Source organism: Schistocerca nitens, chromosome 11 (genome assembly GCF_023898315.1).
Source record: "Schistocerca nitens isolate TAMUIC-IGC-003100 chromosome 11, iqSchNite1.1, whole genome shotgun sequence".
Lineage (NCBI taxonomy): Eukaryota > Metazoa > Arthropoda > Insecta > Orthoptera > Acrididae > Schistocerca > Schistocerca nitens.
The window spans coordinates 146686448-147839880 of NC_064624.1; the positions used below are offsets into that span (position 1 = coordinate 146686448).

The 1153433-nt window shown below is 43.1% G+C and overlaps 5 protein-coding genes across 25 annotated transcripts; 2 read left to right on the forward strand and 3 right to left on the reverse strand.

Moving 5' to 3' along the window:
* Positions 1-8578: 8578 nt before the first annotated feature.
* LOC126213420 (protein LZIC-like) lies at positions 8579-89433 on the reverse strand. 2 transcript variants are annotated; one of them, XM_049941160.1, is made up of 6 exons: positions 89331-89433; positions 88591-88708; positions 72208-72343; positions 46216-46350; positions 43143-43293; positions 8579-8901 (listed from the first exon to the last, which is right to left on the reverse strand). In XM_049941160.1, the coding sequence occupies exons 1-6, from the start codon at positions 89335-89337 to the stop codon at positions 8837-8839; spliced, it is 612 nt and encodes a 203-aa protein (XP_049797117.1). In that variant the 5' UTR covers positions 89338-89433; the 3' UTR covers positions 8579-8836. The 2 variants fall into 2 exon arrangements, with proteins under 2 accessions (XP_049797117.1, XP_049797118.1); XM_049941161.1 differs by lacking the exon at positions 89331-89433 and adding an exon at positions 88800-88966.
* A 166-nt stretch (positions 89434-89599) lies between these two features.
* LOC126213414 (eukaryotic translation initiation factor 4 gamma 1-like) lies at positions 89600-875683 on the forward strand. 19 transcript variants are annotated; one of them, XM_049941144.1, is made up of 41 exons: positions 89605-89750; positions 89881-90093; positions 548207-548239; positions 550495-550827; positions 563695-563750; positions 569257-569364; positions 577692-577793; positions 585491-585638; positions 587946-588061; positions 589198-589473; positions 592448-592576; positions 600858-601031; positions 612443-612598; positions 625823-626125; positions 630400-630678; positions 639915-640043; positions 649061-649266; positions 652445-652704; positions 733724-733946; positions 739190-739334; positions 749534-749750; positions 751199-751344; positions 751883-751975; positions 758071-758235; positions 759202-759339; positions 766602-766811; positions 770654-770730; positions 771583-771736; positions 775354-775627; positions 777306-777388; positions 779415-779584; positions 781121-781197; positions 786211-786485; positions 786675-786847; positions 790149-790228; positions 791983-792089; positions 792325-792420; positions 856930-857067; positions 859075-859153; positions 861400-861543; positions 875242-875683. In XM_049941144.1, exons 2-41 carry the CDS (start codon positions 89958-89960, stop codon positions 875436-875438), a joined length of 6405 nt encoding a protein of 2134 aa, XP_049797101.1. In that variant the 5' UTR covers positions 89605-89750; positions 89881-89957; the 3' UTR covers positions 875439-875683. The 19 variants fall into 19 exon arrangements, with proteins under 19 accessions (XP_049797115.1, XP_049797114.1, XP_049797101.1 ...); XM_049941142.1 differs by lacking the exons at positions 856930-857067; positions 859075-859153 and adding exons at positions 793359-793496; positions 795503-795581 and having other exon boundaries at positions 89608-89750; XM_049941143.1 differs by lacking the exon at positions 856930-857067 and adding an exon at positions 793359-793496 and having other exon boundaries at positions 89608-89750.
* LOC126213419 (eukaryotic translation initiation factor 4 gamma 1-like) lies at positions 843543-954158 on the forward strand. Its single transcript, XM_049941159.1, has 13 exons — positions 843543-843662; positions 845316-845398; positions 925345-925514; positions 927051-927127; positions 932227-932501; positions 932691-932863; positions 936284-936363; positions 937604-937710; positions 937946-938041; positions 938963-939100; positions 942677-942755; positions 944998-945141; positions 953758-954158. Exons 1-13 carry the CDS (start codon positions 843572-843574, stop codon positions 953952-953954), a joined length of 1710 nt encoding a protein of 569 aa, XP_049797116.1. The 5' UTR covers positions 843543-843571; the 3' UTR covers positions 953955-954158.
* A 33164-nt stretch (positions 954159-987322) lies between these two features.
* LOC126213409 (ankyrin repeat and protein kinase domain-containing protein 1-like) lies at positions 987323-1014852 on the reverse strand. The gene is made up of 3 exons (XM_049941138.1): positions 1013835-1014852; positions 1012715-1012843; positions 987323-987816 (listed from the first exon to the last, which is right to left on the reverse strand). The coding sequence occupies exons 1-3, from the start codon at positions 1014398-1014400 to the stop codon at positions 987336-987338; spliced, it is 1176 nt and encodes a 391-aa protein (XP_049797095.1). The 5' UTR covers positions 1014401-1014852; the 3' UTR covers positions 987323-987335.
* A 90528-nt stretch (positions 1014853-1105380) lies between these two features.
* LOC126213143 (uncharacterized) lies at positions 1105381-1146619 on the reverse strand. Of its 2 annotated transcripts, none has more exons than XM_049940761.1 (6): positions 1146512-1146619; positions 1135970-1136138; positions 1135803-1135850; positions 1130274-1130865; positions 1126282-1126422; positions 1105381-1105937 (listed from the first exon to the last, which is right to left on the reverse strand). In XM_049940761.1, the coding sequence occupies exons 2-6, from the start codon at positions 1136055-1136057 to the stop codon at positions 1105439-1105441; spliced, it is 1368 nt and encodes a 455-aa protein (XP_049796718.1). In that variant the 5' UTR covers positions 1136058-1136138; positions 1146512-1146619; the 3' UTR covers positions 1105381-1105438. The 2 variants fall into 2 exon arrangements, with proteins under 2 accessions (XP_049796718.1, XP_049796719.1); XM_049940762.1 differs by lacking the exon at positions 1105381-1105937 and adding an exon at positions 1113683-1114441.
* Positions 1146620-1153433: the final 6814 nt, after the last annotated feature.

Sequence of the window (1153433 nt, forward strand, 5' to 3'; positions counted from 1 at the left end):
TATTTGATGCAATGGAATTAGTAAACTCAAAATTTAAATCCATCCGACAGCTATGCATAAATCTTGGCACAGTATCAATTAACAAGGTAACCCTAAGTTTTACGATATTGTATTCCCACACCTTTTGCGAGTGCAAAAAGACATCAAGCAGAAGAAAGTGCAGGCATCCAAGGACTATGCCAAACACTGAAGATCACAGAGCCCTTACAAACAGTCGAGGACACTCAGCACTCAGACAGGGTTTTTAATGACAAAAATCACTGGCCGCAAAATGATCATAATGCTGACTACAATAAGATTGCAAATACACTTCTCGAGTTTGCAGCCATATCATATTGTGTAAGTCCCACAATATTTCATCAGTGCAACTACTCGACATCTCCAGATGGTGGTAGCTGCTGTTGTGACTGCTGCAAGAGGCGAATGATGGTAATTGCACGGTGGCAATACATGTGCGTCAGACGGTGCTCGCAGTTGGAGGAAAGCAGTGCTCCTAGTGCCCCAGCTGGGAGCTACAGGAAGGCCTTCCGCACGTGTGCTGTGGGCAATGAATATGCCGCCGGATACTCCTGTGGTTAACAGCTGAATTAAATTTCAGCGGTGCATTGTGTCGAGCTATGAATCAGAAGTTCTCGTTTCCCCTATTTTGATTTAATTGCAGGCAGTGCTGGATTCCAAGTGGCACTCAATTGAAAACCTGCACCCTTGCCGATAAGATTGTCTGCCGTACGGATATGTATGCCGCCTCAACAACACAGTCCGAGAAAGATGAGGCTAGAGATAAAATTTCCATCTTTCCATAGAAAATGTGATGCCCCGTGTCCAGGGAATGCTCCGCTACTGCTGATTTATCAGGTTGCCCCAGGCGTGAATGATGACTGTGTTTGACACAACGTTTTTGCACGGTTCGGTGTGTGTGCCCAGTATAAAACTTTCCACGCTGGCATGGGATCTTGTACATGCCACGTTTCCTAAGGCCCAAGTGATCTTTGACCGAGCACAATAAATTCCACACTTTTGTTGGTGGCCAAAAAACATGCTTGAGGATTCTTCCTATTCTCGAAGACATGCTGCCAAAATAGAGCAAGAATACCATCACAATGTGTGCCTCCACATCTTCATTTACATCCCTCCTTTGAATTCGCTTAAAACAAAATGTGTGGCATATGTGTCTGTTGGAATAACTGTTCTGTTGGAATATCATTCTTAGGTGTTGTAGCTCACCAGGCAGACTGCCAGCATCTGAGACCACATGTGCTCTACGCACCAAAGAGTGTAAGACGCCACTGTGTTGTAAAGGATGATGACAAATTGTGGCCTGCAAATATAACTCCACATGAGTTGGTTTGTGATTGATACTATGTCCAAATGTACCACTGGATTTTCTTCTGAAGACATCATAGGACACCTGAAGAAATTTAACCTACAACAATTGGATCTTTTGGTTAGCTTTGATGTTGTATCTTTATTTATGAAACTACCCTGCAGGACTCGATAGAGCTTATCAGCAGCCAGTTTGAGAAAGACATTGTGGCATTGTTTAAACACGTGTTCACCTCAGTTTATTTCTTCTTCAATGACCAGTATGTCGAACAAGTGAACACGGTCTCCATGGGAAGTCATCTGTCTCCCGTGGTGGACAACTATTTTAAGGCAGCATTTGAGTAAAAAGTACTGCAGTCAGAAAGTCGCAAACCTTCCTACTTCTGGCTGTATGTTCATGATACATTTGTGGTGTGTCCCCACAGAACAGAGACCCTGCCTGTGTTTCTCCAGCACCTAAACTCTCCAACTGAATCTACAGTTCGCAGTGGAAATTGGAAAAGATGGCATTTTACCATACCTAGATGTCGTGGTCAGAAGAAAAGCCAATGGTACCCTGGGACATAGTATCTATTGCAAACTCACACAGAGCTATGTTTGCAGGCCACAATTTGTCATCATCCTGTACAATGCAGTTGTGCCTTACACTCTTCGGTGCATAGAGCATGTGGTCTCAGATGCTGACAAACTACCTGGTGAGCAACAACACCTAAGAACAGTATTCCTACAGAACACCTATTCCGATAAACAGATATGCCGTGCATTCCATCCCCAGAAAATTCAAAGCAGGGGTGTAAATGAACATGCTGAGGAATCCATTGCAACTGCGTTCTTGCCTTACTTTGGCAGTACATCTTCAAGAATAGAAAGAATCATCAAAAGGCATGATTTCAAGCGTGTTTTTTGGCCAACAGCATAATGAATTTATTGTAGCCTTAGGAAACGTGGTGCGTATAACATCCTATGCCAATGTGGAAAATCTTATGTCGGGCAGACATGCCAAACAGTGCAATAGTGCTGCGTCAAATGCAGTCATTATAAATGACGGGGGTAGCCCGATAAAACAGTGGTAGCGAAGCGCTGCCTGCACACGGGGCATTGCATGTTCTACAAAAAGACTGAAGTTTTATCCCCAGTGTCATCTTTCTGTAACTGTGTTGTTAAGGAGGCTATACATATCTGTACTGCAGACAGTCTTATCAACAGCGATGCAGGTTTTCAATTAAGGGGCTCCGGAAAGGCTCAAAATCATGAAAAGTTCAATTTTTACTTTTTTGCGTTTTCTGAATCTGCAGACTATTACCTTTTAATAGATATATAATTTATTCAATTCCGAAGACTACAACTATTTTTAAATTTTTTTTTTTGAAATGTGTTCTACATGGGCGTGACCCACTGTGGCGCTGTTAAACTGCTGTCAAATGGTGTTATTAACGTCCGTGTTCATCAGGTACATTTTAGTGATGTGAGATAAAGTATGTGTTGTGGCTAACCTGTGATGGTTCAATATATATCGATGGTGTGATTGTCGATTGTTTCATGTTTATTTACTCTGTCGTTATCTCGAAAATATTCGTAATTAATTCTGTTTCTTGAGTCTCTGTTTTGTTGAAGTATAATAATGAGTAAAAGTAAAGTTATTAGAAATCCTCTGAAGGCTTTTAAGAAAAGGAGAAATGTTGGAAAGCCAAAGGTATGTGTTATTACTGTAAACAATAAAGACGATAACCAAGTGAGTGAACCTAACCTCTCAAGTACACCTGCCCATAGCAGTCAAAGTGGGAAAGAAAATACTTCACAGAAGAAGCTTGGTTCAATGACTGAAAACTATGAATGTTTTATGGGCGAATCGGATGTGAATGAAATATTTGATATGTCGGTTCTCAAAGGAATTTTTTCAAACTGTGTAAGATGTATTCATTGTAGTGAAGTTGGTCTGGAACTCTCCATAATAAAGCACGTAGGACTTGCTAGTGAAATACAACTGAAATGTGATAAGTGTTCATACATGACCACCTTTTGGAACAGTGTTGCAGTAACTGCAACTGAAGAAAATGGTAGCAAAATCTACGAACACAACATTAGATTTGTTTATTCCTTGCGTTCAGTTGGTAAGGGTGCTACTGCAGGTGCAATTTTCTGTGGCATCATGAATCTTCCAAATCCCCCAACCAAGTTTACGACCTATAATAAATTAATAGGGTCTAAATTAGAAGATGTCTGTATAGAATCTGTGAAGGCAGTAATGGAAAATAATGGTAACAGAGATTTGACTGCAGCGTTCGATGGTACCTGGCATAAACGGGGACACACATCTCTTCATGGTGTAATATCTGCCACCAGTATGTATACAGGGAAAGTTTTAGATGTAGCAGTAATATCAAAGTATTGTAGATGTCCACAAAAATATAAAGGTACACATGAAAATAATTGCAAAGCTAACTATAGTGGCAGTAGTGGAGGAATGGAAGTGGCTGGTGTTGCCAGTATATTCCAGCGTTCTGAGGCGTGTGATAAAGTGCGATATGTTAATTACCTTGGTGACGGTGATTCTAAAAGTTTCAAACATGTTCAAGGACTGAAGCCCTATGGTGATGATGTTGTAGTGCAGAAATTTGAGTGTATTGGACACGTACAGAAGCGAATGGGAACAAGACTTCGGCGACTGAAAGCTTCGTACAAAAAACAAAAACTCAGTGATGGTAAAGGGTTGGATGGGAAGGGAAGGTTAACTGACAGTGTAATTGACAAAATACAGAACTATTATGGAATGGCTATTAGGCAAAATACACAAAGTGTCGACGAAATGAAGAAGGCTGTTTGGGCTCTTTTTTTTTCATACTTCTTCAACCGATGAAAATCCCCAACATAGCTTGTGTCCCAAAGAAGAAGACAGTTGGTGTAAATATAACAAAGGATTGCTAACTGGTGAAGTGTACACTCATAAGCATAGTCTGCCTCATGCAATAATGGAGGTGATAAAACCTATTTTCAGAGACTTAGCAGCACCTGAACTGTTGAAAAAGTGTATTCACGGAAAAACTCAAAACCCCAATGAAAGTGTAAATAGTGTTATATGGTCGAGAATCCCCAAGACTGTATTTGTTGGAATAGAAGCACTTCACTTTGTTGTGTATGATGCTGTTGCGACTTTCAATGATGGCAACATTGTAAGGTGCAAGGTATTTAGAAATATGGGAATGAAGATAGGTTCTAACATGGTACGAGCGATGCTTGCTTTAGACAAGGAACGCCTTCGGGCTGCAGACAGGGCTGTAAAGAGTCTAGAAATACAAGCAAGAGTAAACAGGAGGAGGAACAAGAGGAAGCTGGAGGAGGAGTTTGCAGAGGATGAAGATAATCCATCCTATGGACCTGGAATGCACTAAAAAGTTAATCCAATCTTTGTCGCTCGATTCCCAAAACTTTTATTTTCTCATACTAATTACATGTTTTCTAAGGATCTTCCAAACATATTTGTTTCAAACTTTCAGTAAATGTTACACAGTACCTTCTGCATAATTTAACACAGCCTTTTTCCAAAAAACTGTGTATTTTTGAATATATAAATAAAAAATTGCAAAAAAATGTGAATTTTCATTACAATTGAAAACAAATCATCTTTAATAACTGAACTAAAATTTTGTAAAATCCCTGTGTTAAGTTGTAGCCCATATTCCAATAAATAATGTGTAAAAAGTTCAACTTCCTACCTCAAATACTTTGTGAGGAAAGATGTAATTTATAAGCGTTATTTTAACATTGCAAGTATAGGGCGTTCCGGAGCCCCTTAAGTGCCGCCTGGAATCCAGGACTGGCCGCCATTAAATCAAAACAGGGAAAACAAGAACTTCCCATTCATGACATGACACAGTGCATTGCTGAGATTTAATTCAGGTTTTAACCACAGGAGCATCTGGCAGCACGATCACTGCGCACAGCGCACGTGCAGAGGCATTCCTGCGGTTCCCAGCAGGGGCACTAGGAGCGCCACTTTCCTCCGACTGCGAGCAACTTCCTGCGAATGCATACTGCCTGCTCCTGGCTCGATAAGTTTTGATGTCGTCGTGCAGTTATCGTGAGTGGTGTCTTGTAGCAGTAACAGCAGCAACTACCACCACCTGAAGATGTAGAGCAGCTGTATCAATGAAATATTGTGGGATTTACACAATACGATCTGGCAGCATAACCGAGAAATTTATCTGCAACAGATCCGTAGGGAAAGCTTGAAAAGTCACGTACGGTAAGGTTTCTTGCTATGGAATTATTGAGGATTGCTCACCTACAGACAATGACAGTACTGATGACAGATTAGCTGACGAAGCTGGCACCCAACCTGAAAAAAACAAGGGCAACAACTCATCTGGACAAAACAATGGCTTATTTGGAATGCAAGGAGAAAACACTTTCAGCTGAACTAATGCAGGTGAAACACCTGTGTTATCACTTCTTCTAAAACAATAACAGCTGCAGAATAATTTATTCTGTTGCCATAAAATGTTATAGCTAATTCATCAATCCTCTGCTGATTGTTAAGAACAAGGAACACAAGGCGCAGGTCGTCCGGATAATTTCGGATGTGGTCCCAGTTGGCATAAAAAAACTCCAACGCGGACATTAGCTGTAAAGAATAATTTTTATTCAGAATGTAACAGTGCCTTTCCTCTTACAAAATGTCATATACACACTATTTCTTACAACATAGGTTAGGTATTTTACTTCACTTTGAGTATTATCAGTCTTCTCAGGTTCATCACCAGCTATTTGCAGTCCAATAAAAAATGGATTATTACCTTGAAACAAACGATTCTTAACTTTACATTGCGTTTCTAGATCTGTCCAGGATTTAACTTTAGATATATCTGCACTTGTTTCAGGTTTAGAATATGTTACAAACTTAAATCTATTTGTCCTAGTATATTTACGCCATGGAACACCTGCCGAACGCTCGAGATTAAGATCAAATGCACCAATTTTATTAGTACAAGCAATACGAACTTTCTCCAGTGCGCCTTGATCTTCAAATATCTTCTTGTTAGCTCTTTCATCTAACGTTAGGCGCTCAATCCTAACATTAATTCTATACACGTATGTTACTACCTTATTAATAATTGCAGAAGCATATTTATTAGAAAAAAACTTAAATTCATCGGTAATATCATAATGCTGAAGCCTTGCAAAGTTCTTGGCTGTTTCGTCATGCTTCTCAATGGCGGCCATTTTACCATACTCAAATCTTACGCCATCTGTTTGTGTAAGCTCGGTACGCCATCTACACATACGACCAAATATGGGCCTAGTCACATTCGTCCGTCGGCATATCCAACGCCTCGGGCGTGCAGCGTGAAACTTCTGGTACATCCTCATCCGACAATATACAATTTCCTGCGGGGTTTCCACGTCCGACGTGTCCGACGCATCCACATCCTCCTTCAATGAACGACAATGAACAATGTGACAATCAGCATGTACAACATCCAAACGTGAAATCAATGCCTTGTCACCAATACTAAACTCATTGGATACAAATATTACCAAGCCACGATGTTTAATAACCATACCAGGTTTATTCTTAACATTAACAGTAACAGGTCGTCTTTCAATAATACGCTTCAATATAGACGCATATTGTCTCCACCTAGACCATTCAAATTCTTCAAAAACAATAACATTACGTACACTTGAATCATAGCCACCAAATCCGAATTCGGAACAAAAAGGCAAATACACATGCTGCTTTCTAGACAGAATCTTTTCAATCAACGTAGACTTGCCGATATTTGTATCACCAAATAAGTACAGTTGCTTCTTATGAACCTCCGTGGACCGAAAGGCCTTGTTATACCACCGTACCACGCGACCCGCCCAGCCATTATAATTCAGATGACACTCGCTCGACTTGATGACCAACCGATTAGCCTGAAATGAATCGAAATACTTTTCAATAAACCGAATACAAGACCAGTTGTTAACTAAAAAAGGATCGGTATAATCGATCCTACTAGTTCAATCAGCCCACCTACGCAATTGAACATTAAAAGACAAACTTGAATCATTACAATTCGATATTTGAAGAGAGTCATACTTCCTTATATAAATTAATGCCGACTTGCGGCTCCTGCAATGCTGAACATCAAAAACCCCATTAATACTGCCGAACATAAACTCAATACCGGATCTAACTTCATTTAAACACATTTTATATTTGAGCTTTATATAACAATGTAGGTGCGTCAAATTACCTTGAGCAAAAGGTTCCTCAGATACACAATACTCCAGAATAGACCAAACAGATAAAATAGTGTCAACAAAGTGCTGTTTTCCACATACAGAAGTAGCATCGACTGTAATAAGAAACGACTTGCTCCTCTTTTTATACCCACGGCGGCGAGACGGCGATGCAGCAACGTCTGGAACATGTCCAAGCCGGTCAGGCACGTCCTGGCCTGCAGGCGACCTTGAGGATGTTGCGCAAGACCTAAAACGCGGAATCTTGCCACTAGTAATACTAGGTGGCAAGGATTCACTTTCTAATGGGGCTCCCACAGGGTTTTCACTCGCAGCGGATGACCCTGCAGTTCCGAATAGGTACGCTGGCATGCGCGACAGCAACATTTCCCATCCATCGTCAAATTGAGATTGTGAAGACTCTTCGCTAGTCCCATGCTGTGCTGCAGAATTAGCTGTGTTATGTTGGTCACTTTCGGTTTGCTGGTTATTATTGGTAAGGCTTTCATAGTCTCCTCTTCTGAGAAGAAGCAACATAAGCGACACACAAATCTGGTAAAAAAGAAATTAAATTACGGTATCAGTGTATAAAAATATCATTTTTCTTTCAGTACCAGTTCAACATCTCTGTGGAAAGAAATTTGTCTCTCTATATCAAAATAAATATAATTTATGTTTACCATCTTCCAAAACAGTACTGCATTGATAATTGATGTTTACGGTGTTTAACCCACATCATTCTAACTTTTATCTTAACTTCCAGATTATCCAGTTTTTTGACACTCTGGATGACGTATATTGCCATCTAGTTTGGATAAAAGAGGTTATGATGTAATGACAACAACAGCAAAAATAATGAAAACAAAAATAAGGGAGACTAATGGTTAACACACAGGCTGCTTGTGATGTGCAAAAGATCTGGGTTGGAGTCACGGTCTGGCCAAATCTTCAATTCTCCCAACACACTTATTGTGCTGAGTGATAAGCTTTATTTGGCAGGATTTGGGGTAGCAATGAATGCGACAGCTCGGTGGTTTCCATTACTTTATTGCAGACACCTGGTGTGGGACTGCTATCTTGGTCCCTCTCAACATCTTGTGTGCTGACAGAACATTTTTGTACAAATAAAAAGAATCCGCCCAGTTCCCGGTTTTGCAGCTGCCTCCCAATGTTTAGGAACAGGACGGCACAGTGGGGCACAGCATTCGACGTATCTGGCGGCGGCAGTCACTGAACACGTCTCCCTCTGTGACGCCATCCCAGAAACGGTTTCCGGGTCGCAACATCAGGACCTGGCGACGGCCCGCACTTCGGAGCCCACCATGTCCAGGGCACGCTGTCGACTCGAATCTGTAATACGCACACCACAATTGTCACATATTATCACATCGTTACATTAAATTTGACACACATCTGTAGCATATGTAGATACAGAAAAAGTATTTTATAATGTCAATTGGAAGTCTGAAGTTCCTAGGGATAAACTACAGGGAGCAGAAGGGTACCTACAAGTGGTACAGGAACCAGAAATTGGTTACAAAAGTCAAGGAGAATGAAAGGGAAGCAGTATTTGAGGAAGATATGATTGTAGCCTATCCCCAGCAATATTCAATCAAGAGCAATAACCCAACTGTGAAGGAAACCAAAAAGAAATTCTGAAAGAGAATTAAAGTTCAAAAAGAAGAAATAAAAACATAGATGTCCGCCAATGATTCTGTCAGTGGTAGCAAAAGGGCTCGGAAGAGAAGTTGCGTGCAATGGGTAGCGTCTTAAGGTGATGTTTGAGGAAGAACATCAACAAGTGTAAAGCAAAGGTACTGCAATATAGTCAAATTAAATTGGGCAGTTTCGAAGGCATTCAGATACGGAATTAGACCCTAAAAGTAGAATAGTTTTGCTGTTTGAGCACCCAAAGGCTAAAATAAAGTAGATATCAAATGCAAACTGCCTACAGGAATTTGTCAACATCTCACAGTATTTTTCTTTAATGCAGCACTGTATGAAAGTGAAACATGGTCGATAATCAGTTCAGCCGAGATGAGAATAGAGGCATTTAAAATTAGATGCTACAGAAGAGCACTAAAGATTAGTCACCGAAAAGCAGAAGCGTCGATTTGTTGACAGGTTCACAAAAAGGAGACAGAAAACACGCTAGTTTTTGCAGTAATCCTTTTTCGAGCTGAAGCACACATGCATGTCTGCAATGCACTGGATGTCCACACGACACCACGTAGGGCACACGCACCCATAAGTGTATGTATGGGGGTGGGGGCATTGAAATTTAGGGACACCAAGGATTGACTACAGTAAGCATGTTCAAACGTATTTAGCCTGCAGTAGTTATTTGGAGATGAAGAGTCTTGCACAGGACAGACTAACATGGAGAGCTGCAACGAACCAGTCTTCAGACTGGAAACGGGAATGTACAGAGTAGCAATAGTTACCATTCCTAGTTTGTTAAAAATGCTTTAGCGACACACACTAGAGTTCATCCTACAAGTAATTAGTATTACCTCGGCTTGACGAGTTAATCTGAAAACACAAAATTTTATGCAACTGTGGATTGCAATTGAAGTATGACAGGGTCCAGCTCCCCCTCTCCAGTACATGTCGCCTACACGTGACAACAAACATTTGTTTGAGCATTTCAGTAATCCTTTCCAACTGAATTTATTAGCAAGTTTTAAGAAATTCACACTTCCACCTATTCCTGTCTGTGTGATCTCGTATATGGAACATATCTTGTATGGAAAAAACCTCTTGTAGTTCTCAACTCTATGTGGAGAGCTTTTCAAAGCACACTGGCAAAAAATCATCAACTAAAGCCCATGAAAATTTCATTAACACCACTTTCTAAAAGTACATCCGACACTGCTATTATAGCACTAACTGTAAAACAAACAGCTTAATGAATAACTTTTTCCTTTGTAAACCCTCTGTTTACTATTACAGAGATATGACTCGAACCATTTGGAAGAACTTCTTGCGACATCATTATATTCTAATTTACTTAAGAAGATGTGACATTTGCACATCTTTGGCGTATCACAGAATCTAGTGGGGTATGCTGTTATTTACTGGCATGAGTCATATTCCACATATACAGCAGAGAGGGGCCTCTGGTATGCACAAAAATGCAAGAACGTACATTTTACTTAAATTTAAGGAATCAAGTTAAGGTCATGAAAGACTAATTTAGTACAGTGTTTGCCAAATTTATCAAGTTTAAGTGTTTCTGTGCAGGTGCTCTTCACTCGTGCAGAATGCCCACACCAACAAGTTGTTTAATTCTGTTCTACACTTCCTCACTTTACTGACAGGACATGCAAGTTGATAAATAATTTTATTTTTCACGATCATAATAATTTCTAATTGTTGTATTGTATATTAGCTGCAACGTATATATGCTTATTGTAATGAATGAAATGCGACATATGTAGAACGCTTAGTGAGATGAAAGGCAGGGACTGATGCTCCTAATCTTCCCAGGCTAAATAAATAAATACATGTGTAACCATTTATTTTATTCCCTTCTGCGCTAATATTAACTCCTTGAAGACTTTGCAGAGGTTTCGTGTCATATTATTATTATGTTCACGCTTTCCACTACTTTTTGAGTAAAAAGAAATTTAGATTAAGACAAAATTAATGGGGTACACACATTGTGAAACAACTGTCCAAAATAATTACGGACACATCTTAAGGGCATGTGTCTGCATAATTTTTCAGAACAAAAGCCACGTAATATTCTTGTAACATACTTTTTTAATTTGAAAATATTATATCCAAGTTTAGTCTCCACAGGCTTTCTTAGTGAACTTCTTGCGCAAAATTTTCTAGTGTTACCAGTCGAGTCATGACATCACGTAACTGCGAAATTTTTATGAGTTCCCACTCACCGTTGTCAGGCAAACTGTTGGGTTCACACCCAGCCAGTTCTGATTGATATAGCCACTGGACTGCAGACTCCTCCCACATACTGAATTGCGGAGCCCCCACAATGTGTGGAATGGGGGGGGGGGGGGGGCGGTCGAGATGTCGAATCCTGGTGCTGCCCGTTTATGCCTGTTTATTCCACCAGCTGCCTCAGCTGCTTTCACATCAGAGTATTCCGGACATATTTTTACTAATGTTACGCCGCATGTTGAACTAACTTGGAAACCACTGATCCAGTTGACAACATTGCGCTGAACTCATTTCCTCTGCCTCTTTGACGATTTAATCTCAGAACCTGCCAGCATGTTGCAGGACGTTTAGTTGTTCAAAAACAACTCTTGTTGACGATGTGCTCTACACTGCAGATTTACCAGTTTGGCTAAAGCGAACACGCTTCACATGCTCCGAACAGTACAGTGAAATGCATCACTGCGTGTGGCCACCGTGTTGCACGCCACCCACTCTATCGGTGCTGCACATGCACTCTCCAGCCGAGTGAGATGAAGAATGAAAAGGACAGAAAAGAAGCAACCGAGTGCCCGGCACTCCTTCTGCACTCGGGACCGGCCGCAGCAGAGACTGCCAGGGTAACGAACAAACACAACATAAAACCATTTTGCTGCTCAACTGGCACAATCGAGAACGTACTCGGGTCAACTGTAGGCCGACCGGGGTTACGACCGGCTGGTGACTAGAATTAGTTCCTAGAGTGACACACAGGACACCAGCCAGATGCAGCACAACATCTCGCAACACAGTTCGGGACGTGTTAAGAACGGTTTACCTCTGGCAAACTGGCAAGTTTGCAGTGGCGGAACACAGCATTGAGTAAGGACACTCGTTTGTTTTTGAACAAAGGTGCTGTGAGAAGCCAATTAATTCTGGGGCTCAGTCACCAAAGAGGCAGTGGAAATACGAGTACCTCACGATCTCGACATCCGGACAGTTGTTTCTCATCGAGTTGCACACGGCCATTGGCATCGGCGAAAACGTGTCACGAACACGCTGATGTGAAAGACACAGAGGCAGCTGGCAGAACAGACGGCACAAGTCGAGACCCGGATCCCCTTCTGCACCACCGCGGAGCCCTCCCACCACCGGCTGCAACATCTCTCCCGCAGGCACACGACTGGCCAACCCGTCAGGGGGCTCGGCACAGGAGTCTGCAGTCCGATGGCTGCGAGGGAACAGACTGGGCACGAACCTTACACCTTGTAGATGTCGAGCAGGAAACTTTCCTTATTTTTAAATCGTGTAGTGAGCCGAAATTTATGAAAACTGAGTGAAAGCAATGCACTAAATAGTAGCTGATTGAGATACCAACCAGGGACACAAAACAGGATGGAAAATGTAAGTACAGAAATGTACATAACCTCTGCCCTTGAAACAGCTCTCCACAAATACGCAATAATTTTCTTTGTGGCTAGTTTGCAGATGATGTGCTGTAAAAAAAAAAAAAAAAAAAGAGTGGGGTGGTGTGTGTGTGTGTGTGTGTGTGTGTGTGAGAGAGAGAGAGAGAGAGAGAGAGAGAGAGAGAGAGGTGGGTGTGAAAACAAGCACTAGGCCTACAGTAGTTAAATTATTACAAATGTGATATTGTACTTCACAGAAATAAAAATTTAACCCACAAACGACGACACATTGGTGTCGAAACATGTCTTGGGAAATAAAAAAATAAACTAAATGTGTTTGCAAAAGGCTGATTTCAAAAAGCAACCCAGTTTTTAAATTTTAAACACAGAAGAACGAAAAGAGGAGCTTCAAAGCTTAGTAAAATGAGTATCGTGTACCTTATTAACAATTATTTCTGAAAAATTATCCAAATATCTACATTCAGGTACTGAAAGTTCTGACAGCTACACAGCAAGCAACAGTGTTTGTTACAAAATGCATGACAATACTGTGCTACAAATTGGAGTGAGTATTTATACACGTAAAAATATACTATTTGAAAAATATCATATCATTACAATTGAGTAAATACCCCAGCTACTAACAGCAGTGAACAGCAGATGTGCAGTAAAGCTGAGAAGGTAGCAGCAGGTTTCCTTCCAATGTACTCAATTAAACAGCAGAAGCGTGAACAGCAATAAGCAATAGAATGATAGTTTGCTGTTAGTACACTACACACATTAAGTTTCCACATTCCCATGTCTTTTGTCAATGTATACCTTAAGTCAGTTTCCCCTCCTGATAGGGTCTACAGGATCCATTGAATGAATGAATGAATGAATGAATGGATGGAGGGATGGATGGATGAATGAATGTATGTACAATACTGAAATACAAAGACAGCAGAAAAGCTCATATCTTAACAAGGAGTGCAATAGTTGGAGATACAGAGACTGTACGTAACAGTAGACAGAGCATGAAACTGGAAGCAGTAACAGGTGACTTTACAGGTTGAGCCCTTTCGATTTTCTCCCAGACAACAATTTCCTATAGCAGTTGGAGAATTAAAAAAAAACATTTTGAAGATTAGAAGATTTCTGAGCACCATTAAGCAGAAAACATTTGACCCTACTAACATGTCAGTGGTAGCTAATTGTGTAGCAAAAATGTTTTGTTATTGTGAAGTCAATGTTTCAAATTCTAACTTCTAGCAACTATTTTTCTTCATTTAATTCTGTATTTATTATTACATGAACATGTTAATTAAGAAATACTGAATCATATTTATTTAGTAAAAATCTTTTTCAATTTAAATTATCGTTCATATGACAAGAAATTTGGTACGCACATGCAAAATGCCTTATTGTGAAATAAGAAATTATATACATCAATAACACTATTCATTCTCTAGAAATAAAAAGTATGTCATTTTCTAATTGAAATTTTGCATTATTGTGTCAAATTTTCATTTATTGTGAATATACGCGTTTTCATGTACTTAGTAATTAAAAATAATGTTTTTTATATCAAAAAATTATGACCCAATGCTTATTAATTAAAATTTCCATTGATAACAAATTCAGAATTAAAGAGCATAAAATTAGGTGCTACTGTTGAGAACTGAATCAGTTACTTCCCAATTTCAAGTCTTGCAAGCTACATAATCAGCTGCTGGTGAAAATATCAATAACATCCAAAAGTTTTGTACCTAGAGGTAGTTGGACATTTTCTAATCTTGAAAGGCAAGTTTCCCTGGTGTTTGTCAGGAGTAAATCTTACTGCTTTAGTAAAGTGATGCCTGGGCACCAAGCTTCAAATCTTGTAAGCAATGAGAAAATCAAACAGTGCCAGTCTGTGAGGTTGCTTAGTAAGATGCCGTAACCGTATAAAGAAGCAGGAAGTTGGTGGTAAAGATGGTTTTACTTTAAAAGTTTGTAACTCTTCAAATGTAACAGTGACCTCATAAAAACTAAACACGTGCATTTCACCTTTTACAGTCCAATTTTTCTACTCACTGCATTCTCCCACCTCTCATTTAGAGCACAATAATGGAAACGTGTAGGACATCATCCATCATCAGAGCCGGGGCAGAAAACTGTAATGTCGGACATATTCGGAAAGTGAATTTGAAAGCCTTAATGAATAGAAGACGACTCTCCAGAATGGCGTGAGGCAATAATTATATCCATATTTAAAAAAGGATATGGACCCATTACAGAAAACTGCAGATGTAAGAACTTGACTATTGTCCAAATGTGTGTGAAATCTTATGGGACCTAACTGCTAAGGTCATCGGTCCCTATTTGCACACTACTTAACCTAAATTATCCTAAGGACAAACACGCACACCCACGCCCGAGGGAGGACTCGAACCTCCGCCGGGACCAGCCGCACAGCCCACAACTGCAGCGCCTTAGACCGCTCGGCTAATACTTGACTATTGCATATATGTTATACCCAGGGATCATACGAACAAGAGTTTGACCAATAGCACCTTAGAAGAGAACCAAATAAGGGATTCGTCAAATATACCAATGTATCTGATAGGATGAAAGAAGTATCAAACAGAAAATACTTGAAAGTAAGGGATTTCATAATACCAAGTTCTTAAAACCCTGGACTAATACTTCTCCATTGCCTTAGGCAATACCTAATAAGACCGTCCTGTGGAATCCTCTGCAGTTCTGCGTAACTCCTGGAGCCTACAACCAACTTAAGTCGCTTACTGTATTCATCCCTTGGCCTTTTCCCCACAATTTTCACCGCTCCCCCTCCCCTCAGGTCAGTTATCCCCCCCCCCCCCCTTGCCCCCCAGACACCCTTCCATCAATTTCAAACCGCACGATTCCTCGGTGCTCCAGATTACCACAGTTAAACCGTGCCGAGCTTGGCAAGCACTCTGTTGCGTGACCGCTCGGATCTACTGAGCGCTGTTGGCAAGCCGGGTGCACTGGGCCCTCATGAGGCTTTTTTTTTCTTTTTTTTTTTTTGTGGGGTTTAAGGGCGCTCAACTACTGAGGTCATTAGTGCCCAGTCACTGTTGTTAGAGCACATGGAATCTAGTAAAACTCAAGGGGATGGGGGGACACCAGAAAGACCTGACAAAGATGCAGATAAAATAAGTAAAAAGGTTAGATGTCTTTGGACAAGCCAGTCAAAGTTATAAAACGCAGAATACGAGCAGCTGCTCGAGCGTCATCAGCTAAAATATCTGGTAAAGTAGATGGCAGGGACAGGACAACACGAAATTGACTAAAACGGGGACACGACAATAAAACATGGCGCACTGTTAATGCCTGACCACAAGGGCACTGCGGGGCTGGGTCACAGGAGAGCAGGTAGCGGTGGCTAAACCGGCAATGCCCAATCCGCAACCTGGTCAGAAGGACCTCCTCTCGCCGAGATGGTCGGGAGGAGGTTGTCCAAGCAGTTGGGGATGACCAAGCATCCCACCACAACGACACAAGCCTCTTACAAACATCCCCACGAACGTCAGATGACGGGACACAATGGGAGGCTGGCCGAGGCAGGAGGACTGCAGCCTTGGCTGCAGCATCCGCAGCCTCATTCCCAGGCACTCCTACATGTCCGGGAACCCACAGAAAGCTGACTGGAGAACCATTATCAGCGACAGAATGGAGGGACTGCTGTATCCGTTCAATCAAGGGATGGACCGGATAGGGAGCTCCAAGGCTCTGAAGAGCACTGAGTGAGTCAGAGCAGAGTACATACGACGAATGGTGGTGGCGGCGGGCATACTGAACGGCCTGATGGAGAGCAAAAAGCTCGGCCGTAAAGCTCGAACATTGGTCGAGGAGCCGGTATTTAAAGGTGGCGGCCCCGACGACAAAGGCACAGCCGACACCATCGTCAGTTTTGGAGCCATCGGTGTAAATAAAGGTGTGACCGGCAAGTCGAGCACGAAGTTCGACAAACCGTGAGCAATACACTGCAGCCGGAGTACCCTCCTTCGGGAGTGAGCTGAGGTCGAGATAAATATGAACCAGAGCCTGGAGCCAAGGTGGTGTCGGACTCTCACCCTCTCTGAAGGTGGTAGGGAGGGTAAAATCCAATTGTCGAAGCAGGCAACGGAAGCGGACTCCGGGGGGCAGCAGGGCAGACACATACAACCCGTACTGACGGTCGAGAGAATTGGCGAAGAAGGACTGGTAAGAGGGGTGGTCGGGCAGAGACAACAGCCGGCAGGCATACCGACACAGCAGTACGTCACGCCGGTAGGTCAATGGTAATTCGGCAGCTTCAGCATAAAGACTCTCGACGGGACTAGTGTAGAAGGCTCCGGTCACAAGACGTAACCCCCGATGGTGGATGGAGTTGAGACGGCGTAAGAGGGATGGCCGAGCGGACGAGTAGACGAAGCTCCCATAATCCAGCTTCGATCGGACTACGGACCGATACAAGCGAAGCAGGACAGTGCGATCCGCTCCCCAAGATGAACCGCTAAGAACTCTGAGGACATTAAGGAAACGTGTACAACGGGCCGCCAAATAAGAGACCTGCGGAGACCAACACAGTTTCCTGTCCAACGTGAGCCCTAGGAACTTAGTTGTTCCCACGAATGGGAGAACAACGGGAACAAGATGTAAGGATGGCAGAAGGAACGCTTTATATCGCCAAAAGTTGATACAAACCGTCTTCTCTTCGGAGAACCGGAAGCCATTTGCCACGCTCCATGAGTATAGGCTGTCTAGACAACGCTGAAGGCAGCGCTCCAGGCGGCATGTTCTCTGGGCACTGCAGTAGATCGCGAAGTCATCGACAAAGAGAGAGCCTGAGACATTAGGTGGAATGCAATCCACAATTGGATTGATTGCTATGGCAAAAAGGGCTACGCTCAAGACGGGGCCCTGAGGCACTCCGTTCTCCTGGAGGAAGACGTCGGACAATACGGAACCCACACGTACCCTAAACTTTCGATCCGTTAAAAAGGAATCAATAAAAAGGGGCAGGCAACCACATAGGCCCCACCTGTGCATAGTGCGGAGGATACCTCCTCTCCAACAGGTATCATAAGCCTTCTCCAAATCGAAGAACACGGCTACCGTTTGGCGCCTTCGCAAAAAGTTGTTCATGATGAATGTCGACAAGGTCACAAGGTGGTCAACAGCGGAGCGGCGGCGACGAAAGCCGCATTGGACATTAGTAAGCAGCCGTCGAGATTCAAGAATCCAGACTAACCGAGCATTAACCATGCGCTCCATCACCTTACAGACACAGCTTGTAAGAGAAATGGGGCGGTAACTAGAAGGAAGGTGTCTATCCTTCCCGGGTTTGGGTATAGGAACAACGACGGCGTCACGCCAACGCAAGGGGACCTGACCTTCGGTCCAGACGCGATTGTAGGTACGAAGAAGGAAGCTTTTGCCCGCCGGAGAAAGGTGTGCCAGCATCTGAACGTGAATGGCATCTGGCCCCGGAGCAGAGGACCGGGACAGTGCAAGAGCACGTTCGAGTTCCCGCATAGTAAAGGGGGCATTGTAAGTTTCCAGATTCAGCGAGTGGAAGGAAGGTCGCCGAGCCTCTTCTGCCTCTTTCCTGGGAAGGAAGGCAGGGTGGTAATGGGCGGAGCTTGAAACCTCCGCGAAAAACCGGCCAAAGGCGTTGGAGACAGCCACAGGATCAACGAGGACCGCATTACCTGAGGTCAGGCCAGGTACCGAGGAGTGGGCCTTAATGCCCGACAGCCGGCGCAGGCCACCCCATACGACAGAAGAGGGAGTAAAACTGTTAAAGGAGCTGGTGAAAGAGGCCCAACAAGCTTTTTTGCTGTCTCTGATGACTCTACGGCATTGCGCTCGGAGTCGTTTGTATTCAATACAATTCGCCAACGTAGGATGGCGGCGAAAGGTGCGTAAAGCACGTCGTCGAGCACGGATAGCATCCCTACAAGCCTCGTTCCACCAGGGGCTCATGAGGCTGACTGAGAAGCAGCGGCTTCAGTCACAAAAACAGACAACAGCCAGGAGAGGAGTTTGCCGACCACTTGCCCTCCACATCCACACCCAGTGACACCTTCCGGCTGAGGATGACACGGCAGTCTGCCGGCAGCATTGGGCCTTCCAGAGACCTGTTCGGACAGTGTTAAAGTTACACTTAATCCCATCTTTTAATCAAGCTGTACTATAAATTTTTTTCGTCCTCAGTTTGATTCTGTACCTCCTAACTAACTGCTCGATCTTCTCAACCTAATCTCCTGTAGTACCAAATTTTCAAAGCTCCTCTCCTGTTCTCGGCAGAAATGTTTATCGTACATTTTTTTCACTTCTGTACGAGGCCACACTCCAGACAAATAACTTCACAACAGGCCTGTTAACATTTGAATCCAAATTTGACATTAACAAAATCTCTATTTAAAAAAGGTTCTCTTGCTCCAGCCAGTCTGCATTTTATACCCTCTCTACTTTGACCATAGCCAGTTAGTTTGTTGCCCAAACAGCACTACACATATATTACTTTTAGTGTGTCAGTTTCCTCAGCATACTGAATTTCATTCAACTTGATTCTATTACATTTGTTTCACTTCTGTTGATGTTCACCTTACAACCTCAAGACACTGTCCACACAAAGCCCTTTTCCATCTTTGAAGAATTACAATGTCATCACTAAATCTCTAGGTTTTTATTCCTTCTCTTTCAACTTTAATTCTTCTTCCAAACCTCTCCTTGGTTTCCTCTACTGCTTCTTCAATATACAAAATCAAAAAGATCAGGGATAAGTTACATCTATGTCTAGCTCTCTTCATTGCTACTATTTCCCTTTCATGTCTTTTGATTCATAACTGAACTGCTCTACATAACGTCTCACACCCCACATTTTTTTCACTATGAACAAAACTTTACATAATGTGCTGGGCCTACAGTAACTTTCTACTAGTTACAACCTTATTTGACAAGTAAAGCCATTAGTGTATGTGCAAGTATCATCGTGGCTTTGAAGTAGATGCATACAAATCTGCATTCACCTCTGGAGAAGTCTACTGTATAATTCTACACCTACATCTACTTGATTGCTCTGCTATTCACAATAAAGTGCCCGGCAGAGTGTTCAATGAACCACCTTCAAACTGTCTCTCTACTGTTCCACTCTCGAAAGGTGCGCAGGAAAAACGCGCACTTAAATTTTTCTGTGCGAGCCCTGATTTCTCTTATTTTATTAGGGTGATCATTTCTCCCTATGTAGGTGGGTGCCAACAGAATGTTTTTGCGATCAGAGGAGAAAACTGGTGATTCAAATTTCATGAGAAGATTCCGTCGCAACAAAAAACACTTTTGTTTTAATGATTGTCACTTCAATTCATGTATCATGTCTGTGACACTATCTCACCTATTTTGCGATAATACAAAACGAGCTGCCCTTCTTTTTCGATGTCACCTGTCAGTCCCACCTACTGCGGACCCCACATCCCACAACAATACTCCAGAATAGGGCGGACAAGCAGTCTTTAGTAGTCCTGCTGCACCTTTTGTGTTCTGCCAATAAATCGCAGTCGTTGGTTTGCTCTATTCACAACATTACCTATGTGATCGTTCCAATTTAGGTTATTTGTAACTGTAATCCGTAAGTATTTAGTCGAATTTACAGCCTTAAGATTTGTGTGACTTACGGCATAATTGAAATTTAGTGGATTTCTTTTAGTACTCGTGTGAATAACTTAACACTTTTCTCTATTCAGGGTCAATTGCCACTTTTTGCACCATACAGTTATCTTATCTAAATCGTTTTGCAATTCGTTCTGGTCATCTGATGACTTTACAAGATTATAAATGACAGCATCATCTGCAAACAATCTAGGATGGCCACTCAAATTGTCTCCTATATCGTTAATATAGCTCAGGAACAATAGAGGGCCTGTAACACTTTCTTGTGGAGCACCGAATATTACTTCTGTTTCACTCAATGAATTTTACTCTATTACTACGAACTGTGACCTTTCTGACAGGAAATCACGAATCCAGTCACACAACTGAGGAGATAGTCCATAGGCACGCAGTTTGGTTGGAAGACGGTTGTGAGGAATAGTGTCAAAAGCCTTCTGGAAATCTAAAAATATGAAAACAATTTGACATCCCCCGTTGACAGCACTCATTACTTCACAAGTATAAAGAGCTAGTTATGTTAAGCAAGAATGATATTTTCTGAATCCATGCTAACTATGTGTCAATAAATCGTTTTCTTCGAGGTACTACATAATATTCAAATACAGTATATGTTCTAAAGCCCTACTGCAAATGACGTTAGTGATATAGGCCTGTAATTCAGCAGATTACTCCTACTTCCCTTTTTGGGTATTGGTGTGACCTGAGCAATTTTCCAGTCTTTAGGTACAGTCTTTCTGTGACCAAGGGGTTGTATATAATTGCTAAATATGGAGCTATTTTATCAGCATACTCTGAGAGGAACCTGACTGGTATACAATCTGGACCGGAGGCCTTGCCTTTATTAAGTGATTTAAGCTGCTTTGTTACACCGAGGATATCTACTTCTATGTTTCTCATCTTGGCAGTTGTTCTTGATTGGAATTCAGGAATATTTACTTAGTCTTCTTAGGTGAAGGAGTTTCAGAAAACAGTGTTTAATTACTCTGCTTTAGTAGCACTGTCATCAGTGACTTCACCGTTGTTATTGCGCAGTGAAGGTTTTGATAGCGTCTTGCCACAGGTGTACTTTATGTATGATCAGGATCTCTCTGGGCTTTCTGCCAGATTTCGAGACAGAGTTTCATTATGGAAATTATTAAAAGCACCTCACACTGAAGTACGCACTACATTTCGAGCTTCTGTAAAGCTTTGCCAGTCTTCGGAATTTTGCGTTCTTGTAAATTTGACATGCTTTTGCAACAGCGATCTGACCCGTTTGATGTACCATGGGGGGATCAGTACTATCACTTATTAATTTACGTGGTATATATCTCTCAACTGCTGTCAATACTATCTCTTTGAAATCATTCCACAACTTGTCTATGCTTACATGATCAGATCGGAAGGAGTGAAGACTGTCTCTTAAAATAGCATTAAGAGCATTTTTATCAGCTTTTTTTAAACAGATATACTTTGCATTTGTTTTTTATGGTTGTAGGTGTTACGGCATTCAGTGTCGCAGCAACTGCCTTGTGGTCACTAATCCCTATATTTGTCACAATACTCACTATTTGTCCAGGATTATTTTTCACTAAGAAGTAAAGTATGCTTTCGCAACCATTTACACTTTGAGTGGGCTCGTGAACTAATTGTTCAAAATAATTTTCTGAGAAAGCATTCAGTACAATTTTGGATGACGTTTTACACCTCCCGCCGGCTTTATACGTATAATTGTTTTAGCTTATGGAGGGTAGATTGAAGTTGTCACGAACTGTAACTGTATGAGTGGGGTACCTATTTGAAATGAGACTCAAGTTTTCTTTGAAATGTTCAACAACTATATCTTCAGAGTCGGGAAGGGGGGTGGGGGGTAAAATGATCCAATTAATAGTTCAATCCGATTGTCGAGTATAACCTCTACTCGTACTATTTCACAGGAACTTATCTACTTCAATTTCACTACTAGGTAAACTACTTCTGACAGCAGTAAATACTCCACCGCCAATTGTATTTAATCTACCGTTTCTGAACACTGTTACATCATCTGAAAAAATTTCAGCTGAACTTATTTCTGCCTTTAGCCAGCTTTCTGTAGCTATAATTATTTGAGCTTCAGTGCTTTCTATTAGGGCTTGGAGCTCTGGTCCTTTCCCATCACAGCTATGACAATTTACAACTACAGTACCAATCGTTTCTACAACTAACTTACTGTGTTTTACACGCCCCCTTTTAGACGGACGCCCTTTCTGTGGTTCCTTGAGACCCTCTAACCTAAAAAATCGCCCAGTCCCTTCCACACAGCCCACGGTACCCACATAGCCGCTTCACTCTTTTTTTATCATTTCAGCTATCAATCGGCTACAATTACACAACTGCATTCACTTCTCGAGTTAGTTTTCCTTCTTTCTCTCTTCGTTCTCTGATTCAATTGGAGGAGCTGGATGATGTTTCAAATTGCATGAGGCTCTTCACATATGACCCTTTTGTACTGCTACCTTTGCTGACAATAACTGAGCATCTTTCCTCTGAGGAAGCAGTGTCTTGCTGTAAAACAACAATGCCCCAGCGCTAGTGGTCATCCACCATCTTGGTGTGTGAAGTTGAATCAGCACTGACCTCCTGCGCATGTAACTGTGTCGTGGATAGATAGAACCTAATAATCTGGTAGAATATCAACAGTGTACAAAAAGACAGATTGCTACTTACCATAAAAGCAATGTTGTGTTTGAAAATCAGTTATTCTCGTGGAGATATATGTTTACTCTCTCTCTCTCTCTCTCTCTCTCTCTCTCTCTCTCTCTCTGCATCATCAGTCTTCTGACTGGTTTGATGAGGCCCACCATGAATCTCTCTCCTGTGCCAACCTCTTCATCTCAGAGAAGCACTTGAAACCTACGTCCTCAATTATTTGCTGGATGTATTCAGATCTCTGCCTTCCTCTACAGTTTTTACCCTATACAGTTATCACTAGTACCACGCAAGTCATTCTGCAGTGTCTTAGACGTCCTACTATCCTGTCCCCCCCTCCTTCTCAGTGTTTCCCATATATTCTTCTCTCGCCGATTCTGCGAAGAACCTCCTCTTTCCTTATATTTCCAGTCCACCTAATTTCCAATATTCTTCTGTAGCACCACAGCTCAGATGTTTTGAATCTCCTCTGTTCCAGATTTCCCACAGTCCCTGCTTCACTAACATACAACACTGTGCTCCATACGTACATTCTCAGAAATTTCTTTATCAAATTAAGGCGTATGTTTGATTCTAGTAGACTTCCTTGGCCAGGTATGCCCGTTTTGCCAGTGCTACTCTGCTTCTGATGTCCTCCTTGCTCCACCTGTCATGGGTTATTTAGCTGCCTAGGTAGCAGGATTCCTTAACTTCGGGTATTTCGTGATCACCAATACTCCTGTTAAGTTTCTCGCTGTTCTCATTTCTGCTACTTCTCATTACTTTCATCTTTCTTCAATTTACTTTCAATCCATATTCTGTAGTCATTAGACTGTTCATTCTAGTCAGTACATCCTGTAGTTGTTCTTCACTCTCTAAGGATAGCAATGTCATCAGTGAATCTTATCACTGATATCCTTTCACCTTGAATTTTAATTCCGCTACTGAGCCTTTCTTTCATTTCTGTCATTGTTTCTTCAATGTGAAAGACTACATCCCAGTCTTGCACTCTTTTTAATCTGAGCACATCGTTCTTGGTCTACCAATCTTATTGTTACCCCTCGGATCTTGTGCACACTGTATATTACCTATCTTTCCCTATAGCTTAACTCTCTTTTTTTTATTATTATTATTTTTTGTGCTTCCATTATCAACTGCAACATTAGAACTGGCTCCCTGGCGCCTTTACTTTTCCTAAAGCCAAACTAATCATCAGCTAACACACACTGATAGTAGAACACAAACGAAAAGGCTTCTGTTTCAGTGATTACCTGTTTAATTAATGAGGAAACACAATGTAGGAATGGTTACTTCAGTGTGAATGTGAAACAAGCATAACTGTTAACACGGGACTGAATGGGCTTAGATATTGTTAGGGAGGTGTGCTACATGCTAAAAGGGATAACAAAACAAAGTAATTTGACTTGCACTGTTATTATCTCTAAGTGACTTTTCCAATTTTTAATTGAATCACTTTAACATTTTAAATGTAAAAGAGTCACGAATTTGTACTAGGCACGGTCAGGTTTATTTCGTAACCCGTCCCGTATTCTATTTATTAATTGCTGCCTAAACTGTAAAATGCCCCGCCCCCACAGCTTACCATAAAAATTCCTTTGTATGGAGCCCACCCCTCCTTTCACAATGACTCAACTTTTCAGATTCTGCCAGTCCCCGGTCCTCAAAAACCTGGCATTATTGGTCCGAGCCGCTGGATTTGGCGGTCATGTGTGCGTGAGGTGTGTTTGCTTGTGTGAAATAATGTGTGTGTGTACGTCTCTCTGTCTTTTTCTGATGAAGACTGTGTCTGAAAGCTAGTGTGTAAGTGTCTTAATTGTGCCTGTCTGCAACTTTTAACATCTCACCCTTACAGTAAGTAGCTATCTATCTGTTCCTACTGGTTTTTATTTAACAATGAATTTTATAACCAATCTGAGGGTATCACTATGGGGGAGTCCTTCATCCCCCATGGTTGCCTATCTTTTTACAGAAGATTTTGAGGAGTGAGCACTCGATTCAGCTGCTTTAAAACTAACAGTACTCTGGCAGTGCGCTGATGATACTTTCACAGTTTAGCCTCTTGGTTTGGACAGTCTCAGAGTTCCTGCAACATCTGAACCCCATTCATCATACAGTCCCCAGTGAAGGAACAATAGGGAGCAGATGCAGAAATCCTTCATCGCTGTACTCAGGACTTAGTGGACTTGCCATTGCCTTCCTCTTATCTGGTTATGAAGTTATCAAGTGTGTACCAGAGTTGTGTGGATGACCGATGAATGCTTGTTCAGTATAGTGTTGGGTTTGCATTTTTGTGGGTAAATGGAAACGAGGTGGTGAGCCTACTCCTTTCGAATAACACCGATGGGGCCACAGAGCTCAGTGTCATCATCTGATGGACTGATTTCATCGAGTGTGAGGCAAAACAAGCACTGTATCACTGTAGGAGGTACAGAGGCGAGCGCGGGTATGGGGATTTCCCCCCATTCACTACTACCAGCAACATGTCATCATAACGCGCCTGTGCTCCACAAACAAAGGATTGCACCATAATTTAAGAATGAAATTAAAAAATAAAATAACTTTTCCAAACTTTGTCAGTGTATGCTCCAGTATATTAATGTTAACATTGAAAAGGCTCAGAAACATCAAATGAATGTTACCAAAATTATACATTCCTAAGAAAAAAAAAGTGGTGCTGAATAATAAAACTAGAAAATTGCTCAGAATATGTAAATGTATGTCACAATTAAAAGTTACAAGTCTCAACTTGATCAGACCAATATTTTGGTTAAAACTGGCCTTTTTTATGAAAAACTGAAACAGTTAAATATTAAGACACAGAAAGACGAAAATTATTATGTAGCCTCAGTTTCATGTAAAAACATTAAATATGGAACACCAATAAGCTACCTCTATTAGTTTTCAAGTTATTTACTAAAAATGTAATTTAGAATGAGAACGTCCTTTTTCATAGTAGACAATGTATCATTTGTATTTGCAAACAGAAAGTTCTAATTACAGCATTCAATCACAAACAAATAATACAGCTGTACCAAGTTTCAAGACTGTATTGTAAGTAACATTGGTTACCTCAAATCTTTAAGAGGCAGGTCAGTGGTCATGTTCTGCTGTCAGCTCCATTCTAAAAATTCTAGCTGGCAATGCTTAAAGCAGTCGAGAACTTTTTCAGTAACTAAAGAAAACTTAAATCCATCTATATACAAATTAAGAAGATTGTAAATTGTTAGACAACTGAGCTATTAATTAATACGTGTCCGAGAAATGAAACTATCTCGAAACCTGTCAGAAAATCCAAAGAGATTTTGGTCTTATGTAAAGTATGCTAGCGGCAAGATACAGTCAACAACTTCTCTTCGTGATAGCAATGGAAATGCTATTGATGATAGTGTTGTGAAAGCAGAGTTACTAAACACAGCCTTTTGAAACTCCTTCACCAAAGAAGATGAACCATGAACACGTGCCATCATAAGTAACTTACAAGTAGATATCCTCGGAGCAGCGAAGTGAATTAAGTCACCTAATAAAAGCAAGTCTTCTGGTCCAGGCCCTATACCCATTAGATTCCTTTCAGAATATGCTGATGCAATAGCACCGTACTTAACAATCGTATACAACTGCTTGCTCAACGTTAGATCCGTACTCAAAGACTGGGAAGCTGCAGAGGCCACATTAACATTCAAGAAAAGTAGTAGGAGTAATCCACTAAATTACAGGCCCATGTCATTAACTTTGATATGCAGCTGGATTTTGGAACATATACTGTGTTCGAACATTATGAATTACCACGAGGAGAACGGTCTGTTGACACACAGTCAACACGTATTTAGAAAACATCATTCTTGTGAAACACAACGAGCTCTTTACACACACACACACACACACACACACACACACACACACACACACGCGGAGTGTTGAGTGCTATTGACAAGGGATTTCAAATTGATTCTGTATTTCTAGTGCCTGAAAAGGCTTTAGACACTGTACCAAACGAGTGGCTTGTAGTGAAATTGCGTGCTTATGGAGTATCGTCTCAGTTATGTGGATTTGTGATTTCCTGTCAGAGGGGTCACAGTTCATAGTAAATGATGGAAAGTCATCAAGCAAAACAGAAGTGATTCTTGGCATTCTCTAAGATAGTGTTATAGGCCCTATGCTGTTCCTTGTATACATGAACAGTTTAAGAGACAATCTGAGCAGCCATCTCAGGTTGTTTGCATATGATGCTGTCGTTTATCATCTAGTAAACTCATACAAGCAAATTGCAAAAGATTTAGAAAAGATATCTGAATGGTGTGAAAATTGGCAATTGACCCTAAATAATGAAAAGTGTAAGGTCATCCAACGAGTGCTAAAAGGAATCTGCTAAATTTTGGTTACATGATTAATCAGTTTTATCTAAAGACTGCAAATTTAACTAAATACTAGGAATTTCAATTACGAGCAATTTAAATTGGAAAGAACACACAGAAAATGTTGTGGGGAAGGCAAACCAAATACTCCATTTTATTGGCAGAACATTTAGAAAATGTAACAGATCTACTTAAGAGACTGCCTACAGTAAACCTGCCCACCTCTTTTGGAGTACTGCTGTGCGGTCTGCAGGGTATATACGTGGACAAGGGGAAAAAATTCCCGGATTTTTCCCGGATTTCCCGGTTAAAAATACAGTTTCTCCCGGATGAAAAAACACTTTTTCCGTGTTAAGTGAAATATTTTCCCTGTGAAACTTATCAGTCCTTTGAATGGTTATGATTTTATACACGGGCATTGAATTTCCCGGCACTTTAGAAAACAAAACTCAGGGAATAAACCACGTTTCGGAAATATTTTTGATGTGCAACAAAATGTTCACTGCGTATTTTCGTATTACGAAAGTATACATTGGCATTCCACCAAACACCGCATGTTACTTTCCGAATCACTGAAATCGAGATTGAGATGCGCTTCTGTAAGCCAATTATAGCTCATGTCACGTGATCTCGCCAGCCGATGACAGCGGATATTCAGAGCATAGGACACGTGACGTAGTCAGCCAACAACAACATCACTGTTACGTAGCACGAACACACAAACAGGGAAAGTTAATGGTTTAAATTAGTATATATAGTGTTGCTACAAGAAAAAAAAGTGTTCACATATAATATTGGTCTCTAAGGTTAAAAAACTGCAAGAGAAGCTAAGCTTTTGCCTATAATGTTTATCTTTTTTGCGCGTGTTACACTTTAAGATATATCACACAAATGTGCCAGTAAAATTTTTAATAGTGACATAAATGTCTGATCTTCAGGGTTTGAAATTCTTCTAAATGGCTCGTCATCAAAAAGTTGATTTTTAAGTGAGAGTCAAACGCTCTGTGATTTAAGAAATTCATGGTACATAGTTCAACTTACGTAAAAGGATATTTACTTTGAAAGTAACGCCTTTCAAACCACCATTCAAAATATTTTACCGCGACTTGATAGAAATAGGTTCGTTTCAGCAGTTGCCTGAGAGTGCAGATAACAGGCGACACTGCGCTTGTGCAGCTACCATGACGTAGGAAGCCCGTATGTACGTACGTGTAAAACATTGAAAACTCATACATTATGTCATAAAAGAAACAAGACATCAGAGGATACTCCAAGAGCATCGGAATTTCGTGAACCGTACTTAAATGTGAACATTTTAAGTGCATACTTAAAGTGCATATTCCTATGTCCAGATTCCCAGTGAAGTAGACCTCGACTTGATATATCAAGTTTTTCAGTGTGGTTTTCGGGATTTAAATTTTCTTGGAGCACCAGTACTGTATTACATCGTATTTGGTTCTTTATTATGGCATAATGCTATGCGTGCTAGAAGATGAAAACGTGCACTTGAAATGCAGCGAACATTTTAAACTAGCCAGTACTGCGGAATTCAATACTTCGTTTCAAATACATTGACTGCCGCTGCGGAAAAGGTTAATAAAAGTCAAATTTCTTTAGCAAACAGACAAAAATAACTTCACTGTCAGGAAAGTTGGAAATAAAATAAAATCTGAAACTAATAACATATTTTAGCTTTCCATAATTATGTGAATGTATTTTAATTCACTTGATAGCTCCCAGCCACAGATATCCGTTTTGTTTTCATTTGACGTGAGAGTAAACATAGGAGAAACAGCAAAATCACTAAATGTAAACACCGGTCACGTGGAGACTACCCACTAACTCAGACTGCTCTGCGCATCAGCCTCTGATCTACGATATTTGCTAACCAGATCAATACTTAAAAAAAAACGAATTTTCAAAAATATGTTCATCTTGTAGCGCACATCTTTCTGAAAAGTCTGAAACACAAAACATATGCGTTCGAGGAAATGTAAGACATGTTGTTTGGTCGTAAGTGAGCCAAAGTGCAGTGCCATGTCTCTTCAGACAGCATTCTTCTATCGCACATCAATGTATTTCGCTCTGTGGAATTGAAACATGTATATTTTGTAATGGATGCCATCAAACTATATTCAGGACAGTGGAAATTGAAATGTCCTGTGGTCCCTCTCCCGCTCCCAGTCAGCCAGTTTGACAGCCTGCCCTCTAAAAAAATCTCGCAATTAATAGGGAATGGGATTATTTGTAATCGGGAGAACAAGAACTCTTCAGAAAATTTGCACTCTTTATTGTCTATCAGCTAACAACTTGCTGTTTTGTGTGGCATAAAATTAAATATAGGATACATAAAACCAATAAAGACAAGGGCCAAACAATGAAGTACACATTTCTTCAATTAGCTCCTAGCATTTTTTTCTATCTAATCTTGCTACAGCTTTACATGGCGTGCTTTCCTTTCTGCAAAAGAATCTATTACCTCATCAAAGTTCATCAAAAGTTTTGCTACATGCAAAATCGAAATGTAGTTATCTAATACCGAAAAAACTGTTAATACAAATAATACCCAAGACTGGTGTGGTTTCTCGATCTGATAACGTCTATTTTGTCACTATCTGCTAGATACGACAGAATATAATTCACAAAGTATAAATATCAAATGCCTAAGAGGCCTAATACAAACAAAAAGCTTTATGTTAGGAAATAGTTTCACATTTCATTCATACGCACCAGTTTCTCAAGCATGAGATCGAAAAGTAGTATTACGAAATTTTTATATAAATTTGGAATTGTCTTATTCTTCCATAATTTGTGTGACGTCCCCGTTTCTTCTCCTTCCTCATTCTAACAAACAATCTTGTCATCACCAATTCTGTAACTATTCCTGCCATTGTCAAAATCTGTTCGACGATTAACTTTACTAACCCGGCCAGAATCACAGGTTTAGTTGTTGTTGTTGTGGTCTTCAGTCCTGAGACTGGTTTGATGCAGCTCTCCATGCTACTCTATCCTGTGCAAGCTTCTTCATCTCCCAGTACCTACTGCAACCTACATCCTTCTGAATCTGTTTAGTGTATTAATCTCTTTGTCTCCCTCTACGATTTTTACCCTCCACGCTGCCCTCCAATACTAAATTGGTGATCCCTTGATGCCTCAGAACATGTCCTACCAACCGATCCCTTCTTCTGGTCAAGTTGTGCCACAAACTCCTCTTCTCCCCAATCCTATTCAGTACCTCCTCATTAGTTATGTGATCTACCCATCTAATCTTCAGCATTCTTCTGTAGCACCACATTTCGAAAGCTTCTATTATCTTCTTGTCCAAACTATTAATCGTCCATGTTTCACTTCCATACACGGCCACACTCCATACAAATACTTACAGAAATGACTTCCTGATACTTAAATCTATACTCGATGTTAACAAATTTCTCTTCTTCAGAAACGCTTTCCTTGCCATTGCCAGTCTACATTTTATATCCTCTCTACTTCGACCATCATCAGTTATTTTGCTCCCCAAATAGCAAAACTCCTTTACTACTTTAAGTGTCTCATTTCCTAATCTAATACCCTCAACATCACCCGACTTAATTCGACTACATTCCATTATCCTCGTTTTGCTTTTGTTGATGTTCATCTTATATCCTCCCTTCAAGACACCATCCATTCCATACCAGGTTTAGCTATCCCGCGATTATTCTCCGGTTAGTCATTGTTACATGTTCGTACAACATGTTTTCCGCGTTACTTCCAGAATAGAACTTACCGTATTTACTCGAATCTAAACCGCACTCGAATCTACGCCGCACCTGAAAAATGAGGGGAAAAAAATTTCCCAAATCTAAGCCGCACCTGAAATTTGAGACACGAAATTGAAGGGGAGAGAAAAGTTTTAGGCCGCACCTCCAAATCGAAAACAAAGTTGGTCCATTGTAATATGAGACACAAGTTAGGTCGAATGAATGACGATACAGCTACAGTAGTTTGGTTCGAGTCGTATGCTTAGCAGTAAAGCTTTACCAGGTAGCCATTGCTATGCATCAGGCGCTCCGACCATATTTATACGGGTACCCTTCCTTTTTCACATGCTTCATCCTATTTGAATCGATTGCTAATTTTGCTTTGATCTGATACGTGCCGTTTTCTTTGCTATAGGTGTTTATGTCACTAAGCTGAAAATGCATTACTGTACTGTGTCATGCATTGTTTGTCGCATGCTGATAGTGCGTGTTTACCGCTCGCGGCATGGCTTTCTTTTGTGCGCACTATTGCCGCTTACAATTAAAAAAGAAAGAGAGGGGAATCGTCCCATTAGCGAAACAATGGCAAGAGACTGCTATTTGTTGTTACTTACACTGCTGCTTTCTTTGATAATGATCAACAACAACCACATAATAGACTGCGTATGATAGAACATGTTCTGAACGAGAGTTAGGCAAAAATTTTTATCCGTTTGAAAATCTTTGTGGCCGCTTCTTTAGTACATCAAGTTCTGCACAGAAATTAGAGTCAGATTTAAAAGTCAAGTCAGTTGCCGTGCTTCATTTCTGACTGTATCATTATTAGGCACATGAATAATACAAATATAAACATAACATGATATGTATATTCTTCCGTGTTTGCTGTTGTCTCACTCTAGTTTCGTAGTTTATTAGGCAGACAGGATTTAAATGAGATAGCAGCAAACACGAAAGAATACATGGCAAAATGTTTATATTTGTATTATTCTTATGGCGAAGAGAATACTGCATGTGATCCAAATTTCATCAGGTTCCTATTAGCAACCATCTCTTCTCACAGGTAGGAAAAAATTCGGAACGTAGAGTAGACCATATTGACAAACATCCCGAACAGTCTTGCCAGTCGGATTTTCGTAGTACATTGAAATTCTGCTACATTCAAAGATGAACAATACGGAACTTAAATTTACTTCATTGGATCATGTATGAAAATGCAGTCGTCTAAACTCGGTGTGGAGAAAAAAAGCTCGTCTTCCACCTTTTTTAAAAAAAAAATTTATTTACTGACGCAGAGGTTTTGGCGTCAGTATTTATCATTGTGCCTACAAAGCATGCCTGTGTAGCGCTACATATATTCGAGGGCAGAAGTTAGTTTTTCAGAACTTTCGCTTGCGTTGCACTCGATTCTAAGCCGCAGGGGGTTTTTTGGATTACAAAAACCGGAAAAAAAGTGCGGCTTAGATTCGAGTAAATACGGTAGACGGCTGCTGGCCGGGGCCTGTACAAATGGTCCTCACTAGTGTAGTGATCTCGCCAAAAATTTTCTGTCAAAATTTCATTTTCTTGGATACGCCGAGAAGATAATACGTGATCTTTCTCACCTGTTACTCCTGTTAGTCGTTTATTTTCATTCTGGTAGTCTGATTCTATGGATTTCGCTAGTAATTATAACAACGCTGATCATTCGCAAACCCAATCAACCACATAATCAGACAACGATTGGCATTCATCCGTTCAGCTTTACTCCGCACAGCTCGTATAGCCCCGTCTCCTTTTGTCTGCGGAAAGTTGATTTCTAGTTGCAACGAGGATTCTCCTGACAGAGACACCACGTACACTATGTATACATTCAAAAGTCAACTTATGATTCATTCAGAAATCAACTTAAAATGTGTTCAAAAATGTTCAACATGGATGCGTTTCAAAATCATATGAATAATCGATAGACCAACGTGCGCTGGATGCTAAGCGCTTTGTGAATCAAGCTTTTTTTTTCTTCAAGAATATGAATTTGGCGCCCCCTTTTCCCGGTAGCATCTAGCTGCTTGCACAGCCAACAACTACATTCCTGTAGCTAGAAGTGGGAGAATCTACTGCTCAAACACGACTCAACTGCGCATGTGCAACAGTCCTCTCGTAACTGCTAAAACGAATCTAACGTAAACAGTTGTGACTTCACGCTCATCGGAGGTAATTTGTTGTTATGAAGCATTGCATAGTCTTCCTAAAGCCTTTGACAGATTTTGCTGTTGGCAGACGCTTGCATGAGCACTGTGTGTCGTCGTTGTATATGGTGCATTTCCTTTGCAATTTAAGTAATTTTCGTTTTTTTCTCTCTCTTATATTTTATTGTTGAAGTGTTATTCTGCAGTAGCGGGATACAGTAATATCCACTGTTAAAGTATCGGTTTTTACCAGTCAAAATTACAAAAATTTAATAGAAAACTAAAACAATGAAGAATTCCCGGAATTCTAAAAAATGCCCGGGTTTTTCCCAGTTTTCTTTCGGATTAAAAAATTCACGGGTTTTTCCTGGGTCTCCCGGTTGTCCTGGGTCGTATACACCCTGGGTCTGGGATCATTACCAGATAAGATTAACAGAGAACATCAAGAAAGATCAAAGAAGAGCAGCATGTTTTGTATGATCGCAAAATAGGGGGGGGGAGGGGGGGGAGGGGGGGGGGAGTGTGTCACGGACATGATATAGTATTTCGGATGCACAGCATTAAGGCAAAGTCATTTTTCGCTGCAGCACAATATTCTCACAAAATTTCAATCAACAACTTTCGCCTCTGGATGCAAAAATATTTTGTTGATTCTGACCTTCATCGGGAGATAAGATAATCATAATAAAACAAAGGAAATCAAAGCTCACAGGGAAAGACATAGGTGTTTGCTTTTTCCGCATGCTGTTGGAGTGTGGAATAATAGAAAATTATTGTGAAAGTGGTTTTATGAACCTTCTGCCAGGCACTAAGAGTGATTTGCAGAGTACCCATGTACATGAGAAAGGATCCATTTACATACACGAGTGCTAAAAGGAATCTGTTAAATTTTGGTTACATGATTAATCAGTTTAATCCAAAGACCACAAATTCAACTAAATACCTGGGAATTACAATTACGAACAATTTAAATTGGAAAGAACACAGAGAAAATGTTGTGGGGAAGGCAAACCAAAGACCTGTGCGTAGGTTAGATGTGCCCCAATATGAAAACGTCTAGAGGGGTAGTAAAAGGAGGCACTTCACTCCGAGACATCAAACTGTCCACATCACCCGAATGCCAGCGTCACGTATTGTGCCTCGGATGACATCAGAGCTGGACAGACTTTAATGTGTTTTTGGTAAACGTACGGAGTGAACTCTTGAGGACTGTGCAGTTCGTGTAACACTTAGGGGAAACTGTTTGTGCACCACCCATACTGCTGACCAACTCGTATGGCAAGTGGGGAGATTATTTTCCACTTTTAAGGCAAGAAATTAACTTTTGGTGATTACAGGGGTGATGGGCCATTTTACTTGGAACTTCTCGTAGAGGTCACCTCTGAACTGTTAATGGTGCTGTCACTGATAGGGATATTAGTTACAATACTAATACTTACATTTGGTGCATATGACCTTTCACTGAGTATATGAATTGGTTAAAACTCAAAACTTTTATGTACAGTAGTCATCATTGCTGATCCCGCTGAGTAAATAGTGAAGACGAACATCTTTTTGGAGCGAGCACAAAGAGTATTGTAGACTTGCTGACTGGGAATTACGGTCGGTATGTCCTCCATAGTTCTCTGGCTAACCACAAAAACAGTTTCCGTGCTCTTGTAGATGACGGAGGTAGGTGGAAAGCACACACAGACAATTTAAGAGTCTTTTCGTAATGACATAACTAACTAATGATCATTTGATTATTCCTTACTGCCCCACAAGTGCCATATACCTCTATTTCATGAAACACTGACAGGTTTCGAATTTAACCCTAGATGTTGGTGCAAGGACTGGTGATCAGGAACTTTATTCCACCATCTCTTCTTCCCTTGCCAGCCAAAGACTGGCAGTGAAAATGATCCACCACTACCACAATTCGAACCAGCTCATCTCTGATGTGAGTGACACTGCACGAGCGTGCAGTAGTGACCACGGTTATGGGGTGGGTAAACTCTGTACGTCAAAACATAAAATTTCATACAAACATCAAGAAAAAGATTGTTTGGCATTTGTCGAAGTCTTAGTCCGACGTAAGAGTGACGGTACACTTGGGAATCTGGTATTTCGAAAGCCCACTCCCTCAGACATTCCTTTACAGGTAAATAGTTGTCACCACCTGGCTGAAACAGTGGGTCTCTTGACGACTGAGTCACCGAGCCTGTACCGTCTCAGATGTCGACAACCTGGAATCTTCAAACTGTTTTCCTGCAAAATTGTAAAATGGATATTTGTCAGACCAGATACAAAGAGCGCTACAGACATATAAATAGCAGAACGAGGAAGAGGCCTTCGAGATGACACACACTGTAAATGTTTATGCACAAACAGGCAGCGCACTTTGAAAACTTGAGGTTACAGTGATCTTTCATCCTCCATCAAAAATCTTGGCACTTCTGCAATCAGTAAAAGATGACTTAAGAGTTGCGTCAGGCAAGCATTTATAAAATTCTGTGCGTGTATGGTAAATCTTATATAGGTCTAACAATATGCACTGTTGAGGAGGGCACCTTTGAACACCAGCGCCAAACTGGCCTCCTCCGAGACAGCAAATCTGCTATCCCAGGCCACTAGTTTTGCTGGTCATTCGATGAATGGGGGTTTGTAGTCAAGACAGACTTGAAGGCCACACCCATCACAGTAGTAAAAGTTTATACAAAAACTAGCTCTACAGATGATGAAGAGATTGAAGAAACGTACGATGAGATAAAAGAAATTATTCAACAGCAGGAAAAGGAAGAGAAAGAAAAAATACGTAAACATGGACTCGGGGAAAGGAATGAAAGAGAAAGCCACCGGGTAGAATTTTACACAGAGCATAATTTAATCGTAGCCAACACTTTGTTTAAGAATGGTGAAAGACAGTTGTATATGTGGAAGAAACCTCTGGAGGTTCCGAAAGGTTTCAGAGTGATTATATAATGGTAGGACAGATATTTAGGAACCAGGTTTTAAATCGTGAAACATTTCCAGGGGCAGATGCGAACAATGTCCACAGTTTATTGGTTACGAACTGTAGGTTAAAACTGAAGAAATTACAAAAAGATATATAATTAAGGAGATGGGACCTAAATAAACTGAAAGAACGAGAGGTTGTTGAGAGTTTCAGAGGAGAAGTATTTGTCAACACTTGACTAGAACAGCAGAAAGGAATACAGTAGAAGATGAATGGGCAGTTTTAAGAGATGAAATAGTGAAAGCAACAGAGGATCAAATAGGTAAAAATACAAGAGGTAGTAGATATTCTTGCATACCACAGAAGATGTCAAATTTAATTGATTAAAGGAGAACATGTAAAACTGGAGCAAATGAAGCAGGCAAAAGGGAACACAAACATCTAACAAATGAGACTGGTAGGAAGTACAAAATCGCCAAGCAGGAATGGCTAGAGGACAAATGTAAGGATCTAGAAGCACATTTTACTAGCAGAAAAATGCATACTGCCTACAGGAAAATTAAAGAGATTTTTGTAGAAAAGAGGAGCTATATGAGTATCACGAGCTCAGACAAAAAACCAGTACTACACAAAGAAGGGAACGTTGTAAAGTGGAAGGAATATATAAAGGGTCTATGCAAGGGAGATGAACTTGAAGGCAATTTTGTAGCAAGGGAAGATGATGTAGATGAAGTGGGAAATGATATACTGCGAAAAGAATTTGACAGAACACTGAAAGACTCGAGTTGAAACAAGGCCTCGGGAACAGACTACGTTCCGTCAGACCTACTGACAGCCTTGGGAGAGAGAGCCACGATGAAGCTGATCCATCTGGTGTGCAAGATAGACGTGAAAAGCAAAATATCATCAGAATTCAAGAAGAATGTGATAATTCCAGTTCCAAAGAAAGCAGGTGCTCGCAGATGTGAATATTACCAAACTGTCAGTTTAACAAGTTGTGGTTGCAAAGTACAAACATGAATTCTCCACAGAAAAATGGAAAAAATTAGTAGAATCCAATCTCAGGGAAGATCAGTTTAGATTCCAGAGAAAAACTGGTGCACATGAGGCCATACTGGCCCTATGACTTATCTTAGACGACAGGTTATGGGAAGCAAACCAATGTTTATAGCATTTGTATACTTACAGTTGGTGTGTAGAATATATGAGTCTGGCGATATACCATCTGACTTTCGGAAAAGCATCATCCACACAATTCCGAAGACGGCAAGAGCTGACAAGTGCGAGAATTATCGCACAATCAGCTTAACAGCTCATGCATCGAAGCTGCTTACAAGAATAATATACAGAAGAATGGAAAAGAAAATTGAGAATGCGCTAGGTGACGATCAGTTTGGCTTTAGGAAAAGTAAAGGGGCGAGAGAGGCAATTCTGATGTGACGGCTAATAATGGAAGCAAGGCTAAAGAAAAATCAGGGCACTTTCATAGGATTTGTCGACCTGGAAAAAGCGTTCGACAATATAAAATGGTGCAAGCTGTTCGAGATTCTGAAAAAAGTGGGGGTAAGCTATAGGGAGAGACGGGTCATATACAATATGTACAACAACCAAGAGGGAATAATAAGAGTGGACGATCAAGGACGAAGTGCTCGTATTAAGAATGGTGTAAGACAAGGCTGTAGCCTTTCGCCCCTACTCTAATCTGTACATCGAGGAAGCAATGATGGAAATAAAAGAAAGGTTCAGGAGTGGAATTAAAATACCAGATGAAAGGATATAAATGATACGATTCGCTGATGCCATTGCTATCCTGAGTGAAAGTGAAGAAGAATTAAATGATCTGCTGAATGGAATGAACAGTCTAATGAGTACACAGTATGGTTTGAGAGTAAATCGGAGAAAGACAAAGGTAATGGGAAGTAGTAGAAATGAGAACAGCGAGAAACTTAACATCAGGATTGATGGTCACGAAGTCAATGAAGTTAAGGAATTCTGCTACCTAGGCAGTAAAATAACCAATGACGGACGGAGCAAGGAGGACATCAAAAGCAGACTCGCTATGGCAAAAAAGACATTTCTGGCCAAGAGAAGTCTACTAATATCAAATACCGGCCTTAATTTGAGGAAGAAATTTCTGAGGATGTACATTTGGAGTACAGCATTGTATGGTAGTGAAACATGGACTGTGGGAAAACCGGAACAGAAGAAAATCGAAGCATTTGAGATGTGGTGCTATAGACGAATGTTGAAAATTAGGTGGACTGATAAGGTAAGGAATGAGGAGGTTCTACGCAGAATCGGGGAGGAAAGGAATATGTGGAAAACACTGATAAGGAGAAGGGACAGGATGATAGGACATCTGCTAAGACAGGAGGGAATGACTTCCATGGTACTAGAGGGAGCTGTAGAGGGCAAAAACTGTAGAGGAAGACAGAGATTGGAATACGTGAAGCAAATAATTGAGGACGTAGGTTGCAAGTGCTACTCTGAGATGAAGAGGTTAGCACAGGAAAGGAATTCGTGGCGGGCCGCATCAAACCAGTCAGTAGACTGATTGGGGGAAAAAAAAAAAAAAAAAAAAAAAAAAAAAAAAAAAAACTTACAGAAAGCTTTCTGACAATGATGACTAGAATACTCTCATTGAAATTGTCAAGGTGGCAGGGGTAAAACACAGGGAGCAAAAGGCTGTTTACAGCATGTACAGAAATCAGACGACAGTTATAAGAGTCGAGGGCATGAAAGAGAAGCAGTGATTGAGGAGGGAGTGAGGCAGAGTTGCTGCCTAACCCCAATGTTATTCAAGCAATGTTGAGCAAGCAATAACAGAACCAAAGAAGAATTTGAAGTACAAATTAAAGTTCACAGAGAAGAAACAAAAGCTTTGAGGTTCGCAGGGACAGCAAAGTACTTGGAAGAGCAGTTGAGCAGAATGCACAGTGTCTTGAAAGGTGGATATAAAATGAACATAAAAAAGCAAAACAAGGATAATTAAATGTAGCCTAATTAAATCAGGTGACACTGAGGCAGTTAGACTGGAAACAAAACATTTACATTAGTAGATGAGTTTTGCAATTTGAGTAGTAAAATAACTGATGCTGGCCGAAGTAGAGAGAAATGTAGACTGACAATGGGAACCGAAGTGTTAGAAGAAGATGAAATTTTTAACATCAAATATAGACTTAAGTGTTGGCAAGTGTTTTTTGAAAGTATTTGTCTTGAGTGTAGCCATGTACGGAAGTGAAACATGGAGAGTAAACAGTTTAGACAAGAAGAGATTAGAAGCTTTTGAAATGTGGTGCTACAGAATAATGCTGAAGATTAAATGGGTGGATCATGTAACTAATGAAGAGGTACTGAACAGAATTAGGGAGAACAGAAACTTGTGGCACTACCTAACTAGAAGACAGGCTCAGTTGATGAGAGACAGTCTGGCACATCAAGGGATCACCAATTTAGTGATGAAGGGGACTGTCAAGGGTAAAAATCATACAAGGACACCAAGAGATGAACACAGTACACACATTCAGAAGGATGTGGACTGCAATAGTTATTCAGAGATGAGGAGGCTTGCACAGGATAGGGTAGCATGAAGAGTTGCATCAATCTAGTCTTCTGGGTGAAGACAACAACAACGATTAAATATAATGCGACAAAAACTGGCCTCTATATCGACCTTCTGAAACTCCATTATCGATGAGTCAGTGGTAATATTATTGTCTGAGGCTTTGTCACTTACTAGTTACTATAGCTATTTCCAGTTGTATACTGCATGAAGATGATCAGTCGGACATCATTCGGGTGAGCTTTCAATACGGAGAATGCTGACAGCAGCACACAGACTTGTAGCAGTAGCGCACATGCTCAAGCAATGCACATGCAGGAACGACTGGGCACACCATGCATGCGCTATCAGAGTTAAATAGGAAAGCTCAGTGCACTGTCACCAGTATACACCTAAGAATGGCCAGAAGACTCTGTACCAAAATACAGTGGCAGCAAATTTGCTCAAAATTTTTTATACGGCTCAGTGGATCAAACAGAATTCAGTGTCCCTCATAGGCTGCTGGTTTATACTATAACGGCTGAATCAGGTTGACAAGGGGATAGAACAGCTTTAGCACCTTAACGACTTTTTCTTTTTTTTCCAAATTATGCTAAAAAAATAACTCTTTTATCCAAGCTAAACATCCTGTAATGAGTGATATTACATACAGACACAAGGACGGATTTTAAACCTGAAAATAATTAATTACAAAATTTTGAAAACCACCAATAATAAAATCCCAAATACACTCGTGAATTGTACTTTGAGTGAAATATACTGAAACTTGAATTCATTTTTTAGTTTCTGTGTAGCTATGAAGTCTAGCCATGTATTTCACAATGGATTCCTGGGAACATAAATCCTGGAGGAGCTAGCTGGAGCCTAGTCAATGTATTTCTCTCTTACCACTGGTGAGCACTTGTTGCTCAACTAACAAATTGTCATCACGTCTCTAATGAAGTAACATATCATCATCATCATCTTTACTTTCTAAGCTGCTAAATTCAATGTCAAACTCAGGATCACTACAGTAATCCTTTTCTGAAAGCATTGCCTAAACAACACTATAGGACAGGGTCTGAACGCACACATTTTGTCTAATATTCAAAGCTGCACACAGTAAAGATAATATCAAGTTGCAACCATTTCAACCAAAAATGTCAGTCGAGCTACAAATTTAGTACCACATGCTCTATAATGGCCAAACACTTAAATATCTGTGCTGAATTGGATGTAAGTGGAGTTATATTTTTTTGAAGGTCTCTTCTTAAGTTGCACAAGATTACTCGGGATGTTCAGTTTCTATCAAAATAATAAAAATATAAAAAATCAAAAATTACTTACAAGATGTCAAAAATCAAAACTAAACAGAGTATGATTTTTACAGATTGAAAATCTGAACTTGGACTTTTCCCAGGCAAAGTCTATCAAAAGTACAAGGTTTTAATTAATATTAATTAAAACACGTTTTGGAGGAAACAAATTACTGTATTGATGTAATTCTACATTTTACATTAATGCTTTTCAAGAAAATGTTCTCGTATCAGGCTTAAGCAAGATTAGTTCATAGAACCCCCAAGCAGCTATACAAAGCCTATTACGTCACTAGGAAAAGAGCTGGTTCTGACTTCCAATAGACAAGGAGTGAGAAAAAAGTAATGGGAATTTTTTAATTTTGTGGGTTTTATACATCTGGTCTTCAATTTTTTTACCTTGGTACACATGTTCCTGATGTGCGTGTGCATTGTCAGCTGTTTTGAATATTTAGTTTATTGTTGACAGTTGAAGAGGTTACTTGTGTTTCGGAGTGGTTTGCGAATTTTTACTATAAAAAAAAAAAAAAGAGGTAAATCCACTACAATTAATATAAGAATTTACAAGTAGTATAAACATTTCACAGAGGGTTGAGAAGACATTGACCACCATCAACACCCTTGAACATCAACTACAGATGACAGTGCGGAAGAAATAAAGAAAGCTGTTCTTGAAAATCACCAAGCCACCATCACGGAAGTTGCTCAAGACATTGGCGTACCCTTCAGATCATGCCAAGCAATTTTGTTGGATGTTTTGGGCACAAAAAGTGTAGCAGCAAAGTTTTTACCAAAACTGCGCAATATCAAACAAAAATGACATCTTGCAGACTTGACTCAAGAATTGCTGAATGAAGTTGGCAACACTCCAGACTTCTAAAGAAGGTCATAACAGGTGACGAACATAGATATATGGGTAGGAAGTCGTAACTGAGGCACAACTGGCCCAATGAAAAGTACTCGAAGAGCCAAACCGAAACAAAAATTTGAAAAGTTTCATCACATGTCAAGGTTCTTCTCACTGTTTTCTTCAATGACAATGGGATAATGCATTACGAGTTCCTGCCTTATGGCCATACAGTCAGTAAGGAATACTAATTTGAAGTTGTGTGTCATTTGCATGAAGCAATCCGAAGAAATGACCAGAATTGTGATAAATCCGCTCATGGAAATTGCATCACAATAATTCTCCCATTCATATCTCTATGCTCGTTCACGAGTTTTTGGCACAAAAATAAAAGTGTTACATTGCCTCAGCCATCATATTTTCCGGGCATGGCCCCCTGCGACTTCTTTCTATTTTTGAGGCTGAAAAGTTCTGTGAGAGGAGATCATTTTGACATCATTGACGAGATAAAAAACAGAAGTGCTTCCAAAACAGGAAAAAGCACTGGCACAAGTGTATTATATCTTAGGCGGATTACTTTCAAGGGGGACAAAGTTGATGTTGATAAATAAATGAAGGTGCTTTATAAAAACAAAATTCCCTTTACTTTTATATCACACCTCGTATGTTAGTAATGCTGGAATAATTTCTAAAAGACATACCATGTATGAAAAACTGAATCACATGAAGAAAGCTAATACAGGAAACACAAATAATACATTCAATAAGGGAGGAGACAGGTTATTTCTATGAGTTTTATCTATTACCTGAAAGTGTTTGTTGTGTTACAACAGGATCAACTTTTACTGCACAAAAATTTAGATTAAGACGAACGAAGGGCCTAGCTCCAGAAGCAATTGACTAGGAATAGACTGAGCGGTTGCAGTTGATCCTCGGTTTACAAAAAGGACCAGATAATTCATTATACCGTAAATGTCCCCCTCCCCCCGCCCCACTGTTCTTTGGGGCACTACTTCACTTCCACTGTACAAACACACACAGATGTCGGGGAAACCGAATGCCGAAGGCAGGCCCAGCTTACCGCTGCCATCGGAGCCGTCCTGCGGCAGCAGGTCGAACTGGTGGCGGGCGGCCGGGGGCGGCGGTCCCTGCGCTCCCGCCTCTGCCAAGAACTGCAGCTCCTGTGCCGACAGCCGCTCCCCCAGCTGCCGCAGTGCCGACAGGATCTCGCGCTGCAACAACGCCGAACGTGCGAGATATAATGACACTAATATATTCCCTATAAAACTTTGTATACGAGAAACAAAGTTATGATATACAGCACTTAATGTGATATTCCGTATTAAGTTTTTCTCTGATATTCTTTTCATCACCCACACTCTAAAATTGTTAATGAAATACCTAATGCGTGGATTTTCGTGATTAGCAACCTAAAGCAATGACGAGGATGTGCTCACTTATAAAATCAAATTGCTGTTGCCAAACTAAGCTTGAAGCAGCAAGCATTATGCTTCTACAATCTAACAGTTGTAAGCTTCTAACAAAGTAAAGTGCAGCCTTGCTGATTCAAAAAGAAACTTATTCTTCTTTTTGCAACAGGCACAAATAACTACTTAAAGAACTGTCCGCAGCATTCATAAGTTATCTGAACTCCGTAATGTATGAAATGACTTAGAGCAGGGCCAGTCATGCTGCGCCAAACTTCAAACGTGCAGTATGTGTGTGCCGCACGCGTGCAGAGGCCCAGCCTGTCGCTCTACTTTGCTCGGTCCTCCTCAGAAGATCTGAAACAGTGCCACATTTAATTTACTACTGCAGTGCGGCATTTTTTGTTTGGCACAATTCTCCGAGTTCGGCAGAATCGTGGTGTCATCACTGTTTATCTTTCACTACTTGTTAGTAGCATAAAGACGTTCGCAGGTCCAGTGGCTGTTTGGACAAAAAGAGGCAGTCTAGCGATCTATTGTCACAATCCTTTAAAACTGATGGGAATGGTGGAAGAGAGGGATGAGAACTCTCAATTCCCATAAGCATCGGGTACTGCTTATTTGCTGTGTAATGACATTACAGTATCATGCAGAAGAAATTTAGATGACGATGAAACAGGTAAAAATTATAATGATCAACAGATGGGATTCATTGTTCTTTGTGCTAAATCTGCAACATTGGAACACAAGAAAAAATTGGAGGTGTGAATAGTAAAATTTCTGAAGTTGCACCCATTATTCCACTTTCAGTTGCAGCTGTTCTCAGTGGAAATAAACAAAGAGCAAGGAGGCTTCATATGTTACTACAAAGTACATCGGTTAAATCGAGCAGCATACTTGAAGTGATTTTTTGATTTAAAATTTCCTCTTGTTGAATTTGAATATCCAGAACGGATTGGAGATTTCACATTTTAAGCGGACTTGACTGTACACTGCCCACAGTGAGACACTGCAAGGTAACTTCTTTCCAATTTGATGGGGCTGTATTAAAAAAGAAAACTGCATTGTAGAAGGGCCACATTCTGACAAAGACAGTCCAGTTTTTGAAGCTCACTGGCATGAAAGAAACTGCGTGGTTTAGGGAATTCATTGCGACTTCGCAAGAACTACAAGGATAGTTTTACAAAGGTTCTGAAGGACACTGTCAATCTTACATCTGTTTTTGAGACCATTTGTCGTTTCAGTTGAAAGTGCCCCTGTGCATGTGCAGACGTAACTGATTAACCTGCAAGGTAATTCCACCATGCGTAACTTGTGCCAGCAACTTCTGTTAATCAGTACAATGAAAAACCAGTGCAAGTTGCAAATATTTTATTTTTCATACGACGACCAGTTTCTGGCCGAGACCCATTTTTTGAAATCTTCAGTAATGCCATTTTCGACTTTGTTATGTCGATTTGAAAATGGGTCTCGGTCCAACTTGGACTGGTTTTTTGTTCTATTGAATTCGAGTTTTAATGACAAATACAGTTTTCATTATTTCAATAATCAAAGGGCCTTGGTGTAAAATGATAGATATGACGACCTCTATATAAGAGTTTGGTACTTTTTTCAAGAAAATACGAAGGTTGGAACTTTAACAGTGGCAACTGTATATTTACAGCTCGTACAAAATAGATATGTGTTTCAAAGTTTTACTGACCTTCAAAGTAGTCACCAACATTGTGTATAACATGTTGCCAGCTATGTGGAAGTCGTAGGATACTCAGCTTGACAGTTCGAGCGACGCAGTCTGTTGCCCCACGAATTTGTAGCAGTTCTGAAGCGAATGCCGTGAAGTGTTTCCTTCAGTTTATAAATGGAGTTGAACTCAAGAGGACTTAAGTTAGTGGAGTGCGGTAGGTGGTATAGCACTTAGCAGCACCATCAGTCAAACAAATCAGTAACAGCTTGCACTGTACGTGCTTGAGCATTGTCCTGCAAAGTGATGGTAAGGTCCTGCAGAAAGTGTCATCACTTCTTTCTCTATGCTGTTCATCCTGCAGAAAACGTCTATACTTCTGTCTCTAAGCGGGTCGTAGGTTTTGTTCCAAAAATGAACAGCAGAGAGACAGAAGTGAAGACACTTTCCGCAGGAGCTGACCATCATTTTGCAGGACAGTGCTCAAACACGTACTGTGCAAGCTGTTACTGATCTGTTTGACTGATGGGGCTGCAAAGTTCTATACGACCTGCTGCACTCCCCTGACTCAAGCCCTCATGAGTTCAACTCTATTTCTAAACGGAAGGAAACACTTCACAGCATTCGCTTCAGAACTGCTACAAATTCATTACGCAATAGGCGGTGCCACTCAATTTGTCAACACAACTGGCAGTGCTAAGAGTATCCTACGGCTTCCGTAGCGCTGGCAACAGGTTATACACAAAGCTGGTGACTACTTTGAAGGTCAGTAAAGCTTTGAAACACGTACTTATTTTGTATGAGCTGTAAATAAATAGTTGCCACTGTTAAAGTTCCAACCCTCGTAGAGCAGATTGCTGAACCTGCATATTTATGAGAAAAATACTTCAAACCTGCTTACAAAAGAATAGTTCCAGATGCTGATAAATGCTGAAAAAGTTAATTTCAAGAGAAGTAGAGCAAGAAACTAAAAAGGGAGAGCCACAAAACAGTCACACACCAGAGAATCTGACATCTGTAGAGTCCAGTACACCCTCCCCACTCACCTTCTCACCGGTGGCCTCAGGCACACGCGACTCAATCTCTCGGAGTCGCTGCCGCAGCTGTGCGGGCTCGCGCCGTGCGAACATCCGGATTACCTCGGGGGTGCGGAAAGCCGAGCTGATGGCCGCCTGGGTCGCCTGCGGCAAAAGTTCTGAAAATTAGTGCTGCTATGGCACTTCAGTCAAATAGAAACATGTGAACATCAGCTATAAATAATAAACAAAATAAAATAAAAAATAAACAAAATAAAATAAAAAATAAACATAAAATAAAAAATAAACATAAAATAAAAAATAAAATTAAATTAAAATAAATAAATAAAAAGGTAAAATATGTTAACATTCCAGAAATGCCTGTCACCCAGCCTCGTACTGAGGAAAGTAACCTGCAACGGATGGAGAAAAGAGAGACTACAGTTGAAAGTCCTGTCAATAGTGAGCAGAATAAGCTCGGACACAGGAAGGATGGGGAAAGAAATTTGCCACGTCCTGTAGAAGTGGACCATCCCAGCATTGTTTCAAATTCTTTACTGAAACCACAGGAACATAAACCTGGATGGTCAGATGGCAACCAGTGGTCTGAAACTGTCCCGAATGCAAGTGCACGGTCAGTGACCGGTCCACCGTGCTCAGTGTAAAGGCCGATGTAACTCGGAAAATGAGAAAACTCTGAGGCAGCATTGACCCTGCGACTTACCTTAGAAGACAGGTTGAAGAAAGGCAAACCTACATTTACAGCATTTGTGGATTTAAAGAAATCTTTTGACAAAGTGGACTAGAATACATTCTTCGAAACTTTGAAAGTAACAGGGATAAAATAAAGGGAGCGAGAGGTTATTTAGAACTTTTACACAAACCATATTGTCGTTAACATAGTCAAAGGACATGAAAGGGAAGCTGTAGTTGAGAAGGAAGTGAGAGAGGGCTGTAGCCTACTCCAATGTTATTTAATCTGTACACTGATCGAGCTGTGCAGGCAAGCCGAGGAGAATTTTGGAATAGAAATTAATTTTCAGAGAGAGGAAATAAAAACTTTGTCATTTTCTGACAATACTGTTATTCTGTCGGAGATGGTTAACAACTCTGAAGAGTTAGTTGAAGGGAATAGAAAGTGTCTTGCAAGAAGATAATAAAGTGCACATCAATAAAAGTAATAAAAGGTTAATGGATTGCATAAGGTGCAATCAAAAGGAAATGTGGCTGAAAGTGGTAAAATGAAAGCTGCTGAAAGGCTTGCCATTCCATTGCCGGCTGAAGAAGGTGCGGTCCATGTTAGTGCATTGAGGTCCCAAAGTCACTGCTAGAGGAACACAGGCACACGCCCACATGACAACACAGCAAGCGTGCTGGGGCTGTCCACTGCACTATGTTGTGTTGAAAATGGTGAAATGGAGCCCTTGAGAGAAGAGAAAATGGCTGTAATGTGTTTCCTGACAGTGGAAGGAAAGCTGAGAATGGAAATTCAGTGAATAATGGCGTAAGTATACACTGGATGTCCACTGCAAGGGTCAAGGTGTGGCACAAGGGATTCCAGGAAGGACTGAGGGGCAGCAAAAACTGTCTGTATGTCTACAGCAGCGAGTGATGGAAAGGTTTTCCTCATCACCTTGCCACATTCATGGCATCACAGCTTAACGCATACCTGTGCAGAGCAGACAGAGTCACACAACAACCTAAAGTGAAATTAACCCTTAACTACTATGGTCATTCACAGGAACGCAATTACTATGGAGGGGTCTCACAGACCGCATTTTTCTATTTTATATATCAAACCAGAAATTTGCTGAATATATATATAGTTTCTTGACTTCCAGTCATTCATTACACTTCTTAGAGGTGGCTTTTGTAGAAATTTGAGTTTTTTTAAACACTGCGGTATTTTAAACACTTCGACAATTAAAACAAAGCGAAATCTGGAGTATATTTTTATTTTATGAGTTACGAAAATAACAGCAAATAGTTAGCTCTCTACTCACACATAGATTTTCATCAGAGGCATTATATTACAAATTGGCAATATAACTAGGTGGAAAAATCTGACATGACTTACGATAAATTGTGTGCGAAGTCAGCTTCCAGTTTACAACTCACTTTGCAATGTAGAGCGAATATTTCAGTCCATAAGTCTATAAATGGAGAAACTATGCCACCATTTTACTTCTAAAATTACAAGCAAAAACTAAATACTTGCTCTCATGTGCCACTGAATCACACTTTAGTCAATTTCCACCTGCAAACACTTCACAAAGACCTTCCTCGAACACTCCAAACAAATTGGAACACCACGCTGTTGACATGGATACCTAGTGCACGTTTTTCGATTTTCGAATTCTTCTTTCGGTGTCTGAGGCTCATCTTGCAAGTGAAGACATCTGTCTCACATAACACACGTTGCACAGAAGGCCCAGCTTTCCCCGCCATGGAGAAAGAGTAGCATGCAATAAAAACGCGGCACGCAAACACCATGGTATGTCTGTGAGGCCTCTCAAGGCTAATAATTACGAAACAAAGAGCAGCAACAATGCAAGAATGCTGGCACGCGTAGCTTGACAGCCAATAGGAAGGTACATGGAAGAGTCCATTTGGCTTTGCAGGGGTGTGAGAAATATCTCGACACATAAATTAGTAGCGGTCTGAGAGACGGTCGACAGTAGTTAAGGGTTAACAATATTATGAAAAGGAAATTTGCTTCTCATCACGTAGTGGAGATGCTGAGTAACAGATAGGCACAGAGGCCAAGGCCACAGCTTCCAGAGGCTGCAGTCGTGCATGCGTGCGTGTGTGTGTGTGTGTGTGTGTGTGTGTGTGTGAGAGAGAGAGAGAGAGAGAGAGAGAGAGAGAGAAATATCTGTTTTCGACAAAGGCCTTGTTGGCTGAAAGCTTATATTGTAAGTCTTTTTGTTCTGCCTATCTGTGCCTCAGCATCTCCCTATATGATGAGGCAACTTTCCTTTTCATAATATTGTTAAATTCCACTGTTTAAAGTCAAATTAAATGTTTAAATAATGATACAGGACTTTGCCAGATCATGTAAATACATTTTGCTGTACCCTGTATCGAATCTCAACACGATCTGCTACTTACTTTCCTCAAAAATCCACTTTTTACAAAATTACAAAAGTGAATAATATTAATTACAAAAAGTTATACTTCTGGCTTTATGGTCAGTTTATAATAAAAACATTCTGTAGAGGTTCTCGTAGAGTTGCCTCTTACTTTTTTTTTAGTTATTAAGTAAAAACTGATTTTTGGACCAAAAAGTTTAAAAACATGTTACACATTAATGAATCTTTATAATTAAGATACAATGTTAGAAAGACAGCACTATATTTAATACATGTAATAATGGAGTTTTACCCATTTTTAAGAGGTAAATTGATCGAGGTACAGGAGTTAGAAAATAGGCAGTTTGATGGTGACGGTCTACCCTCAGTTCCATCTGAAGAATTCTGAAAGGAGTTTATGAGTTATAGAACTGAGACTTTTATATAACATATAGACAGAGGTGTGTGTGTTTGAGGTTTACGGGCGCTAAACAGCGGGGTCATCAGCGCCCAAACGCATAAAAACAGGAACACATGCAGTGAAGGGACTAAGACGGACAGCGAACAAGGAGTACGGCTAAAAGAGACAGACCTGACGCAGGTTTACATCCTCACATACAGAGGCAAAACAAGAGGAGAAGGAACACACGAAAAAGGAAGGGAAACAAGGAAAAGAGAACAGAAACCGAAGGGAAAGAAGGAGGTGATCGTGACTGGCTGACCTCTGACCTAAAACCTGGGTGAGCCAGTCACCCAGTAGTACATTAAAACCCTCTCCCTAAAATCCGAGGCAACAAATTGGACAGGACACAAAACCGTAAGACCTTAAATACAGTAGTCGCGTCATCTTGTAAAATAGAGGGCAAATCCGGTGGCAAAGAAACCACCGCCCTCTGGTCAGAGAATAAAAGACAGTCAAGTAAAATGTGGCGGACAGTAATCTGGACGCCACAAGCACTGCAGATTGGGGGGTCCTCCCGCCGGAGTAAAAAATCATGCGTGAAGGGACTGTGCCCGACGCGGAGGCGAGTGAGGAGAACCTCATCCCACCTGCATGACTGGTAGGACGTACGCCAGGGCCGCGTGGTGGCCTTGATCAGACGCAGCTTATTTTCACCGACTGCCAGCCACTCCTCTTCCCACTGACGCAGAACGCGAAAACGCAGGAGGGAGGTAACAGCATGGAGGGGGACGGCACATGCAACAACGTGAGGGAGGGAACACGCATCTTTGGCAGCCACATCCGCCAGTTCGTTGCCCCTAATACCCACGTGCCCCGGCACCCAGCAGAAGGAAACCTCCTTCCCCTGCCGTTGCAGGTGGAGTAGGGCATCATGGATGTTCTGGACGACCGTATCCGCTGGGTACAAGTGTTGCATGGTCTGAAGGGCACTCAGGGAGTCAGAACAGATGAGGAACTTACGACTGGGAACACATCTCATCTGCTCCAATGCCCGCAAGATCGCAAACAATTCGGCATCAAAAATGGTAAACGCCGCAGGAAGCCGTAACTTGACGACTCGATCAGGGAAAACAACAGCACAACCAACAGAGTCCCCCTGTTTAGAGCCATCCGTAAATACTGGTACATGGTCGGGATGCTGGTTTAAAATATCATAAAATAAGGAGGTAAAAACAAACGCAGGAGTGCAGCTCCTCCGGTAGTCCGACAAGTCTAAAAGGACGCTGGGCCTCTGGAGCAACCAGGGAGGCAGGCGAGTAAAACCTTGTCGTTGGGGGGCCACACGCTCCACACCAAGGGACTCAAGCAAAAGCTTGGCACGAATCCCAAATGGTCTCGTTGCCCTGGGACGACAGGAAAAGAGACGTTCCATAGGCGGGCGGGCAACGGTAGGGTACGCAGGGGAGTTAGGACAGGCAAGGAATTGACACACCCGTCGCACCATGAGGAGTTTCCTACGGATGGCGAGCGGCGGTTGCCCTGCCTCAGCACACAGGCTGGGGATGGGACTAGTACGGAAGGCACCAGTGGCCAGCCTGATACCCTCATGGTGTACTGCGTCAAGGATCTTCAGATACGAAAGCCTTGCGGACCCATACACGGTGCAACCATAGTCAAGACGCGATCGGACGAAAGCCCTATAAAACTGCAGCAGAAGCGCCCGATCTGCTCCCCAGGACCGATGGCTCAGGCACTTCAAAATATTCAGTGCCTTCAGGGCCCGCACCTTGAGGTCTTTAAGGTGAGGCAACCACGACAACTTGGAATCAAAAGTGAGGCCCAGGAACCGCACAGTGTCGTTAAAAGGAAGAATGGTGTCCCTAAGACGCAATTCAGGGGAGGTAAAAAGACGTCGAGAATGATTAAAATGAACACACACACACATTTGTCTGCAGAAAAGGTAAAACCCGTCTTCGCAGTCCATGCCTCTAATCGCTGTATCGTAAGCTGCAACTGTCGACTAGCAGTGACAAGACTGGAGGAAGAACAGAAAACAGCAAAATCGTCCACAAACAAGGAGCATTGGGCAGGACTCCGGATAGTGGACGTGATACTGTTAATGGCGACGGCAAAGAGGGTGACACTTAAAACGCTTCCCTGAGGAACACCATTCTCCTGCACATACAAATCAGAGAGCACATTACCAACCTTATATCGAAAGAGGCGGTGGGAAAGAAAGGACCGAATGAAGATCGGGAGACGGCCACGAAAACCCCACTCATGGAGTTGATTGAGGATATGGCGGCGCCAAGTAGTGTCATACGCCTTGTGAATGTCAAAGAAGACACCGAGACAATGCTGGTTACGTAGGAAGGCCTGCTGGATGGCCGCCTCAAGCAGGGTCAAGTTGTCGATAGTTGAACGACATCTCCGAAAGCCACACTGCGAGGGGCTAAGGAGCTGCCTGGTCTCAAGCAGCCAAACCAGGCGACGGTTGACCATGCGTTCTAACGTCTTCCCGACACAGCTCGTCAAAGCAATACTCCGATAACTACTGGGATGCGTTCGGTCCTTCCCCGGTTTGAGGAGGGGAATCAAAATCGCCTCCCGCCACGAGTCAGGGTACGTGCCGGATAACCATATCATATTAAAACAATTCAGGAGAACTTCCTTGGCAGGCAGTAACAAGTGCTGCAGCATGCTGTACCGGATTTGATCATGACCAGGCGCAGTATCATGAGCCACAGACAGCACCGAATCCAGTTCCCACATTGTGAAGCGGCAGTTGTAGGGCTCAGAATTTGGAGACCGGAAGTCCAAGTGAGCCCTCTCGATGGCAGTGCGGTAGCGGCAGAAATCTGGATCACAGTTAATAGTGGCGGTAGATGCCGCAAAATGCATGGCCAGTGTCTGGGCAATGTCTCTCGGCGCCGTGAGAAGACTTCCCTGATGCAGCAATGCCGTGACAGGTAGTTGGCTGCGTTTCCCGGAAATCCTCCTGATGGCTTCCCATACTTTTGTAGAACTAGTGGAGCGGGAGATGGAGTTCAGGAACGATTGCCATGACCGTCGTTTGCTCTCTTTAATCACTCGCCGCGCCTTGGCCCTTGCCACCCGAAAGGCCGCAAGATTGTCAGCGGAGGGACGGCACTTGAAGCGGCGCAGAGCTGCACGGCGGGCTCAGATGGCTGAGCGGCACTCAGTGGTCCACCAAGGGACAGGACGCCTCTGGGGATGACCGGATGACCGTGGGATTGACAATTCAGCAGCATGGGAGATCACGGCTGTAACATGGTCTACCCATTCGTGGACGCTGGCACGGTGTTCCAAAACAGCCAGTTGGCTGAAAAGTGTCCAGTCAGCTCTGCAGAGGTGCCACCTGGGCGGCACTGGTAATACCACAGCCTCATCCAGGAGGCGAATCCAAAGGGGGAAGTGGTCACTAGAATGGAGGTCTGCAGCAACCTCCCACAGAGCAGAATCGGCGAGTGCTGGAGAGCAAAAGGAAAGGTCAATAGCTGATGACGACCCAGAAGCAGTACAGAAATGAGTGGGAGCACCAGAGTTCAGGATGCACAGTCCTTCAGACATCATGAGGTTTTCCAGAAGGCGACCCCTGGGGCAAGTAGTCGAAGAGCCCCATAAGACATTATGAGCATTGAAGTCCCCCAGAAGAAGAAATGGGCGGGGGAGTTGGCTAATAAGGTCTGTGAGAGCCTCAGAGTCTATCGCAACCTGAGGTGGTAAATAAAGGGAACAGACTGTGAGCCTCCGACCCACAAGAAGGTCAACTGCAACTGCTTGCAAGTCTGTAACGAGAGGGAGCTCAGATGAGGGGTGCATGTCACGGACAAAAACCGCAACACCACCTTTCGCCCTTTGCCCCGTCAGATCATCTTTCCGATATACGGTATAGCCCCGTAAAGAAGGAGCATCAGTGGCCCGAAAATGTGTCTCTTGGAGACATAAGCACAAAGGGCACTCTCGTACAAGGAGTTGTAATTCGGCCACATGCGTGCTGAACCCATTCAGGTTCCACTGTAATATGGGAGCCAGTGATCAGGGTGGCTGAACTTTCACCCTGCCTCTGTGTTTTGGAGGAGAGCCCGTACTGGCCAGAGATTTATTCCTGGGGCGAGAAGATCGCCCCCGGTCGACATCAATGTCCATCAGCTCCGATGACGACCCACGGGAGATGTCAGACAGTACGATGGCCTTGTCATCGGACCGACCCTGACCGGTCTCCTCAGGTGGCAAAACCTTCACCTTCGGCGTCTTTGTCTTGGGGGGCTTAGAATGCAGAGCCTTGTCAGTAGGTGGAGCTGTACTCGCCTGGGCAGAAGGCGCCATATGGGAAGAGGCAGGAAGTACCCCAATGTCAGCAACCACGGCCTTGTCCGACGTTGCGGGGAGAGCCGCAGGTTGCAAAACAACCGCAGCAGCACAAGTGCACTGGCAAACGCAGGTATTAGTGCTAACACTAGCAACCTCCGTTTGCGTAGCAACAGTGGCCATTTGTACCGGTTTTTTCAGAGCGGAAGCGAAAGATGTCGTAAACACAGGAGGGTGCATGGCCTTAAAGAGCTTCTTGGCCTCCCCATAGGGGATGCGCTTAGATGTTTTGATCTCCTGGATCTTACGTTCGTCGAGGTAGATGGGGCAGACCCGGCTCCAGACAGGGTGACCCCCAGAGCAATTCACGCACTTCACAGGCGATGAACAATCGGCTCCTTCATGGGCAGGCTGACCACATTTACCACAAGTGGCTATCCCATTGCACCCCAACGTAGTATGCCCAAAGCGCTGACATTTAAAACAGCGCATTGGGTTGGGGAAATATGGCCGTACTGGCAAACGTAAGAAACCCGCTTTAACATGCTCCGGGAGTCTCGGGCAATTGAATGTGAGAATAAACGAGTCGGATTGGACTAGGTCACCATCGACTCGTTTCATAATATGCTGCACATCGACAATACCTTCTTCAGCCCACTCAGATTTCAACTCGTCCTTGGGGACATCCACCAGGTCCCTACATGTCACAACACCCTTACTATAGTTCAAAGTGGAGTGGAGCTCAGTCTCGATAGCGTACTCTCCGAGACAGGTTGCTTTCCTAAGAGAAGTGACTGGACGGGAACTAGAAGTTTCAACTAACAAAGTCCCATTGCGCAGACGCTTCACAGATTTCAGTGTTCCTGCAATTCCCTCAAGACCCTTGTGGATGTAAAAGGGTGAAACTCTCTCAAAGCTACCTTCCTTCCGTTTGACAATCAAAAACACATTCTGGATATCAGCATGTGCTCTGTTACGACAGTCTGATAAATCTCTAGTAACACCAGGCGCTGGAGGACTCGCAGCACGAAGTCGCTTTTTCGATTGGGTGTGTTTTCCTACCAGTGGCCCACCCAAGCCACTGGTAGGGGGAAATGTAGAGGTCGAAGGGTCCATTGCGGTCCCACGAGCAGCTAGGGAACTAAAGGTCCGCTCAGACAGAGCCCCGCGTGCCTGAGTAAGCCGTATACAACTGGGGTGTGGCAGGTGCCCCAGAGGTTGCCCACTTGCGACTGTTCCACCTCAACAGCCATGCATCTCATAGGCGCGGAGCACACTGGAAGATTGAGGGGTTTTTATAGAGGTTGGCCGTCCTCGCAATCCAGGCGGTCAAGCCAAGATTACCATTCCCCGCAGCACACAACATTCCACCGCCGCGCCATACGGTGGTCGCTGAAGCATGTCCGGGGGTACGGTGACAGGAGACTGGCGGCGCTGACCAGTCCCCAGCTCAGGACCCCGGGGTCGCCAAGCCCGTACCCAGCAAATGAATGCTGAGCCCCTGGGGGCATATAGACAGAATAGAACAATTTTACTCAGAGAAAAAGTAGGAGTGTTCTGTCTTCAACTATCAACGATATAAATAATTTTGTAGTAAAAGTGGGTGCTATTGAGCAATGTTGCTGATGCTAAAAGTGTTTTGCCCCAGTTGTTCCTTTTCTTCTGCACCAAGAGCATTTTGGGGGTAACATGTCATCAGCCGCACATAGAGCGTTTTGCTACTCTTCGGAACGTGCCAGAATTCTAACGGCATCTGTCTGCACCGAGCCTTAGATGGCATTAAAGAGAATGACTGACTTTGGTGCTTTTCGATCGATTTAATTATCGTGCAATTAATGTGCAACTGTAAAAAACTGAAATCGTAGGGATAATTTACTAGAAAGCTCATGTTTCGTTTTTGATGTTTTGTGTGCTGCCCACAGTATTATAGAAAACCGTGTGGCAAGTCACATAGATCATTCTCCACATTTAATATCAGCAACTAACTGTATTCGGTTAGCAGACAGAGCAATAGTTAGTCATACTTTGAACGTTGACTAGAATTGGTCTCCAAACTGTACTGTGTGCTGAATACGACAGGAAAATTTTAACGAACGGCAATAATTATTTCTTATGTGTAGGAACTATTACCAGGATATACCAATTTGTTAAATGACAGTAGACTTATTTATCATCACAGTACCCGACTCCCCTGATTCACACATAAAGTGTCATAAAATTTTCTTTCAGTTTCGGTGAGCTAAGTTGTGGACTTGTCGAGTAAAGACTACAGACAGCATGCTCTTCATCGCTTTCTGGATCTCCATATAAACAATTTTTAGGTTTTGTAAAAGGCAGTAGTACTTCAACCCCATATATCTTCTAACTTTCACTCAAAATAACTAAAAAGCAAACAGTCTTTTTTTATCCATCGCCCCAGAGCAGGGATGTTGTTGGCCAACGATGCACAAACTCGACACTGCACTTCCAGTGCTATTGTCCAGTACGTGGATGCTAACATTCTGTACTTCCGCCTCGACTGACATCTCTGCCCAAACTCTTTGCCTTTACAAATGTCTGCTTGTGTCTGTGTATGTGCGGATGGATATGTGTGTGTGTGCGCGAGTGTATAATACCTGTCCTTTTTTCCCCCTAAGGTAAGTCTTTCCGCTCCCGGGATTGGAATGACTCCTTAAAACCCACATCCTTTCGTCTTTCCCTCTCCTTCCCTCTTTCCAGATGAAGAAACCATTGGTTGTGAAAGCTGGAATTTTGTGTGTATGTTTGTGCATCTATCAACATGCCAGCACTTTTGTTTGGTAAGTCACATCATCTTTGTTTTTAGATATATTTTTCCCACATGGAATGAATATATATACCGGTCCCAGTCTATTTAATGCTCATTGACGTAAGTTCGGACTCAGTTCTCTACGTGTATTGCTACAGCTCTGTGCATACGTAGTTGGTTCCTGCTGAATGTTACTTGAATACCGTGTTCAAGTTGTTAATGCTTCTGTGGAATAAAGTTGTTTTCAGTCTACTGCTCATTTTGTACTTATACCTCGCTACAATATGAGTGGTGACAAGTGTGGTTCTCCGTGCAAATTTCTATTCTGGTTGGTCCTCTGTTCTCGTCAGTTGGTTGACAAACTCACATGCTTCGATCACTGACTTCTGTTTTGTCTAGTCGGCTTGCTCCTCAGTCTGTCGCCTGCTGTTCCACCCTCCGTGGCCCCTGTGGTTTATCTGCCTCCAATTTCTACATACAATGAGTCTATTCAGGAATGGGTAACACACCAGAAACATTTGGGACATTCGCCAAGAATGTATCGAGTCCTAAGTCAACTCTGCCATTTGCATGATCCGTCTCCTTTAATATTTAACCAAATCTATGAACGTCTTTCAAAATACTACTGTAAGCACACTCATGTCACTGCATCCCAGGTTGAGTTTTACCACTGTAGGAAGCAACCACATCAATCCTATTGAGCACGGGGCAGCTGGACTCCAGGGGTTAAGTCGCTGTCATCATTTTGTGTCGATGTTCATAAAGAGCCGTATGCTGATCAGATGGTGAGAGATGCTACCATTTGATCATTTTTTTCAGCTCCGGGTTGTGAGGTGCACGAGTGTGCCCTCCAGCGTGAAAATCCATCCCTCTGAGGTTTTATCCATTGCACAGCCATTCCAGGTGTCGCGAGCTGCGGGTAACCAAATTGGGTCATGGTGTGAGGTATCGGCAATCCAAACCTCTCCCCTGCACCGAGCTTCAGATAGTTCACAAGGGGAAATCATGGTCGCAATAGTTCACAAACGATTGCAGTGTCAAGGCGGCCAGCTTTGGTCCCACTAGCAGCTGCTCCAACAAAGTAAACAGGCCAGTAAACGGCAACGTACGTGCTCCACGCTCCCTTCCTATCCTTGTTGTTGTGGTCTTCAGTCCTGAGACTCGTTTGATGCAGCTCTCCATGCTACTCTATCCTGTGCAAGCATCTTCATCTCCCAGTACCTACTGCAACCTACATCCTTCTGAATCTGCTTAGTGGATTCATCTCTTGGTCTCCCTCTACGATTTTTACCCTCCACGCTGCCCTCCAATACTAAATTGGTGATCCCTTGATGCCTCAGAACATGTCCTACCAACCGATCCCTTCTTCTTGTCAAGTTGTGCCACAAACTTCTCTCCAATTCTATTCAATACCTCCTCATTAGTTATGTGATCTACCCACCTTATCTTCAGCATTCTTCTGTAGCACCCCATTTCGAAAGCTTCTATTCTCTTCTTGTCTAAACTATTAATCGTCCACGTTTCACTCCCATAAATGACTACACTCCATACAAATACTTTCAGAAACGACTTCCTGACACTTAAATCTATACTCGATGTTAACAAATTTCTCTTCTTCAGAAACGCTTTCCTTGCCATTGCCAGTCTACATTTTATATCCTCTCTACTTCGACCATCATCAGTTATTTTGCTCCCCAAATAGCAAAACTCCTTTACTACTTTAAGTGTCTCATTTCCTAATCTAATGCCCTCAACATCACCCAACTTAATTTGACTGCATTCCATTATCCTTGTTTTGCTTTTGTTGATGTTCATCTTATATCCTCCTTTCAAGACACTATCCATTCCGTTCAACTGCTCTTCCAAGTCCTTTGCTGTCTCTGACACAATTACAATGTCATCGGCGAACCTCAAACTTTTTATTTCTTCTCCATGGACTTTAATACCTACTCCGAATTTTTCTTTTGTTTCCTTCACTGCTTGCTCAATATACAGATTGAATAACATCGGGGACAGGCTACAACCCTGTCTTACTCCCTTCCCAACCACTGCTTCCCTTTCATGCCCCTCGACTCTTGTAACTGCCATCTGGTTTCTGTACAAATTGTAAATAGCCTTTCGCTCCCTGTATTTTACCCCTGCCACCTTCAGAATTTGAAAGAGAGTATTCCAGTCAACATTGTCAAAAGCTTTCTCTAAGTCTACAAATGCTAGAAACGTAGGTTTGCCTTTCCTTAATCTAGCTTCTAAGATAAGTCGTAGGGTCAGTACTGCCTCACGTGTTCCAATATTTCTACGGAATCCAAACTGATCCTCCCCGAGGTCGGCTTCTACTAGTTTTTCCATTCGTCTGTAAAGAATTCACGTTAGTATTTTGCAGCCGTGACTTATTAGACTGATAAGTTCACATCTGCCAACACCTGCTTTCTTTGGGATTGGAATTATTATATTCTTCCTGAAGTCTGAGGGTATTTCGCCTGTCTCATACATCTTGCTCACCATATGGTAGAGTTTTGTCATGGCTGGCTCTCCCAAGGCTGTCAGTAGTTCTAATGGAATGTTGTCTACTCCCGGGTCCTTGTTTCGACTCAGGTCTTTCAGTGCTCTGTCAAACTCTTCACGCAGTATCATATGTCCCATTTCATCTTCATCTACATCCTCTTTGATTTCCATAATGTTGTCCTCAAGTACATCGCCCTTGTACAGACCCTCTATATACTCCTTCCATCTTTCTGCTTTCCCTTCTTTGCTTAGAATTGTGTTTCCATCTGAGCTCTTGATATCCATACAAGTGGTTCTCTGTTCTCCAAAGGTCTCTTTAATTTTCCTGTAGGCAGTATCTATCTTACCCCTAGTGAGATAAGCCTCTACATCCTTACATTTGTCCTCTATCCATCCCTGATTAGCCATTTTGCACTTCCTGTCGATCTCATTTTTGAGACGTTGGTATTCCTTTTTGCCTGCTTCATTTACTGCATTTATACATTTTCTCCTTTCATCAATTAAATTCAATATTTCTTCTGTTATCCAAGGATTTCTATTAGCCCTTGTCTTTTTACTGACTTGATCCTCTGCTGCCTTCACTATTTCATTCCTCAAAGCTACCCATTCTTCTTCTACTGTATTTCTTTCCCCCATTCCTGCCATTTGTTCCCTTACACTCACCCTGAAACTCTGTACAACCTCTGGTTTAGTCAGTTTATCCAGGTCCCATCTCCTTTAATTCCCACCTTTTTGCAGTTTCTTCAGTTTTAATCTACAGTTCATAACCAACAGATTGTGGTCAGAGTCCACATCTGCCCCTGGAAATGTCTTACAATTGAAAACCTGGTTCCTAAATTTCTGTCTTACCATTATATAATCTATCTGAAATCTGTGAGTATCTCCAGGCTTCTTCCATGTATACAACCTTCTCCTGTCCTTATGTTTCATTAATCGAGAGCACCCAGACTGCCCAAAATGCTGGACTACCAGTCATAATTTCAACCAAAAAGGTCACACTGCTTCTGTTTGTAATGCAAAAATTCAGCACAACAATCCTGATGCAGATATGAATGTAAACATTCTATCCCGTATTTCTGTTATACCAAACGCTTTTCACTCATGTTACGCTTTTTCATCAAGTTGTACACATGAAAGTGGATGCGGTAGCTGTGGTAACTTCGTTAAACTTAGAAACTTATACAGACTTGGGCTCTCCTCTGTTTCTGCCTGTGTCACGAAAATTAGTAAATTACAACAAACAGAGTATTCCTATTATCAGCCAATTCTCTGCCCCAGGGACCCGTAAGTCAGTGCTCTGGTCTTTTACATTTCTTGTTGTGGATAACGCACATACGGAGAATCTTTTTGGATTAGATGTTTTCAAGTTGTCTGGTTTTACCATTTCTGGCGAAGTGAATTTAGTGTCTCAACAAGTGCCATATACACAGTTATATGCATTATGTTCCGAGTTTTCCTCTCTGTTCTGTCCCGGATTGGAGTGTGCCAATAACTTTAAAGCGCACATTACCATTAAACCTGCTGCTTGGCCTCATTATTATTATTATTATTATTATTATTATTATTATTATTATTATTATTTCTTTTTTTTGGGAGGGGGGGGGGGCGGAGGCGGCCCAAGACAGATCCTGTGGCTCTCAGGGAGCAAGTCAAATATGAATTCGACTGCCTCACATAATCTGACATTGTTCGGCTTATTACATCAAGTGAATGGTCTAACCTCTTAGTTACTCTTTTTTTCTGTCCTCCAAGTGGCCAAGTTGAAATATAATTTAGAGAAATGGCCCGGCTCAGACAATGATGTTATATGCCCGGTTGTCTCCTGTTCACAATACACAACGCACCGAGCAGCTTCCCAGCCGTCCTCGTCTCCTCGACAGATGCCTTCGTACGCGCGAGACTGTATACACGTGGATTTCGCTGGCTCCTTTCTTGATGTTTATTGGCTGCCAGTTGTCAATGCATATTCTCATTTTCCACGTGTTGTTTGTTGTCTTTCCACATCCGCAATTGCCACCATTGCAGCCTTGTCCAAAATATTTTCATTCAAAGGCCTGCCCACGACGTTAGTGTCTGACAATGGTGCACAATTTTCAATTGTACTGGTAGGTACGACAGCTTGGCTGTGGAAGTGGAAGGGTAGCCCACAACAGACAGACAACAGTATTCACAATTACAAGCACGCAAGCTTTAACGATCTTCCAGCAATAAAGGCTCTTAACAAATCTCAATTAAGTAAGGCCATAAACTTGGTTACAAACATATGTTAACCTTCAACCAGTGAATAACCCCAATAAAGAATTACCAATCAATAAAACATAGATAAAGGACTGCTTTACAAGAATGCTTGAATTAAGTAAAATTATGCAAGCTAAGTTGCGAATTTTATGTTAAGCTTCAACAGGTGAATAACCCCAATAAAGAATTCTCATTTAAATAGAACATAGATTGGAAAATCTCTTACCAAAATGCTTGAATTGTGTAAAAATCATTAACAGCTGAGTTACAACTTTTCTCACAAACTACTTAGGAATTTACAGTAAAGAAACAAGTTTGATCTGTTGAATCAGAAGGTAACTGCCAAGTCCAAGCGACCGAAGCCACTCAGAGCGGACGACCGCCCCAACGCTGGTCATCAGCCGCCATCGTCACGGCCCAGTGGCCACCGTGCCAAAACAGACTAACGTTTCGGTAAGCGACCGACAGCAACACAGGAGTAACAGTGACAAAGTCTGCATACGCCTTACGAAACACGGCACACCCTGAAGCGGGAGCAGGCACAGCTGACTAGCGGCCGTACAACCGCGAGCAAACACATCTCACGCCGCCCGTACTAACGCGGGAAATGATAGCGAGCGACAAGACGCCACGCGGAAAGCAGCAACTGTGCCTACCCCTCGACCACAGAATGTGTCCTGTCTCCTTGTCCATGGTAATACAATTTATAGCACACAAGAAACGATTTAATAATGGCATTAGTTCAACGCAAGATCAGTTAACAGTTAGGTCCAGTAAAGATTTACCAACGAATTTACCTTCAAACCAACTTCCAGACCACAGGCGGAAATTAGTAAACTTGGCATAAGTTTTCACCAGACCGATAAACAAGAAATCAAATTAAACAGTTGCCAAAAATACAGTCACGATACGCAAGCCCTTCAACACCTTGCTATCTTACTCACAGTTATCATTAACGGCGAAACATACACAAATGAATGACAAGAACTTCACCATTGAAAGCAAAAAACAACACACCACAAAGGTTAAATTAATTAATTTGCAGACGAGCCAGTCACTGAAAGCTCAGTGTCACAAGATTAGGACTAACCTCACTCGGCAGCAATACATTTGTGTGCGTGATAACTAGGTTGCCCAAACAGGACTCCAAAACCCAAAACAGCAGGTCACACGTTAGCTGTCTTGTTCTCAGATACAAGGCACCACCAGGCTAAGACAATTGCGATGAAAACAAAAAACTCTGAAATTACAGCTGCCTGCAGCAAAACAAATGAGTCAGGGAGCACGAACGTAAAGCACAAGCCACTGTTCCAGCCGGAGCGTAACCTTTTCAATGCACATACGGACAGAACAACACACGTGGGCATAAAGGGAGCAGCAGATGCGTACCAAGCAAACTATACGACCCACGCCACGTCCACAAACCGGAGCACTGCTCCCGGAGCTGGTGTCTGCTCACTGGACTGCCGCAACTCTCTGTCCCCCGGAAAGCGATGCTGACTGCCGCCTCGCTCAACGCTCCCTTCTCGGCCGTGCACAACAACTCAATGCCGCAATGTCCGTTCTCCCCTGCTGTCCGCCCCAGACTCCCGTACTCGCACTCACTCCCTCGTTAGGACCCGCTCCAACTGGAGGCGCTCGCGATCGCACATAGTGCCAACCTCAACCAGAGGAGTAATCAATAGCGTCTTGCGCCCGAGAGCCATGCCACGGCTCATCAATATCCGTCACATCCTTGCCCCAACATTTCATCCACAATCTACTGGTGGAGCAGAATGCAACTCTTTGTCCAATGTTGCCTTAGGTCTGTTTCTCTCCTTGTACCATTTCATGTCATTCAGCAAGAAGAGTAGTGGAGCTACTCCAGGGGCGCCAGCCGAGGACACTGATACACCTCCTGTGTCCCCCACCTGGATATCAACCCGTGCAGCAACTGCCCCTCTTCCGGCTAGGTGTGGCTGTCGGACATGCGGTTTTGGACATCGCCCTAAATGGAGTCCAGCTGCCAATGCCAGAGGGCAGAAGTGGCATACCTGCAACATCCACACAGGGGATTCCGTTATCAGCGATTCTGTCACCTGTTGCCGAGCAACCACTGATAACAGTATCATCAGCATCACAAGCCCTGTCACTAGAGCCAATGCCTGAGGTCGATACGGAAACAGCCACTGTATGGTTTGACATGGAAAGGTGGGTGCAGAAGGTGTCCACATTCGAAGCACTTCAGACCGTACACTCCTGTTGCAGCAAACCACTTTAGCTGGGGCTCAGTGGGCAAGGAGGACAGCATGGATGTCTCAAGAATCCCTGGTCTCCCTAAGAGAGGAGGAATAAAGTTAGGCATGCACACTTCCAAAAGGCCATGCATGTGGCAGTGTTATGCCATCCACAGAGAGTGGGGGGGGGGCGCACGTTTGTACGTGAGAGAGAGAGAGAGAGAGAGAGAGAGAGAGAGAGAGATCACACTCGGAGCAAGCCACGGGGGACCAGTCTATTTAAGGCTAACCAATTTACACTCAGCCTCAGTTCTCAATACGTATCACTACAGCTCCTTGTGTATGTAATTGGTTCCCTCTGGATGTTACTTAAATACTGTATCTAATTGTTAATGCTCCCGTGAAATAAAGTTGTGTTCAGTCTACTAGTCATTTTGTACTTATACCTGATTACAGCAGAGACATTAAAGTAGCAGATGCGTTTTGCTATTTGGGCTGCAAAGTAACTGACGAATACCGAAGAGGAGAGTATACAAAATACATACTGGTAATTGCAAGGAAAGTATTTTTGAAAAAGAGGAATTTGTTAACGTTTAATACAAATTCGGGTGTTAAGAAGTATTTTCTGATGGTATTTGTCTGGAATGTACCATCGTACTGCAGTTAAATGTGAACAATAAGGAATTAAAACAAGAAGAGAACAAAAGCTTTTGAAATGTGGTGCTATAGAAGAATGCTCGAGATTCTGTGGGAATACTGAACAACAAATTACGAGACACTGAATCAAATTGGAGAAAAAAATTTATGGAGCATCCTGACCTAAAGAAGCGATGGCTTGATAGGATACATTCTGAGACACCAAGGAACTGTAAATTTAGTACTGGAGGGAAGAGTGTGTGGCAAAAATTGCAGACAGCAACCAAGGGATGAATACAATAAGCAGGTTCACACAGATGTCGGTTGCAGTACTTATGTTAACATGCAGAGGCACCCACAGTACAGGCTAGTAAGGAGAGCTGCATCAAATTGACCTTTGGACTGGAAAAGGCAACAACAACAAAAACATAGGGGTAACCATAGGCAGACAACATTAAATTAATGTTCATGGACAACTGCTGCCCCTCACCAATAATTTAACAGTCTGTAAGCAAAGCTTTGCCAGCACCCCATGCTGTTGTAAAACTCAAACTGCTGCCACAAATGAACATAAAATGTATATAGAAATGGAACCTTTTGGAAATATGATATAGAACAATACCATAATATCAACTTCCGAAACCTGTATTCAGAAGATACACCAATAGATGACGATGATGGCTAACACAATGGTGACTATGACGATAATATAATTTGTTAGGCCCTATATATATTTTCCAAGATCCATAGTGTCAAGAGTATGCAGAAAATACCAAATTTCAGGTATTGCCTCTCCCACAGGCAACACAGTTGCCAACGGGCCTCACTAAAAGACCGAGAGCAGCAGCGTTTGTCGTGAGTTGTTACTGCTAACAAGACAAGTAGCAATGTGTGAAACAACTGCAGAAATCACTGTGGGATGTACTACGAACGTATCCGTTAATGGGTTGTGGCAGCAGACAATGGACACGAGTACCTCTGCGAACAGTACATCGCCTGCAGTGCCTCTCCTGGGCTCGTCACCATATCAGTTGGACCCTACATCAATAGAAAACCACGGTCTAGTCAGACGAGTCCCAACTTCAGTTGGTAAGACCCAGCTCATCATCAAGACACTGTGCAAGCTCGTGATGGCCCCATAATGGTGTGGGATGTGTTTACATGGAATGAACTGGGTCCCCTAGTCCAACTGAACTGATTACAAAAATGGTTCAAATGGCTCTAAGGACTATGGGACAACATCTGAGGTCATCAGTCCCCTAGACTTAGAACTAATTAAACCTAACTAACGTAAGGACATCACACACATCCATGCCCGAGGCAGGATTCGACCTTGTGGCTGTGGCAGCCACATGGTTCCGGACTGAAACGCCTAGAACTGCTCGACCACAGCGGTCGGCAAAAAGAGTACACTAGTCTGCATTGTATAATATGTGATAATACTTCAACTTTTTACGCTGATTCCAAATCTGTCTTCAGTTTTTTCCTATCACGTACAGTTTCACCACAATTTGACTTCAAATACATATTACTGCGCCGGTAAATTATGCATATTCTTGGAGGGAAATTTCTCAATATGGCCCTGTATACCTTTAGGTTGGCGCACCTGTTGATACCTGTTGTTGTTGTTGTTGTTGTTGTTGTTGTTGTGTGACCCTGAAAGTGTTGCTTGTCTCACAGGCTTGGATTGCCAGTGCTATATTGTGATTATTCTGTATATTTAAGGCAGTATTAATAAAACACTTCACCTAATGTTGATAGTTACCACTATGTCAACATGCAAGTGTGTAAAGAACCTAAATAGTTTTGGTTACATTTTGGGAATTATACAGTGGCTAACCCCCATAAACCACGGACCTTGGCGTTGGTGGGAAGGCTCGTGTGCTCAGCGATACAGGTAGTCGTACTGTAGGTGCAACCAGAATGGAGGGGTATCTGTTGAGAGGCAGACAAACATGTGGTTCCTGAAGATGGGCAGTAGCCTTTTCAGCAGTTGAAGGTGCAACAGTCTGCATGATTGATTGATCTGGCCTTGTAACACTAACCAAAATGGCCTTGCTGTGCTGGTACTGCGAACGGCTGAAAGCAACGGGAAACTACAGGCATAATTTTTCCCGAGGGCATGCAGCTTTACTGTATGGTTAAATGATGGTGGCGTCCTCTTGGGTAAAGTATTCTCCCATTCGGATCTCCGGACGGGGACTACTCAGGACATTGTTATCAGGAGAAAGAAAACTGGCGTTCTATTGATCAGAGTGTGGAATGTCAGATCCCTTAATCGAACAGTTACATTAGAAAATTTAAAAAGAGAAATGGATAGGTTAAAGTTAGATATAGTGGGAATTAGTGAAGTTTGGTGGCAGGAGGAACAAGACTTCTGGTCAGGTGAATACAGTGTTATAAATACAAAATCAAATTGGGGTTTCCTAATGAATAAAAAAGTAGGAATGCACATAAAATACTACAAACAGCATAGTGAATGCATTATTGTGGCCAAAATAGATACGAAGCTCATGCTTACCACAGTAGTACAAGTTTATATGCCAACTAGCTCCGCATATGACGAAGAGATTGATGAAATGTATAATGAGATAAAAGAAATTATTCAGATAGTGAAAGGAGATGAAAATTTAATACTTTTGGGTGATTGGAATTTGATAGTAGGAAAAGGAAGAGAAGGAAACTTAGTAGGTGAATATGGAATGGGGGTAAGGAATGAAAGAGGAAGCCGCCTGGTAGAATTTTGCACAGAGCATAACTTAATCATACCATACAATTGGTTCAAGAATCATGAAAGAAGGTTGTATACATGGAAGAGGCCTGTAGGTACTGGAAGGTTTCAGATAGATTATATAATGGTAAGACAGAGATTTAGGAACCAGGTTATAAATTGTAAGACATTTCCAGGGGCAGATGTGGACTCTGACCACAATCTATTCGTTATGAACTGTAGATTAAAACTGAAGAAACTGCAAAAAGGTGGGAATTTAAGGAGATGGGACCTGGATAAACTGACTAAACCACAGGTTGTACAGAGTTTCAGGGAGAGCATAAGGGAACAATTGACAGGAATGGGGGAAAGAAATACAGTAGAAGAAGAATGGGTAGCTTTGGGAGATGAAATAGTGAAGGCAGCAGAGGATCAAGTAGGTAAAAAGATGAGGGCTAGTAGAAATACTTGGTTAACATAAGATACATTGAATTTAATTGATAAAAGGAGAAAATATAAAAACGCAGTAAATGAAACAGGCAAAAAGGAACACAAACGTCTCAAAAATGAGATCGACAAGAAGTGCAAATTGGCTAAGCAGGGATGGCTAGAGGGCAAATGTACGGATGTAGGGGCATATATCACTGGAGGTAAGATAGATATTGCCTACAGGAAAATTAAAGAGACCTTTGGAGAAAAGAGAACCACTTGTATGAATATCAAGAGCTCAGATGGAACACCAAAGGGCGATGTACTTGAGGACAATATTATGGAAATGGAAGAGGATGTAGATGAAGATGAAATGGGACATATGATACTGCGTGAAGAGTCTGACAGAGCACTGAGTCGAAACTAGGCCCCGGGAGTAGACAACATTCCACTAGAACTACTGATAGCCTTGGGAGAGCGAGCCATGACAAAACTCTACCATATGGTGAGCAAGATGTATGAGACAGGTGAAATACCCTCAGACTTCAGGAAGAATATAATAATTCCAACCCCAAAGAGAGCAGGTGTTGACAGATGTAAAAATGACCAAATTTACCAGTTTAATAAGTCACAGCTGCAAAATACTAACACGAATTCTTTACAGACGAATGGGAAAACTGATAGAAGCCTACCTCGGAGAAGATCATTTTGGAGTCTGTAGAAGTGTTGGAACACATGAGGCAATACTGACCCTGCAACTTATCTTAGAAGATAGATTAAGGAAAGGCAAACCTACTTTTCTAGCATTTGTAGACTTAGAGAAAGCTTTTGAAAATGTTGACTGGAAAACTCTCTTTCAAATTCTGAAGGTGGCAGGGGTAAAATACAGGCAGCAAAAGGCTATTTACAATTTGTACAGAAACCAAATGGCAGTTATAAGAGTCGAAGGACATGAAAGGGAAGTAGTGGTTGGGAAGGGAGTGAGACAGTGTTGTAGCCTATCCTCGATGTTATTCAATCTGTATATTGAGCAAGCAGTAAAGGAAACAAAAGAAAAATTCAGAGTAGGAATTAAAATCCATGGAGAATAAATAAAAACTTTGAGGTTCGCCTATGACACTGTAATTCTGTCAGAGACAGCAAAGGACCTGGAAGAGCAGCTGAACGGAATGGACAGTGTCTTGAAAGGAAGATATAACATGAACATCAACAAAAGCAAATGGAATGCAGTTGAATTAAGTCGGGTGATGCTGAGGGAATTAGATTAGGAAATGAGACACTTAAATTAGTAAAGGAGTTTTGCTATTTGGGGAGCAAAATAACTGATGATGGTCGAAGTAGAGAGGATATAAACTGTAGATTGGCAATGACAAGGAAAGCGTTTCTGAAGATGAAAAATTTGTTAACATTGATTTTAGATTTAAGTGTCAGTAAGTCTTTTCTGAAAGTATTCGTATGGAATGTAGCCATGTATGGAAGTGAAACATGGAAGATACATAGTGTAGACAAGAAGAGAATAGAAGCTTTTGAAATGTTGTGCTGCAGAAGAATGCTGAAGATAAGATGGGTCGATCACATAACTAATGAGGAGGGAGAAGAGAAGTTTGTGGCACAATTTGACTAGAAGAAGGGATCGGTTGGTAGGACATGTTCTGAGGCATCAAAGGATCACCAATTTAGTATTGGAGGGCAGCGTGGAGGGTAAAAATTGTAGAGGGAGACCAAGAGATGAATCCACTAAGCAGATTCAGAAGGATGTAGGCTGCAGTAGGTACTGGGAGATGAAGAAGCTTGCACAGGATAGAGTAGAATGGAGAGCTGCATCAAACCAGTCTCTGGACTGAAGACCACAACAACAACAACAACAACAACAACAACAGCAGTGTTAAGTATAAAAGGGGCCACACCAACATACCACACACCAGTGGCAGCCACTCTACAACATATACTGTACTCATGTGTCTAACTGCGGTCCACATGGCAGTCTACTGACATGTCTTGCCAGGCATCCACAATGTCTGGCAGGCAGGGCATTTACATGGTAAGTTATGTCCGAGGTTCACAAATTGACATTGTACACCCTTTATGCCTTCAGTTTAGTTTCTTAATCCCAGGCTACGTGTCTAGTCATTTGCAGTTGGCATATAAACCATTAGGCTGACAATTATTTGATGTTACATTTGTGGTTTTTTCGGTTAGGCCCTGTTTACCTAGTGTGGTACTGGTTGACTTGAACTTTTTCCATGTCTCACCCACAAGGCATCTCCCGTGCTACTTGATAAATTTGCTGGATTTTTTTTATGACTGGTACGACTTTCTTGTACGCAATCAAGGTATGACCTGAAATTCATATCTCTATGGACCCTTTTAACGTTAAGCCTAATTACATTCATGAAGAATCCCTCATAATTTTTTTTTTTTCAGTGCCTGAAACCCGGGTTGTGTGTATAATTTTATCAAAAGCAAGAATTCGTCAAATGCAACTGGTGCAGATTTATTTAACAAGAAAAAAAAATAGCAACAGCTGTGGATGTTGTGGAAAGAATATAAATAGTTTTCTGTCTACAATGGCTCAAATAGTGAAAGTTTAGTTACAATAACCTTGTACTAAATGATTAAGATTTTTTTACTGCAGTGTTAGTAGAAGAAATAGCTAGAAAATGTACAGGAAGGGAGGGAGCGAAATAAGCTAAAAGCTAAATGATGAAATAAAATGGTTATTTCAAAATAAAATAAAATGGAACACACACGAAAATTACTTCCCCAAGGAACATGTTTAAATGTTCAATTGGCTCGAAGGTGTCTTATTTTAAATGTATTTGAAATACTTAATGGTGGGGCTGTTAGAGTCTATGTAACAGAACACTGCAAGAAAAGAACTCCAAGTTCACAGGCATAAAACCATTGTGGGAGACTAGATTTCAAGTGAGTGAATAAACAAGATTATAAACTTTGGTGTTCAAATCCGACCAGCCAAGGTTATTTGGCAGCGTACATTTTCTGGATAGTTATTTTGCTGCTGGCTTTTGTATTACTTCTGAAGGGATGTATAATTGGGATGTTACCCTTCTCCAGTGTAACTTCCCCTAGCCCCAAAGCTAAAACCACTACAGGTGTGTACAGCAACATGCTACACAACCCTCACACAGATCGCAACACACTATAAAGGTACCATATTGAAAAAGGTGCCAAGTGTTTTCAAGTTCCCTGTGCAACTGGAGCGAGAGAGAAAACAATTTTATGTGCACCCGTACGAGCCGAAATTTCTCTCGTCTTGTTTTTACGATCCTTAAACAAAATGTACATTGGCAGCAATAGAAGTCAGCTGCAGTTTTCTACATGTTTTCAATTGTGTTTCACAAAGCCAACATCTCCCCCTCCCTCCCATATAGATTCCCATTGGAGTTGAAAGGAACATTTCCGTAACACTTTAATGTTGATCAAACCTACAGGTATCACATCTGAATTGCTTTGATATCTTCCTTTAATCTGACTTAGAGATGATACCAAACACGAGCAGTACTCGAGAATGGGTTGCAGTGCGGTCTCCTTCGTAGATTGAGTTATATGCTCCAAAAATTCTGCTAATAAGCTGAAGTCTACCATTCACATTCCCTACTATCATCCTTTATGCTTCTTCCGTTTCATATCACTTTCCAATGTTACACCCAGATACTTTATCAACCTGAATGTGTCAAGCTGCTCGCCACCAGTACTGTATTCGAACATGACAGGATTGTTTTTCCTACTCATCTAAATTAACTTAACTTTTCTACATTTACAGCACGCTGCCATTCTTTACACAAAGTAGAAATTTCTGAGTCATCCAGTATCCTCCTACAGTCACTCAATGGGAAACAAAAGGAATCTCATGGGAAACATGTTATATAGAGTACTGTGATTATTACAAGTCTGATAAATGATGATGGAAAGTATGTAGTTAAAGCGATAGGAAAGAAAATATGTTAATGAAAAACTTAGGGATAAAGTAATGTAACGAGAAGTTATGAACAAAATGCATAGGAAGGGTAGTGACTGAAGTGCCTAAGATAATAACCAATGTGCATGGTGAAAAATGGCACTCATCTCAAAAGATGTTTCAGATTCAGTAAACTTCACAGTAAATATTCCAGAGTGATGATAGCAAGAATGAAACTAGTGTTGTAAGGACAGTGAAAGTGTGAGTATGAGCTGAATTATTGTAAGATTGAAACGGGCTAACAAACTGTGACTTTAATGGAACGTACTTTTTACCTATAATCAAGGATGTTATATTACCTATTAATTGTTGATGTGAATGTTGGTAACTGCAGCAAGCTCCTGATTATACAGGTACGAATTATCTGTGCGCAGTTTGACAATTTTTGAAAAAATAAAAAGTGAGACCTCACGTACTCTCATATAATCAGAACGACTATTTCACATTTCAAATACAAATTTATGGTTAGGAGGATGTAGATTACTGAAACATCTGCAAGTGGCGAAATCGGACGCCGATAAATCGGAACTTGTGCTGTTAAGTAATGCCGATATAGTGAACAAAGTGTGTTTGGCAGATGAAGAAATCAAAGATGAAGTGATTGAGGAACCCATTTTCCTGTTCACCTAAGCACTGAAATGCGATAATCTTATTAGTGACTGTGGGACAAAACATGTTCTCTTAGTCCGGCATTTGGACTATCCAGATACGAGGTAAGGCTTTGCCAGCACTCACTCACCAGCTGCATGGAGGCAAGTGCGTCCACGAGAGTCATGTCTCCAGAAATCATCTTGGAGAGGGATGCATTGAACTCTCGCAGCTGCTCCATCGTCTCCTCCTTCGTCTCCTCGTACTCGGCGGCATCCAGCTCGTCCCTGAAGCAACAACACAGCTTCTATACCACACTGCATCTTGGTCAGAAAATTTAACATTTTTTTCTAGCCAATTGTAGTAAGCGGAGGACACAGCCAGCAACACACAGCACAATGGGGTTGACCTGTTGTAGATACATTAAATATGGTGTGTGTGTGGGGGGGGGGAGGGGGGGGGGGGATTATTCCATAGGTTCACAACAATGTAGAGCATGCCATAAAACAAATGTACTTAATATTAGAAAGGAAAACAAATGGTTCAAATGGCTCTGACCACTATGGGACTTAACATCTGAGGTCATCAGTCCCCTAGACCTTAGAACTACTTAAACCTAACTAACCTAAGGACATCACACACATCCATGCCCGAGGCAGGATTCGAACCTGTGACCGTAATGGTCGCGCGGTCCCAGACTGAAGCGCCTAGAACCACTTGGCCACACCGACCGGCAAAGGAAAACACTTCTCAATGTTTGGCAAAATTATATTTATTTGGTCACGAAGCAGCTTTTGGCTTCTCAGCCAATCTTCAGGTGACAACTGAATGCTGAAACAAAGATAAACACGATGTGCAACTTACAAAGATATTATCTGCACAAAAGACACAAAAATAACAAAGTATTTATGTAGAAAAATATTACAATTATTACACTAACTAAACTGTAGAATGTGAAGTTTTACATTCTGACAAGAAAAGCAGAAAGATGACCCTACTGCAAATAAGAGAAATCAAAAAACATGACACAGAATGCCAGCCTGGTATTAAATGATGAGACTCATTTTCCCCATTATTAAATTAAGTTTTCATTACAAATGCCAGATTCAAACAATACATTCATTTTATTTTCCATCATTTGTTGTATGTATCTCCACATAAAAACTTTGTTTACTCCTCTTTCAGTCAATATAATTATTGTAATATTTTCCTATGTAAACACTTTGTCATTTTTGTATCTCGTGTACAAATAATATCTGTGTAAGTCGCACATCACGTTTATCTCTGTTTGCAACATTCAATTATCACAAGAATATGGCCTGAGAAGCTGAAAGCCAGTTCGTGGCAAAATATATATAATTTTGCAGAACATAACGAAGTGTTTTCTTTCTAATATTAATACTGTGTTCTCCCAAGTACCACTGGAAAATTCAGTTAATGTTAAGAAGTAATTAAAACAGAATTTGTTTCTTTAATTACAGTCTATGATCACAAAAACTGCCATCAGATTATCAATTTAGGTCCACGGTGACCATCTTTAGATTGGTTTAAAACTTACTCTAAGGTAATACAGCTTCATCAAGAGAGATAAACAAAATCAGCAAGGCACCATTGAACAGAACTAGTAACTAAGCCACAGTGTCCTTTTGCTGGGAAGAATTATGACCCTGCTGCCACTGTATCCTAGTTCAACTTGTCTTATTAGTACTGTTCAAGAATGCCTAACTAAAATAAGTTACACATCTTACACCATGCTAAGACCAGTGCACAACAAGTGTGGCTTATTGTGAGAAAAAAGTATATGTTTCGAGTTTTGCTACGATACAGATATTACGTGCATCACGAGCTGCGAGCGGAATGGCACGGCAACTTGAGATGTAGTACGAAGTCAAAATGTGAGGGACAGAATGATGCTTGTGGGCAAAATATTTTAATTTCTCACAGATTCACCATGAGATTCTGGCAATATACGGGCCAAATGCAATGCCGCACCCAGCAGCAGTGAAATGGTGCCGGCAATTTCACCGAGGCCTCACAGAAGTGTGGGAAGGTAGGCCATTGACACTGACCACAAACCGACGTCTGGGCAATGGAGGAACTGCTCTGCAGGAGTTGCAGATTTTCCAGTGATGAGGGCATTCTCACGGTGGTTCTCGGAAAGCTCCATGACCAAGGAGCTGAACAACTGGTAGAAAATTCTGAGCACTGTTTACAGAAACTTGCGTCTTGAAGTCCCCTTCTATTTCTTGACAATGTCACTTTGAATTTTTATATTAACCGAACAGATAAAAAAAAAATCTACTCACCAAGCAGTAACAGGCCAACACACACACAAAAAATGATGGAGAACACACTCGTGTGTGTGTGTGTGTGTGTGTGTGTGTGTGTGTGTGTGTGTGTGTGTGTTTGACAAAGGTCTTGTTGGCTAAAAGCTAACTTTCTGGCAGCCTTTTTGTTGTGCCTTTCCTTGGTACTTGAGTCCACCCCATTAATGAGAGTCCTCAGGGATGTGGAACAACGGGAGTTACACATTAACAAACAGAAGCAACTGCTGCAGGATACTCCTGTAAGCTGTACCAGCAACCAACTATGACTAGTGTTAACCTCACACTTGTGAGCACCTGCCAAATGTGTACAGAATGTATAGATTCTTCAGTTCTAATGCACCAAATTGTACAACATTGCAATAACATAATTGTTAAATTGAAAGTGCTCCTAAATTATGTTCTTAAGGGAGACTCAGTGTTGTGCATCAGTGTGCATTAGCTGCATTGCTACAATTACAGATTTGGAAATGGTAAACCACGTCTGTAAGTGAAGCTATAAATGTGAATATGGACCTACCACAAGAATAAGTTTGTGGTTGGTGCTTGAAGTGATTTGAGTTCTCAGTGGTTGGTTTTTAAATATGTCCTCAAGTTATATTATGTATGGTTCTCCCATGTGTGTTGTAAACATTCTATTCCTGTTTGATACAGACCACATTAGTGTCTGTTTGTGGCTCCACATGGGGACTGGTGGAATAATTTGTATTATATCTGTTATAGAGGCTATCTGAATGTTACCTGATAGCACTAAGAAATAGAAACTGGCCAATAACAAACAAATCTGAAAATTGTACAGCCCATCAAAGATAATGGTTTCGTTTGTTTATTATCGATATACAGGCATAAATAAAGTACGGCACAACAGATTAATAATAAAAGGTGAAAGAAGAACAATTGAAGATCCCGTGTAGACTGGTAAAATAGTCCATTAAATGTCGCACTAAATTTTATTTTTTTAAAAAAATCATGTAATCCAAATAATGATTTCAAAGTCATATAGAATGTAAATCCCACACCTCTGAGTCCAGCAACTATGACAGAAGCAGGAAACAATGTAAGTACACTAAAAAATTAAAATATCTTTTAATTCTGATGGATAATGATATTAAGGCATAATCTGAATCACTTCAGGAAGAGGCTTACCTTCATAGTCTCGGATGTTACTGAATTCAGCATACGTTCAAGAGTAAGTAATAAACACTCCCCCCCCCCTCCAAAAAAAAATTCCTGCCCCGAGGTACAGGCCCCCAACGATGGCACCGCGAACACCATTTTGAAGATGCGAATTTCGGAATATTTTTTAAACTGCTGTATCTCTGGAACAGTTCTAGATATTTTGTTTTGTTATTTGAAAGATAATTGCTCTATGTCACAAAAAAATCCTCCATTTTGACTTATCTGTCCAAATTCGTTTACTATAGCATTCTAAAAAATTTTTATATAATTTAAGGAAAAATTTTTTTTCCAAAAAATGCCAACCCATTAAATTTTGATTTTTTTTTCTTTCTGTTGATTAGCACCATACAGTTATACATTCCCTAAAAGGAGAGCTTCCACTTCTAGATTGAAAAGGTTTTATAAACAATTGAAATTTTTGCCATACATAAAACCTATTTTATTACCACATTATCACATAACAGGCTCATAAAAATCGAAACCTAACCTTATTTCACATAATTTTAGTTTTGAAAGATGAATAAGAGACTCATTTTTCAAGCATTTTAAATGGTTCCAAAATCTACGTGAAAGGTACAAAGGCATAAAAAGAATTTTCAGAATGCTATAGAAAAAGAACTTTGACAGATAAGTCCAAATGGAGGATTTATTTGTAATCATAAAGAAATTATCTTTCAAATAAGGAAAAACCAAACAAAATCTCAGGATCTATTCCACAGACACAGCTTTTTAAAAAATTTTCCAAAATTCGCACCTTCAAAATGGTATGCGCAATGTCATCTTTGAAGGGCTATACCTCAGAGCAGAAATTTTTTTGAAGGGGTGGGTTGTTGTTGTGGTCTTCAGTCCTGAGACTGGTTTGATGCAGCTCTCCATGCTACTCTATCCTGTGCAAGCTTCTTCATCTCCCAGTACCTACTGCAACCTACATCCTTCTGAATCTGCTTAGTGTATTCATCTCTTCGTCTCCCTCTACGATTTTTACCCTCCACGCTGCCCTCCAATACTAAATTGGTGATCCCTTGATGCCTCAGAACATGTCCTACCAACCGATCCCTTCTTCTGGTTAAGTTGTGCCACAAACTTCTCTTCTCCCCAATCCTATTCAATACTTCCTCATTAGTTATGTGATCTACCCATCTAATCTTCAGCATTCTTCTGTAGCACCACATTTCGAAAGCTTCTATTCTCTTCTTGTCCAAACTATTTATCGTCCATGTTTCACTTCCATACATGGCTACACTCCATACAAATACTTTCAGAAATGACTTCCTGACACTTAAATCTATACTCGATGTTAACAAATTTCTCTTCTTCAGAAACGCTTTCCTTGCCATTGCCAGTCTACATTTTATATCCTCTCTACTTCGACCATCATCAGTTATTTTGCTCCCCAAATAGCAAAACTCCTTTACTACTTTAAGTGTCTCATTTCCTAATCCAATTCCCTCAGCATCACCCGACTTAATTAGACTACATTCCATTATCCTTGTTGTGCTTTTGTTGATGTTCATCTTATATCCTCCTTTCAAGACACTGTCCATTCTGTTCAACTGCTCTTCCAAGTCCTTTGCTGTCTCTGACAGAATTAAATTGTCATCGGCGAACCTCAAAGTTTTTATTTCTTCTCCATGAATTTTAATACCTACTCCGAATTTTTCTTTTGATTCCTTTACTGCTTGCTCAATATACAGATTGAACAACATCGGGGAGAGGCTACAACCCTGTCTTACTCCCTTCCCAACCACTGCTTCCCTTTCATGCCCCTCGACTCTTATAACTGCCATCTGGTTTCTGTACAAATTGTAAATAGCCTTTTGCTGCCTGTATTTTACCCCTGCCACCTTCAGAATTTGAAAGAGAGTATTCCAGTCAACATTGTCAAAAGCTTTCTCTAAGTCTACAAATGCTAGAAACGTAGGTTTGCCTTTCCTTAATCTTTCTTCTAAGATAAGTCGTAAGGTCAGTATTGCCTCAAGTGTTCCAGTGTTTCTACGAAATCCAAACTGATCTTCCCCGAGGTTGGCTTCTACTAGTTTTTCCATTCGTCTGTAAAGAATTCGTGTTAGTATTTTGCAGCTGTGACTTATTAAACTGATAGTTCGGTAATTTTCACATCTGTCAACACCTGCTTTCTTTGGGATTGGAATTATTATATTCTTCTTGAAGTCTGAGGGTATTTCGCCTGTTTCATACATCTGGGGTGAGGGGAAAAAAAACGAACAAAAAAAAAAACAACATGTTCCTTACTTAGTCCTTCATTTTAACATATGCTAAATTCAATAACATCTGGGACTATGAAGGTAAGATTTTTGTTTCCTCGCCTGCCTGGATTGATATGGACTATGCCTTAAACAAAACTGACATTGGCTTTGACCCCGTGAATAATTATGTTGTGCTTGTGATGCAAACAGGATACAAGTAGAACAGTACAATAGTCGTTTTGCATATTTATTACTATTAATATGATGTAGACTATGGTGACATACTGATTTCTAGTGTAACCCAAGATCTATGTTATCTTTAAAGGTGACCGGTAGATTGTGAAGTCCACGAATATAGTGTCACGAAAACAACTATAATACTTGTTATAGTATGTATGTTATAGATACTGAATTTTGGCGAGCCATTTATGTGTGCCATTTTGATTATGTTATTGGTCAAAGCTAATGGTCGGTATCAAAGGCTTCAACTAATCTGCCTCGCTTAACTGACATAATCAGGCAGCAAAAAAATAAATGAAGAAATAAACTGCATTATGTCTCACTGTTTCTAAAACTCATTACTAGTAGTGCAGTTATTGTTACACTCATTTTTATTCTATGTACTGATATTTGTATTCCATGACTTGACTCATTCCACACCCAAGCCACTTGCTCATACATATCTATGGAAAACATTTTCCATAAATAAATAATCTACGTATCACTTAGAATAGGAATATTCCCCGCAAACATAAAACAACCAACAGTAGAACCACTTCACAACCAGGATGATATACATGATATAGAAAACAACATAGGCCCTACCAGTCATCATCATCTCGATCTTCTAAAAGAACTGAAAGAGGTGTTCACAAAAGATTAGCAAACTTTCCGATTAAAAATAAAATACTAGTTAAGGTTTAAAATGGTTTCAGGAAACAAATATACTGAGACAGCCCCCTAAACGACCAAGATTTTTCTGAAACTTGCAATATGATAATGACAGTTTTCCGATTAAGAATTTATACAAACAGTAAATACCTTCTATCGGGTGATAGATGGTAGAAATATGTCACGAGAATAACAATTACTTTTCAGGATACAGAGAAACTAATTATGAAGTATCTTACTGCTTGACTTTAGCCCTCGGTTGTTCTTCACTCTTGAGAATGGTTTACCATACTACTTGTCAGCACCAGGACCAGTGTTGATCACAAATGATCCCAACATTTTTATTAAAAGATAACGAAGCTGATTAACAGTAGAAGGTCCCGGCGACAATAGAACAGGTAGAAGGATGGCTCTCGTGACAACTGCATGGTGTAAATGAGAAGAAAAAGGTAGAAATAAGCTTTTTACACACACACACACACACACACACACACACACACACACACACACACACACACACACACACACACACACACAACCTTTTTTCTGTAGGTCATCAGGCAAATTTTCTGAAGTATTTCAGTAGATATTTGCAGTTTCTGTTACGAATTGTGTAACTGGAGTCAGCCCAAACAAATCCTACTCATCACATCTTTCATGTGACACCCAGTGTCAATGTAAAGCATTGGTTTGTTTCCCATTACAAGCAAAATCATTTTTGGAATGGAATTTTATGTGCCCCATTCGACAGAGCAGTCCAAAATTAGTCTAGCGCATTATTCGGTTTATCGACACGTATGTACATGGACAGTAAAACACGGAGGATAACCACTTCAACGCTTTTGCACAACGGTAGCAGCCAGCATGGGGCAGGACAGTGCTGTCGTTACTGGACTACTGGTTATTCTCCGTGTTTCGCTGTCCCTGTTAACTCTTTCACGTACAACTAATTTGACCAAAAAACAGCTCTAGAAGTACACGACCTACTTTTATTGTCAAAAATTCATACAAGCAACATATTTATAATAGAATGAACATAATTATTACCACTGTACACAAAAATTCAATTTTTATAATCATTGTTGGTCACAAGGGGGGGGTTACTTTTTGTACCACCGTGCACGAAGATGCGCGATAGTCTTGGAAGCACATCTTCGTTTTCCCTAAGCATAGAGGAACCATTCACACACTACACACCCAGTCGGTGCGAATTTGTTGTTTCTTGGAACTACGTGCTGCACATCTCCTCCTCGTAGATCTTTCTGGCTGACGAGATGAACTTTCGAGATGCACAGATTTCGGAACATTGGGTTTCTTCTTGTCGAACTGGAGACGGCTGCTCAGACTTCGCTTTTTACCTCTCGGAGCTACCGAGGCAGGTGCCACTAGATCCCTTGCGATTTCTCTTCTTAAGTCCTTCAGAGTCATCTTAGGCAACTTCATTTCTTTATGGAGGATGAAATGATTCAAAATGGTGGCATCAATAAGGTACCAAAATATTCTGTGCCACCACTTTCTGCTCTTTCTGTCAGTTTCATATACACCCTTGAACTCGTCAAATTTATCTACACAATTCGTGTTGGCATTGTAATCTGAGAGAGCAATGAGGCAGGAAACTTTTATTTCATTTCCATCTTTTTCCTTTCTTGTAACCTCTGTTGTTCGAGTTTGATCATGGAAATTTGAAAGCAGATGGACGGATCTCTTATCTTTCCACTTCATCACATTAAGGCTTGTATTGCTAGTAGCCCAATTATAGTCACCCCTTTTCATTTCCTTGTCACTTTTAAGCATAGGTAAAGATTTTCTATTTGGATTCACTGTACCACAAGCACGTATTTTGTTTTCTTTCAAATCTTGAGGGAGATCTCGGCTACTGAAATCATTATCAAAGTAAACTCTGTGATCCTTACCTTTAATATTTTCAGTGAGGTCTTTCACAACTCTTTCTCCCAATTTCTTTTCCACAGCATTATCTTTCTTTCCTGTGTAAATATACAATTTCCATGCATAGCCAGATTTGTCTGCTAGTACCCACACCTTGTAGCCTCTCTTGATAGGCTTCTTTGACAAGTACTGTTTTATAGAAGATCTTCCTTTAAATTTAATCATAGATTTGTCCACTGCCATACAGTCATTTGGATTAAGTGCTTTCTGAAAGTTTTGTGAAATTCTTTCTAGGAAAGGATGCAACTTATAAAGTTTATCATAGTTGGTGTCCCCTCGTTGAGGCATTTTACTATTGTCATTCAAATGTAAGTTGGTGAGAAACCATTCAAAACGCCTCCTTGACATCAGTTGACTCACATAACTATCATGTAGATCAGCACCTGAACTCCAGTAATCTCTGTAACTAGGAAGTGCTTTTATGCCCGTCAAGATATTTATCCCTGAGAAAGTTTTTAATTCTTCCATGGATGCTGGCACATAAGGTTTACCAGTAGTCAGAGACGACTGATGCGCATGTAAGTTCTTCTGAAACAAAAATAAATCCATAGTATCATCTGAAAGCAGGACTCCAAATAACTGATATGGTGATGGTGTGCCTAAGTCCACAATAAAAACACTGGGACCACACTGGGAAGTAAATGCAGGGGCATCAGCAGGGTGTTCAGTTTTGCTCCACGTATGTTCAGTCTTCGACTGATGGTCAACAATCTCAGATGGAGTCTGATGCACTGTGACGGTTTGACTTAGCTCAGTCTCTGGTGACCTAATCACTGAAACAGTAGCTGGGCACTCATCCTCAGAATCACTTGACGTATCAGAATCAAACAGAATATTTTTGGATGTAGTTGGTTCCAGGCAATAAGAATTGTCATTGGTGTCATCACTGTCCCCACTATCAAATGATATGTCAGATGGAATATCCTCTTCAAGGGCTTTCAAAATTTCAGACTCAGTCAGCTTTCTCTGACCCCTCATTATTACTGAAAAGTAAAGAGTAGACTGACTGTTTTCGTACAGTGGTACATATTTTGAACCGATGAATAATTAGCTACATTTTAATAATTTCTCATATAAATAGTCTGAACAACACAAAAAACTACAATAAACAAATGTACTTACATATTCCAATAGAAATTTTGTTGGAAACTTCCGTTATCAGGTAACAAATAACAATGTTGCACAAACAATGTCTCCACAGTGTACTTGAACGCACCTGACGTATATGAAGTACTGGTGCTGCTACAAGAACCCAGTAACAACTGCCATCTGGTGCATACGTCTAAGAACTACCAAGAACATGCCCTGCTAGTAGTTCAAGTAATTTACCACGAGAATGTGCTGTTCTACGCATCCAAATTGGTGGTACAAATAATGTACCACCGTACAACCTCGGTGCAACGTAAGGTGGTACACAAATTGTACCACCAGACTTGAAAGTGTTAATACATACTGATAAAGAAATAACCCACCAGGCTAATTTGGGACCGCTCTATCGAACAGGCACATAAAATTTCACTTTAAAAATAATTCTGTTTGTACCAGAGGCACTAAGGCTTTCCATTGACACTGGGTTTTGCATGAAAGACTTGATGAGCATAATCTGTTTGGGCTGACTCCAGCTACATGTTGCAAAAAAAAGGAATTGCAAATATCTGCTGAAGCACCAGAGAGAATGTGCCTGACACCCTGTATTAAGGACGAATCACCTAAAATTTGCCCCCCAAATGCTGCAGAAGTGGAAAGTGCTATTGATGTGTGGTTTTCACGGAATGAAATGGAAGGCAGGGGCTTGTACTGTTAGCCTATAAACAGATCGTAATAATACATTTTTGTGCAACCATACACTTTTTAAAATGGAACAATGTTTATTGACATTAACAAACTAGAGTAAATTAGAATGTCCGTGATGTCTGTTGCAGGAGTCTAGTGCAAGTCATTTACAAGATATTGTATTTTTAAAAGTTCCCACACGTGTGCAATACCTGTGGTGGCCCACACTAATGGACAACCCAAGTGCAAACACTAGTTATGTGCATTCTGACCAGTAACAAGACAACTATATGTGGTGCAGTAGGCCCCCATCCACAAAGGTTTTGTTTTGGACTGCACTGGCTGTGTTCAAAGATATGCGTGACCAAAGGTGGCATTACACCAATAGGCTTCTTATAGGAAGTCAGTGAAAAAGCTGAGAATGGAGTGTCGAAATGGCTAAGACTTTCCGGAGAGGTCCTGAATGTTCTATTATTCTTCTGTGGTGGGGATACATTCGGGTATGCAGCGTGTGCCAGAAGGAATCGTCAGTAGTCAGGGATATGGCAAGAACGACCATTTGAAGTGAAAAGTCTTGTTAACGTGGGCTACAAAATGCATACCATAAGAGCTACAGGCACTTATTCAGTAGAACAGAGGCATTTCACAATAGCAAAAATGAACTTGTGCTAATAGTTCTTAAGGTATGCATTTTAGAGCATGCGTTTACTAAGACTGTTTTGCCTCAAACGGCTGTTCCTCTCATATCGGCAAATACTGACCATTCCTCCTGGAACACACTGTAGGTTACTTGTAATCAATACAGTCAGCAAATTTTGGAAAGATACTTTTGTCGGGTAAATGGAAGAATCCGATTCCACCAGTCTGTTTTGACCAGTGACGTAATGGTGTTGAGGTGCAGGACATCACTACTGCGTGGTATTTTTGAGTTGGTCGTGTTTCTAGGTGTCATACTTTTGCACTTGATGGTGTCCTCTGGTGGTGGAAGTCGACGTGCTCTGTTTAACATGTGGTTTTGGCTGTCGCTGTCATAATGTGGTTTACTGTTTAGGTAGTTGGTATGGTAACATGGGTTGTGGAAATGTTTTCAGTGAGATACTAAGGATTTTTTGTTTGTGTGTTCAGTATTTTTGTTCGGTCCGATTAGTTTAGTATATGTTTTGCTGAAAGAAGTCTAATTATTTTATTGCATTTTAGCTAGGTATGGACATGACCGTGAAGTTCAAGTGGGTGCTTTAGGAGATTTTTTTTTGCTTTTGGCATGTGCATACATATATGCGTGCATGCCTGGGCGCGCACGGTGGCCAACCCAAGTGGCATTGCCAGAGGCTTTTCTTTGCAAGTAATTTTTGTTTTGGTTTTATTCTACAGTAATTGCGATGTTTTGTATATACATGGTAGGTCAGTTGTGATTCAATTCATGTAGTGAATATGGGGTATTTGGTTTTTTGAGTTGGCGAGGTCTTGATTCCACTTTTCGGAGATGTAGGTATTGCTTTTTGGTATCGACAGTTGCGGTTGAGCTATGCACATCAAGGGAAATGTTCGATTCTTGTTGTGGCGGAATGTTGCAATTTAATTTTTTTATATTGTATGTTTTAAGATAGTGCAATGTGTGTTTATTGTTGTATATTTAGCTTGTACCTGTCCAAAACTCCCAATTTTCTGCAGTTATCCCATTAGTTTCATTTTATTGACAGAGTGAGATGTTGTAACTTCCCCCCCCCCCCCCCCCATAAGTATGTAGTGACATCATTGTCGCAATACTCTACACTCTGGCACTAGGCATTTCCGCCATACTGGAGATGGCGTGGGTCAAAGCGGTAGGGTGGAATCGAACGCTGCTGTAATGCCCGTTTATCTTAAAGGCTACGTACCATTTTTCATTTTTCTCACACCTGAACTATGGCAAGACCGAAGTGTTGGTATACTTCACAGATGGTGGGTTCAAAATGGCTCTGAGCACTATGGGACTTAATATCTGAGGTCATCAGTCCCCTAGAACTTAGAACTACTTAAACCTAACTAACTTAAGGACCTCACACACATCCATGCCCAAGGCAGGATTCGAACCTGCGACTGCAGCAGTCTCGCGGTTCCGGACTCAAGCGCCTTAAACCGCTCGACCACCGCGACTGGCCAGATGGTGGGACAGAGGCTATCACACTATATAATGTTCATTTTTTCAATGGTTGTGAGTGACCCAAAATGTTCTCGAGGGAACTAATGAAAATGAAGACCTGAGTGAATTGGGTCTCTTTCTTCTAGTATAAAATAATCTTCAGTCCACTGCCTGCAGAAATGAATAATATCAAAACATTATTAAGTACATTTAAGGAAGACTTGAGAAAGTTACTCTAACTACAATAATAGCCTAGTTTTTATACTACTGAGGGACACGTAAGTTACTCATTGACAATTGGGAAATACGGAAGCGTCCCATCCCGCCCGTCTGCTTTGACCCATGATGTCACAAATACGGCAGAAACAAAAACAAACACACTCACACACAAACTTTCCACAAGAAGCCTAATGACACTAACGGGACAAGCGCGGGAAATGGGGTGTTTTGGGTGGGGGGCAAACTAAATATAAACAAATTTAGATGCCTTGCGTAGCTACAACGTGTACGTGAAGACAGCCATGCATGAATACCCACCCACCTCCCCAGGGGTCGTAACCCCTGCAACCCATAGAGGATAAAGATGCTTCAGTAGCTGATTAGTGTTTTTTGTTTTTTTTTAAAAAAAAAAATCTCACGGGATAGAACGAACAGATCAGAAAGATAAATATAATAAACTAAAACAGAAATAGGAGGAAACAGATAATTAAAATAAGTAATAAGTGTTTTTAAATTTTAAAAAAAATCTCACGAGGTAGAACGAACAGATCAGAAAAGTAAATAAAATAAGATAAAACAGAACTGGAGACAGCCACACTCAAACCAAACTCCGCGCCGTCATGACGTCACACACGACAGCACCCTTATGTCACGGGTCAAAGCCGACGCGTGGGATCGGACGCTTCTGTCGACCCGACAATTGCACAGGCCTGCCAATTTGTTCAAGTCATGTATTTTACCATGTATAAAAAGGAATCATTTAATGAATTGGGGTCCCACTGCAACAATATGACACATGAAACTGTTCAATACTATAATGTAAGAGCACTAACAGATATCCCAAGAACTTTAAAGACAGCAGACTGAGTAATGAAATTAAAGTGTCCATACATATTGGAATGAAAAGTTTAGTGGAAAATTCTTTGGTCCAACCATCGAAAGCCATCTGAAACAGGAGATGCATATTGCCTCTTTAACATGTAAGCTACCTAAGCATATATTGTAGGCTATTTTAAATCAATTTTGAAGAGATCTTTTTTCTCAAAGATTACATACAATGTTTTACTTTCCTCTCATCTGAACAATGGCAGCTAAATTTGGGGAAAAGGCAACCACAGCAAATCTCAATAAGCTGCCTACTGCAAGAAAGTGCTAAAAAAAAATCATTTGTGGTGCCAAATGTAAGGAACCATGCTGTGGCCTGTTTCCAAAAACAGATGTGTTGAGCATAATAAATATGTATATTCTAAATGCTGTCTTTGTACTAGTTGTTCAAAGACTGTACGTTAACAGTCAGAATACCAGAAATAAAGAAAAATTTTACATTAGCAGTCACAAAACAGTACTCAATGAATTATTAAAAATAACGCATTACAAGAATACCATAGTTAAATGCTGAATAGGAAGTGTTTTGAGAAAATATGTAAATGTGTAACCTCAAAATATATTCAGAAGAACCTTTTTCTGTGTTTGTTCATATGCAACCAATCATTCAATGTTCAATAAAATATTATTATTATTATTATTTGATCATATTTATACATAATTAATGGTTGATTCTGATCAAACTTTTCTTTTTATTTTGTTCTACTACCCAGATATTGCCAATATCTTCAACAATCACTTTCTGACAGAAGCGGATCAAATTGGATGTAAAGGGTCTATGGATGAAGCCATGAACCTTCTACAAAAAGCAGAGCACAGAAAAATTAGCCTGATGTATGTACCCCACATCATAGTAGCTAAGATTGAGAAGGTGATATGCCAAATAAAAAAACAAAAATTCCACTGGTGTGGACAATATATCTATCAAAGTACTGAAACATTGCCACAAATATATTCTTAAAGTTCTGTGTCACATATTTAATGAATCTCTGAATCACAGTACTGTCCCTAATAGACTAAAATTTGCAGTTGTTAAGCCACTCTTCAAAAAGGGTGATAAACCAGAGGTTTCTAACTACCGCCCAATTTCATTGTTAACAAGTCTTTCAAAAATCCTTGAGAAACTAATGTACAATAGAATCATGGCTCACCTTAATAAATATAACATCCTTAACAAAAATCAGTTTGGATTTCAAAAGGGTGTTTCAACTGAACAAGCCATATTCGCATTTGTCAACAAACTCCTTGAATCAATAAACAAGAGAATGTGACAAATTGGAATCTTTTGTGATCTGTCAAAAGCATTTGATTGTGTAGATCACAAGATTCTACTAAGATGGGCGGAGCATTACGACTTAAAAGATAAAGTAGGGAAGTGGCTTGAGTTGTATCTAGATGACAGAAATCAGAAGGTAGTATTAAACAATTGTGCAAAGGCGCCTGCCAGCTCTCATTGGGGTACATTTAACTGTGGAGTGCCACAGGGCTTGGTCCCTTACTTTTCTTAATCTTTGTAAATGACCTCCCATGGTGTGTGACCCAAGAAGCACACTTCACCCAATTTGCAGATGACACAACCATTATGATTGACAAGGTACCCAAATGCAGTCTAGGGAACACTATGATCATTATATTCCAAGAAGTTCTAGATTGGTTCACTGCAAATGGTCTGTCCCTCAATGTTAATAAGACTCATTTCATTCAGTTTCAAACAGTAAACAAAAAATTGGAAAATGTTGAAATAAAATGTGGAGACAAAGAAATAGTGAAAGTTGTATCTTCCAAATTTCTGGGTTTAGCCTACATATTAATAACAAACTAAACTGGTCTGTCCACTTGACTGACCTATGTAAAAGACAATTCAGCAGCATTTGCCATTCGTTCAATTGCATCTGTTTGTGGCATGGAAACAATCAAAACTACACATGTTGGTTATTTCCATTCACTTATAACATATGGCATCATATTATGGGGAAATCAACCACAAGCAAATACAATCTTTGTTGTACAGAAGAGAGTTATCAGGATTATGAGTAGAGTGCATCCTAGTTCTTCTTGCAGAAATTTATTCCAACAGCTGGGGATCCTCACCATGCCTCGTCAACACATCTTGTCACTAATGTGCTTCGTGAACAAAACTTATGCAATTTACAAAATGAATAGTGCGTACCATGATCACAATACAAGAAGAAAACATGATCTTCACAATGATTTAATAATCTCAGCATGTTACAGAAAGGAGTTCATTATCCAAATATAAAAGTGTTCAATAAACTTCCTGTCCATATCAAATCAGTCTGTGGGGACCTCCCTAAATTCAAAACAGAGCTAAAACTTTATCTTTTGGATAATCCTTTCTATTCTTTACAGGAATTCTTTGATAATTTGTAATACTTCTCGAATTAGTGTTTAATTTCATGCATTTCTAATAGAACTGATTATGTAGATTAGCGTACCACTTGTTGGCGGAACATGTTTTTAGATGAATTACTTTAAATTTGTTTATGTAATCTTCTATGTCATTACTGTCAAATTTTCTGTGTTGTTATCTGAATTTTTGTGTGTAATTATTTGACATGTGGATTCCTTTATCATATATCTGCTTACATATGTTAAATTGGTTGCCTCATGATCATCTACATGTGGCTGTTACTGTAACAACCTGACACGTTCTACATCCTAGCGATACATTCGCCTCAAGGATCCACGGAACTCGAAAATAAATAAATATGTATCCTGACGTTTCTGTCATCAGCGCGCTTTCATGGTTTTTTCCATTAAACAACAAGAAAAAGAGCAATTTTTCCTTCCAAAAACAAATATTATGATTGTTAATTGTACACAATTATGCTAATGGCTGCGAAATCCCAAGTGTAATCTTGACAACTGTGTGGCCTTAACCAAGTACGATATTTACAGTAGATATTAGTAAAATTATTTTTATCTATGAGTCCCAATTGGCAGTAAACTATATTTTGGGACAGGCCTACCTGCATTCCTCTAGATCAGCAAGCTGCTGCACCAGTCTTTCTAACTGTGCTTCCAAGTTTTGTTTCAACTTCTCAGTTTCCACCTGGCCTCTGGAAGTCATTTTACAACTGTGTAGTTCTGCAACAAATCCGATTACGGTCAAATCGATTGCATATGCGGAACAACAACCGTGTGTAGTACACCACAATTATTTTGCAAATCACTTTACCAAACTTAATGTCTTTCAGTGACTGCTTTGACGGTTCCTACGCCTAACGTCAGATTTTCTGCTCTACATCTCACTTTAATCTCCAGTTCTTAGCAATATCATCTATATACTTTGTTTACTTCTCAGACCAAAGACCTTCGTACTCTTACATACTTGCTTAAGTTGAAATGCATCCAGTTGCTGACGAGAAAAAATGAAACACAAAACAATGAGTGCAATTTCCTAAAACTGGAGTGTTTTTAGTATCATTACGTCAAATTACAAACAAGCTATATGATATATATGCAGTAGCGTACGTTACATAATTACTTTCTGCAAAAGTCTCATTGGATATTTTGTTTTGTTTTTATTTTTTAATTTTATCTCCGCTCTTTCCTTCAGTTGAACAAATAACAGACAATGTTTGCAAACACTACAGGTACAGAATACATCTTTGGATATCTTTGTGCGAAACCAACAGGTAGCGCCGTTGTCAGCTTATTTGAAATAAGAGAAAAAAGCCATCAGAGAAAAGAATTTGTAAAAATTTACCATACATCTTCAGACTTTAAACTGAAGAAGAGACCTGCGAATCTGACCAATCCTTGTTCTACATTAACTACAGAATTTCGGTTTTCGCTCTGCGCGATACCTTCACGCTCCAACCGGTAGATGGCATCCACATGTGTTTGACAACATGTGTTTACGCTTGTATTTTTTCCACGCGGTATACCGCGTGTTTTTCTTCCGCTAGTAAATAGTGCCGTGGGAGGCAAACCACTGTGCTGTACCATTACAAAGATCCCGTGTTATCGTCTCACTTCTGATAAAACAGTCAAAAAAGTTGAAAATCAAGGATATTTCCATACCGCTTCACAGGTGCGAATCCTCTCACCCCTTGCATCTACGAGCGAGGGTTCACGAATGACTCACGGAAACTCACGAAGAGATCTCCAACAAGATTGTGTTAAGGTACCAAGGATTCGTTAAAAATTAAATAAATAAGCAATTGTTTGTGTTTATAGTGCCTCGTCATTGTAATTAAATGATTTTATTCGCTCGGAACACCAGTGTCACTTCGATACATTGCTCAATTTTCCAGGAGTTAATTCGAAATATCACTTGCGAAACGAAAGGTCCTTGTATGAGGACTTCAAACGTGCGACAATATATGCTGCCATGAGCATTCCTAAAGGCAAAAATCACCAAGGGATACCGAATCATCAAGGATTTAGCCAGCAACGCTTCGCTCACCCGACGTTTCCATTCCAACAGGCCAGCGCCGCCTCAAAAATAGTCGATTGTCGCCTGAACGGTAAGTGCCAAGTTTGAGTGATGTGGCTTTACAATCCGCAGCCAGCGAATTCAACTTTCACACTCGGTAAGATGCAAAGTACTTGCTGTTTTGCGTTGATTATTCATTCGGGTGAAGGGAAACGAGCACATCACTCCATTGCTGTGACTAAATCTTCGCTTCATTTGTTTGCAATCCGCATTACTTCAGAGCACTGTTAAGATTTGAGGTTAACACCTCACACCTGATGAAATACGTTGTTTTTAATTGGAAAAAACAATGATACATTGAAATTGAGCAAGGAATCAACGCTTCTCAGCCACGTGAAATGATGTAATCGGTGTTGGTTTTATGTGTCGTATTCGGCGACAAATGGAAAAGTGGGTGTGCCCTTGTAATTCGTGAAGTAGAATTTCCAAACAGATTTTCTGCCGGCAATGTAATTATATCAGTGCACAACAATAGATGTTGTCATGACAGCCAATTGATATGCATGTAATGTTAGATATTGCGTACTTGACTAAAATACCAATTGGCTGGTTAAACGCAAAACAGTAGGCTACAGTATATGCCCATTACAGTTTTAATATTGTGCATTTTGCTTGTGATTTTGAAATTGTCTGCTGAAGAGATTTACGGTGTTCTTCTTAAAGTTATCTAAATTCTGTATTTTTGAAACTAGATGTGGAAAAACATTGTTCTCGACAATGAACAGCGCTAGAAGATTGTTGTTTATGAGGTGTTCATAAATTGTAAAATGATATGCCTTTCTTGTGATACGTAGACAGTTAATGGAATTGGGGTTTATTCGTGCTTCTCGACTCGTTTTATATGTTTTCGGCAAGATGTTACATATTTGGAAATAATAATGCAGCAATTACTCATTCGTAAAGGCATCCCCCAATAATCTGCGTGGAATCAAAGCTACATCTAAAGGTGACTATTATTTATAATGTAAAAAATAAATCAGTGGTTTTCTTTCATTGAAAAAGCCTGAAAAATTCTTGTCGTTATGCCACAATTCAAGATGAGAGTCAGTTCTGTAAATGTTTATGGTAGATGATGATTCGCTATGTATTGTTAAGTCATTCATCACAGTAAATATTACAGTCAGCTGTTATGGAAATGCGCCCGTTGAGAGTTTTTAAATACTTTCAGTGTATTTTAATTTAAAGAAGTTGGACCTACATTTTATAATTTGTTTGTACTTTTGTTGAATTGTCAGTTTGTGAAACAGAAAATTAGACATTCCTCCAATGAACACAGACCAATATGTCGATCGCAGAGGTTTCTTTGACATTTGATTGCGATGGCAAGTCTTTTTTTTTTCCCCCAATTCTGCCGTTTTTCAATTGTGATTGTTTCATTTTCGGTAACTGACAGAATCGGAAGCCAAACTTTTCAGTTAAGGCGGAATAAACTGTTTTGTATACGGTAGCCAGAATTTTTTTGCTTGAATTTATTTTGCGCCACAATAAAATACACTTGGTGGAGTTAATATAGTTCATTTGTCCCAGAAGCACTAGATTAATTTCATGGTTGTCTCATTAGAACTTTCACATCCATATGCTACCAATTTTCCTGTGCTTGACAGTTCTTTCTCTTCCCCATTTGAAACTAAATGTATAATTCCGATATTAAATGGACTTGATATTTTATCTGCAGCTTTGGTACAGACAAAAGGAAGTTATATTAATTTTGTATCATCAGATATTTATATTGTTGTTCCCAGAACGACATCAACATGTGTGAACCTAGAATATTATTATGGTGATTGGAACTAAATGGGTGTGTTTGAGTTTTTTGTGTTCTCATGGATTGCATGTTTCATTACTTTTAGCACAACCTTCTGTTATGATAAATTGTATTGCGTGTGTCTTCTGTTGCCAAGGCAGTTTCAGAATGGTGCAAATTTAAAGAAAAACGTAGAACTTTAATTTATTATTTAAATCTGCAAAGTTGGTAATGGTTTCACACTTTCTACACACAAGCACATTGTCAGTGAAATTTTGTGTGGTAGGCTGTCCGACCCATTGACTGAATCTTTCTTTTCCATCCATCCCCTTTTGTGTACATGCTAAATACTGGCATTACAGACAGCATTTGGCATATGGGACACTATATGAAGGGAGATCGGGTCTTCACAAGTAATATACGTCATTGGGCAAGTAATGCATGCTTGTGCTGTCACATGCTATTACCCAAGGGGCACTAAGTGACATTCCTTTTGCTGGAGTTCAGCGTCACCAAAAAAAAAGAGGAAGAAGAAAAGAGAGAGAGAGAGAGAGCCTAACAGTTCCACTCAGGCTGTATATTTCAGTAAAATGCTTTACACGCCTCTGTTGACCAATTTCAGCATAATGGCCATTTTCAGATATAGATGACCAACACAACAGTTGATGTATGTGAGGATGTGAACAAGGGGGAATATGTACACAGAGACAACCAGCATGATGATGCAGTCATGAGTATACTAAAAGATAAATAAAATGCCAAAACAAGAAAAACATAATACTTAATGTACATGAGATCACACACACGCACACGATGTCATGTCCTAAGAGTCATGAGATGCATTTCCTCAGGTATAACGAATAAATAGTGCTCAGCACATCTTTCATATGATGCCCATTGTCAACGGAAAGCATTTGTTTTTTTTTTCCCCCATTAAAACCAAAATTATTTTTAAAACAGAATTTTATGTCCCCATTCGTTAGAGTGGTCCCATGTTATACGATATTTGTATTATCAGTATTTATTAACAGGGACACTGACTCGAAGAATAACCAGTACTCCAGCAGCGACACTACTGCCTTGTCCCCAGTGATACCTTCAAGCAGGCAGCGCTATTGAGTGTCTGCTGGATTGGTGTTTATTCTTCATGTTTAACTGTCCCTGTTACTATATATCAACCTGACAATTCTTAGGTTTGTGTGTGTGTGTGTGTGTGTGTGTGTGTGTGTGTACTCGCGTGCGCAATGTGCTTTTATTAGTTTTTAATTCTCATATGTATGCCATCGTATTACCAGGTACATTTGAAAATGTCAATTTGGAATTAGCCAGTAGTGGTGAATAAAACATGCTATTGATATAAAATATTGCCTTTGTGGAACCAAGACTTTTTAACCAAATGGTACTGTTGGCAAAAAAGCCACACTCAGTACAAAGCAGGACATGTATTGTTACCAAATACTGTGTAGATTCAGTAGTCTACAGAGATTGTGTGCAAGCAGTATATGAAATCTGCATAGTTATTTATATAAGAGTTACGTGTTTCTAAACATATTGACAGTAAATCCAGCAAGGAATATACATTATATAAGGATAGACCACTGCTTGTCAAATATCAGAAATGTTGAGCTGAGCTGTGTGTAGGCATATAGGAATAACGATAAATTGTGTTGCTTTTGATTCAAGGCCCCCTGCCGCCCCCCCCCCCCATCACCCTCTCCTTCACCCTCACAATTCCCTCCCCATTACCAAAAGTCAAGTTGTGCCACAAATTTTGTTTCTTCCCAATTCTAATCAGTTTGTTATATGATCTACCCATATAATCTTCTCCATTCTTCTGTAGCTCCACATTACAAAAGCTTCTGTTCCCTTTTTGCCCTCACTGCTTATTGTCCACATTTACCTTCTATACAAGGCTACATATCGGACAAATACTGTCAGAAAAAGAGTTTCATGCACTTAAGTTTATATTTAATGTTAACAAATTCCTCCTTCCCAGAAATGATATTATGCTGTTGCCAGTCTGCATTTTACATTCCCTCCACTTTGCCCGTCGTCAGTTATTTTGTTACCCGTATGGCAAATCTCATTTTTAATGTCTCATTCCATAGAATAATAGCCTGAGCATCATCTGGTTTAATTAGGATACATTCCATTTCCCTGATTTTACTTTTGTCGATGGTAGTCTTATAACCCCATTTTATGATATTATCCATTCATTCTGTTTTCCACTGCTCTTCAAAGCCTTTGTGATCTCTGGCAGAATTACAATGTCACCAGTAATTCTCAAAATTTTTGTATGTTGACCTGAACTGTTAATTCCCTTTCAAAATTCTGTTTTTACTGCTCAGTGTACAAGTAGAATAACATTGAGGATAGGCTACAAACCTGTCTCACTCCATTCCCAACTCCCACCCCCATTGTTTATTGTGCGACTCCTATAACTTCATTGTAGCTTATTTACAAATTGTAGATAATTTTTTGCACCCTATATTTGATTGCTGCTACCTTCACAATTTTACATAGCATATTCCAGTCTGTGTTGTCATATGCTTTCTCCAAATCTACAAATGCTATAACCTGGGTTTCCTTTCTTTAACGTATCTTCTAAGATAAGTCACAAGTTTTGTATTACTTCTCACATTTGTACATTTCTCTGGAACCCAAATTGAACAGCTTTGCATAGTTCTAATTTGTATATTAAGCGTACCTTGTGAGAGTCTTCGGCTGACAAGCAATGTCCGGGTATTGATTGGAATGAGTATTTTGTATACTGCCTCTTTCGTGGGTGCGCTACACTTCCTGAGGATTCTTTAACTGAAACGCAGTCTCACATCTGCTGTGGCTTCGATTGGTTTCATGTGGCCGTTGCATGTTTAATTTCTCTGTAGGCTTACTCCTGATATTTGCATGTGTTAATCTGTCCATTAATTGGTTCATAGCTGTGTAATTGAACAATGGCAAATCTTTACCCCTTTTTATGAAATATGTTATATTTAATTTTATGTTGAAGGTCTGCTGTGAATCCCTGCATGTAACCAATAGTATTGTAGTTGTACTCTTGTTGTTTTAGGAAACAAAAAACAGGTGATGCAGTATTCTTAACACCAGACTTGTATTTACACTTACATAGACTACAGGCCATTAAAGTTGCTACACCACGAAGATGACGGGCTACAGACGCGAAATTTAACCGACAGGAAGATGATGCTGTGATACGCAAATGGTTAACTTTTCAGAGCATTCACACAACGTGCTGCATGAGGAAAGTTTCCAACCGATTTCTCATACACGAACAGCAGTTGACCAGCGTTGCCTGGTGAAACGTTGTTGTAATGCCTCGTGTAAGGAGGACAAATGCGTGCCATCACATTTCCGACTTCGATAAAGGTCGGATTGTAGCCTATCGCAATTGCAGTTTATCGTATCGTGACATTGCTGCTTGCGTTGGTCGAGATCCGATGACTGTTAGCAGAATATGGAATCGGTGGGTTCAGGAGGGTAATACGGAATGCTGTGCTGGATCCCAACGCCCTCGTATCACTAGCAGTCGAGATGACAGGCTGTAACGGATCGTGCAGCCACGTCTCGATCCCTGAGTCAACAGATGGGGACGTTTGCAAGACAACAACCATCTGCACGAACAGTTGGACGACGTTTGCAGCAGCAGGGACTATCAGCTCGGAGACCGTGGCTGCGGTTACCCGTGACGCTGTATCACAGACAGGAGCGCCTGCGATGGTGTGCTCGACGACGAACCTGGGTGCACGATTGGCAAAACGTCATTTTTTTTTTTTTTTTTTTTTTCGGATGAATCCAGGTTTTGTTTACAGCATTATTATGGTTGCATCAGTGTTTGGCGACATTGCGGTGAACGCACATTGGAAGCGTGTATTCGTCATCGGCATACTGGCGTATTTCCCGGCGTGACGGTATGGGATGCCATCGGTTACACGTCTCGGTCACCTCATGTTCGCATTGACGGCACTTTGAACAGTGGACGTTACATTTCAGATGTGCAACGAGCCGTGGCTATACCCTCCATTCGATCCCTGCAGTTCAGCAGGATAATGCACGACCGCATGTTGCAGGTCCTGTACGGGCCTTTCTGGATACAGAAAATGTTCGACTGCTGCCCTGGCCAGCACATTCTCCAGATCTCTCACCAAGAAAACGTCTGGTCAATGGTGGCCGAGCAACTGGCTCGTCTGAATACGTCAGTCACTACTCTTGATGAACTGCGGTATCGTGTTGAAGCTGCATGGGCAGCTGTACCTGTACACGCCATCCAAGTTCTGTTTGACTCAATGCCCAGTCATATCAAGGTCGTTATTACGGCCAGAGGTGGTTGTTCTGGGTACTGATATCTCAGGATCCATGCACGCAAATTGCGTGTAAATGTAATCACATGTCAGTTGTGGCATAATATATTTGTTCAATGAATACCTGTTTATCATCTGCATTTCTTCTTGGTATAGCAATTTTAATGGCTAGTAGTGTATATACTCTGTAGCTCACCGGACAGAATGTGGAGGAGGGCATATAGCACCAGTTTTGTCAGTTCTCTTTCCTATCCTGTCCGCATATTGATCGAGGGAAAATGATTATATATATATATAGGCCTCTGTATATACCGTAATCTCTTATTCTCATGATTGGTAGGCAAGGCATATCTCGGTGTAGCATAATAGTTAGTCTTCTTCATGTACAGCTTCTCTAAATTTGTACAACAGAGTTTCGCAAGAATAATGACTTCTTTCTTCCAAGAATTTCTGTTACAGTTTCATAGGGGCGATACAGACCTGTTACGATCCCAGCAGCACATCTCTGAATTTTCTCTGTCTCCGCTGTCTTGCATATTTGATACGGCCTCGAAACACTGGAATAGCACTCTAAAATTGGTCACACTAGTGTATTGTAAGTGGTTTCTGTAGTGGTTGCATGACATTTTCCTAAAACACAATGAGCAGATCCAAGTCTTCCATTCGCCTTCCCTAATACCGATTTTATGTGATGGTTTCATTCTGTATTGCTTCTTAGTCTTCTTTCAGTTAAATTGTGATTGCAGCAGCAGCAGCGGCATAGTGTGCTGATGTTTACAACAACCATTGAATGCTGGGCATTATGTGATGGTGTTAATCTCTTCATATTAATGCAAACGTTCTTTTGTGAAATGTTCACTTCACAAAGATAATTAATTTACTGAGTGGATGAGGGTACATACAAGAACCTGTCAGCTATAAAGCAGGAATAGCATTAATTATTTACTTCTTGATCAACACAACCATTGCCGACATCAGCACATTACACCTCCACTGCCGTAAGTAAAATTTTATCCTTCTTTCTTCTTTTTTCTTGCCTTAACCCATGTTATTGTGGTGTTGGAATGTTATTCTGGACTTAGCTTCGTCAGTGGTGGAAGGTTTCCAGTTGTCCATCCTGTCCCCGCACCCTTCCCCCTCGTGGCCCGCACCCCCACCCGGGATGGAATTTGTGCACACCGTGGGAAAGTGTGAAAACTTTTTTGAAATTTTTGCAAATTGTGTAACTGAGGTGGGCCATAGCTACCAGCCTGGTACTCACTAGTCGGATGTGGGGAAACCGCCTCAAAGCCACATTCTGACTCGCCGACACATCGGCCCCCGTCGTTAATCTGCCGGAGGATTTGAGCTGTGGCCTTCCTGAACTCTGGAAGCGGCATCCTTATAGGTAACAGCTATCTGTGTGGGTCCTCTTGGTGCTGCTTCTTAATATTACTACTAATTACTGTACGTGACATGCTAAGGCTGTTCACTATTAATGTCATCATCGCATTATGTTGGGTTCTTTCTCTTTGTTTTAGGTATGCATTACATTTATTCCCATTCAACAGCACTGCTGTTCATCACACTGAGACTGGGTGGCAAATATTTTTTACAAAACTTAGGATTTTCAGAAAATTTAACAAAATCTCAGGGAATTCTGTGGTTTCAACCATTGTAATTTAATTTTACTGAACTTTGTACATCAAAAATTTTAAAATATTTAATATTCCAAAGTGTGTTGATTATGTGAGTACTATTCCGTATAAGTTATCGATGTTTAAAAACTCTAGTTACACTACTGTCTATTGTCTACTATGTTTCAGCTTTGTGGAAGGAAAGTTTTTCCTGTAATGTGAGATCCCTCACCCTAAGTCTGTACACATTCAGGAGCTTTATGACATCATCAACCTGGAATTTGATTCTCTCTCTCTCTCTCTCTCTCTGTCTCTCTCTGTCTCTTTGCCCCCGAAGATTGAGTATCCACTCGTCAGTGGAAATTTTCGCCGAGCCTGTCCGCAATTTCTTAAGATCTGCCATCTATGACACTTTCCTGTAGACAACACTATTAGCAGTAAAAACTTTTACAGTGCTGCTGATGCTCACTGCAAAATGATTTATGTATTTTGAATGCTTTGGATATAGTATTACACTTCCCTCAACAACATCTTATTTTAGTTACATTCATTTAGAATAATGTAGTGGGTTCTGTTAGTTATTACTTTATCAAATGATGTTGAACTATGTTGTTTCCAAGGTATTGTGTATGAATAAAATTAGTTGTGTTTCTGAATCTGTGGTCATTCTTTGAGTGAAGCTTGTGTTCCCCCAGGCATGCTACAATGTTTAACTATTTTATTGCTGTGGACGAGTAACTCCAGGTGCTGAGGACGTGTTTAAACGTGGCCCCTGGGTTTACCTTTTAAAGCGCATACCGTTCTGCTGACCTTGTAATTGCTGCGGACAAGTTACTTCCATATCTCGACGAATAAAAATGTTACGAGTATTTATCGTACAACATACCTCCTTGTTTATGTACTATCATTTGGAAAAAAAACACGTTTCCTTATCTTGAAGTATGCCAAAAGCTTATTTCCCCAAGTCTTTCTGTTGTGCCTATCTGCAACTCGGCATCTCTGCTATATGGTAACAACTGTCCGTCTCATAATATTGTCATTCTTCCGTGCTGGATTTTCCATTGTTTAAGTATGGTAATTGTTACGATCTCAGTTCCCGATGCATAGGAACGACAGTGAGCACATAGTGTGCAATTGTCCGCCAGATATAAAAACAAATAACTCGAGAGCAAAATGAGATATCATTCTCTTCTCAATTTTAAAGAAAATTTCGATATGTAATCTACACTTGATATTCAACAATGTGTGTGAGCTAAAATCAACCATACGTAGTTCACACAGTGCACTTTTACCTCCACGGACGCCTTAAAATTTTGTGCTGTGCTTTATTTGATTCGATGCTGCGCAGTAACTATGATGAATAAGGAAAAGAAATTCAGTCTCCTATTGAGCAAAGATATCAGACTATAAGATATGCAAAACCAAATTTTTTTACTGAGTGGTTTCCTTAAAATTTGATGAAGCATACCATAGTGCCTAGAATGGCATCTGCCAGTGCAGGTGGCAGCATTAGGCAAGCAGTACAGCAATGACTAAGCCGATCTTAGCACAGAATGCAGCAAGCACATCTGTAGCAGCTAAAGGGGTAAACTGACAATATGCCCTAGCATTCTCCAACATACAGATGTTAATCATACTGGCCTGTAATTTTGCGCATCCTTTCTTTTATCCTTTTTGTAAATGGGAATGACTGTTGCTGTCTGCAGTTACACAGTACTATTTGCTGTGCAAGGGTACTTAGGGGAAGCAGGTTTTAAATGTCTATTCAGCTGCAGGGATATAGAATTGTAAATGCTTCTTGTTTTTTCAGAGCTTTACAGTAATAATTTCCTTACTCCTAACCAAAACAAAGTATATGTGGTTCACATGATCCTCAGAACACTGTGGTACCTCTCATATTTAAGCTGTAAGATTGTGTTGTACTGATAGATGTCCAGCCTCCAATGCCCTGAGCTCTAATATCCCTTAATAATACAAGTACAACTACGTGTATTGTCAACTTCTCGCGGCGTAATCAATAGTCCATTAAATTTCGGGCATGCATCTGCACAAATAAAATTTTCTCCCCTAATATTTCGGCTGTGTATTGTCCAGTCATCCTCAGAGTGAGTCAGAAGACTCACTCTGAGGATGGCCGGATGATACACGGCCGAAATATCAGTGGAGGAAGTTTTATTTGCACAGCTGCATGCCCAAAATTTAATGGACTGTGAGTACAACTGATTTGACTGAGACAAACTGGCCATAATAAGAGACCTAACATGAAAATCCCATATCGTAGCAGCAGAACCGGTACAAAAAGCCCTACTGGGGCCAAAGTTTGCTGTCTGAATGCATTTGTGTCCAACTTTCTACAGAAACCAAAGTTCTGCTGCTCCAGGTGTAAAACGATTCCAAAGAGTAGACAGTTCTCCCTACTACAAAGTGTCAAACATTATGCACTGTATTGTAACAAATTGAAAATAAGTCCACCACACATCTCCCTGAAAAAAGTCTATTTATTCAGCACCATTGTTAACTTAAAATATTATCCTTTAGCGTGGCCTTGTGCAAGTAACAGTGTTACCAGTCAGGAAAGAATGCAATACAGTAGCTGGTGTTTGCAACTACTCTTTTAGCTCAGCATTAGTACCTGTAGACTCCACACTGTCTGCCCCATTCCTTACCTCGCCACCATCGCTCACGCGCCCTCTGTCCGAGTACTCTGTCCAGTGACGTTGTAATAATGCACGGTCGTTCATAAATTCCTGTGCAACAGAGTTTCAAGAACAATAACAGTAAGATTTTATCCCACTTGCAGCACTTTTTCCATCAGTCAGCAAACATATTCAGTGTATCATTTCAGTACCACTTCTTATGCTAACACTTTGCCAAGTAATAAAAAAGCGCATGTACAGCAAATATAGCTGGACCATTAGAACATTTATGTACACTCGTTCACAGATACTGTTTCATATTAAGCACTATGCTGCTGTGCTGATTTCACCTAACACTATTAGATGTCTGTATACTGGAAAAGTTGAGCCTGTTTAATACACACATTACAAGTCAAGTGGCATTGACATCACTTAGTCCAAATATTCACCTACCTTGCAGAAAGAAATTGTCAATAAGATATACTCTTAATTTGTTTCGTAATATCTGGGTATTTTCAATTTCCTGCCCGGTGTCTACTGAGAACCCGTAATAGCGTTTTGTACCGGAGTACAAAAGTTCATTCTAAAGCCTGAAAAGGGGCACTTAGTGTTGTATTCACTAATGTGCTCAAAAATAAATAGATGGCTGCAAGAGAACCCTCTTACCGTGGAAAAGCGGCTACTGTCAGCGAGGCGGCTCGCTTGCACGAAGTGACTATACAGTCTCACCACAGTGCCGTGTAGGATTTGGCAACAGCTACAACAAAAATGTTTGAAAAACAGGGTAGCAACATTTTATTACTAGAAACATAGCTTTACTCGAATTTAGCACGAGGTTAGTATGCGATTTTAGTTCTGTAGTGACCGGGTCACTCGAGGTCACTACGGGTCAGGGACACAAGCGGTGGCGTGGGAGAAGTCGAGTGCTACACTCGGTGATATAAGGAGTGATATTCTACTGTCGAGATGAATACGCAAAGTAGCTGCTGCCTAGTGTCGTACTGGGTGCAGGCATCCAGAGAGTGGCAGGAAGAACTGTTAAAGCGTTTCGTCGATTAGTCGTGGTGCTGGTGCTGCAGGTCACCGAATGACAGCCGGCACGTGGGCTGCCGTGGGGGTATTCACCATTACTGGACATTCTGCAGCAGAGGGTGGCTCTACACCTCGTGGATTGCCTGTCGTCTGCTTCATCTACATCTACATTCATACTCCGCAAGCCACCCAACGGTGTGTGGCGGAGGGCACTTTACGTGCCACTGTCATTACCTCCCTTTCCTGTTCCAGTCGCGTATGGTTCGCGGGAAGAACGACTGTCTGAAAGCCTCCGTGCGCGCTCTAATCTCTCTAATTTTACATTCGTGATCTCCTCGGGAGGTATAAGTAGGGGGAAGCAATATACTCGATACCTCATCCAGAAACGCTTAAAGTGAATATAGCTGACTGTGCAGTCCGGGACAGTGGTGGTTGTGAAGGGCAAGTCCTGCTCTCCCATCAGGGGAGGAGGAGGAGATTAGTGTTTAACGTCCCGTCGACAACGAGGTCATTAGAGACGGAGCGCAAGCTCGGGCGAGGGAAGGATGGGGAAGGAAATCGGCCGTGCCCTTTCAAAGGAACCATGCCGGCATTTGCCTGTAGCGATTTAGGGAAATCACGGAAAACCTAAATCAGGATGGCCGGAGACGGGATTGAACCGTCGTCCTTCCGAATGCGAGTCCAGTGTGCTACCCATCAGGGGGTGACCGAGATTGCAGCAGGTGCTTACGGGACGGCTGCTGGGATGCACCGCGCCTACAGGTTGTGGGGATGACAGCTTGCAGACGACACTAGGTAGGTAGGTAGGCGGAGGGCTGACAGTGCACCAGTCTCCTCCCCATCTGCGATCTCCGAGTAGGTTGCAGCGGCAGATCAAAGCTGTGGCTCGCATCGTAATTGCCGCATCTCGGCACTGAACTCGGGAAGCGGGTAGACCGCCGTCGATCAGTTCGTCACGGTTTCACTGAAACTCTGTAAACAGTACTTTTCGATGATGTCGGTGATACGGACCAAATGGCGGCATAACTGAGTGTGGCTGTGAGCTCCGAAAAGTCGGTTATTTAAGTGGCTGAGCTCGTTCCTCACGACGTGGCGGCTGTAGGACGGGGGTGTTCGACCGGTCGATCGCCACGGCTTTACGAATCGATCTTTTGATACCTTTGTCCAAAATATGTTTAAATGAGGTGTGTTTTGCAAAATACCAGTTTGTCGATAATGAGTGTTTTGGACGGTATCTGTTCGCAGTAAATCTGACAACGGTGTCTCCGCTTCCTTCGTTTCTATCTCGATTTCACTGCCTTTAATGCTTTCCTCCTGCACAGTGAGGGTACTGCTCGCAAGGTGTAACTTGGTGCGTAGCGGTGGCACGGGAGAGCATTTAGTTCTTTCCTGCGGTGCGGGAGAGAACGAGCTCCGCCTCCGGTAGGCAACAACAACCTGCGTTTTTGAGTTTCTGAGAAACGGCGATGTGCTCGACTGAGGTAATTATCACTTAAATACTTTGTGTTATCGAAATCGAGGTTGCCGTGTCAAATAGCCGCCTCATCTTTCAGACTATGTGAGGTAGGTTCTGACAAACTATTCACCAGATTGTAATAAACTTTCAATTATGTGCAAAGCCAAGCATCTTACCAGACTTTTTTCAGCGGCTTTGATGCTGTGTGTTTTAATTTTTTTCACAGTTACAATATCATGAAAATTTAGTCTTAGGGCTACAACTTTTGGTGCAGAGAAAATTACCTTTTATGTATTTTGTGTAATTAGAATGGTTAATTTTGGCTACAGTGTTGTTTTGTGTTGAAACATTTGTGAATTTTTAAGTCAGTAGATCTCTAAATAGACTAAATTGCACGTAGTAGATCTCAAGCCTAAAAAGGTCGGGCTCCCTCGCTCTAGGGGTAAGAGCGAATTTGCAACGGTTTATTGAGCTCGTCCGTGCTCCTTTCCTTAATTCTCGATCGTCGAGCTCATGTCTGCCTGCTACGTCGGACTGTTGCGGGAAGGCTCCAGTGCTCGGAAGTTACGCATTATTTCGTACTGCCTCACTCAGAGGTTGTAAGGCAACACTCGACTAGTGCCTCACACTGTGCTGACATACTGATCGATACACCTCTCCATCTCTGAGCACGCCGAGTAGCAAATTTAAACATTTAAGTGTGGACTCTGTTCAGTCTGGGGCGTAGCAGTCCAGTGTTCACTTGCACTTATCAGCCTTTAACTCTGGCTTGGTTCTGACACCAGTGAATGATAACTTCAATCAGCTGTAGACTGTCCATTGTGGCTCTTCTTGGCAGCCTCTGTAGATGTGGTCCTGATGCTGTCATTAGGTGCTGCTGATGCTGTGCAATCCTACTGATACTGACTTTTGAGGGCAGCCTCATGTCTGCTTACATCTGTGTGTGGTGAATAATATTAACACATTACATAAAATTTACTGTAGCAACACCTGGTTATAAATGAAATGTCGTGTGACGACGGCCTCCCGTCGGGTAGACCGTTCGCCTGGTGGAAGTCTTTCGATTTGACGCCACTTCGGCGACCTGCGCGTCGATGGGGATGAAATGATGATGATTAGGACAACACAACAGCCAGTCCCTGAGGGGAGAAAATCTCCGACCCAGCCGGGAATCGAACCCGGGCCCTTTGGATTGACAGTCTGTCGCGCTGACCACTCAACTACCGGGGGCGGACACATGGTTATATAGTAAATGTAACAGCAAGAGTGTGAAGCATATTTTATATGATTTATTCAAAGGTTACAATTATTGGAGCTAGTAAAATACCAGGTACAGACAAGTTATAGGATACGTGTATAACATAAAATAAAATATTTTTAGCATATATTAGAAATGTAGAGGTGGAATATGTGTCATAAATTTCTAAGATGAGCTGAAATCTGTATATAGGGCGGAGAAAAATTGTGTCACGAAATTGTAACCCTGGATAGCTGATGCCAGCCGGAACAAAAATTACCATTAGATCGACAATACACAATTTTTAAACTACGGAAACGTGGCGTCATGAGCTCCGATTGGAAGCGACAGCTGTAGCGCTGCCCGTCAACTGACAAACGGCAACGGGACAACCCCACAGCCGATCGGAGCACGTGGCACTGAGTTTCTGTGGTTTAAAAATGGTGCGTTGTCAATCTACACAACATTAGTAATTTTGGTTCCTACCTGCATCATCAGCTATCCGGGGTTAAAATTTCGTGACACAATTTTTCTCCATACTGTATTTGAACATAGTTATTAAAATTAATACATGTAAAAAATAAACATGTGCTCTCTTATGTGTAGTAAGAGGGTGTAACATGCTATGTAAGATTAAAGTTAAAAGCGTAAAATCGATTTGAAATGTAGCCTACTTGTTGAAGGCCGTGATGTTACATGACGAATGGTACATCACACCACAGCTACAAGATAATATATATTGTAAGATATTATATTGATAGTAAAGACAATTTAAAATGACCAGAATGAGTTTTTGCTTTGCAGTGGGGTGTGTGCTGATATGGGAATTCCTGGCAGGTTAAATCTGTTTACTAGACTGGGACCTTTGCCTTTCACGGGAAAGTGCTTTTCCAGCTAAAGATAAGAGATCTGGTGATGGAGGAAGTATGCCTGTGACAACAGGTAGTTCAGTTGGTAGAGGACTGCCCTTAGAAGGAAAAGATCCCGGGTTTGAGTCCCAGTCCGGCACACAGTTGTTATCTGCTAGGAAGTTTCAATTAAAAATAAGCTTGAAAGTATGAGGTGTGAATGTAAGATGCCTTGAATAAAAAACTAGGAAAGTAAATAATGGTATAAAGATGGAATTAGGAGTTAGCATTGTATATAGGAGTAGGCGAAGCATTCCAGACGACATCAGCAGTGAGATAAGCTCAGGCTGGCAATCGGCAGCAGTAGAAGTAGACCAATATCGAGTGAGCTGGAACGGGGGTAATGACTTTTGTGTGTCGAAACGGTTTTGACGTTGTTGTTGTTGTTGTTGTTGTTGTGGTCTTCAGTCCTGAGACTGGTTTGATGCAGCTCTCCATGCTACTCTATCCTGTGCAAGCTTCTTCATCTCCCAGTACCTACTGCAACCTACATCCTTCTGAATCTGCTTAGTGTATTGATCTCTTGGTCTCCCTCTACGATTTTTACCCTCCACGCTGCCCTCCAATGCTAAATTTGTGATCCCTTGATGCCTCAAAACATGTCCTACCAACCGATCCCTTCTTCTAGTCAAGTTGTGCCTCAAACTTCTCTTCTCCCCAATCCTATTCAATACCTCCTCATTAGTTACGTGATCTACCCACCTTATCTTCAGCATTCTTCTGTAGCACCACATTTCGAAAGCTTCTATTCTCTTCTTGTCCAAACTGGTTATCGTCCATGTTTCACTTCCATACATGGGTACACTCCATACAAATACTTTCAGAAACGACTTCCTGACACTTAAATCTATACTCGAAGTTAACAAATTTCTCTTCTTCAGAAACGCTTTCCTTGCCATTGCCAGTCTACATTTTATATCCTCTCTACTTCGACCATCATCAGTTATTTTTCTCCCCAAATAGCAAAACTCCTTTACTACTTTAAGTGTCTCATTTCCTAATCTAATCCCCTCAGCATCACCCGACTTAATTCGACTACATTCCATTATCCTCACTTTGCTTTTGTTGATGTTCATCATATATCCTCCTTTCAAGACACTGTCCATTCCGTTCAACTGCTCTTCCAAGTCCTTTGCTGTCTCTGACAGAATTACAATGTCATCGGCGAACCTCAAAGTTTTTACTTCTTCTCCATGAATTTTAATACCTACTCCGAATTTTTCTTTTGTTTCCTTTACTGCTACAATCCTGTCTCACTCCTTTCCCAACCACTGCTTCCCTTTCATGCCCCTCGACTCTTATAACTGCCATCTGGTTTCTGTACAAATTGTAAATAGCCTTTCGCTCCTTGTATTTTACCCCTGCCACCTTCAGAATTTGAAAGAGAGTATTCCAGTTAACGTTGTCAAAAGCTTTCTCTAAGTCTACAAATGCTAGAAACGTAGGTTTGCCTTTTCTTAATCTTTCTTGTAAGATAAGTCGTAAGGTTAGTATTGCCTCACGTGTTCCAATATTTCTACGGAATCCAAACTGATCTTCCCCGAGGTCCGCTTCTACCAGTTTTTCCATTCGTCTGTAAAGAATTCGCGTTAGTATTTTCGAAACGGTTTTGACGTACGGTATCTCAACTGCCGCTACGACAGTACCGCGTGTCGAAATGGTCTGCAGCACAGTGTCGTACACGGTGGGTGCGTGTCTGAGTGACTGCAGTGTATTACTGTGGCACTGAGTTACCGCTGTGTGGTCCACAGTACTGCAGCTCTCCTGCAGTGTGCAGCTGTCTACGTAGACAGTTCGGCATCACGTGTCGTGGACTGACAGAGTGGTACAAACAGTGCTGTGGTAGCTTCTGTTGTCCAGAAACCACAAAAGGCCCAGAACCACGGTGATCTCCCGTGACACCTCTTCATCTCGGAGCAGTGCGTGCACCCAGTGTTCTCAATTATTTCTCGGTTGTATTCCAAACTCTGTCAACCCCTACAGTTTTACCATCTACAGCTCCCTGTAGTACGGTGGAAGTTATTCCGTGTCGTACCATCCTGCCCTTTCTCTTCTCAGAGTTTTCATTTCCGTCCCCAGTTGTGTGGACTACCTCCACAGTTTCTTACCAGTTGATAATTTTCAACATCCTTCTCTAACGGCACATCTGAAATGCTTCAATTCACTCCTTTTTCAGTTTTACAGGCAGTCCACGATGTGCTTCCACACAATGCCGTGCTCCAAATGTATGTCCACAGAACTTTCTTCCTCGAATTAAAACCCAATTTTGATACTAGTAGACTCTTTTTGGCCAGAAATGCCCTATTTACTGGTGTCAGTCTGCCACTTACATCCTCCTCGCTCTGCCTGTCGCGTTATTTTGCTCCCAAATTAACAGAATTCCTGTACTTCGTCCAGTGTCTGGTTCCCAGTTTCGATGTTAAGTTTATTGCTAGTTTAATTTCTGCTACTTGTCATTAATTTTGTCTTCCTTTGGTTCACTCCCAGTCTGTATGATGTGCTCCTTGGACTATTACTTCCATTCGCCAGCTCTTGTAATTCTTCTTTGTGTTCACCAGTGATACCAGCGTAACAAATGAACCTTCACACTAGTATCCTTTTGCCTCAAATATTAATCCCACTCCCAAGCCATTTTTTTTATTTCTGACACTGCTTATTCAACATACAGACTAAACACAAGAGGCAACGGACTGCATCCCTGACTTGCACCCTTTTTAATCTGAACTCTTCTTGGTCTTCCGTTCTTATTGTTTCTTATCCCTTAACTACTATCGACTGTCTCTCAGACCGCTACTAATTTTTGTGTCGAGATATTTCTCACACCCCTGAAAAGCCAAATGGACTCTTCCATGTACCTTCATATTGGCTGTCAAGCTACACGTGCCAGCATTCTTGCATTGTTGCTGCTCTTTGTTTCGTAATTATTAGCCTTGAGAGGTCTCACAGACGTACCATGGTGTTTGCGTGCCGCGTTTTTATTGCATGCTACTGTTTCTCCATGGCGGGGAAAGGTGGGCCTTCTGTGCAACATGTGTTGTGTGAGACAGATGTCTTCACTTGCAAGATGAGCCTCAGACACCGAAAGAAGAATTCGAAAATCGAAAAACGTGCACCTTTTGGCCTCTTCGTCTGAAGAGGAAAACTAGTTATCCATGTCAACAGCGTGGTGTTCCGAGTTTTTTGGAGTGTTCCAGGAAGGTCTGTGTGAAATGTTTGCAGGTAGAAATTGACTAAAGTATGATTCAGTGGCACATGAGAACAAGTATTTAGTTTTTACTTGTAATTTTAGAAGTAAAATGGTGGCAAAGTTTCTCCATTCATAGACTTATGGACTGAAATATTCGCTGTACATTGCAAAGTGAGTCGAAAACTGAAAGCTGACTTCGCACACAATTTATCGTAAGTCATGTCGGATTTTTCCATCTAGTTATATTGCAAATTTGTAATATAATCCCTGTGATGAAAATCTATGTGTGAGTAGAGAGCTAACTATTTGCTGTTATTTTCGTAACTCATAAAAATATGCTCCAGATTTCGCTTTGTTTTAATTGTCGAAGTGTTTAAAATACCGCAGTGTTTACAAAAAATCAAATTTCTACAAAAGCCACCTCTAAAAAGTGTAATGAATGACTGGACGTCAAGAAACTATTATATATTCAGCAAAATTCTGGTTTGATACATAAAATAGAAAAATGAGGTGTGTGAGACCCCTCCATAGTAATTGCGTTCCTGTGAATGACCATAGTAGTTAAGGGTTATACATGTTGTATATTAACCGTTTCTCCCACTGCTTATACCTGTGTTTCTGAGAATTTTGTTCGTCTTGTGCCATTTTGTCTTGTTGAACACTTTTTGTAGGTCATTAAATCCTAAAAACACATCTTGATTTTTCTTACGCCTTGCTTCCATTATCAAGTGCAACACTGTGTCTGTCTGTTGCCTTTAAATTTCCTAAAGCCAAACTGAGCACCATCTGACAGATCCCCAATGTTCTTTTTCATTTTTCTGTATATTATTCTCGGAGGCAAATGAGTTGTTACACCACCTGTGAAATTTAGTGTGTTTGTTTGCCCTTGCAATTCTTCACGATTGTGTGGACAATATTCTTCTGGAAGTCGGATGGCATGTCTCGTGTAAGTAGATTGTGCACTAATAAACATGTGGTATGGTTTTTCCCAATATAGAAATTTCAGAGATACAGTATCTTAACACTTACTAGTTTTTAGTGTAGCAGTCAAATCTGAAGACAGACATGGCAGATCTGAAAACTGAGAAGCTGCTACAGCACAATCTGAATGAGGAAGTTACTGAAGATTTCCCATATTTGCTTGATATCAGACATAGAGCTCTTTTTTCTTCCACTTATGTCTAACTGAGGACTGTTTGATTTTATGTAACACTGCTTATCCTCCCAATATCTCTTGGTCCACCTATAACGTTTCTTCTTTGACCAATTTAAGTGCAGTATTTTCTTTTTGAACCTGTTATAAGTTACAACCAGTTGTAATGATTGTTTTGTAACTTCATTGATTTCCTTCGTTTTATTGTTCATCCAGTTTTTCCCCCCTATGTTAGATTTCCTTTGACTTGCTGTTCGTCCAGGTCCTATTTTTGTATGTTTGTCTTAGGAATTCCTCAAAATTTTTCTTTGTTGTTTTCCATTGTTTTCGATTTGAGACCTCTCAATGTCTACCATAGTTTCAGACATACTGTAATAATTTAACCTTTTGTAGGAGATATCTTTTATTATATAGGTTCCAAACAAATTTGTATGCACCCCACAATTTTGTCATTCTTTACTCTCTGCCTTTAGCATCCCAGCTCATAACTACACTCCTGGAAATTGAAATAAGAACATCGTGAATTCAGTGTCCCAGGAAGGGGAAACTTTATTGACACATTCCTGGGGTCAGATAGATCACATGATCACACTGACAGAACCACAGGCACATAGACACAGGCAACAGAGCATGCACAATGTCGGCACTAGTACAGTGTATATCCACCTTTCGCAGCAATGCAGGCTGCTATTCTCCCATGGAGACGATCGTACAGATGCTGGATGTAGTCCTGTGGAACGGCTTGCCATGCCATTTCCACATGGCGCCTCAGTTGGACCAGCGTTCGTGCTGGACGTGCAGACCGCGTGAGACGACGCTTCATCCAGTCCCAAACATGCTCAATGGGGGACAGATCCGGAGATCTTGCTGGCCAGGGTAGTTGACTTACACCTTCTATAGCACGTTGGGTGGCACGGGATACATGCGGACGTGCATTGTCCTGTTGGAACAGCAAGTTCCCTTGCCGGTCTAGGAATGGTAGAACGATGGGTTCGATGACGGTTTGGATGTACCGTGCACTATTCAGTGTCCCCTCGACGATCACCAGTGGTGTACGGCCAGTGTAGGAGATCGCTCCCCACACCATGATGCCGGGTGTTGGCCCTGTGTGCCTCGGTCGTATGCAGTCCTGATTGTGGCGCTCACCTGCACGGCGCCAAACACGCATACGACCATCATTGGCACCAAGGCAGAAGCGACTCTCATCACTGAAGACGACACGTCTCCATTCGTCCCTCCATTCACGCCTGTCGCGACACCACTGGAGGCGGGCTGCACGATGTTGGGGCGTGAGCGGAAGACGGCCTAACGGTGTGCGGGACCGTAGCCCAGCTTCATGGAGACGGTTGCGAATGGTCCTCGCCGATACCTCAGGAGCAACAGTGTCCCTAATTTGCTGGGAAGTGGCGGTGCAGTCCCCTACGGCACTGCGTAGGATCCTACGGTCGTGGCGTGCATCCGTGCGTCGCTGCGGTCCGGTCCCAGGTCGACGGGCACGTGCACCTTCCGCCGACCACTGGCGACAACATCGATGTACTGTGGAGACCTCACGCCCCACGTGTTGAGCAATTCGGCGGTACGTCCACCCAGCCTCCCGCATGCCCACTATACGCCCTCGCTCAAAGTCCGTCAACTGCACATACGGTTCACGTCGACGCTGTCGCGGCATGCTACCAGTGTTAAAGACTGCGATGGAGCTCCGTATGCCACGGCAAACTGGCTGACACTGACGGCGGCGGTGCACAAATGCTGCGCAGCTAGCGCCATTCGACGGCCAACACCGCGGGTCCTGGTGTGTCCGCTGTGCCGTGCGTGTGATCATTGCTTGTACAGCCCTCTCGCAGTGTCCGGAGCAAGTATGGTGGGTCTGACACACCGGTGTCAATGTGATCTTTTTTCCATTTCCAGGAGTGTATTATATTATAATCTACAAAAATTTAATTTGTTGCAAACACCGTATCAACTAGGTGCACTGTTCACCAACTGGTTGAAGGCTCTCCACATCTCTTTAAATTTTCCTCATCCTAAAAACATACTCTGTATGTACAGTAGCTCATCATTTTCGTGTTTAATTGCCTTTCTAAGTAGATGTGGCATGTGAATGCCTAGCTGTCAAACGCATTATCTTTCCTGCAATGTCTCGTTACGTGCACACTGCATGGTAAAAACAGTTATGGGACAATGAAAACCAATATATATATAGAAATATATTGGATTCTAAACTGCTGGAAAAATGTTTACATGGATAAACACAGAATCTAAATTAAAGCTTCAGTATTTATATTTGGGAACACTTACCCAAAACTTTTTGTTGTGATGTCAGCTTAAATATTTGTGTATTGGTTACTACAATATGTTTTAATAGTGGAGTGACAAGCAGAATAAAAAATCATGAGCAGATGAGGTGGCAAAACTGGGGACAACATGAATATTAGGCTGCTCCGAGTGGACAAGCAGTGTGTCACTGAAGCTAAAAAGCTGCTGAAAGGAACCTAGAATAAGAAATAAAAGTAAAGAAAACGAAAGAAACTGAAAAGCATACTCAGGATCAACAAGTTTATGGAACTGGAATGTTTTGACATGTTATCACGTTATGATTGAGAAGAAAATGACATGCAAATCTTTAGTTTGTTTCCCATAAGCAGCATTTTTGCACACATAGTTATCATTATCTCATCCAATAATAAAGCTACAAAAACGAAATTTTGTATGAATAAATAATATAGTGCTAACGTACAGTGTGATCCAGATGATTCCACAATGTAATAAATATTTTTGAACTGGAGCACGTCATATGTTCTTAAACTATTAGGAGAAAAAAATTGACTTATAAAAAAACTTTTTTTTAAAAAAAAGTACGCAAAACAGCAAATTATAAGTAGTCCTGGTTTGCTGCGTAACCAAGTTAATGATTACAAGAATAAAATTTGTTTTTATCTTTTATTTTTAACGGGTTAGAAGTGTGCTGCTTCAGCAAATTATCGTCACAATTTGCCGGTTAGTTGCCCTTACATTTAAAATACAATATAAGAATTTTAAAATGTATTAGACATGTCCGCAAAGAAGGTACCGTTTTGTTTTACCGCCACGTGTCCCTCTGGTTCATTTCTGGTCCACTGTTTTTCGACTGACGCCATTACAGCCGGACTACATTTGTTAGTGATCGTTCAGAATGGAATACAGTCTCTAAGCTCGCCGACTTCTAAGTAACCTGTAGTACGTTTTTTGAACGCAAGGAATATTAAACCAGTATAAATTCATCGTCAACTTGTATAAATTTAGGGTGAAACTGTTATGATCCTTACGAAATGGTGAGAAAGTGTTTGAGACAATTCAGACGAATCTATGTTCATGACGAAATACAGAGTGAGAAGCCTTCTGTTGTCAGTGATGGTGCGGTTGGAAAATGAATGAGAAAAGCCACGAAAACAGGCGGGCAAATTGTGTTCCCATAGGGTTCGAAAAATGCTTACGGATGTCCATAAAACGAAGCGACTTGGCAGTACTTTGACATTTCTTAACCCCATACAGTGACGAATTAGATGACTTCTTAAACAGAATTGCGACCAGTGATGGGCCTTGGATATGTCGCGTCTCCCCAGAATCAGAATATTCGATAGAATAAAAGCACTCACGATCACATAAAAGCAAAAATTCAGAACAACGTTGTCACCACAAAATATCGTTGAGTTCCTTCGCAGAGGTGAAACCGTCGATGCGATAAGCTACAGCCGGCCGAAGTGGCCGTGCGGTTAAAGGCGCTGCAGTCTGGAACCGCAGGACCGCTACGGTCGCAGGTTCGAATCCTGCCTCGGGCATGGATGTTTGTGATGTCCTTAGGTTAGTTAGGTTTAACTAGTTCTAAGTTCTAGGGGACTAATGACCTCAGCAGTTGAGTCCCATAGTGCTCAGAGCCATTTGAACCATTTGATAAGCTACAGTAAAACATTGAGAAACCTTCCGTGCACAATTCAAAACAAAAGGCGTGGAATGTTCAGTCGAGGCATTGTGTTGCGTCATGACAACGAACGCCCCATTGTACTGGTGCCATTCAAAACCTCATTCAACTATTCGGTTGAGTGCAGTTCGTCCACCAACCGTGAAGCTCTGATCTCGCAACTTCTGACCACTGCTTGCTCTTGAATTTGAAGCGTGATTCTGGAGAAAGGTGCTTTGACAGCGAAGATGACACAAAAAAAAACTCTCTCTTCACTGACGAGATCTTGATACGAAAAGGGGATAGAAAAGTTGGTTTCCCGCTATGAACAGTGGTGACACCTTTGTGGAAAAATAGTTAAAGAAGTGCTCTTTCTTGTAAACAATAAATTATGGTTTGAAAGAAATGTTTTTATAAGTTTTTTTCCAAAATTGTACTTAGCTTCTGGAGATGGCTCATATTATGTTTAACACATCAGTTTAAAATTAGATGTCTTCTTTATTTCAGTCCCACGTTTTCCGACAAAAGTGAAATAAAACTTCCTGGCAGATTAAAACTGTGTGCCCGACCGAGACTCGAACTCGGTACCTTTGCCTTTCGCGGGCAAGTGCTCTACCAACTGAGCTACCGAAGCACGACTCACGCCCGGTCTCACGGCTTTACTTCTGCCAGTATCTCGTCTCCTACCTTCCAAACTTTGCAGAAGCTCTCCTGCGAAACTTGCAGAACTAGCACTCCTGAAAGAAAGGATATTGCGGAGACATGGCTTAGCCACAGCCTGGGGGATGTTTCCAGAATGAGATTTTCACTCTGCAGCGGAGTGTGCGCTGATATGAAACTTCCTGGCAGATTAAAACTGTGTGCCCGACCGAGACTCGAACTCGGTACCTTTGCCTTTCGCGGGCAAGTGCTCTACCAACTGAGCTACCGAAGCACGACTCACGCCCGGTCTCACAGCTTTACTTCTGCCAGTATCTCGTCTCCTACCTTCCAAACTTTGCAGAAGCTCTCCCAGGAGTGAGTCGTGCTTCGGTAGCTCAGTTGGTAGAGCACTTGCCCGCGAAAGGCAAAGGTACCGAGTTCGAGTCTCGGTCGGGCACACAGTTTTAATCTGCCAGGAAGTTTCATATCAGCGCACACTCCGCTGCAGAGTGAAAATCTCAGTCTGGAAAAGTGAAATAATTTGTAAATTATAGACTAACAAAATTTGTTAAATTAAAAAAGTTCTAGCTTTTCATTTTTTCCACTCATTTTGATAGGTAGTACATTTTTTGATGGTGCACTATGTGATCAAAAGTATCCGAACACCTAGCTGAAAATGACTTAAAAGTTCGTGGCGCCCACCATCGGGAACGCTGGAATTCAGTATGGTGTTGGCCCACCCTTAGCCTTGATGACAGCTTCCACTGTCGCAGGCATACGTTCAATCAGGTGCTGGAAGGTTTCCTGGGGAATGGCAGCCTATTCTTCACGGAATGCTGCACTGAGGAGGGGTTGGATGTTGGTCGGTGAGGCCTGGCACGAAGTCGGCGTTCCAAAACCTCCCAAAGGTGTTCTATAGAATTCAGGTCAGGACTCTATGCAGGCCAGTCCATTACAGGGATGTTATTGTCGTGTAGCCACTCCGCCACAGGCCGTGCATTATGAACAGGGTCTCGATAGTGTTGAAGGATGCAGTCATCATCCCCGAATTGCTCTAAAACAGTGGGAAGCAAGAAAGTGCTTAAAACATAAAAAAAATGTTCAAATGTGTGTAAAGTCTTTTGGGACTTAACTGCTAAGGTCATCAGTCCCTAAGCTTACACACTACTTAAATTATCCTAAGGAGAAACACACACACGCATGCCCGAGGGAGGACTCGAACCTCCGCCGGGACCAGCCGCACAGCCCATGACTGCAGCACCTCAGCCCGCTCGGCTAATCCCGCGCGGCATTAAAACATCAGTGTAGGCATGTGCTGTGATAGTGCAACGCAAAACAACAAAGGGCGCAAGCCCCCTCCATGAAAAACACGACCACACCATAACACCGCCGCCTCCGAATTTTACTGTTGGCAATAGACACGCCGGGAGAAGACTTTCGCCGGCCGGTGTGGCGGAGCGGTTCTAGACGCTTCAGTCTGGAACCGCGCGACCGCTACGGTCGGAGGTTATAACGATATGTTTACGTAATGTGTATACATAAACATACAGTTATAAATGTCCCCGTTCGTAGTCGCTAATTATAACAATATGCTGCTTTTGTGCTGTAACATAGAGCTATAATCAGCGGTGGAAACATATGCGAACGCCCACCGTGTGCGGCTGTTTCTTGTTGGATCGTCTGATCAGTCGGAAGTTGCATTGCAGAGGAGAGTAAATGCCTATTCAAAATATAATTATTTTGGATAGCTCAACATGAATTTCCTAAGGGACCGTAGTTTATCATGCATTTACCAGTAGAATATGGCGCGGAGAAAATATTTCGCCACATGCAACTTCCGTCCGAACTCGACGAAAGAATTCGTGACTGTGAACACTCTATTAGGCAGAAACATAAAGAAAATTAAATAATTTCATGAAGAAGTGAGACATAGATTCTATAGTAAATGAATAGTCCATACACCAGTTCCATTTAACTCTGAATTTATAATTCATGGCAATTAATAGACGAACTTACACTGCAATGAAGAATTTAACATGAATGCCGTTTTGACTGGCACTTCTCGTAATGAAAACAATTCCTTTGACGTTTTCACATACACGTCGCACAATAAATCTACTGCTAGGCACTTTTAGTATTACACATTTACTTTACACTAAAGTGCGCGTCATATATCTTGGCGGCCGAGTTTAGGTTCGTTCTGCGCATCTGACGTCACAAAACACAGTCAGCCAATGAACAGAGAACGACGTTGCCAGATCTCGACAGCAGTGCAGACCACGGACGAGTGTCTTCAGTTGTAGAAACGTTCAGTCATAAATAAAGTAATAGAACAAAAGCAATGTCTTGATAGCAGATTTTCTTTTACAGAAAGTTTGGAAAAAGCATTCTTTATTCCAATTGCTTCATATTCTATTAATTAATTAAACCAAACAAGCAATAACACTCCTAATTCAGGCGATAGCAAGGAAAGGTGTTTGTTTCAATCTCACGAACTGCTTTTTCGCAATAAAGAACAGCGGTAATTGTTTATTTCCTATTCTACTTCGACGAAGCGTGAGTAATTCATAGTCATACCAACAGTGTTTATAAGTAGTTGCGTGAGGTGTTAGACTCCTTATGGAGTTACAAAGTCCGAGGAGCTGAGGTAGCGTAACGGTTACGGTGTTGGGCTGCTAAGGAAAAGGTTGTGAGTTCAAACCTTGTGTGGTGCTTAATATTTTCTTTATTTAAAAACAATATTGGAGTGCCTTACTTCACGAATTTTATTCGTTTGGATGAAATTTCTAGTGCTTTGCCTCTTCATTAACTTTTTCGCTGCTGCAGACACGTGCTCCCCGCATTCCGCGCTGTGCGCGATTTTGTCATCACTGCACTTCTCGCCTGTGCAGACACATGGTGTTCCCACTGCTTTGACACATTTATCATTCGATTTCACAAAAACTATTTGGCCAAAAAATTTGATTTTTACACGTCTTCTTGCCTGATACCTTCCCCCCATAAATGACTTTATTTTGTTTTGATGTGCAGCATTAAATGTAGTAAACCATTGCACGAAATTTTGAAGAGTTTGCAGAGGTCCATAGCGTATACTTTCCGTATGGTCGATTTTAGTTGCCACAATGTTGAGAATGAAATGTGGACAAGATACCTAAATTTCATACAATATTTACTGTATAACATTATCTCATTTAATTTAAGTACCACATAGGTGTCGTATGTAATATTGAGAAATATTCCGTCTTTCGCGACTGTAATAAAAGTTTTATATACACACGGCGCGTTTGGCTTTATTTTAAAGGACTTCCATCGGTGAAAGGTATGGCACATACACAATGGTATTCATGTTCTATTTCTTGTTTTTGTTCCATAGTCGCAGTTTTACCAATGGTATTGAAATATATCCCTCTTCTGCAACTGTAATAAGCGACTTATTTAGACCAGACGCGTTTCTCTCTTTTGAAGCATCATAAGAGGGCTATATTTTGTGTCCTCCATTGCCAAGTCACCTTTCGTAGTTTTGTGCTGCGGTAGCACAATATTCAACGTTTGTGTTGGCTCATCAGTGTTTTAGCAAATAAATTATATTTGACATAGCTCTGAGCACTTCACTGACAGACGGTATATTCAAGTCCTAATGTTTTTGTAAGTCCACAGTTTTGTTTAATGTATTTTGTCTACTTCCTTTTGATTGATTGAAGTGCTTTAAAATAAAGCCAAACGTGCCCCAGTGTAAGTAAAACTTTTGTTACAGTCGCGAAAGGTGGAACATTTCTCAATATTACATACGACACTTATGTGGTACTTAAATTAAATTAAATATATAGGTATCTTGTCCACATTTCATTCTCAACATTGTGGCAACTAAAATCGACCATACGGAAAGTATACTCTATGGACTTTTACCTCTGCAAACTCTTCAAAATTTCGTGCAGAGGTTTACTATATTTAATGCTGCATAATAACTGCGTTGAACATCGAAACAAAATTAAGTCATTTATGGGGGGAAGGTATCAGTCAAGAAGATAGGTAAAAATCTAATTTTTGAGCCAAATAGTTTTTGTGGAATCGAATGATAAAGAGTGTCAAAGCAGTCGGAACACAATGTGTCTGCACAGGCGAGCAGTGCAGTGACAAAATCGCCCACAGCGCGGAATGCAGGGAGCACGTCTTTGTAGCAGCGAAAGGGTTAATGCGGCCGTGGTGGCTTTATTTCATGAACTGCGCGCTCCCCCCTACACGTAAGCTTGCGAACTATGCTATACTATGGCGATGCTTCTATTGGCGCGTGCGTCGTGTGCAACTGGCAACGCAGCAATCTCCAGGGTCTGGGCGGGCATGCGCGAGCCGCCAAGATAAAAGAATTGAACTATAGAACAATATTATTTTTAACAATAATAATACGGCGGCAAGACTTGCGCGTCCGACACAAGTTACAGGAGACAAGAGAAGAATGAGTAACTGTTCATCGAGAATATCTCGTACCTCAAAAAAAAAAAAAATGTGTAAAAGTGTTCTTCTTCTGTCCGTTTTTCGCGCCGCGGTTTTCAAAGTCAATAACTCACTGCATCTCTGACGGCGCTTCGACAATAAACAAGTTACGTCACAGGTCGTCCACCTTTTACATTCTCGCAACATTATTTGCTAACTGTAGCTGTTGCCGAGCGACTGCTCGCTTAATTAATGATTTAAAATGATAAGGCAATCACATAATGTTACAAGGTTCGAGTCCTGCCTCGGGCATGGATGTGTGTGGTGTCCTTAGGTTAGTTAGGTTTAAGTAGTTCTAAGTTCTAGGGGACTGATGACCTCAGTTGTTAAGTCCCATAGTGCTCAGAGCCATTTAAATGACGTTCACCGGACATTTCGCCATACCCACACCCTGCCATCGGATCGCCACATTGTGTACTGTGATTGGTCACTCCACACAACGTTTTCCCATTGTTCAATCATGCAATGTTTATGCTTCTTACACCAAGCGAGGCGGCGTTTGACATTTACCGGCGTGATGTGTGGCTTATGAGTAGGAGCTCGATCCTGAAATCCAAGCTTTCTCACCTCCCTCCTAACTGTCATAGTACTTTCAGTGGATGTGCAGCTTGGAATTCCTGTGTGATGGTCTGGATAAATGTCTGGCTATTACACATTACGACCCTCTTCAACTGTCGACGGCATCTGTCAGTCAACAGATGAGGTCGGCCTGCACGCTTTTGTGCTGTACGTGTCCCTTCACTTTTTCACTTCAGTATCACATCGGAAACAGTGGACCTAGGGATGTTTATAGGAGTGTGGAAATCTCGGGCACAGACGTATGACACAAGTGACACCCAATCACCTGACCACGTTCGAAGTCCGCGAGTTCCGCGGAGCGCCCCATTCTGCTCTCTCACGATGTCTAATGACTACTGAGGTCGCTGATATGAAGTTCCTGGCAGCGCAATGCACCTAATATGAAAAACGTATGTTTTTGAGGGTGTCCGGATACTGTTGATCACATAGTGTACCTGTCGAAGGTTTGTACGTGTGTGAAGTTACATTGGCACCCAACCACGTCTTCTAGGAGCTTCACCTTTTGGCAGGCAGAGCAACATACTCAGCAGTGCATGGTCTTCAGCAAGTGCCGCGGCACGACTCTCGAACAGTGGAACGCACAGATGACGTCACGTATTGGGCGGCCTTTATTTGGGGCTTTTCCTTTCTTTTTTTCTCCTTCTTTTCCCTTTAACGTTAGCTCGAGGCAAGGCCGCCGAGCGCAGCGCAGATGGGCGACCTTTGCACGTGGCTGCCCCCGGGTACAGGTGAGTGACGTCACGGCTTTGACGTCACCCAATGTGCCGTTGCGCCCCGCCCAGCTGCCCCTCCTCTGGCGCTGGATCAGCATCTGTGCCCCCGAAACCACCGAGGTGAATGGCAGGGGGTTCCTGCCATTGTAATAGCTATTAGGGTTCGTCTTGTGCGTGCTGTAGTTAATCTACTCCTCACGATCCGTATGGGAGCGATACGTAGGGGGTTGTAGTGTATTCCTAGAGCCATCATTTAAAGCCGGTTCGTGAAGCTTCGTTATCAGACTTTCTCGGGGTACTTTCCGGCTACCTTATAAGTTGAGACCGGGTTATATGCATCATAAAAGACTTAAAATATATATGAAAAATGCTTAAAATGCATGCGAAGTGTCGAAATATGCAAGATCAAGTAATAAAAAAAACATGGTAGTTACTGCGAGCATTATATCTCAAAGTCGAACCTGTGCATATCAGTTAGGAGGAAGAGCGCCGGCCACGCGGAAAATCGGTACATTTAGAGCGCTGATATAATTTTCTGAATACCTTCTGGTAGAGGTTAGGAAGGTGGCCTTTCTGGGATTATTTTCTAAAAAATTTTCAAAATCGGAATGCATACCGTGTGTCAAGAATTGTTCCTTATTTGCTGCTGTTGTCGGTAACAAGCAGATGTAATGCTAGTGAGTCGCAGCGAAACAATCTATATGTACAGGACCAACTTTGAGATATATCGCATGCAGAGGGCACGCATAATAACTCCGTAATATTTTATTTTAAAAGCAACATACCGTCAAGAATTTTTTGAACAGCATTAACTTTTGATTAATACTGTTGGACCAAACCATCATTTACAATTTATTTTTCTACTGTTGTAAACACAAACGACCAAGTACTATTCCAAATGTTCGGTAGTAAGTTCGTGTCTTCGATCACTCAAAACGTTTTTGTAAGCAGAAAAGGACCGTTCTACATCAACTGAGGTAACTGAGCAGTATTTGAATTTGGGTGCCAGGCTGTATTTGAATTTGGGTGCTATGTTGCCACTTATTGTTTCTCGTAAAAGTTCACCCGTTCCATTAACAATTACAATTTAGCGCAAGGGTTCAAAGCCTGGGTTATTGTTTAAAATGTTTTCAAACTTTTCTGTAAGTTCTCTTGGGAATACCTGTGGGAATGAGCACTAGAACAATTTTATTTATTAACTGAATAGATTCATTAAACGCCAAAACTCTTTCAGTTTTACACGCCCGGGTTCAATTCCCGGCGGGGTCAGGGATTTTCTCTGCCTCGTGATGACCGGGTGTTGTGTGATGTCCTTAGGTTAGTTAGGTTTAAGTAGTTCTAAGTTCTAGCGGACTGATGACCATAGATGTTAAGTCCCATAGTGCTCAGAGCCATTTGAACCATTTTTTCTTTGAGTTTTAAGCTGTTTAATACTTGCAAGTATATGGGAAAAATGTGCGTTAATCACAGCGACGTCATTTTAACTCCGGAATCATTAAAAGCTTCCTTGTGCTGCCAAACTGCCAAAGCCTCTGCGCTATCGAAGTCGTTTACTACCCCTCTAATGGCCTCGCAATTTTACATTGTAAGACAACACAGCTTCAACCCACGTACCCCAACGAGCTACCACTGGTTCGGGAGGTAAAGGCACCTTTGGGAGTTTTTCTTTGTGGGTCTTGATGCGAGCAGGAGCCTTTGGAAACACTTTATTTGTGGATGAAATCAGTTTGTTTACATTCACAAACGTGGAACGTACTTCTTCAGCAAAAATGGCTTTGAGCACTATGGGACTTAACTTCTGAGGTCATCAGTCCCCTAGAACTACGTAAACCTAACTAACCTAAAGACATCACACACATCCATGCCCGAAGCAGGATTCGAACCTGCGACCGTAGCGGTCGCGCGGTTCCAGACTGTAGCGCCTAGAACCGCTCGTCCACTACGGCCGGCTACTTCTTCAGCAAGGCGATGTACTCCGTGAGCACAGCACATCACATGAATGAAATTGGAATAAAATACTCGCAGGTCTTTTCCTGTTTTTATCACATAGGGAACAGCATCTGAAGTAAACACAAACACCCTTTCATCTGCAGAAGATTCTGGAAATGTTTTTCTAATACCCTCATTCACAAATCTGGCGATCGTAGAATGATTTACTTTTTGAAGTTCTTTGCAAGCCGCTAAATAAGAAGAAGAAGGCTCTTCTTTTAAAGCACCAACAATTAAATTTGCAGTGTAACGGCCACATGTGTGTGTAGTCTCGTCAACTGAAATCCAGATAACACTGTGCTTCAGTTCATTGTGTATTGATTCCAGATCATTTATGTAAATTGTCGGTATGTAATTTTTACGCAATTTCGATTCATCTGGTGTATTTTGATTTAAGCAATATTTGCGCAGGAAGCCTTTGAGGATAGGGTTTGTAAGTTCGTGAAGAGGAATGTTGCTTGCAATGAACGCTCCACATAGATCCACGTTAAATCGAATTTTTGGTTACCTTTGGACAAATCACTGCTACTGCAACTTGCTGTTATCAGAAGTTGTCGTGGTCCTTTCTTCTGCGTTCCTGCGATATGGAGACTTGTCTTGACATGCTGGTCTATTTGAATCTTTTTTGCGCCAAACGTTTTTCTCGCAAACTCGACAATATAAAACAATCCCATCACATGTATATGTTTCAGGATGGTCAGCTATCCACGAAACGACATTCTTTTTTCGGGCGGCATGATGCACAACACGTTACACTCTACACGTTGTAAACACATCCAACTGTTTACAAGTAAACAGAAAGCTAAACTGAAACAATGGACGTGCAATTAAAAGCTAGCGTAGTTTAACTGTTGCCAACGCGTACGGTATGACAGCGGAGGGGATTAACCGGGGGCGCGGGCGCAGCAGCATTGGCTTTGTCTTCCTCTCCCTGTTTCTCTTCTCTACGAGGGGCGTTTGAAAAGTCCGTGCAAAGTCCGACAGATGGCGCCACCGTCGTGTATCGAGGTCATGTTTAGTTAGTAGCATCTTTGGAAAGAACGCACACCAAGTTTCAGCCATATTGGTCTATTTCTTTGTGTTTGGCATTCCTGTGAATCAAGGAAGTCTAGCGATTGTCAAAAAATGGACGAAAAAGAATTTCGTGTGGTGATTAAACATTACTTTAGGAAAGACAAAACGCCTCAGGAGACGAAAGAGAACCTTGATAAACATTACGCTGACTGCACCTTCAATTAGAACAGTTTATAAGTGGTTTCAAAATTTTCGGTGTGGCCGTATAGGCACAAGCGATGCTGAACGTTCGTGACGCCCTGTGGAGGTTACGACTCCAGAAATCATTGGTACAACCCATGATATGATGATAGATGACAGAACAGTTAAGTTGCGTGTTTGCTAGTGCTGTGGGCATCTGGAATTAACGGCTACGTAATATTTTGCATTAACATTTGGACTTGAAAAAGCTATCCGCAAGATGGGTTGCGCGATTGCTTACGATTTTCCCGAAAACGGAATCGTGTGAAACGTTGCAAGGATGGTTTGCAGCTGTTCAGGAAGAATCCGCGCCGGCCGTAGTGGCCGAGCGGTTCTAGGCGCTTCAGTCTGGAAGCGCGCGAACGCTACGGTCGCAGGTTCGACTCCTGCCTCGGGCATGGATGTGTGTGATGTCCTTAGGTTACTTAGGTTTATGTAGTTCTAAGTTCTAGGCGACTAATGACCTCAGATGTTAAGTCCTATAGTGCTCAGAGCCATTTGAACCATTTTTTGTTTGTTTGAAGAATCCACACGACTTTAAGCGTCGTTTCGTCATTGTAGATGAAACATAGATACATCACTATACTCCTGAGACCAAACAACAATCTAAACAATGGGTTACCAAGGGAGAATCTGCACCAAAAAGGCGATTGCTTCGGCCGAAAAGATTATGGCGACTGTCTTTTGGGATTCGCAAGGGATAATCCTCATCGACTATCTGGAAAAGGGTAAAACTATTACAGATGCATATTATTCATCGTTATTGGACCGTTTGAAAGCCAAGCTGCAAGAAAAACGCCGGCGATTGGACCTCTAAAATTCCTTTTCCATCACGACAGTGCACCAGCATACACCTCAGCAGTTGTGGTCGCAAAATTAATAAAATTAGGATTCCAACTCGTTTCACATACCCCCCTTTTCTCCATAGTTGGCTCCCTCGGACTATTATTTGTTCCCCAATTTGAAGAAATGGCAGACGGGACAAAGATTTTATTCAAACGAGGAGGTGATTCGAGCAACTTACAGCTATTTTGCGGACAATTCTTATTACTCGGAAGGGATCAACAAATTAGAACAGCGTTGGACGAGGTGTATAACTCTAAAAGGATACTATATCGAAAAATAAGAAAGGTTTACCCCGAACACGTAAGTAGTTTTTATTTTTGAACGGACTTTTCAAACGCCCCTCGTAATGATTTCGCTAGGCAGCGGCCTCTCGGTTAGCGATTGCACGCAGTTGTAGGTTGCGGTCAATCTGTGAGACATCAAAACTAGATCGAGCTAGAGACCGCCCATCTAAATTTTTAAAATACTGTAAACATAGAGCGAAAATACGAGGTGTGGCTAGAAAAAAACCGGACTAGTACTGGTGAAACAATAAAACGAATGCAATAAGGCTGAAAGTCGCGTGGCCTGTCACGTGACTCTCGCTCCGCCTACTGCTCGAGTTTCATCTGCCTCCTGCACTCAGTCTGCCCGTGGCGTCTGTTTTAAGTAGTTGACGTTTTGTCTGTGCGTCGGAAAATGTTGAGTGTACAGAAAGAACAGCGTGTTAACATCAAATTTTGTTTCAAACTAGGAAAATCTGCAAGTGAAACGTTTGTAATGTTACAACAAGTGTACGGCGATGATTGTTTATCGCGAACACAAGTGTTTGAGTGGTTTAAACGATTTAAAGATGGCCGCGAAGACACCAGTGATGACACTCGCACTGGCAGACCATTGTCAGCAAAAACTGATGCAAACATTGAAAAAATCGGTAAACTTGTTCGACAAGATCGCCGTTTAACAATCAGAGCAGTGTCTGAGTTAACAGGAGTTGACAAGGAAAGTGTTAGGCAGATTCTTCATGAAAGTTTCAGCATGAACAAAGTGTGTTCAAAAATGGTTCCAAAGTGTCTCACAATTGAACAGAAGGAACGCCGAAGAATGATTTGTTCTGACATCCTGGAAAACATTGAAAGTCATCCCACCTTCTTACAAAATGTTATTACTTGCGATGAATCGTGGTTTTTTACTTAAGATCCCGAAACTAAACGCCAATCGATGCATTGGAAAACTCCTGGTTCTCCACGACAAAAAAAAGCACGAATGTCAAAATCGAAATTCAAGGCAATGATGATTGTTCGACAAGATCGCCGTTTAACAATCAGAGCAGTGTCTGAGTTAACAGGAGTTGACAAGGAAAGTGTTAGGCAGATTCTTCATGAAAGTTTCAGCATGAACAAAGTGTGTTCAAAAATGGTTCCAAAGTGTCTCACAATTGAACAGAAGGAACGCCGAAGAATGATTTGTTCTGACATCCTGGAAAACATTGAAAGTCATCCCACCTTCTTACAAAATGTTATTACTTGCGATGAATCGTGGTTTTTTACTTACGATCCCGAAACTAAACGCCAATCGATGCATTGGAAAACTCCTGGTTCTCCACGACAAAAAAAAGCACGAATGTCAAAATCGAAATTCAAGGCAATGATGATTGTTTTTTTTTTGACATCAAAGGGATTGTGCACATTGATTGGGTACCAGAGGGACAAACAGTGAATCAGCATTACTACATTAGCGTCCTGGCTACCCTACGTGAGCGAGTACGGAGAAAACGGAACGATTTGTGGAGAAAAAAGTCACGGATCCTTCACCAAGACAATGCCCCAGCTCACAGTGCGTTGTCAGTAAAGACGTTTTTGGCAAAACACAACATTCCCATCTTAGATCATCCACCCTACTCACCTGATTTGGCCCCCTGTGACTTTTTTCTTTTCCCTAAAGTCAAGTCAGCTTTGAAAGGGACTAGATTTGAGACTGTTGAAGCAGTAAAAGAAAAAGCGACGGAAGTAATGTATGGACTTACCGAAAATGATCTGCAGCATTGCTATGAACAGTGGAAAATTCGTATGGAGCGGTGTAGAGACCGAGGAGGAGAGTACATTCAAGGAGATAACATGAATTTGTAAATAATTGTAAATAAATGTTTTTTTCCAGCATCAGTCCGGTTTTTTTCTCGCCGCACCTCGTATGCATCGTCATTAGTTTTTAGTTAAAATATGCAATAACCGGTGAAAAGGAGCCAAATATCCAAATGCATGTAATCCGGTGTCTACTTAAAAGTCTACCAGTCCAGTTTCTTCAGTATCTCTGTAACACTCTCCCACTGGTCAAACGAGCCCTCGGCCATTCATGATGCCCTTCTCTGTGTACTTTGAATATCCACTGTTCTGTTTGGTACGAGTCCGACACACTTCAGAAATATTGTAGGATACTTTCGCACGCGTGATTCGTTGTAGAATGATTCCATTACCCCAGTATTCTATCAATAGACCGAAATCTACCACCTGCTTCACCCACAACAGAGCCTAGTTTATCATTGCATTTCACGCCCCTTAGCTTAGGACTGTATAAATAACGTTTAAATTGTGTACGGTCAGTGCTCCGATCCTTGGGAATGCCATCCATGATGAAACTACACTCCTGGAAATTGAAATAAGAACACCGTGAATTCATTGCCCCAGGAAGGGGAAACTTTATTGACACATTCCTGGGGTCAGATACATCACATGATCACACTGACAGAACCACAGGCACATAGACACAGGCAACAGAGCATGCACAATGTCGGCACTAGTACAGTGTATATCCACCTTTCGCAGCAATGCAGGCTGCTATTCTCCCATGGAGACGATCGTAGAGATGCTGGATGTAGTCCTGTGGAACGGCTTGCCATGCCATTTCCACCTGGCGCCTCAGTTGGACCAGCGTTCGTGCTGGACGTGCAGACCGCGTGAGACGACGCTTCATCCAGTCCCAAACATGCTCAATGGGGGACAGATCCGGAGATCTTGCTGGCCAGGGTAGTTGACTTACACCTTCTAGAGCACGTTGGGTGGCACGGGATACATGCGGACGTGCATTGTCCTGTTGGAACAGCAAGTTCCCTTGCCGGTCTAGGAATGGTAGAACAATGGGTTCGATGACTGTTTGGATGTACCGTGCACTATTCAGTGTCCCCTCGACGATCACCAGTGGTGTACGGCCAGTGTAGGAGATCGCTCCCCACACCATGATGCCGGGTGTTGGCCCTGTGTGCCTCGGTCGTATGCAGTTCTGATTGTGGCGCTCACTTGCACGGCGCCAAACACGCATACGACCATCATTGGCACCAAGGCAGAAGCGACTCTCATCGCTGAAGACGACACATCTCCATTCGTCCCTCCATTCACACCTGTCGCGACACCACTGGAGGCGGGCTGCACGATGTTGGGGCGTGAGCGGAAGACGGCCTAACGGTGTGCGGGACCGTAGCCCAGCTTCATGGAGACGGTTGCGAATGGTCCTCGCCGATACCCCAGGAGCAACAGTGTCCCTAATTTGCTGGGAAGTGGCGGTGCGGTCCCCTATGGCACTGCGTAGGATCCTACGGTCTTGGCGTGCATCCGTGCGTCGCTGCGGTCCGGTCCCAGGTCGACGGGCACGTGCACCTTCCGCCGACCACTGGCGACAACATCGATGTACTGTGGAGACCTCACGCCCCATGTGTTGAGCAATTCGGCGGTACGTCCACCCGGCCTCCCGCATGCCCACTATACGCCCTCGCTCAAAGTCCGTCAACTGCACATACGGTTCACGTCCACGCTGTCGCGGCATGCTACCAGTGTTAAAGACTGCGATGGAGCTCCGTATGCCACGGCAAACTGGCTGACACTGACGGCGGCGGTGCACAAATGCTGCGCAGCTAGCGCCATTCGACGGCCAACACCGCGGTTCCTGGTGTGTCCGCTGTGCCGTGCGTATGATCATTGCTTGTACAGCCCCCTTGCAGTGTCCGGAGCAAGTATGGTATTTCCAGGAGTGTATTTCACCTGGTGCACAAGATAACTGTCAGGCTTCTGACAGGATTTGATAGTTCCAGTTGCAAATGAGGGTTGTGCTGACATGTGAATATTGCCGAACCACCAGTTGCACTAGTCATGGTTGTAAAATAATCAGACGAATTATTTGCGGAAGAAAGGGAAAACCGGTAGAAGCCGACGTCGGGGAACACCAATTTTGGCTCTGCAGAAAATTAAGTACATGTGAAGCCATACGCACTGCACGTGTTACCTTAGATGGTAGGTCAATTCGAAGGACATTAAAGTTAATCAGTGGTTCAGAAGGAAGTGAGACAGGGTTACATCCTCTCCCAGAAGTTACTGAATCTCTGCAGTGAACAAGCAGTGAAGGAAACAAAGCAGAAATTTGCAGAGAGAGGGAATTATGAATCTGCGAGAAGAAATAAAAACTGAGTTTTGCCGAAAACATTGTAATTATGTCTGATACAGCAAAGGACTTGCAATAGCAGTTGAACAGAATGGACAGTGTCTTAAAAGGATTATATAAGATGAACAAACAAAAGCGAAACGAGGGTAATGGAATGTAGTCGGATTACATCAGGTGATTCTGAGGGAATGGAAGTAGGAAAGGAAACTCTTAAGGTAGCGAAGTATGTTATTTGGGTTGCGAAATAACTGTTGATGGATGAATTAGATGGGATATAAAATCCAGTCGCGGGAAAAACAGGATTTGGTTAACATCTAATATGAATGTGCTAGGTAATGTTTTCTAGAGGTAATTTGGAGTGTAACCATGCACGGAAATAAAACGTGGCCGATAAACAGTTCAGTCAAGAGGAGACTGGATGCGTTCAAAATATGGTGCTATAGAAGAATGCTGAAAACTAAATTGGTAGCTCTAATAACTATTGAGGTGGTACTGAATCGAATATCTAATTCACTACAAGAGTGTTCTCTGTAACCAACACCTTCTATTCTGCTATCTACATCTACGTGATTGCTCTGCTATTCACAACAAAGTGCCTGGCAGAGGGTTCAATGAACCACCTTCAAGCTGTCCCTCTACCGTTCACCGAGCGAGTTGGCGCAGTGGTTAGACACTGGACTCGCATTCGGGAGGACGACGGTTCAATCCCGCGTCCGGCTAGCCTGATTTAGGTTTTCCGTGATTTCCCTAAATCGCTCCAGGCAAATGCCGGGATGGTTCCCTTCAAAGGGCACGTCCGACTTCCTTCCCCGTCGTTCTCTAACCCGATGGGACCGATGACCTCGCTGTCTGGTCTCCTTCCCCAGAACAACCAATTAACCAACAATCTCTACCGTTCCACTCTCCAATGGCACGCGGGAAAAGCGAGCACTTAAATTTTTCATGTGCGAGCCCTGATTTCTCTTATTTTATCGTGATGATCATTTCTCCCTGTGTAGGTGGGTGCCAACGTAATCGGAGGAGAAAACTGGTGATTGAAATTTCATGAGAAGATCCCGTCGCAACGAAAAACGCCTTAGTTTTAATGATTGCATCTCCAATTCACGCATCATGTCTGTGGCACTATCTCCCCTATTTCGCCATAATACAAAACGAGCTGCCCTTCTTGGAACTTTTTCGATGTCATCCGTCAGTCCCATCTGATGCGGATCCCAACCGCGCAGCAATACTCCAGAATAGGGCGGGCTAGCGTGGTGTAAGCAGTCTCTTTAGTAGACCTTCTAAGTGTTCTGCCATTGAATCTCAGTCTTTGGGTTAGTTGAATTTACAGCCTTCAGATTTGTGTGACTTATCGCGTAATCGATGCTTCTTATATTGACGTCGTTCCGGCACCTGTACTGGATTAAGCCAAAGTCGTAAAACATTATAAACATTTTTGTGTAAAATCCGGGAATTATGGGTAGAAGTGGAAATGTCATTTCTTATAAAAGCATAATAAAAATGTCGCACGTATTGTTGAGGAATCGTCGGAAAACGTTTCCTGCCAGACTGATTTTTCGTCATCTACTACTGCTCTAGCAGCGGTGAACTAAATGACTCGTACAGCAACAAATAGAGGAACTCGTAGAAGTGCAGTAATTCTGTCGGTTTATGAAAGGAAGGCCTTTGAATACTGTGTACCAAACTGTTTAGTTACCGCTTCACCCGGCCGAGTGTAAAAACGGTAAGCACGACATTAATATCGGCAACTCCGGAGAAATCAGGCCAGCCTTACTACTGCACGAGTAACACTAATACGACAGGGCTGTTCGTGTGTTAAAATCAGCGCTTGATTTCGGCTGTAAATGAGGCGGATTGCAAGTGTCTGCTACACTCCGGTCTGCGCGTTATGACAGGAACTGCGGTGTTCGCTCTCTGTCACGTGACTCAGATGTCGGTTTCAAACCTCAGCACGGCAGAAGTGGAGGCGTGCGCGGTCTACCTGTATGCACCGCCTGCCTCTAAAAGAGCAGAGTGACACACGTAACTCCGCCCGGCCGTTGTGCTTCTCCAGCCTCGGAATGACGCTTTTGTCTTTTAACTCGCCTCTTATCACCAACGGCACGTGGCGTGCGAATGGCGGCCCCAAAAGCCACACAAGGACGTTTGCGGCAGTCCCTTGGCCAGCTTCTGCGGTAGGATCTTGTACTCTACAATCAGAACGAAACTAATGGTTCAAATGGCTCTGAGCACTATGCGACTTAACTTCTGAGGTCATCAGTCGCCTTGAACTTAGAACTAATTAAACCTAACTAACCTAAGGACATCACACACATCCATGCCCGAGGAAGGATTCGAACTTGCGACCGTAGCGGTCGCCCGGTTCCAGACTGTAGCGCCTAGAACCGCACGGCCACTCCGGCCGGCCAGAACGAAACTAAAGCAAAGGTAACTGAGTGCAGTGGAATTGAAGTAGTCGATGCTGGAACTTTCTTATATACTCGGTGTTTCGAAACTATTAGTTCAAATTAATATGGTAGGTACGGAACATAGAAACAAATGTTTCGACAAGGAACGTTGTTGTTGTTGTGGTCTTCAGTCCGGAGACTGGTTTGATGCAGTTCTCCATGCTACCCTATCCTGTGCAAGCTTCTTCATCTCCCAGTACCTACTGCAACCTACGTCCTTCTGAATCTGCTTAGTGTATTCACCTCTTGGTCTCCCTCTACGATTTTTACCCTCCACGCTGCCCTCCAATGCTAAATTTATGATCCCTTTATGCCTCAGAACATGTCCTACCAACCGATCCCTTCTTTTTGTCAAGCTGTGCCACATACTCCTCCCCAATTCTATTCAATACTTCATTATTAGTTATGTGAACTACCCATCTAATCTTCAGCATTCTTCTGTAGCACCACATTTCGAAAGCTTCTATTATCTTCTTGTCCAAAGTATTTATCGTCCACGTTTCGCCTGCATACACGACCACACTCCATACAAATACTTACAGAAACGACTTCCTGACACTTAAATCTACACTCGATGTTAACAAATTTCTCTTCTGCAGAAATGCTTTCCTTGCCATTGCCAGTCTACATTTTATATCCTCTCCACTTCGACCATCATCAGTTACTTTGCTCCCCAAATAGCAAATCTCCTTTACTACTTTAACTGCCTCATTTCCTAATCTGATTCCCTCAGCATCGCCCAGCTTAATTCGACTACATCCCATTATCCTCGTTTTGCCTTTGTTGATGTTCATCTTATATCCTCCTTTCAAGACACTGTCCATTCCGTTCAACTGCTCTTCCAAGTCCTTTGCTGTCTCTGACAGAATTACAATGCCATCGGGGAACCCCAACGTTTTTATTTCTTCTCCATGGATTTTAATACCTACTTCGAATTTTTCTTTTGTTTCCTTTACTGCTTCCTCAATATACAGATTGAATAACATCGGGGAGAGTCTACAACCCTGTCGCACTCCCTTCCCAACCACTGCTTCCTTTTCATGTTCCTCGACTCTTATAACTGCCATCTGGTTTCTGTTCAAATTGTAAATAGCCTTTCGCTCCCTGTATTATACCCCTGCCACCTTTACAATTTGAAAGGAGTATTCCAGTCAACATTGTCAAAAGCTTTCTCTGTCTACAAATGCTAGAAACGTAGGTTTGCCTTTCCTTAATCTTTCTTCTAAGATAAGTGGTAAGGTCAGTATTGCCTCACGTGTTCCAATATTTCTACGGAATCCAAGGAACATACGTTCTCTGAAATCACCATGTAATGTTAAGGAACACTTCGGTAGTGCTGCTGACGTAAGGCCAGTATTACACTGTCATATTTCTTCGTCAAAGCTGCTGCAGATAATCTGGCCCCCACAATCTGCTCTCTTTGCAACTCCGCCAGGTCTTTCATCGCATGTCGATCTCGGCCTCCGAATGCAAATAAGAAGTGTGCAATACTCGTGAACAACCTGCACTGATGGCTAGTCCGTACTGAACAAGCAGAGGCCAGCGCGACACGTGCCTTACACGCGTTGTTGACCGTCGAAGACAACCAGCACATTATTACCACTGTTCACATTGTTTTGCCTATCCCCTGCACGTAAACCGCTCCAATTTCACTGTTCTCACGAGGCGGTTGCGAATGCCCCTCCCTCCGCCACACACCGTCAGGTGGCTTGCGGTGTATGGATGTAGATGTAGATGTGTCTGAATATGTGTCTAATTCCTTCCCTCTTTGGGTAGTGGTGTGACTTGAGCAATTTTCCAGTCTTCAGGTACGGAACTTTGTGTGAGCGGGCGGTTGTATATAATTGCTAAATATGGAGCTGTTGCATCTGCATACTCTGAAAGGAGCCTGACTGGCATACTATCTGGACCGGAAGCCTTGCCTTTATTGATTTAAGCTGCTTTGCTACACCGAGGACATATACTTCTATGCAGCGTGCGATTTGTGATTTTACCTGTGGGGGGGGGATGTCTTAGGCGGTTAGTATAATTATATATATTACTAGCTTGGACCGTGACGTCGCCCATGGTTAAACAGTTGTTTATAAATAGATGTTAATGCCGAAACTCACTATTCACGTGTATACACTATCAGAAAAGCCATCCCTTGTTATATCTTTAAAAGTACATTATAGGTAAAGCTGATTTACAAAATCAGCTACATACAGGTATACGATGGTAATTCAAAAAGTAGAGGCACATTTGTGAAAAGCAGTACTTATTCTGATGATAGAAAACTGAAACAAGCGTTATTTTTCTACGTAACCCCCCTTTTCCCGATGTTTTGCGAGTTTTTTTTTTTTTATTTCATCAGAAAATACGTTTTTCGGTTGCATCTGTAACCAATTTTGCACTGCAGCAATGAAGTCTTCATCACTTTCAAATCTTCTTCCCTGTAGTGCTTCCGTTAAGGGTCCAAACGTGTGAAAATCACTTGGAACCAGGTCTGTACTGTATGGTGGATGTTCCAGCACCTCGAATCTCAACTCCTTTATTGCGTCCGTTTGGCAGAATGTGGGTGAGGATGACACCTCTTCACAGTTTTCCACGACGTTTGGATCTGATTGCAGGTTTTAGTTTCGTACGCAACACATCACATCCGCCATACAATACAGACCTGGCTCTAAAGCCTCGTTTACGCCGGGGCGACGCCTTGCAACATTGTGGCATGCTACGGAAATGTGGCGTGCGTCGTCTTGTAGCATGCTACAACAGGCAACATCTGGTGGCGTTTGTTGCATGCGGCAGGTTAATTTATTCCAAAGCAACAGAATTTGTGCCACACGTGTCTCGGTCTTGCAGTATAAAGGATGATAAAGTATCGCAGCGGCGGCCTACTTGGTACTTGCACATGCAGCTAACAACGGAAATGAAAACCAAAGTAAATGAAAACGATGGTGGAAGAGAAGAGTATTTAAAGAAGGTCCACGAAATAGGATCCTAGGAACTAGAAGCAGACGATGGTGCGTTATTTAGTAATGTGTGCTTTCGTCCCAGGCGCGTTAGTCCGCGCCATACCGTTGCCTAAAGGTGGCCTAAGGGTGAATGTTCGCACAGGCGCCGGGCCGGTCACAACCCTGTGTCAGGGCCCGGGGTGGGAACTTCAGCCCCCAGCTCACCCAACTCTGCGGTACGACTGCTGCGGTATGACTGCCACACTACTTCCCTCGCAAGTAAACGGATGACACACCTTAGGCGAAAGCAACAATGGCAACATGACAATGATGATTTAATTCTACGAGGGCCGTTCAGAAAGTAACCTCCGGTTGATTTAAAAAATTACACCAAGTTAAATAAAAATATTTTAATATATACATCTTACAACTACATCTTTGCACTATTTTTCTACATAGTCTCCATAGCGATTGAGGCACTTATCGTATCTCTTCACAAGCTTTGAAATTCCTTCTGCATAAAAATCACCCGCTTGTGCCTGGAGCCAGCCTGTGACCGCATCTTTGAGCTCTTCGTCGTCATCAAACCGCTGTGACCCGAGCCATTTCTTCAAATGCATGAAGAGGTGATAATCACTTGGCGCCAGGTCTGGGCTGTAAGGTGGATGGTTGATAACGTCCCACTTGAAGGACTCGAGAAGGGCCGTTGTTCTGCGAGCAGAGTGAGGACGGGCGTTATCGTGCAAAAAAACGATACCGGAAGTCAGCATACCACGGCGTTTGTTCTGTATAGCCCGTCGTAACTTTTTTATTGTTTCACAGTACACGTCTTGATTAATGGTCGTACCACGTTCCATGAATTCAACCGACAACACCCCTTTGGCATCCCAAAACACCGTTGCCATCAGTTTTCTGGCAGAAAAATCTTGCGAGCCTTTTCTCGGTTTGGTAGGCGAATTTGAATGTGCCCACATCTTTGATTGTTCTTTTGTCTCAGGGTTCACGCACTTAATCCAGGTTTCGTCACCGGTCACGATTCTGTTTAACAATGGTTCTCCTTCGTCCTCATAACGTGACAGAAAGTCTAATGCAGAAGCCATTCTTTGAGTTTTGTGGTGGTCGGTAAGAATTTTGGGCACCCATCGTGCACAGAACTTACGGTAACCCAATCTTGCTGTCACTATCTCGTACAAGAGAGTCTTAGAAATCTGTGGAAAACCAGCAGACAACTCCGACATTGAGAAACGTCGATTTTCACGAACTTTTGCATCAACTGTCTGAACGAGTTCGTCAGTCACCAATGATGGTCTACCACTCCTCTCTTCATCACGAACGTTTTCTCGTCCACTTTTAAATAAACGTACCCATTCACGGACAACTCTTTCACTCGTAACTCTCGGTCCGTACACGGCACAAAGCTCACCATGAATAGCTGCTGCAGAATATCCTTTGGCTGTAAAAAACCTTATGACAGCACGCACTTCACATTTGACGGGGTTTTCTATTGCAGCACACATTTCAAACTGCCACAAAAACTAAACTAGCGCAGGTACGACGTTCACTCGACCACGGCTTGATGCCGACTGACCTGTTGAGTGCGTGAACGCACAGATGGCGTCGCTACTCCCCCCACAACCCGCACTGTGACCAATCGGACGTTACTTTCTGAACCGCCCTCGTAAATGTTTTGAAATGCTTAACTACTACATAACACTTTTTCAAAATTAATAAGCAAACATATTAATAGTAAGACTGTATTAAAAACTTTCAGTGTTCGGCTCCACAAATTTAAATTATATGTAAAGTTTTACTCCAGTGCGTGGGAAATAAACATCCCAGGTTGGGATGCATAAACTAAAACCAGAGGACGGGATGGTCTGATGCAGAGGGGGGGACATCCCCCCCTGCAAATCGCACACTGCTTCTATGTTTCTCATCTTGGCAGTTGTTCTTGATTGGAATTCAGGAATATCTACTTCGTCTTCTTTGGTGAAGTAGTTTCCGAAAACCATGTATTTATTTAAGTAATTCATTTATTATCTCTTTGATAACTTTCAAAACAGGTGCCAGTTCCTAACCCCTTCTTTAATAAATGTCAGACTCAATTTATTCTTATCAACATGCCACTCGCCTAAGCTTACAGGAGACAATTACTATTTCGTAAATTGTTCTTGTTAATTACGAAACTAGAAATGCTATCAATTCTTTGAGACAAAGATCGTCTATGTTCAAACCTATTCCCCAGAACAGATAATGATTACTTATCTTGCAGGTGATGTGCGTGTCACCACATCTGATCACCTACTTCTCGCTGAGAATATTACTTCGGCATTCTTCTTCTTCTTCTTCTTCTGCTGCTGCTGCTGCCTGGCGTAGCTACACGGTGGCTCCTCAAAGCGGCCACTACTGCTCGCTCTCTCTCTCTCTCTCTCTCTCTCTCTCTATATATATATATATATATATATATATATATATGGTGTTACACGGCCAGACTTTCAGGAAACATTCCTCACACACAAAGAAAGAAAATATGTTACCTGGACATGTGTCCGGAAACGCTTACTTTCCATGTTAGAGCTCATTTTATTACTTCTCTTCAAATCACATTAATCGTGGAATGGAAGCACACAGCAACGGAACGTACCAGCGTGACTTCAAACACTTTGTTGCAGGAAATGTTCAAAATGTCCTCCGTTAGCGAGGATACGTGCATCCACCCTCCGTCGCATGGAATCCCTGATGCGCTGATGCAGCCCTGGAGAATGGCGTATTGTAACACAGCCGTCCACAATACGAGCACGAAGAGCCTCTACATTTGGTACCGGGGTTGCGTAGACAAGAGCTATGCCCCCATAAATGAAAGAGGGTTGAGGTCAGGAGAGCGTGGAGGCCATGGAATTGGTCCGCCTCTACCAATTCATCGGTCACCGAATCTGTTGTTGAGAAGCGTACGAACACTTCGACTGAAATGTGCAGGAGCTCCATCGTGCATGAACCACATGTTGTGTCGTACTTGTAAAGGCACATGTTCTAGCAGCACAGGTAGAGTATCCCGTATGAAATCATGATAACGTGCTCCATTGAGCGTAGGTGGAAGAACGTGGGGCCCAATCGAGACATCACCAACAATGCCTGCCCAAACGTTCACAGAAAATCTGTGTTGATGACGTGATTGCACAATTGCGTGCGTATTCTCGTCAGCCCACACATGTTGATTGTGAAAATTTACAATTTGATCACGTTGGAATGAAGCCTCATCCGTAAAGAGAACATTTGCACTGAAATGAGGATTGAAACATTGTTGGAAGAACCATTCGCAGAAGTGTACCCGTGGAGGCCAATCAGCTGCTGATAGTGCCTGCAGACGCTGTACACGGTACGGAAACGACTGGTTCTCCCGTAGCACTCTCCATACAGTGACGTGGTCAACGTTACCTTGTACAGCAGCAACTTCTCTGACGCAGACATTAGGGTTATCGTCAACTGCACGAAGAATTGCCTCGTCCATTGCAGGTGTCCCCGTGGTTCTAGGTCTTCCCCAGTCGCGAGTCATAGGCTGGAATGTTCCGTGCTCCCTAAGACGCCGATCAATTGCTTCGAACGTCTTTTTGTCGGGACACCTTCGTTCTGGAAATCTGTCTCGATACAAACGTACCGCGCCACGGCTATTGCCCCGTGCTAATCCGTACATCAAATGGGCATCCGCCAACACCGCATTTGTAAACATTGCACTGACTGCAAAACCACGTTCGTGATGAACACTAACCTGTTGATGTTACGTACTGATGTGCTCGATGCTAATACTGTAGAGCGATGAGTCGCATATCAACACAAGCACAGAAGTCAACATTACATTCCTTCAATTGGGCCAACAGCGGTGAATCGAGGAAGGACAGTACATGCTGACGAAACTAAAATGAGCTCTAACATGGAAATTAAGCGTTTCCGGACGCATGTCCACTTAACACACACACACACACACACACACACACACATATATATATATATATATATATATATATATATATATATATATATATTCTCAGAATCTCTTGGTTATACGAGGCGGGTTTTTTAAAGTAAGTACCGTTTTGAAATTAAAAAAGACGTGCTAAGATATCTAAATAATTTTATTTCTCTATGAAAGCCTGTACCTTAATCTACTTTCTACATAATTTCCGTCAATATTGAGGCACTTGTCATAACGTAGTACCAGTTTTTGAGTACCCTCCTCGTACAAGTCTGCCGCCTGACTTGTTAACCACTGCATCACCACTGTTTTGACTTCGTCATCGTCTTGAAGACGCTGACCGCCCAGGTGTTTCTTCAAGTGCAGGAACAGATGGTAGTCACTGGACGCAAGATCGGGGCTGTACGGAGGATGATCTTTGGTCTGATTGGCCACATGCGGATGGGCATTGTCTTGCAGCAAAACGATGCCCTTGCTCAACTTCCGTGGTCTGTTGCTTTGATTCTGGTGTGACGTAGGCCACCCACGTTTCATCGCCCGTAACAATTTGACTTAAGAAATCATCACCGTCGTTGTGGTACCGCCCAAGAAAAGTCAACGCACTGTCTAAACGTTTGGTTTTGTGCACATCCGTCAACATTTTCGGTACCCAACGTCCGCAGAATTTTCGGTAATTCAAGTGCTCGGTCACTATGTCATACAAAACACTATGAGAAACATTAGTAGTCATCCCGCAAGGAAGAAATCGTAAAGCGTCTGTTTTCTCTCGCCTTATTGTGCACTTCCTGCACCAAACTTTCATTAACGACCGAAGGACGTCCACTCCGTTGTTAATCGTGCACATTTGTGCGGCCATCTTTAAATCCTCTCACCCACTTTCTTACCATTCCATCACTCATGTTTTCTCCGTAAACTGCACAGATCTCACGATGAATATCGATCGCTTTTAGGCCTTTAGCACTGAGAAATCTTATAACAGCCCGTACTTCACAGTCGGCGGGACTCACGATTATCGGAGGCATCTTAAACACTCAGTACACAACGTAAACAATGAAGACTCAGACTGTAATGGCGTCAGTGCGTAGATTAAGGTACAGGCTTTCAAGTAAAAATAAAATTATTGAGATATCTTAGTACGTCTTTTTTTAATTTCAAAACGGTACTTACTTAAAAAGCACCCCTGGCATACCGTCCTAAGTCGAGGCTGAGTTTCTATAATAGCCGTTCGGGATATTTCCATCAGTCGGCTCCTTCGATTTCTGTTATGGGGTTCCACTCGATGTTACCACTTTACGTATACTGGAAAGCTTCCTTTAGCGTCACGGCTTGTGCCTCTTGCCGCATTCTCCTTTCATTTGATCTGACGAGTATTGCTTATTAAATTTTTTTCTCGGGACTGGACAGGACATTTCGAACCTTACACCGGGAAATTATAGTGCGTTTAAAATTAATTGCTAGTTTTGGCGTTTGGCGGACCGGAGGGGGCGTGACGCCGTTGCCCAGGTAACACCAGTGGCGGCGAGCCGGCTGTCCCTACCACGCCGCCATTGGTTCTGCTGGTAAAGCGCCGCTGTTGCCACACTATGAGTAAACAGTGCCACGTGGTGTCATGCATTAGGGCCATCGGTGCTCGTCAGCTCACGTTAAAAGTCGTATTTTCTGGCATTAAAGTGTTCTGCAGTCGTCAGGTATTCTGAACAAGTGTTTTGTGTTGGCGTTGCATTAATAACAACAGTGCACTACATCTGGATATGTGATTTGCAATATAAGTGCTATCCAAGAGCACGTTCACCGGCTGGGAAGATACCGCTCTGCTGCAAAACATTCCTCAGAATTCGACTGTAGTAAAGGACGAATCGCTATACCACCGTGTAGTGATGTATAGCGCTCCAACAATGCGATGGAGAAAAGCGAATATTTTGCTATGGGTATAAAGAAATGTTCCACGAGATAAAATTTCGCCTAGCATGTACATGGCGTTCTACTGTACACTTCAAAACTTCACACTACCAGGTCAACGAACAGACTAACGGTAAAAGACATAGTTTAACCAGGCTTCCTCCGTATCATGCTCATTTTAATTCGACGGAGAATATATGGGCCTAGGTGAAAAGTAATGTGGCAAAAAACAGCAGCAATTTTACGCTGGAATGCTGACAAAAGAAGCAGCTGCAAATTTTACACGATAGGACTGGGTTTGAGTTGGAAGTCGTACCAAGAACGTAGCTGAGGAGAGACTGATTCATGAAGGACTGTACGAGTTTTGAGGAGTACGTAGCTTCTGTTGTTGCCACGTTTATATCTGCTTCTTTTGTCGAAACACAGCAGAGTTTAAAAGAAATTCATCTCACTATTCAGTCAGAATCCTGAATGCACTATTAAACTGGCAACTGTGTGGGAGTCAGGTCAATAACTTATGAACTGGCACATTGTCAGTATAGAAAAAGATTAACTTCTTATATTGTTACAAAACCCACAGCAGTTCTCATTTCACCAGCTATAGATTGCTCTCAATAATGACATTACTTCATTCAAAAGATCTATAGTCGCTTGATTAACGCAGTAGATATGGAAGTTTCGCATATTAATCATAAGGCAAAACACTCTCGTCTTTGCGCGCTATCAGTCGCCTACATCTTGTTTCGATATCTCATACCATTTACACCATTTATGAGATACGAGAGGAATTTATACACTACTGGCCATTAAAATTGCTACACCACGAAGATGACGTGTTACAGACGCGAAATTTAACAGACAGGAAGAAGATGCTGTGATATGCAAATGATTAGCTTTTCAGAGCATTCACACCAGGTTGCGCCGGTGGCGACACCTACAACGTGCTGACATGAGGAAAGTTTCCAACCGATTTCTCATACACAAACAGCAGCATCACGTTTCCGACTTTGATAAAGGTCGGATTGTAGCCTATCGCGATTGCGGTTTATCTCATCGCGACATTGCTGCTCGCGTTGGTCGAGATCCAATGACTGTTAGCAGAATACGGAATCGGTGGGTTCAGGAGGGTAATACGGAACGCCGTGCTGCATCCCAACGGCCTCGTATCACTAGCAGTCGAGATGACAGGCATCTTATCCGCACGGCTGTAACGGATCGTGCAGCCACGTCTCGATCCCTGAGTCAACAGATGGGGACGTTTGCAAGACAACAACCATCTGCACGAACAGTTCGACGACGTTTGAAGCAGCACGGACTATCAGCTCGGAGACCGTGGCTGCGGTTACCCTTGACGCTGCATCCACAGACAGGAGCGCCTGCGATGGTGTACTCAACGACGAACCTGGGTGCACGAATGGTAAAACATTTTTTCGGATGAATCCAAGTTCTGTTTATAGCATTACGATGGTTGCATCCGTGTTTGGCGACATCGCGGTGATCGCACATTGGAAGCATGTATTCGTCATCGCCACACTGGCGTATCACCCGGCGTGACGGTGTGGGGTGTCATTGGTTACACGTCTCGGTCACCTCTTGTTCGCATTGACGGCACTTTGAACAGCGGACGTTACATTTCGGATGTCTTACGACCAGTGGCTCTACCCTTCATTCGATCCCTGCGAAACCCTACATTTGAGCAGGATAATGCACGACCGCATGTTGCAGGTCCTGTACGGGCCTTTCTGGATACAGAAAATGTTCGACTGCTGCCCTGGCCAGCACATTCTCCAGACCTCTCACCCACTGAAAACGTCTGGTCAATGGTGGCCGAGCAACTGGCTCGTCACAATACGCCAGTCACTACTCTTGGTGAACTGTGGTATCGTGATGGAGCTGCATGGGCAGCTGTACCTGTACACGCCATCCAAGCTCTGTTTGACTCAATGTCCAGGCGTATTGAGGCCGTTATTACGGCGAGAGGTGGTTGTTCTGGGTACTGATTTCTCAGGATCTATGCATCGAAATTGCGTGAAAATGTAATCACGTGGCAGCTGCAGTATAATATATTTGTCCAATGAATACCCGTTTATCATCTGCATCTCTTCTTGCTGTAACAGTTTTAATGGCCAGTAGTGCATATATAATTTTTTTCCCACTGATCACGAGTTCGTGACGAAGCGCCTTAAATACATCCTATTTTCTCTGAGATTGGAAACCGACATTGATCTCGCTCCTAGTGTAACGAATAATTCAACATTTTATTTTCATTTAAACGCAGCAGCATGTAACATAACACGTACCAAACAGAAATTCATAGCGACGCCTATATTTCACTGGAAACTAAGAACTTCTAGCGGTAATTACCTACTAACGAAATATCACGGTAACCGTTGGCGTTAAGGGAATGACTGGATTTTCACCATGCAGCTGACTATTATTAAACTTTAAGATGTGCGAGAATGAAAATTTATTACCGATTGAGGAAGATCGTAGTACGTAGTCAAATGAGCCTGCCATTGTAGTGTGGTCACCTGGTGACGCGCCTACCACACGCTGGCAACTACGCTTCCCTTCACTCGCTCCGCACTGAATTGTCAAAAGCCACAAGGAATTTTAAACGCCCTATACAGGGTGACAAGTTAAAAAAATAGCTCTGAGCACTATGGGACTCAACATCTATGGTCATCAGTCCCCTAGAACTTAGAACTACTTAAACCTAACTAACCTAAGGACATCACACAACACCCAGCCATCACGAGGCAGAGAAAATACCTGACCCCGCCGGGAATCGAAAGGGTGAAAAGTATTTAAATCGACAAACTCTGGGAGTTTGTAGGTTACATCAAAACAAATATTTTTCCCTAATTTTTTTTTTCTCCTATAAGGATTATTTAAACCTGTGGAGGCCGTATTACGCTCTTCAGTTGTTAGAGGACTTATTACGCTCTTCAGTTGTAGGCAACTGCTGTCCACTAGTGTAGTAGTGCCTTGTCTCAGTTTACTCACACCTGGAGTGAGTACACTTATATACGTACTACGTAGCGCACCACAACGGACCAGCTGCACAGCGGGTTCATCAACAACAGTATCCTAATCGCCGCGTCCCGCATCGTACGACCTTTGCTGCTGTGTACCAACGTCTGCGTGAGATTACCTGCACCGGGACGCCGTCGTACGGTAAGAACGCTGAAATTTGAGGAAGCTGTCTTGCAGCATGTGGAGCAATTGCACGTAACATGGGGACGAATGAGAAGAATGTAAGAACAGTCCTTCGAGAGCAGTTGTTACGTCCATTTCACTTACAGCGTGTCCACAACCTGGAACCAGTTGATTATCCACCCAGAGCACAGTTTCGCAGTGGTACGTGGAACAGTGTGAAATGCATCCTACATTTCCATCCTCTGTGTTGTTTACCAATGAAGCTACGTTCGGGCGTGATGGAGTCTTCAACACGCACAATTCGTATTTTTGGAGTGAGGGTAACACACATGCCACAGTTACTAGCGCTCATCAAGTGCGGTTCTTCGTTAATGTGTGACATGGTGTTGTTGGGGACTGTTTAATTGGACCGTATCTGCTACCTAGGCCATTAAATGGCAGGCACTATTACAGTTTTCTCGCCAGAGCGTTGCCAGAATTGCTGGAAGACGTCCCGCTCCCTACAAGACAACACATGTGGTTCCAACGTGACGGGGCTCCGGCACATTTCAGTCGTCGTGTGCGTCGATTGCTGGACCGACGGTTCCCAGAAACGTGGATTGGCAGAGGTGGTCCTGTACCATGGCCTGGTCGATCCCCAGATATGTACCTTCTGGACTTTCTTGTGTGGGGAGAGATGCGCAACCTTCTTTACGCAACTCCTGTTGCATCAGAAGAGGATCTGGTTGCCCGGATAGTAACAGCAGCAGGAACAATTCAGGATACTCCTGGGGTTTTTGCCCGTGTCAGACAGAACATGATCCGACGGTGTAACATTTGTTTACGTGTCAATGGAGGCGTTTTTGAAAATCTACTGTAATTGAAATTGTGTTAATGTGTTGTCTCTTGGTCATAAAAAAATGGAAAAGTGTTTGTTGGTTTAATTAATTTGCCGCCAGAGAAATCTTCCTCTACCGGTTGAAATACTCTTCATAGGAAAAAATGATATTAGGGGAAAAGACTTGTTTTGATGTCCCCTACAGCCTCCCAGAGTTTGTCGGTTTAAATACTTTTTACCCTGTAAAGTGTTTATGCAATCACAGATACTACATTAAAGTTCATACAAACAATTTACTGCCTCGTATAAAGCACAAAAAAAGGCCTTGTATGTTTAACTATCTTTGTGACACAATAGAAGAGGAGAACTTCTTGGGAAGGACACCTTCAGTACCACAAGATTTTGCCGTAAACGGTCTTGCTGTGCTTCCAAGAAACTGCAGCAAAACAATCATTCGTTTACGACCTCACTTTCCGCGTTGTGGCAGTTTCCTTGTCAACTCCTGTTAACTCAGACACTGCTCTGATTGTTAAACGGCGATCTTGCCGAACAAGTTTACCGATTTTTTCAACGTTTGCATCAGTTTTTGCTGACAATGGTCTGCCAGTGCGAGTGTCATCACTGGTGTCTTCGCGGCCATCTTTAAATCGTTTAAACCACTCAAACACTTGTGTTCGCGATAAACAATCATCGCCGTACACTTGTTGTAACATTACAAACGTTTCACTTGCAGATTTTCCTAGTTTGAAACAAAATTTGATGTTAACACGCCGTTCTTTCTGTACACTCAACATTTTCCGACGCACAGACAAAACGTCAACTACTTAAAACAGACGCCACGGGCAGACTGAGTGCAGGAGGCAGATGAAACTCGAGCAGTAGGCGGAGCGAGAGTCACGTGACAGGCCACGCGACTTTCAGCCTTATTGCATTCGTTTTATTGTTTCACCAGTACTAGTCCGGTTTTTTTCTAGCCACACCTCGTAGTCGGCGCACGAGCGATGGGACGCAGAATCTCCGAGCTAGCGATGAAGTGGGAAAATTGGAAATTTCTGGTAAGTTCCTATAGGACCAAACTATTGAGGCTTACACAACTTAGTCTAACTTAAACTAACTTACGCGAAGGACAACACACGCACATCCTTGGCCGAGGGAGGACTCGAACCTCAGACGGGAGGAGCCGCTCGAACCGTGGCAAGCGACTTCGGACCGCGCGGCAAAATTGCCGATGAAGTGGGGAGGGGGTTTTCCCGTTCGACCATTTCACTAGTGTAACGAGAATATCAGGAATCCGGTAAATCATCAAATCATGGATGCGACCGGAGAAAGCTCCTGAGAGAACGGGACCGACGACGACTGAAGAGAATCGGTCAACGTGACAGAAGTGCAACCCTTCTGCTAAATGCGGGAGAATTGAGTGCTGGGCCATCGCCAAGTGTCAGCGTGCGAACCATTTGACGAAACATAATCGATACGGGCTTCCTGAGCTGAAGGCCCACTCGTCTACCCTTGCTGACTGCACGACAGAAAGCTTTACGCCTCGCCTGGGCCCGTCGACAGCGGCATCGGACTGTTGATTACTGGAAACATACTCCCTGGTGGAACGAGTCTCGTTTCAATTTGTATCGAGCGGATGGACGTGTACGGGTATGGAGACAACCTCATGAATCCATGGACGCTGCACGTCAGCAGGGGACTGTTCAGGCTGGTGGAGGCTCTGTAATGGTGTGGCGCGTGTGCGGTTGGAGTGATATGGGACCCCGGATACGTCTAGATACGACTCTGACAGGTGACACGTACGTAAGCGTCCTCTCTGATCACGCCCAGTGTGCATACCGACGGGCAATTCCAGCAGGACAATGCGACAACCCAGACGTCCAGAATTACTCCAGAGTGGCTGCAGGAACACTTCCGCTGGCCACCAAACTCACCAGACGTCAACGTTATTGACCATACAACATTGTTGAGGCTTTCGTGGCCACTTGTTGACAAACTGCCTATTGGCTTCTGTCTCGGGTTCTTCGGCCGACGTTCATCTAATGATTTTTCTGACGTTTCGCCAGCACGAGTGGCTGGCATTGTCAAAGCTCCACCCTCCATTGCCGGTGGTGAACTGGAGCCGAGCTCGCGGCCGCAGACTAGATGTACCTGGCGCGCCAACGTCCGAGGGCTTCTCCGCGGTCATTTCCGGTGCGGTTCTCCTCTTGCTACTTGCGACGGTCGTTCGCTGCAGTACGGGAAGCCAGGATCCGTTTACCTTAAGGCTTTCCTCTTTCTTGTTCAAACTGTTGGCGTGTTTTTGTATCTCTACAGCTTCTCTGAACAATCGCGTGTGATAGTGCTTCTCTACAGCCAGAACTTCCGTGTCGGCGAATTTTATTACGTGGTCGGTCTCATTCAGTGCGTGCTCTGCCACGGCTGATTTCTCCACCTGCCCCAACCTGCAATGTCGCTCATGCTCCTTGATCCTGGTGTTAATGGATCGTCCAGTCATTCCGACATAAACTTTTCCGCATGTGCATGGTATGCGGTATATTCCCGACATTGCAAGTGGGTCTCTTTTCTCCTTCGCCGGTCTAAGACACTCTTTGATCTTCCTTGTCGGTTTGAAAATCGTCTTTACGCCATTTTTGCGCAATATACGGCCGATTCTGTCCGTCACTCTGGGAATGTATGGCAAGAAAGGCCGAGTGTTTGGCTCTGTTACACTTCTAATGTAATTTGTGGAGTACCCATTGCTCCTCAGAACAGTTTCCAGGTGTTGCATTTCTCGTTTGAGGTGTTGCGGCTCACATATTCGTCCTGCTCTCGTTACGAGCGTACTAATCATGCCTCTTTTTCTGGCTCGGGTGGTGGTTTGACAGTTTGTGCAGGTATCGGTCCGTGTGAGTCGGTTTTCGATACACACTGTGTCCCAGGTTTTCGCCGTCCCTTGTGACCAGAACATCTAGAAATGGCAGGGCACGCACTGAATGAGACCGACCACGTAATAAAATTCGCCGACACGGAAGTTCTGGCTGTAGAGAAGTACTATCACCACGTCGTGTTGCGGCACTTCTGCGTGCTCGCTGCGTGATATTAGACAGATGTACCACTTTCTGTGGCTCTTCAGTGTAGAGTGCAGTCAGGCAGTAGCAAGAGAAGCGTTTCCAGAAATTAGAAATTTGTTAGCTTCGAATAGAAACTTAGCTTAATTGGAAGCTAGCTGAAGTGTGTTATGGTTTTACAGCGAAGTGAGGTGCACTAGCAATGTTTAGTGTATGCGGGCGCCTTCTGGCAGCGTGCTGCCATTGTCAGATGCACATCTGGCACAACTACTTGGTGCGAGTACATATGCCACAAGCAAGTTGTTGAGTGTGAAGTAAGGTTGGTTAGCCAAGTGGAAGACTGTTGTAAATTTGTAACTGAAGTTTTGAAAGCTGGTGTCGTCAGCTTTCTCCTTTGTATCACGCTAAAAACAACAAAATATCTAGCATACGGAGAGGGGAATAAACGTGCGTTGTAATAGCGCCAGTGTAGCAACTTTACTCACGTCAATTTTCGTAATAGAACTGTTTGGTGTGCGCAACGTACGAGTATAAAGCTGACAGCTGTCTGTAGAGAGCGCTCTAATCACAGATCACGAAAAACAGTGCATTATTGGAAGCTAGGGTAGGTTGGTTTGGTTCAGAAGCGAACTGCAAGCACTTACCAGAACTATTTGCACCGCAGTCGCGGATTAAGATTTACAGTGTCGTGCTTAAAAACTAAAGAAAGCGCCACCGTTGTGATAGTATTATTCGTAAGGAAAAATCGTAACGAAGAATAAAACTTCAAGAAAAAAGTTGTGTGTCTTAAGAAATGGATACATGGCGGTGCATACTTAAGTCATCAAGAAACAGGGTTGAATGAATGTCGTACTATGAGTGACCGAGCGGTTCTAGGCGCTTCGATCTGGAACCGCGCCACCGCTACGGTCGCAGGCTGGAATCCAGCCTCGGGCATGGATCTGTGTGATGTCCTTAGGTTGGTTAGGTTTAGGCAGTTCTAAGTTCTAGGAGACTCATGACCTCAGATGTTAAGTCCCGTTTTGCTCAGAGCCATTTGAGCCATTTTTTGCCGGCCGGAGTGGCCGAGCGGTTCTAGGCGCTACGTCTGGAACCACGCGACCGCTACGGTCGCAGGTTCGAATCCTGCCTCGGGCATGGATGTGTGTGATGTCCTAAGGGTAGTTAGGTTTAAGTTCTTTCTAGGGGACTGATGACCTTAGACGTTAAGTCCCATAGTGCTCAGAGCCATTTGAACCATTTTTTTTTTTTTTCGGCCTGTACGCTTTTGTGCTGTACTCTCTTACGATGTCTAATGACTACTGAGGTCGCTGATATTGCGTACTTGGCAGTAGGTAGCACGACAGTGCACCTGATATGAAAAACGTATTTTTAGCAGGTGTCCGGATACTTTTGATGACGTAGTGTATGGATAGCAATAGAGGCAGCATGGATCAAAATTTCTGCAGAGGGCCTCCAACGACTTGTTGACTCCGTGTCACGTCCAGTTGCTGCGCTGTTCAAATGGCTCTGAGCGCTATGGGACTTAACATCTGAGGTCGTCAGTCCCCTAGAACTTAGAACTACTTAAACCTAACTAACCTAAGGACATCACACACATCCATGCCCGAGGCAGGATTCGAACCTGCGACCGTAACGGTCGCGCGGTTCCGGACTGTAACGCCTAGAACCGCTCGGCCACACCGGCCGGCAGCTGCACTGTGCCGAGTAAAACCAGGTGCGACACGACGGTAGGAGGCATCCCATGACTTTTGTCACCCCAGTGCACAAAGAGGGTTCTTTTTTCTGTTAAAAAATCGGCAAAATGAATACCCGGGCAATACTGGGTTTGTCAGTTGGTTGGAAACAAATGCGGAAGTCGCGCGAGCCCCGTGACTGTGTTGGCGGTCGGGTGAGTGAGTGGATGGATGGCAGCAGCGTGTGTGTGTGTGTGTGTGTGTGTGTGTGTGTGTGTGTGTGTGGTGCCCGGAAGTACGGAGCGTTCAACCCTGGCGCGCCGCGGGAGCGCAGGCGCAGGAAGTCCACCAGGTGCTAGAAAGGGGGGGGGGGGGGGGCAGCAGTGACGTAGCCAGCGCGCGGCCTTGGCGGGGCAGCGGCCAGCGGGCTGACCACAAACTGGCACACCTGCGCCCATCTCTGCCGCGACGCACAGTACTAGAGTGCTACGTACGAGGTAGTGCTGCAAGTCGACCCCGCTAAAGGCGTCGGCACACGGACAGTGCATGCAAACTTCCTCCGAATAAAAGCTACAGACTTGGAATTGTTATTGAACTGTGCTGGACATCACATTTCCGAAGAGACTAACTATTTTAGAACAGCAGTACCTGCAGCAAGAAGTAATATTCTCTCCCAGTATTTATTTGTTTCTCTTCGTCGTTCGCGGGAAAAAAAGATATCCATAAAGATATCATTTTCTTTTCCACATCGGTTACATTATTTTCTAATAGCCGAATTATTTCCCTCAAACCGTTGTCTTTTCAGTTTCGTTTCACAACTGTAGCTCGTAGGGACGTGCCCGTCCATGATAAACCTACCACCTTTAATGCTCTCTTCATATACCACCCCATACTCTAGTATTTTTAAACACAATAAACACACATCCTTTGCGAGAACAGGCAAACAGGACAGATAGAAGTCGCAGCCAGTCTGTCTTATTGCCTGGTTTCGCTCTTTAATTCAACAGTCTACTACTGTCAATAAAACCTTTTTTTACAAGTCGCGTCATTTCGAAGAAAACAGCGGAGCTTTCGACAGCCGTCTCCGCCATCGTCATCCGAAGTTGAAGTGACTGACTGCCAGGGCTGGCGAGCCCCGACAGTCTGTAGTTTCAGTCTCTCTCCCCCCCCCCCCCCCCCCTGCACCTCCAGCAGTCAGTCATTTCAAGTCCGCAGACGATGGCGGATACAGCCGTCGAAAGCTCGGGTGTTTTCTTCGAAATGACGCGGCTTGTAAACATAGAAGATTTTAGCTGCGATAATGGTGAAAGCTGAAGAAATGAATTAAAATTTGTGCCTCCGCCGCGTCTTGAACCCGGGTCTCCTTGCTTATAGGAATGACAGACATTCGTACAAGGACTATTCAAGTCCAGTGCCCTCCCCAAACTTAAACGGATATCTTCAGCTTTTTTTCCCCCTAAAGGCTCTCCGGCACTGGAATAAGCACCCACAGTGTTGGACGTATTGGGGAACTCCCGTACCTCAGCTCATGTAATTTTTTTGTTTTATTTTATTGAAGCATGCCACCACGAAAGACTTCGTGGATATACGCCAACTACTGTACTCTAAACTAGACTTTCTGAAGATGTTCGTGTTAAATTAAAATGTGGAACCGATAAAAAAAAAAAGGTGCAAGTGCAACTTGTGGCTGTCCTAAAAACTAGACACCCGTTCTGGAGAGACAACAAATCGGTACTGAACCAACGAACATTCGATCGGGCGTCCACACTAGGAGAGGGGTCCCAACGCCCTGCCAACCGACACTGCTTTGATGTCATCGCCACGGCACACCTAGCCTCAACGAAGGCCAACCGCTTGCTCGGCTACGATTTGTAGCCCGTACACACTAAAGCCGTCGGCACACGGACCGTGCATCCGAACGTTCAGCGTTGAGCCATGCTGACTTTCTGACGTCATTGCGTGGAACAGCACGTTCCTGAGTCTTTCCGAACGTGCAGAGCAATATCGGGCATGTCAGATATTCTGAGCGTGCGTCTGAACGTTGACCAATGAGATGGCACAACGCCACCTACGTCACATGCACGTCGTCTTCCTTCGGTACAGAGTTGTGAGGCGCCATATTGGCATTCGTTTCAAGCCTATACTCATATATGCCGTTTCTGACCACCAGCAAATTCAAATCCGTTGTTAACTGTGTGATTCGTTCCAATAAAATAATGAGAAACTCATATTCGTGGGAAAAGAATTATTGTAACTTGCGTATTATGAGAGTAGGCTATTTGTAGGCAGCGACACACTGAAGATTCACCCAAAAAGCATTGTGCTTGGTACAATTTGTTGTAATTAAATTTCAGTTGGCAACATATCTACCATTAAAGTTTTCAGAAACTGTAATATAATATGATTAGACCCAAATGACGTTGCGTTGGTTTAGCGTAATAGCCGACACGGTAGCTCAGCGTGTTCACTCAAAGGGTTAGCTGCCCTCTGTAATAAGAAACCTGAGTTAATGGATCAAAGACGAACTGAAACGGGTGTCTTGCGACGTCCGCCCTGCGCAGATACAACGAACAAAACGGTGATTCTCCTCTTAGTACTTCCAATTTTTTTCCCTAACATTCTCGTTTTTATTAGGTTCTGATACTTTATTATAGTTCAATATATATAGTAGAATAGTTGGTGTCATGTAAATATAACTTCACCTTTTTTTGAGGGGTGACTTTGTTCCATTGGCTTAATCTACAGGACAGCTTGCGCTACTTGTATAAAGATATTTTGTGCCTTTTTCTTTTACGCTTCGTAATTGACATGTTATTCTGCTACTGGGTAGGAACAGTGGTCAAGTGAGACTGACCTTGGGGTTTTACTAAAATGTGGGAATGATGAAATAATGTTTATCTTGTGTGGAGAAGTAACCCAAATTTGTACCGCACTGTTTGTAATGGAACTTTTATAAGCCTGTGTCCTCATTGATTGGACATTGTACTTTCCTTTTCGTGGACGATGGAGGAAACGTGCGTTTTAATACAGCTAACGTGGGAATTTCACGCTCGCCCGTTGAGTAAACAGTGTGATTTACGAACTAGAAACATCCCGCAACTGCCGCTGGAGTGCGTTGCGATCGCGTACACCACGTTGGGGCCCACGTACCGTATGCACGAGTCGTATCGTTCCCGAGCGTTCAGTAGCACGTTGAACTTGGCACGCTCAGCGTTAACGTTCGACAGCACGGCGCGTGTACCGACGGCTTAACGTTAAGCGTGCCAAGTTCGACGTGCTGCTGAACGCTCAGGCACGATGCGACTCGTGCACACGGTACGTGGGACCACAACGTGGTATACGGGATCGCAACGCACTCCAGCGGCAGTTTGAGGGATGTTTCTAGGTCGTAAATCACACTGTTTACTCAACGGGCGAGCGTGAAATTTCCACGTTAGCTCTATTAAAACGCACATTTTCCTCCATCGTCCACGAAAAGGAACGTACCATGTGACAGGATTATAACAATTCCATTACAAACAGTGCGTTACAAATTTGGAATACTTCTCCGCATAAGATAAACATTATTTCATCGTTCCCACATTTTAGTAAAACCCCAAGGTCACTCTTACTTGATCACTGTTCCTACCCGGTAGCAGAATCTTTGCAACATGTGAACTACGAAGCGTACAAGAAGAAAGAGTAAAATATCTGTATACAAGTAGCGCAAGCTGTCCTGCAGATTAAGCCAATCGAACCAAGTCACCCCTGAAAAAAAAAGGTGAACTTATATTTACACAACATCAGATGTTATAGTATATACTTATATTAAATTAATAATAAGTTATCAGAACCCAATAAAAACGCGAATGTTAGGAAAAAAAGGATTTGGAAGTGACAAGACGCGAACCACCGCCCCAATAAACATTTCATCACTGGACAGTGACACTACTCACCACGCTAAACCAACAACACTCGCCTTGTATCTAATCATTTTATGTTACGCCGTGCTCATAACCTTAATCGTAGATATATTACTAACTGAAATTTAATTATAACAAATCGTACCAAGAACAATGCGTTTTGGGTGGATCGTCAGTGTGTCGCTGCCTACAAATAGCCTACTCTCATAATACGCAAGTTACAATAATTCTTTTCCCACGAATATGATGTTTCTCACTATTTTATTGGAACGAGTCACACAGTTAACAATGAGTTTTGCAGTGATTCTCAATTTGCTGGTGCTCGGAACGGTATATATACGTATAGGCTTGAAATGAATGCCAATATGGCGCCTCACAACTCTGTACTGAAGGGTGACGGAGTGCTTGTGACGTAGGTCGCGTTGTGACATCTCATTGGTCAACGCTCAGACGCACGCTCAGAATATCTGACACGCCATATAATGAATGCTCTGGGCGTTCGGAAAGACTCCCGAACGTGCAATTCCACGCTGTGGCGTGAGAAACTCGGCACGCTCAACGTTCGAATGCAACGGTCCGTGTGCCGACGGCTTTAAGGTCATTTTGGCTTCCGGGGAAATGTGGGAACACCTCAGAGAATACTGACCGTACGTTTTAAAGTATACGCAGACTGAAGACACACAACCCTTGGCTTACAGGTTGATTTCAAAAAATGGTTGAAATGGCTCTGATCACTATGGGACTTAACATCAGAGGTCATCAGTCCCCTAGAACTTAGACTACTTAAACCTAACTAACCTAAGGACATCACACACACCCATGCCCGAGGCAGGATTCGAACCTGCGACCGTAGCGGTCGCGAGGTTCCAGTCTGAAGCGCCTAGAACCGCTCGGCCACACTGGCCGACAGGTTGATTTCCTTGTGCATTTCTGTGACGCACAACCAAGGGGCAGACAAACCTGTAACCATTCGGGCTTTCTTGTCTGTATATGTTCAATATCCCCTGTGAGTCCTATTTGGCGCGGGTCCCAAACACTTGAGCAGTATTCTAGAACCGGTTGCACGAGTGCTTATTAAGGAATCTCCTTTGCAGACTGATTACACTTCCCCACTATTTTACCAATAAACCCAAGTCTACCACCTACTTTACTCGTAAGCCTATGTAATCATTCCATTTCGTATGTCTACAAAGTTGTACACCCATGTATTTGTATGAGTTGGCCGATTTCAACAGTTACTCAATGATATTATAGTCGAACGATACTACGTGAAGTGAACAGTTTTACATTTCTCAACATTTAAAGCAAGTTATCAATCTTTGCACCACTTTCAAATCTTGTCAAGATCTGACTGAATACAGGATGTTTATAAATGAATATTGGGGATGTTAACGCTCTATAATATTTATTACATTAAACTTACAATTGTAAATGATATGTCAAATGAAAGAGCAACTCAAACAGTTTTTCCAAGAAGCTTATAAATGTTGAATGTGAGGACCACTTGTCACACGGCACACATAAAATATATAGCCGAGTTCTTCCCAAACGTAGATACGTGTGTCTTCAGTGATTGAAGCAACAGCTGCTTCAAGCCGGTTTCTTAATTCAGGGAGGTCTGCTGGTAGCGGATGCACGTACACACGATCCTTGATGAAGCCCCAAAGGAAAAAATCACATGCCGTTAGGTCGGGTGAACGTGGAGACAGTGCAAAGCAAGCCCTGTCATTGGGCCCCTTGCGGCCTATCCAGCGCTCGGCTATACACTTGATGTGTGCCGTGTGACAAATGGTGCTGACATTGAACATTTATAAGGTTGTTGGTAAAACTGTTTTGAGTTGCTCTTTCATTTGACATGTCATTTATAACTGTAAGTTTAATGTAATAAATATTATAAAATATTAAACCCCGATATTCGTTTATAAACACCCTGTATTTATGCAGCTTCTTTAAGACACTTCATCATGGATAAATGCGTCATCTGCTAAAAGTCTTAGGTGGCTGGTAATGTTGTCTGCAAGGCCACTTACATACTACAAGAACAGCAACGCACTCAACACAGCTCCCTGGGGCGCACCCGAATTCACTTCTGCATCTGACGATAACTCTCCATCCGAGATAACGTGCTGTATCCTCCCTAACAAAAAGCTAATCCACACAAATTTCGCTTGATACCCCTTACAATGGTACGACAGACAAGCATAGCCGTGGTTCGTAATGAAACGCTTTACAGATAGGAGAAACAGTGCATCTTCCTGATGCATGACTTTCAGTCTGCCTGCGAGAAAAGTGAGAGCTTGGTTTCCCATGGCGGTACTTTTGCAACACATGCATGAAGGAGGCGATTTTGTTCAAGGTATCTCATTATGTTTGTGTTGAAAATATCTTGAGGTTCTACAACAAATGGATGTATTTATTTTAGCGACATATTTCGAAGTGATACGTCATGAGGCTATAGCGGCATTAGAGAAACAATTGGGACTGCTACGGTCGCAGGTTCGAATTCTGCCTCGGGCATGGGTGTGTGTGATGTCCTTAGGTTAGTTAGGTTTAAGTAGTTCTAAGTTCTAGGGGACTTATGACCTAAGATCTTGAGTCCCATAGTGCTCAGAGCCAGAGCCAGAGAAACAATTAGCATAAGCGTATGTAGATATTAACGTTTGTTTACATCACTTCTGCCATCCTATGGAGAGAGTGGAGGACATGCCTCTTAGTAGGTTGCCGTTCTGTCTCCCCACAGCATGAGCACACCAGTGATGTCAAGAATCTTTAATGTCTGTGTACACTTAAGTTAAACGTTTTTGTTATGCCACTATAGCCTGATGATATCACTTTTAAAGATGTCGCTGCCTTTACTAGTTAGCATTTACTAGTTAACAACTTTTCTGACTGGTAGTGGTATTTGAAAAACCTTTTCGTATGTATGTTGCTGTGTTGAGGGGTGGGGGGGGGGGGAGTTTGAACATAGTTTAGTAATATATAACTTAATAAATCATGTAATTTTTTTTTCTTTATTGGATTTCAATTTCTCCACACCACAGGGGGGGGGGGGGGTGGCAGCAGCGTAATATGCTGCTCTACAGCCTACAGAAAAGTTAAAAAACACAATGAGAATAGAAACAAACAAGAAAAACAGGTGATAAAACGGTGAGATTGTGAAAAACTGTAAAATGGCGGAAAATTGAAGAATTTGAAATATAAAAACACTGTGGTGACGATGCGGATGAAGACATACGAGAAGTAGACAGGTATAATTAAAAAACACGGCGAGAGTCTAGTTTCTGTTCGCACGAGATAAAAAACACAACTAGTGACAGTATGGCGACTGTTCGCAACACTGACAGTGGATGCACAACACTGAACACTCACTTTATAACAGCACTATACAGGTGACAGGGCGGCAGATGGGGGTGGGGCGGATCTGTGAGGGGGGAAGAGGGGGGAGGAGAGGAAAAGAAAAAAGGGGGAGCCGATTGAGTGAGAGGATATAGAAAAGGGGAGATGGGGGGAAGAAGGAGTGGGAAAGGCAGTGGAGGGGAGAGCAGAAAGGACTCGGTGCGGGGGGGGGGAGGGAGGCAGAGAGAGGGTAGGTGAGGAAAAAACGAGATGGAAGGGAGTCTGGGGAAAGGACAGAGGGGGAGGTGAGGATCAGAGTTGATAGGAGGGATAAATGGAGGGAGAGAGGGCATCACCTGGGAGGGGGAGTCGGCGGAAGCCACGTTGGGAAAGGAGATGGAGGGTAGGGGGGACACATCGGTGAAGGCGTGGCAGAGGGTGGGGGTTGGAGGGGAGAGGAGCAACCAGGGGGTGAGGGGGATCAAGGCCGCGGGAGGTGTAGAGTGTGCGGATATGTTCGAGGAAAAGGAGCAGGTGGGGGAAAGGAATCAGGTCGTATCATGTAAATGGTCAGAATTTTGCCATATATTCCGACGAGAGTATACAAGGAGTGAGCACAAAGTCTTTCCCTGACTACGAAACGTTTTCTGTAACGAACTGTGTCAGATCTAGCTATGCTGTTTGTTGCAAGAGGTCTCTTAACTCTTGACGTTTTTATGGATACGGTTCGACATGTGGGCTTTGCACTTCGGTTACAGGAATTTCAAACATGGGTTGTATTTCAGCAAGATGGCGCACTGCCACACTGAGGGTCATTTGTTCGCCTGTTCTTGGATGAAGCCCTTCCGGACAGACGGGTGGTTATTCACCGCCTTGAAGACAGGTGGAAGTGTGCATATAAACCATTTCCAAGAAATCGGACAGCTGTAGCGTAGTTCGTTCCTTAGAAATACGTTTCTGTAATCAGGGAAAGACTTTGTACTCACTCTGTGCTACAGTTGAAAATCGAACTCTTCGTGCGACGTACGGAGAGGCGAGAGTGGCGATGCACGACACATGCAGACAGCTAAGCATTGTCGAGCTTCTGACGTCATAGCGTGGAACTGCACGTTGGGGAGTCTTTCCGAACGTGGAGACCAGAATCTAGCGTGTCAGATATTCTGAAAGTGCGTTTAAACGTTGACCAATGAGATTGCAGAACGCCACCTACGTCGTAAGCAAGCCCATGAGTACAGAGTCGCAAGGCGCCATATTGGCTTTAAGCCCATATGTTTATATGCCCTTTCTGAGCACCAACCATCTATTTAATAAAATGACGAAAACGGCACATTCGTTGTAAAAGAATTCTTGTAACTGGCGTATGAAAGTATGCCATTTGAAGGCAATGGCACATTGAGAATATATCAAAAACGCATTGTTATTGGTACAATTTGTTATTATTGAATTGTAGTTAGTAATATAGTAACGATTAAAAAATTTTTAACGAACGCAAGGATGGCTGACATAGTGTTTAGTGTATCTGGGATTGTAAAACAGCTAACATCCTTACACGCCAGGAAGGCATCTGGCCCAGACGGTATCCCTGTAATATTTTATGTTGACTATGCTGCAAATATAGCACCATTCTTATCCATCATCTATCAGAGGTCATTGGAACAATGGAAAGTTCCACGAGACTGGAAGAAGGCCCAGGTCATAGCAATCTACAAAAAGAGTAGAAAATCGGATGCACATAATTACCTGCCAGCTTCACTGGCTTCGATTTGTTGTAGAATCATGGAATATGTTTTGAGTTCAGGCATAATGACCTTTCTAGACTCTGAGAAGCTCACCTGCAGAAACCAGCACGGTTTTAGGAAACAGCGGTCATGCGAGACACAGCTGGCCCTCTTTGTGCATGACATACAATAGGCTCTAGATACCGCCTCCCAGGTTGATGCCATGTTCCTCGACTTTCGAAAGACGTTCGACTCAGTTCCGCACTGTCGCTTGCTCCAAAAAGTGATCGCTTACGGCCCATCCGATGACATATGCGGTTGGATAGATAGTTCTGTAACAGACAGAGAGCAGTATGTCGTCCTGAATGGGGAGTCTTCAAGAGAAACAAGTGTATCATGAGGTGTGCCCCAGGGCAGCGTAACAGGTCCACTGCTTTTTACAATTTACATAAACGATCTGGTTGGTGGTATTGACAGCGGCATTAGATTGTTTGCCGATGATGCTGTAGTCTACAGGAAAGTAGTATCACACGAAAGTTGTGAACAAATCAATATTTTCAGAAAATACATGCGTGGTGTAATGACTGGTAGTTATCTCTCAATATTAGCAAGTGTAACCTGCTGCGTATAACAAGGCGAAAATCCCCTTTAATGTACGAGTACAAAATAAATGGCCAATCTTTGGAAGCGGTAACATCCGTCTAGTATCTGGGTGTGACTAATCGAAATAATCTCAAATGGAATGATCAGACTACACAAGTAACGGGTAAGGCGAACTCTAGATTGCAGTTTATTCGTAGAATCCCGAAGCGATGCAGTCCTTCAACAAAGGAAATTCCTTACAATACATTAGTTCGTCCAGTCTTGGAGTATTGTTCGTCTGTATGGGACCCGTACCAGTTGGGTCTTACTCAACAGACTGAGGAGGTCCAAAGAAGAGCGGCAAGATTCGTGACTGGTACATTTAGCCATCGCGAGAGTGTTGCAAATTTCATAGAAAGTTTGAAGTGGGATACACTTTCAGATAGACGACGCGCTAAACGAAAGGGGCTGCTCACTAAATTCCAAAATCCGATCTTCACCGAGGATGGAGAGCATATATTATTACCACCAACTTTCAAATCGCGCAATGATCAGCATTCAAAGATAAGGGAAATTAGAGCTCGTACTGAGGCGTTCAGACAGTCGTTTTTCCCTCGCGCGATCCGCTAGTGGATCAGTGGTGGTTGAGGATATGACTGGCGCGAAAAGTGCCGTTCGCCACACACCGCTTGTTGGCTAGCGGAGTATATAGGGTGAGTCACCTAACGTTACCGCTGGATATATTTCGTAAACCACATCAAATACTGACGAACCGATTCCACAGACCGAACGTGAGGAGAGGGGCTAGTGTAACTGCTTAATACAAACCATACAAAAATGCACGGAAGTGTGTTTTTTAACACAAACCTACGTTTTTTTAAATGGAACCACGTTAGTTTTGTTAGCACATCTGAACATATAAACAAATACGTAATCAGTGCCGTTTGTTGCATTGTAAAATGTTACCTCTTTTGGGACAGAAAAGGTGTGATTTTTGTGGATTTCCTGGAAAGAGGCACTACAATAAACTCTCAAAGGTATTGCCAAACTCTGCACAACCTCAGAAGAGCAATACAAAACAAGCGCAGGGGAAAGTTGGGCTCAAATACGAGGGCAGTTCAATAAGTAATGCAACACATTTTTTTTCTCGGCCAATTTTGGTTGAAAAAACCGGAAATTTCTTGTGGAATATTTTCAAACATTCCCGCTTCGTCTCGTATAGTTTTATTGATTTCCGACAGGTGGCAGCGCTGTACGGAGCTGTTAAAATGGCGTCTGTAACGGATGTGCGTTGCAAACAACGGGCAGTGATCGAATTTCTTTTGGCGGAAAACCAGGGCATCTCAGATATTCATAGGCGCTTGCAGAATGTCTACGGTGATTTGGCGGTGGACAAAAGCACGGTGAGTCGTTGGGCAAAGCGTGTGTCATCATCGCCGCAAGGTCAAGCGGGACTGTCTGATCTCCCGCGTGCGGGCCGGCCGTGCACAGCTGTGACTCCTGCAATGGCGGAGCGTGCGAACACACTCGTTCGAGATGATCGACGGATCACCGTCAAACAACTCAGTGCTCAACTTGACATCTCTGTTGGTAGTGCTGTCACAATTGTTCACCAGTTGGGATATTCAAAGGTTTGTTCCCGCTGGGTCCCTCGTTGTCTAACTGAACACCATAAAGAGCAAAGGAGAACCATCTGTGCGGAATTGCTTGCTCGTCATGTGGCTGAGGGTGACAATTTCTTGTCAGAGATTGTTACAGGCGATGAAACATGGGTTCATCACTTCGAACCTGAAACAAAACGGCAATCAGTGGAGTGGCGCCACACCCACTCCCCTACCAAGAAAAAGTTTAAAGCCTTACCCTCAGCCGGTAAAGTCACGGTTACAGTCTTCTGGGACGCTGAAGGGGTTATTCTGTTCGATGTCCTTCCCCATGGTCAAACGATCAACTCTGAAGTGTATTGTGCTACTCTTCAGAAATTGAAGAAACGACTTCAGCGTGTTCGTAGGCACAAAAATCTGAACGAACTCCTTCTTCATGACAACGCAAGACTTCACACAAGTCTTCGCATCCGAGAGGAGCTCACAAAACTTCAGTGGACTGTTCTTCCTCATGCACCCTACAGCCCCGATCTCGCACCGTCGGATTTCCATATGTTTGGCCCAATGAAGGACGCAATCCGTGGGACGCACTACGCGGATGATGAAGAAGTTACTGATGCAGTACGACGTTGGCTCCGACATCGACCAGTGGAATGGTACCGCGCAGGCATACAGGCCCTCATTTCAAGGTGGCGTAAGGCCGTAGCATTGAATGGAGATTACGTTGAAAAATAGTGTTGTGTAGCTAAAAGATTGGGGAATAACCTGGTGTATTTCAATGATGAATAAAACAACCCCTGTTTCAGAAAAAAAATGTGTTGCATTACTTATTGAACTGCCCTCGTATCTTGCCGATTCACGACAACGCCCGGGCCCACACGGCAAATGCCACTCGTGAAGTTCTCGAATCTTTTAAGTGGGAGTTGTTTCCTCATCCGCGGCACAGTCCCGACCTGGCACCGAGCGACTTCCACTTATTCCCAGCAGTGAAGAAGTGGTTGGCTATGCAGCGTTTTGATGACGACGCACAGCTTCAAGAAGAGGAAACCACGTGGTTGAAGGCGCAGACGGCCGAATTTTACGACGAAGGAATTTCCGAGCTCGTCCATCGCTACGATAAGTGCCTTGATTTAAATGGCAACTATGTAGAAAAGTAGTATTGAAGTGAGGCTTTCATCTGTACATAATAAAAAAAAATTCCATATACTTTATTTATTTTTAATTCCTAAACGTAATGTACTTTGTGGATAGCCCTCGTATTACGGCTGAGTGTGTGCCGTGTTGTGGGGGCGCCGGCAGTGCGGAGTGCGGGCCACGTGGTGTGCACGTGGTTCGGCGGCGGTCGTCGACCCTGCGGCGGGCGCCGGCGGTATCGACCCGGCGGCGACGCCGACGCCGACGCCACAGCCAGCGGCCCCGGGTCGGGTCGCGTCGCGACGTCGCAGTGTTCAGGAAGAGCGGGGGGGGGGGGGGGGTGCAGCGCGGGAAGGACTGACGAGCTGATGAGGGGTGCTTTAAAAACTCGACGATGCAACGACCAGCTGAGAAAGAAAAGGGGGGAGGGAGGACGAGAAAAGGGGAGGGGGTGGATAAACACCACTGAGCGACTGGGCCCTCTGGCTGCCTGTTGCCTGCTGGGCAGTGCGAGGAGCGGTCTGTGGTGGGCGGGCGTGCAGTCAGCTTCACCATTGCCATGAGTCGTTGCTGCCACCAGATCAGTCCTGATGATGCGGCTGCTTCTAGTGTGGACACGAGGCCAATACGACAAGTTGGATAAGAGAGAGGGAGGGAGGGAGAAGCATGAGATACACGTATGTGTGACAATACCCTCCCTCAAGTCCCGGGTTCGAATCCGGGCGGGGTCAGGGATTTTCACCTGCCTCGATATGACTGGGTGTTTGTGTTGTCTCATCATTTCATCATCGTCCTGGACAGTGGTGAAATTGGGCTGAGCAAAGGTTAGGAAATTGTAAGGAGCGCTGATAACCGCGCAGTTGAGCGCCTCACAAACCAAACATCATCATCGTCATCATCTTCCCTGAAAAATGTTGCTCTTCTTCATGCCTCCTCTGTGTTACCACGGACGACGTGTCACTGAACTCATTTGTAATAAGATTGCAGTACACGCGATGTGCTTAATTGCTTCCACTGCCTTGAGTGAATGCACAATGGTTCAGATGGCTCTGAGCGCTACATCTGAGGTTATCAGTCCCCTAGAACTTAGAACTACTTAAACCTAACCAACCTAAGGACATCATACACATCAATTCCCGAGGCAGGATTCGAACCTGAGACCGTAGCAGCAACACTGTTCCGGAATGAAGCGCCTAGAACCGCTCGGCCACAGCGGCCGGCGGAATGCATTATGTTCACCGAACTGCAGTCTTCAGGATGAGATTTTCGCTCTGCAGCGGAGTGTGCGCTGATATCAATCTTTCTGGCAGATTAAAACTGTGTGCAGGACCGAGACTCGAACTCGGGACCTTTGCCTCTCGCGGGCAAGTGCTTGGGTAGCTCAGTTGGTAGAGCACTTGCCCACGAAAGGCAAAGGTCCCGAGTTCGAGTTTCGGTCCGGCACACAGTTTTAATCTGTCAGGAAGTTTCAGACTGCAGTCTTCTGTAGTGGTTTTCCTCTGCGCAGAGAACAGCATGTAGGTCGTGAGTCCGTAATCTTGAGTCTATAAGAAACTCTTAGCGAGGAACTTTTGTTTTAGAAATAATTAAATTTCCGATCTGTTTGTTTATACGGGAACCACTCTCTTTTTATTGGCAGAACACGATAAAATGCGCAATTACATTAGAGTCAGAAATACACTCCTGGAAATGGAAAAAAGAACACATTGACATCGGTGTGTCAGACCCACCATACTTGCTCCGGACACTGCGAGAGGGCTGTACAAGCAATGATCACACGCACGGCACAGCGGACACACCAGGAACCGCGGTGTTGGCCGTCGAATGGCGCTAGCTGCGCAGCATTTGTGCACCGTCGCCGTCAGTGTCAGCCAGTTTGCCGTGGCATACGGAGCTCCATCGCAGTCTTTAACACTGGTAGCATGCCGCGACAGCGTGGACGTGAACCGTATGTGCAGTTGACGGACTTTGAGCGAGGGCGTATAGTGGGCATGCGGGAGGCCGGGTGGACGTACCGCCGAATTGCTCAACACGTGGGGCGTGAGGTCTCCACAGTACATCGATGTTGTCGCCAGTGGTCGGCGGAAGGTGCACGTGCCCGTCGACCTGGGACCGGACCGCAGCGACGCACGGATGCACGCCAAGACCGTAGGATCCTACGCAGTGCCGTAGGGGACCGCACCGCCACTTCCCAGCAAATTAGGGACACTGTTGCTCCTGGGGTATCGGCGAGGACCATTCGCAACCGTCTCCATGAAGCTGGGCTACGGTCCCGCACACCGTTAGGCCGTCTACCGCTCACGCCCCAACATCGTGCAGCCCGCCTCCAGTGGTGTCGCGACAGGCGTGAATGGAGGGACGAATGGAGACGTGTCGTCTTCAGCGATGAGAGTCGCTTCTGCCTCGTTGCCAATGATGGTCGTATGCGTGTTTGGCGCCGTTCAGGTGAGCGCCACAATCAGGACTGCATACGACCGAGGCACACAGGGCCAACACCCGGCATCATGGTGTGGGGAGCGATCTCCTACACTGGCCGTACACCACTGGTGATCGTCGAGGGGACACTGAATAGTGCACGGTACATCCAAACCGTCATCGAACCCATCGTTCTACCATTCCTAGACCGGCAAGGGAACTTGCTGTTCCAACAGGACAATGCACGTCCGCATGTATCCCGTCCCATCCAACGTGCTATAGAAGGTGTAAGTCAACTACCCTGGCCAGCAAGATCTCCGGATCTGTCCCCCATTGAGCATGTTTGGGACTGGATGAAGCGTCGTCTCACGCGGTCTGCACGTCCAGCACGAACGCTGGTCCAACTGAGGCGCCAGGTGGAAATGGCATGGCAAGCCGTTCCACAGGACTACATCCAGCATCTCTACGATCGTCTCCATGGGAGAATAGCAGCCTGCATTGCTGCGAAAGGTGGATATACACTGTACTAGTGCCGACATTGTGCATGCTCTGTTGCCTGTGTCTATGTGCCTGTGGTTCTGTCAGTGTGATCATGTGATGTATCTGACCCCAGGAATGTGTCAATAAAGTTTCCCCTTCCTGGGACAATGAATTCACGGTGTTCTTATTTCAATTTCCAGGAGTGTACTTTACATTCTTTAACAAAACAATTAACTGCGTATTTTTGTAATTAAAACACACTCCTTCCCGTAGAGGTATATGATGAATTTCTTCAGTTTCTCCTGGCGTATTTCTAGCTCGAGGAGTCCACGGGTGTACTAACGGTCCATAGTGTCCAACGGGTGCAATATTTCGGCAGACATGTCGCCATCGTCAGGTGAGCTGACGAACTGAGCGGCATGTCTGATCACCGAAATATTGCGCCCGTTGGACACCGTGGACCGGCAGTACACCCGTGGACTCTTCGAGCTACAATCACACTGTTCTCAACTAGACATTGCAAGTGAAATCTTAAGTGATACTGCGGCAGACAACATGCCTGTACTCCGAGGCTTCCCAACCAGCTCTCACATTTACACACTTGACATTGCTTTTACTCATACCGCGGCGGACGTCCGTTCTGCGAGACTGCCCAGCTAGCTCTGCTCTCGCACCCGGACCACTTAGCCCGCCATCCAAGTTAGGCGCGATCTGAACATCACAGTGCTTCGTCTGCCGCTCCGTATTGCAGTTGTTTATTATTCTGCTGGTTATTAATACTCGTGAAATAATGGAATGACAGCACGCTTTTGAGAGATGCTTTAAATATGAAATGCAAATAAATACGCTGTTTACTTTGATATAAATAATAGAAGATTGTCATTTTGGCGCGCAGCTTCCGAATGCAGCAGCCAATCCTGGAGAAGGACCACAATTTAGGCGGTCTTCCTCACGATGCCCGTACCTAACAAACCATCTGTCATCGGTACCTCACACCACATTACGTCTTACCAGTGCTAACTTCTCAACTGCTCCAAAAAGAGCTTTTTGTACCTGAATATGATGGTTGCAAAGCCAGAAATATCACTCCATGTGGACCCCGTTCCAGACCTCACCACACCAGAGAAAATCTGAGGTAACGGGAATCGAATCTGGCTCGTTCCGCAGCAAAGCCAGCGCCGCTAACCATTGCCCTAAGGAGGCGGTCTACAAAGAGAAAGACGACGTAAATTTTCCATTATTAGATAGTCGTTTACTTATAAAATACTATGTATAAGTTGGTACAGTTCAGGCAGATTACTGGCTCTCAGATGGTTCAAATGGCTCTGACCACTATGGGACTTAAAATCTGAGGTCATCATTCCCCTAGACCTAGAACTACTTAAACCTAACTAACCTAAGGACATGACCTACATCCATGCCCGAGGCACGATTCGATCCTGCGACCGTAGCAGCAGCGCGGTTCCGGACTGAAGCGCCTAGAACCGCTCTGCGACAAAGGCCGGCTACTGGCTCTCCTTGAGTGTCTAGTTGAGAACTTGTTCTCATGAGAAGTTGACATAATTCAGACAAATCTGATAAAGCTGGCGGCAATTTAATGCAACACTTCGCTGTGTATCTGCAACGTTTTTGGCCCCCGATAATTTTGTGTGGAAGTTGGCGCGGAAAGGGGGGGGGGGGGGCATACGTCTGTTGTGCATCAGCTACCTACACACTAACAATCTTTTTCTCGTTGTAGCGAAAATCACTGGCCACGCAGTGCTTAATGAACAATATTACTGCCTATCAATAAACACGCCCATCTCCCTACACAAACACACCTTCAACTTTATACGTAGATACTATCGGCAAAATGCGTAGCGAAGGCAGTAGTGAACAAGTAATAAATTAAAACTCCGTGCTCGATGCTGAAGTTTTACTGCATGAACATCGAAATTGTGGTAACCGATAAACACTTTTTCCTCTCTTAATTTTCTCGAGGGGGGGGGGGGGTTTCTAAGGGAGAAATGTTTAGAAAAGTTTTCATATTATGTGTAAAAGTTTGTTGGAAGTCGTTTAGTGCTCTCGTTCTCAATCAATAAAGTGTAGGTTTTTGTTGTTGTTGGATCTTGTTCTCTATTAAAAATGGATTTGCACTGTTTGTACTACCTACATCTATATCATACTCCGCAAGCTCAAATGGTTCAGATGGCTCTGAGCACTATGGGACTTAACATCTGTGGTCATCAGTCCCCTAGAACTTAGAACTACTTAAACGTAACTAACCTAAGGACATCACACACATCCATGCCAGAGGCAGGATTCGAACCTGCGACCGTAGCGGTCGCGCGGCTCCAGACTGTAGCGCCTAGAACCGTTCGGTCACAGCGGCCGGTAATCCGCAAGCCACCTAATGGTGTGTGGCGGATGGTACATTCTGTACCACTATCTGATCCCTCCAACCCTGTTCCACTCGCGAATACTGCGTGGGAACAATGATTGTCACTAAGCCTCTGTTTTGGATCTAATTTCTCGCATTTTCTCCTCGTGATCAATACGCGAGATGTATGTGGGGGGAGTAACAAGTTGTCCGACTGCTCCTGAAAAGTGCTGTCCCGAAATTTCAATAGTAACTCTCTCCGTGATGCACAGCGTCTCTCTTGTAACGTCTGCCAGTGGAGTTTGTTTAGCATATCCGTAAAGCTTTCTCGCCATCTGAACGATCCCGTGACGAAACGCGCCGCTCCTCGTTGGATCTTCTCTGTCTCCTCTATCGGTCCTACTGGACAGGGATCCCAGATAGATGAACAATACTCAAGAATCGGGCGAACAAGCGCCTTATAAGCCGGTTCTTTCGTGTGGACAAGTTTCATTTCCTTAAGATTCTGAGTCTTGTGTCTGCTTTTCCCGCTAGCTGTTTTATATGGTAATTCCACTTAAGGTCGCTGTGAATAGTTACTCCTAGATATTTTACGGCAGACGCTGTCTCTAGTTGTTTATCAGTAGTGTAGCTGTACAGTAGTAGATTTCAAATTCTCGCATCTTCTGGCGTTGCTACTTTGGTATAGACAACTGCATAATCTGCGAATAGCCTTAAAGAGCATCTGACGCTTTCTACTCTCTCTCTCTCTCTCTCTCTCTCTCTCTCTCTCTCTCTCTCTCTCTATATATATATATATATATATATATATATATATATATATATATATATATATATATATAGCAACTGTTGTATCACACTTCCCTGTGGTACTCCGGATATTATTGTGTCCAGCATATGTAAATAGTTGTGCTATTGTGTACTGTGTTTGTATAATATAATATAACAACAAAATGTCAGCAATATTTATTGCACATAGCTTGCTGGTTTTAAATATTTTATCGATGACAAACCTTTTACAATGTCTTATTTTGACGCACTGCACATGTACTGCGTAGGGTCCAGCGTAAAATCAACATGTTTTACGACGAAAGATTTTTAAGGCCTGAAGATGACAGCATAGTCTCTTGAAACCGGTTGTCTTAAATAAGAAAATATTTTTTTGCGATTTTGGCTGCTGAGTGGTTTTTACCAATTAAAAAGATTGGCCGTAAAGTAATGAGAAAATTCACTCGCAGTACAACGACGTGGAAGTGGGGACTGGGAAGGAAAATTGGGGAGAGGGAGAAGGAGGGGGGAGTGGATAAACACCACTCAGCAACGGGACTATTGACTTTTTGCCCATAAGGCAGTAGCTGGCCGCTGTGGCCGAGCGGTTCTAGGCGCTTCAGTCAGGAACCGCGCGACCGCTACGGTCGCAGGTTCGAATCCTGCATCGGGCATGTTCTAGGGGACCGCTGACCTCAGCATAGCGCTTAGAGCCATTTGAACTTGCAAGGCAGTACAAGGGGCGTACAGTGAGCATGTCGGCAATACGTGCAGCCGTTGTTGCCAGCGGGTGAATCCTGATGTTGCCGCTGCTTGTTTATGCAAGCTGCTGCTCGTGTGGACTTGAGAGGCTCGGTGGACCCCGTTCCAGCCCTCGCCACACGACAGGAAATCCCAAGTAACGGGAATCGAACCTGGGTCCTCCCTCAGCAAAGCCAGCGCCGCTAACCATTCTTCGCCTACGGAGGCTGTTTGGAAAGAGAAAGATGACGTAAATTTCCCGTTATTAGAGAACTATTTCCTGATAAAATACTATGTCCGAAGTTGGCACACTTCGGGCAAATTATTGGCTCTGCTTGAGTGTCTAGTTGAGAAGTTGTCGTCATAATTCAAGTACAACTCATAAAGCTGTCTTGCGACTCTTTGCTGTATCTGCAACGTCTTTGACGTATGATAATTTGAATGTGTGGGAATAAGTGTGGGGGGGGGGGGGGAATACGGGTGTTTGCGTCTTTTTAAGTACACACTGACAGTGTTTTCCTGGTAGCAGAAAAAGCCACTGGCTACGAAGCGCATAGTTAAAAGAATTAGTGAGCACCAGTAAACACGCCCCCTACACACAAACACACACACACACACAGAATCGTAGGCAAATCATGTACTGCATTAAAACTCCATGGTCGATACTAAAGTTTAAGTGCATGAACATCGAAAATGTGGTAAGCGATAAACTTGTTTTCCTTTCATAATTTTCGTGGAGGGACGGGGGGGGGGGGGGAGGAGGGTTGTAAAGGAGAAAAGTTTAGAAAAGGTTTGAAATTACGTAAAAATTTGTTGAACGTCGTTTAGTCCTCTCGTTCTCAACTACTGGATCAGTATTGTGTAGGTGATATCCACGCGTTGAGTCACGCTGCCTGGAAACATATACAGACTTCCTAAGATTAGTGCTTGTATTATTGTGTTAAAGCTTTATCATAAGATTATATATCTTAATAATTAGATTATGGCAGCCCTTTATAACCTAAGTTTTTATTTCTTGGCTTTGACATTTCGAAATTTTTCTGTAGTATTCAAGCTGTCACGAAATAGATTTAGTATACAGAGAAACCAGATCATACCTTTTTTTTTCGAAACAGGGTCTTGTGAGCCCTGTCATGTCACGATACAGACAGTAACAAACATTACTCATAAAAGCAGATTTTTCTTTCATTGGCATAGAAAAATTATTTACAATGAGAACATTCAGGATGAGGCCTTGATTCTATATTATAAATAGCACAGTTTTCACATCTACCACGATTTGCAACAAAATTTGGCCAATGAGTTCCGAGATTTTGGGTTCGAATTTCATTTGAAGGTGAAAAACCTTTCTTCTTTCTTTTATTCAAAACTGTTTTACCTTCGGTCAGAAGTTCCTGAGTTACCATATGGTTGAACTGATGGAAAGATATTCGTCCATGAATTCACAAGTGTTAAAAGTATTGTCTCCTAAATTTGCGAAAGAAATTGCTTTTCACAATCTCGCCATTTCTTTCATTTCCAGCGGAGGGAGAGTCTGTATTGTCTGCGACTGGGAGCTCGCTTTTTATTATTTCCCTCTTGTTGCGCTTGTACATTGCTGCTTTCTTGTTCGTCCTCTGTCAGGTCATTTTCAAAATCACTACTATCTTCAAAAGGTATTTCTTCAGCTGTTTGAGAACAAGTGGAAATATTGTCTAGTTGACTGGTGGATGGTGTGGCATTATTTTTTGTTTTTTTGCACTTTCACATTGCTGAGTTCAAATTTTTCTAAAACTTGTTCTGTATCAGAATCACTGCTTTCGTCATCAGGCGTATCGATCCAGATGGAAAATACTCCAGGAGTACAGTATCTCTTCAACTTTCTCGGCATAGCCTGTCATGCAAAAACACACATTTATAGGCCTGACGGGACTTACAAGTAGCAAATTATCTTTAGAAATTTATTCTAAGGATTTATAACATATTCCGCTTCTAGTCTATTATTAGCATAAATTGCCAGCCGGAGTGGTTCAAAACGGTTCAAATGGCTATGAGCACTATGGGACTTAACTGCTGAGCTCGAGAGTCCCCCAGAACTTAGAACTCTTTAAACATAACTAACCTAAACATTACACACATCCATGCCCGAGGCAGGATTCGAACCTGCGACCGTAGCGGTCGCCCGGCTCCAGACTGCTGCGCCTAGACCCGCACGGCCACTTCGGCCGGCCGGCCGGAGTGGCCGAGCGGTTCTAGCCGCTACAGTCTGGAACCGCGCCACCGCTACGGTCGCAGGTTCGAATCCTGCCTCGGGCATGGATGTGTGTGATGTCCTTAGGTTAGTTAGGTTTAAGTAGTTCTAAGTTCTAGGGCACTGATGACCTCAAAAGTTAAGTCCCATAGTGATCAGAGCCATTTGAACCTTAGCGGCGGAAGCAGTGGCTGTTTAGAACAAAAGCAAACTGGTGCTTTTCATTTATCAGTGGTTTTGAAGTGTTTCTTCTGTGAGGAGTGGGAATTTCATCGACCGTCGTTTCGTTTCGGGCTCACCTGTCACAATCCGGGACAAGAAAGCCTCCCGCTCAGCTTCGAAACGTTGTAATAAATCAAGACAAATGTTTTTTCTGTGCGATTAGTGATCCACCATTAGACACCGCGGGACCCATCTTGCGCACACTTTTTAATGTCAGAGTGCGGACTATTGCATCCACACTTCCTTTGCTGATTGTTAGACGCAGCGCCAACTGCCGAGTCGTAATGCGTCTGTCCTCGCGACTGGCATCAGCTGGCTGCAACGTGTCAGGTGTGACAGCCGTGGATGGTCTTCCCGACCGCCACAAATCGTGGAGCTCCGCCTAGCCGCTATGTGATGACCTCACCCTCCGTGGTCAGCGACTAACTGTACTTCTGTTGACAGCAGATGCTCCATAGACTCCGCACAACATTTTGTGAACATTCCTCACAGTTTCTTTCACTGCAGTGAGAAGTTCAGTGACGGCACGTTGCTTGTAACGTACGTCACCTACAGACGCCATTTTGAAAAAGTGTCTGCAGCTACACTGTCAGAAGTGAGGGAAACTTGGCGCGCTCACTCAGGACACTACAGATAATACTCTACTGGCCGTTAAAATTGCTACACCAAGAAGAAATGCAGATGATAAACGGGTATTCATTGGACAAATATATCATACTACAACTGACATGTGATTACACTTTCACGCAGTTTGGGTGCTTTGATCCTGACAAATCAGTACCCAGAACAACCACCTCTGGCAGTAATAACGGCCCTGATACGCCTGGGCATTGAGTCAAACAGAACTTGGATGGCGTGTACAGGTACAGCTACCCATGCAGCTTCAACACGATACCACAGTTCATCAAGAGTAGTGACTGGCGTATTGTGACAATCCAGTTGCTCGGTCACAATTGACCAGACGTTTTCAATTGGTGAGAGATCTGGAGAATGTGCTGGCCAGGGCAGCAGTCGAACATTTTCTGTATCCAGAAAGGCCCGTACAGGACGTGCAACATGCGGTCGTGCATTATCCTGCTGAAATGCAGGGATCGAATGGAGGATATAGCCACGGGTCGTTGCACATCTGAAAAGTAACGTCCACTGTTCAAAGTGCCGTCAGTGCGAACGAGACGTGTCACCAATCGCACGCCATACCACTACGCCAGGTGATAGGCCAGTGGGGCGATGACGAATACACACTTCCAATCTGCGTTCACCGCGATGTCGCCAAACACGGATGCGACCATCGTGATGCTGTAAACAGAACCTGGATTCATCCGAAAAAACGACGTTTTGCCATACGTGCACCCAGGTTCGTCCTCGAGTACACCATCCCAAGCGCTCCTGTCTGTGATGTAGCGTCAAGGGTAACCGCAGCCACGGTCTCCGAGCTGATAGTCCGTGCTGCTGCAAATGTCGTCGAACTGTTCGTGCAGATGGTTGTTGCCTTGCAAACGTCCCCATCTGTTGACTCAGGGATCGTGACTTGGCTGCACGATCCGTTACAGCCATGCGGATAAGATGTCTGTCATCTCGGCTGCTAGCGATACGAGGCCGTTGGGATCCAACACGGCGTTCCTTATTACCCTCCTGAACCCACCGATTCCATATTCTGCTAACAGTCGTCGGATCTCGACCAACGCGAGCAGCAATGTCGCGATACGATAAACCGCAATCGCGATAGGCTACAATCCGACCTTTATCAAAGAGGGAAACGTGATGGTACGCATTTCTCCTCCTTACACGAGGCATCACAACAAGGTTTCACCAGCCAATGCCGGTCAACTGCTGTTTGTGTATGAGAAATCGGTTGGAAACTTTCGTCATCACGTTGTAGGTGTCGTCACCGGCGGCAACCTTGTGTGAATGCTATGAAAAGCTAATCATTTGCATATCACAACACCTTCTTCCTGTCGTCTGTAGCACGTCATTTTGGTGGTGTAGCACTTTTAATGGCCAGTAGTGTAGATGTAGAGTAGCGAGCGCAAACCGCCGCCAAGCAGCGCCCAGGTGCGTGGGCGCGTGGCACGCGCGAGGCACGTGCGTACCAAGGGGCGACACGCGAGCCCGCGCTTCCGGCCGCCACACGCGTGTGCGTGCGGAGCCGCGCTGCCGCGTTACGCAACGCCGCTGGCCTGCTGTCCGTGCCCGGAGCGTGCACTCCGGTGCAGCTGCAGCAAGCGGCAGAGTCCTGTAGCCGACAAAGACGTACGGAATGTACTCCGTGTGTTATCAGCAGTATCCGGACATTCCTATGTAACGCGGAACTGACTACTAGGCGCCACGAGAGGAAGACTCCCGATACAACTCGAGATGGGGAGTGTTCTGCCGTCAGTAACGCAAAAAATGGTTCAGATGGCTCTGACAAGGGCACCTCCCCGTAGCACCCCCCTCAGATTTAGTTATAAGTTGGCACAGTGGATAGGCCTTGAAAAACTGAACACAGATCAATCGAGAAAACAGGAAGAAGTTGTGTGGAACTATGAAAAAAATAAGCAAAATATACAAACTGAGTAGTGCATGGGCAAGGTAGGCAACATCAAGGATAATGCGAGCCCAGGAGCACCGTAGTCCGGTGGTTAGCGTGAGCAGCTGTGGAAGGAGAGGTCCTTGGTTCAAGTCTTCCCTCGAGTGAAAAAGTTTACTTTCTTTATTTTCGCAAAGTTATGATCTGTCCGTTCGTTCATTGACGTCTCTCTTCACTGTCATAAGTTTAGTGTCTGTGTTTTGAGACCGCACCGCAAAACCGTGCGATTAGTAGACGAAAGGACGTGCCTCTCCAATGGGAACCGAAAACATTTAATCGCAAGGTCATAGGTCAACCGATTCCTCCACAGGAAAACACGTCTGATATATTCCATGCGACACAGGTGACAGCATGTGCGTCACATGACAGGAATATGTTGTCGACCCACCTAACTAGCACACTTGGCGAATGGGTAAAAAGGTTATTCTACCTTGCCCGATTTAGGTTTTCTTGTGGATGTGATAATCACTCCCAAAAAAGTGATGAAGACATAAGAGTTTGTAACATAAACTAAAAATAAATAAACTTTTAATTCGAGGGAAGACTTGAACCAAGGACCTCACGTTGCGGAGCTGCTCACGCTAACCACGGGACCACGGCGCTCCTGAGCTCAGACTATCCTTGATGTTGCCTATCATGCCCATGGACTACTCAGTTTGTATATTTCGCATATTTTTTTCATAGTTCCACACAACTTCTTCCTGTTTTCTCGATTGATCTGTGTTCAGTTTTTCAAGGCCTATCCACTGTGCCAACTTATAACTAAATCTGAGGGGGGTGCGGTGGGGAGGTTCCCTTGTGAGCACTATGGGGCTTCTGAGGTCATCAGTCCCCTGCAACTTAGAACTACTTAAACCTAACTAACCTAAGGACATCACACACATCCGTGCCCGAGGCACGATTCGAACCTGCGACCGTAGCGGTCTCGCGGTTCCGGACTGAAGCGCCTAGAACCGCTCGGCCACACTCGCCGGCAGCAGTAACGCAGAATGGATAGGCCAGCAGCTCAGTGACTCCACACACGGCGTAGTTACTGGATGTCAACGGAGCAACAAATCGTTCAGGGACATTTCAGACCGCTGCCTGGTGGCCCTACCGCACCGCCATGCCGCGGCAGGTCTGCTGGCAGAGACGCCAGGCAGAAGCGTGGGACGCAGTGGTATCTGCGTCAGCGGCCACCGAGGTGTTCTGCCGACGTCTCTCGCCAGCCCGGTGCCGCTGCCGGGTGCCTTATGCAAAATGTGGAGGCTCTTTTCTCGAACGTTCTCCCAGTCTGGCCCACGTAATGATATGTAAAATCATTGCGCTGCGTGTTGCGTCCGCAACTCGCGGGGATCGTGGGGTCCCGGGTTCGATTCCCGGTCGGTTGGGGCATTTTCTCCGTCCGGGCACTGGGTATTTGTGTTGTCCTCATCATCATTCTAGACGCGGCGAGACTGAAAATGGAAAGATTGGCAACTTGTGCAGGCGCTGGTGACCACGCCTTTGAGCGCGCCACGAACCAACACATCATCATCGCAGTGTCTTACTTCATCCTGTATTAGCGTATTTCTCTTACTAACTTTCGGTCAAGCGCCGTCATCTACTCCCAATGTGCTGAAACCCACCTTCAGGACGCCGGCAGACCTGCCGAGTGCTGCTTGCCGCTCATGCGTACCTACACTGAAGCAGCAGAGAAACTGCTATAGACATGCGTATTCAAATACAGAGATATCTAAGCAGGCAGAATATGGCACTGCGTTGTGGCCGAGAGGTTCTAGGCGCTTCAGTCTGCAACCGAGCGCCCGCTACGGTCGGAGGTTCGAATATTGACTCGATCATGGATGTGTGTGATGTACTTAGATTAGTTAGGTTTAAGTAGTTCTACGTTCTAGGGGACTGATGACCTCAGAAGGTAAGGTTCATAGTGCTCAGAGCCATTTGAACTTTTTTTTTTTTTTTTGCGGTCGGCAACGCCTATATAAGACAACAAGTGTCTGGTGCAGATGCTAGATCGATTACTGCTGCTCCAAAGGCAGGTTATCAAGATTTAAGTGAGCTTGAACGTGGTGTTACAGTCGGCGCACGTGCAATTGGACACAGCATTTCCGAGGTAGCGGTGATTTTCCCGTACGACCATTTCACAAGTTTACCGTGAATATCAGGAATCCGGTAAAACATCAAATTTCCGACACCGCTGCGGCCGGAAAAAGATCGTGCAAACGGGACCAACGACGTCTGAAAAGTATCGTTCAACGTGACAGAAGTGCAACCCTTCTGCAGATTGTTGCAAATTTCGACGCTAGGCCATCAACAAGTGCCAGCGTGCGAACCATTCAACGAAACTTCATTGATATGGGTTTTCGGAGCCGAAAGCCCACTCGTGTACCCCTCATGATTGCATTACACAAAGCTTTATGTCTCGCCTGGGCCCGTCAGCGCTTACACTGGACTGTTGTTGACTGGTAACATATTGCCTGGTCGGACGAGTTTCGTTTGTATCGAGCAGATGGATGTGTACGGGTGTGGAGACGACCTCATGAATCCGTGGACCCTGCATGTGAGCTGGGGACTGTTCAAGCTGGTGGAGGCTATGTAATGTTGTGGGGCGTGTGCAGTTGGAGTGATATAAGATCCTTGATACATCTAGATACGACTCATACATGTGACACGTACCTAAGCATCCATTCATGTCCATTGCGCATTCCGACGGGGAATTCCAGCACGACAATGCGACACCCCACACGTCCAGAATTGCTACCGTGCCTCCAGGAACACTCTTCTGAGTTTAAGGCTTCTGTTGGCCAGTAAACCCCCAGACGTGAACATTGTTGAGCATATCTGGCATGCGGATACCTTGCAACGTGCTCGCCAGAAGAGATTTTCACCTCCTCATACTCTTACGGATTTATGGACAGTCTTCCAGGATTGGGACCGATGACCGTCGCAGTCTGGTCCCTTTAATCCCCCAAACCAACCAACCAACCAACTTCCAGGATTCATGGCGCCAGTTCCCTTCAGCATGACTTCAGACACTAGTCGATTCCTTGCCACGTCGTGTTGCTACGTTTCTACGTGCTCGCGAGGGGTATTACGCGACATTAGGCAGGTGTAGTAGTTTCTTTGCCTCTTGAGTGTATATGGTTGCTGCATGTTCGGGAAATTATCGAAAACGTAACGAAAGCATTTACGTCAAATAAAAAGCGCCGACAAAATAAACACCCGTAAATTAACAGCAACTATGATCCCAATACACACAGACTACTACGGACATACAGCAATGTATACAGGGTGTATCATAATTAATAGCGTAAACGCAGACAGTTGAAAGTACACGATACTAGAATCAGAGAAGTCTCAGTAAACGTAGAGTCGAAAATGCGTACCTGAACACAGCTACAAGCAATTTTTCATCTTCGATACCGAGCGAGGTGGTGCAGTGGTTAGCACACTGGACACGCGTTCGGGAGGACGACGGTTCAATCGCGCGTCCGGCCATCCTGATTTAGGTTTTCCTTGATTTCCGTAAATCGCTTGTGGCAAATGCTGGGATGGTTCCTTTCAAAGGGCACGGCCGACTTCCTTCACCATCCTTCCCTAATCCGATGAGACCGATGACCTCCTGCCCCAAATCAACCCCAAATCTCATCTTCGATACTGTGAAACAAGTCTCTTCTACTGCAGGCTCTTTGATTTCCACATTTTAAGAAGTAGTAGCATGGACCAAAACAAAAAAGAAGTCCAGTAAACATGGAATCTAAAATGCATACATTACGAGCTGTGATCACGTGCTCATCTTCACTACTTGGAAACACAACTGTTCTAACGAACATTTGCTTTTAAGGTATTCATTTTAGAGCAAATGTTTACGGGACATTTTTCTTGTTTTGGCGCATACTACTATTTCCCAAAACGTGGAAATCAAAGAACTTTCAGTAGAAGAGATTTGTTTCACAGTATCGAAGATGAAAAATTGCTCGTAGCTCTTAACGTATGCATTTTTGTCTCTATGTTTACTGAGACTTTTTTACTTTTAGTATCGTTTACTTTAAACTGTTTGCGTTTACGCCATTAATTATGATACACCCTGTATATCATCTGTGAGAGTGCTAATACTTCGTAAACACATGAGATCGTAGCTGCAGAACAGTCACAATACTAACAAATCAATTACCGCTTTATTTCAGTAAATATAGACAGATAGTTAAAATACAGTTGCAGTGGTGGTATGTACGTGACTCCGTCTACGCAATATACTGTACACGTAAGCGGTAAACCATGCTCAATGTTCTACTACAACATAAAAATGTACGAGGGTCAGTCCAAAAGAAATTTCTGTAAAAATACAGTTTTCATTCTGTATGTGTCAAAGTTTTACAGTGTGCAGATACATCCTTCCCGTTTGTTTTCAAACTCAGTTCAACCTGTTCCCGTGAGTGGCGCCGTCACAGCATGTCTTCAAGATGGCTGCTACACTTGACGTTCGTCAGAAGCAACGTGCTGTCATAGAATTCCTGTGCTGTGGAAACGAGACAGTGGGAAACATCCACAAGAGGCTGAAAAGGTGTACGGAGATGCTGCTGTCGATCGCAGTACAGTTAGTCGGTGGGCGAGCAGGTTACGTGATGAAAGTGGGCACGGCAATATTGAGGATTGTCCTCGCAGCGGCAGGCCTCGTACTGCACACACTCCAGACAATGTGCACAGAGGTAACGAGTTGGTGACTGCTGACAGCCGCATCACAGTGAACGAATTGTCACGCTACGTTGGGATAGGGGAATGAAGTGTTTGCAGAATACTGAAAGTATTGGCGTTAAAAAAGGTTTGTGCCAGATGGGTTCCCAGGATGTTGACAGTGGCTCACAAACAAACAAGAAAAACGGTATGCAGCGAACTTTTGGAACAGTACGAGAATGGTGAAGATGAATTTTTTGGAAGAATTGTGACAGGTGATGAAACATGGCTCCCTCATTTTTCACCAAAGAGGGAACCAATGGAGGGGCATAATGCAAATTCATCCAAGAAAAAAAAGTTCAAAACCACACCTTCTGCTGGAAAAGCTATGGCTACGGTGTTTTTCGATTCCGAAGGACTCTTGCTTGTGGACATCGTGCCAAGTGGAACCACCATAAATTGTGATCACATGTGACGACACTGAAGAAGCTTCAAGCTCGACTGAGTCGTGTTCGACCACATCGGCAAAAGCATGATGTTTTGCTGTTGCACGACGATGCACGGCCACATGTCAGGTAAAACAACCATGGAAGCGATCAAAAAACTCGCACGGACATCACTGAATCACCCACCTTACAGTCCTGACCTGGCTCCATGTGACTATCGTCTCGTTGGGAAACTGAAAGACTCTCTTCGTGGAACAAGGTTCGAAGATGATGATTGCCTTGTGCAACCGAGCGAGGTGGCGCAGTGGGTAGCACACTGGACTCGCATTCGGGAGGACGACGGTTCAGTCCCGCGCCCGGCCGTCCTGATTTAGGTTTTCCGTGATTTCCCTAAATCGCTTCCGGAAAATGCCGGGATGGTTCCTTAGAAAGGGCACGGCCTATTTCCTTCCCCATCCTTCCCTAATCTGAGCTTGCGCTCCGTCTCTAATGACCTCGTCGTCGACGGGACGTTAAACAGTAGTCTCCTTGTCGAGGTCTACGAGCTCCGCGATTGCTTCAGCCCATTTGATCAGGTGCAGCTAGCCAGGAAACTTATCTTCGACTTCGCACCACCTTGCAAGTTATGTAATATGTTTGCATATGTTTATACACTAGTATAGGTGATTTAAACTGTATTTGCAGTACCGAGAGATTAGTACCTTTTCCTGTTCCTGTTATACCCACGCGCCGACTCCCAGGCGGGATACAAAATCTCCGCCCAGTTTCTGCGGGCCACACGATGTCGTGGGTTTAATGCGACACAAACTGTAGGTCTCCGTGCGTAGACGCCACATTCTCGAAGGCGATGTCGGACTGTTTGTGTTGATATCGCGCCTCCTGTTGCTGCCTGGAGGGTGCGTTGCAGCTGAGAGCACCATTCAGCCTCCTGTCTCAACGGGCTGGGAGACAACGGTCATCTCTCGCTGAGGCTACCCTTGGAATACCTTAGCCTTGCCTTCTTTTAACTGTTCCTGTTGTCTGAAATCGCATCCAGGTCCTGCGAATTACACTTTGGGACTCTCCAATAGCTGCAGCCACCTCCCTCTGTCCAATAAAAACAACTCCAATCGCCGTTGTGTAGGTTTATTTCTAGGCAACCAGTTTCGACGTTACACTACGTCATCTTCAGGCCTAAACTCCTCCAATACAGTAACCTTCCTTTTACAAATATAGCAGTGCCTTTAAGGGGAGCCGGAGGTGGTCAAATCCAAAAAATTACGATTTTTTTTCTACCAAAAATTAATTGGAACATTCCTCTTTAATTTAAACTTTGAATTATTGTTCTACTCGCCCTAGAAGTGGAGTTATTACCATTTTCCCCCACGCCTGCAGAGGAAATGGGCGGCCGCTGAATGCATCTAACACCCTCTCGTGACTTCCTGGCGAACTGCTGGGGATTTTCTCGGCCTGTTACGCATACAGCGCCTTATGTTACGCATACAGCGGGTGTGCAAGGGTTGGTACATTGTTTTCTGTGACAAATATTACCCGTATTTCCTTATAGCTTACTCCTATTTTCCTCAGAATTTCGAACATCTTGCTCTATTTAATATTGTCGTACACTTTTGTTCTCGTTACGATGCCACGTTTTAGTAACCGTGTATATAAGAAGAGGAAGAACGCAGGGAAAAGAAAATTAACACTAATACCAAGTTGCGATACTACAATGAATAAGAGCGCGGGACATCGTCTCTTTGCTGTTTACCGTTTCGAATTAGTTCAGTGTTGCGCCTGTTGTTGGTAGTGTTATACTTCTTGTGTAAAGCGGGTAATATGCAGTATGTACAAGAATCAGGAGGGAACAATAAAACCAATTTTTCATGACTTAGCACAGCCAGAATTGTTACACAAATGTCTACACGGAAAGACGCAGAATCCTAATCAGAGCGTAAACAATTTGATTTGGAAAGTGATTCCTAAAAGGGTGTTTGTAAGCATAAAAACACTGCACTTTGGCATTTATGATGCAATAGCAACCTACAACCAAGGGAACAGTGTGAAGTTCTGAAGGCATTAGGATTTACAGCTGGGGTGAACACTGTACGAGCACTAAGAAATATTGACAGAGAAAGGATAAGAGGAGCAGAAAGAAGAGAAAGGAATATGAAGTATGATGAAACAACAGGCCAGAAAAGAAGACAGAAGAGGAAGCTTTTGGAGGATGAAGAAGAAGACCCTGATAATCCATCCTATAGTGCAGGAATGTATTGAGAAACTTTGATAGCAATTTCCCGTAAACTAGAATTTTTCTAATATAAGGAACATTTTCTCAAAATCCACTCAAGTTAGAGAGATGAAATTTTTATACAGCACTCCTAGTGGCCAAACTTACATTGTAACACAGCCATTTGGCAATATGTTCAGTAGTTTCATTTCAGTTTAATTATAAAGCAATTATTTGTAAAAAATTTGGGTCATTAATAAAAAAAATAATTGGAAGGAAACTAGAAAAGATACTCCAAAATCCCTCTGTCATAACTGCAATACTAAACCACTCTATATGTAAAAAAAAATTCAAATTTTTCTATTTGGTATTTTATTCAGAAATGTTCCTCAAACTTAGTGATTTTAACATGGGCAGCATAGGCACCTCCGGCTCCCCTTAACTGGTCTCCCCCTGTGTCTGCCCCGCCTCCAACCGTCCTATGGCTCCCCATGCCATAGCTTCGGGAAAGTCGACGATGTTGCTACATTGCACTAGCCGTTCACTACGCTATCTGAATCCAACTGCTTGGCCGGCCAGGATGGCCGAGCGGTTCTAGCCGCTACAGTCTGGAACCGCGCTACTGCTACGGTTCGCAGGTTCGAATCCTGCCTCGGGCATGGATGTTTGTGATGTCCTTAGGTTAGCTAGGTTTAAGTAGTTCTAAGTTCTAGGGGACTGATGACCTCAGAGGTTAAGTCCCATACTGCTCAGAGCCATTTGAACCATTTTGAACCCAACTGCTTGTGTAATTCGTTTGATGAAGACAAATCGACACCAATCCCCTCTGCAGCAACTTTCTGTTATTACCGCTATGTCGGTGACCATAATGTTGTTGTCGCCACTCCGTAGAACCGTCAGGAAGACTCCTAACCAATTTAGCTCATTCTGCCGATGACAATACTTCAGATCTGATGTTTCTGGTTTAAGTTTTGTATTTCAAATGTTGCAAAGATTCTGCTGCTGAATAGGAACAGTTCAAATGGTTCAAATGGCTCTGAGCACTATGGGACTTAACATCTGAGGTCATCAGTCCCCTAGAACTTAGAACTACTTAAACCTAACCTAAGGAGAACACACACATCCATGCCCGAGGCAGGATTCGAACCTGCGACCGTAGCGGTCTCGCGGTTCCAGACTGTAACGCCTAGAACCGCTCGGCCACTCTGCCGGCAATAGGAACAGTGATCGAGTAGTAATTTGTATCGCACTATTTGCAATGGAACTTCTATAAGCTGATGTCTTTGTTGACTGCACATGGTCTTTGGTTCAAATGGCTCTGAGCACTATGGGACTTAACATCTGAGGTCATCAGTCCCCTAGAACGTAGAACTACTTAAACCTAACTAACCTAAGGATATCACACACAACCATGCCCGACGCAGGATTCGAACCTGCGACCGTAGCGGTCTCGCGGCTCCAGACTGTAGCGCCTAGAACCGCACGGCCACTCCGGCCGGCACACACATGGTCTTTGTTGGCTGGAGATGGTACTGTGGTTTTTGCCTTATAACATGTCCATGGATTCTGAAGTTTTTATTTATGTATAGTACGGGAAAAACAAGTTGACTAGCACATGGACAAGCGAGGAAATGTGCGTTTTAAAAGAGCTAACGTAGCAATTTGACGCCGGTCCCTTTCGTTAACAGTGTGATTTACGAGCCAGATACAGCCGACGACCGGCGCTGGAGCGCGCATGCCACGTTGGGCCTCACGTACCGTGTGTACAGGTCGCATCGTCCAGCAGCAAGTAAAACTCGTCACGCTCAACTTTGATGTTCAAAAGCACGGTCCGCATGTCGACGGCTTCACTCGCACCTACCCTATGTTGTTCCGCTGAATTGCTAACCACTTGCGTCTCCGAGCCGTTTTCACGTCTCTTGCATTGCGTTCTCAATGTGTTGCGTTTTAAATGGCCGCCGGTGCGTATTTCTGAACTGTAATGGTTTAACAGCAGTGCTTCGTTGTACGACCGTACCTAATGCTACCTCTGAAGATTTCTCTCCGTTAAGAACGACATGCTGTGACAAAACTCAACGAAATAATAGCTTTTAATTACTTTTTGCTGCGCAATAGCTTAATCTCTTGCTGTTGTAGGCACTAGGTCCGTATCTGACCTTACAAGGGAAACTTCCTGTCGCACCAGTGGCAAGTTGTCCCATTGGATAGCCCGTCAAAACCTGAAGCCAGATCGACCACGAAAACAGGAAGAAGGTGTACTAAACTGTGGAACAAAGAAGAAAAACAGAAACAGTGAACGGTCCAGATTTGATATACGCAATATTGAGGAACGTCAGCCACCGTTGTTCGGTGCCCGTGTGGTCAAGGGGGAGGTCCGGGTTCAGTTCTGATTCGGTCCAACTTTTTTTTTTTTTTTTTTACGGGCTTTCTGTCTGGTCATTCCCTGTATTCAATTCTTGTGTGTGCGTGTCGTGGCGTAATGTCAGTTTGGAACAGCGAATTGTAACGAAGGGACCTCCTGATGTACGTACCTCCTATTTTTTCTACAATGATACAACATTTTATGCCTCTTGCGTTCCGTTTTGGAAGTTTTGACTCTTGAATTCCTTCGTAGTAACATAGTTCACACCCGTTTATTTGTCCTTTTCATTTCCAGGCAACATCTCGCCTGCTGTCACCAATCATCACAATTACTTGCGACGGTAATACGAGGGCCGTTCAGAAAGTAACCTCCGGTTCATTTAAAAAAAATACACCAAGTTAAATAAAAATATTTTAATATATACATCTTACAACTACATCTTTGCACTATTTTTCTACATAGTCTCCATAGCGATTGAGGCACTTATCGTATCTCTTCACAAGCTTTGAAATTCCTTCTGCATAAAAATCACCCGCTTGTGCCTGGAGCCAGCCTGTGACCGCATCTTTGAGCTCTTCGTCGTCATCAAACCGCTGTGACCCGAGCCATTTCTTCAAATGCATGAAGAGGTGATAATCACTTGGCGCCAGGTCTGGGCTGTAAGGTGGACGGTTGATAACGTCCCACTTGAAGGACTCGAGAAGGGCCGTTGTTCTGCGAGCAGAGTGAGGACGGGCGTTATCGTGCAAAAAAACGATACCGGAAGTCAGCATACCACGGCGTTTGTTCTGTATAGCCCGTCGTAACTTTTTTATTGTTTCACAGTACACGTCTTGATTAATGGTCGTACCACGTTCCATGAATTCAACCGACAACACCCCTTTGGCATCCCAAAACACCGTTGCCATCAGTTTTCTGACAGAAAAATCTTGCGAGGCTTTTCTTGGTTTGGTAGGCGAATTTGAATGTGCCCACATCTTTGATTGTTCTTTTGTCTCAGGGTTCACGTACTTAATCCAGGTTTCGTCACCGGTCACGATTCTGTTTAACAATGGTTCTCCTTCGTCCTCATAACGTGACAGAAAGTCTAATGCAGAGGCCATTCTTTGAGTTTTGTGGTGGTCGGTAAGAATTTTGGGCACCCATCGTGCTGTCACTATCTCGTACAAGAGAGTCTTAGAAATCTGTGGAAAACCAGTAGACAACTCCGACATTGAGAAACGTCGATTTTCACGAACTTTTGCATCAACTGTCTGAACGAGTTCGTCAGTCACCAATGATGGTCTACCACTCCTCTCTTCATCACGAACGTTTTCTCGTCCACTTTTAAATAAACGTACCCATTCACGGACAACTCCTTCACTCATAACTCTCGGTCCGTACACGGCCAAAAGCTCACGATGAATAGCTGCTGCAGAATATCCTTTGGCTGTAAAAAACCTTATGACAGCACGCACTTCACATTTGGCGGGGTTTTCTATTGCAGCACACATTTCAAACTGCCACAAAAACTAAACTAGCACAGGTACGACGTTCACTCGACCACGGCTTGATGCCGACTGACCTGTTGAGTGCGTGAACGCACAGATGGCGTCGCTACTCCCCCCACAACCCGCACTGTGACCAATCGGAGGTTACTTTCTGAACCGCCCTCGTATATTCATTATGTAGTCTGTGATGAATAGTGAGAGCACTCGAGATGCCACATAGACCTTCGACAGAAATGAAAACAACAAATCAACTATAAAATTACCAAATATGCAGCAACCAGTCGCAAAATCATGTTTTATTCATTCACTTTTGCAAATCGATTTCAACCGATTAACAGCCATCATCGGTGCGTTCAACCAATTTGTGCCCTGAGTAGTAACACTGTCTTAAGCATGTTTGACCTCTGCTTAAGACAGTATTACTAAGCAGGGCACATATTGGTTGAACGCACCGATGATGGCTGTTAATCGGTTGAAATCGATTTGCAAAAGTGAATGAATAAAACATGTTTTTGCGACTGGTTGCTGCATATTTGGTAATTATATAGTTTACGGCCGCTGCACGACTTGGAAACCACATGAAGCCCATCATTCATAACAAGTAACCTGGTGTGAACTATGTTATAACGGAGGAATTCAAGAGTAAAAACTTCTAAAACTGAAAGGAAAAGGCATAAAATGTTGTATCTGTGTAGAACAAATAGGAGATACGTACATTGTTACACGTCGCTGTTGCAAACTGACATTACGCCACGACACACACACACACACACACACACACACACACACACACACACACACAAATTTGAATACAGGGGACACGTCAATGACAAGACGGAAACTTCGTAATTAATTGGACTGAGTGAGAACTGAACTCGGACCTTCCCGTTCGCAGTCCAACACCATGACCGCATAGTCACGACTCGACCGTCGTTAACGTTGCTCCATAATTAAATTTAGACCGTTCACTGTTTCCATTTTTCTTCTTTTTTCCACAGTTCAGTACACCTTCTTCCTGTTATCTTGTCGGATGTTTGTTCAATTTTTGACAGGCTATCCAGTGGGCCAACTTACCACTAAATCTGGGGGGGGGGGGGGGGGAGGCACCATCTTTAGTATTACCCCGGTTCGGAAAAATCCGAGGCTGATGTGCAGAGCAGTCTGAGTTATAGTGGGGAAGTGTGTAGTCTCCACGTGACCCGTGTTTACATTTAGTGAATTTGCCGTTCCCTCTTCGTTTACTGCTCTCACGTCAAATGAAAACAAAATGAATTTCTGTGGCCGGGAGCTTATCAAGTGAATGAAAATACATTCACATATTTACGGAAGGCTAAACTTTCGAAATGTGGTGCTACAGAAGAATGCTGAAGATTATATGGCTAGATCACATAACTAATGAGGAGGTATTGAATAGAATTGGGGAGAAGGGGAGCTTGTGGCACAACTTGACTAGAAGAAGGGATCGGTTGGTAGGACATGTTTTGAGGCATCGAGGGATCACAAATTTAGCATTGGAGGGCAGAGTTGAGGGTAAAAATCGTAGAGGGAGACGAAGAGATGAATACACTAAGCAGATTCAGAAGGATGTAGGTTGCAGTAGGTACTGGGTGATGAAGAAGCTTGCACAGGATAGAGTAGCATGGAGAGCTGCATCAAACCAGTCTCAGGACTGAAGACCACAACAAGAACAACAAACTGAAAATTCTCAAAACAACTTTTTATTCAGTTAATCACTCAATGTAACGTATTTATGTATTAAAGTTTGCAAAAAATGATTAGATAAAGTTTTGGCCAGTAATGGGTTAAAATAGTTTTCTTTTTCTCATTGTCGACGAGACGTGAAAACCTCTCTCTCCGTCGTCTTCCGTCCTTTCTTTAATGATTCATACCGTGGGGAATAATTGTCTGCTGCCTGTTCTTCCTAGCGTGATAACGAGACACCCTTCGATGTGGAGGAGGTGTGGGCTCTGAAATTAACGAGACCGCTCCAACTCAGACCTTTCGGCTCACGCGAGAGAATGGCGCGGCCGCATCCGTCGTCGTAGTTTCGTGCTGCGCTGTCCTGCGCGTTGGAAGGCTTCGCTTCCGCTCGCGCCATTCATTCGCACAAACGCCACTGTTACGCTCCGTGCCTATCGGCAAATGTGGCGAACCTGATACAGGTGTTTGCCGCACGTGACCTTCTGCTCTGGGCGAACACTTGGCGGCTGCCTATGAGTTGCCGTGACCCACTTAGCATGTGTGTGTGTGTGTGTGAGAGAGAGAGAGAGGTGGGGATTGTAAATGGCGGAACAGAAAGGCTGTTGGATCAATCCTCCTCATCATTTCTTTCCTCTGTACTGCAAACTTTCGGTTATGTAACCATACACGAATTGAATATTTCATTTTAAGTAAATGTGTTGCAAGTTTGTAACTTGAAGCTGCCTACGCGTACATTTCCGTTCAACCTAGAAAACTCCATACGAACCAAAATATGGACGCCTTACACTGATCAGACGAAACATAATGACCAACTGCTGAGGAGGTACTAATGCGTAAGTAGGGTACAGAGTCTCAAAATATCTTTCACAATGCTCTTAGCAATATCTATGCATTTTCAATAACTTTGCCTCCACCACAAAAAATTTAAAAAATGCAAATTTCGTTATTTGTTTTTGACGCTTACTTACGACGAAGTTGTTAAACAGATATTGATGTGAAACTTCCTGGCAGATTAAAACTGTGTGCCCGACCGAGACTCGAACTCGGGACCTTTGCCTTTCGCGGGCAAGTGCTCTACCAACTGAGCTACCGAAGCACGACTCACGCCTGGTACTCACAGCTTTACTTCTGCCAGTATCTCATCTCCTACCCCCAGGCTGTGGCTAAGCCATGTCTCCGCTATATCCTTTCTTTCAGGAGTGCTAGTTCTGCAAGGTTCGCAGGAGAGCTTCTGTAAAGTTTGGAAGGTAGGAGACGAGATACTGGCAGAAGTAAAGCTGTGAGTACCGGGCGTGAGTCGTGCTTGGGTAGCTCAGTTGGTAGAGCACTTGCCCGCGAAAGACAAAGGTCCCGAGTTCGAGTCTCGGTCGGGCACACAGTTTTAATCTGCCAGGAAGTTTCATATCAGCGCACACTCCGCTGCAGAGCGAAAATCTCATTCTAGATATTGATGTGTAAGTAGCGTTCTTAAGCTGAAAATATGGAATGTGACCTTATAAAATGACTTTTATCTTAATAATACGAATATTTATATATGTGTTTGGAGAGAGAGAAATTGATTTTTGATGGAGATTTTTACTGTAAGTCGTAACTGGTGCCTGAATTTTGGTTGCTGCCTCCTTGAATGATCAGCTTCTGCACCAGTTAGTTGGTGACGTATTACAATTTGGCGGAAGCTATTCTTCTGTATGGCTTAAAATACGACTCTGCTAGTTACTTGGCCGTATTCCGGATAGGTTTGACCTCCAGTTTTCGTAGCTTTTCATACCTAAGGGACCACTGTTGTAAGTAAATAAGATCAAAAAGCAATCTGCTTTTCGTGAGAAAAGGAGATTGCTTGTCACACAAACTTCCTTCAAACTACACGTCCTGCTACGTCAAAATTGGTCAGTGGAGTTCAAAACCATACTACTTTATAAGAACATAATCCAATTACTGTAATTAAGAAATTATGAGAGGTTGTTACTTACTGAATGAAAACTATAGAGAAATGAAGTTCACTTCCTTTTCCGAAAGCAATATATTTCTATTCTTCACTTCCAGGAAATTTGTATACATAAATGTTTGGCAACTCTTACATATACTTTACGCGGTTTTATCACTAAAATATCAATTTTCGTTAAATGTAACAATACGTTCTGAGAGACGGCTTAGCAACACGTCCTCTTTCCACAAGATACAGATTAACAGTCCTCCTTTTTTTTTTGTTTTAATAAATCGATTTTTTTTTTTTTTTTTTTTTTTTTTTTTTTTTTTTTTTTTTTAGTCCATACTCAAAGAGTCTCTAATACGATTGTTGCTGGGGTTGCTGTTCAGCTGCGCTTCACTTCACTTCAAGTACTTATTGAATCACATTTTACATTTACGGTATTTACATACATACTTCTCAGAATAAAATCAGACACAAATTAGTTTATAAAAAGGGGCAGCGAGGCTCACATAACATTACAACCTACATTGTGAAAAGTGACATCACTGCTAAAACTTAAATTTTTGGATTAACTGAAAAAATTTAAAACGTTAATGGAATCTCATAGAAGAATTCATTAAAAATGTTAAAGATTTTTCCAAAGTTTTAAAATACAAAATAACTGACTAAATTGTATTTTGCAAACGTGGCTATAAAGTACCCCCCGCCGCTTCAATTGCGAGGCTTAATAGCGCCTTGTCCGCACTCGGAAAGCAGTACGCCAGGGATTGTGCGTGACGTGCACTCGACAAGTTTCCAGCTCTCGTCACTTGTGCCGTCTACACCAGCGTGTGATACTTTTTAATCCTCTCTCTTTTTTCTGGCGAGCTTTCCACACGTTTTCCGCGCCACGCACCTACAGGTAGATGTAGTGGAAAAAAAGTGACGAGCAGAAAAAGGAAAAGGCGTAAAAACAAAAAAAAAAAAACGTAGCCGGCCGGGCTGACCTTGCTACGCGCTGACGTCGGGCGTGACGGAGCGGAAATCTGTCTGCCGTGCGTCGTGTCGCAGCCACGCGCGCCCGCGCCTGCCTGCCTGCCTGCCTGCCTGCGCTCCCTCCATGCGATCCTGCCTCCAGCGTCTGTCAGTTACCAGGGGCGCTCGCCAGGTCTAAACGTGACTGTCACCACAAAACCTTAAAAGTGAACAGGCTCGGATTTTATGTGCTGTCATACACACTACTGGCCATTAAAATAGCTACACCAAGAACAAATGCAGATGATAAATGGGTATTCATTCGACAAATATATTATACTAGAATTGACATGTGATTACATTTTCACGCAATTTGGGTGCACAGATCTTGAGAAATCAGTACCCAGAACCTCTGGCCGTAATAACGGCCTTGATACGCCTGGGCATTGAGTCAAACAGAGCTTGGATGGCGTGTACAGGTACAGCTACCCATGCAGCTTCAACACGATACCACAGTTCATCAAGAGTAGTGACTGGCGTATTGTGACGAGCCAGTTGCTCGGCCACCATTGACCAGACGTTTTCAATTGGTGAGAGATCTGGAGAATGTGCTGGCCAGGGCAGCAGTCGAACATTTTCTGTATCCAAAAAGGCCCGTACAGGACCTGCAACATGCGGTCGTGCGTTATTCTGCTGAAATGTAGGGTTTCGCAGGGCTCGAATGAAGGGTAGAGCCAGGGGTCGTAACACATCTGAAATGTAACGTCCACTGTTCAAAGTTCAGTCAATGCGAACAAGAGGTGACCGAGACGTGTAACCGATGGCACCCCATACCATCACGCCGGGTGATACGCAAGTATTGCGATGACGAATACACGCTTCCAGTGTGTGTTCACCGCGATGTCGCCAAACACGGATGCGACCGTCGTGATGCTGTAAACAGAACTTGGATTCATCCGAAAAAATGACGTTTTGCCATTCGTGCACCCAGGTTCGTCGTCGAGTACACCATCCCAAGCGCTCCTGTCTGTGATGCTGCGTCAAGGGTAACCGCAGCCACGGTCTCCGAGCTGATAGACCGTGCTGCTGCAAACGTCGTCGAACTGTTCGCGCAGATGGTTATTGTGTTGCAAACGTCCCCATCTGTTGACTGAGGGATAGAGACGTGGCTGCACGATCCCTTACAGCCATGCGGATAAGATGGCTGTCATCTCGACTGCTAGTGATACGAGGCCGTTGGGATCCAACACGGCGTTCCGTATTACCCTCCTGAACCCACCTATTCCATATTCTGGTAAGTCATTGGATCTCGACCAACGCGAGCAGCAATGTCGCGATACGATAAACCGCAATCGCGATTGGCTACAATCCGACGTTTATCAAAGTCGGAAACGTGATGGTACGCATTTCTCCTCCTTACACGAGGCATCACAACAACGATTCACTAGGCAACGCCGGTTAACTGCTGTTTGTGTATGAGAAATCGGTCGGAAACTTTCATCATGTCAGCACGTTGTAGGTGTCGCCACCGGCGCCAACCTTGTGTGAATGCTCTGAAAAGCTAATCATTTGCATATCACAGCATCTTCTTCCTGTCGGTTAAATTTCGCGTCTCTTGCACGGCATTTTCGTAGTGTAGCAATTTTAATGGCCAGTAGTGTAGATAAGAAAGTATTCCGTCTTTTGCAACTGTGTATTTCATTTGTGTCTACTATACATGTTTCCTCTGTTCGCCCTATGCATCTTCAGTGGTGTATAATGTGAAGAAAATTATCTATTTATACATTTTTTATAGGGAATTTATTGTGCTTCTTCGCAGCTTATTTACATTATCTGGCTATTCAAAAATATTTTGTTGTGTTTTTTTCCCACTTGCATTCAGTTGTGTGCACTTTTTGCACTACTCGCCATTAAAATTGCGACACCACAAAGATGAAGTGCTACATACGCGAAATTTAACCGACAGGAAGAAGATGCTGTGATATGCAAATGATTAGCTTTTCAGAGCATTCACACAAGGTTGGCGCCGGTGGCGACACCTACAACGTGTTGACATGAGGAAAGTTTCCAACCGATATCTCATACACAAACAGCAGTTGACCGGCGTTGTCTGGTGAAACGTTGTTGTGATGCCTCGTCTAAGGAGGAGAAATGCGTACCATCACGTTTCCGACTTTGATAAAGGTCGGATTGTAGTCTATCTATACAACAGTATCGCGATACTGCTGCTCGCGTTCGTCGAGATCCAATGACTGTTAGCAGAATATGGAATAGGTGGGTTCAGGAGGGTAATAAGGAACGCCGTGTTGGATCCCAACGGCCTCGTATCACTAGCAGTCGAGATGACAGGCATCTTATCCTTACGGCTGTAACGGATCGTGCAGCCACGTCTCGATCCATGAGTCAGCAGATGGGGACGTTTGCAAGACAATAACCATCTGCGCGAACAGTTCGACGACGTTTGCAGCAGCACGGTCTATCAGCTTGGAGACCGTGGCTGCGGTTACCCTTGACGCAGCATCACAGACAGGAGCGCTTGGGATGGTGTACTCGACGACGAACCTGGGTGCACGAATGGCAAAACGTCATTTTTTCGGATGAATCCAGGTTCTGTTTACAGCATCACGATGCTCGCATCCGTATTTGGCCACATCGCGGTGAATTGGAAGTGTGTATTCGTCATCGCCATACTGTCGTATCACCCGGCGTGATGGTATGGGGTGCCATCGGTTACACGTCTCGGTCACCTCTTGCTCGCATTGATGGCACTTTGAACAGTGAACGTTACATTTCAGATGTGTTACGACCCATGGCTCTACCCTTCATTCGATCGCTGCGAAACCGTACATTTCAGCAGGATAATGCACGACCGCATGTTGCAGGTCCTGTAAGGGCCTTTCTGGATACACAAAATGTTCGACTGCTGCCCTGGCCAGCACATTCTCCAGATCTCTCACCAACTAAAAACGTCTGCTCAATGGTGGCCGAGCAACTGGCTCGTCACAATACGTCAGTCTCTACTCTTGATTAACTGTGGTATGGTGTTGAAGCTGCATGGGCAGCTGTACCTGTACCATCCGAGCTCTGTTTCACTCAATGCCCAGGCGTATCAAGGCCGTTATTACGGCCAGAGGTGGTTGTTCTGGGTACTGATTTCTCAGGATCTATGCATCGAAATTGCGTGAAAATGTAATCACATGTCAATTCTAGTATAATATATTTGTCCAATGAACACCCGTTTATCATCTGCATTTCTTCTTGGTGTAGCAATTTTATTTGCCAGTAGTGTATTTATCCCTGACTTCTTCTGTATGCAACGGGAAGAAGCTGAAACTTACGCTGCAGATAATGAGGAAATGCAGATGCTATTGACATGCTGTTTTCTTAGACTGGATTGGTAGTCAGGGTCTCGTATTGTTAGCCAATGAACTTTGTAATACAGGATGTACATAAACTCCGGCACAAGAACCAAATATTGTACAGATATCATACATCCGTCATTTTGAAGAGAAGCTCTGATTTTTTTTTTTTTTCATGTATACGGCCACAGCGTAGTTTGGTAGTTTGCCGATAGCGCTAGTCATGGCGCTAGTCATGGCGAGTTCAGGTGCCGGACGAGCTTCCTGTGTGTTGTGTGTTGGAATTCGACAGAAACAATTGTGCTACAGCTATTCAACGAATATTTAGAACCGAGTACAGTAAGAAGCCACCAACAAGGAAGGCCATTTACCACTGACAACAAATTCGTTACGACGAGTTGCTTCTGCCCACCAAAGAGGACGTCCCAGCGTGTGTGAAGTGAATGTGGAGCGCGTACTGTGGAAAGTCCTGCGACAGAAGCTCTCTATGAAACCATTCAAATTGGAGATAGTGCAGAAGCTTAATGACGACTGCAAGGACAAGCGTTTTCAGTTTTCTTCGCAGTTACAACAGTTGAATGAGGATGTGGATGGGATTGTTGATCGCTTAATTTTTAGCGACACTAATCGGAAAGTGAACAGGCATAATTGTCGAATCAAGGGTGTGCAAAGCATCCACACGAATGCAGTGAATTTGAGCGTGATTCGCCAAAGGTAAATGTCTTTTATGCCTTGTCACGTCGTAAACTGTACGGGTCATTCTTCTTTGCCGAGAGCACTGTCACTGGATACTGCTACTGGACATGTTGCAGGAATGGCTGACGCGTCAAATGCAGTCGGACTCTCCGTTTATCTTTCCGCAGGATGGGGCTCCACCTCGTGTTCATCGTCAAGTTCGTGGGTAGCTCAACACGGACATGTCGCATCGATGGATCGGCTCTGCTACAGAGGGGGCAACTGTTTCATGAGGTCACCAGATCTCACTCCGTGTCTTTTTTTCTGAGGGCGGACATTAAAGATCTGGTGTATGTACCGCCTCTACCACGTGATGCAGCAGAGCTCCGGGAGAGAATGCGGGAAGCGACTGCCACAGTCGACGATGCCATGCTGGGACGTGTATGGCAAGAATTAAAAAAAAAAAAAATCGTTCAAATGGCTCTGAGCACAATGGGACTCAACATCTGAGGTCATCAGTCCCCTAGAACTTAGAACTGCTTAAACCTAACTAACCTAAGGACATCACACACATCCATGCCCGAGGCAGGATTCGAACCTGCGACCGTAGCAGTAGCGCGATTCTGGACTGAAGCGCCTAGAACCGCTCGGTCATACCGGCTGGCTGGCAAGAATTTGATTACCGTATTGACGTCTCTCGGGTCACTCATGGTTCACATATCGCATGTTTGTAAAAAAAAATAAAATATTTCAGAGTTTCTCTTCAAAATGCAATATGGATGACATTTGTACAATGTTTAGTTCTTGTGCAGTAAATAATTCAAAGTGTTCCCCGACTTTATGTACACCCTGTAATACTTAGAAAGTGTATTAGTTATGCAAAGACACACTTTTTTAAATTGGATATCCCTACTGACGTTAACAGGCTAAAGGAGGCGCAATTAAAATGTCTGGCGCGAATCGTTTACGAGATATCGTATTTTGGAAAGTTCCCACACCGACACTTGTGCAGTACCTGTCGTAGCACACACTAAAGTACAACCCCAGTGCGAACACTACTTACGTGGATTCTGACCAGTAACGACACAATTGACCACCACGGGTTGTGTCCAAAATGACCAGCGGTAGCGTCAATACACGCTTCCAGTCTTGGTACGGAACGAAAGCTGCACACGTGTTACCATTTCAACGGAGGTGAGCGACCATGCTGTAGTAGTACGTCGTTGTATATCATGGGTTGTAGGGGGGATGTCCTCCTAGACAGAAAAAACCCACACGCTTCAAATCTGGGGAACGGGCCGGCGGGGTACAGGTTCTCTGTTGGTAGCACACGTTGCCCCTAGTCTGCAACCTGTGCTCGTACATCCGTTGTGTATATTCCCTTACAGGTGAGACATTTGACGTGGAAGGCGCTGGCCCGGTCTCATCGGATAAATACGATACTTTCTAATAACTTCCGGGAATTCAGCCAGGTAACGCTTTCAGCGACCGCCGATATTTCGGCGGGAGAACACCCCGCCATTTTCAAGGCGAACTGCAACGGACAGGCGGCGTACATGCTAATTTAAAACCTCGGTTCTCGGACTGATGCAAGGAAGATAACACAGACGCTGAACACTAGTGCCACCAGAGATGACCAAAGTCAGAGCTATCGATAGTGAGACTACGAATTCGCAGGTGAGTTGGCATTGGTTCTGTCCCTTTGTTTCTTGACAAGGGAGAGGGCTGGATTCCAAACAGTGTTTGAACAAGAACCTCCGTCTCTGTTAACGAGGTTGCTCGCTAATTTAATCTCAACTGCCTCCTTATTAACACTGTGCCAATAGCTGGACGTGCATGCCAATATCTCGGTGTTATTATATAACATGGAGTGACCAGTATGCAAGCAATGTTCGGCAGTAGCAGATCTACTTGGCTGCTGTAATCGTGTGTGCCGTTTATGCTCAGTACATCTGTCCTCTACGGTCCTTAAAGCTTACCAATATATGCCATGCCGCAACTGCAAGGAATCCGATGTACACCCGCCTTACGCAGACCAAGATCATCCTTAACAGAACTCAAAAGCGCTCTGATTTTAGATGGAGGTCGGAAAACGCATTTCACATCGTATTTCCGTAAAATACGACCGATTTTGAAACTTCCTGGCAGATTAAAACTGTGTGCCGGACCGAGACTCGAACTCGGGACCATTGCCTTTGGCGGGCAACTGACCTACCCAAGCACGACTCACACCCCGTCCTCACAGCCTTACTTCTGCCAGTACCTCGTCTCCTACCTTCAAAATTTTACAGAAGCTCTCCTGCGAACCCTGCAGAACTAGGACTCCTGAGAGAAAGGATACTGCGGAGACATGGCTTAGCCACAGCCTGGGGGATGTTTCCAGAATGAGATTTTCACTCTGCAGCGGAGTGTGCGCTGATATGAAACTTCCTGGCAGATTAAAACTGTGTGCCGGACCGAGACTCGAACTCGGGACCTTTGCCTTTGGCGGGCAAGTGCTCTGCCAGGAAGTTTCATATCAGCGCACACTCCGCTGTAGAGTGAAAATCTCATTCTGGACGTCCGCTCTTGTTGGAAGTGTTTCCTACCAAGGCAAAAAGCAGTAGACTTAGGTGTCGACTCAGAATTATAATCAATCACCCGATGTACAGTTCGTCGATAGCGCAACGCACGTTCAATCTGTCTATCACTATAACCATTTTGACGAAATATACCTTCAAGATGGGATAGCTCAGCTGGCAAAGTCTCAACGTCGGAAACGGCATGTGCCCTGTGTACCAGGGTACGAAGTATTGGCGGTCGCTTAAAGTGTTACCTGGCATAATTCCCGGAAGTTATTGGAAAGTTGTATACACCAGGAGGAACTCAGGTCTCACAAATACGATACTGCAGTGTCTGTGATATTCCAAATAACGTCGCAGTGTGATAGACACATGGCTGACTACATTTGGGAGTTTGCGCCTGGTCTTGAGTTGTGCTCGGACAGCCAAATGGTAAGCAGACCGCAGGCGATGAGCAGGAAATTCGGGTTCGAGCCCCCGTCCGGCACAAAGTCATTCCATTATACAGCTGGTGGTTCTGCCACGTTCGCAACTGCGAATACATTTAACGTGTTTCATGGTGGCTGTAGTCGCCGCAGTGCCTTTTCGTCGGACTTTGGTTCGTAATTCGGAATAACACAGGGACTGCAATATCGTGTTGGGTATTTCTATTCAGTTAGTTCTCCATTTACCGGTTACTCGGTTAAAAACCTCGCAATGATTTGAATTAACAAACGCTCTGAAATCGTATCTTTTAAATAAATTTTCTTCTTCTTCTTCTCGGATAGGCCAACTAAGGCACGTGCTTCATCGTTGTCCTTTTCCTTTTCTGTAATTTTTTTTCACCTGTTCCCTAGGTCGTTCTTTTTCCCTGTCTTCTGACCACTTCAGAACAGGTTTTTTTTCCAGTCTCCTATCTTGGAATCGCTCCACATTCTCTATACTTTTCCCTCTCAACACTTCTGTCAGTTTTTTTTTTTCTTCAGCTTTCGAATTATTTTCTTGTAAATCCTTTTTGACTTCGTGGATCCACCGTGTAGTTAACTTCTTGTCTCACAAATATTTCATGGTATTTTCTGCTTTATCTGCTGTCTTGCATTCGAGGTCAGTTCTAAAAAATACCAATCTTTCTCTCATTTATTTATTAATTTTTTTACGTCGAGCCATTGGCCTTCAAGTCTTGTAAGCATGGAGCAAATGGAAGAGGCCACGCTCTGAAGGTCACCCTGTGAGTTGATAGGCCGAATCGTGTCCATCTGGTGACTTTTTCCACGGGTGCCAATTTTGACATCTCTGCTGCAATCTTCTTCAAGATTCTACTTATGTCCCTGTAAGGCTTTCGCTGTCGAAAAACAGTACCGCGTCGGTTTTCTTTATGATCTCGAAGTACTGGGTAATATTCTCGGGCTGCCATTGGTGCGCTGTGGCCACTGAATAAATACTGGAAGCAGACGCCGAAGGATAGGGAAAATGTTTACGAGAAGTATCTTCGATGCCGAGCAGATTCCAAGATCACCGCGCGCCGTGGCTCCTTGCTTCCTTCTTTGATGGCGAGGTCGGGACAGAGATGGGAAAAACCGACCGGTTCAAGCCGACATTGGTTCTGAATAACCGACATTTTTCGGTGTTTGTTTGGTTTCGGTAATGACGGGTGTTTTTTTATCTTTTGCTAATGTTGTTGTTGTCTTCAGTCCAGAGACTGGTTTGATGCAGCTCTCCATGCTACTCTATCCTGTGCAAGCTTCTTCATCTTCCAGTACCTACCGCAACCTACATTCTTCTGAATCTGCTTTGTGTATTCGTCTCTTGGTCTCCCTCTACGATTTTTACCCTCCACGCTGCCCTCCAATACTAAATTGGTGATCCCTTGATGTCTCACAATATGCCCTACCAACCGATCCTTTCTTCTTGTCAAGTTGTACCACAAGCTACTCTTCTCTCCAATTCTATTTAATACGTGCACATTAGTTATGTGATCTACCCATCTAATCTTCAGCATTCTTCTGTAGCATCACATTTCGAAAGCTTCTGTTCTCTTCTTGTCTAAACTATTTATCGTCCATGTTTCGCTTCCGCACATGGCTACACTCCACACACATACTTTCAGAAACGACTTCCTGACACTTAAAACTATACTCGATGTTAACAAATTTCTCTTATTCAGAAATGCTTTCCTTGCCATTGCCAGTCTACATTTTATATCCTCTCTACTTCGACCATCATCAGTTATTTTGCTCCCCAAATACCAAAACTCATCTACTACTTTAAGTGTCTCATTTCCTAATCTAATCCCCTCAGCATCACCCGATTTAATTTGACTACATTCCACTATCCTCGTTTTGCTTTTGTTGATGTTCATCTTATATCCTCCTTTCAAGACACTGTCCATTCCGTTCAACTGCTCTTCCAAGTCCTTTGCTGTCTCTGACAGAATTACAATGTCATCGGCGAACCTCAAAGTTTTTACTACTTCTCCATGAATTTTAATACCTACTCCAAATTTTTCTTTTATTTCCTTCACTGCTTGCTCAATATACAGATTGAATAACATCGGGGAGAGGCTACAACACTGTCTCACTCCCTCCCCACCCACTGCTTCCCTTTCATGTCCCTCGACTCTTATAACTGCCTCTGGTTTCTGTGCAAATTGAAAATAACCTTTCGCTCCCTGTATTCTACCCTTGCCACCTTCAGAATTTGAAAGAGAGTATTCGAGTCAACATTGTCAAAAGCTTTCTGTAAGTCTACAAATGCTAGAAACTTAGGTTTGCCTTTCCTTAATCTATTTTCCAAGATAAGTCGTAGGGTCAGTATTGCCTCACGTGTTCCAACATTTCTGCGGAATCCAAACTGATCTTCCCCGAGGTCGGCTTCTACCACTTTTTCCATTCGTGTGTAAAGAAATCGCGTTAGTATTTTGATTTTGCTAATAACCTGGTAGAAAAACCGAACTGTGAATTAGTCACAGGAACAGTGCTAAAGCCGGCCTAAGTGGCCGTGCGGTTAAAGGCGCTGCAGTCTGGAACCGCAAGACCGCTACGGTCGCAGGTTCGAATCCTGCCTCGAGCATGGATGTTTGTGATGTCCTCAGATTAGTTAGGTTTAACTAGTTCTAAGTTCTAGGGGACTAATGACCTCAGCAGTTGAGTCCCATAGTGCTCAGAGCCATTTGAACCATTTGAACAGTGCTAAAATTTTTGATTTTTTAAATAATTCTTTTTCAACGTGTGAGTTTTTTTCATTCGTTAAATTTCAATTGGTTTGAAATATGGCGTTATTTTAGGAAGTATGAATAGCGATAGATGCAATTTTAATAACGATACCGACAGAAACGAAGAACAATCGCATTGCATAAGAATTGATACAGCTTCGTTGAGATAATAATGTATCTGTTACCATATGTCGAGGCCTCATATTAGATGGCACACGGGAGCATTCAGTGTGCAAGATCTGCTGCGTTCTATTCTGTATGGTAATTTGTCGCTGTCGAACATGAGTTGTATTACAGAACAGCACAATCCATAGACTAGAGGTATTTTACTAAGTGGTGCGGTATCAGTGAAGTAGAAGGCTACGTTTCTTTTAAAAAAACCGCGAGAGCCACAGTGAGCTTGCGACAAATGGGAAGAAAACGTAAAACCTAATCATTCATTCTCAGCTTACAACAAAAAACATAAAATGGCTGACCTGCTGCCTGTGCCTACATAATATGCCTTTATGTTGTTGTACCCCTTGAAAACCCTTTAGCACTGACTATTCTGAATACACAAATAGATCACAACAAGATTTTTGAACAGGGTTTCAAAAAATTAAAGTCAGCAGGAGAATACTGGTGATTTTTTTGTAGTATTGAAACCCTTATCACTTTTCGAGAAAAACTACGAACAGTGGACAGGGTTATTTTTCTTTGATTTGCCTGTTTAACTTAATATCTTGATTCCGTGTTTCCTGAAACTGAGGGACTCATAATTTTTCAATTTTTCTTCGACTTCTTCGCTTATCGTAGGATATAATAGGGATAAAAACGGATAATCGGTTATTTCAGAGTCTGGTTGTTTTGAGTGGTTTTAGCCGTCATGTTAAACTGACGTTGAAAGAAAAAAAGAAATCTAACCAAAAACTGGTTGTTTCAGCGATAACTGCTACACCTAGTGTGCACGCGATGGCGTCCGTTCAGGTGTATTTTACCAAGAATAACCACGGGCAGTAACCCCTGTAGAATTACGCAACTTGACGTTATCGAGGAGGTGATCAAAACTTCATAACTGCATCTGGTGCACAGCGCATTCGGGCGAGATTCGTGTCGGTGGGTGAGAATTGCGTGAGCCGACCTCCGTGGTTTCCAGGTAGAGCGCCACGGCCGTGGATGTGTTAGTAGAGAGTTATATACCGCCGAGTCACATTACTCGGACCGATGGTTAAAATATGTGATCAAAAGTATCCGAACACCTGGCTAAAAATGACTTACAAGTTCGTGGCGCCCTCCATCGATAATGCCGAATTTCAGTATGGTGTTGGCCCGCCCTTAGCCTCGATGACAGCTTTCACTGTCGCAGGCATACGTTCAATCAGGTGCTGGAAGGTTTCCTGGGGAATGGCAGCCTATTCTTCACGGAATGCTGCACTGAGGAGGGGTTCGATGTTGGTCGGTGAGGCCTGGCACGAAGTCGACATTACAAAACATCCCAAAGGTGTTCTATAGGAGTCAGCTCTGGACTCTTTGCAGGCCAGTCCATTACAGGAATGTTATTGTCGTGTAACCACTCCGCCACAGGTTGTGCATTATGAACAGGCGCTCGGTCGTGTTGAAAGATGCAATCGCCATCCCCGAATTGCTCTTCAACCGTGGGAAGTAAGAAGGTGCTTAAAACGTCAACGTAGGCCTGACCTGTGATAGTGCCACACAAAACAACAAGGGGTGCAAGCCTCCTTCATGATAAACACGACCACACCGTAACACCACCGCCTCCGAATTTTACTGTCGGCACTACACACGCTGGCAGATGACGTTCACCAGGCATTCGCCATACCCACACCCTGCCATCGGATCCCTACATTGTGTACCGTGATTCGTCATTCCACGCAAGGTTTATCCACTGTTCTGTCGTGCAATGTTTACGCTCCTTACGCCAAGCGAGGCGTCGTTTGGCATTTACCGCCTTGATGTGTGGCTTATGAGCAGCCGCTCGACGATGAAATCCAAGTTTTATCACCTCCCTAACTGTCATAGTACTTGCAGTGGATCCTGATGCAGTTTGGAATTCCCGTATGATTCCCGTATGACCACCACTCTTTATGACGTCTGTGCATGACCAGTGTATAGAGACGCACACCACGTGATCAGAAGTATCTGGACACCCTCAGAAACACACGTTCTTCATATTAGGTCCATTGTGCTGCCACCTACTGCCAGTACTCCATATCAGCGACCTCAGCAGTCATTAGACATCGTGAGAGAGCAGAATGGGGCGCTCCGCGGAACTTACAGACGTCGAACGAGGTGAGGTGATTGGGTGTCACGTGTCGTACGCCTGTACGCGAGATTCCCACACTCCTAAACATCCATAACTCCACTGTTTCCGACGTGGTAGTGAAGTGGAAACGTGAAGGGACACGTACACCACAAAAGCGTACAGGCCTCGTCTGTTTGCCGCCCGCGGTGGCCGAGCGGTTCTAGGCGCTTCAGTCCGTAACCGCCCGACTGCTACGGTCGCAGGTTCGAATACTGCCTGGGGCATGGATGTGTGTGATGTCCTTATGTTAGTTAGGTTTAAATAGTTCTAAGTTCTATGGGACTGATGACCTCAGATGAGCCATTACAACCACTTGAATCTAGTCTGTTGACTGACAGATACCGCCGAAAGTTGAAGAGGGTCGTAATGTATATTAGGGAGACGTCTATCCAGACCATCACACAGGAATTCCAAACTGCATCAGGATCCACTGGAAGTACTATGATAGTTGGGCAGGAGGTGAGAAAACTGGGATTTCACTGTCGACCGGCTGCTCATAAGCCAACATCACGCCGGTACATGCCAAACGACGCCTCGCTTGGTGCAAGGAGCGTAAACATTCGTCGATTGAACAGTGGAAAAACGATGTGTGGAGTGACGAATCACGGTGCACAATACAATGTGGCGATCCGATGGCAGGGTGTGGGTATGGCGAATGCCCGGTGAACGTCATCTGCCAGCGTGTGTAGTGCCATTAGTAAAATTCGGTGTAGTCGTGTTTTTCATGGCGGGGGCTTGCACCCCTTGTTGTTTTGCGTGTAACTATCACAGCACATCCCCGAAATTGATGTTTTAAGCACCTTCTTGCTTCCCACTGTTGAAGAGAAATTCAGGGATGACGATTGCATCTTTCAACACGATCGAGCACCTGTTCATAATGCACGGGCTTCGGCGGCGTCGTTACACGACCGGTATCGACACCTGTCCTCAGTGCTGCACATCGTGAAGAAGTGGCTGCCATTCCCCAACAAACCTTCCAGAACCTGATCGAACGTATGCCTGTCATCAGGGCTAAGGGTGGGCCACACCATATTGAATTCTAGCATTACCGATGGAGGGCGCCACGAACTTGTAAGTCATTTTGAGCCAGGTGTCCGGATACTTTTGATGACGTAGTGTACGAGCACATTCCTTCGGAGGCTTACGAAGGACTTCCCAAATATATTCAACGCAGAATCTTGACTGTAAAGCATTCCAAAAGTCTAGCGCGCTATTAAGAGGTTGTAATGTTCCACCTTATCAGTGTAATAACCTTCATTGACGATGCAGTCGGACCAAGTCGATCCTGTTGCGATGGTAGTTCCGCAGTGCGGCGTCTTATGGGGGCAAGCCGTGCCGATCGTCTGTGGTTTACTTGGGAGGTTAGAAGTGCCCTCGACTGGCATCTGGTTCGGTGGTGGTGAAACGCAAAGCGAGAAATACGAGGGCAGTTCAATAAGTAATGCAACACATTTTTTTTCTCGGCCAATTTTGGTTGAAAAAACCGGAAATTTCTTGTGGAATATTTTCAAACATTCCCGCTTCGTCTCGTATAGTTTCATTGACTTCCGACAGGTGGCAGCGCTGTACGGAGCTGCTAAAATGGCGTCTGTAACGGATGTGCGTTGCAAACAACGGACAGTGATCGAGTTTCTTTTGGCGGAAAACCAGAGCTTCTCAGATATTCATAGGCGCTTGCAGAATGTCTACGGTGATCTGGCGGTGGACAAAAGCACGGTGAGTCGTTGGGCAAAGCGTGTGTCGTCATCGCCGCAAGGTCAAGCGAGACTGTCTGATCTCCCGCGCGCGGGCCGGCCGTGCACAGCTGTGACTCCTGCAATGGCGGAGCGTGTGAACACACTCGTTCGAGATGATCGACGGATCACCGTCAAACAACTCAGTGCTCAACTTGACATCTCTGTTGGTAGTGCTGTCACAATTGTTCACCAGTTGGGATATTCAAAGGTTTGTTCCCGCTGGGTCCCTCGTTGTCTAACCGAACACCATAAAGAGCAAAGGAGAACCATCTGTGCGGAATTGCTTGCTCGTCATGTGGCTGAGGGTGACAATTTCTTGTCAGAGGCCGGCCGAAGTGGCCGTGCGGTTAAAGGCGCTGCAGTCTGGAACCGCAAGACCGCTACGGTCGCAGGTTCGAATCCTGCCTCGGGCATGGATGTTTGTGATGTCCTTAGGTTAGTTAGGTTTAACTAGTTCTAAGTTCTAGGGGACTAATGACCTCAGCAGTTGAGTCCCATAGTGCTCAGAGCCATTTGAGCCATTTTTTCTTGTCAGAGATTGTTACAGGCGATGAAACATGGGTTCATCACTTCGAACCTGAAACAAAACGGCAATCAATGGAGTGGCGCCACACCCACTCCCCTACCAAGAAAAAGTTTAAAGCCATACCCTCAGCCGGTAAAGTCACGGTTACAGTCTTCTGGGACGCTGAAGGGGTTATTCTGTTCGATGTCCTTCCCCATGGTCAAACGATCAACTCTGAAGTGTATTGTGCTACTCTTCAGAAATTGAAGAAACGACTTCAGCGTGTTCGTAGGCACAAAAATCTGAACGAACTTCTCCTTCTTCATGACAAGTCTTCGCACCCGAGAGGAGCTCACAAAACTTCAGTGGACTGTTCTTCCTCATGCACCATACAGCCCCGATGTCGCACCGTCGGATTTCCATATGTTTGGCCCAATGAAGGACGCAATCCGTGGGAGGCCCTACGCGGATGATGAAGAAGTTATTGATGCAGTACGACGTTGGCTCCGATATCGACCAGTGGAATGGTACCGTGCAGGCATACAGGCCCTCATTTCAAGGTGGCGTAAGTCCGTAGCATTGAATGGAGATTACGTTGAAAAATAGTGTTTGTGTAGCTAAAAGATTGGGGAATAACCTGGTGTATTTCAATGCTGAATAAAACAACCCCTGTTTCAGAAAAAAAATGTGTTGCATTACTTATTGAACTGCCCTCGTACACTGAACGTCATGCGGTACCTCGTGATATCGTGTCGGATCTCCATTTGCCCGGAATAGTGCACGAAATCGACGTGGCATGGACTCAACAAGTCGCTGCAAGTCCCCTGCAGTAATGTTGAGCCATGCTGCCTCTACAGCTGCCCATAGTTGCGCAAGTGCGTCTGATGCAGGATTTTGTGCACGTACTGACCTCTCGACTATGGGCGATGGGATTCGCGTCGAGTGGTGTGCGTGACGACAGCATTCACTCGAATTACCCAGAATGTTCTTCAAACCATCCGCGAACGATTGTGGCTTGGTGAATTGTTCGGGAGCGTGAAGTCCGTGAATGGCTGCAGATGGCCGGAGGTATACGGTCAATGATCCGTTCAGTTGGACCAGAGGAACCGAGTCCGTTCCATGTAAACACAGTCCACGCCGTTTTGGAGCCACCACCAGCCTTCACAGTGCCTTGTTGACAACTTGGGCCACGGCTTTGTGCGGTCGGCAGCACACTTGAACCCTACCACCAGCTCGTACCAACTGAAATCGGGATTCATCTGACTGGGCTACGGTTTTCCAAGTCGTGTAGGGTCCAACAGATATGTTCACCGGCCCAGGGGAGGCGATGTCGTGCTGTTAGCATAGGCACTCGCGTCGGTCGTCTGGCCGGCCGGTGTGGCCGAGCGGTTCTAGGCGCTACAGTGTGGAACCGGGTGACCGCTACGGTCGCAAGTTCCAATGCAGCCTCGGGCATGGATGTCCGTGATGTGCTTAGGTTACTTAAGTTTAAGGGGCTCCGGAACGCCCCATACTTGCAATGTTAAAATAACGCTTATAAATTACATCTTTCCTCACAAAGTATTTGAGGTAGGAAGTTGAACTTTTTACAGATTATTTATTGGAATATGGGCTACAAGTTAATACAGGGATTTTACAAAATTTTAGTTCAGTTATTAAAGATGATTTTTTTCAATTGTATTGAAAATTCACAACATTTTTTTGCAATTTTTTATTTATATATTCTAAAATACACAGTTTTTTGGAAAAAGGCTGTGTTAAATTGTGCAGAGGGTACTGTGTAACATTTGCTGAAAGTTTGAAACAAATATGTTTGGAAGATCCTTAGAAAACATGTAATTAGTATGAGAAAATAAAAGTTTTGGGAATCGAGCGACAAAGATTAGATTAAGTTTTTAGTGCATTCCAGGTCCATAGGATGGATTATCTTCATCCTCTGCAAACTGCTCCTCCAGCTTCCTCTTGTTCCTCCTCCTGTTTACTCTTGCTTGTATTTCTAGACTCTTTACAGCCCTGTCTGCAGCCCGAAGGCGTTCCTTGTCTAAAGCAAGCATCGCTCGTACCATGTTAGAACCTATCTTCATTCCCATATTTCTAAATACCTTGCACGTTACAATGTTGCCATCATTGAGGATTTCTAATAACTTTACTTTTACTCATTATTATACTTCAACAAAACAGAGACTCAAGAAACAGAATTAATTACGAATATTTTCGAGATAACCACAGAGTAAATAAACATGAAACAATCGACAATCACACCAGCTATATATACTGAACCATCACAGGTTAGCCACAACACATACTTTATCTCACATCACTAATAAAATGTACCTGATGAACACGGACGTTAATAATAACACCATTTGACAGCAGTTTAACAGCGCCACAGTGGGTCAGGCCCATGTAGAACACATTTCAAAAAAAATTTAAAAATAGTTGTAGTCTTCGGAATTGAATAAATTATATATCTATTAAAAGGTAATAGTCTGCAGATTCAGAAAACGCAAAATAGTAAAAATTGAACTTTTCATGATTTTGAGTTCTTCCGGAGCCCCTTAAGTAGTTCTAAGTTCTAGGGGACTGATGACCTCAGATGTTAAGTCGCACAGTGCTCAGAGCCATTTTTTTTAAGTCGTCAACTGCCGTAGCGCATTAACGCCAGATTTCGCCGCACTGTGCTGACGGACACGTTGGTCGCACGCCCCACATTCACTTCTGCGGTTATTCCACGCAGTGCTGCTTGTCTGTTAGCACTGACAACTCCACGCAAACGCCGCTGCTCTCGGTCGTTAAGGGAAGTCGTCGGCCGCTGCGTTGTCTGCGGTGAAGAGGTGATGCCTAAAATGTGCTATTATCGCCACACTCTGACACTGTGGATCTCGCAATATTGAATTCCATAACGATTTCAGGAATGAAATGTGCGACGCGTGTAGCTCCGTGTACCTCTGTGCATTCAAAAGTCTGTTAATTCCCGACCTGCGGCCACACGTCCGAAATCTCTCCACGGCTTCACCTGAGTACGAGTGACAGCTACACGTCAAAATTCATTCCATTAGGAACAGACACGCAGATTAATTACCAAGAAATACAAGCAAGTCAAACGTCTGGCTGTGAAACAGACCACGCCTAAAACACGAGGATACCATGGTTCGAGTTGGCAAATTCGGTTCTAGAAGAGCTGCAAACGCAGTTATCTGAATTCTTTATTCAGTATTCACTTATCTGACGTCACAGCAGTGCATGACATTCACAAATTGTGCTCACGAATGGCAAACAGTTGGTGCAAATTTAATAATTATTGATTTGTGGAACACGAAATACGTACTTCAGAGACGAATATGAACCCCCGCATCTAAAAAAAAAAAGGCAATGTTTATGTGTAGCTCCGGAGACAATGCTTTTCACACATTACATTATCTCTCTTCCTTATCACATAGTTAACTCTATAAAAAAGAAACTTGAGCTGTTGCGGTGACATTTTCGTATGGTCGAAATATCTTCTCAGGTCTTCGAGAACACAATTTCTCTGAATCGTCGCTGTGCAACAGAGCTAAAGTGTTTTTTTTGTTTTCCAAAAAATGTTCAAATGTGTGTGCAATCTTATGGGACTTAACTGCTAAGGTCCGTACGCTTACACACTACTTAACCTAAATTATCCTAAGGACAAACACACACACCCATGCCCGAGGAAGGACTCGAACGTCCGCCGGGACCAGCCGCACAGTCCATGACTGCAGCGCCTTAGACCGCTCGGCTAATACCGCGCGGCTTTTTTTTTTTCTCCAAATCGCGTCTCTCACTTCATTTATTATGCGGCTATTTGATGCAGACAAGCATGATCTCCGCCGCTACTCGTGCAGCTCCCGAAACGGTCGTTTCAGGCACGACACCGACAGTAAAAGAACGCCGAACCTGAAGCGTACAGTGCTTCACTGTGTCTACCGTCACACATGAAACCAATTTCACGATACCGGTTTCTCTAACGAGTTCTGCAAACTAGCGCTGTTATGTAAACTAGCTTTTCCGCTTTGAAATGAAATGAATGTGTAAAATATGAAGTGTTTCCTATCATTAACGTGCGTTGTTGAAGCGGCAGAAATATGAGTCCCGTCGTCCACATTATTTTGACCATGCTAAAGCATGGCGCAAACTCACAGGAGTGTTAGTGATAATGTAGTGATTGAGAGTGAAGAGGGTGAAGATGTCCGAAATTGCAGATTATTTTCAATGAGAAGAGAAGGAAAGGGGGCGGCGACAGGACCTGCAACAAGCGGTCGTGCATTATCCTGCTGAAATGTAGGGTTTCGCAGGGATCGAATGAAGGGTAGAGCCACGGTTCGTAACACATCTGAAATGTAACGTCGACTGTTCAAAGTGCCGTCAATGCGAACAAGAGGTGACCGATACGTGTAACCGATGGCACCCCGTACCACCACGCTAGGTGATACCGCCAGTATGGCGATGACGAATACACGGTTCCAATGTGCGTTCACCGCGATGTCGCCAAACACGGATGCGACCATCGTGGTGCTGTAAACATAAAGTAGATTCATCCGAAAACATGACGTTTTGCCATTCGTGCACCCAGGTTCGCCGTCGAGTACACCATCGCAGACGCTTCTGTCTGTGATGCAGCGTCAAGGGTAACCGCAGCCACGGTCTCCGAGCTGATAGTCCGTGCTGCTGCAAACGTAGTCGAACTGTTCGTGCAGATGGTTGTTGTCTTGGAAACGTCCCCATCTGTTGACTCAGGGATCGAGACGTGGCTGCACGATCCGTTACAGCCGTGCGGATAAGATGCCTGTCATCTCGACTGCTAGTGATACGAGGCCGTTGGGATCCAGCACGGCGTTCCGTATTACCCTCCTGAACCCACCGATTCCATATTCTGCTAACAGTCATTGGATGTCGACCAACGCGAGCAGCAATGTCGCGATACGATAAACCGCAATCGCGATAGGCTACAATCCGACATTTATCAAAGTCGGAAACGTGATGGTACGCATTTCTCCTCCTTACACGAGGCATCACAACAACGATTCACTAGGCAGCACCGGTCAACTGCTGTTTGTGTATGAGAAATCGGTTGGAAACTTTCCTGATGTGAGCACGTTGTAGGTGTCGCCACCGGCACCAACCTTGTTTGAATGCTCTGAAAAGCTAATCATTTGCATATCACAGCATCTTCTTCCTGTCGGTTAAATTTCGCGTCTGTAGCACGTCATCTTCGTAGTGTATCAATTTTAAAGGCCAGTAGCGTATATCTGCAATCATTTGAACATCAGACAGATTGAATCAGCGCAAGTTGAAGCGAGAGACAAATGGGTAGAGGATGCAGTGTATTAGCAGGGGTGCCGAACGATTGCATATGCAGTTAGTTTGTTTCTTGCTCTATAGGCTGTAAAACACAGAAAAACACGCGTGCGATTGCAATAGATTTTGTTCGAGACTAATCATTTTTGTTCAACAATTTCTGTAAGGTGTAGCTTGGTTCAAATGGCTCTGAGCACTATGGAACTCAACTGCTGTGGTCATAAGTCCCTTAGAACTTAGAACTACTTAAACCTAACTAACCTAAGGACATCACATACATCCATGCCCGAGGCAGGATTCGAACGTGCGACCGTGGCGTAAGGTGTAGCTGGTTAGAGGAAATATTTATGACTTAACATTTGAAAAATACGTCTGCTGTCAGTGAGACATTTTATTTCCGTTGCTAGATTGACACAAGAGTTTCATAGCTGCATATTTCAGATTTTTATGTTAGATTCATTAGAGAGTTTTATAGATCATTAATGTTGTACTCGGAAGTGTCTTTCGTACACTGAAACTCAGAGGAAATGCCGATAGTAAGTATCATAAATGAATGTATGCACTGTGACGTGGTAGATATAGCCAGCTGCTGAGACACCAGCAAGATTCTTTATGTGTGAACCCCAGATATAATTTTAATTACTCTATTTTGTGTTGGAATACTTTTTGGTTGAGCGTGGAGTTCCCCAAGAACACTATCTCACGAGACACAAGTAAATGAAAATATGTTAACGTACTGACTTCCGTACCCCCAAACTTCGCGGTTAATCTTATGACTAAGTAGCCAAATTCGGACGTTTTAGCAGATCTGCTACATAGTTTGTATGTGATCATCAACATGCGTAGCAAAGAGCTTGGAATTCTGTATTTTGTTTTCTTGTTGCCTTACTAGGTCAATATGAGGTGCAGCTTTTGTATAAAACTGGAAAGGCTTTTTTCCCCAAGATGGGCCAGTTTTGCATACCACTTCTCATAAATGTTTAGTTTTTTGCCTGTCGCTGCTGCTTTGCTCCATATCACAACAGTGCTGTTGTCACCGGCAAACAAGGCTAACTTTAGCTCCAGATTGAAAAGAAACGGAGGAGGAGCAGTTCTCCAGAAGTGAGGCAGCCAAGCGGGCCCTGTCTTCCAGGAAGCGCGCTGACGTCGGCCGCGCCCCGCCTGCCTGGAACACCTGGAGGCGGGCGACGGCTTTCCTCTTGCAGGGATCTGCTTTGTTCTGATTTATTCGCTAAGGTAGTCTGCTGTAAACAACCCACTGCAGTTCAAAAGAAACACGTATACGGTCAGCACGTAACTGTATTTGCGTCTTAATGTGTACTGTAAATGTAAAATTACCGTTCCGCAGCATTGCAGTTAAGGGGCTCCGGAACGCCCTATACTTGCAATGTTAAAATAACGCTTATAAATTACATCTTTCCTCACAAAGTATTTGAGGTAGGAAGTTGAACTTTTTACAGATTATTTATTGGAATATGGGCTACAACTTAACACAGGGATTTTACAAAATTTTAGTTCAGTTATTAAAGATGATTTTTTTCAATTGTAATGAAAATTCACAACATTTTTTTGCAATTTTTTATTTATATATTCAAAAATATACAGTTTTTTGGAAAAAGGCTGTGTTAAATTATGCAGAAGGTACTGTGTAACATTTACTGAAAGTTTGAAACAAATATGTTTGGAAGAACCGTAGAAAACATGTAATTAGTATGAGAAAATAAAAGTTTTGGGAATCGAGCGACAAAGATTGGATTAACTTTTTAGTGCATTCCAGGTCCATGGATTATCTTCATCCTCTGCAAACTCCTCCTCCAGCTTCCTCTTGTTCCTCCTCCTGTTTACTCTTGCTTGTATTTCTAGACTCTTTACAGCCCTGTCTGCAGCCCGAAGGCGTTCCTTGTCTAAAGCAAGCATCGCTCGTACCATGTTAGAACCTATCTTCATTCCCATATTTCTAAATACCTTTGGCTTTCCAACATTTCTCCTTTTCTTAAAAGCCTTCAGAGGATTTCTAATAACTTTACTTTTACTCATTATTATACTTCAACAAAACAGAGACTCAAGAAACAGAATTAATTACGAATATTTTCGAGATAACGACAGAGTAAATAAACATGAAACAATCGACAATCACACCAGCGATATATATTGAACCATCACAGGTTAGCCACAACACATACCTGTACTTTATCTCACATCACTAAAATGTACCTGATGAACACGGACGTTAATAATAACACCATTTGACAGCAGTTTAACAGCGCCACAGTGGGTCACGCCCATGTAGAACACATTTCAAAAAAAAGTTAAAAATAGTTGTAGTCTTCGGAATTGAATAAATTATATATCTATTAAAAGGTAATAGTCTGCAGATTCAGAAAACGCAAAAAAGGAGAAATTGAACTTTTCATGATTTTGAGCCTTTCCGGAGCCCCTTAATCGTACGAATTATCGTTGGAGCATGAAAGTAAGATGTCAGTTCGACACTACTGTGCGTGGGGTTGAAAGGTTGTACATCGTTCAGTTTGTTTGTGTCGTGTGTTTCATACCCTGAGCCGTGTCGGGTGGTTTAAGTTGTACTGTACTGGTGCAGAAACTCTACTGTGTCGTCCAGCTCTGAAAGGATTTGCACATTTGTATACAGGGTGATCAGAAACAGTCTCAAAGGCTTGTAAGTATGTTGCAGGATAGGTTGTCCTGAAAAATAATTCTTAAGGAAAAATTTGGAATTGAAGCAAGTGAATCGAGGCGTTGCGCGCGCAAATTGAAGCGGCCCGCGGGAGACGAGATCGCCGGGGTATCCTTCGTTTGATCTAAAACGAAACAACGGAGCGATACAAAAATTGGACTTGGGACGGTGATAAGGCTGGAGCCCCAGCCGACAGCTGAGCAGTCTCGAACGCTATGGGAACAACGGACGCTAATATTGTATCTGGTGAGCCGCGTGCACCGGCCTGATGCCTAACTTCAACGTTAATTATCCTCGAGACGGCGCGACGTATGGAGTTTGTTTCTTAACAGTTGTTTCTCAGCACAAGCTATCCTGCAACAGCCTTACCGGCCTTTCACACTGTTCTGACCACCTCGTATATGTACGTGGAAACTGTTTCTGCCTGGTATGGATTGTACAAGTGCTTGCTGCGTTCCCAGAGGTATGTGGCGCTAGGAGTATACTTATAGGTCGCGCGGTTCCTGGGAACTACGGGGCGGTGGTCCGTGGTCGCACGGTTGGCGCTCAGTTGCATCCCAGGTACACTATGTGATCAAAAGTACCCGGACAACTGGCTGAAAATGACTTGAAAGTTCGTGTCGCCCTTCATCGGTAATGTTGGAATTCAGTGTGGTGTTGGCCCACCCTTAGCCTTGATGACAGCTTCCACTCTCGCAGGCATACGTTCAGTCTGGTGCTGGAAGGTTTCTTGGGGAATGGCAGCCCATACTTCACGGGATGCTGCACTGATGTATCGATGTCGGTCGGTGAGGCCCGGCACGAAGTCGGCGTTCCTAAACATCCAAAGGTGTTCTGTAGGATTTGGGTCTGGACTGTGTGCAGGCCAGTCCATTACAGGGATGTTATTGTCGTGTAGCCACTCCACCACAGGCCGTCCATTAAGAACAGGTGCTCGATGATTTTGAAAGATGCAATCGCCATCCCCGAATTACTCTTCAACAGTGGCATGCAAGAAGGTGCTTAAAGCATCATTGTAGACCTGTGCTGTGATAGCGCCACTCAAAACAACAAGTTGCAAGCCCATGAGAAACACCATAACACCACTGACTCCGAATTTTACTGGTGGCACTACACACGCTGGCAGATGGCGTTCCGCAGGCATTCGCCATACCCACACCCTGCCAAGAAAAAAAAAAAAAAATTCAAATGGCCGTGAGCACTATGGGACTTAACTTCTGAGGTCATCAGTCCCCTAGAACTTACTACTTAAACCTAACTAACCTAAGGACGTCACGCACATCCATGCCCGAGGCAGGATTCGAACCTGCGACCGTAGCGTTCACGCGGTTCCAGACTGTAGCGCGTAGCACCGCTCGACCACTCCGGCCGGCACACCTTGCCATCGGATCGGCACATTGTGTACCGTGATTCGTCTTTCCACAACCCGTTTTCACACTTTTCAGTCGTGCAGTGGTTCAAATGGTTCTGAGCACAATGGGACTTAACATCTGTGGTCATGAGTCCCCTAGAACTTAGAACTACTTAAACCTAACTAACCTAAGGACATCACACACATCCATGCCCGAGGCAGGATTCGAACCTGCGACCGTAGCAGTCGTGCGGTTCTGGACTGTAGCGCCTAGAACCGCTAGACCACCGCGGCCGGCAGTCGTGCAGTGTTTACGCTCCTTACACCAAACGAGGCGTCGTTTGGCATTTACCGGCGTAATGTGTGGCTTATGAGCAGGCGCTCGACCATGAAATCCAAGTTTACTCACCTCCCGCCTGTCACAGTACTTGCAGTGGATCCTGATGCAGTTTGGAGTTCCTGTGTGATGGTCTGGATGGACGTCTGCCTATTACACAGTACGATCCTCTTCAACTGTCGGTTCAGATGGTTCAAATGGCTCTGAGCACTATGGGACTTAACAGCTATGGTCATCAGTCCCCTACAACTTAGAACTACTTAAACCTAACTAACCTAAGGACAGCACACAACACCCAGCCATCACGAGGCAGACAAAATCCCCGACCCCGCCGGGAATCGAACCCGGGAACCCGGGCGTGGGAAGCGAGAACGCTACCGCACGACCACGAGATGCGGGCTACTGTCGGTGGTCTCTGTCAGTCAGCAGACGAGATCGGCCTGTACCCTTTTGTGCTGTACGTGTCCCTTCACGTTTCCACTTCACTATCACATCGGAAACAGTGGACCTAGGGATGTTTATAGGAGTGTGGAAATCTCGGGTACAGACGTATGACACAAGTGACACCCAATCACCTGAGCACGTTAGAAGTTCGTATGTTCCGCGGAACGCCCCATTCTGCTCTCTCACGATGTCTGATGACTACTGAGGTCGCTGATATGAAGTACCTGGCAGCGTAATGCACCTAATATGAAAAACGTATTTTTTCGGGGGTGTGCAGATACTTTTGATCACATAGTGTATGTATTTCCATACAAACTTGATCATTACGCTTTTGTTATAACTCCTGAAAAGAAAATATAAATATAGGGAAGATGTGGGCTGTGTTACAAACGTGCGTCGAAAGGACCTCCTTGTATTAATTAGATCCGTGTCTCTCTTATTAAAGTAAAATGCAGCATATTTGTAGATTGCTTACGTAACGCGGCAGAACATTTTACTAAGCACTGTTTTCATAAAACAGTTTCTTTGTAGTATACGTGACAGCTCTTTATTATGCTTTATTGTTTGCTGAAACTTGATAGCAACCGTTACCAACATTCGTATGCGCAGGACTGTGTAAGCAGGTTTTACTCTTTCCGCGAATCTATTTCGCAGTGTTATAAAGCAGAAGCAACGTTGTGCACATAACAGACAAGACGTTCGTACCTCATTTTACAGTATGCATTTTCATGCACAATGCGTTGTAAAAGATTCCGATCTTCGGCACAGTACTCAACCGCTTTGTGTGTCTTCAAACCGTGCCTATTAAGTTGTAAAATACGAGTTAGCACATTTCTACACACTTTCTTATGTGCAAGGCTGTCAGCACGTGGGTTATCTTTATGTGGGTCCATTTTACAGGGTTACGCAGACGGAACATTGCGCGTGTTAGAGAAGATGTCTGAAAACTGAGAAGTTTATATAACGTCCACAGCTCTGCAATACAGTCGCGGCGTCATCCATACGAGTACTGTGCCAAGGACCGTTGAAGTGCGCAGCATGGACGACTTTCCATGGCATCTCACGTCAGGGTTTCGTCGCGTTCCATTACCGTATGAAGCGCGGGGAGAATAAGCTACTACATAAATTTGGTGCTTACTTCCTAAAGATAACAAATCATACTGTGCAGATTTTTTAGCAGAGCACAAAAATTCTCTGTAGCCATAATGGTTCTCATATGCAAACCACAGTTGATGTACAGTTTGTCTGGGCCTCACCGATAAGTCTTCTATAAAAATTTGAGGTGTACCTCATTATTATTATTGCGGAATTAGTGGCAATTTAATTTTTGGATTCAGTACTTTTTCTCATAAAAATTATTTTAAGAGTGTACAAATTGTACTTGAGGAAATAATAACTCGCATTACTGATAGCCGGCCGGTGTGGCCGAGCGGTTCTAGGCGCTACAGTCAGGAACCGCGGTGCCGCTACGGTCGCGGGTTCGAATCCTGCCTCGGGCATGGATGTGTGTGATGTCCTGAGGTTAGTCAGGTTTAAGTAGTTCTAAGTTCTAGGGGACTGATGACCTCAGATGTTTAAGTCCCATAGTGCTCAGAGCCATTTGAACCATTACAGATACGGGATGTTCAAATGGCTCTGAGCACTATGGGACTTAACTGCTGAGGTCATCAGTCCCCTAGAACTTAGAACTACAGTACTTAAACCTAACTAACCTAAGGACACCACATACATCCATGCCCGAGGCAGGATTCGAACCTGCGACCGTAGTAGTCGCGCGGTTCCACACTGCAGCGTCGAGAACCGCTCGGCCAAACCGGCCGGCCGGGGTGTTCAAAAAGTCTCTCGGCAGTGCCGTATGCGTATTGGCCGCGCGTGTCGTATGACGCAGTGAATATACCGAAATACAGTGAAATACAAGTTATTAATTTATTGAATTTTCACTTTTACTTACAAATGTTCACATTAAATGTTGAAGGTGTCCCACCTGTAGTTGAATACACAATTCAATTCGTCTAATCACGTTTCCAAATGGTGAGGTGTAACATTTCTTCTCTAACCGAAGCAGTGAAAGTGGATATTGCAGTTTTCAATTCATCGATGCACGCTTCTTATAGACAGTCGCTTTCGCTGCACCCCAGAAGAAAAAGTCAGGTGGTGTTAGGTCAGGCGATCGTGGAGGCCAAAGTTCCTGTGAAATTATGCGATCACCAGAAACATCAGCAAGCAGTGACATTGAAACGCGAGCTGTATGCGCGGTTGCACCATCTTGTTGAAAATAACCGTTCAGTATTTGACACGTTCTCGTATGAATAGGTACAGAATGTCACTGCAGTATCGTTGTGCGTTTATTTCGTTGAAAAATATGGGACCCACAATCCGACGTCTAGAAATTGCAATCCAAACTCCTGCTTTCACAGAATGTTCAAAAATGGTTCAAATGGCTCTGAGCACTATGGGACTCAACATCTATGGTCATCAGTGCCCTAGAACATAGAACTACTTGAACCTAACTAACCTATGGACATCACACACATCCATGCCCGAGGCAGGATTCGAACCTGCGACCGTAACGGTTGGGCGGTTCTAGACTGTAGCCCCTAGGACCGCTCGGCCACAATATACAATGTGTATATATATATATATATATATATATATATATATATATATATATATATATATATAGTGTGTCTTGTGAACAAACACTGTAAGTGATGATCTGGGCGCCTGTGATATTTTGTATAATGGATGAGGCACAATACGTGTAAGTGGTCAATCAAAAATACCATTTGTAATACTAGCGTTAAAAAACTCACGAAGATTCATTTTGTTCCATTTTGCGATTGCGGTCTAATAACTTAAAAAGACGCAAGATGGGCAGAAAATCACACATGCAAACATCACCAAACATATTCATGTAAACAATTGCTGTTGGAAATGAGAATAAATTCTTGAAACGCGTTGTGGTACGCATCAAAAATTAAGGAACTGATACAGTTTTCATTATTTCAATGATCGAAGGGCGTTTGTGTAAAATGATGGATATGACGACCTCTATATAAGAGTTCGGTACTTTTTGCAAGAAAATACGATGGTGGAAACTTTAATAGTGGGCCGGCCGAAGTGGCCGTGCGGTTAAAGGCGCTGCAGTCTGGAACCGCAAGACCGCTACGGTCGCAGGTTCGAACCCTGCCTCGGGCATGGATGTTTGTGATGTCCTTAGGTTAGTTAGGTTTAACTAGTTCCAAGTTCTAGGGGACTAATGACCTCAGCAGTTGAGTCCCATAGTGCTCAGAGCCATTTGAACCATTTGAACTTTAATAGTGGCAACTGCATATTTACAGCTGGTACAAAATAGATACCTGTTCCAAAGTTTTACTGACCTTCAAAGTAGTCACCAGCATTGTGTATAACTCGATGTGGAAGTCTTAGCAGTGCCGGTTGTGTTGACAGTTCGAGCGGCGTGGCCTATTGCCCGACGAATTTGTACCAATTCTGAAGCGAATGGCGTGAAGTGTTTGCTTCAGTTTAGAAATCGAGTTGCTCACGAAGGCTTAAGTCCGGGGAGTGCAGTAGGTGGTATTGCACTTAGCAGCCCATCAGTCAAACAAATCAGTAACAGCATGCACTGTACGTGCTTGAGCATTGTGCTGCAAAATGAGGGTCATGTTCTGCACAAAGTGTCATCACTTCTGTTCAAATGGTTCAAATGGCTCTGAGAACTATGGGACTTAACTGCTGAGGTCATCAGTCCCCTAGAACTTAGAACTACTTAAACCTAACTAAGGACATGACACACACAGCCATGCCCGAGGCAGGATTCGAACCTGCGACAATAGCGGTCGCACGCTTCCAGACTATAGCGCCTAGAACCGCTCGGCCACTCCGGCCGGCCATCACTTCTGTCTCTAAGCTGGTTCCAAAAATGAACAGCATAGAGACAGAAGTGATGACACTTTCTCCAGGACCTGACCCTCATTTTGCAGGACAATGCTCAAGCACGCACAGTGCAAGCTGTTACTGATTTGTTTGACTGATGGGGCTGCTAAGTGCTATACCACCTACTGCACTCCCCTCACTTACGCCCTCGTGAGTTCAACTCAATTTCTAAACTTAAGGACACACTTTACGGCATTCGCTTCAGAACTGCTACAATTTCGGCTGCCAATAGACCGCGCCGCTCGAACTGTCAACACAACCGGCACTGCTAAGAGTCTTTTACGACTTCCACATAGCTGGCAACGCGCTATGCACAATGCTGGTGACTACCCTGAAGGTCAGTAAAGGTTTGAAACACGTGTCTATTCTGTATGAGCTGTAAATAAGTCGTTGCCACTATTAAAGTTCCAACCCTCGTATTTACTTGTTAGAAGCAGCAGGCTGTTAGTTAAGGGCTGCCACGTCTAAGTCATTTTTTGGATGTGGAACCTTTGGGAAACCAGCTCCACAAATGTCTCAGTATGAGCCGTGGTTAGTCTCATCTTGTGTTAGCGCTTCTTACTTGAGCGATACCTAGGAGCACCGGCACCCTACGTTACAAAAGCGTTGCGATGCGCCGCTTGCAGGTCGCCTTTCTAACGGGTTCGAGGGGCAGCAAAAAGACACTTTTGAGTATTTCTCGTAAGTATTGCCCGATTTTAAAGATTCCAAAGTGCTGTCATAATCTGCTCATATAGAGGAGTAATGTTATGTCCAAGATTTGATACACTAAGACAAGTACCACAGTTCGAAAATCTCTTTGTGTATCCTGTGGCGGCGTAACTCAAGGAGCATAAATTACCCACACTGTATTTATCCAGTATTCGCGAATGACAGCACTTGTATGGTATGTTGACCGCGGACCTAGAAACGACGGAGAGGCTCCGTCCCCGCCGCAGCCGCAGTGGTCCACAACCCCACGACGACTACCGCAGTCCACTTCACCCCTCCGCCGCCCCACACCGAACCCAGGGCTATTGTGCGGTTCGGCCCCCGGTGGACCCCCCCAGGGAACGTCTCACACCAGACAACTGTAAGCAATATGAATCCAGCAAATATAGCTCGCGACTTCAAAAACAAGGTCAATGAATATTTTCCGAACTGTAAGGAATCGGAAAGTTCCTTAAGGGATCGAACGATTGTCGAGCAAGGTAGAAGAATCTTTTTACCCATTCGCCAAGTTACAAGTTAGGTGGGTCGACAACATATTCCTGTCATGTGACGCTCATGCCGTCACCAGTGTCGTATAGAATATTTCAGACGTGTTTTTCTGTGGAGAAATCGGTTGACCTATGAGCTTGCGATCAAATGTTTTCGGTTCCCATTGGAGAGGCACGTCCTTTTGTCTACTAATCGCACGGTTTTGCGGTGCGGTCGCACTAAACTTATTACAGTGAACAGAGACGTCAATGAACGAACGGACATATCTTAACTTTGCGAAAATAAAGAAAGTAAAATTTTCACTCGCGGGAAGGCTTGAACCAAGGACCTCTCGTTCCGTAATTGCTCGCGCTAACCACGTGACCACGGCGCTCATGAGTTCATTTATCCTTAATGTGCCTATCTTCTGCATGGACTACGCAGTTTGTATATTTTGCCCTTTTTTCATAGTTCTACACAACTTCTTCCTGTTTTCTCGATTGATCTGTGTTCAGTTTTTCAAGGCCTGTCCACTGTGCCAACTTACAACTAAATCTGAGGGGGGTGCGGTGGGGAGGTTCCCTTGTTAGTAGTGACTTGCAACAAACTTTACACATAATTTAAAACATTAACGAGACTTTTTGTAAGTGACATGCCTCCCAAAAAAATCACAAAAGGATAAAACGTTTATCGCTTACTACGTTCTCCCTCTTGATGCAGTAGAACTGCAGCATCATGCTCGAAGTTTTGATGTATTTTTACTACTGCATTCGCAACACGTTTTTCCAGCAGCATCTACATATACCACTAAATGTATCAGCAAAATCATATCATTGTACAACACTAAAGTGGAAGCAACGAGACAAAGAGGTGGCGAGAGAATTGGGATGATGGACGCCATTAGAAGACGGCGAACGTACAAACACGTCAAGAATGCTCAGATGTCCAGAAAAGGACACGACGGGCAGTATCGATGTGAAACCTGTTATACGAGAGATAACACTAAAGAAAAAGGCAGACACTATTAATGAATTTGTAAGTTTACAGTGCGTTTCATTTGTAACAGAATTGTTGTTAGTATTTCTAAATAGTTTAGCGCCTTGCACAGTTAATCGTTGTGAACCGACTTCGTACGATTGTAAAATTAGAGAGATTCGAGCGCGCACGGAGGCTTTCAGACAGTCGTTCTTCCCGCGAACCATACGCGACTGGAACAGAAAAGGGAGGTAATGACAGTGGCACGTAAAGTGCCCTCCGCCACACACCGTTGGGTGGCTTGCGGAGTATAAATGTAGATGTAGATGTACCGTAGCAGATTTTATAAGTGGGAGAGTTCGATTCTTTAAAGCATGGTGGCAGGGGCTTTTTGGTACTTCTAGATTTTCCACTTAATACCGGTTCTTGGTACTGAATAAGTAGGCTTTCACGGCATAATTGGCGTCTATCTTGGAGCCTCTACCAGTTCAGGTTTTTCTGGATACCCGTTGCGCTCTCTCGTCAGTCAAAAGAAAAAAAAAATCTGTCACCATTTCTGCTGCCTTTCTTTCTGCATTTCACTTTCCCTCGTTACTCCTATGGAGCGCGAATCCCACACACATCCGCATTACCAGGCGTCTTCAACAGGTATCTAGAATTTTTTTATTTATTCGTCTTTTGTTTGCCTTCATTCGATATTAAAAACTAATGCCATTGCTTTTCCCATTTCCCGAAATATTTGTGGAACTCTTATCTGGAATAGTCATTAGCTCTTTCACCTACGTGTTTTTACTCATATCTTGAGGTCCGATTCGCAAACATTTTGAACTCAACTGATTTATCATTTCCCCCTTTTTGTCGTACACTTTGACCAGTGTCAATCTTTACTGCTAGTACATGGTATATCGAAAAGAATCATCCGATTTGGTAAGTTCATATTTCAGAAACTAATAAATGTATACAATGAATTTTGTTTTTTGGCGAAAGGAAATTAAAAAGTTTTTTTCCGTATCTTTTCATAAGTGTTCAATATGTCCCGCTTTATTCAAATTGTTCCCACACTGCAGGGAACATGTTTTTAGTTACAGTTTCCACAGCTGCTGTTATGCGGTGTCTGAGTTCATTCATTGTTGTTGGCAACGGAGCGATTTATAAACCTCCACAATTAATAGTCACATACAGTCAGGTCCGGTGACTTTGGAGGCCAGTAAAGTAAAAAAAAATGGTTCAAATGGCTCTGAGCAGTATGGGACTTAACTTCCGTGGTCATCAGTCCTCCAGAACTTACAACTACTTAGACCTAACTAACCTAAGGACATCACACACGTCCATGCCCGAGGCAGGATTCGAACCTGCGCCTTTAACCGCACGGCCACAACGGCAGGCCAGTAAAGTAAAGCTGAATCATTTGGTCCAGTGCGACCGATCCATCATTCAGTAATCCTTTGATTTAAAAATTCCCGCATTTCCAGATGCCTGTGTGACACGTAAAACTCGAGAGTATACACTTTCCAACAGTATGTAGTTCACGCACATATCTCTAATAACATAATAGCTATGAGTTGTTTTTTAAATCAGATGATTCTTTTTGATACACCCTGTATATTGTGTCACTTAGGCCTTAAACCTACCCTTCTCATCTTAAAACGATGTTTACTTCAAGGTTTTTTTCTGTGATATTTGAGAAGAGGAAAAAAATACGGGGTGCTATTTCTGACGGTAACGGAAGCTAGGGCATCATTACAGCATTCTTTTTGGTGAAAAATTCACGAACAGTTAACGAAGTGTGGACGGGGGCGTTGTCGCGATGCAATACGCACGACCTGTTTCACCACAAATCCGGGCGTTCCTACCGGATTGCTTCACGAAGACGCCGTGGACCTATAACTGTCTCTCAAACTCGTGCAGCGCTATACCGCTAAAATGGAAGAAAAAAAAAGCATTGAGCATAACCTTCGCATTTGAGCGCACTTGTCGAGCTTACTACAGTGTTACGGCCGCTCCACACGGGAGACACAGGGAAGCTCTTCTCCGCATCGCAGCCTACACACGGCTCGCCTGCAGACAACGCCCCCTTCGTCGCCGCTTTGATCTGCCGCAGCTGCGGCGTCCTCGAGTTTCGGTCCTTTGTGGAGTCTGCCGACTAGGATCCTAGTCTTTCCACTTCTACGAGGGCTATCCACGAAGTACATTACGTTTTGGAATTAAAAATAAATAAAGTATTGGAATTTTTTTTATTATATACAGATGAAAGCGTCACTTCAATACTACTTTTCTACATAGTTGCCATTTAAATCAAGGCACTTATCGTAGCGATGGACGAGCTCGGAAATTCCTTTGTCGTAAAATTCGGCCGCCTGCGCCTTCAACCACGTGGTTACCTCTTCTCGAAGCTGTGCGCCGTCATCAAAACGCTGCATAGCCAACCACTTCTTCACTGCTGGGAATAAGTGGAAGTCGCTCGGTGCCAGGTCGGGACTGTACGGCGTATGAGGAAACAACTCCCACTTAAAAGAATTCGAGAACTTCACGAGTGGCATTTGCCGTGTGGGCCCGGGCGTTGTCGTGAATCGGCAAGATCTTTGAGCCCAACTTTCCCCTGCGCTTGTTTTGTATTGCTCTTCTGAGTTTGTGCAGAGTTTGGCAATACCTTTGAGAGTTTATTGTAGTGCCTCTTTCCAGGAAATCCACAAAAATCACACCTTTTCTGTCCCACAAGACAGTCGCCGTCACCTTCCTTGCCGACATTGTCTGCATGCATTTCTTGGGTTTTTGTGGGGAATTTGTGTGCCCCCACTGCATTGACTGCAATTTTGTCTCGCAGTTCACGTGCTTAACCCATGTTTCGTCACCAGTAACGATGCGATCGAGTAATGAGTCGCCATCTTTCTCGTAAGCGTCCAAAAACGTTAACGCTGCAGCCATTCGCTGATTTTTGTGAATCTCTGTCAAGATTTTTGGTATCCATCTTGCACAAAACTTGTGGTAACCGAGCTTTTCGGAAATGATTTCGTGCAACAAACTTCGTAAAATTTGTGGAAAACTCATAGAGAGTTCCGTTATTGTGAAATTACGGTTTTCACGGACCGCGCCATCGGCTTTTTCGAAAAGTTCGGCAGTCACTATGCTGGGTCTTCCACTTCGCTCTTCGTCGTGAACGTCAGTTGGGCCATTTTTAAATTTTATGACCCATTGACGCACTCCACCTTCGGTGATTATGTTGTCCCCATACACTTCACAAAGCTGCCGATAGATTTCTATCGGTGTACAGTTTTTTGCAGTCAGAAACCTTATTACAGCACGCACTTCACACTTTGTGGCATTTTCAATTAACGCTGACATTTCAAACTGTCACAGTAACCCAACGGAGTACAGCACGAACCTCTCACTAGCACGGCAGGATGCCGACTGAGCGGCAGAATGCCATGACACCAAGATGGCCGCGCTAGCCAAGCCCCTAACGGACACAAACGAACACGTAATGTACAAATGGAAGCCACACTTAAATACTACTTTTCGACATAGTTGCCTTTTAAATTAAGGCACTTATCGTAGCGGTGGACGAGCTCGGAATTACTGAACGACGAAATCAAGAAGACGCCATTCATCGAAGGAAGAACGGTCGTGTCATCTAGTGACTGTGGGACACTGCACGTGGTCAGTCGAAAAATACATCATCTGTAATTTCACGCCAGTGGTGTGTTGGAACAAAATGCGGGAGGCATCCCTGCACACGGCTGCCGCAAGTTTCATTGTTGTATGTCTGTTATTGTTCAGTGCTGTATTGAGTAGAGTGCCGCACTGTTTGCGAATTTCGAGATGGCAGAGTTGGAGGAGGAACGCGTCTGTATTAAATTTTGGTGAAACTCGGAAAAACCTTTTCAGAGACACACCAAATGATGCAGGAGGCCAACGCTGACGAATACTTAAGGGGCTCCGGAAAGGCTCAAAATCATGAAAAGTTCAATTTTTCCTTTTTTGCGTTTTCTGAATCTGCAGACTATTACCTTTTAATAGATATATAATTTATTCAATTCCGAAGACTACAACTATTTTTAATTTTTTTTTTGAAATGTGTTCTACATGGGCGTGACCCACTGAGGCGCTGTTAAACTGCTGTCAAATGGTGTTATTATTAACGTTTGTGTTCATCAGGTACATTTTAGTGATGTGAGATAAAGTATAAAACCTATTTTCAGAGACTTAGCAGAACCTGAACTGCTGAAAAAGTGTATTCACGGAAAAACTCAAACCCCAATGAAAGTGTAAATAGTGTTATATGGTCGAGAATCCCCAAGACTGTATTTGTTGGAATAGAAACACTTCACTTTGGTGTGTATGATGCTGTTGCGACTTTCAATGATGGCAACATTGTAAGCTGCAAGGTATTTAGAAATATGGGAATGAAGATAGGTTCTAACATGGTACGAGCTATGCTTGCTTTAGACAAGGAACGCCTTCGGGCTGCAGACAGGGCTGTAAAGAGTCTAGAAATACAAACAAGAGTAAACAGGAGGAGGAACAAGAGGAAGCTGGAGGAGGAGTTTGCAGAGGATGAAGATAATCCATCCTATGGACCTGGAATGCACTGAAAAGTTAATCCAATCTTTGTCGCTCGATTCCCAAAACTTTTATTTTCTCATACTAATTACATGTTTTTTAAGGATCTTCCAAACATATTTCTTTCAAACTTTCAGTAAATGTTACACAGTACCTTCTGCATAATTTAACACAGCGTTTTTCCAAAAAACTCTATATTTTTGAATATATAAATAAAAAATTGCAAAAAAATGTTGTGAATTTTCATTACAATTGAAAAAAAATCATCTTTAATAACTGAACTAAAATTTTGTAAAATCCCTGTGTTAAGTTGTAGCACATATTCCAATAAATAATCTGTAAAAAGTTCAACTTCCTAACTCAAATACTTTGTGAGGAAAGATGTAATTTATAAGCGTTATTTTAAGATTGCAAGTATAGGGCGTTCCGGAGCCCCGTAAGCCTACTCGGTGTTGAGAATGGTTCACACGGTTTAAAAATGTCCGGACGGAAGTTAAAAGATGACCGTCGATCAGGACGCCTTTCGACGTGTACCGACAACGCTCGTGTCAGGAACGTCAACAAGTTGTGCGTGCCAATCGAAGAGTGACTGTTCGAGAGATTGCAGAAGAATGTAACATTTCGGTTCGATGATGCCGTGAAATCCTGACACAGCATCTTGGACAAAGACCTTGTAAAAATAAGTAGACTCACTGATGGCGCTGCAGTCGCGGGATAATTTGAACCTTCGGCTGGACGCCATTATAGTGTAGTCTGATGTGTTGTGTAGTATTGTTGTTTATGAAGACCCAGATTCAACGTTGTATATTTGTTGGGGCGTACATGCAGTATTTGTTACTCGTAATTCTACTGTCTGTACGTTCCAATCAAAAGAAGTACAATGGTGAAGAGTTGTGCAGCGATTAATTGTACAAATAAATTCGAGAAAGGAACGAATATTACATTTCACAGGTATGTGGATATTTTAAGTTGTTTTGTATGTCAGTGCACTTGCTTAATAAATGTTTTTGTAACACGGTATTAGCACAATGTCTGTACATCTATTTGCAGGTTTCCTTTCTCAAAACTACAGCTGTTACAAAAATGGTTACACGCTGTCAGGAGGCAAGATTTCCGACCGACAGAATACCATTTTATATGTTCTGATCATTTTGAAGAAAGTTGGCTGATCGGTAGTGTTTTCATGGTCTAGATTAGGTTGAAACTTGATAATTTGGTCGTGAGTTGCCAAAGCACTATGCCATATAAAACGCGCTTCTCGTCATAAAATCTAAAGCAAGGTAGAGTCAGAAAATACTGTTAATATAGTGGGCAAATCTTCGAGTATTTTGATGCATTTTGCGTACATCTATCGTAAATGAACTACGAAAAATGCTAGGGGTCCAGGACATAACTTTTAGCTACGGCAGATTCCATGTAGTACGTAAGATAAATTCATAAACAGTGACTAGCTGCTGTTTGTTCGTAAATTAAAAAGTATATTGTAGTGAAGTATTTAAATGAGGCATTATGTTTGTGACCTAACTCAAGGGAAGGCATTTTATAACCAAAAGCGATGTATAAACATCCGAACTCGGCGCGTCAGTTTACCACTCTAATGGCCGCACTCGTGCGGTTGTGGGGGCCTGATCTTGGAATGCATCGCGTTGCCGCCAAGTTCGTCCCACTACCCACAAATCAAGCCCAGAAAGACATTGGCTCGCAATCTGTGAGGAGCTTTTGGATCGTTCAGGTGAGGACGAGATGTTCCTTAACAGAATCACAACTGGTGATGAGGCGTGGGTGTAGGGGTTATGATGTTGAGACCTAGGTTCAGTCTTAACAGTGTCCGCCTGCTTAGCTGCGTGCTAACGTGCTTGCCTCCCGTGCAAGAGGGCCCGTGTTCGATTCCCGTCCTGGTTGGAATTTTCTCCGCCCGTGTTGTCCTCATCATCATTACATGCTCATCACCGGGACACGAGTCGCCCAGTGTGGCGTCGACTGAAACAAGACTGGCACTTGGCGGCTGAACTTCGCAGCTTGGGTCCTCCCGGCCGACAATGTCATACGTTCATTTCATATTTCCACAGTCTTAACAGTGGGTCGGGAAAGTTCATCAGCCGACGTCCGATGTCAAAGCCGTGCTGATAGTTTTCTTTGACTTTGAAGGATTAGTTCGTCACCAATTGGTGCTACTGGGACCAACTGTTTACCGACGATACGATCGGTTAAGTTGCGACGGCTGCGAGAAGGAAACGACCTGAAATGTGACAATTCATGGCTCTTGCATCACGGTAACGCACCCACACATTCATCCCTGCAGTGCGTGACCATTCCACGAAAGACGAAAGCGTTGTGCTGCCTTATCCTCCGTATTCTCCAGACCTGGTCCCTGCAAACTTTTATTTGTTTGCAAAGTTGAAAATCCCGCTAAAAGTTCGAAGATTCATAACGATAGACGAGATAAAAGAAAATTCAAAGACGACACTTCGCGCGCGATCCAGCAAGAGGCGTACCAAGACTGCTTCTGGAACAACTGGAAACGGCGTTATAAGCGGTGTATGAGTTGTGGAGGAGTGTATTTCTAACTACACCAGGCACAATAAGTAAAAGGTAGGGGTAAAAAATTTTGTGAACAAAGTTCCGTTAATTTTTTGAACAAATGGTTCAAATGGCTCTGAGCACTATGGGACTTAACATCTCAGGTCATGAGTCCCCTACCGCGGAGGACGACGGTTCAGTTCCGCGTCCGGCCATCCTGATTTAGGTTTTCCGTGATTTCCCTAAATCGCTCCAGGCAAATGCCGGCATGGTTCCTTTGAAAGGGCACGGCCGACTTCCTTCCCCGTCTTTCCCTAATCCGATGAGACCGATGACCTCACTGTTTGGTCTCTTCCCCCCAAACAACCCAACCCATGTCTCCCCTAGAACTTAGAACTACTTAAACCTAACTAACCTAACGACATCACACACATCCGTGCCCGAGGCAGGATTCGAACCTGCGACCGTAGCAGTCACAGCTGACGTCCGCATTCTGACAACGTTTTCTCAATATAGTTGCTGGCCATGTGTGATTCGTACCAAAGCAAATTGACTATAGAGCAAATAGAAGAGGGCCACGCTGATCTGTGTTCAAGGGTTCATTGCTTCACCGTAAGTTAATTGCCAGTTAAATTAAATGTCATCAAATTAGGCTGTTTTATGAAGTCTTTGAATACTCACAAAATCGTTGGCGATCAACGTACCGGTATGTCATCTTTCTTACTGCCCTAACATGGAGACAATTTTTTTTTCTTCAAAGAGTTTTCAGATGTGGTCTCTGTAGGGCTAGAAGACATATTGAATGTATCTTTGGCATTCTTCCTAGACTGCAGATTTTTTGGTCAGCTTCTAATTTTTTTTTTTTTTTTTTTTTTGGTCAGCTTCTGATGTATCTGGAATTTTCTGAAGGTATTACAAAACATAAAACAAAAAACTTGCTGTGTGTTGCACAGTTTTGTTCGTGAGCAAGACATACACAGATTTGAAGACCTTTTGAGTAGTTGAGTGTTATATGAGATGTCAACAGATCCAACGCAAGTGAGTGACTCTCACCGTCTGCCGTCATCTGTAAAGAACGTTTGCCTCCAACGTCCGGTGAAAACTTTAATTTTCTGCGGTTTACCCGAATATTCTTCACTGGCCATGTTGCATATCGATGGATGTTTTACCAGCTTCACAAATGAAATCTTCTCTATTGACTTCCATCTCTAGTCAACACTATGACCTCACGACCGTGCCACCAAATAACAAGAGTAGCGACCCCAATACGTCACCACAAAAGCGCGGTAGCGCTGCACGTCCATTTAAACCAGGGTTGTCCAACCCTCGGGCAACATGCGGCCCGAAGCAAGTATACCGTGTGTAAACTTTTAGATGGCAGACCTCTGCCTAGTCCTGAATCGGTAGAAGTCGGTAAACGTCGGGAGGCTTCGGTAGGCACGCAGTTTCGACTGCTGCCAACATTACTTAGCTGACTGTGTTGTACAAGGTAGCCATTGTCGTCTGCTTCGTTATTGTTTTGCGCTGTACTGTTCTGCGTGTTTTTATTGTGCAGTTGTGCAAAACATTATCAAAATGAGTGAAGAGGCAGTTGCTGGCCTATCTCGGGAGTCGCCAACAATCCCTACCGGTAGGCCTACGGTTAGAAGGAAACCAGTATTACGTAGCGACGCTCGCAAAAATTATATTGAGTGTGATTGAATGCTACTGTTGAAACATTGTCCATTACTCTTTTCGGGCGTTCGGAGAACAACTCACCAAAGTTTCATTGCAATCGGATGAATGGTTTGTGAGCGCATAGTATATATATATATATATATATATATATATATATATATATATATATATATATATATATATATATATATATATATATATATATATAAGAGAGAGAGAGAGAGAGAGATTTTAATGTACATGACGATTTCAGTTTCGTTTACGAACAACATTTAAAGCGATGCAACTGGTATGCGTGCTTTGTCCCCCCCCCTCGCCAGCCAGTGCTTGCTTCCTCCTCTCCCCGCACTCCCCTCACAACTCTACCGTCTTACAGTTAACAACGCACTGTAAATGCGTCCCAAGAAGCATGTCACACGGTCGGTGAAAAATAAAAAAATGAAATTCCGTTTATACATTGTAATGATAAATTGATTATTTTCAATCTGGAATTCCCACCAGACGATGCTATTCTCTCATTAGACCATCTCGGTTTTTTTTTTTTTTTACTTTCTTAGCGGTTATTGTTGGTGTCAAGTAGATTATGTGCGGCCTGAAAACATTCTTCTCCTACATGTGGCGTACGTAAGCTAAAAGGATGGAAACTCCTGTTTTAAAGCAATGCTTTGTCAGTTGAAGCGCTTCTGAGTAGCTCCGCGTGAAGGCGGCGTTAGCGATATAGGTGTCTAATTGGACGATAGAGCCTTAGTTTCTGCTTAATGTCTGTATACGAATGATATCACACGGTGCATTAATTATGCATCGTTGTTCACTCCATCTTAGCGATTCCTGAGCAGCCTCCATTCGCAGATGGTTTCGCTTGAAAGTCAACAATTTTTGAACCAGTTTTGCTGTCACACGTTTCATACCGTAAACATGCGAAAAAACTTCAGGGCATGCGTCAGTTGTTATACCAGCATCGTCATCGACTTTTCTGATTGTGATCCGACGAACTTCACAATCATTTCCTACAGTTTTTTCCACGACTTTTTGTCGTGCTGGAGTTCCTAAGGTGCTCATCTTCAACGTCTTCGTGGCCTTGGAGACGCTTATAGCGCTCGTAAACACTTGCGTCAAGCGTAGCAGACTAACCGAAAGCCGTATTTTTAACATTTCTAAACCTTTGTTGCGTCTTTTTCTTATAGCAAACATTAATCCAAATTCTCTGATGCATTATTACAAAAAATAGATAATAGCCGGTACTGCGAAAACATGTGGGACATTTTTGACAGCCGAGAGCTAACAAACACTGTACAGAAGCTTTTCAGACATGTTCACCAACACAGCGACGAAGAAATTGCGCGACTCGTACTAAAACAACACGTGAAATTACAAACTACCGTTGTAAAATGAGACGTACTAGTGATTTGTGCTGTCTCCGCTGTAGGTTCCATTTTCCATGTATCTCCCAACAAAGCGAAATTTGCGTCTTGCCTGGGGCGCGTTAGACCCTTTAAGTCAAATCATTTCGTTCCGTACGAGTTGATACAGTTGTGTAAGGCAAGCATACCTACCACCATTCGTGCTGCCCATAATTGTATACGTTAAAATTACGTTCTTAGACATCGTTTACTTTTTGTCAGCTTAATATTACTTCCATTGAGGTCGGGCCGCTGCTGCAACTTCCGCCAGTATGATTGTTGCCGATGCTGTTCAAGAATATCCGACTGTTTTCGTATTCTGTCTTCCTCCCGTGGTTTGGAAGACAGCTCGTTTTTTAGAAGGCGGTGTCCGATTTGTTTAAACAGAAAATCATTTCGCCGATTACGTTTACAATTGCGAAAGAACCCAAATGGGAAAAAAAAGCGCAGTAGTAGGTTTATTTCCGAGTGTTACGTGCCTCACGTGGACGCTATTGTGGTGAGCAGACAGGTTTGCTGGACGGGAGGCGCAGGTACGCTAGAAGGCGGTGAGTCCCCGGGACCGCGGCTTAGCGCCGAGCGGCGCTTAATTCCGCTTCCCCCCGTGCTCGTAGCCGCGCGCTATTGGACGCCTCCGCTCCCCTCCCGGCGCCGCTGGCTCGGCCCGGCTGCTAGCTCGCGTGCTGCTTACGTGTGCCGTGTGGACGATCTTATAACCTAGCAACGCGGCTGCCACGTTAACAAACCAGACGGGTTCCGCGAGCCGCTTTCTGCCGTCGCGAAATCACTGTCCGACGAGGCGGAAACACGTATTGTGCGCACCACAGTGTAACGAACCGAAGAAAGATAAGTGTCCGAAGAAAGTGGCACAGGAAGATTGAAAATAGTAAAAAAAAACATCCGAGAGTTAAAAAAAAAAGTGTGTGAGTGTGTGTTTCGCAACCCCGGGGAACGTGTTGGAGTACCCCGGGATAAGTGAAGTTTTTGATGTTCTTCAGCGGTGACTTTTACGACGGCGCCGAAGGTAAAAGAAGTGCCACCGTATTTTGTGTACTTTTAAGTATTTTGGTTTTGTAGTCTGATTATTATTATTTCTGCAGGTGACACTGTGTGTGTGTGTGTATGTGTGTGTGTGTGTGTGTGTGTGTGTGTGTGTGTGTTTTGTAATGATCGTGTTCTGGAAACAGATATTTGCTCCGCCTAACAAGTATGATAAGTAACTGCTGCCCAGTTTTGTGCGTGCGTTCTTCTGCTGTTGATGTTCTAGTGAATTCGGTGTGTTCTGTAAAAAAATTATCTGCATCCAGTGCGTCTAAGTGTTTCAACCGAGTCAGCAAAATCAGCGCATTATTTTTCGTAAGTTGTCCTGATACCTCTGCGATAGATATTGTCAAGTTCTAAACAAAATTTTTTTTCGTCTCTCTTCCCTCTCGTCCCCACGGTCAAATCTTATTCGCGATATGCAATGGCAAGTTTCGTTAATGACGAAGTGATGTATGTATTGGATTTTTGCTATGTTTCAGAGAATTTGGCGCTAACATTGATACGTGAATCTACTGTAGAATAACAACTGTGTCGTATAGCCGTATTGAACGACTTCTTTTTCTCCTTTGCATTTCATGTGTCCCGTGTATAACAGTCGAGAGAGTATAGTTACGCACTTGTTTAATACACGAACAGCTTCGTCCTTAAGTTCGTTTCTATCAGGAAGAGCAATGCTCGAGAATATCCCTGTTAAAATTCGTTTCGAGATCAACGTTCGCAGTTTTCTTTGAGAGCACAAAGGGAGCTGTCAGTGAAGTATATCTTGCGGTGTTGCTCTATTTCAAAGAAAACCGCCGCAGGATTGTTTGATAAGCGAATCTCGTGTAACAGCTGTTTCGTCTGGCCACGTTTAGCGACATTTGTGCTTAGCCGCTTTTTGCGTATTCAGTTCGAATAGCAGGCAAGGTAATGTTACAGCTGACTAGTTTGATGCGTGAACGGTGTGTAACAGCTGTGCGTTGTAGCCGTGTCGGGCGACCATTTTTATTTCTCTCAGGAATAGCCGTGCGCCGCCGCTAGCGCCGTGGCGACAGTCAGGTGTCTCAATAGAGGCGAGAAGTGTGCCAACTGGCGCTGCTTTCGGCGGCTTCGGTTTATTTTACTTTTTTTTTGCGGTCTAGGTCGCGTGCTGCGACACGCTTTTTGTTCGGCTTTTCGGCTCGGACGCCCCCACATCGTGTCCTGCGGAACGTACCATATGTCGGCGCATGTCGTCCTAGGTCACGGACGTTTAAAGGCTGCCGGCAGAGCCTCGTCCTTGTGTGGATCTGCTACGCAGCCGCCCCCCTCCCCATTGCGCTGTGCATCAGATAATTGTCGTCTCATCTTTTTCCCTCCCCGCACTCGGGCTGAAAATTGCAGTCGTGGGCGGAAATTGTGTTACGTAGGCTCCTGTGGATGACGTAACACCTCGCGAAAGTTGTGCAGTCGCGGCGCAAATTCCACGCAGGCAAAAAGGTCAAAGTCTTGTGTTAACATTACGTTTTGAGTCTGCTACCTCCATATTTACTGTGCATACCACCATGAAGTGCGTGCCAGAGGGTACTTAGCGTGTCGATTTTCTTCCCATTCCACTGCGTGTGGAGCGGGAAAAAAAAAAAAAAAACGAATTCTTAAATGGCACTGCCCGTGATTTTGTCCTCACGGTCTCTAGAGCAGGTTGAAGAACACGTCAAGATTCCTATCTTAATTAAGGTTACTGAAATGTACATCGGTAATCATCGTGTTCAAGCTGGAAGCTCCTATTGACGTTTCTTCCATATTTGCGAATTAATTTTGAGTTTTTAAACTCCACGTTCTGCAAAGCATAATCTCTTTTTTTGTGTTAACTCAAACATGTTTTGACACCTATGTGTTATCTTTCGCGAGTCTTCATTTATTTCTGAAATCACATAAATTTTGAAAGTTCATAGTTTCACCGCATGTCATTTTCTTTCGCCTTATTGTGGATTGTTGGTGTTTTATCTTTTTCTGTTGTAATTATATACAGTATTCTCCACTTCTTATAGGCGCGACATAAAAACGAGGCATCTGTAGATATCTACTTTCACTATTAATGTAGTTACAGAAATAAATTCCCAGACCCACAAGAACTGATAATTGTGTCTCGGAACATGTTGAGTAAACAGAAGTACATTCGGTTTTTACAGTAAGGGGAATTTAAGAAACCAAATTTCGTCCATAGGCCGTCGCGGGATAATTTGCAGGTATCTTCAAGAGTCTGTTCAAGTTTTTCACATTTTCGTGACGCTCGTCTTTCGATGCGTTCATATTTAGATTTATATATATTAAAGATTATTTTTGTTTTTACACGAGTGTCGCCCTGGAATTGCACCTAGTTGTCCTGTTTACACCAATATGTCCGATTTTCGGCTTTCTCCAACACGTCTCATTTAGACATTTCACTTTCACTTTTTTTTAACGCGTATTTATCGTTTATAGTGCTGCCTACTGTCTCTGTATCGTATCGCAAAAGCAAATGGCTGCTTAAGGTTAAACCTTGCGCCCTAAGAAGTTGTTTCTTACGTAACAGTAACACTTTAATGTATCAACTATAATGTAGTAACAACCGTAATTACAAACAATTCCTTAAAGAATCGAACTCCTGTAGAATGATACAATTTTGCACGTACGTTCAGTGTTATATGTGAATACTGTCAGCGAAATATGTTGCGAGTAGAGTTAGCAGCGAAGAAGTAGTAAATTAAAACGACATACCTGAAAATAATAAGCGATAAACAGGGTTCCTCTCACGATTATGTTGTTGGTGTCAGTGAGTAATAATTTCGAAGAGGTTTGAAACCATCTGTAAAGTTGGTGGGAGGTCGCTGAGCGCCGTCTTTCTCAAATACTGGATGAATATACATCGAGTAATTTGCGCGCTGTGAGTTAAATCTGCCTCTATGCATGTACACAGCTTCTAACTGTACTTACTGTATTGTGTCAAACTACCAACTTCAGTTTACAGCTCTTCATGAGTGGATTACGACAGCATTTAAAATTTTTGAATTCAATCAATAATAACTCCCGCGCAGCGAAAAAGAAATGTAGCTAGTCTGATGTCGATCAGTTACGATCAATGATGTACGTATTTTTTCCCACTTCTTTTGTACCCGGCTCCGTTGATGTATCAGGATTTCTCCGCTGTTATCTTAGGAGGCGATGAACTACAGGTTTTTGTAAATCATGATTTGGTACAATAGCTGTATTGCACTTTATTAAAGCTACTAGTGTTTGTGGAACAAGTAACACTGGTTTCTATCAGATCGCCGAAGTTAAGCGCTCTCGGCTTGTATGGGTGACCGCCCCGTCTGCCGAGCGTTGTTGGCGGAGGTACACTCGGCCCTTGTGAGGCAGTTGTTGCTGAGGATGACACGGCGGCCGGTCGGTGCCGTTGAACCTTCCGAGGCCTGTTCGGAGGGAGAGAATTTATTACAGCACGTGTGTCTGTTAATGAGTTTGACCATTCTACTATGTACAAATCGTGTACTTGTATTCTATCAGTCTGATTCATTATTGTGTGACGACGTAGATACAAGTGATCAGGACTGCATGCAAGCCCTGTAATTAACATCGTCCTTTTCTTAGATTTTTCAAACCGACCACATCAAGTTAAGCCAGAAATTTCGTTTCTCCGCAGTTCCATTTCACCACCACGCCATTAGCTGCGCAACATAACCAACTGCTCTTCGGCATTCTTTTATATCACCAAATTTCAGATGCTTCTATTCCCTTATTGTCTGAACTGTTTCATCATCCACGTTTCGCACCCGTACAACGCTACACTCCGTGCAAATAACTTCAGGCCAGGCTTGCAAACACATTTAAATTCAATGTTACATTTCTAATCTTCGGAAATGCTTTTCTGCTGTGGCCACTCTGCACTTGCTGCCCAAATAGCGGAATTCATCTATTTATTTTAGTGTCTCATTTCCTAATGTAATTCCCTCAGTCTCGCCTGATATATTGCGACCACATTCAACTTCCCTTGCTTTACTTTTCTTTGTGTTCATGTTATAACATCAATTTACGCCATCAGCCAAACTCGAAGTTGCTTTTTCTTCCCTCTTAACTTTAATTTAATTTCCAAATTTCTCAAAAATTGTTCAAATGGCTCTGAGCACAATGGGACTCAACATCTGAGGTCATCAGTCCCCTAGAACATAGAACTTCTTAAACCTAACTAACCTAAGGACATTACACACATCCATGCCCGAGGCAGGATTCGAACCTGCGACCGTAGCAGTCATGTGGTTCCGGACTGAAGTGCCTAGAACCGCACGGCCACCGTGGCCGGCCCAAATTTCTCCCTGGTTTCCTTGACTGCTTGTTCAAAGTACAGACTACCATCGGGGATCGGCTACAAGCCTGTCTCACTTCCTTGTCAGGTACTCCTTGTCTTTCACGTTTGTCAATTCTTAGAACTGGAGCCTCTTTTCTGTATGAGCAGTAGATAACCTTACGCTGCCTGTGTTTTATCCCTGCTGCCTTCAGGATTGTAGAGAGTAGCCTGATCAACTCTGTCAAAAGCTAATGCGTCTGAAATACGGCCCATAGTAGCTCGCAGAGAGCTGTGTAATCACCTTTCACACGCTTCACAGAGCAATGATGTAGATGAATGTCGGTTTGTACGTATTGTTTGATGGTGATATGTCGTGGTATGGACGCACAAAAGACGTTATATTTAAGTTGTTTTAGAGGAACAGTGGTGGTTCAAATGGCTCTGAGCACTATGGGACTTAACATCTGTGGTCATCAGCCCCCTAGAACTTAGAACTACTTAAACTTAACTAACCTAAGGACATCACACACATCCATGGCCGAGGCAGGATTCGAACCTGCGACCGTAGCAGCAGCGCCGTTCCAGAATGAAGCGCGTAGAACCGTCCGTCACAGCGACCGGCCGGGATGAATCTAGTTTCGAATTGTATCGAGCAAAGGGACGTGTATGGCTATGTAGACAACCTGATGAATCCATGGGCTGTACATGTCAGCAGGGGACTGTTCTAGCTAGAGGAGACTCGGTGAAGATGTGGGGTGTGTGCAGTTGGAGCGATATGGGACCCCTAACACGTCTAAATACGACTCTGACAGATGACACGTGCGTAATGATCCTGTCTGATCACCTGCATCCATTCATGTCCATTGTACATTCCGACGGGCAATTCCAGCAAGGCAACGCGACACCCCAAACGTCCAGAATTGCTACAGAGTGGCGCCAGGAACGCTCTTCTGGTTTTAAAGACCTCCGCTGGCCTAAGAACTCCCCAGAGAAACATTATTGAACACATTTGGGATGCCTTGCTACGTGCTGTTCAGAAGAGATCTCGACCCTCTCGTACTCGCACGGGAATTACGGACAGCCCTGCAGGATTCACGGTGAATTCCCTCCAGCCCTACTCCAGAAATTAGTTGAGTCCATGGCCGTTCTGCGTGCTCTCCAGGGCTCTGTACGATATTATGTGGGTGTACGAGTTTGGCTCTTCAGTGTGATATTACAGGAAACTGAGGGCTACGTGGCAGGAAAAGTTCTGCACCTGTGGCGTCGCGCACGTGTATCGAGCAGCCGTTCGCTTCGATGACGGCGTACCTGGAGACCACGATCGATATGGCGTAACGAGAAATGTTATTCATCCGAGCAGGCGGCACGCTATCCAGTGATCCACAGTGCAGTGTCGAGGGCAAAGAGAAGCAGAAAAGAGTAATAAAACTGTATGGTCCAACTCAGGATTGGCTGTAGCTATGAGACAGTGTCAGCGGTGTAATTTGGAGAGGCCCTTCGGATAGCCCTGACCTGATTGTCGAGATATGACGACGTCTTCACATCGCCCGCGTGGCATGTGCGGCCACCGAAGATGGGAGGTTAGTTTTTAAGTCACTTTACCTTCATGGCGGCTTCGACTCTGCCGAGGTACACTTGCAGTGAGGTGTCTGGATGGCAGTGGAGGATTGGCTACCACTTCTTCGTCGAGATAAGCAACCAGAGAAGACGTCGGGGTCTGGAACGAAGCCCATGCTCTTACACCGAAAGTGTTCCGTTCGATTCTGACCAGTCTACTTAAGTCAGTGGTTCCCAACCTGGGGGTAATTATCCCTGAGGGGTAGGACGGAATTTTCTGAAGGGTAAAAATTAAACGATTCGGTTCTGTTTCAGTCAGCAAACTAAATTATTTTGAAAAGCTCATTACTGTTATCACAGTTTTGTAACACTCTGAAACTGATTATATATCAATAATTACTTTTTCTCAACTAGTAGCATTAATGCCGTGCACTTTAAAGGTTCCTCACATAGTCCACCCAATATGCACATGTATTGTGCTTTATCCAGTACATCACAGTGAGACATATACATAACAAATGCTAAATATCTCAAGAAAATGCCTTCTCCAAGTTGCAGATAATACCTGGAGTAGTGCCGGCCGATGTGGACGAGAGGTTCTAGGCCGCTACGGTCGCAGGTTCGAATCCTGCCTCGGGCATGTGTGTGTGTGACGTCCTTAGGTTAGTTAGGTTTACGTAGTTCGAAGTTCCAGGGGACTGATGACCTCAGATGTTAAGTCCCATAGTGATCAGAGCCATTTGAACCATTTTTTTGAGGGAACCTGGAAATTAGTGGTAAGATCCTGTGGGAGCGAGCTAGTCAGGTCACCGGTCCCTAAGCTTACACACTACTTAATCTAAATTACTCTGAGAACAACACACGCACCCATGCCCGAGGGAGGACTCGAACCTCCGAAAGGAGAGGGGGGATGGGGGAGCCGCGCGAATCGTGACAATGCGCCTAAGACCGTGCTGTTACCCCGCGCGGCGTGGGGGAGGGAGGAGGGGTACTAGGTAATGTCTGATTGCACTCGAGGGTAATGGTCTAAGAAAGGTTGGGAACCATCGATGTAAGGAATAGTGTTGTGTACAAGTCGTTGCCTCGTAGATGCTGCTTTTTCACAGGGTGCGTTGCCATGGCGATACAATCAACCTTCTATCGTATGCAATAAACGTCGAAATTTGTCGATATTCGTCCGCAAGTAGCTTCGTAACATGGAGTGGTTAATCCCGCATTCCGCAGGGGTATGCGGCTACTTTTCTTCATGAGATGGGTATTTGACTATTACAGGTACAGAGCATTGACTATTACAGGTACAGAGCAAAAGGGGTCAATCTCGACTACGAAACGAGTAAATATTAATGAACGTAGGTTTCGAAAGCTGTAGTTTCCCCGATACGGCGTATTGTGACAGAGTAGATGAATACCTTCTATCTGATACCTTCCACCATCTCCAGGCTTCTTCCATGAATACAACCTTCTTTCATGATTCTTGAACCAAATGTTAGCTATGATTATGCTCTGTGCATAATTCTATCAGGCGGCTTCCTCCAAAGGACGTGCAAGATGAGCTGAACGGAATGGACAGTGTCTTGAAAGGAGGATATAAGATGAACATCAACAGAAGCAAAACTACGATAGTAGAATGTAGTCGAATTAAATCGGGTGATGCTGCGGGAATTAGATTAGGAAATGAGAAGCTTAAAGTAGTAAAGGAGTTTTGCTATGTGGGGAGCAAAATAACTGATGATGGTCGAAGTAGAGAGGATATAAAATGTAGACTGGCAATGGCAAGGAAAGCGTTTCTGAAGAACAGAAATTTGTTAACATCCAGTATTGATTTAAGTGTCAGGAAGTCATTTCTGAAAGTATTCGTATGGAGTGTAGCCATGCATGGAAGTGAAACATGGACGATAACCAGTTTGGACAAGAAGAGAATAGAAGCTTTCGAAATGTGGTGCTACAGAAGAATGCTGAAGATAAGGTGGGTAGATCACGTAACTAATGAGGAGGTATTGAATAGGATTGGGGAGAAGTTTGTGGCACAACTTGACTAGAAGAAGGGATCGGTTGGTAGGACATGTTTTGAGGCATCAAGGGATCACAAATTTAGCATTGGAGGGCAGCGTGGAGGGTAAAAATCGTATTGGGAGACCAAGAGATGAATACTCTAAACAGATTCAGAAGGATGTAGATTGCAGTAGGTACTGGGAGATGAAGAAGCTTGCACAGGATAGAGTAGCATGGAGAGCTGCATCAAACCAGTCTCAGGATTGAAGACCACAACAACAACAATATACGCACGTGTGCACTTTGCAATTGGGCGTACCCCCGTACGGGGAAACCATTGGTTCTTGTTGCTCTGTCATATACTCGCCCATTTCATTTGTACGTATAATAGTGAAACGCCTTTTGGAATTGGAGGCAGACCAACCAATTGATGCAGGATTAATAAACTTGCCAGGAACCATGATGTGGATTCCCATCTGGGGATTGCCCTGGTCATTCCGAACCGGACGCCAAGTGCATAATATTGATCGGTACTTACTCTGGGACACCACATTCCTCCTCTGATTGGATTCTGAACATCTTTCGGTGCTGACAGTGGAGCGCAGAGTCGTTTTGGGTGGGGGAACGAGGAAACGTGACCCCACGTGGGAGGGATTGCGGTGGAGCCCGAGTAGTGGAGTAGGCGAGGTCAACGGCATGCTGCGGTGCGCGTATTTCGGGGTCGACCTTAGCCGTGTCGACCAATTGCGCGCATCGACCCGTCCTTACGTCACAGCTCGCACGCTTATCGCCACGCGTCTCTAGGCATACTACGTCACACGGCGAGCTGCCTGCCAGCACTGGTACGTGCTCAGTCTCACTCCCGCGTACGGAGTACTGCGGCGAGAAGGTAACAAAACTAACTTACTGCTTGTAAGGAAGTCGACGCTGCCCAAACCACCTCACGGCGTGTGGCCGAGGGTACTCCGTCTGCTACTGTTAATTCCTCCCGCCCCTCTTTCCTTTCTCAATTCAGAATGGCTCTGAGCACTATTTGACTTAACATCTGAGGTCATCAGTCCCGTAGACTTAGAACTACTTAAACCTAACTAACCTAAGGACATCCATGCCCGAGGCAGGTTTCGAACCTGCGCGGTCGCGCAGTTCCGGACTGAAGCGCCTAGTACCGCTCGGTCAGCCCGGCCGGCTAACCCTACCAATGTTGCCATCATTAAAAGCAATAACAGCATCACTGAACCCCCACTTTAGTATCTTCATTCCAACAAAAACATTTTTTGGTAAGCGAGTCCATTTGAGATTATTGAACGACTCATTGGGATTTTGAGTCTGACCATGGAGACACTTCTTCAGTAATTCAGGATTTGCCAGGTCTCTGTAAATAGGTTTTATCATATTCCTGCTGTGATGGAATGGTTACGGCTGTACGAACTATTTGAATACTGGGCATTGCAGTAATTGCTCCATGAATCAGGTCCAGGAGGGCAAAGGTCGCGTACTGGTTTTTCGTCAGTTGACAGTCTGTGGAAGAAAGCAGCCCATACTGCCTGCTTCATTATCAACAAATCCACAGCATTATTTCTAATGGCCATCTAATAATACTGCCGTAGTTCATCAGTCATATTGTCTGTCCGCCTGTCTCTTATGGTTTTACCATCAGAAAGTTTCTTGTCTTCCAAACTTTGTTTCAACTTCCTCAACCTGGTGCGCATCCTCTTCTGCACATGACCTTTATAACACTGCAATCCACAGCCTTCTGTGTAAAAATTACCGAGTTTATTAGATCTTGAAGTAACGCACTGGTGTAGATTACATTTAAAAAAAAACGAAATAAAATACTTCCCATGTGAGTTTTTTGGAAAATTGCAAATTTTATAATGGGATAAAAATCCTAACATTTGAAAAAAAATTTTTTTTCGTTCTAACTCCCCTTACATCTTCCGTACGATCTCTGATTTCGCTTATTTTATTATGATGATCACTTGTCCATATGAAGACGCGCCATCAAAATGATACGTCGCACTGTTAGGGGAAAGTCGGTGACTGAAATTACAAGAGAATTTCCTGGCGCAGCGGAAAACACATTTATTTTAGTGACTGCGACCCCAATTCGTATGTCGTATCCGTGGCACTCTCTCCCCTAAAACGGGATAGCACAAAACCAGCTGCCCTTCTTTGAACTTTCCCAATGTCCTCCGTGAATCGTTGTGATCCGGATTCTATACGGGAATACTCCAGAAGAGGACAGCCAAGTGTCGTGTAGGCGGTCTTTTTAGCGCATTTCTTGTATTTTCTCAGTGTTCTGCGAATAAATCAGTCTTTGGTTTGGTTCACTCAGAACATTATCTATGTGATCCTTCCAACTCAGGTTATTCATAATTGTAATGCGTAAGTATTTAGTTGAGTTGATAGCCTTTAGGTATGAGTGTTTTATCGTGTAACCGAAATTCAGCGGTTATGTTTAAGTACTGCTGTCGACGACTTTACACTTTTCATTAATTACAGCCAATTGCAACTTTTTGCACAATGAATATATGTTGTCTAAATCATTTTGCAATTCGTTTTGATCATCTGATGGCTTTACAAGACGTCTGCAAACGAGGGCTGCTCAGATATTCTCTTAAATCGTTCATGTAGATCAGGAACAACATAGGACCTATAACACTTGCATCGGGAACGACAAATACTACTTCCGTTGTACTCGGTAACTTTCCATCAATTATTACCAGGTGTGACATCTCTGATACGAAATCACGGGTCGGAAGTCGCACAACCGAGGCGATAGTCCATACGGACGCAATTGAATTACAAGTCCGTTGTAGGAACCGTGTCTGAAGCCTTTTCGAAATTTGAAAATGTGGATATCTATTTGATGTGTTTTATCGATACTACTCAGTCTCTCGTAAGAATAAAGAGCTAGCTGTGTTTCATAAGAAAGGTGTTTTCCAAATCCGTGTTCGGTGTTTGTGAATAAATGGATTTCTTCGAATAGATTCGTAGTGTTCGAACATAATGTTGGCGCAAGTGTAGTTTGTGACTGGATTGAGGGCTTTTTGGTAGGGGAGGATACAGGATGTGAAATTGCATGGGTAGTCATCGTCAGATGTAGACCAATTGAATTTGACCACTGCAAGTTAACTAACGCCAGAGTCTACTTGAATTCCGAATACTGGAAAATGGGTTAGGACCCTTACTGTTCACATTTTATATTAATAACCTTGCAGACAATATTAATAATAAAATCAGGCATTTTGCAGATGATGCAGTTATGTATAATGAAGTACTGTCTGAAAGAAGCTGCATAAATATTCAGTCACATCTTGATGATAAATATTCAGTCATATCTTGATAAGATTTGAATGTGGTGCAGAGACAGGAAATTTGCTTTCGATGTTCACGAATGTAAAACTGTGCACTTCACTAAACGAAAAAAGTAGTGTCCTACGACTATAATGTCAATGAGTAATTGCTGGAATCGTCCTACTCATACAAATACTTTGGTGTAGGGATATGAAGTGGATTGATCACATATGCTCAGTCGTGGATGAAGCAGGTGGTAGACTTTGCTTTATTGGTAGAATACAGGGGAACTGCAAGTAGTCTACACAGGAGACTGGTTCTAGTATATCGTTGAAGTGTGTGGGACCGATGCCAGATAGGACTAACAGCGGGATATTGAACGTATACAAAGAAGGGCAGCACGAATGGTTACAGATTAGTTTAATCCGTGGGAGTGTGACAGAGATACTGAAGGAACGGAGCTGAAAGACTCATCAAGATAGACGTAAAGTATCCCGAGAAACTCTGTTAACAAAGTTTCAGGAACCACCTTTAAATGATTACTCCAGGAATATTCCAGGGTTGGAACTTTAATAGTGGCAACTATTTATTTACAGCTCGTACAAAATAGATACGTGTTTCAAAGTTTTACTGACCTTCATAGTAGTCACAAGCATTGTGTATAACCCGTTGCCAGCCATGTGGAAGTCGTAGGACACTCTTAGCAGTGCCGGTTGTGTTGACAGTTCGAGCGGCGCGGTCTATTGCCCGACGAATTTGTAGCAGTTCAGAAGCGAATGCCGTGAAGTGTTTCCTTCAGTTTAGATATCAACTGACGAGGGCTTAAGTGAGGGGAATGCAGTAGGTGGTATAGCGCTTAGCAGTCCCATCAGTCAAACAAATCAGTAACAGCTTGCACTGTACGTGCTTGAGCATTGTCCTGCAAAATGAGGGTCAGGTCCTGGAGAAAGTGTCATCACTTCTGTCTCTATGCTGTTCATTTTTGGAACCAGCTTAGAGACAGAAGTGATGGCCGGCCGGAGTGGCCGAGCGGTTCTAGGCGCTACAGTCTGGAAGCGTGCGACCGCTATTGTCGCAGGTTCGAATCCTGCCTCGGGCATGGCTGTGTGTGTCATGTCCTTAGCTTAGTTAGGTTTAAGTATTTCTAAGTTCTAGGGGACTGATGACCTCAGCAGTTACGTCCCATAGTTCTCAGAGCCATTTGAACAGAAGTGATGACACTTTGTGCAGAACATGACCATAATTTTGCAGGACAATGCTCAAGCACGTACAGTGCATGCTGTTACTGATTTGTTTGACTGATGGGCTGCTAAGTGCAATACCACCTACTGCACTCCCCGGACTTAAGCCCTCGTGAGTTCAACTCGATTTCTAAACTGAAGCAAACACTTCACGCCATTCGCTTCAGAACTGCTACAAATTCGTCGGGCAATAGACCGCGCTGCTCGAACTGTCAACACAAGCGGCACTGCTAAGACTTCCACATCGAGTTATACACAATGCTGGTGACTACTTGGAAGGTCAGTATAACTTTGGAACACGTATCTGTTTTGTACCAGCTGTAAATAAATAGTTGGCAATATTATAAAGTGTAAATCCTCGTACTAAAAAACCCTACGTATCGCCCACATAGTGATCGCAACGATAAGATGAGAATAATTGCTGCACGTGCACAGGCATTTGAACGATCATTCCTCCCGTGCTGGAAACACTAATAACTGGTAGAATTGGACGAACCCTCTGCCGTGCACCTCACGGAGATTTGCGGACTATGGATGTCGATGTATGTTGCCACACTCCTACTGAAGGTGGGCGGCAGTGTTGCAGTACGTGTACGCGCGCGCATCTGTAACAACGGGAAGCGAGAAGCGCCGTCGGAACAGAGTGGCGCACGAACGAACGTTTCCTTTGATGTGCCGACGCTGAGCGGTGTGGTTTGACTTGCACACTGGCCGCGCCTCGCTGCGCCCAACTTCTTCCTCTCGATATCTGGCGGCGTCGGTGTGGACGCCGCAGCAAGAAGTACATCCCTAGCTGTTTCACTCGATACTCAGTCCTCAAAAGTGGTGACTAAGCTTTCGGGAGACAGTTCGCGTTCGTTGGTCTTCGTGACTCCGACAGTTCAATTTTGTAAACAACCTCGTGGAACTCCCCAGTGTGTACATCTACATCATACTCCGCAAGCCGCCTGATGGTGTGTGGCGGAGGCTCCTTTCAGTACCACTATCTGATCCCTCCAACCCTGTTCCACTCGCGAATAGTGCGTGGGAAGAATGACTGTCAGTCAGCCACTGTGTTGGCTCTAATTTCTCGAATTTGCTCCTCGTGATCAATACGCGAGCTGTATTTACGGGGAAGTAATACGTTGTCCGACTCCTCGTGAAAAGTGCTGTCCCGAAATTTCAATAGTAACTCTCTCTGTGATGCACGACGCCTCTCTTGTAATGTCTGCCCGTGGAGTTTGCTTAGAATCTCCGTAACACTGTCTCGCTATCTGAACGATTCCGTGACGAAACGCGCCGCTCTTCTTTGGACCTTCTCTATCTCCTCCATCAGTCCTACCTGATAGGGATCCCAGATAGATGAACAGTACTCAAGAATCGGGCGGACAAGAGCCTTATAAGCCACTCGTTTCGTGTGGATGAGTTACATCTCCTTAAGATTCTTCCGATGAATCTGAGTCTGGTATCTGCTTTTCCCACTATCTGTTTTATATGGTCATTCCAGTTAACGTCGCTCTGGATAGTTACTCCTATATATTTTACGGCAGACGCTATCTCCAGCTGTTTGTCATTAGTAGTGTAGCTGTACAGTAGTAGATTTCTTTTCCCATGTATGCGCAATATGTTACATTTATTTACGTTCAGTGTCGACTGTCTGAGTCTGCACCATTTCACCACTTGCTACTTTCATATAGACAACTGCATCATTTGTAAATGGCATTAAAGAGGATCCAACGGTCTCTTCTGGATTATTCATATATATTATAAACAGCAACGGTCCTAGCACCGTTCTCTGTAATACTGGAGATAAAACCTTTACATCTGTCGATTTAGTTTCGTTAAGAGCGACGTACTGAGTTCTGTCTGCAAGAAAGTCATGAATCCAATCGCAGGTCTGCTCCGATACTCCGTAAGCTCATATCTTTTCCATTAAACGGCAGTACGGGACGGTGTCAAATGCCGCACTGAAACCAAGGAACACGGCATCAAGCTGAGCTCCGTTGTCCCCTGCGCTGTGGATCTCATTGTGGAACAGAGCGAGCTGAGTTTCGCAGTATCTCCGTTTGCGGAATCCACGTTACTTGTGTTTGGCAGTGTATTGAGATACGATACACGAGTAACTCCTGGAGATATCTCCTTAAGGGGCTCCGGAAAGGCTCAAAATCATGAAAAGTTCAATTTTTACTTTTTTGCGTTTTCTGAATCTGCAGACTATTACCTTTTAATAGATATATAATTTATTCAATTCCGAAGACTACAACTATTTTTAAATTTTTTTTGAAATGTGTTCTACATGGGCGTGACCCACTGTGGCGCTGTTAAACTGCTGTCAAATGGTGTTATTATTAACGTCCGTGTTCATCAGGTACATTTTAGTGATGTGAGATAAAGTATGTGTTGTGGCTAACCTGTGATGGTTCAATATATATCGCTGGTGTGATTGTCGATTCTTTCATGTTTATTTACTCTGTCGTTATCTCGAAAATATTCGTAATTAATTCTGTTTCTTGAGTCTCTGTTTTGTTGAAGTATAATAATGAGTAAAAGTAAAGTTATTAGAAATCCTCTGAAGGCTTTTAAGAAAAGGAGAAATGTTGGAAAGCCAAAGGTATGTGTTCAAAAATGGTTCAAATGGCTCTGAGCACTATGGGACTCAACTGCTGAGGTCATTAGTCCCCTAGAACTTAGAACTAGTTAAACCTAACTAACCTAAGGACATCACAAACATCCATGCCCGAGGCAGGATTCGAACCTGCGACCGTAGCAGTCTTGCGGTTCCAGACTGCAGCGCCTTTAACCGCACGGCCACTTCGGCCGGCTTAGGTATGTGTTATTACTGTAAACAATAAAGACGATGAAAATCCCCAATATAGCTTGTGTCCCAAAGAAGAAGACAGTTGGTGTAAATATAACAAAGGATTGCTAACTGGTGAAGTGTACACTCATAAGCATAGTCTGCCTCATGCAATAATGGAGGTGATAAAACCTATTTTCAGAGACTTAGCAGCACCTGAACTGTTGAAAAAGTATATTCACGGAAAAACTCAAAACCCCAATGAAAGTGTAAATAGTGTTATATGGTCGAGAATCCCCAGACTGTATTTGTTGGAATAGAAACACTTCACTTTGGTGTGTATGATGCTGTTGCGACTTTCAATGATGGCAACATTGTAAGGTGCAAGGTATTTAGAAATATGGGAATGAAGATCGGTTCTAACATGGTACGAGCGATGCTTGCTTTAGACAAGGAACGCCTTCGGGCTGCAGACAGGGCTGTAAAGAGTCTAGAAATACAAGCAAGAGTAAACAGGAGGAGGAACAAGAGGAAGCTGGAGGAGGAGTTTGCAGAGGATGAAGATAATCCATCCTATGGACCTGGAATGCACTAAAAAGTTAATCCAATCTTTGTCGCTCGATTCCCAAAACTTTTATTTTCTCATACTAATTACATGTTTTCTAAGGATCTTCCAAACATATTTGTTTCAAACTTTCAGTAAATGTTACACAGTACCTTCTTCATAATTTAACACAGCCTTTTTCCAAAAAACTGTATATTTTTGAATATATAAATAAAAAATTGCAAAAAAATGTTGTGAATTTTCATTACAATTGAAAAAAAATCATCTTTAATAACTGAACTAAAATTTTGTAAAATCCCTGTGTTAAGTTGTAGCCCATATTCCAATAAATAATGTGTAAAAGGTTCAACTTCCTACCTCAAATACTTTGTGAGGAAAGATGTAATTTATAAGCGTTATTTTAACATTGCAAGTATGGGGCGTTCCGGAGCCCCTTAAGGGCAAGTTGAAAAAAAAAGAGAGAGGAAGGGTAATAAAGAAAATATACTTGTGTGCGAGAACCCTCTTCCTTCTCCTTCATACCTGCTCTGTGTTACCGCACATGACGTGTCACTGATCTCACTTCTGCTGAGATCGCTGTGCAGCGCGAAATGCATATTCGCCTCTACCGCCCTGAGTGGAATGCATTCACGAAACTGCAGGCTTCTATAGTGGATGTCTCCTGCACAGAAAACTGTACGTTGGTCGTGAATTCGTTAACTTGAGGCCGGCCGTTGTGGACGAGCGGTTCTAGGCGCTACAGTCTGGAACGGCGCGACCGCTACGGTCGCAGGTTCAAATCCTGCCTCGGGCACGGATGTGTGTGATGTCCTTAGGTTGGTTAGCTTTAAGTAGTTCCAAGTTCTAGGGGACTGATGACGTCAGATGTTCAGTCCCATAGTGCTCAGAGCCAACTCTTAGCAAGGGAGTGATATTGTTAGACTAATCAGATTCTCAGTTAGCTTACACGGGATGCCACTCGCTTTTTATTAGCAGAGTAGGAGACTCTGCACTTTCTCACAGGTCACCTTGTAACTCTACGAGGTGTGGCTAGAGAGAAACCGGACTAGTACTGGTGAAACAATAAAACGAATGCAATAAGGCTGAAAGTCGCGTGGCCTGTCACGTGACTCTCGCTCCGCCTACTGCTCGAGTTTCATCTGCCTCCTGCACTCAGTCTGCCCGTGGCGTCTGTTTTAAGTAGTTGACGTTTTGTCTGTGCGTCGGAAAATGTCGAGTGTACAGAAAGAACAGCGTGTTAACATCAAATTTTGTTTCAAACTAGGAAAATCTGCAAGTGAAACGTTTGTAATGTTACGACAAGTGTACGGCGATGATTGTTTATCGCGAACACAAGTGTTTGAGTGGTTTAAACGATTTAAAGATGGCCGCGAAGACACCAGTGATGACACTCGCACTTGCAGACCATTGTCAGCAAAAACTGATGCAAACATTGAAAAAATCGGTAAACTTGTTCGACAAGATCGCCGTTTAACAATCAGAGCAGTGTCTGAGTTAACAGGAGTTGACAAGGAAAGTGTTGGGCAGATTGTTCATGAAAGTTTCAACATGAACAAAGTGTGTTCAAAAATGGTTCCAAAGTGTCTCACAATTGAACAGAAGGAGCGCCGAAGAATGATTTGTTCTGACATCCTGGAAAACATTGAAAGTGATCCCACCTTCTTACAAAATGTTATTACTTGCGATGAATCGTGTTTTTTTACTTACGATCCCGAAACTAAACGCCAATCGATGCATTGGAAAACTCCTGGTTCTCCACGACAAAAAAAAGCACGAATGTCAAAATCGAAATTCAAGGCAATGATGATTGTTTTTTTTTTTTGACATCAAAGGGATTGTGCACATTGATTGGGTACCAGAGGGACAAACAGTGAATCAGCATTACTACATTAGCGTCCTGGCTACCCTACGTGAGCGAGTACGGAGAAAACGGAACGATTTGTGGAGAAAAAAGTCACGGATCCTTCACCGAGACAATGCCCCAGCTCACAGTGCGTTGTCAGTGAAGACGTTTTTGGCAAAACACAACATTCCCATCTTAGATCATCCACCCTACTCACCTGATTTGGCCCCCTGTGACTTTTTTCTTTTCCCTAAAGTCAAGTCAGCTTCGAAAGGAACTAGATTTGAGACTGTTGAAGCAGTAAAAGAAAAAGCGTCGGAAGTAATGTATGGACTTACCGAAAATGATCTGCAGCATTACTATGAACAGTGGAAAATTCGTATGGAGCGGTGTAGAGACCGAGGAGGAGAGTACATTGAAGGAGATAACATGAAATTGTAAATAATTGTAAATAAATGTTTTTTTCCAGCATCAGTCCGGTTTTTTCTAGCCGCACCTCGTATAACGGAGTTTCTCGCGAACTTGAGATGAACTGTACAATAAAGTGTACATGCCAGACAAGATTTTAAGTGACAGTCTTGAGAAAGGAGTGTATGGTACGAGGTACCCCGGCTGCCACAGCAGGATGTGCGGGCGGTGCGGGCTGTTTGTGCAGCTTTCGGAGAGCCAGCGGCAGCTCCGGTGAGAGTGCGACCGTGTGTCCGCGGCTGCAGAATTCGCGAGGAGAGCGGCCAGTTGCCGAGATCCGGCTGCGGGGCTGTGCGCCGCTTTCTCCCTCTCGCCGCGCCGGAACACACTTTCCCACCGCTGCGCTAGCTGCAGGGGGGGGGGGGGGGATTCCACGCTAAACTGCTCCAGGTCTGTCACAGCCGTCGACCGGCCGCTGCTTCACAGAGGCGCTATACTTCGCTCATCACGAGAATAAACCTCATGTAAACATACACGAACGCGACGATTGGTTCAAAAATGGTTCAAATGGCTCTGAGCACTATGGGACTTAACTTCTGAGGTCATCAGTCCCCTAGAACTACTTAAAACTAACTGACCTAAGGACGTCACACACATCCATGCCCGAGGCAGGATTCGAACCTACGACCGTAGCGGTCGCGCGGCTCCAGACTCTAGCGCCTAGAACCGCTCGGCCACTCCGGCCGGCCGTGATGATTGGTCAACAGCCTTAGCTCCGGAACACTGATTTTGTTCCGCTCTTGCAAGTAGGCTCACCTTAACGCTTAACGCGCACCGCCCGCACACCTTGCTGTGGTGGCCGGGTCAGGGGGACCCCCCCCCCATACAGTCCTTTCTCAAAGTTCCAAAAAACTGATTTTTTTGTTACTTAAAATATCCTCTGCGATGTACAGTTAACTGTAGAGTTCATCCCAAGTTTGCCATAAACTCCGTTAGCGAGTGATTTGTGAGAAGTGCAGTTTCTCGCATTGCATATTTTATTACTACTGGAAGTGAAACTTTTCAGATATTCTGATTTATTAACGGTCATCAACGTTTTCCTTAATCATATTTCAGCTAAGAAATTTTTATTTCAAAAATGGTGTACAGTCACAGTCTCTGTAAAGCGCTACTTTGTGTTCTGATTGTCTCACTGTTCATATGTACTGCGAAAATAGATGACCCTGCTTCCTGCTTCGTGGTCAAAACGTTTATTGAGAGACATGATGTAATAAATATAAGAAGCGACGGTGGTTCAAAAATGGCTCTGAGCACTATGGGATTTAACTTCTGAGGTCATCAGTCCCCTAGAACTTAGAACTACTTAAACCTAACTAACCTCACACACATCCATGCCCGAGGCAGGATTCGAACCTGTGACCGTAGCGGTCACGCGGTTCCAGACTGTAGCGCCTAGAACCGCTCCTCCACTCCGGTCGGCAAGCGACGGTGTGCACGTAATCTTGGCGTAATTGTTTGACAATCGGGCGGAGTATTAGTCGGTGGTTTGAAACATGTTGAGATCAACAGTTTTTTTGTTCCGTTTGAATACCTAAATTATTTAAATATGGTTCAAATGTCTCTTAGCACTACGGGACTTAACTCCTGAGGTTATCAGTCCCCTAGAACTTAAAACTAGTTAAACCTAAGGACATCACACACATCCATGCCCGAGGCAGGATTCAAACCTGCGACTGTAGCGGTCGCGCGGTTCCAGACTGTAGCGCCTAGAACCGCTCGACCACACCGGCCGGCATTTAAATATGAAATTTACCAATATGTGGTAATTAACTCATACTTAACCATCTTTTCTTTTTTTTCAAGAAAAGTGCACGTCTTCTGGTTTCTAATTACATACTACAAGCATAATTCTGGTTTTAATTGCATATTCTGAATTCTCATTACGACCTCTCCTTCTATAAGGTTTCGCTGGTTCATGTGAGTGTCTTGTGCAGTATTCGGTTCCTGATTGTGAGACGGTTTGGTCGCAACTGAGCGCTTCTCCCTATTATAATGAACTTTGTTTTACTTTTATTTATACTTAGACCTACTTTCTTAGTTTCTTCCATAAATATAGTTCCCATAGCTCTTACTCATCATCACAGTATCATCCGCGAAACCTGCGCACCCCTTTTTTCTTGTTGTCGCCCCGATGAGTGGCAAGCGTGACGGATTGCCGTCCTACCGGGCCCGGGTTCGATTACCCGCTGGATCGGGGATTTTGTCTGCTCAGGGACTGGGTGTTGTCTTCATCATCATTTCATCCCCATCCTGCGCGCAGGTCGCCCAATGTGGCGCCGAACGTAATAAGACCTGCACCGAGGCGGCCGGACCTGCCCCGCAAGGGGCCTCCCGGCCAATGACGCCAAACGCTCATTTCCATTTACCGTAACTTCACATTTCTTTGTATTAAATTTTAATCCGTAGTGTCCCACCACTTTCTCTCTTACATTCAGTACATTACAAACCGAAACAACCTCGGGCTCGCACAAGCCAGTCTGACGACACGATCGAGAAAGTGGAGAGAATTGTTTTGGGGGATCGCCGAATGACTGTCGAACAGATCGCCTCCAGAGTTGGCATTTCTGTGGGTTCTGTGCACACAATCCTGAAAATGCGAAAAGTGTCATCCAGGTGGGTGCCACGAATGCTGACGGACGACCACACGGCTGCCCGTGTGGCACGTTGCCGAGCAATGTTGACGCGCAACGACAGCACGAATGGGCCTTCTTTTCGTCGGTTGTGACAATGGATGAGACGTGGATGCCATTTTTCAATCCAGAAACAAAGCGCCAGTCAGCTCAATGGAAGCACACAGATTCACCGCCACCAAAAAAATTTCGGGAAACCGCCAGTGCTGAAAAAATGATGGTGTCCATGTTCTGGGACAGCGAGGGCGTAATCCTTACTCATTGCGTTCCAAAGGGCACTACGGTAACAGGTGCATCGTACGAAAATGTTTTGAAGAACAAATTCCTTCCTGCACTGCAACAAAAACGTCCGGGAAGGGCTGCGCGTGTGCTGTTTCACCGAGACAACGCACCCGCACATCGAGCTAACGTTACGCAACAGTTTCTTCGTGATAACAACTTTGAAGTGATTCCTCGTGCTCCCTACTCACCTGACCTGGCTCCTAGTGACTTTTGGCTTTTTCCAACAATGAAAGACACTCTCCGTGGCCGCACATTCACCAGCCGTGCTGCTATTGCCTCAGCGATTTTCCAGTGGTCAAAACAGACTCCTAAAGAAGCCTTCGCCGCTGCCATGGAATCATGGCGTCAGCGTTGTGAAAAATGTGTACGTCTGCAGGGCGATTACGTCGAGAAGTAACGCCAGTTTCATCGATTTCGGGTGAGTAGTTAATTAGAAAAAAAAATCGGAGGCCTTAGAACTTGAATGCACCTCGTAGTATCGGGACGTGGTGCGACGCCTGCGAGAAAGTGTGAGAAGGAGACGGCCTGAAATGTGGCGAGAGAATTCGTGGCTCTTGCGTCACGATAACGCACCCGCATATTCATGCCTGTTGATTCGTGAGTGTTGCACCAAAAACGAAATCATTGTGCTGCCTCATCCTGCATAGTCTCCAGACCTGACCTCTGCGGATTTTTTTATTTATTTTTTTATTTCGAAACCCCTCTGAAAGGACGAAGCTTTGCAACGATAGAGGAGGTAAAAGAAAATTCACAGACGGCAGTTCGCGCTACTTTGCTAGAAGACGTAGCAAGAGTGCTTCCAGAAGTGGAAGCAGTGCACCAATCTTGGAGGAGATTGTCTCGAAGGAGACCATGCACAATAAGTAGAAATTAAGCGCACAAAAGTTTTGTGGACAAAGAGTCCGGTCTGTATTGAACAGACCTCGTAAGTCACTTATTTATCGTTAACATTTCAAACTCTACGTATTGCCGTCACTTTTGTACAGGAGTTTGTGCGGTCTGCCGTGGCTCAGGGACAACTCTCCTACCGGCCAAAACGTCCGCACACTCCAGCTCGAGGTGTCTGTCGTAGTGGTCGGATACCTGTCTGTTTCATTTGACACCGATTATTACAGTGCTGTTTGATGAGATTTCGGGATTGCAGCCGGATCGTGTTGACTTCTTGCCACGATATTTCGGCTGGGAGTCAAGTTTATAGCAAAAAATTGGCGCGAAAACGCATGCACATTGGCCTCCGTCACAGGAGCGTCCTCTTTCGAAATCCGCGCCCTCTGGAGCTACTGTTCTATCTGTGGCACGCCCGCGCATGCGTAAATCTGAAAACTACGTGTCCGCCCTCTGTCGGAATGCGCGCCCGCGTCTCTAAAGCCAGACGTCAGATGTCGCCAGACGTGTCATTATGAATAAAACGTCTTCTCTCAGAGGAAATTAGAGAGATCACCGGGTCCCAAGCCTTGTCCAGTTGAAAACCGCCATCACGATTTATAAGATTTTGCGCCAGGCGTACCTCAACAGATTCTTTAATTACTGAATCCCAGAAAGTTTTCGCTGGGGCCAACATTTTCGTGGCAGAAAAATCCATGGCGTGTCCTGTGGTAATACAGTGCTCAGCTACGGCCGACTTACTGGGCTGCGAAAGGCGAGTGTGGAGTTCGTCTTCAACTCACCTTTCACCTACTGTGCGTGTTGTCTGACCGATGTAAGCTTTGCCACACTGGCAAGGAATTTTATAGATCCCGACCTTGAGAGAGAAGACATTTTATTTTGACACCGTTCCTCACAAGCGACTTCTAATCAAGCTGCGGGCCTATGGGGTATCGTCTCAGTTGTGCGACTGGATTCGTGATTTCCTGTCAGTAAGGTCGCAGTTCGTAGTAATAGACGGCAAATCATCGAGTAAAACTGAAGTGATATCAGGTGTTCCCCAGGGAAGCGTCCTGGGACCTCTGCTGTTCCTGATCGATATAAATGACCTGGATGACAATCTGAGCAGTTCTCTGAGGTAGTTCGCAGATGATGCTGTAATTTACCGTCTAGTAAGGTCATCCGAAGACCAGTATCAGTTGCAAAGCGATTTAGAAAAGATTGCTGTATGGTGTGGCAGGTGGCAGTTGACGCTAAATAACGAAAAGTGTGAGGTGATCCACACGAGTTCCAAAAGAAATCCGTTGGAATTCGATTACTCGATAAATAGTACAATTCTCAAGGCTGTCAATTCAACCAAGTACCTGGGTGTTGGGTCGCGTACCCAATGAGACCTGAAGGAAACTACGACCCATTGTAAGTACTGGCCAGTTATTTAGATGTAAATTATGATAACTACTTATAAATGAGAAACCATAAGAAGTTGTTTTCAATACGTATGTAGCTATCTGAATATGTACCGGTATTTTTTTTTATACATATGTGAAACATTCTTCTACACCTACTTAAAATTACGGGCAACTTCAGTTGGAAAGACCACGTAGATAATATTGTGGGGAAGGCGAGCCAAAGGTTGCGTTTCATTGGCAGGACACTTGGAAGATGCAGTAAGTCCACTAAAGAGACAGCTTACACTACACTCGTTCGTCCTCTGTTAGAATATTGCTGCGCGGTGTGCGATCCTTACCAGGTGGGATTGACGGAGGACATGGAGAGGGTGCAAAAAAGGGCAGCTCGTTTTGTATTATCACGCAATAGGGGAGAGAGTGTGGCAGATATGATACGCGAGTTGTGATGGAAGTCATTAAAGCAAAGACGTTTTTCGTCGCGGCGAGATCCATTTACGAAATTTCAGTCACCAACTTTCTCTTCCGAATGCGAAAATATTTTGTTGAGTCCAAACTACGTAGGTAGGAATGATCATCAAAATAAAATAAAGAGAAATCAGAGCTCGAACAGAAAGGTTTAGGTGTTCGTTTTTCCCGCGCGCTGTTGGGGAGTGGAATGGTAGAGAGATGGTATGGTTGTGGTTCGATGAACCCTCTGCCAAGCACTTAAATGTGAATTGCAGAGTAGTCATGTAGATGTAGATAATGACATGTCTGGCGACATCGGACGTCTGTTTTTAGCGACGCGGGCGCGCATTCCGACAGAGGGCGGACACGTAGTTTTCACCTTCACGCATACGCCTGCGCGCCTCAGATAGTAGAGGACGCTCCTGTGACGGAGGCCAATGTACACGCGTTTTCCTGCCATTTTTTTTTTTTTTTTTTTTTTTTTTTCTATAAAGTTGACTCCGGGAACTTGCAGTCTCCAGTGACGGACACTAACCTGAAGATAACTGGACGATTGAGAGCCGAAATATCGTGGCAAGAGGTCAACATGATCCGGCTGCAATCCCGAAATTTCATCGAACGTTCAACAGCCAGGAAAACTTCAAGAATCGTATTACAGTGCTGTTGGAAAAGGTGGATTGGACATTTGCCATGGTTTAAGCGCGCATGCATTATCGTTGTTACGAATCACGGGAGGTTTTCCACGATTAGTACCTTTTATCTCTGTTCCTGAATGGGGGCTAAGAGTATTTCGTAGTTCTGTGTTCGCGGTGGAAGAAAATGTTCGCACGGAGATTCAATCGCGGCGACGGTGCACATATGAGACGTATATAGATAGCACTTAGGCGTCCTTCCCTTGAGTGGCGGCCGCTCGCTATCTGTTTTTTATCAGCCGCTGCCAATCACTTGGAGGGCGACCATTAAAGATACTCACTTATCTGTCGGGCTTCAGCCTCGCCGTGATGGCAGGAAACCAAACAGGCACAGACAAAGTTTCCATTTGACGTCGTGAATAGCGGCTCCTTTTTATTCTCTGCGAAAGAGAAATAGTCCGCTTGTATCCGATGTGAAGATTAAGAAGTGATAGATAAGCTTTACTATTTGGGCTACGCAAAATAAATGGAGATGGTCAAAATAGAGAACATACAAAATACGTACTGGCAGTAGTGAGAATGTTTATGCGAAAAGAGAAATTTGCCTGCATGGAGTTACAACGTAAGTTCCTCACAAGCGTCTTCTAACCAAACTGCGTGCCTACGGAGTATCGCCTCAGTTGTGCGACTGGATTCGTGATTTCCTGTCAGAAAGTTCACAGTTTGTAGTAATAAAAGCAACGTCATCGAGTCAAACAGAAGAAATATCCGGCGCTCTCCAAGTGTTATAGGCCCTCTATTGTTCCTGATCTATATTGACGACATAAGAGACAATCTGAGTAGCCCTACTAGATTTGCAGATGATGCTGTCATTTATCGTCTTGTAAAGTCATCAGATGACCAAAACGAGTTGCAAAATCATTTAGATAAGATATCTGTGTGGTGCGAAAAGTGGCAAGTCCCAGAATAAAGAAAATTGTGAAGTTATTGACATGAGTACTAAAAGAAATCAGCTAAATTTCGATTACGCGATAAGTCACACCAATCTGAGGGCTGTAAATTGAACTAAATACTTAGGGACTACAATTACAAATAACCTAAATTGGAACGATCACATAGATAATATTGTGAGTAGAGCAAGCTAAAGACTGCGATTCATTGGCAGAACACTTACAAGTGAACCTCCCCATCGCACCCCCTTCAGATTTAGTTATAAGTTGGCACAGTGGATATGCCTTGAAAATCTGAACACACATCAATCAAGAAAACAGGAAGAAGTAGTGTGAAACTATAAAAAAAATAAACAAAATATGCAAACTGAGTAGTCCATTTGCAATATATCCAACATCAAGGAAAATGCGGGCTCAGGAGCGCCGTGGTCTCCTGGTTAGCGTGAGCAGCTGCGGAACGAGAGGTCCTTGGTTCAAGTCTTCCTTCGAGTGAAAAATTTTCTTTCTTTATTTTCGCAATGTTATGATCTGTCCGTTCGTTCATTGACGTCTCTGTTCACTGTAATAAGTTTTGTGTCTGTGTTTTGCGACCGCACCGCAAAACCGTGTGATTAGTACACGAAAGGACGTGCCTCTCGAATGGGAACCGAAAACATATTGCCCACGAAATACATCTCACGTATGTAAGGCACTTTCGTCCAAAGTAGCGAACAGTCAGCTGCCAGCCAGGGAGCCTCGTTAGCAGGAATACTCTCTCTTCCGTGCGCTGTAGTCGACTGACGTCGCGTGTTTCGATGTTTGTTTGGGTGTGGCGTCCCCATACTACGGCGCAGTTACCTCGCATCGGACGGACGGACAAATAATAATTGTCTGAAAATAAAAAAAAATTAAAATTTTTCACTCGATAGAAGACTTGAACCAAGGACCTTCCGTTCTGCAGCTGCTCACGTTAACCACGGGACCACGGCGCTCCTGACTTTACATTCTCCTTGTTGTTGCTTATCTTTCACATGGACTACTCAGTTTGTATATTTTGCTTATTTATTTCATAGTTCCACACAACTTCTTCCTGTTTTCTCGATTGATCTGTGTTCAGTTTTTCAAGGCCTATCCATTGTGCCAACTTACAACTAAATCTGAGGGGGTTGCGATGGGGAGGTTCCCTTGTTAGAAGGTGCTACAGGTCTACCAAAGAGCTTATACCACGCTTGTCCGCCCTATTCTGGAATATTGCTGTGCGGTGTGGGATCCGCATCAGGTGGGACTGACGGATGACATCGAAGAAGTACAAAGAAGCGTAATAGACATGATACGTGAATTGGAGTGGCAATCATTAAAACAAAGGCGTTTTTCGTTGCGACGGGATCTTCTCATGAAATTAAAATCACCAGTTTTCTCGTGCGATTGCGAAAACATTCTGTTGGCATCCACCTACATAGGGAGAAATGATGATCACGATAAAATAAGAGAAATCAGGACTCGCACAGAAAAATATTAATAAACAACTGAATCACGTTGGTATAACCGAAGATGTACGATATTACACGAACTATGCCGATTGTGTGCGCCGTAGTCGGCAGTCATTGATAGGATGTCTTTTGATCTAGTCATGCGGTACACCATGATCTCGTACCGGTAATAGACACCTTGTAAACAGTGTGCGCAAGCTCATTTTACGGAGTTTCGTAAATAAAGACACCTTGATGGCGTGGCATATAAATAATTAATTGCACGAAAAAAAAACATCTTCCCGCTTCGTTACATAAAACATAGACAGTATATTGCACTTTCCGAAAACGACGGAGGTGCTGCGGCTCTGCATGGGGACACAAAACCGCGAGGAGAACTCCACGTAACAGGCGGGCAGGTGTCCTGCGCGGCGGCTCACCAAGTCAGCCCAAGGACGGACCGTCTTAATTATCGCAGAACTCTGGGAGGAAAGCGTGGCCAGTTACACTGTACGGCACTTGTACCACCATCTCCGGAGTCACCGGTTAAACCGGGACGTTTCTGAAGGTTTAGTACGAGTGCGGGGGTACTTGCAAGATTGTCAGATTCAATCTGCTTGCCCTCTATTTTGATTCTCCCGTGATTTAACATTGATAGCTAAGTAATTATAAAACTAAATGATTAGATTGCCTTTTATTTATGTTCGACGTTCTACATAAGCCTCTCCAACCAAAAAAAAAAAAAAAAAAAATGATTTAAACATCGATAATACGTTTGCCCATTTCGCCACACCCACAACATAAAGTTTACTATAAAGTAACGCTTTAACGCATAATGCATTTAATTTTTTCAGTAGCGCACTAACGATTAGTGAAGTTAACTTTTTGATTAACGTTGGCCGGCTGTGCATGTCGCCGCCTGCAGTCGGCGCTACACACGAGCCTCTTGAGAATGTGTTGTGGTAAATGGAGCTAGCAGTAGTGGCTGTTGATCACTGTATCACGAGAACTACTCCATAAAAGTAAACTGAAAAACCGGAATTCCGATTTATTAAACTTGTTCTGAAATGTCTTCCTTGGAAAATAAAAGTTGCTTCACAGAATACAGAGTGGTCCATTGATAGTGACCGGGCCAAATATCTCACGAAATAAGCATCAAACGAAAAAACTACAAAGAATGAAACTTGTCTACCTTGAAGAGGGGAAACCAGACGGCGCTACAGTTGGCCCGCTAGATGGCGCTGCCATAGGTCAAACGGATATCAACTGCGTTTCTTTAAAAAGAGGAACCCCCCCCCCATTATTATTACATATTCGTGTAGTACGTAAAGAAATATGAATGTTTTAGTTGGATCACTTTTTCGATTTCTGATAAATGGTGCTGTAATAGTCACAAACGTATAAGTACGTGGTATCACGTAACATTCCGCCAGTGCGGACGGTATTTGCTTCGTGATACATTACCCGTGTTGAAATGGACCGTTTACCAATTGCGGAAAACGTCTATATCGTGTTGATGTATGGCTATTGTGATCAAAATGCCCAACGGGCGTGTGCTATGTATGCTGCTCGGTATCCTGGACGACATCATCCAAGTGTCCGGACCGTTCGCCGGATAGTTACGTTATTTAAGGAAACAGGAAGTGTTCAGCCACATGTGAAATCTCAACCAAGACCTGGAACATATGAGGATGCCCAAGTAGGTGTTTTAGCTGCTGTCGCGCCTAATCCGCACATCAGTAGCAGACACATTGCGCGAGAGTCGGGAATCTCGAAAACGTCGGTGTTGAGAATGCTACATCAACATCGATTGCACCCGTACCATGTTTCTATGCACCAGTAATTGCATGGCGACGACTTTGAACGTCGTGTACAGTTCTGCCACTGGGCACAAGAGAAATTACGGGACGATGACAGATTTTTTGCACGCATTCTATTTAGCGACGAAGCGTCATTCACCAACAGGGGTAACGTAAACCGGCATAACATGCACTATTGGGCAACGGAAAATCCACGATGTCTGCGACAAGTGGAACATCAGCGACCTTGGCGGGTTAATGTATGGTGCGGCATTATGGGAGGAAGGATAAGTGGCCCCCATTTTATCGATGGCAACCTAAATGGTGCAATGTATGCTGATTTCCTAAGTAATGTTCTACCGACGTTACTACAAGATGTTTGACTGCATGACAGAATAGCGATGTACTTCCTACATGATGGATGTCGGGCACATAGATCGCGTGCGGTTGAAGCGGCATTGAATAGTATATTTCATGATAGGTGGATTGGTCGTCGAAGCACCATACCGTGGCCCGCACGTTCACCGAATCGGACGTCCACGGATTTCTTTATGTGGGGAAAGTTGAAGGATATTTGCTATCGTGATCCACCGACAACGCCTGACAACATGCGACAGCGCATTGTCCGTGGATGTGCGAACATTACGGAAGGCAAACTACTCGCTGTTGAGAGGAATGTCGTTACACGTATTGCCAAATGCATTGAGGTTGACGGACATCATTTTGAGCATTTATTGCATTAATGTGGTATTTACAGGTAATCACGCTGAAACAGCATGCGTTCTCAGAAATGATAAGTTCACAAAGGTACATGTATCACATTGGAACAACCGAAATAAAATGTTCAAACGTACCTACGTTCTGTATTTTAATTTAAGAAACCTACCTGTTACCAACTGTTCGTCTAAAATTGTGAGCCATATGTTTGTGACTATTACAGCGCCATCTATCACAAAGCGAAAAAAGCGGTCCGACTAAAACATTCATATTTCTATACGTACTACACGATTATGTAATAAAAATGGGGGTTCCTATTTAAAAAACGCAGTTGATATCCGTTTGACCTATGGCAGCGCCATCTAGCGGGCCAACCATAGCGCCATCTGGTTTCTCCCTTCAAGCTAGACGAGTTTCGTTCTTTGCAGTTTTTTCGTTTGACGCTTATTTCGGGAGATACTTGGTCCGGTCACTATCAATGGACGACCCTGTGTATTATGTTTTTGTGTGACGGAAAGCGGGTAGTGTACATCTTTCTAGTGTGCTAATACACTTCGTTTTTCATTTATGAGACCTGGGTTTCTTTTTCATACATTAACGCTAGTTAAACTGCAAGTATTTGACAGAGTTTGTCCTGCAGGCTCAGTGTGTGTGCAGAGATGTCGTCAGCGGCACCAGATGGGGCGCAGTAGTCCTGCGTCGTGGCCACTATTATCAATTAGCCGTGCATTCTGCAGCTAAACCTCCTCAACGGTAATCGCAGCGAGTCCTGAGCGGCGACTCCACCCTCCACCCCACTTCTCAGAGTGGTCTGTAGACCGTGTATAATTATAAATTCTAATGCAAAGTTGTTGCGTAACGTGGTTAAACCGGAACGAAACAAAACTACACGAGCACGCTTAGTAACTAGAGAAACTAGTCGCAGCCCAACCGCGCTGTTACGACACGTCACTTGAGCCTCGTCAGCTTGCGTGGGAATTCCGAGCGATTAGCGATCTACTCTCTGTCCGCACACGTACGCTCTGTGGACGGGTCGCTGCAATCTCGTGTGTGGCGTCCCTTAACCGAAATACAGTGCAACCGGTATCGTTCCCGTTTTTGGAATCCTTATTTAATGGACAACCGACATCCAGTTTAGAGACGCGCGCTGCTATCGTGGTAAAAGGTGGCCACCGCCGGCGCGAAAGAGCAGCAGAAGTACTGGGGGAACGTAAATCGGGATTCTTGCAAGAAGGCTGACTTAGTCGTTGCGAAATTTAAAGGAGCTGTTTTGAGCGATGAGTGTGTTGCCGTTACGCTGACCCCATCCCGTATCTCGCGTAGGAAGCATGAGGGTAGGGTGGGAGAGGTTAGGGTGCATAGAGAGACACGAGGTCAGTCAGTTTCGCCGGTCTGGATACGCTAGTATCGGGACCGTGTAGCCAATGCCACGCTCTCTCCATCTAGTCGCGGAATGTTTATTTAGAAGTACAGGGTGACACAAAACTACGGGGACATTTGCACAATCCAATAAAGCTAGAAGTGGTGGAGGAAAGAAATTGCATTCGTAGTAATTGAAACGTTACAACCTTGCCATTTACGAAACATTGATTGAATTTATCCCTTTTAAAAAAAATTATGCCCTTTGGACGGCGTCGTCCTGTACGAATACGTTTTGCTGTTGAGATTCCTCAGCGACATCTCAGCTGGGATACTGTGAATTTTCAACTCGTCCAGGCTTCTTGGTCGAGTCGTGTAGACTTCGCTCTGGAGGTGGCCCCAGAAGAAAAAATCACTAATAGATAAATGTGGCGATTAGGGGGGCCAGGGAATGTTACAGAATCGTGAGGTCACACAGTTGCTAAACAATTCTCGCACATATGTCATCCCATGTGATGAAACACCACACCGTACTGTCACTTTACTAGCGTGTAAAGGGTGCTGATGAACAACCTGTGACATGAAAATGTGCCTCATGACATCCACAACTTGTTTACAAATTCATTATCATTTGTTGACAGATTCCTAATCGTAACCGGTGATCGTTGTCCTTCAATTGTTGCACCATCTGTAGTTTGTACGGACGTTCGAATCCTGCCTCGGGCATGGATGTGTGTGATGTCCTTAGGTTGGTTAGGTTTAAGTAGTTCTAAGTTGTAGGGGACTGATGACCACAGATGTTAAGTCCCATAGTGCTCAGAGCCATTTGAACCATTTTTGAAGTTCATTGGATTTTTCTTCCTCAACCACCCTACAGCGCGGATCTCGCACCTTCCGACTTCCTTGTGTTTGGCCCAATGAAGAGTACAGTGTGCGGGAAGCAGTGCGTGGGTGATAGGGAGGTTGCTGATGCAACAAGGCGTTGGCACCGTGCTGCCATACGGACTCTCCCAGCAAGCTGGCCTAAAGCCGTCACTGAACGGAGATGCTGTCGGAAAATACGTTTCTTGTTGCCAGAAGAGTGCGGAATAATACTGTGCACTGGAATCCTGAATGATATCATCCACGGCCGGCCGTTGTGGCCGTGCGGTTCTAGGCGCTTCAGTCTGGAACCGCGCGACCGCTACGGTCGCAGGTTCGAATCCTGCCTCTGGCATGGATGTGTGTGATGTCCATAGGTTAGTTAGGTTTAAGTAGTTCTAAGTTCTAGGGGACTGATGACCACAGATGTTAAGTCCCATAGTGCTCAGAGCCATTTGAACCATTTGATATCATCCACCTTTCGGGAGTGGGGGGGGGGGGGGGGAGTTGAACTACTCATTGAACGCCTGTGGTAAGCTGCTCGGGCTGCACGGTGAACCGTACGAGTTACAGGTTACCTACCTAAGGGTTTCCAGGAGTAACAATAATTTGATTTCGAGTGTCTCATAACATTACCATCCGGATTTAGAAACTGAAAATGCTTCTGTGATTTTACGTTGAAGATCAGTGAAACACGCATTACAGTTAGAAACTGTGTGTTCCTCCTCAGATAGTGTAACTGGTGTCGCGCAAATACCCGGACTTCGTGCGTCCTGTATCTGAGAATGAAAGCACTTAGCCTCTTCCAAGAAACTTGACACATAATTTCAAACCTTCACAAAACTTTTTCTCGCTGACACCCTAGACGCAGTAACTAAAAGAAAAAAAAACCTTTTATCTCTTAGTCCATTTTCGCTGGTGATGCACTCAAAGTTCGGTATCAGGTGTTGTTTAAATTTATTACTTCTTAACTACTGTGTTCCCAACGCGTTTGCCGACCGGTGTGGCGGAGCGGTTCTAGGCGCTACAGTCTGGAACTGCGCGACCGCTACGGTCGCAGGTTCGAATCCTGCCTCGGGCATGGATGTGTGTGATGTCTTTAGGTTAGTTAGGTTTAAGTAGTTCTAAGTTCTAGGGGACTGATGACCACAGATGGTAAGTCCCATAGTGCTCAGAGCCATTTGAACCCAACGCGTTTTTGCAGACAGTTTCCACGTAGACCAGCGAGTGTACCTGCGAAAGTACACTCCTGGAAATGGAAAAAAGAACACATTGACACCGGTGTGTCAGACCCACCATACTTGCTCCGGACACTGCGAGAGGGCTGTACAAGCAATGATCACACGCACGGCACAGCGGACACACCAGGAACCGCGGTGATGGCCGTCGAATGGCGCTAGCTGCGCAGCATTTGTGCACCGCCGCCGTCAGTGTCAGCCAGTTTGCCGTGGCATACGGAGCTCCATCGCAGTCTTTAACACTGGTAGCATGCCGCGACAGCGTGGACGTGAACCGTATGTGCAGTTGACGGACTTTGAGCGAGGGCGTATAGTGGGCATGCGGGAGGCCGGGTGGACGTACCGCCGAATTGCCCAACACGTGGAGCGTGAGGTCTCCACAGTACATCGATGTTGTCGCCAGTGGTCGGCGGAAGGTGCACGTGCCCGTCGACCTGGGACCGGACCGCAGCGACGCACGGATGCACGCCAAGACCGTAGGATCCTACGCACTGCCGTAGGGGACCGCACCGCCACTTCCCAGCAAATTAGGGACACTGTTGCTCCTGGGGTATCGGCGAGGACCATTCGCAACCGTCTCCGTGAAGCTGGGCTACGGTCCCGCACACCGTTAGGCCGTCTTCCGCTCACGCCCCAACATCGTGCAGCCCGCCTCCAGTGGTGTCGCGACAGGCGTGAATGGAGGGACGAATGGAGACGTGTCGTCTTCAGCGATGAGAGTCGCTTCTGCCTTGGTGCCAATGATGGTCGTATGCGTGTTTGGCGCCGTGCAGGTGAGCGCCACAATCAGGACTGCATACGACCGAGGCACACAGGGCCAACACCCGGCATCATGGTGTGGGGAGCGATCTCCTACACTGGCCGTACACCACTGGTGATCGTCGAGGGGACACTGAATAGTGCACGGTACATCCAAACCGTCATCGAACCCATCGTTCTACCATTCCTAGACCGGCAAGGGAACTTGCTGTTCCAACAGGACAATGCACGTCCGCATGTATCCCGTGCCACCCAACGTGCTCTAGAAGGTGTAAGTCAGCTACCCTGGCCAGCAAGATCTCCGGATCTGTCCCCCATTGAGCATGTTTGGGACTGGATGAAGCGTCGTCTCACGCGGTCTGCACGTCCAGCACGAACGCTGGTCCAACTGAGGCGCCAGGTGGAAATGGCATGGCAAGCCGTTCCACAGGACTACATCCAGCATCTCTACGATCGTCTCCATGGGAGAATAGCAGCCTGCATTGCTGCGAAAGGTGGATATACAGTGTACTAGTGCCGACATTGTGCATGCTCTGTTGCCTGTGTCTATGTGCCTGTGGTTCTGTCAGTGTGATCATGTGATGTATCTGACCCCAGGAATGTGTCAATAAAGTTTCCCCTTCCTGGGACAATGAATTCACGGTGTTCTTATTTCAATTTCCAGGAGTGTATATTATTGTATAACGCAATAGTCCCGGAGACATGACATCGTGAGCAATAAGAAGCGTGAGAAACTTACCGTCGCTGAAAACGGTGCGCAGATTACGCGCACTACAGGCATGGAGTGTTTGATAAGGTCTGGAGCTGTTTTGTGCTTTGGAGTCGAAGTATTCAAAGAACTGGCGCTGGGGGTTGTTGGTTTTGTAGAACCCCAAACTTCCTTGGAGATTAAAACTGTGTGCTGGGCCGAGACTCGAACTCGGGACCTTTGCCTTTCGCAGGCAAGTGCTCTACCATCTGAGGTACGCAAGCATGACTCACGACCCGTCCTCACAATTTTAATTCTGCCAGTACCTCGTGTCCTACCTTCCAAACTTGTAGAACCTGTTTTTAGGCTTAATAACCATGCAGTTTTACATTTTTAGGTATGTAGAGTGTAAAGCAATAACGGGCAAAGACCCAAAAAAATTTTTGTGTTAGACACGAAAAAGAAGCTGAGTGCCCTCTCGAACAACCTGAAGGGCGGGCTAGTAGTGCATATAGAGCCCGGAAGATGGCATGAGCGGTATGTGGCGGCTATCTGGTGAGCCTAAAGCGGGCTAAGCGCCACAAAGCTTTGTAACCGTTAGCAGCCGGGGACAGAGATTTTGCGAGATTGAAAGCGTTAAGAGGTTGGAAGAATAACCGAGTGTCAGTTACGTAAAGACGTTGTAAAACCTGCAGAGAGTGCGAGATCTAACAGTCCGTTTGGGCTTACTATGTTCCAAATTGCGGAATTTTCTATTTTAAAAAAGCAGCCGATATACGTATCAGCACAACGAAAATAAGTATTCCTAAATGTAGCTGGAATCAAGTGGAAAAAATTGCTCTGGGTGTCCTTGTGAACTCCTGCTAACTCAGACACTGCTCTGATTGTTAAACGGCGATCTTGTCGAACAAGTTTACCGATTTTTTCAATGTTTGCATCAGTTTTTGCTGACAATGGTCTGCCAGTGAGAGTGTCATCACTGGTGTCTTCGCGGCCATCTTTAAATCGTTTAAACCACTCAAACACTTGTGTTCGCGATAAACAATCTTCGCCGTACACTTGTTGTAACATTACAAACGTTTCACTTGCACATTTTCCTAGTTTGAAACAAAATTTGATGTTAACACGCTGTTCTTTCTGTACACTCAACATTTTCCGACGCACAGACAAAACGTCAACTACTTAAAACAGACGCCACGGGCAGACTGAGTGCAGGAGGCAGATGAAACTCGAGCAGTAGGCGGAGCGAGAGTCACGTGACAGGCCACGCGACATTCAGCCTTATTGCATTCGTTTTATTGTTTCACCAGTACTAGTCCGGTTTTTTTCTAGCCACACCTCGTAGACAGTAAGTAGAAAATGTTGCTCAACTTTTTTCATTAAAATATTTTTGTCAGAACTGGACGACTCGGCAGTAGTTTTTTGGCTCTTTGCCCGTCATTTATTTCCACACTGCAGATACATATGCGCGCGAGAAACCGAACATGCCAATGCTCTGTGCAGGTCTGATCGTACAGACTCTGGCTGACAGCTGCCTGACCGATGGCGTCTCGTTTCGCAACGTTCTGGTGGCTGCCGCTCTGCAAGAATTGTCGTCCGCGGCAGCAGCGGAGGACAAAAATCGCAGAGCGTGGCAGCCGCCAGCGCTAGCGAGACGCCACATTATCGATCAAACGGCCGCCGTGGCACGCCGCCTCCAGGAAATACGAGCCGGCCGCGTGTGAGCCGGCCGCAACACTCACAGCTGGCGGGACTGACAAGGGGAGGCCGCCAATTGTGAAATTCAGATTAGATTCATACTGCGCATAATAAAAGCTCATGGCCAGAGGTGTAATGTGGCAAAGCACCAAGATGCACTTCTCAGCCGTTGTCGAGAAAATCGACAGTTAAAAGAAACCGTTGCGGTGAAATACTCTGTATGATTAATAGTTTTCTACAGCGTCGTGGCGCAGCGGTAAGCGCTCGGGTTCGTAATCCGAAGGTCGCCGGATCGAATCTCGCGCCATGCAACTTTTTTTTCTTTTTTTTTTACTCGGCAATCAGTTGCACCAATTATGCATATAATAAGTTGTTGAAAGTCGTTTGTCGTGGAAAAACTGGCGACTTCGAACATCATTATGTTTTCCGCAAACAAAGTTGTATTTCACAAATGTTATTGTCTTCATAATGTTAACCACGTATAGTTAACGGAAGACGTAGAAACGATATTCCGAAACGAATACGTATAGCGTAAGTCATACGTTCGAATTAGAATAGAGACCCCGCGAACATAAATTTGCTGTGGCAGGTATGAAATATAAACTCCGTTACTCGCTCGTTACACTTCAAGGACAGATGTTGAATGGGCCGAAACGAGCGACCGCATAACAGCGTAGTTGCCTGCTAACTTCGAAAGAAGGTCGATGCGGTCCCTAGCGCAACTTACAACATCGTCGAAAATCAGTGCGGACGGGAGAGCTTTGGTACACCCTGTTAAACAAACGGAAAAATGGAGGCGGTACAATTGGAGAGCGATCCGCCTTCACCAACATGCATAAGCAATTCATTAATAGTTTATATATATATATATATATATATATATATATATATATATTACAAAAAACGAATAATAAAAAAGTATTGCATGGCGCGAGATTCGATCCGGCGACCTTCGGATTACGAACCCGAGCGCGTACCGCTGCGCCACGACGCTATATAAACTATTAATCGTAGAGAGTATTTCACCGCAACGGTTTCTTTTAACTGTCAATTTTCTCGACAACGGCTGAGAAGTGCATCTTGGTGCTTTGCCACATTACACCTCTGGCCATGAGCTTTTATTATGCGCAGTATGAATCGAATCTGAATTTCACAATTGGCGGCCTCCCCTTGTGAATATCCAAGTAAACACCCGCGCTGTCGCAGGCACGCTTACCTTACACACCTGCCTAACTCAAGTCATCTTGGCGAAGACCTGGTCGTCGTATTAGGCACCAAACCGGCAGTAATTGGTGAAAACCAGACTGCGACTACAGAGAAAATGAAATAGATTGTTAGAACAAAGTGTAAGGGGCGTTCAAAAAGAAACGAGCTGACTGTACATGTGTGTTAGAAGCACTGACCCTGGCTGTTGAGACACTTCTCCCACTGTGACACAAGGCAGTGAACGGCTGCCTCAAAATTCCCGGGGCTGCGATATGTTAACCAGTTGGGCACGTACAGCTGGACTCGCCGTCCGCACGAGTGCAGGGAAGGTTATGCTGACGCTCTTCTTTGACCAAGATGGCCTCCTTCTGAGTCACTTCCTCCAGCGTTACTAGCAAACGTTGACGACCCTTCGCCAAACGATCAAATCGAAACGACCAGGCAGTCTGACCCGTTTGGGGTCATTGTGCTCCACGAGCCTCGTACGGCCGACACAGTCGCGGCACTCCTGCAGAAATTCAAATGGAAGGTTCTCGGCCACCCTCCATACAGTCTGGTCCTCTCTCCCTGTCATTATGCCATTTTTGGTCCCCTTAAAAAGGCTCTGAGGGACAAACGATTCACCTCGAATGACGACGCCCACTTTTTTTTATGAGACAGCCGTTCACCGCCTTGTGTCACAGTGGGACAAGTGTCTCAGAAGCCAGGGTCAATGCTTCTAACGTACAGGTACTGGTTTCTGTAATTAGGCCAGATTGCCTTTAAGGGCCCTTCTTGAGACATCACACAGAATACGAAGTCTGTTCCTAAAATTTGCGGAACATTTGTAATTTCACGCCAATGGGGTGTTGTAGGCACACACACACACACACACACACACACACACACACACACACACATGCGCGCGCGCGCCTTTCTTTAATGTGTAACCCACGAAAGTATCATTGTGACATGTCACTTCTTGTTCAGTCCTCTATTGAGTAGAACGTTGTGTTAGACAGTTTGCTAATTTCGAGATGACAGAGTCAGAGGGGCATCGCGTCTGCGTTAAATTTTGCGTGAAATTCAAGGAAACCTTTACAGACACAGGAAGCCTACGCTGATGAGTGTTTAAGCCGTACTCTGTGTGACGAATGGTTCACACGGTTTCAAACATAGCCGGACGGAAGTTAAAGATGAGCCTGCTTCGGGACGCCCCTCGACGCACGCCGACGACGCTCGTCTCAGGAACGACAACGAAATTGTCCGAGCCAATCGAAGACAGACTATCCGACAGACTGCAGAAGAATGTAGCACTTCAGTTGTATCACGTCATCAAATCCTGACACAGTATCTTGAAACCATCGTGTTGCCCCCAAGTTCGGCCCAGAGCTCACGAGTCAGGACCAGAAAGATTTCGCATCGCAGTCCGTGATGAGTTTTTAGATTGCGCAAATGGGGACGAAATGTTCCTTGAAAGAATCGTAACTGGTGATGAGACGTGGGTGTACGGTTACAGTGTTGCGACCAAGGTTGAATCTTCACAGTGGGTCGGTAAAGGTACTCCGAGACCAAAAAATGCTCGTCAGGTCGGGTCAAATGTCAAAGCCATGCTGATAGTTTTCGTTGACTTCGAAGGATCAGTTCATCGTGAATTCGTGCCACGGGGAAAAACTCTTAGTGGGCGGTACTATCGGGACGTGGTGCGACGGCTGAAAGAAAGTGTGAGAAGGAGACGGCCTGAAATGTGGCGAGACAATTCGTGGCTCTTGCGTCACAATAACGCTCCCGCATGTTGATGCCTGTTGGTGCGCGACTGCTGCAAAAAAAAAAAAAAACGAAATCACTGTGCTGCCTCATCCTCCGTATTCCCAGACCTGGCCCCTGCGGACATTTTTTTTTATTTCCAGTGTTGAAAACCCCGTTGAAAGGACGAAGATTTACAACGACGGACGAGATGAAAATAAATTCACAGACGGCGCTTCGCGCGATCGCGCTAGAGTCGTACCAAGACCGCTTCCGGAAGTCGTAACGGCCTCGGGGGCGATGTATCAACTGTGGAGGACCGAATTTTGAAACAATGCACGATAAGTAAAAAGATACGCGAAGAAAAAATGTGTGGAATTTTTTTTAGCAGGCAGAGCTACGCCAGTTGTTGGCTGCTACTTGTCGCGGAGATCTGCAACGTCGGATACGTGGTACAGTGGTCAACTATTAATTACCACTTCGCAAAACTCAAAAGGCGACCACAAAACTTTTGTTGCTGTTAGCCCCTCTGTACACTGACATTTAGGGAGGACACCATCCACATTTACGTTTTCCGGGATTTCACTATATCGCTCCTGCAAAATGTTGGGATGATTTCTTTGTAGATACGCGGCTGGTTTACTCTCCCATCTTTGAATCAGTGCGCTCTCGTGCTCCGCCTCCAATCATCTCGGTGCCGACGGGACGTTAAATCCTTACCTTCGTTCGCACCTCCTTCATTCAGCGATCCATATTTTTGTCAGCGGTGTATGACTCCCAGTTGATAGAGCGGTTACTTGTGGAGGAATACATTGTGGGTGTTTAGGAAACGTTCAGTCGCGACAATGAACTCGTCATCATTATGTAAATGCCTCTCAGTAGTAACGTGAAGAAGACATTGGCTGCACTACGGGCCGGTGCGTCAGGAGACTAGAGCGGTGTGCTCTTGTGGCGCAAGCCCCGCACCAGTGTAAGCCCTTACAACAGCGACGCCGTGACACTGCCGCATGACACCGGGCGGCGTACGACGCGCCTTCGCCTTCGTCCACGCCTGTGCGGCTCACACGTTTCCGCTGCCCGCCTTCCTGCTCCGCCTGTATTCCTGCTGCCTGTTACGTCAGAGCCTGCAGTCAGCCTCTGCTGTCGCCGTTTACACCGCAGTAGTCCATTCTGGCCGCCTCGCCTTTTAGCTTCACCAAGTTTGTAACCTGTTTTTCCTAACAAGGCAACCTCTCCATCGCACCCCCCCTCAGATTTAGTTATAAGTTGGCACAGTGGATATGCCTTGAAAAACTGAACACAGGTCAATCGAGAAAACAGGAAGAAGTTGTGTGGAACTATGAAAAAATAAGCAAAATATACATACTGAGTAGTCCGTACGCTGATAGGCAACATCAAGGTTAGTGTGAGTTCAGCGGCGCCGTGGTCCTCGGGTTAGCGTGAGCAGCTGCGGAACGAGAGGTCCTTCGTTCAAGTCTTCCCTCGAGTGAAAAGTTTACTTTCTTTACTTTCGCAAAGTTATGATCTGTCCGTTCATTCATTGACGTCTTTGTTCACTATAATAAGTTTAGTGTCTGTGTTTTGCGACCGCATCGCAAAACCGTGCGATTAGTAGACGAAAGGACGTGCCTCTCCAATGGGAACCGAAAACATTTGATCGCAAGGTCATAGGTCAACCGATTGCTCCACAGCAAAACACGTCTGATATATTCTATACGACACTGGTGACGACATGTTCGTCACATGACAGGAATATGTTGTCGACCCACCTAACTTGTACACTTGGCGAATGGGTAAAAAGATTCTTGTACCTTGCCCGATTTAGGTCTCCTTGTGGATGTAATAATCACTCCCAAAAAACTGTGTTTCGATGTTTGTTTAGGTGTGGCGTCCCCATACTATGGCGCAGTTATATCGGACGGACGGACGGACAGATAATAATTGCCTGAAAATGAAAAAATTAAATTTTTCTCTCGAGGGAAGACTTGAACAAAGGACCTCTCGTTTCACAGCTACTCACGCTAACCACGGGACCACGGCGCTCCTACGCTCATGTTACGTTGATGTTGCATATTATGCACATGGACTACTCGGTTGTATATTTTGCTTATTTTTTCCATACTTCCACACAACTTCTTCGTGTTTTCTCAATTGATCTGTGTTCAGGTTTTCAAGGCCTATCCAATATGCCAACTTATAACTAAATCTGAGGGGGGTGCGATGGGGAGGTTCCCTTGTAAGACTTTTAAAACCAGTATTAACAAGCTCCGTAACGCTGGGCCGTTATTTGGGAGGGTTTTTAAATGCGGGGCAGAAAAATTACGTGGTCAGTATCAACTCAACAAAATTACGTAATAAAAGTGGTGTTACCTCTTACGCGAATAGTGACAGTGTTTTGAGGTGCACAAATTACATTACACACATATCACTTTCCTGTTCGACTCACAAACGGACGCGAGGGAGAAACGTCTGACTTAATGCTTGCGTAGGAGTCCCGTTTTCTCTGGTCTTGGCGGTCTTTACGCCAAATATGCGACCTCAGTAGTCATTAGACACCGTCAGGGAGCAGAATGGAGCCCTCGGCGGAGCTCACAGACTTCGAACGTCGTGAGGTGATTGCATGTCACTTGCGTCATACCTCAGTACGCGAAATTTCCACACTCCTAAACATCCCTAGGTCCACTGCTTCCGATGTGATACTGAAGTGGGAAACGTGAAGTGACAAGTACAGCACAAAAGCGTACAGGCAGACCTCGTCTGTTTACTGACAGAGACTACCGACAGTTGAAGAGGGTCGTAATATGTAATAGACAGACATCTATCCAGACCATCACACAGGAATTCCAAACTGCATCCGGATCCACTGAAAGTACTATTACAGTTAGGCGGGAGGTGAGAAAACATGGATTTCATGGTCGAGCGGCTGCTCATAAGGCACACATCACGCCTATAAATGCCAAACGACGCCTCGCCTGGTGTAAGGAGCGTAAACATCGGCCGATTGAACAGTGGAAAAACGTGTGGAGTGACGAATCACGGTACACATTGTAGCGATCCGATGACAGGGTGTGGGTATGGCGATTACGCGGTGAACATCATCTGCCAGTGAGTGTAGCGGCAACAGTAAAATTCGGAGGTGGTGGTGTTTGGGTGTGGTCGTGTTTTTCATGGAGGGAGGCTTGCACCCCTCGTACTTTTGCGTGGCACTATCACAGCACAGGCCTACACTGATGTATTAAGCATCGTCTTGCTTTCCACTGTTGAAGAGCAATTTGGGGTTGGTGACCGCATCTTTCAACACGATCGAGCACCTGTTTATAATGCACGGCCTTTGGCGGAGTGGTTACACGACAATAAAATTCCTGTAATGGACTGGCCTGCACAGAGTCCTGACCTGAATTCTATTGAACAGCTTTCGGATGTTTTCCAACGCCACTTTCGTGCCAGCCCTCACCGACTGACGTCGATACCTCTCCTCAGTGCAGCACTCCGTGAAGAATGGGCTGCCATTCCCAAAGAAACCTTACAGCACCTGACTGTATATATGCTTGCGAGAGTGGAAGCTGTCATCAAGGCTAAGGCTGAGCCAACACTATATTGTATTCCAGCATTACCGATGGAGGCCGCCAAGAACTTGTAAGTCATTCTCAGCCAGACGTCCGGATACTTTTGATCACATAATGTACTAGCACTCAACTCGAAGTGATCTGCAATCTGTTCACAGACAAGGCAACAATAGTCCACCAGCGGATAAAATTGGTTACAGCCGACCCCAACCGGCTTGAACACCTCCTTAAAATGTGAGCTTGTCCGAATCAATTTGCACCCTACTGCTGTACGTCTTCGTGTAATCTGACCTGGCGGCGATTCCAAATAACCTAGCAGTTCTCGACAATGGATCGCACAAATGTTGCGCACGCGGCGACATTTATAGATCAGCTGTGGTACACTTTAGTCGAATTCTCCCAAAAAACTGAAAGCGACTGCTTTGCCTTCGCCACTAACGACCTTACGTGAGCGTAAAGCCGTCGGCACACGGACCGTGCATCCGAGCGTTGAGCCATGCTGAGTTTCTGACGTCACAGCGTGGAATAGCACGTTCGGGAGTCTTTCCGAACGTGCAGAGCAATACCTGACATGTCAGATATTCTGTGCGTGCGTCTGTGAGTTGACCAATGAGATGGCACAACGCCACCTACGTCACACGCACGCCGTCTCCCTTCAGTACAGAGTTGTGAGGCGCCATATTGGCATTCATTTCAAGCCTATACGTATACATGCCGTTCCGAGCACCAGCAAATTGAGAATCACTGCAAAATCCGTTCTTAACTGTGTCATTCGTTCCAATAAAATAATGAGAAACATCATATTCGTCGCAAAAGAATTATAGTAACTTGCGTATTATGAGAGTAGGCTATTTGTAGGCAGCGACAGACTGACTTTCGACCCAAAACGCACTGTTCTTGGTACGATTTGTTATAATTAAATTTGAGTTAGTAATATATTTATCTACAGTTACCGTTTTCAGCAGGGGTAACATAATACGATTAGATACTATGGGAGCATTGTTGGTTTAGCGTCGCTGCCCAGTTGAGAGATCTTTGTTGAGGCGGTGGTTCGCGACCCAATACTACCAAAATTTTTTCCCTAACATTCGCCTTTTTGTTAGGTTTTGATACTTTATTATTAGTTGAATATAAGTATATAGTATAATATTTGATGTTATGTAAATATAAGTTCACCTTTTTTTGAGGGGGGACTTAGTTCGATTGACTTAATCTACAGGACAGGTTGCGCTACTTGTATAAAGATATTTTACTCCTTCTTCTTTTACGCTTCGTAATTCCCATGTTGCAAAGATTCTGCTACTGGGTAGGAACAGTGATCAAGTAAGACTGACCTTGGGGTCTTACTAAAATGTGGGACTGATGAAATAATGTTTATCTTGTGTGGAGAAGTAACCCAAATTTGTACCGCACTGTTTGTAATGGAACTTTTATAAGCCTGTGTCCTTATTGATTGGACATGATACTTTCCTCATCGTGGACGATGGAGGAAAATGTGCGTTTTAATAGAGCTAACGTGGGAATTTCACGCTCGCCCGTTGAGTCAACAGTGTGATTTACGAACTAGAAACATCCCTCAACTGCCGCTGGAGTGCGTTGCGATCGCGTATACCACGTTGTGGTCCCACGTACCGTGTGCACGAGTCGCACCGTTCCGGAGCGTTCAGCAGCACGTCGAACTGGACACGCTCACGTTAACGTTCGACAGCACGGTCCGTGTGCCGACGGCTTAGGGCTTTGCAGCGCACGCCTAGATACTTCAATGACGTGACTGCATCGGTCAACACAGCACTGCAACCGTATTCGACCATCAGAGGCTGATTTTCGTAGCTTATCTGCATGGTGCTGCACATCCGTCAGTGCTGGTGCTGCCCTACTCCTGCAGCGGGCGTAACGGCCGCCACAAATAATTAATTGGCCAGCCGTGGCAGCAGATCGCCAAGCGGCGCTCCGCGCATGCGCGCAGCCGCCGACCCGCAACAGGTGGCTCGCCGCGACCTTCAGACCGGAAAACTTGTTTCTCGGTCCGCTTTTTAATTTTCCCACTGCCCTCCTGTGCAACGCAGGCTTGCCACTGCCGTAGTCTGATGATTAAAAATACTTATTAGTTGACACGTTAAGCGCTGGAGCTGGTTTCCTCCAGTCAGAGCGCTCAACACCGCGCCTGAACGTCGGAGGTCATCAGTCCCCTACAACTGAGAACTACTGACACCTAACTAACCGAAGGACATCACACATCCATGCCCGAGGCAGGATTCGAACCTGCGACCGTAGCGGTCGCGCGGTTCCAGACTAGCGGCTAGAACCGCACGGCCACTCCGGCCGGCTGCGAATTTCGAGATAGCGTTACAGGAGCAACTCGAGAAAAGCGTCACAGAGACACACCAAATGATGCAGGAAGCCTACCGTGAAGAGTGCCTTAAGCCGTACTCCGTGTGACGAATGGTTCACACGGTTTAAAAATTGTCGAAACTCGTTCAGAGCGCCTTTCGACGTCCGCCGACGATGCTCATTTCGGCAACGTCGACGAAATCGTGCGAGCCAATCGAAGACTGACTGTCCGAGAGACTGCAGAAGGACGTAGCACTTCAGTTGTATCACGTCATGAATTTCTGAGACAGTATCTTGGAGTGCATTGGGTTGCCGCCAAGTTGGTCCCACGGCCCGTGAGTCAAGAGCAGAAAGACGTTCGCCTCGCAACCTGTGAAGAGTTTTGGATCGCGCTAATCACAACGAGATGTCCCTTAAGAGAATCATTACCGGTTATGAGACGTGGGTCTACGGTTGTAGTGTCGAGGCCATGGTTCAATCTTCACACTGGGTCGGTAAAGGTACTCAGAGACCAAAGAATGCTCGTCAGGTCTGGTCAAATGTCAAAGCCATGCTCATAGTTTTCTTTGAAGAATCAGTTCATCGTGAATTCGTGCCACAAGGACATACTGTTAACCGTCGGTACTATTGGGACGTGTTGCGATGACACCGAAAAAGTGTGAGAAGGAGACGGCCTCAAATGTGGCGAGACAATTCGTGGCTCCCGCGTCACGATAACGCTCCCGCACATTCATGCCTGTTGGTGCGTCACTGTTGCAGAAAAAATCGAAATCATTGTGCTGCCTGGCCGGAGTGGCCGAGCGGTTCTAGGCGCTTCAGTCTGGAACCGTGCGACCGCTACGGTCGCAGTTTCGAATCCTGCCTCGGGCACGGATGTGTGTGATGTCCTTAGGTTAGTTAGGTTTAAGTAGTTCTGAGTTCTAGGGGACTGATGACCTCAGACGTTCAGTCCCATAGTGCTCAGAGGCATTTGAGCCATGTTTTGATTGTGCTGCTTCATCTTACTGTGTGGCCCATGCAGACTTTGTTTTATTTCGAAAGTTGTAACACCCGTTGACAGGACGAAGATTAGCAACGATAGACGTGATAAAAGAAAATTCGCAGACGGCGCAATGCGCGATCCAGCAAGGGGCGTACCAAGCCTGCTCTCTGAATTGAAAAATAGCGTAGGGAGCAGTGTATCAACTGCGGAGGAGAGAATCCTGAAGGAGGCAATGATCGATGAGTAAAAAATTTTGGGGACAAAGCTACGCCGGAATTTTTTGCCCAGTCCTCGTACGCCAGTGAATGTACTAGCAAATTTATATCAGTGTACGATACATACTCTACTGGCCATTAAAATTGCTACACCAAGAAGAAATGCAGATGATAAACGGGTATTCATTGGACAAATATATTATACTAGAACTGACATGATTACATTTTCACGCAATTTGGGTGCACAGATCCTGAGAAATGTACCCAGAACAAACATCTCTGGCCGTAATAACGGCCTTGATACGCCTGGGCATTGAGTCAAACAGGGCTTGGATAGCGTGTTGTGACGAGCCAGTTGCTCGGCCACCATTGACCAGACGTTTTCAGTTGGTGAGAGACCTGGAGAATGTGCTGGCCAGGGCAGCAGTCGAACATTTTCTGTATCCAGAAAGGCCCGTACAAGATTTGCAACATGCGGTCGTGCATTATCCTGCTGAAATGTAGGGTTTCGCAGGCACCGAATCAAGGGTAGAGCCACGGGTCGTAACACATCTGAAATGTAACGTCCAGTGTTCAAAGTGCCGCCAATACGAACAAGAGGTGACCGAGACGTGTAACGAATGGCACCCCATACCATGACGCCGGGTGATAGGCCAGTGTGGCGATGACGAATACACGCTTCCAATCTGCGTTCACCGCGATGTGCTCAAATACGGATGCGACCATCGTGATGCTGTAAACAGAACCTGGATTCATCCGAAAAATGACGTTTTGCCATTCGTTCATCCAGGTTCGTCGTTGAGTACACCATCGCAGGCGCTCCTGTCTGTGTTGCAGCGTCAAGGGTAACCGCAGCCCCGGTCTCCGAGCTGACAGTCCGTGCTGCTGCAAACGTCATCGAACTGTTCGTGTAGATGGTTGTTGTCTTGCAAAGGTCCCCATCTGTTGATTCAGGGATCGAGACGTGGCTGCACGATCCGTTACAGTCCTGTCATCTCGACTGGTAGTGATACGAGGCCGTTGGGATACAGCACGGCGTTCCGTATTACCTTCCTGAACCCACCGATTCCATATTCTGCTAACAGACTTTGGATCTCGACCAACACGAGCAGCAATGTCGCGATACGATAAAGCGCAATCTCGATAGGCTAAACGTGATGGTATGCATTTCTCCTCCTTACACGAGGCATCACAACAAGGTTTCACCAGGCAACGCCGGTCAACTGCTGTTTGTGTGTGAGAAATCGGTTTTTAAACTTTCCTCATGTCAGCACGTTGTAGGTGTCGCCACCGGCGCCATCCTTGTGTGAATGCTCTGAAAAGCTAATCATTTGCATATCAGAGCATCTTTTTCCTGTCGGTTAAATTTCGCGTCTGTAGCACGTCATCTTCGTGGAGTAGCAATTTTAATGGCCAGTAGTGCAGTCCACGTGATACATTGTTTTACACGAGCGATTCTATAACCAGGTAGGATCGGGGGGGGGGGGGGGGACGCTTAGTGGCGAAATCCTGGATGCAGATGCGAACCTAGGTCGGGATGATGTTCAGCATGCGGCGCTGCAGAACTGTACAGAACGCCACCCTGAAGGCTAACAATCGGCATAAACCGGTGTTAAGTGCAGTTGCGGTTAGTCGTAGGAGGGGCGTCGCGGAGGCAGACAGCAGAGCTCGGGTCCACGTTTTGGCAGCGGGAAGCGAACGGCGTTGCGGCCGAGCGCGCGCATCCTCGGGAATGCGGCGGCGGCACCGTTACCGCCAACTGGGACACAGCAGCGCAGCGCCCCGCCGCTGCCGCCACCCGCAAGTGCCATAAGCTGGCTGTGGAAGCAAGGGAACACGAGCCCCTCCTTATCCTTACATACTCGACCGTTTCTGAGAAAACGACGGTCAGAGGTCTCTACGTATTTTCCGCTACTATATGTGCCTTCGACCGCGTGATATCCGCAAATGAAATGGTGCCACAGTGGGTTGGGTTGTTTTGGGGGAGCAGACCAGTATTCGGGAAGGACGGGGAAGGAAGCAGGCCGTGCCCTTTGAGAGGAACCATCCCGGCATTTGTCTGGAGCGATTTACGGAAATCACGGAAAACTTAAATCAGGATGGCCGGACACGGGATTGAACCGTCGTCCTCCCGAATGCGAGTACAGTGTGCTAACCAGTGCGCCACCTCGCCCGGTTGCCACAGTGGTTAGTGTGGCGCCTTCTTAACTTTGCGCGCCATTTTCGAAACCCAGTTATCTCTTCTATTTTTGTCTTTCACTTATATTGCCATCTATCCCTGTTGAAGTTCACTACACCAATGTTTTCCAGTGTATATTGACAGAACGTTGTCATTATTCGTGTAGCAACCGTACGTCAGATGATAAATGTTCTTTAAAAAGAGAGAAATCATTTCGATTTGTTTTCGCTAGAATTACTGTACCTTTATCATCATTCATCACAATTGCAAGTGCGAGTTCTGCGAAAAGGTACCGCATGGTTTCCCGCGAAATTTTTCCCTACGCGCAAGTCTTCGTCACTGTTAACGACGTTTCTGTCGCGAGTGAGATTCATGCGAAGAATTGCCACTGCGGCAAATCTGCCTTCGTCCGATGCTCGTGGTGTTCCGATTACTCGTGCTTCGAATGTTCCTACGATCGGTATCATCCAAGGGGATCCACCAAATCTATCTGCAGAATAAACGTATGAGTAACACGTAAGAACTAATATAAGAATAGAAATGAAATGAGAATGAAATATCAGAATATGATAATTTATAGATCGTAAACACACAACACGTACACGCGCGCATATATATAATTCGAGACTCCCCTATGAACCATGGACCTTGCCGTTGGTGGGGAGGCTTGCGTGCCTCAGCGATACAGATGGCCGTACCGTAGGTACAACCACAACGGAGGGGTATCTGTTGAGAGGCCAGACAAACGTGTGGTTCCTGAAGAGGGGCAGCAGCCTTTTCAGTAGTTGCAGGGGCAACAGTCTGGATGATTGACTGATCTGGCCTTGTAACATTAACCAAAACGGCCTTGCTGTGCTGGTACTGCGAACGGCTGAAAGCAAGGGGAAACTACAGCCGTAATTTTTCCCGAGGGCGTGCAGCTTTACTGTATGGAGAGCTGCATCAAACCAGTCTCAGGACTGAAGACCACAACAACAACAACAACATAATTCGAGCACTCGGTCTTCGTAACGCGACTCTTCACGTGCCAACGAAAAAAAAAAGTCTCTCACTAAAATTTGTCCGGCGAGTACATTAGCCAGAAAAAGGACGTTAAAGAGTGGCAATCTGGCAACACTGTAACCACATGCATGGTAACTACCTCTGTCAGGACAATTTTGTTGTGCTGTACTGTTGGTGCAGTGGATAGCGTTTTGGGTTAGCGTGCAGGAGGTCGATGGTTCCATCCTGGGTTGACGCATATGTTTTTTATTTCGTAAATGCAGTCTAGGAGATGTGGCATCTAAATCGTCATCAGCGACTCCAGCGGATCCTCTACAAAAAACATTTGCACTTGGATACTACAATCGTAGAAACGGAAGATTGGTCAGCTTCGAAACAAGCCCTTTCCACATCGTGGGCGTGAATTCATTCGCACCACTTCATCTATTAGATGCGAAACGTGTTTTCTTTGTACCCTCCTCCAACTCTCTCATAGATTAACACCAACTGTTATTCTTGCGTCGTTCAAGTCCATTACGTTTCGTTATGGCGTTACGTTACAAGTAGGACTAGCAACGTGCTTTGCAAATAATGTCCACACTCGGTTACCATTTGTATGTGTTATCACCGTGACTGATGACCATAGATGTTAAGTCGCATAGTGCTCAGAGCCATTTTGTTATCACCGTTGACCTACTAATTATGCATTTCAGCATTGAGTCTGATAACCGCATGCTGTTTAGTACATATCTCAATGTATTATTATTATTATTAATTATTCTGTCGATGGGATTGTGGAAAATTAGCCGAGCGGTCTAAGGCGCTGCAGTCATGGACTGTGCGGCTGGTCCCGGCGGAGGTTCGAGTCCTCCCTCGGGCATGGGTGTGTGTGTGTTTGTCCTTAGGATAATTTAGCTTAAGTAGTGTGTAAGCTTATGGACTGATGACCTTCGCAGTTAAGTCCCATAAGATTTCACACACATTTGAACTTTTTTTTTCTTTCGAAATGAGGCGATACAATCGCATTATATAAATTTTTAAAATTACAACTGGACCACAATAACACACACACACACACACACACACACACACACACACACGTGTCCATCTGCTCGATACAACTTGAAACTAGACTCGTCCGAGCAAGCAACGCGTTTCCAGTCATCAACAGCCCAATGTCGGTGTTGACGGACCCAGCCGAGGCGTAAGCTTTGTCTCGTCCAGTCATCAAGGGTTGACGAGTGCGCCTTCCCCTCTGAAAGTGTATATCGATGATGTTTCGTTGAATGGGTCGCTAAAATGGTTAAAATGGCTCTGACAAGGGAACCTCCCCATCGCACCCCCCTCAGATTTAGTTATATGTTGGCACAGTGCATAGGCCTTGAAAAACAGAACACAGATCAATCGAGAAAACAGGAACAAGTTGTGTGGAACTATGGGGAAAAAAAAGCAAAGTATACGAACTGAGTAGTCCATGCTCAAGATCTGCCACATCAAGGACATTGTGAGGTCAGGAGCGCCGTGGTCGCGTAGTTAGCGTGAGTAGCTGCGGAACAAGAGGGTTCAAGCCTTCCCTCGAGTGAAAAGTTTAATTTTTTATTTTCAGACAATTATTATCTGACCGTTCGTGTCAATTATCAAAGTTCAGGTACTCACACGTCATCAACTTCGCTCTCCAAAATTCCAGGACATGTTCAGATTTGCTTGGACATATGCAGGATTTGACGGTCTAGACGCGGAAAAATATGAAAACGTTAAAAACATATGATTTGACAGAGCACAGGGAAAACTGTGCGACTGTGAAACTGTTCCATTCATTTGTTGCAGTTTATGTGACACACTCTTATGTTTTCATCACTTTTTTGGCAGTGATTATCACATCCACAAGAAAACCTAAATCGGCCAAGGTAGAACAATCTTTTTACCCATTCGCCAAGTGTACAAGTTAGGTGGGTCGACAACATATTGCTGTCATGTGACGCACATGCCGTCACCAGTGTCGTATAGAATATATCAGACGTGTTTTCCTGTGGAGGAATCGGTTGACCTGTGACCTTGCGATCAAATGTTTTCGGTTCCCATTGGAGAGGCACGTCCTTTCGTGTACTAATCACACGGTTTTGCGGTGCGGTCGCAAAACACAGACACTAAACTTATTACAGTGAACAGAGACGTCAATGAAGGAACGGACAGATCATAACTTTGAGAAAATAAAGTAAAATTTTCACTCGCGGGAAGGCTTGAACCAAGGACCTCTCGTTCCGTAGTTGCTCGCGCTAACCACGGGCCACGGCGCTGCTGAGCTCACATAGTCGTTGTGTTGCCTATGTTGAACATGGACTACTCAGTTTGTATATTCTGCTTATTTTCTCATAGTTCCACACAACTTCTTCCTGTTTTCTCAATTGATCTGTGTTCAGTTTTTCAAGGCCTATGCACTGTGCCAACTTATAACTAAATCTGAGGGGGGTGCGATGGGGAGGTTCCCTTGTGAGGACTATGGGACTTAACATATGAGGTCATCAGTCCCCTAGAACTTAGAACTACTTACAGCTAACTAACCTAAGGACATCACACACATCCATGCCCGAGGCAGGATTCGAACCTGCGACCGCAGCAGCAGCGCGGTTCCGGATTGAAGCGTCTATAAGCGCTCGGCCACAACGGCCGGCGAATGGTTCGCACGCTGACACTTGTTGATCCCCCAGCACTGAAATCTGCAGCAATTTGCGGAAGGGTTGCACTTCTGCCAAGTTAAATAATTCGTTGGGCCCGTTCTTACAAGATCTCTGTCCTACCGCAGCGATGTGGGAGATTTGATATTTTACCGGATTCGTGGTGTTCGCGGTACACTCATGAAATGGCCGTACGGCAAAATCCCCACTTTTTCGCTACTTCGGAGATGTTGTGTCCCATCGCTCGTGCGCCGGCTATAACACGACGTTCAAACTCACTTAAATCTTGATAACCTGCCATTGCAGCAGCAGTAACCGATGTTACAACTGTGGCAGACACTTGTTGTCTTATATAAGCGTTGCCGGCGGCAGCCCTCTGTTCTGCCTGTTACATATGTCTGTATTTGAATATGCATGCCTATAGCAGTTTCTCTGGCCCTTATGTAGAGGGTGAAGCGAAATTCGCGCACTTGCGCTTCGCAGCCTGACTCCTCACATGCCAGCCATAAATAAAATGTCTGTCACAAAATTTCGTCCGGCGATTACATCCGGCAGAAAAAGGCCATTAAAGAGTGGCAATCTGGCAACACTGTAACCACACGTATGGTAAGTACCTCTGCCAGCACGCAGTTGGTACAGTGGATAGAGTTTTGGGTTAGCATGCAGGACGTCGAGGGTTCGATCCTAGGTTAAGGTGCAATTTTTTTGTTTGCTAATTTCTTTCTGACACTTCACACTGTAATGTGTAGACATGTACACTGGAGTCTGTCACGGGCTCGTTACTCCGCTCGCAACTACTCCCTGTCTGCTGGACATTGCACACAGTATGAACACGCCGTCAGTCGTCAGCGCATGTTCCACCTAACGCGCATTACCCCTCCGACAGATATTGTTCTGCATCATCCACCCCGACACCACTGATTGCGCAATGTTCGGTTTCCCTAACGGTAATACACGTGATGTTTCCACAACGCAAAAAATCAAAAGTGTGTGAAATCTTACGGGACTTAACTGCTAATGTCATCAGTCCCTAAGCTTACACACTACTTAGCCTAAATTATCCTAAGGACAAACTTGTACACACCCATGGCCTGAGGGAGGACTCGAACCTCAGCCGGGACCAGCCGCACAGTCCATGACTGCAGCGCCTTACACCGCTCGGCTAATCTCGCGCTTCGAAAGAAACATTTGTGTAGTATCATTCTGCGGATATGGGTAGGTAAATGAAACCAATAAAACTAAAATACAAACACTAATTTCGAGCGCGGAGCTCTAGATTAAGAAGCCGCGACGGTCACCACATCCAGCATTTCATGTGATGGTATCTCCCGCAAAAAGGCAGATACAGTAGCACTAGAACTTCGAGCGTCGCTTTTTCAGAAGCGGTAGAGTCTCTACGGATATGAGGAGACACGTGTCGGCTTGCTCTGACCGCCCCTCCACAGAGCGAAGGTCCTGGCAGATGGAGTGACGGCACTTGCCGTGTTCGCCCAACACCGACTCAAAGGAAGTCCTCGGCGCTTGTTGGTGACGTCACGTCAGCTAGGCACGGCGAACGCCAGGTCTCAAAAATGGCTCTGAGCGCTATGCGACTTTACTTCTGAGGTCATCAGTCGCCTAGAACTTACAAGGGAACCTCCCCATCGCACCCCCCTCAGATTTAGTTACAATTTGGCACAGTGGATAGGCCTTGAAAAACTGAACACAGATCAATCGAGAAAACAGGAACCTCTCGTTCTGCCGCTGCTCACGCTAACCACGGGACCACTGCGCTCCTGAACTCGCATTGTGATTGATGTTGCCTATCTTGTGAATGGACTACTCAGTTCGTATATTTTGCTTATTTTTTCATAGTTCTACACAACTTCTTCCTGTTTTCTCGATTGATTTGTGTTCAGTTTCTCAAGGCCTATCCACTGTGCCAACTTATAATTAAATCTGAGGGGGGTGCGATGGGGAGTTTCGCTTGTTAGAACTAATTAAACCTAACTAACCTAAGGACATCACACACATCCAGGCCCGAGGCAGGATTCGAACCTGCGGCCGTAGCGGTCTCGCGGTTCCAGACTGTAGCGCCTAGAACCGCACGGCCACTGCGGCCGGCGAACGCCAGGTCTGTTGCAGGCACAAACGCCTGGGCGTGCTTGTCACTATAAATCTCTTATTTTTGGACAAACTGTTTGGTATTGTTTTGGCTTCTGCAATTTTATTTAGATGATAGATTTTCTTACTATCGTAAAGGTACAAGTGAAGATCATAGTTCTGTATTACTGTATCCTGACGAAACAAACGTAGATCAATATCAGAAGATGCTTTGCCCCATTGCAAGCTTCGGAAATTCTACATTCAAGGAACTATATTTACTTGATCCATTTTGCTATCGAAACTTACCTCAACCCCCTTACAATGAACTCGTTTCTTTTATTTATTTATTTATTTTTGTTTGACATCGTCACTGGAAATGTTTACTAATTTACATGTGTAAATGTCCAACTGTTGCCAGTCATTAGATTACAATCGTTTTCAACGAAAGGAATTCTAAACAGGAAACAAAATAGCTTCATACATCAAAAATACTGCTGAGCTTAAACTTAAAAAAAAAAAAATGGGTCTGAGCACTATGGGACTCAACATCTATGGTCATAAGTCCCCTAGAACTTAAAACTACTTAAACCTAACCAACCTAAGGACATCACACAACACCCAGTCATCACGAGGCAGAGAAAATCCGTGACCCCCCCGGGAATCGAACCCGGGCGCGGGAAGCGAGAACGCTACCGCACAACCAAAACGTTTTTAAACATGCACATTAGAAAAGATAAATATTCCCCTCTTGGAACTGAAAGGAGAAACTTTATAAGATAAAAAAATTTTATTTGATAAAACAAGTATCTCTCTTTTGCCTCTTCTTCTGTCCCCCACCCCCTCCTCCAGCATGTACAATCGCAAGATATTTCATTAACATTCAGTGCTCCTCACCCCATAGTCAACCGAGATACCTAAAGAAGAGCACCAATATGTTCACAGTTTCTTGTGAAAGCAACCCAGTACAAACGTAACTTCCTCAGATTTACAAATAAGGTAAAGAAGCACGAATTCTGTTGCTGCTGGACCGTGAAGTTGTTTTTGTATGTCAATCCTTAAAACGGGTGGAAATTTAAGTTCAGGAGTACACTATTTGTTAAGAAGTGTAATGAATCGCGCAATTAATTGATTGCAGAAATCTCTCAGAACAATGTGTGTTGGTCAGGTACCGCCAATAGTCTTCAGAGAGGGAGACACCACCATTGTGAGTATGCCTGCAACAGACCTGGCGTTCGCCGTGCCTAGCTGACATGATGTCACGAACAAGCGCCGAGGCCGTCCTTTGAGTCGGTGTTGGTTCGCCGGAGCGACGCGACGTGCCGCGACCGGCTCTCGTCGAGGGGGGGGAGCCCACTCGAAGCAATCTAGCCGGCCGGTCGGCCGCGGCTCGCAAATTGGCCGCTCCGGCCACGACACGCCACCCCAGAGCACGACCGGAGCGCCGAAGGCATCGCGCTGCACCGTACTGCCGACGCCCTGGTAACAAATGGCTCTGAGCACTATGGGACTCAACATCTGTAGTCATCAGTCCCCTAGAACTTAGAACTACTTAAACCTAACTAACCTAAGGACATCACACACACCCATGCCCGAGGCAGTATTCGAACCTGCGACCGTAGCAGCCCCGCGGTTCCAGGCTGTAGCAGCTAGAACCGCACGGCCACCACGGCCGGCTGCCCTGGTAACAGTGTACGGTTGTACACAGGGGGTGAGCCCACAACACCCGTCACAGTCTTCTCACGGGTTGTAGAGGGCGCTTCATACGGGCCGCCTCAAACATTTTGGGTCACATTGAAACCGCTGATAGTCGGTCCTCTAGCGGTTATCTTGAGATATGGAACTGTTGTGTACATAGTTCCGCGTAGTCAGCGCGTACACAGCTCTCCCACTAGAGCGCGCCCCGCTAAGCACAACAGCACAGGCGCAGCGCTCTTCCGTCTCCGCACTACGAGATGGCGCTGCCTTAGAGACGGACCAAATTCTGCTTCTTCTTCTTTTTATTGAATTTCAATTCCCCCCCCCCCCCGAAGGGGGCGGGCTGGTAGCAGCTCAGTACGTTGCTCTACAGCCTACAGACTTTTGTTTTAAAAACGGAAGAAGAAAAGAAACAAGAAAAACAGGCGATAAAACGGTGACTTAAAGTGTAAAATGGCAGAAAAATGCGGGAAGGTAAAACAGAAAGTAAAAGGGGTTGACAATGTTAATAAAACACACAGGAATCAGACAAGTAAAATAGTACACACACAATTAAAAAACATGGCGACAGTCTGGTTTCTGTTCGCTAGAGATAAAAAGCACACCCAGCGACAGTATGATGGCCATTCGCAACACTTCCCAAAAAACACAACACAGAACATTCACTGTAAAACACTGCACGAAAATGGCGGCACAAAGATGACACTCCCGAGCCAAAGGCAGATGGGGGGGGGGAGACCTGGAGGAGGGGGAAGAACACGGAGGGAGGAAGGAAAAAACGACAAAGGGGGGGTAACCAAGGAGGGAGAGGACTCATAAAGGGGGAGAGGGCAGGGCAGACGCGAGAGGGAATGAGAAGAGGCAGAGGAGGTAAATGCAAAAGGACTCGGGGAGAGAAGGGGGCAGAGAGAGGGTAGGTGGGGAAAAAAGAGGATGGAAGGGGGGGAGAGGGAGCCTGGGAAAAGGACAGAGGAAAGGAGGGGGAGTGAGGATCAGAGTTGATAGGAGGGATAAATGGAGGGAGAGAGGGCATCATCCGGGAGGGGGAGTTGATGGAAGCCACCTTGGGAAAGTAGATGTAGGGTGTTAGAGATGGAGGGTAGGGGGGACACAACAGTGAAGACGTGGCAGGGGGCGGGGATGGGAGGGGAGAGGAGCAACCAGCGGGTGAGGGGGATTTAGGCGGCGGGAGGTGTAGAGGATGCCAATATGTTCGAGGAATAGGAGCAGATGGGGGAAAGGAATGAGGATCCGCCTGGGGGACGGGAGGCATATATGGAAGGCGAGGCGGAGTGCATGACACTCAAGGATCTGGAGGGACTTATAGAATTTGGGGCGGTGGGGGGGGGGGGCAGATATCCAGGAGGACTGGCATAACAGAGGATGGGAGGGATCAAATCCTGCTTCCGCCGATCCGCGTATTAATATGTCACGCAGCCAATGAGATTGCTGCTGACGTAGAACCTTCTCCTCGCGGATCACACTCGCGCAGTGATACCTGAACGACCGAGGTATTATAACGAGTGTACAGACCTCCGATTAGTCAGTCTGCATCAGTCTGTAGTCAAGTTTCAGTCTGCGCCTAATAAGATTACCATATTCCTGTACATAAGGTATAGACACTTTGTCAAGTATCAGTATTCTCACATAAGATTAACGTATCAAAGGAACTTCAGATTGTCAGTTGTAAACAGCATCCAGAATCAAGTAACGTAATGTCTATGGTTTTCATTATTTTAATAAATGTGTGTGAAAATTAATCAAGTTCTGTTTAAAGTTGGTCAGCGCCAATATGCTACTCTAAACGTGCAAGTGGCATTTCTATCGGCTGACCTAACAGCAGAAGATAAACACGCCACGATAAGACCACGAGACATTTTGCTGACACTGGCCCACTTCGTTAGAGCGACAAGGCAAATAATCTGATGGTGTGTGTACCGAAGGTCTTACAGTACGCACACCATAGGAACCAATGGCGTTAGGCCGCTATTACACTATCAAATTTCTTTGTCAAAGATTTCATCAAAGATGTCATCAGATATTTGACAAAGTTCTTTGATGCGGCGCTAAAAGAGATATTACGCTTTTATCATATTTTTCGTCAAAGTTCAAGATGCCTGACAACAACTTGCTATTAACCGCAGCAGTTGCACGTACCACAAATGCACTGTGTGCGCATTTGGAAGAGTAGCGGGGGTAAAAAAGGAAACGTACGTGGGTGAAGCCGTGGATTTTACGACGACACGATAAAAGCATTCAAGACAACTTCTTACGTGAGCTTACAGTCGAGGACAAGTCGCACATCAGTTACTTACGAATGGATGAGCATACGTTTCTGTATGTGCTCTGTGAACTGTATCCTCATATCACAAAGCACAATACTCACTTAAGAACTGCTATATCTGCAGAAGACAGGCTCTCTGTAACGCTCCGATTCCTTGCTACACGAGGGGGTTGGGTTAGGTTAAGTTGGGTTAGGTCAGGTCTCGTCTCCAATCTACTTAATCTATTCTTGTATTCAGGGTGCCTTATGTTGTAAAGCGCCTCATCAGCTTCAGACATCTCTATTAATTTTGTAGTTGTCGGCACACACCAATTGTATTTACCGGCAGCGTTTATAAAACCACTACAGACGGCAGAACACTGCAGCAATGCTGGCGCTCCACGTGGTAACATGTCACATTGCAGTGAACAGAAGACAAGCGACTTCTTTGATCACATCTACACCGAGGCCCAAGATTTGATCAAATATTGGACGACATTTGAGAAAGTTCCCTATTACAGCATCAAATATCTTTGACAAAGAAATTTGATAGTGTAATACCGGCCTTAGGGAGGTACACAGCGTTTACCACATAACAGTAAAGCCGTCGGCACACGGAGCGTGCATCCGAGCATTGAGCGTGCCGAGTTTCTCACGTCACAGCGTGGAATAGCACGTTCGGCAGTCTTTCCGCACGTGCAGAGCAGTATCTGGCGTGTCAGATATCCTGAGCGTGCGTCTGAACGTTGACCAATGAGATGACACAACGCCACCTACGTCACACGCACGCCGTCTCCCTTCGGTAGAGAGTTGTGAGGCGCCATATTGGCATTCCTTTTCAAGCCTATATGTATGTATGTATGCCGTTTCTGAGCACAAGCAAATTGAGAATCAATGGAAAACCCGTTGTTAACTGTGTGACTCGTTCCAATGAAATAATGAGAAACATCATATTCGTGGCAAAAGGTTATTGCAACTAGTGTATTGTGAGAGTAGCTATTTTTAAGGCAGCGACACATTGAAGAACCACCCAAAAAGCATTGTTCTGGTACAATGTATTATAATTAACTTTCAATTAGTAACATATTTACGATTAAGGTTTTCAGGAAGGCGTAACATAATATGATTAGTTATGAGAGGGGTGTTGTTGGTTTAGCGTAACGAGTAGCGTCACTGTCCAGTTGAGACATCTTCGTTGGGGCGGTGGTTCGCGACCCAAAGCTACCAAATTTTTGTTCCTACATTTGCGCCGGCCGGAGTGGCCGAGCGGTTCTAGGCGCTACGGTCTGGAACCGCGCGGCCGCTACAGTCACCGGTTCGAATCGTGCCTCGGGCATCGATGTGTGTCATGACCTTAGGTTAGTTAGGTTTAAGTATTTCTAAGTTGTAGGGGACTGATTATGTAGTGGACTGTGAAGGCAGCCAGTCCACAGTGAAGTAGCCGAAAGGGCACGCGTCAACTCACGCCGTCTGGCGCGAAGTCTGGAACAGGATTCGTAATGAATGTGATAAAGAAAAGAACGTAGCTACTAGAACACTTAACTTTTATATTGTCCTTTGGTATACAGCATTCTGGATGATACAAGTGAGACTCTATCTTGAGGTACATGCAACGTTACAAATCGTTAATGGCGCCTTGCTAGGTCGTAGCCATTAACTTAGCTGAAGGCTATTCTGTCTCTCGGCAAATGAGAGAAAAGGCTTCGTACGTGTAGTCGCTAGCAATGTCGTCCGTACAACCGGGGCGAGTGCTAGTACGTCTCTCGAGACCTGCCATGTGGTGGCGCTCGGTCTGCGATCACACAGTGGCGACACGCGGGTCCAACATGTACTACTGGACCGCGGCCGATTTAAAGCTACCACCTAGCAAGTGTCATGTCTAGCGGTGACACCACAGATTATAAGTTAAGTCCCATAGTGCTCAGAGCCATTTGAACTGTCGGTGGTGTCAGTCAACAGACGAGTTTGGCGTGTACGCTTTTGTGCTGCACGTATCACCACTTCACTGTCACATCGGAAACAGGGGAGCTAGGGATGTTTCGCGTACAGACGTATGACACAAGTGACACCCGATCACGTGCCCACGTTCGAAGCCCGCGAGTATTTTTCTGACGCCATTGTCAAGTGTGAGTTACTCTTCTTTAAATTTGTTATGTTTTTGCATAGGCAGCGCGCCATTTGCGCCGTTGCAGCCGTGAAGCAGACACACGAGGAATGCTGCAAGCGGCCGCTAACTGGTGGGCTAATTGGGGACGTTGCGCTGCGAACACGGGCGCGCTCGCAGGCTGGAGTAGTGTTCCGACACCCACACACACGGTGGACGCAGTCCCCAGGCCACGGCCAATAGACGATGCAGCTCGCCGGTCTCTGTAGTCTTATTGTTCTTGATAGTTGCAACGTAGAGGGGCAGGCAGCAGTGCTGTCTGGCTACCTCTGCCAGGGCTGACCCCAGATGTGTGACGCACGTGGCCAAGTCTCAAGGCGCTTACGCACCAGGCCAACGAACGACAGCCAGTCGCTTCGTTGGGCGTTATTTGCTTGAGCCGTCGGCACACGGACCGTGCTGCCGAACGTTAAAGTTGAGCGTGCCGAGTTCAACGTGCTGCTGAACGCTCAGGAACGATGCGACTTGTGCATACGGGACGCGATCGCAACACACTCCAGCGGAAGTTGCGGAATGTTTCTACTTCGAAAATCACACTGTTTACTGAACGGGCGCGCGTACAATTCCGACGTTAGCTCTATTAAAACGCAAGTTTCCTCCATCATCCACGTAAAGGAAAGTACCACGTCCAATCGATAAGGACTCAGGTTTATAAAAGTTCCATTACAAACTGTGCGGTACAACAAACTTCCTGGCAGATTAAAACTGTGTGCCGGACCGACACTCGAACTTGGGACCTTTGCCTTTCGCGGGCAAGTGCTCTACCAACTGAGCTACCGAAGCACGACTCTCGCCCCGTCCTCACAGCTTTACTTCTCCCAGTATCTCGTCTCCTACCTTCCAAACTTTACAGAAGCTCTCCTGCGAACCTTGCAGAACTAACACTCCTGAAAGAAAGCATATTGCGGTGACATGGCTTAGCCACAGCTGGGGGATATTTCCGGAATGAAATTTTCAGTCTGCAGCGGAGTGTGCGCTGATATGAAACTTCCTGGCAGATTAAACCTGTGTGCCGGACCGAGACTCGAACTAGGGACCTTTGCCTTTCGCGGACAAGTGCAAGCTGTGAGGATGGGGCGTGAGTCTTGCTTCGGTAGCTCAGTTGGTAGAACACTTGCCCGTGAAAGGCAAAGGTCCCGAGTTCGAGTCTCGGTCCGGCACATAGTTTTAATCTGCCAGGAAGAGTCATATCAGCGCACACTCTGCTACAGAGTGAAAATCTCATTCTGTGCGGTACAAATTTGGGTTACTTCTCCGCATAACATAATCGTTATCTCATCATTCCCACATTTTAGTATATATTAAACTAATAATAAAGTATCAGAACCTAACAAAAACGCGGATGTTACGGGAAAAAATTGGTTGTGTCAGGACGCGAACCAGCGCTCCAACGAAAAATCTCATTACTAGACAGTAACGCTATTCATTACGCTAAATAAACATCACAGCTTTAGTAACTTATCATCGTATGTTACCTCTCGCTAAAAACCTTGATCGTAGTTATGTTACTAACTGAAATTTAATTATAACACATTGTACCAAGAACAATGCGTTTTGCGTGGATCGTCAGTGTGTCCCTGCCTACAAATAGCCTACTCTCATAATACGCAAGTTACAATAATTCTTTTGCCACGAATATGATGTTTCTCGTTATTTTATTGGAACGAATCACACAGTTAATAACGCGTTTTCCAATGATCCTCAATTTTCTGGTGCCGAGAAACGGCATACATAGATATGGGCTTGAAATGAATGCCAATATGGCGCCTCACAACTCTGTACTGAAGGGAGACGGCGTGCATGTGCCATCTCATTGGTCAACGCTCAGAATATCTGACACGCCAGTGCAGAAACTCGACATGCTCAACGCTCAACGTTCGGATGCACGGTCCGTGTGCCGACGGCTTTAGTGTGTACGGGCTACAAATCGTAGCCGAGCAAGCGGTTGTCCTTCTTTGAGGCTAGGTCTGCCGTGGCGATGACATCAAAGCACTGTCGGTTGGCAGGGCGTTGCGACCTCTCTCCTAGTGTGGACGCCCGATCGAATGTTCGTTGGTTCAGTAGCGATTTGTTGTCTCTCCAGAACGGGTGTCTAGTTTTTCAGGACAGCCACAAGTTGCACTTGCACCTTTTTTTTTATCGGTTCCGCATTTTAATTTAACACGAACATCTTCACAAACTCTAGTTTAGAGTAGTTGACTTATATCCTCGAAGTCTTTCGTGGTGGCATGCTTCAATAAAATAAAACAAAAAAATTATATGACCTGAGGTACGGGAGTTCCCCATTACGTCCAACGCTAGGGGTGCCATTCCAGTGCTGCAGAGCCTTTAGGGGGAAAAAAAGCTGAAGATATGCGTTGAAGTTTGTGTTGGGGAGGCCACTGGACTTGGATAGTTCTTGTAGTAATGTCTGCCATAGCGGTGTAATGGTCAGCATCCCGATAAGCAAGGAGACCCGGATTCAAGTCCCGGCCGAGGCACAAATTTTAATTCATTTCTTCAGCTTTCAACATTATCGCAGATAAAATCTTCTATGTTTACAAGCCGCGTCATTTCGAACAAAATATCCGAGCTTTCGACGGTTGTATCCGCCATAGTCATCAGGAGTTGTAATGACTGACGACCGGGGAGGGGGGGGGGCTAAAACTACTGACAGTCGGGTGGGGGGGGGGGGGGGGGGCTCAGTAGCCCCGGCAGTAAAGAAAGAAGGTTTTATTGACAGTAGTTGACTGTTGAATTAAAGAACGAAACCGGGCAATAAGACAGACTGGCTGCGACTTCTATCTGTCCTGAAAAACTTAATTTCGACAGTCACTGTTTGCCTGTTCTCGCAAAGGATGTGTGTTTATTGTGTTTAAAAATACTAGAGAATGGGGTGGTATATGAAGAGAGCATTAAAGGTGGTAGGTTTATCATGGACGGGCACGTCCCTACGAGCTGCAGTTGTGAAACGAAACTGAAAAGACAACGGTTTGAGGGAAATAATTCGGCTATTAGAAAATAATGTACACGATGTGGAAAAGAAAATGATATCTTTATGGATATCTTTTTTTCCCGCGAACGACGAAGAGAAACAAATAAATACTGGGAGAGAATATTACTTCTTGCTGCAGGTACTGCTGTTCTAAAATAGTTAGTCTCTTCGGAAATGTGACGTCAAGCACAGTTCAATAACAATTCGAAGTCTGTAGCTTTTATTCGGAGAAAGTATGAAACAGCCCATATTTCTATTCAGCTTTAAGGTAGACACTGATTTTTTTTCCCACCACATGGCTCTCTACTTTTTAAAAGAGAGGTCGTTTCCTTCTTTTTCTGATGATCAGCGTCTTGCAGTAAAATAAGTTAAAAAAAATGTTCAAATGTGTGTGAAATCTTATGGGACTTAACTGCTAAGGTCATCAGTCCCTAAGCATACACACTACTTAACCTAAATTATCCTAAGGACAAACACACACACCCATGCCCGAGGGAGGATTCGAACCTCCGCTGGGACCAGCCGCACAGTCCATGACTGCAGCGCCCCTGACCGCTCGGCTAATCCCGCGCGGCTAAAATAAGGGCTTGCCACTTTATAGCGACAACAAAACGCCAGCAAGATCGGCAAGTTATCACAGACAAATGTGATTCCACATGACCGAATTCCCAGGCCGCACGTCCTTCGATGACGAGGAGTCGATCGCGGTGCCAATCCATTGGTGGCCAACGTTCGGGCGAATTCATTGTGTCTCGTTCGTTGACCTCTGTTGGCCTAGCTTATGTCTGTCCGAAGGTTCATTAGAGTGTCGTGTAAAAAAGCTTTTCGGTAACAAATGTTTCACCGTCATATACACTACTGACCATTAAAATTGCTACACCAAGAAGAAATCCAGATGATAAACCGGTATTCATTGGATAAATATATTGTACTAGAACTGACATGTGATTACATTTTCACGCAGTTTGGGTGCATAGATCCTGAGAAAACAGTACCCAGAACAACCACCCCTGGACGTAATAACGGCCTTGGACATTGAGTCAGAGCTTGGATGGCGTGTACAGGTACAGCTGCCCATGCAGCTCCAACATGATACCACAGTTCACCAAGAGTAGTGACTGGCGTATTGTGACGAGCCAGTTGCTCGGCCACCATTGACTAGACGTTTTCAATTGGTGAGAGATCTGGAGAATGTGCTGGCCAGGGCAGCAGTCGAACATTTTCTGTATCCAGATAGGCCCGTACAGAACCTGCAACATTCGATCGTGCATTATCCTGCTGAAATGTAGGGTGTCGCAGGGATCGAATGAAGGGTAGAGCCACAGGTCGTAACACATCTGAAATGTAACGTCCACTGTTCAAAGTGCCGTCAATGCGAACAAGAGGTGACCGAGACGTGTAACCAATGGCATCCCATACCATCACACCGGGTGATACGCCAGTATGGCGATGACAAATACACGCTTCCGATGTGCGTTCACCGCGATGTCGCTAAACACGGATGCGACCATCGTGATGCTGTAAACACAACCTGGATTCATCCGAAAAATGACGTTTTGCCATTCGTTCATCCAGGTTCGTCGTTGAGTACACCGTCGCAGGCGCTCGTCTGGGTAATGCAGCGTCGAGAGTAACCGCAGCCACGGTCTCCGAGCTGATAGTCCGTGCTGCTGCAAACGTCGTCGAACTGTTAGTGCAGATTGTTGTTGTCTTGCAAACGTCCCCATCTGTTGACTGAGGGATCGAGACGTGGCTGCACGATCCGTTACAGCCTTGCGGATAAGATGCCTGTCATCTCGACTGCTAGTGATACGAGGCCATTGGGATCCAGCACTGCGTTCCGTATTACCCTCCTGAACCCACCGATTCCATATTGTGCTAACAGTCGTTGGATCTCGACCAACGCGAGCAGCAATGTCACGATACGATAAACCGCAATCGCGATAGGCTACAATCCGACCTTTATCAAAGTTGGAAACGTGATGGTACGCATTTCTTCTCCTTACACGAGGCATCGCAACGTTTTCCTCATGTCTGCACCTTGTGTGAGTGCTCTCAAAAGCTAATCATTTGCATATCACAACATCTTCCTGTCGGTTAAATTTCGCGTCTGTAGCACGTCATCTTCGTCATTTTAATGGACAATAGTATATATATATATATATGAAATTCGTTTTCTTTTGTTTGAAATATGTACAAGTAGAGCTACGAAACTGAATGGATTTTTTTTTGTTTTTCGTACCAAAAACGCCATTATCATCCTCAATTACGAACGCAGAAAAAGAAAACAAAGAACATATCGTTTGGTTGGTTTGGAGATAAGGGGGACTAAAGAACGAGGTTATCAGTCAACCAAACCGGTCAAGCAGTTCTCAGGTGATGAGGTTTCAAAATCGATTTTAATTTGCTAGTTTTCCGGTGGATTTTCGAAAAATTTACGTTCGTGTAAGCCTTGTTCTGAAATTACCAACACAACAAAAGAAAAATCAAGCAGATCGGTCAAGGCGTTCTCAGGTGGTAATTGTTGATACATTCGACAATTGATTTTTATTTATATGGATTCTGAAAATAACATTCTTGTCGCTCCAGCAAACCTCTAGAAAGGCAACATATAGCAGTACTGCACGGCCGTTTTAGCTGTTTCGCAATAAATACTAGTGACGTAACGTGTAATAGGGATTTTTCTGTCAGTTCTTGTCGTAAACGCAGTTTTTTTTCAGAAAACATAGTTGTGTGGAGAATAACAGCAATTTGTTTACTTATAATGAAATAAGGTTGTATACGTGGTAGAACCCTGGAGATACTGGAAGGTATCAGATAGATTATGTAGTGGTAAGACAGAGAGTTAGGAACCAGGTTTTAAATTGTAAGACATTTCCAGGGGCAGATGTGGATTCCGACCACAACCTATTGGTTATGAACTGTAGATTAAAACTGAAGAAACTGCAAAAAGGTGGGAATTTAAGGAGATGGGACCTGGATAAACTGAAAGAACCAGAGGTTGTAGAAAGTTTCAGGGAGAGCATAAGGGAACAATTGACAGGAATGGGGGAAAGAAATACAGTAGAAGAAGAATGGGTAGCTTTGAGGGATAAAGTAGTGAAGGCAGCAGAGGATCAAGTAGGTAAAAAGACAAGGGATAGTAGAAATCCTTGGGTAACAAAAGAAATATTGAATTTAATTGATGAAAGGAGAAAATATAAAAATGCAGTAAACGGAGCAGGAAAAAAAGAATACAAACGTCTCATAATGAGATCGACAGGAAGTGCAAAATGGCTAAGCAGGGATGGCTAGAGGATAAATGTAAGGATGTAGAGGCTTATGTCACTAGGGGTAAGATATATACTGCCTACAGGAAAATTAAAGAGACCTTTGGAGAAAAGAGAACCACTTGCATGAATATCAAGAGCTCAGATGGAAACCCAGTTCTAAGCAAAGAAGGGAAAGCAGAAAGGTGGAAGGAGTATATAGAGGGTCTATACAAGGGCGATGTACTTGAGGACAATATTATGGAAATGGAAGAGGATTTAGATGAAGATGAAATGGGAGATAAGATACTGCGTGAAGAGTTTGACAGAGCACTAAAAGACCTGAGTCGAAACAAGGCCCCGGGAGTAGAAAACATTCCATTAGAACTACTGACGGCCTTGGGAGAGCCAGTCCTGACAAAACTCTACCATCTGCTGAGCAAGATGTATGAGATAGGCGAATAACCTCAGATTTCAAGAATATAATAATCCCAATCCCAAAGAAAGCAGGTGTTGATAGATGTGAAAATTACCGAACCATCAGTTTAATAAGTCACGGCTGCAAAATACTAACGCGAATTCTTTACAGACGAATGGAAAAACTGGTAGAAGCTGATTTCGGGGAAGATCAGTTTGGATTCCGTAGAAATATTGGAACACGTGAGGCAATACTGACCTTACGACTTACGTTGGAAAATAGATTAAGGAAAGACAAACCTACGTTTCTAGCATTTGTAGACTTAGAGAAAGCTTTTGACAATGTTGGGTGGAATACTCTCTTTCAAATTCGGAAGGTGCCATGGGTAAAATATTTACAATTTGTATAGAAACCAGAAGGCAGTTATAAGAGTTGAGGGGCATGAAAGGGAAGCAGTGGTTGGAAAGGGAGTGAGACAGGGTTGTAGCCTTTCCCCGATGTTATTCAATCTGTATATTGAGCAAGCAGTGAAGGAAACAAAAGAAAAATTCGGAGTAGGTATTAAAATCCACGGAGAAGAAATAAAAACTTTGAGGTTCGCCGACGACATTGTAATTCTGTCAGAGACAGCAAAGGACTTGGAAGAGCTGTTGAACGGAATGGATGGTATCTTGAAGGGAGGATATAAGATGAACATCAACAAAAGCAAAACGAGGATAATGGAATGTAGTCGACTTAAGTCGGGTGATGTTGAGGGTATTAGATTAGGAAATGAGACACTTAAAGTAGTAAATGAGTTTTGCTATTTGGGGAGCAAAATAACTGATGATGGTCGAAGTAGAGAGGATATAAAATGTAGACTGGCAATGGGAAGGACAGCGTTTCAGAAGAAGAGAAATTTGTTAACATCGAGTTTTGATTTGTTAGGAAGTCGTTTCTGAAAGTATTTGTATAGAGTTTAGCCATGTATGGAAGTGAAACATGGACGATAAATAGTTTAGACAAGAAGAGAATAGAAGCTTTCGAAATGTGGTGCTACAGAAGAATGTTGAAGATTAGGTGGGTAGATCACATAACTAATGAGGAGATATTGAATAGGATTGGGGAGAAGAGAAGTTTGTGGCACAACTTGACTAGAAGAAGGGACCGGTTGGTAGGACAGGTTCTGAGGCAACAAGGGATCACCAATTTAGTTATGGAGGGCAGCGTGGAAGGTAAAAATCGTAGAGGGAGGCCAAGAGATGAATACACCAAGCAGATTCAGAAGGATGTAGGTTGCAGTAGGTACTGGGAGATGAAGAAGCTTGCACAGGATAGAGTAGCATGGAGAGCTGCATCAAACCAGTCTCAGGACTGAAGACCACAACAACAACAACAACATAATGAGTTATTCAGAATGACAGTCACAATGGCATTATATATTTTGCCGCCATCTTCAGGGCAATTTACACCATTTGGTCGCTCGCTCGAGTCGTCACCCTGCCTGTGCACGGTTGGTAACTACGCAGTTCTGCACAAAATGGAAAAGGAGTAGCTATTCCTTCGCTATCTTAAGCGACGAGAAACCCGTCAACCGTGGACAGAGCGCTAATGCAGTTTTGCGGAGCCAAGGTTGACATCGTCCGCCAATGTTGTTCCTACACCGGTTCCGCCTGGGTCCGTAATCAGTGAACTAGTCTCGCTAGCGGTTGATTGTCTCACGTGAGGTAGTGAGCAGGGCCGGCGTATAAAGCAAGAGCCGCTCGTCTGCCCGCTGGACTGCGCCACAGCAGCACGGGGGCCTTCTACGTATACGGTGCGAAATTTGTGGAAATTTTTGGTGAGGCCTTATGGGGCCAAACTGCTGAGGTCATCGGTCCCTAAGCATCTTGAACAATTGTGCCCCAGTGATACGGTCACCCATAAAAATTGCATCGTTGTTTGATAACATGAACTCCATGAATGACTGCAATTGGTCTCCAACTAGGCGAACGTAACCGGTGCGAAATTTTTGGAAGTTTGTGGTGAGGTCTTATGGGTCCAAACTGCTCAGGTCATCGGTCCCTAAGCATGATGAACAATTGTGCCCCAGTGATACGGTCATCCATAAAAATTGCGTCGCTGTTTGGTAACATGAACTCCATGAATGGCTGCAATTGGTCTCCAACTAGGCGAAGGTAACCATTTCTACTCAATGGTGGCTTCAGTTGTACCAGAGGATCCAGCCCATTCCAAGTAAACAGAGCCCACTCCATTATGGAGCCGCCACCACCCTGCACAGTGCTTTGTTGACAACCTGGGTTCATGGGCTCATGGGGTCTGTGTGACGCTCGAACCCTACCATGAGACCAACAAATCGGGGTTGAATTGAACAGGCCACATTTTTCCAGTTTCCTGGGGTCCAACTAAAATAAATGTCGTGTGACTAGGGCCTCCCGTCGGGTAGACCGTTCGCCGGGTTCGAGTCTTTCGATTTGACGTCACTTCGGCGACTTGCGCGTCGATGGGGATGGCATGATGAGGATTAGGACAACACAACACCCAGTCCCTGAGTGGCGAAAATCTCCGACCCAGCCGGGAATCGAACACAGGCCCTTAGGATTGACATTCTATTGCGATGACCACTCAGCTACTGATATGTCACATGCGTGTAGCTCGAGCTATCATTCCTCGTTCAAAGTGTTAATTTCGTAATGACGTCTGAAACCATTTGACATGAAGCACTAGAGTACAAATGAGAGCTCCACCAATGCCCTGTCCTTTAACACGTCGTGTAAGTGAGAGTAACGTCATCTTTATGTGTGTGTATTGCTACTCAATGAGAATAAGGCGCTACCTCCTAGCCGATGAGTGTAAAGCCGTCGGCACACGGACCGTGCATCCGAGCGTTGAGCGTGCCGAGTTTCTGACGTCACAGCATGGAATAGCACGTTCGGGAGTCTTTGTGAACGTCCAGAGCAATATCTGGCGTGTCAGGTATTCTGAGCGTGCGTCTGGGCGTTGACCACTGAAATGGCACAACGCGACCTACGTCACAAGCACGCCATCTCCCTTCAGTACAGAGTTGTGAGGCGCCATATTGGCATTCATTTCAAGCCTATACGTATACATGCCGTTCCGAGCACCAGCAAATTGAGAATCACTGCAAAATCCGTTCTTAACTGTGTCATTCGTTCCAATAAAATAATGAGAAACATCATATTCGTGGCAAAAGAATTATTGTAACTTGCATATTATGAGAGTAGGCTATTTGAAGGCAGCGACACACTGAAGAACCACCCAAAACGGATTGTTTTTGGTACAATGTGTTATAATTAAATTTCAGTTAGTAACATAACTACGATCAAGGTTTGTAGCGAGAGGTAACATACGATGATAAGTTACTAAAGCTGTGATGTTTATTTAGCGTAATGAATAGCGTTACTGTCTAGTAATGAGATTTTTCGTTGGAGCGCTGGTTCGCGTCCTGACACAACCAATTTTTTTCCCGTAACATCCGCGTTTTTATTAGGTTCTGATACTTTATTATTAGTTTAATATAAGTATAGACTATTATATTTATGTAAATATGAGTTCACCTTTTTTGAGGGGTGACTTTGTTCGATTGGCTTAATCTAAAGGACAGCTTGCCCTACTTGTATAAAGATATTTTGCTCCTTTTCCTTTCACGCTTCGTAATTCACATATTGCAAAGATTCTGCTACTGGGTAGTAATAGTGATCAAGTAAGACTGACCTTGGGGTTTTACTGAAATGTGGGAATGATGAAATAATGTTTATCTTATGCGGAGAACTAACCCAAAATTTGTACCGCACTGTTTGTAATGGAACTTTTATAAACCTGAGTCCTTATTGATTGGACATTGTACTTTCGTTTTCGTGGACGATGGAGGAAAATGTGCGTTTTAATAGAGCTAACGGCCGGCCGGAGTGGCCGAGCGGTTAAAGGCGCTACAGTCTGGAACCGCACGACCGCTACGATCGCAGGTTCGAATCCTGCCTCGGGCATGGATGTGTGTGAGGTCCTTAGTTAGGTTTAAGTAGTTCTAAGTTCTAGGGGACTTATGACCACAGCAGTTGAGTCCCATAGTGCTCAGAGCCAATAGAGCTAACGTGGGAATTTCACGCTCGCCCGTTGAGTAAACTGTGATTTACGTACTAGAAACATCCCTCAACTGTCCCTGGAGTGCGTTGCGATCGCGTATACCACGTTGTGGCCCACGTACCGTGTGCACGAGTCGCATCGTTCCTGAGCGTTCGCAGCAAGTCGAACGTGGCACGCTCAACGTTAAGGGGCTCCGGAACGCCCTATACTTGCAATGCTAAAATAACGCTTATAAATTACATCTTTCCTGACAAAGTATTTGAGGTAGGAAGTTGAACTTTTTACAGATTATTTATTGGAATATGGGCTACAACTTAACACAGGGATTTTTCAAAATTTTTGTTCACTTATTAAAGATGATTTTTTTTCAATTGTAATGAAAATTCACAACATTTTTTGCAGTTTTTTATTTATATATTCAAAAATATACAGTTTTTTGGAAAATGGCTGCGTTAAATTATGCAGAAGGTATTGTGTAACATTTACTGAAAGTTTGAAACAAATATGTTTGGAAGATCCTTAGAAAACATGTAATTAGTATGAGAAAATAAAAGTGTTGGGAATCGAGCGACAAAGATTGGATTAACTTTTTAGTGCATTGCAGGTCCATAGGATGGATTATCTTCATCCTCTGCAAACTCCTCCTCCAGCTTCCTCTTGTTCCTGCTCCTGTTTGCTCTTGCTCGTATTTCTAGACTCTTTACAGCCCTGTCTGCAGCCCGAAGGCGTTCCTTGTCTAGAGCAAGCATCGCTCGTACCATGTTAGAACCTATCTTCATTCCCATATTTCTAAATACCTTGCACCTTACAATGTTGCCATCATTGAAAGTCGCAACAGCATCATACACACCAAAGTGAAGTGTTTCTATTCCAACAAATACAGTCTTGGGGATTCTCGACCATATAACACTAGTTACACTTTCGTTGGGGTTTTGAGTTTTTCCGTGAATACACTTTTTCAACAGTTCAGGTGCTGCTAAGTCTCTGAAAACAAGGTTAGCCACAACACATACTTTATCTCACATCACTAAAATGTACCTGATGAACACCATTTTAGCCGGCCGAAGTGGCCGTGCGGTTAAAGGCGCTGCAGTCTGGAACCGCAAGACCGCTACGGTCGCAGGTTCGAATCCTGCCTCGGGCATGGATGTTTGTGATGTCCTTAGGTTAGTTAGGTTTAACTAGTTCTAAGTTCTTGGGGACTAATGACCTCAGCAGTTGAGTCCCATAGTGCTCAGAGCCATTTGAACCATTTGAACACCATTTTAACAGCGCCGACGGCTTAAGGCGCTACTTCCCCGCGGGAGTTTAAGAACTTTTTCTGCAACGTGCGAGAGTTTGAGCTTTTGGAGCACCTGTGTAGGCTCCGGTAGCAAGCCATTTAGGAAGATCAGGGAAAGATGGGCTCATCACCTCCAGGCTGAAGGACACCTCCTACCACCGGATACTGTTGGTTAGTAGGCGGGGGGGGGGGGGGGGGGGGAGGCGAGGCACAGAATCAGGTCGCGGAAATGATGCGGTATATGCTGTTCTCTGTCTGTCTCGTGTCGTGACGGATTTGCCCGCTGATCGGTCCCCGCCTGGTGCAGCGTCTGCCGTGCGGCCTGGTGAGGTTCGGTACGTTGTACGCGAGGACCGGGATATACAACAAACACACTGCGACGCTACAGCAGGCGCGCCGCGGCCGTGACCCGCTCGCCTCACGTGAGCGGCGCGCTGCTGTGACGTCACGCTCATCAGGCCGCGCCTTACGCAACGGCCACTCCGCTGTTGATAGATAGATTGCCCGGCCTTATCTGCGTCCAGGCGTGGACTCCGCCGCCGCTGGGATCTCCCACCCGCGCCGCGGGCAAAGATAAACACTTCTCAGTAGCGCTCTGGCCCGTACTGAAGGACTCCGTGCCCGAAAGCGACGCCCTTCTGAATCAACCTCGGTCTGCGGTCTGGTTTCTCTTAAAAAAATTTTGACGTGGTCATTTCACTTTACGTCGACCTTTTTGCTTACTGCTAAGAATTTCAGCCGGCCAGAGTGGCCGAGCGGTTCTAGGCGCTACAGTCTGGACCCGCGGGACCACTACGGTCGTAGGTTCGAATCGTGCCTCTGGCATGGATGTGTGTGATGTCCTTAGGTTAGTTCGGTTTAAGTAGTTCTAAGTTCTAGGGGACTGATGACCTCAGAAGTTAAGTCCCATACTGCTCAGAGCCATTTGAACCATTTTTTTTTGTAATTTCTCGGTAATAGAGTAATGCAATAGAGATGGATCTCCTCTGCTATTCACGCACAGTACGTTACGTTTACTTACATTGAGAGTAAACTGCCAGCTTTTGCACCAATCGCGAAACCTCTGCAGCGTAGACAAAACGACATCGTTCTGTTGGGGGATAATGTCCGACCACATGTTCCCAGTGTTGTTTCGACAACGTTCCAGTCGTTTAATTGGGGGGGGGGGGGGGGGCTTACGCATCCTCTATATAGACGATCTCTCCCGATCCGATTTACAAATTTATAGAGCCGTGAACACATACATTTCGTGACCGTCAATTGGCTTCGGATCAAGGGATGCGCGCGTGCCTACAATCTTGCTTCCACAGTCTGGCCCCGCACCCTGTAGTTACTGATTCAGATTGTTTATTGTTGTTGTCTTCAGTCCTGAGACTGGTTTGATGCAGCTCTCCATGCTACTCTATCCTGTGCAAGCTTCTTCATCTCCCAGTACCTACTGCAGCCTACATCCTTCTGAATCTGCTTGGTGTATTCATCTCTTGGTCTCCCTCTACGATTTTTACCCTCCACGCTGCGCTCCAATGCTAAATTTGTGATCCCCTGATGCCTCAGAACATGTCCTACCAACCGGTCCCTTCTTCTAGTCAAGTTGTGCCACAAACTCCTCTTCTCCCCAATTCTATTCAATACCTCCTCATTAGTTATGTGATCTACCCATCTAATCTTCAGCATTCTTCTGTAGCACCACATTTCGAAAGCTTCTATTCTCTTCTTGTGCAAACTATTTATCGTCCATGTTTCACTTCCATACAAATACTTTCAGAAACGACTTCCTGACACTTAAATCTATACTCGATGTTAACAAATTTCTCTTCTTCAGAAACGATTTCCTTGCCATTGCCAGTCTACATTGTATATCCTCTCTACTTCGACCATCATCAGTTATTTTACTCCCTAAATAGCAAAACTGCTGTACTACTTTAAGTGTCTCATTTCCTAATCTAATCCCCTCAGCATCACCCGATTTAATTTGACTACATTCCATTATCCTCGTTTTGCTTTTGTTGATGTTCATCTTATATCCTCCTTTCAAGACACTCTCCATTCCGTTCAACTGCTCTTCCAAGTCCTTTGCTGTCTCTGACAGAATTACAATGTCATCGGCGAACCTCAAAGTTTTTACTTCTTCTCCATGAATTTTAATACCTGCTCTGAATTTTTCTTTTGTTTCCTTTACTGCTTGCTCAATATACAGATTGAATAACATCGGGGAGAGGCTACAACCCCGTCTCACTCCTTTCCCAACCACTGCTTCCCTTTCATGCCCCTCGACTCTTATAACTGCCATCTGGTTTCTGTACAAATTGTAAATAGCCTTTCGCTCCTTGTATTTTACCCCTGCCACCTTCAGAATTTGAAAGAGAGTATTCCACCCAACATTGTCAAAAGCTTTCGCTAAGTCTACAAATGCTAGAAACGTAGGTTTGCCTTTTCTTAATCTTTCTTCTAAGATAAGTCGTAAGGTTAGTATTGCCTCACGTGTTCCAACATTTCTACGGAATCCAAACTGATCTTCCCCGAGGTCCGCTTCTACCAGTTTTTTCATTCGTCTGTAAAGAATTCGCGTTAGTATTTTGCAGCTGTGACTTATTAAACTGATTGTTCGGTAATTTTCACATCTGTCAACACCTGCTTCCTTTGGGATTGTGATTATTATATTCTTCCTGAAGTCTGATGGTATTTCACCTGTCTCATACATCTTGCTCACCAGATGGCAGAGTTTTGTCAGGACTGACCGGGTCCCGGTATCGCCATCCAAACAGCGCCGTACTAGTGTCGGCGTTTAGTTCTGGGCTAGGCCGGCTGCGTGCGTGCTCGCCGCTGCAGGCCATCTGTTCCCTGTCGCCGCGTTTGCAGTGAAGCGATCGACGCGGAAGTTCGTAGCGCCAGTCCTGCGGCGTCGCGACGTCCGCCGGAAGTGGTCGCCACGCTGTTAAACTCGCCACTGCTAAACTAAACACAGGCGCCGTTTTATATCAGCGACTTCCTTGTCTCCGTCCGCAGTGAACTGTCCAGAGAAATTTGCGACCGGGGTGACGATTTCTCGGTGGGAAGGACGCACCGTGTTGTCTAGGACGGACAAGCGTCGGCAGAGTTGGAGGAAGCCGAGGCGTGTCCCAGGCAAGCGTGACGAGACGCTCGCTGCCCACGTCGAGTATCAACACTTTGCCTTCCGCACGTCTCGTACAAATGCATTCGCTTGGCGCCGGCAGCGCTAATTCGAATTACTTGTCACCTTTTCGTTGATGCCAAGCTTCAAACACGTTGACTTTTGCGCGCTTTAATTTTTCCGGAAATCCTCTATTTCGCCGTATCGTTCCACAAACACGAATTTTCTTTTCAAGTAACGTGTTTGCATTGTTCTACATTGTTAAAGTAATTATCCATGTAGATGTGATGCCACTTTCCATAAAAAAATGGCGTGTGACTAGGGTCCCCCGTCGGGTAGAGGTTTCGCCTGGTGCGAGTCTTTCGATTTGACGCCACTTCGGCGACTTGCGCGTCGATGGGGATGAAATGATGATGATTAGGACAACACAACACCCACTCCCTGAACGGAGAAAATCTCCGACCCAGCCGGGAATCGAACCCGGGCCCTTAGGATTGACAGTCTGTCGCGCTGACCACTCAGCTGCCGGGGGCGGACTTTCCATAAGAAGGTGTCAATAGTTCCATCACTGTTTTTGGTAAAGGTTGTCCACCTCCGGAATATACACTACTGGCCACGAAGATGACGTGCTGCAGACGCGAAATTTAACCGACAGGGAGAAGACGCTGTGATATGCAAATGATTAGCTTTTCAGAGCAATCACACAACGCGCTGACATGAGGAAAGTTTACAACCGACTTCTCATACACAAACAGCAGTTCACCGGCGTTGCCTGGTGAAACGTTGTTGTGATGCCTCGTGTAAGGAGGAGAAATGCGTACCACCCGACTTTGATAAAGGTCGGATTGCAGCCTATCGCGATTGCGGTTTATCGTATCGCGACATTGCTGCTCGCGTTGGTCGAGATCCAATGGCTATTAGCAGAATATGGAATGCGTAGGTTCAGGAGGGTAATACGGAACGCCGTGCTGGATCCCAACGGCCTCGTATCACCAGCAGTCGAGATGACAGGCATCTTACCCACACGACTGTAACGGATCGTGCAGCCACGTCTCGATCCCTGAGTCAACAGATGGGGACGCTTGCAAGACAACAACCATCTGCACGAACAGTTCGACGACGTTTGTAGCAGCACGGACTATCAGCTCGGAGACCGTGGCTGCGGTTACCCTTGACGCTGCATCACAGACAGGAGCGCCAGCGATGGTGTACTCGACGACGAACCTGGGTGCACGAATGGCAAAACGTCATTTTTTCGGATGAATCCAGGTTGTGTTTACAGCATCACGATGGTCGCATCCGTGTTTGGCGACATCGCGGTGAACGCACATTGGAACCGTCTATTCGTCATCGCCATACTGGCGTATCACCCGGTGTGATGGTATGGGGTGTCATTGGTTACACGTCTCGGTTACCTCTTGTTCGCACTGACGGCACTTTGAACAATGGACGTTACATTTCAGATGTGTTACGTCCCGTGGCTCTACCCTTCATTCGATGCCTGCGAAATCCTACATTTCAGCAGGATAATGCACGACCGCAAGGTGCAGGTCCTGTACGGGCCTATCTGGATACAGAAAATGTTCGACTGCTGCCCTGGCCAACACATTCAAGACCTCTCACCAATTGAAAACGTCTGGTCAATGGTGGCCGAGCAACTTCCTCGTCACAATACGCAAGTCACTACTCTTGATGAACTGTGGTATCGTGTTGAAGCTGCACGGGCAGCTGTACCTGTACACGCCATCCTAGCTCTGTTTGACTCAATGCCCAGGCGTATCAAGGCCGTTATTACGTCCAGGGGTGGTTGTTCTGGGTACTGTTTTCTCAGGATCTATGCACCCAGATTGCGTGAAAATGTAATCACATGTCAGTTCTAGCATAGTATATTTGTCCAATGAATACCCGTTTATCATCTGCATTTGTTCTTCGTGTAGTAGCAATTTTAATGGCCAGTAGTATATCTTGAATGAGCAACTGTATCCCGTACTCGAATTACACAGCATCCGAATGAGTATGCCATATTTCGTAATTTTCGACGGATTGTAAACTTTAAATTTTAAACTGTCCGCGCCATGTTATCATTCCTTCATCAGTTGAGATGTTTTGACTTAGATTAAACGTTTCTTCAAACTTTTTGGAAAAATTACTGATTACGAATAGCACTTTGAAAGCCGGTCGGTACTACCCCGTTTATTGTTGTTGTCGGAAAAAAGGCAAGAATGATAATATTTGCCTGAATCGGTTGCGGGACATTGTTTTCCGAAATATGTGTGTCTATAAACGGAATCGTTGACCAGTAATCATCGATACTTGCTTTTCTTACAATTCCCATAAGGATAACAAGCTCAAACCATTTTCTAAGTTCAGGTCCCGTAACGTCGATAAATTTGGCATTTCTTTTTAATCCTGTTTCCTTCTATTGCAATTTTGTCTGTAATACTTGTTGGTTTCGTTGCTAATATATTTAAGTAGATCGTTCCCAATACATAATTCTACGATATCCACGACGCTCTGTGTATCTTTGGGAAATATGCATGGACCCGGAGATCCTTCAAATTTATTATTGGTACTCAGTAAATCATAGTCTGTCTTCGTCTGATTCATCCGAATCAGTTGGCAACCGTAGCGTTCGCCGAATTCTTCTTGGTATTATTTCACTATCTTCCGACGATTCTGATTCACTTTCATTTTTTTGGTGTCCAATGTCTTCTTCCCTATCGGCCTAGTCGTCCGGAACGTCAGACAAAACGACCGCGCATTCATCGTAAATAATCGTATCGTCTCTTTCGTCTGCCATGATGAAAGTGCACAAGTACTTATAAAAACAAAAAAGTTGTTGGCGTTTCTGACATTGTTACCTAAACAAAACACCAACACAATGGAAAAGATACTAAAGTGCTCTCACCTGCCACTGCGAGATACTTTTTGCTCACGACGCCACTGGGGTGGCGCCGGTCGGCAAATTGTTAATAACTCTCCAGACGATATTAATAGTAACCTCAGTATTTTCACAGACGATGAACTTAGAATACCGTCTGCAAAAAGCTTGACAAGTATTCAGTCCGATCTTGATAAGATTTCAACACGGTGCAAACTTTGGCGACTTGCTTTTATTCGCAATTCATAAACTGTGCAGTTCGCAAAATGAAGAGACGTAGAATCGTACGACTACAATAGCAGCGAGCTACTGTTGGAATCGGCCAACCCATACAAATACCTATTACATTTAGTAGGAACATGAAGTCGAATAATCACACAGGCTTAGTCGTACATAGAACAGGTGGCACACTTCGCTTCATCGTTAGAATACTGGGTAACTCAATCCCTCTACTACAGAGCAGATTGCTTGCAAATCACTCGAGCGACCAGTTCTAGAATATTACTCAAGTGTGAGGGACCCGTACCAAATACGACTAATGTGGGAGTGTGTCGGAGAAACCCTGAAGAAAGTCAATTAGCAGACACCTGAGTGTGGTTTGAAACGTTCTCGGGATCACCACGAGAGGTCAACGCTAGCTCAGTGAATCGTTCACGTGATGTTCATTGGACTGTTTCCTGTAAACACGTGCCACGTCAGTGCTCTTGGAAGAGAGCTGTGGCGGTGACGTGTCTCTGTTGTTGTTCCCGCGTAGTGCGTTGCGTAGATGGAACTCTGCCGCAAACTTCGTATAGAAACTGCTAGGCATTCCATCGCGCGCTGGAGCTGTATTAAATTCTAGCTAGCGGTAAAGCATGGGGAACTGACATGTCCCGCCTCCCGCAATTTTATAGGACGTTCGATCTCGTTTAGATTACGGCAGCGTCGTCTGCTGATCAGCCCGTATTTCCTACCTCAAGATATTAGACACTGTCCACATGACGGCATTCGGATATCAAGAGGAGCCTCTCGGAGCAGCCCAGATCTGAGACTGTGTGCAGAGGCTGGTGAACCACACTTCTGGATTCGGCGACGTATCCTGTTGGCTCCACAGGCGGTGTCTCCTCAGTCATTGGCATTTAGTGCAGTGGTCCAACCCAATTTTGAAACGCTGTTCAGGAATCGTACCCTGAGACCGAGCCATTCGGCATACGTGCTACTGACTGTCTCAAGGATCTGAATCTGTCAGACCTCCAAGTACACAGCCAGGGATGGACCGCGTTGCCGCCTTGGTCTCTTCAGCTGTCCAGACTATTTTAAGCTTGACGCGGTACAAGAAAACTTGTACTCAACGTTTTGAGAACTTTGTTCCTTTCATTTTGAGTAGGTACCAATGTTTCACCGTTGTTTATCTGGACGGATCACAGCAAAAGAATGTCCTCGGCTGTACCGCTAATTCCCATGATAGTGTTTCCAAAGTGCGTCTTCTGGAACAGTTTAGAAATTACCGTGCCGAGTTATATGGCAATATGATGGCACTGGAGAAGATGCAGAGACATCACCATACAAGGTTCTTGTCTGTTCAGCCGGCCGAAGTGGCCGTGCGGTTAAAGGCGCTGCAGTCTGGAACCGCAAGACCGCTACGGTCGCAGTTTCGAATCCTGCCTCGGGCATGGATGTTTGTGATGTCCTTAGGTTAGTTAGGTTTAACTAGTTCTAAGTTCTAGGGGACTAATGACCTCAGCAGTTGAGTCCCATAGTGCTCAGAGCCATTTGAACCATTCTTGTCTGTTCCGATTCGCTTAGTGCATTACAAGCACTTCACCAGATGTGTCCAGTAGAGTATACGTGACCGAATATCTCCAGTAGACCAGTTGATTCAGCTCATCCGTGACTCCTTATAGCGGCTCCAACACATTGGCAAGGAGGTGAGCTTTTGCTGGATTCCTGGACACATTGAGATACAGGGCAACATGGCCGGTAAAGCCGCCAAGGAAGCATACTGGTGTGGTGTGCCATCCCGCTGCACGCCATTATCTCACTATGTGCCTGTGGGGGACTGCATGGTTGCAGGTTACAGAAACATAGCGCGGTCGCTTAAATGGACCACACAGGCATGGCCGCTTGAACGATGTTCTGCGTACGAATGTTTCAGTTGGACCACTTTTTTCGCTTTGTGATAGGTGGCGCTGTAATAGTCACAAACAAATGGCTCACAATTTTGGACGAACAGTTGGTAACAGGTAGGTTTTTTAAATTAAAATACAGAACGTAGGTACGTTTGAACATTTTATTTCGGTTGTTCCAATGTGATACATGTACCTTTGTCAACTTATCATTTCTGAGAACGCGTGCTGTTATAGCGCGATTACCTGTAAATACCACATTAATGCAATAAATGCTCAAAATGACGTCCGTCAACCTCAATGCATTTGGCAATACGTGTAACGACATTCCTCTCAACAGCGAGTAGTTCGCACATCCATTGACAATGCGCTGACGCATGTTGTCAGGCGTTGTCGGCGGATCACGATGACAAATATCCTTCAACTTTCCCCACACAAAGAAATCCGGGGACGTCAGATCCGGTGAACGTGCGGGCTTCGACAACCAATCCACCTGTCATGAAATATGCCATTCAATACCGCTTCAACCGCACGCGAACTATGTGCCGGACATCCGTCATGTAGGAAGTACATCGCGATTCTATCATGCATCTTGTAGTAACATCGGTAGAACATTACGTAGGGAATCAGCATACACTGCACCATCTATATTGACATCGATAAAATGGGGGCCAGGTATCCTTCCTCCCATAATGCCGCACCATACATTAACCCGCCAAGTTCGCTGATGTTCCACTTGTCGCAGACATCGTGGATTTTCCGTTGCCCAATAGTGCATGTTATGCCGGTTTATGTTACCGCTGTTGGTGAATGACGTTTCGTCGCTAAATAGAACGCGTGCAGAAAATCTGTCATCGTCCCGTAATTTCTCTTGTGCCCAGGGGCAGAACTGTACACGACGTTCAAAGTCGTCTCCATACAATTCCTGGTGTATAGAAATATGGTACGGGTGCAATCGATGTTGATGTAGCATTCTCAACACCGACGTTTTTGAGATTGCCGACTCTCGCGCAATGTGTCTGCTACTGATGTGCGGATTAGGCGCGACAGCAGCTAAAACACCTACTTGGGCATCCTCATATGTTGCAGGTCGTGGTTGAGATTTCACATGTGGCTGAACACTTCCTGTTTCCTTAAATAACGTAACTATCCGGCGAACGGTCCGGACACTTGGATGCTGTCGTCCAGGATACCGAGCAGCATACATAGCACACGCCCGTTGGGCATTTTGATCACAACAGTCATACATCAACACGATATCGACCTTTTCCGCAATTGGTAAACGGTCCATTTTCACACGGGTAATGTATCACGAAGCAAATACCGTCCGCACTGGCGGAATGTTACGTGATACCACGTACTTATACGTTTGTGACTATTACAGCACCATTTATCAGAAATCGAAAAAGTGATCCAATTAAAACGTTCATATTTCTTTACGTACTACACGAATATGTAATAATAATGGGGGGGGGGGTTCGTCTTTTTAAAGAAACGCAGTTGATATCCGTTTGACCTATGGCAGCGCCATCTAGCGGGCCAACTGTAGCGCCGTCTGGTTTCCCCTCTTCAAGGTAGACAAGTTTCATTCTTTGTAGTTTCTTCGTTTGACGCCTATTTCGTGAGATATTTGGACGGGTCACGATCAATGGACCACCATGTATGCTGATATTGGAGCAGCCCTCCACCATCGTCGCCGATAGTGATTCAGGTATTAGAAGTGTGTTGAAATTTAGTGAACTGTGAGACCTCATCGTTAAGTTGGTCGGAATGGGAACCAGACGTTAATGCATTATATATATACTGCTCGGCGTGTTGGGGACAGCTTTCGTCCCTACCCGCATGATTGGCAGGCTGAATTTTCTTCAGGGCGTGTAGCGATGTAAGCTCTTTCTCAACGCGACGCATACTGATATCTGTATCTAGTCAGTTTTGAGCTCTTGTGAAAGCTTGAATGAGTTCAAATCGCGCACGTACAATACGCACGCACAAGGCTGGGTTTTACTAACACCACATTTGTTTTGTTTCTGTTAACAATAAGAAGAAACCGACTTGAGTCACAATTTCGTTTGCAGTTGCCGTACGAGCACCAACAGCTTCCCTTCTGTGCAGTTTCCGCTCAGCGACAGTGTCAGAGTGAAAAGAGAATTTGTATCTGGCGTGGAGGGGAGAACGGAGAATACTGCGCCGAAGCTAATCTCTCTACACGACGACCGTGGCTATTACGTTTATTGCGTCGTGAATTTGGCCTGTGGATCTCTGGGCAGTTCGGTACATCTAACAACAGGAGCATCAAAGTGAAGAGAGTGGAGGATAATTTTCTAAATTTTCCGAAGGAGGAATAGGCGTTAGAGAGAGTGCCGAAGTGTGGCGGTTGTGCGTGTATGGCTAATTTGGCGGTTCTGGAGCGGTCGTGCGGTGATGGTGCGGACTCTGCGGTGTCTACAGCAGCTGCGCGCACCACGATGGTGATTTATGGTGGGTGGTAGGCGGGACTCATGGAATAGGCGCGGAGGCGAGGCCAGCGTGGCCCATGGCGGGAGCCGCTAAGCGACACCTCTGAGAGCCGGGCCCAGCAGCAGAGACACCACAGGAACAAGCAGAGCAGCAAGAGCAGCAGCGTAGAGCGCGACAGCCAGAGGAGCGCGGAAGACTGGCAGCCTCTGGGCACGAGACACGACGCACCGCAGCGCAGCGCCGGAGCGCCGCCATGATGGGCAGCGAGGAGGCCCTCCAGCCGGACGTCATCATGTTCCAGCACCAGCAGATCGGTGAGTGGCCGAGCGCGCTTCACACGCTCCCCCCCCCCCCCCCCCCCCCCCACCAGTCGCGGCCCTGGCAGACGTCTTCACGCCGGCGTCAAGTGGCGCGTGTTGCACCGAGTCCAGGCATCCGTTAGGCTGGTGCAAAAGTTCGTGGCATTCTTCTGTTTTATGTTGTCATTATGGTTACTATGGATATGTTGTTGTTGTTGTGGTCTTCAGTCCAGAGACTGGTTTGATGCAGCTCTCCGTACTACTCTATCCTGTGCAAGCTGCTTCATCTCCCAGTACCTACTGCAACCTACATCCTTCTGAATCTGCTTGGTGTATTCGTCTCTTGGTCTCCCTCTACGATTTTTACCCTCCACGCTGCCCTCCAGTACTAAATTGGTAATCCCTAGATGCCTCAGAACATGTATTACCAACCGATAACTTCTTCTTGTCAAGTTGTGCCACAAGCTCCTCTTCTCCCCAATTCTGTTCAGTTCCTCCTCATTAATTACGTGATCTACCCATCTAATCTTCAGCATTCTTCTGTAGCGCCACATTTCGAAAGCTTCTATTCTTTTGTTGTCCAAACTATTTATCGTCCATGTTTCACATCCATACATGGCTACACTCCATACAAATACTTTCAGAAGCGACTTCCTGACACTTAAATCTATACTCGATGTTAACAAATTTCTCTTCTTCAGAAACGATTTCCTTGCCATTGCCAGTCTACATTTTATATCCTCTCTACTTCGATCATCATCAGTTATTTTACTCCCTAAATAGCAAAACTCCTTTACTACTTTAAGTGTCTCATTTCCTAATCTAATTCCCTCAGCATCACCCGATTTAATTTGACTACATTCCATTATCCTCGTTTTGCTTTTGTTGATGTTCATCTTATATCCTCCTTTCAAGACACAGTCCATTCCGTTCAACTGCTCTTCCAAGTCCTTTGCTGTCTCTGACAGAATTACAATGTCATCGGCGAACCTAAAAGTTTTTACTTCTTCTCCATGACTTTTAATACCTACTCTGAATTTTTCTTTTGTTTCCATTACTGCTTGCTCAATATACAGATTGAATAACATCGGGGAGAGGCTACAACCCTGTCTCACTCCTTTCCCAACCACTGCTTCCCTTTCATGCCCCTCGACTCTTATAACTGCCATCTGGTTTCTGTACAAATTATAAATAGCCTTTCGCTCTCTGTATTTTACCCCTGCCACCTTCAGAATTTGAAAGAGAGTATTCCAGTTAACATTGTCAAAAGCTTTCTCTAAGTCTACAAATGCTAGAAACGTAGGTTTGCCTTTCCTTAATCTATTTTCTAAGATAAGTCGTAGGGTCAGTATTGCCTCACGTGTTCCAACATTTCTACGGAATCCAAACTGATCTTCCACGAGGTCGGCTTTACCAGTTTTTCCATTCGTCTGTAAAGAATTCGCGTCAGTATTTTGCAGCCGTCGCTTATTAAACTGATAGTTCGGTAATGTTCACATCTGTCAGGAACGTCTTTCTTTGGGATTGAAATTATTATCTTCTTGAAGTCTGAGGGCATTTCGCTTGTCTCATACATCTTCCTCACCAGATGGCAGAGTTTTGTCAGGGCTCGCTCTCCCAAGGCTATCAGTAGTTCTAATGCAATGTTGTCTACTCCCGGGGCCTTGTTAGGTCTTTCAGTGCTCTGTCAGCCTTCACGCAGTATGGATTTATTTATTGATTTACATTTTTTGATTTGTAGTTCAAAAATGATTCAAATGGCTCTAAGCGCTATGGGACTTAACATCGGAGTCCATCAGTCGCCTAGACTTAGAACTACTTAAACCTAACTAACCGAAGGACATCACACACATCCATGCCCGAGGCAGGATTCGAACTTGCGACCGTAGCAAGCGGTTCCGGACATTTGTAGTTCACTATTGCTGTTCGAGTTTACATATTGTCGTTTGGAGACAGTGATTGAAGCTGTGGACTCTAGAAAATGGAGAGCCAATTGGAGATATCTGAACCGTTCCGATATATTCTTCTTTTTGAGTTCAGTAGATGGGTTAAAGCAGCGCAGGGCGCCAGAAACATTAGCGCCAGTATGGGGATAACGCCACTGGACAGATCACGACAAGAAAATGGTTTTCTCGTTTTAAGGAGGATGGTTTCGTCATTACCGACTCTCCATGTTCAGGAAGACCTTCGGCCTTTGACGAAGATCGTTTAAACGCATTAATCCGCATTGGTCCACGTCAGTGTACTAGTGAACTATCAATCGTCATCAACTGTGATCATTCCACCATCTTGCGAAGTTTTCATGCAGTGGGGAAGGTTCGAAAATTACGTGTATGGGTACCGCACGCCATAAGCCAAAATCACAGAAATATGCTTGTCTGCTTGCTCGTCGTCAATTGTCTCGTGAACAACAGCGACCTTTTGTCTCTTGTGTCGTTACTAGTGGGGAGAAAAGATCAAGACGACTGTTTGAAGTGATGCTACTCCACGATAACGCTCGCTTGCATTCTGCTAGACTAACACAAAACGCTATACAGGAGTTGGCTTGGGAAGTCATTCGACAGCCACCTTATTCACCCGATCTTACGCACTCAGATTTAACTTTCTCCGCCCACTGTCGAACAACCTGCAAGGAACTTCCTTTCCGGATGGAAGTGCGCTCCGAACGATGGCTTGATAAGTTCTTCGCCTCAAAACCAGACTTTTTCTGCAGTCGCTGAATCGAAGAGCTACCCCAGCATTGTCAGAATGTTGTAAATACACTCCTGGAAATTGAAATAAGAACACCGTGAATTCATTGTCCCAGGAAGGGGAAACTTTATTGACACATTCCTGGGGTCAGATACATCACATGATCACACTGACAGAACCACAGGCACATAGACACAGGCAACACAGCATGCACAATGTCGGCACTAGTACAGTGTATATCCACCTTTCGCAGCAATGCAGGCTGCTATTCTCCCATGGAGACGATCGTAGAGATGCTGGATGTAGTCCTGTGGAACGGCTTGCCATGCCATTTCCACCTGGCGCCTCAGTTGGACCAGCGTTCGTGCTGGACGTGCAGACCGCGTGAGACGACGCTTCGTCCAGTCCCAAACATGCTCAATGGGGGACAGACCCGGAGATCTTGCTGGCCAGGGTAGTTGACTTACACCTTCTAGAGCACGTTGGGTGGCACGGGATACATGCGGACGTGCATTGTCCTGTTGGAACAGCAAGTTCCCTTGCCGGTCTAGGAATGGTAGAACGATGGGTTCGATGACGGTTTGGATGTACCGTGCGCTATTCAGTGTCCCCTCGACGATCACCAGTGGTGTACGGCCAGTGTAGGAGATCGCTCCCCACACCATGATGCCGGGTGTTGGCCCTGTGTGCCTCGGTCGTATGCAGTCCTGATTGTGGCGCTCACCTGCACGGCGCCAAACACGCATACGACCATCGTTGGCACCAAGGCAGAAGCGACTCTCATCGCTGAAGACGACACGTCTCCATTCGTCCCTCCATTCACGCCTGTCGCGACACCACTGGAGGCGGGCTGCACGATGTTGGGGCGTGAGCGGAAGACGGCCTAACGGTGTGCGGGACCGTAGCCCAGCTTCATGGAGACGGTTGCGAATGGTCCTCGCCGATACCCCAGGAGCAACAGTGTCCCTAATTTGCTGGGAAGTGGCGGTGCGGTCCCCTACGGCACTGCGTAGGATCCTACGGTCTTGGCGTGCATCCGTTCGTCGCTGCGGTCCGGTCCCAGGTCGACGGGCACGTGCACCTTCCGCCGACCACTGGCGACAACATCGATGTACTGTGGAGACCTCACGCCCCACGTGTTGAGCAATTCGGCGGTACGTCCACCCGGCCTCCCGCATGCCCACTATACGCCCTCGCTCAAAGTCCGTCAACTGCACATACGGTTCACGTCCACGCTGTCGCGGCATGCTACCAGTGTTAAAGACTGCGATGGAGCTCCGTATGCCACGGCAAACTGGCTGACACTGACGGCGGCGGTGCACAAATGCTGCGCAGCTAGCGCCATTCGACGGCCAACACCGCAGTTCCTGGTGTGTCCGCTGTGCCGTGCGTGTGATCATTGCTTGTACAGCCCTCTCGCAGTGTCCGGAGCAAGTATGGTGGGTCTGACACACCGGTGTCAATGTGTTCTTTTTTCCATTTCCAGGAGTGTATATACAGGGGGTCCAAAAAGTCTCTCCGCAGTGCCGTATGATTGTTGGCCTGGCTGGGTTATTTCTCTTCAGTTGGACTCTCCCAACATTACACTGTTTCAGCCGGCGGTGGTGGCCGAGCGGTTCTAGGCGCTACAGTCTGGAACCGCGCGACCGCTACGTCGCAGGTCCGAATCCTGCCTCGGGCATGTATGTGTGTGATGTCCTTAGGTTAGTTAGGTTTAAGTAGTTCTAAGGTCTAGGGGAGTGATGACCTCAGATGTTGAGTCCCATAGTGCTCAGAGCCATTTGAACACTGTTTCAGAACGCAGGCTTCAGCGGCCGGTGTCATAGTGATTAAAATTCTTCTGGGTATTATGCCGCGTCATTGCTAAAACCTAACAACAATAATAAACTAAAACCGACGGTTCGGCCGAATTGCAACGGCCTTCAGTGGTGCCCTGAGGAAGGCGGTTGCAATTCGGCCGAACCGTCGGTTTTAGTTTATTATTGTTGTTAGGTTTTAGCAACGACGCGGCATAATACCCAGAAGAATTTTAATCACTATGACACTGTTTCGTTTATCTCAGCCAGCGTCAGTAGTATCGTTGGTGTGTGTCGTTACGTGTTGGCGTGAACGTTTCAGTTCAGTTCCTTTGTTCGTTTGTTTCGTTTTTGTCACTGTTAAAATGCTAACCATTGAAGAACGTGTGTTTTTGATCGAACAAGTGTTCAAAGCTGACGGTAAATACACAGTTTCAGTTCGTCAAACATTTAATTCAGTTTTCCCGGAGACAACATTTCCACATCGTGATACTGAGCGAGATTTGATTAACAAATTTCGAAGTACGGGTTCAGTGACAGATGCACCGAGAAGTGATCGTCCTAGCGTTTTGTTTGAGGATATACTACTCGATATTTCCGGTAAAATGTCCACGAGTCCGAACAAGTCAGTAAGAAAACCAGCCCAGGAAATCGATGTTAGTGTCGGAACGGCCCACACAGCTGTAACGAAAAAATTAGTAGTTTTCCGATACAAAGTGACAGTCGTGCAAGAGCTGAAAAATACTGATCATGGTAAGAGACTACATTATTGTCAGTGGTTCAAAAATTTCGTTCAACAAAATGGAAGGCATATCCTTAATGAAACGTTTTTCACTGATGAGGCGTGGTTTCATTTATCCGTGTACGTGAACTCGCAAAATTCTCGTATGTGGAATACTGCAAATCCATTGTGTATTCATGAGGAAGCACTTCATTCTGTCAAAATAGGAGTTTGGATTGGAATTTCTAGACGTCGGATTGTGGGTCCCATATTTTTCAAAGAAACGATGAACGCACGACGATACTGAAATGATATTCTGTACCCATTCATAGGAGAACTTGTGTTAAGTCAAATACTGAACGGTTATTTTCAACAAGATGGTGCAACCGCGCATTCAGCTCGCGTTTCAATGTCACTGCTTGCTGATGTTTCTGGTGATCGCATAATTTCACAGGGACTTTGGCATCCACGATCGCCTGACCTAACGCCACCAAACTTTTTCTTCTGGGGTGCACCGAGCAACTGTCTATAAAAACCGTCCAAAATCCATCGATTTGAAAACTGCAATATCTACTTTCACTGCTTATGTTACAGAAGAGATGTTACAGCTTGTGTTTGGAAACATGATTAGACGAATTGAATTGTGTGTTCAACAACAGGGGGGACACTTTCAACATTTAATATGAAGATTTGTAAGTAAAGATGAATATTCAGTAAATTCATATCTTGTATTTCAGTGAGTTTCATTTCGGCATATTCACTGCGGAGAGACTTTTTGAACACCCGGTATTATTGACCACTAAAGTCTCTATTATGTGCATCTGTCGTGTTTATTTTGAAAAAAACGCTACTAACTTAGCACCAACCGAATACACACGCAGCGAACCGCTGTGTGAGCACTTCGCACTGTACCGGTTATTTAGGGCTTCTTCCCGTATGGAGCGGAAAACACTGCTTAAACGGCTCTGCCTGCGCTATAATTAGTCAGATGTTCCCTTCGCAGTTCCTGCCGTAACAGTACGTAGTCGGTGGAGGAATATCTCTATAGATTGACACATGATTCTGGTTCTTGAAATTTTGCACAATTTTGCAAGTAAGCTTTACGCTATAATTTATCTGTCAGCTCAGGTTTTGCAGCATCTGCGCGGAAGACTGCCACGCGTCAGACAAAGCAGTAACCATTGGTTTCCCTAATCTTTGTATACGTTCATTATTCCTGTTAATCCTATTTCGTTGGGTTGCACGGACTTAAGCGATATTGTGGGACAGGTGACACAAGTGTTTTGTTAGGAAATGTTATCTGTAGACTGATTTCGAGTATCCTACCAGTGAATCAATATGCAGAGTGATTCACGAAGATATGTAAATATTTTAGTATGTAATTCTACAAGTAAAAGTAAAGAAAAAAGTTCATATAAACATAGGCCCGCAAATGTTTAGTTATGGAGCTACGGCTAATAATAGGTTTTGCCTGAAATTTAGCAACTTCGCTAATGTAAAGCCATCGCAAAACTGTCCGAGGTTAAAGTGAAGCACGATTTCCATCTATTTTATTGTTATTGGCTTGGTGAATCTAATAAAACATGTCCCAGACATGTATCTGCAGTAGTTTTCCAGAACATCCAGAGATGCAAAGACTATTACACAAGTAAATTTGTTTACTTTCCATTATTTATTTATTTCTCGTTCGATCTGCCAGATACATTTTACAAAGAACAGATGAGATTAATATAAATCACAATAAGCGTTTGGAAGTTACAATGTGGAAACAAATTATATCGGTTATTACATTACAATTACGTCAGGGAGGCTACATTTTTACATTAAATGGAACAAAAATCGCATAAATTGAAGACAATTAATTACACAGTGACATTAAGATCATGGAGTCATTTCCTGGCATTGTCCGTCAACTTGTGGAGCGACATTAGAGGGTCGTCTCTGAAACCATGAATGTTACAAACCAGAAGATGGTCCATTGTTTGTACCTCGCCACAGTCATAACACGAATCGTGTGTATAGCCCCATTTGGTTGTCTGCTGTCTTCATCGTCCAACTCCCGTGCGAAACGTGTTTAGAGCCGACCAGTGTTTCCTGTTGAGATTGAAGCCTCCAACCCTTTCGGTTGGGTCGTGGATTAGGTGATGGTTTTCCACGACGCCTCTTCTCAGACCCTGCCATGCATTCTCCCATTCAGCACCGAGACCCTCTGTGCCCAGTGTTCTGCTCCAGACGGTAGGTTTCCTGGACTTGAGTCTCGTTGGTCCTCGCATGTCGGCATTTATGGGTAGCCTTGGGTTTGCTTCCATTTTTCTACTATGTCCTGGGTCGCTTTCTCTGTACGTATGGAAGCAGGAGCGATGTTTGCCAGCACCGGAAGCCACTCGACGGGGGTTCGCCTGAGAGTGCCGGTGACGGTTCTCAGAGGGGCATTTAGTTGTACATCCACTTTTTTGGCGTGCAGGTTTCTGCTCCAGACTTTTCCATTAAGAATGTTACTGTTGGCAAGCCCCAGAAATGGATTGGTCGTGGTGCTAGACGTCTGTGGCCACCCAGATCGCCCGATTTAACACTAATGGATTTTTGTGTATGGGGATGGATTAAGACATAGTTTATGAGCGCAAAGTCGGTACACGTGAGGCATTCCTTGCTCGCATTATGAATGCAATAGCGCAAATTAAGAACAACCCTGTGAAACTGAAACGAGCAACAAAATCTGTTCACACACGTGCAGCTAAATGCATCGAACTCGGTGGACACATTTTTGTACATTATTGTCAAATTCTATATACACTGTACAGCTTCCTTAACACTGAGCTTTGTTTTTTTCCCGTTTTACAAATGGTTCAAATGACTCTGAGCACTATGGGACTAAACATCTATGGTCATCAGTCCCCGAGAACTTAGAACTACTTAAACTTAACTAACCTAAGGACATCACACAACACCCAGCCATCACGAGGCAGAGAAAATCCCTGACCCCGCCGGGAATCGAACACGGGAACCCTAGCGTGGGAAGCGAGAACGTTACCGCAGGACCACGAGATGCGGGCCCCGTTTTACATGAATTCACGTGTGCTATGGTATTAATAAAGGGCCGGCCGGTGTGGCCAAGCGGTTCTAGGCGCTACAGTCTGGAACCGCGCGACCGCTGCCTCGGTCATGGATGTGTGTGATGTCCTTAGGTTTAAGTAGTTCTGAGTTCTAGGGGACTGATGACCTCAGCAGTTAAGTCCGGTAGTGCAGTTTCAGTTAACGTTATTACCATCATTTATCCAAAATTAAATTTTCTACAACTTCTGTTGAAAACTTTGTGCAATTATCTGGAATTTAAAAAAAATAACAAATTGGGCCAAGCAGTTAGTAAATTACAAATTTTTCGAAATTACGTCTTTGCTTCCCTGGATGTTCTGGAAAACTGCTGCAGATACACGCCTGGGACATGTTTTATTAGGTTCACCAGATCAATTACAACAAAATAAATGGAAATCGTGCTTTACTTTAAGCTCGGGCAGTTTTGCGATGGCTTCATATTAGCGAAGTTGCTAAATTTGGGGCAAAGTCTTTTATTAGCCGCAACTCTGTAAGCAAACACTTGCGGACGTATGTTTATGTGAACTTTCTTCATTAGTTTTACTTGTAGAAGACATATTAAAATGATATGAGGTTTGACCGTGACTGTCTCCGTAGCCGAACAGACAGCGACGCTGCTGAGGTGCGGAAGCACGTGCGTTCGATTCCAGGTACGCCTTTGGATTCTTTTTCTGAGATACGGAGATTTCAAACGGCATCAACCCAGTCTTGCGAGGTCAAATGAGGGTGTGCTCGAATAAAGCACCAGCGGCAGGATTCCTCTGCTGGCAGTAACGGCGAGAGGCTTGGCTCTGAGCACTATGGGACTCAACTGCTGAGGTCATCAGTCCCCTAGAACTCAGAACTACTTAAACCTAACTAACCTAAGGACATCACACACATCCATGCCCGATGCAGGATTCGAACCTGCGACCGTAGCGCCTAGAACCGCTCGGCCACTCCGGCCGGCTTAACGGCGAGAGGGTGTGGCTTCATGCTGTGCTGATCGCACGCCCCTCGATCATGGATCGCTCCTCTCACTACCTTGTAGGCACCAGTCGAACAATCGGACAGCCCTAAGGCCTAATCCCTGAGTGCTGTTGACGTTTGCAGTTTTTCGTATGGTGAAGTGCAAAATCGTACATTTGAAACAAGTTGATAAACTGTAAGCTTTTCGAATCTTATCTAGGTCCGATTCAATATTTCTGCAGCTTTTATTCAGACAGTACTTCAGTACAGATAACTGCATATTATGCGAATAGTCTGAGAATACCACTACCATTATCCCGAATGCCGTCAGTGTAGAACATGAACACGAAATGTCCCAGCGTACTTTGCTGGCACACGGCCGAAGCTGCATCTGCATACGTCAGTGACTCCCAATCAGAGATAACTTGCTGCGTCCCCCCTCCAATCCCAAGCACCCTAAGCCATGTACAGCTTCGCTGCGTCAGTGCTGTTTATCTTCTACATGAGATAGATAGATAAGATCTCATAAAAAGAGCAACTGCAACCGATGTTTTGCACCTGAACTTTTATTGTGCATTTTGACCATATTATTTTCGCCGAGATCTGTTGGACATATTCAGCGACCTTAAAAAAAAAAATCTTAGTGTAGGAAGGTTGTGGACATGCGGTTGAGTCAGAACTTATCAAAGAAATTTGATACCTCAAATGGTTGAACGGAATGGACAGTGTCTTGAAAGGAGGATATAAGATGAACATCAAAAAAAGCAAAACGAGGATAATGGAATGTGGTCGAATTAAGTCGGGTGATGCTGAGGGAATTAGATTAGGAAATGAGACGCTTAAAGTAGTAAAGGAGTTTTGCTATTTGGGGAGTAAAGTAATTGATGATGGTCGAAGTAGAGAAGATATCAAATGTAGACTGGCAATGGCAAGGAAAGCGTTTCTGAAGAAGAGAAATTTGTTAACATCGAGTATTGATTTAAGTGTCAGGAAGTCGTTTTTGAAAGTATTTGTATGAAGTGTAGTCAGGTATTGCAGTGAAACATGGACGATAAATAGTTTGGACAAGACAAGAATAGCTTTCGAAATGTGGTGCTACAGAAGAATGCTGAAGATTAGATGGTTAGATCACGTAACTAATGAGGAAGTATTGAATAGGATTGGGGAGAAGAGGAGTTTGTGGCACAACTTGACAAGAAGAAGGGATCGGTTGGTAGCACATGTTTTGAGGCATCAAGGGATCACAAATTTAGCATTGGAGGGCAGCGTGGAGGGTAAAAATCGTAGAGGGAGACCAAGAGATGAATACACTAAGCAGATTCAGAAGGATGTAGGTTGCAGTAGGAACTGGGAGATGAAGCAGCTTGCACAGGATAGAGTACCATGGAGAGCTACATCAAACCAGCCTCAGGACTGAAGACCACAGCAAGAACAACAATAACAACAACAACAAATGGTTGAATAGGTGCCATCGGAATACACTGCTCCCCTTAAAATTGCAAAAAATGGTTCAAATGGCTCTGAGCACTGTGGGACTTAACTTGTCATCCGTCCCCTATAACTTAGAACTACTTAAACCTAACTAACCTAAGGACATCACACACATCCATGCTCGAGGCAGGATTCGAACCTGCTACTGTAGCTCCTAGAACCGCTCGGCCTCTCCGGCCGGCTTAAAATTGCAACACGACGAATTCCACGTGAAACAAATATGAGATTGAAACTTCCTGGCAGATTAAAACTGTGTGCCCGACCGAGACTCGAACTCGAGACCTTTGCCTTTCTACCATGGTAGAGCACTTGCCCGCGAAAGGCAAAGGTCTCGAGTTCGAGTCTCGGTCGGGCACACAGTTTTAATCTGCCAGGAAGTTTCATATCAGCGCACACTCCGCTGCAGAGTGAAAATCTCATTCTGGAAATATGAGATTGGTAGTTGTATAAGAGTGTCCCAGAAATGTTGCGAAAACATCGAGGGGTGGAGAGGGTGTCTCGAGGAACAAATCGAGGATAGGAACCCGTTCCGGAAATGTCATCCGCCGACGCTACACGGCGTCGAAGTTATAGGCAGCGGTGCCTGCCGTTAGGCTACCCCTTCTGCAGCAAACGTGACTTTCTACGCTGACGCACCTTAGGTGTACGTCTGCCAATGATGTCTGTTATTCTGTGATCGCGACTGATTACCACGCAGCTTATTTTTGTCCTGTATTCCCAGGACCATTGGAGATTTTAGAGGGTTGCGTTAAAAAAATAAACAACTGATGGAAATGTTGAAGCCGAAGAAATAAATTTGTGTATGTTTAAGCCCTTTATCCCTGCTTGTTTATATTTGCATACAACTCCACTTTCGCATTCATCTTCATGTCATACGAAATAATTAGCTCAAAACACAAAAAAATCTTTATTTTTCTTCAGTTAACTGAAAACATTATTCCACAACGGATGTAATTGCTTTTGCTGGTTCAGTTTCCATACTTTACCGATGACTATTCGTAATGTCCAAATAGTGGTATGATTCCCTATCACAACATCATTTTGGAGCAGAGATTCAAAAAATTGTGATCAGTGGGACAATACTCGAAATTTTTTGTAGTATTCAGCTACTTCTCACCTTTCAAGAAAAGCAGCAAGCGGTGGGCAGACTGAGCTTTCTTATATTTCCCTATTCAATTTAATATTTTTATTCTGAGTACCTTGAAACAGAGAGAGTCATAATTTTTCAGCCTTTCTACGTTAATTACAGAAAATAATGTGGAATAAAAAACCGAAAATGGTTGATTCAGAAACCGGTTATTTTGAGCGGGTTTAATAGTGAAGCTTAATTGGCGTGGGAAAAAAAGATATAACAGGAAACCAGTCGTTTCAGCGACAGTCGCCGTCCCTACTTTAAGAGTAGAGCTGCAGGTACACAATTGTGCATTCATTGGACTAAGGCCAACCGTGCTCGGTTACATACACTTGACTGCCCGTCAGAGCCGGGAAGCCATTGAGATGCTGGCCGCAGCGCCAAGGACGTGCACGTGGCTGCCCACGTGGGTCGGCGCCAGTCATCTGTCACGCAGTGCCAGCCGCCACGCAAGAGCGGCGCCACCGGCGGCAATGGCCGACCCACTCGCGAACAAGTGACTGTCTGTCGTCTGATAGCGAGCCCAGGCTCCTCGCCGTGTTTTCTCTCTCTCTCTCTCTCTCTCTTTCTGAGCACGTCGCGTACTGTTCGATGAGTTGACGTCACAGCTCGAAAAATATCTGGTATTTGTCGAGCTGTCAATAGGAGCACGATCCAGGAGTTTCTGTTGGTAGTATCTCCGTCGTGTGTCATTGCGTTATTATAGCATTATTAATATTGCTGTGAATTTTATTCTTAAAATAACCGTGAAAGTCGTACGGCAATATGTTGTAGACTTCAGGATATTTCTAGACACAGCTACTAATAAATAAATAAACGTTGACAATCATGATTCAATCTAATTACCTAGCTGTAGCTCGTTCTGCGATCTAGCGACATCTGCCGGCATTATCTCCACATCAAATTTTGCCTCTTATTTAGTCTCGCGATCACAATTACAGTTAATTTAATATGATTTATTTCGTTCATTAGACGCTGAATTTACAATTAATTTTCTTCGTTGATTTATCTGAACGTTCTCATCTTGTTTGAAAGCTAATTAAAGACTGGTAACTTGTAACACGGTATTCTAATACTTGGACAGCGATCGAAATGCTCATTCGCAGCTCACTAAGTACGTAGTCTGTAATAACCAAATAATACGTCGTACTGGATTCAGAGTAGAATAATACAGGATGACAGTTATTGAACTATATGAAAAAAAGTAAATTAGTTACAAACTGCGGCGTGCACACGCTTTATTCAACATGTAAACGTCACTACAGATATTGAGATTTAGGTTATGATATGATCGTTATGACGCAATCACTGGCGATGGGTGGCGCAGACCTATAGCGGAATTCTGCATGACCCGCTGAAGAGTCGGAACATCGATGCTGTCGATGACCCCCTGAGTGGCTGTTTATACCTCAGGAATGGTTTAGGGGTTATTGCTGTACACCTTGTCTTTAATACAGCCCCACAAAAATGAGTCGCTTGTGTTCACATCCGGAGAATGTTGTTGCTGTGGTCTTCAGTCCTGAGACTGGTTTGATGCAGCTCTCTATGCTACTCTATCCTGTGCAAGCTTCATCTCCCAGTACCTACTGCAACCTACATCCTTCTGAATCTGCTCAGTGTATTCATCTCTTGGTCTCCCCCTACGATTTTTACCCTCCACGATGCCCTCCAGTACTAAATTGGTGATCCCTTGATGCCTCAGAACATGTCCTACCAACCGATCCCTTCTTCTGGTCAAGTTGTGCCACAAACTTCTCTTCTCCCCAATCCTATTCAATACCTCCTCATTAGTTATGTGATCTACCCATCTAATCTTCAGCATTCTTCTGTAGCACCACATTTCGAAAGCTTCTATTCTCTTCTTGTCCAAACTATTTACCGTCCATGTTTCACTTCCATACATGGCTACACTCCATACAAATACTTTCAGAAACGACTTCCTGACACTTAAATCTATACTCGATGTTAACAAATTTCTCTTCTTCAGAAACGCTTTCCTTGCCATTGCCAGTCTACATTTTATATCCTCTCTACTTCGACCATCATCAGTTATTTTACTTCCTAAATAGCAAAACTCCTTTACTACTTTAAGTGTCTCATTTCCTGATCTAATCCCCTCAGCATCACCCGATTTAATCAGATTACATTCCATTATCCTCGTTTTGCTTTTGTTGATGTTCATCTTATATCCTCCTTTCAAGACACTGTCCGTTCCGTTCAACTGCTCTTCCAAGTCCTTTGCTGTCTCTGACAGAATTACAATGTCATTGGCGAACCTCAAAGTTTTTACTTCTTCTCCATGGATTTTAATACCTACTCCGAACTTTTCTCTTGTTTCCTTTATTGCTTGCTCAATACACATATTGAATAACATCGGGGAGAGGCTACAACCCTGTCTTACTCCCTTCCCAACCACTGCTTCCCTTTCATGTCCCTCGACTCATATAACTGCCATCTGGTTTCTGTACAAATTGTAAATAGCCTTTCGCTCCCTGTATTTTACCCCTGCCACCTTTAGAATATAGCTGCCAATTGGGGCACCTGGGTACCGCAGAGTCAGAATGCAGTCCCCAGAATGCTCCTCCAGGATATCAAACACTCTCCTGCGTGGATAGGTCGGGCTCCGTCTTGCATGAACCATATATTGTCGTAATGAAGGTCACTTTGGGTAATGGGGATGAAATCATCTCCCAAAACCTTCACGTAGATCTGTTACATTTAAAGTGTTGTGCCAATGAAACGCAATCTTCGGTTCGCCCTCCCCACATCATTTACTGTGCTTTCCAATTTAAGTTGTTGGTAATTGTAATTCGTAGGTATTTAGTTGAATTTACGGCCTTTAGATTGGGCAGAGGTATCGTGTAAACGAAGTTTGACGGATTTCTTTTAGCACTCATGTGGATGACCTCACACTTTTCATTATTCAGGGTCAATTTTCGCATCGGACATATCTTTTTCAACACGTTTTTCACTTCGTTTTGATCTTCTGGTGGTTTTACTAGACGATGAATGACAGCATCATCTGCAAACAACCTAAGGCGGCTGCTGAGATTGTCTCCTAAATCATTTATTTTTTATACAAAGTGACGGTGGCGTTTTGTTCGCAAGAATCATTATTGCACACAATAAATTTCTCCGTTCTCACCCAACTCCAGTGCACCTAAATCCGTAGGTAAACCTCTTATTAGCTTCATAGTACGAGTTATTACATTTAGAAGTTTTGAATGAGCTAACAGCATCGCATTTTTTGCACACATTATGCAGATTGGCTGCTAAGCCTACTCCCTTATCATCATATATAATCCGAATGTTATCACTTCCACCCGTCTTACAAACACAAGAAAATTTCACTGCTGCAGTCAATAATTCATGGTCAGTGAATCTAAATCCAGTGTACCCAGATTCATCGCTGTAGTATGCACCATTCACCTCACCAATTTTTCTCTTGGAGCTGCTAGGACACGAATTCACATTTTCAGCACATTCGGGCGTAGCTTCATTGTAGGTTTGTCGCTGTTTCTCACATCTTCCATTCACTAACTTATTCAAACGCAGTTTATCCAGTTTTTTTATACACTCTTTGTGGTCGTGGCATAACTGAATAAAGAAAGAATCGAACACTTGTATAAATCTCCGTCAGTATCACAAGGCAAAAAAAGAATTGCTTCGTCATAAACGATGCTGCTAGTTTGTTATTGTTTATAAGATACGGAACAGAGTCAAAGATTATCTATAAAACCAAAGAGTATGTATCACGGCCTTCAAAGATGTATCCCGCACACGTTCGGTTGAAAGTAATACACAGAACCGCTGTTCACTGAGATGGTTCTGAAGTGCTGCTTCAAAAAGTGGGCGTGGCAGGGAGGCCGCATCACACTTTTAGGCACTTCGGATGCGATTTCAACATTGAAACTTTGGGAACTTATTGTCCATGAGTCGTACTAACAAATAAAAAATAAACCGAAAATTGACATTGATGGGCAATTTCATCAACGTCCCCCCTTAATTGCTTTAAATCTGTGGAGGTAGGTTCCGTCTTTGCAACTGCACTTCTTTTTTTTGTCATACACGTTTCATTCTGATATTTATTAAGCATGTGCAGTGCCCTGCAATACTCTAAGTAAGAAGTTTATTTTTACAAAAAACACAAACAAAATATGTAATCATGTTCATCTAAGCTTCAAATTTCATGTATGAGAAATGTGAGTCAAATGACGCCCTATAATGCACTGCCATGCGAGAATATGAAATTCACTGTGACTGCACGACAAGTATCCACATCCATTTCGCTGGCAGCTCGTCAAAATTCCTCCTTCAAGTTTCGCGAATGAAGATGACCCCAGAGAAAGTTCGCCCCGATAGCTGAGTGGTCACCGAGACGGATTGCCGTCCTACGGGCCCAGGTTCGATTCCCGGCTGGGTCAGGGATTTTCTCCGCTCAGGAACTGTGTGTTATGTTGTCTTCATCATCATTTCATCGCCCAATGTGGCGTGGAATCTAATGAGACTTGCACCAAGGCGGCCGAACCTGTCCCGTAAGGGGCCTCCCGGCCAATGATGTTACAAACACACTTTTCCACTACCCCAAAGAGAGAAGTCGCAAGGAGTTTAAGTTCAAATGTCTCTGAGCACTATGGGACTAAACATCTGAGGTCATCAGTCCCCTAGAACTTAGAACTACTTAAACCTAACTAACCTAAGGACATCACACACATCCATGGCCGAGGCAGGATTCGAACCTGCGACCGTGGCGGTCGCGCGGTTCCAGACTGTAGCGCCTAGAACCGCTCGGCCACTACGGCCGGCGGAGTTAAGTCACATGACATCGGTGACCATTGATGACCAGCTTTGCGCGAAATGAGGCGCTCCGTGATCCGCTCGTGGAGCAACTGAAATGTTTGCCGGAAAGTGTGGCAGGCGCCACCGTCCTGCTGAAACCTCAACTCGGCAGTTTCCAATCCGTCCGAATGAGGCCACAAAAACTGCCTCATCACCGTACAGTGTCGGTCTTCATTGACTGTCACAGCATGTCCTACCGCGTCTTCAGCGCCGCACCAAACCATCACTCGTTTTCCTCTCTTGGACCGTGGGAGGATTTTCTGACCCCAAGATACGGCAGTCCTGCTTATTCACAAAACCATTTAACTCTGCAGTAGGCGCGTGCTGTATCGTGACAGGGTTAGGCGTGTGGGGGACTCGTGTCCCCCATTTGTTTCTTAATTAGTCATTGAAATAATTATCAGACGTTCTTTAGTTGCTTTTTTGTGTTTGTATATGTATAGGGATGGAAATAAAACACAAATTTCCAAAAAAATAATATTTCAGTACTTTATTTGAGAGGCAGTTAACAAAAATGGTTCAAATGGCTCTCAGCAGTATGGGACAACTTCTGAGGTCATCAGTCGCCTAAAACGTAGAACTACTTAAACCTAACTAACCTAAGGACATCACACACATCCATGCCCAAGGCAGGATTTGAACCTGCGACCGTAGCGGTCGCGCGGTTCCAGACTGTAGCGCCTAGAACCGCTTGGCCACTCCGGCCGGCCGTTTCTCTTAGGAAAAGACTTAAACCATTTTGTTTTACTGCCCATCCCAAAGTATTAAGAAATGCTAGACTCTCCGTTCTTATTATCGTTTTCATTTGCAGATTGTTCAGTTTCATTGTCGTGATCGCTTTCCATTAGTTGACCACCTTCATTTGAATCAGATTAGCCCGCATATCGTGGTCGTGCGGTAGCGTTCTCGCTTCCCACGCCCGGGTTCCCGGGTTCGATTCCCGGCGGGGTCAGGGATTTTCTCTGCCTCGTGATGGCTGGGTGTTGTGTGCTGTCCTTAGGTTAGTTAGGTTTAAGTAGTTCTAAGTTCTAGGGGACTTATGACCACAGCAGTTGAGTCCCATAGTGGTCAGAGCCATTTGAATCAGATTCTTCAGGGTCAAATGTGTCATTTTGATACTCTGTGCATCTTCTTGGAGCCACCTCCTCCACACTTAAGGGTCGCAAGACACATCCACGCGGGATTAGCCGAGCGATCTAGGGCGCTGCAGTCATGGACTGTGCGGCTGGTCCCGGCGGAGGTTCGAGTCCTCCCTCGGGCATGGGTGCGTGTGTTTGTCCTTAAGATAATTTAGGTTAAGTACCGTGTAAGCTTAGGGAGTGGTGACCTTAGCAGTTAAGTCCCATAAGATTTCACGCACATTTGAACAGCCAACATCCACACTTCTTTCCTTCGGATCTGACCTCACTGCAATAAAAACAAAGAGTAACAGTTTCTGTAAATTATAGTACATGTTGTAGACTGCAGAAGTAATCACTTTAGTTGACGTAGTTATTTTATTCAGATTAATAAAATTTTTTAAATATTGTACTTACAACGAATTTAGTATGAAAAACGTTAAAAAAAGAGAAAACACCTGCCTTAAGAAATTGTTACGTAGATAAGCGCGTGGTGGACAGTTGTACCCCAAGCCACTCCAATGTCCTGCTGCTCTCTGTTAAGCTGCCCAACTGACGTTAGCTGTAAACGGATGTTCAGCAATGCAACCATTTGAAAGATACTGATCGCGGGGACGCTGGTACTTTAAACTTAACGGAGATAATCACAATGTAAAACGGCTCGGTAACAGGTGTACCGCACGCACCCACTCCAGGATTAAGTGTAAATGTGCTTCAATCACTGAAGACGATTTTGTTGACGAAAGTGTCGTCCTTTCAGAACTGAGCCAGAAAAATTATCATCTGTTCTGGTGAGCCGTCACTTTCAACTGCTGCGTCAACTGAATTTTATAGGGGTGGTAATGGAGATCCGTACTGAAGAACAGTTTAATCCTGGTTGTTGCGAACGATGTCGAGCTGATTTCGTCGGGCTAAGAGCCTCACTGTCAACAACCACCGGTATGTTTTGCCGAGGCCTTCTAAGGTTTACTCTTGAACTCGTCTCAAAGAAGAACTTTCTCGTAAGTCTGCGAACTGTCGATTCATTCGGTAAATCATTACGCCGTAGAATTGAGCGAAGTCGTCTGATAGTTGCTGCATAACATTCTCCGTTCTCATAAAATGGTTTCACGGTTACCACACGTTGCGCACAAGTGCTCCATGGTTTGGCTTAGAATGCGAGAAATTCAAACCGAGTCAACAATGGGAATATTCCTGGAAAAGCCGGCCAGAGAGGCCGATCGGTTCTAGGCACTACAGTCTGGAACCGCGCGACCGCTACGGTCGCAGGTTCGAATCCTGCCTCGGGCATGGATGTGTGTGATGTCCTTAGGTTAGTTAGGTTTAAGTAGTTCTAAGTTCTAGGGAACTGATGACCTCAGAAATTAAGTCCGATAGTGCTCAGAGCCATTTTTTTTTTTAAATTCCTGTAAATAGAAGCGAATCAAAGCAATGTAACCAACCGAGAAACATAAATTTACGCGCCGATTCCTTTTTAACCACTCTTTATAATAAATGCGTTATATTATAGTTAAGGCACATTAGTCTGTTACTTTTTCTGATGTTTTTATCTTTTTTAAAGTTAGAAACTACTTTTGCAGCACAAATTTCGCCAGTTTTTAATTATCGTTTGGTGTTACGATTTGCGTTGTTGGTAGTCCATTGAAAATAGTAACACCAACGATAATTTAACCTCGCGAAATTTGTGCGCCAGAATTGTTCTGGAAAAAAAAAACTAGAGAAAAAAATAACATACGTGTAACTACTACGTAACGCATTTATTATGTATGTGTGTAAAAACAAACAATTATTGCAGACCACTCACTGTGCTTAATAAATATCAGAAACGACACGTGTATGGAAAAAAACCTCTTTTATTTAGTTGCAAAGACGGAACGTACCTCGATGAAAAAAACCTTGTTTACAGAGCTGCAGTGAACAAAATTGTTTGAAAACTTCGGTTCCACCAAGCAACGCTACGAATTCAATCCGACGCGGAAAACAATGTGCTGAATGGCGGATTCTCTCCAAATTACGCGTGCGTGCTTGCGCTGTTTTGAAATGTAAGGCTATGCGGACGCGTTGTAAGGTTCAAATGGCTCTGAGCACTATGGGACTCAACTGCTGAGGTCATTAGTCCCCTAGAACTTAGAACTACTTAAACCTAACCAACATAAGGACATCACAAACATCCATGCCCGAAGCAGGATTCGAACCTGCGACCGTAGCGGTCCTGCGGTTCCAGACTGCAGCGCCTTTAACCGCACGGCCACTTCGGCCGGCCGCGTTGTAAGGGAAGAGAGGCAGACGTGTCCACTGTACGTCTGTGCATCGTATGAACTAGGGATGGGGGGGAAAAATCGATATTTTCCGTAATAAAATCGAGATTTGTCCCTAATAAAATCGATATTTTTCCGTAATAAAATCGATGTACATCACACGTATGTTACACTTGTGATAAACCGGTATTATACATAGGGTATCGAAAGGGATTCTCTACATTTTCTTGACTCATAAGCACTGTAGTTCTCATCGGCAGATTTCTTGTCCATTCCAGCTACTACCAATCTTCGCAGTCTAACAGTAAATGTCTTACAATGGGTGTAATTTTATTTCCTATTCAGTGCTACAAATGAGCACCAGTTTTGAACATGAACGAATCTATACCCAATATTCACGATAGTTTGTTACCTCCGTGCGTCATTTCCACCATTGGAAATGATGGGCAGCACCTCAGAAGTTCCTACCCCACAATCTTAGCAACAACAGTACCGTCACACGTATTCCACTGTCAGTGCTACCACAACGGTTTTCGCTTATAACTACCGACCCTTTCGTTTCCGGAGGATTATAAGTTCACCCAACCTGGGTATGATGTGACGTCATTATGACGTATATACGCTTTAGTCGATTAACACAGCTATCGACTTTTACGAACGTTCCAGATTCTAAACTGTCGTCAGCTAGTGGTTTGTTTTGACACGTGCAGTTCTGAAAACAGCTCAGTGTGGCAGCGTATATGTATTTCGCCAAAATAAAAGAGCTGCATATTAATAGAAATATTCCTGACTGTGGCCTTGAGAACACCACGTAAAAAAGTGAAGTCTTCTTATGTCCCGACCAGATTAGATTGTGTTACTGTTGTATTGAATGCTTACGCCGAAAATAATATTTATTTATTATCAACATTTTAGTATGGTTTCATACAATTGGTCTTGTCAGTACATGTTAGATTGTAGCAGCATACTCTTACTGACTTTTTTTTTCTTTATTTATATAGCTGAAAGAGAACTCGTGCAAGTTTGTTAGCTAAGTAATTTATATGTCCATCCCAAGATAGTCTTTTATCAACCATAATTCCAAGTAATTTTACACTCGGACCGCAGAGACAGGTACCTTAGTGTCCAGTAATGACTGATGTGTAGAATGATTGAATTTCGAACTTAAGAAGAAAAATATGAGGCATTGTTGAAGAAAAATCGTCGACCGGAGATGAAATACGAGGGTAAGTGGATTTCTCAATGCAATCTTAACCAAATGTTAGTGTCTAGTACTGATTGACGTATGAAATGATTGAATGCAGTGTCAAAGCATTCCATGGTGGTATGATACTGTCAAAGCATTCCATGGTGGTAAGCTTTCCTCTCATTAGTCTCTCGAATGCTGAACACATAATTAGAGAGCCGGCCGAAGTGGCCGTGCGGTTAAAGGCGCTGCAGTCTGGAACCGCAAGACCGCTACGGTCGCAGGTTCGAATCCTGCTTCGGGCATGGATGTTTGTGATGTCCTTAGGTTAGTTAGGTTTAACTAGTTCTAAGTTCTAGGGGACTAATGGCCTCAGCAGTTGAGTCCCATAGTGCTCAGAGCCATTTGAACCATAATTAGAAACGAGCAAACGAAAAACAACGCACAGGACACAAACACAGTACAATACACGATTTAAACGCAAGGAACGCAAAACACATTCAAACGAATGGCGCAGAGCACAGCGCTACCCTGTCACAATCTCTCGAAAGTTCACAAAAGTCGAATAGTCGATATACGGTTTCCATCGTTTTCGATGTAGCGTGTTACGTCATAATGACGTCACATCGTATCCAAGTCCGGTGAATTTAGCATCCTCCTTCGTTTCCGGTCCAGGGACCCTTACTTCAGATTGATACATTTTATCCTTCTTCACCATCCTCGAAAAGTAGAGGTACGAGATGCAGAACGAACACGTTTGGTGACAGCGCAGTTATCAGACTGTTGGAAATCACCTCTTCTTGAAAGTTTCCGACATTGTAGGAGACTTACCCTGTATACACATACATTTACGTGCGCCGGCGTCTATAACTTTGATGCTCTGTAGCGTCGCTGGACGATGCTTCCGTACATGGGCTCCCATTTAAAATATTATGTATACCCACCGCTCTAGAAGTCCTAGAAGTTTGTAACGGAAATTTCCGAACACCCTGTGTAATTGCAGGGAGTGACTAAAATCTGCGACGAAACCAGTAGCAGTGTGAAAATAAATGACTGATCAAAATACAGCGAATGTGGAAAATGGAGCTCTCTCCCAACAAATTGCAGGTTGTGGCTCCCTATATGAAAAAAAAGCTTGTCTCACTGCAATTATCGACCGAGCTTGGTGCCGTGCGCTGATATTTAAAATTTAAATGCGTCGCCGAGTAGACTCTGGTGTAGGAGAGAGGGGGACGAAGTTCTGCTTACGGCCCGCCGGAAGTGAGTTCGAAAGCCGTGCGGCGCGTCCACGTGGCCTTTTGCTGCTCGGAATTGGCGCCGCACGTGGCCGCGACGCGACCGCCCCGACATCTGTTGGCGGCGCGCACCTAGTCGCGACCTGTGCTGCCACCTGTTGGAGCGCTGCGCCAGTCCCTCAGACGACTGCCGCGTTTGAGAGATTTCGTGCGTCGCTGAAAGATGCTGGCCGACTATTTACATTGCGTGAATCACACTAGCCCAGGGCAACCTCTGGCGTGTGGAAACGAGTCAAGGCTGTTTCTCCTATCGCAACACATTTCGACATACCGAGTCTCTCTGTGTCCATCTTTTCGCAGATGGTTGCGGGACCTCGGCTGTTCAGTGCAGAATGTCAAATCAAACACCTTTGAGTCGTCTAAATTTTCAGATTGTTATTTTATTGGGCTACCGGTTTAGGCGATATATTACGCCATCTTCGACGTGTAGGTACATGACCTCCTCTGGTCCAGTCAAAATAGGGACCAGTATTCATTGACTGTGTATCCGCAGATTTCTATTTGAGACAACGATCACTTCGAATATCAAATGCCTTGTCAAAATAGGGGACTGGAACGGAGGTAGAAATAGTCCTACACGTCGGTCAGTGGGACTGAAGACGGCATAATATATCGCCGAAACTGGGAGCCCAAAAAACAACAATTTTCAAATTTGGACGACTGAAAGGTGTTTGAATTGATAATCAATTTCGACGCAAGTCAATACACTCGTTGTTTATTGTTGCAGAAAAAGAACAATACGAGTTAGTACGAACTGACATGGTCAGACGATTGGTACTCAACGCTACAATTTAATTCTTACAAAAAGAAAAAAAAAATCATTTACTTATTACGAATAATAGGTAATATTCAGTGGTGTACAGCATCACAGCTGATGGCATAGTGTTTATTTGGTGCGTAAGTTCATATCGTTTTTCTAACGTAAAGGTAAAATCTAAACGTAGTCGTAACACTTGTAGAGCACGCTGATGCCAGTTGCATACTCGTACATTGAATAGCTCGCCTGTTTGAGCGAGTTGAATGAAACCTAACATTACGTGTGCGTTCTGTACCGCCACGGTAATAGACATCACTATGTGATGAAAAGTATCCGGACAGCCCCCAAAATAACATACGTTTTTCATACTAAGTGCATAGTGCAGCCACTTACTGCCAGGTTCTCCATAACAGCAACCTCAGTAGTCATTAGACATCGTGAAAGAGCAGAATGGAGCGCTCCGCGGAACTCACGGAAATCGAACATGGTCAGGTGGTGATTGGGTGTCTCTTGTGCCATACGTCTGTACGCGAGATTTCCACACTCCTATACATCCCTAGGTCCACTGTTTCCGATGTGATAGTGAAGTGGAAACGTGAAGGGACACGTACGCCACTAAAGTGTACAGGCCGACCTCGTCTGTTGACTGACAGAGACCGCCGACACTTGAAAAGGGTCGTGACGTGTAACAGACCATCACACAGGAATTTCAAACTGCATCAGGATCCACTGCAAGTACTGTGACAGGCGGAGGTGAGAAAACTTTGATATCATGGTCGAGCGGCTGCTCATAAGGCACACATCACGCCGGTAAATGGCAAGCAACCCTTCCTTCGGTGTAGGGAGCGTGAACATTGGACGATTGAACAGTGGAAAAACGTTGTGCGGAATGACGAATCACGGTACACAATGTGGCGATCCGATGCCAGGTTGTGACTATGGAGAATGCCCGGTGAACGTCATCTGCCAGCGAGTGTAGCGGCAACAGTAAAATTCGGAGGCGGTGGTGTTTGGGTGTGGTCGTGTTTTTCATTGAGGGGACTTGCACCCCTTGTGCGTGGCACTATCACAGCACAGGTCTACACTGATGTATTAAGCACCTTCTTCCTTCCCAGTGTTGAAGAGGAATTTGGGGATGGTGACTGCATCTTTCAACACGATCGAGGACCTGTTTATAATGCACGGCCTGTGGTGGAGTGGTTACATGACAGTAACATTCCTGTAATGGACTGGCCTGCACAGAGTCCTGACCTTAATCCTATAGAAGATCTTTGGGATGATGTTTTGGAACGCCGACATCATACCAGGCTTCACCGACCGACATCGATACCTCTCCTCAGTGCAGCACCCCGTGAAGAATGGGCTGCCATACCCCAAGAAACCTTCCAGCACCTGACTGAACGTACGCCTGCGACAGTGGAAGCTGTCATCAAGGCTAAGGGTCGGCCAACACCATACTGAATTCCAGCATTACTTACGGAGGGCGCCACGAACTTGTAAGTTATTTTCAGCCAGATGTCCGGATACTTGTGGTCACATAGTGTACATGGAGAGCTTTCTCAGGGAGGAGAGGGGTAGAGAGTATGAACCCCTTGACGGAACATAGGATTCGAATTATTTATTCATACGAAATATAGAACTTCCTCTGAGAATCTTCTGCGGAGAATATTTCATTTTTATTTATACGAGCCAGTGTAATAGCGCCTTTTTGCGCCACATGAGTGACCCGTGTCCAGCATTTTACCAGTTTTCTTTTCGTAGTGTAATAGCCGCGGCTAGCGGCCAGTAGTGGGCCAGCGCCTCCCTCGCCGCCCACCAGCCGCCTCCTACCCTCGCCTGCATGTCAGCTGGAAGCGGCCCGCGTGTTTGCGAGGAAAGTCCTGCTGCATTCTTGGCTACGCGCACCGTTAGCCCAGCCGTGGCGGGCTGCACACGGGAAAAGCCCGCCAACTTCCCGCTACACCCTCTTTCCCTACTCCTGTGCTGCACTTCTACGACGGGCCTCTGGTAAGCAGGTACTTTTTATTAAGGTTTCCAGTACGCCACATTGCCCACAACACTTTACAAAACTCTGTTTTTCAACATAATCTCCGTTCACTGCCGCGTATGGTATCACTGTACTGGTCGACATCGTAGCCAACGCCTTGCTGCATCAGTAACCTCCCCATCACCCATCACGCGGGCTGCATCCTTCATTGGGCCGTACAGAAGGAAGTCGGAAGGTGCGATATGCGCGCTGTAGGGTCGGTGACAAAAAACCAGTCAAGTTGTGTGAGCTCCTCTCGGGTGAACAGACTTTTGCGATGCCTTGCCTTGTCGTGGAGAAGCAGAAGTAGTTTGCATTTTTGTGGAGACGAACACCCTGAAATCGTTTCTTTAGTTTCCTAAGCGTAGCACAATAGACTCCAGATGTGATCGCTGCACTACGAGGGAGGACATCAAGCAGAATAGCCCCTGCAGAGGCCCAGAAAACTGTCACAATGACTTCACCCGGTGAGGGTGTAGTTCTCAACATTTTCTTTGCTTCAGAGGTGGTGTGGAGCCACTCCACAGATCGCCTTTTGGTTTCCGGTTCGAAGTGATGACCCTCGTTACATCGCCTGGAACGATGTAAAAAAAAAAGCCTGTCACAATTAGCCTCGTGATACTCAACCATTTCTGCACAAATAGTTCTCCGTTGCTCTTCATCGTCTTCTGTTAGGCGCCGAAAAACCCAGCGGGTACACACACTTGAATACCCCATATGGTGGACGAGTGTGTCACTATTACCAGCAAAATCAACTGGTTCAAATGGCTCTAAATACTATGCGACTTAACTTCTGAGGTCATCAGTCGCCTAGAACAGAACTAATTAAAACTAACTAACCTAAGGACCATCACACACATCCATGCCCGAGGCAGGATTCGTGGCCCACCTTTAACCTCGAAGACAGCTTCCACTCTCGCAGGCATACGTTCAAGCAGGTGCTGGTAGGTTTCTTGGGGAATGGCAGCCCATTCTTCTCGGAGCGCTGCATTATCAATGTCGGTCGGTGAGGTCTGCTAGGTAGTTGGAGATCCAAAACACCCCAAACGTGTTCTATACGATTCAGGTCAGGACTCTGTGCAGGCCAGTCCATCACAGGGATCTTATAGTCGTGTAACCACTCCGTCACAGGCTGTACATTACGAACAGGTGCTCGATCGTGTTGAAAGATGCAGGGTCACTGGGAAGCAAGAAGGTGCTTAAAATATCATTGTAGGCCTGTGCAGTGATAGTGCCACACAAAACAAGTGGTGGAAGCCCCCTGTATGAAAAACACCACCACACCATAACACCACAGTCTCCGAATTTTACCGTTGGCACTACACACGCTGGGAGATGACGTTCACCCGGCATTCGTCATACCCACACCCTGACATCGGATCCCTACATTGTGTACCGTGATTCGTCACTCCACACAAGCTTTTCCACTGCTCAGTCGTGTAGTGTTTACGCTCCTTACACCAAGCGAGGCGTCGTTTGGTATTTACCGTTGTATTGTGTGGGTTATGAGCAGCCGCTCGATCCTGAAATCCAAGTTTTCTCACCTCCCGCCTAACTGTCATAGTACTTGCAGTGGATCCTGATGCACTTTCGAATTCTTGGATAGATGTGCGCCTATTACACATTACGATCTTCAACTGTCGGCGGTCTCTGTGAGTCAACAGACGAGGTCGGCCTGTACGCTTTTGTGCTGTTCGTGTCCCTTCACGTTTCCACTTCACTATCACATCGGTAACAGTGGACCTAGGGATGTGTTAGAGTGTGGAAATCTCGCGTACATACGTACGACACAAGTGACACCTGACCACGTTCGAAGTCTGTGAGTTCCGTGGAGCACCCCATTCTGCTCTCTCACGATGTCTAATGACTACTGAGGTCGCTGACATGGAGTACCTGACAGTAGGTGGCAGCACAATGCACCTAATATGAAAAACGTATGCTTTTGGGGGTGTCCGAATACTTTTATCAGATAGTAGTTCTTCGTGTTCTCCAGGTTGTACACAGTTCCAGCAGCAGACGATAAATTGCTTCATTAATCACTTTGAAACAGATAAATGAACTGATGGACGACGTAACACAACGCCAACAACACAACGGGTACTTTGTACTGTACACATTATTATTATTGCCGGCCGGTGTGGCCGTGCGGTTCTAAGCGCGTCAGTTTGGAACCGCGTGACCGCTACGGTCGCAGGTTCGAATCCTGCCTCGGGCATGGATGTGTGTGATGTCCTTAGGTTAGTTAGGTTTAAGTAGTTCTAAGTTCTAGGGGACTGATGACCTCAGTAGTTAAGTCCCATAGTGCTCAGAGCCCATTATTATTATTATTGTTATTATTGTTTTTATTATTATTAGAGTGGCCAGATACAGCATTGGCAACCTGAAGAATCTAAATTTCAGCCAGTAAAAGGACTCCAGCATTCAAGTGATTGCACATTCCGACTTTATTCACCTGCACACGGCAGTCCTCTTTAAAATAAAATTAATCAAGCTCTGATTAGGTGAGAAGTGCTAAAGGGGAAGCACGTTCTGTAACAAGTTAACAAGTTTGTACTTCGGGGACACACACACACACACACACACACACACACACACACAGAGAGAGAGAGAGAGAGAGAGAGAGAGAGAGAGAGAGACTACCCGAGTACAAGACAGGGAGAGAATTGTGGCATTGAAGATTTATAGATGTGAGATTAGGTTTTTTTTTTACTGTGACAGGGATTCAGATAACACGAACGGACTGAATGATCATCTCGTGGTGTTGCGGTTCTTCTTACTTCCGTGCTTGCTAAGCAAATTGGATGAGGACTTCGCCTTATGCAAGACCCCCTTTTGATTTTTGTTTTAGGCACACGTTTCAGCATTTTTCGTGCAGTCTTCAGTAGAGCACTTTATTTCCTTTCTCTACAATTGTTATTACCTATTAGCGATTAGAGAAAGCATTTGGTACTAAATACGTACATTTTGAAGGTAGTGCATATTGTCTAGTATTAGACATGGTTTACAGTTCACAGTTGAAAAATGTATTAATGCGCTTATGCATTGTGTTACTTACTACAGCATGTGTAAAGTTCTGGTTTTATAGATTATTTGTAAAATGGGTGGATGTATGCATTAGCTTACGTACCTTACATGAAAGTATTGAGTGTTTATGTTGGTTCCTGCGAGTCTGCTAGACAGTGTAAAATTTTTCTGCTGCAGACAGCAAAATACAATTTTTATTTTTGGTTTATTATGCATTTTCGAACGAAAATGAGTATGTAACGCCTTATTTTGCGTGTTAGAAAGCCGTTAGGCGGAACTCCTCGTCCAAGGAACTGAATGGATTTTCAGTATGACTTATAACGGGTGTTCAAAAAGTCTCTCCGCAGTGCCGTTTGGTTGTTAGCCGCGCGTGGCGTATGACTGTTCGCCTGCCTGGGTTACTTACCTTCAAGTGGACTCTCCCAACATTCCACTGTTTCGTTTATCTCAGCGAGCGTCAGTAAAAATAAATATTCAATAAATTAATAACTTGTATTTCACTCACTTTCATTTCGGTATATTCACTGCGGCATACACTGAGTGAAAAGCACTCTCATATAAAAAAAGGTTGTTCGTCGTAAGTGGTACCAGGTGTCTCACGGATTCATCGGCTTGTGGGTTGATGAAACACGGACAGAAAGTTAATATCATTCACCCTTTGAAAATAAAAGTGTACAGAGAAAATTCTATTTCATTCTAAAGTTTTGTTAGATACCAGTTTTGGTGGAGGGGTGCTGGTGGTAGGAGAGAGGGCTGGTGATAATAGGTCAGGGGTGATTGTTTAAGAAAGGTTGGGCACCAACGACCTAATTGATAACGCACAGACAACACACAGAGAGGTCACAACGCTAGAAGACGAGCAGCCGATGAACGGTAGGCGGAGGTATTGGTGGCTGACTGGCAACATAAACAGATGTGACGTATGACGCATAAGTAGGCTGAAAGAGCCATTACTGTAGGTTGTACGATTGCGGGACAATCACCGGAAGGTGGCAGTCACGTCGATTAAATGCCTGCCAGTATGCGTACGAAGCGAGGTCCATGTGATCAATCGTCCCACGGTACTCCCATTCCCCGGAAACATACAGGGTGTTTCAAAAATGACCGGTATATTTGAAACGCCAATAAAAACTAAACGAGCAGCGATAGAAATACACCGTTTGTTGCAATATGCTTGGGACAACAGTACATTTTCAGGCAGACAAACTTTCGAAATTACAGTAGTTACAATTTTCAACAACAGATGGCGCTGCGGTCTGGGAAACTCTATAGTACGATATTTTCCACATATCCACCATGCGTAGCAATAATATGGCGTAGTCTCTGAATGAAATTACCCGAAACCTTTGACAACGTGTCTGGCGGAATGGCTTCACATGCAGATGAGATGTACTGCTTCAGCTGTTCAATTGTTTCTGGATTCTGGCAGTACACCTGGTCTTTCAAGTGTCCCCACAGAAAGAAGTCACAGGGGTTCATGTCTGGCGAATAGGGAGGCCAATCCACGCCGCCTCCTGTATGTTTCGGATAGCCCAAAGCAATCACACGATCATCGAAACATTCATTCAGGAAATTAAAGACGTCGGCCGTGCGATGTGGCCGGGCACCATCTTGCATAAACCACGAGGTGTTCGCAGTGTCGTCTAAGGCAGTTTGTACCGCCACAAATTCACGAAGAATGTCCAGATAGCGTGATGCAGTAATCGTTTCGGATCTGAAAAATGGGCCAATGATTCCTTTGGAAGAAATGGCGGCCCAGACCAGTACTTTTTGAGGATGCAGGGACGATGGGACTGCAACATGGGGCTTTCCGGTTCCCCATATGCGCCAGTTCTGTTTATTGACGAAGCCGTCCAGGTAAAAATAAGCTTCGTCAGTAAACCAAATGCTGCCCACATGCATATCGCCGTCATCAATCCTGTGCACTATATCGTTAGCGAATGTCTCTCGTGCAGCAATGGTAGCGGCGCTGAGGGGTTGCCGCGTTTGAATTTTGTATGGATGGCGGTGTAAACTCTGGCGCATGAGACGATACGTGGACGTTGGCGTCATTTGGACCGCAGCTGCAACACGGCGAACGGAAACCCGAGGCCGCTGTCGGATCACCTGCTGCACTAGCTGCGCGTTGCCCTCTGTGGTTGCCGTACGCGGTCGCCCTACCTTTCCAGCACGTTCATCCGTCACGTTCCCAGTGCGTTGAACTTTTTCAAACAGATCCTTTATTGTATCGCTTTTCGGTCCTTTGGTTACATTAAACCTCCGTTGAAAACTTCGTCTTGTTGCAACAACACTGTGTTCTAGGCGGTGGAATTCCAACACCAGAAAAATCCTCTGTTCTAAGTAATAAACCATGTTGTCTACAGCACACTTGCACGTTGTGAACAGCACACTCTTACAGCAGAAAGACGACGTACAGAATGGCGCACCCACAGACTGCGTTGTCTTCTATATCTTTCACATCACTTGCAGCGCCATCTGTTGTTGAAAATTGTAACTACTGTAATTTCGAAAGTTTGTCCGCCTGAAAATGTACTGTTGTCCCAAGCATATTGCAACAAACGGTGTATTTCTATCGCTGCTCGTTTAGTTTTTATTGCCGTTTCAAATATACCGGTCATTTTTGAAACACCCTGTAGTTACGGTGCCTGGAACCATTTACGAAATATTGCGGTGCCTAAGCGGAACGAGCACCCTTGTGCAGTGCGGTGTAACGGTGGAACCCCTGGTAGCTGGCAGGTAGCAGCAGCTCATGCGGTGAATCAGCCGGCACGCCACGCCAGCATTCCTAGCGCGCCTCGCTCCGCTGAGAGGCCGTGTGGCCAGGTACGTACCAGAGCTCGTCACCGAGTTCCACTCGCCGCCTCGCAAATAAACCCAGCAGCAGACTTGGTAACGGTATTCTAGTGGCCCCGCACGAATTCACCCTACAGTGCGACACAGTTTTCCCGAAGTTTGACGGCTGGGCGAGACCTGTTCTGTAGGAGACGGCGTTTTTGTTGTGCAGGTGACGTACCATTTCGGAAAACAGCTCGCTATTTTTCTGGAAATGGCTGGCACGCAGTGGTTTCTTCGTCCGAGGGAATAAGAAAGTAGGTGGCATGTCACAGACTCGACACAGAATCTGAATCTCATAACCACAACACAAGCCGGCCGCAGTGGATGAGCGGTTCTAGGCGCTTCGGTCCGGAACCGCGCTGCTGCTACGGTCGCAGGTTCGAATCCTGCCTCGGGCATGGATGTGTGTGATGTCCTTAGGTTAGTTAGGTTTAAGTAGATCCAAGTTCTAGGGGACTTGATAACCTAAAATGTTCAAGTCCCATAGCCATTTGAACCACCTCATAACGCACAGCACGTCTGGCAGAAACAGCCGGGCCGTTGTAGGACAGCCGAAACAACAGGAATGACAGCCTCCTAACAACAGGAACGACAGCCTCCTAACAGGAACGACAGCCTCCTAACAACAGGAACGACAGCCTCCTTCCTAACAAGCTCGTCACGAATTTTCGGATAACGCTCTCGCCACGGTTTGCCCGTCATTTATTTTAAAGTTTCGGACGAAAGACACGTCCAACATTTTGAAAAAAAAAAAAAAAGCTTCATATACATCCATTTCCCATGCTGAAGGAACTGTGTCATCAAAAGGCAAATTTCTCAACAAATCGTACAAACTTTTTTTTTAGTTACTGAGCTACTTCGCCAGCGGCGACGCGGCGGTTATGTTTTGACTTGCACACTGACTTCGGCTTTCTTCAACTCGCCTAAACTGACCTCGCCGGCTGCACTTCCTCCCTATTTACCATGTGTCTTCAGCAATGTGTTTGCAATAATTTTTCCAACTGATCTGGGTGCTGCAGTAACTCATCCACTGATGAACCAAAACATTATGACCAAATGTTAAATAGCTTCTTTGTCCGTCATTGGAGCGAAATACATCACTGATTGTGCGTATCAGGAATCCGAAACAATGTTAATATTTTTGTGGAGTTATGCAACATTAGATGACTACGCACAGCTCACGTAATTCGCGTAAATAACGGGCCGCTGATGTCCGTGCGCGGTGATGGCGCCGGGCAGTGACGCAGGTGCGTTGCATAGGATTTGCTTCAGGCGAATTTGTTCGCCGAGACGTCATCTTGAGTTCACGATATAATGCTTCTCAAACCACTGTAGCACGGTTCTGACTCTTGAGACTCAGGCAGTTGTACTGCTGAAAGATGACATCGCCGTCGGGGGAATCGAGCATGACGGGATGGAAGTGGTTCGCAGTTGTCAGCGTCTCTTCGATTGCTACCACAGGTCCCATGTAAGCGCAGGAGATTGTCTCCCTTGCATGCGTCCGTGGCACGCTGCACGTTCCGAGCCGCCGTTCACCTCCATGACGGCGTTTGTGGAGACGACCGGCGACCTACTGTAGCAGAAATGTGGTTCACCCGAAGGGCCGACACGTTTTCATTGACCTGCGGCCAAATCCCGATGGTCGCATGCCCATTGGGATCGTAATTGATGATGTCGTTGGGACAACATGTGGATACGTACGGATGGTCTCCGGCAGAGATCCGTGTTGGACAATATACAGGGTGATTCAAAAAGAATACCACAACTTTGGAATTTAAAACTCTGCAACGACAAAAGGCAGAGCTACGCACTATCTGTCGGCGAATTAAGGGAGCTATAAAGTTTCATTTAGTTGTACATTTGTTCGCTTGAGGCGCTATTGACTAGTCGTCAGCGTCAGTTGATGCTAAGATGGCGACCGCTCAACAGAAAGCTTTTTGTGTTATTGAGTACGGCAGAAGTGAATCGACGACAGTTGTTCGGCGTGCATTTCGAACGCAGTATAGTGTTAAACCTCCTGATAGGTGGTGTATTAAACGTTGCTATAAACAGTTTACAGAGAATGGGTGTTTGTGCAAAGGGAAAAGTTCTGGACGGCCGAGAACGAGTGATGAAAATGTAGCACGCATCCAGCAAGCATTTGTTCGCAGCCCAGGAAAATCGACTCGCAGAGCTAGCAGAGAGCTGCAAATTCCACAATCGACTGTATGGAGAGTCCTACGAAAAAGGTTAGTTATGAAACCTTACCGTCTGAAATTGGTTCAAGCACTGTCTGCAGCTGATAAGATTAAAAGAATCGATTTCTGTGATTTTATCCTTGCTCAAATGGAAACAGATGAATCTTTCGTTTCAAAGATTGTGTTTAGTGATGAAGCAACCTTCCACACTAACGGGAAAGTCAACCGTCACAATGTCTGTATATGGGGCACTGAGAATCCGCGGGAAACAACTCAGTATGAACGTGACTCGCCTAAGGTGAACGTTTTCTGTGCCATTTCAGCCAATTAAGTTTTTCGTCCCTTTTTCTTCGAAGGTGCTACTGTAACTGGACTACAGTATCTGGAGATGTTAGAGAATTGGCTGTTCCCTCAGCTCGAACAAGAAGCACAACAATTCATATTTCAGCAGGATGGAGCGCCACCACATTGGCACTTATCTGTCGTAACTACCTGAACGTCAACTACCCGAGGCGATGGCTCGGCCGCCAGGCAGCCCGTGACAGAGCACTTCATCACTGGCCTCCAAGAAGCCCTGATCTTACCCCCTGCGATTTTTTCTTATGGGGGTATGTTAAGGATATGGTGTTTCGGCCACCTCTCCCAGCCACCATTGATGATTTGAAACGAGAAATAACAGCAGCTATCCAAACTGTTACGAGTTGGAGTATCGGGTTGATATTGCTCGTGTGTCTGGAGGGGGCCATATTGAACATCTCTGAACTTGTTTTTGAGTGAAAAAAAACCTTTTTAAATACTCTTTGTAATGATGTATAACAGAAGGTTATATTATGTTTCTTTCATTAAATACACATTTTTAAAGTTGTATTCTTTTTGAATCACCCTGTACAATGAACAGCGTGCTCAGAAACGCTTGCGCATGCACCACCGTTGTTCTCTATCCACAGAGGTGGCACACATCCTACTTTACAGAGCGGACGAGCCTTCAAATTGCACGTTCTGGGAAGAGTCGTGGGCGTCCATCAATTGAGCGCCTAGTGGTGGTTTCACTGTCTTTCTACCTCTTTCCGTAGATGCTCACGTGGACCACTTTCGCCGCCTTTGAGATACTCCTTCAAGCCTCTGCGCAGCAATAATCTGCCCTTAGTCAGAGTCTGTTATCTCAGTGGATTTCCCCATTTGCAGCCCTTACTTTCGCTAGGGTGATCCCCGTCCGTGTCTGCTCCGATTACATACTTTTGCTACCACGTCACGTGACCGTAACGCCACCACGCGCCATCGAGCGTCGTTCTGGGGAGTGGTCATAATGTCTTGGCTTACGTGTGTATACAGGGCTATTACAAATGATTGAAGCGATTTCATAAATTCACTGTAGCTCCATTCATTGACATATGGTCACGACACACTACAGATACGTAGAAAAACTCATAAAGTTTTGTTCGGCTGAAGCCGCACTTCAGGTTTCTGCCGCGAGAGCGCTCGAGAGCGCAGTGAGACAAAATGGCGACAGGAACCGAGAAAGCGTATGTCGTGCTTGAAATGCACTCACATCAGTCAGTCATAACAGTGCAACGACACTTCAGGACGAAGTTCAACAAAGATCCACCAACTGCTAACTCCATTCGGCGATGGTATGCGCAGTTTAAAGCTTCTGGATGCCTCTGTAAGGGGAAATCGACGGTTCGGCCTGCAGTGAGCGAAGAAACGGTTGAACGCGTGCGGGCAAGTTTCACGCGTAGCCCGCGGAAGTCGACGAATAAAGCAAGCAGGGAGCTAAACGTACCACAGCCGACGGTTTGGAAAATCTTACGGAAAAGGCTACAGCAGAAGCCTTACCGTTTACAATTGCTACAAGCCCTGACACCCGATGACAAAGTCAAACGCTTTGAATTTTCGGCGCGGTTGCAACAGCTCGTGGAAGAGGATGCGTTCAGTGCGAAACTTGTTTTCAGTGATGAAGCAACATTTTTTCTTAATGGCGAAGTGAACAGACACAATGTGCGAATCTGGGCGGTGGAGAATCCTCACGCATTCGTGCAGCAAATTCGCAATTCACCAAAAGTTAACGTGTTTTGTGCAATCTCACGGTTTAAAGTTTACGGCCCCTTTTTCTTCTGCGAAAAAAAACGTTACAGGACACGTGTATCTGGACATGCTGGAAAATTGGCTCATGCCACAACTGGAGACCGACAGCGCCGATTTCATCTTTCAACAGGGTGGTGCTCCACGGCACTTCCATCACGATGTTCGGCATTTCTTAAACAGGAGATGGGAAAACCGATGGTTCGGTCGTGGTGGAGATCATGATCAGCAATTGATGTCATGGCCTCCACGCTCTCCCGACTTAACCCCATGCGATTTCCTTCTGTGGGGTTATGTGAAAGATTCAGTGTTTAAACCTCCTCTACCAAGAAACGTGCCAGAACTGCGAGCTCGCATCAACGATGCTTTCGAACTCATTGATGGGGACGTGCTGCGCCGAGTGTGGGAGGAACTTGATTATCAGCTTGATGTCTGCCGAATCACTAAAGCGGCACATATCGAACATTTGTGAATGCCTAAAAAAACTTTTTGAGTTTTTGTATGTGTGTGTGCAAAGCATTGTGAAAATATCTGAAATAATAAAGTTATTGTAGAGCTGTGAAATCGCTTCAATCATTTGTAATAAGCCTGTATTGTTGAGAAACAGAAGTAGTTCTACGAACACTTGAATGACGAAACAATTATCTGAACAGTTGTCTAAATAGTAACAATTACCTAGTGTCAGATAGTCGCTGGTTTCTAATTACAAATGGCTCGGGTTTGGAGGCAAGGTGTTAATTGAAACTTGTACAATGCATCCAAAGCCTCAGAATTCGCATGGTCATTAACCCATGCTTCCAATATTTGCTCGGATGGAGGCAAGGTGTTATATTGAAACTTGTAAAAGGCACCCCAAGCCTCAAAATTCGCAAGCTCAGTAACTGATGCTCCCAGTATTTCCTCAGAAGGAGGGTGCAGCGACGTGTCGCTAAGACTGATGTCTCAACGTTTCACGTAAGCAACAAGTTGTCCAACAAAGAGCTGCCAGTCCACTTTTAAGGAAGGCTAATCAAACAAAACACAAACCCGAAATATCTAAGGGTCAGAATTTGACAGGAAAAAGAGAAATCAGCTGCCAAAATCACAACTCGGAGCAACATTCTCGAGAAACTCTTGTGGGGCTACTCTCGTACTTCAGCTCTGTGATTGGTTTACCTGTTGCGCAGTATTGCTGTCCAGCCTGGGTGAATAGCACTTGCGCAAGGCGTGTTGAGACACAGTTCAGTTCAAGCAGGTCATGCGCCTTATAACTGGAGCAGTTAGACGTGCACCTAGTTTACGGCTACCCATATTTAGCCACGTACCACCTCGTTCTGTGCGACGGGAAAATGCACCAGCAAGGGAGTACAAAAAAACTGCACAAAAATCGTCACCTCCCTGTTTACGCAAACATTCCAGCGATGGATGACTGTTATGTTTGTTTAACGCTACATCCAACATAAGTATGGGTTTCATTTTTTTCTTTCTTTTTTTTTTTTTTTTTTTTCTTTGTTATGGTTCCGTCCATCGATCTGTAAAAACGGGACCCTTAAGCGTGGCCTACACCTAACGTTTTGTCGTCAGTATCGTATCATCGCGCAAAACTGACCACAAGACTGACAGAAATCGCGCAGCCGCGCTATTCAAACTGTCGTTCAGTCTTCTGCTCAATCGTTCCCAAGTAGTCATGGAGGAGGGAAGACGGTGTGGCGACCATTCCGCTATGTGCTCTCAAAGTGTAGAAGGAAACCAAGTGTACACGCCGTTCAAGATGGTCCCGCGATTGTTTGTCGAATAGAGGGACGTTATCCCATGTGAATTTTGTCCGTGTGCTACGGCACTATCCAGAAAATTGTAATTATTTAGGTATCGACACACGACGAACCGTAAACTGTGAACGTTTATAACCTCAGAAACTGAAAAAGACGACATAAGGTTTTTAGCGAGTGGTAGGAGGTACAAGAGCCTTCAGTTGCGTAAGTTTATCCGAGGGATGCAGTGAATAACGGTTGATGACTACGAAAATTTTTTGTTATTTAACTCCTTTTCGGAATCTTCTATGTGTGACCGCGATCTTGGTGATTCAGGAAGGAAAGTAAATCAATGTACCGCAAAGAAAGTTTATAAATTCTTCCGTTCCAGCTACAAATCTCATGGACGCTTTTATTTTCGCACGCTCTTTGCTGGAAAATGTTCCAAAAAAGTTGATGTTTTTGGTGACCAACTGTTTCGTTGCTTCACGATCCACCTCTTTGTACTCATTAACCAAAGTGGTGTATGCTTCCTTTTCGTTGTGTCTGTTGCTGTAATCCTCAGAGTGTGCTTGCGACAGACAAGGAAAAATTTGGTACAGCTCTATGAAGTCCTCGAAAAATTCGTGAGTCCAGTGTAGCACGCGACCGCTGCGGTCGCAGGTTCCAATCCTGCCTCGGGCATGGATGTGTGTGCTGTCCTTAGGTTAGTTAGGTTTAAGTAGTTCTAAGTTCGAGGGGACTGATGACCAGTCCCATAGTGCTCAGAGGCATTTGAACCAGTGTAGCAAGACTATCATTTTCTTTCGCCTTACATACACCGAAATGAGAGTTGGAATCACCGAGAGTAGATCGGCAGCAGAGCTAAGTTTGAGCGATAAGACTGAGTGTCTACACCAGTGCTTAACAACTGGCCGGTTTTGAGAGCGAGTACTCGCGTGTGCTCAGGCATGTGCTCGCGAGCAGCTGCAAGGTCGCAGAATAGGGTGTGATGGGAGGGAGGGGAAATGCGCGCGCACGTTTGAATAGGGCCGCAGCGTGCCTATTGAATTCGCGCCGACTGTGTAACGTTTAAAGTACTACGATCAGCTCTTAACAGTCACTTCGCTGGTTAAGAATCATGTGAAGTCGCCGTTGTGTAACCCCAACCATGCTTTCGCAGTTCAACCCCCATTGGGAGGAATTGTATCTGTTTACAGAAAAACAAGGTGTTGCAAAATGTTATCTCACAAAACGCTGAATTCTTTTACGAAATTTAATTTGCAGCGACATTATATGTCGTACCACGCGAAAGACTACGGACGTGGAAAATGTGATTGACCAGATCGTGCACAGGAAGTTATTAAACTTAAAAGGAAGCTATCCGAAGAAGATCTGGACGACGAAGAAAAATCAACTGAGGCAGCTCTCAGAGTGGGTTACAAAATTGCTTTGCTTTTAGCAAAATCACTGCGCCCCTTAACTGATGGCGATTTAATAAAGTTTGCAATGTAGGAGACGAGATGCTGACAGAAGTAAAGCTGTGAGGACCGGGCGTGAGTCGTGCTTCGGTAGCTCAGATGGTAGAGCACTTGCCCGCGGAAGGCAAAGGTCCCGAGTTCGAGTCTCGGTCGGGCACACAGTTTTAATCTGCCAGGAAGTTTCATATCAGCGCACAGTCCGCTGCAGAGTGAAAATCTCATTCTGGAAACATCCCCCAGGCTGTGTCTCCGCAGTATCCTTTCTTTCAGGAGTGCTAGTTCTGCAAGGTCGCAGGAGAGCTTCTGTAAAGTTTGAAATGTAGGAGACGAGATACTGGCAGAAGTAAAGCTGTGAGGACCGTGCATGAGTCGTACTTCGGTAGCTCAGATGGTAAAGCACTTGCCCACGAAAGGCAAAGGTCCCGAGTTCGAGTCTCGGTCAGGCACACAGTTTTAATCTGCCAGGAAGTTTAATAAAATAATGTTTGGTAGTTGCAACGGAACATTTGTGTCTATCTGAAGTTGAACAGTTTCGGATTGTGCCATTATCTAACATGACCATTATGCGTCGCATACAGGACATGGCCGACGACGTCCAGAACCAGCTTGCTAATATCTGTAAAGATTTTATGGCGTATTCTCTAGCTCTGGACGAAAGTGTTGATATCACTGGAACAGCGCAGCTCGCCATATTTATTAGAGGTGTTAATAGAGATCTTCAGGTGAGGGAGGAGCTCCTCGAAGCCATGAAGAACACTACAACCGGACGTGATATTTTAAGTAGTGTTGAAAATATAGCATTGTCGTGGAATTCTTTAGTTTCAGTGTCTACAGATGGTAGAGGCATACACTAAGCTAATAAAATTATGTGGCACGTGTACATTCTCCTTTATTTGTTTCATTTGTCGCAGTAATAATTCGTGAGTGATATCCCTGCAGGTGGCCGCGGATTTACATTGACTGGCGGCAGCTGTTGTGTAACCCACGTGACTCTCCCCACTCTCCGCTCTGGTCCGGTAGTGGGGGTAGCGTGCTCGTGCTGCTCCGTGCTCGCGCCTTGCTGCTCACAGCTTGCTCCGCGAGCACGTATGTTGTGAAGCCCTGGTCTACATGCACAGGCTTGTCGGCAGTTTTGTATGTACACAGAGCTCGAGCCCATCAGTCTTTTGCGACTTCGTCAAACTTGACTCAGCTCGTGAAAGACTGACGAAACTTCCGTCTATATGTAACGTCTTATTTGACAAATCTGGCGTGACTATTAGAGACTGACGAGAAAGTGTTAGTTGTAGACCAGCCTTTGGCATCGTTTCACACTTGCCCGGCTGGCGTGTAAACGACACCATTACACGATTGTCGGGAGGTGTATTGTATGAGACTTTTCACGCTAGCCCGACGCCGGCCAAACGGTATACAGATGCTTTGGGAAACAGGACAATGGAGTTGGGACCATGGGACATGGCTGGCATTCACATCTGCCGTTGTCTGACGTTTGCTGCTGTAGGGTACCAATTACTTTGTGTTCTTTCGTGTGAAATTGAACTTGGCCTTACCTGTTTCAATCATGATGGACGTTGAATCATTTTAGAAACGAACGTGAAACGAAACTAACCAAAAGCCAGATTGGCGTACGTCCTTTTTGAGTCAGATCATTCCCTTCTTACAAGGGAACCTCCCCATCGAACCCCCCTCAGATTTAGTTATAAGTTGGCACAGTGGATAGGCCTTGAAAAACTGGACACAGATCAATCGAGAAAACAGGAAGAAGTTGTGTGTAACTATGAAAAAATAATCAAATTATACAAACTGAGTAGTCCAAGTGTAAGATATGCAACATCAAGGACTGTGTAAGCTGAGGAGCGCCGTGGTCCCGTGGTTAGGGTGAGTAACTGCGGAACGAGAGGTCCTTGGTTCGAGTCCTCCCTCGAGTAAAAATTTTACTTACTTTATTTTCGCAAAGTTACGATGTGACCGTTCATTCATTGACGTCTCTGTTCAGTGTAATAAGTTTAGTGTCTGTGTTTTGCGACCGCACCGCAAAACCGTGCGATTAGTAGACGAAAGGACGTGCCTCTCCAATAGGAACCGAAAACATTTGATCGCAAATTCATAGGTCAACCGATTCCTCCACAGGAAAACACGTCTGAAATATTCTATACGACACTGGTGACGGCATGTGCTTCACATTACAGGAATATGTTGTCGACCCACCTAACTTGCACACTTGCCGGGTAAAATGGGTAAAAAGTTTCTTCTACCTTGCCCGATTTAGGTTTTCTTGTGGATGTGACAATCACTCCCAAAAAAGTGATGAAGACATAAGAGTTTGTCACATAAACTGCAACAAATGAATGCAAGTTTCACAGTCGCACAGTTTTCCCTGTGCTCTGTCAAAACATACGTTTTTAACGTCTTCAAGTTTTTCCGTCTGTAGACCGTCAAATCCTGCATGTGTCCAAGCAAATCTGAACATGTCCTGGAATTTTGGAGAGCGAAGTTGATCATGTCCGAGTACCTGAACTTTGATAATTGTGTGAAAATAAAAAATTAAACTTTTGACTCGAGGGTAGAATTGAACCAAGGACCTCTCGTTCCTAAAGTGCTAACGCTAACCACGGGACCACGGCGCTCCTTAGCTCACGTAGTACTTGATGTTGCCTATCCTGCACATTGACTACTCAGTTTTTATATTTTGCTTTTTTTTTTTCATAGTTCCACACAACTTCTTCCTGTTTTCTCGATTGATCTGTGTTCAGTTTTTCAAGGCCTATCCACTGTGCCTACTTATAACTAAATCTGAGGGGGGTGCAATGGGGAGGTTCCCTTGTTAGACGATTTTGATGAAGGTGCAGTAGGGGAATTCCGGCGGATAGAGTTACATGTCATTTCTGAGATTAAAAAATGTAAAGAAGGCAGTAAACGCAAGTGTAGCTGCTTATCCGAGTACATGCCGTGAACACCGTTGAGCTGAGGGCAGACACCGCTCTGACCTGTAGTCCCGTTAGCAAGACTGTACGTTGTGTGTTAACCGGGGACCTAGAAACGACGGAGAGGCTCCGTCCCCGCCTCGGCCGCAGTGGTCCACAACCCCACGACGACTACCGCAGTCCACTTCACCCCTCCGCCGCGCCACACCGAACCCAGGGCTATTGTGCGGTTCGGCCCCCGGTGGACCCCCCAGCGAACGTCTCACACCAGACGAGTGTAGCCCCTGTGTTTGCGTGGTAGAGTAATGGTGGTGTACGCGTACGTAGAGAACTCGTTTGCGCAGCAGTCGCCGACATAGTGTAGCCGAGTCGGATTAAGGGGAACCGGCCCGCATTCGGCGAGGCAGATAGAAAACCGCCTAAAAACTACCCACAGACTGGCCGATTCACCGGACCTCGACACAACTCCGCCGGGAGGATTCGTGCCGGGGACCAGGCGCTCCTTCCCGCTCCGGAAAGCCGATCGGCTAACCGGGCGGGCGGCTAGCAAGACTGTGCAAGGGCACTTTGCGAGTCCTCTGCTGGCACAGACCACTCCGAAACTTCACCACTCAATTCATAAATTTAACTTTTATCTTACACGTCGTTTTCAATGTAACGTTTTTGTGTATTACAATATTACACTCCTGGAAATGGAAAAAAGAACACATTGACACCGGTGTGTCAGACCCACCATACTTGCTCCGGACACTGCGAGAGGGCTGTACAAGCAATGATCACACGCACGGCACAGCGGACACACCAGGAACCGCGGTGTTGGCCGTCGAATGCCGCTAGCTGCGCAGCATTTGTGCACCGCCGCCGTCAGTGTCAGCCAGTTTGCCGTGGCATACGGAGCTCCATCGCAGTCTTTAACACTGGTAGCATGCCGCGACAGCGTGGACGTGAACCGTATGTGCAGTTGACGGACTTTGAGCGAGGGCGTATAGTGGGCATGCGGGAGGCCGGGTGGACGTACCGCCGAATTGCTCAACACGTGGGGCGTGAGGTCTTCACAGTACATCGATGTTGTCGCCAGTGGTCGGCGGAAGGTGCACGTGCCCGTCGACCTGGGACCGGACCGCAGCGACGCACGGATGCACGCCAAGACCGTAGGATCCTACGCAGTGCCGTAGGGGACCGCACCGCCACTTCCCAGCAAATTAGGGACACTGTTGCTCCTGGGGTATCGGCGAGGACCATTCGCAACCGTCTCCATGAAGCTGGGCTACGGTCCCGCACACCGTTAGGCCGTCTTCCGCTCACGCTCCAACATCGTGCAGCCCGCCTCCAGTGGTGTCGCGACAGGCGTGAATGGAGGGACGAATGGAGACGTGTCGCCTTCAGCGATGAGAGTCGCTTCTGCCTTGGTGCCAATGATGGTCGTATGCGTGTTTGGCGCCGTGCAGGTGAGCGCCACAATCGGGACTGCATACGACCGAGGCACACAGGGCCAACACCCGGCATCATGGTGTGGGGAGCGATCTCCTACACTGGCCGCACACCACTGGTGATCGTCGAGGGGACACTGAATAGTGCACGGTACATCCAAACCGTCATCGAACCCATCGTTCTACCATTCCTAGACCGGCAAGGGAACTTGCTGTTCCAACAGGACAATGCACGTCCGTATGTATCCCGTGCCACCCAACGTGCACTAGAAGGTGTAAGTCAACTACCCTGGCCAGCAAGATCTCCGGATCTGTCCCCCATTGAGCATGTTTGGGACTGGATGAAGCGTCGTCTCACGCGGTCTGCACGTCCAGCACGAACGCTGGTCCAACTGAGGCGCCAGGTGGAAATGGCATGGCAAGCCGTTCCACAGGACTACATCCAGCATCTCTACGATCGTCTCCATGGGAGAATAGCAGCCTGCATTGCTGCGAAAGGTGGATATACACTGTACTAGTGCCGACATTGTGCATGCTCTGTTGCCTGTGTCTATGTGCCTGTGGTTCTGTCAGTGTGATCATGTGATGTATCTGACCCCAGGAATGTGTCAATAAAGTTTCCCCTTCCTGGGACAATGAATTCACGGTGTTCTTATTTCAATTTCCAGTAGTGTATATTTCAGTGCATACCTGTTTAGTTCTGTAATATCCATGAAGCACACAATTGTGCATATACTATATTAAAGTCCTTTGAAACAAAATATAAATTACAATAAAATTTAAAAATGGTTCAAATGGCTCTGACGACTATGGGACTTAACATCTGAGGTCATGAGTCCCCTAGAACTTAGAAGTACTTAAACCTAACTAACCTAGGGACATTACACACATCCATGCCCGAGGCAGGATTCGAACCTGCGACCGTAGCAGTCGCGCAGCTCCGGACTGAGCGCCTAGAACCGCGAGACCATCGCGGCCGGCCAAAGGTGTTTAAATGTCTCTGCATTTCAATACGCATGCCTATACCAGTTTCTTTGGCGCTTCAGTGTGAAAAAGTGAAGCGTCTAAGTCACTGCAATCATAAGATATGAGCATTTATGTCACATATTTGTATATTCGGAATCACACTCATCCGATCCTACAGGGTACTTCCTCATCAGATCAAAGGTATCCCGACAGCCCCAAAAATATACGTTCTTGATATTAGGTGCACTGTGCTGCCACCTACTGCCAAGTACTCCACATCAGCGTCCTCAGTAGTCATTAGACGTCGTGAGAGAGCAGAATAGGGCGCTCCGCGGAACTCGAGGACTTCGAACGGGGTCACTTGTGTCATACGCCTGTTCGCGAGGTTTCCACACTCCTAAAAACCCTAGGTCCAGTGTTTCCGACGTGATAGTGAAGTGGAAACGTGAAGTGACAAGTACAGCACAAAAGCGTACAGGCCGACCTCTTCTGTTGACTGACAGAGTGCGCAGACAGTTGAAAAGGGTCGTAATGTGTAATAGGCAGACATCTATCGAGACCACCACGCAGGAATTCCAAACTGCATCCGGATCCACTGAAAGTACTATTACAGTTAGGCGGGAGGTGAGAAAACTTGGATTTCAGGGTCGAGCGGCTGCTCATAAGGCACACATCACGCCTATAAATGCCAAACGACGCCTCGCCTGGTGTTCAAATGGTTCAAATGGCTCTGAGCACTATGGAACTTCTGAGGTCATCAGTCCCCTAGAACTTAGAACTACTTAAAACTAAGTATCGTAAGGACATTACACACATCCATGCCCGAGGCAGGATTCGAACCTGCGACCGTAGCAGCCGCACGGTTCCGGACTGCGCGCCTAGAACCGCGAGACCACCGCGGCCGGCTCGCCTGGTGTAAGGAGCGTAAACATCGGCCGATTGAACAGTGGAAAAACGTGTGGAGTGACGAATCACGGTACACATTGTAGCGATCCGATGACAGGGTGTGGGTATGGCGAATACGCGGTGAACATCATCTGCCAGTGAGTGTAGCGGCAACAGTAAAATTCGGAGGGGGTGGTGTTTGGGTGTGGTCGTGTTTTTCGTGGAGGGAGGCTTGCACCCCTTGTACTTTTGCGTGGCACTATCACAGCACAGGCCTACACTGATGTATTAAGCATCGTCTTGCTTTCCACTGTTGAAGAGCAATTTGGGGATGGTGACTGCATCTTTCAACACAATCGAGCACCTGTTTATAATGCACGGCCTTTGGCGGAGTGGTTACACGACAGTAACATCCCTGTAATGGACTGGCCTGCACAGAGTCGTGACCTGAATCCTATAGAACACATTTGGGGCGTTTTGGAACGCCGACTTCGTGCCAGGCCTCACAGACCGACATCGATACCGCCCCTCAGTGCAGCACCCCATGAAGAATTGGATGCCATTCCCCAAGAAATCTTCCAGCACCTGACAGTGGAAGCTGTCATCGAGGCTAAGGGTGGGCCAACACCATATCGAACCCCAGCGTTACCGATGGAGGGCGCCATGATGTTGTGAGTCATTTTCAGCTAGGTGTCCGGATACTTTTGATCACACAGTGTACATCACCGTCGGATTCCGCTCTTTAGTTGCCGTATATGCGGCGCTGCAAACGCGACCCCTGATAGCACTGTCGCGTTATCTCGCATCTGTGGACACGTGTGCCGCCGAAATATTCTGTGGATACGGGCAGCGTAAGATAATTTCCCGCTTTGGTCTCTGGGACTGATAAGCGCCGACCTTTAACTCGTTCCGGCTCTTGTGTAAAGACAAACTGACTGACTGCTCGGTTATTTGCTGAGACTCTGTGCTCTTTGGCCTCGGGCCGAAATCCGTGTGCACTATAGCCATCCCTCTTTTTTTTGCAGACGTGTTGACAGTGAAATAAAAACAGCAGAGGTCCTAGTCTACTATCTCCCTTGTCGAAGTAGGATTAATGGTGTGGTTTTACACCCTGTGATGCTAAGACCCGCCATTGCTCTTGGACAGTAGAAGGAGGGAGGCCCTTCGCTAGTTCGTTATTAGACAGAATTTCTTCAGGACTCAAGGACCGTCGCAGGTTCGAATCCTGCCTCGGGCATGGATGTGTGTGATGTCCTTACGATACTTAGTTTTAAGTAGTTCTAAGTTCTAGGGGACTGATGACCTCAGAAGTTCCATAGTGCTCAGGGCCATTTTTGAACTTGAGGACCCGAATGCTCTGCTGCTTTTGATCTGCCACGCTTTGCATTGGATAACCAGGTGTGGTGCAGTTTTCATTACCTTCTCCGCACAGCCTACTCCTAGGGACTTGTTTCTCTATCCGCATCGTGTGTAGGTGTTTCTGCCAACTACATCGTCATAAGTATGTTTTTCACTCAAGGTCATCTGCCCGTATTTATACGAAGTTTCTATGGTAGTATATGATTAGGTTACCATTGATTCTTCAAAAATCATAACTGCTTTTAAAATTAATTCATTATTTTGATGAAGAAGAGCTACTACACTATATAGGTTGATGAATGCCGAGTAACCGTTGCGTGAAATCAGTTTGAAGGTCTGCATACAGTTGACATTTGGAAGAAATGTAATTGATGTCTCCTCTTGCTACCCCATCACATTCACAATAAGGATTCTCTAGATGTGTATTCGATGAAGATCGCTTGGAAATGCCCAGCATTAAATGGCACTCGAATTATAGATCTTAAAATTTTTTGTTTCCCTTGATTCCAGAACTTCGACGGAATATTTGGTTATATTTGTCCATTGGCGTCTTACTCTCCTATACAATGCAACGCGCAAGTCAGATGTCGGCAATAAGATGTTCGACCGAGAATGTTCGCTGAGTCATCGAGTATATTATTCTGTTCAATGTTAGCGTCTCGTTAAATCCCCGTGAGTTTTATCATCTTTCCTGCATTTCTTACTGTACTCTTCCGTACTCAGCAAACCACCGTGAAGTGCATGGCAGAGGGTACGGCCCATTGTACCGGTTTTTAGGCTTTCTCTCCGTTCCATTCACGTATATGGAGTGCGCGGATGCTTATGTGCGTGCGGTAATTATTCTAATCTTATCCTAGCGATCCAGGTGTGAGAGATATGTCAGGGCTTGTAATATATACCTAGAGTAATAATTTAAAGTCGTTTCGTGAAACTTTGTTAATACAATTTCGCCGGCTGCTGTGGCCGAGCGGTTGTAGGTGATGTCCTTAGGTTAGTTAGGTTTAAGTAGTTCTAAGTTCTAGGGGACTGATGACCTCGTTAAGTCCCATAGTGCTCAGATCCATTTGAACCATTTGAACATTTTAGCAAGTTGCCAATTTTTGCACTACTTTGAAAGGATCTGACTAAATTTTTATTATGTTATATTATCGTCTGAGGTTACTATTGTCCTCAAGGTCATTAACATGCACACGAATAGCAACGGTCCCAACACATTCCGCTTGGTCACAGCTGTAGACACTCTCCATCCAAGATAACATGCAGCGCCCTCCCTGCGAAAAAAGCCCTCAATCCAGTCAAGAATTTCACTTGATACCCCGTATGATGGTACTTCTGACACTAAGCATAAGTGTGGTACTGAGTGAAATGCTTTCCGAAAATCAAGAAATACTGCACCTACCTGGTGGCCTTGGTCCAAAGCTTACAGTATGTCATGAGTGAAAAATGCGAGTTGAGTTTCACATCATCGATGGTTTCGGAATACATACTGATTGGCGCTGAGGAGCTCATTCTGCTCAAGGTGTCTCATTACGTTTGAGCTCAGGATATCTTCTAAGATTCCACAACAAATCGCTGTCTAGGATATTGGATGGTAGTTTTGTGGATCACTTCTACTGCCCTTCTTGTAGACGGGTGTGACTTGTGCCTGCTTCCAGTTACTGGGCACGGTTTTCCGTTCGTGGGATCTGCGATGGATTATAGTTAGGAGAGGGCTAACTCAGCTGCGAATTGGACATAAAATCGGATAGCGATTCCATCGGGCCCTGGAGCTTTGTACAATTTTAACAGTTCTTGCTGTTTGTCAACACCACTGGCGCTAATACTTATTTCTTATTTCATTCATCTTTTCAGTGGTATGAGGATTAAATTGAGACAGTTCTCCTGAGTTTTAGTTTGTAAAGGAAAATTTGGAAATGTAGTTTAAGCTGTCAGAGACAGCAAAGGACTTGGAAGAGCAGCTGAACGGAATGGACAGTGTGTTGAAAGGAGGATATAAGATGAACATCATCAAAAGCAAAACTAGGATAATGGAATGTAGTCGAATTAAGTAGGGTGATGCTGAGGGAATTAGATTGGGAAATGAGACACTTAAAGTAGTAACGGAGTTTTGCTATTTGGGGAGCAAAATAACTGATGATGCCCGCATCTCGTGGTCGTGCGGTAGCGTTCTCGCTTCCCACGCCCGGGTTCCCGGGTTCGATTCCCGGCGGGGTCAGGGATTTTCTCTGCCTCGTGATGGCTGGGTGTTGTGTGCTGTCCTTAGGTTAGTTAGGTTTAAGTAGTTCTAAGTTCTAGGGGACTGATGAGCATGGACGTTAAGTCCCATAGTGCTCAGAGCCATTTGAACCATTTTTTTTAACTGATGATGGTCGAAGTTGGGAGGATATAAAAAGTAGACTGGCAATGGCAAGGAAATCGTTTCTGAAGAAGAGAAATTTGTTAACATCGAGTATAGATTTGTCAGGAAGTTGTTTCTGAAAGTATTTGTATGGAGTTTAGCCATGTATGGAAGTGAAACATGGACGATAACTCGTTTGGACAAGAAGAGAATAGAAGCTTTCGAAATGTGGTGCTACAGAAGAATGCTGAAGATAAGATGGGTAGATCACATAACTAATGAGGAGGTATTGAATAGGATTGGGGAGAAGAGAAGTTTGTGGCACAACTTGACTAGAAGAAGCGACCGGTTGGTAGGACATGTTCTGAGGCATCAAGGGATCACCAATTTAGTATTGGAGGGCAGCGTGGAGGGTAAAAATCGTAGAGGGAGACGAAGAGATCAATACACTAAGCAGATTCAGAAGGATGTAGGTTGCAGTAGGTACTGGGAGATGAAAAAGCTTGCACAGGATAGAGTAGCATGGAGAGCTGCATCAAACCAGTCTCAGGACTGAAGACCACAACAACAACAATTTAAGCATTTCAGCTTTTTCTGTGCTTCCCTCAATTTCAGTTCCTGTCTCATTCGCGAGTGAATGGACGCTAACGGCCTTTACATACTACCAGAATTTCTTTGGGATTTGGCTAAGGTCTTTTCCGGTGAAACTTTGAGAACTTTCATTGGTATCCGAGGTGTGGAATTTAAAGTTGTATATTTTAATGTCTTGAATATGTGTACGTGTAGAGAGTTCACTGTTTAAACAGTCTTTTTTCTCATATTTTTTGATGATTTGTTATTTTAATGCTGTAGGCGATATTGTCCCGTTTTGTGATACAGCGTTGCTATCGTTGTTTCTAATTTTTAACATATAAATGATGTTTTTCATGTTTCCGCAGAATACGAAACTAGAGGTCAAGACTGATGGTTCTGAAACATTTTGTTATATGTCACTTAACCCAGCATTTGAAGGAAAAAAAGGTGACTGTGGAAAAGACGAGTATTTCCCATTTATAAGATTAAGCAACAGTAAAGTTTGATTCAGAGGGAACGGAATGTCATCGTCATCGTCCAAGTTTCTCAGAAGGGGTTAACGTTGGGGAGGGGGGGGGGGCATCTTCTGTGATAACGGTGGAAGTTAAACTTTTATTGCCCCTTCTTCCTCATCTCCCATGCAACAGCCGCGGATTTCGTGGTTTTGTTTCTTCTTACTGTCTACTTTATTGCTTCGTTTGCGGGACGCATTGTAAATGTTGCATGGCGATGTACATATTTTTTCTATGAGTGAAGTTCCACAATCGAGACCAGGTTTCTGAAAATGACAAATGTGTTAGGTTTTATAACATTGGCCAAAGGCAATTACAATAAATAACTTTTTTAAAAGTAAAAAACGCAGCTCTGTGCAAGGAGAAAGATACAGTTGTTTTAGACGTTATTTGTTACTTAGAACATAAACGACGAAGGATAATCACAGTATTGCCTTCTGTATATTGAAGAGTTTTCATATATATACGATTTCTCTAACAGATAGATGTCGTTGCATTGAAATATTTGGACGCCACTTTTTTGTTGATTAAGTTCTGAGGAGCTTACCATACAGACTTTGTGAAAAGGGCATCCGCTATTAAGTTTGATTCGGCCATTAATAAGTTTATCATTGTTAGACCCTTCAATGTGACATTGGATTCCGACTTTTTAACGAGATCAAAATCTCCGGGGGGGGGGGGGGGGGGAGATGATAAGAAATGAAATTGTGGAGTAGCCAAAAGTCGCGCACAGTTTTCTTTAATGCGTGTTTCGCTCTTCAGAGAGCGAGCACCTTCGAGAAAGGTGGGAAGCTGTAACAAAACAAAATAAAGTGATATAGCATCACAGATTCAGCTTGAAACACGATTAATTATATTTATTAGCCCAGAGTCGTACGTTAAATGTATCTGGTTGTATACAGGTCCAGTGTCAGACACAAAAGGGAGTAAGTTGGCTGTGTTTCAAATGGCTCTGAGCACTATGGGACTTAACATCTGAGGTCATCAGTCCCCTAGAACTTAGAACTACTTAAACCTAACTAACCTAAGGACATCACACACATCCATGCCCGAGGCAGGATTCGAACCTGCGACCGTAGCGGTCGGTCGCGGCGTTCCAGACCGAAGCGCCTAGAAGCGCACGGCCACACCGGCCGGCCGTGTTTCAGCTGTCGTGAGGTACAAGGGTTACAAGGGTTAGAGGGGGAAATACTAAACACATGGAGAAATGCATGCTTCAACATACATGGAGATGCTAGCCAACCGTACATCGGACGCCGTTAGACCTGGGCGTGCTGAAAACTAATCCCTCGGAATTTTTGTAAGAAAACTTAAATCTTTCCGAATAAACAAACGCTATCAACATTCTAAATCCTCTTCCTGTGTATATATATCCAAGCCGGTGCCTCTAGAGGCGTCCGAATTATATCTATTAACATGGCGGTATGTAACGTAATTACCTGTGCGTCAGAAACTGCATGCTGTAATCGAGTTTCGAGTTGGAAGAGTTCGTCGACACATGGGGCGCACTCCCCGTTAGCTTGACTCTATGAGACTACACATGCCCGCATCTCGTGGTCGTGCGGTAGCGTTCTCGCTTCCCACGCCCGGGTTCCTGGGTTCGATTCCCGGCGGGGTCGGGGATTTTCTCTGGTGTTGTGTGATGTCCTTAGGTTAGTTAGGTTTAAGTAGTTCTAAGTTCTAGGGGACTGATGACCTCAGATGTTAAGTCCCATAGTGCTGAGAGTCGTTTGAACCATTTTTTAGACTACACACGAGCGGTGCGACATCGGTAACTCTCCGACGCAAAGGGCTTCACTGTCTTCGATCGTGCTCCGTTGAGTAACGTCCAGCTTTGCCCCATCCTAGTACCATCTGTTCCCAAAACTTAAAAAACGCCTTCGATGACTTCACTTGATATTGACGAAGCGTTGCAAGCACATGTGATGATGTGGCTCCGTGAACAACAAAGGACCGCGCGGGAATAGCCGAGCGATCTAGGGCGCTGCAGTCATGGACTGTGCGGCTGGTCCCGGCGGACGTTCGAGGTTCCCTCGGGCATGTGTGTGTGTGTGTGTGTGTGTGTGTGTGTGTGTGTGTTTGTCCTTAGGATAATTTAGGTTAAGTAGTGTGTAAGCTTATGGACTGATGACCTTAGCAGTTAAGTCCCATAAGATTTCACACACATCTGAACACTTGGACAACAAAGGGCTCTGTCATAAACAAAGTCAAACGTCCTGCAGTGACACTATCAACAAACTGGTCTTTCGTTCCAAGAAATATGTTCGTCGCCAGAGTGACTATGTTAAGAAATAAATACTTAGAAATGAAGAATAAAGACGTAGAATGGTAATAAAAACTATTTTATTTTAAAAGTCTTTCCTTCCAAGAAATATGTTCGTCGCCAGAGTGACTATGTTAAGAAATAAATACTTAGAAATGAAGAATAAAGACGTAGAATGGTAATAAAAACTATTTTATTTTAAAAGTTGTGAGTTGCATGTAAAAAAATTCGAGGGCATTAGTTTTCAATGTACCATCGTTTTTGGCCACGAACTGTCCCCAACGTCAGTCGTGGTCAGAACAGCGTTCTGTGTGGTTACGAGTGCGTTATGTCGGAACCGAGTGAATACGGAAAGGGGAAATTGTTGGTGCTCGTATGATGTTTCAGTAAGCAAGGTATCTGAAGTGTTTGGAAGTCCTATACCGCATACAGGGAAAGCGGAAAAACATAATCCACAAAGGCACAACTCAGAAACGTGGAAGAAAATCATTTGGTGGGATGAGTCCCGTTCTACACTTTTTCCGACTTTTGGCCCAGTTTATATTCCAAGAGTGAACAGAGAAACCTGGCGGGTCAGCTTTGATGATTTGGTTTCAAAATGGTTCAAATGGCTCTGAGCACTATGCGACTTAACTTCTGTGGTCATCAGTCCCCTAGAACTTAGAACTAATTAAACCTAACTAACCTAAGGACACCACACACATCCATGCCCGAGGCAGGACCCGAACCTGCGTCCGCCTAGAAGCGCTCGGCCACTCCGGCCGGCGATGATTTGGGCAACCTTATCGTGGTATTCCGTGGATCTCGTGATTACTCTGCGTCGTACATTACTGCCAAGTATTATCTGACCATTTCTCGCCGATCAGGTTCACCCCACGATGTAGTGTTGCAAGGCGGCAGCAACCCAGTTCGTCCAGCACTTGGACGTATAGGCGGATGTCTCCTAGCAATCACACCCACCAGATCTCGATATTATCGAGCATTTGTGGTCTACTACGGCAAGAAGGACGCGTGATCACCTCCATCATCGTTACCTATTTTGCAGGGAGCTTCCCTCGAACATAATGAATTACCTCGAAGAAAACGGTCTATTGACACAAAATCAACATGGGTTTAGAAAACATCGTTTTTGTGAAACACAGCTCTTTATTCACATCAAGTGCTGAGTGCTATCGACAAGGGATTTCAGATCGATTCCGTATTTCTGGATTTCCGGAAGGCTTGTAGTGAAATTGCGTGCTTACGGAGTATCAGATATGTGTCTGGATCTGTGATTTCCGGTCAGAGAGGTCACAGTTCGTAGTAATTGACGGAAAGTCATCGAGTAAAACAGAAGTGATTTCTGGCGTTCCGCAAGGTAGTGTTATAGTCCCTTTGCTGTTCCTTATCTATATAAACGATTTGCGAGACCATCTGAGCAGCCGTCTTTGGTTGTTTGCAGATGACGCTGTCGTTTATCGACTTATAAAGTCATCAGAAGATCAAAACAAACTGCAAAACGATTTAGAAAAACCATCCGGATGGTGCGAAAAGTGGCAGTTGACCCTCAATAACAAAAAGTGTGACGTCATCGACATGAGTGCTAAAAGTAACCCGTTAAACTTCGGTTACACGATAAATCAGTCTAATCTAAAAGCCGTAAATTCAGCTAAATATCTAGGTATTACAATTACGAACAATTTAAATTGGTAGGAACACACAGAAAATGTTGTGGGGAAGGCTAACCAAAGACTGCGTTTTATTGGCAGGACACTTAGAAAATGTAGCAGACCTACTAAGGAGACTGTCTACAGTACACTTGCCCGTCCTCTTTTAGAATACTGCTGGGCGGTGTGCGATCCTTACCCGATAGGACTGACGGAGTACATCGAAAAAGTTCAAGGAAAGGCAGCACGTTTTGTATTAGCGGGAGGTATGGGAGAGAGTGCCACTGAAATGTTTCGGAATTTAGACTGGACATCATTAAAAGAAATTCCAATCACCAACTTTCTCCTCCGAATGCGAAAATATTTTGTTGACACCGACTTACATAGGGAGGAACAATCACCACGATAAAGTAAGGGAAATCAGATCTCGTACGGAAAGATATAGTTGTTCATTGTTTCCGCGCGCTATACGAAATTAGAATGGAGAATTGTGAAGGTGGTTCGATGAACCCTCTGCCAGGCACTTAAATGTGATTTGCAGAGTATCCATGTAGATGTACACTCCTGGAAATTGAAATAAGAACACCGTGAATTCATTGTCCCAGGAAGGGGAAACTTTATTGACACATTCCTGGGGTCAGATACATCACATGATCACACTGACAGAACTACAGGCACATAGACACAGGCAACAGAGCATGCACAATGTCGGCACTAGTACAGTGTATATCCACTTTTCGCAGCAATGCAGGCTGCTATTCTCCCATGGAGACGATCGTAGAGATGCTGGATGTAGTCCTGTGGAACGGCTTGCCATGCCATTTCCACCTGGCGCCTCAGTTGGACCAGCGTTCGTGCTGGACGTGCAGACCGCGTGAGACGACGCTTCATCCAGTCCCAAACATGCTCAATGGGGGACAGATCCGGAGATCTTGCTGGCCAGGGTAGTTGACTTACACCTTCTAGAGCACGTTGGGTGGCACGGGATACATGCGGACGTGCATTGTCCTGTTGGAACAGCAAGTTCCCTTGCCGGTCTAGGAATGGTAGAACGATGGGTTCGATGACGGTTTGGATGTACCGTGCACTATTCAGTGTCCCCTCGACGATCACCAGTGGTGTACGGCCAGTGTAGGAGATCGCTCCCCACACCATGATGCCGGGTGTTGGCCCTGTGTGCCTCGGTCGTATGTAGTCCTGATTGTGGCGCTCACCTGCACGGCGCCAAACACGCATACGACCATCATTGGCACCAAGGCAGAAGCGACTCTCATCGCTGAAGACGACACGTCCCCATTCGTCCCTCCATTCACGCCTGTCGCGACACCACTGGAGGCGGGCTGCACGATGTTGGGGCGTGAGCGGAAGACGGCCTAACGGTGTGCGGGACCGTAGCCCAGCTTCATGGAGACGGTTGCGAATGGTCATCGCCGATACCCCAGGAGCAACAGTGTCCCTAATTTGCTGGGAAGTGGCGGTGCGGTCCCCTACGGCACTGCGTAGGATCCTACGGTCTTGGCGTGCATCCGTGCGTCGCTGCGGTCCGGTCCCAGGTCGGCGGGCACGTGCACCTTCCGCCGACCACTGGCGACAACATCGATGTACTGTGGAGACCTCACGCCCCACGTGTTGAGCAATTCGGCGGTACGTCCACCCGGCCTCCCGCATGCCCACTATACGCCCTCGCTCCAAGTCCGTCAACTGCACATACGGTTCACGTCCACGCTGTCGCGGCATGCTACCAGTGTTAAAGACTGCGATGGAGCTCCGTATGCCATGGCAAACTGGCTGACACTGACGGCGGCGGTGCACAAATGCTGCGCAGCTAGCGCCATTCGACGGCCAACACCGCGGTTCCTGGTGTGTCCGCTGTGCCGTGCGTGTGATCATTGCTTGTACAGCCCTCTCGCAGTGTCCGGAGCAAGTATGGTGGGTCTGACACACCGGTGTCAATGTGTTCTTTTTTCCATTTCCAGGAGTGTAGATGTAGATACAGAACCTTCAGTTATCCATTCCGACGCGGCTGGGAACTGTTTTGAATGCCAGCAGTTTTCGTATTCCGTATTAGGTATGGCAGCGTGCTGTGTTTGTGGTTTTCCGTGTTCTTGTCCATCCGCTGTACAGTAAAAGACAGGCTAGCAAGGCGCACCATTTCTCGTTGGACGAGGCAGAGCCTTATCGAAATAAACATTGAATGAAATCTACCTCATTAATCCTATTTCAATATAGAAAACAATAGTAAAAACTGCAAATAATCGCCACCTGTACGGAAAGTGATACACACGTGTCTAAAATTGACAACCGGGTACTGAAATACATATGAAATGACAAAGGGAAAATACAAATTAAAATTATAATCGTTGCTTTTACGCGCGTTAATGTACATATGTCGTGCATGCAACAGATCATTAACACCAGTAGAATTAACCTGCAATCATTGGCGTCCGATGGTCATGGGGGGGGGGGGGGGGCGGAGGTTCTTGCCCACTCCTGGAATGTATGGTAGGCCTACAGAGCTTTTATTCAATTTAGGAATCCCGTCACTCCGGTAGACCTCTCGTTTACCCAGATATATGAATAGCGTTCTGTGGCTGATGGCAGTGAGACAGTACTGTGGCTTCTTGAAACCGACCAACCCATTAATATCAAAAACGTCAGTATTAGTGTCTGCGGATGACCGTGCCTATATTGCAACTAAACGTGGTTAAAATAAAGTAGCAGTCAGCAACAGCGACAGTTATAAGCGACTTGTGGCTGCTCCACATTTCGACATTTTTTAGCATCTGTGGCACCTGGTAACCTCCCTTTTAGTTCCCGGAACTAAGCTGACAAGGGGAGGCCGCAAATTGTGAAATTCAGATTCGATTCATACTGCGCATAATAAAAGCTCATGTCCAGAGGTGTAATGTGGCAAAGCACCAAGATGCACTTCTCAGTCGTTGTCGAGAAAATCGACAGTTAAAAGAAACCGTTGCCGTGAAATACTCTCTACGATTTATAACTTCTTACAGCGTCGTGGCGCAGCGGTAAGCGCTCGGGTTCGTAAACCAAAGGTCGCCGGATCGAATCTCGCGCCATGCAACCATTTTTTTTTTTTAGTATTTGTTTTTTGTAATTCAAATATGGGGTCTCTACTCTAATTCGAACGTTTGACTTACACTATACGTATTCGTTTCGGAAAATCGTTTCTACGTCTTCCGTTAACTACACGTGTAAATGTTGTGTCTAGACCATACAGCCCAGACACAATGCTGTAGCCGATAGGGCACGCAAGGCTAACGCAGACGGGCGTGAAGTCTGGAACATGAGACTTATAAATGCACTAAAGAAAAATACGTAGCCTTTTTAATACTTAACTTTATTCTCTTGTTGGAATACATCTCTCCTGCATACTCGTAAGCTATTGGCACTGATACAAATGGCGCCTTGCTAGGTGGTCGCCATTTAACTTAGCAGAGGGCTATTCTACTGTCTATCTCTCGGCAAATGAGAGCAAGGCTTAGCACGTCCAATCGCTAGCTATGTTGTCCGTACAACTGGGGCGAGGTCTCCTCAGTCTCTCGAGACCTGCCTTGTGGTGGCGCTAGGTTTGCGATCCCACAGTGGCGACACGCGGGTCCGACATGTACTACAGGACCGCGGCCGATTTAAGTTACCACCTAGCAAGTGTGGTGTCTAGCGGTGACACCACAGTAAATATTATGAAGACAATTAATAACATTTGTGAAATACAACTTTGTTTGCGGGAAACATAATCATGTTCGAAGTCGCCAGTTTTTTCACAACAAACGACTGTCAACAACTTATTATATGCATAATTGTTGCAACTGATTGCCGGGAATTATATATATAGGCTCTGTAGGAAACTATATATCGTAGAGAGTATTTCACCGCAACGGTTTCTTTTAACTGTCGATTTTCTCGACAACGGCTGAGAAGTGCATCTTGGTGCTTTGCCACATTACACCTCTGGCCATGAGCTTTTATTATGCGAAGTATGAATCGAATCTGAATTTCACAATTGGCGGCCTCCCCTTGTAAGCGTAGTGACGTATATATGTACCGTATAGTTTGACAGTGTCGTCGCCTCCCGTCCTTTTCTGTTCGTCGACGTTCTCATGTGACAAACATGGGCTACATGGAGAATACTTTTCTTTCAGAATATTACGCCAAGAAAAGAAGAATGAATTGATTGTTAATAACGATCATCCTCCTCCTACCTCCTACGCGTTACTGCAGATGACGTCTCACTGAGCACATCTGTTCTGAGCATGCAGTGCACGTGAGGCGCCTAGCTGTTTCCACTGCACTCTGTGGAATACGAAGGTTCTGGTATAGTTCACTATCCTGCTGTCTTCAGGTTGATGTCCCCAGCGAAGAAAGCAGCGCGCGGGTCGTAGGTTCTGCATCTTGAGGCTCAAACTGACTTTTTAGCGAGGTTCTGTTCTGAAATAACGTATCACTTCTTTCGGATGCCACTCGCGTATTTCAATATAGCCACACGAGAAGACTACATGATGTTAATGCAACACCTTCTGATACAACAAAGTACATGATCAAACCCAGTGTTTACAAAAATGTATCTTTACACTACTTGTGGCACGTGTCTGTGCCTCATGACTACCGGAGTGAATCTTACTGAATACTGGCACACACATCCTGCCACTGACAACATTGTGGTGTCACCGCCAGGCACCACACTTGCTAGGTGGTAGCCTTTAAATCGGCCGCGGTCCATTAGTATACGTCGGACCCACGTGTCGCCACTGTCAGTGATTGCAGACCGAGCGCCGCCACACGGCAGGTCTAGAGAGACTTAATTGCACTCGTCCCAGTTGTACAGCCGACTTTGCTAGCGAAGCTACACTGACCAATACGCTCTCATTTGCCGAGACGATAGTTAGCATAGCCTTCAGCTACGTCATTTGCTACGACCTAGCAAGGCGCCATTACCAGTTTATATTCAGTGTAATAATGTCTAAACAAGAGCGATGTTCTCCAATTGTGGATTAAAGTTAAGTATTCCAAGAACTACGTTCTTTTCTTTATAGGATAATTACTTTACCTTGTTCCAGACCTCACGCCAATCCGCGTGAGCTTAACGCGTGCCTTTCGGCTACCTCCGAGTGGCTTGGCTGTCTTGCTACGCCACTACAAACATGACTGTACATCTCGACTGCCTAATCCAGAGTGACGAACGGGAACTTAAATAAAAATTGGAAAAACACCCTACGACAGACAACATGTCTGTTTTTCTCGACTGCCTAACCCACATTGACGAACAGCCCGAAACACTTCGGGCCCCGTACCAGAAAAGGCGTGACCCGAACGCTTCCGAAGTGCTTCGTCTGCAATTTCGTCAGTCTTAATTCTGAAATGACTGATTGATAGATAATGAGAGATATTTACTGTGGTGTCACCGCTAGACACCACACTTGCTAGGTGGTAACTTAAATCGGCCGCGGTCCTGTAGTACATGTCGGACCCGCGTGTCGCCACTGTGTAATCGCAAACCTAGCGCCACCACATGGCAGGTCACAAGACACGGACTAGACCTCGCCCCAGTTGTACGGACTACATAGCTTGCGACCAGACGTACGAAGCTTTCCTCTCATTTGCCGAGAGACAGATTGAATAGCCTTCAGCTTAGTCCATAGCCACTACCTAGCAAGGCGCCATTTGTATCAGTGCTTATAGCGTACTAATATTCAAGAGAGATGTATTCCAGCAAGAGAATAAAGATAAGTATTAAACGCATCTACGTACTTTTCCTCTTATTCATTAATAAGTCTCATGTTCCAGAACTTCAAGCCCGTCTGCGTTAGTTTAGCGTGCACCTAGCTACCTCATTGTGTCTATGCTGTATGAAATAGACACAACATTTACATCTTCAACTGTTGTAGTCCTGTCTTCCTCAGTTGCGTGTAATATTACGGTATATTGATAATTTTTACTCATGGACCGTCTGGCAGCAACTGATATTTATATTAAAAAGTGAAGTCATTCCAATGAGTAGTTTAAGTAATAATAACTATACTTTAACGTTTTGGCGGCCTTGCTCCGAACACAGCAGCCAATCACAGAGCAGTAGCATTATGCAGGCGGTCTTTCTCACGGGGAATGGTACCGAATCTAACATCTGTCACAAGTACCTCACACCACATTTCGTCATCTGTGTACTTCTTGCATCTCCACTTCTCTAGGAACAGCGTCAGATCTTTGCGTGCACTCAGTACATCGGCCAGGCGAGTGTAAACGACTTATGCGTCTTTCATTTATTTTTAAGACAACTGAAAACGAAATGCCAGAATAGATAAAAGTGCTCAAGCGAGCACCTAAGTTTTGATGCTCCTTTTCTGATCAAAACTGGTTGTTTAATAAAGTGACAGTGCAGCTCTGTGCATACCACGATTTTCGGGAAAAAAATTTAGAACATATATCATCGGCTCCTCAAAATAATTACGAAGTTCAGTGCGAATCGGCGTTAATAGTTGCTAATCGATTCAAATTACCCTCCGTACCAGAGACAGTCCTCGGGGGAGGTAACCTCTCTGACTTGTGTCGAGAGAACCTCTTTGATTTCCGCGCGCAGCATCTCTGGCGTGCGTCGGTGGGGTGGGTGGGGGGGACGAGAAGGCCGCGTGGTGGGGGAAGCGGCCTGGCCGGCGCAGCTCGGCGGAGCCTCGCCAGCAGATACTGTCATGGCGCTCCACGGAGGCGCTGACGCAGTGAGAGCCGAGTTCCGTGTGTAGGACTCTCGTGTGTTTGTGTGCGCGAAGGCTCGCGTAGTCGCCGTCTCGAGTGCCCGGAGAGCAGCATCCCCGCCCCTAAGGCGGCGGGACAGCAAGGAACGGAGCCGAACAGGAACGGTGTGTGTGGGCGCGAGTGAGGAGACTGCAGAAGAGTTTCAGAAGGCTCCTTTGTGTGGAGTGGCGGCGGCGATCGCGGCGCGGTGGCTCCTTTGTGCGTGTGCGTGTCGGCGGTGACCTCTCGCCGAACTTGACAGGCCCGGTGGCGGCTGGCCAAGGCGCGTGGGAGTTGTGCGGGCTAGCGGCCGTTGCTCCCGGCCTTGGTGGTTGTGGTGTGCCGGGCTGCCGGACTGACCCCAGCGCTAAAAATCTCATGTGGCGCAGCCGCATCGAGCGATCGATTTCGCACAGAAGGCCGACCACGGGAGATACAAGCAGAGCCGACGGGACGCCGACAAGAATTTACGCAGCCCCGTCTACTTTGTCCGGGAGCTATCTGGCCCGGTCCGCGGGTGTTTGTGGAGAGAGGGCGTGTGCACCCGTTACCTGGCCGCCGGTGTAGCAGTGTGTGGCGGTGGGTGGTTGTGTCTGTGTGTGTGTGTGAGGCCGTCTGGCGCAGCCGAGGCGTCTCGCCGCAGCAGATATCGATTCGGCAGTGAAGGCGAGGGCCGTACCGTAACCCACATCTCTCGTTTCTCCACGCCCTCGACGCATCGCACGGCGTGCGGACGAGCGCGGCCTGAGGAGAAAAATACCGGAGGCAGCTCGAATTTTTTTGCCGTCAGGAGTACCGCGTTCCCAAAACAGCTCGACAGCTATTTATGAAGGCACACTTTTATAAATCGTGTTTTAGATGCGGGGTGGAGCAGTTTTCTCGACCCGTGTGTCTGTAATTTTTGCACTGACGTACCAGCCGGGCATCGAAGAACTGTAGCATTTGCGAGGAGAGGGGAACGCGGCAAGAAGCTCGTCATCAACTGAAAACGTCTCATGCTCCCGCTACGTATCTGCAAGACGAGGATCGTGTTGCTTGCCACGAGGCTCCCCATCCTCTGTGAGAAGTCGTTCTCGAGAACCTCGGCCGCACCAGCAGTAGATTGCTCTTTACCGCCTGCCTGTTCAGACATTGGAGAACGCGAGCGAGCAGTGATCGAGAGCGAGTGAATCCAGCGCTCTCGTGGCAATGGTTCCGGAGCCCGGCTTTGCCCTTCCATCATCCGCGGACGCAGAACCGACTGGAGTGGTACGGCCCTCGAACTGTCGCCGAGTGGTCCAGCACCGGCAGCACCCAGGCAAACCCCGCGTCTCCACATCAGGAACAGATCTCAGTGGCCCCCTCATGCAACACAGCCATCTACAATGTGGAGAATTTAGGCATCAATTCTAGTGTGTTCGGTTTACGTTATTTTTTTATAACAAAAAATTATAGTAATTTTGTTTAGTCGCGTAGTAGGACGTATGTTTTCCTGGGAATCGGCCAGCGGACAGTAGCGTTTCGCAGCGGTTACCATGGTGACCCGCTACGGGGGCCGCAAGGAGCCCGCCATGCACTGCTTCCTGGCGCCCGCGCCGCCCGGCTCCCCGCAGGGCCCGCCCCCTCCCCCGCCGCCGCACCTGGCGCACCCCCACCCCCACGCGCATGCGCACCCCCACCCGCACGCCCACGCGCATGCGCACCACGCGCACGGCCTGCAGCAGCCCCCTCAGCCGCCGACTCCGCAACAGCAGCAGCAGGGCGGGGCTCCGGCTCCCCCACCACCCGCCGCCGTGGCCGCGCTCGGCGGCTTCCGCCTCATATCGGCTAATTCCGGAAGTAAGTGACTGCCGCATCTCGCGTTGCCAACATCGCAGGCAGAACCTGCCGCGCGCACGTACGCACTTTAAATTTTCCCCATTCTGTGGGGTAGAGTCTCTCTCATTCATTGTTGCATGCTGTACCTACTATTTCTATACTTACAATTTTCATGTCACATTTTTATTTCTCCGTTTCCTCCAGAATTGCGTTTGATCAAAAAGTCTTGTGTGGTGACATTCGCTTCTTCTCTTTAAACCAGTGTGCGATTTGTGATTTTACCAGTGGGGGGGATGTCTTAGGCGGTTAGTATAATTATATATATTACTAGCTTGGGACCGTGACGTCGCCCATGGTTAAACAGTTGTTTATAAATAGATGTTAATGCCGAAACTCACTATTCACGCGTATGCACTATCAGAAAAGCCATCCCTTTGTTATATCTTTAAAAGTACATTCAGGTAAAGCTTATTTACAAAATCATCTACATACAGGTATACGAGGGGAATTCAAAAAGTAAAGGCACATTTGTGAAAAGCTGTACTTATTCTGATGATACAAAACTGAAACATGCGTTATTTTTCTACGTAACCTCCCTGGATCAGAAAATACGTTTTTCGGTTGCATCTGTAACCAATTTTGCACAGCGGCAATGACGCCTTCATCACTTTCCCTGTAGTGCTTCCGTTTAGGGTCCAAACGTGTGAAAATCACTTGGAGCCAGGTCTGTACTGTATGGTGGATGTTCCAGCACCTCGAATCTGCTCTCAAGGAACTCAAAAATTTTGCTTTGTTTGAATGACATCCTGAAATTCCGTAGTTCTTACAGGCCCAGACGCACTCAACTCACTAATGAAGCTACTGAAGCGGGAACGTGTGAAGATCGCCGTGTGTTTGGCGGACGCGAGGCAACGAACGAACGGCACCAATTAATTTGGAGTACGCGATGCTGGGGAGCCTGTGTTTAGCTCCACCCACGTGGTTCGCTGCTAGCGAAGTCAGACTGTCCGATCCCGTCTGACCAGTAGCGTTGCCCGCTTCGCAGTTCGCACTACTTCGTGCTTTCGTCCCAAGCGCACTACTTTGTGCTTTCGTCCCAGGCGCGTTAGTCTGGTGGCCTAACGGTGAATGTTCGCACAGGTACCGGGCCGGTCACCACCCTGTGTCAGGGCCCGGGGTGGGAACTTCAGCCCCCAGCTCACCCAACTCTGTGGTACGACAGCTGCGGTATGACTGCCACACTACTTCCCTCGCAAGTAAACGGGTGACGCACCTTAGACGAAAGCAACAATGACAACATGAGAATGATGATTTAGTTCTAAATGTTTTGAAATGCTTAACTACGACATAACACTTTATCAGAATTAATAAGCAAACATATTAATAGTATTAAAAGTAAGACTGTATTAAAAACTTTCAGTGTTCGGCTCCACAAATTTAAATTACATGTAAAGTTTTACTCCAGTGCGTGGGAAATAAACATCCCAGGTTGGGATGCATAAACTAAAACCAGAGGAGGGGATGGTCTGATGCAGAGGGGGGAAATCGCCCCCATCCCCCCCTGCAAATCGCACACTGCGTTAAACTAACAAGAAATTACCTGCAACTTACAGTCATTTACGATGTTCATTCTTCGGATGCAGTTATAGCACACACATTTTTTTTAAAATTAATTCTTATTTGACTGAAAATGTGACTGATCTTTTTTATGCTTGTTTCGTATCTTTCGTATAACTTTAAAGAGAAAACGTTATTCGTTACTGGCTGTACAGTTTATTTGTTGTTATCCAAATTTTACATTTTAGTCATTATCAGACAACATTTGGAGAACGGGTGTACAACACGTTGCAACATACGTAACATACAAATCAGCTCAACAACTTGTAAATGCTAACATGAGCTGTAACACATAGGACTGTAACACAATTGTCATAATACACGTGGGAGAACCAGGTACAGTGTGAACTTAAATACCTACTTAACAACCAAGTACTCATGTATTACACAGTAAAAGACCTCTGTCAAATATTTATTTTATAACAAAAGGTTGCAAAGGTAGTTTTATCACAGCTCAATAAAAGCTACAGCGTGTTCCTAGCTTTTATGAAAGATGTCTCGGGGTAGCGTTACACGGACCTCGCGAACGTTTTGCTCTTGATGCAGATCATTAGAAGAGATTACGGGCGGGAAATGCGTGTTACTTCTCACTGAATAGATTACTTTCATCGCGGATATTGTGTAGGAATTTAAAGATTAGAATATACAAAACTACTATTCTACCAGTTATGCTGTATGGGTGTGAGATTTGGTGTCTCACTGTGCAAAATGAAAAGCCGTTTCGAGTATTTGAAAACAAAATTTCGAGGAAAATTTTCGGAGCAAAAAGGGATGACATTAGCGGAGAGTGGCGAAAACTGCATAACGAAGAGGTTCACGAACTCTATTCAAGCCCTGACATAATCAGTATTATTAAATCACGAAGGCTGCGATGGGCGGGTCACGTGGCTCGAATGGATGAGGGCAGGCCAGCGCGCAGAGTACTGGTAGGGAAAACGTCCTGTGGGGAGACCGAGGCGCAGATGGGAGGACAATGTGAAGGCCGATTTGAGGATCCTAGGTGTTGAAGGTGAATGGAGGGAAATAGCCCAAGACGGGGACAGATGGCGACAATACGTTTCTGCGGTAATGGACTCTCGAGTCCGGTATGACCAGTGAGTGAGTAATGCAGACCATTTTAATGTTTATAGTTGGACCTGCATTCGGACTGGTGGATTGATTTGTGGGTTGGATATGTTACAACGTGTTGCATAGGAGTTATCTAAAATTTGGTTGATAGTAACAAAAAAGGTCGTTATTAGTCAGTAGCAAATAAATCACTACGTCCATAACGTATCATTTTGTTCCTAAACGCCGTCGTTTTTTCTTTAATTAGATTGTATTTATTAGTATTCCACAATGAAGTAATTTCGGCCTCACATCGGTAAAGTGGATATAGTAGAATCATGAGGACTTGTACGAATGTATGTATAGTGATGAGTTGACATTCGCCGTTAGTAGCGTTTACACGTGCGCGGCTTTCCGTGCGCGCTAGGCGCATGCAGCGGTTGCCCGAAGAGGCAAGGAGGCGCATACCTCTCAACTGTGCGCACTGGGCTACAGGATTCTCCACACCATTGACGGGTAGACGCGTGCCTCTACTTGCGCGTGGGGCAAGCACAGCCGCAAGGCGCACACCTGTAAACACAACTTTAGAGCGACCCTTTGCCATTTCATTCAGTGCCACGTGATCACGCCACAGCAGGGCTGAAAAAACATAAACACCCTTTGCTGCGACGTTCAGATATCGTCGAATGGATTTAAACTGCTCCTAGTGGTTCCGCCCTGTATTCCAGAGCCGCCGAACCTACACCTAAAAGGTGCGAGATTGCATTCAGTTGCGATGCAGCTGCCGGCGTTTGTGGCCGAGCGGTTCTAGGCACTTCAGTCTGGAACCGCGCGGCTGCTACGGTCGCAGGTTGGAATCCTGCCGCGGGCACGGATGTGTGTGCTGTCCTTAGGTTAGTTAGGTTTAAGTAGTTCTAAGTTCTGGGGGACTGATGACCTCGGATGTTAAGTCCCATAGTGCTCAGAGCCATTCGAACCATTTGCGATGCAGCCCTGCAGTGTCATTAGTGTTGAGTCGCTCAGAGGGACGGCAGCAGTATGGAAAACGTTGTCGTCTTTCTCGTTGCACTGCGAGCTAAAGTTTCCGACCGCGTGGGAATGAACGCCGCAAGGGATGGGGTGGTCTCATTGACGCCATTCGTGCCACACCATGAGCCCTTTCTGTCGATTCTGAGCGGCGGTTTGTCTGAAACACGCTGTGTTTCGCGGTTGTGACCTCTATCGCAGAGGCGTCAAAGGAAGGGCTGAAATGTAGATAGGTCGCCAAAGGTCGCGGAGACATTCTACATCTACATTTATACTCCGCAAGCCACCCAACGGTGTGTGGCGGAGGGCACTTTACGTGCCACTGTCATTACCTCCCTTTTTCTGTACCACTCGCGTATGGTTCGCGGGAAGAACGACTGCCGGAAAGCCTCCGTGTGCGCTCGAATCTCTCTAATTTTACGTTCGTGATCTCCTCGGGAGGTATAAGTAGGGGGAAGCAATATATTCGATACCTCATTAGGTTCGTTTGAGCAGTTCCCGCTTCTGGCTACTTGAAGCGTGGCTGTTTGACGTACGAGCAGTAGCAGCAAGTAGCCAGTTGATACCCGGAAAACTTTTTCTCGCGCGCCCAATCTGCCAGATTCGCGCATTCGAAGAGCAAGCTGACTTGTGGTGGTGTGGTGTGTGTGTGTGGGGGGGGGGGGGTCATTCTCCACCTGACCCGTTTATATGTTTCGTGTCTTCGGAGTATTGCTGGTCTCTTCGTTTACAGCTCCCTCGTCAAATGTAAACAAAACAGATTTCTGTGGCCGGGAGCCAATCAAGTGAATTAATATACATTGTCATAGCCATCAAAGACCAAAATAAGTTAGTAATTTCAGTTTTCTGATTTTGTACTATTCCCACGTTATTAGCAATCACCCAGTAATGTCTTAATGAAGCTGTTTTGTAGAGAAATTTGCTTCTATTTTTTTTCCGCTGAGGCTCTTAGTTTATTTGAAACGAAGTGTTTTTCATTCCGCACGAGTGGCTGCTTTCAATTTCGTTCAGTTTCAAGTGCAAATTTTCATTTTCTGGGGCGAATGACATTATACGATAATAAAGAACCAAACATGAGAATACGGTACTGGACCTGCAAGAAAATTGGTATCACGAAAACCACATGAGAAGCTGAATATCAGGTACTCCAGAGTGCATCTGGACACAGAAATGTGCAATTAGAGCGGAATGAAGCGTTTTAGTATGGTTTACGAAATTCCGATGTTGCTGGAGTAGTCTCTGAAGTGCTGTTCCTTTTATGACACTGTAAGATCTCTTAATGCTATATACGCACGAAGATACGTTAACGTTTACTTGAAGCTGACTAAGCAGGCAAATTTGGTCAGTAACTTTGAGCTAAATACTTTGTTTCGAATATGTTGACAGCTGTAGCAGAATTTTACAAATCTGCCTTCTGTGAAATAGTGTTTTTCGATCACAAGGCACTTGTCTAGTACTGCCTCTAGGCCTGAAGTTATTTCTTAATTTGTGTTTACGTCTTAAATTTATTGAATGCCATTCTATGCTAAACTGTAGACTGGCAGCATACCGTGTTTTATCGTTTTAACTCCCCACATGGCTTTATATTTATTCCTAGAGTAGAATATAAACTGTCAGTTGTACCGTTTCTTTGCCTCACAGACAGCGTTGTTAATTTTTTGACATTTTGAAATAGTCATGAAATGTATTGTCCTTTATTCTGGTGTAAGCTACACAAGGAACTGTTTCTCTCTCTCTCTCTCTCTCTCTCTCTCTCTCTCTATTTTTTTTCCAAGAAATTTGTATTCTATCCTACTAGCTTTTTGCAGTGCTGTGTAGATGTAAACCTGTTGGAAATTCTACATAACAATTTTACAGAGTATGAATTAAAAAAAAATAAAATAAAATAATACGAAATTGTTAAGGCTTTCGTGGCCACTTGTTGACAAACTGCCTATTGGCTTCTGTCTCGGGTTCTTCGGCCGACGTTCATCTAATGATTTTTCTGACGTTTCGCCAGGACGAGTGGCTGGCATTGTCAAAGCTTCACCCTCCATTGCCGGTGGTGAACTGGAGGCGAGCTCGCGGCCGCAGTTTGTCAAAATAAAATAAAATAAAATTGTCCAAGTCATCCCATAGCAAAATGTTATCGTACTTTGAGCTGTGGAGTCTAGTTTTGAAATGATATTTTGCCAGGAACTGCTTCCGTATTTGCATCCTTTATCTGAGTGGGATATGATAGATATGATAAAACAATTGCTGTAAGTACAACTCTGTATGTCCTCTCAGCAACATGCCGCAGGGCTGCACATGGTCACGTGATGCCCCACCAGAAATTCGACGAAAAGCGTATGAGGAGAGGAAGCACCGAGCACGGGCTGCCTACGCCATCGTAGCTGTGCATGCACAGTACGCCGGCCGCGGTGGTCTCGCGGTTCTAGGCGCGCAGTCCGGAACCGTGCGACTGCTACGGTCGCAGGTTCGAATCCTGCCTCGGGCATGGATGTGTGTGATGTCCTTAGGTTAGTTAGGTTTAATTAGTTCTAAGTTCTAGGGGACTTATGACCACAGCAGTTGAGTCCCATAGTGCTCAGAGCCATTTGAACCATTTGAACCATGCACAGTACAGCCTGTTGGCTGGCGCTGTCTGGTAGCTGCACAAACGAACCTATGGAGATATCATTTATCAATTTTTCGTACGTGTCGACGCCTCGCTGTTGGAAGCGCCGCCGTGCCCGAGGGATGACGTCACAGGGCGCCACACTTTTGAGTGCAAAGGAAGGTTAGGTTGCGGGCACTATTGACCCGGGTTTGACTCTTCAGCGTCTCAGTGGGTGACAGTTACGGGATTTGGAAAAATTGACCCTTTAATGTTGTTGAGCAGTGTGTATTGTTTGAGACTACAATTACGGCTTAATGACCGCCGCGCCTCGTTGCTGCTCGAGTCGTGGGAAAGGCGAGTAAAGTGCGCGACCTGCAGGCGGTGCGGCCACAAGGAAGCCGCGGCGGCGGCGGCGCGAGAAAGCGGCGCTAAAACGGCCGGCCTCGCGCCGCGTTGCCCAACCGCCCGAGTGACGCTTCCTCCTCGGGGGAATCGCCGTTTGAGGCGGTTCGCTTGTCGCCGTCGCCAGTCTCCGCTCACATTTTGCCGACTCTTTGTTTCCCGGCCTGAGCCGTGAAGCTTTAAAATCGCGTAATATCTTCTTGGGACGCACTCGACATTAACACACATACTCCGTTTTCTTTCTTTACCGTCTCCCTTTGCGGCCTCCAAACCGAGGCGGTATCTCGTGTCTGTCGTCCATAAATTTTATACGGACTTCTTTTTGTTGTGAGAAGCCAACTCCCTCTCCCTCCCCACCCCCACATCCATCATCTCTGAATGCCATTAAACCCAGGAGACAGAAACGATTCTTTTGACGGCCCCTTTCCGACACGTGGCAGCAGCGCAGAAAACGTCGGTGGCTGTGTTTGGTAATTTCACTGGAATGGACGAGCGAGCGTTCGGGTGCTCTGTATTCTTAACGTATCCCACCATTATTCACACCTAAGAAGCGCCGGCCGGTGTGGCCGAGCGGTTCTAGGCGCTACAGTCTGGAACCGCGCGACCGCTACGGTCACAGGTTCGAATCCTGCCTCGGGCATCGATGTGTGTGATGTCCTTAGGTTACATAGGTTTAAGTAGTTTTAAGTTCTAGGGGACTGATGACCTCAGATGTTGTGTCCCATAGTGCTCAGAGCCATTTTTAGAAGCGATTCTGCGGTGGATTCTTGTATGTGGGGTTACCCATTATCTGCCTGAGTGCATTCATTACTGTATTACAAATTCCATCGGTTCAGCCATTCTGAGCACTGGGCCTTCGTGAATCCTGTGCGGATCTGGGTTGTTTACTATTAGGACTGTCCGAACGCTTTTGTACGTAATATGTGGCACCTAAAGTACTCTTTTTTTCCCTTTGTCTCCGCGTGAGCCATATTTCCGTCAGTACTGTTCCTTGAATCGTTAAGAATATGATGCCCTTCACTATCTATCGCTTGCGCCTCTGTCCCCCATTGTGCGTGGGTTGGCGTGGTTCATTTGAACGGGTGTCCGGATGCCCTTCCTGCCGCCACCCCGAACCCCCCTCCCCCCCAGGGAAAAGTGCGGATCTGTTGCAAATGTCTGTGAAGCGTGTACCTGAGGACTAAAAACCACATCCAGGCTGCCCGGCACACCGGCCCTCGTTGGTAACCCGGCGGGCGGATTCGATCCCGCGCGCTTACCCGAGTCCCGGAAGCAGCGCATTAGCACTCTCGGCTAACCTGGCGGGTTAATATGATGCCGTTCGCTGTTATATGTAAAACATGTGGTGTCTGTTGAGGCGCTTGACTCGAGGAAGAATTGTGTGCTTTTATGAGGTGCAGATGTATTAGGCAATTAGCTGTATTAGGCTGAGAGCGTAAAAAACTTTGGTATGGCGCCAGGTTTCCCGTCACTACGGTCTGCATTACGGTACGAAACTCACTTGTGGAGCTGCTTGCCCGTGTTTTAGACGTTCTTGTACCACCCGCTCCTTAATTTTTCCATGTCGGATGTACTGTGTACGCACCCTAGAATTACACGAGCGACCTCTTTAGCAGTGGGCACGTAGGATTGTGTATTTGTCACACTCATCAAGGCGAGCGCCCGATTGCAGTGGGCGCAGTATTTCAGACTAGGCCAGTGCTAGAGCGACAGTACCGTAGGCAGACAGAGAATTCCGGAACAGGTCGCATGTACGGTTCATCAGGACAGCACATGCCTCTAGCTATTCAAGAAAAACGCATTTGAAAGTTAATATTGTACGTTTATCTTGAATAATTCGAAAATTACGGCCGCTAGCAAAAATGTATCCTAGTACAAAATTTAAGTGCATTAAATTTCCTACGAGCAAGGTCCTGTTCCATTTTTTCTGTAGGACCAATAGGTAGCGCGCGGTCAGAAAGAGCATCTGAGAACTCCACACGGTTTTTGAAGCCGTTGCCGGTTGCGTAAGACCAGCAGTTAGGGGTAGCTGGATCTGCCTGTATATCAGCCGACCTAGCCATCGTAGGCAGTCTGCCACAGCTTCACTCTTTTTGCGCATTTTCAGTAAATACAGTGTAACAGCCGACATCGCAGTTCATAGAAATTTTCTGCAGTGGCTTTTACCTTTTCCTGATGTTGCCGATTTTCAGTGATGAATGTAGCAGGCGCTAATTGTAAAACTGCCTCAGAGTCAGTTGTCATTTTGGTAATGTCGTCACTACTGTTTCCTTCACCTTCGTGAATCATTGTGTGCCTCTGTACAAGAGCTACTGATGTAACTTAATAGATCGTCTGAGTGTCCTGACTAGACTTTCCGTCTTCTTCGGTCATTCGATTTAACTTCTTGATGTACGGCCGCTAGCGCAGCAGCTACTGCATCGCTTGTCGGCGTCTCGAGTTGGCCAGCGTCTGGTGCGGAACGGAGAGGGGCGGTTCGCTATTAGCGGCACCGCCGTACACGATGATAGCCTGTGTTGTGTAACACTAGAACACTGAAACACTAACACCACACTAATTTATTTGCAGACTACGAAGGTTGTTTGCAAGACCACGACTTTGCTCGTACAGGGCACGATATAGGGACAACCGTACGGAACTGTGAAATGTTTTTGAGAATTGCTCAGCATAGTGGGACCCTTCCTATGTCAGATTAATAGAACAGACATAGAGGTTCCAAAGAAGAGCGGCGCCTTTCGTCACGGGATCGTTTCGTCGCCGCGGCAGTTACAGAGATGCTCGACAAACTCCACTGGCAGGCGCCTACAGAAGAGGGAGGGTTGCAGTTCCAAGTCCGGGAAGAGTCGTGCAACACATCACTTCTTCGCACACGCTTCTCGCGCAACGGGCACGACGAGAAAAATAGAGAAATTAGAGCAGGTACTGAGGGAGCGAAAGGCTATATACAATTTGTACAAAAACCAGGTGGCAGTTATAAGAGTCGAGGGGCATGAAAGGGAAGCAGTGGTTGGGAAAGGAGTGAGACAGGGTTGTAGCCTCTCCCCGATGTTATTCAATCTGTATATTGAGCAAGCAGGAAAGGAAACAAAAAAAAAAAAGAAAAAAACATTCGGAGTAGGTATTAAAATCCATGGAGAAGAAATAAAAACTTTGAGGTTCGCCGATGACATTGTAATTCTATCAGAGACAGCAAACGACTTGGAAGAGCAGTTGAACGGAATGGACAGTGTCTTGAAAGGAGGATATAAGATGAACATCAACAAAAGCAAAACGAGGATAATGGAATGTAGTCAAATTAAATCGGGTGATGCTGAGGGGATTAGATTAGGAAATGAGACACTTAAAGTAGTAAAGGAGTTTTGCTATTTAGGAAGTAAAATAACTGATGATGGTCGAAGTAGAGAGGATATAAAATGTAGACTGGCAATGGCAAGGAAAGCGTTTCTGAAGAAGAGAAAATTGTTAACATCGAGTATAGATTTAAGTGTCAGGAAGTCGTTTCTGAAAGTATTTGTATGGAGTGTAGCCATGTATGGAAGTGAAACATGGACGATAACCAGTTTGGACAAGAAGAGAATAGAAGCTTTCGAAATGTGGTGCTACAGAAGAATGCTGAAGATAAGGTGGGTAGATCACGTAACTAATGAGGTATTGAATAGGATTGGGGAGAAGAGAAGTTAGAGGCACAACTTGACTAGAAGAAGGGATCGGTTGGTAGGACATGTTTTGAGGCATCAAGGGATCACAAATTTAGCATTGGAGGGCACCGTGGAGGGTAAAAGTCGTAGAGGGAGACCAAGAGATGAATACACTAAGCAGATTCAGAAGGATGTAGGTTGCAGTAAGTACTGGGAGATGAAAAAGCTTGCACAGGATAGAGTAGCATGGAGAGCTGCATCAAACCAATCTCAGTACTGAAGACCTCAACAACAACAACTGAGGTCCGCCGACAATCATACTTCGCACGCGCCGTTCGCGAGTGGAACAGGAGAGGCGGGATCAGTTGCATGTACAAAGAGTAATGTAAGCGAGGTGGAAGGACTCACCTCCATGCAAAATATCTCGATCGAAGGCCAAAAACACAAGTATGAAAACTGAAAAAATTTCGGCAAGTAATGGTGAGCACTATCTGCAGGAAAATATGCTATGTGATGTAAAGTATCATGATACCTGGCAGAAAATGACTTACAAGTTCGTGGCGCCCTCCATCGACAACTCTCGAATTCAGTGTGGTGTTGACCGACCCTTAGCCTTGATGACTGCTTCCGCTCTCGCAGGCACACGTTCAATCAGGTTTCTTGGGGAATGGCAGCCCATTCTTAACGGGGTGCTGCACTGAGGAGAGGTATCGATTTCGGTCGGTGAGGCATCGCACAAAGTCGGCGTTCCAAAACACCCCAAAAGTGTTGTATAGGATTCAGGTCAGGACTCTGTGCAGGCCAGTCCATTCTAGGGATGTTATTGTCGTGTAACCACTCCGCCACAGGCCGTGCATTATGAACAGGTGCTCGATCGTGTTGAAAGATGCAATAGCCATCCCCGAATTGCTCTTCAACAGTGGGAAGCAAGAAGGTGCTTAAAACATCAATGTAGGCCTGTTCTGTGATAGTGCCACGCAAAACAACAAGGGGTGCAAGCCCCCTTCGTGAAAAACACGACGAAACCATAATACCACCGCGTCCGAATTTTACTGTTGGCACTACACACGCCAGAAGATGACGTTCACCGGGCATTCACCATACACACGCTGCCATCGGATCGCGACATTGTGTACCGTGATTCCTCACTCCATACGACATGAGTAGCCGCCCGACCATGAAATCCAGTTTCTAACCTAACGCTTAACTGCCACAGTACTTGTGGTGGATCGTGATGTAGTTTGGAATTCCTGTGTGATGGTCTGGATAGATGTCTGCCTATTACACATTACGACCTGTCAACAGATGAGGTCAACCTGTACGCTTTTGTGCTGTACGTGTCCATTGACGTTGCCACATCACTATCACATCGGAAACAGTGGACCTAGGGATGTTTAGGAGTGTGCAAATCTCGCCAACAGACATCTGACACAAGTGGCACCTTATTACCTGACCACGTTCGTGAGTTCCGCGGAGCGCCCCATTTTGCTGCCTCCCGATGTCTAACGAGTACTGAGGCCGGTGATACGGAGTACCTGGCAGTACGTGGCAGCGCAATGCACCTAATATGAAAATCTATGTTTTTTTCGAGAGTGTCCGGATACTTTTGATCTCGTAGTGTATGTTCGGATCATTATAACAGTTTAGAGAAATGTATGTAGGAAAAATACTCATGTTGACGCCGCAAATGGTCGTAAGCAACCCATACTGTTCTTGAAGGCTTCGAGGCCTTCAAACGAGGTATTCTGAAAAGGAAACTACTGAAGAGGGGCGCGTAATTTATGTTTGGTGGTTAATGATATCATTCCAGATTCTCAAGGAAGCTTTTTTTTTAAAAAAAAAATTGGGTGATGTGCATTTTTGACGGAATTCGAAAGGTGCTGGAAAAGACCATCTACATCTACATGATTACTCTGCAATTCACATTTAAGTGCTTGGCAGAGGATTCATCGAACCACAATCATACTGTCTCCCTACAATTCCACTCCCGAACAGCGCGCGGGAAAAACGAACACCTAAACCTTTCTGTTCGAGCTCTCATTTCTCTTATCTTATTTTAATGATCATTCCTACCTATTTAGGTTGGGCTCAACAAAATATTTTCGCATTCGGAAGAGAAAGTTGGTGACTGGAGTTCCGTAAATAGATCTCGCCGCGACGAAAAACGTCTTTGCTTTAATGAGTTCCATCCCAACTCGCGTATCATATCTGCCACACTCTCTCCCCTATTACGTGATAATACAAAACGAGCTGCCCTTTTTTGCACCCTTTCGATGTCCTTCGTCAATCCCACCTGGTAAGGATCCCACACCGCGCAGCAATATTCTAACAGAGGACGAACGAGTGTAGTGTAAGCCGTCTCTTTAGTGGTCTTGTTGCATCTTCTAAGTGTCCTGCCAATGGAACGCCACCTTTGGCTCGCCTTCCCCACAATATTATCTATGTGGTCTTTCCAACTGAAGTTTTTCGTAATTTTTACACCCAGGTACTTACAAGGGAACCTCCCCGTCGCACCCCCCTCAGATTTAGTTATAAGTTGTCACAGTGGATAGGCCATGAAAAAGTCAACACAGATCAATCGAGAAAACAGGAAGAACTTGTATGGAACTATGAAAAAATAAGCAAAATATACAAACTGAGTAGTCCATGCGCAAGATACGCAACATCAAAAACGCAACATCAAGGAGAAGGTAAGCGTAGGGGCGCCGTGGTCCCGTGGTTAGCGTGAGCAGCTGCGGAACGAGAGGTCCTTGGTTCAAGTCTTCCCTCGAGTGATTAGTTTACTTTCTTTATTTTCGTACAGTTATGATCTGTCCGTTCTTTCATTGACGTCTCTGTTCACTGTAATAAGTGTAGTGTCTGTGTTTTGCGACCACACCGCAAAACCGTGCGATTAGTAGACGAAAGGACGTGCCTCTTCAATGGGAACCGAAAACATTTAATCGCAAGGTCATAGGTCAACCGATTCCTCCACAGGAAAACACATATTCTATACGACACTGGTGACGGCATGTGCGTCACATGACAGGAATACGTTGTCGACCCACCTAACTTGTACACTTGGCGAATGGGTTAAAAGATTCTTCTACCTTGCCCGATTTAGGTTTTTCTTGTGGATGTGATAATCACTCCCAAAAAAGTGATGAAAACATAAGATTTTGTGACATAAACCTAAAATAAAAAATTAAATTTTTCACTCGAGGGAAGACTCGAACCCAAGACCTCTCATTCCGCATCTGCTCACGCTAACCACGGGACCACGGCGCTAGTGAGCACATTTTATCCTTGATATTGCTTATGTTGCACATGGACTACTCAGTTTGTATATTTTGCTTATTTTTTTCATAGTTCCACACAACTTCTTCCTGTTTTCTCGATTGATCTGTGTTCAGTTTTTCAAGACCTATCCACTGTGCCAACTTATAATTAAATCTGAGGGGGGTGCGATGGGGAGGTTCCCTTGTTAGTTGAATTGACAGCCTTGAGAATTGTACTATTTATCGAGTAATCGAATTCCAACGGATTTCTTTTGGAAATCATGTGGATCAGCTCACACTTTTCGTTATTTAGCGTCAACTGCCACCTGCCACACCATAATACAACTGTTGCTTAAATTGGCGTTGAATGTTTTCGCTGGAGTACCTGAGGAATATGCCGTCATTGATTCCTTCCGCCGATTTCGAGCGATTTTCCCACGCACTCTCCGCAGTGCTCTACGGTCCCTGCCCCGTCAGTACATGAGGTGTGTCTGGCGTCGGTTTAAGTGTGGATGTTCCATCGCGTTTCCACTTCACGGTCACATCTCTTACAGCCGACTTTTGGAGCATTAGATGGGTTAAAATGTACCTGATGTGTTCAAAAAATTGTTCAAATGGCTCTGAGCACTATGGGACTTAATATGTGGGGTCATCAGACCGCTAGAACTTAGAAATACTGAAACCTAACTAACCTAAGGACATCACACACATCTGTGCCCGAGGGAGGATTCGAACCTGCGACCGTAGCGGTCGCGCGGTTCCAGACTGAACAGTCTAGAATCGCTCGGCCACAACGGCCGGCCCCTGATGTGTTCTGTAGTCAGGAGATCTCCAAGGACTAGCCCACGTTCGAAGTCATTAGCTCTGCTGCTGGACTCATTCTGCTGTTACTGCTTTTGTACTGACAAAACACGCATGCGAGTTTGACTTCGGCGAAGATGTGAAGTGGACATCGCGTGATTGTTATAACGTGGTGATGATGCGGCCGTGGAAACGTGTCCGGGTGCAAACAAACAACATCTCGAGCAGAAGCCAGCGTTATCGGTGTGAACCCAGTGACGACCCGTTGTCATACCAGTCCGTTGGTCTGATCTTCAGGATCTCTGCGTCAGGAAGCTTCATATAAGGTGAAGAAGCAAGTCCTGTATCGCCGTCTGTCGTATCCGACCCCTCACTCTCGTAATTCATTACATTTGGAGATGGTGCCGCGTTGTTAAAATGTCGATCGTTAATTTGGTACCAGCTGTCCCTAACTTCCCATTATTTATTCTGTGCAGCTGTTTAAATATTCCTGCACTACAGTGGCTATGCAATGCTGAGAATACACCACAGCTACACAGGCGTATTGTTATCTAAGCCCTTCCATCTCTCTTAACCGTGCTTCTGCTTTTTATCCACATTTTCAGCCGCTCACGATCATCACGCACCTCTTTCCGTGACAATTCGACAAGGCTTCATGCGTCAGCAAACTAAATTCGCGTTTGGCATCTTCTTTAAAAAAAATTGTTTATTTCATTGTACAGCAGTTGTATTTTTAACTCTGCACAGATTTCGATTACAAAGAACACGTTACTTCATTCTTAATACCAGGTGTTATACTTCCGATTAAAAAAAAATAAATAAAGAACATGACATATCGATCCGACAGGTGTATCCTCTTCAATAGATACTCTCTCTGTTTCCTCTCAGATGTTAGATATAACAAATCAGCTTCCTTTGGGTGTGGCTGTTTTAACATGCGTACGTCCGCCCCCGGTAGCTGAGTGGTTTGCCGGCACGGTAGCTCAGCGTGTTCGGTCAGAGGGTTAGCTGGCCTCAGTAATAAAAAATCTGAGTTAATGGATCAACAACGAACTTAAACGGATGTCTTATAACGTCCGCCCTGAGAACATGCAACGAACACAAGTGAACAAAATGAGATTAAAAAAAAAAAAGTTGTCAGCGCGGCAGAATGTCAATCCTAAGGGCCCGGGTTCGATTCCCGGCTGGGCCGGAGATTTTCTCCGCTCAGGGACTGGGTGTTGTGTTGTCCTAATCATCATTTCATCCGCATCGACACGCAAGTCGCCGAAGTGGCGTCAAATCGAAAGACTTGCACGCGGCAAACGGTCTACCCGACGGGAGGCCCTCGTCACACGACATTATTATTGTTAACACGCGTACAAGTAAAAGTTTTTCATTCGATACGACATGTAACTTGAATAAATATACGAAATGTTAATACATTTGCAAAGTTCATGAATTCCGTTGCCGTCTGTCGCAATATTTTCACCAGAATGTTTTACCGCGCGCACCATGGGAGGCGTACTGCTAGTAGCGGTTGGCGGCACTGTGGCGTGATTCCCCGTATGCCCGCGCGAGCTGTGTGCCGTAGCAGGGGAACCCCAAAGACGCTCCAGCGCTGCCTCGCGTCCACCCACGTCCTTCCGCGGCCGTTCTTCTGGTGCTTGAGATGTGGGACGCCGTTTTTACGCACCGCCTTATCTCCGCTATATACACACACCACGAGTCATGCCGTGCGCACGCACTGATATGCTGCCGCGAGCGCGCACAAAAAGCCCCTGTTGCCGTCATTTAGCCCGTCTTGTCTCGTCTTGACTCGCCTCTTAAAACGCGCGCCTCCTTATCAGGCAAAGCGCCACCCACCGCAAGGCGGAAGCGACTCGCCTTCCTCCTGATGATGCTGGTCAACAGCCCCGAAATAGCTCTGCCCCACTTCATGTCGAAGCCGTGCGTCTTACTGTGCCCGTGAGGACTCCGTTGTGACACTCGGAGTTGTGGGCTAACACGGTTTAGTACGACAAAATAATGTCCTAGAGATTGATTACCCTTATGTGTCGCGCAATTATCGAGGACAGGCTGTGGTTGCTGATGTCGACACAAGCCGAAGGTACGAGACCGAAGTCGACTGCTCTCGTTCGGTGGCCCTAAACATTGAAAAACGTGAGGCCTGCCATACCAATACTTACAGAGAAACATTAAATTTCGGCTACACGATAAATCTTACGAATTAACACTACTGGCCATTAAAATTGCTACACCGCGAAGATGACGTGCTACAGACGCGAAATTTAACCGACAGGAAGCACATGCTGTGATATGCAAATGATTAGCTTTTCAGAGCATTCACACAAGGTTGGCGCCGGTGGCGACAGCTACAACGTGCTGACACGAGGAAAGTTTCCGACCGATTTCTCATACACGAACAGCAGTTCACCGGCGCTGCCTGGTGAAACGTTGTTGTGATGCCTCGTGTAAGGAGGAGAAATGCGTACCATCACGTTTCCGACTTTGATAAAGGTCGGATTGTAGCCTATCGCGATTGCGGTTTATCGTATCGCGACATTGCTGCTCGCTTTGGTCGAGATCCAATGACAGTTAGCAGAATATGGAATCGGTGGGTTCAGGAGCGTAATACGGAACGCCGTCCTGGATCCCGACGGCCTCGTATCACTAGCAGTCGAGATGAGAGACATCTTATCCGCATGGCTGTAACGGATCGTGCAGCCACGTCTCGATCCCTGAGTCAACAGATGGGAACGTTTGCGACACAACAACCATCTGCACGAACAGTTCGACGACGTTTGCAGCAGCACGGACTATCAGCTCGGAGACCGTGGCAGCGGTTACTCTTGACGCTGCATCACAGACAGGAGCGCCTGCGATGGTGTACTCGACGACGAACCTGGGTGCACGAATGGCCAAACGTCATTTTTTCGAACGAATCCAGGTTCTGTTTACAGTATCGTGATGGTCGCATCCGTGTTTGGCGACATCGCGGTGAACGCGCATTGGAAGCGTGTATTTGTCATCGCCATACTGGCGTTATCATCCGGCGTGATGGTATGGGGTGTCATTGGTTACACGTCTCGGTCACCTGTTATTCGCATTGGCGGCACTTTGAACAGTGGACGTTACGTTTCAGATGTGCTACGACCCGTGGCTCTACCCTTCATTCGATCCCTGCGAAACCCTACATTTCAGCAGGATAATGCACGACCGCAGGTTGCAGGTCCTGTACGGGCCTTTCTGGATAGAGAAAATGTTCAACTGCTACCCTGGCCAGCATGTTCTCCAGATCTCTCACCAATTGAAAATGTCTGGTCAATGGTGGCCGACCGTGCGGTTAAAGGCGCTGCAGTCTGGAACCGCAAGACCGCTACGGTCGCAGGTTCGAATCCTGCCTCGGGCATGGATGTTTGTGATGTCCTTAGGTTAGTTAGGTTTAACTAGTTCTAAGTTCTAGGGGACTAATGACCTCAGAAGTTGAGTCCCATAGTGCTCAGAGCCATTTGAACCAATGGTGGCCGAGGAATTGGTTCGTCACAATACGCCAGTCACTACTCTCGATGAACTATGGTATCGTGTTGAAGCTGCATGGGCAGCTGTACCTGTACACGCCTTCCAAGCTATGTTTGACTCAATGCCCAGGCGTATCGAGGCCGTTATTACTGCCAGAGGTGGTTGTTCTGAGCACTGATTTCTCAGGATCTATGGACCCAAATTGCGTGAAAATGTAATCACATGTCAGTTCTAGTATAATATATTTGTCCAATGAATACCCGTTTATCATCTGCATTTCTTCTTGGTGTAGCAATTTTAATGGCCAGTAGTGTAAAAACCGAGCGAGGTGGCGCAGTGGTTAGCACACTGGACTCGCATTCGGGAGGACGACGGTTCAATCCCGTCTCCAGCCATCCTGATTTAGGTTTTCCGTGATTTCCCTAAATCGCTCCAGGCAAATGCCGGGATGGTTCCTTTGAAAGGGCACGGCCGATTTCCTTCCCCATCCTTCCCTAACCCGAGCTTGCGCTCCGTCTCTAATGACCTCGTTGTCGACGGGACGTTAAACAACACTAACCTAAGTAGTGTAAAAGGTGGTCGCTGCAACTAAACACCGTTGGATTACAATTAGAAACGCCTTAAATTGATACTGCCCGTAAACAATTGTTGAACGCAAACCAAAGACCGCATTTTATTGGCAGAACACTTAACACGAGCAACAGATCTACTAAAGAGGCTGCATTCACTACTTTTGACCGCACTATTCCTATACGGTAAAGCCTGGTTAACACGACGATATTGGGTTGCGTGGAATGAGTTGCACGCAAATGGCTTCATATTTGACTGTCGAGAGGGCGAAACCAGTATACACTTCAGTTTCGTCGCTTTGTGGGTTCCTGAGTCGTGTCTGAAATTAAAGTTTTGGCAGCTGCACGTCGCACGAGTTGTGATGCAGTAAAAGCTTGTTGCGTGGGATTGCTGCATAAGAAGACTGGATGAAGAAAAGACGTCAGCTCGATTGCCCAGCACTCTTGCTGAAATAATTTGTAATGGAAGACCGAAGAAGTACTTTTAACTATCTTAGAATGTCACCAGAACTGTTTACGTTTCTTCTAAACAGAGTTAATTATGCTATAAAGAATAAAGATATTGTAATGCACGAAGCACTGTCGCCAGAACTGAAATTACATATCACATTGCATGCACTACAATCTAGAACACTCGGCATGCTATAAGATGTGGATTTAGCTGGTGATGACACTTTTTCATTAACACCAATGATTATTAACATTAACCGTAATAATTATTAACATTATCAACAGTAATTATTCGAACAGGCCGCATTAAGAAGAGAATGGTTTACAAACTACTCTCTTGAAGATAGATTTGAACAGTGGCAATATTTTAAAATTCTAATGTATGTGGGTGGGGAGCACTACTGCGACGTTTTAAATACACGAGTATTGAATAAAGAATGCAACTTCTTGATTTGTATAGCCTTCCATCCTATGTGCCTCAGTTCAATAAATTTTGCTCTGCAGCTCAAATATTGTGAAACTTTCTGTGTTCAGAGCGCACGTGAAGGTCTCAGGAGCAGCAAAAAAAAAAAAAAAAAAAAAAAAATGGTTCAAATGGCTCTGAGCACTATGGGACTTAACTTCTGAGGTCATGAGTCCCCTAGAACTCAGAACTACTTAAACCTAACTATCACACACATCCATGCCCGAAGAAGGATTCGAACCAAAATCTACATCTGCATCTACATGATTAATTTGCACTTCACAATTAAGTGCCTTGTAGATGGTTCATCGAACAACCTTCAAACTGCTTATCTACAGTTCTACCCTCGAACAACGCGCGGGAAGGAAGAACGCTTAAATCTTCCCGTGCGAGATGTTACTTTATTATGGTAATGATTTCTCCTGTGTATGTGGGTTCAAAAATGGCTCTGAGCACTATGCGACTTAACTTCTGAGGTCATCAGTCGCCTAGAACTTAGAACTAATTAAACCTAACTAACCTAAGGACATCACACACATCCATGCCCGAGGCAGGATTCGAACCTGCGACCGTAGCGGTCGCTCGGCTCCAGACTGTAGCGCCCAGAACCGCACGGCCACTCCGGCCGGCTGTGTATGTGGGCGCCGACAAAATATTTTCACAGTCTTGAGGAGAAATTTGGTGATTGAAATTTCGTGAGAAAGCCCTGCCGTAACAAAAATCGCCTTTGTTTTAATGACTGCCATCCCAATTCGCGTTACCATATGCGTGGCACTCTCTCCCCTATTTCGGGGTAATGCAAAACCAGCTGCCCTGATATGAACTGTTTCGATGTGTTCAAACAGCCCTGTCTGATCCCACGCCGCACAGCGATACTCCAGAAGACGGCGGAAAAGCGTAGTGTAAGCAGTCTCTTTAGTACACCTGTTCCACTTTCTATTTGTTCTGCCAATCAATTGCATTCTTCGGTTTTTGCCTTCCCTCTCAACATAATCTATGTGATTGTCCCAATTCAGCTTATTCGTAATTGTAATCCCTAAATACAGGGTTATTACAAATGATTGAAGCGATTTCACAGCTCTACAATAACTTTATTATTTGAGATATTTTCACAATGCTTTGCACACACATACAAAAACTCAAAAAGTTTTTTTAGGCATCACAAATGTTCGATACGTGCCCCTTTAGTGATTCGGCAGACATCAAGCCGATAATTAAGTTCCTCCCACACTCGGTGCAGCATGTCCCCCATCAATGAGTTCGAAAACATCGTTGATGCGACCTCGCAATTCTGGCACGTTTCTTAGTAGAGGAGGTTTAAACACTGAATCTTTCACATAACCCCACAGAAAGAAATAGCATGGGGTTAAGTCGGGAGAGCGTGGAGGCCATGACATGAATTGCTGATCATGATCTCCACCACGACCGATCCATCGGTTTTCCATCGGGTGTCAGGGCTTGTAGCAATTGTAAACGGTAAGGCTTCTGCTTTAGCCTTTTCCGTAAGATTTTCCAAACCGTCGGCTGTGGTACGTTTAGCTCCCTGCTTGCTTTATTCCTCTACTTCCGCGGGCTACGCGTGAAACTTGCCCGCACGCGTTCAGCCGTTTCTTCGCTCACTGCAGGTCGACCCGTTGATTTCCCCTTACAAAGGCATCCAGAAGCTTTAAACTGCGCATATCATCGCCGAATGGAGTTAGCAGTTGGTGGATCTTTGTTTGTCCTGAAGTGTCGTTGCACTGTTATGACTGACTGATGTGAGGGCATTTCAAGCACGACATACGCTTTCTCGGCTCCTGTCGCCATTTTGGCGGCAGAAACCTGAAGTGCGGCTTCAGCGGAACAAAACTTTATGAGTTTTTCTACGTATCTGTAGTGTGTCGTGACCATATGCCAATGAATGGAGCTACAGTGAATTTATGAAATAGCTTCGATCATTTGTAATAGCCCTGTATTTACAAGGTGTCTTCAGGCCATGAAAAAGTAATGAAAATGAACAGGTGGCCATGAAAATAGTGAAATTGAGTAGACGGTCATGAATCTCGCTTTCGCAGCCTTGAGGGGCAGGTGCAGATTTAGTAGTTTGGAGGTGTGGCTTCGTTGAGCTATGCTTCGTTCATCAGTAACAAGTTCTGCAAAGACAACAGACATATGCCAAATTATGTTTCGTGACAGCATGATTGCAAAAAAAAAATGCAGTTGCACAAGGGTAGGTTGTCATACATAATTACTTACGGAGTTGGCCCTCATTTTGAGAATCTCCTAGCCAACAAAGTCAGGGAAATCGGATTATTTTGTGTGTTATATAATGAGAGTTTGGACAGAGTTGTCCAAAAGGGGCAGGTGGAATTGATGGTTCATTTCTGGGATGAACAGAATCAGTCTGTATGTGGAAGATATTTAACATCTAAGCTTTTGAATTCTGCCACGTCTTCTGATCTATAGTCGAGTTTCTTGCAGCGTGTAAATGGTTGAATTTGTCACCTAAGAATATAATTCAAATTTCAGTGGATAGGTCAAATGTGAACTTGAAGTTTTTGCATGATTTGCAAGCATTTCCAAACAGTGACGAAGATAATCGATCTCAAATGTTTCATTGTGGCACTCGCACAATTCAGGTAGTGAGTGGAGTAGTGATTCGGTTGCTAACGTGCTATGTTCAAGGTCATAGGTGTGAAGCTCGTCAAATGTTGAGAAATTTTCTTTTGTTTTCTCAATCTAATGAAAAGAGTCTTATCATTTTTATTCAGTTACTTGGCTTAAAAGTATTTTTTCTACTTGTAAATTTTTGCCGCGTCATTTTCATCGTCGTATTCAGTTTTTGTTTGCACATTACTTTCTACACACCTTTCTTTTATCTTCTGGAATCTGCCTGTGTCGCCTGTAATCTGCAACCAAGTGGCAACGAGGACTGCCCATCGGCTGGTAATGCGGCAGCTGATGCAGCCATTGAGATGATAGTCTGAGGTAACCAGTGATAGCGAACAGTTATATTTTGCTTCTAGCGCCGAAACTGAACTTTTTCTGTCTTGAGTTTGCTCGTAAAGGTTAGTCGCCTTGAAAAAAGCGATCGTGTTTTTAGTTCTGCCGCAGATTGTTGAGCACCCCTTTCTCGGATACTGTACACATGATGAGGCTGCGGTTGGCTTCGGACACGAGTTCAAGTTCAGAACTACAAAATGCATCTCCTGCCGCATTTCGGTCATTGGTCACTTCAGATTGGCGTTGGACGGAATATCTCTATTTCCGACATACCTTGCGCCGGCCACTTCCAAGATTGCTCCGCGTTACACATAAACACCATTTATGAAGTGTGTTGCCGTATTTATGTGTTTACCTATTATCGAGCTGTAGCTGCCGGCCGGTGTGGCAAAACTGTACCGGCAAGAGACAGACGTCAGCGTGTAGGTGATTCAACACTGAGGTAGTTTGAAACGGTCTATAGGTCCCCTGTGGAGTCGGTCTCTGCATCTCGTAAGATCTGCAGTGTCGTCTGCTCCTACTTCCATTTATCTCCTCGGTCCCGGTTCAGGAAATAACGAAGTCTAAAACATTGTGAAGCGTGAGAAATGAGAAAGCGTTTTATAAATAATCGATTCTTTTGAAGAACAAGGGATGCGTGTGCTGGTTCTGAGTGTTCGTAAAACGTGACGAGTGTAGTGTTGTTACTGCATGTTCGATGCTGGTTCATGCAAACGCGCACTGGCCGGTTACATCGACTCGGCTGCAGTGAATGTCTCGGCACTGCACTGTGTCCCTTGTTGTGTATTAGACCGGTATTACTCTGTCAGATTTCTTTGTCCAGTATCTTGGTCAAAGAAATTAGGTGGTGTAACAGGGAACTTTTTCAAATGTCGTCAAATATTTGATCAAATCAGGGCCTCGCTATCTTCTGTTCACAGCAGTGTAACATGTTACCACGTGGAGCGCTAGCATCGCTGCACCGCTCTGTCATCTGTAGTGCTTTTATAAACATTGCCGGTAAACACAATTGGTGTCTACTGACAACTACAGAATGAATACAGATGCATGAAGCTGATGAGGTGCTTTACAACATGAGGCACCCTGAATACAAATATAGAATAAGAAGATCGGAGACCGCCGGCCGGAGTGGCCGAGGGGTTCTAGGCGCTACAGTCTGCCTCGGGCATGGATGTGTGTGATGTCCTTAGGTTAGTTAGGTTTAAGTAGTTCTAAGTTCTAGGGGACTGATGACCACAACAGTTAAGTCCCATAGTGCTCAGAGCCAAGATTGGAGACCTAACATAACCTAACGTAACCTAACCCAACCCCGTCGTGTAGCAAGGAATCGGAGCGTTACAGAGAGCCTGTCTTCTGCAGATATAGCAGTTTTTAAGTGAGTATTGTGCTTCGTGGCCGGCCAGAGTGGCCGTGCGGTTCTAGGCGCTACGGTCGCGGGTTCGAATACTGCCTCGGGCATGGATGTGTGTGATGTCCTTAGGTTAGTTAGCTGTAAGAAGTTCTAAGTTCTAGGGGAATGATGACCTCAGAAGTTACGTCCCATAGTGCTCAGAGCCATTTGAACCATTTTTTGTGCTTCGTGATATGAGGATACACTTGACTGATCACATACTGACATGTATGCTCATCCATTCTTAAGTAACTGATGTGCGACTTGACGCCCTCCACGCAAGTTGTGTTGAATGCTTTTATCGTGTCGTCGTAAAACCCACGGCTTCACCCAGGTACGTTTCCTTTTTTTTTTTTTTTTTTTTCCGCATCTCTTCCGCATGGTACATGCAACTGCTGCGGTTAATAGCAAGTTGTTGTTGTCAGCCATCTTGAACTTTGACGAAAATTATGATGGCAGTGTAATACCCATTTTTAGCGCCACGTCAAAGATCTTTGTCAAATATATTTGACGAATATTTGACCAAATCTTTGACAAAGAAATTTGATAATGTAATACCGGCCTTAGCTACACTGTGGCCACACCGGAGGGCCTCGCGACCTCAGACAGCCCCGCCTCCTCCGCCGGTGCGGTATGCGTGGCGGGCGGTTGGGGCCGCAGTGACGTCATGTCGCGGACCCGACCTCAGCCTACACGTGGGCCCCGCATTGCGTCACACCGGAGACCTGGCCGGGGTGACGGGTCGCCACGTGGCAGCCTCGAGTTCTCTCCCTCTCTCAGCTCACCCCCTGCAGAAACTTGCAGAGGTGACGCTGCGGACACACACACACACACACACACACACACACACACACACACAAATCCGTAAAACTGCATCCATAGTGTGTGGACCACTGTGGAGTGCGCGGCAGAGGGTACCGTACCTTCTACTGCGCCATATAGTAGGGCTGCTTCGCGTTCTATTCATGAACGGGCAGCGGAAGCAGGTTTGCTCAAAAGTCTACGCGGGCGCTTATATAGTCTATCATTTAAAGCCGGTTATTGACATTTTATAAGAGCGTTTTCTCGGGATAGTTCATGCAATTTCCTCTACGCATATATGACAGATGATGATGATGATGATGATGATGACGATGATTGGTTTGTCGGGCGCTCAACCGCGCGATCATCAGCGCCCGTACAAAGTCCCAATTTTTCCACAGGCCATTTTCTGATCACAGTCCAATCTAGTCACTCTCAGAAATGATGATGAAAGGATGAGTACAACACAAACACCCAGTGTTCGGGCATAGAAAATCCACAACCCGGCCGGGAATCGAACCCGGGACCCCGTGATCCAGAGGCAACAACGCTAGTTATCACAGATTTTATAATCATGTAAGTAGGTTTTATAAAATCGAAGCACAAAAAAAAAAAAACTTACTGACCACCAAGATTTGATACACGTTAGGACGTTCTGTACTTCAGCGTGTGTCGGAGTTTCATCTCGTAGAGTAACAACAAAATACCTGACACTAAAGTAAGGCGCACATCCATTGGTCTTGCGACAAAAGGTGCTTCAGCAGAGCAAGCGATGACCGGAGGCAAAGCACACGTTTTGTTTACGCGTCAGTTCAACTTACTGGTAGGAGTATAGCTGTGTGTAGGGCAAATGACTAACAACACCCGTAATACTACTAATCGGCCTCAGAAACCGTATTCTTCAGTTTTTTTGTACCTGCACAGTGGATGGTACCAAACGAATCGTGGGAGCGGCAAAGGCATACGGCAGCAGTCGGCAAAAATCACAAGTAGTCTGTTAATAATATTTATTTATTTATTGCATATATTTGGCCTATCTCTGACGAGTTCCAGCAGTTTACTTCGTTATTTAACATACGTGTAGTTACAATTACACATTCATTTCTTATGTTGACAGTGAATACATTTCAATATACACTCCTGGAAATGGAAAAAAGAACACATTGACACCGGTGTGTCAGACCCACCATACTTGCTCCGGACACTGCGAGAGGGCTGTACAAGCAATGATCACACGCACGGCACAGCGGACACACCAGGAACCGCGGTGTTGGCCGTCGAATGGCGCTAGCTGCGCAGCATTTGTGCACCGCCGCCGTCAGTGTCAGCCAGTTTGCCGTGGCATACGGAGCTCCATCGCAGTCTTTAACACTGGTAGCATGCAGCGACAGCGTGGACGTGAACCGTATGTGCAGTTGACGGACTTTGAGCGAGGGCGTATAGTGGGCATGCGGGAGGCCGGGTGGACGTACCGCCGAATTGCTCAACACGTGGGGCGTGAGGTCTCCACAGTACATCGATGTTGTCGCCAGTGGTCGGCGGAAGGTGCACGTGCCCGTCGACCTGGGACCGGACCGCAGCGACGCACGGATGCACGCCAAGACCGTAGGATCCTACGCAGTGCCGTAGGGGACCGCACCGCCACTTCCCAGCAAATTAGGGACACTGTTGCTCCTGGGGTATCGGCGAGGACCATTCGCAACCGTCTCCATGAAGCTGGGCTACGGTCCCGCACACCGTTAGGCCGTCTTCCGCTCACGCCCCAACATCGTGCAGCCCGCCTCCAGTGGTGTCGCGACAGGCGTGAATGGAGGGACGAATGGAGACGTGTCATCTTCAGCGATGAGAGTCGCTTCTGCCTCGGTGCCAATGATGGTCGTATGCGTGTTTGGCGCCGTGCAGGTGAGCGCCACAATCAGGACTGCATACGACCGAGGCACACAGGGCCAACACCCGGCATCATGGTGTGGGGAGCGATCTCCTACACTGGTCGTACACCACTGGTGATCGTCGAGGGGACACTGAATAGTGCACGGTACATCCAAACCGTCATCGAACCCATCGTTTTACCATTCCTAGACCGGCAAGGGAACTTGCTGTTCCAACAGGACAATGCACGTCCGCATGTAGCCCGTGCCACCCAACGTGCTCTAGAAGGTGTAAGTCAACTACCCTGGCCAGCAAGATCTCCGGATCTGTCCCCCATTGAGCATGTTTGGGACTGGATGAAGCTTCGTCTCACGCGGTCTGCACGTCCAGCACGAACGCTGGTCCAACTGAGGCGCCAGGTGGAAATGGCATGGCAAGCCGTCCACAGGACTACATCCAGCATCTGTACGATCGTCTGCATGGGAGAATAGCAGCCTGCATTGCTGCGAAAGGTGGATATACACTGTACTAGTGCCGACATTGTGCATGCTCTGTTGCCTGTGTCTATGTGCCTGTGGTTCTGTCAGTGTGATCATGTGATGTATCTGACCCCAGGAATGTGTCAATAAAGTTTCCCCTTCCTGGGACAATGAATTCACGGTGTTCTTATTTCAATTTCCAGGAGTGTATTTAATTGTATATTACGACTCTAAATAACACGAAGATTCTTATGGGGACGATGCTGACAACTGCCTATGTATTCCACTGGAGTAATGTTTTCGTCATTCATCTTTGGAAATGTGGAAAATTGGAAATATGTGGTAAGTTCCTGTGGGACCAAACTGCCGATGTCATCGAACTCTAGGCTTACACACTACTTAATCTAACGTACACTATGGACAACACACACATACATGCCTGAGGGAGGACTCGAACCTCCGACGGGATAGCCGCACGAACCGCGACAAGGCGCCCTAGACCGCGCGGCTGCCGAATTTAGACAGGTGCCGGTAGACTTTTTCATTCCTACACTAGCCGTGACTCGTTCGCCTCATCCACGATCAACATCGGAAAGCCATTTCTGAACGAGAATCCCGCTGAGTAATCTGTCGTCGTATACAACACGGTCCTTCTCCAAGGGTGTAGTGCACTTCACGTTGCGTGCCGCCTTCTGGGCCTTGTTTATTTACTCATCAGCTAACCGCGCTGCTGCTACGGTCGCAGGTTCGAAGCCTGCCTCGGGCATGGATGTGTGTGATATCGTTACGTTTAAGTAGTTCTAACTCTAGGGGATTGATGACCTCACAAGTCCCATAGTGCTCAGAGCCATTTGAATTTGAGCTTATCAGCTTCCGTGAGCCCATGCGAGCGAGCGAAAGTTACTTTGTAATGGAACAGGTTAGTACGTAGTTTACAGATTGCTCACAAGATGATGTATAAACGAAGTATTAAAAAACGTCGAAAAAACGGTGTATGCGAATAGATAACGCTACACAGGAAATTTATCATCCAGTGCGAGGAACTGCTGTACGGGATAGGACTAGCACGCCAGCAAGGAAGCCTTTCAAAGTGGATTTCAGACATCTCTGTCTGCAGTGCTTAAGGTAGTGCTATACAAGTGCGTATCGTCTGTCCGTCTAATGTTCATTGACAGGGAGAGGTCGTCAGGGATGCGATCGGCTTTTTGAAACTATCTATAAGGTGATATTGTTCAAGAACCCAGAGATCGAACACTGCAACCGTTCACTGCGGTGAGCCCTCGTTTGTGAGTAATTGACGAAAAAAAAATGGAATTTTGTGTGACAGTAGAGTTATAAATGTTGCATTAAATATCGCCCGGTTGTGTGGTATAAAAATTCGTAGACTTTGGGACCTCTCCTTGTCGGTGAATATTCCAGTTTCTTCTGAATGCGCCAATATCGTCAGCAACTGACGCCATTGCGGAATACGAGGTGCGGCTAGAAAAAAACCGGACTGATGCTGGAAAAAAACATTTATTTACAATTATTTACAATTTCATGTTATCTCCTTCAATGTACTCTCCTCCTCGGTCTCTACACCGCTCCATACGAATTTTCCACTGTTCATAGCAATGCTGCAGATCATTTTCGGTAAGTCCATACATTACTTCCGTCGCTTTTTCTTTTACTGCTTCAACAGTCTCAAATCTAGTTCCTTTCAAAGCTGACTTGACTTTAGGGAAAAGAAAAAAGTCACAGGGGGCCAAATCAGGTGAGTAGGGTGGATGATCTAAGATGGGAATGTTGTGTTTTGCCAAAACGTCTTCACTGACAACGCACTGTGAGCTGGGGCATTGTCTTGGTGAAGGATCCATGACTTTTTTCTCCACAAATCGTTCCGGTTTCTCCGTACTCGCTCACGTAGGGTAGACAGGACGCTAATGTAGTAATGCTGATTCACTGTTTGTCCCTCTGGTACCCAATCAATGTGCACAATCCCTTTGATGTCAAAAAAAAAAACAATCATCATTGCCTTGAATTTCGATTTTGACATTCGTGCTTTTTTTTTGTCGTGGAGAACCAGGAGTTTTCCAATGCATCGATTGGCGTTTAGTTTCGGGATCGTAAGTAAAAAACCACGATTCATCGCAAGTAATAACATTTTGTAAGAAGGTGGGATGACTTTCAATGTTTTCCAGGATGTCAGAACAAATCATTCTTCGGCGTTCCTTCTGTTCAATTGTGAGACACTTTGGAACCATTTTTGAACACACTTTGTTCATGCTGAAACTTTCATGAAGAATCTGCGTAACACTTTCCTTGTCAACTCCTGTTAACTCAGACACTGCTCTGATTGTTAAACAGCGATCTTGTCGAACAAGTTTACCGATTTTTTCAATGTTTGCATCAGTTTTTGCTGACAATGGTCTGCCAGTGCGAGTGTCATCACTGGTGTCTTCGCGGCCATCTTTAAATCGTTTAAACCACTCAAACACTTGTGTTCGCGATAAACAATCATCGCCGTACACTTGTTGTAACATTACAAACGTTTCACTTGCAGATTTTCCTAGTTTGAAACAAAATTTGATGTTAACACGCTGTTCTTTCTGTACACTCAACATTTTCCGACGCACAGACAAAACGTCAATTACTTAAAACAGACGCCACGGGCAGACTGAGTGCAGGAGGCAGATGAAACTCGAGCAGTAGGCGGAGCGAGTCACGTGACAGGCCACGCGACTTTCAGCCTTATTGCATTCGTTTTATTGTTTCACCAGTACTAGTCCGGTTTTTTTCTAGCCACACCTCGTATACGTACACGAATTAGCAAAGCAGTTGGTGTACTGATATCGCGGGTCACTCTGGCTGCTCGTTTCTGGGCTAACAATAACTTAGAGGGACTGCACGAAGATACCTCAGAATACTGAAATTTTAATGACCAGCATAGTACCGGGTATTCAAAAAGTCTCTCCGGAGTGCCGTATGCCACAGTGGATATATCGAAATGAAACTCAGTGAAATACGAGTTATTAATTTATTGAATATTCATTTATACATACAAATTTTCACATTAAATGTTGAAATTGTGCCGCGCGGGATTAGCCGAGCGGGCTGAGGCGCTGCAGTCATGGACTGTGCGGCTGGTCCTGGCGGAGGTTCGAGTCCTACTCGGACATGAGTGTCTGTGTTTGTCCTTAGGATAATTTAGGTTAAGTAAATGTGTAAGCTTAGGGACTGATGACCTAAGCAGTTAAGCCCCATAAGATTTCACAACATTTGAACATTAGTTGAAAGTGTACACCCTGTTGTCGAATACACAATTCAATTCGTCTAATCATGTTTCCAAACGCAAGCAGTGAAAGTGGATATTGCAGTATTCAATTCATCGATGGATGGTTTTTATTTCACTGCAGCCCAGAAGAAAAAGTCACGTGGTGTTAGGCCAGGCGATGGTGGAGGCCAAAGTCCCTGTGAAAATAATGCGGTCGCCGAAAACATCAGCAAGGAGAGACATTGAAACGCGAGTTGTATGCGCGGTTGCACCATCTTGTTGAAAATAACCGTTCAGTATTTCACGTAACACAAGTTCTACTATGAATGGCTACAGAATATCACTGCAGTATCGTTGTGCGTTTATTGTTTCGTTGAAAAATATGGGACCCACAATCCGACGTCTAGAAATTCCAATCCAAACTACTATTTTGAGAGAATGAAGTGGTTCCTCATGAATACACAATGGATTTGGAGTACTGCACATACGAGAATTTTGCGAATTCATGTACTCGGATAAATGAAACCTGCTTCATCAGTGAAAAACGTTTCATTAAGAATATCCTTTACATTTTGTTGAACGAAATTTTTGAACCATTGACAATAATGCAGTCTTTTGCCATGACCAGTACATTTCAGTTCTTGCACGACTGTGACTTTCTATGGGAAAAGTTCTGATTTTTTTTTTTTTTTTTTTTTTTTTTTTTGCTGCTGTGTGGGCCTTTGCGACACTTAACATCGATTTCCTCGGCAGGCTTTCTGACTGACTTGTTCGGACACGTGGACATTTTATCGCAAATATTGAGCAGTTTATCCTCAGACGAAACGCTAGGACGACCACTTCTCGGTGCATCTGTCACTGAACCCGTACTTCGAAATTTGTTAATCAAATCTCGCTCAGTATCGCGATGTGTGAGTGTTGTCTCCGAGAAAACTGAATTAAATGTTTGACGTAGTGAAACTGTGTATTTACCGCCAGCTTTGAACACTTGTTCGACCAAAAACACACGTTCTTCAATGGTTAGCATTTTAACAGTGACAAAAACGAAACAAACGAACAAAGGAACTGAACTCAAACGCTCACGTCAACACGCAACGACACACACCAACGATACCTCTGACGCTGGCTGAGATACACGAAACAGTGGAATGTTGGGAGAGTGCACTTGAAGGGAAGTAACCCAGGCAGGCGAACAATCATACGGCACGCGCCTGTAATGATCATACGGCACTGCGTAGAGACTTTTCGAACACCTCCGTATAAGTGATGTGCAGTGTAGTGCGTGTGTTTTGAGTGTCCTGCTGCTGGGCAGAGAGCAGAAGCAGCGTGTGAGGTGAGGTGTTTGTTGTGGGGAGGCCGGGCGGACACGTGGCGTGGCTTTCATCTTCCACGTGGAAGCGGCGCCCTCTGTACTCGCCGACCCCGCGCCTCCCACGCCTTGGCCAGCCAGCTAACGTACCGCGCGCATGTCTGCCACGCTCAGTTCCGCACGCGTGTTGCGTCACTCGCACACCTCGTAACATCGGCCGTGTCGCAACGACGGTGTCACCGTAGATGAAAAACAACCTGGCGTGCTGTTCTAGATCGAACTGCATACTCCGCAAGCCACCATACGGCTTGTACCACAGCTCTTAATTCCATTTCTTGTTGCCCACGCAAATAGAGCCAGGCAAAAACGACTGTCTAAAAATCTCCGTACCATCCCTAACTTCTCTTATCTTCGCGCTCCTTAGGCGAAATGTTCGCTGGCGGCAGTAGAATCGTTGTATGTTGTTGTTGCGGTCCAGAGACTGGTTTGATGCACTTCTCAACGCTACTCTACGCTGTGCAGGGTTCTTCAAATACCTATTGCAACCTACATCCTTATGAATCTGCTTAGTGTATTCATCTCTTGGTGTCCATCTACGATTTTTACCCTCCACGCTGCCCTCCAATATTAAATTGGTTATCCCTTGATGTCTGTCCGCAAATCGTGGTCGTGCGGTAGCGTTCTCGCTTTCCACGCCCGGGTTCCCGGGTTCGTTTCCCGGCGGGGTCAGGGATTTTCTCTGCCTCGTGATGACTGGGTGTTGTGTGATGTCCTTACGTTAGTTAGGTTTAGGTAGTTGTAAGTTCTAGGGGACTGATGACCATAGATGTTAAGTCCCATAGTGCTCAGAGCCATTTGAACCATTTTTGAACGCTTGATGTCTCAGAACATGTCCTACCAACCGATCCCTTCTTCTTGTCAAGTTGTGCGACAAACTCCTCTTCTCCCCAATACTATTCAATACCTCCTCATTAGTTACATGATCTGCCCCTCTAATCTTCCGCATTCTTCTGTAGCACCACATTTCGAAGGCTTCTATTCTCTTGTCTAAACTATTTATCGTCCATGCTTCACTTCCATACATGGCTACACTCCGAACAAATACTTTCAGAAACGACTTCCTGACACTTAAATCTATACTCGATCTTAACAAACTTCTGTTCTTCAGAAACGCTTTCCTTGCCATTGCCAGTCTACATTTTATACCCTCTCTACTTCGACCATCATCAGTTATTTTGCTCCCCAAATAGCAAAACTCATTTACTACTTTAAACTTTCCTTTCTTGTACTAGTGCAGAACTCGAGCATTGACCTTGTGTCTTTTTTCCGCTTAGTGTTTGGCTTCACTTTTATGTTCAGATGGCAAAAACATTGTGTAGTTATTTTATTTTTCTATAAAAAGCAGAACGGTGAATGAAGGAAAAAATTGAAAATAATAGTGGATAGGTGGGTGGTGTAAATCGCTTACCCTATTTACTGTAACAATATCTTAGTTAGAAGTACCTTTTTTTGTGATACTTGTGCAGCTTCTATAATGTGACTGCAACTTGATGAATTAGAACAGAGATTCGACAATATGCCTAGTGCAATAGACCACGTAAAAAAGACTCTTGGCTATCACTCTTCTCACCTCAGAGAAAAAACGTAAAGTGGAATATGACCTGTGATACTGTGGCGAAAAAGCGCAACACCATTGCTTTTCACATCTTTAAGCCTACTCCTGCCGCTGGTATCATATTGTTAAGATTCCTGTAAAATGGTACTGTAACAAACACGCTTAAGTGCCATACGGGCTAAATTGCACCGTCTCAAAATCATGTGACTCGAGCTGTAGATCTTGCTGATAGAATTTTCCTTCTGCGCATCCTTATGTTCGTTCCACATGTACACCGTGGAACGTATAAATGGTAAAAAATACTGTTGTCAAGCAGCGGAAGGAAGATTTCGTTTAACGTCCCGTCGACATCGATGTCATTGGTGACGGAGCACAAGCTCATATCGTGTCAGGGGAACCATCCCGGGATTTGCCTGAAGCGATGTAGGGAAATCGTGAAAAATCTAAACGTGGATGGCCGATAGCGGGTTGGAACCGTCTCCCTCCCGAATGCGAGTCCAGCGCGATGGTACGTTTGGTTCGTTTTCTCCGATATTGTTCGTTGCTTTTGGTCCACGCGGACGTCTGAGGATATTCTTTCAAGCTGATCGTTGTTTCTTCTACTCAAGTTTTTTTAGTACAGAGGGCAACCAATCCTCTGACCGAACACACTGAGCTACAGCCCCGGCTAAAGAAATTATTCTCCAAGGAAATGTAAGGTGTAACACGGTCATAGCGGTGGCAAGTTCCTGTGGGGCCAAACTGCTGAGGTCATCGGTCCCTAGCCTTACACACTACTTAATGTACACTACTGGTCTTTAAGATTGCTGCACCAAGAAGAAATGCAGATGATAAACGGGTATTCATTGGACAAATATATTATACTAGAACTGACATATGATTACATTTTCACGCAATTTGGGTCCATAGATCCTGAGAAATCAGTGCTCAGAACAACCACCTCTGGCAGTAATAACGGCCTCGATACGCCTGGGCATTGAGTCAAAACAGAGCTTGGAAGGCTTGTACAGGTACAGCTGCCCATGCAGCTTCAACACTATACCACAGTTCATCGAGAGTAGTGAGTGGCGTATTGTGACGAACCAATTCCTCGGCCACCATTGACCAGACGTTTTCAATTGGTGAGAGATCTGGAGAACGTGCTGGCCAGGGAAGCAGTCGAACATTTTCTCTATTCAGAAAGGCCCGTAAAGGACCTGCAACATGTGGTCGTGCATTATCCTGCTGAAATGTAGGGTTTCGCAGGGATCGAATGAAGGGTAGTAGAGCCACGGGTCGTAACACATCTGAAATGTAACGTCCACTGTTCAAAGTGCCGTCAGTGCGAACAAGAGGTGACCGAGACGTGTAACCAATGACACCACATACCACCACGCCGGGTGATACGCCAGTATGGCGATAACGAATACACACTTCCAATGTGCGTTCACCGCGATGTCGCGAAACACGGATGCGACCATCATGATGCTGTAAACAGAACCTGGATTCGTCCGAAAAAATGACGTTTTGCCATTCGTGCACCCAGGTTCGTCGCAGGCGCTCCTGTCTGTGATGCAGCGTCAAGGGAAACCGCAGGCACGGTCTCCGAGCTGATAGTCCGTGCTGCTGCAGACGTCGTCGAACTGTTCGTGCAGATGGTTGTTGTCTTGCAAACGTCCCCATCTGTTGACTCAGGGATCGAGACGTGGCTGCACGATCCGTTACAGCCATGCGGATAAGATGCCTGTCATCTCGACTGCTAGTGATACGAGGCCGTTGGGATCCAGGACGGCGTTCCGTATTACGCTCCTGAACCCACCGATTCCATATTCTGCTAACAGTCATTGGATCTCGACCAACGCGAGCAGCAATGTCGCGATAAGATAAAGCGCAATCGCGGTAGGCTACAGTCCGACCTTTATCAAAGTCGGAAACGTGATGGTACGCATTTCTCCTCCTTACACGAGACATCACAACAACGTTTCACCAGGCATCGCCGGTCAACTGCTGTTTGTGTATGAGAAATCGGTCGGAAACTTTCCTGATGTCAGCACGTTGTAGGTGTCGCCACCGGCGCCAACGTTGTGTGAATGCTCTGAAAAACTAATCACTTGCATATCACAGCATCTTCTTCCTGTCGGTTAAATTTTGCGTCTGTAGCACGTCATCTTCGTGGTGTAGCAATTAAAATGGCCAGTAGTGTAACTTACGCGAAAGACAACACACACACACACACCCGAGGGAGGACTCGAACCTCCGACGGCGTCCACTGAGCAACCACGGTCTATGGTCAAGGGGCGGTGTTGCGTAAAGCCGCGCACACGGGGCGAGGCTGCTAACGTTAAAGTGCACGCGGAGACGCGACATGCTGCGTCACGAAACACGCCGCGGGCGGTACACGGCACGAGCTGGTGGTCCGATTTATTTCGCTCGCAAATCATACAGTCTGTTCAGAAAAATGGACACGCGTAGAATTCCTTAGTTACACTGTAGGAAATATTGCAATCAGCCACAAGTTGTGCCGGCGGCTTGCAGTATTTCCAATTTTTGAGAATGCAGAATTTATTTGTTGATCTCTGTTGACACGAGTATTTCCTTTTCTAGTCATGTGCAACTCATGTTGTTATCTCTATGGTGTACATAAATAAAAACTTTAATATCCATGGACATGTAATACGTCATAAATAGCAGGTATGTCTCCCGCACACGAAAAGACATCACCCTATTTAAGTTCAGCAAATCAAACACAGCCACTCTTGACAGAGAACACATTCCTGTTTACATAACACCAGACATTTAAGAAATCGTTTATATTAATGTCATATGAAACTTTCACAACCTTTTAAGGACAACACGAATGTGAAGAAAAAAAATGGGATTAGCAGGAAATGGACCCTCATCCGCTGAAACGCCTGCATAATGTCGCAGTGCTTGAACCGACTTCGCTAAGCTGCGAGTCACCTACAATTTATTTCTTTTCCTGTACTTTCGTCTCCGAAATGTTATTAACAATTATATTATATATAAGAACGTTACATTTTCATCAATCTTAAATGCCTTGAAATGGCTCTCTCTCATTACACGCGAGTTATAACGCGAAAATAGCTAAATTTGAAAATTGCCGGGCGGGATTAGTCGAGTGGTCTGAGGCGCTGCAGTCATGGACTGTGCGGCTGGTCCCGGCGGAGGTTCGAGTCCTCCTTCGGGCATGGGTGTGTGTGTTTGTCCTTAGGATAATTTAGGTTAAGTAGTGTGTAAGCTTAGCGGCTGATGACCTTAGCAGTCAAGTGCCATGAGATTTCACACACATTTGCATTTTTGAAAGTTCTTTAACCTCCAATAGGTCGCTACCCGTCATTTTATTACAAAACATCGTACCAGTAACGATTCGTTCTCGAGACTGGTGCTGGTGCTTAGAAATGACACATGTTAATGGGGTGTGACGTATATCGGAAAATCCATCGTATATGGGCTTCTGTTGCACACGAAACATGCAGTATCGCGTCTTGCTTTCTGCTTGTGACGTAGGGAGCGTTCTTGCCTCCTGACGGCGTGTTGCCGAAATATCGCAGAATTTAGTTTGCGTTTCACGTGACAGCATGGCACCTGAGCGAGAAGAAGCAGGAAGTCACGTCACAAAATTCGTTGAGCGCCACGTCAACGTTAGGTAACTCGTGGTGTGTGGCGAAGGCCCGAAACGTAAAGCCGGGTTCACACAGGCAACAAAAGTATCGCCACTGCCAATGGCGAACTGCGCTTGCCTTGTAGTTGCATGTGTGAACTCCTAGTTTTCGGTGGCGCCATTTAAGAAGCGCAACTTTTGTCACGCCACAGAAAGTTGAACTTGGTTCTACTTCGTTGCGCCATTTTGCCTTCTTCACAATCGAATAACGTCATTCGATTGCTACCTCGCGGCTGAATTCAAAGCCTTCTAGTGCACATTCGTTCGCAGATAGTGCTTTTGTTCGTGCGTTTGTTATTGCTATGTCGAAAAAGTGGTCAACAGCGACAATTATGAGATTCTTGGAGGTGTATCAAGAACGAGAATGCCTTTGGAACCACAAAAGCGAATCATACAAAGACAGAAATTTGAGAGATGCTGCATTAATTGAAATAGTAAACAGTATGCGTGAATATGTACTTGGAATTGATGCAGCTACAACAAAATTAAAAATCCAAAGCATTGGAAATGCTTACATGAATGAACATAAAAAAAGTACTGAAATCACGTAAGAGTGGTGCGTCTACAGACGGTATTTATAAACCCAGCCTTGCTTGGTTTGATGCTGCACACCGGTTCTTAAAACATGTAGTCGAGACAAGAGAGACGAGAAACACTTCGGTAAGTAATGTTTTACATTTATTATGTTTCCAAAACATCTTGTGTAGTAATATGTACAGCCGTTTACTCAGCTGTGACAGGTGACGCCATTTTGCAAACTGCGCAATTGCGAAGAATTTGTGGCGTCCTGTGTGAACGGTAGCTCACAGGGCCGCTTCCGAATGACTTGACTTGTGGCGATACTTTCGTTGCGTGTGTGAAGCCGGCTTAAGAACCGAGTGCAGCCGGTGTGGCGTGTCGGCGCGTCGTGCTTGACCCAGCCGCCGCCGCGTTGGGCGTTTGCGGGCGGATTCTGCAGACGGCGGCCGCTCTGCAGGGAGGGACATCCCCGACAGGGTGCCCCGGCAGTCGCGCCACAGGGCGCCCCGGCAGCGTCGCGCCGGTTCGATGCGCACACGCGGCCGCTTTCGCGCGCTGCGGCCGGAAGTGACGTGCGGCGGCCCGGACAACCCCCCACGTCACTGGGGGACGTGGCAACGTTGGTGTCCACACCGCGCACAGGGGGGAAGAGAAAGCGAGGCACGCCAAAACAGGAGCCTCCGCGTCTCACCGTTATTTCAAACCCCTGCAGCGCTCGCCTGCACACACACACACACACACACACACACACACACACACACACATCTCAGCTGCCGCTCCTTGCAGAGTCCCAACCTGTTGCTCAGTCTCCACATGCATTTAAAATTAAGCTGTCTTTCGTCGTATTCGTTTTGCCCTTCTCCTGGTTCTACAGCCATACTCACCTAACCTTTGTGAAGTGCATGTCGAAGGTACTTCGGCGGGTCGGTGTGGCCGAGCGGTTCTAGCCGCTTCAAAATGGCTCTGAGCACTATGGGACTTAACTACTGAGGTCATCAGTCCCCTAGAACTTAGAACTACTAAAACCTAACTAACCTGAGGACATCACACACATCCATGCCCGAGGCAGGATTCGAACCTGCGCCGGTAGCGGTCGCACGGTTCCAGACTGATGCGCCTAAAACCGGCTAGGCGCTTCAGTCTGGAACCGCGCCACTGCTACGGTCGCAGGTTAGTTAGGTTTTAGTAGGTCTAACAAGGAAACGTCCCCATCGCAACCCCCTCAGATTTAGTTATAAGTTGGCACAGTGGATAGGCCTTGAAAAACTGAACACAGATCATTCGTGAAAAAAGGAAGAAGTTGTGTGGAACTATGGATAAAATAAGCAAAGGCAACATCAAGGACAATATGAGTTCAGGAGCGCCGTGGTCCCGTGGTTAGCGTGAGCAGCTACGGAACTAAAGGTCCTTGGTTCAAGTCTTCCCTCGAGTAAGAATTTTAATTTTCCTCTTAAGACAATTATCAAAGTTCAGGCACTCACACATAATCAACTTCGCTCTTCAAAATTTCAGGACCGGTTCAGATTTGCTTGGACATATGCAGGGTTTGACGGTCTACACACGGAAAAATTCGAAAACGTTAAAAACATATGTTTTGACAGAGCACAGGGAAAACTCTGCCACTGTAAAACTGTTGCATTCATTTGTTGCAGTTTATGTGACAAACTCTTATGTTTTCATGACTTTTTTGGGAGTGATTATCACATCCACAAGAAAACCTAAATCAGACAAGGTAGAAGAATATTTTTACCCATTCGCCAAGTGTACAAGTTCGGTGGGTCGACAACATATTCCTGTCATGTGACGCACATGCCGTCACCAGTGTCGTATAGAATATATCAGACGTGTGTTCCTGTGGAGGAATCGGTTGACCTATGACCTTGCGATCAAACGTTTTCAGTTCCCAATGGAGAGGCACGTCCTTTCGTCTACTAATCGCACGGTTTTGCGTTGCGGCCGCAAAACACAGACACTTAACTTATTATAGTGAACAGAGACGTCAATGAACGAACGGGCATATCATAACTTTGCGAAAATAAAGAAAATAAAATTTTCACTCGAGGGATGGCTTGAACCAAGGACCTCTCGTTCCGTAGCTGCTCACGCTAACCACGTGACCACAGCGCTCGTGAGTTCATGTATCCTTAATGTTGCCTATCTTGCCCATGGACTACTCAGTTTGTATATTTTGCTTATTTTTTTCATAGTTCCACACAACTTCTTCCTGTCTTCTCGATTGATCTGTGTTCAGTTTTTCCAAGGCCTATCCACTGTGCCAACTTATAACTAAATCTGAGGGGGGTGCGATGGGGAGGTTCCCTTGTAAGTTCTCGGGGACAGATGACCCCAGATGTTAAGTCCCATAGTGCTCAGAGCCATTTGAAGGTACTTTTCATTGTAGTCTTTGTTCGAGTTCATTTCGCATACGTAACACGGGAAGAGTAGAGAAGACGACATTCAGCGTCGCCTATGGAGTTACAATAATCACAGAGATCGGCTTACGTTGGATAAGCTCCGCATGGCATTGGGGCAAGCCACATATTTGAAGGCTGCACTGCAATTGATCGTTGCGACTGGGTCTCAAGAGTCGTAAATATAACGTTGCACAGTGTAATGGCGTAGCTCGGTGCTTAGCGTGTAAGACATCTGCTACGGTCGCAGGTTCGAATCCTGCCTGGGGCATGGGTGTGTGTGATGTCCTTAGGTTAGTTAGGTTTCAGTAGTTCCATGTTCTAGGGGACTGATGTTAAGTCCCGTAGTGCTCAGAGCCATTTCTTTTTGTAAAAGTCGTACGTCCGAATTCTGTGAAATGCAGGGAAGGTTTTTATTTTTCTGTATATTATCGGAGGACTTCTATTATTATTTTTATGCATTTAATTGGTTTAAACGTGGTTTTTTTATTTGCTATAATTTGCCGAGTCATTTTCATCATCGTATTCATTTTTTTATTTTTTCTTATATTCTTCGTATTATTCTTTTTTCTATAGAAGTCTGCCCGTGTCGCCCATAATCTGCAGCCAAATGCCAAGTAGGACTGCACATATATTGGTAACGCGGGAGTCCACGTAGCCTCTGTCAGGATAGTTTCAGGCAATCAATGACAGCGAGAAATTAGAGTTTGCTTTTAGCGCCGAAACCGAAATTTTTCTGTCGCTTACATAAATTGGTCTCACCGGTATGAACAGTGCGGTCGTGGTTTTGGTCCTGCCGCAGGTTGTTGATCGCTGTTTTCTCCGACACACTGCACATCACGAGTTTGCGGTTCGGTTAGAAAACGAGTTTAAATTTAGTGTCACAGAACCCGTCGCTTTCCGCGCTTTTGTCACGGGTCAGTAAAAATGGGCTTTGGACAGCGCATCTCTCTTTATCGCCATTCCTCGCGGCGCCCGCTTCCAATATCGTTCTGCGTTACACATTAGCAGCATTCGTGAAGTGCTGTGTGTCGCTTGTAAAGGAGCGGTAGCCGCCAGCACACGAGGCGACATTATAGTGGCAGCTGACGGACGTCAACTATCGAGTAATTTTAATCGGACTGCAGTCCTACTTGATAGAGGTCCAACCAAGGACGTGCCCAGGATCTGAACTGTGGTGGGTGGGTGGGGGGGGGGGGGCGCAGGTCATACTAGTCTCAGGAAACAAGGACTCGAGACAACATACAGCACTTCTTATTAAATAAAACAGGAAACCAGTGAAAAACTGCTCTTAATAAACATTTTAAATTCAAGAATACGCTTGTACAATCCGAGAAAACATGCAGCATTTCTTATTAAATAAAACAGTAAACTAGTGAAAAACTGCGAATATCTTCTGGGGGGGGGGGGGGGTAGCTGTCACCCCTGTCCCTCGCTGGGTACGCCCATGGGACCAACACACTTCAGTAATATGCTTCGATGGGTCGCACGAGTTTTTTGTAAGCAGCCTTAGGACCCCCCTCCCCAATGAGACGCAGACCCAGAATCTGGAAACCATTTCTGGTCCTTCTGCTACCGGATCGGATGAGTAACTTACACGTAGTCAGTTCCTCTTTGTCCTGTCAAGCAGTCGCTTCTTTTACTCGATTTCTGCTATAAATTCCTTTTTCTCCAGTTCAATGCAATGCCAGCTCATTAATTATTCAATCAACCCATGTAATCTCAAGCAGTATCTGGTAGTACTACATTTCAAAAACCTTCTGTTCTTGTCAGGCCGGTTTAACGCTCACGTTTCACTGTATCACAAGGCTGCAGTCCAACAAGAATGTTTCCAGGGAACGCTCCCTAATTTAATGTAAATATTACTCTCAAACGTGTGGAACACTCGTTCTTGAACAGCGCATTCTCTTCGTATGTTGTGAGAGAGTGGTGAAGTTTAGTCCTTGTTGAAGCTTCGCTGATTTGATGTGTCGATTTCTGTGAGACAGAAGTTGGATCCGGTAGAGATCAGAAAAATGGCTCTGAGCACTATGGGACTTAACTTCTGAGGTCATCAGTCCCCGAGAACTTAGAACTACTTAAACGTAACTACCCTGACATCACACACATCCATGCCCGAGGCAGGATTCGAACCTGCGACCGTAGCGGTCGCGCGGATCCATACTGTAGCGCTAGAACCGCTTGGTCACTCTGGCCGGCGAGATCAGATATGGATGTAGTACGGGTATAGTGTTAACGTGTTCCATACGTTAGAAATCGGAGCGACGCTGCTACGTCATTGCTAAAGCCGACGTCCTTCCAAGTTTAGTTCCGCAAGTACGAAGAGTCAGATCGTGGCTGCGCTACGGTCGCTTCGTAGTCGCCGGGCTCGTCCCTGTGAACTGTACCTGAGTGACCATGTGCGCCTTAACCCTTTGTTGCCTGACGGTACTTAAAGGTACCAGTAAGTTTCGGCTCTCATTATTTTCTCGTGGTGCAGTTTCGTGATCTGAGAACCTGTCGGTACATAACAGTAACTCTGGTCTACTGTTTCACAGATGTTACTGTGCAATACATAGACCTCTCTGGCGGTCAGCGCTTGAAATTGTTTTTCGCGCGCTGCTGTGAAAACACAAGATTCTATGTGCTTGTTTCCATGGTGTTGCCTGAATTTGTGGGCAATTTATTGAAACTTCCGTTGTGTTTTCCATTGTACGTACTTACCTTCTTTGTTTTCTTATAATAGTTTGAAGCATTACGTTACAAGTGAATGAGATAAAGTGGAAAATATAAGGCGGACTTACTAGTACCGTCAGGTTGTGTGAACACTTTATTGTAGCAACAATGCGTTACCTCTCACTAGTTGTTCTGTCCACTTTTTCTCACAAAGAAATCGGTAAATACATTTGCCTGTGGAATAATTAGAACAAAGAGGAAAGGTTTGTCAGGGAATTTACCTAAATGTCTAAATCAAATCACAGAGAGTCGTCTTTAGACCTAACAGTATTTCAATGGAAGGAGAATAAGGTAGTGTATTTTGCGTCAAACTTCCATGGCAGTGAACAGAGCGTAGTGACAAGAAAACGGAAAGATGGAACTAGTATGGCTATATCATGTCCAGTTATTGTATGTGATTACAATAAAAACATGGGTGGTGTGGATCATGCAGACAGATTACGTTCAACTTGTGGTCTTGACAAGCGATCAAAGAAATGGTGGCACCGTCTCTTCTGGGGAGCAATAGAAATTGCTTCTGTCAATGCTTACGTCATTTTCAGTGATCTACATGGGGCATTGCCACTGCTGGAATTCAGGCGTGCTGTGGCACTAGGGCTAATGAATGAACAGCAAGTGCCAAATCTCAAAAAGAGAAACTCTGGTAAAGATGAAATAACTCTCCCAAAGAGAAGGAAGGATAACTTTTCTGTTCCGAAGGATGTACGTCTTGGCAACCGAGGAAACCATTTTGTAGTGTTCAGTTGTAAAAGAGGGCGATGCGAAATGTGCGGGAAAAATAAAATTCAGTCGAGAGCACATTCACAATGTAGTACATGTAAAGTGTATTTGTGCTGCAATAAGAAAAAGAACTGTTTCCTACAATTTCATGAGGTATCACTAAAGATGTGATATGTATATACTGTCAAAAGTCGGCCGGTGTGGCCGTGCGGTTCTAGGCGCTTCAGTCTGGAACCGCGTGACCGCTACGGTCGCAGGTTCGAATCCTGCCTCGGGCATGGATGTGTGTGATGTCAAAATGGCTCTGAGCACTATGGGACTCAACTGCTGAGGTCATTAGTCTGTGTGATGTCCTTAGGTTAGTTAGGTTTAAGTAGTTCTAAGTTCTAGGGGACTGATGACCACAGATGTTAAGTCCCATAGCGCTCAGAACCATTTGAACCTTTGAACTGTCAAAAACGTATAGCTAAGTTACTATATATTGTGGAGTTGCTCTAGAATAAATTTATGCGAAATTAAAAAAAAAAGATTTCAGAAATATCATATTTCTGTTAATTAATTTTCTAATGTAAAAATATTTAATATTTATTTGGAATAAAGTACAAGTTATAAAAATTGGAGCATTTTTCTGTGCATTTTGTGATTCTGTCCATGGAGTCTGACGGTACTTCTGAGTACCAGGAGAGAAAAAAGTTGTGAAAAATAAAATAAAATTTTACAAAAAAATCATACCATCATTTGAGGCCACAATAGCATAAATTCTGCATAGAAAATGTTAAAAATTAAATGTTTTCTTTTGTCAGGAAACAAGGGGTTAAGGCGAAGAGTGAGGTGTGGAGAAAGTTCGATGCCGTGGTCCACGCTTCAGACGAAAACTGTACGTAGTTCGTCCAGTGCAAACGGAATGGCGGTACCTTTGTTGATCCTGCGTCCACCACAGGGAAACTCCTGTGGCCCGTCACAGGAAAACAGACACAGAGCAAAGTGACTGGTGCGTCTGTTAGAGTGCGCTACTTGTTTGTTTTTCGGTCGCGGCAACTTGCCTGTTTCGGCTAGTAGCGATTTGCGTAGCTTATCATTTATTTCTGGAACGTTCTCGAACACTGGTTATTTATAGAAGATAGTTAAAAGTGCACCTGCGGAGACCGACTTCTGGCTGGCGAGCTTGAAGGGGTGTGTATGTAATGTCGGTCAAAAATATTAAAGGAAAATTTGCCACCAGAGAGTCCTCTAGCCAAAGGCCTTGCCGCGCTGGTAGCACAGGTCCCAGTCAGATCACCGATGTTAAGCGCTGTCGGGCTGGGGGGTTAGCACATGGATGGGTGATCACCATGCGGTATGTCGAGCGCTGTCGGCAAGCGGGCTGCACTCAGCCCTTGTGAGGCAAACTGAGGAGCTACTTGATTGAGAAGTAGCGGCTCCGGTCTCGGAAACCGCATGCCCCTTCATATCCGCATCCAGTGACGCCTGTGGGCTGAGGATGACACGGCGGCCGGTCGGTACCGTTGGGCCTTCATGGTCTGTTCCGGCGGTTTTTAGATAGTTCTGTAGTATGTTTGAGATGTTGTCTCCAGTTTCCGCAGCTTAATTCGTGCTACAAATTGTGTAAAATTATCTTATTTTAACCAGTGCACAGTGCCACACCGTGTATTCTACAGGACTCGCTACTTGTTTGCGATATTTTATTATTTCCTGCCATCATAGAAGGCAACTATAGACTATATAATGTGTCCGTTAACAATGCGGCTAATTACAGATTATTAAAGAAGTGCACGCATTCCGGAACACAAGAAGTCGGAACGAAAGCTTTAATTACCTCATTTACAAGAGACGCTGAAAGACAACATTTTGTTCATCCCGTGTTGTTAAAATTTCCTCGTGATGCAGTGATGGTAAGACTGGAAGAACCTTCATGTGAGTACGATTTGCTGCAGGCTGCTTCGATGCAAATGTGTTTAGGAAGATCGACGATGTGCGTATTGCTAGTTGTGAAATGTCAGTGAAGGGTGAAAAGGGCAGGCCAGAACGATCAGACTAAAAGAAAAGAGCTACATGAAGACTAAAAAGATCACATGTACGGTTATGGGCAGCATTAAGTTTTTTGTTTCTGACATAAATGTTAATAAAACCTTCTTTTTGCATTTTCCGCAACTTTTATTTTACGCTGTGTAGGGAACATTTTCCAATGAACTACTGCAGATTAAAAAACAAAAGTGAAATTTGCTGCATACTTCGTACATATTATATATAACACATCTTCCTGTGATTCAAAGTTTTTCGAAAGTGCATTCGTGCCAGATTTATTTAAATGTTTGTGAAATAAAGTTTGTTATGTATCATTAAGTATAACCTACCACAGTTTGAAAGCGATAAGTAAACTGACCTCTTGTGATAGTATTGACCCTAAAAGCATCAGCCACGTCCTGATCAAATTATTTGACAAAAAAATAAAAAAAAAATACGGATTATAGCCAATAATGTAATTACAACAGGTGCAAAATTTCGTTCAGTTATCTTTCGAACAATATAAATTGCGTTACCTTATGTGTATGCGTGATTTTCTCATAGGTGGCCCCCTCCCTAAAGCGAATATGCTGGCACTGTTTCATCCAGTTTGGTTGGAAAACACCGCAGCTTTCTCGTAAATTACACTGTAGGAAATATTGCAATCAGCCACAAGTCGTGCCAGCTTGCAGTATTTCCAATTTTTGAGAATGCAAAACTGATTTTTTGATCTCAAGTGCCAGTTGGACCAGCGTTGTTTATAAGTGTTGCAGATTGGACTAAACAGTATGGACAGAAAATGGTGCAGAGCACTATGGGACTTAACATCTGGGGTCATCAGAACTACTTAAACCTAACTAACCTAAGGGCATCACACAGATCCACGCCTAGGGAGGGTTCGAACGTCCGACCGTAGCAGCAGCGCGGTTCCAGACTGAAGCGTCTAGAACCGGGCGGTCACAACGGCCGGCTAGTGTGGACAGAGGACATGACAGAGTTCAAAGAAGGACAACTAATATTGCATATAGGGGACAGATTACGTCAATGGACGTGATACAGGAATTGGTTTGGCAGCCATTAAGGGGCTCCGGAACGCCCTATACTTGCAATGTTAAAATAACGCTTATAAATTACATCTTTCCTCACAAAGTATTTGAGGTAGGAAGTTGAACTTTTTACAGATTATTTATTGGAATATGGGCTACAACTTAACACAGGGATTTTACAAAATTTTAGTTCAGTTATTAAAGATGATTTTTTTTCCAATTGTAATGAAAATTCACAACATTTTTTTTTGCAATTTTTTATTTATATATTCAAAAATATACAGTTTTTTGGAAAAAGGCTGTGTTAAATTATGCAGAAGGTACTGTGTAACATTTACTGAAAGTTTGAAACAAATATGTTTGGAAGATCCTTAGAAAACATGTAATTATTATGAGAAAATAAAAGTTTTGGGAATCGAGCGACAAAGATTGGATTAACTTTTTAGTGCATTCCAGGTCCATAGGATGGATTATCTTCATCCTCTGCAAACTCCTCCTCCAGCTTCCTCTTGTTCCTCCTCCTGTTTACTCTTGCTTGTATTTCTAGACTCTTTACAGCCCTGTATGCAGCCCGAAGGCGTTCCTTGTCTAAAGCAAGCATCGCTCGTACCATGTTAGAACCTATCTTCATTCCCATATTTCTAAATACCTTGCACCTTACAATGTTGCCATCATTGAAAGTCGCAACAGCATCATACACACCAAAGTGAAGTGTTTCTATTCCAACAAATACAGTCTTGGGGATTCTCGACCATATAACACTATTTACACTTTCATTGGGGTTTTGAGTTTTTCCGTTAATACACTTTTTCAACAGTTCAGGTGCTGCTTAAGTCTCTGAAAATAGGTTTTATCACCTCCATTATTGCACGAGGCAGACTATGCTTATGAGTGTACACTTCACCAGTTAGCAATCCTTTGTTATATTTACACCAACTGCCTTCTTCTTTGGGACACAAGCTATGTTGGGGATTTTCATCGGTTGAAGAAGTATGAAAAAAAAGAGCCCAAACAGCCTTCTTCATTTCGTCGACACTTTGTGTATTTTGCCTAATAGCCATTCCATAATAGTTCTGTAAAGTACTCATTATTATACTTCAACAAAACAGAGACTCAAGAAACAGAATTAATTACGAATATTTTCGAGATAACGACAGAGTAAATAAACATAAAACAATCGACAATCACACCAGCGATATATATTGAACCATCACAGGCTAGCCACAACATATACTTTATCTCACATCACTAAAATGTACCTGATGAACACGGACGTTAATAACACCATTTGACAGCAGTTTAACAGCGCCACAGTGGCTCACGCCCATGTAGAACACATTTTTAAAAAATTTAAAAATAGTTGTAGTCTTCGGAATTGAATAAATTATATATCTATTAAAAGGTAATAGTCTGCAGATTCAGAAAACGCAAAAAAGTAAAAATTGAACTTTTCATGATTTTGAGCCTTTTCGGAGCCCCTTAAAACAAAGGCGTTTCCAATGCGGCAGGATTTTTCACGTCGCTGATTTTCTTGTCAAAATGAGAAAAAATTCTGTTGACGCCAACCTACATGGGGAGAAATAATTATCGTAATAAATTAAGAGAAACCAGAATTCTCGAACGGAGAGCTAAGTGTTGATTCTTCCCTCGTGCCGTCCGAGAGTGGAACGGCAGAGAAATATTGTGGCAGTGGTCGGCGAAGCCTCTGCCAGGTACTTGACAGTGAATTGCAGAGTTGACCTGCAGCTGTAGATGGTACCCGTTATCGGATGTGGCTGATGCAACGCTTGGCAGCTGGGGCAGGAACAGGTGGGCTGTGGAGTGGCATTTACGCCACAGAGAAGGCCGGCTGCTGCGTTATCGACCATGGAGCTCGCGGTCCCCTTTAGACCGGGGCACAGCAGGCCGCACCACGCCCCTGCACACACACACACACACACACACACACACAGCGCGATCGAATTGGACCGGCGAGGCGCTCGCTGTCTGCAGGCCAGTGTGGCGGCGGCTGCGGGTGACGTCACCGCCAGGAGGCAGGGCGAGTGCAGTTCGCGACGCGGGGTTGCCACGTACCTGCTGGCCTTTCGTCTCCTTTACGGGTTGTACGCCGCAAGCCGCTCTGGAGCGCGCGTGAGGTTACTTTTACCGAAAATTCTGTTCCCGTAGTGAGGGAAAAAAAAAAAAAAGGAAAAGTCTGTGTCCTCCCGTACGAGCCCTAATGTCTCATCTTCTTCTGACGACCCCTAAACCAGACGCACATTGGCCAACAGTTTGTCTCGAGAACTCCTTTGTCGTTCCTGAAAGCATTCCCACCAAACGAGCAATACGGGTTGTACAGGATTTTTGCGTAAGAGCATGCAAAAATTTAACAGGACATGGAGGATGCTTCATTGAAGAATTTGGGGTAGGTAACCTCGGCGTGGAGAAGACACCTTAAGGAGACATAGAAGTAAACCTTTCTACCGTTTTGTGTAACATTACCGTTTTCCAGCTTATTAACAACTAACATGCGTACAAGTTGACACGTACTGTGCTGTTTATTTACACGCACGTGTTTTATTTCCTGCGAGGAAACACGGAGGACGAGTCAGAAAAGTAGGCTCAAATGGCTCTGAGCACTATGGGACTTAACTGCTGAGGTCATCAGTCCCCCAGAACTTAGAACTACTTAAACCTAACTCACCTAAGGACATCACAAACATCCATGCCCAAGGCAGGATTCCAACCTTCGACCGTAGCCGTCACGCGGTTCCAGACTGTAGCGCCTAGAACCGCACGGCCACTCCGGCCGGTCAGAAAAGAAGGATGTCATGACCCAGGTTTTGTTTACTTTAAAAATTCAGAGTAGGTATTAAAATCCATGGAGAAGACATAAAAACTTTAAGATTCGCCGATGACATGGTAATTCTGTCAGAGACAGCAAAGGACTTGGAAGAGCAGTTGAACGGAATGCACAGTGTCTTGAAAGGAGGACATAACATGATAATCAACAAAAGCAAAACGAGGATAATGGAATGTAGTCGAGTTAACTCGGGTGATGCTGAGGGAATTAGATTAGGAAATAAGGCAAAGTAGTCAACGAGTGTTGCTATTTGGGGAGCAAAATAACTGATGATGGTCGAAATAGAGAGAATATAAAATGTAGACTGGCAATGGCAAGGAAAGCGTTTCTGAAGAAGAGAGATTTTTTAACATCGAGTATAGATTTGTCAGGAAGTCGTTTCTGAAAGTATTTGTATGGAGTGTAGCAATGTATGGAAGTGAAAAGTGCACGCTAAATAGTTTGGACAAGAAGAGAATAGAAGCTTTTGAAATGTGGTGCTACAGAAGAATGCTGAAGATTAGATGGATAGATCACGTAACTAACGAGGACGTATTGAATAGAAATGGGGAGAAGAGAAGTTTGTGGCACAACTTGACTAGAAGAAGGATCGGTTGGTAGGACATGTTCTGCGGCATCAAGGGATCACCAGTTTCGTATTGGAGGGTAGCGTGGAGGGTAAAAATCGTAGAGAGAGACCTGAATACATTAAGCAGATTCAGAAGGATGTAGGTTGCAGTAGGTACTGGGAGATGAAGCAGCTTGTACAGGTTAGAGTAGCATGAGGAGCTGCATCAGACCAATCTCAGGAGTGAAGACCACAACAACAAACAACATGTCCATAAGGCTGTTCTGTTGCATCGTATGACAGTAGGTGCAATCAATCAATGACAGACCCACCCATTACTCATTGCTATTCAGAGACGTACACCACAATATGGTGAAGAGGTATCGGTACAGTTTCCCAGAACTCACTGACATGCATCCCGTGTATGGGGAAGAACGGTGCAATGCTCTCGCTGCTGAAAGGCTGTACAAGGAACGATTTCCTTACAGGCATCATCCGTCAGGAGGAGTGTTCATATCTCTCGACTGACCAATGCTGGAGACTGGTTCAAAAATGTTCAAATATTTGTGAATTACTAAGGAACTAAACTGCTGAGGTCATCGGTCCCTAGACTGACACACTACTTAAACTAACTAATGCTAAGAACAGCACACACACCCATGCCCGAAGCAGGAGTCGAACCTCTGGCGGGGGCGGACGCACAGTCCGTGACATGGCGCCTCAAACCGCGCGGCCACTTCCGCGCCTAGAGAGTGGGTCATTGGAAAGAAAATGGTTCTAATGGCTCTCAGCATTATGGGACTTAACTGCTGAGGCCATCAGTCCCCTAGAACTTAGAACTACTTAAACCTAACCTAAGGACATCAAATGCCCGAGGCAGGATTCGAACCTGCCACCGTAGCAGTCGCGCGGTTCCAGACTGAATCGCCTAGAACCGCTCGGCTCCAGAGATTCGACAGGCAGTATCAGTTGAGAATAAATAGTTGTTACTATTGTCCCAAGCCTCGTATATATTTTCTGATGTGTTGACCCATATGTAGCACGTCTAGTAAAAATGGAACAGATATGTGTAGAACATTGCGAGTGAAGTACAAAACAAAAAGTAAGTAATAATAGTAATTTAATACTGATTATCAGCGATAATTTAAAACACCAGGACTGTTCATCATCTTGACAAACAGGGTTTTAAGAGAAATGACGTTGTCGTCACACTGACCACTAAAAGGTTCTTTGAAATGAAGCGAAACACGTATAGTGTATATCAGACTTTTATTGTAGTTGCAAAAGACATGTATTACTCGTTTGACTGCGAATTCGAAAGAGGCCTAAAAACATAAAATACAACATATATTTCCGTTCAAATGCGTTACACATCTATTGTCGTGCGTGTTTGATAAGGAATAGCGTTCAAGAATTGGTCTAGCGTCTTTTACGTGATATCCGGCACAGACGTCGCATGCTTAGCAGGAACACTTTCAACAAGTCACCCATTCACAATCCCAGTAGGTGATCATCCTGTTTCACATCACTGATCAGTATTATCCCTAAATACTTGGTCGATGCGACGTGCCGAAGATGTTCACCATTAATCTTGTGTAATCAGATGACTCGACTGGGTAGCCGAGAGCTATAAAGCGCCCTCTTCCTGAACACGGGGAGGCACACCGTCGTGTATGGAATCCATCCTGTGGATTACGAACGATAGTCGGAGGTGCTGGCCAGCCAGAAGGTGGTTTTTAGGCGGTTTCCTACATCCGATTAGGTAAATGCCGGGTTGGCACCCACGTTCCGCCGTGAATCTTACTAACCTTGAGAATAAACAAGGTGTTTTGTCAAAGGACTGGGATACTCAAAGTGCAATGTTTGGGAATCCTGTTCTACAGAAGTGGGACTTCGGTGATCGTACATACTGTAATATCGTCAGAAATTTCTCCAAATCATGGTTGTTCTCGAGACACATAATTTACGTTGGACTACTTCCCATTGGTAGAGGCACTTATCATACAAAGAAAGAACTGTCTTATGTGACGGCCACGGGCGATGTGGTTCGAAGTCCGCTTCGGGAGATGCCTAACGTCGGTGTTCGGTCGAAACCGCGAAAAGTTGGACTTCGGACAGCAGACGGCAGACGGGAACGCTATGGGCCCGTCGTGTGTTGACACTCTGGCTATCTGTGAGAGCAAACGGAGCGGTGCCAAAGTCCCGAGTGGCGGGACGGGTGTGTGCCCATTCCGAAACGGCGCCTGCCCTGCCGCGATAGCTTATCGCAGCTCCCTCCGCGTACGGCCGAAATACCGAGATATACTTGTGTCCACATATATAGTGTGAGTAACACATCTGGGCGACTGGCGCAGGGTGGTTTCTATTGTACCTCGCGTTAAGGTTTCTTCCCAGTCCACTCAGCCTTGGCGCCCGGTTAGAATGGTGCCTTGCACGTTCTTGTGTGAGATGTTACCATGGTCTCGCTCGGCCTCCGCCATCTCTATCTTGGAGACCATTCAAACTTCATGCGCATGAAAGACGATCCTCGAAAACTTTTGTGCAAGTTCTCGCAAGTAATAAGGCTGCTCTGTTCGAGTGTCCCCAGACAGAATTCGTCATCGTTTCTTTATTATTCGCTCCATAAACTGAAACATGATTTCCATGCCGCGCACATGTTATTCCCTTGTGTTCGAGACTCATTTTACGTTTAATATGAAAGGCCGAAAGACGTCCCGTATATAGATAAATACTGCAACAAGAAAAACGCGTTTCAATTTATAAAACGAGCGTGTTTGTACTTGCGTCCCCCAAGGTAGTGTTATAGGCCCTTTGCTGTTCCGTATCTATATAAACGATTTGGGAGACAATCTGAGCAACCGTGTTCGGTTGTTTGCAGATGACGCTGTCGTTTATCGACTAATAAAGTCATCAGAAGATCAAAACAAACTGCAAAACGATTTAGAAGAAATATCGGAATGGTGCGAAAAGTGGCAGTTGACCTTAAATAACGAAAAGTGTGAGGTCATCCACATGAGTGCTAAAATGAACTCATTAAACTTCGGTCACACGATTAATCAGTCTAATCTAAAAGCCGTAAATTCAACCAAATACCTAGGTATTACAATTACGAACAATTTAAATTGGAAGGAACACACAGAAAATGTTGTGGGGAAGGCTAACCAGAGACTGCTTTTTATTGGCAGGACACTTAGAAAATGTAACAGGCCTACTAAGGAGACTCTCTACACTACGTTTGTCCGTCCTGTTTTAGAATACTGCTGCGCGGTATGGGATCCTTACCAGATAGGACTGACGGAGTACATCGAAAAAGTTCAAAGAAGGGCAGAACGTTTTGTATTATCGCGAAATATCGGAGATAGTGTCACACAAATCATACAGGATTGAGGATGGACATCATTAAAAGATAGGCTTTTTCGTTGCGACGGAATCTTCTCACGAATTTCCAATCACCATCTTTCTCCTACGAATGCGAAAATATTTTGTGACACTGACTTACATAGGGAGGAACGATCACCAAGATAAAATAAGGGACATTGGAGCTCGTACTATACGAGATTGGAATAATTGTGAATTGTGATAGTGGTTCGATGATCCCTCTGCCAGGCACTTAAATGTGATTTGCAGAGTATCCATGTAGATGTAGATGCGGAAGACGGCCACTCCGAGAAACTTTGCAGTCCTCTGGCCAGCCGTACAAGCCAAGTTTTTTCCTCCCTGCCGCTGGCTTATCTGTCCCGCCCAGTAAGGTCCCCATCTACGTCAGCAGTGTTCGACCATGTACGTACTGTGCACCTGGGTTACTATACGCCAGTAGGAGGTTGCCTCTATGAATGTTTCCAGGGGCAACAAAAATTTTATTTTCAGTACTTACTATAAATTCGTTGGCATTGGCATTCGTTGGCTCTGAGCACTATGGGACTTAACATCGATGGTCATCAGTCCCCTAGAACTTAGAACTACTTAAACCTAACTAACCTAAGGACATCACACACAACACCCAGCCATCACAAGGCAGAGAAAATCCCTGACCCCGCCGGGAATCGAACCCGGGAACCCGGGCGTGGGAAGCGAGAACGCTACCACACGACCACGAGATGCGGGCCCCTATAAATACTGACCGAATTTCAAAATTTTAAATCCTGTCATGATTTACTTATTAAGAGGCGTAATCTTACGTTTAAAGTTTAACACAAGAAAATTATTATTATAGTTGCTGTGTAGATCACTTCAAGCAACACGACCGAGCGAGGTGGCGCAGTGTTTAGCACACTGGACTCGCATTCGGGAGGACGATGGTTCAATCCCGTCTCCGGCCATTCTGATTTAGGTTTTCCGTGATTTCCCTCAATCGTTTCAGGCAAATGCCGGGATGGTTCCTTTGAAAGGGCACGGCCGATTTCCTTCCCAATCCTTCCCTAACCCGAGCTTGCGCTCCGTCTCTAATGACCTCGTTGTCGACGGGACGTTAAACACTAACCACCACCAGCACCACCAAGCAACACGCCGCGCGGGATTAGCCGAGCGGCCTATGGCGTTGCAGTCATCGACTGTGCGGCTGGCCCGGCGGAGGTTCGAGTCCTCCCTCGCGCGCGCCCGGGTTCGATTCCCAGCGAGGTCAGGGATTTTCTCTACCTGGTGATGACTGGGTGTTGTGTGATGTCCTTAGGTTCGTTAGGTTTAAGTAGTTCTAGGGGACTGATGACCATAGATGTTAAGTCCCATAGTGCTCAGAGCCATTTGAACCATTTTTGAACCTCCCTCGGTCATGGGCGTGTGTGTTTGTCCTAAGGATAATCTAGGTTAAGTAGTGTGTAAGCTTAGGGATTGATGACCGTAGCAGTTAAGTCCATAAGATTTCACACACATTTCCAGAACGGAAAGAGGTATTGCTCTCCTATCAGCGTTAAACGCAATTTCGATATGTCGGCTATGCATCATTGTACGACCTAAAATGTACCAAAGGTAAACTAGCCAGCGATTACATTATTCACCGCAGAATTTTCAAAATATACGTGCGGTTTTATTTTCTTTGGAAATATCACAATAACTGTGAGCAATATGGAACGTAAAACGTGTTCGTTATCAAGCTGTGGTCTGCGGTCGGAAAAAATCAATTTATTTACCGAATATTGTTTCCTTAAAACCTAATACGAAAGATTGCAGAGTGTAGAACAGACGCGAATCACAAAAGTGGTTTTACATTTCTTACTCGAAAAATAAAAGTTTTACTGAGTAATTACAGCAGCTGAGTTGAAACTTCCCTACCCGTGTATTTTTTACGATTCAGTTGCGAGGAGCAACCAGCGCTTCGTGTTCGCCACGGGCTACACAACTGTAGAGGCTTTGTTGCGCCGCTGTCGTCACAGTTTTAACCAGTTACCTATCTTGAGCTACGTTTTTACTCTCTCCACCAGTACGAGTCGCTTCTGCATAGTACAGCGAGTAGTTTCCTCCAGAAGCGTGCGCTGGGGCACGATTTGGTATGAAGTGTCGGATGTCAGTTGAGCGCGTGCCCGCTGCCACGTGGGGTTGCAGTGCCTCGCTGACCCCCACTCGGCCGGGCATCTGCGCAGCTGCCGCTGTGTGCCCCCCCCTCCCCCTAATCTGCTGCCTGCTGGCCAGACGTGACGTCATGCGCGAGAGTGGCGGCGCTGCGCGGTTGGCGACCCTGAGCGACGGCGACGGCGACGGCGACTGCCATTAAGGCGTGTACAGGGCCACAGCACGTGTCGCCCACGTGACTGTCAAATCTCTGGGTGTCTGTCCGCAGGGTCATTTGCGTTCGCAACCGGTCGCTTGAGAACGGCCTCTAGCTAAGGCCGGTATTACACTATCAAATTTCTTTGTCAAAGATTTGATCAAAGATGTGATCCAATATTCCGTCCAATATATTTGACAAAGATCTTTGAAGTAGCGCTACAAGGGGTATTACACTGTCATCAAATTTTTCGTCAAAGTTCAAGATGGCTGACAACAAATTGTTATTAACCGCAGCAGTTCTACGTACTCCAATTGCATTGTGTGCACATGCGGAAAAGAAGTGGGGGAAAAAAATGGAACCATACATACGAGGTTGACAGTCTTAAAAGTCCTGGGATTGCAACTTGATAATAAATTCAGTTGGGAGGAGCACACCACAGAACTGCAGAAACGCCTTAACAAATCTGTATTTGCAATTCGAGTGTTAGCAGACATAGGCAACATAAAAATGAAAAAGCTTGCATACTTTCATTCCATAATGTCATATGGGATAATATTTTGGGGTAAATCTTGAAGTCAAACAAAAGTTTTCAAGGTCCAAAAGCGTGTAATACGTAGTATTTGTGGAGTAAATTCACGGACCTCCTGCAGAAACCTCTTCAAAGAACTGGGTATACTACCGCCTCTCAGTATATTTACTTCTTAATAAAATTTGTCGTAAATAATATATCTCTTTTTCCAACAAACAACTCAGTTCATACATACAATACCAGAAACAAAAATGATCTGCACAAGTACTTAAAAGCACTTACTTTAGTTCAAAAAGGGGTCCACTACTCAGGAACACTCATCTTCAATACTTTGCCAGGAAACATAAAAAAATTTAGTTAGAAATAAAGATCAGTTTAAAAGGAGCCTGAAAGACTTACTACTGGCCAACTCCTTCTACTCCATTGGCGAAATTTTTAATAGAAACAAATGATGTATTGTATTTATTCATACTATTAGTATTTTTATTTCAGCTTAAAAAAATATCGACATGTTCCACATCCACGAGGATCTCCTCAGCACGGATCTATGGAACGAAAAACTAATCTAATCTGGGTGAAGCCGTGGGTTTTACGACGACACGATAAACGCATTCAACAAAACTTGTTACGTGAGCTTACAGTGGAAGACGTCAAGTCGTACATAAATTGCTTAAGATTGGATGAGCATACATTTCTGTATGCGCTCAATGAAGTGTATCCTCATATCACAAAGCACAATTTTCACTTAAGAACTGCTACATCTTCAGAAGACAGGCTCACTATAACACTCCCATTCCTTGCTACAGGAGAGGGTTACGTTAGGTTAGGTTAGGTCTCCAATCTTCTTAATCTATTTTTGTATTCAGGGTGCCTCACGTTGTAAAGCGCCTCATCAGGTTCAGACATCTCTATTAATTCTGTAGTTGTCGGCACACACCAATTGTATTTACCGGCAATGGTTATAAAAACACTACAGACGACAGAACGCTGCAGCGATGCTAGCGCTCCGCGTGGTAACATATCGCATTGCAGTGAACAGAAGACAAGCGATTTCTTTGATCAAATATACGGCCTCGGCCTAGATTTGATCAAATATTGGACGACATTTGTCAAAGATCCCTATTACACTATCAAATATCTTTGACAAAGATATTGGACAAAGAAATTTGATAGTGTAATACCGGCCTAACGCACGACAGGCACTCGCGATTTTTTTTCATTTTTTTCCAACGTCGACAAGTGCACGGTCAGTTCGATACACCAGTGGGACGCATTTCGGGGTGGGGGACTTGGAAAAGAATGGAAGTTTCTGTGTGAATGCTGTCACGTGAGCCGCGCAATGCCTTTTAGTGTCTGAATTTGAAGACGAATTTGAGGAACTACTGTAGTTACTTTGATACTGTTAAAAGTGCTACGAACTGTGTACTACCGCAAGCGTAGCTGTACCTCCTAATAAATGTCCATTTATTACCGGAAATGATATTGTCTGGCTGCATTACGATCAATATTTCTCTTTTTCCCGAAAGAAACTGATTGCAGGTTCATCTAAAATTTTAGAGAGATTATCATCATTATCCAATGAAGACGTTAAACGTTTGTGTGATATGTTGCGCTGTTTGTTGATCACTACGGTAACCAGCGATGTTACAATACTGCGGCGCATAGCCATTTGCTCGACCAATTTCTGGGCCTAAGTTCTCTAGGCGTATCTTACGTGGCGCACCACCTAGTCAACCATAGTTTGCAGCCTACAATGCGCACGGCGACTCGTAACGGAAAGCAGACAGTACAAACGAAATTTCATATCACTAACATTTTGCGGGAATGTAAAGGAATTTGAAATGGTTCGAGGTGTCAGCCTACTGTAATACACACAGTCGCGACACGATGGTGCGAAAGTCACGTGCGTCGGAAGGATAATGTTTGTTTTTAACTACTTTCCACTTCTTGTTGTGGTCTTCAGTCCTGAGACTGGTTTGATGCAGCTCTCCATGCTACTCTATCCTGTGCAAGCTTCTTCATCTCCCAATACGTACTGCAGCCTACATCCTTCTGAATCTGCGTAGTGTATTCATCTCTTGGTCTCCCTCTATGATTTTTACCCTCCACGCCGCCCTCCAATACTAAATTGGTGATCCCTTGATGAGTCTCTACTTAAGTAATGAAATAATTGTTATATTTTTGCCTTCCACGCGTTACTAAATTTCCAAGGCACATGTATCATCTTGAAAAACTTTGTAAAAACAGCCGAATTACACTGATTCAGTGACTTAAGCTAATGAATATGTGTTCATTTGCAGCTCATTCCCCTGAAAGCAGGAGAACATAGGCCCATATTTGATGCGTGAGAAGAATGTAAGCCCGTTGTTACTATCATACGCAGTTCCCTTGACACTTAACACTTGCTAATGGCGTCTATTCATTCGTTTATTCTTACACTTCACTCGACACGAATATTTATGTAAATATAATTACCTTTGCTTTTGAAGCAAATATGTCGAAGATTTAGCAAAATTTCTGGAATTGATTTCGTCGATGTTGGGAAACAGTTATATTTACTTTGTGAGACCTGAGTTTCTCCTGGCGTATACAACTTCGAAATAACTACCGGGAATTCAGCCAGGTTTCGGCGCGAGAACACCCCCGCTGGAGAACATCAGTTGCAGTTTGCCTTTAAAATGGCGAGGTGTTCTCCCGCCGAAATATCGGCAGTCGCTGAAAGTGTTGCCTGGCTGAATGCCCGGAATTTATTTGAAAGCTATATTTACTTTGTTGATTTATTATCACGTCGGTGTGGCTTTTCCTTAAGCTGCACTTGTGGCGGCTAATTTGATACGTTAAACAATGTAGCTACTACATTCCACGTCGTTCTGCAAAACTTCAGGAAGACAATCGTAAATAAAGTCCTGCAATGTAGCGTTTCGTATCTCCCAGGGTCCTTAGGGAAGCCAATTACGACAAAAGACTTTTCATTTTGTAGTTATTATCGATTTTTATGTCACTACATACATTTCCTATTCTAAAAACTATGTTAGAAATCATTATAAACATTAGCATTCGCACTCAGTCGATACCGTATTCAGAAGTGTCACTTGGCTGGCCGCGTGGGGCGCTGCTATCTTTTGTGGGTAACAAAAGCGATACGGAGTGTCGCTACTACTGTATTAGGCTGTGCTAATGCTAGCACACACTATTGAGAGCTAACGTTGGTAGCGACTGTAAGCAAGTGAATATCGGTCTGAAGGCTTTCGTGCTTTTTTTTTTTTTTTTTTTTTTTAAAAAAAAAGCCAAACCCACCAGTGATCGCATCGCGAGTCCTCGTACATTCAACGATTAACGTGTACGTCTGCTGCTTGTCACGTCACGCTTACCTAAGTGCGTTTATGTATAAAAACACTCCTGACAAACTTATGGCGAGCGATTTCGGCTGCGAATAAAATAATTCGCAAGTTAATGTGACACGCTTTGAAAATACTGTTATTATCAGACCGTCTGTGACACGTCAGGTACTTCTTATATTTGCAATAACTTACGTCAGCTTTGCTTGTTCAGCACGCGTGGTCACATTTGCCCTCATTTCGGAACGTGACGTGGTAAAGAGGTTCTTCCGTTCGCTTTGTTCTCCAACGTAGATTCACGGAACTTCGCGCACCTGCATTCTGCGCGTGCGAGTCGCGAGGTCGTAGCGGAAGGTGAGTCACCGCCGGGTTTCGAACCCGGATCACTGGAATCAGTGACACACACACACACACACACACACACACACACACACACACACACACACACCTGTCTTCACCACCACCCACACACGACTGCACTGTCTCTTGGAGTGCGGGCAATACCATCAGTAATACAGGGGAGACACGATTCCTTCACTGCCAGCAACTTAACGGTGCGTGGCAGAGGTGATACACGCCCCGTTCCTCTTTCATTCAGTGTACTTGGAATATATCGTGAGATGCGAATCTACAAACATTGACCTGAGTTTTGCAGATGAGAGTTATTCAGAGCGTCATGGTGCGCAGTGGAGAGTACGGGGGGAGGGGGGGCAGGGTGATACACGTATACAGCGCGAATCACCTGAAACTTGCACCGCAAATATTGCGAAATTGGAAAGTGCTATTGACGTGCAGCTTTCACAGAGTGGATTGAGTCAGTGGCTCGTATTGTTAGCCAATCAACAGATTGTAATAAAACTAACAAAATGTATTTTTTGTGCAGACATACACGTTTTTACGAGGAACAATGCCTATCTACGTTAACAAAAGTAGGGAGAGCTTCTGTAAAGTTTGGAAGGTAGGAGACGAGGTACTGGCAGAAGTAAAGCTGTGAGTACCGGGCGTGAGTCGTGCTTCGGTAGCTCAGTTGGTAGAGCACTTGCCCGCGAAAGGCAAAGGTCCCGAGTTCGAGTCTCGGTCGGGCACACAGTTTTAATCTGCCAGGAAGTTTCAAAAGTAGGGTAAATTAGAATGTGAGTGGTGTTTGCTGCAGGATTTTGGTGCGAGTCGTTTACGTTTATCGTATTTTGAAAAGTTTCCACACAGGCACTTGTTTGTGCGACTCAACCTGCGTAGTTGGTAGATCCGATGTTATCATGTTTGCTTATAGTGTGCTCGTGTGTTCTTTGAGTGCATTACGACTAACTAGTCAGTTAATGTGTGACAGTCCAAGCAGAAGCTTGCAAGTGCACGATTGGATTTAACAATGCAGAAAAAGCCCCCTTGCTCATGGTGTGTGGAGAGTATAGGGAGAATGCAGGTCGTTCTTGTACGGAGTATGCAACAAGATATCGCAATAGACGCCAGCCATTTCGGCAGTTATTTGCCAGCATCGTCAACCAGTTACGTGGAAGCTGTAGTGTAACACGTAAGGCCGGCCGGAGTGGCCGAGCGGTTGTAGGCGCTACAATTTGGAACCGCGCGACCGCTACGGTCGCAAACGCTACGGTCGCAGGTTCGAATCCTGCCTCGGGCATGGATGTGTGTGATGTCCTTAGGTTAGTTAGGTTTAAGTAGTTCAAAGTTCTAGGGGACTGATGACCTAAGAAGTTAAGTCCCATAGTGCTCAGAGCCATTTGAACCAATTTTGTAACACGTAAACAACTCAATAGAAAGAAGCAAGTGACGACAGAAGAGGGGGAAATAAATGTTCTCGGTACTGTTGCAGTTGATTCGTACGTTAGGTCCCGCGCAATCGCACGAGAAAGTGGCATGAGTCAGGCAAGTGTTCTATGCATTCTCCATCCCTATCACATACCTCTCCATCAAGGAATGCAAGTAATTGTGAGAATCGTGTTGACTTCAGCACGTGGGCATTGAGACAGGAAAGTCAAGATGCATCACGTATCTTGTTTAGTGATGAAGTCACTTTACCAATCGTGGCCAGGTAGGCTGCCGGAACGTGCACTATTGGGTCTGTTGACAATCCCCGTTGGTTTGGTCGGTGGAACGTCAGCGTCCATAGAGTTTAAACTTGTGGTGTGGGATGGTGAACCATCAGCTGCTAGGCCCGTTTTTCATAGAGGAACACTCAACACGCACAAGTATCGCAGCCTCCAAACGGACTATCATCGACGGATGCCAGAAGACATTCCTCTGCAGACTAGGGGCAACTTGTGGTAGCAACATGATGGCTGTCCAGCCTATAATGCACGGAGTACTGCAGCATGTCTTCACGATTTGTTTCCGAGACGTTGGGTTGGAGACACAGGACCTGTGCGTTGACCCACCCATTCCCCAGTTTTGACACCTGTAGATTTTTTTCTATGGGAAAAGCTGAAAGATGCTGTCTACAAGGTCATACCAACTACACCAGGTGATATACAACGACGTATTACTGTAGCCTGCACGGACATCTCCGCTGAAATGCTACCACGTGTGGAGCAGTCGTTCCGTACCAGACTGGAAACGTGTATTACCGCTGCCGATGGTCATTTTGAACACAACCTGTGATAATCAATTGTCTGGTTATTGATCAGAATCCACACAATTAGTGCGTGCACTTGTTTTGTTCTTCAGTGTATGCTACTACACGTATTGTACAAGTGTCGGTATGGTAAATTTTAAAAACATGGTATCTCGTAATCGACTCACACTAGAATCCAGCAACAAAGGCCACTTAAATTCTAATTTTTACGCTAATTTTAGTTTGTAGATGTCAATAGGCGTTGTTCGATTTAGAAGTGTATGTTTGTTGACCCTATATAAGTGCCAGGGGCCGTACGTAGCTTTAGCTACATGAGCCCTTCTTTCACACTGTAACACCAAAGAAACTGGTATAGACATCCGTATTCAAATACAGAGATATGCAGACAGACAGAATACGGCGCTGCCGTCGGGAACCCCTGTATGCAACAATCTGGTACAGTTGTTAGATCGGTTGTTGCTGCTTCTATGGCAGGTTGCCAAGAATTAACTGACTCTGAACTAGGTTTTATAGTCGGCGCATTAGCGATGGGACACAGCATCCGTGACGTAGCGATGAAGTGGCGATTACGACCATTCCACGGGTGTACGGTGAATATCAACAGTCCGGTAAAACTTCAGATCTGAGACACACCTGCGGCCGGAGAACGGGACCAACAGACGACTGAAGAGAATCGTTCGACGTGACAGAAGTGTAACCCTTCCGCAAATTGCTGCAGATTTCAATGCTGGGCCGTGAAGAAGTGTCTGCGTGCGAAACATTGAACGAAACATTATCGATATGGGCTTTCAAAGGTGAAGTCCACTCGTGTACCCTCGAGGACTGCAGGGCACAAAGCTTTATGCCTCGTCTGGGCCACTCAACAGGGATATTTGCTGTTGATCACTGGAAACATGTTGCCTGGTCGGACAAGTTCCGTTTCAAATTGTATCGAGCGGATGGACATGTACGGATACGGAGACAACCTTATGAGTTCGTGGACCCTGCATATCAGTAGGGGCTTTTAAAGCTGGTGGAGTGTCTGTAATGGTGTGGGGCGTGTGCAGTTGGAGCGATTTGGGACCCCTGATGCGTCTAGATACGACTCTGACCAGTGACACGTACGTAAGCACCTGCATCCATTCGTCTCATGTGCATTCCGACGGACCTCGGCAATTCCAGCAGGACAATGCGACACCCCACGTGCCGAGAATTGCTCCAGAGTGGCTCCAGGATCGCTCTTCTTAGTTCACTTCCACTGGCCAATAAACTCCGCAGGCATGAACATTAGCCCGCAGCTCGTGGTCGTGCGGTAGCGTTCTCGCTTCCCACGCCCGGGTTCCCGGGTTCGATTCCCGGCGGGGTCAGGGATTTTCTCTGCCTCTTGATGGCTGGGTGTTGTGTGATGTCCTTAGGTTAGTTAGGTTTAAGTAGTTCTAAGTTCTAGGGGACTGATGACCATGGCTGTTAAGTCCCATAGTGCTCAGAGCCATTTTAACCATGAACATTATTGAGCATATCTAGGATGCCTTGCAACGCTGTTCAGAAGAGATCTCCACGCCCTCATTCTTTTACGGACCTAAGAGCAGCCGTGCAGGATTCATGGCGTCAGTTCCTTCCAGCACTACTCCAGACGTTAGTGGAGTCCATGCCACATCGCGTTGTGGCACTTCTGCGTGCTGGCGGAGGCCCTACACGACATTAGGCAGGTGTACCAGTTTCTTTGGCCCCTCAGTGTAGAATTTCTACGCTTTCTCAGAGTGTGAGAGCATTTGGGCTGTCTCGTGAATCTTGCACACGAGCTCGCATATTTGACTGAGAGCATTTTCGATACGTCCCTGCGGTACAGTCTCAGGATCTGACCTAAGTTGACTCGTGTTGTAGAGCGAAGTGAGTGCATTTAGGAGTGTGAGGGGCCAACGACGTGAGGTTGTCGCTCGGTGTGCCGGCCTGTTCGCCGACCAGACACGCAGCTACCTAGCCTAGCGCCTGGCCTCGCCTCTGGACGGAATTAGACGGCGAGCGTAAACAGTGCGTCGGCCCCAGCGCCGTTTGTTTTTTTGGGTAAGGCGGAGTGGGAGTCGTCCGAGCCGAGGCGTAACGCAGGCAGCCTTGTCCACTGCGGCAGGGGGAGCCGGCCTCGCGGCTGACCTCAGCTGCGACACGTGCGGCCCCGAGGCGCCTGCCTTCGTGGCGCGTAGCTGCTCATGAAGTACGAGGGTCACTCCAAAAGAAATGCACACTAATTTTTAAATCCATCTTTTATTCTACATGTTTGAATGTTTTACGGTGTGTAGATACATCCTTTAGGAACAATATTTTTATTTCTCCACATAATTTCCATCCCTCTCAACTGCCTTACGCCATCTTGGAACCAGCGCATGTATACCTGCACGGTAAAATTCTGGATCAACCTGTTGGAGCCACTGTTGGGCAGCGTGCACAAGGGAGTCATCATCTTCAGATCTTGTTCCTCGAAGAGAGTCTTTCAGTTTCCCAAAGAGATGATAGTCACATGGAGCCAGGTCAGCACTGTGAGGCGGGTGTTTCAGAGTTGTCCATCCCAGTTTTTGTGATCGCTTCCACGGTTTTTTGACTGACATGTGGCCGTGCTTTGTCTTACAACAGCAAAACATCCTGCTTTTGCCGATGTGGTCCAACACGACTCAGTCGAGCTTCAAGTTTCTTCAGTATCGCCACATATGCATCAGAATTTATCGTGGTTTCACTTGGCACGATGTCCACAAGCGAGATTATTCCGGAATCGAAAAGCACCGTAGCCATAACTTTTCGAGCACAAGGTGTGGTTCGGAATTTTTTTTTCTTGGGTGAATTTGCATTATGCCCCTCCATTGGTTCCCTCTTTGGTGAAACATGAGGGAGCCATGTTTCATCACCTGTCTCAATTCTTCCAAAAAATTCGTCTCCACCATTCTCGTAGTGTTCCAAAAGCTCGTTGCCTACCGTTTTTCTTATTACTTTGTGAGCCACTGTCAACGTCCTGGGAACCCACCTTGCACAAACCTTTTTTAACGCCAATACTTTCATTATTCTGCAAACACTTCTTTCCGCTGTCCCAACGTAGCGTGGCAGTTCGTTCACTCTGATGCGTCTGTCAGCAGTCACCAATTCGTTAACTCTCTCCACATTGTCTGGAGTGTGTGCAGTACGAGGCCTGCCACTGCGAGAACAATCCTCAATATTGCCGTGCCTTCTTTCATCACGTAACCTGCTTGCCCACCGACTAACTGTACTGCGATCGACAGCAGCATCTCCGTACACCTTTTTCAACCTCTTATGGATGTTTCCCACTGTCTCGTTTTCACAGCACAGGAATTCTATGACAGCACGTCACTTCTGACTAATGTCAAGTGTAGCAGAAGAAATGCTGTGACGGCGCCACTCACGGGAACAGGTAGAACTAAGTTTGAAAACAAGCGGGAAGGATGTATCTGCACACTGTAAAACTTTCACACATGCAGAATGAAAACTGTATTTTTACAAAAATATAGTGTCCATTTGTTTTGAGTGACCCTCGTATCTGTGTATCTATGTTCATCCCAAAAAATATCGATATAAATCAGCGTTTTTTTCCCACCGATTTATTGACATCGAAACGGCAATATGGGGTGCCGATATTGTATATTGTGTTTTTCGGTAAATATTTCAAATTGTTTTTTTGTAATTGTAGTAGAATGTAGTAGACAGTAGCTGCTGATAAAGTATGTGTATATATATGTTCTTCCCAAAAAATATCGATGTAAATCAGCGGTATTTCCCCCCGATATGTCGATATCGAAACGGCAATATGGGGCCGATAGTTTTATTTTATATTGTGTTTTCTTATAGATCTTATAATTAAATGTTTCCCTCAGACAACTCCAATTCATTTTTCGCTTTACATTTAATTATAAGAACACCAATGGTGCAAGGACGTTCCATTACGTGCAGTGCTGGGCTGCTTGCCAATGTCGGAGAGCCCTGCCAGCACTGTAAATATGTAAAGGGAAAAATGAAGTTCGCGTTGGGGAGGGCACTCAGCTTAGGTAGTCCGTGCAGCAGTGTTGACCATCGTACTGCGGTGGTGTAATGGTGTGTCAGCCAACATATAAACTCACATCATCATTCAGACAGTGTGTGGCAACCTAGGCAGCCTCAATGGAGACTTTGCGTAGGGCTCCTGCGCTGGTTTTTTTCGGCCGCTGAGTACTGTTTTTCAGTGTGGTGTAATAGCCGTCATACAAGTCCAGTCGATGCGCAGTCCAACACCATGCGCATGATTACCGACGTACTACTGTGTACTGGCTTCTTCCGGTAAGGTTCAAATGGCTCTAGGCACTACGGGACTTACAATACTCGCCATTAAAATTGCTACACCAAGAAGAAATGCAGATGATAAACGGGTATTCATTGGACAAATATACTATACTAGAACCGACATGTGATTACATTTTCACGCAATTTGGGTGCATAGATCCTGAGAAATCAGTACCCAGAACAACCACCTTTGGCCGTAATAACGGCCTTGATACGCCTGGGCATTGAGTCAAACAAAAATCGGATGGTGTGTACAGGTACAGCTGCCCATGCAGCTTCAACACGATACTACAGTTCATCAAGACTAGTGACTGGCGTATTGTGACGAGCCAGTTCCTCGGCCACCATTGACCAGACGTTTTCACTTGGTGAGAGATCTGGAGAATGTGCTGGCCAGGGCAGCAGTCGAACATTTTCTGCATCCAGAAAGGCCCGTACAGAACCTGCAACACGCGGTCGTGCATTATCCTGCTGAAATGTAGGGTTTCGCAAGAATCGAATGGAAGGTAGAGCCACGGGTCGTAACACATCTGAAATATAACGTCCACTTGCACCCCATACCATCACGCCGGGTGATACTCCAGTATGGCGACGATGAATACACGGTTCCAGTGTGCTTTCACCGCGATGTCGCCAAACACGGATGCGGCCATTATGATGCTGTAAACAGAATCTGGATTCATCCGAAAAAATGTTTTGCCATTCGTGCACCCAGGTTCGTCGTCGAGTTCAACATGGCTGGCGCCTCTGTCTGTGACGCAGCGTCAAAGGTAACCGCAGCCACGGTCTCCGAGCTGATAGCCCCTGCTGCGGCTAACGTCGTCAAACTGTTCGTGCAGGTGGTTGTTGTCTTGCAAACGTCCCCATCTGTTGACTCAGGGGTCGAGACGTGGCTGCACGATCCGTTACAGCCGTGAGGATAGGATGCCTGTCATCTCGACTGCTAGTGATACGAGGCCGTCGGGATCCAGCACGGCGTTCCTTATTACCCTCCTGAACCCACTTATTCCATATTGTGCTAACAGTCATTGGATCTCGACGAACGCGAGCAGCAATGTCGCGATACGATAAACCGCAATCGCGATAGGCTACAGTCCGACCTTTGTCAAAGTCGGAAACGTGATGGTATGAATTTCTCCTCGTTACACGAGGCAACACAACAACGTTTCACCAGGGAACGTCTGTCAACTGGTGTTTGTGTATGAGAAATCGGTTGGAAACTTTGCTCATGTCAGCACGTTGTAGGTGTCGCCACCGGCGCCAACATTGTGTGAAAGCTCTGAAAAGCTATTCATTTACATATCACAGCATCTTCTTCCTGTCGGTTAAATTTCGCATCTGTAGCACGTCATCTTGGTTGTGTACGAATTTTAATGGCCAGTAGTGTACATGATCAAACACAATGTTTACGAAAATGTATCTTTACACTATTTGTGACACGTGTCTGTGCCTCATCACTACCGGAATGAATCTTTCAATACTGAATACTGGGAAACACATCCTGCCGCAGACATCATGACTATACATCTCGACTGCGTAATCCAGAGTGACGAACAGGAGCTGAAAATAAAAATTGGAAACACATCCTACGACAGACAACATGTGTGTTCTTCTCGACTGCCTAATCCAGAGTGACTAACAGCCCGAAACATTTCGCGCGCCATACCAGAAAAGGCGTGACCCGAATGCTTCCGAAGTGCTTCGTCTGCAATTTCATCAGTCTATTGTTTTTGATTTAAATGGTTTTTAATAATTCTGAAATAATTCATTGGTGGTCAACTGTTGAGAGATATTTATATTAAAAAGTGAAGTCACTCCAATGAGTAGTTTAACTAATCATAATAACTATAGTTTAATGCTTTGGCGCCCTTGCTCCGAACACAGCAGCCAATCACAGAGCAGTAGCATTATGCAGGCGGTCTGTCTCACGGGGAATGGTACCGAATCTAACATCTGTCACAGGTACCTCACACCACATTTCGTCATCTATATACTTCTTGCCTCTCCACTGCTCTTGGAACAGCTTCCTGGAGGCTAATATGATCGCTGACTAAGCCAGAAATATTACAGCGGGGATGTTAATAGCCATTTCGCTCCAGCAAACCATTGCCTCGAAATTGCGAATTTCCTCAACAGACCTCGTCCTGTCTGAACCTGTCAGGTTTGTTTTCGAGTCAGGATGTTACATTCTCCCTAGTCGCCGACCGGTGTGGCCGAGCGGTTCTAGGCGCTTCAGTCCGGAACCGCTCGACCGCTACGGTCGCAGGTTCGAATCCTGCATCGGGCGTCGATGTGTGTGATGTCCTTAGGTTAGTTAGATTTAAGTAGTTCTAACAAGGGAACCTCCCCATCGCACCCCCCTCAGATTTAGTTATAAGTTGGCACAGTGGATAGGCCTTGAAAAACTGAACACAGATCAATGTAGAAAACAGGAAGTAGTTGTGTGGAACTATGAAAAAAATAAGCAAAATATAGAAACTGAGTAGTCCATGCAGATTGGCAAGGTCCTTGGTTCAAGCCTTCCCCCGAGTAAAAATTTGACTTTCTTTATTTTCGCAAAGTTAAGATATGTCCGTTCGTTCATTGACGTCTCTGTTCACTGTAATAAGTTTAGTATCTGTGTTTTGCGACCGCACTGCAAAACCGTGCGATTAGTAGACGAAAGGACGTGCCTCTGCAATGGGAACCGAAAACATTTGATAGCAAGGTCATAGGTCAACCGATTCCTCCACAGGAAAAAACATCTGATATATCCTATACGACACTGGTGACGGCATGTGCGTCACATGACAGCAATATGTTGTCGACCCACCTAACTTGTACACTTGGCGAATAGGTAAAAATATTCTTCTACCTTGCCCGATTTAGGTTTTCTTCTGGATGGGATAATCAGTCCCAAAAAAGTGATGAAAACATAAGAATTTGTCACATAAACTGCAACAAATGAATGCAACAGTTTCACAGTCGCACGGTTTTCCCTTGGCTGTCAAAACATATGTTTTAACGTTTTCAAATTTTTCCGTGTGTATACCGCCAAATCCTGCGTATGTTCAAGCAAATCTGAACATGTCCTGGAATTTAGAGAGTGAAGTTGATTATATAAGAAATTATACTTTTCACTCGAGGGAAGACTTGAACCAAGGACCTCTCGTTCCGCAGTTGCTCACGCTAACCACGGCACCACAACGCTCCTGAGCTCACAGTATCCATGATGTTGCCTGTGTTGCGCATGGACTACTTAGTTTGTATATTTTGCTTATTTTTTTCGTAGTTCCACACAACTTCTTCCTTTTTTCTCGATTGATCTGTGTTCAGTTTTTCAAGGCGTATACACTGTGCCAACTTATAACTAAACCTGGGGGGGGGGGGGGGGTTGCGATGGGGAGGTTCCCTTGTAAGTTCTAGGGGACTGATGACCTAAGATGTTAAGTCGCATGGTGCTCAGAGCCATTTGAACCATCTCCTTGGTCACGTACACAGCGGCGGCAAGTATGTATGGCGTAACTGTAAGAGGTCGGCCGATGCAGGTTTCGAGATTGTCGACCACACGTGGGCCCTGTAGTGACACGGTGGAGTGTAGTCACCGTGGTAGGGCAGGGGTGTGTTCAAGTCTGTGACGGCACGCGGCGCGGCGCTATCGATTATCGAGGCGACGGGGCGCGTCAGGCAGGGCAAGTGTGTCGCGGTCTATTTTGTGCGGCCGCGGGAACCCGGCCAAGGCCGTTCAGCGACTCCGCGCCGCCCAGGCTGGCTGCGGCAGGACCGCGGGCGCTTCCCGGTCACCCGACATACCCGTAAATCAGTATAAAGGCAGGCTCCCTGCCAGAGTAGTAGTACTATGTCTATAGCATCTACATCTACATGATTACTCTGCAATTCACATTTAAGTGCTTGGCAGAGGGTTCATCGTACCACAATCATACTATCTCCCTACCATTCCACTCCCGAACAGCGCGCGGTAAAGACGAGCACATAAACCTTTCTGTTCGAGCTCTGATTTCTCTTATTTTGATGATCATTCCTACCTATGTAGGTTGGGCTCAGCAAAATATTTTCGCATTCGGAAGAGAAAGTTGGTGACTTAAATTTCGTAAATAGATCTCGCCGCGACGCAAAACGTCTTTGCTGTAATTTCCATCCCAGCTCGCTTATCGTATCTGCCACACTCTCTCCCCTATTACGTGATAACACAAAACGAGCTGCCCTTTTTTGCACCCTTTCGATGTCCCCCGTCAATCCCACCTGGTAAGGATTCCACACCGCGCAGCAATATTCTAACAGAGGACGAACGAGTGTAGTGTAACCTGTCTCTTTAGTGGACTTGTTGCATCTTCCAAGTGTCCTGGCAGTGAAACGCAACCTTTGGCTCGCCTTCCCCACAATATTATCTATGTGGTCTTTCCAACTGAAGTTGTTCGTGATGTTAACACCCAGGTACTTAGTTGAATTGACAGCCTTGAGAATTGTACTATTTATCGAGTAATCGAATTCCAACGGATTTCTTTTGGAACGCATGTGGATCACCTCACATGTTTCGTTCTTTAGCGTCGACTGCCACCTGCCACACCATACAGCAATCTTTTCTAAATCGCTTTGCAACTGATACTGGTCTTCGGATGACCTTACTAGACGGTAAATTAGAACATCATCTGCGAACAGCCTAAGAGAACTGCTCAGATTGTCACCCAGGCCATTTCTATAGATCAGAAACAGCAGAGGTCCCAGGACGCTTCCCTGGGGAACACATACTTCATACAATGAAGCGCCAAGGAAACTAGTGTAGTCATGAGTATTCTAATATAGAGACAGAATACGGCGCTGCGGTCGGCAACGCCTAAAGAAGACAACAAGTATGTGCCGAATGTCTTGGATCGGTTACTGCTGCTACAATGACAGGTTGTCAAGATTTAAGTGAGTTTGAACATGGTGTTATACTCGGCGCGCGAGCGATGAGACACAGCATCTCCGAGTTAGCGATGAAGTGGAGGTTTTCCCGTACTGTGAATATCAGGAATCCGGTAAAACATCAAATCTCCGTCATCGTAGCGCCCGGAAAAAGGTACTGCAAGAACTGGACCAAAGACGGCTGAAGAGAACCGTTCAGCGAGACACAAGGGCATCCCTTCCGCAAATTGGTGCAGATTTAATTGCTGGGCCATCAACAAGTGTCAGCGTACGAGCCATCGACGAAGCGTCATCGATATGGGCTTTCGGAGCCGAAGGCCCACTCGTGCACCATTGATGGCTACACGACACGAAGCCTCACCCATCGGCCTGGGCCTTCAACAGGGACTGTACATGACTGGAAATACTTATACGTTGCCAGATCGGACTAGTCTCGTTTCAAATTGTATCGAGCCGATGGACGCGTGCTCATGAATCCACGGACCTTGGATGTCGGCAGGCGACTGTTCAAGCTGGTGGAGGCTCTTTAATGGTGTAGGATGTGTGCAGTTGGTGTGATACGCGACCCCTGATACGTCTACATACGATTCTGGCAGGTGATACGTACGTAAGCATCCCGTCTGATCACTTGAGTCCATTCATGTCAGTTGTACATGCCGATGGACTTCGGCAATTACAGCAGTACAGTACGACGCCCCACGCGTCCATAATTGCTACAGATTGGCTCCAGGGACACTCTTCTGATTTTAAACACGTCTGCTGGCTACCAAACTCCCCACACGTGAACGTTTTTGAGCATATTTGGGATGTCTCGTAGTGTGCTGTTCAGAAGAGATCTCCACCCCCTCATACTCTTACGGATTGATGGACAGCCCTGCAGGATTCATGGGTCAGTTCCCTCCAGCACTGCTTGAGACATTTATTTTTAGACAACATAGTTGTATGGAGATAAACAGCGATTAGTGTACTTATAATCAATTATTCAAAATGACAGTCACAATCGCATTATTTATTTTGCCGCCAACCTGATTCAACCCGCGATGGGATCATCTTTAGGGCAATTTACACCATTTGATCGCACGCTGGAGTCGTTACCTTGCCTGTGCACAGGTGTAAATTGCCCTAAAGATGACCCCATCGCGGGTTGAAACCGGTTGGTGGCAAAATAGATAATGCGATTGTGACTGTCATTTTGAATAATTTACTAATTCAGACATCAGTCTAGCCCATGCCATGTCCTGTTGCGGCACTTCCGCGTGCTCGTGGGTGTCCTACACATTATTGGGCGGGTGTACCGATTTATTTCGCTTTATTATGAAAGTACTATGTACTTTCTGGGTGTTAACGTAAGAGCGTGCAGGCCTAGCAGATGTTCCAGTGAACAATCTGAGGTAGGGAACCTAGAGAGCTTAAGAAGATAATACGGACAAAATGACATCACTGTGTACCTTTTTATTTACATTAGTTACATTCATATACCATCATTGACACAATTAACGTACCATTTGTACTGTGTCTTCCAAAATATGATGAAACTGACGACCATCAACCTCAGTGCAAGCATGATATCGGCGCAGAAGATACTGACGACTCCTGACAAATATCCCCGGTATGTTTCGAAATACACTCCTGGAAATTGAAATAAGAACACCGTGAATTCATTGTCCCAGGAAGGGGAAACTTTATTGACACATTCCTGGGGTCAGATACATCACATGATCACACTGACAGAACCACAGGCACATAGACACAGGCAACAGAGCATGCACAATGTCGGCACTAGTACAGTGTATATCCACCTTTCGCAGCAATGCAGGCTGCTATTCTCCCATGGAGACGATCGTAGAGATGCTGGATGTAGTCCTGTGGAACGGCTTGCCATGCCATTTCCACCTGGCGCCTCAGTTGGACCAGCGTTCGTGCTGGACGTGCAGACCGCGTGAGACGACGCTTCATCCAGTCCCAAACATGCTCAATGGGGGACAGATCCGGAGATCTTGCTGGCCAGGGTAGTTGACTTACACCTTCTAGAGCACGTTGGGTGGCACGGGATACATGCGGACGTGCATTGTCCTGTTGGAACAGCAAGTTCCCTTGCCGGTCTAGGAATGGTAGAACGATGGGTTCGATGACGGTTTGGATGTACCGTGCACTATTCAGTGTCCCCTCGACGATCACCAGTGGTGTACGGCCAGTGTAGGAGATCGCTCCCCACACCATGATGCCGGGTGTTGGCCCTGTGTGCCTCGGTCGTATGCAGTCCTGATTGTGGCGCTCACCTGCACGGCGCCAAACACGCATACGACCATCATTGGCACCAAGGCAGAAGCGACTCTCATCGCTGAAGACGACACGTCTCCATTCGTCCCTCCATTCACGCCTGTCGCGACACCACTGGAGGCGGGCTGCACGATGTTGCGGCGTGAGCGGAAGACGGCCTAACGGTGTGCGGGACCGTAGCCCAGCTTCATGGAGACGGTTGCGAATGGTCCTCGCCGATACCCCAGGAGCAACAGTGTCCCTAATTTGCTGGGAAGTGGCGGTGCGGTCCCCTACGGCACTGCGTACGATCCTACGGTCTTGGCGTGCATCCGTGCGTCGCTGCGGTTCGGTCCCTTCCGCCGACCTCTGGCGACAACATCGATGTACTGTGGAGACCTCACGCCCCACGTGTTGAGCAATTCGGCGGTACGTCCACCCGGCCTCCCGCATGCCCACTATACGCCCTCGCTCAAAGTCCGTCAACTGCACATACGGTTCACGTCCACGCTGTCGCGGCATGCTACCAGTGTTAAAGACTGCGATGGAGCTCCGTATGCCACGGCAAACTGGCTGACACTGACGGCGGCGGTGCACAAATGCTGCGCAGCTAGCGCCATTCGACGGCCAACACCGCGGTTCCTGGTGTGTCCACTGTGCCGTGCGTGTGATCATTGCTTGTACAGCCCTCTCGCAGTGTCCGGAGCAAGTATGGTGGGTCTGACACACCGGTGTCAATGTGTTCTTTTTTCCATTTCCAGGAGTGTACATCCCAGGTTGCTACAATTCAGTTAACTAATTCCATCTACGTGTCAAGTGGGGTCTCATACACAAGTGACTGTAGATATCCACATAGGAAATAAACGAGAGTATTTAGGTCATGTGGCCTCTCAGGCCACGTAATAGGACTTCCTCTTCCAATCCAGAGACTAGGAAATGCAGCATAGAGATTGTTGTGGGCGTCTACACTGAAGCGAAGCGGCGAACCGTCATCTTGTATCGACGACCGCCCACGAACAGCCAAAGGTACATTCTCCAACAATTCAGGTAGAACTCTTTGCAAGAACCTCAGGTACATACAGGTGGCCATTCAGACGGCCAGGTACACGATATGGCTCATAGTGATTGTCGCCGACAATGCCGGCGCAGATGTTCATAGCAAAACTTATTTTATGGCGTGACTCTACTACAGCGTTAGGGTTTTCCGCATCCGACACGTGGCTGTTACTGCTGTTCGAAATACGATCACTATCAAATGAGGAGACAGCACGATCTGCAGGAAATGCGGTGGATCAATCCATTGTCGGGGCTACCACTGACACAGTGCGACCCTTGGTGCAACGTCAGTCGCAAGCATTGGACGGAATCGTTGTGGGTGGTACGCGTCCAACTGTTGGTCGTGGAGCACTCGCCACAGGCTGGTACGTTCAGCACCCACCCCACGTGCAATACGACGAGTACTTGTAGTGGGGCCCGTTGCAAAAATTCCAACACCTCCTCGTAAAAATGTAAATGCCAAACGACGCCTCGCTTGGTGCAAGGAGCGTAAACATTCGTCGATTGAACAGTGGAAAAACGTTGTGTGGAGTGACGAATCACGGTACACATTGTGGCGATGCGATGGGAGGGTGTGGGTGTGGCGAATGCCCGATGAACGTCATCTGCCAGCGTGTGTAGCGCCAACAGTAAAATTCGCAGGCGGTGGTGTTACGGTGTGATCGTGTTGTTCATGGAGCGGGCTTGCACCCCTTGTTGTTTAGCATGGCACTATCACAGCACAGGCTGCTATATTGATGTTTTAAGCACCATCTTGCTTCCCTCTGTTGAAGAACAATTCGGGGATGGCGATTGCTTCTTTCAACACGATCGAGCACCTGTTCATAATGCACCGCCTGTGGCGGAGTGGTTACACGAGAATAAGATCCCTGTAATGCACAGAGTCCTGACCAGAATCCTACAGAACACCTTTGGGGCGTTTTGGAACGCCTACTTCGCGCCACTCGTCGCCGGCCGACATCGATACCTCTGTCAGTGCAGCACTCCGTGAAGAATGGGCTGCCATTCCCCAAGAAACCTTCCAGCACCTGACTGAACGTATCCCTGCGAGAGTGGAAGCTGTCGTCAAGGCTAAGGGTGGGTCAACACCATACTGTATTCCAGCCTTACTGATGGAGGGCGACACGAACTTGTATGTCGTTTTAGCCAGTTGTCCGGATACTTTTAATCACGTAGTGTATGCATTTAGTGGGTGGTACTAATTGAGGAAAGTAATTGTTGATAAGTTATATACCGGGTGATCAAAAAGTCAGTATAAATTTGAAAACTTAATAAATCACGGAATAATTTAGATAGAGAGGTAAAAATTGACAGACATATTTGGAATGACATGGGATTTTATTAGAGCCAAAAAAAAAAAAAAGAAGCAAAGTGTTGCTAGACGCGTGAAACATCTCTTGCGCGCGTCGTTTGGTGATGATCGTGTGCTCAGCCGCCACTTTCGTCATGCTTGGCCTCCCAGGTCCCCAGACCTCGCACATGCTTTACAATGTTGTTCACAACATTATTCCTCGACTACAGCAATTGTTGAGGAATGATGGTGGAGATATTGAGCATTTCCTATAATGAACGTCATCTTTGCTTTGTCTTACTTTGTTATGCTAATTATTGCTTTTCTGATCAGATGAGGCGCCATCTGTCGGACATGTTTTCAACTTTTGTAGGTTTTTTTTTTTATTTTGTTCTAATAGAACCCCATGTCATTCCAAGCATGTGTGTCAATTTGTACCTCTCTATCTACATTATTCCGTGATTTATTCAGTTTTCAAATTTATACTGACTTTTTGATGACCCGGTAAATAGTATTAGTCTCGCAAAATAATGAAATAATAATGATCTTGTGAAATTAATTTCATTTTACCCCTCAGGGGGTAATTGACCTTCGGTTGGGAACCACAGCACTATGAGCTGACCTGGTTTCTGTATTGAATCCTCGATCTCTCTCTAAAATTTTTACCTTTCAGTCTTCCCTCCTATATTAGATTGACGTGTCCTATCAGTGGATCCCTTCACGTACTCTAGGTTTGTAATAAATTCCTATTCCCACCGGTTCCATTTAGTACCTAGTTATTCTTCCATTATTCTTGCTCAAGTTCATGTTCGAACCTCTTTACAAACACTCTCCTCTTTTTAGGACTTAGCCGAATCTGACAGGTTTACAGTGTCATTATTAAACCGCGAAGTATCTCTCTCTCTCTCTCTCTCTCTCTCTCTCTCTCTATCCAGAAAACTGTAATTCTCTTTCCAGATGACTCCTTACTTACTGTACAGATTGAGTAACATCGGGGATGGCCAGAGCTGCGCTCACTTCCTTCCCACCTACTGCTTCCTTCTTCTTTCACTCTACGCCAGATTACAGAATGCGGTATCTGTTTCGAGTTGGCTGTCTATATAGATACCGCTATGTGGCGGAGAACACTTGGCTGTCGGAGGGTGTTGACGGCTCCACTGCCACGTGACGTATGAGACACTGGACTTGCCCCACGCGATACGAGTCGCCATTTGCCACGCCGACGAAACTGGAGGAGGAGGAAGAAGCAGATTGCTTGCCCCTGCCGCTGCTGTGATTCATCGCCGCGTGAGCAGGCGCGCCGCGCTGAGTCACCAGCCCGTGCCCCTCGCCTCTGTGCGCTTACATACGTGCTCTGTAAGTACACTGCCAAGTACATGGCGGAGGGTACTCAGCGCGGTATGAGATATTACGGTTTCTTCCCATTCCGGTCACGTCTGGAGGAGGGGAAAAACGACTGTTTAAACGCCTCTGTGCGAGTTGCAATTACTCACGTAGTCGAGTGATAGAGTAGGGGGTTGTATTATGTTCAGAGAGTCAGCATGAAAACCAGTTCTTGAAACTTTGTAAGTAGGCCTTCCCGCGATAGTTTACGCCTGTCTTCTAAGAGTCTCTCAGTTCAGTTCTTTTAACATTTCCTCACACCCTCACGGACCAAACAAACATTTAGCGATTCGCGGTGACCTTCTGTATATCCTATTACAGTCTCCCAGGGGTCAAACATACCAGTAAGCATTGTTGCTGTCCCTGTAGATCTATTTGTTACGGTTCCCAGCACTCTAAGATGGGTCACACGAGTGATTTGTAGGCAATCTCGTTGTTAGACATTGAATTTCACGTTCGACCCGGTAGCTGAATGGGCCGGCGTGGTAGCTCAGCGTGTGCGGTCAGAGGGTTAAGTGCCCTCTGTAACAAAAAAAAAAAAAAACTGAGTTAATCGATCATCAACGAACTTAAAAACGGATGTCTTACGACGTCCGCCCCGATCAGATGCAACGATCAAAAGCGAACAAAATGAGATTAAAAATAATGGTCAGCGTGACGGATTATCGTCCTAAGGGGCCCGGGTTCGATTCCCGGCTGGGCTGGGGATTTTCTCCGCTTATGGACTCAGTGTTGTGTTGTCTTCATTTCATCCCCATCCTGCGCGCAGGTCGCCCAATATGGCGTCGAATGTATTAGGACCTGCACCAAGGCGGCCGGACCTGCCCCGTAAGGGCCTGATCGAAGTCTGCCGCCTGCCTTACCTGCGACTCAACCCATGCGATCGTCCCGTTTCATACCCAGGTATTTGTATACGGTGACCGATTCAAGTTTTTGCCCAGTCTCGGCCATTTGCTCAACCACACCATCGACTAGTAACCAGAATAAGATCGTACGGTGTGTCAACGCAAATTTATGACTTACTTGATTAATATTCGACTATTACTGCAGAATATGTTATATTGGACGGGAAATATTCCATAGAAAAAAAATTACATGTGATGTCTCCCAACGAAGCGAAAGAGAACTTAATATTTTTAATATACAGTCCGCAGCTCGTGGTCGTGCGGTAGCGTTCTCGCGTCCCACGCCCGGGTTCCCGGGTTCGATTCCCGGCGGGGTCGGGGATTTTCTCTGCCTCGTGATGACTGGGTGTTGTGTGATGTCCTTAGGTTAGTTAGGTTTAAGTAGTTCTAAGTTCTAGGGGACTAATGACCATAGATGTTAAGTCCCATAGTGCTCAGAGCCATTTTTTTTAATATACAGGGTGATTATAATAAAAGTTTAACTTTTAAACCGCTGTAGAAATAACACCACTGGTTAGAATGACGAAAAACTGCAAAGGAATATCGGAGGAGGAGGAAAACGTATGGCAGAAGGAAAATTAATAGTTACAAAATGTAGCAATAGATGGCGCTGTAAGCATCATAATTTAATACTGGTCGACTACAAATGACAAATGAATCATACAACAATGCCTAAGGTGTACGTTTGATGTCAAAGAAACTGTACTAGTCAGTGTGCGTGGGTGTACCGGTATGATGCTGTTAGTTACGTAACCCCATCCACCACGGCACGGTAATATCACATCGGATGGAAATAATTGGTTTATAATTGTCCTGAGGCGAAAAACAGCATTACAACCGACACTAACATCGGTTTTTAATTGCCATGAGGCCAAAAACAGCATAACAAGCATCAGTCAAAATCAAATCTGATTATTCATTTCGTGCGATTGGCGCAAAATATGTCCGCATCTCGTGGTCGTGCGGTAGCGTTCTCGCTTCCGACGCCCGGGTTTCCGGGTTCGATTTCTGCCGGGGTCAGGGATTTTCTCTGCCTCGTGATGACTGGGTGTTGTGTGATGTCCTTAGGTTATCTAGCTTTAAGTAGTTCTAAGTTCTAGGGGACTGATGACCATAAATGTTAAGTCCCATAGTGCTCAGAGGCATTTGAACCATGTTCCCCAAGTGATAGAAATGTTGAAGGTCACGTTCGGAATTTGTTGCGCAATGTGTGCGTTCCGTGCAGCTAAGTTTGCAATCGAAACACTGAACACATCATCATTCAGACAGCCCCACAGCCTGAAGTTACACGGATTAAGATCAGGTAATCGGGACGGCCAGGCTGTAGGGAAATGGCGGCTGATAATTCTAGCATTTCCGATATGTATTTGCAATGTGCGGACGAGCGCCGTCCTGCATAAAAATGATCCCATCCACGCTGTCGGAGAGCTGGAATGACGTGGTTGCGATTACCAGTGACGGTACAGGTAACAGGACCAGAAGCACCTGTCTCTTCGAAAAAATATGGCCCTGTGATAGATGATTTATTTTATTTATTTATTGTTCCGTGGGACCACATTTAGGAGAAGTCTCCATGGTCATGGAACGAGTCAATACATGAAATTATAACACGATTGTAGAAACAGAATGAAATGAAATATAAGAAACATATTCAGGCGACAAGTCGTTAGTTTAAATAAAGAAAATCAAGAATGTAACACTGGAATTTGCTTAATTTTTTAGCTCTTCCAGGAGCTCCTCGACAGAATAGAAGGAGTGAGCCATGAGGAAACTCTTCAGTTTAGACTTAAAAGTGTTAGGGCTACTGCTAAGATTTTTGAGTTCTTGTGGTAGCTTATTGAAAATGGATGCAGCAGAATACTGCACTCCTTTCTGCACAAGAGTCAAGGAAGTGCATTCCACATGCAGATTTGATTTCTGCCTAGTATTAACTGAGTGAAAGCTGTTAACTCTTGGGAATAATCTAATATTGCTAACAACAAACGACATTAAAGAAAATACATACTGTGAGGGCAATGTCAAAATTCCCAGACTATTGAATAGGGGTCGACAAGAGGTTTTCGAACTTACACCATACATAACTCGAACAGCCCGTTTTTGAGCCAAAAATACCCTTTTTGAATCAGAAGAATTACCCCAAAAAATAATACCATATGACATAAGCGTATGAAAATATGCGAAGTATACTACTTTTCGTGTTGAAATGTCACTTATTTCAGATACTGTTCTAATGGTAAATAAAGCGGCATTTAGTTTCTGAACAAGATCCTGAACATGGGCTTTCCACAACAACTTACTATCTATCCATACGCCTAGGAACTTGAACTGTTCCGTCTCGCTTATAACATGCCCATTCTGTCTGATTAAAATGTCAGTTCTTGTTGAATTGTGAGTCAGAAACTGTAAAAACTGAGTCTTACTGTGATTTAGCATCAAATTATTTTCCACAAGCCACGTACTTATATCATGAACTACATTATTTGATAATGTTTCAATATTACACACAAGATCCTTCACTACCAAGGTGGTGTCATCGGCAAACAGAAATATGTTTGAATCACCTGTAATACTAGAAGGCATATCATTTATATAAATAAGAAACAGCAGTGGCCCCAGCACCGACCCTTGGGGAACGCCCCATTTAACAGTGCCCCATTGGGACTGAACATCATTACCACTCTCAATATTGCGGAGGATTACCTTCTGCTTTCTGTTCTTAAAGTAGGAGGCGAACCAATTGTAAGCTACTCCCCTTACTCCATAATGTTCCAACTTCTGCAGTAATATTTTGTGGTCAACACAGTCAAAAGCCTTCGTTAAATCAAAGAAAACACCTAACGTTCGCAACCTTTTATTTAATCCGTCCAAAACCTCACAGAGAAAAGAGACTATAGCATTTTCAGTTGTTAAGCCATTTCTAAAACCAAACTGTACATTTGACAGCAAATTATGTGAATTTAAATGCTGCAGTAACCTTGTATATACAACCTTCTCGATAACTTTAGCAAACACCTATGGCATAGAAATAGGTCTATAATTGTCAACATTATCCCTGTCTCCCTTTTTATAAAGTGGCTTCACTACCGAGTACTTTAATCGGTCAGGAAACCGACCACTCCTAAAGGAAAAGTTACAGATATGGCTAAGTACTGAGCTAACATACGTGGAACAATACTACAGTATTCTGCTAGATACCCCGTCATGTCCATGAGAGTTCTTGGTCTTGATGCCGTAAACACGCACCACACGGTGACCTCTTCAGGATGAAGTGGTACTGGTTGATTTGCTTGTGAATTTTCCGTTGCCCGTATTCGACAATTCTGTGTCAGATGGGAGTGGGCTTCGTCTGTCCACAGAATCATCCACAGCCAAGCATTTCCTACTTTTATGCGAGAAAGAAATTGTCATGGGCAGATCATACCGTGTAGGTAGGGGTATTACTAACAATCTATCGGGAATATGATGATCATGTAAAATCAGTACCTGAATTACTGAAGAAGGATAGGAGACTCAGATTTGATGCAAGAATTCCGCGAAAGTGCGGTGCATGTCTTAATGAAATACCGTACAAGAAGCTAGTTGCGCTAGTGCGACCATTTCTAGAATATTGTTCCGAAGTTTGCAGTTCATACCAAGTAGGCATGACAACAGACAATAGAAGCAATTCGGAGACCCACTACTTCGTTGGGAACACATCCGTACAGCCCCTAATGATAGTGTAGCAGAGATAGTCGGGGAACTCAAATGAGAGTCTTCGAGTTAAAGACGAGATAGCTCTCGCCAAATGTAAACAACGTATATTGGGACAATTCTGTACGAACAGTATGGTGGCACTAACGTATTCACACAGGAATGATGACAACAAAATTACGTAGAAAAGCGTCCGTACATAGGCATGCGGAAATTCTTGCGTTTCCCTCGCTCAAAACGCGAGTCGAATAGCAGAGAATTGTTAATGCTGGTAGCAAGTACCCTGCGTTATGCAGTGTACTGTACCTCTGAACTGACTTACTCAGCAGTGATTGGGGAATCCAGTCGCGGATGAGCGCGTGTTATGATTGCTCTATCTCTCTCTCTCTCTCTCAACGGCAAGGGATCACGGAAAACAGGAGCCGTATTTAAAACGGGACGGTTTTGAGTTGCTTTCCTGAGCGCCACTCAGCGCTAATGGGCTCGCAGCCTTACCGCCAGCGGAGAACGTTTCAGTCGGGCAGAGGCGCCCATTCACAGGCTGACCTACCCGCTGCCAAAACAACAAACCCGATACGGCCAGTGAATCCACAGGTAGTAGCGGATGTGGATTAGGGACAGAAGCTCCACTCTGAAAACTCACCACCGAGCATATAAAGTATTAACCAAATAAACAGCTCTCACTCATCCCTTACCGTGTACACGTTTGCGTAGCCACAGACTGGAGACCTGTCTTCATATTTCTGGTGTGAAGTTAAATCGTGATTGTTCACTTCCATATCGTCCAAGTTACGAGAGTTTACAACTATCAGTAAAGGCCTGCGCGGATAAGAAAAGTGCAATCCGCATCCGCAAGCCGCATATATTTAAGTTTTGAATGAGTAATTAATAGTAATGGACACTAGTACTTAGAATTACCATATAGTTATTGTCAGGGTGCCATTTCTGCGACAACTTAACTACTTTTTATATATACAGGGTGTTTCAAAAATGACCGGTATATTTGAAACGGCAATAAAAACTAAACGAGCAGCGATAGAAATATACCGTTTGTTGCAATATGCTTGGGACAACAGTACATTTTCAGGCAGACAAACTTTCGAAATTACAGTAGTTACAATTTTCAACAACAGATGGCGCTGCGGTCTGGGAAACTCTATAGTACGATATTTTCCACATATCCACCATGCGTAGCAATAATATGGCGTAGTCTCTGAATGAAATTACCCGAAACCTTTGACAACGTGTCTGGCGGAATGGCTTCACATGCAGATGAGATGTACTGCTTCAGCTGTTCAATTGTTTCTGGATTCTGGCGGTACACCTGGTCTTTCAAGTGTCCCCACAGAAAGAAGTCACAGGGGTTCATGTCTGGCGAATAGGGAGGCCAATCCACGCCGCCTCCTGTATGTTTCGGATAGCCCAAAGCAATCACACGATTATCGAAATATTCATTCAGGAAATTAAAGACGTCGGCCGTGCGATGTGGCCGGGCCCCATCTTGCATAAACCACGAGGTGTTCGCAGTGTCGTCTAAGGCAGTTTGTACCGCCACAAATTCACGAAGAATATCCAGATAGCGTGATGCAGTAATCGTTTCGGATCTGAAAAATGGGCCAATGATTCCTTTGGAAGAAATGGCGGCCCAGACCAGTACTTTTTGAGGATGCAGGGACGATGGGACTGCAACATGGGGCTTTTCGGTTCCCCATATGCGCCAGTTCTGTTTATTGACGAAGCCGTCCAGGTAAAAATAAGCTTCGTCAGTAAACCAAATGCTGCCCACATGCATATCGCCGTCATCAATCCTGTGCACTATATCGTTAGCGAATGTCTCTCGTGCAGCAATGGTAGCGGCGCTGAGGGGTTGCCGCGTTTGAATTTTGTACGGATAGAGGTGTAAACTCTGGCGCACGAGACGATACGTGCACGTTGGCGTCATTTGGACCGCAGCTGCAACACGGCGAACGGAAACCCGAGGCCGCTGTCGGATCACCTGCTGCACTAGCTGCGCGTTGCCCTCTGTGGTTGCCGTACGCGGTCGCCCTACCTTTCCAGCACGTTCATCCGTCACGTTCCCAGTCCGTTGAAATTTTTCAAACAGATCCTTTATTGTATCGCTTTTCGGTCCTTTGGTTACATTAAACCTCCGTTGAAAACGTCGTCTTGTTGCAACAACACTGTGTTTTAGGCGGTGGAATTCCAACACCAGAAAAATCCTCTGTTCTAAGGAATAAACCATGTTGTCTACAGCACACTTGCACGTTGTGAACAGCACACGCTTACAGCAGAAAGACGACGTACAGAATGGCGCACCCACAGACTGCGTTGTCTTCTATATCTTTCACATCACTTGCAGCGCCATCTGTTGTTGAAAATTGTAACTACTGTAATTTCGAAAGTTTGTCCGCCTGAAAATGTACTGTTGTCCCAAGCATATTGCAACAAACGGTGTATTTCTATCGCTGCTCGTTTAGTTTTTATTGCCGTTTCAAATATACCGGTCATTTTTGAAACACCCTGTATTAAGATGGTATCTGTTCATTCGGACATGTCCGAAAGAACAGATACCATCGGGGACCGTGCAGATCGTTAGAATGAAATCACAATGAAATGAACACCCTTAGTTGCTTACAGGCGTTGACATACGCCAACGGGGACAGATGAAAATGTGAGCCCCGACCGGGACTCGAACCCTGGATCTCCTGCTTACATGGCCGACGCTCTAACCATCTGATGGTAGACAGTGTGCAGGTTTGCCACCCAGAGAGCACTTCACAGGCCACACAAAGGACACGTTCGCGGAAACGGATTAGGCGCAGGTCTCTCGCGTAGAGCTACGTCGGTCGTAGCCAGGGGCTGAGAACAACAGACATCCCGCTCTACCCGGGCCCTGCAAGATTCCAAGAATGTCAACACACTTGAAGTTTTGAACTAACATTGCAACATACGTACTGGGCAGATGCCTTGCTCATTATCCGCAGATGACGCGCGGATATCCGCGCCGGTCGCGATTTTATCCGCCAAGTAACAAATACCGCGGATATCCGCATCCGCGCAGACCTCTATCAGTTTTTAAAGCAGTCTTTTTTTTCCACAGTACATCGCTTCAGTGAAAATTCTCGTAAATAAGATACAAAACTGTAACTGCATACAACAGCATATAATATACCTTGGATTATGGCTTGATATTAACTGTCCGAGTTAATTCTGTAATAAAAACGTCTCTTATTTGAAATTTACTGCCAGGTAGGCATGGCTGTTGTACTAGCATAAGCTGTTTTCGCTGATTTCTTTTTGTCACGGAAAACCTGTTCAGAATTCCGGACCGAGCGAGGTGGCGCAGTGGTTAGACACTGGACTCGCATTCGGGAGGACGACGGTTCAATCCCGCGTCCGGCCATCCTGATTTAGGTTTTCCGTGATTTCCTTAAATCGCTCCAGGCAAATGCCGGGATGGTTCCTTTCAAAGGGCACGGCCGACTTCCTTCCCCATGCTTCCCTAATCCGATGAGACCGATGACCTCGCTGTCTGGTCTCCTTCCCCAAACCAATCAACCAGAATTCCGGTGTTGCCCAGCAACTTTGAATTTTCTTTGTAAAAACGGTGATTTGGGACCTACACTGAGCCGACAAAAATCTCCGGATAGCAATATGCATGTAGTATGCAGATGACCGTAGTATCGCGTACGCGTGGTGTAAATAGGAGCCGGCCGGAGTAGCCATGCGGTTCTAGGCGCTACAGTCTGGAACCGAGCGACCGCTACGTTCGCAGGTTCGAATCCTGCCTCGGGCATGGATGTGTGTTGATGTCCTTAGGTTGGTTAGGTTTAAGTAGTTCTAAGTTATACGGGAGTGATGACCTCAGAAGTTAAGTCCCATAGTGCTCAGAGACATTTTTTTGATTGCTAATAGAAACCGGATGTTGACCTAGGTTTCGGCGGGGATACCCACGCCTTCTTCGGAACACACTTAAACTACAAACTGCCTAAAGAGGCACGGTCCAACATTAATACTGCAGTTTGTAGTTTTAGTGTGTTCCGAAGAAGGCGTGGCTATCCGCACCGAAACCTGGGTCAACATCCAGTTTCTATTTGCAGTCGAGGCGGGTTCTTTATAATCATTAAATTATTGACGATTGCTGATGCGGTGCAATGTTAAAAGTTCTCACGAACTGATCATTGACTGGAAATGTGTATGTTCGGCTGCTTCATACGCAACCGTTGATGAACTTCGCATGTTCCCAAACAACGACGTGCCGTTTCACCGGGCCACCATTGTTCTCTACTGCTTTGAAAAACGTTATCGATGGTTCGAGCGAACGATTTAGCCACCCATATCGCCCGACATCAATCCCGTTGAACACTTGTTGTTGTTGTGGTCATCAGACCTGAGACTGGTTTGATGCAGCTCTCCATACAGTAAAGCTGCATGCCCTCGGGAAGAATTACGGCTGTAGTTTCCCCTTGCTTTCAGCCGTTCGCAGTACCAGCACAGCAAGGCCGTTTGGTTAATGTTGCAAGGCCATGTCAGTCAATCATCCAGACTGTTGCCCTTGCAACTACTGAAAAGGCTGCTGCCCCTCTTCAGGAACCACACGTTTGTCTGGCCTATCAACAGATACCCCTCCGTTGTGGTTGCACCTACGGACCGTTATTGGACATAATCGAGAGGGTAAAATCCTACACCGGAAACACTTCCAGTCATGGACCACCATAGACGACGTCGTGTGGCTCAGTATTTCTGCAGGAGACTATTTACCTTTTATCTGCGTCTGAAGATTTGAAATGATTAGTTGCAAGCTAGGGATACTAAGGGTTTGAAACCTACTATTAATACGCTAAGAAAGCAGAAGTTTTACTTAGTGACAAAATATATTTTTCTGGAAGTTATACATCCATTTTTTTGTTGCTGAAAATTCGAGACGTTCGGTTTGAGGCCTTCGGTCTGCGTTCGCTATGTGAGATACTTGAGGTCGCGTCTTTAATGGAAACCACTAAATACAGTACAGCGGTAAATGTGTATAAAGCCGCGCGTTAGTCCCAGTGTGGGAGCCACGTATTTTGCCTGCGTAGGGCTTTATACGTAACGTGTGTAGTAGACTTGGCCACTGTTTCTATGTTTCGATACAGTGTATCGATACGTGGAACTGTTTCAGTGTTTCGGAACGGCTGTGGTTCATTGTTTCGAAACAGTGGTGTTTCATTCCGCCCCTGTCTCGGATAACCGGACCAGATTCCATCTAGAGCCAGACACAGAAACTGTATCGTTGTTTCGAAATAAGGCTGTTTCAGTCCACCTGTGCTTGGAACGGACTAATTGTATCGAAACAGTGATGTTTCATTCCCCTCTGTGTCGGACGAGATTCGGGCTCGGCACAGGTACTGAAACACAACATACCACTTCATGAAACACTTTCAAGAGTGTCGAAATCTTTTTGACATGCAATAGCATGAAGCTTAAGATATCCGAAAATAAAGCTTCGTTTCTAGCTGACTGTCATATTTCGAAATGACGTAACATCTGCTTTATAAACAGTAACCAAACAATAAAAGAACGCATACTATTCACATTCAAAATAATAAATATGTGAAAACCATTCAGTTAAATTACACTTTTTGATAACATACGCTTCTCTGTTCATGTACAGTAATCATATTAAGAAACGTAAGTAAGCCTACAACATTTTGAATAAAAAAAAGGCGTAGAGTGACAGTTATTAGACATATACATAAATTTGATGCAGGTATAATTGCAAGCAATCTGCTTGACATATCACTGATAGTGTAATGGTGAACGGGAAGGACTAGGAAGCATGGTGAATTTATAGTAACGGTTTGAAACACCTTGAAAGACAAATTTTTTTGTTATATTTTGTTATTTATTCGAATTATTTGGCGTTATTTGTGAGTCTCTAGTCACTGTCCCTATTATCCACAATGATTCCCTTTGTGTAGATGGAAATTAGCAGGATGGGTATATTACCCATACTAACGGAATGTGGGAATCCCAGTAGCATATCCGTTGTTTCTGCAGTTTGCTCCCACCTCCAGTTCCGTTCGTGGTGGTTCTTCTGTCTTCAGCTATGTCTGTCCTCAGCCAATTGAAAAATATGAAAGTCACACGACACGAAAGCAGCGCATTTGCTGCAGGAAACACGAAACTGCCAAGACGCCTAAGTGGTAGTTTCATACTTTCTGCGATATGATTAGCGCTCTCGCACCTCATTAGTGTTTATATGGACATACTTATACAGTAGACATTCAAGATGATAAAATGTGTAGGTTTATTAGATTACAAAACACAATCTGTTTCACTGTTTCGAAACAGCGTTGTTGTTGTTGTGGTCTTCAGTCCTGAGACTGGTTTGATGCAGCTCTCCATGCTACTCTATCCTGTGCAAGCTTCTTCATCTCCCAGTACCTACTGCAACCTACATCCTTCTGAATCTGCTTAGTGTATTGATCTCTTGGTCTCCCTCTACGATTTTTACCCTCCACGCTGCCCTCCAATGCTAAATTTGTGATCCCTTGATGCCTCAAAACATGTCCTACCAACCGATCCCTTCTTCGAGTCAAGTTGTGCCACAAACTTCTCTTCTCCCCAATCCTATTCAATACCTCCTCATTAGTTATGAAAACCTCGTTTGCATAGCTTGAACCATTGACGAAATTAAAGGAGTGTTTAGCCGGGTGTAATACCGGGTGTTAGACTTACTTGATTACCGCCTGCCAGGGGTATTGCAAGTCACCCACGGAAGCCGCGACTGCCTGTAGAATGGGTCCCGAGGGACCGCACTGTGCCCCATCACGAGTGTAACAGTGAAGTGTGCGATCGCAACAACGGCAAGAGCGAATAATTCAAATTCCACGAGTGTTTGTTTACGATTCGTACGTGCGTACGATGTCCGTTCGTAAGGTTGGGAGATTTTTCAACAGAAATTTCCAGGCGTTCGAGTTGCGAGTCTTGATACGGTCCACGAGTTACTGAATAAATGTCGTGAAACGCGAAGCGAGACAACAACCGTAAATGACGACGAACAATACTCACAGAAGCTCCTCTCGATGACACTGCATACCGCCTGATGAACTCCCTAAAAAGTCTCTTAGATGTCTTTGACAGCAAACACAGAGGTGCTAAGCCGCTCGGGTTAAGGCGCTATAAAGTTCCAGTGGTACAAGAGCTTCGGCCTGGTGATGCTGCGCACAGGGTTATTTTCAAAACTGGTTCAAATGGCTCTAAGCACTATGGGACTTAACATCTAAAGTCATCAATCAGCTAGACTTACAACTACTTAAAAATAACTAACCCAAGGAGGCTGCAGCAGCGCGGTTCCGGACTGAAGCACCTAGAACCGCTCGGCCACAGGGGCCGGCGGTTAAGTTTTGCGAATGGGTTTTAAAACAAGTGCATGACTGTGAAGTGGACCCTTACCTCATTCTGTTTTCAAGCGAGGCTCGGTTCCGTTTACACGGATATGTTAATTCCCGCCGGCCGCGTTGACCGAGCGGTTCCAGGTGCTTCAGTCCGGAACCGCGCGATTGCTACGGTCGCAGGTTCGAATCCTGCCTAGGGCATGGGTGTGTGTGATGTCCTTAGGTTACTTAGGTTTAAGTAGTCCTAAGATCTAGGGGACTGATGACCTCGGATGGTAAGTCCCATTGTGCTCAGAGCAATTTGAACCATTTTTTAATTCCCAAACTTGTCGGCAGTGGAGTGCAGATAGACCTGTAGTGCTCCATTAGGAACCCCTTCATGATCAGAAAATTGGAGTGTGGTGCGCAGTTACTGGTGACAGAATAATAGGCCAAGTTTTTTAATGACGCAGTTACAGGTGAAAGATGTATGCAAAACATACTGCGACCGTTTTGTAATGAACTGAGTGGAAGACAACAAAGCTTAGCTTTTTTTCCAACAGGATTCGGCAAGGACTCATACGGAAATGTTTCTTTGCACGAAATTCACGACGTGTTCGATGGAAGTGTTCGACGAAAGAGTTAATAAATAACAATATCTGGCCAGCTATAAGTGCTGGTTTAGGCCTGCGCGAGCTTCATTTGTGGGGTGCACTGAATGATAAGGTGCGCACAACAAATTCTCACACCTTGGAGGAAGTCAAGGATAATACATGTGAATGAATTAATTCAATATGTCAGAGAGAATTTCATCGCCCGCATCTCGTGGTCGTGCGGTAGCGTTCTCGCTTCCCACGCCCAGGTTCCCGGGTTCGATTCCCGGCGGGGTCAGGGATTTTCTCTGCCTCGTGATGGCTGGGTGTTGTGTGCTGTCCTTAGGTTAGTTAGGTTTAAGTAGTTCTAAGCTCTAGGGGACTTATGACCACAGCAGTTGAGTCCCATAGTGCTCGGAGCCATTTGAACCATTTTTTTAAAAAAAATTTTTGAATTTCATCGTGTGATTAATAATTTCTTGAGTAGATGTGAGAAATGCGTGGAAAATAATGGCAGCCGGTTCCAGGACACGAGTGACCTCCGATGTTAAGTCCCGTAGTGCTTGGAGACATCTGAACCATTCGAACAAGCTGCCCGGCACCTACTGCGCCGCACAGCCGGTGACATAAACGTGGGGACGGGTTGTCGACGGACTGGGGTCGCTCGCACCGAGCAGCCGGTGTGGGGCAGCTGTACTGGCGGCGACTGGCCCCATCTCACGGAGCAGCTAATGACGGCCGTGGGGGGGCTGCCGGGCTGTTGCTGGCGCTTGCGAAACGCCGCGCCACCAGCGCCAGGGACAAGTCGCCGGCTCCGTGCAGCAGTTAGCTGCTGGTCGCGCCAGCCCAGCCAGGCTTTCACGCCCCGGCACACCACATCGACCAGGACTGCGTCCAGTAAACACATGTTGTGGTCTTCAGTCCTGAGACTGGTTTGACGCATCTCTCCATGCTACTCTATCCTGTGCAAGCTCCTTCATCTCCCAGTACCTACTGCAGCCTACATCCTTCTGAATCTGCTTAGTGTATTCATCTCTTGGTCTCCCTCTACGATTTTTACCCTCCACGCTGCCCTCCAATGCTAAATTTGTGATCCCTTGATGCCTCAAATCATGTCCTATCAACCGATCCCTTCTTCTAGTCAAGTTGTGCCACAAACTTCTCTTCTCCCCAATCCTATTCAATACTTCCTCATTAGTTGTGGTCTACCCATCTAATCTTCAGTATTCTTCTGTAGCACCACATTTCGAAACCTTCTATTCTCATCTTATCCAAACTATTTATCGTCCATGTTTCACTTCCATACATGGCTACACTCCATACAAATACTTTCAGAAGCGACTTCCTGACATTCAAATCTACACTCGATGTTAACAAATTTCTCTTCTTCAGAAACGCTTTCCTTGCCATTGCCAGTCTGCATTTTATATCCTCTCTACGTCGACCATCATCAGTTATTTTGCTCCCCAAATAGCAAAACTGACTTTAAGTGTCTCATTTCCTAACCTAATTCCCTCAGCATCACCCGATTTAATATGACTAAACTCCATTATCCTCGTTTTGTATTTGTTGATATTCATCTTATATCCTCTTTTTTTTTTTTTCAAGACACTGTCCATTCCGTTGAACCCCTCTTCCAGGTCCTTTGCTCTCTCTGACAGAATTACAATGTCATCAGCCAACCTCAAAGTTTGTATTTCTTCTCCATGGATTTTAATACCTACTCCGAATTTTTCTTTTGTTTCATTTACTGCTTGCTCAATATACAGACTGAATAACATCGGGGAGAGGCTACAACCCTGTCTCACTCCTTTCCCAACCACTGCTTCCCTTTCATGCCCGTCGACTCGTATAACTGGCATCTGGTTTCTGTACAAATTGTAAATAGCCTTTTGCTTCCTGTATTTTACCCCTGCCACCTGTAGAATTTGAAAGAGAGTATTCCAGTCAACATTGTCAAAAGCTTTCTCTACGTCTACAAATGCTAGAGACGTAGGTTTGCCCTTCCTTAATCTAGCTTCTAAGATAAGTTGTAGGGTCAGTATTGCCTCACGTGTTCCAACATTTCTACGGAATCCAAACTGATCTTCCCCAACGTCGGCTTCAACCAGTTTCTCCACTCGTCTATAAAGAATTCGCGTTAGTATTTTGCATCCGTGACTTATTAAACTGATAGTTCGGTAATTTTCACATCTGTCAACACCTGCTTTCTTTGGGATTCGAATTATTATATTCTTCTTGAAGTCTGAGGGAATTTCGCCTGTCTCATACATCTTGCGCACCAGATGGTCGAGTTTTGTCAGGAATGGCTCTCCCAAGGCTGTCACTAGTCGTAATGGAATGCTGTCTACTCCAGGGGCCTTGTTTCGACTTAGCTCTTTCAGTCCTCTGTCAAACTCTTCACGCAGTATCCTATCTTCCATTTCATCTTCATCTACATCCTCTTCCATTTCCATAATATTGTCCTCAAGAACATCGTCCTGTATAGACCCTCTATGTACTCCTTCCACCTTTCTGCTTTCCTATCTTTGCTTAGAACTGGGTTTCCATCTGAGCACTTGATATTCATGCAAGTGGTTCTCTTTTCTGCAAAGGTATCTTTACTTTTCCTGTAGGCAGTATCTATCTTACCCCTCGTGAGATAAGCCTCTACATCCTCACATTTATCCTCCAGCCATCCCTGCTTAGCCATACACACACAGTCATGGAAATAAGTAGTCGTGGTGACAAACAACGATGGTGTGTTGGGATAGTAAATCAGCCACAGCGCCGATACGAATAAGAACGATGATGTAGCGTCACATAACCACGTTCTTGGTAATGAAGCTTTTCGTATGCCATGAATCTATTCTGGGAAAATAAAATATGTTACACTCCGCAGCGTCTACGACAGGAGAAAATGTATTCATACAGCGGACTACTTTCAACCAAACAAGCGGCTGACGCAGCCTCGGAGTGCATGCCACACTTGTGTAGTCGTGTGGCGGCCGTGAAGCAACAGCACGTCGGACGTGGGTACCGTGGAACAGCAGAATGGGCCGCAAGGGGAAGGAAGCGAACACTGAGGAACGAAACATCGTTGTCGCCCAATACCTTCAACACATGTCGTATGCCGAAATTGCGAACATCACAGGACGAAGCCGAGCGACTGTGCAATCTATCATTAAGCGATATAGGGACAGACATGTAGTAATAAACAGTGAACGACACGGTCGTCCACAGAAGCTTACAACAAGAGATACCAGAATGGTACTCAGAATCATCAAGAAAAACCCGAAAACGAGAGCGTCGGCACTATCCGCATATTTACATGACCACTTCCGAAAGGACATCATTCCAAGGGCAGTTCGTACCATTCTCAATCGTTCGGGCTACAGAGCCAGGGTCCAGAGACGAAAGCCCTACATAAGCAAAATGAACAGGAAGTGGCGGATGGAATTCGCGAAACAGCATGTATCCCAGACAGCAGACATCTGGGATACTGTATAGTTTAGTGATGAAAGCAAATTTAATATCTTGCACAATGATGGTAGGATCTTGGTCTGGAGAAGACCGAATACAGATCTCGACCGAAACAACATTCAACCCACGGTGAAGCACGGAGGTGGTGGAGCGATTGTATGAGGCTGTGTGTCAGCGTCCTGTGCCGGAAAATTAGTGTTTGTGGAAGGTACTGTGGACAGATGTGTGTATATGAACATTCTCAAACAGAACTTACAACAGTGTTGACGCCTTGGCTCTTCCTAGAAATTACTACTTCCAACAGGACAATGATCCCAAACATACGGCGCAAATTGTCCGGCTGTGGTTGCTCTACAACACCCCACACACTCTTGAAACATCAGCTCAACGAGTCCGGACTAGAATCCCATCCAACACTTGTGGAGTGAGCTGGAAACACGAGTGAGAAAACACGGCATCCGTAGTAAGGCCTCTTTGAAAGAGGCTCTCCTTCGAGAATGGGAAGCTATCAAATCCGAAACTGCAAGAAAATTGGTCCATCCCTTGCCACGGAAATTGCGAGAAGTAATACATCGGAAGGGTATGCATACGACGTGTTAAACATGTTCTGGCTTTCTTAGAAGCGTCATTTTCTGTTGGTGTATGAATACTTAATTCCCAGCGCAGTAGAGAACTTGGCAGATGTTTCTGGTTGGTTGGTTTGTGGGATTAAAGGGACCAGACTGCGCAGATGTTTCTGTATTTTGTTTTGTAAAGGTTTGTTCATTCTCGTTCTATATATACCAGCATAGCTGCACTGGCGCCTCTCCAATGTGTATAGTGCATATCCAGTTAGGGTTTTTAGTTTCGTATTGTCAATAAAGTCAGTTTACTTTTCCACGCTCTAGTGTATGAATACTCCATTACTGTAAGTGTAATAGTGGCTGTGTGACTAAAATGTAGACTTCCGCTGTAACGTTTCTTTTCACGTTTTACTACCGTATACCGCGTTGCATGATGTTCTTTCTAACTCTGCAGCACGTTCCAACTCATCATGTACGTTTGGCTGTTGGTACTGAAGGGTACAGTAAAGTGCGTTATACCATAAAGTTTTCAATTCTTAAATCGGCAATATACACTGCTGGCCACCGTAAATGCAACACCCTGAAGGAAGCATCCGAATCAAGTGAAATTTACACCATGAGTTCGCAGCGATGAGATATGCAACTGATTAGAATTTCAGCGCAGACGCACATCACGCGCGCCTGTGGCGCCACCTCATAGCGCCATTTAAGGCTTGGCGATTTCGACGAGTGTTACGTTCGGCACGTGTGTTTACCTTGTGGTTGTTTCACAATACGATCAGTTATTCCTCGTAGACAACAGCGAACATCTTTTGATCAAGTATCCGAGTTCGATTGTGGCTTACCGAGATTGTGGATTATCATACAGAGAAATCGCTAGTCGTGTTGGACGAAACCAAACACCTGTAATGCGGATATGTGACCGTTGGATGCAGGAGGGTACGACGGACCGACGTGGTCGATCGCATTCACCTCGGTGCACCACTGCACGTGCTGATAGGCAAATTGTGCGCATGGCAGTGACGGATCGCTCAGTGACATCCCGAACCATAGCACAGCACATTGCGTCTGTAACGCATCATCCAATGTCTGCGCGTACCATTCGACGCCGTTTACAGCAGAGTGGTCTGTCCGCAAGACGTCCATTGCTTCGTCTACCATTGACGCAGAACCACAGACGTCTCCGTCGCCAATGGTGTGATGACAGACGGATGTGGACGGCAGAATGGAATGACGTTGCCTTTACTGACGAGGCACGCTTCTGTCTGCAGCACCACGATGGTCGGATTCGAGTGTGGAGACACCATGGAGAGAGGATGCTGGACAGCTGCATTATGCACCGCCACACTGGTCTTGCACCGGGTATTATGGTATGGCGCGGTATTGGATATTACTCTCGCACGCCTCTAGTACGCATTGCCGGTACTTTAAATAGCCGGCGCTACATATCCGAGGTGCTGGAGCCAGTTGTCCTTCCTTACCTTCAGGGCTCGGCCACAGCCATATTTCAACAGGATAATGCGCGACCACACGTGGCACGCATTGTCCAAAGGTTCTTCGTCAATAACCAGATTGAATTGCTTCCCTGGCCGGCTCGCTCTCCGGATCTTTCGCCGATAGAAAACATGTGGTCCATGGTTGCTCAACGAGTGACCCAGATTACATCCCCTGCTGTACCCCAGGAACACATCCAACGTCTCTTTGACTCAATGCCGAGACGTGTGACAGCGGTTATCTCCGACAATGGCGGCTACTCTGGCTACTGATTCTGGCAGGAACCACATGTCACAGACGTCTGTAAACGTACTCATTTGATACTTGGTCAACATGTTATCTGCAAAATAAATTTTGTTGTGCTACCTCTTGTCTTTCTTGGTGTTGCATTTACGGTGGCCAGCAGTGTAATATAACCTTAAAAGTGATTCTGAGAGAAAGCATCTCGTTACAGCGAGGAGAGTATACACCCGCACAGTCGCTGCCCCTCTCGCGACGCTTGCCTATCAGTAGTAGTCAATAGTGACCAGGAAGTGGCTCGAGCGAAACCGAGCTAATACGCGACCTTGTGCGCGGTTCAACAGCGCAGCTGTTGCGCGCTGCGCCCAGAGACGCACGTGGCCGTCGGCCCAGCTGACTGCGACGTGTGTGTGTGAGGATAGCACGCGCTATTTGTGGATCCGCGACCTTGGCGGGCGAATAGTCCGCCCGCCTTCTCTCAGGCATGGGTTACAAAGCAGCCAGCATTCCCTCTGTCCTCTAGTGCAAACTGCAGGCGTGCGACAGCCAACTTCTTTCGCTCGTATTTGGGCTCGCGTACCAGGCACCCTGTCGTGTCACGCTGGTTGTCGGTCCTTCAACGGTTCAGGTGCCCTCCACTTCGGCGCTCTACACACCAGAGCTGGGCAAACTGAAACACTTAACTGTTTCGAAACAAGTGAAACAGTACAATGTAATGTTACGATGTATGAATATCAAGAGCTCAGATGGCAACCCAGTTCTAAGCAAAGAAGGGAAGGCAGAAAGGTGGAAGGAGTATATAGAGGGTTTATACAAGGGCGATGTACTTGAGGACAATATTATGGAAATGGAAGAGGATGTAGATGAAGATCAAATGGGAGATACGATACTGCGTGAAGAATTTGAAAAGCACTGAAAGACCTGAGTCGAAACAAGGCCCCGGGAGTAGACAACATTCCATTAGAACTACTGATGGCCTTGGGAGAGCCAGTCATAACAAAACTCTACCATCTGGTGAGCAAGATGTATGAGACAGGCGAAATACCCACAGACTTCAAGAAGAATATAATAATTCGAATCCCAAAGAAAGCAGGTGTTTGACAGATGTGAAAATTACCGAACTATCAGTTTAATAAGTCACAGCTGCAAAATAATAACGCGAATTCTTTACAGACGAATGGAAAAACTTGTAGAAGCGGACCTCGGGGAAGATCAGTTTGGATTCCGTAGAAATGTTGGAACACGTGAGGCAATACTAACCTTACGACTTATCTTAGAAGAAATATTAAGAAAAGGCAAACCTACGTTTCTGGCATTTGTAGACTTAGAGAAAGCTTTTGACAACGTTGACTGGAATACTCTCTTTCAAATTCTGAAGGTGGCAGGGGTAAAATACAGGGAACGAAAGGCTATTTACAATTTGTACAGAAACCAGATGGCAGTTATACGAGTCGACGGGCATGAAAGGGAAGCAGTGGTTGGGAAAGGAGTGAGACAGGGTTGTAGCCTCTCCCCGATGTTATTCAATCTGTATATTGAGCAAGCAGTAAAGGAAACAAAAGAAAAATTCGGAGTAGGTATTAAAATTCATGGAGAAGAAGTAAAAACTTTGAGGTTCGCCGATGACATTGTAATTCTGTCAGAGACAGCAAAGGACGTGGAAGAGCAGTAGAACGGAATGGCAGTGTCTTGATAGGAGGATATAAGATGAACATCAACAAAAGCAAAACGAGGATAATGGAATGTAGTCGAATTAACTCGGGTGATGTTGAGGGTATTAGAATAGGAAATGAGACACTTAAAGTAGTAAAGGAGTTTTGCTATTTAGGGAGCAAAGTAACTGATGATGGTCGAAGTAGAGAGGATATAAAATGTAGACTGGCAATGGCAAGGAAATCGTTTCTGAAGAAGATAAATTGGTTAACATCGAGTATAGATTTAAGTGTCAGGAAGTCGTTTCTGAAAGTATTTGTATGGAGTGTAGCTATTTATGGAAGTGAAACATGGACGATAACCAGTTTGAACAAGAAGAGAATAGAAGCTTTCGAAATGTGGTGATACAGAAGAATGCTGAAGATAAGGTACCCACCATGTCAACTGCGCGTAATTTTGTTCAACGTTTGATCCACGGAACTCGCTTGTCGGCCTTGTTATCGAAGGACGTGTGGTTTCTTCAAATGGGTCTGAGCACTATGGGACTTAACTGCTGTGGTCATCAGTCCAATAGAACTTAGAACCACTTAAACCTAACTAACCTAAGGACATCACACATCCATGCCCGAGGCAAGATTCGAACCTGTGACCGTACGGTCGCGCGGTTCCAGACTGAAGCGCCTAGAACCGCTCGGCCACAGCGGCCGGCTGTGGTCTCTTCAGTGGAACAATGCACTTTTTAACGAAATTGAAAAACATGTGAAATCACGACGACGGTGGTCTTAACTCTTGTTGATGTTGAAACTTTTCGAAAAGCCGCTAAAAGTGTGAGAGCAGGCAGTGGAAACAGGCTGTTAATATGTAAACACCTCCATGTGCAGCTGCCCTGCGTGTAGAGATTGGGAATTTGGATGGGGAGGGTTCTGGACTCTTCCTCAGCGGTTTTCTGTACCAAAGAGTGTTTTCGGACAGTTACGTAGCAGCGGGCACCTAGCGCTTGGCGCGAACGCCGAGTAGCCACACCTGGCCACAGAGACACTAATTTGGGCGGCGCGCGTGGCTATTCCTCCCGCCCCCCTCCCGCAACACGCAACCACTTCGAAAGAGTCGTCAGGCGCATTTTGACTGGTGTTAGAAATTTGCAATTTCACAATGAAATTATCAGTCAACAGAAGTGTGTGCCCTGAAATCAAGTTAAGCGTTTCATTTGCAATTTCGTTTTTGAATTTTCTAGGTGGAGGCAGCCCAACCACATTGTGCTCAGCACGTCTTCCATACGATGCCCAGCCGCGACGGAAGGCGTCGGTTTCTTTCCTGTTACAAAGAAAGTTATTTTTATAGACCAGTTTTTTGTGCCCACTCTATAGAGCGGTCCCAGTTTAGTCTAGTGCGAGTTTCGTTGTATCCGTATCTGTTAACAGAGACAGTAGAACACGAAGAATCAACAGTAGTGTAGGAGCGACTCACAAGGGGAATACTCCATCGGATCTCCCTCAGATTTAGTGGTTAGAGGGTTCAGTTGACACTCCGTCCAAAGCTGAACACAGATCGAGCATGAAAACAGGAAGAAGATGCTCTGAACTGTGAGGGAAAAGCAAAATAAGAACAGTGAACCGTTCAAGAACAAGAAGTGCAGTACAGAACAGGCGGGAAGAGAAATGGCGTCGCGGTTAATTGGTTACGGTGTTGGACTTACTTATCTCTCTTTCTCTTCCGCTGTATTCAAATTTGTGTCTGTGTCGTCGTGTAAGGTCCCTTTGCAACAGCGAGGTATAAGGAAGTTGATTCTGCACAACTATTCTATTAACAGCCGAAAGGAAGTGCCTTTCGAGTGGGAACCGCAAACGTTCGATGACAAGGCAACAAGTCACCGGAAAACTCGTCTCGTGTGTCATACACGGCTCGGTGACAGTACGTATGTAATATGATAGGAATCTCTTTATCTGCGCACCTAATTTGTACGCCTGGTGAGCGAGTTAGATGCGCCTCCTTGCCCAACGTAGGTGTTCGTATGAACGTGGATCTGATGACTCGCAAAGAAATGATAGTTTGTCACATAAGCTGCAACGAATGAACACAACAGTTTCACAATCACAGATTTTCCCTGTGCTTCGTCAAAACATACGTTCTTGAAGTTGCGTTCCGTTATGGAAGTTTTGACTCTTGAATTTCGGTTTTGTAAGATATTTTACACCTATTTATTTCTGTGAGACGTCTATATGGTATCTCGTCTGCTCTCACTATTCAACAGGTTTACTTGAGACAGTAGCGTATTCTTACTCATTAACAAATGTGTAGTATGACAGTTGTCAAGACTACAGAAAGAGAACAAGCATTTCAGTGACCGAACGGACAGTTCATAACGTTGTGGGGAGAAAAAAAAAAAATAGCTCGAGGAAATTTTGAATTTATCACACGGCAGGCTGTTCTGGTGCGCTCAGTTTTACACTTAAGCGCGGACCGTTAACTGTTTTTATTTTGCTTTTTTTCCACAGTTCAGTACACCTTGCTGTTTTCATGCTTGAGATCTGTATTCAGTTTTTGACGGGCTCCCCACTGTGCGGTCTCACCACTACATCTGACAAGGGAACCTCCCCATCGCACCCCCCTCAGAATTAGTTATAAGTTGGTACAGTGGATAGGCTTTGAAAAACTGAACACAGATCAATCGAGAAAACAGGAAGAAGTTGTGTGGAACTATGAAAAAATAAGCAAAATATACAAACTGAGTAGTCCATGTGTAACATAGGCAACATCCAGGTGGGTGTAATCTCATGAGCGCCGTGGTCCTGTGGTTAGCGTGTGCAGCTGCGGAACGATAGGTCCTTGGTTCAAGTCTTCCCCCTGGGAGAAAATTTTAATTCTTTATTTTCAGACAATTATCAAAAGTTCAGGCACTCACATATAATCAACTTCGCTCTCCAAAATTCCAAGACATGTTCAGATTTGCTTGGACATATGCAGGATTTGACGGTCTACACACGGAAAAATTTGAAAACGTTAAAAACATATGTTATGGCAGAGCAGAGGGAAAACTGTGCGACTGTGAAACTGTTGCATTCATTTGTTGCAGTTTATGTGACAAACTCGTATGTTTTCATCACTTTTTTGGGAGTGATTATCACGTCCACAAGAAAACCTAAATTGGGCAAGGTAGAAGAATCTTTTTACCCATTCACCAAGTGTACAAGTTAGGTGGGTCGACAACATATTCCTGTCATGTAACGCACATGCCGTCACCAGTGTCGTATAGAATATATCAGACGTGTTTTCCTGTGGAGGAATCGGTTGACCTGTGACCTTGCGATCAAATGTTTTCGGTTCCCATTGCAGAGGCACGTCCTTTCGTTTACTAATCGCACGGTTTTGCGGTGCGGTCGCAAAACAGACACTAAACTTATTGCAGTGCACAGAGACGTCAATGAGCGAACGGACAGATCATAACTTTGAGAAAATAAAGAAAGTAAAATTTTCACTCGCGGGAAGGCTTGAACCAAGGACCTCTCCCTCCGCAGTTGCTCACGCTAACCACGGGACCACGGCGCTCCTGAACTCGGAATCTCCTAGATGTTGCCTATGTTGCACATGGACTACTCAGTTTGTATATTTTGCTTAGTTTTTTCATAGTTCCACACAACTTCTTCCTGTTTTCTCGATTGATCTGTGTTCAGTTTTTCAAGGCCTATCCACTGTGCCAACTTATAACTAAATCTGAGGGGGGTGTGGTGGGGAGGTTCGCTTGTCAGTAGCGCTGCGTGCTTGCCGGGAGAAGCATTGGTCTTGTGGAATGTATGTAAATGCTATTTTTTTTTCTTCCATTTCCTTTAATTATCTCTTCTCTACATTGAGTTCCTTAATATTTCCGGGTTCTTTTTTTCTTTCGGTGCAGCTCATTCGTGCCATTTTCAACCACATTCACATTTCAGCAAATCTGGTGCGATGTGCCCTCCCAAGTGGTCTTTATCCTCTTTGCCTTCTCCTACAGGATCATAATAGCTTCTTCAGTGAGTCCCCATGTTTCTTTGTCTACGTTGCTGGTTTACTTTTGCGCTTTCCAGTTTACCAATAGTCAAAGTTTTACTTCTATACAGCATACTCCATACAGCATGCTCCATACGTGCTCCTTACAGCATCGTAAAGTTCTCGCATCTAATCTCATATGTTTGCCATTAAAATCTTTTTCTTAATCGTAAATACCTATTTTGCGGATTATGCAGTCCTCCTATTAACTATTCGTCGTCATTGCACTATCGAGATAGCAAAACTGTTTCACCTCACTAGTTTTGACGTCATAAGTTTATATTGGTTCTGATTTCTCTCAATTTTTCCGAACCGTCATTACTTCATTTTCTATTAGTTTTCACAGTTTTCCATGATTTCTTTGTCATAGTCTGTAACTGTCACGATGTCATCAGCAAATCTGGTAAGATGTGCCCTTCAGCCAAGTGGCTTTTTTATACCTTTTGCCTTCTGCCTTCTCCTACATAACAGCTTCTTCAGTGAGGCCCACCATGTCTCTTGGTCTGCGTTGTTGGCTTAGTTTTGTGCTTTGGTTCTGATACAATTGATTAATCATTCTTGTATCGTGCCAGTCCATAAACACGATACACTGAACGCCTCGCTATCTGAGAAGAGGCAGGGCAACCAGCAGAAGGCAAATTTATCATAACTACAGTATTGTAGTGGTAATTGTCTTCTAACCAGTTTATTTACAGTGATCAAAGAAAAAAAGTTAATCAGTTTGCATCAGGTCTTCGTATTGTAAACGTTATAGGATTATTACATTTCATGTAGTAACTATGAGTCGTAAGCTGTGAAACAATTTGCTAGGATTTCTGTCAAGTAAAAGTAATGTTTATAATGTGGTTGAAGCTCACTTCTGTGTGTAAGTTAATGCTTACAAAATAAGTTCACTTTTAAATCTAAAAACAACTGAAAGTAAAATGAGCAAACAAGCGTTTCCTTATTGCTGTTCTTCATAATATGAAGTATCTTGTAGTCAGTCAGACAATGAAACTGAAATAAAACCTTACACGCTCGATCGTCCTGGTGCGTCTCTCATTTAATTTTTACGAAAGATTTTTATTTTACTATTTCCGTCATCGTTTATTATGCGTATGTATCTGAGAATTCACTTTAATTCACCACTTTCTTAAAAATAAGTGTTCAGATCTCGCAAACTTTTGTGCAGTCCATGGTGGAGTGTTCGTGGTACTAGTGTTATACATTTTCCTTTTTTTCTGTTCATTCGTTTAATGGGAGAGTGGAAAAATGTGTGTGTATGTTCCCCTACGCGCGCCCTCATCCCTTTCTGTTACTCTGACGATGCCTACGCGAGATGTTTGACGGTCGCGCACAATGACCACACGGTCTTCTTCCAGTGCAGATCGGCCAAATTTCCCCACCAGGGTTTCGCGAGAAGAATGCCGTCTTTGTTCGCGGAAGGCTCGCTCCGGCTACCTGTTTAGGGTGGCGGTACTTCCCGTTTCCAGGTAGGGACGGGAAGCTCCCTGGCGCAGACAAGTGGTTTTCCGTGTCCTTTGTCAGTGGTTAACAGAGAGGCTGGTGGGCGTCCGCGCTCGCTTGTGTTGTCTGCAGCTTTGCGCTGTTTCAGAGTAACGTACAGGGTGTTTCACAACTCATGTTACACTTGTAGAGGTTCTCAAGTTTTACATAGGAAACCATGTCGATAAACGTCATCCAACGTCGCCACAGAGCGGCAAAGTTACAGGTACCGGCTTCTGTTAATGTATGTACCCACAGGCTGATTCCGTGATGGAGATCGATAAAAGAATCAATTTGAGGTAAGGCTGCGTGCACCTGAAACGAACGAGTTGAAAGTGATACGCGAATACCGTTCTCATACCTCTGACGGTGGATTCTGTTACTACGAGGGTAATCCCAAAAAGTAAGGTCTCCCATTTTTTTTATAAGTACATAGACCTGTTTATTTCTACAATGGTTTACATCAGTTTACAGCTTGAACATTTAGCTATTTTTCGACATAATCACCACTTCTATCGATGCATATTTGTAGACGCTGTGGCAGTTTTTGTATGCTCGCGCCGTGCTGTTCAGTAAGTTACGAACCTCTTCTTTCACCTCGTCGTCGAAGCTGAATCGCTTTCCGGCCAAATGTTCTCTTAACCTAGGGTTGGCTCTGAGCACTATGGGACTCAACTGCTGTGGTCATAAGTCCCCTAGAACTTAGAACTACTTAAACCTAACTAACCTAAGGACAGCACACAACACCCAGCCATCACGAGGCAGAGAAAATCCCTGACCCCGCCGGGAATCGAACCCGGGAACCCGGGCGTGGGAAGCGAGAACGCTACCGCACGACCACGAGATGCGGGCTCTTAACCTAGGGGACAGCTGATAGTCACTGGGCGCCAAGTCAGGACTATAGGGTGGGTGGGTGATTATGTTCCACTGAAACTGCTGCAGGAGAGCAACGGTTTGCCGAGCGATGTGTGGTCGAGCGTTGTCACGGAGAACGTGTACGCCCTTGCTCAACATTCCTCTTCTCTGGTTCTGAATTGCCCGTTTGAGTTTTTCCAGAGTCTGACACTACCAGTCAGCGTTAATTGTGTGGCCCCAGCGATTCAGCACCGACGACGAGGTGAAAGAAGAGGTTCGTAACTTTCTGAACAGCACGGCGCGAGCATACAAAAACTGCCACAGCGTCTACAAATATGCATCGATAGAAATGGTGGTTATGTCGAAAAATTGCTAAATGTTCAAGCTGTAAACTGATGTAAACCATTGTAGAAATAAACAGGTCTATGAAAATGGTTCAAATGGCTCTGAACACTATGGGACTTAACTTACGGACATCACACACATCCATGGCCGAGGCAGGATTCGAACCTGCGACCGTAGAGGTTGCGCTGTTCCAGACTGTAGCGCCTAGAACCGCCCGGCCACTGCGGCCGGCAGGTCTATGAACTTATAAAAAAATAGCAGACCTTACTTTTGGAATTACCTTCGTATTCGGTCGAGTAGCTCCTCAATTGGCATCACGATGCTCAATGCACCCCGAAAAATGGCAACAGCGCGTGGCGGCCCGGATGGTCACCCATCCAAGTGCCGGCCACGCCCGACAGAGCTTAACTTTTCAACGAGAGGGCTACGAGAGTGGCACGCGATGTCTTTGGCGCAGGGTTATTAGACGGTGTGGAGCGGGACAGAATAGTTTCCTCAGGTCGGTCGATGCTAGTTGCAACTGCACCGTTGGCCGCGACTCGGAAACAGAGCTCGGGGGGGTGGGAGAAGGCGAGCCTCGCGTGGTCCCAGCGTTCCCTAGGAAAACCCCCACGCGCTGACACGGTCCGCTTTCGTGCTGTTCGCCGCTGCCGCGTCCAGTGCGCTGGACTGCCGGCTGGCCTTTGTCCGTCCGGGCCGCGCTGCTCCAGGCTCGTCGCGCTCCATGTGGCTACCCGTCTGGCTCGGAAGCAGCAGATTCCCTGCTCCAGGTACGTCACGTGGCTCTGCAATACAATCATTCTGCAGTCAGCTTCGGTTGTCGGTTCTCTGAATTTCCTCAATAGTGCGACGGTTATTTAATAATTAAAGAGACAAATTGGTCTGGGGGGGCAGGGGGGGCATGTTAGTAGGGCAAGTTTGGTACTTTTATGGCTTAAAGTCGGCATCGTTTGGGATGAGCCCTGATCAGCTGATGTATCGACATTGTTTTGTTTATAACGTCAAAACTACATTTCAAGATGGCTAGTCCGCTTGAAGCATCTACATTACTTGAACTGCACCGTTGGCCGCGACTCGGACAGCTTGTGCAAGGTGACAGAGCTCGGGGGGTGGGAGAAGGCGAGCCTCGCGTGGTCCCAGCGTTCCCTAGGACCCCCCCACGCGCTGACACGGTCCGCTTTCGTGCTGTTCGCCGCTGCCGCGTCCAGTGCGCTGGACTGCCGGCTGGCCTTTGTCCGTCCAGGCCGCGCTGCTCCAGGCTCGTCGCGCTCCATGTGGCTACCCGTCTGGCTCGGAAGCAGCAGATTCCCTGCTCCAGGTACGTCACGTGGCTCTGCAATACAATCATTCTGCAGTCAGCTTCGGTTGTCGGTTCTCTGAATTTCCTTAATAGTATGACGGTAATTTAATAATTAAAGAGGGAAATTGGTCTGGGGGGGGGGAATGTTAGTAGGGAAATTTTGGTACTTTTATGGCTTTCAGATGGCGTCTTTGGGATGAGCCCTGATCAACTGATGTAACGACATTGTTTTGTTTATAACCTCAGAAATGCATTTCAAGATGACGAGTCCACTTGAAACGTCCAGCCGGTTCTAGGCGTTGCAGTCTGGAACCGAGCGACCGCTCCGGTCGCAGGTTCGAATGCTGCCTCGGGCATGGATGTTTGTGATGTCCTTAGGTTAGTTAGGTTTAAGTAGTTCTAAGTTCTAGACCAGTGATGAGCTCAGAAGTTAAGTCCCATAGTGCTGCGAGCCATTTGAACCATTTTTTTGAAACGTCCACATTAGTTGAACGACGTCCTATGATTCGTTTTTTACTTTCTGAAGGCGAGAAACCAGTGAATATATACTGTAGGATGTCTTAAAGTATATGGTGAAGGTTGTATGAATCGTGCAAATTTTTACAAGTAGGTAGAGTTCGAAAATAGTCGCGACTCATTGACTGACGAACACCGTTCTGGCCGACCAGTTGTAGTTTCAACTCCCTCACTTGAAAGTCGCATTGATGACATTATTCGTGCCGACCGCCGTGTGACTGTGGAAATGATAGCTGATAAGGTTAGTACTGGTACGGTTCATAACATTATCTGTCACAAACTGAAGTACCGCAAAACATGTCCAAGATGGGTCCCAAACGAGTTGGCGTGGCTACATAAGTAAACCAAGGTTGATAGTATGCACAGAGCTAAAGGAGCGCCGGCCGGGGTGGCCGATCGGTTCTAGCTGCTACAGCCTGGAACCGCGCGACCGCTACGGTCGCAGGTTCGAATCCTGCCTCGGGCATGTGTGTGTGATGTCCTTAGGTTAGTTAGGTTTAAGTAGTTCTAAGTTCTAGGGGACTGATGACCTCAGACGTTAAGTCCCATAGTGCTCAGAGCCATTTGAACAAAGTTAGGAAACTACTGCGAAGCAAAGAGAGCTTCACTCCAAGTTTAAACGCAGCCAAAACCTCTGAGACAAACAGAAGCTAAACGATGTCAAAGTTAGCGTAAGGAGGGCTATGCGTGAAGCGTTCAGCGAATTCGAAAGTAAAATTCTATGTACCGACTTGACAGAAAATCCTAGGAAGTTCTGGTCTTACGTTAAATCAGTAAGTGGCTCGAAACAGCATATCCAGACACTCCGGGATGATGATGGCATTGAAACAGAGGATGACACGCGTAAAGCTGAAATACTAAACACCTTTTTCCAAAGCTGTTTCACAGAGGAAGACTGCACTGCAGTTCCTTCTCTAAATCCTCGCACAAACGAAAAAATGGCTGACATCGAAATAAGTGTCCAAGGAATAGAAAAGCAACTGGAATCACTCAACAGAGGAAAGTCCACTGGACCTGACGGGATACCAATTCGATTCTACACATAGTACGCGAAAGAACTTGGCCCCCTTCTAACAGCCGTGTACCGCAAGTCTCTAGAGGAACGGAAGGTTCCAAATGATTGGAAAAGACCACAGGTAGTTCCAGTTTTCAAGAAAGGGTCGTCGAGCAGATGCGCAAAACTATAGACCTATATCTCTGACGTCGATCTGTTGTAGAATTTTAGAACATGTTTTTTGCTCGAGTATCATGTCGTTTTTGGAAACCCAGAATCTACTCTGTGGGAATCAACATGGATTCTCAATGGAGAGCCGTCTACAGACGTTAAGGTAGCCTCTGGCGTCCCACAGGGAAGTGTTATGGGACCATTGCTTTTCACAATATATATAAATGACCTAGTAGATAGTGTCGGAAGTTCCATGCGGCTTTTCGCGGATGATGCTGTAGTATACAGAGAAGTTGCAGCATTAGAAAATTGTAGCGAAATGCAGGAAGATATGCAGCGGATAGGCACTTGGTGCAGGGAGTGGCAACTGACCCTTAACATAGATAAATGTAATGAAGTGGAATGATCACATAAAATTAATTGTTGGTAAGGCGGGTACCAGGTTGAGATTCATTGGGAGAGTCCTTAGAAAATGTAGTCCATCAACAGAGAAGGTGGCTTACAAAACACTCGTTCGACCTATACTTGAGTATTGCTCATCAGTGTGGGATCCGTACCAGATCGGGTTGACGGAGGAGATAGAGAAGATCCAAAGAAGAGCGACGCGTTTCGTCACAGGGTATAGCGTTACGCAGATGTTTAGCAAACTCAAGTGGCAGACTCTGCAAGAGAGGCGCTCTGCATCGCGGTGTAGCTCGCTGTCCAGGTTTCGAGAGGGTGCGTTTCTGGATGAGGTATCGAATATATTGCTTCCCCCTACTTGTACCTCTCGAGGAGATCACGAATTTAAAATTAGAGAGATTCGAGCGCGCACGGAGGCTTTCAGACAGTCGTTCTTCCCGCGAACCGTACGCGACTGGAACAGAAAAGAGAGGTAATGACAGTGGCACGTAAAGTGCCCTCATTATGAAAGAGAAGGTGAATAGTTCCTCAACAGAATTTTAAGTTTTTATGAAACTTGGGTTCACTATTATGAGACAGAATCAAAAAGACAAAGCGTGGAGTGGAAGTACACCAACTCACCTGTCAAGAAAAATTCAAAACCGAAGAATCAGCAGGAAAAGTCATGTTGACGGTGTTTTGGGATGTTGAAGGTCCAGTTTTTTGTGATTATCTCGAAGAGCAGTGTACAATGAACAGCCAATACTACCCGGATTTGCTTTTAAACAAGGTGAAGCCAGCCATGAGAGAGAGACGTCGTGTGCAACTCAGAGGAGAGTTGCTATTCTCCAGCAAGACAACGCACGTCCTCCTATCGCTCAACTAACCCGTGAAACTATCGACAAAACGGGCTGGGAAGTACTGCCTCATCCCCCTTAGAGTCCTGATTTAGCACCTAGTGATTTCCATTTGTTTGGTGAACTAAAGGAGGCATTAAGTGGGAAGAGGTTCCAGGGCAACGAGGACGTGAAAAAGTTTGTGAGAAATTGGTTCAAATATTAAGATAAAGGGTTCTTTGCAGCCGGAATAAAAAGTTTGTAGCCCGCTGCAACAATTGCATAAATGTTCAAGGGGATTATAATGAAAAGTAGAAAAAGTAATGTTTTGTAAAAATAAACCCTTTTTTCTCCAGACCAGTTTGTCTCTTTAATTATTGAGTGACCCTCGTATTTCGCGAAAAGAACGTCATGTTCCCTTCATGGAACTAATTTCAGTTTACTGAGCATCACTCTAACATACGGGTAAGAAATCTAACGGCCCGCCTATGAATTGCTTCCATGTCTTCCTTTTAACCCTTTCGCTGCTACAAAGACTACGGCAAGTTGGAAAAAAAAAGAGTGGGAGAGAAACGGAGAAACATACGTGCCTATGATAAACCCTCGAAAATTTCTCTCCTTCGTACCTTCTCCGTGTTATCACAGATGACGTGTCACTGATCTCATTCGTACTGAGATACACGTGAGGTGCCTATTTTTTTTCCACCGCCCTGAGACGAATGTATAAGTTCTAATTAGAGTTGACGAAGTTCCAGTCTTCTATAGGTAAGTTGTTGTCCCCTGCACAGAAAACAGGTTGTGAATCCATTACTTGAGGAGGTAGTAAATGTTTACCGAGGACCTTAAGGGGCTCCGGAAAGGCTCCAAATCATGAAAAGTTCAATTTTTACTTTTTTGCGTTTTCTGAATCTGCAGACTATTACATTTTAATAGATATATAATTTATTCAATTCCGAAGACTACAACTATTTTTAAATTTTTTTTTGAAATGTGTTCTACATGGGCGTGACCCACTGTGGCGCTGTTAAACTGCTGTCAAATGGTGTTATTATTAACGTCCGTGTTCATCAGGTACATTTTAGTGATGTGAGATAAAGTATGTGTTGTGGCTAACCTGTGATTCCTTTGAGAGCTGACATATCAAATATTTCATTCACAACTCAAAACCCCAATGAAAGTGTAAATAGTGTTATATGGTCGAGAATACTCAAGACTGTATTTGTTGGAATAGGAACACTTCACTTTGGTGTGTATGATGCTGTTGCGACTTTCAATGATGGCAACATTGTAAGGTGCAAGGTATTTAGAAATATGGGAGTGAAGATAGGTCCTAACATGGTACGAGCGATGCTTGCTTTAGACAAGGAACGCCTTCGGGCTGCAGACAGGGCTGTAAAGAGTCTAGAAATACAAGCAAGAGTAAACAGGAGGAGGAACAAGAGGAAGCTGGAGGAGGAGTTTGCAGAGGATGAAGATAATCCATCCTATGGACCTGGAATGTACTAAAAAGTTAATCCAATCTTTGCCGCTCGATTCCCAAAACTTTTATTTTCTCATACTAATTACATGTTTTCTAAGGATCTTCCAAACATATTTGTTTCAAACTTTCAGTAAATGTTACACAGTACCTTCTGCATAATTTAACACAGCCTTTTTTCCAAAAAACTGTATATTTTTGAATATATAAATAAAAAATTGCAAAAAAATGTGAATTTTCATTAGAATTGAAAAAAAATCATCTTTAATAACTGAACTAAAATTTTGTAAAATCCCTGTGTTAAGTTGTAGCCCATATTCCAATAAATAATCTGTAAAAAGTTCAACTTCCTACCTCAAATACTTTGTGAGGAAAGATGTAATTTATAAGCGTTAAATGGTTCAAATGGCTCTGAGCACTATGGGACTCAACTGCTGTGCTCATCAGTCCCCTAGAACTTAGAACTACTTAAACCTAACTAACCTAAGGACATCACACACATCCATGCCCGAGGCAGGATTCGAACCTGCGCCCGTAGCAGTCGCACGGTTCCTGACTGCGCGCCTAGAACCGCAAGACCACCGCGGCCGGCTTATAAGCGTTATTTTAACATTGCAAGTATAGGGCGTTCCGGAGCCCCTTAACGAATAATAAAAGTTTCAATTAGTTTGTTTGTAGACGATGGCACTATGTTCTTACTAGCAGAATACGAGAAACTGCACAACGATATTCCACTTTATGAGTCAAATAATTTCCATTCTTCGTAAAAAATAAACACAACAATGAACTGCGTATTTGCAGAGTTACCATCAAGTTTTTCTCAATTGCACATTCAAATAACCAGAGATTGGTAATAATTCGTAAACCGATACCGACTAAGGCAGACATGCCTGTCTTCGGAGATTGCCGAACCAGCTGTGATTTACAAGCTAGACATGAAACTTCCTGGCAGATTAAAACTGTGTGGCGAACCGAGACTCGAACTCCCGAGTTCGAGTCTCGGTCCAGCACACAGTTTTAATCTGCCAGGAAGTTTCATATCAGCGCACTCTACGCTGCAGAGTGAAAATGTTATTCAAGCTAGAGATTGCTGATTAAGTCTTAACTAACACCGACCGCGACAGTCAACATGTCTGCCCTCTTAGACTGCTGAATCAGCTCTTATCTCACTTCGCCCGCCATCCTAGTTAGGCGCGATCCGAAGATCTCCGAATTGCTGCGTCTGCCGTTTCGTGTAGCAATTGTTAGTATTCTGCTGGTAATTAACACTTTAGAAATAATGGCATTATAGCTTGTTATTGAGAGATACTCTTACATGAAATGCCGGTAAATAGACTGTTCAGTTTTTCTAATATTAATAACAGAAGATCATCATTTTGGCATGAAACTTCCGAGCGCAGCAGCCAATCGCGGAGAAGGATCACAATTTAAAAAAGCCATCGGTCTTCGGTATCTCACACCACATTACGGCATTTGCCACTGCCGCCTTCTCATTTGCTCTGAGAAGAGCCTCTTGTAGCCGAATATGATGGTTACAATGCATTGTGGTGGCTGCGCTCAGAGACAGCTTTCCGGCCGAAATGAAATGCTTATCATCCGATTTTTGGAAAACTACTAGGTGTACCGTCTGGTACCTTTACTCGATAAGAACTGAATTCCTTTACCCGGAACGGCGTGCCGCACGGTATGTGATGTTATTTGCCGGTTAAGTTCCTCAGACTTCTCTCCTATGCATTATTCTGGCGATTACTTACTTTAATCTTTTGATGTCATCCTTTTTCGCTTAGTTTTTCTATCAACTTCTTTTTATTTAATTAGCTCTATAAGCTTGTTCTTGTTATGTTATTTTTATCTAAAATGATCACAAGAGCGACTCAAAATTACATACTATCATTGATCATTTCCTTTTTAACAATTTTAACTTTATACGTGTTTTAATTATTACAGTGTATCACTGTAGTAACTTAGACATTTGACAAGCCCGCTACAGATTTACCTAATGTGCTCTTCACTTATTGCATACTGTACAGATTTTATAATTGAGGAATATATGTAGACTTAGAGTAGCGACATCTAACGAGCTTCCGGCGGCCAACATATGTCGTGGCCACTTTATTGCAGTCTGTTATGACCAGCAGCGATGAAGACAGTATGACTGTGCCAGAATGTCGTCTAGTTTACGTCACACTTGAAATGTGTGCGACGATGCATACAGATTTTGTGATGATGCCACTATCGTTGTATTAGTTTAAGACATCTTATAAAAGAGTTATGCCTCGTCATATTTTAAGCTCATGTTTTCATATCTATGAAAGTAATAATTTTTCGTTACGGCATATTGCTGGCCGGGGTGGCCGAACGGTTCTAGGCGCTACAGTCTGGAACCGCGCGACCGTTCCTGGTCGCAGGTTCGAATCCTGCCTCCTCATTGATGTGTGTGCTGTCCTTAGCTAGGTTTAAATAGTTCTAAGTTCTAGTGGACTGATGACCTCAGCAGTTAAGTCCCATAGTGCTCAGAGCCACTTGAACCATTTACGGCATATTGTACTGTTCTAAGACGTAATCTGTTTACTACTTGTATTCCATTGCCCGCCTGCTTAGCTGGGTGCTAACGTGCTTGCCTCCCATGCAGCGGGCCCGGGTGCGATTCCCGGGTTGAAAATTTTCTCCGCCCGTGGACTGCGTTTCGTGTTGTCCTCATAATCATTTCATCGTCATCACCGGCACACAAGTCGCCGAATGTGGCGTCGACTGAAATAACGCTCGGCGACCGAACTTCCCCGGATGGGGCTTCACGGCCAACAATGCCACACGCTCATTTCATATTCCCACGATTTGCTGACGGAAACTGGTGGGACCAAACGTTTTGTGATCATTGGCGTAAATGAAAGAACTTCATTCTAACCAATATTGTAGTGAGTTTTGTAAATTAAAAATCTTATGCCAAATTTTTAATTATACAAAGAATGTAGGCGGTGTTTCTCCTAGCTACTGTGTACGATTTCGCTGAATTGCTTATCATTTGCAAACCCAAGTATGAAGTACACTTTATGACAAATATGACATACGTTGTGTGCTGCTTTAACGGCGTTGCAATGTTAATGGCGGTCAGTGCCCTTGACGTTCATTAGTGCTTGGTGGAAGCAAGAGTTCCAGCTGACCCGAAGATGACCCCGCCGGGGGGCGTGGCCACCGTAAGCTTCGCTCCCTCATTGGCCACCTCTCCCTTACGCCACACACTGCATCAAACGGCGCCCTCATTTTTTGCCGCCACTATTACGTCAGACGTAAACACACTGCAGCTGCTTCACAGTTGCTTACGTTCGGAACTCTGGCACACACTCCATCCGGCCCGCGCTTCCGCTAGAACTATAGCACTGTTTTGGGGGCTCATTCCAACTTTCGCAAATTCGTGCGTTCATATACGTTGACGAGGGCCGTATTTTAGCACTCAGTCGTCAGGCAACGAGTGGCCGTCCGGGATCATCCGACCGCCGTGTCATCCTCAGAGGTGGATGCGGATAGGAGGGACGTGGGGTCAGCACACCGCTCTCCCGGTCGTTATGATGGTATTCTTGATCGAAGCGGCTACTATTCGGTCGAGTAGCTCTTCGATTGGCATCACGAGGCTGAGTGCACCCCGAAAAATGGTAACAGCGCATGGCGGCCCGGATGGTCACCCATCCAAGAGCCGACCACGCCCGACAGCGCTTAACTCACTGGAACCGGTGTATCCACTGTGACGCGGGCCGTATCCGACAGCTATTAGCCAATTAGCTTGTATGAGCCTCAATGGAATGTTGGCTCCTATCATCTTGTGACACAGCCATCGGTCCGGCCAGGCAGTATTCATAGCTGTGCCAGGCATTTAGCGTTGCCACATGTACTTTCTTATAAAAAAATTTAAATTATTTCGAACAGATGTTCTTTGTACTTCATAAGAAAGTGAAATGCTTCATTTGACATGGTTTGATTTTTTTTCCTAGGACTCCTAGTACGTAAAGCATTAAAAGTCCACGACAGTTGACCGTAATTTTGCGTATAACGGACCGGCTGAACAATTGATCAGAACCTGTTAATTTCATATTCTACTAAGTAGCTAAACTGCTTAGGTCATCGGTCCCTAAGCTTGTTGTTGTTGTTGTGGTCCTCAGTCCTGAGACTGGCAGCTCTCCATGCTACTCTATTCTGTGCAAGCTTCTTCATCTCCCAGTACCTACTGCAACCTACATCCATCTGAATCTGCTTACTGTATTGATCTCTTGGTCTCCCTCTACGATTTTTACCCTCCACGCTGCCCTCCAATGCTAAATTTGTGATCCCTTGATGCCTCAAAACATGCCCTACCAACCGATCCCTTCTTCTAGTCAAGTTGTGCCACAAACTTCTCTTCTCCCCAATCCTATTCAATACCTCCTCATTAGTTACGTGATCTACCCACCTTATCTTCAGCATTCTTCTGTAGCACCACATTTCGAAAGCTTCTATTCTTTTGTTGTCCAAACTATTTATCGTCCATGTTTCACTTCCATACATGGCTACACTCCATACAAATACTTTCAGAAACGACTTCCTGACACTTAAATCTATACTCGATGTTAACAAATTTATCTTCTTCAGAAACGCTTTGCTTGCCATTGCCAGTCTACATTTTATATCCTCTCTACTTCGACCATCATCAGTTATTTTACTCCCTAAATAGCAAAACTCCTTTACTACTTTAAGTGTCTCATTTCCTAATCTAATCCCCTCAGCATCACCCGATTTAATAAGACTACATTCCATTATCCTCGTTTTGCTTTTGTTGATGTTCATCTTATATCCTCCTATCAAGATACTGCCATTCCGTTCTACTGCTCTTCCAAGTCCTTTGCTGTCTCTGACAGAATTACAATGTCATCGGCGAACCTCAAAGTTTTTACTTCTTCTCCATGAATTTTAATACCTACTCCGAATTTTTCTTTTGTTTCCTTTACTGCTTGCTCAATATACAGATTGAATAACATCGGGGAGAGGCTACATCCCTGTCTCACTCCTTTCCCAACCACTGCTTCCCTTTCATGCCCCTCGACTCTTATAACTGCCATCTGGTTTCTGTACAAATTGTAAATAGCCTTTCGCTCCTTGTATTTTACCCCTGCCACCTTCCCTAAGCTTATACACTACTTAATCTAACTTAAACTAACTTACGCTATGGACAACACACATACACGCCCATGCCCGAGAGAGGACTCGAACATCCGACGGGGGGAACCACACAAACCGTGACAAGGTGCCTGAGACCGCCTGGCTACCCCGCGCGTAGTGTAGGCAGCCTCCTTAGTAGGTCTGTTACATTTTCGAAGTGTCCTGCCAATAAAACGCAGTCTTTGGTTAGCCTTCCCCACAACATTTTCTATGTGTTCTTTCCAATTTAAGTTGTTCGTAATTGTAATTGTATTTAGTTGAATTTACGGCTGATGCATCGTGTGACCGAAGTTTAACGAATTTATTTTAGCACTCATGTGGATGACTTCACACCACCCATGGACCCCACACCTCACATTCTTGCCAGCTTGTTTGAATTTTATGCAGCGTCTGTGGTGTTCATTGTTAGCTGTGCTACATGTTGATAGGGCATTCAACAAATTCTTAAGCGGATGTAAACATAAACCAAATTTGCAAGAACTACGTAATTCAATTAAACACGAGTGTAATGGTTAAAAACAATTGTAAAAAGGCACAAAAATAAAGAAAGTGCTTGCTTATCCGAGGACTGTTGGTAGCCTAAAAATCAAGTCTTAGAATACGTTCCAATGTAGGGTTGAGATTAAACGTGAATGGCAAACGATTTACACAAAAACTTAGACGTACGCCCAAAAGCTTAACGTAATCGCGGAAGTCTGTTTCCTCCGGTAAAAGAAAACAGAGAAAGTGTAACAAACACTCTCACTTGTGTCCCGCCAATTTTCACTTGAAACCAAAGAGGAATGCGATGAATTCAAATTAACATAAACTAAACAGTCCTGTCCAAACCTAACCAAGAACATTGTATGCCCCATACGTTGAAATTAAGAGAAGTCACAAAGAGAAGGCAGATATTGTTAATATTGTATTACATCCTGAATGTATTGTCTTAGGATGTGCAACGTGATGATATAAGTTTTGTGAACATTCAGTTGTCTATAATTTTTCTTCTGTTTTTGTGCCACATACTGCCCCTCATATCAAGTGAAATGGAAGTACGGTATTTTCCTGATATATCAAACCGCTGTAGGTACTGAGCTTTGCGTTCTGCATGTCTGTTGCCTGTCTCGTTTGTAAATAAGCAGTTATTGTAAGGCCAAGGAAACCACGTTAAGCGTATGATAGATCACAGCCATCCGTTGGTATCTTATAGTGAACACGACTCTACGGTTTTTTCTGTTCAATTACTTGCAGTTCCAAATATACACCGCACGTTCTAACGGAGCAGTTATTTTTACTATTAACATTTTGTACTGTTTTCAGTTTTAGAAAAAATTTTAAAAACGCCAAATTACAAACCGTAAATATATAATGCCGGCGTTAACGACCACTACTTACATTCTTGGAGATTTCCGTGTCAGGCATGTGACTGCGTCTAACGTTTAGCCCTCTAATGCCGTAACATCCTTTGAGGCAGTAAAATCGTGGTCACTTAACGACGGACTTTTAACAGGCTCAGTACAGACAACTGGGGTCTAGTGTAGCAGGGGATACAACCCGTCGGCTTTGAACAATTACGTCATTCCTTAGTCGTAGATAGTAATGTCTTCACTTCGAGGCATAGATAATAAAGCAGTTCTGTGTTCTAATAAGCGCTATCATTAAAATAATTGAATGTGAATCTAAAAGCGATCGTTTATCTATATTTCACTATTTTACCATATTTCACTGTCTTATTCCACCAATATGCTTCAGTAGCTGATAAGTGTTTTTTGGCTTATTAAAAAAAAATCTCACGAGATAGAATAAACTGATCCTACTTCATTAAGCTGTTATGTTTTAGTTTAGTTTTTTTATAGATTGCTTAATAAAGTAGGATCAGTTTATTCTATCTCGTGAGATTTTTTTTTAAAGCCAAAAAACACTTATCAGCTACTGAAGGGAGCTACAACACTAAGAAGAATCGCTTCTCGGCTTTTGACAAGATCAATGTTTATCTCTCCCGCATTCCTTTGTTTCTCAACATTCTCCTCAGCTCTTTCATCTTTGTAATACATGCTCTCTGGCGACTTGTGACGTCATTGTTCAAAGCCGACAGGTTGTATCCCCAGCTACACTAGACCCGACAACTGTTGATAAGGACCCACGCAACGGTTGGACCGTGACGTCATCTGACCAGTGCCAAAGACCGCGGAGTCACGCCGACGTGTTTGTTTCTGTCTTTCGCAGGATTATCTGCTTCTATCTTCACTTGTGTGCCGGTTAAGGTTTTTCAAGATATTCGTGAGTCAGATGAATTAGTGACTATTCATAGCGCTCTCCTTCGTACATGGACAGTTATTACCCCTTATTCCTGTCTGGTACAGGTGCCACAGACTTGAGCCGCATTGTAATGTGGGAAATAAGTGGTTTGGGAGCAGTCTCCTTTGTAGATGCTTCATTTTCTCATTATCCTGCCAATGAATCGAAGACTGACATCTGCCTGACCTACGTACGAGCTTGTGTGATCGTAACACTCCGAATCCTTTTAGACAGTCACATCCATGTATTTGTATGAGTCTACTGATTCAAATTGTGAATGGTTGATATTGTAGTCACATGGTAATGCACCCCTTTGGGTGGCAAAGTGAGGTTTAATCCAGAATAGTGGAGATCGTCCTGTCTTCTAGTGTTGTAGCTATGCACTTTGCTGTTATTTTTGAATTGGGATGGGTTATTAATGACAAATTTCATTAGTGAATATATGTATTGCGAAGCCACTGTGAATATTCAGAGTTCCTTAAATAATATCAGCGACGTGATCTTGGGTGGGCTCAGCTATTCTGATTACACGCTTTTGTCCAATGAATACTTTCTCTCTTAATGACGAATTTCCACAAAGTATGATGCCATATGAAAGCAGCGAATGAAAATAGGCATAGTAGGCTGATATGTTTATCACAAAAATTTGCAATAACCCTAATAGCATAAGTAGCTGAAACTAACCATTTCAGCATATCATCGATGTCTCATCAATTCACACACCCAGAAATTTTGAAGGAGGCTCTGAGCACTATGGGACTCAACTGCTGTGTTTATCAGTCCCCTAGAACTTAGAACTACTTAAACCTACCTAACCTAAGGACATCACACACATCCATGCCCGAGGCAGGATTCGAACCTGCGACCGTAGCAGTCGCACGGTTCCGGACTGCGCGCCTAGAACCGCGAGACCACCGCGGCCGGCAGAAATTTTGAGTATTCTGCCTTAGCAACAGACTTCCGTTCATAATTTATATTTATCAATGGTTTTATGTCATTTACTGTACAGAATTGTATAAACTGCATCACCTGCGAAAGATCTCAGAGTGCTGTTAGACACACCTCAAGTTACTTCTGTCGACGGCTGTCCATCCAACATGCTGCGTCCTGCCTTCCTAGAAATCCTCAAACCAGCCACATATTTTGTTTGATAGACCTATAAACGTCCTTTCGGTAGCAAACACTGCTGTGATGCCGACTCAAGAAATTATAGAAATAACTGTATCCACCTGACTTGCGTAATCAATGGCTTTCAGGATATCACGATAACGTTATGAGGAAGGCGAACCAAAGACTGTGTTTTACTGACAGATGCAATAAGTCCAGCTAACAGACTTCCAACATTATGCTTGTGTGCCCTCTGCCAGAGTATTAATGTGCGGTATGCAATCCGTACCAGATAGGATTGACGGAGGCCATCGAAAAAATTTAAAGAGGGGCAGCTCGTTTTATACCATCGCGAAATAGGCGACGGTGTGCCAGCGATATGATACGCGAGTGGGGTGCCAATCATTAAAACATATGCATTCTTAGTTGCGGTAGGATCTTATTATGAAATTTCAAACACCAGTTTTCTCCCGTGAATGCGAAAATATTTTATTGGCAGTAGCGAGAAATGACACCGCAAGAAAACGAGAAATCAGTGCTCGCGCGGAGAGATTTAAAGAGCTCGTTTTTCCCGCGTGGTGTTCCAGTGTGGAATGGTAGAGAAACTGTGCAACTGGTTCGATGAACCCTCCGCTGCGTACACAGGTGTGAATTGTAAACTAAGCATATAGCTGCAGATGCAAATGTGAGAAAACCGCAAGTGGGGTTTCGCACGATCGATTTTTTTCGAGATTCGTACTAGTTGCCCTGAAGTAGGCCATTTTCTTAGAAATATTCGAGATATTCACGTCTCCAGCGTTAGGACACGAAACGTTAGGCACAAAAATATCCCTTAATGCACGACCAAATGCCGAAAATACAGAGTATCAAGAGTGTAAACTGAGATAAATTTTGAACGCCGTGGCCGTCTCTCTAGAGAGCATCTTTGAAGTAACGGCCGGCGGCCATGACAGAAGACAGTCGCCGCCTCCCATTGTTGGGAGGCGTCCATTTTGAAGACTCTTTCGTGTCGTGAACGATTCAGCTGTGCAAAATAGATTTCAACAGCGCGTACAATACCATCGCATCCAGCAAGTGGGCGACTGCAAACATCTTTGTCAGACAGGACGGCTTGGAAGCCGAGCCTCCAGCGCCCTACTACGTCTGTTCGTATGCTCTAGTTGATCACTCGCTATGTAACATTTCTCGGTAATGTAGCATTTGCCCATCATTTTTTTGTTTTTTCGAGCCTCGTTTGTCTGAGTCATGCTGCGTAAGTGGTGAGCCACGTGTGTTACTCCTAATTGTGCTTTTGTAGCTTGCGTTGCTATCAATGTTTTATTGATTTATACCACCAGTTGATTTATACGAGCAATATGCGTAGTACTAGTGATAAATTGGATTTAGTGTTGTTAATACGTGTTGTTTATATTCTTAATTCTCGTTTTGATGATTGTTCGTTGCTGGCAGTGATTGCTCAACGTCAACAACAGAACAGTTTCAAACATCCATTTTTGCAGTAGCTTTTCAGAAATAGTTTCTTGTAGATATTAGCTATTTACGTGAAAATCCTATACGTTAACTAACGTTAGTGACTATCCGTAATTTTGTTCGCCGAGTTGATTTTCGTTTGTTTCTATGCACCATACGTACGCCATTGAAACTGCAATATTCGGTTCGCTAACCTTAATTATGCTACATCTGGGACGAAGTATCAAATATTCGCACTGGAATATTGACGCGAAATTTGGCTGAAAATACTCTTATGCAGCTGGTGATTAAATCTGTAAACTTTTTATACTACTTAACTGGTAATTTTGACATGTTTGCGAAAATTTCAAAGTATGAAACATGTTGCCATAACGTTGCGCGATTGTTTCGATCTATGATGGCGCCAGATTTCCAGCCAATCAGATTGTAATTCATGTCGACCAATGCGTATTTTTACGTGCCGCGTCGATATTTTCAACTTAATGGATTGCGAATACGTTTGCTTTTTCTGGAATTTAGTTTTGATATAGTCCGACTAGGTGTTATATCTGACTGTTGAAAGAATTAATGTCTTCACTTCCATGACGTGAGTTGTAATTCTGCTTCTTGATTCAAATTATTTAATTCCAACGGTATGTCTATCTTTGCAATATTTTTATTTCCGAAAACAGATATGAAAAGCAGAATCCAATTTGCGACGTTGTGCCTTAGTGATGTTAGTTAGGTTTATTATAAATGTTCTAACAGTTCTGTGGGTATGTATAGAAATTGTATATACATCTAACATATATTCTTTATACGTACGTGCTGTTAAATCGATTGTTAATAGCTTTTAAGTGTTTTGTTTCTTGAAGCCGGATTCTTCAAGAAATTTAGCAGACTTAATCAGCTGTTATTCGATTTATATGGTTCCGTATTTTGGGTCTAGTGAAGCAGGGGATATAACCCGTCGGCTTTGAACAATGACGTCATTCCTTAGTCATAGATAGTAATGTCTTCACTTCGAGGCATAGATAATAAAGCAGTTCCGTGTTCTAATAAGCGCTATCATTAAAATAATTGAATGTGAATCTAAAAGCGATCATTTATGTATATTTCACTATTTTGCCATATTTCACTTTCTTATTCCACCAATATGCTTCAGTAGCTGATAAGTGTTTTTTGGCTTTTTAAAAAAAATCTCACGAGATAGAATAAACTGATCCTACTTCATTAAGCAATCAATAAAAAAAAACTAAACCAAAACATAACAGCCAAAGACTTCGTAATCTATCCTATTTTCAGTTTACCATTTTCGCTTTTGCTGTTATGTTTTAGTTTAGTTTTTTTATTGATTGCTTAATGAAGTAGGATCAGTTTATTCTATCTCGTGAGAATTTTTTTTAAAAAAGCCAAAAAACACTAATCAGCTACTGAAGCATCTCTATCTTAGGATCAGTTTATTCTATCTCGTGAGATTTTTTTTAAAAAAAAGCCAAAAAAGCACTTACCAGCTACTGAAGGGAGCTACAACACTAAGAAGAATCGCTTCTCGTCTTTTGACAAGATCAATGTGTAGTTCCCTTTCAACAAGTGAAACGCAAAGATTAAATAAACAATCAAAACATATAAAATGAAACAGGTTGCAAATGTAACGTACGTGTATTTCCACCTATTCGTTACCAGTGTACATATATCGAGGTCAATGGAAGTCTGGTGTACATATATTACATACGTAGGTCCTTCTGTCATCAGTAATACTGATATGTACGTAAGAAAAGACTGTTAGTAATAGCGGAGACGAAATAAACAGCACATCTACAATTTGTATCCCGTGTTCCACTTAGGGTTTACTGAAGCGGAGGATACATCGTTCAGGCGAAGAACAGGACAGTAATGCTAGTCAAAACGAAGAAATCGCCTTACGACAAACTCGTATTCCGGACTGTACTTAAGCAACACACTTCGAATGAGCTTTTAATTTGTATCGGGTGTTTCATTTGCTGTTTAGTGAAGCAGGGGATACATAGTTCAAGTGAACAACAGGACAGCAACTAAGAAATCGAGTACGCTGAACTTGTATCCCGTACTGCACTTAAGCAATACAGTTCGAAAGACTTTCGAGATACAACTGACATACATGTAACGTGATGTATTCTTTGCTAGTAATTTCATTCATTTCTTTCCATTGTATTTTGCGGAGAAATACTAAGATACAAACACGCAATATCGTTCGTGAAAATACTACGGGCCCTTGTTGTTGTTGTGGTCTTCAGTCCTGAGACTGGTTTGATGCAGCTCTCCATGCTACTCTATCCTGTGCAAGCTTCTTCATCTCCCAGTACCTACTGCAACCTACATCCTTCTGAATCTGCTTAGTGTATTGATCTCTTGGTCTCCCTCTACGATTTTTACCCTCCACGCTGCCCTCCAATGCTAAATTTGTGATCCCTTGATGCCTCAAAACATGTCCTACCAACCGATCCCTTCTTTTAGTCAAGTTGTGCCACAAACTTCTCTTCTCCCCAATCCTATTCAATACCTCGTCATTAGTTACGTGATCTACCCACCTTATCTTCAGCATTCTTCTGTAGCACCACATTTCGAAAGCTTCTATTCTCTTCTTGTCCAAACTAGTTATCGTCCATGTCTCACTTCCATACATGGCTACACTCCATACAAATACTTTCAGAACACGACTTCCTGACACCTAAATCTATACGCGATGTTAACAAATTTCTCTTCTTGAGAAACGCTTTCCTTGCCATTGCCAGTCTACATTTTATATCCTCTCTACTTCGACCATCCCTAAATAGCAAAACTCCTTTACTACTTTAAGTGTCTCATTTCCTAATCTAATTCCCTCAGCATCACCTGACTTAATTTGACTACATTCCATTATCCTCGTTTTGCTTTTGTTGATGTTCATCTTATATCCTCCTTTCAAGACATTGTCCATTCCGTTCAACTGCTCTTCCAAGTCCTTTGCTGTCTCTGACAGAATTACAATGTCATCGGCGAACCTCAAAGTTTTTACTTCTTCTCCATGAATTTTAATACCTACTCCGAACTTTTCTTTTGTTTCCTTTACTGCTTGCTCAATATACAGATTGAATAACATCGGGGAGAGGCTACAACCCTGTCTCACTCCTTTCCCAACCACTGCTTCCCTTTCATGCCCCTCGACTCTTATAACTGCCATCTGGTTTCTGTACAAATTGTAAATAGCCTTTCGCTCCCTGTATTTTACCCCTGCCACCTTCAGAATTTGAAAGAGAGTATTCCAGTCAACATTGTCAAAAGCTTTCTCTAAGTCTACAAATGCTAGAAACGTAGGTTTGCCTTTTCTTAATCTTTCTTCCAAGATAAGTCGTAAGGTCAGTATTGCCTCACGTGTTCCAACATTTCTACGGAATCCAAACTGATCTTCCCCGAGGTCGGCTTCTACCAGTTTTTCCATTCGTCTGTAAAGAATTCGCGTAAGTATTTTGCAGCTGTGACTTATTAAACTGATAGTTCGGTAATTTTCACATCTGTCAACACCTGCTTTCTTTGGGATTGGAATTATTATATTCTTCTTGAAGTCTGAGGGTATTTCACCTGTCTCATACATCGTGCTCACTAGATGGTAGAGTTTTGTCATGACTGGCTCTCCCGAGGCCATCAGTAGTTCTAGTGGAATGTTGTCTACTCCCGGGGCCTTGTTTCGACTCAAGTCTTTCAGTGCTCTGTCAAACTCTTCACGCAGTATCTTATCTCCCATTTCGTCTTCATCTACATCCTCTTCCATTTCCATAATATTGTCCTCGAGTACATCTCCCTTGTATAAACCCTCTATATACTCCTTCCACCTTTCTGCCTTCCCTTCTTTGCTTAGAACTGGGTTTCCATCTGAGCTCTTGATATTCATACAAGTGGTTCTCTTCTCTCCAAAGGTCTCTTTAATTTTCCTGTAGGCAGTATCTATCTTACCCCTAGTGAGACAAGCCTCTACATCCTTACATTTGTCCTCTAGCCATCCCTGCTTAGCCATTTTGCACCTCCTGTCGATTTCATTTTTGAGACGTTTGTATTCCTTTTTGCCTGCTTCATTTACTGCATTTTTATATTTTCTCCTTTCATCAATTAAATTCAATATTTCTTCTGTTACCCAAGGATTTCTATTAGCCCTCGTCTTTTTACCTACTTGATCGTCTGCTGCCTTCACCACTTCATCCCTCAGAGCTACCCATTCTTCTTCTACTGTATTTCTTTCCCCCATTCCTGTCAATTGTCCCCTTATGCTCTCCCTGAAACTCTCTACAACCTCTGGTTCTTTCAGTTTATCCAGGTCCCATCTCCTTAAATTCCCACCTTTTTGCAGTTTCTTCAGTTTCAATCTGCAGTTCATAACCAATAGATTGTGGTCAGAATCCACATCTGCCCCAGGAAATGTCTTACAATTTAAAACCTGGTTCCTAAATCTCTGTCTTACCATTATATAATCTATCTGAAACCTGTCAGTATCTCCTGGCTTCTTCCATGTATACAGCCTCCTTTCATGATTCTTGAACCAAGTGTTAGCTATGATTAAGTTATGCTCTGTGCAAAATTCTACAAGGCGGCTTCCTCTTTCATTCCTTCCCCCCAATCCATATTCACCTACTACGTTTCCTTCTCTCCCTTTTCCTACTGACGAATTCCAGTCACCCATGACTATTAAATTTTCGTCTCCCTTCACTACCTGAATAATTTCTTTTATCTCGTCATACATTTCATCTATTTCTTCATCATCTGCAGAGCTAGTTGGCATATAAACTTGTACTACTGTAGTAGGCATGGGCTTTGTGTCTATCTTGGCCACAATAATGCGTTCACTATGCTGTTTGTAGTAGCTAACCCGCACTCCTATTTTCTTATTCATTATTAAACCTACTCCTGCATTACCCCTATTTGATTTTGTATTTATAACCCTGTAATCACCTGACCAAAAGTCTTGTTCCTCCTGCCACCGAACTTCACTAATTCCCACTATATCTAACTTTAACCTATCCATTTCCCTTTTCAAATTTTCTAACCTACCTGCCCGATTGAGTGATCTGACATTCCACGCTCCGATCCGTAGAACGCCAGTTTTCTTTCTCCTGATAACGACCTCCTCTTGAGTAGTCCCCGCCCGGAGATCCGAATGGGGGACTATTTTACCTCCGGAATATTTTACCCAAGAGGACGCCATCATCATTTAATCATACAGTAGAGCTGCATGTCCTCGGGAAAAATTACGGCTGTAGTTTCCCCTTGCTTTCAGCCGTTCGCAGTACCAGCACAGCAAGGCCGTTTTGGTTAATGTTACAAGGCCAGATCAGTCAATCATCCAGACTGTTGCCCCTGCAACTACTGAAAAGGCTGCTGCCCCTCTTCAGGAACCACATGTTTGTCTGGCCTCTCAACAGATACCCCTCCGTTGTGGTTGCACCTACGGTACGGCCATCTGTATCGCTGAGGCACGCAAGCCTCCCCACCAACGGCAAGGTCCATGGTTCATGGGGGGGTACGGGCCCTTACATATGTGAAATAAAGTTTATCTCTCTCGCATTGCTTTGTTTCTCAACATTCTCCTCAGCTCTTTCATCTTTGTAATACATGCTCTCTGGCGACTTGTGACGTCATTGTTCAAAGCCGACGGGCTGTATCCCCTGCTACACTAGACCCGAACATTTTGCTGTTATGACTGTATTTTCATTGGTGACTTTACGAATTCACATATTGCATACAGATCTGCGGATTTCGATGTTTTACGTTAGCGGACAGCTTCATCTGTTGCCAAGTGCAATTCTGTATTATGCATACTCTGTAAGGCAAGAAGTTTTAGCGTAGGGTGTCGTTGATAATATCTGATGTAATGCATATAGTTCTTGTCTGCGTTTTAGTACCGTATATGTCTATAGAATGAAAGTGCCAAACTTAAGTATTAGTTGGGCGAATAGGAAAGTTGGCTAACTGTATCAAGGGATACTGGTAGTGCCTCTTCAGGAAAATGTAGTCTGGTTGCGATAGGCAGACTTCTGTACCATCGCGAACGGGTATTAAAAAAGGAACAGAAATACAGTGAGCGTGACTTTTGAGCGGGGGGGGGAGTTAGTTTATTTTGGCTTTAGGCGACATTAAACGTATAGCTAGCAACAGGTATAGCCGTACAGAGCATCTTACAACTTTCAGTTAAAGTTGAATGACAGAGTAAGCCTAGCTTTGTGGATAGTATGATATAATGAGACTACATTACTACAGTGTTCATTATGGAGTCTCTTACTCAAAATAGTATGAGGGTACATATACGAGGTGTGGCTAGAAAAAAACCGGACTAGTACTGGTGAAACAATAAAACGAATGCAATAAGGCTGAAAGTCGCGTGGCCTGTCACGTGACTCTCGCTCCGCCTACTGCTCGAGTTTCATCTGCCTCCTGCACTCAGTCTGCCCGTGGCGTCTGTTTTAAGTAGTTGACGTTTTGTCTGTGCGTCGGAAAATGTTGAGTGTACAGAAAGAACAGCGTGTTAATATCAAATTTTGTTTCAAACTAGGAAAATCTGGAAGTGAAACGTTTGTAATGTTACAACAAGTGTACGGCGATGATTGTTTATCGCGAACACAAGTGTTTGAGTGGTTTAAACGATTTAAAGATGGCCGCGAAGACACCAGTGATGACACTCGCACTGGCAGACCATTGTCAGCAAAAACTGATGCAAACATTGAAAAAAATCGGTAAACTAGTTCGACACTTTCCTTGTCAACTCCTGTTAACTCAGACACTGCTCTGATTGTTAAACGGCGATCTTGTCGAACAAGTTTACCGATTTCTTCAATGTTTGCATCAGTTTTTGCTGACAATGGTCTGCCAGTGCGAGTGTCATCACTGGTGTCTTCGCGGCCATCTTTAAATCGTTTAAACCACTCAAACACTTGTGTTAGCGATAAACAATCATCGCCGTACACTTGTTGTAACATTACAAACGTTTCACTTGCAGATTTTCCTAGTTTGAAACAAAATTTGATGTTAACACGCTGTTCTTTCTGTACACTCAAATATAAATTCGTGAGAGGTAGAACACACAGTCTAACCAGGCCACAGTATCTCCATAAGATTACACGAGTGTAGTGGACTTACAGTAGAATGCCTAAACCTATAATCAGTTTGTTTTCCGTATTCCGCTATCAAATTGTATTTATTTATAACTAATATGAAGAGTGAAGAGGCAGCCATTTGTAGGTAGGGGGTAAACCCCTTGCAACCAGTTTTCAGTACAATACTTCTTGTGCTTCGTTGTACTTGGTGTATGCCATAACTACACGATTCAGATCGGCCACGACAGTTTGGTCCTGGTCATAACGTCCACAAACTGGAATCTGTTTGATTTAAATGTGCTGGATAACTTCTGTGTCACAACCTGAAAAGGACGACGGACGTCACATGACGCTTACGTAGCTTCCCTCGGTCGGTTTTGTAGGTTGTCTAAACTATAGCGTAGTCCGTGTCCCGTGTTCAGTTTGTAGGTGGTCGTCACGTTCTAAGTTGCTGCAGCCAGCGATTGTGATGTCATGAAAAAGAACTATGATGTTTAAACACAGCATGTTCAATTCATCTGATGACAACAAGCGCGGTGTTGTGTTTGCGTGCCACCTGAGCAGCACAGGCTGGTCAAATGGGTCCCTTGGTAATGCCCGCACAGCCCGTTTTTTCGGCTTGTGTATATTCGGACAGTGAAACAAACATAACGAGTGTACCAGTGATGTCTGCGAACGCAACAGTAGCAAGACCGAATCATTTTGTTACACAGCAAGTTTTCGTATGGGCGTAAAGATTTCGCTCGTATTGTCCGGAGATTATTTAGACTCAGGATTCAGCACTTACCGAGTTTAGGGGGACATCCATGAAATCTTTGATTTTTTACCGATTATCGTCAATTTGACTATGCTGATCACGAATATGACATTTTTCATCAGTTTTCAAACAGTAAAACAACATACTGTCATTTAATCAAAATGTAATAATACAACATAACAATGTGATTGAAACAATAAAACAACATATTATCATGTAGTCTAAATATAAGAATGCGTAAAGATCATACAAGTTAAATTGCAGCAAGCTAAGTCGCAGCATTCGGATAAACGCACCTGATACGATCGATCAAATTATGACTTGGTTTGATCCAAGGCGTTGCCGCCACAGAAACTCGGCCAAATAGTTGGACAGCATATTGCGATTAGTACCAAACATACGCTTTTTTTCTGTTTTTCTTTCTGCCATACGCTTTCAACATGATTAGTAGTTGCGTGAGGAACTGGATCAACGAAATGCATGGAATGATTAACAAATCGGAAACAATAGTGGTCCCAGGCAGCACATGTTGTTGTAGAATCGGCAGCAAAGTTGCAGCATCTCTTCGAACTACAGGAACGAGGAAGCTTTCTCTGGCCTTAGTGTTCTATCCGCCGAATACCCACTGTTCCTTAACCTTGTGACCTCGATTGTATTTTCGACGGACAAAACAGCTTTCGTCGATCTCAACTGTACGCCCTTGACCGCCGAAAACAATCGGCTTTTGCACTAAATACTCGTGGCAAATGTCTTTGCAGAACTGTTTCCAATCCACAGCCGCATTAGCCGAGATTTACAGTTCACGCATCAAAAATTCCTGTTTATTGAGTTCGAAGTAAGCCATTTTGATAATGCATTCGATAGACAGATGTCTGACTACCTGTAAAAAAAGAATCTTTGCGAATTGAAATCTTCTTCCTGCAAATGCGTCTTACAGAGCAGCGCCAAATACGACCGTCGGCAGATTGCGTTCTAAGAACATTTTATTCGCCCCGCCAAGGCATTGTCCATCATCACAGAATCTCTCATGTTTCAGCAAACCATGACCGAAAGCCCATACAATAGCTGAATCACTATCACGGCAAACGTCGAACAAATTTACCATACGAAATTCCGTCAAATCAAGGAAAATTCTAGTCATTACGAGTTAGTAGAACACACACACACAACAAACACCGAACTAACACTTTACACTATTATTTGACTTCAGTGTTAACTGAGTGAGGCGATTTTATCTGAGTGCTTTGATGTGCCACGATTTAGCTTCAGTGATGTTTGCAAATAACATATTCGTGGTCCGGTCAAAAAATAAAAAAAAAATTCATTAATTTTTTTTTCTCTCGATATATTAAAAAGTTTTTTCGGGAATGGAAATAAATAACACATTAGAGATCAACATAGTCTAACTGATCAAAAAGTGAGAAAAAATATGTTGGAGAAGTTTGTCCCCCTAAACTCGGTAAGTGCCCAGGTTTCCAGGTGTTCGAATTCAGGGTCGTGATGCAATTCCAAATTAGTGAGTAAATTACGAGAAATGGGAAAAGTTGATGACAAGAAGCGTGAACGACGACAGAGCTCATCTCGGCGACAGTGCATTGCATTAAAAATTACCCTAAAAACGGCTTTCACAGCAAATGCAAATTTCTTGCACCTCCGTTCAAGGAGCTGCTAAGTTACTTTGGCCAAGGTCCTACAAAATAATGCAGAGCAAGAAGTTAAACATAGTGATCCCGCCCGCGGAGTTAGGTTTTGCGAATGGGTTTTGCAGCAAGCGTATGACAAGGAACCTCATTATGTTTAAGGCGAGGCTGATTCCATTTACACGGGTACGTTAATTCCCAAAACTGTCGATATTGGATCGCCGAGAGACCTACCCCTGCTTCGAGGGCCCCTTGACGATCCGAAAAGAGGAGTGTGGTGCGCAGCTAGTGGTGAGAGAATAATAGATCCAACTTTTTAATGACGCAGTTAACAGTGAAAGGTATGTGCAACCGTTTTTTAATCAAGTCAGCGAAAGAGAACGAAGCTTTTTTTCAGCGGTATTTGGCCAGTGTTTCTTCGCACGCAATTCACCATGTATTCCGTGACAGTCATTAGCAGATACCTGGTCCGCTGGGATTCCCGATGAAACCCTGTGCAATTACTGTTTGTGGGGAGCACTAAAAGAAGAAGTGTACACAAAAAATCCGCACGTATTACAATGACCCGAGGCTCGTATCAGCGAGCGAATTAATTCAATTTCTCAAAGAGAACTACACTTTGTGAAGCATCATTTCTTCAGTAGATGTCAGAAATGCAGTTACATCTCCTTGTATGGCATGGATTAGTAACAAAACTTATTTGAATATATTTTAAATTTTAAAGCTGCGGTAGTATACGATCGACACGGTATTTGATCTGTCGGCACTCGCTGTCCGCCATCTGTAGCAGTAGGTCTGTAGCGGTTGCTTTTCCCCTTCTGTAGCACGGCCAATCAATCTATGCAGTATAGTCTGTCGGTAAATTGAAGAGCGAGCTAGCGAGTCCCCATTCTGCCTACCCTGCTAAGTCACAGAGCGCTTCTACAGGCTGTTTCACAACGTAGTGCCGGCCCTGCCGCGGCGCGCACTTTAAATCTGTGGCGACGCCGTGTACAGGTACGTCCCGGCTGCTGCGTTTATTTTTAGACAAATGCGTTTAAACCATAATGAATACAAAAGACGAGCTTCTTCGAAACAAAACATTATAGAGTAAATTATATTAACATAAGAACGGAAGTCAGGATTCTACTACAAACATAGAACCGAATGCCTATTCATGTTAATGTATGTTCCTTTATTCATAAGACGAACCAGATATAGTGCAATCAATTTGTAGAATTTGAGGCTTGTTCTTACTTTGTGTTTCTACCAGAAGGTAGAAGTTTTCTTTGGAGGGCTGCATTGAAACTTGCAGCACGAAGAGTGTTTAAAAAGTAACCAGAAACTTATGATTTCGTGTGTTGTATTAGTTCGATTTGCACTACTTTTTTTTGTCACTGTCTTCGTATGCATGTCCGAGAAGTATCTGTACAATGTTATGCATATTGGGTATTTACTCTGCTGTCAGCTGTCAAAAAGGTTACATGTGTTTTGGTAGCATCAACTATTATTTGTTTTGTATAAAAATAGATTAGAGAATCAGTACTAAATTTTGTTATAAGAATGGAATAAAGTGTATCAAATTTTTAGAGATGTTAAATATTGCTTTTGGTGCGTCTCTTATGAGTAAACCAAGAGCATACAAGTGGTATAAATATTTCAAAGCAGGCCTTAAAGGACAGCGGTTTTACGAGAATGCATGAGATTAAAAATGCACAGTTAAGAGACCTATGAACTTTCCCGAGGAAACAGTTCCTAAAGTGTTTCGGGAATTGGAAAAACCACTGGCACGAGTGTATAGCATGTAATGGGAAATATTTTGAAGAGGATAACATTGTTGTAGATTAACAAGTAAAGTTCTTACCAAAAAAATAAAAATTAATATGTCTTAGAATCATGTGAATAGTAACCGAGATAGAGTTTTAGTGACAGAATACATTCAAATGCTGCTGTTCTATAAGCATCAAAGGTTTTACGTGATTGAATCACGTTCTAGTAGCGAAAAGTTAATTGATTTTACCTTGAAGTTCTCTAGTTATTCCTGATTTTGTACAACTAGTGATAAAGATGTTTATTGCTTTGGGCAACATTTGTATTTATCTGCGAAAACTGTTTAACACTTCTACTGCCATGTAGTACATTTCTACCAAAAGAAAGCGTATCAGCAGAGTCAGGCTAGTTTTCCTTCGCGGCGATTCCAGTAAACCGTGCGTCCTATTGTGGCGGGGCTGACGTTTGCATAAGCTGTAGCCCTTTGATTGGCACTGGAAATATTAGCAAACAGTCCATTTTGTGTCGCCTCCTTAACACACGCTGTAATAACGTTAGAGGCGATCGAACGCTCGTTACTCCGCAAGTACCTCCTCTTCTTCGTATTCTGCACATTTTCTTGCAATGCAGGACGATTAGCCATCACTTCCAGATATTGAAGTATATCAGCACTGGCAACTAAGATCCCACGAACACAAACGACGTACGAGGGCAGTTCAATAAGTAATGCAACACATTTTTTTTCTGAAACAGGGGTTGTTTTATTCAGCATTGAAATACACCAGGTTATTCCCCAATCTTTTAGCTACACAACACTATTTTTCAACGTAATCTCCATTCAATGCTACGGCCTTACGCCACCTTGAAATGAGGGCCTGTATGCCTGCACGGTACCATTCCACTGGTCGATGTCGGAGCCAACGTCGTACTGCATCAATAACTTCATCATCCGCGTAGTGCGTCCCACGTCCCACGGATTGCGTCCTTCATTGGGCCAAACATATGGAAATCCGACGGTGCGAGATCGGGGCTGTAGGGTGCATGAGGAAGAACAGTCCACTGAAGTTTTGTGAGCTCCTCTCGGGTGCGAAGACTTGTGTGAGGTCTTGCGTTGTCATGAAGAAGGAGAAGTTCGTTCAGATTTTTGTGCCTACGAACACGCTGAAGTCGTTTCTTCAATTTCTGAAGAGTAGCACAATACACTTCAAAGTTGATCGTTTGACCATGGGGAATGACATCGAACAGAATAACCCCTTCAGCGTCCCAGAAGACTGTAACCGTGACTTTACCGGCTGAGGGTATGGCTTTAAACTTTTTCTTGGTAGGGGAGTGGGTGTGGCGCCACTCCATTGATTGCCGTTTTGTTTCAGGTTCGAAGTGATGAACCCATGTTTCATCGCCTGTAACAATCTTTGACAAGAAATTGTCACCCTCAGCCACATGACGAGCAAGCAATTCCGCACAGATGGTTCTCCTTTGCTCTTTATGGTGTTCGGTTAGACAACGAGGGACCCAGCGGGAACAAACCTTTGAATATCCCAACTGGTGAACAATTGTGACAGCATTACCAACAGAGATGTCAAGTTGAGCACTGAGTTGTTTGACGGTGATCCGTCGATCATCTCGAACGAGTGTGTTCGCATGCTCCGCCATTGCAGGAGTCACAGCTGTGCACGGCCGGCCCGCACGCGGGAGATCAGACAGTCTCGCTTGACCTTGCGGCGATGATGACACACGCTTTGCCCAACGACTCACTGTGCTTTTGTCCACTGCCAGATCACCGTAGACATTCTGCAAGCGCCTATGAATATCTGAGATGCCCTGGTTTTCCGCCAAAAGAAACTCGATCACTGCCCGTTGTTTGCAACGCACATCCGTTACAGACGCCATTTTAACAGCTCCGTACAGCGCTGCCACCTGTCGGAAGTCAATGAAACTATACGAGACGAAGCGGGAATGTTTGAAAATATTCCACAAGAAATTTCCGGTTTTTTCAACCAAAATTGGCCGAGAAGAAAAATGTGTTGCATTACTTATTGAACTGCCCTCGTATATCACTGCATGCCGATCTACACTGCTAGACGGGTGGCAGGGTTCTTCCGCGAGAGGCCACTTCCCCCACCAAAAGCGCTGCTCGCTCTTGAGTTTACAGACAGACTATAGCCCCGTGTTCAGGTACCCACGAACTTGACGATGAAAATGTGGTGGAGCCCCTTTAAGAGTAGTAGGACGCCCTTTGCTAGTTCCTAATGATCACTAGGCGAAATATTTGATAGTGAATGGGCCGTTGTCTTAGGAATGTGTCCTTGATGGCAGAATTGCTCGACCTTGGCTCACTTCACGTGGGCCTCCCCCGCGCCTGCAAAAAGAGAAAACGTTGGGAACCGTGTCACAAGGCAGGCTGATTTCTCTTCAATGGCCACTGTACGCTGCATACGGCGTAATCCACAACTCTACAGTGTGTGTACATCTCAGCTCACTATAGACCGCATGTCATACGCTATCTTTTTTCGTAGATAGGAGAAATACGATGCCGTGTTTTTTGATTTTCGGAAAGTGCTTGCTGTAACTTCGCCAGGCGTAGAGAGAGAGAGAGAGAGAGAGAGAGAGAGTTACGTGTTCTCAAGGTAGTTCAAGGTAACATCGGTACAACAATTAGCCATTTCCGTGTCAACAATCTCTGTTCCTTCTACCGCAGATGACGTGTCACTGATCTCATTTGTACGAAGATTGCAGTCCACGCGAGGTGCCTATTTGTTTCCAACGCCCTGAGTGGTTCAAATGGTTCAAATGGCTCTGAGCTCTGTGGGACTCAACTGCTGTGGTCATCAGTCCCCTAGAACTTAGAACTACTTAAACCTAACTAACCTAAGGACATCACACACATCCATGCCCGAGGCAGGATTCGAACCTGCGACTAGCAGTCGCACGGTTCCGGACTGCGCGCCTAGAACCGCGAGACCACCGCGGCCGGCGCCCTGAGTGGACTGCATAAGTTTAATCAATGTTCACCAACCTGCATTCTTCTATAGTGGTTGTGCCCTGCGTAGAAAACAGCACGTAGGTTGTGAATCCGTTGTGTTGGGCTGTAATAAACCCTTTGCGAGGAACTGATATTGTACGAATAATAAAATTTTCAATTAGTTGGTTTATACGCGATGCCACTTTCTTTTTATTATCGGAATACGAGAAACTGCCCAATTATATTACACTTCATGAATCACAAATAATCTCCATTCTTCACACTTGATAAAAAATTAACATACCATTGAACTGCGCCTTTGTATAGTTACCATAAAGTTGTTCTAAATTACACATCCAAATAACCACATTGGTACTAATTCATTAATCGATACCGACAGCGACAGACAACATGTCTGTCTTCCGAGCCAGTTCTCACTTACAGCCGAATCACTTCGCCCGCCATCCAACTTGGGCGCAATCTGAAGATCTCCGGAGTCTTCGTTTAGCAATGTTTATTACCCTGCCGGCAATTAATGTTTTTTAATGATGTATTGATAGCCTGCTATTGTTTTTCTAATATTAATAACAGAAGATTATCATTTTGGCGCGCAACTTCAGTCGCAGTGGCCAATGTCGAAGGAACACAATTTAGGCAGTTTTTCCCACGATACCCTTACCGAAGACACCTTCTATCAACGGTACCTCACATTACGTCATCTTCCCACTGCTGCGTTCTCAACTGCTCTAAGAAGAGCTTCTTGTAGCCGAATATGATGGCTGTAAAGCCAGAAATATTACGTAATTACAGCGCGCGCAGAGGCGTTAAGCAATCATTCTTCCCCTGCTTCATAAACGAGCGGAACGTGAATAAACCATAATAATTGGTGCTGTGGGAAGTACCCGATTAGCACAACTGTGTAGGATACTTTTCGAGACATTGCAATTCAGAGAAATCATGTTATTGCTCCAAGAGTTAAGACCATAATCGCAGATAATTTCACTCTCTATGAACCGTGGAACTTGCCGAGATGGGGTGGCCTGAGTGACTAATCGATATAGTTGGTTTTACGGTAGGCGCAACCACAATAGAGGACTATATGTGCGGGTCAGACAAACGTGTCGGTCCTGAGGAAGGGCACGCTATATACACTCATCAAAAAAAGGTTTGCATCATCTCGGTTCCAAGAGTTTCGAAACCTGTACATAAAATTGGAATAGAGATAAACATAAACATAATTTGCGCCCTTTTTATTGCCCATGAAAACCACAAATTCTATGTGGTACCACCCAGGGAGGCGCAGAAAGCTATGCGCAGAAAGCAACGTGTTTTCTCAGTTGCGCGCATGACGTCACGGTGGAAGCAGCTGTGCCAAACGGTACACAGTTCGAATTGTGTGTGATTGTTTTTCTTGTGTTATTTTGTGTTTGAAGGAGTATTTTGATTGAGTTCTTTCTTCTGAGATACTCATTCAACAGCGGAAACATTCGGAATTCGGGAGTGTTAACGGTTTTTGCTGTAATTGATATTTGATTCGGAACTGAAATAGTTAGCGATAGTGGACAGCGGGATCAACGTTGTGTTCGCCAGCTCTATAGTTTATGGTTCGTCCTGTGAAATTCTTATTGGAGAATCTACAAGTGAATGAGAAAATTAATTTTTACAATGCCAGGCTGTGTTGTAACGGGCTGTTTTTCCTACAACTGGAGCACAGAGAGAACTGACGTAATGTATCACAGTTTCCCGCGTAATGAAACATTACAAAAACTAAGGTTGTCGAAATGTTGAGGGAAGGACAGTGTAAATGGTGCGCATGCAAGAATATGTTCTCGCCATTTCGCAGAAACAGATTACTTAAGGGATTGACAGTCTGAATTGCTTAATTTGCCCCGAAAAAGAATGCTCAAGCCAGATGCAGTTCCTTCGTGCAATTTGCCGTGCAGTAGTGCGACTGTCAATGTGTCACCCTCAACAGAAGACAGAACCAAACGGTATAAGAAACGAGAATTACATAAGAAATCTCTGGAAACTCTGGAAAAGCTGTCACCAAATAAGAAACATCATAATAAGAGCACATGTACAGATGACAGTTTTTTTTCAGACACAGATAAAGTTACTTTGATGAATACTATAGCGGCTTTAGAAGGAATGCTGTTCTTACAAACAAGTGTGTGCAACTTCGAGCTCTTAAGTAAATTCATTTCAATGCGATTAAATGAATAGTTTCTGATTTATTTGAGCCGAGGTTTCGAATTTCAAGTGTGTCAGTGTGGTTATGATCTGATATTTTACCGATGTGTGAGGCATAAGCTGAGAAAGAACATGACTCATCAGTTTTAACTGTGATATTTTAGCAGCAGAAAAGCAGTTTAGGCATCTCAATTCTGGAATAAACAAAATCTTCCGTCAAAAACTTGACGTAAACGCGCATGCCGTGTCGTCTGCTTGTGAGCGCTTGCTTCCACGCTGACGTCACTAGGCCAGCCAATGGCAGAGCAGAGCGCTTACTGCCCAACCTTATTATTTAGTAACCTTGGTACCACCATAAAGCGAGACCTTCAGAGGTGGTGGTCCCGATTGTTGTACACACCGGTACCTCTAATACTCACTAGTACGTCCTCTTGGATTGACGCATGCCTGTATTCGTCGTGGCATACCATCCACAAGCTCATCAAGGCACTGTCGGTCCAGATTGTCCCACTCCTCAACGGCGATTCGGCGCAGATCCCTGAGAGAGGTTGGTGGGTCACGTCGTCCATAAACAGCCCTTTTCAATATTCCAGGCATTTTCGATAGGGTTCATGTCTTGATAACATGCTGGCCACTCTAATCGAGCGATGTCGTTATCCTAAAGGAAGTCATTCACAAGTTGTGCACAATGGATACGCGAATTGCCCTCCATGAAGACGATTGCCTCGCCAATATGCTGCTGGTATGGTTGCACTGTCGGTCGGAGGATGGCATTCACGTATCGTACGCCTTCCATGACCATCAGCGGCATACGTCGCCTGCACGTAATGCCCTCCCAAAACAGCAGGGAACCTCCACCTTGCTGCACTCGCTGGACAGTGTGTCTAAGGCGTTCAGCCGTCCACTCATCGGTGAATAGAACGTAGTGCCAATCCTGAGCGGTCCATTCGATATGTTGTTGGGCCCATCTGCACCGCGCTGCGTGGTGTCGTGGTTGCAAAGATGGACCTCGCCATGGACGTCGGAAGTATAGTTGCGCATCATGCAGCCTATTGCGCACAGTTTGAGTCGTAACATGACGTTCTGTGGCTGCACGAAAAGCATTATTCAACATGGTGGCTTTGCTGTCAGGGTTCCTCCGAGCCATAATCCTTAGGTAGAGGTCATCCACTGCAATAGTAGTCAGTGGGCGGCCTGAGCAAAGCATGTCATCGACAGTTCCTGTCTTGCTGTATATCCTACATGTCCGGAAATCGTTTTGGTTCACTCCGAGACTCTTGGACACTTCCCTTGTTTAGCGCCCGTCCCGGCACAAAGTAACAATGCGGACGCGATAGAACCGCGGTATTGACCATCTAGGCATGGTTGAACTACAGACGAGCCATGTACCTCCTTCCTGGTGGTGGAACTGATCGGCTGTCGGACTCCCTCCGTCTAATAGGCGCTGCTCATGCATGGTTGTATACGTCTTTGGGCGGGTTTAGTGACATCTCTGAACACTCAAAGGGACTATGTCCGTAATACAATATCCACAGTGAACGTCTACCTTCAAGATCTCTGGGAACTGGCGTGATGCAAAACTTTTTGATGTGTTTAGTAATTGCAGGGGTCATAATCTGGACCATTCACTGATGTGGCCTTGTAACATTAGCCAGCGTATCCTTGCTGTGCCGATACTACAAACAGCTGAAACCGATGTAGAAGCTACAGTCGGAATTGTTCCCGAAGGCATGCAGCTCTTTTGTGTGATTAATTGCTAGTGTGTGAAGTAGAGAAGATGTAAACTGCAGACTTCCAACAGCAAGGAAAGCATTTCTGAAGAAGAGGTCTCTGTTAACATTGAAAACAAATTCAAGTGTTCCGTAGTCTTTGCTGAAGGTATTTGTGTGGAGTGTAACCTTGTACAGAAGTGAAATGTGGACGATAAACAGTTCAGACAAAAAGATAACAAACTTTTCAAATGTGGTGTTATAGAAGAACGCTGAAGAAAGTAAAAATCATCAAAGATTTTTCTGGGTGTGTATTGAACTCATTTTTTGAAGCTCTTATAGTAATTACAGTTTTTGCACCCGGGCTAGTAGCAATGAGCAACGTCTCTGGTCATGTCCTATATTAATGACATCATATGGGCTTTTTCATTTACGTTTGTGGATACATCAAATATTTAATAATTTGGTCAGCTCCTCTACTGTACAAATTCCTCAATAAATCTGTCACTGTCCAGTCAAGTACTGAAACTGACTTTTCGTTTTATTGAGTGTAAACGTCACCAGTGGATGAATTTCTTATCATTTCTGGCTAAAATTAAGTTATCTTGTTTGCATGCGCATTTTGCGGATATGAGAATAATTTCGGTGCATCTGCACGCGTAGCACGTAGAATCTATGTTTTATCTGGCGTAACGGTGATCAGATAGAAAAACGTGCCAGGGGGCTTAAATTTATTAATATGTGTAAATACACAGCACGCGAGTTGGTGAAGTAATAATAAAGGCTGTAATAGCTGTATTGGAAATGAAGAGGCTATCTGAAACTCCTTGTCATCGCGCTGTCTTGGTAAGTCAGTTAGAGCAATGGAACGGCTTGTACCAATATGGTGAAGTTGCAGACTTCATCGGTGAATTTTGTGGAGTTGGGGACGTTGCAGCGTGCGCCTTACATTTCGCTGTTGCTCGGCGCGTACTCCAGTACCTCAGTTCCGCACTCCGGCGTTGGGTAGTCTAGCAGGGTAGGTGACCGCTGAGATGTCAGACGAGCTGCCGGTTATTGGCCGAAATGGAGAGTGAGAAGAGGTTGTCGGGTGATTGTGCGCATGCGCTGGGAGAGCCGGAAGCGCGCCAATCAGAAAATAGCCCGCGCCGCGCCACGGCCCTGACCTCGCCAGCTCCGGCGTTTAAAGCGCCGCACGTGGCCGTCGTCTGACTCAACAGTGCTCTCTGCCTGCTGCTGCATGTACTATTCACTACATGAATTGCCAAATGCGTTCCAGCCGATATGAAATACTTATCACCCGATTTTTCCAAAACTATTAGCTGAAAAAATTTAATTTTCGCCCATCATAGTTTGACATTTTTACTCTATAAAGAACAGGATTTCGTTTCGTTACCCTCATACTTACTGCGCTGCACCATATTAAGTACAACATGGCGTGAAATTTTGAAGACTTTGCATACAAACACATTGCGTATGAAGCGGCGCGCGTTTACACGTCCACAGCACCTGGGGAACCTCTTATGATTTCCAGGTACACTTCCTTTTGGGCTGGTCCACGTAAGAGGTCATCATTATTTTGCAACAAGGAAACAGGACGTTTTAAATTTTTCGCAGTGAAACGAGACAAAAGAAAATGCATAAAATTGTTCCGTCATAAATACAAAGGTTTCGAAACTAATAACAATAACTAACTAAATAAATAAATAATGTTAAATTGCATATTATGTAGTAGGTCTGAATTCACTCCAGCCAAACAGTCCTGTGGAATTATTAGTGCAGGAATCACTTCTCATTGGTATTTTGCTGATGAATAGATCCTCTTTAGAAATACACAGTATACCACACAACATTGTGCAAAAGTTTCCACAAGTGTGATTTAACTTCACTTTATTAATCAACATAGCTTTCAAAGTCTGTACCAAAAGAGCGTTCCTGTCGTATGTCCACAAATATGACAAACACTGGTTCTGTGGAGACGTTAGTTGCAGTTACACGAAGATATCCTGTTATTTTAAGAAAGCTACTATAAGGTACATTGTTCACATCACAGTGTGAAATAATTGTTTTCCTCGCATTCGGGAGGACGGCGGTTGAAACCCGCGTCCGGCCATTCTGATTTAGGGTTTCCTATTTCCCCAAATCGCTCAAGGCAAATGCGGGATGGTTCCTTCGAAAGGACACTGCCGCTTTCCTTCCCCAATTCGAGCATGTGCTCTGTCGCTAATGACTTCGTTGTCGACGGGACGGCAAATACTAATCTCCTCTTCCTACTACTCCTTTTCTCCAGTTTCCATTTCTCTAATATTTTCGGTGATACATATTATTTAACGTGCACATACACATCATACTAACCCGTATCGTCTAGGAGCCAGTTCACGAATGAAATCTTGAAATCTTGTCATTTGTATATCCTTCCGTTGGGTACTCCCCTGTATTAGCTTTTAAATCATGTTACACCGAAATTACTTCAGAGGCTGTTATTGTTTCACCCTCTACTCTTTAAACTGTAGTGCGAAAAGTAGCTGCTTGGTTGTGAAGAAAGTGCAGCCAGACTACTGATAAAGGATTTTCAGAGAATGGTTTGATGACAGGTGTACATTTATTTTGAGATCCGAAATTTGAATATGTTCAAATGTGTGTGAATTCCTAAGGGACCAAACTGTTGAGGTCATCGGTCCCTAGGCTCACACACAACTTAGGTGAACTTATGCTAAGAACAAAACACACACACACACACACACAAGCCAGAGGGAAAACTTGAACCTCCGGCGGGAGGGGCCGCGCAATCCCTGACATGACAAGACGCCTGAGACCGAGCGGACGAAATTTGATGCGATCACAGTCAGAAGACCTTCGAACGTAGGGAGCAAGCCAACTTGACTTGCTATAGCTTAAAACTTACACACAGAATTAAGAATATATAGAAACGATGCTTTGAGTATCAGTAGGAAGGATATCAGCAGCCATTTGGATAGTATCGTGGATTATATGGGTAGAACACCCAACCCCTAGCAAGTTTGACCCAAATTTCCGTTCAGTTCTGTGAAGACGTTGTTGACGCCCGTTCTACGTATACCCCAAAAATTCCAGTTCGAATTATCTGGCACAGAGCTATTATTTTCTCTTTTAAGTTATTATTTTTCAAACATTTTAAAAAAAGTGCAGCAGTAATTTTGGAAGTTTCTCCAGACAGTGATTTCAGATCCAATATTTTAACCTCATTCCCCTCAGTAGGATTAACGTGCGTAACAGGCAGTGGCAATGTTGTTACGTTCTTATTGTTTGATGCATCTGTCATTATTGAAATAAACTTCTTGTTAATCAGATCCAATGTGAGCAATGGCAAATGGGCTGAACTATTTAATATAACTGCCACAGTCTTGCTACCGTCACAAGTAAATTTTGATTTAGAAGTACTTGTGATAAGTTGAGCAGCACAGTTCATTAATCTAAAAAATTGTTTGTGGTGGAGCGTTATGGTAAACGAACGCTCCATCAGCTGAAACTACATGCACACTTCACTGCATCGAAAGTCTGAGTCTTTTTTTATGTGTGGGTATTCCTTTTGTTGGTCACTATTGGAAACACGCTTCGTTTTCGGGGGTGGCATATTATTATTTTCAAGTGAAAATTATTTCAGCAGTGGGAAGGTCATAATTATTTGGCGAGAAAAATAACTTTCGGTGTTATTTGACAGCAGAAAAAGGGTGGGTGATAAAGTTACTAGGCGCTGTTTTCTGCTTTCTTAATATTGTGTGATGTATTCGCAAATATATTTTGTAGAGTAAATAAGTTTATATGTTTTGAAATGTATAGACGATACTTTTCCTGTTGTTTTAGTTCTCAAGAGCGAAGAGAAATTTACCACACGACCTTTGGCAGGAACATCAACCGTGACAAGAACATCAACCGTGAATTTTACTCTGGTCGTAATAAACTCTGTCGTCATTGTTTATTCTTACTTTTTAATTGCTATATTTCCATTTTTCGTAAAGAGTTTAGTGGCCCATAACCTCACTTTCACCCTTCAGGTGCCAAGCCGCACAGCATACAGCTCACGCAACACCGAAATTTTGTCGCTGATGTGTTAACGAAAGTGACCACACGAGCCAAACGAAACTCAGTACATGAAGAAAACGCCAAGAACGCTCCAATGTCCCTGAAATTAATCGCAACAAGGAAGTCGATCGCGTTTCCTGAAATCTCGAACTTTCTTTGCTGGGATGTCCGGTGGCATTTTACTTGTCCATCTGCTGACGCGGTTGTACCCCGGTGTTCCCCCCAGTGGTGGAGTCTTACTAATGAAGCTCGTTGCAGGCTTTGGCCAAGTGGTTACTCCACACAGTTGAGGCGTACTCAGCTGCAGACGCACACAGAGCAAGAACAGAAGTTCTCTGGACGTGGGAACTAGCTGTGAGCTTCCTTCCTTGCACTGACCTTCAGCCCGGTGTTGCGCAATGTATCTTGAAGGAGAGAGAGTGTACGGTCAAGGGTAACGACGAAATATACAGATATTGGACAATATTGAAGTCCAGAATGAGATTTTCACTCTGGAGCGGAGTGCGCGCTGATGTGAAACTTCCGTTCTTTCAGGAGTGTTAGTTCTGCAAGGTTCGCAGGAGAGCTTCTGTAAAGTTTGGAAGGTAGGAGACGAGATACTGGCAGAAGTAAAGCTGTGAGGACGGGGCGTGAGTCGTGCTTGGGTAGCTCAGATAGTAGAGCACTTGCCAGCGAAAGGCAAAGGTCCCGAGTTCGAGTCTCGGTCCGGCACACAGTTTTAATCTGCCAGGAAGTTTCAGTTTAATATTGAAGTCGTTTGCCTTGTCACGTGAGATTCAGTGCGAGCCGAGCTTCTCTGTTCTGTTAAGTGAAACGTACATACCTGAGTCGTATCGAGATTTGGCCTGAAGTGATTGACCTCATAGTAAAGGTCCAGCGTAATCAGTTATGGAGTCAACTTCTTTCCAACCTTTCAAAACTCTTTATCATGGGATGTTCCGTAACGGGGTGACGCAACTTCCAGTAAGGCAGTGCCTAGTGAAGCTATACCACACCTTTGGAGTGAGGACAACATTTTGACGAAATCTTTATTGCAGTAGGACGCTCGGACGTTACGCTGCGTTCACAGTGGAACCGTCAACGGACGCCAGAAGCCGTCGCCAGAGATAGCCCGGTGACATCGCCCGACGGCTTGGCCGCAGTGTCTGATCTCTTTCGTCAGTTTTTGACGGGATTGGGGAAATTAGGTGAAGTAGGTTAGGTTTTAATTACCTCTCTAGGGTTGGGGACGAGTGCTTTCGCTATTAAACAGATACCGAATGTATGTGATTGAGCAGTTATTTGTCTCCAAAAGAACGTGACGAATACTGTACAATGTCCTGAAATTTCCTGACAAGTTTTCCGGATATAAGAGATGGAAGGATGTTGTGTCAAATACTCGAGATGATTCGTAGTGACCTTGCTGAATGTGTTCAGGTTGTGCAGACAGACGTTAGTAACCTTCAGTGGGTGTCTGCGCCAGACAAACATAGGGCTTAGAATAAAATACTCTGAACACCTTTCGCACTACAAAGTTGAAACTCGTACACCACATTTGAAAACGACTGCATGTCACACAGTCACCGCCCTACTGGCTTGTAAACAGTACTAATAATTGTAGACAACTAATGCCCACTTATCACAACGCAAAAAAGATCCACAACAAGCATAAGATACACCATCCTTCCCACTTGAACAAGCCGGCCGGAGTAGCCGAGCGGTTCTAGGCGCTACAGTTTGGAACCGCGCGACCGCTACGGTCGCAGGTTCGAATCCTGCCTCGGGCATGGATGTGTGTGATGTCCTTAGGTTAGTTAGGTTTAAGTAGTTCTAAGTTCTAGGGGACTTATGACCATAGAAGTTGAGTCCCATAGTGGTCAGAGCCAACCACCACTTGAACAGATTATTTCTTGAGGTTATAATTTGCTCCTAAAATTTCCGATAAAGATATCGCCTACTTGGGTTTTCCAGTACACCAGTGATTTCAGTCCATAATTTCCGAATTATATCCCGATTATATTTTCATACTCAGAATACCATAATCTTCTTCTTTGATTCAACTTAACAATCTGTCTCGTATTGTGTTGGTCAGAATGAACGAAGAAAACAAACTAATTTGAATCTCACCGGTTGTCGTCCGAAGTCTGTACATTTGGGCGAGAAATCGGCTACATAGTGACCGCGCATGTAGTAGCGCGCTGATTTGAAAAGATGTCGGTCGGCGGCGGAATGTACCGATATCGGTGCCACTGTGAGTGCAGCCGTAGCTAACCAGTTGTCTTTTCTTCTGCCGATTTTCCTCGCGCAGAGGAAGAAAGCGAATGTTGCTGCAGAGAAATTGCGCGAGTTGAGTTGCTCTCACCTTCTCCCCCTTCTCTCCCCCCCCCCCCCCTTCGTAGGCCCTGGGAAAGGGTAGAGGGGGCAGCAGCGTTTTTCCGGTGTGGCAGGGAGCGTTGTCCTTGAGGCATCCTAGTTCTGTAGCCTAGAAGCGGTCTGACCTCGAGCGCTACGCCGCGTCGAGTAGCGCCAAGGCCGCATGTTGCCGCTTCTGAAACCAGTCGTCAGTGAACAATGCGGCAGGGCCGCATCGGAGCGAGATACTGTCGCACCTATATGAAAAGGTCGAAATTTAACGTTTATAGTGGTAGAAAGCTTTTGCTACTGCCGTTCAATGACTAAAAGTTCTGGTGCACATCCCAGTTGCAGGTTGCCTATGTAACGACTTCCAGAGGCAACGAAAATTTGATTTTCAGTGCTTTATTAAAAAATTGTGATGGTTTAAAACACTAAATGAAATACTAACGTTAAGCGTAGAGCGATCTTGAGGAACTCAAAGCGCCTGAATTACGCTTACGAGATTCGAACCCACGAGTTTTTGCACGTCAGGACAACAACGTGACCTCTGCGCTACACTATCACTTCTCGTTATGGTGTATGTCCGTTCCTCTATAGAACAGTTGCTACGGTGATTTGCTGTCTTCAAAAAGTTTGGTCCCGTGCAATATTGCGTGAAGTTTGTGTACTGTAGGCCGTTCTCTGTGATGAGAACGAAGTACTTCGCGACGGCACTGGCTTTCGACGATTTCCACCATCGTCTTCGTCAGGAACAACTTGACAAAAATTGCCGCCGCTGTGGCGGCCGTATACAGCCCGCAGACGGCTTCTGATTGGTCATGCTGTCTCAGATGGTGTCAAAAGTCTGCGCTGGAAGCGAAGGCAGAATACGATGCTCCGTGGGCAACGGCTATGTAAGACCAGTTGTTACATCGGTTACTGCTGCTACAATGGCAGGTCATCAAGATTTAAATGAGTTTGAACGTGATGTTATAGTCGGCGCGCACGAACGATGGGACACAGCAATGGTTCAAATGGCTCTCAGCACTATGGGACTTAACTTCTGAGGTCATCAGTCCCCTAGAACTTAGAACTAATTAAATGTAAGTAACCTAAGGGCATCACACACACCCATGCCCGAGGCAGGATTCGAACCTGCGACTGTAGCGGTCGCGCGGTTCCAGACTGTAGCGCCTAGAACCTCTCGGCCATTCCGGCCGGAGGTACAAGCATCTCCGAGGCAGCGATCAAGTGGGAATATCAGGAATCCGGTAAAACATCAAATCCCCAGCATCGGTGCAAGAACGGGACTAATGACGACTGAAGAGAACCGTTCAACGTGAGAGAATGCAACCGTATCGCAGATTGCCGCACATTTCTGTGCTGGGCCATCTGCAATTGTGAGCGTGCGAACCATTCAACGAAACATCATCGATACGGGCTTTCGGGCCTGAAGGCCCACTCGTGTACCCTTGACGATTGCACGACACAAAGCTTTACGCCTCGTCTGGGCCCGTCAACCCCGACACTGGACTGTTGATGACTGGGAACATGTTGCCTAGTCGGACGAGCCTCGTTTCAAATTATATCGAGCGGATGGACGTGTACGGGTATGGAGACAAACTCATGAATCCGTGGACTTTTGCTTGTCAGCAGGGGACTGTTCAAGCTGGTGGAGGCTCTATAAAGGTGCAAGGCGTGTGCAGTTGGAGTGATAGGTATCCCTGATACGCCTAGATACGAATCTGACAGGTGACACGTACGTAAGCATCCTGTTTGATCGCCTTGTCTGATCACCTGCATCCATTTATGTCCACTGTGCATTGCGACGGACTTGGGCAGTTTCAGCAGAACAATGCGACACCCCACACGCCCAGAATTGCTACAGAGTCGCTCTAGGAACACTCTTCTGAGTTTAAACACTTCCGCTGGCCAAGAGATCTCCATCGCTTAGTACACTTTCGGATTTATCGACAGCCGTGCAGGATTCATGGTGTCAGTTCCCTCGAGCACTTCTTCACACATTAGTCGAGTCCATGCCACGTCGTCTTGCGGCACTTCTGCGTGTTCGCGGTGCAGGTGTACCATTTTCTTCGGTTCTTCAGTGCATATGGTAATTGTAAACGGACTATAGTCAGTTTCCGTAACATACGAGGTGTGGCTAGAAAAACACCGGACTAGTACTGGTGAAACAATAAAACGAATGCAATAAGGCTGAAAGTCGCGTGGCCTGTCACGTGACTCTCGCTCCGCCTACTGCTCGAGTTTCATCTGCCTCCTGCACTCAGTCTGCCCGTGGCGTCTGTTTTAAGTAGTTGACGTTTTGTCTGTGCGTCGGAAAATGTTGAGTGTACAGAAAGAACAGCGTGTTAACATCAAATTTTGTTTCAAACTAGGAAAATCTGCAAGTGAAACGTTTGTAATGTTACAACAAGTGTGCGGCGATGATTGTTTATCGCGAACACAAGTGTTTGAGTGGTTTAAACGATTTAAAGATGGCCGCGAAGACACCAGTGATGACATTCGCACTGGCAGACCATTGTCAGCAAAAACTGATGCAAACATTGAAAAAATCGGTAAACTTGTTCGACAAGTTTCCTTGTCAACTCCTGTTAACTCAGACACTGCTCTGATTGTTAAACGGCGATCTTGTCGAACAAGTTTACCGATTTTTTCAATGTTTGCATCAGTTTTTGCTGACAATGGTCTGCCAGTGCGAGTGTCATCACTGGTGTCTTCGCGGCCATCTTTAAATCGTTTAAACCACTCAAACACTTGTGTTCGCGATAAACAATCATCGCCGTAGACTTGTTGTAACATTACAAACGTTTCATTTGCAGATTTTTCTAGTTTGAAACAAAATTTGATGTTAACACGCTGTTCTTTCTGTACACTCAACATTTTCCCACGCACAGACAAAACTTAAAACATACGCCACGGGCAGACTGAGTGCAGGAGGCAGATGAAACTCGAGCAGTAGGCGGAGCGAGAGTCACGTGACAGGCCACGCGACTTTCAGCCTTATTGCATTCGTTTTATTGTTTCACTAGTACTAGTCCGGTTTTTTTCTAGCCACACCTCGTATTCTGGCTGACCTCCGTCAGATACTTAGCTGATATGTCCGTTTGGTGACGCTGGTGTCTGCCAAGTTTTTCTGATGTCTGGAGGGGGAGGAACGCGAGGGCAGTCGTACTGTCCTGCCCTTCGCTAGGTGCGCCCTTTATTATGTTATACCGGGACGTAAGGGTTGTTATTTCGCTCTACCATCGGCGATTGGAAAGACGTACGTGAAACGAAGCTGTTTTATGCATATGCGGACTGAGGGCGACAGGTGTATTGCTGACATGGTGCGGAGCTCCGGAGTCCAAGGTCGTGTGGCAACAACAGCTCCTACCGTGTAGCGAGCAGGCGAGCCGCTGTTACGACGAGATACGTCGCGGTGCCTTGCAGATGGAATTATGCCCTGTAGAACATGATCAACTAACGTAACGTGGGCGTTAGTTACATAAAATGATGGCTGATCTTGTCTCTTCATAGAAACGTGATACATTATTAGTGGCTTGGAGGGCCTACATATCGTCGCTATGGAAAAACAATGGTCAAACCATCCAGACCCACCATTCACTGTATTTCTGAAACCTGCCTCTCGCAGTTAAGTGTAATTCTCAGTCAGCGCTGTCCCTGATTACGACGGTGTAAAAGCGTCACGGCCGCACTAGTAGTTACTCCATAAAATCCAGTCACAGCCCACATATACTTTATATGTGGCTGTTGGTATACGGTGCTTAAATTTAATGAAAGTAGTATTGTTCAAAATGCAGTTTTGTACAGAAATATTGCAATGTTTTCCGTGACTAACGAAATGTGTATACACGTCTCAGTCTACTTACAGCACATTTGTTACTGTTCGGACCTGTACTAAAATAAAGATTCCTACAACACTGAACATTAATACGAATATAGCTTTTAAATTGACTGGTCATTAAACAAACACACATACCAGTTATTCTTAACTCAGTCGAAAGACTTTTGTACCAACACACTTTTATTACATTTGGCTGCCTCCACTGCTGTTTATCCTTCTACTGAACTTAAACAGAAGTATATGTTGGAAATGTTTTGATTTCTCCACCTGGCACTCCATTTTCTAACGTCCACATCTCCGCTTACTATCTCCAAACGACGAAATGGCAATATGTAGTCAAATAGCAACAGTGAATTACAAAAAAGAAGTGACAATCGATAAGTAAATGAATAGCAACCGGAATACCAACGTGAATAACAAAAACGCTACGAACTTAGCGCAGCAACCTAAAAATAAACAGAGGGAAGATTGAACGAAGAGCGGGCCATTTATCACTTAATCCTGTTAGTGAGCCGACTGGGGTGGCCGAGCGGTTCTAGGCGCTACAGCCTGGAACCGCGCGACCGCTACGGTCGCAGGTTCGAATCCTGCCTCGGGCATGGATGTGTGTGATGTCCTTAGGTTAGGTTTAAGTAGTTCTAAGTTCTAGGGGATTGATGACCTCAGGAGTTAAGTCCCATAGTGCTCAGAGCTATTTGAACCAACCTCTTAGTGGGCGCAACAGTGGTAGAGGCGGGGACGAAGAGGAATTGAGTGGCAAACGCTAGAAGAGAGGCGTTATCATTGCCAAGGGGTGTACTGAGAGCCTGCTTTCCAAGACGCGTTAATTCCCACACACATCTCCCGAAATGATCCGAACAAGAAAATTGCAGCACATAGAGGTTTGCCGACAGTCATTCTTTGCACTCACAATTCGCAAATGGAACAGGGAAGCGGGGAAGTTGAGAAGTACCTTTCGGCATAAACCGGAGGGTGGTTTTTGGTGTACAGACGTATACGGATATTCACTTTGTCTGTTCATTCACCGTTGCTAATTGCGCAGTCCGTCAAACTTCGGAGACAGCAGGTGCAACGATTGCACCGAAAATATGTCAAGTAATTTCTTACGTTAGCATAGATAGATGCGAATCATTTCAAGGATTTTGTTGATAACTTCTGAAGATGTAGTCACTAAAATGCGATTAATTGAAATGTGAAATATAGTACATACGACTTGTCATGTATTGATGAAGTGTGCTATGCGAGTAAACCCCAGATTCTTTAAAGAATCGAGCTTACGTAATGAATGGGTAAATGTGTTAAATATTTGACGTTAAGCATATAAGTGAGGAAAAGTTTAGAAAGGTTGGAATTATGCTTAAAAGTTAATTGGAAGTCCCTAAGTGCTCATCTGAAATGCTAGGTGAATAGGTTGGTTGGTTTTGGGGAAGGAGACCAGACAGCGTGGTCATCGTTCTCATCGGATTAGGAAAGGATGGGGAAGGAAGTCGGCCGTGCCCTTTCAGAGGAACCATCCCGGCATATGCCTCGAGTGATCTAGGGAAATCACGGAAAACCTAAATCAGGATGGCCGGACGGGGGATTGAACCGTCGTCCTCCCGAATGCGAGTCCAGTGTCTAACCACTGCGCCACCTCGCTCGGTGGGTGAATAGGGTCCGTGTATTTACACACTACCAGTTACGCTGTCTCGAGACATGTACATAGTTTCTAACTTTAAGACATTGTGTTAAATCTTTAACGTAAGATTATATCTCTTAACGAGTAGATAATGGTATTTTCAATTTTTAAACATGGTCGGTAACTACGCAAAATATTGAAAACGAAGATTTTGTTGGCCCTGGAGCCGTTAGATAAGCCAACTGGCAAGTGGTATGGCGACAATCGCTAGTGATAGAGTTTGTTAAGAAGGCAGATAGCGTGATCCCCGGTAAAGTATTTTTATTTATCGTCAAAAATTTATAACATAGGAGTGACACATTAGCCATATAATTTCGGCTACCACGAACGTAAGCAACGAGAATGATAATGCCTTTCGTGTGTATTTAATTGTAACCAGACTAGCAGAGGCATATTCGCACTTGTTCATTTTCCGCGAAATTTAATGTGACTTTTGGTTCTAATAAAAATAAATAGATGGCTTTTGCTCATTCACTCCTTTCCCGCCTAATGCAAGCATCTAATGAATATCGTCTTTCCTCACGTTTTCAGTTGGACCTTCGAGTGCTTCGGCAATTTTCTATCACTAGCTTCTTTTCCTTCGGCATTTCTTCTGTGGATCTGTAGGGTCCCAGGAGAATGATACGTACATTCTTCTGTCAGCAACATTCTTTTCAGAGCGTTCCATCGCTCACGCAACTCTTGTCAACAACAAAAGCTGACAAGATAGCAACAAAAGATTTCTGCTAGCGCCGAAGCGGAGATAACAACCAGCGGAACGTGGACGAACACAAGCGAATGCGAACTGAGCACTAGCGAACGCGGAGCTCGCCTACTGTGTACACCAAAGAAAATTTCCGTCGGCTCATGCCCGTGCACTTGTGTTCGGACCGACTGATGTACACCTGGTTTTAATGACGTTTTAGGTTGGTAACTGCTGCGTGGAACATTTTTGTACAGTAAAACTATTACAAAGAATTTGTTGTTAGACACAAGTTCGAACGGTGTCAGTGTTAAAACCTGCGTTGCTGTCGGGTTTGTAGTGCTCCTGTTGGTTGCAGAGGTGGAGTCTCGTTTAGAAAGCTTGTAAATTGGAAGAGAATGAGGCAAACGAGGTTCGCTGGCGCCCCGGCTGCGAGTGGCATTGGCTAACAGCTTCAGCGCAGCCCGCTCTGCGGCGTTTATTTCACGTAATAGCCTTTTAACGCCCCCTAACGCTGTAGCGAACAGCGTGCACCTTCAGCATACGCTTGCATAGCTCTGTGAGCGCGTGCGGTACAGTAGAAATAAAACGAAAATATTGTTGTGTGCGTGTAAATAGGGACTATGGGAGAAATTGATATCTATATTACTAAACGGCTAACACGGTGCGCATTTCACTTGCTGGTTACCTAACTGGGGAAAAAATTACATTTCGTATGGTTATTGACCGACTGCATCAAGGGGCAACAAACATTTTATTTGCCGAATTTCATATAATTATTGACGGACTGAAAAAAAAAAAATGCTGTTCATAATCTACGCGTTAAGAGCAATAATCTGAAGTTAACGCGTAACACAAGAAATGCTACAGTTAGAAACAGTATGTGTGTCTTCAGACAGTATAACGCCTCGCGCGCAAATACACAAACCATATTTGAGAAAGTGAGCACTTTGCGACAGCTAAAAAACAAATGCTACAGTTAGAAACAGTATGTGTGTCTTCAGACAGTATAACGCCTCGCGCGCAAATACACAAACTATATTTGAGAAAGTGAGCACTTTGCGACAGCTAAAAAACAATTTTGAACAATTACAGGACATAAAAGGGAAGCAGTGGTTGGGAAGGGAGTAAGACAGGGTTGTAGCCTCTCCCCGATGTTATTCAATCTGTATATTGAGCAAGCAGTAAAGGAAACAAAAGAAAAATTCGGAGTAGGTATTAAAATCCATGGAGAAGAAATAAAAACTTTGAGGTTCGCCGATGATATTGTAATTCTGTCAGAGACAGCAAAGGACTTGGAAGAGCAGTTGAACGGAATGGATGGTGTCTTAAAGGGAGGATATAAGATGAACATCAACAAAAGCAAAACGAGGATAATGGAATGTAGTCGAATTAAGTCGGGTGATGTTGAGGGTATTAGATTAGGAAATGAGACACTTAAAGTAGTAAAGGAGTTTTGCTATTTGGGGAGCAAAATAACTGATGATGGTCGAAGTAGAGAGGATATAAAATGTAGACTGGCAATGGCAAGGAAATCGTTTCTGAAGAAGAGAAATTTGTTAACATCGAGTATAGATTTAAGTGTCAGGAAGTCGTTTCTGAAAGTATTTGTATGGAGTGTAGCCATGTATGGAACTGAAACATGGACGGTAAATAGTTTGGACAAGAAGAGAATAGAAGCTTTCGAAATGTGGTGCTACAGAAGAATGCTGAAGATTATATGGGTAGATCACATAATTAATGAGGAGGTACTGAGTAGGATTGGGGAGAAGAGGAGTTTGTGGCACAACTTGACCAGAAGAAGGGATCAGTTGGTAGGACATGTTCTGAGGCATCAAGGGATCACCACTTTAGTATTGGAGGGCAGCGTGGAGGATAAAAATCGTAGGGGGAGACCAAGAGATGAATACACTAAGCAGATTCAGAAGGATGTAGGTTGCAGTAGGTACTGGGAGATGAAGAAGCTTGCGCAGGATAGAGTAGCATGGAGAGCTGCATCAAACCAGTCTCAGGACTGAAGACCACAACAACAACAACAACGGAACTTTTCTCCATGGCAACTCCCTCCCCCCTCCCTCCCCCACCTTCGCCGACCCCTTCCAACAACACACTGTAGCTGTTCATGCAGTAAATCTGCCGCATCAGCCATGACGGTTTAATCTATCACTTCTGTACTACTAACCGTATTCGCGACGTATTTTGCATTCAGGGTTCGCATCTACCACGGAATTCACGTGCAAAATTGTAGTATTGTGCGCCACACAGTTCAAAAGATATGATGTCATGAACATAGAGATGCGTGAGAAACTAGCGCTACCTAAAACGGAGCTCAAATTACTCACAATATAATCGTCCAGTGTTTGATAGTGACAGCACTTAGTGACTTCGTACAAGCTTCAAACGTACTTGTATTGCTTTTATAAACTTTTTCGTCAGTCCATGGGTGAATAGTCAGAAACTAATAAAATCAACTGAATTAGGCGTTTCGTCCGCAGCTCGTGGTCGTGCGGTAGCGTTCTCGCTTGCCACGCCCGGGTTCCCGGCGGGGTCAGGGATTTTCTCTGCCTCGTGATGACTGGGTGTTGTGTGCTGTCCTTAGGTTAGTTAGATTTAATTAGTTCTAAGTTCTAGGGGACTGATGACCATAGATGTAAAGTCTCATAGTGCTCAGAGCCATTTGAATTAGGCGTTTGCGTCTTTGTTGATAAAAGTAGTCACAGAGAGCAATTAATATTTCAGCAAAATGAGGTCAGAATGACAAGGTGACTGGATCCTTGAAGTACAAGCACAAATCTCAAAAGCCCTTTACATAATTTTCCTCGTGTAATTTGTAGTGAAAGGTAATAGGAACTCATTCGAAAAGCCACTTAGTGAACGTTAAACAGAAAAGCAATTTGCCTTCTGATAACATTTCTTTGAGCATTGTACAGAAATATTGGAACTATTCACCGGCCGCGGTGGTCTCGCGGTTCTAGGCGCTCCGTCCGGAACCGCGCGACTGCTACGGTCGCAGGTTCGAATCCTGCCTCGGGCATGGATGTTTGTGATGTCCTGAGGTTAGTTAGGTTTAAGTAGTTCTAAGGTGTAGGGGACTGATGACCACAGATGTGCAGGATCCATTTGCGATAGGCTCCTAACAGAATCGAAGAATGGAAGTGATTAACTCCAAATGATTGAAGTGCAGCAGAAAAGCTGCCTTGAGATACTGAGTTCGTTGCAGTATCTTATTGTCGCCCGCTGATGGTTGTGTATACTATGTATCGGCAAAAAAGGCACTAGTAAAATTTAAAATTGTTGTTTCAGTATTCCTGGCTGATATTCGCCTCTAAAAAGCGCATTATCTAATACTACCAAGGGGTAAATATAGAATTACCAGATGTAGATGTGGAACGTATCACAAAACGACGAAGTACAGAACGGTCTCTGATGGTTCGCCAAGGTGGAAGAAGGTGCGAATGTGACGACGAGTTGAACAACATCCCAAAGGACTCCTCTGACAGTTTCACATGGTTTTATAAACGTTCCGTGATTTGTACGCAAGAGGGGGAGGGGGGAGTCTATGCAGAACACTTCAAACGTTATAAGCGCTATCTTAACGTTTCTCTATTTTTATTAATCCAGTCTCGAAGCTGAATGAGCACATGAGAATGGGATGGCAACCGCGAAAAAATTAGATATAAATATTTATTTTATACGAAAATTTCTCGGGTAGCCATTTGGCTAGGCGACAGAATGTCACAACCATCTGTCACAGTTACAATATCTGCGGCCGTTAGCATGTGCGCTGCACTAGCCTGGCAATTAACGATTTCGACAGTTCGTTTCCATTGGGAGCGGACCGCAGACGGAGCGCCTAGGACCGACTACGGTGGCGTGAGGCAGTAAGTACAAATATCGGACCCGTTCCACTCGACTAGCAACCTATAAGAGAAACAGACAATGGTTTCAACCAAAGTACAACGAAGCAAACTATGCAGGACACACCAGCTCGAAAGTGAACTGGGCCCCCAACAGAATAAACACATCAGTGTCCTAAGCAGTCACCACCACCTACGAAAAAACCCTCAGGTAGCAAGCACCTGTTGAAGAAATCGAGTCAGATGGTCGAAATATTGCGTATGGACGACACTGACATCCAGCAGAACTACCGACAATTCCAGAAGTCAACATATTGCCGAGAAAGCCTGTAGAATTATCGTTAATGATGTTACTGATCATCGAACGGACCTACAAAATTACTTCATATAGAACGTTGAATTCATCTGGTTGGGTATTCTTGAATTAGTTTCAGGTCTGATTCTTTTCTTAGCTCATCACTTGCTACTCAACTTTGTTTACAGCGCATTACAATTCATACAGTTACCAACCCAGGCAGTTTGTCAATCTATTGGAAAGACTTTCCCCCCGTACCAAGTTGAGCACGTGGTAAAAACGATGACTTTTTAACGCTATTTCTACTCCTGTAACCACATCACTGGTGCCGTTTCGAAGCAGGTTCAGAATAATAATCGTTTGAATGACCAAAAATTATCGATAGTCGTAACAACTAGCCTGCTTTTTATTGCTAAGACCGATGGTCGATGTTTTCTCTTAAGGGGAGTTAGAACGGAAACTTTTTTCACATTTTTGGATTTTTATCTCATTATAAAATTTGCAATTTTCCGAATAAAATTATATATATATCGGTTACAAACTCACTTGGGAAGTATTTTATTTTTTTGTAAATGTAATCTACACCGGTTGAAAATGTTACTTCAAGATCTAGTAAAATCGGTAATTTTTTTATATAGAAGGCTGTGGATACCTGTGTTATAAACTGGAATGTGAGGGTCATGTCCAGAAGAGGATTGGCACCAGATTAAGAAAGTTGAAACAAAGTTTGAGATGGTGGTAAAACCGTAAGAGGCAGGCTGACGGACAAAATGATTGATGAATTACAGCAGTATTATGGGATAGCCATTAGAAATAATACTGCGGATTTGTTGACAATGAAGCAGTCTGTATGGGCTACCTTCTTCCACAGACTGTCAACTGATGAAAAACAAGTGCACTACGTTTGCCCTCCTGGATCTGATCCATTGAGCAATTGCCACAATGCCCAGAACTCAAAACAGTTCGTACAGCCATAAACATTTCATCCCAGCAGCAGTCATGGATATCATAAAATCTATTTACAGAGACCTGACAAATCCTGAATTACTAAAGACGTGACTGCGTGGTCAGACTCAAAATCCCAATGAGTCGTTCAATAATTGATATGGACTCGCTTACCAAAAAATGTTTTTGTTGTTATGAAGACACTAAAGTGGGGGGGGGGGGGGGTCAGTGATGTTGTTATTGCTTTTAATGACGGCAACATTGATAGGGTGAAAGTGCTACAGTATATGGGAATTAATCCTGAAGCAAACTGCATCAGAGGACTTGAACGGATGAACCTGGTTCGCATTGATAAAGCAGAGTACGCAGCACAGTTGGCCACTAAGGAGTCCAGAAAGAAGAAAAGAAGTAAAAACTTGGAAAAAGATCAAGAAGGTGATACGCAGTATAGTGCAGGGTGCTTCTGAGTGACTAAAAATTAAAACTTTAGCTTATATTTAAGTCAGTTACAGTCTTTCGAAACTTTAGAAGCCGTTCCTGAAAATTTACATTTTCTGCTGCATTTTTCCCTAAATCTCAGAAACCACTTCGAATAGAATATTCAAATTTTCAGGGAGTGATAACTAATATCCTGAGTCTACTGAACTAAAAGAAGAACATAATGTTATATATAAATAAAATTATTTAGGATAACGCACAAAAAGTACACAAAATTTTAACCGTGTAATTAAAAAATTGTATTTCCGAAAGCAGTGGTTGAAATGCAATTATTGTAGGTCAGTAGAGTTAGAACATACAGTTTAATGTCCTGTAAAAGTTTCGTGTCAATGGCTACAATGGTTGCTGAAATAGAGCGAAGCCAAGTCATTAAATTTAACACTGTCGGGATAGGGCGTTCCATCTCCCCTTAAAGCATCGATGTTACGATGTTTCAATGTCTCCAGCGTCGATTCGCTTTCGATATTGATAATGAAAATATCGACACTGATATCGTAATCTGTGCTGATATTCAGTGTCGATAAATTGAAATGAGGGCTTAGTGTTGATTTTCAATACCGACATAAAAGAAATGAACGGTGAGGTATATATTTGTTTTATCGACTGGGAGAAGGCTTTCGATAAACTGGAGAATACTGCTGAGAAATATTTTGGTGTAGACTGGAAAGATAGGAGGTTAATAAAGAAAATGTACACAAATCAAAAAGTGTCAGTGAGGGTAGGAAATGAAGATACGGAAAAGATTAGCATTGGAAGGGATGTAAGGCAAGTATTCTTACTTCCGCCGAAGTTATTCAGCATGTTTGGAGATTTGATAGGTAAGGCTGTAGAGGACTCAACAGGCATCGCAATTGAAGGAGAAAGGATAACCACCATAAAATAAGCGAATGCTCAAACAGTGCTGGCGGAAACAGAAGAGCTACAGCAGATGTTGAAGTGTGTTGCAAGAAAAGGAGAGGAGTGTGGATGAAGATAAGTGTAGGAAAGAAAAAGATAATGAGAATAAGCGAGAAGGTAGCTCCACTTGTCATATCGTTAGACAGAATGAAGCTAGAACAAGCAAAACGGTTTCTGTACCTGGGAAGTTTAGTGACATGGAACGGGAGCTATACAGAGATAATAAGGAGCATGGTATCTATGGGAAAGAGTGTTTTCGAAAAGGTAAAACAGTTACTGACATTTAGAAGAGGAGCTGAGGGAAGAGTTGCTTAATGTTATGTCTCGAGTGGTAAACAGCATCGAATCGTGTACAGTTAAAAGAAGCAAGAAAGATATTTGCTGAGTTTTCAAATGCGGCAGTGGAGAAGAATAAGAGTAAACTGGATAAGAAGGAAGATTATTATAAGTGATCAGAAAAAGGAAAAACGTTTTTGTGGGACATATACTGCAAAGGAATAGTCCGCAACAAAGCGTTACAGAAGGAAAAGTGGAAGGAATGAGAGGAAGAGGTAGGAGTAATGGACTGACGGACATAAGAAGAGGACGCCCTTACAAACAGCTGAAGGAGGATGTTCAGAACAGAACACGAAGCAGAGCCTCCAGTTAAAGGTTGTCACAAGGCAGATACACCAAAGAAGATCAATCGAAGACTTCATTATCAATATCGTTTGCTTTTTGACATTAAATGCGTTTCCTTTCGTAATGTAGTATTGTTAGGAACAAAATGTCTTTTCGTACAGAAATGACGCATTTTGAAAGCAAAGCAACGCCATTTCCTAGAACAACATGCAGCTGGCGATATTGCGGCATTGAAAATGAATTGCCGCATCAGTAAGGAGATCAGAAACGGCGAGTGCTTGAGTAAGGCAGAACAAAGTATGGTAATACGTTGGCTGGAAGCAGAAGTTTATTACATGTTGTCTTCTTTGCTTTGGGTCTCTTTGATGCACTGTTGCAGATATACGGTTTGTATAGGTTAAATACTGACCTTTTCAACTGTACTTCAAAGTATTGTTGTTGTTATGGTCTTCAGTCCTGAGACTGGTTTGATGCAGCTCTCCATGCTACTCTATCCTGTGCAAGCTTCTTCATCTCCCAGTACCTACTGCAGCCTACATCCTTCTGAATCAGCTTAGTGTATTCATCTCTTGGTCTCCCTCTACGATTTTCACCCTCCACGCTGTCCTCCAATGCTATATTTGTGATCCCTTGATGCTTCAGAACATGTCCTACTAACCGGTCCTTTCTTTTTGTCAAGTTGTGCCACAAACTCCTCTTCTCCCCAACTCTGTTCAATACCTCATCATTAGTTATGTGATCTACCCATCTAATCTTCAGCATTATTCTGTATTATTAAGACCAAATGCGTCTCCCTTTATTCTAAATGATCTGCAGTGGTCGGGTTTTTTGATATCTACGTAATTCTTGTTGTTGCACATATATGTTGAAAAGATTTTTAGCACACGTCACCTTCAGTGAAAGTAAACAACAAAAAACCTGGCCACCGAAGATGCTTTAGAATAAAGCGAAACGCGAACCTATACAACGTGAAGTTCATTACATTTCACAAATATCAGTGCCTATCGAATATCTCTTAATTTGCACTCCTCTGCGGTTGGAAGACCCACTTGTGGTCGGATGTAGCGGTTCCGCGTAGGCCGGATGTTCCCAGCCTGTGTGACGTCACGCGCTGGGAAAACCATCTAAGCGGGCAGCCCACGACTGTGAAAGCGATAGACAATCAGCTGAGCTAAAGCAGAGCCTCATTTGGCAGAGTTTACACAACAGTATGCGATTCTCGCAGTCTTGGCCTTCAATTTCAGCACTAGGCCTTTTTTTAGCCCTTTTTCGACGTGCTTGTTAAGCTGTCTCCTATTTTGTCCATTGGGACTGACGTATAGCGCTGAAGACCTTGCTGTCGTGCGCCCACAAAACCACTCTACTACTACTACTACTACTACTACTGACGTATAGTCTTTTCTCTCGTCTCTGTGTTTGTGTTCTGTAGTTTTGACTTGGGCGCGTATGAGCCCAATTCCTTTTTGCGCCCTAAAACAAAACAAAACAATCAAACAAACAAACAAACTATGCTTATTGCAAAAATTTCAATTACTAAATTCACTGCCGGTACATTGCAGTACTCGTCGTTTCGTGACATTTCTAATGACATTGAAAGGAATACTTGCTTCAGTGTTTCAGTTGATACAGGAGTTAAGTAGATTAAATATCCATCTGAACTATGTACCTTTTTACGATAATATGGCGAAATCTTTGTTTCGCTTTCTTGGACGGTTCACGAAATAAAAGGCGTGCAAGTTTTAGCGCTTGGACCTGTACGCCAATGGCAGCAGACCACGACAAAGCTTTGTGGGGATAGTTTGTGATACAAATATGCTACGCTTGCACATCGTCTTGCACATTTTCTCCGGTATATACAAACTAAGCTAATTATTATTCTTGCAGGCTTCGAAATGTGTGTAATTTAAGAATCTTTGTCTAAATACTTTTGCCTAACTAGAATAACAAATTTTGTGATTCCTTTCGCTTGTTTACTGCAAAAAAAAACAATGATTTATTTTTATTACAATCTGAAAAAATGCTCAAATGTGTGTGAAATATTATGGGACTTAAATGCTAAGGTCATCGGTCCCTAAGCTTACACACTGCTTACCCTAAATTATTCTAAGGACAAACACACACACCCATGCCCGAGGGTAAATGGCCTAAGTCTCAATGTTTTAGCGTTATTTCGTGCTCTAGAATATACGAGGGAATTTTGGAAGTGACACTATCATCCCACACTGAGACTGTTGCGCAACAAGAGAGGCTCATTCCCAGAAGAGTGAATGTTTCGGATTTCTGGCAGTTTTTTTTTTTCCTGCGGTGCGGGTAACAGGAGCATCACAATGAGCAGTTGAAATGACGCGTTAGCTGGAAACCTACGCCAAAGTTGAAGTACTCGGGATAGTTCGTTTCTTGCGGATAAAATGTCTTCATTGCATACAGACGCACTGAGAAATGGTTGCTATATATGGACCAAGTGCATTGTCGTATCCAGCCGTAGTCAAACGGTCGCACGAAAGTGGGTAATTTCCAAGAATGATTGCCTATCGAGGGCGCTGGGTCCAAACGATACATATCGAACGTGCGATCCTAAATCGATCACGCGGCTCTGGTGGCGGGCATTATAAGTATGTTTACAGTGGTCACTACAGCTATGACCAAAGTAGACCGTTACAAAAATACTTGTAATTACAAAGGCGATGACTTACCTTACTCGTCAGTGTTGTCATTATGTCAAAGTCGAAAGTCCATGTGATGTGTACGGTATGGGAACTATTTGCCATTAATTCGCGGAGGTATGTAATTTAGAGCAGCTAAGGGAACGACGGAAAACAGATAAAAATGACGATCACAAATAATTGATCATAACGCCCGTCACCACAGTCGCATGATCGATTTACAATACCATGTTCGATATGTATCGTTCGGACCCCGCACCTTCGATAGGCAATCATTCTTGGAAATTACCCGAAAGTGGATGATGCTGATTCGGAAGGAGGACTGCGTATATCGACCACAGACGACAGTGCCCATGCAGCTGCGAGGAATTGATTCGCAGCAGTTGCACAGATTCGGAAGAAGGACAGCCCATATCGACCACAGACGACAGTGCCCATGCAGCCGCGAGGAATTGATTCGCAGAAATTGCACAGTTTACGACGGTGAGTACGTTTACACAGCGGAAGTCGAATGGGCCCGTGACCTAGAAGCAGATTTCTGTCGTCGAAGAACTGAACGACTGACCCGCGCGGAAAGCCGTGCACGTTAGTACGCCGCTTCCGGGATGTTGGGAGAGGCGCCGGCACCGACTCTCATCCACCTGGTGGTTTAACGAGGGCCGCTGTGCTGGCTAGCCTGGATATGGCTTTTAAGCGGGTTCCCACGTCCGCGTCCCGTCACCGCAACCATTACCAAACGTTCACACACTTTCACATGCTTAGCACTAAATACAGAAAGCTGGTGCCGCAAACCGTCCTCCTGGGGGGGGGGGGGGGTTTCAGGAAGGACATATTGCCGCCCTCTATAATTAACAAGCCAAATCCACAAATTAGCATGCTGACCACTTGTAGATGCGAGATGAAAGCCAGGATATATAGAATGTGCACACGTGTTTACGGAGACTTTGTGACTATGTTGAAACATACTGTGATGTGTCATACATCACTTTGAAATGTGGGGGAGCATACACTAAAAGTAACTGTGCAACTTAATTTTTGAAGTCCGCTCGTATAATGGACGGATTTAATGTTCTTCACTACGTTTCGTGAAGGGAGCACAGTTTCCTCTGATGTTCGTGAAATCGCAGGGAAGTGAACCGCAGTGGTATTCTTTCTATATTTTTATTTTAAAATACCTAAAAAAAATTCCACTGTGCTAGCAAGCACTACTTAGTTACAGTTACTTTAAATAGTCAAAGCCGGCACTTCGAGTCTAAAAGACCGGTTTACCAACACATCTGCTTTCACCTTCAAAAGTTTCCTGATTGACAGACGGCAACATGCAACTTAACCGTTAGGTACTGTACATGTGACGACGCCGAAATATTAAACACAGCAATTATACTAGCTTTCGTTGATAGTATTCAATTACCGCCAATGATGGTAAGAAGATTTTTATACTATGTAGGAATTGTTGCGCAGTAGCAGTTTAATGTGTAACGAGTTACGAACAAAGTACCTTTTCGTACAGAAATGACGCATTGTGAAAGCAAAGCGACCCTATTTCATAGAACAACGTACAGCTGGCGATATTGCACTGTTGAAAACGAACCTTCGTCATTTAATGGGAGATAAGAAACGATTTGTGCTCGAATTAGGTGGAACAAAGTGTCGTAATACGTTGACTATGGAAGGAAGCAGAAACTTATTACACAGACCAGTATTACGCGAGAAACTGCAGAATGAAATGAAGGAATAAAGCAAGGCCTGTACCAGATTGTGGAAAACTGCTTCAGAGTGGTGTTAAACAGCATCCAAAGCATGACACATTTGTCGCACTTAAATAAAACAGTATGCACGATTCTTACTACATTTGACATTATTCTGATTTTTATTTATTTGTGCTCTTCGGACATGATCAACTCAGCCAGTCTCTAGTACATTATCCGTTACAGATTAAAAGGCTTATCCAAACACGCATCCAAGAGTCACAAGTTGCATACATAACTATACAGTGACACATCTGCGCATTGTCTTCTCCCTGGTAGGAAGTTTTCCACAAAGCACAGCAGGAATTCGATTGCCGCGTGGTGTCGCATTGGACAGCCGAAAATGACGTGGTCGAGGTGCGTCCTCCGCGCACCAGTCACATAGAGGTGAATTGGGGTGAATTCGGAACCGTTGTCCTTCAACAGCTGCGGGCTCATATTCGGTTCCACGAACGGTGTCTCACAAGGGAACCTCCCCATCGCACCCCCCCTCAAATTTAGTTATAAGTTGGCACAGTGGATAGGCCTTGAAAAACTGAACACAGATCAATCGAGAAAACAGGAAGAAGTTATGTGGAACTATGAAAAAATAAGCAAAATATACAAACTGGGTCGTCCATGTGTAATATAGGCAATATTAAGGGCAGTGTGAGGCGAGGAGCGCCGTGGTCCCGTGGTTAGTGTGAACAGCTGCAGAACGAGAGGTCTTCAGTTCAAATCTTCCCTCGACCGAAAATTTTAACTTTTTATTTTCAGTTTATGTGAAAAACTCTTATGTTTTCATCACCTTTTTTGGAGTGATTATTACATCCACAAGAAAACCTAAATCGGGCAAGGTAGAAGAATCTTTTCACCCATTCGCCAAGTGTACTACTTAGGTGGGTCGACAACATATTCCTGTCATGTGACGCTCATGCTGTCACCAGTGTCGTATACAAAATATCAGACATGTTTTCCTGTGGAGGAATCGGTTGACCTATTACCTTGCGATCAAATGTTTTTGGTTCCCATTGAAGAGGCACGTCCTTTCGTCAACTAATCACACGGTTTTGCGGTGCGGTCGCAAAACACAGACACTAAACTTATTACAGTGAACAGAGACGTTAATGAACGAACGGACAGATCCTAACTTTGCGAAAATAAAGAAAGCAAAATTTTCAGTCGAGGGCAGATTTGAACCAAGGACCTCTCGTTCCGCAGCTGTTCACGCTAACCACGGGACCACGGCGCTCCTCGCCTCACATTGCCCTTAATGTTGCCTATCTTACGCATGGACGACCCAATTTGTATATTTTGCTTATTTTTTAAACGTACGTTCACAACAGCGACAGTATATATAAATAAATTCCACTCTCATTGTCTAAGTATTTGGACTCAAAGACTGCTCGATGGGACGTCAAGTCTTCTATTTCCTCATCTTCGTCTTCCTCTCCGAACCTTCACACAATCGCAACAACTTATTACGAGGGAAAGGGCGTGGTATCATTCTAGTGTTGCTTGCGGCCAAACATTAAAGATTGCACCGTTTGCATTAAGTAGTAGTTAAAAATGGTTTACTTTGTTGTAGTGTGCGCGGGCTAGATTTATATTCCAAAGAAATCAGTCGTTTCACGGCGAGCCTGCCGTATCACACAGTAGCTTTATAGAAGAAAACTAGCTGACATTGAACACCGCCTAAGTACGCGCTAGTTTTCGAGCCACGCGGACCCGAATTTTCTTGTATTTCTTGCATTTGTTGTACGTACTGAGGTGTCTTTTTTCGAGAAATCTGTGTTCGAATAATTACAATCCAGGCTCGAAGTTGTACGAGCCTGTTGGTTGTCATAACGAGAGCGCCAGCCATCAAACAGCTGCGTTAGTGCAACCGGTCAAATGTCTCCGGCCAGTATTGCAAAATATTCCTACACTGTGCAGAGCCATGTTTTCCCTGGAAATTCCGTTACTGTTAACTCCCTGCAACTACATCACTTGATAGCTCGGGTGTTCGTAACTTGTAGAAATCTACATCTACGTGATTACTCTTGTTATTCACAATAAAGTGCCTGGCAGAGGGTTCAATGAACCACTTTCAAGCTGCCTCTACCGTTCCACTCTCGAACGGCACGCGCGAAAAACGAGCACTTAAATGTTTCCGCGGGAGCCCTGATTTCTCTTATTTTACCGTGAGGATCATTTCTTCCTATGTAGGTGGGTGCCAACAGAATGTTTTCGCAATTGGAGGAGAAAACTGGTGATTGAAATTTCATGAGAAGATCCCGTCGCAACGAAAAACGCCTTTGTTTTAATGATTGCTACTCCAATTCACGTATCATATCTGTGACACTATCTCCCCTATTTTGCGATAATACAAAACGAGCTGCCCCTCTTTGAACTTTTTCGATGTCATCCGTCAGTCCCACCTGATGCGGATCGCACACCGCACAACAGTACTCCAGAGTATGGCGGACGAGCGTAGTGTAAGCAGTCTCTTTAGTAGACCTGTTGCACCTTCTCCGTGTTCTGCCAACGAATCGCAGTCTTTGCTTTGCTCTACCCACAATATTATCTATGTGATAGTACCAGTTTAGGTTGTTTGTTATTGTAATCCCTAAGTATTTAGTTGAATTTACAGCCATCAGATTTATGTGACTTACCACGTAATCGATTTCCTTTAGTACACATGTGAATAACTTCGCACTTTTCTTTATTCAGGATCATTTGCCACTTTCCGCACCACACAGATATCTTATCTAAATCATTTTGCAAGTCGTTTTGATCATCTGATGACTTTACAAAACGGTAAATGACAGCATCATCTGTAAACAATCTTAAGACGGCTACTCAGATTGTCTCCTATGTCGTTAATATAGATCAGGAAAAATAGAGGGCCTATAACACTTCCTTGGGGAACGCCGGATATTACTTCTGTTTTACTCGATGATTTTCCGCCTATTACTACGAACTGTGACCTTCCGGACAGGAAATCACGAATCCAGTCGCACAACTGAGGCGATACTCCGTAGGCACGCAGTTTGGGTAGATGACGCTGTGAGGAACGGTGTCGAAAGCCTTCTGGTAAACTAAAAATATGGAATCAATTTGACATCCCCTGTCGCTAGCACTTATTACTTCATGAGTATAAAGAGCTAGTTGTGTTTCACAAGAACGATATTTTCCGAATCCGTGCAAATCGACGTCAGTGATATAGGCCTGTAATTCAGCGGAAGGAGTTTCTCATCTTGGCAGTTGTTCTTGATTGGAATTCAGGAATATTTACTTTGTCTTCTTTGGTGAAAGAGTTTCGGAAAACCGTGTTTAATAACTCTGCTTTAGTGGCACTGTCATCAGTGACTTCACCGTTGTTATCGCGCAGTGAAAGTATTGATTGCGTGGTAGCGTCAAAAATTATTTCGGAAAGGCGAACGGTTTTAAAATGTTAATGGAGTGTGTTTTCGGCTGTCATTATTAAACATCGTCTGAGCGTGCGAGAAAGTGATAGAGGTATTTATAAAATGTGCTTGGTGCAAGTCTGAACACGTAGATCACTAGACGCCTAAAACGGTGAGTGGTATACACTGCCAGTTGCAGGTTGCCTACCTAACATTTTATAAGAGAAATAAAATTCTGTCATAATGTACTCATTAACAAATGTAATGTGTTGTTTGGCAACAAAATTTACTTCTAATTTCAAACCTCAACGAAATTTTTCTTGCTGGCATCCCCCACAAAATAAAGAAAGGAAACAAGTTCATCGCACGCTACATTTTCGCAGTGCATAAGGTAAAACTGCATTAGGCATGACGTTTTAATTTATTACTTCTGTTATTCGCAGCACAGCGTGCAGCCATTATCCGCATAAACGACTGGACATACCTGCAAAATTATGTCATTGTACGACATACAGTTCGCGAGATATGACGTTTTATATTTGGACTTCGAGTCCTTAAAATCGGTCGGGTGTAACTGGTGCTTTTATAATAGATACTACCCCAGATAGCGTCGACATGCCAAAAATGACGAGGAATCACAAACATAATGACTTAACTGCCATAAACAAATGTTCATTTCTTTACCATATCATGTTACACCTCGCCACGAATGTCCCACTGTTGTTAATTTTTTTTTATTATTGTTGGTGATCTTTATTTCCGAGGAGTCATGATTCGTTGTAGGAACACAAGTGTTCGGGGAAAAAATCAGAAAAAAAATATGCCTGCTCTTCATTTCCGCCTGGCCGTGGTGGTCTCGCGGTTCTAGGCGCTCAGTCCGGAACCGCGCGATTGCTACGGTCGCAGGTTCGAATCCTGCCTCGGGCATGGATGTGTGTGAGTTCCTTAGGTTAGTTAGGTTTAAGTAGTTCTAAGTTCTAGGGGACTGATGACCACAGATGTTAAGGGGCTCCGGAACGCCCTATACTTGCAATGTTAAAATAACGCTTATAAATTACATCTTTCCTCACAAAGTATTTGAGGTAGGAAGTTGAACTTTTTACAGATTATTTATTGGAATATGGGCTACAACTTAACACAGGGATTTTACAAAATTTTAGTTCAGTTATTAAAGATGATTTTTTTTTCAATTGTAATGAAAATTCACAACATTTTTTTGCAATTTTTTATTTATATATTCAAAAATATACAGTTTTTTGGAAAAAGGCTGTGTTAAATTATGCAGAAGGTACTGTGTAACATTTACTGAAAGTTTGAAACAAATATGTTTGGAAGATCCTTAGAAAACATGTAATTAGTATGAGAAAATAAAAGTTTTGGGATTCGAGCGACAAAGATTGGATTAACTTTTTAGTGCATTCCAGGTCCATAGGATGGATTATCTTCATCCTCTGCAAACTCCTCCTCCAGCTTCCTCTTGTTCCTCCTCCTGTTTACTCTTGCTTGTATTTCTAGACTCTTTACAGCCCTGCCTGCAGCCCGAAGGCGTTCCTTGTCTAAAGCAAGCATCGCTCGTTCCATGTTAGAACCTCTCTTCATTCCCATATTTCTAAATACCTTTGGCTTTCCAACATTTCTCCTTTTCTTAAAAGCCTTCAGAGGATTTCTAATAACTTTACTTTTACTCATTATTATACTTCAACAAAACAGAGACTCAAGAAACAGAATTAATTACGAATATTTTCGAGATAACGACAGAGTAAATAAACATGAAACAATCGACAATCACACCAGCGATATATATTGAACCATCACAGGTTAGCCACAACACATACTTTATCTCACATCACTAAAATGTACCTGATGAACACGGACGTTAATAATAACACCATTTGACAGCAGTTTAACAGCGCCACAGTGGGTCACGCCCATGTAGAACACATTTCAAAAAAAAATTAAAAATAGTTGTAGTCTTCGGAATTGAATAAATTATATATCTATTAAAAGGTAATAGTCTGCAGATTCAGAAAACGCAAAAAAGGAAAAATTGAACTTTTCATGATTTTGAGCCTTTCCGGAGCCCCTTAAGTCCCATAGTGCTCAGAGCCATTTTTTTCTTCATTTCCGAAGAAATGATGAGCGCATCGTACTAGAAAGTTTGCAACGACTGACGTGCGGGAGATAAGCATAATCCACGATTCGTCAAGTGTATCGTTCCTACCGATAGCTCTTCTATGTCATCCAAGTAAACGGGACTAGCCCTTGTTGCATCGTTGCTGTTTATGGGCAGACACGTTACTATGGTCTACCGTTGGGCGGACAATCTACTACGGTGTACTGGTTAACATGCTCTCGCTCTCTCTCTCTCTCTCTCTCTCTCTCTCTCTCTCTCTCTCTCTCTTTCTCTTTCTTTCTTTCTTTCTACTGAACGCCTCAAGCCTGGTTTACACCGGTGCGAACACAAGCGAACGAACGTTAGTGAACGAGCGTTCTCGTTGGTGGGTCATTCCATGGAAAGTGAAGGTTCTGTCTATGCTTGTAACACTTCCTGTTCCTTTGTTTAGCGGCATATCAACACAGCTCGCAGCATTATACGTCAGCTGTATATTATTGATATTCAGCTGTACCTGTCTTTTTAATTTTATTTTCATGTCAATTCATTGTAAGCTCTGTTAATGTTTCGTCTGTAGTAATGAAATGACGATGGTGTAAGCTGTTGGCGAGCCAACAACATTCGGCTGTGTTATGTTTGCACTTGTTAGGTGGTAGCTCGTATTCCAGTGTTGGCCCATCTTTCCGTTTGAGGAATTTCTCGTCCTTTCTGCTTCGGAACTCCCAGCATAGAGAGAATTTGTCTGTTGTTCTGCGTACTGCGAAGTACTGTTATCATTGAAGTGAGTAGAGGAGCATGAGAGATGGAGTTGTCAGAAAAGAATGCAGAGTTGCTAATAAAAGTACAGTATACTGGTTCATATGTGTTTGTAGGGTCCACGATATCCACAGCACAAATGCCGAACAAAGGGAAACAAGCTTTGCAGAAAATTGTCGAAACACTCAAAACTCCCAAGCGTTCTATTCGTTAAAAATTAGAGCACATTAACTATTCAATAAAGTAAATAAGTAATATAAAATTAAGTTTTGTGTGTCCTCTGCGTTATTGTGGCGACAAGCGCGCAGAAGTCATTTCATCAATTTCCTGAGATTATCGCAATATGTATCACAGTAGATCATTGCATCGTGACGGAGGTCATCGAACAGAATAACCCCTTCGGTGTCCCGTAAGACCGTCGCCACGACTTTACCAGCTGAGGGAGCGACATTGAATTTTTCTTCGGAGGAGAGACGTTGTGGTGCCGCTCTGCCGATACCCGATTTGTTTCCGGTTCGAAGTGACGAACTCGTGTTTCATCGCCTGTGACTGTTCGGGGGGAAAAAAAAAAAAAAAAACGCGGTCAGCCTCGTAATGCGCGAGCAACTCTGCTCGTATGGTCCTTCGTTGCTCTTTATGGTCTTCCTATTAGGCGGCGGGGAACCCAACGCGCACAGACCGAGTACCCCATCTCGTGGACGAGTGTGTCACCACTACCAACGTCCAGTTGAGCAGTTAAGTGTGATCGTGATCCGTCGATTAACTCGGATGAGAATGTCCGCACGTCCCAGCATTGCAAGAGTGACAACTGTGGAATCACAACTGTGTGCGGCCGGACGACACGAGGGAGATCCGGCGAGGTTTGCGCGAGAGACGCCACGCCAATGAGTCCTAGTGCTTTTGTTCACTGCCAGGTCTCCGCAGAAATTCTGCAAGCGCGTGTGAATATCTGCGATTCTTTGGTTTTCCGTCAAAAGAAACTCCTATGACAGCTCTCTGCTCGGATCGCATCTCCACTTTGAAGGCTACATATAGCACCACCACTAATGGGAACTTACGGAACTATACGAGTTCGAGCGACAATATTCCACAATCACCACCACAAATTTCACATTTTTGCAACCGAAACGGGCCGAAAAAAAAGTGTTGCATTCGTTATTGAACTGAAGGCCCCTCGTATGTATGTTGCAAATTTCATCGAGCTGCGTTACTTGGGAGCGACACAACACACGATAAGTGAGCCGTAAATGTTTTACACACCAGTGCATGCTAACTACATGTGTTTCATATGCTGGCGCAAGGCAGATCCTGCACCACCACTACTTGACAACGGCAACAATGTAACTATAAAATTTTGTTAACTATCGTACCTCGTATCTAAGGTGTCAGGGGGGGGGGGGGGCATTTAACAAGCAAGGTATCTTGAGGACATATTTCCTAGCATTTGATGAATTTTAATATATCCAAAGAACAAATCTGTGTTGACGTAGCGGCACATTGTGTAGAAATCTGCCAATATCTGATCTTGCGCCGTCGTCACAATTTCGCTTGTGCTAGTAGTGCCATTGAAGAGTAGTGTTAACTTGATACCACTGATGACCATGTTAAAGAGTCCGAAATCCATCAGGATCGCCAGTTTTGATGGTGCGCACCTAAGAGATATACCGGAAGTTACTGGCAGGGTGAGGAGGGGGGGGGGGTTGTCCACAGAGGATGCTAGTAGGGTCATTAGTGTGCGGACGCCAATGCCGCTGCAAAGACTCATTTATTCGTTATTTTCTATTTATGGCTCCCGGAAATCATCCGGCTTCAAGGTGCAAATCTGGATTGAGACAACAGTTGACGTATCCAGACAGAATAAACGAGGGGCAACTCTTCATTTTTGACTCTAACAAACACTGCAGACGAAAATGAAGTGATAAGTGACAGACGATAGGATTCGTAGTCTGGCACAGTGACCACGAGAAAATCGGGAGTAAGGGACTGGTGACTTAAAAATCCGCGAGACAAGGGCCTAAAATCGGGAAATTAATAATAATAAGTTTTATTATAGATAATTGTTTCCTTGTGTTACGAAAAAGGTAGGAGACTAGTACAACTGTAGTTGGTAGTACGGTTTTGTCCTCAATGTACCAGCTTAGGGTGCTAATAAAAAATTAGCGACACGCTTCAGCAGAAGTGAACAAAGTACTAAATGGCGCGACAGGATAGTTCGCGGCAGTTAATTGAGAGAGAAACTTCTTGTTTTTTATATTTATTTTTGCTTTTTGACAACATTGACTACACAGACAGCAGTAGTTCTAACTGTGTATAGTTAACGTGAAACTTCTAGTTAAAGTAACGTGAAATCGCTCATCTCACATGGAAATTGAATCGGCGAATATAGTGGTCACCATCCACACAATCAGACTTTATTGTGGATTTCACGTATGTTACACTGGTAAAGTTCTTAATATTTTTTTACAAAATTACGGGCTTTTCAACTTTTACCACTGACAGATAAGAGTAGTTTCTCAGATCAGTCCGAATTGCATTCTGCCAATACTGTTATTTTTTTCTTTAGTAAAACTTTATTAACTTTACAGCAAACATGCCGTTCTCATACCAACCAGCCTGTATTTGCGGAATATTGAATACTCATTTGTTTTGCAAGTTCATCTGCTCTTTCCAGCAAAAAGGGACATGATATTGGGAGCTTTTCAGAAACAAACGTCTGTACAAAAGCCTATGTACTTCGTCATTTCTTCGCTGGCCCGAATTTCCTGCACTCAAACATTGGCATGATGTGATCTCTATTTTTTGTTATTGTTGCACTGTCGAGTTAAATGTGCAAGCTTTTGACAGATTTTCAATTTTCAGCATCCGGGTTCCATTGACTGCCGGAGTTTCATTTAAAATGAAATAAATATGTTAATAAACAGTCGTAGGTTGCAGAAAGCTCTTTTTTAGCTCAAAAACGACGCGTTTCACATGGGTAGTGCATCATCAGGGTATCTAGTGCATCAGTCATACACAAGTGTGTATAGACTGTGTAAGCGCGGGTCTGCCACCCCAGAAATTTGGTCCGGACCTACGTTTACAGTTCAAGCGTGGTGGCTATGCTCAGCGCGACTATGTATGATTGATGCGATGCCCTATTCAGGTGCAATGCATCGTTTTTGAGCTAATAGATAGATTTCTGTAACCTAGGACTGCCTTTTAATATTAAATGAAAAACGTTTAACTGTTTTGACACACAGTTCGTCAGCTATAATACATCGATCGGCGGATTTGAAAACTGATTAAAGTGTTTTGACAATGGCAACACAAAAAGACTGCCGGTAACATACCAACTATTTTATACTTTATTCGCCGATACAAAAAGAAAAGGCAGACTAATAGATCTGTGTTGATATTACGATTACTGGAAGCCAGTTCATTTGTTTCTCCCAGAGGCGGAAACAGTTTTGATTCTGTGTTTAAAGAAAAAAAAGTACAAAATTACTTACTCTCATATGCGCTATGCGCGACGCCTCGAGAAGTGTGCGAAAATACACCAGAACAGCAGATCAACTGACGGATCCGAGTATTGAAAAATCAGTGTTACGATACGGCGTAAATTGAGTTTAAATATACGCAAATGTTTGGAATGTAGGGCGGCCACTTTCGACGTGTAATTTGAAAAATAATATTGACTTTTCGGAGACCCACCAGCTTGAATTCGCATTATGGCCGTGGGAATTCGTATTTATTAATTAAACATAAGCTCCGTAGCTTTAGAGATCAATATGGAATTTCATCACGACATATGACTCGCTGGAAAATTAAAAAATGTTAAGTATTGTGCATAAAATTCTGTTTGCCCACATTCGTTCTTAGCCAGTCATTGCTACTGTGTTGCACCAAAAGTTGTTTCAAGTGTAGGACTTTGGAAACTTCAGGTTTGGTCAGCAGTGTCATGTGCGAGTATGATTTGTATCCCGCAGTTTCAACGTGATAGGGATGAGACTGGGAAGTCTAGGTAGGTAGCCTCCTAACGTTCTACTGCTTTGCGAATAAGGAAATGACACCACGTTCTAAGCGCCCATTCACAGCCTTGGCGACGTTGCCAAACTCCAAGGCAGTGCGAAGGCGCAAAGCAGATAACAGTCTGCACCCTAGTCGCGAAGATACTCCACTTTGCGCATCGCCTCTGGCTCTCGCAGCAGCAAAGTCCCATTGCTGCTCCCTTCTCCGTTCTGCGGCTGGCGCACTACGGGGGAAGTGGGGCGTGGTTTGGAAGCCCCAGATATCGAAACTGGTGCAACAGAGTAGTTATCGATTAGTCGCGTGTGGTCGGGCGCGCCGTCCATTTTGTGTGTGTGTCGGTGCGCGCGCCTCCTTCATCGTTCCGAGGCCGCTTGTGCTGCCGCCTATATCGTCGCTGGAACTGCGGCAAGAGGGGTTCACTCTACCCATGTATGCGCCGGCGGTTCAATATCGAACACGGCGCTAGACAGCATTTATAGTTCTGCATTGGCTTCGCATGGATTGGTGGACAACTTCTGGGTGGCTAGGTGGGTGTTCGCCACACATTCGTTGAAGTGTCGTTGGATAATGGACCAGTTTTAAGTGCAGTAATATACTGACAAGTGCTCACATGATACTTTCTGCGGTTGCACGCATGTAACTGATTATGATCGCTAGTGTTAATTTCATCTCGTGTTCTGTGTTCATGTTCTGTTCTCTCACACACGCCCAACATACATCAGATCGTTGCCGCCCATGTACTACGCCATTCTTAACATAAAAGGTGTTGCTACCGGTCACGCCAGTAGTAACCGAAATTACGAAGACATGACGAGAGTAAACCTTCTGACAGCACGATCACGGGGCTAACCATATGTAGAAGTATGCTGTACACGCATTAAAGTTGTGGCAGGTCTGCATGGTCGTGCAAGCGCAGTACCTCACGGCCCAAACGTGTTATTGGATTACTCCGAACAAGTTCACGACTTTGAAGCCGATGTCCTGAGGAGGCAGATTATTATTCAGCTGCGCAATGTGTGGTTACAGAATACATATATTTTTAAATCAACGAAGCTATTTTCATTTCCGTCGGGCAGTAATATTAAGACTTACCCCAGCAGTAACTAATCAAGGCTGTAAAATAACACAGTAAAGAATGTTACACGTGTTCTGCTTGAAAAATGATCAAATGCATTCAGCTATTGGACGGGCGATATTAAAATTTTCCCTGTAGTTAATTATAGAGAAAGACTGCAGTATTTATGCACTGGAAGTACCTGATTTTAGTTGTTGCTTAATGCCTTCTTATTAGCTGCTTTGTGTAAATAATGACCCTGATAAATGTTATCCAGTTTGTTGCTATGTTAGTGACTTTAGGGCACTCTTCCCATAGAAACCCAACCTCTGAGATAGCGTTTGTCGTAGGTCGTGTAATTGATGCCATGTTGGTATCAGTGCTACCATTATAGGAACATAATACTTGTTTTTAGCTAAGAAAAACACATTATGTAACTGATTTACCAACCACTTGTTACAATGGATGAAATTATTCAATGAACCGATTCTTAATGTTCATACCTGACGAACATCTTTCAGTGTTGAATGTTTGCACTGTCAGTATAGTAGTCTTTCAGTCTAACTAGAAGGTAATATAAGAACGGAATTACGTAGACAAAAATTGAAATCCAAACACATTGCATGCAAGTGATTTTTCTCTCATATGTGAAAGTTTTCTGTTTAACAACTATTAATGTGAATCTTTTTGGATTTTAAGATTTTGGCAGCTAACGTTTTTATCTTTTTTCTTTTTACAATTAATGATTGTGATGCTCTAATTAAATTTGATGTATTTATCTGTGTGCAGATACATTTTTGATTTATTTCTTGATGGGCAGTTTCTTTTTTAAATGTTGCCACTGGCTAGATTAGTTAAATGAGAATGCGAATGTTTCTGTGTTCTGTTCCTGATTGATTCCTGTTTGCCTTGAATAGGGCTCAGTTTTCTACGTTCAAGCACTCCGCAAAGTGAGTATTATGTGGCTACGTGTCATTACTCGCATTTTAGTTTGAGGACGGATGGTGTAGTGTTAGCTGCACTGCTTGTGTTGGGATTTTGAAAGTACTGAAGTAGTGCTTAAAGTTGCTTTTGAACTGTCGTATTATATAGTTGTTTTGACTATAGTGTTAGTTGTCTCCCGGTAGCAATTTCCCCAAATTGCCCTTGTCATTTATTTTGCTGTTCCATGTACAATATATAGCATGTTTTCTTTTGATATCTAGAATTGTAATACTTGTTTACAAGGCATTGTGGTAGATGTTGATTGTGTTTTGTTCCAGTTTTTGCAAATGACCTTATCCAAGTATTGTAACATCCAACTATGTAATGAAAATGTCAAAATTGCTGTTGAGTTCGCAATTTTTTTTGCTGGAACTATGGAAATTTTTCAAATCTACAGAGCTAATGAAAAATTATTTTTATTGAAACATTGAATATGTAAAGTCGTTAATTTGTAATGTATTACAAAGGTCAGTTTCCTTATCGAAACTAATTCTGTTGTGTTTTTGGAAATAGTAATAAATAGACTGTTTACTTTTTCAAGTACAGTTCAGAAAGGTGATCTGTATGAGGGAGATGCCATATAATTTATAAATAGTGACAGTTCTGAAATTTTAAGTGGGAAGAAATTGTTATAACTATTGTATGTGGCCCAATGGTATTCAGAGGTTGATACATCAGCTGATAAGCTGTGACTATCCTACATATTTCTGTGGATGTAAATTGCCATAATCAGTTATTGTTAAGCACAGCATTGTTCTAAAGCTGTTTAATTTCTGTATTTTGGGGCATTAGAATGTCAACTTTTAGTGTTGTACTGCTATAAGCCTGAGAACACACATGGTAGTTCTTTTTTGTTTATCTTTTGAAGACTTGCTTGTTTTGTTTTTTAAAAATGAAAGATATTAGCACAGTTAATTATAGTTGCATTATTCACATTTCTTGCATGGTAAAGCACATTTTCAGATATACAATCATAAGCTTTTGTTCATAGATGTCGCATCTTCAGCTTCCCTTACATTAGGCTTTTATGTTTAGACCTAGTACACATGCTAGTACACATGAATGATTTTGTCAGGCATATGCAATTTCATGTTTGTTGTAAAAAGTGCATGCGATTAAAGAAATTGGTCTAAATGCTATTCTGACATGAGAGAAATTTGTTAATACATAGACTGGACCAGCAGTTGTATAGCAGAATCTCTCACCAGAATTGAGGGGGGGGGTGCACGACCTACATGTTGCACATAGGCAACTTGGTGCATTTCAGTATATATATTTTTAAATGCTATTTGCTGACTAGTGCAGGATCTGAATCATTACTTCTCTTACATAAGTTTCCCATGATATTGTCATTAAAATGTTGTGGGAGTAAAATTGCCAAAAACTTTTTAATTGGAACCTTTCTCATGGATGAATATAATTTGTATGGGGGCAAAATGCAAGATCCTTTCTAGCAGTTTATATTTAATAGTTTTATGGCATTTGATGGAGCTTGCCGTATTCAACTTCCAGAAATTGACACATGCAATTGGATACTTCTAACTGGGGTCTGTTGTCATTAAAATATCCATTTTTATGGAGACTGTACGACTAAGACGAAAATTTGAATAAAAAAAGTCTGTTTTCTGTGTGTTAATCGTTGCTGTAGTCATTACATTAATGAAGGAATACCATTTCTCAGTCTTGTAAATTCTGTGATTTATGTCTAATAATCATTTTGTAGGTAAACTAGCTGTAAACAGGTGCTGGGGATACTAGTAAAATAATTAACAATTCTTAATTTTGTTATTAAGTTCAGGTATTTTTAATAATCCACTTACGTAATTAAAAAAAAACTATTATGTTGTGAATGATTCAGACAGGTTTTCCCAACATTACTGATATATTTCTAAATAACTGTCAAAAAAATCCTACATGATTGCCACAGCCTTTTGTTTAAATCAAATTTTTTATGTTCAATTTATCGGTTTTTGTTTGACATCTAGGCTTACGAAGGAAATAGAGATGCATATCTGAAAGTTTATTCTTAATTTGAGTATCACTTACTTCGAATCTAAATATTTCTGCCCCATTTGTTTATTGTGAAAGATTCGTTACATGTATTACGAGTACATTTGTGTCGGTGTGGACTATTTTGAGTGGTTCAAAGAGCAGGCCAGTATAGAATACTAATCTTCAGTTTTGGCAGAATGACATTATCGATGGCAATTTCCTGTCACAGGGACCGATGTGGGCTTCCATCACGTAAGTGCGGGCACCCCCGCCAACTTCCCACCCGGCGGGCCGGCGGGACCCCAGCAGGGGGGCCCGGGCGGCGTGGGGCCGGGGGGCGGACCCCCACAGCTGGGTGGCGGAGGTGGGCGCGTGGCGCCCCCACAGCAGGCGGCTGTGGGGCCTCCGCAGCAGGGGGGCCCGCCTCAGGCGGGAGCGCCCGGCCCGGGCGGACCTCCGGGACCCCCGCAGCTGCCGGGGCCCACCTCGACGCCCCCGGGCCACGCCGGGCCCCCCGACCTCGGAAAGGGTCCGCACCTCCAGCCACAGCCTGTGCCACAAGGTGCGTACATCGTATTACGTCAGGTCGGCATATCTTCTGTGCCTCGTGTGAATAGATTAAGTATGGCCTGGTTGCTCTGATTGGCAGAAGTATAAAACTGTCGTAACAAGAAATGTCAATATTCTGAGAGGTGGTAGAAATTTAAACGTGTAGAAAAATCAGTTTAACTGGCATATGCTGTGTTTGCAGTATAAAGATTAACTTTCACTGAAAGTTGCAGAACGCAACGTAAAACCACATTTTCATAGCGATTGCCATTCAGGCGTGGAATGGGACATCAGAGTTCAGGATTTTTATGTCAATGATGCTGAGGGGAGATGGGGGGCCTCTGCCTAACATTTTCTCACTCTTGTTAAAGTATTATATCTTCTAATTTTGTATTTTCTTTGAACAATGTAAATATAATCGTGTAAATCTTAAGATACAAATAGAAGACTAAAAATAATATAACTCGGAAAGCAGTGTTGAAAATAGCTTTCTTCTAATTAGTAGATTACATTTAGCTGATACAAGCATAACCTCACAGAGATAGTTTCTTATTAGTCATGTACAGGTAAAGTTTCTGTGAATTCCTTGACTTTCGCTGTTGTACTTTACAGATCCCTGAAGTTTGTCCTCGTCAGTAAAATTGAAGGAACAATGTGTATGTATAAAAATATCGTTCTTGATGGAGACACACCTGGAGAGAACTGATGATGGGCTGTAATAACTTATTCAGTTGGCAGTTTCGATATATCTTGAAAGTATTTCTGACAACGAAAGTACATTTTTCGGTGTACCTGGCACAGGATTTGTAGAATACTGTATGAATTACAGTTTCTGAGTGTGAATAAGGGTGAAGGGTCGAGTGACTGATTGAAAAAGTGGTTGTTAGAACTGCCTTCCAATTTCTTTGACACAGTGTCTGCATATATGATGCACGTTTTTGAGTGGCAATAGCAGTATTTCAGTGTTCTCTCTCTAGAGTGACAAGTATAGCTTGCTATGCATGTAAAATGATGTACTCCATGCGAAGAGGGATGGAGAATATTTTGCAGTGTTCACTGTGTCCTCTGTCTGTTCCACACCCCACATTCCAGTTTCTGACTAACCTGACAATGCTGGGGTTTGTAAGCTATGTAGTAGACAATGTGTCCCGCCCTGTTGCTCCTCCTGTACATTTCTCATAGTTTACATTCAGAATGTGCATCAAAATATTTGTCGGACTCTTGTTGGTTATCTAATACACACTTTTTGATTCATATTGCAGTATTGATTTTTGGCTATCTCCTCCTCCTCCTGTGTCTGTGCTGTACCCAGTTGACAGTGGCCCTTATTCTGTTGCACTGTGCTACTTTGGCTTCCCTGCAGCATAATCTTCGGTTATTTTAGCTGTTAATTTTAGCTGACATCGCCTCATCGGCTGACTTGCCCGTCTGTTCTCTCCCTAGTGCATTTAGGCGGGAGGTTTCAGTGTGTTGCAGAGTGGCTGGCTTATCCTTTTTGTTCTCATGATCAGCCAGCCACGGTCATCTGCTCTCTTGTTTTAATCCCTTCTACCCGTTTCTTGCATCTCTCTGTGCTTTCATTGTCCTGTTTTGTCCATTGTAGTGTTTGTCGCCCTTCTGCCATCCTTGTGGCTTTTCCTTACTCCCGGTATTGTGCTGTAAGTCTAGTTTGTTTTATTCTTTCCCTTGCGGTATTGTTTTAATAGGAACAAGGGAATGATGACCAAGCAGTTTGGTACTGTAACCACCCCCCTCTCCTCCCCCCCCCCCCCAAACCAACAGAGTATTGATTTACATGATGGAAGGTGTGTTAAATGTAGCAGATATGTAAACATCAGGCTATGCTAGTGTGGTACATAGGTCAGGTACGAGGCCTGTAGAGGGTGGTGGAATGAGGTTGGCAAAGGTCAGGAGTCCAGCAGTTCAACACACTGGGCAGGGTAGCAGTGAGGTGGTGAGTGGATTTATTTATTTATTTACATCTCAAGTTCTGTAGGAGCACATTAAGGTCATGGAATGTGTCAATACATGAAATTAAAACGTAAAAGTAACAACACATAAAAATAAAATGTTTATGAACCCCAAAGAAGTCAAGCCATAAGTTTAAGTAAACACAGTCAGCAGTGCAACAAGAATCAGCTTAATTTTCCTAGGAACCCCTTCACAGAAAAGGAGTGACCTATGAGGAAACGCTTTAGTTTCAGTTTGAAAGCGCGTGGATTACTGCTAAGATTTTTGAATTCTAGTGGTAGCTTGCTGAAAATGAAGCAGTGGTATACTGCACATCTTTCTGCACAAGAGTTAATGAAGTCCAATCCAAATGTAGGTTTGATTTCCCAGAGTATTAACTGTGTGTGTGTGTGTGTGTGTGTGTGTGTGTGTGTGTGAGAGAGAGAGAGAACAGGGGTTGACAAGAGGTTCATAAACTTACCCACTTATTGCCTGAACTGCCCATTTCTGAGACAAAAATATCCTTTTAGAATGGGAAGAGTTAACCCAAAGTATAGTACCATACAACATAAGTGAGTAAAACCAAGCAAACTAAACTAATTTTCGTGTCGAACGATCACTCACTCCAGATACCGTTCGAATAGTGAAAATGCCAGCATTAAGTCTTTGAATAAGATCCTGACTGTGGGCTTTTGACGACAGTTTACTATCTGAATACCTAGATATTTGAATTGTTCAGTTTCACTAATCATATGCCCATTATGTGAAATTAAAACTTCAGGTTTTGTTGAAGTGTGTGTTAGAAACTGTAGAAACAGATACTTACTGTGATTTAGTGTTAGTTTATTTTCTACAAGCCATGAACTGCGCTATTTGAAACAGAGCCATCTACCAAGCTAGTGTCGTCAGCAAACAGAAATATTTTAGACTTACCCGTACTACTAGAGGGCGTATCATTTATATAAAATAAGGAACGGGAGTGGCCCCTACACTGATCCCTGGGGAAGCCCCCACTTGATCGTACCCCACTCAGACCCCACATCACAGCCATTCTCAACATTGTGAATAATGACCTTGTACTGTCTGTTGCTAAAGTAAGAGGTGAACCAGTTTTGAGCTACTCCCCGTATTCCGTGATGGTCCAACTTCTCTAGCAATATTTTGTGATCGACACAATCAAACGCCTTAGTTAAATAAAAAAAAATATGTCTAGTGTTAGAAACCTTTTGCTTCACCCATCCAGTACGTGACAGAAAAAAAGAGAATATAGCGTTTTCAATTGTTAAATGACTTCTAAAGCCGAACTGTACGTTTGATAGCAAATTTCGTGATATAAAATGATCATTATCTTTACATACACAGCATTTTCAATGACTTTAGCAAATAGAAATAGGTCTAAAATTGACTGCATTATCCCTTCCTCCCTTTTTATAAAGTGACTTTACAACTGAGTACTTTAATTGTTCAGGAAACTGACCATTCCTAAAGGAAAAATTACAAATATGACTAAGTACAGTGCTAACATATGCAGCACAGTTCTTTAATATTCTGCTGGCCACTCCGTCATACCTATGAGAGTCCTTATTCTTCAGTGATGTAGTTGTTGACTCAATCTCCCCCTTGTCTGTACCACAGAGGAGTTTGACATCAATCTCGCAAAGGCATTTACCAAGAGAGTTATATGACTCCCTGTAGAAACTAAATTTTTATTTAATTCACCAGGAATGCTCAGAAAATGATTAACTACTGTACATATATGTGAATCTATCAGTAACAGAAATAATTTTACTACGTACTTACTTTATATTGTCAACTTTCTGTTCCTGAGTAGACACTGCCTTCGCAACTGACCATATGGTTTTAATTTTATCCAGTGAATTAGCTATTGTATTTGCATACCACTTACTCTTTGCCATCCTAATAACGTTTTTAAGCACTCTGTGGTATTCCTCTGCATCCCAGGGCACGTTGGAATGAGCGGAAACGAGGCAGGCGATATAGAGGCCAAGGCTGCAGTCTCTCTTCCTTGGTCTGCTGTTCGCATGGTTCCCTTAGCCGATCTACGGAGTGTTCTATGTCGTGTTGCTCTTTTATGGCACACACATTGGTCTACGCTTTCCGATAATAAATTACGGGACGTAAAACTACTCCCGTTGCTTGGACCTCTTCCTCGCAGCCTCATCACCGGGAGATGGTAATTTTAACTAGACTCCGGATAGTGCACTGTCATCGGCATGTTTTAAGTGGCGATCCTCCCCCTATTTGTCCTCACTAAATTCATATGATCCAACCAGGATACAGGGGAACAGTAGCACAGCCATAGTCATTATTTGTATTCATTCATTAGTAGAGGGGCATTCTGTTCTAAAAGGGTGAATGACCTTTAAGACCATGCTGCACAAATTTTAACACTAAAAGGTTACTGTACACAAACAAATGTTATATAATTACAAACTATGTTGAAAAGCTAATTCAATGACAGTAGAATGTTTTTAAACCTTGTTAAAGAACAAGAGTGGCAGGATGTTTATAGTTCCGGTAACGTTTCTCATGCAGCAGTAAAAGGCTGACAAATGGGATAAGGATATTGTGTAGAACAAAGTGGGAAATGTGTTAGAATTAGTCACAATTCAGCTACAGTACTGAAAGGCCCTTAAAAATGTTATTAGGAAGGTAAAGAGTATGTAGTGTGCCAATAGAATAGCTAATTAACAGGACACAGTTAAAACCGTATGGACAGTTGGGAAGGAAGTCTAGTCAGCAGCACAAGGTCAATGATATAAAGTCAGTTCATAGTAAAAATATTTCTGTTACTAGTCAGTCAGATATATGTACGGTATTTAACAATTTTCTGAGCATTGTTGGTGAATGAAATAAAAACTTAGTTTCCACAGGGAATCATATAACTCACAAAATGCGGGAGATTGCCAGTAATTAAATCTCTGAACATTAAGGTCTCTCATGGTTATGATGGAGTACCTAGTAGAATATTAAAGCATTGTGCTGCACATGTTCGACCTGTATTTACTCATACTTGCAATTTTTCCTTTAATAATAGTCAGTTTCCAGAGCCATTAAAGTACTAAGTAGTAAAGCCACTTTATAAAAAGGGAGATAAAGATAATGTAGACAATTTTAGGCCTGGCTCAGAAACCAGCAGTTCGGGCAATAAGTGGGGCAAGTTTTCAAACCTCTTGTCAAGCCCTGTGCACCAGTCTGGGTATTTTGACATTGCCATATATATATATATATATATATATATATATATATATATATATATATATATAGGGAAACATTCCACGTAGGAAAAATATATCTAAAAACAAAGATGATGTGACTTACCAAATGAAAGTGCTGGCAGGTCGACAGACACAAACACACACAGAATTCAAGCTTTCGCAACAAACTGTTGCCTTATCAGGAAAGAGGGACGGAGAGGGAAAGATGAAAGGATGTGGGTTTTAAGGGAGAGGGTAAGGAGTCATTCCAATCCCATGAGAGGAAAGACTTACCTTGGGGGGGGGGGGGGGGGGGGAGGAAGGAAGGACAGGTATACACTCTCGCGCGTGCACACACACACACACACACACACACACACACACACACACACACACACACACACACACACACACACACACACATATACAGATACAATCATTGACTGTAAATTTAAAAAAGGGAAAAATATCATAATTACATCTATATGGTAGGTAATTAACATTATCATGTACTATATAAATCGAATCAAACATCACAAAGAAGTAAATACAGTCATGAGTTGACCAGTATAGCTTTTCTTTACACTCATATGTTATAAAGAGTGATAAAAATAAATATAACTGTAAAAAAATGTAAAGTGAAAGTCTGTGGTGCAAGCCTGTGAAATGAAATGGCTGTTCGTCTACCTGTGGCTAGAACACATTATTTCTGTACTGTGGCAGTAGGAAAGGGAGGAAGGTGGGCCAGTCACCTCAGCCGCCTTTTACCTATAGCAAGATTCCTGTCACTTAGTTGTTAGCAAGCTGATTGGACCCAAGAGTGTCATGGAGGGAGTGGAACGAGGAAAAATCTCTGCATGTATTTGGGTGCGAACCTTGTAATTCGGATACCAGAGTGTAGTGCTCTGACCCATAGACCATCCCTGCGTCCGAATATAACTGTCGAAGGAAACGCCAGTTGAGAAAACTAATACACTAATTTATGTGACAAAATTGTCAAACCATTGTTTATCTTCAGGAGACAAAATCTGTAGAACTTGGCAAAATATCACAGAAGTGATATGTATACTAACTAGCTTTGGAATTAATCGTCTCCTCTTGGGAGAAGGGAGATAGATTTGCGGAGGTTAATACGGAACCTCTCTCTGTTCCATCAGCGAGGAAGAAATTATTAGTGCTGAAGATTATATAGTCTCTCCCTTTTACTTCAGCCTTTTTCAGCAGCACTACATATTTTGTCTTCTGAATGTAGTGGCAAGTAAATGGAACTTAAATTTGTTCACATTGTATGGCAACTGGATTGTCCAATTAAATTTTATCAACTTTAATCACATTTATTTGTGACAAGTCTTTTTGTTGTTCCTATCAGGAACTCAGCGTCTCAGCTATATGGCGAGTAGCAGCTATCCTTTTCATGATATTTTTACATTCTAGCATGGATTTGCCATTGTTAAATTTCTGTTAAAGTATTTAATGTCACAGAATGAGAGTGGTGAAGGATGGTTTTATATTGTTGTTCCGTTCCAAAACATTGTGTATTTATACCCCAACAACACGGACATTATTTCAGAATGTAACGTCACTGGCACATCCAGTGTAGTTTTCTTGCTTAACTTAAATTTGTAGGTAACTGCTAAATACTAGAAAGTCTGTTTGAAATGTAAAGAATGTTATGGAAAGGATAGATTGCTACTTCTGCTAGGTAACTACTGATGTATAGGTCCTAAGCATGCCAGAAGTTGCATCATTCGTTGCTGCTGCATGCTTTGAAACAAACAATCTGTTGGATCTCACCAAACATGTTCGTGATTTGCGACCTTAGCACTCTGTGGCGACAGTTCTCTCCTGCATGTGTCGCGTAAATCTCACAGTTTCTTCACAAAATGGATGCATGTAAAAAAGCAGCATTAACTGTGTTAAAACTTGTCAAAGAACAGTAGAGAAAATTTCGAAGGAGGTACTTAACTTGTCGATGGCTTGAACAGTGAATTGGTGATCCAGGAACACTAATCAGTGCATTACAATGATTTGTGGTAAATAATAGTAGAAGTTATTAGATTTCATAATGGCGTTATTAGATAACATAATGCCATTCAGTGTTTTGAGGTACATTCTAAGAGAAGTTATTAGGTAACTAAATTCTATAATTTTTTCCGTTTTCATTTTTAAATTGAGTAGTCAAGGTACTGTGTCTAATGTCCATTTGCATGTGCACATTATACATATTCTCTATGTTGCAGTGACTAACATCACTTTGAAGTAACACACACCACATAGATTTAGAAATAGCTTAGTTTCATAATTTCATTTGAATGGAAGAAGATAGCTTTTCAGAGCTGCTCAACATTATTAAAAAGATATTTACTGGTAAGGTACAGACATGAAATAGTCCATAAAACCAAGAGATGGGGTTGAGAGTTTGATAAATGCAAGAACTTCCAGTGTATAACTTAGCAAGACTGCCAGTCTGTCAGAAAGTAAGCAAAGATTTGTAGCCACTGGGGAAATATTCCAGTCATTGACCTTTGCAACAAGAATTGGGGCAAGTACATCATTTGTAATAAGTAACATAAAGTACTGCAGGTAATACTTCTAATAAATTAATATGAAAGATCCACAATCTTCTACAAAAGGAAAAGCGGAGAGCGGGGGAAAAAAAGCAGACAGGCTACATTTATCTCAGTTCATGACGCTATCAACTACGCTATGGTTTCAACACGGCAAGTGGACCTCCGAATATAATTACACAGTACCCACAAATGTCATTATTTGATACTTAGCTATGACAAATTGTACCAAAGTGGCACATTTTTACTAGATCGTAATTGCGCTGTAGCATTAAAATAGTATACTTTCATATGACACGAGTTTTAACGCTAAAAACATCAGGTACAGGCTAGACTTTAACTCAGAGATTTAGTTTTGAATCATTTTATTAGAACATATCATAAATAAGATAATATATTTTTAAGAGGTTCTCAATATGCTGATGTTCGAAGTATTGTATATTCGTGCCCACCAAATACAAAGTTTAATTTCGTGCAATATTGCTGATTGTAAGTACTGTTTGTACCATAAAAACAATGTTATATCTGATTGGCCACTTTCTTCTCCACGAGGCAAAAATCTGATCTGTCAGATCGTTCATTTCGTGCAGTGTAGTGGAACCTGTAATTCCTCGCAGACACACCACCAGTTCCTTGTGCATGTGCATTTTCACATCCTGTAAGAGTATAGCTTATTTCGCAGGGGACTGCCACAGCCGAATTACGGATTTTGCTATTAAGAAAGTGCCAAATACTTGTGAATGAGAAGTCTCAAAACACGAGCAGCAATCTGTACTCCTTCCTCGGTTATTGAAATAAGCAGACAAGTTTTACAAATATGATATTTCAAAAGAAATGTTCCATTATGTATGTGTATTATCACAAACACGTACAGCTTAAAATAAATTTGTCCATATAGCCATTAGTCATTAAACCTGCAGTGATTTTCAGTGTATGTGTGAAATACAGGTGTAAGTTTTAGAATAAGCTACTCTGCATGCCTCAAGCGTACAAAAGTGGAAGCACGTGCTCAACATCCGCATACCAAATTGTATAATGAATACCACCGTAATGGGATAGAGATGCCAATAAGCAGTAATTAGAATACATAAATATCCACATTGCACAAAAGCCCACTACAGTAGCTTTGAGCATCAAAACTGACATATCACTCACCTGAAATTTTAGTTGTTTGAAGTTATATTATCAAGTATTTTGTTCAGTCCACAATATTCTGGAAGGGCCGATGGTGTGTTTGCGTCACAGTTTCTAGAGCGAGAAATTTCTGAGAATGTGTGTAAAAATCAGCATATTCTTGCATCAGCATCTCTTACAGTAGAGCTGCTGTGAATATTGAAATGTTGCATGTGTGAAAGTTTGGCAGAGATATTGGGGGAAATAGGGCCAACAGCCTTGCTGCAGTGTTCACATGGTTCGCGTGAGATCACCTAAGTTAAGTGTTGTCGGGTCTTCATAGACCTGTTCGGGCGGAGTTTAGTTTATTTATTTATTTTTTATTATTTTGTAAACAGACTATCTGTTTTACCATTAGTGCTTATTTACATGATTCAAGAAACAGATGAATATACATTTTGAAATTAACATCTGGTGTGCAGATTACCTATTTTTACATGGCCATAGGGTTCGGTGTTGTTGTACTGCCGGCCGGTGTGGCCGTGCGGTTCTAGGTGCGTCAGTCTGGAATCGCGTGACCGCTACAGTTGCAGGTTCGATTGCTGCCTCGGGCACGGATGTGTGTGATGTCCTTAGGTTAGTTAGGTTTAATTAGTTCTAAGTTCTAGGCGACTGATGACCTCAGAAGTTAAGTCGCATAGTGCTCAGAGCCATTTGAACCATTTGTTGTTGTACTGAGAACAGTTTTTATTTTCTGCCTAATTTCCTGCACTTTTTGTAGCCTAGTATTTAAAGCATCTTACATTTCATTTGGTGCTGTATTACATTTGCTTCTGTTGCGGCAGTATTTGCTGCTGATGCAAAGAACGTGCTACTTCTGTTAAGTGTTGGACGAGAACACTTATATGGTCATGGCACTAGGATGCCATATTCTGCCTTTGTCCATAAATGATTTGTTTGGAGTGGTGCAGAATCTATGAAATGCGTAAGTGCAGATACTTTCCATTCTGTTTGAAAGCTCACATTTTGAGTGTGTCCAGTTTCTATTGGCAGAATTCATTTATCAGTGTGTGAGCTTTTAAGACACAGACCCTCACTTGGAGGGAGGTGGGGGCAGCAAATTTAGACTGTCTGTGGGACTTGGTGGCCTCTTCTTGTTCGCTGCATGCATTTTAAAGAAGGGACATGTTAAGATATGCATTATTTCAAAGTTACGTTACTGCTGTAACAATATTTTAAATCAGACACAGCTAATGATTGCCTATTTCCCACTATATATGCAGCTTTGTTTTGGCACAAAAGAATGAAATACTAAAGAGTGTCTTACAAAAGAGAATCGCGAAGAATTTCTCAGCTGTTATTGTATATTACCTGTGGAGTGCTCACAAGTTCAGCCCTTTAGGTTTCGAGCACGCGCGCGTGTGTGTGTGTGTGTGTGGGGGGGGGGGAGGAGATCACCTGCTAGTCTAGAGCTGCAGCATAGTATCCTGGAAACGTGTTCTCACATAATTATTCAAAACATTTGGCAGCTGAAGATGTTTGCGTTAGTGTTCATAGGCTGCCACTGTGATCCTGTTCATCTCGTAGGCCAGAAAATGTGTGGCCACTACATTATGGCAGTTGAGCGTACATGTGAATTACTGAGAACTCAAACCATCCAAAAGGGGCTGAGCAGTGCAGGGGAATGAGCGACGCCTCCCTATCACGTGGCTGGTAACCTGCATCTGTGTTGTTCCTGTGAATGTGGGACTGACACACGACTGTAGGGATGGCCGATCCTTACCGGTGTAGTGAGGATCGTACTTCAACCCTGTCATGGTCCGGGATTGGTCTCTTCACTCATTTCAGAATAAGAAAAGGTATCGAGTAACACACAACCAAAAGATAAGCATTCGGTAACAATTGTGACAGTTCTGTGCCGAGGCTGACACTGTGAATGTGAATGTAATGGATATTAATGAAGTATTTAGTAATATTAGTAGGAATCCCAAATATTTTGTCAGCTAGTGCCCACATGATAGATACAAATATGCAGTAATTGGTTAAGTATGGAGGGAACAGCAGAATAATGCTCCTATTGGCGTGCAAAAAAGTCTAATATACTCCTGTTTCAAAAAGACTCTGAAAAGTGGGGCACAAGCTAGCTCATTCTACCTTCCTTGCCACCTTTAAAAATTTTAACCAAGATTTTGGCACGCGAGCATATTCGTGCTCTTTTTGCCTGAAACTCTCATCTCATCCCATCCCATGGCTTCTGTGATTGTAACTAGCGCATCCCCACTAGTCTATTGCTGTCATTCGCTGTATCTGTCTGTTCCCCCTTAACTGTTCCCACACACTCACTCATTCGGCCCAACTCGTCATTATCTATTTGTGGCTCTACAGCTGTCGCTGCCACAGTCCCGTTTGTTCTGTCCTCCTACAGTTTTCTTCTGTTGCTGTCGCCCTCTTGCTCTCTACTAAGCCATTCGTTCGTTCCCACTGTTGTCTTTTTTCATTGTTGATAGCCCTCTCTTCCTTGTTGCAATTGTCATACTCTCTGCCTCTCATTATCATTTGCTCTCACCCATTTCCACTTTCTCTTTCTCATTGCCTAGCACAGCTCTTAACTGTCAGCTATGTTCTGCTGTCACTGTGATCGTCTGATTTCACTATTTTTATGTATCACAACCACTGCCTACTATATTCCAGTATTTATTACTGTTTTATGTCATTCTCACTGCCTCTGTCTTTCTCTGTATAAAAAAAAGTGAATATGTTCGCATACCAAAATTTTTGTAAACATTTTTGAAGGTGCTGAGGAAGATAAAATGAGTCAGCTGGTACCCCACTTTCTAGTCAGTCTTCTAAAACCAAAGCATGTTAGACCTTTTTGTGCTTCGATAGGTGCATTTTTGTGCTGTTTCCTTTCTTTTCCCTGGTTTATCAGGGCATTCAATTATGTGAAAAGAACTTTGAATCGGTAAAATTTTGGTATTTTACATATGCGAAATTGAAATAATGCAAAACTAATTTCATACCTCAGACTGGATTTTAAAATGCATAAAAATTTTGTATGTGCCTCAGTACAACACAGGGGTCTCAGATTCCTGCTGTTACACAAATTAACGGTGTATTTCTACATTCTGTGTCAATAATCTACCTTTTCCCTCACACTGGCTATGACATGGGTATTTTACGTGTTCAAGTAGAGCAACTTTGAACATCTGTGTATCTTGGAAGCAGGAAAAGATACAGAGAAAATTTTCGTCGCTGTTAGAGATTAGGATCTTTGGTATATATTGTAAAAATTACAGCCATTTTCTGTACACAGCCAACTTGGAATCCACGGCTCGGTGTTATTACCGAAAAACCATGTTTTTGGGTTGTTTCTCAATAATGGATAAATTTTTTTGAAAGCCGGAAGATTGCGCTCTAGATAAATACCTAGAGAATACGCTAATACACTGTTGTTATTTGTGAGTTGACAATTGGCTTTTCCCATGTATCTCGAATATCCCACGGAACCTAATATGAAGATAAGAAATGATCGCTCTACTGTATTCCATAACAGTACCTTTTTTATTTCGGTCAGAGAGTTCGTTCAGGTACAGCTTAAGTGGGACATTTGAAGTGTACTGTAGTATGAGTGATAGGCAGTACTGGTAATGATATGAATTTAGTTCATGCTTTTAGAAGTCTTGACTATTGCTAGTGAGCCAGTAAGCTTTGCACAGTGGTATTGCTTGTATGTTTTTAATTGGGTTATCAACAACATTCTTAATTACTTTATGTTTGACCACTTTAAAAAACCAAAAGTGGTAAAGTATAACAAATTCTTTATACTCCTGAGCCATTTACAATAATCCTGCCCACCATTAGATTTTTAATATCTTGAGCCACGTGGTCACTGACTGGTTTTGTTAATGGAATAAGTGAAAAATGTTGGTTGTCACCTACTTCTATAGTTGATTTGATGTGAGAAGTCAAGCTTGTTAGGTTGCTTTTGTTGTGTGCTATTTTATCTGATTGATTGGTTTCTTTCTGTTGCAGCTGGCCAACTTTCAGGCTTTCAAGTGCAGAATGCGACTAGACAAAACCAGTCACAGGTCAGTATACACTTTGTAGATCATACAGGACTTTTAACTGTTATACTAATGTTTCAGCAAAGCACCAGCAATAGAAAGCACTGTCCTTTGAATTATTTGGAGCAATTCTATCAAACTGCCTGGTGGTTTAGTCAAGAGCATATCAGCTTCGATAGAATCGTAAAAGATAGACTAAGATGTAACATCTGAGGTGACGGGTGTATTTCTTCTCGGAATTGTGTGATCTAAAATCCTACTTCGGGAGTTGGAAATAAATTTCCTCTGTAGACTGTGGTCAGAGTTGTGTGGGCCAGAGTTGTGTGTGAAAGGAAAAAATAAGAGATAATGAGACATGAAAGATAAGACATATCTTTCTTTTTCTACATAATTTCCAAGTACATATAGACGTTTGTCATACCGCTTTATAAGCTTAAAAAAGCCGCCCAGAAAAAAAATCAGGCCATTGCATACGGAATAAGCTTTGAACAACTTGTTTACATCAGCATTGCTGCCAATGCGCCTTCCGCCGAGAGTCTTCTTCAAAGCAGGAAACAGATGGAAGCCGCTTGGTGCGAGATCCGGACTGTAAGGCGGATGGTGTAGGTGCTCCCACCCAAGAGTTGCAGTATGGTTTTGCGTTGCCGTCGCCGCGTGTGGTCTTGCATTGTCATCCAACCGCAGAATGCCAGATCTGAGAAGGCCAGGCAGCTTTTTCCAAATCACCAATTTTGACAGTGGCGCAGTACCGCACAGCATTGATGATGGTTGCATCCTCCAGAAAGTCCAGTAGCAAAACACCTTTGACGTTCCAGACAATGGTGAGTATCACTTTGCCTGCAGGCGAAGTGCTTTTGAACGTCTTTTGGACCGGTGATAGGTGTTTGCACTCCACGGATGTGGTCTTTGATTCGGGGGTGTAATGGTGGACCCACGTTTTATCTCCCGTCACAATGCGAATCAGGTCATTGCCAGATTCATGGTAACGCACAATCTGTTCCAGTCATGAACACCATGTATTGGTCCATGTCGGGGTCAGTTGGCAGGGCACCCATCATGCTGACACCTTCCTGTATCGAAGAGTGTCGTGGATGGTCTTGGGAGCTCGCTCATGTCTGATTCAAAGTTCTGCCGCTACTCCATCAATGGTGATACGCCAGTTCGCTTTAATCGTGTCATCCAGCTTTCTGACAGTTGCAACTGTAGTGGCCGTGCACGTTCATCCAGGTCTCTGTATGTCCTGCACTTGCTGACGTCCATCGCTGAATTGGTGGCACCATCTACGCAACATTTGTCTCAACATCACATGTGACCCATACACCTCAACAAGGCGGTTATGAATTTCTGTGGCTGATACTCCACATGCCCATCCATAGCGGATAACAGCTCTCACTTCCGCCTTCGACCACGACTCCAAAACGCACCTTCTTTCCGTAGCTCTGGGAAAACACTGAGCGGGTGTCCTCCGCTGTGTGCAGGAACTGCGACAGCAGCATGTTCTTGATCGTGGTTGGCCTCTACCCAGTGGTGTATCAGTGTCTTGGACGTGCGCTTTCACTTGCCGTGTCTTCTTTCACCCTTATCACACAACTCTCCCACAGTCGACGGGAAACTTATTTTCCAACTCGCCTTCATAATTCTGATGTTTGTCATATTGGATGTCTGGATTAAAATAGTGCAGTTCCGTCATGTTTGAATACAACCTCGTCATTTTATTCCTGTAACTATGGTGTAAGCTGTAGGCATTTGAGTATATTTTTCTACAACTATAGTCGAGAAGGCTTAAGATTGTCCCTCGCATCTCTGTTGCCAGCTGTCGGCTGTCAACTGTGAAGTGCTAATTTCTGGAGGGAATAACAGTAGCTGTCCACAGAGCTGTGACAGCACTTGGATGTTGAGATATAGGTTTACAAAATTGTGTTACCTTATTGATACAGGTCGATACGTGAAGCTGCATTTCCCAGCCTGCTGCAACTGTGAGGGATCTACCTATGCAGACTAGACTACAAAATTTTTCCAAGTTTTCACTTTATTGGGTAACCAGCTTTGAAACATAAGTCAAAGTTTAAAAAGCACTTTTGTAATTAATTTTTTTGGGCTGGGTTTTTGGTCAAGTGCAGTTTGCTTTCTTGGTAAATCAGCGACATTAAGATACGTGCTGTATGTTAGAAATTTTTGTTTAAAATGCTTTTGGCTTTTTCACGGCAATCTTTAAGATTGAAACCAATGTCCTCCATTTTATAAACTGAAATAATTACTCTCCTTAATCACATATTAAATTGTTTGTACATTTTTTTTTTACGATATTTCATCAAATCGATGGACAGTGCACTAGTCTACCTACTGTGCTTCTGTAGTCAGTAATCTAATTACGGAGCTTGTTGTAGGTGGTGGTATTTGCCAATAGGTTTTCACAAACCAAATTATGTTCTAAGTCACATGACAGGAAGTCCTATGGGACAGAACAGAAATGATTTTACTGGTGTTGGTATGGATTAATTCAAAATACGGCAGTCAGCCACCTTGTCCAATTTTATTTTTGACAACATTTCACAAGTTGGTGCTATCCGCATAAAATAATTTCTTCAATAGCAGTATTAAAGTTACAAACATTATGTACTGTTTCTTTAGTGAAGAATATCTCGAGAAACTTTCGAAAAATGTAAAACAGTGTTTTGGCTTTTGCTCATTATTGAAGTGATTAAATGAAGGGAAACGAAGAAATGAGAGCAGTTGACAGCTGAGTATAGACGTCACACAATAGCTGCTGGTTATAACTTGTTAGGCAAATTGGGATCATTGTATATACTGTATGATACTGTTTAGTTAGAAAGGTCTTTGAAATTCATGTCTCTGGAATTCTTTCCGTACAGTAAATACTACAATACCTGATAAAAAATGTGAAGCGCCCAGAAGGAGAGGGAAACGAAATGAAAATTCACTGTTTGAGGGTTGTGGTTGTTGTTGTTGTTGTTGTTGTTGTGGTCTTCAGTCCTGAGACTGGTTTGATGCAGCTCTCCATGCTACTCTATCCTGTGCAAGCTTCTTCATCTCCCAGTACCTACTGCAACCTACATCCTTCGGAATCTGCTTAGTGTATTCATCTCTTGGTCTCCCCCTACGATTTTTACCCTCCACGCTGCCCTCCAATACTAAATTGGTGATCCCTTGATGCCTCAGAAAATGTCCTACCAACCGATCCCTTCTTCTGGTCAAGTTGTGCCACAAACTCCTCTTCTCCCCAATCCTATTCAGTACCTCCTCATTAGTTATGTGATCTACCCATCTAATCTTCAGCATTCTTCTGTAGCACCACATTTCGAAAGCTTCTATTCTCTTCTTGTCCAAACCATTTACCGTCCATGTTTCACTTCCATACATGGCTACACTCCATACAAATACTTTTAGAAATGACTTCCTGACACTTAAATCTATACTCGATGTTAACAAATTTCTCTTCTTCACAAACGCTTTCCTTGTCATTGCCAGTCTACATTTTATATCCTCTCTACTTCGACCATCATCAGTTATTTTGCTCCCTAAATAGCAAAACTCCTTTACTACTTTAAGTGTCTCATTTCCTAAAATGTCAGCATCACCCGACTTAATTCGACTACATTCCATTATCCTCGTTTTGCTTTTGTTGATGTTCATCTTATATCCTCCCTTCAAGACACCATCCATTCCGTTCAACTGCTCTTCCAAGTCCTTTGCTGTCTCTGACAGAATTACAATGTCATCGGCGAACCTCAAAGTTTTTATTTCTTCTCCATGGATTTTAATACCTACTCCGAATTTTTCTTTTGTTTCCTTTACTGCTTGCTCAATATACAGATTGAATAACATCGGGGAGAGGCTACAACCCTGTCTCACTCCTTTCCCAACCACTGCTTCCCTTTCATGTCCCTCGACTCTTATAACTGCCATCTGGTTTCTGTACAAATTGTAAATAGCCTTTCGCTCCCTGTATTTTACCCCTGCCACCTTTAGAATTTGAAAGGGAGTTATGGTATGTTATTTTGGTGATGTAATCGGAGTAAAATTTACACACAATTTAGCTGTGTGAGGCAACTTATCAGTATGACATAGCATCCCCTTTGGCCTGGATGTGTGCATCGATTCAGTTGGGAACAGTCATGAAGGAATATCATTTCCGAGGTGAGCTGGTCCACAGCTGTCGTAACTGGTTCTCGATAACCTGGCTACTGGCAGTGGTACGGAGTTGACATCCGAGCTGGTTTTGCACTTCTTATCAGGGATGAGCTCGAGGGTGTCACTGGCCGTGCAAGTTCCTCAACATCGTGCAGACGGTCGGAGACACACGTGGCACGTGTGGGCTACTGTTCTCTCTGTCGAAACGTGCTGCCACACTACTGTAGCTTGACAGGGGGCACGGAATGTGTGTGACGTGCCGCTGTGCCGTCGGATTCTCGGTTCGGTACCGGCCTCGGCGTGAAGTTATATGCGACTGCTCTCCCCACCGGATGCCGTGATTAACACCACTGTGACCCTCCAGAATGTTGGAAGAGTGTAACCTCTCCCCAGGTTTCTGCCGTACTTGCCGACAGTGGTCATTTGGGGCTGTTTAGAACCGCTATCTGTCACCACATACAGTGCAGTGGTATTGGTTGACAGTTCGTGCTTCCCAGTCACGGCTCCATTCCTAATACTGCCATTTGTTGTGATGTTACTGGCAGCCTGTACAGCTGACACTTGTTTCCTAGTCCTGTTGCTGTGGTTAGTTTCTGATTAATGGTGTGGGATTATTCAGGAAGTCCGCTTTTGTTCTCAGATGGCATCTGTAACTTTCACAGTGATCGTTCATTACTGTCCACACCCCCTATATGCTCTAACGGGTCTAGTGACACCACTAAACGTGAATTACACTAATGCAGTGTGATGGGTTTCTATTTATTACAGTGTGTTTCACCTGTAATCAAAGTTACGTTCATATCGGACTGTGTGTTCTGGCTGCTTCACTGTTTTGTCGGGACTTATTATTAGGCAATTTCTAGTTCCACTCGTGCTGACCTGTTTTGTCGTGTGAAGTATCATTTTGATTTTCTTTGGTGGAAGTGTGCCTTTCGTCCCTTCTTCACTTGTACCGTGGTCCGTAACACCGAGTGGCCCAGTCTGTTTGCTGATCAGTGTGATTTTTTGTGTACTGTTTGTTTCTGAGCAAATCTGTGTTTGTACGTTGCAGTGCTAAATAATAATACAGTAAGTAATATTTTTATTAGCAGATTGAACTTTGTGCAGATGCTTTAGACTCTTTTCAAAACCCAAACTAAATCATTTTCTGTTTAGAGGTCTTGTCACATATTGAGGAACTGAAGAATGTCCACTTCAGCTCACCTTGCAGTAACGGTATTTGGGCTGGGAGCGTGAACTTGATGATTTCTGTCCCTTACATTGTTCATGTTCGTTCCCGCTATTTACGAAGCCACTTTATGCTAAATCAAATGTTCCCAAAGCTGTAATTTCAACAAACTTGCGGTCAGATATTTAACTTAATTTTTGGTGTTTGCAGCCGACCTACTTCAATGCGAGAGCACCAGCAACTCGGATGACTAATCGCGGGCCACCTGTTGTCAGCATGGCTGCTAACGTGCCCGGACAACAGATGTTCCCACAACACGTGAGTATCTGAGTTTCATCCTGGCAAATGGCTCAAAATGTAATAGTGTTGTTGAGCAAACAGAGGAGAAAGGTGTTACTGGAATACAAGAATTTGCGGTTGAAAATAAGCCAAGCTGTAAACTTAGAATTTGTTTCACTGAGGGCTGTTGAAAGACTACTTGGTGAATGAAGCGCTCTACAGTCTCTTGTACAATAGTGAGTGAGTGAGTGTAGTAAGGAACTCTTCCTTGACACGTGAAAAATACTTTTTTGACTGCCAGAATTACAATAACACTGCTACACTGTTGTTGGACAGGTTTGTTATACTACAGAAACTAATATTTTTTGTTGTGGATTCTGTATAACTAATGTTAGTATCTTAAATTAGAAATGATTCAGATATGAGGGAATTTACAGTCTGTGCTTTCACTTAAAAATTATTTGGAAATAAACAAATTTGTCTAAGACTGTTAGTAAGTTCTATTTAGTTTAACAATAACAACATATGTAGTTGAATCTGATACATTCTTGCAAATAGTAGTTGTGGTTTAGAAGAGAAAAAGGTATATAGTTGGCTTAAAATGTGCAGTCCATCATTGATGTGGAGTTCCCAAAGCATTTGTAAGCGTGTGGTGCACCCTTGTGCAATGGCAGATGCAGGCATTAATACATAGTTTTAATACCTCACTGAGAAATGATGAGTTCGCACGGATGATCCCTGTGATTCCATACTGTTATAAGGGACGTAATACTGATCTCAGTTGGTCAAGGTATTAATTCTCTGTGTTAGTGTGCTGTCCTTCATCAAACATGTATTACTGTTAGTAATAACTACCATCTAATCAAGCAAACAAGCTGTGACATCGTCGCGAAAAAACAGTGACCCGTATATGAAATAAGTTTCCTTTAATTACCCTGCCTCGAGATGACTGGGTGTTGTTGTGTCGTCTTCATCATCATCATTCATCCCCATTACGGTCGGAGGAAGGTAATGGCAAACCACTTTTGCTAGCACCTTGCCTAGTCGGCGGTGCAGGTCTCGCGCACTGTTCCCTATGCTCCTTGAAGTATGGGACATCATCATCATCATCTTCCTTCAAGTTTCCACTTTACAGTCACATCACCAACAGGGAACGTTGGGAGCTTGTTCGAAGTCGCAGAGCTTACTTGATAGACCCATTTACTGCTTTCCTATTGACAACACAGTACTCCCACCTCCTTTTATTCTTGCCATTCTGCCTCTGGTGACATCTAGTTGTCAATTCTACATTACATAGGCCTCAGTGCATATTGAATAGAACTGAGCACAGGAAAGCACTGCTGTGATGAAACCAACCAATGGATTGAGCGCAGGTTTAAGTATGGGGAAATCACACTTGGTCCAGGAGATGGGATAGCCACATCTTCAGAAGAAAATGTTTCCATTTTATTATTGTGCGAAGAACATGTTCCTGTTTCATATTTGTACTGAAGTTTTGAAGGTAAACCACTGAGAAACCAGGGCATGATTTACTTTCTGTGTTATTGTGCGGAACAGGTCTTCACACACACACACACACACACACACACACACACACACACACACACACACACACACACACTTGGCACATTCTTCACATGGTACAGTAAGTGTGCCCCTGAACTACAAAATGCACACCCTTATGTTGCCTTCATACACACATGTGGAGCTTGTAGAATATTTGGTTTGTAACAACTGTCTGTAGTGTTTGGATTGCTCTTCTGACTGAACGTGCAGTGGCACGCAAGCCATTCTAGGATAGTAACTATAAAATTCCTTCATATGTGGACTTTGCTGAAGATATTGCTAACATTTCGAATACCCATGTGAGAAAACTATAGCTTCATGCTCTTTAATGTTTGTAAGTGTTCTGGGTTGCTGATTTCTAATCCAGAATGAGATTTTCACTCTGCAGCGGAGTGTGTGCTGATATGAAACTTCCTGGCAGATTAAAACTGTGTGCCCGACCGAGACTGGAACTCGGGACCTTTGCCTTTCGTGGGCAAGTGCTCTACCATCTGAGCTACCGAAGCACGACTCACGCCCGGTACTCACAGCTTTACTTCTGCCAGTATCTCATCTCCTACCTTCCAAACTTTACAGAAGCTCTCCTGCGAACCTTGCTGCAGAGTGAAAATCTCATTCTGGAAACATCCCCCAGGCTGTGACTAAGCCATGTCTCCGCTATATCCTTTCTTTCAGGAGTGCTAGTTCTGCAAGGTTCCACACTTTTGAAGGAGTTAAAACTGTAGTAATGAGTTATAGAACACACAATATGATTTTAAGTAATGTAAGGAAAGGTTTGTCAATGTAAATTATTTGTGCGTAAAAGAGACCTCCAGGCAAATAGTAAAGATTGACTCATCAACAGATGTGCGAGGAAGAATGAAAACCTCTCTGGTGCTGTGCGCATGTCCCTGTTTGTATGCTTGCATGCGTTTGTGCGTGTATAGGTGAATGCTTCTGTGTGTGGGTGAGGGGGATGGGGTGCACATGTAAAGGCGTCTCTCTCTCTCTCGTTTTTGTTAACACTTTTGTTGTTTGGTAAATAGTCTTCTTTATTCATAAAATGTAATTTCAGACACACAAACACGATAAATGAAAATTCAACTGCTCTGAAATGTATGATCACAGACTAGAAACTTCATAGACACAGCAGAGCGCGTACAAAGCACTAGACACAGTAGTAATTTAGAAGGCAGGAAATCTGTACTACAGACCACCAAACATTGTAGATTGCTGCTAGAGATTAGTAAGCTACCAGTTGATATAGCTCCCTTTTGATATGGGTTGTTTTCTGTTGTCAGTCTTCTGTTAACTGCTGAAAGTCTGTCATGTGGTTGTTGTTACAATTACAAACTTACTTAGTTGTAGTTACAACTAAGAGGATGAGTCAAATGAAAGAGGAATATCGAATAAGTATTAACTGTTTACTATTTAAAAAGTAATTGTTGTAAATTTTAATAAATTTATACCACAGTGAGATGAGACAGTCAGTGTTTTCATGGTAAAATAATTGTGGTTATCTAGGGAAACATGGTTGTTCCCAGGTGTGCATCTCTTCGTCCAAAGCAAGGGCTCCAAAAATATGGAAATGTCATAGGGGGAGAACGGAACTGTATGGAGGGGAGGATAAGTGAGGTTTTCCCAGTGAAGCATCTACATCTATACTCTGCTAACCAGCGTGAAGTGAATGGCAGTGGGTATGTCCCATTGTACCAGCTACTAGGGTGTCTTCCCTATTTGTTCACGTACCAAATGTGGGAAGAATGGTTGTTTAAATGCCTTTGTATGTGCAGTAATTATTCTAATATTATCCTCAAGATTCCTTTGTGAGTGATACGTAGGGGTTGCAGTATAGTTCTAGAGTAATTATTTAAAGCTGTTTCTTGAAACTTGATTAATAGCCTTTCTCGGGATAGTTCATGTCTTATCACCAAGATGTACCAGTTCAGTTTTTTCAGTACCAGCTTGACCCACAATTGAGCCTGTGTGATCATTGCATTTCATCCACCCAGTCATTCGTTCGATTTGTCCAATTCCAACAGTAACTTATTGATATTATAGTCTTATGATGTTCTGTTTTATCGTTTTGTGACATACACGGTTTTACATTTTTGAACAGTTAATTCAATGCATCACTTTGAAATGTTGTCAAGATCTTACTGAATATTTACTCAGTTTCTTTCGGATATTACTTCATTGTAGATAACTAAATCATTTGCAAAAGTCTGAGGTTACTAATAATATTGTTTGCATGGTCATTAATATACAATATGAACAGAAGGATCTCCACACTGGGGCCATCCAAAGTTATTTCTACATCTGGCGATGTCTTTTCATCTCTACTAAAAAGTCCTCAACTCACAAGGTGAGGCCGCCAATTGTGAAATTCAGATTCGATTCATACTGCGCACAATAAAAGCTCATGGCCAGAGGTGTAATGTGGCAAAGCACCAAGATGTCTCACGCCATGCAATCTTTATTTATATATATATATATATATATATATATATATATATATATATATATATATATATATATATATATACAAAGATGATGTGACTTACCGAACGAAAGCGCTAACACACGCACAAAATTCAAGCTTTCGCAACAAACTGTTGCTTCAACAAAGATGATGTGACTTACCAAATGAAAGTGCTGGCAGGTCGACAGACACACAAACATACACACAAAATTCAAGCTTTCGCAACAAACTGTTGCCTCATCAGGAAAGAGGGAAGGAGAGGGAAAGACGAAAGGGTGTGGGTTTTAAGGGAGAGGGTAAGGGGTCATTCCAATCCCGGGAGCGGAAAGACTTACCTTAGGGGGAAAAAACGACGGGTATACACTCGCACACACACACATATCCATCCACACATATACAGACACAAGCAGACATTTTGTCTTTAAATATGTCTGCTTGTGTCTGTATATGTGTGGATGGATGCGTGTGCGTGTGTGCGTGTGCGAGTGTATACCCGTCCTTTTTTCCCCCTAAGGTAAGTCTTTCTGCTCCCGGGATTGGAATGACCCCTTACCCTCTCCCTTAAAACCCACATCCTTCCGTCTTTCCCTCTCCTTCCCTCTTTCCTGATGAGGCAACAGTTTGTTGCGAAAGCTTGAATTTTGTGTGTATGTTTGTGTTTGTTTGTGTGTCTGTCAGCCTGCCAGCACTTTAATTTGGTAAGTCACATCATCTTTGTTTTTAGATATATTTTTCCTACGTGGAATGTTTCCCTCTATTATAACCATATCATTAATTTGAACCCAACAATTACGTTTGTTATTGTCGCTGTTGCATTTCGAAACCTTTCCTGTCGTCTTATTTTCTCTTTATTTTCTCTTTCTGCTTTTACCAGTAGTCTCACTTTGTATTCACCTTCCCATTTTTACCATAATCTACTATACAATTTTATCCCGCCTATATATACTCAATAATACGTAACCCACTTCCAAACCATAACCAAAAAAATTTAATTTCCGCTTTCAACACCACCGCTGCTATAAAATCCACCGTTTCTAGTTCAATAACAGCTGCTTTCACGTATAAAACAACCATTTCGGCTAGTTCTAATAACTTTCACTATATTTCCACTTCCGTTTTTCGCACATCACTGATCATTTTTAGCCGCTCCCCACAGGTTTTAACGTCATTATTTACAATTGTTAGCCCCATTTTCGTAATATTTCACCACAACACCACTCCTTTTAATACATTTACACGTTTTTTCGAAATTTTCCCGAATTTCTCCGTCCTTTAACGTGTTTTAGCGGCAACACAACCACCCAACCTTTATGCACATCGCTGTCTACCAACCCAAGTTCACCACAGGATCAACTTAACCAACACTTTTTCGCCTTTCTTTGTCTTTAAATATGTCTGCTTGTGTCTGTATATTTTTGCTGATGGATATGTGTGTGTGTGCGCGCGTGTGTATACCCGTCCTTTTTTCCCCCTAAGGTAAGTCTTTCCGCTCCCGGGATTGGAATGACCCCTTACCCTCTCCCTTAAAACCCACATCCTTTCGTCTTTCCATCTCCTTACCTCTTTCCTGATGAGGCAACAGTTTGTTGCGAAAGCTTGAATTTTGTGTGTGTGTTTGTTTGTGTGTCTGTCGACCTGCCAGCACTTTCATTTGGTAAGTCACATCATCTTTGTTTTTAGATATATTTTTCCTACGTGGAATGTTTCCCTCTATTATAACCATATACCGAACGAAAGCGCTGGCAGGTCGATAGACACACACAATTCAGGCTTTCGCAACAAACTGTTGCCTCATCAGGAAAGAGGGGAAGGAGAGGGAAAGACGAAAGGATGTGGGTTTTAAGGGAGAGGGTAAGGAGTCATTCCAATCCCGGGAGCGGAAAGACTTGCCTTGGGGGAAAAAAGGACAGGTATACACTGGCGCGCGCGCACACACACACACACACATATATATATATATATATATATATATATATATATATATATAAAGAAAGATGATGAGACTTACCAAACAAAAGCGCTGGCAGGTCGATAGACACACAAACAAACACAAATATACACACAAAATTCTAGCTTTCGCAACCAACGGTTGCTTCGTCAGGAAAGAGGGAAGGAGAGGGAAAGATGAAAGGATGTGGGTTTTAAGGGAGAGGGTAAGGAGTCATTCCAATCCCGGGAGCGGAAAGACTTACCCTAGGGGGAAAAAAGGACAGGTATACACTCGCGCACACACACACATATCCATCCACACATACAGACACAAGCAGACATATTTCTGCTTGTCTGCTTGTGTCTGTATGTGTGGATGGATATGTGTGTGTGTGCGAGTGTATACCTGTCCTTTTTTCCCCCCTAAGGTAAGTTTTAAGCATGGAAGCCTTTGAAGCCAGTGGCTCCTTCTGGCAAAAGGGTTGAAGAGTGAGAAAGATGAGTGAAGGAAAGAGACTAGTGAGGTTTTGGAAAAGGGGCAGAGTTCGTTAAAGTCACCCAGAACCCTGGGTCAGGGAAGCTTTAGCGGACAGGATGAGAAGGAAAGACTATAAAGGAAAGATATCGTTGGGGGCTGCACCTGATGATGAGATTTGAGAATCTGAGAGCCTAATGTGGAAGACTGGGTAATATGCAAGACAGAGAGTACTGCTAAAACATTGTGAAAGAGTTAACATGAGTGAAAACCTAAGTGCATTTTATGTAATAGAGGTTGGAGGGGGACGGTGAAAAATAGACATAAAATGAAAGATATATAAACCAAAACACGGTGGAGAAAGGAGTAGTTACTGTGAAGAAATGGCGAGACAGGAGAAACTAACATAAACTAAGGCCAGGTGGGTGGTGAGAACCTAGGACACATTGTAGTGCCAGTTCCCACCTGCGGATTACTGCGAAACTGATGTCTGTGGAAAAATCCAGCTGGCACATGTGGTGAAACAGGTACCAAGGTCATGACTGTTCTGTTGTAGAACAAGCTCTGCTACAGGGTATTGAGTGTTGCCACTACACAGCCTCTGCCAATGTCCACCCATTCTAACTGATAATTTGGTGATTGTCATGCCAGTGTAAAAGACTGAACAGTGTTTACATGACAGCGGGTATGTGATATATGTTGTTTCACTAGTGGCTTTCTCTTTGGTAGTACATGTTTTGCCAGTCAGAGAGATAGTGTAGGTGGTCGTAGGAGGGTGCATAGGGCAAGTCAGGCAACGGTCACAGAGGTAGCAGCCAGATGGGAGGGAGATGGATGCAGAGGGTCTGGCAAGTGTATTGTGGAGATTTGGAGGGTGACTAAAAACTATTCTATGGGTGGTGGGCAAAATCATTTCAGGGGACTGTTTTAGGAAATCGTGGGGTTGTCGAAGTAGCCGATCAATAGATTCAACACCAGGATAATACTCAGTGATATGAGGCGCCAGCAGTACCAGGATGTAGTGTGATGGTCTTGGAAATCAGCTTTTGAACTGGGCTGAAGAGTGAGGTGAGAACCATGGTGTACTGCTCAAAAGAGTCTGCATTCGAGCAAATACGGTTGCCTTTAACACTGAGGCTGTGAGGGAGAGAATGTTTGACATGGAAGGGATGGCAACTGTGAATATGTAAGTATTGTTATTTGTTAGTTGGTTTAATGTGTACAGAAATGTATAGATGACATTCGGTGAAGAATAGACCTACATCAAGGAAAATAGGATTCGTATTAGGACTGTGTGAAATTTAAATGGGAGAAGGTATATAGAGATTCCAGAAATTTTATCAGGTCAGCCTCACTGTGAGTCCCTGTGGTGAAGATGTCACCAATGTACGTTAACCTGCTTATGGATCCCAGGAAAGCCCCCTGAAAGTGAGACGTATGCCAGCATCTTCGTGGGTCACTTGGAGGGGCTTTCTTAGGATCCGAGCCTCCTTGAGTCTCTCATGTTGTGTCTTGCCGTTGAATGTTAATATCACATGGAAATGACTGTGACAGAAATAGAAACAAAATAATTGTCAGTTAAAAAGAGAAACAATCTTTGTTGGCTACTTTTATCATTGCTGTTTGGCTGTTGTGTGTTCCTCCCCATGTTAGAAATAATCTCTTCGTCTCTTTTTCAGATCATAATGCAAATAACAAATCTAGCATGGTCTCTGTATAATGCTATATCTTCAGGTGCATGTGGTGAATCAGGACCCCCCAAATTGTGTATCTGTCTACCTGTCAATAATATCACCCTTTTCTTTGTGTGTTCCTGATCAGTGAAATGTTTCTTTTTAAGTCTTCGGTTTTATGTGATTTTACACTTTGTTTTAAATATCTTTTTGTAACCAATTATTGTGATCAGAGAGAAAATAATTAAAAAACTTGTTTCAGATGCAGCCAATGCAAATGCAAGCTGTTTATCCTAGCGTTGGACTACCTCCCTTAGGAGTTGGGCAAAATGCAATGTACCTCAGTCCGAGCCAGATGCCTTTGGTAAGTGCACATCCTTTGTTTTTCTCATTTCAGCGTTGTAGGAAAATTACAAGATATCGGCTTGATCAAAAATGTCAGAATGGTTAAAAGTTCGGCAAGGAAATGGTCCTTTGTTCAGATTTCACAAGTAGGAACATAAAAAATGCTTTCCATTTTGCCTACTTTGGTGTATAGTTCTGCTAATTTCTCTACTACTTTTTGCCAACTTCGCTGTTTCTTTGCTTTAGGATTAGTTTTGAAGCACTATATATTCTTCACTGTGTTGTTGTTTTTACTGTTTTCAGTGTTACATCGAAAATGAATGTACAGTTAGCAGTTACAGTATGTTCGACGTCACAATCAAAGCGTACACTATGAGAATAAGGGACAACATTCATTAGTCACAAATTTTAAAGATCCTGACAGATGGGGTGCAAACGTTGGGGGAGGGGGGACATTCAGAGGTCTATCTTACATTTTTCTCTAATGACTCCAAAACTGCTGCTTATAGTGAAAGTGTTTCCCAATAAAAAAATTATCAGCATTAAATTTACTGTAAAAACGGTCCTATCCATTTTTCTCCAAGAATAGTAGTTTCCTCATTTCAGAGATGGAAAACTGCGGATTATTAAAAATATTCCCAGAACGAGATTTTCACTCTGCAGCGGAGTGTGCGCTGATGTGAAACTTCCTGGCAGATTAAAACTAGGGTAGCTCAATTGGTAGAGCACTTGCCCGCGAAAGGCAAAGGTCCCGAGTTAGAGTATCGGCCCGGCACACAGTTTTAATCTGCCAGGAAGTTTCATTAAACATATTGTTTAAATGAAATAAAATTGACATCTTGGGTTGTCGGGTTTTCTGCCGGATATCAGTGTCGTGCTTGCACGATATTTCGGTCACGTAGCTCGTAACCTTCGTCAGGTGCGACCTGAGACTGTCTCAGGTTGCACCTGACGAAGGTTACGAGCTACGTGACCGAAATATCGTGCAAGTACGACACTGATATCCGGCAGAACACCCGACAACCCAAGATGTCATTAGATCGCCAGGAAAGCCTGAAGTTACATGAAATAAAATTGCTTATCTTCAAATGAAATGGATTAAAAATGTGGAGTAGAGCCATATTAAGGAATTAGTTGTGTTCTTGGAGTGTGACAGGTTGGAGAGGGTTTAGCTGGTAAAGGGTAGAAGCGTGAGGGAATACAGGTTGCCAGATTGTGGTCGTGCGCTTCCTTTATCGTACACTGCAAACTTTTGAGGGTGAGAGATAATTCTCCACTGTATCCTACTTACTGCATCCCAAGAAGCAACCGCTGTCAGGGTGTGTATACGGCCCGGGAGATCCGGGAAAAACCCGGGAATTTTTTCATCTGGGAGAAAACTGGGAAAAAACCCGGGAATTGTTTAGAATTCCGGGAATTTTTCATTGTTTCAGTTTTCAATTAAAATTTTGTGCTTTTGACTGGTAAGAACCAATACTCTTAACAAAAGATATCACTGTATCCTGCTACTGCAGATTAATACTACAGCAACAAAACATGAATGAGGGATAGGAAAACTAAAACAAAACATAAATTGCAAAGGAAATGCGCCGTATGCAACAAAAGAACAGTGCTCATACAAGCGTCTGCCAATAGCATAGTGTGTCAAAGGCTTTAGAAAGACTATGCAAAGCTTTCTAACAACAAATTGCCGCCGATGAGCGTGACGTGACAACTGTTTATATTAGATTAGTTTGAGCAGTTGCGGGTGGGCTCTTGCGCATGCGCAGTTGAGTCGGGTATGAGTAGTACCTTTTCCCGCTTCTGGTTACAGAAGTGTGGCTGAGTGCCACTACTTTTATTGCTTCGGTTCGGAAATTGGTAAATCTGGGGCTGATGCACAGAGCAGTCAGAGTTGTGGTGGGTAGGTGGGTCGTCTGCACGTGACCTGTGTTTACGTTCAGTGATTTTGTTGTTTCCTCTTCGTTTATTGCTCTCACGTTAAATGATAACAAAATGGATTTTTGTGGCTGAGAGCTACCAAATGAATTGAAATATGTTCCTGTAATTATGGAAGGCTAAAATGTGTTCATTAGTTTTAGATTATATTTCCACCTTCCTGACAGTCAAACTTTAATCGCCTTACAGGACAATGAAGTTATTTTTGCCGGTTTGCTAAAGAGATTTGGCTGTTATTAATCTTTTCTGTTGAGGCAGTCAATTTATTTGAAACAAAGTGTTTAATTTCGAACTATTGGCTAGTTTCAACTGTTCGCTGCATTTCAAGTGCACGTATGGCATTATGCCATGATAAAGAACTGTACGTGAGATAATACAGTAATGGTACTCCCAAGAAAATTGACATACAAATATGCACTTTAAGCCGAATTATGCGTTTTAGTGTGGTTCACGAAATTCCGACGCCCTTGAAATATCCTCTGATGTCTTGTTTCTTTTATGACATAATGTAAGATCTTTTAATGTTTTACGCGTACGAACATATGAGCTTCCTGCGTCATCGTAGCTGCCCAAGCACGGTGACACTTACCTGGCGCTCTCTTGCAACTGCTGAAACGAACCTATTTCCAACAGGTCGCGGGAAAATATTGCGAATGGTGGTTTGAAATGCGCTACATTCAAAGCAGATTTCCTTTTATGTAAGATGAGCTATGTGCGAGAATATATGACGTATTTCTTAAATCACAAAGCATTTGACTAATTTAAAAATCAACTCATTGAGGATGACCCTTTAGAAGAATTTCGAGCCCAGAAGATCAGATATTTACGTCGTTAGTAAAAATTTTACTGACACGTTTGTGTGATGTACCTTAAAGTGTAAAAAGAGCAAAAAGATGAACATTATATGTGGAAGCTTAGGCTCTCTTCCAGCATATTAATCCTAGAGACCAATATTATATTTGAATGCTATGTATATTAGTTTAAACCATGAACTTTTCTTATTTGTGTGTTCACGCTACTTAAGAGTGATCTTAGTATTGGCTGACTACATCATGTATCCTATGCTGTTATCAGCTGGCGAGATCACGTGACACGAGTTACGACTGGCTTACAAAAGCGAATCACAATCTTTATTTCAATGCTTTGGATAGTGACATGCAGTGTTGCTGCACATCAAAGGTCTTTCAAAACGTGTGTCCTCCCCCCCCCCTCCCACCTGATTTTAATTTTCTAAAGTGTCGGGAAATTCTAATCCGGTATATAAAACCATAAACTTTCAAAGGATTGATGAGTTTTACAGTGCCGAATAAGAGTATACTGTCACTTTAACGCGGAAAAAGTGTATTTTCACCCGGACGAAAGTGTATTTTTAATCGGGAAGTCCTGGAATTTTTCTTCCTTGTCCACATGTACACCATTTCATCAACTGTCCACAGCACTCCTTACAAATCGATGGTGACACAGCAGGGTATATACGGTACAACTGGGAGATAGGGAAAAACCCAGGAATTGTTTTATCCGGGAGAAAACTGGGAAAAACCCGGGAATTTTTTAGAATACCGGGAATTTTTCATTGTTTTAGTTTTCATTTATATTTTTTGTAATTTTGACTGGTAAGAATCGATACTCTAACAAAGGATATTACTGTATACTGCTACTGCAGACTAATACTGCAACAATAAAACGTGAACGAGAGGGGGGGGGGGGGGGGAAGGAAACACAAATTGTAAAGGAAATGTGCCATATACAACAACAAAACACAGTGCTCGTACAAGTGTTTGCCAACATCAAAATGCGTCAAAGGCTTTAGGAAGACTATGCAGTGCTTCATAGCAACAAATTGCCTCCAATGAGCGTGACATCACAACTGTTTACATTAATTTGTTTTAGCAGTTCAGAGTGGGCTAATGTGCATGCACAGTTAAGTGGTGTTTGTGGCTACAGAAATGTGGCTGTTGGCTGTGTAAGCAGTCACAGCTAGCTGCAACCAGGAAAAATTTTACTGCCACGCCCTAGCTGCCAGATTCACGCATGCGCAGCGGGCCTTGATCTATGAGAGAGGGGGGGAGGGGGGCCAAATTCGTATTCTTGAGGAGAAGAAACTTGTTTCACAAAGCGCCTAGCAGCACTATCTTAGTATTGTCCCGGTTCAGAAATATCGTAGATCAAAGTCTGATGCGCAGAGCAGTCTGAGTTATAGTGGGGAAGTGTGTAGTCTCCACCTGACCGATGTTTACATTTAGGGGTTTTGCTGTTTCCTCTTCATTTACTGCTCTCACGTCAAATGAAAACAAAATGGATTTCTGTGGCCGGGAGCTATCAAGTGAATAAAACTACATTCACTTAATTACGGAAGGCTAATATACGTTATTAGTTCAAGATTTTATTTTTTTCCACTTTTCTTACAGCCATGCATTAATTGCCTTGTAGAACAATGAAGTTATTTTTGCTGGTTTGCTAAAGAAATTTGGTTTTTATTAATCTTTTACACTGAGGCAGTCAATGTGTTTGAAACAAAGTGTTTAATTCCACACTATTGTCTAATTGCAACTGCCCTCTGCTTTTCAAATGCACGTTTTCATCTTCTAGCACGTATGGCAATATGCCATAATAAAGAATCAAAAATGAGTTACTACAGTACTGGTACTTTAAGAAAATTTGTCCCGAAAGCCACACTGAAAATCTTAATATCAGGTCAAGGCCTACTTCATTGGCAATCTGGACATACGAATGTGCTCTTTAAGTGGTGGTGGTGGTGGTGGTGGTGGTGGTGGTGGTGGTTAGTGTTTAACGTCCCGTTGACATAGAGGTCATGAGAGACGGACTCTTTAAGTATGCACTTTAAATGTGCCATTTTAGTATGGTTCAAGAAATTCCGATGCCCTTGGAGTATCCTCTGATGTTTTTTTTTATGGCATAATGTAAGATCTTTTAATGTTTCACACACATGAACATATGAGCTTCCTGCATCATAGCAGCTGCCAAATTGCGGTGGCACCAGTTACCTGGTGCTCTCTGACGACTACTGAAACGAACCTATTTCTAACAGATCACGGGAAAATATTGCGAATGGTGGTTTCAAAAGCGTTACTTTCAAAGTAGATTTCCTTTTACGCAAGTTGAATTATGTGCGAGAATGTACGATGAAGTTATTAAATCGACATTCGTGTTGTTATTATGGGCAGATTGATGTTGGGCTATGGGAAGCTCTCTCTCCTCTGTGGTAGCTAACTTATTTGCCGAAAACTTTGAGGACAAGTCACTGGACACGGCTATAAATTTTACTGGCATATTTGAGTGATATATCTTGAATTGTAACACGCGCTAAAATAACATTATATGTGAATGCTTAGCTTCTCTTACATTATATGTGAAAGCTTTTCTTTTTTGTAACAACACTATGTGTATTAATGTAAAACATTTAGTCGTCCTGTTTGTGTATCTGTGCGAGTGTTGCTATTAGCCGACTACATCACGTGTCCTTCGGTCTGAATATCCGATTGTCATCGGCTGGTGGGATCACGTGACACGAGCTATAAACACATCGCAATCTCGATTACGATGGTTCGGAAAGTAACGTGCAGTGTTCGGTGGAATTCCAGTTTATACTTTCGTAATACAAAAATATGCAGGGTACATGTTGCTGCACATCAAAAATCTTTCCAAAAGGAGTTTTCTTTGTTGAGTTTCACTTTCTAAAGTGCCAGGAAATTCTACGCCCATGTATAAAAACTTAACCATTCAAAGAATTGATAAGTTTTACAATTCCGAGGGAAAAATATACTGTCACTTAATTACACAGAAAAAGTGGGTTTTCATCCTGGAGAAAGTGTATTTTTAATCCGGGAATTTTTTCCTTTTCTGCACACACACACACACACACACACACACACACACACACACACACACACACACACACACACTATTTTTCCAAAGTGCATTAACACTATGTTGAATGTGTATACGAGCGACCCATATTCTAACACAAGCACATTCAGAATCTGTATAAATCTCCACTACTAAAGGAGAAATAGATTCTCAGTCGCCCTGTATGGCAGGTGTAGTGTTCTTCTGGGAAAGGAGACTTGCTTAACCGTGAGCACTGCTCACTTCGTAGTTTAGATGAGATGATACCTCCCGAACATTAGGTGAACTTCTATGTATATGTTCTTGTAAATAGTGGCTGAGAAGTGTTTAATTTGTACATGCTATGTTGTAAGTGATGTATGTAGAGTTGGTGGGAAAAGCATTGGGTTGGTAAATATGACATCTTGCTGCTGTCTTTTGTTGACAGCATGTTGTAAAGTTGTACAGGATGATTAGGAATCGGTTGCCCTGTAAGAGAGTTCATGCGTGTTTCTTGCATTAGTGTTGTTATTAACTCATACCCGCACTCCATGTAGAGTGTAGGGAATTCCCTGCTCACTCTGTTTTGCAGACCTGAATGTGGGAAGTTCATGACCACAATTCAGTCACCTAATTTCTCTCATCCCTGCCTTGTCACCCTGTTTTATCCCAAGAACACAATTTATCCTTTAATGCAATGGTAATGCCTTTAATTGTGGTAGAAACAAAATTAAATGTGTGTTCTTAAATCATGTTATTTAGCAGTATATGATAATATCTACTATTAACACAATATTATTAATTATAATCTGCTATTTTTCTATCGCTCGCAACACAGAAAGTTTCAGTGGTAGTGAAATAATGAATAGGACCTCTTTCATAGGAAATGTATTGTACGGTAGTGTCGTTGTCTGTCGCCAGAACCCACGGTATTAGTTATTTGAGAACAATATAAGAAACTGATCTTTAAACATCCTCCACCTCATTGTTAAGACCTCTTGGATCAGGATTTTTTACAATGTTGTTCACAACACTTCCTCCTACCGCTGTACAAAAATTTGCTATTGCACAAATTTTTCCCCATTTTTACCTTCTTTGGTCGTCATTGACTGGGCTAGTACAACTGGAGCCAAACACAGTAGAATTATATTAAAAAGTAAGTGAAAGAAAGTCATTTTTTGCAGCATAGCAGCAGATGTTTGACGTGGCCACAGTTTGTACTGGCATGAAAAATTGCTGTTCCAATTCTGAAGGGATTTGTCGGCCCAATTTTAAGGTGGTTTCATTGTTCACTTTGACTTGCTCTGAAGTATTTCGCTGAAGTTTTTCTAATGCTTGTTAGTTGTGTTGCCGAAAATTCATTTCTCAACATAAGCCATCATAAAATATAGGTGACAGTCATTTGCCATCATCACATGTTCTTACATTTTTGCTAAACAGACCTTAAAAACAATTAGTTATTTTGAAGAGATCAGTAAATGTGTTACGTAACGAAGTACATATTTTTGTAGTATGCAACTATACATTTGAAGACCACTAAATACTCCAGTTTGGATGTGCAAATGTAAGTGTGTAATGACAACTGTGTATAGATTGTGATTCCAGAAGTTTTTATCTTAATACCGGTACCAGTTTAAAGTACTGCAACTGAGCATACACCTCAACCATCTGTTACTGTAATGCAAAAGCTCCTTGTTGCTTCTGTGGGAAAGTGACCAATAAACCAGTTGAGTGTTTCGGTGAGTGGGTATGCCTACACACATGAAAATGATACAAACAATAATTTCATTTTATTTACTATTATGAAGCAGCTGATCTTGGAAACATTTTAAATGTGGGCTTTTCTCAAGCTATTTGAACATACCCAAATTGTTGTTTGTGTTTGGTAGTGATTTCATATTTAATGCAGAAATTAAACTTTGATTGTTGCAGTTCCAACCGCAGACAAGACATCAGAACCCGGCGAATTCGGCAGCAACTGCTGCGACGTATTACCCTCAACATGGGCCGCATATCTTGATGGCACAGATGCCTTTCCCCGGCTACAGCACTGCCCACACCGGACAACACGGACCACACTGTGAGTTCTTATTTGTATTACTTTGCAACAGAGTAAAACTTTGTCTTTGTCATCATGTGGGTGTGAAATTAAAGTCTTGGTAAAATGTACACAACCTTGGTGAAATGGGGTAGAGCGGTCAATATATTCCTTTTTCTACCGTGGACTGAGTTGTGTACGCACACACAGTACATTTCATCACAAAATTTGAAATAAAGTTGAGTGAAAGTAATTATTGTATGATCATAATAATGGGGGAGTGATAGTGTTCAGAGCTTTTTCATTGAAGTTTATTTATGGTAATTTGTAAGAGTAACAGTTAATGTTTTTTGACATAGCTGTAGTAGAGGTGGAGGAGATTGTAATTGCTGGACACCAGAAATCAAGAAAGTGTTCATGTGTTTTGTGACGAATTCCTTTTATGTGATTTGCTGTAGACGTGTTCTCGTTTCTAAGTGTTGAGCTTCTCTTGCTACTCTGTGTATTTGCGGGCTACCTCGCTCTGCAGTATTGTAAAATCTGTAACAAACTAGGGTACTTCTAGCCTATTGTGGTCCTGGTTATTGTTGGACAATGGGTACTGATATATTTTCAATGGGGACATATATTTGGAGGCCAAGTATGTTGAGCAAATGTGATACCCTTATGGAGTGCCAGCAAAAATACATTCATTAGAAATTGTTTGATTTTAAACAGAAAGTCAGGTAAGTGTTGTAAATGTTAATTGTGAGTGTAAAGCCATGATGAAGCCTGTATGTCATGCCAGACTGGAGTTTCTGAGCTACCCAACTGATTGCATACAGATTCTGAGCTATCACTAGTTAGTGAGGTGTGACATTTCCATCTCCATTCTTGGTTGTAGCATCCAATACCTCCACATTGTCTCATTTGTGCTCCCTTCGTGATCTCTTATGTATCACACAGTGAATAATACTTTGTATGCCCTCTCCAGTCCTGAATGCAAGTGGTTACACTTGTGTTAATAGTTGTTAACAATGAATGGCAATAAAGTTTTCTTGATAGTATTGCATATCAGAAAAAGTTAACATTGCTAGTCCTAATCTCACTTTTCCTTTCCCAGCATGTTACTAGTCATGGTACACCTATAGCTCCCCAAAACAGTGATGTACCTGATATTTGCAAGCTGTGACATTCTCAAGAAATGAACCATTCAAGTGTTTGGAAAAATATTCAAATGTTCATCTGTGGCTGCTTCACACCAGTGTTAGATTGGAGGTTACTGGAAGTGTCATCTACTTAATATCTGAAGTAGGCATCAAAGTTTTCCAAATAAACTACCAAGTGGTAAGCAGTGATTAGTTTAATGACATAATTATTCTTACATATTTTTATACCTCCTGAAATTGTTTCTTTCTAGGATTTCTTCTCCTGATGGTCTCACTTTACTTCCATCTAGTAGCGCCAAGACGTTATCCTTAGCATTGCAGTTATCAAGACTGCCAGTGTGGCATGCTCACAGGGTATCAGTTGCAAAAGAACTTTCTGTGGACATTGGGTCAGAATTATTAATTGCTTGTGTGTTTACTAATACCGAGTGGATTCAGGATTGCATTATGTGGATAATGGAAGTTAAAAGTTACAACAAAATTTTAGAGGTTTTGAACTAGCAGTATCAAAAAAGGAAGTATTGCAACTCATTATTTGTAAGAAAGAGGGGTACTTGCGTTGTACTGAGATGATGGGTGTCTCCACTACATCGTGTCTCACTGTTTTGTTTGTTCCGTTACGCTGTGGACTTCACTTTCAGTCACATTTCTTTCAAAAAAGACTCCTCCCTCGAACGTACGCTGGTCACAGAGCTTCACACACTTTTTCTGCTGTGCATTAGTGTTACTGACAGGCATCCACATTTGTACTTTCAGTTAACGCATTTTCTTATTCTTGAAGCCATCACGTGTGACGATATGCCACTTTGTGACTTGTCAGGTTCCACAGCAGCTTCATTGATGGTGGTGTACGCATCAATTTTTCACTCTGGTGTTTCACTATCTTGTTAGGTGAGCATGCAGACTGGAGGAATCCCCCACATACGTTACTCACAACAATGAACTGTTACGGAATGGCCATCCTACTGTGTAGGTGCGTACAATTGTAGTATTGCGGTGTCTTTGATACGTGTGGGGTAACGGTCTCAAAATTCCTGCTATTAGCTTTACGCAACCAATGTGCTTCCTCGTATCTCAACATTGAAGTCTGCTTCATTAATAACTTTGATGTCATGGTTTTGTTACTTAAGAAAACCAGTAATAACTTGGAATTACGTCGTTTTGAAGATGGTAATCTCAGTGTTAGTCTCTTTTGTTACAGATTACTACCAGCAGCTGAGTGCGCGGCCTGCTCCTGCAGGGGCCGGTCCACCGACAGCAGGACCCGGAGCGCAGCAGGTGGTGGGGGCGGCAGGGCCTACCGGTGCTCCACAGGCGGTGAGTGTGGCAGCATTGAGATGTGTGATCTGTATTTGTAAAAGGAATTGCCATTCCATTTGTGCGAGTAGTTAAGAAATTGGAAAGTAATTATACTCGGATCAGAATAACAAAGTGATAGACAATGAAGTGCAGTTAGGAGTATATACACTGTGGGACAACCGAGAAATCTGGGACAAACCCGGAAATTTTATGTCCGTGGAAAAACTGGGGAATTTTTAAATTCCAGCAATTTTTCATTATTTAATTTTTAGCTGAATTGGGACTGATAAGATCTGATACTCCAGGAAAGAATTTTACTGTTTCCCACTGCTAGTGAATAATACTGAAGAAGTAAAACATAAACAAAAGAAGAAAAAACAACTGAAGTTGCAAAGGAAACACACTATTTACAACATCAAAACACACTGTTTCCGGAGAGTGATTTCACATTTACAATTCTGATTTAAACAAGTTAAATTCTGATAGTGGGCTGGACTGCTGCTCCCAGCAATGTGCCAATAAGAACTATATTGGCAATGTTTGGGAGTCACTGTGCTTGCTGGCCCAGTTAGGAAAATTTACTGGACCTCAAAATACCGCCTTTATACAGGTGAAAATACGCGTTTGCTCCTAATTAAAATTGAGAGTAGGTTATTGACTACCTTCAATACACCATAGAGATCTGTACTGTGTGTGGATTTCTGGTGTCGGAACAAGATTTGAGTAGAAGTTACGAACACGAAAGCAATTTTGTATAGCTGCGGAGAGCGAGGTGCTCGAAGTAGCTGCCTGCAGATAGTACTAGTTGCTGATATGCACCTTAAGCACCAGGTACCAACTGATTATACAGGTTACAACACACACTACGAAGACTACGACAGAACGGTAAAAGCGGCGTCAGTGCAACTGTACTGTATTCCGGGTTTATGTTGGCCGTAATCTGGGAATAGTCGGTGCCGGTTTAAAATGAAACACGGTCACACGACTTGTCGATTTGCTGTTCCTGTCGGTCGCATCCTACACTCAGTTTTGCTCTTCATTTCAGAGGTAGTGTGTACACAGACAAAAAAGTAAGCATTTACAAGTGCACTGTGTAGGATGTTTAACAAGTATTTGCTCGAAATTCTGTGTCGACAATGAAACCGTTTGCGCAGATGCCTCTTCTGCAAATGGGTGCCGCCCACGGACTGGGTGGCCCACCGGTGGGTCCGGCAGACGTGTCGGGTCCGCCTTCGCAGGGGCCGCCTGGCCCACAGTCGGCCCAGCACCACGTGGTGACGGGCGGCGGCACCCGTGGCAAATCTCGCAGGCCCAACGCGCTGGAGGTGATCGACCCGAAGACGGGTGCCTGTGTGGACATTTACGAGAGTGGCGGCTCGGGGACTCCTCCCAGGTCTGGCGAGTCGAGCGCTCGAGAAACTCCTCAGCCTGTGAGTATACTCCCCTTTATTTTTGTCGTTATTTGCAGTATCTGCTCATTGTTTCTGTGTAAATTTCCTCTGTCACTTTTTGCCATTTCTGGCCATTTTCACTTCCGTCTACAGAGGTGTTAATCCACAATAAAAATAAAGTCTTAGCTAGCTGAAAATATGTGCAGAACAAATTTTTACAGGAGACAAATATTTGCGGAATTAAAGCTGTGTGGGCAGGTGGGCAGACGTGCCCAGTTTACTTTTGGCAGAGCGCTTGCTGACGAAAGGTGGAGGTTCGTGGCCGGATTCCGGGTCTGGTGTGCGATTATAATCTGCCGGGAAGTTTGAAAACTGTGTATTCTAATGCTGGACTCGATTGGGATTGGTAAGATAGAATTAATATTTCGTTCTGCACAAATTTGTTTTCTGTTTTAGGTGAAAGTACACTTAGTGTCAGCAGCTGTCACATCGTGTGTCGATGTCAGTAATAATTTGCGCAACGGATGGTGGGAACTACGTACAGTGAATCGTGAGTCTGTTGTCAGTAGAAAATTGGAATGCCCTTTTGTAATTTTCTATGGTTCATAAATGAAGTTGACTGACATTTCTCCTTATTGGTTAGAACTTAATCACATTGTCAAAATTTCTCGCAAAATCAAAAACGAGACATAAATTAGGTTACTGAAATGATGAACTTCACCTCGTTCTACGTACACATCAGTGGATTATGGCAATATTTTTGTTTTGAGATTCATTGCCTTTGCCACCTCACAAGCAAAACGTCAACTGTTTGGCCTAATCTGGACCTCTAGCTTCATTACACACTTTAGTATGTCAGCATTTTTAGATTTTTCATTCACCAAATAAGTTTGAAAATCAGTAACCAACCTTAAATTATAGTAACCAGATAAACAAATATGGTTAGTCCAGATATTGTACCAAGTCTTCACCAGATTCAGTGGTTCGTATACTATCACACTATTGGCTGTGACCACTATAAACCAATTGCCAACCTTGCCGTGTGACACGAGTGCTGCTGACTCTGTAAGTGCACTGTAACCCTGTTTGAAACTTTGTGGGAGATGAGAACTGGCTGCCGGTGGAACTCTAAATCCTGAATACTGCTTTCTGGCCACCTTGTTGCAGCCAGTACTGTCCCTACCTCGTGGCTGTAGTTTCGCAAGTATCTCTCTCCTATTTGTCACACTTAGCAGAAGTTCTTGTGAATATACTGTTGCGTTAGTGTGTGCCACTAGTTGTCAGTGTGTCTGAGGCAGAAACAGCATCATCCAAAAAGCCGAGGTTTGTCATCCCTGGTCTAGAACATAGGTTTAATCTCAAGATATTTTATCTTTACACCACTGATTGACTTGTGTCTAGAGACCAGTATTACAAAAAGCATTAAAGTGTTTTACATTTGTGTTAGTGACTCAGACAGATTAAGCAGAAATTGAACATCCTATTTCTTCTCGGCGTGACAACACAGGTGGTGCTCTTCCACTTGCAAAATTATACCTGTTGAGCACGTATTCATTTTTCTCTGTTAGTACAGAAATTGTTGATAGGGTTCGAAAATTTCCCTTCCATTGCCGTCAAAGCCTGCAAACACTCCTTGTAGTATTCTGATCAGAAAATTAAAGTATTGATATGTAAGCTTAGCAAGGTGTAATGAAAGGATGGATAATGTGGCAGCTGTAAGAGCCTTAATATTAGAGTCGACATCGTAACTTTACTGGTTATGAATTTAGTTTGTTCTTTTCCCAGATTTGTATGATAAGAAATGCATCTTAGATAGTTATTTCTTAGTAACCAATTTAAAGTTAAAAATCTAATGTACAAAATGTGATAAGGTATCAGAATTTTGTATCTGCAGTAAAGTTGAGTGCGAATGAAGCTTAGATGCTTTCATAATATGCAAGGTCATGCAAATTACCTTCACTAATGATGGCCTCAGTTTCATTGTTAGACAGCCCAACAAACTGCCACTGATTAATTTAAATTTTGGGTTTTTATATTTGGTTTGTTTTCTATCAAATTATTCCTAATGAGAAGACAAATCAAATCCTAGACCACTCAGTCCTGTGGCCTGTTGGGTGTCACAAGTAGAGACTTAATAATGATGATGGCTTAGATAGTGGTAATAGCAGTTTGTCCTTGACTGTGCACAGCCTTATGCAGCTGGAAGACAGCACAATGTTTCAGCTTGTAATAATTTATTTAATTTTGATCTTTTGTTATCCTACCTATTTACTCTACATCAAACTTACATTTCAGTGTTGACACTGAATTACAGCTGGGGCTGTCACGGTCAGGACACAGAGGAGCAGAAAAATGAAAACAAATTATCATAAACTTAATTTTTGTCATTTCTCTTGGGAATGTTTGCCTACACAGTTATGAGGTGTACAAAGCCTCCCTCAATATGAAACTCAGCTTTGCTGCTCATGTTTCGTAATTGCTAATCCCAGAAATGACTCTAAGCTTCACTACGCACTACAAAGCAGTTCTCAAAATTAGATATCACTAAGGAGGGTTTTGAAAGTACGAGAGACTGGGAAAAATAGTGAGCAGTAGACTGGTTTGTGGTCATTTTAAAATTAACTTTGTGTACTGTTGTAAAAATACCAAAACCAGTTTGAATACAGTGAATGTCCATTTATTAATGCAGAAAGTGTCTGCTTTATCACAATGTAAGCAGAATGTAAAATGTTGCTCTCTCGTTAAGAGACAGAGAGAATGCTGGTTTGAATCTATTGCTGAATCAGATGCTTGCAGCTGGCAGAATTACCCTGCTATTGGTACGCAAACTAATTATTTCGTGTAGCGTTGTAACTCACTTCTCTAATGGACTCAGGTTAACACGAGGCACGTGTGTGCAAGTCGATCAGTGGTCCAGGTACATTTACGTTTGAGCGACATTGTAGCAGTGTCTCGTGTCTCTCTGAAGACGTGCCAATTCCGCAATAACTGAGTGAGATTGTTGTTCCGACAGAGTTCAGTTCAGGGAAATTCGGACGTGGCCGCAGAATTTGCGGCCCTCGTGGCGAAGGCAGCGAGCGACGACGGCGGGATCCCGCCGGCCGGGAGGCGGCCGCAGTCACGGGAGTTCCCGCACAGTGGGGTACAGGCGAGCACGGTTTTCTCTCTGTTGGGTTGAGTTTGTGGTGACGGCATGTGTGTCCGGGTTTCCTGTCCTGTCCTGTCCTGTCCTGTCCTGTGGTGTGGTTTGCAGTGTGGTGTGGTAGCTGCTGGGGCCAATGTGATGTGTCTCCCTGGATTCTGTTTGTGTTGTTTCGTCTACGGCTCTCTAGCATTGTCTGTATTTTGAATTGGTTGTGTGTCTGGAGGCATATAAAATTTGATGCCAGAGGATGATAGAAATGAATTCGTGTGCAGCAAAGGTCAGAAATGAAGAAATTCTCAGAAGAATTGATCGAATGTCAACTCAAACACTGTTGGTAAGAAGAGGTATCTACTTGAACAGTATTTTCAAGTTAATAAAATGGAAAGAACGATTTGAGGCAAGAGTAGTACTTAGACTGAAATAGTCGTGATAGGTCATGAGACAATGGAGGAGGAAGCTTAGGAGGGCTTGTGGAGGAGTGGAGTAGTAGTGCTGTCAATCAATCGTGGAGTTGCAATTTTATAAAGTAAGGTGCTTTGGGTGAGGGATTAGTTCAAGAAAATGTAGTTAGAAAGATTATTTTTTAGATCTTCTTTATACACGTATCACAGTTGCAAATTTATTAAATTTATTAAGACGACTTCAATTTTGTCATCGGTCAAAAACTAATTTATAGTTAGCCATTATCCAGTATTTAGCTAAATAAAGGTGCTACGAGGGCTATCCACAAAGTACATTACGTTTTGGAATTAAAAATATATAAAATATTGAAATTTTTTTATATTATATACAGATGAAAGCCACAATTAAATACTACTTTTCTACATAGTTGCCATTTAAATTAAGGTACTTATCGTAGCGATGGACGAGCTCGGAAATTCCTTCGTCGTAAAATTCTCGGCCGCCTGCGCCTTCAACCACGTGGTTAGCCCCTCTTGAAGCTGTGCGCCGTCATCAAAACGCTGCATAGCCAACCACTTCTCCATTGCTGGGAATAAGTGGAAGTCGCTCGGTGCCAGGTCGGGACTGTACGGCGGATGAGGAAACAACTCCCACTTAAAAGATTCGAGAACTTCACGAGTGGCATTTGCCATGTGGGCCCGGGCGTTGTTGTGAATCGGCAAGATCTTTGAGCCCAACTTTTCCCTGCGCTTGTTTTGTATTGCTCTTCTGAGGTTGTGCAGAGTTTGGCAATACGTTTGAGAGTTTTTTGTAGTGCCTCTTTCCAGGGAATCCACAAAAATCGCACCTTTTCTGTCCCAAAAGACAGTTGCCATCACCTTCCTTGCGGACAGTGTCTGCATGCATTTCTTGGGTTTTTGGGGGGGGAATTTGTGTGCCCCCACTGCATTGACTGCAATTTTGTCTCTCAGTTCACATGCTTAACCCATGTTTCGTCACCAGTAATGATGCGATCGAGTAATGAGTCGCCATCTTTCTCGTAAGCGTCCAAAAACGTTAACGCTGCAGCCATTCACTGATTTTTGTGAATCTGTCAAGATTTTTGGTATCCATCTTGCACAAAACTTGTGGTAACCGAGCTTTTCGGTAATGATTTCGTGCAACAAACTTCGTGAAATTTGTGGAAAACTCGTAGAGAGTTCCGTTATTGTGAAATTACGGTTTTCACAGATCGCGGCATTGAGTTTTTCGACAAGTTCGGCAGTCACTATGCTGGGTCTTCCACTTCGCTCTTCGTCGTGAACGTTAGTTCAGCCATTTTCAAATTTTATGACCCATTGATGCACTCTACCTTCAGTGATTATGTTGTTCCCATACACTTCACAAAGCTGCCGATAGATTTCTATCGGTGTACAGTTTTTTGCAGTCAGAAACCTTATTACAGCACGCACTTCACACTTCGCGGCATTTTCAATTAACGCTGACATTTCAAACTGTCACAGTAACTCAACGGAGTACAGCATTGAACCTCTCACTAGCACGGCAGGATGCCGACTGAGCGGCGGAATGCCATGACACCAAGATGGCCGCGCTAGCCCCGTCCCTAACGGACACAAATGAAAACGTAATGTACTTTGTGGATAGCCCTCGTATATGAAACAAATGGCAGTGCATTCATTCAATTTGGTTTACAAATTTATTTCTACTTGATTGGTGTGATAGTTTGTGCTCCATGTATGATAGCTCTAAAAAAACTTCTCAGATTTTTAATTCTTGTCCAGAATTTAAAAAAAATTGGATCAGCTCCATACCTATCAGTGCTGCTATTGTAAATTCAGTAATCATGTATCTTTCTAAACTAAACTCTGAAACTTAATAGTGCCGATTTTTATTTTTCAAAAATTTGTCCTAATTCTGTCTTCCCTTCCTCTCTTTCCCTCTTCTCTAATTAATATTTATTTAAGGGAAATTTGTTTAAGAAGTTGTTTGGGTATCTTTGTAATCAATTTATTGAGACGGAAATGTATAAAAGTTATAAAAAAACTTGTAGGTGACAAAAAGTTTTCACTTCGGGTGATAGTGAACTAGTCTTGTGACAGCACCAGAATTGATGGGGGGGGCGAGGGGGGAGGGGGGAGACCAGTATCAATGTTCACTCTTCACATGTCTCGATGGGAACACATTGCACATCATCGATGATGTGTTTTCGTCACTTGAACTATACACCTGGTAGATGCATATCAGTGGAGCTTGTTTCACACATGTATAACTCTTCATTTCCTTTAAATGTCCTGTGTTCTTCTCGAACATACAGAAAGTTGATACATTAAAACAACAATGTAGCAACTCCTGAGAAAGAAATGAGCAGGTTCTTATTATTAGAATTAACTTTTCTAGCCTGTGAGCTATTCTTACATTGCACCAGTGTATTCAAATAAAATAACGTAAATCAACTAATGTATAATTTGGTGAGGCTTAGAGTAAATGTGGGAATGCAAACACAAAAATTGGGGTTTTGTGTCAGAAGTGTAACACCGCACTTGCACGGACATTAAAGTAAGTATTGCTGCCAACATGCATTGAACTGGCCTCATTGAGTGTTAGTTGTAACACTTGTCTGTCAGGTTTTGTTTTTTGCACATTTAGATTGAATTTTTTGCTTTAGCCTGGTGATAACATAGTTGTGGAGTGCTGTTGTGGCAATATGTGTGGACCAAGTTCTGGTAATGTTGCGCACATTTGGCTGTTTGTTTTTATGTTCTTTGGAGTGGATTTTGGTGTGCTGGTGCTGCATTTAACTAGCTTCTTGCATGCTAATGACACTGGAATAAATATACGTACACACACTTAATGGTACAATACACTTACCACTGGCGTATTTTCAAGTGTTTAGACTATTGTGCTTATCTATATCTCATAGGTAAAGTGGCATCTAATTTCACGATTTCTAGTTGAGATTGTATTTGTAGTATGAAGGTGACATTTTTCTGATTAGGATGTTACAAAGAAATCTTAGTTACTGTCACTAAATTGATCATGTTCAGAACCAAGGCTTCTCCCTTCTTCCACAAATGAAGCAGTGTTTGTGTGTATTACAAATATGGTCTAGAGCTGAAATTGGGGAAATTGTGCTTTTGCACCTTTCTTCTTAGGTGTAGATATTTTCATTTATTATAACTTGGTTGAAATTTTTGTTCGTGTCTTACCAGCCCAGGTGCTGGAATATTATTGTACTCATCATTGTGTTATGGTTGTTTACAGTTTAGTTCAATCTTTTTTCTTCTCGCTGTTGTAGCATTACATACTTATTGATATTTTGTCCTAATGCATTAGGTAATTAACTAAAATAATTTGTAAAGAAAATATTTGCAATTTTGTAGATTGCAACCTCCTGTAGGACAAAGCCTAATCTTTGAGAAGCGTGTAGCAAAGTTCTAGCATCTGTGTAAAATTCAACAATTTGGCAGTATAGAAAGGACCTTTTTATATATTTTAATGCAGGGAGCTCACATCTCAAAATTCAAGTGGAGAAATTGTTTCAGTAACAGTGTTGATAAAGATAACTGTAGTAGTTCGATAACTGTAAATTCTTACAGAAGCATCTGCACAGATATTTTTTCTGTGCTGAAGTGGTGTAGTGTGTCCCAGGAGGATTGGTCAGTATTCAGGCTGTAACGAAACAGGCTATTGGGTCTGTAGAGTACCCGATGCAGCAGGTTGCGTAGCATGCGATACACACTAAAACAGATGTGGGTAGTGTATAAGGACACTTGGTGAATAAGGCTACTTAGTGCAACAGTGTGAAACAGTTGTAACGAGAATGCTAAATTGTGTCAAAGACCAATTAATTTATGTTCGTAATCAGGTAATGTAATGCACAGTTAGGATAAGTGGTTATCACTTTGATACAAATTTTGGGATGTTTTGAAGAGAAAGAACAAGTTCTGGAATCAGTGTTAATAGTGTATAAATGTTAGTAACCTCATCATTCCGTTTGGTAATTGTAATTCAATTAGAAAAATTGATTGTTTACCTGAACGCAAAGTAACTGTGTAAACCATTAATTTTGGTCAAGCTTAACATTTATGTGTCTTGCGAGCCTGGAAATATATTCTTACAGAAATCACCAACTAAAAATCTGCAATTCTGTGATTAATGTTCCTGGAATGTTCTATAGAGAAATTCAGTGCAATGTCCACATATTACGAAAACCAGAGAGAATTAGTTTGAACTGGAGACATAACCTGATTCAGAAAAAAATTTGTATCATAAATAATGTTAGAAGAACGATTCATTAATTTTTTTTAACACAATTGTAAGATTTTGTGTTGTTCATAACTATTCTGCATTTTAGCCTTCAAATGTTGTGAAATGTCATTTTGAACGTTTGAATTTTAATTTTGATGTTGGAGAAATATTACCAACTCAAAATTGTTTCATAAAATCACATAATTAATTAAAATATGTAAAAATATTAGAGAGTGTTCTGGACTGAATATTAAAAACTTAATTGTTAGCTGTATGTATATTTTGCACTAGTAAAATATTGTTAGTTTCGGAAATATGCTATGTCGATGTAGTAGTTTTAATTTCTAGTGAAACTGTGTAATGTCAGTTTTTGCTGGATTAACGTAATTGCAATTGTAACATCTAACATGAAATAACATAATAATGTCAAAGAATGTAATTGTTAAAAGATGTATAAATACACCTGGTCCAGAGCTTTTGGAGGAGGGAGGTTGGAGGACTAGCTGATGTGTTCCGGTCCGTGTAAAGTTGGGACAGTCAGCTGTTGTGTGTGTGTAAATAAAAAAAGTGTTGTCAACAGATTAATTGGTGTATGTCTGGTAGTGACCCAAGACTTTTTGCAGCGAAGTTATCAGCTCTAAAAATGTAAAACATGGAATGATTAGCTGTACTACGTTAAACGTGAATTAATGGAATTGCTACGTTAAATTTGGTGAATGGAGCTAGTGTGAGAATTTACAGTAGATTTGATATTGGAGCTGGGCTTCTGAACCTGGTTATGTTGCAGATGGTTTGATGAACTGAATGATCATTCAAAGCAAAAATGTTTAGTAAGCAGGAGCCTTAAAATTTACAGTTTAAGAGCTGTGAGCATTAGTTAATCTTCAGTATTGTGAAGCACATCTCTTTGACTGAACAAGTGATTATAGCTCCCTACGTATGTATTGTAGAGCCCGTGTTTAACAGACATTTTTGCTTGGAATGATTGTTTCTGTCATATCGCTGAATACTGACCGTAACTTTGTCACTAGCAGAGAGATGGAATTTTATTTACTGTATGTAATTGAATTTAAGCAGCAACTCATAATCCACGACTAATATGTGCCTCAGAAGTGTAAGTGCCAAATGCAAGATGCATCTAAAAAGTTAAGTGAAGGTTCTCAGAAAATAAAAGAGAGTTACACACAAAATTCATTTACTAGCCTTCACAGTTAGCACCAGTAACTACAACAGGCTTGTTATATTGTTTGTAAATCTCTTAGAACTGTCCACAAACTCCTGTTGTATAACTGCGTGAACCACCACTAGCACACATTTTCTGATATCCGCGAGGTCTGCATGCTCAACTTTTCGCTCGATCTGAGCTGCTTGTTCGACACACTCCGTATTCTCCAGATACGGTGCTGGCAGATGAGTTTTTGTTTCCTCTCCTTTATATTAGCTGTGAAACACTTACACTTTGCAGATGTTTATTATTTTCCCCGACCAATCTCCGAACTTTCAGGACTCGTCTTGCGCTAGACGGTCTATATGCAGCTGAAATGGTACATTACTAGTTGGAGGATATGTAAAAGTGTTTCTCTTTTAGTAGTGTATGATATAGTAGGAATGTGACATAATGACAAAATGTGCCAATTTAGTTGGTAGATAACGTCTGAAACAGCAGTGTGCATTTTGTTTATGTTGGATTAACACAGCAGAGTATGTTAGTTTCTGTGAAACTAATGCCTTAATGCCTGCGTCATTTCTGGTAATTCGCCAACATCTGAGACAGTAAAGCTAGTTGCTTTTTTTTTTTTTTTGTGTGTGTGTGTGTGTGTGTGTGTGTGTGTGTGTGTGTGTGTGTGTGTGTGTGTGTGTGTGTGTGTATTGCTGTACACTCCTTTTTAGTTCCTCTATACTTAGATATCTAGTAGGTGATGCCATTATCTCTCACAGGTATTCAGTGTGAAATTTGAAAACTTTGCTTCTAGCTTATGTACTTCTGTAGAATCCATTCAGTGCAGTGTGTCCCATTCTTCTTTAGTATGACAGTTGTGGTGATTTGATGGCAACTGACCTATGTCTACAGTATCACAAGGAGGCAGCATTTGTATTCAGGCTGCCGTGCTTAAAAAAAGTTACTGTTTCATATGCTGTCAACGTAGTTGCCACACTGTTTGTTTATATGAAATGATAACTGAAAAAATGCATTTTAAATATAGGTGAATGCACATTATTAACAGTAGTCAGTGGAATAGATTTCAGATGGGCAGAAATGATCGGTGTGTGATGCTAGCATATCATTGTCACCATTTCTTCCAAAAGGAGCAACATATCGCAGTAGCTATTGCAGATTTTTTTTCGTATTTGTGTTGGAACTTATATAAGCAGTTTTTGACTGATTGATGTGGGAATTAATCACATTCCCCCAGCACACAATGAGGGAATGCTTCCCAGGTGTTCGGCTAGCAGTGGAGTTGTCATCTTTTCTTCAATCATATTTAGACAACTTTGTCAGGTATCTAGTGAAGACTTAATCACTCACCCTTTGGGCGCTTAACGGAGGGTATGATGCACGTCCTTAGCAGTTGTTTTGCTTCTCCGTGGCACTGAACTTTTAAGACCTAAAAGACTGTGCCAAAAGGAAAAAAGGTTAAAAAACTGTTGTAAGACAATACACTTCCACAAAAAAAGCCTTAATACTTGCTCGACTATAAAATACACACACCTCCATTTCTGTTAAATTATCTGCTGCACTATTCTCCATTACTTTTTGTTAAATTCTGCCATTAGTTCGTTCCCATTGTAGCGGTCTTCTCGGATTTCATTTCGTGCTCAGTCGGGGCAGTGCTCGGTGGAAGCTGATATAGTTTTTTGCTAGAGTCACTTGTCACATTTGTGTTCATAACTGCTTCGTTCAACAGTTCTTAAAGCCTGCACAGAATCCCAGATGTCACATTTACATTTTATGTGAAACACCAGCTTTTTGGACTCTGTTAGCTTTTAAAATGGTATGTGATACCTTTTATTTTGCAGAAAGAATCAGTAGATGCTGAAAACCTCAATTTTTAAAGATTTTATAGCTGTCTTCGCAAAATGAGTGTACAAAAGCGGTATGCACTTTGAGTATCTTGTCTCTTGTCTGTTTCCTCAATAGGCAGTGTTCAGTGGTGTCACAGTGTGCACTCTGTTATGTGAGAACCAGTTCTTATACTAGTGAAGGAGAAATGACAAGGTTCTGACTCTTAGAAATTGTCAGTGTCGGTAAGGAAGTTGGAGAGACAAGTTTCGTGCAGATAATTTCCATAGTTAAAGTATTGTCACATTTGTGCTATAAGTATTGGTCCATGGTGTGTGTTTCAAAATTACTTAAATTAGCTTACAACGGTTTCCATCTTGCATACAGTCTGACGCGTGTGGGGAAGTTAGCAAGTTCTTTAGATTGTGAAATTTTATTGCAGTTGGTATGCCACAAATTCATGAAATGATTTGGGGATTTTTCTATTTTGTTTTAATGTATACAAAGACTAATACAGTTTGAAAGTTGAGATGTGAGAGTACCCACAGATATTATAAAGAACTGTTTGGTAACAGTATATTTTGGTCAACTACATAACCAGAGACTGAGGAATGCACGTATTTTCAGAACACTGGGCAGAGCCTGGATGTGGCTGCAGAGTTTGCAGCACGTGTGGCTAAGGCGGCGAGTGAGAAGACGAGCCCACCCCCGCAGCAGGGACAGGTGTCGAACACGCCTCTCCAGGCGCAGCCGACACAGGTGCAGGGGCCTCCGCCCCCTTTTCCTTCAGATACTCAGCCGGTAGGCCACTTCTTGTTGTCGTGTGTGTCCATGCTTTGGTAGGCAATAGGGCTAGGAGAATATCAGTATAGTGAATGGAGAAGTGAAAAAATGATAATACTAGGATAGTATTGTTTATCAGTGAGGTTACTAATTTCGATCACAAAGGCCACCGTACGACCTAAAAGTGAACGTGCAGCGGTATCTTGACGTACAAACATTACCAAATTACACAAATAAGGAGCCAGAAATCAAGTTGAAGTAAATGACAAGATTTCCATACTCCAGTAAATGCAGTATACAAAAATGTTATTACGTATGCAGATTGTACATTGACAATAATTAACCACACAAGTTTTGTCACAGTTAAGTTTTGATTATCATGAACACTACTACAACATACATGTTGACAATTTCCAGGAAACAAGTTATACTGCATTACAGCAATGAGTTATGGGCCTGCTGTCTGACACATTAGATGTCGCCACTGGACGTCAGTTCACTTTACTTAAGTAAAAATATTCTTTTTATTTATGTAAAATGTCATCCAGAAATTAGTGCAAATAGGCGGGAAACGCAGGTGATTGTTCTCAGTAATTTGTAAAATAACGGCAAAATAATAGTCTGTAATGAAATTACAAAGTGTCATTGTAAGTGCAGTCGATCATTAAACAGGTGTGCAGCTCACTAATACAGCAGAGCAACGATTTTTTAAATAGCCAAGCTGCACCTGTACAGTCCAACCACCAATCAGGAGCATATGGAATGGTGTACAGTAATATGCAACAAAAAGGACACTGGACATAGTCAGTGCTGATGTCTTTGATATCATCCATTCTTATGAGCCACAGTTGCGTCTCAGTAATGGTGGATTGTCTCTGCAGCTGGTGCGAAAAATTTTTTCGGAACTTTATTAAAATATGAAGTCTCCTTCCTTGTTAAAATTCGTCACTAACTTCTGTTTTTAATTTAATGGTTGATAGTATTCACTCCACACACACACACACACACACACACACACACACACACACACACACACACACACACACAGCATCTCTACTATATGGTGAGTAGCAACTTCCTTTCTCATAATATTGTCACAAGTCATTTGAGTTTTGAGAGCTATTTGTATTAAATTCTGGGTTAAAATTTTGTACACCAAATTAGAGTATTTTTATTTAAGTCTTCCAACTGATGTGCAACAGTGATATCTAGTGTGCTGGCCACTACTCGGCAGTATAATTTGTTTCCTTAAAGTGTCAACCTGAACTTGTAGTGGTGTTCATGGTACTCAACATTTGTAACTTCGTGACAAAACTGCTGTACCCAATTATTGCAACTGTTCCCTCTATATATGGAATGACATGATGTGTGCACATTTACTCGGGTGTGGAAATGTCATATTTGTTTTAAAATATTAAATGACTCTGTATTTGTCAAAATACTTGGTCCTCAATGGATTTATGTATGCTAATGTTTAGGCATGAAGATGGTTGTCATTCACTGAAATTAGTAACTTGATTGATAAACACTTGTGGTCTGTGACTAGATTTGTAATAAAAATAACTCCTGGATCACTGGAAAACATTACTGTTACAATTTCACAAATTATTATTATTATTATTATTATTATTATTATTGCTGCTGTTGTTGTTATTATTGCTGCTGCTGTTACAAGTGACAGAAGTAAGTTTGTTTTGAGATTGTTCGATTTGTAATGGAGGTAGTTCTCCACAAATTTCAAATGGATTCCTTGTGAAGTTTGCAGACCCAACAAATATCAAGCTCATGTGTGACTGCGATGACAATCCCAAGAGTACCAGAGTTATTTCAGAAGTGTTGCCTACATGTTTATTGTAATGGGGAACTCCATTTAACACTATTTGATGAAGTATGAAATGATTGTGCGAGTATAACAAGATTAGCAACTGGAACTTTCAAATTTCAATAAATAAATCCCACAGGTAATTTTAAATCCCTATCTTCCCAACCTTGTTTAGATTTCCCTGCTACCTATAAGGCACCAGTGCAAGATTAAGACATATCGCTTTTTCTAAGTAATTAGTCTTCTATGAACATTAGTGTTGAAATCATCTTCCAGTTCAGAACTTATCTAGTTTGATTTTGCATCCTATAAATCCACTCTTAGTATACAGCTTGTGAAATTTGCAAGTAGCTGGGTGTATCTGAAGCCAGTATGTACAATAGGTTTTGTTGCTGCTCTATCTGGTGGGTGATGTACGACGAAAGGAGATGTATTCTTTGAAGAGAATGAATTCTTCCTATAATTTATCCTGAAGTCAATCAGATTCTTCATATGTGATGAAGCTAGTGGACATGTCGTCACTTTTCTGCTATATTACCAGCTTTCTTCTCTCGTGCCATCTCATAGTATTCATTTCTGCATTGAATAGGACACGCAGTACAGAACCCTTTCAGTCTTCTAAAATCTTTTTGGCAATGTAAAGTGATGTATATTTTCACATGTTTGAAATGTTGCTGTTGGATGAAAAAGTTGCAGTGGCTTGGCAACGCCCTTCCTTCTTGAATTGGAGATAACACAGTTCACACTTTTAGAATTTTCAGTTGACTGGTATGTCAGTGAAAGAACCAGTCAGAACCAGCATTTATCTGACAGTGTGACGATTAATGTTGCTTGTGTTATCAATAGAATTTTTAAATGTTTTGCAATGTTCTTTTGTTCTTCAGTTTCGCTCTTACATAGATCACTTGAAGTTGTTTACATGGAAGTGGCCCATTTAGCATATATTCTATAAAAATTGGTGCTATTTTGCAGAAATATGTAGATGGCCTTCACACTTTCTAACCTTTTTAAACTACAGTTCCACTTCCATGAAATTTCTGCCGCAGTTGAGTTGAGTTGTCTCTTACATTTAAATTATGCTGCAACAGGTCTCTATACAGTGTGACAATAGACGCTCTGTGCAATGTAGTCGTTAGTAATACCTTTTATATTTCAGAAAACAGAGGCCATTAATTATGTGAATGCAGGGTGTCTGTTCTTTCGGAGATTTCCAAAATAACAGACACCCTGCAGAATCTGCAGCTGTGATACATTATATGTACATTGAAGGTGGAGTTGGGGTAAAGGAAGGGAGAGGGAAGGGATTACTGATGTCAGCTGCATCGGGACGTCACATGGCATGAGTGGTAACGAGTGAACATGAATGCCAGACCGGCATCTTGTGCTTAATAAGCAGGTGCTGTGTGTGTGTGTGTGTGTGTGTGTGTGTGTGTGTGTGTGTTCCAATTGTATATTGATACCATGAAGCGATATGTAGAATGGTAACAGAATACTGTCTGTTATGTCTTCAAAACTACCAGGGAGAACTGATAACCTCGCCGTTGAGCACCCAGAAACTCCAATCGCACAGTTATTATAAAAATGAAAATCATATGTGGAAACAGTGCAGTTACAATGAAACTGAATGTCTGGCCAGTATTAAATTTTGGTAGGCAGTACTGCACGAAATACTGTTGTGCCACAAATTACCTGTGAGGAGGATGGCAAGGGGAAAGCGATGTATTACGCAGCACAGGTGCCGGTAGCTAAGTCCTAGTGGCAAACGAGCGATCTTATCAGTGTAGTAGTTGGTCCAGTGTTGGTAATTCAGGCTGTAGCAACAGCATCAACCAATTTGACGGAAACTTTTTCTTGTTTAGGTATAAAAAGATGGAAAACATATTTTTAAACATGTATTCGCAGCACTTGGAATTGTGTCCTGCAGTTTAAAATTCTAGGTGGCCATTCTTTCTGTAATTTTACAGAAAACCTTATATTTAATGGGACTGAAAGATCTCAACGAAAAGGAAAGACCTAATTGATTTTAGGCCTATCTCACTGATGTCCTTAACATTTGTAAGGCATTAAATTATATTTATGATCGTTTGTTGCCTGTTTTGTTGTACTGACAGCTATGGCAAATGTAAACTGGCCACATCGCAGTTGTGAGTAGCGTGGTAGTGGATAGACCAGGTGTATGCGATCCAAACGAGGACTGTCGATATTTTTAAAAATATCGAAAGTAGCTATGTTGATATTCAAAAAAATATCATTGTCGGCCCTCAATATATTGAAAGTAAGTACCAACATATCGACAGAAAAAATATTGACATACGTGCATATAAAAATATCGGCTATACTTTCTAAATGTACAGCGAGTTTTACAGCTGTAGAGTATTGATATGTTATTAGAGATTCTGTGCATCAACAAGCTAGCAGCCTGCCTTTCCTTCCTAGAGCAAGAATTGGAAAAAAAATACTTGTTCACACTGGGCAGTAACCACTTTGCTGACAATAAAAGGTGACCGACAGGCCCGTTGTTCAGTATCATCACACATTGGATTCGTCCGGACTGCTTCGGTCGACTTTCTTGTTTTCATTTCTCCCGATGCCAGTGACACAGCAGTTGTAGTGTCAAAACTGCACGGTGCAGCTAAATGTTTCAGTTTCTGTCTCGAGCGCCAGTTTAGTCGGCATTTCCCCTCACGCGTATCTGACCACTGCATGTTACATGTAATGTATAGATTTGTGTAGTCATCATTTACCAGATTGGGCTGTAGTGAAACCAGCTTTATCAGTGAGAAACATTCATGTAGTTATTGCTACAGGGGCATTCCATTACTACTGCTGAATATAAAGCAGCATTAGGAGACCTAGTTAGCATTTCCTGAACTGCTTTCAGAGACGGTTTCCTTAAGAGGGCAGCAACTTTTCCTGTTTTAAGCAGTTGAGCTAATGACTTGTCTCTTGCATTGAAGGAGTGTTGAAACCCAGTCTCTTTCTCTCAAATGTTAGGAGTGTTGCAACACTGTTGAACTGCAATCAAGTGCAGGAATCCTTTTAAAGGATTGGTGGTGGTCCAGTTAAGCCTGTACATAAACAAATGCAACATACTATCCCATAATGGGCAGGAAGTCCCTCTACTGTTTAGTTACACATTTGAGGATCAATCATTGGAAGTAGTAACAGCTGTAAAATAATTAGGAAGATGTGTCTGTAGTAAAATACAATGAAGAGTCCATAGGTTCATTTAGTAAGAGTGGGAGAGTGTTATAGAGATTATCAACAGACACACATAGCAGAAATGAGAGGTGGTGTCCAATGTTGAGTATCATTGAGACTGAAAATTTTCAGTATGTTGTGGTTGTAAAAACAAATGATTTTTTGTTTGTTTTTTGGCAGCTACTTTCTAATGTTTTGCTAGGTAATTGCCATATAGTTCCATTTGCTCTGTGCATAAAAAAAGAATCTTGACTAGAGAACATGGCTGGGCCATGGTTTTTAAGATTTCAAATAGTCATTAATGCTTAATAAAGTGAAGGTTGGCTTAGAAATGCACTTACCAAAGAAACCTCTTGTAAGTGAACAATTTATAATTGTACAGTGAAATCAAGTGGGTTTCCTTCTTATTGGTGAATTTCGTTAAGGTCACCCAGGAACTGCTGTTACTGATGAAAATACTGCTGCTGCTAGATTGGTGCTTGAAAATGATAGATGGACATCTTAAGCATTTATTCGGGTCACATTTGGCATTGGTATGGGTAAATTCAAAGACATTTTACAGCAGCAGTTGGATGTGAGAAAATTTTGTTGTCAGTAGGTAGCACATGAACGGACTCCTGATCCAAAATGCATCCACATTGATGCAGAAAGTCTTGGAAATTCCAGCTGGCACTTAAAATTTGGCTTGTAATATCAATACTCGTAATGAATCGTAAGATTCAATGTTGTTATCCTCAAAAGAAATGTTAGTTGAGTCTTTTGAACAGAACCTAAGCCTGTGAGATTTATATATGAATTTGCAGTATGGGTAAGAATATGGTTGCTAGTTTTCATTTTCTGATGTGGGCCGTAATGTTACTATAGCATCATAAGATGGACGTGCCATTGGTACTACAACGTCTGGAAAAGCTTTTGACAAAAAATGATTTTTATCACACCGTTGTATCTAAACTAATTATTGAGTATCTTGATGCCTTACAAGTCAGCACCGTGGAGCCTCACTACACAAACATGGCTATCAATTTGAGATATCTTTTTGTTTCCAAAAACTAAGTACAAAATGGGGTAGCATCATTTCTTCATAGTCAGATGAAGCAGTGGAATGTTACAGTAGCCTGGTTTCTCAAGTGCCTCAGCAAGAGAGGCGTCATTAAGAGCTGCTTTAATCGAATGCAAAAATGTGATGATGATACAGGGAACATTTTGAAAAGCAGTAAAACCATTTGAATCTTTTAAAACTAACTCTTGTCTTTTCTAAAAGAAATTCGTGTTGCTCTCACAGTCAAATTTTACGTTTCAGATGTATTAAATAACGATGAGTCAAATATGTGTCAACTTTCTCCCCCATAAACTTCGCGAAATGACGACAGTGGAAAATATAAGGAAGTTAAGTGTGTGCAGAGGGAAGACAATCTGTTCTTCCCACACACATTTTGCTAAAGGCAGAAGAGGCGGAGCGGGCCTAGTACGAAAAACATGCCGCACCATAAGCTTGTGGACTGTAGGTGACGACATAGATTGATGTGCATGAGCTCTGAACTTTGTCTTCATCAGGCAAAGAGCTTTCTCCCCACTCGTGCTTTCCAGCCTTTCCCAAGCTAGCCTGGTTCACCCTGATAAAGGAAATGAGATACATTTTTCTTTCTATTTTTTCTCTTTATTTCAAATGTCTGAGGCAATACCTGCGATTTTTAGTTTTCCTCAAAATTATTTTTGATCGAATAAATATACTGTTACATTTCATTTGAGGCGATCGATTGATGATCATTGGAATTTAATAGGTTTGCAAGATATATGAAAATATGTAGTTAAACAGTTTTGTTGTGCCTTGGATTTCGGCATTAGTCTCATATTATATGGAGGTAAAAGCATGTCTACACAATACAGTAAAATTTTAATTTTGTTTCAGGGATACATACTACACTATAATGTAAATAAATGAACAGCTTTGTTGGTGGGTAGTTACTAAAATGTGTATTTACTGAGTAATTGTCTGCTTCTTGACAATGGATACATTTGTCATGGTGTATACAGTTTATGGTTTGGACATTTTATCACAAACAGTACTCTTCATACCCGAAGTGTGGTTATATTGTGTGTTGTGTACAGGTCTGGTTCTGGAGAATGTCTGGCGAACACCTTTTGGGTACCACAGGGACCTCTAAAATGTTTTGGACAGACGGGTATCTGTTCTGTATGCTAGGAATGTTGAAAAGCGCTGTCACATTTTTTTAAAAAATAGACATACTGCCAAATAATTATGTGAACTTTTGTTTGTATAGTAATTTATTATGTCCAAGATAACTTTAATCACAATGTTCACCTCATTAGTTTCAGAAATTGATAGCTGTTATCAGATAACGATTAATTTCCTAACAGCTTCACCAGGATATACAGTACAGCCAGGTGATTGTTATGAACATGTCTGTCAGTGATTTATACATCATATTTGCTACATCTCCCGTGGGGAGATTCTTGATAACCAATAATAATACACAGATAAACAAGAACAAGGGTTTATTATGACCACAGATTTAATAACAAAGGAAAAACCCTTCTCCATAAAAAATAATAAAACTCCTCATACACTGACATACACCTGGATCACACTGTGAATAAATGTAGTGGGTCATGAAACCGGATGCCACTGATAATAACTAATGATGGAGGTTGAGTGAGTGTTTGTCATAGTTTGCTGACGGGTTTCTGTTGGCGACATCACGGGAAAGTCGTCGTAGGTTCCACTGCGGTGGCTTCCAACTGGGCTCTGACAGATGGACTGCTAAGACTTGGCGCATGAATTGGCACAGAGCTTTGGTGGGGCGAACTGAATTGGCAACATAGTTTGTGCCGCACTATATAGCCCGGTGCGGAGGAATTTGTGTCGATCCAGTTCTGCACACTTGACAGTGTAGGAAATAGATCCCTGGCACGGATGACCTCTGGTTTTGTTTGTCCTGCTGTCTGTCATCCTTGTTGCGATTGACGGAGTCCGGGAAGGGAATGCCTTGAACATGTGCAACTCTGTGATGCTTAAGTGTCTGAGGGGTTGCCGGTCCCTTTAGGTGAACATTGAGTACACAGCAATATTGTTACATATCAAGAAAGTGAAGTATTAATGTATGTTGATATGAGAGGGTGTCTATACTTGGAGACAACTGGGAAATCCAGGAAAAACCCAATATATTTTTATTTGGAAGAAAACTGAGAAAAACCAGGGATTTTTTTAGAATTCCGGAACTTTTCATTGTTTTACTCTTTGGTTCAATTTTTGTGATTTTCACTGGTAAGAACTGATAACTAGTAAAATGTATGCAAGGCTTTAGGACAAAGACTATGAAACACTTCATATCGGCAAACTATTTCCAATGCGTGTGACGTCACACCAGTTTACATTAAGTTGGTTTCGAGCAGTTGCCAGCAGGCTTGTGCGCGTGTGCAGTTGAGCTGCGTACGAGCAGAGCCTTCTCCTGCTTATGGCTACTTGAAGTGTGGCTGTAGCTGTAGCAAGCAGCAGTCGTGCCAAAAGAAAAAAATTTTCTGTTGCGCCCAATATTCACACATACGCAGAGCAGCAGCCTGGGTTTTAGAGTAGAGAGGATATTGGGTCTTAATAGCATTTAGCAATTTTGCTTTTTCCTGATGTCCTATTTCTTCTTCATTTACAGTTCACATGTCAAATGAAAACAAAACAGATTTCTATGGCTGGGACCTATCACGTGAATTAAAATACATTCACGTAATTACGGAAGATTCTTGTTAATTTGTTTTCTGAATTTTATTTTGCACATTTTTGGCAGTCTAGCATTAATTACCTTGCAAGCAATAAAGTTATTTTTGTTGGTTTGCTAAATAAATGTGGCTCTCATCAATCTTTTCTGCAGATCATTAAATTTATAAGAAATTAAGTATTTCATTCCACACTATTGGCTAGTTTCAACTGTTCACTGAATTTGAAGTGCACATTTTCATTTTCTGGCACATGTGGCATTGTGCCATAATAACGAATCAAGCATGAGACAATACAGTACTGGTACTCCAAGAAAATTTGCATCCCAAAATCAGGTTGGGGCCTATTTGATTGTCAATTGGGACATACGAATGTGTCCTTTAAGCTGTATTGTGCGTTTTAGTATGGTTTACGAAATTCCTATGCTCTTGTAGTAGTATCCTCTGGTGGCCTATTTCTTGTCTGATGTCATTGTAAGAGCTCTCAATGCTACATGTGTCTACATCTACATGACTACTCTGCAATTCACATTTAAGTGCTTGGCAGAGGGTTCGTCAAACCACAATCATACTATCTCTCTACCATTCCACTGCCAAATAGCGCGCGGGAAAAACGAACACCTAAACCTTTCTGTTCGAGCTCTGATTTCCCTTATTTTATTTTGATGATCATTCCTACCTATGTAGGTTGGGCTCAACAAAATATTTTTGCATTCGGAAGAGAAAGTTGGTGACTGAAATTTCGTAAATAGATCTTGCCGCGACGAAAAACATCTTTGCTGTAATGACTTCCATCCCAATTTGCGTATCATATCTGCCACACTCTGTCCCCTACTACGTGATAATACAAAACAAGCTGCCCTTTTTTACACCCTTTCGATGTCCTCTGTCAATCCCACCTGGTAAAGATCCCACACCGCGCAGCAATATTCTAACAGAGGACGAACGAGTGTAGCGTAAGCTGTCTCTTTAGTGGACTTGTTGCATCTTCTAAGTGTCCTGCCAATGAAACGCAACCTTTGGCTCGCCTTCCCCACAATATTATCTATGTGGTTTTTCCAACTGAAGTTGTTCGTGATTTTAACACCCAGGTACTTAGTGGAATTGACAGCCTTGAGAATTGTACTATTTATCGAGTAATCGAATTCCAACGGATTTCTTTGGGAACTAGTGTGGATCACCTCACACTTTTCGTTATTTAGCGTCAACTGCCACCTGCCACACCATACAGCAATCTTTTCTAAATGAGCATACGGGCTTCCTACATTGCCGTAGCTGCCCATGCGCAGTAACGCCTCTTTTCTTGCACACTCTGGCAGCTGCTGAAATGAACCCATGTCCAAGAGGTCGCGGGAAAATAATTGCTAATAGTTCTTCGAAAACGAAATTTTTTTTATGCAAGGTGAACTATGTTACATGTGAAAATGTGCAATTAATTTCTTAAATCAGTGTGTTTGACTCTCCTTTAAAACTCCACACTGTCAGGAACAGCCACTTAAAATAATTAGAAGACCAGACATTAATGTCATTCTTTAAAATTTTACTGGCGCATTGGTGTGATGTATCTTAAAGTGTAACATACACTAAAAAGACCAATGTTATATGTGAAAGCTTAGTTCTCCTTGTGGCTACACTGTGTACATGAATTTAAACCATTAACTTTTCCTATTTGTGCATATACACTATTTATCAGTGAAGTTATTGGCGGACTACATCACGTGTCCTTCACTCTAAATATCTGCTGTCATTGGCTGACGAGATCACATGACACGAGCTATGATTGGCTTAAAACAGCGTATTGCAGTCTCTATTTCAATGCGTCAACAAACTAACGTGCTGAGTTTGGTGGAATTCGAATTTATACTTTCGTAATATGAAAATGTGCAGCAGACATGTTGCTGTACACCAAAGATCTTCCCAAAATGTTTTGGAGATAGTCATCACTATAATGGGCTTCCACGAATCATTACTTCCGTGTGAAATACGCAAATGCACACTAGTTGCGCAGTCGTAGGTTGGTGTGGCGTGATGTGAAATGTAAACATTCCTCCTCAAGATGCTCTGTGCCATGATAACAGTTTCTACCTTTTTTCTTACCCAGGATGTTGAACTGAGTGACCTCCTCCTCGGCATCAAGCTGAAGATTTCATGCCTGCTGTTCCCTTGACAAAGGCTGCCAGCTTTAATGTTTTAACTAATGTAGTGTTTTAAGTTTTATAAACCATAATTTTGTGATTCAGTAATAAGTCTTACATTACAACACAGTTATCTTTTTAATGTAGTTTCTCGAATATAGTAGAGCTAATTACTGTTAGAAACAAAAACAATAATTTTAGATTTTTAAAATAGGCAAAATTTAAATTTGTTCAGCATATGAAATTAAAACAATGTAAAGGGAATGACAGTAAGAGTAATTTATTCATTTTTGCTTCTTGTTTTCTATGCTTTCCTATATTTTACTCATCCCTGCATTTTACACTTTCTTGGACGAATCCACTGGAAAGTCTAAAAGGGGTTTTACTGTATCTTGATGAAAAATCTCATCTGAAGACAGAAATTAGTTGCTGAAACCGGTAATGTGAACATTGTAACTTTTAAGCGATTGTGGATGTGATGAATTATTATATAGGCAGGAATTAGTTCGGAGCTGGCACTTGAGAGACTTCTCGGCTTTCAGGTTGTGAACGGACCAGAGCATGACAAGGTGCTGACACCAGAAGAGCTGCCCAGCAGGCCTCCAGGTGTGAAGCCCGGCAATGATGTGACGGCAGAGGTGTTCCGGCCGATGCCAGTTCACTCCGACCCCCAGCCTATTCCGACAATCATTAACAAGGTGAGCTTTCCCTCTTCGTGGGGACATGTTATCCCTCATACAATTAAGACAGCGTTGTATACACAGTTCTTCTTTATGTGGTTCATAAGCTCAGAAGAAAAGGGGACGTCTACATCTAAAGGAGACGAGCGCCATCTTATTCTTTTGTAGTATTTTATACTTTGGCAGCGGCATATTTGTGTAAAACGGGAGACAGATCTGAGTTCCCTGTGACAAGAGCATGCATTCAGATGTCGGGTGAGAAAATTTGGGGCTACTACGGAAAGAAAACACTAACTTCATCAGCGTATTACATCGGTGTTTCTTAATCTCTTACATATAATTAGAATGTTTTTTAATGTCCATGTTAATGTGAAACCCCTATTTCTTTATAAGGCATGTTTCTATCACCACATTCTGTAAAAGAATTATTTGCAACAGAGGACAAGTATTTCAATTACTATTTTACCTTACGAATGTTAGGGAACCTCTATGTGGACATATCCATATCTGATCCGTGTTACGTTTACACCAAATGTTTGTTCCATTTGTGAGAAGGCTATTGAACCTACAGCAATAAATTTTCTACCAGGTAGTAATTACATACTGTACATTACACTGAACCAAAAAAGTTCTGTTAAAGTCCCTTATTTCCAAAAATTTTTAGAAAACAAAAGGATCAAAAATTTTCTGTCACTTTTCGTCCTTTTTATTTTATTTAGAAGAAAATACTACAAAATTTTACTTTATTTAAGGCCCCATGCTTGAAGAAGGAACTTACCTAGATACATACTAAACTTTATTGCATAATCTTGAATAGTTCTTCAGAGAAAGGGTCTTTTCTAGTAAAAAAAAATTACACACAAGAAATTACTCAGTGATTAAAACCACCTAATGCATATTTTTCTGTTCATCTGCCTCTTGTGTGTCCTCCAGCTTTCATTTGCAACATATAACTGAATGTCTTGCCCCCCCCCCCCCCCCCCCCACACACACACACACGCAAAATCAATCTTTCAGCATCTTGCACTCTCTCTTTGCCACAATGGCAAAGACCTGAAACCATATTCTTACCAGGAATAATTCCTAATTTTTGTAGTATCAAACACATGTCAATATTTCCACAGTTGTATGAGAACAGTATAATTTTTAATGTCTGCATACATACAAACACTGTTTTTTGGAGATAGTTCCAAATCAAGCTCTTGAAACACCCATTTGGATTTGGGTTTGTTCATGTAAACAGTTCTTCAATAGATCAGGCCTGGCCAGATATCTAAGTTTTGACTTTATAGCACAAAGTACAGCTGCTCGAAGACTGTGCTTAAGTGAATAAAATTCTCCTGTCACTTTTGCACTGTTAAACTTCTACAGTGATGTCACATTTTGAGCAGAAACATGACATGGACTTCAGTCTGCAGAAGATTTATTAAAAAAATATGCATGCACATAATTTTTTGTACCCTGTATTTTGTCCTTAACCCTTCTCATTGCCTGTCCATATCATTTCTGTAGGTTTTTTCCTTCATTCTTAGCCAAGTGTTTTTGTACATGGCCGATACATTCCATTTTGGAATGCCTTTTGTCATACTTCCATCCCACCAGTGTTGCCCTCATAGTTATAACCACATTTCAGTTTATGTTCCTGTTGATCTATTACGAGTTTGACAGTCTTCGTTCATAATGTCGGACATTTCTTGTGTCTACACTTGTTGCTGTAACAACGCAGTGTAGGGAGAGATGTCCACTTTTTTGCCATCTCCCATCTAAAACAATGGAAAAGTCAGTGCAACCTTCATTTTCTATAACAGCATCCCTTACAGCATTCCTCATGCTCTCATCACTAACTTCCACTATAGCTTTCTCCAACAATGCTCCCAGATTTGGAAAGTTCCTATGTGTTTTCCATGAACTTAAGTCCTACTTTCATAAAACACATTGAAATAGTTACAGGAGTCAAATACATCTGTGCCTTTGCTATAATCAGGGTGTTCACACCCCATGACAACCAGGAAATTGTGGAGAAATCCAGGATTTTTTTTCATCTGGGAGAAAACAGGGAATAGCACGGGGAATTTTTTAGAATTCCAGGAATTTTTCATTGTTGTAGTTTGCAGTTAAATTTTTGTAATTATGACTCATAAGAACTGATATTCTAACAAAGAATTTTGCTTTAGTCTCATACTGCTGATAATACTGCAACCTTAAAATATAAAGAAGAGAGAACACTAAAATAAAACTTAAACTGCAGAAAAATTGTGCCATTACAACAAAGCACAGTGCGCACAGACACAGGTGTCTACCGATAGCAAAATGTGTCAAAGGCTTTAGGACGAAAAATATGCATTACTTCTTAACCACAAATTGCTTTCCCTCAGGAAAATGGCAGCAAGGGCCAGGAGAGGACACCAGGTGCACTCACTGTGTGTACCTGGGGGCCTCATGTTGTAGAGGCTATTCCAGCATCCATTGAGGGAACAGGATGCAACCAACTGCAGGTGATGGCACACGTTAGAACAAATGATGCCTGTACTCTGGGCTCAGAGGTCATACTTGGATCATTCCAGTGACTGACAAGAGATGGTTGAGAAAAGACCGGCCTTGTGCACGGATTTCCCTAACGAAGCTCACAATTTGCAGCATGGTCCCGTCAACTGTTCATATCCCTTTGATTATGAGTTGAGTGGAAGAATTGAACCAGAGACTTCGAAGGTTCTGTGACAAATTACGCTACGAATTCCTGAGAGGTGAGTCGTAGTGTTGAGAACTACTGGGTTCCCCTAATTTGGTCAGATGTGCACTGACATCAGTGGTTACTGCTCAGTTAGCCACTTCGTGTGGGATGCACTCAAGTTTTTTTTTTTTTTGATGGCTCTCCATCCAGCGCAGGTAACAATAGCTGTAAAAAAAACCAGAACTGTCGGTGTAAGCTTGAAACGCCCCCCACATAGGTGAAAGGATTAAAAATCTTAATTTTTAAACTGTAGAATTATTCAAAACAAAGCCCACAGTTTGAAGCGCTCATGAAAACCAGTGAAGCTCACATAACATTAGGTACTGAAAGTTGGTTGTAACCGGCCATGTATAAGTGAGATTTTTGGGGAAAATTAAAGTGTGTATCGAAAAGGATATATCAGGAGAAAGAAAACTGGCGTTCTGCGGATCGGAGTGTGGAATGCCCGATCCCTTAATCGGGCGGGTAGGTTAGAAAACTTAAAAAGGGAAATGGATAGGTTAAAGTTAGATATAGTGGGAATTAGTGAAGTTCGGTGGCAGGAGGAACAAGACTTCTGGTCAGGTGGCTACAGGGTTATAAATACAAAATCAAATAGGGGTAATGCAGGAGTATGTTTAATAATGAATAAAAAGGACTGTAGGTAAGCTACTACAAACAGCATAGTGAACGCATTATTGTGCCCAAGATAGACACGAAGCACACACCTACTACAGTAGTACAAGTTTATATGCCAACTAGCTCCGCAGATGATGAAGAAATTGATGAAATATATGATGAGATAAAAGAAATTATTCAGGTAGTGAAGGGAGATGAAAATTTAATAGTCATGGGTGACTAGAATTCGAGAGTAGGAAAGGGGAGAGAAGGAAACATAGTAGGTGAATATGGATTGGGGGAATGAAATGAAGGAGGAAGCCGTCTGGTAGAATTTTGCACAGAGCATAACTTAATCATAACGAACACTTGGTTCAAAAACCATAAAAGAAGGCTGTACACATGGAAGAATCCTGGAGATACTGGAAGGTATCAGATAGATTATATAATGGTAAGACAGAGATTTAGGAACCAGGTATTAAATTGTAAGACATTTCCAGGGGCAGTTGTTGACTCTGACCACAATCTGTTGGTTATGAACTGTACATTAAAACTGAAGAAACTGCAAAAAGGTGGGAATTTAAGGAGATGGGATCTGGATAAACTGAAAGAACCAGAGGTTGTACAGAGTTTGAGGGGAAAGCATAGGGGAACAATTGACAGGAATGGAGGAAAGAAATACTGTAGAAGAAGAATGGGTAGCTTTGAGGAATGAAATAGTGAAGGCAGCAGAGGATCATGTGGGTAAAAAGATGAGGGCTAGTAGAAATCCTTTGGTAACAGAAGAGATACAGAATTTATATGATGAAAGGAGAAAATACAAAAATGCAGTAAGTGAAGTGGACAAAAAGGAATAGAAACGTCTCAAAAGTGAGATTGACAGGAAGTGCAAAATGGCTAAGCAGGAATGGCTAGAGGACAAATGTAAGGATGTAGAGGCTTATCTCACTAGGGGTAAGATAGATACTGCTTACAGGAAAATTGAAGAGACCTTTGGAGAACAGAGAACCACTTGTATGAATATCAGAAGCTCAGATGGAATCCCAGTTGTAAGCAAAGAAGGGAAAGCAGAAAGGTTGGAGTATATAGAGGGTCTATACAAGGGCGATGTTATTGAGGACAATATAATAGAAATGGAAGAGGAGGTAGATGAAGATGAAATGGGAGATGCGATACTGCGTGAAGCGTTTGACAGAGCACTGAAAGACCTGAGTCGAAACAAGGCCCCGGGAGTAGACAACATTCCATTAGAAGTCCTGACAAAACTCTACCATCTGATGAGCAAGATGTATGAGACAGGCGAAATACCCTCAGACTTCAAGAAGAATACAATAATTCCAATTAGAAAGAAAGTAGGTTCTGACAGATGTGAAAATTACCGAACAATCAGTTTAATAAGTAACGGATGCAAAATACTAACGCGAATTCTTTACAGACGAATGGAAAAACTAGTAGAAGCCGACCTCGGGGAAAATCAGTTTGGAGTCCGTAAAAATATTGGAACACGTGAGGCAATACTAACCTTACGACTTATCTTAGAAGAAAGATTAAGAAAAGGCAAACCTACGTTTCTAGCATTTGTAGACTTAGAGAAAGCTTTTGACAATGTTGACTGGAATACTCTCTTTCAAATTCTGAAAGTGGCAGGGGTAAAATACAGGGAACGAAAGGCTATTTACAATTTGTACAGAAACCAGATGGCAGTTACAAGAGTCGAGGGACATGAAAGGGAAGCAGTGGTTGGGAAAGGAGCGAGACAGGGTTGTAGCCTATCCCTGATGTTATTCAATCTGTACATTGAGCAAGCAGTAAAGGAAACAAAAGAAAAATTCGGAGTAGGTATTAAAATCCATGGAGAAGAAATAAAAACTGAGATTCGCCGATGACATTGTAATTCTGTGAGAGACAGCAAAGGACTTGGAAGAGCAGTTGAACGGAATGGACAGTGTCTTGAAAGGAGGATATAAGATGAACATCGACAAAAGCAAAACGAGGATAATGGAATGTAGTCGAATTAAGTCGGGTGATGCTGCGGGAATTAGATTAGGAACTGAGACACTTACAGTAGTAAAGGAGTTCTGCTATTTGGGGAGCAAAATAGCTGATGATGGTCGAAGTAGAGAGGATATAAAATGTAGACCGGCAATGGGACGGAAAGCGTTTCTGAAGAAGAGAAATTATTTAACATCAAGTAAGGACTTAAGTGTGAGGAAGTCGTTTCTGAAAGTATTTGTATGGAGTGTAGCCATGTATGGAAATGAAGCGTCGACGATAAATACCTTACACAAGAAAGGAATGGAAGCTTTCGAATGTGGTGCTACAGAAAAATGCTGAAGATTAGATGGGTAGATCACATAACTAATGAGGAGGTATTGAATAGAATTGGGGAGAAGAGGAGTTTGTGGCACAAGTTGACAAGAAGAAGGGACCGGTTGGTAGGACATGTTCTGAGGCATCAAGGATCACAAATTCAGCATTGGGGGGCAGCGTGGAGGGTAAAAATCGTAGAGGGAGACGAAGAGATGAATACACTAAGCAGATTCAGAAGGGCGTAGGTTGCAGTAGGTACTGGGAGGTGAAGCAGCTTGCACAGGATAGAGTAGCATGGAGAGCTGCATCAAACATGTCTCAGGTCTGAACAACATCGAAAAGGATAGAGAAATGGGGGTATTGTATTTGTCGCAGTAGACGAGAAACTCAGATCCACCAAGGTAGAAATTACAACTGCACTTGAGATTGTTTGGGCAAGACTCAGTATTAGGAGTGGACATAAAATGATAGGAGGGGCCTTTAACCGTCCAACAATTTAGTAAATGCCTTCTCTGAAAACTACGTAGAACAGATAGCTAGGAAACATAATATTGGATCTAATGGTAACAGATAGACCTGACCCCTTTGAGGTCAGTGACTGATGCGGTTGTGGTAACATTGATTACCAAAGTACAAAGGACAACTAAAACAAGCAGAAAGATACATATGTTGAGTAAAGCATAACAAAATCGGTAGTGTCGTATCTCAGTGAAGAACTTGAAACTTTCAGCAGAGGGCAGGTGCATGTAGAGGAACTCAGGCTCATATTTAAAAGAATAGCTGACCGTGCACTGGACAGATATGCACTCAGTGGAGGGTCCATAGTGGATAGGAACCTCCATAGTATAGTCACTATGGAGAAACTTCAAAAAGAAACAGACCAGCAGAATTCTGTCAAATGATATTTCACAAACCCCAAAAAAATTCTGGTTGTATGTAAAGGCTGTTGTTCGCACCAAAGTTAATGTCCAGTGCCTAGTGAACGAGACAAGAAATGGAAATTAATGGTAGAACAGCGAAGCTGGAGTTATGAATTCCGTTTTCAAATGTTCCGTTACAAAGGAAAATTCAGGAGAACAGTCTAAATATAACCCTCGTACCACTGAAAATAAGTATTAGTGTCAGTGATGTTGAGAAACAGCTGAATTCGTTAAAATTGAGCGAAGCTCCAGAGCCTGACTGATCCCTAACAGATTTCATACTGACTTTGCACCTACATTAGCCCGCCTGTAACTAATCTATTGTAGGTCCCTCAACCAAAAGACCGTGCCGTCTACAAGAGGGGTAGTAGCAGTAATCCACAAAACTACTGTCCCATTTCCTTGATATCGATTTGTTGTAGCTTAGAACATTTTCTGAACTCCAACATAATGAGGTATCTCAGATAGAATGATCTCAGTGCCAACCATGATATACTGAAAGCTTCGGATCAAGGCTGTAAGATGCAGTATTTCTTGATTTCCTAAAAGCATTTGATTCAGTGCCACATCTACGCTTGTCATCAAAAGTATAATCAGTCTGGGGGATTAAGTGAAATCTGTGTGTTGAGGGCAGCATGTTACCACGGATGCAGTGTCATCGATAGATATGTAAGTAACTACTGGTGTGCCCCATGGAAGTGTGTTGGGACCGTACGGCTTATGTGGCATATTAATGCCCTTGCAGACAATGGTAATAGGAACCTCGGACATTTTTGGAGGTGTCACAGTCTCAGAGAAGGTGCATAAATATCCAGTCAGACCTTGATAAGCGTTCAAAGTGGTGCAAAGATTCGCAGCTTGCTTTAAATGTTCAGAAATGAATTGCACATTTCACAAAACAAGAAAACATTGTAGCCTGTGACAACAATATCAAGCTGTCACTGTTGAAATTGGCCAACTCGTACAAATACCTGGGTGTAACACTTTGGAAATTGAATGGTCTTGTAGTTTCATTCGTGAGTGAAGCAGATGGTAGAGTTCAGTTTATTGGTGGAAGACCGGTAAAGTACAGTCAGTCTACAAAGGAGACAGTTATAACTCATGCGAACAGTTCGAGAGAGGGACCCATACCAAATAGGAGTAACAAGAGGTATTGAATGTATACAGAGGAAGGCAGCACAAGTGGTCAGAGGTTTGTTTAATCCGTGGAAGAGTGTCACAGAGGAACTGAATGAACTGAACTGCAGGATTCTTGAAGATGAACTTAAACTATACTGAGAGAGTCTATTAACAAAGTTTCTAGAACTGACTTTAAATTATGACTCTAGGAATGTAATACGAGGGTGAGTCAAATGAAAACCTTAAATATTTTTTAAATACTATTTATTGTGCGGAAGTGGTACAAAGCTGTATCACTTTTCAACATAATCTCCCCCGTGCTCAGTGCAAGTCCTTCAGTGCTTCAAAGTGCATAAATTCCTTTACAAAAAATTCTTTTGGTAGTCGGTGTAACCACATATGCACCGTGTGGCGTACCTCTTCATCAGAACAGATCTTTCCTCCCATTGTGTCTGTAAGTGGTTCAAACATATGAAAATCACTTGGGGCAAGGTCTGGTGAGTATGGTGGATGAGGAAGACACTCAAAATGCAGGTCTGTGATTGTTGCAACTGTTGTACGGGCAGTGTGGGGCCTTGCTTTGTCATGTTGCAAAAGGACAACTGCTGACAGCAATCCACGTTGCTTTGATTTGATTGGAGGCCGCAGATGATTTAAGAGATCTGTGTATGATGCACTGGTGACAGTGGTCGCTCTAGGCATGTAATGCCTTTTTCGTCCCAAAAGAGTCTGCATAACTTCCCTGCTGATGGTTTTGGTGGTTAGGAATGGTGCCATTCCTTGCTCACTCTCTTCATTTCCGGTTGGTGGAAGCAAACTCAGGTTTCGTCCCCAGTAATGATTCTCGCAAGGAAGCCATCTCGTTCAAAGCGCCGAAGTAGTTCTTCACGAGCATCGACACGTCGTTCTCTTATTTCAGGAGTCAGCTGCCGTGGCACCCATCTTGCAGACACTTTGTGAAACTGGGGCACATCATGCACAATGTGGTGTGCTGACCCATGACTAATCTGTAAATATGGTTCAATGTCATTCAGTGTCACTCGGCGGTTTTCCTTCACTACGGCTTCAACTGCTGCAATGTTCTGTGGAGTCACAACTCGTGCCTTACCTGGACAAGGAGCATATTCCACTGAAGTCACACCATTTGCGAACTTCCTACTCCATTCGTAGACATGCTGCTGAGACAAACATGCATCACCGCACTGAACCTTCATTCGTCGATTAATTTCAATAGGTTTCACACCTTCACTACGCAAAAACCAAATAACAGAACGCTGTTCTTCCATGGTGCAAGTCGCAAGTGGAGTGGCCATCTTTATACTGTTGCTGCACTATGCTGCCACCTACAGGCCATTTTGCACGCTGTTTGTAGCACGCTTATCAACTTACAGGATAATGGCTCAAAATTTCGATTTGTTAATCTGTTCGCATTAGTTTTGTTTGATCAGTTGTCAGCGGGCTCATGCGCACATGCGTGTGCAGTACTGAAGTTGTGTATGAGCAGTGGCTTCTCCTGCTCGTGGGTACTGGAAGGATGGTTGTAATAGCAGCGAGCAGCTGTATACAAGCAAAAAAGAGAATTTCGTTGCACGCCTATGCTGCCAGATCGTGCTAGCTTTGAGTGATCTGAGTTATAGTGGGTGGGTGGGGCAGCTATTCTTAACATGAACCCAGTTTATGTTTCGTGATTTTTGTTGTTTTCTCTTTGTTCACAGCTCTCATGTCAAATGAAAACAAAATGTATTTCTGTGGCTGGGAGCTGTCAACTGAATTTAAATACGTTCACATGATTATCAACAACTAAGAGTGTTGTTAGCTTTTTTTTCTTATTTTATTTTATGTCCCCATTTAAGATGTGTTATTAGCTTGCTTTCTTATTTTGTTTTATGCCCCCATTTTTGACAATCGAGCATGCATTAATTGTCTTGCTAAACAATGAAATTATTTTTTTGATTAGCTAAAGAAATTTTGCTGTTATTAATCTTCTCAGCAGAGGCAGCAAATTTATTTGAAACCTAATGTCATTTTATTCTATTGGTTAGTTTCAACTTTTTGCTGAATTTTATGTGCACTTTTGTCTTTTGACACACACACACACACACACACACACACACACACACACACACACACACACGTCTGTGTATGTGCGGATGGATATATGTGTGTGTGTGTGTACCCGTCCTTTTTTCCCCCTAAGGTAAGTCTTTCCGCTTCCGGGATTGGAATGACTCCTTACCCTCTCCCTTAAAACCCACATCCTTTCGTCTTTCCCTCTCCTTCCCTCTTTCCTCACAAAACAACCGTTGGTTGCGAAAGCTAGAATTTTGTGTGTATGTTTGTGTTTGTTTTTGTGTCTGTCGACCTGCCAGCACTTTCATTTGGTATGAGGGAAACATTCCACGTGGGAAAAATATATCTAAAAACAAAGATGATGTGACTTACCGAACGAAAGTGCTGGCAGGTTGATAGACACACGAACAAACACAAACATACACACGAAATTCAAGCTTTCGCAACAAACTGTTGCTTCATGAGGAAAGAGGGAAGGAGAGGGAAAGACGAAAGGATGTGGGTTTTAAGGAAGACGGTAAGGAGTCATGACAAGCCACCATTTCGTGTCACAGCACCTGAAAGAAAAACTTGTAGGTATTGAAGTGGTCGTTTTGATAGGGTAAGAACTATTAATTTGTCATTCAAGATGCTCTCAGTGTTTCATTGGGAGAACACTTGCGCCACACTGCTTCCATTTGTAGTTTACCTCGATGGTAAAGAACTACTATACATCTAAATCATTAACGACTGCCTTTACCACGATATCATTGCAGGTCATTCATTCATAATGAAGTTGATTCAATATTTGAAGTATGATAATAGGAGAAATCAAGCATAATTACTACTTTAGTATTGAATCTGCAGCCTAGGACAATAATTTAAAAAATGTTATCAATTTATGTCAGCATGAAAATAACTTTGGCATCCATTCAGAGTAAAATTTCCTTGGAACCATCCGTGGAAAATCTCTTTGTGATGCAATTAAAGGAACAGGTAAAAGATTGGCAGCTCATCCTGGTGAGCAGAGGCCCTTAGATAACCAAATATTGATGCCTCTTGATTGGTTCAAGTTATGCAATGTCAAATGTTTTGAGCATCATCCTTTTTTGTTATACAGCAACAAATAGAACAAATTAAGTTTGATCAGGAAAGAGCGTTTGCTGAAGGCTACACACTTTCTGAGGCCTTGTTCTATCGCCTTCAGTTTCATGACCGTTGCACGGAACTTCGCAATAATACCTTTGTGTACACTGACGGCTCTCGGACGGACCGCGGTTTCGTGTGCTTTTATCATTGGTGCCGATGTTTCTTTGTATTGGATTCCGTCTGGCACACTGCTCACTGTTTACAGCAGAGCTGCTCGTCCCGTATCAGGCCACAGAATATATCCGGCGACACAGGTACACCGACAGTCTCTTAGTGCGACAGGTCCGGGAAAACTTTCCACTTGTTCACTCTTCGTGCAGCCACGGTGATGTTTATGCGAGTTCCCGGTCGTGTCTATCTCCCAGGAAACGAGGTTGCTGCCGAGGCTGCAGTCCTTGTACCTCGACTAAGTTCTTATTTTTGTGTTGCCATCTGTCAGGAGGTGGTGCCACTTTGGCATCACTACTGGTCCTCACTTCAAGGGAGTAAGCTCCAGGTTATGAAGCCGGTGGCTCGGACGACCTTCTCTTAGCCCTCCCGCCAAGAGGAAGTCATTTTAACTAGGTTGCCTACTGAGCACTGTCTTCGTAGCCATCGCCATTTGCCAAGTGGTGCTCCTCTACCACTTTGTACACATTGCACCCAAGTTTTAACTGTCTGCCATTTCCTGATGGAATGACCTTTTTTTAACATTTACATTCCCGCTTGGATTTGCTGTCAGACTTGTCGGCCGTTTTAGCAAACGACTTGCAGGCTGCCGACTGTGATTTAATTTTTCCCGTCGTAGCAATATGGCAAAGGCCATTTAATTTTTGGTTCTGGACCTCTGTTCCTCTGTAGTGTATTTTATAGACTTTTCTCCATGTCCCTGTTTTTAGCTATCTTCTCTTGTGTCAATCGGAGTTGTTGATTAGTCGTTTTTTTTAACTCACTAGTTGTTCTTGTGCCCTAAAAAAATGCTGAGACAAGAAGAATCACCTCTTCAATCCTGTTGGTTTGGACAGGATCAGAGTAAGTAGCGTTTCCAATGATGCTGCTGAATTCGTAATTAATGCATTTCAAGCAGATGAATAAATTCCAGTCTTAGTCAGTTTTATACACCCTCATCCCCTCCCTGTTCTTTCCACTGACCATTTAGTAAATATACTGGGTTCCAGAGCAACACATGTGTAAAACCATAAAAGCACCGTAGACATAAGAAAGCCAGTGTGATTATTAAGAACGTAAAGAAGCTAGTTTCCGCAATTAATTTGGTCTGAAGTGGAGAATAGTCATCCCAGTTGTACAGTGTGTTTAATGTTCTAACTTTGTGGATTTTCATTCATTTTATTGCTGCTTATTGCTTTAAATTGATTTGTACATAACTGCACTTGTGTTTTTAAGGACATAGAAGCAGTTTCCTCAGAACTTATTTTCTGTTGACTCTTTAATGTCATATTAGAGCAAAAAGCAGTGTCTATGAAGGTAATAAATTTGAGTGATGTTTTTCGGACATTAGGAGGCATTTGTCAAAAATTGAACTCTATAACTTCGGAAGCATTAAAGACTACTCTTTCTAGATATAGCAAGACAAAAAAGATTAAAGAACATAGAGTTGACGTGTGGGGCCACTAAACTACCCAAAATATGGCATCCACAATGTTCTAATGTAATTGGCAGGTTTACATATTTTGATAGGAAAGGATTGAGGCTCCTGTACAAAAAGTCCAAGAAAATAGCAGGATATGATACCAATTCTTGGCTGAATCTTCCATAAAAATGTAATTTATGGCTAGTTGAACATGGTCTCTGCAAGTTGAACAATGAATTTTCTGCTAGTTTAAAAAAATACAGTTGTCACCGTATACATTTAAAAATACCATCAGTAGTGTAATTCAACACAAACAGTGGTTTAAGCATACAAAAGCAGGGGCTTACAAGCTAAGAGTACCTTTCACAGTACCGCATGCATGTAGGTGATGAAAACTTGGGACCTCTGTCCACGAGAGGCTGTAGAAATGAAACCAAAGGAGATCTCAAGCTAAAACATTGTAAATATTCATCCCAGACATTGTGGAAACTTTCCATAACATTTCACTAGGTTCAGGAATTGTGAAGCAGGAATCTCTGGTCTGCGAGACATGGAATGACTAAAAGTAAAGATGGAGCTCAGTATGTATGTGGGAATGCCGTGTCCTACATCACGTTTTCATGCAATTCACAAAGAAAGTACCAAATAATTAAAGTTTTCTCCAAAAATATACACAATACAATTATTTCAGAATTGTTTGGAACTGATAACGCTGAAACGTTAGTTCGAAGTGAATAATAAAAATGCAAGAATCTGCTTAGAGTACAGTTGAGTGATGCAAAGTGGTCTCGTCGCAGGAGTTGCAAGACGTCGGCGGCACCCCCGTAGTGAGTGCACGCACCAACGCACCAGCTGTGGAGGTAGTGCACCGCCGTGAGCACTTCCCAGCACTGAAGGGTTCGTCAGCCGGAAGTGCTCTGGGCACCGGCTCGACAGTTACCGGTGTTACCGGCCCACCGTCAGCGGCTTCTCCCAGGAGGAAACCGCCGTCGGCATCGACACCTCCGGCGCTGGTATCGCAGGAGAAGCCGGGGTTGCCCACTGCAGCCTCAGTGCCGTCGCAGCAAGCTTCGGCGTCGATAGTTCCTCCCATCTCTGTGGTGAGTGTTTTCCTCTGCCTCTTGTCAAATTGTCTGTTAGATTTATTTAGTCAAATGTGCTTACGAAATTTTATGCGTTGTATATACTAACTGGCTAATTTCGTGAGACTTGCAGGTTTGGATGAGAGGATAGTACAATGTGAAAAATAATCCTTCCTTTTTAATATGCATTCTCAAGTGCAAGTCAGACTTCATTGCACAGTCTGTTATTTGACAAACAATGTAATGCAAGCCCAATATTGATTTGCATCTTCAGTGTACATTTGTTTTCTGGCAATTTGGTAAAGTGCACATGATGATCCTCCTCTTCAAATATCCAGATGTTGATTGCTGGGAGGTTAAAGTCCTTCGTAAGTGACCTAACCCAACACTACGAAAGTGGGAGTGGGGTTTCACAAGCAATGAAACGTCTCCCACCCCCCCTCCCAATCCTTTTTACTTGGCCAGTTTTTTGATTGAAAAAATGGGGAATTTGTTAAGAGATGACATGGGATATTCCTGCTTCAACCGCTATAGTTTTTGAAGTTGTGATATGTGGCAGCACTATACACAACCTTTAAAATGGCAGACATAGTGGAGGTCCATTCAGAGCGGAGAGCTGTCGTTCAGTGTCCTTTGGCAGAAAACCAGAGCACTGCAGACATTCGTCGGCACTTACAGAATGCCTGCGGAGACCTGGCAGTGAACAAAATTAGGGTGAGCCGTCGGGCAAGGCATTTGTCACCATTGCAGAGAGGTCGCACTAACCTATCCGGCCAGCCGACAGCACACAGCGCAAACCGTGGAGTGTTAGAATGTGCAGACACTCTCATTTAAGATGATTGACGGATCACACCCACAGCACAACTATACATTTCTGTCGATAGTGCTTGACATATTCGTCCACCAGTTGGGCAGTTCCTCACCGCCTACGAGAGAACCGTTCAGAGCAATGAAGGACCTTCTCTGCGGAATTGCTTACATGTTAAGAGGCGGATTGTGACAATTTTTTGTCCAACATCGTTACATGAGATGTAACGTGGGTTTATTACTGAAATCACACCTCAACATCTCTCCCCAAAGAAAATGTTCCAGTCCACACCCTCAGCCGGTAAAGTCATGGTGACAGTCTTCTGGGATTCTGAAGGTTGGATTCTGTTCGATGCCATCTCTCATTGTGCAACAATAACCCCTGAAGTGTTTTGTGGCACCCTCAGGAAATTGGAGAAACGTCCTCGATGTGTTTGTCGCCTCAGAAATGCAAAGAAACTACTTCCTCTCTGTGACAATGCAAGGCCTCGCACAAGTCCGTGCACCTGAGAGGAGCTCACAAAACATCTGTGGACTGTTCTTAGTCCTCCAACAATCTAGCCCAGATCTCGTACTTTCAGACGTACATTTCATTTGGCCCAATGCAGGGTGCACTCCACGCGAAACAGTGCACGGCTGATGCGGCGGTTGTTGATGCAGCAAGATATTGGCTTTGATGTCGACCAGTAGAACATCGTCGTACGTACGTAAGGCCCTTCCAATAAGGTGGTGTAAGGTTGTTTCATTTATCGGTTATAATTTTGGAAAAATAATGTTCTATAGCCATAAGAGTGTGGAATAATATGATGTATTAAAATCGTTGAAACAACCAATGTGCGCCCAGAAAAAACTTGTTGCATTAGTTATACAGCACCCATCACAGATGTTATACATATCTGACATCACTTTCCAAATTGATTGGACAGCTATAGTGTGGAGTGTACCCCAAATTTGTTACACATCATTGGTAAACTACACAGACTTCGAGGAGTCTGTGAAAGTTCAACAAGTGGCAATAATGCATTATCCACAATCAATAAATATTGGCTTAGAAATTTACACAAATGATTCTAAAAATTTGACAGTGCTGTACAGTAGTTCTGCGCTGACTGACTGAATATGACAGCAGCTCTGCAGAAACTGACTTCACAAACGTTATTTAATGATCATATGGTGCGGACTGATTGTGAATTTTTCCTTCGTGGCTGGCACAGAACTTAATGTACAGAAGACTAAACTATAGCTGGCTAGATTGTTCTTGAGTCAGTTAAAGCTGTAAACCCTTTCATGTAATTCCAACACATGCAACTGAATTCTCTGATTTTAAAGATGGTGCTGAAGCATTGTTGCAGTGCATGTAAGAAAGATTTTTGAACACAGAATGATCAAAGTGTCCCATATTCTTGCCTCTCAAATAACTATTGTAAACTTTTACTCTGAAACAAAACAGTTGAAAAATGTTGTCGTATTCGAAAGAATAAAGACCTTGGCTGATGTATCTTGTGCTTTCTCACCAGAAGACCAGCCATGTTAATCAGTTGCAAAACAGAAAAACCAATTGACGATGTTGCCATTTCTAAAGTGCAAGTATTCTACAGTAAACTTTGTAACATCTGATACCAAGAATGAGTTTGTGTGAGAAACAGAGAAATATTCCATGATATTTTCTTATTTTATTGTAAAAAAAATAAAATAAATTAATGGTTTTTGTTGACTACAGATCTATCAGTTTAAAACATTACTGCTGTATTTCAGCACTTAATATTATCACAAATGATACATAGTGACACGGTATTAATGGCAATCACTTCCCTGGTATGGAACTTAGAATGTTCTCAATAAATTACTTATTTTGTAATTTGTCTCATAACATTTTTTTTGCAGTGGTGAGGTGAGCAGCATGATTCTGTGGTATCAGAATACCTTCTCAATCAAGGTGCAACCTAGACTGTTTGTTGCATCGTCCACAGCACCTACGTAGACAGGTGTACGGCAGTCATCAGAAAACGTTAAAATGCAAAATTTTTGAAATTTCAACATAAGACTAGAGTGGCATTTAATATATTTACATTATGTGCCATTATTTTGATTAACAATTGGTTAAATACCTTTAAGGCAATAAAATTAGTTGGTTCTACTTCTATGAGTGGAATATTGTATGTGCAGCCTTAAACTTGGGATTCGTGTAAGGCTGCCAAGAATTTTCTGGAAACTCAAATTCTCTGATATAAATATTTTAGTAGCTCACATTTTATTTTAGCAGTAAAATTACAGTGTTGTATTTTCAAAATGATTACTTTTTAAGGATTTAACATTCTAGAATTCTTATGATTACAGTAATTTTGAATAGTACTGACTTCGAAATACAGCTTCCAGAAAAGATGTTGAATAGAAAGGAATGAAGGAGGATTTTTAAATAATGTGTGTCACTCCTAATACAACCAATTAAGGGTAGTTCTATTTTAGAGTCAAGCGTTTTTCGTGGATAATAAATTTTGAATATTTCTTTATATCCACTGTTTCTGTGAAAAAATAAATAAAATATTACTTGTGCTGTTATCGTTTGTGTGAATTAAAAGTTGAATAACATGATTGAGTACAGCTTTAAGAACAATTTGGAGTTTTTGTGTGTGCACATTTATGTATTGTGTTTGTAAAAGAGAAAGCTGAAAAAATAGTATTAATTGTGGGATGGTAATATAGCAAGTGAATGTACTTAACATTGTTACGTGAAATTGTCTGGCTGCAGCTTTCCTCTTCTTCTATACCTCTCTGAACTCCGAGCACTGTGGGAGTGTGGCAATTACCTTTCTTTTCCTCCTCACCCACACAACCTCCCATCACCACACTGGAGTGCTAGTCGGGAGCACGGCTGGAACGCCTGCGACCATCTTCGGCCTTCCCGTTCCGATTCACCCATTCACCTTTCCACTCTGCAGTCAAGAGTGCTAGGCACAATTGGGGTTGGTGTGTGTTTGCTAGTGTGCCACAGATTGGTGAGGCCTGATATAAGTGGCATGGCTTTTTGCTTTATGTGGCTGTAATTATTATGTAAGTGTCTGTATGCCTTGACAAGTGCCCGATTTTTGGCAGTGACAGCTATTCGCCAGTGACTGGTACATTTGTTACTTACTTTATTTGTCTTTATTTACTTTTTTTTTTTATTATCTGTTCATATAGATCACTTCCAAATGGCTGTCGAAACCAAAAAGGCTAAAAGTGAGAACATACAGACAGCTAGCCAGTAATTATAGTCAACTAAAAGCAAAATTTTGTCATTGAGAGTTGTATCCAGCTGTGACCCCAGTTTGAAGGAATGACGTGAAGGCACTATTGCCCAGTATTTAGTGAAACTCCTGTTCCTCATCCCTGGACAGCTGTTACATGTACTAGAGTGCCAGGTTATGTGTCCACTGTCAGGAAAGATCCAAATCCTAAGTGCCATCCACTGGCTGGAAGTTATGTGTGGCCCGTAATGTCCGCAGGCGTTCCACCCGCCGCAGCGCTCCGGCACTCCGCCGGTGGCCCCCTCGGAGCCGGCCCCGACCGTCACCGTGCCGCCGGCAGTTGCACCGGAGTCCGCCCCGCAGGCCCCCGCCCCCGTCCCCGCTCCCGCCCCCGCACCGGCTCTGCCGGCCCTCGCCAAGCCCCCGGCGGCTCCTCCCACTCAGCCAAAGGTAACTCCACACGCGCAGGCAGCGTGCTTGGGGAGGACAGAGAATGGGCCAGCAAACGGCAGCGTGCAAGTGAAAAGCAAGAATTTGGTAAGCATGTGGTAATGCCACACAGTGATATAAGTTTTCTCTTGCAATGTGTCTTACCAAGTTGTTGGCATTCCCTTGCTTCGTGAGGCCACACTTATTAAACAAAATGAAACATTGTTGGGAAGAATGACAGGTACCTGCGGTGATTTACATGTGTTGGGGGGAAGGGGGTTAGCATAGTCTGGAGATTAGACAAAAAATTCTTAATAGTTTCTTGTTGTTTCAAAAGGATAAATCACATTATAAAACTGTAAAATCATCAGGATACAGAATATGAGGCTGGTATGTATATAAAAAAGGTGAAATTTCTGTGTAGCCTGTAGGTGTGTAAGGCAGCAGATGAGCTCTTCTCCAGCGGAGTAACGTTTTCCATCCTCCCTTCTCAAATCTCTCTCTCTCTCTCTCTCTCTCTCTTTCCTCCGAAATGTTGGACATGTACAAATAGTTTCTTCACTTTTGAATCTATCTGTTGACAGTACAAAGATTTCATTCGTGACAAGAAGCACTGTCTCACTGTCATTTCATTGTAATTTTATAGTTATGTTGTTTCACTGTGCTATGTTAACACATCGACTGCTAATTAAAATTTCTCTCTTACGTGATGGCCTGGCCGCAGGTGCCAGATAGTTACCTCTTAGGAATAAGTTCTGTGTAAAGGAAGATACAGAAACATTCGTAGTAAAAACATGTCATTTACAGGTCTTTGACATCGGGGACAGATATGGTAAACAGTCTGAACGTGGCAAAACAGCATTTTTATTTTCACATTTAGAATAAACGAACAGAAAAGTTTGTACAAATATTTTAGCTTTAGACCTAAAATATATACTTTCGTGTTACTAATGGTAATGAAAATAGTTTTTTTTTTTTTTTTTTTTTTTTTTTTTTTTTTTTTTTTTTTTTTTTTTAATTGATGATATGCCTTCAAGCATTCTCCAACCACAGTCAGCTTCCCTTCACAAATGGGACAAAAAGTATCACGATTGAGAGCTTGCTGCCCCTACAGCTTTTTTGGCCACATTTTTTTCTCAGTGGCATGTATTGCTTGTAAATAATGAAAGGTGCTATCTGTCCTGATATTCTTCTGGGGAGTCTGGCTACATATAACACCCCCGAATAAATTTTTCTCTTAAAGCTAGAGACTTGTACTCCTTCCTGCTGTATAAAACTGATGGACGTTGTGCAGACAAATTTCCATTAGATGTAGAGCAAGTTCCTTCAGCCATCTAATAGTCTTTGCAATGCTGAATAATACGGCAAGGTTTCATCTGATTTATCAACACATGCCATTCCATTTTGCTGTCCATGACTATATTTGGTTTCAAGACAACTTTGCTGCTTCAGTTGTGAACTTTTCACAATTTGGGCTGGTGCATATTTTCTTCAGTTTCATAGCAAATAACAATTTTTGATTTTTCTTTCTGTTTGTGCATAGTGTTCCACACACATTGGCTTAGTAAGTCAACAACAGTTTTGTAAGTGTTAGAGGATTATAAAAGTTGTCCATATGAAGCATATATCCTTTATTCAACAAAGGTTCCATCAGGTGTAAAACAATTTCAGATGGATGAATCAGCTGGGCTTCTCCTGTGACTCGGCACAGTAGATTTTTATTTTGGGTCCCAGACCTTTAGATTCATGGAGTTCATAAAGTTTTACACCATACTTGTTTCTTCTTATTGATATACCACCTAAAATGGCCGCACCACAAAACCATTGATTTGTCAGTGCAGAGATTGTTGTCTGGAACGTAATCATTACTCATGATGCTATTGAAATTAGCAAAACTGGTCTAATTTTGCAGAGTTGGTCATAGAATAGGAATGAATTGTCTTGAGAAGTGCAGGTATTTTAATAGCAGCTGAAATATGTTACTATCCATCAGAGATCTGCAGTATGTGACATTGTAAGGACTTCTTGTGCTACAATAATGTTCTGTCAATGGAAAACACTGAAGTCTCGTGTGCAGCAACAGCCCCCAGTAATACTTTCATTTCCATACCATCTGTATCCATCCATGTCTACAGCCTGGTTGGTCTTATCCTCCCACATTTTTCTGGTTTCTAGCGTGCATGTAGATTTGTTTGTGCACTTCATGACATCAGGAACTGTTCGGCGGGAGGGGGGAAGGAGGAAATAAATCAACAAGTGCCCCAAAATTTAGTAAGTTCATATTCCATCCCCCATCCTTGTCGAACACGGGATCTCGAGGAGTGTCATTCTGCTCACCAGTTTCATTTGTAGTGCCTGCTATTGGACTACTCTGATCATCGTCTCATTGCGTTCATTGTTGTCTGCATCTTAATGCTCACAGGAACATGGTTCGTAGAGACTTCCACCGTCTGAGAATTCGTCCCATTCTGATTTGTTCATGTTAGGTAGCTGTTAAAAAGTTCTATATCACTCAGTTTCCTGTTACTACGAGCCATTTTATGAGGATAATTGGACTCTTATAATGGTAGGCATCGGTGAACCATCTGTAACAAAGAATGAATAACTACAAATACTTTGTTCGTATTGTTGAACATACTTTGAAAGCATGCAAACTGGTGACCGATTGTAGTTGGCAGCTGAGCTGAACTTACTCCTCTGTACACAAACTAAGAGATAACTCGCAGGCTCCGTTTTCCTGCCAAGAAAAAAAAGTAATTTAACTTTCAAAATTTAACTACAAATGACATTACAGATGAAACTGTATGAACATCTTAATATAGCTTATAGAATCAGTTTACTCATTTTGGCCATGGCAGCCAATGTATTAAAGCAGCCCCAATCCTTTCTCTTACGACTTACTTACAAATCCCTACTGTCCTGTTTCTACAAACTAAAATCTGTTTAAGTAATTGATGGATGGGATGCCACAGTTTCCTCGAAAAACTAGCAACGAGTCCCCGTGTAAGAGCTTTGGGGAATATTGTTCATTTGCACTGAAGTCAAAATGATGTGTGTCCACTGCCAAGTAACTTCAGTTTCAGCAAGCACTTGCTGATCTTCTGCCAGTCATTTGGGCAAATTGTCGGGGACTTGCTGCAAGGATTGGCAGAGGTGTGTCCATTGAAGTTAATTGTTAGGTAGGCAAGTGGAAGGTCAGTCTCCTGCTTAAAGAAACACTATTGAACGAAATAAAAGTGGAAGACTTCAGTTTGAAACAAGATTTGTTGTACTATGAACTATTCAAAACAAGATACAAAAATTAACCAAGCTGTATCACGAGATCACAAACTTGTAATTGCATCACAGTTTTTTGCAAACATTGTCTGTTACTTCGGGTTGCAAACGGAATACATTTGTGTTTACATTAACTTTACAAAATCGGTTGTGATTTTCCTGTACTGTTGTTCTATTTCCTCTTCTGCTGAAACATAGTAATTGATAAATTCATTTTGCATTTTCTCACCTGATGGTGACTAGTTATACACGTTTAGAGGTTCCAGTGCTACATTTGTTTCGGCCCACCTGTCTTTGGACCATTCTCCTTTTCACACTGATACTAAACACACACAAGTTCTGAATGTTGGAGAAGAAACTTGCAGCAACTGACAAGCTTGGCAAGTACTGTCTTAAAGTTTGAAGAAAGAGTTTCCACTACTTCGAGGAATCGACCTCTGCAAGTTCAGGAAATTGAGAAAATTGACTTGTTTGGGCTGTTCTCATGTCAAAGAACTTGCTTGCTTCAGCAAGCAATGTGCAGAACTTTACTTGCTAGTGGACTCACCTTAACTGTTCTTGTTTTTATTTGATATTGCAATGATGAGCTTTTTGTTGTGGATACTCCACGTTCAGTGCAACTGAAATTTCGGAGAAATATTCAGTTGGATGTGTCTCAACACAAAATTTAATTAATAAACATTGGAAACGTGGCCTCAGGAGCTTCTAAACTCAGCAAGATCATTACTTGTCAATGATAGTTTTTTTTAAGAGCACTGTACCCTTAATGCAGGTTACTACTTTTCGTCTGTTTTAAACATACTGCAGCCTGCTTCATGTGTCTATGTGAGTGATGACAGATAAATGTGCCGAAGGTTCCAACATGTTACATTGAGTTCTGTATGCATTCAATTTTGGACTAGAGACCTGTCATTCTTTCTGAGTACATTGTAGTTAATGGGGTTCTTTGTCACTTCGATTTTCTTATTTAATGCATAAGAATTCCTTGCTTTCAGAGGGATGTCTTCATGGATTGAATAAAGATAAGTTCTTGGGGAACTTGGAGCATTGATGTTAATTGACTAACATAGGTTACATCTGGCCCTCTGTCCATAATATTAAGTTTGTAATTTAAGTAGAATAGCATCTTTGTGTGTGATTTCTTTTTATTGATTTATGCTTGTTATACAAATGTTAGTTTTGCCATCTTCTCAAGTCAGTGTTAGCAGCCAGGAAGACAGGTGTGTGATGAATTGTGTACACTCTTACCATGGGGCACATTTATCAACACATTCATTGAAATGTAAGCTAACACTGTCTCCATTAGTTAGAGATTGGTTTATTTTGTCACATGCAAACAGTACTAAAACTGGTAATGTAGCCATGACTATTTTGTGACCACATTTGCTGTTACTCAGTTGTGACGATTTATTAAAATTTATGAATAAATTTTATGGAGTCAGTCTGCTACCTGTCACGGTTCTTTGTTATCCTGCTTAAATTACTTTATTTTTCCAAAGAGTATAAAGGCCTGGCCTCATTGTCAGCTATATATGGCAATTCAGAAACATTTAATTAAAATACACACATTGTACCAGATTATTTATTTTACACAGATTGTACCAGATTATTTATTTTATCTTTGGTGTCCCTTATGATCGCCTGCAGAGAAGTAATACTGAAACACATTTGAGAGATAGTTAAAATGTAGCTCATTTAAGGGCCTGTTTTCAACGTGAAAATGGAAATATCGATTCACTGCACTTTTCCTCATAATTAGTTGATGTATCATCCTACATCCCCTCCCCTCCTCCTTCCCCTCTCCCTCCACCCTCCCCTCCCCCATCAGTAGCTCTGTGGATTTTGTTGTTCACTGTACATGAAATATTGTTAAGTGCAGTAACACACAGTTTATTGTAACACATCATTGTGCATTAAGACATGTGGCAAGAAGGCAGGGGGGGAGCACTCAAAGTTTGACTTCACAGTTGATGTGTTAGTGTTGGTGATATAACTGCACTTCAAGAACTGATAAGTTTGTAATTGTAGAGTAATTATACGTTCAATGTTGTCACATATATTGACTGACAGTAGTGTTTCTAGAGACAGTGATTGCTTGCCCAAGTGTGTCGAATAATTTACTAAGTAACCTTAGGATAGTGAGTACAACTGAGTTTTCTCTGATAACCATCTTGTTTCTAGAATGAAATTTTCCCTCTGCAGCCAGTGTGTGTGCTCGGTTAACTCAGTCGGTAGAGCACTTGCCCGTGAAAGACGTTGGCAGAGTTTGAGTCTCGGTCCGGCACACAGTTTTAATCTGCCAAGAAGTTTCTCCTTGATACTGTTGCATAGTGTGTCATTTGTGTACTTCACTAGCTAACAGTAATGAAAAAATCGAGAGCATTACAGAGTTGGAAGGAGGAGATGATTTGCTAATTCTAATAAAGAGAGTGAGTGGATATTTACAGTTCTGTGTTGACAACAATCTAGCAAATGAAATAAGTGCTCTAGAACTTCATACACTGTTTTCTTTGCAGGCAGTCTGCAATATTGCCAAGGCTGTAAAATTAGTACAGTATCACCTCAGTATATTTCTATATTAGCCTGACACTGTCATACTTTCAAACAAGTCACAGGAAAGAAATGATTTAAGCAGTGTAAAAAAGTGATAGTGAAGGTCTTAATAAGACATTTTACAAAGTAAACACAAAGTGTATGCTAATAAGAAAGCTACCTAAAATTGTCTTTTGTTTCAAAGCAAATTCGTCACTCCTTAGAGTGTGTTTATTGCTACATGTTAGTTGGTAGTATTGTCTGCTACTGTGCATTTCCCTACTATCTGCCTTCTTAATTGCAATAATCATATCTCTCTCTCTCTCTCTCTCTCTCTCTCTCTCTCTCTCTCTCTCTCTCTCTCTCTCTCTCTCCACCCCGCTCCACCGTCCTTCACCAAGTGTCAAAGCAAACACTTGTTCAGGATATAGTTTACATGAAACTAAGATTTATTTTGTAACTAGCGCTGACTTGCTTTACTTATGCATTATTTAAACTGCTCACACACTTGCTGAGCTTATTTTCATTCTTATCAGTGTTCTTACTTATTAATTGGTATCAGTCAGCCTTTTGTAATCCTGTTTCAAGGCTTGTTTTCTTTTGCAAGATGTTTTTAAAATAACCTACTTGCTGTCAAAAGATGAAATTGAGTGATTTAACTGTAGCTTGAACCACATGTTGCATCCAAAGCAAGCTTTTGGCCTAATACATAATGTGTATTGACAATTAAAATGCTGCATAAGGTCATAAATATGTGCTGTTGAAAACACTGTTCTGTGCTTTCATCGCCCTTCATTTCCTGTGTTTATGTATCTACACCGTTTCAAATCTCTCATCCCACTGCTGAAAACATTAAAGTCCTGTTCATTTGTAGCTGTAAAATACAATATTCAGACCTAGATTGGATTGAGATGGGAATCATCACACTAGTTTTTGCGTTTGCAGCTGCTGGTAGAACTTTTACAATGTTTTGTATAAAGTATGCCCCATAAAACAGTGACTTACTGATACTGCAGAAAGCTCATCTGATATTTTTAACATGTATTGTCCATTGGTTTAACTGTCTTATAGTGACTTAAATTGTATTCCATTTGATATTTGAGATCCAAAGTTGCAACAATACTTTGCTCTCTGTGTGGATAAAAAATCATTTCACAGTTTGTCTTCTACACAAACACCGAGTGTATCTAAAATTCACTAAAAATTAATAGTTCAGTAGTATTTCTGAAGTTTTATCGTGCCCTATGTCAAACCATCTGTCTCATTAAAATACAATTTTACTTGCCAAAATAACTTGTTCAACAACAGATATTTCTAATGTTTGATGCCAGCTGTGTGAAAGCTACAAAAGTGGTTTTTTTTGCAATGCTGACAGTATCTATTGCGTATTTAGCATAAAGTTTGAAGAGTGGATCTCCTGTATAATTTCTGTAAAAATTGTAAAATTCATATTGGTTCATATTCACTGAGTGGGTCAAATCCTGGTTTTAATTTTAATTGGGGCCAGAACTACCGTATTTACTCGAATCTAAGCCGCACTTTTTTTCCGGTTTTTGTAATCCAAAAAACCGCCTGCGGCTTAGAATAGAGTGCAAAGTAAGCGGAAGTTCTGAAAAATGTTGGTAGGTGCCGCCACAACTAACTTCTGCCGTTGAAAATATGTAGCACTACACAGGCTTGCTTTGCAGGCACAAAGATAAATACTGGCGCCAAAACCTCTGTGCCTTAAAAAAAAAAAAAAAAGGTGGAAGACGACCTTTTTTCTCCACCCCGAGTTTCGACCATTGCATTTTCATACAGTATCCAACGAAACAACGAAGTAAATACAAATTCCGTATTGTTCATCTTCGAATATAGCAGCATTTCAATGTACTAAAAAAATCCGACTGGCAAGACTGTTTGGGGTTTTTGTCAATATGGCTAACTCAATGTTCTGAATTTTTACCTACCTGTGAGAAGAGATGGTTGCTAATAGGAACTTTTATGAATTGTGAATCACATGCAGTATTCTCTTCACCATAAGAATAATACGAATATAAACATTTTGGGATGTATTCTTTCGTGTTTGCTGCTATCTCATTTAAATCCTGTCTGCCTAATAAACTATGAAACTAGAGTGAGACAACAGCAAACACGGAATAATATACATATCATGTCATGTTTATATTCGTATTATTCTTATGGCTAATAATGATAGTCAGAAATGAAGCGCCGCAATTGACTAGATTTTTAAATCTAAGATGACTAATTTCTGTGCAGATGTAATGTACTAAAGCGGCGTCTGCAAAGATTTTCAAACGGGGAAAAATTTTCGTTAAACTCTCGTTCAGAACATCTTCTATCATACGCAGTCTATTATTTGGTTCTTGTTGATCATTATCAAAGAAAGCAGCAGTGTAAGTAACAACAAATAGCAGTGTCTTGCCATTGTTTCGCTAATGAGACAATTCCTCTCTCTCTCTCTCTCTCTCTCTTTTTTTTTTTTTTTTTTTTTATTGTAAGCTCCGGTAGCGCGCAGAAAAGCAAACCATGCCGCGATCGGCGACAGGCCGTGAACACGCACTATCAGAATGTGACAAACAATGAATCACACAGTACAGTAATGCATTTTCAGCTTAGATTGAAGTTAACATCTATAACAAAGAAAATGGCACTTATCAGATCAAAGAAAAATAAGCAATCAATTCAAACCAGACGAAGCACGTGAAAAAGGAAGGGTACCCGTATCAATACGGACGGAGCGTCTGACGCATAGCAATGGCTACCTTGTAAAACTTAACTGGCTTAGCCGCTAAGCTTACGACTCGAACCAAACTACTGTAGTTGTATCGTCATTCATTCGACCTAAATTGTGTCTCATATTAAAATGGACCAACTTTGTTTCGATTTGGAGTGCGGCCTAAAACTTTTCTCTCCTCGTGAATTTCGAGTCTCAAATTTCAGGTGCGGCTTAGATTCGAGTAAATACGGTATGTTTTTGCTTGGACAAGGCAAAATTATTGTGTCCGGAAAAGTTCCCTGCTTGAGAACTGGGCACACACAGTGCTTTGCGCAGCCAAGTGGCAACACGGTGTTGCTAGCTGAAACAGTCTGACCTGCTTGGTGTCAAATACCAACTTATTTCAAGTGAACTATAACTATAAAGGTGTGGCTCACAGAGCTGTAAAATTAGATTCTTTTGGTCCTGTATCCCCCTCCTCTCAACCACACCTACACAAACGTGTATATTTCCAAGTTATTGTTTATCTTTACAATTGTCATATTACTCTCCCAGTAGCGAAGATTGATCAGTAGAGCTACTGGACATGACAATTATTTATTTATTTATTTATTTATTTTATTTTTTTATTTTTTTTATTTTTTTTTTTTGTGGAAAAATTCTAATTTGACACTAACCTCTGTTTTTTGTGCTTACGGTGCCCTGTCCTTCTTATTTTTACTTTGAGTTGCGGTGTAGTTGTCAAGTAACGCTGTTTTAAAATAGACTGAAAATGTAGGGAGTAGTGTCGAGATTTTACAAGTGCATCTGACGACAGGTGCTGGGGCCGCCCGCAGTGCCGGCGAGTGCGGAGCCGAAGCCGCCGGCGGTGGTGTCTGCGTCTTCCCAGCAGGCGCCACCCCCGGTCACAGCCTCCGCTCCCAAGAAGCAGGGGCCACCACCACAGGTGAGCTGCAATCTGTTTACTTAATCATATCTTTTTATGGTGAGGTTTGTCACTGGCACACTCTTTCCTTGTACCTTGGGACAACCGCTGGTAATATTGTTTGGAAATGTTATGTGGGGACGTGGATGACATTGAATTTGGGTCAGGTATTCAAACAATTACGATAACCGATAACAAAAATTGGGTTTCATATCCTGGTGTGGTACAAGTTTCTATTTTTCTTCACTTATTTGGAAACTACTTTCCGTGTACTTATTCAAGATCATTACTGTAAGTAATTGGATGGATAAAAAAAATCTGCTCACCAAATGGTGGCAGGAGAACACGTGTATTAACAGATAATACAATTCGCTAACTTCGGGAACCATTGGCTCCTCCTCCTCCTCCTCTCGGAAAGGTTGAAGGGGAAACGAGGGGTGAAGGAAAACAACTAGTGAGGTTTAGGAAAAGGGTTAGAGTTCACAAAAGTCACCCAGAATCCCAGGTCAGGAGGGTCTTACTGGGTGGGATGAGAAGGAAAAGCTGATTGTTGGAGAGTGCATCGAACGAGATTTGAAAACCTGAGAGCTTAAATGCGGAAGGTTGGGTAATATGCGAGACACAGATTACTGCTAAAACATCGTGCATGAACCCATAACAGCGAAAAGATAAGTGCATGGTATGTAATAGAGGTGGGAGGCGGATGATGAAAAATAGATAAGTCAGAATATGATAGGTATAGGAAACTAAGAGTGAGTGAGGAGAGGAATGATTACTGTGAAGAAGTGCTGAGACCGAAAAATTAACAAAATAAAAGGCGAAGTGGACGGTGAGAACCTAGGACGTGTAGCCGCACCAGTGGAGTACTGAGAAACTGGTGTCTGGGGAAATATCCTGCTGACACGTGGTGAAACAGGCACCGAGGTCCCGAATGATCTTCAACAGGATATTGTGTGTTGCCAGTACACACAATCTGCCTCTGCACATTCATCCTAAGTGGTACCTTGGGGGTAGTTACGTCGATCTAGAAGGCCCAAGTGTTAGGTGGCAGCGGCTGTATGACGTTTAGTTTCACAAGTGGCTCTACTCCCCACTGTGGAGGTGGGTGCAGGATGAGGATGGGATCTGATTAGCATATTGTGGAGATTGGGATGGGGACTAAGAGGTACTCCAGGTGTGGTGGCAAAGTCTGACAGAATATACCCCATTTCATGGTATGATTTTAGGAAGTCACAGCCTTGTCGAAGTAGCTTATTCGTACACTAAAGACCGGGATAATACTGAGTGACAATTGTATTCTCCTAAGACGTTTTGCTCAGATGCAGACTCTTTACAGCAACATACCAACATTCTTACCTCAGCCTTCACTGAACATAATTACTACACCAGGTTAATTCAAAAGCGCGTTTCCCAGGTCATTACATTCAATCACAGTACTGCTGATCGCTTAGGAGTAAACCATTTCTCATTCAGTATTATCCCAGTCTCGAATGTATTAATCAGCTGCTTCTACAAGGCTATGACTTCCTAAAATCATACCATGAAATGAGATCCATTCTGTCAGAGAAATTGCCCACTGCACCTAGAGTAGCTTTTAGTCCCCATCCCAATCTCAGCAATATGCTTGTCAGAATTTATGTTTCTTCTGCACTCACTTCCCCTACCTTATGGTTCCTGTCCCTGTGACCTCCCCATTGAGAGTCTTCCCCTATGCATCCTGCCAGCTCTGTCTCCGGCAAAACATATACTATCAAATGGAGAGTCACTTTCAAAACAACACGTCAGATACCATATGTTACGTAAAACTGCTAGACATTCTACATCGACATAACTACCACCGAGTTACCAGTTGGGATGAATGGGTGTAGGCAGAGGATGTATACTGACAACACTCAATATACTGTTGCATAGCATGCCCTGCAGCATGACAGTCGTGACCTCTGTTCCTTTTTCATCACACGTGCCATCTGTATCCTTACCCCAGACATCAGTTTATCAGAACTCCATAGTTGCGAACCGGTGCTACAACATATCCTTGGTTCTTGCCACCCACCTGGCCTTTATTTACATTAATTTCTTTGGTCTCGACATTTTGGCACAGTAACTATTCCTATGTGTACTCCCTTTTAATTTTTGACGTCTTTCATTTTCTGACCTGTCTATTTTTTGTGCTCCCCCTCTATCACATACAATGCACTTAGTTTTTTGCTGTTACTAACTGGTGCATGGTGTGTTTTAGCAGTAATTTTTCTTGGCAAATTACTCTATTACTGTATCTTCATATATGCCCAAAACAACACATATATAATTAAGGCGAAGACGACCATGGCAGATGCACACTAGGCTTGACCGTTTCGGGAATCGTGGGGGTTCTAGGCTTGATCTGCAGCCAGGTTGGGGATTTTCTCTGCCCAGGGACTGGGTGTTTGTGTTGTTCTAATCATTCCATCATCTTTTGGGAACGTGTGAGACTGGACAGTGAAAAGATTAAGAGTTTGTACGGACACTGATAATCATGCAGTTGAGCGTCTCATAAACCAAATATCATCATCCATCATCATCATCATCATCATCATCATAACGGAAATTGATGAGATGCCATTAATTCATTAATAACAAGAATAATGGTCAAGGGACACCATATTTGTAGAGTGTGGATACATTGAGTATTTGGATCTGACAGGATGCATACCAGGGTAGTCCACGAAGTTCCAATGACCACTGTGTCCTGATGGGCTACTGGTCAAAGCAGCTGCCTAGTAAGCAGCAGACTCTGGTTTGAATCCTAGTCTGTCACAAATTTTCAACTTCCCACGGATTTATATTGATGCCCACTTGCAGCCAGTGTGTGTAATTAATGTGTGTCTCAATTCATAGTGACCATTGTATCAAAACGAGTGTTGGACAGACCCCACATTCAGGAACTTAGAGAGAGAGAGAGAGAGAGAGAGAGAGAGATAGAGAGTGTTTTAAGTTGCAATGGTAGTGTCAAGTGACTATTACAAAATAACAGCATATTTCACCAGTTTCAAACTTCCTGGCAAATGAAAACTGTGTGCTGGACAGGGACTTGTGTCTGGGACCTTTGGCTTTCACAGGCAAGTGCTCTGGCAATTAAGCCAGAAATTTTCAGCTTGGCACATGCTCCACTGCAGCGTGAAAATTCATTCCACAAACCCCATTTTGTGCTGATTCATTGAATTTTCTCTCTGTCTTTGTTCATCAGTTCCAAATTCTCGTGCTAGTCACATTCATACATCAGTTTATAAAAGTGTCATCATCTTTCACCTGGATGGTTGAGGGTGGGAGGTGGAGCCTACTGAACTTGATTTCATCAACCCAGGTAGCAGTAATGTACACAGTACAGTATTAGAACATGTAGTAAGACAAACAGTGAAGAATAATCTGGTAAAAAATTACTGTGAACGTGTTATTCAGTAGGGGAATTGGCAACTGGTGTATATTGTCTGCAAATTGTAAATGCTACTTTGAGTCACCTTCAGCTTGTAGAATTGTTTTCCTGTAAGTCCTAAGTTCGCTTTTTTAATGACATTTTAATTGTTATGAAATTTTTTTGGGTTGCTATGGATTTAACAGTCCTTGCCATATCCCACACCTTAGTAAGCAATTTTGTCTACCTTTGAAAACTGCAATATTGCAGTGCATATGTTGCATATGTTGTTGAGCCCCCCATGAACCATGGACCTTGCCGTTGGTGGGGAGGCTTGCGTGCCTCAGCGATACAGATGGCCGTACCGTAGGTGCAACCACAACGGAGGGGTATCTGTTGAGAGGCCAGACAAACGTGTGGTTCCTGAAGAGGGGCAGCAGCCTTTTCAGTAGTTGCAGGGGCAACAGTCTGAATGATTGACTGATCTGACCTTGTAACATTAACCAAAACGGCCTTGCTGTGCTGGTACTGCGAACGGCTGAAAGCAAGGGGAAACTACAGCCGTAATTTTTCCCGAGGACATGCAGCTCTACTGTATGATTAAATGATGATGGCGTCCTCTTGGGTAAAATATTCCGGAGGTAAAATAGTCCCCCATTCGGATCTCCGGGCGGGGACTACTCAAGAGGACGTCGTTATCAGGAGAAAGAAAACTGGCGTTCTAAGGATCGGAGCGTGGAATGTCAGATCACTTAATCGGGCAGGTAGGTTAGAAAATTTAAAAAGGGAAATGGATAGGTTAAAGTTAGATATAGTGGGAATTAGTGAAGTTCGGTGGCAGGAGGAACAAGACTTTTGGTCAGGTGATTACAGGGTTATAAATACAAAATCAAATAGGGGTAATGCAGGAGTAGGTTTAATAATGAATAAAAAAATAGGAGTGCGGGTTAGCTACTACAAACAGCATAGTGAACGCATTATTGTGGCCAAGATAGACACAAAGCCCATGCCTACTACAGTAGTACAAGTTTATATGCCAACTAGCTCTGCAGATGATGAAGAAATAGATGAAATGTATGACGAGATAAAAGAAATTATTCAGGTAGTGAAGGGAGACGAAAATTTAATAGTCATGGGTGACTGGAATTCGTCAGTAGGAAAAGGGAGAGAAGGAAACATAGTAGGTGAATATGGATTGGGGGGAAGGAATGAAAGAGGAAGCCGCCTTGTAGAATTTTGCACAGAGCATAACTTAATCATAGCTAACACTTGGTTCAAGAATCATGAAAGGAGGCTGTATACATGGAAGAAGCCAGGAGATACTGACAGGTTTCAGATAGATTATATAATGGTAAGACAGAGATTTAGGAACCAGGTTTTAAATTGTAAGACATTTCCTGGGGCAGATGTGGACTCTGACCACAATCTATTGGTTATGAACTGCAGATTGAAACTGAAGAAACTGCAAAAAGGTGGGAATTTAAGGAGATGGGACCTGGATAAACTGAAAGAACCAGAGGTTGTAGAGAGTTTCAGGGAGAGCATAAGGGAACAATTGACAGGAATGGGGGAAAGAAATACAGTAGAAGAAGAATGGGTAGCTCTGAGGGATGAAGTGGTGAAGGCAGCAGACGATCAAGTAGGTAAAAAGACTAGGGCTAATAGAAATCCTTGGGTAACAGAAGAAATATTGGATTTAATTGATGAAAGGAGAAAATATAAAAATGCAGTAAATGAAGCAGGCAAAAAGGAATACAAACGTCTCAAAAATGAGATCGACAGGAAGTGCAAAAGGGCTAAGCAGGGATGGCTAGAGGACAAATGTAAGGATGTAGAGGCTTGTCTCACTAGGGGTAAGATAGATACTGCCTACAGGAAAATTAGAGAGACCTTTGGAGAGAAGAGAACCACTTGTATGAATATCAAGAGCTCAGATGGAAACCCAGTTCTAAGCAAAGAAGGGAAGGTAGAAAGGTGGAAGGAGTATATAGAGGGTTTATACAAGGGAGATGTACTTGAGGACAATATTATGGAAATGGAAGAGGATGTAGATGAAGACGAAATGGGAGATAAGATACTGCGTGAAGAGTTTGACAGAGCACTGAAAGACCTGAGTCGAAACAAGGCCCCGGGAGTAGACAACATTCCACTAGAACTACTGATGGCCTCGGGAGAGCCAGTCATGACAAAACTCTACCATCTGGTGAGCACGATGTATGAGACAGGCGAAATACCCTCAGACTTCAAGAAGAATATAATAATTCCAATCCCAAAGAAAGCAGGTGTTGACAGATGTGAAAATTACCGAACTATCAGTTTAATAAGTCACAGCTGCAAAATACTAACGCGAATTCTTTACAGACGAATGGAAAAACTGGTAGAAGCTGACCTCGGGGAAGATCAGTTTGGATTCCGTAGGAATGTTGGAACACGTGAGGCAATACTGACCTTACGACTTATCTTGGAAGAAAGATTAAGAAAAGGCAAACCTACGTTTCTAGCATTTGTAGACTTAGAGAAAGCTTTTGACAATGTTGACTGGAATACTCTCTTTCAAATTCTGAAGGTGGCAGGGGTAAAATACAGGGAGCGAAAGGCTATTTACAATTTGTACAGAAACCAGATGGCAGTTATAAGAGTCGAGGGGCATGAAAGGGAAGCAGTGGTTGGGAAAGGAGTGAGACAGGGTTGTAGCCTCTCCCCGATGTTATTCAATCTGTATATTGAGCAAGCAGTAAAGGAAACAAAAGAAAAATTCGGAGTAGGTATTAAAATTCATGGAGAAGTAGTAAAAACTTTGAGGTTCGCCGATGACATTGTAATTCTGTCAGAGACAGCAAAGGACCTGGAAGAGCAGTTGAACGGAATGGACAGTGTCTTGAAAGGAGGATATAAGATGAACATCAACAAAAGCAAAACGAGGATAATGGAATGTAGTCAAATTAAGTCGGGTGATGCTGAGGGAATTAGATTAGGAAATGAGACACTTAAAGTAGTAAAGGAGTTTTGCTATTTAGGGAGTAAAATAACCGATGATGGTCGAAGTAGAGAGGATATAAAATGTAGACTGGCAATGGCAAGGAAAGCGTTTCTCAAGAAGAGAAATTTGTTAACATCGAGTATAGATTTAGGTGTCAGGAAGTCGTTTCTGAAAGTATTTGTATGGAGTGTAGCCATGTATGGAAGTGAGACATGGACGATAACTAGTTTGGACAAGAAGAGAATAGAAGCTTTCGAAATGTGGTGCTACAGAAGAATGCTGAAGATAAGGTGGGTAGATCACGTAACTAATGAGGAGGTATTGAATAGGATTGGGGAGAAGAGAAGTTTGTGGCACAACTTGACTAGAAGAAGGGATCGGTTGGTAGGACATGTTTTGAGGCATCAAGGGATCACAAATTTAGCATTGGAGGGCAGCGTGGAGGGTAAAAATCGTAGAGGGAGACCAAGAGATGAATACACTAAGCAGATTCAGAAGGATGTAGGTTGCAGTAGGTACTGGGAGATGAAGAAGCTTGCACAGGATAGAGTAGCATGGAGAGCTGCATCAAACCAGTCTCAGGACTGAAGACCACAACAACAACAACATGTTGTTGAGAAGTACGTGCAGTGTCGGAAGGAATAGGCATCTTGGCGACGACAGTCGTTACGAAATACGTGTACATCTATACTCTGCAAGCCGCTGTAAGGTGCAGGGCAGAGGGTACGTCCCATTGTACTAGTTATTATGGTTTCCTCCTGTTCTGTTCACATATGGGGCGTGGGAAGGATGATTGTTTGGTTGCCTCTGTGTGTGCAGTATTTGTTCTAATCTTGTCCTCACAATCCCTGTGTGAGTGATACGTTGGGGCTTGTATATCCCTAAGGTAAGTTCTTGAAACTTTAATAGACTTTCGTGGGATACTTTTACATCTGCCTTTTCAATTCCTTCATTATCTCTGTGACAATTTCCCACTGTGACCATTTGTGCTGCACTTTAGTCTATACATTCAATATACCCTGTTAGTCCTATCTGGTACAGGTTCCCATGCTTCAGCAACATTCTAGAATGGGTTGCACAACTAATTTCTAGCAATCTCTTAAGTAGAATGATTGCACTACCCTAGTATTCTACCAGAAAACTGTCTGCTTTACCCATGACTGAATCTGTGATCATTCCATTTCATATCCTTACAAAGTGTTACACCCAGGCTATTGTATGAGTTGTCCGATTCCAGCAGGGCTCTTTCATATTATCGTCACAGGATACTACATTTTTTCATTTTTTGAAGTGCACAATTTTACATTTCTGGACATTTAGACCAAGTCAGCAATCTCTGCACCATGTTGAAATCTTATCAAGATCTGACTGAATATTTTTGTGGCTTCTCACTGCTAGTATTTCATTATAGATAACTGTATCAGCTGCAAAAAGTCTCAGCTTACTATTAATATTCTCTGCAAGATCATTAAAATGACATGAACAACAAAGATTCTAACAGACTTTCCTGGGGCACACCTGAAGTCACTTCTACATCTGAGGATGACTCACCATCCAAGGTAACATGCTGTGTCCTCCCTACCAAAAAGTTCTCAATCCAATCACAAATTTCGCTTGATACCCATATGAGTGTACTTGTGACAGTAAGCATAGGTGTGGTACTGAGTCAAATACATTTCGGAAATCGAGAAAAGTTGGCTCTACCTGATTGCCGTGATCCAAAACTTTCAGTAAGCCATGTAAGGAAAGTGAGAGTTGGGTTTCACATTATCGATGTTTCCGAAAACTGTGCTGGTTGGCATTGAGAAGGTCATTCTGTTAAGGATACCTCATTTTGTTTGAGCTCAGATTATGTTGTAAGATTCTACAAAAAACTGATGTCAAGGATCTTGAATGGTAGTTTTGTGGATAACTTTTACTACCCGTTTTGTAGACAGATGTTACCTATGCCTTTTTCCAAGAACTGGGCATGGCTTTTTGTTCAAGGGATCTATGGTAGATGATATATAGCAGAGAGATAATTCAGCTGCAGATTCAGTATAGAATCTGACAGGGATTCATGACATGAAATGTATTCACAGTTGCGAATATGGATGACCGCCAACTCTATAATAGAATGCTGGACCAGGACTCAAACCCAGATTCTCACTTCCACAGTCACCTTACCATTATGCTATCCAGGCACAATGCACGAGTAGACTCTAAACTTCCACATGTCGTCGACAATAGCATGCAGAAAAAAATCCATTAAAATAGCGACTGTCCAAATCAGTATATACTAGCTAAATTTGTACAAAGTAAAAACTAACTGATTTATTGATGGTATAAATGTTTGAGAGAGGAATTATTACTTAATTTTATTTTATGTTTTTCTTCAACAATTTTTTCATAAATTTCCTTACATGTTTCAACCGTGGGCTCTCTTCACAAGATGAAATAGGTGGATGCTAGATATCCTGTCATTGTCGTTAGTACAAATATCAAGTGCAAACATTGATGAGGTACTTCATATTGGGATATTTGGTGTTATCAAATATGTCGTTAATAAAATTTATTTGATGAGGACGAACATACAATAGAATTGCAAAAGACTACTGTATGTCATTTTGCACTCACACATTCTGATTATTATTATTATTATTATTGTTGTTGTTATTTGTGTTTCAGGTTGATGTTCCTGCATTCCCCCCGAAGGATGGTCCGAAAGCGTCTGCCTCTGTCGTCAGGGTAGGCACCGGACCGCCACCTGGTGCTAAAACCGTAACTCCCGTTTCCTCGGCAACTTCTACTGCGTCGGACGCCGTGCCCCCGCGGGCGGGAGGCAAGCCGCCGGCACGCAAGGAGGTCCCCGCCTCTGCCATCCCTGTCCACAGGTATGTTAGTGTGTGGCCTCCCTTTACACACTAGTATCATGGTGTGTGGTGCTCTAATTTTAAAGTACTGGAGAATCTCTGGTTGTGTGTAGTGACTGTTAGCTGGCAGGTGGCAGAAAAATGGGGATAAAAGTAAGAATACTGTACCAGCCGTCAAGGAAATCGCAACTCGAAGTTATCCCTCAGTCCTGCACCGTTGCTGGTTAGTGACAATTTCAAATGTTGGTAAAAATTTCAAAAAGAAGTATGTGACACCTGTGTTTTTAGTCTAGAATATAATGGAGTACTTTTCAACAGAAAAATCTTACCAGAGGTGTGAAAATGTCATGCGTTTCTAACGAAAAATGTCATCACAGATGAATAAGTGTATCACTGGACTCCGTAGAAACTTTAAATAAAGTTATGAAAATAATTTTGGCAATATCATTATCATGTCATGTACGAGCACATTTATGCACGAGAGACCCTTTGGGTGACAGTGTGCATGTACTTGGATGCCTTCTTGATGGGACAGAGAATGCTCCATTCTACCTAAACATTTATTTGCAGCTCTTATTACTCCTTTGTCACTGCACCAATCACATAAATTGCTGGTATATGCTATACAAAAGTAATTGTAGGTACTTTCAGGCCAATGTTTCCTTTGAAGTCAAGCAAAGTATATTTTTGCAAGTTGTGTTGAAGTATACCGAAAGACTTGTCCTCGGCAAACACTCCAGGGCATTTAACACAAAACTTCGTTCGTGCTAGTGCAATGACCTTGCATTATATTAAACATTTTTGTTTCTGAATCTGTAACTGAGTGAGCGAAGAAGATGAAGGGAGGTTTCTGAGTAAGAATAATCAATTTTTTCACAGAAACTTCTCGTATTTTTGCAGTTGTCGGATACTATCTTGTATTGTAGTATTGAAATACATTTCTATGCCTTAGCTTTTTTCAAAATTGTCAAATTTTCATTTATATCCCTTTCTTAAAGAATCAAAACAAGTGTTCACGTCTAGAGGTTTTTGCAGATGTTACTACACTGTCACACAATGTTAGATGTTGTCGAATGTCGTTTTGCCCTTTATGCTCATTGACCGGAGTACTACTAAACTGGGTCATTACTCCTGCATTTCTCTCATCACCGAACACGCGCCAATGTATACTTGCTTGGAAGACTGGAACCACATTGGAACACACGTCATTCCACAGAAGCACAGTACATTCAGCTGGCACTGATGGAATACAGTTTTAACAGCGTACATGCAATAATAAAGCTACGAGGTTGGCAAATCACAGCTGTTAGTACCGGCGTACTGCACAGAGTGGGCGTGATGGGGTGTCCAATTTTGTGACGGCCACTCCAGCTGAACGTAGCGAGATGATTTGGTCGGGGACGGGAGGCAGAGTGGAGGTGGCCGTATGTACAAAAGTAATTGGGCTCAGTTTATAGTGACCACTTTCGCTTTTCTCTATGCAGTCGACGTTGTAAACTCGGAGCTGGCAGATGACGTTACGCTCAGTGAATCAACATACTGACTTACCAGGCGGATTGGAAGATTGCGTTTGATATCAAGTGTGAGATGAGATGGTTTAAAGTTATTTATATGTTCGCATAGATAATCGTTGGACACAATATTGATTGCGACTGGGAACAAGTGAACATCGTACCGAAGTCGTACACTTTCTTCAGACTTCTAGCGATACAGTTACTGCCGTCAGCTGATGCACTGATTTATGCTTAGAGTGAACATTTAATATATACCCGAGATAACTCAGCATACCTAAAACGTGCAGTATGAATAAAAGTGCATTTTTTTTTGGGTACTGTAGCAGTGGGCCCGACAAATGCAAATTATTGGAATTAAATTGTGCTCATATTTGCAAACCATAAAATTTTTCTTTACTTTTTTGTTTAAACATTTTTCAGCAGTCTGTGGGTCATTATTTTATTCAAATCTAAAGAGACAAAATATTTCATAATCTCATTGGTAGCTGAAAATTCAGAGGAAAAATAGTTTTACACCTTGTAAGAAACTACTAAAGGCTTTGTTTTCTTAAAAATGTTATCAATCATATTGTGTTTTCAGATTTCAATAAAATAAAAGATTTGTGAAGTTCTGGCTGAGTGGTTAAACACTGCACTGCAAATTCAAAAGTCTGTAGTTAATTCTCCAGACAAAAGTAGGATTTTTATGTCACTCATCACTTCTTTCACCTCTTGAAATATTTGGGGATGTGAAAAATACAAAGTTGTCCCATGGTTCGGAATGCATAATAAAAAGTAGGTTCCCCTATAACTGTCTGAGTGAGTCATGGAAAGGTCGGCGGAAGTGAATGACACCGTTCCTAACGGAACAGTCTCTAATGAAGCACTGTGGCATTCAGAACAACCTTAGTATTGGTGACTGCATTACTTAACTTGCCTGCCACCAATGTTATCAGACATGTTTGGCAAACAAAGTAACGTAAGAGAGATTTTGTAGTTTGCAAAAATAAGGGGAACTTAACTATAAACAGAGCATGAGATGGGATCACATAATATTGGGACGGAACAGTACAGATACCTTTTAGTTGTGGATGCTGAAATAGTTGTCATCCTGCAAAAGATGGGATTCTGTAATTCATGAGTTTATATTCCGAAATAAGCGCTCCGCTGGAGTTCACTTAATCTAGAGGACATTGCTGTCTCCCCATTTGGTAGTATGCTTTGCAGTTGACTTTGGCTTCAAGCGACTTTAAATTACGTGCTGTTAGTTAGTACCATCCAAGTGTCAATGCCTGGCATCAAATGAGCACCACAGATAAGGATGGTATTTGAACTTAGCTCTGATTTCATTGGGGTATTATTTACATATGAAAATGTTTAAACATTTTGTGTTCATGAAATGCATTATCTACATATCTTAAAGGGACTAGTAACGTTGTTTTTCAGTGCAAAAACTTTGAAAACTGGTACTTTCTGCACTATGCAGCTTGCAAACCAGCCCACCCCCTCACCCCTCCCCACCGCCTCACACATACTTGTTGTTGTATCTTCCAAAGTAAAATTTCCATTGATAATGCTAGAAAAGAGGTAAAGGTAACAAAATGTAATGCAATAAGTGTTATTGGAATGTGATGGGGTATGTTAGGTGAGGATTTTGGAAGTGACTGAAGAGGCAGACAAAAAACACACGGGACTCATTTCACCAGGGACGGTCCCCCTGCGGCAGTGCGGGCTCCGAAAGGGGGCGAGCTGCCGTCGGCAGTTTCGCGCTCGGCCGCGCCCGTGTCGACGCCACGGCCTCCGTCGCGGTCGCCCACACCTCCGGTGCTGCCCCTGGCAGCTCCCCACGCCCCGACTCCGGCACCGCCGCAGCCGTCCTCGCCTGCACCGGTCCCTGCGGCTGCGCCGACAGAAGATTCGCGGCCGAACGGTGAAGTTCCTGAACCGGCACCACAGCAGGTCGAGAGTGAGTACAAGTAACTATTATCACATTTTACAGTCTCGGTATGAGAGACTGTGGCAATGTTTACGACCTGCACGGCAAGTAGCACTAACTTTCTGAATGCGTGTCGTAATTCCTACGAGTGGCCGTAGTATGTGGTGCTCGAGGGTATCTTACGTGCGAGTGACACGTTATTTCTAGAACTCGAGCTGATTACGGCATCGAATATTGTCGTTAGAGAATAGACTGATCTACAGAGCACATTACGTCAGAAGGCCCTTCTGTGGGCTGAGCGTGAGTCACAGGGAAGTGTGTCGGGGGGGATAAGGTTTGCTCTTGCGGCGTAGTGACCCGGAGCAGACGATCTCTGTGTTGCCGAGTTTTATTACAGAGAGGTGCTTAGTAAATAGTGAGTAAAATTGGGTCACTACTGAAGTGCAGCTTTGTCCTGATCTTGTGGAGAGCACTTGTCACTATACTAAAAAAATGGCTGCACAGGTTAGTAAGGGGATCCACACAACAGTTGAGATCTGTCTGACAGGACAGTCACTGTAAGAAACCTGAGTGTAAGGCAGGTGCTGTATACAAAGTATTAAGAGATAATCCACAAGTAATTACCAATTCATATCTGTTGCTGAGGAGATACTGCTGAGTTCATAAGGATGATTGCTGTTCTGTAGGGACTTCAGAAAGTAACTTCTGTGTATCTTCCCTAAGTGAGACCTGTACGTAACAGGAGTGGTGTGTGGGTAGAGTGAGTAGTAGTTCCTCATGTGCAGACATTGTTTTGCTGTTGTATGGAAAAAGAGGTGCATTTCGCTGTGAGACTGAAATAATGCTGCAACTGGAAATTTTTTCCAAAGTTGAAATGCACGGGACAGTAAGGTTCTTTGAGCAAAAAGTTTAAATTTCACTCGTATTGACTATGAAATTGTAGCTGTATACGAACCAAATGCAATGTTGCATCCATTCGTAGTGAAACTGTGTCAACACAATGCCCCCACAGACGTGAATGATGCCAGTCAGGAAGTAAAGATATTGCACCGTGTGATTCCATCTTTACAGCAAGCTGAAAGAATATCTGAGGGGAAAGATTTTCTAACAGCGAGGACTTCTGCACAGTGGTTCTCGTACGGCTCTGTGGTTGAGGAGTAAATTTCTGTCTCCGAGGAATTGAGAGATTGGTAGAATGTTTCAGCTGTTGTTTACTGAGGCTTGTGATGTTTGTTGAAAAATAGTTTCAAATGTGTGTCTTTGTAGGGACAGCATTTCGTAGAAGTTCCTGAGGCTACCACGAATATATGAAGTCGCTACATATATTCGACGGTTTAAAAATTGTTTTCGGGGCAGTGTTTCTTATATTATGATAAATTTTCAGCAACTGGTAAAATTATTTGGAGTAATGCATCTTGAGCCTTGAACTGTGCTTGTACAACTTTATTTCTCAACCAGTTATGCTTATTACAAGCATCATCACTGAAGAACTAGAAATAAAATAAGACGGAAGATATGCATGGTGTAGACAGTCAAATATTGTGTGGATGAAGACAAAATCACCTACAGTACTTTCAGAGATGAACAGTCAAAAACCAAAATGACATTAAAAATAAAAGGGCATCATCATATGTTGCATGTAAATAAATGTCATGATGAAGTGTGTACATACATTGAAACTGACTTCATGATATTCATACAGGTAGTGTCACGAATAGAAGGTAACAAACAGGTATACATTGTCAGAATATCACAAAAGATGACATACTGAAAGAATATCAAATGCAAAGGAGGATCATCACATACCAACAACCCTATTATCATGCAAATGGTTAGCAGCAACAAAAATGGCATCCGAAACGTGAAGTTTATCGGTGACGAAACAACGCTTAGCTTAATTCTAGTAGTATCCGATAACAAGTCCTTATTATCAACATGTCTAATAACAAGATGTAATGAAAAAGGAAATAACATTATAAGTAAGTAATTACCGATTATGTGTGCTACATATAATTTTAGTTTTATTTTATGTCTATCCTCCAGCGAAGATGTATGGAATAAGTGAAACCTGTTGAGAAATAAAGTACAACTGATGGCTCAAGATGCTTTACTTAAAGTATGTGATGGCTGTAAACATTTAATCTTTATAAAGTTCTGATAAAATTGTTTTATTCTTTCTGCAGGTATGGTGAGGTTAATAAGCCACTGAAGTGTGTGTTATAGGTGGCAAACATTGCGAGTATTATGTCCTAAAGAGTCAGAATTTTGAGAGCACCTAAATTGTGCTGGGCAGAGTCGGAAGCATGTAGCACTCACCCCAGTCTTGCTGTCACTAGGGTAGGCAATGGGATGGGACAGAGAGCACACTGGAATTGCCACAAAGCATTCTCCCATCTATTTCTTTGTAAAACACATCTTGCAGTTGCGTTCTAATACGAACATCATTACAGCTCGTAGCTCTCCTGCTGAATGCTGCCACCTTTGCGATGGTGCTGAAATTTGAGTGTTTCTATTCGAGTGGTGGCTACCGTAGTGGAAGTCGAGAACTACGTGTGTCACTCGTGTAAAACAATGCCGTAGCTGTAACAGCAGCTATGTTTTGTCACATTAAGGTATGGCAAACTGAGATCGTTTTTATGTCCACCTTGGATACTCCCTGTAACTGCTGCACCAGGTGGAAGCACCACTTGCAGCCGGAACATTGGCCATCAGGGGGAGTTCCATTGTCCCTTACATTGGACATGTAACAAAATAATTTTGCAAGAATTTTCAATATGATTTCTATCAGCATGCAAAGGATAATTGAAAAATAGTAGGTTCTAACAAAGCGGTGTTTTTTTTTTTGTTTTTTTTTTATATAAATGCAAATATCACGTTCTTCGCCCAGAAAATTCACAAAGAAGCGAGTGAAGAAAGTAGACTTTTGATTCAGAATGTTCACATCAGATTCTGATCAAAATCATATGTAGCATTTTGAGTAAATCACATTGAAAACTTTGGGTTCAATTTTTTGTAGTTAAGCTTACATTTACAGTCGGCAGTCCGTGGACCGTACAATACTCCTTCCAGAATAAATAAAAGGCACTCCATTTATTTGACACGCTGTATGAAAGTTTTAATGGGCTCGTCTTGATACGAAGTTCCAGCCCATTCATAATTCCCATGATGCCTGTTAGGCTGTCATTGAAATTACATATGCCACATTGCCTGCGATGTTGACTACTTCTTTTCCCTCACCGAATGGGTTTCGGAGAATTTTTTTCGCGTATCAGCTTGTAACTCGATAATGGAGTTTCTAGTGAAATTGACGTGAACACTGCAATAATCTCAGAGAACGTTGTAAGCCAGAAATAGAAATTTTTGAAAATTTCGAAGAGAAGTACCTCGCTAATGAAATGGATACATTTTGTCGGTTGTAAGCTATGGTAAAATAAATGACCACTCCCTGTTAACAGTAGTTTTTAATGTAACCTGATAAAATCTCTGTACCAGGGGTGTGAATTGTCTCATTTTCAAGTTAATACTTACATACTTCGTGTAAATTTATTAACATTTAAAAGTAGAGTTAATTTTCAATACATTATGAGTAAAGGACATGAAAACTTAACATTTATTTTCGGCTGAATCCGCTGGTTTCACGTGTGTGCTTGTGTGCGCGCGTGCATGCCCTATTATTCGTAGCCATGCAAGCCACACTTCACAACCTAACAGATAGATCTGACAAGGCACTTAGCGTAGAAGTAGAATAGAAGATAATTCTATTCACGCATTAGGGAAAAATTTTTCGCAGTGTTTAAATATGTTGACATGTTCCGTTTCCTTGTCACCGTGGACATTACAAACTGAAAGCGCACACGATCGGAGGGATCGAGGATCCCTTCTGCAATTGTGATGGTCGTAAATGAGCTCTGTAAGGGACAAGGATTAGCCTCTTCGCTCGTTCCAGACAAAGATCAGAAAACAATTAATAATTCATAACACGAGGAATTCATAATGGTTACTGTGCAGTAGGTTGGAAGAACTGTAAATGAGGCACTTCAGGGCTGAACTCTGCCAGAATTTGGCATGACTACTGTTGAAAACACCAACCTCTTAAAACAGCCCTGTTAAAGCATCTGCCTTCCCTTTGTTTACGCGGGGCTCTGAAAACAGGATTTTGTAAAACTGATACCCCAAGTCTGCTTTCTTTGATCCAATATGGAAGTGTGGTTCTAGTTGCCGGATGAAAACTTCAGTTGATTTTTGTTTTGATGTAAATGCCCAACTATTTCTGAAACGACTTACATTGTCAGACTGTGTCATTTGGGATGGTGGAAATCAGCTAATGTGGATGCAGTGGCTTTATACGAGACTGAGTGTGAAGTTATCTACGTCTACTATTCAATTTTTGAAAGTTTCGTCCAGCAGGCTGACTAAATTGGAAATCAGAATGGCTAAGTTCCATTTGCAATATTTTGACTGCAAAACTGTTTTAGCTTTTCATGTGCAAAGAAGACAGTGAAAAAGTTTCCGAAATTTGGTTTTCATTTCCTGGAAGCTGTGTTGCCTGGAAACATAGTGATTATACCAAATTTTGAACTTCAGCCAACAGACGGACATACATGTTTCTTTGTCCTCGGTTTGTGGGTTTCACAGCTGAGTCGTATGAAGCATTATCAGGCATGCATAGAGACAGTTCATCCATCCACAGTCGATGTGGCACCGGAGCTCTGAGGACATCTATACGTTGTCGTGTTCACGCACTTCTTGTTTTGTAAATATTTTCATAGTGTACCAGCTAATGTAATTTCTCTAGCTGACAAATGTGCACATTTCTTTGTTCTAAGGTGCTACATCCGACGACAGTCCTATATTGCATTACGTGACGTTTATCCTATACAGACCGTTCTGCTGCCTACAGGTGGCACGCTACCAAACAGTTGTGCTCACTAATGTGTTGTTCTATTCATGCATTTTTATTTTATTCTTTTTTAAATTTTAGTTACGTATTTATGGAGATCCTTTCCAAATGCAGCTTTGTCGGATGACGTGCAAATAAATTACTGAAACAGGATGTATATGTTCCGGGACAACTGGGAAATCTGGAAAAACCCAGGGAATTTTTTCATCTGGGAAAAACCTGGTAATTTTTTAGAATTCTGGGAATTTTTCATTCTTTTAGTTTTGTAGCTTGGACTAGTCAGAACTGATACTTGAGCAAAGAATTTTACTTTAGCCTGCTACTGCAAAAATTATACTGCAACCATAGAACATAAAAGAGGAAAAAATAAAACTTGAGTTGCAAAGGAAATGTACAACAACAACAACACAGTGCAAACACAAATGTCTGCCATCAGCAAAATGTGTCAAAGGCTGTAGGACTAAGACTATGCAATATTTCATAACAACAACAGCTTCCGATGGACACAAAGTCAAAACAGTTTATATTAGGTTCGTTTGAGCAGTTGCCCGCGGGCTTATGCCCATGCGCTGTTGAGTCGCTTGTGGGCAGTACCTTCTCTCGCTTCTGGCTATGTGATGTGCAGCTGTTGGCTCCATCAGCAGTAGCAACAAGCAGTGATGTGCTACCTGGAAAAAATTTTCTGATGCGCCCAAGGTGCCAGATTCACGCATGTGCAGAGCAGTTCTGAGTTGTAGTGAGATTAGGACCAATCTCCAGGTGAATTGTATTTACATTTAGTGATTTTGCTGTTTCCTCTCGGCTTACAGCTCTCGCGTCAAATGAAAACAAAACAGATTTCTGTGGCTGTGAGCTATAAAGTGAATTAAAATACATTAACGTAATTGACGGCTAAAATGTTTTTCTGGTTTTGTTTTATTTAATTTCCAGGCTTTGGCAATCACTCATTGCCTTCCTGAACAATGAATTTATTTTATTGATTTGCTAAAGAAAAATTGGCTTTACTTTATCTTCCCGCAGAGGCAGTCAGTTTCTTTTAAACACTATTACTAGTGTCAATAGTTGCGGAATTTCAAGTTCATGTTGTTATCTTCTGGTATGTATGGCATTATGCCATAATAAAGTACTAAACATGCAGTACTATACTCCAAGAAAATTTGCATCCCGAGAAGCACCTTGAAAAGTTTCATACCAGGTTGGAGCCTACTTCTTCGTGAATCTGGAAATACGAATGTGCCCTTTTTAAGTCGAGTTATGACTTTTCGTATAGTTTACGAAATTCCAGTGCTCTTGGAGTATCCTCTTATGTTCTGTTTCATATATGACTTAATGTAAGATCTCTTAATGCTATAAAAGTACGAATATGCTGGCTACCTACGTCATCGTAGCTGCGCAGGCACAGTAATGTCGTTTTCTTGCTTTCTGACTGCTGCTGAAATGAATTGTAACAGGTCACTGGAAAACATTGTGATCAGTGGTTTGAAAAGCGTTACTTTCAAAGTATGTTTCATTTTACGCAATATGAGTTACTTTCCATGTGCGAATGTGCTTTGAATTTCTTAAATCGCAGACCGTTTGATTATTATTTAAAGCTTAACACTCTGAGGGCCAGTCACTTTGAAAAATTGAAACAAGACATTTACGTCATTACTTAAAATGTTACTGGCACATTTGTGTGATGTATTGAAGTGCAACACATGCAAAGCAAAAACACGAATATTGTATGTGAAAGCTTAGCTTTTCATGTAGCTACTCTATGTGCGTTAATTTAAACCATCAACTTCTATTTATGTGTTCGCGTTACTTAACAGTGATGTTGTTATAGGCTGACATCACATGTCCTATGCTCTGAATCACTACATTTATGTGCAACACATCTTCCGAAAAGACGAAAACCGAATTTCGGAAACTATTTTTCACTGTCGTGTTTACATGCTAATGTCCGAAGTGGATTTGGTAGCTCAGTTAACTATGGCACCTGTAAACAGCTGATATAGAACGTGTTGTTTATCTGTAGTTTATGATTTAGCCAGCACAATCACTATTTCTTTTCAATTAGCCGAGGTGTAAACAGCTTCAGTCTAATTTTTCTACTTATCATTCACTGTACAAAAAGGCACTCCGTTAATATTAGCCCCGAAATTCTTAGAAAACGAGACGAAATCTTACAGCCCAAGCACGTTGCTATACCAGCTGCGTTTACATGGGAGCGGAAATTGATAGCAGAATTGGAAAATCCTCAACCAGAACTGGATTTCCAGAACTAATTTTGGAGTGTTTACATGACCATCCAGAAGTGGTATGGGGAGATCGGTGTACGAAATCCGCCTTTGGAGCCCCATGTGAATGCGTGAATATCTGCTGTCATTGGCTGGCGAGATCATGTGACCTGAGCTATGATGGCCTTACAAAAGCACATCGCAATCTCTATTTCAGTTCTGTGTTTTGTGGAATTCGAATATGTATGTGCGTAATACGAAAATAGTCAGCGTACATGTTGCGGCAAATCGGAGATCTTTCTAAAATGTATTTTTTTCTGGGGTTCACATCATAAAGTGGTGGGAGGTTCTACACCGGTTCATAAAACCTTAACCATTCAAAGGATAGAGAAGTTTTAAGATTCAGAGGGAAAGTATACTGTCACTTAACATGGAAAACGTGTGTTTTTACCTGGGAGAAAGTGTGTGTGTGTGTGTGTGTGTGTGTGTAAATCCAGGAAAAATGGGCATTTTTTTTGCCCCCCCCCACCCCACCCCCCCTTTTCATGTAGACACCCTGTGAAAATTGGTTACGTTACTATTACCATTCGTTGTTGGAATTCATTTGTGAAACATGTAATGCCAGCACACGCAAAACGATATACTTTTGCTATTTAATTAATTTGTTGTTTCTGGCTACCTGCAAGTTGGATACATTCTGGGAAACCTTTGCTTCAAGTTAGATATGTCTGGTGGCACTTAGCTCTCAGGAGCTCTTGGTTGAAATGGTAAGAGTTGTTTTCAGTCAATGTCAGTGCATCCATTTTCAAGAATAGTCCATAAGCTACATATGTCACTGTCTTGTACCCACTACATTTGAAAATTTTTGTGGTTTTTACGTTTCCCAGGGAGTTCGCAAACACCCAGCATTTGCAATATAGGTAGCACTGCGTGCTCTGCTGCAGAAATGTTAGCTTGTTTGAGGACTCTGTTATGGATTTAAGCTCATCTGCTAATGTATGTGTTAAAGCTGAACCATGTAGTTTTAATTTGCAGTTTCTAAACATATCATTTATGCATTTTAGTTGAAGAGAATCGAGAAAGGTAATGTTCTTAACTCTTTGCATTTGAAACACCCCTGGCGAATGTCAATCGGACGTTCTATCGATAGTCACACATCACAGATTATTGCTGCACTGTCTTTGTGCTTCAACTGCATGTTAGCAGTAAATCTTTGTTTTTTTCTTGGTTTTATGCGGTGTTTGCTGAGGTTCTGATATTCGTGCAATTGTGTGATGGAATTTTTGAAAGATTTAGTGTTTTCGAGATGAGTTCAACCAAGAAATGATATCATCAGTCTTTCAGGAATGCATATTCTGCTGAATTTCTGTGTGTTATGCGATCGCAGAAAGGTGAAACATTCGCATTTTGTTGCATGTGTTCGTGCAATATAAACATTGCTTAACGAGGAAGAACTGAGTTAATAAATCATATTAAATCCATTGAATACGTCTCCAATAAAGAAATGAAGCATAACAGTAGGAAAAAGAACTTCGGACAGAACGCTTAACACGACACAGCATGCTAAACGGAATGCCCTAAGTCACAGGGGGACTCAAATGACGACAATCGGAAGATAAAATGTCTTGCACAGCTTGGGTGCGATTCAGAACTTAATTCAGCTACCGGTATATTGACAAACAGATAACCACAAAGTACGCACACAGTGTTCGGAACAGCCGCAGTTAGAAGAAAATGCTACAGCCGTTGCTATTGGTTGTCGCACACCACGGACAGAGAGCCAGGCGCGGCACAGACCACAGAGGGAACACTTAGCACAATGTAGGCATAAATACCTGACTCGTTCCACACTGGAATCGGTATCAGACAGTACCTGAAGAAGACTGAGTCACACAGTTGAAATATCGTGCCGGAGAGACGTGAATAACCGGCAGGTACCCGATTAATCAACATGACAAAGACAAATCTTTTTGTGTGTCAGCCCTTACTTCTGCTCTGCGTGTGATTATATCATTAAACAAGTTTCCCCTCTGCGAAGAACTACTGAAGCTTGCAAAAGTTGAAGTAGTTTCCAAAATTCAGGGTGTCTAGTTTTCTTTTGTAGAATTTTTTGAGGAAGGTTTCCATCATTGCTGCTGAGGAAGAGAAGTGAGTCAGTTGAGGATGCAATGAACGTGTTCCAGAGCCAATTTATGGCCCTGCAGGTCGATGACTCTGCTACTGTTCAGAAGACATATATACCAAATGGGCTCACTTGATGAGCATTTGTGGAGCTGATTGTGTTCCTAAGTAAAATAGGTGATCCAGGCTAATGCTTTCTGTTTTGACTCTACCACACAGCTTTACTGAGTGTGAGCCTGTTTTCAGCTTGTTGAAGAATCGCAATCAGTTTAGGTCCTCCATGTCAAATGAAACTCTGAGATCCGTTTCTGTTTTGAAAACAAGAAGCAGATGTCGATGTTACATGAATAGTTTTCCTTCAGAATTTTTGTGTAGCGTGTAAACTGTTGCCAAATGAACACTCGTCAGCAAGTAACGTGCGTAAGTACCTAACTTCAGAGTTCGAAAATAGTGAGCTTAAAATGTAGCCTACATTATACGTGTCAACATTATTTGTAATCTCTATTGTGTTGTCTTTTCTCGCTATGTTTGAACACCATACGATGCATGCAAACATTAAATTTTTGCGATTTGGGATGTTTCGGATTTCTGTTTTTGAAAATAGGCAGGTATGAAATTTTAAGTTACACATGCACAATGGTGGTTGTATTTAAAACTAAATTGGGGTACTGTCAATTCAAGGAATTGAAAATGTAACAATGTAAGATTTCTTGATTTATTTGAATTTACAAAGTCAGGCTTAGTTTCGCTGCAATTCAAGATCAATAAATAAAAAAATATATTTTCGGTTTACAGATTGATGAGCCATAGACATTATTGTACTTGTCGTTTCTCTCCAAACTGCCTTGATGTGTGTCGCTGAGCACTACATGCCATGTGCACACTGTGACCAACATTCTGTCCCTGCACTCGAGTTTCACCTTCACTCTGAATCTGGACATCATAACTAATTCCCATTACCTGTGCTCAGGTTTATTGCTGGAACGTCAGATCGGTATGGGTCTCCTACATTATGCTAGGCAAAAGCTGCTCTTAAAATGTGTCACATAGTGTAGTACCAAAGATTAGTGTGCTAATTGGTCATCCTTAAGCTGCAAGGTGTGGTCCAATGGAGATTCCAACAGTGTCACACATAGTATGTCAAACATAATATGAATATTGCTATTGATAAATTGAAGTTTTTGTTAGTCATCAAACAGTAATTGGTATCTTAGTAGAAACACCAAAAGGTTCTGTTAAAAATTGATGACTGATCCATTCAGAGTCTTCTACAATAAATTATGTCCAGCCATGCATTTTACCACTGCGTGACTCTAGCTAGTTTAAACAAATTTACGATTTATGAAATTGTTTGACGTTAACAAGAGCAAGCTTGTTCTACTGATTATTGTTGATGGCCTTATTTTCAAGATTCAGAATGTGAGTGCACTAAATATTCATGTTCATTCTGTGTGGGGCCATGTTCTGTGACCTTATAAAATATATCTTTGGTTTTCTTTGCCAATGGAACTACAGCGTCACTTTTGGTTCTGATAAAAAGAGCAAATCGTTGTTTAACTCTGATTTATTTTGCTCCTCAATTTTCAGCAAAACATAAGACATTCGGTTGTGGGCACATATTTTTTTTTTTTTTTTTTTTTTTTTTTTTTTTTTTTTTTTTTTTTGAGTTCACTGTGTGTGTTAGTAGTTGTAACAGTTGTTTTTTGTTGCTCTTTGCTGGAAAATCTTTGTCGTTGTTTTGAACCAAGTACTGTATAACCTTGCTTTTACGTTCCCAGAATTAACATTTTCCCACTGTTTGACATTTTTTTGCCGTTACCGTCAAATTTCTTCTCCACAATGTTAATTTGCACTCAATTTTGTATCAACAGCCTGCGACTGCACTGCGAAAAAGTGTTTGTGGAGAAAAAAATGACGGACGGTGATGCAGGGATGCTTGCCGTCCAGTAGCGTTTACAAATATTACACGGTTTCATGACACCAGGGCATTCAGCGGGTTTGAACTGGTAAATGTGTAAAGTTACAACAATTCGTGCCATATCTCCCACCGCTGCCAAGCTCTACTTGATGTGATAGCTGGTGGGAGTAACTAGGTTTGTTTGAATAAGGCTATTTAGTCACAACTATTTACGGCCTGTCTCCACTGTGCAAACGTAGTTCCACGATTGTTGCGAGCATCGTGACACATTTGTCAAACAATATTGAACTTATTTCGGCGTTTGGGCACTTTTTTTTTTTTTTTTTTTTTTTTTTTTTTTTTTTTTTTTTTTTTTTTGTAGCGCTGGTTGGCACAGTCATTCACTTTGCGTTGCTAAAATGTTTTTAGTTTAAACACAGCGCCGGTTATATAATCTCTCTCTCTCTCTCTCTCTCTCTCTCTCTCTCTCTCTCTCTCTCCCCCTCCATGCTGAGCAAAATGTGTTTCGAGACTTGATTCGTCTTGTCAAGTGCTGTATTTACGTATGTGTTTTTTGTGATGTTACACACACATACATGTGAGTGATAGTTTGCATGTGGTTGGTTTTACACATAACTGAGGAGGCACACTACCTGATAACCTCAAAAAGACGACCACATTGAAAGAGACGTGAACAAGACCTATTGAGAAATCACACAAAATACGTACATATGTATTTGCACTTGAAAATGAGAGAGAAATTCTTGAAATGCCTCGTGCTAAGTATGAAAAAAACACGCAACTAGTGCAATATTTCACTATTTAAATGGCGAATGATAGCTGCAGGCTTTCAAAAATATTGATTATGACTTATGGGATAGTCAGACATTCCTACTTCCCAGACAGGTATCAGTTCCAATTACATGAGCGGTTTTTATTAGGAAATAAACATTTATTAGATAATAAACGAGTCTCTGACGACAAGTCTTCTGAAGCCTGTTCTGTACATATGTCATACATAAAGAGCAAATAGGCAATAGGGTATCCTATATATAAGTTTCACAGAGTAAAATGTTATTTCCCACATCTTACATTTTCCAGCATTTTATACCATTTTTTTTTTTTTTTTTTTTTTTTTTTTGAAGCCCCCAGAAAGGTCTAAAACTGGAGTTACATTCAGATTTACATGAAATTGGATAAACTGAAGACCTAGCCAGATATGTCAGTAAGAATTTCCAACTGTGGAAATACCAACTGAAAATTAATTTTTCATGCTGAAAAACTTCCTGACATCTTGCAAGGAAAACTGGGGCCAAATGGTGGTGAGTGAAATAGCTCTGGACAGCTTCAGTGTGAAGGTGATAATCATATCTACTGCAGTGGAATTTATTTAGCAATGTGCCACAATGTACATAAATGCAGCTGAAATACAACCCAGACTAAAGAAGATTCGTGAACAGTGGTACACAGTTATAAAATGGCTTTTAGGTAGAAATTGTTTGATTACATGATGTCACCAACAGGCACAATCGCACGACACAGGAGTTGAGTCTTTGTTGCGAGCATTATTTAATATTGGGAATCTCTTACAGAAGTTGCCAAATTGCTAACATTTTTGGTAGTCTTACCAGCAGAGTTTGGTACTTCTTTCGACTGTGCAGGACTCAATTTAGTGTGTGGGGCTTGTGTGCTGGAGATCAACAAACATTAGATAATTTGACTTCAAGGTTATTGAAAGAACATCAAGAGCTTTCAGATCATAATAAATTCACTAAATGCGAGTAACTTCAGCTGTCTTAGGTACAGATGTTGTACCTGTTGGTGGCGTGTGAAAATTTGTTCCAGACAAGGACTTGTGAAACCTGGATTTCGTGCTTCTAGTGAGTGGTCTCCTTAATATTAGCCTATCCGTGCACATCTGTGGGACAAACCCAAATTCCCATACGTCACATTGTTTATTACCCTATACCATAGTCTCACTTGAGTGCTCGCAGCTTAATTCTGGGGGAATAGAGACCTGTAAAATCTTCTAGTGCCTATGTTTGAAATTAAATAGAAATAAATTTTCTAAACTCGAATTAACTTGGTGCCATCTATATCAGGTGCAGATATTCCATCTGTTTTCATATCACAAATTGGTAGATATGTGCACAATACAGCTGACACAAAGTTATTCACATTTAGTGAATTTATTTCTATCTAATTTCGAATGGCTGCTGATCATCATAAATGTAAAAAGCTCTTAGAATGTGAGATAGTCAAAAGCGTTCGCATCAATTAATATGGAGAAAACAAGTAAGGTCAATTAAAAAAAAAAATAATAGCAATTCATCTAACATGGGGTGTAGAAAAGATGTTGAATCTTGTTACTGATACAAAAGGGGACATTTCAAACCTGAGTGCAGAATTCTTTTTAACAGTACTTGATAAGAAGACATACTTTGGAGCAGTGGGCTATGAGTGTCAGATAAGCAAATGTTTTTGCTCCAGGTTGCGAAAATATTCGATTGGCTGACAATGCTGCTTCAAAACATGTCGTACAAAGATTTGTTCAACAATTTTAAGACATTTCAATGTGATGACTCATTCAAATTGCAGACGAGTCAATTGTTCGATGCGGCGGCATGGGATCCATTGAAGTGTTATCGTTAGTGGAGGGAAAAGGCAACCTCTCACTTCAGAAAACACACTGTATGTTGCTAAGCTAAAGTGAATTTTTTTTTTGAGTGGGAGGAGGTTCAAAAAGAGTAATGAAAGTTATTTTTGGTAAGAGAATGAAAATTTGCACGTCATAGTTGCAGCAGAAATTAAGATGAACAGTCAGTGTTAACAAATGTTGTTTAAATGGCCAGATGTACTACAGGCAAATACTGCTTCCTTGAATCCCACAGTGATACGGCATGAGAGACATTTCAAAAATCTGAAGAACGTGGCTGACATTAACTTAATTCTTGCTTTAAACATTAAGAAAGACATCTGCATTGAGAGTCATATCCGTATGGCAAGATTAAGAGAAAACCATTTAATTCAAATTTGGAATCGAAGCCAAAACTTCCTGACAAAATTATTCATGTGGTTTTGAGTGGATGGGTGCGATCTCCTGAGGGGGGGTACATTTCTACGTAACTTTAAAGGATGACTGCGTGTCACATAGATATGTGTATTTTCTCAGTAAGAACATGCTACTTACCCTGTGTTTTTAGAATTTTGATGACAGATTGACAGACAAACTGGAAACAGAATCAGAGTTCTGAGAAGAGACAATCTGATTTCGTAAATAAGCAAATCAAAGATTTCAGACAGTGGAATAACAAGGGGAAAAAGTCTATACACCACACAACAGAATGGTTGAATTGAGCAAGAAAAGTGTCCACTGTTGAATGTCAATGTACTGTTATGTAGTACAGACATGTAAAAATGGTGTCCAGAGGCAGTAAATTGTGCAGTATATATCTTAAATCAATGACCATTTAAAGCAAACAATAATGTTATGCCACACGATCATTGGTTTTGGAAGACTTTCATCTGTAAAATACTTGCGGCAATGTGTTTCGGCAGCATATGTCCATGTTCTTGATCAACATAGTAAAAATGAGATAGTAAATTGAAAATAATTGATCATGGTTGGCTATGATGGATGTAACGTTGGTTCTAATAAAACTGACGATGTTCAGAGTGCTACAGTGCAGGCTGTATACCTCGCTAGTGCATTGTAGGTGTGTTCATTAATTGGTACGCTTGCAGAGTATACTGAAAAAATTAGTACTTTCACATTGTGCTTTCTGGCACTGTAAGCAATCAGACTGTGAAGCATTTCGGTTTGAAGTCACTATGCTGTCAGTCACTTGACAATTATTGATTTCTTTCATGAAGTGACTCAGTGTAACAGGTTAAGAAGATCGAATTTTTCCATACAGTATGCAATAGCTGTTGAAAAGAGATACTGTTCACTGCCGGTAAAGTTGTTATTTCAGAACAGAAGCTGTAGCAGTACTGCATTGCGGGGATGTCGTGCACAGCTACAGCTGTGAAGAGGCCTCATGACAGTAAATGGGCGAAAGATGGTCAAGAAATTTGAAGGAACAGCAGGTGTGTTACGTGGTTCAGCACGGTTAGGGAGGCAGCCCACTCTTATCGCAGTTTCTAATGGAGATGATTTAACTGTAGCCGACCGTTTAGCACATCCTCAAATTCTGCAGCCAGTACTCTAGCTGTGTCACAGGAATTCTCCCCCTCCCCCCCTCCCCCCCCTGGTCAACAGCCCAAATGATTTTGTGGTGAATTTTACACTGGTATCCCTTCAAGATTCAGAATGCGCATCAAATGAAGACCCGAGATGAGTTGTAATGCAAACACTTGGACATTTGTTTTTTGGCATGCATGGAAATGGAAGACGTGGCCAGAGAATATTCTTTGAACGGATGAGTCACATTTTACTCTGCACTGTGCCGTGAATGCACATTAACTGGTAACATGTGGCATTCTGTTGTGCCACATGTTGTGCAGAAGCATTCACTGCACTTAGCTTAGGTGATTGTGTGGTGTGGTTTCACAAGCTCGTTCACTCCTAGGTGGCTCACCACTCCTCAAGGGTTCATGCTTGGCTACCCCAGGGCCCAAGCCTTTGCAGCATCTCGTGCTCCTGTTGTTTTTCCTCTCCTTTGGGGAACATGTTTGGGCTGTTCTTGGAAATATATTCTGCATTTTTGCTAGTAAATATCAGAATACTCTCCACGGTTTTTCAGGCTGTGGCCGTGGTTTTTGATTTGGAGAAAGCTTAGACACATGCTGGAGGCCTGGTATCCTCTGTACTCTCTACAGATAGTGCTTTTGGTGCCATCTGCCCAATTTGCTTCAGGAATTTTTAAAGACTGAGTTTTCCCAGCTCCCTTTTCGTTGACGATTTTGCTATCTATTACAGTTTTCCATAGGCTTGTTTCATTGAGTGGTATCTTGAGCAGAGTCTCGATTGTCTTTACTTATGGAGCATCAACACTGGCCTTTGTTTTCCCACTGACAGAATTGTTTGTATAAGTTCGTTAAAACTGTGAAATTCCTGGTGTTCATACATGATAGGAAACATTCTTGGTTCTCCCATGTGTCTTACAAGGCAGCCTGCTGTATGGGGTCCCTCATTGTCCTACATAACCTCAATCTTGGCTTTGTGTTGCAGTCCGTTTTCACTTCTGCCTTCATTTGCTTCCCAAGTACTCTACTCCAGTCTCACTCTATTGCCTGCAGTTTCACAACCTTTGCACGAAATTTCGCGATAGTACGTGGTTGACCCGGTTGTGTACACTGACGATGGCTCGCGGACTGACCGTAGTGTCAAGTGTGCCTCTGTCGTTGGCATAGACGTTTTTCGGCATTGGCTTCCGGAACACTGCTCAGTATTTACAGCAGAGCTCTTTGCCCTGTACCAGGGCACGCAATACTTCCGCCGACACAGGCTTTCCGATTGTGTCATCTGATCAGACTCTCACAGTGCCCCTCAAAGCCTGTGTGTGCTGTACACCATCCATCCCTTAATACAATGGGTCCAGGAAAGCTATCACTTGCTGACTTGTGATGGACTCACTGTGATGTTTACGTGGGTTCCTGGTCGCACAGGTCTGAAAGGAAATGAGGCTGCAGTACCTCATCCCTGCTATTTCTTACATTCCCTCCAATGATCCCTGTGTTGCTGTCAGCAGGGGGTGTCACTTTGGCATTATCACTGGTCCTCCCTTCACAGGAACAAGCTCTGGGTTATTAAGCCTTCCCAGTGACTCGGATGACCTCGTCTCGGTGCTCTCGCCTCGAGGAGATCACTTTAGTTACGTTAAGTATTGGGCTCTGCCTTTTCAGACATTGGCATTTAAGTTGTGCTCCCCACAACTTGGTGTGCACATTGCACTGAACTTTTGGCCGTCCACCAATTCCTGACGGAATGCCTTTTTCTTTAACCACTTACGTTCTCGTCAAAGTTATCGTACGTTTCAGCGAATGACGCACGGGCTGTCAACCGTGTTTTACTTTCTATCTATCGCAGCAATATGGCGAGGGCCACTTAAATTTTAGTTCTGAACCTCCATTTCTCTATAGTGTATTTTATAGGTCTGTCCCCAGATCCCTGTTTTTAGCTGTCTTCTCTTCTGTCGATGTGGATTGACTTGTAGTTGTCTTCAGCTCCTCTCTTTGTCTACGACAATTTCTACTTAGGCATATATGACCTTAGTTGTTTTTGTGCCCTAAAACTACTACTACTACTACTACTACTACTACTGCTACTACTACTACTACTACTACTATTACTCCTTCTCCGCTGACCATTTATCTTCGAGGAGATGATACCTCCTGGTCATGTTAGTTGCGCAGTGACATCTGCACGTTGTAAGGACCTCCTTGTTCAACATGTGATTCCATCTTTGTAATGACGCATCAGTGTCGACACGGCTGTTTTCGTCAAAGACGATGTGACACCACATTTTGCTGTTCAGGTGGAAGATTCTCTTCGAGAAACATTCAGTAATGAGTGTATAATCTCTAGGCAATTTCAACATGTATTGCCACACCAGGTCCCCTGAGGTAAATCAGTGCGATTTCTAATCGTGGGAACATCAGAAAGATGCTATCAATAGGGGATCTGCCTAGACTCTTTGTGATAAAAGGAATAGCAGATGATGCCATATGGCTGTGATTATGCTGGATATGCTGTGAGCTACTGTTGACTGTGGTGTGTTATGAATGCAGCGTGTTGCCGAGTCATGATACAGTATTGAACACGTGTTGTAAGTTGTGACCGTATCCTAATAAATGCGCCAGAACCACCGTCGCCATATGTTTGATCGTTCCTACCCTTTTCCTGCATCGACACCACACTGACTGCTTACGGTGCCACATTTTCACTTGGTGGTGGAAAGTGGGGCTATTATATTTTTCAGTGTGCTCTGCAAGTGTGTCAATTTCATTGTCTTGTGATGTATATGGCCCACATTGCAGCACTCAGAACTCTGCCAGTTTAATTTTGAACAGCAATTGCTCTTCCATATTGTTCAACTTAAAAATTTGTACATTTTTCACAAAGTTATGCTTTCAGTTGCTGAATGCAGATGAATGTTTCCCATGCTTTAACAGATGACACTGAAGTCTACTTGACACTTCATGCAGATGTTGGCTTGCTTACGTGTAAATCTCTGAAATTAATGGAAAACCTTTTGGCGGCAGTGAGATCAGTTTGAAATTACTTTGGGCAATAGGAAATACTTCTGCAGAATGGAAATTTAACACAACCATTCTGCGAAGGAAAACTGTGGATATATCAGCAAGGTTGCATCAGTCGTCTGCTTCAAAAGTTCTACATGGATTATATGAAACCAAACTCCACTCTTTTTGATGCTGAAACCATATTGCACTGTGGACAATCTTCTGGAAACGGACACGAGGTAAAGGAGATGGGTGGGGGCGCTATGTGCGGTAATGTTGATCATTTGCCCTGTGCCTGAATTAGCATAACAGAGTGAGTGGCAGCTGGTTGTTCACAGGACTGATACCATAGCAACAACACTGGAATCTGGCTGAGAAGAACAGCACTTCACAACTGCACCTCACAACCACACTCACTGCTTTTTTAATTCTGTTCACCATTGTAGTACCTCTGTACAACCTTGTGTGCATTTGCCAAAACAAGTTTCAGATGATGCTTGCACCGGGTTTTGGTTCATTTTTATTGTGTGCATTGTTTCTGTGTATGGTGTATTTATTTTATGCCAAAGAATGTGGTAAACTAGTTGCAGAAGCACACAGAAAAGTGGCAATAAAATTCCTACTGTGCGAAGCAATCCTGTATTGCAAATTACATTGTAATGTGTAAATTTATTTAGAAAGGAAACTCACAGGTGGTGTTGCCGTGGCCACACTACACGTGCAGGCAAACTTGAACAGTCACCCTTCCTCATGTTTGTCAAACAGTTTTTGCTTAGTATACAAAACTGTTCTTATAAATTCCTGTTACACCACAGTTCTGTTTTTCATCAGTTTTCTCAGGGCTTCATTGGTTATGATGCGCATGTGAGAACTGGGAACACACTTCCAGTTACTCCCAGCTAAGAACCTCATTCCTCACTCCCAACTCGCTAACATTTGGCTGAGAACAATGGTGCTTCACAACTGTGCACATTGCCCTGTAGAAGAGGAAGTTAAATTTTGATAATTATGTATTGGTTTTGAGTACTGCGGTCTTTCGATGTATTAGAAGAGCCTGGACTGGAGAAAATGTGGATGTCAGTGATTGCTTGATAGAACGTGTGTGTGTGTGTGTGTGTGTGTGTGTGTGTGTGTGTGTGTGAGAGAGAGAGAGAGAGAGAGAGAGAGAGAGAGAGAGAGAGAGAGAAGGGGGGTATATTCATGCACCATGAATGCCCTTGTCTGTCAGGTCGTCTAGGGTACTGCTCACTTACAGCATATCTTCTTCAATAGAGAACACTCAAGTGAACTAGATCATCTTTGATAGTCAAGAATGACATCTTGCTGAGGAATTTGTTGTATTATTTGGCAGAACTGTTCCCATGTAAAAGTTATTTCTTTGTTGTGAATTTTCTGATGTGCAGTTAACGCAAATTGATATCAAATTTATGTTCTTCCCTGCCTTGTAACCTTACACACCCCTTTGTAAGTGTCTCATATTTTGTTCAGTATATTAAACATCGTGCAGTAAAACAGAAGCAAGTATTTATTTATTTATCTTCCTATGTTACCTGAGTAAGCCTCCATTAAAGTTTCAAAACTAAATAACATAGTTACATGAGAGCTGGAACTTTAATAGTGGTAACTACTCACTTACAGCTCATATGAAATAGATACGTATTTCAAACTTTTACTGATATTCAGAGTAGTCGGCAACATTGTGTATAACCCATTGCCACTGTTGTGGAAATTGTAGGATACTCTTAGCATTGCCAGTTCTGTTGACAGCGATCTATTTGCCTGACAAATTTGTAACAGTTCTGAAGCGAATGCCGTGAAGTGTTTCCTTCAATTTAGAAATTGAGTTGAACTCACAAGGCTTAAGTCAGGGAAGTGCAGTAGGTGGTACAGTACTTAGCAGCCGCATCAGTCAAACAAATCAGTAACAGCTTGCACTGTACGTGCTTGAGCACTGTCCTGCAAAATGATGGTCAGGTCCTGCAGAAAGTGTCGTCACTTCTGTCTTTAAACTGGTTGTAGGTTGTGTTCCAACAATGAACAGCACAGAGAAAGAAGTGGCGACACGTTCTGCATGACCTGACCATCATTTTGCAGGACAGTGCTCAAGCACGTACAGTGCAACCTGTTACCGATTTGTTTGACTGATGCGGCTGCTAAGTGCTATACCACCTACTGCACCCCCCTTGACTTAAGCCCTCTTAAGTTAAACTCGATTGCTTACCACAGTAGGAATTTTATTGCCACTTTTCTGTGTGCTTCTGCAACTAGTTTACCACATTCTTTGGCATAAAATAAATACACCATACACAGAAACAATGCACACAATAAAAATGAACCAAAACCCGGTGCAAGCATCATCTGAAACTTGTTTTGGCAAATGCACACAAGGTTGTACAGAGGTACTACAATGGTGAACAGAATTAAAAAAGCAGTGAGTGTGGTTGTGAGGTGCAGTTGTGAAGTGCTGTTCTTCTCAGCCAGATTCCAGTGTTGTTGCTATGGTAGCAGTCCTGTGAACAACCAGCTGCCACTCACTCTGTTATGCTAATCCAGGCACAGGGCAAATGATCAACATTACCGCACATAGCGCCCCCCACCCATCTCCTTTACCTCGTGTCCGTTTCCAGAAGATTGTCCACAGTGCAATATGGTTTCAGCATCAAAAAGAGTGGAGTTTGGTTTCATATAATCCATGTAGAACTTTTGAAGCAGACGATTGATGCAACCTTGCTGATATATCCACAGTTTTCCTTTGCAGAATGGTTGTGTTAAATTTCCGTTCTGCAGAAGTATTTCCTATTGCCCAAAGTAATTTCAAACTGATCTCACTGCCGCCAAAAGGTTTTCCATTAATTTCAGAGATTTACACGTAAGCAAGCCAACATCTACATAAAGTGCCAAGTAGAATAGTTACTATTATTAAAGTTCCAACCCTTGTATAATGGAGACTTCAGCAACATCAGTTGAGTGGTTTGGGTAGTAGCAGAAGATTTATTATGATTTCATCCTGGAAAATCAGTGTATTTAAACAGTATACCCATCATTTTATTCCAGTTATACAATAGAGTTGTGAAAATATTCATGTTGCCAGCTTTTAACTGCAGAGTGCAAATGACTGGAGGTGGAAGCAAGTCATCTATAGAGCTCCAGCAACAATGAGGTGTTGCCGCAGACATCTACAAAATTCTGTCGTGTGATCATTTGAAGTAGACGCGCAAAGCAGCACAACGCAGCTTGCTGTGTGTTTCTGATATACTCTTTTCCAACTGCTGCTGTTTGTCTTTTGATCTGGGAGCCACAGCAATGCTGCCAGGTTTTCTTACACATGAGTTTCATGCATGAAATATGTTCCATAAATAAGTTAAATGCAGCACTTAAAATTTCAATGTACTCAACTCGTCTATATGTGTACTCTGATCCACTTTGTTACATATTGTAACAGTTCTCTCCCCTTCCTTCCTTCCTTCCTTCCTTCCTTCCTTCCTTCCACCACTTGCTATTTTCATAAGGGGGGAAAATTCTCTAATTTTTCACTTAAATCACTGTACACTGCAGGTGCGTTTGAGGAAGTGACATCTCATGACTAGAGTTGTATGAAATGTAACTTGAAGCGCTTCTACGGTCCCCGTTTCTGTACCCTAACGTGGGCATCACACTTGTTATGTTTTGGTGTTCTGTGTTCGGTAATAACTATGCCGTATGTGGTGAATTTGTATTTATACTTTTGTAATACCAAAATATACACACACTTGTATGTGTTGCCACGCACTGAAGATCTTTCCAAAATGTATTGCTTTTTGCTGGATCTAGGCGGTTGTATAAAACCCTCACCATAAAGAGGACTGATACATGTTAGGGCTCTGATGGAAGGTATATTGTCACTTACTATCGCTAAAATGTATTTTTACCTTGGTAGTAAATGTATTATTACCCTGGTAGTAAGTATTTTCACCAGAAAAATGAATTTTTCAAAAAATAAATAAATAAGTAAATAAATTACTGGGAAACCCTGAAATATCTAGGAAATATTTTTTTCTTGTCCACGTATACGTCCAGTCTGACTAGAAGAAGAGATTGGTTGATAGAACAAGACATCAGCGGATCACCAGTTTAGTATTGAAGTGTGTGCATGTGTGTGTGTGTGGGGGGGGGGGGGGGTAAAAATAATAGTAGGCAGCCAAGAGATGTAAAATAAGCAGATTCAGTAGTTAGTCAGAGGAGATAGATTAGCATGGAGAGCTGCCTCAAATCGTCTTTGGACTGAACACCAACACAGCAGTTAAATTCTTCGCGTGAGCAAACGTAAAACTCAAAAGGTGAATGATTTCATTAGTCAAATTATCACAATGTGAAGTAGTTTCCAGCTTTAGATGCTTTCAGACTTCAACAGAATTGGATGCCTTCTCTCTTGTGTGTGTGTGTGTGTGTGTGTGTGTGTGTGTGTGTGAGAGAGAGAGAGAGAGAGAGAGAGAGAGAGAGAGAGAGAGAGAGAGAGAGATTGATTTGTAATCCACAAGCCACCTTGTGAGATGTGATGGATGGTATTTTGTGTGAAACTGCCACTTTCCACCTTTCCTGTTCCATTTGCAAGTGATCTGACAGAAGAAAGGTTGTTTGGCAAGCCTCTGTGTGAACTGCAATCCATCTCATTTTTTCTTCATGACCTTTTCTTGAGACGTGCATAGGTAGAAGCAATGTTTTGGTTGAATCTTCTTGGAATGTTCTCTCTCAGAATTCTGATAGTCAACCTGCGAGTTACACACAGCAGCTGCCTTAACAGCATGTGTCACTGGAGTTAGATTATGCCTGTGGTGCTTTCACTTTCTCTTAATGAGGGTGTGACGAAATGCGCATTTCTTCTTTCGATAATTATTTCTTCCACGAATTGTATTTAGTACGGACCCCAGACTGACGAATAATATTAACCCTCGAGATAAAATTTCATTGTATCATTATGGTGCTACAGACAGATGTTACCTGCTGTAATGATAACTCAAAGCATTAACCAGTCATCAGATCCCAGCCAACCCTTTTATTGATTACGAATTATTTTGTAGAAAACTGCCTCCTTGTCCAAAGCGCTGTTAGTGTGTAATTTGGGTCATTTTTTAGCACATGCAATAATTTTTTTCTCATCTAGGTTGCTGATTATTTTATATTACTGCTCCTCACTTGGATTTATGACAACACAATTTATTACTGTTAGCTGAAGGTGTAGATATGGGCACGCAATTATAAAATGACAATGAAATAGTGCAAAACAATTTCATATGTGGTTGGCGCACTTTACGCACAGGTGTGCCCACTTGAGGGTTAAAGTATTGGTCAGATGAGGAGTTCGTAAGTAACATCTATTGTGGATGCCTAACACTTCCTGAGAATTATTCCGGGACTCTTTCTGGTATGTTACCTGCGATCAGCTCTATGTGGTTGTTTCACATTAATAAACGTGGCTGCGTCCAGTCATCTACAATTGTGTAATGATAACACAAATAGGTCTTTCTGCCTAATTATGCACAGTGTGTTAAATTTGCTTATTTTGAGGGTCAACTGGCAATCTCTTCGGCAAGCAGGAATTTCTGCATTTGGTTAAACGGTTTTCCACACAATAAGTGAAATGTGCTCAACATCACGACACCGGAAATTGGTGACTGCCACAAATACATTTTTGGCCAGAGAATATGGACCAGCACCTGCTAACTACGGGCTGATAGTTTCAAAAGTCTGACCAACTTTTAGTAGGCAAATTAAGGCCAAGGAGGCACTACTTCGGAATCAGGTTTCAGTCAATAACATTGTGTTTTGATATTACCATGGCGCCTGTTTGATGTGTCATGCTTGTACATAGTCACAATTAGATTCCCTCTCGGCCATAATTATAGGCAGCAGTCGGAGGAAGATGTAGTAACACGGGGATAAGCTGTCGTTGGGTCACTCAAACACTGACCTGGAATTATTACTTCCAGATATTTATACTTCCGAAATGCCGCGTAGTATTTCCATTTGTGCTACGGCATTTTCTTTATTTCCTGTAGAATGATAATGTATTGTTAGTCTGCCTGTATTGTATGTTTCTAAGATTTTCATCATGTATTCTGTATCGTAGTCATCTTCAGTCAATATTACTGTAATAGTCAGCTGAAATTATAGCGGGGGAAAAATTGTTTACAAAAAAGTGTGATGGTGCCCTACAATGTGTGTCCCTATTTCTTTTAATCGCGGGTAGAAATTGTACGCTGTGAAGCACGATGATTAATTTTCACTAAGTTCAGCATACAGAACGTAAGTGATTGAGTGGTGGTGATGTGATGTGTTTACAGTTGGTGTGGGTCGCGGTAGTTTCGCAAGAAGCGTGTGAATCACGGAATGGCGAGGCATATTTAAAGCCGACTGTGAGCGTATGGGAGGTGACGTGCGGTTTACCGTGGTGAGTCACACCGGGAGCCTGCCAGCAATGCCGTTACATGGCTTTTGTGCTCCACGGTCGAGTCAGACAGAAATTAGTTGCAAATGCGCACAGCCCTCACTGTTGCTCCAGTATCAGCGAAAAGACCCAACTAGTAATTGCAGTTCAGTTAAAAAACATTCTTTCGTACACGAAATGATTTTCAATATCCTACTAATGTTACTTCCTACCGATTAAATGTATAATTACATTTAAGTAGCTTCGAAGAGAGTTGCACGCGGAGTCTTAATTCGTCGAAGAGTTTGCCCTTTGTGACACCGATATGTGCATTGGAGCACTGGTTTAAAACTGCATTATTTGTAAAGGCCAGATGGGACTCATCTTCTTGTTTTGAGTAGCATTCCAGGATAACATGTGGTAGAATTCTCGCAGTGGCTAGCAGTTCGGTAAACCTGCCTGATGATGATCCAGTCTTTGGATGAAGTCATTTAAAGTAGTCAGCGGTATTAAAAAAGATTTTAGTTTAGTACTAGCGTCTACTTTTTCTGGCGCGAGATGATCTATATCTACTAATCTTTGCATGTAATAAAAGGTGTTACGTAATCGAGGAGTAATAAAAGTAAGGATCAATCACGAATATGAACCCCTGAAATTTTTCCATTTCCTAGTCTGTCGCCCAAAATGTATCGTAACAACATTATTTTACATTCGCATTCCAGAGAAACGTCGTTTGCTGGAAACCACTTGTTAAGCAGTTTGGTTACACTGGGCGTGTTTTTAGGGTGGTTGCGACAGACCTTGCCTTAATTTGCACCCACCATGTTTGTGGCTACCAACGCTACCTGTGAGATAATTTTCAGGTTGGGGAAGGCTGCAGGCGCAAGGGGCAGCTGCTCGGAGGAACGGCGTTGGTGGCCACGTGTTCGGCGGGGTACAGTGTGGCCGAGTCTGGCCTCGGGCAGGGAACCCTGCACCTAGTGTCTTTTCTGTTCACTTCTAAATGCGATAGCCCAATAGTGGTCGTCTGAAGAGAACCACACGGCAATCAATTTTTTTGTAATTATATTTATGGTACGTGCAGTTCAGAACTCGTCAGTCAGCCATAGTATTTCGACGCAACCCGAAAAATTTTCGAAGAAATGGACTTTAAATTTCTCGGAGCGTCTGTAATCCTGTAAGTTTCGACGGGCCGAGAGAGTCCTTCGGTAGTGCTCGAGGGGGTAATCGCTGTTTCAAGTCTCGCTTCGGTCATTATTTTTTCCTTTTTTCGCTCATTTCGATTAGATATATGATAAATACATCTAACGTTTTCTTTAAAATTCAGTTATTTTTATTTCTAATTACATATCGTACGCAGCATTCTAGTTTTAATTGCAAATAAACGCAAAAAGTCACGACCATAAAAATGAAACATTTGTACTGTGTACTCAAAGATGTGACGGTTGTTTTCTGTGTTTTTGAGGTGCTGATCACTGTGGCACCTGCGGGACCTTATCAGTGATAAACAATGTATACAGTTCAAATTGAGAGTAATTTTCATGTTTGCTCCAAAGATTTCGTTAGTAATACTTTCCAAAAAGTTAAGATATCCTTTATAAATTAGTTTCAAAGAATTTTTATTTGCAATGAAAACCAAAAAATTGCGTATGGTGTGCAATTGGAAACAAGAAGACATGCATTCCTCATGAACGAGTTGTATTAATTGTTATATATTGGTAAATTTTGTATTTAAACTGCGTATTTGTATGAATTGGAAACTAAGGACCAAAGCGAGGCTCGAAACAGTGATTCCCAGTCTTTGGGGCTTCCCATTGGAACCACGTGACCCATCGAAAATTGTCCTTTTTTTAGTGTGGTGAAGTCTCTGAGAATTTATGTAGTCTTTCTCAAGAGTAATTGATTTTTGAGTACTGAACTGCTCGTGCTATGATAAAAATATAACGAAAATATCATCGTCGTGTGTTCACCTTGTTAGATACGTATTACAGTGTCAAAGTTCATTGTAATCTTTAAGTATATATCAAAAACGTCTCACATTATTTGGCAGAGACTTGTTATTTATTGGATTGAGTTTTTTTCTGTTGTAAGCAATACGTGAAAATACTGTAAGTGCATCACGTATTAAAGTCATATGTATCAGTCAGCTCACAAATACACATGGCGAGTTCTCCATGTCGTCCTTCAACACTGGCCACGTCCTATAAATGTCACTTTGAGTAATACGGGCCTTAGTTGGTGGGCTTTTAGTTTGGTTTTCGTGTTCATTCATTGTAGATCAAAGTTTGTTATTAACAGGCTCTATTCCTTCCTTCACCACTGTTTCTGTTATTACGAAGATTAAAATCAGCAAGCCAAACGCCGTTCTGTTTGTCGTGAATAAATCTTATTGTGAATGGGTGAAAAACTAAAGTGACGCCGTTTGTAGGAGTCCATGTTGTTCTGTAAGTCGCACTATAACAACTGGGTCGGTCAAAGGAATCGACAGAACGATGATAGGCAATGAAAACCCCGTAACTCCATCATTCTGTGAAAACTCGTAATTCCAGTAACCAGTAACTCCATAGTGAAATAGAAATTTGTAACAGGATTTCTCTTATCTGTTAATAGCAGGTTTCTACTATGTAGTTATACATGTAGAAATTTTCTGTATCATAGTATTTTTAAGAAACAGTTTTTGCTCCACCCGCAAAATTTACTAAAACGGAGTTAGGTGGTTTTCATTGCCTACTAGCGATAGGACTGCGCCCAGTAGAGCATTCGGTTGTTGAAAACAATCTTCCTGTTGATGACAACTGTACTTTTATTAATTTTAAATAACTTAATGAAATGCAGTTATAGATGTGCTCCTAGCGTAATTATAGTTTTAATGCCGGAATTGCTAATAATACACGGGTGCGAATGATGAAGTAACCCTGCTTTTGCAAGTATGGGAACATTTTTCCGAGTTTCCAAATCTACGTTTTTTTCCCAGACATACATTTTTAGCTCTTCTTATTAATTTTGTTCTGTTCGAATGACAAATGCTCGACTTTGTGTAGTATCGGCAACCATGTATGTTGCAGAATCTGAACTGGGTGACCGCTCAAGTGAGCTACTATCTCGAGAAAACCAACTTACATAATTCTAAGAACTCTATTTAATTGTCGGATCTAAAACTGCCCCAGTTTCGTCGTGTGAAGGTAGTACACACAGAAGCTTCCTTCCAGGTGAGAAGAATATTATAAATTGCGCCGTAAAAATAATTACTGCAAGGATTCACCGAGAGTATCGTCTAACAGTTGTATCAGTTCTGAATTGTTGGCAACGATGTCGTCGATATATGTATCTATAAAAACGCTTTTGCGTGATTAATGGTGTGCGTTTGGGGCGCCAGCTGAGTTTGGGTTGATGGTATTTTGCTTATTTTCGTCGACATGTGCTACTGCCCCGTGATATGTTGTCGCATCGGTATTTGCAGCAGATGTTGACTCCCAGCGCTAGTCACATTGTGGGTAGATCATGGAAATATTAGGATCACAGAATGTAAAAACAGCAGGTCTCTTCTAAAGATTTCCATTCCGATCTTAGCTGGGCCTTTTCCTGCATGTCGTTGGCTCTCCCTCCCTCGGACGTCACTGCATCAGTATTTTTGTACAGTTGTTGTTACTGGCCACGTGTCCAGCTCTGTGCCACTTGAGTCTCGCCAACCGCCCTCCATCTCTCTTCATTCATGATACCTTATTTGACTCAACACTAAGCATTGAAATATATATCTCGCAGCAGGTGGTGTCTGCCATGAAACTTGCGCTTTACAGGGAAAGTATTTGTGGAGAACGTAAGTTTAACTGGCATGCTGGTGAGGATGAATTGTATTAAATCACCTTTGGAAAAGAGCGGAATGCTTCATTTGATTTGGAGGAGAGACGGTTCGGCGTACTTGACTTACCTGAGGTAGCGCTTAGTAATGACGTCTTTGGAACAAACAGTAATCTATCCTTCGTTCTCTGTAGAATAGTGGCGAAATTTTTATGTTGATAGCAACACTCACAGGTACAGTTGGCAACATGAATCTTACTCGTTGTTAGACCAATTCTACACTGAACTTCGTCAGATGTCTTACATAAAATCTGTAAAGTGCGGTAATGGTGTCGCATCTTTTAAGTTAGAGCGTGGTTCTAGCCTTTAATAAGAGTTGTCAAAGACGTTAGACATTATGGTACCAGCCTTATTGGGGGGGGGGGGGGCGCTCACGTCAGTATGTTGACTGTCTTAGGGCACGTGTTGTCGTATTTTCGATATTGTCAAGTATTGACGAACTGACAACATACTCCATGTAGATGTTGACAGATCTTCGTGGACAATGCACATGGCGCTAGTGTGCAGTGATTAAGTTCGCCTTTGTGCATATCATACTCAGATTCAATTTATCAAATAGCCTTTTCATACAAAACAGTTTTCAATAGACTAGTGCGAGGATGATCACGGCATGTAGCACCTCAGAACAGTCAACGGAAAATTGTTTGTGACATGCTTATTTTATATTTTGATAATATAGTACAGGTTGGTGAATTACACTGCAGTTTGAAATTACACTGCAATTTAGAAAATCTGTTTCCACTTCAAAAAATACATAATACCATATACCAGCGATCACTAGTAAGAAGTATGCGAAATGTCTTTCACCAAATAATTACCGTGTAAAATGTAAAACTTAATGTAATTGCCTGAACAGATCTTTGTTAGGCAGATAACTGTTTCACCCGTTTCTACTGAATTTTACTAATTGTGTTTGCTGACAATACAGAACAAAACTTCGAGGATTCGAAAGACCCGCCTGTAGCCAGAAATATCACTCCTAATCTCTAGTCGACACCGATTGCCCTCTCATTAGCTGTACGATGCAGGACTCGTCTGAAAATAATTTATGAACTCTTTCTGAGCCGTGGTTCCAGTTTGTCAGTAAATTAACATGTTACCAGTCACCCATTTTTTCGAACCATTCTCTGACCCATTTGCTCTTTTCCGCTGTTTTCTGTTGCTCGCAAGCCATAGCGTATTTAACGGCAGCACTCGGTTTCTTTTTGGCATTTGAGGTCTGTAACTTGTAACACCGTGTTGTCAACGGACAATTTTTGTGAATACGGTTGTCGTGATGTGAGGTCACCAGTATATTAATAGTTTGACAAATTGCTGTTGTCAATAAATTTTGATCGTGTGCGGGCACCCTTTGGAATGGGAATTGGTGGGCGCCGTGTGCTTGGGAATTGGAGGACGACCACGTGTTGGTTGTGGCGCCCCGTTTGAAGAGGGAAAAGGAAGGGGAAGTAGTTGCAGCCGCGGATGTCGCCCTCCCCTTTGCTGCGGGCAGGGGAGCTTCGGCCGGTGGTGGGGCAGACGCGGCGTTGCCACGCGCGGCCGCATTCCAGCCCGCCGGCGTTCAGCAGCTGCTGCAGACCTGCTCCCGTTCCACCTGGCCGCACGAGACGTGGCCAACAAACCATTGCCTCACGAGTCAGACTTTTCAGCAAATATTGCTTGCCGTCTTTGCAGACTCGTAGAGATTTGTTTCCGAAGAATGATCAGACCCATTGCGCTCACGGGGCCCACAGCTGCGTAGTTAGGTGATTCACGGGATGTAGATACCTGTATTAGCTAAAAGGCCAGAAGGGTCACACCATCTCGGTTGCAAGTTGCTTACATACCGGCTTCAGGGGACGAGAAGAATGATAGTGCAACACTTCATATAATTGACAGATTTTAATTTTTTAAAATGCTGTTCTAATCTACTCATTAACAGCTCTAATGATGCATTAACGGTTTAACAATTAAGTGCTAAAAAATTCTCATTATATGATGTGATGGGCATATTTTCTACGATGTGAATATTTTCTGCATCACTTGTCCTCTTGGAACTACTGCAATGATTTTCGACATTTAGTTCTCTGGTGCTAGGAATACGTAACGGTAAAGCGGTGCGGCGGTGCTAACAGAAAAATTTCTTTATCCTGAATCGGCCTTAAAAAAAAATTCAGTGAATGCTTGAACAATTCTCACTGCGAAAAATCGAGTCTAGGGAATGCCACAATGTGCTAATGCGTATGTCTGTAAGTAATTTGCCTCCTCCAGAATTTCGTATGCGATATAGATTGATGATCCAAAACATTGTGACCACCCGCTCAAAAACAGCGATTCTGTGCGGCACGGATTCGGCGTCCTTCCGAAGGTTTTCGGTGGCAAGTTTCACCATGTTTCCACATGTCACGCTATTTCCGTTTGTGATGGACGCTAGAGATGTGTTCTGTCGGTTCAGGTCGGGCAAATCTTGTGGTAGAGATGTGTCCCACTATCGTGGTCCTCAAATAGCTGTAGCACAATTCTTTCCTTGTCACATGGACAGTAATCTTGCTGGAAGATACCACCGCCGTCAGAAAACAACCTCTGTGTTCACTCACTCCAGAGCTATTATGGTGCATTCCATTATTACGACCTGTGCTGTGGAAACCCAGGGTAATGTTCCCCGTAGAATAAAGCTGTTCCCACCAGTTTCCACCGCATTTAGACATGGACATTTTAATTCGGGCTTCATACGAAAAGTGAGGTCTGGTCGGGGAGCGATGGAGAGGCAAATGGATCAATGGTACATTGGCTTAGAAAATGTAATTAAGAATGTAATGAAAATAAAATAGTGCTGGGACGCAGTTGTATACAGGCAGATGGATCAACCAAGTTACGTGCACGGTTCCAAGAGGGAAGAATAGGCGTAATATCGGAGGAGGTGCTGGATGTTATAAACTTAAGACCATACGGTATGGTATTCCTTTATTGAGCAGCAGGTAATGGCTTTGCCTCCCCCCCCCCCCCCCCACGAGAAAATTTAGTAACGCTTGCCGTACTTGGTCCATAACTTTTTAATTGTACGAACAAGGGTGTAGATCGCGGCAGATGTAGTAGCATTCGTGGTCCTGCCTGCTACCTGGGCGCCATATTTGCGGGCAGTACTGGGACAGTAGGTTCCCCTAAGCTTTTGGTCTCCGTCCTTTGCATACGGATGCCCTGTCAGGATTTAGTTTTATGTGGCAGCTGTGTGCAGGAGATGTTTATCACTGACAGCAGTCGTCATTACTGAAAACAAGACGCATTTGAAAGTAGTGTGTTAGCCCGTTCTCCTCTGTCGGTGCAGTATATTGTATGTCGTAGTCTCCATCAACAATGTGTATGAGTACTCCACAATTGGCATTGATGTGCCTTGGATTTAAAAGCAGTCATACGGAGATGTCAGCGATTAGTCGTATGGTGCTGCTGATGCTTCGTTTGCGTATATCAAGAATGTTGGTCTTGTTACGGTTCCTTGGGGCACACCCCTTGTCACTTTGGTGCCTGCACATACGATTTACATGATTTTGTGTGCTAGGAAAGCGTGCTGTCTTTCACACAAGTGGTTTCTCCTAAAATCGAGATTGATGCTGTGAGAAAGGTTTCATGTTCTGCGAGAATGATGTTTAAGCATACTCGAGGAACCTGTAACCGATGCAGTCAGTGATAACGTCTGTAATTGCGTAAGTCATATTTTACCCATTTTGTGAACAAAGATAGCCAGTACTTGTATGCAATTGCACTGACCAAAAAAGGTACCTGTGCATATAACAGGGTAGACGGAAAAATTTGGATGATTTTCTGCGTTGGGCTGAGCTGCAGGAATTGTCTTCCCCATCCTCATCGGACAAACAGAAAGTCATGTAATTGGGATTCACCCTTAGACCCCTCTATTACAGTACGATTGCGTTGTGAAGGAAAGAGCGGACGTGTTGCTCTGCATTATTCACTCAAACCTGACACTCTTAACTTCAGGGCAGATGAAGCAATTATGACGCAGAAAAGAAGGGGGAGAAACGATTAGCTTAATGGCACAATAGTGGAAGAATTATGAGCAAGAAGCAGGGTTACACAGGACGAGCGAAACAAGAAAGATAATCTGATGTAGATTAGTACCGCCGAAGAAAGTATTTTTCAATATTACAGTTATCTTTATTAGTTATTGTAATGCAAACGACGTCCTTGGCACTGGGAGATGCAGAAGAAGAGGAAAATATTACGACCAGATAAAGACTTGCAATATGGAAAAGATAATACGGAATTTGGGGCGTGGTAGGTAAGAAACGAAAAATGTGCAACACGGGGAAATGGGGAGGACAGCATTAACACTAGTCGGAAGGCCAGGAAAAAAACCGTGAACCAACCGGACGTGGAAGCCTTAGCCCTAGGACTGGTAGTCGCTCGCCTAATGGCGAGTCCTGCGTAAGAATAATAGTGGAAATCGGCGAATGGTGTACCGAGCGAGGTGGCGCAGTGGTTAGCACACTGGACTCGCATTCGGGAGGACGACGGTTCAATCCCGTCTCCGGCCATCCTGATTTAGGTTTTCCGTGATTTCCCTAAATCCCTCCAGGCAAATGCCGGGATGGTTCCTTTGAAAGGGCACGGCCGATTTCCTTCCCCATCCTTCCCTCACCCGAGCTTGCGCTCCGTCTCTAATGACCTCGTTGTCGACGGGACGTTAAACACTAATCTCCTCCTCCCTCCGGCGAATGGTGTAGGAAGCGGGAAAGTCGCGCATAATGAGGAAGGCGGGGCGGGAGACCCGCGAGAATGTTAATGGTCACGGCTAAGAGCGCACCTGCTTTCATTCTGTCGGCTTCGTTATCGAGCGAAAGCTCCGAAAAAAACTCCTGTTCCACTTTCCGTCACATTTTAAATTTGCCATTCTAGCCTAGATGAGATTTGGGACTATAGTTGGCCTTTCGGATTAAAATTGACTTCTTGTAGTTGTCTTCCGATAGTTATTAACATTCACCCTTCGAAGTTGGAGTAGATTTCACGCCTCAAAGGTGGTAATGTGATGTTTTGCGGATTAACTTGAAGTTGTAAGACGAACACGTCTCTTGCCGATGTCACTCTTTTCGAGCCTAATCCAGGTTTCAAGGTCTAGCCCCCAGTTTCCCCATTTCCTCTTATGGTACTCCGGCATTTCTTCTGACTGTTCCGGAAATCGTGGAAGGTGTAGTCTCAACACTTCTGCAACTCAGTGCATACTGCGACCATCTTCGACTAAAGCAACAGCATCTTCAGGGCTTAAGAACGTGTTGACTCCAGAGAGCTGATTACTGTTAAGTACAGAAAGATTCTAGAAGCACGTATGAGTGAATGGGAAACATTGCGTCACATTCAGCGATGGGTGTTCAGGTTGCGCGGGAAAAAATACGCAACGGCTACTGCAGTATCGACGCTTCATTGTTCCCTCACCCGTTGTTTGCTCACAAAGCAACGCCTGTAACATATCCGTTCTAAAAATTCAGAATAAAGAGCTACACTTTATTAGATAATTACACATCCTTTATTGCTTGTTACGGTTTTCGCTCCGGTTGATGGATCTCAGTAGTTACTTGGAGTGTCTTAGTATTATGTTGTGGGTAAGGTGAACTCCGTCCGAACAGGCCTTGAAGGTCCAGCGGTACCAACCGACCGCCGTGTCATCCTCAGCTCATATGTCACTGGATGTGGATATGAAGGAGGGGCATGTGGTCACCACACCGATCCGCCAGCCATTGTCAGTTTACGAGTCCAGAGCCGCTGCTTCACAGCCAAGCAGCCTCGTGATTGGCCTCAGAAAGCTGAGTGCACCACGCATGCCCACAGCGATCGGCTGACTCGGTCACCTACCCAAGTGCTAGCCAAGCCCGACAGCGCCTAACCTTGGTGTTCTGCGGGTAAGTACCGGATTGTTATAAATCCAAAGGCTGTCCTAAGATACTTCTTACCGATTTAAATTAGTTGATAGTCATTGGATTAGATTAGGAAATGATACTAAATCTAGATGAGTTGGCTGTTTGGGCAGGATGATGACTGACTATAATCGAAGAAGAGGATGTAAAATGCCGAGACTGACAGTAGCATGAAAGACATTCACAAAAATATTAATTTGTTTATAATATGTTTAAATACTAGGAAGCCTCTTGTAAAAATACTAGTCTGGACTGGAATCTTAACGATTGTGAAATGCGTATGATAAGCAGATGAGACAAGAATAGGTTTTGAAACCCGGTACAACAGAAGAATTTTCAAAATCGGATAGGTAGATCTAGTAACTAACGAAGTATTAATGAAATTTGTAGATAGAAAGAAACTGATGACTTGTGTTACTTAAAACACGAGAATAAGTTTACATGCTTGTGTTATTTTTTAGTGATAAACTGTAATTAAGAAATAATGTGATCCAGCTAATATCAGTCGGCTTAAGAAATTATAATGTTTAATATATTGCAGTTAGATACCATTGGCTTAATATCTGGGCAACGAGAGCCCAAGTAACTCAAAAAAAAATCACGAAAATAAGGCGGCTTGCTTACAACCTGAGGCACCGACGAATGTTCGGTTCAGCAATGGAGGGAATTGTGTGAGGGTAGGAACTGTGGATTGAGACGAATGATTGATTACAGTAAACAGATATAAGTGTAGGTTGCAATGGTGAAGGAGGCTCGGACAAGATAGTGGAATCTACGTCAAACCAGTCTTCGGGCTGAAGACCACAGCATAAAAAATAGTAAGACTGTGTTCCAGAGTCCAAATTGCACTGTAGGTGTTCCTCAGACTGGTTAAGTAACTAATCTTAAGTTTGAGTTACTTGCTGATAAAGAATTACTTTTGATCACGACCGTTAAACCCAAAGGCTGAACCAATACCCAGGAAAACGGATCGTGGAAGCCTTCATTGTATCTGCAGACTGAGTACACCTTAGTTATTGTAATAAAAGTTCTTGGATAAATGTCGCTATCTTGTATTTCCCCGCCGATTTGTTTGTTCCAAAGGACAGTCCCACGCAACTGTAGAGGCTTTCTCCATTATAAGTAGCGGAAATGGATTGTAGCGAGCATTTGCTCAACTCAAGGGTAGAAGTGCTTCCTCACATGAATGTTAAAGGCCTTGATAGTGGGTAATCTTAAATTATTAATTCATTCAGGCTGGCAAACCGTGTAATGTGAAAGTATGAACTGGCATCAGTGTGTTCTAGAAGAGGTGCACTGCATTTCACTTGTGAGAAACTTACGTAGTAGAAATCGGAAAATACTTTTCATATTCAGCAGCTTCCTTTTCTCAAACTGAGAACATTCTCAGGTGAAATATACTCTCCTACTCTCATTATTCGTGCTAACCTGAGAATGTTGTCGCAAATTCCGAAAATGAAGTACATTTTCCGTTTTTTTCTCAGGATCCAGTATTTGGCGATTGTCACGTGTACAAAATGCTTAGAATGTCAGTTTCTGTAATGTGCAAGCAGCTGTTGCCTTTGAAGACAACTCTGTTCAGCCACCTGCATCAGTAGTGGTTCTTATTTTTCCTTTTATTCATAGTGAAGACAGACTGCAACAATAAAACGTAGATTAAATTGCAGTAATTCTCCCGCCAACCCTCCTGAGACAGCGCCTATTACGGCTGCCGGCTGCCTTTGGGCTTTAGAGGGAGAGGAGAGTAGACGTGAGTTTAGGAGAAGGCAGCGTCGTCTACCCGCGTTTTGTGCGTAACACGAAATCGCAGGCGACATTTGCGGAAAAACTGCCCGCTTACGTGATTTATTGGCATATTCATGTTCGAGAGTTTAACCTGCTACTAAAATACTATTTATTTATCTGAAATTATGAAAAATGAAAGTAGATAGGTACAGCCTACGACACTACTAATCGAAAATCACACTGATTTTTTTTAAAAATCTGTGTACACATTGCATTTATAAAATAACACAGCAATAATATTTACATAGTGTAATTAATTGTGCCTGAAAGAATTGTCTAAATGATGTTCAATAGAGATAACTGTCATTTGTGTATGATTCAAGATCATCATCGCCGCTCAAGGGCGTGGTATTGATACCTTCATCGATGGCCATTTCCGTTATTCCCACTCGCGTCCAATACTTGTGCCCCTGCAGTAACCTTGCGACTCCTATACAGTAACCGGAAGGAAATAGTAATAACAAGATCCTGCCAATTTTATTTCGACACGCCACTAGTGACTAGCCCTGAAATTGTTTTTATTTTGGCTCACGCCGATTATATCGAATGTAGGTCTCAGTTGCAGACAGACTAATTTGTGGTCTCTGCTCTCAGCGTTTTTATCCACGACGTACTCTTTCAAGACTGGTTTGTTTAATTTTAGGTATTTCATCCTTCCGTACAGAGTTCTTGCAGGTTTTTAGCCCAACTCGCAACCACTCTTTAACATCGTAAACCTGAAATCATATTTATGAAGCATTCTGTCAACTTATCTGCTGTTGTATGGCACATTATCCATACTGTCACAGAATTGAGTGGCGTATTAGGAACCACCATATCTGCATAACGCTTCACTGCCAATCCCCCCAAACGTAGACATCCTCTAGTTTCATCGACTTCCAAAAGTTTATAAGTTAGTGGAAACAGTTTCTTGCCCGAAACTTCCTGACAAAGCTGCATGCCTGACTGGGTTCCTAGGTTCGACTCCGGATCCGGCACACGGTTTCACATTGAGCTGCCGGCTGAAAATTCGTTACCGTTTTGAGGCATCTTGCTGCACGTTTTGAGGCATCTTGCTGCAGTATTTGACGCATTTGTTATTTAGTGGAAGTTTTTCTGGTGCGTTCAGTACCTCCGAAAATATCACTGTCGAAAAGAACAATGGCACAAAGACAGATTCGCCGAAACAAATTTAACATTGGAAAACCTAAACTCATATAATTGGTACCACCAATTAAGGAAGTGCGAAATGAATTTACGTTAAAATTGGTTTCACCGAAAGGGAAAATAGAATGGAAGTACAGGTGTCTTCAAATTTTACCTGATTTTTTTGTTATCATATACGTCACATTTGTCAAGTTATAAATACTGCTCCAAAAATTGAAGAGTAATTAAAAGGCAGGCTCTTGGCGAGATAACTACGCTGCATTTACCCCCTCTTACTGAATATATGATTATACAATAAAAAAGTTCAAAATTTGCGTACGGCATCCTCAAAGCCTTCAATCTGAGTAAAGTCCTCTGATCTTAGTTAACTGAATGAAATAAGTGGCGACTGCTCCGATTTTTAAGAATTACTGCACTTTGTAACAAATACTTGCAGCAAGTTTATGAAATTACCCCATTGACTTGGAGTAAACATGAGTAAATTTTTGTTCTAATGTCAACATCGCGGCAAATGCGTGCAGAAGTTACGTCCTTCTGGAAACGAGCCTTTCGTGATACTTTGTGCCTAGAGGCAGTTGGCGGCGTTCGGAGACAAACTGATACCTTTCAGATAGTGTCGATTTTCTTCGCTTCTGGCAGTAGTGCGTATTTTCTTCTCTTCTGACAACACTAGTGACAACACTAGCGAAATCAAGTTACCGGAACCAAACAGCATGTACGGGAGTGAGAGTGGAAAAACGCTGTTTACTACAGCTTCTTCTCCAAAGCTTCAGCTGTTACTGAAGGATAATCATTGTCGCTTCAATCAGACAGAAATGCATGACTGCGAATTCCACTGCTTTGTTTCACTTGATATAACAGTAGTAGTCTCGTGTTATTTACGGAGCTGTATATCAAACACATCTGGCATTGTAGAGTGTTATTGGAGTGAAAGTCCGTTGACAAGCAACTGAAATTTACAGTAACGAATGAAACAAGTTATTTATTCATTAGCAAACTGACGATTGCTTGATGCCCCAGACTGTGTCGTATCATCCAGTGTCTTCACTTAGTCCAGTTGTGCCATGAATTTGTCTCCCCCCCCCACCCACCTCCCTCCCCAATCCTGTCAGTAACCCTTCATTAGTTGTACAATGTGTTTCTCCATAATCATAATGCTTGGATAGTACTGCAGACCCTTCATTAGTTGTACAATGTGTTTCTCCATAATCATAATGCTTGGATAGTACTGCAGAGCTCCTATTTTCTTAATGGGTTGATAGGCTATCGTCCACGTTTTTCAGTGTAATGATATACTCCCGGCAAATACCTTCAGAAAAGACTGCCTAACCTTTAACTTTGCCAAAATCGAAATCAAATTTACCTTTCCTGCAATGCTGCTCAGTTTATTGGTGCTCTGCATTTTACATGCTCTTCCTTTAAGCGGTCATCATTTATTTTGCTGGCCCAGTAACGACATTCATGAACTTTTCCCATTTCGTAACCTAATTCATTAAGGTTAACTGATATAATTGGACTTCTATTACCCGTGTTTTAACCTGTTCGCAACACAGTATTCATTCCATTGCTTTCACGTGCCTGCCAGGTCCTCATGTGTAGGCAGAGTTCAGTTGTCGGCAAACCGAAATGTTTTAATTTCCGTCCCAGAACGTGATTACATTTTCAATTTTCTACAATGAGTTTATAGTGTTACAATTGTCAAAAGTTGTCTAGATATAAAAGTTTTATAAATGTAGATATACCTTTCTTCGTTGTGTTCTAGGATTAGTAGGGTCATTATTACCTCGCGTGTTTTAAATTTCCGTTGAACCGCAACTTACCTTGGTCACTAATAAAGAACTGAAACGTAGTGCTTGGTGGTGGTGTTTCACTCCATGAACGACGAAAACTATGTAAACGATAAATCTTTCTCATTTCATTATTTTGTGGGGGGGGGGGGGTACCGGCGGGAAATGTTTGAAAAATTGTAAAGTTTGTGGGAACTCGATAATTGCGATAATTATCAGATAATAGTTCGACGTAGTCTGGATAATACACGTGGCGTGAGTTGGCACATTTTCAAACTTAAATGTTTGATGTAATGTTAAATCTTCAGAGTAAGACTAAACTCATCGATCAGTCGATTATGACAGCATTTTAAATTTCAAGACTCGGCGGATAGTTACTAAAATATTAAGAACCAAATTTTTGTTGACACGGACAACTTGCAGTTGACTGTGCGTACGTTTACTCAAATAGACTAATCTTTGGATTGGTTGCGGATCATAGATACGTGCTAATGAATATTATGAGCCGCCAGTACGCATGCAAAAGTGCAATGTAAGATTTCTGCGAGGGGAGTGGAAAACAGCGGAATTTAACTTTCTGAGAGCTTTCCCCGCCGCGCGGGATTGCATCGCAGCCCCCTCCGCCGAGTGCCGTGAACACGGTAGATGTGGTCGTCCCCCTCCGCGGTGTACGCCATCGGAAATAGCGCTCCAAGGCACTCCAGCCGCGAAGAGAGGCCTTGGCGCGGCGCGCCGGGCGTGGTGGAGCCAGAACGTGCTAAGATGGCGCCCCTGACGGGCGCATGTGTCTAGCCGCGTGTGCCCGCCGGATCCGTTTGTTCACTGGACTGTTCCCGCTGCGGAACTTCGCACGCGATGGTGTTTTCAGCATCGCGGCGGCTACGATTTTAACACATAACCGAATCTATTTTTTTAGAGTGGAAAGTCTGTGATAATTTATTTTTATACTCAAGTACGGTGCAGCTATTGAACAAATACTCAAATTGTCTTCCGTGAATTTCCCCGGTGAATCTGTTAACGCATTCTACACGTGTCTCGATTTCAAGACTACTCAGCACGCAACACTAAGAAGAAATGGGTCGAGGTGAGTGTCTTCTTACATAAAGTTTAATATAACCGTTACATTCGTCGTTCCGATTTAGCAGTAGTTGGCCGAGTTGTGGATGGCGCTCGGAATTTGTCAAATCTTGCCAGACCACATTTCTTAAGCTTTCCTTAGAAGCATGCATGCTGGCTCGTAGGTAATTTAAGATGGCTGATCTTGCCGGCCGCCTCGGCTCCATTCACATGTCCTAATTTAGGTCTGAGAGCAGTTGCTAGCAAGAAGCGTCGTTCTTATCCCGCTCTTGTAACGTGTGGGTGGCAATTTTGGAAGAAGTGTTTCTGGTCTAGTGAGCCGCTGTTTGATGTAGTTATCACGTTAGCCTTTGGCCGCTGGACGCTCTATTCCGGGTGTAGTAGCCCGCTTTTCTTCCTGCTCACACTGCTGCTGAATTGGAGATAATGGAATTTTACGTGGCCAGTTTACAAAAATATAGAACGAAGTACCTTCAAATCTGCAGATTCCGTACTTTCACGTAGTTGGAGATTTCAAAGAGCATGCTCTATTTGAAGGTCACCTTCCGTGTACCTTTGATCCTTGATTCGTGTAATCTACTGGAGTTCTTTGTAGAGCTTACAGATTTGTCGATTCCTTGCTGCGATACAGTAATTTTGCAACAGCGGAAAGAATTTCAGGTTTGGAGAGCGAGAAGGATAATGGTTTCCCCAGGTCATTTTGGCGGGAAACACCTTGTTGACCGTAGTCGTTTTTGTTAATCATTTTCTACAAATAACGATAGTCGTGATTAACGTCTCTAAGATTCATTGGTGACAAACAAGAAACGTAGTCTGTAACGCGAACACCCATTACTCTTCGTAGCCAAATGGTGCAATATGTGTTAATGTGACTGCCTAACAAATGTTCCATTGTGAAACTGGTAGAGATATCACGGGTGTTATCTCTGTGTGACAGTATTGCGTTTCACGTCTCAAGTCCTGGCGCCCGTGTTAGAACACACAGCTTCGTAATAGCGTTGTAAAAGAGTTCCACTGCGAAATTTGGCTTACTTATCACTGAAAGTTAAGTTGTGTGTGAACCTACTGCAAATTATTCAAAATTCTAAGAATGGCTAGAGATCACAGTGTGAATCCAAAGTTTAATGCAAAGTCATTCGTAGATTTCCCCTTATCGCTTTCTGGTATCTAACGGTAATCTGTGAATGAAATAATGCGTTTTGGAGTCCATGTGTAAACTGTTCTGGCCCCTGAAAACTGTTACGGACATAGGAAGCCAAACCGTACCACCTCCGTTCGGAGCCTGCCGAGTAAAGCATTGAAACGTTATATCCAACATTCGGGATCAGAATAGCTTTAATTTTTAAAAACATCTAGTATGTTCTTGTATTCGGATATACCCTATCGTGTGGGGCTGTTGTCTTTACTGAGCGAATGTTTTGTTGGTTACTTTTGCACTTTAGCGAATTGTTTACGAAGCTTGGTTTACTTGGTACTGCTTTCGAATTGGGGATATTCAGGAGATAATTTGCATGTAAACTTACGGTGGTGATCATCTTAATTACATCTTACATTGGCGCACTGTGGTGAACCCTCAAGTTAGAATGTTATAATTCGGCATGTGTACACAACGTTTCTCAACGACAGTATGTTACTGCAGCTCCATTTGAACGGATATTTTCAGTGATAAGTTCACCCTTCTAGATAACGAAATTCACACTATCAGACTGCTTCTCAGTAAAACAGGCTTCACGATACACATTGTGCGAAAGCTGCCTCAGGAGTAGCATGATTGGCATGAGACTGGAGCAATTGGGTAGATTCTACATTAGTTTAGACTCCAGACTGGTTTATGAGCAGTTTATGGGAATGCACCGAACCTCACCGCATTGGGTAAGACGGGACATTATTCGCTCGCGGTGTTAGGGCGCTATTTTTAGCGTCTGTGCGGTGTTTACTCCTTCCTCTGTCCGCCTCTGGCCGAGACTCAAAAACAAGTTCGGGAGGGGCAAGGTTACTTCTTCGCCTGCGACAGGCATGAATAGCGATCCAGTTGACTGATAAGCATGTCACATTCACAGCAAGCTCAACTATTGTTAAAGCGACTAGTTTGGAACTGACCTAGACTATGATTTGCATCTGTGGGACATCAGAATTAGTAGTCGCAGGCCATGTCTTTCTGTAATGTTGAAACCATAAGTGGGCGAGACGTTGGTTAATAACAATCTGGTATCCAAAGTGTTCTGGTCGAAAACGTAGGGACGTAACATTCATTTTTTCCATGGGGTGGCGCTTCATTGTTGAAGCTGTTGGAATCGTTTTTATTCGGACGGTTGCCAAGTTCCTGTAACCCTGCTAGTAGGAGAGTAATTAACAATGTCAGACGTTATCGAACAACATAGATAAAAGGGCATGTACCTCGATGGTACAGATGAATTTTGTATCGGGTATTGCTTTTGTCGCGAAACTATGACAAAATCACGCTCTAATGTGTTTTCGCTGACGCAAAGCTATTAAATGGGCATGATGCGTTAAGCATATATTATTGGGGTTGCGGAGAGAAGGTACACTGCACAGTGGATTTTCTGTACTCAGTATGCTATGAATGTAAACAAAAGGATAAGGCATAGTTACGCAGTCTTTAAGAATGTGGATATCTAAGAATGAGAATTGGAAGAGTTACAAGTGATTGAGGAATTCGTTTGATACATAGGATTGTAAGGTATGGCAGAAGCTGGAAAGAGCAGAATACAGCAGGCTGAAGTTCCATTTAATTTGAGAGGATTTACTCAAGTTTTTAAATGAGGAAACAGGTAATGAAAGCATTTGTTTGGATTGAAATTTCACGGGTGTGGAACTAGGGCAGTTGGAAAAAAAGATTCTAGAAGAATTGGAAATTTGTTGCTTCAGAAGGCTGATCATCAGTGAATTACCAATGTAGTGCTGAGAAGAGTACATGAAATAAGATTTCGGGTGGTACATCCAAAGGAACCAGACTGGTTCATTTTAAGACACAGCGTCACCGTAGGAACAATAATAAATCCTCCCGTTTTGTGGTCGTGATACATGAACCATTTTTGGATCATGACCAAAAATCCCAGAAGATGCAAGAATAACAAGAGAGCGGTTTCTTAAGTTCTGTTTCGTAAAATATTTGAACCATATAGTTTTCAGAAAACTGCCATATTATAAAGGACAACCGTTGAACTAAAAAGCTCTCATCAGGAGGAGCGCGGGCCGGAGTGGCCGAGCGGTTCTAGGCGCTTCAGCCTGGAACCACGCTACCGCTACGGTCACAGGTTCGAATCCTGCCTCGGCCATGGATGTGTGTGATGTCCTTGGGTTAGTTAGGTTTAAGTAGTTCTAAGTTCTAGGGGACTGATGACTTAAGATGTTAAGTCCCATAGTGCTCAGAGCCATTTGAGCCATCAGGAGCTAGTCTACATCTACACGATTACTCTGCAGTTGGCAGTTAAGTGCTGGGCAGTGGGTTCATCGAACCACTTACCACTACTGTTCCACTCTCGAACAGCGCGTGGGAAAAATGAGAGCTTAAATTTTTACGTGAATTCTGATTTTGCTTGTTTTATCATCATTTCTCCCCATGTATGTGAGTGGCAACAAAAAATTTCCGCATTTGGAGGTGAAAGTTAGGTATAATCACCAATTACTTCACGGAGGCAGGAATCTTCCGGGACGACCAAGGAAATCATACATGCAGCGGACTGTGACTGGATGCGCTACGTATGCGGAAATACGAGGACGCCAGAGTGGAGTGGCTGGCTACTGCTGCAGACCAACCTTAGATTTGTACATTAAAGAAGATAAGAGTAGCGAGGAAATACGCTGCATAACTTACTCTCGTTTCGTGGTAATCAGCTAACACAGAAAAGCTACCGGCTTGAGAAATAGTTGATACTTGCACTTGATTAAAACAAGATCAGTGATGCATTCTAAGTAAAAGATTATTGAAACTGTTTGGATCACTTGCTGAAAGTACATACGGTCGACTGGTATCGTTGCTGTTTCCATGCCTGTGCCTTCTGCTGACCTGCCAGTTGTAAACTGCGATTTTCTTTATTTCCTTAGCTCTGAGCTGTTTGTTTTATTTTGCGAAAAAAGCGGCTTTACTGAAGTGATACATGAAAAGCGTGCACGAGAAGCATTTGTTAAGACAATGCGTGAGTGTACAGCAATGTTTTGCAGACATTAAAATTTGTCCACTCTGTTTGATTCTTTAAAATTACGATTATGTAGGCTTGTTCGAGGACCATCGTAAGAACTTCTGCGGGGCTTCGTAACAGCGTTGTCGTGCTATCCAAGGCGAACCAATCGCGAATGACCGAAAAAATTGAGTTGATTGTCATCAAGCAGAGAAATATTTAAGATTTTCTGTATTTTAAGCTTACACTGGCGCCTCCGCAGATAAAATGTTACATGGGGTGACGCATAAGTACGTTAATATTTGGAAAATACTATGCTTCGCGCAATAATGTAGGTAGAGGTAAAAATTGACACATGCTTGAAATGACATGTTTTATTGAAACCAAGGAATGTGCACAATGACCGTGAGATGGCGCTTCTTATTATGCAATAGCGTAAGTTGGTTTTAGCAAAGACTATGTTCGGTGTAACACTACATTCCGGCCTTCATTCGACAACGTTCTGAACAGCATTGTACAGCAGATCAGTAGGCAGGTATGGTGAGAAATTGCCGTCGGATGTTGGCTTTTAGCATCCGCAATGAGGTCGGACGTTCGCGGTAGACTTGCTTAACTTCAGGTAACCTCAGTCAATAATTGCACGAATTGTCTTGTGACGGCTCAGCACTAGATCCTTACCAAACGATGTGTGCAAGAGATCTTTCACACAGCAATATGGTGTGGAGCGCCACCCTGCAAAAAGGCCGTACTTTCCAGCCGGTGTTAATCAGCCAGATGCGATTCTGTGCTGGCAGTTTGGAAAACATCACATTACGTTTTTCGAAGAAGCAGGATCCCAATCACGGGTGGTGTGGGAATCATCGCACAGTGACTTCCACGTCATGCACAGTCGGGTTCCCACGACAGTTCTAAAGACCTTCGGTAGCCCACATTCTGCAGTTGCGTATGTTGCCGCGCAGCCTCAGAGTGCAAAACAGGCCTAGTCGTTCGACACGTTATGCAACCAATCGTCTTCCCCCGTCAGTAGATCGGTGGCTAACAGCTCGTTAAAACCCTGGATTTTGTGCGGATGGCATTCTCCAGACGGTACTGCGGAGGTGAACCTGCTGAAGTCTGCATTTTTTCCGGAACTGCCCGTCCCCGAGCAGCAGCCATTACGGGACCGATCGTCTAATCAACCCGTGGCATTTCGTGATTTTCTACGTAGCGATACTTGTCACAGAAACTTGGGTGTTCGAATACCGTTCCTATGGCGAGAGGATCGTAAAACTGTTGTAGCATATTTTCCATTCTGATAGTAAAACTTTCTTTCCTGGTAAAATGTCGCGATTGCTGGCGCATCTGACTCCCTCTCACTATATCTTAATTTAACACGATTCTCATGCGGCGTCACTACTGTGTGTCCAGCGTCATGTGTTCCTCGGTTTTTGCACTTGTTTTTGTTTCAATAAAGCCCCATGTCATTTCAGGCATGTGCGCCAGATTTTACCTGTCTGTTTACATTATTTCGTGTATTGGTGCAGTTTCAAATGTTGACGGTCATTAGGATCGCCCTGTACAGTTTCCGTAGGCCAACTGCAGGAAAATGGAAAAGACAGCACTTTTAAATGAGATTACAACTGACCTTCAAAAGCCAGGCATTGAAAAAATGCACATCAGAGATAACCTGCTCTTCGTGTTAGTTTCTCTCGTGGTTGCATTCTGATTTGTGACAAACACAAGTGACGTGACACGATCAAAAAAATTGTTTGTTAGTCCTGTTGTGAATATTACGCTAATCATGTGCATAAAACAGAAAACGTGAGGAAAGGTTTATCATTACGTTAACTGGTTACACTCTATGCTGTTATTACGAGGGTGATTTTAAAAGTTCTCGAAATGACCACGATAGATAAACGCTAGTGCAACGAGTTGTTCACGTGGTATTCAGTGGACTGTTGCCTGTAACCACGTTCCACGTCGGTGCTCTTGGAAGAGAACGGTGGCTGTGACGTGGCTCTGTTGTTCCCGCGTAGTGATTTGCGCAGATCGAAAAAATAAGAGATTCGAGCAGTGCTTAAGTACTTCGTAAAGAAATGTATGAAAGCAATGGACATCCGTGGCTATTTCCAGAATACACTGGGGGACTCTGCTCCTTCATATTCAGTCGTAGCCAAGTGGACAAGTGAATTTAAATTGTATGGTGATCAGCGCAGTTGTCGGTCAAGATATCACTACTCCAGAACAAGATTTTTTGCGCCAGTTTGTGACCGTAGATGAAACGTGGGTGACGTGGGCGCACTACTATACTACAGAGACAAAAGTCAAAGCAGTGGAAACATGCTGATTCTCCGCCACCAAAGAAAGCAAAGACAGTTCCTTCGGCGGGAAGGGTCATGGCATCAGTGTGCTGGGATGCGAAGGGGATTCTGTTTCTAAATTATCTCCCCACTGGGCAAACGATTACTGGAGATTACTGTGCTAACCTCCTGGAAGTCCAGGTTTAGCAAGGAAGAGTCACCTTCCATCAAGACAACGCGCGCCCGCACACGTGTTCCGTCGCCATGGTAAATTACACAGAGTAAGGTATGAATTGTTGCCACTCCAGCCTTATTCACCTAAGATGGCTCCGTCAGACTTAAGTCTCTTCCCAAAACTGAAAATTTTTCTTGGACGAAGATTCACTTCAGACGAAGCAGCAAATATTTTGTAGGCTTCGAGGAAACTCATTTTCGAGATGGGATCAAGGCACTGGAACATTGTTGGACCAAGGAGACAATGAAGAATAAAGTTTCAGTGATGTAAGTACTTTTTCCTATTCCGTTCAGAGGACATTACAAATCACCCTCGTAGCACGCATGGATTTTACGAATTCGGAACTTCAGCATGCTTGGTTATACATGCTTTTTCATTCTTAGCTGCGTGTGGTCTATGGTAATATTTGTTGGTCTGTGCGGACGCCTGTCACACATAGATAATCCGCTAACGCGTAAAGCTATGTTGGTCAAGGAATGTGTGAACGTTGCATTCAAACGAATTTGTCTCAAGAACTTTTCTTAAACTTCCGACTAAGTCGTTTCTCTCCTTGGAAGGTTTTCAATCACGGACTATTGGTCACATGCGTGAAAAATATGCTTGCACTTCTTGATAGTGAACCATTGAAATATGTCGCAAACATAGGTGTCACTGGCGTGCCGGATCATAGGTGTCACCTGTATATTCTGGAAGACAGGAATGCTATATTTCGAAACAGGAGGCAAGAGACGAGAATCATAAGCTATCACTAAAAAGCTGTAGCGCCAAAGAAACGTACGTCCAGCTAATGCGATTTCTGAAAGATAACAAGACCATGTAGTGATCACGGGGGGATTAAAAACAGAAGGAAAATGGTAGAGTGGAATACGCTATCTCACCGAAATTAAATGCAAAAGGCTACCAAATAGAAAACGAAAAAGTAAAGCAAGGAACGTACACAAATTGACAATGAACTTTTGAACACAAAGGATGTTTGGAATCTTAAAAACGGCGGGGGGGGGGGGGGGGGTGAAGCTGCAGGTAACCATTCGTGCTGAGGAAATGGGTCTGGCGACCGAAGATTGTGTTCACAGGATGAGTCTGGATGAACAGAAACGCATAGAAAGACTGGAAAGAAGCCTTAAGTATTCCGATACATAAGATGAGCGACACAAGGTACTGATTAACTTCAGAGGGATTTTGCTACTTGAACGTGCTGTTGGACTCCAAATATTACAACGTCGTTACACTGTTGGACTTCGGGGATATGATTCTAAATGTTCGGCGTGCGAGGACTGTACGTGGTCTCTCACGAATGAGTAAGGGACACCCGGTACAGAAGCCAGGAATCGGTATCGAAACTGTTTTCGACACAACTTTCTCAAGGATATGGATTGTCACCATAGCAAAAGCCAGCCCCAAGATAGCGTACAATGCGACGAGTGTTCTGAATTCAGAGACGAAATGGAATGTTGAAGGTGAAGGGGTGTGAACGTATACAGATTCTTTTACCTGGGGTAACATAACAGGAAAGTTAGATCAACAAGAGTGTAAGACAGGCCCCAGATGCTGCAGACACTACGATATGTTGCAAAGGCAACCGGGAGACGACGACGGAACGCAATCAGAACCGGCATCCGGCTGTAGGACGGCAAACGAAAGATCGTGGAAGAAAAGCACGAAAAAAACGGCGTTTTTAACTGATTTCAAGCATGAGATGGAAGATGACAAAATATCACGGAAGTAGGAAGAGGACGAGGTATTCAGAAGAAAGACGTGTAGTACCTATGATCGTAGAGGGTTGAATCTAATAATTTCGGGTGTACAGCGTTGTAGTGTGAGTTCACGGTTTGTCGCAGTTTATTCAGACGGGCTTATATGGGGTGTTTGGCATTTTCGACACGTCAGGCAAGGATGATGCAACTAGCGTATTGTGAATGTCCGTAAGCCGTTAGGCATGGTATGACGTCGGAGCGGACCTATTGTTTTCGGTCTCGTCAGGTGCGTCTGCACGTCAGTCAGACAGCTGAAAGGTAAAGCAGGGGTTTAAACACCACAGTACTTTACTAGGCATGGTCCTATAACTTACCCAGTTATAGGACCTACAGTTTAAGGGTTACTCGGAACCACGATGCAGCTTGGCATTTTTCACATTTACCAACACTAACATAATGGAAAGAGCTTTTAATATTGAGCCACACTACCAAACTAACGCATACGAAGCATTTTACTCCCAGGGCTTGGCCGTTCCTACCGCATCGCGCCCTCGGATCTTATTTCGTTGGGCAGTACCATATCGTAAGATGACATATTTTTACGGCACGGCGGAGAAAACACTGCGGTGAACGTTTGGCATTGAACGAAAAGCTTAGCAGCTCGCCTTTGTGCCTGTGGGACTAGGACTTCTGTCGCGAAAAAATGGCATAGCAAGAAGCCCAGAGGTTGTTTGCGGAATTAAACTTCGCTTTGCTGCGTAGCGTGTAGTGTTTTGTAACTTCCTGACTCATTAAAGCTGTCGTACCGGGACTCAACCTGGAAATTGCTCGAAGGCAATGCCCTTAACGACAGTAAGGTCCCAGGTTTTGGCTCAGCAGACGCTCATGTCTGAAAACAGGGCGATTCTCCATCAAGGTGTGGAAGAGTCTTTGCTGACGATAAATGTTCGGGAGCAAGGCGTGCTCGGGTAGCTGTATGTTGCGCACTGTCGAAGATCGATTGAACTCAACTTTTAAGGCAGAGGCAGATCTTGGGGCTTGCATGTTGACTGGTTGTTATAGCTGAATGGCTGAAGGATCGGGTATACACTTGTCATCTGTGATAGTTTTTTCCCGTTCAGAAAATAGTACAGTAATGGAAACAGCGTGCAGATGGAGAGTGCATTTTGACGTCATTCCAAGGTACGGATTTTATCGCTGTTTGCTTTAAACAACTTCTTGATGTGAAGGCTACAAGAATGACACTCTTCAAATTGAAATTGGTGAAACTGATACCGTAATGTTATAGATTGGCATTCTCCAGGAGCAATTCCGTGAACTTGAAATACTATAACTATGATCGAACAAGTATTTCGGCTGATTAATACAAATTTGTTTTCCATTGCAGATTTACCGGTTGCGACACTTAAGACTAAAACTAGGCTACTTGTGTTCACATGCTTTTAGAGAAATTTGATGACGAATCCGACCTCTGTGCAAGGAGTTCAGTGAGCACACAGAGGTGGTTGACATTCGCCGCCCTGCACCCCGCCCCACGCCCAATGTGTCTCTCTCTCTCTCTCTCTCTCACACACACACACACACACACACACACACACACACACACACACACAGCGCGCGCATGTGTAAAATTATAGAGCAGCAGCAATGGTAATGTGGGTGGCTATGCGAGTAGGTATTTGCGAATGAATCAAGCTTCCAAAGCTTCCACGCCGCGGAGCAATCTCTGACATCTACTTACATAAGGTTAGCAAGAAACACGATTTTCGCATTTGTGACAGTCTAGCTGAACCGTGTCATAGCACGCGACTAGCGGTTTTGTGGCCAAATAAGTGTAAAAAACTCGTTAAATGCTTTCCAATATCAGCCATTTCTGGTATTAAATGATGTGGCCTTTCAAGATTCTGAGCTGAGGTATGTCTGCACCAGTCAGATGAATCAGGTCTTCCGCAGGTGTGGCCCATTGGTATGGCGGTCATCGTCGTGGCTTGCTCTCTTGGACTCCATTTCAGCACCGCCTTTGTCAGTCAATGGCTATGCAGACGATCTTATTTATGGCTGTTCTTATTACGTCCAGCCTTGTCGTTAAATATGGAGTGTCTAGGAAATCTGCTTATTCTGATCGCTAGACATCATTCGAAACGTCGTAAATGAGTGTTATTACAAGATGAAAAGAGTGATGTCGCAATCAAAGGGCGACATACAAAATAAGCAATTTCTGCGCTATAATTCCCAAGTCTGTGTTACATCGCGTGTACAAACGAAGTCGCTAGTATTGGAGCTGCTATTCAGCTAGGACTCTGCCAGTCGGTCGCCTCCTCTTCACATAGGGGCGGCTGCTGTCGCGTTGTCCTTGAGAGGGGTCGGTCAGCGTGCGATTGGCTGACGTCTTCTCACAGCCATATCTTCTGTCGTTCCCGACTGGCCTTCCGGCGCTTGACTTAACGCAGTAACATTTGTCCCCAGAATGTCACTAACGTCGGTGATTTGCCTTCTGGCACTTTTTGCCTTGTAAATCTCAACGCAGGCCTTTCCATTCCTCATTGTGCAGTTCCAAGTTCCCGTCATGTACATCCTGGTAGCAGCGGATTCCAGAGCAGTTCCGATTTAGTTTTGCTCCACAATGCACATTGAAAATTGAGCAATAACGCTTCGTATATTACAAAGTATCTATGCAAAGGGCAGATTAGTTTTGAATGTTCTCATGCCTTGGACGTATGTCGTAAACTGGTGACCGTGACGTCACGGAGGTAGTGCTGTGATGTGTAACTAGAATTGACACTAATTCTGGTAAGAACATTAAAGGAATCTTGTAAACCGATTGCCTCGGCCTCTTACCCGACAGGGAAAGCGATTAAGTGTCGGGTGGATAAGCTACAATTCACCTCTAATGCTAGCTGCAATTGGTATATTCTAGTTCATTGTCGGTGCTCTTCATACGCAACTTGCTTACCGTATTTTGCAAGGTACTCGAGGACTTGCGGTAATTTGACACCAGCGAAGATATCCCCAAATTTTGTTTTCCTTATTTCACTGCCCGTAATGGACAACTAGTGATGTTTACGGCGTGAATTTTGGTCTTAAGCAAGCAGACTGCTGTTTGTCACAGTTTCCTGGAGCATCGATAGAAGCTGACGTTCGTCGGTTCAAATTTGACAGGTGTCCATCTCTCACAGTTCAAAGTTGCTCAGAAAGTCACTAGTTGCCTTCATGTAACGATATGTTTACCAGGTTCTACATTCGTGCGAACCGACATGTTACCGAAAAAGGGCTCTTCTTCTGAAGTTCTCACGACCTTCCTACTGTTTCGGGGTTCAGATGAAACCCTGTACTTAATGGCCCCGATGTGACGTGTCAACAAAGCAGTTGAGATAATCCGGTCTCGTAACCACAGTTACCGGCCAACATAGGTAGTATCCCCGTGTTTCAGACCATTGCCAATAGTTTTTTCCTGAAAGATTGACAGGTGAACGGTGCCCATGCGGTGAAAAATTATTTTAATTTTTAGGGCGTTTGGAAGATACGTTACTTGAAAGTGTCACTTCACGACCATTCCCGAGTGTTATGCATAATAGCTCGAAGTTGAAAATTGTAGAAGACATAGTGTAACGGGATATTTACTTGGTCGGTAGGTAGATGGAGATTGGTGGGTTTACACAGAGTGTTACTATCTGGTCACTTACGTTCTGTACCTTCTTAATTTTCAGAATATTCTCGATATTGTAGGTCCACCTACATTTCGAGTGGACACGGCATGTTATGCTGCTTGCAGCTCAGTACGTTAGCTAGGTTTATGCCGATGTAGGTCGGCGAGTATTGTGTCGTATGTAGGAAGTGTCCTAAAAATGACCCGGCCCCTACCCATTGTGACCGCGGCTTCAGTGCCAGTTAAAACATAGACGGCGGCGCTATAAATAGTGTTAAGCGAAGGCACGTCATATTTTTCTCCCACTGGCTTGCCATTGAATTGGCGGCCGCTACTAGTTAGCCACTGCGGCTCACAGATGGCAGCTCTGTGGCCTTGCGTGCTCTTCGTAACTCTCTCCTAGTCCACAAGTCTGGACCTAGCGAACCGAATGCGCCAGTTGCAATGTAATAAACTGATTTCCAGATTACTTCCACGTTATGTTGAAGTAAACTCTCACATGTACATAGGATTTCATTCGTAGCGTAAAATTCAAATACACTACAGCAAAATATACAAAGCCGACAGTCATTTTATTAACAAGTAACGCGGAACGTAGTTCATCATATTCAGAGCATATGAAGTACACGTCATAATAAAAGGTGCCTGAACAATCGCATCAGTAGACAGTGCTCCACCTGGCAGCAAAGCAGGTGTATATTACTCTCGCACCCAGTCATAAAGATGCCGAATGGCATCCACGATAGAATTTCCCAAGCATCTTGAACCTTTTGTTGGAATTTGGCAGTGGTTCTTGCAGGCCCTGGAGAACGAGTAAATTTGCGCCTCATCATGACCTATACGCGTTCAATTGGCAAGTGACTGATATTACTGCCGAGAGCAGTTGGTTGTACAACGCGAATAGCACGTTGCGTCGCATTGGTCTCATGTGTACGTGCACTGTCAGAAATACCAAATGTAATCGCGATTTATAGCTGATGCCCCCTCTGTCAACATCATGTAGCCTGGCTTGGGAGTTGTCATGGGCGAATGCATTCTGGAAAAAAGCAGCTGACCAGGTCTTCCAGAGTGCCCTTCACTCGCATACAGATTGAACCTACTCCAATCACTGAAAACAAATGTGCGGCGTTTCACACTTCATGACCATAGTAGCAGTGCTTGTCGGAGTCGTGGTGCCTGTAGTAGGCTGGTTAGAAAAACGTCTGAATCTTGCTGCACTACGAAGATTCCTGATGGCCATAGATGACGCTGCAGGTGCAACACGTCCTGATGATTCTCGGCTGTTCACCGCTGCTCGCACAATGCGTCTAACTTTCCGTGCGCTTTACTACAACGACGTCCATAAACTGGTCTACGGGTATGGAAGGGTTTCACAGACCGCTGTTGAAAGCAGCGACGTATTGTGCCCTAAAGGCGCAGCAATCCATCGATACCTCAGCCTATACTATGTGCACTGTATTGTCATTGGATTTGGTTTCACGTGCAGCCGCAGCCAAGCTGTCAAGTACGACAATGACAGGACTGGGCGATGGTACGGCACAGCAGCTGTAACGGCGCGTTAAATTGAACAGCAGTGGCCACCCAGCTGGTCCAACTAACCTGCGGTGATGGGGATAGCTGCAGTTAGGATGAAAAAGAGACGGCAGATAAACAGTAGAGTTCCGAATATCATTAGTTTTTGAATAGTCAAATGTTATTCGGCAAAACACCGACCATACTGCACCCTTCTGACGGGAGGCATAAAAAAGACTCGTTCTAAGCTAACATAGCATTTTAATTTACAACAGGAGTGATGAAAAGTAACTTGTTGTGGCTGTTGTTATGGTCTTGCAGCTCTCTATGCTACTCTATCCTGTGCAAAGTTCATCTGCACCCTACATCCTTCTGAATCTGCTTAGTATATTCATCGCTCGGTCTCCCTCCACGATTTTTACCATCCACGCTGCCCTGAAAGTATTACTTAAACTCATTCGTCTGGTAATATCTGACCTCGTTCCTCATCCGAATACGAGTAATAAATTTGGGCACACACTATAATCTGCTTCATTGACGAGTCGATCAACAGAATCCACGAAGCCATCCAGACGCCGCATTTTCTCCGTGTATGGCGTAACTTTCTGTATCCCGGCAGTTTAAATGCTTTGTTCTTCCTTGAGACAAATGCCGTAATTTGCTCCAGATAAGTTCATATTGCAGTGATATAAGTGGTAACTGCAAAAATGCATTTGTTTGGTGTTCTCAATGCAGTGAAAATTGTTTTCCGAGTCTGCAGGACGCTTATCACTCTGGCTGTTGAAAGACCACATATGTGGTGTAAAAAACGGATCTAGTCCACATAGAGTACTTAATTTTCATTTTTGTCCCAAAATTTTTTTGGCTTATTTAATTTGAACAAAATAGTTTATAAAATATGGGAAATTAATAGTGAAAACTGGAATTTTGCGTGCAATGTGTATTAGAAACAAGATGCGCATTGTTCATTAAACATGATCAGACAGTTCATAAGCAGAATTACATTTGATGAATGTTATGTTTAAAAGATGTAGGAACTGCAAACTGAACAAAAACAAGGTTATAGTGAGATTTGAATCTTCGATCCAAGATGAATACCGATTTGCCATTGCACAGCGCTACTATTTCGGCTATACACACCCTTTTCTGAAATTCACAACTTCAGTAAGTACAGATACTCCGAAAACTTTAGACCTCATTTTCCCCTGTAAACTTGTGAATGCCATTAACAAACTGTTCCTCTCTTTAATGCGCGCATTAATTACGGAGCAGTAAGCATCGCCAACCATTTTCACATCAGAACGCAGCAGCACAGACTGAGACTGCACACGATTTTTGAAATAAAAGCGACGTAACTATAAAGTATGACTACGAAATCATGTCAATACTGTAGAATAACTTAGGTTTCATTCACTGTAACCTATGTCGAATACATACAAACTTCTAAGAGCGTAACACGACCGGTGTGCATGTGCTACAGCTGCTGACCGATCATTGCGCTTTTGTTTGTTCTCATTAGATATATTCTTTGATGAGCGAAGTGTAGTTCCCCGCAGGAGTACAGTGCGACCCGGTTCTAATGGCTGAACCGGCTCACAAGTAGTACGTATTCGTCGTTGGGGCTTGGTTGTACTCTATAGACTGAATGTTGTGAGCACTGTTAATCTCCAAACTTGGCACAGTCTGCCTGCAGTCAACAGAAGGTGCAGAGAGGCCTCTTGATCTCCGGTGACCGTGTCAAATAAGCCACCAACACCACAGCCCTTCATTACGCGCATTTTTCACATTGGTGCCACTGAACAGTTGCTTTCTTCCCCGGCAGTTGCGGTTCCTGTTTGCATGGACGTATCTGTCCCAACTACCAGTTGGGAGACTTCGACGCTGTCTTCATCAAAATTCAAACGTAATGCAAATGGAACATCTTTGTTAAAGGACAGTTAATAAAAAATGCAATTTTACCTTCTTACACAGCGGTTCAGAATCTGCATACAGAGTATGATTGAACCCGGCATGTTGTGTGGTAGGCGGTTGCCTGGCAACGAAATTTGCGTGTTCCGTTATGTGGTAATTCCGTGGGTTGTTTTTAAATCATTTCGTTGATGTTAACAGCGTATAGTGTAAGGTGAGTATAACCCGTATTATTACTGGACCTAAAGTTTTACCCTGTGTTAGATCACTTCACTGACTTTGTACATAGTATTGTGTCCAGAAAACCGTCCCAGAAGTTGCTGACACTCCCCAGCGTCGCTATTAATATAACGTCTGCTTCTCATTTACTGATTTGTTCATTTAAGAAATCTGTTGTTCTTACTCGCTACAAAATTTGGTTGGCAATAGTTTATCGCCCGATTTTGACTAACGTCCGTATTGCATTGTCATATCTTTGAGAGCAATCCATTATATCAACTAGGTCTACGCTGCAGTTTCGTTAAGCTATAATAAAATCCTCCCAATGCACTGAAAATCTTGCAGAACTTTTTTGATAGGGTAACACAGGCCTAACATTCTGCTTATGTCACTTTCTTAATAACATTAAACCAGATCAGCCCGTAGCACCAAGCAGTAAGAAAGTCTGCCAGAAACTGTCAATGATAGCTGCCCGTCTGTTCTTCCCCTCCAGTGCTACAGTTCTTAAGTAACCCGTGAGCAATACCGATACAGCACTAGTTCATTCGTGGTAGGTTTCGATTAGAATATGATCTGACAGTTCATTCAACGAATGTCAATGTCGTGCTTTGCCGTCTTGTGGACTCCATTCAGGGCGACAAACTGCAGCGAATGCAACATCTGTGAATTTCCGGCGTGAACGTGCAAGTAGGCCAGTTGGAAATACATGACAGATAACATGTTGTCTTAACTAGTCTGAGCATTGTTGTTAGCTTTTGGACCATTCGTAGCAGTGTATCCGCAGTCAGCAGAAATTCTGGTATTCAGCATTTACTCTTTTTCTACCATCAGTCTTCTTAGTTCCTTCAAGGGACAGCTGTGTTCCCCAGCATTTACGAATATAGTCCAAATCAGTTTTGTAGCGTGAAAATGTACCAGCAATCTCCCTCCATATACTTTTCCTTATTGAAGCAGTGCGCCAGAAGTAGTGGCATAAACTGTTAGACCTGAGACGTCTCTTTATAGTTACTCCAGCACTTGCAGCTACATTTATCGGCAACCTCTACTTGTCCAAGATATTCTTTGCATTCGGAACCATGAACCAGAATTGTGAACATGTGTGCCGGCCTGGGTGGCCGTGCGGTTCTAGGCGCTATAGTCTAGAACCGCGCGACCGCTACGGTCGCAGGTTCGAATCCTGTCTCGACCATGAATGTGTGTGATGTCCTTAGGTTAGTTAAGTTGAAGTAGTTCTAAGTTCTAGGGCACTGATGACCTCAGCAGTTGAGTCCCATAGTGTTGACCTCAGCAGGTAAGTCCCATAGTGTTCAGAGCCATTTGTGTGAACGTGTGCGTTCTTATCCTCCTCCACGTATACATTCTTGAACCTGTGTGTTGCCATCCTTCACAATTTACACGACTGCTCAAAATCTCTTTAACTATTGGACTAAGGGCAGTAGATTGATTTGATGCTTTAGACCCAAGCAGCTAGTGCGAACATCTTCTACACCTTTCAACGGAAAAAATTGTGGCTTCCCATGAACTTCGCTAGTTTCGCCAGATATTAACATAATACTCCTGTTACGTGTACTTCTTAGTATATAGCATTCTTCAGCTAGTCATGCTCATTTGGAATCATTCATTTTACATTTTGAACGATATGTCTTATGCTGATCTTAATTTTTGGTCGCACGACGTTGCGGTGTGTACGATATAGCAAGCAGGAGTAAGGAGACCTTTCGGAAGGCGGGCTATGCTGGTGAAAGCCGGGCCAGTCAGTAGGACAAACCGGTTGTGCATTATATTGCATGCTGCAGCATGGCTGCGCTTCTAGTTGAAGCGATACACGGCTGGGTGAGCTGCTTACACGCGGGTCAGTCACGCCTGTGTTAGGCGTCAACGTCCAAGAACCACTCAGACGGCAGGAGGTAGCACCAGCAGTGGAGGGTATCTGAAAGTTGTCCAGTCGTCTTAATGGGGAAACGAAGCGATTTGGCTGACCCAGGAGCAAGGGTGGAAATATTTCCGAAACGGCAAAGTTTGTGTATTGTTCGCATGCCGCCGTTGTTAAAGTATACTGTGCTTGCCGAAATGGCGCCCCAGAACCGGCGTATGTGCACTACGGGCCATAGATAACAGGGGTTAACAACGGCTGCGGAGATGTGTACGGACGAATAGGCTTGCGACTGTTGAGCAACTGACCGCCCAGACGAATTAAGGGGCTACCGACAGTGTTCCCTCAAAGACCATTCGGCGAAATTTGCTGCGTATGAACCTCCTCCGCAGCAAGCATTGGTCTTCACTAGTGAATCGTGTATTATGATGAATCGTGCAGATGGTTGTTGGCGTCTAACGCAAACTCGCTGCGACAATGATCGGAATTGCCCCGGCCGGAGGATATTCTCCTGGTGATCTCGTGATTTTGGAAGGCCCCGTGCACCAACAGAAGTTGCGTCTATGCTTGGGATCGTGCCCATCCCTACATGCAGTTCGTTTTTCCTCTGCGCGATGGCATCTACCAACAGGACAGTGCAGCGTCTCTCATAACTTGCGGTGTGTCTCATGCGTGGTTTGAAGAGAATCAGGATATGTTTACAGTACTCTTCGGATTTCTACCCCGGGACTGAAATCAGCGCGGCTCCACATGCTTGTTGGTACTTGACAAAACCGCACTGACTCATTCTGTACTGCTGCAAAAGTTGGTTATTTGGGCTTTTGACAGGTGGTCACACTGTGACTCAAGTGTACTGTGAGGTGGTCAGTGTCATGTAGTCAAGTATAATACATTCATAAGAGACCTTCTTTGAAGTGAACTGTGGCTCAGGTACAAGTGGAGTTGAAGGAAGCTCGCGTCTTGGTTGACAAATTTATGGCGACTGCAAAACGTTAAATTCGGCCCCTCACATCTGTGTTCTGTAGAATTGACACGCATAAACTCTACAATATTTCTGAAAGTCTAGTATTCAAAATGTGAGGAGACAGTTGACGCAAAGTTTGACAGTTTTTTGGTAGCTACGTTCGTAGTGAAGGTGAGAACCATCCCCACAAAGAAAGTTTAGGCAGCAGTCTGGATCACTGCATTGTAAACACAGAAGGTACAACTCCTAATAAAAGCTACTCAGCGATAAGAAGAAACAGGGCAGCAGCTGCCGCATAGTCGAGAGGCATTCACTTTGACACTCATCAATCCACAGTAGGCCTATTAGTACTTAGTCCCACCAGTACCAAGGTCACCCATTTGCAATTTTTATTTATGGGACCAGATAAGTGTATTCCCGCAATCTCCATCACATGTCTGTAGTAATAGTATTGGCCCGAGAGGCACAAAACAGCAACAATACCTTGTTAGAGAAAAGAAAGTGGTGATTCTCCCAGCTCGAATAAGGTAATAATGCTGTGCGCCCAACATACCCATTGGAGATTGCCCTCTTTGGCAAGACTCTAAATTGTTGTTGGGAGAGGGACTCCGTATTCTATCCTGCGGGTTAGCTGTGTAGCTCTCCCGGTTGGAAAAGTACGGTACAACTTTTTGTGTCAACTGATGGGAGATGTTTATTCATGGAAATTTACTACACGCAATCTGTGACGATTACCGTTTCTGTAGTGGGGAGGGCAGTGGAGATGTTTTCACGTATCAAGGATATGCCTTCTGACAAGTTGTCTTCGATAAAATTCTCGCGTAAATGCGGATAATTCGCTTCGGTCATGAAAAAATTCTTATTACCAGTAGCTGTAAGGCTTCCTTGCATGCTTTCATTCATCAGCCCTTGCGTTACGTATTCAACGACTGTGGATGAAGAAGAGGTGGATAAGAGAGGGCATTTGTGGGGTGTAATGCTGTAGAACTGTGCTCGAGCCCCCATTCAGTTAATTTTTCAATAAAGCATTGTCGGTTTGATAAACTAGCTGTTCATCACTGTTGAATAAGAGCCGTTTTCAGACAATAGCAGCCACATTCCCTTATGTTTTATCTGTCCATCTTGCGTTGTAGATCGTCTTACTCGGTGGGAATCCAATTAAGAACATTATTTGCCTTGCTACGATCGGTTCTGGAGGTTACATGCAACGTCCAGCTCCATCAAATTTCCGTCATAATTACGTAAATGAATTCCCTAATACTTAGTCACAACATTGCTCGCTGAACAATCTCCCATTTTTCTAAACATTGAAAAATCGTACCTCACTGCAAATAGTCAAAACTGTAAACTTGGGAACAGTATTTAGTATACAATACACTACAGGCAATGTTTAGTTTTATTTTGCAACGTTGTGGTTTGCAGTGTTAAAAGTTCTTCCGACCTTCATTTAAGTTCATCTATACCACTAATACACACAATGAAATGGTCAAATGTATTCAGTTACTATACCTCCCAACTTTTTCCAATATTAACCGTATATTTATTTCGTATCGGTGTGCCGTGAGAACCTTTGGTAATGACGAATTGCATGCATAACCCGTCTTTCCCGTCTGGATTTTCAGTTAGGGTGAGGATATAAAATGCAAGTAATACCGTTGACGTGCTACTTTAAGCATACTAACTACTGTGTAACCATTGTTTGGTTTTGAAGCTCGTAGTAGTAGTAGATTAAACTTCGCTAATGTACGCCTTTTATGTCGGCAGTTCTTTTTAACGCTCAAAAAATGCAACAGCACGTTTGTACCATTGTCATGGGTATTTCAATCCTGTAAAAGTCAGATTTAATTTTTGTCTTTCGGATTTGCAGACGCTACTATTGCTGTACACCGAAAGTACGTTGAACAACGCCTTCAGCTACTAGAATCTTCTTTATTATACTACACTTTGCATTAAAGCCTTGTCCTCAGTTTTTCTAGCTGAACTGCACTACCTGAAGCAGCATCTTAACCAAGAAAAAAATTCAATCACAGAAATACATCTAACGATATGCACACGTGGTCTGAAATTCATGTGTAATAAGACACAAATATTAGTGACTGAAGATGGTGTTAAATATACTTTCAGGATAAGAATTGACATTAAAGTTCTCCCAGTGAAGTATTTGAAAGAGCAGTCGAACGGAGTGAATAGTGTCTTCAAAGATATGTAATGGAACGTAGTCGAATTCAAATCAGACGATAGTGAGGGAATTAGATCACGTAATGGGCAGCAAAACTGGGATATAAAAAGCAGACTGATTTGCAGTAGGAAAAAGCGTTTATCAGAAAGAGTTTAACATACACAATAAATCGATTAGGAAGATATTTTGCAGGAATTGGACCGGGCTACAACCTTCTATGGAAGTGAAACGTAGGTGATAGTAAAAGTAAGAAGAGAATGACTCGAAATTTTGTGCTCGGGAGAATGTTGAAGATTATAGTATTGTATGGAAATTTGGGGGTAAAAATTACAGATTATGATATGAATACAGTAAGCAGATTCTACTGGATACAGGCTACAGTAGTTAATTGGCCATCAGGCTTGCACAGAATAGACTAGCGTGCAAACTGCATCAAACGATTATTACTTCACTTGTTATCCAGGATAACGTTGAAATACATATCAGCATGTTCTTCAGGACAAGCAATGAATAAACCTGCATAATTATCTACTTTTACGTCTACTATGGTGTACGTCGGGGTAGTAACTAGTTAGAGCAGTGAATCAGTAGAAACAATTACATGTGGTAATTCCAGTTGCATACCAGTGGGGTTTGTACACATTTTTAAATGTCACAAGGTTAAATCATGTTTGTTATACAGAAGTGAATAAAGGTACACACTTTGTCGGAGGTGCTACAACATGTATGGGTATTCAAAGACCTGTTGATAATAGGCGGTTTCTGGAGTCCGTAGTTCAGTTTAGTAACTGACTCTACACGTCTAACAGTTATTATAAAGTAAGACCCAAACTCGTAAATGAGGCTTTGAGTTCCCGGATTTTTTTACTGCAACCATAAACGATCGCTCGTTGGACTGTGGAACGTTCTGGGAAATCTGGGTAATCGTCCGTCAACTCCTGCTTCGTACAAGGTCAAATCCAGGGTCCTGACGAACTTACCCAGTAGCTTTCCTGTGCCCCATTTGCCGTAAATTACGTGATTTCAACATTCTAGATTTTTAGAACGTTGGTATAACGTGGGGAAGCCGCTCAATTGCGTGCGGTATATGGTCAGTATTAGGCAAAGGAAAGAAAAATTTACCACGTGCGTGACCTCTGCTTCTCAACTTCTTTGGCGAGTCGAGGCGGATTCGGCCGAAGACCTCCGAAGTGTTCCGAGCGCGGCGCGGCCGATGTGAGCGGGCGGCACACGTGTATCTCACGCCCGCTGGAAAGGGACAGCTGTTAGCAGCTCTGTACGTTTAGCAGTTTTCTCGTGCGTGTTGTAGCAATCGAACAGTTTTGTTATCCGGATTCGCTTGCCGTCTGTTCTCGTTGGCAGTGCACTAACCTGTAGGATGGCTGACGCAAGGTACGTATGAAATTTTTGATTAGAAACCAGGGATTATCCAATAGTATTTTAGTCATCAGTGTTTCGTTAGTGTGAATTTTCCATTTCTTAAACGTCTGAGCAGCGTGTCTGTTTTTGACCTAGCACTCATTTAATTTGGCTGCTCGAATATATGAAATATTTAGGCGGATACAGACACTGATCAGTTAAAAAGTTACGTAATTCTATTTTTCCATCTGTTCGTAAGAGTGGCATAGAATTGTCAGTTAATAGAAGAGCGAATATGTGGTGAATATAACGGAGAGTTTATATTCGTTCATAAAACTGCAGTCCATGCTTCCGAAATACCCCGTCACGAGCGTTTTTACGACATGTAAGTTTTCGGCAGGCGCCATGTTCTTCGAGGTTGGGCCACCTCCGTGGGACCCGGCAACCGGTTGTGGCGTGTTTTAACGCGGACAGCTGTACCGTTATCCCCCAAGTGGCGAGTCGAAAGTACAAAAAGTCAGCCAAGCTATGTTACTGTGCCATTCGCACCCACCTGCCAAATTATGCGGGTCAGGTGACGTCAGCTGTAGCTGCTTCCTGGAGGAGCGAACACCAGTTTGCTTTCTCAGTTAAAAGTATTTAAAAAAAGCTGTACATGTTAGTATTCAATGTTCCTCTCGAAGCTGCCCACGAAACGCAGTCTCGTTACAGTACCTTGGTATCTTACAGAACAGCTGTTCTTGTATGTGTGCTCGTATTAAGTGCTAATTTTCGGTTTCATGACTGCTTTTGTCAAGTCATCTATTCGAAAAAAGGCTTACTGTAGTCGAATGTAAAGATCCAACCCCTATTTAATTTATACCATAAAGTAAAGGAGTAGAGGAAATTTGAGCTCTGTAGATGTGATGGGGTTGCACGTTAAATATCTGAACATGTTACCTTAAATCTGGGGAAGTGTGTGTAGCTCAGTGAGTGCCACATGAAAAGTCCATTAGGCCGCGGTTCGATGCGAATGTTGAAGACCTTGTCACTTTTCATTTACCGTTTCTTTCACATCTCGAAATACTTGGTTAATATACATATGCAAAATGACAAAATGCGTTGTGGTGCGTTAAACTAAAGGTTCTGTACAAATTAGTGCAAAAGAAGACAATCTCTGGAAAGGGCCACATCTAGTAAAGCACTGCGGTGTTCAAGCAACGTTCGGATGGAAGACTTCTGTACTAAACACATTCGCGAGATGAAGTATAATTTTTTCCTCGTCTGTTCGGATTGCCCAACAGGCATCACTTAAAAGGTGGTAGCCTTTTCTAGGGAAGCGAGCCTTACGTAGGTAGCAGTGAAAGACCTCTTGACCTCGTATTCAGTAACGAGAAATTTGGTTGGGTTTGCTGCATTTAAAGCCATAGCAACGGGATAATGTAATCTGTTTACCGTAGACGCTAGAGGTTATCCCGGGTCGCGCTGTGGCACATCGATGAAAGAAATAGCGTTCAACGTTTTTTCAGGACGGGTGAAATCTATAATATGGAGTGACCAGTGCAGTTAAATTACAGGAACCCTAATTTAACAGATCCGTTCTGTCGACGCAAGCAAATGCTATGAATAATCCTTCTATAAAGATGTTTGCTCGTTTAATTCCTACAAATTTTCCCCTAAGAAAATAGACTGCTTGGGTAACTACAATAATATATATTTCTTGATACTTGCCCATGTATTTAAATCAATTCAGCAGTTGCTCACGCTTCTAGTTCTCGCGCAGTTCCAACGACATTATATATGCGATTTACTGTACGTTAAATATTACCAGTACAGTAGTTAACCTCACACGAAATAGTTCGCATGTCAGCAGGGGTGGTGGCAAGGTGGAGCCTACAGCCCCCTTCTCCCAATGTGGAGTATCATATTACACTGGACAAAATGACTTCAGATATCAGCTAATATATTACTGCAACAGATTCTTTTTTTATAATTATGTAGCAGTATAGGTTGCAATGTATTTCAAACACACAGGCTACTGTTTATGCGTGAAAATTCATCCAGTGAGCGAAATCTTTTTATTACAATGTAAGTTCCATTAAGCCTACTCCTAATTTTTCGGATCTTTGTATCCATTGCTATATATATATATATATATATATATATATATATATATATATATATATATATATATATATCTGCTAGACCATTCTCAGTACACAAGTAAAGGACACGAGCTACACTTCTCTGCTGCCCTTTTAGGTTGCTTGCTTTTAGCCCTGAGTATTGGCGTCGTTGAGATCGGGAAATGGTCGCAGCTATGAAAGAGTACAGCTATAATAGCGGCGTTGTCTCCGTCCTGGTATGACTACTATAACAAGTAAAATAGGAGTTGATGGCGTGCTTAAAGGGCATTGAAGAATGAAATTTTCTTAAAGCACCACGTTTTGGTACTGGAAGAAGTCTTCGCGTGTGCCGGAGTTTTGACGGCGACGAGACGGAATCTGTGGGACCTGTTAATGACTTCGTTTAAACGTTTCCTCGTTAGCAAAGAGCTGTATTGCTTACGACACAGTTGTTATCGATCCAGACGACGTAAAATTATCAGCTTAGTTATCAGGTAGGAGAATTTCCATTACTATCGCATTTTGTTTACAAGGTCGTTGGTGTTATTGAAGCCAGTGCCACTAGCGGTTAATAGCACAATGGATTACTAATCTCTTTCCCTAATATGAATGAATTAAAAATTATGGAGATAGCAGCACCCGCATATAACTGAAAGTTCAGCTAAAAGTGTGTGAGCCAAAAAGTCCGTTGTCGATTTCCTACCATGTGTACGTGTTAGCGCCAATAGGTAATTGTCATTTAGCGAATCGGTGGATAGCTTTATGATTATACGTTCCAGGACCGCACAGGTGTTGCAGATTTTCGCCCTGCCAAGAGGTTGAGTACAGATGGCTGAGATGTTGCTGGCAACGAAGTAATGCTTATGTTGCGATATTCAACGCTGTGTCAAGTTCTCGAGTAAAGCGTCTTTGATGCGGCAAACGACTTTTCATGTGCCTAATTTAAGTAGTGTCTGGGTCTTACCGATATTGTTCCAAGCATTCAAATGCCTGAACCTTTCTTAAAGTGACATCGTTGAAACCAGACCACATTGTGATACGACAGCAGGTACCTTTTCCCAAAAGTGGTCAAAATGGCTAGCCACGACTTCATAGAGAAATCCACCAAGCCGTCCAATTACGTTTCAGTTAGGCCACAGCCGATACCTTGCTTCAACTTTGCCCTCTACGTTCTGGTCAGATTGTCACCTTATCGCAGTCGTTTCCGCTCTGGTCAACGATCGGAATGCTTGATGTATAAAACTTGATTATACAAACGTTAGAAATTTCTCCACGATTGAGTAAGTTCTGAGAACTTATCGTGACATCCTATGATGGTGAATATGTTGGAGCTATCCGTCCGAAACTCAAGAATATCTAAATTCTACAAGCCTGCCCAAATATGGATAGGAGTTAATGTTGGTTGTGGGCTAAATGCGTTGGTTCCGAATAGCCTCAGAACTTGTAGAAGGAAAGAGCACTACGCAAGGTGCATAAAAAGGTCCGACTAGACTTCGTGTTTTGCAGGGCGGCAAATCTGTCGTGTTTTAAGGCCTTTATATGTATAGTTCCGAGGCTGTAGGGCATCGGAGTTTCGAGAGCGGAGGCGTCAGAATTTCTGCTGTCACACTAGTTACATTAGCTTAGAATGTGTTTTTAAAATTTTCAGTTTCATTGTCTGTAGAACTTTTTTCATTTTCTGAATACATTTTGCTCATCTGATAGAATACACACCATTAGCGGCATTGTTTTATGATTATCATGTCACTTGTAAGCAGTTCAGTAGTGATAATCCATTGATTTTTGGGATCTGATCTTTTCGCCCTTCACGAATATTTGTTTTTTGAATAACTTCCATTCTTTTGGTACTTTTTCTTGTCAGGCATAAGTGATCTAAGGAACCATGTGTTAAATGCTGCTGAAAATTTTCAGTTGGCAATTTACACTTACTATTGCATTTCGCTTCTTTCTATATCTGAGAGCCGAAAGAATAAAAATACCATTTTCGTAGGTTATGAAAAGACCTTCGTATAAGTAGACAGTTACGGGAAATATTACGAACAGGCATATCGGAACATCTTACACAGGTAGTTCAGAAGATCTACAGTAATACAGATCCAAATAATTGGGGATAATGAGAAGACATTAACTCAAGAGTTCGACAAAATTGCAGCCTCTCATCACTGCTTTGTTGTATACATTCACGAAATTGTGCAGCAGAGAGGAATACAACTAAAAAATACCACAACATTTTAACCAACAAAATTATGTAATGGCGGTGCTGTTCGCAGACTTCCTAATCTCAAAACAGTGAAAGCCTAGAGCTGTTCCACATGTCAGATGTATATTTCGTATAAAAATTCTTTGTGGGAAACACCCAATAAGGAATAATTTAAAACAAGACTATAGAACAAGTATAGAATTTTAATTTTTAGGTACAGTGCTAACGTACAGAAGACCTAGATCCAAAAGATGACATTGAAAATTTATTGTCTAAACGGTACAGACATTGTGTGGAAGTGGGTCTTGGGTAATGAGAATGATGATACAGTAGAGCAAAATGTAAGTAGGAAGGGATTGAAAAATAAGATAGAAATGAAGAGATATTGATAAATTTGCAAAAACTGATATTCCTTGCGTTGCCAATGGAGTAGCCAAGATTAACAGTAAATCTTGGGAATATATTCCCGAAGGTAAACCATGATTTGGAAGATGGAGTTGAGGTGTGGGGTAGACGGTGCATTGCGTCAGGCGTGCAGTGAAAGTTTGCATGGCCTGCGGTCAGGGCGTTGGCTGCGATGTCGCCAGGGCCACTAGATGGCAGCTGTGTACCTGTGTCGGGCAGTCTCCCGGTTCTGTGCGCGATGGTACTGCACTCCAGTACCAATGGTAGATAACTGTCTACCATTCACAGTTGAGATGTCCAAATGCCAAAAAGATTTTGAGTGCCAATACTGCCCGTGGTGCTCGCTCACAGGTTACAAAAAGTGCGAACAGTGTGTCACCATTTCCGTTTTCGTATCTTCGTACGTGGGGTTGGGATGTTCATAATCGCGTAGCCTTGAAATGTCAGCTACGTGACGCATGAGCACGGTTGAACCCGTGGCCTCGAGGTGCTAACACACTTCGGGGAACACTCAACGATGGCCCCAAAATAACTTGGTTCCCATTTGGGCACAGGACCTTGCGGCTGGCGCACCGTAATGTGAATCTATTGCTGTACCACCACCCTGTCGCATATATAAAACGGAAGAAATTGAAAGTACAACTAACCGAATTTAAAAATTTTAAAGGCTGTTATCGACTGGTAAATTAGAGGTGTAGCCGTATGTTAAGTGTTAACTCACTAGGACAAAGTATTCCATTTAGCTGTGAATACGTCCTAAGACAGTGTAACTCACAGCGTGCAAATTAATGCAGACTATATTCATCCAGTTTCTGGAAATCAGAGCCTGTGGTGACTTCCAGCAAACTTCCAACAAAATTATGAACCTATTCGAAATTTTTTCTGACGTCCTCCACAGTGATGAAAGGAAGTTAGATTATCGCTTTGATTTTCGGTGTCCACATTGTAAAACTGCCGCATCGGGCATTGTTTGCATTCAGTGTTACGCACAATGTAGCAAACATTGAGGTGTGTGAAAAAGTACTTTTCCTAAGACTGAGCTGTTGAAGTTGTTCTACACATGGATGCCCAGTTCTTTGATGAATCTGTAAGGTACGGGGTTACTCGTGTTTCCTAACTACTGATATTTCCTGCAACTGCAAATGTCTCCCGCTTCACGCAGCCGTGTAGTTAACTAGCACTAACTACTTACGTACATGTACTGTAAAGCTAGAAACTGTTGCCATACTGCTAGGACATTGGCCTAGATTCTGTAGTCCCGTGGCTGGTGCTGACGTCGTGTGCACTGTCGCCTGCCTGCCTTCGGCCAAACTAGTCGCTTTGTTCCATGGCCACACGCCCGTACAAAGTTGTTACGTTGCAGCGTCTGGTGCACGGGAATCGAGCGAAAAGCTGCAGTGGGCACGTCAGAGGAGCGACATTCAAATCCCTCCGCCCATCCGGGTTCAACTGGAGCGTTGTTTCCTCAAACGGAATGTCGGGGTGGTTCCCTTTCTCATGTTGAACGTTAGTCTTTCGTCCTTCATAGGAAATCAGCCACGCGACTGGAATATTTCCATCCTCCAGCTAGTATTGTCGTGCCCAGATCTTCATTCTATTCCTATCAGATTCATATACGACGGGTGTTCACAATTTCGTTTGGAAAAGAAAAGCAGAATTTGTTGAGTCCCTCTTCGGCCCCTATAGTTCGGATAGTCGGCGGCAATACACGTAACGTTACTGAGGTGCGTTCCCGGCAGAAAGCTGTCATATTGATCTTCTTTTGGCTGTAAGCCAGAGCACCGTGTATATTAATAGGTGCTTGCAGTATGTCTACGGAGACCCGTCAGTGAAGAGCGGGGTGAGTTGTTGGGCGAGGTGTTGATCATCGCAACAAGGTCGTACTCCCGCATGCCACGCAGCTACGACTCCCGCAGTGTTGGAAAGTGCTGACACTCATTCGAGGTAACCACGCACACTCCTCGCTGCAGAACTGGAAGTCTGTTGGTAGTGCTGATGCACCCGTGACGTTGGCATGACGTTGACCAGTACACTGGTACCGTGCGGGCATCCAAACCCTCCCAGTAGGGTGGCATAACGCCGTCGCATTGAGCGGAGATGAGGTTGAAAAATAGGGTTTTTACGCAGAAAATTATATATGACGTTATGGGAAAATGGAAGTAAAAATCGTGTTACAGAAGTACGGAAGATACGTGTCAGTGGTTAGAGCTTGTTAAGGATAGGCTAATGTGGAATTCTACTTCAGACCAGAAGACAACCCTGGCTGTGACTTTTTAACAATTTTCTTACCCCAAGTCTGTCTTGTCAACATTATTCGTCTCGAATTTCCTTCGAAAGCCGCTGTTCATACATTCGTTGACAGATTTCGTGGACGATGAGTTTTTCTGCATTATTAATCTCTAGTTTTCGCTCTCTTCAGTGATGTCTGCTGTTGGGATAACACACGAGCCACATATACAGCCGAGACAGTGATACTGTTCTGGCAACGGGACTCTCACAATTTATGCATTTGTTGGTAATATTGAGAAGGTAACATTTATTGAGTGAAATGAAATGTACCTTTAAATTCCTCTCTCTGGCTGCAAGATGCTGTTCGCCACGGTGGCACTGGCGTTGCCCATTCACTGGTTTCGGGTTAAGCGGAGTATAAGTGGCCATTTTGTTGAACTTTTAATATTAATATTTTTATGCAGACGCGTTAGAAATCTCGTAAAGTTGGTGTAAGATTTATTGAGTTCGGTATTCTGGGAGTATGATTAGGTGGATAGGATATTCTAGGATTTCATAAAACATTCGTCAGTTACAAATTATCTCAAAACCTGTAAAGTCTTAAAAGGCTTCGGCACGATTTAAATTGTAATGGAAACTGTGCTGCCTAAATTAGTAGCCCAGGGATAACATTTGTGACTACTCGTGCATGCGATACTGTCGGTATAACTGACGAAGCGGGAGCTGTTAGTACTGCTGATAGCAAGACTGTTTTGAGTCGTTTGTTGGACACTACTATAAACTATGGTCAGGCCATCAGAAGCGACAAAAATAGTCTAAATGTTGTGGAAAAGCTTATTTGGGCTATCTTTTCCATAAAGCGGCAGACTGTATGACACCTTTCGTTCAGGTGAGTGGCGTAAATATAAAAACGCTGAATCGGATGGTAGAGATTTGGCAAATTCAGATCTATTGGAGAAATGTCGTGCGGGGAAAAACAATTTGAGTGAAGCAGTAAACAATGTATTGTGGCGAAAAGTACCTAGAATTGTATTTGTGGTACTATACATTGGAACTTGGTGTATATGCTGTCATAACATTTAATGGTGGTCCCGAAGAAATGGCTGGTGAAGACTAGTTAGAATAAGCGAGCCGTACAAGGCTGAGGTACGCCTGAAAATTGTCTGAGGCGGCAAGATGTTTGAAGTGTAGATAATGAGTACCGTACTGCCTCGTTTCGGCAATTGTTTCTATGAAAATGGGAGTTTAATTTGAATTACAATTTCTGAAGAAAGTTTCTCTCAAATGACCAGTTGCCTGAATAACTGTAGAACACTTTTTATTACAGTTAATTTATAGTAACCTTACGCTATGGCATCTCTAGGATGGTAGCTTGTGTATTTCCAGTAAAATGCACAGAAACTCTAGTAAAAACGCAACTAAGGAACAAAACAGAAAAATTAGGTGTAAGTACACAAGGCATAAAAAGTTTCATTGGGTTCTCATGTAGTAGTTTTTGAGAAAATGGGTCTCGGAAATTAGCAAATATAACATTGGTGGGATACGCCATTTGTGCTCCCCTTAAAATAGCATACTATTGATATTTAGTAGCTGTGTTCGTTAGTCCGTGTCAGTGCTGTGTACTGGAGATGTGTTTATTTTTGTAACATTGTCAGATGTCGACATCATGAACAGTTTCATCTGCATGTGTGGAAGAGTAAGGCGGATTGTAGCCCAGTAAACACGTGGAGTAAAATTATGGCGAACTTCCTTAAGATGGCAGAAATAAAATGTGGGTCCGAATTAAATCAGTGTGTGGCCTCACACCGACACTGTATCACTGAAGAGTCGCACAGCTTGGTAATCTCCTCTCCCAAACAGGACTGGTGAAGATTTATCTAGCCTGTGGGTGCTCAGTGGTTAGTGAACCTGTCTGGCAAGCAGGAGATAAGTGTCCCGCTGACAAGTGTCAGGTGCTTTTTCCACGACGCTGTCCACGAAAGATGGTGCCCTACGTTCTCTGTATACAGAAGGCTAGAAGGTGAGATTTGGCACCAGCATTTTGCCATGCTGTCAAATGTTCCACTCAAGTTGGCGATTATGTTATTAGCAGACAAGAGTTAGGTTTTCAGCAAACCGGGTGGTTTCGATTGGATAGAATCGCAGTGTGTGTCACCGTTTGATTTGATGAAAGTAGCTGGATGGTAAGAGGTAAAGGTATGGGAACTAAGCCACTGCAGTCAGTGGCGTTCCACGCTCTATAAGGTGATAGGCAAACTACTACTTGAAGATGGTTGGCGTATGCGTGTTTCAGCGCTCGGTAAGGGCGCAATGCGTGCCCTCGGCTGAAAGCACTGTCTATTGTCGCCCCATGTTTGTTTACGTGTCTATTTCTTAGTTTTTAATGTTTAATAGGAATTCCGCTGAGGGATTGTTCAATTTTTACAGTCTCCAGAGCCTCTGCAATGTGTACGAGAGAACTGCAAACGAGTATTAGCGATTTCTACACAGTTTGATACTCATTCTCGTTTTGGTCAACGCGCTCTGCTTGCTACCTTACGGTGCGCTAATCGATGTATTTGATCCATCGTTGTAATCGATGCTGTTTCGGCATGAACAGGCACGCGCGCCATAACCTCGCGAAGCGTCGCGACTGACTTCGATTTCCGGCGTAAATGTTACTTGACTGCTTGTTAGCTTACACTTCGGATTTCAGGAAGTCACAAATCGATAAATGGGCGAACAGGGTGGCCAGTTTGTCATCAAATCAGAAAGCAAGACGACCGAAAATATGCTGCGTAAAGCTGTGATGGACATTCTGGCTTTGTGGGCGGTGCTGTTGAACCACGACGATTGCAAATGGATATTCTTAGGACGCATTTCCAGCATTTTTAACAAGACATATCGCTCTGATGTTGGATGGCAATGCCATTTGCACGAATCTCTAGATAGTACTGACCAATTGAACCGTGCACAGACATGCCACAGTACACACTCCGCGTGCATTTCATGACTGGTCGGCGCCCAGCACCTAAAGTTTTTTTGTGTATTCACATAGTCCTGTAGATCAAAATTGCCTCGCCAGACATGAAATTGAGAAATTTTGGTTTAAAGTCGATCATTTGCAACGTACCGTGATATTCAGAAGCTGTGTACAGAACTTTGTCCTTGCTGACCTCTGTACAATAATTGTTGCATTTGATAATCGGCTTCTGGTATGTAACTTCATGAAAACGATTGGTGTCAAATTGTTGCCTAAAAAAGCGCTGCGTTCGTACGACACTCATCGCCTACAAAAAACGTTTCAGCTGGGAAAACAATGTTTGACGAACGACCCATACTAAGTGATAATGCTATGAGCGCCACTACGCACTTGCACGCGTATCAACACACTACAAAGCCATGTGCAACAATGCCGGGCAATTTAGAACTGGCCGTAGTTTCTACAGCACTTTGTACAATTTGGTAAGGGTTCCAGACCAACGAATAATCCGGAGAACTGCTCGAAAGATGGTTTTGTTAGACAACCCGAACGCAGATAATACGGAGTGTGATTTTAACTGGAGCCATCCAGCGTCCTGAGATTTGCACGGCGGCTGCCACCTGTTGGCGCCAGCGCAGCGTAGCAGGAGCAACGAACCGACCAAGGTCGCCGTCTCGCAGGCCGAGGCCGTTACCCTAACCTACCTCGCCTTTTTCCCTTCTATTGGGCAGCTGTGCCAGTCTACAAGGTCTCGGGTTCGTTCCCTAGTAAATTTTAGGATTTTCTGACCTGTAGTTCAGCTGGGTAGGGAGCTGTGAGAGTTACAGTGCAACTGTTTGTAACGATGTGCTGTTAGCTTTCTTGCCATTCAGTACGATCGCATTGATATACGACTTATTCTGACGTTCCTGGTGCTTCGACGTGCACTGCTTGGCAACTAGGCTTCAATTTAGTAATGGAAGACTAAACACTATAGTTTTACAGTATGTCTGGAACACAGGAGCAGAGTAGATAATTTGAAGTGGCCTTTTGTGTGCATGACTTCAAAACTGCCAAGCGCGAGTCGACATTGACAAGGTTTTGGAAATCGACAAGATGCCGTACGGAATCGTAAGTTCGAACGAAGCTGTAGTATGATAACACGAATTCGTAATCGCGATTAAGAAGCTATCGTTTCTCGTTATCACCTTGTAAAAGAAACCTTACACAATTTTCCAGCAATTATGCAGACAGGTCTTAAGATTTCCTGTTGCATCCGCCCGTGGTATTAACCGTTCCGGATAGCCGTGCATGTTGGAGCCGTTCCGGGGCGGGGAGTGCGCACGCCCTGTAAACTATCCGCCCGACAGTTTAACGACGTGAGTTGAGCCGACCAGCCTGGATCTGGTTTTTAGGCGGTTTCCCACATTCCACTAGGAGAATACCGGCCTCGTACCAAATTCGTCCCGGTTACACGATTTGCTAACATTTAGAGAATTTTCACTCGCTTTCAGACGAATAACACTACACGCACGCAGTTGGTGCACACATTCCGCCCCGGGAAGATATTGGGGGGTGGCGGCGAGAGGAACCATGTGGCGACAAGGTGATCAGGTCACCCTAACATTAATCATGCCAAAACCGTTAATGGCCAAGGCAACCCAGGGCCGGTGCCAGACAAAGGCGGGTACGTTACTGGCGACCATGCAGTATTGCAATACGTTATCGTACCTGATACCGGCAGTGATTTGTTACCTCTTAAATTCGATAATGGTTCTGTAGTAGTCTGTCCTGTGTGTTACAGTGAGCGAACCTTAACATTCTGAACTTTCTTAATAAAATGTGAAACAAGTATAACTCATCTTTACAGGAATAGTTTACATTGACAATGGAGCTATGACGTACTGAAACCGATGTGCAGTCAAACTGTATCCCGATCTCGGCTTCTCAATACTAATGTTCTAAGCATTTTCCGCATTTGGTACCGAGGAAAGTATCTTGTCAACTGAAGCACGTTAATGTGTTTTTTCGAAACTGCTACATTGACAGATTTGTGGACTGTGATCTTCCAATTACGTAACCGATGAAAGACGACTTGGTGAGAGTTCGTTGCACCCACTAGCCAAGCAGGCCAGGTTTGTGGCTGCTTTGATAGCACAAAATGCGCTGCCTGGCAGATTGTTACTATGCATTGGGCAGCGACGAATTCGTGGTGCACGTAGCCTATGAAAATACTCGACAGACCATAAATGTCACTGTCTTGAGTGTGCGTAACATTAGTAATGACACATTTCGGAAAGAAAACCGTTCGTATCAATAAGACTTTCCAGATTTTTCTCATTGTCGACTAGTTCAGACAGCGCAATTGTATACTACATATTTCGGCTTTGTTATGCTACATAATAATTACACATAGTGATGTATAATGGTTTTATTTCAGAAAACCGTTTGATGGAATGTTTTATCTGAAACAAATGACAGGTATGAAACTGTTCAATGCGATGACTTCATTTAAATAAAAACGCATCGCGTTGTATGAGTAATTTTCGTTTCTTCTACTGTTAAATACTAATATATTTGGAATTGGGCGTTAGTCGTGCCAGTAAGCTGCAGTGACCTACATTGAATAAGGCTTCGTATCGGATTGTGCCTATGTGCGTTATTGTGGTAATGCGTATAGGTGAACTTAAATCACTGCTTGGTCTGAAGGTGATTTTGTTACATTCCAGTCGTCCCGAACGTATCAAATAGTGTTTCACGCATCCTAGTACATTCATAGGGTCTGTATTTATAATCACTTCGAAATTTAAATGATAAATACATTTTATACTGTATCTGAAAATAATTTTTCGTTGAAAAGTGGTTTGCTGTATCAGCTTTGGCTCCGTTAAGTACGTCTACAGAGAATTTCCACTTCCCATTGTTTGAACGTGCACACGAAAATATTACGTCTGCAATGAAGAACAGAATTGGCAAAGTCCGGCGAGATACAGTTGTGTGTGCTGCAAAGTCGACAGTACGCGGAAAGTATTTAACGTCCTGACGATGAACTCATTAATGACGGATCAAAAGCTGATTGGAAGTATAGACTTCGAACATCCATTTCCCCAGGAACCATCAGTTCGTTTGAGTTGTACGATTTAGGGAAGTCGCGGGCAAACGTAAACGTTCGTGGCCAGATAAGTTAGACACCATATTTCGTAATCATAGTCCCGTACTTTATCTGGTTCAATTGGACATTTCCAGTTCGAATAAATCTCTCATCGGTGCAGAGGTATTTGTCCTCTTCGCTTCGGAAGTCATCCTGGAAAAATTTGCTTAATTTTATGCCGTTAGGCACCAAACTAGTTTCCACTGAGGCGACAGGTCGTGGTACAGAGACATGCGCGCGCACGCGCACACACGGATTAACTGGCAGTGCGTCTGAAGAGCTCTCACTCGTTCTTCGGTGACCTACGTCGTTGAGCGAAGGTCATCTGCCACTACGTTGTCCGTGGTGAGAGGCTATGCCTGAAATTCGGTACTCTCGGTACACTTTTGACACTGGATCTCGAAATACTGACTACCCCGTGCGTCTAGCTCCAGCTACCATAGCGCGTTCGAAGTCTTAACTTCCCGTTGTTTGGAAGTTAGACTTCGAACGCGCTATGGTAGCTGGAGCTAGACGCACGGGGTAGTCAGTATTTCGAGATCCAGTGTCAAAAGTGTACCGAGAGTACCGAATTTCAGGCATAGCCTCTCACCACGGACAACGTAGTGGCAGATGACCTTCGCTCAACGACGTATCGTAGAGTTGTCAGTTCAAACAGACTAGCAACACCGCTTGAAATAATGGCAGAAAGCAATGCGGGATATAAGACGAACACATCCGTTAGGACGGTGCGGCTGTGGTAGCAGACGACCGGTGCGAGTGCCTTCGCTAGCAGTACGACATTGCCGGCAGCGCCTCTCCTGGGCTCGTGACGATAGACCGGAAAACAGTGGCTCGGTCACACGAGTCCCGATTTCAGTTGGTAACAGCTGGTGGTAGCGGTATCGTATGCGGCGCAGGCCCCACGAAGCCATGGACCTAAGCAGCTGGCGATGGCTCCATAATGGTGTGGGCTGCATTTACATGGATTATTAACACGATATGGTTACTGAGACGGGTGTCACGATTAATCAAGGAAAACCCTCAGTTGGGAAACGGGGCCAAAATCAGTTGGTTACTGTCGAGTTGCAATTTACAATTTCTTTATTGATTACTTCAACCATTAAGTCATTTATCACTTGACCAGGAACAGATCCAAAAAGCTAGTAGGCATGAGTGCCTTTTCAAAACAATTTACAGTTAACGGCCAAGCCATATTAAAACACTTTCATAAAGCATTTAATGCCAAAATTAAAACTTTCCAAGTAATGAAACAAAAACCACCAATTTGCATACAATTTCGCCACCGAACATGTAGGGAGCCAACTTCTTTTAAACCTTGGCTCAACAACAAATTACAAGGGCTCGCTAACAGGGAGGCAGAACTAGCATTTTCAAAGGATTTCAAGTAGATTAAAACAAAGTAAAGATAGTGATTTGCCTTTTACAACAACTAACAATTTTAAAGGCACGTAATTTTAAAAACCCACCAATGAAAGGCAAACTAAACCTTTTTAAACAGTGGCCAAAAAACACATTAAAATACAACCGTTTAACGTTTTACAATAACTTTAATACCATGTCCTGCCACCAAAATGCCGTGGGATAGAAATAATTAACCGACCGGGTGTAAGGGCGGCCACAATTGTCTCCCGAAGGATGCTCAGGCTAGAAGCGGACTAACAGACCCACAACGCCTCAAATTCAGCAATCACATCGACCTCACGCGAGGCCAGGGGAGGAGGAAGAATCAAATCTGGAACCATAATCCCTGCCCAAAAATACACTTCCTCCCAGGCAGTACTAATAAGAAGCTAAAAGATCACTGTCTATAATTACACCGGCGACAGGGACAGCAAACTCGAACGCAGGAGGCCAAAGGCAGAAAAGGCGCTGGTTGCACAAACCAAAATTCTTCAATTAACATCTAAACCTTTAACCAACTTAACTTGCAGTTTATCAGAGAAACAGCAGGTGAACTCCGATGCAAAGGTTCCTCACACCCGATCGTGTACACGTCGCTACCGTACCCAACTGGGCACAGTCTCGCAGCCACGCACTCTGTAACCTGAGCCCTCGTCTTCTCTGCACCCACGGCGCCGAAATACCACTCCTCAGGTTAGGCGGGTTACTAGTCCATCACTTCCGCCTCCAGACGGAAAACTTAGACATCCGTTGCCGCTCCCACCGAGTAGTGACTGAACCACAGCCGTCGCCCCCGGGTGCTCACAGCAAGAGCTTACAGCCTTGTCCCATCAACTCGTCTCGCACCGCCAGGATAGACCACGCGGCTTCTCTGAACAACAGCTAACTCTCCACCGCCACGCCGCGGTTTCATCGTACGACATTCTCTAATTCCCGATTTTAAAAACCGACCGACCGACTGACTCGTCACAGCTAGGCAACCAACTGGCCGTCCCCTCCAAAGATCTTATTCCCGTACCCAAGGCTAATAGGAAGCAACGACTCGGAGATCGATAAGACCAGACACGCGGCGAGAGTGGAATCTCAACAGAATCTTACGCAGCATAACGATAAATATGAAAGAATCAATTAACGATGGAATCGAAGGACTCGGAACAATCTTTACAGCGTGATATATGTTGAGAGCCGACACACGGCTAAGTTACGTTCGCCTACTTGGAGACCATTTGCAGTCATTCCTGGACTTTACGGGACGTAATGGAGAACGTGCACAAAATGCTACACCGGCACCACTGACGAATTACAGACGACTTTAGAGGTTGCAGGGGACTCCCTATCAATCTTAGTCCATGCCACATCCGGCTGGTCATCTCATGGCTTGTCATCTCTGTGTTTATTACGACTGTATATATTCCAGGGTCCGACTTTCAATCCGTATCTTTCACCGCTAACAGTGCTGTTAATGTAATAAAATATAAATAAATAAATAAATAAATAAATATCCAGTTCCGCCTTAAAGTTAATGTCAACCTTTGGTGCCCCTCCCCATCCCAAGAAAGTCAGTTCTTAGGGCGGGGGAGGACAATAGCATACCGCTTCCAATATTCTTTCAATTTTTGAAAAGAAAACAGCAATTTAGTTATGACCTCTTCAGTTTGTCTATTAGCATTTCTTGAGCGTGGTAACTGGGCAGCCAACGAGCCTTAGGCCCAAGTCGGAGATGCTTTGCTTTTATGTACTGGTAATCACCCTTTGAAAGCTGCTAGCATACAGGAGGGATTCTGATTACGGAAATCCTTGGCGGTTTGATAGGTTTTTTTCTGGAAATTGTTAGATACCTGGTAAGTAATTTTGAGAGACTGTACGGGAAGGGGCAATGAAAATCTCGTTGCCATGCGAGGGCGCGGTATAGTCTGTTGTGAAAAGCTCTGTCGTAAGGGAGTGTTGCGTAGCACGCTGAATCCAACTTTCTGAAAGATCTTGGGGGATAACGGTAGGCAGTTTCTGGCAGGTGTGCCACTTTGTAAATGTATATATCCGCTTGCAGTGCTCGCTCTTGACGCTAAAGCGACGTCAGCACAGCTCGAACCGTGCGTAGACTTGTCCAGCTGTACTGCCAAGAATAACATTCTACGTGCATTTTCTAGATTTCTGTACCTCGTAACAGATTCTAGATGTTGGAATTTCGTAGATACTTCCCAGAGTGAATATCCCTTTGACGAAGAATATACACTGTACATTTCACATTGTTTCGTTGCAGAGTAAATAAATTGCTGTTAAATACAGCTTATGGCGCAAATATTCGTAGCATGAGCTACGTTTATTACACATAATATATGATAAAGTAACAATTAGACGACGTATCGTTAAAGCAATCTATTATTGATACTCATAAACCTGCAAAAACCCACTAGCAAGGGCGGTCCATACGTTGATTGTAGTGGGCTGGTGAGACCTGGGATACGGAGTATTGTTGGTATTTTGGAAAACAAATGCCTGGCAGTAAGAAAGTTCCACTCCCAAATCTGTTCAAAAAGACGTAATAACGACTTTCAAAAATTTTCTTAACCTATTATTTTCTGCCCCTTAGAGCGAGGCAACTATTATACAAAATATATCATTACGTCCCATAGCCACGTCATTTCTAACAGCGTATTGCGTGTAGACAAAAAAAGCAGTGTCATTAGAATTTTAAAGTCAACCGCAGAAGAAATAGCAGGCGTATTGGGGTGTCGTGTGACGTCACGTATGGCGTCACTGATGAGGGGTGACGTCAGCGATGGTTGCGACGCTGCCGTGGCGCGGCGCCACAGCCGCCGGGGCTAGGCTTAATATAGTGAGAAGGCGCACAGTAGCAGCTCGGCTGGGGCCCCCGTGACGTCACAGCTCGCGAGAGAAAGGAGCGTTAGGTATGGACGCTGAGAGGCGCTGTTATTGTCGGACCGCGCAACCTCCGCGAGACAAGAGATGGTTCAGAGGTAATTTTACTGTGCTGTGAACACCTTAGTTGGAGGCTCAATAGTCCCTGGTTTCGTCTCTGACCAGTTCGAATATTATTTCCCACTCACAACTTATCTCACTTGGGGAAATTTTTTCATATGAAACTCGCCAAGTGGCGCCGTAATTTGTTGTTAAACTCAGTAAAGCACCTCGTTCAAATAAGGCTTTTACATGGCGAATTCACTTTTTATACTAAAACTTACAACCTATTCCATTATTGGTAAATTCTTGAATAAACGTTAATTTTTTAATGTTTTCACCTAGCTTAAAAACTCTTGTGGCATATATGGATGCATACAAATATTATTATAAGTGATTTTCCACTCAGTAGCTGAAATTATTTTTAAAATGCCAATATTTTGGCACACGCTTTGAACTGCAGGGGCATTGTTGTCCTTGAGAAGTATTCTTTCAATATATGATATCGGTATGTGTGTAAATTCTATGAAATTTTTGTTAAGGGACATAGTATGCGTCCCATGTAAACTGGTTTGGAGATAATTGAAATGTTAGTCAGATTTACCTTTTTGTGTCATATTAACTAGCAATCTACGCCAGTAGGGACTAGGAAGAACTTGCAGCTAAGCAGCAAGACGAATCTGTTCAGTTCAAATTTGAATGTGACTGTATACGCACAGACACTTCGGAGTGTTGAGTATAAAATCAAAGGCACTTGTGACCAGCTTTCAATATTCCTCCACATTTAGCACCTAAAGCAAAACATTGGCTACATTTCAGAAAATACGAAACATAGGTGATACGATTTGGTCAGTGAAATGCTCGCGATCTATACTTGCCCAGTAAAGAAAACTAAAGAGATATAAGTTCCAAATGATGCTTGTCTTCCTGCAACATTTTATTAACGAAGGAATTCTTATTTTAAGAAATGGGAGCAAGGTCAAAATGTTTCTAGTAATGTCTGTTGCCTTGAGGAGTTCTATTACAAATTGATTCTCCAGAAAACGCGCACACTCGTGTGCACGAGAGGGAGGTTGAATACTTCATACTAAATAGTGAGAACGTCTGCATTTGTAAATGCAGATCGCCATTTGCATAAGTGATGTATACAGTAGTATGCCTCCTGTGTGTGTGTGTGTGTGTGTGTGTGTGTGTGTGTGTGTTATATAAGGAATAATTTTGTTGCATTTCTTCCAGTATAGTTGTGTTAGCACAAACACAACCAGTAGTGTCCACAAGAGACCTCCACCTACGTTTTGTTGTTCTACTGCACTCTGCTGTTTTTGATTTCGAGGAACATCTTAAGGACACGGGTGGATTCCAGAGCAGGAACAGTTATTAGTAATTGTTTCTTCTTGCCCACAGGTAGTAAACAGTCGTCTCGCTCGAAGTCGAAGCGCAGTCAGAAGATGCGCGAACAGAACAAGAAGGGTGCCGAGAAGGAAGGTACGGACATGGATGCATTCTCGGAAGCTCCTCCCTCTGCCCCTGCAGCCAGCCCCGCACCTGCAGCGGTTGTGGAGAACGCCACCACACATGTGGAAGAGCCGGCAACCCAGCCACCGCCTCCTGTAAATGTTCCTGCCAGGTGAGAAATCTTCCAGCTTTTATATTTGTTGTATTTGGCACCACTGTTGGTTACTTCTCTTAATTACACCTATTTGTGGTACTTGTAGGCAGGGACAAATGGGTTTTGAGCCCGGAGGCTTGTACTGTCAGCATTAGCCACATACTTCAAAGAATTTAAATGTAAACTTCATTTTTATGACCATGTGGCATAGTTCAAGGTACTCTTGGCTCATAAATAATCTCTTGTGATATTGAAACCTTGTAGTGTATACCGTGTAGTGTCACTCATTCTGTGTGTGCTTTAACCTTTTTAGTGCCAGACGTTTTCTCAAAAGATCATGTTAAAAGTGCGATGCGATTTTACAGTAAAATGCAGACCTCTGCCATACTTGTAATAAAATCCAAACTAATGCATAAAGGAATGTAATTTTTTTGATTTTCAGGGAATGCTACTGGCTACAGTAATATGTGCAATACACATTGTCAAAGAACATATTTTCAGAGAAAAAAAATTATTTTCAGAGAAAAAAATTATTTTCATGATGGGGTTTATCGAAAAAAATTAAAACTCTGATTTCAATTTACTCTGAGACCCATCAAATCATTATATACTCAAAAATTTCAGGTATATATAGAATCTCTGTAGTTTCCTTAACAAAAACACCATAGAGGAATACAAAAATTTTTTATTTCACTAAGGAAAAAATCAAAAAGAACATAACATTACAAAAAAAAATTGTTTTGCTCTGAACGTGTTCTCAGTTCTTCAGTCATAAATCACTGACAAATGTGAGGTTGCAGTTATGACAACTACGTACACACATGCTGACCAACACATGAAGGATGCAGTCCTTTCTCGCAACAAACGCACACTGTTCGTGAACGCCGCTTCTTATCCTTCGTAGAACAAACACTACAGTAGCGTTCCTTTCTCCCTGGAAGATTCTCTACACCACATACTGTTGGAGCAGGTACATTTATATCTATTGCACTTGTGGTTTCAGTCCTTACCTGAAACCACTATTCAGAAAGTTTGCAAATGACTATGCTGTTAAACTTCAGCCGTATCAGTGGTTTGTCGCTGGGGTTTAGGCTTTCCTTAAACAAAACATACGCATTCAGCAACATCCTGGCAATTATGCTGAACACTACCTTCTTTCACATCTTGACAGTCCTCCTCTCATCTAAATAGCAGTATGCCATCATATCAGATGAGTCAATGCCACCCATATACTTATTATATTCAAAAATAACATCCGGTTTCTTGACCGACTGTCTATTGCGAATTGCGTTTTCTGATGATGTAGCAGATGATGTTGTACTCACAAGGAGGACTGGATTTCTCTGTGATTTCTTCTGTCTGAAGCCACAGAGAAGTATAAAAGATTCCTTGAAAAACTTTAGCTGACCCACAGCATAATTCGACAGAAGACCACGTGGGAGGAATTTTCTGTTTCTTCTAATTGTTCCCGTTAGATAAGTGCCAGTTGAATACAGCTTTTCTGCCAGAGGAAGAGATGTAAAAAAGTTATCGCAAAACACATGGTAACCTTTTTGCATGTAGCTCCCAAGAGCTAGTAGTTTCATGACGACTACATATCCCAGGCCATTCTCTTTTATTTCGTTTTTGTCATCACCTTTTGCACCACGGTATGCATAAAACCCTAGGCAGTAATTTATGACTGAATCACACAGCATCCAAAATTTGACTCCCCATCTGTGATGATGATGTTTATTGGGAAGGTACTGGATTAGCTGTGAGTGCGCCTTTGTCCCAACAAGACTTTCATCGACACTCAGTTGCTGGTGTGGAATGTAGTAGCGACGGAAAGCATTGTTGGCAAAATCCAACAACTTGAAACTTGGCTGTTGGATCATATAATGGGTGACCAGGAGGGTGAAGTTTCGAATTGTCTACAAAATGGAAAAACTGCAGCAACAACTGAAACCTGTTGCGTGAAAACATTTGTGAAAACCACGGTGTCAACAGGTTTGCATCAGTTGACCAACAACTAAAAATCGTCGGTTTTTTTATCAGTCCTATATTCAAAATTACTGCTATAAAAGCCCTCATTTCTACTACAGTTGTTGGTTGCCACTGTTTGATTCTCGAATTTGGCGATAAATGCGTTGACTGAATCACCTGGCGAGCGTATCTGTTAGTCTGTCACCATAATCGTAAAAAGCTGCAGTGAGAACAACAAATTGAAAAAATCAATTGGTGTGGCGTTTGCTGGTATATGTTTAGGGCCTGGTACTTCTGCATACACAAAGCTTGGAGGAGGTGGATTATCTGATGCCTCATCCATTACTTCAACAAAAGTATTTGCACTGCAATTTAGTTGTTTGGCTGTCGTCGTAATTTGCTGATGCACAATCGTCACTTGAAGAAGAAAACGATGAGTCCTCTTCTCCACCTAACATCTCATAATCTGATTCACTTTCTGCAAATCCTGCAAATTCATCTTCACTTCCACTACTTATCATATTATTGTCTAAATCACTTGTATCGAACCGCAACTTCTTACTTGACGATGCCATGCTGCCGCGAAATAGTCGGTAAATAAACACCACCAGAGAAGTTTATTTTACTCGAAGTATCGCACCGACAATCGAAAAGAAGATCGATATGTTGTGCCTTCGACCTTCCTTCTGCGTCTTGGCTAGGAAATACTAACAACTTTGCCTTAAAGCGCGGAAAAAATGAATGAGAAGGGCATGACGATCAGATAGTTACTGGCATTTTTCGCCGAAAATCTGGATCACGATCAGATCGTATATGGCACTAAAAGGGTTAAGCTCAGACCTCTTTCTTTTTCCTTTTTTTCTTTCTTTCTTTCTTTCTTTCTTTCTTTTTTTTTCCTTGCATTGCCATGAAACTTGTCAGACTGTGTTGCACTACCCAGTTGCATATTCACTAAATTATTTCAACTTAGGGATATGCTGCATAATGGTATAGAAATTGTATTAACAAGGGCATGCTGAAAATTAATGCCTCCTTTTTGTGAACAGTCTTAAAGCTTATTAAATCAAACTAACTTACTGCTCTCATCTGCATATTTATTTCTCAACTCACCCTGGTGACACACATTCCCCAGTGTGAACAGTTTGTTGTTAACGTCACTGTAGAACATTTGACTTCATTGACAGGGCCACAACTTCACTTCTGCTTGCACTGTAAAGTGGCGTTTCGGAAACAGATGAAAATTGGATGGGGTTCAAGTTGGGTGGAAATGTTGGAAGGATGATTGATTGACAATGAGCCCAGATTGTTGCAGATGTCACAGTGTTCGTGTGTGGCCTGGCATTGTGCTGAACGAGAGGGTGTTACTTGTGTGGGCAGTTACAAACTCAATTGCATCACACTGTATTTCATGTGCTGAGAGTTAAGTTAAACACCATCATGTCACACGCTACAGTATATATCCCTGTAACGGGAAGCATGACAGTTGACAGATTACTATGCAGGAAGTCCAGTACCTCAACCAATTTTGATAACAATAAAAAAATTAGCACCTTTGCTTTTTAGCATTGAATTTGTGGAGACTAGAGAAGATAGGCAGAAAATTCATAATCTTCTGTGTGTGTGTCTGGGGGGGGGGGGGGGGGGCACTAAATGTGCATATGGAATTACTCCATCAACTGCCTAGCTTATGCTTGGTAAGATATGGTCTGAAATTAATCTTGTATCTCCTGTAGGCTGTTAAATTTCCTTGCCATTCTCCACTCTTTTCTACTTCAAGGGTTCAGCAGAAGAAAGTGCTAACTGCCACTTAAATAACAATTTCATCATGTAATCTGTATTTTTGAATGGGGCACATTGAGTTTGCCATATATAGTTCTACGAAAATGTGTGCTCTTATCTTAATACACTGTTGTGCATTAGCACTATCTTTTGCTGTCTCCATTGTGTGCTAGAGCCCTTTCATAAACAGTTTGAAAGCTCTGTTTAGACGAAGGTGGTGTCTGTGGTGTCTATCAATGAGTGGGGTAAGGATTATACCCTTTGCCACTCATTATTCTTGTTAACTCTGGTAGTTGACTTTGGTAAGATGTATGCAAAATTTTTATTTAATCACTGAATTAAAGAACTCGGGTGTAACTGAAGCATTTGAGTGCCAAGAATTTTGAAGTGGGAGTTTCATGCTTCATTACATTTTGTTATTTTGTCGTCCTGTTTGTATAGTGACCCAACAAACCCATTGGAATTGTGCTTGATTGTAGCAGAGTTCAAAATTATTGTTGGGAAAGCAATTCGTACCATATCCTCCAGGTCAGCTACTTTAGCTTGCCAGGGTGGAAAAGTACGTGACAAGCCGCTAGGCTGACTGCTGTTGCAGTAGTCTGTTCTAACTGCAGGATATTTTTTAGGAACTGTTGTATAACCATGTAGCAAACAAAATTACTTCAATCATCAGAAATTAATTTTACTGGACATTTGAAACAGCACCCATTAGGAAGGATATTTTCCTGTTGGAAAAGAGATTCTTTTGGATTATAATAAATGTTGTGGTGTGGTTGTCCTTCAGCTTAACACAATTTCTACTTTTGGTCAGTTGAATGTGTGACCTTCAACCTCTGCTTCAACACTGAATGGCTGGTTTACTCGATTATTTAACAATATCTGGCCAGAAAGCAACATTTCCCTGTGCGATGTATCAGGAGAGCATAGGACATCTTGTTACAGTAGTTGTGATTTTTGTTGACATCATTAGTCTTAAGGTTTTTGGTGCTGCACTGTAATACTTTCTTGAAGTTAGGGTACTCAAAGAAATCTTGTGGATATTACATTTTCACTAGTTGCTGCCATAAATATTTTGTAAAACATGTTAAATTAGAATGTTCTCAGGTGACAGTGTCAAAAACACTTGCCCGTGTGGCATGATGTATGATGTCCACTGCACTGGAAAGATTTTTATGGCTATTTCTCTGGAGTTTTGAGTCATCCGTAAGGCTGAAAATGCACACAGGGCACATTATAAGGAAGAAGTGTCGCCTGCAGTGTACTCTGTGCATTTGCAACCTCAGAGCTAATTGAAAATGTTAGAGAAGTGACCAGTAAAGGTTCCCACTGTAGTGGACGCTCTGTGCTATAGGGTTAATACAATAACTAGTGTGGGGTTATAGTTTCGCCGCTTTTGTAATTGTCTTGGCCCATACATGTCAGCGTGAATAAAAATAATTTGTGATGGAATTTCGAGCAGTGTTCTTAATCAAATGTCAGCACGTTGGACATTTAAATGTATGTTTGTGACTTGGCAGAGAGAGCACACCTCCAGCAGTCCAGGCTGCAGAGAAGCAGCCACCCCCGTCTACCTCACCTGCCCCTTCGTCGACACCGGCGAGGCCCGCGTCACCGGCACCGCGACCTGCTTCGCCGGTTCCCGAAATACAACCCCCTGTAAAGGTGAGTGTGATTTCTATGTAGGATAGTTTGCTTTTGATGAAAATTAATGAGTTTTATTGTTGTGAATCTTCACTTAGGTGTTGCCAGTAATGTGCTTAACTAAAATTTATTTGAAAGGTCAAGGTGGCAAAGTTTTGATATGTAAGGAATGGTGCAGAATAACTACTGAAGATAAGTGGTGGATGCTCTTGCATCATTCTTCTTTGAGGACCCACAGCTGTGTGAAATTAGAATAATTGTTTGAAAATGTTGTTAGTATCATTACCAAGGACAGATCGATAGTGTGTTTGTGTGGCTATAGATTTTAGCTTCCAAGCAAATACAGATCAATGTCGAACTTTCCGTGTAAAGATTGGGGCCTTAATTCTTCTATTTCTACTGGATTTTTCCGTATATTTTTTCAGGCAGTGATAATTTTGTCAGTTGGCATTGTGGATCGGAATCCACATGGTAATATGGGTCCCCCTTAAAACAAGCTGGAATAGTTAAAAGAGGTAACAAGAGCATACCACCTGCAGCAGGACAGGTTAGTAAACCTCTGGATGGTTTAAACTAGCCTAAAAATACTGCAGATAGCTTTATTTTTAACCAGTGTTTAACATGTAAGCATAAAAAAATAAAAGTTCATTGGGTATTTCTGCATTTTCAATTTCGAGCTGGATGTACCAGCAGAATGCTTAAAGTGTCAGTTCATATGTCATGTGACTGAAAGCAACAGGATAACATCAGTTTTCCTGAGAGATCGTCAGATACTTAACGTTGCAGAGCAACAAACAGTGTTTGCTAGTATTTAAATACTTAAATACTGCTCACAAGTAGGATCTGTCCAAATATTCTGCTACCTCGATGTGTTTAGAACGGGGGGCTTTCAAAATTTACAAGGAATATTTCATTAGAATTTATCTGGCACTAGGTAACCACATGTAAAAAGCAATATGGTTCCCCTACCAGTGCCTCATAATGCATTAACACAAAGCCATGATGAAGCCTGTATTATGTCATGCCAGACTGGAGTTTCTGAGCTACTCAACTGACTGCATACAGATTCTGAGCTGCTCTTGGGTAGAAATATCCAGGAGGTTACTTCTCCGCCTTGTGTTACTAGTCCAGTATGGATCGGAGAAAAAGTTGTTTGGTTTATTGAGATGGGAGACACTCATTTAGTAAAAGCGCTTGAGCACTATTAATTTTGGATATGGAAAGATGCCTTACATCATATTGGCTTGAGAATTTATTTTGGAGCAGTGAGGTGTTCTGCATGTTCATGAATTACTATTACTTAGACAAATTTTTGTGATGAACCATTGTTGTTCCAAAAGCCTCCACTGAATTATGGCGTATGAATATGCAAGTGTGGGGGCAGGTCAGATGTTAAGTGTTAAGCTGTCCTTGTGTTCATAAAACCAGTGTAGGCCACTTGTGGTTGTGTGAAAGGGAGAATGCTGCTGGGAAATTGTCATTGCTCGAGCATGTGCGGTTCTGCCAATATTAGTTTCCACCTTTCAGTTAATTGAGGCTGCTCGATGACCTCGAAATCATTCAAACTACACCATTTCTGGATGCCGCTGTGATGCACAGATGGACTAGTGCGAATTGGAATTACTTGTATGGGAATAAGTAATAACATACAAATGTTTGATACCCTTTGCACCAGTGAAGCCTACTTCGTGACTCTGACGTATTGTTTCCAGTTTCTGTGTTCACTGAGTTGTACATTGTGAACTTGTCAAAGAGCTACCACTAGTCTGGAATGCCCTCCTAAATTATTCCAGTCTTGCATTGAGAAGGCAGATCACCTTACTATCGGTATGCAGTGTTCGAGTGCTCTCGGCATGGTGGAAGTTACATTTTTACCCTTACTCTGTGGCAGCTGACTTCAGCTATACAGTCTTGAGGTGAGTTACAGAAGAGTTGGTTAATTTTCGTACTACAGTCACCTGTGCCAACTGGTCAGTTGGTGAGGCTACAGCCAAAGTGTAGTTCTCCCAGGGGGCTCCCATCACGGGACTGCACTTTTGGATACACCGGAATATATTTGCATTTTTGTACTTTGCTAGGAGCCATTTTCAACTGATTAGAGTAAATCGTCTACAAATTTGAAGTAAGTCTGTTGAGAACTTTTAGAGATACTCGGTAACGAAATTAAATGCCTCGTTTGTGCACGGTAGTAGAGGTAAAGGATGAGATCGTACAAATGTATTAAAATGCTAGGAGGTGCATTACAGCTGTCAGCTATGAAAGAAAAAAGAACTTGAGCGTCCACCGGCAGTGTCGGTCGGTATAATCTGTCGATAAGTGTTTTGTTGTCATTCGCTGAAGGTTGCCCAGACAGTTCATAATCTCCAGTTTGTGGTTAAAAGTATTTCCTTATATTGTTAAGGAGTAGTCATTATGGCCTACATACTGAGTGAGACTGTCACTTAAGAAACAATCATTTGCACTTGCAAAGAGTGCATCAGTGTGTGTAATAGGTGGATGAGGAATACTGTTAAGGAGTGTTGGCTGAATGGTGAGCTCTCCTGCAGTGACACCTGTCTAGCTAAGAATAATTTACTTCCTAATTCCATTGTAGATCTACTTCTGAAATGATATACATTAGTAAAGTGCTCACTTCTCAGCCCCCTCGTTTACCGAACGGGCCTGTGCACAATGTGCTATACCCCGCACGAGGAATAAATTTTCTCACGGTCTGTAAAACTTTGTCATCTAACCTTGCCTGGCTCATTCTACACTGCATCTGCAAAATGTTCCCAGTACACATCCAAACCTTACACAAAATAGATTAGTCATTCGTCATAAATGAGCAGACAGTGTCTCTGCCTTCATTGGAAATGTATGAATTTCAGCATAACCTTAAGTAAACTGTGAACATTAACAGTATTGTAGCAGTAGGGGAATGTCATTGGGCAAAACATTTCAATTTGATACAGACGTAAACTTCATTTGTGGCTTCAGTAGAGGCTGTATTGTTGCCGCTCGTACAGTAGTATTTTGACTGTTGGCACTAATTTCGTCTGTGCTGTATTGCCTTAAGTAAAGAGCTTTTTGTGATGGGTTGGTAAACTTGGCTGTATTGTTGCTGTTGTTTACAGTGGATGTACGCTGGGATCTTCAAAATGTCTTAATTCATAAATTATAGTAATGTGACGGTGGCTGTACTGCACGACACTAGTACCTATGGGAGACTACAACTGTGATGAAAATATTCAGAAGTTATATGTGCAGTAAGCATTTGGTTTTCAGTCTTCCTGTGTTCTCCTCCTCCTTCCTCTGTTCAGTCCAAAGACGGGTTTGATGCAGCTTTCCGTGCTAATCTCTGATGTGCAAGTCTCTTAGTCTCTGAATAACAGACAGCTTCTGAATCTGCTTACTATATCCATCTCTTAGTCTCTTCCTTCAATTTTTGCACCCCCACACCTCCTGTTACTAAGTTGGTGATGAAAAATGTTGTCCGAGAATGTGTCCCGTCAATCAGTAGTTTCTTCTAGTCTGGTTGTGCTGTAAATTTTGATTCCAAGTTCCGTTCAGTAATCTTTTGTAGCACCAAAGCTTCTATTCTGTTGTTGCTTAAACTGTTTATTGTCCATGTTCTGTTTCCGTATGTGGCTACACTCCAGACAGATATCGTGAGAATAGACTTCCTAACAGTTAGGTGCATAATCAGAATTTGCATCATTCGAAATGCTTTCATTGCCATTGCAAGTTCATATTTTGTGTCCTCTCTTCCTTTGACATCATCTTATTTTCCGCTCAAATAGCAAAACTGATGTATTACTTCGTGTCATTTCGTACTCTTAATTTCTTCGCCATCGCCTAATTTAGTTAGACTACATTGAATGCCTCTTGTTTTGCTTTTGTTGATGGTAGTCTTGTATCCTCCTTACAAGACACTGTCTATTCTGTTAAAGTGCTCTTCAAAGTCCTTTGCAGTCTGACAGGACTAAGCTGTCACTGAGAGACCTAAGAAGTTTTTGTTTCTTCTCCCTATACTTTGAAGAGACTCCAAAGCTTTCTTTAATTTATTTTCACTGCTTCTTCAATATAATGATTGAATAACATTGGGGATAAGCTGCATCCCTTTCTCACCCCCCTTCTCAGCCACTGCATATCTTCCACGCCTTTCAACTCCGTAAATAGCCTTTCACTCTATTGTTCACGCATACTACACCCAGAATTCCAAACGGAGTATTCCTGTGAACATTGTCAATTCTTTCTCTGAGTCTACAAATGCTATAAGTGCATGTTTGTATTTCCTTAACAATCTTATAAGATAAGCCATAGGGTCAGTATTGCCTTGTGTGTTTCTCCATTTTTCCGGTATACAAACTGATGTTCCCTGATGTCAGCTTCTACCATTTTTTCGTCCTTCTGTAAGGAATTTGTGTGTGTGTGTGTGTGTGTGTGTGTGTGTGTGTGTGTGTGTGTGTGTGTTCCCCCCCCCCCCTCCCCCCTCCAGCAATTGCGAAGTCTGATGATATTTCACCTGTCTCGTACATCTTGCACGTGAGAGGGAAGAATTTTATCATGGCTGACTCTCCCAAGGCTATAAGTAGTTCTGGTGTAACATAATCTACTCCAGGGTCATTCCATGTCAAGTCACCCAGTCCTTGACACCAACCATGTCAGATTTTGATGAAACTTGGTACAGTTACTTCTTTTATCATCCTGAAAGCACTTGTAAAATTTTTTTGCTCCATCTCTTATAGTTTTTTTATAAATTTTTAAAGTTTTTAGATTTGGCGTTGTTTCAGCAGTCTGAAATTGTAACTTAAATGTGCCCTCACAACTAAAAAATTTTGTATGTTAAAGAATACTGAAGATATCAGTATGAAATTTTGGAATAAGTTTGTGTATTATATCTAAATGTTAAAAAAATTACCATAAAGATATATTAAATTCTTCCAAATGAAAAAAATTTACAAGTTTTTTTATTTTTTTTTTAGCTAACGGATGTTTAGTTTTACAAAAACTGCAATATCTAGAGTCTCAGACCTGATAGAAAGCTCAAATTTGTTTTAAAATACTCTTAATTGTATAGGCTATTAGATAAAAGAAAAATTATGTTCGCTTTTTAACCTGTTTAATAGTTATCTAATTTTTAAAATAATATTAATTATATTCTAAAAATAAAAAATACCAAGTGACTTACACACCGAAAATAAGTTTTTGTCTTCTTGGAGTAACAATGTACACTTGGATTTTGTTTTGTTACTCCCGTCTTTCGAAGTAAAAAATTATTACAGTGTTAAATAATGCTTGGATAGTATTTTATTAAGTTTATTCGAACTCTCAGTAAGTACTGTTACTTAGTTTACAGAGATTCTTTTCCAATATCCTATAAAAGTATCCAGAACAGTAATCAGACCAAAAGTGAAATCAGTATGTCAGATATTCAAACCTGTAGTGTAGGGTTATTTAAAAAATCTGTTTCCAAACAACCTACACACCTTCAAAAAAGTTACAACCGGTATCAGAATTGAGTGAGGAAGAAAAAGATTTGATCCACTTACGATCTGGAATTAATCTGTGTGAATTTAAGAACATACATTCACACCACAGCTACTACTTTTTAAATGTAAAAAACACCCACTAAAAAACACAAAAAGCCCGTCAAAAAATCGTTGAGAAGTGTAGGCTTGGATCTTTCTAATCAATTACTGACGAAAAATATTAGCATAAAACCTGGACAAAAGCTTTGCTCAACATGCTGTAAATTTTGTGAGGAAAAATTAAGAGTTGAAGTCAATGAAAGTGAAACAGATGATGAAGTCGTGGTTGAATTAGAATCATTGGAATCCAGAAATGAATCCCTCGTACAAACAAACATTGCTCTTGATTATTTAGGTTTAACACCGATAAAGCTTCATGGCTTGTCAGAACAAAGTAAAGGGTCTTATTTTAAAAGGAAGGTTAGCAGTATTGAAAAGACTGCAAAAAAGGCGGTTTCAAAAGCATTAAAATATGATGCACCAAGTTCTGATGATGACGAAGAAGATAAGTGTGGTTGAGAAAGCAAAGGATTTTGATGTAATGATTTCTCTTATGAAAGAGAAGATTTCATCTGTTGGGAGGTCTAGAAAAATCCATATTCTGACCTTGGCTCCAGATTCTTGGACTCGAAATAAAGTGATGAAAGAATTTAATGTAAGTGAGTACATGGTGCGACAAGTTAGAAAGCTAAAATCTGAAAAGGGTATTTTGGAAACTCCTGGTCCAAAAAAAGGTAAAACTCTTTCTGAAAATAAAGTAAGACTTGTAACAGATTTTTATGAAAAGGATGAAAGTTCCAGAGTGCTACCTGGAACGGAAGACAAAGTAAGTGTTCAAAAAAATGTCTACATGCAAAAAGACTCATTTTGTTATTCTTTCAAATGGGAGAATCCCGAGGTAGAAGTAGGATTTTCAAAATTTTGTTTCTTTAGACCTAAATGGTGTATCCTTGCTGGTGCTGCATGCACACACACACTGTATATGTATGCAGTATCCACCAGAATGTTAAACTATTACTGGATGCTGTGAAAATTGAAGAATCTTATAAAGACCTAATTAAGATGCTTGTGTGCAACACAGAAAACCAAAACTGCATGCTACATCATTGCAACAGCTGTCCTGCAAATACTGCACTAACAGAGTGCTTAACTGAAAAACTAAGTGAATATTATGATTTAGAAGAAGAAATTGTAATCAGTCAGTGGGTTAACACAGACAGGGCAGAAATGATCAAACAGTCTATCAGTGTTGAAGACTACATTTCTTTATTGGTTAGGTCATTGGAAAAGCTCACCCCACACTCGTTTATAGCAAAATCCCAATCAGCAGCCTTTAAAAGATTGAAAGAAGACCCACCACCCAAAACAGCAATTATTGTGATGGATTTCAGTGAAAATTATTCCTTTGTTATACGAAATGAGATCCAAAGTTACCACTGGAATAGAGGTGGTTGTACTCTACACCCAGTTGGAGTTTTTCTAAGAAATGAGGAAAACGATGTTTTTGTTTCCAACCACTGTTTTATTAGTGATGACCAAGAACATGACACTGGTTTTGTTAACTTTGTTCAAAAAGAAATTACAAAGTGACTGTCATTACATCATACTGACATTGACTCAGTTCACTACTTTACAGATGGTTGTGCTGGGTAGTACAAAAATAGAAACAGTTTCCCACGCCCGGGTTCCCGGGTTCGATTCCCGGCGGGGTCAGGGATCTTCTCTGCCTCGTGATGGCTGGGTGTTGTGTGCTGTCCTTAGGTTAGTTAGGTTTAAGTAGTTCTAAGTTCTAGGGGACTGATGACCATAGATGTTAAGTCCCATAGTGCTCAGAGCCATTTGAGCCAATAGAAACAGTTTTAAAAATTTGACTGAACACTTGAGAGACTTTAATTTGAAGGCCCAACACACTTTTTTTTGCAACAAGTCATGGGAAGTCAATTTGTGATGGCCTAGGAGGAACTATTAAAAGAATTTTAAGGAAAGCCAGTGTACAGCTTTCAGACAAAGAACAAATAATGACAGCAATCGATGTGTATAAGTTTTGTGAAAAAATATTGAAAACATTCATTTTCACTTTATTGACAAAAAGAAACAGGTTTGCTACGGTTAAAACTAGAAAAACGTTTTTCAGCAACCCGAACCATTCCTGGAACAAGAAGTTTTCATAACTTCAAACCACTTCCAAAAAACAACCTTGAAATTAGGACTACAGATAGTGTAAAACCCTCCTTAGTCTTTTCTTTCCATTCTTCTTCTGATTGGGTTCGTGTTGAACCATCCATAAATAGCTATGTGGCTGCAAATTATGATGGTAACTGGTACTTTGGACTGGTAAAAACAATATTCAATGATGAAGAAGATGCAGAAATTCTATTTCTACATCCTTCAGGACCCGCTGCATCATTTTATTGGCCTGAAAGAGAAGATTCCTGCATAGTGCCTTTTGAGCACATAGTCTGTGTAGTAGACGCACCTCAATCAAGTGGCACTGGGAGAATGTATTACTTCAAAAAAGACTGTATCAAAAGAACTGAAAGCTCTTGGATGAAGTGGAAAAACAGTTTGAATCAGCATTAATGTTTTTTAAAAAGACAAAATTACTCAAAAAATTTCAATGTTTCAAGCAATCAGTTGGGTTATACATAAGTGTCGTAAGTAAACTATCTTTGTACATAATTCTAATGTAATCTACTATAATTAATAAATATTTTTGTTTTATCAAGTAGCCTATATGTTTAAGAGTAAATTAAAACAAATTGGGGCATTCTATCAGGTCTGAGACTCTAGATATTGCAATTCTTATAAAACAAAACATCCGTTAAAAAAAAGAAAAGAAATACATATATGTATTTTTTTCATAGAAAATATTAATACATTTTAATAGCATCATTTTTATCTTAAAATATGTATAATAAATAAACTTGCTGCAAAAATTCATGTTATCTAAAAGAGTTTTTAAGATAAGCAAATTTAAAGTTTTGAATACAAATTAAATTGACCATTTCCGAAGGTTCAGAAAACTCAAAACATAAAAACTTTAAAAATTTATAAAAAAAAAAAACAGTAAGAGATACAGCAAAACAAAATTGCAGGTGTTGTCAGGATGATATTAGAAACATTTGAGCCAAATTTCATGAAAATCTTAGGAGGTGGGTGTAAAATTTATTTTTTATTGGGTGATTTGATATGGAATGACCCTCCAGGGGCCTTGTTTGAACTTGTTTTTGAGTGCTCTGCCAACTCCTCACAGTAGATCATCTCCCACTTCTTCATTTACATCTTCTTCCCTTTCTATGATATTTCTGTATACTCATTCCACCTTTCAGCGTTCCCTTATTCCCATAGTACTGGTTTCCCCACTGAGATTTTGATATTTGTACAGCTGCTTCTCTTTCTCCAAAAGCCCTTTAATTTTCCCGTGGGCAGTATCTATTTTCCTCCTAGTGAAATATGCTTCTAAATTCTTGAGTTTGTTCAATCATTTGCATTTGTAATTCTCCTCGTTTTATCAGTTAACTTAAATCCCTTGTGTTATCAGAGGATATCTACTAGGCCTTGTCTTTTTACCTATTCGATCCTATGCTGCCTTCAGTTTCATCTCTCAAAGCTACCCATTGGTCTACAGTATTCCTTTCCCCTTTCGTAGTCAGTTCTTTCGTAATGCTTCCTCTGAAACTCTCAACCACTTGTTCTTTCAACTTACCCAGGTCCCATCTCCTTAATTTCCTAACTTTTTGCAATTTCTTTAGTTTCAGCATACATTTCGTCACCAGTAAACTGTGGTCGTAGTCCACATCTGCCTCTGAAAAATCTTATAGCAAAGACAAGTAATGTAACTGAATGTAATCCTTCGCACGGCATGTGTGTTTTTCCAATAAAGAAAATACTTAACAATTTAAAACCTGCTTCCAAAATCTGTCTTATCATTATATAATCATATCTGAAACCGTCCAGTGGCTCAAGGCCTCTTCCACGTATACAACCTTCTTTTGTGATTCTTAAAGTGCTCTAGCTATGATCATATTCACCTAATACTTTTCCTTCTTTTCTTTTTCTTACAGTCGAATTCCAGTCCCAAATGACTATTAAGATTTGTCTCCCTTAATTATTCGAATAACTTTCCTCATTGTACACTTCAATTTCTTCATCTGGAGAGCTAGTTCGTGTATAAACATGTTCTACTGTGGTAGGTGGGACTTTGTGTCTATCTTACCTACGATGTGTTCACTATTCTGTTCATAATACCTGCATTCCTATTTTCATATTCATTATTAACCCAACTTTTGCATTACCCCCATTTTCTAACTTAACGTGAGTAATTAAGAGTTTTGACATTCCACACTCCGACCTGTAGAATGCCAGTTTTATATCTCCTGACGTCCTCATGAGTAGTTCCCACCTGGAGATCTGAATGGGTGTCTATCTTACCTCCAGAATATTTTGCCTAAGAGGATGCTGTCGTAGTAGAGCTAAATGCTCTCGGGAAACCAAGTATCCCATTGCTTTTAGCTGTTCACAGTACTAGCACAGCAAGGCTATTTTGGTTCGTGTTAAAAGGCCCCTCTTCAGGAACCTTGTTTGTCTGGCACCTTAAGATACCCCTCCTTTGTGATTGCAGGCAAGCAAGCCACCCCACAGATGGCAAGATCATTTGCATTTTTCCATTTACTTACATTAAAAGGTTTCACTGTCTTCCTTTCTTTACAGGAGAACGAGAAGGGAAAAGACCAAGAAAAGGAGAAAGAGAAAGGAGAAGAGGAGGCAGAGGGTGAAAAGGAGAAGGAGCAGAAACTAGTCGCTGCACGGAACGAAGCGAATGCGAAGGTGTCAGCAGCAGCACTCAAGGAGAAGAAGGAAGATGAGATAATAGAGAATATTCCACCCAAGCCTGTTCTGCCTGTGCCGAAGCAGATGTACAGAGAAGGTACATGATTCAGCAGTTACACACACAAGTTTGTCGTGCTCAAACCACTGATGATCCTGTTTTCCAGAATTCACATTGATGATAAATACTGGAATTCCTCGTTGCTGAGGTTTGAGAGTTACCATAATAGCCCTCACACCACCCACACACCCACACACACCCACACACCCACACACACACACCCACACACACACACACACACACACACACACACACACACACACACACACACACACAGGAAGAGGGAGATGTTACACATTTTGCACACACTTGTTCACGTATTTCATACGTATATGTAGCAAATCTCTCCCCGCAGTTACATCTGAACCCTCAGGGAACAGTCCTCTGCTGTTTCACCCTGTGCAACTTGAGAGAGGACGTTTAGTGTATCTATGGGATTCACTTATGTGGTGAAATCTTTGGCTGCAAAATGTGCTGCTAGAATTACTGGCTCACTCGGTCGATGCCTTGAGGAACACAATTTGCACTTCATACTATGGGTAGTAAAGGTTTCTTATTCCTGTAATATTGTTATACAAATAATGAGTTACTTATGTATCAAATTTGATTGAAATTGCTTCAGGCACTCCTGAGGTGTGCTTGGTACACATCAGCTCTACCCTCAGCCGTAATGCTACTGGGACTGTCAATGTAACTTTTTTTTTTCTCCCTATATGGCTAGTGATGTGTGTGTGCCAAATTTGGCTGAAATTATTTCAGTTGTTCAACATTCCCAAAATGTCAGTCTTTCCACACCTACCGCCATGTCGTAGGGATAGCACATCATCAAGACTGTCATCTGTGAGCCTGCATCCCCAAAACTATGGATTTGATGATTATTATGTTTATTATAATGATGATGATGATTTTGATGATGATGATGGTGATGATACATGTTATGAAATATTTGTACATGTCGTTTTCTTACACCTAGAGGGATGGTGGAGGTGTGGTGGTACTAATTATAAATCTGTGGCGTGCCCCTAATTCGACTTCATAATCAGACAAATGGTATAGGAATGCACAGAAGGTGAAAAATAATCATTTTTATATATTAGATTTGGATGTCCTCCTCTACTTGTGTGCAGGTTTGAAACGTGACAGAATGAGGACTTAGTTTCTATGCTAGCTGTGACCTGAAATACGTAAAAAGGAGTACAGTTAACGGTAAATATGGGCAGAAATGTCTTCAGACCATAATTCACATTGTGAGGATCAGTGACAGGTGGATCTTCTGTACTGGCAATAAATAGCTAAAGGGTTAAATACTATTTATGAAAAGAAGGAACACTGGACAGAATTTTGTTTGGTAGTTCACTATTGTACTAGATTTATCTTCAAACGACAGCCGACTAAAATTAAACTGAACCATGCACATTACAATGACCACTTACACATTATGTAAGCTGCAGATCATTTCATAGTGAATGTTACATTTATTATTCTAGATCAGTGGAGCCCATTCAACCCTGACGGTAAAAAGAAATATGAGAGAGACTTCCTCATTAAGCTCAAAGATACAACAGAAGCAAAGAAGAAGCCAGAGATACGTCCTGATGTTCTGAACTTTGTACTGAAAGACAAAGTGAACAGGGTGAGTAACCTTCTAATGTTGTAAGTGCAGTTTACAGTTAAGCTCTTGGATGCAGAAGTGGCAATAATTTGTTTCTTCTCTCCCATTGCGCCACGAAAGGGATCAAAGGTTATCACCTTTTTGCAAAAGGATATTTCATTCATGGTATGCCAACTTTTATAGTCATCCTCTTTTATTGAAAAGAAATGCAATTGTTTTTCTTACGTTTTGTGTTGGCATGCTCTGAAATTCATTTGGCAAGTTGTTGTTTCTTTGAGTAAACGTGGTTTTTTTGTTTCAGTGTATGTGATTTTCTGTTCGTTTCTGCTTGTTATAAAGTTTACATAGTTTTGTAAGTGTTTCACATACTATAAAAAGTAAAGTGTATTCTATTTTTAATTTTTAGTTGCAATTTTATTTTTTTTCTGTGATGAAACAGATGTCATGCCAGACTGGAGTTTCTGACATACTTGTGATTGTGGAAAATTTCTGAAACTGTTTGTTAGATTGAGAGTAGGGCAGTATTGTGGTGCACTGGTGTAACGAGCTTTTCTTTCAGCAGCCAAGATTGCCGGATCTAAGCAGGGGCCCTCATGACAACTTCACACCGGCGTTCACAAAATCTCAGAGCTACCGAGGGGTACGTGTTATGGTGAATATTAGTTATCAATTTTTTTACTTTTTTGCTGGTGTGCCCTAATGATTAATACCAATGAAAGTAGTGGACTGACTGACTGTGAGGAAAAATTATCAATGAAGGGCTAAAAAAATCAGTTCCTGTAGTCGATAATTTCTGAATTTCCTAGAGCTGTAGTTGTGAGGAGGGAGAGAGATTGTAGAGTAAAATATATTCTTATTGTGGATATATAACCGTGTCTTTTAGTGCCTCTACCCCTTCCTTGCATATGTTAATTTGAAAGAAAATACAATTTGAGTGATCGATATCAACAAATAAGTTGAAAGTAATCAATCATTTATTATAATTTTTAGCTGTCTGTATCAGATTTTAATTATTTCTCCTGCAGTGAACACATGACAATGCAATTACTGTAAAAATAGTTATTATCTTTTAGTGAGTGAATTTTTGAAACAATCTGGACACAAAGGTGTTTTCGTTTGATACTAATATAGTTGTTTGTTTTAAAAATTTCATCATGACAGTAATTAGTATATTTTTTACATTGGTCAGCTTGGCCAATGGTTCCCTGCACAATAGGTTACTTCATCTGACCTTGAGTTAAACTTGGCCTGCTTCTTTACACTGCTTTCATCACGTGAGCAGTTTTTATTTGTGCTCTCACTACATACGCTTCGAATTCTAAGGAGGTCAAATTATGTCCTGTCACGTGTATGAACCAGCAATTTGCTCCCTCCATGTTGAGAAAAGACGCACTCACCGGTACGGACGTAGTTGCAGTGGTGGTGTGCATACAGTACTAAACATTTGTCTATTAGACCGACACAACTCATATGAAATATGACGAGCAACAGCACATAGGCGAGAAATTTCAATAAATTTTTGTTCCAATGTTTTACAGTGCCTTCGGGCTCATTACCAACAGTTGCTGGAGTTACTACAGTTGAAAGTTACCTGTCCATTACTTCTCAGGAAGTAAAACACTTTCAGCTGCTGTTAGACTATGTGTTAGATATGTTACTGTGGCATGCATTGTACATTTCTTCAGTTCCTGGGGCAGAGGCACAATAGTGAACAAATTACCGAGAAACACTGATTTTTGTATTGTGTATAATCACAGTCTGAGGACGCCACCTGCGCGCGAACGGATCATTTTCGCTTTCTCTTCTGACTCTCAATTAAACTACAGATATGTGCACATATTGTGAGCTACCTGCACACATCCGTACCTTGATGACCCGTGCTTAAAGTTTCTTCAACCTCTGAAAGGTATATATTGCTTGTCAACAGACTTCTTTCTCTTAGTCGACTGCTTGTAGAAATCAGCTGAAGTGAATTTAAAACTGGGCTACTGTAGCAGTCAGATTGGTATTGACCAGTCCTTGTGCGCTGTTACCAGTAAAGTGAAGAAAACTCGTGATTATTTCAAATTGATCGGCTGTTGTGCTATTCACGATTGGATATGTCCTTAGTGCAGCATTGCAGTGTTGGCGAACCATTAGGTCGTAATCCTGAGTTATTTGATGTAATGCAGATTCATGCCTGGGAACCTCAGCTGTGGAATAGTTATTGTGCCACAGCTACACAGGGTTTCCTTCACATTTTGTGTCTCGTAAAGATAAGTTATGTAAACAGTGGTTTCCAGCAAATAGATCAGAGAGAGAGAAATGTTTGCAGGTGCTTTTTTGATATATTTTTACTCCATGCTCAGCTAAGAATGAGGGGCAGACGTGTCAGAATCACTTTCTGCCACCCTCCGTGTACTATTCACTTCACTCATTTCTTCTGGACAGGTGTACTGAACACTAGTCATGTGAGAATGACTGGATCCTCTGCCTCAGCTTCAGATTCTTCTGTGCTGTTACCTGTTTCTGAGATAACATTCTTAACTTGTCACAGCACAACCTCCCAGTCCCCATCTGCTTCAATGTTGTCAGCCAGAGAAAATACTGACTCCTCCGGTAGGTCTTCTAGTATGTCCCGAAGCGGAGATAAATGCTGACTAGACTTTCACAAGTTACCATAGATGTGGGTATGTTTTTCTTACAACTTTAAAACATCTTTCTTAGTGGACAATGTGCAAGATATTTTTTCTAATGTGCCGCCTTGTCGACACATACCTGTTCTCGTATCGGTTATAGCCTCTCCGGCCGCTATATAGCATCCTCCGTAGCTAATGTCCACCTCAGTGGAATGGATGTGGCACAGGTCCCGAAAGGGGCAGGGGTGTACAAAACAGAAAATTTGTAGTCAACACAAAGTATGGTCTCCTTTGGGATAGAAGTGACACTTTCATGCCTACGCTCCAATTAAGTTTCTCTTCACAATCATTTTTTATGTGCTAACTGTCCAAAAAGTTTGATCAAACAAAATGCTCCACCTTCTTCCAGAAGCTTCCTGCAGTGCCAATAACACCTGCTGTTGTACATATAGTAAAGTATGTGTACGTCAATGTAAGAAGTAAACATTTTTGTGATGTCCCTTCGTGCTGATCAGTGTAAATCTGTCACCTGTTTTTATAATAAATTAAAGGCATGCTACGTGTAAGCATTCATAGTTTATCGTGTGTAACACACCATTGGTAGTTTCAAAATTGAAGATAATCTTCAGATTTACTGTAAAACAGGGCGTATAGGGATAGCTTTTGAAATAATTTCCTAATACCTCGTTTAAATTTTGGTATTTATATCGTATAAATCACATGGACCTATTGTGTAGTTAATCATATGCCTTTTTTTTAACTCGCTACAAAATTAATTTTGTATCACTCACTATTCAGCCCAGGATACAGGTCAGTAAGGACACACACATTTCAGTGTTCTTTTGGGGTCAATAGGGGAATGAATCGGGCGTTTAAAAACCACACATTTATGAATGAAACATTTCAGTCCAGCCAATAAAAATGACAGAAAACATTAAAACCTTACCATGATGTTATAAAATGCATACTTTGTGTTATATGTGAATCATGTGACGACATCTGTGGCACTCGCGGTTCTGAAGAACTGCTACACCATCTGTGCGCTCTCTCCGTCCCTGTGCGCTCGAAGCCGAATTATGCATTTTAGTATGCTTTACAAAATTCCGATGCTTTTTGAGTATCCTCTGATGTTCTAGTTTCTTTTATGGCATAATGTACACTCTCTTAGTGCTTTATACATATGAACATGTAGGCGTCCTACACCACTGCAGTTGCGCACATGCGATAATGCTTGTTTTCTGGCGCTCTCTGGCAATTGCTAATTCGAACCTATTTCTAACAGTCTGGGGAAAATACTGCGAAAGGTGGTTCGAAAAGTGTTACTTACAAAGTAAATTTCTTTTTACGCAAAATTAATTACGTTGTGTGAAAGAGTGGGATGAATTTCTTAAATCACAGTGTCTTCCATGCTGCATGTTTATTCTCTCACTGTTCAGTACCTGTTTCTTGTAATACCTCGACATTGTCATGTAGGTCTAACCTACAAAGATGTAAATTAACGTAGGCCCCAGAAATGTAAAGTATGAAGGGAATGTTTAAATATACAATACGCCTAAGAATAACACAGGGCGACACTGTTGAGATGGGCTTTTGCTAATTCGAACCTATTTCTAACAGTCTGGGGAAAATACTGCGAAAGGTGGTTCGAAAAGTGTTACTTACAAAGTAAATTTCTTTTTACGCAAAATTAATTACGTTGTGTGAAAGAGTGGGATGAATTTCTTAAATCACAGTGTCTTCCATGCTGCATGTTTATTCTCTCACTGTTCAGTACCTGTTTCTTGTAATACCTCGACATTGTCATGTAGGTCTAACCTACAAAGATGTAAATTAACGTAGGCCCCAGAAATGTAAAGTATGAAGGGAATGTTTAAATATACAATACGCCTAAGAATAACACAGGGCGACACTGTTGAGATGGGCTTTATTAATAAATTTCAGGTTATTGAGGTCAGCTTAATATGAAAATCATATTTTTGTTGAGTTGACACTACTTTATTATACAGAGACAATCAATTTACACTGGAAAAGAAAATGATTTTGTATGGGTGTTTCCAGTGGTTTTGGTCTGGAGTGTCTCTGCAAGTTCCAGCAGTAGTCTGCCATCATACGGCGATCCCAAAAGCTTTGATGTGTTCCCTCCATAATCTTGATGTACTGGTTCAACTGTTCCCGTTCTTCATTGTAATTGCCCAAGTTATCAAGAAATTAATCTAAATAGCTGTGCACAAGAAGGCAACGTGAAACTCATTAGCTCCTAGTGTTTGGAAAATTTTGTCAACTATTTTGGAATATTCTTCAGCTTTGTGGTTCCCCAAAAAATTTTGACAACTGCTACAAAGTTTGTCCGTTTCATATTCACCTTGCCATGAGTTTAATTTTTCTCATGGCTGTTCCATAGACTAGGAAACAGAGATATTTTGTATATCCTCTTTGCTAACCCAATAAAAATTTCACCAGTTTTGTAAATCTACAGACACTGACGACTGATGATGAAACAAAATTGTCTGAAATAAGTGTAATGTTTCGATATTCTTCCTTAGGAGTACTTGAATGATCTATTTCCATTATTATGCAGTAAGACACTTGTAAAACTTTCTTGAGCTATCTATTAAAAATTGCCAGTCACTATAGTATATAATATCATTTGTCTTGTTAAAATATGGAAGAATGATGGCTCTCTAGGTAAATAGAATGTTACACACCAGGCTGACAGCAACGTTTTTCTTTCAGTCTCTATGCAAGAAGCTCAGCTGATTTCCTGGATAAATCTAAATCTTGAGTCAAGCACAGCATTCTTTGAATTGACTTTCAGTATCAAATGCTGTTTATTCCAGTCTGATCACAATATCAGTTCTTCATAGACGATGATGTCTGTAATGACCAGCCTCAGATCTATTTTACAGCATGTCCTAAAGTGGTACGGCCATAATGGCAACGTCACATAGATCTAAAGTAAGGTGTAGAATAGGCCACATCATCCACATAGTGATTATTGCAACTGGCTGCAGTTTTATATCTTTAACACACACAGATTTTTATTACTTCCACAAAACTTGTAATCAGTGTACAAAAGCAGACATTTGATTACAACAATATATTTCAAAAATTCAGTCGGGTTTCTTTGTGTGGCAGTTTGTTCAACCCTCGTTGCCTTCAGGAGGTGCAACCCATAATGCTGACTAATTCCAATGCTGTAGTTCTGAATTTGGGAAGGGAAGGTTGCTTGGTTGGGCCCGGGTTATAGTGGGAGGGATAATGAGGATTGGTCACACAAAACTGAGCCTCACTTGTTACAGGACAAACTGCATAAATTACGCAGAGTCGTGAAATACATTGCTAAGAAGTGTGCCACTTTCTCTTAAAATGCAATGGAAATTACAGTTGACAGAAAATATTGTTTGAAAATAATGTGGTAGGAATTAAAAAACAGTTGTAAGAACAAGATAAGGGAACAGCATGTTTGAAATAAGAAAAATATGTAGGAAGGGAACTGCTGGTTTCTGGGACTCTGCTGCAGTGGGAGGAGATCAAAGTAATCTGCTACGCGCTAGATTTATTGGAATTCGTGTAACAGCAGTGGCCTTACAGTTTTGAATTTACTTTTAAACGATACCGTTTTGAATTTACTTTTAAACGACCTGTGTTGCTCAGTCAACAACAGTTGACTCGATTCGTATAACTGGTAGATTCCAAGTCGGTTAAAATATAATGCTAATACAAGTGTTGCCAAATAAAAAATGTCATTGAGTCTGTGGTTGATATAACATGGCACAAGTGTGTGTTCAGGTCATTTCTGGCAGTCCTGTAACTGTTGAAAGGAAATCCATAGATGTGATCAGTGCATTTCCTTTGACCTGTAGGTCGCATATAATGGGCTTGCCAGTGGTCCTGTTGCCACATACATTGCAAAGTTTTGTTTTGAATGCTGTTACTTTTTAGTTTTTAAATAGTCCTGATTGATGTAGGAGCCTTGCAGTAATTGAGTTCTGTAAGTGAAATGAAAGCAAAATTAGAATATTCATCCTTCGAGGTTACTTATTATTACTTTGACACTGTATAATAAAGTAATGAAGTGTTATTTTCAATGTGTCAGCTACTGATAGAGGCAATGTGGTTTTTGTTTCAGCAACCGGTAACGAAGCGTGGAAGCCAGCAGGGCAAGGCGAAGAGTGGGGCGAAGCCGCCCATTATCCAATACTCGATTAAGACGGAGGTGAAACTGCGGGAGACGGAGAACGCGTGGAAGCCGGCGCGGATGCGTGGCAGCCAAGCAGAGCAGGACAAGACTGCGGTTAGTTGTTGTGGCTGTGGGTCCTGCATCTGGTCCATTCACTGTTTACTGTGTGATCTGTGGCAATAGTTACAAGAATCGAGTCTCCATTTCGTGCAGTTAGTTGGGAATTTAAATATGGAAGTTCTTAAAAATGTTTCCACTGCAAGGATTACTATACTGTCGCCTGTGTCGGTTGAATAAAATGATAGGTGAGGGATAGTTGTTAGACATACAGGATGAATAATAAAAGCCTTTCAAACTTCTAAATGATCAGATCTATTGAGGTAACTTACAGGCTAAGTAGATGTCATTTTCTAGCAGACGACCTAGAGTTTCACGTAAGCCTCAAGTGTCACTTTGTTTCTATGTGACTACTGTTTGTGATGTAAGCAATTTCTTCCCATGCTCACTGCAGCAAATTTGATATAACTTGTGCCGAGACAATGTCGATTCGATTCTTGGCTGAGAGTGAATTGTATGCCTGTGTGGAGGTTCTTTAGCAATGTATTCTGTGTGAAATTTACACCAAACAGTTGTTGCAAGAGTTGGTTTTTTGAAAATCCAAACCAAAATGCCCAGCTAGCACGTTCCACACCAGTGAAAGTAACTGTCACCGGCACTCCACTATGTGAATCAAACTTGTGGTCATTTGCTACTATGTGACACATCTACAGATTCTGTAAGTTCTCTCTACAAGTTTCTATATCGTTCCAAAGTTGTGCTCTCTGACTCGCCCTGTGTTGTTACGACATTTGTAAAAGTCTTCTGCAGTCAACTTACAGTGTTAGTACTCGACCTGATGGAAAGAATATAATTACGTATAACTGGAGTAGAGTAAATAAGGGATTAAAATGCAATTCTGAAATGAAAGTAAACGGAATACTTCGCCTACATAGTGTGTAAAGTATATTGTACAGAAATATTATTAGTTTACGAGTGCTTCACATATTATGTGGGTAGAGTGATATTTGAGTTGTATTTCAGGATCTATACAAAAAAGTTCGTGGTGTACTGAACAAACTGACGCCCCAGAAGTTCCACACATTGGTGCAACAAGTACAGGCCCTGCCAATTGACAACAGTGAACGGCTGCACGGTGTCATCGATCTGGTGTTCGAGAAGGTGAGTATACCAGTTAAAAACCACACGATGGAATATTTATTTTGGCTGTGAAGCCAGTTTTCAATCTCCTAACCCCCCAAAGCTACACGATGTTTCCCGAGTTGGCATTGACGAGTTAACCCGTGTCATTGCTTTACATTCTCTCTCCCTCTCCCCCCTCCTGCATGCCCCACAGGCACCAAAATGTAATGTAATCCTTATAGACACTTAGCTGTCAAGTTAAAGCCATGTCGTGTTTTATGAAGGATATTATCTCAGGCTGCTAAAACAATGTGCAGCTGTAGTGAATTTATCCCTCTCACTGTCATTAAAGTGCATGGAAAAGTATCAAATTCTTTCGAAGAAATTGCTCTGTCTTACATAAAGGTAAGGGCTATTTTCAGACAGAAAATTGGGTCCTTCTTTATTACGTGGGTAAAGCAGAGCCATGATGACATCTGTATGTCATGCCAGACTGGAGTTTCTGAGCTACCCAACTGATTGCATACAGATTCTGAGCTGCTGTAGATACATCATGCTTGTTTGAGGTAGAGGGTTGGAAGGTACAGAGATAGTCTGAAGCTATTAATCAAGTACACTAGGTTAGGCTAAGTGGTTAGATGCAAGTATAGAAAATGCAGTATTAAAAGTTTCTAGGGTGGGTGGCACTAATACTTTGTGGTTGTAGTATGGGTGTAAACGTAGATTTGGGGTCGTAAATTTGCTTCAGTCTGAAGTGAGAGAACTGATAACTGGCCTATACTGTTGTTAATCTGTTGTTACCATTTGTAATGTTAACTACACCAGTTTTTAAGCCAACCAGTTGAATCCTAGAATGTGGTCACCTATTTTCTTGTTGTACTTTTCCCAAGCTTCAGAAATGGGTTTGTCTGATATTGTACAAGTAAAGGTGTGTAGCAAAAGCTCTTGTACATCAGTAAGCCTGAATTTGTCCCTAAAATTTCACTTACACCAAACTACAAAGCTAGTTCTTTAATTATTTAGAAATTGAAAAACAATATGAAATTACCATTGTTGTGCCATAATTTTCAGTGAGGTTCAAAAGTTACTTTGAATTAGGACTTGGTGCTTATTTGAGACAATTCCATAATGGGAAAAGTTGAAATGGTTGAAAAAGTGCGTATAACATTGCAAGCTGTCCTATTTACTTATGTTAGGCATTGATAGGATGCCTGTTTCCCCCCATAGCACATAATTCTTCTGTAACAACTGAGTATGGATGTGATCTGTGCAGTCTGTGCCATTTGAGAAGTAGGCTTTCACCTTCTATCAGTATTTTGGCAACTTGTTAAAACTCTCAGGAACTTGAATAACTGGATTTTAGGAATCTCCTGTAAGAACTAATCTTTACTTGTTTGTCATAGTAGCTATCACAGGAGACTTATCGACAAACTTGCTTATGCAAGTACCTCTGCGTAATTACTTGACCTATTTAAGCTTGTCATTTGATTGTACAAGTACATTGTGTATTCCAGTTTTTGGTGGCATTGTTTCTGTGGTTGCTATGATAAGGAATAAAAAATAATTTGTACATGTGATGGCTAAAATGCAGTTCTCAAATTTTACCTTTTGGTTGGCTCTACAGGAATTGACTGGGCAAAAATTTTTGATTTGTTAATGGTTCGTAGTTCAGGATACTTTACTATTCTCAGATATTTTGAATTTTTTTAAACCTCAGTGCGGGAAGGAAGCAATTTTGATTATCTCGAGCTCCACAGCTGATAGAGACTAATACTGATTGATGAGAACCAGCACAGCTATGTCGGTAAACTCTTATAACATTAGGAAAAAGATAGCTATTTGCCATAAAGGTGGCAGGTTGACTCGAGACAGGCAGAACGAAAAGACTGTTGAACATTTAGCTTTTGGCTGACGCCTTCTTCGGAAAAGAAAGCATTATACATTTATGCAAGCAAGCACACCTGAACCCAATTGCAATTTCCAGCAGCTCGGACCGAAGTGGCTTAAAGTCTCAAGCTGCTGGACATTGAGGTCTTGTGTATGTGAGGTAGGCTTGCTTGCATGAATGTTAGTGTTTTTTCTTTTCTGAAGATTGCCTTGGCTGGAAGCTGAAAGTGTAAATAGTACTTTTGTTGTGTGTCTCTCTAACTCAACACGTCACCTTTATGGTGAGCAGCAGTCCATCCTTTGCTAATGTTACTGCTGTTCCAGCCTGGAGTCCCCACTGCTCAGTAAATACTTGGTCAATTGGTTTCATTTATTAGATCACGTTACAGAATTGTCGTCACCGTAATTTAAGAAGTCTAGCTGTGCTGTGTAATAGTAAGGTGAAATCTAGAAATGTCTATCTTTTAAACATTCTGTCAGGGTGTTGACAAAGTGTTCACATTAGTGATTTCCATATTTTTGCCACTAATGTAACAGAAAAGACTGCTAGAAATCTTCAATCCTGCGTTTGAACGAATGAAACTGCTAGTGACACAAATTCGTGTGGATTGTGCTATGTTGTTTCTCGTTTATTGCTGATATTAACAAAGAAACGGATGTTACATCTTTATTTTGCTAGGGTACTAAATATAGAATTATTTATCCAATTTTCCCATTGCAGTTGCGTTACTTTGGAAGGAAGACTTCAATTATTCACTCTGTGTTAAATTGTTTTCTTAGCAAAAAATGTCGTTTGTTGTACATAATGTGCATTACAAATGTAGATGTTTACATCTACATACATACATACTCCACCAAGTGTTGGGGAGGACCTTGTACCACTACTAGGTGGTCAGTATGACTGCCTAGGCAAAATGGATGTTGGTGGGAGTAGAACTGTTCTGCAGTCAGCTTCGAGGATTGTTTTTTCTACTTGTCTGCATTTACTTAAATTTTTCTACATGAGAGCTAGCTGTCATTAATTACAAAAATTAGAAATACTGTCTCATCTTGTATCATCCTACAGTCACTCAAAGACACCCTGCTGTGCACCACAGCAGCAGCGTCACAAACAGCTGCAGATCGGTGCTCACCCGGTCAATCGGATTAGTCACGCATATGGTGAATAAGAGCAGTCGTAGCACTTTACTGGGGCGCTCCTGACAGTATCCTTGTCTCCGAACACTCACCGTAAAGGATGACGTACTAGGTTCTGTTGCTTAAGAAGTCTTTGAGCCATTCCAATATCTGGAACATATTCTGTATGCTTGTATCTTCTTTTAGTCTGTATTTGGGTACTGTGTTTAATGCTTTTCAGAAATGTAGGAATATGGACTCTGCTTGTTGCCCTTCATCCACGGTTTGCAGTTTCACATGAGAATAAGGCAAACTATCACATGAGCAATGCTTTGTAAACTGCTTATTTACAGACAGCTTCTCTTCTGTCTTGAGAAAATTTCTTATATTCAAATTGATAATATGTTCCAATATTCTGCATTATATCAAAATGAACGGTATTTGTATTAATTTTGCAGGTTTGTTCTTACATACAGGAATCACTTGTGCATTTCCCAACTGCTTGGGACTTCACGCTAGGCGAGAGGTACACGATAAATGCAACCTAAGAATGGGGCAATTGTAGGAAACACACTACCTATTGAAACATAAGTGAATTGTTTTAAAGTGGCATTCCAGGAAACTTGGAAAGATTGAGAGAGTTGAACTGATTGTTTGATAGGAAGAAATTTACTGAGTCACTGTGTTAAAAGTTACTAAGATTCTGTTTCAGGCACACAATTGTGGAGCTGCTTAAGCCAAGTTACAGAAGGGATAGAATTGTTAAAATATTTGTCACTCAGTCACAGCTACCTCAAGAAATCTTGCCAGTCTAAGAAGTCTTGGGTATTGTCCGTAGATTCTTGGCTGCCACGTCTGTTTCCTCTGTCTAAGATGAGTGTGCAGAGAAATATAATGTACACACAAGAATTTTCCCCTTACATGTTAATTCATCATTAACACAATTGCAGTGTTACATTTTTAATTTTTTTTTTAGAAATGTTAAATACGGATTCATATTTGGAGAAAAATCCATTAATATTGCATTCCGTTGGTTTCAAAGCATGTCTCTGCTAGGATTTCTCATTTGCTCTACGTAATCACTCAATGATACAGCTCTGTGACAGGCTACAGCGGCAATGGAATTGCTGAGGGTTGGAGAAAGTTGGTTTCTCATAGAATATTTAAAAATTTATGAAAGTGTTATGAATACCAAGAAGTATAAATTCTTTCAGGATTTCATAGTTATGAATAAATAATAAATAAATAAATGGTTTATTTGTCCATAATAACTTATCAGTTCTGGACATAGTCTGTTTACAAACACAAGAACATTAAAAGCAAGTGTAGAAGTAAAGTTTAATTATACACAATAACATTATAATTCTTTGATGGAGTACAGACGTGTATCAATTAATAGTTGATTTAATTTTGTCTTAAGTATGGTGCCTTTTAATAATTTTATATTATTTGGCAATCTGTTATAAAAATGTCTTCCAGCTGAAAAGGACTACGATCTGTTGGTAAACCTTCCTGTTCCTTGTATTACAGTTATGGATTTCACTATTGATTACACTATGCTCCTTTTTTTATACAAACAGTATAGTTCTGCGAACATACAATGAATACACTGTTAGTATGATATACTTAATGAAATATTCGTTACAGGACTGTCACTTACTAATACTAGATATTCTAATTGCTCTTTACTGTGCTCTAAAAGCCCTATCCATATATACCATTGTTCCCCACCCCAAATCTCTATTCCATATTGCAGGTGGGAGTGTACAATTCTGAAATAGATTTGTCTGATAACAGGTTGTGCTATTATGCTAGAAAGGAGTTTTAGCGGGTAAGCGTTACAGGAATATGTTTACACATATAGCTGATTTGCTCCTTCCAGCTAAGATGTTCGTCTCCTATAATACCCAGGAATTTGTTTATCAATGTTTCAACTGATAGCTCTGGTTCTGTATCCACCTGTCTTGATTTATAATTTAGCAGAAACTCCATCAGAATGGTCTTGTCATTATTTCCAATTTGTTTTTAGTGGGATATTCTGTTATGGGGCTAATGTTCTCTGCATTATTTTGCATTGCTAACTGTTTGAGTCCCAACGTATGGAGGAGGTATCGTCAGCATAATTTAGTAGGTTTGAATTTTGTTGAATTGTGTATCATTGATGTACACAATAAACAAAAAAGTCTGATAATGCTTCGCTTAGGGACTCCACAGTTTAGAATTTTATAAGGTGATTTTACTGTTTGTCTCCCAGTTGTATGATACAGCTTTACACACTGTCATATGTCAGCAAGGTGGAATCTTAACAGATCTAATGCTGCTCCTCTGACGCCATAAGTTTACAATTTATGTAGATCAGAAGGATTTGCAGAATCAAAAGCCTTGGATAAATCTAAAAAGGTCCCAATAGCTATGTTTCCTTCATCCGGTTTATTCAATACCACATGCAAAAATGGACCTAAGCTGTTAATGTAGACCAGCCCTTCCTGAAACCATGCTGACAGTTTTTTAATACATTACACTTAAAGTAAAAAGATTGAAGTTGATAAACAAGTAGCCTTTCCAGCAGCTTACTAAGTACTTATGGCAATGAAAATAGGCCTATAGTTTTGTGTATCATATTGTTCCCCTTTTTATGCATTGGTCTTATTTCAGTGAGTTTTACAGGTTAGGAAATGACCCCTGACTGAAAGAACTGTTTATTAAATGTTGCAGTGGCTTTATTAATTCATTACTACATTCTTTCAGAAATTTTGCTGAGATGTCATCCCAGCCACTGGATGTATTTACTTTTAAGTTGGAAATGGTTTTCAGGATTTCCAATTCAGTAACACCTCAGGAAGAATGAATTACTGACACCACTTGGTCGGTCAATCACATCCTCCCTACTCACCTTACTAAACTGGTCTATGAATCTTCACTTCACTTGGGTAACTCAGTAATTTTTCATTGTGACTTGTTATTGCACACTGCATTGTCTCTCCCTCCACTTTCCTTATTTATTATACTCCACACAGTTTTCGTAACATTACTAGATTGCCTCATCTGTTCAGCATACATCTGTGCTTTTTAGTGTTTTAAGTGCTTCCCTGTAGGTTTTTCTACAGGCTTTGTCTTTAGATTGGAAGCACTGCAGTTTGGTGTCGTGATAAAGAATGTATTAAGTCCTTCATATCTTCCTTTAATTTTATCGTGTTAGGGGGAAGTTTAAGATTCCTGGAACTGTCAGTTTTCTTTAGTATTTTGATCACTGTGCACATTTTATTGAGGGAATGGGTTAATGTTGGATAAAATTTGTCCCATTTTTCATCGATATCTTGTATTTAACATAGGCCTACCTGATGCCATTTTGTGTGTGCCAGGATTTCCTTTAATGTAAGATAGTCCTGGTGTCTTTAATGGGTAATTAGGTCCCCATCAGATACTATTCCTTTGTCTGTAAGAGGCTGTAGGACTAATGCCATATGATCTGAAACGTGATACTCAACGGTTCCAACTAAAAGATCTAACTTTCTTAAGTTTGCAACAACATGGTCATTACATGTCTGAGAATCACATGTAATTCTGGTTGGGGTTGAATTCATATGGATGTAATTATACAACTGTTAATATATCAATAAATTGAAGATAATTTTATACTATTAGCTAAGGAGGCTGTCCACATCCCCTACTATTATAGTTTGTTTTTTATGAGATGAGAGTTTAACAAGTTCTTCTAAATGACAGAAAAATTCTTCCATGTTACTGTAAGGTAGTCTGTATAGTCCATCTATTTCGAAGGTTTCTTCTTATTGCAGCTATTTCAGAAACCATCTCACATGCAAGTTGAATAAGATCATATCTTAAGCTTGCTCAAAGTGTAAGAGGCACGAATGTTGAAATTTCGCAGGTTGTATATATCTAGTAAGTTTTTCCATCTGTAAAATAAGTTTCATTATAATTTGTTTACTGTAACTAGAATACTTTTGGAACCAAAAAATCAGTTTTGTGTCCAGTATTCTTCAATCCTAGGTAAATTTCAGATAATGTAGGAATAAACGAGGTAAACTGAATAGAAGTTTGGAGTAGCCTACAAGTGCATAAAAAGAATGAAAACTATGTACACATAAAGACTTGGCAACAAAACAAAAATGATTATGCGATGAATTAGTGGACAAACTTAGTCTCACATATGAAGAAATTTGGATTGTGATTTGAAATTGTCAGGTACATCTTTCGACGACAGTTGCAACCTCGTGTTAGATCTCCTTCAGTGACAGCCTCGGGATTTTCTCGACACATTTGGATTTCTGTTGTAGGCTGTCGACGAGCCAAGCTACTCGGTGGCGTACGCGCAGATGTGCAAGGTGCTGTCAAACATGCAAGTCGCAGATGGCAGCAAGGAGGGGCAGCCCGAGAACTTCCGCAAGCTGCTGCTCAGTCGCTGCCAGCACGAGTTCGAGAAGAACACTCAGGCTGACCTGAAACGTGACGAGCGCCTCAGAGAGATCGAACAGTGTACAGACCCGGTAAGTGTTGTGTGTAGCACTGTTTGGTATAGGATTACGGTTGTTAGTTGTCACACTCGAGTTCATGGATCCTACAAAGTTTTAAAGTCTTTGTCCTAAAGCAGGAAGGATTGTGAACGTAATTGTCGTAAAGCAGTGCGATGCGTACCTAAAACCCACCTGTGAACTTTAGGGGTTCCAGAGTGCTATTAGATAAAAAAAAAATGGAGCGCCTGTAGAGAGCAGTCTACAGCATACTACCGATTTTGTATTTGTGAAGCAGCAGGTTAACTCTCAGCAGCAGATTAATTCTCATTATTAATTGGTATTTACATGAAAATCTGAAGTGTCTTGAGTCTTTAAATGAATTTTTTTTAAAGTAGTGAAATGCGTCTCTTCTCTGAAGTGTTCGTTTCTTTTTGATCATCATACCAAATTTTAATTTATTCAGTACATGTTTTTTGGCATCACTAGTAATAATTTAAAGAGTTTAGTATTTCTTGAAAACTAGATTCGATAACTAAAGAGCTTTGTTCGATGATAAATATGTGATTCAGATTAAAGTAAAGCTGGTTCTCAATAAAAAATCAAACCAACTTCTACACAGTAATACTAGTGTGATACAGACACTGGTCCTAACGGCTGTGTGGTTATGCTCGGAATCCTTTCTTTCGCATCACTCGGAAATATTTCAAAGTTCAATAATGTGTATTTAACAAGTCAATTACATTGGTTTAGGATTTTGTCTGGGGACTGTAACATCAAATGCTAAAAGTACAAAGGAAGGGAAGCCATATGTCTTAGATTGTTTAAGAGGGCTCTTTGAGTATGTCCTCAAGGCTCTGATTGTATTTAAAAAACCTGTATTGCAATACCATGAATATAATTTCAGGGTTAGTGGGACATCCAGACCATGGAAAAACTCTTCCTACCCTTATCCAATTCTGCAATTAGTCATGGTTTTGCTCACTGCAGAACAAATTTTGAAATCAATGTGACGACTTCATGCAATAGGATTAGCTGTACGTTGATGCATCTTAGAAAATGAGTTCTGTTATTTGTTCTTTAGTAATGCTGTCCAGTTTCATCTGCATGGTAAAAAGATTCAAATTATATTTGTGCTCAAGATATGGATTATATTTTGCAGTGATAAAGCCAGAGTATTAAATCCACTGTGAGAGAGTCAGTTGTTCGTATTGGGAAAGGAATGGGAGGGGGAATAAAGTCTTCCACAGATGCATATTTGCTGGCTAAAGCCTATGGTATTTGTTGTTGCTTTCATTAAGCAGGCTGCAACTGTAAGAATCTGACAGTAGTTGTTGCAGGACTACACGGCATACCATTGGCCGAGAAAATATTTGTGCTTTCAGTTTCGTGATCAACATAGAATAAAGACTCCTTTACTTGTCAGAGTTGTCTGAATATTCTACAAGAAAAAAACTTGTGCCCAGCGACAGATATATGCTTGACGGGGACACTATTGATTGGATGACATAACATACTGCAGTCTTTATTTAATGTTTTGTGTTGCACTTACTCAGTATAACGATGCGGAGTCAATTTGCAGTTTACTGATAAGAATTGTATTCATATGACTGCATCCAGACCACTAGCAGATGAGTTCCCATGTAATACTGTAAGTACAGTGAAACTCTGCTTTTACACTTTTCAAGGGACTTAAAAAAATCATGTAAAAATGATTTAAGCTGTAAAGGTAACATATAGGATAGCCCCCTTGTGCACCATGTATGATATATGTACGTAGCAGGCATCAGAAGACTTGTCAGGGAGTTGTTTATTATGTAATTAAGGTTTACTATCTTATAAATCATGTCTTACTCGATGTTTTTGAAAGCCTGCAGCTGCCATTCGTTATTTGAGTAATAAAATACTGCACTAGTTCCATGTTTTTTCATGCTTAGCATGACATGTTTTTTTTCTCATTATAAAGTGCAAATACATGTATAAGTACATTGTGTGATGTTTAAATAATGTGTGTTACTCTGCATCTTGCACTGTAGCCTTTTTTATTATTATTATTTTTATTTTTTTATAATTATCAACCACTCTGCTGTACCAGTTATGTAGAAACACACACACACACACACACACACACACACACACACACACACACAATCGTTTCCATTGTTTGTGTAACATCACAAAAAATAAATACACAAATGATGCACTTGACAATGAAAATAAATTCTCGAAAGAAGTTTTGCTCAGCAAGAATAAAATATGTAACTGGTGCTGTTTAAATTAAAAACATTTCAACAACGCAAAGTGAATGATGCTGTCAAATGGTTGTGATTGGTTGTGATATTTCATTCAAATGAACCTAGGTACTCCCATCAGTCACCAAGCCAAGTAGAGCTTGGCAGTGGCTGGAGATAATGTCATGAATTGTTCCAACTGTTACATATTTACCGGTTCAGATCTACTGAGTAGTGTGGCCTGGTGTCGAGGAACTAAACCGCATAATCTATGTAAACACTACTGGATGTCCAACATCATTCCAGGGTCAGTTTTTCTCCACAAACAGTTTTTCTTAATGTGTAAATCGCAGGAAAATCGGAAATATGTTGATGCAAAATCGGGTAAAAATTAACATTGTGGGCATAGGAAATATGATGGGACCGATAAAAATTTCGTAAATGGCGAGAAACATTAATTACGGGAATGTAGTGTAACGGTACGTAATACTTCAGCAATGAATATGCTAAACTCTTCTGTAACATATCTGTCAAAGATATCTTGTTTATTGATCTGTTATCCTTCCTTGTTAAAAATTCATGTGGCTGGTCAACCTCAGCTAGCAGTTTCACAAGAAAGCCTATTTCTAGACTGTTACAACATTCTTTAGTAGGCTTAAGTAAATTTTATCAGTTTCTGTATGTATAAATTTCCCTGCTACTCTTGAGAGAGAGCTTAATCTTTACTACTGACCACCTGGTCTTTGTGTCCTTTCTAATTAGCTAATTGGGAATGATACTTTCAACTAATTCTACTAATATCAGAGAATAAGTAAAAAAATAAATTTTCTTCCCATTTCCAAATAAATGTCATACCTGTATGCATTTAGAAACTACCTTCAAAATCCATTGTCCTAAAGTGTTTATTTCTGGTTGCTATCTTGGAGGAATGTTTGTGCTGGTTGCAGAAGATTGTTCTCCCAGTTTACTGTGCAGAATTACTAAGTAGTTACTACTTTGAGCTTTGTCTGCATTGTCGTCTTCATTGTAAATGTTAGAAAATGTCTTATCAAGTGCTAAGTTTCGTCATTTGTCTGCTAAGAGTACTTTTATTCTGATTGTTGGTCATAGTACCAAAATTTTTCTTTCAACTTGCAGTTGCAACACAAAATTATTTTGCTACAATAAATTGAGGCTTACAAAATGTATCTCAATTTTGGAGTGAATATAGACAGATATCTCCATGTTTCTGTTCAGCTCTCGCTCAGTTGTTTGGTAGAAAATATGAAATATCAGAGCCTTAGGAATTCGTGCAAAAATATTATTTCTCAAAGTGTCAGCCTCTCATTTTATTGTGATGACTGTTACATGATATTACTATACCAGACAGTGTTCTTTGTTGTTAGAAGTCACCACAGTTCATGCAGATCAAACTTTTAGATTTTGTTGAGCTATTCAGTGTGTACCCAACAGTTACTCCAACCTTATATGTCACATAACTGATAGTGTGTCGGCATATAGGCTACATAAGATTGAGAAGAAAAATACAGAAGAGAGGTGGCATGGTAGTACCATTGTTTGTTGAATACATGTAAAATGCTGGTATAGTTTGCTTAACATTTGTTAAATAACAGAATAATAAAACATTTTCTATTTTTTGTTGAACAGGAAAAGAAAAAAGAACTGCAATTAGAGTTTGAAGAGACAGAAAGGCGGTTACGTATGAAATCCGTAGGAAACATTAGGTGAGTACAAGAAGCTTATGTATGCTAATAGATATTTTTAAAACTTGAAATGAGCCTAGTTTTTTGTGCAACATTATTCAACATTTTGTGGGTCAATTATAGTGGGTGTATCGTGCAAATTATTTTCTAGCAAATGCCTTGTTGATGAACTCTTTGAACTAATGTAGGAAAAGACCGATTGGTACGTAACGTAGACATGACATGTCAAGTTGCATACAAGACTAAGACACTGGCACACAGCTTTCAGCCGCAGCCTTCATCACACACACACACTCACACACACACACACACACACACACACACACACACACACACACAAAGCAAGCACACCTCGTGCACATGACTGCCTACTCCCATCTCGGGCCAGAATGCATCACACGGGATGCAAGCAGCAGGAAGGGGTGGAGAAGGGGAAGGGATAGTAGTGTACGGGGAGGGGGAGAGAGAACACGGTCTGGTGGAGTGTGCAGGTCCTACAGGTGGATACTTCTGTGAAGGGTGTGGGGACAGTGTGTTACCCTAGGTTGAAACCGGGGTAATCATGGGAGCGGAAAATGTTTTGAGAGGACAACTTCCATCTGCACAGATCAGAAAAGCTCGTGGTCAAAGGAAGGATCCAGACGGGTCGCGTAGTGAAGCAGCCATTGAAATAGATCGTGTTAATATTCAGCTGTGTGCTGTGCCGCAGGGTACCTATCTGCAACTTGACGTGCCTTGCGTTTCCATTATTTTGATTGCTGGAAGTTGAGTGTGTCAGTGATAAAATTACTATAGGCTCATTATTGTTACTGCATTATTGACAACATCTGTGATTTCCAGTTGAGCGCACTAATGTATTTGCTTTTGCTTCAGGTTTGTAGGAGAATTGTTTAAGCTCGGTATGCTGACGTCGAATATTATGCATCGCTGTATACAACACCTTCTGAAGCAGAGGGATGAGGAGTCGCTAGAGTGCCTGTGTAAACTGCTAACTACTATAGGAAAGGATGTGGAGAGCAAAAAGCATGTAAGTTCTTAGTAAAAGAGGGGAGTGAAAGTGAGTTTTGTGTCGTATGTGCTTTGTGATGTGATTTTTGGTACAGTGTTGTGGATGCAGTCTACTCGATAAAAGTTCATTAATCATGTTTCGGTTGTTGTAGCTCTTTAGTTCTGTTGTAGCTAGGAAAAATTGGAGAGAAATTCTGCTTTATACAAAGGACAGTTTGGTAATCTTAGTTACACTCGGACCCATTTCAGCTTACTGTGCTAGCTTCAGGTGGTTTTTATTTTCTTTCTGAAAATTATTACATGTTAACATCTTGTTTAAGGTAAAATTTCTCTCCAGTAACTTATCAGAGGCATACTTTAGCCCAAATACAAATGGTTAATGCATTTTAAAAACTTAGTAATGTGGTTTTGTGTTGATGCACCTACAATAAAATTATATGGTTTTGTGCAAGAAGGCTCTCCTGAAGTACAAAAATTCCAAAATATAAAGTTTACCAGTTAGTTGCAATTGCACCAACATATTGCGTGGCACTTCTGTAATGACCCAACAATCCCATTGTAATTCTGCTAGCCAGTGGCAAAATTATAAATTACTGTTGGGAAATTCAATGCATGCCCTATCCTCCAGGTCAGTTAATGTAGCTGGCCAGGATGGAAAGGTATGGGACAAACCAAACCGTTCTGTTCTCTGAAAACAGTGATTAGTGCTATTACTGTAATCAGTTTGTTTTAGGCATCTGACCCATTAAATTATAAAATATTTATGGTTCAAATGGTTGCCTCTGGTGTGAAGAAGTTAAAAGTATGTCCGGTACAATTAAAAGTAGGGTTTGTGATAGTGGACTTACACTTTCCAGGGAGGGAAGGAAATTTCGTAATTGGTAGAAAATAGAAATTTACAGCTTTTCGTATATTCACATGTAATAAAACATACAAGCTGTCACACGGTGTGTGCATACTACACCCATCAAGAAATAGACTATTTTAAACTCCCTATATGTGACATTGAAATACGTGTCTACCGTGAACATCACACGATGAATGTAGGACTAACATCAGCTCATACTCGGTCCCAGTTGCAAGTTAATCCATTCCTTGGCTTCCTGGAGTAACAAAAAATTGCAGTGTTGCATCTAAATGACTGAATTTACAACTTTGAAAGGCTATTATAACCTAAACTTCCTGTGTTTACAGCCCAACAAAATATTGGAAGGGAAACAGTTAATCATTTTATAAATGTTCACTGTTACATGATAAAACTTGTGTTGAGCATTTTGTTCTATTATTTATGTGCTACTTACCGGTTTTGATTTTGACCTTCATTGGGTTGTTCCAGCATAACATGAAGCTAAAAAGACATAATTAACGTTTTGCATCTTCCAGCACTAAGGTCGTTTCACATGCTCAGTATCAGATATTTGACACTTCAACTCATTTGTAAACAGTTAGATATTCAAAGGTGTTTTATATGTGGGAAATGGATTCTTTCGAGTTGAGGGTGGATGTCAACTGGTTCTGCACTAAGCCTATAGAGCAGGGTGTATACACCCCAGGACAACTGGGAAATCTGGGAAAAGAGTGCGGATTTCTTCACCCGGGAGAAAAACAACAACTTGGGGCATTTTTTGAATTCTGGGAATATGTTGTTGTTTTAGTTGTCAGTTAAATTTTTGTGATTTTGACTGGTACTCTAACAAAGAATATTACTGTATCCCACCGCTGGAGAATAGTACTGCAGCAATAAAACAAACAAGAGAAAAAAGTTAGTCGCAAAGAAATGCACCTTCTACAGCAGCACACACAAGCGTGCGCCAACAGCAAAAGGTGTTAGGATGAAGAGACTATGCAATACTTAGTAACAACAAACTGCTTTTGATGAGTGTGATGTCACAAATGTTTACATTAGATTAGTTCGAGCAGTTGCCAGAGGGCTCAAGCACATGTGAAATCAGTTGCACGTCAGCAGTACTTTCTCGCACTTCAGCAGTACTTTCTCGCTCTTCTGACCATTTAAAAGCCAGGTGCCAAACAGAAAGTTTTCCTGGCACACCCAAGCAGCCCGATTCGTACAACTGCTGAGCATTCTGAGTTTTAGTGTGAAGGGTAGTCTCCACGTGACCTGTGTTAGTGATTTTACTGTTTCCTCTTCATTTACAGCTCCCATGTCTCATAAAAACAAAGCAGATTTCTGTGACCAGAAGTTACCAAGTGAATTAAAATACATTTGCATAATTAATGAAGGCTGAATTATGTAATTGGTTTCATTTTTCTGATTTTTATTTTATTACCATGTTTTTGGTAGTCAAGCATTAATGACCTGACAGAACAATGAAGTTACTTTTGTTGATTTGCTAAAGAAATTTGGCTTTTATTAATCTTTCCCACTGAGGCAATCAATTTATTTGAAATGAAGCTTGCATTCCTCAGTATATGCTAGTTCCAACTGTTGGCTGAATTTCAAGTGCATGTTTTCATCTTCTGGCATGTATGGCATTATGCCATAATAAAGAACGAAACATGAGATAGTACATTACTGGTACTCCAAGAAAATTTATATCCTGAAAACCACACTCTAAAGCTCAATCAGATGGGGCCTTACTTACTTGTGAATCTGGAAAAAAAAAAAAAAAACGGTGTTCACTTCAAGCCTAATTATGCCTTTGAGTATGGTTTACGAAAATCTGATCATCTGAGGAGTATCCTCTGATGTCCTGTTTTTCATTATGTAATAGATGTTTTAGTACTCTATAAACACGAAATACGGCTTCCTACGCCATTGTAGCTGCACACTCACAGCAAAGCCTGTTTCTTGGTGCTCTGTGGCTACTACTGAAATGAACCTAACATGTCTCAGGGAAATATTGTGAATGGTGGTTTCAAAAGAGTTTTGTTCAAAATAAATTTCCCTTTACACAAGATGAATTAAGTTGTGAGAGAATGTGAACTGTTTATTAAATCAGATTGTTTGATTCTTGCTTAAAATGTAACACTTTGAGTACCAGCCGTTTAGAAGAATTTCGAGCCCAGAATTTTAAATTTTAATAGTACAGTTGTGTAATGTATCGCAAAGTGTAACACATACACAAGAGACCCATATTACATCTGAAAGCTTAGCTTCTCTCTTTTCCTATTTGTATGCTCACACTACTTACGTGATGTTGCTGTTGTCTGACATGTTTCCTATACTCTCTGCTATCATTGGCTTGTGAGGTCATGCGAAATGAGCTATGATCAGCATACCAAAGAGCACCACAATCTCAGTTCCAGTGTTCCGGAAACGAATGTTTCTCGGTCAAATATTTTTTCAAATGCAGGAATAAGTAAAAGTCAATGAACGCCAAATCAGAAGTCCCTTTGATTCCTATTTCAAACCTTTTTCTGTTTGTCAATGTATCCTTGTGACTAGTTGGCTGTGGCAGTGTTACAGTGACTAAGGACGTCAGGCAAACTTGCTGTATGTTGCTTTCTCAGATAGAAGCAGTTGTGTGCTCTTGTATTCTGTAGCTTAAGAGACAGTACAGTGTCCTTAGAAGAGTTTCATGATAGGTGATACAGTTACCTGTACAGTTGTACAGGGAAAAATAAACCCTCTGGACACACAAATGTGAAACTGCAAAGCTGTTTATTCTTTTCTAGGATCTGTCAAATTACTTTGACGAGATGAAGGCGCTTTCAAAGCAGCGCGGCCAGATCTCTTCGCGTGTGAGGTTCATGCTCCAGGACGTTATAGAGTTGCGTGACAACAAATGGGTTCCTCGGCGGGACGACTCCGCACCGAAAACGATCGACCAGATTCAGCGCGAAGCTGAGCGGGAGTCGATGATGGAAATGCAGATGCCATCTGGAGGTGGTGGCGGTAGTCGCGGGGGCGGCGGCGGTCGTGACGACAGAGGAGGTGACAGGAGAAAACGTAAGTTGGTGTACTGTATGATTTCTTTAGTGAAGTGACACTGTGTGTTTTTATGTGTAGGATAGGACTGCAAAATGGTTGTTATGTCTTGGGCAAATGCATGGTGTTAATGGTGATTTACCGAAATAAAATGGTTAAATGTGCAAGAGCTTTCAGCTGAGTGCTCCTTGGTCATTTTAAAGTGTTGGCAATAACTGCGGACATGGAAGAGGAACACACTGTTGAAGGGTTGTATTTATTTGACTACATGATCTGGCCACAAGCTCAAAAAATTTTCATCTGTAATTCTGCCTCTTTTGTCTGATACACATACTAAAAATATTAGAAATTAAATTTGAGTTGTCTTATTAGCCATACGTAGAGACCAAACAATGCAAAAAACGAGCTACGTACATGGATTGCACACATGTGAAACCACTGCACATTAAATATTGTCAACATTTGGTGGTAAGGTGAAATGCAGTTCATTTCAGCAATTTATAAATGTAAGGCTACTTCTGCAGCACAGTTCATCTGCTACTGTGAGGTTCGTTCACAAGTGCTATTGTGTACGCAGTACCTTGTGTCATGTATTGGTAGATGCTTTGCTTATGTTGTGTTTTTACAATTAGGACAACAGTTCTACATTTTGTTGCTAATGGTTGTGATGAAGTAGTTTGATGTCCAGGGCTGTGATCTTCTAGCATACTATCACCATATTGATACTAAAAGATATCTGCTGATATTGTACCTTCACTGTCATTACTCAATTTTTCTTTCACGCCCATTTCCTCCGATAAATTAACAAAAGTTCATTGCACAGTCATCCAGTGTCTATGAAGGATCAACAATAGATGACTGGCATGTTGCCATCTGCATTGGAACTAACATCCCTGCCATTTTCAGAACGATCTTTACTCATTCTCTGAAATAATGCAAGACAGCTCTGGCATTTCCATTAAAAAATAATTAATGCAAGACAGCTCTGGCATTTCCATTAAAAAATAATTACTGGTTTCAGCTAACACATCATTTCCCCTTTCACTGCTGCTGTCACTCTGGGTCGGCATCAGCAGTAGTACTTTGCAAAAGGATAACAGAATTTCCTCCTCCTTTATTCTGCAAGAGTGCGTTGTGTGAAACTAAAAAAACGACTACCTGTCACAGCTGCTCATGATGTTGTGAGATCTGCAGTGGTTTCAGAAGGAACCACCACAATAATTATGTGAACAAATACAATAAGCTTAATTATTATTGCAACATACGAAGTATGAATTTTAATAGGACAGTTTTCTGTACTTAATTCCTGTGCAAAACATGCTTTACAGAGACAAATTCAGTCACAGTTTGAAAAACTGAAAACTATGCACGGCATGCAAAAATGGCTGCTATCTTTGCTCTTCTGGCTGCCAATATTTGTAACGTGTAGTAGTTCGAGCTGCAGCTGCTAAATAGCAGCACCTAATGGAGACATTAAGGGTGGCTGCAGATGTATCTACTATACATACAACACAAAATGAGAAAATTCTAGGTTGTTTTAAATGGAACCACGTTGTCCAAAATGCTCTGCATTGCTAAGCATCAATATCCATGTTCAGATTAGATATCTTGGCATTATTGAATGAGTTTATGTTAAATTTAAATGTTTTGCCTTCTCACTCAGTGGAAAGGTTTTTTTGATAAAGATGCATTGGAACAGGTGGTGGTGGCGGCCCTAGCGAAGATGGGTGGCAGTCAGTCCAAAGGAAGAACCTTGACACCAGCAAGTTGCGGATCAAAGTAGTGAGTACCGCTGCTGAATGTCCTGGATAATTGAGAATTGTGAACTATACTTAGATGTCCAATTCCTCTCGTGAGGTAAGATTTTGTAAATGTACTTAACTGAAGGACCAGGTAGTATTAGTCTTGTTTGTTAATTTTGTAGTGACATGAACCATTGCCGCACTTTTTGAATTTCGTAAGAACATTTGTGTACCTGTTAGTCTGTGACTGCTGAAAGTGGGAATAACTTCAGAAGGAATTGACAGTGGTTCCTGTGTGTGTGTGTGTGTGTGTGTGTGTGTGTGTGTGTGATGGGGGAAGGGGTGGTGGGGGGAGGGCTTACATTCAGCATAGTGTGATTCGTTCTGCCAAATACAGTTGATTCGTTCTGCCAAATATAGTTGATTCGTTCTGCCAAATATAGTTGCTTTTGCATAAATTTAGGTTGATATGAACTTGATATTAGAAAGTGATAATTGTCGAAATTATTGGCAATGGTCCACTATTTGGTTGTGCCAACAATGTCACATTTTGTTTTGTATGTTATTTCTTTTATTAGACTTTCACTGTTGGTACTTAATTCAGTCTATGCAGCACACTCAAGAATAGAAAACTGGTAGGTGGTTGTGGACACCATAAATTTCGGTTTAAGAGAAATGTAAAACATACAAGAAATTACAGATCCTATGGTTTATGTTATAAAATGTGTTCAAGAAATGCAAACGTACATTGAAAGCATTTATAACCGTAGAGTGAGTTTCTGAAAATGTTGGCTGGAATACACTCATTCTAAAACTGAAATACAGAGAACTACACGATCTTCACAGTTTATGCTGAAACCAGTCTTGCAGGCTGTGTCAGTGGTTATGAAACAGAAGCAGTGGTTGTAAAGGGCTGTGGCCTATTCTGACATTAGTCTTGGCCTTGAACAATCACTAATGGGAAAAAGACAAATTTGGTAAGGTGGTTACAGTTCGTGGAGAGGCAATAGAAATATTGAGGTTCGTTAGTGACGTTGTAATTCTGTCTAATATGACAGAACTTAAAAGAGCAGTTGAATAGGATGGCTAGTGTCTTGAAAAGAGGTTGTGACATGAATGCCAATAAAACAATGGTAGTGCAGTGAGACAAATTATATGACAGTGGTCACTGGTTAGGTTAAGAAGAAATGGAATGATGTAGAGAGGATATAAAGTGCAGATTGGCAGTAGCAAGAAAAACATTCATGGGGGGAAAAAAATTCATTAACATTGCATAGAAACTTGTTACAAAGTCATTGTCTGGAATGTCGCCTGACATAAAACGAAATGTGGGCGATCAGCAGTCCAGGCAAGAGGAGAACAGAAGCTTCTGAAATGAGGTGCTACGGGATAATACGGAAGATTAGATGGGTAGATCAATAACCATTGTGGTATTAAATTGAATTGTGTGGTGAAATGAATTTGTGACCCAACTTCACTTAAAAGAACGGACGTTTTAACAAGACACATCATGAGTCCTTTTTGTACTAGAGAGAAGTGTAAAAATTGTAGAGAGAGACCAAGGGTAGAGTACAGTAAGCAGATTGTAGGCTGTCTTAATTCAGTCTATGCATCACACTTAAGAATAGAAAACTGGTAGGTGGTTATGGACACCATAAATTCTTGAAACCAGTCTTTGGACTGATAACAGCAGCCACATACACAACATAAATAATAGATGTTCATGAAATATAAAAAGCCTCTGTGTGACTGCTAAGGATATGGCATCACATTTATTCTGCAGTCGAGTTTGGTACGTATTCCACTCTCCTGTGGTTTTTCGGTGTCTGAGAACAGGTTATAATTTAACTTGACCAGAAGAGCTTGCAAGATCAAAATATCACAGCTATAAACAAGCTCATCAAACATGCAGAACAAAACACTGTAAGGGCTTTATACCCTAAGCGCAGCCCCCAAATCTTCATCCATAGTTACAGTTGAGCTTCTAAATGTTCTTGAAAGATATAGGCAGAAATAATATACTTTTACTGGACAGTATGAAAATAAGGAACAAATTCTAATTGCAGTCTGACCTGACGAGTGTATCGCTGGGTGGAAGCAACCAGTTTGCTGCCTGGACACAAGGGGCAGGTGGCAACTCCGACTCGGACCGCAGCTCGGCGTTCCCCCAGACGAGCAACACGTTTGCCGCGCTGCAGGATGTCGAAGACAAGAAGAGCGGTGTCGGCATGTTCAGGTGGGCGTCGCTTATTGCTGTACGCTGCTGCTTTCTCGTATTCATTCTGTAAACCTTTTAAGCTGTTAATCTGTGTGACGACTGACAGTAGTGTGTTATATAGGAAATGGGCCTGTGGAAGGCGCTTTCATCCCTAAATCCAGAACTGTAGAGGGGCTGTCCCCCATGCGCACAGATCGGCAAAGGATATGCCACGTAGCTCTGCAAAGAGGATTTCTCTGTATTTCAGTTGTTTACATTTAATGCTGTGCCAGAGATAACGCAGGATGCTTTAAAAGCTTCAGGTCAGCTCACTTTCTACCGAGCGAGGTGGCGCAGTGGTTAGCACAGTGGACTCGCATTCGGGAGGACGACGGTTCGATCCTGCATCCGGCCATCCTGATTCAGGTTTTCCGTGATTTCCCTAAATCGCTCCAGGCAAATGGTTCCTTCAAAAGGGCACGGCCGACTTCCTTCCTCTTCCTTCCCTAATCCGATGAGACCGATGACCTCGCTGTTTGGTCTCCTCCCTCAGAACAACCCAACCCAACTCAGCACACTTTCTGCGACAAGTAAGGGCAAAGTCGCACAAGTTTGTTGCAGACTTTCATTGCAGTGTGTTCTCTAAGAAGTTTTTGAAGCGATAAGGAACTGATACATGCTTTCATTAGTGATTCCAGTTTTAATGTGAACTACTGTGACTTTCAGAACTCCCCCCTTCAGTCAAGGTACTTTTACAAGCACCAACTGTAACATTTGCCCTCCATGTTTCATTACCCAGCTTAAATTTAATATGCTGTATTTTATTGTTTGAAAATAGATTAAATGTGGAACGTGCATTTCAGTGGGCCCCACAGATTTTTTAAGGGGCATTGTTGAGGATGATTCTGCGTGTGATAGTTAATTAACTTCCCTGCAATTTCTGTGTATAATACGTTTGCTCGTTTTCTTAATTTGTGCCGCCACTAGCATGTCCAGTTACATCTTACATCTGCTCAAATGAAGTAGATGCAGAGAACTTACTACTAGTGATAGATTTTTTCTTTATCTAGTGGTTTATTTATAAGTAAGCTGTTCTGGTTCCCAACGAGTAATGTTTACTCCTTATCTTAAAGTGCAATTTCCTCAGATAAAACAAAGTATAAAATTTGTGTGGCATTTTGATTTTGGTTGATGAGTGTATGTTCATCCTTGTCTGGTAGTCTTTCTTCCTGTTTCCTTTATTAGATTATGAGATCGTCAGTCATTTGTGTGTTTATAGGTATGACATGCTGTGGGTGTGATGAATGTAAATGTCTGCTGGGTCCTTGTGAATAAATAATATATACTGTAGATACAGGGCTTGAGGTACTGCGTCTACCCACTTCTACATTTTGCTTTGTGAAGTAAGTTAAATCAGTGTCATTGCCCTTAGGTTTTGTATTGTTAAAATCTGTTTGATAACTTTGTATTTTATGCACAGAATGTAATGTAATGTTGGACACTTTAATGAACTTCTCAATATTGTGGAAATAAAAGGAATAAAGCAGCTGCTAATTATTTTGGTTTGTTATGCAGTCGGCCGTATGGAAAACAGCCTCCTCCGAGCAACACGGAACGTGAGAAGGCCGTGAACTCTTTGCGTAATTTTGTCTGTAAGTAGTTGCTCTTGTGTGTGTTGATTCATATGTTTATTCATTTTACACATAACTGGATATTTGCACAGTAAAATTATTGCCTGAAAATTGATTAGATATTAAAACTTTATGCTTAGTTTGTTACTTACAAATAAGTTGTTGACTAGTATTTTTCTATGGATGTAAACCTGTGGACCTGTTTCAGCTAACACCTGTGTGTAATAATAATTACTAAACTGAATGGACATTCAAAGGGTTGTGGTAATCCAACCACGCACTTTCTGTAAAACTGAGCATCATTATGCAGTTTAGGCTTGAGTGGATTACGGAATGGGATATGCTAGTTGTTAGAAGATCGAAGAAATCAGCCAGGCCCTTCACTTCATAATAATTTTAAAATAGTATTTCACACCCAGTGTGTAGATAAAGGAGGAGAAATAATTGATGCGGTGCACAGACCAAATAAAGCCAAATGTTGATAGAAAATGTACTTCAGAAAGAGGGAGAAGCACTTTGCTGTGTCACAGATAAGAGTCAAAGTTTTAGGCATTAAAGTTGTGGAAATTGGTGCTTCAGGAGAATGGCAATAGTGGAACTGATGGAAGATTTTGGAGGCCCGTGAGTTGAAAGTCAACTCAGAAATAATATAGGTGGGGATAAACAGTTTTGGCAGTTTAAAAAAAAAAAAATAGTTGTCACATGCCATCTTTGTTCTTCTGCACCGAATATTATTTTGTAACTTTTGAGGAAGGAGCTCTCAAGGAATTAAGTTTTCGTCATTTCAATTCAGGAATCGATAAGTCACGATCGGTGGTTTGCATAATGTGATCGGAGGTGTAGTTGCCGGGTACTTCTAAGCACAGTTCATATTGTGCAATGTGATGCAGAATTAGCACTTGTCAGAAGATAGAAACAGTTGAAGCTGTGTAACTGGTTGTCAGTGATGCAAGACTGATGTCTTTCTCTATCGCATGCCAGGTACGACACAGTGTGCTGGTCAACGCAACTCGTATTGTACGATACACAGGGAGTGAAATTTAAAGTCTTCCGATTTGTCTGAGAAAAAGAAAAAAGTAGATTTCCTAGTCGAAAATTTACTTTTCGCATAAAAATAAAACTACTGTTCTCGGATTTGCACGTGTTCTTTGCGTTGTGGTCTTTTTCGCTTAAAAAAATCTGTGTGTTATAGCACCAAATCACAGGTGGTTTCCATTCGTTATTGCGAATAGTTAACTGTGATACTTCAGTGTAAAGTACAATTCTGTGCATATTTTAAAGTGTTCGTAGTGCCACCGAGAAGGACATGTCTGGATTTTCCTTGTTATGGTGTTCTGTTTCTTCACACCACACTTGATTAGGTTTCTCTTGCAACTACTTCTTTTTCGAAGAAGCGCAGTAGTACTGGGTGGATTTCCCCCAGCAGCCAAAGCAACTTTCTTTCACATCCAATTAAACTTTCAAATAGTATGTGATGTTGAGCTGTGAAGTGGCCTGGTACATCATAACTTGAGATTGTCATTTAGTGGATTTTTTAAAGTCTGAGGCAATTAACAAATATGGTTATGTTATAGTTTAAAAAATCTGCCTGTTGGAACAATACATGATTACATGTGGAATCTGATAAGACAGTATTGTGTGCAAATGGGCACCAGTATGCAGAGCAGCTTGGAGTTTGATCTCTTAACTGCTAAGAAATGGTGCAACAGTAATTAGTATGTGCAGTGGTAGCCTCTCATGCTTGTGTGTATTGAGTCACTGTTTACTGACAATCTTACTGGTAACTAATGGAATGCTGGACTCATCCTTTACCTTTTTATCTATGATCGTCATGATTGGGGTGTGCTAAATGTGCAGAACAAGTTCGTATATTTGGTATGCCACTGATTATAGCACGATACAGGTTGTAATATGTGCATTTTTCAGTTCTACATTAAAAAATAAATACCTCTTCCGATTTTACATTAAACATCACTGGTTGTTTTTACAGTGGTGGTGGTTGGTGTTTTTGGGTTAGTGCACAGGTCCGAGCAAGCACATATAAAGCCGTTTTGGTCCTGAACTTCACCTGGTTTGTTTTGAATCTGCTAGATTGAGGGGCCCATATCAGCAATTTTTACTCCATGCTGTAAAATGAAAAATTTGATTTAATGTAATTTATACACTCTCAGAATTGCATGTTTGTACTGTCAGAAAAACACATTGAGAGTTCAGGGAGTGGGATTTTTATAGAAATGTTAAAATAACTTTGTAACCCTTACAATATCACCTTAAAGTAAGCATTTTGAGGGTTTTAGAATGCTGTTACTGCCGGGGAGAGGGATTTCCAGTCTCACTCCTTGACAGAGTGGATAGTGTGGATTTTGAAATACATTAAATTATCTTTAGACAACACCAAAAGGAATGCAGGAATTCTTTATTTGAACAAATATTCACACTCGTGTCCTCTCCTTTATTATAGTGTCAATATTGGATCAGTCCTTATATTTTCAGAGTAGCAGCAATCACTTTCAGCATCAGATATCTTTTAGAAACCCCATTCTGTTTCCTTGTAAAACTGCAGATTGTCAGTGTTCCTGCAATTATAGTCAAACTGTTTTGTTGATAGCTTAACCGCATCTGACAACGTCTGGGATTTGTTTTCGTACGATTTGTTTTCATTTAATATCGTTCGATATCTGGTTGAGTTTTGACATCCTTTATACATCAGTTCTAGATGGTTGTTCCTCTTGAGCTTCCACTTTGACCATGTAGAATTTCAAATCGTGTTAAACAAGATTCTTGAAACAGTTGCTTACTTCTCCCAGTTGAATAGTTGCAATCTTTATCTGAAAGTGTTTGAAGCAGCGTCATTTCTCTTAGCCGAGATATAGTCTGTAATACCTCTTCATACAGAAGCAATAAAAACTGTGTTCTGTTTTCTCATCATTGCTTACTTCATTACAAGGTCTTTCCCTGCTTTAACTTTTCTCCTAATTCTGAACAAACATTGGTTCTAGGACTCCCGAACCCTATATCGTAATTGATACAAAAACTATGCAAAGGAAACACTCTTTGGTCTTCAATTTAGATTCGACAGTTTCATCATACACTTGCCATACCTTCTTAATATAAAGTTCAGGTGGTAAGTACAACCTACTCACATGTTTCCTATTTCCACAGCAGTGACGTTCTGTACAGTTCCGTGACAGTAGACGTTTTTATAATGCTTACTGGTGAGGTGTGTTACTGTAACTTCCTTTGCCGCCTCCCCTAGTTTTCCTTGCTCCATGGCCACTAGCAGCATGTGATCATCTTAGAACACCTATTTAACTACAAATTATCAAGAAATGTTGACCTACACACTGACAATACATCCACATTTGCCTGTCATAAATGGTGGAGGTATGTTTCTTTTAATTCTGGTCGTGACACAGTACAGTGATTTTGAAGTTAGCTTGACTGATCGTGTTTTATGAAGCATGTAGGGCTCAGTTAAACTAGAAAATATGACATGTGTTTTTTAAGTAAGTACTGTTTTGAAAGTAAAAAAAGACTTGCTAAGATCTAAATTTTATTTTTACATGAAAGCCTGTACTGTAATCTACTTTATTTTACTTTATTTTTTATAATTTCCTCCTCATAGAAGGCTGCCGCCTGACTTATTAACCACTGCCTCACCACTGTCTTGTCTTCGTTGTCATCTTGGACGCTGACCGCCCAGGTGTTCCTTCCAATGCAGGAACAGATGGGTAGTCAGTGGGCGCAAGATCAGGGCTGTACGGAGGATGATTTCGAGTTTCCCATCGAAAAGATGTGGTGAGATCTTTGGTCTGATTTGCCACATGTGGACGGGCATCGTCTTGCAGCAACACGATGCCCTCGCTCAACTTGCCACGTCTTTTGTTCTGAATTGAACGGTGCAGATTGCACAATGTCTTACAGTAAGCTGCTGCATTGATCGTCTCATTACGAGGCAGAAATTCCACAAGCAATACTGCTTTTCTGTTCCAAAAAACTGTGCATATGATTTTCCGGGCAGAAAATATTTGCTTAAACTTTGCTTTTCTGGGTGAATCTGAATGCCGCCTTTCCGTGGACCGTTGCTTTGATTCTGGTGTGACGTAAGCCACCCGTGTTTCATCGCCCGTAACAATTTGGCTTCACAAATCACCGCCGTTGTGGTACCGCTCAAGTAAAGTCAATGCACTATCTAAACGTTTGGTTTTGTGCCCATCCGTCAACTGCACAGATCTCACGATGAATACGGATTGCTTTTTAGGCCTATAGCACTAAGGAATCGTATAACAGCCCATACTTCAGTCGGCGGGACTCACGATTATCGGAGGCATCTTAAACATTCGGTACAAAATGCAATCGAGGAAGACTCGGACTGTAATGGCGTCAGTGCGTAGACAACAGATGTAGGTACCCATTGCTCGTGCGCAGATCGCCGACCGCAGTGCTGTGGCCGTGGTGTGGCAAAACGGTACATAAAAAAACACTCCTCGTATCTGCCATTGCGTGCTGAATACTTGCGTGTCTTTTGTTATGTTTCCATTTGGGATGAATGGGTGGACATGTAGCAAAAAATATGAAAATGAATTTTATTGATAAAATAGGAAAGTTTGTGACGGCAGTTGAAGCAGTCAGCGAAACAATATTATGCCTACCCAGAGTACAAAACTTCCCTCAGCATATCTGTTAAGTCGTTCCGACTTCCTCTACCTTTTCTCGCCCTCGGCATGGATTGGCTTTAGCAGTGGAAAAGCTTCACTCCTCATATCTGACTCAATTATTCCCCCCGAAATAGCACTCTGTTAATGTTTTCATACTACACTACAGCTGCAATGATATGATACGGCCAACTACAGATTTTCTGACTCCTCGATACCAGTGAACATTTTCAAGATTTGGTATTTTTGTTAGTAAAATCCAAAGCATTTCACATATGTAAGGCAACGTAAATTACAGTTGTGTTTCACGACTGTTAACTTCCTCCATAAAAAAGCACTCCAGTATAATACTAAAGACCTACACAACTGCAATTTTCAGCTGCCGAGAAAGAGGAACGCCAGGCCCGAACGGCGAGCAGCAGGACGCCTTCTCGATCGTCGTCCCGCGAAGGCAGCTCGGCGAGGCAGACTCCCGCTCCGTCATCTTCGCAGAGCCGCGACGATCTGGCTTCTGTGGCGCAACCTGTGGCTTCCGGTTCTTCCGCCATCTCGGACCGAGATATCCGCAAAAACTTGCCGCATCTGAATCCGGACCAAGTTGCCAAGAAGATTCAGTTTATCTTGGAGGAATTTGTGACCAACAACAACTTCCAAGTAATTACACATTAAGTATTCTTTACAGTATTTGAAACAAAGTACCTTTGTCATATAGAGATAACACTAAGGTAACTAGTCAGTTAAATTTAGAATGTGAGACCTCCAAACTAATAAGAAATGTTCGGTGTGTGTTGTCAAAGCAGTTTAATACAATTAATGGTTACCTGTGCTCTGTTTCACTTGCAGGAGAGTGCGCTGTGTGTATCGGAGACATTCCCACCTTCCAACATGGGCAACTTCGTCGTAGAAACGATGAACATCTTACTGGAGCGGTCGGCGACCGTCCGGAGCGGTGTTGGAAAGCTGATGGGCCACCTCATGAAGGAGAGCATCCTCACTACGGAACAGTTCCTAGAAGGGTGAGTTGCCACGCTCCCAGCAGAAGTAAATTGATACCAGTAGCAGATGACTACTGTGACGTAGTTGATCCGACAAAATTAAATGTAGGACAGATTGGCTAATTTGTATCCACAGATGTGAAAGGCAGGGCAGTCAAAGTTTTAACTTACTGTGTCGGTGACACGTTTCCAAAAATAGTTCGTTCCTAGTGTAATTCTTTGCACAGGGCTTTGTCGTGACACACTGTTTTTGGTCTGTGAAGGAAACTGTGCCCAAATAAGTTATTTTGTAAAGAAATAGAGGGCACGTTCTATCTTGTTAATAAATCTAAGTTAGTTGGCATCCATTCTGTAACTTAGCACTGAAACGATTTACACTCCACTATTGCTGTGGAAGAAATGTTGAAGGTGCAGTTGTGTGAGCCATATTTCTGGTAATGCGTGGTTGCAACACAGGGCGAATTTCTTGTATGGCTGTGCAATACTCCTGATAAGGTAGTCTGTTGCAGATAGCTGCCAGGGCTGGCTTCCTCCTCCTGAAGCTAACAGCCCTGCAATGCTAAGTCACGTAATCTGAGCGGTGAGATTGGGGGGGGGGGGGGGGGGGGTTTGCTTGTACCTATCACAAGACTGAACCAAAACTCAGCATAACATTCACAAGTTAAGGAAGGAAAGCTTTTCAAAGAATCTCACTTAAAAGTGATATAAATTCTGCATTGTGACGACCTGCATTTTTGTCATTTCTAATACAGCTGAAACAATTTTTTCATCCATTGTAAAGTGGCAGGTCGATACCAGTATGTCTTCATTTCTGTTGCCTGTGTACATGTCCATTGTAACACAAAAAATTATATTCTGTAAGGGCTTCCTCTAATTTATTTTTGTCTCGTATAGTTTTGCATCGGTGAACATTTAAGGTTGGTTTTATCTGGCAACTCGTATCTGCTGTCTAAGGCATGAACAAATTTTTTCAAACCTTAATGGTGAGAAGATCTATACTGCAGTGTATCACCAGCAGTCATATGTGCACAAGGAGAATAAAGCTCCTTTTTTTGTTCTGTTGAAATAATGTTTTGTAGAGCTTATCAATCATTCGGTTGCACCTCCTACACTTGTACTAGCTCAAAAGTTGATCACTCACCTTTGTTCTATTTCTTTTCCATAGTTCTTCACCATACTTTCTGTTTAAATGGTTTTGTAAATTGGTTGTATTCCCTGAATGTAGATATTCAATTCAGTCGGTACACTTCACGAATAATTACCCCCCCCCCCTTCCCACCCCCACCTTCTTGAGAGTTCCACACAGATGATTATTGATCTTCACAATTCATTTTCAAGACAATAATAAAGAACTCTATTTATGCATTTCTGACATCAACAATCTACGAGGTGCGATATTTCCTCAGCCAACAGAGGAGCGAGTGAAAAGTAGTGATTGTTTAATGTCGGCATCATTCAAAACACTTTGTGACGACTGTGCTCTTTGTCTCACTGGTGAAGACAGTGATTCGACAGTCGAGGCACTGTAGTTGTGTGAAGAACAACAATCCTGTTACGTTGGGTTTAAATAACGAAGTGACTGACGAGGAGCCCATTGTTGGCACACGGTCACTTACGGTAAGATGATACCGAACAAGAGCTTAAGAAATACCTACAGGATCAGGAGTTTCTGCAAAAAACATTCCTGGGCATTCACCATCAGCTCTTGGCAAGAAGAGACTAGTTTTTCAATGGTGAGAGCTGATAGCATGTGTATTTTAGTGTTTCCAGCCACCATACAAATAAAAAGCTTCACACTCGACAGGTTGTGATTTTGCTATATTCAATTTTGTGGGAACTGGTGCATCCTTTGAAGGGACAAGCTCTGGTAATTGGACATAGCATCCAACAGTGAACAATATTTGTACTACTGCAAAAGCAGGTGCAACATAATGGATTGCACTGATGTTTCATATTTTTAAATCACCTTATATGTAAACAAGCACAATTGAAGACACTTGTAAGTACAATGAAGACTCAGGAACAGAAAAGAACAATAGAGGGTGTGTTCAATTAACAGCAACAACTACTACGACAAAAATCATATTTATTTTAAAATGTATAACACAGTACAGTCACAGAAGCTCAACAAATGTTTAAAATGTCATTTTTCCTGTAATAACTGCTTTGTATGAAAACAGCCTTATTTACATTGTTTTCCTTGTTACAAGTAAGTATGCCCACACATTCGAAGACGGCAAACTGTATAATGCACATTCATGAATCAGTGTTGTTAAAGTATGTAATTTTTACCCTAAGGATCTGATTGGTATGAGATACCCAAGACTGTGTGTTGGCTGTCATCACTGGAAGAAAAATAATTTCCTCTCACATGTCCCGTCCTCCACAGTGGTCACTCTATTAACAATATACGTTTATAAACAGCATATAGTGGCTAAGGTGCCATCATATTTGATGTTGATTGAATAACTCTATGCAATCTACTTTCCCTCTGGTCTTCACATGCCGTGGAGGTACAGGATCTGACAATTTTTCGGCTGCCAGTTAAAGAAGAATGGCATTATGAACAATGACTATTGATAGTTAAACCAGACTATCGATACTGACAATAGAGCAGATGCCATCAATTAATCGATAGTTTGCCGATGTTTAAGTAGCAGTAAACTGCACTCACGTCCAGTAACTTGCTTTCCCAATATACTGGCCTGTGTAACTACTAATGGCCCAGAAATAAGTTTCTATCAACATTGTCGTGCACCAGTGGCCGGCAGTGCGGAAAATGTGGTTGACGTTGCCACAGTATATCGTCAGAAACATCAAATTTGCACGGTCTGTGTAAGCCTACTGTAGATGACATAAAAGTTTCCTGGGTATGTTACCGCGTCATATTGTATAAAACTACCCCTGGGGAAAACAAATGTTTCGGCCACGATTGCAGCGGCCTTCTTGTGTGTCTACTGGTAGATGCAGGAGGAGGCCGCTGCAACTGTGGAAGAAACGTTGGTTTCCCCAGCAATAGTTCTATACAATGATGCAGCACCGTATCCAGAAAACTTTTATTGACTTATACTGAAGATGCTGTGAAATTTTCCACAAAATAAAATACTTCCTACATCATCGTTGAGAAAAAAATACTGGTGTAAACTGCACTAGCAAAGTAAGTTGATGAGGTTCACTACCACATGATGACATAATGTATCTCTATATTTAACTGTGATGGAATAAGCTCAACAGGGCTGATGGAAGTGACACCTATATTCACTAGTAAATTTTAATGTGTATGTTCAAACTGTGAGATTTTCATTAAATTTTTTAATTACAGGTTCAAAGAGATTGCGGAAGTTGCTGATGACTTGGCCATAGATGTGCCGAAAGTGTGGCTGTACTTGGCTGAAATCCTTGGTGAGTCTGTAGGATTATTTTCTCTCTCTCTCTCTCTCTCTCTCTCTCTCTCTCTCTCTCTAACCTGCTAGCATAGTATCTTCATACCATCACAGCTGCTAAGAGATTATTTTTTTATTGTGGTTTTGGAACCTAATATTATTTTCCCACTCTGGATTCTCTCTCTTTCCGGTCGTGGTAGGAATACATCTCATCCCAGTTGCTTGAATTCTGCTAATGCCATTACTTGTGGTAGATGGTTCTCAATCCGTATACAAAAATGGACATATAATAGGTTGAATGGATAATTGTCTTCAATTTTAGTGGTACTTTCATGTTTCATATTCGGTCTCCAGCCATTAAATGGAAGTTACTTGCCTGCCCTCTTAAATGATTACTTAGTCTATAGAACCAGCACTGGAGATACTACAAATATATCAACATCAGTCATCTTTAGCTGAGTTTCAACATTCCCCATTGGTTGCCTATACTTTCCATGGTCATGACCTCACTTTTCTCCTGGCTGAAAGACCCTAGACTTCTGTAGCTTTACCCCAGGTGTGTTCGTTCTTGAGAGTCTTAAAGACAAGTCACCAGTAAACGTTGATGCCATATTCAGACCTCTGATGGTTTGGTGTACTTTTCTCTGGCTTTAATTTATTAGAGTAATAAAAAGAAGACAAACTCCACCTTACTCTACCCCGGTCTTACGTCAAAGCTGCAATTCGTCTGGGTGTTTCATTGTGCTATGGATGTTTTCCTACAGATTCTTGATCCTGTGTACCATGTCATCCTATATTCCAATTTTCCTCAGCATTTGCCACACCATACTTGTGTTCAGAAATGATGTCTTTATAAGCAGAAAGGCTAACCATAGATTTAAGTTGTATTCATATTATTTTTCTATAAATTGGCAGAGCAGAAACAATTTTTGATTCACCCTTCCTGATCCGTATTCTACCAATGATGAATCCGATATTACACTCAAACGATTTTTTTGTAAAGTTTGTGTGTCAGGTGGTACAGTGTAGGGGCACAGGTGTCAGTCTTGCATGTGGGTGCACTCTTAGCTTGTCAGAGAATTTTTCTGAAAGCTGGCATGTTTTCACTGTCTTAGTATGTGGATTTCAACTACTTGCCTTTACTCCTAAATTAGTACATACTTTCACAAAGTTTACATGCTTCAGATGTGAGTCATGCCTTCAGTGTTCCAGTTCTATCACTTTCCTTGGCTATCTGGATTATGATGTCCGTATCCAATCACTAGTTACTGTGTCGTCTTTCCGTATGTCTTGAGTCTGTCGATCCATTGTTTTCCAGCAACTGCCCTGGTAAACATCGTTTGTGAGACTTGACAAAATCCTTTCCATCTGGGTGTAGTTGGGCTTACTCACAAGCCAACAGGACATGGTACCAATAGCATACCCTCCAGTACTAGCAGTGATACTTAAAAATTTCTTGTGAATCCTTTTGTCAAAAAATGTTACTTGCTATTGTGCGAACAATCACGTTGCATACTGCAATTCTCTCCCCTCTTCCTCCATCTGCCTGCCACCCCCTTTTCCCGCCATGAGCACAAAGTACTGCCTATCTAAACTGATAGTTTTTGAGGCTTTGTCTGATGCAGAACCACCAACCCTATCTTAACATTGTTGTTGCTCTGAATTCTAACTCCATTGCGAGTACTATTTTGCGTGATACATATTTATTGTTACACTTACCTTGCCAAGTAAAACCTAGGTTGTGCAATAGAATGACATTGTGATTTGTTGCAGTTCCAATGCTTTCTACTGAAGCACTAACCTTTTCGGATTTGAAAACTGCCGCCACGGGACTGCACAAGTTGGTCGTCGAAATCCTTCGTCTTCTCGTGAAAGAAAAGGTGAGAATGAGTGAACCGTTGATCTAGCACATCAATTTGGATGTTCATTTTGCAGCAGCAAAATAAGCATATCCAGTGTGTAATATGAACATTTGGAAGATAAATGTAATTTATATCACTGTATTATTTTCCCCCTATGAATCGATAGGTATTGAATTTTTTTTTAAATTTTTTCTTTCTTTTTGATTGTCTTTTGTTTTTGTTTTTTTGACTAAGATCAAAATATTTGTTCCAGGGTCCTGGCTGGGTAAGGCAGAGGTGGGACGTGGCTGGAATGAGTTGGAAAGATTTTGCCCCTGCCGACAGTATAGACCGAATTGTGAAAGAAAATGTAAGTCTGTTTTACCTGTCTGAAACATTCGTAAAACTCGGGGAAAACCTGCTTAGTGCTGTTAATAAGATGGGTAGTTAATGTAGAAAAAAATTGTCAATAAATTTCAGGATGATAATGTTGCACATTTGCAGGTCGCTTATTTTTAGGGGGAAGAGACTTCAAAGCTATCTTTCCTTCGTGGTACTGATGGAGTATAGGGACTAAACTTTTTATTCTGTAAATGATTTAGTGCATATAAGTTAACCTGTACTTCTACATTGTGTGACAGTATTTATAATCTGTATTGAACCTGATAGACTTTCTACTAGAAATACACAAATTCTAAGGATAGACTTTTGTTTTTTCGAGAAAGATTTCGGTCTCTGAGAATGGATGCAACTGAAATTTGAGCCTAGCTTGACCTGGTTAACTGTAGTTTTCTGAACTGTTACTTCATGCCCTTAACGATTTCTTTGAGAGGTGCTGAAAGTTCCTTGCCTACTTAAGTCACTACTGCTAAAGCAAAGTTAAGATTTGTTGAAGAGGTGACACTACCACATGATGACGTAATTCTTCTCCTTACTTAACTGTGAAGGTCTTAGCTCAACAGGGCTGATAGTAGTGTCATCTATTTTCACACGAGTGTTCCAGTTTGTGTGTACGAACTACGTCTGTCACACTGTGGTTCGAGAATCTAGAAATTGTCAGTTTCAGAATAAAAAATAGTGTAACTCCATTTTTTTCTCTGGAATTGGGGACATTTGTGAAAACAGGTTTTTAAGTTTCTGTGCTCTCAGAGGTTTTGTTGCAATCTCTGTTGTATTGTGTGTACTTTGATATCCCCTAATAGTCCTCACTGAATTAGTATTAAAACAGTTACTGGAAAGTTAGCCTTACGGTTTGCATTGTCATAAATGTCATTACGAGCACGAGTCGAGATGTAATTCGGTTTGCAGAAGCTGGAGTTCACAGTGGGCCCCGCAGGCGAAGTGGCGCCGTTGACGCCGGAGATGATCCACACGAAGCTGCTGCAGATGTTGCGGCCGGAGCAAGGAGCGCCTGCCACCACTGACGAAGTCACGAAGTGGATTTCTGTAAGTCCAGCTTTTTTGTGGTGTACTTAGCCTTAAAGTAGTTTGCATTTGAGAGCAAACAGTTTTGTCCGCTCCTGCCAGCAGTACACCACCGGTAGCCGAGTGGCACTGTCTACTCCCCGTGTTCCCTCCGCAGAAAGTGTTACGCAGTGAAAGTACTGCACGGAGGACGTCGGCTTTCTTCCACATGTGGAAACACCTCGTATAGCAAAAGGACTCCCATGAAGAGAATTATAGGCATTGCAGTAGGCATTATAGATTAATGCTGACTAATTCTAAGAACAAAAAGTATGAACCGTATCTTCCCTCCATACACTAAATTTTTTTAAAACATTGAGGTTTTTCAGCAGCTGCAGACTTCAAATTTAGGAGTTAAATATTGATAAAATTATAACAAATGTCATCTTTCTATATACCACACAGTGCAATACATAACTTTGGAGATACAATGTTACAACTTCGAAGATATTGCTGACATTGGGAGAGCAGTCAGCTACGGTAGTGTTAGTTAAACCTTAATATTGCTTATCTCCCATCCCACGAGGAGAGTGCCAGAGGTGGGATGAGGTTTTTGAAGCTATATACTGTTTTGTGTGTTGCCCACCTACAGAAAATGTGCTTAATTGTGTTCTTATGTCGTCAAAAGCAAAATACAATTAATTGAATAATAGGTGGGTCTTCGCAAATCCCAAGCAGTGCAACACATTTATTGCTAATACTTTTAAAAGACTTAAGAGTATAACGCACATAGTTCCCTTGAAGACCAAACGTCACAAAAATTGCCCAACTGTACTGTAATTAACTGTATTGGTCAGGAATGATGCAGGAAGAAATTGAGAATCAGCTGGATAGCCCTTGATACAACTGTATGCTAGTTTCCACACCAAACAAACATCCTAATCTTGGAAACCACAACCCACTTACTGCTTTTGTCGGTTGTGTAGATTTTCTCTCACTTTCAAATCGTCAAAGGACCCTTGCTAACGGTTGATACTGCAGCTCTCTCTTTCCTCTGTGCAGAAGGATGTTATTTAGTATATAAGTTCCTTCAAAAGGTCCAGAATTTCTTGCGTTACCACCTCAGGTTTGAAAACCCCATTCATCATTGTACAATGACTTACACTACACAGGAGGGAGTAATAAGTTATGTAAATGTCATATTAATATTCTGACAATGGCAAAAATATTTTCAAGGGGTCCATACAAAACACAGATCTATTTGTGTTCCATGTGAATGATTTATTTTTCAGACAACATATCAGGATATGGAAGAAATTTCCAAATCGTTTATCACTATTTTCAGTAGCCTAGAAACTTCGTTTCAGTTAGTTGGGTTGAATTTGTACATATGTAAAACTCAAATGTAATTTGGAACCATTTGGCAAAACTTTACTCATTACCACCAAGATACAAATGATGACTGTCAAATTTTCATGACTAGGTTAAAATTTGAGGTGGCACACATGGTGATTAGATATTGAGCCGATTAAGTGGCTTTTCATTTCCAATGCAAAGATTAATTGCTTTGAATACATTATTAGGTATTGTGGCAAAACTTGGGTAAGTGTGGATACATAAGATAAGGAAAAAATTCATGTGTGCATTGTAAATCAGAACAAACGGACTTCAAAAACATCCATGTATTGCCTCTCCCATACGTATATATTTATATTACCTTTGTTACCCTCATTTTAAACTAAAAGTGCACATTGTACAGTTGTGCACCTTAGGGTTGAATGTGAAGCTTTGAAAGTAGTTATGGTGCATTGCCTTGAAATTGAGGAACAGAGATGCCTTATGTACTGTAATAATCATTTTAGTCACCCAACCAGTCAGTTGACTGAAATACTGTTTTCTTGTTTCATGGAGTAAAAATGTTAATTCAGTAAATATGCAGAATAAGAAAAATGTGGAAAAGTGTGAGCTCAAGAGGGAACATTACACCCATGTTGGGTATTGACACTTTTAGTGCCTCTTGTAATTCCTTTCGCATTTTGATTCCACAGGCAAATGTAGGAGACCGGGCTAAGACACCAGAATTCATCCGTGTGCTGACGACAGCTGTGTGCGAGAGTGCGTATCAGGGTAAGTTCAATGTGTGACGCATAAGATCATTAATTTTTGCTGTTAAATACATAGTAAGTAGTAATGTTCTGCACAAGTTGAAGTGTTTTGATGTTTTGAGTAACAATCAGGATTCCTCAGGACATACTGTAGTCCTGAAGTTTTCCGAGAGAAACCGTAGTGCCGTCGTAGGTGTGCAGTGTAAACTTGTCGGAGATAGTAAAATTTGGGTTGGGAGAAACTTTTAGTAGTCCACGGAAGATCACTTGTAGGTGACACTGCTAACTTGGAACTGCAAAGTGCAACTGGCAGTAGGTGGAAACATCGGTTGTCTGTAGAGGTGTGCCAACACTGAAGCCAGGTATTGCCTTACAGATGTTTACAAAATCACTACACGATTGAAGATGATGTGCAAAGCAGCTGCACACACCACATTGCAACTGCTAGGGATTTCCTTCTGGAGACTACTATAGGGGCATCCACAAATTTTAGTTTCACTAGCTAGGCATTCTAACACCTTCGTGGGTGGCATTTGTTACGTGACACCTTTGGAATTTTGTCAGCCAACTGCAGTATTGTCTGAGGAATGTATGGCCAAGAATTGTTACCCTGTAACGTGTCTGTTGGGGTTTCTAGTTGCACTGTACATAACTTCTTTTCTGTAAGTTGGACCTCTAAGTGTGAAGCCACAGTTGTGACAACCACAGTGCTAGTGGCTTCATAGGCGTGACTGTCGACATTGCTAGACTGCTTCTGTTCGAGAAATGAGTTTCGTATACGATGCTGCGAAGCGCGAGACAGATTTGAACTGCACTATTAGTGTGATCGTTGTTGAATCGCATGTTGATATTGGCGTGTAAATGTGGACGAGGAAGCTGGATGATGTACAAACACGAAATACTACAAACGGCATCTATAACACAAATAGACAATTTTGATAAATGTCATTTGTTGGAAGAAGTTTTTTTCCACACTACGAATGGTGAACAAACAGATTTTTGAGCAGTGGTTCCAGGTACGAAAAAGCACTGACCGGCAGTGCTGTTCGGAGTGAGAATGTCATTAGCATCTGTGATACTTCATAAAACACATCTATTAACTGCAACGACGTTCACCTAAATGGATTACAGGAGTGTGCCATTAGATGCCCAAATATGTTTTCTGTGTTACGTAGGAGTAACACAATTTCGACTTGTTCAAAAACATAAGTTTATTGAAAATCTACACATTAATGCTTAATAATAATAAATACTTCTGTTGTGGCTAACAGCATAAAATAGTCTGTGTCTGGTAAGACAGAGATAATTAAATGTAATTCAGATTATTAAATAAAACCATTCACAACACAAAACTCAACTTTTTCAAGATTTGTCAGAGAAAAGTTGCACTCCCACTTGCATTCCACATATGTGGCTGCTTTCTTCCCTTTCGACTTCTCATTACACAGAAATGTGCACCACTGAGCAGGTTTACGTGTGAAAATGACATTTGCAGTCGTTTTCTTGTATTCCGTTAGTTGTCTGTTTCTTACTGGACTGTGAAAAGGAAGTTTGAATTTTGTCACCTCCACGTAGGTACTATCGGTACCAAAAGGTCACATCTTTCTTGCCCACTTTTGTCATTTACACAAGCTGTGTGTGAATACAGTGGTCCGAAGAGAATGTAATGTCGATGATGGAATAATATAGATATCGTGTGCTTTTGGGTCATCCGACTACACAAGTGCTGGAGCAAAAACAGATTGGTAGAAAGTATGTGAAGTTGTACATTTTTCTTCTCCATCATAATTCGTGCACTGTACGGACTGTACATTAGGCAACTTCACGGCGATATTGTTTGCTGCAATGTTTGTTTCCTGGTGTTCTCTTACTGTTGCTCCAGTGCTTATTAGCAGGTGTGGGTCAGTGATCGTGCACAGTAGCAAACTTACGCACATTCTATTATTCACTTCTGTGTAAAAGTGGCTCAAGTAAGAGCTCGCACTACACCTCGCCTGACTACCACCGGAGAATGCCGGCTGCTAGAAGGGTCAAAATTGTCACGTCCCCGTCAAAGGTCGATCGGTGTGCGGTACTATTACAGGCTCTCGACCCGACTGCAGAGGACAAAAATCGGGAGATTTTCCGAACTAGTCAGTTACTCGATGTCGAGTCAGTCTTCAGTGTTTTGACGCCAAAATAGGAATTGTCGTTACTGTAGATCGTGTTCTGTTCTTTTTTTGCAGCCGCGGGATCCAAGAAGTTCGAAGAGGCACTGTTCTCGAAGCACGCGACACTCCTCCAGAAGTACATAGACACTAATGAGGAGCTGGAGCTGCACTGCTTGTACGCTGTCCAGGAGCTGAACCACCGCCTCGAGCAGCCCAGTGGTAAGTAGACGTATCGGCCACACCGCACATAAGTGGCAGTCTGTCGTGTTCACTCGTCTGCACTCTGTTCTTTCTGCCTTGGTGCCTTCACCTAATTTTCAGCAGTGACTTATTGTAGGGTGTGCCCATGGGTCATTCTATGTGATTTAGACTTTGATGGTACAGAATTTATGGTTAGCCATTATTTTGATAGGTACTGTAAAGACTTTGAAAGGTACTGTAAAGACTTTGAACATACCTTCAGTTATTAATTTTTAAACTTTCCAAAATCTGCTAGCTGTCTCATTTTGATACTACAAAATGGCCATCTCAAATCTACCTGAAAATGAACCCATTGAGTTCTGTACCATTTTATTCCATTTTTATAAGCTTAAAAAACATAAGCTACATGAGTGTTCCTAAAAATAGTAACTTTTCACTAGAAAACATGTTTTCAAATTAAAATTTTAAAATAGGCATTATGTAGTGAAAAGTCATTAACATTTTTTGTCTGTGTTGGCCAGTTTTCATGATGGTTTTCTAATGGGAATATATTCAGAATGTATTATACTGCAGCTTACTTAACAACGAACTGGACGGAGCTGTACATTTTCAAAATTATGTAAAATGCATTAAATAATTGGTACTTCACAAATAAACATGATTTATTGCTTTGGTGGCATTTATTTAAAGGTGCCTATAAGTTCTGCACTCGAGGCAGTGGATTAATTTTGATCCTTGGACATTCCAAACTGTAACTAAATGAAGGAATTTTTGCAAGACTGTTGCAAAACTGTTGATCGCTGTTAGGAGACGTCATGTTCAAGTTTTTGAAGGAATTCAGAAGAGGAGGGTAAATGATGCTATTATCGACACAGCGTACAGTGATTTCCTCTGTTAGGAGTTATCTACTGCTTATGCCTTGTTACTTACACATTTAGTTGTCCAAATGATGTCATAAAGAAAACTGTCACGAATCTCGATGCATAGTACTGAAGATCGTTGTCTATTATTGAAGAACATAAGTAGTGATGGCCGATTTTATTCGATGGAGGAAAACAATTTTTCCTCTACAGCCTTTAAGTAATGCATATACCTCCAGGGGGCTCACAGTTGTTTCAAGAGTTTGTGTGTGGTGCACATTGGGCCTGAAGCTATTGCAGCCAATTGTTCCTTCCCTGGCTGCATTTCCTTCACCTTGCCCTCCTTCCCTCCCTATCCTCGCTACTTCCCTGTTGCCTTCTCCTTCCCCTCTCTCAGCATTCTGATTTATGTCAACCTTGCTGTCCACCTGGTTTCTGTATTGGTTGCAATTTTGTTCCTTTTTCCCTGTTCTTTCATCCTACTTCTCCAGGTCCCCACTTGGTTTGACCTCCACTTCAAAATTTCCTGTTCTTAGTGTGAGCCTTCTGGAGAAGACCTCCCTCCCTAGCATCTACGGTGTGGATTCCCCTCGCCCTTCCGCACTGTAGCCCTTTCCCACCCTGCTAGGTCACCAGCCTGTGTGGTGGGGCTGCTATGTACCCATATGGCTGAGACCCCTGACAACACAGGAATCACACTACTCATACCTGAGCTGTTCCCATGTATGCCAAGGAGTGGTTGCTTATCTTCTTGGAGCATCAGAAATCCTGTTAAAGACATTAATGTGTCAGTGGCTTTTGATGGTGCAGTATCAACTAAAAATGAGGGTAATCCAAAGCAGGCTGCTGTTAGCATTGATGGAATGACACCAAAATCTGGAAGGTCTGTACTGGTGCAGTAAAACTCATCATTTTGCTGCAGGCCGTCCAGTTCTTAAGTTCCATCACCTTCAACTGCGATTATAACCAGTTTTGATATGAGGCAGCATGTGTTCGGGGATATCTGTGTGTGTGTGTGTGTGTGTGTGTGTGTGTGTGTGTGTGTGTGTGTGTGTCCGTCCTGTATTTGACTGACATCTGAAACTTAATACAGCTAAACGAGGAGGAAGTTCTCGTCTCAACATTGAGCAGTTGCTGTACCATTGTGAACTTGCTAGAAAGAAGAAATATGCCAGATAATTAAGTTTCCTTTTAAATGAACTCTCATTGACGTTTTTTTTTTTTTTTTTTTTTTTTTCTGAAGACTGCTTAGTTAGCAGTGAAGTTTGGCGTGTTGCGACATTTCGAAGTGTGGAGAGTTGATATTCTTACATCGTATGCCGTGTCACAGTGCCGTCTAGTGGCAAATTATGTTAGTTGCCAATGGAGGAAACTACTGAGGGAACACTTCTGCTGTGGGATACAGAGTCATCACACCGAGGCGGCTTCATGTCCGTCCACTGGATGTGTGTACTTCGTGCTAACTCCGTAGTCCTGGGCTTCTAGATAACTAGTTAAATTGAGTAATGCAGTTTTTCTAGTGAACTGCGGGAAGACCTGCAGATGATAGGCACCGTGTGCAGGAATTAGCATTTGACCCTCAACATATTTACACCGTACTGAGCATAAATAGACAGACCGACACATTTTGTGCTTACTTCATTGCAGAACAATTATTGGAAGCAGTCACATCTATTAAATATTTGGGGTATGTGTACTGAGTGAACCAAAAGTGGAATATCTACATATGACAAATTGCAAATAAAGCAGATGCCCGTACAGTCATTGGAAGAATCTTCGTGAAGTGTTGTCCGTCCACGAAGGAAGTACCGTACAAAACTCATATTTGAGTATTGTAGTCTGGGATTGGTTTGGATTCTCAGAGAAACCACAAAAAAGTGGAAAGAACAGCAGTTTTTCATCACAGGTTCTTTTAGTGAGAGCGAAAACGTCGGAGGTGCTCATTCGTGTCTAGTGACAGATTCTGAAAGTGAGGCATTGGGTATCACAGTGTGCGTTATTGAGTGTGTGTTACTTGGGACGTCATCCAATATATTGCTTTCTATTCGTGTCAAAATTTACTGTAAAGGTAAACTCAGAGATATTTGAAATCTCGAGAAGCTTATCAGTTGTTGCTCTCAAAGAACATTAACGAATGTAACAAGCAAGGGAGGAAGTGATAATGGTACGCTAAGTACTGTACACCGTGCAGGTGGCTTGCGGACTGTAGATATAGTTGTATGGGCCCAGAACTGAGCCATCGTGTAGCACCACTGAAGAAATTACAGGGGAAAATGTTTTTATCTGATGCAATCCTCTCGGTTAACCTGTGTTTGCCAACCTTCTGAAGTGAAGTGCTATACACTGTGTAGTAATTAAATATCTGTTGAACTTGAACAGAGTTGCCCCGAGTTCTGGAAAGTAGAGAATTCCAGATGAGCCAGGGAAATATTAGAGAAAGAAATTAGGAAAAGTGTATTGCCGCTGTCTGGGCACGGCCGAGTGCGTGTGCTGCTTCCCTACTCCCTCATTCCTACTGCTTCTCCCCTTCTACCACTCCCCTCAGCTTGCAGTCAGTGATACCACCACTTCTTCAGGCAGGCGTGAAGAGCGGTTGTTTGGGTGTGATTATCAGACTGTTGACACAGTGGCTGGAGAAAGCAGTCGCAAGTGCCCGAGTTGTCAGAGTGATAGTGTGAATGTGTGTGTCCTTTCTTTAACAAAGGGTGTGGCCAAAAATTTTGTTGTGAAAGCATGACGGTCTTTCCTATTTGGCTGTCTGCGGCTCAGCGATCATCTTTATGGTGAGTTGCTACCTATCCTCATTAGTATCGATTCTCGGAGTATTCGTGCAAGTTATCTGTTGCGTGGATTGATCACCGTTGTCTCATTTCATCAAAATGGTTTCTGTGACGTGAATAGCTGGCCACACAAATGGTCTTCCGTGATGGGCCAAAACTGCAGGCCACTTCTGTGGCTATATCTAAGGGATCGGGCCTGCCAATCTGGAGCCCATTGTTTCCCACTAATGTGCAGGACCTGCCTGTCAAATCTAGTCTCGCCGGTTTGCCTGCAGGCCACATCTGTGTATGGCATAATGCGGCGGATTTTCGTGGTTTATCCGTAGACTCTATAGAAATTTTATTTATTCTAGTACATATGCCACATCAAAAGTAGTTTGTGTTAAAAAATATGGATAGTAAGGAAAAAATCATGTCAGTCGATAGCAGTTTGTACAGTATGTACTCGTATGTTTCTCGAGAGGAAAAATCGCACAACACCTGTTAAAATAACAGATATAACGCAGTGGGTAATAAACGACAATAATGGACACAGTAGAACCAACATATTATTGATGGTCACAAATGTGTTGGTTTACACAATTCTTCCCCACATGTACACTTCTTTCAAGAGGCCTACTTTCTTCTGAGGTTATTTCTGAAATCCGTGAATGTATTCTAAATCTGTCTTGCGACTACAAGGTAATGCCTATTTTTGTCACCAAATGTTCCATTTTATGGAAATAAAATATCAGTGGTCTTAATGAAGCGAACATAACATTTGGCTTGCTTTCTCCAGCTAAAAAGTTCATTAGAAAAGATATGGATGTTAGTACTTAATCGCTCACAAGTTTAGAAATATAGAAGTACTTACATTTTTTTGGTCAACTGTCTTTATTTACACACGGGATCTCAAAATTTGTCGGGGGGGGGAAATGCTAAGAGATCTCGAGTTCGAGTGTCGGTCCGGCACACAGTTTCAATCTCCCAGGAAGTTTCATATCAGCGCGTACTCCGCTGCAGAGTGAAAATCTCATTCCGGATGCTAAAACTTGGCTGTAAATCGGGAAATATTGAGGAATTTCACTCGGGGAAACTTGCGGCAGCCCTGTTGGAGTAACATTCGACTATTAATAGGTATAGAAAAATTTCTGCAAAAGTGATAATGCTCAGTTAGTGGTATTGAGTGCTATAATGCCAAATATGTTGTGTAAATACTATGTCTGTTCAAGAAATTCCGGAAATGTCTCCAGGGAATTTTTATGTATTTCCCTTTTACTTATTGTGCATTGTCTCCTGAGAAATAATTTCCTTCACAATTGATAAACCAGCACCAACGCCACGTTCACTTCCGGAAGCAGTCACAGTGTGCCTCTTGCTGGATCGCGCAAAGTGCTGTCTGCAAATTTTCTTTTATCTCATCTGTCATTGCAAATCTTCGTCTTTTCAACTGGGTTTCCAACTGTGGAAAAAACAATGCATGCAGGGGCAAGGTCTGGAGAGTACTAAGGATGAGGCAGCACAGTCATTTCATTTTCTGTGCAATAGTCACACGTGAACAGTGACAAATGTGTAGGTGCATTATCGTGATGCGAGAGCCATCAATTTGTCTCGCTACATTCCATACAGTTTTCTTATATTTTCTCGCAGGTGTCACAACGTGGCCCGATAGTACTGTCGATTAACAGTTTGTCCCTGTGGCACAAACTAATCCTTCAAAGTCAAGGAAAACCATCAGTGCGGCTTTGGCATTTGATCTGACCTGATGAGCTATTTTTGGTGTTAGAGAACCGTGTTAACCATCTGTAACAGTATGGCTTTAGCACTCATCAATGCAGGCTTCCTATATCATTTTGGGAAGGTTTTCTTGAGTTTTCACGCAAGATTTAATGCAGACGAGTCACTCCTGTAACTCTGCCGCCTCTAAATTCGCAAACTGTAAGACTTCCAGGGATGTTAACTACATTTAGTTTGAACACACCATTGGCTTGAAATTACAACTGTTATGGAAATATTAAACGGTCCTCATATAACTTCTTAAGGCACAGTAAAACTGTTACAAATCTGAGAATGACAGTATACTAATACTTGCCTCCTAGAGGCTATGGTGCGTGTCTAATCTTAAAATTACAGTTCACTTGCTGTTAACAACAGAAATAGGGGAGAAATGAGGACTTCAGTATGAATTGACAGTTTATTGTATTTGTGCTGAAAGCAAGCTTCATTATATTTGAAAACAGATTGCTATTACTGATTACTTCAAAGGATTATCAATTGCTGTGTCTTAATTAGCAAACTATGCTCACAAGTTACTCTGGAGAATACTTGCTATACAGAGGCAAGTTCCTAAATCATAGGAGTGAAGGTTTAAACTGCAATTCACGCTATCAGGCAATGTAAGAAAAAGTAATTGCCATTTACTTTAAAGAAGACACAAAGTTGCAGACACAGAATTTACTCTCTCACATAGAGGTTTCAGCCACAAACACAAAAGCAAGTGCAGCTAATGCTGACACGACCACAGACTCGAGCATCTCTGGTTGCAATGAAACATAATGTGGGATGCGAGCAGTAGTCTGGAGGGGATCAGGAAGGGGAAGGGATAACAGTGTACGGGTGGGGGGAGAGGTGAGCTCTCGTCTCGCAGTGTGTGCACGGACTAGACTGCAGTCGAGCGCAGCATCACGAGGTTGTGGGGCGGGGAAGTGGGGAAAGATGGGTGCAAATAAACGGAGTGGGAGATGAGAATGGGGAGGAGATGATAGAACACAGGGGGTGGAAACTTCTGTGCAGGGCACGGGGCCGGGATAATTATGGGAGCAGAGAATGTGTTGTAAGGTTAACTCCCATCTGTGCAGTTCAGAGAAGCTGGTAATGGAGGGAAGGCTCCAGATGGCTCGGTTAGTGAAGCAGCAATTAAAGTGTGACGTTCAGCTGCACGTTGGTCTACTCAGCACGTGGCCGCAGTCTGGTGGTGGCCGTTCATCTCGGTGGTCAGTATTCCTACTGATATAAAAAGCTGTCCAATGAATGTGCAGCAGAGCTGGTAAATGACATGGCTGCTTTCACAGGTGACCGGTGCCTGATGGGGATAGGATAAACCTGTGACAGGTCTGGAATAGGAAGTGCTTGGCAGGTTTTGCACCTGGTCCTCAACTGGTATATGATCCTTGTGGCAGGGCACGATGATAGCTAATCAAACCTAGTAGTAAACTCGTTACTTCGTCCCCTGTTTCATTCAGTTGAGGTTTGTTCTTTCTTGTACACTTTATCGTAAAAATAGATGTTTTTGTTATTAAATATTTTATAATTGTATATATTCTCTGCTAAATTGGCAAACGTGACATTGTTACAAAAACAGGAGTTGTGTGAATGATAAAACAGTTATTAACTATGAATCGGCAGTTAAAATGTGCGACAGTTATGCTGTAATGTCTTAGTGTTCACTGCACAGGAATATGAAACCTGTTGCTTTAGTTTGAATGAAGTGAGTAAAAGAATGCCATGCTTTCATAATGGTTACAACTGACACCTGCCTCTGAAACGAAACACTAAAATTGACCTGTGTAGAGAATAAAACAGCCAAAATGTTTTCATTGCCACGATTAAATTGAATGAACTTCTGCAGCTGCACAGTGTACTTATATCAGTGCAGCAAATCATTTTGTTCAAATGTTTCTGGTTAATTTATTGTTCACAAGTAGAGTAACATGTTGCGCACCTCGAAGTCTGCAGAATGTGTGCAAAGGCTGGAAAGAATATTAAAGTAACTCGAGTGGCAGGGAATGACCACAAACTGGTGGGAGCCGTTCCTCACACTATTCTCTCGCAGTGTTGCCTTTCTTGTAGTACTGTGCATAGCCTTCTCGAGTGTGCCCACATGCCACATTTCCTGCAGTCTGTCCCATTTTTTCATTCGAGAAAACTTCAGTGTTATGCTGGGCAGAAAGAAAGTTGGGCAATACAATTTTGATTAACAGTAAGTTGTTACCAGGCCTTTAGAATCCTGGGAGTGATCTGAGCCGGTTGAGGCCTTGGAGCATGCCCAAAGTGTTGCGCATCACACTCTGTATCATGTTTTATTCGTTGTGCTGTTGTGTATCTTTCTAAAATTGACAGTTAGCGAATGCAGTTCTCTTACTATTTCTGCTCTGTTACGTAATTGGTCAATATCTCTCTTGCAGTAGATATGCTTTTATATTTTAGTGTTACAGATACACTTTGTTATATATACACCCATGACTTTTAATGGGTTCCAGGCATCTGCTGAAACTTTATGGTGACAGCCTAATTTCCTTCTCTCTCTTATCATCTGTTCGCAGGTCTGCTGCGAGACTTATTCCAGGCACTCTGGGACTACGGCTGTGTGGCAAACGAGACGTTCCTGAGATGGGAGCAGAGCAAAGATCCGACATTCCTGCAGGGCAAAGGCGTCGCACTGAAATCTCTGACGGCATTCTTTACTGCACTGCGGGAGGCCGACGACGACTCGAGCGAAGAGTGTGCCTCGGGCCAGTGATGAACGGGGGAGGTCTCTCTTCTGTCGCGGAGATTTCGACTCGGCACTGGGGAACGAGAGAGTAGAGCACGGAACTTCGTCGAACGGCCTCTGTATTCCTTGCCTCCTAAGGAGGTCGTGACGTTTGGACTTGGGGATATGAAAATTTATATATACATATTATTATTATATATAAATACTTGACTATAAATACTGCAGAGACTGTATAAAATTAAATAAATTAAAAGTTTTCCTGTAAAATGCAACACGGAGCAAAAGATGTTAATATTTTGAGGGTAACGTTTTTGGGTGCGGTTACAGAATCGGGGCGTGGGAAAGCAGTTGACCTGTCAGTATGGGGTCCCGAACTGAAGTGGTGTCGTTTCTTTTCCACTGACTCCAGCCGGAGGGCATGCTTTAGGAGTATATAAAATATATGAAAGATATCGCAAATCTGTGTTGTGAAATGTTGTTATATTGATTCTTACGGCATTGTTAATAACTTCCCTTCTTTTCTCAGTTTCTTTTCCGTTTTAAATTAAATTTGAATAGGTTTTGAAATGCAGCTCGTCTGGTCTAGGTCATTCTTTCCTTTCTCTGCACTCCATCTGAAATGGCCCATTTTAAAGTTAGAGAAATTTGATGTGGACACATTTAGGTAACACGTTTATTTTTCTGAGAGACCGTTTTGTAAATTTCTGTTGCGTGCACATGCCTGTCGGTGCTGCGTGTACGCAGTGTTACATCTTGTTTTAATGTTAGGAGCAAGTAAAAGTTTTGTGTTTCTGTGATGGGGGAGTGAGAAGATGCTATATTACTAAATGTACACATACTTATTATATATATATATTTAAATGAGAGAATGGTAACTGCTGCTATTTGTAATGTAATGTAAGATTGCAAATGCAAAAATATGCTATTTGTGTAACTTGCAAGATGTAAATATTTATATATATATACATATATACATATACACACATTTATCTTTTTCTTAGTATTTAACCTATGTTTTTGCATGCACAAGATCTCCTACCACCTTTCTTCAGTGATTGTGTTTATTTAGTGCGACAGTGGCAACTGCGATTGTAATTCCATAACAGATTAGAGACCACCTGAGTTGCACGTATATGGTGCCCAAGTTAAATGTGGCCGCCCTCTCGGAAGGATTAACGTACGACAAAATGAATCCTTCACGAGACCAAAATCACCTTTGTCGTTCTCAGAACCCCTCGGAAACACTACCAGCGTAGGCTGTTCTCGGAACTGTAGAAACATTAACTCGGCCATCTGGGTCTTTATCCTCACCAGGAACAGTCTAGTAATTGTCAAACTTTTGAAAGTATTGCGGATTCATTAATTTCTTACTGTTTGCTGATGAGGGCCATGTCTAAGAGGAGAAGGAACTTAGAGGTGAAAATAGTAATCATTTGAAATATCAAAACATAATCAAGAAACTTCGTGAAGTATAACTAAAAGTACTTGGTGAATAAACCAAAAGTATCGTACATTGGCTACTGGTGTAAACACCTAAATAGACAAAGTAGTTCAAATGAATTACAGCAGATTACATCTGTAGACAGTGTGGTGCATAAACATGCTGTAGAAGTCTGTCCAGTGGAATTGTTTGACATTTCCTTTTATTCCTCAAACAGCTATAAAAATGTGTTCCTTAGTCTGGATTCATTCAGTATCATAGTTACCAGATGAATGATTGGTCTTCTCTCCTGTGTCAAGTGAAATTACTTGGCAGTAGATATATATCGCTTAAATGAATTCCTAATAAATAGCAAGAGATCAATGAAAAGCATTTATAAAAACACTGTTATTGTGTAAGGGCAGACATAATATCAAATTTTGGTGAGGTTTCAGTAATGTGTACATGCCACTTGATTTTTGAGAACTTTGGGAAAACTGAACATTTCTTTAAGAAATGTTTACAGCCATAGTTAGTAAGGTAGAGATTTGAATTTTTGTGGTTGCATACAACAAGAGCTGTATTTAATGGAGAAATATGGTGAAAGACGTAAGGTTGTTCTTTTCCCACATTCTATTTTTAAATTTTGTATTGCGCTTTAATAAAAAGCTGTAACTAAAAACTAATCATGCAATCAATTGATAATTTCATGGTAAGATCTTAATGAGGGTTATAAGATCACTGAACTAAAATTAAGTTATTTAAAGTTTTATTAATTACAAAATTTTGGATTTTCCACGATCAAAATTAGGGCCACCAGGTTTGTCTTCTCCCCACATTTAATCCATCAGGCCTCTATGTGTAAACCAGTAAGAGAACCATCACCTCTTCTCGGCACGTAATGTCTTGTCATTATTTCCTCCATTGAAATATAAGGCTGCGTCACACACACTTGTTTTTTAATGCTAAAGTTCACAAAATGTCCTTCATGTGTGTCTAATCCACATTAAATTATTTATGCTTTCATTCACATTGTTCCCCCCCCCCCCCCCCCCCCCCCATGAAAATGCTTTCTCAATAAATTAGGGTTTGCAAGAAACCTAAATGTGGGCTTAATCAGTTTCATAACAGGTTGTGATAGTGAGTGCTTATGTCAATAAGCTTCATTCCATGTGTTGTACTTGATCCAGTCAGTTACCTTTGAAGCACAGCTTGTGCATTGCTGTTTGACTAGCGAATGGTTTGTGGAAGTAAATGGCCCATATAGCATGTGTCATAACCTCTGTATTGTTTGTATTTTTCCTAATAAGTCTCCCATAAAATAACAGAAGGGAATAAGTTTCTATAAGAGTAAACCTGCCATTTCTTTCTCAGTTGTTTTATGTTCTCAGGCACTTCACCTTGTCCTTAAGTGACAGTGTACCACCAAGCCTCTTCTGGATGTGGCACACATTTGAACTTTCCTTTAGTAGTATTTCCTAAGTCTTTGAAAGAAGATACTCCCATCATCAAGGTATTCAGTATATCTTAACACTATACTTGTTGTCAGACCTGGAGAAAATCCTCGTAATTGCTATGGCCTTCCTACCCTCTACTTCAGCCACTATAAGATTTAGAAGCGGTACATGGTGTAGAAAATGTAAACATTTCCACACATGTTCCTGAGGAACAGTGGGTGTGTAGGCTTGTTTATACTTAAATTTGCAAATGAGGGAAAGTGTAATTTTTGTGTAGGTAAATGTACAGGAAGCACTTACCACCAGAGTTACACGAAGTTAGTCGTGTGAATGTTAACACGTGGCATATATGGAAGGACTTCACAAAATTGTGAGAGACTTAGTTTTTAACATTTCTCATTTACTGAGGCAACAGTCATGGGATAGCCACAGGTTTTGGAAATCTGGGAATTTCAAACTTATCGGGGAATTTTGAAAAAACCCTGGAAAACCTCACTTTTGTCTCGATAGATGAAATGGTTGGTTTACTGAGGTGTTGTGCATCGTTTCTGGCTGGCTGCAGCTGAGAATATGAACTATTACCCTACTCCCTTCTTCTTACTGCTTCTCCCCTTCCTACCACTTCCCTCAGTGCTGCCACCACCTCTTGCCACTAGCCTAGCAGCTGCCAGCCGAACAGGGAGGTGCGAGGAGTGATTTGTTTGGATCCGATTCTGAGATACCGTAGACACAGTGGCTCGAGACAGCAGTCTTGTGTGCACGAGTTGTGTCAGAGTGATTGTGTGAATGTGTGTGCACTCTCGTTTTCTGACAAAAGCTATGGCTGAAAATTTAGTTGTGAGAGTGTGATTCTTTTCTGTGTGTCTGTGGCTACCTGTCATCACTGTTAGTGATTCTCAGAGTATTTGTACAAGTTATGTTGCGTTGTGGTCTCATTTCATTAACATGCTGTCCGTGGCTCACGAATAGCAGGTCACGAGAGTGGTTTTCCGTGATGGGCAAATCTGCAGGCCGTTTCTGTGGGTAGCTGTAACGGATCGGGCCTGCCGATCTGAAGCCGTTCGGTTCCCACTAATGTGCAGGCCTTGCCCATTGGATCTAGTCTCGCCGATATTCCCCTCAGACTGGCTGTGTTTGTGTGTGATGTAATGCAGCAGATTTTCGTGGCCTGTCCGTGGACCCAGGACTGTGGTGCTCTTCAGCAGACCAGAGGCCGTGACCTATAGATTTCAGGAATTGCGACTGTCTCACCGCAAGTATGTTGTACAGTGTGGCATAACGTTTTAAAGACTTTTATTTGTTCTAGTACATTTCGGCTCTTCGGAAGTAGTTTAACATGTTAGGAACTATGGGTAATAATAATAATAATAATAATAATAATAATATGATGATAGTTTCTTGAAAGAAAAATCACACACCGCCTATAAAAGCAATGCAGTGGGTAATAACCGACAATAATGAACATAGTAGAACCAACAATTTATTGGTGGGCCGGCTGCGGTGGCCGAGTGGTTCTAGGCGCTTCAGTCCGGAACCGCACGACTGCTACGGTCGCAGGTTCGAATCCTGCCTCGGGCATGGATGTGTGTAATGTCCTTAGGTTAGTTAGGTTTAAGTATTTCTAGGTTCTAGGGGACTGATGACCTCCGATGTTAAGTCCCATAGTGCTGAGAGCCATTTGAACCTTTTTTGTTGGTGGTCACCTACAGAGTTAGTTTGCACAATTCTTCCCTGCCTTACACACTGCTTTCAAGAGGACTAGTTTTTTCTGAGGTTATTTCTGAAATCTGTGGAGGTGTTGCAAATCTGTCTTGCGACTCCAAGGAAATGCGTATTTTTGTCACGAAATGTGATTTTTATTTGAATAAAGTGAAACACATACCATTTGGCTTTCTTTCTCCATCTAAAAACAGTTCATTACAAAAGATGTTGATGTTAGTGCTACAGATTTTTGCTCACATCAGGAAACACCACCTGCTTGCAAATTTTTTTAGATGTATCTTTGTTTGCACTATTGTTTCTTGTACCATAGGTGCAAAGACAGATTGTCAACTTATGTCTTAACTTTTCCTTGAGCTCTCAAGACTTGTCAGGGAAAAATTCTAAAACTTGTATGGAAATCGGGGAAATATCAGGAAATTTAACATGGGGCAGCCCTGGATATGTACGTATACAAATGATGGTGTATCGTGTACAGGAGATGTAAAAGGACAGTGCAATGGCAAAGCTGCCATTTGTACTCAGGTGATTCATGTGAAAAGTTTCCAATGTGATTGTGGCCACATGACTGTGGGAACATGACATTGGCAACATTTTCACGACTATGGACGACTGTACAGGCAGCGTGACTCAATATTTCTGCTGGGGCATGCAACCAATTGTAGAGTCCATGCCGTGTGGAGTTTGTGCAGTATGTCAGGAGTATCCCATGACTTTTTGTCACATCGGTGTAGAGAATTGGGGCTGCGACACTGCCAGTGGCCTGTAACTCAGGAAAGCCAAACTAATTTACACAAATGAGTGCAAACAGTGTGTTTTTATATAGAATGAGTTTAACACTACAATGCAAATTCAGCTTTAGTGTGTGACCTTTATAGACAAAAAATTGCCCTGGAACACACATAGTCACTATGAACAGTGTACACACACACACACACACACACACACACACACACACACACACACACACTCTACAGTACAGTTTTCGTCAATGAAAAGTGACTTTATCATAAGCACTGTTACTCATTTTCTTGTCCTATTTAAGAAAAAACAGCAGTGCTTCTGCATGTGTGAAATATGAAGTGAGTACAAATGGAACATACTTGTCATGGCAGTGAAGTTTTTGTGGACTTCATTTCTTGTCAAGCTCTCGGTAGATTGCTGACATTTGTGTAATGTTGCTGCTTTGGAGAAATATCTAAAAACCGAGCGAGGTGGCGCAGTGGTTAGCACACTGGACTCGCATTCGGGAGGACGACGGTTCAATCCCGTCTCCAGCCATCCTGATTTAGGTTTTCCGTGATTTCCCTAAATTGCTTCAGGCAAATGCCGGGATGGTTCCTTTGAAAGGGCACGGCCGATTTCCTTCCCAATCCTTCCCTAACCCGAGCATGTGCTCCGTCTCTAATGACCTCGTTGTCGACGGGACGTTAAACACTAACCACAACAACAACAAGAAATATCTAAAATGTTTAACTTTGAAATATTCACAAACAGCTTTCTTTACGAACCAGTTTGTGCCATTGATGATGCTGTGTAGGGTGTATACGACCAGGGAAAAACCTAGGATGTTTTTCGTCTCGGAGAAAATCAAGAGAAACCCAGGAATTTTTTAGAATTCCAGGAATTTCTGTTTTAGTTTACAGTTAAATTTTTGTAATTTTAACTGGTAAGAATTGATACTCTAACAAAGGATACTGCAACAATAAAATGTGAACGAGAAAAGAAAACAAAAATAAAACATAAATTGCAAAGGAAATGTGCCATATACAACAACAAAACGCAGTTTTCATAAGTGTTTGCCAAAAGCAAAATGTGTGAAAGACTTTTAGGAAGACTTTGCAATGCTTCATAACAACAAACTGCCTCCGATGAGTGTGACGTTACAACTGTTTACATTAAATTTGTTTTAGCAGTTACGAGCGGGCTCGTGCGCATGCGCAGTTGAGTGACGTATGAGTAGTACCTTCTCCCTTTCCTGTCTACAGAAATGTGTATCTTGGCTGTGTAAGCAGTCGCAGCAAGCAGCTAGGTGCAACCGGAAAAAAGTTTTACTGCTGCGCCCAAGCTGCCAGATTCACACTTGCACAGCAGGCCCGGGTCTCTGTGGGTGTGAAGGAGGGGGGAGGGGGGGTGCCAAATTCATATTCGTGAGGAGAAAAAACTTTTTTCACAAAGTGCCTAGCATCCAGCGTACGTTGGTCTATCGATTACTCATATGATTTTGATGCGCATGCCTGTTGGTTTTTGAACACATACTGTAAATTGATTTCTGAATGAATCATAAGGCGTGCGGTCTAAGGCGACGTGTCACGGTTCACGGTGGCTCCCCCCTCCCTCGGTAGTGGGTGTGTGTGTTGTCCTTAGTGTAAGTTAGTTTAAGTTAGATTAAGTAGTGTGTAAGCCTAGGATCGATGACATCAGCAGTTTGGTCCCAATAGCTGAGCGGAGTAAAGCCGAACGAGTGAACGCCAATCGCTGTCTGATTATGTTGTTGTTAGGGTTTGCGAATGATCAGTCTTGTTATAATTACTAGGGAAATCCATAGATGCAGACCACCAGAGTGGAAATAAATGACTAACAGGTAAGGAAAATTACATATTATCTTCTCGGTGTATCCAGGAAAATAAAATTGTCAGAAAACTTTTGGCTAGGTCGCTACACTGGTAAGGGCCAGTTGTACAGTCCCTGTCTAGCAGCTGCTTGAGATCTATTCCGGAAGTAGTGCGGAAAATGGTTTGTACGAACATAATGCCTATCTGGAGAATAATCAAGGATAACTAAACTGGTGATTCTGGCAGAGTTAGTAAAGTTCACCAGCGAATAAGTTTTGATAAAGGCAGGAATAGTTCCAGAAAGTCATGACAAGATTGATTGTTTGAATGAGGAAGGAGAAGAAATGGGGACATTACACAAATTGTGGAAGAATATGACTATTCCAAATTTATATAGAAATCTCATACTACTACTTCTTATCTCTTCTTAGTATTGCCCCGGTTCGGAAATATTACAGATCCAGGGCTGATGCGCAGAGCGGTCTGAGTTATAGTGGGGACGTGTGTAGTCTCCACATGACCCGTGTTAACATTTAGTTATTTTGCTGTTTCCTCTTCGTTTGCTGCTCTCGCGTCAAAAGAAAACAAAATGGATTTCTGTGGCCGAGAGCTACCAAGCGAATTAAAATAAGTTCACATAATTATGGAAGGCTAATACACGTTATTAGTTTCAGATTTTATTTTATTTCCACTTTTCTGACAGCCATGCATTAATCGACTTGTAGAACAAGGAAGTAATTTTTGTCGTCTGCTAAATAAATTTGGTTTTTATTAATCTTCTACGCGAAGCAGTCAATGTGTTTGAAACAAAGTGTTTAATTCCACACTATTGGTTAATTTCAACTGCTCGCTGCATTTCAAGTGCACATTTTCATTTTCTAGCATGTATGGCAATATGCCATAGTAAAGAATCAAAAATGATTTACTACAGTACTGGTACTCCAAGAAAATTTACATCCGAAACCCACACTGAAAAGCTTAATATCAGGTCGAGGCTTATGTCATTGGGAATCTGGACATACGAATGTGCTCTTATGCATTTTAAATGTGCACATTTTAATATGGTTCACGAAATTCCGATGCTCTTGCAGTATCCTCTGATGTCTTTTTTTTATGACATAATGTATGATCTTTTAATGTTTTACACATATGAACATACGGGCTTCCTGCGTCATAGCAGCTGCCAAAGCACGGTGGCACCTGTTATCTGGTGCTCTGACGGCAACTGAAACGAATCTATTTCTAACAGGTCGCGGAAAAATTTTGCAAATGGTGGTTTGAAAAGTTACTTTCAAAGTAAGTTTCCTTTTAGGCAGGTTGAACTATGTGCGAGAATGTACAAGAACTTGAAGTGATAATTGGATACCCTAACTGCAAACAGGCGTTAATGTACTTCATTGAGGAGATGTTGAAAATGTGTGCCCCAACCGGGACTTGAACCCGGGATCTCCTGCTTACATGGCAGACACTCAATCTATCTGAGCCGCTGAGGGCACAGAGGATAGTGCGCCTACAAGGACTTACCCCTTGCACACTCCCCATGGGACCCACATTCCCAACACATCCACACCACTACATTCGTAGTGCACCTAATAGATGTTTGCCCATCATACTCACTACTCATGGCAGATTAATCTACCAAGTCCTGTACAAGTTTGGGCATAGTGTGTGCGTTCGCACAGGAAGGTCAATGGCCAGGAAGCCGTATTTTAAGTATATGTGACGGTAGTATCTGTTCCCGAAAGAACAGTTACCGTAGTTGACCAAGCAGCTCTCACGGGCAGCGTGCAAGAGATAAGTCCCTGCAGTCGCGCACTATCCTCCGTGCCCTCGGTCGCTCAGATGGATAGATCGTCTGCTATGTAAGCAGGCGATCCCAGGTTCGAGTCCCGGTCTGGGCACACATTTTCAGCATGTCCCCAATGAAGTACATCAATGCCTGTTTGCAGCTAGGGTGTCTATAAAATTATCATTTCATTTCTAGCAAAGCTGCACGGTCATCTACGGTAACTGTTCTTTCGAGAACAGATACTACTGTCACATATAATGTACGATGGATTTCTTAAATCACAGAGCATTTGATGACGAGCCATTTAGAAGTATTTCGAACCGAGATCAGACATTCATGTCGTTTTTAAGAGCAAATTGTTGTTGTGCTACGGGGAGCTCTCTCTCCTCTGCAGTAGCTAATTTATTTGTGAAAAACTTTGAGGACAAGTCGCTGGACCCTGCAAAAAATTTTACTGGCACATTTGTGTGATATACCTTCAAGTGTAACACACGCAAAAATATAAACAGTATATGTGGAAGCTTTTCTTTTCTTGTAGCAACACTATATATATTAATTTTAAACATTAACTTTTCCTGTTTGAGTATCGGTGCTACTTAACAGTGATGTTGCTAGTAGCTGACTACATCAAGTGTCCTGCAGTCTGAATATCTGCTGTCATCGGCTGGCGAGATCACGTGACATGCGCTGTGTCTGGCTTACAAAAGCGCATTGCAATCTCGATTACAATGGTTCGGAAAGTAACATGCGGTGTTTGGTGGAATTCGAATTTATACTTTCGTAATATGAAAATGTGCAACGTAAATGTTGCTGCACATCAAAAATCTTTCCAAAAGGAGTTTTCCTCCCTGAGTTTCTTTTTTTAAAGGGCCGGGAAGTACTACGCCCGTGTATAAAAACATAACCGTCAAAGGATTGATAAGTTTTACAGTTCCAAGGGAAAATATACTGTCACTTAATAACATGTAGAAAGTGTTTTTTCATCCGGGAGAAAGTGTACTTTTATCCGGGAATTATTTTTCCTTGTCCGCGTATACACCCTGCTGTGAAACAGGCTTCCATAGGAACACAATACAGGCAGCTCAAATAGTAATACTGCTGCCTCAAAGATAAGTTCGCATTGGAACATGCATAGAGTAAATCAATAACGACAGTACTTTCTTAAGATCGTCTTTATGTATGGTACATAGTTTTAGTATTTCTAATGTGTCTGAAGAGACAATAAACCATTGGAGATAGTGGAGAAGTTTGAAGTCTGTATTCATTATTAAAATTTTGGAAAAGTTAATTTCTTTGTCCTTAGTACAAACAAAAGCTCGTATTCCGTTTGAATTACTGAGTGCTTTGCTAAAATCGTGCCGAGACAGGCTAGTCAGTACTTAACTCCAGAAGGTTTTGTGAATATTACAATAACCAGCTTTTTAAATCTGCAGGCAAAAAATGTTTTATTAGCAGAAAGGGGAGTTGTACCCCTCAAAGGTTATGGCCAGCCCATGTTTATAAATAACTATTAATAAATTTCTGACTTCATTTTTCAATTGGAAATTTATGTTCTCCAATCTTGTGTTTTTCGTGATTCTGCACCATAAGTTCATAGTAGCCCCTGCAAAAAACTCATAAGATGAACTCTAAAAATTCCCCGTTCTCACATTTATTCCTAATAAGCTTTACCTCTACTCTGCATCTCCACTTCATCCCATTTTGTGCCTATAGATATTTGATGTGGCCGAACGTGCTAAGTGACACAAAAAGCCAGATGGTTCGCACTGTGGGGGGTGGAGGTGGTGGTCGAGTTAGGGAATATTTTAGGCTGTTGCAGAGATGGGAGACTCAAGATAGGAAATGCTGATGTAATCCACGATCGGTGTTGCCAACACAACTTGCAATGTTGACTTCACCATGCAGTTGTGATACTACTACTGCTAGGTTGCAGCAGCAATTAAAAAAAGAGCACAGTTAACGCGAAGTGTTCTGGACCGAGTCAATACGTGACGGAGGGGTCCGGGCACCACATTTTCTTGTGCCGTTAATAACCGCATCTTGTCTTTAAGCATGTACTGTCTTTTGCAACAATGTCGGTCATCAACCTTTTAAATTCAAAACAGTCTTGAAGAACATGCTCAGTCTGAATCGAGGAAACGTTTGCCATTACCGACTAGTGGACTTATTGGTTGGTGACTCATTAAATAGTCACCCAACAGCTAGTGCAGCCACCACTCTAAACTCACTCACATTAAAGTTAACAGACTTCAGCTTACGAAACATTCGAAATTCCTAAAGCACTGGATTATAAAGTATAAACAGGCACAGACACTGTAAATCAAAGCTGTGTGATAATTTCATTCTTGTCTTTGTAGGTAGCAATTTTACTGAAATTCATAATCAACTGTATAAATAATAATACTAATTTGCGTCTGCGTGTGAGGATGAGAATACAGATCAGATAATTAATAGTATTTCAAAGTATTAAGATTAAACAATGTTGTTTCCTCACTCATTGCCCGGTGTGCAAACAACGGCATTGGTGGCTGAGGTCATGAGTTTGCTAAGTATTTTTGCATTACTGTGTAAAATATCGGACTTCTCGCAGTAAAATTGCCATGAAGATTGCCTTATGGTTCTTTTATGCTGGGACTTATATTTTCCATCAGTTTGCGCACAAACCTCTGCCATGTCGCAGCCTTTAACACCATTGTTAAAACTACTAAAATGAAGAAATGTAGAGATATATTCAAGAAATCACGTAAATTCTGAATAGAAACTTACATATAAATAATAATTGTTGTTTGGCAGTATATTAATAGAGATGAATACATTGTTGCGTCTCTTTAAATCTGCCTATGTTCAGTATGTAACAAAATGTCTGGGGTTATGGAGCGATGACAAATGGTGTCCGTACAGAAACAATTATCCCAACACACTGAGCAGTGCCAGAGGAGAATAAGCCTAATTACAATATTAAAACAGTTGCTATTTTTTCAGTACAAATACATATTGTTTGATATCTCTTGATATTGTGTCTTTGACAGCGAGAAAAAATTATATTATCACTTTAGAGTACAAATGAGCCCTTAAAACTGACATAACTAAAATGCATATTTACAAACAAGAAATTCCAAATTTTATCTTGTATAATAGCCTATTAATAGGAAGTGTTTTTTTTTTCACTAGAAATACTGCAGGGTACATAATTTTAAAATGCCATCACTTTGGCTAATAATACACAAGGTAATTGAGCCATTTTCCAACACACAAATGCCACAACTTGTACCTTAAAATACGCAGTTGTGAGGGTTCTTTCATTTTATGGTAATCCCAGAAATAGCAAAATATGGTGAAATAAACTGAAAAGTATGAAATATGGTGAAAACTGCTGGATAGATCATTTTGGATGCTTGTAACATCTGTAATGTTTTTCACCTGCAGCCAATAGCTGTATAGAATATCACCCTAACGCAGTGCTTCTAGCGCACAGAGTGATAAACACGAGCCTATTTGGTGGCTTGTCCCGGAGTATGGCTGATGTGATCGGTGTATAGCAGCTGGAGTGACAGTGGCTACCAGTTAGGTTTATTTTATGTAGTTATACCTTGTGCGCTCTTCATTACCGTGCACTAATTTTACTTACAGCAGTTCTGCACGGAGCCTGTCAACAGAATCCGGAAAGTATTGCACCTCTGTTAGCAACCAAAAGGTTCAAACTACAAATGGTGTGCGTTGGCAGTACTGCAGAAAGCAGCATTTGCACTACTCAGCACAAGGAAAAGTTTACGAGAAATTTCTAGAGGTCACTGCACTTGCATCACCATAGTATGTTGCCCTGCCATTGGTACAGAAAGAAAACAGATACCCTCATGTTAAGACACCAGTGGAAACACGTTTCTGTTGGAAACACTGTTTCCGAATTTCTTGCGCGCGCGTTTGTGTGTGTGTGTGTGTGTGTGTGTGTGTGTGTGTGTGTGTGTGTGTGTGTAGAGACGAGGACGAGGAAACTATAATCTGTGGTGCTGCATTATTAAAGCTTTGAAGGTTCACGCAAACGAAATGAGACGACTACGTCATTCCTCCTGGATTTATTTATTGTGATTGAAGGCCGTGAGCGTTTCGTGGTTTTACAGAATAAGGTTTATCAAAGAATATATACACTCTCACAGCAACGAAGTCTTGAAACTGCAATAATATTTTGATGGAGTGTTGGTATACTGTAGTAGTTCCTAATGGTTGATAACATCGGATTAGCTGTTTTATGAAATTTATTTGTTGGTTTGCATACAGTAATAGTCTTTGGTGAGCAAAAACATACTATAGAATAGCTGGTGGGAAAAACTTGCTACATATGGAAACTGAATATGGAAGACAGTTCTAGTTTCATTATTTCTCAGAGATGTCATCTAATTTGTGGCAAATATGGTATCACTGTTTCTTAAAGAGGACAGAAATTTCAGGAAAGTCTGTCAGTCTCCATATCCTCTACAGGAGGTAGGATATAAAGTGTAGTCTGGTAATGGCAAGGAAACCGTTTCTGAAGAACAGAAATTTAGCATAAGAGTATAGATTTGTGTTAGGAAGTCATTTCTGAAAGTATTTGGAGTGTAGCCATGTATGGAAGCGAAACATGGACGATAAATAGTTTAGACAAGAAGAGAATAGAAGCTTTAAAAATGTGGTGCTACAGAATGCTGAAGATTAGATGGGTTTATCATGTAACTAATGAGGAGGTTTTGAATAGAACTGGGGAGAAGAGGACTTTGTGAATAGAGGAAGGGATCGGTTCGGTTGGTAGGAAGTAACGGAAAGGGTTTAATTTGTAATTACATAAACTGAAAACCAGCTTTTCTGTGAGTTCCTTAATCCTTTTTTCGGTTTGTATTTCCATCTTTGCAAGCGTTTTTCCCCAGGGCCACTTTAGTGTATCAAGATGAAAGTGATATGACGTACTAAGGTCGGTGGTCGGTTGGCGGTGTCAAACAGTGAAGCTTGTAAATGAAGTCGGTGAGGAGTTACGGTTGTTTATGTCGCATGTTTGAAATACTAACATAATCTATCCCATTAAAGGCAGGGCTACCTGTGAAACCAGTCATGTGATTTACAAGCTAAGCTGAAACCACTGTGCTGCAGTCTATGTAGGCATGACAACCAAGAAGCTGTCTGTCCACATGAACGGCCACCTACAAACTGTGGCCAAAAAACAAGTGGATCACCCTGTTGCTGAACACGCTGCCAAACATGATATCCCTCTTCCCAATGACTGCTTCACAGCCTGTGCCATACGGATCCTTCCCACCGACACCAGCTTTTCTGAATTGCGCACGTGGGAAGTTTCCCTGCAATACATCTTACGTTCCCCTAACCCTCCTGGCCTCAACCTTCATGAGTCACTGTCCTCGTCCATCCAGCCCCCTCCCTGTTCCATTCCAGCGCTACACAGCCGTCATTTCACCGCCACAACCAGTCTTTTAATTTCTTTTTATTTCTCTTCTTTCTGCTATTTACCCCCCTCCCACGTCCGCACTTTGTGTCCTGCCCTCCGTCTAAACTGCAACACTTCAGTGTCCGCCAATCCCATGCTGCTGCTCGCAGTGTGGTTTCAGCTCAGCTCTCTCAGACTGAAGATTTGTGTGTGTGTGTACTGCTGACAATGGCCTTAATGGCCGAAAGCTATAATTGTGTGAAACTTATTGTTGTGCTGATCGCGACTTAGCATCTCCGCTATATGGTGAGTAGCAACTTTCCTTCTCTGGTATTGTTACATTCCATCCTGGATTTTCCATTGTTTGATTTGTAACAGTAAATGTAAATACAGTTGACCACGCATACTGTCATGGGATATCGTGACTGTGTTGCTGGAAGGTTAATCGACAGATTGGGCATAATACATTCTTCAATTGAATCACAAATGTCATGAAATTTACTCCCACAGACTGTAGAGAAGTTGTAAAATGTGGATCAGTTTGCCAACTTGCTTAACATACTATAAGACCATTTACACATCAAGAGTGGAAGGTAGCACTGAAAATAACCTTTCAAATTTAAGAGCTGTTATAGTGGTATGATTCTAAATTTCGTAAAACACAGTGCAGATCTCAATATTTGATTGCTTGTGAGGCTCTGACACGAGAAGGACCTGGCACTCCTGGAAATATTTCCCATCGGTCATTTAAATCAGTAATTATGAATGTTTAAATTCTTCAGTGAACTGCAGACATTGCAAGACCACATTATGCACTCCGAGACATCCCTAATTTCACCGAATCTGACTGTTAGATCAATTGGAATGAGGACTATATGAATTGAATCCAATTTTAACCCTCACATGAAACATCTCTTAAATGTATGTAAGTAGAAAGATGAGACGTCTCTCAGACCCTCGTAATATTTTCATCAGGTAACTACATTAGATGAATAGTAAACTATTTAATATTAAGAACAGATGAAATCCTATTTAGCACATACGACAGGATTGCCACAAGTTCTGTAAATCAGGGAATTTCAAACTTGTCGGGGAAATCTCGTCTTTGTCTCGGTAAATGAAATGGTTCGTTTGCTGAGATGTCGTACATCATCACTGGCTAGGTGCCGCTTCCTTACCCCCTCATTCTTACTGCTTCTCCCCTTCCTACCCATTCCCTCAGGAACCAGTCAGTGCTGCCACCATTTACTGCTAGCTTAGCAGCTGCCAATGAGAGGCAGGCGGGCACGAGGAGTGGTTTGTCTCGATCTGATTTTCGGAGACTGCTGACATGGCAGCCAGAGATGGTAATGTGTGTGAGAGTTGTTTGAGTAATTGTGTGAGTGCTCTCATTTTCTGACATGGGCTATGGCCAAAAATTTAGTTGCGAGAGTGCAGTTGTCTTTCCTACGTGCCCGTCTGCAGCTCAGTGGCAATCTTCACAGTGAGTTGCTACCTCTCCTCACTAGTACTGATTCTCAGAGTATTTGCGCAAGTTATCTGTTGCACGGATTCGTCACTGCGGTCTCATTTCATCGACACGGTGTCTGTGACACACGAATAGCTGGCTAAATGAGTGGACTTCTGCGACGGGCCGAACTTGCTGGCCATTTCTGAGGGTATCTCTAACAGATCAGGCCTGCCAATATAAAGCGCGTCATTTCCCACTGACGTGCGAGCACTGCCCGTCGGGTCTAGTCTCGCCGATCGAGCTGCAGGTGCGGGTCTGTTCGTGTGTGGCATAATGGGGCTTATCCGTGGTCCGAGGACTGGGGCTCCCACACACGATGGATTTCAGGAATTGTGACTGTCTCACCACAAGTACATTGTATAGTGCAGTGTTTTATAGAGTTTTTTATTCTAGTATAATTTGGAACCACGAAAGTCGTATAGAAAGTATCAACAATAAGAAAATTGTGTTAGTTGCTGGTGGTTTGTATGTTGTTGAGTCAGGTATCTCGAAGAAAGATAACGCAATACCTGTAAAATAAGACATAACACTGGCAATCACCTGTAGTGTTGGTTCACACAATTCTTCCACACTTTACACTTCTTTTGAGAAGCCTACATTTTTTTGAGGGTATTTTAAATCTGTCTTGCGACTCCAAGGAAATGAGTATTTTCATCACCAAAGGTTTTGTTTTATTGAAATAAGTGGTCTTGATGAAACACATGTACCATTTGGGTTGCTTTCTCCATCTAAAAACAGTTTATTACAAAAGATGTTGATGTTAGCACTTAAGATTTTTTGCTCACACAATAGAGAAATACTGAAGTCCTTAAATTTTTTGTCAACTTACATATTTACTTACCCTTGAGATCTCGGAATGTCGAAACACTGTGTGTGTGTGTGTGTGTGTGTGTGTGTGTGTGTGTGTGTGTGTGTGTGTGTGTGTGTGTGTGTGTGTGTGTGTGTCCTCTGCCTCTGCAATGCACTCCATGGTATTTTGCTGAGTGTGGATATAAGTGTAGAATTAAATGAAAGAGTGCAGAAAGCGAAAACATTGGTAATAATCAAATGATCTGAAAATATTTATTTGCACAACTTTTGCACAGTGGACGCACCTCTTTCTACTACATTCAAACCAAATTGACTGACTTCGTTTAGTGCATTTACATGCTGATTTCCTTTCCTATGATGTACAGCACTTCGTACATATATTCTTTACCATTCTATCAGTTGGTATACATATGATGTGTCGTCAGACGATTCTCCTATGTTAGAAATTTGGTAGGCATCTGTACCAAAATTCAACTTTTGCTTGTAGTCGAAGCATTTCTCCTTTCAAAATGTTGTGTTGTGTTTTTATTGCTCTAACACAAGAGATTCTGAATGTCTTCACTTGAAATTATTTGGGCTATAAAAGACTGACCCTGGTATGACTAATTGTCTGTGGAACTAGTATCAGAATGAAATTATCACTCTGCAGTCGATTGTGCCGATATGAAACTTACTGGCAGATTGTGTGCTGGACTGAGACTTGAACTTGGGACCTTTGCCTTTGTGTACCAGTAGCTCATCTCCTGCCTTCCACACTTCACAGAAGCTCTCTTGTGAAACCTGCGAGAGAAGCACTCCTGAATCCAGCCAATTGACCAACTGGCATTCCCTGAAGTTGGGAAGGTAGGAGACAAGACACTGGCAGAAGTAAATCTATGAGGCGCACAGGTCGTGAGTTGTCGGGTAGCTGTCAGTTGAGCCCTCTCCCAGAGAAGGCAAAGGTCCCGAGTTAGTGTTGGACTGACACCCTGTTTTAATGTGCCTGGAAGTTTCAGGTTACAACAGCCTCTTTTACCAAAAAACCATTTTCTTTGCTATTACCCCTCTGTTTTGTAGTGACCATCAGCCGCATCAAAATCAGAATTGTCAAAAATGTCATCATTCCAGTGTTCGATTTCACCTATATCGTAACTGATTTGCTCCTGAGCTTCAAAATCTTGATAAACTGAAGACATCTTATTCGTCTTAAAAAGTCACTCCATGCTATATATATATATATATATATATATATCGCTCCAGGCAAATGCCAGGATGGTTCCTTTGAAAGGGCACGGCTGACTTCCTTCCCCGTCCTTCCCTAATCCGATGAGATCAATGACCTCGCTGTTTGGTCTCTTTCCCCGAACAACCCAACCCAATCCATGCTATAGCTGAAAAATAACAATTTCATGCACATAATACAGTGCCTGTTAGGACCCAATTTCACACTGACTTCTGAACAATATACTTCATCATTAGAATGACTAAGTCAAGCTAATTGCTGAATGTTACTCTACACATGGCACATATTAAAATGAAGATACTGAAAGACCATCGTTTCTTGCAGTGCTAAGACAGTCAGTGTTCGTAATGAGTGACGGGTATGATAAATCGATGTATTGGTTTGAGGGTTAAGCCAGGTTTGTGGTTAAGAGGAGGAGACTGGTCCTGAGAGCACAGTGTACAGGTTAAAAAATGAACAGCAGTGTCATACTTCTAGCCAGTGCTGGCAGTTATCAAAGCAGAGCTACAGATGTCAAGACGTGAAATTTGGTGGCACTGGGTAGAAATTTCCTTACTTGCCAGACTGGCAGGATAGGTGTGATTAGACAGACAGTGTGCCCATTTCCTAATGGGAAAAATCTGTGCAACTGAGTCCTTTTGGGGGAGGGAAGGGAGGGACAGTTTTTTTCCCTTAAGGACTTGAGTATTTATTGGGACAGATTCATTTCTGAAAGCTCTGCTTGCTTACTTACTGCAGACAACATGAATATTATTGAAATGGGGGACTTTTCTGACTCGGTTCACTACATCTGTTGCTTCCAGACTGTTGTCACTTAAGGCTTTATGGGAATGAATGTTCTACAGCCGGATAGTACTGACAATTCTACTTCTATAGGCCACATCGACACAAGACCAACAACATAATGCTGATGTTTAAACCTTGTGGATTTAATACAGAGTAGGAAACACATGAAAATAAGCAGCGATAAAATACGTTCAAGCTAAGAGTAGCCGTCACACATATTTAGATACGGCAAGAGAATGTAGTTGTTTGATACGTTTACAGCCAAAAATTTATTAATTTGCTAGGTATTCAGAAAGAGATGTGAATGTGGGACATATGCTGCACATGTAGAATGATAGGTCTTCAAATGAAAGCAGCCTTCAGATTAAGCATTAGGAGCACTGCACCAAACTTCCGTTAATATTGTTTGATTGGAGCAATTAGTGACCTTTTGCAAGATAATGAGGAGGTGGTTGGGCAGAGCATTCTTCTATCAACTGATGAGCACTGCATCTCCATCACAACTCTGTGGAGAAATATATGTAGAACATTAAAATATGACAATATTCAGTTTTGGGAAAGATAAACTGTGCAACATTCATTTGGATCTTAAATCTGAGTATTTAAAATACATGAATAATACATTCCTTGTACATTCTAAATGTATCTCTACATGGCTACTCTGCAAATCAGTTAACTGCATGCCAGAGGTTCATCAAATCCCCCTTCACACTAATTCTCTATTATTCCACTCTCGAATAGCTGTATCTTTGTGTGCAACCTCTGGTTTCTCTTATTTTATTATGATGACAATTTCTCCCCATGTATATTGGCATCAGAAAAATAATTTTGCGTTTGGAAGAGAAAGTTGGTGACGGAAATTTAGGGAGATGATTCTGCCGCAACGAAGAACGCCTTGTTTTAATGGTGTCCATCTCAAATCCTGTATCACATCTGTGACTCTTTCTCCCTCTTTCACGATAGTACAAAACGTGCTGCTCATATGTGAACTTTCTCGAGGTATTCTGTTAGTACTACGTGGTAAGGATCTCCCAGAATACACAGTAGTATTCTAAAAGAGGACGGACAAGTGTGGTGCCGGCAGTTTAGTACATGTTACATTTTCTAAGTGTTCTGCCAATAAAACGGAGTCTTCGGTTTGCTTTCCCCACAACATTAAGGCATATTAATCCAGCAGAGCAGTGTTAGCGATAGTTACTTGGAGTTAGTGTAGCATTGTTGTATATCTGAAAACATGTTTTCACAATGTAGCTTTATGTAGTTCATAAATCATGTCAAATGTTTCACTCAGAATGTTTCTACTAAATGCGTGTATAAATTTAGAATAACAAGTTTGTGTTCAAACAGTAACAAAACTTTTCTTTGAACACAAAATACAGAAAAATGTTAAGTAACCATGTTTAAATTTGTTCTTCGTGTGGTTGGTTACAGAATGAAAAATTTAAAAGAACTATATGCAGTCAATTCAAAAGAAATTCAGGTATAGGCAGTATAAAAGTTCCTTCACGTACTTAAACCATCCATCTTTTGTTACAACTGAAATCCCAATGAAATGCACCAACCACCTATAAGACCCGTACATGCAACTTGATAGTACGTCATACTGCCAAAAGTTGCTGTCTACACCTGACGGAACACATTCGTGCGGTTCAGAATTTTGTTATGCAGCAGGAAGAGTAAAAGGTTTGGTTGCTTTGACTTTTAGTAGCTAATGCAGAAGAGGAAAAGAGTTAATTCCGGCATAGAAATAGTCAGTGGATTGTCATTTTGACTCTCGGCTGCTTTCACATTATCTCTGTGCAGCCACATTCCCTTATGTGAGTGGTCTTTGGGCACGCTTTGAATGACAAGGCATATCGCAGTTAACTTGTAAACAGTTCTCTCCATAACTTCTCACTGAATATTTTAGTTCCCTATCCCACACATTTCTATGCCCAGAGTAGTTTACCTGTAGGATTGTCTTACATTTTTCTACAATCTTGAACATTTACATTGTAATGGTTCCACCTGCTTTTAATTTCTTCGTTTGTTGGCTGTCCTCAGTGTCGACGTACAGCATTGCTACACTGGCTCAAAATGGGTTGTGGATTCCGACACACACAGTACTGTAAATCATGTAGCCAACAGGTACACAGTTGCGTTTCACAGTACTTTCATTTTCACTTTGCACAACCCCAAATATTACACAGTTATATGGCCAGTGCACTATTATTTAACCTTCGATAAGCCTCATTAATAGTTATCAGGCAAAACTCCACATACTGCTACAATAGTTTCTTGTTGAACATCTATGAGCAGTAAAACCTAACCCAAAGTTCACAGTTCCTTGAAGAATAATCAGGTATGTATGGAGCATAGACTGTTGCTGTTTTTACACATGGCCTAAATGTTTAACACTTGTTCCACAGTTAATTTGAAGCATTGTTGTTCGAACCAGCATAGGTTACTCGTCTGAAACTTGGCCATGGACTGACTGTCTTATGACCAAAAATCTGGCCGTTATATATCGTCACAATAATAGGTGCTGAAACTACACATTGTTCGAAGTTAAATTATATGTCAATAACAGAATTTAAGTAATGAAACAATCACTGATTTCACCCATGATACTAACTAGGAATAGTCAAAATAAATTAAAACAAATTACATACATAAAACTAAGCACAAAATTAGATCTGGTGTTATTTACTTTAAAACTGAGGGCCAATCTTTATCTTTTTTGGAAATGCAGATTATATTCTGTATGTTAATGACAATTAGTTAGAGGTAACAAAACTAATTTAAGGAGGCAGATGGCAAAACAAGAGGGGAATTAAAATTATCCCGGCTTGCTTCGTCACATCAGTGTAGAGTGTACATTTTCTTGCCCAATGTGATAGGTCCAGTACGTCAAATCGTTAACCGGGTTGGTAATATATATTGGCAGTGCACCACTGGTTGCCAATGATTATGACTCCTATCATAACTAATATGCACTTTTCCATTGCATTAATTGAATGGAAATGAATTGTCAAGAGGAAGGAGCCTAGTAAATTGTGGAGTATCTGGCGAGACAAATTATATCGGCTACTTTATTAATCAATCAAGGCTCCAGTTAAAATATCATGGGCTTAATAGGAATGCTGAGTGCTGCAAATTGGCTTGCTACACAGTCAGCACTGTTACACACCGCTGCTGCAAGAGCTTCCAGCTACAATGTCCAGGTCCATTTTGTACACTGCACTGTCCCTCTGATTGTTGACTAATCTGTTCACAAGAGCTCCTACCTCATCTATCTTCTGTGTAGACTTGTGGAATAAATCTAACATCTAAAGTCAATAATTATTGTAACGCATGGGTGTATTTACATCAGTACAAAAAAATCCTAAATTCTTGTCCAACTGATTTGTATGGTTACAGTGACATAACTGCAAAACACTTAATTTGTGTTTGTCATTTCTTGTCTGACATAAAAACCATGCTGTGTCAGCGGTTTCCATTCCAGGCTAATAGACATTTTAAGTTTTGTACATGTTAGTGAAACTTTCCTCATAATACTGTTTTAAAGGTGATTTATTTCATTGATCAATGAGTATGTAGTGTCATCTTAGCCAACACTGGTCATAAATCAGTTATTCAGCAACAGTTCCATTATGAAAAGTCTTTCCACCATCAACACTAAGTTACAAAAGATAACTGTTACATAAAATGATGTTAAAACAATATATACTGCTGCAAAAAGATTTATATTTGTTCACAATTGCCAAAAAGAGAGAGAAATTACAAACAACTGATAGTTTTGTAAGCCAGGAAGTAACAAAATTGATACCTACAGAAATGCTGTAATTCATACCTCAAACTGTGACTTGGCTATTGTTGAATAGCACTTTTCTCCCTGTTTCTCATTATTTAATAGAGGCACTCTTGGCATTCAAGTACATAAATATTACTGGAGAAACTAAAGCGTTTGAAGTAAAAAAGGTTGTGGAAAGGTGTGTCAAGCAATTTATTATGTTTAGGAATATTTCAGTAATGTTAAGTCATTCCTTGTGCTAAGAAGTGCATCTGTAATTGTAATGGTTTTAAAGGAAGTTACAAAACTCCTTTGCAAATTATTATTGGTGTTAAGTTCAGAATTGTGGAACGATACATACTGGATGAGATTTGTCTTGTGATTTCTTTAAACTATGTGGGGAAAGTGTTAGGAATTGAAAAGCAAATTATAGTTTAATGGCAAGGTGTCACTATTTGCCGCTCGGCACACAAGCCAAAACCGACATGCGTGTTAAACGTGGAACATAAAAAAATGTTGCATGTACCTCACATTACAGATTCGATTCTTGCCAGACATCAAGTACGGATCAGGGCAGCATTAAGTACTAAGACTTACGTACGGAGTGCTAACTTTTGGATTGCAGGTCAGCTGTGGTCTCTGCACGGTCCTCGGACAGAAATGGTAGGTGACATGTCGGAGGTGGTTCGTCTCATGTTTCTGGCAAATTGCCTTTTACAGTACTGAAACTCTGTTACGGCCCTCCAATACTTCTTCCAGTGCATTTATTATTTTGAGCATTTACTGGTAACTTTCTCTACTCGTATGGTCTACGTGTTCATTTGTTCATTTAGGTCATTTATACCTAGACAGCCATAAAGGTGGACCGGTACGGCCCTGGATTTCTCGCTTGTGTTCTCACCACTCGTACCTCACTTCTGTAACTAAGGCTCGTTACTGCTGTTGTGCTTTTAATGCATTTTCCATCTCCAGTAATACTTAGGCTAAAAAGATTTCTAAGAAAAAACTGGGACACTTGGGTTTAAACATAACTTTTTTACTAAAGTCATACTTACCATTGTCAGTTGACGTGATTTTTTAAAATCGACAATATGACGCTGTGGGTGAAATACCAATAGCGAGAATGTATCTTCATTTTGTGAATCGGAAAGGAAAATGTCGGAACATAATATATAAACAAAATTCTTTTCTTCAGAAATAATGACTGACATACTATTTTAATAGCTTGGAAGTATTTTTCTGCAATGTTTTGTTTTGAGCATCTCTCTTACTCTTTCTTCTGGCAGAGGGTTAGTTAAACTAAATGTGGTAGGCCTATATATTGTGAAAATATGTATTTCTATAATGTTCTACTACGAAATTTGTTTTTGGAAATGCTTAAGTGAGAAATATTATTGCACTCATTTTGTTTCTCAGTTAAAAAGCAGTGTCCCAAATGGTTTTCTGGGTGCAGCAGGACTTCTGCTCAACCTAATAATATTAGTGTAGTTGAACCTGATGAGTACCTCTGTTAATGAAAAATGCTATTCAACAATGGTGAAGTTTCAGTCAAGGTATGAATTACAGTATTTTGGCAGTTGCAAATTTTGTGTCATTAGACTGTCCACAAAATTATTGAGTGTTTGTCCATTTATCTCTTGTGCTGGCGGAAACAAAACTAACTATTTTATGTAACCATTATATTATCTTTTGTAACTTAGTTTTGATACTGAATATAAAAATTACTGTAGAGAACTATTGCCAATACTGGTTAGGCGATATTAGACACTTATACATTTCACTTGCCAATTAACTTTGAATGAATACTGAGGAAAGTTTCACCGACAACAGGGACAAAACTGAGAACTGTCAGTTATGAGTGGAAGTCATTGGGATCGGCATGGTTTTCGTGTGGGACAAGGAGTGACTGACAAAATGTGATGGTGTTGCTGTGTGTGTCACTGTCACCACACAAATCACTATGGTGGGAATTCAGGATTTGTACGTACTGACGTGAATGCGAACGCTAACGTGAATGTATAAGATTATACAAACCAGTCAAATGGAATGATACAGGTAACTACTACCAGCACAGTAATGTGTGGAATAGAGGAATGGAAATCAAAGTGTACATAATGGGAGCAAAGAGTGGTGGTGGTGGTAATAATTATGTTTGGGTTGTGGGGCACTCAAATGCACGATCATCAGCGCCCGAACAAAGTCACAGTTCTGAAAAAGTCCAGTTTTTACACTGTCCAATTAGCCACTGTCATGGGTGGTGGTGGTGGTGGTGGTGGTGGTGGTGGTGGTGGTGGTCGTAGAGGAATGATGACAACACAAACACCCAGACCCAGCCAGGAATCAAACCCAGGAACCCCATGGTATAGAGGCAGCAACGCTAGCCACTGGACAATGAATTGTTTACGTGTGCTGGGGAGAGAACGATTACAAGTGAACTGGTGGACACCTTGTATCTCATTCAAATCACACGCAAAGGTCACTTGTACATGGGAAGAGGCTCCACAGTAAACTGAAAACAACTGAGGTTTACAACAGGAAGGACAATCCACCGACTATTCTGTACTTGACTACATTTAGTGGTTTCCTTCTGTGAATATGCAGCTGCATCTCTTTCCCAGTTTTGCTTCTGAAATTTTTTTACAGTTGTTCCACATATGAAAATTAAATTGTTGGTAGACATTGTGGTTGTATATCTATGTAATGTTTAAAAATATTAATTTGCTCCAATACTTTATTTTTTGAAGACTAATTATACTCTTACCGGTTGTATGTGCTGGAATGTGAATCAGTTTTAACCAACAAACTATGTGAGTTGGGAGTGACCTTCAAGAGAAGTCATAGAACCATTCATTTCAGACTTTAGGTCCGCAGCACAAGCTCACACTGAAACCTTGTAGAGTGTAACAGAGCAACTGGCCATTCAGACACTGTCAGTTATGTGACTGGCTACTGCAGCTTCTTCATGATGGAACTTCGGTCTGCACGTGCTCATTCCTTTTCTACATTGAGGCACAGCTGCATTTATTAGCCTGTGTGAACTCTCAGAACAGTCAATTTGAGTTTCTCATCAGCTACATCGAGAGGCTCTACGAGATGCGGAAACATGAATGTGGCATGCCATTGTGTAACAGGAATTATTGTTCCAAACACTCTCTACCAAACTTACTTCTGACATGTGACACAGGACAGAAAGTTGGTCAGCATCAGTCGTAGTGTCGATCTAGATTTTGGTAACAGTACAAAATCAGTGCTGTATATATGAATGATACAAGAATGAGACAAACAGTACACTGAACGAAAGCCATCTGACAATTGTACGTAATTCCAATTCCGTGATTACATACTGTTATAATCATGTAGAAGTAATGTAATTATACCACACATTCCAATATAACTTTGACAAGTACTAGCATGAGTCCAACTGACACAGCTGTTATTTGTACATTCATACAACTACCTGTTTGTCACACTGGATGGCCAACATCTATTTTACTACTCATGATAAAACATTGGGTTCAAATTGCATATAAAAGTACAGTGATTTCAGAAAACAATTACAATAAAACACCATTTTGTCTATAGGCACAAATTCAAGAACCCTTACAAGTGTTACATTGCATAGAATCACTAATTCCCATGAAATGCAACATGATGAGAGATGTTAATATACTGCAGCCTTCATTCAGAGAACCAACCAAACAACTAAGCATGTTCACACACCAACGACATGTAGGACAGTATTAAAAACTGTTATCCACACATGGGTAAAAGATACTTCCGGTTTTCCTAAAAGTTTTGGTGTGATTTAGAGAACACAGAACAACTGCTGGACATTCATTATGCCATGCAGATCTCATCAATGAGGATGTACGCATTAAGGAAAGAGAAGCAACCCTAACAGATTAGCCTGCACACTGCATTAACAATTATGGCAGAAAAAAAGGAGTGGCTGGTTGTATAATGTCATAAATGCAAATAGTGGTATACTTCACCTGCTGTTTGTGTTTGCTATGTTTTGCCCTGTTGGGTCTGCCACACACTATATTATTTTTGATGGTTTGCCTTTATGAATTTTTCTGACAGATCCACTGCCATGTACAAACTTTTGAGAGGAAGTGAAAGTAGCTTTCTCCACAAACAACAGAAATTTGTCTGCACTGTAAACAATAAAAATGATAAATTCTAGACTCAAGAATATAAAAGTAGCACATGTAAAACCTGTAAGCTACTACATAGGGCAAACTGTCAGGAATTTTCAAATTAGATGCATTGAACACAATTGTCAACATACATAACCAATTTACAAAATCAGCAATAGAAAAACACACACACACACATGCGCGATTTAATGGAGCAGTTTAAAATTTTTGTGCACCATAGAAAGTAATGACGAAAATTTTTAATGACAAACTGGAGAGTTACTCTTTCTCATGCTTAGATTGATTAGAATCCTTGTAATAAATATGTATTTCCACATATGTATAAAATTTAATGGATAATTCGGTACTTAACAGTTCTAAAATAAATTTCATAACTGACAACTCTATATAGCCTATGTAATCTAATGTAATCCAAAAACACTAACACCTCTGTGAATAAACTCTCTGTGGAACCATAGTATCTTTGTAGTATGTTTTGTTTCCTAAAACAAAAAGTGTAAGTGATGATTTGCACATGTGTGACATTCTGTGTAATGGAGGTAGCACAATCCCTCTAAGCAGACAAACAAAAATGCCATTTCTGACATCAGCATTTAAAAATACTGTCATTTTGTCTGATTTTGCAACTGTAGTATAACATCTTAAGACATCTGCAATGGGAGACAAGCAGAAAATAACACATACAAACATCAAAAATATTCATGTAAATAAATTAACTTTAAATTGAGAACACATGCTCAAAACGAATTGTGCTAAGCATAAAAAAAGTACCGTAACTTGTGGAGTTTTTCAAAATTTAGATGATGAATCAGAACTATAGACTTTCCTAAAACACTGAATATGATAAACGAAATTAAGAACTCGGATGACATTTTGAATTCCAAATATCGTTTCCATTTACACACAAACATCTGAAGTTCTGGCATTTATTTTTGCACATGGACTTCACGAATCCTTGTCCAGTGCCTGTACAATTCCAAATTGCAGCTGACCTGAGAGGTAAATGTTGTGAACTGGTGTACAACTGCCTTACGTTCTGTCTTGGTATTTATATATAAAAACCATAATTTGTCACAACAGCCGAAATGTAGTGAGCATTCCCACCACCTTTATTTAGGAACATGAGCTCTGATTGTAGATCCTTTCTTGATAAATTGCAATTCCTCACTTTCTCCTGACATATTTGTTGATCAAACAGTCCACAGATGTACTGCTGGTTCATAGTGTCCATAGTACCCGTTGGACACTGAACTGCCAGCATACCCGTGGACTGTTCCATCACACTTGTAATGTCGGTCTTTCCAGTATTATGTAAAAATCATTCTTGGAGTTTGGTATTTTAATAATGTACCCTTCTAGCATTTGTCACTGCTATTTCAGAACAGATCTGTCCTGCTTGGACAGTGCCAGCATTAACCAAAAGTTCGATGAGTAAAAATGTAACAACATTGTACAAGTCTTTTCAGTTGTCCATGACTCACGCTTATTGAATTCTCTCTAGGTGTAGATCAGTTACTGGCTCTTAAATAAAATGACAATCCTTCTGCACGCTATCATAGCACAGGGTTTATTCCACGCGCTGATTTATTACAATAGTAAAAAATGAAATTGTTCCTCTTCTAGAATCAAAGAGTGTTCCCCCATATGTGCCTTCATACAAAACAAACACCACCTGCAGTATGAGAAAAAGCTCACAAGAAGTGTCGACTGAAGTCTTCTCTTTTGACACAAAACTCAAATATAAGTTAAATCACGTTCATTCGTCCCAAAAGTATTGAAAAGCTTCTTTTAGTCAAACTGATAAATAGAACAGTTTCTGCTTTTAACAATACAGACAAATATAAATGAACTTACATTTTTATGATTACAACCTTCTGAAACATTAAAGATATATAGTCAGGAAAATAACTTTAATAATTTTGAAATATGCGATGTGTAAATGGCAGTTTGTACTTAGTTGTTACAAAATAAATACATTATGATTAAATGACAGTGCACATTTAGATTTTACAAAATATGGAGGTGTTTATGAAAAAGCTAAACACATTTTTGAAACATAACAATATTATTTTATTTATTTTATGGAAAATTACACTTGGAAAAATATTTGTAAAGTAGAATCTTTAGGGTAATTATTTCTTACGACCTAAAAATAATGTTTTAATATATTTTGGATGCTTTGGAAAAAAATCATATTCATATATACTTAAGTATCTTTCATTAATCCATTAGGCACACCTGTGTTTTATACAAGCGGCACTTAGTAAGTAAAGCAATACTTTCTTTCTTGTCCAATTTCAGTTGGAAAAAATGCTGATTTTGCTATGAGAAATCGTGGAATATTCCCACTTCAGCCCCTATAGTTGCATGAAGATCCGATAGGTCGTGGCAATATACACAGTCTTCAAGATGGCGTCTGTAATGGACGGCCCTCCAAGCAGAGAGCCGTCATCGAGTTACTTTTGCCGAAAACCAGAGTATCGCCGGTATTTACAGGCACTTGGTGAATGTCTTTGGAGACCTGTCAGTGAATAGAGGAACAGTGAGTCAAACGTCATTGCAACGAGGTCACGCAAATATCCTATCTCCCGTGTGCCAGCCAGCCACACACATCTGTGACTCCTGCAGTGTCGGAATGTGTGGATACTCATTCGAGGAGACTGACAGACCACTATCGAACACCTCGCTGCACAACTGGACGTGTGTGTTGGTAGTGCCGACATTCTCATCCACCAGTTGGGGTACTGGAAGGAGTGTGCCCACTAGGTATCGTGGTGTCTAGCAGAAGACAACTAAGTGTAATGAAGGACCCTTGTATGGAATTGCTTGTATGTTACAATTCTAACAGGGTCTTTTGGACGGCCGAGTATAAAGTTATTGCATCCATTTGCTGTTAGGATGGTGTAACGTCTCTTAGCAAAACACATATTACATGTGATTAAAAAAAAGGAGAAAAGAATAATTGAACTGGATGATTGTAATTGTGTGGACAACGACTGTCGACCATAAATATAATAGACTGGCCCTGACGTCATTTTCGTGGCTCCAACATCTCTGGGCTAAAGTCACGTGAATGTTGGCAAAACATGGTTGTTTCGTGTTGCGCTTATGGCTGTACTCAGCGTTTTGTCGGGGGAAATGGCATTACATTTCATGTGTGTTTCTATGATAGTGCAGATGCGTTTGTTGAAATCTGCTGAAGTGACTTTTATGTTTTTTTTTTGCACTTGAAATAGTGAATCACGTAAATTAAAGTGCAGAAAGTGATGCCTGTAAAGTCAGACTCATATTACATTTTGGAAAGTATCAGTGATAATTCGGTTATAGAAGTAAGTATAACTGTTTCTCGTTCCTACTCATAGGTTCCGTAAGGATGAAAACCGAAGGCAGCTTTGGATACAGGCCCTGAAACGGAAAAACTTTAAACCATCTGCACATACGCGCCTTTTTGTATATACAAGTTAGATTATTATAAGGTAAGAGCACCTATAGTCGACACATGAAGAGAATTTTTTTCTACCTTCTAATACTATTAAATAAATCTAGGCTCCAAAATTATTTTCTGAAACTTCAAAGTCTCACCTTTCATCTAAAATATCATTTTTTTTTAAACTGATAGTTTAAACTTTCGTAAGAATAGTAGGAACTGAACCTTTGAAGTGCACCTAAAATTGATACTCTAAAATGGACCTGCTCCTAAAGTCGACAATTTTGGCACCTATAGTTGACATAATTCCCATACCCCATTTTCTTTTATAAGTGACTAGAGCTCAAAACGCGGCGAATCCAATATTTAAAGTTTTGACACGAGCCCACTCTTACTGTTTAAAAGAATTTTAACGACATTTTACTTTAATTGAAAGTTTATAGTAATGTCGTCCCTTTACCAACCAGAGGGGCGTTCGATGTATTTGTTAGATTTTATAAATGGTACTGTGAACAAATCCAGGTCAATGTAGTTCTGACATAATTTTTCGCAAATAAAATAATTTTTGTTGGAAGCGTATGGCAGTCACTTGAGAAATGTGGATAAAATACGATACAAACATAGGATGGCAGACCGCTGATTTGAAATCCCGCCACGTTTTGCCAACAGTCACGTGGTTTATGTTGGAGCCACACCAGCCCTATAGCTTCTGCACAGCAAGGCCAGTCTACTAGTATCTATGGTCGAAGGACTACTGTAAATAGTAATAACCGAACATTAATTTCTCTGTCGTCTTCTCAGAGTTACGTGAGTAGGAAGAGCCTGTGACGTTATATTGTACGCTTGCGTAGCATTCTTTTGTCAAGATTGTGAGAGGGACGCCATTAGACAGAGCTTTGGAAAGGTGTGTATTAACTTAATTTGTTTAAATGTTTTGAATAGAGTTACTTAGTGAAAACTTGCATTATGATTTGTAATAAGCTTGCCTGGCATTTTATCCCATCCCTTTAAGACATTTTCAGTTATTTAAATATTATTCGAGGTGCAGAGCTGCGCTATGAACGAACGAGCCGCTGCCGCGGCGCATTCAAACTGCCTTAAATGACACCAATCATACCGCAAAGAAGCGGGCAGGTAAAATAGTGAACTAAAATTATTTCTTTCAGCTTCCGGAATTGCAGAGCAGAGCAGCAGATTTTATGATGTGTTTTACAGGTTGACACGGGCTGCTGATAATATATTATTAACAGTGCAAAAAGATAATTTACCTTCATAACATAAAAGAAATCTTGCTGTGCGTAGTTCTGGTCTGACAAACCTTATAGTAAAAACATCTTTTTCTCTGATACTAGTCTCATGTTCTCGTGTTAGTCGTGGTACTTATTGGTATTTTACTGTTACAAAAATCCACTGCAAAATTTTGATGTTGAACAAACATTGAGTACTGTAACATCAGTACTGATAACGAAATAATTTTCAGTAACCTTCTCAATAACTGTAAAGTCAGGAAGATATGTTGGACTTTATGGCGAGTCACAGTAACGAGAAAATGTTCCTTTAATAGAACGCCAGATCCAGAATAAAAAGAACATAATATATTTGATCCAAAGAAAGTCACAGCACAGCATCACTAAAAAAGTATTTCGGGGCTCTTTTCGTAGCAACATATTTTATCTCATGTATTAGTTGTTACGCGAGTAATAATAAAACGAAGAAAATGGAGAGCCAGCGAAAATGGAATGCGCGGGTGGTAGTGCCGGGTAGTGCAGAATGTGGAACACGGAAAACTTAGTTTTACCATCTATAAATAAAGACGGTGCGACAATGCATTACGCGCGTCTGGTAACCCGTCGTCACTGTGTCGAGAGCGACACGTGTTCGCAACTGGCCGGTCTCAGACTGTTCTTCGTAACCGGTGGCTGTGTACACGCCACGGCGCGTGACTCAGATTGCTTTTCCCGCGAGCATTACGCGTGATAACCGCACAGCACGGCGGCTCTCCCGCTGCCCGCTACGGCCGTTCAATTCTGCCGTTACCATCACCCTCCCTCATGAAAACGAGCTACCGAAGGTTGCTCGAGACTACCTCCTGGGCGTCCTGTGTTTGTCTCGCCAATGGCGGCGTTGGAGGGCACTTCGACATTTATTCTGTTTGCAGACACAGTGACGATGGGCACTGACGAGCGGGTTTTCAGGACGACAATTTCATACATTACATAGGTTGTACATACAAGAGACATCAATAAAAGCACAAAGAACACAACACTGACAATCAAATATGGATTAGTGTTATTGGAAGACTCGATAGACTTAATTTTAGTTGCTACTTCTAAGAAATTTAACTCAGCATTTATTACACTTTCATGGATATCCGCAATTAAATTGTCATCCTCGGGTAAGCTGGACAGAGAATGATTTGCATAGGTCAGTAAGTATGAGTCATTGTAATATTGTAATAAACAGGTAACATCCTTGATAAAGGGAATTTTGCATCTGCATGAAAGGTGGTTGGTAATACAGAAGGCATGTCAAACAGATCACACGATAAAATCACAGTGCGTAACTTTCAGAATTAATCCACTACCAGTTAATTTGAATGTGAAAGGTAGTTCAGGTGTGTCAAACGTTTTACAGGTAAATGTGATTTCGAGAGTTGAGTTGAATGAATATATTGTACCTTCAGAATATCTTTTAAGGAATAGCTGATGAAGATGCATTAAAATCCTAGGACAATCACCACAAGGCGGATTGTTCGTAAACAAATCTTTCTCACAACTGTACGCTTTAGTATCTAAGAATACTGCCATCTCTGGGCAAATTAGCTTATGACTACGTTTACACTTACGAACATGAGGGATACAAAATATCTTCTATCTTTACTAATTAATAAATAATGCTTTAGCTGATACACTGCGTGACTACCTACTTGCTTCCATTTCACAGGGTAAGTATGAATTTTATACATTTCAAAATTGTGCTTGGATCTGGCAATATAGAAACAATTACAGTTAATTGATCTTCAATCATTAAAAAAATAGGTGGTAGTTAATATGTAATAAGCATATAAATTGTAGGAATTGACAGAGTAAATCGTGGTAGATGATGCATCTAGCTTACGTTCAATCGACAGCAACATTTTTAAAAATTGATCTGGATGCAATAAAATACTATTCGAGCAATCTTGGATACTTCTGTGAAGGGTGTGGGGACAGTGTGTTACCCTAGGTGGAAACCGGGGTAATTGTGGGAGCGGAAAATGTTTTGTGAGGACAACTTCCATCTGCACAGCTGCGTGCTGTGCCACAGGGCACCTATCTGCAATTTGACGTGCCTTCTTTATGATAAATAGCAGTCTGTCTTTTCATGCATTGTTGATGTTCCTACCTGTAGTTTCCATTATTTTGATTACTGGAAGTTGAGTGTGTCAGTGATAAAATTACTATAGGCTCATTATTGTTACTTCATTATTGAAAACATCTGTGATTTCCAGTTGAGCGCACTAATGTATTTGCTTTTGCTTCAGGTTTGTAGGAGAATTGTTTAAGCTCGGTATGCTGACGTCAAATACTATGCATCGCTGTATACAACACCTTCTGAAGCAGAGGGATGAAGAGTCGCTAGAGTGCCTGTGTAAACTGCTAACTACTATAGGAAAGGATGTGGAGAGCAAAAACCATGTAAGTTCTTAGTAAAAGAGGGGAGTGAAAGTGAGTTTTGTGTGGTATGTGCTTTGTGGTGTGATTTTTGGTACGCTGTTGTGGACACAGTCTACTCGATAGAAGTTCATTAATCATGTTTCGGTTGTTGTAGCTCTTAGTTCTGTTCTAGCTAGGAAAAATTAGAGAGAAATTCTGCTTCATACAAGGGACAGTTTGGTAAGTTCAGTTGCACTCGGACCCATTTCAGCTTACTGTGCTAGCTTCAGGTGGTTTTTATTTTCTTTCTGAAAATTATTACATGTTAACATCTTGTTTAAGGTAAAATTTCTCTCCAGTAACTTATCAAAGGCATACTTTAGCCCAAATACAAATGGTTAATGCATTTTAAAAACTTAGTAATGTGGTTTTGTGTTGATGCACCTACAATAAACTTACATGGTTTTGTGCAGAAGGCTCTCCTGAAAGACAAAAATTCCAAAGTATAAAGTTTACCAGTTAGTTGCAATTGCACCAACATATTGCATGGCACTTCTGTAATGACTCAACAATCACATTGTAATTCTGCTAGCCAGTGGCAAAATTATTAATTACTATTGGGAAATTCAATGAATGCCCTGACCTCCAGGTCAGTTAATGTAGCTGGCCAGGATGGAAAGTTATGGGACAAACCAAACCGTTCTATTCTCTGAAAACAGTGACTAGTGCTATTACTGTAATCAGTTTGTTTTAGGCATCTGACCCATTAAATTATAAAATATTTATGGTTCAAATGGTTGCCTCTGGTGTGAAGAAGTTAAAAGTATGCCCGGTACAATTAAAAGTAGGGTTTGTGATAGTGGACTTACACTTTCCAGGGAGGGAAGGAAATTTCGTAATTGGTAGAAAATAGAAATTTACAGCTTTTCGTATATTCACATGTAATAAAACATACAAGCTGTCACACGGTGTGTGCATACTACACCCATCAAGAAATAGACTATTTTAAACTCCCTATATGTGACATTGAAATACGTGTCTACCGTGAACATCACACGATGAATGTAGGACTAACATCAGCTCATACTCGGTCCCAGTTGCAAGTTAATCTATTCCTTGGCTTCCTGGAGTAACAAAAAATTGCAGTGTTGCATCTAAATGACTGAATTTACAACTTTGAAAGGCTATTATAACCTAAACTTCCTGTGTTTACAGCCCAACAAAATATTGGAAGGGAAACAGTTAATCATTTTATAAACATTCATTGTTATGTGATAAAACTTGTGTTGAACATGTTGTTCTATTATTTCTTTGCTACTTACCAGTTTTGATTGGGTTGTTCCAGCATAATGTGAAGCTAAAAATACATAATTAACGTTTTGCACCTTCCAGCACTAAGGTCGTTTCACATGCTCAATATCAGATATTTGACACTTTAACTCATTTGTAAAAAGTTTGATATTCAAAGGTGTTTTATATGTGGGAAATGGATTCTTTAGAGTTGAGGGTGGATGTCAACTGGTTCTGCACTAAGCCTATAGAGCAGGGTGTATACACCCCAGGGAAATCTGGGAAAAGAGTGGGAATTTCTTCACCCGGGAGAAAAACTTCAACTTTGGGAATTTTTTTGAATTCTGGGAATATGTTGTTGTTTTAGTTGTCAGTTAAATTTTTGTGATTTTGACTGGTACTCTAACAAAGAATATTATTGTATCCCACCACTGGAGAATAATAATGCAGCAATAAAACATAAACAAGAGAAAAAAAGTTAGTCGCAAAGAAATGCACCTTCTACAGCAGCACACACAAGCATCCGCCAACAGCAAAATGTGTCAAAGGTGTTAGGATGAAGAGACTATGCAGTACGTAGTAACAACAAACTGCTTTTGATGAGTATGACGTCACAAATCCTTACATTAGATTAGTTCGAGCAGTTGCCAGAGGGCTCGAGCACATGCGAAATCAGTTGCACGTCAGCAGTATTTTCTCGCACTTCAGACCACTTAAAAGCCAGGTGCCAAACAGAAAGTTTTCCTGGCACGCCCGAGCAGCCCGATTCGTACAAGCGCTGAGCATTCTGAGTTTTAGTGTGAAGGGTAGTCTCCACATGACCTGTGTTAGTGATTTTACTGTTTCCTCTTCATTTACAGCTCCCATGTCTCATAAAAACAAAACAAATTTCTGTGACCAGAAGTTACCAAGTGAATTAAGACATTTGCATAATTAATGAAGGCTGAATTATGTAATTGGTTTCATTTTTCTGATTTTTATTTTATTACCATGTTTTTGGTAGTCGAGCATTAATCACCTGACAGAACAATGAAGTTGTTTTTGTTGATTTGCTAAAGAAATTTGGCTTTTATTAATCTTTCCCACTGAGGCAATCAATTTATTTGAAATGAAGCTTGCATTCCTCAGTATATGCTAGTTCCAACTGTTGGCTGAATTTCGAGTGCACGTTTTCATCTTCTGGCATGTATGGCATTATGCCATAATAAAGAACGAAACATGAGATAGTACATTACTGGTACTCCAAGAAAATTTATATCCTGAAAACCACACTGTAAACTCAATCAGATGGGGCCTTACTTAATTGTGAATCTGGAAAAAAGAAAACGGTGTTCACTTCAAGCCTAATTATGCCTTTGAGTATGGTTTACGAAAATCTGATCATCTGAGGAGTATCCTCTGATGTCCTGTTTTTTATTATGTAATAGATGTTTTAGTGCTCTATAAACACGAAATACGGCTTCCTACGCCATTGTAGCTGCACACTCACAGCAACGCCTGTTTCTTGGTGCTCTGTGGCAACTACTGAAATGAACCTAACATGTCTCGGGGAAATATTGTGAATGGTGGTTTCAAAAGAGTTATGTTCAAAATAAATTTCCCTTTACCCAAGATGAATTAAGTTGTGTGAGAATGTGAACTGTTTATTAAATCAGATTGTTTGACTCTTGCTTAAAATGTAACACTTTGAGTACCAGCCGTTTAGAAGAATTTCGAGCCCAGAATTTTAAATTTTAGTAGTACAGTTGTGTAATGTATCGTAAAGTGTAACACACGCAGAAAAGACCCATATTACATGTGAAAGCTTAGCTTCTCTCGTAGATTATTACTCTTAGAGATCAATGTTACTTGTGAAAGTGTAGCTTTTCTTGTAGCTACATGACATATATGAATGTAAACCATAAACTTTTCCTATTTGTATGCTCACGCTACTTACGTGATGTTGCTGTTGGCTGCCATGTTTCCTATACTCTCTGCTATCATTGGCTTGTGAGGTCATGCGAAATGAGCTATGATCAGCATACCAGAGAGCATCACAATCTCAGTTCCAGTGTTCCGGAAACGAATGTTTCTCAGTCAAATGCAGGAATAAGTAAAAGTCAATGAACACCAAATCAGATGTCCCTTTGATTCCTATTTCAAACCTTTTTCTGTTTGTCAATGTATCCTTGTGACTAGTTGGCTGTGGCAGTGCTAGTGACTAAAAAGGTCAGGCAAACTTGCTGTATGTTGCTTTCTCAGATAGAAGCAGTTGTGTGCTCTTGTATTCTGTAGCTTAAGAGACAGTACAGTTCCTTACAAGAGTTACATGATAGGTGATACAGTTACCTGTACAGTTGTACAGTGAAAAATTAACCCTCTGGACACACAAATGTGAAACTGCAAAGCTGTTTATTCTTTTCTAGGATCTGTCAAATTACTTTGACGAGATGAAGGCGCTTTCAAAGCAGCGCGGCCAGATCTCTTCGCGTGTGAGGTTCATGCTCCAGGATGTTATAGAGTTGCGTGACAACAAATGGGTTCCTCGGCGGGACGACTCCGCACTGAAAACGATCTACCAGATTCAGCGCGAAGCTAAGCGGGAGTCGATGATGGAAATGCAGATGCCATCTGGAGGTGGTGGCGGTAGTCGCGGGGGCGGCGGCGGTCGTGACGACAGAGGAGGTGACAGGAGAAAACGTAAGTTGGTGTACTGTATGATTTCTTTACTGAAGTGACACTGTGTGTTTTTATGTGTAGGATAGGACTGCAAAATGGTTGTTATGTCTTGGGCAAATGCATGGTGTTAATGGTGATTTACCGAAATAAAATGGTTAAATGTGCAAGAGCTTTCAGCTGAGTGCTCCTTGGTCATTTTAAAGTGTTGGCAATAACTGCGGACATGGAAGAGGAACACACTGTTGAAGGGTTGTATTTATTTGACTACATGATCTGGCCACAAGCTCAAAAAATTTTCATCTGTAATTCTGCCTCTTTTGTCTGATACACATACTAAAAATATTAGAAATTAAATTTGAGTTGTCTTATTAGCCATACGTAGAGACCAAACAATGCAAAAAACGAGCTACGTACATGGATTGCACACATGTGAAACCACTGCACATTAAATATTGTCAACATTTGGTGGTAAGGTGAAATGCAGTTCATTTCAGCAATTTATAAATGTAAGGCTACTTCTGTAGCACAGTTCATCTGCTACTGTGAGGTTCGTTCACAAGTGCTATTGTGTACGCAGTACCTTGTCATGTATTGGTAGATGCTTTGCTTATGTTGTGTTTTTACAATTAGGACAACAGTTCTACATTTTGTTGCTAATGGTTGTGATGAAGTAGTTTGATGTCCAGGGCTGTGATCAATACGGAAAACTGTTTCTTCTAGCATACTATCACCATATTGATACTAAAAGATATCTGCTGATATCGTACCTTCACTGTCATTACTCAATTTTTCTTTCACGCCCATTTCCTCCGATAAATTAACAAAAGTTTATTGCACAGTCATCCAGTGTCTATGAAGGATCAACAATAGATGACTGGCATGTTGCCATCTGCATTGGAACTATCATCCCTGCCATTTTCAGAACGATCTTTACTCATTCTCTGAAATAATGCAAGACAGCTCTGGCATTTCCATTAAAAAATAATTACTGGTTTCAGCTAACACATTTCCCCTTTCACTGCTGCTGTCACTCTGGGTCGGAATCAGTAGTAGTACTTTGCAAAAGGCATAACAGAATTTCCTCCTCCTTTATTCTGCAAGAGTGCGTTGTGTGAAACTAAAAAAACGACTACCTGTCACAGCTGCTCATGGTGTTGTGAGATCTGCAGTGGTTTCAGAAGGAACCACCACAATAATTATGTGAACAAATACAATAAGCTTAATTATTATTGCAACATACGAAGTATGAATTTTAATAGGACAGTTTTCTGTACTTAATTCCTGTGCAAAACATGCTTTACAGAGACAAATTCAGTCACAGTTTGAAAAACTGAAAACTATGCACGGCATGCAAAAATGGCTGCTATCTTTGCTCTTCTGGCTGCCGATATTTGTAACGTGTAGTAGTTCGAGCTGCAGCTGCTAAATAGCAGCACCTACTGGAGACATAAAGGGTGGCTGCAGATGTATCTACTATACATACAACACAAAATGAGAAAATTCTAGGTTGTTTTAAATGGAACCACGTTGTCCAAAATGGTCTGCATTGCTAAGCATCAATGTCCATGTTCAGATTAGATATCTTGGCATTATTGAATGAGTTTATGTTAAATTTAAATGTTTTGCCTTCTCACTCAGTAGAAAGGTTTTTTTGATAAAGATGCATTGGAACAGGTGGTGGTGGCGGCCCTAGCGAAGATGGGTGGCAGTCGGTCCAAAGGAAGAACCTTGACACCAGCAAGTTGCGGATCAAAGTGGTGAGTACCGCTGCTGAATGTCCTGGATAATTGAGAATTGTGAACTATACTTAGATGTCCAATTCCTCTCGTGAGGTAAGATTTTGTAAATGTACTTAACTGAAGGACCAGGTAGTATTAGTCTTGTGTTTGTTAATTTTGTAGTGACATGAACCATTGCCGCACTTTTTGAATTTCGTAAGAACATTTGTGTACCTGTTAGTCTGTGACTGCTGAAAGTGGGAATAACTTCAGAAGGAATTGACAGTGGTTCCTGTGTGTGTGTGTGTGTGTGTGTGTGTGTGTGTGTGTGTGTGATGGGGGAAGGGGTAGTGGGGGGAGGGCTTACATTCAGCATAGTGTGATTTGTTCTGCCAAATATAGTTGATTCGTTCTGCCAAATATAGTTGATTCGTTCTGCCAAATATAGTTGCTTTTGCAGAAATTTAGGTTGATATGAACTTGATATTAGAAAGTGACAATTGTCGAAATTATTGGCAATGGTCCACTATTTGGTTGTGCCAACAATGTCACATTTTGTTTTGTAGGTTATTTCTTTTATTAGACTTTCACTGTTGGTACTTAATTCAGTCTATGCAGCACACTCAAGAATAGAAAACTGGTAGGTGGTTGTGGACACCATAAATTCTTGAAACCAGTCTTTGGACTGATAACAGCAGCCACATACACAACATAAATAATAGATGTTCATGTAATATAAAAAGCCTCTGTGTGACTGCTAAGGATATGGCATCACATTTATTCTGCAGTCGAGTTTGGTACGTATTCCACTCTCCTGTGGTTTTTCGGTGTCTGAGAACAGGTTATAATTTAACTTGACCAGAAAAGCTTGCAAGATCAAAATATCACAGCTATAAACAAGCTCATCAAACATGCAGAGCAAAATACTGTAAGGGCTTTATACCCTAAGCGCAGCCCCCAAATCTTCATCCATAGTTACAGTTGAGCCGTTTTGGTCCTGAACTTCACCTGGTTTGTTTTGAATCTGCTAGATTGAGGGGCCCATATCAGCAATTTTTACTCCGTGCTGTAAAATGAAAAATTTGATTTAATGTAATTTATACACTCTCAGAATTGCATGTTTGTACTGTCAGAAAAACACATTGAGAGTTCAGGGAGTGGGATTTTTATAGAAATGTTAAAATAACTTTGTAACCCTTACAATATCACCTTAAAGTAAGCATTTTGAGGGTTTTAGAATGCTGTTACTGCCGGGGAGAGGGATTTCCAGTCTCACTCCTTGACAGAGTGGATAGTGTGGATTTTGAAATACATTAAATGATCTTTAGACAACACCAAAAGGAATGCAGGAATTCTTTATTTGAACAAATATTCACACTCGTGTCCTCTCCTTTATTATAGTGTCAATATTGGATCAGTCCTTACATTTTCAGAGTAGCAGCAATCACTTTCAGCATCAGATATCTTTTAGAAACCCCATTCTGTTTCCTTGTAAAACTGCAGATTGTCAGTGTTCCTGCAATTATAGTCAAACTGTTTTGTTGATAGCTTAACCGCATCTGACATCTGGGATTTGTTTTCGTACGATTTGTTTTCATTTAATATCGTTCGATATCTGGTTGAGTTTTGACATCCTTTAAGATATACATCAGTTCTAGATGGTTGTTCCTCTTGAGCTTCCACTTTGACCATGTAGAATTTCAAATCGTGTTAAACAAGATTCTTGAAACAGTTGCTTGCTTCTCCCAGTTGAATAGTTGCAATCTTTATCTGAAAGTGTTTGAAGCAGCGTCATTTCTCTTAGCCGAGATATAGTCTGTAATACCTCTTCATACAGAAGCAATAAAAACTGTGTTCTGTTTTCTCATCATTGCTTACTTCATTACAAGGTCTTTCCCTGCTTTAACTTTTCTCCTAATTCTGAACAAACATTGGTTCTAGGACTCCCAAACCCTATATCGTAATTGATACAAAAACTGAGCAAAGGAAACACTCTTTGGTCTTCAATTTTGATTCGACAGTTTCATCATACACTTGCCATACCTTCTTAATATAAAGTTCAGGTGGTAAGTACAACCTACTCACATGTTTCCTACTTCCACAGCAGTGACGTTCTGTACAGTTCCGTGACAGTAGACATTTTTATAATGCTTACTGGTGAGGTGTGTTACTGTAACTTCCTTTGACGCCTCCCCTAGTTTTCCTTGCTCCATTGCCACTAGCAGCATGTGATCATCTTAGAACACCTATTTAACTAGAAATTATCAAGAAATGTTGACCTACACACTGACAATACATCCACATTTGCCTGTCATAAATGGCGGAGGTATGTTTCTTTTAATTCTGGTCGTGACACAGTACAGTGATTTTGAAGTTAGCTTGACTGATCGTGTTTTATGAAGCATGTAGGGCTCAGTTAAACTAGAAAATATGACTTGTGTTTTTTAAGTAAGTACTGTTTTGAAAGTAAAAAAAGACTTGCTAAGATCTAAATTTTATTTTTACATGAAAGCCTGTACTGTAATCTACTTTATTTTACTTTATTTTTTATAATTTCCTCCTCATAGAAGGCTGCCGCCTGACTTATTAACCACTGCCTCACCACTGTCTTGTCTTCGTTGTCATCTTGGACGCTGACCGTCCAGGTGTTCCTTCCAATGCAGGAACAGATGGGTAGTCAGTGGGCGCAAGATCAGGGCTGTACGGAGGATGATTTCGAGTTTCCCATCGAAAAGATGTGGTGAGATCTTTGGTCTGATTTGCCACATGTGGACGGGCATCGTCTTGCAGCAACACGATGCCCTCGCTCAACTTGCCACGTCTTTTGTTCTGAATTGAACGGCGCAGATTGCACAATGTCTTACAGTAAGCTGCTGCATTGATCGTCTCATTACGAGGCAGAAATTCCACAAGCAATACTGCTTTTCTGTTCCAAAAAACTGTGCATATGATTTTCCGGGCAGAAATTATTTGCTTAAACTTTGCTTTTCTGGGTGAATCTGAATGCCGCCTTTCCGTGGACCGTTGCTTTGATTCTGGTGTGACGTAAGCCACCCGTGTTTCATCGCCCGTAACAATTTGGCTTCACAAATCACCGCCGTTGTGGTACCGCTCAAGTAAAGTCAATGCACTATCTAAACGTTTGGTTTTGTGCCCATCCGTCAACTGCACAGATCTCACGATGAATACGGATTGCTTTTTAGGCCTATAGCACTAAGGAATCGTATAACAGCCCATACTTCAGTCGGCGGGACTCACGATTATCGGAGGCATCTTAAACATTCGGTACAAAATGCAATCGAGGAAGACTCGGACTGTAATGGCGTCAGTGCGTAGACAACAGATGTAGGTACCCATTGCTCGTGCGCAGATCGCCGACCGCAGTGCTGTGGCCGTGGTGTGGCAAAACGGTACTTAAAAAAACACTCCTCGTATCTGCCATTGCATTCTGAATACTTGCGTGTCTTTTGTTATGTTTCCATTTGGGATGAATGGGTGGACATGTAGCAAAAAATATGAAAATGAATTTTATTGATAAAATAGGAAAGTTTGTGACAGCAGTTGAAGCAGTCAGCGAAACAATATTATGCCTACCCAGTGTACAAAACTTCCCTCGGCATATCTGTTAAGTCGTTCAGACTTCCTCGACCTTTTCTCGCCCTCGGCATGGATTGGCTTTAGCAGTGGAAAAGCTTCACTCCTCATATCTGACTCAATTATTCCCCCCGAAATAGCACTCTGTTAATGTTTTCATACTACACTACAGCTGCAATGATATGATACGGCCAACTACAGATTTTCTGACTCCTCGATACCAGTGAACATTTTCAAGATTTGGTATTTTTGTTAGTAAAATCCAAAGTATTTCACGTATGTAAGGCAATGTAAATTACAGTTGTGTTTCACGACTGTTAACTTCCTCCATAAAAAAGCACTCCAGTATAATACTAAAGACCTACACAACTGCAATTTTCAGCTGCCGAGAAAGAGGAACGCCAGGCCCGAACGGCGAGCAGCAGGACGCCTTCTCGATCGTCGTCACGCGAAGGCAGCTCGGCGAGGCAGACTCCCGCTCCGTCATCTTCGCAGAGCCGCGACGATCTGGCTTCTGTGGTGCAACCTGTGGCTTCCGGTTCTTCCGCCATCTCGGACCGAGATATCCGCAAAAACTTGCCGCATCTGAATCCGGACCAAGTTGCCAAGAAGATTCAGTTTATCTTGGAGGAATTTGTGACCAACAACAACTTCCAAGTAATTACACATTAAGTATTCTTTACAGTATTTGAAACAAAGTACCTTTTTCATATAGAGATAACGCTAAGGTAACTAGTCTGTTAAATTGAGAATGTGAGACCTCCAAACTAATAAGAAATGTTCGGTGTGTGTTGTCAAAGCAGTTTAATACAGTAAATGGTTACCTGTGCTCTGGAAATTGAGGTCTGTTTCACTTGCAGGAGAGTGCGCTGTGTGTATCGGAGACATTCCCACCTTCCAACATGGGCAACTTCGTCGTAGAAACGATGAACATCTTACTGGAGCGGTCGGCGACCGTCCGGAGCGGTGTTGGAAAGCTGATGGGCCACCTCATGAAGGAGGGCATCCTCACTACGGAACAGTTCCTAGAAGGGTAGGTTGTCACGCTCCCAGCAGAACTGTGACGTAGTTGATCCGACAAAATTAAATGTAGGACAGATTGGCTAATTTGTATCCACAGATGTGAAAGGCAGGGCAGACAAAGTTTTAACTTACTGTGTCGGTGACACGTTTCCAAAAATAGTTCGTTCCTAGTGCTATTCTTTGCACAGGGCTTTGTCGGTGACACACTGTTTTTGGTCTGTGAAGGAAACTGTGCCCAAATGAGTTATTTTGTAAAGAAATAGAGGGCACGTTCTATCTTGTTAATAAATCTAAGTTAGTTGGCATCCATTCTGTAACTTAGCACTGAAACGATTTACACTCCACTATTGCTGTGGAAGAAATGTTGAAGGTGCAGTTGTGTGAGCCATATTTCTGGTAATGCGTGGTTGCAACACAGGGCGAATTTCTTGTATGGCTGTGCAATACTCCTGATAAGGTAGTCTGTTGCAGATAGCTGCCAGGGTGTTTAATATCCTACACCTGGTGTAGATCGTACCTTGTGTGGTTGGGCAATCTCTCAGCCTGGCTTCCTCCTCCTGAAGCTAACAGCCCTGCAATGCTAAGTCATGTAATCTGAGCGGTGAGATGGTGTCGGGGGGGGGGGGGGGGGGGTGTTCGCTTGTACTTATCACAAGACTGAACCAAAATTCAGCATAACATGCACAAGTTAAGGAAGGAAAGCTTTTCAAAGAATCTCACTTGAAAGTGATATAAATTCTGCATTGTGACGACCTGCATTTTTGTCATTTCTAATACAGCTGAAACAATTTTTTCATCCATTGTAAAGTGGCAGGTCGATACCAGTATGCCTTCATTTCTGTTGCCTGTGTACATGTCCATAGTAACACAAAAAATTACATTCTGTAAGGGCTTTGTCTAATTTATTTTTGTCTCCTCGTATAGTTTTGCATCGGTGAACATTTAAGGTTGGTTTTATCTGGCAACTCGTATCTGCTGTCTAAGGCATGAACAAATTTTTTCAAACCTTAATGGTGAGAAGATCTATACAGCAGTATATCACTAGCAGTCATATGTGCACAAGGAGAATAAAGCTCCTTTTTTTTGTTCTGTTGAAATAATGTTTTATAGAGCTTATCAATATTTCGGTTGCACCTCCTACACTTGTACTAGCTCAAAAGTTGATCACTCACCTTTGTTCTATTTCTTTTCTATAGTTCTTCACCATACTTTCTGTTTAAATGGTTTCGTAAATTGGTTGTATTCCCAGAATGTAGATATTCAATTCAGATGGTACACTTCACAAATTATTACCCTCCATTTTTTTGACTGTTCCACCCAGATGATTAGTGATCTTCACAATTCATTTTCAAAACAATAACAAAGAACTCTATTTATGCACATCTGACATAAACAATCTTTGGGGTGCGATATTTCCTCAGCCAACGGAGGAGCGAGTGAAAAGTAGTGATTGTTTAATGTCGGCATCATTCGAAACACTTTGTGACGACTGTGCTCTTTGTCTCACTGGTGAAGAGAGTGATTCGACAGTCGAGGCACTGTAGTTGTGTGAAGAACAATAATCCTGTTACGTTGGGTTTAAATAACGAAGTGACTGACGAGGAATCCATTGTTGGCACACGGTCACTTACGGTAAGATGATACCGGACAAGAGCTTAAGAAATACCTACAGGATCAGGAGTTTCTGCAAAAAACATTCCTGGGCATTCACCATCAGCTCTTGGCAAGAAGAGACTAGTTTTTCAATGGTGAGAGCTGATAGCATGTGTATTTTAGTGTGTGTTTCCAGCCACCATACAAATAAAAAACTTCACACTCGACAGGTTGTGATTTTGCTATATTCAATTTTGTGGGAACTGGTGCATCCTTTGAAGGGACAAGCTCTGGTAATTGGACATAGCATCCAACAGTGAACAACATTTGTACTACTGCAAAAGCAGATGCGACATAATGGATTGCACTGATGTTTCATATTTTTAAATAACAATTGAGGGTGTGTTCAATTAACAGCAACAACTACTACGACAATGATAAAAATCGTATTTATTTTAAAATGTATAACACAGTACAGTCACAGAAGCTCAACAAATGTTTAAAATGTCATTTTTCCTGTAATAACTGCTTTGTATGAAAACAGCCTTATTTACATTGTTTTCCTTGTTACAAGTAAGTATGCCCACACATTCGAAGACGGCAAACTGTATAATGCACATTCATGAATCCGTGTTGTTAAAGTATGTAATTTTTACCGTAAGGATCTGATTGGTATGAGATACCCGAGACCGAGTGTTGGCTGTCATCACTGGAAGAAAAATAATTTGCTCTCACATGTCCCCTCCTCCACAGTGGCCACTCTATTAACAATATATGTTTATAAACAGTATATAGTGGCTAAGGTGCCATCATATTTGATGTCGATTAAATAACTCTTCGCAATCTACTTTCCCTGTGGTCTTCACATGCCGTGGAGGTAACGGGATCTGAAAATTTTTTGGCTGCCAGTTAAAGAAGAATGGCATTATGAACAATATGACTATTGGTAGTTAAACCGGACTATCGATACTGACGGTAGAGCAGATGCCATCAATTAATCGATAGTTTGCCGATGTTTAAGTAGCAGTAAACTGCACTCATGTCCAGTAACTTGCTTTCGCAATATACTGGCCTGTATAACTACTAATGGCCCAGAAATAAGTTTCTATCGACATTGTCGTGCACCAGTGGCCAACATTATTGCGGAAAATGTGGTTGACGTTGCCACAGTATATCGTCAGAAACATCAAATTTACACGGTCTGTGTAAGCCTACTGTAGATGGCATAAAAGTTTCCCGGGTATGTTACCGCGTCATATTGTATAAAACTACCCCTCGGGAAAACAAATGTTTCGGCCACGATTGCAGCGGCCTTCTTGTGTGTCTACTGGTAGATGCAGGAGGAGGCCGCTGCAACTGTGGAAGAAACGTTGGTTTCCCCAGCAGTAGTTCTATACAATAACGTAGCATCGTATCCAGAAAACTTTTATTGGCTTATACTGAAGATGCTGTGAAATTTTGCACAAAATAAAATACTTCCTACATTATCGTTGAGAAAAAAATACTGGTGTAAAATGCACTAGCAAAGTAAGTTGATGAGGTTCACTACCACATGATGACATAATGTATCTCTATATTTAACTGTGATGGAATAAGCTCAACAGGGCTGATGGAAGTGACACCTACATTCACTAGTAAATTTTAATGTGTGTTCAAACTGTGAGATTTTCATTAAATTTTTTAATTACAGGTTCAAAGAGATTGCGGAAGTTGCTGATGACTTGGCCATAGATGTGCCGAAAGTGTGGCTGTACTTGGCTGAAATACTTGGTGAGTCTGTAGGATTATTTTCTCTCTCCCTTCCCCTCTCTCTCTCTCTCTCTCTCTCTCTCTCTCTCTCTCTCTCTCTCTCTCTCTCTCTAACCTGCTAGCATAATATCTTCATACCATCACAGCAGCTAAGAGATTACTTTTTATTGTGGTTTTTGAACCTAATATTATTTTCCCACTCTGGATTCTCTCTCTTTCCGGTCGTGGTAGGAATAAATCTCATCTCAGTTGCCTGAATTCTGCTAATGCCATTACTTGTGGTAGATGTTTCTCAATCCGTATACAAAAATGGACATATAATAGTGAAACGTCCCCTATGAACAATTATACTTGACTCTGCTTAAACTGACACACAATATTTTGCTAGCGCAACGCAATCTGACTTTCAATAATCCCTACAAAAGAATGGGCCCTGACTAACATTAAACTATACCTTTCACAAATCACTTACCTCTTAAAAATCTTCGCTACTCAAGCTACTGCAATACAGCGAGCGTCACTACTGCCAGCTAAATAAAAGATTCAAAGTACTGAAGGCACTAACTACTGATAGGCATAGTTAGCAAATGAAAGATTTTGATAGAGAACAAACAATGTATTTACCTCAATAGTCATAATATATATAGCAGTTCATGACAAATTTCAAAACTCCATCTCTCTTCCCACATCCACCACTGCTGGCGGCTCACCTCCAACTGCGCAACGCTACACGCTGTTCACATCCAGCTGCCGCTGCCCAACACTACAATGGCAGGCAACAATGCGAACTAGCCACAGACTGCACACAGCACAGCCACTGATTCTCATACAGAGCGCTACATAAAGTTGCCAATAAGAAAACATAAACAGCCTGCTTACAATAGGTTGAATGGATAATTGTCTTCAATTTTAGTGGTACTTTCATGTTTCATATTCAGTCTCCAGCCATTAAATGGAAGTTACTTGCCTGCCCTCTTAAATGATTACTTAGTCTATAGAACCAGCACTGGAGATACTACAAATATATCGATATCAGTCATCTTTAGCTCAGTTCAACATTCCCCATTGGTTGCCTATACTTTCCATGGTCATGACCTCACTTTTCTCCTGGCTGAAAGACCCTAGACTTCTGTAGCTTTACCCCAGGTGTGTTCGTTCTTGAAAGTCTTAAAGACAAGTCACCAGTAAACGTTGATGCCATATTCAGACCTCTGATGGTTTGGTGTACTTTTCTCTGGCTTTAATTTATTAGAGTAATAAAAAGAAGACAAACTCCACCTTACTCTACCCCGGTCTTACGTCAAAGCTGTAATTCGTCAGGGTGTTTCATTGTGCTATGGATGTTTTCCTACAGATTCTTGATCCTGTGTACCATGTCATCCTATATTCCAATTTTCCTCAGCATTTGCCACACCTTACTTGTGTTCAGAAATGTCTTTATAAGCAGAAAGGCTAACCATAGATTTAAGTTGTATTCATATTATTTTTCTATAAATTGGCAGAGCAGAAACAATTTTTGATTCACCCTTCCTGATCCGTATTCTACCAATGATGAATCCGATATTACGCTCAAACGATTTTTTTGTAAAGTTTGTGTGTCAGGTGGTACAGTGTAGGGGCACAGGTGTCAGTCTTGCATGTGGGTGCACTCTTAGCTTGTCAGAGAATTTTTCTGAAAGCTGGCATGTTTTCACTGTCTTAGTATGTGGATTTCAACTACTTGCCTTTACTCCTAAATTAGTACATACTTTCACAAAGTTTACATGCTTCAGATGTGAGTCATGCCTTCAGTGTTCCAGTTCTATCACTTTCCTTGGCTATCTGGATTATGATGTCCGTATCCAATCACTAGTTACTGTGTCGTCTTTCCGTATGTCTTGAGTCTGTCGATCCATTGTTTTCCAGCAACTGCCCTGGTAAACATCGTTTGTGAGACTTGACAAAATCCTTTCCATCTGGGTGTAGTTGGGCTTACTCACAAGCCAACAGGACATGGTACCAATAGCATACCCTCCAGTACTAGCAGTGATACTTAAAAATTTCTTGTGAATCCTTTTGTCAAAAAATGTTACTTGCTATTGTGCGAACAATCACGTTGCATACTGCAATTCTCTTCCCTCTTCCTCCATCTACCTGCCACCCCCTTTTCCCGCCATGAGCACAAAGTACTGCCTATCTAAACTGATAGTTTTTGAGGCTTTGTCTGATGCAGAACCACCAACCCTATCTTAACATGGTTGTTTCTCTGAATTCTAACTCCATTGCGAGTACTATTTTGCATGATACAGAGTTATTGTTACTTACCTTGCCAAGTAAAACCTAGGTTGTGCAATAGAATGACTTTGTGATTTGTTGCAGTTCCAATGCTTTCTACTGAAGCACTAACCTTTTCGGATTTGAAAACTGCCGCCACGGGACTGCACAAGTTGGTCGTCGAAATCCTTCGTCTTCTCGTGAAAGAAAAGGTGAGAATGAGTGAACCGTTGACCTAGCACATCAATGTGGATGTTCATTTTGCAGCAGCAAAATAAGCATATCCAGTGTATAATATGAACATTTGGAAGATAAATGTAATTTATATCACTGTATTATTTTCCCCTATGAATCGATAGGTAATGAATTTTTTAAATTTTTTCTTTATTTTTGATTGTCTTTTGTTTTTTGACTAAGATCAAAATATTTGTTCCAGGGTCCTGGCTGGGTGAGGCAGAGGTGGGACGTGGCTGGAATGAGTTAGAAAGATTTTGCCCCTGCCGACAGTATAGACCGAATTGTGAAAGAAAATGTAAGTCTGTTTTACCTGTCTGAAACATTCGTAAAACTCGGGGAAAACCTGCTTAGTGCTGTTAATAAGATGGGTAGTTAATGTAGAAAAAATTGTCAATAAATTTCAGGATACTAATGTTGCACATTTGCAGGTCGCTTATTTTTAGGGGGAAGAGACTTCAAAGTTATCTTTCCTTCGTGGTACTGGTGGAGTATAGGGACTAAATTTTTTATTCTGTAAATGATTTAGTGCATTTAAGTTAACCTGTACTTCTACATTGTGTGACGGTATTTATAATCTGTATTCAACCTGATAGACTTTCTACTAGAAATACACAAATTCTAAGGATAGACTTTTGTTTTTTCGAGAAAGATTTCGGTCTCTGAGAATGGATGCAACTGAAATTTGAGCCTAGCTTGACTTGGTTAACTGTAGTTTTCTGAAGTGTTAGTTCATGCCCTTAACAATTTCTTTGAGAGGTGCTGAAAGTTCCTTGCCTACTTAAGTCACTACTGCTAAAGCAAAGTTAAGATTTGTTGAAGAGGTGACACTACCACATGATGACATAATTCTTCTCCTTACTTAACTGTGAAGGTCTTAGCTCAACAGGGCTGATAGTAGTGTCATCTATTTTCACACGAGTGTTCCAGTTTGTGTGTACGAACTTAAGTTTCTGTGATCTCAGAGGTTTTGCTGCAATCTCTGTTGTATTGTGTGTACTTTGATATCCCCTAATAGTCTTCACTGAATTAGTATTAAAACAGTTACTGGAAAGTTAGCCTTACGGTTTGCATTGTCATACACGTCATTACAAGCACGAGTCGAGATGTAATTCGGTTTGCAGAAGCTGGAGTTCACAGTGGGCCCCGCAGGCGAAGTGGCGCCGTTGACGTCGGAGATGATCCACACGAAGCTGCTGCAGATGTTGCGGCCGGAGCAAGGAGCGCCTGCCACCACTGACGAAGTCACGAAGTGGATTTCTGTAAGTCCAGCTTTTTTGTGGTGTACTTAGCCTTAAAGTAGTTTGCATTTGAGAGCAAACAGTTTTGTCCGCTCCTGCCAGCAGTACACCACCGGTAGCCGAGTGGCACTGTCTACTCCCCGTGTTCCCTCCGCAGAAAGTGTTACGCAGTGCAAGTACTGGACGGAGGACGTCGGCTTTCTTCCACATGTAGAAACACCTCGTATAGCAAAAGGACTCCCGTGAAGAGAATTATAGGCATTGCAGTAGGCATTATAGATTAATGCTGACTGTAATTCTAAGAACAAAAAGTATGAACCGTATCTTCCCTCCGTACACTAAATTTTTTTAAAACATTGAGGTTTTTCAGCAGCTGCAGACTTCAAATTTAGGAGTTAAATATTGATAAAATTATAACAAATGTCATCTTTCTATATACCACACAGTGCAATACATAACTTTGGAGATACAATGTTACAACTTCGAAGATATTGCTGACATTGGGAGAGCAGTCAGCTACGGTACTGTTAGTTAAACCTTAATATTGCTTATCTCCTGTCTCACGAGGAGAGTGCCAGAGGTGGGATGAGGTTTTTGAAGCTATATACTGTTTTGTGTGTTGCCCACCTACAGAAAATGTGCTAAATTGTGTTCTTATGTCATTTAAAGCAAAATACAATTAATTGAGTAATAGGTGGGTCTTCGCAAATCCCAAGCAGTGCAACACATTTATTGCTAATAATTTTAAAAGACTTAAAAGAGTATAATGCACACAGTTCCCTTGAAGACCAAACGTCACAAAAATTGCCCAACTGTACTGTAATTAAATGTATTGGTCAGGAATGATGCAGGAAGAAATTGAGAATCAGCTGGATAGCCCTTGATACAACTGTATGCTAGTTTCCACATCAAACAAACATCCTAATCTTGGAAGCTACAACCCACTTACTGCGTTTGTCGGTTGTGTAGGTTTTCTCACACTTGCAAATCGTCAAAGGACCCTTGCTAACGGTTGATACTGCAGCTCTCTCTTTCCTCTGTACAGAAGGATGTTATTTAGTATATAAGTTCCTTCAAAAGGTCCAGAATTTCTTGCGTTACCACCTCAGGTTTGAAAACCCCATTCATCATTGTACAATGACTTACACTACACAGGAGGGAGTAATAAGTTATGTAAATGTCATATTAATATTCTGACAATGGCAAAAATATTTTCAAGGGGTCCATACAAAACACAGATCTATTTGTGTTCCATGTGAATGATTTATTTTTCAGACAACATATCAGGATATGGGAGAAATTTCCAAATCGTTTATCACTATTGTCAGTAGCCTAGAAACTTCGTTTCAGTTAGTTGGGTTGAATTTGTACATATGTAAAACTCAAATGTAATTTGGAACAAGTTGGCAAAACTTTACTCATTACCACCAAGATACAAATGATGACTGTCAAATTTTCATGACTAGGTTAAAATTTGAGGTGGCACACACGGAGATTAGATATCGAGCCGATTAAGTGGCTTTTCATTTCCAATGCAAAGATTAATTGCTTTGAATACATTATTAGGTATTGTGGCACAACTCGGGTAAGTGTGGATACATAAGATAAGGAAAAAATTCATGTGTGCATTGTAAATCAGAACAAACGGACTTTAAAAACATCCATGTATTGCCTCTCCCATACGTATATATTTATATTACCTTTGTTACCATCACTTTAAACTTAAAGTGCACATTGTACAGTTGTGCACCTTAGGGTTGAATGTGAAGCTTTGAAAGTAGTTATGGTGCATTGCCTTGAAATTGAGGAACAGAGATGCCTTATGTACTGTAATAATCATTTTAGTCACCCAACCAGTCAGTTGACTGAAATACTGTTTTGTTTCATGGAGTAAAAATGTTAATTCAGTAAATATGCAGAATAAGAAAAATGTGGAAAAGTGTGAGCTCAAGAGGGAACAGAACACCCATGTTGGGTATTGACACTTTTAGTGCCTCTTGTAATTCCTTTTGCATTTTGATTCCACAGGCAAATGTAGGAGACCGGGCTAAGACACCAGAATTCATCCGTGTGCTGACGACAGCTGTGTGCGAGAGTGCGTATCAGGGTAAGTTCACTGTGTGAAGCATAAGATCATTAATTTTTGCTGTTTAATACATAGTAAGTAGTAATGTTCTGCACAAGTTGAAGTGTTTTGATGTTTTGAGTAACAATCAGGATTCCTCAGGACATATTGTAGTCCTGAAGTTTTCCGAGAGAAACCGTAGTGCTGTCGTAGGTGTGCAGTGTAAACTTGTCGGAGATAGTAAAATTTGGGTTGGGAGAAACTTTTAGTAGTCCGTGAAAGATCACTTGTAGGTGACACTGCTAACTTGGAACTGCAAAGTGCAACTGGCAGTAGGTGGAAACATCGGTTGTCTGTAGAGGTGTGCCAACACTGAAACCAGGTATTGCCTTACAGATGTTTACAAAATCACCACACGATTGAAGATGATGTGCAAAGCAGCTGCACACACCACATTGCAACTGCTGGAGACTCTACTATAGGGGCATCCACAAATTTTAGTTTCACTAGCTAGGCATTCTAACACCTTCGTGGGTGGCATTTGTTACTTAGCTCGACCAAAATGCTCCAGATCATATATTGTTGTGGAAGCAAGTGACACCTTTGGAATTTTGTCAGCCAACTGCAGTATTGTCTGAGGAATGTATGGCCAGGAATTGTTACCCTGTAACGTGTCTGTTGGGGTTTCTAGTTGCACTGTACATAACTTCTTTTCTGTAAGTGAAGCCACAGTTGTGACAACCACAGTGCTAGTGGCTTCATCGGAGTGACTGTCGACATTGCTAGACTGCTTCTGTTCGAGAAATGAGTTTCGTATACGATGCTGCGAAGCACGAGACAGATTTGAACTGCACTACTAGTGTGATCGTCGTTGAATCGCATATTGATATTAGGCGTGTAAATGTGCTCACCTCGAAATAAAGTGGGGATGGCCCATAGTTGACAAGGAAGCTGGATGATGTACAAACACGAAATACTACAAACAGCATCTATAACACAAATAGACAATTTTGATAAATGTCATTTGTTGGAAGAAGTTTTTTCCACACTACGAATGGTGAACAAACAGATTTTTGAGCAGTGCTTCCAGGTACGAAAAAGCACTGACCGGCAGTGCTGTTCGGAGTGAGAATGTCATCAGCATCTGTGATACTTCGTAAAACACATCTATTAACTGCAACGACTTTCACAGGAGTGTGCCATTAGATGCCCAAATATGTGTTTTGTGTTACTTAGGAGTAACACAATTTCGTCTTGTTCAAAAACATAAGTTTATTGAAAATCTACACATTAATGCTTAACAATAATAATAAACACTTCTGTTGTGGCTAACAGCATCAAATAGTCTGTGTCTGGTAAGACAGAGATAATTAAATGTAATTCAGATTATTAAATAAAACCGTTCACAACACAAAACACAACTTTTTCAAGATTTGTCAGAGAAAAGTTGCACTCCCACTTGCATTCCACATATGTGGCTGCTTTCTTCCCTTTCCGCTTCTCATTACACAGAAATGTGCACCATTGAGCAGGTTTACGTGTGAAAATGACATTTGCAGTCGTTTTCTTGTATTCCGTCAGTTGTCTGTTTCTTACTGGACTGTGAAAAGGAAGTTTGAATTTTGTCACCTCCACGTAGGTACTATCGGTACCAAAAGGTCACATCTGTCTTGCCCACTTTTGTCATTTACACAAGCTGTGTGTGAATACAGTGGTCCGAAGAGAATGTAATGTCGATGATGGAATAATATAGATATCGTGTGCTTTTGGGTCATCCGACTACACAAGTGCTGGAGCAAAAACAGATTGGTAGAAAGTATGTGAAGTTGTACATTTTTCTTCTCCATCATAATTCGTGCACTGTACGGACTGTACATTAGGCAACTTCATGGCGATATTGTTTGCTGCAATGTTTGTTTCCTGGTGTTCTCTTACTGTTGCTCCAGTGCTTATTAGCAGGTGTGGGTCAGTGATAGTGCACAGTAGCAAACTTATGCACATTCTATTATTCACTTCTGTGTAAAAGTGGCTGAAGTAAGAGCTCGCACTACACCTCGCCTGACTACCACCTGAGAATGCCGGCTGCTAGAAGGGTCAAAATTGTCACGTCCCCGTCAAAGGTCGATCGGTGTGCGGTACTATTACAGGCTCTCGACCCGACTGCAGAGGACAAAAATCGGGAGATTTTCCGAACTAGTCGGTTACTCGATGTCGAGTCAGTCTTCAGAGTTTTGACGCCAAAATAGGAATTGTCGTTACTGTAGATCGTGTTCTGTTCTTTTTTGCAGCCGCGGGATCCAAGAAGTTCGAAGAGGCACTGTTCTCGAAGCACGCGACACTCCTCCAGAAGTACATAGACACTAATGAGGAGCTGGAGCTGCACTGCTTGTACGCTGTCCAGGAGCTGAACCACCGCCTCGAGCAGCCCAGTGGTAAGTAGACGTATCGGCCACACCCCACATAAGTGGCAGTCTGTCGTGTTCACTCGTCTGCACTCTGTTCTTTCTGCCTTGGTGCCTTCACCTAATTTTCAGCAGTGACTTATTGTAGGGTGTGCCCATGGGTCATTCTATGTGATTTAGACTTTGATGGTACAGAATTTATGGTTAGCCATTATTTTGATAGGTACTGTAAAGACTTTGAAAGGTACTGTAAAGACTTTGAACATACCTTCAGTTATTAATTTTTAAACTTTCCAAAATCTGCGAGCTGTCTCATTTTGATACTACAAAATGGCCATCTCAAATCTACCTGAAAATGAACCCATTGAATTCTGTACCATTTTATTCCATTTTTATAAGCTTAAAAAACATAAGCTACATGAGTGTTCCTAAAAATAGTAACTTTTCACTAGACAACATGTTTTCAAATTAAAATTTTAAAATAGGCATTCTGTAGTGAAAAGTCATTAACAGTTTTTGTCTGTGTTGGCCAGTTTTCATGATGGTTTTCTAATGGGAATATATTCAGAATGTGTTATACTGCAGCTTACTTAACAACAAACTGGACGGAGCTGTACATTTTCAAAATTATGTAAAATGCATTAAATAATTGGTACTTCACAAATAAACATGATTTATTGCTTTGGTGGCATTTATTTAAAGGTGCCTATAAGTTCTGCACTCGAGGCAGTGGATTACTTTTGATCATTGCACATTCCAAACTGTAACTAAATGAAGGAATTTTTGCAAGACTGTTGCAAAACTGTTGATCGCTGTTATGAGACGACGTGTTCAAGTTTTTGAAGGAATTCAGAAGAGGAGAGTAATTGATGATATTATCGACACAGCATACAGTGATTTCTCTATATTAGGAGTTATCTACTGCTTATGCCTTGTTACTTACACATTTAGTTGTCCAAATGATGTCATAAAGAAAACTGTCACGAATCTCAATGCATAGTACTGAAGATCGTTGTCTATTATTGAAGAACATAAGTAGTGATGGCCGATTTTATTCGATGGAGGAAAACAATTTTTCCTCTACAGCCTTTAAGTAATGCATATACCTCCAGGGGGCTCACAGTTGTTTCAAGAGTTTGTGTGTGGTGCACATTGGGCCTGAAGCTATTGCAGCCAATTGTTTCTTCCCTGGCTGCATTTCCTTCACCTTGCCCTCCTTCCCTCCCTATCCTCGCTACTTCCCTGTTGCCTTCTCCTTCCCCTCTCTCAGCATTCTGATTTATGTCAACCTTGCTGTCCACCTGGTTTCTGTATTGGTTGCAATTTTGTTCCTTTTCTCTGTTCTTTCATCCTACTTCTCCAGGTCCCCACTTGGTTTGACCTCCACTTCAAAATTTCCTGTTCTTAGTGTGAGCCTTCTGGAGACCTCCCTCCCTAGCATCTACGGTGTGGATTCCCCTCGCCCTTCCGCACTGTAGCCCTTCTCCACCCTGCTAGGTCACCAGCCCGTGTGGTGGGGCTGCTATGTACCCATATGGCTGAGACCCCTGACAACACAGGGATCACACTACTCATACCTGAGCTGTTCCCATGTATGCCAAGGAGTGGTTGCTTATCTTCTTGGAGCATCAGAAATCCTGTTAAAGACATTAATGTGTCAGTGGCTTTTGATGGTGCAGTATCAACTAAAAATGAGGGTAATCCAAAGCAGGTTGCTGTTAGCATTGATGGAATGAGACACCAAAATCTGGAAGGTCTGTACTGGTGCAGTAAAACTCATCATTTTGCTGCAGGCCGTCCAGTTCTTAAGTTCCATCACCTTCAACTGCGATTATAACCAGTTTTGATATGAGGCAGCATGTGTTCGGGGATATCAGTGTGTGTGTGTGTGTGTGTGTGTGTCCTGTATTTGACTGACATCTGAAACTTAATACAGCTAAACGAGGAGGAAGTTCTCGTCTCAACATTGAGCAGTTGCTGTCCCATTGTGAACTTGCTAGAAAGAAGAAATATGCCAGATAATTAAGTTTCCTTTTAAATGAACTCTCATTGACTTTTTTAGAGTTGATATTCTTACATTGTATGCCGTGTCACAGTGCCGTCTAGTGGCAAATTGTTAGTTGCCAATGGAGGAAACTACTGAGGGAACACTTCTGCTGTGGGATACAGAGTCGTCACACCGTGGCGGCTTCATGTCCGTCCACTGGATGTGTGTACTTCATGCTAACTCCGTAGTCCTGGGCTTCTTGTTAACTAGTTAAATTGAGTAATGCAGTTTTTCTAGTGAACTGCGGGAAGACCTGCAGATGATAGGCACCATTTGCAGGAATTAGCATTTGACCCTCAACATATTTATACCGTACTGAGCATAAATAGACAGACCGACACATTGTGTGCTTACTTCATTGCAGAACAATTATTGGAAGCAGTCACATCCATTAAATACTTGGGGTATGTGTACTGAGTGAACCAAAAGTGGAATATCTACACATGACAAATTGCAAATAAAGCAGATGCCCATACAGTCATTGGAAGAATCTTCGTGAAGTGTGGTCCGTCCACGAAGGAAGTACCGTACAAAACTCATATTTGAGTATTGTAGTCTGGGATTGGTTTGGATTCTCAGAGAAACCACAAAAAAGTGGAAAGAACAGCAGTTTTTCATCACAGGTTCTTTTAGTGAGAGCGAAAACGTCGGAGGTGCTCATTCGTGTCTAGTGACAGATTCTGAAAGTGAGGCATTGGGTATCACTGTGTGCGTTATTGAGTGTGTGTTACTTGGGACGTCATCCAATATATTGCTTTCTATTCGTGTCTAAATTTACTGTAAAGATACTCAGAGATATTTGAAATCTCGAGAAGCTTATCAGTTGTTGCTCTCAAAGAACATTAACGAATGTAACAAGCAAGGGAGGAAGTGATAATGGTACGCTAAGTACTGTACACTGTACAGGTGCCCCCCAGGGGATCCACAACTCTTTTGTGGATACGTGCGTAGTGAGCACGGGACCCCGAACTGATGTGGCCTTCCTTCCTTTCCGGGCTGCATACCTTCCCTTTCCGCATCCTTCCCCATCTTCGCCACCCCCCCCCCCCCCCCCCTTTCACCTCTGGCTCTTTCTTTCCCTTTCTCTGGGGTTATGGTTTGTGCCTACGTCTGGAGACGGACGCTTGTACATATACTACATTCTACGCCTTCCTTCCTTGCTTGTAAGTCTTCATCCTTCCTTTGTCCTTCTCTTTTCCTTACCTCTTCTCTCTACCTTCTCCGCTGCGGCGTTTGAGACCTCTCTTCTTTCCTTTCCCTTTCTCTTTCTTCCTCCCTGTGCGTGTCTGAAGGCCAACCCACGCACTTCCATGCGTAGCCGGTGACGGGGTAACGCGTAATTCCCCGCCCCGGGTAGACAGGTAGGGCACGTACGTACCCCCTGGTAACGACCAGGCCCAGGGAGGGGTGATTACCCGAGCTGATACCTTCCGAAAGTGCCGATTGGTCCCTCCGTCCGTTTGTCGGGAGGTGTGACCTGAGGTGTGAACAATCACCTAAGGCGGGAGTGCCCTCAGAGAGGGCCCCCACAAGGGAGGAGCGCGCCATCGGAGACGCCGGTAATCGTGGGGGATTCTTCCGCAATGGTTTCCTCACCTTCCACTATGTCTGCTCACAAACGTAAGTTCACTGAGTCTCAACCACAGTCAGTTCTTCCATCGTTGCCACAGTTCCTTGTTGTTTCTCGGTCTGACGAAGGTCACGACTTCTCCACGGTCAACCCTTTCATTATTCAGAAAGGTGTCGACGCAATTGCAGGTCCTGTAAAGTCTTGTTCCAGATTACGGAATGGCACCCTGTTGTTAGAAACAGTCAGTGCCCTCCAGGCACAAAAATTGCTGCGTACGTCACTACTACACACCTTCCCTGTCCGGGTGGAACCGCACCGTACCTTAAATTCCTCGCGTGGAGTCGTTTATACACGCTCCCTCGATGGACTGTCTGACGAAGAAATTCAGCACTACCTGTCTGACCAGGGCGTAACGGCTGTTCATAGGGTTATGAAAAGGGTTGACACGAACATCATTCCAACCCGCACTGTCTTCTTGACATTTGACAAAGTTCAACTACCATCGAAAATCAAAGCCGGCTATGAGATAATTTCCATTCGCCCTTACGTCCCGAACACTACGCGTTGCTATCGGTGCCAGCGGTTCAATCACACCAGCCAGTCCTGTTCCAATCCGGCCAAATGTGTTACGTGTGGCAGGGATGCCCATGAGGGTGCTTGTCCACCTCCATCCCCTCGCTGCATCAACTGTATGGGTGACCACGCCGCTTCCTCCCGAGATTGTCCCGTTTTTAAGGACGAAAAGCTCATCCAGGAAATTAGAGTAAAGGAAAAGGTGTCGACCTTTGCTGCTCGAAAATTATTCGCCAGTCGACAGCCCACCATGCCTCAGAAAGGAAAATACAGCGCTGTCCTTGCTTCTCATCGGCCAACAAAGGAGGCGGCCACGCAGTCTTGCGACCTCACCTTTAGTGCCACGGTCGTCAGATCGGCCAGCGCAAAGATCGCCCGTTCATCCTCACCACTTTCGCCTGCCCACTCTCTGGCTCACCCTTTGTCGAGTTCTGCTAAATCTCGAGCCCAAAAGTCAGACACCAAGACTTCGAAAAAAGAGCATACTCGTGAAGAGTTTTTACGTACGGCAACTTCCCAACCATCGGTTCCTCCTTCCTCTAAACATCATACTTCCAAGAAGGCTACAAAGAAACCCAGTTCCTCTCCTTCTCCGCCAAGGCGTGTCCCATCTACAGTACCACCTGGCGGAAGTCGCCCTCGGCCGTCTTCTGTGTCGCTGAGGCGCACTGCTGGCGGCCGATCAACCGGCCGGTCGCTGGTGGCAGGAGCTGCTCCTGACCAACCTATGGATCAGGATCTTCTGCCTTCGGCTAATGCCATTCCATGCTGTCGGTCGCAAGCTCAGAGCAGTCGTTCAGTTGACAGCGACCTTGGTCACATTCCTCCATTTTCTGTTCACCCTATGTCCATTATCCACTGGAATATCCGCGGTATTCGAGCCAATCGGGATGAATTGTCGATCCTCTTACAATCCTACTCGCCGGTCATCTTCTGTCTTCAGGAAACAAAGCTGTGTCCCCATGACCGCTTTGTTCTCCCTCATTTTCAGTCCGTCCGATATGATCTCCCCTCTGTTGAAGGCACTCCAGCACATGGAGGACTCATGATTCTTCTCCATGAAACTGTCCATTATCACCCAATCCATTTAAACACTTCCTTCCAAGCTGTCGCCGTCAGTCTTTCCCTTTCCGGATACACGTTCTCTCTTTGTACTGTATACATTCCATCGTCCACACCAATGGCACGAGCTGATCTCCTTCATCTTCTTGGTCAGCTTCCACCCCCATATTTGCTGGTTGGGGACTTCAATGCCCACCACCCGCTTTGGGGATCTCCACATCCTTGTCCACGTGGCTCACTATTGCTAGACGTCTTCCACCAAGCAGATCTAGTTTGCCTCAACACTGGGGTCCCTACGTTTTTGTCTGCCTCCACGGCAAATTTATCTCATTTGGACCTTGCGGTCGGTACTGTTCCGCTAGCTCGGCCCTTCGAATGGTTCGCCCTTGATGATACACACTCGAGTGACCACTTTCCATGTGTCCTTAGACTGCAGCCTCAACGGCCATATATGCGCCCGCGACGCTGGAAGTTTGCTCAAGCCGATTGGACACTTTTTTCGTCTCTAGCGACATTCGATGACCGTCACTTTCCCAGCGTCGACGATGAGGTCACACATATTACCGACGTTATTATTACAGCTGCGGAACATTCAATACCACGCACCTCCGAATTGCCCCGGCGCCCCCCAGTTCCTTGGTGGAACGAGGCATGCCGTGATGCACTACGTGAGCGGCGACGTGCTCTCCGCGTTTTCCGCCACCATCCTACTTTGGCCAACTGTATCCGCTATAAGCAGCTACGAGCGCGATGCCGTCGTGTCATCCGCAATAGCAAGAAGGCAAGCTGGAAATTCTTTATTAGCTCATTTAACACCTTCACTCCCTCCTCGGAAGTTTGGAGTTGGCTTCGACGGTTCTCCGGCGCGCCTAGTTTCTCCCCGGTCTCTGGGCTCACTGTCGCGCATGACACATTAGTGGACCCCGTCGCAATTTCTAACTCGTTGGGTCAGCACTTTGCCGAGATTTCAAGCTCTTCAAATTACCCGCCAGCGTTTCTCCCGAAGAAACGTGCAGCGGAAGTGCGACCTCTTGCTTTCTCCTCTCAAAATCGCGAAAGCTACAATACTGTTTTCTCCTTGCGGGAACTCCAACATGCACTCTCTTCTTCTCGCTCCTCCGCCCCAGGACCAGATGGTATCCACGTCCAAATGTTGCTGCATTTATCAACCTATAGTCTGCGTTACCTCCTTCGCCTTTATAATCGAATTTGGACCGACAGTACTTTTCCCAGACGATGGCGGGAAGCTATCGTCGTTCCTGTTCCGAAACCTGGAAAGGACAAACATCTCCCCTCTAGCTATCGCCCCATTTCTCTCACGAGTAGTGTCTGTAAGGTTTTGGAGCGTATGGTGAATTACCGTTTAGCGTGGTGGCTGGAATCCCGCAGTCTTTTAACACCTGCCCAATGTGGATTCCGAAAGCATCGTTCTGCAGTTGACCATCTTTTTGCTCTCTCCACTTATATCATGAACAATTTTCTCCGGAAACGCCAAACGGTAGCAGTATTTTTTGATCTGGAGAGAGCATACGATACCTGTTGGAGGACAGGCATCCTCCGCACACTGTTCTCTTGGGGCTTTCCAGGCCGGCTGCCCCTTTTTCTTCGCGAATTTATGGCAGAGCGCACATTTAGGGTGCGGGTGAACACTACTCTCTCCCGCACTTTCTCCCAAGAAAACGGGGTACCCCAGGGCTCCGTGCTGAGTGTTGTACTGTTTGCCATCGCTATAAATCCAATTATGGATTGTCTCCTTCCCGATGTCTCGGGCTCCCTCTTTGTGGATGATTTTGCGATCTACTACAGCTCTCAACGGACCAGCCTTCTTGAACGACGTCTTCAAGGATGTCTCGATCGCCTCCACTCTTGGAGCATCGAAACAGGCTTTCGTTTCTCTCCCAGTAAGACCGTTTGTGTTAATTTTTGGCGACGTAAGGAGTTTCTTCCGCCCTCCTTACATCTAGGACCTGTCAACCTTCCGTTTTTAGACGTCGCTAAATTCTTGGGTCTTATGTTTGACAGAAAACTGTGCTGGTCCTCCCACGTTTCCTATCTTTCGGCTCGCTGTCTGCGATCCCTTAACACCCTCCGTGTCCTGAATGGTACCTCCTGGGGAGTGGACCGAGTGGTCCTTCTCCGCCTCTATCGCGCCTTAGTGCGCTCGAAATTGGATTATGGAAGCATAGTCTACTCCTCTGCTCGGCCGTCTATTCTTCGGCGTCTCGACTCTATCCACCACCGTGGATTACGTTTAGTGTCTGGAGCTTTTTACACTAGCCCTGTGGAGAGCCTTTATGCTGAGACTGCTGAACCTCCGTTGTCCAATCGGCGAGCGGTCCTTCTAAGTCGTTATGCTAGCCATCTGTCTTCCATGCCTGCTAATCCGGCCCATGACCTTTTTTTCGACGCCTCCTTTGATGTAGGGTATGCAGGCCGCTCCTCCTCCCTACTACCCCCGGGAGTCCGCTTCAGTCAACTGCTCCATTCTCTTTCCTTCCGCTTTCCTAAAACCTTCTTGACAACTTGGGGTACAGCACTGCCTTGGCTCCGTCCCCGGATCTGCCTGCTCCGTGACCTTTGCCGATTTCCCAAGGATGGTACCCCTACACTTGTTTATCGTCGGGCATTTGCTGCTCTATGTGCACAAATGACGGACGCCACATTTATTTACACCGACGGCTCGAAAACATCGTTAGGTGTAGGGAGTGCCTATATTGTTGGCGACTCCCCAAATCAATTTTGGCTTCCCGACCAGTGTTCGGTGTATACTGCGGAGCTTTACGCTGTTCTCCAGGCTGTCCACTACATCCGCCACCATCGGCGGATACAGTACGTTATCTGCTCAGATTCTCTCAGCTCTCTCCTCAGTCTCCAAGCTCTTTACCCTGTGCACCCTCTGGTCCACCGGATTCAGGACTGTCTGCGCTTGCTCCATCTGGGGGGCGTCTCGGTGGCGTTCCTCTGGCTCCCGGGACACGCTGGTATCTGTGGGAATGAGGCGGCCGATATAGCGGCCAAGGCTGCAGTCTCTCTCCCTCGGCCAGCTATTCCGTCGCTTCCCTTCACCGATCTACGGAGCGGTTTATGTCGCAAAGTTGCTCATTTATGGCATGCGCATTGGTCAACACTTCCCAATAATAAATTGCGGGAAGTGAAAGCTCTTCCTTGTGCTTGGACTTCTTCCTCCCGAACGCGTCGTCGGGAGGAGGTAATTTTAACTCGACTCCGGATAGGGCACTGTCTTTTTAGCCATCGACATCTTTTAAGTGGCGATCCTCCCCCACTCTGTCCCCACTGCTCTCAGCTGTGGATGGTAAGACACCTTTTAATTGAATGCCCCTATTTTAATCCGTTACGCGCCCGTATACAGCTATCGCCTGATCTATCGTCGATTTTAGCAGATGACACGCGCTCAGCCGACTGCGTTCTCCAGTTTATTAGTGCTAGTGAAATGACGTCAGTCATTTGAAGCTTTTTTTGGGGACAACCACCCCCTTTCTGTAGTGGAATTTTAAGCCTTCCTTCTGCTTTTAGTTTCTCCAATTTTATGACTTTGTTCCCATTGCTGCTGATTTTCAGTTTCGGTTTTTTTACTGTTTCCTAAGTCACAGGCTGGGCGCTAATGACCATAGCAGTTTTGCGCCCCCCCCCAAAAAAAAGAGAGAAACTGTACAGGTGGCTTGCGGACTGTAGATATAGTTGTATGGGCCCAGAACTGAGCCATCGTGTAGCACCACTGAAGAAATTACAGGGGAAAATGTTTTTATCTGATGCAATCCTCTCGGTTAACCTGTGTTTGTCAACCTTCTGAAGTGCTATACACTGTGTAGTAATTAAATATCTGTTGAACTTGAACAGAGTTGCCCCGAGTTCTGGAAAGCAGAGAATTCCAGATGAGCCAGGGAAATATTAGAGAAAGAAATTAGGAAAAGTGTATTGCCGCTGTCTGGGCACGGCCGAGTGCGTGTGCTGCTTCCCTACTCCCTCATTCCTACTGCTTCTCCCCTTCTACCACTCCCCTCAGCTTGCAGTCAGTGATACCACCACTTCTTCAGGCAGGTGTGAAGAGCGGTTGTTTGGGTGTGATTTTCAGAGGCTGTCGACACTGGCTGGAGGAAGCAGTCGCAAGTGCCCGAGTTGTCAGAGAGATAGTGTGAATGTGTGTGTCCTTTCTTTAACAAAGGGTGTGGCCAAAAATTTTGTTGTGAAAGCATGACGGTCTTTCCTACTTCGCTGTCTGCGGTTCAGCGGTCATCTTCATGGTGAGTTGCTACCTATCCTCATTAGTATCGATTCTCGGAGTATTCGTGCAAGTTATCTGTTGCGTGGATTGATCACCGTTGTCTCATTTCATCAAAATGGTTTCTGTGACGTGAATAGCTGGCCACACAAATGGTCTTCCGTGATGGGCCAAAACTGCAGGCCACTTCTGTGGCTATATCTAAGGGATCGGGCCTGCCAATCTGGAGCCCATTGTTTCCCACTAATGTGCAGGACCTGCCTGTCAAATCTAGTCTCGCCGGTTTGCCTGCAGGCCACGTCTGTCTGTGTATGGCATAATGCGGCGGATTTTCGTGGTTTATCCGTAGACTCTATAGAAATTTTATTTATTCTAGTACATATGCCACATCAAAAGTAGTTTGTGTTAAAAAATATGGATCGTAAGGAAAAAATCATGTCAGTCGATAGCAGTTTGTACAGTATGTACTTGTATGTTTCTCGAAAGGAAAAATCGCACAACACCTGTTAAAATAACAGATATAACGCAGTGGGTAATAAACGACAGTAATGAACACAGTAGAACCAACATATTATTGATGGTCACAAATGTGTTGGTTTACACAATTCTTCCCCACATGTACACTTCTTTCAAGAGGCCTACTTTCTTCTGAGGTTATATCTGAAATCCGTGAATGTATTCTAAATCTGTCTTGCGACTACAAGGAAATGCGTATTTTTTTCACCAAATGTTCCATTTTATGGAAATAAAATATCTGTGGTCTTAATGAAGCGAACATAACATTTGGCTTGCTTTCTCCAGCTAAAAAGTTCATTAGAAAAGATATGGATGTTAGTACTTAATCGCTCACAAGTTTAGAAATATAGAAGTACTTACATTTTTTTGGTCAACTGTCTTTATTTACACACGGGATCTCAAAATTTGTCGGGGGGGGAAATGCTAAGAGATCTCGAGTTCGAGTGTCGGTCCGGCACACAGTTTCAATCTCCCAGGAAGTTTCATATCAGCGCGTACTCCGCTGCAGAGTGAAAATCTCATTCCGGATGCTAAAACTTGGCTGTAAATCGGGAAATATTGAGGAATTTCACTCGGGGAAACTTGCGGCAGCCATGTTGGAGTAACATTCGACTATTAATAGGTATAGAAAAATTTCTGCAAAAGTGATAATGCACAATTAGTGGTATTGAGTGCTCTAATGCCAAATCTGTTGTGTAAATACTACGTCTGTTCAAGAAATTCCGGAAATGTCTACAGGGAATTTTTATGTATTTCCCTTTTACTTATTGTGCATTGTCTCCTGAGAAATAATTTCCTCCACAATTGATACACCAACCCCAACGCCACATTCAGTTCCGGAAGCAGTCACAGTGCGCCTCTTGCTGGATCGCGCAAAGTGCTGTCTGCAAATTTTCTTTTATCTCATCTGTCATTGCAAATCTTCGTCTTTTCAACTGGGTTTCCAACTGTGGAGAAAACAGTGCATGCAGGGGCAAGGTCTGGAGAGTACTAAGGATGAGGCAGCACAGTCATTTCATTTTCTGTGCAATAGTCACATGTGAACAGTGACAAATGTGTAGGTGCATTATCGTGATGCGAGAGCCGTCGATTTGTCTCCCTACATTTCATACAGTTTTCTTCTTATATTTTCTCGCAGGTGTCACAACGTGGCCCGATAGTACTGTCGATTAACAGTTTGTCCCTGTGGCACAAACTAATCCTTCAAAGTCAAAGAAAATAATCAGTGCGGCTTTGGCATTTGATCTGACCTGATGAGCTATTTTTGGTGTTAGAGAACCGTGTTAACCATCTGTAACAGTATGGCCTTAGCACTCGTCAATGCAGGCTTCCTATATCATTTTGGGAAGGTTTTCTTGAGTTTTCACGCAAGATTTAATGCAGACGAGTCACTCCTGTAACTCTGCCGCCTCTAAATTCGCAAACTGTAAGACTTCCAGGGCTGTTAACTACATTTAGTTTGAACACACCATTGGCTTGAAATTACAACTGTTATGGAAATATTAAACATGCGTGTCTAATCTTAAAATTACAGTTCACTTGCTGTGTAACAACAGAAATAGGGGAGAAATGAGGACTTCAGTATGAATTGACAGTTTATTGTATTTGTGCTGAAAGCAAGCTTCATTATATTTGAAAACAGATTGCTATTACTGATTACTTCAAAGGATTATCAATTGCTGTGTCTTAATTAGCAAACTATGCTCACAAGTTACTCTGGAAAATACTTGCTATACAGAGGCAAGTTCCTAAATCATAGGAGTGAAGGTTTAAACTGCAATTCACGCTATCAGGCAATGTAAGAAAAAGTAATTGCCATTTACTTTAAAGAAGACACAAAGTTGCAGACACACAATTTACTCTGACATAAAGGTTTCAGCCACAAACACAAAAGCAAGTGCAGCTAATGCTGACACCACCACAGACTCGAGCATCTCTGGTTGGAATGAAACATAATGTGGGATGCGAGCAGTAGTCTGGAGGGGATCAGGAAGGGGAAGGGATAACAGTGTACGGGTGGGGGGAGAGGTGAGCTCTCGTCTCGCAGTGTGTGCACGGACTAGACTGCAGTCGAGCGCAGCATCGGGAGGTTGTGGGGCGGGGAAGTGGGGAAAGATGGGTGCAAATAAACAGAGTGGGAGATGAGAATGGGGAGGAGATGATAGAACACAGGGGGTGGAAACTTCTGTGCAGGGCACGGGGCCGGGATAATTATGGGAGCAGAGAATGTGTTGTAAGGTTAACTCCCATCTGTGCAGTTCCGAGAAGCTGGTAATGGAGGGAAGGCTCCAGATGGCTCGGTTAGTGAAGCAGCAATTAAAGTGTGACGTTCAGCTGCACGTTGGTCTACTTAGCACGTGGCCGCAGACTGGTGGTGGCCGTTCATCTCGGTGGTCAGTATTCCTGCTGATATAAAAAGCTGTCCAATGAATGCAGCAGAGCTGGTAAATGACATGGCTGCTTTCACAGGTGACCGGTGCCTGATGGGGATAGGATAAACCTGTGACAGGTCTGGAATAGGAAGTGCTTGGCAGGTTTAGCACCTGGTCCTCAACTGGTATATGATCCTTGTGGCAGGGCACGATGATAGCTAATCAAACCTAGTAGTAAACTCATTACTTAGTCCCCTGTTTCACTCATTTGAGGTTTGTTCTTTCTTGTACACTTTATCATAAAAATAGGTGTTTTTGTTATTAAATATTTTATAATTGTATATATTCTCTGCTAAATTGGCAAACGTGACATTGTTACAAAAACAGGAGTTGTGTGAATGATAAAACAGTTATTAACTATGAATCGGCAGTTAAAATGTGCGACAGTTATGCTGTAATGTCTTAGTGTTCACTGCACAGGAATATGAAACCTGTTGCTTTAGTTTGAATGAAGTGAGTAAAAGAATGCCATGCTTTCATAATGGTTACAACTGACACCTGCCTCTGAAACGAAACACTAAAATTGACCTGTGTAGAGAATAAAACAGCCAAAATGTTTTCATTGCCACGATTAAATTGAATGAACTTCTGCAGCTGCACAGTGTACTTATATCAGTGCAGCAAATCATTTTGTTCAAATGTTTCTGGTTAATTTATTGTTCACAAGTAGAGTAACATGTTGCGCACCTCGAAGTCTGCAGAATGTGTGCAAAGGCTGGAAAGAATATTAAAGTAACTCGAGTGGCAGGGAATGACCACAAACTGGTGGGAGCCGTTCCTCACACTATTCTCTCGCAGTGTTGCCTTTCTTGTAGTACTGTGCATAGCCTTCTCGAGTGTGTCCACATGCCACATTTCCTGCAGTCTGTCCCATTTTTTCATTCGAGAAAACTTCAGTGTTATGCTGGGCAGAAAGAAAGTTGGGCAATACAATTTTGATTAACAGTAAGTTGTTACCAGGCCTTTAGAATCCTGGGAGTGATCTGAGCCGGTTGAGGCCTTGGAGCATGCCCAAAGTGTTGCGCATCACACTCTGTATCATGTTTTATTCGTTGTGCTGTTGTGTATCTTTCTAAAATTGACAGTTAGCGAATGCAGTTCTCTTACTATTTCTGCTCTGTTACGTAATTGGTCAATATCTCTCTTGCAGTAGATATGCTTTTATATTTTAGTGTTACAGATACACTTTGTTATATATACACCCATGACTTTTAATGGGTTCCAGGCATCTGCTGAAACTTTATGGTGACAGCCTAATTTCCTTCTCTCTCTTATCATCTGTTCGCAGGTCTGCTGCGAGACTTATTCCAGGCACTCTGGGACTACGGCTGTGTGGCAAACGAGACGTTCCTGAGATGGGAGCAGAGCAAAGATCCGACATTCCTGCAGGGCAAAGGCGTCGCACTGAAATCTCTGACGGCATTCTTTACTGCGCTGCGGGAGGCCGACGACGACTCGAGCGAAGAGTGTGCCTCGGGCCAGTGATGAACGGGGGAGGTCTCTCTTCTGTCGCGGAGATTTCGACTCGGCACTGGGGAACGAGAGAGTAGAGCACGGAACTTCGTCGAACGGCCTCTGTATTCCTTGCCTCCTAAGGAGGTCGTGACGTTTGGACTTGGGGATATGAAAATTTATATATACATATTATTATTATATATAAATACTTGACTATAAATACTGCAGAGACTGTATAAAATTAAATAAATTAAAAGTTTTCCTGTAAAATGCAACACGGAGCAAAAGATGTTAATATTTTGAGGGTAACGTTTTTGGGTGCGGTTACAGAATCGGGGCGTGGGAAAGCAGTTGACCTGTCAGTATGGGGTCCCGAACTGAAGTGGTGTCGTTTCTTTTCCACTGACTCCAGCCAGAGGGCATGCTTTAGGAGTATATAAAATATATGAAAGATATCGCAAATCTGTGTTGTGACATGTTGTTATATTGATTCTTACGGCATTGTTAATAACTTCCCTTCTTTTCTCAGTTTCTTTTCAGTTTTAAATTAAATTTGAATAGGTTTTGAAATGCAGCTCGTCTGATCTAGGTCATTCTTTCCTTTCTCTGCACTCCATCTGAAATGGCCCATTTTAAAGTTAGAGAAATTTGATGTGGACACATTTAGGTAACACGTTTATTTTTCTGAGAGACCGTTTTGTAAATTTCTGTTGCGTGCACATGCCTGTCGGTGCTGCGTGTACGCAGTGTTACATCTTGTTTTAATGTTAGGAGCAAGTAAAAGTTTTGTGTTTCTGTGATGGGGGAGTGAGAAGATGCTATATTACTAAATGTACACATACTTATTATATATATATATATATATATATTTAAATGAGAGAATGGTAACTGCTGCTATTTGTAATGTAATGTAAGATTGCAAATGCAAAAATATGCTATTTGTGTAACTTGCAAGATGTAAATATTTATATATATATACATATATACATATACACACATTTATCTTTTTCTTAGTATTTAACCTATGTTTTTGCATGCACAAGATCTCCTACCACCTTTCTTCAGTGATTGTGTTTATTTAGTGCTACAGTGGCAACTGCGATTGTAATTCCATAACAGATTAGAGACCACCTGAGTTGCACGTATATGGTGCCCAAGTTAAATGTGGCCGCCCTCTCGGAAGGATTAACGTACGACAAAATGAATCCTTCACGAGACCAAAATCACCTTTGTCGTTCTCAGAACCCCTTGGAAACACTACCAGCGTAGGCTGTCCTTGGAACTGTAGAAACATTAACTCGGCCATCTGGGTCTTTATCCTCACCAGGAACAGTCTAGTAATTGTCAAACTTTTGAAAGTATTGCGGATTCATTAATTTCTTACTGTTTGCTTTTGAGGGCCATGTCTAAGAGGAGAAGGAACTTAGAGGTGAAAATAGTAATCATTTGAAATATCAAAACATAATCAAGAAACTTTGTGAAGTATAACTAAAAGTACTTGGTGAATAAACCAAAAGTATCGTACATTGGCTACTGGTGTAAACACCTAAATAGACAAAGTAGTTCAAATGAATTACAGCAGATCACGTCTGTAGACAGTGTGGTGCATAAACATGCTGTAGAAGTCTGTCCAGTGGAATTGTTTGACATTTCCTTTTATTCCTCAAACAGCTATAAAAATGTGTTCCTTAGTCTGGATTCATTCAGTATCATAGTTACCAGATGAATGATTGGTCTTCTCTCCTGTGTCAAGTGAAATTACTTGGCAGTAGATATATATCACTTAAATGAATTCCTAATAAATAGCAAGAGATCAATGAAAAGCATTTATAAAAACATTTGTTGCAACAATTGAACTAAAAACACTGTTATTGTGTAAGGGCAGACATAATATCAAATTTTGGTGAGGTTTCAGTAATGTGTACATGCCACTTGATTTTTGAGAACTTTGGGAAAACTGAACATTTCTTTAAGCAATGTTTACAGCCATAGTTAGTAAGGTAGAGATTTGAATTTTTGTGGTTGCATACAACAAGAGCTGTATTTAATGGAGAAATATGGTGAAAGACGTAAGGTTGTTCTTTTCCCACATTTTATTTTTAAATTTTGTATTGCGCTTTAATAAAAAGCTGTAACTAAAAACTAATCATGCAATCAATTGATAATTTCATGGTAAGATCTTAATGAGGGTTATAAGATCACTGAACTAAAATTAAGTTATTTAAAGTTTTATTAATTACAAAATTTTGAATTTTCCACGATCAAAATTAGGGCCACCAGGTTTGTCTTCTCCCCACATTTAATCCATCAGGCCTCTATGTGTAAACCAGTAAGAGAACCATCACCTCTTCTCGGCACGTAATGTCTTGTCATTATTTCCTCCATTGAAATATAAGGCTGTGTCACACACACTAGTTTTTTAATGCTAAAGTTCACAAAATGTCCTTCATGTGTGCCTAATCCACATTAAATTATTTATGCTTTCATTCACATTGTTTTTTTTCCCCCATGAAAATGCTTTCTCAATAAATTAGGGTTTGCAAGAAACCTAAATGTGGGCTTAATCAGTTTCATAACAGGTTGTGATAGTGAGTGCTTATGTCAATAAGCTTCATTCCATGTGTTGTACTTGATCCAGTCAGTTACCTTTGAAGCACAGCTTGTGCATTGCTGTTTGACTAGCGAATGGTTTGTGGAAGTAAATGGCCCATATAGCATGTGTCATAACCTCTGTGTTGTTTGTATTTTTCCTAATAAGTCTTCCATAAAATAACAGAAGGGAATAAGTTTCTATAAGAGTAAACCTGCCGTTTCTTTCTCAGTTGTTTTATGTTCTCAGGCACTTCACCTTGTCCTTAAGTGACAGTGTACCACCAAGCCTCTTCTGGATGTGGCACACATTTGAACTTTCCTTTAGTAGTATTTCCTAAGTCTTTGAAAGAAGATACTCCCATCATCAAGGTATTCAGTATATCTTAACACTGTACTTGTTGTCAGACCTGGAGAAAATCCTCGTAATTGCTATGGCCTTCCTACCCTCTACTTCAGCCACTATAAGATTTAGAAGCAGTACATGGTGTAGAAAATGTAAACATTTCCACACATGTTCCTGAGCAACAGTGGGTGTGTAGGCTTGTTTATACTTAAATTTGCAAATGAGGGAAAGTGTAATTTTTGTGTAGGTAAATGTACAGGAAGCACTTACCACCAGAGTTACACGAAGTTAGTCGTGTGAATGTTAACACGTGGCATATATGGAAGGACTTCACAAAATTGTGCGAGACTTAGTTTTTAACATTTCTCGTTTACTGAGGCAACAGTCGTGGGATAGCCACAGGTTTTGGAAATCTGGGAATTTCAAACTTATCGGGGAATTTTGAAAAAACCCTGGATAGATGAAATGGTTCGTTTACTGAGGTGTTGTGCACTTTTCTGGCTGGCTGCAGCTGAGAATATGAACTACTACCCTACTCCCTTCTTCTTACTGCTTCTCCCCTTCCTACCACTTCCCTCAGCGCTGCCACCACCTCTTGCCACTAGCCTAGCAGCTGCCAGCGGAACAGGGAGGTGCGAGGTGTGATATGTTTGGATCCGATTCTGAGATACCGTAGACACAGTGGCTCGAGACAGCAGTCTTGTGTGCACGAGTTGTGTTAGAGTGATTGTGTGAATATGTGTGCACTCTCGTTTTCTGACAAAATCTATGGCTGAAAATTTAGTTGTGAGAGTGTGATTCTTTTCTGTGTGTCAGTGGCTACCTGTCATCACTGTTAGTGATTCTCAGAGTATTTGTACAAGTTATGTTGCATTGTGGTCTCATTTCATTAACATGCTGTCTGTGGCTCACGAATAGCAGGTCACGAGAGTTGTTTTCCGTGATGGGCAAATCTGCAGGCCGTTTCTGTGGGTAGCGGTAACGGATCGGGCCTGCCGATCTGAAGCCGTTCGGTTCCCACTAATGTGCAGGCCTTGCCCATTAGATCTAGTCTCGCCGATATTCCCCTCAGACTGGCTGTGTTTGTGTGTGGTGTAATGCAGCAGATTTTCGTGGCCTGTCCGTGGACCCAGGACTGTGGTGCTCTTCAGCAGACCAGAGGCCATGACCTATAGATTTCAGGAATTGCGACTGTCTCACCGCAAGTATGTTGTACAGTGTGGCATAACGTTTTAAAGACTTTTATTTGTTCTAGTACATTTCGGCTCTTCAGAAGTAGTTTAACATGTTAGAAACTATGGGTAATAATAATAATGATGATAGTTTCTTGAAAGAAAAATCACACACGGCCTATAAAAGCAATGCAGTCGGTAATAACCGACAATAATGAACATAGTAGAACCAACAATTTATTGGTGGGCCGGCTGCGGTGGCTGAGCGGTTCTAGGCGCTTCAGTCCGGAACCGCACGACTGCTACGGTCGCAGGTTCGAATCCTGCCTCGGGCATGGATGTGTGTAATGTCCTTAGGTTAGTTAGGTTTAAGTATTTCTAAGTTCTAGGGGACTGATGACCTCCGATGTTAAGTCCCATAGTGCTGAGAGCCATTTGAACCATTTTTTGTTGGTGGTCACCTACAGAGTTAGTTTGCACAATTCTTCCCTGCCTTACACACTTCTTTCAAGAGGACTAGTTTTTTCTGAGGTTATTTCTGAAATCTGTGGAGGTATTTCAAATCTGTCTTGCGACTCCAAGGAAATGCGTATTTTTGTCACGAAATGTGATTTTATTTGAATAAAGTGAAACACATACCATTTGGCTTTCTTTCTCCATCTAAAACAGTTCATTACAAAAGATGTTGATGTTAGTGCTACAGATTTTTGCTCACATCAGGAAACACCACCTGCTTGCAAATTTTTTTAGATGTATCTTTGTTTGCACTATTGTTTCTTGTACCATAGGTGCAAAGACAGATTGTCAACTTATGTCTTAACTTTTCCTTGAGCTCTCAAAACTTGTCAGGGGAAAATTCTAAAACTTGTATGGAAATCGGGGAAATATCAGGAAATTTAACATGGGGCAGCCCTGGATATGTACGTATACAAATGATGGTGTATCGTGTACAGGAGATGTAAAAGGACAGTGCAATGGCAAAGCTGCTATTTGTACTCAGGTGATTCATGTGAAAAGTTTCCAATGTGATTGTGACTACATGACTGTGGCAACATGATATTGGCAACATTTTCACGACTATGGACGACTGTACAGGCAGCGTGACTCAATATTTCAGCTGGGGCATGCATCCAATTGTAGAGTCCATGCCGTGTGGAGTTTGTGCGGTATGTCGGGAGTATCCCATGACTTTTTGTCACATCGGTGTAGGGAATTGGGGCTGCGACACTGGCAGTGGCCTGTAACTCAGGAAAGCCAAACTAATTTACACAAATGAGTGCAAACAGTGTGTTTTTATATAGAATGAGTTTAACACTACAATGCAAATTCAGCTTTAGTGTGTGACCTTTATAGACAAAAAATTGCCCTGGAACACACAGTAGTCACTATGTACAGTGTGTACACACACACACACACACACACACACACACACACACTCACTCTCTCTCTCTCTCTCTCTCTCTCTCTCTCTCTCTCTCTCTCTCTCTCTCTCTCTCTCCAGTTTTCGTCAATGAAAAGTGACTTTATCATAAGCACTGTTACTCATTTTCTTGTCCTATTTAAGAAAAAACAGCAGTGCTTCTGCATGTGTGAAATATGAAGCGAGTACAAATGGAACATACTTGTCATGGCAGTGAAGTTTTTGTGGACTTCATTTCTTGTCAAGCTCTCGGTAGATTGCTGACATTTGTGTAATGTTGCTGCTTTGGAGAAATATCTAAAAACCGAGCGATGTGGCGCAGTGGTTAGCACACTGGACTCGCATTCGGGAGGACGACGGTTCAATCCCGTCTCCAGCCATCCTGATTTAGGTTTTCCGTGATTTCCCTAAATTGCTTCAGGCAAATGCCGGGATGGTTCCTTTGAAAGGGCACGGCCGATTTCCTTCCCAATCCTTCCCTAACCCGAGCATGTGCTCCGTCTCTAATGACCTCGTTGTCGATGGGACGTTAAACACTAACAACAACAACAAATATCTAAAATGTTTAACTTTGAAATATTCACAAACAGCTTTCTTTACGAACCAGTTTGTGCCATTGATGATGCTGTGTAGGGTGTATACGACCAGGGAAAAACCTAGGATGTTTCTCGTCTCGGAGAAAATCAAGAGAAATCCAGGAATTTTTTAGAATTCCAGGAATTTCTGTTTTAGTTTACAGTTAAATTTTTCTAATTTTAACTGGTAAGAATCGATACTCTAACAAAGGATATTGCTGTATCCTGCTACTGAAGAGTAATACTGCAACAATAAAATGTGAACGAGAAAAGAAAACAAAAATAAAACATAAATTGCAAAGGAAATGTGCCATATACAACAACAAAACGCAGTTTTCATAAGTGTTTGCCAAAAGCAAAATGTGTGAAAGACTTTTAGGAAGACTTTGCAATGCTTCATAACAACAAACTGCCTCCGATGAGTGTGACGTTACAACTGTTTACATTAAATTTGTTTTAGCAGTTACGAGCGGGCTCATGCGCATGCGCAGTTGAGTGACATATGAGTAGTGCCTTCTCCCTTTCCTGTCTACAGAAATGTGTATGTTGGCTGTGTAAGCAGTCGTAGCAAGCAGCTAGGTGCAACCGGAAAAAAATTTTACTGCTGCGCCCAAGCTGCCAGATTCACACTTGCACAGCAGGCCCGTGTCTCTGAGGGTGGAAAGGGGGGGGGGGGGTGCCAAATTCATATTCGTGAGGAGAAAAAATACTTTCACAAAGTGCCTAGCATCCAGCGTACGTTGGTCTATCGATTACTCATATGATTTTGATGCGCATGCCTGTTGGTTTTTGAACACATACTGTAAATTGATTTCTGAATGAATCATAAGGCGTGCGGGATTGCCGTGCGGTCTAAGGCGACGTGTCACGGTTCACGGTGGCTCCCCCCTCCCTCGGTAGTGGGTGTGTGTGTTGTCCTTAGTGTAAGTTAGTTTAAGTTAGATTAAGTAGTGTGTAAGCCTAGGGATCGATGACATCAGCAGTTTGGTCCCAATAGCTGAGCGGAGTAAAGCCGAACGAGTGAACGCCAATCGCTGTCTGATTATGTTGTTGTTAGGGTTTGCGAATGATCAGTCTTGTTATAATTACTAGGGAAATCCATAGATGCAGACCACCAGAGTGGAAATAAATGACTAACAGGTAACGAAAATTACATATTATCTTCTCGGTGTATCCAGGAAAATGAAATTGTCAGAAAACTTCTGGCTAGGTCACTACACTGGTAAGGGCCAGTTGTACAGTCCCTGTCTAGCAGCTGCTCGAGATCTATTCCGGAAGTAGTGCGGAAAATGGTTTGTACGAACATAACGCCTATCTGGAGAGTAATCAAGGATAACTAAACTGGTGATTCTGGCAGTTAGTGAAATTAACCGGCGAATAAGTTTTGACAAAGGCAGGAATAGTTCCAGAAAGTCATGACAAGATTGATTGTTTGAATGAGGAAGGAGAAAAAATGGGGACATTACACAAATTGGGGAAGAATGTGACTATTCCAAATTTATATAGAAATCTCATACTACTACTTCTTATCTCATCTTAGTATTGCCCCGGTTCGGAAATATTATAGATCCAGGGCTGATGCGCAGAGCGGTCTGAGTTATAGTGGGGACGTGTGTAGTCTCCACATGACCCGTGTTAACATTTAGTGATTTTGCTGTTTCCTCTTCGTTTGCTGCTCTCGTGTCAAAAGAAAACAAAATGGATTTCTGTGGCCGAGAGCTACCAAGCGAATTAAAATACGTTCACATAATTATGGAAGGCTAATACACGTTATTAGTTTCAGATTTTATTTTATTTCCACTTTTCTGACAGCCATGCATTAATCGACTTGTAGAACAATGAAGTAATTTTTGTCATCTGCTAAATAAATTTGGTTTTTATTAATCTTCTACGCTGAAGCAGTCAATGTGTTTGAAACAAAGTGTTTAATTCCACACTATTGGTTAATTTCAACTGCTCGCTGCATTTAAAGTGCACGTTTTCATTTTCTAGCACGTATGGCAATATGCCATAATAATGAGTCAAAAATGAGTTACTGCAGTACTGGTACTCCAAGAAAATTTACATCCGAAACCCACACTGAAAAGCTTAATATCAGGTCGAGGCTTATGTCATTGGGAATCTGGACATACGAATGTGCTCTTATGCATTTTAATATGGTTCACGAAATTCCGATGCTCTTGCAGTATCCTCTGATGTCTTTTCTTTTATGACATAATGTACGATCTTTTAATGTTTTACACATATGAACATACGGGCTTCCTGCGTCATAGCAGCTACCAAAGCACGGTGGCACCTGTTATGTGGTGCTCTGACGGCAACTCAAACGAATCTATTTCTAACAGGTCGCGGAAAAATTTTGCAAATGGTGGTTTGAAAAGTTACTTTCAAAGTAAGTTTCCTTTTAGGCAGGTTGAACTATGTGCGAGAATGTACGATGACTTGAAATGATAATTAGATACCCTAACTGCAAACAGGCGTTAATGTACTTCATTGAGGACATGTTGAAAATGTGTGCCCCAACCGGGACTTTAACCCGGGATCTCCTGCTTACATGGCAGACACTCAATCTATCTGAGCCGCTGAGGGCACAGAGGATAGTGCGCCTGCAAGGACTTACCCCTTGCACACTCCCCATGGGACCCACATTCCCAACACATCCACACCACTACATTCGTAGTGCACCTAATAGATGTTTGCCCATCATACTCACTACTCATGGCAGATTAATCTACCAAGTCCTGTACAAGTTCGGGCATAGTGTGTGCGTTCGCACAAGAAGGTCAATGGCTGGGAAGCCGTATTTTAAGTATATGTGACGGTAGTATCTGTTCCCGAAAGAACAGTTACCGTAGTTGACCAAGCACCTCTCACGGGCAGCGTGCAAGAGATAAGTCCCTGCAGGGGCGCACTATCCTCCGTGCCCTCGGTCGCTCAGATGGATAGATCGTCTGCTATGTAAGCAGGAGATCCCAGGTTCGAGTCCCGGTCTGGGCACACATTTTCAGCATGTCCCCAATGAAGTACATCAATGCCTGTTTGCAGCTAGGGTGTCTATAAAATTATCATTTCCTTTCTAGCAAAGCTGCATGGTCATCTACGGTAACTGTTCTTTCGAGAACAGATACTACTGTCACATATAATGTACGATGGATTTCTTAAATCACAGAGCATTTGATGACGAGCCATTTAGAAGTATTTCGAACCGAGATCAGACATTCATGTCGTTTTTAAGAGCAAATTGTTGTAGTGCTACGGGGAGCTCTCTCTCCTCTGCAGTAGCTAATTTATTTGTGAAAAACTTTGAGGACAAGTCGCTGGACTCGGCTGAAAATTTTACTGGCACATTTGTGTGATACATCTTCAAGTGTAACACATGCAAAAATATAAACAGTATATGTGGAAGCTTTGCTTTTCTTGTAGCAACACTATATATATATATATTAATTTTAAACATTAACTTTTCCTGTTTGAGTATCGGTGCTACTTAACAGTGATGTTGCTAGTAGCTGACTACATCAAGTGTCCTGCAGTCTGAATATCTGCTGTCATCGGCTGGCGAGATCACGTGACATGCGCTGTGTCTGGCTTACAAAAGCGCATTGCAATCTCGATTACAATGGTTCGGAAAGTAACATGCGGTGTTTGGTGGAATTCGAATTTATACTTTCGTAATATGAAAATGTGCAACGTAAATGTTGCTGCACATCAAAAATCTTTCCAAAAGGAGTTTTCCTCCCTGAGTTTCTTTTTTTAAAGGGCCGGGAAGTAATACGCCCGTGTATAAAAACATAACCGTCAAAGGATTGATAAGTTTTACAGTTCCAAGGGAAAATATACTGTCACTTAATAACATGTAGAAAGTGTTTTTTCATCCGGGAGAAAGTGTACTTTTATCCGGGAATTATTTTTCCTTGTCCGCGTATACACCCTGCTGTGAAACAGGCTTCCATAGGAACACAATACAGGCAGCTCAAATAGTAATACTGCTGCCTCAAAGATAAGTTCGCATTGGAACATGCATAGAGTAAATCAATAACGACAGTACTTTCTTAAGATCGTCTTTATGTATGGTACATAGTTTTAGTATTTCTAATGTGTCTGAAGAGACAATAAACCATTGGAGATAGTGGAGAAGTTTGAAGTCTGTATTCATTATTAAAATTTTGGAAAAGTTAATTTCTTTGTCCTTAGTACAAACAAAAGCTCGTGTTCTGTTTGAATTACTGAGTGCTTTGCTAAAATCGTGCCGAGACAGGCTAGTCAGTACTTAACTCCAGAAGGTTTTGTGAATATTACAATAACCAGCTTTTTAAATCTGCAGGCAAAAAATGTTTTATTAGCAGAAAGGGGAGTTGTACCCCTCAAAGGTTATGGCCAGCCCATGTTTATAAATAACTATTAATAAATTTCTGACTTCATTTTTCAATTGGAAATTTATGTTCTCCAATCTTGTGTTTTTCGTGATTCTGCACCATAAGTTCATAGTAGCCCCTGCAAAAAACTCATAAGATGAACTCTAAAAATTCCCCTTTCTCACATTTATTCCTAACAAGCTTTACCTCTACTCTGCATCTGCAGTTCATCCCATTTTGTGCCTATAGATATTTGATGTGGCCGAACGTGCTAAGTGACACAAAAAGCCAGATGGTTCGCACTGTGGGGGGTGGAGGTGGTGGTCGAGTTAGGGAATATTTTAGGCTGTTGCAGAGATGGGAGACTCAAGATAGGAAATGCTGATGTAATCCACGATCGGTGTTGCCAACACAACTTGCAATGTTGACTTCACCATGCAGTTGTGATACTACTACTGCTAGGTTGCAGCAGCAATTAGAAAAAGAGCACAGTTAACGCGAAGTGTTCTGGACCGAGTCAATACGTGACGGAGGGGTCCGGGCACCACATTTTCTTGTGCCATTAATAACCGCATCTTGTCTTTAAGCATGTACTGTCTTTTGCAACAATGTCGGTCATCAACCTTTTAAATTCAAAACAGTCTTGAAGAACATGCTCAGTCTGAATCGAGGAAACGTTTGCCATTACCGACTAGTGGACTTATTGGTTGGTGACTCATTAAATAGTCACCCAACAGCTAGTGCAGCCACCACTCTAAACTCACTCACATTAAAGTTAACAGACTTCAGCTTACGAAACATTCGAAATTCCTAAAGCACTGGATTATAAAGTATAAACAGGCACAGACACTGTAAATCAAAGCTGTGTGATAATTTCATTCTTGTCTTTGTAGGTAGCAATTTTACTGAAATTCATAATCAACTGTATAAATAATAATACTAATTTGCGTCTGCGTGTGAGGATGAGAATACAGATCAGATAATTAATAGTATTTCAAAGTATTAAGATTAAACAATGTTGTTTCCTCACTCATTGCCCGGTGTGCAAACAACGGCATTGGTGGCTGAGGTCATGAGTTTGCTAAGTATTTTTGCATTACTGTGTAAAATATCGGACTTCTCGCAGTAAAATTGCCATGAAGATTGCCTTATGGTTCTTTTATGCTGGGACTTATATTTTCCATCAGTTTGCGCACAAACCTCTGCCATGTCGCAGCCTTTAACACCATTGTTAAAACTACTAAAATGAAGAAATGTAGAGATATATTCAAGAAATCACGTAAATTCTGAATAGAAACTTACATATAAATAATAATTGTTGTTTGGCAGTATATTAATAGAGATGAATACATTGTTGCGTCTCTTTAAATCTGCCTATGTTCAGTATGTAACAAAATGTCTGGGGTTATGGAGCGATGACAAATGGTGTCCGTACAGAAACAATTATCCCAACACACTGAGCAGTGCCAGAGGAGAATAAGCCTAATTACAATATTAAAACAGTTGCTATTTTTTCAGTACAAATACATATTGTTTGATATCTCTTGATATTGTGTCTTTGACAGCGAGAAAAAATTATATTATCACTTTAGAGTACAAATGAGCCCTTAAAACTGACATAACTAAAATGCATATTTACAAACAAGAAATTCCAAATTTTATCTTGTATAATAGTCTATTAATAGGAAGTGTTTTTTTTTTTTTTTCACTAGAAATACTGCAGGGTACATAATTTTAAAATGCCATCACTTTGGCTAATAATACACAAGGTAATTGAGCCATTTTCCAACACACAAATGCCACAACTTGTACCTTAAAATACGCAGTTGTGAGGGTTCTTTCATTTTATGGTAATCCCAGAAATAGCAAAATATGGTGAAATAAACTGAAAAGTATGAAATATGGTGAAAACTGCTGGATAGATCATTTTGGATGCTTGTAACATCTGTAATGTTTTTCACCTGCAGCCAATAGCTGTATAGAATATCACCCTAACGCAGTGCTTCTAGCGCACAGAGTGATAAACACGAGCCTATTTGGTGGCTTGTCCCGGAGTATGGCTGATGTGATCGGTGTATAGCAGCTGGAGTGACAGTGGCTACCAGTTAGGTTTATTTTATGTAGTTATACCTTGTGCGCTCTTCATTACCGTGCACTAATTTTACTTACAGCAGTTCTGCACGGAGCCTGTCAACAGAATCCGGAAAGTATTGCACCTCTGTTAGCAACCAAAAGGTTCAAACTACAAATGGTGTGCGTTGGCAGTACTGCAGAAAGCAGCATTTGCACTACTCAGCACAAGGAAAAGTTTACGAGAAATTTCTAGAGGTCACTGCACTTGCATCACCATAGTATGTTGCCCTGCCATTGGTACAGAAAGAAAACAGATACCCTCATGTTAAGACACCAGTGGAAACACGTTTCTGTTGGAAACACTGTTTCCGAATTTCTTGCGCGCGCGTTTGTGTGTGTGTGTGTGTGTGTGTGTGTGTGTGTAGAGACGAGGACGAGGAAACTATAATCTGTGGTGCTGCATTATTAAAGCTTTGAAGGTTCACGCAAACGAAATGAGACGACTACGTCATTCCTCCTGGATTTATTTATTGTGATTGAAGGCCGTGAGCGTTTCGTGGTTTTACAGAATAAGGTTTATCAAAGAATATATACACTCTCACAGCAACGAAGTCTTGAAACTGCAATAATATTTTGATGGAGTGTTGGTATACTGTAGTAGTTCCTAATGGTTGATAACATCGGATTAGCTGTTTTATGAAATTTATTTGTTGGTTTGCATACAGTAATAGTCTTTGGTGAGCAAAAACATACTATAGAATAGCTGGTGGGAAAAACTTGCTACATATGGAAACTGAATATGGAAGACAGTTCTAGTTTCATTATTTCTCAGAGATGTCATCTAATTTGTGGCAAATATGGTATCACTGTTTCTTAAAGAGGACAGAAATTTCAGGAAAGTCTGTCAGTCTCCATATCCTCTACAGGGGGTAGGATATAAAGTGTAGTCTGGTAATGGCAAGGAAACCGTTTCTGAAGAACAGAAATTTAGCATAAGAGTATAGATTTGTGTTAGGAAGTCATTTCTGAAAGTATTTGGAGTGTAGCCATGTATGGAAGCGAAACATGGACGATAAATAGTTTAGACAAGAAGAGAATAGAAGCTTTAAAAATGTGGTGCTACAGAATGCTGAAGATTAGATGGGTTTATCATGTAACTAATGAGGAGGTTCTGAATAGAACTGGGGAGAAGAGGACTTTGTGAATAGAGGAAGGGATCGGTTCGGTTGGTAGGAAGTAACGGAAAGTGTTTAATTTGTAATTACATGAACTGAAAACCAGCTTTTCTGTGAGTTCCTTAATCCTTTTTTCGGTTTGTATTTCCATTTTTGCAAGCGTTTTTCCCCAGGGCCACTTTAGTGTATCAAGATGAAAGTGATATGACGTACTAAGGTCGGTGGTCGGTTGGCGGTGTCAAACTGTGAAGCTTGTAAATGAAGTCGGTGAGGAGTTACGGTTGTTTATGTCGCATGTTTGAAATACTAACATAATCTATCCCATTAAAGGCAGGGCTACCTGTGAAACCAGTCATGTGATTTACAAGCTAAGCTGAAACCACTGTGCTGCAGTCTATGTAGGCATGACAACCAAGAAGCTGTCTGTCCACATGAACGGCCACCTACAAACTGTGGCCAAAAAACAAGTGGATCACCCTGTTGCTGAACACGCTGCCAAACATGATATCCCTCTTCCCAATGACTGCTTCACAGCCTGTGCCATACGGATCCTTCCCACCGACACCAGCTTTTCTGAATTGCGCACGTGGGAAGTTTCCCTGCAATACATCTTACGTTCCCCTAACCCTCCTGGCCTGAACCTTCATGAGTCACTGTCCTCGTCCATCCAGCCCCCTCCCTGTTCCCATTCCAGCACTACACAGCCGTCATTTCACCGCCACAACCAGTCTTTTAATTTCTTTTTATTTCTCTTCTTTCTGCTATTTACCCCCCTCCCACGTCCGCACTTTGTCTCCTGCCCTCCATCTAAACTGCAACACTTCAGTGTCCGCCAATCCCATGCTGCTGCTCGCAGTGTGGTTTCAGCTCAGCTCTCTCAGACTGAAGATGTGTGTGTGTGTGTGTGTGTGTGTGTGTACTACTGCTGACAATGGCATTAATGGCCGAAAGCTATAATTGTGTGAAACTTATTGTTGTGCTGATCGCGACTCAGCATCTCCGCTATATGGTGAGTAGCAACTTTCCTTGTCTGGTATTGTTACATTCCATCCTGGATTTTCCATTGTTTGATTTGTAACAGTAAATGTAAATACAGTTGACCACGCATACTGTCATGGGATATCGTGACTGTGTTGCTGGAAGGTTAATCGACAGATTGGGCATAATACATTCTTCAATTGAATCACAAATGTCATGAAATTTACTCCCACAGACTGTAGAGAAGTTGTAAAATGTGAATCAGTTTGCCAACTTGCTTAACATACTATAAGAGCATTTACACAACAAGAGTGGAAGGTAGCACAAAAGATAACCTTTCAAATTTAAGAGCTGTTACAGTGGTATGATTCTAAATTTTCTAAAACACAGTGCAGATCTCAATATTTGATTGCTTGTGAGGCTCTGACACGAGAAGGACCTGGCACTCCTGGAAATATTTCCCATCGGTCATTTAAATCAGTAATTATGAATGTTTAAATTCTTCAGTGAACTGCAGACATTGCAAGACCACATTACGCACTCAGAGACATCCTTAATTTCACCGAATCTGACTGTTAGATCAATTGGAATGAGGACTATATGAATTGAATCCAATTTTAACCCTCACATGAAACATCTCTTAAATGTATGTAAGTAGAAAGATGAGACGTCTCTCAGACCCTCGTAATATTTTCATCAGGTAACTACATTAGATGAATAGTAAACTATTTAATATTAAGAACAGATGAAATCCTATTTAGCACATACGACAGGATTGCCACAAGTTCTGTAAATCAGGGAATTTCAAACTTGTCGGGGAAATCTCGTCTTTGTCTCGGTAAATGAAATGGTTCGTTTACTGAGATGTCGTACATCATCACTGGCTAGGTGCCGCTTCCTTACCCCCTCATTCTTACTAGAGTTGTGGCGATTCGTGAATGAGTCGTTCATTTGAACGACTCTAAATAAAGAATCGTAAGAATCGAATCGTGATACGGACGAATCGTCGTTCAAAAGAGTCGTAAGAACGATTGCGTGTTTCCGAGTCGTGACGATTCCAAGTTCCAACGATTCGTCGATTCTTAGTACGCTATGCTTCGAAGGCAACTTCCGAATCATGCCGAGTCGTACCGAATGATTACGACCGCCAGGTGGCAGTCAAGTGGCCTAGTGGAGGATGCGTGTGAGCAAAGGAAGCTCGGAACGAACAAACGAAGTTCGTGGGCCGTAATATTACTCGTGAAAACCAAGCTGACATTTGGCGGTGGCTGACGGGAACGAGCGTAAATTCATTTCCCATTTACTATCCCTATATAGTGCACATGCGCGGATTCGTATCACCCTACCTTTTTTTCTGTGCTCTTTCCAATTCCACAGCACCTTATATTTCACAATAAAGCAACTGTCAGCCCTCACACACTGCAAATTTAGCTTTAACTTTTGTTTCGTCGAAATACAAAGCATCGGAATTTTGCTTTTAATTTGTCTGAGAAATTGCTTCTGCCACTACTATTTATGTGAGAAGACGACATACATCTAAAGTGTAGGATACAATCGTATACAGCGACATTACTTCACTGCTAATTTGATAATTCTGTTAGTTCCACCAGTGCCGCCACTAAATGGCTGTCGCACTAGACCAATATTACAGAGCCTATATAGAGAGAATGTAGGCTCTCTCTAACCAATACCTTTCTTGGCAGTGTAATACCGTCTTTAAACAAAATCTTTTTAATTAATTAATAATTTCAAGTTCGAGTTTTCGAATGTTATCGTGTTCAGATTTATATTAAATTTTAGTGAAGTAATGTCGCTGTATACGATTGAATCCTATTGTTTAGAAGTATGTCGTCTTCTCACGTAAATAGTAGTGACAGCGTCAAGTTCTCAGACAAATTAAAAGCAATATACCTGTGCTTTGTATTTAGAAGAAATGTGCTGTGTGGGAGAGCTGTCAGCTGCGTTATGAATTACAAGGGTGATGTGGACTTGGAAAGACATCTTAGCACAGAAAAACTTAGGATGATATGAGCCAAACCACGTCTGCCTCACTGCTAGATTTTGTTACTATAAAACAGACGTCTGTAGTTAGATACGTTCAAGCCACACAACCAAACTGGCACACCATGTAATTTTGCACCACCTTCCGCACAAATCGACTCCTCTTTCCTAGCATACTGAAATAAAACAATAGATGCAATCAAATCAAACGTGACCTTTCAACAATTAAGGCATTACACGTATAAATCGAGAATCACATTTGTAACGTCATATGCACCTCATAAATAAACTATTTCTGGCAGTTCGATTCTAACTCCATTGACAATGTGCTGTCATCTGTGAGTACGATGTAGAACATTTTGCATTCCGTAAGAATCGTGCCATCACAGACTAGAATGAATCGTGAACGAATCGTAGGAATCGATTCGCAATGTGAGATTGAATCGTAGGAATCGAATCGGGAAAAAGAATCGTGTTGCCCAACTCTAATTCTTACTGCTTCTCCCCTTCCTACCCATTCCCTCAGGAAGCAGTCAGTGCTGCCACCATTTACTGCTAGCTTAGTAGCTGCCAATGAGAGGCAGGCGGACACGAGGAGTGGTTTGCCTCGATCTGATTTTCGGAGACTGCTGACATGGCAGCCAGAGATGGTAATGTGTGTGAGAGTTGTTTGAGTAATTGTGTGAGTGCTCTCATTATCTGACATGGGCTATGGCCAAAAATTTAGTTGCGAGAGTGCAGTTGTCTTTCCTACGTGCCCGTCTGCAGCTCAGTGGCAATCTTCACAGTGAGTTGCTACCTCTCCTCACTAGTACTGATTCTCAGAGTATTTGCGCAAGTTATCTGTTGCACGGATTCGTCACTGCGGTCTCATTTCATCGACACGGTGTCTGTGACACACGAATAGCTGGCTAAATGAGTGGACTTCTGCGACGGGCCGAACTTGCTGGCCATTTCTGAGGGTATCTCTAACAGATCGGGCCTGCCAATATAAAGCGCGTCATTTCCCACTGACGTGCGAGCACTGCCCGTCGGGTCTAGTCTCGCCGATCGAGCTGCAGGTCCGGGTCTGTTCGTGTGTGGCGTAATGGGGCTTATCCGTGGACCGAGGACTGGGGCTCCCACACACGGTGGATTTCAGGAATTGTGACTGTCTCACCACAAGTACATTGTATAGTGCAGTGTTTTATAGAGTTTTTTATTCTAGTATAATTTGGAACCACGAAAGTCGTATAGAAAGTATCAACAATAAGAAAATTGTGTTAGTTGCTGGTGGTTTGTATGTTGTTGAGTCAGGTATCTCGAAGAAAGATAACGCAATACCTGTAAAATAAGACATAACACTGGCAATCACCTGTAGTGTTGGTTCACACAATTCTTCCACACTTTACACTTCTTTTGAGAAGCCTACATTTTTTTGAGGGTATTTTAAATCTGTCTTGCGACTCCAAGGAAATGAGTATTTTCATCACCAAAGGTTTTGTTTTATTGAAATAAGTGGTCTTGATGAAACACATGTACCATTTGGGTTGCTTTCTCCATCTAAAAACAGTTTATTACAAAAGATGTTGATGTTAGCACTTAAGATTTTTTGCTCACACAATAGAGAAATACTGAAGTCCTTAAATTTTTTGTCAACTTACATATTTACTTACCCTTGAGATCTCGGAATGTCGAAACACTGTGTGTGTGTGTGTGTGTGTGTGTGTGTGTGTGTCCTCTGCCTCTGCAATGCACTTCATGGTATTTTGCTGAGTGTGGATATAAGTGTAGAATTAAATGAAAGAATGCAGAAAGCGAAAACATTGGTAATAATCAAATGATCTGAAAATATTTATTTGCACAACTTTTGCACAGTGGATGCACCTCTTTCTACTACATTCAAACCAAATTGACTGACTTCGTTTAGTGCATTTATATGCTGATTTCCTTTCCTATGATGTACAGCACTTCGTACATATATTCTTTACCATTCTATCAGTTGGTATACATATGATGTGTCGTCAGACGATTCTCCTATATTAGAAATTTGGTAGGCATCTGTACCAAAATTCAACTTTTGCTTGTAGTCGAAGCATTTCTCCTTTCAAAATGTTGTGTTGTGTTTTTCTTGCTCTAACACAAGAGATTCTGAATGTCTTCACTTGAAATGATTTGGGCTATAAAAGACTGACCCTGGTATGACTAATTATCTGTGGAACTAGTCGTATCAGAATGAAATTATCACTCTGCAGCCGATTGTGCCGATATGAAACGTACTGGCAGATTGTGTGCTGGACTGAGACTTGAACTTGGGACCTTTGCCTTTGTGTACCAGTAGCTCATCTCCTGCCTTCCACACTTCACAGAAGCTCTCTTGTGAAACCTGCGAGAGAAGCACTCCTGAATCCAGCCAATTGACCAACTGGCATTCCCTGAAGTTGGGAAGGTAGGAGACAAGACACTGGCAGAAGTAAATCTATGAGGCGCACAGGTCGTGAGTTGTCGGGTAGCTGTCAGTTGAGCCCTCTCCCAGAGAAGGCAAAGGTCCCGAGTTAGTGTTGGACTGACACCCTGTTTTAATGTGCCTGGAAGTTTCAGGTTACAACAGCCTCTTTTACCAAAAAACCATTTTCTTTGCTATTACCCCTCTGTTTTGTAGTGACCATCAGCCGCATCAAAATCATAATTGTCAAAAATGTCATCATTCCAGTGTTCGATTTCACCTATATCGTAACTGATTTGCTCCTGAGCTTCAAAATCTTGATAAACTGAAGACATCTTATTCGTCTTAAAAAGTCACTCCATGCTATATATATATATATATATATATATATATATATATATATATATATATATATATATATATATATATATATATATATAGCATGGAGTGACTTTTTAAGACGAATAAGATGTCTTCAGTTTATCAGACATATTGCTTGTGTCTGTATGTGTGGATGGATATGTGTGTGTGTGCGAGTGTATACCTGTCCTTTTTCCCCCCTAAGGTAAGTCTTTCCGCTCCCGGGATTGGAATGACTCCTTACACTCTCCCTTAGAACCCACATCCTTTCGTCTTTCCCTCTCCTTCCCTCTTTCCTGATGAGGCAACAGTTTGTTGCGAAAGCTTGAATTTTGTGTGTATGTTTGTGTTTGTTTGTGTGTCTGTCGACCTGCCAGCGCTTTCGTTCGGTAAGTCACCTCATCTTTGTTTTTATATATAATTTTTCCCACGTGGAATGTTTCCCTCTATTATTTATATATATATATATACCCAATCCATGCTATAGCTGAAAAATAACAATTTCATGCACATAATACAGTGCCTGTTAGGACCCAATTTCACACTGACTTCTGAACAATATACTTCATCATTAGAATGACTAAGTCAAGCTAATTGCTGAATGTTACTCTACACACGGCACATATTAAAATGAAGATACTGAAAGACCATCGTTTCTTGCAGTGCTAAGACAGTCAGTGTTCGTAATGAGTGACGGGTATGATAAATCGATGTATTGGTTTGAGGGTTAAGCCAGGTTTGTGGTTACGAGGAGGAGACTGGTCCTGAGAGCACGGTGTACAGGTTAAAAAATGAACAGCAGTGTCATACTTCTAGCCAGTGCTGGCAGTTATCAAAGCAGAGCTACAGATGTCAAGACGTGAAATTTGGTGGCACTGGGTAGAAATTTCCTTACTTGCCAGACTGGCAGGATAGGTGTGATTAGACAGACAGTGTGCCCATTTCCTAATGGGAAAAATCTGTGCAACTGAGTCCTTTTGGGGGAGGGAAGGGAGGGACAGTTTTTTTCCCTTAAGGACTTGAGTATTTATTGGGACAGATTCATTTCTGAAAGCTCTGCTTGCTTACTAACTGCAGACAACAAGAATATTGTTCAAATGGGGGACTTTTCTGACTCGGTTCACTACATCTGTTGCTTCCAGACTGTTGTCACTTAAGGCTTTATGGGAATGAATGGTCTACAGCCGGATAGTACTGACAATTCTACTTCTATAGGCCACATCGACACAAGACCAACAACATAATGCTGATGTTTAAACCTTGTGGATTTAATACAGAGTAGGAAACACATGAAAATAAGCAGCGATAAAATATGTTCAAGCTAAGAGTAGCCGTCACACATATTTAGATACGGCAAGAGAATGTAGTTGTTTGATACATTTACAGCCAAAAATTTATTAATTTGCTAGGAATTCAGAAAGAGATGTGAATGTGGGACATATGCTGCACATGTAGAATGATAGGTCTTCAAATGAAAGCAGCCTTCAGATTAAGCATTAGGAGCACTGCACCAAACTTCCGTTAATATTGTTGGATTGGAGCAATTAGTGACCTTTTGCAAGATAATGAGGAGGTGGTTGGGCAGAGCATTCTTCTATCAACAGATGAGCACTGCATCTCCATCACAACTCTGTGGAGAAATATATGTAGAACATTAAAATATGACAATATTCAGTTTTGGGAAAGATAAACTGTGCAACATTCATTTGGATCTTAAATCTGAGTATTTAAAATACATGAATAATACATTCCTTGTACATTCTAAATGTATCTCTACATGGCTACTCTGCAAATCAGTTAACTGCGTGACAGAGGTTCATCAAATCCCCTTTCACACTTATTCTCTATTATTCCACTCTCGAACAGCTGTATCTTTGTGTGCAACCTCTGGTTTCTCTTATTTTATTATGATGACAGTTTCTCCCCATGTATATTGGCATCAGAAAAATAATTTTGCGTTTGGAAGAGAAAGTTGGTGACGGAAATTTAGGGAGAAGATTCTGCCGCAACGAAGAACGCCTTGTTTTAATGGTGTCCATCTCAAATCCTGTATCACATCTGTGACCCTTTCTCCCTATTTCACGTTAGTACAAAACATGCTGCTCTTATGTGAACTTTCTCGATGTATTCTGTTAGTACTACGTGGTAAGGATCTCCCAGAATACACAGCAGTACTCTAAAAGAGGACGGACAAGTGTGGTGCAGGTGTTTTCACAATGTAGCTTTACGTAGTTCATAAATCATGTCAAAAGTTTCACTCAGAATGTTTCTACTAAATGCTTGTATAAATTTAGAATAACAAGTTTGTGTTCAAACAGTAACCAAACTTTTCTTTGTACACAAAATACAGAAAAATGTTAAGTAACCATGTTTAAATTTGTTCTTCGTGTGGTTGGTTACAGAATGAAAAATTTAAAAAAACTATATGCAGTCAATTCAAAAGAAATTCAGGTATAGGCAGTATAAAAGTTCCTTCATGTACTTAAACCATCCATCTTTTGTTACAACTGAAATCCCAATGAAAGGCACCAACCACCTATAAGACCCGTACATGCAACTTGATAGTACGTCATACTGCCAAAAGTTGCTCTCTACACCTGACATAACACATTCATGCAGTTCAGAATTTTGTTATACAGCAGGAAGAGTAAAAGTTTTGGTTGCTTTGACTTTTAGTAGCTAACGCAGAAAAGGAAACGAGTTAATTCCGGGATAGAAATAGTCAGTGGATTGTCATTTTGACTCTCGGCTGCTTTCACATTATCCCTGTGCAGCCACATTCCCATATGTGAGTCTGGCTCAAAATGGGTTGTGGATTCCGACACACACAGTACTGTAAATCATGTAGCCAACAGGTACACAGTTGCGTTTCACAGTACTTTCATTTTCACTTTGCACAACCCCAAATATTACGCAGTTATATGGCCAGTGCACCATTATTTAACCTTTGATAAGCCTCATTAATAGTTATCAGGCAAAACTCGACATACTGCTACAATAGTTTCTTGTTGAACATTTATGAGCAGTAAAACCTAACCCAAAGTTCACAGTTCTTGAAGAATAATCAGGTATGTATCGAGAATAGACTGTTGCTGTTTTTACACATGGCCTAAATGTTTAACACTTGTTCCACAGTTAATTCGAAGCATTGTTGTTCGAACCAGCATAGGTTACTCGTCTGAAACTTGGCCATGGACTGACTGTCTCATGACCCTTATATATCGTCACAATAATAGGTGCTGAAACTACACATTGTTTGAAATTAAATTCTATGTCAATAATAGAATTTAATTTACAAAACAGTCACTGATTTCACCCACGATACTAACTGGGAATAGTCAAAATAAATTGAAACATAAATTACGCCGTATTTACTCGAATCTAAGCCGCACTTTTTTTCCGGTTTTTGTAATCCAAAAAACCGCCTGCGGCTTAGAATCGAGTGCAAAGCAAGCGGAAGTTCTGAAAAATGTTGGTAGGTGCCGCAACAACTAACTTCTGCCGTCGAATATATGTAGCTCTACACAAGCATGCTTTGTGGGCACAAAGATAAATACTGGCGCCAAAACCTCTGCATCAGTAAATAAATTAAAAAAAAAGGTAGAAGACGAGCTTTTTTTTTCTCCGCCCCCCCGAGTTTCGACCACTGCATTTTCATACATTATCCAATGAAGTAAATACAAATTCCGTATTGTTCATGTGGTGTCACTGCCAGACACCACACTTGCTAGGTGGTAGCTTAAATCGGCCGCGGTCCATTAGTACATGTCGGACCTGCGTGTCGCCACTGTGTGATCGCAGACCGAGCGCCACCACACGGCAGGTCGCGAGCGACGTACGAGAACTCGCCCCAGTTGTACGACGACGTTGCTAGCGACTATACGGACGAAGCCTTTGCTCTCATTTGCCGAGAGACAGAATAGCCTTCAGCTAAGTTCATGTCTACGACCTAGCAAGGCGCCATTAGCCTTAGATAGCTTGTATCTAAAGAGTCTCACTTGTATCGCCACAATCTCCAGATGTCTCATCAAGAACGATGTATACAAAGGAAGGATTAAAAGTTAAGTAGTCCAGAAGATATGTACTTTTATTTACAGCATTCATTAAGTCTCCTGTTTCAGACCTCACTCCATCCTTCGTGAGTTAGCGCGTGCATCTTGGCCGCCTCTTTCAATTAGTGTGCGTAGTGTTGGCAAGTCTGCCGACACAACAGTTCATCTTCGAATGTAGCAGAATTTCAATATACTACGAAAATCCGACTGGCAAGACTGTTAGGGATGTTTGTCAATATGGCCAACTCTACGTTCCGAGTTTTTTCCTACCTGTGAGAAGAGATGGTTGCTAATAGGAACCTGATGAAATGTGTATCACATGTAGTATTCTCTTCACCATGAGAATAATATGAATATAAACATTTTGCCATATATTCTTTCGTGTTGGTTGCTATCTCATTTAAATCCCGTCTGCCTAATAAACTGCGAAACCAGAGTGAGACAACAGCAAACGCGGAAGAATATACGTATCGTGTCATGTTTATATTCGTATTATTCTTATGCCTAATAGTGATACAGTCAGAAATGAAGCACGGCAACTGACTAGATTTTAAATGTAAGATGACTAATTTCTGTGCAGAATTTGATGTACTAAAGAAGCGGCCGCAAAGATTTGCAAACGGAGAAAAATTTTCGCTAAACTCTCGTGCAGAACATGTTCTATCATACGCAGTCTATTGTTTGGTTCTTGTAGATCATTATCAAAGAAAGCAGCAGTGTAAGTAACAACAAATAGCAGTGTCTTGCCATTGTTTCGCTAATGAGACGATTCCTCTTTTTTTTAAGCGGCGGTAGCGCGCACAAAAGCAAGTCATGCCGCGAGCGGCGACAGGCCGTAAACACACACTATCAAAATGCGTCAAACAATGCATGACACAGTACAGTAATGCATTTTCAGCTTAAGAGTGACGTAAACACCTATAACAAAGAAAACGGCACTTATCAGATCAAAGCAAAATAAGCAATCGATTCAAACCAGACGAAGCACGTGAAAAAGGAAGGGTACCCGTATAAATACGGACGGAGCGCCTGACGCATAGCAATGGCTACCTGGTAAAGCTTAACTGCTAAGCTTACGACTCGAACCAAACTACTGTAGCTGTATCGTCTTTCATTCGACCTAAATTGTGTCTCATATTACAATGGACCAACTTTGTTTCGATTTGGAGTGCGACCTAAAACTTTTCTCTCCTCGTGAATTTCGAGTCTCAAATTTCAGGTGCGGCTTAGATTCGGGAAATTTTTTTTTTCCTTTATTTCGAGTCTCATTTATCAGGTGCGGCTTAGATTCTAGTGCGGCTTACATTCGAGTAAATACGGTACATAAAACTATGCACAAAATTAGATCTGGTGTTATTTACTTTAAAACTGAGGGCCAATCTTTATCTTTTATGGAAATGCAGATTATATTCTGTATGTTAATGACAATTAGTTAGAAGTAACAAAACTAATTTAAGGAGGCAGATGGCAAAACAAGAGGGGAATTAAAATTATCCCGGCTTGCTTCGTCACATCAGTGTAGAGTGTACATTTTCTTGCCCAATGTGATAGGTCCAGTACGTCAAATCGTTAATCGGGTTGGTAATATATATTGGCAGTGCGCCACTGGTTGCCAATGATTATGACTCCTATCATAACTAATATGCACTTTTCCGTTGTGTTAATTGAATGGAAATGAATTGTCAAGAGGAAGGAGCCTAGTAAATTGTGGAGTAGCTGGCGAGACAAATTATATTGGCTACTTTATTAATCAATCAAGGCTCCAGTTAAAATATCATAGGCTTAATAGGAATGCTGAGTGCTGCAAATCGGCTTTCTACACAGTCAGCACTGTTACACACCTCTGCTGCAAGAGCTTCCAGCTACAATGTCCAGGTCCATTTTGTACACTGCACTGTCCCTCTGATTGTTGACTAATCTGTTCACAAGAGCTCCTACCTCAGCTATCTTCTGTGTAGACTTGTGGAATAAATCTAACATCTAAAGTCAGTAATTATTGTAACACATGGGTGTATTTACATCAGTACAAAAAAATCCTAAATTCTTGTCCAATTGATTTGTATGGTTACAGTGACATAACTGCAAAACACTTAATTTGTGTTCGTCATTTCTTGTCTGACATAAAAACCATGCTGTGTCAGTGGTTTCCATTCCTGGCTAATAGACATTTTAAGTTTTGTACATGTTAGTGAAACTTTCCTCATAATACTGTTTTAAAGGTGATTTATTTCATTGATCAATGAGTATGTAGTGTCATCTTAGCCAACACTGGTCATAAATCAGTTATTCAGCAACAGTTCCATTATGAAAAGTCTTCCCACCATCAACACTAAGTTACAAAAGATAACTGTTACATAAAATGATGTTAAAACAATATATACTGCTGCAAAAAGATTTATATTTGTTCACAATTGCCAAAAAGAGAGAGAAATTACAAACGACTGATAGTTTTGTAAGCCAGGAAGTAACAAAATTGATACCTACAGAAATGCTGTAATTCATACCTCAAACTGTGACTTGGCTATTGTTGAATAGCACTTTTCTCCCCGTTTCTCATTATTTAATAGAGGCACTCTTGGCATTCAAGTACATAAATATTACTGGAGAAACTAAAGCGTTTGAAGTAAAAAAGGTTGTGGAAAGGTGTGTCAAGCAATTTATTATGTTTAGGAATATTTCAGTAATGTTAAGTCATTCCTTGTGCTAAGAAGTGCATCTGTAATTGTAATGGTTTTAAAGGAAGTTACAAAACTCCTTTGCAAATTATTATTGGTGTTAAGTTCAGAATTGTGGAACGATACATACTGGATGAGATTTGTCTTGTGATTTCTTTAAACTATGTGGGGAAAGTGTTAGGAATTGAAAAGCAAATTATAGTTTAATGTCAAGGTGTCACTATTTGCTGCTCGGCACACAAGCCAAAACCGACATGCGTGTTAAAAGTGGAACATAAAAAAATGTTGCATGTACCTCACATTACAGATTCGATTCTTGCCAGACATCGAGTACGGATCAGGGCAGCATTAAGTACTAAGACTTACGTGCGGAGTGCTAACTTTTGGATTGCGGGGAGCCACCAATGCCACAGGTCAGCTGTGGTCTCTGCATGGTTCTCGGTCAGAAATGGCAGGTGACGTATCAGAGGTGGTTCGTCTTATGTTTCCAGCAAATTGCCTTTTACAGTACTCAAACTCTGTTACGGCCCTCCAATACTTCTTCCAGTGCATTTATTATTTTGAGCATTTACTGGTAACTTTCTCTACTCGTATGGTGTACGTGTTCATTTGTTCATTTAGGTCATTTATACCTAGACAGCCATAAAGGTGGACCGGTACGGCCCTGGATTTCTCGCTTGTGTTCTCACCACTTGTACCTCACTTCTGTAACTAAGGCTCGTTACTGCTGTCGTGCTTTTAATGCATTTTCCATCTCCAGTAATACTTAGGCTAAAAAGATTTCTAAGAAAAAACTGGGACACTTGGGTTTCAACATAACTTTTTTACTAAAGTCATACTTACCATTGTCAGTTGACGTGATTTTTTAAAATCGACAATATGACGCTGTGGGTGAAATACCAATAGCGAGAATGTATCTTCATTTTGTGAATCGGAAAGGAAAATGTCGGAACATAATATATAAACAAAATTCTTTTCTTCAGAAATAATGACTGACATACTATTTTAATAGCTTGGAAGTATTTTTCTGCAATGTTTAGTCACAAACTTGGTACAATTTGTTAATCCTAAAAGCTATGTAACATAATTGGGAATCAGATACAGATTATATCTTCTTACTAAAATTTAACACAGTCTGACTGCAGATGGTCAAGGTAAGTGCGTATACGCGCCAAACAATATTCAATAAGCACTGCTGACACACACGGCATCACTCACATAATTCACAAAATCAACTTCCATACAGCCGCAGTCACATTAGGAGAAATGTAAAGCTGGCTCCTTTACACCTTTGTTTTAGCTTTTACTTGTCTTGAGGGTCATAAAGTGGATGATCAGTAAGTTAGAGGTGGGGATATGTAGTACCCAGTTTTGTTTTGAGCATCTCTCTTACTCTGTCTTCTGGCAGAGGGCTAGTTAAACTAAATGTGGTAGGCCTATATATTGTGAAAATATGTATTTCTATAATGTCCTACTACGAAATTTGTTTTTGGAAATGCTTAAGTGAGAAATATTATTGCACTCATTTTGTTTCTCAATTAAAAGGCAGTGTCCCAAATGGTTTTCTGGGTGCAGCAGGACTTCTGGTCAGCCTAATAATATTAGTGTAGTTGAACCTGATGAGTACCTCTGTTAATGAAAAATGCTATTCAACAATGGTGAAGTTTCAGTCAAGGTATGAATTACAGTATTTTGGCAGTTGCCAATTTTTTGTCATTAGACTGTCCACAAAATTATTGAGTGTTCGTCCATTTATCTCTTGTGCTGGCGGAAACAAAACTAACTATTTTATGTAACCATTATATTATCTTTTGTAACTTAGTTTTGATACTGAATATAAAAATTACTGTATAGAACTATTGCCAATACTGGTTAGGCGATATTAGACACTCGTACATTTCACTTGCCAATTAACTTTAAATGAATACTGAGCAAAGTTTCACCGACAACAGGGACAAAACTGAGAACTGTCAGTTATGAGTGGAAGTCATTGGGATCGGCATGGTTTTCGTGTGGGACAAGGAGTGACTGACAAAATGTAATGGTGTTGCTGTGTGTGTGTCACTGTCACGACACAAATCACTATGGTGGGAATTCAGGATTTGTACGTACTGATGTGAATGCGAACGCTAACGTGAATGTATAAGATTATACAAACCAGTCAAATGGAATGATACAGGTAACTACTACCAGCACAGTAATGTGTGGAATAGAGGAATGGAAATGAAAGTGTACATAATGGGAGCAAAGAGTGGTGGTGGTGGTAATAATTATGTTTGGGTTGTGGGGCACTCAAATGCACGATCATCAGCGCCCGAACAAAGTCCCAGTTTTGAAAAAGTCCAGTTTTTACACTGTCCAATTAGCCACTGTCATGGGTGGTGGTGGTGGTGGTGGTGGTGGTGGTCGTGGTCGTAGAGGAATGATAACACAAACACCCAGACCCAGCCAGGAATCAAACCCAGGAACCCCATGGTATAGAGGCAGCAACGCTAGCCACTGGACAATGAATTGTTTACGTGTGCTGGGGAGAGAACGATTACAAGTGAACTGGTGGACACCTTGTATCTCATTCAAATCACACGCAAAGGTCACTTGTACATGGGAAGAGGCTCCACAGTAAACTGAAAACAACTGAGGTTTACAACAGGAAGGACAATCCACCGACTATTCTGTACTTGACTACATTTAGTGGTTTCCTTCTGTGAATATGCAGCTGCATCTCTTTCCCAGTTTTGCTTCTGAAATTTTTTTACAGTTGTTCCACATATGAAAATTAAATTGTTGGTAGACATTGTGGTTGTATATCTATGTAATGTTTAAAAATATTAATTTGCTCCAATACTTTATTTTTTGAAGACTAATTATACTCTTACCGGTTGTATGTGCTGGAATGTGAATCAGTTTTAACCAACAAACTATGTGAGTTGGGAGTGACCTTCAAGAGAAGTCATAGAACCATTCATTTCAGACTTTAGGTCCGCAGCACAAGCTCACACTGAAACCTTGTAGAGTGTAACAGAGCAACTGGCCATTCAGACACTGTCAGTTATGTGACTGGCTACTGCAGCTTCTTCATGATGGAACTTCGGTCTGCACGTGCTCATTCCTTTTCTACATTGAGGCACAGCTGCATTTATTAGCCTGTGTGAACTCTCAGAACAGTCAATTTGAGTTTCTCATCAGCTACATCGAGAGGCTCTACGAGATGCGGAAACATGAATGTGGCATGCCATTGTGTAACAGGAATTATTGTTCCAAACACTCTCTACCAAACTTACTTCTGACATGTGACACAGGACAGAAAGTTGGTCAGCATCAGTCGTAGTGTCGATCTAGATTTTGGTAACAGTACAAAATCAGTGCTGTATATACGAATGATACAAGAATGAGACAAACAGTACACTGAACGAAAGCCATCTGACAATTGTACGTAATTCCAATTCCGTGATTACATACTGTTATAATCGTGTAGAATTAATGTAATTATACCACACATTCCAATATAACTTTGACAAGTACTAGCATGAGTCCAACTGACACAGCTGTTATTTGTACATTCATACAACTACCTGTTTGTCACACTGGATGGCCAACATCTATTTTACTACTCATGATAAAACATTGGGTTCAAATTGCATATAAAAGTACAGTGATTTCAGAAAACAATTACAATAAAACACCATTTTGTCTATAGGCACAAATTCAAGAACCCTTACAAGTGTTACATTGCATAGAATCACTAATTCCCATGAAATGCAACATGATGAGAGATGTTAATATACTGCAGCCTTCATTCAGAGAACCAACCAAACAACTAAGCATGTTCACACACCAACGACATGTAGGACAGTATTAAAAACTGTTATCCACACATGGGTAAAAGATACTTCCGGTTTTCCTAAAAGTTTTGGTGTGATTTAGAGAACACAGAACAACTGCTGGACATTCATTATGCCATGCAGATCTCATCAATGAGGATGTAGGCATTAAGGAAAGAGAAGCAACCCTAACAGATTAGCCTGCACACTGCATTAACAATTATGGCAGAAAAAAAGGAGTGGCTGGTTGTATAATGTCATAAATGCAAATAGTGGTATACTTCACCTGCTGTTTGTGTTTGCTATGTTTTGCCCTGTTGGGTCTGCCACACACTATATTATTTTTGATGGTTTGCCTTTATGAATTTTTCTGACAGATCCACTGCCATGTACAAACTTTTGAGAGGAAGTGAAAGTAGCTTTCTCCACAAACAACAGAAATTTGTCTGCACTGTAAACAATAAAAATGATAAATTCTAGACTCAAGAATATAAAAGTAGCACATGTAAAACCTGTAAGCTACTACATAGGGCAAACTGTCAGGAATTTTCAAATTAGATGCATTGAACACAATTGTCAACATACATAACCAATTTACAAAATCAGCAATAGAAAAACACACACACACACATGCGCGATTTAATGGAGCAGTTTAAAATTTTTGTGCACCATAGAAAGTAATGACGAAAATTTTTAATGACAAACTGGAGAGTTACTCTTTCTCATGCTTAGATTGATTAGAATCCTTGTAATAAATATGTATTTCCACATATGTATAAAATTTAATGGATAATTCGGTACTTAGCAGTTCTAAAATAAATTTCATAACTGACAACTCTATATAGCCTATGTAATCTAATGTAATCCAAAAACACTAACACCTCTGTGAACAAACTCTCTGTGGAACCATAGTATCTTTGTAGTATGTTTTGTTTCCTAAAACAAAAAGTGTAAGTGATGATTTGCACATGTGTGACATTCTGTGTAATGGAGGTAGCACAATCCCTCTAAGCAGACAAACAAAAATGCCATTTCTGACATCAGCATTTAAAAATACTGTCATTTTGTCTGATTTTGCAACTGTAGTATAACATCTTAAGACATCTGCAATGGGAGACAAGCAGAAAATAACACATACAAACATCAAAAATATTCATGTAAATAAATTAACTTTAAATTGAGAACACATGCTCAAAACGAATTGTGCTAAGCATAAAAAAAGTACCGTAACTTGTGGAGTTTTTCAAAATTTAGATGATGAATCAGAACTATAGACTTTCCTAAAACACTGAATATGATAAACGAAATTAAGAACTCGGATGACATTTTGAATTCCAAATATCGTTTCCATTTACACACAAACATCTGAAGTTCTGGCATTTATTTTTGCACATGGACTTCACGAATCCTTGTCCAGTGCCTGTACAATTCCAAATTGCAGCTGACCTGAGAGGTAAATGTTGTGAACTGGTGTACAACTGCCTTACGTTCTGTCTTGGTATTTATATATAAAAACCATAATTTGTCACAACAGCCGAAATGTAGTGAGCATTCCCACCACCTTTATTTAGGAACATGAGCTCTGATTGTAGATCCTTTCTTGATAAATTGCAATTCCTCACTTTCTCCTGACATATTTGTTGATCAAACAGTCCACAGATGTACTGCTGGTTCATAGTGTCCATAGTACCCGTTGGACACTGAACTGCCAGCATACCCGTGGACTGTTCCATCACACTTGTAATGTCGGTCTTTCCAGTATTATGTAAAAATCATTCTTGGAGTTTGGTATTTTAATAATGTACCCTTCTAGCATTTGTCACTGCTATTTCAGAACAGATCTGTCCTGCTTGGACAGTGCCAGCATTAACCAAAAGTTCGATGAGTAAAAATGTAACAACATTGTACAAGTCTTTTCAGTTGTCCGTGACTCACGCTTATTGAATTCTCTCTAGGTGTAGATCAGTTACTGGCTCTTAAATAAAATGACAATCCTTCTGCACGCTATCATAGCACAGGGTTTATTCCACGCGCTGATTTATTACAATAGTAAAAAATGAAATTGTTCCTCTTCTAGAATCAAAGAGTGTTCCCCCATATGTGCCTTCATACAAAACAAACACCACCTGCAGTATGAGAAAAAGCTCACAAGAAGTGTCGACTGAAGTCTTCTCTTTTGACACAAAACTCAAATATAAGTTAAATCACGTTCATTCGTCCCAAAAGTATTGAAAAGCTTCTTTTAGTCAAACTGATAAATAGAACAGTTTCTGCTTTTAACAATAAAGACAAATATAAATGAACTTACATTTTTATGATTACAACCTTCTGAAACATTAAAGATATATAGTCAGGAAAATAACTTTAATAATTTTGAAATATGCGATGTGTAAATGGCAGTTTGTACTTAGTTGTTACAAAATAAATACATTATGATTAAATGACAGTGCACATTTAGATTTTACAAAATATGGAGGTGCTTATGAAAAAGCTAAACACATTTTTGAAACATAACAATATTATTTTATTTATTTTATGGAAAATTACACTTGGAAAAATATTTGTAAAGTAGAATCTTTAGGGTAATTATTTCTTACGACCTAAAAATAATGTTTTAATATATTTTGGATGCTTTGGAAAAAAATCATTCATATATACTTAAGTATCTTTCATTAATCCATTAGGCACACCTGTTTTATACAAGCGGCACTTAGTAAGTAAAGCAATACTTTCTTTCTTGTCCAATTTCAGTTGGAAAAAATGCTGATTTTGCTATGAGAAATCGTGGAATATTCCCACTTCAGCCCCTATAGTTGCATGAAGATCCGATAAGTCGTGGCAATATACATAGTCTTCAAGATGGCGTCTGTAATGGACGGGCCCTCCAAGCAGAGAGCCGTCATCGAGTTACTTTTGCCGAAAACCAGAGTATCGCCGGTATTTACAGGCACTTGGTGAATGTCTTTGGAGACCTGTCAGTGAATAGAGGAACAGTGAGTCACTGGGTGAGGCATCTGTCGTCATTGCAACGAGGTCACGCAAATATCCTATCTCCCGTGTGCCAGCCAGCCACACACATCTGTGACTCCTGCAGTGTCGGAATGTGTGGATACTCATTCGAGGAGACTGACAGACCACTATCGAACACCTCGCTGCACAACTGGACGTGTGTGTTGGTAGTGCCGACATTCTCATCCACCAGTTGGGGTACTGGAAGGAGTGTGCCCACTAGGTATCGTGGTGTCTAGCAGAAGACAACTAAGTGTAATGAAGGACCCTTGTATGGAATTGCTTGTATGTTACAATTCTAACAGGGTCTTTTGGACGGCCGAGTATAAAGTTATTGCATCCATTTGCTGTTAGGATGGTGTAACGTCTCTTAGCAAAACACATATTACATGTGATTAAAAAAAAGGAGAAAAGAATAATTGAACTGGATGATTGTAATTGTGTGGACAACGACTGTCGACCATAAATATAATAGACTGGCCCTGACGTCATTTTCGTGGCTCCAACATCTCTGGGCTAAAGTCACGTGAATGTTGGCAAAACATGGTTGTTTCGTGTTGCGCTTATGGCTGTACTCAGCGTTTTGTCGGGGGAAATGGCATTACATTTCACGTGTGTTTCTATGATAGTGCAGATGCGTTTGTTGAAATCTGCTGAAGTGACTTTTATGTTTTTTTTTTTACACTTGAAATAGTGAATCACGTAAATTAAAGTGCAGAGAGTGATGCCTGTAAAGTCAGACTCATATTACATTTTGGAAAGTATCAGTGATAATTCGGTTATAGAAGTAAGTATAACTGTTTCTCGTTCCTACTCATAGGTTCCGTAAGGATGAAAACCGAAGGCAGCTTTGGATACAGGCCCTGAAACGGAAAAACTTTAAACCATCTGCACATACGCGCCTTTTTGTATATACAAGTTAGATTATTATAAGGTAAGAGCACCTATAGTCGACACATGAAGAGAATTTTTTTCTACCTTCTAATACTATTAAATAAATCTAGGCTCCAAAATTATTTTCTGAAACTTCAAAGTCTCACCTTTCATCTAAAATATCATTTTTTTTTTAAACTGATAGTTTAAACTTTCGTAAGAATAGTAGGAACTGAACCTTTGAAGTGCACCTAAAATTGATACTCTAAAATGGACCTGCTCCTAAAGTCGACAATTTTGGCACCTGTAGTTGACATAATTCCCATACCCCATTTTCTTTTATAAGTGACTAGAGCTCAAAACGCGGCGAATCCAATATTTAAAGTTTTGACACGAGCCCACTCTTACTGTTTAAAAGAATTTTAACGACATTTTACTTTAATTGAAAGTTTATAGTAATGTCGTCCCTTTACCAACCAGAGGGGCGTTCGATGTATTTGTTAGATTTTATAAATGGTACTGTGAACAAATCCAGGTCAATGTAGTTCTGACATAATTTTTCGCAAATAAAATAATTTTTGTTGGAAGCGTATGGCAGTCACTTGAGAAATGTGGATAAAATACGATACAAACATAGGATGGCAGACCGCTGATTTGAAATCCCGCCACGTTTTGCCAACAGTCACGTGGTTTATGTTGGAGCCACACCAGCCCTATAGCTTCTGCACAGCAAGGCCAGTCTACTAGTATCTATGGTCGAAGGACTACTGTAAATAGTAATAACCGAACATTAATTTCTCTGTCGTCTTGTTAGATTTACGTGAGTAGGAAGAGCCTGTGACGTTATATTGTACGCTTGCGTAGCATTCTTTTGTCAAGATTGTGAGAGGGACGCCATTAGACAGAGCTTTGGAAAGGTGTGTATTAACTTAATTTGTTTAAATGTTTTGAATAGAGTTACTTAGTGAAAACTTGCATTATGATTTGTAATAAGCTTGCCTGGCATTTTATCCCATCCCTTTAAGACATTTTCAGTTATTTAAATATTATTCGAGGTGCAGAGCTGCGCTATGAACGAACGAGCCGCTGCCGCGGCGCATTCAAACTGCCTTAAATGACACCAATCATACCGCAAAGAAGCGGGCAGGTAAAATAGTGAACTAAAATTATTTCTTTCAGCTTCCGGAATTGCAGAGCAGAGCAGCAGATTTTATGATGTGTTTTACAGGTTGACACGGGCTGCTGATAATATATTATTAACAGTGCAAAAAGATAATTTACCTTCATAACATAAAAGAAATCTTGCTGTGCGTAGTTCTGGTCTGACAAACCTTATAGTAAAAACATCTTTTTCTCTGATACTAGTCTCATGTTCTCGTGTTAGTCGTGGTACTTATTGGTATTTTACTGTTACAAAAATCCACTGCAAAATTTTGATGTTGAACAAACATTGAGTACTGTAACATCAGTACTGATAACGAAATAATTTTCAGTAACCTTCTCAATAACTGTAAAGTCAGGAAGATATGTTGGACTTTATGGCGAGTCACAGTAACGAAAAAATGTTCCTTTAATAGAACGCCAGATCCAGAATAAAAAGAACATAACATACTTGATCCAAAGAAAGTCACAGCACAGCATCACTAAAAAAGTATTTCGGGGCTCTTTTCGTAGCAACATATTTTATCTCGTGTATTAGTTGTTACGCGAGTAATAATAAAACGAAGAAAATGGAGAGCCAGCGAAAATGGAATGCGCGGGTGGTAGTTCCGGGTAGTGCAGAATGTGGAACACGGAAAACTTAGTTTTACCATCTATAAATAAAGACGGTGCGACAATGCATTACGCGCGTCTGGTAACCCGTCGTCACTGTGTCGAGAGCGACACGTGTTCGCAACTGGCCGGTCTCAGACTGTTCTTCGTAACCGGTGGCTGTGTACACGCCACGGCGCGTGACTCAGATTGCTTTTCCCGCGAGCATTACGCGTGATAACCGCACAGCACGGCGGCTCTCCCGCTGCCCGCTACGGCCGTTCAATTCTGCCGTTACCATCACCCTCCCTCATGAAAACGAGCTACCGAAGGTTGCTCGAGACTACCTCCTGGGCGTCCTGTGTTTGTCTCGCCAATGGCGGCGTTGGAGGGCACTTCGACATTTATTCTGTTTGCAGACACAGTGACGATGGGCACTGACGAGCGGGTTTTCAGGACGACAATTTCATACATTACATAGGTTGTACATACAAGAGACATCAATAAAAGCACAAAGAACACAACACTGACAATCAAATATGGATTAGTGTTATTGGAAGACTCGATAGACTTAATTTTAGTTGCTACTTCTAAGAAATTTAACTCAGCATTTATTACACTTTCATGGATATCCGCAATTAAATTGTCATCCTCGGGTAAGCTGGACAGAGAATGATTTGCATAGGTCAGTAAGTATGAGTCATTGTAATATTGTAATAAACAGGTAACATCCTTGATAAAGGGAATTTTGCATCTGCATGAAAGGTGGTTGGTAATACAGAAGGCATGTCAAACAGATCACACGATAAAATCACAGTGCGTAACTTTCAGAATTAAATCACATTCGAGGGTTGGATTCCCTCACTTCCTCATCGAGGACTCGCACTGCCTGGGCTACTCTCAGGGTGTACCTTCGACGTGGAAGAGCCCCACTCGTGCTTGTCGCGTTGTTGCCCGTCTGCACGCCGTCACTGCTGCCCGCCGCCGCCGCCGCCGCCCGGTGCTCTCCGCCGCCGCCGCCGCCGCCGCCGCCGCCGCTTGGTCGCCGTCTGTCGGTGCTCGCCGCCGCCGCCGCCGCCGCCGCCGCCGCCGCCGCCGCCGTCGTCTGTTCGCCGCCGCCCGGTGCTTGCCGCCGCCGCAGCCGCCGCTTGGTCGCCGTCTGTCGGTGCTCGCCGCTTCCTCTTCTGCCGCCGCCGCCTGGTCGCCGCTTCTTCAGCCGCCGCCGCCGCTGTCGCCGTCTCTTGGTGCTCGCCGCTTCTTCTGCCGCCGTCTCTTGGTGCTCGCCGCTTCTTCTGCCGCCGTCTCTCGGTGTTCGCTGCCGCCTGCGATCATGGACGCCCCAACTACCACCATCATCTACACCTCTCCTTCACCTGCCCCCATTGTAACGTCATGGAGTGCTTCCTCTGGGATTCACCCGTCTCATGCACCTCCCCTACTCACAGTCTCCTCCCCATCCATCTCCTCTCCATCGATGTATCCCCACCTGTACGTCACTCCTGCTCCTACCCCTGTTACTGCCCCTGCTACTTCTCCCGCTACTGCCTCTGCCCCTGCTCCCAACCCCCCTCCGACTCCTGTCGCCCGCCGAGACGACTTCCCCCCTCTACCCCCTGCGACTACCGCTGCTTCCCCTACCGGAGTCTCCGCCCGCCGCGCCACAGTCGCCGCCACAGAGCGCCCTACCCTCTCATCCGGTGCTCCTGCCTCACAGGAGGGCCCTGCCTCCCACCACCTCCCCATCCATCCAGTCCCTCCTCCCTCCTCCCAGGCAACACCCGCCAAAAAATCTTCCAAACGGCCCAGTGGCGACCTCTCCTCTACTCCTTCCTCCAAAAGGCCGCTGCCCGCCCCGCCTCCCCCACCTCCCACTGACCCCACTATGGATACCACCCCACCTCCCTCCTCTCCAGCCCCTTCCCTGTATACCTTTGTCCTAGCAACCCCTGATCCGAAATTCCTGGATGCCCGCACCCTCACCCTTGAAATCCGGAAGTACATCCCCAGTGCACCCATCACCCAACTTATCCCTCGCAGAGACTCTGTTCTCATCAAGTCTCCCTCTCCATCCTTCCATACTGATCTCCTCCGGCGCCTTCCCCGCATCACCTTTGGGCCCCACGCATCCCTCACCCCATTCCTTACATCCTCCTCTCCTCGCCAACCCCAACCGCCACGTCGTCCGCCGACCCTCACTGCCGTCATCACAAAACTCAGCCCTGTGGTCACGGAGGCTGAGGTGTTGGCGGAACTGAATGCCCACCCCTCCCTGGAAATCCGCTCTGCCCGCCGTATTTACAACTCCTCTGGCCCTACTTTCCTCATGCGTATCTTTACAGAGTCCGCCTCCTCCATCGACCACCTCCTCACGCAGGGAGCCCTGATTTTCAACCGCCGCCACCCTGTTGACCCGTCCCGTTCCCCTCCTCAATCTTACCGCTGCCAGCGTTGTCTTCTGTACAATGACCACCTCACCCAGAACTGCAAGAACCCACCCACCTGCCCCCATTGTAAAGCCTCCCACTTCCTCAAACAGTGTCCCAACCTCGCCTCCCCCCCATCCTGCAACACCTGCAATGAACCTCACCCCACCTATTCCTCCAAATGCAAAGCCAAGCCCCCTCCCACCAACCCTGAACTCACTGTCCCCCTTCGCCCCATTGACCCACCTATCCACCCTAACAATTCCCTCCGCCCTCCCCCTACGGCAGAAGACATCATCCGGTTCCTCACCGTCGTCCTGCAGAACATCCACCCCTTCCAGCGCCCCCACACACTCCAGCAGATTTCCCTCGCTGCCCGCTCTGTTTTCCACTTAAACACCTACGCCACATACTCCCACAACCAGGCCCACTTTACCTTCACCCGTCTAGACACCCTCGTTTAAGCCCCTCTCCCCTTCCCGCACCCTTCCCGCACCCACTCTCATGGCTCGTCAACAGTATCGTCTCCTCTACCTCAACATTCGCTCCCTCCTTGCAAACAAATACCTCTTCATGCATACCCTCTCCCAGCACCAGGTTGACTCCTTCATCCTTAATGAAACCTTCCTCCAACCCCACCATGTGGTCCGCATCTCCCCTTATCTCCTTCACCGCACTGACAATCCCCTTCCCCTAGCTCGAGGCGGGGTCGCTATCGGCCACCTCCGGCATCTCCCTGTCCGGCCACAACCCCTCCTCAATGACCCCACCGAACACCTTCTCCTCAGCCTCTTTTTTCCCTCCCTCACCGTCACCTGTGCCACTATCTATATTCGCCCCGCAGCTCCTCTCCCCTTTGACTTCATTTCCCATGTTGACCGTACCTTCTCCACCTATGTGATCGCCGCTGACCTCAACATCCACAGCCGTGACCCTGCCACCCTTCGGCGGTGGCATCAGTTCCTTGCCACCCTCCATGGTGACCTTGTTCCTCTCCCACAGCACACCCGTCCTGAAAGTAACTCCACCCCCGATGTTATCCTCGCTTCCCCCAACCTCCTTGGTCGCATTGCCGTTGATGTCCTCGATCCCGTCGGTAGTGACCATCTCCCTGTCCTTCTCACCATCTCCTCTACCCGTCCTGCCACTGCAGCCACCCGCCCCCCTGCCCCTCCGAAGTCTGTCCATGACTACCACCGTGCCAATTGGGATGCCTCCCGGGAATCCATTGCCTTACAGGTCGACAGCCACCCCCTCACTTTCCACCACCCTGATGACATCACCCATGCCTCTTCCTTCCTCCAGAAGACCATCACTGACGCTGTGGAGGCTCATGTCCCTACCAAACTCATCCACCCTCACCGCCCTACGCTTCCTCCGCAGGCCGTCCTTCTTCTGCGTGAATCCCGCAGGCTCTACCGCTCCTTCCTCCGCACTCGTGACCGGGATACTCTCACCCGCCACCGGCAATTACAGCGACATATCCGGAACCTCCTTACAGCAAAGAAACGCCGGGACTGGCGTCAGACATGCACACGCCTCAACTCCACCCTCCCTGTCAACTCCTCCAAGTACTGGTCAGCCTTCCACCGCCTTACTGGTAGCCATCCCACCCCACATTACCCCATCCTCCATGACGATCGCCCTTTTCCTGACAACCTCAGTAAGGCTAACCATTTTGCTTCCCACCTATCCGAGGTCTTCTCCATTCCTGACGATCCCCATTTTGATTACTCCCTCTTCCCCACTGTCCTTGACCGCACTGACACCTCGGTCCCCCCGCTCGCCCCTAGCTTCCAGTACTTGGATCGGCTACCCCCCTCCGACATCAACACTCCCATCACCATGCAAGACATCACACTCGTCCTCCGCTCCAAACGCAACACCGCCCCTGGTCATGATGGCGTCACCTACCGTCACCTCAAGGAATCCCCTCCATCCTTCCTGTCTGTCCTTGCTACCCTGTACAATGTCCTCCTCTCCACTGGATTTTACCCTGACCTGTGGAAGACTTCCCGTGTCCTGCTGTTCCCTAAGCCTAACAAACCCCCCTCTGCTACCTCTTCCTATCGTCCCATCTGCCTCACCTCCGTGTTCAGTAAGGTCTTTGAGGCCATCCTCTCTCGCCGTATCCACTGCCACCTTAACCAGCACCGCCTCCTTCCTCTTACCCAATGTGGCTTCCGGCCTTCCTTCTCTGCTGACGACCAGCTCCTTAACCTTACCCATCTTCTTTCCCTCCAACTTAACTCCCGTCGCTCTGCTATCTTTGTTTCCCTTGACCTCCAGAACGCCTATGACCGTGTCTGGCATCCCGGGCTCCTTTTCAAACTCCAGACCTATGCTCTCCCTATCAACTTCGTCCGTCTCGTTGCTTCCTTCCTCTCCCATCGTCCCTCCTATGTGACTATCCACAATTCCAACTCCCGTACTTTCTACCCCTCTGCCGGCGTGCCCCAAGGTTCTGTCCTTTCCCCTCTCCTCTATCTCCTGTACACTGCTGATATGCCCAAACCTCCCCCTCCTGTTCATCTTCTCCAGTTCGCTGATGACACCGCCTTCCTAGCCCTTTATCCTACCCTTCAACGGTCCCAACGTACTCTCCAAACCCACCTTGACCAATTCACCGCTTGGTGCAACCAGTGGTTCCTCCGTGTTAATCCCTCCAAGACCCAGGCGATCATCATAGGCCGCACCACCCGTTCCTTCCGCCTCCATGATTTCTACCTCACCATTTATGGCCGTCCTATCCACCTCACTCCTACCCTCAAATACCTTGGCCTCACCCTCGACCGCCACCTCACCTGGACTCCCCATCTCCTTACCATCCAAAACAAAGCTCACAACCGCCTCCGCCTCCTGAAACTCCTGTCCGGCCGGACGTGGGGTCTGCATCCTTCTACCATCCTCCACACCTACAAATCCATGATCCGCCCCATCCTTTGTTATGCCAGCATCGCTTGGATTTCCGCCCCTCCCCGGTTCTATAACGCCCTCCAAATCCTCGAACGCCATGCGCTCCGCCTCGCCTTCCGCATCCGCCTTCCGTCCCCCACGCGCATCCTCTATGACCTCATCCCCTTCCCCCACCTTCTCCTTTTCCTTGAACACATCCGCACACTCTATGTTGTCCGTCGCCTTGATCCCCCTCACCCCCTGGTGTCTCCCTTCCTCTCCACTCCCGACCAGTTGCCGCGCCTTTACCGTTGTGTCCCTCCCTCTCTCCATCTCCACACCCTCCATCTCCTTTCCCAACACAACTTCCACCGTCTACCGCTCCCGGATGATGAGCTTCGCCTTGACATCTACCCTTCCTACCAACTCTAACCCCCTCTTCCTGCCTCCTCCTCAGGGCTCCCTCTCCTCCCCCTCCCTCCTTCTGAGCGGATTTCCCCTCCCCCTCCATCTCTTGTGCCTTCTTTCAGTGTCTCTGCGCTCCCTCCTGCCCTGTCTTCCCTTTTCCTCTCCCGCCCCATGTGTCTCCTGCCTCTTCGTGAACCCACGGTTCCCCTCCTCCCTTCCTCCCGCCGCTTCCCCAGCTGCCCCATGCTCTCCCCTCCTTTTCCATCCTCTCTGCCCTTTCCCTCGGCAGGTCCCACCTGGTAGTTTTATTCTTCGTCGTGTGTGCTCCGAGTGGGTTTTAAGTGTGTTGTTTCGGAGTGTTTTTAATACTGTGGCCGACTTTTAACCTGTGCCTGTGCATCTAGTGACTTCCATGTGTTTTAAGAATCACCAATTGTGTTTTTTAACTTTCTGGTGACTTTTTTAACTGTCCCCAATGAACGTCTACATATCAGTGTATTTTTACCTCCATTTTCTCCCCTTACTCTGTTTTATGTTCCCCCTTTTTACCTCCTTATGTATGTATTATTTTATTCTTGTTTTAATTGTCATATCACTCGGCTGAAGAGCGGCGGATTGTGCTGCTGACAGCCCTCCCCTGCCCGTATGGGGCAGGGGAATGAAATCACAATAAAGAAAAAAAAAAAAAAAAAAAAAAAAAAAATTTCAGAATTAATCCACTACCAGTTAATTTGAATGTGACAGGTAGTTCAGGTGTGTCAAACGTTTTACAGGTAAATGTGATTTCGAGAGTTGAGTTGAATGAATATATTGTACCTTCAGAATATCTTTTAAGGAATAGCTGATGAAGATGCATTAAAATCCTAGGACAATCACCACAAGGCGGATTGTTCGTAAACAAATCTTTCTCACAACTGTACGCTTTAGTATCTAAGAATACTGCCATCTCTGGGCAAATTAGCTTATGACTACGTTTACACTTACGAACATGAGGGATACAAAATATCTTCTATCTTTACTAATTAATAAATAATGCTTTAGCTGATACACTGCGTGACTACCTACTTGCTTCCATTTCACAGGGTAAGTATGAATTTTATACATTTCAAAATTATGCTTGGATCTGGCAATATAGAAACAATTACAGTTAATTGATCTTCAATCATTAAAAAAATAGGTGGTAGTTAATATGTAATAAGCATATAAATTGTAGGAATTGACAGAGTAAATCGTGGTAGATGATGCATCTAGCTTACGTTCAATCGACAGCAACATTTTTAAAAATTGATCTGGATGCAATAAAATACTATTCGAGCAATCTTGGATACTTCTGTGAAGGGTGTGGGGACAGTGTGTTACCCTAGGTGGAAACCGGGGTAATTGTGGGAGCGGAAAATGTTTTGTGAGGACAACTTCCATCTGCACAGCTGCGTGCTGTGCCACAGGGCACCTATCTGCAATTTGACGTGCCTTCTTTATGATAAATAGCAGTCTGTCTTTTCATGCATTGTTGATGTTCCTACCTGTAGTTTCCATTATTTTGATTACTGGAAGTTGAGTGTGTCAGTGATAAAATTACTATAGGCTCATTATTGTTACTGCATTATTGAAAACATCTGTGATTTCCAGTTGAGCGCACTAATGTATTTGCTTTTGCTTCAGGTTTGTAGGAGAATTGTTTAAGCTCGGTATGCTGACGTTGAATACTATGCATTGCTGTATACGACACCTTCTGAAGCAGAGGGATGAGGAGTCGCTAGAGTGCCTGTGTAAACTGCTAACTACTATAGGAAAGGATGTGGAGAGCAAAAACCATGTAAGTTCTTAGTAAAAGAGGGGAGTGAAAGTGAGTTTTGTGTGGTATGTGCTTTGTGGTGTGATTTTTGGTACGCTGTTGTGGACACAGTCTACTCGATAGAAGTTCATTAATCATGTTTCGGTTGTTGTAGCTCTTATTTCTGTTCTAACTAGGAAAAATTAGAGAGAAATTCTGCTTCATACAAGGGACAGTTTGGTAAGTTCAGTTGCACTCGGACCCATTTCAGCTTACTGTGCTAGCTTCAGGTGGTTTTTATTTTCTTTCTGAAAATTATTACATGTTAACATCTTGTTTAAGGTAAAATTTCTCTCCAGTAACTTATCAAAGGCATACTTTAGCCCAAATACAAATGGTTAATGCATTTTAAAAACTTAGTAATGTGGTTTTGTGTTGATGCACCTACAATAAACTTACATGGTTTTGTGCAGAAGGCTCTCCTGAAAGACAAAAATTCCAAAGTATAAAGTTTACCAGTTAGTTGCAATTGCACCAACATATTGCGTGGCACTTCTGTAATGACTCAACAATCACATTGTAATTCTGCTAGCCAGTGGCAAAATTATAAATTACTGTTGGGAAATTCAATGAATGCCCTAACCTCCAGGTCAGTTAATGTAGCTGGCCAGGATGGAAAGTTATGGGACAAACCAAACCGTTCTATTCTCTGAAAACAGTGACTAGTGCTATTACTGTAATCAGTTTGTTTTAGGCATCTGACCCATTAAATTATAAAATATTTATGGTTCAAATGGTTGCCTCTGGTGTGAAGAAGTTAAAAGTATGTCCGGTACAATTAAAAGTAGGGTTTGTGATAGTGGACTTACACTTTCCAGGGAGGGAAGGAAATTTCGTAATTGGTAGAAAATAGAAATTTACAGCTTTTCGTATATTCACATGTAATACAACATACAAGCTGTCACACGGTGTGTGCATACTACACCCATCAAGAAATAGACTATTTTAAACTCCCTATATGTGACATTGAAATACGTGTCTACCGTGAACATCACACGATGAATGTAGGACTAACATCAGCTCATACTCGGTCCCAGTTGCAAGTTAATCTATTCCTTGGCTTCCTGGAGTAACAAAAAATTGCAGTGTTGCATCTAAATGACTGAATTTACAACTTTGAAAGGCTATTATAACCTAAACTTCCTGTGTTTACAGCCCAACAAAATATTGGAAGGGAAACAGTTAATCATTTTATAAACATTCATTGTTATGTGATAAAACTTGTGTTGAACATGTTGTTCTATTATTTCTTTGCTACTTACCAGTTTTGATTGGGTTGTTCCAGCATAATGTGAAGCTAAAAATACATAATTAACGTTTTGCACCTTCCAGCACTAAGGTCGTTTCACATGCTCAATATCAGATATTTGACACTTTATCTCATTTGTAAAAAGTTTGATATTCAAAGGTGTTTTATATGTGGGAAATGGATTCTTTAGAGTTGAGGGTGGATGTCAACTGGTTCTGCACTAAGCCTATAGAGCAGGGTGTATACACCCCAGGGAAATCTGGGAAAAGAGTGGGAATTTCTTCACCCGGGAGAAAAACTTCAACTTTGGGAATTTTTTTGAATTCTGGGAATATGTTGTTGTTTTAGTTGTCAGTTAAATTTTTGTGATTTTGACTGGTACTCTAACAAAGAATATTATTGTATCCCACCACTGGAGAATAATAATGCAGCAATAAAACATAAACAAGAGAAAAAAAGTTAGTCGCAAAGAAATGCACCTTCTACAGCAGCACACACAAGCGTCCGCCAACAGCAAAATGTGTCAAAGGTGTTAGGATGAAGAGACTATGCAGTACGTAGTAACAACAAACTGCTTTTGATGAGTATGACGTCACAAATCCTTACATTAGATTAGTTCGAGCAGTTGCCAGAGGGCTCGAGCACATGCGAAATCAGTTGCACGTCAGCAGTACTTTCTCGCACTTCAGACCACTTAAAAGCCAGGTGCCAAACAGAAAGTTTTCCTGGCACGCCCGAGCAGCCCGATTCGTACAAGCGCTGAGCATTCTGAGTTTTAGTGTGAAGGGTAGTCTCCACATGACCTGTGTTAGTGATTTTACTGTTTCCTCTTCATTTACAGCTCCCATGTCTCATAAAAACAAAACAGATTTCTGTGACCAGAAGTTACCAAGTGAATTAAAAGACATTTGCATAATTAATGAAGGCTGAATTATGTAATTGGTTTCATTTTTCTGATTTTTATTTTATTACCATGTTTTTGGTAGTCGAGCATTAATCACCTGACAGAACAATGAAGTTGTTTTTGTTGATTTGCTAAAGAAATTTGGCTTTTATTAATCTTTCCCACTGAGGCAATCAATTTATTTGAAATGAAGCTTGCATTCCTCAGTATATGCTAGTTCCAACTGTTGGCTGAATTTCGAGTGCACGTTTTCATCTTCTGGCATGTATGGCATTATGCCATAATAAAGAACGAAACATGAGATAGTACATTACTGGTACTCCAAGAAAATTTATATCCTGAAAACCACACTGTAAACTCAATCAGATGGGGCCTTACTTAGTTGTGAATCTGGAAAAAAGAAAACGGTGTTCACTTCAAGCCTAATTATGCCTTTGAGTATGGTTTACGAAAATCTGATCATCTGAGGAGTATCCTCTGATGTCCTGTTTTTTATTATGTAATAGATGTTTTAGTGCTCTATAAACACGAAATACGGCTTCCTACGCCATTGTAGCTGCACACTCACAGCAACGCCTGTTTCTTGGTGCTCTGTGGCAACTACTGAAATGAACCTAACATGTCTCGGGGAAATATTGTGAATGGTGGTTTCAAAAGAGTTATGTTCAAAATAAATTTCCCTTTACGCAAGATGAATTAAGTTGTGTGAGAATGTGAACTGTTTATTAAATCAGATTGTTTGACTCTTGCTTAAAATGTAACACTTTGAGTACCAGCCGTTTAGAAGAATTTCGAGCCCAGAATTTTAAATTTTAGTAGTACAGTTGTGTAATGTATCGTAAAGTGTAACACACGCAGAAAAGACCCATATTACATGTGAAAGCTTAGCTTCTCTCGTAGATTATTACTCTTAGAGATCAATGTTACTTGTGAAAGTGTAGCTTTTCTTGTAGCTACATGACATATATGAATGTAAACCATAAACTTTTCCTATTTGTATGCTCACGCTACTTACGTGATGTTGCTGTTGGCTGACATGTTTCCTATACTCTCTGCTATCATTGGCTTGTGAGGTCATGCGAAATGAGCTATGATCAGCATACCAGAGAGCATCACAATCTCAGTTCCAGTGTTCCGGAAACGAATGTTTCTCAGTCAAATATTTTTTCAAATGCAGGAATAGGTAAAAGTCAATGAACACCAAATCAGATGTCCCTTTGATTCCTATTTCAAACCTTTTTCTGTTTGTCAATGTATCCTTGTGACTAGTTGGCTGTGGCAGTGTTAGTGACTAAAAAGGTCAGTCAAACTTGCTGTATGTTGCTTTCTCAGATAGAAGCAGTTGTGTGCTCTTGTATTCTGTAGCTTAAGAGACAGTACAGTTCCTTACAAGAGTTACATGATAGGTGATACAGTTACCTGTACAGTTGTACAGTGAAAAATTAACCCTCTGGACACACAAATGTGAAACTGCAAAGCTGTTTATTCTTTTCTAGGATCTGTCAAATTACTTTGACGAGATGAAGGCGCTTTCAAAGCAGCGTGGCCAGATCTCTTCGCGTGTGAGGTTCATGCTCCAGGACGTTATAGAGTTGCGTGACAACAAATGGGTTCCTCGGCGGGACGACTCCGCACCGAAAACGATCTACCAGATTCAGCGCGAAGCTAAGCGGGAGTCGATGATGGAAATGCAGATGCCATCTGGAGGTGGTGGCGGTAGTCGCGGGGGCGGCGGCGGTCGTGACGACAGAGGAGGTGACAGGAGAAAACGTAAGTTGGTGTACTGTATGATTTCTTTAGTGAAGTGACACTGTGTGTTTTTATGTGTAGGATAGGACTGCAAAATGGTTGTTATGTCTTGGGCAAATGCATGGTGTTAATGGTGATTTACCGAAATAAAATGGTTAAATGTGCAAGAGCTTTCAGCTGAGTGCTCCTTGGTCATTTTAAAGTGTTGGCAATAACTGCGGACATGGAAGAGGAACACACTGTTGAAGGGTTGTATTTATTTGACTTCATGATCTGGCCACAAGTTCAAAAAATTTTCATCTGTAATTCTGCCTCTTTTGTCTGATACACATACTAAAAATATTAGAAATTAAATTTGAGTTGTCTTATTAGCCATACGTAGAGATCAAACAATGCAAAAAACAAGCTACGTACATTGATTGAACACACACATGTGTAACCACTGCACATTAAATATTGTCAACACTTGGTGGTAAGGTGAAATGCAGTTCATTTCAGCAATTTATAAATGTAAGGCTACTTCTGCAGCACAGTTCATCTGCTACTGTGAGGTTCGTTCACAAGTGCTATTGTGTACGCAGTACCTTGTGTCATGTATTGGTAGATGCTTTGCTTATGTTGTGTTTTTACAATTAGGACAACAGTTCTACATTTTGTTGCTAATGGTTCTGATGAAGTAGTTTGATGTCCAGGGCTGTGATCAGTATGGAAAACTGTTTCTTCTAGCATACTATCACCATATTGATACTAAAAGATATCTCATGATATCATATCTTCACTGTCATTAGTCAATTTTTCTTTCACGCCCATTTCCTCTGATAAATTAACAAAAGTTTATTGCACAGTCATCCAGTGTCTACGAAGGATCAACAATAGATGACTGGCATGTTGCCATCTGCATTGGAACTATAATCCCTGCCATTTTCAGAACGATCTTTACTCATTCTCTGAAATAATGCAAGACAGCTCTGGCATTTCCATTAAAAAATATTTACTGGTTTCAGCTAACACATAATTTCCCCTTTCGCTGCTGCTGTCACTCTGGGTCGGCATCAGCAGTAGTACTTTGCAAAAGGCATAACAGAATTTCCTCCTCCTTTATTCGGCAAGAGTACGTTGTGTGAAACTAAAAAAAAACGACTACCTGTCACTGCTGCTCATGATGTTGTGAGATCTGCAGTGGTTTCAGAAGGAACCACCACAATAATTATGAGAACAAATACAATAAGCTTAATTATTATTGCAACATACAAAGTATGAATTTTAATAGGACAGTTTTCTGTTCTTAATTCCTGTGCAAAATATGCTTTACAGAGACACATTCAATCACAGTTTGAGAAAAAGAAAACTATGCACAGCCTGCAAAAATGGCTGCTATCTTTGCTCTTCTGGCTGCCGATATTTCTAACGTGTAGTAGTTCAAGCTGCAGCTGCTAAATAGCAGCACCTAATGGAGACATAAAGGGTGGCTGCAGATGTATCTACTATACATACAACACAAAATGAGAAAATTCTAGGTTGTTTTAAATGGAACCACATTGTCCAAAAGGGTCTGCCTTGCTAAGCATCAATATCCATGTTCAGATTAGATATCTTGGCATTATTGAATGAGTTTATGTTAAATTTAAATGTTGTGCATTCTCACTCAGTGGAGAAGTTTTTTGATAAAAATGCATTGGAACAGGTGGTGGTGGCGGCCCTAGCAAAGATGGGTGGCGGTCAGTCCAAAGGAAGAACCTTGACACCAGCAAGTTGCGGATCAAAGTGGTGAGTACCGCTGCTGAATGTCCTGGATAATTGAGAATTGTGAACTATACTTAGATGTCCAATTCCTCTTGTGAGGTAAGGTTTTGTAAATGTACTTAACTGAAGGACCAGGTAGTATTAGTCTTATTGAAATTTTGTGGTAGTGGGTGTGGTGTTTGTTAATTTTGTAGTGACATGAACCATTGCCGCACTTCGTTAGTGACGGAAATGGAATGATGTAGAGAGGATATAAAGTGCAGATTGGCAGTAGCAAGAAAAACATTCCTGGGGGGAAAAAAATTCGTTAACATTGAATAGAAACTTGTTACCATTGTCTGGAATGTCGCCTGACATAAAACGAAATGTGGGCGATCAGCAGTCCAGGCAAGAGGAGAACAGAAGCTTCCGAAATGAGGTGCTACGGGATAATACGGAAGATTAGATGGGTAGATCAATAACCATTGTGGTATTAAATTGAATTGTGTGGTGAAATGAATTTGTGACCCAACTTCACTTAAAAGAACGGACCTTTTAACAAGACACATCATGAGTCCTTTTTGTACTAGAGAGAAGTGTAAAAATTGTAGAGAGAACGGGGGTAGAGTATAGTAAACAGATTGTAGGCTGTAGAAACAGAGGCTTGCACTGGCCTAACTACTGTGCTGACCTTCTTGAAACCAGTCTTTCGACTGATAACAACAGCCACATACACAACATAAATAATAGACGTTCATGAAATATAAAAAGCCTCTCTGTGTGACTGCAAAGGATATGGCATCACATTTATTCTGCAGTCGAGTTCGGTACATATTCCACTCTCCTGTCGTTTTTCAGTGTCTGAGAACAGGTTATTATTTAACTTGACCAGAAAAGCTTGCAAGATCAAAATATCACAGCTATAAACAAGCTCATCAAACATGCAGAGCAAAATACTGTAAAGGCTTTATACCCTAAGCGCAGCCCCCAAATCTTCATCCATAGTTACAGTTGAGCTTCTAAATGTTCTTGAAAGATATAGGCAGAAATAATATACTTTTACTGGACAGTATGAAAATAAGGAACAAATTCTAATTGCAGTCTGACCCGACGAGTGTATTGCTGGGTGGAAGCAACCAGTTTGCTGCCTGGACACAAGGGGCAGGTGGCAACTCCGACTCGGACCACAGCTCGGCGTTCCCCCAGACGAGCAACACGTTTGCCGCGCTGCAGGATGTCGAAGACAAGAAGAGCGGTGTCGGCATGTTCAGGTGGGCGTCGCTTATTGCTGTACACTGCTGCTTTCTCGTATTCATTCTGTAAACCTTTTAAGCTGTTAATGTGTGTGACAACTGACAGTAGTGTGTTATATAGGAAATTGGACTGTGGAAGGCTCTTTTATCCCTAAATCCAGAACTGTAGTGGGGCTGTTCCCAGTGTGCACAGATCGGAAAAGGATATGCCACATAGCTCTGCAAAGAGGATTTCTCTGTATTTCAGTTGTTTACATTTGTTGTGCCAGAGATAACGCAGGATGCTTTAAAAGCTTCAGGTCAGCACACTTTCTACCGAGCGAGGTGGCGCAGTGGTTGGCACACTGGACTCTCATTCGGGAGGACGATGGTTCAATCCCGCATCCGGCCATCCTGATTCAGGTTTTCCGTGATTTCCCTAAATCGCTCCAGGCAAATGGTTCCTTCAAAAGGGCATGGCCGACTTCCTTCCCCTTCCTTCCCTAATACGATGAGACCGATGACCTCGCTGTCTGGTCTCCTTCCCCAGAACAACCCGACCCAACTCGGCACACTTTCTGCCACAAGTAAGGGCAAAGTCGCTCACACAAGTTTGTTATAGACTTTCATTGCAGAGTGTTCTCTAAAAAGTTTGATTTTGAAGCGATAAGGAACTGATACGTGCTTTCATTAGTGATCCCAGTTTTAATGTGAACTACTGTGACTTTCAGGACTCCCTCCTTCAGTCAAGATGCTTTAAGCACCAACTGTAACATTTGCCGTCCATGTTTCATTACCCAGCTTAAATTTAATATGCTGTATTTTATTGTTTGAAAATAGATTAAATGTGGAACATGCATTTCAATGGACCCCACAGATTTTTTAATGGGCATTCTCGAGGATGATTCTGCGTGTGATAGTTAATTAACTTCCCTGCAATTTGTGTGTATAATACGTTGGCTCGTTTTCTTAATTTGTGATGCCACTAGCATGTCCAGTTACATCTTAAGTTTGCTCAAATGAAGTAGATGCAGAGAACTTATTACTAGTGATCGATTTTGTCTTTATCTAGTGGTTTATTTATAAGTAAGCTGTTCTGGTTCCTAATGAGTAATGTTTACTCCTTATCTTAAAGTGCGATTTCCTCAGATAAAACAAAGTATAAAATTTGTGTGGCATTTTGATTTTGGTTGATGAGTGTATGTTCATCTTTGTCTGGTAGTCTCTTCCTGTTTCCTTTATTAGATTATGAGATCGTCGGTCATTTGTATGTTCATAGGTATGACATGCTGTGGGTGTGATGAATGTAAATGTCTGCTGGGTCCTTGTGAATAAATAATATATACTGTAGATACAGGGCTTGAGGTACTGCGTCTACCCACTTCTACATTTTGCTTTGTGAAGTAAGTTAAATCAGTGTCATTGCCCTTAGGTTTTGTATTGTTAAATTCTGTTTGATAACTTTGTATTTTATGCACAGAATGTAATGTAATGTTGGACACTTTAATGAACTTTTCAATCTTGTGGAAATAAAAGAAATAAAGCAGCTGCTAATTATTTTGGTTTGTTATGCAGTGGGCCGTATGGAAAACAGCCTCCTCCGAGCAACACGGAACGTGAGAAGGCCGTGAACTCTTTGCGTAATTTTGTCTGTAAGTAGTTGCTCTTGTGTGTGTTGATTCATATGTTTATTCATTTTACACATAACTGAATATTTGCTCAGTAAAATTATTGCCTGAAAATTGGTTAGATATTAAAACTTTATGCTCAGTTTGTTACTTATGAATAAGTTGTTGACTAGTATTTTTCTATGGATGTAAACCTGTGGACCTGTTTCAGCTAACACCTGTGTGTAACAATAATTACTAAACTGAATGGACATTCAAAGGGTTGTGGTAGTCCAACCACGCACTTTCTGTAGAAGTGAGCATCATTATGCAGTTTAGGCTTGAGTGGATTACGGAATCGGATATGCTAGTTGTTAGAAGATCAAAGAAATCAGCCAGGCCCTTCACTTCATAATAATTTTAAAATTGTATTTCACACCCAGTGTGTAGATAAAGGAGGAGAAATAATTGTTGATGTGGTGCACAGACCAAATAAAGCCAAACGTTAAGACCAAATAAAGCCAAATGTTAAGATAGAAAATGTACTTCAGAAAGAGGGAGAAGCCATTTGCTGTGTCACAGATAAGAGTCAAAGTTTTAGGCATTAAAGTTGTGGAAATTGGTGCTTCAGGAGAATGGCAATAGTGGAACTGATGGAAGATTTTGGAGGCCCGTGAGTTGAAAGTAAACTCAGAAATAATATAGGTGGGGATAAACAGTTTTGGCAGTTTTAGAAAAAAATATTTGTCACATGCCATCTTTGTTCTTCTGCACCCAACATTATTTTGTAACTTTTGAGGAAGGAGCTCTCAAGGAATTAAGTTTTCGTCCTTTCAATTCGGGAATCGATAAGTCACGATCAGTGGTTTGCATAATGTGATCGGAGGTGTAGTTGCCGGGTACTTCTAAGCACAGTTCATATTGTGCAGTGTGATGCAGAATTAGCACTTGGCAGAAGATAGAAACAGTTGAAGCTGCGTAACTGGTTGTCAGTGATGCAAGACTGATGTTTTTCTCTATCGCATGCCAGGTACGAGAGGGTGTGCTGGTCAACGCGACTCGTATTGTACGATACACAGGGAGTGAAATTTAAAGTCTTCCGATTTGTCTGAGAAAAAGAAAAAAGTAGATTTCCTAGTCAAAAATTTACTTTTCGCATAAAAATAAAACTACTGTTCTCGGATTTGCACGTGTTCTTTGCGTTGTGGTCTTTTTCGCTTAAAAAAATCTGTGTGTTATAGCACCAAATCACAGGTGGTTTCCATTTGTTATTGCGAATAGTTAATGTGATATTTCAGTGTAAAGTAAAATTCCGTGCATATTTTAAAGTGTACGTAGTGCCACCGAGAAGGACATGTCTGGATTTTCCTTGTTATGGTCTTCTGTTTCTTCACACCACACTTGATTAGGTTTCTCTTGCAACTACTTCTTTTTCGAAGAAGCGCAGTAGTACTGGGTGGATTTCCCCCAGCAGCCAAAGCAAACTTTCTTTCAAATCCAATTAAACTTTCAAATAGTATGTGATGTTGAGCTGTGAAGTGGCCTGGTACATGATAACTTGAGATTGTCATTTAGTGGATTTTTAAAGTCTGAGGTAATTAACAAATATGGTTATGTTATAGTTTAAAAAATCTGCCTGTTGGAACAATACATGATTAAATGTGGAATCTGATAAGACAGTATTGTGTGCAAATGGGCACCAGTATGCAGAGCAGCCTGGAGTTTGATCTCTTTAACTGCTAAGAAACGGTGCAACAGTAATTAGTATGTGCAGTGGTAGCCTCTCATGCTTGTGTGTATTGAGTCACTGTTTACTGACAATCTTAGTGGTAACTAATGGAATGCTGGACTCATCCTTTACCTTTTTATTTATGATTGTCATGATTGAGGAGTGCTAAATGTGCAGAACAAGTTTGTATATTTGATATGCCACTGATTATAGCACGATACAGGTTGTAATATGTGCATTTTTCAGTTATGCATCAAAAAAATAAATACATCAAAAAAATAAATACCTCTTCAGATTTTACATTAAACATCACTGGTTGTTTTTACAGTGGTGGTGGTTGGTGGTATTGGGTTAGTGCACAGGTCCGAGCAAGCACATTTAATGCCAGTTTTGGTCCTGAACTTCACCTAGTGTGTTTTAAATCTGCTAGATTGAGGGGCTCATATAAGCAATTTTTACTCCATGCTGTAAAATTAAAAATTTGATTTAATGTAATGTATACACTCTCAGAATTGCATGTTTGTACTGTCAGAAAAACACATTGAGAGTTCAGGGAGTGGGATCTTATAGAAATGTTAAAATAACTTTGTAATCCTTGCAATATCACCTTAAAATAAGGTTTTTGAGGGTTTTGAAATGCTGTTCCTGTCGGGGAGAGGGATTTCCAGTCTCACTCCCCGACAGAGTGGATAGTGTGGATTTTGAAATACACTAAATGATCTTTAGACAACACCAAAAGGAGTGCAGGAATTCTTTATTTGAACAAATATTCACACTCGTGTCCTCCTTTATTATAGTGTCAATATTGGATCAGTCCTTATATTTTCAGAGTAGCAGCAATCACTTTCAGCATCAGATATGTTTTGGAAACCCCATTCTGTTTCCTTGTAAAACTACAGATTGTCAGTGTTCCTGCAATTATAGTCAAACTGTTTTGTTGATAGCTTAACCGCATCCGACAACATCTGGGATTTGTTTTCGTACGATTTGTTTTCATTTAATATCGTTTGATATCTGGTTGAGTTTTGACATCCTTTATACATCAGTTCTAGATGGTTGTTCCTCTGGAGCTTCCACTTTGACCATGTAGAATTTCAAATCGCGTTAAACAAGATTCTTGAAACAGTTGCTTCCTTCTCCCAGTTGAATAGTTGCAATCTTTATCTGAAAGTGTTTGAAGCAGCGTCATTTCTCTTAGCAGAGATATAGTCGGTAATACCTCTTCATACAGAAGCAATAAAAACTGTGTTCTGTTTTCTCATCATTGCTTACTTCATTACAAGGTCTTTCCCTGCTTTAACTTTTCTCCTAATTCTGAACAAACATTGGTTCTAGGACTCCCAAACCCTATATCGTAATTGATACAAAAACTGTGCAAAGGAAACACTCTTTGGTCTTCAATTTAGATTCGACAGTTTCATCATACACTTGCCATACCTTCTTAATATAAAGTTCAGGTGGTAAGTACAACCTACTCACGTTTCCTACTTCCACAGCAGTGACGTTCTGTACAGTTGCGTGACAGTAGACATTTTCTCGTCTCTTGCCGGTGAGGTGTGTTACCGTAACTTCCTTTGTCGCCTCCCCTAGTTTCCCGTGCTCCATCGCCACTAGCAGCATGTGATCATCTTAGAACACCTATTTAACTAGAAATTATCAAGAAATGTTGACCTACACACTGACAATACATCCACATTTACCTGTCATAAATGGTGGAGGTAGGTTTCTTTTAATTCTGACTTCTTCTCCTAGGTCGTGACACAGTTCAGTGATTTTGAAGTTAGCCTGAATGATCGTGTTTTATGAAGCATGTAGGGCTCAGTTAAACTAGAAAATATGAGGTGTGTTTTTTAAGTAAGTACTGTTTTGAAAGTAAAAAGACTTGCTAAGATCTCAATTTTATTTTTACATGAAAGCCTATACTGTAATCTACTTTATTTTTTATAATTTCCGTCAAATTTGCGGCATTTGTCATAATGTTCTACCAGTTTCTGCATTCCCTCCTCATAGAAGTGTGCCGCCTGACTTATTAACCACTGCCTCACCACTGTCTTGTCTTCATCGTCATCTTAGACGCTGACCGCCCGGGTGTTCCTTCGAGTGCAGGAACAGATGGTAGTCAGTGGGCGCAAGATCAGGGCTGTACGGAGGATGATTTCGAGTTTCCCATCGAAAAGATGCGGTGAGATCTTTGGTCTGATATGCCACATGTGGACGGGCATCGTCTTGCAGCAAAACGATGCCCTCGCTCAACTTGCCACGTCTTTTGTTCTGAATTGAACAGCGCAGATTGCACAATGTCTAACAGTAAGCTGCTGCATTGATTGTCTCGCTACGAGGCAGAAATTCCACAAGCAGTACTCCTTTTCTGTCCCAAAAAACTATGCATATGATTTTCTGGGCAGAAATTATTTGCTTAAACTTTGCTTTTCTGGGTGAATCTGAATGCCGCCACACCGTAGACTGTTGCTTTGATTCTGGTGTGATGTAAGCCACCCGTGTTTCATCGCCTGTAACAATTTGGCTTCACAAATCATCACCGCCGTTGTGGTACCGCTCAAGTAAAGTCAATGCACTATCTAAACGTTTGGTTTTGTGCACATCCGTCAACTGCACAGATCTCACGATGAATACGGATTGCTTTTTAGGCCTATAGCACTAAGGAATCTTATAACAGGCCATACTTCAGTCGGCGGGACTCACGATTATCGGAGGCATCTTAAACACTCAGTACACCATGCAATCGAGGAAGACTCAGACTGTAATGGCGAAGACAACAGATGTAGGTACCCATTGCTCGTGCGCAGAACACCAACGGCAGTGCTGAGGCCGTGGTGTGGCAAAACGGTACTTAAAAAAAAAACACTCCTCGTATCTGCCATTGCGTGCTGAATACTTCCGTGTATTTTGTTATGTTTCCATTTGGGATGAATGGGTGGACATGTAGCAAAAAATATGAAAATGAATTTTATTGATAAAATAGGAAAGTTTGTGACAGCAGTTGAAGCAGTCAGCGAAACAATATTATGCCTACCCAGTGTACAAAACTTCCCTCGGCATATCTGTTAAGTCGTTCAGACTTCCTCGACCTTTTCTCGCCCTCGGCATGGATTGGCTTTAGCAGTGGAAAAGCTTCACCCCTCATATCTGACTCAATTATTCCCCCGAAATAGCACTGTGTAAATGGTTTCATACTGCACTACAGCTGCAATGATATGATACGGCCAACTTAAGATTTTCTGACTCCTCGATACCAGTGAACATTTTCAAGATTTGGTATTTTTGTTAGTAAAATCCAAAGTATTTCACGTATGTAAGGCAATGTAAATTACAGTTGTGTTTCACGACTGTTAACTTCCTCCATCAAAAAGCACTCCAGTATAGTACTATGGACCTACACAACTGCAATTTTCAGCTGCCGAGAAAGAGGAACGCCAGGCCCGAACGGCGAGCAGCAGGACGCCTTCTCGATCGTCGTCACGCGAAGGCAGCTCGGCGAGGCAGACTCCCGCTCCTTCATCTTCGCAGAGCCACGACGATCTGGCTGCTGTGGTGCAACCTGTGGCTTCCGGTTCTTCCGCCATCTCGGACCGAGATACCCGCAAAAACTTGCCGCACCTGAATCCGGACCAAGTTGCCAAGAAGATTCAGTTTATCTTGGAGGAATTTGTGACCAACAACAACTTCCAAGTAATTACACATCAAGTATCCTTTACAGTATTTGAAACAAAGCACCTTTGTCATATAGAGATAACACTAAGGTAACTAGTCTGTTAAATTTAGAATGTGAGACCTCCAAACTAATAAGAAATGTTCGGTGTGTGTTGTCGAAGCAGTTTAATACAATTAATGGTTACCTGTGCTCTTTTTCACTTGCAGGAGAGTGCGCTGTGTGTATCGGAGACATTCCCACCTTCCAACATGGGCAACTTCGTCGTAGAAACGATGAACATCTTACTGGAGCGGTCGGCGACCGTCCGGAGCGGTGTTGGAAAGCTGATGGGCCACCTCATGAAGGAGGGCATCCTCACTACGGAACAGTTCCTAGAAGGGTGAGTTGCCACGCTCCCAGCAGAAGTAAATTGATACCAGTAGCAGATGACTACTGTGACGTAGTTGATCCGACAAAATTAAATGTAGGACAGATTGGCTAATTTGTATCCACAGATGTGAAAGGCGGGGCAGACAAAGTTTTAACTTACTGTGTCGGTGACACGTTTCCAAAAATAGTTCGTTCCTAGTGCTATTCTTTGCACAGGGCTTTGTCGGTGACACACTGTTTTTGGTCTGTGAAGGAAACTGTGCCCAAATGAGTTATTTTGTAAAGAAATAGAGGGCACGTTCTATCTCGTTAATAAAGCTAAGTTAGTTGGCATCCATTCTGTAACTTAGCACTGAAACGAATTACACTCCACTATTGCTGTGGAAGAAATGTTGAAGGTGCGGTTGTGTGAGCCATATTTCTGGTAATGTGTGGTTGCAACACAGGGTGATTTTCTTGTATGTCTGTGCAATACTCCTGAGAAGGTAGTCTGTTGCAGATAGCTGCCAGGGTGTTTAATATCCTACACCTGGTGTAGATCGTACCTTGTGTGGTTGGGCAATCTCTCTGTCCTTCTGTGTAAATACTTACTTTCTCTCAGCCTGGCTTCCTCCTCCTGAAGCTAACAGCCCTGCAATGCTGAGTCGCGTAATCTGAGCAGTGAGATTGGGGGGACGGACCGGAGGGGGGGGGGGGGGGGTTCGCTTGTACTGATCACAAGACTGAACCAAAACTCGGCATAGCATTCACAAGTTAAGGAAGGAAAGCTTTTCAAAGAATCTCACTTAAAAGTGATATAAATTCTGCATTGTGACGACCTGCATTTTTGTCATTTCTAATACTGCTGAAACAATTTTTTCATCCATTGTAAAGTGGCAGGTCGATACCAGTATGCCTTCATTTCTGTTGCCTGTGTACATGTCCACTGTAACACAAAAAATTATATTCTGTAAGGGCTTCCTCTAATTTATTTTTGTCTCGTATAGTTTTGCATCAGTGAACATTTAAGGTTGGTTTTATCTGGCAACTCGTATCTGCTGTCTAAGTCATGAACAAATTTTTTCAAACCTTAATGGTGAGAAGATCTATACAGCAGTATATCACTAGCAGTCATATGTGCACAAGGAGAATAAAGCTCCTTTTTTTTGTTCTTTTGAAATAATGTTTTATAGAGCTTATCAATCATTCGGTTGCACCTCCTACACTTGTACTAGCTCAAAAGTTGATCACTCACCTTTGTTCTATTTCTTTTCTATAGTTCTTCACCATACTTTCTGTTTAAATGGTTTCGTAAATTGGTTGTATTCCCAGAATGTAGATATTCAATTCAGATGGTACACTTCACAAATTATTACCCTCCATTTTTTTGAGAGTTCCACCCAGATGATTAGTGATCTTCACAATTCATTTTCAAAACAATAACAAAGAACTCTATTTATGCACATCTGACATAAACAATCTTTGGGGTGCGATATTTCCTCAGCCAACGGAGGAGCGAGTGAAAAGTAGTGATTGTTTAATGTCGGCATCATTCGAAACACTTTGTGACGACTGTGCTCTTTGTCTCACTGGTGAAGAGAGTGATTCGACAGTCGAGGCACTGTAGTTGTGTGAAGAACAACAATCCTGTTACGTCGGGTTTAAATAACGAAGTGACTGACGAGGAACCTATTGTTGGCACACGGTCACTTATGGTATGATGATACCCGACAAGAGCTTAAGAAATACCTACAGGATCAGGAGTGTCTGCAAAAAATGTTCCTGGGCATTCACCATCAGCTCTTGGCAAGAAGAGACTAGTTTTGCAATGGTGAGAGCTGATAGCATGTAAATACAGCTGTGTATTTTAGTGAGTGTTTCCAGCCACCATACAAATAAAAAACTTGACAACTCGACAGGTTGTGATTTTGCTGTATTCAATTTTGTGGGAACTGGTGCATCCTTTGAAGGGACAAGCTCTGGTAATTGGACATAGCATCCAACAGTGAACAACATTTGTACTACTGCAAAAGCAGACATGACATAATGGATTGCACTGATGTTTCATATTTTTAAATCACCTTATATGTAAACAAGCACAATTGAAGACACTTGTAAGTACAATGAAGACTCAGGAACAGAAAAGGACAATAGAGGGTGTGTTCAATTAACAGCAACAACTACTACGACAATGATAAAAATCGTATTTATTTTAAAATGTATAACACAGTACAGTCACAGAAGCTCAACAAATGTTTAAAATGTCATTTTTCCTGTAATAACTGCTTTGTATGAAAACAGCCTTATTTACATTGTTTTCCTTGTTACAAGTAAGTATGCCCACACATTCGAAGACGGCAAACTGTATAATGCACATTCATGAATCCGTGTTGTTAAAGTATGTAATTTTTACCGTAAGGATCTGATTGGTATGAGATACCCGAGACTGTGTGTTGGCTGTCATCACTGGAAGAAAAATAATTTCCTCTCACATGTCCCCTCCTCCACAGTGGCCACTCTATTAACAATATATGTTTATAAACAGCATATAGTGGCTAAGGTGCCATCATATTTGATGTTGATTGAATAACTCTATGCAATCTACGTTCCCTCTGGTCTTCACATGCCGTGGAGGTAACAGGATCCGACAATTTTTCGGCTGCCAGTTAAAGAAGAATGGCATTACGAACAATATATGACTATTGATAGTTAAACCAGACTATCGATACTGACGATAGAGCAGATGCCATCAATTAATCGATAGTTTGCCGATGTTTAAGTAGCAGTAAACTGCACTCACGTGCAGTAAATTGCTTTCGCAATATACTGGCCTGTATAACTACTAATGGCCCAGAAATAGGTTTCTATCAACATTGTCATGCAACAGTGGCCAGCATTGTTGCGGAAAATGTGGTTGACATTGCCACAGTATATTGTCAGAAACATCAAATTTGCACGGTCTGTGCAAGCCTACTGTAGATGGCATAAAAGTTTCCTGGGTATGTTACCGTGTCATATTGTATAAAACTACCCCTCGGGAAAACAAATGTTTCGGCCACGATTGCAGCGGCCTTATTGTGTGTCTACTGGTAGATGCAGGAGGAGGCCGCTGCAACTGTGGAAGAAACGTTGGTTTCCCCAGCAGTAGTTCTATGCAATGACGCAGCACCGTATCCAGAAAACTTTTATTGACTTATACTGAAGATGCTGTGAAATTTTCCACAAAATAAAATCCTTCCTGCATTATCGTTGAGAAAAAAATACTGGTGTAAACTGCACTAGCAAAGTAAGTTGATGAGGTTCACTACTACATGATGAGGTAATATATCTCCATATTTAACTGTGATGGAATAAGCTCAACAGGGCTGATGGAAGTGACAACTAAATTCACTTGTAAATTTTAATGTGTATGTTTAAGCTGTGAGATTTTCATTAAATTTTTTAATTACAGGTTCAAAGAGATTGCGGAAGTTGCTGATGACTTGGCCATAGATGTGCCGAAAGTGTGGCTGTACTTGGCTGAAATCCTTGGTGAGTCTGTATGATTATTTTCTCTCTCTCTCTCTCTCTCTCTCTCTCTCTCTCTCCTCTCTCTCTCTAACCTGCTAGCATAGTATCTTCATAGCATCACAGCTGCTAAGAGATTATTTTTTTATTGTGGTTTTGGAACCTAATATCATTCTTTTCCCACTCTGGATTCTCTCTCTTTCCGGTCATGGTAGGAATAAATCTCATCTCAGTTGCCTGAATTCTGCTAATGCCATTACTTGTGGTAGATGGTTCTCAATCCGTATACAAAAATGGACATATAATAGGTTGAATGGATAATTGTCTTCAATTTTAGTGGTACTTTCATGTTTCATATTCAGTCTCCAGCCATTAAATGGAAGTTACTTGCCTGCCCTCTTAAATGATTACTTAGTCTATAGAACCAGCACTGGAGATACTACAAATATATCAACATCAGTCATCTTTAGCTGAGTTTCAACATTCCCCATTGGTTGCCTATACTTTCCATGGTCATGACCTCACTTTTCTCCTGGCTGAAAGACCCTAGACTTCAGTAGCTTTACCCCAGGTGTGTTCGTTCTTGAAAGTCTTAGAGACAAGTCACCAGTAAACGTTGATGCCATATTCGGACCTCTGCTGGTTTGGTGTACTTTTCTCTGGCTTTAATTTATTAGAGTAATAAAAAGACAAAAACTCCACCTTACTCTACCCCGGTCTTACGTCAAAGCTGTAATTCGTCAGGGTGTTTCATTGTTACTGTGTCGTCTTTCCGTATCTCTTGAGTCTGTCGATCCATTGTTTTCCAGCAACTGCCCTGGTAAACATCGTTTGTGAGACTTGACAAAATCCTTTCCATCTGGGTGTAGTTGGGCTTATTCACAAGCCAACAGGACATGGTATCAATAGCATACCCTCCAGTACTAGCAGTGATACTTAAAAATTTCTTGTGAATCCTTTTGTCAAAAAATGTTACTTGCTACTGTGCGAACCATCACGTTGCATACTGCAATTCTCTCCCCTCTTCCTCCATCTGCCTGCCACCCCCTTTTCCCGCCATGAGCACAAAGTACTGCCTACCTAAACTGATAGTTTTTGAGTCTTTGTCTGATGCAGAACCACCAACCCTATCTTAACATTGTTGTTGCTCTGAATTCTAACTCCATTGCGAGTACTATTTTGCGTGATACATATTTATTGTTACACTTACCTTGCCAAGTAAAACCTAGGTTGTGCAATAGAATGACATTGTGATTTGTTGCAGTTCCAATGCTTTCTACTGAAGCACTAACCTTTTCGGATTTGAAAACTGCCGCCACGGGACTGCACAAGTTGGTCGTCGAAATCCTTCGTCTTCTCGTGAAAGAAAAGGTGAGAATGAGTGAACCGTTGATCTAGCACATCAATGTGGATGTTCATTTTGCAGCAGCAAAATAAGCATATCCAGTGTGTAATATGAACATTTGGAAGATAAATGTAATTTATATCACTGTATTATTTTCCCCCTATGAATCGATAGGTATTGAACTTTTTTTTAAATTTTTTCTTTCTTTTTGATTGTCTTTTGTTTTTGTTTTTTTGACTAAGATCAAAATATTTGTTCCAGGGTCCTGGCTGGGTAAGGCAGAGGTGGGACGTGGCTGGAATGAGTTGGAAAGATTTTGCCCCTGCCGACAGTATAGACCGAATTGTGAAAGAAAATGTAAGTCTGTTTTACCTGTCTGAAACATTCGTAAAACTCTGGGAAAACCTGCTTAGTGCTGTTAATAAGATGGGTAGTTAATGTAGAAAAAATTGTAAATAAATTTCGGGGTACTAATAGGTCCCTTATTTTTAGGGGGAAGAGACTTAGTTATCTTTCCTTCATGGTACTGATGGAGTATAGGGACAAAATTTTTTATTCTGTAAATGATTTAGTGCATTTAAGTTAACCTCTACTTCTACATTGTGTGACAGTATTTGTAATCTGTATTGAACCTGATAGTCTTTCTACTAGAAATACAGAAATTCTAAGGATAGACTTTTGTTTTTTCGAGGAAGATTTCGGTCTCTGAAAATGGATGCAACTGAAATTTGAGCCTAGCTTGACTTAGTTAACTGTAGTTTTCTGAACTGTTACTTCATGCCCTCAACAATTTCTTTGAGAGGTGCTGAAAGTTCCTTGTCTACTTAAGTCACTGCTGCTAAAGCAAAGTTAAGATCTGTTGAAGAGGTGACACTACCACATGATGACGTAATTATTCTCCTTACTTAACTGTGACGGTCTTAGCTCAACAGGCCTGATGGTAGTGTCATCTATTTTCACACGAGTGTTCCAGTTTGTGTGTACGAACTACGTTTGTCACACTGTGGTTCGAGAATCTGGAAATTGTCAGTTTCAGAATAAAAAATAGTGTAACTCCATTTTTTTCTCTGGAATTGGGGACATTTGTGAAAACAGGTTTTTAAGTTTCTGTGCTCTCAGAGGTTTTGTTGCAATCTCTGTTGTATTGTGTGTACTTTGAAATCCCCTAATAGTCCTCACTGAATTAGTATTAAAACAGTTACTGGAAAGTTAGCCTTACGGTTTGCATTGTCATACACGTCATTACAAGCAGGAGTCGAGATGTAATTCGGTTTGCAGAAGCTGGAGTTCACAGTGGGCCCCGCAGGCGAAGTGGCGCCGTTGACGCCGGAGATGATCCACACGAAGCTGCTGCAGATGTTGCGGCCGGAGCAAGGAGCGCCTGCCACCACTGACGAAGACACCAAGTGGATTTCTGTAAGTTCAGCTTTTTTGTGGTGTACTTAGCCTTAAGGTAGTTTGCATTTGAGAGCAAACAGTTTTGTCCGCTCCTGCCAGCAGTACACCACCGGTAGCCGAGTGGCACTGTCTACTCCCCGTGTTCCCTCCGCACAAAGTGTTACGCAGTGAAAGTACTGGACGGAGGACATCGGCTTTCTTCCACACCACTCCCTTCTCACATGTGGAAACACCTCGTATAGCAAAAGGACTCTCATGAAGATACAGGGTGTTTCAAAAATGACCGGTATATTTGAAACGGCAATAAAAACTAAACGAGCAGCGATAGAAATACACAGTTTGTTGCAATATGCTTGGGACAACAGTACATTTTCAGGCGGACAAACTTTCGAAATTACAGTAGTTACAATTTTCAACAACAGATGGCGCTGCAAGTGATGTGAAAGATATAGAAGACAACGCAGTCTGTGGGTGCGCCATTCTGTACGTCGTCTTTCTGCTGTAAGCGTGTGCTGTTCACAACATGCAAGTGTGCTGTGGACAACATGGTTTATTCCTTAGAACAGAGGATTTTTCTGGTGTTGGAATTCCACCGCCTAGAACACAGTGTTGTTGCAACAAGACGAAGTTTTCAACAGAGGTTTAATGTAACCAAAGGACCGAAAAGCGATACAATAAAGGATCTGTTTGAAAAATTTCAACGGACTGGGAACGTGACGGATGAACGTGCTGGAAAGGTAGGGCGACCGCGTACGGCAACCACAGAGGGCAACGCGCAGCTAGTGCAGCAGGTGATCCGACAGCGGCCTCGGGTTTCCGTTCGCCGTGTTGCAGCTGCGGTCCAAATGACGCCAACGTCCACGTATCGTCTCGTGCGCCATAGTTTACACCTCTATCCGTACAAAATTCAAACGCGGCAACCCCTCAGCGCCGCTACCATTGCTGCACGAGAGACATTCGTTAACGATATAGTGCACAGGATTGATGACGGCGATATGCATGTGGGCAGCATTTGGTTTACTGACGAAGCTTATTTTTACCTGGACGGCTTCGTCAATAAACAGAACTGGCGCATATGGGGAACCGAAAAGCCCAATGTTGCAATCCCATCGTCCCTGCATCCTCAAAAAGTACTGGTCTGGGCCGCCATTTCTTCCAAAGGAATCATTGGCCCATTTTTCAGATCCGAAACGATTACTGCATCACGCTATCTGGACATTCTTCGTGAATTTGTGACGGTACAAACTGCCTTAGACGACACTGCGAGCACCTCGTGGTTTATGCAAGATGGTGCCCGGCCACATCGCACGGCCGACGTCTTTAATTTCCTGAATTAATATTTCGATGATCGTGTGATTGCTTTGGGCTATCCGAAACATACAGGAGGCGGCGTGGGTTGGCCTCCCTATTCGCCAGACGTGAACCCCTGTGACTTCTTTCTGTGGGGACACTTGAAAGACCAGGTGTACCGCCAGAATCCAGAAACAATTGAACAGCTGAAGCAGTACATCTCATCTGCATGTGAAGCCATTCCGCCAGACACGTTGTCAAAGGTTTCGGGTAATTTCATTCAGAGACTACGCCATATTATTGCTACGCATGGTGGATATGTGGAAAATATCGTACTATAGAGTTTCCCAGACTGCAGCGCCATCTGTTGTTGAAAATTGTAACTACTGTAATTTCGAAAGTTTGTCTGCCTGAAAATGTACTGTTGTCCCAAGCATATTGCAACAAACGGTGTATTTCTATCGCTGCTCGTTTAGTTTTTATTGCCGTTTCAAATATACCGGTCATTTTTGAAACACCCTGTAATTATAGGCATTGCAGTAGGCATTATAGATTAATGCTGACTGTAATTCTAAGAACAAAAAGTATGAACCGTATCTTCCCTCCGTACACTAAATTTTTTTAAAACATTGAGGTTTTTCAGCAGCTGCAGACTTCAAATTTAGGAGTTAAATATTGATAAAATTATAACAAATGTCATCTTTCTATATACCACACAGTGCAATACATAACTTTGGAGATACAATGTTACAACTTCGAAGATATTGCTGACATTGGGAGAGCAGTCAGCTACGGTAGTGTTAGTTAAACCTTAATATTGCTTATCTCCTGTCTCACGAGGAGAATGCCAGAGGTGGGATGAGGTTTTTGAAGCTATATACTGTTTTGTGTGTTGCCCACCTACAGAAAATGTGCTAAATTGTGTTCTTATGTCATCAACAGCAAAATACAATTAATTGAATAATAGTTGGGTCTTCGCAAATCCCAAGCAGTGCAACACATTTATTGCTAATAATTTTAAAAGACTTAAAAGAGTATAATGCACATAGTTCCCTTGAAGACCAAACGTCGCAAAAATTGCCCAACTGTACTGTAATTAACTGTATTGGTCAGGAATGATGCAGGAAGAAATTGAGAATCAGCTGGATAGCCCTTGATACAACTGTATGCTAGTTTCCACACCAAACAAACATCCTAATATTGGAAACCACAACCCACTTACTGCTTTTGTCGGTTGTGTAGATTTTCTCTCACTTTCAAATCGTCAAAGGACCCTTGCTAACGGTTGATACTGCAGCTCTCTCTTTCCTCTGTACAGAAGGATGTTATTTAGTATATAAGTTCCTTCAAAAGGTCCAGAATTTCTTGCGTTACCACCTCAGGTTTGAAAACCCCATTCATCATTGTACAATGACTTACACTACACAGGAGGGAGTAATAAGTTATGTAAATGTCATATTAATATTCTGACAATGGCAAAAATATTTTCAAGGGGTCCATACAAAACACAGATCTATTTGTGTTCCATGTGAATGATTTATTTTTCAGACAACATATCAGGATATGGAAGAAATTTCCAAATCGTTTATCACTATTCTCAGTAGCCTAGAAACTTCGTTTCAGTTAGTTGGGTTGAATTTGTACATATGTAAAACTCAAATGTAATTTGGAACCATTTGGCAAAACTTTACTCATTACCACCAAGATACAAATGATGACTGTCAAATTTTCATGACTAGGTTAAAATTTGAGGTGGCACACACGGAGATTAGATATCGAGCCGATTAAGTGGCTTTTCATTTCCAATGCAAAGATTAATTGCTTTGAATACATTATTAGGTATTGTGGCACAACTCGGGTAAGTGTGGATACATAAGATAAGGAAAAAATTCATGTGTGCATTGTAAATCAGAACAAACGGACTTCAAAAACATCCATGTATTGCCTCTCCCATACGTATATATTTATATTACCTTTGTTACCCTCACTTTAAACTAAAAGTGCACATTGTACAGTTGTGCACCTTAGGGTTGAATGTGAAGCTTTGAAAGTAGGTATGGTGCATTGCCTTGAAATTGAGGAACAGAGATGCCTTATGTACTGTAATAATCATTTTAGTCACCCAACCAGTCAGTTGACTGAAATACTGTTTTCTTGTTTCATGGAGTAAAAATGTTAATTCAGTAAATATGCAGAATAAGAAAAATGTGGAAAAGTGTGAGCTCAAGAGGGAACATTACACCCATGTTGGGTATTGACACTTTTAGTGCCTCTTGTAATTCCTTTCGCATTTTGATTCCACAGGCAAATGTAGGAGACCGGGCTAAGACACCAGAATTCATCCGTGTGCTGACGACAGCTGTGTGCGAGAGTGCGTATCAGGGTAAGTTCAATGTGTGACGCATAAGATCATTAATTTTTGCTGTTAAATACATAGTAAGTAGTAATGTTCTGCACAAGTTGAAGTGTTTTGATGTTTTGAGTAACAATCAGGATTCCTCAGGACATACTGTAGTCCTGAAGTTTTCCGAGAGAAACCGTAGTGCCGTCGTAGGTGTGCAGTGTAAACTTGTCGGAGATAGTAAAATTTGGGTTGGGAGAAACTTTTAGTAGTCCACGGAAGATCACTTGTAGGTGACACTGCTAACTTGGAACTGCAAAGTGCAACTGGCAGTAGGTGGAAACATCGGTTGTCTGTAGAGGTGTGCCAACACTGAAGCCAGGTATTGCCTTACAGATGTTTACAAAATCACTACACGATTGAAGATGATGTGCAAAGCAGCTGCACACACCACATTGCAACTGCTAGGGATTTCCTTCTGGAGACTACTATAGGGGCATCCACAAATTTTAGTTTCACTAGCTAGGCATTCTAACACCTTCGTGGGTGGCATTTGTTACGTGACACCTTTGGAATTTTGTCAGCCAACTGCAGTATTGTCTGAGGAATGTATGGCCAAGAATTGTTACCCTGTAACGTGTCTGTTGGGGTTTCTAGTTGCACTGTACATAACTTCTTTTCTGTAAGTTGGACCTCCAAGTGTGAAGCCACAGTTGTGACAACCACAGTGCTAGTGGCTTCATAGGCGTGACTGTCGACATTGCTAGACTGCTTCTGTTCGAGAAATGAGTTTCGTATACGATGCTGCGAAGCACGAGACAGATTTGAACTGCACTATTAGTGTGATCGTTGTTGAATCGCATGTTGATATTAGGCGTGTAAATGTGCTCACCTTGAAATAAAGTGGGGATGGCCCATAGTGGACGACGAAGCTGGATGATGTACAAACACGAAATACTACAAACGGCATCTATAACACAAATAGACAATTTTGATAAATGTCATTTGTTGGAAGAAGTTTTTTTCCACACTACGAATGGTGAACAAACAGATTTTTGAGCAGTGGTTCCAGGTACGAAAAAGCACTGACCGGCAGTGCTGTTCGGAGTGAGAATGTCATTAGCATCTGTGATACTTCATAAAACACATCTATTAACTGCAACGACGTTCACCTAAATGGATTACAGGAGTGTGCCATTAGATGCCCAAATATGTTTTTTGTGTTACGTAGGAGTAACACAATTTCGTCTTGTTCAAAAACATAAGTTTATTGAAAATCTACACATTAATGCTTAATAATAATAATAAACACTTCTGTTGTGGCTAACAGCATAAAATAGTCTGTGTCTGGCAAGACAGAGATAATTAAATGTAATTCAGATTATTAAATAAAACCGTTCACAACACAAAACTCAACTTTTTCAAGATTTGTCAGAGAAAAGTTGCACTCCCACTTGCATTCCACATATGTGGCTGCTTTCTTCCCTTTCCGCTTCTCATTACACAGAAATGTGCACCACTGAGCAGGTTTACGTGTGAAAATGACATTTGCAGTCGTTTTCTTGTATTCCGTTAGTTGTCTGTTTCTTACTGGACTGTGAAAAGGAAGTTTGAATTTTGTCACCTCCACGTAGGTACTATCAGTACCAAAAGGTCACATCTATCTTGCCCACTTTTGTCATTTACACAAGCTGTGTGTGAATACAGTGGTCCGAAGAGAATGTAATGTCGATGATGGAATAATATAGATATCGTGTGCTTTTGGGTCATCCGACTACACAAGTGCTGGAGCAAAAACAGATTGGTAGAAAGTATGTGAAGTTGTACATTTTTCTTCTCCATCATAATTCGTGCGCTGTACGGACTGTACATTAGGCAACTTCACGGCGATATTGTTTGCTTCAATGTTTGTTTCCTGGTGTTCTCTTTCTGTTGCTCCAGTGCTTATTAGCAGGTGTGGGTCGGTCCTAGTGCACAGTAGCAAACTTATGCACATTCTATTATTCACTTCTGTGTAAAAGTGGCTCAAGTAAGAGCTCGCACTACACCTCGCCTGACTACCACCGGAGAATGCCGGCTGCTAGAAGGGTCAAAATTGTCACGTCCCCGTCAAAGGTCGATCGGTGTGCGGTACTATTACAGGCTCTCGACCCGACTGCAGAGGACAAAAATCGGGAGATTTTCCGAACCAGTCGGTTACTCGATGTCGAGTCAGTCTTCAGAGTTTTGACGCCAAAATAGGAATTGTCGTTACTGTAGATGGTGTTCCGTTCTTTTTTTGCAGCCGCGGGATCCAAGAAGTTCGAAGAGGCACTGTTCTCGAAGCACGCGACACTCCTCCAGAAGTACATAGACACTAATGAGGAGCTGGAGCTGCACTGCTTGTACGCTGTCCAGGAGCTGAACCACCGCCTCGAGCAGCCCAGTGGTAAGTAGACAAGTCTGTCGTGTTCACTCGTCTGCACTCTGTTCTTTCTGCCTTTGTGCCTTCACCCAATTTTCAGCAGTGACTTATTGTAGGGTGTGCCCATGGGTCATTCTATGTGATTTAGACTTTGATGGTACAGAATTTATGATTAGCCATTATTTTGATAGGTACTGTAAAGACTTTGAAAGGTACTGTAAAGACTTTGAAAGGTACTGTAAAGACTTTGAAAGGTACTGTAAAGACTTTGAAAGGTACTGTAAAGACTTTGAAAGGTACTGTAAAGACTTTGAAAGGTACTGTAAAGACTTTGAAAGGTACTGTAAAGACTTTGAAAGGTACTGTAAAGACTTTGAAAGGTACTGTAAAGACTTTGAAAGGTACTGTAAAGACTTTGAAAGGTACTGTAAAGACTTTGAACATACCTTCAGTTATTAATTTTTAAACTTTCCAAAATCTGCTAGCTGTCTCATTTTGATACTACAAAATGGCCATCTCAAATCTACCTGAAAATGAACCCATTGAATTCTGTACCATTTTATTCCATTTTTATAAGCTTAAAAAACATAAGCTACATGAGTGTTCCTAAAAATAGTAACTTTTCACTAGACAACATGTTTTCAAATTAAAATTTTAAAATAGGCATTATGTAGTGAAAAGTCATTAACATTTTTTGTCTGTGTTGGCCAGTTTTCATGATGGTTTTCTAATGGGAATATATTCAGAATGTATTATACTGCAGCTTACTTAACAACAAACTGGATGGAGCTGTACATTTTCAAAATTATGTAAAATGCATTAAATAATTGGTACTTCACAAATAAACATGATTTATTGCTTTGGTGGCATTTATTTAAAGGTGCCTATAAGTTCTGCACTCGAGGCAGTGGATTACTTTTGATCATTGCACATTCCAAACTGTAACTAAATGAAGGAATTTTTGCAAGACTGTTGCAAAACTGTTGATCGCTGTTAGGAGACGTCGTGTTCAAGTTTTTGAAGGAATTCAGAAGAGGAGGGTAAATGATGCTATTATCGACACAGCGTACAGTGATTTCCTCTATGTTAGGAGTTATCTACTGCTTATGCCTTGTTACTTACACATTTAGTTGTCCAAATGATGTCATAAAGAAAACTGTCACGAATCTCGATGCATAGTACTGAAAATTGTTGTCTATTATTGAAGAACATAAGTAGTGATGGCCGATTTTATTCGATGGAGGAAAACAATTTTTCCTCTACAGCCTTTAAGTAATGCATATACCTCCAGGGGGCTCACAGTTGTTTCAAGAGTTTGTGTGTGGTGCACATTGGGCCTGAAGCTATTGCAGCCAATTGTTCCTTCCCTGGCTGCATTTCCTTCACCTTGCCCTCCTTCCCTCCCTATCCTTGCTACTTCCCTGTTGCCTTCTCCTTCCCCTCTCTCAGCATTCTGATTTATGTCAACCTTGCTGTCCACCTGGTTTCTGTATTGGTTGCAATTTTGTTCCTTTTCCCTGTTCTTTCATCCTACTTCTCCAGGTCCCCACTTGGTTTGACCTCCACTTCAAAATTTCCTGTTCTTAGTGTGAGCCTTCTGGAGAAGACCTCCCTCCCTAGCATCTACGGTGTGGATTCCCGTCGCCCTTCCGCACTGTAGCCCTTTTCCACCCTGCTAGGTCACCAGCCCGTAGCCCTTTTCCACCCTGCTAGGTCACCAGCCCGTGTGGTGGGGCTGCTATGTACCCATATGGCTGAGACCCCTGACAACACAGGGATCACACTACTCATACCTGAGCTGTTCCCATGTATGCCAAGGAGTGGTTGCTTATCTTCTTGGAGCATCAGAAATCCTGTTAAAGACATTAATGTGTCAGTGGCTTTTGATGGTGCAGTATCAACTAAAAATGAGGGTAATCCAAAGCAGGCTGCTGTTAGCATTGATGGAATGAGACACCAAAATCTGGAAGGTCTGTACTGGTGCAGTAAAACTCATCATTTTGCTGCAGGCCGTCCACTTCTTAAGTTCCATCACCTTCAACTGCGATTATAACCAGTTTTGATATGAGGCAGCATGTGTTCGGGGATATCAATGTGTGTGTGTGTGTGTGTGTGTGTGTGTGTGTGTGTGTGTGTGTGTGTCCTGTATTTGACTGACATCTGAAACTTAATACAGCTAAACGAGGAGGAAGTTCTCGTCTCAACATTGAGCAGTTGCTGTCCCATTGTGAACTTGCTAGAAAGAAGAAATATGCCAGATAATAAGTTTCCTTTTAAATGAACTCTCATTGACGTTTTTTTTTTTTCTGAAGACTGCTTAGTTAGCAGTGAAGTTTGGCGTGTTGCGACATTTCGAAGTGTGGAGAGTTGATATTCTTACATTGTATGCAGTGTCACAGTGCCGTCTAGTGGCAAATTATGTTAGTTGCCAATGGAGGAAACTACTGAGGGAACACTTCTGCTGTGGGATACAGAGTCGTCACACCGAGGCGGCTTCATGTCCGTCCACTGGATGTGTGTACTTCGTGCTAACTCCGTAGTCCTGGGCTTCTAGATACCTAGTTAAATTGAGTAATGCAGTTTTTCTAGTGAACTGCGGGAAGACCTGCAGATGATAGGCACCGTGTGCAGGAATTAGCATTTGACCCTCAACATATTTACACCGTACTGAGCATAAATAGACAGACCGACACATTGTGTGCTTACTTCATTGCAGAACAATTATTGGAAGCAGTCACATCCATTAAATATTTGGGGTATGTGTACTGAGTGAACCAAAAGTGGAATATCTACATATGACAAATTGCAAATAAAGCAGATGCCCATACAGTCATTGGAAGAATCTTCGTGAAGTGTTGTCCGTCCACGAAGGAAGTACCGTACAAAACTCGTATTTGAGTATTGTAGTGTGGGATTGGTTTGGATTCTCAGAGAAACCACAAAAAAGTGGAAAGAACAGCAGTTTTTCATCACAGGTTCTTTTAGTGAGAGCGAAAACGTCGGAGGTGCTCATTCGTGTCTAGTGACAGATTCTGAAAGTGAGGCATTGGGTATCACAGTGTGCGTTATTGAGTGTGTGTTACTTGGGACGTCATCCAATATATTGCTTTCTATTCGTGTCTAAATTTACTGTAAAGGTAAACTCAGAGATATTTGAAATCTCGAGAAGCTTATCAGTTGTTGCTCTCAAAGAACATTAACGAATGTAACAAGCAAGGGAGGAAGTGATAATGGTACGCTAAGTACTGTACACTGTACAGGTGGCTTGCGGACTGTAGATATAGTTGTATGGGCCCAGAACTGAGCCATCGTGTAGCACCACTGAAGAAATTACAGGGGAAAATGTTTTTATCTGATGCAATCCTCTCGGTTAACCTGTGTTTGTCAACCTTCTGAAGTGCTATACACTGTGTAGTAATTAAATATCTGTTGAACTTGAACAGAGTTGCCCCGAGTTCTGGAAAGCAGAGAATTCCAGATGAGCCAGGGAGATATTAGAGAAAGTAATTAGGAAAAGTGTATTGCCGCTGTCTGGGCACGGCCGAGTGCGTGTGCTACTTCCCTACTCCCTCATTCCTACTGCTTCTCCCCTTCTACCACTCCCCTCAGCTTGCAGTCAGTGATACCACCACTTCTTCAGGCAGGCGTGAAGAGCGGTTGTTTGGGTGTGATTATCAGAGACTGTCGACACAGTGGCTGCAGAAAGCAGTCGCAAGTGCCCGAGTTGTCAGAGGGATAGTGTGAATGTGTGTGTCCTTTCTTTAACAAAGGGTGTGGCCAAAAATTTTGTTGTGAAAGCATGACGGTCTTTCCTATTTGGCTGTCTGCGGCTCAGCGATCATCTTTATGGTGAGTTGCTACCTATCCTCATTAGTATCGATTCTCGGAGTATTCGTGCAAGTTATCTGTTGCGTGGATTGATCACCGTCATCTCATTTCGTCAAAATGGTTTCTGTGACGTGAATAGCTGGCCACACAAATGGTCTTCCATGATGGGCCAAAACTGCAGGCCACTTCTGTGGCTATATCGAATGGATATGGCCTGCCAATCTGGAGCCCATTGTTTCCCACTAGTGTGCAGGTCCTGCCTGTCAAATCTAGTCTCGTCGGTTTGCCTGCAGGCCACATCTGTCTGTGTATGGCATAATGCGGCGGATTTTTGTGGTTTATCCGTAGACTTGGGACTGCAGTGCTCCTCGGCAGGCCGGATGCCGCGGGTAGCGGATTTCAGGAATTGCGACTGTCTCACCGCAACTGCATTGTACTGTGCAGCATTCTATAGAAATTTTATTTATTCTAGTACATACTGCCACATCAAAAGTAGTTTGTGTTAAAAAATATGGATCGTAAGGAAAACATCGTGTCAGTCGGTAGCAGTTTGTACAGTATGTACTCGTATGTTTCTCAAAGGAAAAATCGCACAACACCTGTTAAAATAACAGATATAACGCAGTGGGTAATAAATGACAATAATGAACATAGTTGAACCAACATATTATTGATGGTCACAAATGTGTTGGTTTACACAATTCTTCCCCACATGTACACTTCTTTCAAGATGCCTACTTTCTTCTGAGGTTATTTCTGAAATCCGTGAATGTATTCTAAATCTGTCTTGCGACTACAAGGAAATGCGTATTTTTTTCACCAAATGTTCCATTTTATGGAAATAAAATATCTGTGGTCTTAATGAAGCGAACATAACATTTGGCTTGCTTTCTCCAGCTAAAAAGTTCATTAGAAAAGATATTGATGTTAGTACTTAATCGCTCACAAGTTTAGAAATACAGAAGTACTTACATATTTTTGGTCAACTGTCTTTATTTACACACGGGATCTCAAAATTTGTCGGGGGGGAAATGCTAAGAGATCTCGAGTTCGAGTGTCGGTCCGGCACACAGTTTCAATCTTCCAGGAAGTTTCATATCAGCGCGTACTCCGCCGCAGAGTGAAAATCTCATTCTGGATGCTAAAACTTGGCTGTAAATCGGGAAATATTGAGGAATTTCACTTGGGGAAACTTGCGGCAGCCCTGTTGGAGTAACATTCGACTATTAATAGGTATAGAAAAATTTCTGGAAAAGTGATAATGCTCAATTAGTGGTATTGAGTGCTCTAATGCCAAATCTGTTGTATAAATACTATGTCTGTTCAAGAAATTCCGCAAATGTCTCCAGGGAATTTTTATGTATTTCCCTTTTACTTATTGTGCATTGTCTCCTGAGAAATAATTTCCTCCACAATTGACGCACCAGCACAAATGCAATGTTCACTTCCGGAAGCAGTCACATTGCTGGATCGCGCAAAGTGCTGTCTGCAAATTTTCTTTTATCTCATCTGTCATTGCAAATCTTGGTCCTTTCAACTGGGTTTCCAACTGTGGAAAAAACAATGCATGCAGGGGCAATGTCTGGAGACTACTAAGGATGAGGCAGCACAGTCATTTCATTTTCTGTGCAATAGTCACACGTGAACAGTGACAAATGTGTAGGTGCATTATCGTGATGCGAGAGCCATCAATTTGTCTCGCTACATTCCATACAGTTTTCTTATATTTTCTCGCAGGTGTCACAACGTGGCCCGATAGTACTGTCGATTAACAGTTTGTCCCTGTGGCACAAACTAATCCTTCAAAGTCAAAGAAAATAATCAGTGCGGCTTTGGCATTTGATCTGACCTGATGAGCTATTTTTGGTGTTAGAGAACCGTGTTAGCCATCTGTAACAGTATGGCTTTAGCACTCGTCAATGCAGGCTTCCTATATCACTTTGGTAAGGTTTTCTTGAGTTTTCACGCAAGATTTAATGCAGACGAGTCACTCCTGTAACTCTGCCGCCTCTAAATTCGCAAACTGTAAGACTTCCAGGGCTGTTAACTACATTTAGTTTGAACACACCATTGGCTTGAAATTACAACTGTTATGGAAATATTAAACAGTCCTCATATAACTTCTTAAGGCTCAGTAAAACTGTTACAAATCTGAGAATGACAGTATACTAATATTTGCCTCCTAGAGGCTATGGTGCGTGTCTAATCTTAAAATTACAGTTCACTTGCTGTGTAACAACAGAAATAGGGGAGAAATGAGGACTTCAGTATGAATTGACAGTTTATTGTATTTGTGCTGAAAGCAAGCTTCATTATATTTGAAAACAGATTGCTATTACTGATTACTGCAAGGAATTATCAAATGCTGTGTCTTAATTGGCAAACTATGCTCACAAGTTACTCTGGAAAATACTTGCTATACAGATGCAAGTTCCTAAATCATAGCAGTGAAGGTTTAAACTGCATTTCACACTATCAGGCAATGTAAGAAAAAATAATTGCTATTTTCTTTTAAGAAGACACAAAGTTGCAGACACACAATTTACTCTCTCACATAAAGGTTTCAGCCACAGCGTTTGTCAGTAAAATATACACAAACACAAAAGCGAGCGCACCTAATGCACACACGGCCACCGACTCCAGCATCTCGGGTCGGAATGAAACATGACGTGGGATGCAAGCAGTAGTCTGGAGGGGATCGGGAAGGGGAAGGGATAACAGTGTACGAGTGGGGGGAGAGGTAAGCTCTCGTCTCGCAGTGTGTGCACGGACTAGACTGCCGTCGAGAGCAGCGTCGGGAGGTTGTGGAGTGGGGAGGTGGGGAAAAAGGAACAAAAAGGAGAGGAGTGGGGAAAGACGGGTGGGTGTGCAGAGGGCTGCAAATAAGCAGAGTCGGAGATGAGAATGGGGAGGAGATGATCGAACACAAGGGTGGAAACTGTTCTGTGAAGGGCTCGAGGCCGGGATAATTATGGGAGCAGAGAATGTGTTGTAAGGATAACTCCCATCTGTGCAGTTCAGAGAAGCTGGTAATGGAGGGAAGGCTCCAGATGGCTCGGTTAGTGAAGCAGCAATTAAAGTGTGACGTTCAGCTGCACGTTGGTCTACTTAGCACGTGGCCGCAGTCTGGTGGTGGCCGTTCATCTCGGTGTCAGTATTCCTACTGATATAAAAAGCTGTCCAATGAATGCAGCAGAGCTGGTAAATGACATGGCTGCTTTCAAAGGTGACCAGTGCCTGATGGGGATAGGATAAACCTGTGACAGGTCTGGAATAGAAAGTGCTTGGCAGGTTTTGCACCTGGTCCTCCACTGGTATATGATCCTTGTGGCAGGGCGCAATGATAGGTAATCAAACCTAGTAGTAAACTCTTTACTTAGTCCCCTGTTTCACTCATTTGAGGTTTGTTCTTTCTTGTACACTTTATCATAAAAATATATAAACAAAGATGAGGTGACTTACCGAACGAAAGTGCTGGCAGGTCGATAGACACACAAACAAACACAAACATACACACAAAATTCTAGCTTTCGCAACCAACGATTGCCTCAACAGGAAAGAGGGAAGGAGAGGGAAAGATGAAAGGATGTGGGTTTTAAGGGAGAGGGTAAGGAGTCATTCCAATCCCGGGAGCGGAAAGACTTACCTTAAGGGGAAAAAAGGACAGGTATACACTCGCGCACACACACACATATCCATCCACACACACATATCCATCCACACATACATATCCATCCACACATACAGACACAAGCAGACAGAAATATTTTATAATTGAATATATTTTCTGCTAAATTGGCAAATGTGACATTGTTACATCTTGCAGGCAAAAACATGAGTTGTGTGAATGATAAAACAGCTATTAACTATGAATTGGCAGTTAAAATGTGCGACAGTTATGCTGTAATGACTTAGTGTTCACTGCACAGGAATACGAAACCTGTTGCTTTAGTTTGAATGAAGTGAGTAAAAGAATGCCATGCTTTCATAATGGTTACAACTGACACCTACCTCTGTAACGAAACACTAAAATTGACCTGTGTAGAGAATAAAACAGCCAAAATGTTTTCATTGCCACGATTAAATTGAATAAACTTCTGCAGCTGCACAGTGTACTTATATCAGTGCAGCAAATCATTTTGTTCAAATGTTTCTGGTTAATTTATTGTTCACAAATAGAGTAACATGTTGCACACCTCGAAGTCTGCAGAATGTGTGCAATGGCTGGAAAGAATATTAAAGTAACTCGAGTGGCAGGGAACGACCACAAACTGGTGGGAGCCATTCCTCACACTATTCTCTTGCAGTGTTGCCTTTCTTGTAGTACTGTGCATAGCCTTCTCGAGTGTGGTCACATGCCACATTTCCTGCGGTCCGTCCCATTTTTTCATTCGAGAAAACTTCAGTGTTATGCTGGGCAGAAAGAAAGTTGGGCAATACAATTTTGATTAACAGTAAGTTGTTACCAGGCCTTTAGAATCCTGGGAGTGACCTGAGCCGGTTAAGTTGGGGCCTTGGAGCATGCCCAAAGTGTTGCGCATCACATTCTGTATCATGTTTTATTCGTTGTGCTGTTGTGTATCTTTCTAAAATTGACAGTTAGCGAATGCAGTTCTCTTACTATTTCCACTCTGTTACGTAATTGGTCAATATCTCTCTTGCAGTAGATATGCTTTTATATTTTAGTGTTACAGATACACTTTGTTATATATACACCCATGTCTTTTAATGGGTTCCAGGCATCTGCTGAAACTTTATGGTGACAGCCAAATTTCCTTCTCTCTCCTAGTCATATTTATCATCTGTTCGCAGGTCTGCTGCGAGACTTATTCCAGGCGCTCTGGGACTACGGCTGTGTGGCAAACGAGACGTTCCTGAGATGGGAGCAGAGCAAAGATCCAGCATTCCTGCAGGGCAAAGGCGTCGCACTGAAATCTCTGACGGCATTCTTTACTGCACTGCGGGAGGCCGATGACGACTTGAGCGAAGAGTGTGCCTCGGGCCAGTGATAAACGGGGGAGGTCTCTCTGCTGTCGCGGAGATTTCAACTCGGCACTGGGGAACGAGAGAGTAGAGCATGGAACTTCATCGAACGGCCTCTGTATTCCTTGCCTCCTAAGGAGGTCGTGACGTTAGGACTTTGGGATATGAAAATTTATATATACATATTATTATTATTATATATAAATACTTGACTATAAATACTGCAGAGACTGTATAAAAATTGACTCCAGCCAGATGGCATGCTTTAGAAGTATATAAAATATATGAAAGAGATCGCAAATCTGTGTTATGAAATGTTGTTATATTGATTCTTACAGCATTGTTAATAACTTCCTTCTTTTCTCAGTTTCTTTTCCGTTTTAAATTAAATTTGAATAGGTTTTGAAATGCAGCTCGTCTGATCTAGGTCATTGTTTCCTTTCTCTGCACTCCATCTGAAATGGCCCATTTTAAAGTTAGAGAAATTTGATGTAGACACATTTAGGTAACACGTTTATTTTTCTGAGAGACCATTTCGTAAATTTCTGTTGCGTGCACGTGCCTGTCGGTGCTGCGTGTACGCGGTGTTACATCTTGTTTTAATGTTAGGAGCAACTAAACGTTTTGTGTTTCTGTGATGGGGGAGTGAGAAGATGCTGTATTACTAAATGTACACATACTTACTATATATATATATATCTTACATTACATTACAAATAGCAGCAGTTACCATTCTCTCATATATATATATATATATATATATATATATATATATATATATATATATATATATATATATATATATATATATATATATATATAATAGAGGGAAACATTCCACGTGGGAAAAATTATATTATTTGTCTTAAATATGTCTGCTTGTGTCTGTATGTGTGGATGGATATGTGTGTGTGTGCGAGTGTATACCTGTCCTTTTTTCCCCTTAAGGTAAGTCTTTCCGCTCCCGGGATTGGAATGACTCCTTACCCTCTCCCTTAAAACCCACATCCTTTCATCTTTCCCTCTTTCCTGCTGAGGCAACCGTTGGTTGCGAAAGCTAGAATTTTGTGTGTAAGTTTGTGTTTGTTTGTGTGTCTATCGACCTGCCAGCGCCTTCGTTCGGTAAGTCACTTCATATATATATATATATATATATATATATATATATATATATATATATATATATATATATATATATATATATAAAGATGATGTGACTTACCAAATGAAAGTGCTGGCAGGTCGACAGACACACAAACAAACACAAACATACACACAAAATTCAAGCTTTCGCAACAAACTGTTGCCTCAGCAGGAAAGAGGGAAAGATGAAAGGATGTGGGTTTTAAGGGAGAGGGTAAGGAGTCATTCCAATCCCGGGAGCAGTGGTTCAACACTGGACTCGCATTCGGGAGGACGACGGTTCAATCCCGCGTCCGGCCATCCTGATTTAGGTTTTCCGTGATTTCCCTAAATCACTCCAGGCAAATGCCGGGATGGTTCCTCTGAAAGGACACGGCCGACTTCTTTCCCCATCCTTCCCTAATCCGACGAGACCGATGACCACGCTGTCTGGTCTCTTTCCCCAAAACCAACCAACCAACCAATCCCGGGAGCGGAAAGACTTACCTTAGGGGGAAAAAAGGACGGGTATACACTCGCGCACACACACACATATCCATCCACACATATACAGACACAAGCAGACATATTTAAAGACAAAGAGTTTGGGCAGAGATGTCAGTCAAGGCAGAAATGCAGAGGCAAAGATGTTGTTGAGGTATGATTGGCGGCAACTTAAAATTAGCGGAGATTGAGGCCTGGTGGATAACGGGAAGAGAGGATATGCTGAAGAGCAAGTTCCAATCTCCGGAGTTCGGGTAGGTTGGTGTTAGTGGGAAGTATCCAGATAACCCGGACGGTGTAACACTGTGCCAAGATGTGCTGGCCGTGCACCAAGGCATGTTTAGCCACAGGGTGATCCTCATTACCAACAAACACTGTCTGCCTGTGTCCATTCATGCGAATGGACAGTTTGTTGCTGGTCATTCCCACATAGAATGCGTCACAGTGTAGGCAGGTCAGTTGGTAGATCACATGGGTGCTTTCACACGTGGCTCTGCCTTTGATCGTGTACACCTTCTGGGTTACAGGACTGGAGTAGGTGGTGGTGGGAGGGTGCATGGGACAGGTTTTACACCGGGGGAGGTTACAAGGGTAGGAGCCAGAGGGTAGGGAAGGTGGTTTGGGGATTTCATAGGGATGAACTAAGAGGTTACGAAGGTTAGGTGGACGGCGGAAAGACACTCTTGGTGGAGTGGGGAGGATTTCATGAAGGATGGATCTCATTTCGGCGCAGGATTTGACGAAGTCGTATCCCTGCTGGAGAGCCACATTCAGAATCTGATCCAGTCCCGGAAAGTATCCTGTCACAAGTGGGGCACTTTTGCGGTTCTTCTGTGGGAGGTTCTGGGTTTGAGAGGATGAGGAAGTGGCTCTGGTTATTTGCTTCTGAACCAGGTCGGGAGGGTAGTTGCGGGATGCGAAAGCTGTTGTCAGGTTGTTGGTGTAATGTTTCAGGGATTCCGGACTGGAGCAGATTCGTTTGCCACGAAGACCTAGGCTGTAGGGAAGGGACCGTTTGATGTGGAATGGGTGGCAGCTGTCGTAATGGAGGTACTGTTGCTTGTTGGTGGGTTTGATGTGGACGGACGTGTGAAGTTGGCCATTGGACAGGTGGAGGTCAACATCAAGGAAAGTGGCATGGGATTTGGAGTAGGACCAGGTGAATCTGATGGAACCAAAGGAGTTGAGGTTGGAGAGGAAATTCTGGAGTTCTTCTTCACTGTGAGTCCAGATCATGAAGATGTCATCAATAAATCTGTACCAAACTTTGGGTTGGCAGGCTTGGGTAACCAAGAAGGCTTCCTCTAAGCAACCCATGAACAGGTTGGCGTACGAAGGGGCCATCCTGGTACCCATGGCTGTTCCCTTTAATTGTTGGTATGTCTGGTCTTCAAAAGTGAAGAAGTTGTGGGTCAGGATGAAGCTGGCTAAGGTAATGAGGAAAGAGGTTTTAGGTAGGGTGGCAGGTGATCGGCGTGAAAGGAAGTGCTCCATCGCAGCGAGGCCCTGGGCGTGCGGGATATTTGTGTATAAGGAAGTGGCATCAATGGTTACAAGGATGGTTTCTGGGGGTAACGGACTGGGTAAGGATTCCAGGCGTTCGAGAAAGTGGTTGGTGTCTTTGATGAAGGATGGGAGACTGCATGTAATGGGTTGAAGGTGTTGATCTACGTTCTGTGGGGGCTTGGTAACCAGCTACAATGGGGCGGCCGGGATGATTAGGTTTGTGAATTTTAGGAAGAAGGTAGGGGTGCGGGGTGTCGGTGGGGTCAGGAGGTTGATGGAGTCAGGTGAAAGGTTTTGTAGGGGGCCTAAGGTTCTGAGGATTCCTTGAAGCTCCGCCTGGACATCAGGAATGGGATTACCTTAGCAGACTTTGTATGTGGTATTGTCCGAAAGCTGACGCAGTCCCTCAGCCACATACTCCCGACGATCAAGTACCACGGTCATGGAACCCTTGTCCGCCGGAAGAATGATGATGGACCGGTCAGCCTTCAGATCACGGATAGCCTGGGCTTCAGCAGTGGTGATGTTGGGAGTAGGATTAAGGTTTTTTAAGAAGGATTGAGAGGCAAGGCTGGAAGTCAGAAATTCCTGGAAGGTTTGGAGAGGGTGATTTTGAGGAAGAGGAGGTGGGTCCCGCTGTGACGGAGGACGGAACTGTTTCAGGCAGGGTTCAATTTGGATAGTATCTTGGGGAGTTGGATCATTAGGGGTAGGATTAGGATCATTTTTCTTCGTGGCAAAGTGATACTTCCAGCAGAGAGTACGAGTGTAGGACAGTAAATCTTTGACGAGGGCTGTTTGGTTGAATCTGGGAGTGGGGCTGAAGGTGAGGCCTTTGGATAGGACAGAGGTTTCGGATTGGGAGAGAGGTTTGGAGGAAAGGTTAACTACTGAATTAGGGTGTTGTGGTACCAGATTGTGTTGATTGGAATTTTGAGGTTTTGGAGGGAGCGGAGCTGGAAGTGGGAGATTGAGTAGATGGGAGAGACTGGGTTTGTGTGCAATGAGAGGTGGTTGAGGTTTGCTGGAAAGGTTGTGAAGGGTGAGTGAGTTGCCTTTCCGGAGCAGGGAAACCAGGAGATTGGATAGTTTTTTGAGGTGAAGGTGGCATGCTGTTCTAACAGCACACCCACGACTTCTTCACTTTTGAAGGCCAGACATACCAACAATTAAAGGGAACAGCCATGGGTACCAGGATGGCCCCCTCGTACACCAACCTATTCATGGGTCGCTTAGAGGAAGCCTTCTTGGTTACCCAGGCCTGCCAACCCAAAGTTTGGTACAGATTTATTGATGACATCTTCATGATCTCGACTCACAGTGAAGAAGAACTCCAGAATTTCCTCTCCAACCTAAACTCCTTTGGTTCCATCAGATTCACCTGGTCCTACTCCAAATCCCATGCCACTTTCCTTGACGTTGACCTCCACCTGTCCAATGGCCAGCTTCACACGTCCGTCCACATCAAACCCACCAACAAGCAACAGTACCTCCATTATGACAGCTGCCACCCATTCCACATCAAACGGTCCCTTCCCTACAGCCAATGTCTTCGTGGCAAACAAATCTGCTCCAGTCCGGAATCCCTGAACCATTACACCCACAACCTGACAATAGCTTTCGCATCTTGCAACTACCCTCCTGACCTGGTACAGAAGCAAATAACCAGAGCCACCTCCTCATCCCCTCAAACCCAGAATCCCCCACAGAAGAACCACAAAAGTGCCCCACTTGTGACAGGATACTTTCCGGGACTGGGCCAGACTCTGAATGTGGCTCTCCAGCAGGGATACGACTTCCTCAAATCCTGCCCTGAAATGAGATCCATCCTTCATGAAATCCTCCCCACTCCACCAAGAGTGTCTTTCCGCCGTCCGCCTAACCTTCGTAACCTGTTAGTTCATCCCTATGAAATCCCCAAACCACCTTCCCTACCCTCTGGCTCCTATCCTTGTAACCGCCCCCGGTGTAAAACCTGTCCCATGCACCCTCCCACCACCACCTACTCCAGTCCTGTAACCCGGAAGGTGTACACGATCAAAGGCAGAGCCACTTGTGAAAGCACCCACGTGGTTTACCAACTGACCTGCCTACACTGTGATGCATTCTATGTGGGAATGACCAGCAACAAACTGTCCATTCGCATGAATGGACACAGGCAGACAGTGTTTGTTGGTAATGAGGATCACCCTGTGGCTAAACATGCCTTGGTGCACGGCCAGCACATCTTGGCACAGTGTTACACTGTCCGGGTTATCTGGATACTTCCCACTAACACCAACCTACCCGAACTCCGGAGATTGGAACTTGCTCTTCAACATATCCTCTCTTCCCGTTATCCACCAGGCCTCAATCTCCGCTAATTTTAAGTTGCCGCCAATCATACCTCACCTGACATTCAACATCATCTTTGCCTCTTCACCTCCGCCTCGACTGACATCTCTGCCCAAACTCTTTGTCTTTAAATATGTCTGCTTGTGTCTGTATATGTGTGGATGGATATGTGTGTGTGTGCGAGTGTATACCCGTCCTTTTTTCCCCCAAGGTAAGTCTTTCTGCTCCCGGGATTGGAATGACTCCTTACCCTCTCCCTTAAAACCCACATCCTTTCGTCTTTCCCTCTCCTTCCCTCTTTCCTGATGAAGCAACCGTTTGTTGCGAAATCTTGAATTTCTCAGCACGTAACGTCTTGTCATTATTTCCTCCATTGAAATATAAGGCTGTGTCACACACACTTGTTTTTTAATACTAAAGTTCACAAAATATCCTCCATGAGCATCTAATCCACATTAAATGATTTATGCTTTCATTCACATTGTTTTGTTCCCATCAAAATGCTTTCTCAATAAATTAGGGTTTGCAGGAAACCTAAACGTGGGCTTAATCAGTTTCATAACAGGTTGCGATAGCGAGTGCTCATATCAATAGGCTTCATTTCATGTGTTGTACTTGATCCAGTCAGTTACGTTTGTAGCACAGTTTGTGCATTGCTGTTTGACTAGCGGATTGTTTGTGGAAATAAATGGCCCATATAGCATGTGCCATAGCCTCTGCAGCCTTTGTATTTTTCCTAGTAGGTCTCCCATAAAATAACAGAAGGGAATCAGTTTCTATAAGAGTAAACCTGCCGTTTCTTTCTCAGTTGTTTTATGTTCTCAGGCACTTCACCTTGTCCTTAAGTGACAAAGTGTACCACCAAGCGTCTTCTGGATGTGGCTCACATGTGAACTTTCTTTTAGTAGTATTTCCTAAGTCTTTGAGAGAAGATAGTCCCATCATCAAGGTATTAAGTATATGTAACACTACTGGTTGTGTCAGACCTGGAGAAAATCCTCGTAATTGCTGTGGCCTTTCTACCCTCTGCTTTAGCCACTATAAGATTTAGAAGCAGTACATGGTGTAGAAAATGTAAACATTTCCACACATGTTCCTGAGCAAGAGTGGATGTGTAGGCTTGTTTATACTTAAATTTGCAAATGAGGGAAAGTGTAATTTTTGTATAGGTAAATGTACAGGAAGCACTTCCCACCAGAGTTACACGAAGTTAGTCACGTGAATGTTAACACGTGGCATATTTGGAAGGACTTCACAAAACTGTTGAGAGAATTTTTTAGAATTTCGGGAATATTAGTTTTAATTTTCAGTTACATTTTTGGAAAGAATCGATACTCTAACAAAGAATATTGCTGTATCCTGCTACGGAAGAGTAATACTGCAACAATAAAATGTGAACGAGAAAAGAAAACAAAAATAAAACATAAATTGCAAAGGAAATGTGCCATATACAACAACAAAACCCAGTGCTCACATGAGTGTTTGCCAAAAGCAAAATGTGTGAAAGACTTTAGGAATACTATGCAATGCTTCATAACAACAAACTGCCTCCAATGAGCGTGATGTTACAACTGTTTACATTAGATTTGTTTTAGCAGTTACGAGCGGGCTCGTGCGCATGCGCAGTTGAGTGACATAAGAGTAGTACCTTCTCCCGTTTCTGGTTACAGAAATGTGTATGTTGGCTGTGCAAGCAGTCGCAGCAAGCAGCTAGGTGCAACTGGAAAAAAAATTTACTGGTGCGCCAAAGCTGCCAGATTCACGTATGCACAGCGGGCCCGGGTCTTTGAGGGAGGGGGGGTCGCCAAATTGGTATTCTTGAGGAGAAAAACTTTGTTTCACAAAGCGCCTAGCATCCAGCGTACATTGGTCTATTGATTACTCATGATTTTGATGCGCATGCTTGTTGGTTTTTGAACACACTGTAAATTGATTTCTGAATGAATCATAAGGCGCGCGGGATAGCCGTGCGGTCTAAGGCGACTTGTCACGGTTCACGGTGGCTCCCCCCTCCCTCGGTAGTGGGTGTATGTGTTGGCCTTAGCATAAGTTAAAGTTAGATTAAGTAGTGTATAAGCCTAGGCACCGATGACATCAGCAGTTTGGTCCCAATAGCTGAGCGGAGTAAAGCCGAACGAGTGAACGTCAATCGCTGTCCGATTATGTTGTTGATTGGGTTTGTGAATGATTAGTCTTGTTGTTATTACTAGGGAAATCCATAGATGCAGACTACTAGAGTGGAAATAAATGACTAACAGGTAAGAAAGATTACATATTATCTTCTCGGTGTATCCAGGAAAATGAAATTGTCAGAAAACTTTTGGCTAGGTCACTACACTGGTAAGGGCCAGTTGTACAGTCCCTGTCTAGCAGCTGCTCGAGATCTATTCTGGAAGTAGTGCGGAGAATGGTTTGTACGAACATAATGCCTATCCGGAGAATAATCAAGGATAACTAAACTGGTGATTCTAGCAGAGTTAGTGAAATTAACCGGCGAATAAGTTTTGACAAAGGCAGGAATAGTTCCAGAATGAGTCATGACAAAATTGATTGTTAGAACGAGGAAGGAGAAGAAACGGGGACATTACGCAAATTGGGGAAGAATATGACTATTCCAAATTTATATAAAAATCTCATACTACTACTTTTTGATCTCATGCTCGAGAAACTGGAGCGTATGAATGAAATGTGAAACTATTTTCCAACAAAGCTTTTTGCTTGTAGTAGGCCTAATAGGCATTTTATGTTGGTCTTCGTGAATTATATTGTGTCGTGTTACAAAAATGACCATTTGTGCCAAAACAGTCTCATTTATTTGGTGTGTGTTACAATTTCTGCAGTGTTAGAAAGGCCTACTTTCCAGAATGAGATTTTCACTCTGCAGCGGAGTGTGCGCTGATATGAAACTTCCTGGAAGATTAAAACTGCGTGCCCAACCGAGACTCGAACTAGGGACCTTTGCCTTTCGCGGGCAAGTGCTCTACCATCTGAGCTTCGGTAGCTCAGATGGTACAGCACTTGCCCGCGAAAGCCAAAGGTCCCGAGTCCGAGTCTCAGTCGGGCACACAGTTTTAATCTGCCAGGAAGTTTCAGGCCTACTTTGTTTCGCATAGCAGACAGTGACAAAATAGATGTTATCAGCTCAAGAAACCACACCAGTTTTGGGTACTATTTGTATTATTAGCTTAAACAGTATTAGACAACGATATTTTGATTTTTCATGTAGCAAAACGTTTGACAGACTTTGATGAGGTAATAGATTCTGTCACAGAAAGGACATGTAAAGCTACTGTATTGCTTGTCTCTTGTCTTTACTGGTTTTATGTATCCTATATTTAATTTTACATCCTCCTAAACAGAAAGTCATTAACTAATAGACAATAAAGAGTGGAAATTTTCTGAAGGGTTCTTGTTCTCCAGATTACAAATAATCCCAACCAGTATTAATTGCAAGGGTTTATGTCAAACTGGGCGACTGGAAGCAGGAGAGGCACCACAGGACATTTTAATTTCCACTGTCCTGAATATATTTTGATGGCATCCAGTACAAAATATACACATTTCAATTCCATGGAGTGAAATAGTGACGGGCAATAGAGGAATGCTGTGTGAAGAGGGGTGGCACTGCACACTTAAGACCAAATAACGTCTTACATTTCCTCGGACATATATGTTTTATGTATCACTTTCTTCAGAAAGCTGTGCGCTACAAAATGAACATATTCTTGAAAATTCGATTTTTTAAATTTTTGACGTCTTATCTCAAACGCTCGAGGGAGAGGGGGGGGGGGGGGGGCGGCCGGGGACACCACCTAACTTTGTATTGCCCTGCTTCGGAAATATTATAGATCCGGGGCTGATGCGCAGAGCGGTCTGAGTTATAGTGGGGACGTGTGTAGTCTACACATGACCCGTGTTAACATTTAGTGATTTTACTTTTCCTCTTCGTTTGCTGCTCTCACGTCAAATGAAAACAAAATGGATTTCTGTGGCAGAGAGCTATCAAGCAAATTAAAATACATTCACATAATTATGGAAGGCTAATATACGTTATTAGTTTCAGATTTTATTTTATTTCCACTTTTCTGACAGCCATGCATTAATAACCTTGTAGAACAACGAAGTAATTTTGTCGTGTGCTAAATAAAATTGGTTTTTATTAATCTTCTACGCTGAGGCAGTCAATGTGTTTGAAACAGTGTTTAATTCCACACTATTTGCCAATTTCAACTACTCGCTGCATTTCAAGTGAACGTTTCCATTTTCTAGCATGTATGGCAATATGCCATAATAATGACTCAAAAATGAGTTACTGCAGTACTGGTACTCCAAGAAAATTTACATCCTGAAACCCACACTGAAAAGCTTAATATCAGGTCGAGGCCTACTTCATTGGGAATCTGGACATACAAATGTACTCTTAAAGTATACACTTTAAATGTGCACATTTCAATATGGTTCACGAAATTCCAATGCTCTTGCAGTAATCTCTGATGCCTTTTTTCTTTTATGACTAATGTAAGATCTTTTAATGTTTTACACATACGGGCTTCCTGCGTCATAGCAGTTGCCAAAGCATGGTGGCGCCTGTTATCTGGCGCTCACTGACGGCAACTGAAACGAACCTATTTCTAACAGATCGTGGGGAATGGTGGTTTGAAAAGTTACTTTCAAAGTAAATTTCCTTTTACGCAGGTTTAACTATCTGCGAGAATGTATGATGATTTGAAATGATAATTAAATAGATGCCCTAGCTGCAAACAGGCGTTGATGTACTTCATTGGCTACATGTTGAAAATGTGTGCCCTGACCGGGACTCGAACTTGGGACCTCCTGCTTACATGGCAGATTATCCATCTGAGCCACCGAGGGCACAGAGGATAGGGCGCCTGCAGGGACTTACCCCTTGCACGCTCCCCGTGAGACCCACATTCCCAACACGTCCACACTACTACATTTGTAGTGTGCCTAATAGATGTTTGCCCATCATACTCATTACTCGTGGTAGATTAATCTACCAAGTCCTGTACGAGTTCGGGCATAGTGTGTGCGTTCGCACAGGAAGGTCAATGGCCGGGAAGCCATATTTTAACTATATGTGACGGTAGTATCTGTTCCCGAAAGAACAGTTACCGTAGTTGACCAAGCAGCTCTCACGGGGAGCGTGCAAGAGATAAGTCCCTGCAGGCGCGCACTATCCTCCGTGCCCTCGGTCGCTCAGATGGATAGATCGTCTTCTATGTAAGCAGGAGATCCCAGGTTCGAGTCCCGGTCTGGGCACACATTTTCAGCATGTCCCCAATGAAGTACATCAATGCCTGTTTGCAGCTAGGGTGTCTATAAAATTATCATTTCATTTCTAGCAAAGCTGCATGGTCATCTACGGTAACTGTTCTTTCGAGAACAGATACTACTGTCACATATAATGTACGATGGATTTCTTAAATCACAAAGCATTTGATGACGAGCCATTTAGAAGTATTTCGAGGCCAGATCAGACATTCATGTCGTTTTTAAGAGCAAATTGTTGTAGTGCAACGGGGAGCTCTCTCTCCTCTGCAGTAGCTAATTTATTTGTGTAAAGCTTTGAGAAGTCACTGGACCCTGCTAAAAATTTTACTGGCACATTTGTGTGATATATCTTCAAGTGTAACACACGCAAAAAATGTAAACAGTATATGTGAAAGCTTTTCTTTTCTTGTAGCAACACTATATATATTAATTTTAAACATTAACTTTTCCTGTTTGAGTATCGGCGCTACTTAACAGTGATGTTGCTATTAGCTGACTACATCACATGTCCTGCAGTCTGAATATCTGCTGCCATCGGCTGGCGAGATCACGTGACATGCGCTGTGACGCTTACAAAAGCGCATCGCAATCTTGATTACAATAGTTCGGAAAGTAGCATGCGGTGTTTGGTGGAATTCGAATTTATACTTTTGTAATTCGAAAATGTGCAGCGTAAATGTTGCTGCACATCAAAAATCTTTCCAAAAGTAGTTTTCTTCCCTGAGTTTTACGCCCGTGTATAAAAACATAACCGTCAAAGGATTGATAAGTTTTACAGTTCTAAGGTAAAATATAGTGTCACTTAATAACATGGAAAAAGTGTTTTTGCATCCGGGAGAAAGTGTACTTTTATCCGGGAATTTTTTTTCCTTGTCCGCGTATACACCCTGCTGTGAAACAGGCTTCCATAGGAACACAACACAGGCAGCTCAAATAGTAAAACTGCTGCCTCAAAGATAAGTTCGCATTGGAACATGCATATAGTAAATCAATAACTACAGTACTTTCTTAAGATCGTCTTTTTGTTATGGTACGAAGTTTTAGTATTTTTAATGTGTCTGAAGAGACAATAAACCATTGGAGATAGTGGAGAAGTTTGAATTCTGTATTCATTATTAAAATTTTGGCAAAGTTAATTTCTTTGTCCTTAGTCCAAACAAAAGCTCGTGTTCCGTTTGAATTACTGAGTGGTTTGCTAAAATCATGCCGAGACAGGCTAGTCAGTACTTACCTCCAGAAGGTTTTGTGAATATTACAATAACCAGCTTTTTAAATCTGCAGGCAAAAAAATGTTTTATTAGCAGAATGGGGAGTTGTAACCATCGAAGGTTATGTATGGCCCGCCCATCCTTATAAATAACTATTAATAAATTTATGACTTAATTTTCAATTGCAAATTTATGTTCTCCAATCTTATGTTTTTCGTGATTCTGCACCATAAGTTCATAGTAGCCCCTGCAAAAAACCCATAAGATGAAACTCTAAAAATTCCCCTCTCTCACATTTATTCCTAATAAGCTTTACCTCTACTCTGCATCTTACTTCATCCCATTTTGTGCCTCTAGATATTTGATGTGGCCGAACGTGCTAAGTGACACAAAAAGCCAGATGGTTCGCACTGTGGGGGGTGGAGGTGGTGGTTGAGTTAGGGAATATTTTAGGCTGTTGCAGAGATGGGAGACTCAAGATAGGAAATGCTGATGTAACCCACGATCGGTGTTGCCAACACAACTTGCAATGTTGACTTCACCATGCAATTGTGATACTACTACTGCTAGGTTGCAGCAGCAATTACAAAAAGAGCACAGTTGACGCGAAGTTTTCTGGACGGAGTCAATACGTGACGGAGGGGACCGGGCACCACATTTTCTTGTGCCATTAATAACCGCATCTTGTCTTTAAGCATGTACTGTCTTTTGCAACAATGTCAGTCATCAACCTTTTAAATTCAAAACTGAGTCTTGAAGAAAATGCTCAGTCTGAATCGAAGAAACGTTTGCCATTTCCGACTAGTGAGCTTATTGGTTGGTGACTCGTTAAATAGTCACCCAACAGCTAGTGCAGCCACAACTCTAAACTCACTCACATTAAAGTTAACAGACTTCAGCCTACGAAACATTTGAAATACCTAAAGTACTGGATTATAAAGTATAAACAGGCACAGACACTGTAAATCAAAGCTGTGCGATAATCTCATTCTTGTCTTTGTAGGTAGCAATTTTACTGAAATTCATAATCAACTGTATAAATAATAATACTAATTTACGTCTGCATGTGAGGATGAGAATACAGATAAGATAATTACTAGTATTTCAAAGTATTAAGATTAAACAATGTTATTTCCTCACTCATTGTCTGGTGTGCAAACAATGGCATTGGTGGCTGAGGTCATGAGTTTGCTAAGTATTTTTGCATTACCGTGTGAAATATCTGACTTCTCGCAGTAAAATTGCCATGAAGATTGCCTTATGGTTCTTTTATGCTAGGACTTTATAATTTTCCATCAGTTTGCGCACAAACCTCTGCCATGTCGCAGCCTTTAACACCATTGTTAAAACTACTAAAATGAAAAGATGTAGAGATATATTCAAGAAATCACATAAATTCTGAATAGAAACTTACATATAAATAATAATTGTTGCTTGGCAGTATATTAATAGAGATGAATACATTGTTGCGTCTCTTTAAATCTATGTTCAGTATGTAGCAAAATGTCTGGCGTTATGGAGCAATGACAAATTGTGTCAGTACAGAAACAATTATCCCAACACTCTGAGCAGTGCGAGAGCCAAATTACAATATTAAAACAGTTGCTATTTTTTTCACTGCAAATACATATTGTTTATTGATAGCTCTTGATATTGTGTCTTTGACAGTGAGAAAAAATTATATTATCACTTTAGAGTACAAATGAGCCCTTAAAACTGACATAACTAAAATGCAAATTTACAAACAAATTCCAAATTTTATCTTGTATAATAGCCTATTAATAGAAAAATGCCGCTGCTTCACAAGTTGGCAGTGGACTAACGTTTCCCACTTAAGTTGTACCTGCTGGTGCTGTCTTGCTTTTGTATAAAAGACCTGTTTGTGTTGATTCACATACAGGTGCTGCTGCATATGAAGTCTTCCCTTCAGCTGTTCCATTAGGTTTGAAGGAGTATTTTGACGACACTGTCTGTATTTCTTCCAATGGTACAGGTGCTTTCAGAATGATTGGAGGAGTGGTGTTTTCAAATAGTTTGAATGTTTCTGCTAATAGTGCTTTAGCGAGTACACGTTTTCGTAGCCGGTTCCTGTGCATTGCATGTCGAGTAAAGTGTTTTCTCTCTTCGGAATTACTATCCAAAAACTTCACGTCCTGGAATGCTTTGCATACCTTTTGAAACATTCTGTTTGTGAATTTGATTTCATTATTTGCACATGAACTGTTTATTAGGTCATGTCTATGTGGGATGCTAACGACGATTGTTTTTCTTGGCGAGGTTCTTTCCATTGCAGTTCGCAATGTTGTGATTGCATTTTTCGACTCATTTTTATAAACATCGTTAGCTCCAGCAATAATTACACAAACATCGTTTGGTTGAGGGCTTAAATCTTTAATTATTTGCTGGAAAGGAGCCCCGGGTTTTACTGTGGCAGTAACGGAAAATTTAGATTGCATATTCGTAAGAATAGTGGCCAAATCTCGTCCATGGCTGTCTGCAAAGATACAAACTTTTGGTTTTGTCTCGTCTTCTCTCAATAATTTCATTTGTCGGTGTTTCTCTTGTGCACTGGGCGCAAACGAGTTTGCGGAGTTGGAGCACTTTCAATTTCAGTAACGGTTTCTTTGAGAGTGTTGTAGTTTTCACTTTGTACGTTTTTCACACAAGGATTAAAATCGAATCGACATTCAAAGAATTAATTAACGATTCGATATCATTCATATATTTTTAGCTATTGCGAGTTCTTCTTTCAGCACATCAGAGATGAGTTCTTCAGTACCAGCATTATACATCTGACTGCAATTTTTCGACCACTGCAATGAACAAAGCCACATACACAATTCGGATTTATCACTTTCCTGTTCTTCATACACGATAGATGGATCCATATATGTGAGAAAGAGCACAAACGGATACCGCTATGAACACTGTTTTGGCAGACTATTCACTTTAAACTAAATGTAATACGATTTTCTACGGCGCGATTTACTACTGCTTGCATACTCGACGTCATCTTAGGGCTGTTTTGAAGAAAGGTAAGCTTTCCGAAAAACTCTGTTGGCTAAATACAGAAAATAGTTACTGAAGCTGAAATGTGCAACGCTTCAAAACAACAGCGGGACATTATGCCACATATGGAGCGTGATATTCACTAGTTTTGGCTTCATTAAAACAGCAAATAGTTAATACTTTCAGCCAGAAGGCAAATACTTGTTTATAAAAAATGGTTAATGTATAATAAGGCGTCGCATAGCGATGGCGGAATTTCCTAAATAATGTAATTCGTCGTCTTTGGCCGGCAACATAAACAGAATACAGAACGATATGCGATCCTTCACTATTTTGTTCGCTGGAGAACAAATGAAGCCTAGAGCGCTAAACACTTGTACTGTTTTCTAAGGCCGGTATTACAATATCAAATTTCTTTGTCAAAGATTTGATCAAAGATGTGATCCAATATTCCGTCCAATATATTTGACAAAGATCTTTGACGTAGCGCTAGAAGGGGTATTACACTGTCATCAAATTTTTCGTCAAAGTTCAAGATGGCTGACAACAACTTGTTATTAATATATCTCTTTTTCCAACAAACAACGAAGTTCATACATACAATACCAGGAACAAAAATGATCTGCACAAGGACTTAAAAGCACTTACTTTAGTTCAAAAAGGGGTCCACTACTCAGGAACACTCATCTTCAATAATTTGCCAGGAAACATAAAAAATTTAGTTAGAAATAAAGATCAGTTTAAAAGGAGCCTGAAAAACTTACTACTGGCCAACTCCTTCTACTCCATTGGCGATATTTTTAACAGAAACAAATGATGTATTGTATTTATTCATACTATTAGTATTGTTATTTCAGCTTAAAAAAAAATCGACACGTTCCACATCCACGAGGATCTCCTCAGCACAGATCTATGGAACGAAAAACTAATCTAATCTGGGTGAAGCCGTGGGTTTTACGACGACACGATAAAAGCATTCAACAAAACTTATTACGTGAGCTTACAGTGGAAGACGTCAAGTCGTACATCAATTACTTAAGAATGGATGAGCATACATTTCTCTATGTGCTCAATGACGTGTAACCTCATATCACAAAGCACAATATTCATTTAAGAACTGCTACATCTTCAGAAGACAGGCTCACTGTAACACTCCGATTCCTTGACACAGGAGAGGGTTAGATTAGGTTAGGTTAGGTTAGGTTAGGTTAGGTCTCCAATCTTCTTAATCTATTTTGTATTCAAGGTGCCTAACGTTGTAAAGCGCCTCATCAGCTTCAGACATCTTTATTAATTTTGTAGTTGTCGGCACACACCAATTGTATTTACCGGCAATGGTTATAAAAACACTACAGACGACAGAACGCTGCAGCGATGCTAGCGCTCCATGTGGTAACATGTCACATTGCAGTGAACAGAAGACAAGCGGTTTCTTTGATCAAATATACAGCGAGGCCCTAGTTTTGATCAAATATTGGACGACATTTGACAAAGTCCCTATTACACTATCAAATATCTTTGACAAAGTTATTGGACAAAGATATTGGACAAAGAAATTTGATAGTGTAATACCGGCCTTTAAGTAAGACGACCGCAGACTTGTGGCGGTCTGATATAATTTTTTACTAAATAAATAAAAACGTGTTCCGTCTAAGTTTGAGTGAAGTGTAAAAAAGAACAGTTATAACTTATCGTGGCGACGCACGAGCGACTCAAGAGGACAATGGCTATATAAAAGAGCGCTCAATGGACACGAAACGGACATAAAAACCTACCGTCATTGTAGCAATAAGCATTAGGTACGATATATGTTAGTTATAATAAATATTTGTTTTGGGAATACTGAATCATTCAGAAGTGCTCATTCCTATCATCTTCTCAGTATCATTTTCATTTTAATTATGCGTTTTGCTAAGATTACAGACACCAAGATCAGCAGTCCAATGTGTGTGTTACATTGAGAAAAAGAAAATTGTTTTATCGTCTTCTTGCATCAGCTGTAATATTGAATTTCCCTTTTATGTGATGTTACAGTCGTTTTTGCGCCCTTAAGAACTTTCTGGTCCCTCAGGAAATTGTTTTGCCACAACAATAACTTCACGACCGAGTATGATCGTATCTACCATCATGACGTAATTAGAAAGACGATAATGCAATTTCTTAATCAATAGCACGCTAGCTGTGACTGCTTCAAGCCACGCGGAATTGCAAGTAAAGACTGTTCAGATTTCATAATGCAATATTTTATGACGATGGTCAATCCATAATTCTTACACCAATTGTGATTGATAAAAGAGTAAGCGAAATGTCAAATTTCTACTTTTCCATTGAATAACATCACTTTTATTTTGTTATATCACAGGAGGTAATAGAACTGCTATGAATCAGACCTACTCTGTGGCATTTGCCCTGCAGTGCTCAGGTCGGCTTCCATTTGTCAACATCTATACTCTGCAAATCATTGAAGCACAGGGTTATTACAAATGATTGAAGCGATTTCACAGCTCTACAATAACTTTATTATTTGAGATATTTTCACAATGCTTTGCACACACATACAAAAACTCAAAAAGATTTTTTAGGCATTCACAAATGTTCGATATGTGCCCCTTTAGTGATTCGGCAGACATCAAGCCGATAATCAAGTTCCTCCCACACTCGGCGCAGCACGTCCCCATCAATGAGTTCGAAAGCATCGTTGATGCGAGCTCGCAGTTCTGGCACGTTTCTTGGTAGAGGAGGTTTAAACACTGAATCTTTCACATAACCCCACAGAAAGAAATCGCATGGGGTTAAGTCGGGAGAGCATGGAGGCCATGACATGAATTGCTGATCATGATCTCCACCACGACCGATCCATCGGTTTTCCAATCTCCCGTTTAAGAAATGCCGAACATCATGATGGAAGTGCGGTGGAGCACCATCCTGTTGAAAGATGAAGTCGGCGCTGTCGGTCTCCAGTTGTGGGATGAGCCAATTTTCCAGCATGTCCAGATACATGTGTCCTGTAACGTTTTTTTCGCAGAAGAAAAAGGGGCCGTAAACTTTAAACCGTGAGATTGCACAAAACACGTTAACTTTTGGTGAATTGCGAATTTGCTGCACAAATGCGTGAGGATTCTCTACCGCCCAGATTCGCACATTGTGTCTGTTCACTTCACCATTAAGAAAAAATGTTGCTTCATCACTGAAAACAAGTTTCGCACTGAACGCATCCTCTTCCATGAGCTGTTGCAACCGCGCCGAAAATTCAAAGCGTTTGACTTTCTCATCGAGTGTCAGGGCTTGTAGCAATTGTAAACGGTAAGGCTTCTGCTTTAGCCTTTTCCGTAAGATTTTCCAAACTGTCGGCTGTGGTACGTTTAGCTCCCTGCTTGCGTTATTCGTCGACTTCCGCGGGCTACGTGTGAAACTTGCCCGCACGCGTTCAACCGTTTCTTCGCTCACTGCAGGCCGACCCGTTGATTTCCCCTTACAGAGGCATCCAGAAGCTTTAAACTGCGCATACCATCGCCGAATGGAGTTAGCAGTTGGTGGATCTTTGTTGAACTTCGTCCTGAAGTGTCGTTGCACTGTTATGACTGACTGATGTGAGTGCATTTCAAGCACGACATACGTTTTCTCGGCTCCTGTCGCCATTTTGTCTCACTGCGCTCTGGCGGCAGAAACCTGAAGTGCGGCTTCAGCCGAACAAAACTTTACGAGTTTTTCTACGTATCTGTAGTGTGTCGTGACCATATGTCAATGAATGGAGCTACAGTGAATTTATGAAATCGCTTCAATCATTTGTAATAGCCCTGTACATGTTAGCTGATGCTTTCTGTTGTACCACAGAGCCAGCTGCCTTCCTTTCTGTCTTCGTGTGGAGCTAGTGAAGAATGATTCCATAACTACCTTCTAAGCGTCTACAATTAGTCTGACAATGTCTTTGCTGTCCCATACGTAGAGGGTTGTGGTACATTTATCTATTCCTGAATTAATGCCAGTTTTCGAAGTTTTTGAGTGTTCTTTCACAGGACAGTTGGGTCTATTTTCAAGCATCTGCCAGTTCAGGTCATTCAGTATTTCTGTGACGCTCTCTTGTGGATGAAACAAATTTTTCAAACTTCCCTGCTGCCCCTTCTCTCTAGACGTTCATTGTCGCCATTTAATTCTGTTCGATGTTGGTTACTACTGCACAAACTAGGTGTTCTGTTACTGTTTTTTCCACTTGCCTGCCAGTGAGCGCAAGTGTATTTCCTATTTTATTCATAACTGAAAAGATGTTATCATTTCATTCCATATCACCACAAACTATTTTACCTAGGTATCTGTATGAGTCGGCTAATTCCAGTTGTCGCTCACTAATGTAGAATGTATAGGGTGCTATGTTTCTGCACTTTGCGGACAGCACAGAATTACATTTATGAACACTTACAGCAATTATCAAACTCTGTCCCACTTTAACTTGTTATTCTCATCTCAATATTTATGCAGTTTTTTTTTGTCAGGTATCACTTCATCACAGGCAACTCTATTACCAACGAAAGCTCTGACCTTATTGATATTGCCTGCCAAGACATTAACATAAATACAAAGAACAACAATAACTAAGTAGTTCTATGAGAAACGCCTGAAGATAATTCTGTTGATGCCTGTCCATCCAATGTAAGATGCTGCTTCCTCTAAGAAAACCTCAGTCCAGACGCAAATACACTACTGGCCATTAAAACTGCTACACCAAGAAGAAATGCAGATGATAAACGGGTATTTATTGGACAAATATATTATACTAGAACTGACGTGTGATTCCATTTTCACGCAATTTGGGTGCATAAATCCTGAGAAATCAGTACCCAGAACAACCACCTCTGGCCGTAATAACGGCCTTGATACGCCTGGGCATTGAGTCAAACAGAGCTTCAACGGCGTGTACAGGTACAGCTGTCCATGCACCTTTAACACGAATACCACAGTTCATCAAGGGTAGTGACTGGCGTAGTGTGACGAGCCAGTTGCTCGGCCACCATTGACCAGACGTTTTCAATTAGTGATAGATCTGGAGAATGTGCTGGCCAGGGCAGCAGTCGAGCATATTCTGTATCGAGAAAGGCCCGTACAGGACCTGAAACCTGCGGTCGTGCATTATCCTGCTGAAATGTAGGGTTTCGCAGGGATCGAATGAAGGGTAGAGCCACGGGTCGTAACACACATGAAATGTAACGTCCACTGTTCAAAGTGCCGTCAATGCAAACAAGAGGTGACCGAGACATGTAACCAATGGCGCCCCATACCTTCACGCCAGGTGATACGCCAGTATTGCGATGTCGAATAGACGGTTCCAATGTGCGTTCACCGTAATGACGCCAAACACGGATGCGACCATCGTGATGCTGTAAACAGAACCTGGATTCATCCGAAAAAATGACGTTTTGACATTCGTGCACCCAGGTTCGTCGTCGAGTACACCATCGCAGCGTCAAGGGTAACCGCAGCCACGGTCTCCGAGCTGATAGTCCATGCTGCTGCAAACGTCGTCGAACTGTTCGTGCAGATGGTTGTTGTCTAGTAAACGTCCCCATTTTTTGACTCTGGGATTGAGACGTGGCTGCACGATCCGTTACAGCCGTGCTGATAAGATGCCTGTCATCTCGAGTGCTAGTGATACGAGGCCGTTGGGATCCAGCACGGCGTTCCGTATTACCCTCCTGAACCCACCGATTCCATATTCTGGTAACAGTCATTGGATATCAACCAACGCGAGCAGCAATGCCGCGATACGATAAACTGCAATCGCGATTGGCTACAATCCGACCTTTATCAAAGTCGGAAACGTGATGGTACGCATTTCTCCTCCTTACACGAGGCATCACAACAACGTTTGAGGAGGCAACGCCTGTCAACTGCTGTTTGTGTATGAGAAATCGGTTGGAAACTTTCCTCATGTCAGCACATTGTAGGTGTCGCCACCGGCGCCAAGCTTGTGTGAATGCTCAGAAAAGCTAATCATTTGCATATCACAGCATCTTCTTCCTGCCGGTTAAATTTGGCGTTGTAGCACGTCATCATCGTGGTGTAGCAATTTTAATGGCCAGTAGTGTATCCTACACGACGGTACTTTGATTAATGAACATGTGGCTATTATCGAAATCGTTTTTTAATGTCAAGGTACACTCTAAGACAAAAACAAAAAAAAGACGCACTACGGAGGAATTATCCGAATGGGACGGAAATCGATAAATGTGATGTACATGTAAAGAAAAACAAATTCAAATTTATTATAACAATTTTAGAAAAATTGTATGATTTATTCAAGACAAAGACCTTTACACATTGGGCATGTCAGTAAGGCGCTGGTCCACCTCTGGCCCTTATGGAAGCAGTCATTCAGCTTGTAGTTGATGGACAAAGTTGTTGGACGTCCTCCTGAGTCGTTCTGCTATGAAATGAAGTAACATCTGAGGATGACTCCTGCGTCAGTCATGTTGATATTCCACCACCGTCTGGGGCATCTCTAGACACGTCTTTGCTGGCCACTGGGGCTCAGTTCCACCTGAGTTGTTATTGTTGTTGTGGTCTTCAGTCCTGAGACTGGTTTGATGCAGCTCTCCATGCTACTCTATCCTGTGCAAGCTTCTTCATCTCCCAGTACCTCCTGCAACCTACATCCTTCTGAATCTGCTTAGTGTATTCATCTCTTGGTCTCCCTCTACGATTTTTACCCTCCACGCTGCCCTCCAATGCTAAATTTGTGATTCCTTGATGCCTCAAAATATGTACTACCAACCGATCCCTTCTTCTAGTCAAGTTGTGCCACAAACTTCCCTTCTCCCCAATCCTATTCAATACCTCCTCATTAGTTACGTGATCTACCCACCTTATCTTCAGCATTCTTCTGTAGCACCACATTTCGAAAGCTTCTATTCTCTTCTTGTCCAAACTAGTTATCGTCCATGTTTCATTTCCATACATGGCTACACTCCATACAAATACTTTCAGAAACGACTTCCTGACACTTAAATCTATACTCGATGTTAACAAATTTCTCTTCTTCAGAAACGCTTTCCTTGCCATTGCCAGTCTACATTTTATATCCTCTCTACTTCGACCATCATCAGTTATTTTACTCCCTAAATAGCAAAACTCCTTTACTACTTTATGTGTCTCATTTTCTAATTTAATTCCCTCAGGATCACCCGATTTAATTTGACTACATTCCATTATCCTCGTTTTGCTTTTGTCGATGTTCATCTTATATCCTCCTTTCAAGACACTGTCCATTCCGTTCAACAGCTTTTCCAAGTCCTTTGCTGCCTCTGACAGAATTACAATGTCATCGGCGAACCTCAAAGTTTTTACTTCTTCTCCATGAATTTTAATACCTACTCCGAATTTTTCTTTTGTTTCCTTTACTGCTTGCTCAATATCCAGATTGAATAACATCGGGGAGAGGCTACAACCCTGTCTCACTCCTTTCCCAACCACTGCTTCCCTTTCATGCCCCTCGACTCTTATAACTGCCATCTGGTTTCTGTACAAATTGTGAATAGCCTTTCGCTCCCTGTATTTTACCCCTGCCACCTTCAGAATTTGAAAGAGAGTATTCCAGTTAACACTGTCAAAAGCTTTCTCTAAATCTACAAATGCTGGAAACGTAGGTTTGCCTTTTCTTAATCTTTCTTCTAAGATAAGTCGTAAGGTTAGTACTGCGTCACGTGTTCCAACAGAGTAACACTACTTAAGTCAATTCTACTCCGGTCAACGAGATTCCAGTCCAAACACGTGTCTAGAGACGCTGCAGACGGCGATGGGATACCAACCTCACTGTTGCCAGCCACATGAACCGACAACCTGGAGTGAAGGTGCCGCTTCTTCTCACAGCAGGACCTCTTTGGTTGTCATCCACGGCACCCTCACACCACAAACGTATGTTGCCGATGTTATACGGCCTGTTTTGTTGCCCTTTTTGAGAAGACATCCTGGGCTTACATTTCAGCAAGACAATGCCCACCTGAACGTGGCGAGAGTTTCTATGGCTTGGCTTTGTGTTTGCCAACAGCTAACTTGGCTCCCTATTTGTGAATACCTCGGAAGATAAATCAAGGGAGATTTCTACATCTACATGCACGTGATTACTCTGCTATTCACAACAAAGTGCCTGGCAGAGGGTTCAATGAACCACCTTCAAGCTGCCTCTCTACCTTTCCCCTCTCGAACGGAACGCGGGAAAAACGAGCACTTAAATTTTTCTGTGCGAGCCCTGATTTCTCTTATTTTATCGTGATGATCATTTCCCCCTATGCAGGTGGGTGGCAACAGAATGTTTTCGCAATCGGAGGAGAAAACTGGTGATTGGAATTTCGTGGGAGATCTCCCCTATTTCACGATAATACAGAACGAGCTGCCCTTCTTTATACTTTTTCGATGTCATCCGTCAGTGCCACCTGATGCGGATCCCACAACGCACAGCAATACTGCAGAATAGGGCTGACAAGCGTGGTGTAAACAGTCCCTTTAGTAGCCCTGTTGCACCCTCTAAGAGTATAAGTGTTCTGCCAATGAGTCGCAGTCTTTGGTTTGGTTTACCCTCAACATTATCCGTGTGATCGTTCCAATTTAGGTTATTTGTAACTGTAATCGTTAAGTAGTTCGCTGAATTAACAGCTATCAGATTTGTGTCGCTTATCGCGTAATCGAAATTTAGCTGATTTCTTTTAGTACTCTTGTGAATAACTTCACACTTTTCTATATTCAGGGTCATTTGCCACTTTTCGCACCATACAGATATCTTATCTAAATCATTTTGGAAGTCGTTTTGATCATCTGACGACTTTACAAGACGGTAAATGACAGCATCATCTGCAAACAATCTGAGAGGGCTACTGAGATTGTCTCCTATGTCGTTAATATAGATCAAGCACAATAGAGGGCCTATAACACTTCCTTGGGGAACGCCGGATATTACTTCTGTTTTACTCGATGACTTTCCGTCTATTACGATGAACTGTGATCTTTCTGACAGTAAATCATGAATCCAGTCGCACAACTGAGACGATACTCCGTAGACACGCAGTTTGGTTAGAAGACAATTGTGAGGAACGGTGTCGTAAGCCTTCTGGAAATCTGAAAATATGGAATAAATTTGACATCCCCTGTCGATAGCACCTATTACTTCATGAGTATAAAGAGCTAGTTGTGTTTCACAAGAACGATGTTTTCTGAATCTGTGCTCACTATGTGTCAATAAATCGTTTTCTTCGAGGTACTTCATAATGTTCGAATACAGTACAAGTTCAAAAACCCTACTGCAAATCGACGTTAGTGATATAGGCCTTTAATTCAGCGGACTAGTCCTACTTCTATTTTTGTGTATTGGTGTGATTTGAGCAATTTCCCACTCTTTAGGTACGGATCTTTCTGTGAGCGAGTGGTTGTATATAATTGATAAATATGGAGCTGTTTTATCAGTATACTCTGAGAGGAACCTGACTGGTATACAATCTGGACCGGAGGCCTTGCCTTTATTAAGTGATTTAAGCTGCTTTGTTACACCGAGGATATCTACTGCTATTTTTATCAATTTGGCACTTGTTCATGATCGGAATTCAGGAATATTTACTTCGTCTTCTTTGGTCAAGGAGTTTCGGAAAACCGTGTTTAATAACTCTGCTTTAGTGGCACTGTCATCATTGGCTTCACCGTTGTTGTCGAGCAGTGGAGGTATTGATTGCGTCTTGCCACTGGTGTGTTTTATGTATGACCAGAATCTCTTTGGGTTTTCTGCCAGATTTCGACACAGAACTTCATTGTGGAAATTATTAAAAGCATCTCGCATTAAAGTACGAGCTATATTTCGAACTTCTGTAAAACGTTGCAAATCTTGGGGATTTTGCGTTCTTTTAAATGTGGCATACTTTTTTCGTTGCTTCTATAACAACGACGTGACCCGTTTTGTATACCTTGGCGGATCAGTACCATCACTTATTAATTTATGTGGTACATATCTATCAATTGCTCTCTCTTGAAAACATTCCACAACTTTTCTTCACTTACAAGATCAGATTGGAAGGAGTGAAGACTGTCTCTTAAAAAGGCGATAAGAACATTATTATCAGCTTTTTTTAAATAGACATACTTTGCATTTCTTTTTGATGGTTGTAGGTGTTACGGTATACAGCCTAGCAGCAACTGCCTTGTGGTCGCTAATCCCCGTATTCGTCACAATACTCACTATTTGTCCGGGATTATTTGTTGCTAAAAGGTCAAGTATGCTTTCGCAACCATTTACTCTTCGAGTGGGCTCATGAACTAATTGTTCAAAATAATTTTCTCAGAAAGCATGCAGTACAATTTCGCAATTTCAGATGACGTATTATTCCTGCCGCCGGCTTTAAACGTATAATTTCTCCAGCATATCGAGGGTAGATTAAAGTCACGACCGACTATAATTGTATGAGCGGGGTACTTATTTGAAATGAGACTCAAGTTTTCTTTGAACTGTTCAGCAACTGAGTAGGGGGGGAGGGGGTCGGTAAAACGATCCAATTAATAGTTTGGTCCGATTGTCAGGTGTAACCTCTACCCATACTATTTCACACGAACTATCTGCTTCAATTTCGCTACAAGGCAAACTACCTCTGAATGCAATAAATACTCCACCACCAACTGTATTTGATCTATCTTTTCTGAAAACTGTTAGGTCGTTTGAAAAAATTTCGGATGAACTTATTTCCAGCTTTAGCCAGCTCTCTGTACCTACAACTATTTGAGCTTCAGTGCTTTCTATTAGGGCTTGGAGCTCTGGTTCTTTCGCAACACAGCTACGACAATTTACAACTATAATACCAATCGTTTCTACAACTGCCTTACTGTGTTTTACCAGCCCCTTTTTAGACGGACGCCATTTCTATGGTTCCCTGAGGCCCTCTAACCGAAAAAACCGCCCAGTCCCTTCCACACAGCGCCCGCTTCCCGTGTAGCCGTCTCCTTTGTTTAGTGGACTCCTGACCTATTAAGGGGCTCCGGAAAGGCTCAAAATCATGAAAAGTTCAATTTTTACTTTTTTGCGTTTTCTGAATCTGCAGACTATTACCTTTTAATAGAAATATAATTTATTCAATTCCGAAGACTACAACTATTTTTAAATTTTTTTTTAAAATGTGTTCTACATGGGCGTGACCCACTGTGGCGCTGTTAAACTGTTGTCAAATGGTGTTATTATGAACGTCCGTGTTCATCAGATACATTTTAGTGATGTGAGGTAAAGTATGTGTTGTGGCTAACCTGTGATGGTTCAATATATATCGCTGGTGTGATTGTCGATTGTTTCATGTTTATTTACTCTGTCGTTATCTCGAAAATATTCGTAATTAATTCTGTTTCTTGAGTCTCTGTTTTGTTGAAGTATAATAATGAATAAAAGTAAAGTTATTAGAAATCCTCTGAAGGCTTTTAAGAAAAGGAGAAATGTTGGTAGGCCAAAGGTATTTAGAAATATGGGAATGAAGATAGGTTCTAACATGGTACGAGCGATGCTTGCTTTAGACAAGGAGCGCCTTCGGGCTGCAGACAGGGCTGTAAAGAGTCTAGAAATACAAGCAAGAGTAAACAGGAGGAGGAACAAGGTTCTAACATGGTACGAGCGATGCTTGCTTTAGACAAGGAGCGCCTTCGGGCTGCAGACAGGGCTGTAAAGAGTCTAGAAATACAAGCAAGAGTAAACAGGAGGAGGAACAAGAGGAAGCTGGAGGATGAGTTTGCAGAGGATGAAGATAATCCATCCTATGGACCTGGAATGCACTAAAAAGTTAATCCAATCTTTGTCGCTCGATTACCAAAACTTTTATTTTCTCATACTATTTACGTGTTTTCTAAGGATCTTCCAAACATATTTGTTTCAAACTTTCAGTAAATGTTACACAGTACCTTCTGCATAATTTAACACAGCCTTTTTTCCAAAAAACTGTATATTTTTGAATATATAAATAAAAAATTGCAAAAAAATGTTGTGAATTTTCATTACAATAGAAATAAAATCATCTTTAATAACTGAACTAAAATTTTGTAAAATCCCTGTGTTAAGTTGTAGCCCATATTCCAATAAATAATCTGTAAAAAGTTCAACTTCCTACCTCAAATACTTTGTGAGGGAAGATGTAATTTATAAGCGTTATTTTAACATTGCAAGTATAGGGCGTTCCGGAGCCCCTTAAGCAGAACCCAGAAACCCACCACCCGATGGCGCAATTCAAGGAATCTGAAGCCTACACGGTCACAGAACCACCTGAGCCTTTGATTCATACCCTCCACTCGGCTCTGCACCAAAGGACCACAGTCGGTTCTATCGACGATGCTGCCGATGGTGAGCTCTGCCTTAATCTCAGAAGCAAGAATGGCAGTCTTCACTATTTCCACTAGCTGCCTGCAACCAGACAGAATCTGCTCCAATCCAAAGCGACGCATGTCATTGGTACCGACATGAGCGACCACCTGCAGTTGGCTGCACCCTGTACTCTTCATGGCATCCGGAAGCACCCTTTCAACATCTGGAATGACTCCCCCTGGAATGCACACGGAGTGCACACTGACTTCCTTCCCCTCCTTGGCAGCCATGTTCCTAAAGGGCCCCATTAGGTGCCTAATGTTGGAGCTCCCAACTACCAGTAAACCCATCCTCTGTGAATGCCCAGACCTTGCAGGCAGAGAAGCTTCCTCTGGAATGGGGCGGAAAATTGCATCCGGCTCAAAGACATCGTCAGCCACAGGTAACGCCCGAAAGCTGTTCATCAAACGAACCGGGGAGGCCCTACAATCGGCCCCTCAGAAAGTTTTTTGCTGCCTGCCAGAGTTTGGAATGATCTCCCACTCGACTACAGGTGAGGCAGTACCCAGGACGGTCACAGCAGTGGACCAATGGGGAGACACGTGGGACGTGCTCGAATTCTCTCGCATCCCCGCGTTCGATCCCCCACAGTGACGCCTCTTGGCAGCAGGCTCAAGCTGTGTGACAGAAGCCGACGCAGCCTGGAGCTGTGAGCGAAGGGTCGCCAGCTCAGCTCGCATCTGTACACAACAATCACAGTTCCTATCCATTACTGCAGTCGCTTGTGTTTTAAGCTTGTAAAAATATGCAGCAAACGAATGGTGCACTCGCCTTATTAGCAGCGGGAGATCGAAGTGCTCTCTCTCAGACGGTCTCACCGATACTGAGCTTTTCTAACCAAACACAGAAAAGCTTGTACGATACGAGGGTCGATACAATGGTCATCAAAATATCCACGGGTGTGCTGCCGGTCTATAGTGTCCAACGGGCACAATATTTCGGCGATCATACATGTCGCCATCATCAGGTGAACTGACGGACTGAACTCCTGTGAACGTGCCGGCACGGAGATCCGTACGCTATGGCTGCTCAGAGGGAACTGGGTTCGGTCGCGGCGGCGGCCGATTTAAATACCCTCCGCCCGCGGCGCGCTCCCTCCGCCGTCCGCGCCCCGCGCCACGGTCGCGCGGTGGAACAGATTGCGATGGCGTCTGAGATGACGTCGGTGTGATGGCTCTGTCCGCCGTGGTCGTCACAACTATACGTTTGCTCGATTTACTCTTGATTAACCCAATCGCTGGTTCCCAAGCCTTGCTAAGATTATAGCTACAGTCACGGTTTATGAGGTCGTCATTGGTACGTGAGAGAGTGCAATTCACCCGCCGGAGCCTTGAGTTTATTTCACAGGAATTACTCAAACTACATTTGCAACTGGCTAGTAAGTTCACTTCTTGTTCCTGGGATTGGATTGATGGTGTCACCTGGGTGTCAGCTGATTCCGCCCATAAGAAGGCTACGGGACGTCAAACAGCTAAGTTCTCACGTCTCCTTGACAAACCATCTCTGCAGGTTCCGTGCAAGACTGTCATCAGTTTGAGTGGCATGGTGTTGAGTGATGATGCGGTCTCGGTTTTGCAGAAAGGTCTCAACTTCGCTCCCACCCCCAAGTTCACTCCGGTCGCAGAAATTGTTAGTGCTGTTGAATAGGTTGCAGCTCGACTTCCGCCAGAATCAGCCGAGGAAATACGTCGTGAAACTTGTCGTGCGTTGACGAAATCCAAGCCGATGAAGTCAAATATCAGCAGTAAAGAGAGGGCGGCCATTCGTGATCTGAGGAAGCGCTCTGAAATTGTTGTCTTACCGGCTGACAAAGGCAATGCTACAGTTGTTGTCTCCCATAAGGACTACACTGATAAGATGCAGAGCCTGCTAAATGACGATTCCTACCGGAAGATCAGCGTTGACCCTACAAAGAAGGTGGAGAACAAGACGAGGGCGCTTCTCAAGGACGCAGATTTACCGGAGGGTGACGCTAAGAAATTGTTACCCCAAGGTCCGGTACCGCCTAGACTATATGGACTCCCGAAGGTTCACAAAGAGGGGGTACCATTACGCCCCATTGTCAGCAACATCAGGGCACCTACATATTTGTTGGCCAAATACTTGAAGGCAATATTAAGTCCTTATGTGGGTAAATGCCCTCATCACATCCGTAATTCCGTGGATTTTGTTAAACGCCTTGATAGCTTCAGGTTGGATGAGTCAGATATCATGGTGAGTTTTGACGTCGTTTCCTTGTTTACGAGGGTACCCCTGCGAGAGTCACTAGAACTGATTAGTCAGAAGTTTGACGAGAAGACCACTGAACTTTTTAGGCATGTCTTGACTTCCACGTATTTTCTTTTTAATGGAGAATACTACGATCAAACGGAGGGAGTCGCCATGGGTAGCCCACTCTCACCGGTGGTAGCGAATTTATACATGGAGAACTTCGAGGAGGAAGCCCTGTCGTCATCCGTATGGAAACCTACTTGCTTTTTCCGTTACGTGGACGACACGTTCGTCATCTGGCCACATGGTATGGATAAACTCCTTGACTTCCTTACACATCTAAACTCCATACACCCCAACATCAAATTCACTATGGAGACTGAAACGGAGGGTAAATTACTTTTCCTTGACGTCTTGGTCAACAGAAGGGCTGACGGCACCCTAGGTCATGGGGTGTATCGGAAGACAACGCACACTGATCTGTATTTGCACGCAGACAGCTGCCACCACCGTTCACAGAGGAATGGCGTACTTAAAACTCTAGTACATAGGGCGCGCACTATCTCTGACGCAGAGAGTCTACCCCAGGAATTGGAACATCTGAGAACTGTATTTCGAAAAAATGGGTACTCAGAGTGGCAGATTCAACGTGCTCTCCGCCCAACCACTGCAGCACAACCTGTTGAGATGGATGAAGTCACGAGGGAGGAGGTAGGCACTGCATTTATTCCATACACAGGCACACTCTCGGGGAAAATCGCCCGCATTCTGAAGAAACACCGGGTCGGAACTGTGTTTTGTCCTCCAAATAAAACTCGTGCACTGGTGGGGAGCGCCAAAGATGACCTCGGTTTGAGGAAGGCCGACGTGTACCAGATTCCGTGTCAACGTGGCAAGTCGTATATTGGTCAGACGATACGTACCGTCGAGGATCGATGCCGTGAACACCAGAGGCACACTCGACTGATGTATCCGAGCAAGTCGGCGGTCGCTGAACATTGTTTGTCGGAAAATCACGCTATGGAGTATGAACGCACGAGGATTCTGGTACAGACGTCGAGATACTGGGACAGCATTGTTAGAGAGGCCATCGAAATTCGCACCAATGACGACCTCATAAACCGTGACTGTGGCTATAATCTTAGCAAGGCTTGGGAACCAGCGATCGGGTTAATCGAGAGTAAATCGAGCAAACGTATAGTTGTGACGACCACGGCGGACAGAGCCATCACACCGACGTCATCTCAGACGCCGTCGCAATCTGTTCCACCGCGCGACCGTGGCGCGGGGCGCGGACGGCGGAGGGAGCGCGCCGCGGGCGGAGGGTATTTAAATCGGCCGCCGCCGCGACCGAACCCAGATCCCTCTGAGCAGCCATAGCGTACGGATCTCCGTGCCGGCACGTTCACAGGAGCTCAGTCCGTCAGTTCACCTGATGATGGCGACATGTATGATCGCCGAAATATTGTGCCCGTTGGACACTATAGACCGGCAGCACACCCGTGGATATTTTGATTATCAAATACGCCGGGAGAAACTCAAGAATCACATGATACAATGGTCGATAGCAACGGCGGTGCTGTACACTACACTGTTATTGAAATAAAAGGTTGGGCCTAGTAAGCACTCGAACATGCAAGAAATTACAAAAATAAACTAGTTACTGCACAGATAACTGAAAATAAGTCGCTCCTGTTTGAAACTCGTAAAAATGTGGAACAAGCGAACGGTGTACTCGCCTTATTAATAACAGGAACTAGCGGTGCACTCTCACTGACCGTCTAACCGACACTGGGTTAGGGTTAACGCCCCATCGACATGATCATTAGAGATTGTTTCAAGGATGGGAAAGGAAATCAGCCATGTCCTTTGAAAGGAACCATCGTCACATATGCCTGGAGCAATTTAGGGAAATCATGGAAAAGCTGAATCAGGATGGCTGGACATGGTGTCCAGTGGATGAATTCTTTTTCGGAAGTTTGATGATATACCGCCAGTCTCATACATTGTACTATAATAATCGTGTTTTTGCCACTACTTCTAATGATTTCAGAAAGTCCAAGGGAATGTAATCTATCCCTTCTGCTTTATTTGATTTTAGGTGTCCCAAAAGGGATATAAATTCTGATTCTCACAGTGGCTCTCCTATCCCTTCCCTTTCTTTTTCTATCACGTCATCAGAAAAGTCCTTCCCCTCGTAGAGGCCCTCAGTGTACTCTACCCATTTATGTGCTCTCTCCTCTGATACCTACACTTCAGTTAATTAAAGTAACACTTTTCCATCTGAAAAATTAATACTGTCAGTTAAAATTAGTTATTTGATTTGTGCGACAAAGTAAAGAAATTTATTTCTTGTACTTTTATGATTTTTATCACTGGCTGACCTGATGAGTGTGCCCAATGTCTGTCACATATCGAGTGCAGTGCTGTGAAATATGTGCTGTGTTCTTACAGCAGCCACAGTTAATGTCATATCTCCTGCCTCAACTGCAACTTTAATTCTCAAGAAAGTTTCCTTTTAATGACTAAAAGTATATATGACAACGTTATGAGGATGTATGTTTTGTTTTTTCATCTGCTAGTTTTCGTATCTGACATTATATTTGCTTCTGGTCACTTTTTCAACTGTTTTACAGTGAATGAAATGAATGTTTGGTACATATTGTGTTGTAGTCTGTTTGACTATACCAAGATTCTGCAACTAAATTTATTAAGTTTTGAGTGGGATTATGAAAGTTGCTGTTGCATTATGGGTCGTAAGATAGTCTGTAGTTACTACTTTCCTGTCAGCGATAGTCCCCTTATTGACCATTGAACTGCTTACTATTGTATTTATTTTAGCAAATTGTACATTAATTCTGCTTGTTGACCATTGAACTGCTTATTATTGTATTTATTTTAGCAAATTGTATATTCATTGTATCTGCAGAGTAATTACATAAAGTGTGAAGTTCCCGATGCATAGTAGGATGTACACTGAAGACTTTGAGAAATATGGAAAGCTGTAAAATTTGCTGTAGGGCCCTCTAATGCGGCAGTGAAGGCAGATTTTACCTCAGAGAAGTTAGTATGGAACTGGAGCATTCAGATGTGCGAGAATGGGATAATCTGAGATGGCTCTTCGATTCTCTTTAATTAAATGTAAACTGATAATACGACTCCAGATTGTAGGCCTATGATGTGGAGTGATTACTATTACCAATGTCACATTGTACATTCACAAACTATTGAACCATATGCATGGTAAATTCTGTCTGAGATGCATTCTAAACACAAAGCTTATACGGGAGTAATCTGGATTTGGTTGAGTTTACACTAGATTAGCATAGCACTGTACATGCCGTAGCATACACATTTTAATAATCAAATAATGTAAAGGCATGGGACGAATAACTTACAGGGATCCAAATAAGTTTAACAATCATTGATATTTTGCGTTTTTACCTTGAAAATTGGGTGTTCACTTAGCGAATCATCAGAGGCTATTCAGCATCTTGCCCAGCTGTATTCAAAAAAGTTGCTTGAACATTTTATGTGCTGGGAGAAATTTAAGGTCAAGACAGAGAACTGGTGTTTATTGGTAATAAATGGAATGTTTTTCAGTAGTTGATTGCTTTTTTGCAAAATTATCAGGATAAATTAAGCTCAGACCCTTTCCTTAAAAGAAACATTACTTATATTGTTCAGTGATAATGTCGTTGTTGTGTGACTGGTGTAGTTACATCTATTATGTATGTAATAACGGGTATAAATGAATGTTGGTAGGATTGCTTTTTTGTATTCTTTATTATAAAAATAACGAAAAGTCGTTTAGTGAAGCAATAATTGTTTTATTCCAGATGTTCATAGTACAGAAAGCTTCACGTCAGCAACTCTACCAGCTGCTGATTGTTGTTCTGCCTGGCGAGATGACGGGGGGTGGCTCCACTGTCATCTCTCGCTCCCCTATCAGCTCCTGCCTCCAGTAGCACAGCCACAACCTCTGTGTGCCCATAGGCAGCGGCCCTGTGTAGCGGCGTCCACCCATCCACATTGCTGGCGTTGGGGTCAGCTGAGGCCGCGACCAGCAGCCGAACCACAGCTGCGTGGCCAAACCTTGCAGCTGAGTGCAGAGGCGTGTTCTGCACGTTGGTCCTGGCGTCCACTTCTGCTCCACCCTCCAGCAGACATCTCACCGCCTCGACGCGTCCCTCCACTGCTGCCTGGTGCAGAGCAGTCCTCTCCTCCGAGCCCCTAGCCCCCACGTCTGCCCCTGCTGCGAGCAGTGCCTGCATCTCCCCCACTGCTCCCTGCTTAGCTGCCTGGATCAGCCTGCTACCTCTCTCCTTTCTAGAAAGTGTCCTGCGCAAAACATCGAGATTCTTCCACTTTACTGTAATCACACTGTAAGTAGGCTGTTTAGGTTTTCATATTGGTAACGCCACGTAGCGCTCTGTATGAAAATCACTGGCTGTGCTGTGTGCAGTCTGTGGCTGGGTGGCATTGTTGTAATATTCGCTATTGTAGTGTTGGGCAGTTGGCTGTTAACAGCGCGTAGCGTTGCGCAGTTGGAGGTGAGCCGCCACCAGTGATGGATGTGGGGAGAAAGACGGCGGAATCTTGAGAGCGGACGATCTGGATGTGTGTCCATCAGAGACAGTAAATTTGTAATATTGGATATCATGGACTGATATATATATATATCTAAAAACAAAGATGAAGTGACTTACCAAACGAAAGCACTGGCACGTCGATAGACACACAAACAAACACAAACATACACACAAATTTCTAGCTTTCGCAACCAACGGTTTGCCTCTGTATATGTCTGCTTGTGTCTGTATATGTGTGGATGGATATGTGTGTGTGTGCGAGTGTATACCCGTCCTTTTTTTCCCCCTAAGGTAAGTCTTTCTGCTCCCGGGATTGGAATGACTCCTTACCCTCTCCCTTAAAACCCAAATCCTTTCGTCTTTTCCTCTCCTTCCCTCTTTCCTGACGAGGCAACCGTTGGTTGCGAAAGCTAGAATTTTGTGTGTATGTTTGTGTGTCTATCGACGTGCCAGCGCTTTCGTTTGGTAAGTCACATCATCTTTGTTTATAGATATATTTTTTCCCACGTGGAATGTTTCCTTCTATTATAGTTATATATATATATATATATATATATATATATATATATATTATAATGACTTTTGAACACTATTAAGGTAAATACAATGTTTGTTCTCTATCAAAATCTTTCATTTGCTAACTATGCCTATCAGTAGTTAGTGCCTTCAGTAGTTTGAATCTTTTATTTAGCTAGCAGTAGTGGCGCTCACTGTATTGCAGTAGTTCGAGTAACGAAGATTTTTGTGAGGTAAGTGATTTGTGAAAGGTATAAGTTAATGTTAGTCAGGGCCATTCTTTTGTATGGATTTTTGAAAGTCAGATTGCGTTGCGCTAAAAAAATATTGTGTGTCAGTTTAAGCAAAGTCATGTACAATTTTTCTAAGGGGACGTTTCATAATCCTCAGGGGGGTACACGCTTACTTTGTGTACCATGTGTTTGGCAAGTACAAGAAGCCCTAGCTAATATGGTATTTGCTTATACAACTTTACACATCGGTACCATATTTCTCTAACACATAATTAGACAGCTATCTGATCATTTAACTGAGAGAGACAAACATGTTTTTTTACTACATCAGTGACACATGTTTACACAATTACACAGTTGGATAACTTCACACTTATGAAATTGTATTTTGTCTGCACTGTGTGAACTGTTCATATTTTTTCGGAACCATTGTGATACTATGAGAGCTTTGAATGATAAATTTGGTATAGGATCACGATTTTTAAAGTACGATTGAGGTAGATGACACTACTGAAATGAGCAGAGAATTGTTTTAGGTTTTGAAATTATTGCAGAAAGCTACGACGTTTTTGAGATTTGACTGAGTTTTTATGATGTTATTATTACGATGACAATGTGTATTATGTTGTTGAGATATTTTTATGATCAATAAGCTGAGAATCGTACTTTAAGAGTTATGAAATGTGTGTAAATGCGTGAATGTATCACAATGCAGGCGAAAATTTTTTGCACACTGTTATATTCATAGGATTTTGTTTCTACACATTTGCAACGCAAATTCTCGACCTGTGAAATTTTTATATGAGACTGTCACTGTAGTGCACACTGGTGTCGTAAATATTTCGGTAAGAAAGTTAAGTGACCGCCTGCACGTGATGCGTCGTGGGCACCCAGCTGCGCGACAGTCGCCTGGAGAAAAGCCATTAGTGTGTGCCTTTCAGAGGCACAGGTGGAGAAAAAAAAAAGAGGCCATTATCCTCGCTATTGACATTTCTTTGTAGAAAGCATCGCAAATACGACATGCTCAAACTTGAAAACATATGATTATACTGTGGAGCTCTTAATTTATGATATTTACTAAAATGCCTAATGAAATGATGAGAAACATTTTACATCTATTGTCTTTATAGCTGAAAGAATTTTATTGCTTTTGGAGACGCCATTTGCCTAGTGAATGAGTTTCATATGTTGCTTTATATATATATTTGCTTATTTTGTTTAATATCAAGTTTCTAGCTGCAGCAGCATTGGTTAAAATAAAATCTAATAGATGTACTAATAATCACTATTTTCTGTCTACAGACCCAATAAAGAATAATTTTAAGATGTACTTTCGTAGAAAAGACAGCACAAATAGACATTTCCCTTCACAGGAATCGCAAAAATAATTTTTTAACAGTTTGGTAACTTGTCTGCTAGAGTAAGTCAAGGTGATGCATCACTCTAGTGTTAAGATGTGACATAGGTATTAGACATGGCCATCTTTACTGTAATATTCTTTCTGCTTGAGCTTTGTCATGTTTAGATATTAGTTATTGCATTTGCTGCTGCTGTTTGCCAGGCATAGTGCTACTAAATTTCACTTTGTATTACTCTGTTCAGCCAGTTTTACTACTGATTTATTTTTCTTGTTTGCTGCATATTGCCTTATATTAGTTGTAATATTGCAATTGCTTTGCTAATTTATATTTTTTGCTGCTTGCTTTGCCAATTTGCATTTTTTGTCATTGCTGTTTGTGCTAATTGTTTTGTGCTGCTGCATTGCCTCGTCCCTTAGTTTATGCATCTGAGCTCAGTAGATGTAAGTTAGCTTAAGATGGGGTAGGCTATATAAGAGAACGAGTTGCGATGAATTGGAAGAAATGCATTGAGAAGCTATAAGAAAATGGTTTGGCCAAAAAAGTATTTTGAAAGAGGATATGAGTAAAAAAAGTAGGGTTTAGGGACAACAGGTTTGGGTAGGATTTTCTTGGAAATAAATGATGAGGTAAGATAATGGAAAATAAATAATGAGGTAAGAAATATGTGAACATATAAATACAGAAAGCATGCTTGGAGAGGATTTTTTTGGTGGAAACAAATGTTGAAATAAGACGAAAGATCTATGGAATGAAGTTTTGGGTTGGACTGCAGTACCAAATGTTACACTGAAAACAATCCCTGTCCTTTCCTCCTGTGTTATTCTGCTATGTGTTTGTGTACTCTTGTGTATCTGTGTTTTTCCTGTCTTTATGTGTTTAGCTAATACGATTTATGTTGTAGAATTTTTCTAGTACTAAGCTACATTCACTATGATGAGGAATACTGTTATCCTCAAATATAATTGGCATTAATAATATGTCATTTTCTTTGTAAAGATGTTTACACATTATTAATTCTGTTCTGTTTCAATTCTCACGTGTGAAATCAATGTTTGAAAAACTATTCTCATTATTTTATTTATTATGTCACAATTCCTATAACACTGTTGTATATGTCTATTTCTATTCTTTTATAAAGCCTGTACTATTACAAATGTTATCTGTGTTGTTATGTTCTTTAATGATGTATTTTGTACCTTTGTTATTGTATTCTTATGTTATAAAATTGTAATTGACACCAGTTCATCAAATTAAGTAACTTGTAAGTTACATTTCACTGCACACGTTTCTGTTGGTCATAGTACATGGACAATATGCGAGAAGTAGGGACTGATAGTGTTCGCACGTGTGTTGATAATTCAGGAAGGGACTGATTAACAGCATTGCTGGTTCTAAGGACAATTCCAAAAACTTTGTGAGTGCACAAGTGGTGGTTTATGGACTTGCTATATTGTCTGCAAGACTCTTCGATGGTGATTGTGCACCTGCACAGTTGCAACAGATGGCTGCTGGCCATCTCTACAACGACTACAGTGGGTCTACACCTTTCATGACCCACCAGGACCATTATTTCTACAAGGAACACAGTGGGTCTGCACCTCTGGTGGCCCACCAATACCGTAATCTCTAACAGGACTACAGTGGTCTGCTCTGTGATGACCTACCTACCAATATTCTTCAGAACTTCGAGTGACTCTGCTGTGGGTTTGCTCTGTTGTGGCCCATTACCTGTTTGCATGGTAAGGGTCAGCATTGGCCACTGCCCAAAACAATTTGTAAGATTGTTTGTGGGGAGCATGGGGGCTATGTAAGTAGGCTGTTTAGGTTTTTATATTGGTAACGCCACATAGCACTCTGTATGAAAATCACTGGCTGTGCTGTGTGCAGTCTGGGATTTTTGAAAGTCAGATTGTGTTGCGCTAAAAAAATATTGTGTGTCAGTTTAAGCACAGTCATGTATAATTTTCAACACATACGAAATGGAGAAAACTGTATTAGAAGTGACACTGAGTAATTTTGAATATAGTGACAAATTAGAAATCTAGACTTTTTCCTTCTAATTCATAGGACACTCTGTAAGTCAATATAGCAGACTCATCTCATCAAAGTCTTCATCCAACACTACATCGAAAAAACATCTCATCTCATAACCAACTTTTAATGATTATACGAGCAGCCAACAAACTGAAATGGTTTCCGATCCTTTTAGTGCTTTCCTGAGTCATGCTAATGGAGCTAGACCGCCATTATCTGCCTATGGAGTGTGCATTGGTTCACAAAGACCTGCAGTTTCACATGGAACGCTAACAATGGTAATACTTTGTTTTAATACACCCAAGTCATACAAGTGATCATACAAGTGTAAGCCAAGTCCATAACTTAAGAGTTGGCCAGGTATGGAACAACCCAAGTGACTCACATACAGACATCGATATTTGTTTTTGTCACCATTGCTGTTGTAATGGTAATCAGTTCCAAACTGCTTTGGGTTAGTGACACCAAAACACATGTAGTCTACATGTTCTCATTTATACTTTGCATTATCTTGAACCAGCACTTTAATTATCATCTGGTTTTCCCATCAGCATGTAATGTTTTCCACCTTAAGACGACAAGCTCTTGCTACTGTGCATTACTAAAACAGACACACTGACTGTGAAGTAGTACTTTGCAGGAAGTTGCACATCGAAGGCTACATTGAACGAAGTGCCAAGGTAAGTTCTACCAAACTGCACTTCATTCTTCCCTATAGAATCACAGCTTATATCATATCGTCTGCAGTTGTCTCAATATCCTGTCTGAACATCTTCTCTGTAGGCCATGGTTACTATCATGCAATTTCAAAACATGAACTTTGGCGTGGTGTTTTGGGGGTACTGCTATACTGCTAAAATAAAGTATCAATACTTGGAATTGCATATCATTCATTAATTCAAACCAAAATGACGAAGACACCACTTAATGATTAATCCTACATGAGAAACAGTCTGAGCTCACAGTCAAGAAACAGAATTAGATGAAACTCCTCTAGCACTGTAATATTAAAAAAAAAACAAAAAAAGCCAATGCAATGTATATCTCCATGTTTCCGCATTTAAGATTGTTGTACTATTCAGAATAAAATTTTACTCTATTTCCGTAAGTGAAATATAACGCTCATAATCTATGCATGTTCACAATCTGGATGACAGTAATAGACTGAGAAATTATGTTTCATATAAATAGCAGAAGGGGAGAAGTCTTCAGCATTGTCAGATTGTTTTCTTAATCATTTAAATGGTAAATATTAATACTAGATGCCACTTGGCGTCAGATCTAATAAGGTATTGGATAAGTGCATCACCGTATGCAGTTCAGTACGATTTAATTCGTCATTACCCATACTGTGGCACAAATTTCGCAACTGATTCGAATTCAAGAACCCCCTCCTCTAGTCCTACACACGGTCTCGATGGTTGACATACGGGAAGCCTACGTTCAGCATGCTGGGACATTCGCATAGGTGCTTCTGTGGCTCTGTGTAACCTGCTATTGAGAGGAGGGGAACTCTGTGCTTTAAATCTGTAGCTGAACAGCCACATACGTCATCTACAGTGGGAGGCGATTCTTGTACTCTTATGTGTGTTTACTAGGACTGCCAGGGACGCCAAACTTTGGGGGTGTGCAAGAAGTGTGGACTAAGGACAGCTTCACCCTTCACGCTGAGGAATTATGGCAGGAGAAGGCGTACAAACCAGTTTGGTGACCAGCAGTTCTCCCATCCATGGCTGTGTACATAATGGCGACTTATGGATTCGGCGACAAATAAACACATGGATGAATATCGAGACAGTCTCAATTCCTGTAACAGAATGTTTCAAAGCATTAAAAATTCACTTTCTCTTATCGTTTTCTCTACAGTTTTGCTTAAAAACTGCACACATACGAACTTCGTCGACAACAATCATTCAGTTCAAAACACTGCACTGATATATATTAATATCATATACAGGGTGGTCCATTGATCGTGACCGAGCCAAATATCTCACGAAATAAGCGTAAAACGAAAAAACTACAAAGAACGAAACTTGTCTAGCTTGAACGGGGAAACCAGATGGCGCTATGGTTGGCCCGCCAGATGGCGCTACCATAGGTCAAACGGATACGAACTGCGTTTTTTTTTTAAATAGGAACCCCCATTTTTCATTACATGTTCGTGTAGTACGTAAAGAAATATGAATGTTTTAGTTGGATCACATTTTTCGCTTTGTTATAGATGGCGCTATAATAGTCACAAAAATATGGCTCACAATTTTAGACGAACACTTGCTAACAGGTAGGTTTTTTAAATTAAAATACAGAACGTAGGTGGGTTTGAACATTTTATTTCGGTTGTTCCAATGTGATACATGTACCTTTGTGAATTTATCATTTCTGAGAACGCATGCTGTTACAGCGTGATTACCTGTAAATACCACATTAATGCAATAAATGCTCAAAATGATGTTCGTCAACCTCAATGCATTTGGCAATACGTGTAACGACATTCCTCTCAACAGCGAGTAGTTCGCCTTCCGTAATGTTCGCACGTGCATTGACAATGCGCTGACGCATGTTGTCAGGCGTTATCGGTGGATCACAATAGCAAATATCCTTCAACTTTCCCCACAGAAAGAAATCCGGGGACGTCAGATCCGGTGAACGTGCAGGCCACGGTATGATGCTTCGACGACCAATTCACCTGCCATGAAATATGCTGTTCAATACCGCTTCAACCGCACGCGAGCTATGTGTCGGACATCCACCATGTTGGAAGTAAATCGCCATTCTGCCATACAGTGAAACATCTTGTAGTAACATCGGTAGAGCATTACGTGGAGCCGGCCGGGGTGGCCGAGCGGTTCTAGGCGCTACAGTCTGGAACCGCGCGACTGCTACGGTCGCAGGTTCGAATCCTGCCTCGGGCATGGATGTGTATGATGTCCTTAGGTTAGTTAGGTTTAAGTAGTTCTAAGGTCTAGGGGACTGATGACCTCAGAGCCAGCCATTACGTAGTAAATGAGCATACATTGCACCGTTTAGACTGCCATCGATAAAATGGGGGCCAATTATCCTTCCTCCCATAATGCCGCACCATCCGTAACCCGCGAAGGTGGCTGATGTTCCACTTGTCGAAGCCATCTTGGATTTTCCGTTGCCCAATAGTGCATAGTATGCCGGTTTGTGTTGGTGAATGACGCTTCGTCGATAAATAGAACGCGTGCAAAAAGTCTGTCATCGTCCCGTAATTTCTCTTGTGCCCAGTAGCAGAACTGTACACGACGTTCAAAGTCGTCTCCATACAATTCCTGGTGCATAGAAATATGGTACGGGTGCAATCGATGTTGATGTAGCATTCTCAACACCGACGTTTTCGAGATTCCCGATTCTCGCGCAATTTGTCTGCTACTGATGTTGGGATTAGCCGCGACAGCAGCTAAAACACCTGCTTGGGAACCATCATTTGTTGCAGGTCGTGGTTGACGTTTCACATGTGGCTGAACACTTCCTGTTTCCTTAAAGAACATAACTATCCGGCGAACGGTCCGGCCACTTGGATGATATCATCCAGGACACAGCCGAAATTAAATGTTCAAACGTACCTACGTTCCGTATTTTAATTTCAAAAACCTACCTGTTACCAACTGTTCATCTAAAATTGTGAGCCATATATTTGTGATTATTACAGTGCCATCTACCACCAAGCGAAAAAAGTGGTGCAACTAAAACATTCATATTTCTTTACGTACTACACGAATATGTAATAAAAAATGGGGGTTCCCATTAAAAAAAAAACGCAGTTGACATCCGTTTGACCTATGGCAGCGCCATCTAGCGGGCCAACCATAGCGCCATCTGGTTTCCCCCTTCAAGTTAGACGAGTTTCTTTCTTTGTAGTTTTTTCGTTTGACGCTTATTTCGTGAGATATTTGGCCCGGTGACTATCAGTGGACCACCCTGTATAAGCTTGCGAGGTTTTAAAAGGAAGCAGCCGACTGCCATTTAGGTTCGACTTCTAATTACGAAAGGCAAGAATTGCTGGATATGTAGATAACTGGTCCCAAGATGGGCGTTGTGTATTAATCTACAGTAAAATTATTCAAACTACAGAGTATTATCATACTGATGATGGTAGGTTGCATTAGCAGACTACGATATCGCAAAGCTGTCATTTCATTTGCTTGGAAGATACGATTTTAAGAGAGATATTCCACACAGCATTTTGATTATAAGTAACAGGAATAGTTACGAACAGGTTAATTTTTTTATCCATATGATAACATTCTTCAATACTTTTACGAAGTTATTAGAGGGGCTGTGCATGTGTTGAAGCGCAATAAACACGTAATTAGCCTTAGCAAAGGAAAGGGCAAAGTCAAAATAAGCACGGTCAGTGACACAGTTGGAGTGTAGGAGCGATCGGGTGGCAGGTCCTGCGGTCTTCTAATAGAAAAGCACTCACAAGGGAACCTCCCCATCGCACCCCCCTCAGATTTAGTTATCAATTGGCGCAGTGGATAGGCCTTAAAACAGATCAATCGAGAAAACAGGAAGAAATTGTATGGAAGTATGAAAAAATAAGCAAAATATGCAAACTGAGTAGTCTATGCATATCATATTTAACATCAAGGAGAAAGTACGCTCCCGAGCACCGTGGTCCCGTGGTTAGCGTGAGCAGCTGCGGTGCGAGCGGTCCTTGGTTCAAGCCTTCCCCCAAATGAAAAACTTTAATTTTTTATTTTCAGACAGTTATTATCTGTCCGTCCGTTCATTGACGTCTCTGTTCACTGTAATAAGTTTAGTGTCTGTGTTTTGCGACCGCACCGCTAAACCGTGCGATTAGTAGACGAAAGGACGTGCCTATCCAATGGGAACCGAAAAAGTTTGATCGCAAGATCATAGGTCAACCGATTCCTCCACAGGAAAACACGTCTGATATATTCTATACGACACTGGTGACAGCATATGTTCTCGACCCGCCTAACTTGTACACTTGGCGAATGGGTAAAAGATTCTTCTACCTTGCCCGATTTAGGTTTTCTTGTGGATGTGATAATCACTCCCAAAAAAGTGATTGACTGAAAATAAAAAATTATACATTTCAGTCGAGGGAAGACTTGAACCAAGGACCTCTCGTACTGCCGCTTCTCACGCTAACCACGGGACCACGGCGCTCGGGAGCGTACTTTCTCCTTGATGTTGAATATGATATGCATAGACTACTCAGTTTCTATATTTTGCTTATTTTTTCATAGTTCCACACAACTTCTTCCTGTTTTCTTGATTGATCTGTGTTCAGTTTTTCAAGGCCTATCCACTGTGCCAACTTATAAGTAAATCTGAGGGGGGTGCGATGGTGAAGTTCCCTTGTCAGTATACGGTCAGCGTTCCGCTTGTGCCCAAGTAGGAGGAGCGCGCGCTACATTTGTACGAGGGCAGTTCAATAAGTAATGCAACACTTCTTTTTTCTCGGCCAATTTTGGTTGAAAAAACCGGAAATTTCTTGTGGAATATTTTCAAACATTCCCGCTTCGTCTCGTATAGTTTCATTGACTTCCGACAGGTGGCAGCGCTGTACGGAGCTGTTAAAATGGCGTCTGTAACGGATGTGCGTTGCAAACAACGGGCAGTGATCGAGTTTCTTTTGGCGGAAAACCAGGGCATCTCAGATATTCATAGGCGCTTGCAGAATGTCTACGGTGATCTGGCAGTGGACAAAAGCACGGTGAGTCGTTGGGCAAAGCGTGTGTCATCATCGCCGCAAGTTCAAGCAAGACTGTCTGATCTCCCGCGTGCGGGCCGGCCGTGCACAGCTGTGACTCCTGCAATGGCGGAGCGTGCGAACACACTCGTTCGAGATGATCGACGGATCACCATCAAACAGCTCAGTGCTGAACTTGACATCTCTGTTGGTAGTGCTGTCACAATTGTTCACCAGTGGGGATATTCAAAGGTTTGTTCCCGCTGGGTCCCTCATTGTCTAACCGAACACCATAAAGAGCAACGGAAAACCATCTGTGCGGAATTGCTTGCTCGTCATGTGGCTGAGGGTGACAATTTCTTGTCAGAGATTGTTACAGGCGATGAAACATGGGTTCATCACTTCGAACCTGAAACAAAACGGCAATCAATGGAGTGGCGCCACACCCACTCCCCTACCAAGAAAAAGTTTAAAGCCATACCCTCAGCCGGTAAAGTCACGGTTACAATCTTCTGGGACGCTGAAGGGGTTATTCTGTTCGATGTCCTTCCCCATGGTCAAACGATCAACTCTGAAGTGTATTGTGCTACTCTTCAGAAATTGAAGAAACGACTTCAGCGTGTTCGTAGGCACAAAAATCAGAACGAACTTCTCCTTCTTCGTGACAACGCAAGACCTCACACAAGTCTTCGCACCCGAGAGGAGCTCACAAAACTTCAGTGGACTGTTCTTCCTCATGCACCCTACAGCCCCGTTCTCGCACCGTCGGATTTCCATATGTTTGGCCCAATGAAGGACGCAATCCGTGGGACGCACTACGCGGATGATGAAGAAGTTATTGATGCAGTACGACGTTGGCTCCGACATCGACCAGTGGAATGGTACCGTGCAGGCATACAGGCCCTCATTTCAAGGTGGCGTAAGGCCGTAGCATTGAATGGAGATTACGTTGAAAAATAGTGTTGTGTAGCTAAAAGATTGGGGAATAACCTGGTGTATTTCAATACTGAATAAAACAACCCCTGTTTCAGAAAAAAAATGTGTTGCATTACTTATTGAACTGCCTTCGTAGTTGGCGTGGCTGGTACTCAAGCGCAGAATAGTATCATTCCAGCTGGCTTGTTAACACAGTCATGGAATCGAATAATTTCATCTTATCACGGCGTCTTATAGAAGTCTGTTAATTGTCATTAACATTGGTTTGCTTTCGTCGGCCAGCCGCGGTGGCTGTGCCGTTCTAGGCGCTGCAGTCGGGAACCGCGGGACTGCTACGGTCGCAGGTTCGAATCGTGCCTCGGGCATGGACGTGTGTGATGTCCTTAGGTTAGTTAGGTTTAAGTAGTTCTAAGTTCTAGGAGACTGATGACCTAAGATGTTGAGTCCCATAGTGCTCAGAGCCATTTGAACCATTTTTTTGCTTTCGTCGAGTGACATGTGTCATTCAAAACACAACACGGGCCACCAGCAGTGGTGTGTGCCAAACTGCTACATCCGGCGTAGACGACTTGGTCATTATATTTTGTACTATCAAGGTGGAAGTTCTTTCATAAAGTAGTGTTCGCGATCCAGCAACTGAACACTGTTTCGTGCTACGTTCTATAGAAGTCTTGTTTCATGCAGGCGCTGGCACACCATTATACGATACACAGAGCACGCTAACATATAGCGTTCCTGATTGCGTATCAAATTACTGATCTTGGAGCAATTGAACAGCAGGAGGTATTCAGTGACATTCCTTAACAAAGCCAGAGGCCAAAAGATGTACAGTGATAATTAGACATAGTTACTGGACGTCCGAGTACACGGTTAACGGTGTATTTCCTAATCTGAAAGTGGTACAATACTTTGTCCCTCAAGATACGTATACTTCTGTTATCTACTGATGTTGCATGTAGCTTCTAAATTACAGTGGATCCACAGGTCATGAACGTGCACATTTGACCATTGCAGGTAATGAAACCATGAAATCATTGTATCAATATATAGGAAGGAAAGTGTTTTCTTACGTCCATTCAAACGTTTCACAACCCATTACCAACATTAAAATATTTTTTTTGCTCCCATGTTTCTACTGAATAGTTAACAGACTCCTTCATTACGCAATTTTTGCATTCTGCTCTAATAAATTTTAAAATGCATGTTGAACAGTCTCACTGTCGTTAGTTCTAGAACTGTTGTTGTGGTCTTCAGTCCTGAGACTGCTTTGATGCAGCTCTCCATGCTACTCTATGCTGTGCAAGCTTCTTCATCTCCCAGTTCCTGCTGCAGCATACATCCTTCTGAATCTGCTTAGTGTATTCATCTCTTGGTCTCCCTCTACGATTTTTATCCTCCACGCTGCCCTCCAATACTGAATTGGTGATCCCTTGATGCCTCAGAGCATGTCCTACCAACCGATCCCTTTTTCTAGTCAAGTTGTGTCACAAGCTCCTCTTCTCCCCAATTCTATTCAATACCTCCTCATTAGTTATGTGATCTACCCATCTAATCTTCAGCATTCTTCTGTAGCACCACGTTTCGAAAGCATCTATTCTCTTCTTGTCTAAACTATTTATCGTCCACGTTTCACTTCCATACATGGCTACACTCCATACAAATACTTTCAGAAACGACTTCCTGACATTTAAATCTATACTCGATGTTAAAAAATTTTCCTCGTTTTGCTTTTGTTCATGTTCATCTCATATCCTCCTTTCAAGACACTGTCCATTCCGTTTAACTGCTCTTCCAAGTCCTTTGCTGTCTGACAGAGTTACAATGTCATCGGCGAACCTCAAAGTTCTTTTCTTCTCCATGGATTTTAATACCTACTCCGAACTTTTCTCTTGTTTCCTTTATTGCTTGCTCAATACACAGATTGAATAACACCGGGGATAGGCTACAACCCTGTCTCACTCCCTTCCCAACCACTGCTTCCCTTTCATGCACCTTGACTCTTATAACTGCCTTCTGCTTTATCTACAAATTGTAAATAGCCTTTCGCTCCCTGTACTTTACCCCTGCCACCTTCAGAATTTGAAAGAGAGTTCTAGAACTGTGTAAGTATTATTCAGGTAAAAATTGTACCGTGTTTCACATCATAGTGAAGAGCATTGACAATGAAGTCATTTAGCGAATCTATTAATTCACTATCAGATAGCAATACTTTTTTCATAAAGACAACGCTCTATGTTTTCTACCGTTGGTCCTTTATTTCCAAAAAGTGAAGTGGCCTTTAGGATGGAATTACACAAGAGCTGCTCCATGCTGAACGAAAAACATTACTCAAGACACCTGCGAAGATCTATAAGCTGTAAGGTGTCGCTTGCAACTGTCGAGGCATACACTGGTGCAAACATCTGAACTCAACCACACCCACAAAAGGACACGAACGATTTCCTGCTAATCTCGAGCAAGAGTTTTAACTGTTGCGCCACCGCTGTACGCCTTCACACATAATTCCAGCATTTATTGCGACTGATGTTTTCACACATGATTTCCGAACACTACCACCATAGTGTTTGGATTCCGTAGAAATGTTGGAACACGTGAGGCAATACTAACCTTACGACTTATCTTAGAAGAAAGATTAAGAAAAGGCAAACCTACGTTTCTAGCATTTGTAGACTTAGAGAAAGCTTTTGACAACGTTAACTGGAATACTCTCTTTCAAATTCTGAAGGTGGCAGGGGTAAAATACAAGGAGCGAAAGGCTATTTACAATTTGTACAGAAACCAGATGGCAGTTATAAGAGACGAGGGGCATGAAAGGGAAGCAGTGGTTGGGAAAGGAGTGAGACAGGGTTGTAGCCTCTCCCCGATGTTATTCAATCTGTATATTGAGCAAGCAGTAAAGGAAACGAAAGAAAAATTCGGAGTAGGTATTAAAATTCATGGAGAAGAAGTAAAAACTTTGAGGTTCGCCGATGACATTGTAATTCTGTCAGAGACAGCAAAGGACTTGTAAGAGCAGTTGAACGGAATGGACAGTGTCTTGAAAGGAGGATATAAGATGAACATCAACAAAAGCAAAACGAGAATAATGGAATGTAGTCAAATTAAGTCGGGTGATGCTGAGGGAATTAGATTAGGAAATGAGACACTTAAAGTAGTAAAGGAGTTTTGCTATTTGGGGAGCAAAATAACTGATGATGGTCGAAGTAGAGAGGATATAAAATGTAGACTGGCAATGGCAAGGAAAGCGTTTCTCATGAAGAGAAATTTGTTAACATCGAGTATAGATTTAAGTGTCAGGAAGTCGTTTCTGAAAGTATTTGTATGGAGTGTAGCCATGTATGGAAGTGAAACATGGACGATAACCAGTTTGGACAAGAAGAGAATAGAAGCTTTCGAAATGTGGTGCTAGAGAAGAACGCTGAAGATTAAATGGGTAGAACACGTAACTAATGAGGAGGTACTGAGCAGAATTGCAGAGAGGAGGAATTTGTGGCGCAACTTGGTTAGAAGAAGGGATCGGTTGGTAGGACATGTTTTGAGGCATCAAGGGATCACAAATTTAGCATTGGAGGGCAGCGTGGAGGGTAAAAATCGTAGAGGGAGACCAAGAGATCAATACACTAAGCAGATTCAGAAGGATGTAGGTTGCAGTAGGTACTGGGAGATGAAGAAGCTTGCACAGGATAGAGTAGCATGGAGAGCTGCATCAAACCAGTCTCAGGACTGAAGACCACAACAACAACAACAACCACCACCATAGTTCTCATATACATCCTTTTTAGTTAGATAAGCCACGGTCCTCACCCAGTGTTGCTGTTTTCAGAAATCCAGTGAGAAACTCTGATGCTAATATTTGGAAATCAAAGGTGAATATGAGTGACAATGAAAGGCAGAGCCGGTAATGGTTGAGGTAACTGTTATTGGTAGGCAGGAGATCCGCGTTGAATCTCAGTGTGGCAAAAATTTTCAACGGTTGTCCGTTTCCGTAGCTGGATGGTAACGTGTTCGCCTACCATGCAAGAGGGCCTGGGTTCGATTCCCGGCCGGCTTGGAGATTTTCTCCGCTCGCGGACTCGGTGTTGTGTTGTCCTCATCATCATTCCATACTCATCGCCGGCGTGCAAGTCGTCCAATGTGGCATCGAATGAAGTAAGACTTACACTTGGCAGCCGAAGTTCCCCGATTGAGGCCTCGCGGCCAACGATGCCATACGAACATTTCCATATTTCAACAGTTGTAGTGTAGTTACAACAAATATTGCCTATGTTCGTCTGTGAAAATGGACTCGATAAGCAATCTCAGCTATTTGTAAACGGGATCTACCCTGCATAACACTGGGTGCGTTTTGTATGAGTGCCGGTTTGACCTCCTCATATTACTGCCTTTTCCCATGTGGTTTACAGTAATTCGCAGCAGCATGCAGCAGCACCAGCTAAAGTTTATTGTTACTAAGAATGAATTTAATATAAAGGAGTTTGCTAGGGTCCTGTTAACTATTAAATAACTTGTGAGAAGGGATTTCATAAATTACGACTACTTAAAACAACAGAAATCATCAAGATCAATAATAGACAATGAAAATTACCTAAGTATCATCAATAATGGCTGAGTGCCAGATGAAAACATTATTTCAGTTTCAAAGTTATATTACATTTAAGGCCCTGGGAGTAGACAACATTCCAGTAGAACTACTGATCGCCTTGGGAGAGCCAGTCCTGACAAAACTCTACCATCTGGTGAGCAAGATGTACGAGACAGGCGTAATACCCTCAGACTTCAAGAAGAATGTAATAATTCCAATCCCAAAGAAAGCAGGTGTTGACAGATGTGGAAATTACCGAACTATCAGTTTAATAAGTCACAGCTGCAAAATACTAACGCGAATTCTTTACAGACGAATGGAAAAACTGGTAGAAGCTGACCTCGGGGAAGATCAGTTTGGATTCCGTAGAAATGTTGGAACACGTGAGGCAATACTAACCTTACGACTTATCTTAGAAGAAAGATTAAGAAAAGGCAAACCTGCGTTTCTAGCATTTGTAGACTTAGAGAAAGCTTTTGACAATGTTAACTGGAATACTCTCTTTCAAATTCTGAAGGTGGCAGGGGTAAAATAAAGGGAGCGAAAGGCTATTTACAATTTGTACAGAAACCAGATGGCAGTTGTAAGAGTCGAGGGGCATGAAAGGGAAGCAGTGGTTGGGAAGGGAGTGAGACAGGGTTGTAGCCTCTCCCAGATGTTATTCAATTTGTATATTGAGCAGCAGAAAAGGAAACAAAAGAAAAATTCGGAGTAGGTATTAAAAATCATGGAGAAGAAATAAAAACTTTGAGGTTCGCCGATGACATTTAATTCTGTCAGAGACAGCAAAGGACGTGGAAAAGCAGTTGAACGGAATGGACAGTGTCTTGAAACGAGGATATAAGATGAACATCAACAAAAGCAAAACGAGGATAATGGAATGTAGTCAAATTAAATCGGGTGATGCTGAGGGAATTAGATTAGGAAATGAGACACTTAAAGTAGTAAAGGAGTTTTGCTATTTGGGGAGCAAAATAACTGATGATGGTCGAAGTAGAGAGGATATAAAATGTAGACTGGCAGTGGCAAGACAAAGCATTTCTGAATAAGAGAAATTTGCTAACATCGAGTATAGATTTAAGTATCAGGAAGTCGTTTCTGAAAGTATTTGTGTGGAGTGTGGCCATGTATGGAAGTGAAACATGCACGATAAATAGTTTGGACAAGAAGAGAATAGAAGCTTTCGAAATGTGGTGCTACAGAAGAATGCTGAAGATTAGATGGGTAGATCACATAACTATTGAGGAGGTATTGAATAGAATTGGGGAGAAGAGGAGTTTGTGGCACAAGTTGACAAAAAGAAGGGACCGGTTGGTAGGACATGTTTTGAGGCATCAAGGGATCACAAATTTTGCATTGGAGGGCAGCGCGGAGGGTAAAAAACGTAGAGGGAGCCCAAGAGATGAATACACTAAGCAGATTCAGAAGGATGTAGGTTGCAGTAAGTATTGAGAGATGAAGAAGCTTGCACAGGATAGAGTAGTATGGAGAGCTGCATCAAACCAGTCTCAGGACTGAAGACCACAACAACAAACAACAATAACATTTAATAACCGCAGCATATTTATTAATTAGATTTGGAGAATAATTATTATTATCTGGAGGGTAAGAAGCAAAACATGGGATTATTGCAAACTAGGACTGACAATCACGAGCGAAACCAAATGTTCAAATGTGTGTGAAATCTTATGGGACTTAACTGCTAAGGTCATCAGTTCCTAAGCTTACACACTACTTAACCTAAATTATCCTAAGAACTAACACACACACCCATGCCCGAGGTAGGACTCGAACCTCCGCCAGGACCAGCCGCACAGTCCATGACTGCAGCGCCCTAGACTGCTCGGTTAATCCCGTGAGACTAACCTTGCAATTCCTTTTGCGGTATGCTGCAGAATTTTACCTTGAACTCCATTTTCAAGCATAGCTAAGCCATCTAAATCTCTCCTGGCCATATAAATGAAATCAGGCCTCGAGTTTGGTGAGATCTGCCATCACCGACGTGAGGACATCAAGACACGTCTTCTGTCTCCGAGTTCTCGACCAACACTACTTTCACTCTCGCAGACAGACTTCGTCTCACAACAATCCAATGCAATGTAATGCAATGCAATGTTTCGACCTGAGATTCTTACTATCGGTATCTGAGTACTTATTTATTTCCAATCTGACACAATGAAAAGAATAGCCTTAAGTTTGGTATAGTGTTTTCAATGTAATGGAGTTCTGACACACTCCTTACATGGTCACTACACATGTAAGTGTCTGCACGCGTGGGGTAGATCTGTTATTCTGTGGAACGGATTAATCTGAGATGTACCCTTTACCCCGTGGCTCCTGCAAGATGCAATTTCCACCCACCCCACACTACTATAGAAATCAGACAGACGCTCCTAACGTTCTGAAAAGAAATGTCTGAAAAATTTTCAGCAATAAATATCTTCTGGAGTCGTCCGCTGTAAGGAAATGACACAAAAATTCACAAAATTTCTTACATAGCTAGTGGGATACTTGGGTACTGGAGTAGTGCTAGTCAGTGTAAGAAAAACATGAAACTAACGAAAGTTATTATTTATTTTGCAAAGATTCTGAGAAATCACAATGACACTTTTAGTTGTGAATTGAACAAGTTATATCCTGGTTCTTTTCGGAATGTGAAGTTACTTTTCAAGGATAGGATTCGCTAATGGAATTTCTACGCGAAGTTTAAGATGGTAGTTAACTTGGCAGAATGGCTGAGAGGCGCGCCTACTCAACTTGAATAACTATCCTTTAGAATGTTGCTAGGTATGGTCGAGGCTGTCGTGTGTGAAATGCAGTGAAGTGTACTGTTGTGGAGGAAATATGGGGCTCGCAATAGCTGTAGCGCACAGTACCGTAAGCTGCGATGACTGCTGTCTGCGCCGCTCGCTGCTGACAAATAAGATGACTCTCGTTCCGCCTGGATTGACCTTCGCCAATCACACTCTCCCTATGCCTTGATGAAGTCAAGGATTCCTATTCGCACCTAATCTAACTATTGGCGTGGTACACCGGTCAGATAACCAGTCCACCGCGATGCCACTCAAAATTCGCTCGCAGGCGTTTAACTACAACTCTGACCGTTCACGCTGCACAATAAGTGTGTCGGCCAACACAGTGAACAACGCTTAATCGCAAGGACTCAATACAGAGTCGCCCTTTGATTCGCTCTCGACAGAGGTGCTGTAAGGTGTCAGGCAAATCCAACACCTTCCATGAAAACCCTGACATGGTAAGCAAATCCAGTAGTATGTCACATAGCTCCGAATAAACCGTGACATTAAATTAACCAAAGTAATACGAGTAACGAGTGAGCAAATGGAATACCACAGACTAACACAAGAAGGCCTAAATGCATGTCATACCTTCCCACCGTGAGACAGACGCAGTTCCGAGGGGAGAAACGAGAACAGAAGCCGAGAGCAGAACCGTGTTAAGCGAGAAGGCCCTACGATAAGGGGCGGACGGACACCCACGTCGCCAGCTAACTGCTAGGACTACACCACCCGCAAGTTTTAGTGTGAGACTTTTTCGCGTCTCTGTTACGTCAAGACCACCCCCCAGCCCATGTTAAAAGCTAGAGCCCTCCAGAAGAACAGTATAGTTCTTACGATAACACAAAAAGGGCTACACAATCCGCAAGTTTTAGCGTGAGGCTTTTTCGCGTCTCTGTTACGTCAAGACCACCCCCCAGCCCATGTTAAAAGCTAGAGCCCTCCAGAAGAACAGTATAGATCTTACGATAACGCTAAAAGGACCACACCAGCTGCAAGTTTTAGCGTGAGACTTTTTCGCGTTTCTGTTACGTTGCAAACTTTAAAAACATTGCCCCACCACGAAAAGTATAACGTTTCTCATTGGATAGGCAGAATTTTTGTAGGCGGAGCTTAAGGTTAACATTGAGACCCTGATTGGTCAGATGAAAAGACAGCCAGATAGTTTTTCTTTAAACCAACTTCGGTAAATTGTAGTAAGGAGAAGTTAGGAGAGAGGGCGAGTTGGACGGAGCAGCACCGGCCGCCGCTCCCCGACGAACACCGACAAGGTACTGAATGCACGCGATGCTGCATTTTTGAGCGCATAAGGCTTCACTCAGAACTGCAGAAGTCTCATCTGTTACAACCTCTTTTTGCGTAATACTAGTGTCGATCGTCAATTAAAGCTCATGGTGTTCACATTTGCCACTTGCAGTAAAAATCTGAAACGTGATAATTTTTCTGTTATATAGTTATTGAGAAGCCACATCAGCCACTGTCATTTACGACAAGTTAGATAAGTAATTAAAGATAATTGAGGGTCACTGTAGACCATTTTGATAGTTTTCTCTCTTGTGAAACTTAATTTAAACCTAGATTATAGATGTGATATGGCATAGGTCATCCTTCGATCCATTGTAGAACTTGAAAACCCACTCAGGGAATATTCGTTCACATTTTTGTTGAACGCAGTTGGATTTTACCATCCTGTATTAAAACATTTCCTTTTATCAGTAGTGCAATTTATAAACAATGTTTTGTGAGTAGAATAAAATTTCCAATGGTAAACTTAACTGCTTTTTCGACGTTATTTTACCAGCTAACTAAAAATAGGAAAGCCTTGAACCCCTTCCACTAAATTTAGTTAGTATTAAGATTCTTTTACAGGGAGTGCAGTGGAGCTGACGCTGAAATCATTAAGTATTTGGTTATATCATCGCTAGTCTCACTGAACTCTTCTGAATTCTACATGTCATGTGTGGTCTGGCGTCTCCTTACCAGCAACAGGTCCCAGGTTCAAACTAGTCAATTCCCTAAAAAACACGCTCAGAGCGTCGTTGCACGAAAGTGGTAGGGAGACACGATATAGAACAGACACCACGCAGAATGTTTAGAGTGGTCTCCCAGTGAAGTACTGAGGAGAGACTTGTTCCTCGCTTTTTGAGTACACGTACGAGCGCGCACGCTCTCGTTACGTGTTCTCGCTCCAAGAGCGACAACGGAACGGTGCCTCTCCACACCCGACGTGAAGGGGCATATCTTTCGGTCTCTTCCATTATTCCTTCAGCTCAAGGCGTCAGAAATATCGTCTGCCAATCAGCATTGCTCTTCTAGAACGGGAGGATGACGTTTCGTTTAAGGCGACCAGTCCGGAAGCTTGTAGCTTTGGCGTATGGCGTTTGCTGTCTCCCTGTGAAAATCTCTGAAACTGCGTGCTATGTGTAAAGAATGCTTAGGCTGGCCACTCCCACACAATGTAGCGGAATTTGCTTTTAAGCCGAACACGGGGTTGTTCCCCCCTTTCCACTAGGACCACACTGTCCGCTACGGGCGGTCACCAGCCGACATATGCTGGGTCGTCCTCTGAAGGGCTCTGGTCTCTCCTCAGTTGTGCGCCTCTCTCCCACACTAAAAGCTTTTGTGACTGTCGTGTCTGGAATGTATGTGTGTACTCCAGCCTCGAGTATTTCAACCACGGTGCGCTCACTTGTCAATTGCATGTCGTTTACATGAATTCATACAACATTGACTTTATCTTATCGAGTTTGGGTTCGAATGAAGCGTCTTGATGTGCGAAACATGATTGTGAGGGCGGAACATGTAAGCAATGAAGGTCAGGAGACCGCGATGTCTTACAAGTGTCGCAAAAGTAAATTCAAATTCTATTGAACGACATATTCAAAAATGACACATACTCAATCCTACCCTTGATATTATTTTGTTTTAGTTTTCGCCCCTGTTACTTGTATTTCCACTTTTACTTCACCACTTCTTTCTTTATTCGTTCGCATAACACCTACACTATGTGATCAAAGTATCCGGACACCCCCAAAACCATACGTTTTTCATATTAGACGCATTGTGCTGCCGCCTACTCCCAGTTACTCCATATCAGCGACCTCAGTAGTCATTAGACATCGTGAGAGAGCAGAATGGGGCGCTCCACGGAACTCACGGACTTTGTACGTGGTCACGTGATTGGAGGTCACTTGGTCATAAGTCTGTACTCAAGAGTTCCACACTCCTAAACCCGTGCGGTTCTAGGCGCTACAGTCTGGAACCGCGAGACCGCTACGGTCGCAGGTTCGAATCCTGCCTTGGGCATGGATGTGTGTGATGTCCTTAGGTTAGTTAGGTTTAAGTAGTTCTCAGTTCTAGCGGGCTGATGACATCAGAAGTTGAGTCCCACAGTGCTCAGAGCCATTTGAACCATTTTTGAACCACACTCCTAAACATCCCTAGATCCACAGTTTACGATGTGATAGTGAAGTGGAAATAATGAAGCGACACCTACAGCACAAAAGCGTACAGGCCGACCTCATATGATTACTGAGAGAGGCCAGCGAGGTAAAGAGGGTCGTAATGTGTAATAGGCACACATCTATCCAAACGATGACACATGAATTCCAAACTGCATCAGGATCCACTGCAAGTACTATGACAGGCAGGAGGTGAGAAAACTTGGATTTCATGGTCGAGCGGCTGCTCATAAGCCACACATCACGCCTGTAAATACAAAACGACGCCTCGCTTGGTGTATGGAGCGTAAACATTGGACATCTGAAGTCTAAAAACGTTGTGTGAAGTGACGAATCAAGGTACACAATGTCGCGATACGATGGCAGGGTGTGGATATGGTGAATGCCCGGTGAACGTCATCTGCCAGCATGTGTAGTACCAACAGTGAAATTCGGAGGCGGTGGTGTTACGTTGTGGTCATGTTTTCATGGAAGGGGCTTCAAACCCATGTTTTTTTTGCGTGGCACTATCACAGCACAGGCCTACATTGATGTTTTAAGCACCTTCTTGCTTCCCACTGTTGAACAGCAATTCGCGGACAGCGATTACATGTTTCAACACGATCGAGCACCTGTCCGTAATGCACGGCCGTTGGCGGAGTTGTTACACGAGAATAACATCTCTGTAATGGACTGACCTGCACAGAGTCCTGACCTGAATCCTACTGAAGACCTTTGGTGTGTTTTGGAACGCCGACTGCGTGCCAGGCCTCACCGATCGACATGGATACCTCTCCTGAGTGCAGCACTCCGTCAAGAATGGGCTGTCATTCCCCAAGAAACCTTCCAGCACCTGATTTTATGTATGCCTGCGAGCGTGGAAGCTGTCATCAAGGCTAAGGGTTGGCCTGCACCATACTAAATTACAGCATTACTGATGGAGGGCGCCACGAACTTGTAAGTCATTTTCAGCTAGGTGTCCGGACACTTTTGATCACATAGTGTATGTTTTCGCAGAGGGCAGTGCACTTACATCCTGCTTCCACACCCAGTTTCTTTAGATATAATTTGCAAGATACGTAAATTTCGCTGAAAGCAGGTATTATATTAAACATACCAAAACACATATAATATTTGGAAAAGGATACAGTTTGTCTGGTACATTTCCCAAATAAACTACTGGCCATTAAAACTGCTACACCAAGAAGAAATGCAGATGATAAACGGGTATTCATTGGACAAATATATTATACTAGAACTGACATGTGATTACATTTTCACGCATTTTGGGTGCACAGATCCTGAGAAATCAGTAGCAAGAACAACCACCTCCGGCCGTAATAAAGGCCTTTATATGCCTGGGAATTGAGTCAGACAGAACTCGGATGGTGTGTACAGGTACAGCTGCCCATGCAGCTTCAACACAGTACCACAGTTCATCAAGAGTAGTGACTGGCGTATTGTGACGAGCCAGTTGTTCGGCCACCATTGACCAGACGTTTTGAATTGGTGAGAGATCCGGAGAATATGCTGGCCAGGGCAGCAGTCGAATATTTTCTGTATCCAGAAAGCCCTGTACAGGACCCGCAACATGCGGTCGTGCATTATCCTGCTGAAATATAGGGTTTCGCAGGGATCGAATGGAGGGGAGAGCCACGGGTCGTAACACATCTGAAACGTAACGTCCAGTGTTCAAAGTGCCGTCAATGCGAACAAGAGGTGACCGAGACGTGTAGCCAATGGCACCCCATACCATCACGCCGGGTGATACGCCAGTATGGCGATGACGAATACATGCTTGCAATGTGCGTTCATCGCGATGTTGCCAAACATGGATGCAACAATCATGATGCTTTAAACAGAACTTGGATTCATCCGAAAAAATGACGTTTTGCCGTGCACCCAGGTTCGTCGTCGAGTACACCATCGCAGGCGCTGTCTGTGATGCAGTGTCAAGGGTAACTGCAGCCACGGTCTCTGAGCTGATAGTCCATCGTGCTGCAAACGTCGTCGGACTGTTCGCGCAGATGGTTGTTGTCTTGCAAACGTCCCCATCTGTTGACTCAGGGATCGAGATGTGGCTGCTCATTCCGTTACAGCCATGCGGATAAAATTCCTGTCATCTCGACTGCCAGTGATACGAGGCCGTTGGGATCCAGCACGGCGTTCCGTATTACCCTCCTGAACGCACCGATTCCATATTCCGCTAACAGTCACCGGATCACGACCAACGCGAGCAGCAATGTCGCGATACGATAAACCGCAATCGCGATAGGCTACAATCCGACCTTTATCAAAGTCGGAAACGTGATGGTACGGATTTCTCCTCCTTACACGAGGCATCACAACAACGTTTCACCAGGCAACGCCGGTCAACTGCTGTTTGTGTATGAGAAATCGGTTGGAAAATTTCCTCATGTCAGCACGTTGTAGGAATCGCCACCAGCGCCAACCTTGTGTGAATGCTCTGCAAAGCTAATCATTTGCATATCACAGCATCTTCTTCCTGTCGGTTAAATTTGGCGTCTGTAGCACGTCATCTTCGTGGTGTAGCAATTTTAATGGCCAGTAGTGTAACTGCAAGTGAGTGGTTCTGATGTGAACTTAATCGAAAGAAGGATGTGGATCTGCCTTGTCGACACCGAGCGAGGTGGCGCAGTGGTTAGACACTGGACTCGCATTCGGGAGGACGACGGTTCAATCCCGCGTCCGGCCATCCAGATTTAGGTTTTCCGTGATTTCCCTAAATCACTCCAGGTAAATGCCGGGATGGTTGCTCTGAAAGGGCACGGCCGACTTCCTTCCCCATCCTTCCCTAATCCGATGAGACCGATGACCACGCTGTCTGGTCTCCTTCCCCAAACCAACCAACCAACCTTATCGACACTGACTGAATCCCCAAATCAAAATAAAAAATTGTAGAGACGAAATAATTTTTCCTTACAACTGTACTCTCTAGTTTATCAAAAATTTCAAATGATATTTTCAATACAACAGTTGGTAAACGTCCTGATAGATGGTATCACGAGTGTGAAAGTTGTTGATGTGTAGTGACGTAACTCACCGCAAGCGAGAGACTGCGGCCTCATCAGGAGGAGGGGTGTGGCGGGCAGGTGTGGGTGGTGCAGCTGCGGCAGGAGTCCGGCCGCGGTCGCTGTGGGGCCGGCTGCGGGTGCCAGGGGTGGCCGGCGCACTGTGCACAGAGGGGCTCTGTGTGGGTGAACGTGCTCGCACGGGGACCTTCAGGTTGCTTACTACAGACGGCACAGCTGAGGGAGTGTCTCAAAAAGAAAACTGGATACATACAGAAAACAATAGCAGGTTGTCAGTGAACACGAATGACTTAACAGTGAACCAATTTGCTTCTACACTCTTTCTCCTGCATACACATAACTTGCCAACAAACTGTTCAAAATGATGCACAAGCTAAGTGTAAATAAAGAGCCAGCCAAATTGGTGGACTGACAGTTTTACTACATACTACATCAATAATCGCACAGAAATTACAACGTCATGCATCAGACTTTCTCACACCTTTAAATGTACCACTGCGCTCATTAGAGGCTATTCAAACCGTATGTAGTTGATGAGCCAGGAACGGGACTATAAGAGCCACAGAAAAAAAAAAAAAACAAACAAAAAAAAAAAACTTGGAGGAGAGCAGATTTCAAACGTAGCATGCTCTCCACGATGTCTAACGACTACTGAGGTCGCTGGTATGGAGTACCTGGCAGTAGGTGGCAGCGTAATGTACCTAATATAAAAAAGGTATGTTTTGCGGGTATCCGGATACTTTAGATCACACAGTGTATCTCTAAGTTTTTATATAGCCCATTTTTCCCGGCATATCTTTATATCATTTGTGCAGAAGCTTGAGGCCAAAACCGAAGTAACAATAAAATAGAAGTAATGACTGAATAAGGATGGATCACTTAAAGCTCAAAACGGTTTTTGATGTTACGTAATACTTGGTTCTTACCCGATTTTTTTTGTCTATGGTATCAGCTAATAAACACAGTTCAATATCAGAATTGGATGAAATCAGTGAAAGCACCGCCAATCAGTGACGGTGTGTTTTACAGGAGAGATTTACTCACGGGCAGTCAGCAGCAAATACTGTAGCCTTGAAAATACACACCACATGGAACTGGGAAACTCAGACGAGTAGCTCGTGTCGTGCTAACCTGGGACCGGGTGGTGCACCAGCGAGCAGCTGGGTCACTACGATCACGTCTTCAACACAGTTGCGCATCGCGTCAGCCCATCCCTCTGTGGCCATCACCTGGACGTTGCGGGCCTTTATGAAGGCGACGGCGGCCGCAGTAAGGTCTGGGCAGGAGTGCCTCACTGCCAGCACAGCCGCGGCTGCCGCGTTCTCGACGGTCAGCTGAGCGGCCACCTGCTGCTCGCAGATGGACTTCAAGGCCGACAATCCGTATTTGTCAGCAGCGGCGAGGAGCTGGGGGGCCATGCCGGGCAGCTGGGGGGCCTCGAGGGTGTACAGGTAGCTCAGCAGTTCCCTCAGCACCGGGCCCTCCACGTCTGCGATGCTGACCTGACCGCTGCTGGCCTCCAGCGTGTCGTGCTGGAACATGGCCTGGAACACGGGGCTCCGGGCGGCCAGGACGGCCCGGTGCGCCGCCAGCCGCGTCTCCCCCGCCAGCAGCGTCACCACAGCGCCTTCGCCCGCGTCCAGAAGGGCGCCGAGGCCCACGCAGGTGGTCTGTTGAACCTCTTTAACTGCTGCCATTGTGGATGAATCTGAAACACAGCGCCAATGAACAGCCCTCTGCCCTTCTGGAACACCCCCAGTGCTTGTACGAGGCTACGAGGCTTATGCAGTGACAGTAAAGGCCGGTTCCCGCTACAGCGCGTCGTGCGGCAACGGCAGCGGCAAGCGTTTTCCGCTTTGACGCGGCGGCTCGCGGAATTGGCGTTCCCATCTGGAAGCGGCAGACGCCAGCGGTAGCCAATGACGGACAGCCACTGAGTTACGGGGTGGGACCCACCGAAACGCCCAGTGCGTTTGATTAACTATATCTTACACTTACATGAAGGAAAGACGAAGTTGGGTGAAGACATACCAATTTTTCATTTTCTGTACGATGTACTCTTTCACATATTTCATTATTCGTGTTTTCTCATTTCACCATAAACAGATTTCGTGACTACCGTTCATGATTGTTCACTATCTCGTAACTCATTGAAACAACGTACGATAAAAGAGATTATTCAGATAGTTAAGTGAGACAAAAATTTTAAATGTGATACGGTGGCAGGTACACGAAAACAGTAAGAACACAAAGGCTAGGGGGAATGGATGAAAGTGGAAGCCTGATAGAATTTCCCACAGAGCATAATGTAATCATCACCAGCACCTTGCTTAAGAATCATGAAAGAATAATATACAGGGTGATTCAAAAAGAATACCACAACTTTAGGAATTTAAAACTCTGCAACGACAAAAGGCAGAGCTAAGCACTATCTGTCGGCGAATTAAGGGAGCTATAAAGTTTCATTTAGTTGTACATTTGTTCGCTTGAGGCGCTGTTGACTAGGCGTCAGCGTCAGTTGATGCTAAGATGGCGACCGCTCAACAGAAAGCTTTTTGTGTTATTGAGTACGGCAGAAGTGAATCGACGACAGTTGTTCGGCGTGCATTTCGAACGCAGTATAGTGTTAAACCTCCTGATAGGTGGTGTATTAAACGTTGGTATAAACATTTTACAGAGAATGGGTGTTTAAGCAAAGGGAAAAGTTCTGGACGGCCGAGAACGAGTGATGAAAATGTAGCACGCATCCAGCAAGCATTTGTTCGCAGCCCAGGAAAATCGACTCGCAGAGCTAGCAGAGAGCTGCAAATTCCACAATCAACTGTATGGACAGTCCTACGAAAAAGGTTAGTTATGAAACCTTATCGTCTGAAATTGGTTCAAGCACTGTCTGCAGCTGATAAGATTAAAAGAATCGATGTCTGTGATTTTATCCTTGCTCAAATGGAAACATGAATCTTTCGTTTCAAAGATTGTGTTTAGTGATGAAGCAACGTTCCACACTAACGGGAAAGTCAACCGTCACAGTGTCTGTATATGGGGCACTGAGAATCTGCGGGAAACAACTCAGTATGAACGTGACTCGCCTAACGTTTTCTGTGCCATTTCAGCCAATAAAGTTTTTGGTCCCCTTTTTCTTCGAAGGTGCTACTGTAACTGGACTACAGTATCTGGAGATGTTAGAGAATTGGCTGTTCCCTCAGCTCGAACAAGAAGCACAAAAATTCATATTTCAGCAGGATGGAGCGCCACCACATTGGCACTTATCTGCCCGTAACTACCTGAACGTCAACTACCCGAGGCGATGGATCGGCCGCCAGGCAGCCCGTGACAGAGCACTTCATCACTGGCCTCCAAGAAGCCCTGAACTTACCCCTTGCGATTTTTTCTTATGGGGGTATGTTAAGGATATGGTGTTTCGGCCACCTCTCCCAGCCACCATTGATGATTTGAAACGAGAAATAACAGCAGCTATCCAAACTGTTACGCCTGATATGCTACAGAGAGTGTGGAACGAGTTGGAGTATCGGGTTGATATTGCTCGAGTGTCTGCAGGGGGCCATATTGAACATCTCTGAACTTGTTTTTGAGTGAAAAAAAAAACCTTTTTAAATACTCTTTGTAATGATGTATAACAGAAGGTTATATTATGTTTCTTTCATTAAATACACATTTTTAAAGTTGTGGTATTCTTTTTGAATCACCCTGTATATTTGGAATAGAGTTTTAGAAGCCAGATTTTAAGTTATAAGACATTTCCCGGTGCAGACGCAAACCTACACTAATTTATTGGTTATGAGCTGCAGGTTACAACTAAAGAGACAGTAAACGGTAGCAAATTAAGGAGATGGAACTTGAATAAGTCAAGACCCACAGTTTTTCGATAATCTTAAAGTTACCGTAAATCAACGACTGACTGAAACAGAGGAAGGCATCCGCTAGAATACGAATGGATATCTTTGAGAGAAGAAGTGGTGAATGCAGCAGAGTATGTGAATGGGGAAAAGGTACAGTATAAATCGTTAGATGGAACGTAATATATTAAATTTGACAAGAGGGAAAAATACAAAAATGCAGAAAATAAAGTAGGCCATGGGAAATAGATATATCTAAACATGACATTGACAGAAAGTCTAAAATCGCAACGCAATTTTGCACTTGGAGAACATAGGAGAATGAAAATGAGAAAGAAGAAAGGAAACTTTGCTCAAAGGGGAAGCAACTGTCAAGAACTCATTTGGCAAGCCAGAACTATGCAAATAAGAGAAGCTAGAAAGTGGAAGGAATATGTAGAGAGGAGAGGGGGAGCGGTTGTACAAACTAACATAAGCACAATGTTAGATTCCTGTGAAATGTCTCAACACGCAAAGCAATACTGATCCTACCACGTACCTAAGTAGACAAAATGAAGAACTATGAAACTGTGTTTATAACATTTTCATGTTTAGAGAAAGGTTTTGACAATCTTAATTAAAACATTCTTTGAAGCTCTGGAGTTGTCATCGATAAAACACAGAGACACGGGATTATTTATAACTTGTACAGAAACCAAACTGCATTTCTAAGATTTCACTGACTTGAAAGGGAAGCAGTAATTGAGAAGGCAGAAGTGGAGAGGATATAAAATTAAGAGTGTCAATAGCAAGAAAAGCTTTCTGAAAATGAAAATTTGTTCACATCGAATATAAATTCTAATGATTGGGTACTATTTTACAAAGGTATTTGTGTGGTGTGCAGCCTTGTATGTAAGTGAAACGTGGGCTATGAACAGTTCTGTCAAGAAGACAATGGACGCTTTCAAACCGTGGTGATCAATAAGAATGCTGAAGATTAGATACGAGGATCGTGTAACTAAAGAAGAGGTACGGAATTAAGTAGAGGAGGAAGAGGAAATTACGGCACAACTTGACTACAAGAAGAGTTAGTTGACAGGACATATTATGAGGCGTCAAAGAGTGAGGACAAAGGGGTTGGTTGATAGTGTTCTGATAACAATCATCCGCTGAAATGCTATTCTACTATTTTATCTGTTAATTTTAGCAGTGAATTTACTCTTCCATGCACTTCTCCACAAAACATTTAAACCAAAACTGAAATCAGCTGAACACCAAATCTTTCAACCACTGTCTGACAACTACTGCATTCACTTTCAACTTTCTGTAACTATCACTGGCTAGCCACACACACATACCGATATAAGGAGGACAGAAATAAACAAACATTAGTTTTCAGAATATAATTCTTTAGGTTGGCAACATGTACACAAACAAACCAAACAGGAAGGGACATGAGGTGAACACACTGTAGTTACGACTTCAAATCAGAGTTTTCGGTATAATGTCTACAGCTAGTGACAGAAGAAAAGAGAGCGAACATGAAAATGTGCTTATGTTGCATAATCTAAGTTTTAGTTCAACCTCCAGCATGTGACCGGGTGAGGGGAAACGCAGATGTCCGCCAAAAACTCGATTCACTGTAAGTAATCAGTTATTCACGTAAAAAAAGATGTGAACTGCTTTATAATCTGGAAGTATCACATATCAAAACAAAACTGAATCATTCTAGACTCCACCGAAGATGCCTTAAAGTAAAAGGCGAAATGCGTCTTGAACCAATAAAGTACACTGGATCAAGAAAAAAACGTTCGTTACTTACCAAAGGAAATAATCAATAGCTGTAGATACTTGGCAAATCACATCTTATGACATACCAGTAAATTAGTTTCGGTTTAACTTCTCTTTTTTTTCTTTATTGTAATTTTAAGCACCTCATACAGGTAGGCTATCAGCGGCCTATTACGCCGCTCTTCAGCCTTAAGTGGGACAATTATATGACATATAGGTGACACAGACAATACAATGAAAACGGCGGGCAAAAAAGGTAGATACAAAAAACAATAAACGTGAAACCGTTCATGCTGGACGAGAAAAACATTAACACTTGTTGACACGGCGCACATAACATGGAGGACTGCGATGGCACGCGTGAACAGTGGAGGCGTGACGGCGAAAGAACACTAAACACAAAACGAAGGCACACACACGAGACACTGACGGCGATGATCTCTGGCACGCGAAAGTCCACTGAGCGTGTACAAGTCCGGGGACCTGCCAAGATTGTGAGGAGGGGGGGTTGGAAGGGGAAGAGGGGAGAGCAGAGATGCCATGGGCAGAGGAGATAGGGGGAAGGGAGGAAGGAGGAGGGGAAGCACGGGGAAAGATGGGTGGAGGAAGGGGGATGGGGGAAAATGAAAGAGAAGGGAGGGGAAGTGAGGGAGGGTGCCTAAAGGAAAGGACATAGGAAGTCGGGGGAGGATCAAAGTTGATAGGAGGGGTAGATGGAGGGGAGGAGGACACCATCAGGGAGGGGGAGCTGGCGGAAGCCACCTTGGGAGAGTGTAAGGAGGGTAGAGATGGAGTCCAGGTGGGATGTGGGAATACAGGCGCGGCAGCGGGCGGGGGCGGGAGAGGGTGGGCGAGACAAATGTGCGAGGAGGATCGAGTTTGCGGGAGGTGTACAGGATCTGTATCCTTTCAAGGAAAAGGAGGAGGTGGGGGAACAGAATGAGATCGTACAGGATCCACATGGGGGAGGGGAGACGGATGCAATAGGCGAGGCGGAGAGCATGGCGATCAAGGATTTGAAGGGATTTATAAAAGGTAGGGGGGGCGGAGATCCAGGCAGGATGGGCGTAACAAAGGATAGGGCGGATGAGGGATTTATAGGTGTTGAGGATGGTGGAGGGGTCCAAACCCCACGTACGTCCGGAAAGGACCTTGAGGAGACGGAGTCGGGAGCGTGCCTCGGCTTGGATTGTCCGGAGATGGGGGGTCCAGGAGAGTCGACGATCGAGGGTGACGCCCAGTTACTTAAGGGTGGGGGTGAGGGCGATAGGACGGCCATAGATGGTGAGATAGAAATCAAGGAGGCGGAAGGAAGGGGTGGTTTTGCCTACAATGATCACCTGAGCTTTGGAGGGATTGACGTTGAGCAACCAATGGTTGCACCAAGCAGTGAACCGGTCAAGATGGGATTGGAGAAGGTGTTGGGAGCGCTGCAGGGTGGGGGCGAGGGCAAGGAAGGCGGTGTCATCGGCAAATTGGAGAAGGTGGACGTGGGGTGACGGCGGTGGCATGTCCGCTGTATATAAAAGGTACAGAAGGGGAGAGAGGATGGAGCCTTGGGGCACACCGGCGGAGGGAAAAAAGGTGTAGGAATCCTTATTATGGATGGTGACGTAGGAAGGACGGTGGGAGAGAAAGGAGCTTATCAGACGGACGTAGTTAATGGGAAGGGCGAAGGTTTGCAGCTTGAAGAGGAGACCGGAATGCTATACGTGGTCATAAGCACGTTCAAGGTCCAGGGAGAGGAAGATTGCGGAGCGATGGGAATTAAGCTGTTCGGAAAGAAGATGAGTGAGGTGAAGGAGAAGGTCGTCGGAAGCGAAGGACGGCCGAAAGCCACACTGGGTAACGGGAAGGAGGCGGTGCTGGCGGAGATGCTGGTAGATGCGGCAGGTGAGGATAGATTCCAGGACCTTGCTGAAGACCGAGGTAAGGCTGATGGGATGGTAGGAGGAGACGGCGGACGGCGGTTTACCAGGTTTAAGGAGCATCAGGATACGGGAGGTTTTCCACAGGTCGGGGTAGTAACCGGTGGAAAGGACTACATTGTAGAGCCTGGCCAGGGTGGAGAGGAAAGAGACAGGAGCTTCACGAAGGTGACGGTAGGTGACACGATCGTGACCAGGAGCGGTTTTGCGTTTCGTGCGGAGTGTAGCAATGAGATCCTGTGTAGTGATAGGGGCATTGAGTTCCGTGTGTGCAATGTTGTCCAAGTACTTGAAACCAGGTGCGAGGGGAGGGACAGATGTGTCAGTTCGATCGTGGACATCCGGGAAGAGGGAGTAATCGAACTGGGGATCATCGGGAATAGAAAAGACATCGGAGAGGTAAGAGGCAAAGTGATTGGCCTTACTAAGGGAAGGGGTGATCATCATGGAGAAGAGGATAGTAGGGGGAGGGTTTAGTTCCGGTAAGGCGACGGAAGGCTGACCAGAACTTGGACGAGTTTATAGGTAGGGTAGCATTTAAATGGGTGCATGTCTGTCGCCAGTCCCGGCGTTTCTTAGCCGCGAGCAAATTTCGATGTGTCGCTGGAGTTGCCGGTGGCGTCGGAGTGTGTCCGGGTCAAGCGTGTGGAGGAAAGCACAGTAGAGACGGCGGGATTCACGGAGGAGGAGGACGGCCTGTGGGGGTAAGGTAGGCCGGGGGGGGGGTGGATGGCGATAGTAGGGATTTTACTTCTCATTCCACATGCTATTAAATGCCGTTTAAAAGAATTCATCTATCCCTTCTGAAAAACTGGAGTTACTTGCATATCTCGGCAGATAAATAGATTTTGGACATTAATCATGCGACGAAATATATGACTTTTTACAAGTTATCGTTTGCAAAAAAACACGTTTAGATTTCTTGAACCGTTTACGAAATTTGCGGTCGATACAACCATACGGTGTACGACGAGCAGGACGCAGTATTGGTCGCATCGCGAGCGACTCACGCGCGTCACCGCACAGCCTGTCCGCCGACATATGATTCAATATCTCGAGAACGGTGATAGCTATCGTTCTACTCTCAGCTTTAAAAACAATTTCGATATATTGACTAAATTTCATACGCAATAATGTATTACCTAAAATGAACTGTACGCAAAGTCCATGCAATGCGTTTTTACCTCTGCACACTCATTAAAATTTCGTGTAAAGGTTTACGTAAATGCGATACAGCAAGTAACCATGAGGAATAACGAAAATAAATTCGGTCCTTTATCGAGAGAAGATATCAGGCTGTAACAGGCACAAGAATCAATTTTTTCTACCGAATAGTTTTCTTGAAATCGGATGATAAGTATTTCATAGCTGCCGCCGCGTCCGCGCCAGCGGTTCGGCGAAAGTTCGTGTGACCCAGGGTTCCGTAGCTGACGTCACGCTCAGCGCGCTCTGTGATTGGTGGCGCGGACCTGGAGTTCGGCACGCGGCAGCGGCAGCGGCAGCGGTTCGACATGGGCAAACCGCGAGGCAGAAGGCGTTTCCGTGGCAACTACGCCGCTGCCGCGCGGTTTTGATGCGCAGCAGCCCTAGTGGGAAACGCCCTTAAATGTTGCCCGTCACAAGTCTGTTGCAATAACATACTGTCTTATCTGTATAAACTTGATGCCACAGGTGAACAGCTGCAAATCTTCAACCACACGATCCTCGAGATTTATGGTTTCTCTTATTTAGCACAATGTGTCCTCAGAATGGGTAGAGACCTCAATTGCTTAATTTCTTTCAACAGAAGTCTTTCGAAATTAAGTCTTTCAAAATGGAGATACTGAAAAGGTCATACGCAACTATGGCGCTCCTGTACTACACCACTGATCCCTCTAATCTCTCCTGTTAGTGGAACGACATTGTGCAACTAGAATCTGTATTACTCTGCTCTAAGAGCTAGTTCTGCATATTGCCTTGTATGATCTGTTTCACACAGAGCACTGGCCATCCGCTACGAGTACTTCAGTCTGGGAAGCCTCACCGGCAAACATTGCATCAGGGTAGCAGCTGCAGTCACACCACAACTCCTTCTCAACATTTCTGACATATTCCAACAATACGACACCAAACCGTGCGCAGTGAAACTTCAAGCCAGTAAATGGGAATATGTGTCCTCGGAGTCTCTCGTGGCACAATGTTTGAATAAAAACTTCTCAGTTTTCAAGCTGCATCGATTTTAACAAAATTTTAGATTTTTTGATCGGAGGTAGCCACTGAAAGCGCGAGAATTTCAGTCGAATTGGTGCGGCTTGAAAAGTGAGAAATTTTATTCAAAGAGAATATGTTTTCCATTTCAGTAAGGCCGGCATTAAACTATCAAATTTCTTTGTCAAATATCTTTGTCAAAGATATTTGATGGTGTAATAGGGAACTTTGTCAAATGTCGTAAAATATTTTATCAAATTAGGGCCTCGCTGTCTTCTGTTCACTGCAATGTGACATGTTGCCACGTGGAGCGCTAGCATCGCTGCAGCGTTCTGCCATCTGTAGTGGTTTTATAAACGCTGCCGGTAAATACAATTGGTGTGTGCCGACAACTACAAAATTAATAGAGATGTATGAAGCTGATGAGGCGCTTTACAACATGAGGCACGCTGAATACAAAAATAGATTAAGAAGGTTGGAGACGTGACGTGACGTGACCTGACCTGACCTGACCTAACCTAACCTAACCTAACCCTCTCCTGTAGCAAGGAATCGGAGTGTTACAGAGAGCCTGTCTTCTGCAGGTGTAGCAGTTCTTAAGTGAGTATTGTGCTTTGTGATATGAGGATACACTTCACTGAGCACATATAGAAATGTATGCTCATCCATTCTTAGGTAATTGATGTACGACTTGACGTCCTTCACTATGAGCTCATGTAACAGGTTTTGTTGAATGCTTTTATCGTGTCGTCGTAAAACACAGGGCTTCACCCAGGTACGTTTCCTTTCTTTCCCCCACTTCTCTTCCACATGTGCACACAGTGCAGTTGTGGTACATGCAATTGCTGCGCTTAAGAACAAGTTGTTTTTGTCAGCCATCTTGAACTTTGACGAAAAATATGATGACAGCGCTTTGTCAAACATGTTCGACAGAATATTTGTTCATATCTTTGATCAAATCTTTGACAAAGAAATTTAATAGTGTAATACCGGCTTAACACAAATGTTTTGTTGTGTTCAAGCTCCACCCTCTTCCTTCCCCCCCCCCCCCCCCCCGCACTCCATTCTGTTAGCCGTAATAAAAATAACGTTACCAATTCAGAAAACTCATAATAAGCATTCTCTCACAGATACTACGAGATTCCTATTAAAACGAAAAGAGTTTGAGTAACTTCATTCATGTCTAACACTTATCAGCGCCGTCCTACCCCTCTAATGTAGAGCATTAAAAAGTGTCAACGAATATGTAAATATTTTTATTAGTATCAGATAACTACTGGTTTCATTTCCTACAGTTTTTGTCGGTGTTAGGCACAGATGGTTAATTTAGGTGGCACTAAAAACTGGTAAAGCAACAGACACTGATTGGATGTCTCAACGTATAGATGACTGAACTGGAGACCTTAATTTTTATCCAGTACTGTACAGATGTCCAGATGATTCTGTCACATAAGCACAAAAGTATGTACTTACAATCGGAGAATAGCAGCTGCTACACCGTTTTATAAATTTGAAGTCAGTGTGATACTACGAGTGTCGTTTAATAAGTGACACAGCACATTTTTATCGGCCAATTTCGGTTGAAAAATTGGAGAATTTGTTGTGGGAATAGTGGAACATTCCAGTTTCAGCCACTATACCCGCGTCCGCCCACGCTGATTTACGTTTCCCGTGATTTTCCTAAATCGCTTCAGGCAAATGCCACGACGGTTCCTTTGAAACGGCACGGCCGACTTCCTTCCCCATCCTTCCTTAACCCGATCGGGTCGATGACCTCGCTTTCTGGTCCCCTCCCACAAATGAACCAACCAACCATCCCCTATACCATCATCAAGTTCCAGTAAGTGGCGGCTGAGCCCTAGTTGTGTCCGGCTCTTCGAAAAGCGCGCCAGGCGGAGTGCTTTCGCTTCGCGTCCAGTGTTTGCGGTGGCGCTTTCCGCTTGGCGCGCTGTTTGGATCGCTACCGCCCTCTTGAGGGAGGTGGAGCAAGTGTAGGGTCACGTGACGATCGAGTGGGACGTACTGGGCGGTGACCGAGAGAGGTGGTGGCGCGAGCGGGGCCCTGCTGTTGGGGGTCGTCAAGTGCTCGCCACGTGCTTTGGCCGACCTCTTGGCTGTCAGGGGCTGAGTCTGCCTCACCCGCATGTACGTGGCTTACGAAGCTTAGAAGCCGCCGTGCAGGAGATTAGCGCGCGGAACCGTATGTCTTCTTATCGGCCGTTGATACCACTGGCAGCAGTTGGCTCTGACGAGCATTTGGAAGTGCGACGTGTTCCCGGCGCTGGAGTGGAGTGTGGGAAGTTGAGTACTGTTTTTATGTAACAGAGTTTTATATACAGGGTGAGTCACCTAACATTACCGCTGGACATATTTCGAGAACCACATCAAATACTGACGAATCGATTCCACAGACCGAACGTGAGGAGAGGGGCTAGTGTAATTGGTTAATACAAAACATACAAAAATGCACGGAAGTATGTTTTTTGACACAAACCTACGTTTTTTTAAATGGAGCCCCGTTAGTTTTGTTAGCACATCTGAACATATAAACAAATACGTAATCAGTGCCGTTTGTTGCATTGTAAAATGTTAATTACATCCGGAGATATTGTAACCTAAAGTTGACGCTTGAGTACCACTCCTCCGCTGTTCGATCGTGTGTATCGGAGAGCACCGAATTACGTAGGGATCCAAAGGGAACGGTGATGGACCTTAGGTCCAGAAGAGACTGGAACAGCACATTACGTCCACATGCTAACACCTTTTTATTGGTCTTTTTCACTGACGCACATGTACATTACCATGAGGAGTGCAATAGAGTGTGTCCCGACATGTCAGGCCAATAGATGTTCAATGTGGTGGCCATCATTTGCTGCACACAATTGCAATCTCTGGCGTAATGAATGTTGTACACGCCGCAGTACATCTGGTGTAATGTCGCCGCAGGCTGCCACAATACGTTGTTTCATATCCTCTGGGGTTGTAGGCACATCACGGTAGACATCCTCCTTTAACGTACCCCACAGAAAGAAGCCCAGAGGTGTAAGATCAGGAGAACGGGCTGGCCACTTTATGAGTCCTCCACGTCCTATGAAACGCCCGTCGAACATCCTGTCAAGGGTCAGCCTAGTGTTAATTGCGGAATGTGCAGGTGCACCATCATGCTGATACCACATACGTCGACGCGTTTCCAGTGGGACATTTTCGAGCAACGTTGGCAGATCATTCTGTAGAAACGCGATGTATGTTCCAGTGCTCTCCGATACACACGATCGAACAGCGGAGGAGTGGTACTCAAGCGTCAACTGTAGGTTACAATATCTCAGGATATAATTAACATTTTACAATGCAACAAACGGCACTGATTACGTATTTGTTTATATGTTCAGATGCGCTAGCAAAACTAACGGGGTTCCATTTAAAAAAACGTAGGTTTGTGTTAAAAAACATACTTCCGTGCATTTTTGTATGGTTTGTATTAAACAATTACAGTAGCCCCTCTCCTCACGTTCGGTCTGTGGAATCGGTTCGTCAGTATTTGATGTGGTTCTCGAAATATGTCCAGCGGTAATGTTAGGTGACTCACCCTGTATATTACTGGCCATTAAAATTGCTACACCAAGAAGAAATGCCGATGATAAACGGGTATTCATTGGACAAATATATTATAATAGAACTGACATGTGATTACATTTTCACGCAATTTGGGTGGATAGATCCTGAGAAATCAGTACCCAGAACAACCACCTCTGGCCGTAATAACGGCCTTGACACGCCTGGGCATTGAGTCAGACAGAGCTCGGATGGTGTGTACAGGTACAGCTGCCCATGCAGCTTCAACACGATACCACAGTTCATCGAGAGTAGTGAGTGGCGTATTGCGACGAGCCAACTGCTCGGCCACCATTGACCAGACGTTTTCAATTGGTGAGAAATCTGGAGAATGTGATGGCCAGAACAGCACTCGAACATTTTCTGCATCCAGAAAGGCCCGTACAGAACCTGCAAATTGCGGTCGTGCATTATCCTACTGAAATGTAGGGTTTCGCAGGGATCGAATGAAGGGTAGAGCCACGGGTCGTAACACATCTGAAATGTAACGCGCACTGTTCAAAGTGCCCTCAGTGCGAACAAGAGGTGAGCGAGACGTGTAACCAATGGCACCCCATACCATCAGGCCAGGTGATACGCCAGTATGGCGATGACGACGAATACACGCTTCCAATGTGCATTCAGCGCGATGTCGTCAAACACGGATGCGACCATCATGACGCTGTAAACAGAACTTGGATTCATCCGAAAAAATGACGTTTTGCCATTCGTCGTCGAGTACACCATCGCAGGCGCTCTGTGATGCAGCGTCAAGGGTAACCGAAGCCATGGTATTCGAGCTGATAGTCCATGCTGCTGCAAACGTCGTCGAACTGTTCGTGCGGATGGTTGTTGTCTTGCAAACGTCCCGATGTGTTGACTCAGGGATAGAGACGTGGCTGCACGACCCGTTACAGCCGTGCGGATAAGATGCCTGTCATCTCGACTGCTAGTGATACGAGGCCGTTGGGATCCAGCACGGCGTTCCGTATTACCCTCCTGAACCCACCGATTCCATATTCTGCTAACAGTCATTGGATCTCGACCAACGCGAGCAGCAATGTCGCGATACGATAAACCGCAATCACGATAGGCTACAATCCGACCTTTATCAAAGTCGGAAACGTGATGGTACGCATTTCTCCTCCTTACACGAGGCATGACAACAACGTTTCACCAGGCAACGCCAATCAACTGCTGTTTGTGTATGAGAAACCGGTCGAAAACTTTCCTCACGTCAGCACGTTGTAGGTGTCGCCACCGGCGCCAACCTTGTGTGAATGCTCTGAAAAGCTAATCATTTGCATATCACAGCATCTTCTTGCTGTCGGTTAAATTTCGCGTCTGTAGCACGTCATCTTCATAGTGTAGCAGTCTTATGAGTTTCTTCACCAGTGTTGGGGCCGTCGTTTGCCTGTCGGCGGGAATGTGGTAATTGCTTCTTGGTCGGGCAGTTTTGATTCACACTGCGATTGGGTGGTTTTGGGTCGGTGTCGCGGGTCTCTGTGGTTCAGAGTCTGTGCAGGCTCCGCCCTTGCTACATCTTCTGGTTTTGAGTAACTCGGGGAGGTACTGGCTTGTAATGAAAGTTATGGGGCTGATCTGCTATGGCCCTGTAGACCACCAGTAACTATTTCGCCTATTGATATTTGGGCCCCTTTACACGTGTCACTCCCTCAGCGAGGTAAGGAAATTTGTTTTTGGTTCAAATGGCTCTGAGCACTATGGGACTTAACATCTATGGTCATCAGTCCCCTAGAAATAAGAACTACTGAAACCTAACTAACCTAAGGACAGCACACAACACCCAGCCATCACGAGGCAGATAAAATCCCTGACCCCGCCGGGAATCGAACCCGGGAACCCGGGCGTGGGAATTGTTTTTGGGAAGTGCGTTTAATGTGAAGGTTTGTGTGCTGGCTTATTGACATTTATTTTGTAACAAATATAAGTTATGTAACTGGCGAGAGACAAGTATTTTTGCTTAGTACAAGCTAGGTGCTTAAAGTTTTTTTTTGGAATTGTTCCCTTATTGATATAACAAGTTTAAAATCTTCTTATTGTTAACGTCAAACCTTGCAATATCCTTTACATAGAGCTATTTTTAAAAAGGTTTTTTTAGTTAAAATCTCATTATTGGCAAGTGGTCATACCTGGTAATCTCCTTTAATAATGAAAATTGTCATGCTATTTGAAGTTTTTTGAAACTATTTTTTTAAAAAATGCCAGGCTTAAATTTTATTATTGAGAAAGTTTAAAATAAAAAGGTATCTTTAGCAGTGTGTGTTACTTCACCAGCACCTCCTGGCCCCTACTTCCACGATAACGGAGATAAGACGTGTACTTGAGTTGTTGTTTGTGAAGCGCCCTAGTTGCCGGTTCAGCGACCCTACAGGTGGCCTTTAAAGTGACGTCTGTAACGGAAGCGCGTTCCAAGCAGAGAGCTGTCACAGAGTTTCTTTTGTCGGAAAAGTTGACCATAGCATATATTCGTAGGCGCTTCCAGAATGTCTACGGATACCTGGCACTGATCGGTATGTCGTTGCGCGAGGTGTCTGTCACCATGGCAACAAAATCGCGCGAACATATCCGATCTCCTCCGTGCCGGCGGGTCGCACCCAACCGTGCCTCCCACCATGTTGCAACGTGCGGTCACGCTCGTCCAATAGTTGGGGCTGTCAGAGGTGGCTGCGCATTGGGGTCCTCGCTGCCTAACACGAGAGCATAAAGAGCAATTAAGCGCCATCTGTGCGTAATAGCTTCTGGGTCAAAGGGCTGATCGTGGCAGTATCAAGTCGAACACCGTCACAGCCATAGAAACACGGGTTCATCACTTCGAACCGGAAACAAAGCGGCAATCTACGCATCGGCGACACACTACCTCTCCTCCGAAGAAGAAGTTGAGAGTCGATAAACTTAGGGACACGCCCTTGTGTGACTCTGAAGGGGTTATATTCTGCTTGGTGTCCTGCCTCGTCGTGCTACATGCAACTCGAAAGTATATTGTGCTACCCTCATCAAACTGAAGAAAAGACTTCAACGTGTTCGTGGCCACAAAAATTCAAACCGACTTCTGCTTCTCTGTGACAACGCAAGCCCTCACACGAGCCTGACCGGAGTGGAGGTCGCAAAACTTCAGTGGACGCTTCTTCCTCGTCCATCCCACAGCCCAGATCTCGCACCTTTACCCCAATGATTGATGCGCTCCGGGGGAAGCATACTTGGATGATTTTTTCTTTTTTTTGGTCATCAGTCTACTGACTGGTTTGATGCAGCCCGCCACGAATTCCTTTCCTGTGCTAACCTCTTCATCGCAGAGTAGCACTTGCAACCTACGTCCTCAATTATTTGCTTGACGTATTCCAATCTCTGTCTTCCTCTGCAGTTTTTGTCCGCTACAGCTCCCTCTAGTACCATGGAAATTGCCTCATGTCTTAGCAGATGTCCTATCATCCTGTCCCTTCTCCTTATCAGTGTTTTCCACATATTCCTTTCCGATTCTGCGTAGAACCTCCTCATTCCTTACCTTATCAGTCCACCTAATTTTCAACATTCGTCTATAGCACCACATCTCAAATGCTTCGATTCTCTTCTGTTCCGGTTTTCCCACAGTCCATGTTTCACTACCATACAATGCTGTACTCCAGACGTACATCCTCAGAAATTTCTTCCTCAAATTAAGGCCGGTATTTGATATTAGTAGACTCCTCTTGGCCAGAAATGTCTTTTTTGCCATAGCGAGTCTGCTTTTGATGTCCTCCTTGCTCCGTCCGTCATTGGCTATTTTACTGCCTAGGTAGCAGAATTCCTTAACTTCATTGACTTCGTGACCATCAATCCTGATGTTAAGTTTCTCGCTGTTCTCATTTCTACTACTTCTCATTACCTTCGTCTTTCTCCGATTTACTCTCAAACCATACTGTGTACTCATTAGACTGTTCATTCCGTTCAGCAGATCATTTAATTCTTATTCACCTTCACTCATGATAGCAATGTCATCAGCGAGTCGTATCATTGATATCCTTTCACCCTGTATTTTAATTCCACTCCTGAACCTTTCTTTTATTTCCATCATTGCTTCCTCCATGTACAGATTGAAGAGTAGGGGCGAAAGGCTACAGCCTTGTCTTACACCCTTCTTAATACGAGCACTTCGTTCTTGATCGTCCACTCGTATTATTCCCTCTTGGTTGTTGTACATATTGTATATGACCCGTCTCTCCCTATAGCTTACCCCTACTTTTTTTTTAGAATCTCGAACAGCTTGCACCATTTTATATTGTCGAACGCTTTTCCCAGGTCGACAAATGCTATGAAAGTGTCTTGATTTTTCTTTAGCCTTGCTTCCATTATTAGCCGTAACGTCAGAATTGCCTCTCTCGCCCCTTTACTTTTCCTAAAGCCAAACTGATAGTCACCTAGTGCATTCTCAATTTTCTTTTCCATTCTTCTGTATATTATTCTTGTAAGCAGCTTCGATGCATGAGCTGTTAAGCTGATTGTGCGATAATTCTCGCACTTGTCAGCTCTTGCCGTCTTCGGAATTGTGTGGATGATGCTTTTCCGAAAGTCAGATGGTATATCATATATTCTACACACCAACGTGAATAGTCGTTTTGTTGCCACTTCCCCGAATGATTGGGATGATAGGGACGATAGGGACGTTATTGATGCTACAAGACGTCGACCACTAGGACAGAAACGTGTGGGCTTATAAGCACTACCAGTGAGGTTCCACTGAACGGGGATTACGTTGAAAAATAGGGTTTTGTAGTCTGAAGCGTGCGGAATGATATGATGCACCGGATTTCTGAATGAAACAAACCTGCTTCAGGACAAAAAAGTCTTGCGTTACCTGCTTGTTGGACGCCCCTCTTATTTTCTTAATGTAGTGAAAGTTGCAGTACTGAGAAGGTAGAAGATGTTCCGTATGGTTTTTATGCCTCTGTGGTCTACGTTTTCAGCTACAGTTACAGTAACACAAACATACCTGGAACACTGACAGGTTTACTTGCACATGAACTGACATACTGGCTTCCGTTATCATTTAGCTTTTACATTTTTCCACTATTGTGTTGTGTGAGCTCTTCTGCAGTTCAGTCCAGACTGGAAAATGTGCCTACATCACAGTGTAGAACGTGACACGTAATGTTTGTTCTGTCCATAAACATAAATATGTGGAAAGCAAACTCGATATGTCACGTTCTACGCTGTGCTGTAGGCACATTTTTCAGTCCGGACTGGACTGCAGAAGAGCTCAGACAACACAGCCTTCCTGGATGACAAAAATTCAAATGAATTTGCTACGAAAATCTTTCACTGAAAGAGTATAGTAATTAAGTGCCAGATTGGGGAGCTCCCAATACTAATAACTGTATGCTGCCTGATATCTTCACTACACTGAGGACAATTTATTATAACTCATATCTTTCAGTTTATGATAACTTTCATTTCAACTTTGATATATGTAACGAGTGGTCCAATACAAAACGATGTGTACGGCCCACGGAGGCATAAAACTGATTCAAAACTTCGACACAGTGAGTGCAAACTTGTCACAGGGAGCACTCCGGTAGGTAGAACTGCCTATATTATGGTATTGCACTGCGGTAACAAGCAAATTACACAGCTATCGCGTACACACTTAATCAAGCCTGAAGAGGAATTATTGCCACACAGAGCCTAGTGACGCCAGAAGAAAGAAACACTGGACAAATGAGTGCGCCGGCCGCTGTGGCCGAGTGGTTCTAGGGGCTTCAGTCCGGAACCGCGCGACTGCTACGGTCGCAGGTTCAAATCCTGCCTCAGCCATGGATGTGCGTGATGTCCTTGGGTTAGTTACGTTTAAGTAGTTCTAACGAGGGAACCTCCCCATCGCACCCCCCTCAGATTTAGTTATAAGTTGGCACAGTGGATAGGCCTTGAAAAACTGAACACAGATCAATCGAGAAAACAGGAAGAAGTTGTGTGGAACTATGAAAAAATAAGCAAAATATACAAACTGAGTAGTCCATGCGCAGGTAGGGAACATCAAGGATAATGTGAGCTCAGCAGTGCCGTGGTCCCGTGGTTAGCGTGAGTAGCGGCGGAATGAGAGGTCCTTCGTTCAAGTATTCCCTCGACTGAAAATTTTACTTTCTTTATTTTCGCAAAGTTATGATCTGTCCGTTCGTTCATTGACGTCTCTGTGCACTGCAATAAGTTTAGTGTCTGTTTTGCGACCGCACCGCAAAACCGTGCGATTAGTAGACGAAAGGACGTGCCTCTCCAATGGGAACCGAAAACATTTGATCGCAAGGTCATAGGTCAACCGATTCCTCCACGGGAAAACACGTGTGATATATTCTATACGACACTGGTGACGGCATGTGCGTCACATGACAGGAATATGTTGTCGACCCACTTAACTTGTACACTTGGCGAATGGGTAAAAACATTCTTCTACCTTGCCCGATTTAGGTTTTCTTGTGGATGTGATAATCACTCCCAAAATAGTGATGAAAACATAAGAGTTTGTCACACAAACTGAAAATAAAAAATTAAATTTTTCACTCCAGAAAAGACTTGAACCTAGGACCTCTCGTTCCGTAGCTGCTCTCGCTAACCACGGGACCACGGCGCTCCTCGGCACCCATTGTCCTTGATGTTGCCTGTCTTCGCATGGACTACTCAATTTGTATATTTTACTAATTTTTTTCATAGTTCCACACAACTTCTTCCAGTTTTCTCGATTGATCTGTGTTTAGTTTTTCAAGGCCTATCCACTGTGGCCGGCCGCGGTGGTCTCGCGGTTCTAGGCGCGCAGTCCGGAACCGTGCGACTGCTACGGTCGCAGGTTCGAATCCTGCCTCGGGCATGGATGTGTGTGATGTCCTTAGGTTAGTTTTAAGTAGTTCTAAGTTCTAGGGGACTGATAACCACAGCAGTTGTGTCCCATAGTGCTCAGAGCCATTTGTACCATTTTTTTTATCTACTGTGCCAACTTATAACTAAATCTGATGTGGGTGCGATGTGGAGGTTCCCTTGTAAGTTCTAGGGGACTGATGACCTCCCATAGTGCTTAGAGCCATTTGAACCAAGTGGGTGCTGGAGAGTCTCTACTCACCCTTAAGCGTGGAGAGGAGTAACGCCAGGCAGTGAAACCAGCGCAGAAGGCGTCCCAGAGACTGTGCGACCGGTCGTCCTGCCGATACGCTTATGTACCTGACGGCTTATGATACGGCTGCGTGACGTCACCGCGTCCTGCGCTTGCTGCGCGCGTGACCTTCCAAAGGCGGCGCGATTAGATAAGCAGTACCTCGAGTATGTATTACCAGATGCCACAGACTTAGCCGTCCGCCCCGACAGCTGAATCGTCAGCGTGACGGACGGCCGTCCTAAGGGGCTCGGATTCGATTCCCGGCGCGCTGGTCGCCCAGTGTGGCGTCGAATGTAACAAGACCTGCACCAAGGCGGCCGGACTTGCCCCGTAAGGGGCCTCCGGGCTAATGACGCCAAACGCTCATTTCCATTTTGCCACAGCCTTAGCCAACCAGTGAGCTGTATGAGCAGGCTTATATAATCAGTCTACTGACACACAGATATCCGATAACCAGGAATGCGAAATATCAACATGTATTCCTAAACATCTGGCACTGCGTGACTGAAAATTTTCTCATGATCTCAGTCTCGACAGCATAAAACAGTCTGTTTTGTAATTGCTTATAACATACATCGGGCTGTAGTGCTGATGTTGGTTTGTCAGTTGCATTTCACTTGAGTCAATAGTCTTATGAGAAACGTACAAAACAGGATACATTTTAAGTGTGTAACATAAAACTTTATAACTATAATTAAGATGAAGGTGGCAGGGGTAAATACGGGCGAAAGCTCTTTGCAATTTGTACAGAAACCAGATGGCAGTTATAAGAGTCGAGGGGCATCAAAGGGAAGCAGTGGTTCGGAAGGGAGTGTGACAGGGATGTGGCCTCTCCCCAATGTTATTCAATCTGTATATTGAGCAAGCAGTAAAGGAAACAAAAGTAAAATTCGGAGTAGGAATTAAAATCCATGGAGAAGAAATAAAAACTTTCAATCCGCCGATGACAGAGGCAGCAAAGGACTTGGAAGAGCAGTTGAACGGAATGGACAGTGTTTTGAAAGGAGAGTATAAGATGAACATCAACAAAAGCAAAACGAGGATAATGGAATGTAGTCGAATTAAGTCGGGTGATGCTGAGGGAATTAGATTAGGAAATGAGGCACTTAAAGTAGTAAAGGGGTTTTGCTATTTGAGGAGCAAAATAACTGATGATGGTCGAAGTACAGAGGATATAAAATGTAGACTGGCAATGGCAAGGAAAGCGTTTCTGAAGAAGAGAAATTTGTTAACATCGAGTATAGATTTAAATGTCAGGAAGTCGTTTCTGAAAGTATTTGTATGGAGTGTAGCCATGTATGGAAGTGAAACATGGACGATAAATAGTTTGGACAAGAAGAGAATAGAAGCTTTCGAAAAGTGTTGTTACAGATGAATACTGAAGATTAGATGGGTATTGAATAGATTTGGGGAGAAGAGAAATTTGTGGCACAACTTGACTAGAAGAAGGGATCCGTTGGTAGGACATGTTCTGAGGCACCAAGGGATCACCAATTTAGTATTGGAGGGCAGCGTGGAGGGTAAAAATCGTAGAGGGAGACCGAGAGATGAATACACTAAGCAGATTTAGGAGGATGTAGGTTGCAGTAGGTACTGGGAGATGAACAAGCTTGCACAGGATAGAGTAGCATGGAGAGCCGCATCAAACCAGTCTCTGGACGGAAGACCACAACAACAACAACAATTAAACAACAAAACTGACAGATGTAGCACGGGGAAGTGTGATAGGACCGTTGCTGTTTACAGTATATATGGAAATGGAAATGAGCGTTTGGCGTCAATGGCCGGCAGGTCCCTTACGGGGCAGGTCCGGCCGCCTCGGTGCAGGTCTTATTACATTCGACGCCACATTGGGCGACCTGCGCGCCGGATGGGGATGAAATGATGATGAAGACAACACAGCACCCAGTCCCTGAGCGGAGAAAATCCCGACCCAGCCGGTAACCGAACCCGGGCCCGTAGGACGGCAACCCGTCACGCTGACCACTCAGCTATTGGGGCGGACACAGTACATATAAATGAGCTGGTAGAAAGGATCGGAAGCTCTTCAAGGCTCTTCGCAGATGATGCAGTTGTCTATACCAAAGTAGCAACGTCAGGAGATAGTAAGAATTTGCAGAACGACCTGCAGAGAATTGGTGGTTGATGCAGGCTCTGGCAGTTGACCCTGAACGTAAATAAACGTAACATATTGGGCATACACAGGAAAAGGAAGCCACTACTGTACAGCTACACTATTGAAGACAAACAGCCAGAGACAGCGCCTGCCGTAAAATATCTAGGAGTAAGTATCCAGAGCGATCTTAAGTGGAATGATTATATGAAACAGATAGAGTGAAAAGCAGACACCTGACTCAGATTCATCGGAAGAATCTTAAGGAAATGTAACTCGTCCACGAAAGAAGTGGCTTATAAAGCGCTTGTTCGCCGGATTCTTGAGTACTGTTCATCTGTCTGGGATCCCTAGCAGGTTGGACTGACAGAGAAGATCCATCGAAGAGCAACGCGTTTCGTCACGGGATGGTTTAGCTGGCGAGAGAGTGTTACGGAGATGCTGAACAAACTCCACTGGCAGACGTTACAAGATAGGCGTTGTGCATCACGGACAGATTTACTATTGAAATTTCGGGACAGCTCATTTTAATAGCAGTCGGACAACGTATTACTTCCCCCCCTCCCCCCTCCCGACAACCATTCTTCCCACGCACTATTCACGAGTTGGACGGGTTTGGAGGGATCAGACAGTGGTACCGAAAGTACCCTCCACCACACACCATTACGTGGCTTGCGGTGTGTGATGTAGATGTAGATATCTACGCATTACCGGCCATTAAAATTGCAATATGAAGAAAGATTAAAAATAACAACATTTGATTTGTTACTTACATATACACAATTAAAACTGTAGGGGATATGAGGGTATGTAGGGTGTGGGATGTGGCACGCAGAGTTGCCACCTCAGTGAGAGTCAATAGCTCTGACACGTCTGCGTGTCAAGTCGAAATAACCTCGGCTGACGGACAGAGGTGTGGCTTCAATACCACGTGCGTGTTCATCAGTCACAGAGGGCGCGCAGCAGTCGCTACAACAGTCTCTCGGCGACCTGTGAGGCCTGGGGAATGCGCTGACGAGGGCAACAGTCGAATAACTTCTACATCAACGTAGAGAGCTCAAAGTTTCAGCGTTAACATGTCCTAAATGTAAACCTGCTGTCCAGATTACCTCCTACACTTGTGATCAAAAGTATCCGGACACAGCGAAAAACATACCTTTTTCATATTAGATGCACGGTGTTGCCACCTACTGCCAGGTACTCCATATCAGCGACCTCAGTAGTCATCAGACATCGTGAGAGAGCAGAATGGGGCGCTCCGCGAAACTCACGGACTTCAAAAGCGGTCAGGTGATTGGGAGTCACTTGTGACATACTACATCTGTACGCATGATTTCGACACTCTTAAACATCCCTAGGTCCACTGTTTCCGATGTGATACTGAAGTGGAAACGTGAAGGGACACGTACAGGAGAAAAGCGTACAGGCCGACCTCGTCTGTTGACTGACAGAGACCGCCGACAGTTGAAGAGGGTCATAATGTATACTAGACAGACACCTATCCAGACCATCACACAGGAATTCCAAACTGCAAGTACTATGACAGTTAGGCGGGAGGTGAGAAAGCTTGGATTTCATGGTCGAGTGGCTGCCCATAACCCACATATCAGGACAGTAAATGACAAACGACACCACACCTGGTGTAAGGAGCGTAAACATTGGAGAACTGAACAGTGTAAAAACGTTGTGTGGAGTGATGAATCACGGTAGACAATGTGGAGATCCGATAGCAGGGTGCGGATATGGCGAATGCTCGGTGAAGGTAATCTGCCAGCGTGTCAATAGTACCAACAGTATAATTCGGAGGCGGTGATGTTACGGTGTGGTCGTGTTTTTGATGGAGGGGGGCTTGCACCCCTTGTTGTTTCACGTGGCACTATCACAGCACAGGCCTACATCGATGTTTTAGGCACCTCCTTGCTTCCCACTGTTGAAGTGCAATTCGTGGATGGCGATTGCACCTTTCAACACGACCGAGCACCTGTTCACAATACACGGCCTGTGGCGGAGTGGTTACACGAGAATAACATCCCTGTAATGCACAGAGTCCTGACCAGACTCCTACAGAACACCTTTGGGTCGTTTTGGAACGCCGACTTGGTGCCAGGCCTCACCGACTGACATCGATACCTCTCCTCAGTGCAGCAGTCCGTGATGAATGGGCTGCCATTCCCCTTCCAGCACCTGATTGAACGTGTGCCTGCGAGAGTGGAAGCTGTAATGAAGGCTAAGGGTGGGCCAACACCATATCGAATTCCAGCTTTACCGATGGAGGGCGCCACGAACTTGTAAGTCATTTTCAGCCAAGCGTCCAGATACTTTTGATCACGTAGTGTACGTGAACCACATAACATCCTACGTGAACCGCATACCATCAGATCAGGTGTCGCGTCTGTATGATAACGGCAATCCGTCTGTTCTCGTTGATGTGTCCAAACGGGTAAATATCCATCTCGACACTGCGCACACATGTCGGACGCCTCTGAAGACAGCACCTTGTGCGACTCCCGTGTGCAGAGATGACGTTGTCTGCAGCGCTGCTGGTGAGTCTCCCCCAGCTGCCGTGCCTGGGGAGGCTGACAGCCTGTGCTGCTACAGACGCCGACGCACTGTCCACGTCTGGCTATGGATACACGTGACAGGTCTGTACGATGCTGCACGGCCACGTGAACAGCACCTCCGTCCTCTCGGGCGCTAGTTGCGTAGGACTGTTGAGATCCTGAGATCTTGCGCGGCCACGACTCTGCCTGTGAGCTGCAGTCTGGTCGGGACACGACTTCGCTGCTGTCGCACTGTGGGACGTGGCGGCAGGCGTTGCTCATTCTTACACAAAGCGCGTCACTATCAGCCACCACTGAAATACGAGCTACGAATGAAGAACGTGGTACACAAACTGTCCCTACGTAGAGAGCGTGGACTGCGTCACTTGCAATTACTTTGTGTGGTAGCGATGGAACGCCTAACCACCTGTACGTGTGTTGTACAAAAAATGGTTCAAATGGCTCTGAGCACTATGGAACTTAACTTCTAAGGTCATCAGTCTTCTAGAACTTACGAGGGAACCTCCCCATCGCACCTCCCTCAGATTTAGTTATAAGTTGGCACAGTGGATAGGCCTTGAAAAACTGAACACAGATCAATCGAGAAAACAGGAAGAAGTTGTGTGGAACTATGAAAAAATAAGTAAAATATGTAAACTGAGTAGTCCATGCCAAAAATATGCAACATCAAGGATAATGTGAGCTCAGGAGCGCCGTGATCTCGTGGTTAGCGTGAGCAGCTGTGGAAACAGAGGTCCTTGGCTCAAGTCTTGCCTCAAGCGAAAATTTTAATTTTTTATTTTCGCAAAGTTATGATCCGTTCGTTCATTGACGTCTCTGTTCACTGTGATAAGTTTAGTGTCCGTGTTTTGCGACCGCACCGCAAAACCGTACGATTAGTAGACGAAAGGACGTGCCTCTCCAATGGGAATCGAAAACATTTGATCGAAAGGTCATAGGTCAACCGATTCCTCCACAGGAAAACACGTCTGATATATTCTATACGACAAATGACAGGAATATGTTGTCGACCCACCTAACTTGTAAACTTGGCGAATGGGTAAAAAGATTCTTCTACCTTGCCCGATTTAGGTTTTCTTGTGGATGTGATAATCACTCCCAAAAAAGTGATGAAATCACAAGAGTTTGTCTCATAAACTGCAACAAATGAATGCAACAGTTTCACAGTCGCACAGTTTTCCGTGCGCTCTGTCAAAACAAATGTTTTTAACGTTTTCAAATTTTTCCGTGTGTACACCGTCAAATCCTGCATATGTCCAAGCAAATCTGAACATGTACTGGAACTTTGGAGAGCGAAGTTGATTGTCAGTGTGTGTGACTGAACTTTGATAATTGTCTGAAAATAAAAAAAATAAATTTTCAGTCAAGGGAAGACTTGAACCAAGGACCTCTCGTTCCACAGCTGCTCACGCTAACCTCAGGACCACAGCGCTACTCAGCTGGCACTGTCCTTAATGTTGCCTATCTTGAGCATGGACTACTCAGTTTGTATATTTTGCTTTTTTTTTCATTGTTCCACACAACTTCTTCCTGTTTTCTCGATTGATCTGCGTTCAGTTTCTCAAGGCCTATCCACTGCGCCAACTTATAACTAAATCTGAGGAGGGTGCGATGGAGAGGTTCCCTTGTTAGAACTACTTGAACCTAACTAACCTAAGGACATCACACACATCCATGCCCGAGGCAGCATTCGAACCTGCGACCGTAGCGGTCGCGCGGTTCCAGACTGTAGCGCCTAGAACCGCTTGGCCGCTAGGGCCGGCAGGTGTTATACACTTCCCACGCATGGGCTGAGATGGCAGCGGCGTGCTGCCACACTGGACGCAACTGAGGTGTGTGTCGCAGCTGCCCCGCCACCAACAGGAGCCACACGGCGCCATCTGCGACGTTCTGTTACTCTGGGTACCACACAGATATAAGCCGGATATATGAGCGACCACAGCCAAACTTGCGGCTGGTCGGATGCGGCCACGGCTGGTCCCGGCGGAGGTTCGAGTCCTCCCTCAGGCATGGGTGTGTGTGTTTCTCAAAAAAAAGGTTCAAATGGCTCTGAGCACTATGGGACTTAACTTCTGAGGTCATGAGTCCCCTAGAACTTAGAACTACTTAAACCTAACTAACCTAAGGACATCACACACATCCATGCCCGAGGCAGGATACGAACCCGCGACCGTAGCGGTCGCGCGGTTCCAGACTGTAGCGCCTAGAACCGCTTGGCCGCTAGGGCCGGCAGGTGTTATACACTTCCCACGCATGGGCTGAGATGGCAGCGGCGTGCTGCCACACTGGACGCAACTGAGGTGTGTGTCGCAGCTGCCCCGCCACCAACAGCAGCCACACAGCGCTATCTGCGACGTTCTGTTACTCTGGGTACCACACAGATATAAGCCGGATATATGAGCGACCACAGCCAAACTTGCGGCTGGTCGGATGCGGCCACGGCTGGTCCCGGCGGAGGTTCGAGTCCTCCCTCAGGCATGGGTGTGTGTGTTTCTCAAAAAAAAGGTTCAAATGGCTCTGAGCACTATGGGACTTAACTTCTGAGGTCATGAGTCCCCTAGAACTTAGAACTACTTAAACCTAACTAACCTAAGGACATCACACACATCCATGCCCGAGGCAGGATACGAACCTGCGACCGTAGCGGTCGCGCGGTTCCACACTGTAGCGCCTAGAACCGCTTGGCCGCTAGGGCCGGCAGGTGTTATACACTTCCCACGCATGGGCTGAGATGGCAGCGGCGTGCTGCCACACTGGACGCAACTGAGGTGTGTGTCGCAGCTGCCCCGCCACCAACAGGAGCCACACGGCGCCATCTGCGACGTTCTGTTACTCTGGGTACCACACAGATATAAGCCGGATATATGAGCGACCACAGCCAAACTTGCGGCTGGTCGGATGCGGCCACGGCTGGTCCCGGCGGAGGTTCGAGTCCTCCCTCAGGCATGGGTGTGTGTGTTTCTCAAAAAAAAGGTTCAAATGGCTCTGAGCACTATGGGACTTAACTTCTGAGGTCATGAGTCCCCTAGAACTTAGAACTACTTAAACCTAACTAACCTAAGGACATCACACACATCCATGCCCGAGGCAGGATACGAACCCGCGACCGTAGCGGTCGCGCGGTTCCAGACTGTAGCGCCTAGAACCGCTTGGCCGCTAGGGCCGGCAGGTGTTATACACTTCCCACGCATGGGCTGAGATGGCAGCGGCGTGCTGCCACACTGGACGCAACTGAGGTGTGTGTCGCAGCTGCCCCGCCACCAACAGCAGCCACACGGCGCCATCTGCGACGTTCTGTTACTCTGGGTACCACACAGATATAAGCCGGATATATGAGCGACCACAGCCAAACTTGCGGCTGGTCGGATGCGGCCACGGCTGGTCCCGGCGGAGGTTCGAGTCCTCCCTCAGGCATGGGTGTGTGTGTTTCTCAAAAAAAAGGTTCAAATGGCTCTGAGCACTATGGGACTTAACTTCTGAGGTCATGAGTCCCCTAGAACTTAGAACTACTTAAACCTAACTAACCTAAGGACATCACACACATCCATGCCCGAGGCAGCATTCGAACCTGCGACCGTAGCGGTCGCGCGGTCCCAGACTGTAGCGCCTAGAACCGCTTGGCCGCTAGGGCCGGCAGGTGTTATACACTTCCCACGCATGGGCTGAGATGGCAGCGGCGTGCTGCCACACTGGACGCAACTGAGGTGTGTGTCGCAGCTGCCCCGCCACCAACAGCAGCCACACGGCGCCATCTGCGACGTTCTGTTACTCTGGGTACCACACAGATATAAGCCGGATATATGAGCGACCACAGCCAAACTTGCGGCTGGTCGGATGCGGCCACGGCTGGTCCCGGCGGAGGTTCGAGTCCTCCCTCAGGCATGGGTGTGTGTGTTTCTCAAAAAAAAGGTTCAAATGGCTCTGAGCACTATGGGACTTAACTTCTGAGGTCATGAGTCCCCTAGAACTTAGAACTACTTAAACCTAACTAACCTAAGGACATCACACACATCCATGCCCGAGGCAGGATACGAACCTGCGACCGTAGCGGTCGCGCGGTTCCAGACTGTAGCGCCTAGAACCGCTTGGCCGCTAGGGCCGGCAGGTGTTATACACTTCCCACGCATGGGCTGAGATGGCAGCGGCGTGCTGCCACACTGGACGCAACTGAGGTGTGTGTCGCAGCTGCCCCGCCACCAACAGGAGCCACACGGCGCCATCTGCGACGTTCTGTTACTCTGGGTACCACACAGATATAAGCCGGATATATGAGCGACCACAGCCAAACTTGCAGCTGGTCGGATGCGGCCACGGCTGGTCCCGGCGGAGGTTCGAGTCCTCCCTCAGGTATGGGTGTGTGTGTTTCTCAAAAAAAAGGTTCAAATGGCTCTGAGCACTATGGGACTTAACTTCTGAGGTCATGAGTCCCCTAGAACTTAGAACTACTTAAACCTAACTAACCTAAGGACATCACACACATCCATGCCCGAGGCAGGATACGAACCTGCGACCGTAGCGGTCGCGCGGTTCCACACTGTAGCGCCTAGAACCGCTTGGCCGCTAGGGCCGGCAGGTGTTATACACTTCCCACGCATGGGCTGAGATGGCAGCGGCGTGCTGCCACACTGGACGCAACTGAGGTGTGTGTCGCAGCTGCCCCGCCACCAACAGGAGCCACACGGCGCCATCTGCGACGTTCTGTTACTCTGGGTACCACACAGATATAAACCGGATATATGAGCGACCACAGCCAAACTTGCGGCTGGTCGGATGCGGCCACGGCTGTTCCCGGCGGAGGTTCGAGTCCTCCCTCAGGCAGGGGTGTGTGTGTTTCTCAAAAAAAAGGTTCAAATGGCTCTGAGCACTATGGGACTTAACTTCTGAGGTCATGAGTCCCCTAGAACTTAGAACTACTTAAACCTAACTAACCTAAGGACATCACACACATCCATGCCCGAGGCAGCATTCGAACCTGCGACCGTAGCGGTCGCGCGGTCCCAGACTGTAGCGCCTAGAACCGCTTGGCCGCTAGGGCCGGCAGGTGTTATACACTTCCCACGCATGGGCTGAGATGGCAGCGGCGTGCTGCCACACTGGACGCAACTGAGGTGTGTGTCGCAGCTGCCCCGCCACCAACAGGAGCCACACGGCGCCATCTGCGACGTTCTGTTACTCTGGGTACCACACAGATATAAGCCGGATATATGAGCGACCACAGCCAAACTTGCGGCTGGTCGGATGCGGCCACGGCTGGTCCCGGCGGAGGTTCGAGTCCTCCCTCAGGCATGGGTGTGTGTGTTTCTCAAAAAAAAGGTTCAAATGGCTCTGAGCACTATGGGACTTAACTTCTGAGGTCATGAGTCCCCTAGAACTTAGAACTACTTAAACCTAACTAACCTAAGGACATCACACACATCCATGCCCGAGGCAGGATACGAACCCGCGACCGTAGCGGTCGCGCGGTTCCAGACTGTAGCGCCTAGAACCGCTTGGCCGCTAGGGCCGGCAGGTGTTATACACTTCCCACGCATGGGCTGAGATGGCAGCGGCGTGCTGCCACACTGGACGCAACTGAGGTGTGTGTCGCAGCTGCCCCGCCACCAACAGCAGCCACACGGCGCCATCTGCGACGTTCTGTTACTCTGGGTACCACACAGATATAAGCCGGATATATGAGCGACCACAGCCAAACTTGCGGCTGGTCGGATGCGGCCACGGCTGGTCCCGGCGGAGGTTCGAGTCCTCCCTCAGGCATGGGTGTGTGTGTTTCTCAAAAAAAAGGTTCAAATGGCTCTGAGCACTATGGGACTTAACTTCTGAGGTCATGAGTCCCCTAGAACTTAGAACTACTTAAACCTAACTAACCTAAGGACATCACACACATCCATGCCCGAGGCAGCATTCGAACCTGCGACCGTAGCGGTCGCGCGGTCCCAGACTGTAGCGCCTAGAACCGCTTGGCCGCTAGGGCCGGCAGGTGTTATACACTTCCCACGCATGGGCTGAGATGGCAGCGGCGTGCTGCCACACTGGACGCAACTGAGGTGTGTGTCGCAGCTGCCCCGCCACCAACAGGAGGCACACGGCGCCATCTGCGACGTTCTGTTACTCTGGGTACCACACAGATATAAGCCGGATATATGAGCGACCACAGCCAAACTTGCGGCTGGTCGGATGCGGCCACGGCTGGTCCCGGCGGAGGTTCGAGTCCTCCCTCAGGCATGGGTGTGTGTGTTTCTCAAAAAAAAGGTTCAAATGGCTCTGAGCACTATGGGACTTAACTTCTGAGGTCATGAGTCCCCTAGAACTTAGAACTACTTAAACCTAACTAACCTAAGGACATCACACACATCCATGCCCGAGGCAGGATACGAACCTGCGACCGTAGCGGTCGCGCGGTTCCAGACTGTAGCGCCTAGAACCGCTTGGCCGCTAGGGCCGGCAGGTGTTATACACTTCCCACGCATGGGCTGAGATGGCAGCGGCGTGCTGCCACACTGGACGCAACTGAGGTGTGTGTCGCAGCTGCCCCGCCACCAACAGCAGCCACACGGCGCCATCTGCGACGTTCTGTTACTCTGGGTACCACACAGATATAAGCCGGATATATGAGCGACCACAGCCAAACTTGCGGCTGGTCGGATGCGGCCACGGCTGGTCCCGGCGGAGGTTCGAGTCCTCCCTCAGGCATGGGTGTGTGTGTTTCTCAAAAAAAAGGTTCAAATGGCTCTGAGCACTATGGGACTTAACTTCTGAGGTCATGAGTCCCCTAGAACTTAGAACTACTTAAACCTAACTAACCTAAGGACATCACACACATCCATGCCCGAGGCAGCATTCGAACCTGCGACCGTAGCGGTCGCGCGGTCCCAGACTGTAGCGCCTAGAACCGCTTGGCCGCTAGGGCCGGCAGGTGTTATACACTTCCCACGCATGGGCTGAGATGGCAGCGGCGTGCTGCCACACTGGACGCAACTGAGGTGTGTGTCGCAGCTGCCCCGCCACCAACAGGAGCCACACGGCGCCATCTGCGACGTTCTGTTACTCTGGGTACCACACAGATATAAGCCGGATATATGAGCGACCACAGCCAAACTTGCAGCTGGTCGGATGCGGCCACGGCTGGTCCCGGCGGAGGTTCGAGTCCTCCCTCAGGTATGGGTGTGTGTGTTTCTCAAAAAAAAAGGTTCAAATGGCTCTGAGCACTATGGGACTTAACTTCTGAGGTCATGAGTCCCCTAGAACTTAGAACTACTTAAACCTAACTAACCTAAGGACATCACACACATCCATGCCCGAGGCAGGATACGAACCTGCGACCGTAGCGGTCGCGCGGTTCCACACTGTAGCGCCTAGAACCGCTTGGCCGCTAGGGCCGGCAGGTGTTATACACTTCCCACGCATGGGCTGAGATGGCAGCGGCGTGCTGCCACACTGGACGCAACTGAGGTGTGTGTCGCAGCTGCCCCGCCACCAACAGGAGCCACACGGCGCCATCTGCGACGTTCTGTTACTCTGGGTACCACACAGATATAAGCCGGATATATGAGCGACCACAGCCAAACTTGCGGCTGGTCGGATGCGGCCACGGCTGTTCCCGGCGGAGGTTCGAGTCCTCCCTCAGGCATGGGTGTGTGTGTTTCTCAAAAAAAAGGTTCAAATGGCTCTGAGCACTATGGGACTTAACTTCTGAGGTCATGAGTCCCCTAGAACTTAGAACTACTTAAACCTAACTAACCTAAGGACATCACACACATCCATGCCCGAGGCAGCATTCGAACCTGCGACCGTAGCGGTCGCGCGGTCCCAGACTGTAGCGCCTAGAACCGCTTGGCCGCTAGGGCCGGCAGGTGTTATACACTTCCCACGCATGGGCTGAGATGGCAGCGGCGTGCTGCCACACTGGACGCAACTGAGGTGTGTGTCGCAGCTGCCCCGCCACCAACAGGAGCCACACGGCGCCATCTGCGACGTTCTGTTAAATCTGGGTACCACACAGATATAAGCCGGATATATGAGCGACCACAGCCAAACTTGCGGCTGGTCGGATGCGGCCACGGCTGGTCCTGGCGGAGGTTCGAGTCCTCCCTCAGGCATGGGTGTGTGTGTTTCTCAAAAAAAAGGTTCAAATGGCTCTGAGCACTATGGGACTTAACTTCTGAGGTCATGAGTCCCCTAGAACTTAGAACTACTTAAACCTAACTAACCTAAGGACATCACACACATCCATGCCCGAGGCAGGATACGAACCTGCGACCGTAGCGGTCGCGCGGTTCCAGACTGTAGCGCCTAGAACCGCTTGGCCGCTAGGGCCGGCAGGTGTTATACACTTCCCACGCATGGGCTGAGATGGCAGCGGCGTGCTGCCACACTGGACGCAACTGAGGTGTGTGTCGCAGCTGCCCCGCCACCAACAGCAGCCACACGGCGCCATCTGCGACGTTCTGTTACTCTGGGTACCACACAGATATAAGCCGGATATATGAGCGACCACAGCCAAACTTGCGGCTGGTCGGATGCGGCCACGGCTGGTCCCGGCGGAGGTTCGAGTCCTCCCTCAGGCATGGGTGTGTGTGTTTCTCAAAAAAAAGGTTCAAATGGCTCTGAGCACTATGGGACTTAACTTCTGAGGTCATGAGTCCCCTAGAACTTAGAACTACTTAAACCTAACTAACCTAAGGACATCACACACATCCATGCCCGAGGCAGGATACGAACCTGCGACCGTAGCGGTCGCGCGGTTCCAGACTGTAGCGCCTAGAACCGCTTGGCCGCTAGGGCCGGCAGGTGTTATACACTTCCCACGCATGGGCTGAGATGGCAGCGGCGTGCTGCCACACTGGACGCAACTGAGGTGTGTGTCACAGCTGCCCCGCCACCAACAGGAGCCACACGGCGCCATCTGCGACGTTCTGTTACTCTGGGTACCACACAGATATAAACCGGATATATGAGCGACCACGGCCAAACTTGCGGCTGGTCGGATGCGGCCACGGCTGGTCACGGCGGAGGTTCGAGTCCTCCCTCAGGCATGGGTGTGTGTGTTTCTCAAAAAAAAGGTCTCAATGGCTCTGAGCACTATGGGACTTAACTTCTGAGGTCATGAGTCCCCTAGAACTTAGAACTACTTAAACCTAACTAACCTAAGGACATCACACACATCCATGCCCGAGGCAGCATTCGAACCTGCGACCGTAGCGGTCGCGCGGTCCCAGACTGTAGCACCTAGAACCGCTTGGCCGCTAGGGCCGGCAGGTGTTATACACTTCCCACACATGGGCTGAGATGGCAGCGGCGTGCTGCCACACTGGACGCAACTGAGGTGTGTGTCACAGCTGCCCCGCCACCAACAGGAGCCACACGGCGCCATCTGCGACGTTCTGTTATTCTGGGTACCACACAGATATAAGCCGGATATATGAGCGACCACAGCCAAACTTGCGGCTGGTCGGATGCGGCCACGGCTGGTCCCGGCGGAGGTTCGAGTCCTCCCTCGGGCATGGGTGTGTGTGTTTCTCAAAAAAAAGGTGCAAATGGCTCTGAGCACTATGGGACTTAACTTCTGAGGTCATCAGTCCCCTAGAACTTGGAACTACTTAAACCTAACTAACCTAAGGACATCACAGACATCCATGCCCAAGGCAGGATTCGAACCTGCGACCGTAGCGGTCGCGCGGTTCCGGACTGAAGCGCCTAGAACCGCTCGGCCACAGCGGCCGGCGTGTGTTTCTCCTTAAGATAATTTAGGTTAAGTAGTGTGTAATCTTAGGGACTGATAAGACTTCACACACTTTTGATTTTTTTTTTCAGATGCGGCCTATTTTACATGGGAGTGCACCGGGCAACGTGCACGTCGCAGACTGCGGCCAGCCTCTGGCCAGAAGCGATACAGGATTTGGGCTGGAAATCATTAAAAGAAAGGCGTTATTCCTTGCGACGGTATCTTCTCACGAAATTCCAGTCACAAAATTTCTCCTCCGAATGCGAAAATATTTTGTTGGCACCGACTTACATAGGGAGGAACGATCACCACGATAAAGTGAGGGAAATCAGACCTCGTAGGGAAGATATAGGTGTTCGCTCTTTCCGAGCGCTATATGAGATTGGAATAATAGAGAAATGTGAAGGTGGTTCGATGAACCCTCTGCCACGCACTTGAATGCGATTTGCAGAGTATCCACGTAGATGTAGATATCGTGTTCTCAGAATCGTTACGGCGCAATCTCTTTATAGCGATACTGCGAAACGGTGACTGCCTGGTCGAGAGAGCATTGTACCGAAATAATACACTTCTTGCTCTGTTTCAATCAGCTGTGGTGGAGCTAGGGGGAAGCAACAGGGTGTAGCTAAAGTGCGCGTCATTTACGACGGCGGCCGAGTTTAGGTTCGTTCTGCGCATCTGACGTCACAAAACACAGTCAGCCAATGAACAGAGAACGACGTTGCCAGAGCTCGACTGCAGTGCAGAGCACGGACGAGTGCCTTCAGTTTTAGAAGCCTTCAGTCATAAATAAAGTAATTGAACAAATGCAGTGTCTTGATAGCAGACTTTCTTACATAGAAAGTTTGGAAAAAGCATTCTTTATACCAATTGCTTCATATTCTATTAATTAATTTAACCAAACAAGCAATAAGCCCATAGCGGTAATTGTTTATTTCCTATTGTACTTCGACAGCACGTGAATAATTCATAGTCATACCAACAGTTTTTGTCGGTATTTTGCGTGATATTTTAAAGTCCTCCGGGAGATGTATTGAATGCCAAGCTGCGTTGGAATAATGGTTAACGTGTATGGATGCTAATCGAAAGGTTCTGAGTTCAAGCCTTGTTCAGTGCTTAATATTTTCTTTATTTAAAACAATATCGAAGTGTCTTACTTCACGAATTTTATTCGTTTGGATGTAATTTTGTGAAATTTCTAGTGACAGCTAAAATCGACTATACGGAAAGTATACGCTATGGACTTTTACCTCTGCAAACCTTCAAAATTTTGTGCAATGGTTTACTACATAACTGCACAATAACTGCGTTGAACTTCGAAACAAAATTAAGTCATTTATGGGGGAAGATGTGTAAAAGTCAAATTTTTGGGCCAAATAGTTTTTGTGAAATCGAATGATAAAGTGTGTCAAAGCAGTCGAAACACCACGTGTCTGCACAGGCGAGCAGTGCATTGATGACAAAATCGAGCACATCGCGGAATGCGGGGAGCACGTCTCTGTAGCAGCGAAAGGGTTAATGCGGCCGTGGTGGCTCTACTTCATAAACTGCGCGGTCCCGCCTAAACGTAACTTTGCGAACTATACTATGGCGCTGCTTCTCTTGGCGCGTACAACTGGCAACGCAGCAATCTCCCGCGTCTGGGCGGGCATGCGCGAGCCGCCAAGATAAAAGAATTGAACTATAGTGTGGGTCCCTGGCCACTAAGGGATCTGTGGCAATGAACAAGCCGATAGATTGGCTAGGATGGGGGCAACAACTCCATTTATTGGACCGGAACCTGTCTTGACAATCAACGAGGCTACGATCAAATTAGAACTACGGAATTGGCTTAGGTAACAGCACGTAGGATATTGGACCGAGGTCAATAAACAAAAACATGGTAAGGTAATGGTGCCCAAGCCATGTTTTAAAAGAAGCTCTGTAATGCTGGGATTGATCAGGAAAGACTGGCCATGGGAACTTCGAAAAACACCAACACACAATAGGTGTAATGGAAGAGGATCCTAATTGTAGGATCTGTGATGAGGGTGAAGAAACTACATCACACCTAATCTTTGAATGCACGGCATTGGAGAGTAAAAGATACAGAAACTTTGGGACAGCTAGACCTGAAGAAATTGTATCTAACAAAAAGCTGGTAGAGGGACTCCTTGCGCAATTTAAGGGCTCTGGTTGGCTTTACTAGATATACAAGGAGCGATACCGCACAATAAACCTAGTTTCGGTGCGGGCAGTGACGGGTCAGACGTAAGCTGTTTTAACTCTCCTGTTAAAATCAATCAATCAATCAATCAATCAATCTGTTTCATACAAACGGAAAGGAAAAAAGAAAACTGTCTGTGCGGTTCGACACGTGTCGTAGTCACTATCGCCTTGTTGCTGGTGTGAGAGACGCACGCTCAGCATAGCAGAAGCGTTCCGCATTCCTCAGCTTGTGCTAAGCCAACAAATGCTACAAAGTTTAGCGAGAAAGGCACCGCCTTTCTTCCAAACGTTCCCACTTAAATGCACAAAAAAATTGCGATGCACTTTGGCACACGCGTTTCAAGCACTAACATTGTACGTCCAAAAATGGCCAAACTGATTTACGATGTTCGCCAGAACTGTTACTTCATTACTTATCACCTGAATAAACATCGTAGCTCTAGTTCCGCAACCCAGGAAGCAATAGCAACCTTCAGAATATCACAAGTCATCTAAGGAACTCATTCACCGATGAAACGAATCGCAAGTTCTGTTACGACGTGTTTCTTTGGAGAATGGTAGCACAATCAGAATCGTAATGCTGCTAGTTACGATGTTTGTACAGGGAAAATTTACTGTTTACTGGTGCGCGGCGTTCAGGTTATAATAGGTACCTGCTATAATAGGTCATCATCATCATCATCATCATCATCATCATTTAAGACCGATTATGCCTTTCAGCATTCAGTCTGGAGCATAGCCCTGTTATAGAATTCCTCCATGATCCCCTATTCAGTGCTAACATTGGTGCCTCTTCTGATGTTAAACCTATTACTTCAAAATCGTTCTTAACCGAATCCAGGTACCTTATCCTCGGTCTGCCCCGACTCCTCCTACCCTCTACTGCTGAACCCACGAGTCTCTTGGGTAAGCTTGCTTCTCCCATGCGTGTAACATGACGCCACCATCTAAGTCTGTTCGTCCTGACTGCTACATCTATAGAGTTCATTCCCAGTTTTTCTTTGATTTCCTGTGAACACCCTCCTGCCATTGTTCCCATCTACTAGTACCTGCAATCATCCTAGCTACTTTCATATCCGTAACCTCAACCTTGTTGATAAGGTAACCTGAATCCACCCAGCTTTCGCTCCCATACAACAAAGTTGGTCGAAAGATTGAACGGTGCACAGATAACTTAGTCTTGGTACTGACTTCCTTCTTGCAGAAGAGAGTAGACCGTAGCTGAGCGCTTACTGCATTAGCTTTGCTACACCTCGCTTCCAGTTCTTTCACTATGTTGCCGTCCTGTGAGAATATGCATCCTAAGTACTTGAAACCGTCCACCTGTTCTAACTTTGTTCCTCCTATTTGGCACTCAATCCGTTTATATTTCTTTCCCACTGACATTACTTTCGTTTTGGAGATGCTAATCTTCATACCATAGTCCTTACATTTCAGATCCAGCTCTGAAATATTACTTTGCAAACTTTCAATCGAATCTGCCATCACAACTAGGTCATCCGCATATGCGAGACTGCTTATTTTGTGTTCACATATCTTAATCTCACCCAGCCAGTCTATTGTTTTCAACATATGATCCATAAATAATATGAACAACATTGGAGACAGGTTGCAGCCTTGTCTTACCCCTGAAACTACTCTGAACCATGAACTCAATTTACCGTCAACTCTAACTGCTGCGTGACTATCCATGTAAAGACCTTTAATTGCTTGCAAAAGTTTGCCTCCTATTCCATAACCTCGTAGAACAGACAATAACTTCCTCCTAGGAACCCGGTCATATGCCTTTTCTAGATCTATAAAGAATAGATACAATTCCCTGTTCCACTCATAACACTTCTCCATTATTTGCCGTAAGCTAAAGATCTGGTCCTGACAACCTGCTATAATAGGTACCTGGAATTAAATTTTTTTACTAACTATGTAATGAAGTCTAACATTTAAAATGCGGAACCTAATTCAAAATGCTCCTCACGTGTCACTGTTAGAGCGATGCTGCTCCAGTAATAAAAGGAAGACCCATGGAAGAAAAAGGAATCCATCCTCGTGTATAGTAAATAGACCACAGGAACCTGTTCACGGAAGTTTGGCACAAAAAGGCCGAAGGAGTGCTGAAGTCTAAGCTAGATTAATGAAGCATGGATGCGATCCCAGCTTGTGCAGACTGAAATGTCATAAAAATACAACCTATGGAAACAGACAGGATATTTTTGAGAACTTTCGGCAATTGGAAGATCGTACTAGGCAGCGAGAATTTAGCTGTCGACATGTGAAAAACTGTAACAGAAAACAGATCCGAAATGTCACTGGCACAAGAAGAAAAATTTCACGACTATATTCAGCTGATGGGTGTAACATTAAGGTGCATCAGAAAATGTTCCTTCATTAGCGCTTCATTACAGATACGTGAGTAAGGACTACCGTGAAAAAACTGGGATCAGTTGAAATTTTGTTACCTGGTATGAGAGGAAATCATTCGGGAAAGGGCAATACAACACAGCGTCGAATAAAGCATTCAGTGCGATAGCATGTAAATAGCTTTCCTTGTATGCAATCAAATTACACAGGGAAAGAAAGAGAATAGCCCGAAGCCGAACTCAGCATTGCAAAGATGCATAGATTGTACCGAGAATGATTCAACGAAGGTAAATATGTCTCCTTCAATCCGTGCCACATTAAACCAATACACTGATAAATTCAAACAAGAATAAAATTTCTGATTGTGTCAGTTCAAAAATGGTGAGTGTGAAGGACAAATGGTTCAAATGGCTCTGAGCACTATGGGACTTAACATCTATGGTCATCAGTCCCCTAGAACTTAGAACTACTTAAACCTAACTAACCTAAGGACATCACACAACACCCAGTCATCATGTGAAGGACACAAAACAAGTTCTTGTGGAGAAGAAAAACCGAAGTTGGCAGACCAATACGTCTCTCATTGTCATCGAACAAAGAAAAAGACAAACCTGTACCGCAAGACATGGGCAAGATGGGTCCCAAAGGAGTTGACGCGGCTACACAAGGAAACAAGGTTGACAGTGTGCACAGAACTAAAGGAACGTTATAGAATAGAAGGTGAGCATTCCGTCAACAAAATTTTAACTTGTGATGAAACTCGGGTACACTATTATGATCCAGAATCAAAAAGACAAAGCATGGGGAGGAAGCACACCAACTCACATGTCAAGAAAAAATTCAAAACCCAAACATCAGCAGGGAAAGTCATGTTGACGGTGTTTTGGGATGGGGAAGGTCCAGTTCTTTGTGATTATCACAAAGAGTAGCGTACAATGAACAGGCAATATTACTCGGGTTTGCTTTTTAAACAAGGTGAAGCCAGACATGAGACAGACGTCTTGGATCTCAGTGAGGTGTGATTCTCCAGCAAGACAACACACATCCTCATAGTGCTCAACTAACCCGTGAAACCATCGACAAAATGGGCTGGGAGGTAGTGCCTTATATCCCTTACAGTCCTGATTTAGCATCCAGTGATTTCCATTTGCTTGGTGCACTGAAGTAGGTTGCTGTTGTTGTTGTGGGCTTCAGTCCTGGTTTGGTGCAGCTCTCCATGCTACTCTATCCTGTGCAAGCTTCTTCATCTCCGAGTACCTACTGCAACCTACATCCTTCTGAATCTGCTTACTGTATTCATCTCCTGGTCTTCTTCTACGATTTTTACCCTCCACGCAGGCCTCCAGTACTAAATTGGTGATCCCTTGATGCCTCAGAACATGTCCTACCAACCGATCCCTTCTTCTAGTCAAGTTGTGCTACAAACTCCCCTTCTCCCCAATTCTATTCAGTACCTCCTCATTAGTTATGTGATCTATCCATCTAATCTTCAGCATTCTTCTGTAGCACCACATTTCGAAAGCTTCTATTCTCTTCTTGTCTAAACTATTTATCGTCCACGTTTCACTTCCATACATGGCTACACTCCATACAAATACTTTCAGAAACGACTTCCTGACGCTTAAGTCTATACTCGATGTTAACAAACTTCTCTTTTTCACAAACGCTTTCCTTGCCACTGCCAGTCTACATTTCATATCCTCTCTACTTCGAGAATCATCAGTTATTTTGCTCCCCAAATAGCAAAACTCCTTTACTACTTTAAGTGTCTCATTTCCTAATCTAATTCCCTCAGCATCACCCGACTTAATTCGACTACATTCCATTATCCTCGTTTTGCCTTTGTTGATGTTCATCTTATATCCTCCTTTCAAGACACTGTCCATTCCGTTCAACTACTTTTCCAAGTCCTTTGCTGTCTCTGACGGAATTACAATGTTAGCCTTTCGCTCCCTGTATTTTACCCCTGCCACCTTCAGAATTTGAAAGAGAGTATTCCAGTCAACGTTGTCAAAAGCTTTCTCTAAGTCTACAAGTGCTAGAAACGTAGGTTTGCTTTTCCTTAATCTTTCTTGTAAGAGGATTCGTAGGATCAGTATTGCCTCACGTGTTCCAACATTTCTGTGGAATCCAACCTGATCTTCTCCGAGGTCGGCTTCCAGTTTTTCCATTTGTCTGTAAAGAATTAGCGTTAGTATTTTGCAGCTGTGACTTATTAAACTGATAGTTCTGTAATTTTCACATCTGTCAACTCCTGCTTCCTTTGGGATTGGACTTATCATATTCTTCTTGAAGTCTGAGGGTATTTCGCCTGTCTCATTCATCTTGCTCACCAGATGGTAGAGTTTTGTCAGGACTGGCTCTCCCAAGGCTGTTAGTAGTTCTAATGGAATGTTGTCTACTCCGGGGGCCTTGTTTCGACTGAGGTCTTTCAGTGAAGTAGGTAGAACGTGGTAAAATGTTTCAGGGCGACGAGTATGTGAAAAGGTTTGTGGGAAATTGGTTCATACATCAAGATAAAGAGTTCTTTGTAGCCGGAACAAAGACGGCTTTAGCCTCTTGGAACGAGTGCATAAGTGTTCAAGGGGATTATGTTGAAAAGCAGAAAAAGTATTTTTTTTTGTAAAAATAAACGCTTTTTTCATCCAGACCAACTTGTCTCTTTAATTATTGAATGACCCTCGTATGTCTTCGAAGATGCAGTGAAACTGAGATAAATTTGTACTGCTTATTTAATCTTGTTTTTCTTCTCCTGTAAAGCTGATAATATGGCGCTACGATGGTAATACTTGGAGCCGTCGATATGACGTACACTGAACCGTTATGGTCGTAGCTGCGCGTTCCTCAACTCCGTCGCGTCCTGTTGTCAGTCAAGTTTGGTACGGACTCCAAACACTAGACCACTGCTCTAAAACAGGTCGCACCTCGTTGCCTTCTTAAACTAATGCACTAAAATCTCCCAGACGCACCCGACCTATACAAGTCTTCCATTTACCTCCTGGCAGTTTGACGCCTTCCTGCATTTCACAATGATATGTAGTATAGCCGCCAGGTGTTTCTACAATGTGGGTAGCTACAGAAGTTTGCCCCAAATTGAGCAGTCGAATAGTATCAAACTCTTTCTCTTACTTGCAGTCACTATTAGGTTGGTGCGTAAGTTATTAGCGTTTTTGTTCTGTATGTTGATATTCCGTGTTCTATGGGTTTGTTTCTCGATTATTATTTTTTGTTTGTAGTTGAGTGTGGCTATTTGAGTTTACATAATTATCATTTTCTCATTTGGAGATAGTGAGTGAAGCTGTGAACGCTAGAAATGGAGTGCCAAGTGCAGAAATCGGAGCATATCTGTCTGTGTTGAGGGTGACAGCAGCGGAGACAGGTAGAAACATTTGCGCCGTGTGTGGGGACAGTGCTATTGGACAGAGCACTGCAAGAAAATGGCTTTCTCGATTTTGAGGAGGATCGTTTCAACGTTACTGACTCTTCACGCTCAAGAAGACCTTCGGAGTTTCATGAAGATCGTTTAAATGCCTTAATACGCAATGATCAATGCCATTGCAATTGAGAACTGGCAAATGTGGTGAACTGTGATTATTTCACCGTAGTGCGACAGTTGGGGAGCATTTAAAATCGAGTGTGTCGTTTAGAGCATGCTCTAAGCCAAAGGAACGAAAACTAGCGGGTGGGTCACATGTGTATCAAAATGGTTCAAATGGCTCTGAGCACTATGGGACTTAACATCTGAGGTCATCAGTCCCCTAGAACTTAGAACCACTTAAACCTAACTAACCTAAGGACATCACACACATCCATGCCCGAGGCAGGATTCGAACCTGCGACCGTAGCGGTAGCGTAGGTCTGGACTGAAGCGCCTAGAACCGCTCGCCCACAGCGGCCGGCCATATGTTCATCTGTGCTTGCTCGTCGCTCGTCACCAACTGATTCGTGAACAACTCCGACCATTCCTATCCTGTGTCGTTATTGGTGACGAGAAATGGTGTCTTTATGCTAACATAAGGAAAAGAACGGAATAACTGAGCCTGAACAAAGCAGCAACTCCCCGTACAGAAACCTGCGCATCCACAAAAGGTAATGTTATCCCTCTGGTGGAACAGCAGCGGTGTGGTGTAGTTCATAGAGTAGAAATATCTCTGGAGTGAGCATTCAGAAGCGCAGAATTGATTTTGTGTTGTCAACATACGTTGCCACAATGGTCACGTGATCTCGTGACGCCGTAGATTGGTCCGACATTTGTCCTATAAATTTTGAATGTTGTCATATCGCTAGTAAAGACAGATTCCCTTCGTAAGTGCTGTGGATTTAGTATAGACGTTTGCAGGCACCATAGCTGTTTACGTCTGATATTTGAAATAAATTGGGCTCTTAGCTTTGAAGAGCAAAATGAACGAGCATGACGTCACAGAAGCTTCACGTCAGCATGTATTTACAATGTCTTTCATGTCACATCTCGTCAAGTCGCTTAACACAGTACTGAACGGTGAAATAGGGGTTTTGAGTCACCATCCCTAATATGCATAAAATGTTAGCGTATAGTATCAGAACTGTGCAGCTAACAACGACAAAATTTGTCAATGGCCGAAGCAAACTTTATAACCTATGTTCTTGATCAATTATGTTTGGTAAATTACTGAGAAGTGAGACAACGTTTCAAAACATCGACAATTATTTCCTAGGGAAAATATGTTCATTCATACACATCAAAGAAAGCTTCAAACGAATTAATGAAGCCTGTTAAACTTATCCATTATGTTTTTTCTTACGTAATTAAAAACGTCATAAACAACTGTATTTTACTCCTTCATTAAAGCTGACTTTTTTGCTTAAAATGTCATATGGTGGAATTTGCTACGTCTACTTATGTTCTTATACATATACATTGTGGGCGTCAGCGCCGTTGTGTTATGGTAAAACCTAAATAACTTTTCACCTTCAGATATACGACCTCAGTTGTGTAAGAAAGTGGAAAAATATCCCATTCGTCATCGAACACCTACAATTTGTCACTAAAACAAAGCGCTAATATAAAATAAACATTATGAAGATACAACAGTACAAAATCCACTATTATAAGGAGAATGAGCGCGGTGAAAATAGGTTAACTTAAGATGTTAACAAACTGGTACCGTTAAAATTTTCTTCCCGAGAAACCTTGACGTACCGTGAAATGACGTGACGTTCCGTTAACGACCTGTGCGAATGCCTCCATTCGAAAGGTATTGTAGAATGTTTTGATGTTATGTGACGAGACGTGACGTCAGCTGATGGCGGACGCGAATTGACGCTAAACAATCGACGTCGTCCCTAGATCACGTGACAATTCCAGTTTAATGTTGACAACATGCGCAGGACGCAATGCTCACTCCAGAGATATTTCTACTCTATGGTGTAGTTCGAATTGCCGACATTTATTGCCCATGTAGTGTCCCTTTTGCAATATTCACCATTATCGAGGTGAAACATAAATAAAAATGACTGTATGTGACTCAAAATGAACTGCAAACATCGATTTATCTGCGAAAGGTGATAACACTAAATGTAAAAATATGGATCGATAGATGCAGAAAAGACATTATTTTTATTGTACGAGATTATAATGTGTAAGTAATTAAAAGAAGTATTATTATCTTTGTAAGAGTATAAAACACAATGCAATGCTTAATCTTCTGTCTAGTCTGTTTTGTTCTGTTCGTTCTGGTGTTAGCTGGAATAAGGTACGCAAGCTATTATACTGCGCTAGCATTTGTTTCTGTCGTAACGTAATTGCAAATATTTAATAGTGTAAACTGTGTAATAGTAAGAATTTATTAGTATAAAGTGATCTCCGTGTGTTATTTCTAAAACCTACGCCACATTTGTCTTGTGAAAAGAATATTTAATGAAAATTATTTAGCATGTTTCCAGCTGCTGCGGAGCGAGTAACAGCGATCTCTGACTGTTAACAATTAGCCGCCATTACGCGGTACATTAAAAAAAAATTTTCACAGCAGAATGTCTGATAGCCGGAGCGGAAGAAATTATGTGAAAATATTCAGTGAGATTAATTGAAGGAATCCAGTGAAATAATTTTATTAAAACTTGTCTATTTTCTGTGACAGTAATAATTTCAGATCAGGGAACTGGAGCTGACTAATACTACGCTATTGCATTTACAGTAATTTGTAGGGAGCCTGGCGCTCGATAAAACCAGATATAATACGTAATTGGCAACCTACGAAATTCATTATTTTGTTTATTATATCTCTTTTGTACGTTTTGAAAGCTAAACGTAAAAACTAACTACACTAAAAATCAGTAACAGATCACGTTAAATAAAAGGACAAACAAATTTACTAGGAGAGTGTTTTAAGAAAAAAAATGGTTCAAATGGCTCTGAGCACTATGGGACTTAACATCTGTGGTCATCAGTCCCCTAGAACTTAGAACTACTTAAACCTAACTAACCTAAGGACATCACACACATCCATGCCCGAGGCAGGATTCGAACCTGCGGCCGTAGCAGTCCCGCGGTTCCGGACTGAGCGCCTGAACCACTAGACCACCGCGGCCGGCAGGAGAGTGATTCCTCTAAATAAATAGTTACATTATTTTTTTAAGAGATATAATAAATGGGTGACGAGAAATGGTGTATTTATGCTAACATAAGGAAAAGAACGGAATAACTGAGCCCGAACAAAGCAGCAACTTCCCGTACAGAAACCTGCGCATCCACAAAAGGTAATGTTATCCCTCTGGTGGAACAGCAGCGGTGTGGTGTAGTTCGAATTGCTTCCTCAATGTTAACCATCACTGCCGGCATTTATTGCCCACTGAGACGTCTTGCACATGCGGTCCCAGGATGTCTACCGGGAAGATTGTTTGAAAAAAAAAGTTAAAATGTGCGTGAAATCTTATGGGACTTAACTGCTAAGGTCATCAGTCCCTAAGCTTACACATTACTTAACCTAAATTATCCGAAGGACAAACACACACCCATGCCCGAGGGAGGACTCGAACCTCTGCCGGGACCATTTCTGCTAGACTGACAGAAAAACTATACCGGAGTTGGTTTGCGAATCATTCCGCATCCACGTTCTCCTGATCTTGCGCCCTCAGATTTCCACCTTTTACGCTCTCTATCGAACAGCCTTCAGGGAACTTCTTTTTCGGATGAAAATCCGCTCTGAACATGGTTCGACGAATTACTCGCCTGAAAACCACGTGATTTCTACAGTCACGAATAGAAAGCCACCCCAGCGTTGGCAGACTGTTTTGCCTAATAAAATAGAATATACACTGGAGAAACTTCATGGCAGATTAAAACTGTGTGCCCGACCGAGACTCGAACTCGGGACCTTTGCCTTTCGCGGGCAAGTGCTCTACCATCTGAGCTACCGAAGCACGACTCACGCCCGGTACTCACAGCTTTACTTCTGCCAGTATCTCGTCTCCTACCTTCCAAACTTTACAGAAGCTCATATCAGCGCACACTCCGCCGCAGAGTGAAAATCTCATTCTGGAAACATCCCCCAGGCTGTGGCTAAGCCATGTCTCCGCTATATCCTTTCTTTCAGGAGTGCTAGTTCTGCAAGGTTCGCAGGAGAGCTTCTGTAAAGTTTGGAAGGTAGGAGACGAGATACCGGCAGAAGTAAAGTTGTGAGTACCGGGCGTGAGTCGTGCTTCGGTAGCTCAGATGATAGAGCACTTGCCTGCGAAAGGCAAAGGTCCCGAGTTCGAGTCTCGGTCGGGCACACAGTTTTAATCTGCCAGGAAGTTTCATATCAGCGCACACTCCGCTGCAGAGTGAAAATCTCATTCTGGATACACTGGAGAGCCAAAGAAACTGGTACACCTGTCTAATATCGTCTAGGGCCTCCTTGAGCATGCACAAGTGCCACAACACTACGTGCCATGGACTCGACTAATGTCCGAAGCAGTGTTGGAGAGAACTGACACCATGAATCGTGCAGGACTGTCCATAAATACGTCAAAGTACGAGGGAGTGGAGATTTCTGAACAGCAGGTCGCAAGCCATCTCAGATATGCTCAATAATGTTCATGTCAGGGGAGTCTGGTGGGCAGCGGAAGTGTTTAAACAGAAGGGTGTGCATGGAGCCACTCTGACGTGTCACGTGTCGCATTGTCCTGCTGGAATTGCCCAAGTCCGTCGGAGTGCACAATGGACACAAATGGATACAGGTGACCTGTCAGAGTCGTCAGGACGTATCTCAGGATCCCATATTACTCCTACTGCACACTCCCGACATCATTACGAAGCCTCCACCAGCTTCAACGATCCCCTGCTGATATGCAGGGTCTTGAGGTTGTCTCTATACCCATACACGCCCATACACTCTATGCAATTTGAAACGAGACTCGTTCGACCAGGCAACATGTTTCCAGTCATCAACAGTCTAATGTCGGTGTTTACACGACCAGGCGAGGCGTAAAGCTTTGTGTCGTGCAGTCATCGAGGGTAGACGAGTGGGCCTTCGGCTCCGGAAGCCCATATAGATGATGCTGAATGGGTCGCGCGCTGACACTTGTTGATGGCCCAGCATTGAAATCTGCAGCAATTTGCGGAGGGGTTGCACTTCTGTCACGATGAACGATTCTCTTCAGTCGTCGTTGTTCCCGTTCTTGCAGGATCTTTTTCTGGCTGCAACGATGTCGGAAATTTAATGTTTTACCGGATTCCTGACATTCACGGGACACTCTTGAAATGGTCGTACGGGAAAATCCTCACTTCATCGCTGCCTCGGAGATGCTGTGTCCCATCGCTCGTGCGCCGACTATAACAGCAGGTTAAGACTTACTTAAATCTTGATAACCTGCCATTGTAGCAGCAGTAACGGGTCTAACATCTGTGCCAGACCCTTGTTGTCTTATATAGGCGTTGCTGGCCGCAGCTCCGTATTCTGCCTGTTTACGTATCTCTGTATTTGAATACGCATGTCTACCAGTTTCTTTGGCAGTTCAGTGTATTGTTGATGACTAAAGTCTGTGCTACGTGTACCTACTGTGTTTATTAAATTCGCGGAGCAATGCTAGGAACTTATGCAGCAACCTAATATTACTGCCTTGATACATATGTATACAGAGTTTTCCGCTGTCCCCCTGAGTTGAGTGTCCCCTGTAGACGACGACATCCTCTGACAACGCAGCTGCTGCTCTTTAGTGAAACGTTGACGTATGCTGAGAATAGTAGCGTTCTACTGAACCTTGTTTTTGAGCAACTTACAGGTTTTTAGTTTCCACTGAAACGTTGCCACTGTGTTGTATCAGTGAAAAGTTCTCTGATGCGAGAACGTGTCTGACAAGATAAGCTGTAATACTGTCTTGTAATAACCTCTACGCACTGATGTTCGGTGTGGAATGCCTTTTTGTAATGTGAGAAAACTACAAGGTGCTACCCAAAATTTTCGGGACTGGTGCTGCCATCTGTTGAAAACCTTACCTTTGGACTAATGGTCACCATAACCGTCAAAGTAGTTCCCATCAACATGTACACACGAGTCCCAGCGCTTCTGCCACTGGTCAAACGTTTTCTGGAAGTCCTGTCCTTTGAGGGTGTTTATCTCCACCAGCGATGCTTCTTGAATCCTCTGTCGAACCGACGGCCTTTCAACTTAAGTTTCAGGTTTGGGAATAGCGCGAAGTTGTAAGGTGCCAAATCTGGCGAGTACGGTGGGTGGGGTACAACCCCCGTGTTGTTTTTTGCCAAAAAGGTCCTGGCGAGCAAGGACGTGTGACAGGATGCATTGTCGTGAGACAGCAGCCAGTTGCCTTGATGCCAAAGTTCGGGCCGTCGTCGCCGAGCGTTTTCACGGAGCCGTCGCAAAACGTCGCACTAGTATGCAGAATTCACTGTTTGGTTGGGTGGGACGAATTCTTTGCGCACAATTCGCTTGGTATCAAAGAAAACGATGATAATGCTCTTCACTTTGCTCTTCACCTGTCTCGTTTTTTGTGTCTTGGAGAGCACTGGCCAGTGTGGACGAACGGTTCTAGGCGCTTCAGTCCGGAACCGCGCGGCTGCTACGGTTGCAGGTTCGAATCCTTCCTCGGGCACGGATGTGTGTGATGTCCTTAGGTTAGTTAGGTTTAAGTAGTTCTAAGCTCTAGGGGACTGATGACGTCAGATGTTAAATCCCATAGTGCTCAGAGCCATTTGAACCATCTTGGATAGCCCGGGCTTTTCCATTGGGCCGGTGGGGTCAAGGATTATCTCTGCCTCGTGATGACTGGGTGTTGTGTGCTGTCCTTAGGTTAGTTAGGTTTAAGTAGTTCTAACTTCTAGGGGACTGATGACCATAGATGTTAAGTCCCATAGTGCTCAGAGCCATTTTTCCATTGGGACGATTGTTGCTTTGTATCTGGGTCATAACCATAAACCCAGCTCTCGTCGCCGGTGATAACCCGTGACATGAAGATCGGATCATCAGATGTGGTCTGATGAAGGTCCGTGCCAACACACTATGCCTTCTGATCGGCAGTCAAGATCTGTGGCACAAATTTTGCAGCGACACGATGCATGCCCAGTTCATCAGTCAACATTCGTTGACATGTCCCATAACAAATACCCACTTCATCCGGAAGATCTTGAATGGTTGGACGTTGATCTGCACGATCCAATTGTTGTAGTTTCAAAAAAATGGCTCAAATGGCTCTGACCACTATGGGACTTAACATCTGACGTCATCAGTGGCCTAGAACTTAGAATTCCTTAAACCTAACTAACCTAAGGACATCACACACATCCGTGCCCGAGGCAGGATTCGAACCTGCGACCGTAGCGGGTGCGCAGCTCCTGGTCGTGCGGTAGCGTTCTCGCTTCCCGCGCTCAGGTTCCCGGGTTCGATTCCCGGCGGGGTCAGGGATTTTCTCGGCCTCGTGATGACTGGGTCTTGTGTGATGCCCTTAGGTTAGTTAGGTTTAAGTAGTTCTGTGTTCTAGGGGACTGATGACCATAGATGTTAAGTCCCATAGTGCTCAGAGCCACTTGAACCGTTTGACTGTAGCGGTCGCGCGATTCCAGACTGAAGCGCCGACGACGTCTCGGCCACAGCGGCCTGCTGTTGAAATTTGGCAACAATGTCTGGTGTTGTGCGGCCTTCCAGTGTAAGCATCACCTTAGACGTCAGTACGGCGGGCCCTGAACCGGGCGTACACATAATGCTCTGTCCCCCAAACACTTGAGGAATCATTGCAAGGGTCTCCGTAGCACTTTTACCGAGATTCGGACAGAATTTGATACACATGCGCTGTTCTGTTCGCGGATCCATCGTAAAATCGCCACACACGAAACAGAGTATTACGGAAATCACTGTGGAAATTCAACACATCCTCCCAGCCGAATGCCACTCCGCACACTGACTCATAAGATATGCAGCTGTCGCCACCTAGCGGCTCAAAGATCTACTACGCCAACTTTCCAGATGGCAGCACCAGTCCCAAAAATTTGGTATGCCACCTAGCAATGTAGGCATTTTACAAGTATGTCGTGGGAACATAAGAGAATGGTGCATCACCCGAATCTCTGACAGGTATTTCCTTTTGTTGAGGAGTTGGTTTACATTGTAATTTAGGATTTAGCTGTTCGATTTTCTACTGAATATCTCGTCTGCCTGTCCCCTGCTCGATCACCCCCCCCCCCCCCCCCCCCCCGCCGGCCTGTTCGCCCAACACGCAGCCACAGCGTGGGCTGGCCCTCCCGTGTAGACGCTGACCTCTTCAGCTGTGCGGTTCTTCTAAGCCACGCAGGGAGCCTCACACCTGTCACAGTGACCCTCACTCCCCTGTGACTGACCCTCAGCTCCTCACAAATCATGCAGGACAGAAAATTTACCGACTGATTTCAAAAGTGTGGAGATCCGACAAGATGAACTTGCCTACCACCTTACCATTTATTTTGTTTGTCAGCGCACTGAAGTTTGTACATAAATCCCTTTTAGTTTGGTAGAAAACTCCGTACATCGTGGACAGTGTATATTAGTCATTTGTTATAAGTACACTAATGGCCATTAAAGTTGCTACACCAAGAAGAAATGCAGATGATAAACGGGTATTCATTGCACAAATACGAGGTGCGCCTAGAAAAAAACCGGACTGATGCTGGAAAAAACATTTATTTACAATTATTTACAATTTCATGTTATCTCCTTCAATGTACTCTCCTCCTCGGTCTCTACACCGCTCCATACGAATTTTCCACTGTTCATAGCAATGCTGCAGATCATTTTCGGTAAGTCCATACATTACTTCCGTCGCTTTTTCTTTTACTGCTTCAACAGTCTCAAATCTAGTTCCTTTCAAAGCTGACTTGACTTTAGGGAAAAGAAAAAAGTCACAGGGGGCCAAATCAGGTGAGTAGGGTGGATGACCTAAGATGGGAATGTTGTGTTTTGCCAAAAACGTCTTCACTGACAACGCACTGTGAGCTGGGGCATTGTCTCGGTGAAGGATCCATGACTTTTTTCTCCACAAATCATTCCGTTTTCTCCGTACTCGCTCACGTAGGGTAGCCAGGACGCTAATGTAGTAATGCTGATTCACTGTTTGTCCCTCTGGTACCCAATCAATGTGCACAATCCCTTTGATGTCAAAAAAAAGAAAAAAGCAATCATCATTGCCTTGAATTTCGATTTTGACATTCGTGCTTTTTTTTGTCGTGGAGAACCAGGAGTTTTCCAATGCATCGATTGGCGTTCAGTTTCGGGATCGTAAGTAAAAAACCACGATTCATCGCAAGTAATAACATTTTGTAAGAAGGTGGGATCACTTTCAATGTTTTCCAGGATGTCAGAACAAATCATTCTTCGGCGTTCCTTCTGTTCAATTGTGAGACACTTTGGAACCATTTTTGAACACACTTTGTTCATGTTGAAACTTTCATGAAGAATCTGCCTAACACTTTCCTTGTCGACTCCTGTTAACTCAGACACTGCTCTGATTGTTAAACGGCGATCTTGTCGAACAAGTTTACTGATTTTTTCAATGTTTGCATCAGTTTTTGCTGACAATGGTCTGCCAGTGCGAGTGTCATCACTGGTGTCTTCGCGGCCATCTTTAAATCGTTTAAACCACTCAAACACTTGTGTTCGCGATAAACAATCATCGCCGTACACTTGTTGTAACAAAATGGTTCAAATGGCTCTGAGCACTATGGGACTTAACATCTTTGGTCATGAGTCCCCTAGACCTTAGAACTACTTAAACCTAACTAACCTAAGGACAGCACACAACACCCAGCCATCACGAGGCAGAGAAAATCGCTGACCCCGTCGGGAATCGAACCCGGGAACCCGGGCGTGTGAAGCGAGAACGCTACCGCACGACCACGAGATGCGGGCGCTTGTTACAACATTACAAACGTTTCACTTGCAGATTTTCCTAGTTTGAAACAAAATTTGATGTTAACACGCTGTTCTTTCTGTACACTCAACATTTTCCGACGCACAGACAAAACGTCAACTACTTAAAACAGGCGCCACGGGCAGACTGAGTGCAGGAGGCAGATGAAACTCGAGCAGTAGGCGGAGCGAGAGTCACGTGACAGGCCACGCGACTTTCAGCCTCATTGCGTTCGTTTTATTGTTTCACCAGTACTAGTCCGGTTTTTTTCTAGCCACACCTCGTATACTATACTAGAACTGACGATTACATTTTCATGCAAGTTGGGTGCATAGATACTGAGAAATCAGTACCCAGAACAACCACCTGTGGCCGTAATAACGGCCTTGATACGCCTGGGCAATGAGCCAGACAGAGCTCGGATGGCGTGTACAGGTACAGCTGCCCGTGCAGCTTCAACACCATACCACAGTTCACCGACTAGTGCATTGTGACGAGCCAATTGTTCAGCCACCATTGACCAGACGTTTTCAATTGGTGAGAGATCTGGAGAATGTGCTGGCCAGGGCAGCAGTCGAACATTTTCTGTATCCAGAAAGGCCCGTACAGGACCTGCAACATGTGGTCGTGCATTATCCTACTGAAATGCAGGGTTTCGCAGGGATCGAATGAAGGGTAGACCCACGGGTCGTAACGCATCTGATATGTAACGTCCACTGTTCAAAGTGCCGTCAATGCGAACATGAGGTGACCGGGACGTGTAACCAATGGCACCCCATACCATCACGCCAGGTGATACGCCAGTATGGCGATGACGAATACACGCTTCCAATGTGCCTTCACCGTGATGTTGCCAAACACGGATGCGACCATCGTGATGCTGTAAACAGAACCTGGATTCATCCGAAAAAAAAACACGTAACCGCAGCCCCGGTCTCCGAGCTGATAGTCCGTGCTGCTGCAAATGTCGTCGAACTGTTCGTGCAGATGGTTGTCGTCTTGCAAACGTCCCCACCTGTTGTCTCAGGGATCGAGACGTGGCTGCACGATCCGTTACAGCCGTGCGCATAAGATGCCTGTCATCTCGACTGCTAGTGATACGAGGCCGTTGGGATCGAGCACGGCGTTCCGTATTACCCTCCTGAACCCACCGATTCTGCTAACAGTCACTGGATCTCGACCAACGCGAGCAGCAATGTCGCGATACGATAAACCGCAATCGGTATAGGCTACAATGCGGCCTTTATCAAAGTCGGAAACGTGATGGTACGCATTTCTCCTCCTTACAAGAGGCATCACAACAACGTTTCACCAGGCAACGCTGGTCAACTGCTGTTTGTGTACGAGAAATCGGTTGGAAACTTTCCTCATGTCAGGACGTTGTAGGTGTCGCCACCGGCGCCAACCTTGTGTGAATGCTCTGAAAAGGTAATCACTTGCATATCACAGCATATTCTTCCTGTCGGTTAAGTTTGGCGTCTATAGTACGCCCACTTCTTGGTGTAGCAATTTTAATGGCCAGTAGTGTAATTTACTGTGTTTGCCGTTAAGGTAGATGTTATGAAGCAATTCAAATGTCTAACTGTCTATCCGTCAGTCAGAGCCGACGGCCACCTTTAATTTTCAGGAATGCGAAATGTCGGAATGCCTTCAGTATCCCTTAGCAGCTTGGCGCTTTGTGAGTGAACACTCGAAGCGTCGCTGAGTATGAACGCCAGTCACCAGAATGAAATGTGGAAGGTAGGTGATGAGGCTCCGCTGCACGTAAAGCCGCGGGAACGGGCCGTGCGACGTGCTGGAATACCTAGGTTGAAAGAGCGGTTGCCCGCGAAAGGCAAAGTCCTAGGTTCGGACCCCAGTCCGGGGCACACTCTTAATGCGGCTGGAAGTTGCGAGTTCAGTTACTCAGTTCTGACGGCGTCTGTACAACCGGTGTCATTGGAATCCGAAAGTCAAGACGAATTCGGTTTGACATTTGACGAAAAACATAGAACAGGCGACACCTTTTCAGTAAACAACGTAACAATCTTCTACGTTAAATTCAATTTTTTCAAAATTTTTTAGATGTACTGTCGGAGCGTTACGCTTTGAACTTTTTTTTTCTTTAAATGTCTACGTTCGTATTTGAGATGTAACACTTTTAAGTTTGCGTCTTCAAAAGCCTTTGAGGCGAGTGTTCCGAATATCAAATTCCCAAAACCTGTAATGTTTCCTCATGTTTGTCGATTTCGTTACAAAATCAGACACACCCCTTATAGAGTGAAAATGTCAGCTACTGGTAAGATGGACTTCTTTTCCATTTTCCCAACAGTCTGTAATTCACTTGTTTACAGTCTTGTGGTCCAAAAGTACACAAGATGTTTGCCAGTACCCTACACTACTTTTGGCCAGCAATACCCATGTAGGGTACAGAGAGGCATGTTCGCCACCAATTTACAAAACGATATTTGAAATTGTTTTCATTTATGAAAACATAATGCAATATTTTTAATATGATAATTTTACTTCTATATATGAAAGAAAAACTCCATTAACTATTGTAAGTGACGTATTAAATGATAGGAAATTTTTTTCTGTACAATGTAGCCAACTGGCGAACTTCCCTCCCTGGGAGAGAATTTCGCATGAAATCAAATTTTGTTTACTTTAAATTCTGCTGTTTATAAAAAAAAGACACACACAAATTCTACAGGACATACAAATAAAATTTTAGATAATTTTTGTGACATTTCCGTGCACGTTAATCTGTATCAGAGTCCAAGTCATTACAAACAGTACACAAGCCACACTTCTTCACAGACTGTCACAGCCTTGGTGAAACCAGTTCTGGCAACTTACACACTAGTACCACTCCACTTGCCTTGCTCTTGAATCGTAGTAATCTTCTCCACAGTCTTTGCAGGTAGAAGATGGGCACATTTGCGTTTCTTGGGATTCACTGTTACTCCACTGCACTCAAGCTGCATCTCCTTGTTTTTGCTTTGTCTACTTTTTCTTCGAACAGGTTCCGACTTACTTCCTTGTTCATTTCTATTGCTACCTGTGTTCATTATGGAATTATTTCCGTCTTCGTTGGAAGAAATGAGCTTCCGAGTGATAAAAACTGCCGACGAATTCATCGAATTTGTTGTCCTTTTCCTCTGGCTATTAGGAGTTGACACGAGATCATGAAAAGAAACATTGTGAACGTCGTTGCTCACCAGGTCACTTTGAGATGTGCTTGCAGAACCCTGTTCGAGAGGAACTGGATTATCTGAGACAGTGTTTGGTGCCAAAAGCTTCCTTTGGTATGGCTTCCGGATTAAAAGGGTGAATTCCGGTTGCCTTAAAACCGGAAATAGCGTTGCTTGGGTCTGCCGTCTTCAACCACACCTCTGTCAATATTGTATGAAAATAGATCTTCGACACAGGGCGTCCAGGGTATCGCCGTCTAAAGTTGTCTCCAGCTTTGTTGTAATAAACTTTGAGTGCTCGGAATAAACTTTCATCCAGGGGTTGCAGCTCATAAGAGCAACGAGCAGGCAGACAGAGAATTTCGACGTAGGATCTTTCCGCTATATTCAAGTCTGCATCGTCCAAATGGCGTTCGTGTCCATCCAGATTGAGCAGTGCTTTTCCTGGCACTCTGTGGCGCTTAAAATGTTCCATGAATCTGCAGAATAAATCGACAGTGATGTAGCCTTTAGGTGTCATTTCAAATATCGAGCCTGGTGGCAACCCATCACCCCAAATATTCTTCCTGTTCTTTCCCTTGTATAGAATCATTGGGGGGGGGGGGGGGGGATGAAACTTGTTCCAGTGGCATTGACACAGGCCAAGACTGTCGCAGTTTGTCTCTTTTCCCTGTGTGTTGCCACGTGGACACTCTTTGAACCTTTCAAAGCTAAAATTTTCTCCTGTGGATTAAGAGTGAGTTGCAATCCTGTTTCATCCACATTGTAGATCAGCAGTGGGGTAGATGATGAAAGATTCATGGCATCATAAACTTTTCCGAGAAGATTATAAAACTGGGATACTCTTTCAGCGTTAAAACGCATCAATGTTCCATAACTCAAACTTCCTCCATTTCAGGGTGGCGTGCACGAAATCCTTGAACCCAAAATTTCCCTGCACGGTCATTTATTAACATGTTTGGGATATTTCTCTTTGCACGATATTCAAATACCATCGCCTGTAGTTTTTCTTTTGTAATCCCAAATCCCACAGACTGGAGTCTGATGATGTGGGTAACAAGTTCATTTTCTGGATCCACTGAAAGAGTTGGTGGCTTGCCGAACATCTTACTTGGTGATCTGCTACCAGCACGTTTTACGTGGTCTTCAGAGTTTTCCTCGGAATCCCATACAATTTAGCGGTAGCATGCACAGATTGTCCATTGCGAACAGCTGTAACAGCACTTTTTAAGTTCTCTTTACCGTATAGACCCTTCGATTGTCTAACCATATTGCCTGGAAAGTCAATAGAGAACGCCAATTCATCTATTTTTAAACAGGGTAACAAAATATGAAATGTGCATCAACTTCTAATTTCCCCCAAAATTATTGTCAACATTAAAATTGATGAATATTAATAAACATTAATTAAGTGGTCAATTAAAGGAAAAATTCTCAAAATGTAACGTAAGGTGGCTCTTCTACAATAGTCTCTTTTATTGTTCACGAGTCTAGTCTAATAAATGTCGATGAAATGCGTCAGACGAGAACGGGAGGGAAATTCGCCACACTAATGGCGAAATTCCCTCCAGAAGCATGCTGTATTATACAATAATACATCACAGCATTGTTAAGTAATTTAAAATTAATTCTTTGTCGTTTCACTCGCAGCACGTATTTATACACTTTACCATTCAAAATAATAATTTATTTATACATAAAGTAGCGAAAACGGATCTCAAATGGTGGAGACGGAAAAAATGCCCCCTGTCTCAGTATCAGTCTTCTCAGGAAATGTGTTCCACTACTGATTGTGAGGACAATACGTAATTTTCCGTGCTACCACCAGATGTCAGGTTAGGCGTGCTTGCCATAGAGAACCTGTATGCAGAGAGAGAGTGCCCATAGGTGAAGCTGCCTGTGATTGGTTGATTAGCTTTGGCGCCATTTTTCTGCCAAACGTCTCTCGCGCTTCCTATGTTCGCCGTGCTTTTGAGTTGAATTGAGGACTTTTCGAAACGATAAAAAGGTATTTGAATTATTAAGAGACTTGTTATGCGTTGTGCATCCATGTTCGATTTAGTTGTATATCGTTTTTAGTACGTAATTAGCGTTTGCGATCTTAAATACGAGTTGAAATAATGAAACGTTTTCTGATGAAGTCGGTAGGCCTACATGTTTGAAGTAAACACGCTAGTAATTGTACAGTATTGTTTTCGACATCTGTAATTCGTTCTGCAGACGTTCGTAAACGATGCCTGGTTGTGCTGCATTTGGTTGTTCCAATAGAGGCGAAGGTGGGTTTCGCATGTTAGGCATTATTTTGGTTTCAGTAGCATTGCCTGGCTGTTGACGCAGGCAAGTTGTGAACACGTTTTCCGCAGTTGTCGTGGTTGCTGAAACATTATTCGTAGTAAATAATTGTAGGTACTCTCGAAGACAGTTTTTAATAGGCCTACTTACTGTGGGGTAGAAGGGATACGGTAGTTTTCTTGTTATATTTGGTCGTTATTACAGTAGCCTACATTTAACATTACCTGATATTTGTAATCATTTTCGTTTGTTATCTACTAGAGGTATTCAGTAAAGTCGTAAGTAGTTGTTTACTTGTGGCAAGCAAAAAGTTTGAAGACGTGACAAGAAGTACTAATACGTCTCACGCTTTTGCATGTCACAAGTAAACAACTGCTTACGACTTTCATTCATCTGACGCAATACTGGTACGTTAAATCTTTAGCGTTATGCACTTCCAATACAAAAAAAAATGCAATACACTATATTTTTCTATTTACGTTACTTTTATTGCAATATGTCTAGTAAACGAACTTTAAAGGAGATAAATGCAGGTAACGAATAATTTTTACAGCCGCAGTATCAAATTTTCCTGTGCTGTACGTAGTAGGCTACTGTGAGTGTATTATAGCTGTAAAGAAAGGCATTTAACCAATGATTTCGCCATATCGTCCTGTGCTTTTGATTCAGAGAGTGTGTACTCCACTACTGGCCATTCAAAAGTCCCTCCCGCGGTTTGGCAGAAAAATGGCCGCCGTATCGTCCGGTTGGCCTCTCTCCCTATACAGGCTCTCTATAGTCTGGGAGACGAGTCTTTGGTATTGACAGCTCGGTAGCGTCTTTCCGTTGCCTAGCGACCGCAGGCAGGCAGCCAATGACGGCCTGACTTTGAGCGGGTAGCAAGGGCCACGTTGCCGCTCTGAAACCCGGTCGCGCGCGCTTATGAAACTTACCAGTATCTCGCGTGCAGGCGGTGCGGTCGTTCGTCGTTTGTCTGAAGTTGAATTCGCCGTTTATTTCGTTTTTGTTGTTTTTAGTGTTTCTTTGCTTATGATTCGTTGTAAACAATGTCTAGTGTGGCGGGTAGTACCAGCCCAACACAAGGAGGCCCGTGAATTCGTGTGCTCTGTGAGGGATTACTTTGAGAAAGAAAAGGACAAAGGTGGGCCCTTAATTCCTGTTGTTCAGGTTGTGAAGAGAACTGCAGCAGCATTGAAAATAAGTAAGAACTGTTGTAAAGATAGGGAAAGAGCAGTATAGTGTAGATTGTGACGAGAGTGGCACAACAAAGCTGCACACACCAGGAAAGAAGCGACCGAGAAATAAGCAGGTGACAGCTTTGGACGATTTTCAGAAAGACGCTATTCGTCGTCATATATACAGCTATTATAAGAGAAGGGAACATCCCACTCTATCTAAATTACAGGTGTCGCTTCAGAAAGACGATCTTTTTAAAGGGAGCAAATTTTGATTGCGTACAGTGTTGAAAGACATAGGCTTCAGCTATTCACTGTTTAACGGACGCAAAATATTAATGGAAAGGACAGATGTAGTTGCATGGCGAAGCAGATTTCTGTGCAGGATCGTGGGTGTGGAATTCGAAAGTATAGTGTGGTTAGATGAATCTTGGGTCAATGCCATCCATTCTTTACGTAGAGGCTGGAATGATGGAACGCACGAGGGGACAATGGCAGTGCCTGTTGGCAAAGGAGGGCGTATTATTGTCTTACGTGCAGGAACATCGAAAGGTTTTGTGCCAAACTGCTTGAAAATGTTTCGGTCAAAAAAGACGGGAGAATACCATGCAGAAATGAACAGTGTAGTATTTCAAGAATGGTTCGAGACATCGCTTATGACATATCTGACAAGTCCATCAGTGATTGTTATGGACAATGCGCCTTATCATTCCGTTGTTCACGATAAGGCACCAACATTGGCAACAAAAAAAGACATCATTCAGTGGTTGAAACGGCGAAAAGTAAATTTCAGAGAAGATTTAAGGAAGGTGGAACTGCTCGAAATTGTGGCACAAAAGAAACCCCAATTTCCAACATATGTAATTGACGAGATTGCTAAAAGGCATGGGCATGAAATCGTTCGGCTTCCTCCATACCACTGTCACTTCAATGCAATTGAAGGAGTGTGGGCGCAGATAAAAAATTACATTGCTGCAAACAATAAAAAATTCACGATCTCTGAAGTGGAAACTCTCCTTCCAGCAGCTATCAATAAAGTGACAAGCGAGACGTGGGCTAAAATTGTAAACAGCACTGCAAGTGCCATCAGAGAGGCGACCAAAACCGAAGGGGTTGTGGAAGAATGCATCGAAAATACATCTGGGAGAGAGCAGTGATAGTTCGAGTAGTGCTGAGGAGGACAATGTCAAATCAGATTCTGACAGTGATGTGAGTGGTGTTTTTCCATTACAGTAACTACAACGTATTCAGGAATGTAAGGAGGGAGTTTGCTATCGATCTACAACCAGATCATCATATTGTGAGTACTTTCTTCAGATTATAACTCTTAATACACTGACCAATTATTCTGTAGCTTGTAGTAGAACAAATTAATAATGCTAATACTTAAAAATGGAAACCAAAACTGCTAATGTTCAACAACTTGCGAAAATAGTTTTCATTTCAGTTGTGAAGTTTAACAAATAACTTTATTATGTTTCAGCATCTTAGATACTTGTACTAAATAGCTCTTATCAGTTTTCGAGTTAATATATTTCAAGCATCAACTTTAAATAAATTCACGCGTACCAATACGACTTGTATTTTGTCTCGCTTTTATTTCTGCTGCTAGAGAATGCGTGTAGCAGACAGGGCGCCGCGTGCTGTGAGCCACGTTCGGCAACAGCGCCGTCTGCCCGCCAGAACTGTCAGTACCAGTCACTCGTCTCACGGACTGTAGGCATTCTTTGAATCAGTTTTTCTCATGATCGTCAACAGATGGCAGTGAGTACTAACAGATCTGTCGCAATAGAAAGGCAAATACGGAGAACTTGCCTCCCTGGCGAACATCCCTCCTTTTATGTCCGCCTTGCTTCGGCCATCAAGTGTTATTTTGCTTCCAAGGTAGCAGAATACCATCACTTCGTCTACTTCTTGGTCTCCTATTACGATGTTACAAATGGTTCAAATGGCTCTGAGCACTATGGGACTTAACATCTGAGGTCATCAGTCCCCTAGAACTTAGAACTACTTAAACCTAACCAACCTAAGGACCTCACACACATCCATGCCCGAGGCAGGATTCGAACCTGCGACCGTAGCGGTCGCGCGGTTCCAGACTTACGATGTTACATTTACCATTCATTTAATTTCTGTTATCCTCGTTACTTTCGTCTTTCTTTGGTTTACTCTCAGTCAGTAGTGTCCGATCATTAGCCAACTTATGGTATTCACCAGTTCCTGCAACGTTTCTTTACATTGCCCGAAGCTAGTGACGTCATAAGCGAAATTTATCATCGACTTCCTTACATTAAGTCCAGAATCTTTCTTTTATTTCCACCACTGTTTCTTCGGTGTATAGATTTAGCAGTAGAGCCGTGAGACTACATCTCTGCCTCATACCATTTCTGATCCGAGCACTTCCTTCTTAGTACTCCGTTCTTATTGCTTCCTCTTGGTTATTGTCCATACTATACATTGAAGCGCCAAAGAAACTGGTATAGGCATGCGTATTCAAATACAGAGATACGTAAACAGGGAGAATACGGCGCTGCGGTCGGGAAAGGCTATATGAGACAACAAGTGTCTGGCGCAGTTCTTAGATCGGTACAGCTGCTACTATGACAGGTTATCAAGATTTAAGTGACTTTCAACGTGATCTTATAAACGGCGCACGATCGATGGGACACAGCACCTCAGAGGTAGCGATGAAGTGCGAATTTTCCAGTACGATCGTTTCATCACCTCACTGTAAATATCAGGAATCCGATAAAACATCAAATCTCCGACATCGCTGCGGCTGGAAAAAGATACTGCAAGAACGGGACCAACGAGGACTGAAAGGAATCGTTCAGCGTGACAGAAATGTAACCTTTCCACAAATTTCTGGAGATTTCAATGCTGTCAGCATGCGAATAATTCGACGAAACATCATGGATATGGGCTTTCAGAGCCGAAGGCGCACTCGTGTACTCTTGATGACTGCACGACACAAAGCTTCACGCTTTGGCTGGGACCGTCAACACTGACATTGGACAGTTGATGACTGGAAACATAACGCCTGGTCGGACGAGTCTCGCTTCAAATTTCATCGAGCAGATGAACGTATACGGGTACTGAGACAGCCTCACGAATCCGTGGACCCTTCATGTCAGCAGGGACTGTTGAAGTTGGTGGAGATTGTGTAATGGTGTGGGATGTGTGCAGTTGGAGTGATATGGGACTCCTTATACGTCTAGATACGACTCTGACAGGTGACACGAAAGTAAGCATCCTGTCTGATCACCTGCATCCATTCATGTCCATCGCGCATTCGCACGAACTTGGGAAATTCCAGCAGGATAATGCAATACCCCAAACGTCCAGAATTGCTCCAGAGTATGGAGATAGCCTCACGAATCCGTGGACCCTTCATGTCTGCAGGGACTGTTGAAGTTGGTGGAGACTCTGTAATGGTGTGGGATGTGTGCAGTTGGAGTGATATGGGACTCCTGATACGTCTAGATACGACTCTGACAGGTGACACGTACGTAAGCATCCTGCCTGATCACCTGCATCTATACATGTCCATCGCGCATTCGGATGGACTTGAGAAATTCCAGCAGGATAATGCAATACCGCAAACGTCCAGAATTGCTCCAGAGTATGGAGACAGCCTCACGAATCTGTGGACCCTTCATGTCAGCAGGGACTGTTGAAGTTGGTGGAGACTCTGTAATGGTGTGGGATGTGTGCAGTTGGAGTGATATGGGACCCCTGCTACGTCTAGATACGACTCTGACAGGTGACACGTACGTAAGCATCCTGTCTGATCACCTGCATCCATTCATGTCCATCGCGCATTCGCACGGACTTGGGAAATTCCAGCAGGATAATGCAATACCCCAAACATCCAGAATTGCTCCAGAGTATGGAGACAGCCTCACGATCCGTGGACCCTTCATGTCAGCAGGGACTGTTGAAGTTGGTGGAGACTCTGTAATGGTGTGGGATGTGTGCAGTTGGAGTGATATGGGACTCCTGATACGTCTAGATACGTCTCTGACAGGTGACACGTACGTAAGCATCCTGTCTGATCACCTGCATCCATTCATGCCCATCGCGCATTCGCACGGTCTTGGGAAATTCCAGCAGGATAATGCAATACCCCAAACGTCCAGAATTGCTGCAGAGTATGGAGACAGCCTCACGAATCCGTGGACCCTTCATGTCAGCAGGGACTGTTGAAGTTGGTGGAGACTCTGTAATGGTGTGGGATGTGTGCAGTTGGAGTGATATGGGACTCCTGATACGTCTAGATACGACTCTGACAGGTGACACGTACGTAAGCATCCTGTCTGATCACCTGCATCCATTCGTGTCCATTGTGCATTCGGATGGACTTGGGAAATTCCAGCACGACATTGCAATACCCCAAACGTCCAGAATTACTCCAGAGTATGGAGACAGCCTCACGAATCCGTGGACCCTTCATGTCAGCAGGGACTGTTGAAGTTGGTTGAGACTCTGTAATGGTGTGGGATGTGTGCAGTTGGAGTGATATGGGACTCCTGATACGTCTAGATACGACTCTGACAGGTGACACGTACATAAGCATCCTGTCTGATCACCTGCATCCATTCATGTCCATCGCGCATTCGGATGGACTTGGGAAATTCCAGCAGGATAATGCAATACCCCAAACGTCCAGAAATGCTCCAGAGTATGGAGACAGACTCACAAATCCGTGGACCCTTCATGTCAGCAGGGACTGTTGAAGTTGGTGGAGACTCTGTAATGGTGTGGGATGTGTGCAGTTGGAGTGATATGGGACCCCTGATACGTCTAGATACGACTCTGACCGGTGACAAGTACGTAAGCATCCTGTCTGATCACCTGCATCCATTCATGTCCATCGTGCATTCGGATGGACTTGGGAAATTCCAGCAGGATAATGCAATACCCCAAACGTCCAGAATTGCTCCAGAGTATGGAGACAGCCTCACGAATCCGTGGACCCTTCATGTCAGCAGGGACTGTTGAAGTTGGTGGAGACTCTGTAATGGTGCGGCATGTGTGCAGTTGGAGTGATATGGGACTCCTGATATGTCTAGATACGACTCTGACAGGTGACAAGTACGTAAGCATCCTGTCTGATCACCTGCATCCATTCATGTCCATCGCGCATTCGGATGGACTTGGTAAATTCCAGCAGGATAATGCAATACCCCAAACGTCCAGAATTGCTCCAGAGTATGGAGACAGCCTCACGAATCCGTGGACCCTTCATGTCAGCAGGGACTGTTGAAGTTGGTGGAGACTCTGTAATGGTGTGGGATGTGTGCAGTTGGAGTGATATGGGACTCCTGATATGTCTAGATACGACTCTGACAGGTGACACGTACATAAGCATCCTGTCTGATCACCTGCATCCATTCATGTCCATCGCGCATTCGGATGGACTTGGGAAATTCCAGCAGGATAATGCAATACCCCAAACGTCCAGAAATGCTCCAGAGTATGGAGACAGCCTCACAAATCCGTGGACCCTTCATGTCAGCAGGGACTGTTGAAGTTGGTGGAGACTCTGTAATGGTGCGGGATGTGTGCAGTTGGAGTGATATGGGACTCCTGATATGTCTTGATACGAGTCTGACAGGTGACACGTACGTAAGCATCCTGTCTGATCACCTGCATCCATTCATGTCCATCGCGCATTCGGATGGACTTGGGAAATTCCAGCAGGATAATGCAATACCCCAAACGTCCAGAATTGCTCCAGAGTATGGAGACAGCCTCTCGAATCCGTGGACCCTTCATGTCAGCAGGGACTGTAGAAGTTGGTGGAGACTCTGTAATGGTGTGGGATGTGTGCAGTTGGAGTGATATGGGACCCCTGATACGTCTAGATATGACTCTGACAGGTGACACGTACGTAAGCATCCTGTCTGATCACCTGCATCCATTCATGTCCATCGCGCATTCGGATGGACTTGGGAAATTCCAGCAGGATAATGCAATACCCCAAACGTCCAAAATTGATCCAGAGTATGGAGACAGCCTCACGAATCCGTGGACCCTTCATGTCAGCAGGGACTGTTGAAGTTGGTGGAGACTCTGTAATGGTGTGGGATGTGTGCAGTTGGAGTGATATGGGACTCCTGATACGTCTAGATACGACTCTGACAGGTGACACGTACGTAAGCATCCTGTCTGATCACCTGCATCCATTCATGTCCATCGCCCATTCGGATGGACTTGAGAAATTCCAGCAGGATAATGCAATACCCCAAACGTCCAGAATTGCTCCAGAGTATGGAGACAGCCTCACGAATCCGTCGACCCTTCATGTCAGCAGGGACTGTTGAAGTTGGTGGAGACTCTGTAATGGTGTGGGATGTGTGCAGTTGGAGTGATATCGGACCACTGATACGTCTAGATACGACTCTGACAGGTGACACGTACGTAAGCATCCTGTCTGATCACCTGCATCCATTCATGTCCATCGTGCATTCAGATGGACTTGGGAAATTCCAGCAGGATAATGCAATACCCCAAACGTCCAGTATTGCTCCAGAGTATGGAGACAGCCTCAAGAATCCGTGGACCCTTCATGTCAGCAGGGACTGTTGAAATTGGTGGAGACTCTGTAATGGTGTGGGATGTGTGCAGTTGGAGTGATATGGGACTCCTGATACGTCTAGATATGACTCTGACAGGTGACACGTACGTAAGCATCCTGTCTGATCACCTGCATCCATTCATGTGATCGCGCATTCGGATGGACTTGGGAAATTCCAGCAGGATATTGCAATACCCCAAACGTCCACATATCTGTGGACCCTTCATGTCAGCAGGGACTGTTGAAGTTGGTAGAGATGCTGTAATGGCGTGGGATGTGTGCAGTTGGAGTGATATGGGACTCCTGATACGTCTAGATACGACTCTGACAGGTGACACGTACGTAAGCATCCTGTCTGATCACCTGCATCCATTCATGTCCATCGCGCATTCGGATGAAACTTGGGAAATTCCAGCAGGATAATGCAATACCCCAAACGTCCAGAATTGCCCCAGAGTATGGAGACAGCCTCACGAATCCGTGGACCCTTCATGTCAGCAGGGACTGTTGAAGTTGGTGGAGATTCTGTAATGGTGTGGGATGTGTGCAGTTGGAGTGATATGGGACACCTGATACGTCTAAGTTGTGACTCTGACATGTGACACGTACGTAAGCATCCTGTCTGATCACCTGCATCCATTCATGTCCATCGCGCATTCGGATGGACTTGGGAAATTCCAGCAGGATAATGCAATACACCAAACGTCCAGAATTGCTCCACAGTATGGAGACAGCCTCACAAATCCGTGGACCCTTCATGTCAGCAGGGACTGTTGAAGTTGGTGGAGACTCTGTAATGGTGAGGGATGTGTGCAGTTGGAGTGATATGGGACTCCTGATACGTCTAGATACGACTCTGACAGGTGACACGTACGTAAGCATCCTGTCTGATCACCTGCATCCATTCATGTCCATCGCGCATTCGGATGGACTTGGGAAATTCCAGCAGGATAATGCAATACCCCAAACGTCCAGAATTGCTCCAGAGTATGGAGACAGCCTCACGAATCTGTGGACCCTTCATGTCAGCAGGGACTGTTGAAATTGGTGGAGACTCTGTAATGGTGTGGGATGTGTGCAGTTGGAGTGATATGGGACTCCTGATACATCTAGATACGACTCTGACAGGTGACACGTACGTAAGCATCCTGTCTGATCACCTGCATCCATTCATGTCCATCGCGCATTCGGATGGACTTGGGAAATTCCAGCAGGATAATGCAATACCCCAAACGTCCAGAATTGCCCCAGAGTATGGAGATAGCCTCACGAATCCGTGGACCCTTCATGTCAGCAGGGACTGTTGAAGTTGGTGGAGATTCTGTAATGGTGTGGGATGTGTGCAGTTGGACTGATATGGGACACCTGATACGTCTAAGTTGTGACTCTGACATGTGACACATACGTAAGCATCCTGTCTGATCACCTGCATCCATTCATGTCCATCGCACATTCGGAACGACTTGGGAAATTCCAGCAGGATAATGCAATACCCCAAACGTCTAGAATTGCTCCAGAGTATGGAGACAGCCTCACAAATCCGTGGACCCATCATGTCAGCAGGGACTGTTGAAGGTGGTGGAGTCTCTGTAATGGTGTGGGATGTGTCCAGTTGGAGTGATATGGGACCCCTGATATGTCTAGATACGACTCTGACAGGTGACACGTACGTAAACATCCTGACTGATCACCTGCATCCATTCATGTCCATCATGCATTCGGACGGGAAATTCCAGCAGGATAATGCAATACCCCAAACGTCCAGAATTGCTCCAGAGTATGGAGACAGCCTCACAAATCCGTGGACCCTTCATGTCAGCAGGGACTGTTGAAGTTGGTGGAGACTCTGTAATGGTGTGGGATGTGTGCAGTTGGAGTGATATGGGACTTCTGATACGTCTAGATACGACTCTGACAGGTGACACGTACGTAAGCATCCTGTCTGATCACCTGCATCCATTCATGTCCATCGCGCATTCGGATGGACTTGGGAAATTCCAGCAGGATAATGCAATACCCCAAACGTCCAGAATTGCTCCAGAGTATGGAGACAGCCTCACGAATCCGTGGACCCTTCATGTCAGCAGGGACTGTTGATGTTGGTGGAGATGCTGTAATGGTGTGGGATGTGTGCAGTTGGAGTGATATGGGACCCCTGATACGTCTAAGATACGACTCTGACAGGTGACACGTACGTAAGCATCCTGTCTGATCACCTGCATCCATTCATGTCCATCGCGCATTCGGATGGACTTGGGAAATTCCAGCAGGATAATGCAATACCCCAAACGCCCAGAATTGCTCCAGAGTATGGAGACAGCCTCACGAATCCGTGGACCCTTCATGTCAGCAGGGACTGTTGAAGTTGGTGGAGATTCTGTAATGGTGTGGGATGTGTGCAGTTGGAGTGATATGGGACACCTGATACGTCTAAGTTGTGACTCTGACATGTGACACGTACGTAAGCATCCTGTCTGATCACCTGCATCCATTCATGTCCATCGCGCATTCGGAACGACTTGGGAAATTCCAGCAGGATAATGCAATACCCCAAACGTCCAGAATTGCTCCAGAGTATGGAGACAGCCTCACGAATCCGTGGACCCTTCATGTCAGCAGGGACTGTTGATGTTGGTGGAGATGCTGTAATGGTGTGGGATGTGTGCAGTTGGAGTGATATGGGACCCCTGATACGTCTAGATACGACTCTGACAGGTGACACGTACGTAAGCATCCTGTCTGATCACCTGCATCCATTCATGTCCATCGCGCATTCGGATGGACTTGGGAAATTCCAGCAGGATAATGCAATACCCCAAACGTCCAGAATTGCTCCAGAGTATGGAGACAGCCTCACGAATCCATGGACCCTTCATGTCAGCAGGGACTGTTGAAGTTGGTGGAGATTCTGTAATGGTGTGGGATGTGTGCAGTTGGAGTGATATGGGACCCCTGATACGTCTAGATACGACTTTGACAGGTGACACGTACGTAAGCATCCTGTCTGATCACCTGCATCCATTCATGTCCATCTCGCATTCGGATGAACTTGGGACATTTCAGCAGGATAATGCAATACCCCAAACGTCCAGAATTGCTCCAGAGTATGGAGACAGCCTCACGAATCCGTGGACCCTTCATGTCAGCAGGGATTGTTGAAGTTGGTGGAGACTCTGTAATGGTGTGGGATGTGTGCAGTTGGAGTGATATGGGACTCCTGATACGTCTAGATACGACTCTGACAGGTGACACGTACGTAAGCATCCTGTCTGATCACCTGCATCCATTCATGTCCATCGCGCATTCGGCTGGACTTGGGAAATTCCAGCAGGTTAATGCAATACCACAAACGTCCAGAATTGCTCCAGAGTATGGAGACAGCCTCACGAATCCGTGGACCCTTCATGTCATCAGGGACTGTTGAAGTTGGTGGAGACTCTGGAATGGTGTGGGATGTGTGCAGTTGGAGTGATATGGGACCCCTGATATGTCTAAATACGACTCTGACAGGTGACACGTACGTAAACATCCTGTCTGATCACCTGCATCCATTCATGTCCATCATGCATTCGGACGGGAAATTCCAGCAGGGTAATGCAATACCCCAAACGTCCAGAATTGCTCCAGAGTATGGAGACAGCCTCACGAATCCGTGGACCCTTCATGTCAGCAGGGACTGTTGAAGTTGGTGGAGATGCTGTAATGGTGTGGGATGTGTGCAGTTGGAGTGATATGGGACCCCTGATACGTCTAGATACGACTCTGACAGGTGACACGTACGTAAGCATCCTGTCTGATCACCTGCATCCATTCATGTCCATCGTGCATTCGGATGGACTTGGGAAATTCCAGCAGGATAATGCAATACCCCAAACGTCCAGAATTGCTCCAGAGTATGGAGACAGCCTCACGAATCCGTGGACCCTTCATGTCAGCAGGGACTGTTGAAGTTGGTGGAGACTCTGTAATGGTGTGGGATGTGTGCAGTTGGAGTGATATGGGACTTCTGATACGTCTAGATACGACTCTGACAGGTGACACGTACGTAAGCATCCTGTCTGATCACCTGCATCCATTCATGTCCATCGCGCATTCGGATGGACTTGGGAAATTCCAGCAGGATAATGCAATACCCCAAACGTCCAGAATTGCTCCAGAGTATGGAGACAGCTTCACGAATCCGTGGACCCTTCATGTCAGCAGGGACTGTTGAAGTTGGTGGAGATTCTCTAATGGTGTGGGATGTGTGCAGTTGGAGTGATATGGGACCCCTGATAGTCTAGATACGACTCTGACAGGTGACACGTACGTAAGCATCCTGTCTGATCACCTGCATCCATTCATGTCCATCGCGCATTCGGATGGACTTGGGAAATTCCAGCAGGATAATGCAATACCCCAAACGTCCAGAATTGCTCCAGAGTATGGAGACAGCCTCACGAATCCGTGGACCCTTCATGTCAGCAGGGACTGTTGAAGTTGGTGGAGATTCTGTAATGGTGTGGGATGTGTGCAGTTGGAGTGATATGGGACCCCTGATAGTCTAGATACGACTCTGACAGGTGACACGTACGTAAGCATCCTGTCTGATCACCTGCATCCATTCATGTCCATCGCGCATTCGGATGGACTTGGGAAATTCCAGCAGGATAATGCAATACCCCAAACGTCCAGAATTGCTCCAGAGTGGCTCCAGCAACGCTCTTCTGAGTTTAAACACCTCCGCTGGTCACCAAACACCACACACATGAACATTATAGAGCATATCTGGGATGCCTTGCAATGTGGTGTTCAGGAGAGAACTCCACCCCCTCGAACTCTTCCGGATTTATGAACAGCCCTGCAGGATTCATGGTGTCAGTTCCCTCCAGCACTACTTCAGACAGTAATCGAGTCCATGCCACGTCGTGTTGCGGGATTTCTGCTTGCTCGCGGAGCCTCCACACGATGTTACTCAGGTGTACCAGTGTCTTTGACTGTTCAGTGTAAATAATTAAGCTCATTACTGCCAGAAATAAAAGTGGCTTCTTGGCAATATTTATTAAATATGATGACTTTAACTGTATCGATCCCCCCCCCCCCCTCTCTCTCTCCCTCTCTGTGTGTCTTTTCTCGCTCTCTCTCTCTTTAGTGGGTTAATTCATTTTCCTATTTCCTGAGTTGAACGGTTCTTGCGTTTCGTTTGAATTTTATTTTCTTTAAAATTGCGCCTCGTTCAGCTCTTTCAAGCGCCTTTATTAAACGTAAAAACATAGACCAACCGCCGTCTGAAATGCAAAGAATTTGTAGAGCCACAAGGCACAGGTAATAATTTCCATCTCAATCTGTTCATTTCTGACTTTCTAGAAGGAAAAGATTGTAACTGGTCCGTACTTCAGATATTTGCTGTGTGAATCGATAACGGTAAGGGGAACCACTTGACTTTTGACTTGTTTATACAGACTTGTTTATACAGTGGGATTTACAAACCGCTTCAAAACACTTAACCGATAAGAAACCTAACTACGCAGTTCTTTTGCAGTTTTTCGGGCACTACGAGACGCTGGCGCACATAATTTGATGGCCTTCCACTTTCTCTTTGGCAATTTCAACGGAATGGCGGAGCCAGTTCTGCCTCAAAACAGCAGCATTTCGTTTCTGTGCCTTTTACTAAGAAAGGCGTTGCGCTTTCAGTCAGACAAAGTGCCTCTTATTTTACTTACAATTCAGTATTCCTGCACAGTTATAGGTCTATATGTGTTTCATTCATAGTACTCGGCTGCATGACTACCGGTAATATGTAGGCGGATCCGTTTATTGACTACAATAACGATTTCCGCATGAAGGAAAAAGGAAACAAAAGCTACAAAAAATGCCGCACAATGTGTTTTGGTAGACGGACTGTCGTGCATTTACGTAACATTGTTGTTCTAATTATTCGTGCCGACTGCGTTCATTGACCTCATATGTTCGTAATAAATACTCGTACAACTACGTACAGTAACTATCTTCCAATATTTAACAGCTGTTGGCACTCGCCTCACAATAAACTCTAAATTTTCCTTTCAGTCTCGGATGAAGCTTCAATGCAGAAACGTAAAGGCTACTGGAAAACGTTTGCAGAAGATACACCATGTGATCAAAAGTATCCGGACACCCCAAAAACCATAAGTTTTTTCATGTTAGGTGCATTGTGCTGCCACCTGCTGCCAGTACTCCATATCAGGGACCTCAGTAGTCATTAGACATCGTGAGAGAGCAGAATGGGGCGCTCTGCGGATCTCACGGTCTTCGAACGTGGTCAGGCGATAGGGTATCACTTGTTTCATACGCCTGTACGTCAGATTTCCACACTTCTAAACACCCCTAGGTCCACTGTTTCCGATGTGATAGGAAAGTAGAAACGTGAAGGGACACGTACATCACAAAAGCGTACAGGCCGACCTCGTCTGTTGACTGACAGAGACCACCTACGGCTGAAGAGGGTCGTAATGCGTAATAGGCAGACATCTACCCAGACCATCACACAGGAATTATAAACTGCATGAGGATCCAGTGCAAGTACTATGACGGTTAGGCGGGAGGTGAAAAAACTTGGATTTCATGGCCGAGCAGCTGCTCATAAGCCACACATCACGCCGGTAAATGCCAAACGATGCCTCGCTTGGTGTAAGGAGCGTAAACATTATACTGTCGAATAGTGGAAAAACGTTGTGTAGAGTGACGAATAACGGTACACAATGTGGCGATCCGATGGCAGGGTATTGGTATGGCGAATGCCGGGTGAACGTCATCTGCCAGCGTGTGTAGTGCCAACAGTAAAATTCGGAGGCGGTGGTGTTATGGTGTGGTCGTGTTATTCATGGAGCGGGGTTGCACCCCCTGTTGTTTTGCGTGGCGGTACCGGCCTACATTGACGTTTTAAGCACCTTCTTGCTTCGCACTGTAGAAGAGCAATTCGAGAATGGCGACTGAATCTTTCAACACGATGGAGCACCTGTTCAAAATGCACTGCCTGTGGCGGAGTGGTTACACGACAATGACATCCCTGTAATGGACTGGCCTGCACAGAGCCATGGCCTGAATCCTATAGAACACCTTTGCAATGTTTTGGACGCCAACTTTTGTGCCAGGCCTCACCGACCGACATCGACACTTCTCGTAAGTGCTGCACCCCGTAAAGAATGGGCTGCTATTCCCCAAGAAACCTTCCAGCACCAGGCTGAACGTATGCCTGCGGGAGTGGAAGCTGTTATCAAGGCTGAGGGTGGGCCAACACCATATTGAATTCCAGCATTACCGATGGAGGGCGCCACGAACTTCTAAGTCATTTTCAACCAAGTGTCCGGATACTTTTGATCACATAGCGTATTTCGTTGTTAAGTGCACTTGTGACGATAAAGCGGCCGTTAGGTCTTACGCTGCGCTAAAGACGAGGGTTCTCACTGGATAAGTGCTAGGGTGTGAATGCAAGGGTCTGCAGTTCCGTCCCGAGTCGGTCGTAACATCTTTTCTCTCTCGCTTGTCATTCCTTTCACCTCTTCAGTGTTTTGTTAGTGTGGGGAAGACAGGTTGCTCCTCTGTGCTCAGCACACGTTGTCCTGTAGAGGCGACCCTCCGCCTGTAGCTGTATATCTGGGAGAGTGGCGGCAGAAGGCGAGGCCGCCGCATCGTATTAGGGCCGTAGCGGAAGTTCTGCAGGGCTCAGAAGGGAACCTCCCCACCGCACCCCCCTCAAATTTAGTTATAAGTTGGCACAGTGGATAGGCCTTGAAAACTGAACACAGATCAATCGAGAAAACAGTAAGAAGTTGTGTGGAACTAAGAAAAAAATAAGCAAAATATACAAACTGAGTAGTCCATGCGCAAGATAGGCAACATCAAGGATAGTGTGAACTCAGGAGCGCCGTGGTCCCGTGGTTAGCGTGAGCATCTGCGGCGCAAGAGGTCCTTGTTTCAAGACTTCCCTCGAGTGAAAAGTTTACTTTCTATATTTTCGCGAAGTTATGATCTGTCCGTTAGTTCATTGACGTCCCTGTTCACTGTAATAAGTTTAGTGTCTGTGTTTTGCGACCGCACCGCAAAACCGTGCGATTAGTAGACGAAAGGACGTGCCTCTCCAATGGGAACGGAAATCATTTGATCGCAAGGTTATAGGTCAACCGATTCCTCCACAGGAAAACACGTCTGACATATTCTATACGACACTGGTGACGGCACGTGCGTCACATGACACGAATATGTTGTCGATCCACCTAACTTGTACACTTGGCGAATGGGTAAAGAGATTCTTCTACCTTGCCCGATTTAGGTTTCCTTGTGCATGTGATAATCACTACCAAAAAATGATGAAAACATAAGAGTTTGTCACATAAACTGCAACAAATGTATGCAACAGTTTCACAGTTTTCCCTGTGCTCTGTCAAAACATATGTTTTTTACGTTTTAAAATGTTTCCGTGTGTAGACCGTCAAATCCTGCATAAGTCCAAGCAAATCTGAACATGTCCTGGACTTTTTGGAGAGCGAAGTTGATTATGTGTGAGTCCCTGAACTTTGATAAGTGTCTGAAAATAAAAAATTAAACTTTTCACTCGAGGGAAGACTTGAACCAAGGACCTCTCGTTCTGCAGCTACTCACGCTAACCACGGGACCACGGCGCTCCTGAGTTCACACTGTCCTTGATGTTGCATATCTTGCGCATGGACTACTCAGTTTGTATATTTTGCTTATTTTTTCATAGTTCCACACAACTTCTTCCTGTTTTCTCGACTGATCTGTGTTCAGTTTTTCAAGGCCTATCCACTGTGCCAACTTATAACTAAATCTGAGGGGGGTGCGATGGGGAGGTTCCCTTGTCAGAAGGGCTTTGCGGCTGCTCGCACTCACCGGTCTGTCAGCGAGGCCTTACAGCGGAGGCGTGTCAGGGTGGGCGCTCCTCCTGGAGAACCACTCACACGCTGGACGACGCGTCATTCTTCTATTTCCAGTGTTGCACTTTTCAGCTTTCACGCATGTCTCTCAGTCCCCTTTCTGTGACATACAGAATGTAAAAGTGATACCATGCAGTAAAGAACAGAAATCTCAAATAACCTTTGGTGTTTACCAGTGGAACATTTAGGTGCACAAATCCTATTTTGCTTTTATTAAGAGATCGGCGTTACGTGATCTTCCACCGCTACGCTGCCCAATTGTCTACTTAACTCTTCTTGGTCACCACGTAAGGTTCCCACCTCTATAGCTATGAATGTCAGTACCATCTTTGTGTACCATGCTGTAGCATACTATAACCTAAAATAATCTGTTTTTTTTTATGCTTGAAGAACATTGAAATATACAGGTTGTATCAAAAAGGATCATCCGATTTGGCACGTCTATACAGGGTGTTACAAAAAGGTACGGCCAAACTTTCAGGAAACATTCCTCACACACAAAGAAAGAAAATATGTTTTGTGGACATGTGTCCGGAAACGCTTACTTTCCATGTTAGAGCTCATTTTATTACTTCTCTTCAAATCACATTAATCATGGAATGGAAACACACAGCAACAGAACGTACCGGCGTGACTTCAAACACTTTGTTACAGGAAATGTTCAAAATGTCCTCCGTTAGCGAGGATACATGCATCCACCCTCCGTCCCATGGAATCCCTGATGCGCCGATGCAGCCCTGGAGAATGGCGTATTGTATCACAGCCGTCCACAATACGAGCACGAAGACTCTCTACATTTGGTACCGGGGTTGCGTACACAAGAGTTTTCAAATGCCCCCATAAATGAAAGTCAAGAGGGTTGAGGTCAGGAGAGCGTGGTGGCCATGGAATTGGTCCGCCTCTACCAATCCGTCGGTCACCGAATCTGTTGTTGAGAAGCGTACGAACACTTTGACTGAAATGTGCAGGAGCTCCATCGTGCATGAACCACATGTTGTGTCGTACTTGTAAAGGCACATGTTCTAGCAGCACAGGTAGAGTATCCCGTATGAAATCATGATAACGTGCTCCATTGAGCGTAGGTGGAAGAACGAAACTAAAATGAGCTCTAACATGGAAATTAAGCGTTTCCGGACACATGTCCACATAACATCTTTTCTTTATTTGTGTGTGAGGAATGTTTCCTGTAAGTTTGGCCGTACCTTTTTGTAACACCCTGTATTTCTGAAACTAATAAACATATGCACTGAATTTTGTTTTTTCATGAACGGGAAACTCAAAAAAGAAATTTTTTCACACGTTTTATAGGTGTTCACTACTCCCCCCTTGAGATACAAGGTGTATGTAAAGGGGGTACTGAAATTGCTTCCACACTGCAGCGAGCAAGTCTTGATTTACAGCTTCCACAGCTGCATTTTTGCGATGTCTCAGTTCATTCGTTGTTGTTGGTAAAGGAGGAACATAAACAGAGTCTTTCAGAAACCCCCACAAGAAATAATCACAGGCAGTCAGATCCGGTGACCTTGGAGGCCAGTAATGTGAGGCTGAATCATTTGGTCCAGTGCGGTAGCTCCATCGTCCAGCAATCCTTTGATTTCAAAATTCCTGCACATTCAGATGCCAGTGTGGCGGTGCCCCATCCTGTTGTTGTATGAAGTCGTTCGAATCAGTCTCCAACTGTGGAAACGGAAAGTTTTCAAGCATATCGAGATATGTGCTTCCTGTAACAGTGTTCTCGGCAAAGAAAAACAAATCGTACACCTTCCCTCGTGAAATTGCGCAACACACATTAAATTATGGAGAGTCCCTCTGATGTTGTAGGAGTGTGTGGTTGTTCTGTACCCCATATTCTCACTTTATGACGGTTCACCTTTCCATTTAAATGGAATGTTGCCTCGTCACTAAAGACTAAGCGTGGAAGAAAACTATCAGACTCCATCTCGCCAAGAACGAAATAAAAGAACTCCACACGTTGTTGTTGGTCACCTTCACGAAGAGCTTGCAGTAGCTGAATTTTGTTCACTTTCATGTGTGAACGTCGACGCAACACACGCCAGACGGACATTGCGGGTATGTTGAGCTGTCGAGCTGCACGGCGAGCGGATTTCTGCGGACTCCTTGTGTAGACGCATTAGACGTCTGTTTCAGACACTCGGGGACGGCCCGGCGATTTGACTTCACTGAAGCTAAAATCTTCTGGGTTATTAGGCCGCGTCATGTTTCTTCTAAAATGATCGACGTTTCGACCCTTCTGCTGGGATCTTCCTCAGGATCTTCTGGTGTCCACTACTGCTAGAACAGACAGAGACGAGTGTCGCGTCCTATTATAAAGGGGGAGTTTTCACGCGTTCGTGTTGGAGAAGTGATGGTATTGGTTGAAATTCATATGGCTACCTGTGGTGTGCGTACTGTAAGACCTTCGGTACACACACCATGAGATTATTTCACTTGTCGCTCTAACGAAGTAGGCGAGTGTCAGCAATATGTCTCGTGGTCTTATTGTGGCGTGTTTATCTTCTGCCGTTAGGTCAGACGATAGAAATGCCACTTGCACGCTTAGAGTAGCAGACCAACTTTAAACAGAACTTGATTAATTTTCACACACATTTATTAAAATAATAATAATCATAAACCTTACATAACTTGATTCTGGATGCCATTTACAATTGACAATCTGAAGTTCCTTTGGTCTTGGTACGTTAATCTTATTCTCACATATCTCTGATACTTGACAAAGTGTCTATACATTTCTCTTCATGGCTTTGTACAGGAATATGGTAATCTTATTGGGCGCAGACTGAAACTTGACTATAGACTGGTACAGACTAATGCAGACTAATGAAGACTAACGCAGACTAACACAGACTGATGCAGACTGACTAATCGGAGGTCTGTACACTCGTTATAATACCTCGAGGATTCAGGTATCACTGTGCGAGTGTGATCAGCGAGGAGAAAAGGTTCTACGTTAGCAGCAATCTCATTGGCTCAGTTACATACAACACGCAGATCGGCGGAAGCAGAATTTGGTCCGTCTCTAAGGCAGCGCCATCTCGTAGTGCGGAGACGGACGAGCGCTGCGCCTGTGCTGTTGTGCTTAGCGGGGCACGCTCTAGTGGGAGAGTTGTGTACGCGCTGACTACGCGGAACTATGTACACAACACTACCATCGGTGGACCATAGTCATTGGATAGAAAGGCACTATTCCACGCTTATGCCGGAGAAGGGTTATTGGTTGGAATGCCTGCTACCGCTATTGGTTCGTCGTCATCAGTGGCTAGATTCGAAACGGACAGAGCAAGAGAGGGGGAATGTTTACCCAAAATATTTTTGTCCGCCGAGGTGACTTGCAGCGCGTTGTTTACACCGCGGCCGCGTGTTTACTTCCTTGATGGCGGGGAGCCACGATGCAGGAAGCCTATAGCCGTCCTCTCTATTGAAATTAGATGCATTTCTAGAAATTTCAAGCGCTTCTTGGACCTTTCTTCTATAAACGGTTTTTTTTTTTTTTTTTTTTTTTTTTAGCCAGTGCACGTACGTTTTTAAAGTCGATGTCAGAGCCACAATTCTCATCTCTCTTGACTTCACACAAGCAACCTGTTTCTCGGAATTGTTCATGCCATCGCCTAATGCTCTGTGCTGTAGGAGGATCCACACCGTGCCTAGTACGAAAGTCACGCTGAACAGTTGTTGCTGACCCGCACTGCTTTCTGCTGTCCCGACACCATTTTTACTAGAACTGACGTGAGCACACACTGCCGCTACTTAGAGGGAACCATGTAAAACTCGAGAGTTTTCTCTTTCCGACAGTACGTTGTTGACGCACATATCTCAAATAACGCAACAGTTACGACTTTTTAAAAATCGGATGATTATTTTCCATACACCCTTTAATATAAGGTCTATTTTGCTTCACATTCCAGAATATCAGCGACACATGATCTTCCGATCAGACAAAAGCCCAACGTCACTGGCAATACTAGTCATATCAACGCTGGACACGTTCCTTAGATGCAGTGCTCTGTTATTGTTATTGTGTGATCTAATGTGGCAGTTCGTGTACCCATCTGGGACTCATGTACAAGTTCAAACTTTCCGTTCCCTGAATACATATTATTTTCTTCTAAACAGGATTGGCTTCTCCAGAAGAAACCGCGACATTAAGGGGAGGTTTACTATCTTTTGGTTCAAAAAATACATTAATTGCATTTTTGGATCCATAAAAGTGTTTAGAATCCACCCCTGAAACGGTTTTTTTCCGAATACGAAACGGAAATGTTTGTTATTCGCGGTTGAACAAACAGATGCACCTGTCTGAAATCGGCCTTTTTCACGCACCAGTTTTTTTTTCTTTCGGAGGACGAGTTATTGTACCGGTGCTTGGGAGGAAACACGCAAAATACAAATGAAACTTTGAACGCGTGTGTTTTGAAGTTAGCCCCCAAGCATTTACATTCTGGTGCGGAGACTGTGGAGATTGCGACTTTCCTGGCAGTGAGCAGCTTCGGCGAAGGGTATTCAGCAATTCTGAAGACCAAGACAGCGATGGACGTCACCCTGGGACGCAGTTCGCCCAGCATTCGGACGACCACCGGATTCGAGCGGCCGAGAACCGAATGTCACCGGCCGTACGAGCGGCTCTGGAGCAGCGCAGGATTGCCCAGATCGAGAAGAACGCCCTCTGTGAGGAAGAGGAAGGACTAGCTTATGGACCCGGAGTAGCAGATTGAACGTACGTTGCGTAATATTGCATTTAAATGCAGTCAAAACTTCAAACGCGTTTTTCTCGAAATGACATTTTTTTATCGCGCGGTATGGTAACTTCAAATCTACTGAACCGATTGGCATGATTCTTTGTTTTCGACGAAGCTAACTAGATTGTCTAGGGGTTGTACCACTTTTATTCTGATCCACTAACTATAAATATGTGTTAAGTGTACACACTTTATTAATGTATTATATACCTATTATGTTTTAGAATAGTTAGTTTAATTCTGAAGACGACGTTCATAGTAGCGTCGGAACCTGGTCAATTTTGACTTAATATATGACCGACGGCATATTTGTTCTAATATAGTTTGGATGGATTTGGGACGTAAAATTTCGTTGGAATGGAGTTCCATTTTAGCAGTCTCCTCCGATCAGCTCTCCTTAACTCCAAATGTCAATCCACAAAGTGAAACTTAAAACAAATTGTAAACATATAAATTATATAGCAAACATACGCTATTTCAGCTGTAATTCTTTTACCCAATAATTTAGTTACCTCACGCAACTTGGAATGTGTTGTTGGCTTCCATTTTCTCTCTCCTACAGTTCTGTAACCATTTAGCTCTCTGACCTTTGTCTGTAGGAAATCTGAATAATCTGATCCCTTTAGACGAATTGCTGCTACAATTCGGTGCAGCATAGCAACCAATTTCTAAATACACACCCTTTCTGGCGACAAACGCTATACCCAGTACGAAAACAGTCCGCTGCAGTCGGGTAAAAGGCTAGACCCAAAATGGCCGCAATCGCAAAGGATCATGGTAGGTTGGCCAGAGCTGCCCTATATAGTGACCGATAAGGCAACGAGCGCACGTCACTGGCCAACTGTCTGATGTCAAGAGTAGCTGTTGTGGTTATCACACTGTCAACAGCGTTCTTACGGTGTTGCTATCGAAGGGACTGAAGTGCACGGAATGTCTACAGAAACAAGCCCCGTCAAACCAGTAAGGGGACACACTTTGTAGCGCATGCTCTTTACAATAGCTTCATTTGTTATTGTCATTTTCTGAGTCACCTACAGAAGCCATAGAATAAATATTGTGAGTTTTGGAAACGAAAGTCGAAAAATGAGGACATTTCATCTTTGGGCTATTAAGACCATCAAGGAAGAGGACAACATTTGCGCATTACCTTCATTCATAAATATTAATATTTCAATAGATACCAGTGGTGTGCATACTGTAAGACCTTCGGTACGCACACCATCTGATTATTTGACTTGTCGCTCTAACGAAGTAGGCGAGTGTCAGCAATATGTCTCGTGGTCTTATCGTGGCGTGTTTATCTTCTGCCGTTAGGTCAGACGATAGAAATGCCACTTGCACACTTAGAGTAGGAGATTGACGGTGACCAACTTTAAACAGAACTTGATTAATTTTCACACATTTATTAAAATAATAAAAGGCATAGATATTACGTAACTTGATTCTGGATGCTGTTTGCAATGGACAATCTGAAGTTCCTTTGGTCTTGGTACGTTAATCTTATTCTCACATATCTCTCATACTTGACAAAGTGTCTATACATTTATCTTCATGGCTATGTACAGGAATATGATGATCTTATTAGGCGCAGACTGAAACTTGAGTACAGACAAATGTAGACTAATGCAGACTGGTACAGACTGGTGCAGACTGACTCATCGGAGGTCTTTTTTTTTTCTTTATTGTCATTTTGAAACCTGTATTACAGGCAGGCCTGCAGCAGCATACTACACCGCTCTTTGGCCACAGAGAAACACAAATATACAAATGAAGACATTTAGAGAAAAAACATGGTGGACATATAAACGGAGACAAACACTTTTTAAAATACAAGGTGCCGCTCATGGGCGTAGAGTCCAAGATAAAATTGTTCATACACTTGGACACAGACAGAGACGAAAATTGTAACACGTGAACGTAGGTGCACAAAACGAATAACACTGAAGCACTTAAGCACAAAACGACGGCACACACAGAACACGAGGCGTTGATCTCCGGCGCGCGAATGTTCACTAACCGTGTACGTGGACCTACCAAGAGTGGAGGAGGGGGGGGTGGGAGAGGGAGAGGGGAGAGCAGATGCCACGGGCAGGGGAGATAGGTGGAGGAAGGGGAAGCCCAGGGATGAGGGAAGGAGGGAGGGGATTGGGGAAAAGGAAAGAGAAGGGAGGGAGGGTGCCTAAAGGAAAGGACACAGGAAGTGGGGGGGAGGATCAAAGTTGATAGGAGGGGTAGATGGAGGGGAGGAGGACATCATCAGGGAGGGGGAGCTCGCGGAAGCCACCTTGGGAGAGGGTGAGGAGGGTGGAGAGATGGAGACCAGGTGGGACGTGGAAATACAGGCACGGCAGCGGGTGGGGGTGGGAGAGGATCGGGGAGACGAGCAGGTGAGGAGGATCGAGTTTACGGGAGGTGTACAGGATCCGTATCCTTTCAAGGAAAAGGAGGAGATGGGGGAAGGAGATGAGATCCTACAGGATCCGCGTGGGGGAGGGGAGACGGATGCGATAGGTGAGGCGGAGAGCATGGCGATCAAGGATTTGGAGGGATTTATAAAAGGTAGGGGGGCGGAGATAAGGGCCGGATGGGCGTAACAAAGGATAGGGCGGATGAGGGATTTATAGGTGTGGAGTATGGTGGAGGGGTCCAGCCCCCACGTACGGCTGGAAAGGAACTCGAGGAGACGGAGTCGGGAGCGTGCCTTGGCTTGGATTGTCCGGAGATGGGGAGTCCAGGAGAGGCGACAGTCTAGGGTGACGCCAAGGTACTTAAGGGTCGGAGTGAGGGCGATAGGACGGCCATAGATGGTTAGATAGAAATCAAGGAGGCGTAAGGAAGGGGTGGTTTTGCCCACAATGATCGCCTGGGTTTTGGAGGGATTGACCTTGAGCAACCACTGGTTGCACCAAGCGGTGAACCGGTCAAGATGGAATTGGAGAAGGTGTTGGGAGCGCTGTAGGGTGGGGGCAAGGGCAAGGATCGGAGGTCTGTACACTCGTTATAATACCTCGAGCATTCAGGTATCACAGCGCGAGTGTGATCCGCAAGGAGAAAAGGTTCTACATTAGCAGCAATCTCTTTGGCTGCGTTACATATTAATACGCGGATCGGCAGAAGCAGAATTTGGTCCGTCTCTAAGACAGCGCCATGTCGTAGTACGGAGACGGACGAGCGCTGCGCCTATGCTGTTGTGCTTAGCGGGGCGCACTCTAGTGCGAAAGTTGTGCACGCGCTGACTATGTGGAACTATGTACACAACACTACCCTACGACGGTTCACATAGAACAGGAGTGAGCCGCGCATGGCTCGTGTTCCCGCCATCATCTATTTGACACCCTGTTTTGACGTACGTCCACCTCACTACGTTAATTTAAATTACTACTGTCACTGAGTTGCTGCTTTGTCTGACCGTGAGCGGCGCTAGCAGCGCGTATCGATGTATCCCCTCCCGTAGTGTCTTTGTTCGGCTGCTATTACTTCCCGGTCGTTGTCGCTCGTAGGCCAGTTCGGATATGGAGTTCGAGTCGCGAGTTCGGGTCTGCCAGTCAGTGGGAACGCGTCTGGAGTGCAGTCCGGACCTGCCACTCAGGGAGTTGCAATGCGGCACTGGTGCAGTCGGGTTGGAGCAGCAGTGAGGTCTGTGTCGACGTGGCTCTCCTGACCATTGCCACCACGCACCACTTGAGCCGGGCCACGGTCTTGGTCGATCGTCGGTCGGTCGTCCTACTGGACGATGGGTTTTGGCTCAGCGCTCGTTCATGAGTCGGCTGTGTGTGTGTGTGTGCATCGACTCCAATTTGTCTTCGTGCGTGCTTAGTTGCTGTTGTATCGTTGAGGTCTTCGTGCGAGAGATGCCATAGATCACCATCCACCCTACTTTGCAGAACGGACGAGCCTTCATAGCCCACGGCCTGCGCCTAGTGGTACTCACTGTCCTTCCGTAGATGCTCACGACAGTAGCACGTGAGCATTCGACCAGCTTCCCCGTTTTCGAGATACTCGTTCACAGGCTGCGTAATAATAACCTGCTCTTTGGCATGAACCCAGCCAAACACAGCAGACGACGGAAAACAGTCGACGACCGAGCTAAGCGCTCGTGCTTCGGTCGTGAGGTGTTGTAAGAGCGCAACGGCTGAGACGGTTTGTTTCCTCGGGTACGACGACAAAATGACAGCAGAACAGGAATTAACAAACCTATCAGGTTGATGACCTTGTTCTTTTGTGTTCACATCCCAAGTCTACAAAATTAAAACAACTGAACAAAAAATGGCAGCTATTATATTCAGGTCTTTTCAGAATAGCAAGCATACCTCACCCAGGTTGTTACTCCCTAGAATACCCGTTATCTCACAAGCCGAGGGGTTGCATCCCCACAGACATTTGAAACCCTTTGTGCACTAAAACAACATAATATAATGACAACTAATTTGAACATGAGCAAGTCGCTGTGAAAACGAGATCGTAAATATTTGTATCGAATACACGAACATACAGCCTAAGAACACAAACGTTAATTTATGGAAATTATATACTGAAATTATATACTTGTACACATAATTATGAAGAGAATGTAAACCCAGGTAAGTACACTTACTGAATGAGAAAAGGTATTCATATAGGAATGAGATCTACGCAGGTTACATTTGTTGTTAATTGTAAATTATAAGGTGAATCATCAACCAGTTAGTTATTTCAAGGCACTCTAATGACAGGAGATAATAGCTATTGAGATCAGTAATGACATAGGTATGTAGCAGAATGATTGAGTATGTAAGAATGAGTTAATATTTAGGTTAATATAAGAAGGTAAGTTACTGTGAAGTAGTTGATGGAGAAAAGAGATTATTTCAGGAAGATGTTATTGGAGTTTTATCAGAATGGAAGTGCCAGATGGACAACATTTGACTTTTCACGTTATGCAAGGTAAGTGCAAAGGAGCAGTGACCACCCGTGCAGCAAACGTCGAGCAACGAACGCTGAGAAAGAGATATTTTACTGTCAATTATAATACTTTATTCTTTAATTATATTTTATAGAAAGAAATTATATATATATATATATATATATATATATATATATATATATATATATATATATATATATATATATACAAGGTGTTACAAAAAGGTACGGCCAAACTTTCAGGAAACATTCCTCACACACAAAGAAAGAAAATATGTTATGTCGACAGGTGTCCAGAAACGCTTACTTTCCATGTTAGAGCTCATTTTATTACTTCTCTTCAAATCACATTAATCATGGAATGGAAACACACAGCAACAGAACCTACCGGCGTGACTTCAAACACTTCGTTACAGGAAATGTTCAAAATGTCCTCCGTTAGCGAGGATACGTGCATCCACCCTCCGTCGCATGGAATCCCTGATGCGCTGATGCAGCCCTGGAGAATGACGTATTGTATCACAGCCGTCCACAATACGAGCATGAAGAGTCTCTACAGTACATTTGGTACCGGGGTTGCGTAGACAAGAGCTTCCAAATGCCCCCATAAATGAAAGTCAAGAGGGTTGAGGTCAGGAGAGCGTGGAGGCCATGGAATTGGTCCGCCTCTACCAATCCATCGGTCACCGAATCTGTTGTTGAGAAGCGTACGAACACTTCGACTGAAATGTGCAGGAGCTCCATCGTGCACGAACCACATGTTGTGTCGTACTTGTAAAGGCACATGTTCTAGCAACACAGGTAAAGTATCCCGTATGAAATCATGATAACATGCTCCATTGAGCGTAGGTGGAAGAACATGGGGCCCAATCGAGACATCACCAACAATGCCTGCCCAAACTTTCACAGAAAATCTGTGTTGTTGACGTGATTGCACAATTGCGTGCGGATTCTCGTCAGCCCACACATGTTGATTGTGAAAATTTACAATTTGAAGCCTCATCCGTAAAGAGAACATTTGCACTGAAATGAGGATTGACACATTGTTGGATGGACCATTTGCAGAAGTGTACCCGTGGAAGCCAATCAGCTGCAGATAGTGCCTGTACACGCTGTACATGGTACGGAAACAACTGGTTCTCCCGTAGCACTCTCCATACAGTGACCTGGTCAACGTTACCTTGTACAGCAGCAACTTCTCTGACGCTGGCATTAGGGTTATCGTCAACTGCACGAAGAATTGCCTCGTCCATTGCAGGTGTCCTCGTCGTTCTAGGTCTTCCCCAGTCGCGAGTCATAGGCTGGAATGTTCCGTGCTCTGTAAGACGCCGATCAATCGCTTCGAACGTCTTCCATCGGGACACCTTCATTCTGGAAATCTGTCTCGATACAAACGTACCGCGCCACGGCTATTGCCCCGTGCTAATCCATACATCAAATGGGCATACGCCAACTCCGCATTTGTACACATTGCACTGACTGCAAAACCACGTTCGTGATGAACACTAACCTGTTGATGCTACATACTGATGTGCTTGATGCTAGTACTGTAGAACAATGAGTCGCATGTCAACACAAGCACCGAAGTCAACATTACCTTCCTTCACTTGGGCCAACTGGCGGTGAATCGAGCAAGTACAGTACATACTGACGAAACTAAAATGAACTCTATCATGGAAATTAAGCGTTTCCAGACACATGTCCACATAACATCTTTTCTTTATTTATGTGTGAGGAATGTTTCCTAAAAGTTTGGCCATACCTTTTTGTAACACCCTGTATATATATATATATATATATATATATATATATATATATATATATATATATATATATATATATATATAATGTTTAACCTTCACTAAAGTAGACAGGAGTTCATGGTTGAACTCGTGAGATGAAATTTGGTATGTTATTATATAATACACATTTTGAGAGAGACAATCTCTGTGAGATATATTTTCCATTTGTATAGACAGTATCCACAAGAAGTGGAGATATCGACGAAGTACTGAGCAGATATGTGATTTACTCATGCAAGGATTTGTTAAGGTATAACACGCTTAGTCATATGAACAGTCAGAACGCAAACTGAGAATCTGTCATGATGTTACACTACACAGACTTGACGTAAGGGTACTTACATTTACCCATGATTCGGTAAATTGTAAGCACCTCCTCTCACACACCCCTTAAAGGTGATGCAAATGTTTTAATGTATTATGTTCTCTTTTTATGTAGTAGCTGTAGGATTTGGTAGTTTATAGGTAATGAATAGTTTCTTCCATTCTATCTTTCTTTCTTTCTTTCTCCATTATCCTACCACCCCCTGCAGCTGGGTATTGTTTGTTTATGGAATGTAAGAGTGTGTTGTGTGACAGTAAACTTTCAGGAATGAATAAAAAGACATGAAGAAAATTAAGTATTTTGAAAAGGGATTATTGATGGCATGACAAGCCTGGTCAACCGCTAGCCAGATATGGAATCAAAAGAAAGAAATGGATAATAAATGAAGGAAAGCCCGTGTTTTAAATATTAAGTCTGATATCCCTTGGCACGCCCAAACCTGAATAAAGAAACTCAAAATGACCGTAAACCCCAATAAAAGAAAGCCAATGGGACTTAGTATAATTTTTTTGTGTAAATACGAGGGCGGTTCAGAAAGTAACCTCCGATTGGTCACAGTGCGGGTTGTGGGGGGAATAGCGACGCCATCTGTGCGTTCACGCACTCAACAGGTCAGTCGGCATCAAGCCGTGGTCGAGTGAACGTCGTACCTGCGCTAGTTTAGTTTTTGTGGCAGTTTGAAATGTGTGCTGCAATAGAAAACCCCGCCAAATGTGAAGTGCGTGCTGTCATAAGGTTTTTTACTGCCAAAGGATATTCTGCAGCAGCTATTCATCGTGAGCTTTGTGCCGTGTATGGACCGAGAGTTATGAGTGAAGGAGTTGTCCGTGAATGGGTACGTTTATTTAAAAGTGGACGAGGAAACGTTCATGATGAAGAGAGGAGTGGTAGACCATCATTGGTGACTGACGAACTCGTTCAGACAGTTGATGCAAAAGTTCGTGAAAATCGACATTTCTCAATGTCTACTGGTTTTCCACAGATTTCTAAGACTCTCTTGTACGAGATAGTGACAGCAAGATTGGGTTACCATAAGTTCTGTGCACGATGGGTGCCCAAAATTCTTACCGACCACCACAAAACTCAAAGAATGGCCTCTGCATTAGACTTTCTATCACGTTATGAGGACGAAGGAGAACCGTTGTTAAACAGAATCGTGACGGGTGACGAAACCTGGATTAAGTACGTGAACCCTGAGACAAAAGAACAATCAAAGATGTGGGCACATTCAAATTCGCCTACTAAACCAAGAAAAGCCTCGCAAGATTTTTCTGCCAGAAAACTGATGGCAACGGTGTTTTGGGATGCCAAAGGGGTGTTGTTGGTTGAATTCATGGAACGTGGTACGACCATTAATCAAGACGTGTACTGTGAAACAATAAAAAAGTTACGACGGGCTATACAGAACAAACGCCGTGGTATGCTGACTTCCGGTATCGTTTTTTTGCACGATAACGCCCGTCCTCACTCTGCTCGCAGAACAACGGCCCTTCTCGAGTCCTTCAAGTGGGACGTTATCAACCATCCACCTTACAGCCCAGACCTGGCGCCAAGTGATTATCACCTCTTCATGCATTTGAAGAAATGGCTCGGGTCACAGCGGTTTGATGACGACGAAGAGCTCAAAGATGCGGTCACAGGCTGGCTCCAGGCACAAGCGGGTGATTTTTATGCAGAAGGAATTTCAAAGCTTGTGAAGAGATACGATAAGTGCCTCAATCGCTATGGAGACTATGTAGAAAAATAGTGCAAAGATGTAGTTGTAAGATGTATATATTAAAATATTTTTATTTAACTTGGTGTATTTTTTTAAATCAACCGGAGGTTACTTTCTGAACGGCCCTCGTATTTCACATGTTATATTCTTGTAAATTTATATGTATTTGTATATGTGCTAAAACTTTGCATATTGTCAACATATTTTGAAATGTGACCACGAAATGTAAGCTTTCATAATTAACGATGTAAACATGCTTGGACAAAGTGAACTTTGTTAAAATGTAAATATGGCCAAAAGTGTTGCAAACTGTGTTAAACTGTGAGCTTTATAAACGACGAATTTTGGGTTATTTGTGAAACTTATGGTGCTTAAACCAAATGACTGTTTGTAAACCGATATAAACTGCAATTTACTTCGACGATAATGAGGATTTTCACACTGCAAATGAACGTTTTGTTGGCGAGTGTAAACAACGTGATAAAACACCTACCTTTGCGAACTTCGACGCCGTTGTTCCTGGCCGGCCTTCATATGCTTTGGAGACAACAAACTCAGCACCTGTCGTAGGCGATGTGGAGGCTAAAACTACATCGACCACACACATATGCCCTGGGAACAATAGACATGAAAACGCACAAGGACCTGGAGTGTTGTGTCGTAACAGAAGACATGAACATTGCTTCAGATCACGCACACGCTCAATCTTATGATGTCACCGGACTTAAAACATGCCATTTATGCTGGAATAATAACTTGTAATGAACACTATGTGAAAGTGAATACTGTGCAAGACTGTCATAACACAGCGATTTTAAAACTGCCGCACGCGAAAATCAGTGATGCTGTTGCGCATGCGCAAAGACTACGTACTGCCAGAGATGCAATGAGAAACCAACGCTGGAAGCACACAACATTAACTGCGCTGGCGAGCAGCTTGCTCAAACAAACTCTATGTAAATATATGTATATTAATGTTGTAAAAAGGATCAAAATTGTAACAACTGTATTTAGTATATAGGTTTAGAAAGTAAGTATTGACAAAGATTATCCCCTATGAATGCACGTGGCTTTTCCTATGAAAATATGTATATATTGGCATTTAGGTATATCTATTATATTGTTTGCTAGCCTGCCAAGCTCAATGTTTTAGCGTGACAGTCGAGCGGGCGATGTAGCGGGACTTCGAATTTCGCCGCGCTACACTCGTTCCCTCAGATATAAATTATACCGTCACAGCTGTATGACCGCTCGATGGCAGAGAAAATATATAAAAAAATGAAGGTACTAAAATTGCAACCCTTTTTGTTTTCTACCCGCTTTTGTCTTTCAGAGCGGAAGCTTAACTTACATATTAGCTAGTCTTGGTCGGATGAAGATGAAAAAACTTATTGATGTGTAAACGTGTTGTGGAAGTTTGTATGACATTTGGAGGAGGGAAGCAATGTAAAATACATTGCATTCAATACCAAGATAGTTTTGATTTGTATACATTAGTAATTCCTGGACAATGAAATTTATTGCAAAATTTCGGAGCAGCTAGGACTTTTCACGCAGAAATAAAGCAGGAGATTTTTGGAGAACAAGACCTGGACGCCGCACGAGAGAAGACATGTTAAGATGGTAAAGGATGAACTCTTATCTACGCCAATTCCCCCTGTTAATCACATTTTGTTATTCTCTGTTCTCTTTCAAATAATTTTTGTAGTGGAAATTGGTTTGACTTTTGCTCAGAAACGCCACAAGCACCACCCCAACAACAGCTTTTCCGAACCACGAAGTCCGATAACTTTTCTGTAATACGAAGTCCGATTTGCATTTCATTCTTTCCCTTTTTCATAGTCATTAACGATTTTAAAACCCGCTTTTTAATTACCATTTCTTCCCACATTTTCAATCTTTTCTTCTCTTCTCTTTTTCTTTTTTATTAACCACTAAAAACTGATAGTACTACCGTAAATCCTAGGCCTGTACTGTAGTGTCAGTATTGCTACAAATACCACATTGTAATGAAACACACAAGCTGTCACCTGTACGATAGCACTCCGCCTGCAGGCCACAAGTGGCCTATCGGGACCATCCGACCGCCGTGTCATCCTTAGTTGAGAATGCGGATAGGAGGGGCGTGTGGTCGGCACACCGCTCTCCCTGTCGTTATGACGGTTTTCTTTGACCGGAGCCGCTACTATTCGCTCGAGTAGCTCCTCAATTGGCATCACGAGGCTGAGTGCAACCCGAAAAATGGCAACAGCGCATGGCGGTTGGGTGGTAACCCATCCAAGTGCTGACCACACCTGACAGCGCTTAACTTCGGTGTCTCATGGGAACCGGTGTATCCACTGCGGCAAGGCCGTTGCCCACCTGTTCCATAGGCACAGAAATCAATTCAGTCTGAGATCAAAACTAAAGATGAATCCAGTCCATGCGACTTATGTGGTAGTATCCAGGGTGTTGTCAGTTTGTCCTGTTTTACCGTAGCACCATACATGCTCCTACCAAGTACTTTTCAATAAGCAAATAATTCCGATGGTTGGTTCAAACAACTTACAGGGATGCAGTTGTGTGTCATCTTCAACAACTGCTGATATTTAGTTATTTGTGCCTTGAAAAAGAATGGATGCTCATCTGTTGTAGTAATGGCTTTTATCGAAGACGTTACCTATAAGTTGTTGAAATACATGTGTGATCATAAGTATCCGGACATATTAGGTGCACTGCGCTGCCACCTACTGCCAGGTACTCCATATCAGCGACCTCAGTAGTCATGAGACATCGTGAGAGAGCAGAAAGGCGCGGTCTGCGGAACTCACCGAAGGTGGTCGGGTGATTGGGTGTCATTTGTGTCACTGCTAAACATCTCTAGGTCCACTGTTTCCGATGTGACAGCGAAGTAGAAACGTGAAGGGACACGTGCAGCACGAAAGTGTACAGCCGGAACTCGTCTGTTGACTCGCAGAGACCGCCAGCAGTTGAAGAGGGTCCTAATGTGTAATACGGTGGCATCTACCCAGACCATCACACAGGAATTCCCAATTGGAACTACTATGACAGGAGGGAGGTGAGAAAACTTGGATTTCATGGTGGAGCGGCTGCTCACAAGCCACACATCACGCCAGTAAATGCCAAACGACGCGTCGCTTGGTGCAAGGCGCGTAAACATTGGACGATTGAACAGTGGAAAAAGGTTGTGTGGAGTGACGAATCACGGTACACAATGTGGCGATCCGATGGTAGGGTGCGGGTGTGGCGAATGCTCAGTGAAGGTAATCTGCCAGCGTGTGTAGTGCAAACAGTATCATTCGGAGGCGGTGGTGTTATGATGTGGTCGTGTTTTTCATGGTGAGGGCTTGCACTCCTTGTTGTTTTGCGTGGCACTATCACAGCACAGGCCTACATTGATGTTTTAAGCATCTTATTGCTTCCCATTGTTGAAGAGTAATTCGGGGATGGCGACTGCATCTTTCGACATGATCGAGCAGATGTTCATAGTGCACAGCCTGTGGTGGAGTGGTTACACGACAATAACATCCCTGTAATCGACTGGCCTGCATAGAGTCCTGGCCTGAATCCTATAGAACACCTTTGGGATGTTTTGGAACGCCGACTTCGTGCCAGGCCTCACCGACCGACGTCGTTACCTCTCCTAAGTGCAGCACTCCGTGATGAATGGGCTGCCACTCCCCAAGAAACCTTCCAGCACCTGATTGAGTGGTAGTTGTCATTAAGGCTAAGAGTGGGCCAACACAATATTGAATTCCAGCATTACTAATGGAACTTGTAAGTCATTTTCGGGCAGGTGTCCAGATACTTTTGATCACGTAGTGTATATTGTTCTCTGTATAAAGTCTCAAACAGAGGCCTGGTGTCTATTGGTAACGAAGGGAATACTTTTCAAAATAGCTCTGAGCACTATGGGACTTAACTTCTAAGGTCATCAGTCCCCTAGAACTTAGAACTACTTAAACCTAACTAACCTAAGGACATCACACACATCCATGCCCGAGGCAGGATTCGAACCTGCGACCGTAGCGGTCGCGCAGTTCCAGACTGCAGCGCCTTTAACCGCTTGGCCATCCCGGCCGGCAGAATACTTTTCAGTTGTTACTGAGTTTTGTAAAAGTTACTCGAAAAACTTTTTTGAGAGTTTTCTCAAAAGAAAAGCTATATTCGATTATGGATATCTCCTATTGTCACACTTACGGAAGTGTTACTAGAGAAGTTATATGAGAGCATTTGAATGAAGACTTCTTTGCTTTCTTGTAATTTTTATTTCAAAATTAATGAAGAGTCATACAGTTAAGCTTTGTTTTTTATGCACCAGAAGTCAGTAGGACGGAAAGCTTGATGTTAGCAACTCTACCAGTTGCTGGTGTTTGTTCTGCCTGGCGAGATGTCGGGGGACGGCCCCACTGTCGTCCCTTGCCCACCTGTCGGCTCCTGCCTCCAGCAATGCAGCCGCCGCCTCTTCTTTGCCATGGAATGCGGCCCTGTGCAGCGGCGTCCACCCAACCCCATTCCTAGCATTAGGATCAGCAAAGAATGCCACGAGCAGCTGCACCATGGCCTCACGTCCTCTGTATGCAGCCGTGTGCAGAGGTGTGTTTTTCTCGTTGTTCGTGGCGGCCACGTCCGCCCCAGCCTCCACCAGACACCTCGCTGCTCCCACGTGTCCCTCGGCTACTGCCCAGTGCAGAGCAGTGTTCCTGTCCCCATCCCTCATCCCCACATCTGCCCCCGCGGCGAGCAGTGCCTGCAGCTTCTCCACTGCTCCCTCCTCAGCTGCCTTGATCAGCCTCCTGCCTCTCTCCTCTTGAGAAAGTATCCTACACAGAGCATCAAGGTTCTTACAGTTTATAATGAACATATACACCAGATGAAGAGAACTATTGTGCAAGTGAACTCTGAGCAGTTCCGACTAAGCATCTTCCAGCAATGAATTACAAATCACCATTCTGTGGTACAGAACACTTTGAAATCGGTGTCATCTCATCAACATTTTCATCCACTTTTCTAGTAAAAGTTTCTATATTGTAACTAATTCGGCTGTTACACTTTGTCATAATTCATTCCAAACAGTGAGTTGCTTTGATGTCAGGATGCTATTATTAAACAGTTGATGGGCTCAACTGAAACATACCTTTAATAATGATAATAATAACTCTCTACAATATTTTCACGTGGCACCAAATAGAGTTAGTCGGCTTACTCCTAAATTTTGCTACAAAATGTCACCATATAGAGAAATTTATTGGTTTGCACGAAATCATTTAAGTCAAAATATACTCTAAGACACAAAAACGACGCACCACGAAGGAATTATTCGAATGGGATAGAAATGGGTAATTGTGATGTACATATATAGACAAATAAATTATTACAATTTAAAAAAAAAATGATTGATATACACAAGAGACAAAGCTCCACAAATTGAGCAAGTCAGTAACGTGTCAGTCCTTGTCTGCTCCTTATGTGAGCATTTATTCGGCTTGCTATTGAATGACAGAGTTGTTGAGTTCCTCCAGAACGACATCTTGCAGAATTCAGTCCAAATGGCGCTTAAGACCATGAATATTCCGAGTCGTTTGAGGCCTCTGCCCATAATGCTCCAAACATTCTCAATGGTGGAGGGATCTGGCGGTCTTACCGGCCAAAGTAGGAATTGAAAACCATGAAGACAAGCAGTAAAGACTCTCGTCGTGTGCAGGCGGGCATTATGTTACTGAGATGTGTAACCAGGACGACTTGATATGAAGGGCAGCAAAACAGGGCGTGGAATATCGTTGACGTACTGCTGTGCTGTAAGGGTGCAGTGGATGAAAACAAACTTTTTTTTTTATTTATTGATTTATTTAACCTGGCAAGATTAGGGCCATCAGGCCCTCTCTTACATCTAACCAGGCATTCTACTTATTTTAGTAGGCATGTTAAACTACATCTAGTACAAAAAGTGAAATAAACAATTAGAAAGGTACACCTGGAAAAGTACATGCATATAGAGTTTATATTTGTAGATCATAAACACTGTTATAATTAGACATTATTGAAGAGACAGATTTTAGATAGGAGTGCTAGCAGCAGGCAGTACGAGGGAGACTCATGGTAAAGGGAGGAGAAGAATAGATAGACATGATGAAACATTATTGAGGAAATATAAAGGAAAAGAAGATTGTTTGGCTAATAGAGATAGATGAAGAGGAAGGCATCTCAGGAGCAAGATAGGAGACGCTAGCTTTGCTATTTGACAGATGAGAGGATTGGCCTTGGACATTAATTTTGTGGAGAACGTTATGAGGATGATAGTAGGAAATGCTTCAGCTTCTTAAAAGCAGCCGGAGATTGAATTTTGCACAAGGTAAGGGGCAGTTTGTTCCAGAGGCAGACAGCGGCAACTGAGAAGGAGTTTGCAAAAATTTTTGTTTTGTGAGTGGGCACAGTTAGGATACCAAATAAGAGTGACCTCGTGTTTCGATTATGATGGCATGACAGGTTTTTAATCTCTGAAGCAAGGTACTGGGGTGCTTGCGCGACGAGGAGTCGGTGAAGTAGGCATAGAGTGTGGTAGTCACACAATTTGTCCGGCCGCAGCCACCCTAGCTCGGAGTATGAAGCACTAACATGATCATATCTGCGTATGTTGCAGGTGTAAAGCACACAGGCATTCATGGTTAGTTCCAGCCGTCTTTTGTTTTCACTACTCATGCCTTGTTGAATCACATCACAATAGTGGAGGTTCGGTAGAACGAGTGCTTGCACGAGCTGGCGTTTCAAGTCCTGTGGAAATATGTTCCGAAACTTTCTGAGAGCATAGAGACAAGCAGACGTCTTTCGGCACACTGCGACTGTATTCTCCGCCCAGTTGAGATGCTCATCCAAAGTTACACCCAAGTTCTTAACTGTTTTCTGATATGGTATTGGAGTACTGTCGAGCAGAATAGGAGGTAGCCGTTCGCGGAAATCTGAACTTATTAATTTCTGATTGGCTATTAAGATTTTTTGCATTTAGTTTAAGCCCCAGGCTTTTCGCCCATGTCACTACTGAAGACAGATCATCATTCATCTGAGCGATTGCAGTGTTTACATCTTCAGGTCTGATGCTTAGGTAGAGCTGGAGGTCATCGGCATGGATATGATATTTACAGGAGGACAGAACCGACGAAATATCGTTGACATATAAAGAAAACAAAAGTGGTCCTAAGACTGATCCTTGTGGCTCTCCCGAGGAAACATGTTCCCAGGAAGATTTTTCATTTACGCAGACAACACATTGCTGTCTGTCTTTTAAGTAGTTTTCAAACCATCTCACTGCACTATCAGAGAAATTAAGCTGTTGCATTTTTCTGAGCAATATGTCAAAGTTAACAGTGTCAAAAGCTTTGCTGAAGCCCAGTAGCGTCAATATTGTTGCCTTTCGATTGTCGATGGCATATTTCAGGTCATCAGTTACTTTAATTAGAGCAGTGTTTGTGCTGTGATGTTTACGGAAACCGGATTGAAATTTGTCATATAGGCTGAATTCATGCAAGTGTTCAGTGATTTGGTCATGAACAATATATTCAAGTGCTTTGGAAACAGCAGGCAGTATGCTAATTGGTCGGTAATCACTAGGCAGTTGCAGGTTTTCGATCTTAGGGATGGGTCGAATTATGCTTCTTATGCCGTTCACGAGGGAAAAATTAAATATGTCATTTAAGACAGGTACTAAGATATCGGCAACATTCTTAATCATGGTTATACCGATACTGTCGTTGCCTATTGCATCAGAAGAGATTCTCATTATTGGGTACTGTTAGGAGAAAAATGGCACATCAGACCATCACTGCCAGCCAGGAGGCCATATGGTGGGCGACAGTTGTTCTGGTATCATAACACAGGCCACAGTGTCTGCATACACGTCTTTGTTTATATTTCAGTAAGATAATGCCCAACTACATTCCATGACAGTTTCTACTGCTTATCTTCATGCTTGTCAAACGCTACCTTGGTCAGAATGGTCTCTCCCCAGTTGAGAACATTTGGAGCATTATGGACGTGGTCCTCTAACCACACTCAGACACCCCTCCCTCACACTTTTAACTACATTCTTGTGGCTGTCATGTGTATGAGTGCAGCAGCTATAACTGTACACTCTCAGAGTAAACTAATAATTCATGCTCTTGTGTATATTACCACTAGACATATTCCTGTAAGCCAACTTTGCCTTCCTGAACATATTGGGAACATCTCACTGTTGAAGTAAATACTGAGAAACGATGGCTTGTCATTGCAATCTTACAACCTCGCTACAATGAGCTTAACATATGATACCTACATTATAATGTCACTAATTTTGTGTTACATGTGATTAGGAGTAAAATGCAGTAAATTCTTTACAAACCAAAGGCTGTTAATTAAAAATTCCTTTTCTTATCCTTCCATGGGAGATGCTGTGAATATAACATGTACTTGGAGATGCTAATATCACTGTTACAATGAAAAATGAACCTGTAGAAACAAATGGAACGACTATAATGGATTTTAGTGTTCTCAAAATTTATAAGAAACACTTCCTAATTTTCCCTATGGATTGGTGAAATAGTAATGTTGATTTGAAATGAATGTGTAGAAGTCAAGATTTTGTCTACTGTGGCACATTTATAGGGGTGGGTCTGATGGAATTCATGGAGCTTTGCCTGCATCCAGAGTGTGCACCAGTTTGACGTGGAATACTAATAATGGCAATAGTACATTTGAAACATGTTGAAGACTAAGTGCACCTACTGGTTCAACACATTCTAAAAAATTGTATAAAACCATCAACTCTAAAATAAGCGACTTTTGTATGGAGTAGCCAATGTGGTTCATGTAGAGACATCTGTATCTGCATCTGACAGCAGTGCTGTTGCAATGGTAATCATCTGCAAACTGGATCCATGACGTTGCAAGACATGTTGCCTACCATGCACTCTACCCTGAGCTCCCTTTACTTTTGTGTGTTTGTTCTTTAAATTTCTTTTAAATTACCAGAATCAATTTAGACTAAATTGACTTGCCATAAATCATCAGATCCAAGAGAGACAGCATGTCTCATAAGTTTTGTAATTCGTTAATAATTGCTTCACAACAATTTACTCATTTTACTTCTACAAACTGTTCAAAGACCTTCAATTTTTGTGTTTCATTTTCAGTTGTTAGTCTGTGAGAATTGTCTTTTAGTAAATTTTTTACACTTCAAACAGTAGATGTGATTGTCCTGAAGGACTGAGTGTTCATTTATGATGGATTTTCCATTTATATGGATAAAAATCTAATAAGTTTTAAATTAATGTTCCATTCTTTCATCATAATTTGATTGTAATATACGTTCATCAAAATTGAGTAATTCACTTGAAACAGGTACAGGTTTAACAGACTGATTTAGAGTTATAAATATTTTATCTTTCATTTGCATTTCAAGTAATGGATTATTGAATTGAGTTGGATATAAAGTTTCCAGTTCATCAACATGACATCTTTTTACCTCTGTTTTAAAATCACTAGGTATCAAATCACAATCTATATTAGCCCCCAAAATAATAATTACCTTAATTTTTACATCATATTCAAATGTATATTGCATCACCCATACTAAATGAAATTCCAGTCTATATTTGTCACACTTTTTTTCTGAGGATTACTTGACTAATTATGCTGATAAATCTGCCTTTGTGAAGTAATCAGAAAAAAGATTCCCTACTTCTTTTTTGTAAAGTAATTGGTTATATTGGTTTCATTAAGCTGAGTAATCTTTTCATTAAAATGTGTTGTGGTGAGATAGTTGCACAGCTGTGTTAGAATGTTTTGTAACAAGATTGGTTAACTCATTTACAAAATATTCTCTTGTATCTGCAACATAACGAGTAACAGGATCTTTTGAATCTACTAATCTTTTACCTTTAAAATTACTGTAACCTATAGTTACTTCAAAAATAGTACATATTTCCATATGAAATTGCTTAGTTCAACTTTCTATTTCTGGATAAATTTTTCCTTCTAGTTCATTTTTTGTTTCCTAGATTTATTTTTCCAATATTTGTACCACCTTCAGGCTGCAGTAGCTTATTTCGAAAAATGTCCATTCATTAAATTTAAAATATAAGTTTTAAAACAAATAAACATAAATGATTACAAGTAAATTCGTTTAAATTCTGTTTTCTTTCAGTGTTATGTCATTTCTTCCCAAATAATTTACTAATTCTTTCACTATATTACCACCAAATGAATGAAAAACAAAATTCGTATTTCTGATTTATAATAACAAATCCACTGGGTACCAACATGATCAGATGTATCTAAATTAACTATTGCACATTTAGTAATTTTTGAATAAGTAGATAATTCTTCAGTGATGACTATACCACGAAAGTAGTTCATATTTGATTCCTTAGCAACATTTTCTATATTAAATTGACTTAATGGGGTTTCGACAGAAATCGATTACAGTTTTGCAATTTTTTTCTCTTTTCTCATTCCAGCACCAGATTTCTTTTCAGTTGCTCTGTTATGTCTGTTTTGTTCTTCAAATTCTTTGTCAGTTTTCTTTTTATTTGCTACTACATTTGCAATGGCTGCAGGACCACAGCTAGTTCAATACTGAAGTTATTGACTGGAATACTCTGAAATTGTGAAGGTGGCAGCAGTAAAATACAGGGAGCAAAAGGCTATTTACAAATTGTACAGAAATCAGATGGCAGTTATAAGAGTCAAGGGACATGAAATGGAAGCAGTGATTAGGAAGGGAGTGAGACGGGGTTGTAGCCTCTCCCCAATGTTATTAAATCTGTATATTGAGCAAGAAGTAAAGGAAACAAAAGAAAAATCTCGAGTAGGAGTTAAAATCCACGGAGAAGAAATAAAAACTTTGTGGTTCGCCGATGACGTTGTAATTCTCTCAGAGACAGCAAAGGACCTAGAAGAGCAGCTGAACGGAATGGACATGGTCTTGAAAGGAGGATATAAGGTGAACATAAACACAAGCAAAACGTGGATAATGGAATGTAGTCGAATTAAGTTTGTGGAAAGAAGTGCGAGATGGGCGCTGTTGCAAACACATTTCACCAAAAAGCATTAGGCGTTAAGGGACGGCGACAAAACTTCTGAAAGACTATTAAGACCCATTCACACCGCTGTGCACAGGGTCAGGGGGTGTCTTGTCTCCGGCCACTGTTTGCCGTGGCCCTCGACACTAAGCGAGAGGCTGGCTGTGGTCATAAGCACATTTCCAGGATCCATATCGCAGTGTTTGCGTGATAAGACGGAACTGCTACTACCAGATCCGTTTCCAAATACTGCCCTACGTACTATGTAGTAGCAGTCCTACTATTTGACGTTCACAGAAACGGACTGGGTATCAGATACGCTTCACTACGTAAGTATATTACTGAGAAATCGAAGATTCTAATACTAGAGAACAATTCTATCATCGCAAATGTGCCGCAGACGTGTTTGTCCCATATTGGAGAATGTCTTCGAGAGAGTGTGTAGATATGCAAATCGCGCCGATCTGTGGTACAGCTTTGCGATGTCGACTGTTGAAACACGACGAATGGCACGTTTAATAAGAGGAATTAAAAATGACAACTTTTGTGTTCGTGGTCATTCAAAAAAAATTGCGGAATTGTTTTAATATATACCAATAATTTCGAGATGTAAGACGCTGCAGGAATATTATTAGCATGTTGCCAACAGAGAGCACGTTGTCGAGGCGAACACAAAGCCATGAAGAGTATAAGGTTTGCACCTGTAGCCCGGTTATTTAAACACGATTGGACAGATATCCGCCTTTTGCACGCTTTCATCACTGCTTCACCTGTACGATTCTATGTGTGTCAAATTTGGTTTGCGAGGTTTGACATATATTTATTCTACATTGTGTTGACAGTTGAACTCCATCCCCTGCCTCAGTTACAACTTAAGTTCTTTGCACAGTTGTATTTTATTGACAAAAGGTACACACCAAAATATTACGTTAATCTAAATTGATTATATTACTGCTTCTGGTCACTTCTTCAATTGTTTTTCAACAAGCAAAATGGATCTTTGGCAACTAAATTTTGAATTTTAAACGGGTTTATGGTACGTTACCATTATATCAGCAACCGTAAGACAGATTGTAGTTAATACTAGGTAGTAAGCAGAAATCCTGCTTGGCAACTGAGACTGCTGAAATTGTTTTATTATCTATTCCCTTTATCTGCATAGTGATTCCATGAAACATTACAAGCGCTATGGGTTTTTTTCTTTTTGAGTGGAGTAGCATTCATGTCTCGTGTGATGTATTTAATTTTGTGATATGTTTGCTTAAGTCTGTAACGTTTCCCCATCAGTTCCGGTGTTGATGAAGACTTTGTTAATCAGATAATGTCGGACGTTGTTTCAAACAATGTACAGGGATTCAACCAGGTGACATCTTTGACAGCCACCATGTTACCATTGGCCACTGAAAAAAGAATGACTGAGTTCTTCTGTCAAAATATCAGTGCCTGATGAAGACATCACATAACTGCATTCGCGTAAGTTATTTGAACATTATATGCACCAACAGAAACTTGAGTTTCACGGAGGGAACTGGCGTCTATTGGTAATGAATGGCGTATTTTTCAATTGCTGTTGGGTTTTGTAGAGCTAGCTCAAGAAATATTTTGCAGACTGTTTCCACTAGAAAGGTTACTTACATTAGTTTGCAGTAATCGCCTGTTATCACTCTTGTTGTGTTACTAGAGCAGTTATATCTGCTATGAAATGATAGGTGCAAATGAATGACAATGGAATTAATATTTTTGCATTGCTTATTTTAAATTGTCTCACTCTAGGGCTGTAGAACTGAAAGCTTCATGTTAGCAACTGTACCAGTCGCTGATGGTTGTTCTTCCTGGCATGCTGACGGGGGGTATTCCCCTCATCGTCCCTAGCCTCTGTATTGGCTCCAAACTCTAGCAGTACAGTTGCCACCTGTAAGTGGCCTTTATATGCCGCCCAGTGCAGCGGCGTCCACCCCCATAGGTTCTTGGCGTTGGCGTCAGCAGACGACCTCACAAGCAGTCGCACCACAGCTGTGTGGCCAGCAGTTGCAGCTGAGTGCAGAGGTGTGTTCTGCCTGACGTTCCTGGCAGCCACCTCTGCTCCACCCTCCAGCAGACACCTCGCAGCTTCCAGGTGCCCCTCCCACGCTGCCCACTGCAGGGCGGTCCTCCTGTCCCCGTCCATCGCTCCCACGTCTGCCCCCACTGCTAGCAGTGCCCTCAGCTCTTTCATTTTTCCCTCCTGAGCTGCCTCGATGAGCCTCCTGCCTTTCTCCTCTCGAGAAAGGTTCCTGCACAGGTCATGGAGATCATTACGCTTTAATATTAGACACACACACACATACACACACACACACACACACACAAACAAAATGAAGAAAAGTTAGAGATGTCAAACTGTGAGCTGTCAGAGACCCTCCAGTGATAAACTATACATCTACAAATCTTCCTTCTGTAGTATAGAGCATTCAAAAATCAGTATATAAATCAGACCCTATCCACTTTCCATTAAAAATTCCTACATTTCTTCTCACAACTAAATCGCCTATCACATTTTTTCATAATTAATTCCAAACTGTAATTTCGTTTGGTTTCAGGATTTTATTGTTAACTCCTGAAATGTACACATAAAACACCCAGCACCAACCCTGTGTGTCCAGAAATCCATTCTGACACTAAAAAAGGAAGTACACGAAACTAGTCTTGCCTTTAGGTACTTAAAGATAATTTCCTCACAATGTAGCAAAAATCTGAGTCCAGTTATATGTGTATTCCTTAATACATCATCACCAATTAAAGAAAATTAATTTTGTTCTAAATAACCAGTCCAAAATATTTAATATATAATAATGGTCGTATGTCAACTCTCAGTCCATCCATAAAAACACACTATATATGTCCTGTTACATGCAAATTAGCACATGTTCAACTCCAAAAAGCATTCACGAAAGGAAGATTCATGCACACCTTGACTGTCATACATGCAAAATAGCACAGACAAGTTCACACCAGGATAGGGACAGGAAAGTGCACATGTGCCCCACTCACCCCCCACCCCTCCTTCCTCCACACACACGCACACACTTTAAGTAGGTTCCTCTGGTTGCTGTGTACACCATCGCAACAGCAAAACATGTGAACTGTGAGAGTAACTCAACATTTCATGGATCTCCATAACCCAGCCTTATCACCCTGAAATCACTTTGTACCTCACTGCAATGAGCCTCATGGACAATATCAACATTCTGATATCACGAGTCATGTGTTACATCTGGTGAGAAGTAAAGTGCAGCAAATTACTTGTGAATCAAAGGAAATTAAGAACGAAGCCGTTTGCTCATTCTGCCAGGGATGGGGGGGAGGGGGGGGGAGGATGTTACAGTTGATAAACCCAACATCTGCCAACCAAAGACTCAGTTTCTTTTACTATACGTTTCACATCTGAATACAGATGACGATGTGATTAATTCACCTGGAAATGCGTTAGAACAAAGAAATTGATTATCAGCTCATACAGTTCACGTACTTATAAAGGATATTAGTATTCTCAGAATTATGTGAAACACTTCTTGCTCCTTCTTAACAAATGGCGAGATACACAATGTGAATTTTGAAGAACTGTACAGTGGCGATGCCTGGAAGCACTTTTAACACCCACAGTCCTCGCCTATGTGTGGCCTCAGTGGAGGTGATGCACCTTTGGCTGTTCTGGAATGTGCACCAGTTTACTTGTAGGCACAGTCTGACATGGAATGCTAACAAAGCAGTGACAGATGTCGAACCCACGTGTGCTGAGCCAACAAATGTGGGTCAAAAAATGAACTTAGGGATCGGACACTCTCATATGGAGCAACAAAGGTGATTCACATATAGACATCCATGGCCGTGTCTACCACCAGCGCTGTTCTAATTGTAATCAGCTCCAAACTGGTTCTGATCAGTGACAATGGTAGACACTCTGTCATGCATGTTCTCTCACTACTATTGTGAACTTTCTTTGCCCAGAACTTGAATTAGCAGCTCATTGCCTCATCATCATTTCCATTGCAAGGACCACATGCTCAGCTCGTGCTCTTGAATGATGAGTCTACGTTTCGTGTTCTGGGTCATTGGTATACGTATTTCTGTGCTTCTAACTGCCCGTAAAGAGGACGTGTGAGTCTCTGAGGAGCTGTGGCATGACACGGCGTGCCACACTGTCTGATGAGTGGCATTCCTCCCACTGACAGCACCCGATATGATGAAACATTTGTGGACTGGGCGTCGAATAATCACATGTGTGAATAAGAAGACATTCTCAAGTCCTGTGTTACAACACGTTTCAATTTCTCAATTTTATCATCTCCATCATTTTGCTCATAAACTACACACATATCAACATCACTGACAAGAACAGCTTTGTCGAAATACTGCAGTGTTACCAACAATCAGCTTATAGATACTACTCAGCCACATTTGAAGTACTGTATGTGAAATTTATGAAAAGTGGATGAAATTTACGATTTAGTTAGAAGAACTATAAGGCAGTAACTAAAAAACTTGTACTTCACAGTTTTTAATCTTGTGGGACTGGTAAAAAACTTCTCTTCTCATTTTTCACTGTAACATTTTTTTCCTCTTTCTCTACTGGTGTAATAAATTAGAGAAAGTTTCATTAGATCATAGCTGGCAGCACTAAGAGCCTAACGCCAAAATATCTTTCAATCATGATGTTTTCAACATGAGAAAACGTATCTTACATAAACAAAAAGTAATTGAAATTAACTAAATACACTGAAATGAAATGATATCAAAACTGGTCAGATAAGATGAACCAGCAATGTAAAGAAACTGTGGTAACAAATGAAAAATGGTGCCAGACTAGCACTGATTTCCTATTTAGTGCCAGTACTTACATTACCCATTTCTTTCAATCTTTCACACTGACAGATAATAATAAGAAGTCTTTTATTCCTGAAGCACGAGTGTGTCTTCTACTTTCCATTCCATTATTTAAGATTGACAGCTCCAATTTGGTTCAAGATTGTGTCTCAATTCGTTATGCATGTCACTTGCTCAGTAATTTTTTTGTCATTCAGCTCTGTACAGCGTTTAGTCTATTAAACATCATTGGCTTTATTGCAGGTGTGGACTTCATAAAATGCTGTGCAATTTCTCTCTGACAGTGATGGTATCAATAATTATGTTGATCAGAAAGTCTTTCCTATGAGGCTACAATGTCATGAAGAGACGTTTGGCTATAGAATTGTCTTTGTTGTGAAGTATTTTCTTGTCTTCTGTGATGTCTGGCACCATTGCGTGAGCTCCAATATATGCCTCAAGTACCAGGAGTATTTCTGTGTGTTGTAGTGTTGTGGTACTAAAGACAGACCTGAATGTGTTGCCACATCACACTAACCAACATACCATTACCTGTGTTCAATTAGAAAATGAGGTTGGTAGTGGAATGACTGCTTTTAAAAATATTTTATTTTACTCATGACACATGCATTCATAAAGATTACCGTTTTTGCCTCATGAAAATTTCTTGTATCATGCTCTTTCGTCGTCGCAAGCATTGCCTTAGATTTATACTCCAAGTTAACTGAAACCATGGCCCACAGTCATGTTAAACTAGTTCATGTTTAGGCCTCTAATAATCACGCCTAAGACTTGGGGTGAGATTTTTTGCAATCAATTTTAGGTCTTGTCTTTTGGACATATGTTGTTAAAATTTCTTTGGTTTTTCACAGATCTTGCTTCTTGTTGATCAGAAAACTGATTTCATGTGCATATTCCTGACATATTGTTGTCATGATGGAAACATCTTGGCTACAGAGACTGATAAAATATTTTTTCTGGCATGCTGTGGTACTCATTTGTGTATTGCATCACTGTTCATCTGATTTTTTTTCATAATCTAGACTACCAACGTATCCAAATTTAGAAATGTGGTTGCTGTGTCACAAGTTGCCCATATTTATGCAAAAGCTTGACTCAAATAGCGCTAGTGAAGCAGAGTGATCTGAGAAGGTACCTGGCCACTTTTCTGAGTCCTATGTTTGTGGACAAGAAACACACACTGTCACACACACACTCTCCTCTCTCTCACTCCCACACACACTCTCACACACACTCTTTCTCTCTCCCTCTCTCTCTTTCTCTCTTTCTGTCACATACATAAACACACACACACACACACACACACACACACACACACACACACACACACACACACACAGTAGTGCAAACATTATGCCCATCTGCATAACAGCTTGTTGGTTCATCTTTGGAACAAAATGTAACAAAAAATCTGCATGGCATGGATTCAATAAATCCCTAGCAGGTTTCTGGAGGCTTGTGGTTGTCAACTCACAGGTCACAGAAGTCTCGTAAGTAACAGGCTGGTGGTTTGTGGGCATGGAGCTGGTGCGCCACATGTGTTCCATTGGGAGTGGATAAGGCAATTGTTGTGGCTGGGATATCAACCTGAGTTCACCACAGGTCCCATTATAAGCTCAGGTAAATGTCCCCCATTGCATACTGCTCCCCATAGCTGTATCAATGCACATTCCATGTTTACAGAAGCTGTCTGCTGACTAACAGCTTATCCAGACACAACCATCAATGAAGTGGTAACTAGGAGTGTGATCCATTCGCCCATGTGGTATATTTACATTGATCTATTGTCTGACCTGTGCACAATGCAATTTTAACTCAAGACTTCATTTGGTCTGTTTTGAAACTGAATCCCTTGTTCAACAATATTCACTGAACAGTGTGCTCCAAAACACTTGTGCCTGCCCCAAAATTGTACTCTACTCAACAGATCAGCCAGAGATAAGCTCCAACCTCCATATTCTATGATGGGACCAGGATATCGAACACTTTCTTATCTACTCATGGTTTCGCTATCCTTCAGATGCTTTCCATAGATGCTCAGGATAGAATCATGCAAACAGCCAATGAGCTCCAACATTTCTGAAATGCCCCTTCACATGTGCCAGACTATAACAATCTGCTGTTTGTCATTTAGATCAGTGGACCTCTCAATTTCTGGTTCATACCATCACAACAACGATTACCCACTCATCTCTGCTCTGCTTCTTAACACTTTCAGCACCATGTCATGCGCCCACAACACAGCCAGGTGGCAGTGGTCATGTTTTGGCTCCTCAGTATACATACATATCTTATCCGATCTAGTCCTGCCTTGGGCACATATTAAGCATAATGGTGGTGTAAAATCCATTAAGAAAAGTTATTAATTATTTATTAAAATTAAAGTTTGACTTCAAGTCAACTTTACAATTCACACAATCAAAATGATCCCCCCCTTTAGTATGAGAGCGCAAATTAACTATGTATTCTCTAAAGGAACTGTTCCCACTAATTCTGTTTTATGGAGAGCGTAAAATTACTCACTGAAAACATACCTTTGAACTGCGCCATTATGCCTCTCCCATATTTTAAACCTGTGGGTGTTTTACAGTTTACTCTGTTTTTAAACAAAGCTGCAGTTCTATTCACATTATTAACAATATGCCCACTTTATACTGCCATGTGCACAAGCAAATGTGCAACACCGAACGACAATTCGCTCTGGTGTTAACGTTATATGTGCGTGGGCAAACTGCATTAAGTCACATTCGGTTTGCATTCACTTCAATTTGCATGCATTTGTGTTTGCTCATGTTCCTGTTATAAAATAGGAGAATGGTGGAAATTACGTAAAATTGGAAAGACTATGAAAAAATACAGAAAAATGACACTACTTACATATGCCAGGGTGTGGTCTCTGCTGTTCTCATGTAGTGTTGGTATTAACAAATAGACCTAGAGTGACATTGTTTGTTATTAACAAATAGACACATCCTCCCTCTCCCACACAAGTGTCTCAGGCATAAAAGATGAAGGTGTGGAGGGGGTGCATGATCCTCATTGGCCCAGAGGGGAGGTGATTCCACTGGGTGACCTTGAAAAGTTCCCAGTGCTTTCCCAGGGAGGGGGGCGGGAGGAAATTGGGGATGCTAGGAACCCAAGTGTGTAACCAGGCACCAGATGTCATTATCAGTAGACTTAAGGCAAGGTCGAAATCTCATCCAGAACCGACAATGTATCCCTATCGGCATGGCTTAAGGAAATGTCCCTTACATAAACAGTAATGTAAGTGATATGAATTAAGTATGCTGGAAAGAAATGAATGGGTCATTCACGATTAAATACATGAAGATGCACTGAAATGAAATACGACAGCATAAACGAGTCAGATATGGTGAACCTGCAATGTAGTGAACCCATGATGAAAGCTGGGCTACACCAACACTAGAATCGCGATTTGAGTGTGGGCACTTAACAAACTGCTGTCCTCACTCATGTATTATGAGTGTTTTTGACCTTAACATCATGATTTAGTGTAAGGGTGATTGATCCAGTTTGGATGAAGGATGTATTTACATTCAATGTGCATATCAGTTGCTCTGGTGGTCAAAGCTATTTTTCCCCTTATCCAGTTCCATACAGCGCTGTTTGCGTTATATGCCATTATGGGCGCTGGAGGCATTGACTCACGACGATTCTCTACAGCTAGTCTCTCCTAGCGATTATTTCATTTATTGTGTCCTGCCTGCTGGCTTTTATTTGCGTGGTCAGCTTGGCATTCCTTATAGTATTCCTCGTTAATAAGTGGTGTCCACGTAATACAGTCACATCCTGTACAGTTGATGATTTAATTAGCCTTCGTTGAACGAGACGTCTCGCCTGTGGGACTCCAGTACTGGAAATAGACATTTGCATACAGAAATGTAGTTGTTGTGCGCACATTATCATTCTTGTACTGGGGACATTGCCACACATATTAATCAACACAGTGTTGCCTGTGTTCTGTAAGCGAACGTTGTGGTCAGTGGAAGGACTGATGATGCTTTATCGCTACAAACATTGGTTAAATTATGCTCCAAAATAGCTGAAACTCCAGATTACATTAAACCAGTTTACTTTTGGGCTATTAATAGCCACACTTAATTCCGTGATCTGTAATTTTATATGATTCATTTCCATTTCTATCGTTTTGACATATATTACACTCCTGGAAATGGAAAAAAGAACACATTGACACCGGTGTGTCAGACCCACCATACTTGCTCCGGACACTGCGAGAGGGCTGTACAAGCAATGATCACACGCACGGCACAGCGGACACACCAGGAACCGCGGTGTTGGCCGTCGAATGGCGCTAGCTGCGCAGCATTTGTGCACCGCCGCCGTCAGTGTCAGCCAGTTTGCCGTGGCATACGGAGCTCCATCGCAGTCTTTAACACTGGTAGCATGCCGCGACAGCGTGGACGTGAACCGTATGTGCAGTTGACGGACTTTGAGCGAGGGCGTATAGTGGGCATGCGGGAGGCCGGGTGGACGTACCGCCGAATTGCTCAACACGTGGGGCGTGAGGTCTCCACAGTACATCGATGTTGTCGCCAGTGGTCGGCGGAAGGTGCACGTGCCCGTCGACCTGGGACCGGACCGCAGCGACGCACGGATGCACGCCAAGACCGTAGGATCCTACACAGTGCCGTAGGGGACCGCACCGCCACTTCCCAGCAAATTAGGGACACTGTTGCTCCTGGGGTATCGGCGAGGACCATTCGCAACCGTCTCCATGAAGCTGGGCTACGGTCCCGCACACCGTTAGGCCGTCTTCCGCTCACGCCCCAACATCGTGCAGCCCGCCTCCAGTGGTGTCGCGACAGGCGTGAATGGAGGGACGAATGGAGACGTGTCGTCTTCAGCGATGAGAGTCGCTTCTGCCTTGGTGCCAATGATGGTCGTATGCGTGTTTGGCGCCGTGCAGGTGAGCGCCACAATCAGGACTGCATACGACCGAGGCACACAGGGCCAACACCCGGCATCATGGTGTGGGGAACGATCTCCTACACTGGCCGTACACCACTGGTGATCGTCGAGGGGACACTGAATAGTGCACGGTACATCCAAACCGTCATCGAACCCATCGTTGTACCATTCCTAGACCGGCAAGGGAACTTGCTGTTCCAACAGGACAATGCACGTCCGCATGTATCCCGTGCCACCCAACGTGCTCTAGAAGGTGTAAGTCAACTACCCTGGCCAGCAAGATCTCCGGATCTGTCCCCCATTGAGCATGTTTGCGACTGGATGAAGCGTCGTCTCACGCGGTCTGCACGTCCAGCACGAACGCTGGTCCAACAGGCGCCAGGTGGAAATGGCATGGCAAGCCGTTCCACAGGACTACATCCAGCATCTCTACGATCGTCTCCATGGGAGAATAGCAGCCTGCATTGTTGCGAAAGGTGGATATACACTGTACTAGTGCCGACATTGTGCATGCTCTGTTGCCTGTGTCTATGTGCCTGTGGTTCTGTCAGTGTGATCATGTGATGAATCTGACCCCAGGAATGTGTCAATAAAGTTTCCCCTTCCTGGCACAATGAATTCACGGTGTTCTTATTTCAATTTCCAGGAGTGTATTAAAATTTGTATGGTTTTCCACAAATCTTCTTTCTTGTTAATACACAAACTGATTTCATGTGTATATTCCCAGCACATCATTTTCATCCTTGAAACCTGTTGCCCTTGTAATGTTTCGAGATTCGTTGTCCATCAGTTGTGCAGAACTTGGCACACTGCGGCAATCTCTGTAGAACTGGGTTTTTTATTGATAATAGAATTGTTACTGTCAGTTGGCTTTTATTGTGGAGATGTTATCCATTATAATGTTGTACATCATATTTATCACCTTTTTACAGGTGAAACAAAAATAGACAGTGCCAAATTCCACAAATTGATTGCTAGCTTTGATTTATTCGTGAGATAAAAAATATCTTTGTATGTCTGTTAGTCAGGCGTGCTCATAACCATAGCTGAACTGTTTGGCAAGGGCATAGCTTCTGTTACAGCAGCAGTTTTAGTTTCTTGTTTACTTGGAATTCCATAATTCATAATCCACATAATATGTTTGACTGCATGGTCATCTTCCACAGTAGCTATTATAATCAGCTGTTATTAGTTCCTCAATCTTAATCTTACTGCAATTAAACAGCATTTTCAACACTTTTGACTTTCATCTATTAAGTTTCCGTTCACTATCTCCTCCTTCTGTATATTGACTTTGTACCCCTCCCCGTACCACTCACATCCCTGCTAAACATGTAACTCATCTGCATTGATTTATATTCTCTCTCTCTCTCTTTGCCTCTCTCTGTCTCTCCCTTTCTCCCTCTCTCTTTCTCCCTCTCCATCTCTCTCTCTCTCTCTCTCTCTCTCTCTCTGCCTCTCTCTCTCTCCCTGCCTCTCTCTCTCCCTCTCCCTCTCTCTCTCTCTCTCTCTCTCTCTCTCTCTCTCTCTCTCTATCACACACACACACACACACACACACACACACACACACACACACACACACATACAGTAGCAAATAGATTTGAAAACCTGCATACTTGTTTGTTGGTCAGCCTTTGCAGTACAGCAGGCTTACAATTACGATTCTGTGTGGCATGGGTTCGACACTTCCTGTGTAGATGTATGCAACGGCCGTGGAATTCCCACAAAGAACGGGTCGGTGGCTTGTGGCCCCAAAACTGGTGCCCAAAGATCTCCCTCATTCGACCAGACGACACGTTTATGTCGACATGTAGTGCAGCCGCCCTGATCCAGCGCCCGTTGCAGTCGTATCTGAAGATTTTGTGGAGTCAGCATGTCGTTGCATCGGAGTCGTCTTCTGGTGGACCTCACGTTCAACGGCTTGCTCTGAACGGTGTGCTCTGAAACACCAGTGTCTACCCCGGAACTGCACTCTCTCCTCACGTCTGCCACAGATTGAAACCTATCCTGCTTTGTGGAGCACGAAAGCCTCTGACCAGCAAATTCTGTGATGAGGCGTGGACGTCGAACAATCTGTCGCCTCCTCGTCTTCTGACTGTGCTTCAAACAATTACCCTAGATGCTTACGGAGGCTCTACCTATTTCAATATTAGTATGTGTTACATAATTAATTGTGTTATCCTGAACACTATGTGCAAATTGTTTAACACTACTCATTGTGTTTTGGGTCTGCTAGTTGCTTTATCATTTCGCATTGAGAGGTTTCTGTTTTTTCCCCACAAAATGATTCTCATTGTGTTCTTCCTTTAATCTTATCATTGGTTATTAGAATGTACCATTTGTCGTGTCAAATGATTCATGTTATTTCTATGTGCCAAATTTCTGTTGGTCTCTTGCTCACGATAAACTTTCAGCATGCCTTCTATGATTGGTAGTCAAGACGAGTGTAATTCCGTTCTCTACCTGTGCCGCATGAAGCTTCGAAATGTACAGTGGATCCAAAGGTCACATGTGTCTGCTCATGACCATCGTAGGTAATCAAAGTTCTTCAGTCACTCTATGGGAGGGAATGTGTTTCCTTAAGTCCATTCATACGTTTATTAAGTGTTACCACATTAAAATACTTGCTTGGCTCCAATGTTTCCCATTGGATAGTTAAGATACTAGCTTGTAGCATTCTGTTCCGTTAATTTCAAAATGGATGTTGAATAGTCTCAATGCTGTTAGTCTTAGGCCTGTTTAAGTATTATTAAGAGGCAAACTCTAGTGTTTTTGCCTTCTGAATGAATTGCACTGGCAATGAAGTCATGTGACTTCTATAAAGTCAACTGTCTATATCCAGTACCAACGATCGTTGAATAAAAGTGAACATTAGGATGGAATTACGCAAAAACTGCTCCAAGATGAATCAGAATTGTACTCGTGTTACCTGCAAAACTGTTTCACCTGCAGGGGGTTGTTTACAACTGGCGGTAACAGTGTCACAGACGTCTCCACACGACCACGACCACAACAGAACTGAAAGATTGCCTACTCGTCGCAAGCAGGTCACCTGAGGACACCTGCCGACCAGACTCAGACTTCCGTTGCAGCTGTTGTTTTCATCTGACTCGCAAACACTACCACCAGAGGTTCTCATATGCATCCTTTGTAGTAAGACAAGCGACATGACAGTCCTTCATCAACTCTGTTCTCCCAGTGTTGCTATTCCCACCTATCCCATGGGAGACACTCTGATACCAGTGTTTGGAAATCCAAGATGGTAGCGGGAGTGACAATGAAATTTTGAGTCAGGTCTGAAAGCATGCTTACAGTAAGCAGGAAACCCCAATTCAAGTATCAGTATGACACAAATTTTCAATAATCACTAGACATTCAGTAATTTTTGAGAACATGTCTCTCTAAAGTACAGCGGTTTATATATTATATAAATATCAACATGAACAGTCACAACCACAATAAGCTTTTCCTTAATGTATAAAGTTACTGGTTTGGGTATGTTTTCTACCATTTCCAGAACCACACCACGATGGTAGATGCTGGCTGTGAATAGAGCATGTGTTACACAGTTAGCATTTGTGGATGTGTAGTACCAACTCTCTTCACAGCCACCATCTACCATCGTGGTGTGGTTCTGGAGATGGTATAACAGACTGAAACCAGTAACTTAATACATTAAGAAAAGCTTATTGCGGTTGTGACTGTTCATGTCCAATTTTAGATCACTAGATACATAGGTACCTAAAGAAGTCATTTAAAGAAAATACTAATTATATTCAAACACAAACTCAAAACAAGTCTACTGAATATTCATTTTTCCCTCCTACTTTCATGTCTGATTACTATTCCTTCATCATTTCTTTCAGGGAACCTGTTTACATTTATATCTACAGTTATTCATAAGCACAAAATCTAGGTTTTGTGGAATGGCATGCACTAAAACCCTGCTTCCACACACACACATACATTTCCTTTAGGACTAACATGTAAGATCCGTAATCATCACTGAATGCAGAAACTGCATGAAACGCACTAACACACAGGATGTAGTTTGTATGGCACATTTCCCATGCAATTGCATTAGAGTGGTTCTTAGCTGAACATGAACACTATAAACACTGAGAACGATGTACATCTCTCTTACGCACATCCAGTCAAACTTCAAATTCCACCATATAATAACTCAAAAACTTCCAGTACAGCTGTAACCCCAACTTCATCAAAAAATTCTTGGTTATCGCAACAATAGTTAGTACTACAACTGTAGAAGTACTGCACGTGTAGTGATGCAACTCACCGCATCTGACGTACAGTGGCATCGTCAGGTGGAGGGGTGTGGCAGGTTGCCACGTGTGGTGGGGCTGTGACAGCAGCCTGGCCGTAGTCGCTGTGGGGGCGAGTGATGGGTGCTGACCTGCTCTCTGTAGTGGCTGCGGTACTGCACAGAGAGACACTGCGTGGGCAGGTGTATACATGTGGGGGCCAGGGGACTAGGATTTACTTACACCACCAGTTATGGAATGTCTACAGATATACAGGGTGATTCAAAAAGAATACCACAACTTTAGGAATTTAAAACTCTGCAACAACAAAAGGCAGAGCTAAGCACTATCTGTCGGCGAATTAAGGGAGCTATAAAGTTTCATTTAGTTGTACATTTGTTCGCTTGAGGCGCTGTTGACTAGGCGTCAGCGTCAGTTGATGCTAAGATGGCGACCGCTCAACAGAAAGCTTTTTGTGTTATTGAGTACGGCAGAAGTGAATCGACGACAGTTGTTCAGCGTGCATTTGGAACGAAGTATGGTGTTAAACCTCCTGATAGGTGGTGTATTAAACGTTGGTATAAACAGTTTACAGAGAATTGGTGTTTGTGCAAAGGGAAAAGTTCTGGACGGCCGAGAACGAGTGATGAAAATGTAGCACGCATCCAGCAAGCATTTGTTCGCAGCCCAGGAAAATCGACTCGCAGAGCTAGCAGAGAGCTGCAAATTCCACAATCCACTGTATGGAGAGTCCTACGAAAAAGGTTAGTTATGAAACCTTATCGTCTGAAATTGGTTCAAGCACTGTCTGCAGCTGATAAGATTAAAAGAATCGATTTCTGTGATTTTATCCTTGCTCAAATGGAAACAGATGAATCTTTCGTTTCAAAGATTGTGTTTAGTGATGAAGCAACTTTCCACACTAACGGGAAAGTCAACCGTCACAACGTCTGTATATGGGGCACTGAGAATCCGCGGGAAACAACTCAGTATGAACGTGACTCGCCTAAGGTGAACGTTTTCTGTGCCATTTCAGCCAATAAAGTTTTTGGTCCCTTTTTCTTCGAAGGTGCTACTGTAACTGGACTACAGTATCTGGAGATGTTAGAGAATTGGCTGTTCCCTCAGCTCGAACAAGAAGCACAACAATTCATATTTCAGCAGGATGGAGCGCCACCACATTGGCACTTATCTGTCCGTAACTACCTGAACGTCAACTACCCGAGGCGATGGATCGGCCGCCAGGCAGCCCGTGACAGAGCACTTCATCACTGGCCTCCAAGGAGCCCTGATCTTACCCCCTGCGATTTTTTCTTATGGGGGTATGTTAAGGATATGGTGTTTCGGCCACCTCTCCCAGCCACCATTGATGATTTGAAACGAGAAATAACAGCAGCTATCCAAACTGTTACGCCTGATATGCTACAGAGAGTGTGGAACGAGTTGGAGTATTGGGTTGATATTGCTCGAGTGTCTGGAGGGGGCCATATTGAACATCTCTGAACTTGTTTTTGACTGAAAAAAAAACCTTTTTAAATACTCTTTGTAATGATGTACAACACAAAGTTATATTATGTTTCTTTCATTAAATACACATTTTTAAAGTTGTGGTATTCTTTTTGAATCACCCTGTATTTCTTACAAGTTATACCTTAATCCTGTGGTATCCAAGAGATTGAAAGATTCAAATAGTTCAAATGGCTCTGAGCACTATGAGACTTAACATCTGAAGTCATCAGTCCCCTAGAAGTTAGAACTAATTAAACCTAACTAAGGACATCACACACATCCATGACCGAGGCAGGATTCGAACCTGCAACTGTAGCAGCAGTGCAGTTCCAGACTGAAGCGCCTAGAACCGCTCGGCCACAGTGGACAGCAGACTGAAAGAATTTAGTTATGGAAACTGCAGTGGTGTTGCATACATGTACCAAGAGAGTGAATATGGCGTTGTTGGCCAGCAGACCCCCATATGGGGTAGTTAGGCCGGCTCTTATTTCAGTCGACGCCACATTGGGCGACTTGCATGCCGGTGATGAGGATGAAACGATGATAATGACAACACAGCGTCCAGTCCACAAGCGGAAAAATCTCCAACCGCGCCTGGAATCGAACCCGGGCCCACTTGCACAGGAGGCGAGTACGTTACCACCCAGATTAGCACGTGGACAGAGTGAAACAAATATATGTAACACACAAAGCTTACTACAGCTACAAAATTGGTACATACCAATATTTACCGCATGGGAACATAGAAAAACGGAAAATTGTATATACCTTGCTGTCCTGGAACTGCACTGCTGCATGTTACAGTCTTCCTGAGCGACATATTTGCTCGTAATCTTGACCTTGTATTTATGCAGCATGACGACATTTATAGGTTCAAAAATGGCTCTGAGCACTATGGGACTCCCCTAGAACTTAGAACTACTTAAACCTAACTAACCTAAGGACATCACACACATCCATGCCCGAGGCAGGATTCGAACCTGCGACCGTAGCGGTCGCACGGTTCCGGACTGCGCGCCTAGAACCGCGAGACCACCGTGGCCGGCGGCATTTATAGGTGTCTCGCCATGGACACCAGCTGAGACACAACCTACCTGAAATTCTACTGTGTGTGAACGGCTTTAGAAGTTCTGGCACACTGGACAGAACAAGGACAAATCTCTCAACAGCCCTGGGTGCATCCTACAAACATCACTGCATCTGACTGCCTTCAGCACCACATATTTCTGTCCAAAGCGAAAGTGTCTCATGTTGTTTACACAGTCAATGAGCCCTTTGTTCAGGAACTAGGTGCACAAAAGCTAAATAACAATTTATTGTCCACAAGCACTTTAATACAGTTAATCATTACAAATAAGGGTGCACTGCTTGAGTGAATTTGTAAAATTGTGATAAACGTTGGCATGACACAAATTTTCAATAATCACTAGACATTCAGTAATTATTGAGAACATGTCTCTCTAAAGTACAGCGGTTTATATATTATTTAAATATCAACATGAACAGTCACAGCCCGCATCTCGTGGTCGTGCGGTAGCGTTCTCGCTTCCCACGCCCGGGTTCCCGGGTTCGATTCCCGGCGGGGTCAGGGATTTTCTCTGCCTCGTGATGGCTGGGTGTTGTGTGCTGTCCTTAGGTTAGTTAGGTTTAAGTAGTTCTAAGTTCTAGGGGACTTATGACCACAGCAGTTGAGTCCCATAGTGCTCAGAGCCAAGCCATTTTGAACAGTCACAACCACAATAAGCTTTTCCTTAATGTATAAAGTTACTGGTTTGGGTATGTTTTCTACCATTTCCAGAACCACACCACGATGGTAGATGCTGGCTGTGAATAGAGCATGTGTTACACAGTTAGCATTTGTGGATGTGTAGTACCTGCTCTCTTCACAGCCACCATCTACCATCGTGGTGTGGTTCTGGAGATGGTATAACAGACTGAAACCAGTAACTTAATACATTAAGAAAAGCTTATTGGGGTTGTGACCATGTCCATTTTTAGACCACTAGATACATAGGTGCCTAAAGAAGTCATTTAAAGAAAATACTAATTATATTCAATTTTTGGCTGCTTTCTCAGCTAATAAGCCGGCCGAAGTGGCCGTGCGGTTAAAGGCGCTGCAGTCTGGAACCGCAAGACCGCTACGGTCGCAGGTTCGAATCCTGCCTCGGGCATGGATGTTTGTGATGTCCTTAGGTTAGTTAGGTTTAACTAGTTCTAAGTTCTAGGGGACTAATGACCTCAGCAGTTGAGTCCCATAGTGCTCAGAGCCATTTGAACCATTTTTTCAGCTAATAAACACAGTTTTGAGGTTTAAATGAACGTGATATGAGAAGGTGCACAAAGCACTGAGAGATATGTGATACAGCTTTTTCAGTTGCCAGTAAGGTACGTTTCTCAGCACAGGCACCACAAAGGTAATTTAGTGGCCATGACATTAAGATGTAACGATGAATACTGGTTCAGAGGCAGAAACATATACAGATCTGGGAGAATAGGTGAACACTTTAAATGTGCATACCTGGTTTGTGCAGGTGGCTCTGCAATCAGTCGAGTTAACTCTACAACATAGTGTGGGTGTCTGACTGCAGCGTCTGCCCAGGCCTGCGTCATCACCACCTGGAGAGTGTGGGCCTTAATGAATGTGACGGCGGCCTGCTTCAGGACAGGGCAGGAGTGCCTCAGCGCGAGCAGAGCCGTGGCAACCGCGTTCTCCACCGACAGCTGTGCGGCCACCTGCTGCTCGAACGCGGCCTTCAGGTGGGGCAAGCCGTAGCTGTCAGCTGCCACCAGCACCTGGGGGGCCACGCTCGGCAGCTGGGGGGCCTGCAGGGTGTACATGTAGGACAGCAGGTGGCGCAGCACCGGGCCCTCCACGTCTGGGATGACGACCCGGCCGCCGCTGGCCTCCAGCGTGTCGTGCTGGAACATTTCCTGGAACACGGGACTTCTGGCAGCCAGCACGGCCCGGTGCGCCACCAGCCTCGTGTCACCCGCCACCAGCGTCACCACGGCTCCATCACCGGCTCCATCGCCGGCGTCGAGCAGGGTGGCCAGGTCCGCAGCTGTGCTCCCCTCAACCTTCTGAGCTCGTTCTGTTGTTGTAGACAACTCTGAAACACAGCGTCACTGAGCGGCCATTTGCCTTTACGCAGCACCTTTGTGCACTTCCCAGCGAAAGGCAAAGGTCCCGAGTTCGAGTCTCGGTCCGGCACACAGTTTTAATCTGCCAGGAAGTTTCATATCAGCGCACACTCCGCTGCAGAGTGAAAATCTCATTATGGAAACATCCCCCAGGCTGTGGCTAACCCATGTCTCCGCAGTATCCTTTCTTTCAGGAGTGCTAGTTCTGCAAGGTTCGCAGGAGAGCTTCGTAAAGTTTGGAAGGTAGTAGACGAGATACTGGAAGAAGTAAAGCTGTGAGGACCGGGCGTGACTCGTTCTTTAGTAGCTCAGATGGTAGAGCACTTGCCTGCGAAAGGCAAAGATCCCGAGTTCGAGTCTCGGTCGGGCACACAGTTTTAATCTGCCAGGAAGTTTCATATCAGCGCACACTCCGCTGCAGAGTGAAAATTTCATTCTGGAAACATCCCCCAGGCTGTGGCTAAGCCATGTCTCCGCAGTATCCTTTCTTTCAGGAGTGCTAGTTCTCCAAGGTTCGCAGGAGAGCTTCTGTAAAGCTTGGAAGGTAGGAGACGAGATACTGGCAGAAGTAAAGCTGTGAGGACCGGGCGTGAGTCGTGCTTCGGTAGCTCAGTTGGTAGAGCACTTGCCCGCGAAAGGCAAAGGTCCCGAGTTCGAGTCTCGGTCGGGCACACAGTTTTAATCTGCCAGGGAGTTTCATATCAGCGCACACTCCGCTGCAGAGTGAAAAATCTCATTCTGGAAACATCCCCCAGGCTGTGGCTAACCCATGTCTTCGCAGTATCCTTTCTTTCAGGAGTGCTAGTTCTGCAAGGTTCGCAGGACAGCTTCTGTAAAGTTTGGAAGGTAGGAGACGAGATACTGGCAGAAGTAAAGCTGTGAGGACCGGGTGTGACTCTACTTCGGTAGCTCAGATGGTAGAGCACTTGCCCGCGAAAGGCAAAGGTCCCGAGTTCGAGTCTCGGTCGGGCACACAGTTTTAATCTGCCAGGAAGTTTCATATCAGCGCACACTCCGCTGCAGAGTGAGAAATCTCATTCTGGAAACATACCTCAGGCTGCGGCTAACCCATGTCTCCGCAGTATCCTTTCTTTCAGGAGAGCTAGTTCTGCAAGGTTCGCAGGAGAGCTTCTGTAAAGTTTGGAAGGTAGGAGACGAGATACTGGCAGAAGTAAAGCTGTGAGGACCGGGCGTGACTCGTGCTTCGGTAGCTCAGATGGTAGAGCACTTGCCCGCGAAAGGCAAAGGTCCCGAGTTCGAGTCTCGGTCGGGCACACAGTTTTAATCTGCCAGGGAGTTTCATATCAGCGCACACTCCGCTGCAGAGTGAGCAATCTCATTCTGGAAACATACCTCAGGCTGTGGCTAACCCATGTCTCCGCAGTATCCTTTCTTTCAGGAGAGCTAGTTCTGCAAGGTTCGCAGGAGAGCTTCTGTAGAGTTTGGAACGTAGGAGACGAGGTACTGGCAGAAGTAAAGCTGTGAGGACCGGGCGTGACTCGTGCTTCGGTAGCTCGGATGGTAGAGCACTTGCCCGTGAAAGGCAAAGGTCCCGAGTTCGAGTCTCGGTCGGGCACACAGTTTTATTCTGCCAGGAAGTTTCGTTACCTTTGTGCTTATATGACTCTCAGGTATATCTGTACCAAGTAACTGATGACAAATGTCGTCTATTGTGCATGATTTGCAAACACATATTCCTTCTCTGTCAAAATGCTTCCACAGGTTGTAACACTAATATCGATTGTAAGTAATTTATACTGTGTAATTATGTGTATGTGACTATGAAGTGTTTGGTCTTTACTAATGAAGGTCATTGGATCATCAGAGAGAAAGTTGAAATTTGTAATATGTGTATTATGGAAACTAAACTAATGGTTAAAAATAATGAAATTTTATAAAATATGTATGTTCAGAAAGAGAAATTGAACTCTGAATGCTGGTTCATGCTTAGGTAATTTGTATTGTATAGAAGGTGAAGGGAAGCCGCTCTGCTACGGAAGTGGCCTGGCGCGTGCTGAAAGGTGGTTTTGGCGGTCGATCTGGGCGGATACAGGGTGAGCACGTTATGCAGTCGGTGGCTAGCCATTGCACGGTTTACATCGAGGGTGCCTAATTTTATATTGAAATTGCCTCGGATGTAGTTTCGGCTGTCTTATGGTGTTCTTGTTATTACGGAGTGGCTCTAGAACAAGGATAATACGTCGCGAAGAAGAATTTATAAAGAGCATTCAACAGCAGGAGTGTGAGACCAGATAGCCGCCACGTGCTTGCCATCACTATTGCGCCACTGCTCCGCCTGCTTCAGGAACTCAGATATGTATCATAGTGCGGACCCGTATGTTTGTGTGAGTGGTTTTCAATAATAATTCCAGTGACATAAACATGTGTGTGAACCTTAAAATTGTCCTGATGATGAAACCAATGCAGGGCCCCATCCTAAACGTGTGGGAGACCGAGTTGATTTGTTTCTGCATTAAATGTGCCAAAGTTCAGTGCCAAAGTGTACAAATGTTGCTGCTTAAATTACCTGCTTCACAGGTAGTGAGAGAGGCACAAAAATTGAACTTATATGAAAGTAATTTTGCTTTGATTATCATCAACTATTTTCGTAAGTTCATTGAACTTAATGTTTCAATTACTTGCTTTAAAGTATAAACATATATTTTCCAACAGAATTATATGCGCCATTGTATGACCTGTTCTATAATAGGCAACCCATACACAACCATGAGGGACTCCAATTGGGTATCACAAATGTGGAAAATTACTGACTCGTTTAATTTCTACCTACCTTTTCAAAATTATTAGAATAATTAATTGGTATAAGGAGAAGCAAATATCTTTAATACTATGCACTTATGAACAAAGCTAAATTGGCTCTCAGAAAAATGTTTCGGACTTTATATTGTTGAATGATACTGTAGAGCACCCGAACAAAATGTGTTTGGTATTAAGTACAATATTTGATTTGTCTGGAGCCTTTGTGTTGCTCACAATTTCATACTTGTTCACCCTCAGCTCTATAGCATTAGTGACTATTACTGACATGCTGAAAACCTGCCTCACTGTGTTCCAACCTCTGTTCTGTCCTGTGCCCCCTTTTCTTTCCAGTTTAGTGTAACAGCCTGCACGGCAGTATTAGATCAACGAGAATTAAATTGGTGCTTACAGACGACACCAACAGGATGACAAAAAATCTGTCATTCACACACACACAAATAACTTCCTTTTCTTGTTTGCGATCCTGTTTACCATAAACTCCATTTCCACATACCTATGTAAGATAAACTGCATTCAGCTCTAGCAATAACAATTTAAAACAAGTTATAGCTATGTAGAATAATCGGCTGATACTAGAATTAGATAGCACATCATTCAAGGGTCTTCATTCAGATTACAGAATAAACTGGAAAGGTGCCATACCACACGTTACTGAGAGGAAACTTCACCAGTTTTGCTTATTTTTAATTTTCTACTGTTATTCACTGTGGAGTCAATATGTCGCCTAATTTACCTGCACACCTTTCACTATATGCTATATAACAAATACTAAGCGAATATTTCTCTTTCTCAAAAACTCCTCATTTTCCAGAAAAGAGTAATTAGAACATTCATAAAATAAGTCCAAGGACCTCTAGTTGCAAATTGTTTAGTCAGCTGCGAACTCTTGTCACTACTTCACAACTCGTAGGGATTTTTCTAAGAAAGTCAGCTGCATATGACATCAAGTACTCACATGAAATAATAGTGGCATCGGCTGCAGATCAAAAATATCTTCCATTGATGAAAGGAATGAACAATGGTTTCATAAGTTTGGATTCACTGCCTACTGAAATTAATACATAAGAAATAGAGAATCTTCTTCCTCAGTGCAACCCTTACCGTTTCTGTTTGATAGCTCCACCGTGCACATGAGAAAAACAAAAAGATTGCCCTCATCAGCTTCATACTTACGATAGCACATCATTCAAATACCGTGTGTTTGAATATCTTATTATGTAGTCATTGTGTAGGTTATACAGCGCATTTCAGAGTCTTTGAGACAAAGATGTAGGGCAGGTAGACCATGACAGAGGGAACAACTTGTTTTAGAAACAGTGTTTGTTGCCTCTTCCCAACAACGAGAGACGTTGTTTAAGACTGGTTATGCATCTGAGGGGGAACGAGTTATCCACTTTGCAACGTTCATATGCGTCGAGTCATCTGTTCCACATGATAGTTTCTAAATCGCTTCTATATTGTCTTTCTCCGCGTTGTTGTGGTTTTCTTGTTGCAACTAACTCCATCAGTCTACCGGGAGAGGTGATAGTCGCATATTTGATTAATAGACCTTGCTAATTTTGTGGAATCTCACAGCCCCATTTCTGTCAAATATTGAAGTACGCCTACTGTTGCTAGGAAGCATCAGCGAATGTTTTGTCTCTAACAGAAGCCGTTCCCCAGGATGTGACCTATCACACGTAGGTGTTTCTTGCAACGAGTTTGGAACACTGCGTATCTGCTACTGTAACACTCGAACAGTCTTCAAACGCGTGTATGCCAGAACTGTGTTCATATAATTAGTAGCTTCTTTAACTGTTGTTTGTTCATGTATTTTACTGATGTACATTGTTCAAGTAAATCTTTGTGAAATTGCTACTGACACATTCCAAAGTCAGGGTATGACTGTCTGTCTAATGATTTGTGGAACAGATAAATAAATAGCATTCGAACTACTATAGTCTACAGTACCAGATGCAATGATACATGGAAACGCGATGATGTTACAGTGTTCGTTCATAGTAGTCACATGATTGCACTGTGACTATTAAATTTCGTATTGAGACTACCAAAATATAATAATTTAGCACCAAAAGAATTTCTTAAGATGGTAAACGTCTTTAGGAATAATGGGAAAAATACATACCTGGACTGCCGGTTCTTAACTGATCAACTGTGACTTCAGGATCGCATCCTGAAAAAGAAATTCATACAAATCTCAATGAAAAAACTGAACGTATATTTCATTACTTACTGAAAATTTGTTATTGTTATAACGAGACTTATGTCAACTGGAAAAAGAAAAAGGCTTACCTGTGATGAAACCTCTGTCATTGTAGTCAGAAGCTATGACTACTGCCATAAAAACGCAGGTGAACCAGGTGATGCTTCTGCAGAACATAATGAAGGACAAATGTGTCGGGCCAAGTAAAGAACGGTTCCCTCAGAATATCTTCGTCAGATTTGACCTCTGTTGAACAACCTGCAATTTTATGAATAAATATAGCTGAAATGGTAACTTTCTTTCATCAGGATCTATAGAAAATTATTTACCATAAATTAATCTCTGAATTTAACTTCGATTACATCATTTTAGAAGAGTTCTACCTAGTACCCATACTGGCTGATCAGCTACTCTATTTCCTTCTATTATTTCCAAAATAGTTTCATAATTTTTGATTCCGTTTCCATCACATTAATTCTGAGAAAGTCCTCTCCAAACTGTGTATAGTCTTTTGTCATACCCATATCATCTGCAGTGGAATCGGTACAAGTTTTGCATTCTCACGTGGAACTGCAATAAAAATATAACATTACGAGCTGGTGTCCAGCCTACAGCAGCGGCATTTGTCGGCTAAACGAGCCTTAGGTAGACGAGAACAGACCAGGGGGAGCTTCCCTGAAGGGCAGGGGCAGAAACCACGGTCTCAGGAATATAACGGGGACTATTGAGTTCTCACTCTAATACTGCTGTTGCTATCTCCTAAACACGCTACAATGAAACCTAAGTCATTACAGAAATCATGGCGATGAGGGAAACTCTTTGTAACATAGTTCATAACTGATAAAACTCTACCATCTGATGAGCAGGATGTGTGAGGTAGGTTAAATCCCCTCAGACTTCAAGAAGAATATAATAGTAGACCTAAGTCGAAACAATGCCCCGGGAGTAGACAACGTTCCATTAGAACTACTGACAGCCTTGGGAAAGCCAGCTCTGTCAAAACTCTACCATCTGGTGAGCAAGATGTATGAGACAGGGAAAATCCTCCCAGACTTGAAGAAAAATATAATAATTCCAATCCCAAAGAAAGCAGGTGTTGACAGGTGTGAAAATTATCGAACTCTCAGTTTGATAAGTCACCGCTGCAAAATACTTACACGAATTCTTTACAGGCGAATGAAAAAAATGGTGGAAGCCGACGTCGGGGAAGATCAGTTTGGAATCTGTAGAAATGTTGGAACATGTGAGGCAATACTGACCCTACGACTTATCTTAGCAGATAGATTAATGAGAGGTAAACCTACGTTTCTAGTATTTGTAGACTTAGAGAAAGCTTTCCACTATGTTGACTGGAATATTTCGAATTATGAAGGTGGGAGGGGTCAAACACAGGGAGCGAAAGACTATTTACAATTTGTACAGAAAGCAGATGGCAGTTATAAAAGTCGAGCGGCACGAAAGAAGTGGTTAAGAAGGAAGAGAGAAGGTTTCTCAATCTCTATATTGGCAAGCAGTACAGGAAACAAAAGAAAAATTTGGAGTAGGAATTAAAATCCATGGAGAAGAAATAAAAACTTTGAGGTTTGCCGATGACATTGTAATTCTGTCAGAAACAGCAAAGGACCTGGAAGAGCAGTTTAACGGAATGGATAGTGTCCTGAAAGGATGATATAAGATGCACATCAACAAAAGCAAAACGAGTATAGGGGAATGTACTCGAATTAAATCAGGTGATGTTAAGGGAATTAGATTAGGAATTGAGACACTTAAAGTAGTGGATGAGTTTTGCTATTTGGGAAGCAAGATAACTGATGATGGTCGAAGTAGAGAGGATATAAAATGTAGACTGGCAATGTCAAGGAAAGCGTTTCTGAAGAAGGGAAATTTGTTAACATCGAGTATGGATTTAAGTGTCAGGAAGTCGTTTCTGAAAGTATTTGTATGGTGTGTAGCCATGTATGGAGTGAAACATGGACGATAAATAGTTTGGACAAGAAGAGAATAGAAGCTTTCGAAATGTGGTGCTACAGAAGAATGCTGAAGATTAGATGGGTAGATCACATAACTAATGAGGAAGTATTGAACAGAATTGCAGAGAGGAGGAATTTGTGGCGCAACTTGGCTAGAAGAAGGGATCGGTTGGTAGGACATGTTCTGAGGCATCAAGGGATCACAAATTTAGCATTGGAGGGCGGCGTGGAGGGTAAAAATCGTAGAGGGAAACCAAGAAATGAATACACTAAGCAGATTCAGAAGGAATCACTAATTACGATTTTGTCGATTATCGTGATTATTTTCAAGTAAATCAGTTACAAGGTGTCGACAAGCTGTCTTTGTAACTTAAGACTTTAATAACTTTAAAACTACACTGGGTATTGACAAATGGTTTTCAGCATGTGACAATATAACTTATAAAGTTTTCTTTAGCTTCCAGGTGACGCAGTTTTGACTCAGAACTGAAACTGAAATTCTGATGAAATGCGGACGCCACAGGAGCGCGCTCAGCGTGCGGCCTGCTTCACGCAGACGTCGTTCCCCTGTCCCCCACACCGCAGGGCTTCTTCCTGTGGGGTTTTGTAAGCGATCTGGTGTCAAGGATCCGGGTAGAGGCCTACAGGACTTGAAGGCACGCATTCTCGATGCTTTTTAACATGTCACCATGGACGTCTTCAATCCTACCTGCAGAGCAATGGAATTACGACCACACACTGTCCGTGCCACTAACGGTGCACAGACTCCTATGTAGGAGTGACGAAACAAAACGTCATAACGTTCAAAACAATTTGTTAATATCTATGATTGTTTCAAAGGTATTAAAGTCTTAAGTTGTGAAGGTAATGTATGGAGACGCAGTATTTGTTTGCAGCACTAGATGTTAAGCTGGTCCATTTGATAACCCATTTGTACACTTCTTCCGCTTCGTTTCGCTATGAAAATTCGCACAAATATCCATTGTGTAACTGATATGATGTTATGTTTTCGTTTCACTCAAACATTTGATCACCAAGAGAAAAAGAAAACTTGGTTTTTCCTCACTTTCCCTCATTTCTACATCCACCGCTTTAAATAACGAGTAACTGTGATTGCCTCCTCTGACTTTGTACCGTCAACGAATATGACTGTGCTGCGATGGTACTACGAACAGCTGAAATCGAGGAGAAACGACAGCCGTTACTTTTCACGACGGCATGCAGCTCTGCAGTATCGTTAAACGACGATAGCGTCTTGTCGGGTAAAATATTCCTAGGTAAAACAGTTTCCCATTCCGATCTCTGGGCGGGGACTGCTCAGGAGGACGTTGCCATCAGGAAAAACCGATCTCACAATCTATGTGTCTAGAATGTTAGATCACTTAAGCGAGCAAGAGGGTTAGAAAATGTGAAATGTGGAGTGGATAGTTTGAGGTAAGATATACGAGGTATTGGTGAAGCTCTATGGCAGGATGAACAGCACTTCTCGCCAGGTGAGTACAGGGTTATAAATAGACAATGATACCAATATAGAGGCAATCCAGAATTAGGTCTACTAATAAAAATGGAAATAGGAATATTAGTAAGCTACTACGAACAGCATAGTGAACGCATTATTGCAGCCAAGTTCGGAATAAAGCCAACACTTATCACTCCACCACAAGTTTATATGCCAACTAGCTCCGCAGATGACGAAGAAACTGAAAAAAATATATGACGAGATAAAATAAACCATTCAGATAACAGAAGGAAAAATTTAATTGTGATGGGGTACTGGAATTCATTTGTAGGAAAGGAAATGAAGGGAACGTAGTAGAGGAATATGGAGTGAGGGAAAGGCATAAAAGAGGAAGCCGCCTGGTAGAAATTTGCTCAGAGCAAAATTTACTCACTGCTGACCAGTTTTTGAAGAATTGTGAAAGAAGGTTGTATACGTGGAAGAGACCTTGAGATACCGGAAGGTTTTGCATTCATTATGTAATGGTCAGACAGAGATTTCGCAACAACATATTAAGCTGTAAGATACAGCTGGATAAGTTGAAATAATCATAAGTTGTTGAGGCTGTCAGAGGGAGCATTAGGCGACGATTGATTGAAACAGGGGAAAGGAATACGGCAGAAGACAAATAGGTAGCTTTGAGAGCTGAACTAGTGAAGGCAGTAAGGAGCAGATCGCTAAAAAGACCAGTACAAATCCTGGGCTATGACAGGAGATATTGAATTTAATTGATGAGAGGAGAAAATATTAAAACCAACAAATGATGCAGGCGAGATTGAAATAAAATGCCAATGGCCAAGCAGGGAAGGTTAGAGGACAAATGTAAGAATATGGAAGCATCTATAACCCTAGATGAGAGATGGATACGCCTATAGGAAAACTGAAGAGATCTTTAGAGAAAAGAGAAGGAGCTGTATAAATACCGAGAGCTCAGACAGAAAACCAGTACTGAGCAAAGAATGGAAAGCTACAAGGCGCCAAGAACGTATAGAGGGTATATACATGCATAATGAACTTGAAGGCAATATTATATAAAGGGAAAAGGGTGTGGACGAAAATGAGGTGGGCGATTTGATACTACGAGATGAATTTGACTGAGCACTGAAAGATGTAAATCGAAATTAGGCTCCTGGAGTAGACGATGTTCCGACAGAACTGCAGATGTTCCATCTGGTGTGCAAGATGTGTGAGACAGGGGAAATTTCCTCATTGTTCAAGAAGAATATAATAATTATAATTAGGGGCTGACAAGTGTCAATATTACCGAGCTGTCGGTTTAATAAGTGGTGTTCGCGAACTACTAAAACGAATCGGTTACACAAGAATTGAAAAACTAGTAGAATCTGACTTTGGGGAATATAATTGATATTGTTTAAATATCGGGGATACCATATACCGATATTTAAAAAGAACGAAAATATTGGTTATCGATTTATCAAAGAAGTGTATCGATATATCAAAGGAATGTATCGATATATCAACAGAAAAAATAACGTCGCACCAGTCTATTAAAATATCGCCTCCATATTGTAAATAATGTTGCCGGTTTTAGAGTTGTACATTTAAGTATTGATTTATTACTAAAAATTCTGTATATCAACGATCCAGCAGCCTGCCTGCTTCCACACGATGCCTTTTTTGTCTTCAAGGTTGCGCATGCGCATCAGTTTCCGATCGCGCAAGTATGCAAGCGCGTTGCTATCGGCCTTCGGTGGGAACCTTTGCGCTTTATGGGGGACGACGGATAGCCGTTGCCCATATGTATTTGCCTGTGTACGTGTGTTGAGGTTATGCTGTAGAGCCATTTATGAGCAGTAATGCTTGCTCACTCCAAAGGAAGCACGCTTAAGTTTGTAGATGATTACAGACAAAAATGTCGTGCGGAATGCCGCTGCGGAAGATTATTTGAATAAAAATTTGACATGAGTTGCTCTGAGCGTCACGTATTAGATAAAAAGTCCCAATCACAGTACTGTAAGAATAAGATACCGTAAATTTCGAAGTAGGAAAACTGAGTAGAATAAGCCAAAAATCAAAAATGAAAACTGTGGACGAATATTCATGGTGCGGCGACTTAAAAGCACAACAACTGAGGAGCCTGATAGGCCTATCTGAACAAAACATGTGTTGCGGTATGTGTAGCTCCTCAACAAACCACTAAAAATACACTCCTGGAAATTGAAATAAGAACACCGTGAATTCATTGTCCCAGGAAGGGGAAACTTTATTGACACATTCCTGGGGTCAGATACATCACATGATCACACTGACAGAACCACAGGCACATAGACACAGGCAACAGAGCATGCACAATGTCGGCACTAGTACAGTGTATACCCAGCTTTCGCAGCAATGCAGGCTGCTATTCTCCCATGGAGACGATCGTAGAGATGCTGGATGTAGTCCTGTGGAACGGCTTGCCATGCCATTTCCACCTGGCGCCTCAGTTGGACCAGCGTTCGTGCTGGACGTGCAGACCGCGTGAGACGACGCTTCATCCAGTCCCAAACATGCTCAATGGGGGACAGATCCGGAGATCTTGCTGGCCAGTGTAGTTGACTTACACCTTCTAGAGCACGTTGGGTGGCACGGGATACATGCGGACGTGCATTGTCCTGTTGGAACAGCAAGTTCCCTTGCCGGTCTAGGAATGGTAGAACGATGGGTTCCATGACGGTTTGGATGTACCGTGCACTATTCAGTGTCCTCTCGACGATCACCAGTGGTGTACGGCCAGTGTAGGAGATCGCTCCCCACACCACGATGCCGGGTGTTGGCCCTGTGTGCCTCGGTCGTATGCAGTCCTGATTGTGGCGCTCACCTGCACGGCGCCAAACACGCATACGACCATCATTGGCACCAAGGCAGAAGCGACTCTCATCGCTGAAGACGACACGTCTCCATTCGTCCCTCCATTCACGCCTGTCGCGACACCACTGGAGGCGGGCTGCACGATGTTGGGGCGTGAGCGGAAGACGGCCTAACGGTGTGCGGGACCGTAGCCCAGCTTCATGGAGACGGTTGCGAATGGTCCTCGCCGATACCCCAGGAGCAACAGTGTCCCTAATTTGCTGGGAAGTGGCGGTGCGGTCCCCTACGGCACTGCGTAGGATCCTACGGTCTCGGCGTGCATCCGTGCGTCGCTGCGGTCCGGTCCCAGGTCGACGGGCACGTGCACCTTCCGCCGACCACTGGCGACAACATCGATGTACTGTGGAGACCTCACGCCCCACGTGTTGAGCAATTCGGCGGTACGTCCACCCGGCCTCCCGCATGCCCACTATACGCCCTCGCTCAAAGTCCGTCAACTGCACATACGGTTCACGTCCACGCTGCCGCAGCATGCTACCAGTGTTAAAGACTGCGATGGAGCTCCGTATGCCACGGCAAACTGGCTGACACTGACGGCGGCGGTGCACAAATGCTGCGCAGCTAGCGCCATTCGACGGCCAACACCGCGGTTCCTGGTGTGTCCGCTGTGCCGTGCGTGTGATCATTGCTTGTACAGCCCTCTCGCAGTGTCCGGAGCAAGTATGGTGGGTCTGACACACCGGTGTCAATGTGTTCTTTTTTCCATTTCCAGGAGTGTAGAAATGAAGCACACTGATGTAGCAAAAAATACGAAATTGAGAAACACAACTACCATTCAGGTCGACTTCCCAGTTTCTTTCATTTCCTCAAACGCCAGCGAACTGGCAGTCGAAGAGTCGAAACTGTGTGGTGGAGTTAAACGTTGCAGTTTTTGTTGGCAGCGCCGAGCGCCGATTACGTCAGCATTTCCTCTCACACGTCCCTGTCCGCCGCAACGACCAGTCTTGTCTTTTAGATTTTTGGGCACAATTTGCAGCAGCTGTGTATAAAGAATGCCGATATGAAGAAACAGCATATTAGTTGCGTTATAAATGGTTTTTTAACGCAACTATGTTATTGTTTAATCCCAGAAATCTTATTACTCTCTTTTCAATCGCCACCCCCGCCCCCCTCACCCCCCCCCCCCCTTTCTGTGCCACATATGCTTGCTTCACACCGTCAGAGAGAAAGCCTGGAGTGATGGAAGCTCAAAAACTAGTAAGACAGAGGGAGAGTAAACATACATTTTACTACAATTTTTAAAGAACAATTTGAAATATTTATTGAAAATTGCGAAAAATATCGGCACCCGATATTCCATTTCGACATCGATATATCGTGGAGTAAAATATTGCTGATTGTAAGGAGTGTGTCAGAACTCTCCATTACACTGATTAAATATTGCGTTGAGTATCGAAAATAATACAGCCAACTTGAGGCTATTCTTTGCATTGTGTAAGATTCTGCGATTCTCTGTGGAAATAAATAAGCACTCAGATATCGATAGTAACAATCTGACGGCGAAACATGGGAGCGCGATTCTAAGCATTGTTGTGAGACGAGGTCTGTCTGCGAGAGTAAAATTTCAGTAGTGTTGGTCGAGAGCTCGGAGACAAAGGACGTGTCACGCTGCCGTCACATCGGTGATGGAAGATTTTACCACACTCAAGGCCTGATTTCATTTACACGGCCAGGAGAGATTTAGATGGCTTAACTACACTTGAGGATGTAATTCAAGGTAAAAGCCGCAAGCATAGCGCAAAAGGAATTGCAGGGTTAGGCTCGTGATTGTTAGTCCGCAACAATCCCATGTTTTGCCTGTCAGTTAAAGAGGCCTCCTTATCCTTCAAATAATAATAATCATTCTCTACATCTAATTCGGCAACGTCCTCGCCGCAGTGGATCCACCGGTTCCCGTGGGATCACCGAAGTTAAGCGCTGCCGGGCGTGGTCGGCACTTGGGTGGGTGACCATCCAGGCCGCCACGCGCTGTTGCCATTTTTCGGGGTGCACTTAGCCTCGTGATGCCAATTGAGGAGCTGCTCGACCGAATAGTAGCGGCTTCGGTGAAGAATACCATCTTACGACCGGGAGAGCGGTGTGCTGACCCCACGCCCCTCCTATCCGCATACTCCGCCGAGGATGACACGGCGGTCGGATGGTCCCGGTAGGCCACTCGTGGCCTGAAGACGGAGTGAGTGCTACATCTAATTCATAAATATGCTGTGGTTACTAAATGTTAGTGTAACTTCGAAATAGAAATAATTTGTTAACCTGGCACTCAGCCATTATCGATAGTTATAAGGTGACTGTCAGACATTTCGCCATTACTAATACTTGTTAAACTAATAGTGGTCATGATGATTTCTGAAGTTTTTCAGTAGATTTAATTTATGAAATCCATTCTTACAAGTTATTCAGTAGTTGACAGAACCAAATCAAACTCCTTTTCACTACATTCATTCTTAATAACAATGAGCTTTAACCGCTGCTGCTGCAATTTCCTGTAAACCACTCGGAAAAAGGCAGCCATCTAAAGAGGTGAGTGCAAAACTTAGGGCCAAATCAGAGACACTGACACACCACTATATGTTATGTACTCTAATCCAGTAAATTCCGTTCCACAAGGGAGATTCTGTACTAGTTGCAAATTCATATTCAAATATGCAGCTGTGTATAAAGAATGCCCATATGAAGAAACAGCATATTAGTTGCGTTATAAATGGTTTTTTAACGCAACTATGTTATTGTTTAATCCCAGAAATCTTATTACTCTCTTTTCAATCGCCACAACCTGCCATCTTACGAAAGGGAGAGCGGTCTGCTGACATAGTTTTAAGTTTGTCATGTAACGATATGTTGAGGGCTTTAATGACAGTGAAACTGACACTCATTCTACACGCACACAGCGCTATTCAGGTTAGATTCCGATTGCTGATAGCTCCAAATGCTTATCGAGTCTATTTTCACAGACGAACATAGCCTTCATTTGTTGCAGGTACGTTACACGATATACATCTATATTTCTGGGAAGAATATCAACATATCGAAATATCGATATTTTATCAACAGTCCTACTTTGGGGCATTGTATTAGTATTGGAGGGAAGTAGAAGGTGGGGGAGGGGGGGGGAGGCTAAGAACTGTAGACGGATACTAACAAGGGAACCTCCCCATCGCACCCCCCTCAGATTTAGTTATAAGTTGGCACAGTGGATAGGCCTTGAAAAACTGAACACACATCAATTGCGAAAACAGGAAGAAGTTGTGTGGAACTGTGGAAAAATAAGCAAATATACAAACTGAGTAGTTCAATGGAAGATATGCAACATTAAGGAGAGTGGGAACGCAGGAGTGCTGTGGTCTCGTGGTAAAATGAGCAGTTGTGGAACGGAAGGTCCTTGGTTCAAATCTTGCTTCAAGTGAAAATTTTAATTTGTTATTTTCAGTTTATGTGACAAACTCTTGTGTTTTCATCACTTTTTTGGGAGTGATTATCACATCCACAAGAAAACCTAAATCGGGCAAGGTAGAAGAATCTTTTTACCCACTCGCCAAGTGTACAAGTTAGGTGGGTCGACAACATATTCCTGTCATGTGACGCACATGCCGTCACCAGTGTCGTATAGAATATATCAGACGTGTTTTCCTGTGGAGGAATCGGTTGACCTATGACCTTGCGATCAAATGTTTTCTGTTCCCATTGGAGAGGCACGTCCTTTCGTCTACTAATCGCACGGTTTTGCGATGCGGTCGCAAAACACAGACACTAAACTTATTACAGTGAACAGAGATGTCAATGAACGAACGGACAGATAATAACTATACAAAAATAAACAAAGTAAGATTTTCACTCGAGGGAAGACTTGAACCAAGGACCTTGCGTTCCGCAGCTGCTCACGCTACCACGGGACCACGGCGCTCCTAAGCTAACAGTATCCATTATGATGCTTATGTCGCCCATGGATTACTCAGTTTGTATATTTTGCTTATTTTTTCACAGTTACCCACAACTTCTTCCTGTTTTCTCAATTGATCTGTGTTCAGTTTATCAAGGCCTATCCACTGTGCCAACTTCTAACTAAATCTGAGGGGGGTGCGATGGGGAGGTTCCCTTGTAAGGGCTGAACACTGTAAGCAGGTTCAAAAGGGTGTAGGTTGCAGTAGTTATCTGCAAACGAGGAAGCCGGCACAGGACAGAGTAGTATAGGGAGCTGCATCAACCAGTCCTCTTGCCGAAAACTACAACAACCCGCATCAACACTGGGGGCACTGGCCACCGCTCGGTGGTGGAAGAAATACGCAGAGACTTACCGAAGACGCCTCGTTCCGCTCCGCGCCGTAGCTGGCAGTACAGTGGCGGTCGCGAATGCTGCCTTTCCTCCTAAGCCTGTCCCCTCTGCTCCACGCCAGCGATAACCTCTGCACACATCTGGCGTCCAAAGTATCACCGCGCAGCGACTCACGCCACAGGCCCGTGATAATCCTAACATAGCGCTTCTGCTCGTTCTCAGCTCGTCGCCCCTGCCCGTCAGATTCCGTGGTGGCCTCGTACTGGCCCACCGCGAGTGCCCTATCTGTCCCTTCCCTTGAAAGGCCGGCCGCGGTGGTCTAGCGGTTCTAGGCGCTCAGTCAGGAACCGCGCGACTGCTACGGTCGCAGGTTCGAATCCTGCCTCGGGCATGGATGTGTGTGATGTCCTTAGGTTAGTTAGGTTTAAGTAGTTCTAAGTTCTAGGGGACTGATGACCACAGATGTTGAGTCCCACACTGCTCAGAGCCATTTGAGCCTTCCCTTGAGATACACTAAAACTAAACTCCTCCCGAACGGGCCACGAAGGCCCAACGGTACCGACCGGCCGCCATGTCATCCTCAGCCCACAGGCGAATATGGAGGGGCGTGTGGTCAGCACACCGCTCTCCCGGCCATACGTCAGTTCCCGAGACCGGAGCCGCTACTTCTAAATCGAGTAGCTCCTCAGTTTGCCTCTCAACGGCTGAGTGCACCCCGCTTGCCCACAGCTCTCGGCAGACCGGATGGTCACCAATCCGAGCGCTAGCCCAGCCCGACAGCGCTTAACTGATCTGACAGGCAACCGCTGTTACCACTGCAGCAAGACCATTGGCCCCTCAGATTCACACCCAGATAAAGAAAAGAAAGTTCACGTTTCTTCAGGTATGCCATATAAGTGATGATTAGATCTGAGGAGCTGCCAAACTGCGAGAATCGTGATATTACTTTTCACACACAGTTCCAAATGGTGTCAGACAATTTTTTATCAAATTAAGATCGATTGATTTAGAGGGTCAGTCGAGGTGCGTTTGGCTGTCTGAGTGCTCGAAAACCCAGGAACGTGTCGGTGCAGTCCAGCCATTTTGGAAAACTGCAGTGTCCGCACCATGTTCATCGTGGAGGTTCGAAAGAAAGGGCAGCAGTTGGACGACGAGAATATTCAGTTAAATATCGATGTTCATGTTCTGGTAACCTGAATGAATGGGCTCAGGTGACGTTACGAGAAACCCCTGCAGTGAGAAGTACGCCCTCCACACATAGCGGGCTGAAGGGCTCACTCCGCCGTCCGTGCACTCGACACTCCTCCCTCGACAAGAGGCACAGCTGTGACACGTGGGAGCGTATTACACGCCTCCAGCCACCCACAGGGCAGTTTCTGAGTTGTTTGGCTCGCTGAAGGGTGCAGTATTGTCTGCTGCAGCGAGAAGTGCCCTTTCTCGAAGTACACGATTCCAAATGCCCATTGCATGCATATCCTTCACTATATTCGCCCAGAAACTTCTTGATATGTCTGTGTATTCACTCACCCTTTCCCCCCCTGTTCTGCAGTATTGCTAAGCAGTGTGGGACCAGCATCAGGTGGGACTGACGGATGATATCGAAAAAGTTCAAAGAAGAGCAACTCGTTTTGTATTATCGCGAAATAGGAGAGATAGTGCCGCAGACATGATACGAGAATTGGAGTGGCCATCATTAAAACAAAGGCGTTTTTCGTTGCGACTGGATCTTCTCACGAAATTTCATTCACCAGTTTTCTCCTCCGATTGCGAAATCATTCTGTTGGCGCCCACCTACACAGGGAGAAAAGATCATCACGATGAAATAACAGAAATCAGGGCTCGCACAGAAAAATTTAAGTGCTCGTTGTTCCCGCGCCGTTCCAAAGTGGAACAGTAGAGAGACAGCTCCAATGAGGCTCATTGAACCTGCTGCCAGGCACTTTATTGTGAATAGCAGAGTAATCACGTAGATGTAGATGTGGATGTAGATGTTCCTGTAGGGTTTGAAACCAGACTGTCGTTGACGAGGTGTGTTACTCATCTTCGTTCCCTCTCAGTCAGGGCATTTTGACGTCCACAGCTCTTACGTCACATTACGCGGTTGCGATTGCTACGCCTTGTAGACGTGTGGACAGTCCACATTGTTACAACTACACTGGCGTACAAAATGAAGGAAACAAACAGAAATTTTGCAAAGTTCCGTCTTTTTTTGGCACAAAACAGCACAAACCGATGATAGTAGAGTAGAAACAATGTAAGGAAATCAGAACGTAATCAACTGCAGCTTGCATGACGGTAGAAAAAAATGTTGTTCGTTTTTTCCAACTTAGCGTGCTCAGTATGGGCTGAGACCACCTATGGTAACTGTACAGGCCCGACAACGATGGGACACGCTGTAAATGTCGTCACCAATCTCATGTTGAGACAATAATGACCATTCTCGCTGCAGAGCTGCTCGCAAGTTTCGGAGAGTGGTTGGTGGATACAGACGTGATGCAACCCATCTCCCTATCACATCCCAGACATGCTCTGTCGGGCTCCAATCGGAAGAGTGGGCAGACCACGCCATCAGTGCAAATTCTTCCATTTCCAAGGAAATATCAACCAGCCATGCTCTGAAAGGTCGAGTATTATCCTCCATCAGTACCAAGTCTCGGCCCAGAGCACCTTGCAGCAACCCCACACGAGATCCCAACATCTCTTCACAATACCTGGAAACTGTTGAACCTTGCCTATTGAACTGTACGAGTTGATGAGGAGGTGTTCAAGTAGTCAACATAATCCCTGCTCACACCATTAGGAATCGTCCTCGATATTAGTCTCTTTCTGTAATGTTAAGATCCAGAAATGGTGCTCTACGTTCCCTCCAGATGCGAATCCGTCGAGAATCACTCTCCAGATCAAACAACGACTCAACTGTGAAAAGAACATTGGCTCACTGTTCGACCGTCAAGGTGGCATGTTGACGACTACACTCTAGACATTCCCTTCTGTGAAGACGTGTCAGAGGTACACGTACACAGGTCTCTGACGATGAAGGCCACTCTGCAGAAGCGTTCTGTACACCGTTTGCCTCGATACAGCACGTCTAGAGGACGCTACGAGCTCAGATTCCAGTTGCCGTGCGGTACTAAGGCAGTACCGTGGTGCCCTTACAGCCAAATAGCGGTTCTCTCTCGGTCGGCTCTACTCTGGTCTTCAGGATACAGTCTCTATGAACTGTCGGCTCATCAGAAACAACAAAACGATTCACATCAAGCCATTCGACCACAACAATCTGCGACTGTTCTGCTTCCATTCTTCTTGCTACGTCCCTCCACTGGAGAGTGTCTGGAAGGCTTCTTCATTGTGCCATACAGCACAGTCTATGACTGTATACACACTCGATTTTGGATTTGAGACAACCCTAACATCATTGCTGGCGCGGCTGTCTGTTGATCGGAATGCCATGTTCCGTGCAGAACACGATTGTATGGAGATCTGTTGACAGTTTGTATGAGGATTGTACCGTGAATTAGACACAGGTCGGGGAAATAGTGATTTGTTGCTTTAATTTTTGACTCCAGCGTAGACATCTTCATTCACTGTGGGGTCAGAGGCACTGTCAACTTATCACGACTTCACATCCACCTGACCTATGCAGGGTGAGTCACCTAACGTTACAGCTGGATATATTTCGTAAACCACATCAAATACTGACGAACCGATTCCACAGACCGAACGTGAGGAGAGGGGCTAGTGTAATTGTTTAATACAAACCATACAAAAATGCACGGAAGTATGTTCTTTAACACAAACCTACGTTTGTTTAAATGGAACCACGTTAGTTTTGTTAGCACATCTGAACATATAAACAAATACCTAATCAGTGCCGTTTGTTGCATTGTAAAATGATAATTACATCCGGAGATATTGTAACCTAAAGTTGACGCTTGAGTACCACTCCTCCGCTGTTCGATCGTGTGTATCGGAGAGCACTGCAACATACATCGCGTTTCTACAGAATGATCTGCCTACGTTGCTCGAAAATGTCCCACTGGAAACGCGTCGACGTATGTGGTGTCAGCATGATGGTGCACCTGCACATTCCGCAATTAACACTAGGCTGACCCTTGACAGGATGTTCGACGGGCGTTTCATAGGAAGTGGAGGACGCATAAATTGGCCAGCCCATTCTCCTGATCTTACAGCTCTGGACTTCTTTCTGTGGGGTACGTTAAAGGAGAATGTGTACCGTGATGTGCCTACAACCCCAGAGGATATGAAACAACGTATTGTGGCAGCCTGCGGCGACATTACACCAGATGTACTGTGGCGTGTACGACATTCATTACGCCAGAGATTGCAATTGTGTGCAGCAAATGATGGCCACCACATTGAACATCTATTGGCCTGACATGTCGGGACACACTCTATTCCACTCCGTAATTGAAAACGGAAACCACGTGTGTACGTGTACCTCGCCCCTCATGGTAATGTACATGTGCGTCAGTGAAAAAGACCAATAAAAAGGTGTTAGCATGTGGACGTAATGTGCTGTTCCAGTCTCTTCTGTACCTAAGGTCCATCACCGTTCCCTTTGGATCCCTACGTAATTCGGCGCTCTCCGATACACACGATCGAACAGCGGAGAAGTGGTACTCAAGCGTCAACTTTAGGTTACAATATCTCCGGATGTAATTAACATTTTACAATGCAACAAACGGCACTGATTACGTATTTGTTTATATGTTCAGATGTGCTAACAAAAGTAACGGCGTTCCATTTAAACAAACGTAGGTTTGTGTTAAAAAACATACTTCGTGCATTTTTGTATGGTTTGTATTAAACACACTAGTCCCTCTCCTCACGTTCGGTCTGTGGAATCGGTTCGTCAGTATTTGATGTGGTTTACGAAATATACCCAGCGGTAACGTTAGGTGACTCAGCCTGTATTACTAAGCTGGTTGGACACAAACGCCTGGCACCTACACACCTCGCCACTGCCACTGCTGGCGTCGACGCCGGTGGCTGTCATGGCCACCTGCTGTATCAGTTAGGGAAGACCTGAGGACCCGAAAACGCGCTGTAACACCCAAGAGACCACCACGTTACAGTTTCAATCTTCTCTTATATCTCAGAATCCTCATAGACTTTCCTTTGATTGTTGTGGTTGAGGTCTACAGTCTCAATACTGGTCTGATGCAGCTTTCTGCACTAGCCTAGACTGTCCAGGTCTCATATAACAACTGCCAACTCCATCCATTTGAAGCTGCTTGCTTTTTTCAAGGCTCTTCTTCCTCTACAGTTTTCTCCACCTCTCCTCCCACCCTGCCTTTCACACTTCCTTCCAGTATCACGTTGACTATTCCTCGATGCCTCAGGATGTGTTATCAAGCAATCCTCTGTTTGAGCCAAGTCGTCCCATGAGTTCTTTTTTAACCAGTTTTCTTTACTACTTCCTCATTTCTTCTTCTTCTTTCGAATGGGTAAGCTAAGGACCACGATATTCGCCTTTTCAGCCTGGAGAGGGACTTGATGTTTGCCCAGTAATCCCGCATTCTCTGGCTATGTTTCTCCTTTCTCTCCTTTGTCCAAAGGGCGCCGGTCTTTTTACGGGGTGATCTGTCCTGAAACCTCTTTTCTTTTACTATCCTTCCTAGAAGTGCTCGGTTTCCAATGTCCCTTTCAGTTATGTTCAGTTCTTGGATGTATTTCTTGACTTCTATCAGCCACGGTCTTTCTGCTCTTTCAGCTGTGGAGAAGTCGGTTAGTTAGTATTGTTTGGTCCATCCTTGTGATATGTCCGTAGAAAGCGAGACGTGTCTTCCTGGCTACATCTGTGATTTTCTCAGTATGACTGTATAGCTCCTGGTTTGATTGTCTTCTACCCTCACCATCTGTTTTGACTGGCCCAGAATTTTTCTCAGAATCTTCCTCTCCTGAACCTCTCGTTTATCTGTCAAGCCTTTCCTGTTCAGATTCAAGCATTCTGAGGGATATAGGGCTCTAGAGCGGATAACTGTTTGGCAGTGTTTTAGTTTCGAATTGTGAGGTAGGCATTTCTTATTATAGATGTTGTTGGTTAATCCATATGCTAATTGTAACTTATTAATCCGAGTTATTCCTTCTGCTAGATTAGGTTCCAACCATTGTCCTAGATACTTGAATCTGTCACCTTTCTCAATTTGACCTTGTTCCAGCTGTAGTTCACTGGGGGTATCACTGATGTTGGGGAGATATTTTGTCTTTTCTAGTAACAATTGGAGTCCTACCTTGGCAGCCTGGAGTTTGAGCACATTGAGCTGCTTTACTGCTACTTCCACTGAGCTTGATATAAGTGCCAGATTTCTGCGAAAGTTAAAGTCTGCTACTAGTACCTTCCGTTTGTGTCCCAGATAAATACCGCTCAGTATATTTCGTATTTATATTTCCTTTCCCCACTCTCTGATCACCTTGTCCAGTGCATAGTTGAAGATAAAAGTCCGTCTCCCTGTCCAACTCCTGCCTTTATCTCAAAACTTCCTCATTTGTTATACAATCTAGCCATACGATTATACCCTTCTAGTAAAACTGTGTTACTCGTGGTCAGCGAACGACATTGCATGAATGGGTATCGCATGTCTATTGAAATTTCAGTTGAAATTTGAGTTGTGTGCGAATACTTGGAATGTTTCTGGCTGAAACCGTTCTAGCTGTACCCAAAACACCTTTGCCCAGTGAATGTGCATTGCATCGGCCATTTGATTGTTCTTCACCAGATGTCTGCTTCTCTAATGGAGCATGACTTGCTGCCTGCTGTATCTACAGACGGAGATATGATATTCTTCCTGGTTTTTCGCACTTTTAAACGTGCAGTCGATTTCAATCCCATATACAGGGTGGTCCATTGGTAGTGACAGGGCCAAATATCTCACGAAATAGGCATCAAACGAAAAAACTACAAAGAACGAAACTCGTCTAGC

Coding starts and splice junctions, on each gene's coding strand:
- LOC126213420 (XM_049941160.1), bottom strand. Junction 72,344..88,590: donor GCTGATCTAGAGGAATGCAG/GTAGGCCTGTCC, acceptor TTGTTGCTTCAG/GGACGAGCTGGATGCCGCCG. Junction 46,351..72,207: donor CACTTGCCTCCATGCAGCTG/GTGAGTGAGTGC, acceptor CTTTTGCCGCAG/GCGACCCAGGCGGCCATCAG.
- LOC126213414 (XM_049941144.1), top strand. CDS start 89,958: ATGAGCATTCCTAAAGGCAAAAATCACCAAGGGATACCGAATCATCAA. Junction 592,577..600,857: donor GGGAGTTCCCGCACAGTGGG/GTACAGGCGAGC, acceptor ACGTATTTTCAG/AACACTGGGCAGAGCCTGGA. Junction 786,486..786,674: donor TGACCAACAACAACTTCCAA/GTAATTACACAT, acceptor TTTCACTTGCAG/GAGAGTGCGCTGTGTGTATC.
- LOC126213419 (XM_049941159.1), top strand. CDS start 843,572: ATGATGGAAATGCAGATGCCATCTGGAGGTGGTGGCGGTAGTCGCGGG. Junction 925,515..927,050: donor AGCGGTGTCGGCATGTTCAG/GTGGGCGTCGCT, acceptor TTTGTTATGCAG/TGGGCCGTATGGAAAACAGC. Junction 938,042..938,962: donor ACCGAATTGTGAAAGAAAAT/GTAAGTCTGTTT, acceptor TTCGGTTTGCAG/AAGCTGGAGTTCACAGTGGG.
- LOC126213409 (XM_049941138.1), bottom strand. CDS start 1,014,400: ATGGCAGCAGTTAAAGAGGTTCAACAGACCACCTGCGTGGGCCTCGGC. Junction 1,012,844..1,013,834: donor GGTGCACCACCCGGTCCCAG/GTTAGCACGACA, acceptor CTCTGTGCACAG/TGCGCCGGCCACCCCTGGCA. Junction 987,817..1,012,714: donor GCCGCAGTCTCTCGCTTGCG/GTGAGTTACGTC, acceptor TGTTTTGCGCAG/GACACTTTCTAGAAAGGAGA.
- LOC126213143 (XM_049940761.1), bottom strand. CDS start 1,136,057: ATGTTCTGCAGAAGCATCACCTGGTTCACCTGCGTTTTTATGGCAGTA. Junction 1,135,851..1,135,969: donor TGACAGAGGTTTCATCACAG/GTAAGCCTTTTT, acceptor TTTCTTTTTCAG/GATGCGATCCTGAAGTCACA. Junction 1,105,938..1,126,281: donor GCCACTGTACGTCAGATGCG/GTGAGTTGCATC, acceptor TGCTCTGTGTAG/GATACTTTCTCAAGAGGAGA.